We start from the raw sequence: 1153433 nt of genomic DNA, 5'->3' as shown, positions 1-1153433 counted from the left end.
TATATGCATCCACAGCTTTGTAAACCACTGAACTGAATAAACGCACAAAATCCTCTGATGCTGCCTTAGGAAAAGAATCTTTCTCAAAGTTCAAGTTGTTTTTGTTTCTGTCTCAAAAATCTTATCTAAGGGAGTCAGCTACATGTATCCTTTTATTATAAAATATACTAGAAATTTTGCTTCTAATTTCTGGACAGAAGTCTTTTGGAAATGTGCTGCCCCTTACCCCAAGTATGCCTTTCTTTTCAACTGGTAATTGAAAAGAATCCTCCTTTCTTCTATGGAAATTTAGGGGTACTGGAGATTTAGGTGTTAGCAGCGTCTCAGCAAAGAGGATAAATATTTGACCCAAAGTCGGAATCATTATTGACGTAAAAATGGTTTTAGTGTCATGCTGACCCAACTATTTTGACTCGTAGACCAAAGTTATTTTGTTGATAGAGTAGAAACCACTTAGGTAATTTCTCATCATAGTGGACCGCTACATAGATCCATTGGAAGTGACACCAAAAAATTTAGTCTTTTCCATCTCCTCCTTTTGAGAATAGTCAAGAACTTTGATGACTAGGTAGCTTTGGGTGGTGACTTTGTTCTTCTTTGCTTACTTAAACCATGTTACTAAACAATAAGTAGCAAACATTGGCTCTTGTCAAGTACTGTGCCAGGAAGAAAGCCACAGACCATCAGAGGCTGCTTGTAAGGAACCACTTGCAATCTAGCTGAGGAGAAAGGGCATTTGAAACAGTACATATATTACAAGCATTGACAAGGCACATAAGGGATGTTTGAAAACAGGAAAGAGCTATGTAAATGTAAGCTTTTAAGGCAAGACATGATGAATTGCCAAGTTGTGCTTTGAAGGATGAGGTGGATGAAGGACAGGGTAGGAAGGATATTCCCATGTGGCCTTTGGTGAGGAGACAGAAAAGCACAGTGTGACTGTGCTTAGAAAAGTGGTCAGTTTTCCTGTTTTACATAAAGCAAAGGTCTTATACAGAGAAATGTCCTCCGAATATTAATCTGTCAGCTCAGGGACTTCACATATGCAGTCACCTCTCCTTTAGAGCCATCCCCTTACCTTTTCCCATGTTTCCATCTGGCTAGGCTTTCTCATCTTCGGATTCCATCTTAGACCTCACTTTCTCTCACCAGTATTCTTGAACTGTAAACCAACACTACCTCCCTTTAAATTTCAAACATCTTTTCTCCTCAACTAGACTGTAACTTCCAGTGTTAGGCCATGTGTCCCCAGAGCCCTAAATATAAGTCTAAGCAGACTGAGGGCGACATCAAGTGTATGTTCTTGACTGTTTATTGTCCTAGACTAAGCACCGAGTCTCACACCGGCTAAGGGCCCATAACTTGCTGTCAAGTACATTCAGTGAAGAACAAAGAATTGAACAGACTCAGCACACTGAAAGGGTAAATATTACCAGTATAAAGAGAATGAAAGGTCTTTCTCTCTTCAGAAACTTTGAGAAAATGTTTGTCAAGGGGCTGGGGATTAGGGAAATGTGGGGTGGGAGAACAGGGAAGAGAAGTGATTAGAAGGTAAGAGTGTGAGGGTCAGGAAGGAGAAAGGATATTGTGTTTTAACCTGGTTCCTAGTCACTTACCTTCTTAACAGTTTCATTCGGATGATAGCTCATTTTGTATCAGTCATCTCCCAGCCATCAGTTGTCTTGATTTAAATTATATTGAATGTCTAATACTCAAAGCATATTTATATCTTGTTAATTCTTGCACTCGAATTTCCTTCCCTCTCTTCCTTTCATCCATTGACTCTCATTCACTGGTTAACTCATCTGAAGAATATTTGAGGAGGTACTTTATGCTAAGCTCATAAAAACTTTGGTAACTGGATATATCTTGTGAAACACAGTAATCCAAGTTTACGTGCTTAATTTTTTTTCTCTTTGCAATTTAAGCCCAAGCAATTGTTTTCATCCATTTGGGTTTTCTTAGCAGGATGTAAGGATTTAGATGGAAAATCCTGGCTGCCGTGACTGTATTAGTAATGTAATCTGAGTCAGGCCCTTCAAAGTTTTCTATACAAGGTTACAGGGTAATTTTTTTTTCATTTTGGTCAAATTCTCCCCTACCCCTATCTTCTTCAGCTGTTACCAGGGAGTAAATGGCTGAGAACTCCAAATACAAAAGATAGCTTTCACACTGCACTAACCCTTAACAATCTTTAAACAGGAAGAGTAAAGGCAAAGTGAAAAAAGGAACTTTTTCTTACCCTCATCATTTTCCAGTTCTATATTAGATAGAGACAAGAAAAGATTTTTACTCTGAAATCTCAGCCATTTCAGAGGCTTCCCTTAGCATTCAGTGATATACAGCGAGTGTGTAGGGCTGCCGCAAAACCCCCTGGGCGTCTGAGTTGGTGTTACGTGCAAGGCTGAACATCCATTCCCAATTCAGTGTCTGTAATGGTATCAGTTTGCTCTTTCCTGTGTCCACTGATAAACCTCAATAAATGATACTAAAGGTTATAATAGTGATGGACCTTGTTCTAGAACTGTGTTATAATCTGGGACCTAGGAAGCCACTGGCAAAATCCAGTTAGTGACTACTGGGTGGTGGTCAGTGTTTCAAATTACCAGAAAAATCAAGTCGGCATAATTCAAAATAGTGGATTACCTGTTAAGTACAAGCACATTTTAATGGAAAGAAACCTGGAGAGAGATGTTTAAGACGATTAAGACATGCTTAATATATTTCCCATGGTCCTTCCTGATCTGGCCCTGGAACACTCTCTCTCATTTTGTTCTGGCTAGTTCCACTGTCTTTAGGTCTCAGTTTATGAACAATTTCTGCTGAGAAGTCTTCCCTGACTCTCTTGTGTATAGGTTCACTGCTTGTCATGCTCACGTCTATTATAATACTAAATGCATTCCTTCTCTCTTCCCTCCCTCCCTCTCTTCCCTTCCCTTCCCTTCCCTTCCCTTCCCCTTCCTCTCTCCCTTCCTTCCTTCCTTCCTTCCTTCCTTTTCCTCTTTTACCTCCTTCTTTTCTCCTTCTCTTATAGAATCGTCCATCCTGTTGAGAAGAATCTATTAACCTGGTTCTGGTTAGGATGATACTGGTGAGAGCAGTCATGCCAATTAATTTTTTCCTACTCCTTCTAGAGGAACTCAGGGTCCACTGGGATTCTTCGCTATACTTTCTGAAATATGTTAATACATGATTCTCTTGGCCATTTAAGAAATATTGTACAAAAAAGTTTTTTGAGTATGTACAGATTTCATAAATCAATAAAGTATAAATATACTATTGCTCTAAATATAATATGAATGCATATTAATCTAGTTTTCTTCTTTTAACTCCTGCTGGAGAAAACCTTCTAAGGCCAAGTAAATTGGCCTTTTTTAAGGTATTCATCCTATTTGACCATTTCGTGGTAGTCTTTGGTCTCAAGTTGACCTTCCTATCTAGTCTGCTTTCCTGGTTCTCTTATTAATTCTAACAACAGTAGTTTGTTTGTTTCCTTCATTGCCCCTCTTCTTCCATCCACACTTTGAATGCTATATCAGCTAGGATTGCGTTTGGCTGTACATACTGAAAAACCTTACAACAGTGCTTAAATTGATTCAAATTTATTTGTTATCAAGTGATAATACATGGGAATTTATTTGCTATTAATACGTCCTGGGGCAGTTCTTTTCCATTTGCTTTAATTTTTTAAACCTCTCGCAAATATAACATATATAGAGAAAAGTGTATAAAATATAAATATGCCTGTTATCAAATCATACAATGAACACCTGTGTAACATCACCGAAGTCAAGAAATAAAACGTTGTCAATATCCCCCAGAGACATCCCATGTAACCCATTCCAATTCCTACCCCCTTTCTCCACCCCAAAGATCAACTCTCTCCTAATTTTTGTGGTAGTTGCTTCCTTATATTTCCTTACAGTTCTACAGTGCTAAAACGGTATTATTTCTAAGTATACCAACTATAGTTGAGCTTTGCCCATTTCTGGCTCTTTTATATAAAAGCCATACAAAAATGTGTTTTTGTAAGTTTGGTTTCTTTTGTTCAACATTTAGTTGTAAAATTCATTCATACTGTTATATGTGGTATTCGCTGCTAGATGAATTCTATTGCGTGAGTATGCCCAAACTGAGTATCTAGTCTGCTTTTGATGAATATTTGGGTAGTTTCTTATTGTTGAGTATTATGAGTAGAGCTGATATGAATGTTCTCATCTGTCTCCCAAGGTGCATTTCTTTAGATATGCACAGAGGAGTTGAATTGTTGGGCTTCGTTTTTTTTGGAAATAGAAGTTCTCTTCAGTGATGTGACAGAACCGGGTAGAGCTCACTCAGCACGACCCACAGAGTCACCTCCCAAATGGATTTTGTCTCAGAGCAGAAGAGTCAAAGTGAGGCTGACCCACATGTGGGTGGGGTTGCAGTTGTCTGGCTCATTTAGTTGTTGAGAAAAGCAGCTGATCAGAAAGGGAGGGAGGGGGGTTAGTTAGATGCTAGTGAAGGAATCCCTCTATCTCTCGGGCATGTTGGGGATTGAAGGAGAGGCTCAGGATTGGCTCTATTTGGAGACCTCTTAGTTGTTTACCCAGGACTAAGTAAGCCTCGGTGGCATATTAGAATCAGAAATTTGGGCAGGTGGTCCTGGAAAACTTCTCTCAGAAGGTGACATTTGAAGAGAAACCTTAATCATTTTGGGGAAGAACATTCCAGTGAGAGAAGAGCATTTACAAGGCCCTGAAGTGAGGACACTGTTGGAGATGTTAAGGAAACACAAGATGGCCCGTGAGGCTGGAGCACAGTGGGCAGGAGGGAAGAGGGGCAAGGCTGGAGCAAGATGGGGGAGGTAGACCAGAGGCAGGGCTTGTAGGACTGTGGCCCGCAGAAGGGAGTTAGTGGACCTCAGTGTGAGGGAAGGAGTATTAAGTTGGGCAGTGAACCAATCTGATTCATCTTTCAAAGAGATTACTCTGGCTGGATTGCAGCGTTGGCAGGAGTGGCAGCTGGGAAACCCGTGGGAGGCTATTTCTCAGGGAGAGATGAAAGAGGCTTGAACTAGAGGGTGGTGGTGAAGGGATGGGTTAGAGCTGGAAAAACTGAAGGCAGAAAAGTTGACTGTGTTTCTGTGGCTTGAACAATCAAGTGGAAGACAGTATCATGAACTGAGACAGGGAGGGCAAGGCTAGGAATCATTTGGGGCAAGGGGAAGAGGAGGCAGTTGTAGCAAAAAACAGTTCTGTATTGACCATGTCAAGTTTGAGAGGCCTGTTAGGTATTTCAAGGAAGCATTCAGATACATGAATTTGGAGCTGAGACAAGTGTTCCTTACAAACTGTGAGCAAATCTTTATACCTTTGGGCCCTATCACATGGCCTGGTACATGGTAGGCACTCAATACATGTTCAGTGAATGAATTTATTTAAAAAATATACATGGAACCCTTACCCTGGGCCAGGCACTGTTCTAGGAGCTGAGAATATAGCAGTGAACAAAAATTCCTATCTCCCTAGACCTTAAAATGAATAAATGCGTGCATGCATGCACACACGAATAAATAAATGAATGAGTAAATGAATGAAATGTGTATCCAGGTAATAAAGTGTTTCTTATTTGATTTTTTCTCTCTGTCTTAAAAACATCTTTGAAAATATCAATTAAGAATGGAACTCTCCAGCAGGATTAATTATAAGCATCATGTCTAGAGAGACTTACTGATAATAACCTGTTTTGCTTTCTCTTTCTCTCTTTAACTTGGTTTTCTCTACCTTTATGTGCCTGAGACCTGTGTATCGGTCGGTGTTACAGTAATTGTGGTAGATGGGTGTTATTTACAGTTGCTTCGGAGTCGATTTCTAATTTTCCCTTGAAAAATGTTATTCACAGGCACCCTGTTTTTGCTTGCAGGTGTGAAATGGCTCTGTGACCCACGAAGCAGAAGCAAAACGTCACTTCCGAGGTTTGTGATAAAATTTCTTGTTAGATTCTTCAGGTAGAGCGAGAGGCCTTTCTCACGGCTGAGACACCCTGTACTGCCGAGGCAGAGAAGCTGAAGGGAAAACTCGGGTGCTTTCGTGGGGAGTGCCTGTGGTCTTACCACTGTGCTATATAGAGTTCCAAGAAGTCTGGTGTTAGTTAACATTTTGTAAATGGATTTAGCATCTTCTGAGCTTTCAGGGAGTTTGTAACTTCGAACAACCTGCAGTGATTCTTTTTGCCCAGTGAGGTATTCATTAAATAATACAAATAATTAATTCCCATAAAACATCTTTATATATTTGGATTCTTATATATTAAATATCATGTTAATTCCCAGAACAGATTATTCAGTTTTCTACGCTAAGCCCTCCTCGACATGATGTTAAAAACTGTTTGTTTGTTTTGGACCCTGGTTTTCATTGATAACAAAGGAATATAAGTAGCAGGTGAGGTTTTGCCTCATCAACGAAGTGGATATTTCTTAGAAGGTTCATTTTCAATCAGGATTTCCCTTTCTGATTGCCTTAATCAAGGAAAAGATAGCCTCTCTAAATGAAATACCCCAATCTCACCAGAATTAGAAAAGGCAAATACCTAAAATTAAATTTCCAAAGGCCTGATCTTAAAGAGTGTTGAAACATTTACATATTAAGGGATGTGTTCCTTCTTCTATATTATGTGCTTGCAAGAGAATTGATAGTTGCTGATTTGGGAGAGCTTGAAAAGAGCACTCATGAATGTATGTTTTATGATTTAATATATGCTCTCCGCTTTTCTTTCTTCCTGTCCAGTGTATTCCCTTTTGAATCTTGGGACTCCCCATACCAAGTCTTCTCCAGGTTAAGATTAGGAAGCTGGTTCAGAGGCATCAGCGTCTACAGAGAGAACTCTGCTGGTGCAGCGAGCATCCTTCCCTTCTTCCAGTACACCACACAGTGGACAAGAAAAGATGAGCTTTCAAACGTGGGTAGGTTATGAAGCGCATGTAGTCCATGCTAAAGATTTTGATTCACTTCCTGTAGGTGATGGCAAATAGTTGGAGGATTTTAGTGGAGGAAGAAGAGAATCAGGTTCGTCTTTTAGAATGTGACTGGCGGCGGTGGGGAATATGATGGTGAATGGCATGAATCTGGGAGCAGGAAACCCGTTAGGAAGCCACGGCAGGGGATGGCTATTTTCCACTCCCGCCCCAGCTTTGTGTTGAGTGTTCTCTGGACATAGGCCTAAGCCTAAGCCTCTGGTTCTAGCCACTAGTTTGGAGGGCAAAGAAGTTGCAACCGTTGGCAGAAATAAAGATTATTCATCTGCCCTCTTTCCTGCAGCCCTGGTCCCGTTTCCCCTCATGGATAGTACGAAGAAAATCTTCACTGGTGTTGCCTTTCTCTGTATCCTTTCTAGGATTGGTTATCTTCCACCATTACAAAGTTTAGTGCCTTAAAAAAAAATCAGCAGAATTGGAAAATCTCACTTTGGGAGACGGCCTGGTCCTTCACAACTTGTTCCTCCAAGCAAACTTGATTTGTTTGTTAAAATAGGCATGAAGAAACTCTTCTGTGAAGCTTCCTTTTCAATCTGACGTGTACTAAAAGCTGTATGTTTCAAGAACTTGACTGTGATCCTCCAACAGGTGAAACTCCCCAATCCCCGCCCCCCCCCCCACCTTGCACTGGCTCTTGGTGCCATCACAGCTTCCTGGGGAGGGCTTTGAGGGGCATGGCCTGATACGTGAGGTGTTGAGTCTTCCCTGGGGTCAGCTGGCTCTTTTCTTGGGTTGAAAAAGAAATGAAATTCTTGGTGTATGTATTTCTTAAGCATATGCATTTCTTAAGCATGTCTCTATCACTGGGGATTTGTCTTCCTATTTTAGGACTGAGTCTCATTTCAGTGTAAGTGTGAGGCAGGAGAAAATATTTCAAGCCAGATTTCCTCCCTAATTGTTGCTTCAAGTAAAAGGAAAATTGGGCTGGGTGTCTAGAGAGCTAAGTTTTAAATGTACTCCATTACTAATTTAAATAAAAATGAAATAACAGTTTGTAGTACATAATTTTTTCTGCTAATTCTTGCAGCTGACTTCATTTATTTGATTTCTCCTTTGATTTTAATATAGAGATGTATCTCAGAAAATCTTCCCATCAGCCTATCCATATCCGTCTACTTTTCTTTCCACACGATGTCTCTAGCTTGAATGTCCTCAAGCTTTCGTTGACTAATTGAAAGAAAATGGCTTGAGATCTCATCTCATCCACTGAAAAGAACTCCAGAACTGTTCCACATCTCTGAGAGGATGGAAGGTGGGTATATTAGTGAGTCTACCTTACAGCCAATAGTCTACATAAACTATGTAATAGAGAATGCTCCCGAATTTGGATCCACATTGCCTTGGATTGAATCCCAATTCTGCTGCTTCCTCTGTGACTTTGGTCAAGTTACTTAACTTCTCTGTTCCTCAGTTTCCTCACCTTAAAAATAAAACAGTTATTCTCTCCACCTCATGGGCTTGTTTTGAGGGTTAAATGAGTCAATAACTTATAGGGTTGTTAGGAAGACTGAGTAAATTAATATATATAAAATACTTAGCACGGTGCCTGACCCATAGTGAGCATTATACAGCTGTTTATTATTCTTTCATGGCTCATTTTTCCTTTGCTCACTGGCTGCTACCCACAACCGTCTGGCCAGCTATTGCTGCCATGCCCTTTTGCACACAGTTTTGCCTCATGCCAGGCACCAGCCTTCTTCCTTCATTCTTCTGAAGGCATTGCACGAATAAGGCTGCTGTGAGTAATAATAAAACTTAATAGCTAACACTTACTGAGTGCTCACCTATGCCAGCACTCTTATTAGAACTTAACATCTCCTAGCTCATTTAATTCTCATACCAACTCTGTGAGATAAATGTGATCATTTTCCTCAATTTACAGATGAGGAAATTGAGGCACTAATCAGTTAAATAACTTGTCCAAGGTTACACAGTTGGTAAAGAGTGAAGCTAGATTTTCGAACATCATTTACTTACCATTCTCCTGGCCCTTGTATATATAGGGAAGTATCTGGTTTTTTCTTCTTCTTCTTGTGAATCATATCCTTAGAGTGTACTCCTTTGGCAGGTCAAATTCCTCATCAATAATAAATGGGGGGGGGTGGGTTGCAGGAAGAGAGGGAGGGAGTCTCAGTATGCAATGGTGAGCCTAAGGAAATATCTGGAGTATACTGAGAAACAAGTGCGTGCTGCCGTTGTATGAAGCCCTCGACATCATTTTCTTAGGGAATTCTCATGGCCACACTCACTTTCTATTATGGTCATTTACATAGTTTTAGGAAGGCAGGGACTTGCCTTCAGGTTACACATTGCTCATGAGTTGTTAAGACAAATTTGAACCCAGGTCTATCTGGCCCCAGAACATCACAGAGCATCTTTTCACCGTACCATCCTACCTTCCTCAGAGTTGACCAGAGCGTTTATGCCTTCAAGCATTTGATGCTGTGTGACTTTTCTTTTGGCACTCCTCTTCCCCTCTTTTGAAAACCTCTCTGATTTAGCTTTTCTTTTCAACAGCTCAATCATATGAACAAATATTTGAGTGTCTATATGGTTAACATTAAGTAGGAGTAGTTAAATGGATTAAGGATGCTTATTGAAATATTTAACCTTATCACCCCAAGGAGCTGTAAATGTAATGCCAGTAAGTATCATTAAGCTTTGTTCATCTCAATAACAGCTGGTATTATAGTATTATGAAATGTTAAAGCACAGTTTCTGCCCTTGAGATGGTCACCTTGGGTGGGAGGAGTGTATGTGTGTGTGTTGCGTGCAAGTACCATTTCTCATGAAGTTCTCCCATCAGGACCCTCTCTAGGTCTACTCAAAGCAGCCACCCTGTCGAACTGCTTTGCCTGCTGTCCCAGATTATTCTGGGAATGTGTTTTAAGGATTTGTGTCAGACAATCAAGACAGCCCAATAGGCTTGAATTCTTTTGTTTTTTTGCCTGGCTGAACAGCTTAATTGCAAGGCAGTTATTGGATGCATGTTCATATCACTGGTGGTGGGATGTTACTGGAGAACTCTGGATTGGCTACCGTTAAGCCATGTACACTCACCTGTTGGGTTTGTAGAACTTGCTGGTTGACAAAATGGTCAGCTTCCAGAAAATGATGGATTATAGTCAAGACTTTCATGTTAATGTGCTCTAAAGGTGACTTTCTTTAAACTTTTTGATTAATATAGTGAAAAACAGTGTCCAGATAAAGCACTGTGTAACAAATTACTGCAAAATTTGTGGCTTAAAAAATATCCATTTATTATCTTGGTGCTGCAGTTCAGAAGTCTGAGCAGGCTTGACTGGGTTCTGAGCTCAGTGTCTCACAAGGCTGAAATCAAGGTATCATGAGAGATTGTACATGAGAAATATTTTCGATTCTCTGAGCTGCAGATTATATGACCATTTTAAGGACTATCTCATATGACTTGATACTTACACCAGACAATTAACTATAGAGATTTGAGAGGGTGAACATTTTAGTATTCCATTTAATTTGGTACAACAGGGCTTCAGTATTTTTTTAAATTGCAGTATAGTTGAGTTACAATGCTGCGACAATCTCTGCTGTACAGCAAAGTGACTCAGTTATACACATACAGACATTCTTTTTTATATTCTTTTCCATATGGTTTATCACAGGATATTGAATGTAGTTCCCTGTGCTACACAGTAGGACCTTGTTGTTTATCCATTCTAAATGTAATAGTTTGCATCTACCAGCTCCAAACTCCCAGTCTGTCCTCCCCACCTGCCCCCTGGCAACCACAAGTCTGTTCTCTATGTCTATGAGTCTGTTTCTGTTTTGTAGGTAGGTTCATTTTTGCCATAGTTTAGATTCCACATATGTGATATCATATGTTATTTGTCTTTCTCTTTCTGACTTACTTCACTTAGTATGATAATCTCTAGGGCCATCCATGTAGCTGCAAATGGCATTATTTTGTTCTTTTTTGTGGCTGAGTAATACTCCATTGTATATATGTACCACATCTTCTTTATCCATTGATCTGTCGATGGACATTTAGGTTGTTTCTATGTTTTGGTTATTGTGAATAGTGCTGCTATGAACATAGGGGTACATGTATTTTTTCGAATGATAGTTTTGTCCGGGTATATTGGGCTTCAGTATTTATTCAAGCAACATAACGTCTTCTCTTCATCAACCATTGACCATCTTTTTCCCTGACTAAAACACTGTATCGGCAGTCAGCATATCCAAGTTGGTCTTTTAGTTGTGCCACTTGAACAAATCATTTTTCTGTCTCTATTTCTTCCTCCTAAGATGATATTAATCCTACTGTTTACTCCTTAAGTATATTTCATCTTGCAAAACCTGTGCTCAGCAGATGCCCAGCAGGTGGTATACAGCTTCTTGATCCCACTTTCTTCTGAAGCCAGTGTTCATCTCAGAGTTTCATACTGGGAGAAGTAACCTCTTTGTGAAGTGACTGTGCATGCTTCATCCCTCTGTCCCATTAGTCCCTTGGTTACCTGGTGCAAGAACATGTAACCTTTGTATTGTACTTTACAGTTCACAAGGAGGACATGACCCATTCAGTATCTGCAATGGACTGAATGTTTATGTCTGCCCCAAATTTATGTGTTGAAATCCTAATCCCCAAGGCGATGGTATCAGGTGGAGGGGGCCTTTGGGAGGTGATTAGATCATGAGAGAGAACCCTCATGGATGGGATTAGTGCCATTATAAACGAGACCTCAGAGAGATCCCTAGCCCCTTCCAGTGTTTGAGGTTACAGTGAGAAGGCAGCCGTCAATGAGAAAACAGGCTCTCACCAGACACAAATCTGCCAGAGACACGGTCTTGGACTTCCCAGTCTCCAGAATTGTGAGGAATAAATTTCTGTTGTTTATAAGCCACCCTGTCTATGGTATCCTGTTATAGAAGCCCAAATGAAATGAGTGTCTTATTTTATTCTTTCCATAATTCTGTGAGGTAGATATTATTATGACTTCTGTTTTACAGGTGGAGTGAGTAAGGTTCAGGAAATTAAATGACTTATTCAACTTCACATAAGAAACAGAGCCAGGACTGGCACTTAAGTTTCTGACTTCAAATCCAGTGCTATTTCCACCTCACCTCAGCTAAGCAATGAGAGCTGCATGTAAAAAACTTTCAGATATGAGGAATGACTTCAATATTTGGTCATTCTTTATTTCTTGTGCTGTTTCAACCCTAATTTTTGGCTCTTTGGATTTTTTTTCTCAAATGTATTTTCCCAGAATCCAAATCAGCATATTGGCATCGTCCTGCATGACTATTAGTATCGTCCTGGGGCACAGCTATGTGTGGTATGGAAGAAAGTAACTGAGAACAAAGGATTATTTATAATGTTGCCTCAAGGTCAAAAGGAGTTGTACCGTTTCCATATTCGCCTCAAATGTTTATAATTTACATGTTTTAATTCAAGTCTGAAAAGGGTGGGTATTTTATTGTAGGAGATTCTCAGGTATATGGAGATCTCTAAGATTTACGTCTTTGAGACTCTGAGAATCCCCTTCACAGAACAGTTAACATAAGAACTTATATACAAAATTTTCTGTACAAATCAAGAAATTTATTCATCCTTAGCATTGTTTCTTAATCCCATTCCTAATGCAATTATTCATGTATCCATTAATTCTAGAGATAGTCAATTGAGTAGCAATGTGTAATAGTGGATAGGAGGTAGGATTCTGAGGTCAGGCTGTCTGCGTTGAAACCCAAATGCTGCCATTTATTTGCTGGGTGACCTTGGCTATTAACTTAATCTCTCTGTGCCTCATCTATAAAATGGGCATGTAATAGAACTTACCACTTAGGGTTGCTGTGAAGATTGATGAATTATTAAAGGTAAAACACTTGGAACCATGACTGCCTGTGCAGGTAGGACTTCTCAAAGAGCCCTCAAAGATGTCCTGCCCTAATCCCCAGAGCCTGTGACCATGATGAAGCATCACTGCCACAATCGTGTTATCCAGGCACCATTGACCTTAGACAGGAAGATGATCTGGTGGACCTAATCTAATCACACAGGCCCCTTCTAAAGCAGAGAACTTTCTCCAGCTGATGGCAGAAGAGGAAGTCGGGGAGATTCCAAGTGTGAGGAGAACTTAATGTGCCATTGGCAACATTGACAATGGAGCAGCCCAACTGAGAAGGAATGTGGGCATCCTTAAGGAGTTAATAGAGACCCTGGGCTGACAGCCAGCAAGAAAATGGGGACCTCAGTCCTGCAGCTGCAGGGACTAAGTTCAGCCAACAACAGGAATGAGCTTACAAGTGGATTCTTCCCAGAACCTCCCAATAAGAGCTCAGCTGACTGATATCTTGACCTCAGCCTTATGAGATGCTATGCAGAGAACCCAGTCAAGCACACCTGGACTTCTGAACTACAGAACTGTGAGATAATGGATGGGTGCTTTTAGCCACTAGGCTTGTGGTAAATGGTTATGCAACAATAGAAAACTAATAGAGTTACATAGAAGTGCTTAATAAATATTAGCTCTCATTATTACATTTATTATTAGACATCTTCAGTGAAGGATGGGAAAACAATGTTGAACAAGAGATGGTGCAGGTCCTCAAGGAGTTTATAGTCAAGAAGATAAACCATTTCATTTTTTTCTGACACCCAGGCTCTTTGAAGATCAATCGCTATTGCATCTTGTACATATTTCTTCTTACTTTCCTTGCTTTGGTTCACTTTTATCATAAATATTCATTTTTTTAGTTTTTTTCATTTTTAGCCAGCAGCTAGACTATGTTTAGCCGCCAGCAGCAACTGTTTGCCATGAGGGAATTGGGACCAGGATTTATTGTTGTCTTCTGTGCATAACCATTAGCGGGTCTGGGAAGCTCCTGGGCTTGTGCTCAAATATTGTAAGTCATACCACGGGGACAGCTGTTTCTAACAAAGGATCTATATAATCCTTTATCTCTAGAATCTACCACCTGGTGTTCTCAACAGCCCTGAGCACAGAACAATTCCCAGTTTAATCAAACTGGAATACAAAAGGAGCAGTGGGGGCCACACTGTGAGATCCCCTTGAAGTTGTTCCAAGGGAAAGGGACCTTTTGTTACAGAGACACCTCATTTTAGAGTTCAGTGACCTGTGACACTTCCCCAGCTGGCAGCTCGGTAGGGACCTTCTGATACCTTCCTGCACTCAAAAGCCACTTTTGGTGGGCAGAACAATGAAAGGATCATTAAGGGCTACTTGGTGGGAGGGCGGTGGGGGAAGAATGAGAACAATAATGGAACAGTGGTATTAAGGAATATGCCTGCCGTGATTTTATGATTTTTATTCAAATGTGAGCTGTCTTCAGTTTCTGAGTCTTTGCTTTATGGTAAGTTTGGTGGGTGTTTGTGTATATTTACTACAGGTAATGAGGATAATATCATTGGACTTTTTTTTAACATTCATTTTAAAGCTCTTTGAATTGGAGCTAGGGTGGAAAGGGCGAACCCATTTGCTGTGTGGACTAATTTTGAAGCACCCAGTCCCCTTCCTGAACTGGAGTCTTGTTCCTTCCTACTGAGGTTTTTCAGAAAAAAGACATGAACCATTCCCAAAGCCATTTCGATATCAAAATACATTTTATAGAAACCTCGAGTTGTAAAGCTGGGAAGCATCTGAGTCATTTGGTCTCACCCAGCCAATGCAGGCGGGAGTCCCCATGACCACATCCCCAGGGGAGATCATGCAAGTGTTTGAACAGCAAGGCAGTCTGAAGAACAGGAGCTTGGGGGCAGGCAGAGCTGTTTCATTCTATTACTTCGTGGCTCTGTGATCCTGAGCCAGATATTTGGCTTCCCTAAGCCTCAGTTTTCTTATCGATAGGGGGGATAATCGTATTTAACCTTCAGCCTAATTGTGGTGATAAAAGTAAACAATGTAAAGCGACTCCTAGTAATTTCCATCTAACAATAGTTTTAAAATTTCCATGGTTTAGGTTATTACAGGAAATGACTTTGGCAAACCTAGGTCTAGTCTGGAGAGGCTGGAGGTTAGGGAAGAGGGAGGGGGTGTTAGGTGAAGTCCCTGAACTCCAGACCCTTATGTCCAACTACCTTTTTGATATTTCCTGACAGGGGTCTAATAGGCTTTTCAGACTTAATATATTCAAAACCAAGATCCTATTCTTTTTTTTCCTCACACTAGCTCCTTGTCTTTACATCTCAATAAATGGCAGCTCCATCTCTCCTTCTAGCAGTAATGGTCAAAAACTTTGACGACATCCTTGATTCCCTCTCTTTCTCTTGCCCATTCAATCTGTCAGGAAATTCTATTGACTCTACCTTCAAAATATGTCTAGAATCCAACTACTTTACATGACCTCCACTGTTTCTGAATTTGGTCCAAGTCATCAGCATTTTTCAACGCAGGAGTCAGAGTGATTCTGCAAAAATGTGTCAGACTGAATCACTCTTTGGCTCAAAACTCTCCGACGGGCTCCCCTGTCGTTAACTAAAAGTCAAAGACATTATAATGGCCTACAGCACCTGTGTGTGTCTGTAAACTGTCACTAGTCCATGAGGAGATTAGGAGGTTGTGCCAGAGTGTAAACCAACTATGTCCCTGTTTAATTGGTTTTGGGATTCTCTTTTGAGAGAGTCTTTTAAGACCCCTGTCTTGTTCTGTTCTTAGTTATGCTGGCCTACTTATTGTTAGACCCTAACTCATAACTAAATGTGTAAGGCTGAAGGAAGCTCTGATGTCCCTGGCAGGCAGAGAGCATGCAGTGCTGGAGGGGTGAGCTTCTACACTCCCTTATCTCTAGTTGTTTATCTTTGATTTCTCCTTTTCTATAAAGAAGAATCCTGCACTCAAATCCCAATTGTCTAGAAAAATTTCTCTCAAATATGTTTACTAATCTTGTTACTATGTGTCAGGCACTGTGGTAAATATAGCTGGGTATACCCTCATGAACAAGATGGCCTTGACCTCATGGAGCTTAAGGTCTACCGCAGCACAGCCCAATAGAAATATAATGTGTGCACATGTTGTGACTTAAAATTTTCTAATAGCTACATTAAAAAAGATAAAAAGCAGGTAAAATAAATTTTAAAAATATATTTCACTTAGCTCAATGTATCTAAAATACCATCATGCCAACATAACCAACATAAAAATTATTCATGTGATAGTTTACATTTTTTTTATTGTACTAAGTCTTCAAAACTTGCTATGTATTTTATGCTTACAGCACATCTCAATTTAGACTCACCACATGTTAAATGCTCAGCAGCCTCATATGGCTGGTGGCTACTGGACTGGGCAATGCGGGTTTACCGACACCAGATACATAATCACACAAGTAAATATTTGGATTACAATGGTAATACGCACTTGGGAAGAGCTTGGGAATGCTAAAGGTGAGACTTGAGGGATGAGTTGGAGTTAGCCAGGTGTGAAGGAATATAAGAGTACTCCAGGCAAAGGCAATGGTCTGTGTGACAACTTTGAGTTGAGGGAAAAGGAGGCCAGCATTCTGAAATTTGTGAGTGAGGGGGGAAATGATGGCACTAAGAACAGAAAGAGAGAAATCATCCAGAAGAAATCTATTTTTAGAGAAAAGATAAATGTGATTTTAAGATGTTGACTTTTGGGTGAAAAGAATAGAGATGTGGGATAGGAAAATGGGAGAAAGGAAGGACCAGAGATTTAGCCTTTAGAGTTGGTGGAGCTGGCAAGTTACCTCTTTTGTCAAAGTCCTAATGTCTGGACTTCTTTTCTGGGGCCGCTTGTAGGTGGGCTGGAGACCACAGCTGGGAGGGAGTGGGGTAAGTTGGTGAAATAGATCAGGAGGGGGAAGAGATAGAGAATGAACATGAAGTGTATCTTAGAGAGGGCCAAAAGTCATGAAGGGAGATTAACTCAGTGATGAAGTCTTAGGGCCAATGGGAAAAGGAATGAAAGTTTAAATCAAAGGGGTGAAACCCTGGGAGAGGTAGAATGGAATGGGGGAGCAGAAATAAGAAGAGGGGGGGTTAAGTCAGCTGGTAAAAAGTGATTGGTGGACAGTCGCTCTCTTCAGGTGGCGGCCAGCAGCTTAAATGGGTGGTGGGTGAGCCAGGTTTAAAAGAGAGGTAAAAGGTCCAGTACACACTTTAAACAACTATCATGTTACCAATACTTCTGCACACTGCCAGTTGCAGAGGAAGTGACCCAGAGTCTGAAGACAGGCCCTGGAAAATGGGCTGATCCTTCTAAGGGCCATAGCAAGCTTCTATGCCTGGAGAGAAAGCCTACTTGTTTGGGCACTGTGGAAACCTGCCCCAACTGTTACCTCCCATGCTCTTATAATCTGGCAAGCAAGGTGTCTGGTGCTCTCAGCAAATCTGAAAGAGATGGCAGTGATGAAAACTGGTGCTTATCTCTCAGATGGTGAAGTCTCTCTTCCACCCATCACCAGGAGAGGAGGCAGGGCATTCCTACATCACTAGGCCTTGGGTCAAAACCCACAAATTTTAAAGCTCGAACTCCATCATGATTCGCTCAAAGCTTGCTGCATCTGTGCTGAGATCACCCGAAGAAGTCTGATTCCTAGGCTCCCGGAGTTTGTGTTTTCCACCCTGTCACCTGGAATGCTGAAACAGTAAAGAGTTCTCTTGGCTGCGTGAGAGAATGCAGCATTTGGTAAGATGGGCAATGAGCCTGTTTGAAGACCCAATCATGAGCTGGGCACCGACTGCAAATGCTGCAATTAAAAACAAAACAGAATAAAACCATCCTACAGACCAGATGCCTTTTAGCAGGAAAAAACTGTGCTCTGTTAAAATAATGTGATGATGCTCATCTTTGGAGGTGATCCTGGCTTTCAAGGACAGACGTTTTCTCAATGATGTTTGTGGAAATGTTACTGTCTACTCTCTAGGTCTTAGCTCTGACAGTATTCTCCCCTCATGATTCCTGAAAGTTAAGGATGATAGGTGCATGAATATGAAGGGTAGCAATGTATGGGATAGAGATCATTTCCAAAACTGGGAGAGTCATTTTTAATCTAGGCTTGTCAAAATAACTGTGCGTCTACATTTACTGATCATGCTGATTAAATAATGATTAAGGGCTGTGTTAAATCATTCTGGAACCATACAGACCTAAACAATTTTAAGTAAATTAAAAGAAAATATGCCTAGGTCTTTGATTATAAGCCATTCTCTTGGATGACAGTGCATTCAGGTCTTTTGTGGAGGAGAAGAGGGAAAGAAAGGATAGGTGGCTGAGGAGGTGAGGGGCTGAATGGGACCAGATGGCTCAGGGCTTGGAGGTCATGACAAGGAGTTTGGGTTTTATTCTAAGAGTAATAAGAAGCTAGGGGAGTGTTTCACACAAGGAATATTCACAAGATCTGATTTGTGTTTTTAGAAGCTTACACTGGCTTCCTTGGGGTGCAGCCATATTGGATCTAGGGGGAGAGTGAAGTTCCCATTCTAATTCTGCTCATGTAGCTGCTGAAAGGCCTGATTCCCAAGGGATGTGGCAACAAAGAGAAACAACTCAGAGGCAGGAAAAGAGCAGGCCATGCAGAGGGGAGATGCACAGCTCATCTTTGTCGGCTGATTTTAGTGCAAATTTCCTTTATTACCGAGGGACATTTCAGGGTGCGTACAGATTACATGCCAACCTTCTTATCCTCCTTTGTTTGGAGTCAGTTACCAATTAAGAAGCCCCTCGTTTTGCCCCTCTGCCTTGGCTAAAGGAAGCCAGGGCATACTCTGGTAACCCCTCTGCATAAGTCTGTGTAACTGAATTCTTCTGTTTCATCCTGACTCTCGCCCTCCAGAGCTGGACTGGACTTATTCAGCTGATGTCTTTCTCTCCCTTTGCTTCTGAGGTTTCTGGAGAAGCAAAGTCTGTTTCAGTCTGGGGGCAGACTTATCTCTATAGTTGCTGTCTGGGGTGGCTTTTCTTGAAGCTGCATGAATCCCCAGGCAGTGAGCAATCTCTGGATTTTGTCCTTGGCCCTTGCCAGGCACCCTCCCCACTTTTTTTTTTCCACAGGCCCCTGGCTCCCTGGCCTGCTCTGCTCAGCTGAGACTTCTGTCTCTATCCACACAATCTCTTCTCTAGTGAAGCGTTGGCTCCTGGATCCAGTCTGCTTTCCTCAGACACAGGTTAGCATGCCCCTTCCTGTCATTTTTCACATCTTGAGCCCTGGCTCCTGATAAATGTGGAACAAACCTGTTTTCATGTCATATCCCAGGCCTCTATGCAATAAATTTTACAACATTAACATTTTGAAAATTCAACTCAGTTATTTTAAAGGTTGTTTCCGTGGAGTCTTATTAACCAGATTTCTTTTAAAGTTTTTTTGTTATATTTTTATTTCAAAAAATTTACCCTCCATATACAATTTTCTAAGCATCTAAACCCCTCAAATTGTTTAATCTCTCTCTCTCTAAATATCTACTGTTTTTCTTAATGAATATTGTGATATATATATGTACATATATCTAAGATCAAATGGCTTTTATAAAAAGCACTCAGAATATTCTTAAGTGTACATTTTGAACTTTAAATTGAAATGTGTCAGATCTTTTTACTTTAGTAATTACAGTTAAAGGTAATTTTAGCTCTAATATTTAAAGAAGTAGACCCTAATAATTACATCCCTTTGTACATTAGTAAAAACTGATATTCCCATTACAGAACAAAGGTTCATTGGAATTGCCTCTTTGCCCAGCATTCTGGATTAAGGTAGTGAGGTGAGGTCTGTTCCTTAAGTTTTCCACGAACGCAGACTTAATGGGCTGGTAGGGGAAGAAACAGCATTTGCCTTGGAAATTGTTTGGGTCAAGCTTTTGGGAACTATAAGGCCTTCTCAGAACTTAGTGAGGGTAATTGAATGATCATTCTTGGATCTTTTGTTTTTCCAGTTATAAATTCTCTTGTGGCTTAATTATATATGAGAATGTAAACAGAGAAGGGTCATTAAGCAGCCTATAATGAGGTCAAAGTGCCTGTGGATTCTCCACCTGCCTTTTGTTGGATTACATATTAATATTTCCTGGTAATGGACAATAAACTAGGTGTTCATAACTGTTTAGGACTCAAACAGAAAAGTGTTTGCATAAAATCCAACATTCATTGGCTTCAAAGTGGGCTCATATGAACATCTCCCTCCTGTCTTCCCTGACTTAGAAAAGCAGGTGCCTTTACAGTGGTCCAACCCAGAGTCCTTGTGGAATTCTACGTCTGCACTCTTTGCTTCACCTTGACCTATGGCTTTTTACAATTTATGCATCAATGGAGCTTATTATGGGAGTCTTTTCTTTTTAAAAAATTGAGAACAAAGGGAATACAGTTTAGAGATATAATCCTTTTTTCTCTCTATTAATATTCCTCCCATCTGTCACTGTTTCCATCAAGATGATTTTTTCAAATTATAGGAGCATTCCATGTTCACTGTGAAAAATTAGAAAATACAGACTAGCGAAAGGAAAAAAGAGTTACCTCAAATTCTACCATGCAGAAGTGACCAGTTTGGTTTATAACAATGTCCTCATTAGGGGTGCCTTGGGGTGCACACCTGTTTCCAGGAACTGTTCATGGGGGTGCTGTCTACTGTGGATCTATGTATGAAAGTTACTATTACTGGAACCAGGAGAGACAAACTGTTCTTGAGACTAAGTATAACAGGATAATGAGAAAGTGGTAATAGTACAGTGTCATGTGCAACCAGGGCCAAAGAAAGGTGGCATTGTTTGCATGTTTGCCATCCTGTGGAACCACTTGCCTGTGTGAGGACAGAAGAGGTCCCTGTCAGGGCAGTAAATGGTTTATAGCTCAAACAGACTCGGACTGATTGCAGCATGATAGACTGAATAACATGGGATTACTCTGGCATTGCTTTTCTTCTTTAAAAAGTCTTTGAATTCTTTTAAGCAGCTGACTTCATTTATATTTAAAAAAATATCAATTGAAACAACTCTGAGCTCTACTACTACTTATTAAATTAGCAAAAAATTAGTAACAATGGCAAAATCCAGTGCTAGTGGAAGAATACGGTTGTATGTTGCTAGTGACATTTCAAGTGCTCCAGTGATTCTGGAGTACATTTTGTTCAATTATCATAAGAGCAATAAAACTGATTTTGTGCCCTTTCAGTCAGTTATCACACATGTTATGAGATAGAGGTCAAGGAAATAATAATAAAAAAAGGAAGCCATTTATATAAAAAATGTTATAGCTTAAGTTATGGGTAATCAGGAAAATCATTGTCAAGAGACTCTCCTTCTATTTTTATCATTTTCAGAAATGTGTTTCATCCACTTAGGGGAGCTCTTCTAAGTATTGTAGTCTTTGAGTGGTGACTGAGCCCAGGGCTGTAGGAGAGAAACTTCTCAATTAAGTGGAAGGACACAATTGGTGACTTTCTACACAGAAAAACCTGCTTGTGGATTCCCTTTACTCCTGCCAAATTTTCCCAATATATACACTAATGTTGATTGGTAACGTAACAGAATGCAGAATTAACAGGGATCTTAGAGGATATCTTATTTAACTCATTAACTGAGACAAGTACCTCCTCTAAGTATGTGGGCAGATGTCTGCTCATTGCTTCAACTCACTACATCTTGGGACAATTTGTTGGAAGCTCCATTATTTAGGAAGTTCTTCCTTATGTTGAAACAAAATCAGCCTACTTGCAACTTCTACCTGTTAATTCCACTTCAGTCTTCTAAAGACATGTAGAATAAATCCAGTTTCCTTTTAAGTCTTTTTTTTTTTTTTTTTCTCCCCAGGCTGAAAATAGTTCTTTTAGACTTTGCTCAGATGTTCAACATATGCTTATTTTTCTCTGGAAGGATACCAATTTGTTGATGTTCTCCTTAAAGCACTGCAGAAGGAAATGACTGCAATACCCTGTGTGTAGTCTAAACATTGCAGAGAAGGCCTAGGAGGATTGTTCATTCTTGACACCACACTTTTATGAATATTAAGACCTTGTTAACTTTAACTCATGCATTTACCCATATTCTGTGTGTATACAACTAAAAGCTATTAATATCTTCATTTATGTGGTTGTTTGGGTTCTCCTCTATTCTGTAGAATTGCTTACTTGAATCTAAGTGCAGTTCTTCATCAAAATATATAAATATATATATATATTTTTTAAAGAAGATGTTGGAGGTAGGAGTTTATTAATGAATTTATTTATTTTTGCTGTGTTGGGTCTTCGTTTCTGTGCGAGGGCTTTCTCTAGTTGCGGCGAGCGGGGGCCACTCTTCATCGCAGTGCGCGGGCCTCTCACTATCGTGGCCTCTCTTGTTGCGGAGCACAGGCTCCAGACGTGCAGGCTCAGTAGTTGTGGCTCACGGACCTAGTTGCTCCGCGGCATGTGGGATCTTCCCAGACCAGGGCTCGAACCCGTGTGCCCTGCATTGGCAGGCAGACTCTCAACCACTGCGCCACCAGGGAAGCCCAAAATATATAAATATTCTTGCACTAATCTGCATTTTTGCCTATATAAATGCCCATCTAACCACCACCCAGAACAACATATAGAAATTCTCCAGCACCTCAGAAGGTTCTCTCATGCCCCCTCACAGTCAACAGCTCCCCACATGTAACCATTATTCTGACCTCTGTAACTGTAGATTAATTTTGCCTGTTTGAACTTCATATAAATGGAATTGTGGGATTCCAGTTCTCACACTGGTGTCTGTGAGATTTATTCATATTGTTGAGTAAAGCTGAAGTTTACTCTTTTTTTATTGCTATGTTGCATTCTGTAGTATGAATTATACCACAATTTATGTATCTATTCAACAGTTTGTCTTTTTTGAGTAAAGCAACCATGACAATTCTAGTACATGTCTTTTGGAAGATACAAGTACTCACATCTGTTGGTTATATATTCAGGTGTAGAATTGATGAGTCATGGGGTATATATATGTTTTGCTTAGTATATGCTAAGTTTTGTTTGGTATACACTGACAAACAATTTCCAAAATGGTTGTACTGGTTTATATTCTCACTAGTAATGTATACAGTTTCAGTTCTTCATATCTTTTCCTGCACTCATTATTGCAAGGTCTTTTAATTTTAGCCATTTTAAAGAGGTGGATGGTGTTATCTAATTGTTGTTTTATTTTGCATTTCCCTGACGACTGGTTATCTGTATAATTTTCATGTAAAATTAATTGCATGATTCAGCTCTCTTGAATTCATTTTGGATTACTATTTCATTATCCCAGAAATTCGCTATTCCACCTAGCTTCTTGTTATCCACTCATTTTAGTTATGTCATTTATCCTCCAAGTCCCCATAACACAGGGATGTGTACAGAATATGGCATCGAACCCCTCTAAGTTGATATCAATGTTTTGACTGGTATCCTTGGGTAGGCCCTTCAACCAGTTATGAAATCAGCCAACATTTCACCATGTTCTCAATAAAATTATCTAGAAATATTGAAATTCAGATCCTCTTATGCCTATAGAATTCTTCTTATCTATCAGTCTAGTTGGTATTCCTGTTGAAAAATGAAGTAAGTTTAAGTTGGTATTCTTTGTGAAACCAGAATACCTCCTATTAATCATTTAGTCCCTCTCTGTGAGCTTACAAATTATCCTGTTGATTTCCTAATGATATATCTTCCACTTCATAAATGTAAGATAGCATTTTCAACTTCTTACTTAAAACAAAAGTATGGTTCATGATGGTCTCCTTGTTTCATTCAATTGCCATGTTTAAGTTGATTTTCTTTTTTATAAATTGAATCCTGCCTTAATGATTTTAAGATAGCTCATTAGTTTACAAGTACCTAATCAGTACGTTTTTCTTGGAGGATGGGAATTAAGAATTATTTCGCAAGGTAAGTAATCATTCATTAATTTATCTCTAAACTTGAATTTCTAATTATCTGATTTTCCTAATCCCGTATATACTAAAGTACTGCTTTACTTTTGCAAATGGGCAGAATGATAGAAAAGATGGATAGTGGGAAAGATTTTTTTAGAAAAGAAGATAATTCAAAACTTAAAACCACTTTAGATCATTTAATGAAATTATCTTGGTGTATTAACTGGATCTCAGTGAGACTAAAGAGATCGTCAACTTTTAAAGTGAGAATCTGGTCTAGTCTTGAGAAATATAGAAGCAATAACAGAAATAACCAATTTACATTATAGGGCTACATTTGCTTGTTATATTTCTTTGTGATTTAAGCAAGGAAAGTAAAGATTTCATGGAATATATTCAATTAGCTAGAGCAGATGCCTTAATTGATTGGAGAGTTTTTGGCCACTACAACCCCCAATTAGCTTTGTCTTTTATGCTTCTCACTATATTGTAATAAAATGAGTCAAAGAGAAAATAGAGGTTATCTAGTTCAGTGTTTAACATTTACCCATGAGGAAAGTAAGACCCAATGAAACTAAATGATTTGCTTAAATTTTACCACCCAAGTAGTGGTTGAAGAAACAGACGGACAATGTTTCTGCTCTCACGAAGATCACATTTTAGTTGGAAGGAGACGTGGAAGAAGCAAAACACAAACACTAGAACAGAGCAGATGGTGGTAAATTTTAGACAGAGAGACTGGAATACATCAAATTGTGTGGCCAGATCTTTCGCAATTTAGTTCTCTTTCTGCTTTACCAAAATTCTTCTTGAATGACTGTTTCAAAGAAATAGAAGAGATAAATGACACAGTACTTTGCATGTGTATTGAAAGTCAAAAATACAAATTTATTTTCTTTCGATTAACATATTTGTGTGGGTTTTTTTGCACAGGGGGGTCTTATTATTGTTATTGAAGTATAGTTGTTTGCAATATTGTTAGTTTCAGGTGTACAGCGCAGTGATTCAGTTTTTTTTTTTTGTAGATTATATTCCATTTTAGGTTATTACAGGATATTGGGTATAATTCCCTATTCTACACAGTAAATCCTTGTTGCTCCCCTTGTTTTTTAAGAAATACAAATTCAGAAAATATTTCCAGAATGAAGATATATGTAAATGAAAAATATACTCAAGGAGCTCAGAAAGTCCAGCAGTGTTTCTTAGGGCAAGTGAATTATATAGTTTCATCTTTGAAACTATTTTTTCCAACATATTGATTAAAATCTTCCCAGAGGGGTTTGATGAAATGGTATGACTAATGACTAATCTAGAAATTATTCCAATAGCTTTTCTAAGGAAGAGTCGAAAAATACTCTTAGCGGCCTCCTCAAATCCTAGTCAGTGTATACTTTATCTAATTTGGCTGTCCTTCAGCTTTCCTGCTAACAAACAGGGAAAACATTTAACGTCAAGAGCTACATTAAACTTCAGGGAGATTTTTAAAAAATATCTGAGATAGGATCCTGGCCCTCAGGGCTGCCATACTCTAATTAAAGAGATAACAGTACCAGGTGGTTAGTGTGTTGAGCAAGCAGTACAGATAAGAGGTTTGATGGATATGCAGAGGAGGGAGAAATGCCTTTCTGCAGGAGGAAGGCTTCCTGGGAGAAGTTATGAGTTGGAATGGACTTTGAAGGATGCATGCTTTGAAAAAGAGAATGCTGTAATTATAGCAGCACTTGTGAAAGCTTTCCCAAATAAAGCTTCTGCAGGGACTGGGGCAGGGATTATTATTGTTCCCCAGTGCCATAGATCAAAAAAGTCCATTTGTGATGAACAAGCCTGGGTGGTTGGAAGAGGTGAATAGGGTAGGGTAGAGCAAAGGAGGAGGTGAAGGATGACTTTGCAGTCTGAGTCTGGGTGACAGATGGCTTCATTCATATGACTGAGAAGTTCTGAAGGGAGAGCAGGTTTGGAGGTAAGGTCATATTTAATGTTAGCAGCAAATCTGACTCAAAATGTCCATCAGATAGTAGGAGTGAAGGACTGGGCTAAGCGTAAGGTGATGGTAGTGTTGAGGAATCACCTATGTGAGTACTGGTCAATGAGAAGGGGGGATGTGGGCACTCTAAAGTGAAACATTGACCAAGAGCCATTGATGCCTTCCACTGGGGCATTTCTAATTGATCTCCTAGAGTTAAATGATTCCTTGGAAGCTTAAGGGAGCTGACAGTTATTGACCCAGTACTCAACTCACTCAATACTCGATGTTAATGACAGCAAATGGGGCAATCTATATTAGTACCCACATAGTCCTACTCCTGCTTACTGATAGAATGAAATATATATGCTATATGCCAAGTACCTATCTCATATCCTTTGTGATCTAGACCAGGGCGTATTGAAGGTGGAAGGAGGCACAATTCAGTCATGCCAGGACAACACGTGTAAACCAGGACTGCCCCATGCAAAGCAGTAAGTACGGGCAGCCTACATACTGAGGAATTATAACATAATTACAAAAAAGCGTAAGGTAAAAAAGAGCAATTTTTAATGTCTTATTAGCTAAGTAACCCTGAATAACCACTCAACCACTCTAAACCTTCGTTTTCTCATCTGTAAAATTTAAAATACAGTAAGTCCCCTACATAAGAAAGAGCTCTGTTCAAAGAGCTCGTCCCTAAGTCCAATCTGTTTGTAAGTCCAACAAAGTTAGCCTACGTACCCAACTAACACAATCAGCTATATAGTACTGTAATAGGTTCATAACACTTTTCACACAAATAACACATAAACAAACACAAAAAATAAAGCATTTTTAATCTTGCAGTACAGTACCTTGAAAAGTACAGCAGTACCAGCTACATCACCACTACTTTTATGCTTGCTTCCAGACATCCTGGGTTTGAAGTAAAGACACTGAACTACTGTACTCTATACGGTATAGTGCACAAAAGCACAACCACTTGTAGAGGATGCACGGACCTGATAATGTACGCAGACACTTGAACTAACATGATTGGACTTGCGAACACATGTTCACATCTCTGAAAGTTCGCAACTTGAAGGTTCTTATGTAGGGGACTTACTTAATACCCTTGTTGCTCTACAGTTCTTTTCAACACAGCACGCAGGGTGATCCTTCCAATACGTACACTAGTTCTGAGTACATGGATGAAAGCAGAGAGACCAGTTAGAAAACTGTTGCAATAATCCAGGTCAGAGGTGATTTTAGTTTGGACTGGAATGGTAGTAATGAAAGTTGTGAGAAGAGGTTAGATTCCAGATATAACTTGAAGAAAGAACCTACAAGAATTTTTGCTGAGAGAATGAGGGATGTTAAGGAAGAATATAAGTTTTTTGGCCTAAGTAACTGAAAGAATAAAATTACTATTCATGAGGCTGGGAAAACTGTGAGTGGAATAGATTTTGGAGGAAGATCAAGAGTTCAACTTTGGAAATTTTAAGTTTGAGATGTCAATTAAATATCCAAATAGAGGCGTTGAGCAGGATATTGAAATCTGTAGCCTAGGAGAGAGTTTGAGCTGGAGATATACATTTGGAAGTCACCAGATGACATACGCAAGTATGTGATGGTCCAAGAGAAGGTCCAAGGTCTGAGCCCTGTGCATTCTGACTAAAAGAGAAGGTAAAAGAGAAGGAAGGAAATAGCAAAGCATGTTGAAAAGGAACAGCCAGAGTGGTAGGAGGAAAACCAAACAAACATGTCTTGGGAGAAATCAGAGGAATATTTGTTAATGGGAAGGGAATTATCAGCTCATATGAGCAGTCATCTGCTGATAGATCAAGTCAGATGAGGACTTAAAATTGATCATTGGATTTAGCAACATGGAGGTCATTGGGGAGTGGTGGGGTCAAAAGCCTGAAGTGGAAGGGTTTAAGAGAGGAAGGGAGGAAAGAAATTGGAGACAACAAACCTAGACAACTCTTTTAAGAAGATTTTCTCTAACAGCGAGAAGAGAAATGATGTAATAGTTGGACGGGAAAGGGAAAGGAAGAGCACTTTTTCTGCCAAGACGGACAATGATCAAGTAGAAAGAAAAATGGAAAATATATCAGTGAGGAATGAAATTTGTGGAAAATAGAGCTAGTATGCAAATGAAAGGGGATGGTCTTTGCTAGTCCAATAATAAGAGCACATGGCAGCAGATAGATGTGGGGTTGATGTGGAAAGAGGTCAAGTCCCTGGTTTGTTCTAAGTGTGAGCCTGGTCATTCCTCAAGTGAGCTAATGTCTGCCCCGTGGCTTTGTGGGAAAGAGTTGTGTGTCCACTGTGGACCTTTGAATAAGGCTCACTAAAGTGTAGTATATTAATATGAGTTTGGTGCTTTCAGTGTGTGAGACATTGGAAGTCTAGGGTTTTATCTCAGTTCCATGTGAATTTCCCAAAGTGAAGTTATTTCTCTGAACTTCATTTTCTTCATCTGAAGGAGAGAGAGAGAGAGAGAGAGAGAGAGAGAGAGGGAGGGAGGCAAAGAGCACTTTTCTTCTCTTTCTTTGTTCAGAAGCATTTATTACTTCTTAATCCTGTGCTTCCCTCATTCTGCTTCATTAAATTCTCCCACCCTCTCTCTTTAAATTCCCCTTGTTCAGAAGGCAAACTTAAACCACTCTTGAAAAATTTCCTTTTTGTTTGGTGGCAATGTACTTTTGTTACTGTCCAATGACACTTTGCATTGGAGGAGCATTTTTATGGCTCACAAGTACTGTCTTATAAGTTATATCATGTTTATGGTCAAGAAAGTATCTGACATTTAACATATTGTGATTTGGGGAAGCAGAGAGGTTAATTGACTAGCTAGTAAGTGGTAGACCTGGGCCAGAAATCAAGGTATTTCTCTAATAGTAAAGTGACTACCTCTCACAGTATTAAATTGCAATGTTAGAATGGACGCTTATACTTGAATGTAAAATACAAAGAAACTAAATAAAGAAAATATTCAAAATATATTCCACCATTTCTTTCTTGTTAAAAAAATTAATTTTCTTTTTTTAAAATTAATTTTTATTGGAGTATAGTTGATTTACAATGTTGTGTTAGTTTCTGCTGTACAGCAAAGTGAATCAGTTATACATATACATATATCCACTCTTTTTTAGATTCTATTCCCATATAGGTCATTACAGAGTACTGAGTAGAGTTCCCTGTGCTATACAGTAGTTTCTCATTAGTTACCTATTTTATTTATAGTAGCATCTATATGTGAATCCCAATCTCCCAATTTATCCCTCCCCCTCTTTCCCCCTTGGTAACCATAAATTTGTTTTCTACATCTGTGACTTTATTTCCGTTTTGTAAATAGGTTCATTTGTATCCTTTTTCTAGATTCCACATATAAGCGATATCATATGATGTTTATCTTTCTCTGTCTGACTTACTTCACTCAGTAGGACAAGGTCTAGGTCCATCCATGTTGCTGCAAATGGCAACAAATTATTTTCTTTATACAAATAATAGAAGCGTATATCCTTGTTTTAAAGAATTCTGACAGTACAGACAAAGCAAGTCCCCATTTACTTACCCCAGTCTCACTGCCCTTCATGGAGGTGACTACTGTTAGTTTGTATTATCTCTCTCTTTTAAAAAGTGGCCTCTGGTGTTGTTTTATCTGGTTTGAAAAGTAGTATGTTATTATAAGAAAAAAAGAAGAAAAAAATCAACAACTCATTATCTCACTAAACAGAGATAAATATTTTAGTGTATTTCCTACTAGTTTTTTATCTATGCAAATATTTATAGTCATGCATATTTTACATAATTGTAATTTTAGTGCATGTACAGTTGCCCCGCTTTTAAAAAGTTTTAACATTATAAAATGGACATTTTCCCATATTGCTAATAATTTTTTGGAAACATCTCGTTATTTTTTTTTAATCTTATTTCTTTATTTATTTTTGGCTGTGTTGGGTCTTCATTGCTGTGCACGGGCTTTCTCTAGTTGTGTCGAGCGGGGGCTACTCTTCGTTGTGGTGCACGGGCTTCTCATTGCGGTGGCTTCTCTTGTTGCGGAGCACAGGCTCTAGGCATGCACGGGCTTCAGTAGTTGTGGCGCACGGGCTTAGTTGCTCTGTGGCATGTGGGATCTTCCCGGACCAGGGATTGAACCCGTGTCTCCTGCATTGGCAGGCTGATTCTTAACCACTGCGCCACCAGGGAAGTCCCAAACACCTAGTTTTTAATGGCAGCATATTTCTTTAGTTAGGTGTGTTCCCATAATTTAACTATTTACTATAATATTGGAAGTTTCCAATATTTTTGCAATTATAAATACTGTTGAGATAAATTATCTCCTTTATAAGGTGAGAATGTTTCTTTTTCTCCCTAACAATGTGCATCTTCATTTATGGACCCTACTGAGTGTTTCTGTAGGAAGAGAGACCAGGTACCATGGTAATTATTGATTCTCATTGTCTGGGTAAGTGCCTCACATCTACTGAGGCACTTATATCAAAACAATAATAGTGGGGACAATAATAATGAACATGCATCTTTGGTTACTCATTAATGCCATCTGCTCAGTAAACCATTAATGAGCTTACACTTTGACCTGTGAAAAGTGTTTTTAATTACACTTTTTTTTTTTTTTTCTCTTTCTGCTGTTTGATTCTGCCAGACTGCTGGATCCTTTGAACATGCTGTCTATTGTTTGGAGTAACAAATGAGCTCTCTGGTTTTACGCTGACGTAAACATGATGGTAGAAAAACAACGATTAAAAACAAATATCCCTTTAAGCTTTGGATGTTGCACTGAATATAGGATGAATGTTTGGGGTTAAAAGTTCCTACAGTCTATTTGATTAATAAACAAAGCACAAAACTTTTCAGTAATAATCACTCGATGATTACAAATAAAACAAAAACATAAAAATGATGAGCCTAAATAGTAATCAAATAAATTAACTACGAAAATTAGATAACCTTTTAAACCTATGAAATTAGCAAAGATTATTTATTTATTTATTTATTTTTGGCTGTGTTGGGTCTTCGTTTCTGTGCGAGGGCTTTCCCTAGTTGTGGCAAGCGGGGGCCACTCTTCATCGCGGTGCGCGGGCCTCTCACTATCGCGGCCTCTCTTGTTGCGGAGCACAGGCTCCAGATGCGCAGGCTCAGTAGTTGTGGCTCACGGGCCCACTCACTCTGCGGCATGTGGGATCTTCCCAGATCAGGGCTCGAACCCGTGTCCCCTGCATTGGCAGGCAGATTCTCAACCACTGCACCACCAGAGAAGCCCGGCAAAGATTTTTTAAATGAAACATCCAATTTTGTCGGGATATAGAGGAATAAGCATTCGTGGAAAGCTTTTTGGCCAGTGAGGATGTAGATTGATTCCATTTGGTCAATTTGGAAATAAATATTAATGCCTTAAAATATGTCTTCTATTTGAGCCAGTGTTTATACTTACAGAAATGTATCCTAAAGAAATAATTATTACTGTGGGATTCTGGTAAAGATTAGTGACAAAAAATGTTCAGCAATTTTTATACTAAGAAATAAAGAGAAACAGTCTCAACATTAATTTATTCAGTCAATATGTATTTATTGAATCCTGTTATATGCCAAATTCCATCATTCCTCAGAATCTTTGGGTACAGTGGTGAACAAAGCATGGTTTCTCTTATCAAATACCTATAGCTCAGTAGACACATCCATTCAATGGAAAGCTAGGCACCCATTTAAAAATTATGCTGTAGACGTTTGCTTCAGTTAAGATGGAGTAACAGGGTTTAGATTTACCATACTGTGTTAAACAACAAAATACGAGAGAAATTATACAAAGTAATGATATTCAGGCATTGGGCAACAGACATTGTAGGACTGTAATCTCTGAGAGAAAGGAAGTTTTAAAAAAAGAATACTAAGATTGCATCAGATTACTACCTAGAGGAGGTTTAGGGGAGGTGGATGTCTCTGCTAGCCTTGCTTAATTGAAGAGACAGAGATCAGAGTTTAGGGAAATCAAGGCTGCTAGAATTTTCAGAGTGGAGTACTCGGGCGGAAGAACTCCGTAAAGAGAGAGCTTCATAGATTTCTAGAGGGATCCCCTTGAGTCTTTGACTGAGTGCTGATCTGTACACATGTGAAAGGAAGTTATCTGGACCTAAGGAAATAACTGCTAGAAGGAATGGGTAGAAAATATCTGGATCAGACAAAGTTAGGAAATATTCATGTTTCCAATAGCCAGAGTACAAAGATTTTATAGAGTACAATCCTTAGAAAGTAATCACTTCATTAGTGCAAATGAATTGGCCTTAGACTAAAGGCTACCCTGGATCTGCCCTAACAAAGCTTAAAAGCAAGACTCAAAACATACAGCTGATTGCTAATAATTTCACTGCACACCAGAACAAAATCCACTGCGGTTTACAGAGTTCAACAACCAACGATGTAAAATTCACTCTTTCTGGCCATCAATCAAAAATTATCAGGTGTGCAAAGAAGTAGGAACATACAACCCATAGTCAGGAGAAAAATCAGTCAATAGAAAGAGAATCAAAAATGACAGAGATGTAGAAAGTAGCAGGAAAAGGACATCGAAACAGGTATTATAAATGTATTTGACATGTTCAAAAAGGTAGAGGAAAACATGATGATGATCGAAATCGAAGATATAGAAAAAGACCTAAATGGGACTTTCAGAGCTGAAAAATAAAATATCAGAAACAAGTACATTGGGTGAGATTAACAGCAGATTAGATACTGCCAAAGAAGAGATCAATTTGAAGATATAGCAACAGAAGCATTCCAAAATGGAGCAAAGATATTAAAAATTTTTTAAAGGAACAGAGCATCAGTGATGTGTGAACCAATATAATGCAGTCTATCACATGTGTTATTAGAAACATAGGTCCTAAAAAAAGAGGTGGACAGAACAGAAAAAAGAATTTCTGGAAACAATGGGCAAAATTTGGGGAGTTGATTGTTTGCAAAGGGAAAGAAGGTAATTTTTTGGATGATGGAAATATTTTATATCATAATTTTGGTGGTGGTTACACAATTTTATTCCTCTTTCAAAACTCATTAAATTATACTTAAAATTGGTAAATTTTACTGCAAATCTATCTCTATAAAAATCATGGTCCTCTTCCCAGAAATGATGTGGAGAATCATGAAATGATGATGGAAGAGGTAGTAAGGTTAAGAAAAAAGCTTATAAGTTTACATTACATTTTGTTTTTGAAAACATGCAGAAAAAGGCTGAAGAGATATATAACAAAATATTAGCCCTACAGTTTGCTGTGTAATAGGAAAACTTTTTTTAAGTAAATTATTTTTTCTTCTTTTTACTCATGTTTAGTTTCAATTTTTAATTTTTTCCCAATCAAGAACATGTATTATTAATGTACAAAAAAAGAAATTGCCATTTTTTTGAGTTCAAGAAACCTAGGAGTTTGGGCAATGGTCAGAACAGGCACCTGCCAGTGACTCCTGGGAGAAAGGAAAATATAAATAGTGTCCTTCTGAAATGTAAAAGACAGCAGCATCTTTGTAGTACATCTATTCCACACATTAGTTGAGTATGATAATCCTGCATTATGGCTGTATAAAAGAATGCTTTTTTGTAATGTGTTTTAGAAAAACAATTCGACCAGTGAAATCTGAAAAGAGAATTTATTGGCTCTTATAACTGAAAAAGCTGGATCTAGGTTTTCAAGTATCAAGGCTATTCTTCTATCTCCACAGCTTTTAGCTGTTTTCCTTTTTGATGACTTTATTCTTTAGCTTCCAGATAGCCTTGATAGGTATAAGTTCATATTGTTGAGTCCATGTACAGTTTTCATTTCTGCCAACATTGCTACATTGCTCATGAACTTTATCAGCAAACACTGGAGTGGCAGTTGGAGGACAGTGTGGCCTGTCATCTGGTCCAGTTCCTCAGTGGGGTCTTTTGGTGACCATTCATATGAGCCACAGATATTCTCACAATCTGAGTCCATTCAGAATGTTACATACCTTTCTCCAAACCTCACCTTCAATCCTGCAATGTCATTCCTTCCAAAAATTTGAACATCTGACATTAGCGCATTCCAATAAATCTGTATAGATTTATCCTCAAGCCATCAGTATTTATAGGCATACCGGACTAAGAGATCTCAAGTTTCTACTCACAGTGGGGTTTCTTTTCTTCGTTGTCCCTCAGGGACAATGCCTCTAGAACAGCAAGTACAGTTAGAGATGCTTCTTGATTAAGCTTATGATAATCCACAGTTATTCTGTAAGACCCATCTTCCTGATACACTGATCAAAAGGTAAGGTAAACGGAGATGTGATAAGAATCACGACCCCTGCATCTTTCAAGTCTTTGATGGTGGAACTAGCCTTTGTGATAGCAGTGGGAGTTCAAAGAGTTTTTACTTGTCCATTTCTATCGTAATACTCCACAGTTCAAGAGACTAATGTGTAGATTCTGCGCAATTCTGGGTATACCTACTCAAGCTACACACTCAGAACTGGGGATATGATCACATAGTAGGTTTATGGCCACCCTGGGCCTGTGAATAGGTGGGTTTATCTGTATGATGATCTCTAACTATAAATGGTGTACCACAGGATGGGTCTCCAGGAATTAGCACATTTTGAAGCCAATGTCAATAAAGATTCAAAGGACCGGGTATTTCCCTCTCCAATGCATAGTTATCTTGTCAAATGATCACGCTTTCCACAGTTTTCATAGGAAAAGTTAGAAGGGGGATGTATAATACCTGCTTTCATGTGCTTGTAGGTTTCTTCCTCAAAAGTGCCTTGCTTTCCTTCCAGGTCTATGAAATGACTCCAATCAGAGAACTGGATGAGGAGAGTGGCTGTTATAGTAGCTCAAATCAGCCCTTTGTTAGCCAGACCTAAAGATTTTAGTTATATAAATCAAGTAGGACCTTAGTGGGCTACCCACCGTTTCAAGCTGAGGGGACCCACAATTAACTAGCCACCAAAAAGGGTCATAATTGAATGTCAGACAGTTCTGCCCATTAGGTTATCTTGCATTTGTGTACCTTGCATTTAATCATTAAATACCAATACTCAGCCTCTGTGACCCCAGAATCCTGGTATTTTTCAATAAAATCAGTGGAGCCCATTTCCAATGCAGCATTTCTAGCTCGTAGACAATAACTAGGTGAGGTCATATGAGACCTTCAAGCAAGGCAAGGACAGTTTTATTAAAAGGAGGATTTGAGGCTTTTTCCACTGGTGATAGACTACTCAGCTCAATGTAGTCAGTCATCTGAATCTCCCCATATGTCCTTATTTCAAATCTTGGGGCTCTAGTCTTTTATTACTGCTGCCCTTAGTTTCACCTAAGGTATTTGCCTAGGCTGTAAATTATACTTAACGAACATTGTAAATTGGCAACAGCTAAGATCAATCTTTAAGTTTGTTTTGGGACTGTTACAGGCCTGCAGGAGCAAGAGGGAGGAGACTCATATAGGACCATTGTAGAAATCCCCTGATTATTGGTCTGTATTTTTAGCTTTGAAAATTTTAGCTTCTCTTTCTTTAAGCCATCAAATGTCCTTGCATTTCTTCAGTCCTTTTATACAGTGGTTATATGCTATTGGGTCTCCCCAAACCTGGCTTCAATGAGTTCTTCATTCCAGCTGACCACCATTTGCCCTTGGCTGCCATGGGCTACCAGAGTTTCAGCCATTTACACCAACTGTGTTTTTATTCTTTTTAGCTACAATCAGGTCAGATGATAGGTTCCAGATTGCCCCTGTTTCATTAGGCATCTGTTGCTTGTACCTCATACCTGATACAGATATCTGCTCATTTAAATTCCGTGATAGGCAGAACAGTGCCTCCAAATATGCCCATGTCCTAATCCCTGGAACCTGTGAATGTGTTGAGTTACATGGCAAAGAAGAATTAAGGGTGCAGATGGAATTAATGTTGACAATCAGCTGAATTTAAAATAGGGAGACTAGCCTGGATTATCCAGGTGGACCCAATGTAATCACGAGGGTCTTTAAAAGTGGAAGAGAGCGGTAGAAGAAGGGAGAGTCAGAGGAAGACGTGTCAAGGGAAGGATAGTCAGAGAGATGCAATGTTGCTGGCTTTAAAAGTGGAAGAAAGATGCCTCTGAAAGCTGGGAGAAGCAGAGAAATGGGTTCTTCTCTGGAGCCTCCGGAAAGAAATGCAGCCCTGCTGATACCTTGATTTTAGGACTTCTGACTTCTAGAACTGTAAGAGAATAATTTTGTGTTAAACTACAAAGTTTGTGGTACCTTATTGTAGTAGCAATAGAAAACTAAAGCAGATTCTTAGTTTCAAGCACAAGAAACTAAATGGCTTTTAAGTAGAAGAGATTTATTGAAAGAGTTTTATCAGACAGCTCTCAGAATCTCCGGGAAGGGCTGGAGCACAAGCTGCAGAGGCTCCCTGTCCAAAGCCATACCACAGTCTTCCCGAGGACATGATTCACTGAACTGTTGCAGGCCCCTTAGGGGCATAGCCACTGAGCTTGCACTGTTGATAGAAACGCTGGACGCTAGGTATCAAACACTGTTGCTAGAACTTCAGCCTCTCTCTGGAAACTGAATGTATGAGTAGATGCTATTATGCACCATCCTCTGTAGAGGATATAGATTTTGTGCAGTCTCTACTTGTTTGGGTCATTAACATCGAATCAAAACCTGGAATCTAGATGTATGACTGGCTTGGCTTGGCTTTTATGCTTGTACCATAGCTGCAAGGGATTTTGAGAAAGTGAATATCTGGCATAGTTGACTTTTCTGCTCTGCTTCCAAGGTGGTAGATTCCTCACGTAAGAAGGCGATTCAGCTGCTGGTTACCATAAAGAATGACTAATGTCTACCACAGCATTTACAATCCTAGAAGAGGAGAGATTTTGTCTCCCAGGGTCTGTTTCAATCTCTGAGAAAGATTCTGATTGGCCTTGCTTGGGTCCTTTGCTGACCCCTGTAACAAATTATTGTTTAAGATGAGTAGGAGGTTCACTGATAAGCTGGTTTTGGTGGGGACCCTTGACTGACAGCCCTTTATGGAGAGATGTAGGTACCCAAAGGAAAAGTGGTTCAGTTATCAGACAAAAGGAAAAAACCATTGTGATAAAAAGAGCTTATGACTGTAGCTAGACCCATTTGAGTTAAATCCCAGCTATACTGCTTGCTGGTTTGCAAAGTCCAATTTACTCAAATGTACCTGCATTCTACCAGAGGAGTTGAATCCTGGTTCTGGTGCCAGGTTGCCTGGTGTGTGTCCAGGCTCTGTCACTGCTAACTGGGTGATTTTTGTGTTTCAGCGTCCTCATTTTGAGAACGGGTATAAGAATAGTACTTCATAGAAGAGTTGTGATTAATACATGAGTTAATAAATGAGCTTAGAATAGTGCCTGGTACATAATAATTGCCATCATTTATTATTATTATTATTTTAGGACAACTCAGACACACAAAGAAAGGAACTTAAAATTATTTTTATATAACTAATCTAGTTTTCAGACTGTTATTTCTGCTAATGGGGGTGGGGTGTGGGTGTGGAGGGGAACTGAAAATTGCTGTTAAGAGGTAATTTAAATAGCATCTTTTAGATACAAAAGCAATAAGTTTAAAACTCAAACTCCTTATGAAACTGTCTCCCTTCTCTCATGGGGTCTCACCCCCCCTCTCCTTTCCTTCCCTAATGTGAACTGGGTGCAGGAAGAAAATGTAGATCATCATGGCACTCGGGCGGTCTCCTGTATCTTCTCAGATGCCCATCTGACTGGTGTGGCTGGTCAGATCTTGTCCCTGGAGTCTTGAGCTGGTGGCCATTGAAGTTTGGCTGGCCCTGCCTTGTTTTTGACATCAAACTGTTATCTTCCCCCGAAGAATTTGGGTCCTGCCATAGCCTCCGTATACAAAGTCCCTGCTCATTGTGGCCCTTCTTCCTGACTCTAGGCTGCTTGGCTTCAATTTTCCTGGAATGCCCAGAATTTCCATCTGTTTTATCTCTAAATTTTATGGTATGAGTTATCACCCTCTACCATTCCTACACTGGTAACCCTGCACCCTGTTGAAAATAACATGTAAAATGCTAGTCTTCTTTAAGGAGTTTGCTTTTTTTTTTAGGCTATTCTTTTGAGAAATGAGGATTAAGTTCTTCTGTACTTGGATTAATTGGGTGTTTCTATTCCCACTTGCATCTCCTTCCCACGATTTTGACTCTTAGAGGATAGTCAGGATGCCTGAATCTGAACTTCTTCCTTTTTTTTTTCCTCACTCTCTCCTGTCATCTCCAGCTCCCTCAGTGACAAAGATTTCTTTTTCTCCTTCTTCTGAGCATTGTTATCATATCCTGAGTGCTTTCTGGCTTTGTTTCCCTGCTTTATCTTTCAGGTCTGGTTCTTAGTATTTCAAGGAAGGCCTTTTGAGTTTGCAAAATTCCACTTCTTCTCAACAGAACCTAGTAATCAAAACTAAAAATGGAACTAAAAAAGTAAAATTTGCAAGTTGAAATTGAACAATAACTTTATTTCTCCTGTGAAAGTGTTAAATGCTCTTGATTTTACTGGGTAGGGAGCAACAAGGAAATACACCAGTTTAATATTTTAAAAATATTATCCGTGTTCCACCAGCTATGCAGCAGATACTTGATAACAAGTTATTCTTATTTTATGTAAACAGACTTGTTTAAATGAAGCCAGGAAATAATGCTTACCTTTATGCCTAAGTATTGGAGTTGCTTAGCAATATACTAAAGCTCTATACCATTCATTCATTCATTCACTCATCAAATATAGATTGATAGCCTATTATATGCCAGGACTTGCTTTAAGTGTTCCACAATTTCCTTTTTAGAGTTTAGGCCAAATAAGTGACATTGCTTTTAACAGTGAAATTTTCTACAAAGCACCCCCAGATTCTTCAGTAAGTTGGGTATGGCCCAAGATGGATCACGTATATACCAAATCCACCAGTTAACAAATAATAATTTTTCAGTATAGTGTCCCAGTTCAATGAGGTTAAATTGCTTCTTTTTTTTTTTTTTTTTTTTTTTTTTGCAGTACGCGGGCCTCTCACTGCTGTGGCCTCTCCCGTTGCGGAGCACAGGCTGCGGACGCGCAGGCTCAGCGGCCATGGCTCACAGGCCCAGCCGCTCCATGGCATATGGGATCTTCCTGGACCGGGGCACGAACCCGTGTCCCCTACATTGGCAGGCGGACTCTCAACCACTGCGCCACCAGGGAAGCCCTAAATTGCTTCTTTTGACCCCACTCAATATTAGCTAAGTATGGGATGAATGATCAAGTTGTTGGGAGTGGCACTGCAGATCTTTCTGTCTGACCAAACCCAGCCCAGCGCTATTGCCAGGTTCATGGATCTCCTGTTGGTTTCCTTCTTCTTTTCACCCAACCCTGGCCCTGAGCTCTGACATTGGCCATAGCAGCAGGGGGGGGGTTAATGGCAGTGATGAGTTATACTGAATCCAAGGAGAAGGCCCTTAGCTCACTGAATTTTTGGAATGGGAAGCCTGTGGTAAAATTGATGTCTATTACTGAGGAGCAAAAGGCACTGTTGCAAGTAGCAGAGTCCTGACTATGTCTTTTTGACCGTCTGTTTTCTATTTTTATGTAAACATGGTATGATTAGACTTTAAATCGTGAGAAGCTCATGGAGAAAGCAGGTAATTGGAAACATTTTGGTTATACTGTACGTATCATGTATAGATTATATTTACCATACCTAGTTAATGAGATAATAGGTAAAGCTATAGGTAAGTTTACTATAAAAGTAAACTTCTATAACTTTACCAGTTCTCAGTAATGATAAAAATATAACCAATTTTCCAGAGATCATTTCACTCTTTTTGTACATGTCAAGTATATTTTAAAGTGTTTTGCTATATGTGAAATGGCAATTTTTCATGTGCAAAAGCAGCTTTTAGAAAGATAGGAATAGATATGTCAAGATAAAACTGAAGATGCTTGCCCATGCAGGAAAATGTCATATGTAGTCAGATTGGCTTGTAAGTGCAAAAGCTTCTTATAACTCTTGAATCCTCTAAAACGTGTTTTTTCCCTGTGTGCTAAGGAAACTCACATAGGTAGCTCACCAGTTGTGACATACCTACTATGAGGACTATTTCCTTGGAAAATGATCTCAAGTTACCTATGCTTCTGGGACTAAGTCAAATGCCTGAGAAATTTTTTGGAAACAAGACTGAGATATTTTCCAGTTTTTGAGCTGATTCTATGTAGCATATGTGTTCCTAAAAAGCTGCCTTAAACTACGTATTTGTCAATAATTTCACTGCACTAAGGAATCTTATTATTTAGAGGAACTCCCAAGTGAGTATCCAGAGCAAAAATCATCTTGTGCTCTAATCACAACCTAATTTAGCTGTTTTATAACTTTTTTAAAAAGCAGGACATACCTGGTTTATATTTCACATATTTAAAATAAGGTTTTGAAAATACTAGATTTGTATTTATTAATGTATGAAGTACACGGATGTTAACAGTACAGTTCGATGGGTTTTGACAGATGTATGCACCTAGGTGACGAACATCCCAATAAAGATGTAGAACATTTCCACAACTTGTAAAATTTCCTTATGTGCCTTTGCAGTCAATCTCCTTCCTCCCTCCCAACCATTGTTCTAATTTTTATTACCTCAGTTTAGTTTAGCTTCCTCTTGAACTTTCTATAAATGGAATACTCTCCTGCATCTGGATTCTTTTGCTCAAAATGTTTTTGAGATTTATTCATGTTGTTATGGGTATTAGTAGTTCATTCTTTTTTATTGCTCTGGAGCATTCCATTTAGTGATTATGCCACAATTTGTTTAACCATACTTCTATTGATGGACATTTTAGTGTCCAGTTTTCAGCTATTATGAATAAAGCTGCTATGAACATTCTTAAAAAGTCTTTGTGTGGAAATGTTTTCATTGGTCCTGGGTAAATTCTTAGGAGTGGAATTATTGGGTCATAGAGTAGGGATATGTATAATTTACAAAGAACTGAAAACTGATTTTCTGAGGTGGTTGTTGCATTTTTCTCTCCCACCAGTAATGTGAAAGTTCCAATTGTTTCACATCCTTGCAAATATTTATATTGTCAGTTTTTAGCTGTTTGTGTGGTAGTTCTCATTGTGATTCTAATTCGAATTTCCCTGATGACTAATGATGAATACTTTTTCATGTGATTCTTGGCCATTTATGTCTTGTGTTTCCTCTTTTTTATAAGTATATTTTCAAGTTTTACCTATTTAAAAAAATTGGATCATCTTTATTATTAATTTGTGGTAGTTCTTTATATATTTTGGATATAAGTTCTTTATCAGATACATGGGTCACAAATATTGTCTCAGTTTCTGCATTTTTTATTCACTTTCTTAATATGCTTTTGATGACACATAATATGTTTTTAATTTTGATGAAGTCCAATTGATTGCTTTTTATTTATGGTTAGAACTTTAAAAAATCTTATCGACAAATTCATTTTCCATCCAAGATCATAAAGATAGTCTCTTAAATTTTCTTCTGGAAGCTTTATAGTTTTAAGTTTTATGACCAGTCTCTAATTTTTTGTATGGCCTGAAATGGAAGTTCGGACTATGTCTTTTTGTGCATGGATATATATTTTTTTCTGGCACCATTTGTTGAAAAGACATTCTTCCCCCATTCAATTGCATTGACACCTTTTGTCAACAGTTTTCCGTTTAGTATGGATCTATTTTTGGACTCTATTCTACTCCTCTGATCTATTTGAATATCTGTACATTAATATTATACCATCTTAGTTACTGTAGCTTATAGTAAATCTTGAAATTGGGTAGCGTTTGTACTTTAATTTTGTTTTTCTTTTTAAAGATTGTTTTGACTATGTTCAGTCATTCTCATTTTCATATAAACTTTTAGAAATAGTCTTTTAATTTCTATTTTTAAAAAACCTTGTAGGGTTTTTAAGGTGATTACTATTTACTTTTTATTTATTTTCTTTTTTTATTGAGTTATAGTAGATTTACAATGTTGTGTTAATTTCTGCTGTACAGCAAAGTGATTCAGTTATACATATATATATATATATACATTCTTTTTTAATATTCTTTTCCATAATGGTTTATCATAGGATATTCAATATAGTTCTCTGTGCTATACAGTAGGACCTTGTTGTTATCCATTCTATATATAAAAGCTTACATCTGCTAACCCCATCCTCCCACTCCATCCCTCCCCCAACCCCCTCCCCTTGGCAATCACCAGTCTATTCTCTATGTCCATGATTCTGTTTCTGTTTCATAGATAGGTTCATTTGTGTCATATTTTAGATTCCACATATAAGTGATATCATATGGTATTTGTCTTTCCGACTTACTTCACTTAGTGTGATAATCTCTAGTTGCGTCCATGTTGCTGCAAATGGCGTTATTTTGTTCCTTTTTATGGCTGAGTAGTATTCCATTGTATATATGTAGCACATCTTCTTTATTGACTGTTATTACTTTAAATCCAGAGATAAATTTGGGGAAAAAATGCCATATTAACAAACTCGAGTCTTACAAACACATGAACGTTACGTATCTCTTTTTATTTAGGTCTTTAAGTTCTCTTAGCAATATTTTAGTTATCACTACAGAAGTCTTTCACATCTTTATTAAATTTACTCCTAAATTATTTTATATTATAAATGGCAATAAAATTTTTAAATTTTTGTTTGCTTCTAGTACATAGAAATAACTGATTTTGTTACATGGGCCTTGTATCCTGAAATCTTGCAAAACCATTTATTGGTTATATTAGCTTCTTTATAGATTTCTTAGGATTTTCTATGTACAAAATCATATCATCTACAAATAAAGACAATTAAAAATTTTCTTTTTTGACATTTATGCCTTTAATTTTTTTCTTGCCATATGCACTAAGACTTCCAGTTCAAAGTTAAATAGAAGAGCCATTATTAGGAGAAATTGTTTCTGATCTTAGGAAAAGTATGTTAGTCTTTCACCACTAAGTATAATGCTAGCTGTGTTTTTTATAGATGCCCTGCAAAATAATATTAGCTTATATTATCTGCCACCAATTCCACACACAAAACTCTTAAAACCCTTGTAATCTCCTGAGTTATAGGGATGATGGGAACATCTTTTGTTCTAATATTTGCTCTTTGACACCAGTTCCTGACACAGAGTTTCTAAATCCCTTGGAACTTCCTGGATGATAGGAGCTTCTTTTGCTCTAATTAAGTGACTCTTGGTGGGCTCATTATCATCTGGAGAATCATCCAGATAACTTCAGGATGTATCACCAGAAAGACCAAGCCATGATTAGAAGCTTGGAACTTTTAGGCCTCCCCTCCAATCCTCTGAGCAGGGGAGAGGGGTTAGAGATAGAATTAATAATCCATTATGGCTACATGATGAAGCCTTTACAAAAATAAAGTGAAGTGTTTGGAGAACCTCCACATGGTAGGAAAGTGGTACATCCCAACTCCACAGGGACAGATTACGCTGAGGAAGTTTCTAGACCTCACCCTATTTACCTGTTCATCTGTATACTTTATCATATCCTTTATTATATGAACTGGTAAATGTTAGTGAGTGTTTCTCAGAGGTTTGTGAGCCATTCTAGAAAATCAGTCCTGAGGAGGAGGTCATGGGAACCCCCACTTTAGAGCTGGTCAATTAAAGGTACAGGAGTTCTGGAAGTTGCATTTGGCATTTGAAGTGGGTGCAGTCTGTGAGACTGAGACCTTACTTGTGGGATCTAACATTAACTCCAGGTAGATAGTATCAGAATTGAATAGTAGGACACCTAACTGGTATCAGAGAATTGGTCAGTGTGGGAGAAAAACTCCACACATTTGGTGTCAGAGTGTTGGTGAGGGCAGAGGAAAGAAAATAGTAGTTTACTTCTATGCCCTTTATTAGATTTAGGACACCGCCTTTCTATTCCTAGCTTTCCAAATTAACGAATTTGAATCTTGTCATATGTTTATGCTTTTACTGAGATGCTGTTATGGTGAACTACACTGAATGACTAATCTAGCATTCACAAGAAAGCCTATTGGTTATGATACATTATACTCTTTATATATTACTGGATTTGATTTACTAATATTTTGCTAAGAATTTTGGGGGAATTTCCTGGAGGTCCAGTGGTCAGGGTTCAGTGCTTTCACTGCCGGGGCCAGGTTCAGGCCCTGATCAGGGGACTGAGATCTTTCAAGCTGTACAGCATGGCACCACCGCGCCCCCCAAAAAAGAATTTTTACATTTATATTCAATAGTTATTAGTATGTACTTGTAATATCCTTGTCAGGTTTTAGTATCAGGTTTATTCTGGCCTCAAAAAACACATTGGGATATTTCTTACTCTTTTATTTTCTGAGTTTGTGTAAAATTAGTATTAGTTCTTCCTTAAATGTTTGATAGAAATCACCAATGAAACCATCTAAGCCTTGAGGTTTCTTTTTGGGAAAGTTTAAATGTTCCCACGCACAAAGTTAAATGTCTTGAAGAGTTAGGACTATTCAAATTATTTCTATTGGTATCAGTTTTCATAATTTGTGTTTTCAATCAATTTTTTTCATGTCATCTAAGTTGGAAAATTTATTGGCATAAAGTTTTTCATGATATTCCCTTATTAATCTCTAAAGGTCTATAAAGTCTGTATCAATGTCCTTATTCCATTCCTGATATGGTATTTTGTGGGTTTTATTTCCTGGTCAGTCTTCACAGGATTTATCACTTAAAAAAAAAAATCTTTTCAAAGATCTAGCTTTTGACTTTAAAATTTTATCTATTGCTTGTCATTTCATTATTTTACATTCTTTTATATTTTCTTTTTGCTACTTTGAGTTTAATTACCTTGTTTTTTCCAGCTTCTTTAAGTAGAAGCTTAGATCATTATTTTTAAATGTTTCTTCTTTTCTAATATAAGCATTCAAAGCTAGAAATTTCCCTCTAAGAACAATATAGCTACATCTCACAAATTTTGACTTCATAAATGTTTTGCTTGAGATATTTTCTAATTTACATTTAAATCGCATCTTTGACTTATGGGTTATTTTTAGACATAGTTTTGGTAATTTCCAGATTCTGTGGTTTTTCTATTGATAACTGATTTCTAATTTAATTCTGTTGCAGTCAGAGAAATACTGACTAAATTCTTTGAAATTTTTGAGATTTGATTTATGCCCCATCATATAGGCCCTCTAGACATTTGTTCCATGTGCATTTGAAAAAATATTTTGTGCAGTTGTTGTTGTGTTTTATAAAAATCAAGTAGAACTAGTTGGTTGATAGCGTTGGTTAAATCTTCAATATCCTTATTGATCTTCCCTATTTGATAGAGATCTTCCTGGACCGGGCACAAACCCGTGTCCCCTGCATCGGCAGGTGGACTCTCAACCACTGCGCCACCAGGGAAGCCCCTGGAAACATTTTTGATCTTTGTCTCCAGCAAGCTAGAAGAGGTATTATTTTGCCTGAAAGAGATTAAACTGAAAAAGTATTTTCAGGTGGTGTCAGCTTGCTAAGAATTGTAGAGTTTATTTTTCTTCAACTGTCTTTATTTTCAACATTTTTACACAGTAGAGGAATTCTATGGCATTTTGATTTGGAAAGTTTAAGATTCACTGGTCTGGGATTCCAGCCTGGGAGTCAGGAGGATGGTATTTTTTTGTTTGAAATTCCAAATATCTGACTTAAGGCAAGTCTTCTAAAAGCTATCCCTGCCTCTTCCTGCCAAAACAAAGGTAGTGTTGCTTATCATAACCTAAAACTCATGGAATTTTGTAATTGGATATGACCTTAGAGATTACCTGCTCCTACCTGGTAATTTTATGTATGAGGAGACTGGGACTTTGAGAGGCTGAGTGATTTACCTAAACAACATTTAACATTCAGCATGTTCATAGAAGAGCTGGAATTTGAACCTTAGACTCCTGTTACCAGTCTAATGTGTTTTTTACTCAAATGCGGTGACTTTAGAGAATATTTAGAAAGACTCCAAGATTCCAAAATAATAAGTCTATACAAAATTTGACTTATAAGAGTTAAATGATTTAAAATATTTAAAAAATGCTGTTACCTGAATTTCAAAGAGCAGTGTTTATCTTCCATAGCTGAGTTCAAATTTAAGCAATCATGTCAGAAGAGCCCCATAAATCCTTGTCAAGTACCAAATAATCTGATTTAAAGGAGGTATCATTTTCCTCTTTATTTTTGGCATAATATCAATTTGTATAGCTTTTAAAGATTACAAATGTTTCATTTGATCCTCACAAATAGCACTATAAAAATAATAGCTAGTATTTACTGATCGCTTACTATGTGCCAGGAACTCTTCTAAGAGCTTTATATCTATTAACTTTGTCCTTAAAACAGCCCTAGTGGGCTTCCCTGGTGGCGCAGTGGTTGAGAGTCCGCCTGCCGATGCAGGGGACACGGGTTCGTGCCCCGGTCCAGGAAGATCCCACATGCCACAGAGCGGCTGGGCCCGTGAGCCATGGCCGCTGAGCCTGCGCGTCCGTCCGGAGCCTGTGCTCCGCAACGGGAGAGGCCACAACAGTGAGAGGCCCGTGTACCATAAAAAAAAAAAACAACACAGAAAACAGCCCTGGTTACTGCTATTGTACTCATTTTATAGGTGAGGAAACCAAGACACAGAGTTAAAGTAACTTGCTCAAGGTCACAGCCTTGAGGAAGAGCTGGGACTGGCCCTAGAATGGATACTTTTAGTCATGTTACTCTAGAGCTGCTTAGGTAAACAGGGTAAAGGTACAGATTGTTCTTTATCTTTTTCCCAAGAAGTTTTTTTTTTTTTTCCCCCCCCAGTACTGCTATTTACCTGGAACACTTTATCCAGGTACCTTTTTCCAAGGCCATATGACGCATTATACAACTTGGCACTGGTCACATCTAAGAACGTTTCTCAAGGTATTAAGAAAAAATCATGATAAATTTTCTTGTAATGAAAATAAAATCTTTATTTTTTGACCTTGCTATATTTGAGACTTCAAATTACAGCAATTAAACCCTTAGACAATACATCTTGTTTTCTACTTCACCTCTTTTTTACAGATAGGTCTTTCCTCTGTTACACTATTCAGTTTGCCAGAATTTATTTTGGGAAAACATTTATAATTACATGTAATTCTCTTTCTATATGCTAAAAAAAAAACATCAAGAGAATGAGAAGACAAGCCACAGACTAGGAGAAAATATTTGCAAAAGACACATCTGTTAAAGAACTGTTATCTAAAATATACAAAGAACTCTTAAAACTCAACAATAAGAAAACAAACAACCCAATTAAAATATGGGCCAAAACCTCATATGAAAAGATGTTCCATATCATATGTAATCAGGGATATGCAAATTAAGTCAACAATAAGATACCACTGCACATCTATTAGAATGCCCCAAATCTGCAACTCTGATAGCACCCAATACTAAGGAGGATGTGGAGCAATAGGAACCCTCATTCATTGCTGGTGAGAATGCAAAATGGTACAGCCGGGGCTTCCCTGGTGGCACAGTGGTTGAGAGTCCACCTGCCAATGCAGGGGACACAGGTTCGTGCCCCGGTCCGGGAAGATCCCACATGCCGCAGAGCGGCTGGGCCCGTGAGCCATGGCCGCTGAGCCTACGCGTCTGGAGCCTGTGCTCCGCAAAGGGAGAGGCCCCAGTAGTGAGAGGCCCGCGTACCGCAAAAAAAATAAAAAAAAAAAATAAAATGGTACAGCCACTTTGGAAGACAATTTGACATTTTATTACAGAACTAAACATACTCTTACCATACAACCCACCAGTTGCATTCCTTGGTATTTACCCAAAGGAGTTGAAAACTTATGTCCACACAAAAACCTGCGTGTTATAGCACCTTTATTCACAATTGCTAAAACTTGGAAGTAACCAAGATGTCTTTCAGTAGGTGAATGGATAAATAAACTGAGGTACACCCAGACAATAGAATATTATTCAGTGCTAAGAGAAATATGCTATCAAGCCATGAAAAGGCAAGGAAGAAACTTAAATGCATATTACTAAGTGAAAGAAGCCGATCTGTATGATTCCAACAATATGACATTCTGGAAAAGGCAAAACTATGGACACAGGAAAAAGATCAGTGGTTCCTAGGGTAAGGGATGAATAGGTGAAGCACAGAGGATTTTTAGGGCAGTGAAAATACTTTGTATGATACTGTAATTATGGATACATGTCGTTATACATTTGTCCAAACATGTAAAATGTGCAGCAACAAAGAGAACTGTAATGTAAACTATGGACTTTGGGTGATTATGGTGTGTCAATGTAGGTTCATCAGTTGTAACAAATGTACCACTCTAGTGGTGGATATTGATGATGGGAGAGGCTGTGCATGTGAGGGGAAAGGCAGTGTATGGGAAATCTCCCTACCTTCCTCTCAACTTTGCTGAAAATCTAAAATTGCTCCAGAAAGCCTTAAAAAAACCCAGTTATAAGTGGAACTAAATGACCCATTGGATGTAATATAGATGGGAAAAAATGAGTCTGGGGGATGGAACTAGGTGAAAGAGATTTGCAGGTGGAGATAGTTCAGTTTTGTATTTTATAATATTTATTTATTGAGCACTTACCATGAGCCAGGTACTGATTTTTCCCATCCTGTGAAACTGAAGATGTGAAACTGAAGCTTAGATAAGAGTCTGCAGCCAAAGTCTTACTACAAGCAAGAGACAGAGCTGGGACTTGAATCCAGATCAATTTCTTATCATCCTGCCATACTGCCTGTGAGATGCTTGTGAGACCATCCAGCATAAAATAAGTCTGGAATCCAGGATTGGGTATGAATGTGGCCATTGAGTTGATGAACTGAAAAGAAGACAGAGGAGATGACTTGCCACTTTGGGTGAATTTAGGTGAGAGAGACACTTCATGACAGAGAAGGCAAGAGGCAAGGAAGCATGCCAACAAAATCGGTGTACAGGCCCAGGAGTGTGTTAGTCATCTGTTATGGGTGAGTTGTTATCCATCTCTAATCAGGTGACCCACACTGACACAAGAGTAATGGATAGGAATGTCTTATTTATAGTTGTCCATAGATAGCAGCTGCCTTATGCATGTTGAACCTTTCATTGTCCTCCAAACCATCTTCTCTTTTGGGGATAATGCTGTAGAAAAATACTTGAATCTGGACAAGTACTCACTGTGCACCAGTGCTGTATGGAAAAAACAACATCAGAGTTCTGGTCTGCTGAAAGCTCAGACCCTAACCCCAGCTGGGACCAGGGCTCTGTAGCCTTGACCTTAAGATGAATAAAATAAAATGTGAAAATAAAGAATGCATTTTTTATCTGGTTATGTTCTGTTACTTTAAAATAGCTTAGTCTTGAATGTCAGTGAAGCCCCATGACTTTTTCAGCCTCCCACCTCCCATTAAACTAGCCCAAAGATAGTTTTCTTCATTTCTCTGTGCTGTTGTCATCTTATACAGAGTTTCAAGACAGTCAGAAGCAGCACCCAAATCATATTTTTTCATCTATCCTATTTTTAAAGAAAATTTTTATATCCAAAAGCATGTGAATTTTATTTCCAAGAAACAACCTGAAATGATAACTTCAACCTTCTTTCTGCTTTTCTTCTTGAGAAGAGCTGCCTTGGATCAGAGAGTCCTAGGTTTCATTGTAGTTCTGTCAGGGAATAGCAGTGTAACAATGGCCAAGATACTCAGATACACTGATCCTTAATTTCCTCATCTGTGAAGTGAGGATAGCACCAATGCTTTAGACTGAAGATGCAATGAGATGTATCTTCCATGTCTAGCATGTTTTCTGGTCTACAGTAGGCATCCAATACATGCTTGTCTCTCTTGTCTTTTCTCCCTCTCTTTATAACTTATACTTCTCTTTCTTTTCCTCCTGCTGAAAGGGAGAGAACTGGGGACAGTAATTTTGTGTCTGGATAGATCTTCAGTAGAGCATGGGAAAATTTTCCTTTGATTCTGCCTCTTACATATTTTCTTTGTGCTCCATTGCAACCTGCCCTGGCCTCAAGCCTCCTGGTTTGAGGTTGTGCTCTACTGGGCCATTTGCTTATTTCTCTCAAATCCTCCTTTCTGTTGCTTCACCATTCCCCTACTTTTTAGAGCAGGCTCAAGGATTAGTACATCTAAGAAGGTAAAAACAATAAATAAGGACAGATAAAGGGGTGGGATAAAATTGTCCTTTGAAACCCTCTACTGCAATTCTGCGTATGTCTAGAATCTAGGAGGTACACGGGTATATCGCAGTCTTTGCCTGGCAAGGTAGTTCTGTAGCATGGAAATCTTCAGCCTTTTCTGTGCTGAGGTAAACACCTGAATGACATTCTCGTGCTTGACATACTTCCTTGGAGGCAGAGGTGGATGGGTTGCAGGTTATGGACAACTCTTAGAGCCTCTCACTGTATCTTTCCGTATTCACCCCAGTTTCTCTCCCGTAGAAGAAATGCAAGTGAATTTGAGAGGATTATGGACACAGCCTTTAATCAATCCTTGTGTATAAAAAAAGTGAATCAAATCATCTTCACTGTTTAGTACTTTTTATTAAAAAGTTTACTGCCCCCTCATTCACAACTGATTGTACCCTGGGCCTCAAAACTGCAGTTGGTTGGTTGCAAATTGCTGCTTTAGAAAGATCTGGTAATCATCTATAAAATCAGATGGTCCAGTCTGGTGGTTTCTGAGGTTGCTTTGAGCTTTAACATTTTATGTTTTGCTCACATTGTGCCACAAAGTCCCAGATCTTACTGGTAATAGATGGCAAGGGTGCTTCTGAAAGACCTGGTGCTGTGGGTTGAGTCGTGTCCCCCAGAATATATGTTCAAGTCCCCAAGTACCTGTGAATGTAATCTTAAATAGAAATAGTGTTTTTTCAGATGTAGCCAAGTTAAGATTAGGTCATACAGGGTTGGGGTGGAAGCTAATTCAGTGCCTGGTGTCCTTGTAAGAAGAGGGAAACTTGGACTTGGACACAGACAGGGAGAGAACATCATGTGACAGTGGGAGCAGGGATTGGAGTGAGGCAGCTGCAATCCAAGGAGGACCAAGCGTTGCTGGTCACCTCCAGAAGCTAGGAGAGAGGCCTAGAACAGATTCTCTCTCAGAGCCTCCAGAAGGAACCAACCCTACTGACACCTTAATTTCAGACTTCGAGCTCCCAGAGCAGTGAGGCAATACATCTCTGCTGTTTAGGCCACCCAGTTTGTTGTAATTTGTTATGACAGCTCTAGGAAACGGATACACCTGACAAACTCAGCTTTGGCCGATCCTGACCAATGTTTAAAGTTTGGCATTCTGTCATCCCTGTCACGTGCCCTGTGACTGGACACATCTCCAGCGGGCACGTGCACGAGGCGTGCAAGTGGACTGTGGACCTGCTTCTCCTGGCCTCTCCCCACAGGGAGGCTCCAGTCTGTCTGGTCTTTCTAAGGTATTTGTTTTTCAGTTTACCCTGGATTCTCTTGACCAGCTCCTGCCTCCTTCTGAGAGGGTGACTTCAAACCTAGACTAGAACTGAGAAAAGATTTTAGAAAACAATTCTTGGCTTCCGTTAGCTGATGTAATTTTAATTTATACTTTTCATGTCAGGGTGATCACCAGGAAATTTTTTTTAAAAAGGCATTATCTGATAATCTCATGACAGTGTCATTTTATGCTGATGGGGTAATTTGTCCCTTTAGAGAGAGCTATTTCTTGAGTAATTATTTTGGGTACCAAGTGACAGGCTCAGACTATTTTAGGCCTCTGTGGCCTTGTCTCATGACATGCACTTACCTTGAGGATAACGCGGGTGGCAGGTCTTACCCGTGACTCACTCCTCATCCAGCAGTTCGCTGCACTGTTCATGTCTTTAGCAGATAGAAGCATATGACAAGGAAGCCTTGGAAGATTTGCTGCCAATGCGATTTTTATGTAAGACTGGCATGAAAGATTGTTCTTGTGCCTTACTAAGCATCTTTTCACTCAGACTAGACTTCTTGGTGACAGCCCAGGAAATTCACTAGATGTGAAGAAATGTGTGATAGCCAAGTACTACATTTGATAGTTTTATGAAAGTTTTCCAATTTGAAGCTGCCTCACTTACACTAATATGGGTTTATATAAAGTTATCTTCATTTATGCTTCCTGAAATGTATACTTAACTAACTATATTAACTTGTACTCAAAAGAGTAAAGAGATACAGACTATTTCAATTTATTTTTAAATATTTAGAAAAACCCTTCCAACACTTACAAAATACAACACATTTCAGGGTGATGACATATGCATTAAAATAATGTTCAAATCTGCCAACTGCTACCTTGTCCCCTCCTTCACCTAAAGTGACCAACATTAAAGAGTCTTTGTGTATCCCGTCTCACCTTTCCATGGCCTGGGTTGTAATTACAGCTTTTCCACAGATTCTCTGTTTCAGATCCACAGCTAAAGTGCCAAGGTTTTTCAGTGCTTAAGAGATGGAAATGCTATTTTAGTAATATTGCTTTTTGAACATACAAAGCTCTGTGAAGATGAGGGTGAAACGTCCATTGCCTATTGTGCCCAAAAAGGGTGTGAATGTTCAGATTTATAATTCTTATTATTTACCTTTTGTATATGAAGAAACTGAGATTCGGATAGGGTCAACGCCTTGCTCTCAAATATTTAAAATGACAGCAAAACAGGAAGATCTCCCTGTTACAAAGGCCCACTGATTTCATATCAAGAGTTTGAGAATCTGCTCTTACAAAAATACTGAGACAAAAATCATAGAGTGTAATGCAATCCTACTAATTAAAGGATTTAAAAAATTTTGGCCTATCTACAATTTAATTACTTTACTGGCTATGAGCTACAAACCTTTTAGATCCTTAGTGGTTTTTAAAATGTGAAGAAAACCTCAAGTCAAAGAGCCCAAAGCAAAACACACTGTTTTTTCCTGATAATGACAGTTTCCAGACGTGATTTTTCCTGCTGTCAGAGTGTGATAAAAGGCTTGGGTTTATAACTTGACCTAAGCCTTACCTTGGTCTTGCCCAGCAGAAATATGTGTTTCACTAAATTAACAACGGATCTTAAGGCAGAAAGTCAATCTAATCCCCAAAGTCAGTATTTTGTCCCTATAATCTGCAGGTGTATAAGGACCACAGAAATCAGTTTAACGTAATTTTCCCATTTTTCTCTGTTCAGCTTCTGAGATGCCAACTGCTATTTTCAGTTTGTCTGGGGATTTCATCTCTCAGAGCTGTCAAGAATTTTAGTGGCTACAAGGAGAGACCCTGAAGATACAGTTTATTGATTTATTACTGCATTCATATAAAACACTAGTGGACTTTTGAATACCAGGAAATATAAGAATGATCTTTCTTACATTCAAAAAATGAGAATTTGTGTATGATGAAAATAATACCAGATATTAATATGGTACTTTTCAGCTCAAACAGTGCTTTCATTTCATTCCTGCAATAACCCTATATATCAGATAGCTGAGTTGTTGAGCTACAGTGACACCCAACACACACACTTACACACACACACACACAAACATATATACACACAGACATACACATATATGTTCGGTTTTCTCTCACTTAAAAAATACCCCAACACCACCATCTCCTCAAACTGTAACCCCCATCTCACAGTTGATTAATTTCTAAAATTCTTGAAAAGGTAAAAAATGTTCCCATGACTGTCTTCCACTCCCTACTACTACTCCATTAAGTCTGTTTAATCTTTACCATTATAGAAAGCTTTTAGTTTTGAATGACTTTCTTAGTGCCAAATCCAGTGGATTTTTCTCTGTATTTATCATCCAAAGCTCTCTGTAGTTTTGCATTCTATTGATCAACTCCATGTTTTCTCTGTCTAGTCTTTTAAGTGTTCCTCACCATGGCTTCTGTGGCAATGCCGTTTTCTTCCCAATTCTATGGCCAGGCCCTCTCTGATGTCTTTGCTGGTTCCTCTTTCCTTTCTTCTGGAAAATATGTACATTCCCTAAGGTTGTGCCTGTGACCCTCTTTTCTTTCAGGCTCTCCCCTCTCAGCCTCAGGCTCCCCTGAGCAATGATTTTAACTGTTTCTGTTCATCGTCCTCTCCCACTTTCTACAACAGCCATCGTGTTGCACCCTGACCCCTTCCCTCTCAGCTGATGGTCATGACCCTCCTATAATGAGAAAGCAGGGCTGGGAAAGCTGGATGTGAAGCCCTTTGGCTTTCTGTCCGCAGCAAGCTGACCTCCACATGTATGCATGCTTACATCCTCTCCTCCAGCTTATGAGGAAGAGACTGCCTCTTCCTGCTCAAGACCAATCCTTACTCACGATCCTACCCACTCTGTCCTTTCTGGGAACAGAACCTTGTTCTATGGATTATTTCCTCTCTCTCTCTGTCTCTGACATTTTCAACCTCTTCCTCTTTATGTTTGGAGCCCATACACATGTTCATGTCTCTCCAGTCCTTAGAAGTGCCTGCCTTGACCCAGGGCCCTCTCTAACTACCAACCTATCTTTCTCTTTCCCAGCAGGGCCAAGCATCAGTAAGTAGAGTCTAGATGTCCTTCTATTTCCTCTCCTTTAACTCTTTCTTCAATTCAGTGTTTAATGTCAGTCCTCTGCTTTTACGTAGGTTTTCAGGGACATTTAATTGGCTCACGTCACCAGGGTAACTTAATTTCTCAGCCGCAGTTGACACTGCCCACCACACCCGCCTTTTCAACACTTTGCCCTCTTGGTTTCCATGAAGCCACTCTCTCCTGTTCTTTGATTATTCTTTGTTTCTTCTGAGCTCTCCTCCGTCTTTCTTATTCTTCAAATTGTTTCTCTTTTTCTTTTCCACCGCCTTCGGTTTTCCTCCTCCCCCCTTTTTTTCTTTTCCCCCATTGATGCTCTCCTTTGGGCTACAAGTTTAAGTCCCATTTTTACTCCATGGTGCAAATGACAGACATCGTTCACATGCCGGACACTTCCGATGGGAGTGTCTGTGTCACTGGCCTCAATGTCTTCTTTCTTGCTCGTCAGTAACACATATTAGAAGGCAGGTGAATGAGAGTAGTTGTTATCAAGATCACCTTGCATCCATTTTAATGTCTGGGGAAAAAAAAGTAAATAATTTGCAAACTTCAGTACTTTAACCTTTACTAGTGATAGATTATTGGAAACACACCTCACAATTCATTGGAACACATTAGTGTATCATGACAACTTGATTGGGAAAGGCTGCTGTGTTAGGTGTTCAAATGATTGTTGAATTGATTTGGATTTAATATTAATGATCTTAGAGTTACTTCCTGGAGAATTTGAAACCAAAAAAATTATTTCCCCCCAAAAGACTCATTAACTTATCTACCTATTTATCTTAACAAAAGGTAAAATTCTTATTCTGGGAGCGTACTGGATTGGAGCAGCCCTGTTCTCAAATTCTTCGAATTGAGCAGTGAGAAAAAATCATTCTGGGGGGTCTTAATGGTTTTATGTATTCAAGAGTCCTATATTACAAAGAACAGTTTCTAAGGGAACTAAGGTATCGTTCAGGTATTAAAGAGATCCCTTTTTCTGGAACCTGCAAAGAATGAACTGAATGGAATGGCACATATAACCTTGAGGTGCTCTGATAAGTTACAATATCTGAAAACTTGGATAGGAAAAGATTAGAGATGGATGTGAATCAGGGCAGCTTAAGTCCTGAAATATTACATATCTTCTCATAGTGGCTTTAAAGATAACTTTGTATTTCATGACTTCCGTGATTCTAAAATCTGAATGGAGAGATAATATTCTCTAGATATTTATAGCAAGCATATTCTTTTATGTTTATTTTTATAATAATTTGAAGTAAATACTCCAGTCACAGTGGGCTATTAAATCTGCTTTGCTGTTAATAATTAAGGCTCTGAAGGCCAAAACTTAACCTAAAAATTTACATTGACCCAGCTCATGTTTACTAATATTACCTTTTTTCCCTCTAGCTGTCCCTACCTACTTCTATTTTTAGCTTATTTCAGTAGAAGTATGCAGCAACCCTCCTATAGGAAGCCCACCAATTTACTTCAACAACATTAGATTAGAAGCTTTGTAAAAGGTGGGAACCATGCCTTATACTTCTATTCAAGTGCTTTATACACAATTGACATGTAATAATTTTAAAAAGTTTTGTCATATCAGTAAGTAAAACATTTGTAGGAAATACAGATTTCTTTGAAAGAAAAAACATTTATTATCCCATTAAGCAGAGATAATTACTATCAACACTTTAGTGTGAACCAAAGGGTGGCAAACTTTTTGTATAAACAAATAGTAAATATTTGAGGCACATTGGACCTTGCATTCTCTATCGCAACCACTCAACTCTGCTGTTGTGGCGTGAAAGCAGAGGTAGGCAATAGAAGACAAGAAAATCCATAGACAGTGTTTGTAACTGTGTCCCTATAAAACTTTATTTGCAGAAACAGGCTGGTTGGATTTGGCCTGCAGGCTATAGTTTGCTGACCTCTGTATACACTATCCTTTAAGCCCGTATATATGTAATATGTATAATAATGTATATGTAATATATATGTATGTATATGGTGGTTTTTAAAAATGACACCATAAAGAGATTACTAGATATCCTTTCAAATCTTGGAGCCTCTGGGGATTGTCTGTCCTATAGAGCATGGATATTTAATTGCCCCAAAGGGGGAAAATATTGGTTCTTTAGGGGTGGGAAAAAACCCTTAGCTCTTACAATATCTGTGGCTCTCCAAAGTTCAACTCTACCCAACAAAATCTTATTTTTTAATATTTAATTTGGGGGAGGAGAGAGTTAGGTAAAAATGTCTAAAAAGTCTCCTTAGGAAGATAACAATGAAAAAAAAGTGTTGAGCAACATTGTTATATGAATCTTTGTCTTTGATTAGGATATTTTTCAAGTCTATAGTTTTTAAGATAACTGACAAATTATTACAAATGCAAATAATTCTTGTCTATAGACTCGCAAATGAGTTTTGTACAGTGGAGAGACCATTCCCACTATTCATCACTAGGAAAAAGTCAGTTTTGTGTCCATTTGTAAATTTATCTCATTGTTCATTCACCCTATGTAAATTTGTGGTTCTCTAATTTCTCCTTTGAATTGGTTGAAACACTTGCCTAGTTCCCTCATTTTATAATAATGAGTTAAATAAAAATCTTTGACAAGTGTATATTTTATACCTTATGAGAGTCATGGTTTCACCTTTTCAAAAAGATACAATTAACAATTTCCATTGGTTTGTAACAGTTCTTTTGCACTTGCCAGTATATCAAAAATCTTTCCATATCATTACATATTTTAAAGATTGTCAATATTCAATTAAATGAGCATGTTTTAAAAATGATCTTTTATTGTTGGAAAACAATGAATTATCACTTTATGAATAAGCATAGATTCCTCTCATAAACATGCAGAATATGGAAAGTCATAAAGTGTGTCAAAAGCCTGTTGTTTAATTTTTTGGGCATACTGCTTGTTTGCTTTCAGTTCCATGTTGACTTTTTCGAGGACGTGGGCCAGTGGACATAGAGGCCAAGCTATTTTCATGGCTCTATTTGTTGACAGAAGGTTGCATGTGTCGCTCCTATGAATCTCAGATCATTCTGGGGAAAGCACTGTGCCCTGGCCCTGTCAGAGGTACACACGAGATGCAGGACACTGAGTACACTCCGATGCTTTACTTGGCTCAAAGTACCTAGTCAAGATTCTGGTTTGGCTTGCAATTTATTTCAGGAACATGGAAAGGCCACTGTTTTTCTGGGCTTTATGTTACATTGCCAACTCTGAACCTCTTTACCCTCTTACTGCCCAGACCCTAATTTCTAGCTCCCATATAAATGTTTTATATTCTTTAAAAAGTTTAAAATTTAATCCAAAATTGTAGAAATGGATCTTCTCAGATTTTTATCTATCCTGTTTAACTCTTGTTAAGGTTGCCTCCCTCGGACCCTCCCTCTCGCTCTCTCCCTCAGCTTCTCTCCCTCCTTACAATTGCCAGGTGAGTGGGTAGAAAGTGCCGATTCTCAGAATAATGTTTTTAACTTCCTTTTAGGAAACCAAATAAATAAATGTTTTTTACACAGAGGGGAAGGCAAAGATAAGATAAAGTCAATTTTACAAAGTGGATACTAGTTATACGATCGGAGTAGTGAGATGGAGGTCACCTCATCCAACATCCTATAAAACAAGCCACTGTTATATATCTGCAGCAGTGGTATAGCTAATCTATTAATGTTGTTTTATCATTGCTAGAAAAAATATAAAATGCAGCACTTTCAAGATCAACCAGCACTTTATAAAATGGTGCCAAATTACATCAAGGCAAGAAAGATGATCTCTGATTTTTAAACTGACGATCTCTGATTTTAAAACTTCTAAGTTTTGACTTTTGGTAAAAACCCATTTAACATTTCAGGATGCAGTCCTTTGGTAAATGTCTGCCATTCCTTTAGTAATCTTTCTGCCTACAACAACATCTAAATTAAGGACTTACTCTTTTTTTTTTTTTTAACATCTTTATTGGGGTATAATTGCTTTACAATGGTGTGTTAGTTTCTGCTTTATAACGAAGTGAATCAGTTATACATATACATATGCTCCCATATGTCTTCCCTCTTGCGTCTCCCTCCCTCCCACTCTCCCTATCCCACCCCTCAGGGCTGTCACAAAGCACCGAGCTAATATCCCTGTGCCATGCGGCTGCTTCCCACTAGCTATCTACCTTACTACGTTTGTTAGTGTGTATATGTCCATGACTCTCTCTCGCCCTGTCAAAGCTCACCCTTCCCCCTCCCCATATCCTCAAGTCCGTTCTCCAGTAGGTCTGCGTCTTTATTCCTGTCTTACCCCTAGGTTCTTCATGACATTTTTTTTTCTTAAATTCCACATATATGTGTTAGCATACGGTATTTGTCTTTTTCTTTCTGACTTACTTCACTCTGTATGACAGACTCTAGGTCTATCCATCTCATTACAAATAGCTCAATTTCGTTTCTTTTTAAGGCTGAGTAATATTCCACTGTATATATGTGCCACATCTTCTTTATCCATTCATCCGATGATGGGCGCTTAGGTTGTTTCCATCTCCGGGCTATTGTAAATAGAGCTGCAATGAACATTTTGGTACATGACTCTTTTTGAATTTTGGTTTTCTCAGGGTATATGCCCAGTAGTGGGATTGCTGGGTCATATGGTAATTCTATTTGTAGTTTTTTAAGGAACCTCCATATTGTTCTCCATAGTGGCTGAACCAATTCACATTCCCACCAGCAGTGCAAGAGTGTTCCCTTTTCTCCACACCCTCTCCAGCATTTATTGTTTCTAGATTTTTTGATGATGGCCATTCTGACCGGTGTGAGATGATATCTCATTGTAGTTTTAGTTTGCATTTCTCTAATGATTAATGATGTTGAGCACTCTTTCATGTGTTTGTTGGCATTCTGTATATCTTCTTTGCAGAAATGTCTATTTAGGTCTTCTGCCCATTTTTGGATTGGGTTCTTTGGTTTTTTGTTATTGAGCTGCATGAGCTGCTTGTAAATTTTGGAGATTAATCCTTTGTCAGTTGCTTCATTTGCAAATATTTTCTCCCATTCTGAGGGTTATCTTTTGGTCTTGATTATGGTTTCCTTTGCTGTGCAAAAGCTTTGAAGTTTCATTAGGTCCCATTTGTTTATTTTTGTATTTATTTCCATTACTCTAGGAGGTGGGTCAGAAAGGATCTTGCTGTGATTTATGTCATAGAGTGTTCTGCCTATGTTTTCCTCTAAGAGTTTGATAGTTTCTGGCCTTCCATTTAGGTCTTTAATCCATTTTGAGCTTATTTTTGTGTATGGTGTTAGGGAGTGATCTAATCTCATACTTTTACATGTACCTGTCCAGTTTTCCCAGCACCATTTATTGAAGAGGCTGCCCTTTCTCCACTGTACTTTCCTGCCACCTTTGAAGGACTTACTCTTTTTATATGATAATGGGTTTTATCTTTATTATATAATTGTATCTTGAAAATTCATAACAAAATGGCAATTTCAATTAAAAAATGAGCAAAAGAACTAACCACCCTAAAGTCAAAATGCATATTACAAGAATATGCAACCTCACTAACAACACAACTGCCAATTAAAATGTGGGTGTGTGTTTTAACACCTTAACCATTTTCAGGTGTACAGTTCAGTGGCATAAAATATCTTCATATTATTGCACAACCATCACTGTCATCTGTCTCCAGAAGTTTTCATCCTCTCCTCAGCCCCTGGCAATCACCAGTCTACTTTCTGTCTCAATGAATTTGACTACTGTAGGTAATTCATATGAGTGAAATCATATATATTTGTCCTTTTGTGACAGGAATATTTTACTTAGCATTATGGTCTTAAGGTTCATCTGTGTGGTAGTATGTGTCAGAATTTCCCTCCTTTTTAAGACTGAATACTATTCCATTGTATGTACTACCTTTTGCTTATTCATTCATCTGTTGATAAACACTTGAGTTACTTTCACCCTTTGGCTCTTGTGAATAATACTGCTATAAACATGGGTGTACAAAAACCTATTCAAGTCACTGATTTCAATTATTTTGAATATATACCCAAACGTGGAATTTCTGGATGATATGGTAATTCTACTTCCAATTTTTTGATGAACTGCTGTGCTGTTTTCTGTACTGGCTGCACCATTTTACGTTCTCACTAAGAGCACATTGAGTTCCAGTTTCTCTACATCCTTGCCAACACTCGCTATTTTCTATTTTTTGGATAGTAGCTGTCTTAATGGGCGTAAGGTGGTATCTCAATGTGGTTTTAATTTGCATTTCCCTAATGATTAATGATGTAGAGCATCTTCCCATGCACTTATTGGGCATTTGAATCTCTTCTTTCTATTCAAGTCCTTGGCCATTTTTAAATCAGATTGCTTGACTTTCTGTTGTTGAGTTTAAGCACTTGCATTTGTATGTACATGTGTAAGATTAAGTTCAAAGAACTGAATTTTTTTCACACAATAGCCAGATGAATCCTTGGGATAGTTTAGAGAATTACCTAGTTGATGATTGGGAGAACTCCCTTGAAGATATAAAAATAATAAATGTTTTTTGTTCAAAGATAAGATTCATTTATTTCTAGTGAGATCACCCATCTATAAAATTCATCTATCATCAACCAAAACAAGATCAGCCACTTAAAAATATATAGATTAATTTATAACAAACTTTTATGAATATGACTAGGTAATAGTTGACTGGTATAATTCTGAAACACATCAGGTAAGTATCACCAGATGTCAAATGAAAGGCTAGTCCTTGAGTGTTAAAGAGATGAGACCTCTCAGTAATTTCAGCAAAGAGTCTTTCTGAGGATGGTTTGTTAGTGTGCAAGTGAGGAGTGCTAAAAGTGCTGGCTTCTCCTTAAGTTGTGGAAAAGAAGTTTGAGGATGGGGTACTAGAAATCTGAGCAGGCTTCACGGTGACCCTAGAGGCCAAACAGTTTGGCTTTAAGCACAGGAGCTTAACTCATTGCTTTAAATCGAAGCTCCTCTTCATCATTCAAAGTCCACTATATTCTGGTCTCACCTTGCTCACCCAACCTAATTTCTCATTCTCTTTCCAACATATTCTCCCCAAGCAGGCTAGCCTCCTCTTCATCCCAAACACCGTCTTGTGGCAGGTGTTTATCTCAGGGCACGAGGTATGCAAATAATGTGACTGTTTTTCTAACAGCTTGACTTACATTTCAAGCCATTTTTCTGAAGGGCTATGAAAACTCATTTTCATTAAAATCATAGTTTTCCGGGCTTCCCTGGTGGCGCAGTGGTTGACAGTCCGCCTGCCGATGCAGGGGATGCGGGTTCGTGCCCCGGTCCGGGAAGATCCCACATGCCGCGGAGCGGCTGGGCCCGTGAGCCATGGCCGCTGAGCCTGCGCGTCCGGAGCCTGTGCTCCGCAACGGGAGAGGCCACAACAGTGAGAGGCCCGCGTACCGGAAAAAAAAAAAAAAAATCATAGTTTTCCTCTATAAAATCTCAGGGGCTTAAGGTGAGCCAAGGTATCAAGTAGGGAGCCCATATTTCCTTGGAGTCCTTGGACCAGTATTTCTTTATCTCCCTCCCTCCTCTGAGCCCAGAGAATAATTTTCTGGATCTACGGTGGAGACAATTTGCTCTCATTCATTCCAGTTCTTTTCTCCCTGGCCTAGTCCCTTCTCTATTAAGAGCTTGAAGTTGTTTTTGTTTTAAACATCTTTATTGGAGTATAATTGCTCTACAATGGTGTGTTAGTTTCTGCTTTATAACAAAGTGAATCAGCCATACATACACATACATCCCAATATCTCATCCCTCTTGCGTCTCCCTCCCACCTTCCCTATCCCACCCCTCTAGGTGGTTACAAAGCACCGAGCTGATCTCCCTGTGCTATGCGCTGCTTCCCACTAGCTATCTGTTTTACATTTGGTAGTGTATATATGTCCATGCCACTTTCTCACTTCGTCCCAGCTTACCCTTCCCCCTCCCTGTGTCCTCAAGTCCATTCTCTAGTAGGTCTGCATCTTTATTCCTGCCCTGCCCCTAGGTTCTTCAGAATCTTTTTTTTTTTTTTAGATTCCATATATATGTGTTAGCATATGGTATTTGTTTTTCTCTTTCTGACTTACTTCACTTTGTATGACAGACTCTATCTAGGTCCATCCATATCACTACAAATAACTCAATTTTGTTTCTTTTTATGGCTGAGTAATATTCCATTTGTATATATGTACCACATCTTCTTTATCCATTCACCTGTCAATGGACCCTTAGGTTGCTTCCATGTCCTGGCTATTGTAAATAGAGAAGAGCCTGAACTTTTGAAAGTCAAAAAACCAGAAGGAAACTCCTTTCTCTTTGTTGCTACATACTTTTCCCAAGGCAAGGCACATAGAGCAGCCCTGCTGACTGTACGGGGGAAAAGATGAAGAGAGTGGAGGGAATGAAACACTGGGGGAAAAATAATCAGTTAATATACAAAACTTTATCTCACTATACTAACTTCAACGCTTTTACGTTTGCTCAGGTGGTTCTTGCTTAGAACATTCTTCCTCCTCCTTTATCCCTCTCCTGCTGTACTTTTCCTTCAAGCTTTGGCTTAAGTCTTCCCTCTTCAATGTATTGTCCTTTACTACTGCTCTTATAATTTATGTCACATGAATTAAAATGGAATGTCTTATAATTGCTGTAGGACTGAAAGAAGAGTCACCTAGTCCAAGCCCTCATTTCAGGCTAGAATTTCTAAGGTATCCAAGTGTTTGTTTAAGCCAGTAGTTCTCAGTGTGATTCCCCTGACCAGCAGCATCAAGTGGGAACTTGTTAAAAATGCAAATTCTCAAGTCTCTTTGTAGATCTACTGAATCAAACCCTGAGGTCAGGTCCAGAATCTGTGTTTTAACAAGCCATCCAGAGGATTCTGTTACTTACTCTGGTTTGAGAAGCACTGATTTAAGCTATGTTAGCCGGTGGAAGGAGACACTTGTTAGTAGAAGCGATTTCAATATTTGAATGCCTATTGAATGTACTTGAATACCTCTAATGGGTGATATTGATGGGGCACTCATAACTTATAAAGCATCTTTGGAAAACTGATTTACATTGGTCTGAAATCTAAATCTGATGTCTTCTACCCATCGCTCAGATTTAGCTTCCTGGAGTCGCAGGGAAGAAATCAAATCTCCCTTCCACGTGACAGTCTTTAAAATATCTCAGTATTACTATCATTTGCCCCTCTCTGCTCCTCTCTTATCCAGTGGCATGACTTTTGAGTCCCTTTACTGTCTTGCTTGCACACAGCTGAACACAATCTTATTTGTTTACAGTTCTCTATGATGAGCTCTGCACAGAGCTGAACCCTGCTGTTCAAGGTCAGACAAGCTAGAGGAGAGTGGCTATCAGTTTCTCGCTTCTAGGAATTATACTCACATTAATGTGAGCTAATACGGCCTTAGCTGGTTTTTTTGGTGGCCACAGTGTTAATTCGTACAAAGCATGTTGTTAACTGAAATTCTTTGCTGTTCTTCACTTCTTTTAGAAATGCTTCCAGACCCCACTTTATGAATCACACAAAAGAAACTCATTTTATAATGGTGGCAACACTTTTTTTTTTTTAATCCAAATTGGAATTCTTCCTGTTGATACCCATCTGAGCCCCTAGGTACATATTCCAAATACCTTTTGGTTGTATATACATATACTCTCACTGAAGGTAGTACTTGGCAGAAATTCCAGTAAAGACTTTTCAAAGAGCTTTCCAACAATGGCAATGTCCTTGGGAGGTACAGGTAACACGTAATTGGACATATACATTTGTGTGTTTGCTTCTTATGGTGATTTTGCCTCACATGTGTGTTGCATCAAATATCCACCCTAATGTAAGAAACCACAAAAAGAGATTTTACCTCATAAAACAGAACCCAGATGTTTGTAGATCAAAGTAATGACACTCCTTAAAATGTTAGTAAGTAAAATATATTCAGTAAATAGTGTAAAATGTACTCAAATTGACAAGACTAACAATTCAGCCATTAAGTGAGAAGGGCATGAGCTTATTTATTCAACAAAATGTATAGAGCTCCTTCTGTATAATGCGTAGGAAGAACTGATATATATTCGACTCCTGGAATATACCAGTCATTTTATGTGGAATCCCCATGAAGTAGAATGTGATTATCCGGTTTTACAGTAGAGAACTGAGGCTCTGAGGGGATAAGTGGTCCAGGGTCACAAAACAAGTAGCAAAACAGATACTTGAACCCAGGCCTTCAGGCTCCAAATCTTGCTCCCTGTCTACTATATTATACGAGGAATATGAAGAACCAAAAGATATAGTTTCTGTACCCAAGAAGCTCAAGGTACTTCATAGAAAAATAAGTAAATATGGATTTTTTAATTCTCTGTACAAATCAAAGAAAGCTAAGTTAAAATTTTAAATTAGTTAATTGAATAAAAAATAATTTTAAAACGGCAATGTTTAATTTTGGCAAGAGCTGAGTAAAATCAAAACTTTTCCTACAACTTGGTTAAAATTTACTTTGAAAGAAATTTAGCAATATAGATCAAGAACGATAAAAGTATGTATACCCTCTTTTATACCCTTTATTATTAATCCATTTCTGGGACTTCAGTCTAAGACAGTATTCTAAATGTTGAAAAATGGCACAAAGTTATTACTGGCGGAGTTGGAAAGAACACTTCTGTGTTTCCCCTTTACCCTCACACTGCTACCATACGCACAATACTTCACTTCTGACACCGGGTGTGTGGGTTTTCCACATATCAAGTAATTCTCCATGACACCAACTGGATTGCCTAAGATTCCCTTTAATTTTGACACTATTTGCCTGGAGTTAGTGTCCGATCCCACAAGTTAAAGGCTCAGGCCCCCAAGACTGCCCCCAACTTCAGATGCCAATCACAAGTCCCAAGCTGTCATGCATACTTTTCATCAATTAGCTATAAATCAGGGTTTCCACAACCCTCTTCTCTTGGGTTTGATAATTCACTTAGCATGGCTCACAGAACTCAGGGAAACATGTTTACTGGTTTATTTTAAAGGATATAATACAGGATATGAGTGAGCAGCCAGATGAAGAGATACATAGGACAGGGTTTGGAAGGGTTCGGGGGCCAGGAGCCTCTGTCCCCATGGAGTTGAGGTGTGCCACCCTCCCAACATGTAGATGTATTCACCAACCCAGAAGTTCTCTGAACTCCGCACTTTGGGGATTTTTATCGAGGCTTCATCACCTAAGCGTGATAGATCATTAACTCTGTCTCCAGCCCCTCTCCATTATCTGGAGAGGGGGTGGGGCTGAAAGTTCCAAGCTTCTAATCATGGCTTGGTCTTTCTGGTGATCAGTCCCCATTCTGAAGCCATCCAGGAACCCGCCAAGAGTCATCTCATTAGAACAAAAACACTCCCGTCACCCGGGAAATTCCAAGCAATTTAGGAGCTTCGTGTCAGGAATCAGGGTCAAAGACCAAATATTGGAACACCGAGATTCTTTTAGTGCTCATGTCACTTAGGAAATTACAAGGGTTTTAGGAGTTCTGTGCCAAAAATTGGGGGCAGGGATGATTATATGTACTTTATATTACATTAGCAGCAGTAATTTTAAAAACAGGAAAAAATAGAAACAACCTATATATCCAATTTATTACCTAAATGTTTGGGTTAAACAGTTTGGTCTGTCTGTGGAATATTATGCAACCATTAAAATAATGATTATAAAGACTATGTAGCATTATAAAAGCATGCCAATAATAAACAAATACACATTTGGGTATACAGTATATCAAATACTTATGATTTATGTTATAAGAAAGATATAGCATAAAGATGAAGAAAATACGTGAAATACTGATGTATTGCAGTGGAATAGTTTTAAAATGTCCTTTTGTTTCAAATTTTTTATTAATTTTATGATGAAGGGAAAAAAATCTCCAAACTTTCCTGGCATTGTCTGCTGTTGCAAGACATAATACACTCTTTTTTTTTTTTTAACTTGTGCTTTAGTTCCAGTAGAACTAAGTTTTTGGAAACTAGCTTTGTTTATTAAATTGTAATCAGATATTCCTAGCTCAGTCTTCAATAGTTCTAGTAAGGGAAATACAACACATTTGACACTTCAGTGTAACTGTCACAACTTCTCCATTCATTGTGAATCTGTACAATTAAAAATTTGAAGACATTATGGCTCCTAGGATTAGTTGTTGAGATTGGGGATGCAAGGTCAGTCTCTTGGCTTCCAAGGAAAGTACTTCCTTTCATTGTGCCCTGAGTGTGTCTACACTGTGAGATGGAGAACAGGATTTAGAGCTTGCTATTGAGATATGAATTCTCGTTGGCTCTGGCAAGGCTGTTGGGACTTCCTTACATATTTCTGAAAGAAATATTTTGACAGGGGAATGGTTCCTTAGTTCTGCTGGGGCCTCAGCTTGGGACTTGGTGACTCTCTGGCTGTCACAGCAAGGGGGGGAGGTGAGCCAGCACAGATAGCTGGACAAGAGTTGGAGCTCACATCAGATGTAGGCAGGCATGAGCCCAAGGCCTAGGGAAGGAATAAGTAGGATGTGGGGTTGGTGGGGGATTGGGTACTGGGAATAGTATAGGGAGGAGCTGGGAACAAAGGCAAGGCCAGGGTAGAGTTCCATCCAGAGATGGAGCTGGCTCAGAGCAAGAGTCAGTGCTCATGGGACCAAAGGGTGGACATAGGCTTGAACATTCAGCCTTAACAAAGAAAGCAAAGGCAAGAAACAGGAGCCACAGAAGAAGCTGGGCTGAAGCCCGAAGGAAGTCTGGTGTTGTAAATGGGAGCAAGGAAAGGGTGGAATTCTGGGGGAGACTCTTTCCAACTCCAGCTGCCTGTTATTATGGCTCACACGTTCCAGGTACAGAGAATTCAGCGTCCAGAGTGCCCTGAAGGAACTCGACAGCTTATAACCAAATGCCATGCAGGTTTCTGGATAAGGTGTCCCAAGCAGCATCGTCCTTAAGACACCACCACTGCTCCGGTGTCTGTAGCCTGGACTCAAAAAGATCACTTGACTGCTGGGAAGCCCTTTCTCTCAAGAACTATGGCTTACTGAGAAAACAGGGTCTCTGCCATAGCTGCCCGGATAAGCAATACAGAGTTCAAATACTTCTAATGCTATTGGTAAAGCATTTGCCATTTCAAACTATAGATTCTCCAGTCTTTACAGATGATTTTTAATCCTGGAGGATATATGTGCACAGACACACATCTCATTCCTCATTTAGATATTTACAATATGTGTACAGTTGACCCTTGAACAATGTGGTGGTTAGGAGTGCCAACCCTCCATGCAGCTGAAAATTCATGTATAACTTTTTTTTTTTTACTTACAAGTATTTTATTTGAGTAAAACCATTATAATGGCCATTAAAATGATATGAAATACAATGATCACTCTGAAAGGAAGTTACAGCATCACTGGATTTACAGAGGAGGAAGCAGCAAAGGTGCACATTTGGAGGTGAACATAACATTGTAAAATCAACCCACATTAAATACCGTAAAAGCAACTACAAAATGCAGCATTATTTACATATGATTGAAAAGGAAGGGAACACTTCAGAGTTAAACTTTTGTATAATGCGTGAATTTTGACCTGGTATGTTTAAGTTAGCAAAAAACCTTAGAGTTTGTATAAAATTACTGTGTGCCTTAATCCCACCTACCACTAGATCAAGACATTGAAACTGAGAATGATTCCTTCCTGATTTTACAGCTTTATTCTTGATATCCCTCTAAAAAGAGACCAGAACGATTGTGAAGATGATTCATACCTACAGAGTAATTACAAAGTACCACAGTCACATAATAACAAAAGCCGAACGAAATATACTACAACTGTTTTCCTTTCAACTACTACTATGTCACAAGTAAGCACAGTTGTGCATTTAGGAGTTGATTGTACTACTTCTGTAAAATATTAGGAATGAGCACATCTGAGTATAGGGATACTTACTTAACTTACAAAGTAAAAGCAAGCATTTTCTATGTAAAATCTTTATTTCTGTGTAAAACAAAGAACTCCTGAAAGTCAAACAAGGAAAAAAATTCACAACATTCAAAGCACTATTAACTCATGAAATAAAGAAGAATCTGTGGTAGAAGTCAAGCGATATAATCCACAACCTTTTTAGGGGAGTATTTATTGATATTTCCAGCAGCCATCATATCTCTCCAGTAAGATCTAATTTAAAAAATGTCTCAAGTTCCAAAAAATCAGTCCACTCTCTACAATCAGATGTAAAACTATGACCAACAGAAAACACAACATAAACTTTTGTCATATTAACAGAGTAAATGGTTTTACTAAAAACTGCTGACATTTCTATCAGTAGTAGCCATAGGGAGGCTGTTGGTTGTGACCATAGTGTCCATATTGATGGGGGTAGTAAGGTTCTTGTCTGTGCTGCGGGTAATTGTTACCCCAGGGTCATCCATGCCACTGATTGGATCGATTGTCACTTGGCCACCCCTGTCTGCTATCCCTACCTCTAAACTGTCTGTTATCTTGCAACCGATTGCCTCTCTTTCTTTGGTTCCCACCAGCTCTGCTCTTCCATTCCTCAACAATTGGAGGGGACTCAGGAGGGCGTTTCAGGTATTCCTGGTACTCTTTGTCATCTGTGAATCTACTGACAAACATCTCTTCAAAATTTGGAACAGCTTCAGAAGTGTCAGTCATTCTGAAATTCCCAGGGATTTGAGGCAGCTGTACTATTTAATGTTTAGATTGTTTAGATCTCCGGCCCAGAGCACCGTCACAGGATCTCCAGACCCCTTCAGCTCTCCAAGGTAACAGGGCCACTTTCATATATAACTTTAATGTCAGCCCTCTGTACCTGCGGTCAGCATCTGCAGATTCAACCAACCAGGGATCATGTAGGACTGTAGTACATATTTATTGAAAATATAAGTGGACCTGTGTGGTTCAAACCCATGCTGTTCAAGGGTAAACTGTTTGTATAAATATATTTATATATCTATATCTACATATATATGTATACACACATACATTTATATTGCCTATCTTCTTTTTTGGTTTGAAAAAGTATTTTATTTTTTATTGAAATATATTTGACAGATAACATTGTGCAGATTTAAGGTGTACAAGATGTTGATATGATACATTTGTATATTCTTATATGATTGCCACTGTAGAGATAGTTAGCACCTCTATCATGTCACATAATTATGATTTTTGTGTGGTGGGAATAATTAAGATCTAGTCTCCTAGTGAGTTTGCTGATTGTAATACAATAGTGTCTATATTCACTATACTCTGCATTAGATCTCTATGACTTATTTATCTACTAGTTGCAAGTTTGTCCCTTTGATCAACACCTCTTCTATTCCCGCCACACCCCAGCCCCTGGCAATCACCATTCTACTCTCTTTTTCTATAAGTTCAGCTTTTCTACGTTGCACATGTCAGTGATATTGTACAGTTTTTATCTTCCTCTAACTTTTTCTCACTTAGCATAATGTCCTCAGGTTCCATTCATGTTGTTGCAAATGGTAGGATCTCCTTCTTTCTCATGGCTGAATTTTCTGCCTATCTATCTATCTCGAATCTTCTTCAACCACTTGCCTACCTTTTTCTCTTAAAATTTGCTTATAAAATATGGCGCCTCTGGATTAAGGTCACCTTGACAATTTTTGTACTCTATACGTGTCTTTCAGCTTGTCACTGGATTTAACATAGACTAGAACATGGCATGTCTCATGGAAAGTCTTCATAGGCTCTCGCATTCTGTTGTCTCAGCCAATACTGTACTGAACTGTTGGTGGGAGCACAAAGCAAGGTGTCTAACAATCCAGGCAACCAAACAGCTCATAGACAGTGGCAAGTGGGGCCCATTACATGTGACTTTCTGCTCTAAGTCGTCTCTGCCACTAAGAAGTTCTTGAGCTTCAGAGTCACTGACTGAGTCCTGACAAAGGCTCTCCTTGACCAAACCTTAGTTAGGCTCCTTTGAACCCTTTAGGCCTTGACCTTGGTGTCTGTCCTGTTGGGCCAGCATCAGTCAGTCACAGCAAGAATCTTGCTAAGTTGCTTTAAAGAGGGCCCCCTACCCTTGATATCTGGTCATCCTCAATATAGAAAAGTCCACATTCCCCAGCATCCCCCAGGTGATATATGATCACCTTGGCTTGCCTTCAGCAAGAGTTCTATCAAGTCGCTTTAGGCAGAAATCCCCCTCACCCTCGTAGATAATGTAAGTAATCCTTTCTGTAATTTTCCACCCTTGACTAGAAATCCCCACTTGTGCATGCTATTTCGGAATTGAGCCCAGTTCTATACTGAGATCTCTTTCCCCCTATTGTAACTGTTTCTGAATAAAATATAATTTTACCACTACAACTACCATCTAGCTCTGACTTTAACAGTCTTAGGTTAAAAATTTCTGCCACAGTTGCCTTTTAAGCCCTTTGGTTGACATTTTGTTTGTGCAGAATTCTGTAAATTAAGATGATATAGGCATGAGTTACAGAATCACATAGACCTGTTTTGAATCACAGCCCTTTTCATCTGCTAGCTGAGTCACATTTTGCAGAATACTTTATCCACTGCACCTCAATTTTCTTATTTGAAAAGTGGGCATAACCATACTTATCTAATAAGATTATGAGGAATAAATGAAGTAACACTTGCAAAAATGCTTAGGACAGAATAGTAACAAAATAAATGATATTATTATCATTGTGGTGGGATTACCCAATGAGAAGAAACATTGGAATGTTTTATAGCAAGAATAACTGCTATTTAAAAGTGTTCCTTTTTTCATATTCTTTTCCATTATGGTTTATTATAGGATATTAAATATAGTTCCTTGTGCTATACAATATAGTTTATCCATTCTATATATAATACTTTGCATCTGCTAGTCCCCAAAAAAGTGTGTTTCTGGTTTTGGAAATATCAGGTCAGCTTGGACCAGACCTTCTTTTTCTGGAAAGAACCACTTAATGGCTTTTCTCAGAATTGTGGGTATTTAGTAACAAGCTTACCTGTTTATGTAGCAATATGAAAATGCTTACATTATAATTAACAAAAAGAATATGCAATTGAGTATACAGTAGAACCAAATACTTATGATTCATGTTATAGGAAAGGTATAGTATAAAGATGAAGCAAATATATGAAATGCAGATGTATTACAGTGGTGGAATAGGATTTTATTTGGTCAGACAATGGCAACCCCTCTCTGTGTTCTTGGTAGATAGGGATTGCTGGTTGGTGTATGTGGGGTGGGAAGAGGGAAGACATATTTACACGGGGTGCCAAGAAACTTTTAGAAATCAAAGGGGTTGAGATCCTCATCTCTTCCCTTTTGAGGTTCAATATTGTTAGGACATCTCTGACCTCATGGACCGAGGTGTTTCCAGTTGAAGTCATTGACCAGGAAAGGAGACCAGGTTTCTTCCGCCCAGGAAGGAAGTCGCTATGAAGAAGGGGAGGGTTTAGGCTTGTGACACATGTCCCAAATAAGGTCCTAGATGGTGATGCGGAAGACTGGGTTGGTGTTGCTCATCTAACCCTCAGAAAAACTCTACAAGGCAGGACCTGGTGTTTATCCGTTTTTAATTACAAAACTTAGAGAGGTTAAGAAATTTGCCCAAAGTAAGAGTGCCAGGAGGTAACTAAGAGCTGAGACTTGAACTTGTCTGTCTCTAGGATCCTTGCATCTCACCACTATACTCTGTGTCCTATCTGAGACCTTTATATGGTTTTTCTCCTCCTCAGTTGACAAAATAAAGAAATGCTAGTTGGAGTTGAGGATTAAGACAAATACTCCAGTGAGAAAGGTACTGGTAATTAGAGAAAGAGAACCCAAAAGGGCTTTGAGGTTTCCTGGCCTCCTGCAAGAGGGTAATGATTATGTGATGTAATCCACATTCTTGCCTGACTTCTGGAAATAAGAAAAACAAGAATTTTCAAGATGATTGCCTAAGATTGAAGGTCATTCTGTGACCATATTTAGTTGTTGGTTTTTTTCCTATGAAAACTTGATCTTTCCGGACCTTAATGATTTCATCAGTAAAATAAGAGGGTTGTACTAAGTCATTGTTTAAGGTACTTTTCATGCTTTAATGTTTGTGAGTGCCCGAATTTATAAGCTTTTTCTGGTATTTAACCTTTGGCCTTAGCCTCTTTAGCACTATGATCAAAACTGATAGACTCAAAGTTTATGTGACAGGTAAGGAAGCCAGGACAAAGGACTTAAGGAAGGTTATGAAGCAGGGAGTCTGGCAGCAAAAGGTTTCACAGCTATGAATTAAATGGAGTTGAAAGGAAAGAATTCAGGATCTCAGAAACTAGTGGATAAAGCAGAAAAGGTTGAAGTTCAGGAAAGGCTTTCAGAGGGATTACATAGAGAAATGGATAAGATTTGGTTGTGCCTTAGATGTTAGCAGGCTGCAATTAGATTGGCCAGTGTGAGTTAGAGGAAAGGATTAGCCATCACAGGGGTGTGAGTAACAGATTGCTGTGCAGCTCCCCTATCTCACAGCTCCAGCCCCAATCTCTTGGAAGATGGCGTGGCTGCTGACACCATCACCAATAACTCTGCTCGCAACTACACAAAGCTTTCTTAGTCTTAGTTCCGGTGAACCAAAGAATAGATACCAACTGAGTAAATGAAATGTTTAAAAAAAAAGTCATGAAACCACAGATGGGAGCAGTTTTGCTCTGATCTGTTTGAGAGAGTAACCACTTTCTTGTCCTCCTCTTCCTTCCTTCTTTCTTCTCATCTTCCTTCTTTTGCCTCACCTATCCACTTCTTTCTCCTTCCTTTCTCTGCAGCTCCTTTCCCTCACCTCTTCATTCTTTCCTCCCCCACTCCCAGCACTTACAACACCATGTTCAAAAGTCCATGCTGGGCATTGTGGCCAACACAAGATAAAGTAGACATAGTTCCATTTTCTCACATTGCTCTCAAGCAACAAGAGAGACAGACACAGACAAAGAATGCAGTAAACCAAATTTGTAAAAATCATCTCTTGGGTTTCTTTTCCTCACTTCCACCTTGTCTGTACAGACCCATTCCAAATCGCTAAAGTTCTCTCCATCCTCCTCCCTTCTAAAGCTTGTTCTAAGGATTAGATGACTAATGGCTAATGATCTTCCCTAAGCTAGGAGACAAAATTCTCCTAAGGTTCATTGTGTCGTATCAAGCAAATTCCAGACATATGACCAGTCACTAGCTGGGGCTTCCTTCTCTTTTTATTAAAACAGATACACAGAGTGTTTTAAAAAATAAGTTTCAGCATTTGGTCTTTTTATTGAGTAATGATAGTATTTCCAGGACTTTACTGAATGCTTACCATGTGCTAGGTACTTAACATTATTTCTGATCCTTGTATTATCACTCCGCTGCTAACATCAATTCATAGATGGATAACTCAGAGAGGTTAAGTGACTAGTCTGATGTAAAACAGATGGAAGTGGAATTAGAACATAAATCTAACTCGAAAACCCAAGCTCTTTTCACTACCTCTGTGCTTTAATGACAAAGGCGGTTGCATACAATCTTTTTACTCCTCTTCAGAAGAATTCTACTTTCAAGTACTGTATTTTGTTTATTTTGTTTTTGTCTTATTTCTTAATCTTACTCATGAGGTAAGGCATGTGTTAAAGTTAGGCTACTAGCTTTGAAATACAATTGGATTCCTTCTAGGTTATACGAGTATCTGATCTGTTTTTGTTATCAATTGTAGACTCTACTATGATATTCAATTAAAATTTTTAATAGTTAGAAAAAGTACCAGAGTGGCATAATTTTTTAAAGTTAAGACTTTAAAAGTCTTATTTCTCCAAAGAAGATATACAGATTGCCAACAAACACATGAAAGGATGCTCAACATCACTAATCATTAGAGAAATGCAAATCAAAACTACATTGAGGTATCACCTCACACCAGTCAGAATGGCCATCATCAAAAAATCTACAAACAGTAAATGCTGGGGAGGGTGTGGAGAAAAGGAAACCCTCTTGCACTGTTGGTGGGAATGTAAATTGATACAGTTACTATGGAGAACAATATGGAGGCTCCTCAAAAAATTAAAAATAAAACTACCATATGACCCAGCAATCCCACTGCTGGGCCTATACCCTGAGAAAACCATAATTCAAAAAGAGTCACGTACCACAATGTTCATTGCAGCACTGTTTACAATAGCCAGGACATTGAAGCAACCTAAGTGTCCACTGACAGATGAATGGATAAAGAAGATGTGGTATATATATACAATGGAATATTACTCAACCATGAAAATAAATGAAATTGAGTTATTTGCAGCAAGGTGGATGGACCTAGAGACTGTCATACAGAGTGAAGTAAGTCAGAAAGAGAAAAACAAATACCGTATGCTAACACATATATATGGAATCTAAAAAAAATGGTTCTGAAGAACCTAGAGGCAGGACAGGAATAAAGACACAGACATAGAGAATGGCCTTGAGGACACGGGGAGGGGGAAGGGTAAGCTGGGACGAAGTGGGAGCATGGCATGGACATATATACACTGCCAAATGTAAAATAGATAGCTAGTGGGAAGCAGCCGCATAGCACAGGGAGATCAGCTCGGTGCTTTGTGACCATCTAGAGGGGTGGAATAGGGAGGGTGGGAGGGAGATGCAAGAGAGAGGAGATACGGAGATGTATGTATATGTATAGCTGATTCACTTTGTTATATAGCAGAAACTAACACACCATTGTAAAGCAATTATACTACAATAAAGATGTTAAAGAAAAAGACTTTAAAAGTCTTAAATTTAATGCTTATTTATAAAAACACATGTAGTTTTATACATTAATGTTCATTGTGCAAAACACATGTGGACTTACAGGCATTAACAAAAGCCGAAGGAAATCGTAAGTCTTCTTACTGCTTGGTGTCATATACAACTTTAATGTATATTCACTTGATTTATAGAAGTTGCCAGAAAAAAAATCTCACTTTGATATTGTACAGCTTAAAAATAACATTATGAATTCTATAACAAATTTAGTTCAAAAGACTGTAAGAGAATCCTAATAGATTATTAATTTTTTGTATCTTGGCATTGCTTATATCATTCCTGCTGTATTAATATTAATTTTCATTGAGAATATTTTGCCAGTATGCTTCTGTTACAACATAATAATCAATAGGGGAAAATGTAGCATTGATCTGAGATCAGTTGTAATAGATTGTGACATTAATTTGTGCTCATCCTATCATGAATTTGCATCAAATTGAACTGATGCTGGTCATGTCCATAATACAATAGAATTTCATGCCATGTCTATATGGTGCCTAGATAATAGAGGCAGTGTTTAAACAGCAGTTCCTTTAACCCCTCTGGGTGTCAATGCTTTCATCTGTAAGTACAGATTATATTGCATCAAAAGAGTGAATGGCACATTGCTAACATTTGGTGTGGGTTTACTATTATAACCTATGAACCCTATTTTAGGAGTGAGAATGCTATTAGTAATGTTGCCTGTGACAGCTGTTGAAGCTTGAAGCTAAACAACCTGAAGCTAAACCCACCAGTAGTCAGAGATATTAAACTCGTTTAAATGTGGACCTAATACAGCTTACAATCCATGAGAGAGGTTTGGAGAGGACTTTGACCATGTTTGAGGGGTGGGATCTTCTAACAGGGGAGAGCAGGGAACAACATTCTGATGTCAGTCATCAGTTAAGCTCTTAATTTTCTGGGTTTTCCGAACTGTGCTTCCAGGGCATGGTCCAGAAGAAGCTTCAGTGCTCCATCCAAATAAGCTTTAAAAATATTGCATAACCTACTCTCTTCTTGGAGATTCACAGTATTCATTTACATAGCAAAGGCTTAGAGGTATGCAAAAATGAATCCTGTTTTTGCTTAATTCCACCTCACTTTTCTCAAACTTATTTGTTAATGGAACCCTTTAAAAACATACCACCTTTAAATAGTCTGTATAATTAGTCCTCCATGGAACACATCTAGAGAAATGCTGATTCATAGAAAACTCAAAACTCGGCTACTTTTCCCTTTTTAAAATTTAGGAGTTTAAGGGACTTCCCTGGTGGCGCAGTGGTTAAGGATCCGCCTGCCAGTGCAGGGGACAGGGGTTCGAGCCCTGGTCCAGGAAGATCCCACATGTTGTGGAGCACCTAATCCCATGCACTACAACTACTGAGCCTGCATTCTAGAGCCTGTGAGCCACAACTACTGAGCCCACGTGCCACAACTACGGAAGCCCGTGTGCCTAGAGCCTGTGCTTTGCAACAAGAGAAGCCAACACAATGAAAAGCCTGAGCACCACAACGAAGACTAGCCCCCACTTGCTGCAACTAGAGAAAGCCCATGCGCAGTAGAGAAGACCCAACGCAGCCAAAAAAAAAAATTAATTAAAAAAATAAATAAAATGCATGCATTTAAGACAAATTGTGCTGACAAATAGCTTCTCCAATTTACCTTTTCATACATATTTAGTTGTAACAAAAACTTCACCATGTGGTAGGTAGTGAATTCATAAAACCCAGGTGAGGAGATCAGAAGCCATGTATCTATACATACCAGATGTGTCTCTATTTAATTACTTTTTTTTTTTTTTGGTGACTTCCTTCCTCCTTCCCTCCCTCCTTCCCTCTTTCTTTCTTTCCTTCCTTCCTCCCTTCGTTTCTTCTCTCTCTCTCTTTCTTTATTTCTTTTCTTTCAGTTTTATTGAGATATAATTGACATATAGCCCTGTATATGTTTAAGGTGTACAACGTAATGATTTGACTTACGTACATCATGAAATGAATATCACGATTAAGTTTAGTGAACATCTGTCATCTCATATAAATACAAAATTAAAGAAATAGAAAAAATTTTTTTCCTTGTGATGAGAACTCAGGATTTACTCTCTTAACAACTTTCAAATATAACATACAGCAGTGTTCATTGTATTTATTATGTTGTACATCACATCCCTAGTACTTATTTATCTTATAACTGGGTGTTTGTACCTTTCATGCACTTCCCCCTCTCCTGACCCCCTGCCTCTGGTAACCACAAATCTGGTCTCTTTTTCTCTGAGTTTTCTTGTTTGTTTTGAAGTATACTTGACCTACAATGCTATCTTAGTTCCTGTTATACAACATAGTGATTCAATATTTCTATACATTACAAAATGATCACTGTGATCATTCTAGTTACCATCTGTCACCATACAATGTTTTTTTCATTATTGACTATATTCCCCATGCTGTACATATCATCCCTGTGGGTCATGTGTTTTAAAACTGGAAGTTTGTACCTCAATCTCTGTCACCTATTTCTTCCCTCCCCCGACTCCCTTCTCCTCTGGCAACCATCTGTTGTTTTTTGGTTTTGTTTTGTTTTTTTCCTGTAGCTACAACTCTGTTTCTGTTGTGTTGTTTATTCACTTGTTCTTTAGATTCCACATATAAGTGAAATCATACAGTATTTGTCTTTCTCTGTCTGACTTATTTCATTTAATATGATACCCTCTGGGTCTAGCCATGTTGTCACAAATGGCAAGATTTCATTATTTTTTATGGTTGAGTAATATTACATTCTATAGATATACCACATATTCTTTATCCATTCATCTATTAGTGGGGGCAATTAGGTTGCTTCCATATCTTGGCTATTGTAAATAATGCTGCAATGAACATTGGGGTGCATATATCTTTTCCAATTAGTGTTTTTGTCTTTTTTCAGATAAATACCCAGGAGTAGAATTGCTGGATCATATGGTAGTTCTATTTTAACTTTTTGAGGCATATCCGTACTATTTTCCATAAATGCTGCACCAATTTACATTCCCACCAACAGTGCACAAGGATTCCCTTTTCTCCACATCCTTGCCATCGCTTGCTATTTGCTGTCTTTTTATTAATAGCCATTCTGACAGGTGTGGGGTGATATCTCATTGTGGTTTTGATTTTCATTTCCCTGATGATTAGTGATGTTGAACGTCTTTTTGTATGCCTGTTGGCCAGCTATATGTTTTCCTTGGAAAAATGTCTATTCACAACCTCTGCCCATTTTTAATTGGGTTGGTATTTTGTTGTCCTTTTTGTTTGTTTTGTTTTGTTTTTTGTTGATGTTGAGTTGTATGAATTCTTTCTGTATTTTTGATATTAACCCCTTATTGAACATATTGTTTGCAAATATCTTCTCCCATTCAGTAGACAGGCTTTCTGTTTCATTGAGTTTCCTTTTCTGTGCAAAGCTTTTTAGTTTTACGTAGTCCCATTTGTTTTTTTTTTTTGCTTTTGTTTCCCTTGCCTGAAGAGACAGATCCAAAAAATTATTACTAAGACTGATGTCAAGGACCTTACTGCCTATGTTTTCTTCTAGCAGTTTTATGGTTTCAGGTCTTAAATTCAAAATGGATTAAAGATTTAAATATATTTTTGTGCATAGTGTGAGAAAACAGTCCAGTTTGATTCTTTTGCATGTAGTTGTCTGGTCTTCCCAACATCATTTAGTGAAGAGGCTGTCTTTTTCCCATTGTATATTCTTGTCTCCTTTTTCATAGATTAATTGCCCATATAAGTTTGGGTTTATTTCTGGGCTCTCTAATCTGTTCTGTTGATCTATGTATCTGTTTTTGTGCCAATACCATGCTGTTTTGATACTGTACCTTTGTAGTATAGTTTGAAATCCGGGAATGTGATACCTCCATTTTTGTTTTTCTTTCTCAAGATTGTTTTGGCTATTCATGCTTTTTTGTGGTTCCATACACGTTTTAGAATTATTTGTTCTAGTTTTGTGAAAAATGCCATTAGTATTTTGGTAGGGATTGCTTTGAATTTGTAGATTGCCTTGGGTAGTATGGTCTTTTTAACAATATTAATTCTTCCAATCCATGAACATGGAATATCTTTCCATCTCTTTGTGTCATCTTCAGTTTCTTTCATCAGTATCTAAGAGTTTTCTGAGTACAGATATTTATCTCCTTAGTTAGATTTATTTCTATGTATTTTATTCTTTTTGATGTGATGGTAAATAGGATTGTTTTCTTAATTTCTCTTTCTGATAATTTGTTGTTAGTGTATAGAAATGCAAGATTTCTGTATGTTAATTTTGTATCCTGCAACTTTACAGAATTCATTAATGAGCTCTAGTGGGTTTTTTTTTTGGTGACATCTTTAGGATTTTCTATGTATAGTATCATGTCATCTGCAAATAGTGACAGTTTTACTCCTTCCTCTCCCATTTGGATTCCTTTTATTTCTTTTCCTTGTCTGATTGCTATGGCTAGGACTTCCAATACTATAGTGAATAAAAATGGCAAGAGTGGGCATCCTTGTCTTGTTTCTGATCTTAGAAGAAATGCTTCAGCTTTTCACCTTTGAGTGTGATGTTAGTCATGGGATTGTCATATATGGCCTTTGTTATGTTGAAGTATATTCCCTCTATACCCATATATATATATTAAGTATATATATATATATATATACTTAATATATATATTTATATATATATGTATATTAAGTTTATCTGGTCTAGTATGTCATTTAAGGTTAGTGTTTTCTTATTGATTTTCTGTCTGGATGATCTATCCATTGATTTAAGTGGGCTGTTAAAGTCCCCTACTATTATTGTGTTACTGTCAATTTCTTCCTTTATGTCTATTAATATTTGCTTTATGTATTTACGTGCTTCTATGTTGGGTGCATATATATTTACAATTGTTGTAACTTTTTCTTGGATTGATCCTTTGATCATTATGTAATGTCCTTCTTTGTCTTTTGTTACAATCTATGTTTTAAAGTCTGTTTTGTCTGATATAAGCATTGCTAACCTGGCTTTCTTTTCATTTCCATTTACATGGAATAACTTTTTCCATCCCCTCACTTTCAGTTTGTTTGTGTCTTTAGATCTGATGTGAGTCTCTTGTAGAGTCATATGTGTGTGTGTGTGTGTGTGTGTGTGTGTGTGTGTGTAGTTATTTTAAGTTACTGATCTCTTAGGTTCAAACACATTTTAACAACTCTGCATTCCCCCCAACCCACATTTCCTGTTTTTAACATCATATTATACATCTTTTTGTTTGTGTATCCCTTAACTACTTCTTATGGTTATATATAGTTTTACTACTTTTGTCTTTTAACCTTTCTACTAGCTTTATATGTGATTGATTTACTACCTTTACTGTATATTTGCCTTTACCAATGAGTTTTTCCCTTCATAATTTTTATATTTCTAGTTGTGGCCTTTCCTTTTTTGCTTAGGAAGTCCATTTAACATTTCTTGTAAAGCTGGTTTAGTGACCCTGAACTCTTTTATCAATAGCTTTTGCTTGTGTGTGAAATTTTTGTTCTTTCCATCAAGTATGAGTGAAAGACTGCCAGGTAGTCTTTGTTGTAGGTTCTTCCCGTTCATCACTTTAAATATATAGTACCACTCCTTTATGACCTGCAAAGTTTTTGCAGAAATGTCAGCTGATAGCTTTATAGGAGTTCCTTGTATGTAACTTGTTGCTTTTCCCTTTCTGCTTTTAAGTGTCTCTCCTTACCTTTATTTTTTTCCATGTCAATTACAGTGTGTCTTGATGTGGTCCTCTTTCTGTTGATCCTGTTTAGGACTCTTTCAGCTCATGGATCCATTCTTCTATATTGTCTTATCTCCTGTTGATTCCTTCTAGTGTATATTCTATTTCCATTATTGCATTCTTCATCTCTGTTTGTAACTTCTTTATATTTTCTAACTCTTTGTTAAAAACTTCTAACTTCTCACTCTGTTCTTTCAATCTTCTCCTGAGTTCTCTGAGCATCTTTACCTTGAACCCTTTATTGGGTAAATCACTTATCTGCACTTCACTTAGTTCTGGGATTTTATCTTGTCCCTTTGTTTGGAATATATTCTCCTGTTAACTCATTTCGCCTAATTTGCTATTTTTATTTCTATGTATTTGGTAGGTCGGTTATGTTTCCCAGCCTTGGAGAAATGGCCTTTTGTAGGAGATATCCTATGCATCCCAGCAGTGCACTACTTTCTGGCCAGCAGAGCTACATGCTCTAGGGATGCCCCCTATGTGGGCAGTGTGGGTCCTTCTTTTGTGGTGGACTGAGTACTATGAGTGGTCTGGTAGGTGTGACTGGTTCCCGGTCTGTTTGGTTGCCAGGCCTTGTCTTGTGCAGAGTCTTTTGGCCACCGGTGGGTAGGGCCAGGTCACTAGGCTGTTGGCTACAGAGCTCTGGGGGCCCCAGGGATAGTGCTGGCTCACTGGTGGGTGGAGCCAGGTTCCAGGGTAGGTGGTTTCAGGACTGGGATTCCTGGATCTAGTGTCACCTTACATGTGAGTGGAGCCAGTTCCTGACATGGCTGGCTGTGTGGTCCAGAGTGTCTTCCCACTGGTGATTGGGACCAAATCCCAGGGCAGCTGACTGAGGAGCTCAAGGTGTTCCAGAGCTGGTTCTGGCTTACTGGTGGGTTGGCTGAGTCCTAACATGACAGGCTGCAAGGCCCAGGGGATTCTGAGGCTCATGCCCACCCACTGGTGGCTGAGGCTGCTCTTGGGGTAGTGCTAACCCACTGGGGGCTAAGCTGGGTCTTATGGTTTCTGGGTGCAGAGCTCTGGGATTCCCAAGGCTATTGCCAGTGCACTGGTGTGCAGCGCCAGATCCTGGGCCCTCTGGGGAACAAGGTTGTGTCCCAGGGTGGCAGTGGGCTCAGGCAGTCTAAGGCAGCTAGCCTGCTGGTGTGTGGGGGGCTGTGTCCCTGACTGGCTAGTTGCTTGGCCTGAGGCATACAAGTCCTGGTGTCAATAGGTTGGTGGATAGGACTGGGTTCAGTGCTAATAGGCTAGAGGGAGGATTCCAAAATTGTGCTTGCCAGCACCAGTGTCCTCATGGTAAAACCAGCTCCCCCCAAATGGCTACCAGCAGTGCCTATGTTCCCAGAGTGAGTGCCAGGTGCCTCCTGCTTCTCTGAGAGGCTCTCCAAGATCAGCAGATCATTCTGACCCAGACTCCTTTCAAATTACTGCTTCTGTCCTGAGTCCTGGAGTGTGTGAGATTTTGTGTGCACCCTTTAAGAGTGGAGTCTCTATTTCCCAAATCCCTCTGGCTCTCCCAAAAGTAAGCCCTGCTGGCCAAACAGAGCCAAACATTCTGGGGAGCTCATCTTCCCCATGCAGGCTGTCTTGGCTGGGGAGCCCGATGCAGGGCTCAGACCTCTCACTTCTTGTGGAGAACCTCTGCAGTTGTAATTATCCTCCCATATGTTGGTTGCCCACCTGGGGGTATGTGTCTTGACTATACCTCCTCTCCACCCTTATACTTGTCTTACTGTGGTTCCTTCTTTATATCTTTAGTTGTAAGAGATCTTTTCTGCTAGTCTTCTCATCTTTCTCATCAATAGTTGTTCTATAAATAGTTGTAATTTTGGTGTATCTATGGGAGGAGGTGATCTCAGGGTCTTTCTACTCCACCATCTTGGCCACTCACCACTAACTGATTTTTCAGAAAAACATTTTAAGACCCTATAACTATGTTCATATCCTCATTCCAATTTCTTGAGGACAATAGAGACGAATCTGGGGAAAATTACCACAGGGGAAAAAACACATGTTACACCTGGACAAATTTGCATCCAGTAATCTAGGCTTTGGTGTTACTAAGTCGTGTTCAATAATTATTTAGCACTTTGTGCTCACAGTGGTAGGTATGCTCTGGAAACACATAACTGTCATGCACTTTATAATGTATGTTTTAAAAGTAATTCTTTTGGGCTTCCCTGGTGGCGCAGTGGTTGAGAGTCCGCCTGCCGATGCAGGGGACGCGGGTTCGTGCCCCAGTCCAGGAAGATCCTGCATGCCGCAGAGCGGCTGGGCCCGTGAGCCATGACCACTGAGCCTGCGCGTCTGGAGCCTGTTGCTCTGCAACGGGAGAGGCCACAACAGTGAGAGGTCTGCGTACCGCAAAAAAAAAAAAAAAAAAGTAATTCTTTTTCCATATTATATTAGTTATCTATTGCTGCATAATAAATTACCCCCAAATTTAGCACCAGAAACAACAACCACTTATTATCCTTACATTGTGGGGGTCTAGGCTGCAGCCCAGGTGCTGACAGGAACTGCAGTTATCTTGAGGCTCGACAAGGGGAGAATCTGCTTTCAAGCTCACCCATGTGGTTGTTGGCAGGATTTAGTTCTTTGTGAGCTGCTGGACTGAAGGCCTCTGTTGCTGACTGGATGTTAGCTGGAGGTCTCCCTCTGTCCATTGCCACATGTACCTTTCCATAGGGCAACTCACAGTATAGTAGCTGGCTTTCATCAGCTGAGCAAGTAAAAGAACAAGAGAGGGTGTGCAAGATAGAAGCCAGAGTCCTTTTGAAACTTCATCTCAGAAGCGCCATCCTATCACTTTTGTCACATTTTGTTTGTTAGAAGCACGTCACTAGGTCCAGTCCACACTCAGGGGAGGGAATTATATCAGGACATGAATACCAGGAAATGGGGATTATTAAGAGCCATTTTAGAAGCTGTCTATCACACACATTAAAAATTTGTGGCATCAGGGTGTTGTTCCACTAAATGGGTCTGGTACTTAAGGATATGTTGATGTTAGTCTGATTCAGAGATTATAGGTTCATGCATTAAAATCCAATAAAATATTGAGTGAGGAGATAGAGAAATTTGTACTTACCTCAATTCCCTTCCAGATAAATACAGAACACTGTATTTACTTGGAAAGAATGTCTTGGTAATCTCTGGTTAGGTGGAAAAAGAGATCTGGAAGGCAAGGATCAGTACTTTGTGTCAGGTTGATGCCACAGAGTGGAGTTCAGAGTTCACAGCTGTGGAACTGACTGGGCTCTGAGCAGAGTCAATTAGATCTAGACATCTGAAAGACAGATGCTGACGCTGACATCTGAGTTACACTTGTTTGCAATGTGGAGAGTTAAAAATAACCTTGGAGGGGCTTCCCTGGTGGCGCAGTGGTTGAGAGTCCGCCTGCCGATGCAGGGGACACGGGCTCGTGCCCTGGTCCGGGAGGATCCCACGTGCCGCGGAGTGGCTGGGCCCGTGAGCCATGGCCGCTGGGCCTGCGCGTCCGGAGCCTGTGCTCTGCAACGGGAGAGGCCACAACAGTGAGAGGCCCGCGTACCAAAAAAAAATAAAATAATAAAAAAAAATAACCTTGGAACTTTAGGTTTTTATTTAGACCTGTTGATTAAAGTACAAACTTGAATTACTTATCTATTGCTGAGAAACAAATTGCCCCCAAATCTAGCAGCTTAAAACAACAAACGTTTTAACCCATAGTATCTGTGGGTCTGAATTTGAGAGTGACTTAGCTAGATGGTTCTGGCTCAGGGTGTCTCATGAGGTTTGATTCAAGATGTCGGCAGGAGCGGCAGTCATCTGAAGGCATGACTGCGACTGGAGGATCTTCCAGGATGGCTTGCTTACACGACTGTTGGCAGGAGTTCCTCACCAAGTAGACCTCTCCATAGAACTGCTTGAGTATCCTCATGACATGTCATCTGGCTTCTCCCAGAATGAGTGACCCAAGGCAAAGAAAAAGGAGGAAGCCACAACATCTTTTATGATCTAGTTGAGGAAATATACCCTGTCACTTTTGCTATATGCTGTGCACTAGATGTGAGTCATTAACTCCAGTCCACACTCAAGCGGATGGAAATTAAGCTTTACTTCTTAAAGAGAGGAGTATCAAAGAATTTGTGGACATATTTTAAAACCATCACAATACTCTAGATGTTTTTCTTAGCAAAACAAGCCATCAAAAACAAGGCAAAACCAAATGAACTTCCTAAATATAAATAGCCCTTGTTATTCATTAGAAGAATGCATTTAAGAAAAAATTTACCTATGTCTCCTTTCATTAACAAATTATTCACAAATATTCAAAATGAATACATGTCTGAGAGTCTGAATTTCAGGATATTATATTTGAAAGTCGTTTATCCAAAGAACAAACTTTAGCTTACCAACTCTGAAAAAATTGAGGAAAGGACACTAAGATAAAACTTATAATTCAGCAGTGTTTATAACAAATAGTTAGCTTTTAAGAATTAAATGAATCCGGGCTTCCCTGGTGGCACAGGGAATCTGCCTACCAATGCAGGGGACACAGGTTTGAGCCCTGGCCCGGGCAGATCCCACATACCGCAGAGCAACTAAGCCTGTGCGCCACAACTACTAAGCCTGTGCTCTAGAGCCCGTGAGCCACAACTACTGAAGCCCGCACACCTAGAGACCATGCTCTGCAACAAGAGAAGCCACTGCAGTGAGAAGCCTGCGCAGCGCAACGAAGAGTAGCCCCTGCTCGCCGCAACTAGAGAAAGCCCGTGCGCAACAACGGAGACCCAGTGCAGCCAAAAATAAATAAATAAATTTAATTTAAAAAAGAATTAAATGAATCAAAGTGACTTACAATATGATATTTTAGCGGTCTAGATCCCAAAACTTTTTCTTCAATTGCAAAACATCACTCTTTTGCCACAGAGTATATAAGAATCGCTACAAATAAACAGACGTAAAAAGCGAATACAAATCCCAAGCAGAATTTACACTAATCTATCCCACTGTTTTTCAGGAGTTCCTAGCCTGGAGGTTGATCTTTTTGCCCTTTCTCTCAATTCCTGAGATGGAGCACAAAGGCAGAATGAATAAGGAATGCTAGGAAATGCTAAATAACTTTGGCATTAAGACCCTTCCTTTCTTATAGGGTCAACCTCTATTAGGACTGCTTCTGAATTCCTAGGTTGTCTTGAATTTGGGACACCTTCCCAGATGGGGGAGTGCATATCTTGCACAGAGAGCTTCTTTTCTTCATCCAAGCACTTTGGAAGACATCTCCTACCCCCAGAGAGATTTGGAAATGTGGAGAGATGTTTTTGGTTATCACCATTGACTAGGAGCTGTTCTTGGCTTTTAGTGGTAATATGTTCCTTACCATTAAAGGATAATCTCACAGCACAAATAATTGTCTGGCCTCAAGTGCCAATAGTGCCTCCAGTTAGGAAACATTTCCTTCTCCTCTCTCGAGTTCTACCTCTAGTTTAGGTTGTAAACTCTGGGAAAGAAGGGATGTGGACCCTGTTCATCGCCCTAACCTCAGTGCCTAAAAGAGTACTTTACATGTAGTAAGTGCTCAATAAATATTTGTTGAATGATGTGCCACCCATGATTGATTGATGGACAATAAGACAGGTATAACAAAAACCTGCTGACCAAAGTTCAATTTCCTTAGGCCTTAAATTGAATGACCTGGTGTTGGGATCCTGGAAACACCTGCTTTTCAAGCAAAGTTTCTCTTAGAGCTTTGTGTATGTCAGCTTGGAGTCTGTCATTTTGGGGGATGGTTATCCTGTGTGCCGTAGTTTACTGTGAATCTATCCATCCATGTTGATGCAAATGGCATTATTTTACTATTTTTTATGGCTGAGTACTATTCCATTGTGTAATGGAATAATCTCAGAGGGCTGTGAGGAATCATGGATTTAATTTTATTTTGAGTCTCTGTATTTAGGGGAAGTTGAACTACAATGCATACTTTATTTAGTAACAGTTTAACACCAAATTTATGAAGATATTAACTTGAAATCATGGTTCCCTAGATTTCCTGGAAAAGTTGGGAAATCTTTTAATTAAGCTTTCTAGTGATGGGGTGTTTTCAGTCTGTAAAGTGTGATATTCAAGGTTAAAAGGGGTAAAACAGGTTGTGAGGCTTTGGGTAGGTATAACTCTTCCTTCCAGTAAGACTTTCCAAAAAGCAAATTGGCTGTAAATGTTGGACTATGTTTCCTAAAAATAAACAAAAATGTATCAATTATCAGAAATATTGTTTACATGTAATTTATATTGTATAGAAACTACATTAAAAGATTTTCTCCTCAATATTTCAAAGAAAAAATTTCCTGTTTACTTCATTTGTCCTTTCTCTTCTTTTTTCTCAATGTTAATTTTCATACTATATGAAAATTGCTCCCTTGATTAGCATTTAAAGTCTCTTCTCTGGGGATGTCTTCGTTTTGCATTTCTAGCTATTTATACCATCAAGGAACAACTTCTTTTTTTAAAAAAAAGCATTAACTTTATCGCAAAAGAAATATTTACAAATTATTTTTTCTCGTGGCATTTAGTGTTTGTTTCACCTTCACCTCCTTCTGTATTTATAGTCTATTCACGCATTGAGTATTTAACATTCCTTCATGATTCCACAACAGAACTTCTTTCCCCCCCAGACATCTAATTACTGTTTTCTGTCACAACAGCATATTTTTTTGTGGCATAAAATTGCATACTTTTTTTTGTACTGAAAGCAGTGTTTTAACTGGGGGGAGTTGACAGACTCTGTGGACCTATCTTAAGGAGCAGCTATTTCCATAACAGTCCCTGATGAATTCTAGCTTCTGATTTCTTTTTATATATAATAACAAGACCCTTGGAAAATAATGATAGCCAAATAAAGAAAACCACTCCTCTACAGAATCACTGGTTTCCTGGGAGTGATTGCCATAAGCAGATATTTGTCTGGTTAAGTTGCTTTTGCCAGTGCACACAGCAGCAAATCTCATCAGAATCTGTTCTCCTAGGCATTGCTTCTCCCTCTTGATTTGTAGAATTGTTCCCTTTCAGTAACTATTTTGATGTTCTGAAGCAAGCTCGATTAACAGTGGTTTATTTTTGAGTTGGGGATAGTTGAGGCGTGTTAACACAGGTGTGTGTGGTTGCGTTGTTCTGCCCTTTCCTTTCCTCTGAAACCACCTTTTGGAAGTAAACCTTACATGGGGAGAGGATTCGGAGGAGGAAGGTGCATTCACAGTGTATTTATGTTTTAACCAAAAAAATGTTTCAAGGCAGAACCTGTGGTGGGATAACAGAGGATGATTCTGAGAAATGGCTTGTGGGAGAGCCTTGAGTTGGAAGATGTTCTTGCTGAGATGGCCATTGGTGTATCTGTGCAATACTTTTTTTTTTTAATTGAAGTATAGTTGATTTACAATGTATTAATTTCTGGTGTACAGGAAAGTGATTCAGTTTTTTTTGTTTTTTTTTTTTTGCGGTACGCGGGCCTCTCACTGTTGTGGCCTCTCCTGTTGCGGAGCACAGGCTCCAGACGCACAGGCTCAGCGGCCATGGCTCACGGGCCCAGCCGCTCTGTGGCATGTGGGATCTTCCCGGACTGGGGCATGAACCCACGTCCCCTGCATCGGCAGGCGGACTCTCAACCACTGCACCACCAAGGAAGCCCTGGACCTTGTTTTTTTATCTATTTCATATACCGTAGTTAGTATCTGCTAATCCCAAACTCCTAAGTTATCCCTCCTCCACCCCTTTTCCCCTTTGGTAACCATAAGTTTGTTTTCTATGTCTATAATTCTGTTTCCGTTTTGTAAATAAGTTCATTTGTATCATATTTTAGATTCCACGTATAAGTGATATCATATGGTATTTGTCTTTCTCTTTCTGGCTACTTCACTTAGTATGATAATCGCTAGGTCCATCCATGTTGCTGCAAATGGCATTATTTCACTATTTTTTGTGGCTGAGTACTATTCCATTGTGTAAATGTATCATATCTTCTTTATCCATTCATCTGTCGATGGACATTTAGGTTGCTCCCATGTGTAACTGTAAATTGTGCTGCTATGAGCACTGGGTGCATGTATATTTTCGACTTACACTTTTCTCTGGATATATGCCCAGAAGTGGGATTGCTGGATCATATGGCAACTCTATTTTTAGTTTGAGGAACCCCCATCCTGTTTTCCATAGTGGTTGCACCAGCCTACATTCCCACCAACAGTGTAGATGGGTTCCCTTTTCTCCACACCCCGTCCAGCATTTATCTGTAGACTTTTTAATGATGGCCATTTTGACAGGAGTGAGGTAATACCTCATTGTAGTTTTGATTTGCATTTCTCTAATAATCAGTGATGTCAGGCATCTTTTCATGTGCCTATTGGCCATTTGTATGTCTTCTTTGAATAAATATCTATTTAGGTCTTCTTCCCATTTTTTGAATGGGTTGTTTGTTTTTTATTATTGAGTTGTATCAGCTGTTTGCATATTTTGGAAATTAAGCCCTGTCAGTCACATCATTTGCAAATATTTTCTCCCAGTCTGTAGGTTGTCTTTTCATTTTGTCTATGGTTTCTTTTGCTGTGCAAAAGCTTATAAGTTTGATTAGGTCCCATTTGTTTATTTTTGCTTTTATTTGTGTTACCTTGGGAGACTGACCTAAGAAAACACTGTTATGATTTATGTCAGAGAATCATTTGCCTATGTTCTCATCTAGGAGTTTTATGGTGTCATGTCTTATATTTAAGTCTTTAAGCCATTTTGAGTTTATTTTTGTGTCTGGTATGAGGGAGTGTTCTAACTTCATCGATTTACATGCAGCTGTCCAAATTTCCCAACACCACTTGCTGAAGAGATGTTTTTTTTCCTCCATTGTCTAGTCTTGCCTCCTTTGTTGAAGATTAACTGATTGTAGGTGAGTGGTTTATTTCTGGGCTCTATATTCTGTTCATTGATCCATATGTCTGTTTTTGTGCCAAGCTGTCTCCATTACTGTGGCTTTGCAGTATTGTCTGAGGTCTGGGAGGGTTGTGCCTCCAGCTTTGTTCTTTTTCCTTAGGACTGCTTTGACAATCCTGCGTCTTTCATAGCTCCATATAAATTTTAGGGCTAGATGTTCTAGTTCTGTGAAAAGTGTCTTGGGTAAATTGATAGGGATTAAACCTGTAGATCGCTTTGGATAGCATGGCCATTGTAACTAGATTAATTCTTCCAATCCCAGAGCATGGGCTATCTTTCCACTTCTTTAAACCATCTTCAGTTTCCTTTATCAGTGTTTTATAGGTCTCAGTGTATAAGCCTTTCACCTCCTTGGTCAGGTTTCTTCCTAAGTATTTTCTTATTTTGATGTGATTTTAAAAGGGATTTTTTTTTTTTTTACTTTCCCTTTCTGATATTTCATTGTTAGTATAAAGAAATGCAACAGATTTTTTTGTATCCTGCTACCTGTGTGCAATTCTTGATAAAGGCTTTTTCTGATTTTATAGGAGAAAAAACAGCACTAAGCAAAATTAAACATCTAGATTCCTATCCCTTCCTATCACTGAGGCTTGGGAAATGGGAAATATGGGAGTTGTTCTAATTTTTTTCTCAGCTAGAGTTATTTCAGAAACAAAGATTAGAGTGAACTCCTCTCTTCCCTGCTCTCTGAGTGGCTTTGGGTGCAAGTTATGCAAGATGAATAAGTCCTAGAGATCTACTGTACGGCACAGTGTCTATAGTTAACAATACTGTATTGTACACATAAAAATTTGCTAAGAGGGTCGATTTTGTATTAATTGTTCTTATCCACACATATAAAACATAACAAATAAGATGTTGGGAGGAAACTTTTGGAGGTGATGGATAGGTTTCTGGCATAGATTGTAGTGATGGTTTCATGGTTTTGTATTTATCTCTAAACACACCAACTTGTATACATTAAATATGTACAGCTTTTTGTGTGTCAATCATACCTCAATAAAATGGTTAAAGAAAAAGAAGTGGGCATGGGATTTGAATTTGGACCTTCTGTGTGTTTGCTGGTCTTTTTGCTATCCCCAGCTACCCCTCTTATCGTGGCTAATTCACTAGGAGTGAAACGGCAGAGAAGGTATCCCTCTGTTATAGGAATTTTTTAGAAGAGAGAAGTCCTGATCTATCTTATACCTTCAAGTATGTCAGGTATAGCAGGTGAGTCTTCTGAGATTTATGGAGGGTGGGTGTGCCAGGGTTATAACGGTTCAGGGTGGGAGGGAACGGAGCCTTAAGTCTATCACAGTACTGCATAAAAATGGATATTGTCTTGATCATATTAGTATTCTCACCAGTTACTAAAAGCCCTCCTGAGGCTTTGGTGGCTCTGAGTGAGGGTTCTTTTTGTCCTGTACCAAGGAAGACATACCTCTCTGTAGAAATTTGGGTCAAAGTTCTAGTTCTTAAATCATGGCTTCTGGATAGGTGCTTCAGGCGTACTGTGAACATTTGATTCATTTATTATTTCCATATTTACCTTAACCATTATATTAGTAAGAGTAAAGAACACTAGCTGCCATAACAACGTTCCAAACCTTACTTGCCTAACAGTTAAAGTTTATTACTTGCTATTCCAAATCTAGTAAAATGTCCCTGGTCTGCAAGTGACCTTCTACATGGTCCTTGAGGAGCCCAGCCTCCTTCCACTTTGGGGCCTCATCCTCTTCTCTGGACCCTCAGAGTCCTTTCTAGCCAGCAGGCTGCTGAGGAAAGGGTTGGAGGGTTGCCCGTGGCAAGTTTGCAGATGCGGGGTCTGGGAGTGGTGTGGATCAGCTCTGCTCACATTTCACTAGGTAAATCTCACAGAAATGGCTCCAAAGGAGGCTGGCAAATGTGGTTGTGCTGTATACCCAGAAAGAGAAGGAAAAAGAGATGACTTTTGCTAAGAACACACCATAATCATTTTTTTAAAAATCTTTTAGGGCTTCCCTTGTGGCGCAGTGGTTGAGAGTCCGCCTGCCGATGCAGGGGACATGGCTTCGTGCCCCGGTCCGGGAGGATCCCACATGCCACGGAGCGGCTGGGCCCGTGAGCCATGGGCAACGGGAGAAGCCACGGCAGTGAGAGGCCCGCGTACTGCAAAAAAAAAAAAAACCCTTTTAACTCTTTGGAGACCACAGCTTCTTAAAACATTGCCAGTGTTAACTTGTTTTAGTGAAGACTTTGGGAGGAAACTTCATTTGCTCTGTTTAATGATAGAATGCCCTAAAGTTGCCAAAAAAAAAAAAAAGAGAAAAAAAAGCTGTTACAGAAACACCTTCACCGTCTGCAGCAATTTATCTGTGGGAGTCACTGTCATCACTCTGAAAAGTAGATACAAAGAAAATACGAAAAAAAATTAGATTCTAGAACTGATATGTCTGCAAGTCATCTCTAAATCCAGATCACGTTCACCCAGAAAACTTCCTTGCTCTTAGTGACTAAATTTATAGCGTTGGAGAGAAATGTGATCTTATAAATTTATGTCAGTGAAATATTTCTCTCATCTGTTCTAGGTATATTGAGGCTGTATGAAAGATTTATCTTTTTAAAAAGGGTTCCTTTGCTTAACAAATTAAAAACAGTGCTGTCTAGTCTCTTCCAGCTCTAACATTTATACTGTCTATTTTTATATGCCATTGAAAGGAAGACTAACTCTTGATTGCATATAAATGGTTCAATGCAAATTACTAAAGTTGTTTTCCTTAATAGGAAAGTTAAGTTACACTAGAGAAACTCTCGCACAGTGTGCTTCCCCAACTTGTCTTAAATCAACTACTTCTAGAAAATCCTAGTGGCTTGAAATCTCCAGAGGTACCTACCAGCTAATAGTTGCCACCATTTATTTGAAATTTTACAACTGAAATAGGCTTTTGCTTGTTGAGAACCACCCTCACCTCTCTTGCATTGACTGTAATGTCAAGTCAGGCGTCTGTTAAATTAAAGAGCCACAGACCTGCCAAACACCAGCATTGATTCTCTCTGCCCTTAGATTTCTTCTGGATTAGGTTTGGACATCTGCTTTGGGACTTCTGGCTCTCCCACTGCCCCTTTAGTGGAGTAGCCCTCTGCCTACCTCACTCAGGGGCTGCCTTGGGTCTGAAATATACAGGCAGGCAACTCAGCCGTAAATTAGATGTTGCTGAGGCTGGTGGTGCTGTGGCTTTTGTTTTCAGGGTTGCAGTTTGAGGCGAAGGTCATAATTCCTGTTCCCATGACTGCTGGCAGCAGCCACAGGGTTGCTAAGGGAGCAGCCACAGACCAGACTGTGATGGGAGAAATGAACTCAGGTGACCCTGCCTGCCTGACACAGATGAAGCCATTTGGAGCTGTGCCTCCACTGGGGAGTCCTTGCAGAGGGCCAGGCTCTGCTAGATCTACTGTTCCCCTCTACTGGACAGGCATAGGCATCCTAGATGCATAGCGAGGACTTTTGAAGAACAGAGCGTTAGCCTTACAGAACTGAGCTCTGAGGAGGTCGAGACCACACAGCTTATTCCCAATTTCACCTGCATGCTATTAGCCAGTGACTGTGATTTGCTTGGCTTGACCCCTGCTTGTACTGAAACTGGTCGCATCTGTAAGATCTGCTAGGTTTGCATTGCACTTGATCTGGTACACTTGCAAAAATTACCACTTTGGGTTTGAAAGCAGATGTGTTTAGATGAGAGACAAGAGAAGACAAAGTGGTTTCTGGATGCTGAAAAGGGCCTTGGCAGCTCTGAAATGATGTTTCCATTCAGGGCTGACTGTGTATGTCAAAGCAGATGCAGGAAAGTCCCTTAAAATTTCCCTTAAAATTACTATTATTTCAATAACATTAAAAAATAAATGAAATGCAAAAAAATTACTATTATTTCTATTACTATTAGTCTTTAATGAGCATAACAGTGTGGAGCTGGGACAGTGACCCTCAGACGCCTATTTTCTTTAGCCACCAAGTGTGTCCTTTATATCCCCTGCATCACTCCACAGGTTAGCCTTTCCATAATTTCTCATTTTCCCTCCTGTTTATTTTCAGTCTTTTTTTTGACCCACACGTCTGCAAAGAATGACAAACTTGAAATGCCACAGGAGAAAAAGAAACATAAAGCTATGGAATACATGTTTTACATACTCCTTGGAGAAAACAGAGAAAATTCAGATAAGAAGAAAGGGAAAATTAAACCACCCTGTTTGTTTCTCTAGATCTATCCTTCTCCATGCTGCGGAGTGCCTGGGTGGCTGACCTGCATCCAAAGGCCCGCCTTGCTTTCTGACTTCCCCTTGGGTTTTGCCAGTGTGAGTGAGGTTGGGTTATTTATTTCCTCCCTGTGGGGTTGCTGCCAGCTGGCTGTGGGCCTTGATTGAAGGGCACAGCTCCTACCAAGCAGCCCCCTTAATAGAATTCTCTCTCTACATGTTCAGGAAACCACTTCCTATCCCAGCTGTACCAGTGTAGGCTGGTAATGGGGTCTACTCTGGGAACCTGTACCATTCTGCACCCATATCTTGCTAATAGTCCCTTAATAAACTCTCCTTAAATTACTTAAAGAGTTTCATCTCTTTTCTGCTGAAACCCTGGGTGGTACAATTATAATTATTACCCAGAGATAAGCACTGATAAGCATTTTGGTATATTTCCTTAGCTAACTTTATTTATGATCCTATGTATGGGCAACAGATTTAGTATAATTCTGTATATGCATCTTTATATCTCTTTGCCCCCATAATTACTTATGAGAGTGATCCCCTACTAGTAAAATCTTCCATACCCTAAATCATGATTTTTATTGGCTATATTTTTTTCCACCGTATGGGTATAACTTGAATTTATTTTAGAATTCCAGAGCAGTTTTATGATCTATCTTCTTTTTATTCCCTCAAACTTAGTCACTCCCTATTTCTTATGTGTGTTCATTTCACAGTTTCACTTACCAAAATAGAAGATTTGACTAGATCAGTGTGTCACCACCATTTCAAGGACACCCCTTTCGGGCACAATCTTAAGCCAAGTTTCCTCATGGATAATTAAGCCTATTTATGTTCAACCTTCACTCACCTCAGTGGTTAAGTGACTTCTCCAAGGTCGCTTTCTAGTAAATTGCAGAGCTGCAACTTGAACCCATGACTGCTGTCTCTAAATCCAGGGCTTACCTACTCCAATGTTATGTTTACCAATTTGTAAAACACAAACTCTACCTCTAACCATGGACATCACAGTCCTAAGTTAAGGAAGAAAGCTCAATTAAAAAAAAAAAGTGTGGTTCTAAAGAAATGAGCTATCAAGCCATGAAAAGACATGGAGGAATCTTAAATGCATATTTCTAAGTGAAAGAAGCCAATCTGCAAAGGCTACATACTGTATGATTCCAACTGTATGACATTTTGGGGGAAGGCAAAACTGTGGAGACAGTAAAAGGATCAGTGGTTGCCAGGGGTTGGGAGAGATGAATAGGTGGAGCACAGGAGATTTTAGAGCAGTGAAACTGTTCTGTATACTACAGTGGTACATACGTATCATTAGACATTTGTCCAAACCCATAGAACGTATGCCACCAAGAGTGAACTGTATGTAAACTATGGACATTGGGTGATGATGCTGTGTCAGTTCAGGTCCATCAATGGTAACATATGTATCACTCTGTTGTTATCACTCTGTTGTTAGATGGTGATGGCAAATGCGTATGTGTAGGGGGAAGGGGTATACGGAAATCTCTCTCTCTTTTTTCCTCTAAAAACCTAAAACTACTCTAAAAAATAAAGTCTATTTTTAAAAATGTGTTGTTCTTTTAAAATAGGCATAGTATTAGGTTTTAGTGCCAACAGATTTGCCGTGTCTGACTCGTTTTCCTTTAAGAAAAACGACCAGATTTCCCCTTTTACCACAAATGTCTGCAGTAAATTGACGTTCCTATCTCTGGGGCTTTCCCCACTGGCAACCAGTTTTCCTATTGTTATTTTAAAGCAGCTTCAGCACTGGTGTCCTATATTCAGGTAATGTGGACACACGATCAATTATAAAATATATCTAGTTTTAAGGATGTTTTCCTGCTGGAGAGTTTCACACCCGAGTCTTATAGTGAAGATATAAGAGATCATTTTTATCTAAAGCCTTGGAGATTTAGAGGAATAAACTAGAAGCTTAACTTGAGACTTTCAAAATCCTAAAGTCTATTCAGGCATCCATCAGACATGACAGGATGATTATATTACCTCCAGAATTAGATGTAGGACTATATATGTATGTTGGATGGAATTAATCTGACTCTCAATTCCAATGTACACTAAGTATATCTTTTCTCCAATATATCAACAAGTATGCAAACTTTAAAAAAGTCAGAACTCTGAAATGCTTATGCATTAATTTCTCTTTGTTGAAACAGTTTAAGGAAATATTCTTTGTTAGAAAGGATCATAATGAACATATGTGGATAGGTTGCCCTGTTGGTTGCTTAAAAACTCACAATTGAGACCGTAATGTAAACAAGACTCTTTATGTGCACATTTTCTGAGACTGGGTGAGTTAAGAAATGCATAAAGGATCAGTGACTAATTTGCAAGGAGTGAGTCCTATTGTGTATATTGACTATTTGTACTTCTAGAGTCCCCTTTCTGTTGATCAGGGATTATGGCAATTATGTTTTGGAAATTTGATCACCTCCTGGTTTGTAAAATCAGGTTTCCCTGGGCACAGAGTTTTTTTTTTTCCCTTTGTCTTTTGAGATAGATTCATAGGCAGCTCTTGTATTTACACGAAAGGGGGAGGAGAGAGATGGAGATGTGATCAAATTGAATTATCTGAAAATCATTTCTATTTGGATTTAGAATTCATTGTTTTTTATTTTTGATAAAGTTATTTATTTATATTTGGCTACATTGGGTCTTCATTGCTGCGTGTGGGCTTTCTTTAGTTGCGGCGAGTGGGGGCTTCTCATTGCAGTTTCTTCTCTTGCTGTGGAGCAGGGGCTCTAGGTGAGCAGACTTCAGTAGTTGTGGCTCGTGGGCTCAGTAGTTGTGGCTTGCGGGCCTAGAGAGCAGGCTCAGTAGTTGTGGCGCGTGGATTAGTTGCTCCGCAGCATGTGGGATCTTCCCGGACCAGGGATCGAACCCGTGTCCCCTGCATTGGCAGGCAGATTCTTAACCACTGCGCCACCAGGGAAGTCCAAGAATTCATTGTTTATTTTTAGATAGAAGGTATACTATCTTACCTCATTTTCCTTGGGCCAATTTAAGAATTATATTACATAAGCATACAGTGGTAAAAGGCAGCAGAGGCATTTCTGAAGCATGCAGGGTGAGGAGAATGAGATTTACATTTTATGGCTATTGCCATATTGCTCATACATGCTTAGATAACTCAGTTCTGTAATTTTTGCTCACAGTGCTGTCTTTTTTACCAGTCGTATATTAGATAAGGAATAAAATAAACAAGATTCCATTTCTGCCATCAATTTCCTATGTGCTCAGTGTAGACTGGGAGTGACCAACTATCCTTGTTTGCCTGGGACTGAGTGGTTTCCAAGGATGTAAGGTTTTCAGTTTTAAAACTAGGAAAAGTCGTTCACTTTAGCTCAAGGGAGTAACTGTGGATAGGGGGTGGATGCGTTCTCCCGGTGACCTAGGCCATGTGTATAATGCGAGGTAGAGAACCTTGGGGACAGTGAGCAAAAATAGTGGTTAAGGAAAGGACTAGAGCAGAGTTAAGTAGAGAGGCTGAAGTTAACAGCCAAGCCAAAGTTTTAGGGAGTGAGGGGCGTCCTTGTGTAGAGCCAAAAGAAATTAGAACAAGCTACACCCATTCTAGGTGCATAATGAGGATTGCTCCCCCCAGGAGTTACAGCAGAGCTGGCTTCTATCACGGTCTTCTCATTTGATTCCTTCTGCTGCAGGGATGGGCGTGTCCAGACACTTAACAAAGCCAGCAGAGGAAGCCAGCACTGTCCTTTAGGGCAGTAGGCTGTCTCCATCCTATCCAAGGGATAAATATTTCATCCTAATAATGAACTCTAGTTTCTTATTTTCATTTTTAAAAAGTGCTGAGTATTTTATTTTATGATTGTACAGGAGAACTGAGTGATATTATGTGACACTCCAAAATGCATTCCCTAAAAGTTACCCTCCCACGGATGAGGTGGTCTGGCTGATGATGGTGGCCTGTGATTTTGCTGTACTCTTTCTCCATGAGGAGAAGAGAGGCTCAGACTCCTTTCTGGGTCTGCATGGGTAGGATTCCTGTCCAGCCCCAATGTAGTGCGCTTGCCTCTTTCCATCTGTGGGGAGGAGATGTGTTGCCCTAACCCGTGGTACTTTTTCTCAGCATACTATATTAACGAATTCAAAAACTTTAAAAGTGGGAATATTTGAATGCAGAGAAAATAGGAGGAGGGAAAGAATGATGAGTCCAGGAGTGACTCCACAAAAATATATGCTGCGAGGTTCTGCATGATGGACAAAGGCCACAAGTCTCTGTGCCCAGAGAGAAATACAGTCTATTATATGAGTCAGTGTTCATAAAAAATGAAGAGAAGTACAACACTTCTTTGTACCAAAGCAAGAGGGCATTTTTTTCCAGGGGGTCTTCTTAGGGAGAACACTTTGAAATATAATGAATAACATTCTCAATAGTATCTTGATAGGAATTTCATAGATGTGTTTCCCATAATGTTCCTCAAATAAAGGCTAATGGTGTCATTCCACAGTTCAATTTAACAAAATTCCTATCTTAAATTTTTTTTACAGAACAAAGTGAACTATAGATATATATACATTTTAAACCTAAAATAAATAAAATTCATCAAAAGAGGGAAAGAACTAAATGAGACCATCTAGATATGAAGATCTCTACTGGCTTGGATCACTCCAAAGATAGATTTTAGAGTGTGCAGAGGAATGCCTGGATTTTCTATCCTTCAGGCAGTGCTCCATAATGATGTTTCCCGAGCAAGCATTTGAGGTACTGAAAGCAATGAGTTTGATGAGATTCTGCCTGACAAATACCTCCTGGGATGTACACTTCTCTGTGGCCAATTATGTCTAGAACCCATCAAACAGAATTCCTCAGGCAAATGTTGAGAATTCAAATATGGATGCCGCCTGAGTAGAGGCCTTTTATGGGCCAAGGAGGGGGCCAAGGAGGGATTGTGACAGTGCCAAAGCTCTCCTTACAATTCTGGTTCTGTTCCAACACATGGCTGGATGGAAGGGCTCTAACATTCTATATCTGTAGAGCAGTATGTTAAGAATGTAAGTATGTAAAAACGTTTAAGCTGTCAGTCATGGAGAACTGAGGTCCTTTTATGGGTAGGCCTCAGATAAATCTCTTTGGCTTCATTTTGACACTGTTCTCAAAACTGTCTTAGAATGGTACCTGGAATCTCTGCTTTTCAGAACTCTCTCTTTCTTTTCTTTTTTTTTCGCCCACCTTTCTTATCTCCCTCCCTGTCTCCTTCCCTCCATCCATTCTTCCTTCCTGCCTCCCCAACCCCTTCTCCTTAATTCATATCTAAATCCAAAGACTCTCTCAGAGCTTGAAAGCAAAATTCTATTTGTCTTCTCCACCTGCTTCTCAGCCTGTCAGGGGACCCACAGCTCCAATTTCTCAAAGAGTTTCCACTACTTTCCTTAAGGAAATTTTTTTTTAATTTATTTATTTAATTTATTTACTTTTGGCTGCATTGGGCCTTTGTTGCTGAACGCAGGCTTTCTCTAGTTGTGGCGAGCGGGGGCTACTCTTTATTGTGGTGCGCGGGCTTCTCACTGCGGTGGCTTCTCTTGTTGCAGAGCACGGGATCTAGGCGTGCGGGCTTCAGTAGTTGTGGCACGCGGGTTTAGTTGCTCCGTGGCATGTGGGATCTTCCCAGACCAGGGCTCGAACCCGTGTCCCCTGCATTGGCAGGTGGATTCTTAACCACTGCGCCACCAGGGAAGTTCTCCTTAGTTAAATTTTGACCCATATTTTCACACAGTTGTTTCTTAATAAACACGTATGAACACAAACATAACTGTTTATATAATTTATTTCAGTCCAGTTACTCTGATTCTAGATAGCCTGAAGACATCCCCAAATTCAGAATGGTTTGGGAGTGAGGTAAACTGTGTTATTATATTCTGTCTTTGACAGGTTTCAAAAGGAGAATTGGACAGTATAGGAGTTATATGCTCTTGTTAGTAATTTTATGTCGGGATGCTAATCACATTTTATGCAATCTCCTATTGATTTTTCTAATGTTTTTTATAATCCTTACAAGCTGTATATTTCCATTTTGTTGGTGAAAAATTGATATATGGGAAAATATTTTTAGTTTGGGAGTTTTCCAGAGTTAGAGATTTTTTTAATCTTATGAGCTATGAGGCACTTTCTTTACATTGCAATTTTTCAGTATCTGTTTTAGTGATACTCCCTATTTTGTGTCTAAATTTGTTAAGAGACATACTCTTAAGAGCACTGTTGACCAGATTTCTGGCATTCTACTGATAACCTTGAAGCTGACCTCTTTTCTGTTACAGAATTTCCATTTGGCAATTAATACAGCCGAAATGTCATTTTCCATATCAACAAAGTCTTTCACTTCTTTGGCATTTCTAGCTACTATTTTTTTTTTAATTATGTCTTTGGGGTAGATCCATTTATTCTGGATCTTAAATATCAAGGTTTCAACATTTGTCCTTTTAGAGACTGTGTCACGAGGCTGAACTCTAATACTTGAAAACGGTTAGCGTTAAATACTTTACAACTGTTTGGATAGCTTATCACCTGCTCTGCTTCCAGCTGGTTCTAAACATTCAGGTATTTAGTACCTGACTCTGCATCAAAATGTTCTGAAATATTTTAGTAACTAAACAAACCGTGCAATGAGGAAGAGGTTCAAACAACTTGCTTGTGGTTATGGTTGTCAAGGAAACCATTTCCTTATATAATGTTTGACAGCAGCCCTGTTTTTTGGGTTTTTTTGTTTTTTTTTAATACTATGAAATCAAAACTTATCTAGTAGTGTGGAGAAGTAAGTGTACAATGAAATGAGCCACAAGCCAACGGGAAGTGACGAGAATGTACTAGATGCAAAATGCTAGATATTAATTGATATATTGTTTGTTTGATAATATAAATATGAAATTCAAGAAAGTGTTGAAAGTGTGGTAGAAGGGGAGTGGGAGTAAAATGTCCCCGTTGAAAGAAGTTCAAGGTCCCACTATGTTCTCAAAATATACTGTGTGCATTTTTAGGGGAAGCGTTTCATTTAATGAACAGGTAATCCCATCTTTGCCAAACACAAATTCAAGGGATGGAATTTTAAACAGATTTGATTACATAATTAGTTGGAGATTTGAATGCATTGCTGAGGAATAGACTAGACTGCTAGAGGCTACAGGGGCTGCAGGAAATGGAGAGCCTATTTTGGGGGTTTGTCCAGTTTATGCTGGGTTTTGCTTTAAAGGGAAAGAGAGAGTTGTGGAACACAGTGATGCTAAAACTCCTTATAGGAAAAAAAAAAAAACGATCCTAGAATGCTGATAATGGATGAAGTATATTTTTAAAGCCTTGTCTCAAGGCCTATACATGTAAAACAAGACCCTAAAGGGAAGAAGATGGCACTGGTTTGAACACTGTAGTTTTTGATTCTGCAATGTTGGGTTCGCATGTATAAGTTGTCAGCATAAAGTGTGGCAAGATGATAAGAAAGGTGAATTGTAAAGTGAATGACTTTACAGAGACAAGGAGTACATTGAGCCTCATTTGAAGCTATTCAACCTATGAAAAGGAGTATATTATTTAAGAGATATCTGATTTGAAATGTTGAGAGTCAGATGAAAGTCCAATTGGAAGAGACAATTTCCGAATAGATTCTGATGTCTAGAAGAAATTGTTTCTTTCTTGATTGAGCAATGTCTTTCCTTATTTTATAAGCTAATTATACTATGTATGTAAATTTAAAAATTAATTTATACCTCTCCCCTCCTTTACCTTCGATGTATGAAAGTAACTGCAGCGTATGAGACAGTAAAACACTCACTCTTTTTTCTTTGCAACTTGCCACAAAGGAAATGTTTGGATGACTTAAGATGTCCAAAGATAAAGCTGGCTCATCATTGCTTGTGGCCTCACATTTAAGTATATTTTATTTCTAAAAGACTGTGAAATACTTATCTCACTGCCCAACACGCTGTTTTCTTAAGTCGTTTCATACAAAAGAATAGGAAAAGAAAACAGAATGAATATATTTTAAGGACATGATAACTGACCTAATAAAGGAGAATGCTTATAAGAAAGTTAATGGTAATGAACTGGAGGAGGAGAATAAGGTGTCATGGAATTAGCTTCAGATCCCTGTGGCATTTTAGTTTGTATAAAAAGGTCCTAACCTAGTGCTTAACATGTAGGTGATTAATATTTCCTCTTCTATTACCATACGTCCTAAAACTGCCAACCATAATTTTCAGATTTCTTATCTTTCATATTCTCGTAGAGTTTCCATTTTTCAATTAGTCAATCTAGAAGCATGAGTATGGGGAAAATGGTGAAATGTATGAAAATCATATATGAACTTCAGTTAAAAGGAAAGGAGGGCATGCATTTAAAGGGCTATCACATAGAAGAAGAATTTAACCTATTCTCTGTGGCCTTCATAGATGGAACTAGGATCAGTGGGCAGAAGATATATCAAAGTAGACATTAAGTTCTCAGAGTTGCTAAAAATGGACTAGGCTGCTTTAATATGCAGAGGACTCACCATTATTGGAGGAATACTTTACTTATTACCTACCCCGTCTTTGGGTCTCACTTTGTCGGGGGGGGGGCCCTTGAGGGTTTTCACTATATCAACTATCTCCTTTCTCTCGAATGGCTTTTCCCCTTAGACTGGAATTTCTTATGTCTCTCCCTTTACCAAGCTCTTCTCCTAATTTCCTTACCATCCATTCATTCCATCTAAGTGAGAAACAGGTATCCAATCCTATTGGTTTGATGTCCTCACTGTCTCTGAGTCTGCCCTCTTCTTTCTATTCCACTCTCCCTCCATCATAGATCTTGTCTCCCCCTTGAGATGTGAGCTCCTTGAGGGCATGTGTTGCCTTTTATTTTTTTATCCCTAGTTAGTTAGCATAAGAGCTGGGTGCTCAGTAAATGTATACTGAATGAATACATGACTGTCAATAATTTACTTTGAAGCCACTTTTGCTTTGAGTGGCACATTGGCCTATTTATTCAGTAAATATTTTTGAGCATCAACTATGTGCATTGGTGATATATGAATGAATAAGACATAGTAATTTTCCCTGAAAAGATCATGGTCTAGTTGGGAGGAAAGTATGTGAACAAAACTTGATTTTGCTCAGGCAACGTTATGAAAAGAAATATATACCTGATCAACTTCATTGGATCTCCAGAATATCAGATTCCTACCACTTTGCAGGGACCCCACAGCTAGCTTAGGCAGGTGATTTTTGAGAAGCCAGGGTCAGGGTTTGGGTTTCATGGGGCTGAAGATAGCTCCTCCCAGAGGTAACAGAGGACATCGATATTTGAGGGGGTGAACTAAGCAAGTTTAGGAGGGCAAGCCATTGTTCCATAGTTTTGACTCTGACTACCAGTCTCTTCTTGTTGGGACTATCTTCCCTTAGGCTAAAGATTCTCATGTTTTTAGTTTTCTTCTTGGGCCTCATCTGCTCCACATCAAACCCTGCTCCACATGGTTCACCATCAAACTGGTCACTTCTTAGAATCAGAGTGCACATATAGTTACAGAGCTTTTGATTTTTCAGTCTGCAATTGTTTAAAGTTCAGGCTTTCTGCTTGGCTTCACCGTTATGGTCCCCCAGTCATTTATTTTCCTATTTCCAATTTTACGAATCCAAGCAAATGTACGAAATGTTAGACATGGGAGGCTCCTCCAATGTTATATATTCTGTTAACCAGTTCATTGGAAATGCCTGTAAATGCCTACTCCTTCCCTCTACCAAAAATGCTAGGCAAAGTTTTTTCTGAAGCTTTAATGAGAGTGGTTTTATAGACATCCTGGATTTAAGAAGGAAAAGAAAACACATTCTTGGCTGAAGTGTATCTTGGAAGACTTTCCCTTATTACTGTGATACCCTTCTCTCTCTACTTATTCTGGTCTCTAACTTCTAAATGTTCTCAGGCGATAGTCCTCCTGCAACAAAATGTGATTTTGTTATTTTATCTGTTTCATGCTCCTCCCACATAAATAGGATGGATATTACGATTTTAATACCAGAAGAGGAGAAATATAGGAACCGTGTATATGTGCATATACATATGTGCACATACATATATAAATATGCATACATATGTGTGTATATGTACACATGAAACAGAAAAGTCAAGGGATAAATGTCAGAAGAGCAAATAAAACAGAGAAATAAACTTGGTCTTCATTTGTGACCTCAGGTTTTCCCTTCCTTTCTTTTTGTCTCCAATTTCCCTCCGTTTAATCTTTACTTGTCCTGACATTTGGAATGGCAGATATCTGAAATGAGCTTTGTCTCATGAACCCTGATTCCCAGCTCTGCAGTCTGTGACCAATGCCGTGTGTGCAGCTGGCGACCTGTGACATACCTAAGCCATGTGATGCTATCACATCACAGTCAACTGAGGAACAGGTGAAGTCTAAAGTCTGTGACTGGAATCATGAAAGATACCCTCAGGTTACTTTCCAAAAGCATTTGACTTTTTAAGAAATGCCTGTATTCTGATTTTATGATCTAGCCAGTTACTCATTCACCAAAAATGTTATATGCCGGTGAGGCAAAACTTACTTTATCAAGTTATTCCACTGCTGCCTCGTAATGATTGAGGGTAGGGTGGGGTGGTATGAGAAACCACAAAATAACATGTGTTCAACTCTTTCCAGCTCATTTAAAAGTTCCAATTAGTCTAAGAGGCATTTGTTTTGGTTCTTACTTTCCAACTCTTAAAATCTTCTATCCAGTGCCTATACTAATTTGGTGTTTCTCTTCCATCTTTCCCTTTCAATCAGAATTAAACAATTAAATTCTGCTATCATTTATTGTTCATCCTCTGCGTATCAACCTCAGTATCTCTAGTGCTTTCTGGATTCACAGGAATGGATGTGCCCTTGAGAAAATAGCACCTTCAAACCTTGTGTTCATGAAAGGCTTAAATCCAAAACTTATTTAGACCTCTCTGGCTTAAGATCACATAGATTTTTCCTCAGTAGTTCACTCCAGAGTTGGATAGTAAAGAATTACATGCTTTAGACGATGTAATATGGCCAACTCCAGATTATTAAGAAAAAAGACTTTGGCATAGATAATCTCAAATTTAAAATATGTCAACTTGTATAATGAAAATTAGGCAGAACATTTAAGTCAGGCACAAACTAATCATCTTTCTAAGCTTATCCAGCGCTCTCTGCCAACTCTTGATTATGTTGAAGTTGCTGATCTGTTTTTCAGATTCTCTCGGGGGGTCTCTTAAGGTCATGGTCTGTTCTAGGATTCAGGTTTCTATGCTTCAACAGAACGCCCAATTCCAGGCTGCTACTTCTAAAGAGGGTAAGGAAGAAGATCCCCCCCAGTCCCCCAAATCGTGAGAACCTGGTGTAGGCTAGCTCTACCTTGGGTCAGATTAAGTGGCAGCTAAACTACCTGTTTTTGGAAACCTCCCTTAAAGCACCACCTTCCCTTGGTCTGAAAATCTTCTCTACTGTATTCTATGAGAAGACTACTGTCTCCAGAAGACCATTGTGAAAACAGCCGAAGGAGGACCAGGGCTTATCATTGATATATGATATATACTGAGTTCCTGGCTCAGGGCTTGTATATATTTGTCCAATGGATGGATATTCCTTGTAGGAGAGGAAAGGTCCTGACTAAGTTTATCTGATTAGCTAAGTAATATGTATAGATAGTGTTGGTGACCAAAGAGAGCATGACTAGAGGAAGACATTCATGATAGGCACATGGTAATGAGATGGAGGGATTGTGCTGCACATCTGCATACAGATGCTGAGAACCCCACTAGAAATACTGAATCAGGATTTCTGGAGAATAGGGCCTAGGAATATGCATTCCCCCACCCTCCCACCCCCAGACTCCACAGGATATTTAGACACAGCCACCGTTGGGAATTATTCCAACAAAAGTAAGTTTCCTAGAACAAGCTTGAATGTAGTGCTTTTGGGGTATGTGGAGAGACAATGAATGCTTATTGACTGACGGGTTGAATGAATGAATTAATCAGGGACTACCAAGAACTTGAGTTCTTAATTATAGTTACAGCCTTGCTGCCCCCATCGCATTCAAGCCTGGATATCTTTACCAGCACTGCCAGATCCTCAGCTGTGATCTGGAGCATCAGGAGAAGACAGGAAGAGCAAGGAGGAGACGAGCAGAAGATGTTAACTGAAATAGCATCTTGGGATGTTTTGGGTTCCTTCTAGCCTCCCCCTCCTCCCAAAAAAGAGGCAGATTGACGTCCCATCTCCCCAGCTGGCTGATGGCATGTGCATGACTGAAAGTGATTAACGGCTTCTTACCAGGATCAGCCTCAGAGCAGGAAAGCTGATGATAAAATGGTGCATGTGACAGAAATGTGGCCTTGCAGGACCCCCAGAGGAGCTCCAAATCAGATCAGCTGTCCTTCACTAATCAAAAGTTGACTGTAGCTCACTCCTCTAGTTGGAATGAGTCTAGCCTTCCATCATCACGGCTGAACGGCAGGTTCATGAATAAGGTTTTTAGCATGAAACTGAGTACACGCTTGTTATTGTAATCTCAGCCTGTGAAATGAAATGTCTTAAAGGCTGAATCAAGCTCATGGTCTGCAGTCCCACATTTAGAGTGTGTTAGCGCCTTCTCCTTTATTCTTGGATTGCTTTCCTCTTTCTTCCAATGCAAATTGTGGCTGGTGCCCAGTGAGTGTGCCCTTATGCGTTCAGCTGGAATCTCCAATGATAAGCCAGGACTGGGGATGGTCTTCAAGGAAGAAGCACTGGCAGAGGGGAGAACTTGAGATCCGTGCCATTTAGTTGAGCACTGTGGAAGTGCTCTGAAGCACAGAAATTCATGGAGACATATTATTAACCCCACTTTATAGATGAAGAAACTGAGATTCCAAGATGCTGAGAAAGTTGCCTAAATTTACATAGGCAATAATGTAGGGGAGTACTCAGTAGAGGGTGAGAGGTAGAGGAGTGGAGGGGAAGGCACAAAAGAAGAGAGGGTGTGAAAGTTCAGTCATAAAGCAAGGGATGTTGAAAAGAATGAGGAGAAGAAGGGTTAAATGGGTGCAGGGGTTTTTTGGTTTCATTTTGGGGTTTTTTGGGTTTGTTTTTTGTTTGTTTGTTTTACTGTACCCTATTCATCTGGAGTTCAGTTATAAATCATCTGAAGTTTTGATCAGTTACTTCTATACTCATTGCTGGTTTACAGTCTTGTCTCTAAATAACACAGCCCCAGAAGCCCAGTAGGGGAAATTCTTTGGGTAGAGCTAGCTAAGGCCTGTGCCAGATCAAACACACATAGAATGAGATCCGACCATGGGACCAGACATTCTCTACTGCTGGTATCAAGTCAACGTGCACTCAGTCTGGATAAAGCTGTTCCCTGACCCAGCACCTCCCTCTTATACGCTCACCAGTCAAGGATCACGCACATTCCAGGAACCACGTGTCTGTGACCTCCTCAGCCTGTCATTGCTCTGTGTCCCTTGCTTCTCACTGCAGCAAGTTGGACGCTGAGTCACATCACATGAGGCAGTCAGAAAAAATGTTCTGTTTGACAAATGTTCCTGCCACATACTATGCATGCTCTGCTATAGATAAAAGAAATGTGACAGGAAAGTACTCAAAATAGTAATGGTCTATTTCTTCCTGGATTTTCTTGTACAGGTTGAACACTAAAAGTAACTTTAAAATAGCTGCACTTCTTATACACCTGGACTGAGATTTACTACCTATTAAATAATCTTCAGCCATTAAGAATTTGGTGCTACACCTGTGAAATTTTAAAACTGAACAAGTCTAATAATTTCAGAAGGCTAATGCAAACATTAGAGGGGATTAGAGTTTGTACCTTTACAACTCCCTGGAAAGTAAATATTAAAACTGTGTTTTCAATTAGGGACCTTGTTTTCACTAACCAGGTCCTTAAAGAGAGCATCAGGGAGCTGACTGTACATTTAATGAAAGTCTGTGAATTGCCACAGCTTGTATTTCTAGAGAAATTTTCGTCATCTGGGACCACAATCATGACAAGAGACCAATATGTGTCTTAAGGTCCCAACCTTTGAATTTAACTACATTATGATTATATTTTTTCTTTGGCAGTAGGGAAGAAAGACTCAGAAATATCTCTTCTAAGAATGACAGTTTGTATTGTGCTTTTTAAAAAAATCATGCTCGTATTGTTGTTCATAACAATGTTCTCTGCCTATCTTCTCAAAGCTGTCATCAACCCTGGAAGCTACTTGCTTTGATGAACACCAGTTAAGAGGCAAACTAGGTCAGAATTTTGACTGGGGATTGTGAAAAGCACAGCAAAAGCTGTGTAACTCAAGAAACGCTAAATAAAATTAATCCTCTATAAATAATGGCATGCAAATATACCTGGTAGTGAAATACTATAGTTGCTCTATGAGAGCATTTGAAATAGATTTTTTTTTTATCTTCCTGGTCTCTAGCCCTTTATCCTTCTGAATTATTAGTGTCACTTGAAACCTTACTAGAATGTCTGTCTGCTCTCTGTAGGAATTGGTTCTCCAAAGTAATCAAATAAACTCTCTTAACTAGAAGAAGCTGGTTAACCATTATGTGGATAGAACATTGTAACCAAAATGGGACAGCTCCTACCTGTCCACCAATGTCTGCCACCAGTAGGCCTCTGCCTTTTGACTACGACTTCCTATCCATAAATGGAGTTAGATTTCCGTTTCACAAGGATTACCTTGGCTGCAGTGTAGAGAATAGAGGCAAGACTGAAGGAAGGAGGACCACTTGATCGTCATAGTCTTGACAAAGGACAGAGGTGACCTGGACAGTGCAGCAGTAGTAGGGAATGGAGAGATGTAGGGAGGCCAATAACAGGATTTAGTGGCAGACACTATGTGGGTGATCAGGGACGAGATAAATCCTTATGATGCTGAGCCCAGATTCTCACGGGAAAAGATGTGAGAAGCATGAAGTGCAGGGATTTTCTGGAGCTTGGAACCAATTGTCACTTGGATTCTGTGTTTGATCTTTTCTTTTTTGGACTTGAAACTCCAGGAGGATAGAAATCATGCAGTGTACTTCCTCCCTACCCAATTGGTATCATGAAAGAAATCACAGAAAAACTGGGTTTGAGTCACAGTTTTGCAATTCAGTAAATTTGAGATATCAGGCAAAATACTTAATGTCTAATCAGAGCCCACTTCAGGCCCCAGGGAGACAACAGTGAACAAGAATGAAATCTTTTACTTTTATGAGCTCTAGCTGAGAAGACAGACAATAAGCAAATAAATAGAAAACTAGATAATTACAAATTGTGATAAGTGCTATGAAGGAAATAAAAAAGAATCCTGAGATAGAGCTAAAGAATGAGAATTGGTCAGTCACTAAAGGGCTGGTGGAAAGGCATTACAAGCAGAAGGGACACAAGTGCAAAGCCTGCCAATTGGAAAGAGCTTGGTGGGTCAAGTAACAGGCAGTCACGGAGACAGGCCTTGTAGGCTAAGAGGAGATTACATTTTATTCTAAGAGCGAGAGAAATCATTAGTGCATTTTAAGCAAGGCAATCAACATGTCCAGATTTACATTTTTATAGTGTCATTCTGGCTGCTAAGTGGAGAATGAGTTGGAGAGAGAGAAAGTAAAGAGATCAGTTAGGAGACTATTACAGTTGTCCAGGAAGGATAAAAGTAGCTCAAATAATAATAAGTAATGGGTCTATAGCACTTACACTCTTTTTAGAAATTTTTTTCATAGATAATTTTGGGTAAGTTTTGGATAAAAAGACACTGAAAATATTTTACTTAATTTATAAATTTCCATCACTTTATTATAAAAATACAGAAAACATGAAAAAAAATTACAGTGTTACACTATATACCTACCTCAAAGATTCTAGGGCTTCCCTGGTGGCGCAGTGGTTGAGAGTCCGCCTGCCGATGCAGGGGACACGGGTTCGTGCCCCGGTCCGGGAAGATCCCACATGCCGCGGAACGGATGGGCCTGTGAGCCATGGCCGCTGAGCCTGCGCGTCCGGAGCCTGTGCTCCGCAACGGGAGACACCACAACAGTGAGAGGCCCGCATATCGCAAAAATAATAATATTAATAATAAGATTCGAAAATAACCATTTACTATTCTCACTTTGTCACATGTCTGTTCCTCTAATCATCCCTCTATCAGGTCATCTTATTTTTTTGATGCATTTCAAAGTAAGTGCAGGTATCAATACACAACCCATAAACACTGCAGCATGAATAAGCTTAACTAGGAATCTGAATTTTTTATGATTCTTTTTTTCTTTTGTGATGAAACATACATATTTGTAATGCACAAATATAAATGTACTATTCGACACATTTGCCAAACACATATAGCAGTGTATGCCCTATTTTCTCTCCTTTTCTTTTGGCATCTCAGTGACACTTTATGAGACTTTTGATATTATTCCACAGGTCCCTGTGGCTCTGTAAACTTTTTTCAGTCGTTTTTCTCTCTGTTATTCAAGTTGGATAACCTATTGATCTATCTTCAAATGCACTTTGCTTTGTCATCTTCAATCTGTTATTAATCTCATTCAGTTATTTAAAAATTTTTTTAGCGTTTTATTTTTCAGTTCAAGAACTCTTTTGATATTTTGTTACGGTTTATGTTTCTCTGCCAAATTTTCCTGCTCTTTTATTCATTATCTATTTTTCTTTGTAATATTATGCATAATTGTAATAGCTGCTTCAAAATCCTTGTCTACTAATTTGAACATCTGCATCATTTTAGGGTTATTCTCCATTGATTGCCTTTCCTTTTGAATTTGGTTTGTATTTTTCTGTTTCTTTGTATATAAAGTAATTTTGGATTGTCTCCTGGACATTTGGTTAATATTTTGTGTAGACTCTGGATTCTGTTAATTTCTTCGGAAGAGTGTTGATTTTTTTCAACTTAAGTAAAATAAAAACAAGCGCTACCTGGTCCTAACCTAAAAACTCCAGTTTCTTTTGTAAGCAGTCTACATATGTTGACTGATTAATTTTCACAACCTATCAATCCTATAAGATAGGCCATTTTGTAGATGAGGAACCTGAGGCACAGAGAAGTTAGATAACTTGCCCTTACAGCTAGCAAGTGGAGGAGCTCCAGAGTCTGACCTTCCAATACTTCTTAAAGTGGGGTTGTAGCAATGGATACAGAAATAGGTGCACAGATCTGAAAATTATTAAGAAGTTAGAGGACTTCCCTGCTGGCTCTGTGGTTAAGAATCCACCTGCCAATGCAGGGGACACGGGTTCAAGCCCTGGTCCAGGAAGATCCCACATGCCGCAGAGCAACTAAGCCCATGCGCCCCAACTACTGAGCCTGCTCTCTAGAGATCTGCGAGCCACAACTACTGAGCCCACACTCAGCAATGAAAACCCAATGCAGCCAAATAAATTTTTAAAAAGAAAAAAAAAAAAGTTAGAGTCTCTCCAAGACTTGGAGAGATTAGGTATGAGAGAGTGATGGAAAGAGAAGAATCTAAGAGCGTTCTGGACTTTTGGCTTGAGCAATGGATAAATGGTGATAAAACTTACTGATGTAATGAAAACTGGAGGAATACCTAGATTCCATTGTTGTTGTGAGGGGTATAGTATTTTAGATTTGTTGAGTTTGAAATTTTATTAGGCATTCCAATAGAGTTGTCTAGTAGGTATTTGAGAATATGAGTCTGGAGTTTGGGAGTGGGTTGATTAGGGCTGTAGATACAACTTTGGTAATTGTCAGCACGTGGGTATCCTTTAAAGTCACTGGACTGAATGAGGTAAATAAGGCAAAAGTATAGCTAGAGAAGAGAAGATGGCTGGGGGAAAATTCCCAAGGCACTTAAACACTAAGAAACTGGGAAGAATTTGGCAAAAGAAACTAAGAAAGAGGAGCTAGTAATTCTGAAGGAAATCCAGGAGAACGTAGTGTCCTGGAAGCCAGGAGAAGAGAAAGTTTTCAGAAGAAAGATGTGGTAACATGCATGAAGTACTGCTGGAATGTTTAGAAAAGATGAGGACAGAAAAGTGTCTATTGGATTTATCAAAATGGAGGTCAATAGAGTAAAAAGGTCGGACATATTGGAGTGGGTTGAAGAATCAATAGTTGAATGAGAAAGTGGGGATAGCAAGTTCTGAATCATTAGTTAATAGGTTTGTAGTGAGTTGAGATCAGGGGAATGAGGCAGAATATTTTATGTAGGCGGGACTGATACAGTAGACCTGGAGACATTTATCAACATTAATCATTAACCAAATACCTGATTTAGCCAATTCACTGGATTGTTTTGAAAATCAAATGATTTCTGCAGAACTCCTCTGTAGACTGTGAACTACTTCAGGAAAACTTTTAGGAGTATTTTTTTTAGGCTTTGTAATTTCTGTGGGTTTTCTTTTTATCTCATATAGTACATACCTGTTGATCAAGGTCCACATTGATTTAACTTCTTTTGTGTTGTGTTACATAAAAATTGATGTTTAATGAATGCCTTTTCTAAACCATTCCCTTTGAAACTTTGACTAGTTATTTTATTCCTCTGGATTTCAGTTTTCCCATTTTGAAAAACAGATGATAAACGAAGAAGAAATATATTCCTTGTCAGAGATGTCTGAACATATTGCTGAGTGGAATAAGGGTTCAAAAAATAATATATAGTGTATAATTCTGTTTTTGAAAAACTATATACATACATCAATGTATTTATCTCATTCAATTAATTTATTTCATATATCAATGTCTGGAAATATTTTTAACAGAATAACAAAATGGAATTGTGTTTATCAAAATTTAACAATATGAAATAGTAAAATGAAGAGAATAAAGAAAACAGAACTGTGCAAACATAGGTAATATTTTATTTCATAAGGTAGGACAAATTTTATCATTTGTAAAGGGATAAGTATCAAAATCAAGATGGCTTATATGGAGTGAAATCCAGCTCAGTTTATTTGAGCCTGAGCACATCAAGGACCATATTAATTCTGAACTTTCTACTGTTCCTATGTGAAGAAAAGAATCAGCCTGAATCCAGGTTTCTTTTGATCCTTCCTGAAACTTTCCCATTTTCTATATGCCCATCCTTCAAAAGAACCTGCCTCCATCTATGTTTGCTAATAGTACCAGCTCCACTTCCTGACCCATTTCTATCAGTGACTTCTTTCAGTTCCGGCTTTGAATACTTTGTCAGCTGAATCCTACAGGCTTCCTTTTATTCTGTGCTTTATCGAGAGTATGCTGAGTCCCAGCTCAGGGTCAGTTTTGGAACACAGACTTCCTGCCTGGCTCTGTAGGACAAATGCTACTGTGCCAGGTTTTTTTGTTTTGTTTTGTCTTTTGTGGCTTTCTTCCACTGTATCTGCAGTGGCCAATGGTAAGCATCATGTTCTGGTGCCCCCTGATGCAGTCTGCCACTTGCCCAACTGTACCTTGGCTTACATCCCTGTGTTCCAATGTTTTTGTGATTGTTCTTTTTGGATTAGAAGTACCTTATAGAAAATTGGTAACTCTGTTTATTTTTGACTACTGGGAAAAGAGTCATAAGAGCCTCACTCCAAAAAAAATACATCTTGTAATTTTTTTCAGTGGTTTTCTTTGTTTTTAAAGGTTATCTGAAGGTGAAGGAGTTGAAGGACATTTTCTTGGGCTGTTTACTCTGCCTTAGGTGCCTTTTCTTCTCCTTTCTCCTCATCTAGTGCCGTTCTAACTTCAAGGTCCAGTTGAAATCTCAGCCACTCCATGAAGACTCACCACCCCTGCCTTAGGGATCTGCCCTTTCTCGGTGTTCTGGTAACACACAATGTCTACACTAGTGTTTACAAACTTAACGTGTGCTGCCTGTCTGTCACGTATAAGCTTTGTCTTCCCAATTAGACTATCAGCTTTGTCTTTCCCTCACTGATTCTAAGTACAGACTCTGGAGTAAGAGTGCCTGGACTCCTGGCTGCATCACTGGTTAGCGGTATGACCTTGTTCAAACCATTTACCATCTCTATGCCTTAGGCGCCTTCATTGTTCAATGTGTTAATAGTATCTATCTTTTAAGGTTGTTGGGAGAGTTAAATGAAATTATACATGTAACATGTTTATATAGTGCTTGGCACATAGCTAGTCTTCAATAATTGTTATATTTGTATGGTTTTTGTTATTTAACTCCTGAGATTAAAAGAACTGGAGAAACAGTTATGAAAGAGTCAGTATTCTACAGAAATGGTTTCTGCCATAGTAGAGTTTAAATTCTAAACCTTAGTAACTAATTACTCAATTATTTATTTAAATACTTACTCTTTTAATAAGTACAGGGTGCTCTGAGCACCCTGGAGGGTTTGGGAAAGTTCCCCTGAGGAAGTGATAAATGAATTTAGATATGGAAAAGGAATAAGTGTGAACCAGGTGAATGTAAGGAAGAATATTCCAGGCAAAAGGAACAGCATGTGTGGGGACTCTGAGCTGGAGGAAAGCATGGAGTATGTGAGGAACTGAAAGAAGGCCAGCGCGGCTAGAACACAGTGGTCGAATGAGGAGCTGGGTTTTATGTCTTGTCATTTTCCTGATATCTTGTGCCTATATACTGAAGAGCTCAATTAATACTTGTTAATGGCGTAGTCTACATGGGTAAAGCTGGTTCATCTGATTCTTTTAGGCATCACATGAAAGCGGTTTTCTGGGTAAGTGGTGCATCAGTAAGGGTCTAGTCAGGAAAATAGAAACCACATTGGACATTTCAGCAGTGAGAATTTAAAAGATGAGTTGGTTACACAGGCACTGGAGAAATGAGTAGGATGAGGGAACACCAGAGTAAGAGAGGGAGTGACTATAAGAAGCCACTATATCTCCAGACCAGAATCTTAAACTTCACCTTTATTGCCTCTCTCTCCCACATCCAGCCTCTCAGTCCTATCTTTATAGCCCAGAGGAGCTAGAACTCAGAACCACGTGTGTGAGGGGGTGAGAATGGAGGCAAAGGGGCTCTCTGGGTGCTGTCAGCAGGTGCTGGTACCTTCAGGCGCTCGGAAAAGCTAGGAAGACTTCTCAGTTGGTGCTGGTACCTATACCTCTAAGAATGAATCGTTCACGTTAGTTCTAAGATTACTGAGGTAAAGCAGGACACTGAGGCCATATGCCCATCCCAGGGTGGAGCGCCATTGCTAAGACAACAGTGATAGAACAGGAAGAGAGCAGAAAGGAGCTTACCTTCTAGGCTCCCTCTAGAGGCCACTATTGGTGGAAAATGATAGGGGATCAGCAGGCAAAGCAGAAATGTGATTTGCAGAATCCTAGCCCCAGCATCAAATAGCGTAGTGTAGAAGGGTGGATGTCAGCTTTTATCTAGATAAGAACAAAGGAGGTGAGCATTGATAATCGGACATCAAGGGTGACATGGTTTTGCTTTGGATAGCATCTGAATCTCTAATTTCTGACCTCTAGCATATAGCAAGTTATTTTGAAAGACTGAAGAAAAAAATATTCCATTAACTCTTTCTTTGGAAGTAATGAAGATGAATTCCTCTGCTAACGCAGAAACATAGAGAAAACATCTTTTAAGTTTATGCCTCCAGCCTCTGAAGTGGAAATGTCTGTGTATATGTATGCATATATATGTATACGTATGTATATCTATACATATACATATGTATGTAATACATACATATACACACATTCATATTTAAGTATATGAAATTTAAGTGTATATTTTAAATTATTGAAAAAGACCAAGATCTCATTTCAGGGCTTAAAGCTATTGGAAACTAGCACACACCTTCATTAAAATACTGAATGTGGGGCTTCCCTGGTGGTGCAGTGGTTGAGAGTCCGCCTGCCAATGCAGGGGACATGGGTTCGTGCCCCGGTCCAGGAAGATCCCACATGCCGTGGAGCAGCTGGGCCCGTGAGCCATGGCCGCTGAGCCTGCGCGTCCAGAGCCTGTGCTCCGCAATGGGAGAGGCCACAGCAGTGAGAGGCCCGTGTACCGCAGGAAAAAAAAAAAAAAAAATACTGAAGGTGATTACACAGGTTGGTTTCAGATACTAAATGGTCTTGCCATCTATCAGATCTCTCGCTTATATACTCCGGGGAAATCTCTGCTTCTCCACTTTTCCCTTGGTGGTTGATTGTAGAATCCCTGGGATTTGGAGAATCACATGTGCCTTTTCTCCCAGTCTCTGACCTAGGCTTAATTAAAGCCAATTAGGCCGATGAAGCTGAGCAGGTACCACCTAGAGACCTTTTTATTACTCCCCCTGCCCCAAGCCCCATGGTGTGGAATATTGTGTCACCTAAACCACGAACAATAGGTTATCAGTAATTTCTCAATATTTGTGAATAACAATATTCTTAAAAGCTAACCAGTGTTTTGATACTAACTTGACTGAATTCAGCTTAGCAAATGGATGTTTCAGTCATCCCAAGCAGTCCTAACAAAGACTAGAAGGTGATGTTCACTGGATACTTCGGAATATTAAAAATAATGATTAGATTGCCCAATACTACTTTGAAGTACCTTAAAATACACAGTTTTAGGTATAATTAATTTTTTTTCATGTGTCCTACATTAAAAGATGTGTTTGCATGGAAGGTCTGTTCAATGCAAAAGTGTGACTTTTGATCCGTTCCTCTTGGTCAATGACAATAATTGAATTCAGTACTTTAGTTCCTTTATTTCAACTCCTATATTTCTGTAGAGTTAGTGAAATAAGTACTTAAACTGGTGTGGAAAGAATGAGCTTTCCACTTAAAAGAGACATTGAAATGATATTTATCATTCAAATTGACTCATCCGTCTCAAACATTCATTTCCTGAAAATAATCCCTTGGTGTTGTTTGTATGATAACTGAAACCTTATTATTTTATTTCACATACTTTCCTTGCTCTGATTTTCAGCATTAGAAAGCAATAATAACCTTGGTGAAAGATTATTCCATGGCCAGTTTTAGCTGGACATTAATCCCTCAGTAATGCCACATACTTTGATTTTGTTGCTTAAATCAACACAAACCAGAATTACTGGCAGTCACAAAGACCTGATAATTCAGTGTTCAACTGTAAAACAAAATGCAGCTTTTATCGGAAACACAAAATACAATAAACAGATAAATATATTTATTTCTCAAAAATATGGTCATTATAGGTTCCTGAAAAATTACCCAGATATAAATTTTTAAAAATAAGGTATGCATTATTTATATGTTTGTTTCTCTGCTGGTAACAATATTTATGTGAGAAACAGGAAAAAAAACCCATGGTGCAAACATAACATAAATCTTTGATGGGGTTTAGACCTCTTTCCATCTTTAATCTGCATGACATTTGCTGCCTCTTTACAGGATCAATTATGGGTTTGAAAGACCAGTCATCAAAAGTTACCTCATTTATTCTGGATGCTTTGCTTTCTGTTAGAATATATGGCCAAAAAGTGCTGGCTAGTACCTTATGTTATACAGTTGCATACTTTGATATTAGTGTGTAAAAATGTAACTTATTAACATAGTGAAGTATGAACATTGGCCTGAATTATGAAACATCATTATTATTTTTAAAGTAAGTACCAAACTGAAAACCACTTTAAAGTATGTTAATAAAAACCTAGGTACATTTCTGTACCTTTGTTGATGATCCTTAGCTGTTGTCCATCCAACCTCAGCTCTAGTCTATTTCTAGTCTAGGAAGAAGCTACTCCTCCTTAACTTGGCCAAAGACCTTTCTGGGGCTTTCCCACTGTACTGAGCTTTTTAGTAGCTTCACTGGCTTCACTTATATTTCTGCTACAAGACTTAACTTCCTTACAGATGCAGTCTTCCGTTTGTCTTTAGCTTCCTCACTTAACACTACTTGGTTTTCTTTTTATCTAATTCCATGTATCAGTCTCTTACTTTCTCCTTAATGGGATAGAAAATTGTCCTCCAGATTCACAAGGCTGTTGTTGATGGAGAGAAATTACAGATATGATGTGCCTTTCCCAGGCAGCAGCACACCTAAGTTGACAATCACATTTCTCCCCTCAGCTACATGAAGACTTACTAGTTTCATTTGCCTCTTTTTTTTTTATAATTTATTAAGTGCTTATTAGTGTATTAAATATTTACATGCATCATCTTATTTAATTCTCCAGTAATCTGTTTCAGTTGGTATCATTGTTATCCCCATTTTATAGGTGAGGACACAGAGGCTTACCTACTACTAGCAGATATATCCCAACCTATTCTTTTTCTTTTTCTTTTTTTTAACATCTTTATTGGAGTATAATTGCTTTACAATGGTGTGTTACTTTCTGCTTTATAACAAAGTGAATCAGCTATACATATACATATATCCCCATATCTCTTCCCTCTTGCATCTCCCTCCCTCCCACCCTCCCTATCCCACCCCTCTAGGTGGCCACAAAGCACCGAGCTGATCTCCCTGTGCTACGCAGCTGCTTCCCACTAGCTATCAGTTTTACATTTCGTAGTGTATATATGTCCTGGGACAAATTGAGAGAGTGACATGGACATATATACATTTGCCTCTTCTTAAAGAAAACTACTCTGAGCTTCCTTTCTCCTTTCTTGATAAATTGCTTAGTTGAGTGTCTGTAAAATGAAATGTACATCACATCAATCCCATAGCAACCCTCATATCCAAGATCTAATATGTTTTCCTTCTGGTCTTACTGAGACCATATATTCTAAGTTAACTAGCTAAGTAATATCAGAGTGTAACTTTTAAAACCACTTTGAAACTCTTCCAGAGAGCCAACAAAAGATACAAAGTGGTTTTAAGACAAACTCAAATATTGGGGAAAATATAACTATGTGTAATGGTAGTCTTGGTGGCTAGATTAAGGCAGCTTCTCCCAATAGTCCTTGGTAGGCAGAGTTGATCTTTGGGGAAGAGGTAGGAATATTTGCATAGGAGCCAAGGAAATTTATGGGACCAAAGAATCAAGAACCTGGCCCCCTCTCTTCTGAGTTTCAATGTTATTAGAATATCTTCAGTAGACAGAGTTGATGCTAACTGAACTCTGCCAGCAGGAAGGACTCCAAACGTTCCTAAGAAATGTGCAAAAAATTGTGGTGTTCCAATTTTAACACAAAGGTTGCATGTTGGAGGCGCATATCCACAAAATGTACAAAATGTGGATATGGTAGAAGCTACTCTTAGCCAAGCCAGAAACATGCTAGGGGTCATATTTAGATACAATGACTGAAAATTTGATTATGGGCTAAAAGAACTGCAGCAAGAGCCAGCAAAGAAATCATTACAAGTGGACAAGCATCCTGTGGGCATCCAGTGCTCAGTAGTTAAGTGATGGGGCTGGTACGGAACAATTACACTAGTGGTTTTGTTAGACCTCCTGGTTCTCTCCATGTGATATTTGGAAGTAGGACTAGACACTTTGGGCTAAATAAGTAAACTGAGTAAGTAAACCTGGGTAGTTCAGAACAAGTAGTGCTTCCTAAAGGGAAATACTGGGATTCTTGCTGATGAAATAATTAGTTGGTATTATAAAGGAGATATAATTACCTTTGCATTCCAAGGTTGGAAAAGAAGGTCGTATTAGTAATGTATATTTGAAAATGTTAAGATAGTCAAAATTTATTCTGAACTTCAAAAGAATTTGTCCTACATTATGACATTTTTCATATTTGTTATAGTAAACATATTTTTGCAAAGATATTGTCTCTCCCTTCAAAATTTGTTTATTAATGGCCCTGATTTATCTTTATCTCAACTCTTGCTTCACCTCCCATGGAGTATAGCAAAGTGCCTCATGCAAAATAGGTACTAAATTACCCAACTCAATATTAAATTATAGAATGAAAGAAGACATTTGGAACACCCAGAATATTTTAAATACTGAAAGGTTCACACATATTTACGAGCAATATTTGTTTTATTCAAGAAAATAAATTTTGGGCCCTGAACCAAGATGGCGGAGTAGAAGGACGTGCTCTCACTCCCTCTTGCGAGAACACCAGAATCACAGCTAGCTGTTGGACAGTCATTGACAGGAAGACACTGGAACTTACCAAAAAAGATACCCCACATCCAAAGACAAAGGAGAAGCAAAAATGAGATGGTAGGAGGGGTGCAATCACAGTAAAATCAAATCCCATAACTGCTGGGTGGGTGACTCACAGACTGGAGAATGCTTATACCATAGAAGTTCACCCACTGGAGTGAAGGTTCTGAGCCCCATGTCAGGCTTCCCAACCTGGGGGTCTGGCAACGGGAGGAGGAATTCCTAGAGAATCAGACTTTGAAGCCTAGTGGGATTTGATTGCAGGACTTCGACAGGACTGGGGGAAAGAGAGACTCCACTCTTGGAGGACACACACAAAGTAGTGTGCACATCGGGACCCAGAGTAAGGAGCAGTGACCCCAGGGGAGACTGAACCAAACCTACCTGCTAGTGTTGGAGGGTCTCCTGCAGAGGCGGGGGGTGGCTGTGACTCACCGTGGGGACAAGGATGCTGGCAGCAGAAGTTCTGGGAAGTACTCCTTGGTGTGAGCCCTCCCAGAGTCCACCATTAGCCTCACCAAAGAGCCTGGGTCGGCCCCAGTGTTGGGTTGCTTCAGGCCAAACAACCAACAGGGAGGGAACCCAGCCACACCCATCAGCAGTCAAGAGGATTAAAGTTTTACTGAGCTCTGCCCACCAGAGCAACAGTCAGCTCTACCCACCACCATTCCCTCCCACCAGGAAACTTGCACAAGCCTCTTAGATAGCCTCATCCACCAGAGGACAGAGGGAGAAGCAAGAAGAACTACAATCCTGCAGCCTGTGGAACAAAAACCACATTCACAAAAAGATAGACAAGCTGAAAAGGCAAAGGGCTATGTACCAGATGAAGGAACAAGAAAAAAGCCCAGAAAAACAACTAAATGAAGTGGAGATAGGCAACCTTTCAGAAAAAGAAGTCAGAGTAATGATAGTGAAGATGATCCAGGACCTCGGAAAAACAATGGAGGCAGAGATCGAGAAGATGCAAGAAATGTTTAACAAAGACCTAGAAGAATTAAAGAACAAACAAACAGAGATGAACAATACAGTAACTAAAATGAAAACTGCACTAGAAGGAATCCATAGCAGAATAACTGAGTCAGAAGAATGGATAAGTGACCTGGAAGACAGAATGGTGGAATTCACTGCTGCGGAACAGAATAAAGAAAAAGAAAGAAAATAAATGAAGACAGCCTAAGATACCTCTGGGACAACATTAAACACAACAACATTCACATAATAGGGGTCCCAGAAGGAGAAGAAAGAAAGGACCAGACAAAATATTTGAAGAGATTATAGTCAAGAACTTCCCAAACATGGGAAAGGAAATAGTCACCTAAGTCCAGGAAGCTCAGAGAGTCCCATACAGGATAAACCCAAGGAGAAACATGTCAAGACACATAGTAATCCAACTGACAAAAATTAAAGACAAAGAAAAATTAGTGAAAGCAGCAAGGGAAAAACGACAAATAACATAAAAGGGAACTCCCATAAGGTTAACAGCTGATTTCTCAGCAGAAACTCTACAAGCCAGAAGGGAGTGACATGATATACTTAAAGTGATGAAAGGGAAGAACCTACAAGCAAAATTACTCTACCCAGCAAGGATCTCATTCAGATTCAATGGAGAAATCAGAAGCTTTACAGAGACGCAAAAGCCAAGAGAATTCAGCACCACCAAACCAGTTCTACAACAAATGTTAAATGAACTTTTCTAAGTAGGAAACACAACAGAAGAAGGAACCTAAAAAAACAAACCCAAAACAATTAAGAAAATGGTCATAGGAACATACATATCAATAATTACCTTAAACATGAATGGATTAAACGCTCCAAACAAAAGACACAGGCTAGCTGAATGGATACAAAAACAAGACCCATATATATGCTGTCTACAAGAGACCCACTTCAGACCTAGGGACACATACAGACTGAAAGTGATGGGATGGAAATAGATATTCCATGCAAATGGAAATCAAAAGAAAACTGAAGTAGCTATAGTCATATCAGATAAAATAGACTTTAAAATAAAGAATGTTACAAGAGACAAGGAAGGACACTACATAATGATCAAGGGATCAATCCAAGAAGATGATATAACAATTATAAATATATATGCACCCAACATAGGAGCACCTCAATACATAAGGCAACTGCTAACAGCTATAAAAGAGGAAATCGACAGTAAGACAATAATAGTGGGGGACTTTAGCACCTCACTTACACCAATGGACAAATCATCCAAAATGAAAATAAATAAGGAAACAGAAGCTTTAAGTGACACAATAGACAGATAGATTTCATTGATATTTTTAGGACATTCCATCCAAAAACAGCAGATTACACTTACTTCTCAATTGCTCATGGAACATTCTCCAGGAGAGATCATATCTTGGGTCACAAATCAAGCCTTGGTAAATTTAAGAAAATTGAAAGCATATCAAGTATCTTTTTGACTACAATGCTATGAGAGTAGATTACTCTCAATTACTGGAAAAAAAATCTGTAAAAAATGGAAACACATGGAGGCTAAATGATACACTACTAAATAACCAAGAGATCACTGAAGAAATCAAAGAGGAAATCCAAAAATACCCAGAAACAAATGACAATGAAAACACAATGACCCAAAACCTATGGGATGCAGCAAAAGCAGTTCTAAGAGGGACGTTTATAGCAATAAAATCCTACCTCAAGAAACAAAAAACATCTCAAATAAACAATCTAACCTTAAACCTAAAGGAAAGAGAAAGAAGAACAAACAAAACCCAAAATTAGCAGAAGGAAAGAAATCATAAAGATCAGAGGCGAAATAAATGAAATAGAAACAACGAAAACAATAGCAAAGATCAATAAAACTAAAAGCTGGTTCTTTGAGAAGATAAGTAAAATTGATAAACCATTAGCCAGACTCATCAAGAAAAAGAGGGAGAGGACTCAAATCAATAAAATTAGAAATGAAAAAGGAGAAGTTACAACAGAAACCGCAGAAATACAAAGCATCCTAAGAGACTACTACAAGCAACTCTATGCCAATAAAATGGGCAACCTGGAAGAAATGGACAAATTCTTAGAAAGGTATCACATTCCAAGACTGAACCAGGAAGAAACAGAAAATATGAACAGACTAATCACAAGTAATGAAATTGAAACTGTGATTAAAAATATTCCAACAAACAAAAGTCCAGGACCAGATGGCTTCACAAGTGAATTCTATCAAACATTTAGAGAAGAGGTAACACCCATCCTTCTCAAACTCTTCCAAAAAATTGCAGAGGAAGGAACACTCCCAAACTCATTCTATGAGGCCACCATCACCCTGATACCAAAACCACACAGAGATACTACAAAAGAAGAAAATTACGGACCAATATCACTGATGAATATAGATGCAACCATCCTCAACAAAATACAAACAGAATCCAACAACACTTTAAAAGGATCATACACCCTGATCAAGTGGGATTTATCCCAGGGATGCAAGGATTCTTCAATATATGCAAATCAATCAATGTGATACACCATGTTAAAAAATTGAAGAATAAAAACCATATGATCATCTCAATAGATGCAGAAAAAGCTTTTGACAAAATTCAACACCTGTTTATGATAAAAACTCTCCAGAAAGTGGGCATAGAGGGAACCTACCTCAACAAAATATAGGCTATATATGACAAAACCACAGCAAACATCATTCTCAATGGTGAAAAACTGAAAGCATTTCCTCGAAGATCAGGAACAAGACAAGAATGTCCACTCTTGCCACTATTATTTAACATAGTTTTGGAAGTCCTAGCCACGGCAATCAGAGAAGAAAGAGAAATAAAAGGAATACAAATTGGAGAAGAAGAAGTAAAACTGTCACTGTTTGCAGATGACATGATACTATACATAGAGCATCCTGAAGATGCCACCAGAAAACTGCTGGAGCTAATCAGTGAATTTGGTAAAGTTGCAGGATACAAAATTAATGCACAGAAATCTCTTGCATTCCTATACACTAATGATGAAAAATCTGAAAGAGCAATTACGGAAACACTCCCATTTACCATTGCAACAAAAAGAATAAATTACCTAGGAAGAAACCTACCTAGGGAGACAAAAGACCTGTATGCAGAAAACTATAAGACACTGATAAAAGAACTTAAAGATGATACCAACAGATGGAGAGATATACCATGTTCTTCGATTGGAAGAATCAATATTGTGAAAATGACTGTACTACCCAAAGCAATCTACAGATTCAATGCAATCCCTGTCAAATTACCGATGGCATTTTTTACGGAACTAGGGCAAAAAATCTTAAAATTTGTATGGAGACACAAAAGACCCCAAAGAGCCAAAGCAGTCTTGAGGGAAAAAAATGGAGCTGGAGGAATCAGGCTGCCTGAATTCAGACTATACTACAAAGCTACAGTAATCAAGACAAAATGGTACTGGCACAAAAACAGAAACATAGATCAATGAAACAAGATAGAAAGCCCAGAGATAAACCCACGCACCGATGGTCAACTAATCTATGACAAAGGAGGCAAGGATATACAATGAAGAAAAGACAGTCTCTTCAATAAGTGGTGCTGGGAAAACTGGACAGCTACATGTAAAAGAATGAAATTACAAGTGATATGTTATAATGGGAACAGAATAAAGAAAATGTAGCTCCCTAACACCATACACAAAAATAAACTCAAAGTGGATTAGAGACCTAAATTTAAGACCGGACACTATAAAACTCTTAGAGGAAAACATAGGAAGAGCACTGTTTGACATAAATCACAGCAAGATCTTTTTTGATCCACCTCCTAGAGTAATGGAAATAAAACCAAAAATAAACAAATGGGACCTAATGAAACTTCAGAGCTTTTGCACAGGAAAGGAAACCATAAACAATATGAAAAGTCAACCCTCAGAATGGGAGAAAATATCTGCAAACGATTCAATGGACAAAGGATTAATCTCCAAAATATATAAACAGCTCATGCTGCTCAATATTAAAAAAACAAAAACCCAATCCAAAAATGGGCAGAAGACCTAAATAGACATTTCTCCAAAGAAGACATACAGATGGCCAAGAAGTACGTGAAAAGCTGCTCAACATCACTAATTATTAGAGAAATGCAAATCAAAACTACAATGAAGTATCACCTCACACCAGTTAGAATGGGCATCATCAGAAAATCTACAAACAACAAATGCTGGAGATGGTGTGGAGAAAAGGGAACCCTCTTGCAGTGTTGGTGGGAATGTATATTGATAGAGCCACTATGGAGAACAGTATGGAGGTTCCTTAAAAAACTAAAAATAGAATTAACATATGACCCAGCAATCCCACTACTGGGCATATACCCAGAGAAACCATAATACAAAAATATACATGCACCCCAATGTTCATTGCAGGACTATATAAAATAGCCAGGTCCTGGAAGCAAGGTAAATGCCCATCGACAGACGAATGGATAAAGAAGATGTGGTACATATATACAATGGAATATTACTCAGCCATAAAAAGGAATGAAATTGGGTCATTTTTGGGACGTGGATGGATCTAGAGACTGTCATACAGAGTGAAGTAAGTCACAAAGAGAAAAACAAATATCGTATATTAATGCATGTATGTGGAACCTAGAAAAATGGTACAGATGAAGCGGTTTGCAGGGCAGAAATTGAGACACAGACATAGAGAACAAATGTGTGGACACCAAGGGGGGAAAGTAGCAGGGGAGTGGTGGTGGTGGTGTGATGAATTGGGCAATTGGGATTGATATTTATGCACTGATGTCTATAAAATTGATGACTAATTATAACCTGCTGTATAAAAAAATAAATAAAATTCAAAAAAAATAAATTTTTTATAATTAAAGTTTAAAATAATGGTTATGATCTAATATACAGAGAAATTATTTGAGGATATAAGTCTAAGTGAAAAGAAGAATTAGCTCTCAGCTGTGTAGCCAGAAATTCTGATTTATGTTTGGAGTTTGTTGTTACATGTTTGGGGGAAGTCTTTTTATCTCAGTTCTTTAAATTTTTTGTCAGTTTTATGTGTCTTTATATATTTATATGTGTATTAAGTATATGCAGTAGATTTATTCTCAATATTTGACTTTTAAAAGTTTACATGCTGGGCTTCCCTGGTGGCGCAGTGGTTGAGAGTCCATCTGCCGATGCAGGGGACACGGATTTGTGCCCTGGTCCGGGAAGGTCCCACATGCCATGGAGCGGCTAGGCCCGTGAGCCATGGCCGCTGAGCCTGAGCATCCAGAGCCTGTGCTCCACAACGGGAGGGCCACAACAGTGAAAAGCCCACGTACTGCAAAAAAAAAAAAAAAAAGTTTACATGCCATGCCACTCTCTTAAAAAGTCCGTATCCTGTTTGTAATGATTAGTTTTATGTGGCAACTTAGCTAAGTCATAGTACCCAGATATTTAGCCAAACATTATTGTGGATATTTCTATGAGGCTGTTTTTGGGTGAGATTAACATGTAAATTGGTGGGATTTGACTGAAGTAGATTATCTTTCATAGTGGTCATTTATGAACCATGAAGCGGGTTCCCGCTAGCCACTGAATCTGCTGGCATCCTGATCCTGGACTTCCAGCCACCAGAACTGTGAGTAATGAATTTCTGTTATTTAAATGTTACCCAGTCTATGGTATTCTGTTATAGCAGCCCAAGTAGACTATGGTAGTATGTAAGTAAAAATGTGAAACTTCCAGCAAGTGTACATAAAAGGTGGGGTCACATCCTTCTTCCCTTCTCTTTCTAAAAATGGTTGGAGACTTCTTGGACAAACAGGTGAATTTGGGAATGAAAGCCTAGTTCTTGACATTGTAGAGCTCCAAACCAGCCCTGAACTATCTATCTCTGGATTTTTACATAGAGAAGAAATAATCTCTTAATTTTTTGATGCCACTGTTTTTATTGGGTGTTCTATTTCTTGCAGTGCAATATAATCCAAGTTGATACATGATTATTAGGGATTTGGATGTTGATGTTCGTATTTTGCTCTCAAAGTGATATTATACTTAATTTTGTAATTTGGGATTCTCTCTTGAAGATCTCAACCTTTAGAGTGGGACACACTGTTCTAGCAGATGGAACAGAAAGTTAATGTGTAGTATTGGCTAAATTTCTAATCTTGTTATTTAAGTTTCTTCATCCACACTGTAAGAAAATAGAAACAAGTATGAAAGAGTTGGTAATTATTTGACTTACCACTTCTGAATAAAAGTAAGTTTCCTTTCAAATTATATCTGTCCCGTACCACCTTTCAGATTGAAGAGTTTCTCTGGCTCATTTAGATTTTGTGTTTTCACTGTCCTAGGGAGACATAATATTGGTTTCACTTGGATTCAGTTAGAATTAAATTTAAACTCACTGTGCCTAAAGTCTTTCTTTGGGGCCATTTTTTTTTGAAGCAGAATAGGACATATTTATTTAGTGCATAGGTAGAGGGGAAGTGTAAGTAACAAATGGTTGTATCCTCTACTTCTTTTTCTTAATTAATTTTTATTGGAGTACAGTTGCTTTACAATGTTGTGATAGTTTCTGCTGTACAGCAAAGTGAATCAGCTATATGTATACATATATCCCCTCTTTTTTTGGATTTCCTTCCCATTTTGGTCACCAAACAGCATTGAGTAGAGTTCTCTGTGCTATACAGTAGGTTCTCATTAGTTATCTATTTTATACTCAGTAGTGTATATATGTCAAACCCAATCTCCCATTTCATCCCACCACCCTCTTCCCCCACCTTGGTATCCATGTTTGTTCTCTACATCTGTGTCTATTTCTGGTTCACAAATAAGTTCATCTGTATCATATTCCTAGATTCCACATATAAGAGATATTATATGATATTTCTTTTTCTCTTTCTGACTCACTTCACTCTGTATGACAGTCTCTAGATCCATCCGCATCTCAACAAATGACCCAATATCGTTCCTTTTTATGGCTGAGTAGTATTCCATTGTATATATATGCCACATCTTCTTTATCCATTTCTCTGTCGGTGGACACTTAGGTTGCTTCCATGTCCTGGCTATTGTAAATAAAGCTGCAATGAACATTGTGGTGCATGTGTCTTTTTGAATTATGGTTTTCTCAGAGTATATGCCCAATAGTGGGATTGCTGGATCATACAGTAGTTCTATTTTTAGTTTTTTGAGGAACCTCCATACTGTTCTCCATAGTGGCTCTATCAATATACATTCCCACCAACAGTGCAAGAGGGTTCCCTTTTCTCCACACCCTCTCCAGCCTTTACTGTTTGTAGATTTTTTGATGATGGCCATTCTGACCAGTGTGAAGTGATATTTCACTGTAGTTTTGATTTGCATTTCTCTAATAATTAATGATATTGAGCAACTTTTTATGTGTTTGTTAGCCATCTGTATGTCTTCTTTGGAGAAATGTCTACTTAGCCCATTTTTTGATTGGGCTGTTTGTGTTTTTTGATATTGAGCTGCATTAGCTGATTTTATATTTTGGAGATTAATCCCTTGTCAGCTGTTTTGTTTGCAAATATTATCTCCCATTCTGAGGGTTGTCTAGTCTTGTTTATGCTTTCCTTTGCTGTGCAAAAGCTTTTAAGTTTCATTAGGTCCCATTTGTTTATTTTTGTTTTTATTTTCATTATTCTAGGAGGTAGGTTAAAAAAGATCTTGCTGTGATTTATGTCAAAAAATGTTCTGCCTATGTCTTCCTCTAAGAATTTTATAGTGTCTGGCCTTACATTTAGGTCTTTAATCCATTTTGAGTTTATTTTTGTGTATGGCATCAGGGAGTGTTCTAATTTCATTCTTTTACATGTAGTGTCCAGTTTTCCCATCACCACTTATTAAAGAGACTGTCTTTTCTCCATTGTATTTTCTTGCCTCCTTTGTCATGGATTAGGTGACCGTAGGTGCATGGGTTTATGTCTGGGCTTTCTATTCTGTTCCATTGATCTGTATTTCTGTTTTTGTGCCACTACCATACTGTCTTGATTACTGTAGCTTTGTAGTATAGTCTGAAGTCAGGCAGCCTGATTCCTCATTTCAAGAAGGAAGGAAGGAAGGAAGGAATCTTCCTTCTCAAGATTGCTTTGGCTATACAGGGTCTTGTGTGTTTCCATACAAATTGTGAAATTTTTTTGTTCTAGTTCTGTGAAAAATGCCATTGGTAGTTTGATAGGGATTGCATTGAATCTGTAGATTGCTTTGGGTAGTATAGTCATTTTCACAATGTTGATTCTTCCTATCCAAAACATGGTATATCTCTCAATCTGTTTGTATCATCTTTAATTTCTTTATCAGTGTCTTATACTTTTCTGCATACAGGTCTTTTGTCTCCCTAGGTAGGTTTCTTCCTAGGTATTTTATTCTTTTTGTTGCAATGGTAAATGGGAGTGTTTCCGTAATTGCTCTTTCAGATTTTTCATCATTAGTGTATAGGAATGCAAGAGATTTCTGTGCATTAATTTTGTATCCTGCAACTTTACCAAATTCACTGATTAGCTCTAGCAGTTTTCTGGTGGCATCTTTAGGATTCTCTATGTATAGTATCATGTCATCTGCAAACAGTGACAGTTTTACTTCTTCTTTTCCAATTTGTATTCCTTTTATTTCTTTTTCTTCTCTGATTGCCATGGCTAGGACTTCCAGAACTATGTTGAATAATAGTGGCGAGAGTGGACATCCTTGTCTTGTTCCTGATCTTCGAGGAAATGCTTTCAGTTTTTCACCATTGAGAATTATGTTTGCTGTGGGTTTGTTGTATGTGACCTTTATTATGTTGTGGTAGGTTCCCTCTATGCCCACTTTCTGGAGAGTTTTTAGCATAGATGGGTGTTGACTTTTGCCAAAAGTTTTTTCTGCATCTATTGAGATGATCATATGGTTTTTATTCTCAATTTGTTAATATGGTGTATCACATTGCTTGATTTGCATATATTGAAGAATCCTTGCATCCCTGTGATAAATCCCACTTGATCATGGGGTGTGATCCTTTTAATATTTTTTGGATTCTGTTTGCTAGTATTTTTTGAGGGTTTTTGCATCTATGTTCATCAGTGATATTGTCCTGTAATTTTCCCTTTTTGTGATATTTTTGCCTGTTTTTGGTATCAGGGTGATGGTGGCCTCATAGAATGAGCCTGGGAGTATTCCTCCCTCTGCAATTTTTGGGAAGAGTTTGAGAAGGATAGGTTTTAGCTCTTCTCTAAATGTTTGATTAGAATTCACCTGTGAAGCCATCTGGTCCCGGACTTTTGTTTGTCAGAATATTTTAAATCACTGTTTCAATTTTATTACTTGTGATTGTTCTGTTCATATTTTCTATTTCTTCCTGGTTCAGTCTTGGAAGTTGTACTTTTCTAAGAATTTGTTCATATCTCTCAGGTTGTCCATTTTATTGGCATAGAGTTGTTTGTAGTAGTCTCTTATGATGCTTTGTATTTCTGTGGTGTCCATTGTAGCTTCTCCTTCTTCATTTCTAATTTTATTGATTTGAGTCCTCTCTCTTTATTTCTTGATGAGTCTGGCTAAAGTTTTGTCAATTTTGTTCATCTTCTCAAAGAATCAGCTTGTAGTTTCATTGATCTTTGCTATTGTTTTCTGAGTTTCTATTTCATTTATTTCTGCTCTGATCTTTATGATTTCTTTCCTTCTACTAACTTTGGGTTTTGTTTGTTCTTCTTTCTCTAGTTGCTTTAGCTGTAAAGTTAGGTTGTTTGAGATTTTTCTTGTTTCTTGAAGTAGGATTATATTTCTATAAACTTCCCTTCTTTTGCTGCATGCCATAGGTTTTGTGTCATAGTGTTTTCATTGTCATTTGTTTCTAGGTATTTTTTTAATTCCTCTTTGATTTCTTCAGTGGTGCATTGGTTGTTTAGTAGCATATTGTTTAGCCTCCATGTGTTTGTGTTTTTTACAGTTTTCTTCCTGTAATTGATTTCTATTCTCATAGCGCTGTGGTCAGAAAAGATGCTTGGTATGATTTCAATACTCTTAAATTTACCAAGGCTTGATTTGTGCCCAAGATGTGATCTATCCTGAAGAATGTTCTGTGTGCACTTGAGAAAAAGTGTATTCTGCTGCTTTCAGGTGGACTGTCCTATAAATATCAATTAAGTCTCTCTGGTCTAATGTATCATTTAAGGCTTGTGTTTCCTTATTAATTTCCTGTCTGGATAATCTGTCCATTGGTATAAGTGGAGTGTTAAAGTCCCCCACTATTATTGTGTTACTTTCGATTTCTCCTTTTATAGCTGTTAGTATTTGACTTATATATTGAGGTGCTCCTATGTTGGGTACATAAATATTTATAATTGTTATATCTTCTTCTTGGATTGATCCCTTGATCATCATGTAGTGTCACTCTTTGTCTCTTGTAATTGTCTTTTCTTTAATAAATTTATTTATTATTTATTTATTTATTTTGGCTGCTTTGTTGCTGTGCATAAGCTTTCTCTAGTTGCGGCAAGCAGGGGCTAGTCTTCATTGTGGTGCACAGGGGCCATTCTTCGTTGCGGCCCGCAGGTTCCTCATAGTGGTGCCTTCTCTTATTGTGGAGTATGGGCTCTAGGTACATGGGCTTCAGTAGTTGTGGCACACAGGCTCAGTAGTTGTGGCTTATGGGCTCTAGAGCACAGGCTCAGTAGTTGTAGCACACGGGATTAGTTGCTCCGCGGCATGCGGGATCTTCCCAGACCAGGGATTGAACCTGTGTCTCCTGCTTGGCAGGCAGATTTGCAACCACTGTGCCACCAGGGAAGTCCCTGTAATAGTCTTTATTTTGAAGTCTATTTTGTCTGGTATGAGTATTTCTACTCCAGCTTTCTTTTGATTTCCATTTGCATGGAATATCTTTTTCCATCCCCTCACTTTCAGTCTGTATGTGTCCCTAGCTCTGAAGTGGGTCTCTTGCAGACAGCATATGTACGGATCTTGTTCTTGTATCCATTCAGCCAGTCTGTGTCTTTGGTCGGAGCATTTAATCCATTTACATTTAAGGTAATTATCGATATGTATGTTCCTATTATCATTTTCTTAATTGTTTTGGATTTGTTTTTGTAGGTCTTTTTCTTCTCTTGTGTTTTCCACCTCGAGAAGTTCCTTTAGCATTTGTTGTAAAGCTGGTTTGATGGTGCTGAATTCTCTTAGCTTTTGCTTGTCTGTAAAGCTTTTGATTTCTCCATTGTATCTGAATGAGATCCTTGCTGGGTAGAGTAATCTTGGTTGTAGGTTTTTCCCTTTCATCACTTTAAAGATATCGTGCCACTCACTTCTGGCCTGCAGAGTTTCTGCTGAAAAGTCTTTTGATAACCTTATGGAGACTCCCTTGTATGTTATTTGTTGCTTTTCCCTTGCTACTTTTAATATTTTTTCTTTGTATTTAATTTTTGTTAGTTTGATTAATTTGTGTCTCAGCATGTTTCTCCTTGGGTTTACCCTGTATGGGACTCTCTGTGCTCCCTGGACTTGGATGACTGTTTCCTTTACCATATTAGGGAAGTTTTTGACTATAATCTCTTCAAATATTTTCTCAGACCCTTTCTTTTTGTCTTCTTCTTCTGGGACCCCTATAATTTGAATGTTGGTGTGTTTAATGTTGTCCCAGAAGTCTCTGAGACTATCCTAATTTCTTGTCATTCTTTTGTCTTTATTCTGCTCCACGGCAGTTATTTCCACCATTCTGTCTTCCAGGTCACTTATCCGTTCTTCTGCCTCAATTATTCTGCTATTGATTCCTTGTAGTGTATTTTTCATTTCAGTTATTGTATTGTTCATCACTGTTTGTTTGCTCTTTAGTTCTTCCAGGTCCTTGTTAAACATTTCTTGTATCTTCTCGCTCCATGCCTCCATTCTATTTTCGAGATCTTGGATCATCTTTACTATCATTACTCTGAATTTTTTTCAGGTAGAGTGCCTTTTTCCTCTTCATTTATTTAGTCTGTAGGTTTTTACCTTGCTCCTTCATCTACAACATATTTCTCTGTCTTCTTATTTTGTCTAACTTACTGTGTTTGTGGTCAACTTTCTGCAGGCTACAGGGTCGTAGTTCCTCTTGGTTCTGGTGTCTGCCCCCTGGTGGATTAGGTTGGTGGATTAGGTTGGATTAGGAGCTTGTGTAGGCTTCCTGGTGGGAGGGACTGGTGCCAGCACTCTGGTGGGTGGAGGTGAGTCTTGTCCCTCTGATGGGCAGGGACACGTCAGGTGGTGTGTTTTGGGGTGTCTGTGAGCTTAGAACAACTTTAGGCAGACTGTCTCCTGACAGGCGGGGCTGTGTTCCTGTCTTGCTGGTTGTTTGGCAGGAGGCATCCAGCACTGGAGCCTGTAGGTAGTTGAGTGGAGCCAGGTCCTTGTGTTGAGATGGAGACCTCTGGGAGAGCTCATGCTGCTAAATATTCCCTGGGCCTGGGACTTCTCTGGTGGTCCATAGAATTCTAGTCCTGGACTTGGCACTGCCACTCCGGAGGCTCAGGCCCGACCCCAGGCTGGGAACTAAAACTCTGGAAGCTGGGTGACATGGTAAAAAAAAAGAAAAAAGGAAAAAAACGGGAAAGAAAACAGACAAAACCCAAGACAAATAGCAAAAGCAGAAACAAACAAACAGCAACAACAGCAAAAAGAAGAAAAGAAAACAAAGAAAACCCAAGACAAATGGTGAAAGCAAAACCAAACAAAAACAAAGTGACAGACAAAAAGAAACAAACAAAACAAAAAACAAGAGAACAGCCAAACAACCAAAAGAACGCCAAAATGAAAACAAACAATAAAAACAAAGCTTAATAAAAACAAAACAAAACAAAAAGCAGAAAGCAAACTAAAAAAAGCAAACAGAACATAAAACAAACACACAAAAACTATCAAAAATATATGAAAGCAAAACAAAACAAAGAATAAAAACAAAAGCAAGAAAAAAAACAACAAAATAGTAAAGTAAAAATAGAAAAATTAAAAGTATATTAGGGCTTCCCTGGTGGCACAGTGGTTGAGAGTCCGCCTGCCGATGCAGGGGACACAGGTTCGTGCCCCGGTCCAGGAGGATCCCACGTGCCGCAGAGCGGCTGGGCCCGTGAGCCATGGCCGTTGATCCTGCATGTCCAGAGCCTGTGCTCCACAACGGGAGAGGCCAGAACAGTGAGAGGCCCGCATACTGCAAAAAAAAAAAAAAAAAAAAGTATATTAAAAAATTTAAAAAAGAAAAGAAAAAATAAATTAAAAATTAAAAAAATAAAAACAACAGAACAAAACAAAACCAAAAAATAATAGTAATAATAATTTTTTCCTGGGGCCACAGCTATCAGTGTCTTTGCCCACACAGTGAGACACAGCCAACACCTGCCTCCCCTGGAGGCCCTCCAATACCTCTAGGTGGGTCTCTGCACCTGCTGTGGGCACTGCGGGGGCAGTTCAGACTCTGACCTGGCCCAACTTCTGCATGCACTTGCCTCCAAAGCCCACAGCTGCTAAAGCTAGACCAGTCTCCGTTGTGAGAGTACTCATTGTCTCTTCAGATATTCCACAGATGCAGAGTTTAACCAAGCTATCATGCGGATTTAAACTGAGGCTTTGTAGCTTCATGAAGAGATTTCCCTTTCTCTTCCTTAGTCGCACTGCCCCTGGTACTCAGCTTTGGGTTGGGCCCCACCTCTGCATGTGGGCCACCCTCAGGCATCTGTCCCCACCCAGGTGGGGGGGGTGAAAGCAGCAGCTGACTGGGGCACCCCTACGTACTCAGGCCAGGGAGGGATAAGGCAGCCATAGCTGGGACATGTGCACAGTGCCTGCAGCATCAGAGACCAGCAGGAATTTGCAAGAGACGGCGTGCGCTGTGCGCTCTCCCAGGGACGTTGGCCCCAGATCGTGGGTCCCTTGGCGGTGGCGGGCCAAGCAGGCCCCTGGGAAGGTGGGGGTGGTGATCTGTGCTTGCTCACAGGACCCTCGGTGGCAGTGGTGGCAGCAGTAATGATCTGCACCTGCCTCTGGGGTCTGAGATAGTAGTCATGGCTCATGCCTGCCCCTGGAGCTCATGTAGGTGGTGCCCTGCTGCCTGTGAGTGCACAGAGAAAGAAGTTCCTATGGTGGGCCTGCCCCTCTCCTTGCCCACCTCCCACCAATGGTCCCTTGCCTCTTTGGCAGGTCCAGGCTTCTTCCCAGACTACCTCAGTCGTGGTGCACTACACCCTAGCTCCCTCAGGCTGTCTTCACACAGCCAATCCTGGTCTTCTCCCCAGCATCTCATCTCCAAAGCCCAAGCCTCAGTACCCAGCCCCCACCTGCCCAGCGGGTGAGAGGACAAGTGTCTTAGACTGGGGTGTGCCTGTCGGCACTGACCCTCTGTGCAGGTCTCTCTCCACTTTGCCCTCTGCACACCTGTTGCTGTGCTCTCCTCTGAGGCTCTGAAGCTCCCCCTCTGTCCCCATCAGTGGGGGGACTTCCCAGTGTGCAGAAACATTTCCTGCTTCACAGCTCCTTCCCTGAGGTGCAGGTCCCCTCCTGATTCCTTTCTCTCTCTTTTTTTCTTTTTTCTTTTGCCCTACCTAGTCACATGGAGATTTTCTAGCCCTTTTGCAAGTCTGAGATCTTCTGCCAAAGTTCAATAGATGTTCTGTGAGAGTCGTTCCATATGTAGATGTATTTTTGATGTATCTGTGGGGAGAAGGTGAGCTCCACGTCCGACTCCTCTGCCATCTTGATCTCCTGACTTTTTTTCTTTTTCTTTTTCTTTTTCTTTTTTTTTTTTTTTTTTTGCAATTTTCCCCCCAAACATCCATGAGCCTGGTAACCAAACAGTAAAGGCTGGATGTGGATTGGATGCCCCAAAGTTGCTTGAGTTAATTGCTTCAGATGCTTTCTGCTTGTTTCTGGCATACTTTGGCTCTTACTGGACTTAAGCATTGTCTTTACAGCTGTGGTACTGCCACTGGCCCTTTGGATTAGATGTCCATAATTGATTTTTATGTCATTTAATTATTGATTTACCCTAGATAATATTTAGCTTATTTTTACTTTCTACCATTCATATTCTGAGTTGACTTGACTAAAAATTTCCCCTCGGTATCTTGGTTGTTCATGAAGCAGGAATAGCCAATCTGGGAAGCAGGGAGGAAGTTGGAAATATGGGGAAGGTTGGCCATTTTGTCACAAGTTTCAACTTTTCCTTTGAGAGAAGATTCATAGCTTTCATCAGATGAGGGGACATTGAAAGATAAATATGACTTTGGTGTCCATTTGGGGGATGGAATTGAAGAGGCAGTATTTCAGAGAGTAATAATGGTTAAGTGGTGATTATAACAGACTTGATGAGAGATAATAAAAGCCTAAATTTAAGCACTAGCAATGATGATGGAGAGAAAATAAATTTAAAGGACTATTCAGGGCATACAGATTAAAAAAAGTAGAGATCAGATGTATCGTGAAGGGAATGTCAAAAAATCTAGAATGACACCCCCCCCCCGCATTTGTAGCTTGAGAAACCACTGTTTGATGGTCCATTTCCTGAAATGACAGAAGAGATGAACAAGAGTAAATTTGGAGGAAGGTGATAAATTTATCTTGGGAGCCTCTTAGTTTGAGAGCCTCTGAGCCATCTAGATGGAAATGCCTGGCAGGCATTTGAAAATACCAACCAGCAGATCAAGACAGAAATATGGATGGTAGAGATGGAAGTGGAAACCCCCAGCTGCTGAAGCCAGGAAAATGGACAAGATCACTGAGGGAGAACACAGGCCGAGAAGAGATGAATTCTTAATCAAGGATGGAGTCACAGAGAACACCGAATCATGAAGAAACAGAAGAGTCCTGAAAGAAAAAGTGAGAAAGAGTGGTGAGAAGGGATGGAAAAATTAGGAAGGAAAAAAAGAAACTGTTGTAATTTACTATCATTTCAGGAAAATAGGTTAAGCAGCTGTGGCAGACACACTGCTCTGTGTTCAAAAATCTGTTCCCACCCCGCCACACCCTAGGTTCCAGGAAGACTACATTTTCCAGTCCCCCACTGCATCCAAGTGAGACCAAGAGATTGAACACTGGCCAATGAAAAGAAGGTAGAGGCGGAAGGAACGACGTAGTCTACTTCCAAGCCAGGTTCCTAAGACATTGCAGGTGGTCTGTGTGCATCTCTGTCTTACCTATCCATGTGACCAGATGGAGCAGTCATACGAGAGAGCTTCCTGATCAGAAATATTTATATCAGACTTTGCTTGAATGGGAAATAGACCTTTATTGTGTTAACCTATTAAGATTTTGAGGTTATTTATTATAGCACTCAACACACTTTGATTGATAAGACAATTTAAAAAATATTTTAAATAGAGATATGTCATTTTAAGTTATACTTTTGGTATTGCTGACACACTTTGAAAACACAGCCATCCTAACAATGTGCATTTTTCAAGATACTTTATTTACTGTCTTTTAGCAAGAATGTAAGTTTCAGGATCATTGGAATGGCATCACATCTTAAATTTATGTTTAAAACAGACTAATAACAGATGGAGGAGCAAAAGGTTAATACGTGCATACACTCAACCATCTTGTCCTGATTATGTTATAGCCTGTTGAGAACACAAGCAAGCCTTTTCTCAACCACCCTCCTGGGCCAAACCCTTAGAGGGTAGGGCCTAAAATCCCAAATGTCAGGGACTCATGACATTCCATGTGATTTCTGTAGATGGAATGTCTAAGCAGTGGTTTACTACCATAACAGAAGCCTCCTGGTCCCAGGATTATGATAATATGTACCTGAGTGGAGAAAGTAACAAGAGCATACAAGGAACCTCTTCCAAGTCAGTCTTCTGAACTAATAGAAAAGGCCTCAAAGGCAGCCTGAGGAACTATGAGCTCCTCAGGGGTTGTGTTCAAGAAAATGAATTCAACCCCCCCAAAAATGTAGACAACAAAATTAATAACTTTGGGATTATAACCCAAAGTATAAAATAGGTCCATACTCATATAAAAAATTAAATAAATGGGAGGAAGAGATAAATCTCCCATAACAAGAATTCCAAATAATTTATGTAGACACTACCCCTTCAAGGAGGCGGAGTAGAACTCTCCACCCCTTAAGTGTGGACTGCGCTTAGTGGCTTGCTCTCAAAGAGTACAGAAAGGAAAGGGGAAAATAACTCTACAGTGGAGAAACCTGGCGAACACTGCCTTCGCCAGGTGAGTAACACCATCAGCACTGAGTCATGTCGACAGCCTGTACCCTTGATGTGATGTGATAAGAATGACACTTTACCTCTGTGGTCTTCCTTCCCAAACCGGTAACCCCAAGGATATCTTGAGAAAAACATCAGACAAAACCAAAGTGATAGATATTCTACAAGATATCTGAGCAATACTCAAAACTGTCAAGGTCATCAAAAACAAGGAAAGTCTGAGAAACTGTCACAGCCAAGAGGAGCCTAAGGAGACATGACAACTAAATGCAATGTATCCTGCATGGGATCCTGGAACAGGTGAAGGCCATCTCAGAAAAACTAGTGACATTTTAATAAAGCATGGTTTAGTTAATAATGATGTATCCGTATTGGTTCATCAGTTGTGATGAATATATCACAGCGATCTAAGATGTTAAAAGGGGAAACGGGATGTGGGTTACGTGCACACTCTCTGTACTATTTTGTAACTATTCTATAAAGCTAAAACTATTCTAACATAAGAAGTGTTTTTTTAAAGGAATCTAGAAATAAATTATTTATTTCTTTTTTTAACTTTTTATTTTATCTTGGAGTATAGTTGATTAACAATGTTGTGTTAGTATCAGGTGTACAGCAAAATGATTCAGTTATACATATACATGTATCTATTCTTTTTCAAATTCTTTTCCCATTTAGGTTGTTACATAATACTGAGCAGAGTTCCCTGTGCTATACAGTAGGTCCTTGTTGGTTATCCATTTTAAATACAGCAGTGTGTACATGTCAATTCCAAACTCCCTGACTATCCCTTCCCCCCCCCACCCTACCTCCTGGTAACCATAAGTTCATTCTCTAAGTCTATGAGTCTGTTTCTGTTTTGTAAATAAGTTCATTTGTATCATTTCTTTTTAGATTCCACATATAAGCGATATCATACGATCTTTCTTTGTCTGATTTACTTCACTCACTATGACAATCTCTAGGTCCATCCATGATTCAAATGACGTTAGAAATAAATCATTTATTTCTTGAAGAAGAAATCTAAACATACAATTCACAGCAAAATTGACCACAATCTTCTCTACTTCTCCAGCTCTCTGAAACTCACTGATGGACACTCTCCCCGAATCTATATTCATCCCTCATCTCCATCTGTCTCCCTGGTCACTTTCCTGCTTATAATCCCTTCTTTAAGCTCCATCTTCCTTAATACAAGATATTTCTTATCAGACAGAGCCCAGTGGAAATTTAGTTTATCCTGTTACTACTCTTGGAGAAATTAGGTGATCTGGCTCTTGTCCTCTGCACCCCTTCTCGTCTTTGCTTCAGTTCTGGTAGAGGGCTGGGGTGAGCTATGGTCGTGTTGATCATTCTCATTCCCATTATATGCACAGCTGACATTAATAAATTAGCAAATTAAGGGGGGAAAAGGCAAGTCTCTGTTTTAGAAAAGCTACTGCAAAGTTACTGAAGGAGGAAGTAAAATGGACCCTTAACTACCATGCTTTTCATATTTACCCCCCCAATATCATATATTTAATAAGAGTCACTGACTATTAAACTTCAAGGGAATTCAGTAAATATCCAATTCTATATTCTCAAGTTGCAAATTAGAAAAATAAGGGCCAGATGGCCTCAGTGGCCACCTCAGCATAATACAGTTAATGACCAGAGGATCCATGACTATTCATCTCTTCTTCCTTGTTCTTTCATGTTCTTCAAACGCCAAGTTCAAATTTTTGTCACGATGCAGGAGAGCTACAGGCTTTGATATGGTAATTCTTTCTTCTCAAGCAAGAAACATGGAAAGAAATAAAATAGCAAATGAATATACTAAAAGGATCAGACTAACCAAATACTATGTTATACTCTCTTTGATTTAAGGTCATCTAGAGATATGTGTCCAATAAAAGAGTTTGAATGAGGAGCAGGTCAACCTGTTTGATCAGCCAGCTGCCACTGCCTTCTAGCTCTTGGTGTTCAGACGCGTGGGGCTTCTCAGCCCCATCTCTTAGGTACGTTCCTCATTAAATACACGGCAACCATTGTTCTCCTTAAACCTTTGAGAGCTTCAGAAAGCTAACAACTTGTTTAATTACTCCTGTCTTTATCATTTTCTTCAGTAGTCATTCACTCATTTGTTCTGGTATGTGTTTGTTCATCTCCAAGTTTCCAGACACTGAGCAAGGTGCTAGAAATACAAACACAAAAAGGCATCATCCCTGAAGTCCAGGTGCATAGTGTCTACTAATTTAAGTGTTGGTGAAAAGAGTCAGACAGTGTTTCACGTCAAATCTACAGAATTTTTAATTTGCTATGCTCATTAATTAGTGAACATTATTTCATGACATATTAGGTAAAGACGTGAATGGTGTCTGTAGTAAAAACAAGCAAAGAAATTCTTAAAAACCAAAGGGTTCAAGAAAAGAAATCTAAATTGTACACTGTTTCTTTATTTTTAAGTGTGAATGTGTATACATATATATGTGTACACAACATATTTTAATTTCTATACATCAATCAACAAAAATTCAATATTGGAATGATGTTGAAACATTATCCTGCCAATAATTATAAGTGTATCAAATCCTCTGTTTCTCTAGCTCTCTGACATCCATATTATCCAGTAATGCTTTCAATACTTTGTATGTTCTTTATGCAACCATAGGATACCAGGGCTATCTCAAGGGCTAAATCAAGCACAAACAATTTAGCCCCTATTTACAATAGAAATCAAGAAATATTTTCTCACTCAGTTACACAAAAGTATGGGATTGAGTACACAGCCCAGGTTGTAGAAGGAGTTATTAAAGAATGAAGATATTTTACTAACTTTACTTATGCAGAGTATAACTGTAATGCCTTGTCATAGTTGATCTCTCAAAACTCATTTCTTTAGTTTACTACCTATTGACTTTTCTCTGAAAATCCGGTGTCATTGCAGGAATTATAAATAGTAGCTCTGTTTGGCACAGTCTCTGAGACTAAATATTTTTATTGTCCCACAAAATAAGAAATACTTCAAAATAATATGACATAATTCCCAGAGCTAATCAGTTGGTCCTGATGCCACACTCTGTTCATGGTTGCTTTTGAAAATTACAATTTCTTGCATAGTCTTTTGTGCTAATGATTCAGTCAAGGCATATTGACAACTAATTTATTTATTATCAGTCACTATTCAGAGTAAGAGGCAGAAAAAAATGCTGCAGCAGCTTTCCAAACGAGCTCATTGCTTGAGATCTAAGACACATTCTATGAGAAACTCTTCACAAGAATAAAAATAACAATAACTTTAAGAGTAGCTAACACTATGACATTTACTTTTCAAGCATCATCTTTTCTCAGCCTCAAAAAAACCCTATGAAGCAAATATAATTATAATCCTCATTTTATAGATGAGGATTTTGAAGGTCTGCGAGAGAACTTGCTTAAGCTCACACACCTTATAAATGGTGGGGCTGAAATTAAACCCAAAACATGCTGCTCTTGGAGTAACTTTTAATAATTTTATCTTTCAAAAAGTATTGTGTAAACAAACAAACGAAAGATACTGTTTAGTTCTGGAGCAAGTGTCTAGATTAGTCATACTTCCAAAGATGAGTTACAAATTAGAGCTACTCGTTGACATATGCCCTAAGTTCTATTTTCAATTCTGCCATTGATCATGATATATGTAACATATGTGCACAGACACATACATATCACATCATTTACCAAGCTTTTATCTTAATATTTTAAGTTTCAAGCTGTGACTCTTCTATGTGCTAAGCTTTCCTGTTTTCCTGACTTTGTTCAGGATCTTCTCTTTACTTGGAACATTTTTTTCTTCCTTCTTTACCTAGTTAATGCCTTCTAAAACCTCCAGGTTTGATCAGTTACCTCACCTGATCCCCATAAGCAGTATTTCAAACTTTCACCACCGTCTACTGAACCCTCAGCTTATGTTAGTTTCTAATTGCTGCTACAACAAATTACCACAAACTCGGTGACTTAAAACAACACAAATGCAATACCTTGCAGTTCTGGAGGTCAGAAGTCTAAAAATAAGTCTTACTGAGTTAAAATCAAGGTATCAACAAGGTTGTATTTTTTCTGGAGGCTCTAGGGGAGAATATGCCTCTTTGCCTTTTCCAACTTCCAGAGACCACCTACATTCCTTGGCTTGTTGTCCCTTCCTTCATTTTCAAAGCTAACAGTATAGCATCTTCAAATCTCTCTGTGATTCTGACCCTCCTGCCTCCCTCGTATAAGGACCCTGTGACTTCATTGAGCACACCTAGGTAATCCACGATAATCTCTCCATTTTAGTCATTATAATTAGCAACCTTAGTTCTATATGCTGTCTTAATTCCTCCTGGCCTTGTAAAATAACATTTTCACAGGTTTTAGGGATTAAGACATGGGTATTTTTTATCTCAAAGACATATCTGTACTCTCATGTTCAGAGCAGCATTATTCACAATAGCCATGGTGTGGAAACAACCTAAGTGTCACTAATGGATGAATGGATAAAGAATAGATAATGAATACTATTAGCTTTAAAAGAGAAGGAAATCATGTCATTTGTGACAACATGGAGGAAACTGGGAGGTATTATACTAAGCAAAATAAGCCAGACAGAGAAAAAAATACTGCATGGTATCACTTAGTGCAGAATGTTAAAAAAAAAAAAAAAAGTCAAACATGTAGAAACAGAGTAAAAAAGTGGTTGCAAGAAGCTGGAGGGTGGGGGAAATAGGGAGAGGCTGGTAAAAAGAGTACAAGCTTTCAGTTATAAGATGAATAAGGTCTGAGGATCTAATGCATAACATGGTGACTATAGTTGATAATCTGTACTGTACAACTGAAATTTGCTAAGAGAGTAGATCTTAAATGTTCTCATTAAAAAAAAGTAAATAATGAATGTGTTAATTAATTCAATGGTGGAAATCCTTTCACAATATATGTATATATCAAATCATCACATTGTGCACTTTAAATATCTTGCAATTGTATTTGTCATTTATACCTCAATAAATCTGGGGGCGGCGGGGGAAAGAAAAGGAACCTCCGTTGATCCTATGACCTTCTCCAGTCACTGTCCTGTCATTCCCTTCTTGAAAGACAGTTAACATTTAGGCTTCATTTGATCGTAAATAGTCTATTTTAGGACTCTCTATTCTGTTCCATTAATATATATATGTCTATTCTTACACCAATATCATACTCTCTTTATCATTACACCCTTAGAATAAGTCCTGAAGTCAGGTAGTGAAATCCTCTAACATTTTCCTGTGTAAAATTGCTTTAGCCGTTTTATATTTTCTATCCTTTGCATTTAAATATAAATTCTAGAGTCATCTTGTCAATTTCTGCCCCGAAAAACACACAAAAAGCAAAAAAAAAAAAAAAAAAAAAAACCTGCTGGGATTTTGATTAGGATTGCAATGAATCTGCAGATAAATTTGGAAAGAATTGACATCTTATCGATATTTAGTCTTCTAACCCATAAACATGGTAACCTTCATTTATCTAGTCTGTAAATTTCTCTCAACAATGTTTTATAATGTTAAATGTACAGTCCTTGCAAATATTTTGTTAAATTAATCCCTAAATATTTCATATTTTAGATGTTTTGCAAACGGTACATTTAATATTAATTTCCAACAGTTTCTAATATATAGATATGTTTGATTTTTGTATACTTAACCTTGAGTACAGTGACCTTGTTAAACTCAGTTATTGTTTCTAGTATCTACTTTTGTAGATTCTTTAGGATTTTTCACATTGTTCCTGCTAGCTGCTATTAGACAGTTTTACTTCTTTCTTTCCAAGCTGTATGGCTTTTCTTTTTCTTGCATTATTATATTAAGAATTCTAGTACAATGCTATATAAAAGTGAAAAAGGGGACATCTTTGTCTTGTTCTCAAACTTAGGCAGAAAGCATTTAGTCTTTCACCAGTAAGTATAATGTTGTTCTTCACAGTGCAGTTTGTTCCATAATGTTAAGTGTTTCCACGGATACCCTTTATTAGACTGAAGAAATTCCTTCCTATTCCTAGTTTGCTGAGATTAAAAAATATCGAACAGGTATGAAATTGTTCAGATGCTTTTACTACATCTATTGAGATAATCATATATTTTTAATTTTAGTTTATTAATATGGTAGGTTGAATTATTTTTGAATATTAAATCAACCTTAGACTTCTGGTAAAACCCACATTAGTCATGACATATTACCTTTTTATGTATTACTTAATTCAATTTGTTAAAATATTAATCATGAAGGATATTGGTCTTTTAATTTTCTTTTCTTGTAACATGTATCTGATTTTGGTATCAGAGTAATGTTAGCCTCATAAAATGAGTAAGAAAGTGCTCCCTCCTTTTCTGTTTCAAGAAGAGTTTGTACTATTTCTTCTTTAAATCTTTGATGATGTTCACCAGTGAATCCGACTAGCTCTTGTATTTTTAACTATGAATTTCATTTCCTTATTACATAAAGGACTATTCAGAGTAGATATTTTTGTTATTGTTGTTAAATGAGTGTTGGTAATTTGTGCCTTTTAAGGAATTTGGTCATTTGGTCTAATTTGTAGATTTTTTGGGCATAAAATTATTTATGATATTTCCTTATTGCTCTTTAATGTGTGTAGGAGTTGTAGTGATGACCCTTTCATTCCTGATATTCCTCATTTGTATCATCTCCCTTCTTTTCCTGCTTGGTCTGGCTAGAAGTTTATCAGTTGTATATCAGTACAGTTCTTAAAGGTCATTGATTTTCTTTATTGTTTTGCTTTCTAGTTAATTGAATTCTTTTTTATTATTTCTTCCTTATTTTAGGTTTAATTTGATTTTTTTAACTTTTCTTTTAGAGTGGAAGTTTAGATAATTAATTTTGGAACTTCTTTTCTAATTCAAACATTTAAGGCTATAAATTTCCCTTTAAGAACTATTTTACCCGTATTCTACATGTTTTGACAGGTATTTTCATTTTTAGTCAAATCAAACCATTTTATAATTTCTGTTGTGATTTTTCCTCTATCATTGGGTTATGTAGTAAGTGTTGTTTAATTTTCCAGTATTTGGGGGATATCCTAGCCATATGTTTGTTGCTGATTTCAAACGTGGTCAAGAAAAAAATTTTTATATATTTTCTCTTTAATTTATTTGGACTTGGTCAATATTGGTGAATGTTCTGTGTACATTTAAAAAGAATATGTATTCTGTGGTTATTGCTTTCTTAATATTTTGACTCATTTTATCTCTTCACATATCATTTTGCATATTTTCTGTTGCTTTTCCCTCTAGTATACTAATATTTTCTTTTTCAGAATTCAATCTGCTGCTGATCTCATCCAGTATATATTATTTTCAGATATTGTATTTTTTCATCTCTAGGTGTTCATTTGAGACTTTCAGTAATTTATTTCATTTGTCTTCTCATCATATCAAGTTTTCCTCTATCTTCTTAAGCAAATTGAATATATCTATAATAGCCTTTTAAACATCCTTGTCTGCTAATTCCATCATCTGTCATTTCTGGGTCTATTTCTATGAAGTGAGTTTTCTCCTGATTATAGGTCATATATTTCTGCTTCTTTGTATGCCAGGTAATTTTTGTTTAGATGCTAGACATAGTTCATTTTAAGGAGTTGGTTACTAGATTTTGTTGTATTCCTTTAAATACTGTCAGATTTTATTCTCACATGCAGTAAAGTTAGTTTTAAATAATTAGACCTTTTCAGCACTTTCTTTTAAGGTTTGTTAGGGCACTTACAGAATAACCTGTGGTCTAGGGCTAATTTAGCTTCACTAGTAAGACAGTACCCTTCTGAGGACTCTATTAAACGCCCTGTGTATTACAAAGTTTTTCCACTTTGGCCTGTGAGAACATAAACTATTTCCAGCCTTTACGAGTTCCGGGAATTGTTCAGTCTATTGCTTTCTGAAACATCTTTCCTTTGCCTTGTGTATTTTCCTCTAATGCAGAGTTTCTTATCTGTGGCACTATTGACATTTTAGACATGATTATTTCTTGTTGTTGGGGATGTCTTGTACATTGCAGGAAGTTTTTCAGCATTCCTGGCCTCTACCTAGTAGGTGCCAATATCATTCTCCCAGTTATAAAAATCAAAATTGTCTCTAGACATTGCCAAATTTCCCCTGGGAGGCAAAATTGTCCCCTGTTGAGAACCACTGCTCTAGCATATTCACAAATCATTCCCTAGCCAAATACTCTCTGCAATTAACCAGAGTTCTTTTCCCATGTAACTCCCTCCTTTCTCATAATCTGCCCTACAAATTTTAACTACTTTTGTCTCCCCAGATTCAGGTCTCTCGCTCCTTAACTCAAAAAACTCTCTGGCTCTATTTGACTTCTCTCTCTCTCTCTGGAAAGCCACTGAAAGACAGAGTGAAGCTTTTTTGCAGTTCTGTGTGACAACAATTAGAGTTTGGAGCCATAAGGAATATACCAGGTACCCAGGTGAAAAACCTAGAGGATGTGGGTAATAGTAGAATGAGCTTAAATACGGCTTTGATTTGGCATAGTTTCTAGTTGGATTATGATCAGTACCACTCTATTAGCCTAGTAGGGAAAAAGTGAAATGTTTCTGGAAGAAGACGATATCATTTGGAACAGTCATAATTTTCACATAAAAAGTTCAGTATTCAATCCAAAAATATTAGACACATCAAAAGACAAAACCACATGACTAAAATTCAAGAGAAAAATAAAAAATCTAAACATATCTACATATGATTCAGATGTTAAATTTAGCTGACCTGTACTTTAAATAACTATTATTAATATAAAAAAATATAGATTTAATGTTAGAGAATAATACAAAATGATTGAAATCATCAAAAATAAAGTGGAAATTATAAAATTGAAAAGTACAGTATCTGAAATTAATAACTAATTTCATGGGTTTTAAAGGAAGCTAGACCAGTAGCAGACAAATCAATAGTAAATATTCAAACTAATGACCACAGACAGAATAAAAAATACAGAGCTCCAGATTCAGTGGGACTCAGTGAAAATGTCTAAAATTTTATAATCTATGTGTAATTGGAGTCCCAGATGAAGGGGAGAGAGAATTAGGCAAAAACAGTATTTAAAGAGATCGTGACTGAGAATTATCTCATATTGGTGAAAGAAATTAAAGCACAGATTTCAAAAAGTCCAAATACACTTTAAAGAAAGAAACATCATTAAGGATAAAGAGGATAATTACATAAAGACAAAAGGTTTAATTTAGCACTTGTGAAACTTGTATACACCTAATAAAATGGCCTCAAAACACATAAAGTGAAAATTGTCAGAACTGTAGAGAGAAATTAACAAAATAGATCATCATGTGAAAGATCTTAACATATCTCTTAGGAATTTGTAGACTGAGTAGACCAAATGATCAGAATATATACACATATAAGATTTGAACAACATGAATTAATAAGTGCAACCAAATAACATAGAAAAGTGTACCCCAGAATTAGAGAATATATACTCTTCTGAAGCACACAAAAATATTTAGGAAAATTGACCACACACTAGGTCATAAAGCAATTCTTTCTTTCTTTCCTCTTTCCTTCTTTATTTCTTTATTTTTTAGTTGAAGTATAATTGACCTACAACACTGTTAGTTCCAGGTGCACAGCACAGTGATTCGATATTTCTATACATTGCAAAATGATCATAATGCTAAGTATAGTAGCCATCTGTCACTATACAAGGTAATTACAATATTATTGACTACATTCCCCATGCTGTACATTTCATTCCCATGATTCATTTATTTTGTAACTGGAAGTTTGTACCTATTAATCTCCCTCACCTATTTCACTCAGCCTTCTAATCCCTTCTGACAACCATCTGTTTGTTCTCTGTATCTATGACTCTGTTTCTGTTTTGTTATGTTTGCTCATTTGTTTTGTTTTTTAAATTTCACATACAAGTGAAATCATATGGCATTTGTGTTTCTCTAACTTATTTCACTTAGCATAATACCCTCTAGTTCCACCCATCTTGTAACAAATTGCAAGATTTTATTCCTTTTTATGACTGAGTAATATGCCATTGCACAAGATCTTTATGGAGAATGTTTTAAAACTCTATTAAAAGATATAAAGGAAGATGTTACTAAACAGAATAGATCATGTTCATTTCTGGAGAGATCCAAGATTTTAAAGATGCCAACTGCCATCAATTAGGTATATAATTAATGTATTTTTCATAAATTTTCTGATAGGATTTTTTGGCGCCTTTGACAAATTGATTTAAAATTATATGGAAAAATAAATGTACATGAAAAGATAAATTTGTAAAAAAAGAGAAAAGAGGGAGATACTTTATCAGATATGAGCAATCAATAATAAAAAGCGAGGTCTGTCACAGGAACATTAACTATGCCAATGAAAGAGAAAGGGCATTCAGAACATCTCATTTATGACTGAGAAACTGGCATATGTTAGAGGTGGTCTCTCTGAAACATGGAAAAGGAGATGAATTATTAGTAGATGGAATTGGGAAAAATTATTTCACTGGGTAGAGAAAAATAAATATGGAGCCCTAATTCATACTCTACATAAAAATGAAGTTTGAACGGACTGAAGACCTAAAAAGTGAGAGGTAATGTTATAAAGTTTATAAAGAAAATATAGAAGATATCTTTGTGACTTAGGGTTGAAATGTCTTATCTCAACCAGATAAAAAGGGAAAAACATGAATTTGCCTATAGCACAATTAGGATTTCTGTTCTGCAAAATTGAGATAGGTGACTGACTGGGGACAATTGCAGTGTCTAAGAATGATAAAGGATTATTATCTAGAGTTTATAAGGAATAACTGCAAACCAAAGAGGAAGAGACAGACACACAGTAGAAAAGGGGGAAAAGAATATGAATTAGCAAGTCTCAGAAGAGGAAACGCCAGAATATGAATTAGCAAGTCTCAGAAGAGGAAGCGCCAGTGGTTAACCAGTCAGTGTCAGTAGTAATTAGATAAATGAGAATTACAATTAAAAATTCCTAATTTATATACATCAAATTGGCAAAAAGTAGAAGGTTAGATGATGCCAAATGTTGGTGAGAATAGAAACTCTTAAAACTCCCCAAGGAAGTATAGACTGACATGGCCATTGGAAAAGCAATCTGGCAGCATGGAGGGAGATTTGATTCATATATATTATTTGAGCCAAAATTTATACTTCTATGTATTTACTCCACAGAAACCTATTAAGGGTTATATATTAGAATATTCACCTCATCCTTGATTGTGGTAGCAGGCTGCCAATAGTCTGTTACTAGAACATAGATAAAGGATCCATTGGAAGCATACACTGGAGCACTCCACTGCACTGCAGTCAGAATTAATGACTTAGATATACATACAGCCACATGGATACATCTAGAAGCTCAACGTGAAGTGAAAAAAAGGAAGAAACAGAATTTAAGCTATGGCATATTACCATTTATATAAATTAAAATACATAGAGACACACAATTATATTATGATGATATTAGCCAACTCTGATTGTCATAACAAAATACCACAGAATGCGTGGCTTAAATAATAGAAATACATTTTCTCACAGTTTTAGAGGCTGCAAGTCTAAGATCAGGGTGCCAGCATGGTTGGGTTCTGGTGAGAGCTCTCTTGCTGGCTTGCAGATGGCTGCTGTCTCACATGGGAGGGAGTGAGGAAGGGGGAGAGGGAGGGGGAGAGAGAGAGACAGAGACAGAGAGGGACAGAGAGAGAGGATATCTTCCTCTTATAAAGCTACAGTCCTATTGGATTAGGGCTCCACACTTATAACTTCATTCATCCTTATTTACTTTCTAAAGATGCTATCTCCAGATACAGTCACATTCGGAATTAGGCCTTCAACATATGAATTTGGGGAGGGACATAATTAATTCCACAGCATTCCACCATAAGCCCCCCCTAAATTCACGTCCTTATCCATGCAAAACACAGTTATTCCACTCTAATAGCCCCCAAAGTCTTAACTCATTCAAGCATCAACTCTAAACTCCAAAGTTTTATCTAAATGTCATTGAAGTCAGGTATGTTTGGGATTTGAAGTATGATTCATCCTGAGGCAAAATTCCCTCCAGCTGTGAACTGTAAAACCAGACATGTTATGTGCTTCCAAAATACAATGGTAGGCAGGTATAGGATGGATATTCCTGTTCCAAAAGGAAGACATCAGAAGGAAGGAAGGGATGAGAGATCTCAAGCAAGTCCAAAACCTAGCAAGGCAAATACCCTTTGATCTTAATTCTCAAAAATAATCCTCTTTCATTCAATACTTTGCAAGGCCCCCACCTCTGAGGCATAAATGGGGTCATGTTGACCCCCTGAAACTGGAGAAATGGTCCTACTCTTTGAAATGGAGGAAACAGTCTTGCCCCTGAACCTGTGGTAGGAGTGACAGTGACACAATTTGGTACACAGCAATGATTTTTTAGAGATACATACATAACTGACACATATTAAACAAAGTAGAGTGGCTATCTGTATAACAGGCAGGAAAATGGGGATGTGAATAGGGGATGAAGAGAAAAAAATGTTAAACAAGGATGAGACCTTTCTTGAAGCTGTGATAGTAGCATGCAATGAACAGAGAAATAGGATTACTCCATCTTTGTGCACTTGAGAGACAAAGGGGAAAAAATGAATCTAGCTTCCCTCTTTTTCACCTTGTACCTGAATAATTAGTTACAGCTCATAAGAATTGTCCTTGTTTGACCTTCTGCCATGGAAACTGAGAAAACAACTCCTATGAAATGTTGATGACTTGGCTGGATTTTGACTTTTCCAGATGAGCCTCAGAAACAAGTAAATTTATTTATGGTAAGAAAGAACATCAAAATGTTGATTATTCCAAAAGGAAAAAGAGGCAAAGGGGAGATTCTATCAACAACTCATTTGGTTATTTGGCAGGAAGTGGTAAAAGCAGTGGGGAAGAGAGAGTAGGGTTTCCATTTGTTGACTGGTTCCTTAGGGTTCTTCTTGCTCTGCATTAAGTCTGTCAGAGGCATATTTAGGTTCTAGTCTCATTGCCAGCCAGGGGTGTCTTATCCTGCCTTACAGTCCTGAGCCTTGGAATGTATCAGTACCACATTAAGCTCTCGGGCGACAACTGACCAGAGCAATTTTCCAAGAAGCCTTAGCCCTGCCAGAAAATACTACAGCTGCAGCATCTGAGCCAGTGTGGGTGGCCTCTAGGATGCCAGAAGACAAGTTTGAATACTCTAGTTTCAAAATAAATGGCCATCTCTGTTGAATTCTAGGCTGGCATCTAGAGTGTATAAATTCTTCTAAAAACAACGAAAAATATCTGTGCTTCTGTTGGCTGGATGGAATTATGTGTGAAAAGTTCTCAGCACAATAATAAAAACTTTTCATACTTTTTTTTTCAGATGTAAGGTTCTAATTTTTTATTAATGCTTGGACTTTTAATTTTAGCATTCTAGACTAAGCTCACCATATTTGGGGATTCAGTCTTTTCAATGGCTCTCCTACAATGTGAAAATCTCTTCTTTGTTGGGTCTGAGGAATAAGTTGTATCTTTGTTTCTCATTCTGAGATTAGGACGTACTGATTTATTTCTGTGGCTCACAGGGGATTTAGTGTTTATTTCTTTTTTTAATTGCCAGTAAGAGACTAAGCATAAACTGTTTGTTAACTTCTAACAAGAACCATAATGAAGAAGCATTAAACAAGACGTTTAATAGCATGATATTACTTAGCAGCCATATTTATTTGTGTTTGGGGGCATATAAATGAATGTAAATATTATTTGCTAAGAAATAAACAATGATACAGAAAAAATAATGAAGTTCCTGGAGCACGTTCAGGACAAGGCACTTTTTCTCCAAAAATCAAATTATAAATTTTCCTTGCAGTTTTCTTCGCAGACTGAGAATTATGTGCCAGGCTTTTAGATTTGTGATCTAACTCTTTAATCTCTTTGCTCTTGAAAAGGAGTTAGAAAACTGTGTGGTAACCGAACCAAGGTTTGGATGCAACTTGAGCTTCCAGTTCTTGCTTGGATTTGAGAATTACAGCAAATTCAGAAAATAAAATGGAGACAATAGAACTGGTTTCAGAAAGAATATGATATGTTTGATTTGGGGCACGTGTAGCTTAAGATGCCTGTAGAATCTTTAGGTGTCATTGTAACTGAGCCAGAGCAATTGGCTGAACAGGATAGAAGTGTCGGGTAGAATTTCTATTCGGGGAGTCATTGATATTGAGCTATTATTATATGTCAAAGAGTACTGCACATTTATTCATTCATTTTACAGGTGAGGAAACCAACATCAGAAAGGTTGAATAAACTGAGGTTCCAGAGCTAAGTAAAAGGCAAGCTGGGATTCAAACCCAAACAGTTATTGAGATGTTGTATGGTTGTCATTGACCTTGGAACAAAAGAAATCCTAGAGGGACAGAACATATAGAAAGGATTGAATGTTTTTTAGAGTCTACCAACCTATACTTTCTATGGGTATGGAAGCAGTTAATAAGTTTGGAGCCATGGTATGACACGGTTTCAGTTGAAGAGGTATTTTATTGAGCTACTAGAAGAACAAATCTGACTAGTTAAGAAGTATAAGGGCTCCAATATGAATTCCATGCAGTGGGTAATCTTGAAATGCATTATTGGAGAAATTTCCTAAATCAGATTGCTGGGATGATGAAGGTAATTCTGCAACATGAACAATAATGCTTTCTCCATGCTGTTGATAACATTTGTGAGAAATGGACCTTCAACAATCTCACGGGTTCATCAAATTTCTGGATTTAGGTGAATCAGTTTTGGGGCCACACCAGCCCTTTAAATACACCTTGGATAAATGGATCCTTCTGTGACAGGTCAACAAATGTCACTTTTCCATTGCCAGATTTTAGTAGAAATATTTTAAATACCTTGGAGTCTGATATCTCACTTCTACCTCTATATCTTGCAGACCTCCTTCTGCCCACACTAGGGACAGGAAACAAACCTCTGCTCCTCAGACTTTCGGTATTGTTATTTTAGTTTCCCATTCCTTGGCACCCATGCCAATGCATTTTATGAGAACTGGCTGTACAGTGTCAGTGAGAACTTGATGAGGACCTATATTTGAGCTAATAAATTTTCAAGAGCACTGAAGTTTAGTATTCTCCATTTTGCTTGTTTTCAGATGAGATAGAGACCTCTCACCATCTGAATCCTAGGCAGCAGCCTGGGCAATATTGAGCATTTCAGTGCCAAGCTAAATAAACAAAAGATCTATTTATATACTATATCTGTTCCAGTTTTAGGAGGAATTGTTACCAATTGCTTTCAATGGTTCTTTATGTTTCTATTGCTGGTAATTATTACTTTTTGCTTACAGACATCTTAATCGTTTCTGCCAGGGATTTGAGAATGAGTAGGTCTTCTTAATAATATTTCTTAATGAAATGATACATAAGTAAAAGCCCAATTTAAATCACTGGCACGTACAGTAATAGAAACTAAAACTATCAAGATAATAACGGAAATGAAAAGGCACAAAAGCCCCTGGCCTATGTAGCTGAAAAACTCCAGTTTAGTAGTTTCTAATGGATTCACGGTTCTTGAGCTTTATGCTTTTTTTGACATCATGTTTAATATTTCTACTTCAGTTTTTAATTAAAACAAAAGAATACATATAAAATAAAAAAGCATATTTTAAAGTGGAATAGGAAGAGGTGACTTCTGAAGTGGAATCAGTATTTATCAATTAAGAGCTATGTGGGAAATTCAAGAGTTGGGAATTTAGTAGAGAAATGTACTGTATTCTTGCCAAAATTATGAAGTAGTGATATTGTCTCACTTGCATTCCCTGTAGTTCCTCAAGACAGGTATCCTGCCATCCATCCATCCATCCATCCATCCATCCATCCATTATTTTCCAAAACACAGTTATTGTGGGCCTAGTGTATTTCAGGTACTGTTTGAGTGCTGAGAATGCAAAGACACAGATTCTTCCCTGCAGGGGGAAGGCAACTGAACCAAAAATTACAGAACAGTATTCTTTAGCTGCCCAGAGTCCCTTGTTTCAAGGTCAGATCCAGGTCTGACTCCCCAGGATAGTAAACCAGGACCTGGATCTTTCCTTTTTGTTCCTATTAACGCTATTTATAAAAGATAAATGGTTTTTCTCTCATACGGAACATAAAACTCATTATCTCAAGAGGTGTCACAAGCTAAAAATATAAACAAACTACCCAGAACAAAAAGATTAAAATAAATTCTTGGCTGATAGCTACAATTGACTCCAAATGGAAACTAGGATACCTCTAACTTCTGACAGTGATGACAAGAACAACCATGTTCTTCCATGTTCCTTTGGAACCACTGTCACCAAGAAAATATGGGGTAGTATGGAAAGGGATGAGAGAAAGAAATAAATGAAGAGTTTCAAATATAGTTCAACATGCTGGGCTTCCATACTGGGAAACTTAATTGACTTTTTTTTCCAGTTGTGATCTGGGGGCACTTTGAAATTACCATGACCTTTTTTCTGGAGAAAAAATTATACAAAAAAGAAAATAACAATTTTAAGAAAAATTGGAAGATGGCCTATTGTCTGAATGATGCATAGACTTGGGTAATCTCTTTATTAGAGTCTTTATTGCCTCAAGGAAGGGAAACAAAATCTGAACTAAAGGATGAACAAAGGCATGTATTTTAACTGATAAATCTAAATGCAAAACGATGACAACAACATAACCTTTAAAAGATTGCTTCCTTTTAAGGCTTAAGCTTCATAGTTGGTTGAATATGTCCTCTGTTGGTGTACAGCTATGCCATCTTTCCCAGACACATAGACCGCCCAGCACCAGTGTGTACATTCCATCTGACTAAATTTAAAGCGCTAATGGAGGGCTTCCCTGGTGGCGCAGTGGTTGAGAGTCCACCTGCCAATGCAAGGAACGTGGGTTTGTGCCCCGGTCTTGGAAGATCCCACATCCCGCGGAGCGGCTGGGCCCGTGAGCCATGGCCGCTGAGCCTGCGCGTCCGGAGCCTCTGCTCCGCAACGGGAGAGGCCACAGCGGTGAGAGGCCTGCGTACCGCAAAAAAATAATAATAATAAATTTTAAATAAATAAATAAAGTGCTAATGGATAAAGCTTCTGGATTTGGGACCTGGCAGGCTATTTTTCATGTTTCCTGATAAAACATTGAAAAACACCTCCAAGTCTTCCAAAATAGGACATGTGGTAGATGCATTCAATTTTCCACTACATTGCAGCCACAATATAATATGACTAGCCATGGCACTGGAAATTGGTTTAATACCATCCCATCCTCTAGCCAATGATTTTTTAAAAAAAATAAACTTTATGTCCAAACAATTATAAAACTCATGACATGAGACCTATGGATATGATAGTGAGGTCCTAGCGAATTAAGAGTCACTGTGTAATTCCTAAGATTTAAAAAGTGAACTTTTTCCTCTGTGGAGTATAAGAGTACACGATTTGTAGATATGGGCAAACTAATGGATTTAGCAGTTTGCCTTTTTTCCCTTGGTCAAAAATTACTCAAGTTCTGAGTGGAAATAAGAGGCGTCAGCTGTCTCGAGTCCCTGAAACACTGCACATGGCAGCTTCATAACCAGCATAATATCATATGCATAGCATAGTAGCATAATGAGCTCTCCTGGTTTCCAAATGTTATGTGGGATGCTCAGATAACAAAATACTGTCCAAAATACTGTCCTTTTGGCTTTAATTCTTTCTGGAGCAGATAAATGTCAGGGTGAACAGGAGAATCAGAATGAAACAAACTTGCATTTCTGCCAAATAGTGAATCAATAATTGTTTGGAAAGAAACCTTTGAAGGCTATTGATTAAAGAGCCAGTAGGGGAACAATGGTGTACCACTCATTACGCAAATATTTTACCAAATTCTTAAGGGGGCTTCTCAGCCCAGATTCTTCTCCTTTCAGACAAGGCCACCATTTGGGCTTCATTGCACAGTGTTTAATCTCTGTCCTTGAAGTTCACAAATTAACTTGCTCTGTGAATGCCTCCCTGTGACAGCCTCTGGCTGTGTTTTTACTGCCTCAACAGCCACTGGCAGGCAGCTTGTCTCCCACATTCACTACAAAGTAAACAGGAATTTGGTCCCAGGGTAATTGGCTGCTCTCAGCTTAAGAATGTAAGTTATTCATGAGCACAGTGGGCTTGCTTCTGCTTCACCTAGACTGTTTTCACTAGGGAGCACAAGGACAAAAAGAGCTGTGAAGGTTCTGAATCTTGAGGATTATTCTTTGCAAACATGTGATAACCTGTGTTTATTTTCCCCAACATTTGCTAAGCTTCCCCCACCTCTTCTACCATCTTTCATCTCATGGCGATTACCAGAAATTTACCAAGGAAATGGCCATAAAATGACATATTTCTTTCAGAAATGTAACTGACGCAATAACCACATCTGGGTGTGTTGTTATTTTGGAGAAAGAATTTGTTTACACAACTTTTAAAATTAAATCTTCATGAGAACGTTGGGGTGAATGCCACCTGAATTTGTGAGCACCTAGATTAATGATAATTCAAAAAAACTAAGAAAGCAATGTAGAAAAAACTTACGGTTTCAAGGATAGGAGTATATATCCTTTGAAATTTGAGTTGGTGAATACTAGACTTAAAGTCTACCCAAAATTAAGAGATTTAAACAAAATTTAAAAAGACAAAAAGAGTTACTCATTTATCACAGTTGGACGAAGGTAAGAGTTCTAGACTCCTAAGATAAGGCCCTTAAAAAGCTTTATTATCTTATCTGAAAGGTGCGTACTTTAACACTGGATACCATGCTTTCTAAATTCTGCCATGAACGACACTACAAACAAGACTCTAGTATTTGATATTATAGCCCTAAAATCTGCTTAGCAGAGACACTAACAATTGTTTGAGGAAAAAGAAAATTTTTAATTCCTTCAGTTTACTCAGAGTCATGCAATGAATGTACAAAAGACAGAATATTAAATATATTATGCACCCTGATTTATTTAAATATTCATTATTATTTGCTGAAAACTTGAATGGAAAGATTTTGTGGTTTTGGAATGTAATTTATAAGAGTATCAATTCCTTCATATTTCAGTTCCCTATCACTGTGTGGTACCATTTCTGTCTTTCTTGGTGATGAGTCTGCCTTTTGATGAGCACTTGCAAATCGTGCAGAAACTTCTGAAACAGACACATGTAGATTTGCAAAGATCTATTTTTATTAGATGTGTGAGATATAATATTAGTTAACTTCAGCATGCCACCTGTAGCTTTTAAACCCAGTATATTCCAAAGATCAAACACTTGCATTCCAGGCACTGGAGCTGTAAAGTTGAATGACGTATGATTTTCGCCCTTAAGGAGTCTTCAGTCCAGTGGAGAATCTCAAAACACAAGCATTAATGATAAAATATAAGTGTAATAAAGAGGAATGTGATCAACTGCCATGGAAATACTGATGAAAAAGCAGTTCATCCTGAAAGGGAGATTGGTGAAGGCGAGTCTTGCAGAGACAGTGATATCTGAGCTTGGCCTTGAAGCGTGTATTGGAGAAGGTGGAGGGAGAGACTGGGGAGGGTGCTTCAGGAAGGGGTGCAGCATGGACAGAGGTGTGCAGTGTGAACTTCTGGGTAACGGTGAGAGGAGAGTGGCTGAGGCAAGAGGTCTCCTGTGTGAAGGGTGTCTGTGTACACATGATATAGTTTCAACGTCCTTCTGTAGGCAGGAATCTTCGAAGAAAGTAGCAATAATCAGGTTCAGATGCCATTTGGGGTTTTACATGTGAAGAATCTAAGCATTTGTTAAATGCTTATAAAGCATATACCCATCTGATTTGTATATTTGGATGTGGACTATTGCCACAGTGTTACCAATCTTATTCCTTAAAGATTGAGAAAATGCTTTGTAACTAAAACACTCTGCCTTGGGATATATGGAGAGCAGGATAAAGCTAACCAGGCTTACAATGTATTTCACTACTACCAGCTTGAGTAAGATTCACCTTCTCTCTTCAGAGCAGCTGCAGGGGCATCAGAAGACCCAGATGTGAGTTCCAGGGTCTTATTGCAGCTGCCAAGCCAGCTATGCTCTCTTTGGCAAACGACTTGGCTTCTTTAAGTCTCAATTGCTTTATCTATAAAATGGCAGCGTGGGCGGGGGGAGGGAGATGATTATAGCTACTTTTCCCAGAGCCTTATGAAATTAAATGAAATTAAATGATCTAATAGAAGCAAATTTTTTTGAAACCATGAAGTATCACAAAAGATATGGGGTTATAGTTATACTATCAAAAGCAGAAGTCCTACTGATTACAATCATACCAGTAATGACAATTATTTAGTAAGGATTTGTTTTGTGCCAGCATTGTTCTAGTTTCTCTACCTGTGTGATCTCATTTAATCCTTATAGCCATCCTATAAGGGAGGTTTTCAGAGAGAAGGAAACTGGTTTTGGCGAGGTTAAGAATTGGTGAGCAATAGAGCCAGAAGCCAGACCCATGCCTTCCTGACTACAAGCCTAGACTCTGGTTTTTTTTGTTTTTTTTTTTGTTTTTTGCGGTACGCAGGCCTCTCACTGTTGTGGCCTCTCCCGTTGCGGAGCACAGGCTCCGGACGCGCAGGCTCAGCGGCCCTGGCTCACGGGCCCAGCCGCTCCGCGGCATGTGGGATCTTCCCGGGCCGGGGCACGAACCCGTGTCCCCTGCATCGGCAGGAGGACTCCCAAACACTGTGCCACCAGGGAAGCCCAAGCCTAGACTCCTCCGTCAGTCTTTGCAAAATTTTTGCTCCTTCCTTTAAAGTCTAGGCAACTGACAAGAGATCAGCAACAAATGATAATTTCAGAGTTACTAGGCTAAAGTTTATCAGTGTTTCTTCTTACTATCTGAATTAGAAATCTAGAGATGGAAATAAAAAATGTGATCCCTTGCCCTTTATTCCAGATAAGAACACGAGCTCTTATTGTTGACTACAAACATAATATGCTATGAGTTTTTGTTGCCAAAATACAACTCAAGGAAGAATATAACATGGGAGTCAAGTTTTCAGGGAGGCAAAAACATACAAGTTTTAAAGTTATGTTCTCCTTTTTTTTTTTTGTCCTTTAAAGACAACGTTGCTCAAGAATAGTGGAGCACACAGAAAACCTGTGATGCTCTTTCCAATCCCCTATAGCAAAATCTGAAGATCCATCTTCCCTTAAAGAGTGAGTAAAAAGTTTGTCACTTTCAGATCCATGAGGAAACTAAAAAAGGTACAGCTATCATTCCACAATGTTGCTGAGCATTCAAAGATGTTATATAGATTGAGTTTTTACTCCAAGAGTGGTGAAGCTTTAAAAAGGGCTGGAATATGATGTTATATATTTGATATAGATACATTAGAAACCCTGGCTTGGTTTATTAGCAGGGTTAAATGAAACCCAGTATCTGTTATTTGTTGATGCAAGCCTTGCTGCATCTCCTGGACATTATCTCAGTGGCTTCTAACTCATCTTTCTCTAAATGGGTGTTGGTGCTCTAGCAATGACCCTGGGGACTGGAACAGACTCAGGTCTCAACCATCCATGGTCTCTGCTCCTGGCAGTAGATGGCAGAATTGAGCTTGGCTTTTGTGATTCTTTCTTACATGTCCTCATTGGTGAAGTTGAAGTAGTCTCAAGCTACTCCCTAAAATAGCTTTATTTTTTAATCAAAAGAAATTCAATTTGTCTCTTTTATTCTATTGGAATCTCATATATCACATACTGTATAATGCCTTTTAAAAAAAGCTTATAGTAACTCTGGGGCATCTCTACCTCATTGAGAGTTTATCTACTCTAAAAGGGATACCACCCTCATTGCTGTACTTTTTCTTCTATCTAATTTAATCAAAATTTTCTATTTACTTCCCATTCTTTTATTAAATCTTAAAATCAACATTAGATTATTTTCTTCATGTCCTTCAAGTCACTCAAACAATTCGATCAGTCTTAAGACTCTAAGAACTTCTGCCTCCATAGCATGTGAGAACTAAAGCATACTCTATCAAAGGAAGCAGAATCTTCTTTGGATATAAGTGTGGGTTTTGAGAAAGCTGGTGTTGTAAAGAACTGATGACTTGAAGCCAAGGAGAGACCCTGAGGACAAACTATAGGAGTTGAGTGAGGAAGAATAAATGGAACTTTGTGAAAACAGGAATCTGAAAGCAGGACATTATGGTCAAGGGTGAGAGTGCCATGGAAAAAGCCAGAAGTCATTTGACTCAGTTTTGTTAGGAAAGGCTGGAATGCAGAAAATAGATATTTTAGAAAATCTTCCTTTGGGGTAGTAGAGGGAAGTGACCAAAAACTGTGTGTCCTGCAAGAGCAAAAACCAGCTGAAAAAATACCTCCATGAGAACTTCTTGAGACCACAAGGGGTTTTGCTGGGCTTAATAATCAATGTAAATTCTAGAGAGACTGTGTAAGTGGATACTTACTATTTACTTTAGCAATTAGTAGAATTAACAGAAGGCTCTTAAATTGGTGTAGGGGTAAAACAATGGGTAGAAATAAACTGCAAAAGACCTATCTTGAATCAAACTAAAGTAAACAGTCAATTGGTTTAGTTACCTATATAGTAATATACACCCTATATTTCTTCATGCCAGTAGAAAATATGAGCTTTGCAGTTTATCTGTCTGATGAAACATTACATGGAAAACCCCATATGGGAAGGGTACTTGGGGAAGCAAATAGGTGTAAGGCCCAGGTATCAAAGTGGGGATAGTCAAAGAACTAGAAAACTTTTGTTATAAGACTGTGCAAGGCCTATTTCTTCACAAAACTTAATATGACAAAATCCAAGATTATCACTTGGATTATTCCATTGCCTTCCTTCTCTTCCTTTCTTCCTTCCTCTCTCTCTTTCTTTCCCTAACAACAACAACAACAAAAAAAAAAAAAAAGGAAAAAAGAGAATAAAGGCTGTGAGAAAGAGAATGTTGGGTCCATGAACACTATTTTAAATGCCATTTCTTAGTATCAGTTTCCCATGTTAATTGACTAGCCTGTCATTGGCAAGGGAATAATAGTCATTTTCCTAAACCTAAATTTAACAATACCTGATAACTCTGTACTTGCTGACAGGAACCAAAGTAAACAAGAGATGCCCATAGCTCTGTTGCTATTTCTACCCTACTGAATTCATTAGGATATGGAGAAAGAATGTGATGTGATTGGAAAAGAATTTGTTCCTCAATGAGAGGTTCATCCATGATCTGTGATTTTTAATCCTCTGAACAAAGCCTATAAAATAATTTGGAAATAATAAATGTTAGAAAAGGAAAAAATTGATCTAAGTTAAGGGGTACCCCACTATTAGAGAGAGAAAAATCAGTACAGATATGTTTTCTTGGAGCCCTGAAAAATTAGTTCAGGGTTCTCAATCTTTGCTGCACATTAGAGTCACCTGGAAAGTTTTAAAAAGATATTGATGCATGGGCAGATTTAATCCATCCAGGGGAAGGCCTAGGCAGTACATTTTTCTGAGCTCCGAAAGTGATTCCGAGTTGGGAGTCATTTGTGGCTGGAGCGAAGGATACTTCTTAAAGAATGGCACAAAATGAGATTTGAGAGAAACTTGTGCATCAGGTTAGGAAATCTGTATTTATCCTACAGATAATGGGCAGTGATTGAGGGTACTATAGGCAGAGAAGAGCCATAGTTTTGTTAGTTTCTGAAGATCGTTACCCTTTTGGTGGTGTGGATAATGAATGGATTGGCATTGGGAGCATTGGGGAGCAGGCTTCAAGGGTTGCCCTCATATTCTATGATCTTGGGATTTGCATGTTTGCCCTCATTCCAGCAAATTTTTAAAATTCAATTTAATTTTTTAAAAATTTTTATTAGAGTACAGTTGATTTACAATGTTGTGTTAGTTTCAGGTGTACAGCAAACTGTTATCAGTTATACACATGCCTATATCCACTCTTTTTTAGATTCTTTTCCCATGTAGGTCATTACAGAGTACTGAGTAGAGGTCCCTGTGCTATATAGTAGGTCATTATTAGTTACCTATTTTATATATAGTAGTATGTATTTGTCAATCCCAATCTCCCAATTATCCCCCCTCCCCCTACTTTCCCCTGGTCACCATGTTTGTTTTCTATATCTGTGACTCTATTTCTGTTTTGTAAATAAATTCATTTATACTATTTTTTAGAATCCACATGTAAATGTTATCATATGATATTCGTCTATACCCTGTCTGACTTATTTCACTCAGTATGACAATCTCTAGGTCCATCCATGTTGCTGCAAATGGCATTATTTTGTTCTTTTTTTTTTTTTTTTTTTTGTGGTACGCGGGCCTCTTACTGTTGTGGCCTCTCCCGTTGCGGAGCACAGGCTCCGGACACACAGGCTCAGCGGCCATGGCTCACGGGCCTAGCCGCTCTGCGGCACGTGGGATCCTCCCGGACCGGGGCACAAACCCGTGTCCCCTGCATCGGCAGGCGGACTCTCAACCACTGCGCCACCAGGGAAGTCCTATTTTGTTCTTTTTATGGCTGAGTAATATTCCATTGTATGTGTATATATATATACCGCATGTTTTTAAAATTTTGATTCTGTTTTCTTTCTTTTTCAAATTCGGTCAGTCTTGTTAACATGCCCTCATGTGGTAGCTCCTTTGATGATGCTTTTGTTCTAGTCAAGACTCTCCAGGTTATGCTTTTAAAGTTGTTCCCTAAAAGTCAACAATTGTTAGATAATAAACTTAAAGGCTTAAGTCTCTGAGCCTTTTTAGTTTTGAATATATAGACTTAGGTTACTCCTTTGGAAACATGTTTCTGTTTCAAACAGCCTGGAATTGTGGATTCCTCTTGAGAAAAAAAGACAAAATTTTCATTTTACTATTAGGAAATTTATGGCTCATAAATTGGAGAATCAAACAGCACTGATTTGAACAAACACAAGTTGAAATGAGAATCACCTTTAAAAAAATTATTATTTTCCATTTTCTTAATTTAAGCCTCAAGAGACTCTTCATTGTCTGGACCAGGGACTTCCTTAAGGAGTACTGATTTAGTAGTGGTTTAATGAATATGCCAAAAAAAATTATAAAAGCCTTTGAAGTGGGCAAAAATATTACTAGGTATTTTTTTCAATAGAATGCTGTGCTTTGTCTAGTGTATGCTCCAGAGTTATCTGATTCTTTAAGGGTCTGTGTCTTTCATTGTCTTTGACTTTTTTACAACTCTGTAATTGGAAGAAAGCTGATAGCAATGTGAATAATTTCCATCTGCCCTGTAAAAGAGTCATGTTTGAAATCTATAATGTATTTCAGCAGTCCTAATCACCTATTGTGTCAGACATCCCCAAAACCACTCTCAGGCTTGGTGATTCACTAGAAGGACTTACAGGACCCAGAAAAAACCCTTATATTCATGGTTATGGTTTGTTATAGTGAATGACTACAGATTAGAATCAGCAAAAGGAAAAAGTGGATAGGGCAGAGTCCAGGACAAACTAGACACAAGCTTCTAGGGCTTTCAACCTGGGAAGCTCAGCCAAGCCTTGGAGTCCAGGATTTTTACTGAGGATCAGTTATGTAGGCGTGTAGTATGCAAGTGACTGATATTAGCTACACAATCTCCATGCCCCAGAGTTCAAACTAATGCAGTGCGGTCCAAAGCCTCAGACGTGAAAAACTATTCTTAGCAGGCAGGATGTTCCAAGGACTCAGCGGTCATCTCCCAGGTGTCAGCAGAAAACCAGTCCTTTCTTTGGAATGTGCAGGGTTAAGTAACCAAACCTGCTGAGTCAGTCCTTTCCTGGACACACCACACATATATACTAAAGAAACGTGTGTGTGTGTGTGTTGTGTGTGTGTGTGTTCTTTAGATTCCCCATTGAACTGGCTGTTGTTGTTGACTTCACCTTACTAGTTCCCTCATTAGTGGGCTAAACAGTCTGTGATACATTCATGTTTACATTAATTGTCATAATCTTCCCCTTTAAAATTAATCCTTTAACAAATATGTGAGCATAAAAATCACTAATGTTTTTGTTTTTGCTTGCATGTTTTGTCTTCCTCCCTCCCTCCCTCCCTTCCTTCCTTTCTTCCCTCCTTCTTTCCTTCCATTCATTCTTCCATCCTCCTTCCTTCCTCTTCCTTTCTTTTCCCCTCTTCCTCTTTCTCCATAAATGTACGTATATATGCCAGTAGGAACATATGGAAACACCGAAACTTAGTATAAGCCCTATTTCACATTTTCCTGACCAACGTGAGAAGCTACCTGTCACTAATCAATCACTCTGCACATCTATACTGAATTATAGTTTAGAGAGGACCTTCATAGATGCTGCCTCATCTGTCTTTCCCTCCATCCTATTGCGGCAGGCAGGTATTAGGTCTCATTTTTCAGAAAATGAGACTGAGCTCAGAGTTACAAGGTGACTTGTCCAAAGTTTCATTACTGATAAATGGCTTGACTTTTGCTTACAGATCTAGAATCACGTACATAACAGCCCACTGGTTTCTACTTGAATGTGTTGCAGGCAACACAGACTTAATATGCAGAACTGAAACTTTCATCTTACTCTGTTCCCTTCCTCAATTTCTTCCTGCTCCAGTTTTTAATCATTCAGTAAATCCAAGCCTGGTAGCATTCCTGACTCCCCCTTCCTTTTTTCTCATGTCTCATATCCAACCTACCACCAAATCCTCTGGATTATAACTTTAAAACATATCTCCAATCTATCCTTTTCCTTCCATCTCGACTGTGTCCACTCTAGTTTGACACCAGGTCCTCTTGCCTTTAATCCTATTTCCACATGCCATCCAGAGTGATCATTCATTAAAAATAACTTTCATGGGCTTCCCTGGTTGAGAGTCCGCCTGCCGATGCAGGGGACACGGGTTCGTGCCCCCGTCCGGGAAGATCCCACATGCCGCGGAGCGGCTGGGCCCGTGAGCCAGGGCCGCTGAGCCTGCGCGTCCGGAGCCTGTGCTCCGCAACGGGAGAGGCCACAACAGTGAGAGGCCTGCATACCGAAAAAAAAAAACAACTTTCATTATTGTACTTAAAATCCTTCAGTGCCACAATAACTTACTTTCTAACATGTCCACAAGTCTCTGTATGATCTGGACCTGTTTGCTTCTCCAACCTCCATGCTGCTTCTTGCCAACCATGTTCTAGCCCCATGAACCTCTCTGTGGCTCAGACATGCCAAACTTGTTCTGCTTTAGAGTGTTCACTATGTTGTTTTCTCTGATACCCTTCCCTCAGCTCTTTATTACTCAGTTGCCTGGCTAACTCACGCACATCCTTTAGTTTAAATGTCACTTGCTCCAGAGAAGCTTTCCCTAAACCCTCCAATTCAGTGTATGTAAGTCCTCCTGCATTTTCTAATTATACCCTGTTCTTTTCCTTCTGGTACTTATCATAATTGTAATAAATATGGTTTTTCATGTCCTGCTAGCTCACAAAGGCAATGATTATGTCTGTTTCACTATATCCCATCAACTATAGAGTCAGAAAAGGGTTTGGCATACAGTAGGCACTTAATACATGTTTTGTGACAGAACGAAAGCAAAGCAAATCCCAGAACCAAGCTTCTAATTCTGAATCAGGGACTTTTCCCTGATGCTACATTGCCTCTGTAGGGAGCCCTCTTCACATTTTTACAATATCCTTTTCAGTTTCACTCCTACAAATTTATTTTTTCATTACCCAAGTAAAACATGATTAATTTTTTTATTATTAATTTTTTAAATTAATTTTTATTGGAGTATAGTTGCTTTACAATGTTGTGTTAGTTTCTACTGTACAGCAAAATGAATCAGCTATACTTATACATTTATCCCCTCTTTTTGGATTTCCTTCCCTTTTAGGTTATCACGGGGCATGAGTTCACTGCGCTATACAGTAGGTTCTCATTAGTTGTCTATTTTATACAGAGTATCAATAGTGTATATGTGTCAATCCCAATCTCCCAATTCCTCCCACCCACCCCCTCTTCCCCCTTGGTATCCATACATTTGTTCTCTATGTCTGTGTATCATTAATCTTTTCAAGTGTTGCATTAAAGGTTTGAAAATGACTGTGCCCTGAGGGGTGGTTAAGTCAGTGAAAGGAATCTGAGGCTCTTATTCTTAAGGCATTAAATCCTACTCCATATTGGACATTTCTATTCTCCATATCAGCTCCTTAGCTCATTCTGTTTGCTTCTTTTATTGCCTCAATCAAGTCTATACTTTTCAAAGACCTGCCAGTTGGCCTTTCCACCAGGATCCACACAACTCAACTTTCTTCTTTTCAAATTACTTTTGAGGTTGAAGGGAACTGTTTTTTCCTCTAACCCATGTTGCATTACATAATTTAGAAACATAGTAGCTCACCATGTGGAGAAGCCACTCGGTAGTAGTCAGAGCTACATTTACTGAAGAGAGGCTGTGGAGCAAATGAGGCACACACTATTTCTAACCCTCACAATAGCCTTGGAATGGAGGTACTATTATTTCCATTTGTGTTAGTTATCTATTGCTGTGTAACACCCCCCCCCGCCAAAAAAACCCATAGAAGCTTAAAACAATACATGTTTATTTAATCCATAGTTTCTGTGGGTCAGAGATGCAGGCTTAGCTCGGCCCTCTGCTTCAGGGTCCCTCACAAAGCTGCGCTCAAGGAGTTGGCTGACATTGTAGCCATCCAAGGATCAGCCAGGGGAGGGTGTACTCCCACACTTCCAGGAGATCGTGTTTCTACCTCACATGGCTGTTGACAGGCCTCAGATCTTCACTGGCTATTGATCCTAACAGAGGGAGAAAGGAGAGAGGAAGGTGGAATATGAATACGGGAGCACCTAACCTTGCAACTGATATCTGATCGCTTTTGCTATATGCTATATTTTAGTCATTAGATGTAATACACTAGGTTCAACCAACCCATAAAGGGAGGGGACTACACAGGGTGTGAATACCAGGAGGCCATCACTGGGAGCTATCTTAGAGCCTGCCTACCATACCATTGTACAGAGAGAAAGAAAAGAGACACAGATAAATTAATTAATGATGCGACTGGGATTCACACCCAAGTCTGTCTGATTCTGAATCCACATTCTTTCCACCACATTTTGTAGTTTTATGATGTTCAACAAATGATTGTTGCTGAAATGATTCTAACATCACAAACCGGTGCCCTAAAATAACGAGGTATCTTCCACACCCATAGACTAAACTACTAATCTTGCCCATTCATTTAACAATAGCCTACAATTGTTCTGAAAAATGTCCGATTAGATCATCAGTATAGTAGAAAATCATGTGCAGCAATGCAGGGAGTGCAACCTAAAAGCACTGGGCTGTGACATGCCTGAAAGACATATCTAATTACTACTGTAGAATCATAGGAATGTTGGTGCGGCTTCTATCTAGATAAATGGTAATTTAGTGAAAGAGTTATTGACCCAGGTATTCAAGTAGCTAATGATTCCACAAGTTCCTGCTTGGTGGGAGATAAATCTATTAGAGAATGTCTCCTAGAAGATTATTTCTTTTATTTCCATTTTCTTCTGTTCAATTTTTGAGTACTATTCATTGTGCATTTTCTGTACCCCAAGTTTGGAGATAACTAATAAAGAAAACTCACTCTTGCATAATTCCTTCTTACTTAAAAAAAAAAATCTTTATTAGATTCACTCAGGTAGACAAAAGGTCAATTTTGGGGGACTTCCCTGGTGGTGCAGTGGTTAAGACTCCGTGCTCCCAATGCAGGGGGTCTGGGTTCGATCCCTGGTCGGGGAACTAAGATCCCACGTCCTGTAACTAAACCCATGTGCCGCAACTACTGAGCTCATGTGTCCTAGAGCCCACCGCAACTAGAGAAGCCCTCGTGCCACAATGAAGAACCAGTGCAGCCAAAATAAAAATAAATAAATTTATAAAAAAATAAAACTATGTGCATGTATACCTTACACATATATACATAAATATTAGACAAAGGTCAGAAAGAATAAAGTAGTAAGGGTGACTATCTAAAAATACATGAATCAATAAAAGCTTTTGGGTGCTGACCACCAGAGGGAACAGGGAATGACAGGCAACCTTATCACCACCCCTCCTCTGTCCCGAACTTTTGTTTCTCTAACATTCTGCCTCTACACTCTCAGAGGCTCTGGAGGGGGTGAGATGCAGGAGTTGCCAGGCTCTTCTTCCCAGAAGTATTTATGGCTTGAACTCCAGACATTAATAGACTTTAAATCTTGGGAGTTTCCTGGTGGTCCAGTGGTTAGGACTTGGCGCTTTCACTGCCGTGGCCCAGGTTAAATCCCTAGTCAGTCAGGGAACTAAGATACTGCAAGCTGCACAGCCAAAAAAAAAAAAAGACTTTAAATCCTCACTGTAAAGGTTATTCGTCATATCATAAACCTAGTCCATAGCTGTAGATTTATGCCTGGCTATAAGAAGGACTTGCTGAAACAAAATGGACATGATATTGTTTAATGTCAACTACATGGTCTCTAATTGTCTTGTAAATTTAAGCATTTTTAAATTTTTTAGGATCTAGGGATAAGAATCTTAGTAAATTGACATTTTGTGTTTCGCATACTTTTTCCTAACTCTTTTAGAATAAAAATGCAGCTTGGTCCTCATAATAACCCTTCAAAATTCTCCTCTCAATGTCAAACTGCAAAGAACTAGCTCTTATCAGATCTACTGAATGGTCTCTAGATTATAGAAAGAGAAGAAAGGGCAAGGATTCCATGCTAATCTCCTATTCAGATCTCATCTGGAAGAGATAGCTTAAGTGTAAGTGAAAAGAAAATTAGTGCCTTTTTTTCTGATAAGTGTCAAAGTACATGAACTCTTTGTTAGCAATAAAGACCAGGGAAACAAGATAACCATCACCAGCTTGATGGCAGGTAACAGCCCTGTGTAATTTGGCTTTCTTTGAATTTTCTTTTTACATAACCGCTTTAAAAAGCACTCCGGCAACTGTGCAACTGAATTGCCAGTGCCTTTTTATCTTGGACGAGAATGACTTCGTCAGATTCACATGACAGTCAGGAATAATGAAGGAACACGCTAAGCATACTTAACTCCCATGAGAGCACTTTACCAAATAGCTCTACAGGTCATGATTAAGTTGGGGCCAGAGAACATCTTTTCTTTCTCTGCTCAGTGATACATTCAGTGGTATACGAGGTACGGTTGTATGATGGGCAGTGGAGCTTGTAGAATTCTCAGTATTGGCCCTAATATAATTTAATCACCAAAAGTACAGAACTCCCCTACTGACTAGAGTTCTTAAAAGACCCAAGCAATTCTGGAAGAACTGGTGTCTGGTCTATCCATCTAGAAGGCACACATAGATGTTGATGAGTGAATGAGAAGCACAGGTATTGTGTTAATATTATGTTTACATCCCTCACTGAAACTACCCTAATGGCATCAAAGAATTTTAGAACCGGAAGGGAGTTTAGACATATAGTCAAAAACGGTCATGTTCATAAACAGATCATCTAATTAATCCCAGAGTGTTTAGGTGAGCCTGTCAGTCTGCCGATTAATGGTAGAGCCCAGTTGGACTCAGTAGGATTCTTAGTTACTGGTACTGAAGCAAACTTTGAATGATTTAGGCAGAAAAGAAATTTATCTAGAAGATATTGAGTGGTTCACAACATCCCCAGGAAGGCTGGAGAACCAGAATCAGAAGAGGTTGGGAGGAGGGGATGCTGGGCAGTGGACAGTACCACATTTCCCAAGGAGCCCTTGCAAGGTTGTGCCGCAGCTGTGGCTGACCTCCAGAACCTGCGTGGTATATCATGCTGGTGGCACTGCCTCCCTTGGAAACTGGATTTCAGTTGGGGTTCATCTGCCACCAACATGGTAGAACCTCCAGGATCTCAGCTTGTCAGGGTCTCAGCTTGTCAGGGTCATGATGTCCCAGTTTGAAATGTGATTGGGGGATTGTGTTTACCAGGGGCTTGGGGAAGTGAGTATCTAGCTTTATACAAAGGGACTCATATAAAGTTTTAAATATATGAGGGAGGTTTAGACGATTGGAGACCAAAAAACTGACAATGTCCACTATATCAGATGTCTTGTGTTACCGTTCACCAGAGCATATTAAGGTCCACTCCATAGTCTTATAATAGTTAATTCAGTACAATTTATGGAACAGTTAGAGTGTCCTGAGCCTATAACCATGAATTAGGCAATTTCTGTCTTTCAGGGTTTCACAGGTAGTCAGACCTGTACAGTCATAAATTACAGTGTAGTAGGAAGAATGTATTAATGCAGTGTCTTAGTCTGTTCCAGTTGCTATAACAGAATACCCTAAACTGGGTGGCTTGTACAACAAACATTTATTCTTCACAGTTCTTAAGGCTGGGAAATCCAAGATCAAGATGCAGGGTCTGCTTCCATGTTCATAGACAGCATCTTCTCACTGTGCCTTCACAAGGCAGGAGGGGACTAGGAACTCTGGAGTCTGTTTTGTAAGGGCAATAATCCCATTCATGAAGGCTACACTCAATATCTCCCAAAGGCTCTACCTCCTAAAATCATCATATTGGGGGTTAGAATTTAACAGATGAATTTGGCAGGGGACACACACATTCAGTCTATAGCATACAGGTATGAGCAAAGTGTCTCAAGAAAAGAACTTCTCCCTAATCTAGTAAATAGACAATATTCTTCCTTTTATCCAAGAAATTAAGTAATTCTAAATTTTGTAGGTTAAAATAAATTATATATATATGCTATAATTATATTTGTCTGCTTGGTGGTAGTTTAGAAGTTCTTCTGACTAAAAGCACTCAGAGAGACAGATTATGTTGTATCCTTATTGGAAATAAATTTCTTATTTTTTCTCTACACAGAACAAACTTCACTACTTTTTTTTTTCTCTTCTTGTCCAATGAACGTTTAAAAAATCAAAATACTGGCTTGTACTGAATTTTAATTGGTTTCAAAATATTATAAATTTCACTTTATTTTCATTTTGAAATTCAATAATAAAGCTCAAAAGCAAATTTTATTTCTTTGTTTTTCTATACAAAAAGGTATACGTAATAAAGTTTTCATCATTTGTGGTCTTTGCTCAGACATTCTTATTCGAAACAGTTTAGAAATAAGATCAGATGTGTTTTGAATACACAGAAAGGAAAACCATTTTATTTACTCAAGACTGACACATGAGAAAATTGTGAAGGGAAGTTTGTTTTCAGGGTCACTGCTCCTGTCCCCGCCATCCCCATGCCCTTGGAAAGCTTTTTTCTCCCACCGGTGCTTCTCCCCAGTGCCCTGTGTCCTGAACTTGACCACGGTTCCAGGGGATTCTCTCCTACACAGAGGTCGCTGCTGTTGCTACCTTTTTTTTTTTTTAACATCTTTATTGGAGTATAATTGTTTTACAATGGTGAGTCAGTTTCTGCTTTATAACAAAGTGAATCAGCTATATGTATACATGTATCCCCATATCTCCTCCCACTTGTGTCTCCCTCCCACTCTCCCTATCCCACCCCTCTAGGTGGTCACAAAGCACCCAGCTGATCTCCCTGTGCTATGTGGCTGCTTTCCACTAGCTGTCTCTTTTACATTTGGTAGTATATATATGTCCATGCTACTATTTGTAGTGAGGTGGATGGACCTAGAGTCTGTCATACAGAGTGAAGTAAGTCAGAAAGAGAAAAACAAATACCGTATGCTAACACATATATATGGAATCTAAAAAAAAAAAAGGTTCTGATGAACCTAGTTGCAGGACCGGAATAAAGATGCAGACATAGAGAATGGGCTTGAGGACGCGGGGAGGGGGAAGGGTAAGCCACTACCATTGTTTTTACTTAACAAATTCCATATTTTCTGTTCTGAATTGGGCTTAAGGTGGTATTTTGCTGAGCTGATTAAACATACTAATTTTGTAATGAATGAAAAGCGTGGTAGAGGGGCACTTCTTAAAGTAATTACGCTCAATATTCTTTCTTCTGCCTTCTGATAATAACAGTTACCGCTTACTGAATGTTTTTGACAGACTGCCAGAACCTTTAAAAATTCTTACACCAACCTCTATGGAAAAATAGTATCATTAGTGTTGCCATTGTACAGAATCATGAACGTTACATGACTCCTTTAAAATCACACTGTTGTTGCTGGGTTTTCAATCTAGATCAGTATGAAATCAAAGCAATATATTTCCTTTAAAGGGTAATATTCTGAGAACTGTTTTGCTTTTCCTCAAATTCAAGGTTATTTATAATAAACTTTACAAGTGTCTGTATATTCTTTTTTCTTTCCTTGAGTTTTAAGTATCCCCTGTTTCATTTTTTTTCAGTAGAACTCTTTCTATTCAGTTGCTTCTTGTCTGTAATTCCTTCCCTAGTTATATGTAATAGTAAATGATGAGCCAAATTTGAAGTAGCCATTGGCAGATCAATCTAGTTTTTGTAAATATACAGGGACCCACATGTCTGGGATGCCAAAAAAATCCCCCAAACAGCAAAAAAATCCTGGCCTTTGCAATAAGTACTAAGAAGGTAGGCTGTGTATCAGTTTCCCAGGGCTGCCATAACAAATTACTACAAACTGGGTGGCTTAGAACAACAGATATTAATTCTCTCAGAATTCTGGAGGCTAGAGGTTTGAAATCGAGATGTCACCAGGGCCATGCTCCCTCTGAGGGCTCTAGGGGAGAATCCTTCCTTGCTTCTTCCTAGCTTCTGGTGGGTGCAGGCAATCCTTGGTCTTCCTTGGCTTGCAGGTACATCACTGCAATCTCTGCCTCCATTGTCGCATAGCCCTGTGTGGGTCTGTCATTGTGTCTCTTCTCCTTATAAGGACATGAGTCACATTGGATTAAGGGCCCACCCTACTCTAGTAGGACCTCTTTTATTTTTTTTAATAAATTTATTTATTTATTTATTTTTGGCTGCGTTGGGTCTTTGCTGCTGTGCACGGGCTTTCTCTAGTTGCGGCGAGTGGGGGCTACTCTTCATTGTGGTGCGCAGGCTTCTCATTGCTGTGGCTTCTCTTGTTGCGGAGCACGGGCTCTAGGCGTGTGGGCTTCAGTAGTTGTGGCTCGTGGACTCTAGAGCGCAGGCTCAGTAGTTGTGGCACACGGGCTTAGTTGCTCCGCGGCCTGTGGGATCTTCCCAGGCCAGGGATCAAACCTGTGTCCCCTGCATTGGCAGGCGGATTCTTAACCACTGCACCACCAGGGACGTCCCTAGGACCTCATTTTAACTTAACTAATTACATCTGCAATGACATATGTTTTCAAATAAGTTCTGAGGTTCTGGAGGTAACAATTTCACTGTCTTTTGCGGGGGACACAAGTCAGCCCGTACCAGGCTGTAACATTTAAGCTAACATTAATTTTCCTTCTCATTATTTCTTAGGGGTTTGAGTTTGTGCTGCCATTACTTAAAAAAAAAAAAGCCATAAAATATAATTATCTTTATACTGGAAGAAATAAGCAAGCACTTGAAAAAATATTTCATTAGCATCTACTTGTGCCTGGAGCTAGGTATTGTGGAGGAAGATACAAGAGAAGAAAATTGTCTCAGTATCACATAACAACTGGTTAGAGATGCAGATTCTCAGGGTCCACCCCGGACCTAAAGAATCAGAGTCTGCATTTTAGCAAGTGTCCCAGGCTGCAACAAAGATCAAAACCACCAGAGCGTTGACTCCAGAGCAATGATTCTTAAACTTGGTTGCACATTAGAATCATCTGGGAATGTTCAGAAAAATCCCTATGCCCAGGATGCAACCCATACAAATTGAATAGAGATTTCTGGGACTGAGATCTAGGTAGCAGCAGTAAAAACAAAAACAAGTCCATGTGATTCCAGTGTACAGCCATAATGTTGCTTCTCAAACTCTCAAGCACATACAAAGCACCTGGGGCTCTGGCTAAAATGCAGATTCTGATTCATTAGGGCTGAGGTGGAGCCTGAGAATCTGCATTTCCAGTCAGTTCCCAGGTGATGTTGATGTAATTTTATATCTTTTGTATCTTCTGCAATGTTTAGCTCCAGGCACAAGTAGATGCTAATTAAACAAATAAAGTCTTTGAAAGGCAAAATTGTCCAAATATAGAATTAGTAAATATTTCAGATATGAAGGAAAAAGAGTCTTCAGCAATGTTTAATTTGTAAGTACTTCAAAGGGATTTTTTTTTTCCCCTCAAACTTGAAGAAGGCAAAAACACTTCAAACAAGATGTCTTTTGTTTTCTCAGGATTCTCTACGAGAAAATAGTCTCAGTAAGAGATAACAGCTTGGGTTGTTTTCCTGTTCCTCTTACACAGTTGCTTCAAGTTTCATTATTAGGTTCCCTGGGTACAACACTCAGAGATCTTTCCCAGAGTGTATTAAGTTCCTGTGGAGTGATTATTTCATTATGACCCATGTACACAGACCAGTGGTTTGATAAATAATAGATCACCCAAAACTCTTTATTGAGGTTCATGCCACTAACGGATTTTTTTCTGTTGCATAGGAAATACATCCCAGATTTGTCAGAGAGATATTTTTGGGGATAAAAGCTGTATGGTTTCTCAGTTCCTGATCAAAGTTTAAAGCATTTGACTCAATTAAAAACAATACTTCTCTAAAACAGAATCCATTGCAAGATAATCTCAGACTTTGGTGTGATAAATTTGTTTTTAGATATTCTAGAAATGAGTATAAAACTATAAAGCTCTGTAGATGTGATTCATTCTTGCTTCCCTCCTTCTCACTGCTTCAAACCTCTAGTCTCTTCTTCTTCTTGTCTTTTTTTCTATCCTCTTTTTAAAGGTGCTTCTTTACCTCTACCTTAAATCAAGGATTGTGTGATTCATATAGTTTCACAGGAGATTCAAACTACACACAATAATAATCTACTCAGCCCTGTGTGCTCAAATTCACTTCCTGCTTAGCACTTGGTTCAGTGCTTCCTCCCTCTCCCCCCTCCATCTATGCCCCCCTTCATCCCACAGGCATTCCTCCAAATTATTCTGTTTGTCTAGGTACTGACGTTCTATCTATTCTAGGTGCTGAGCATAGGGCTAAGTATACTGTGATGAATAAATCACACCATTCCCTGAAACCTTTCTGATTTTTTCCTTTTGCTGAATTCCTCATGTACTTTAAGTACAATGTCATTTCGGATTAAATTGTTCTGTAATTTTTTTTCCTGTGAGTTATTTTTGAACTGCTAAGTAGATCAAAGGCTTGTTGAAGATTTTGCATTGTTAATATTCACAAAGAAAATGCATACCTGGACGGCTGAAGAGGCTCTGGAAAATGATAGGGGATTCCCGTCCTAACTTTTAGGGTCACGGAAGGCTCATTGGAGGAGACAACATTTAAAGCTGAGTAGGATGCGAGGTAGCTCAGCCTATGTCTCTCACATGCAGGGACTAATACAAAATAGCATCATTACCTGTCAAATTGTGCTATAGTCACAAAATTCTATAAAGTAAGAGTTGGCTGGTCTTCCCAAAGACTTTACAGGCTAACAAAGTGCTACGAGATAGATGAGAGATGGGTGAAAGTTGGGGCGGTATCTATGGCAGAGATGGCCTTAAACTGTGGGCTGACTTAGAGAGCCAGAGAGGAGGGTAGTAACCCTTCAGGCTGGGAATGCAGCCTGAACAAAGGCCCAGTGGTTGGTAGTCATGCTCTATGGGCCTGCTGAGAATAGGGATTTCTTCTCAAAGGTAAAGGGGAGGCAAATTTGCCCAATGATACATTGGGATGGCTGAAACAGGACCACAAACCAACTATCCATTTCCTAGAACACAAAATTAGTTATTATGCCCAAATATCCATTTTCTTGCATCACTGAAAATGCTTTCTTCACCTTTTCATTATTTCTCATTAATAATCACACAGCACTGACATCATTTATATCCAAGTTTGCAGCTTAATAGACCAAGTAAGTTGTACAAAGAACAGTGAAGTGATATACTGAAATAACAGTGATCTTATCTTTATCTACATCATCATCTATTTGGGCCTCAGAAATGTTATAAATCATGAACATTTTATTACTCTTATTCTTTCTTTTATCTACTATTTAAGTTCTTTTTATGTTTCAAGCACCGTGGTGATTTACAGATTGTAAGATAAAATGGATTTCTTAATGTATAGCATCCCTTCCCTCTTCTTCCAAAAATAATTATATTTTTCTGTTTGGAAACCAACCTTTCCTCGTTCTAACTCCTTGCTTCCACACCACTGCCCGTAGGCTTTGTGGTGGTAGTGGTCATGGCCTGGCTGAGCCCACGGTGACTGGTTACAAGTGGGCATGTATCCCAAGGTGGACTGAGCCATGCCAGGACCTAGGCTTTTGCTGGAGTTTTTAGAGAAGAGCTGCTCTCCTTCTGGTGGGGTCATTAGGTGTAAGCGCCATTTAACCTGGAACTGACCAGGAGCACCTGCTACAATGAGAAGAGCCCCTACCTGACATGACAGTGAGGTCAACACACATGAAAGCAGACCCAAGAGGTGAAGAGGGAGCAACAGCATCCTCAAGACATGAAATTCTGAAGCCTGCCATTCCTGAAGGGAGTATTCTGTTGGGCCTCTCTATTCCGTGGCCCAAGAAATTCCTATTTGTCCTTATTAAGCTAGTTTGAGTTGGGCTTTTGTTCTTGGCCACCAGAATAGGCACAGACCTTACAATTTTTTTTCTTTTTTATTAAAAATCTCCTGTTCTTAAACACCAATATCTCCAAGGATGCGTGCTGGTGAAATAACATGAGTAAATTTAAAATAGAATCGCTTGGGCTTCCCTGGTGGCGCAGTGGTTGAGAGTCCGCCTGCCAGTTCGTGCCCTGGTCCGGGAGGATCCCACATACCGCGGAGCGGCTGGGCCCGTGAGCCCGCTGGGCCCGTGAGCCATGGCCGCTGGGGCTGTGCGTCCAGAGCCTGTGCTCCGCAACGGGAGAGGCCACAGCAGTGAGAGGCCCGTGTTTCGCAAAAGAATAAAAATAAAAATAGAATCGCTCTCTAGCTGCCCCCATATTTTGGGAGCTTCCCTTTAAAGAAAAATATATTTAGTATGGCAACTTAGCAAAGTGTTAGATTGTCCACGGGAAAGCAGGTCCATGAGAGTGCTTACTTTGTTGTGAATAAGGCCTGTAATAGGACAAGAACAGCTGTGGGGTGTGGGAGAGCTGTTTGGGGGCGCCCTGCCTGGCTGCCAGAATTCTCCCAGTCTTCACAGGGGGGATCACAGGCTTGAGGCACTCTCCCAACCCAAGCTGCAACCAACAAAGCGTCCTGGCTCTTCTCATTTGCAGCTGGTAAGCAAGTTCTTTTCACCACCAGGTGGGAAGCCTTCTGGTACAAAAAACAGTTTTGCTTAATTATAGTCAGGCTTGAAATTGATGAAATGGCCCCCTCCGGTGGTTAGAGAAGCTGCTGTAGTCTCCTTCTTCAAGAAGCTGCCTTCAGGTAGGAGACATAAAATGAACCTTAGAGGACTTACTTGTAGAGTCCACTGTCCCCTCATATTTACTGTGTTGGTAAAAACTGTACAAACTAGCCTGCAGTGATAACAGCACAACTTAGATGGCATCGTTTAAGAAATCACAGTTTGAATGACTTCTAAATACTAGGATGGAGCTTCTTATATTCTGGAAGGGTTAATTTCACACTCCTTTACAAGGGGAGGCTCATGAAATAAGTTTTTTCAGGAGTATATATTAAATTTTAAAAAAAAAACCTAACATGGTAGATTAATTTATCTATGTTTAGTCTCTGTCCTTTAGAAGGGCAAGATTAAAATGGAGGTACTATATTAGAAGATCCAAAAAAATGCAGGCTTCTTGTAGTCCTTGAACATTTGGTCTAAATACTTCCTGGCTTGTTTTTAAATCAGCTGATATGAATGACAAGTTATAAATAATCAGAGAAACAGAGTGCCCTGCACTAGAGAGAGATGACCTTTGTGTTCCCTGAACATCTGTTCTAGTGTTCTCTAGGGAATGCCACCTGAAATTAGAAAGAATAGAGCTTATTATGATATTAAGAATAATTCTGCTTCTTTTCTTTCTTAAATTTCATGGGACTTAAAGTGATTCTACAGTTATTAAAATGAACCTTTTAAATATTTTTCAGAAATATTTTAACTTTTCATTTTGCTGTTGGATTGGTAGGCCCAACTCCTATAAAATTACTTATTTAGTTTGAAAAATAACTTTATAAATGTCACTGCAATGTTGAAGTCTTGATCTTTAAATCCCTTTCTGGTTCTAAAATTTTGATAAACATGTATTGTTAATGGGAGAGAGACAACTCACACCAAATAGATAATGATGACTCCTCTTTCTGAAATGTTCCTGATTCTCCTTGTATTTCTGTCCCCTCTCTTTCTGCTGCCTCTTCATCTTTAGCAAATACCTTAAACATTGTTCACCTTAGTGCCCTGCCTGTCCTTGATTCTCTTCTTAATATATTCGCCTTCTCCCTGGGCAATTTCATCCAACCTCATGGCTCTACTTAACTACCCACACATTACGGTTTCCTAAATTAGTATTGCTGTCAAAACTCCAGAACTCAGCCCTGACCTCCGGACTTATGCATAATACTGACTGCCAAACATCTACCTGAATGTCCCATAGGGACTCTAATTTAATATATATAGTAATTTAATATAGTAAAACTGAACTTAATCTAGTTCCTCCCAGAACCTAGTTTGAGTTCATTTCATGGCACCAAAACCTGGGAAACATGCCAGAATCTCTCCTGTCCCTCTCTTTCCTCAACCAATCATTTACCTTATGCTAGATTATCTACCTCTTTGATGTCTCTGATATTTATCTTCTCCTTACTACTCCCACTGATGTTGATCATTTAGACACTTGCCATCTCTTACCTGAACTATTGCAAGAGATTCCACTTTCAACTCAACCTATGCATTGTAGCTAGAGTTACTTTTCCAAAATGCAAACTAAGTCATGTTTCTCTCCTTTGAACACCCTTCAGGGGTTTCCATTTCATAAGCATAAACTTAAATTCCTCAGAGTAACATACATGATCCTCCACATCTGGCTAAGGACTACCTTTCTGTGTCTGTTGTCTATTGCCACAACAATGCTATGTAACAAACAACCGCAAAATCTCAGAAACATACTTAGGAAACTTTTATTGCTATCTTGTCAGGGCTGGTATGCTGGGTAGCTCTCTTGATTTTGGCTGGAATTGCTCTTGTGTCTGGGGGTTGGCTGGCCTTGGCTGGTCTAGGACAGACTTAGCTGGAGAAACTGGGACAGCTTGGCTGGGACTATGTGTCCCTCATCCTCCGGCAGGCTAGCCTGGGCATGGTTTATGGGGACCACAGAGGTGCAAAAGAAAGCGTAATCAGAAACAAACAAGGTTTTTTGAGGTCTAGGCTCAGAATCGGTATGCTCTCATATCTGCTAAATTTTATTGACCAACGGAGGTCATAAGACTGGCCCAGATCAGGGTTCGGGAAACAGATTCCATCTGTTTAATGAGAGGAATTACAAAGTCATTTGGTAACAGGCTTGAATACAGGGTGGGGGGAGGTGAAGAGGGGAGAATCGGAGCTTTCATTGTATTCTCCATCTTTATCTTCACTAGTCTATACCTGTACTCTGGCTGTGCTGTAGAGAATGGATGACAGTCTCCTAAATATGTTCAGCTCTTTGCACTTCTGTTTTGTTTAGCTCCTGCATATATTAAAAAAAAAAAAACAGAGCACAGTGAAAAAAAGAAAAATTAAAAGAACATAAAATTTTTAAAAAGATGTCAAAATAAAGAAATCAGTGGAAAAGTTGGAAGATAAAATTGAGGCATATCCTGGAATGGAGAATAAAGAGAGAAAAATAGAAAGGGACAATAGGAAAAGAATTATAAGAAGATCAGAGTCAATCTAGAATATTCAATATCTGATTAACAAGGGATCCAAATAAGAGGAGGACATTATCAAAAGTATGAGAAAATGCAGATGCCCAGGGTTTATCGCTGGAAAGCTCTGATTCAGAAGGTCAGTAGGTTGGATTAATGAATTAATTTTGTACCTTTCTTCCAGCTTCTTTGAAGCACTAGGTATGAACCACAGACAAAGCAGAATTCTAGAACTGATGAATTATTAGCAGTTGTTTAATTTGAAAATGTGGAGGCTGATTGTGGGAAGAGGGCATAAGGATGGGGATAACTATGATTAAAACTTATTTTGAAAGCAGAAAATAGCTACACATTAGTGTTCGGTGATTACAGGAAGTGGAAACAATGCAGCTGCTAAATGAGTCCCTTAAATATTGACATGATTGATTCTGGTGTGACTTGTTTAGTAGGAAGTGGGAGGGGAAGCAAAAATAGACCAAAGCAAACATTTGCTCAAGATAAATGAAGAGAAATACATCCTCTCTGTGCTCCTCCACCCCTGTGAAAACATGGCCATAAGTTTATGACAAGTTTTTTCCTTACGTTTCTATTGTTATCATTTATAACAATATAGTAATTTATATACTGTATTTATATACTAATATACTAATTATATTATTTCTAAGTCATGGTTGTGATGTAGCACATTCTAATGACTTATTTGTGCTTGTCTGTCTGACCAAATGCTAGATACATACTTTATGTTTACATTGTCACAACTCTTCAGGGATGAAGGTTACTGCTTTCCTTCATCAGAGACTGGAGAGAAGTATTCAGCAGTAGAGTCTTTTTTAAGATTATTTTTAAAATGCAATTTCAAGGGATCTCATATTTTTTTAAATCTCATCTACTTTGTAAAAAAATTTTATTGAAGTATAGTTGATTTACAATACTGTGTTTAATTTCTGGTGTACAGCAAAGTGACTCAGTTATACAGATATACTTTTTCATATTCTTTTCCATGACGGTTTATCACAGGATATTGAATACAGTTCATCCCAAACTCCCAATCCTCCCCTCCCCACCCCTCTCCCCCTTGGCAACCACAAGCCTGTTCTCTATATTTGTGAGTCTGTTTTTGTTTTGTAGATATGTTCATTCATGTTGTATTTTAGATTCCACATATAAATGATATCATATGGTATTTGTCTTTCTCTTTCTGACTTACTTCACTTAGTATGATAATCTCTAGTTACAACCATGTTGCTGCAAATGGCATTATTTCATTCTTTTTTATGGCTGAGTAATATTCCACTGTATATAGGTACCAAACCTTCTGTATTCATTCATCTGTTGATGGACATTTTGGTTGTTTCCATGTCTTGGCTATTGTAAATAGTGCTTCTGTGAACATAGGGGTGCATGTATCTTTTCGAATTATAGTTTTGTCTGGGTGTATGGCCAAGAGTGGGATTACTGGGTCATATGGTAATTCTATTTTTATTTTTTTAAGGAAACTCTATACTGTTTTCCACAGTGGCTGCACCAATTTACATTCCCACCAACAGTGTAACAGGGTTCAAGGTATCCCATTTTAAAGGTTATGGAACTATGTACAGAGTACTACAAAGTTAGTGGAAGAAACTGAGGCAACCACTTAGGTGATTCTGAACAGATATTGTTTTTCTGAAATTTCAGATTATTGAGGCAAATTCAGCAAAATCTGACATAGTTGGATGATGGCTTAGTTCTCCACTGTGCCTTTATGTGTAATGCAGGCACCTGGAGAATTTAAATCCCCTGCAGAGGAATCTCAAAACAAAGGAATGGAGAGCATACAAAAGAAGTTTCTTTTGTCTCTCTTTTAATGAATGAGAAAAATGTGCTACAACAATTAACTCACTCAGGCTATATGGGGTGTTAAGCAAAAGATTTTTCCATGTAAAGTAAATTAATTCATTATATCCCATCTCTACTGATTGAGAAAACATTTCTAGAGACAGGTGGAATTGGTATAAGTATGTTGAGAAAGGTCTATTCTTATTGTATTTGTCTATCCTTACTGTGCTGAATAGATGCATTTAGAATTAGATTGATTTTTTTCAAAAAATTAAAATTATAGGCATTTATTGAGTGAAATAAAAATTCTTATTCTCTATTTGACCTTCTATTTTATTCTTTATTTAGACTGCACTTTTCATTTAAAACTATGTACCTAAAAATGAACTATGTATTGGTGGTAGTGTTAATACTTCTATCAAAGTTTACAGTAGTAAGAAAATATATTCTATAATAAATATATTGAGTAATAAATTTTGAGAATATATTGGAAGTGCTGTCCTAATATAAATCCTGAAACTTAAGCAAAACTTCTCGCAAGCAATTGCTGTAGTAAAGCAAAATATTAATTGCCCAGGTCATAAAGTTGTACTCTAGGTCATCAGAAAACTCCTTCAGGTAGATTTATTTAGCAACATCCTACCATAGCTATTCAAATGTGAAAGATTACTATGCTCTTCCAAAGATTCTCCTCATGTTTATTAACAATAACAGTTGTATGAATTAAGCCTGGACCAATAATAAGCCAATTACAGAAAGAGCCCACCAGAACTCTGCTATGCAAGTGTACTTGAACATATTTTTATTTTTTTAGAGCCTATTTAAAAATTTTTTAAGTATTATGAATTCTGATTAACTTTGACAAGTCATAGTCCCCATATCTTTCTAAATAGATTTAATACAATACTCTTGGGCAATAAACTGAAGCAAAAAGATAAGGAATAATAATACTTTGGGATAATAGAGACCAGCATATATGTATTCCCTGGATTTCAGAAATCATCAAAGACAGGCTAACATTTCTTTCTAATCCTTAACTTCTTTCCCTAGAAGATCTGTCAAAACAAATAAAATGAATGATTTTTTATTCTGTATAAATTTTAATAATTGTGCATTTTTAAGGCTCTATTTTTTCCTACCATCACCATACTTTCTTACCTTTTCCTTCTGCTTTACTATAGTCCAAAATTGCAATGAAAAACCAGTCTCAATGAAAAATACCAATTCCAAAAATACCAAAATTCCAGTACATGTTATTGGAAGCCATGTGGCAGAAGTAGAAAGAGAGTGAGGTTTATTAACATATTAACAAATATATTATCCACATATGGTTAGTAACTTTAAAAACATTGTCTGATTTAATCTTTGCAACCGACCTATGAGGAAAGAATGAATTTCTCCATTTTATACATGAGAAAACTGAGACTCAAAGACTTTACATAAATTTCCCAACATTACATTGCAAGTAAGCAACAGAATTGTCACTGGGAACCCAAATTGCATGATTCCAAAGTCCATGCTCTTTTTATTCTACCACCTAGACCTTAGGGTCAAAACAAAATAATGCCAAACCAAGTCAGTTAGAACAGTGTTGCTCATAGCCTGTCTGTGAACTGTTTGTACCCATCTGCAGTGAGGTAAGGAGTTTGCACCAGAATGTAAATCTACACACTGCTTCCTTCGTCAATAAACTCTTGCCTTGACAGCAAATGTCAGCTGAACTAAATAATGTGCTTAATGAGGTAGTTGATTTGTTTTCTGGAACAAGCCCCTTATCACAGACCCATAACACATAGTTTGGGAGTGGCAGGACTATACTTTGAGTAACACATCTCAAAGAAGAAACTGTGACTGCAGTGAACTAACCAGGGTCACCACTGAGCCCCTTTGAGGGTGGAATCAATTCGGTTGCATGCCTTGCACCTACCTAGTTTATTACATTGTTATCCATAGCAGAAATCAAAGTACATACTCTAAAGAAGTTCAACATTTCCTATGCAAGGAGAGAGAAATGGTTCTGAAATATAGACAGAATCCTGGCTTAAATCCTGGCATTTTCTGGAGCTGTGGTATGAAGGAAAAAGCAGAGTTCGTGTTTGAATTACTGGAACTTTGGTAATTGGATGGACTGGTGAAGGTGTGTCATAGTGAGGTTAATAGCATAGGCCTAGAAACTAGACAAATTTGGTTTGAATTTTAAAAGGGTCTACTTTAAAGGGCTGCTGTGAATAATGAAAAATGCTTACCACAGCCTGGCATGCAGTGCTCAATAAATGGCACCTCTATTATTAGGATCAGCTTTCCAAGGAAGATACGTAAGTGAAGTAATTTGAGCATCTTATTCACAGTACATGAAATGCTATCTTAAATTGTAATTTCTTCACATCTTAAAGCCTTTTAATCTTCCAAAAGCAAATTTAAAATGCAAATATTGTAGACATCTTATTATCTTTGGCTAGTATGAATAGAGGTCAGTTTAATTTTCTACTATGCATTTGGCAAATATTCAAAATGACATTCATAATATCTTTCTGGAAAGGACACATCTTAGATAAACTCATAGGAATTAGCTTCTGTCACAGTGTTTCCCAAATTGTGTTTTTTTTAAAAAGATAAATTTATTTAGTTATTTTAGGCTGTGTTGTGTCTTCGTTGCTGCACACGGGCTTTTCTCTAGTTGTGGCAAGTGGGAGCTACCCTTCATTGCAGTGCGCAGGCTTCTCACTGTGGTGGCTTCTCTTGTTGAGGAGCACAGGCTCTAAGCTCACGGGCTTCAGTAGTTGTGGCTCGTGGGCTCAGTAACTGTGGCTCACAGGCTCTAGAGTGCAGGCTCAGTAGTTGTGGCTCATGGGCTTAGTTGCTCCGAGGCATGTGGGATTCTCCCAGACCAGGGATCAAACCCATGTCCCCTGAATTGGCAGGTGGATTCTTAACCACTGTACCAGCAGGGAAGTCCCCCAAATTGTGTTTTATTTTATTATAGTGTCTGTGACATATACTTTGTTTTAGAAAACAACAAAAATGATGTATTAAAGTTGGGATATGAATATCTGGAGATATTAAAGGCTGGGAAAAATTTATTTAACCTAGAACTTCCAAACCTAATTTGATCAGAGACCACTTTTGTAAGGCAACATCTATTCCTATGCCATGGAACACATTTTGGTTTAAGACCACATAGTGGCTTAAGAGATTTTTTTTCCAAACAACAGTTAACTGGGAAATCCAGACTTTTTAGGAACAGGACATAGCCTAGGCACTTGGAACAAGGGGACATGAGCGGGGGTCCTAAAAGGGGAGGTGGGAGGATGACAGTGACCTCTGTCCTACAGGCAAAGAGCAGAGAAGAGAGATTCATGTGATTTTTGTCTATCTCTAGTTTATTCACATATTAGCCACTGACCCATGCTTACCTCTAAGTCGGTTAACTTATCTGGTGTTTAATTTTCTTTCAAGAACTCTAGACTATCCCAAAGGTCAATAAAAATATTTGATAGAAAGCACTTTAGTAATTTTTCTGTAGTTTGAAGATTGTTACTTATAGTTCAAAGTCTCTGTCTAGTCTCTGAATTAATGTTAAATTTTTTTTTAAATAGTGGGGGTTATTTTAGATGGACAGATCAACTCATGATTTCATTGCCTCCTCTCTTATGCCCACTCATTCAAACTGAATGAATCTCTAAACAATGGAAGAACTAGAGGATGCCTCATGCTCAGTGGCTAACTGGAATTACTCCATAAACCAACAATTGTATTTCACTAATGTGCTCACTGTTGACTCAGGTTATCATGGTCTTAGGGAGGGATTAACGTATTTTCACAAAACTAGGCCTGGATGTCAGGTGGTCAACTTTTGTTACGAGATGAGCTGTAGAGGATTCAGAAGCTTTATGGACTTAATAGTCATAAAGTGAGTTGGCTGACAAAGGTGGAGAAGAAAAAGAGAGCTCTAGAGGGCATTACTAACCTCTGAATAATAGGTATGCGTATCACTGGACTTTTAGAAGTAACAGGTGGTCATGAGTCACTGTGTTTAAACTTGCCCACTTTTCTGTTACATAAGGGAGATGTTTTGGTAAAGTACATGTTATATTGAAAAATAGCTATTCATCCATTATAGCAATTCTGATGATACTGCTTTGGATATAAATTATATCGATATTGTTTGTAGGCAAATTTAATACTGGTACTATAGCAATTTTATTTCCACTTAACAACTTGGGCTTTATCCCTCCTTTTAATTCCTGGGGATGAAAAACACTTTCTATAAAATTAAAGTCTTTTTTCTTCTTCAGACAGCATGATTGTACAGAACATGAGGTCTCTCTTATACCAAGTAGGAAGTGCTTTAAGCTTGTTGGATGATGACATGTCAGCAGTTATTTTTTATGAACTTCTCAAGAATTTTAAATAGATTTCAATTAAAATTCTTTAATAATTTTCATTTAATATTTATTATTTGGAACTGCAGTCAGCCTGGAGAAATAAAATCTTCACTCTAATAATTTCATGTTTCTAATTTAATACATATTTGTTATCTTCAGATCTCCAAGAGAATGACCATACCTTTCCTTGGTAAAATGTCATAGGAATTAGATACCTTAATGGTAGAGTTTAGAGAAGGTGGTAGCTATTATTCAGTGCTAAAAGGTGCATAGTTCACAATCAGAGAATTCAGATTCCCTATGATTTTCTAAGAAGTACTGCTCAATTTAGCAAAATTGTCACAGCTTTCCAATTATAATTCTTTTCTTGTTGGGTGTTAAACTGTATTTAGACTTTCATGGCTGAACAAGACAATGATTTCAAGTGGCAAAGAGGTAAGTGATGAACACACTTAGTTAAATGAAAACAGAGATGTTTAAAAATGGAAAATCCAACTACCTAAGACAAAATAAGGCCTGAGGAAGCTCTAAGGTCTCGGAAGCAAAGGAAATCTCCATCTTTTAAAAAATTCCAAAGACTTGCTTTTAAGCTAAGCTTTTAAGTTAAGAATAAAGGCCAAATGCAAAACTGAAAACAAAAAGCCTGTTTTGAAATGTTTAAGAAAATATGTGGAAAAATATCTTTCAATCTGCATACTGGTTTGGAATTTTAATGTGAAACATGTATTTCTAAATATGCAGTTTTGGAAGGGAGGATGTGCAGTGGACTAGAATTTTCTAGAGCACAGACTTGGACTTTGAGGAATGGAAGGCCTGTATTCTTGTCCTGGTTTTCCCTCCATGAATTTTGTCACTATGTACACATCATGTCAACTGTGTGGCCTTGGCTTCTTCACTTGTAAAGTGACAGGATGGTATTGACTATTTCATTCATCTTTAAGACCATTTTCACTCTATTATTTAAAAATTCTATGGGAATTTTTCTTTTGGCTAGTTTTTCTCTAGATATTATTTTTCTCTAGATACTCTTTTTCTCTAGATACTCTTTTTCTGATCATAGCTCCTTGGAGATCTAATATTTTTGCACTTAAAAATAATATATGGGGGCTTCCCTGGTGGCGCAGTGGTTGAGAGTCCGCCTGCCGATGCAGGGGACACAGGTTCATGCCCCGGTCCGGGAAGATCCCACATGCCGCAGAGCGGCTAGGCCTGTGAGCCATGGCCGCTGAGCCTGTGCGTCCGGAGCCTGTGCTCCGCAACGGGAAAGGCCACAGCAGTGAGAGGCCTGCGTACTGCAAAAAAAATAAAAATAAAATAAAAATAATAATAATATGTGGTATCCTTTCAATTGTCTGAAGAAACATAAAGGTTTATTGCAACTTTAGGAAGCCTCATTTTTAATAATGCTGAAAATTTGAGGAATTGAATATCAGGCTAGATCATGAACTGGAGCTTTCCAACATTTTGCTCTTTGGAAAGTTGTATCGCTAAAGCATTTGTGTGATGACGTTTCAGGCAACATGCCTAAAATCCTTAGAGAATAACAGAAGTGAAAAGGAATAAAGTAACTTCAAATCCCACCATCTATCCCAATAAACATCTTATATTTCCAGAGGTTCTCACAAACTGTTTCATAGATACAGGCCTTGATCTCATCATCATTCCAGGAAAAAACAAAATGTACGTGAAATAGCTTTGCGACTTAATCATGACTCCTGAGTTGGTGCTTGCGTTAGGGAAGCCCAAGTGTGAAAAGACAATGAGGGTTTCCTTCTATTCAGCAGGACAAATCAGTTTATAGAGTCAATCCATTGACGGGGAAGAGAAAACAAGCCTCCTTGACCCTGATTGAACTTCCTCAGACGTCTCCCCTCTAGGGGTGAGGGGCATCTAGCTGACAGATTCCCAGCAACACAGCCAGGGACGGAAGCGGCAGCTCCACAAGCCCAGTGGAACAGCTCCGGGAAGGACCACGTGCACACACCCAAGTTGGCAAGGCGATGAGTGGGAAGATCATACGTGCTGCCGAGCATCAAATGACCTTGCCGTCCCTCTAGGCTTCCTCCTCTATTACATAACATCCTAACAAGGCTTCAACAAGAACCAAACAGCATTTATTTAGCTGTGAACTGTAAAAGCACTGCAGCAATTTCTCCACTGGCAAAAGGAAATGATGGTTAGTCAATTTTTACTCGGCCTGTGGTACAGAGAGAATTATTACACAGCCAGATGAAAATCGCAATTGATTGTTTCTGAATCAGGTCTTTTGCTATGACTTCCCTGAAAGTATCCAACTTGATTGCTCAGCTTCATTCCCTTTCTTTTTTTGTTTATAACATTCAAAAAGATTTTTATGTTCGGGGAGAGTCAGGAGGAACAGGAGGGGAAATAGGGTAATAGAAAGAGGAAAAGGAGCTAGATTATCTATAAACTGGCCAACCAGGACAGAAGTTGATAAGAATTGCTGGTTTAAAAAAGTACTCCTCATGGATCAGACCAATTAAGTCAGTGTTAAAAGCAAGACAGTCATATTTATTACGTTACTCAGCAAATGTTTATTGAATGCTGTTTGTTTGCTACAACCTGGAGGGGAAATTGTGTCCAAGACCCTTTCCCTCTTTTCTGAACAGATCCAACACCTCACTTGGCCTCCCCTTGGGCTCAGCCACCAGAAAGACTCCCTGTCCCTGCCATACACTCCCCATGTCCTGCTGCCTCTGTACATCTTCCCAGGCTGGTGTCCTAAACTCCACTGGCTCTTCTTTTCAGTTCACTGACCCTTTGCTCCTGACTCTGGTTTTGGGTCCCATTCTTGTCTTCCATAATTTCCTTAAACTTGATGACTAGATTAACAACCCTGAAATACATTCTTCTTAAAACCCTGTTTTCCCTTTCTGTAACATTCTCTCACTTGTACTCATAAAGGATCTTCTCTACCACGAATGTAATAGCACCCTGGCTGCTATGGACTGAATTCTGTTTCCCAAAATTCATCTGTTGAAGCTCTAATCCCTCAGTGTGATAGTATTTGAAGAGGGGACCTTTGGGTAAATAGGTTTAGATGAGGTCATGAGGGTGGGGCCCTCATTATGGAATTAGTGCCTTTATAAAAAGAGACAAGAGAGCTTTTTCTACCCCCGCCCTGACCGGCATACACTGAGGAAAGACCATGTGAAGGCACAGCAAGAGGGTAGCCATCTACAACCCAAGGAGAGAGATCTCACCAGACACCAACCCTGCTGGAACACTGATCTTGGAATTCCATCTCCAGATCTGTGAGAAATAAATTCCTGTTGTTTAAGCCACCCAATCTGTGGTATTTTGTTTTGGCAGCCCAAGCTGAATAAGACACTGGCACAGTGCTTGTCACACATTAGACACTTAATGTATATTTGTTGAATAAATTAATGAGTACTATTCCTGGGTCCTGAGCCATAGATTCAATTACCCTCTGCTTTCACCCTGCAGCAACCGGCTCACCCCCAGACTTATTTGCCACACCCTCCTAACTGTGGAATTCTAGCTGAACCAAGACCCTGTCTCCTCTTACTTAAGAGAGGAGGTCAGACCTCTGCTCTCCCAATAGCATAAACAGAACATTCCTGACTGATTGCCATCACTTGGCTCTGTTAAATAGCTTAATATTCCCCATGTATCAGAATCAGGTAAATGTTAGCCTCTGACCACCAATATTTGTGGCAATCATTCTGGACCCTCTTCCACTTTCTAACCTACACTCATTTCTGTCTTTCCTGCATTTTCCACATAGCAGTTCCATCTCCAGGTACCATTTTAATCTGATCCCTTGATTCTAGGGCATTTCTGATCTCTGATTCCTGATTTATGGCTCCCTCTTGTGGATGTTGGCTTGGGTTTGCCCCATCAGTTTTATCTAGCCAGAACTGGCTCTTATCCACCCCATTCCTGAGAGGAGGAGTTCAAATAACGACAATATTATAACATATGAATATGCTGTAATAGAAATATGACTAAGGTACATTAGACATTAGGAAGGCCTAAGTCTGTCTGGGAGAGTCAGTTTAGGCTACACAGAATTGTGAATTGTGAAGGAAAAGTGGGAGTTTTCCAAGCAGACAAGAGGAAATGATGGTTAGATCATAGGCACAATACACTTTGGTAATCAGGCAGACGGGACTAGGAAAAAGGGAGAGTCCAAGATAGAGTTCAAGCCAGGTTTCTGGCATCAGCACCTGCGTGCCATCCTCCATATTGGAGAATTAATTGGTGGGCATTTCTCTTGGTTTAATAAAATATTTCTTCATAGATAATGGAAATTGATGTCATAATTACTATGCTGAAATATTTTAAACACATACTAGAATATATAAAGGTATTTATATTTGGATAATTAGTCAAAACATATTTTTGGCTATCATTATTAAAGGAGTTTCTCTAAAGTCTTTTATCTGGATACGACTTTGGTACGTTCTTAGACTAATAACCATATGTATGTATATTCTTCTATAACATAGGCTTTTACTATTGGACTCTGCTTCATTAGTCCAAACTGATGAGATTCATTCACTTACTCATTCAATAAGAATGCATTCAGCTTCCTTGGGGTGCGTGCCCTGTGTGATCCTATGATAGTGAAGATCGCAATACATTGGCTACAGGTGTACTGGAAATTTTGCAACAGCAGTCCTGGCTTATGTTTTGTTATACCCCATGGCTCATTAATAGCTCTTGCAAAATATATTTTATCTTAAATTGATGGAATTAAATGTGTGGAAGAATATTTCTAGCTGTCAGACTGAGCCACACTGAGCAAGATTTTCACAGGTTCTGAAATATTGACACACTTCAAGCACTTAACAAAATTAAGGTAAAAGAATAAAGTGAGTTAAGTATATATTCCTTGAGAATTACGCTTTATGTGATGTGAATTTTTCTTGACAGATGATTTGGTTTTACTCAAAGAAGGGCAAGTAACCTCCCAAGGAGAGAGGACGATCTCAAAACTAGAGTGATTTATCCATCTTACCTTATCATAAAGTGGATTTTATTATTTATATTTAATTTGGGATTGGGAGAGATTGAGTAGAGACTCATATCACCTACCCCTTACTGAAATCTGTCAGGACTTAGCAAGTTTCATATTATTAGTAGAATAAATAACATACATATATATTTTGTCTTTTAATTACTTTAGGAAGGAAATAAACCCTGGGGGAAAGACCAAAGTTGTTTTTATCCTTAGCTAACTTATCTTTATTAAAGAGGACTAGAAACTATTTTAAATAACAAAGCATCTTATATTGTTTATCAATATGGTACATAAAATGAGCAAACAGAAATGCTAAATATTGCTATAGGGATACTAAGGTTTTTTTTGTTTCAACTAGACCCCGACGAAAGGACCAACAATGAGAAAATAATTATGTGCGCATGCATGCGCACATATGCACAGACACCCCTGCATCTTCCCCCAGTCTTTCATGGAGACCCCAAAGGAAAACAATCAATAATAGGGAGTATATGGTCCCCAGCACCCTGTCTCTCACACAATGGGGGACTCAATAAATGTGTGTTGAGTCAATGGAATCACATATGCCAGATAATTTTACTTAGGACAGAAGACAGCTACCAAGTTTTGGTTTCCTTAAAACCAGTGTCACGTGCATTGAAATCTGATTTTTATTCTTTGGTTTTTCACTTGCAGAGATGATGTCTAGTGTCTGTTTTTTCTGCCAGGCCTGTAATTGAAGCTGATGAAAGAATGATTAGACAGACACAGACAATCCTTGCCCTCAAGCAGCTGACTGTCTTGGCGGGGGGGTGGGGACGCAGATAGTCATAAAATGGTGTAATGATGAGGTGAGCTAAGGGGCTAGGAGAGCAAAAGGGGTCCTTGGGTTTCAGGAGTGGAGCTGGGATTGGGACTCCAGGGAAGGCTTGTTGGAGGACAGGAAGTCCAATATACCCTGACTTTTTTTTCTTCCTTTTAAAAAATCTTTGTATAATGTAAATTTTCAAACCTATACAAATGTAGGGAGATAATTTAACAGTTATCTACAAATGGCTAGTTTTTTAATATTCATACTCTCTTCACTCCCTCTAATCCCTCACTGGACCGCTTTGAATCCAGTTTCAGACCACATATTGCTTTATTTGTAAGTATTTTAGCATGTATTTTTAAGAGATAAGGATTCTTCAATATAGTGAAAATGACTATACTACCCAAAGCAGTATACAGATTCAATGCAATCCCTATCAAATTACCAATGGCATTTTTCACAGAACTAGAACACACACAAAAAAAAATTCTTAAAATTTGTATAGAGACACAAAAGACCCTGAATAGCCAAAACAATCTTGAGAAGGAAAAATGGAACTGAAGGAATCAGGTTCCCTGACTTCAGACTATACTACAAAGCTACAGTCATCAAAACAGTATGGTACTGGCACAAAAATAGAAATATAGATCAATGGAACAGGATAGAAAGCCCAGAAATAAACCCACACATCTATGGTCAATTAATCTAAGACAAAGCAGGCAAGACTATACAATGGAGAAAAGACAATTTCTTCAATAAATGGTGCTGGGAAAACTGGACAGCTACCTGTAAAAAAATGAAATTAGAGCATTCTTTAACACCATACACAAAAATAAACTCAGAATGGATTAAAGACCTAAATATAAGACTGGATACTCTAAAACTCTTAGAGGAAAACATAGGCAGAACACTCTTTGTCATAAATCGCAACAATATCTTTTCAATCCATCTCCTAGAGTAATGGAAATAAAAACAAAAATAAACAAATGGGACTGAAAAGCTTTTGCACAGCAAAGGAAACCATAAACAAAACAAAAAGACAATCCACAGAATGGGAGAAAATATTTGCAAACAATGCAACAAACAGGGATTAATCTCTGAAATTTACTAACAGCTCATGCAGCTTGATATAAAAAAAAAAAATCCAATCAAAAAATGGGCGGAAGATCTAAATAGACATTTCTCCAAAGAAGACACACAGATGGCCAAAAAGCACATGAAAAGATGCTAAACATCACTAAATATTAGAGAAACGCAAATCAAAACTACAATGAGGTATTGCCACACACGAGTCAGAATGGCCATAATCAAACAAAACTGTATAAACAATAAATGCTGGAGAGGGTGTGGAGAAAAGTGTACCCTCCTACACTCTTGGTAGGAATGTAAATTGGTGCAGCCACTATGAAGAACATTATGGAGATTCCTTAAGAAACTAAAAATAGAACTACCATATGATCCAGCAATCCCACTCCTGGGCATATATCTGGAGAAAAACATGGTTGGAAAGGATACATGCAGCTCAGTGTTCATTGCAGCACTGTTTACAATAGCCAAAACATGGAAGCAACCTAAATGTCCATTGATAGATGAATGAATAAAGAAGATGTGGTCCATATATACAATGGAATATTACTCAGTCATTAAAAAGAATGAAATAGAGACTTCCCTGGTGGCACAGTGGTTAAAACTCTGCGTGGCACAGTGGTTAAAACTCTGCGCTCCCAATGCAAGGGTTCAATCCCTGGTCAGGGAACTAGATCCCACATGCATGCCGCAACTAAGAGTTCGCATGCCACATCTAAGAAGCCCCTCATGCCGCAACCAAGGAGCCCAAGTGCCGCAACTAAGAAGCTGGCAAGCCACAACTAAGAAGCTGGCAATCCACAACTAAGGAGCATGCCTGCTAACCAAGGAGCCCAAGAGCCACAACTAAGAAGCCGGCAAGCTGCAACTAAGAAGCCTGCCTGCCACAACTAAGGAGCCCACCTGCCGCAACTAAGGAGCCTACTTGCAGCAACTAAGGAGCCCACCTGCTGCAACTAAGACACGGTGCAACCAAATTAATTAATATATTTTTTAAAAAAGAATGAAATTATGCCATTTGCAGCAACATGGATGGACCTGGAGATCCATACTAAGTGAAGTAAGTCACACAAAGAAAGACAGATATCACATGATTTTGCTTATATGCGGAATCTAAAAAAATGATACAAATGAACTTACTCACAAAACATAAACAGACTCACAGTCTTAGAGAACAAACTTACGGTTACAGGTGGGGTGGGGATGGATTGGGAGTTTGGGATTAACATGTACACACTGCTATATTTAAAACAGATAACCAAGAAGGACCTACTGTATAGCACAGGGAACTCTGCTCAATATTCTGTAATAACCTAAATGGGAAAAGAATTTGAAAAAGAATAGATACATATATAACTGAATCGCTTTGCTGTACACCTGAAAGTAACACAACGTTAATCAACTATACTCCAATATAAAACAAAAATTTAAAAAAATTTATAGTGCACCTTGGAAACAGTATATATGATTTCTATAAGAGCATAAAGAGCTTGTAAGGACTTGAGATGGTATATACAAAAGAGCATTTCTCTATATGGGATCCCTGGAACAGTGCAGAATTTTTCTCTATTTCAAGGGGAAAATATTAGTGAAATTTATATTTGCAGATATAAGAAAAAAATTAAACACATCAATAGCACAGAAGGATGATATTCAAAGTGTGTATACTGATACAGAGGCAGCATTTACCAACTAACTACCACATGTATGCTCTTTTCAATAAGTGGGTTTTGCTGTATATCTTGTCATAATTTCAAATTTTTCTGTAATGATATTTAATATTTCTAAGTTTTTAAACAGTTTAAGATATATGTGTATCTATTGCCAAAAATAAGTGTGTACATTTAATTTGCTTTATTATGCAGGAAAATACTATTAAACAAATGATAAATGAAAAACAAAACAAAAAAGATAAGGATTCTTATTTTATTAAAAAAACAAAATGACAATACTATTATCTCACCTACAAATTAATAATAATTATATTTTCAAATGTCCAGTCAGTTTCAAATTTCCTCTATTGTTTCATGATTTTTTAAGATGGCATGCTTGATGAAACTAAGAGCTGGTTCTTTAAAAGATAAACAAAATTGATAAACCTTTAGCTAGAGTCACCAAAAAAAAAGAAAAAGAAAAAAAAAGAGAAAGGTCTCAAATAAAATCAGAAAGGAAAAAGGAGATGTTACAACAATACCACAGAAATACAAAGGATCATAAGAGACTACAATGGACAATTATATGCCAACAAATTGGAAAGCCTATAAGAAATTGATAAATTCCTAGAAGCATACAACTTACCAAGACTGAATCATAATGAAACAGAAAGTCTTAAGAGACTGATTACTAGCAGGGAAATTGAATCAGTAATCAAAAAACTTCCAACAAATACAAGTCCAGGACCAGGTGGCTTCAATGGTGAATTATACCAAACATTTAAATAAGAATACCAATCCTTTTCAAATTCTTTCAAAAAATAGATGGGGGGAGGGACTCTTCCAAACACATTATAGGAGGCCAGCAAATCCAGAGAAGGACACTGCAAGAAAAAAAATTATAAGTCAAGATCACTGATGAACATAGATGCAAAAATCCTCAGGAAAATATTAACAAACTGTATTCAACAACACATTAAAAGGATCATACATTGTGATCAAGTGGGATTTATTCCAGGGATACAAGGATAGTTCAATATCCACAAATCAGTCTATGTGATATACCACAATAACAAAATGAAGAATAAAAATCATATAACCATCTCAATAGATGCAGAAAAACCTTTTGACAAAATTCAACATCCACTTATGGTAAAAACTCCAAACAAAACAGGTATAGAGGTAATGTACTGCAACATAAGAAAGGCCGTAGATGACAAGCCCACAGCTAACATTATGCTCAATGATGGATCTGACATCAAAAGCATAGACAACAAAAGCAAAATTAGACAAGTGGGACTATAGCACTGATAAGGGGCTAATATTCAAAATAAAGAAAGAACTCATATAACTCAATAGCTGAAAAACAAACAATCTGATTTAAAATGATCTGAATAAACATTTTTCCAAAGAAGACATATAGATAGCCACAGATATATAAAACATGCTCGACTTCATTAATCATCAGGGAAATGCAAATCAAAACCACAGTGAGATATCACTGCACACCTGTCAGAATGGCTGTTATCAAAAAGACAAGCAATAACAAGTGTTGTTGGAGAAAAGGGAACCCTTGTGCGCTCTTAGTGGGAATGTAAATTGGAGCAGCTACTATGGAAAACAGAGGTTCCTCAAAAAGTTAAAAATAGAATTACCATATGATCCAGCAATTCCACCCCTCTATATGTATCTGAAGAAAACAAAAACAATAACTTGAAAAGATATATGTGCCCGTGTTCACTACAGCATTGTTTACAATAGCCAAAATATGGACTCAACCTAAATGTCCATCAATGGATGAATAAATAAAGAAAATGTGGTATATATATACACAATGAAATATTATTCAGCCATTAAAAAAATGAAATCTTGACATTTCCAACAACCTGAATGGACATTGAGGACACTATTGTAAGTGAAATAAGTCAGAGAAAAACAAATACCATTGGATCTCTCTTCCATGTGGCATCTAAAAACAACAATGACAACAACAGCAGCAGCAACAAATGAATAAACAAAAACCAAGCTCATAGACAAAGAGAACAGGTTGGTAGTTGCCAGAGGCAGGGAGTGAGGGGTGGGAGAAATGGATGAACTATTATTTTTAGTTTAAATACATTGTATAAAAAACAGAACAAAGATGGCATGCTTGAAACAAGATTCAAATGGGATCCACACACTGTGTTGTGTTGAGTTCGGAGTGTGTTTGAATGGCATAAAGAAGTAGCCAAGATAATATGTGACTTATGTAGGACTTTTCTGTGTGTTTTGTTCACTGTTTTGTAATCGTTCTTGTAGTTGTTCACCGTTTTGGTCACTCTGTGCCTAGAACAGTACTTACACATAATAGGTTCTCAACAAATATTTATTGTATAAGTGGATGAATGAAAGAATGGGTAGGGAAGCATTTCAAGCTGAGGGAGCAGCAACGAGTGTGAAGGTCTGAAGCCCTGTGAGATCACAGTGCGTGTGGGGAGCTATCCATTTAATGTATGGCTGGAGCTTAGAATTGGGGTAACGATAGGAAATGTGGCTGAACCAAAGTAGGGGCCAGATCATGCAGTGCTAAGCAGAGTGGTTAGAAACTTTTGGAGGACTTTCAGGAGGGGAGGGGCATGATCAGATTTGCATTTTGGAAAGGTTGTGATTTCCAGCTCTGCCTGAGGGATCAGTAGATCCTTGCAGATGGTGTCACATTCAAGACCACACCAATCTAGCAATGAAAATTATTTAAAGGGAACCTAATATTTATTGCAATGTCCCAAGAAAATTTCCTGGGGAGATTCATAGGGAATCTCTTCAAATGTTCTCTCCTAAGTCTCTCTCCTGCTAAAATTTCTCTCATGCCCTGCGTTCACACAGGCTGTCTTCGATCTTTCATCTCTTAGCCTTTTCTCATCTATTTTGCTTTCCTGTCCTCTAATATAAATCCAGGTGGACGCCAGGCCTCTCCTGTTCCCCCCGAGCCCAGCAGGCCAGATGGACATATCCTCAGCCGGCTGGGAGCAGAGAGACGGTTATACAGTAATGTCTTTTCTCTGTCATTCTTACATGACACAAACTTTTCTAGGTTCTTCAACACCTATTTGGGTGACGATGAGACTCTGACTAATGCTTATTTCCCAAAAGACTGAAAATCCTAATTATTGTATTTAAAATTGTTCTCTCCTGTTTCACCAGAACACAGCTCTGCCACATAATAGAATATTCCAACATCAGTGCCTTCACAGTGTGTACAGTTACTTGGAATGTCACTGTTCAAGTCTCAGAATTTTGCCTGGATGCCCCCCATGTGGTGAGAGGCACCCTGGGGCTCTTTCTTAAAGGAAGCTGCTCAGCAGGAGGGGTGGCAGGCTGGGGAGGCGTCAGGCAGGAAGCTATGAGCAGACGCCCAAGAAGCTGTTTTCTGGGAGGATTCAGATTTTAGAAATGCGTAAAAGTGCATCCTCCTAGTATCAAACTTGTTTCTGGGGACTGGATTGTTTTGGATAAAATTTAGAGTTGTTAGCGGCAAAATAGCGATTATCTATTCTGGGCCAGTTACTTTATATTTGTGTAAGTATTTTATAGTCTACTAATTTGTGTAGTAGGAATGAAACCTTGATACTTATTTTAGAGTTTTATTTAAGCAACATGGGCTTCTTAGAAGAAATTTTTATAGATCAATTATGAGGTTTTCTTTTTCTTTTCTATGCAGCCGCTGCCATCTTTGCTTTTATTGGATTTCTTTTAAAAGCCTATTTTGAAACATGCTTATTTTGAAAACCTTGTGGGAGAACTCACGTATTTAAAAATTCTTAATATCACTGTGAAAGACACCAAAAATATCCTCTGATGAACTGCTACAAGGAAGGTTTCCTTACATTTTGAATCAGCACGAACTTGAATCGCTTCAATAGGATATATTATCAGAACAACTATTTGCAAACTTACTGAAATTTAATGGATTTTTCTCAAACAAATATTCAAAGAAACAGATGGGTAAAGTACCAAACTTAGAGTTTTAAAAACGTTTACGTTCCAATAAAATAAAAGAGACCATGAGTTTTACTGCTTGCTTTCCACTACCAAAAAAGTCCTTTTTCCACTTTAAAAAGATATAAGTGCTCAAACTATTCTTAGCGATTGCTTCTTAAATTTATGTTAATCCATGACACAATTCATAAGGAAAGAATAAGAGGTGAAACAGACCAATCATAAGCCCTGTTGACATGTTTAGCAATTCTGACAACGAAGTAGAAATTCAAGTGCGTTAATAAATTGTGAGCCTCACTCTTGATTTCAGCTATTGTGTAGTTTCTCTCACAATTTCACAGAGGATGAAAAGTACCCTGTATCAAGTTAGTGGCAAAATGGATGCTAGAACATCATGCCCTCCATCTCTCAGAGCAGTGCTTTCTCTTTCTTTTTTATATTATGTTTCCACGTGCTCTTCCTTGTTTTTGAAACGAGTACTTAAAATATATATTAATTTGTTAGTTTTGAAAATGTCAGATAACTTGTAGGACATGTTAAAGGAAGTTGTATCTTAAAGGTGTTGGGGAATTACTGATCACATTTGAATTTTAGAAAGTTTTATCTTCCAAACCTAATTATTCTTCACTTGTATAATTTATGCCATCTCTCAATAACTACATCTCCTTACTTATTATGTAGTAAATATATTTTTATATTATCTAGTAATATAAGTGATAGGCTTGCTAATTATATCATGTGGAAGTTGGTTCAGAGGTTCCTACACTTAGATTTTAGACATACTTGTAGCATATGTGTATACTTATGTCTTTGAAGTTCTTTCTTCCACCAAGAAGGAAATAAATCGCAGAATGGTATATAGCTTCTGGCAAGAATACCATTTCAACTGCACTCTTTTGTGTGTGTGTGTACAAGAATCTTTTTTCCTGAATCTGGTATAAATTATGATTCCTTACAATGGGGTTTATTTTTGTAGAAAGCTCAACTTGTCTTGGAAACTACCATTAACAGCAATAAAAGCTAAGGCCAAATACCGATGCACAGAATTTCAATGGCAAGCACTCTATCTTCCCAGCTTTCAGTAAAATTCTACATAATCTGTTGAATAATGTTGTTACTGAAGATGATGGGAAGATGATGGAGAATCGTGGTCAGATACTGGACTTTCCTGAGTAATTAAGAGGTTTCACATGGACCTTATAAGTTAACAATAGGTCATATCAACCTTCTTCCGTCTTTTCCACTTTGGATTGTGTTCAAATTGGCAAGTCCTAGGGAAAGATAATCTTATTAATTAATCCTTAATCACTCATTTGCACTGATCAAATCAATGTAAATCTGAAACTCCTAGAGCTACCTAGAATAAAACCAGCAACGTGCTGAGGATTTTATGTACACGCTCTTCAGCGACATAGAAACACATATATTGTATTCAATGCATAGCACAAAGAGAAGATTCTATAGCAAATATTAAACATTGGATCCATGTTCATTATACGGGGATCAAAACTGAAGGATTCTTCACCTGGGATATTACTGGCATTTGGGCAGCACAATTCTTTGTTGTGTGGGAGGCCCCCCAAAGGCAAGAGATTTAGCATCTCTGGCCCCAGACCACAAAATGTCCATAGCACCCATGGGTCAACAATGTGACCTTCCCACCTACATTCCCAAATGCCCGGTAGAGGGGTGGTTCCATCCCATGTGGAGACAAGATGATAACCATCCTCCCTGTACTCAGACCTCACTGTAAAAAGAACTCCAGAGGAAAGATCACAACCTTTTTGTCAGAGGCGAAATTCCTGATCAACCTACTTGACTGACCTCATGAATGGAGCTCTTCAGGCTACTGCATGGGTGAGGAAGGCTGAGGGTTATGTGCAATCTACTCCTTTCTCTCCCATTAGCTAGAGACTCAGTGGTGCATTCATATAGGGTGGTAACATAGCTGCCGTAGAGCAGTGGTTCCTAAACTGTAGCATGCTAGGAATCACCTGGAGTGTTTATTACAGTGTAGATTTTGATCTAGTACATTTGAGCCAGGGTTCAGGACCTGCATTTTACAGAATCACTCCATATAAATGTGATTCAAGTTGCTACCCTTTCTTTTCTTTTATTTCTTTCTTTCTTTATCTATTTTTAATTTTTTATTGAAGTATAGTTGATTTACAGTCCATGATGTGTTAGTTTCTGGTGTATAGCAAAGTAATTCATATGTATATATATATATATATATATATATAAAATATATAGTAGGACCTTGCTGTTTATCTATTTTATATATAGTAGTTTGTATCTGTTAATCCCAAACTCCTAATTTATCCCTCCCCCACCCCCTTTCCTCTTTGTTAATCATAAATTTGTTTTCTATGTCTGTGAGTCTGTTTGTTTTGTAAATAAGTTCATTTGTATCATATTTTAGACTTCACATATAAGTGATATCATATGGTATTTGTCTTTCTGGCTTACTTCACTTAATATGATAATCTCTAGGTTCACTCATGTTGCTGCAAATGGCATTATTTCATTCTTTCTTATGGCTGAGTAGTATTCCATCATATATATATATATATATATATATATATATATATATATATTCCACATCTTCTTTATCCATTCTCTCTACGCTTTTTATATATACTTCCTTAGAAGATTTCAACTCCAGGAAGAATCTTACAGACCAACTGGCAATAAAACTCCCTATAATAACAGCATGTAGGGGATGGGAAAGGTTCTTAGTAGAGGTTGAGGGCTATATTAGAGGAAGAGAAAGCAGTAGTCTTGACTTTCACATGTAAGTCAAGTGGGTCAGGGCGCAGACTTATCTGAAGGGAGAAGAAATAAACAGCCTGGTCCCATGGGAGTGGCCACTTTATGAGCCCTCTGTATCACCCTCACCAGAGAGGAACCATGTAGAAATTTATGGGGATGGCTTCAGCACACAAATGGATGGAAATGGAGAAGTAGTGACCTCCTGAGCTGTGGTGGACAGGAAGGCTATGTTCATGGACATATCCCTCTGCCTTTACTGGGATCACTTCCAATAATGAAGGGTCTGATTAGAAAATGTGTTACTGGGATTCATCTTCACTCTTGACTGTTATTCTATAGGGGGAAGATATTGTGTAAAACCAGTTTAAAATGGCAGCCTACTACCTGTGGCAACCTCCCATAGCTTCTCATTTACAAGGCTGGCCCCAGGCAAACTTGAGGAAGGAGGTAAAGTTTGTCCCTAGTGTCCCATCCCCTCTTTCCCAACCTACTTCAGCACCCCTTCCTCTTTCGCCATCTCAGGTCTACTAAAGCAGACCCTTGGTCCTATTTTTCCAGAGGCTCACCCTCAGCTAGTTGCTATCTAATCCTCACTGGTCGCTTAACCAGAAAACAAATTAAAATTGTGCATTCAAGTAGTTCCTGAAAAATGATAAGCCTTTACCACACAAAAGATGAAGTGCAAATGGTGAGGTCAGGCACCAAGGTGATGGGCCTTTTGGGCAATCTATTGAATAGCCCTGAAATACAATGGAATATCACTCATAAGGCTGGTTATGTGACAGTGTGAATTAGAAATTCACTGTATCATGTCAGAGTATTAGAAGGGATTTTGAACGATCATGTGGTCCCTCTGTAAGCTTTTAGGCACATCTATACTTTGACCCCCAGGAGAAAGGACATTTTTTTCTTCTTTGCGCAAATTTCCAGTAAAGAAGGTTATAGTGAATACTTTCTCACCACGAAGTCCAATCTACCATCACTTCTCTCACTGGACTGTAACTGCCCTAAACATCACTGACTCCTGCCGCAGCTACCCCTTTGCCATCTGTTCCCCCCTCCTCATCCTATCCCCACATAGCTGGTAATCTGTTTGGTACACGGAAGCCCAAGTGACCTTTTAAAAATGCGAATTAGATCATGCCAATTCCCTGCTTAAAACCGTTTTGTGGCTTCCCGCTGTTGCTAGGATGAAGACCTGCATGGCCTACAAGGCCCTTCATAATCGTGACTTAGCCTGTCTCTCTCCTCTCACCTCCAGCCTCTCTAGTCTCCTTTCGTATCTCCTTGCACAGGCTGTAATAGCTCCTGTAGGCTTTCATCTGTGCTTCCCCAGCCCCACTGTCACTGTGTTATTTTAACCCATATTTTTGGTCCATTGCAGCTATCGCTATTTCTCTTTATTAATATATTGTGTGCTTATTTGATTATTGTCCGTTTTCCCAACTAGACTATAAGCTCCATGGGACAAGGACTTGGGTCTCTTTTACTCATAAGTACATTCCCAATATATTCCCACAGAGAGAGACCATAGTTAGTTCACAATGAATATATGCCTAATAGATGAATGAACTATTTCTTTTGTCTACCAACCAGCTCATGCTTTGGATTGAACCCATTTTTAATCATTGGAAGAGATGGAGAACTGCTGATCATTTTCCTCTAGTTCTCCCTTTGTTTTGGGATGTAATAGACTATTACTCTGGTGGAAATGCACAGATGCCTCATTAAGATGGAGACTAGGCAGTACAAATTAATTCTAATGTCACTAGAGTGGTTTATTAACATATGTTGTTAATTTCCTTCATTTTCTTCAATTTGTTAATTATCCCCTTGTGTTCAAACTCTAATTTGGTAACTGGAGAGGGTTGACTCCACTACTTAAGAGTTTAGGGCTCCCAGACATTTTCCATATTAGAAAAAAAATTCTTTTGGGGGGAGGGGAGGTGTAAACAGCAGGGTAGAGAAATACAGCAGCAAGAGACAGAATAAAAAAGTAAATGTTAGAATGAGTTTTAAGATGGCAATAAGAAATGAGAATTAAAAATAGGTTTCCAGAACGAACCAGGGATCTTATGAGAGATTTTATTTGAAAGGAGAAATGTTTTTCTTCAGATTATATCAATCTCTTTTTATTTAATCTGAATCCAAAACAAACACATATTGTATCCTGACCAAAGTTTCCCCTGTATTAGATCTCAGAGATTATTGCCTACAAGTGAACTGTTTTTTTGTTTGTTTTTACTAATTGTGTCTAACTTTTAAAATAAAAATAACCATTTATAGAGTACTATGTGCCAGACACCTTACATACAGTATCTCATTTGGTTCTCAGAGGCAGATATGATTATTAAACCTCGTTTTACAGATAAGGAACGTATGGGTCAGGGAGGTTAAGCAATTTGCCTGCACTCACAGTTTTGGACAGATTCCAGATTCAAATCCCAAGTGTGACTGGTTCTAAACTCTGTGCTCCTGTTTTGTCTCACTTCCTCTTCAAAATGAGATCTCAACATTTGCTGAGGTTTAAGTTTTCCCCATTTGTCACAGGTAAAATCACTCAGAGCAGTGGTTTTCCAAGCGGGATCCTCAGATCAGAAGAATCAGAGTCACCTGGTTAGAAGTGCAAATTCTCTGACCCCATCCCAGGCCTACTGAATCAGTGACTGGGATGGGGATGGGATGAGCCTAGTGATTTGCATGTTAACCAGCCCTTCATGCGACTCTGTTGCACACAAAGGTTGAGAACCACTGCCTGGAGGAATTAAGAACTGAGCAGCCCTTTGAGCTCGCTAAGGTTATAACTGATCACAAACATTATAGCCCACACATCACACTCCCTTCCCAGACACCACTCCTGGAGAATGTTTCTCACTCTTTCAGGTTCCCCAGGGAAGCAGCCAAAGCTGAAAACCTACAGATTTTATTTGGGTTTGAAATGGTGTCACATAAACTTACACTTGGTTAAGTAAACAGGCAACATTTGAACAAAATTTTACTTGGATGTTGTGGTGGATTGCAAAAGGTCATTGTTCTTTTCGGTTAACATGTTCATGTTTCTGCATTTCTGCATTCCTTCAGAACAGGAAGCGGAAGTTCTAAATACTACCATGAAACCTGCTCTTGGTATTTCCGGACTGGCTGAGACCAGAAAGTAGCGGAAGAGACAAACCTTTCTTGTTAGAGTTCCAATTTGATTTCCAAATCAAGGTGCACAGGATCAAAGGCCTTTTAAGTACAAATCAGCATTCCAAACTTTGATGCTTATCTAAATAAACAGCTTGGGACTCTGTGCTACTAGTTGTAACATAGGTGACTGAGATAAAGAGATAAATCAGCCCTAAGGAATGAGGGGGAAGTTCCTCGAGCTTGTGGTTGCCTTCCTTATTAATTTTTTAAGTGTAGGTGATCCAAACCTATAATAAATTGAAGAGTAAAAGTCTTAGAACCTGAGTAAACTAGGAGGAAAAACAATTTCCACAAATTGGTTCTTTCATTATGATAAAAAGTGGCAGAAGAGCTTTAAGGAGCTACCCTGCCAAGAATTTTAGCTGCTGTTGAGACTGGTTAATTTACTTCTGTTATATAATCTCTAACATAAGTTAAGGCATATGGAAGTAGAAGGAACAGAGTAAAAAAGATCATACCATGTTTTCTATTTATTATTTAGCTTAGATTTTTGCTTTTAGTCTTTTGTTTGTTTTTATAGGGAAGAATAATTGTTCCTACTGCAAGAAACCAAAGGAAATTTAGATTATTTTTAAAATAATGAGACTTCTAGATGAGTAAACTTGGAAGATAATCTGTGAATCAAACAAGTGCATTTGGTGCGTAATTTTGGAAACTGATAAAACGCACTCATCTAAAAAGAAGGTGAGGGACTTCCCTGGTGGCACAGTGGTTAAGAATCTGCCTGCTAATGCAGAAGACACGGGTTTGAGCCCCAGTCTGGGAAGATCCCACGTGCCATGGAGCAACTAAGCCCAGGCACCACAGCTACTGAGCCTGCGCTACAGAGCCCATGAGCCACAACTACTGAGCCCATGAACCACAACTACTGAAGCCCGTGCCCCTAGAGCCCGTGCTCTGCCACAAAAAGAAGCCAGTGCAATGAGAAGCCCATGCACCTCAACGAAGGGTAGCCCCCGCTCACCACAACTAGAGAAAGCCCATGCACAGCAACAAAGACCCAACGCAGCCAAAAATAAATAAATAAAAATAAATAAATTTATTTAAAAAATAAAAAGAAGCTGAGGGCTTTCTGCTGTCACCAGGGCTTCACCTGGTAAGTCGGTCCCACTACCATATGAAAATGAAATAAAACTAGAGGGGTCTTTGAGTCATACTCTTGGTTTAGAATCTTCAGAATCATTAGTCTAGCACTGCTATCTGTCAAGGTAAAGGGATTTCGTTATTCAATACCAGCCATAAAATATCTGGACTAAAATAATCACATTAACCCCTTGTTATATGTGCTCATGATCAAGTGATAAAACAAAGGTGTTCTCCCTACTTTAGACCTAAACTTGACATTTCTAAACAATATCTCCACTTTGCCACCTGAACATGTGTTGCTTAGAGCTTCCTGAAATACTTGCATGCCATGTATATTTCCAATCTATACAAAACAACAGTGAAACATAAGCAATGTTTTCCTTTAGCTTAAAATATTTTAAGTCAATTTCTGACAGAATCTGAGAACACGCACCACTCTGATCTTAGGTGAGAAATTCTGGATTCTAAGCTGAACCCTGCTGTGAACACTAATCTTTGCTTTAGATCTCCACCTTGTGGTTAGATGTTTAAAATGTAAATCCCTTTGGATTTTATGATCCTGGTTTATAGATTCTTTTTAAAAGGCAGTCAGAAAGGATGTTGTCTGAAGATAAGCTAAATGAGATGACATTGTCTGAAAATAACTGAGACTTATGATTGGGTATTTAGAAATTTATAATTCAGATTTAGTTTACTCCAGCATGAGTTTTTCCTCTGAAGGACATATTTGTCTCTTTTGGTTCAACTACCTTGAGAAATTAATTTTAAGTTTCTTAAGTATTGAAGAGACATTCAGAGATCAGTTTTTGTGTTAGGGCTGGTAGAGAGGGAACCCGTAAGAGACACCTCATTATTAGTATCTTCCTTTGCCTACAGTAAACTCCAATGGGTAGATTATAACAGTTCCAGAGTTTACAACCTCTGAACTCTGGGGGAGAATGTACAAAATACTCAAACATGTGGTTTAACGTGGTCCAAGAAAGCAGACAAGTGACAACTAGGAATACTGTGATATCATTTTCTAGGTTTCTTCGTTACCATTACAGAAAAGCTGTATGGCATTCACCTGCTGTACAGCATGGCTCTGTGCAGCTTACAGACCAGGGAGTTCCAGCATGAAGTCCTGCTAAGGGTAGACCTGATGTGCTGGGATCAAGATTAGAGGTCTTTGGATTTCCATGAGATTTGATTTACAGAATGTGATTAACAAGATACAATATTTTACGATACTTATTTGTTTACATATCATCCTTGACTCCTATCTTTTTGTCAGAAGCTAATAGCAAACCTTGACTCTACCTGAAAATCATATCCAGAATCTAATAACCTTTCATTACTTCCATTGTTCATTGCAACCAGACATCCTATTAGAACATAAGTCAAATTCCCATCACGCCTCTGCTTAGAATCCTTCCATGACTCCCTTTCACTCAGAGGAAAAGCCCAAGTCCTCACAGTGGGCTTCAGGACTCACACTACCTGGCTGGTGTTACCTCTCCAACCTCACGTCCTCTGACTGTCACCTGCCATCCTTCTGCAGCTACACGGTGGCCTCCTCGGCAGTCTGGGCACAGAAGAGGCTTTGCATTACTGCCCTGTCTGCCTGGAGTGCTCTCCCTCCAGACACCCACGAGGTGTGCTCCCTCCCTCTTCAGCATTACTTAAAATTCATGTTTCTTTCCTGGCTACCCTATTTGAAATTGCAACACTCCCCATACCTCCCCAATCCCACTTCACTGCTTTATTTTACTTTTTTAGTCTTATTATGTATTGTACTTTATTTATCTCATGTATTATCCATCTCCTCCACTAGAATGTAAGCACCATGAGTAGAGATTCTGATTATTTTGTCAGCTTTTGTATTCCCGGTGCTCACGACTGTTACTGGATCCAGGGGGGTAACAGTAGGTATTTCCTGAATGAATGGCTGTCTCACCCATTGGTCTTTAGTTCCTTGGGTCCGCATCTTGTTTGTTTGCGTCCTGGCACCCAGCACAGGGCCCAGCACTTCGATTTTTAATGCCTGTTTGGTGGATAAATGAATGACTGTTGAGGTAACTTCCTGAGAGCTCTCAACTTATTGAACATATAAACATGGAATGATTGTATTTTTTCTTATTACTGATTCCAAATGATCTCTGTTGCACTGCGCCTTAAAAACATCTTGGCCAATTTCCTATTATTCTTGTCGATCTAATTATTGGGTCAGTCTTTGAGTAACTACAACTGTTCTTTTGAAAACTTCATTTTTAAAACTTTAAAGTTTTTCTCCTCCCCTTTCCCTGACACTGTTTACCTGCTGAAAACCAAGCTATGTGGACTGTCTTACATACTTTCTTCTTTCTCTTCCCTTTGGAACTTCCTTCTCGCTTCTCATCAGACCCTGGACTCCCACAGGTGCCCACTGCAGAAACTTAGCAGGAAGGGAGTGGAAGCTTTGCTGCCCTGATTGGTGACAGATTCATGGTTTACAGCACTGTTACTCAGACTTTCACGTATAGATTTAACTCCTACTGGTCTTGATAAAAAGCAGATCCTAATTCAGAAATTTGAGCGTGGGGCCTGAGACTCTGCATTGCTAATAACTCCCAGGTGATAGACTGTCTGTCAGAAGTCACATGTAAGTAGCAAGGCATAGAGGAGTCCTCTGCTCATCCCAGTTTACCTTGTTTCTGCCTAATGCTGGAAGCCTCTGTTGATATGGCGGTCTCTGCATAGGGACTATTGGTGGCTTTTAGGGGTCACAGTTTAGCTTCTTTTGGGCCCCTTCATTGCTGCCAGGAGGAAAAGTTCTAAACTCTTTTCTACATTGGGCTGCCTAGGCAGCTCCCAGGGCTTCTACCCCTTTGCTAATCTCTGGGTACCTTCTTATGGAACCAAGGAATGAGAGGGGTGATAGTACATATCCTCTAAGGGCCCTGGGGAACTGGGATTGGGTAGGGGTCACCCCATCTTCCTCCTAGACATGTCACAGAACAGTCCCATCAAACCTTGCAGATGTAGCCTCCTTCTGGGATCTCCTAACATGGGAACAGATGTTAAGCGACCCTTCCTTCATCCCCAGATTGAGGAGACTGTAAAAGCAAACATGGTACAGGGGCCACTTCTCTGAGAATGCGTTGCCTTCATCCTGAGGATAGTCTCGCCAAGCTTGGCTCCTGTACTGAGATGAATGTGGACCCGTGGGCTCTGCAGCCCAGTGTGGATCCAGCCAGGAAATGATGCCCCTTTCTGCAGGCACCTGCTGTCCTTTAGGGATTTTCTCAGTGCTTTCCTCATTTGCCTTCTGGAAGAAAAACCTCCCTCTACCTCCCCACCAGAAAGTGGGGGAATAGCCCCCTTCCCCCAGACGCTTGACCCTCAGAACCATGGACAATGGCCTCTTCGCTCAGTCTTCTTCTTATAGGACCTGGCAAGGCCCCATCCTATGGACTTTGCCTCCATTTGGGGCCCTTCCTTTTCTCCTTATTTCTCTCTGGTTTCAGCCCGGGCTCAAAATGTTAAACTTGGGAAGATGATAAAGGGCCCTTCCCAAGCAAGGAGCCAGGGATGGGTAGGAGTGATGGTCCATCCTCCTTGGTCCCTGCTCCAGGGATGAAGCAACACTCCCCCCGCCCCCACCTCTCACAAAGTGGGCTTTTCCTCTTCTTGCTCCACACCAGAGATGTGAGTTCTGCCCTTCTATCTCCAACTCAGTCTCACCTGACAAAGACCACCCCCTGCCCTGGCTCAAATTCAAATCTTTACCACCACCATCATCCCATATTCATCATTTCTGCATCTCTCCAGCCGGGCTCCCCATCTGCAGTCTCACCCCCAAGATTTTGCACAGGTCAAGGCCAGTTATGTCCTATTCTTAAAGCCTTCCCCTTACCCAAATTTAAAATCAAGCCTAGACTTCAAACCTGCTTGTAGGGCTGTGCATGTCCTAGTCTACCCTCTCTCCCTTTGGGGCCTCCACGACACTCTATCAACAGAAGGCTCTGCACAAGAGAAAACTGAATATATAGATGAATTTTTAAAATTATGATGGAGTTTGATAGTGGTAGGGCTGACCCTAAATGCTGGCAGTTCTAGGAACTTGAAATGTGGAAGTGTGAAGTGCCTTTTACCCTCAGCTCTGGACTTGAGACTTAAATTCTATTGTGGGATGATGGGAAAAACAACATTCCATAACCTAGTACAGTTGAATGAATGAACTGAAACAACCCAAGCCTCTCTCCTTCCATTTCCCCTCCTCTCCCAGGGATGAGCCAGTAGATACAGCTTGTATAGGTAGGAAGCTAGGGTAGAAATGAAGATGAGAGGCTCCAGAGCTTTACGGTAATCTGTTAATGAGGAATGTGATGTGGTGGAGAAAGCACAAACTTGAGGTCAAAAATACTTGCAGTCCTGTCATTTGAAGGCTCTGCAACTGTGGGCAAGTCACTGAACTTCCTTGACCTTGTTTCCTTGTCTGATAAATTAGGGAAATAATGTTTACTTTTGTGGTTGTTAAATTGTATATATAAATATTAAATTCAATGCTCATGTACTCAATAATCTCAGACCCATAGTGAAGGCTCAATAAGAGGTAGATATTCAATGGACTGTAATACTACTGTTTTCACCCTGTTTTTATGACTTTGAAGGCTTATTTTATCCTCAAAATCTAAGTGTCCTTTGGACACAATGCACTGAAGAGAGATGTTTTTCCCCTTCCAAACAGTAATAAGCTCTATACTAGTTGGAGAGTGGTAAATTGGAGGGAGGTATGTTATTACATAGAAATTAGTGTACAGTAACTAAAGCTGAAATGTTACCAGTGTTAACCTTAGAATAATTTACTACTTTAGATGATGGTCACAACAAACTTTTATAAGTGAATCTGTAAAATTTGGCAATTAAAGTGAATTTCATGTTTTTTGAAATGTTAGGCATGATGCTTAAAATTTAAAAGTTGAAGCTCAAATTGACTTCTAAAAGTCCATACTGTTCATATTTTTCAGGGCTTATGAACAGTAACATACCATTTGAATTAATATTCATACTGACATTGCAGAGACATTTTAGAGGCTATTTCAGATGAAGAGACTTTACAGTTTGCTAAGGAAACTTCCTTCAACAACTGTAGTTAAATCGTAATCCTCTGTAATTGTCATTCTGTCTTATTGTTGATGAAAATATTTTTACTACTTTTAATACAATAAAAAGCCTTGGACAGAGATGTAGTATTTTCCATTTGGAGGGTAATAAAATATTACAATTATTACTAATCTTTACACACTCATGAGAGAATTATTGTGAAATCCAAAATTTAATTTCAGTTATAGACAGGATATCTTGATGTTACAAGTGAGTTACTCTGAATCAAAAAGGGCATACACAGCTTTGAAGATAAATTTTTAAAAATAATTATGCAAAATTTTTCCTTCAGCTATGAAGGCTTACCAAATCATGGCTGCAACAGTAAAAATAAATGCTACTCATTGAGTAAAACTGCATAGTAGTTACTATATCAGGCATTTTAAATATACTTAGCCACTTAGCCTTCAAAAATATATGCTATAAGTAGTATCTGTGTCCCAATTTTACAGATAAGGAAACTGAGGCTTTGCAAGTTTAAGTGATTCGCCCAAAGTTACACAACTTGTGAGCATCAAAGCTAGGATTCATGCCCCTAAAGCCTCTTTGTAGTGCCAATAAATGAAAAATGTAGGTTTGATCTAGCTACCCTTGCAACTTGCTAGATATCTGTAAATTGGGTAGATAATGAAAAGTAGTGCTGGAAGAAAGATCTGGTCTGCGTCCTCATTTTACAGAGGCAAAGTAACATGCCCAAGGCCAGACAACTAGTTCTTGGCAAAGCTCTGATTGGAACCCTTAAAACTTGCTTCTTTTGGTGTTCTTTTCCACTCCATTTCCTTAGACAAAACAAGGCAGCAGCGTGAGTAGATCCATTAGAGGACACTGTCCTTTTCTCCTTAAGTGAGCTGAGGCTATGCAAGTTTTCTGGCGATTACTTTCCTCAAATTACTTTAGGAATGTCTTATGTAATGTGTCCTCTTGAAAGTTGTCTGTAAGTCACGAAATGAATTTGGATGGAGTCTTAAAATTCCATTAGGCCCACTCATTCATTCTTGGATAAGGAAATCCTATCCAAGTGAGATGAATAGGTTCCTCTAAGGTCACACACCGCCAGTAGTACCAAGGCGTTGCTCATTCTACAGCACTGCTTTAAGCATTTGTATTGAGAAAGAGAGAAAAAATAAAGGAAGGAAGAAAAAGAGAAGTTTAGAGTCCTGGGGAGTTTTGCTCCTAAAAGGTCTTATTATGAATTGTTTTGTACAGTGGAGAATCCTTCTGTGAAGAGAATAACTCTCCCCATTTGTATCTTTTCTGGTTTTCTTATTTTAAGTTTATTGAATTCATTGTATACCTCAACTTTTGTCCATGGAAACATGGACCATTAGACTCAATTATTCATACAAATTTAAATTCAAGTCTGGATTGTCCACATCTTTCTTTCTTCTAAACCTTGGATATGTGAACCTATGATAATTCACATGGCTTAAAGTAGTCATAAACTGAGGAGAAAGTTGGCTCCAAGTTTTGCCAAATGGTTTCTGTGTTGATAAGCGTTACATATTAACAAGGTGCAAAACAGCTTAAACCAACAAGCCCACTCCTTCACAGTCTGGCGTGGTTCGTTCTCTTCTTTTGGCAGGAAAACTGGAATGAAACTGTATTTTGTATGTGCGAAGCTGGCCAGACATTGTGAGTATGTGGTAACATGAGCCTTATCTTTCAGACCATTACTAAAGATTGGAATAAGCAAGAAAGGGAAGCCAATCGCAATTGCTACAGTGATCTTGAATTCATTGCAAATACAGTTGTATGAGACCTTAGAACCTCTGCCAGCTTATCTTGCTGTGACGAGTGGCTGCTCTGCTTGATCATGCCAATGGCCTGAACACAGGAATGCCCAGCTATAGGAAAATATGCAGAAAAACTCTGAATTGATTTAACAGATGAACTAGAAAATGATAATTCACATTGCCAAATAATCTCTCATTATGTAAAAGATGTTGGTAATTACTTTCCTAATAAGCTTTCTTGAGGCTGCTAACATATAATTTTTAGAAAATTAAAGCCATGACTCACATGCAAATATAAAATGAATGCATGTCAGAGATTTAATTCACTCATTTATTAATGAGGGAATTGGGAAGATGTTAAGACTCATTCAAAGAGCAGTTGAGGACTTAGATTCTTACAGGCAATTTAATAAAAGAATGTTAGGATATGATTGCTGGATACCCAAAAAACTGGTTAATATCCTACTGGGCAATAACCATGACCTTTGGGATTATTTGTTCCACATAACAGACATTATTTGCATCTTTACCGGACAAAAATCTGTAAGTTTCATAGTAACATCACTAAGTCTAGGACCTTTAATCAGTAAATAGTAAATTAAACAATGACATCCCCTAGATCTCGCTGGGTGGGTCTTCAACAAAAATGATCCTGACAAGACTTACCATCTACTTTTTTTCCCTTTTTCCAGTGCTGGATACTTTTCCTTAACAAGGCATTTAATTTTAAACAATTAATTGTATATTTTCAGTAATATAGACATTATATAAATATGTGTATAACTATGTGGGAAAGTACTTAGAGGAAGCCTTGAGATGGGGCAGCATAGACTGTAGGCCCCCTTGGATTTACTACTACTATCTATCAAATCCTTACTGTGTACCAGGTATCACATTAGGTGTTTTATTAGAACCATGTCTAATTCTCAGATAATGACCCTAAAAAATAACTCTTTTATAATATTAAATAACTTACTTGAGGTTACACAGTTAGTGAATACGAGTCATAGTCTAAACCCTCAGTTATTGGGCTCCAGTAAAGCTTGTGCTTTAGGGAGGTTACTCTATACTCTGCCACTTCTCACCACATCATTATGGGTGTAAGGATCTTGAAATTTTACACATTTAATTTTAAGCACAAATATGGACTCTCAATCCTTTCCTCAGTATGAAACCTAGAACTGGTATTTAATGGAGACTTACTGATTGCTAGCCAGTGTGCAAGTGCTTTGCCCTGGTTGTCTAATTATCCCAACAGCTCCATGAGGGTAATTAAAAAGTACCCTTACTTTATAGTTCAAGGCACAACACAATGATATTTAATTAACTCACCATTTGCTCTAGTTTTAAAATCTCCAATTGTCTTATGGCATAATGTAGCTGTAAAATAGAGCCTCTTTCCCTCTCAGAGTGTATAATCCAGGAGATACTGTGTAAATGTAAGAAAATATTCGGCTTCCCTGGTAGCACAGTGGTTGAGAGGTCCGCCTGATGATGCAGGGGACACAGGTTCGTGCCCTGGTCCGGGAGGATCCCACATGCCGCGGAGCGGCTGGGCCCGTTAGCCATGGCCACTGAGCCTGCGCGTCCGGGGCCTGTGCTCTGCAATGGGAGAGGCCACAACAGTGAGAGGCCCGCGTACTGCAAAAACAAAGTACTGACATTTATAAAACTGCAAATACTGAACAGAAACATAGATTAAACAGAGATATAAATCATGTGCCATTAGTAGCTTTCCTAAAGCTCTGTGAACATTTCATAGAGAAAAATATGTCAGTGGTACCTTCTATCTTTTGGAAAATCATGAGCTTGCTCTATTATGGTGGTACAGAGACTAGTTCAATAATTTGGACTTTCTTACTCCTGGTCCTCAATTCAGAAAGTAGAGTTATATACCCTGACATTCTTTCTTTATATTTCTTTATTTCAAAAAAATCTCAAGGCAGGAGATTTCTTGGCAGGACACAAGGCTTGGGAAGCACAAATTTGTCATATCCATATTTTATTTTTTACTTTTATTGTAGCTAATAATCCCAAATGGCTTTCATGGGGTTAACTTATTACGATTCCCTTCTTATCCCTCGTCAGAAGAGAATGTTGGAACTGATGGGTAGAGATATGTGGACACCTATGGTATTTTGGGAAGCTGAGCACATCTGATTTTAAATCTATGGGTTTTAAACGAATTCACGTGTTAAATAGTTCGACCTTTCTAACCCCTTAACTGCAGTTTACATATTTATTGGCATGAAAATTTTGCTGGATGGATACATTGAGAATCTCAAAATCAGGAGAGATCTTTCAAGATCATCATGTCCAAATTCTCTTTCAATGAAGATATACGTTTCACAACATCCTTGCCGTATAATTGTCTAATAATAGGGAATTGTCTATACCTCCTTGGGCTCTCAGCGATTCATTGTGTATTAGATTTCTAGGGCTGCCATAACAAATTAACACAAACTAGGTGGCTTAAAACAATAGAAATTTATTCTCTCACAGTTCTGGAGGTTACAAGTCTGAAATCAAGGTATCAGCAAAGCCATGTTCCCTCCAAAACCTTTAGGGGAGGATCCTTGTTTCTTCCCACTTCTAGTAGCTCCAGATGTTTCTTATTGTGGCAGCATAACTCCAGTCTCTGCCTGTCTGTATCAGTCTCTTCACATGGCTGTCTTCCCCTCTTATAAGGACACCAGTCATATTGGATTAAGGGCCCGCCCTCATGACCTCAACTTAATTTTGTTACATGTGCAAAGACCCTATTTCCAAATAGGTTTAGGACTTCAATGTATTTTTGGCAGGGGTCGGGGTAGAGTTGGGGGAAGGGTGTTATATTTCAATCCATAATCCATAGTGTATCTGAAAGAGCTAAATGAGTACCCTGGGTAGGTCCCATTACTTGTGCTTCTGTTCTTGGGTTCTTGGCTAAGAATCTTCCACATCTATTCAGTCCTGAAGCCTAGCCCATCATTCTTTCCTTGTGACCACCTACCTGCCTGACCTGGCTCTTCAGAAAGATTCCAGACCGTCACGGATCAGACTCACCCCTGAACCAGTCTTAACTCAGCCATTCCAGGAAGCTTGTTCTATTTTTGTATAGGTTAAATTGTTAAGAGTTATTTTTTATATTTGGTCCTAATTCTTTTCTTTTTTCTGTAGTAACACACAAAACAATATATCTATTTGAAAAAATAACGCCATGTTTTACAATGAGAAGTCTGCAACCTGGAAGAGGGCCATCACCTGACGATGCTGGCAACCTGATCTCAGATGTCCAGCCTCCAGAACTGTGAACCGTAAATTTCTGTTGTCTATTTTAAAAAGTCATAATTTTATATCACTGTAATTTACAAAGAGATTTTATATTATCACATTAAACCTCAAGAAGAATTTCTTAGAGATTAACAAAATGAGTTGTCCATGGTCACACAACCTTTGAGCTGCAAAACTTGGACTACCCTGAAAGTCATCTGACTCCAGGGCTAGTTCGTTATATTGTGCCTTAATTATTGTAGGCCTCTTCCTTACGATGCTCTTTTAAATATTTGACCAAATATTTACATCTCCTTCTTTCAGGTAATCCCATTCTCACTTATATTCCCCGGATCAACCTTTGTAAAAATTCTCCAGGAGACATATGAGAATGTTCTTGGCAGCACTATTCACAATAGCAAAAACCTGGGACAGCCTAACAGCCCCATTGACGGGAAAGTGGATGATCAACTTTGTATATTCATTCAATGGAATATTATTTAGCAGTAGAAATTATTGAACAAGAACAATAAGGATGGATATTACAAATGTAATATTAAGTGAAAAAGTTCTAAAAGAATATATTAAATATGATATCTTTTTTATAAAGCAAAAATCAATTAAAATTAAAAATATACTTTTAAGCTTACTTGCAGATGAGATCTAATTAATATAAAATGAAAAGAAGGGATGCATAAACACAGGGTACAGATGGTGGTTACTTTGAGTGTGACAGGGAAATGCAATGATGGTGACCACATTCTGGTATCCAGTTACTGTTGCTGAGTAACAAACAACGCAAAAGCTAGTGTCACAAAACTACCATTTAATAATGTTCACAGATTCTGTAGATCAGCGACTTGGATAAGAAACAATGGGGATATCTTGTGTTTGCTCCATGATGTCTGAGCCTCAACTGAGAAGATTGAAGGATGGGACTGACTTTCTTGGCAGTTGGGAGCTGGAATTATCTGGTGATGTCTAGCTGTTGATGCTGGCTAATGGCTGGACCACATATATGTAGTCACTCCCCGTGGATTCTCAGTGTGGACTAATTGAGCTTCCTCACAGCCTGATGACTGGACCCCCAGAGCAAGCATCCTAAGGGAGAAAACAGAAGTGCGTGATAGTTTTATGATTTATGCTAGTTGCATAGTGTCACATTTGCCAGACTTTACTGGTCAAGGTCATTACAGTGGTCCTACCAGGTTCAAGAGGAAGGTATGGGGGCTATCAATGTGGCCATCTGCCAGAGATATATCCTTGTGGCCTCTGTCAGAGGCGGAAGTAACTTATTGCTAAGGTTCTTATTTTCTTTTGGGGCAGTGATTCATGGGATCATGCTACATTATTAAAAGTAGGCAAGGAAACAATGAAACATAAAAATAAATCATTAAGAACCTTCATGAACTGGTGATGAGAATGTGTCTTAAAGTATTATGGTTACCATACTTTGGTGCACTGCAGTCCAGTAAAACAGATACAAACAAACCTGAAGGCTACTATTTATCTACCTCATTTGGATGCCCCAATTTTCTTAGATTTTTCCCATCTGATGTGTCTTTAGAGCTTCTCACCATCTTGGTCATTCTCTTCTCAATGCTCTCCAGTTAGTCGGCATTTCTCTTAAAGTGTCACACCAGAGGGCAAACATGGCTTCTGTCTAATGCAGGATACAGTGGACTATTTGCTCTTATGTTCTGTATAGAAGACTTCTATTATTACTAAATTTTACATTAACTTTTTAGTAGCCGTCTCACATCATTGGCTCATACTGATCCGTGGTCATTTGAAACCTTTGTTATTATGTTTTCATACCATGACTACCATACCATATTTTTCTTACCGTTGAGTCCAGATTCCCTCCTCTTACATTTTAAAATTGTTTTCATGAATCTAAAAAGTCATTTACATTTCTCTCTGTTAAAATTTCAAACAGATGGATTTCAGTCCATTTTTCAGATCTTTGAGATAAAGTAGAATCTCCATTCTGTTATCTAGTATACTAACTTTCCTCATTAATTTTGTAATGTTCACAAATTTGATTAGTATGCTGGTTATGTTTTGATCCAAGTTGATCAGGACATGGCAAAGAATAAGATCCTGGTGGATTTAGCCTGGCATGGTTTGTTTTTAGTGAATCCAGGCTCTCTTTCTAAGGGGTCACAATTCATCTACATATTTCTCACTTCAAGAGGAGGTAGATGTTCTATTTGCCAGCCTGTGGTTTTCAGAATCTATTTGAGTCTGCCATTCATTCATTCATTCATTCGTTCATTCATTCATGTATTCTTTCATGTTACAGATGCTGTACTAGGTGCTGACAATAAAAAAGTAAATAAGATGCAGCCTTTCACTTCAAAGACCTTATACGTTTGTTTCTCCTGTTCCCCATTCCTTTGAAAATCAGAGATTTGCCTATCTTTGGTCCTCTGGCACAGCTCCATCATTTCTTTGAAAGTGCTGAGCATGGGATCAGATTTATGAACGTTATATTAAAACAAGGATAGGATAAGAGGGCAGGAAATTGCTACCTTACTCAGGCAAGTCTTTGTGGAGGAGGTAGAATTTCAGGAAGTCTTAAAACAGTTGATGAATTTTGTTTGCATGTTGACTTAATTTTGTTAGATTGACATAATATAGAAATATAGTCAAACTCAGGACTAATTATTAACTTGTCCTGAACCAGATTATAAATACGAACATTTTTTACTACTGTTGGAATAAATCTTAGAGTGTGAGGACTAGCATGCATCTCACACTAAAACTAGTTTTCTCTTTAAAAAATTACATTATTAAGTTTCCCACTTAAAGTTTTATTTTGGTATTCTGTATGTGCATATACGGGCTAGGCTAAAAATCTTCTGGAAACAGTACCCCGGGCACCGAAGAAACAAAGTTTACAATTTAATGTAGAATCAGCTTCTTCTCTTCAAAGTAGTAACTTTTTACTGCCTGGTTGTACTCCATTATTGTGCTAATAAATCTATAGAGTTAAGAAATTGAGATTTTACTAGAAGTGAGCCAAGTATAACTTTCCCCCAAAACTATGTGCTAGAATTGTCACTTAATTACTAACATGGACTTCATCTTACCATTCAGTTATTCTTTTCAATGGAAAGTTTGACCATTATGCTGTGTTTATGTGTGTGCATTTTGCTGCTGTTTCCTTACTTGTCCATTCCTTTTCCTGTACCGAACAGTTTCTTTTTTCAGAGAGGAAGAGGGGGAAAACATTAAAGATTTTCTCAGTTGCCTTTTTTAAGTGCTATTCTTTCTCTTCTCAAAGACTCTAATTTTGGCGAAATTGAAGGTGGTGAGAAACATTGGATTTGAGATGGCTTTAGTGACAGAGTGGTTTCTTTTAGGGCTTCTTAAAAGCAATCAATATTGAGAGAAAGGCAACAGAAGTAACTTCAAGAAGGTGGAAATGGCAAGGCGGTAGAAATTGTTGTCACATATTCAAGGATATTTGTTCAATTATTATGTCAGTCAGTCCTGGGCTGACTCTTCTGCCCCCAGAGAAAGTCTACTCTTAATGTCATTTTTTCCCTGTTTTTTGGGGGAAAGAGGGTGAGGGGAAGTGGGCAGCAGAAGCAGGGCCAGGGAGGAATGTTGAAGAAAGATGGGGAAAGAATAGCGGTGTGGGTGGGATGCCTCGTATATCAGTAGGAACTTAAATGAGATTTCTTATTGAATTCCGAGTTTGAAGGCAACTGGGGGAATACATGTTTGGCCAATACCGTATCATATTTTGGTGTTGGGAATAGTTAGGCAAATTCAGAACTTCTGTGATCTTTTCTATTCTATGATAGAGAAGCAAGATGGACGATGACTTTGGACTGGCTGCTTCAGTTGACAAATGGGAAAGTAAGCAGAGAAAAACAGTGAATATTGGCAAATTATAATCTGTTGATTTATAAATGATTATTTATTAAAATTGGTTATGTACTTTCTTTTTGGATGCAGCATGAGCTTGTAAACCTGAAAGATGACCTTTGCCTTCCAGAAATCCTCTTCCAGAAGTTTTTACATACACTTCTTGTTAATATGTTGACTAAGGTAAAATTACGGTAGAAAAGTTTCTATTTTATAACCTACTCTTTACAAGAAATTCATCATCTATTGCCTATTAACAAATAACTATTTGTACTTAAATTTCCTTTCCTATGTTTGTCCCTACTTTATTTAGTCTTTAGCTTACCCCCAGAAGTCTCCCATTGCTGATTGAAGTTTTAAGATGAGAAATAAGTATTATTTTATTTCCACTGAAAATTAATATAAAGGGGTACCTGTCTACAGTCAATCTTCTTTATTCCTTTTCTGAATAACAGATCCATCTGAAAATCAGTTGAAAGTATGAGCTTTCTCTTCATCAAAATATGCAAATCCAAATTTGTATACAGTTTTAGGGGGATCCAATTCCCTTAAAGGTACAGGTATCCCAGTTGAATATACTTTGTTTGGGATGTAGGACAGCAAGGGTAAGAGTGAATTATACTGTTAAGGTCTAGGCATGGAGATAGATTTGATACAGGAAAAGTGGCAGGAAGGTGTTACACATCTTTACACAGAATATTTCTTGATGGTGTGGGACCGTCTTTAATTAAAATACTATGAGAACAGCTGGCCACCAGCTAGCACTGGCAACACAAGAATGTCAATAAATCCATCATAGAAGAAAACTGAAGGCACAGCTGTTTCAAATGGAGACTCTGAGTCTGTAGCCCTACAGACAAGAGCTTCAACTTTTCCATTCTGCTCACACTTGTTGTAGCATCTTTAATGTTGAAAATAAGCTGAGAACTTCCCCAGAATTTTTTAAAAATACCACCAAGGGCATTTAGCCTTTGTAAAACGCTGGAAAAGTAGTTAATTCCAAACAACTCACCACATATCTTGTTGTGAGTTACCAAGAAAACAAAAACAAACAAAAAATGAGCTCCAGGACTCATGATTCGGGTGTCTCCCTTAACTAGGAGATCACAATCCCACTGGCAGCAGGAAAAGGCTGGGTTCCAGGATGCAATGCCCAAAGTGGAGGGCAGGGAGCGCTGGCGAGCATGTAATGGCAACTGCTCGGGAGTTGCAGTTGAGTCAGAACATGAAGCAGTGCATCCCAGGTGGGTCAGGAATGATCCCTGAACAAGTCAGAACACATGGTTTCTGGTTTTATTCCCCATATTTGGCAGCCCCCTTTTTTCTCCTCCCAGTTTCCTTAGCTTTAAAACGGAGGCTAATGTGAAACTGAAGTGAGAGAGTATAGATTAAAGTGTTTTGGAATCTGTAATTTTCTCTACTTTTACTTAATTGGAAAATGACGGTAAGTAAAATAAATTTCCTTAGTGCCTTTTCCAATGTAGGTAGCCTCTTTTGATGTTGGTAGAAGCCCTAAAGCAGGCAAAACATGGGAGATTATGTATACATCTTCTTATTGCTGGTGGGGAAAAGAAAGGTTTGCAAATTAAATAAATAGTGTAACTATAGCACATTTTCTTTCTTCTCAAGATGTATCTGAGCTAAATGTTCTGTGATACTGATTAAAAAGAAAAAAAATGACAATTTATCTAAAAGGAAAAGGAAGAGAGCTACATTTTTGAATGCTCATTATGTGCCAGATACTTTACATACTTTATCTCATCTAATCTCTAAAGCAGTGCAAGAAGAAATATGTTTCTTATTTACAGATGAGAAAGCTGCAGCACAGAGAAGTTAGGTGAATTTCCTACCGCAGAGCTGAGTATCAAAGCTAGGATTTAAATCCAAGCGTGTTCAACTCCAAAGCATGTGTTCTTCCTACACACCATACCGGATTCTACCCGAAGCATATTATTGAGAAACAAGGCTTAATTTGATTAAACGTAATAAATATAATTGACCAATTCACTTATCTATTCAACAAGCCTGCCTTAAATATGTATTAACTATAGGGCACTGTGATAAGTACTAGAAATACAGAGATGAAATTGAGTGCTTGCTCACAACCAAAGCTTCTTGTATCCAACTATACTCACTAAAAAAGAGAAATTCATTGAAGAATGTTGGAATCAACTTCCAAGTATGATTCAAATCTTTTTCACTAACAAGGAGCTTCTATGTCATAATGCCTCTCAACTTATTAACATAGGATCATCTAAAACTGAGAGTTGATACAAATATCTTGAGATAGTTACGTCCCCAGATCTCATGCTGCACCTGAAGGAGCGAATTCATACACCTCGATGGTGAAAAGAGAGGCATAATTGTCTGTCACGTGGACTGACAAAGCCTTCTCAAATGTCAGAGCTACCTAAGTTCTCAGGAAACTGGAGAGTCTTTGCTTATTAGGTTCAGGTTCAATAAGATGAGATGAAGATATCCCTGAACCGCTATGCTGTGAGATAATGTCTTCACATGATGTGGATAGCACTATATTTTTTAAAGTATTTATTTTGGTTGGTGCTGACTATGCTTATCATCATTGCCTAGACATTTTGGACTTTGTTTCAGAAGGAATTCCAAGCATTACTTATGAGAAGCAAACTCTAATCTTTTAATGTCAAAATGTATCCCCAAAGACTGAGGAATAAGGTAAAATGGCAAAACAAACACAATTCTTTTTACTTGAGGAATCTGCCAGCAGAGGGCAATATTAGTTTTCACACTTTCCTAATGCCTCTACTGATCCTAAACCATTAAGTATAAAATAGCTATTTAGTAGAAATCTTAGGCAAATAAGGCTAGTAACATTACCAGAAGCAAAGATCAGGCAACTGTTAATTATCAAAATCTTAACATCTCTGATAAGAGTTAAGTTTATTTATCTTGCCATGAAAACTCTAGATATTGGCTGATTATAATGTGGCTGGAGGGTTGCCATCTCTTTACGGTATTTCTCTAGTGTCTAGCATATAGAAGTTTCTCAATGACTATACATTGAATGACTTATGAATAGATAATGCTGACCACATATATCCATGTGTGGGTTAGGGTAGAGACTGAGGGTAGGGTGCAAACTTCCCACACTGCCTTCTCATTGAGAATGTAATCTTTTTTTTTTTTTTTTTTTGAGAATGTAATCATTTTTGTGCATGGTTTCTCTAAATGTTTCTGGTAGCACCATGGAAAGTAGTTTCTGGCCATTTTGAAAAAATTTTAGGGTAACCTTAAATCAACTAGCTCTGTGTTAGTAGAAGACAAACACAGTTGCTGAATTTTCCATGGAAGCGTTCTGAGTTTTACTTTATTGGTAAAGATATTTGGCTAGATTGGATTTCTGAAGAGCAAGCTTTGGAAATTAAACTGTTGTTGATCAATTTCTGGTTGAACTAAATGAGCAGCTTCATAAGAACTAAAGTCAGAAAGAGTGAAACTGTGACTTCTTTTAGGATGAATTTCGTTGAGAGATATGATACAAATTGGAAGTCATATGTTTGCTGGATATGTTTGTATCTTATTTTGTCAATTTTGGTGTGCAGTTATTTTATTATTTTGATCTTTATATAAGTTGATAGCAGCAATGTTGGTAGTTTGAATTAGTTGGAGTAACACCATTTTTTTTTCAACATCTCTTAAATATGGTTCTAATTTTATACTCAGTTTCGGCATATAGCTAAATATTTAGCATTAAAGAATGCTCTTTGGGGATGAATGAATGAGTTTTCATGCTTCTAATAACTCATTGTACATTTGTGTTTAGAAAATCAACCCTAAGCCGTAAACTACAAGCCCAGTGGGAAGAAACCCTTGTCTGTACAACCTTAATGTTCAGTTCCTTGGCCAGCCTGTAAGTCACAGCAAAAGAAATTTGTGGAGATGTTTTAAATGTAGTACAGAAAATCCTCTATCAAGAGATCTGGGATTAGCTGCAGTGTGAGTGGAAGGATTTTGCTGAAATTTGTCCATCAAATCTCAGCAAAGTTCTCCCACTAGAGTCATTTATGGTAGAACTTGCTTTGCCTTTGCACAGGTTCTTTCCCAGGTTAACGCAGGTCAGGTTCCATAGATAGTAACATACCTGATCTATCATTAATAAGGCATTCGTTTAAGCAGTTTTTCCAGGGAAGGGTTTAGGTTTATGCTGATCTAGGCGCACTCTTGTCTCACATTGACTAATGACTGTAAGGCAACAAGCTGGTATGGGGCTAGAGCTTGTCACCAAATATCGTCAAACTAAATGATACACATGCTAATGACTTTGGGTTCATTAGCACGCTGTTCTGATTGAAATAGCAGTTGCAATTTCTTATAGATAGGATTTTTTTTGAAGAAAAGATAATCATGAATGTCTTCCACCCTTAATGTTTCAGTAACTAACACTATAGCCTTGATTAAGTGGCAGTGATTTGCCATATGGCAATGAGCAACGGCAGTATTTTTGCTTTAGGGTACATTTTTCAATGCTTATTTATGCTGTATAATGCCTTTAGTCTGATTTCCAATAGGCCCAGTAGAATTTCTTTCAGATGTTCTGTCTTTTAAGTGCAAGGCATTATTCTGCTTGATAAAATACACTCATGAATTACCATGAGTTATTTAATTCACTTCATTGTATGGACGACAAACGACTAATAAAAATTATTTGTATTTTTTGATGCTATCATATTCATGCCTCATTAAAAACGGTTTCGGGGCTACTTTTGCTATTTATTTATTTATTTTATTTTATAAATAACCTTTTATTTTACAACAGTTTTAGATTTATAGAAAAGTTGTGAAGGTAGAGCAGAAAGTTTCCATAAACCCCATATCCAGTTTCCCCTATTGTTAATATCTTTCATGGGTATGGTACATTTGTTGCAACCAGTGAATCAGTATTAACTAAATATTAGTTAAACTCCACCATACTGTATTCATATTTGCTAGGTTTTTTACCTAATGCTCCTTGTTTGTTCCAGGATCCCATCCAGGATACCAAATTGCACATTAGACTTCTCTAGTCTATAACAAGAAGTCTTGGGGGGATTCTTGGAAGGAAAATGACAGATGCTATTCTCATCACGTCATATCAAGAATACATGCTGTCAACATGATTTATCATTGTTGATGTTAATTAACCTTGATCACCTGGTGGAGTTAATGTTGGCTAGATTTCTCCTCTGTAAAATTATTTTCCCCCTTTCTTTATTTTTGAGGAGCAAGTTACCACATTTAAGGGGTGGGTATTTATCTTCCATCTCCTTGAGGCTGGCGTTTCTACATACATTATTTGGAATTCTTCTGCATGGGAGAAGAACCCCTTATTTATTTATTTATCCAATCATTTGTATCCTTCTAGACTGAAGGATATTTATTTTATACTTTGGGTTATAATTTAATATTATGTTTTGTTGTTCAAATTGTTCCAGCTTAGACACTGGGAGTTTTTTCAGTTGGCTTCTGTGTCCCTCTGACATATCCTATTTGTGTGTGTGTGTGTGTGTGTGTGTGTGTGTGTACCTTTTTTGTTTTGTCTTGCATTGCCTTCATTTATGGCCCAATAAGATGCTCTAAGTTCATCTTATATATTTCCTGTTCCAGCCTTAGAATCAGCCATTTCTCCAAGGAGCTCTGGTTCCTTTTACTGGAAATTGCCACTAGAAACCAAGATTTAGGCACTAAGTGTGTTCATTGCTATTGGTGTATCATTGCTTTTAGGTCTTCTCAGCTGACAGAGCAAGGAAATGCATGTGTGTATATTAACACCTGTGTGAGATACATGTGTGTATATACACATCTCTATAAATATTTTTATATGTATCTATCTGCATCTGTATGAAGTCAAACTTTGATTCATTTTGATGTCTCCAACTCTAATCTGTCACCACAGTATCACTCTAGCCTTGCTTTTAATTAAAACTTTTCAAAAAAAAATATTGATTTTAAACTAAGTGTAGGCTGGAAATAAAAAGGAAAGAAAGAAGATTAATTCTTATGATATATTTCCTTATTTCTTCAGAGGAACCTGGAATTATTTATCATATTTTGATTAATATGATTTGAATAGGATTAAGGTATTAAAAAAAAGTAAAGGCAGAAAACCTGGATCTGGGTAATTATTATTGAAGCCAACACCTTTATGCTTTCATGACTTTACAGAGAGAAAAAAATATTTGGAAGGCTGTGACCAGCTGTAGTACTTCTGAAAACAGAACAAGAAGAAAGAGGCTTAACTTATATTAGAAGAAATGTAAGGAGAAATATTCTGATAAAGAGAGTTACTGAATGTCAGAATGTAAGATAAGAAGTTACAATTTCTTCCTCTGTTTGAAATTAGGACAGATTCCCAGCTGTCTAAAATAGTAGGTGTTTTCTGATTTTCATAGCTCTTTTCCTCCCTGAATTCTAGGACTCTTTACATCCATAATCAAAGCCTTAGCCTAGGAAAATCCCTATTTTGGAGACATGGAAGGGAGGTCTGCAAGAAGAGAAGAAAGGATGTTTCATCCCTAAAAATATATCATAGTTAGAATAAAAGTGAAAACAGAAAATGGGTTATATCTACCATCTGAACTGTACTCTAATACCTTTTCATATTCTTTCAGTATCAGGTAAATCCATATTAGAACATTGATCTTTCCCTTTCCATAAAAATAGATGTTTTATGGATGTTTCTAATAAACAGATAAGTAGCTAAATAAAATATTCACAGCTTCATACTATTCCTTTTTTTTTCTCCAAAGCTACATCCTGCTAAATTGTCCTCACTTCTACAACTCTTTGATTAGGTATCTAGAGTTAAGTAAAGATAGATTCACGTAAGCAAGATGAATTAAATAAGTATTTTGGCCTTAAAATGAATAACTTTCTCTGCAGAACACTTATTTTTCCTAGAAATGTCAGGTTCAGGCTAATAATGAAATTATTTTGCATGGTGGTAATGGAGTGTATTGGAAAGAGTCCTAAAAGATCGGGGTTTAACTCCTATCTGTACCATGTACAACCAATGTGATCTTGGGCAAATTGCTTGCCATTCTTAGTTTAGTTTGATCATCTCTGAAATGGTTATAGAAATATTTATCTTAATGCTGAAGGGGGTGTGGAGAAAAGGGAACCCTCTTGCACTGTTGGTGGGAATGTAAATTGATACAGCCACTATGGAGAACAGTATGGAGGTTCCTTAAAAAACTAAAAATAGAATTACCATACGACCCAGCAATCTCACTACTGGGCATATACCCTGAGAAAACCATAATTCAAAAAGAGTCATGTACCAAAATGTTCATAGCAGCTTTATTTACAATAGCCAGGAGATGGAAACAACCTAAATGTCCATCATCGGATGAATGGATAAAGAAGATGTGGCACGTATATACAATGGAATATTACTCAGCCATAAAAAGAAACGAAATTGAGATATCTGTAGTGAGGTGGATGGACCTAGAGTCTGTCATACAGAGTGAAGTAAGTCAGAAAGAGAAAAACAAATACCGTATGCTAACACATATATATGGAATCTAAGGGAAAAAAAAAGGTCATGAAGAACCTAGGGGTAAGATGGGAATGAAGACACAGACCTACTAGAGAATGGACTTGAGGATATGAGGAGGGGGAAGGGTAAGCTGTGACAAAGCGAGAGAGTGGCATGGACATATATACACTACCAAACGTAAAATAGATAGCTAGTGGGAAGCAGCCACATAGCACAGGGAGATCAGCTCAGTGCTTTGTGACCACCTAGAGGGGTGGGATAGGGAGGGTGGGAGGGAGGGAGACGCAAGAGGGAAGAGATATGGGGACATATGTATATGTATAACTGATTCACTTTGTTATAAAGCAGAAACTAACACACCATTGTAAAGTAATTATACTCCAATAGAGATGTTAAAAAACAGAAAAAAGAAATATTTATCTTACAAGATTATTGTGAATATTGAATGTATTCATTTTACCTATGTGCCAGGAACATGGTTAAATTACCCCTTAAATGGCAGTGGTTATTATTACTGCTGTCATTATTATTAATCATTATGAATATAGCAATTCATTAAAGAAACATTATTGAATTCCTACTGCATGTTGGGCACAATGTGTTTATAAAATTGACTCAAATACAGCCCTTATTCTCAAGGAGTTCATGGCATCATGGGAAAAATATAAAATTAGTTTGAATTGATAAATCATGAGGGAGAAAGCTCAAAAGTAGACTTAGGGGTAGGAAAAGCTCCTTCAAAGACAAAGACTGCTTCGTGGATAATAGACAAAGCAAAAGAAATTAAGACTGTAGTATCTTTTTTTTTTCCTCTGAAAAGGCCAATATAGTATGTTTATTATATTATTAATAAAACTTTGAAATATACTATAAAGTAATTATATACTTCAAAGTTTGATTATTAAAATTTTCAATTTTACTGTAAAATAATAGGGAAAATGTGGACTGAAGGCAAAAGGAAGAGAATAAAAGTGAAGAGAAGGATGAGCTGTGAGAACCAGGTCAGATGACCTAACCTCTTTGTGTGAATTTCATCTTCAATTTCCTCTTCTGTGAAATGGGGATCATTATGTTAGCTACCTCACGGTTTTGGAATGAGAATTGAAGATGATTAACTGTGTTCATACATAAAAAGTAGTTAAAATAGTGCCTGGTAAGTCCTCAATAAATATTAGCTAGTACATTTGGTGAGATAGAAAAGTGATAATTACAGGTCCAAAATATACTTCCAGCCTTACTTCAAAATTTAGTAAGACCTTGGACAAGTCACTGTCTGGGACTCAGTTTTCTCTCTGTAAACTGAAGGCCCTGGAGTCGAAAAATGATCTCTAAAATCTTTTCCAGCATTTGAATTGGGATAAAGGAGCGGAAAAGACTGGGTGTGTGAATATTGCCCTGACTTTACGGGGACAGCATCCACCTGTGAAAGAGGATGGAGGTTTGAGAAGACATCTGGAGAGAGGTCATTGAAGTTAAATGTTAATTTCTTCCATTCTTTTCAGAAAGGGAAGCTGAGGCATTCTTTGTTCAAGCCTCTCTTCTCCATTAAGCATTCACTTAAGCTTTCAAAACTTCCCCCCAAGTAGTCTGAGGATAGCTTGTAGGTCTCTTGGTCTTTATTTTAGGAGGGGGTGGGTAGCTGTGGTCCTTATGAAGAGCTCACAATTGAAATGCAAACCAGAATCATGAGTCCTAGAGAGCTAGGGCAGCGGCTGAGCCAAAAGTGGGGCTCCCTTTGGATGACACGTGTTCTTTCTTCCTCAGGCAGCGTACTTCCCATTCCATTACAAACAACAGGAGTTTTGCCTATATAAGGAATATAAGACTTGGCCCCCGTGCTTTTCCCTCTTCTGGCTGTCTCCTTGGCTGACCACAGGCTTTGTGGCTCCATTAAAAAAGTTAGAGTGTTCCATTCTCCAAAGCACACTATGACAGAGTTATTCTGTTCTTTCTTCTCTCGACATTCGTACCAAAGGAGAATAAGAATGTAGACATCTGTTTTATATAAGCCAATTCCTGACTTATAACTTGATTAGTATAAGAGAATATTTGATGTGATTAATTTTCCAGTTACAACATGATGGCTTTCTGTCCTTTTATTGCCTTCTTAAGGGAGACAAGAAAAAATAATCAAACTTTTATTTTTTTTTAAGTTTCATAGCGGTGCCAAGTACAACCATTATGGTCGGTATAGAAGTACTCTACTTTTAATTTAGTTGTAATAGCACATTACTTACCCTGTAGAAATGTGCTAAGTAAACATAAAATAATCCTGGGCCTCATTACATAGAGAACTAGACATTTTAGGAAAGATCACTGAGGATAATGTCAAACCATCTAGTGATTTGCAGGAGGCATTTTACAATAAAGCAGTGTATGGACACACTACAGCAATCGTCTTGAGAACTCACTCTTTTAAGGCAATGTTTTTCTGAGCTAGGCTTTATCAGGCCTAGTGTGATAAATGCTTCCAATTAGGTGATTTCTTGAAATACTTAACCACTGAGCAGTGTCTGATCTTCTCGAGGGCAGGTCAAAGAATTTCAAGGGAGAAAACTGAAATGAAGAGAAGATTTTAGTGTTGACGTTGCTGTAAATGTGCTAGACTACTTTTTAAAACACATCACCTTTTCATATTCTCCCCCTAAAATATAACAAAGATGAGAATCTACGTAACGAGACTTTTGAGAGCTAATTTGGTGTTGTTAGCATGAAACTGGAGATGTTCTGTAAACTACTACATGTCACTGCAAAGCCTGCATTGTGTATTAATTTCCAAGAGGAGCTACTCCCTTCTCTACCCCTATTCCCTACCTCCTAGGATCTTCTAGGACATCCTGGAGGTTATCTAGGATAGTGTCTAGGGTAGACCAAGGAAGGATAGGTATCAGCTACCATTAAACTTACTGTTTCCTCTCATCCTTGTCTCTGTCCATAGAGAATTTAAAGGGTGTTTCTGACTTGTGCTTGTTTGGAATTACCTATGCAGATCTTTTATAAAAAGCAATAGAAAATTACCACATGCTTTTTTTTTTTTAATTAATTAATTTATTTTTGGCTACGTTGGGTCTTCATTGCTGCACACAGGCTTTCTCTAGTTGCGGCGAGCGGGGGCTACTCTTCATTTGCAGTGCGCGGGCTTCTCATTGTGGTGGCTTCTCTTGTTGAGGAGCATGGGCTCTAGGTGCGCAGGCTCAGTAGTTGTGGCTCGCAGGCTCAGTAGTTGTGGCTCGCAGCCTCTAGAGCGCAGGCTCAGTAGTTGTGGTGCACGGGCTTCATTGCTCCGCGGCCTGTGGGATCTTCCCGGACCAGGGCTCGAGCCCTGTCCCTTGCATTGGCAGGCGGATTCTTAACCACTGTGCCACCAGGGAAGTCCCTACCACATACTTTTGATAATTTTTTTTGAAAAGTAAAACTGTCTTTATTTGCAAACAACATAATCATATATATAGGAAGTCCTAAGAATCTGTCTGAAAAACCACATCTTATTAAACTAATAACAAATTCAACAAGATGGTAGTATACAAAGTCAATATATTAAAAAGCAATGACATTTAAAAAAGTTTATTTTATATTGGAGTATAGTTGATTTACAATGTTGTGTTAGTTTCAGGTATACAGCAAAGTGGTTCAGTTATACATATATCTATTCTTTTTCAGATTCTTTTCCCATTTAGTTATTATAGAATATTGAGTAGAGCTCCCTGCGCTATACAGTAGGTCCTTGTTGATTATCTATTTTATATATAGTAGTGTGTATATGTTAATCCCAAACTCCTAACGTATTAACAGTTTCTCCTTGTCTTATCCATTGCTATTATTTTAGTTTGTAACTTGGAGCCTGAGGGCAGCAGTGCAAAGCAGTGAAGAGCATGGGCTTGGGAATCAGCTTGCCTGGGTCCAAATCCTGATCCTGCTGCTCACTAGTAATGACCTTAGGCAAACTGCACAAACTTGCCAAGTCTCAGTTTTGCTAGATGAAGGATGTTGTTAATATTATTACTGCAGCCTACTCCTATTTTTGTCTTTTTCCCCAACTTACTTCCCTTATTCCACTCATTGTCTGATTTTGCTGAAGTATTAATCTTCTTGCTCTTCAGCTTACATTCCTTCAGTGTCTTTTCTTGTCCTCAGGATATAATCAAGCTCCAACCAACTTCACGCAGGTGCAACCCGACAGCATCTTGAGCATCTTGTCTCAGGTGTCTCGTGTGCCTCTCTTGTCTCTGTCCTGGGCTTTTCTATTTACGCCTTGGGGCAGGATGCCAAGGAAACCAGATCAGCACCCATATAAGTGGGACCCAAAAGTTTGGGGTGCTTTTAGCCTGATGGGGTAAGCCTTTGACCAATGAGGATGCTTGCCGATAGTAGGTACTTTGCCCTTTTACCTCATTCACTGCTCTTTCGCCTTCACAGTCTTGAGGCACCTAACATAAGGGTTTTCAGTCAGTTCCACAGGACACAGTAACTAGTAGCTCACAGCAGAGGCCAACTTGATAATGCACTTTTATACTGTCTCCCCCTTCTCTGCTGCTTCATTCCCCTTATCCCTCATGCCTGCACCCTGGAATCACACCCCAGCCCTTCATTTCTGGCTCTGCTTTCTGGGGAACTTCAGCTAAGACCATCAGAGAATGTTACAGCTGGAACAAATTTTAGAAATTGTTTAGTATGACCTGCTGTGAGTGACAGAACTGAAACAATTAGTGGCTGAAGAGACTAGATTCATAAACTAGTGTTCCTTCCAACATCATAGAGACTGTTTTTAATAACACAAGCAGGAAAAAGGCTGGGATATATTGTTATTTCTGGGCAGTACTTTGACTTAAGTGTCACCGTCTTTTTTGCCCAACCCTTCCTACCCCTGTCCTGGGCCATGCCCTCTTCCTAACCCAATTACTTTCTCCCATTTTACATTCTTGGTGTTCTCAGCTGACTGCCTGCCAAAATCTACTTTCAGGGACTCATTTATTTTAAAGTGTAAATAAGATGTCTGTCCACAGGGCTACTCTGTCCCCAGAGATCTGCATTTCAACAAAGATCAAATTTTATTGAAAAGGAGTGGGAGAGCCCATGTATGTCTCTCACGTGTTCCAAATCATACAGTTATCAATTATATGAGACTGAAGTGGAGAGATGCACTGGGATTACGGAAGTTAATGTGTATTTCTACATATATACATATGTAAGTAGAAACGCCTTTTGAGACATTAAATATTCCTTTTCTTTGTCACCCGTCTTTCCCTGTCATGGTAACTTCCGGACCTTAAACATTAAGTTCTTAAGTGTTACCACCCACTTAAATTTCAGGATGTTAGTGAAGCTACAAAAGATCTTCTATAAATAAACAAAAAGCCTCCCTAGTTATCTGTCCCTTCCGAAGCATTGTGTCCTCAGTGCATATACACATAGCTTCAAACTTTCAATGCTGTAACTTCAAATAAATATAATGGTAATAATAATACCAAACTTTACTGAGTATTTATTGTGCCAAGTGCATTGTAAGCATGTTTTTCATTTTACTCTCAGGCAAAAAAGGACAATGATTCCACAGAGATGGGAAACAAATGAAGCAAGTCCTATAACTGTCCCAGTTTACCATCTTCAGAGAGATTTTACAGGCCATGGTGTGTGGAGGTGGAACCAAGGTGGAGGGGGTCCCCCTTGTATATTCAGCTGAGTACTGACCAGCATGTGCATGTGAGGAAAGAGCCACTTGAAGGAATAAAGGTGACAGTGCCCACACTCACACAGGGATGGGGATAGGTCTGTCCCCACCTGCCGGATTGGAAAACCTCATGATTCAAAGAGCATTGGGTAGAGTACTCAGAAGGGTTTTTTCCCAGCAACGGGGAGTTCGTTCTAGACTGAATACTGTTTTGGTTTGACCTAATAAATTTTAAAAGTGAGTCTCAAAAGGATCAAACTCTTTCCAAATAACTTTACTCTGTCCCAGGACAGAGCTCAAGAATATTTATAAAAATACAAAAATATCTAGTATAAATTCATAATGTAAAGGCAAAATTCATAATGTCTGACATCCAATCAAAGAATATGAAGCCTGAAAGGAAGCAAGAAAATATAACCTATAATAAGGAGAAACACTGATTAATTGAAGCTGTAATAGAACTGGTACAGATATCAGAATTACCAGTCAAGGACATAAAAAGTTATTATAACTGTCTTCTAGATATTCATGCACTTAAAATGAGATATGGGAGATATTTAAAAAAAAAAAAGAGATCCAAATAGAAATTCTAGAGATAAAAACTGCAATGTCTGAGATGTAAAGTACACTGGATGGGACAATTGGCAGAATAAACAGTGGAGAAGAAAAGATTAGTGAACTTGAAGAAATAACTATGAAAACTATCAAAAAATGAAACACAATGAGAAAAGAAAATACTAATTTAAAAAACTGAGCAGAGCATCAGTTTACTATGCAACAATTTGAAGTGGCCTCATATGTGTGAATTGGGGTCTGCAAAGGAAAGGAGGTAAATATATTTGAAGAAATAATGGCCAAAAATGTCCAAATTTGATGAAAACCATACACTTACAGATGCAAGAATCTTGACAATCTGCAAGCACAAGAAATATGAGGGGAACCACATCAAGGCACACCATAATCAAATGGTTCAAAATCAGTGATAATGAGAAAACTATTAAAAGCATCAAGAGACAAAAAGATGTGGTTCATATAAAAGGACAAAAATAAATATGAGAGACATTTCTCAACTGGAAGCAATGCAAGCAAGAAGACAGTGGAGTGACATCTTTAAGGTACTGAAAGGAAGATGAAAACCTGCCAACCTAGAATCCTCTATCCAACAAAACAAACAAACAAACAACCCCAAAGCCCAAACTAAACAAAACCCAAAAACTTTCAGAAACAAAGGTGAAATAAAGAATTTTTTGAACACACAAAAGTGAAAGAACTCATCACCAGCAGAACTGCACTACAGGAAGTATGAAAGCAAATCCTTCAGAGAGAAGGAAAATGACATCAGATGAAAACCTGGGTTTACACAAAGAGATGAACAGCATCAGAAATGGTAACTACCTGGGTAAATATATTAATTTTAGAATTAATTAAATCTTTTAAAAAGATAATTGACTACTTTAAAAATTACATTAATATAGTGTGGGGTTTAAAATACAGCAATGTAAAATAAAATGGATGACTAACCAAAAAGGTTGGGAGGAAAGTAATGGAAGTATATTATTCTGAGGTTAAGTGGTATAATATTACTTGAAGGAAGACTGTGATAAAGATATATACTATAAACACTATAGCAACCACAAATAAAATAAGAGTTATAGCTGATAAGCTAGGAATAAATATACAATGGAATCATAAAAAATATTCAGTACACCTAAAAGAAGTCAGAAAAACAGGAAAAAAGAAACAAAGAAGAGATGGGACATAAAGAAAACAAATAGCTAGATGGTACATTTCAACCCAACCATATCCATAATCACATTGAATGTAAATAGTCTAATAGCCCAATAAAAGGCTGAGATTGTTTGCATGAAAAAAGCTAGACCTAATTGTAAGGCGACTTCAAGAAGCACACTTTAATATAAACACACAAATAGCTTAAAAGTGACGGGATGGAAAATGATATATCATGTTAACGCTAATCAAAAGAAAGCTCGAATGCTATATTAATATCAGACAAAGCATATTCCACAGCAAATAATATTACCAGGGATAATGAATGTAACTTCATAATGATAAAAATGTCAGTCAAGAGGACATAATAATCCTAAGTGTTTATGCCTCTAATTACAGGCTTCAAAATGCATGAAGCAAAACCTCATAGAACTACAAGAAGAAATAGACAAATCCACAATTATAGATTTCAGTTCCACTCACAATAACTGATAGAACAAGAAGGCAGAAATCAGTAAGGATACAGAATGTTCTAGCAACACTATGAAACTTGACCTCATTGACATTTATGGAGCATTCCACCAAATAACATTCTTTTCAAGTATGCACGGAACAATTACCAAGATAGATAATTGAATCCTTATTAGGTAGGTACCGTCATTATTTCCATTTACAGCTGAATCAATGAAGGCATAAAGAAATAGGTAACTTGCTGAAGATACACAGTTATTAAGTGTCACAGCTGGGTGTTGAATGCAGATTATCTGACCCAGAAGCCTTAATCACCAGGCTCTACCACCTCCCTTGAACACCTGGAACAGCTCAGGTCTCAGTGAAATCTCCAGGATTTAGAATGCAATCCCTTTTAGATAAACAAAGGAGTAGGTTACTCAAATAGCGTTTCCTAAATACTATTTAGAAAGGAAGAACGTTCCCCCTTTCCTCTCATATTCCCACTCATTCCAAATGGCCAGGCTGCTTCCTCTAAATGACGTGACTTATAGGTATCATAAACTCAGGGTCCAGAGTCCCTGGGTCTGAAAGAGAAGACAGTTGCAGACTATAAAAGGCTCAGGGGAGCTGGCTCTTCCTCAGGCGACCTCCGTGTTGGATGGGTGGTCTAACACATTCCAACTCAGATCAAGATGCCTGCTGGCCCTTCTTTAAATGCCAGGATCCAGACCACAGCTCCTTTTGCAGGATGTGAATATGTTTTTATTAAAAAGAGGCAAGGAATCCTTAGCTCATGGTTGACTTTCTTTGTCCCCCTTATCTCTGTTATTAGTACCAAAATGTGTATAATAATTACAACACGGAAAAACTTTGTAATGTTTTACAGGGCGAGGTTTCCTTACTTATCAGCAAGAAAATGGCATAGAAGGGAACACACCTTTTCAATGGATCTTTGGCTGAGACTTGGCACATGGGTGTTCTATGGAAGGAAGTGTGAAATGAGGATATTATTCTGCCTCATTATGCTGAGGGGAGGGTTCATATTGCTTAGCAAATATGAATCTTGATAGTGAAATTAAAAAAAATTAACTCTTCTCTTCAGTATGATCTCTCTCCCCCTCCCCCCGCACCCCCTTCCTTTCCCTCTCCCTCTTCATCCTTTGCACTGAGCTGCCACCCTGTATTCCACATCCAGCTGCTTTCCCTTCTACCATCTTTCCTAACTACAATCAGTGACTACCCAGTTCCAGCTGTCTTTCTCTCATTTCCCTCAACAGCCCTTTTCCCCTTCCTCCCGCTTCTGGCCCATCCAGCTCTGTCCTCCCTCCCTTCCCCAAAGCTCTACAGTCCCTGAGGAGATCAAAGAGTGAGAATGTGGCTTCAGCCCAGCCGGGAGAACTTTCCAGCTCCCCCTCCCGGCTGGGCTGAGTTGCGGGCTGAGAGCGGGAGGCTGGGCTGGGGAGGGGGGGAGGTCTTGGCTTCTTGGTGGGGGAGGGGTATTATGATAGAGGTGTCTGAAGCAGCGTTGTGCATCGTAGAAAAATACAATTCCCTTAGTGCTGGTTAGCGTGGTGTCCCTCGGTTCGGGTTCTTGCCACACATTCTTGAAAGCCATTGTTTACCTTGGGGTTTGGGAAGTGAGAAACAACGAGGGCGGGTGCGGAGGGGATACTGGGAGCGCTTCCCAGGTACTGAATTGACCCGAGAATCAGTGGAGAGAAGTCGTCCTCCAGGAGGTGGGGGCGCCCAAGAGCAAAGGAGGGGGGGGCGTCCACCGGCCAATCAGGAGGCGAGGCCGAGCCCGGCTTCCCTTCCCCTCCCAGCTCCCGGGCTGGAGGCGCGCAGTGGAAAGTTGGGAGCCGCGACGGCTGGCCCGGCGGAGAGCGGCGCGGCGGCGGCAACGGCGGCGACGGCGGCGGCGGCGGCGGCGGCAAGGGCAGCGGACTCTGTGCGGCGCCGCTGGCTCGGAACGGCCCCCGGGGCATGGGCCGGGCGCGCCGCCCGCACTCAGCCACACGCCGCCCGGGCCGCGGGCACTCGGCTGTCCCGGAGGAGGCTGCGTCTGGACAAAAGCTGCCGCATCTCTGCCCGCCCGGCCCCTGCAGGGTTTCGGGTTTGGTGCTTGTCCCCATCTGATTCTCAGCGCCCAGTTTTTTGCGAGTTCAAAGAGGTTTCGGGAGTCGAATGAATTGCCCCGAGAAGAAACCCGCTGCCTGTTGTTGAGGAGGACTCAGCACAGTGCTTAGGCGCTCAGGAAAAAAAAAAAAAAAAAGGAAAGAAAGACAAAATGATTTCCTGGGACATTGTCCGCACAGTATTCCTGTTCACTCTTCTTTATACTTCCCAGGCTCAGGAAGCAAGACCCCAGTCAGAGATCAGGGCTGAGGAAATTCCCGAGGGGGCCTCCACGTTGGCTTTTGTGTTTGATGTGACGGGTTCCATGTATGATGATTTAGTTCAGGTTATCGAGGGGGCTTCCAAAATTTTGGAGACGTCTTTGAAAAGACCTAAGAGACCTCTTTTCAACTTTGCTTTGGTGCCTTTCCATGATCCAGGTAAGGGAAATATTTATTCTTTGTTATTCCTTATGATTACATTGTTTCTTATGCTGTGAAATTTTGTGTGACTTTCAGAACAATTTTTAAAAAATGTGTAGCTGAATACAGTTGTAACAAAGAATTGCTCGCCTGTATCTGGGTTTGCTTTCTGATACCTAAAGTCTCAGCCATGGAGGTGGCTTGTTTAGGGTGATTGTACGGTGGTACCCAAACCTGGAAATGTGGAATTATGAAAATCAGAACCAGAGCAACGACATCAAGAGCAGTTAATTAACTTAAAAATTTTAGAACTAAAGTGTTTAATTAAGGCAGATTGGGACATGGGTATTCAGCAGCAATACTTTAAGAGCTAACATCCAGCTTGAGAGCGTACTCAAGATAACTCTCAAGTAGGGGGGAGAAAAACCTGTAGTGTGAGACACAAGGAAGCTTGTTAAGCAATGATTACTAATGAACTGAAGAGATGAAAATAAGAAGCCATTCATTTCTTAATTGAATCTATTCAAATTCTTTGCACCAGATCATCCTTAGTTAGGTTCACAGATGGTAATAAATGTTATGTCCATGTCTCATCCAGTAGAAATGCTTGAAATTTGGTATGGCGGTGCTCTTTAAAGGTAGTTGAAGCACAGTCACTTTATTTTTTGCCCTAAAGCCATGGGTTTCAGCTGCTCCACTGGAATTTGATCCTCTTTACTTTTTTGTTTCTCTTTAAAGTGGCACCTTTCTGTGAGGCTCATAGGAGCCTTCATTGTCATTGCTGAGGGTAGCACTGCCTGGGGAGCCCTGGGGTTGGCTGTCTATAACATCCACCTGAGTTTCATTAGCACAAGTGGCTGCCCAGTTGAAGAAATAAAGCAGTGGTTTCTTAAAAGTCCTCCCCCATTGTTCTCCCACATTTCTAATGAAATCTGTCTCTTCACTGGAAGACCTTGACACAACCTCTTCACAATGAGAGTTTGATACTGAGAATCTCAGATTCTTTCCTCGTGCATTTGACAAGCATATATGAGTTCAAATCATTGCTGGGTATTAAATGTGGCAGGTTTCAGCTATTAAAAAAATTGGCAGGGGGAGGAATTTAGAGGGAAATAGAACTCTGGGATTTTTGTTTGTTGTTGTTCTTTAAGTGATGAAAACCATAACCTATCCTACTCTTCCGGGATATGCATATATCTTAGTAATTTCTACGTTGATCAAACTTGATATGTTCTTTATATTTGAATGAAGAATTGAACGATCATTTACTGTGTTAGCTGCCTCCATGAGATACCTCATGTGTTATAATGTTTTAATTTATTAAATGTCAAGATGCCAATTGTGATGTGGTCCAAGACTTTTGCTATTTTGGAATAGGCTAAATATGTTTCTTCTATAGGGATAAATCTGAAATAGGCTAAAAAAAAGTAAAAAATCTTTTCTCTCACACCACAATTTGCTTTCCTCCAAAAAACTGTTATGAAATGATGTTGCTGTAAGCAGAACACAAAAATTGCCTCTAGTCATAAATGGAAACTAGATCACCATGATATTTTGATACGATCTGAAAAATTATTGTAATAAATTGTATTGTAGTGTGCCGCCTTCCAGTTGTTACCAAATGGGGAAGTTTGTTGTAGTTGACTTTCCTATACTTTGGCAATCATGATTTAAAGTAGGGAAAGGTGGTATGCTAATTACAAATGGCTAAGAAATTATAGCTATTTTGAGTTAAATAATATGAGAAAATGATTAACTTAAATTGGTTCCATAAAATTAATTGTATGTATAATTCAGCAAAAATGATTAATTCTAGTTCCATTGTGATTCAAAGTAGAGAGGCTAAGACCAAAGTGTTTTTGAAGATAAAGAGGGAAATAAAACATACTAATAACCTTTAATTAAGTCTACTGACTGTAGTGGATTGTAATATTATCTTTGTGTGTCGTTTTCTGTTTGTGTGTGTGTACAGTCATCACGAGTTTCTGATTCCCTTGTACTTCTGGTTGGTTATCAGCTTGTGCTCACCAGTGGACAGAAAGGGCCTTGAATGGAGTTTTGCTGGCTTACTGAGTGACATTAGAGAAGTCTATCTACCTTTTTGTATCTGTTATCTCAAATATAAAATGGCAGAATTGAATCTGAACATCGCTAAGGTCATGTCCAACTGTAACGTTTTACGACTGTTTTACATGTGGTGGTTTTTCACAGTCCCTGACACAACTGACAGGCAAAGAAAAGATGTGTGTAATTTAATATAATTATATGAATCACCTCGACTACTTATAGCTTTTCAAAATCCTTTGACATCTGCTTTTGCATTTAGCTAGATGAAATAATGGGTAAGATCTGGGCTGTAGTCTCAGGCATTTGACAAAGACCTTCAAGCCTTTACAGATGATTGTTTGGACCTCTGCGTTATGGTTTGGAGCAAGGTGTGTGTTTTCAGGTGGGGGTAAAAATGAAAATACATGGAAAATACAGACATACAAGAGCAATAAGTCTAACAAGTTGACAAGGAGGTGATAAAATCATTCAGAAAATGTGTATGTAGGAAGCTATTGTTAGAGGGGCAACAACATAACCCATGGTAGGAGGAAGTACCAGAGAGGACCAGGGTCATGGCAAGCCAAGTCAACTTTTTGATGCTACCTCTGCTTAAGATGGGTTTTTCACTTCTAGAATCACATTTAATGCATTCATTTTTAACAGCTTTATTGAGATATAATTCCCTTACCATACAATCATTCATTTAAAATGTACAATTCTGTGGTTTATAGTATATTCAGAGATATATACATGCAACCATCACCTCAGTCAAGTTTGGAACATTTTCCTCACTGCACAGAGAAGCCCTGTGCCTTTTAGTTATCAGTCCTCTACCCCTCCCCTCCGCCGCCACATATCATCCTCCTCCCAGCCTTAAGCAACTACTAATTTACTTCTTGTCTCTGTGGATTTTCCTCTTCTGGACTTTCATATGAATGGAATCATATGAATCGTATAATATGTGGTCTTTTTTGACTGGCTTCTTTAACTTTAGCATAATGTTTTTAAGGTTCATCCATGTTGTAGCATAAATCAGTACTTTATTAATTTTTATGGCCAAATAATATTCCATTTTATAGATATACCACATTTTGTTTATCTTTTAATCTATGATGTATATTTGGGTTGTTTCCACTTTCTGGCTAGTATGAATAATGCTTCTATTAATATAAACATTTGTGTGCATTTTTCTGTGTGAACATATGTGATATTGTGATTTGTAATATGAAATAAATATTTGGGCTTTGTCACCTTTTCTGGCAAGGAGCTCTTAAAACCCTTGAAATTTCCTAAGTGATGAGAACCATAAAGGTATCTTCTGTTATGTTAATGAGGTAACCTTTGAACCCCACTGAAGAATGGGGGCTCATTGCCAGGAGACTCATCCCTGTGATTAGAGCATTGGAACTTTCAGTCCCACCCCTAACCTCTGGAGAATGTTCTGTGTGTACTTAAAAAGAATGTGTATTTTGCTGTTTTGGGATAGAATGTTCTATAATAGTCTATTATATCCATCTGGTCTAATGTGTCATTTAAGGCCAACTTTTTCTTATTGATTTTCTGTCTGGATGATCTATTTATTGATGCAAGTGGTATGTTTCAGTCCCCTAATATTATTGTATTACTGTCAATCTGTCCCTTTATATCTTAATATTTATGTATTTAGGTATGCCTGTGTTGGGTGCATACTACAAGTATTATAATCCTCTTATTGGATTGATCCCTTTGTCATTATATAATACTCTTCTTTGTTTCCTGTTAGTATTTGTTTTAAAGCCTATTTTGTCTGATATGCATATTGCTACTCAAACAATTCTTTTTGTTTCTTTTTGCATGGAATGTCTTTTTTCATTCCTTTACTTTTAGTATGTGTGTTTTAGACCTGAAGTGAGTGAGTCTCTTGCAGGCAGTGTATATATAGGTCTTTTTTTATTAAAATCCATTCAGCTGCCCTATGTCTTTTGATTGGAGCATTTAGTCCATTTACATTTAGAATAATTATTCATAGGAATAATTATAATTCATAGAATAATATTATTGCAGTTTTGTTAATTGTTTTCTGGTTGTTTTTGTAGTTGTCCTCTTCCTTTCTTTTGTTCTCTTCCCTTGTGATTTGATGACTTGTTTTTAGTGCTGTGTTTGTATTTCTTTCTCTTTATTTTTTGTGTATTTTGTATAGGTTTTGTGTTTGTCGTTACCATGAGGTTCATATATAACAACCTACGTATATAGGAGGCTATTTTAAGTTGATGGTCATTTAAGTTCAAGTACATTCTAAAAGCACTACATTTTTACTTCCCCACCCTCAATGTTTTATGCTTTTGATGTCATATTTACATCTTTTTATTTTGTGTACTGCTTAACTGATTATTTTAGATATCAATGATTTTACTATTTTTGTCTTTTAACCTTCATGCTAGTTTTATAGGTGGTTGAACCACTACCTTTGGTATGTTTGCCTTTACCAGTGAGATTTTCTGTTTCATAATTTGTTTGGTTTGGTTTGGTTTGGTTTGGTTTGGTTTGGTTATGGGCTTTTCTTTTCATTTAAAGAGGCCCCTTTAATACTTTTTTTTTGTAAGGCCAGTTTAGTGGTGATGAACTCCTTTAGCTTTTTCTTTTATGGTAAACTCTTTATATCTCCTTCAATTATGAGTGATAACCTTACCAGGTAGAGTATTCTTGGTTGTAAGCTTTTTCTTTCAGCACTTTTAATATATTGTGCCAGTTTCTTCTGGCCTATACAGTTTCTGCTGAAAATTAGCTGATGGTCTTATGGGGGTTCCCTTGTATGTAACTAAGTGTTTTTCTCTTGCTGCTTTTAAGATTCTCTCTTTAACCTTTGATTCTCTCTCTAACCTTTAACCTTAAGGTTAACCTTTAACCTTAAGATTCTCTCTTTAACCTTCAATCTTTGTTGAAGCTTTGTTGAAGCTCACTGAGTTCATCCATTCTTCTTCCAAGTTCGTTAAGCTTATTTATGACTATTACTTACTTTAAACTATTTATCTGGTAAGTTGCTATCTCTGTTTTGTTTAGTTCCTTTCTGAGATTTTTATCTCATTCTTTTATTTGGAAGGTATCCCTTTGTCTTCTCCTTTTGCCTAACTCTTTGTGTTTGTTTCTATATATGAAGTATATCAGCTGTGTCTCCTGGTCTTGAAAGAGTGGCCTTATATAGCAGGTGTCTTGTGGGACGCAGTGGCACAGTCTCCCTGGTCATCAGAGCCAGGTGCAGAAGATATCTTGGGTATATCTTGGGTAAAGTTGGTAGTTGGAAGTTTTGAGAAATAGTTGGATTCTATGTATATTTTGGAGATTCAACCAAAAGGATTTAATGATGAACTAGATGTGAGAGAAAAATAACAGAAGATAAGAGAGATCCTGAGGATTTGTCTTGAGTGAGTAGAAGCATAGCATAGCGATTTACTGAGATGGAGAACAAGCATGAAGTAGGTTTGAGAAAGAGTGGGAGACTGAGGCTATTATTTTGGGGTATGTTTAAGTTTGAGATGCCTTTGTTACCCAAGTGGAGATATTACAAAGGCAGTTAGATATATAAGATTAGAATTCAAGGGGACAGGTCTGGGTCAGATACATAAATTTGGGATCCAGAGGCACATATAGGATGGTAATCAGGGCTCTGAGGCTAGGTAGGACCACTAAAGGACCGATTAAATGAAGAATTAATAAAGGTCTAAGGGCTCAGCCTTGGAATACTCCAATGTTTAGCAGTCAGAGATGATGATAAAAGAACAAAGTAGCCTGAGAAACTGAAGATTGAAGAGTATAACTAGAAATCAAGAGAGGAAAGCTTTCCAAGGAAGAAGCACTAATTGGTTGGTTAAGAAGAGGACCGAGAATTGGCTAATCTATTTAGCAACGTGGAAATCATTGATGTCTCAACAAGAAACGATGGGAGTGAAAGCCTGTTTGGAGAGAATTTAAAATAGAATGGGAGTAGAGGAATTGGAAATCTTTGGAATTATATTGCTGTTTCCAGCTACTGGAAAGGTTGTTTTGTTCATGAAGCTAATAGAACAAATATAAAATAGAACAAAATAGAAACTAGTTTTGATAAATGATTCAACCAGTATTTTACAAAATGCCCATGTGATGTAGTAGAAAGAATGTCCAATTTGGAACAAATTTGTGTTCTCTTCCTTATTCTTGTCGTTTAAGCAAATCGTTTAACCTTGCCAGACTTGTTTCTTTATCTATAAAATCAGTGCATTGGTAGATTATTACTGAAGTCCCTGGTTTTAATGATCATAATATAGTGAAAGATAAGGGACTGCAAAGAGACTCAGAGTGACAAGGACTTGATTCACTGGGAGAAATAGCAGCATTACATGTCTCTGCGCTTAAAAGTTTCATTGTAATAAAACTTCTGAGCCCTCAGTGACTTTGTATGTTTCTCCAGGACCTACAAAGTGTTAAAAAAACCTCTAGGACTTCTTTTATGAAAAGATTCTCTTAGAATATTTTTCTGAGCAATAGAATAGAAAGATTTTTACTAGGCAAGTATTGCACATTCAGACCTTGAAAACCTATACCAATTTATATGAACTAAACTTCAAGTTGAATGTTTTCAGTTTCAGTATATATAGAAAAAGGAGCCAAGAAGCTATTAGTCTCCCTTTGCCTCTGGCACATCCTACAGGAAAAGGGTTTTCATGAGGAAATGGACTGGTCTTTTAAGTCAAAGAGAAATCTAACTAAAAGAAATGAACTAAAATTTAAGAGTGAGAGATTTTGGTTAGACAATGATAATGATAACTTTGTTTCCTAGGATGATAGACTATTTTAACCTGTGAGTGTAGATCCCATGTCACTGGTTGTTTTCTGAGGATATGGAGACGTTTTGCTCTGCACAATGAAAACTTACAAGTGTAGGAATCAAATTTTTTTTGTTTTAAATGGGAGGAGGAGCCAATGTAATGGCTAGTTTTTATGGGAAAGAAGAAACTTTACATCACATTTTGAGTGAGTTAGTGCAGGGGCTCAGTGGGCCAGCTGGTGGGGCACCAGCGTGTAATGGGTTCCACAGCTAGGGCATCGCTGGGCCTCGACTTTATGCAGCCAGAACCAGATGACAGCACTGTTGTCTTCTTCACGGATGCAGCCCACTATCCACTTATTGGTGATGGAGGGGACTAAATTAGGGTCTTCCTTGGTACCTGAGGCTGCCTTTGGGGCGAGCATATTGTACGGGTCCAGCCCCTTGTGTGAAGCCGGCACGACCTCCCTCCCCAGCCCAGATGCCTGCTCATCATCAGTAGGAGCACCACCTCCAGATGCCATAGAGTGCACCATGGAGACTCCGTTGGGACTGCGGGCCGTCAGGGCCTGCATGGCCAGCGCTTCAGCTCTGCGGAGTAAACTTGAAGCCATCACACCAGCTACCAGCATTTGGAATCGAATTTTGATATATCAAATATGTTAAGTTTGTTAGGGATGCTTCTATTTTGAAAAATCGTCTATGACTCCCACAGGATGAAGGTTTTTTTTTTTTTTTTTCCTTATTAGGTTGAGGACAGCCTTTTAATTGATTGATAGTAAATCAGAATTTGGTTTTGCTTATAGCTTGCCTCTTATCAGGCAAACAATAACCATTCTCAAGGATGTTTATGACTGCTTATCTCTGTTTATAGGTAATAAACTCCCTGTTTGTCAAGGACTGTGCTAGGTGCTTTTGATTCAAAGATAATGAGGTATAGCTTACAAGAAGTTAACAGTCTTTGGGGAGAAAGGCAAGAGAAATAACAGTATTATATGCTGTGAAACATTTTATAGTGGGGAAAACAGCATGGGGAATTGTGTGAGCTGAGAGCATGTCCCTGATCCCGAATTCAGGAGGGTGATGGTCAGCAAAGGTTTTCTGGAAGAAGTGTTACCTGGAGAAAGTGCATGAATAAAAGCAGTTTAATCAAAAATATTAAGGAGTTTGGATTTCACCCTGAAAGCTTTTGGGAGGCTGAAAGGATTGTAGGTGAAAAGTGACATGATTGGGTTTACATTTTAGATCTTTATGTCGTGGATGGATTGGAGTAAGGCAGTCCTGAGAGCTGAGAGATGAAATCTGAGGCCATCATAGCAATTCAGGGAGGAAAATTGAGGGGACTTGGGCATAAGAAGAAGGATATGGATTTCTGAGCTATTAATAAAGTCCAAAAGACTGGACTTGGCCCTTAGAACATGGAAAAAAGGGAAATATGATTGCCTTCTGTAGATTAAAATATGAAATTGGCATACAATGAAAGAGAAAAGATATGTAAAGTTAGCTTTAAGATGCACTGTTACTCTCAGGGTGGTAGTCTTTGTTATAAGTTCCTTATACATTAACTTGTCCAAAATAAAGTCTCAACCAAAAGTATGAGAGGTCAGCAATGAAAAAAGAGTCACAGAAACAGACTTAGACATTGTACAACCAAGTTCCTTTTAAAAAAAATTGTGGCATAATTGACATATAATATTAGTTTCAGGTGTACAACATAATGATTTGATATTTGTCTGTGTTGTGATATGGTCACCACGATAAGTCAAGATCTGTGATCATACATGTTAGAAACTGTTTTTTTCTGTGATGAGAACTTTTAAGATTTAATCTCTTAGCCTCGTTCAAATATACAATACAGTATTGACTGTAGTCACTATGCTCTACATTACTATCCCATGACTTACTTATTTTATAATTGGAAGTTTGTACCTTTTGACCCTCTTCTCTCATTTTGCCCGCCCCACCCCTTGCCCCGACAACCATCAGTCTTTTCTCTGTATCTATTAGTTTTTTTGTTTGTTTTAATTTATTTTATTTATTTTTGGCTGTGTTGGGGCTTCATTGCTGCCCGTGGGCTTTTTCTAGTTGTGGTGTGCAAGGGCTGCTCTTCGTTGCTGTGCGTGGGCTTCTCACTGCAGTGGCTTCTCTTGTTGCGGAGCACATGCTGTAGGCAGGCGGGCTCAGTAGCTGTGACATGCGGGCTCAATAGCATGGGCTCAGTAGTTGTGGCACGTGGGCTCAGTAGTTGTGGCTTGCGGGCTCTAGAGAGCAGGCTCAGTAGTTGTGGCGCATGGCCTTAGTTGCTCTGTGGCATGTGGGATCTTCCCGGACCAGGGCTCAAAGCCATGTCGCCTGCATTGGCAGACAGATTCTTAACCACTGTGCCACCAGGGAAGCCCTGTATCCATTAGTTTTTAAAAAAATTGTTTTAGACTCCACATATAAGTGAGAACATACTGTATTTGTCTTTCTCTATCTGATTTATTTCACTTAGCATAAAACTCTCAAGGTCCATCCATGTTGTAGCAAATGGCAAGATTTCCATTTTTTTAATGACTGAATAATATTCCTCTGTGTGTGTGTGTGTGTGTATGTGTGTATGCATGCCACATTTTCTTTTTCCATTCATCCATTAACAGACACTTAGGTTGCTTCCATATCTTGGCTATTGTAAATAATGCTGCAGTGAACATGGGGATTCATATATCTTTCTGTGTTGGTGTTTTTGTTTTCTTTTGATAAATACCCAGAAGTGGGATTGCTGGATCATATATATGGTAGCTCTAGTTTTAATTTTTTGAGGAACCTCCATACTGTTCTCCATGGTGACTGCACCCATTTATATTCCCACCAACAGCACACAAAGGTTCCCTTTCTCCACATCCTCACCAACGCTTCTTATTTCTTGCCTTTTTGATAGTAGATATTCTGACAGGTGTGAAGTGATATCTCATTGTGGGTTTGATTTGCATTTCCCTGGTGATTAGTGATGTTGAGTACTTTTCATTTACCTGTTGACCATCTGCATGTCTTTGAAAAGATGTCTCTTCAGATCCTCTGCCCATTTTTAAATCAGATATATATATTTTTGCCAAGTTCTATCTGCGGTTTGGAGTGTTAGTTCATTCTACACTTAAATAACTAGTCCATCATGAGCAATGTTCCAACTGTGGTGATAGACTGTTTATCTTTATAAATATGTAATGATGTCATTACATATTTGGATCATACTATTAACTCTCCTTGTTTTGGTTCCATGCTCACCAAACAGCCTCCAAATAATTTAACCTCATGAACTTTACTTATGGTGAGAGAATGCTCTGGTCAGACTGGCATATACCTCAGATTCACAGACAGTTATATTCCTTGTTGGTAAGTCATATTTTGGCATACCAGTTTTATACATCTGCCTCTGTTGTTTAAAGTATTCTGACAGTGTCAAGTTAAAGTTTCTGAGTTTGCAAGTCTGAGAGCCAGATCTTGGTTGATGGTAAATTTATGAAAGTAAATGTCTCCCTGTGTGAATCTGTTTGGCTGGCCTCTCAGTCTCCAGGTTCCACCCCTCAGCATTTCCAGCTGTCACTGTTAGTGTGAATAGTGCCAGGTAACTGTCCTCTCCACTTGAAACTTATATAGGTGATAGCTGAAGCCATCGGAATGAATGAGATCATCTAAAGAGGGTATGTAGGCTGAGAAAAGAAGGAAGACAGGCAAGAACTATGGTGAACACAAGCAGTTAATAGAAGGGACATTCATAAAAGATTCTGCAAAGGAGAGTCCAGGTAAGTAGGAAGAGAAACAGGAAGGAGCAGGGTTTGGAAATCTAAAGTTGTTAGTTTAAAGCAGGAGAAGTTGTCAACTCTATCCATTTATAAAGTTACTGAAAATAAAGGCTTTTAACCAAAAGATTAAAATATAAATAGACAGTTTCATTGGAGCTGTGGAATCAGGAGGCTGAAATGACAGGTAAGAAAATGGAGCTAATGAATGCAGTGTGGTTCTGTCATGAAACATAACATTGTGGCTTAAAGCATAGGCTCTGGAGTCTGATGTCTGGGTTGGAAGACTGGCTCCACCAATTACTTGTTGTGTGATTGTAACTTCTTTGTGCTTCACTTTCAGTAATTGGGGATAGTATTACTACTCTATAAGGTTGATGTGAGGAGTGAAATACTAGATGTCCAAAACTTAGCACAATCCCTTTCACACAGTAAATTCTCAATAATCATTAGTTATTGGGATTTAGAGTTGAGAAAGGACATTTTTTAAGGTGGGAGAGAGGATAAATATTTAAATACTGCTAGAAAAGTCAGTAGAATAGAAGAGATAAAATATGCCAAAGGGAGAACAGATAGTTTGTAAAACCAGGACTTTGAGGAAGTAAGAGGAGATAGAATGCAAAGTAGAAGGATTGGCTGTTGGCACGAGAAGACCTTTGGTTGAATGTAATAGGAGAGAAGCAGACCATTGATAGGTATAGTCATGGACAAGGTGGTAGGTGAGGATGCAGGATGTTGGGTGACTTCCTGTCTGATGGACTCTTTTTCTCAAACAGAAAGGAGGATCATTTGTTGAGAGGAGGGAAGTGGCAGAATGGTAAGTAAGGGATTGTAGAAAAATGGTGGAGTTTTGGAGGTAGAAGTTACCTGTGGACACAGAGACAGTTTTCCAGGATGAGTTGTGGTTCAGAAGATGAATTTGTGATGCTTGAATACTGCCTACCTTTGTGATTTTCTCCAGTAGCTCTTGGCAGCCTGGGTATAATTGCTGAGTTTAATCACTTGTTTGACCTAGGACTGGGATTTCGTTGAGCAGTTGTGGCTAAAGAAATAAGATATGGTTGAGAAGAATATTGATAAGAGAGAGACTGAAGTGACAGATCATAGAGTCAAATCTGGATGTGCTGGACTGACAAGAGTTGAGATTTTGCATGTGAAGGACAGTATAACAAAGAATTTGGGATTAATTGGTAAGAATGGCCAGAGTGATTGATCATAGAATTCAGCTTGAGTAGAAATGAAGATTGTGGGATTGAAATCAAGGAACTTGAGTCTGCAGCGTTGAACATGTGTGTTAAAGTAACCTGGATAATAACAGAGCTTAAAATGCCGAGGAAGCCAGTGAGTCAGGCATCAAATTTTTATTTAATAAGGATTCATTGAGATGTCTTCAGATGGGAGATGACAATGATGAAGAAGGTTAGAGGGTGTCAGGTGGCACACACCTCAAAATGGCATGTTGAAGAATGAGCAGACTCCACTGGGGAGGGCTGTAGGAGAGGTGGTGCCATCTATGGAGAACCTTGTTTCAGCTAAAGTGGGGATTAGATGCGGAGTTCCTGTGAGAAGATAGTTTGGAAGGCCACAGGATTTGTGAGGAAATAGGATGTGAATGAATGGGTCAGGAGAGAGGAAACAGGATGATAGGAAAAGGGAAGAGGAATGATTTGCATTTGCGGCAGTGATCGCAGATGATGGTGATGTAAAGCGGGGCAGGATATGCTGTTTGCAAAGTCTGAGACTTGGCTATAAATTTAAGGTACCAGTTCAGGCCCTGGGAGAGTTGGAGCCTGATGAAGTCATCTGTTGCAGACAGCATGGCTGGAAGGGACTCCTGAGGGAACACTTCAGCTCACACATCTTAGTGACACAGGCTTAGTAGCATCATTTTTATTTCTAATAATAACAGCTACCATTTTATTTTTTTGAGTCATTACTATGGACCGACACGGAACTAGATACATTGTGTGGCTCACAAAAAACCTAACTGGTCGATGTTAAATTTATTTTATGTAGGAGGCAACTGAGGCTTATATGAACTCTCACATTATGTACAAAATTTCCTGAAAAAGAATAGCTTTCTACAGGTTATTTTTTGCCACCTTCTTCTGTTTTGAGAAATGTGTGAAATTGAGCAGATGTGCCCAGGAAGGCATGGCAAAGGGAACACCGTGTTAGTTTGTGAGGGCTGCCATAACAAAGTCCCACAAACTGGGTAGCTTAAACAACAGAAATTTATTGTGTCACAGTTCTGGAGGCTAGAAAGCTGAAATCAAGAAGTTGGCAGGGTTGTTTCCTTCTGAGGGCTGTAGGGGAGAATCTGTTTCATGCCTCTCTCCTAGCTTCTGGTGCTTTGCTCATGATCATTGTTGTTCCTTGGCTTGTAGATGCACAGATCTCTGTCTTCATGTTCACAGGGTGGTCTCCCTGTGTGCTGTGTCAGTTTTCCCTTTTTGATAAGGACACCAGTCATATTGAATTATTAGCTCACCCAACTCCAGTATCTTAACCTCATCTTAACTAACTATATCTGAAACATCCTAATTTCTAAAAAAAAAAAAAAAAGGTCACATTCCAGGGTGCTGGGAGATAGGACTTTAATGTATGAATTTTAGGGAGGACACAATTCAACCCATATTAAGACCATCCAGTGATTAACACTGAATAAAACAAAACTCTTTTAACTCTTTTGCTATAGACTCAGTTCATTCTGTAAGTTTCTAATAAAAATGTTTGCATCAGGGAGTATCATGGGCTCTAAGCTCTGAGCTCTCTTTGGATAGGAACAGGGTTCCCAGTGGGAGTTACAGAGAGAGGTATTAATATGTTTAGGATGCTATTTAAGTCCTTGAAATAATTTGACTTAAAAAAATGGTGAATTTTAGTCTTAAATCACTTAATACTTTAGAGCATTTACTCTTAAAACTTTTTTTTTTTTTGCTCTTAAAACATTTAATAAAGCTTTATTTGATTTTTTTTCTTTTGGAGATGTTGAGACATTTATTTTGAAATGGGGGAAATTATACAGAAGCTAGGAATTCTGGGAATTATGTGTGTGTTCCAAAATATTTTGGGTTTGTATACCTATGGATTTCTTTTCTAGGAAACTTCAAACACACAAATTGGAGCAATTTTTCCATTAGCACTAAATCTCTGAGGGGTTCCCTTTAAGCATTGTTTTATTCTTAGGTGGGAGGAATTCCTGGAAGTTCCCAGGCTGGAAGTCACTCTGTTTGTCATCGAAAATGCTTCAGGGCAACTCAGTAGCTGTTCTGGCCTAGATCAGACTGGGAGAGGCTGGTTAAATGAGACTGATGGTTGATGGGGAAGAGATAAATACATGAGATGAATATTTAATATTTCTCTTTCTTTTCTTTCTTTCTTTTTCTTTTTTACCAAGTAGAAGGTCCAGAAAATACATAATTTCATTAAGCAGTAGAGAACAAAATTCTAAAAAGATACTGTACTACTTGGAATATTAATTTTTTAGATTCAAAGTGAAACCTGTTTTGCTTTTTGTTTAGTTCATTATTTCCACTTCAGAGTCCTTTGCTGGAGCACACAGAAAACCTCATTTCTATTGTTTCATATTCCCCAGAGGGTCTTCCATGTTTTTCTTAGGTGAACTTGTTCGCTAGCCCTTGGGTCAGGTGATCCCGCTTGTGCCTTGAAGTTTTCTCCTAAGCCACACCCTATGTTGGAGTGTCTCTCTGTGTGCCACACATTTTCTCTTCTGTAATTAAAAGATTTTTTCAAAATTTCACCTCTTCCAAGGAATTTTTCTGGAGTATTGGAAAAGTGTCATTCAATATGCAACCTATCAACTGTACCTTATATGGACTTAATTTGTTCCTTTGATAACTTTCGCTTGTTTTTTTCCCCCTTCTACCTTATAACAGATATCAAGGTATTTTTTTCCATTCTTTCTTAAATTATTTACACTCTTTAGTAGTTTTCTTCAGGAATTGTATATAAGTAGGTGTTGGTTCACAACCTCAGGAGTTCCCAGGAGAAATTTGAACCCCCCGGTTCAAGGGCAAGGAGGGCAAGGAGAGACCAAAGAAAGAGGAAGACCACTCTAGATTCATAAGTGGCAGTTTTAATAAGAAAAGGAACTTATATACGAGACTTGTCTTGGGTAGCTACAAGATGAGTTGATTTCTACATCCACCAACTGGAGTTTATGTGGAGGCCTTAATGGGGTTCAGTCATGTATACAGTACAGAATGATCTCAAAAACACATTAGTCTCTCAAGGCTTTGCCCCTGAAGTAGCTCCTAATGTGGTAACAGTGGTCTGAACAAACATACATTCTAAGGAGAGAAGTGGGTGAGGAGTCTCCAGCTCAAGGTCTCATCCTCTCAGTGACCTCCTCCAATAATAGGAAATCCTTTTGGTCTTTTTTATTTTTTTTTGAGAGTCTATAGCAACTTAATTTTTGATTAGTAGGTAGGTAGAATTCTGTACCTAACTTAGCCCATTGAAGATATTTTATTGTTTTCTGACTTGTTGATGAGAAGTCTTCTCTCGGTTTGTCATTCCTTTTTAGGTAAGCTGTCTTTTCTTTCTGGTTATTTTAAGATTGATCTCTTTTGCCTTTCTGTTTCTGCAGTTCTTTATTGTCTAAGCTTGGATTTGATATTATTTTTCCTGCTTGGAACCTGGTTTGCCACCCCAACCTGAGGACTTTAGTTTTTTTTCATTTCTGGACAGTTCTTATCTTTCAAATATTTCTCTCTTTATTCTGTAATATCCCCTTCAAAAAAATCTTATTAAGTACATTTTGGATCTTCTCATTTGATTCTCCAAGCCTCTTTATCTTTCTTTCTTTCATAGTTTCCTTTTTTTTTCTCTCGTCGCTACATTCTGTATGATTTTCTCAAATCTTTCGTAAGTTCTCTTCAACTCTTTCTAATCTACTCTTTTTTTTTTTTTTTTTTTTTTTTTTTGCGGTACGCGGGCCTCTCACTGTTGTGGCCTCTCCCGTTGTGGAGCACAGGCTCCGGACGCGCAGGCTCAGTGGCCATGGCTCACGGGCCCAGCTGCTCCGCGGCATGTGGGATCTTCCCGGCCCGGGGCACGAACCCGTGTCCCCTGCATCGGCAGGCGGACTCTCAACCACTGCGCCACCAGGGAAGCTCCTAATCTACTCTTTAAGTCATGCATTGAGTTTTCAACTTCAATAACCATAGTTTTTTTTTTTTTCAGAAGTTTCATTTGGTTCTTTTTCAAATCTGCCTATTTTGTGTTGTATGCTCTTCAGTATTACAGTCTCTTTAATATTGTTGTATTATTTCTACCTCTTCGAGTGGTGCAGATTCTTCCAACTGTTTGGTCTGCTGACTCTCCCTCATTGTGGTTTGTTTCCTTGTGTGGTTGCTGATTGTTGACTGTGAGTGCATCCTTAGCAGGGAGTCTAGCGTACCCTGGATTGTGTACTTACTAGTGTTTCTACAGAGTGGTTTTGCATTTGATTTTGTTGAGGTCCTAAAATTAACTTGTGGGCAGATTTTCTTTGGCTTTGGGTTCCTGCACTATGCAGTTAGTACAATTCCTACTAAACCCTTATATGTTTCTTGCTTAGGGTTTCAATTTAGCCTCAGGAGATTTATTCCCCAATTATATACCTGAATAGATAGTAAACTTTCTTGCCAATTTTCTAGGTTAGTGTGAGGAATTTTTCCTGATCACTGTTTCACTGATAGGACTTGGCTTTAAATAGGGTACTCTGCAAATTGTACTCAGTGGGCATTAAAATCTTAGCAGCCAAGCCCTGTATCAGGATCTGACACCCTTTTTTGCCGACATGGTGACAACTGAAGCTTACTTCTGGTTTGAGTTCCTTTTTTATTTTAGGTACTTGGGAGATTTCCCTTTATTTTTATTATTTGAGCTTGGCTTTTTATTACAAAGGAAATTTTATGTTTTATCCAGCATTTCTGTTTTGTAGGGTGAGTGTCTTCCTTGTCAACTCAGTCTGCCATGTTGCTGAAAGGTCACTTCTCATACCTTCATACTTTTCCTTCTGTATTCTTTTCCTGTATCCAATTTTCTCCCATTAAAAAAGTTTTATTTATAGTAAAATATCTGCCTACAAGGAAAACTCTAGGCCCAGGTGATTGCTCAGGAGAACTTTATCAGGTATTCAAGGAAAAATAATCACAATTCTATGAAACCACTTCATGAAAAACAAAAAAGGGAACACTTTCCTTGCGGCTGGCATAACCCTGGTACCAATATCTGATAAGGCTAATACAAGAAAGAAAAATTATAGGTCAGGGCTTCCCTGGTGGTGCAGTGGTTGAGAGTCCGCCTGCCGATGCAGGGGACGTGGGTTCGTGCCCCGGGCCGGGAAGATCCCGCATGCCGCGGAGCGGCTGGGCCCGTGAGCCATGGCCACTGAGCCTGCGTGTCCGGAGCCTGTGCTCGGCAATGGGAGAGGCCACAACAGTGAGAGGCCTGCATACCGCAAAAAAAAAAAAAAAAAAAAAATTATAGGTCAACTTCCCTCATAAATCTAGATGCAAAAATTAATATTAACAAATCCATCCAGCAATATATAAAGAGGGACATATGTAATGACCAGGTTGTTTTAATCCCAAGGCTAAGAAGATTAGTTGAACACTAGAAAATAAATAGTAATTTATCATATTAGTAAAAGGAGAAAAATAATATGATCATCTCAGTAGATGCATTCAATATAATTATATATCTATTCATTATCAAATAAGGAAACAAACAACTCTTAGAAAACTAGGAATATACAATAACTCCTTTAATCTAAAAGAAAAAAAAACCTCTTCAGAATACACTAAAGTTATCATCATGTTTGATGATTAAACTAAAATTTTTCCCATTGAAATTGCAACCAAGATAAAGATGGCAGTAAAGGAAGTTTAACTCTAGTGTATCCATACCAATGACTTAGTTTTTATTTCCAGTGTTATTTCTTTGTGCCCTCTCTTTCTTCATGATCAGTTTGTCTGTTTCAAGAAAATGGCCTGTGGTTTTTTGATCATCTCTATTTTTTTGTTTTCTACTTTATTAATTTGTGGCCCTATTTTTATTGTTTCTTAGCTTCCACTTTCCTTAGTTTTGTTCTGTTGTTTCTTTTTAACTTTGAAATTTATATGTTTATTTTTACCTATCTTATTCATAATACAGACATTTAAGGCTTTTAACTTTAGTTCATACTTTTTTTCTTTTTAAAAAATTGTAAAGACTGCTTTTGTGAATGAGCCAGTTTGGTCAATGATTATTTTCTAAATATTTTGAGTGTGTTTGAAAAACAGTATTCTCTGCTTATTGGATATGTGATTCTTTATATATAATTTAGATAAGTTTGTTAATTGTATTATTTAGAGAGGGAGTATAACATAGTGGTTAAGAACATAGGTTCTGGGGTAGACTGCCTGGGTTTCAAGCCTGGCTCTGCTACTTATTAACTCTGTGAACTTGGGCATAACCTCTCTATGTTCAGTTTCTTCATCTGTAAAATATGCATAATAATAGTACCCTTTCATAGAATTATTTTCAGGGTTAAATTAATTAATATGTAAAGTGTTTATAATAGTGCCTGGCACATATTAAGTGCTACAGAATATGTATAAGATCCTGTTGTTCAAATCTGTACTTCTAATTATGTTTATTTGCTTGCCCTATACATTTGTGATAGCGATATATGGAAATCACACACTGTCATCTGTTTTTTTCTTCTTGTACTTTGGCCAGTCTTTACTCTCTTTGTTGTAACGTTATAATGTTGTGTGCATATAAAATTATCTACCTGGTGGATTTATCCATTTTGTTATTACATAGTAGTATCCTTCTTAATCCAGGACCTCTACCTGATCTAGTTCCCTCTGTGGAGATTAGAAAAAGCCACATCCTGTGGGTCAGGTAGCTTGGCCGAAGGCTAACTCAGCAGGTTGTCCAGGGTGGTTTGGAGATGTGTAGGCCAAACAGCATCAGGATTGGCCAAAACCTGGAAGGCTGTTTTTCACTGGTTTTCCAGTGGAGGCTGCTGCTAAGCCTCAGGGTGCAGTGCTAGGGGAAGGCTCTAGAACTTATCCTTGGCCACTGTGAGACCATCATGTGCCGCTTGGACATTCCTGTATGAGGCTGGGGAACCTAGAGTGAAAAGTCTCAAGTGTCACCTTATCAGCTGGCTGAGGAGATCACAGCTGCTCTGTAAACCATGTCTGGGGTTCAGGAACGGGCTGAGGACTGGCAGGCCGGGGCAGCCATACCTGATGAGAATCACAGGAGGCTGGGAACCCCATTATTCTCTCTGGGGCTGGTGAGGTTCCAGAGAGATGGGAATAGGAGCAAAGGGGCTCCCCATGAGTGGAGCAGAGGAGAACCAAATTTCTTATCTCCTGTGCAGCACTCAGAAAACCTGGGCTCTTCTAGAAAATCACATCCGTAGGATGGACAGAAAATGCTCACAAATGGAGTTTTGGCAGTGGAAGTCAGTAAGTGTGGATGGCTGGGGAGGTGGAGCTGGAGAGATGCTTTAAGCCGAGAGTTTTACAGGACATCATGGTGAAATTCTGGGAGAAGAGAGAGTTGTTAAAGGCTGTAACCAGTTCGGTTTCTTACTATTCCCCTGTGAACATTCTCCAGTCACACTGAGAAACACTGATGTTTCCTGTGCATACCTTTACTTACCTTGTGTCTTTACTGATGCCTTTTCACAGCCCCAGAGAGATACTAGGTCAAAAAAGGACACAGGTTTTGAGTCAGATGGACCTGGATTTGAAACTGTCCTCTGCTAGTCATGGGGCCTTGGACAATTTACCTAACATATTTCTCCCTTAATTTTATCTCAGAAGAAAAAAGCGAGGGGTTATAATATCTACCTCTGCAATTGTTGTGAGCATTAAATGAAGTAATTGATATAAAGTGCCTAGACATAGCAGGTGACCAATAAACATGAATTCCTTTCCACTTTTCTTTCTCTACCTTTTTCTCTACCAACATTCTAAATGGTCAGGTCAGTCAATTTTACACACACACACACACACACACGCACACACACACTTATTCAACATGTTTTGCTCTAACTTCAAAATACAGCCTGGACCTGTCCATTTCTCTCAGTCGCCACTACTGTCAACTGTTAGCAGCGTCTCTCTTAACTTTGTAATAGCTTTCCACCTGGTCTCCGTGCTGTCAGTCTTGCCTCCGTCCACACAAAAGCCATGGTAGTCTTTTTAACAATGGAAATAAATCACATTTCAACAGCTTCCTACAGATTTTAAGTAAAATGTAAATTCCTTCTGGTAAATTCCTTCACCTAGGAAGCCCTATGTGATCTGCCACCTGAGTACCTCTCTGCACTCTTTTTCAATTTCTTTCTTACGAATGCTCTGTCATGCTCAGCCCATTCTCATTTCAAGGCCTTTACACTTCCTATTCTTTCTGCCAAGAATATTTTCTTTTCTTTTTTAATAAATGTATTTATTTATTTTTGGCTGTGTTGGGTCTTTGTTGCTTTGTTGCGGGCTTTCTCTAGCTGTGGCGAGTGGGGGCTACTCTTTGTTGCGTTGTGCGTGCTTCTCATTTGCAGTGGCTTCTCTTGTTGCAGAGCACCAGCTCTAGGCATGCGGGCTTCAGTGGTTGTGACTCGCGGGCTCTAGAGTGCAGGCTCAGTAGTTGTGGACACGGGCTTAGTTGCTCCACGGCATGTGGGATCTTCCCGGACCAGGGCTTGAACCTGTGTCCCCTGAATTGGCAGGCGGATTCTTAACCACTGCGCCGCCAGGGAAGTCCCTGCCAAGAATATTTTTAATTCTCAGCTCAAATGCTAAAAATTCAGAGAGATTTTTATTGACTACATTACCCGAAGTTGCCTCCTCTTGCCTGAAATTGCTTTCCATCAGACTACCCTATTTCAATATTCAAAAACAATTGTCATTGTCTAAACTTACTTATATATGTATAAATCTGTATGCATGTTTATTATTTTCTTCTTTGAAAGTTTGTTTCATCTGTCTTGATGACGGATGTGTTTCTTGACTCCTTAAAATAGTATCAGGTATATGGGAAAATGCCACAATGTATTTGCTTAATGCATAATGAATGAATGAATATCATTTCCTTCATGAAGCCTTTTCAGAGTACTCCCACCAAAGGTAATTCTTTCTTCGTTTGAGTCTTTATTATATTTCATTTGCATTTCTCACTATATTTATCACAAATCCTGTATTTTGGTTATTTGTGGATGTTATCCTGTATCCTCTACTAGACCATAGAGTGCTGGAGGGCAGAACTGGAGGGAAAGCATTCAATAAATATTGGTTGCATTGATGAATCAATTACAAACAATAAAATCATCCTTATTTAAAATACTGATAGAAGATGCAGTCCTGAAAATGGCTATAACCTGTCTCACTACCACTTCTCAATATTCTTTGACAACTGTGGCATTTGGACTGTAACTAGGCTTGTTGGAAGATATATAGTTCACCTTTGAATAACTGTGGGGGTTAATCCACTTATAATTTACAGTTAGCCCTGGCCTTCATTATCTGCAGTTCCTCTTCATCCCCGGATTCAGCCAACCATGGGCAGTGTAGTACTGTAGTATTTACTATTGAAAAATATCAGCGGATAAGTGGACTTGCACAGTTCAAACCAGCATTGTTCAAGGGTCAACTATATACATTGTCTAGGAATGCTCTACACATGCCTCTGCCTTTTCTCAGCCCTATTAGGTTGGTACAATTCATTCATTCTTTATTCACTGATACACAGCATTTCAAGCAAACCACCAGTTTATGGCTTTATTTCCTGTTATTCTTTTAATTTTATAGCTGTTCTGCTTTTGAAGCCAGTGGGTTATGGTTTTCATGCTTGATGACATGATTTAAAAAACTTTTCCATTGTCTTCCTCCTCCTCCTCCTTTTTCTTTTTCTCCTCCTCTTCCTGTTACTTCCCCTGACTTATTCTTTTTTTTTTCCCCCTCCTGGCTTCATCGTCTTACTCCTTCTCCTTTTTTAAAAATTAACTTTTGACTCAACAGTTAGAGAACCAACATTTGTTAGGCATCTTCATATGTTATTTATGAAGTAGCTGTTATTTCTGTCATTGTGTAAGTGAAGATCAGAGAGGTTAAAGAGCTTGATCAAGATGTCCTCAAGTAGTGGGGGAGGGATTCAAATCCAGGTATTTCTACTTCCAAAGTCAGGACTGTAGACTAACCCAAAAGTGTTCCTTGGAAGTGTATTAATAGGCAAAACAGAACGGAAGCATTAGTGAAGGCCATGGTTGGAGGTTTAAGAGCGCAAATTACATCTATTCCTGACAGGCTACAGCTCTATTGGAAGAAAAATGCATACATTTAAACAGAGCTTGACCAGAGCCTGCTTTTTATACTGTCTATGATTATAAACACTTGAGAGTGTTGTCCTTTCCCCTTATTTCCTTCTTGCCATATGAACACATTTTCACTGTTTTAACGTAGCAGAAATGTGAGTGTGCTGTAAAGACGAGGAGAACTGTGGAGGGAGCAGGTCTATGGCTGTTGAACTTTGATTCCCTCTCTGCCTTTCCTGGGATGTTCCTTGAATATTAAGACCAGAGCGTTATAATGCATTTGTTATTCTATTAGACTCTATACTGACTGAAAAATGAAGGGTCATAAGGAGAGAAAGTCCTTTTAGATCTGTTCTACATATATTTAGAAAGATTTAATAGAAATAATACACTTCAAAAGAGGTGATTTTAGCAGCTATCCTTCAAGATCATGATGGCACCATTTTTTTTTGGTGAAGAGCAAAACTGGAAACTGCTTTAATTTCAAATGCTTCAGTATTATTTTAACCTAAATTTAAATCGACTAATTTATGAACTTTTAAAGGCATAGAATATGATTTATTCATCTTTACATCTCTATCCTTTATTTTAATACACAACAGTATAGTAGGAATTCAATACATGTTTTTGAATGAACAGATGAAATACCATTGATTTAGTGCCCTTGATATGGACTTGTATATAACCTTGTAGTATTGTCCCATGATTTTGTTAGCATGAAACATTTTCTGTTACATGTCACGGACAATAGGATGGTGTTAGGAATTTGGAAGATCTTAAACATTCCAACTAATAAAACACAGAAGAGTAAACTGATACTGAATGTATTGAGTCAAGTCATTATTAACACCTATTGTCATTGTACCATAATAATGAGAAAGTAACAAATAATAGAATACCAACTGATATTCAGAACAGATAATTTTTCTTTTCTTTTTTTTTTTTGCGGTACGTGGACCTCTCACTGTTGTGGCCTCTCCCGTTGTGGAGCACTGGCTCCAGACACGCAGGCTCAGCGGCCATGGCTCACAGGCCCAGCCGCTTCGTGGCATGTGGGATCCTCCTGGACCGGGGCACAAACCCGTGTCCCCGCATCGGCAGGCGGACTCCCAACCACTGCGCCACCAGGGAAGCCCAATTTTTCTTCTCTTTAAAGCCACCTAGTTAGTGAACAAAGTTACAGTTGGGGGTGTTATATTCTCAATTTCCTCAGTTCCTGGTGGGAATAGGATATAGACTAAATGTGAGAAAATGCTCGTTCAGGTGGTGACCCGGAGCAGGGTATTTCTTATGCACAGCTAGGATACCAAGTCCTGTAAATAGTCCAGGAAACAAACCAAGTGCAAACACTCAGCAAGTCCAAGGATCGACTAGTTTAGCCCAGATTCCAAAACATCAAGTTAGAGTATTGCAACGGCTGACTCAAGTCCAAAAGCCTCAAAGGTAATGCACAGTGGAACTTGGTGTGAGAGAAGCTGAGAAGTCATTCTAGGGCAGTTGAACCCCTTTAGTTTGTTAGCGGGGGACATGGGCTTGTAGGGATACTGTGACAGTTCCCTAAATGGAAGATTGGACTCATGGCTTGGAGGCAGAGTCACTGTATGACAATAATTCACTTATTCGTTGCATCATTAAATGTTTTTGAGTGCCTATTCTATGCCTTATACAATAGTTAGTGCTTAGAATGCAATAAATGAGTCAGACATGATCCTTTCTCTTACAGAGCTTATACTGTTTGGAAGATCATGCTATAAGAATAAGAATTATAATAATATAATTACATATAATATAATAACATTATATTATAATTATAATAATATATTGTAATTATATTACAATATATTATATAATATACAGTTACAATATAATAATATATTGTAATTATATTATTTTATTGTAATAATATAATTACATTATAACATCATATAATAGGATGTGGGAAATCCAGATTTTGTGGCAGTAATACTCACGGCTAATGCTTACTGAATAGTTACTGTGCATCAGGTACTGTTCTTAGTGCTTTACATGCGTTAACAGATTTAATCCTCACAAAATAATGATATTGTTTATATTTCGTGTATGAGGAAACAGAGGCCCAGAGAAGTGATGTTTTCCTGCCCTGGGCCTCATAACTAGTCAATGGTAGATCTGAGATTTGAAATCCACGATTCATCTCCAGGATCCAAGCTCCTAGTACATATACTCTCCTACCCCCTCATGGCCTGTTAATTTTTCCAGTCTTCAGTGGAAGGTGGTGGGACTGGGACAAGGAACCAGGAGATGTTCCCCCAATCTGGGGCATTGCAGTTAGACTTGGCTGAAGGGATGGATATATAGCTGGGGAGAAAGGCTGATGGCACAGGGCAGAGGGGAAGCATGTTCAAGACTCAGAGGTGAAAAGGAGATGGTGAAATTGGAGAGCAGTCAGTCAATCAAGGTGAGTGGTAGAGCTGTTTTTGTTGGCTGATGTGTGAGCTTCAACATGAAGTTAGTAGGTTCATGGGGAGAGACTTTTGACTGTAGACACATAAAAACTAAGGAAGAACATGACCAGGAGAGTAAGATGGTCAAGTGAAGTCTTAGGAGAGAGATACTTGACTATGAATAAGATCATAAGTCTTACATCATTAATCTTAAAAATGCTAAATTTAAGTGTTAGCATGAGAGAAAAAATAGTGATAAATACGAAGGCATGTCTTAAAACAATATCCACCTTTACAATTAACTGTGTACAAAGGATAATTTCCTGGCCTGGTACCCTATTTAAACAGGCTCATAATAGGTGTTTCAGTTTTACCAGTTTTAGGGGACCAGAAAAACTTCCATGTAGAATACTCTGTGTGATTTGTACTCTAGAAAAGAAAGAGGGGAAGAGTATTTTAGAACAACGATTTCCTTTTTTCTAGGGGAAGACTTAACATTCTACCCTGCATTGCAATTCTGTTTGGAAAGGAATAACTGACATTATTATTTTTTCGAAGGGGGTTTCCGTGAGCAGTTTTATATGTCTCTGCACTTTAAAACAAATTTTTGGGTTTTTTTTTTTTATAATGAAGTTCCAGTTTCACCAGGAAAGATTTGCAGATGTTATGTAGGACTTTATTTACAGACGGCTGAGCACACATGGCGTTTCTGAGCGCATATCTTCTGGGTACTTGTAACTTGTGTTAAGGTGCTCATATTTAGCTTGGACAATTTGGTTATTAAAGCAAAGTGAATGAAGTTTGTGCTTGTTTTTTTTTAGGTTAATCCTGAAACTTTAGTTCCCATAGTCATGGTTCCTAGCAAATAAGAAAACTGGGGAAACTAGAAGTTGTATCAATCTGTCATTCACTAATCAGAGGAGAAGCACATTTTACCCCTCCTAGTGGTAAAGTCAGGCAGAGAGACTAACAGGACAGGACAGATGGATTTCAGCACAATTGACCGAAGCATAAGATAGGTAATGAAATGAATTCATTTTGACACTAGTTCTGATAATAAAAGTGTCAACAATAACTTAAAGGAAAAACACCCCAAGAACCTGAATTGAAAGCTTTTAGTGTAGAAGGGATTTGATGTTGGTTAAGACTACAAGATCCCAGTTGTTTTAATACTGGGGATGTTTATGCAAAACTTTTTAAGACTTTTACAGTGGTTTTTGTTTTTCCACCTGTTATTGTCCACCTCCTTCTTGTCTTCCTCAAATGATGGAAGTTTCTTCTTCGGTTAACTTATTTTTATCCCTTTATTTATGCTTAAAGCTGTTATAGCCCAAAGGTTAAGGAACAGGGCTAGGGGCATTAGAAGAACAGAGGAGATCTGTCCTCTGGGGAGGTTATCTAGAAAAGGGTAGCATTGAGACTGGAAGTACCTAGGCCCCCCAAACCCAGGGACACTGGTAAATTGATCATGCCTGCAGTGATTCCATGTTCTGCAACAAAATGTGAGGGAGAGCTGATACCAGACATGGTATCAGAAACCTGAGAACTAGTACTGGGACAGCTAGAAACAGGCCGACAACCACAGAGATGAACTTAGGCCTGAGGGAAAATTCCAAGGGTGAAGTGTGGAGTCAAGAGTTGGCTGGAATTACAGAGACACAAAGGCACATTCCCAAAATGAGGATTTAGCTGCTGAAAGGATCCATTTGAGGGAGGATCAGAACAATCTAGCTGAACGTAGAGACACAAAAAAGATTTTGTATAAAATGATATCCTTTACTGTTGCTCTCTCCTCCCCTGGCTGAAATCTGGCTCTTTATGTTAATTAACTTTTGGAACAAGCTAGTGGTTGCTCTTCAAGGAACTTTATAGTATCTCTTCCTAAGTGCTCAATAAAAATAAAGAGCAGCATCACATTTTAATGCAGGCTCTCTCTTCTATTATATATTGTAGAAGAAAAGGAAAGGAACTTACATTTCATAAAAATAAATACTCTGCCAAGTGCTCACATGCATTGTCTCATTGAACTCTCACAATTTTGGCTTGATGTAGGTTCTTTGTATACACATTTTACAGATGAGAAGGGTAAAGCTATGAGAGATTACTTAATTCAGCTGGTCACCTGTTCTCTCTGTTGGACAGTTAGTCATGGTCTAAGTTTTATGTGCTGTAATGTTTGTAACATTTTTTATTTTATAATTTAGAGTTCAAATTATGACAGTCTCACACAATTGAGGAATACCTGAACAAAAATGTTTATGCAAGTCGTTTATTCAGGTCAGGAAGAGAAAATATATTCTAGGACCCAGGAGCTGGATGCTAACCCTGTGATGGGGTCCATGAGAAAAGGTCCAGCCAGTTTCCTAAATGGAAAACAAATGTATATCATTAAGAATGGCTCACAACTCTTAACTTCTTGAAACAGCTGGTGGAATCCCATAAAATGAATTCAAGAAAGATAAGTATATACGAACATATATACCGTATATATGTACATATAATGTGTTAGTGGACATTTTGAGGTGAGAAACCTACATTTTCTGCTGTGCATGGTGAAATGGAGAATGAGGGAGAATAAAAGTGTACATGTAACGTTTCAACATTACAAATAGGTTCAGTGAAGATTTTCATAATAAACTCATAGATGATGGATCCACAACCAGTATTTCTGTAAGAAGTTAGGGCTGTTATGGTTAATATTTCAAGATGGTGTTTTTAAAGGAACTCCCACAGTTTGTATAGAATTATTGTCTGATGCCATTTCTAGAAAGAGTTGCAATGTTGTTTTCATCCTTATTAATGTTTGCTGTGCTCTTCATGTTTGTCTTATGGATTTTCTTTTGAATATCACTCTCTCAGGCAGTCTTCAAAAATTATCCCTTTTATCATATTTCCTGACTGATGGGTCCAATAGTAATATCAAAGCAGAGAGTGTAAATATACACTTAGTAGAACTTCACCCCTGTCATGGGATCAGTTTTTTCCTATTCCCATTCATGAAGGTCCTGCTATACTTATTGCTGACGGCCTCCAATGTTCTTAACATGTGTGAAGCACATGACATGAGAGCTCAGATATATCTGAATAGGGTCTGTATAAAAAGAGAAATTATTGGATATAACGAAATTTAATCACAGTATTTAATTTTAATGAGAACAAATTGAGCAAAAACATTAAATGTTTTTAAGCTTACAGTGGTATTTAGACTTGTCAATCATGGTGTGTGCTTCATTTCCAGGCCTTTCTTAGTGCATCTTCCCCATTCATAGTCACTGCTTTGAAGATAGCCCTCTGCAGCCTCATTTTATTCCACTCACCCTCTCACTTTGCTGCACCACAGCTGATTGGACCAGGGAGGGCGACCTGGTCCAACGGCAGCGAGTTCATGGATTGTGATGTGGCATGGCGGCAAATGATAATTTGGCTAGTCAGATTCTCTCTTGGGAATTTAAACTGGGAAAAATGGACAGAATTAAGTATGTAATTAAGAAGTATAATTAAGAGCTAAGTATACAGTAGTCATTAATAAACTCAAAAGATTGGCAATAGAGAAGTCATAAAGTAGACAGTCATGAAGGGGGATAGTGACTACTAGTCTGTGAGTGTCACATAAACTAAAGTTGCAAGGAAACTATGCTAGAATATTTTTAAAGACATGCAGGAGGGAGGGAGTCGGGAGCAAAAGCAACTTCAGAAAAGAAAATAAGATTGGACATAGGTAAAAAAGAGAGTAAACACTGAAATATGTAATTAAAATAGGTGAGTGTTGGGACTTCCCTGGTGGTGCAGTGGTTGAGAGTCCACCTGCCGATGCAGGGGACGCGGGTTCGTGCCCCGGTCCGGGAGGATCCCACGTGCCGCGGAGCGTGTGGGCTGGTGAGCCATGGCCGCTGAGCCTGTGCGTCCGGAGCCTGTGCTCCGTAACGGGAGAGGCCACAACAGTGAGAGGCCCGGGTACCGCAAAAAAAAAAAAAAAAAAAAAAATAGGTGAGTGTTAATGATATTAGTAATAGCTGATATTACCAAGCGCTTGCTAAATACTGGCACTATTCTAAGCATTTTACATCCTTTGTTTCATTTAATCTTCTCAACAAACCCTTTGAGGTAAGTACTACCAGTTTCCTTATTACAGGTGAGGAATCTTAGTCACCGAGACAGGAAACAAGCGTGGAGAAGGTGAGAAAATATGTCTAAATTCACAGGTGTAGTAGAGGGACAGCTAGGATTGGGATCTAAGCAGTGAAACTCCAGAGCTTTCCTGCAATAGGGTGGTGAAAGGGTGGTCTCTGGACCAGCAACATCAGCGTCACCTAGGAATTCAGTAGAAATGCAAATTCTCAGGCCCTACTTCAGAAACCCTGCAGGTGGGACACAGCAATCTGTGTTCTTAACAGCCGTCCAGGCAATTCTGAGTCTTTCTAAAGTTTGAGAACCTCTGACGCGGAGTGAAGGCTCACAGTCTCCTACTGTTTTCAGTTCTTCCCATCTTGGCACATCGTAAAAAGCTTCTCTTTCTGTGGTTTGGATTGTTCAGTTACTCCTGGGGTCCTATGCACCGGTATCCTTATATAAGATATACATATATATATATATATATATATATACACACTTCAGACACGTAGAATACGTTTGCTTTAATGGGGCTTATTAAATCTAGGGAGGGTTCTATTTCTGGAAACAGTGGGCTAGGATACTCAGACCAATGCTTCCACTGAAAACAGCTAAAAAACCTGGGATGAACACATATATAATTTTAAAAGCATCAGAAAGCTAAAAAATAGTAAGGAATTACCTGGCTAAAATCTTAGAGGAAAATGACAACCCAGAAAGGTAAGTGGAACACTGAAGCCACTTCTGCTTGAGGACATGGGCAGGGATTATTCTAGGTTGCAAAACCTGGTCGCTTTGAGCCCAGCGCCCACCTGTGATAGGGAGTCATAGGGGAAACCTCTCTGCATAAAGCTGAGATCCCAAGGCTAACCCCTCAGGATAAGGGTGAGCCAGAGGTCAAGACTCCCTGCCCTCCCACCTTTAGTGCTGAGTAGAAGATGGCACAAAAATCAAACCAAAATGAAATAAATCATTGAGAAGTTACAGCCAAACCCTTATGTTCTCAAGGATGTGCTGCTTTAAATACACCTCACCTAGGAATTTTCAAGAATGCTAGGTGTGGATTTGGTTTAAGGTGGTCCTGAACTGGTTGTGCCCTGTGTGTACCTAGTAGAAGCAAATGAAGCTCCTAGGCTCCCAGGAATTCCCAGACATATTGGGTTGGCCAAAAAGTTCGTTTGGGTTTTTCTGTAAGATGTTGTGGAAAACCCGAATGAACTTCTGGCCAACCCAATAGTTCCATGAGTGAAATGGGAAAATCACAGTAAAATTTAATCAAGCACTCACGGAAGCCAGGCACCAAGGATAAGAACAAGCAGGAACAACCAGCTGCCAAAACAGACACACAAGAATGTAAGGTTTTCGAATTGTCAGAGTATAAGACACAGTCCTATGTTTAAAGCGGTAAGATGAACTTGAAAATATTTTAAGGAAATAGGAAACTACAAGCCTAGCAGATTTGAGGGGAAAAAATAGAATTTAGAGAAAAGAAAAGAATGGTAAAAAGAAAATTAAACCAAGGGACTGATAACAAATTAAACTACACTATTTTATACTCTGAATAACCTTCTGTATTTTTGATAAGAGTAGATTTTGTGAGATCTTATATTTTATGTGGTTAACTTTTGATTTAAATTTATATGAAATTAATGAATAAATGACATTTTTAATGTTTAAATTCTAACTCGTCAATACATAAAGATAATTCAAAGTGCATTAAACTTACATTAAATCTGTATTTCAGTTTCTACATTCAACTGAAGTATAGATAATGATATAGATGTATGAGTGACCTCTCCAATACATTAAACAATGGCCAAAATTGGTCTTAATTATCTGAATATATCATGAACACTTGTGGATTTTGAGACCAAATATTTAAGTTAAATGGTGTCAGTCTCCATTTTATTTAACAACTTAAGTATAAATAACTTTGGAAGAAAGGCAGATATGACTATAGGGTCAGTATATAAGCATGCAAGTGGAAAGTTTCTGGTTCCACTAGCATGCAAGTGATTCAGCAGTTAACACAATCTGTGTTCCCCAGAGAATAATTTCAATTTTCAGGACTGGTAAAACTTATAATTGAGGCTTAGTGTATGGAAAGGATAGAACCACCATTTTCTAACTGTGAGTAAATGTATCTACAAATGTTGGATGTGTAATATCCAATTCATCCCTAGAGATGCTAATTATTCTTTAATAATGTGGTAATGAGGTGAAACATACTGTGTGCCAGCAGGCGTAATAGATCATGTTTCATATCACTCATTTAAATCAGAGCATTAATTTTCATTGCAAGATAGAGTCAGTGATAGAAACGGAGGCAAACTATGGGGAAAATAAAGTTTAGCAAGTACAAACAATAAGCCACACAATAATTGGCTCTTAAAATCCCGATCTCATTTACTTGCAGCCAGACTTGTTGAAAGATGGCTATCAGAAGAAAAACAAAAATCCCTTCTGTGGTGCAATAGTAATGTTAATAGCTCTTAGCAAGGAAAAAACATAAAGTTCAAGTTAAATGCCATAAAAGATAATTCTTTTGAATGCAACATGAAGCCAGTGGGGAGGGGGGCCATAGTTTCCACTTTGGTATTATTATTCCTCAACTTTCATTTACTGAACACCCGTCATGTCAAGATATAAAGGAAGAAGTAGACTTTGTCCAGAAAGCTTACAATATGTGTAACCCAGAGCCAGGGATGAATCTCATAGGTGAGAGTAAGTTGGCGTCTTACATTTAATGAATGTTTTGATTTGTATTCCATCTTTCTCCTCCTCTGTCTACCGCAGTCACAGATTAGAAGAGAGGCTGGAAAAAGTAAGACCTTTCAGAGGAGATGGCTGATTTTTTTTTTTTTGACAGGAAAGCACCTGTAGAAATGAGTAGATGAAAGTGGCTTAGTCCACTGTCACGACCTCTGAGAAGAGAAAAAGCAGGAAAGTATGTAGGTCAATGCTGAGAATGGTGGGATCAAGAGCACACCATTCTTAGGCTGCATCTGCCGTTTGAATGAATGAGTAAACAAAGTAAAGGATTTGGGTTTTAGTTCTATAAGTTGACGCAGAATTTAGTATATCTAAGTCTTTTAAGAAATTAGGACATTAATCATATACTCTCAAGGTGAAAATAGCCAGTATGGTTTAATGAAAAAAGCATAGGCTCTGGAATCAGAAGGACATGAAGACATGAATTAACCAGTTTTCTCATAGAAAAGATGAAAGGAGATATAATTTGTAAAATATCTGGCACATAGCAGGTTATAATCCTAAAAGGATTAGAAAAGGATTTGTTTCTATATTATATGACAGTTGTATGAACTAGGATAATTTTTTTTTTTTTGCAGATCCAAGTATCTATTCTTTTTTGATTCTTTCCCATTTAGGTTGTTACAGAGTAGGATAATCTTACATATTTGATTCTTGAGGGAAATTTTTACATAATACTTCCTATGATATCATTGTAGCTAAGAACACCCTGTCCAAATACTTTGGGAATGAGGAGAATTTTTGCATTGAACTATAGGAATTTATAATATGTGCTAGATGAAAGGATATCATAATTGAAGAGAAACCTTTACCCTATCCTATAAATAGAAAAGTAGCAAGGTAAAGAAGAGGAGGCTTGGTTGTTAAGGAATGTACGAGCAGCTGTATTAGTTAGCTTTTGCTGTGTGACAAATTATCCCCAAACTTAAATGATTTTTAAACAACAATCATTTACTAAAGTTCACAGTTCTGTGGGCCAACAGTTTTGGCTGAACTCATCTGGGTAGTTCTTCTGTTCTTGGCTGGCTTCAATGATGTATCTTTGATAAGCTGCTTAGTCAGCTAGGGCCTGGATGATTTCCAGGCTCTAGGATGATTTCAGCTGGGATGGTTTGCTCTGCTCCTTGTGGTCTTCCATCATCCAGGATGCTAGCTTAGGGTTCATCCAAGGGAATGAGGGGTTCCAGGAGACTGAGGGGAAGTGTGCAAAGGCTCTTAAAGTCTACTGTTTGAACTGGCACACCATTACTTCTACCATATTCTATTGGCCCAAAGCAAATAACAAAGCCAGTCTAGATTAGGGGTGGGGGAAATAGACACTGCCTCCTGGTGGGAGGTACAGTCACATTGCAGAGGGCATGCATGTAGATAGTTGTGGCCAATTTTGCAAACTGCTACAGCAGGGAAGTGAGTTCTAGTAGATTTTATTATGGGAACAAAAGATCTTGAGGAGGACCTATAAGAGACTGATTTCACCAAACCCAACAATTTTCCCAACAGTGGTGGTTAGAAAGGCCTAGAAGGGTGATGTAGAACTTGATGGGAACTCTGGGAAGAATACTGAAGAGAGGTGCAAATGGGGATTAAAATTTTTTCAGAGAGAATATATGTTTAAGGTGTTCTATAGATAAAAGAAATTAACTTCAGAGAGAAAAGAAATTATTCGTGTTAAACTTTAAGTTAGATAAAATGTTGAAGTCAGTGGTTGGGTAATTGCAATATAGAGAAAGTCAGGTGGAGTGTATCAGTGTTAAAAAAGAAGAGAAAGGGAACACAGAAAAAAAAATCCAGATCCTATCCAAAAATATAAATATGACATACAGCTATCTATGATTTTTTTTTTCCTGTAGAAATGTGGTACTTTTGTTTTATAAGGCAATAAGTGCCATTTTAGGATACCCAGATGCAAACAGGAATTTCTGAGAAATCTGATCTTTTTACCCTTGTAAACAGGATGAGTGAGGGTGGAGTGAGGAGAAGTGGTGTCTTTTCAGTCCTACAAACTGCCTCTAGTTCTGGCAGTGGGGGAACACCCTTTTTCAGCATTTATACTCTCTATGTGCCCATCACTAATATGCAGTTGCTTCCACCATGGAGCAGTCATTTAGCAGTAACTCTCACTCTATTCCAGCTGATTAAGCAGGAAACAAAAATACAAGGGACATTTAAGGGCAGGGACCTTATTAAGGCAGTGTTTATGGTCACCAGACTGTTAGTTAAAGGCAATAGGATCACGCCACACCCAGCCCAGCGCAGGCCATCTTATTAGCTCTTGCCTCTATCTTGGTGCCTGTGGCAGTTTTATATTATTAGGGACAAGAGCTGGATCCTGGGCTATTCCTGACAAACAGGGTTAAATAGAAATTTAAGGGACAGAGAGAACAGGGCCACATTATAGCCTTATTATACAAATCTCACTTTGGATGTAAGATGAACTGCCGTATTTGAGAATTCTGACTCCTGGGCACCATGGTCCACAGGCTAACACAGTTAAGGTTCTCTGCAGAGAAGAGAAGCAGTCAGTAAGGTTTGGCAGATAATCACAGGTGCTTCTTCACCCTGACCAGGCAGGGTAGGTGTCCAGGCTGGGGCTTCCATCAGGGTGCCAGAGCGGCTAATTTTAGATTTTTTTGGTGAAACCTCATAAACTTCTGTCCACTAATTCATATTCTTTGGGACACTGCTGATGAAGCTTATGACTGCAGTTCTGAGTTGAATTCCAAGCTCTTGGGACTTTCCAAGAAGTGAGATCAAACTGGCCAGGTCCTCCAACAGGCTATGTAGACCTTTCTCAGTGGCATTCCACCCAAATTGCATTGGCCTTTCTGAACATGGGTGTTCTGTGTTGCTTGTGCTTGAAGGTGTGTGTAAATGGGTGAAATTTATTTGTGACACAGCCTCTGTGGTTCTCTTGCCGACTTGAAGTTAAACTTTTGAAAAGTAACATAACCACAGTATAGAAAGTTTAGAAGGTAATGAAAATATAAAGTTTAGAAATTGCTACATTCTGGTATAGCCATTGTCTTTTCTGATGTATTTAGGTAGAGCCTTTACACACATGATTTTTTTATCAGTATAATTGTGACTGGGACATAAGTATCAGGTGTCTTAAGCACTTCCTCATGTTTCCACGTAGATGCTACATAGTCTTCAGAGCTAATTTAATTGAAAGAATGTAAAAAGATGTAATCAGTCTTTTAGGGGGGATGTGTAGGTCACTTCTGTTTTTTCTTTTTTATAAACAAAGGTGCTTACAGACTTGCTTCTGGGTTTTTTATTATTTGCCTGGCAAAGATTCCCAAAGCAGAACCTCTGTGACAAAGAGAAGTCACATCTTTATGACTCGACACATATTGCCCCATTGCTTTTCCCGTCTATAGGCCTTTATAAATTCTGTTCTTGTTATTTATCTTCTACTCAGGCATCTTGTGTACTAAGAAACATAACAACAGACCAAAAGCAGTGATGCCTCTGTCAGTGACTCTCCGCAGATAGTCTCTGTTTACCCTGACTCCTTTGCTTTGTACTCAGTTTCTACTTTGGTTTGGATTAAAAACACCAACAGCAACAATAACAAAACTCAAAAAACAAAAAAAACTTCCTTATCTTTTGGAAATGTGGCTTTGCTTAATTTCTTTAGTTCAGCATCTCTTGGGGCCCAAGGACACTTGTATTCGAGCCCCTGTTCTCAGAGACCCCACTCAGACCCTGTTCATCATTGAGGGTGAAGTATGAGAAGGGATTTGGGTAGTCTGTGGGAATGCACATGTGTAGAAGACTCTCTGAATCATGCAAAGACTTGGAAATTATCATCCCTCTTAACACTTCAATGATTTTATAGGTGATTTTGCCGTATTTTTATTTGTCACACTGATTTTCACTTTTTGACTTGTTATTTAATTATGAAACAGGTATTTATTAGCATTTTATATGGTATATATGTTTTTCAGATTATTTGGCTTACTATTAGAGAAAAAGTATTTTAACTGACTGGTTAGACTTAGTTCCTGAGACTTATAATAACTTTGGACAAATACATTGAAGTCAGTTCATTTGAGTTCCTTCATTTCAAAATCTCTGCATTTAGAGCTGTTTTGTTACGTTCTAGGCACTGTGCCAGAAATTGTTGTTATAAATAGAGATAATACCTCACCTTTAGTAGCCCTGATCTAGCTGGGCAGATGAATAAAGCTATAATATGATGTGTTAAGTGCTCAATCAGAATTATATTTTTAATAAGTACTATGGGGATACAGCTGCGAGAGTAATTAATTTTCTCATGGGGAGAGTAGAAGTTACCAAAAAAGAAATAATGCATGAGAAGTGTGAAGGACTTGAAGACAGATTAGGAAGTGAGAGTGGAGAGGTCATTCCAGACAGAAGGACTGACACAAACAAATCGCTGATATATCAGATGTCTGGTTTGAGGAACAATACATAATGTGGAGTGGTACAGAATAAGGTAAGTGGAGGTGCTGGAGTTGAGGCTGCAGCACTGGGCAATGGATAAATCATTGTGGGCCTTGTATAATAGGCTAAAGACTTTCAATTTGGTTTTGTGGGTAATGAGGAAGAGTCATCAAATGGTTTTAAGTTGAAGGTTGATTTGACCAGATTTATCCTTTAGAAGATAACTATCAAAGCTGTAGGAAAGCCTAGGAGGCAGGAAACCTAGTAAGGAGGTGACCACTGAGATATTTAGGTGACATGGAGAACTGAGAACAGATCCACAAGAAGCTTCATCATCAGTATTGATAAGAACTGTTAACCACTGGATATGGGAAATAAGGAAGGTATAAAGATGATGCTAGAGTTCTTAGTTTGGGCCGTTGTTCTGATTTTGGGCCATTGAGTATCTAGATAGTGGTATGTTAATCAATATCAGAAATTCAGGAGGAGAAATATATTTTGGACATGAGAAGTAGAAAACAAGTTTGTTTTTGGACATTGCAGTGGCCACTATTGGTTGCCTAGTCAACTTTAATTTCCTATCTCCTTTCTTAAGAGATGACCCTTCCAGTACTTGTGTTCTAAGGATATATCATGGTTAGTCTAAGCCAGGAGTTCTCAGACGGTGGTTATTTTGCCTCCCAGGGGATATTTGGCAATGTCTGGAGACATTTTTGGTTGTCAAGAGTGGCAAATTCTATTGGCATGTAGTGGGTGGAGGCCACGGATGCTGCTAAACATTCTACAATGCATAGAATAGCCCCCTACAGGAAAGAATTATCTGGCCCTAAATGTCAATAGTTCCAAGGTTGAGAAACCCTGGTCTAAACTAAGTATGGTACTCTCATTCCATTTGCCAGTGATTGGTTTAGAAATAAACATGGATCTCTTTCAATGGGACTTTTGTAATGTTTTTCTCTTAGGGAAGTGAAACGCTTCATTTATGGGTGATGTTATGTTTGAATATTACACCTAGAATTGTTGCATTCATCTTGCCATCAGCTTGAGGATAAAGCCAATGCAGAGGAGGGCAGGGCCAAAAAAAAAAAACAGGGCAGAGAAAAGGATTCAGAGCTTTGATGTATATCTCAGCAGTACCTGTAGCCTGCTCTACCTCATGGGGCTGTAAATTTGCTTATGGTCTAAGATAGAATGAGTAGAAGTTTCCTACTACTTGTAAGCTAAAGCATCCTGATACTGCCATGTTGGGTTGCTTGTGGATGATTCAGAATGGTAGTGTTAAAATGTGATATTAGCGTTAGGGAAAAGGTTAAGCCTGGAGTTAGAGCTGTGAAAGATTTCATATAAGGGTGATAGGCACAGTCATGGAGCTGATACTCGAATCCAAGCAGGGCTTGGAGAGCAAGAAGGAAAGCCAATAAGGGTAGAATCTTAAATTGTGAGTCTGAGAAGAGAAAGATTTAGTAAAAGAGTTGCTGAAAGGAGTCAGGAAAGCTAAGTGCCAAACCTAATGAGAGATACAGTGTTATAGAGACCACTTGACATTTTCTGAAAAGTTGTGCTTTTTGTTCCATACTGTGGAAGAATCACTGGGATGCAGATGCTCAGCCAGAAACTACATTTCCCAGACCCCTCTAACCTCAAGAAAGTCTAATGGGAGAGAATTTGTTATTCACACTTTGGGGGAGTTTTGAGTGCATATCCCAGGCAGGTGAGAAAAAAGGCTATGGAGTGGAAGAGAAACACTGATAAAAGAAATGGAAGATGTGATTGATAGCTTTGGAAGAGATGTGAAAAGTTGCATGTGAGTTCACTTGAAGGAGTGTATACCTTTGGAAAAGAAGCATCACTAACAGTAGTTGGTCTACTGCAGGAGGGAAGGTGGGAAGAATGGATACAATGTAAATCAAAGGGAGGGCAATTGAGGGGGTTCTTGGCTAAAGTCATAGGTTTTTCTTTTCTTTTTCTGACAGTTGTCCACTGGGAATGAGGAGGGCAGAAGCAGGGAGTCTAGTGCTTGAAGTGAGTGATAAAGATTTGGAATAGCTACTTGTAGGCAGTAGAAAACGGAGCAGAGGAGAAATAAATTAATGGATTGTTGAGCAGCTGAAGTTGAATCTAATAAATTTGTGATGGATCCAATTAGCATATTTATGTGATTCCCCTTGGCAATGCTCAGTGACTCTTGAAAGGAAACAGTTGTAGTAATCCAAACTTGGAGATTGGAAGGAGGGGTAGAATAGAAGGTAAAATGGCAAAGTAATAATTGTAAATGCTGGTAGGAAAGTTGCTGGTATTATTGAGCATCAATCACATTGTCAGTAGAAACACATTCAGATAAATTCTGATTCTTAGGGTATTAAAGAACACAGTGGGAATTATGAATGGTTAGAATGCATCATTAGGCATCAAGTGATCTATCAGGGATGAGGTTTGGGGGGTGGTTGTAGGGCTTGAACATTTATTTAAAATGACAACAGGATAAAGTGTAATTGAAGGCAACAGATCATGTCTTGGATGTCCTATTTCACAAATTAACAACGTTTTAAATTAGAAATGGATTTACCAAAATTCACCCACTTTGTAGATAAAGAATGTGAGCTTCAGAGATGCCAAGGGCAGATGCCCAAGGTCAGGTAGCTTTTAATGACTAAACAGATTATAACCTGGATATCTTTGTTTTCAGCTGAATATGCTCTTCCGGGAGCAGTTCTGGAGTAGATAAAAGAAAGATACTTTTCTTCAGTATCTTTCAGATTCTTCAGTTGAACAAATATTACAAATGCCTCAGTTGCTCTACAGAATTGTTTTGAAAACATTTCTCTACCATACTGTAGAAGTTCCAGAAGGCTAGTCACATCTCTAGAGGCTGGCTCCCATGGTCTGGGAAGGGCAAGCTTTGCAGGGAATCTGGATGAAAGCCAGGTGAGGCATTTGCTTAGGAGTCAAGTAACAGGGTGGCAAAAAGTCACTGGAGGGAAACAAAAGGGGATTTGATGTAACTAATTGATTAGGAATGTAGCCTGAAGCATGTGAATGGGGGGAGACCTTCACAGTCCACTGGCTAAGTATGTGCTTTCTAATCAAGAGGTTAGTGTTCATGTGAGTCCTGTTTCTCTTTTGAAAGGGGTTTATTCATTGGAGAAGTTATTGGGAACATGTGTTTATTAGGCTGGGCTGGTGAAAGCCTTAACATTGTTGAAAGAGATCAGCTGTGTTCCTCAACCTCTGCTGTGCCCTACAGTAATTGACAAGCTTGTAGGAACAGGATGGAGAGAGAAGGTGTGTTTTTCCCTGCAGGTTTTATTGACTGCTCTATATGTTGAAATGCAATACTGTAAAGTTGGGGTTTGTTTTTTAAAGTGACCCAAATCGCGGCTCAGAGCATATGGTTTACTAAGTGATCAGCCATTGGTATTTCCTGTTTATATTTATTATTAGGTCTAGTTTATTTTCATATTTAAATTCTTTGTAAACTCTAGTTTTCTTTTTAGAGCTGTTTATGAACCTTAAAATGGTCTCTTGTGTATTTAATAATTGGAGAGCTGAGCTGTCTTTCTGCATTTTAATTAGATAGTTTGTTTTTAGGGGCCATATGCTTTCTTCACTATTTCAGTGGAATGTCTGTTGTTGTCATTGAATTTTCCCACATTTGGGCAAGTGAGGAACATGCCCTTGAGGAGGTGATTAACTTTCAGTATCAGTAATAATTGTATATGTTTTTCTCTCTGTTTCTCCCTCCCTCCCTCCCTCCCTCCCTCTCTCTCTCTCTCTCTCTCTCTCTCTCTCTCTCTCTCTCTCTCTCTCTCTCTTTCTCTCTCTCTCCCTTTTTCCCTCCTTGCCTCAACTCCTTCCTTCCTTCCTTCCTTACTCAGTGAACATAGCCATACTATAATGTGGAGTAAATACAAGTAAATACAAATCTCTTTTTAAACAATTACATTCTCATAGCTTCCTTTTTCTCTGATTAAAAAAATCTCACTAAGGATGAAGCTCATTTCATTAGGTCTCTGCTGGGGGTAAATAGTTTTGAAAGCTTGGTAAAATAAATAAGATTATTTTGAGAGTGGGAAAAATACATAAGCTTTTAGCATCCACAAATACTTCACTTATTCTAGGATGACAGTATGATTACATCAAAATGCTTAATATGAATGGCACGTCTTCTGGTTGCCTATTTAGAATGCTTGCTTTTCTTTTATCTTGTTCCTGGTGGAATACTCACTTTTTGTAAGACTTTACAGATTTTATTTCAGTAATTTCTGTTTTCATTTGGTGAACCCCACTTTGTTGTATTATTGTTTATTGTCAAAAATAGGGCCTGCACTGCCTTTGAAAGTATGGTTTGTGCATAGCCAGTTAAAAAATAAGTACAAGAGAGAATGCAGTCGTACTGCTTGTTTACTCTTTTGACTTACCATTCAAGTGTAAATATGAAATCAGTAGGTCAATACAGGAAAATATTTATTATTATAGCCTTATTTTGCATAATTTTCAGTACTCAGGAATTGCTTTAAGTTCCAGTGCCTTTTCCCATCCCTCATTTCTACTTTTTCCCGTTGGATAGATAAGGACGTAGAGAGGTGGGGATGAAGACAAGAGTATACAGGTTGGTTTCTTGCTGTCTCCTCTCCTGCCTCTGTTCTATGACATCAACTCAGAGCAATTCATCTTCTGATATCTCAAAGTAGGCAGGAGACTATTGGTTGTGTTCAGTAACTTACTCTATAATCTTATAGTTATATTATAAAAGCTTATTCAAATTCAGATGTTTGACACAGTGTTAAAGTGGGATTCCAGTATACACAATTCTGGTGCAATATGCCATTTCTTTACAACTTATTCACTTTAGATGCAACTCCATCAGCCTCTAATTGATTGTGATATGGCCTTGTTCAATTCTCTTGTCTTCACCCTATTTGAGGCCTGTTTGTCATGCCCTTTACTACTCTTCTGGGACTGGATATATTGAGTCTTCAATATGCTTTTCTTTAACAGCGTGAGGATGGAGGATAGTAGAACTTGCAAGGGACTGGCTGGCTATGGTGATTGGTGGACCAATCTCTGTTTGCCTAAAGGCCAATGAAAATACATGGGCTAGAGTTTCCTCCACCTATTTGGGAGAACTTTTTTATTTTGGGGGGTTTCAGACCTTTCTCCAGTTCGTGAGGCGACAACTCTGGGTTTTGGCCATAGCCTGTTAATTCAGAGAGGTGCCAGGACTTCTATAGGGACCTCTGTGTGTTTCTCTCTGAAGCATCTCCCGTCCCCTCAGAAAATCATCTTATTTTCCCTTTTATTTTTCCTTCTGCCAATCCCTCTTTACTGATGGAAATTTAGTGGGTTGGTTTTGATAGTTCTCATTGGACAACTCAGTGGAAATTTCTGAACCTGTGAGACCCTGTGGTGGTAGGGAGGCTTTGTTCATGTGAGGGGTTTTCTATATCTTTTTCCTGGGCTGTCTACCTATCCCCTCAGCAGCTGCGTTTATTCATTTATTTTGGATTAAAAAAACAATTATAGTATAATTTACATACAGTAAAATGTACACATCTTAAGATTATGGTTCGATGAGTTTGACAGATGTTCACACCATGTAACCTTTAGGGCAATCAAGGTAGTGAACTTTTCCATTTCCCCAGAATGTTCCCTTATGCTCCTTCTCTGCCAGTCATCCTACCATTTTTCTCATAACTGTCATCATGGATTAGTTTTGCATATAAGTGAAGTCAAAAGAATATGTATTCATTTGTGACTGACTTCTTGCACTCAATTTAGTGTTTTTCATGATTCAGTTTCTTTTTGCATGTATGAATTCCTTTTTCATGACTAAGTAATATTCAGTTATATGATTATACCACAATTTATTTATTCATTCTTATGTTGATGGACATTTGGGTTGCTTCTAGTTTTTGAGTATTATGAATATTTTTGTATAAGTCCTTTTGTGGACATATGTTTTCATTTCTCTTGAATAAGTATCTGGAAATGCATTGTTTGGTCTAGGATTGCTTAAGCTGCTTCTTTAAAAAAAAATAATTGGAGATATTGGTGGAAAACTTGGGAATTTGTCACCACTTACTGCTCTGGTATATGTAGAATGTGGTTTAGGATGACTAAGCTACTTTCTAGAATCTTTACTTTTTCTCTCCTCTGGCAATGTTTCCTTTTTAAAATTTTTTTTTAAATTGAAGTACAGTTGAATTACAATGTTGTGTTAGTTTCTGTACAGCAAAGTGGTTCAGTTATACATATATATATTCTTTTTCATATTCTTTTCCATTATGATTTATCACAGGATATTGAATATAGCTCCCTGTGCTATACAGTAAGACCTTGTTGTTTATCCATCCTATATATAATAGTTTGCATCTGCTAATCCCAAACTCCCAATCCTTCCCTTCCCCACCCTCCTCCCCCTTGGCAACCACAAGTCTGTTCTCCATTATCTGTGAGTCTGTTTCTGTTTCATAGATATGTTCATTTGTGTTGTATTTTAGATTCCACATACAAGTGATTTCATATGGTGTTTGTCTTTCTCTTTCTGACTTAGTTCACTTAGTATGATAATCTCTAGGTCCATCCATGTAGCTGCAAATGGCATTATTTCATTCTTTTTTTATGACAGACTAATATTCCATTGTATATATGTACCACATTTTCTTTATCCATTCATCTGTTGATGGACATTTAGGTTGTTTCCATGTCTTGGCTATTGTAAATAGTGCTGCTATGAATGTAGAATTTTAGTTTTGTCTGGATATATGCCCAGGAGTGGGATTGCTGGATCATACAGCAACTCTATTTTTAGTTTTTTGAGGAACCTCCATACTATTTTCCATAGTGGCTGCACCAATTTACATTCCCATCAACAGTGTACGAGGGTTCCTTTTTTTTCACATCCTTGCCAACATTTGTTGTTTGTGTTCTTTTTGATGATAGCCATTCTGACAGGTGTGAGGTGATATCTCACTGTGGTTTTGATTTGCATTTCTCTAATAATTAGCGATGATGAATATCTTTTCATGTGCCTATTGGCCATCTGTATGTCTTCTTTGGAGAAATGTCTATTTGGGTCTTCTGCCCTTTTTTTTTTTGCGGTACGCAGGCCTCTCACTGCTGCGGCCTCTCCCGTTGCAGAGCACAGGCTCCGGACGCGCAGGCCCAGCAGCCTTGGCTCACGGGCCCAGCAGCTCCACGGCATGTGGGATCCTCCCGGACTGGGGCACGAACCCGCGTCCCCTGCATCGGCAGGCGGACTCCCAACCACTGCGCCACCAGGGAAGCCCTGTGAGCTGTTTTTATACTTTGGAAATTAAGCCCTTGTCGGCTGCATCATTTGCAAATATTTCCTCTCAGCCCATAGGTTGTCTTTTCCTTTTGTTTATGGTTTCTTTTGGTGTGCAAAAGCTTTTAAGTTTCATTAGGTCCCATTTGTTTATTTTTGCTTTTATTTCTATTGCCTTGGGAGACTGACCTAAGAAAACATTGGCTGGACATGCTTCTTAAAAAGAAAGTGGCATTAAGATTGTGCCTCCTACTTTATTTGATTGCTGTGATAAATTTCTTGGTTACTTTTAGCCTATTTTTTTCTTTCATTTATTAGGCTTGTGGGAAGGATGATTCTGTGATCTGGCTTCAAACTGTTAGTTTTCCTTAGAAGTCCAATGTATAGCAGACAAAATATTGAAAATTGCTCAACTAATTCAGAGTTCTCCTTTCCATGCATTATATATATTTCTCAAAGCAGATATATATATTTTAAAAGTGAATTTGACTTTATTCTGCCATCTTCCCTCAGAAGTCCAGTAAATCCATTTTGATGGCCAAATAGGGAAAATAGTTTTTCAGCAACAACAAATGTAATGGGATTCAGTTTGTGGCTGATAGGAGACTTTCTGTCCTTAAAAATCAAACACTTCGTTAACATGAACAAATCCGAGGACAATTCTGAGAAAGATTCATCTTCTTCAGTGGGATGTTTTAAAATACATGGGTAATTCTCTTCACTTGCAGGATTTTAAGTCATTCTATTGTGAATGTACTTGCCTTTGAAACAGCATTGCCTCTTGGATAGATGACTGTTCTATACACTGGATGACCTTGTGCCTAGTCCTGTCTCCGCTTATCAGCTGTTGTCGGCAAGTGACAATTTTTTCTGTGATTGAAATCCTCCATCAGTAAAATGCTATGTGTGTATCTCAGGGAGTCCCATGCCAATAAACACAGAGATGTCTGTAAAACATTTTGAGATATTTTCGAAGAAAAATGCCTTTGTGACAATGTTGTTATTTATCTGGCTCCAAGGAGGCCTCTTCTGGTTTTCAAATTGAAGGCCCAGAAATCATTTTCTCTAACATGAGGTTTTCCATGGAAATGCAGAAAACTGTATTTGGAGCTTGAATTTATGTGATACGTATTCTTCCATGTTCTCTCTGCATGCCTGTTACTTTGTATTTAGCCTGATTTTTTCCCTATTAACATTGATTATCCTTTTTTTTTTTTCCTGTCATTTATTTCTTTGTAGGGCACTCACTGTTTGGCCAATAAGAAGTAATCCTAATTTTGTTTTAAGATGAAAATGCACATAGGCAAAGGGAGGCTGGGCTTTGTATTAAAAGTGGTGTCTTGGCTCCCTTTGCCTCATCTGGGATTCTCTTGCATCTTGGCTTTCTTTGACTTCCTTGGAAATCTGTTCTACCACTCAGTCTGATTCCAGCAGTTGTGATGTAGCGTTGTGCAAATCTTTGCTAGCTGTAAATACCCTCTTAAAGATGTATTCAACCACAGATTTTGATCTGCAAATTATTAATGCTAAAACTATTTGAAGAAGGACACATTTCCAGATACCAAGCCAACATGAAGCTTTCATATAAATCAGATATGGCAGAACCAAATTAAAACTATTGAATTTTTCCCAGTCTCTAGGTTTGGGTCATTGTGATGGCCTAATTTCCCATTTGTGGTTAGCATCAGTGTATCCTATACTATGTGTCACCCCAATGCTGCATCTGGCCAACGTGCATAGGGAGCCCTTTTCCCTCCAGGCTTGGCTTGTTATAAGTTAAACATGGAATGAAGGGACATGCTTTTTTGACTTGCCTCTGGCAATATGAGATGACTTTGCTTTTCAGTGTTTTCTCTTTCTCTTCCTCTTTTTAATGTAATTTCACAAGTTAAAATACACTTCTTTAAAGTTGAACCTATGCGGTGAATGTGTGCATGTGTGTGTGGTTGGGTGTTATATGTAAGTTTTCTTGATAACAGATTTGCCTAGGAGGCAGATAGAAAAGATATACTTTCTGAGGTACCCCCTCTATCAGATATGAGAGGAATTAGGTTAAGAGTAGGCTTGAAGGTAGCAAGAGAATGCCCTTTTCAGAAGCTGCTATAAGCTTCACCTTGGCTTGGTTTCTTACTCTGGGCTGAAAGGGTGGGAATCAGCAGGCATGTGCGTGCCACACCGAATTAGAGTCTGGAGAGACTGGCAGAAGCACACCCAGGGCCCAGGGACACCGCTTGACCAAAGCACATGGTATGCTAATATTGTAAGATCAGCTGCCATGTAAAGCCTCAAAAATCCCGAACACTTCCATTGCCATTTTTCAGCTCTCCTTGGCAAGTCCTTTTCTCTCTGTGACTGAAATCCTCAGCAAAATGGTAGAATATATTTTATCTGCATATCTCAGGGCAGAAGGAACAAATGCTGGAGAAGAGATAAGGAAGGAAACTAACATCCATTGGGCTAACGTGCATTTTCTCTTTTAATTCCACGAGATTGTTTCTTTATACCAAATTACAGGTAATAAGGCAAAGCTCTGAGAAGCCAGGTGACTTATTGAAGGCCAAATAGTAGGTAAATGGTAGCTAGAATTCAGGCCCAAGTATTTGGATTCAGAGTGTATGTTTGGACTATTATATACTAAACCTGCTCCCCCTTGCTCACCCCCAAGTACTGATATCCAAAGTAGCAAGTCTGTCCATATTAAACATCAGCTTAGCTTGCTCTCTCCTAAAGGCCATAACCCAGTGAATTACATTAAATTAAGTTTAGGCTGACGGTTTGGTAAGTTTGAAATGTATGATATTGCCTTTTATTTTGATTTTTTTGTTCTTGATAGACTTTATGGACTATTGCAAAGTTTTGGCATTTCTCTAATGCCAACAGACAGAAAGAGGACATAGCTTCATCTATGCATTTACTCAAATGCCATGATAAAACACCCAGTTCAACACATCTGTACATACATATGTAAGGCACTGTGCCCAGCCTTCCCCTCCCCTTTCTCCTTCTCCAAAAAAAAGAAAAGGAAAAAGAAAAAAAGAGAGAGACAGTGTAAATGTTAATTAATATTACATTAGAATACATGATAGTTTCTTTTTATTTTTGTGGAACATGTAAAACATGGGAAACCTAAAAGAAGAGATTTAGTATTGACAGATAAATGCACAGATCAGCTTTTTAAATAATAGATGTTTTAGCTTATGCTAGTGGTTTGGTTGGAGTTATGCATATTGTTTAAATTAGTCCCATAGCCTAGAGGGGGCTTTTGCAGGAAGCCATTGTAATTTTCATCCCTTTAGACACTGGTATTTTCATGAGCTGAAGTTAAGTGTCTCAAGGGATAATGGAATATCAGTAAAACATTTCCTGAGCTCTCTTGAATTGTACATTGGTATGCCCAAGTCTCCTCTCAGAAGAACAGAGCTTTTGTTTCGTTTTGTGAAAAAATGTTGCCCCCAGATGCAGTTCTTTTAATGGATATTAAAAAATATATTCAGAAAAAACATAGTTCAAGTAATGTAGTCAGTAAAAATGTTCCATACTTAGTTTGAAGAAATCATGGGGATTTGATTATTTATTATTTGCCTTTTTATACCTATATAATAAAGCAACAAATTCAAAGTATTTGCTTAACCTAAGGTTTTCTGAAATATTATGAAATGAAGCTTTATAGGCATTTTGAGACAGAGAAATAAAACCCTTTAACTACACTTGTTTTTATTAGAAATTCCCAAAGACTTGTAAGTTACTTTTATAAAATTAAAATTCACGTATAGTATTTGATATGAATAAAGCAATAAAAAGCCATCAGAAACACTGGTACCTTACTGGATATTAATGTGACTTGAAAGGCATTTATTTCATGTTCTTAGCTTCAGCAGCTGGGTGGATGGGTTTTCTTTTAGTTAACAGAATGAACAAGGGTGTGTGAGAAGAGAGTTAGCTCTTTGGGTCTTAAGTTTGAGGTGGTTTGTGGTGCCCTCTCTAGTAATCACAGAGACACTGGCAATAGCTACAGGGAGGGTTAACAGGACATGGCATCCAGACCTCAGCATAGGTCAGGTTGCGTTTTGAAATCACCGTACTCTCACTACGACATGATAAAGCGTGCCTGATTACATTAATTAGGAAGCATGTCATATACGCTGATTACTTTGTGCAACAGAAATACTGTAAATGTTACACACCACAGACATATTGTAAATTTTAACTCAATTATGCCACCAATTGTGGTGGCAATCTAAAGAATGGCATATGACCTGGCTGTTTTCTCTACCATGTTTCTGAGTGGAGACCATTTCTGTGATTGTGGCCTTGTGATTATACTCGATGTACCTTGTGATGTTCTTTTAATATTTTCTATGACTTTGCCCTGGCTATTGGTGGAGGCAATTTTATTTGCTATCTCTTAGCTCCTGTGGGCTCAGGAAGAGTCTCTGTTCCAGGGTCAGAGATAATCTCTGAGTTTACAGCTTGCTGGTATAGTCTTTAATGCTATGTTTTTTCTTTTTCTTTTTTTTTTGGTCCCATCTCTAGGCTCTACCTGCTAAGAACTATAGAATCTGCCTGAGTCTTTCAGTTTGAGAGATCTTCAATACTTGAATATTTGTCAGATCTATATTTCCTAGAAAAATATCTGTTCTAGTTCCATTCCTCTGAGACACTGTTCTTCAGTCAGTTTTGATGGGCTCTTGCAAACAGTTTCTCCTATCATTTGTGAAACACACACACACACACACACACACACACACACACACACCATATCCTAGTCTCCTGATCAAAACAACAATAAGAACAAAAATTTGCAGCTACAATGCAACAGCTCTCTCAAACTGCTACTTTAATATCATGCATTCCTTCATTGTCACATTTATTGAAAGCACATTTTAAATCTACTTGAAACTTCCACTCCTAATCACCCCTTCCTATATTCCTTGTAAAAAAAAAAGCTACTATTCTCCAGCGGTCGCCAACAGCATGCTTGCTGCCAAAGCAAACAGTGATTTGGTCAGTCTCGTTCTCCTTGCCTTTTTTGTAGACTGTGATGCTACTGACCATCAGTCCTTTCTAACACACTGCCTTTTGTGCTTGGCTTTCAAACCACAGCTTTATCCTGACTCGTGGAAGGAGCAGGGCTTTGTGATCGGGTAGACTTGGTGGGAACCTCAGACTTGGTGTGATCCCCATTGTGCTAACCAAAAAATGCCCCACACTTTTCCAAATGTCTTCTGCAGAGGTGATACTGCCCTGGGTTGAGGGGAAATGGGCGGTTATGGTTTAGCTTTTTCCTCAGAGAGTCCTTCACATCGCACACGAGCCCTTACTCATTTCTTTTGAGAGGCTAGCGTGGTATGTAAGGTCCAGCGTCATTTATTTCTATTACCTCTGTCACAAAATGTGCACCTATTATCCTATTCATACTTTTCCAAACTTATTTTTTTCTTCACTTCCAAGCCTCTATCTTTTTTTTTTTTTTTGCGGTACGCGGGCCTCTCACTGTTGTGGCCTCTCCCGTTGCGGGGGTCCGGACGCGCAGGCTCAGCGGCCATGGCTCACGGGCCCAGCCGCTCCGCGGCATGTGGGATCTTCCCGGACCGGGGCACGAACCCGTGTCCCCTGCATCGGCAGGCGGACTCTCAACCACTGCACCACCAGGGAAGCCCCAAGCCTCTATCTTAATTAATGTGAAATTGTTGTGCTTGAGAAGCTCCTACTCATACTTTGGAATCGTGCTACTCATACCAAAACCTAACCTCCTTGACCTGTAGATATAGGAGCTGCCTCCTGTGAGCGCCCTTTACCACCTGCAGAGCATTTGTCATAGTGAAATCCACAGCCTATTTTCACGTCCATCTCTCTCAATACACTCAAGGACAGAGACTTTATCTTGTTCATGCCTAGTATACTGTCTGGCATATTGTAGACCCCCAGTAAATATTTACTGTTATGTGAATAAAACAAAAAGAAAAGTATAATGAGATTCAGAAAAATTTTTAGGTGGAAGGAGCTTATATTAACTGGTTATTAACATTGTAGAGTGAGATGGGCTATGTTAAAACTTGGAATGTGGAGGGAAATTTTAATGCTCTTATCATGACAATGAGAGTGAGTTAACAAAGAATAAACAGACTTTGAAGTAGCATCTGCTCCCATCTGAGCTTAGAAAGAATGTCTTTATGGTAAACTTATTTTTATTCAAGTCATTTTCAAAAACCCCAGTGCAAGACTGAAAAAACTATAAAGTTGAAATCAGAAACATGAAGGATTGTGATTATTCAGAAAGATTTCAAAAGATCAGAGTTGGGAAAGGAAGAAGAGTTAGGGTCCCTCATAACAAGAGTAAGTTAAAAAAAAGCAGTGAGCTGTACCTCTTTAATGCAGAGATTTAAATGGATTTTGAGAATTATTTTTCATAGTTTCTGAACCCCATATCTTTATCATTGAGGATATTAAAAAAATAAACCCTTATTTTAAAACTTAGCTTTTTCTCAGCACTTTTTACAATAGCCAAGACATGGAAGAAACCTAAATGTCCATTGGCAGGTGAATGGATAAAGAAGATGTGGTACATGTATACAATGGAATACTACTCAACCATAAAAAAGGATGAAATGATGCCATTTGCAGCTACATGGATGGCCCTAGAGATTATCATACTAAGTGAAGTAAGTCAGAAAGAGAAAGACAAATATCATATGATATCACTTATATATGGAACCTAAAATATGACACAAATCAACTTATTTACAAAACAGAAACAGAGTCACAGACATAGAAAACAAATTTATGGTTACCAAAGGGGAAGGGTTGGGGGGAGGAATAAATAAGGAGTTTGGGATTAGCAGATACAAACTACTATACATAAAATAGATAAACAACAAGGCCCTACTGTATAGGACAGGGAAGCATATTCAATATCATGTAATAAACCATAATGGAAAAGAATATGAAAAAGTATGTATATATATGTATAAGCAAACCACTTTGCTGTACACCAGAAGCTAACACAACATTGTAAATCAACTATACTTCAATTAAAAAAAAAACCTTAGCTTTTTCTCGTTGCCAGATTATGTTCTCAAAATTCTATTCCATTTACTCTTATGAGCCTGTCTTCAATTCTCTGTCCAGTTACTTTATTCCAGCTATTAATAGTTGGCATAGCTGCTTTGTGTAGGAGTCTTTTTTTCCCTTAGCCCACAGATAAATATTAGATGCTACTCAACGGGCATAAGTACATCTGCTTGTATTTACCTGGCCCTAATCTTCATTTTTTGGGTGCTATTTAAGATTTTATGTGGTTCAAGAGATAAGATGCTGATTTGGTTTCCTAGTAGTGTTCTAATTTTGTCAATAAAAGCTGTGCTGTAGCTAATAAACCAAATCATTGCCCAAGGATCTTACGTAGTTTTCTTATTCTAGTAGTAAAGAAAGCTAGAAAAGATCTTTGCCTTAGAGCACTGCAGTTAACTGTTAATATATATAACCACTTGTTTGGAAACAAAAACTTATTTAATGCTTAAAACCAGGTGAATTCATTTTTTCTTAATACTTTTTTGCTGATTTTATTCAGTAATTTTTGAACCATTAGCTTCCTAGGAGTATATTTGTCTTATGTATAAGAAAGACGGAGTACTCAGGACTGAATTAGTTCATATTGTAAATTGGTTCGTATATTCCAATTGAATGATGTAATTTTTAACATGTCACGAAGGTTCAGGATAATCCTAAATAGCTGTGAACCCATATAAATCCTGAGCTTGCACAGGTGATTTTGCTGTCCTTTGCTGTGGGAGATGCTTCACCCAGGTGTAGGCTAAAATGTGGTTGAAGGGTACTGATGGGTAGGTGGATTAATTGAATAAACATTTATAAAATGCCTACTGTGTTACAGGCAATGAGGGTACAGAGATGAGTAAATAGACATGAAAAAATAGCTATAATACATACTCAGAAGCCATGCAGTGGAAGTATAGAAGTCATTTTAGAAGGACAACTCTGAAGGTGGTACGGTGATAAAATTGCTTGGCTCTCTTGGTAAGGGGCCATCACTATGCTACTAAGAGCAGTTATTTTTACTTGCATGGACCATTTAACATTCATCGATTCTATAACCACAAACTGTATTCCCAATCACAGTCTTGTGGTAAGTGAGATATAGAGATAAAATGTTAATGGACTGACATAAGTCCTTCATGACTATAATGACTATATTGACTATAATGACTATAATGACATAAGTCCTTCATGACTATAAACCGTTCAAAGTGTCCATTAGTTATTGTTGGTGGCTAAGTACTGTCATCATTTTTGGTTTTTTCTTTTTTTTCCTCTTCTGCGGCATGCAGGCCCCTCACTCCTGTGGCCTTTCCCACTGCGGAGCACAGGCCCCGGACGCTCAGGCCCAGCGGCCATGGCCCACGGGCCCAGCCGCTCCGTGGCATGTGGGATCTTCCCGGATCGGGGCACGAACCCGTGTCCCCTGTATCAGCAGGCGGACTCCCAACCACTGCGCCACCAGGAAAGCCCTAAGTACTGTCATCATTTTGAGTAGAAAATAATTTCTCCAGCATGTCAGCGCTAAGGAGCTGTTTGAATTAATGATAGATTTAGTATTTAAATTTCTTGGTTCCAAAATGGCACGATGTCAGTATATAAATTTGACCCATTCAGTTCAGCATTTTCTTTGTGCGTTTTCTTGGTTTTTATTTTCATTATTATGGTTTAAGTAATGCTGTTATGATAGCATTAAATCTCTCAAAGTGATTGTTAACGTGCTAAAAGACAGACATAACTGAGAATGGTTTCCACTGGGAATTTTCCCGTTAGTCTGCAATCACATCACAATAATCCTCCCTGTGACTGCACCTCATATTAGTAGTTCATGGTTGGGGCTGCAGTGACATCACCTGCCAACCACTGGTAGGTCAAGATCACCCTCTCACACTACAGCAAACATACTATGATTATTAACAGGAATGGATTTTTAAAAATGGGTGATCAATAGTATATTACTTTAAAACAATTTTATAGTTATTCTTAATACTACATTTTATAGCAATATTTTCAGTGTCTAGAATTAAGAATATATGATCTAGTATATAAAAGGAGCCAGCGTTTCATTGAAAAAGTAACCTACTGATGGCTGTGATTTCAACACCTTTTTTAATGGTTTTGTCTAGATAAGTTCAGGTTGTCACAAGTTAGCAATTTATGTCAGTTCTAGCATGGCTCTGATAGATTTTACAATTCTTGACATAGCGGTACTGTATTAGTTTCCTATTGTTGCTGTAACAGATTACCACAAATTTAGTGGCTTAAAACAATACTTATTATGTTACAGTTCTGGAGGACAGAAATCCAAATATCAAGGTAACAGCAGGGCTGTGTTTATTCTGGAGGTTCTATGGGAGAATCCATTTCCTTGCCTTTTCCAGCTTTTAGAGGCCACTTGCCCCTTGCATCACTCCAGCTTTCCTTCCATAGTCACATCTCCTCCTTTGACTCTGACCTACTTGCCTCCCTCTTGTAAGAGCTCTGGGGAATACATAGGGCCTACCTGAAAAATCTAGGATAATCTCCCTATCTCTAGATCCTTAATCACGTCTGCAAAGTCCCTTTTGCCATGCAAGGTAACGTATTTTCAGGTTCTGAGGATTAGGATATGGACATCTTTAGGGGACCGTTATTCTATCACAAATGCCTTAAAATAAAAGTGTCTAAATCATTAAGAATTATTTTAACTAACATTTAAAATGCTGATTAATATCAGAAGATGATTGATATCAAATATTGAAACTGGAAATTTTCAAAACAGGGAATGGTGAAGCATTAAGAATCATTTAGGTTTTAGAGGGGGCATTTTTCAAATAATATGTGCCTCTAAGAAGATTCTTATGTACTCCACATGGAGGTTAAGGGTTGCAGTCCCGTACCCTCCCCTCCGTTAAGAATCACTACGTGTAATGAGAGATACTACTAATTGGAGTGTCTTGTGCAGATGAACCGTATACTGACCTCAGAAATGGTTCAGAACCAGTTAATTCAATTTTTAGGAACTATCAGAAGATTGAGCCATTAACTGTATTTAGGTAAGTAATATCCATGTATTCCAAATGCTAATAATTTCTGGCTTTAATGGTGTTAATTTACCACCGCCAATGTTGTTATTTGATTTCTGTAAAACTTCTTAATAAGTAGGCAGCCCCGGGGAATGTTATGATTGCCTTAATTATTCCAGGGTTTAGTCTTTGTTTGATAGATCCTACTGCCGTTTTTGGTTTCTCTTTCTAAAAGGAGAAAACTTTAAAAAATCTTGTTGAAAATAGTAGGGGTAGTCTAACAAGTCTGAAATGCAGCCACAGTCTCAGGCCCAAATTACGTATTTAGCTATGTCTTAACGGAATGTATGAGGGGCATTCATTTTTAAGAAGTGTTGTAATAACAATGCCAAGATATGACTTTTGTAAGTAAAATGGAAGTCATGTCACTATATTTAGAGTAGGAATTGTTAGATTAGAGCCTTAGCTTTTGGAGTATTAATCAGTTTGGAAATTGTTTACATTCTCCATTGAGATTCACTGTCTATTTCTGGAAGCAGCTAGAAATCTTTGCTTACTATTGAAGGAACAATGTATGTGTGTGTTGCATTAGAAAGAAGTGAGTATACCTTAATAGTATACGACACACTGGACTTTACAAAAAAGTCACACAGCTGAGTGTCAAATAGTAGGGCTTTAAAGGTAGGAGGGGTCATAGTTGAACTTGTGAAATTTCTTTCCCATAGTTATTGGCCACAAGCTGACAGAAGCTATAGGGCCTTTGACTTACTTAGAACATTTGGTTGCCAACCCAAATATTTCAGTCTCTTAACTGTCCAAGAAATGTACATTTTTATCTTGTTACTTCATATAATCACTGAATTCTAAAATAATAAGTTACAGAATCGTTTCAAAATATTTTCCCAAGAGAAACCCTCTTATCCCCTAAGGAGCTGCATGTTGAGTTGGTTGTATTACAAATAATCAATTTCTGACTGTTGAAATAACCTTGTAGTAACATACTAAATTTGGTGCCCTCATGCCAAAGACTCAGCTCGTGAAAACCGTGACAGGCATTTGGGTGACAAACTCTACTTGACGGTTCTTCGCAGGAATGTATTGAGTGTGAGGATCTTGCCTCGTTGCTTAAAGTTCTCAGAAAAAGATGAGATCTCTGTTTACATTGATAAGGTCATGAAGAGGAGCATGTCCAGCATATGAAAAATAAGAATTTTCTCACCTCTTTAATCCTAGAAAACAGCTCCTTAAAGAACCAAGGTCTTGGAGTCTCCCTTTTAAATTGCAACACTGATTTGTTCTTCTTCTGGTTTTAAAAGATACAGTTATTAGCTCCGGTGAGGGTGAAGGACTGTGTCTTGTTTCTTGTGGTATCCCGAGGTCTCGCACCCAATAAGCACTTGCTAGATATCTGTTGATTGACTAAGAGAATAATGTTAGTGGTGTTTCCATAGTTATGTCAGCTTATTTTTAACTACATGTTAGAAATCATCCAATCATCTGTTTGGTCTTTAACATTTTCAAGCTCCTTCTCTGTTAAGTATGACATTATGTTATGTTATATTATATTATATTAATTTTACAGGTTGTTTTGAAGATTAGTGATAAGCACCTAATACATAGTAGATACTTATTAAATGGTAGGAAATATTATTATAAATAATTATAAATGGAATAAGTGCAACTTTGTTTCATAATTATATTGTGTTGCAGATGAATTAGATCTTCAGTAAAAATTTCCATGCCTCAAAATAATTGAATTAACCATATCTAATTTATGAATTGTTATACTGCTTATGAATTGTTTATGTTAAAGAGAAAATAAATGCCTACTATTGAAAATACGTTAGGCCACGTATGAGACGTATCTGATAACATCTCTTCTATTTTTGTGGAAAATAAAGCATTTAAAAAATATATAGATTGATATGGCAGGACTTCCCTGGTGGTTAAGAATCTGCCTGCCAATGCAGGGGACACGGGTTTGAGCCCTGGTCTGGGAAGATCCCACAAGCCGTGGAGCAACTAGCCCGTGTGCCACAACTACTGAGCCTGCGCTCTAGAGCCCGTGAGCCACAAGTACTGAACTTGTGCGCACCTAGAGCCCGTGCTCCGCAACAAGAGAAGCCACCGCAATGAGAAGCCCGGGTACCACAGCAAAGAGTAGCCCCCGCTCACCACAACTAGAGAAAGCCCACATGCAGCAATGAAGACCCAACACAGCCAAAAATTAAAAACAAAAAAAAGATTTATATGGCAGCTAAGGAAGTGTAAACTACATTACACAAAGCAAAAGATGAGCTGGTTTCAGCACATTTAAAAATAAAACAGAACAACAACTACATGAAAACAAACAAGCACAGTAGCATAGCACATGGTGTAATACCAGTTACACAGGAAACACTTATTGTTTTCAGTTGAATTGAGTAGAACAACAATTCCTTCCTGAACAAAAATCATATACTGCAATTATGAAAATCCTGCCTGGTTAGAGTTTGGTCAGTAATTCAGAATGATTCATGTTAGTGATGAGTGCTGAAACAGAAAAAAGTCAATTGGCTAAGATATAATCACTTGTGTGCTAAGAAAAAGAAATGTTCTGGAAAAGTAACAGCCAAAATGACTGGATACATTTGTCTTCCATTTCTTGCTGATCTCCAACAACTGCAGGTTGTTCTGATGGTTCAGTGCTCTGAGGTTCTAGTTTGGTCACGTATTCTTTTATTCAACAAATATTCTTTCCACAATGTCTTAGGCACTCACTTGGCACTGGGATGGTTGAGAAACAAAAAACCAGATGCAGCCCTTTCCTCCTTTGGCTAACAGTCTTGTGGAATGATAGAAATTGATTAAATAGTCAAATTAAGCAGCTGAAAATGCAACTTAGAGAGTATGATGTAGTTGGGGGATTCAGGCAAGGCTTCCGCGAGGTAAGGAAGACAGAAATAAATGCCAAGGAGGAATAGGAGTTAACCAGAGAAAAAGGTAGAGGGAAGAACACTCTAGGGTAGGGACACGGAGGGAAGGTCCTATGGAATAAGAGTGAGCAGGTGAGTAAGAAAATAAAAAGTGTGGAGAGGATTAGGGATTGTTGGAGGAATAGGTGGAAGCCAGTCCATGCTGGAACAACAAAGTCCACGTTTGGGATTGCAACTTTATCCTATGAGCCATAGGAGGTCATTGGAAAGGTTTAATTGGTAGATGATATAATTAGATTTATGTCTCAGAAAAATCACTATGGCTCCCTGTGTGGAACGGATGAGAGAGAAGTTCATAGCGAATTATGAAAGAACCGTTCAGGGCTCTTTCTATAGTCTAGGTCCTCTAAGAGATAAAAGATCGTAGAGCTAGGACTAAGGTTGTGGTTGAGGAGATTTGGAAAAGTCAAAAGATTCAAGAGGTATTTAGTAGGTAAAATGGTCAGGGTTTGGTGATGGTTTAGGTAATGGAGGAGTGAGGCTGGGGGGATGAGTAATGATAAATCCAAAGGTTTTATGTGCAACTGGATGAATGTAGGTACTTTTCTGGAAGAGGACCAGATGGGAGGGTAGAGATAAAATGGTAAGTTTTTCTTTTATATATTGAACTATATGTAACTTAAAGACATTTTAGTTAAATGTACATTTGTGAGTCACTGTTGGCCTAGGTTTTAACTGGAGTCACTGGCACGGATGAGATCGGCTAGGGAAAAGTATCAATGAGATGGCCTATGAATGAGACTTGAGGAACTGCAAAATCGTTATTGGCCAGGTGAGGAAGAATGAACGTGCAGCTGAGAGACCCAGGATCAATGATAAAAGAGGAGGGAGAAAATCAGGACAATGTGATGTCAGGGTCACCAAGGATAGAGAGTATTTCAAGCATTGCCAAATGCCGTTGAGAGATCTTGCAAGATATGGACTGAGAAGTGCTTATTTGGTTGTGAGGAGAGCCACTGGTAACTTCACCCAGAGCTGTTTTGGTGAAGTGCTGGAGGAAGAGGCTGAATTTGGCTAAAGTTGAGGCTTCAGAGGGAGGTGAAGAAATGGTGAGCATAGACAAATACTTTGATAAATTTGCCTACAGAAGGGAAGAGGAATATAGGATGGCAGTGGAGGAGAATGAGGGGAACAGGAGGTGCTTTTTTGGTTTAAATTGGAGAATTTGAAAGTTCAAAAGCTAATGGGAAAGAGGGATGGCTTAGATATATACAGCAGAAAATCGAATAATCCAAAAAATAAGACTCCTACTGCGTATTTAGAATTAGTTTTTTCCCTTATTAATCAGAATCTGATTGCTTATTTGAACCAGAAAAGCTGTCCTTTTTGTTAAATGCCTCCACTAAAATTAGCAGAACCAAGAAAACAAGGAGGAAATGCCTTTGAGGAGTAAAAATGGTGAGATAAGAAAGAAAAGGAATGATAAATTCCTCTAAACTTACTTTAACCTTCATAAAAACCTTTAAATATGTCTACTTTAACTTTTTTATAATTATAAATTAGTTTTATTATAAACACTCACCATAGTAACTTAAGTCGATGAATGTTTATCTGTGGAATTCAGGCAATATCTGGTCATTTAAGCTGAAAGATCCATTTTTTTTTTCAATAGCCATTTTTTTCCAGTCAGTTTTACCTTCCAGAAGGAGATGAAAAACAAATCTCTAACAGCACATGTTCTCCCAACATTTAAAGAATAAGACAAAAAACAATGAGGTGGAAAAGTTACTTTTGATAGTTGGTACCTGCTTAGAAAGAAGGAAGTAGAGTTAAGTATAATTCTAGTTGTTTTAAAATTTCCTTATACTTCAGACATTGCTTTTCATGCCAAATTAAAAAAAAATTATGTTAAAACCTTCTTATCTTCTCCTATAGTGCCCTTTAACTAGTTGTGTAAACTTAGGTAAGTCCCTTTAATTTTGTCATCTCTAAAACAAAAGGATTGGAAGAGAAGACATCCAAGTTTCCTTCCTGATCCAGGATTCCAGGATTCAGTAAACTTTAGTCACTGCTTTTTGGCTGTCACTTGTTTTCCTCAGAATAAGTCTTCTTGGATCCTTTAGTTATCTGTCAACAAAAATAAATTCTTTATTTCTGAAATAGCCCTCTTAAAGCTCCAGATGTGTAAATCGGCACAGAAAACGGAGGGCATTTTTATCCATCGCTCACCACACTTCCTATATCAGCTGGTTTACAGAGTGTTTACAAGTCAGTGTGTTTTTTATGTTCATTTGAAAATTGAGAGAAATGGCTAAAGAGTGCACAACGTATACTCCATGCTTTCAAGATAAATTTTTGGTAATCAAAGAATGATTGTGATCATTTCAAAAGGGAGTAACAATAATTATACATAGAGCATCACAAAAATAGCACTAACAAACCCTTTTTTGGTATAACATCTGCTTACTGAAATATTGACTACTTTGCACATTTTAACTGCAGTCTTCATGGTTTTGGTGTCTATTGAGTGGTTGTCTGTTTGCTTGACAGTCTTCTGGAATGCATATTACCTAAATGCAAATGATTAGACCTTTTTCTTCTAAATACAGTATCTCGAGAGTGCTTCACTGAGTAATTAAAGAAAAAGAAAGCCCAGTTTACCTCAAACTTATAGTATAACTTCACCTCTTGCAAAATCTCAGGATTGACCATGGAACCCCACAACCCAAAGTCCTTATGAAATTTTGTTGTACTTGTGCATTAAAAAAAAAACAAAAAAAACTTTTATGACTTTCAACTTAAAGCTTTCATGTACTTGAAGATGGGTTCTTTTACCACCAAACAGATCTCCTATCCCCACTTCTACCCATTACCTCATTATTTGTTATTCTCACCTCTGGGACATGTCAAATGTGTCCTCACTTTGACCTGATTCTGCGGAAATTCTTATTTATGTCTTAATTGTTTCCTGTCCTGACTGTAGCAGTTCCTCTTCCTAAATCCTTGCTCTCTAAACTTCAGAGGGGTCTTAGAATGTTATGACAAGACTAAAGATTCCTGCTTTTGGAAAAAAAGTGCATTTTATTGAAATAATGTCTGTTGACCTAATGATTTAAACAAAAAAAATTTTTTTAATACTATTTCCCTATTGACCTGCTTTGATTATTTGGTTAGAAAATGGATGAGACTGGCATTTGGAAGGAAGAGCATATCTGACACATTCTATTGGAAACTGTATCCTGAATCATTTCAATTAGATTTTTAGTGGAGAAAAATGATTATGATGGTAGATTTTTCCTTAAATTTGTGGTAGGCTTTTATTCAAAGTTTACTTACCTAGCCTTAGACTGGGAGGATGAGAAAAGTATGAGAAAAACAATTCACATTTCTTCCATTCCAAACACATTAAATATATAGACACAAAAGTTATAACTATAGTAGAATTTATAGTATTTTGTCTTATATATCCAAAGTATTTTTATTTATTTTTGAATTTTATTTATCTTCTTATACAGCAGGTTCTTATTCATTCATTTTATACACGTCAGTGTATACATGTCAATCCCAACCTCCCATTTCATCACACCACCATTCCCACCCCTCCCCTGCCACTTTCCCCCCTTGGTGTCCGTACGTTTGTGCTCTACATCTGTGTCTCAATTTCAGCCCTGCAAACTGGTTCATCTGTACCATTTTTTTTCTAGGTTCCACATATATGTGTTAATATGCAATATTTGTTTTGCTCTTTCTGACTTACTGCACTCTGTATGACAGTCTGTAGATCCATCCACGTCTCTACAGATGACCCAGTTTAGTTCCTTTTTATGGCTGAGTAATATTCCATTGCATATATGTACCACATCTTCTTTATCCATTCATCTGTCGATTGGCATTTAGGTTGCTTCCATGACCTGGCTATTGTAAATAGTGCTGCAATGAACATTGGGCTGCATGTGTCTTTTCCAATTATGGTTTTCTCTGGGTATATGCCCAGTAGTGGGATTGCTGGGTCGTTTGGTAATTCTATTTTAGTTTTTCAAGGAACCTCCATACTGTTCTCCATAGTGGCTGTATCAATTTACATTCCCACCAACAGTGCAAGAGGGTTCCCTTTTCTCCACACCCTCTCCAGCATTTGTTGCTTGGAGATTTTCTGATGATGCCCATTCTAACTGGTGTGAGGGGATACCTCATTGTAGTTTTGATTTGCATTTCTCTCATAATTAGTGATGTTGAGCAGCTTTTCATGTGCTTCTTGGCCATCTGTATGTCCTCTTTGGAGAAATGTCTATTTAGGTCTCCCACCCATTTTTGGATTGGGTTGTTTGTTTTTTTAATATTGAGCTGCATGAGCTGTTTATGTATTTTGGAGATTAATCCTTTGTCCATTGATTTGTTTGCAAATATTTTTTCCCATTCTGAGGGTTGTCCTTTCGTCTTGTTTGTAGTATCCTTTGCTTTGCAAAAGCTTTTAAGTTTCATTAGGTCCCATTTGTTTATTTTTGTTTTTATTTCCATTACTCTAGGAGGTGGATCATAAAAGATCGTGCTGTGATTTTTGTCAAAGAGTGTTCTTCCTATGTTTTCCTCTAAGGGTTTTATAGTGTCCAGTCTTACATTTAGGTCTCGAATCCATTTTGAGTATATTTTTGTGTATGGTGTTAGGGAATGTTCTAATTTCATTCTTTTACATGTAGTGTCCAGTTTTCCCAGCACCACTTACTGAACAGACTGCCTTTTCTCCATTGTATATCCTTGCCTCCTTTGTCATAGATTAGTTGACCATAGGTGCGTGGGTTTATCTCTGGGCTTTCTATCCTTTTCCATTGATCTGTTTTTTTGTTTTTGTGCCAGCACCATATTGTCTTGATTACTATAGCTTTGTAGTATAGTCAGAAGTCAGGAAGTCTGATTCCTCCAGCTCTGTTTTTTTCCCCTCAAGACTGCTTTGGCTATTTGGCGTCTTTTGCATCTCCATACAAATTTTAAGAGTTTTTGTTCTAGTTCTGTAAAAAATGACATTGGTATTTGATAGGAATTACATTGAATATGTAGATTGCTTTGGGTAGTATAGTCATTTTCACAATATTGATTCTTCCAATCCAAGAACATGGTATATCTCTCCGTCTGTTGGTATCATCTTTAAGTTCTTTCAACAGTGTCTTATAGTTTTCTGCATACAGGTCTTTTGTCTCCCTAGGTAGGTTTATTCCTAGGTATTTTATTCTTTTTGTTGCAGTGGTAAATGGGAGTGTTTCCTTAATTGCTCTTTCAGATTTTTCATCATTAGTGTATAGGAATGCAAGAGATTTCTGTGCATTAATTTTGTATCCTGCAACTTTACCAAATTCATTGATTAGCTCTAGTAGTTTTCTGGTGGCATCTTTAGGATTCTCTATGTATAGTATCATGTCATCTGCAAACAGTGACAGTTTTACTTCTTCTTTTCCAATTTGTATTCCTTTTTCTTCTCTGATTGCTGTGGCTAGGACTTCCAAAACTGTGTTGAATAATAGTGGTGAGAGTGGACATCCTTGTCTTTTTCCTGATGTTCGAGGAAATGCTTTCAGTTTTTCACCATTGAGAATGATGTTGGCTGTGGGTTTGTCGTATATGACCCTTACTGTGTTGAGGTAGGTTCCCTCTATGCCCACTTTCTGGAGTTTTTATCATAGATGGGTGTTGAATTTTGTCAGAAGCTTTTTCTGCATTTATTGAGATGATCATATGGTTTTTATTCTTCAATTTGTTAATATGGTGTATCACATTGATTGATTTGCATATATTGAAGAATCCTTGCATCCCTGGGATAAATCCCGCTTGATCAGGGTGTATGGTCCTTTTAATGTGTTGTTGGATTCTGTTTGCTAGTATTTTGTTGAGGATTTTTGCATCTATGTTCATCAGTGATATTGGTCTGTAATTTTCTTTTTTTGTAGTATCTTTGTATGGTTTTGGTATAAGAGTGATGGTGCCCTCATAGAATAAGTTTGGGAATGTTCCTTCCTCTGCAGTTTTTTAGAAGAGTTTGAGTAGGATAGGTATTAGCTCTTCTCTAAATGTTTGATAGAATTCACCTGTGAAGCCATCTGGTCCTGGACTTTTGTTTGTTGGAAGATTTTTAATCACAGTTTCAACTTCCTTACTTGTGAGTTGTCTGTTCATATTTTCTGTTTCTTCCTGGTTCAGTCTTGGAAGGTTATACCTTTCTAAGAATTTGTCCATTTCTCCAGGCTGTCCATTTTATTGGCATAGAGTTGCTTGTAGTAGTCACTTAGTATGTTTTGTATTTCTGCAGTGTCTGTTCTAACTTCTCCTTTTTCGTTTCTAATTTTATTGATTTGAGTCCTCTCCCTCTTTCTCTTGATGAGTCTGTGTAATGGTTTATCAATTTTGTTTATCTTCTCAAGGAACCAGCTTTTAGTTTTATTGATCTTTGCTATTGTTTTCTTTGTTTCTATTTCATTTATTTCTGCTCTGATATTTTTCATTTCTTTCCTTCTGCTAAATTTGGGTTTTGTTTGTTCTTCTTTCTCTAGTTCCTTTAGGTGTAAGGTTAGATTGTTTATTTGAGATTTTTCTTGTTTCTTGAGGTAGGATTGTATAGCTATAAATTTCCCTCTTAGAACCGCTTTTGCTGCATCCCATAGGTTTTGGATCATCGTGTTTTCATTGTCATTTGTCTCTGGGTATTCTTTGATTTCCTCTTTGATTTCTTCAGTGATCTCTTGGTTATTTAGTAACTTATTGTTTAGCCTCCATGTGTTTGTGTTTTTTACGTTTTTTTCCCTGTAATTGATTTCTAATCTCATAGTGTTGTGGTCAGAAAAGATGCTTGATATGATTTCAGTTTTCTTAAATTTGCTGAGGGTTGATTTGTGACCCAAGATGTGATCTATCCTGGAGCATGTTCCATGCACACTTGAGAAGAAAGTGTAATCTGCTGTTTTTGGATGTTATGTCATATAAATATCAATTAAATCTATCTGGTCTATTGTGTGATTTAACGCTTCTGTTTCCTTATTTATTTTCATTTTGGATGATCTGTCCTTTGGCGTAACTGAGGTGTTAAAGTCCCCCACTATTATTGTGTTACTGTCGATTTCCTCTTTTGGAGCTGTTAGCAGTTGCCTTATGTATTGAGGTGCTCCTATGTTGGGTGCATGTATATTTATAATTGTTATATCTTCTTATTGGATTGATCTCTTGATCATTATATAACGTCCTTCCTTGTCTCTTGTAACATTCTTTATTTTAAAGTCTATTTTATCTGATATGAGTATTGCTACTCCAGCTTTCTTTTGATTTCCATTTGCATGGAATATCTTTTTCCATCCGCTCACTTTCAGTCTTTATGTGTCCCTAAGTCTGAAGTGGGTCTCTTGTAGACAGCATGTATATGGGTCTTGTTTTTGTATCCATTCAGCAAGCCTGTGTCTTTTGGTTGGAGCATTTCATCCATTCACGTTTAAGGTAATTATCGATATGTATGTTCCTATGACCATTTTCTTAATTGTTTTGGGTTTGGTTTTGTAGGTCCTTTTCTTCTCTTGTGTTTCCCAGTTAGAGAAGTTCCTTTAGCATTTGTTGTGGAGCTGGTTTGCTGGTGCTGAATTCTCTTAGCTTTTGCTTGTCTGTAAAGCTTTTGATTTCTCCATTGAATCTGAATGAGATCCTTGCTGGGTAGAGTAATCTTGGTTCTGGTTCTTCCCTCTCATCACTATAAGTATATCATGCCACTCCCTTCTGGCTTGTAGAGTTTCTGCTGAGAAATCAGCTGTTAACCTTATGGGAGTTCCCTTGTATGTTATTTGTCATTTTTCCCTTGCTGCTTTCAATAATTTTTCTTTGTCTTTAATTTTTGCCAATATCATTACTGTGTGTCTTGGCATGTTTCTCCTTAGGTTTATCCTTGTATGGGACTCTCCGCACTCCTGGACTTCGGTGGCTATTTCCTTTCCCATTTTAGGGAAATTGTTGACTATAATCTCTTCAAATATTTTCTCGCATCCTTTCTCTCTCTCTTTACCTTCTGGGACTTCTATAATGCGAATGTTCTTGCTTTTAATGTTGTCCCAGAGTTCTTTTAGGTGGTCTTCATTTCTTTTCATTCTTTTTTCTTTATTCTGTTCCACAGCAGTGAATTCCATCATTCTGTCTTCCAGGTCACTTATCCGTTCTTCTGCCTCAGTTATTCTGCTATTGATTCCTTCTAGTGTATTTTTCATTTCAGTGGTTGTGTTGTTTATCTCTGTTTGTTTGTTAATTGTTCTAGGTCTTTGTTAAACGTTTCTTGCATCTTCTTGATCTTTGCCTCCATTCTTTTTCCGAGGTCCTGGATCATCTTCACTATCATTATTCTGAATTCTTTTTCTGGAACGTTGCCTGCCTCCTCTTCATTTAGTTGTTTTTCTGGGCTTTTTTCTTGTTCCTTCATCTGGTACATAGCCCTTTGCCTTTTCATCTTGTCTATCTTTTTGTGAATATGGTTTTTGTTCCACAGGCTGCAGATCTGTAGTTCTTCTTGCTTCTCCCTCTGTCCTCTGGTGGATGAGGCTATGTAAGAGGCTTGTGCAAGTTTCCTGATGGAAGGGACTGGTGGTGAGTAGAGCTGGCTGTTGCTCTGGTGGGCAGAGCTCAGTAAAGCTTTAATCCACTTGACTGCTGATGAGTGGGGCTGGGTTCCCTCCCTGTTGGTTGTTTGGCCTGAGGCGACCCAACACTGGAGTGTACCTGGGCTCTTTGTTGGGGTTAATGGCAGTCTCTGGGAGGGCTCACACCAAGGAGTACTTCCCAGTACTTCTGCTGCCAGTGTCGTTGTCCCCAGGGTGAGCCACAGCCACCCCCTGCCTCTGCAGGAGACCCTCCAACACCAGCAGGTTGGTCTAGTCAGTCTCCTATGGGGTCACTGCTGTTTCCCTTGGGTCCTGATGCAGACGCTGCTTTGTGTGTGCCCTCCAAGATTGGAGTCTCTGTTTCCCCCAGCCCTATCGAAGTCCTGCAATCCAGTGCTACCAGCGCTCCAAGTCTGATTCTCTGGGAATTCCTCCTCCCGTTGCCGGACCCCCAGATTGGGAAGCCTGACCTGGGGCTCAGAACCCTCACTCCAGTGGGTGGACTTCTGTGGTATAAGTGTCCTCCAGTTTGTAAGTCACCCACCCAGCAGTATGGCATTTGATTTTATTGTGATTGCGCCCCTCCTACCATCTCATTGTGGCTTCTCTTTTGTCTTTGGATATGGGGTATCTTTTTTGGTGAGTTCCAGTGTCTTCCTGTCGATGACTGTTCAGCAGTTAGTTGCGATTCTGGTGTTCTTGCAAGAGGGGGTGAGAGCACGTCCTTCTACTCCGCCATCTTGAACCAATCTTCAGTATTTTTAAAATTCGTAATCCGACCCCTCACATATGCCTATAAAGTGGAGAACTAAGAGTTTTGTACTCCCCCATTCCACAATGATCAAGTGGAGAGGCTAATGTTAAATTGTTTACTTCTGGAATAGTAAAAATATCATGGATATCTAATAACATCTAGTTTAAAATGTTAGTTTTTGTGTGTGTGAAATGAAAGTAAATATCAAATTTGATTGACTCTTCCTAACTTTAGTGAGAGTTATTGTTGAGTTTTTGTCACCCATCATTATTAATAAAGATCAAAAAAGGAACATGAGTATTTTATCTTTAGTGAAACTTATTTTTGTAAAAATATATTTAAACCTTTTGATCTTTTGGTGAAATTATTCTGGGAAAGCAGGATTTTGCTGTGGCATATGTGGTATTTCTTTCTTTCTCTCCCTTTCTTTGTTTCAATCTCTGTCTCTGTCTCTTTAGCACATACGGCTAACTCTCATCCATGGAGTACAAAATTACTTCTGAAGATTTTTGTCGGCTCTGCCTTCTTCCCGAAATGCTACAGTGTTTGTACAGCCAGCTCTTTAGTTGATCTTGGTGCAGGCAAATATATGCTTTACTAATTACGACTTGGTGCCACATTCATGATTGTGTCATGGCTCATTTTCCATGAAAAAAATTTATTGCTGAAAAAAATGAAGAGCTGACTGTAGAGTGAATCTAAGCATAAACAAACTTAACATAATGATAATAATAGGTAAATTTTGTTGTGAGCTTGGCACATACTAATGATCACTGTTCTAAATGCTTTCATTTATTAACTCATTTAAATGTACAGTGATTCTACAGAGTAGTTTTATTATTTGGCCGGTAAGGAAACTGGCACTAAGAGGTTAAATGCTTGGTAAGCTAAGAAGAGACAGAAATGAGTTTTGAACACTATCTAACTTTAGAGTCCACATTCTTAAACATTTGGCTTTACCACCTCTGATAACTTGAGAGTGCTTTTCTCAGATTTACATACTATGTTTCTGAGGCCTAACAGAAGTTTCGTTCAGCAATATTTACCAAGCATCTCTTATGTCCATTGGCATTGCTTCTTGCTTCATTTACCTATACAAACTGTCTTACTTCTTAGAGTGTTTTAAAGTTTCAGAGTTTGAAAATTAAGTGTAATCCACTACGAAGATTTGTATTCATGATCACTGTGTTTTGGTTGTGTTTATGCTATTTGACATGGCTTAATGCAGGCAATCTGTTGAGAAGGTTGAATTAATTAGTCTTGTTATGAGAGGCCTTCCCTTCTTATTTCCTGTCTTGTAAATTTTTCCCGTAACATTTCATTGATGAAACAGTTGGGGTTTTTCCTCACTGAATGAAAATACTTAAAATTATGCATTTGACTTTGAAATAACTTTAATTTCACTAGAATTTATGATTATAACAGCAGTTAGTAAGAGGATGGATGTTTGAGCTACTTATATGTTGAAGATTGTAAAATAAATGAAACAGGTTTTCTGTTAAAGTCCTTGTCCCAACTACCTAGGAACATTCAAAAACCTTGAATGATATGAAAACTTTTAATACTTCAGTGTGATTGTTTCCTGTGGAAGATTATACAGTCCTTGCAAAATAAACAGTGGCATTTTGGTACTGAAGAATCAATGTTCAGACTTTTTTCCACCTTCCCAATCCTCTACCCAGTAGTTGCATGCAGTATTATGGCTTGTACACATTCTGCATAGCTCACAAACAAGAAAATAGATTGCTTCTTAAAACATGAAGAATAAATATGGTTGAGAGCAGCAAATTAGCACATTAGCATGCACTTGCATGCAAACATGCACAAACATGTTCATGCATATGCACACATGCTTATGTACACTCACATACACACTCATACACAGATTCAAACACATGCTCATGTACACTCAAATACATATGTACAGTAACATACAAATACACGCATACATGTGCATACACACATATGCCTGTGCATGCTCATATATACACTCACAAATATACACATATGCACATAGATACTCACATACACACATACGTACTCATGCTCATATACACACATATTTGAAAGTAAGACTAGTTGTGGCCAAAGGGCTGTTCTTGGATGACTGTGTTTTGGTATAAGGATTCAAAAACTCCTTTAAAATAAGCTTTCCAACATTATTTATAATTTGTGAGAATGAGCCTTGCATTCCTGTCTTTAGTATCACTTCCTTCATATTTATGAATTTTATATTTCTTTACATTGGATTCTTTCTGCAAAGATTCTTTTATGACAAGAAGTCTTTTTTTCTCTTGTAGTTGAAAGATAAGAGATAACAAATTAGATTGTACAACTCTTCCAGTTTTCTAAAAATTAAACATCTTGAAACGTTATTATGTTCAGAAACAAGTGACAGAAAATTTCTCCTTTAGAAATATTTAAGATATGGACTTTTCTGATCTAATTTTTGGGTGTAGAGAGACAGTTCTGGTTTATATTGAAATTTCCAAATAATTATAAAAATAATTAATTGAATAATTTCTTAAAACCCATCAAATTATCTCTAATTTGCCTTTGTTATTGCATGTGGTATGGACTACTTATTACATTTTTGAATGGGTTATGATGCTTCCTACAAGATTTTGTGGGAATAAGCCTACAGCTGCATTTCATATTATATTTCAATCTTTGCAACTTGATCAACTGTGTGAAATAATGGAATCCTTCAAAGTACCTTCTACTTTCTCTACTTGTCAGGCATCTGAATGATATAAGAGGTTAACTGTTCCATTTTTCTTGGCAGATCAATATTTCTGTCTTTGACTGTTAATGATGTGATGGCATCCAACATGGATCTTTGGGCAACTCTTACAAGAGTCAAAAGTATTCAGAAGGGAAATAGCAACAGGCAGTACGTAATAGATTAGTTCTTTGGAATGGATAGCTATTAATTTATTCCAGACCACTTGTTCAAGGTTACTTTACCCACCCTCCTATTTTCTGATCCAGAGCCAAAGGTTTCAAATGGTAATTACGTTTTTGTCAAATTACATTTTGACTTACCTTATGATAGCCCTTGGTATAGAATTTTTCTCCCAAAGGCCATATAAGCACTGTATTAACATCTCCTTCATTCCTAACATATGTCTAAAAATAAGATAGATGCCAAGTTTATTCCTTCACAGTAGTAAAAACCCCATTTTACAGACAGGGCTGGACCATAAGGCCATTTTCTGGAACATAGACTTTGGCAGTTTTCTCTAAGAATTTTAATTTTGAAATACTTTCTTTTAATAAGCTTTATTAATAAGAATATTTGAGATACTCATGATTAATAAAATATGTTCTTACTCCATTAACAATTGTATATATACACACACACAGTCATATGTATGCACATATTTGCACACGTGATTTTATATATATATATATATATCACTAGAAATTCCTAGTGTGTACACACACACACACACACATACACACAGTGTCAGGTATTCCTGAAATGCCTACTATGCATCTTGTACTTGGTTGATGAACATAGGAAGATAATGTTGATGAAAAGGTGATCCTTGCCCCGGTAGAGTTAACATTTCTGGAAATAATATTAAGTAGGATCTTGACATGCTTCCTGATGTATGGATGTTGGGATCAGCCAGGTATGAAGTACTCCAAAAGCATTTAGATCTTGTCTATACTTATCAGATTTAGTAAACTACTTTCAGTCATTAATCAATCACCACTTTGAAGGGCTTAAGATACTTTCCAAAGCAATTCAAACTCCTACCACTACCCACTAGAAACTTCAAAATGTTTGTTGCAGAATGTAGCCTGTCTTTATAGTATTATTTTCCTCCTTGGTATAAATTTTTATTTTGTATTCTGGAATTCCTTTGGCCCTATTTATCGTAAGTCTTATCTAGTGAGGAGATTGGAGGTGAGGAAATAAATTCTTGAAGAGGCAAGGCAAGCTCATCACGGAAGCTCTTTTTTAGGGATTATTGGTAATTGCAAAGTAATCTTTTGATACTTGGGTTGTAGCATTGCAAAGCACAGGAGAGTCAGACTCCTTTGAGTTTTCATCACACTCTTAAATGGAATGAAGGGGAAGACATATTTTGCAGTTAAATTATTCAACTTAGTTCGCTTTAATCTGTCATTTTTTCCATTGATTAATAAGCTCTTTGGATCTCAATAGGGGAACTGCATTATAACTGAATTTAGAAAGTCTTCCTTAATAATTGGGGCAATTTTGCACACAGAGTTTGGGAAGAGATAGACAAGTGAAACTTATTCAATGTAATCAGTGACTATTTTAAGTCTAAAAGGAAAAAAAATATTTGACCTGATAAAAAGATTCAGGGGCATCACAGTAATGACTGAAAGTAAAACTCAAGTGTAAGAAAACCTGCATCAGTGTTTTACTTGTTGAGTATTTTTTTCTGATTTGACAGTGAGTACTTAAATACAGGTAGTTTTGCATGTTATATAAATGTGAACCCAAACTGCTGTGTGTAGTAAAATGAAATATTTCATCCCACAATCTATTTATGAACAACTTTCAGTATGTTCCTAGAGAGTGACACTTGAATAAATACTTAGTGTGTATGTGTGTGTGTGTATCTGTATGTGTGTGCATACAACATGGGAAGCCCATGAATTCTTCTCATAATTGATTAAAATTTATAAAGTGCATGGAGAATAAGTTAAAGTTCAACAAAGAAATATTGATCAGAAAATACCAAATGTATAATCTCAATAATGGCAAATTGATAAATTCCGTTTTTCAAAGTTTAGCTGGATGGTGGTTTAAGAAAAAAATATTCAGACATTTCAACATTGTTTGCTTATGGAAAACATTTGCAATTCTGTTAGCAAAGAACAGTGTCAAAAATCTAAACGTTTTCCCCTTAACATCTGCATTTGCTTATTAAAAAACACCCCACACCCCCAATCTCTCAAACAAGTTAAGTTTGTCACGAAATGTTTTTAAGTGTCATGAAAGTCAGTCTCGCATTTTTTGTGCATCTGTGAGTTTTAGTTTATTTGCTTATTTCATTTGAGTTTTTGTTTATTTCATTTCCATGTATTCTTACATTTAGGACTTACGATAGAATTTTGAAAAACTTAGTAATCATTTGGGGTCAAGGTCTGAGGGACAGGGTAGATAGATTCTCTTATATGGGCTCCACAAAGAACTATGTATGTCCCCCTCCAAGGTGCTTCATCAACTGAATTCCACACATTTACGGAGGGCCATGAATATGCCGTTCTCCACATATCAGTCTGCTTGAAACAGGGAAATAGGATTTTGATAGAAACGTGTGAGTGTCTGTTGATATAACTTATTTTTCTCATGGATCTGATTTTTAAGCTAGGAGACTAAAAAGAAAGAAAGGCAATGTGATCTCACTCACTCTGAAAAAAATAAATGTATATATGAACACGTATGCAGATGCCTTCATTGAATTGTTTTAACTAAAAGATTGAAAGAAAATACTGAACATACTAAACTACCCTATTAGAACTTCCTTCTTGACATTATTTTTCCATACTTTTCTTTTAAATACTTGCTCGATATTTTAAGATTGCCTCAGTTAATGAGATGAAGTAGTTTCTAGGGCATTTCCTTAAGAATTGTGATGTTAGAGAAAACTAGAGACGCATTTAATAACGTTTACAAAGGTCATTTATTTTCATTTTAAGGTAGCTCCTGTCAGAGCTCTAGAATACTCAGCTTTTGGTAACCCATCAGCTAATCTCTAGGTAGTATACAGTTGTTTCGGATAGTCAACTTTAAAAAATTTATATCTGCTTAATAGTATGTTGGTATTTTTAGGGCAAGATACAAGCGATGATATCAAGGAGTAGTTGGTGGGTCAGCTGATTGCAGCTGTGTCCTCTCAAATTATTTGGCTGATTTTTTCTCAGTCAGTATCTTTCCACTGAAATATTGATTTTAGTATTATATTTGACTGAAAAACATACACTCACACACTCAAACCAATGGAAAACACTTATAGAAGAAATTGGATCATCATAAGAGCTAGCTGACCTGGACAAATGAATCTAATTTTGACAAAAAAAAAAAAAAAAGCTGCGTTGCCATATTCAGCTCCCAGAAAAATTAAAGTGATTTCTTACTTGAAATGCCTTTTAGCTTTTTCACATTCTCTGGTTATCTATGGGTGTTAACAACATATAATATTGAAATCTAAGAAATGAAAATTATTCTTAATGATCTGCTTCCCACAGAGCCCACTTTGTGAATTTTTAAAGGTAAATAGTGCAGATGTTAGGCTTTTGAAATAGTTTTTATATTTGTACATAAAGTAAGAATAATTGAGGGAAAGTATTGAAAGTGCCTTTTGGCAATTTTGTTATTCACGAAATTGCTTCCTAGCTCTTAATTATCCCAATAAGTACACTTTCATGTACATACACACACATGCCTTCATTGTGCATCATGCTAAATGAGATGGGACTGAGTCCTAACTTTTTTTTAATCTAAGAGGCAATATATAGCACAAAATTATAAGATTTCCAAATTGTCAATACTGTACTTTCACAGAGATACAATTATGAGTTTTCTCTACACAGTGTGCATGGGTACACTTTTGACATGCTTTCCTCATGAGAGCATTTTGTGATGATTTCCTCACTGCATCTGACTGAAGTGATAGCGACAACCTGAACTACACCATAAAGTCCAGGTCTGCCTTGTTTCTTTCTGCTTCCCAGAGTCTAATGTGGAGCTTGGCTCTTTATATGTAGATGCTCAATTAATATTTGTGAGTGAATGAATGAATGAATCAATGGATACTTAATTATGTAACTTTTGTTCATTTATTAAAATTGAAACTTGGGTACATGGAAACAGGGTAAAAGTTTAATCACTGAGATTTTATTTGTCCACCTAGCTAAAATGTGAAAATATAAGCCAGAACAGAAACTTAGTACAGGAGCAGAGTAATTTCTATTTAAGTTTACTTTTGGACACATTTTAAGCAAATCAAATCCTAATTATTCTTGTAAGATATACTACTGTAGGAGGGTTTAGGCCAGTTTTGAATAAATGTAAATTTAGGTAGATTAGTCTACAATAGTTTTTTAACTTGGATCTATAAGTACCTGTAGGTGGCTCTATATTCCAGTGCTGAATAACAAACAGACCCTTCTAGAGGGCTGACTCATGTGGTAGGAACAAAATCCTGGTTAATAATTTTATAAGGGATTATGTATATCATGGTATGATGTGCACATCTTAAATTCTGTATATATATATATATATATATATATATATATATATATATATAAAAGATAATTTGGAGTTTAATAGAAAAATTTTTTTACTCCTTTTCATTGTTGGATTTGAACCATGAGTTTGCTATCATGAAAGCAGTCATAATTTTGCTATATTACATTTGATCTATCTTCAATATATACTAATAAAATACACATACCAGAAGTAACTGCAAAGCCAAGTATGGACTCATCATGAAGAAAGAATGAAGAAAGATGAGTGATAGAGAAGCTATAGTGGAGTTTTAGATGTTAGTTCATGTAAGCATGTTTGGCTTACATCACTTCTACATTTATGGCATCTTGTTATTCACTGCTTAAGGCACTGCATATTTTTTTTTTCTGAGTGACAAACTGGAATTCTAAAAAGTAAAACAGAACAGCCAAGCTTAACCTCTAACTGGGAGAGAAATAGATCCTGACAACATGAAAATGGAAAAGGCCCTCCTTCAAATTTGAGTCTTGTTTTCTTCCCTTAAACTAGTAATTGTGTAAGCTGTCTTTTTGAAGCAGTTGTTGATAAGTCTCTGACTTAAACGTTTATTCTTCTGCCTTAAATACATGATGTTTTTCTGGAACACCTATATACTATAAAATTGAAAATTAGTGCTATAAACAAGGATGAGGGAATATTTCCCAATGTGTACTGGTTTTCACAATACAGTGAATTTTAATAGACAGTTAAAGTTGGTTTCTGAGAAATTACTCCCAGTCCTACCTGAGTATAGTTGAAGATGAACATCTGTTTTTATGCTTCTTTTTTAATTTAAACCATCTATTCAATAGAAGGCAAATTTGGTGCTTGGCGATATTTAATCAGTTAGCTCCTGGGGACTCACTTAGCAGCGAAGGCATCTATTTTATCTTTCCTACTCATTGTTTCTCAGGAGGTTATCTTTTAACTATATTGTTATACTTAGTATTTTTTGAATATTATTGTATAATTAGCATAATTTAGGGGTTGTGGAGGGTAAAAAAATCAGGATCTTTTGAAAAAGATCTTGGTAAAAAAGAGAAAAGTGAACAATGTCATTAGTTTGTCCAGAAAAACATGCTTAAAACCAATGGCAAATGCAGAAGCTTTATATCTGAGTAATTTTACATTTATAATGATAGTTGGATTACTCAGAAATACTAACTAGATAATTTGAAGCACAGTATCCTAAGAATGATCTAATTAACTTTTGAAACATTGTTCAACATGGACCGTAAGGAAATTAAGTAGGATGATAAATTTGTCAAGTCCTAAGTTTGAGATTTTCTAAGTAAAAAGTGGGTGTGTCAGTTGTTTCCAAACTGAATAAGTTATTCTTAAGTGCCTATAGTCAACTAGTTTTCTTATAAATGGGTACCATGTTTTATCATCCATACTTCCGAGAGCTGTGCTTACACATCGAAGGTACTCCAGGAAGATAAGTGAATGAAAGAATGTGTTTATTCTAAATAGGAATTTGCAAATCTTTACTTTCATTATTTAGATTATTTGGTGTGGAGGTAATTTTGCTATAGTGTTAAAAGGATCAAATCAAGCAGTTTAGTGTGCTCGGTAGCAAGTCAGTAACAATGTTATGCAAATATTAGTTTCCTCTGACTTTGAAAATGCATGTACACTAATCCATGAAAGTAAGTATAACTGATAGTAATGCCATTAGGCTTCATCAACCTGGTTGTCTATGAAAACAACCCTTCAGTTTTGAGACTATTGTTGTTTTCACAGATGGTCACTTCTCACATTTGGCCACCTAAGACTTGCAGATGGTTGGAATTCCTTGCTAAAAGATTTACTGTTTTATATTGCTGAACACCATTTTGGTTTGTTTATTATAATTTCAGATGCTGCTGTATACTCCATTTCTTGGTGATAATGCTATTTTTTTAGGAATATTTTACCCATGAGACTATGTAATGAATGTACTCAGGGGTCAGCATCCAGGCAAGAATTCATGGACTAAGTTTGACATGTGGAAAAATTGGGACCGGTAGAGTGGAAAGTCTTTTGCCTTAACCAAAAAAATTCCATTTTGTTTCCCTTTTAAGGAAGGGCATCTAGCATGGTCATGGGATGGTGTCACTACCTAGTCAGACTGGAAGGTTAAGGGACCCAAAAAATAATAAATTATAGGCAGTTACTAACTCAGATTCATCAATCCATGTGCTAAGCTGACTTTGTAAAGTGGTCAGTAATATCTCCTTCTACCACTTTAATGTTTGAAAAGCAGTTTTGTATATTGACGGATGCTTGTAGTATGTTTAATGGAGAGGAATTTCCCAGAATCTTATAACCATAGCTTGATCGCAGCTTTTAAATCTCTTAAACAGTGCTCATCCCACTGTGACTTCCCAGTATACATTCAATTTATTGGTTGTAGGAAAAGAGATCGAAACAATTTACTATGCCCATAGCAGAGGAAGTTTCAGATATCAGTGGATGACGTTTGTGTGATAATGTCAGCTGTATCTGATTAGCAATAAAGGCACATTGGAACATAACATGGAAAACCCCGTGGTCAGTATTGGGTAACATTCTAGCAGCGAGAGTGACTCAGTACCAATGCCCCAGTGTTGGGGATGAGGCATTTAAGTACATCTTGTCTTAAGATTTTAGGAATGTCAGATGTTGCTAGGGTTAGTGCCTGGAATCGGATACATCCATGCGTCTAGCTGAGGGGAAGCCAGGAGACAGAGAGAAGTAGAAGGTGGCAAGGGCCTCATCTTTGACTATCATATGGCTTGATGGCTGACTGCAGGATGTCCTTTTTTTTTTTTAATATATCTTTATTGCAGGATGTTCTTGATGCTGTGTCCTGGACCTCTTTCTAGTCTACTGCTTAGACCTCCCTCTACCCGCCAATGGAAGCTCCATGAGGGCAGGGGTTGCAGATTGTTTATTTTTCCCCTCCCACCTATGTATCTTCAGTGTCTAGAACAGAGCCTGGTACATAGTAGGAGCTCAGTAAATATTTGTGAAAATATCGAATAAGAGAGTTTGCCAAGAGACGACTCTGTGCAAAGTGATTTCGTAGGTGTGACAGGAGAAATAAAGATGAATGAAAAACTCTGCTTTTCTCAGCCAGCCCAGAGCCTAGCAGGGAAGACATGTGCATATAAGACAACACAGAATATCCCTGAGGGTCCACAGTGGTGAGTGAAGTCTCTGGAACTTCAGGAGTAGAACTGCAGGGCTCCCCGGGAGTAAGAGACATTCTGCTTGGTCCTCAGAGATAGGTTGGCAGCAAGAGGCAGCAGTGGAAAGGGCGCACCCAGGCTGATGGCACAGTTGGAGCAAAGACGGGTGGAAGCATCAGAGCATGATTGCAGAGCAATAAGCAGAGAGGTTGGACCCAGGGTAGGACAAGTAAGAGGACAAGGTAGGAGAGAAAGCTGAAGGGGAAGGCCGGGGCCAGATGATGGAGGGCTGGCAAAGCTATGATAAAGAAGTTCACACTTTAGGCAGTGAAGATTTTACTTAGAATTAGAGAATGTAAGGGTAAGGGTCAGTTCTCAAATCCTGAAGGTCACTAGCCACAGTTTATACCTCTTGGCATATTACACAGTTTCAGAAAATTGTTTAGATTGTTTCAGATTTAAATTCACTAAAGCCTATGCATTATATCTAATATAATCATTGTAAAGCGGCCCAAGAAGTAAGTCTACATCCAGATTTGAAACATAGGGAAGGAAGATTGAGAAAAGCCTGAAAATCATCGCTCTGTGTGGAGCACAAAAAGCTCTTTTGGCTCATAAAAGCTCAGGAGTTAGAAGACAATGGAACCAAGCTTAAATACTTTTAGTCCCTTGCAGCTACTATTTTTTCTCTAATATTAGTGGTTTTACCTGTGTTGTTTTCTTTGGTCCTCTTGACACCACCAGCCCGTCTCCTGCATGTGGCTAAACCCAACCCTTTCATCAAAACTCGGATCATTTGTTATTTCTTCTGTGCTTCTCCCGAAACCTTCCTTCAGCTTACCCACATCTGTGAGGCAAATGGACCCACGTCTGCACCTGAATGTATCCTCTCCTCATATTTCTTTCGCTGCACAGTAATCATCTTTGATTTCAAGAATGGATCAATTAATCATTCTCTCATTCCAAGCCTTGAAGTTGATCCTTGAAGTTGATTTGATACTTGAGGTTGATTATCTAAATTGCCCTTAAATATTTCGAATGACTGATTGAAATATCATCTTATACCAGTTTTAGTTACAGGCATACCTTGGTGATATTGTGGGTTCAGTTCCAGACCACTTCAATAAAGCAAGTGACGTGAATTTTTTGGTTTCCCAGTGCCTGTAAAAGTTATGTTTACACTGTACTGTAGTCTATTAAGTGTGCAGTAGCATTATGACTAAAAATGTACATACCTTAATCAAAAAATATGTCATAGCTAAAAAACGCTAACCGTGATTTGAGCCTTCAGCGAGTCAGTCTTTTTGCTGGTGGAGGGTCTTGCCTCAGTGTTGATTAGGATGGTGGATGCTGAAGGTTGAGGGTAGCTGTGGCAATTTTTAAAAATAAGACAACAATAAAGTTTGCTGCATCCATTGACTCTTCCTTTCACTTGAACTCTTAGAGGCCCTTGTAAGGTTATTAATTGGCCTAATTTAAATATTATGTCTCAGGGAATAGGGAGGCCTGAGGAGAGGGAGAGAGGGTAACGGCCGGTCAGTGGAGCAGTCAGAACACACAACATCACTGAGCCTGGTTTGTGGCACCCCAAAGCAATTACAATAGTAACATCAAAGATCACTGATCACAGATCACCATGACAAATATAATAATAATGAAAAAGTTTGAAATATTGTGAGAATTACCAAAATGTGACACAGAGACACAAAGTGAGCAAGTGCTGTTGGGTAAATGGCATCAATAGACTTGCTGGACGCAGGTTGCCACAGACCTTCAATTTGTAAAAAACACAGTATCTGTGAAGTGCAATAAAGTGAAGCGCAATAAACCGAGGTATGCCTGTACTAGAAAATTCCTCATTATATTGCGCTGTTTATCTGTTTCTATTACTGTTGATTTAAATTCTTTTCATTCTAAATGACATGGCTGTAAGAGTTTGAAGATGATTTTCCTGTTACTAAATATCCATATGAAATGTTTTCCAGATTAAGACATCTTGTAACCTTGTAGCCCTTCTCTGGATATACTTTAATTGGTCACTTTCCTGTCTTAAAATATGTAGTGGCATACAGTTCTCCAAAGGTGAATTGGGTAGAACTGAGTGCAGTGAATTCTTACCTTCCTTGATATTATACAACACCTTTATTAGCCCTAAGATTTTTAGCTTTTTTGTTAGTGATTTCACATTATTGAATGATATAAAGCTTGCAATTGGCTAAAGTCTAAATATATTTTTCATAATAATTGAAATGGTATGTGCCCAATAACTGTGGTTTTGGATGAGTAAATGAATGGCACCAGCTAACACCGTTCTGTACTTTTGAAAACATATGTATTGATAGAATGTAAAACTCATCCTAACTAAATCCCATCTTTAAAAACCTTCCATACACCTGAAACTAATATGATGTTTGATGTCAATTATATCTCAATTTAAAAAATAAAAACCCAGAGCAAAACCTTTCACTTGGGCTAAAATTGCCATCCCATTGAACATGAATAATTTAAGAAATTTTACCAGTTTTTTTTTTTCTGAAATCAAGCTGTGTTATGCAGTTCCTTGATCTATCACTACGGAAACCATGTTTTAAAAAGGAACTGCTGCTAGTTTGATATATTTTGTTTTTTATTCACATGCAGCTACATCTTTTTCTAAGTATTCATGGCCATTTCAGACATTTTCTTGAATTTAAAATTAAATTTACCAGTCCATATATGCTTCTCAGTATTTGTCTTCTGAAAAAAAAATTTTTCCTATTTGTCATTTTCTGTTACATTTTCTTACGCAATCTGCACCCTTGTGTATGGTCTTTAAGAAACTAAAATGTAGTTTAGTCAGAAATTGGAGAAAAATATCTTATTTAAATTGATTGATTATTCTCTTTTTGTCTTTTCAATGATTTTGTACGTACTTCTCTGATTACAATGGCTTTAAAAAAATACCTCCATATAATCATTCTTCTTAAATATTTTATTTTAAAAAATATTCTTTTGTTGTTTGGAAAGAATTGGAGAAAGAAGCAATCTTATAAGAAATTGCCCCAAATATTTAAAAACAAGAGAAATCCAGAATAGATCAAGGAAGTATATTGAACCACTGATGTTTTCTCAATGGAAATACTCAATAAAACAATTCAGTATTATGAACCCCAACCAAGATTCTGAAATGTAGTTTTATTTTCCTTTTACTAACAATGTATCATGCCATATAGCCTGTTAAACATATGTAGTAAAGCACAGGACAAGAAAATAAAAACTCAGAGAAGGAGCAGGAAGTAGATAAAGGAAGTAGCAGAAAGGAAAAATGCACAATGAAGTGTGATAAAGGGTACAAGCTGCAGCCCATTAGCCAAATGTATTTGAGTCATCAGAGATACTTTGTGGGAAGTATTGATAGAATATATAATATTTCAGTGCTTTATAGCAATATTTTCTGGTTGTGAAGTGCTTGTGATAAACTATAAGTGAAATGGATTGTCTATTGCCTTGAGCTGGGTAAAGATTCTTGCTCAGGTAGAGATTAACACACTGATTTTTATATATAGATTTTTTTATATAGACATTTTCCTTTTCTAGTTCTGATTATCAGCTTTCAAACTTTTAAAAACAAGCATCCTTACTGATAAAAATATTGAGTATATAACTGTAATAATATATATATTAATTTATAAACCACATGCATGTACTATTGTTCTTATAAATTATGTTAACTGAAAAACACTCCAGAAAATATAAATGTTTGAGATAATTAAATATAAGCAGAGATTTCTTGCATACAGATATTCTTATGCACCCTTTGGGATATGTGTACCTCACTGTAGAGACCACCAATGTAATGGATTGCATTCTCTGGCATAATTTAACTAAAGATAAGTACATTGAGAGGAATTCTGAGGTTAGCTTCAACTTTCGTTTTCTCTTTTTAAATTTATAGTAACTGTATGTCATTAGGTATTTGACATATGTTTGATCTAAGAGAAATGAATTTTCTTATGGATAGAAAGGTATAGGAAACTCATATTCTGTCATGTATTAGTAAAAAATGAATAGTTGTAATAAACAAGCTTAAGGGTAGCATACTGTAATCCCTACTGAGTTGCAGACAGCGGTGGGCAATTTGTTTCCCCAGAGTCGATATATGTAATTCTTGCAACCAAACCAACTTTTTAGAATGTAATTAATTTATCAGTTTTGTGAGAGTCTGGTGACAGTCATATTCTGTGTATATGTGTGTGTGTGTGTGTGTGTGTGTGTGTGTGTGTGTGTGTGTGAGACAAGTAAGTTTCAGCCCTGGTATGGCTCAGCATTTTCAGCTTTTCTGAGAGCTGTGAGGCCAGTCTGATTGTATCTTATTTTCTGAGCCTAGGAAGATGCTTAGCAGGGCCTGCCCATGGTCCCCTTCTGCTTGGCCAAATTGGGGAGGGCTCAGGAAAGCCAAGGAGGAGGCTAGGCAACTGGGGAGTAGTTGAGCAGGCAGAGATGATTCTGTGGGGATGAGAGATAGTGTGTCCTGGCTTGGGATATGAAATTATTACCTGTTGATTGCTTTGCTGTATATTAAGCTTTATGTTTTTTTCTCCATGTGCTAGGAAAGTAGAGCTTCAAACATATCAAAACTAGTATTCTAGCTTCTGCTTGCTTGGTCAGCATTTTCTTATTAACCTGAAGGACTTGATAGTGTTCAGTGTAAATTAAATCAAACCCTTCCTTACACAACTGCATTAACGTACTTGATTAAGTCCATTAGAATATCTAGGAGTGCTTTCCTGCAACCAATAAGTGTTTTAAACTAAAGGGTTAGGTTCAAAAAAAAATCTCTCTTAGGTTAACGTTAGAAATTAACCTGTTGGCGAATCTGTTTCAGTGGCAAAGATTCAATGGTATATTGGTTGCCCGGCAAGAGTTAATACATCTAAAATAAATAACATTTTAACTGAAGATATGGACTTCCTCATTTATGATTTCATAATTTTAAGAATTGGTAGTGTTTTTCTTGATGGAAAATGTCTGTGTAGTGGGCAGGAATTATCCCATTTAGCAGGTAATACTTCAGATTCAAGATTTTTCATTTGTTTGCTTATGAAACCAAATATGTTCCTTGTAGAAAAGTTGGAGACTATAAAAGTACAGAGAACAACAAAATCAGCAAAATTCTAACAGTCTCACTGTTAAAATTTGGCATATTTCATTTGTCTCCTGTCTTTCTCTCCCCTCCCTTCACTGTTCTCTCTTTCCTTTTTGTTTCAGTTGGAGAGTATATGGGATATTTATTTTGTATTGTACTTTCCCCCCGGCAACACATACATGATGAGTATTTCCAGAAGGAATTAACATTACTCTAAAACATTATTTAAAATATTACATATGGATCATCACTTATTTCATTATCTTCTGTTGGACATTAAAATATTTTTTCTCCTTAAAAAAAGAGTGATTAGAAAAATTTTTTGGAAACAATCTGTTCTTGTGTTGAGACATTTTATGGGAAAAGGTAGTTCATTTTCTTTTATTCCATAGTCAATATCAAAATTAAAAATCTTTATATTGACATTTTCACAAGCTTCCTGTCATATCTAAGGCAAACATGGATAGTGTGAAAGAGTGGGCAATAAAAAAATGCTCTGAGAAATTTAAAGTGTAAATGATGTTTAATGCTAATTTCATAGCTCTAAGTATTGATAGGTATTTTTGTTGTTGTTGCCTCAGTTGACTACAACTGTGATGTTGCCTCATTTTACTACAGATTTCTGGCAAAGGTGCTTATTTTTTAGGTTAAAGTTAGTCATGAACTTCCCAGGTACCATCTCTTGGCTTTGTGGTTTTGGCAAAATCCAACTCAGGTCTATCTAGCAGTTCACAGGACTGAATGCCAGAAGATTAGAAGCGAAGCAAAATATCCCATTCTAGAAAAATAAACTACCTAAAGGACCTGTGTGTGTTTCCTTAAGTCTTTTTATTTCTAAATTAAGAATTGAAATTTAAACAAGAAGCAGCATTTTCAATTTAGAATTAAAGCAATCTAGACTCCTAGAAACAAGTAATTAAATTACCTCATTGATAGTGCAGTCAAGTATGTTATTGTATTTTTATTGCTTTATAATATCTTACTTCGTCTATTTTTTTTTATTACAAACATATGTGAGCTAGAACTAACAGCAAGTAGGTTTTTGTTTGTTTATTTAAATCACCATAAACAACATTCTATGGGGGAACTGACAGCATATCTTTGATAGAAATGGGAGTAGATGTAAAACTTTTCTGTCCTCAGCTGTGCGACTTAGATGATGACAGTGATATTATCATTAACTCATGGGTCCTGAGTGCTGGGCCTTATGCTTTGGTATGTTTTATCCTCTCAACAACCCCAATTCTAAAGATGAGGAATCTGAGGCTAAAGGAGTTTAAGTAAATTGCTCAAGGTCATGCAGCTAGTAAGTGGTTGAGCAGGATTAGAGCACAGGCTGTCTCTCCTTCAAACTCCACGTGTGTAACTGCTAGGCTTATTGACCCAGGTGAAAGAGATACTCTCTAGACTCCTGTGGCTTTGTTTGCACTAAACTTATCTTACACAGTCTTATTTGCACTTACTTGGTTCATTTTTTTCTTCCTACTAAATTGTAGACTTTTCAGGATCGGGGGTTGAAAAAACTGAGAATACTCAAATTGTATAACCCAATAAAATTTACCCTCTCTGCAGGGTACACAGTGCCTTCCAATAGAATGGCTTTTTGATAAGCCATGCTAATAGGTGTGAGGTGATATCTCATTGTGTTTTGATTTGCATTTCCCTCATGATTAGTGATGTTGAGCGTCTTTTCATGTGTCTGTTGGCCATCTGTATGTCTTCTTCAGAAAGTGTCTATTCAGATATTCTTCCCAGTTTTTAATAATTGCTTTTTTTTTTTTTGCTATTGAGTTGTATGAGTTCTTTCTATATTTTGAATATTAGCTCTGTATCAGATATTTATTTTTGCTTTTGGTATCAGATCCAAAAAATCATTGCCAAGAATTATGTTAAGGAGCTTATCATCTTTGCTTTCTTCTAGGAATTGTGGTTTCAGGTCTTATGTTCAAGTCTTTATTTTAAATTAGTTTTTGTATACAGCGTAAGATAGTGGTCCAGTTTCATTTTATTTGTATGTTGTTGTCCAGTTTTCTCAACATCATTTATTGAAGAGACTCTCCCCTTTCCATTGTATATTCTTGGCTCCTTTGTTGTAAATTACTTGACCATATAAGCATAGGTTTATTTCTGGGCTCTCCCATTGATCTATATGTCTTTTTTTATGCCAATATCATACTGTTTTATTTATTTCTTTAAAAAAATGTTTTAAAGCAAATCTTTTTTTTTTAAGATTTTTTTGACATGGACCATTCTTTTAAAGTCTTCATTGAACTTTTTACAATATTGCTTCTGTTTTATGTTTTGGTTTTTTGGCCGCAAGGCATGTGGGATCTTAGCTCCCTGACCAGGGATCAAACCTGCACCTCCTGCATTGGAATGCAAAGTCTTAATCACTAGACTGCCAGGGAAGTCCCACTGTACTGTTTTAATTACTATAGCTTTGTAATATGACTTGAAGTCAAGGAGTGTGATGTCTCCAGCTTTCTTCTTCTTCTTCAGGACTGCTTTGGCTGTTTATGTTTTTTGTGTGTATCCATACAAGTTATAGGATTGTTTGTTCTATTTCAGTGAATGACACTGGAATTTTATTAGGGATTTGCATTGAATCTGTATATTACTTTGGGTAGTATGGACATTTTAACAGTATCAGTATTTCTGATCCATGAGCACAAAATACCTTTCTGTTTATTTTTGTCATCTCCAATTTCTTTCATTACTATTTGGTAGTTTTCAATCTACAAGTCTTTCATCTCCTTGGTTAAATTTATTCCTAAGTATTTTATCTCTTTGATGCAATTGTAAATGAGATTTAAAAACAATTTCTCTTCTGATAATTTGTTATTAGTGTAAATAAGAAACACAACAGATTTTTTGCAAGCTGATTTTGTATCCTGCAATTTCACTGATTTGTTTATGAGTTCCAGCAGGTTTTTGATGGAGTCTTTAGGGTTTTCTGTATATAATATAATGTCATCTGCAAATAATGAAAGCTTTACTTCTTCCTTTCCATTTTGGATACCTTTTATTTCCTTTTCTTGCCTAATTACTCTGCCTGGAACTTTCATTACTATGTTGAATAAAAGTGGTGGGAGTGGGCATCCTTGTCTTGTTCCTGATTTTAGAGGAAAAGCTTTCAGCTTCTCACCATTAAGTATGATGTTAGTTGTGGACTCGTCATAAATGGCCTTTATTATGTTGAGGTACGTTCCTCTATACCCGCTTTGTTGAGAGCTTTTAGTTATAAATAGCTGTTGAATTTTGTCAAATGCCTTTTCTGTATCTATTGTGGTGATTACATGACTATGTGATTATTATCCTTCATTTTGTTAATGTGGTATATCATATTGACTGATTTGCAGGTGTTGAATCATCCTTGCATCTCTAAAATAAATACCACTTGATCATGGTGTATAATCCTTTTAATGTATTGTTTAATTTGTTTTGCTAACATTTTGTTGAGATTTTTGCATCTGTGTTCAACAGAGATACTGGCCTGTAATTTTCTTTTTTGTGTCATTCTTGTCTGGCTAGGGAATTAGGGTAATGCTGGCCTTGTAAAATGTGTTTGGAAGAGTTTCCCCCCTTCTGTTTTTTGGAAGAATTTGAGAAGGATTGGTATTTATTTTTCTTTGAATGTTTGGTAGAAGTCACCAGTGAAGCTGTCTGGTCCTGGACTTTTGTTTGTTTGGAGGTTTTTGATTACTGATTCAATCTCTTTGCTGGTAATCAGTCTGTTGAGATTTTCTATTTCATCATGATTCAGTCTTGATAGGTTGTATGTTTCCAGGAATTTATCCATTTCTTCTAGGTTGCCCAGTGCATTGGCATATAATTGTTTGTAATTGTCTTTTATGATCCTTTGTAGTTGCATGATACCAGTCGTAATATCTCCTCTTCCATTTCTGATTTTATTTATTTGAGTCCTCACGCTTTTTTCTTAGTCTACCTAAATAAACACTTATCAATTTTTTTTTTTTGTTTCAAAGAATGAACTCTTAGTTTAATTGATCTTTTCTATGCTCTTTTAAGTCTTTATTTCTTTTATTTCTGCTCTAATCTTTGTTATTTCCTTCCTTCTACTAACTTTGGGCTTTGTTGTTTTTGTAGTGCCTTGAGTTGTAAAGTTAGGTTGTTTATTTGAAATTTTTCTTGTTTCTTGAGGTGGCATTTATTGCTATGAACTTTCCTCTTAGAGCTGCTTTTGCTGTAACCCATAAATTTTGGTATGTTACATTTCCATTTTCATTCTTTTTAAGGCATTTTTGGATTTCGTTTTTGATTTCTTCTTTGACCCATTGGTTGTTTATTAGCATGTTGTTTTATCTCCACATATTTGTGAATTTTCCAGTTTTCCTCAAGTAATTAATTTCTAGTTTCATACCATTGATATGATTTCAGTCCTCTTAAGAATCTTAAGACTTGTTTTGTGACCTAACATGTGATCTGTTTTGGAAAATGTTCTATGTGCACTTGAGAAGGAAGTGGATTCTGTTGCGTTTGCATGGTATGTTTTGTAGATATCTGTTAATTTCATCTGGTCTAACATGTCATTTAAGGCTGATGTTTCTTTATTGATTTTTGTCTCAAAAATCTACCCATTGATGTAAGCAGGCTATTAAAGTTCTCTACTGTATTTACAAATGTTACAGCTTTTTCTTGGATTGGCTCCTTTATCATTATGTAACACCTTTTTTTGTCTCTTATTACAGTCTTTGTTTTAAGGATTATTTTGTCTGATAAAAGTATAGATATTCCAGCTTTCTTTTGGTTTCCATTTGCATGGAATATCTTTTTTATCCCTTCACTTTTTACCTGTGTAGGTCCTTACAGCTAAAGTGTGTCTCTTGTAGGCAGCATATGGATGAGTCAACTTGTGTCTGTAACAGTCTATTTTAAGTTGATAGCAACTTAAGTTTGTTATCATTCATTGTAATATCATAATATTATGATATATAATTATTATTAGATAAGTGCAGCAGAATGGAGAAACAAGAACTTGTTCATAATGTTATTCAGATTCAGTAAATACTTACTGACAATCTACTATGTGTTAGAAACTATGCTAGCCAGTTTACACAGGTATTAGCCACACAGGAACACCGAGGAGAGGTATTTCCAAGTCTATTTTATACACACAGGCACTGAAGTTTAGAGGTTAAGTAACTTGCCCAGATTCACACCATTAATAGTGTAGAACTGGTATAAAAACTCAAGTCTTTTTTTTTTTTTTTCTTTTTGCGGTACGCAGGCCTCTCACTTTTGGGGTCTCTCCCGTTGCGGAGCACAGGCTCCAGACGCGCAAGCTCAGCGGCCATGGCTCACAGGCCCAGCCGCTCCGCGGCATGTGGGATCTTCCCGGACCGGGGCACGAACCCATGTCCCCTGCATCGGCAGGCGGACTCTCAGCCACTGTGCCACCAGGGAAGCCCCAAAAACTCAAGTCTTAATTTGAAACACAGTGCTCTTCTATTGTGTCTTCTTCAGTGCTATCTTTAGAGGATATCTATGAAAAATTTTAAATAAAACATTATTTTGAAAGAAGGGAAGATTTGTGCAGTACTTTCTTTGTTTTGAATGGCAAGAAAAGTATGGTAGCAATTGCTAATTTCTGTCTGTAACTGTTTGAAATAGTGAATGTGTCTGTAGTTTTCATATGTGTAGCAAGTTTAAAACGTTCATGAAGTAATTTTATCAATTATGTCCAAAATGAAGCATTTGTAATTTACTCTCAAATTGTCACCTGAATGCTCGCCTGTTTATTATTTATGTTTATTCAAAGTTTACTTTTTAGGTAGGGGTATATCAACATTCTTAATCTTTGTCAAATCCATTGGCAGGCACTTTTATAGTAGTGTTTGGTCAGTTGCTTAGGGGACAAAACCAAACAGCATATTGGTTGTGTTATGTTGGGCTTTGTGGTTTTACAGTTTAGGAAGTCCAGTCCTTGTTCGATAGCATGCAACCATTTACGTTCTAAAATTTTTCCTCCTATATGTAACCAGTGGTTTAAAAAAGTATTTGGAGGAGACTAAAGAAATTTAATTTCCAGAACAAGGAAATAATGCCATAATCTAATCAATCTGAATTCCTTTGTTTCCACAACAATTAAACATGTAAAAATTATCTTTAGAGAAAAAGAATTTATTTGTGTGTGGTTTGGAGTAAAGAATGTGGGCTTTAGAGTCAGATAGATCCAGGTTGAAATCTGGGCTCCGCTATTCATTTGTAAAATGAAGATAATAATACCTCATTTACAGGGCTGTTTTAAGGACTACAGAATAAAATAAATATATGTGTATGCCCCGTGCCAGATACAAAGCAGATGGCTATTATTATTTCTTAGTACTTCCAACTCAATTCCTAACCATATAAAATGGGTGGATTTTGAGAATGTTCAATTGTTTTTTTTAAATATTTAGTTATTTATTTTTGGCTGCACTGGGTCTTTGTTGCTGCATGTGGGCTTTCTCTAGTTGTGGCGAGTGGGGGCTACTCTTTGTTGTGGTGCGCGGGCTTCTCATTGCGGTGGCTTCTCTTGTTGCAGAGCACAGGCTGTAGGTGCACGGGCTTCAGTAGTTGTGTCACATGGGCTCAGTAGTTGTGACTTTCGGGCTCTAGAGCACAGGCTCAGTAGTTGTGGCGCACGGGCTTAGTTGCTCCATAGCCTGTGGGATCTTCCTGGACTAAGGCTCGAACCCGTGTCCCCTGCATTGGCAGGCGGATTCTTAACCACTGCGCCACCAGGGAAGTCCGAGAATGTTCAATTGTTAAGACTAAAAATTAAAGAATTTAGTATTGGACCTCTGATTTGAATGTGGTAGTTTACAATCACATTATTCCATCCTCTTCCCAGAAATTATCCAAAACCAGAAGGTGAAAGAGAAAAATGTAAAGAACCATTTTTGGTGAAACTAGGAGACTACTAAAACCCCAGATACCCCCCAAAATGAATTTCTACCCAAAACTATGGACACTGTACAGTAGGGTGTGGAAATGGAACAGAATGGAGACAGAATGCAGCCGATGCTCTAGAAGAGGACCATTTTTGAAGAAGGGGGACACATACTGGGGTGCAACGCTTGACTTCCATTTTTATAACAGCGCACATGGGGTGAACCAGCAGATAGCAAGGGCTTTCTCAGACCCTTTGGTTTGGTTTGGTTCTCAGCAGTGAAGATGGGTTAATCATAAGAAAATACAGGGAATAGTTCAGCAAACAGGCAGTTTCTGTTGCAGTGGAGAAAAGAATGCTGAGTTAAGAAAACTGCCACAGCTGCCATGTCCATTGGCTGAGGAAACGTAAAGAGCAAATAAATATACAAACAAAATCCTTTATCAGGAGAGAAAGTGCTACTATCCTGGAACATGTCCCTGGTTCCTTCCCCACATGAATCTCCAGCAAACAGCTGGTACAGAAAAAAAGGACCAGTGTTACTACTATGATACAAAAAAAAAACCAGCCCAAGATTTTTTTTAAAGAAAATCACAAGGAAAATATGAGGAAGTGAAGAGGAAAACCAAAAGCTAGGTAAGGAAAGATCATGAGAAAACAAAACCAAACAAAACAATGTAGCCATGAAAGAGACAAAAATTGTTCCTGAACATTGTGCCATAAATTTAAAAATAAAGCAAAACAAAACCTTAAGGAAATAAATGTCTCTCTGTAGGGTTAGTGCTACTGAAAAATACAAGAACTCAGAAAAGAGATGGTAGGTGAATAGTGAGGAGGCTCAAGAAAGAAATAGAAGAGTGAAATAAAACCATCACAGAAATAAAGGTAAAGTTGGCAGGAAAATAAGAAATAACACTGCTGAAACATAGCAAAAATCTAGAGGATGGATGTGAGAAAAGTGAGCAAGAGGAAACAAATATAAAAAGAGTTCAAAAAGATTAGAGATAAAATGATAGCTATAGAATACAGGCAAAGGAAGTCAATCATGCATATTACTGGAGTTGCTAATAAATAAAACAGAAATTATGTGACAAAATAAAAGATATAAATTAAATGAACTTCCATAAATTAAAAAAGACTTGCATTTGCATGTTAAAAAACATATCAAGCCCAATGGAAGTTGCCCCAGAGCCATCCATGTAAAAACATCCACATTAAATTGCTTAACATTGAAGATAGTGAAAGAATCCTTTGGGTGGCCAAGAAAAAAGTCACTTGTAGAAGGAAAAGATTAATGTGACCGTAAGCTGTTCTATAACACGTTCAGTGCTAGAGAGTGGAGCAACATCTACAGAATCTTCAGATAAAGAGTGTGACTCAAGAATTTTATAGCCAGCCAAAATGTTGTTAAAGTACAAAAGCAATAGTAAACAATTTTGAACATGCGCAACTCGGAATATTGTTCCCATGAAATGTCTTCAGGAATTTTTAAGATGTCTGAAAAAACTACAGCAAAAGTACTAGCCAGGAGCACTAGATCCACGTAACTCTTTAACAGTAGAACAAATATGGGGATTAGAGCAACAAAATAGACTATAATGTTAGTTGTGCTGACCGTAGAAATAATAAACCTTACAAAAGTGGGACGGTAGAGGGAAAGAGAATGGCAGGTAAAATAAGTACGTTTATTTCAAATGCAAATTAAAAGCAAGCTAGGGTCATGATCTGGACGATATAAGGCAAGTTTTACTTTAAGTCAAATTAACCTAAAATGAAATAAAAAGCACTCTATAATGTTAAACAAGGTAAAATAATACTTTATAAAGGGTTGAAGCATTCATAGTGAAGATATAACAGTGAAATATATCTTTGTACCATTCATAAAACAAAGTAATGTTAAGGGAAGAAATATAAGCAATTTAGAATGAGGAGCCTTGATTTTCTTCCATAGTTCATGACAGACCAAGTGGCCCAAACCATGTAAATCTATAAGACCTAGTTAATATAATTAATAAGATGGATCTAATTGATGTATAAAACTATGTTTCCTTAAAACAGAGAATATGTCTTCTTCCCAAGTGAGCATGGAATGTTAACAAAAATGAAACATTTGCAGTACTACAAGGAAAATTGCACTAATAATAATACAATAACACTAGAAATTAATAAGAGAATAAAATTTAAAACAATTCATCAAATTAGAAAATCTTTCTCTCAAAGTCATGGCAAAAAGGAAATCCAAACTAAAATTGTTAAAATATAGAAAATAAGTATAAAAAAATACAGCCTATCAGTATCTATGATATGTAGATAAATAACTCCCAGAAGAAAAAGTATACATTTGCTACTTTCAGTAGTAAGCTAGGAAGCTGGAAGAAAACAACAAAATCAATCTATGCAAAGTAAAATGATATAATTAAAAAACATAAAAGCAGAAATAAATGAATTAGATGAGATGAATAGAAGTACATTTTCTTTGGGAAAACTAAAATATTAGCTAATGAAATTACAAAAAATGTAGAGGGCAAAAATACATAATGTAAGAAAGGGTAATAGGGAAAATACCTCAAAATGCAGCAAATTTAAACCTTAAGAGATTTTGTTTTCTAAACTCTAGATGAGTAATTTGAAAAACTGCATAAAGTGGTTAAAGTGGTTAAATTATCTCAAGAGAGATAATTTACTAAAATACTCCAAAATATGTAGAAAATAAAGACAGACATATTAAGTTGGGGGGGGGTGAGGAGGGTGGAGAAATATATAGTACCACCATCAACAAAAGCACTAGATCCTGATGATTTCACAAGGGAATTCTACCAAACCCTTTAAAACCTAATGTCAGTGATATTTAAACTATTTCAGGGAACAGGAAAAGGAAATTCATCAATTTTTAAAATAATATGAGCATGATATTAACATCAAAATTTAAAAAGGTTACAATTAAAAGAAAACTTTACATCATTCGTGTTCATGCAAATAACTACACAAAAATTCTAAATAAAATGTTAACAGAATCTAGCACACATTAAAAGAATAAAACATCTTGATTAAGGGGGTTTATTTCAGGGATATAATAATGGTTCAATAAAAGGAAATCTATTAACATTACATTTAAGGAGAAAAGCACATGATTATATTCATACACATGAAAAAGCAGCAAAATTTAATGTTTATAATTAACACCAAAAAGAAAAATCTCTCATGTAATTGTGACTAGATAATATTTTCTTAATATGATAACATATGTATATTTTAATCCCAAATCCAGTATCATAGTTAATGTGGAAAGACTAGAAGTATTCTTGCTAATTTTAGAACCGGACAATGATGTTCATTATCACAACTATTATTTAACATGGTTCTGGAGTACTAACCAATTCAATTAGACAGAGAAAGAAATTAGAGATATAAAAATAGAAAATCATTTGCAGCTTATATGATTGTATACCTGGAAAACCAAAAGAATCAACTGAAAATTCTTACAAAGAGTAAAAAAAGATCTAAACAGTGGTAAAAAATAAATTAATATACAAAATCAGTAGCTTTTCGATATGCAAAGTTACAGACATCTAGAAGACGTAATGGAAGGAAGACCCCTGATTTTCGACATCAAAAAGTATACATGAAATAGCAATAAACTTAACAAGAAATATGCAAACTTCTATATGGAAAAAACCCTATAAAAAGCTTCTAATATTCCCGAAAGAATACTTTAATAATTGGAATAACACACCATGGAAAATCTCAGCATCTTGTCAGTTTCTCCTAATTCATTCTGTAAATTTATGTGACATACACAAAAATACCTACAGGATGTTTTTGGACCTAGATAGGCTGATCTTAAATTGTTATAGAAAATATATAAGCACCAATAGCTAGGAAAATTCAGCAAAAGGAGAGTGATGATGTGGAAATTAGCCCCACCTGAGATTAAAACATATTATGCCTCAGTTTTTAAGACAATTTGGTTCTGGGCATGACGCAAAAGATTAATGGAAAAAAATGTAGAATACATACATGAATTGTAGTGGCATGTAATATCAGTAGGGAAAAATTGATTTTTCAATAAATAATGATGAGCCAACAGGGTAGCCATCTGGAAGAGAAGTGGATCCATACTTCATAGCTTACACCAGCAGAAACTTCAAATGGACCATAGATGTAAATCTAAAACATAAACCTTAAAAGGACTAGAAGACATCATGGGAGAACTCTATATAACTTCAGCATGAAGAAAGTTTTCCCAACTATGATAAAAACCAAGAACCATAGGGAAAAGAGTAATAAATTTTATTACCACATAAAAGAAAACTATTTCTACATGACCAAAATTGCCACAAGAGACATCAAGGTAGAAAAAACTTTTCGCAACTCATGTCACAGACAAAACCCCATTTACTTAATATAAACACCTTTCACAGATTGACACAAAAAGAGCAACAGCCCAGTATAAAAAATGGACAGGGCTTCCCTGGTGGCGCAGTGGTTGGGAGTCCGCCTGCCGATGCATGGGACATGGGTTTGTGCCCTGGTCCGGGAAGATCCCACATGCTGCGGAGCGGCTGGGCCCGTGAGCCATGGCCGCTGAGCCTGTGCGTCTGGAGCCTGTGCTCCGCAATGGGAGAGGCCACAACAGTGAGAGGCCCGCGGACCGCAAAAAAAAAAAAAAAAAAAAAAAGGACAAAGATTATGGACATTCGTTTTGCACAAAGGAAATGAAAGAGGTCTTCCTTGATGCTGTAGTATTAAGCAGCCCCTCTGCCCGTTATTTGTCCCATAGCCTGCTATTTCCATCACAACACTTATTCCAGGCTGTTGCTATTTTTTTCCCTCTTTGCTCGTTTACTTGTTTTATTGTCCATTTTCTCTCTCATACTGTGAAATCCATGGGGAAGGAGATCACGTCTGTGTCCTCCACAGTTGGTTCCCTTGCACTAAGAACAGTGCACTTCACAATTCTGTTCTATGCTAGTCTGTTGTATTCCATCTCAGAAATAGGCCTTCTGAACTTTCTTCCTTATGACCTGTGCCAAGCATATTCAGCTTTTTTACAGTAAACTCGATAGGTGGGTTGAGATTTACAGAATTAAAACATCACAAATTCACAAAGCAATTGGGCTACAATGTGAACTGTTTTATCAGGCTTCCGGTGGTCAGCTTCAGGCATGGGGTATGATTACCTAGTAGGGACTGAAAGATGATTTATTGAATTAAAAAGTGTTAGAAGAAGAGTGTTTGCCAGAAGAGAGCTTAAATTTTTGTCCATTTATTCTTTGGCAGAGTGTATGCTTTATTAATAACTTCTTTAGAGTCTTGAATTCAATTTCAATTTCTTTAAATTTTCTTTGCTTAATTCATCCACCTAACTTTATTGCTTTAATTATCATGATGAAATTCATAGGCACCATTAGAGATAATGTATGAGTGACATCATTTCTATTAATGTTCACTATTTCTCTAATTTTTAGGATTAAATGCCATAGTTGTTTTAAGAGATTTTGTAATGCTTAGTATTTTTTTCTTAAGTATTTTTCAGATAGCCATACTGTTTTTGACTTTCCAGATATCACACTTTTCATTTCCTTAATTATTACTTCTTGCCTCTTCTAAATTTGGTCATTTATGATCTGTTTCTATTGTGGGCATTTACTTATTATAAACACATGCATATATACATACATTTGTTTATATTTTCTCTGTTTTGCAAATTAAATTATAGATTTCTGAAGATACTGCAGTTTATAGTGACTTTTAAAGTAATACTTGTATATATTGTTCAAAATTGTTGTCTAAGTATTTCTGTAACTTTACCATCATCACACAGTGAAGGTCACTGTCCAAATGATGGAGATTCAAAATATCACAGTTGCTGTCATCAGAGCAGTTATAATCTAGCTATGGAGACTGAATATGGAGTTAAATGAATCTATTGCTGCGTGGAAAATTATTCCAAACCTTAGTGTTGTAACATGACAAACAATTATTAAATCATACTTTTTGGGAGTCAGGAATCCCAGTAAAACATAGCTGGGTCCCCTGATTCAGGGTCTCCCACAAGTCTACAATTAAGGCACTAACTGAGTCTGTGGTCATTGCATGGCTTGACTGGAGAAGGGCCACTTTGTTACTCACATGGCTGTTGTCAGGATTGAGTTACTTGCTGGCTGTTGGCCAGAGGATGCCCTCTGTCCTTGCCACGTGAACCTCTCCGTAGGATAATAGGGAAGCTCATATGGGTAATTTCCATCAGAGAGCAAGAGAGTACATGCAAGACAGAAGCCATAGTCTCTTTGCAACCTAATCCCAGTGGTGGGTGACATCCCATCACTTTTGCCCTGTTCTCTTCATTAGAAGCAAGTTATTAGGTTCAGCCCATTCTTAAGGAGAGGAGATTACACAAGGGTGTGAGTATCAGGTGGTGGGGGTCATTGGAGGCCATTTTAGAGGACATTTACCACATTGGGTAAATACTTAACAGTTGAGATATGTCATTAAAAGAATTCAGAGGAGTGACCTCTAAGGATTGAAACACTCAGGAATTTGTTCCGAAAAAGTTGGGACCTGAATTAAATCTTAAAGAAAAGTTTGATAAGGGAGAGAACAGTCTCTTATATAGAAAAAATATAAACAAAGGTGTAGAGGTGGACATTTTTCTATATTACTTTGGGAAGAGTGAATAGAAAATAGAACTTGACGGTAGTATTTTCTTATATTAATTAGCAACCCTAAATCAGATACCTGTTTTCTCTTTTTGATAAATGCTGTTCTTATCTCAGTCCTGTTTGGGTATTAATATTTTTAAGTATCAGAGAAGTGGAAATTAAAGATCAAACATATTTTTGAAATGCTTGATCATGTAACTTCAGATTCTGAGATCTGATTTAATGACAAGTATGAGAAATGTTGTTTTGTTATCTCCAAAGGCCAGCAAGAGTTTTATTTGTCTAAAAGTTTGACATTTTTCATCTGATGCAAGGTAAAAATAAGAAGATTTTTTTTAGGAGGCATGGCTTGATAAGAATGTACCTTACTTAAAAAAAACAACACACCTTATATAACTAATGCAATTTGAGTTGGAAATTCAAATTCATTAAATCATCTTAAGCAGTGATAAGCACAAGAAAAGTATTATGTTTTTCTAAACTCCAAGACTGAATTTGTTCCTTATATTATAGTAGATTTTTATATAACCAGTCATAGTACATAGCATAATGTATTTTACATTGTCATGAAAGTTACTGGCAGTAGCAGCAGTAGCAATAGCAGAGTTAGCGTGTTTAATCCATTCCAAGCATTGCATCATGCATGCTATCCTGATTAAACTCTCACGACAACCCAGTGGTGTAGCTATGATTATTTTCCCCACTTTATAGATGGGGAAACTGAAAGTCATTGAGATTTAGGAACTGGATAAAAATTAAAAACAAAACCAAAAAACTATTATGTGGCAGAGCCTTGCTTCTAACACAAGTAGTTTTGATTCCAGTGCCTGAGCTCTTAAGAAAGACAACTGACTGACTTTTAGGTCAAACATTTAGTAAATGAGGGCCATGTGAGTGGACAGTTTCCCAAATCCAATGTCACTTTTCTTCTAGACTATGTAGATTTTCTAGTGGTGTCTGGATCAGCACCCATCTAAGCACTATTATTAGTCAGTTTGGTTGGGAATTTCACTTGGCCAAATCTCCCTCTCAGTGTCTCTGCTAATTTTTATTAATGGATGTCTGTAAAACATATTAATTATATTGGTTTGAGGAATGTAGTACAAAAAGGAAACAACTCCTGCCTTTTGCAGTTCAAGTTTTAAAGAGAAGGCTTGATATAATTGGTTAATAGGAATGTTCTTCAGAGTAAAATAGGGAAGCATGGGAGCTTGGAGCAGAGGTATTGAAACCCTGAATGGTAAGAAAGGACTGATCACTGTGATACAAGAGAAATGCCACAGAGTGTCTCTTGTTCTTGATTTGGATATGTGCCACAGCCTCTTGGTATCTATGGGGACATCCCTCTCCTTGCTAATGCAGTAGTGCGCTGGTGATGTGGGAGGAGAAGTGAGATGGCTCCTATGTGGATGCTTTCCTCTTACCAGGTACGGGTACGATGCACGGGTTTGTCTTGAGTTGAAAATGCCTTTGGAGTCTATTCACAATGGCACATAGTAAATTAACTTCATTACCTTAGACTATAGTAACTTCCAAATCTGGGATGCTTTTAGTTACCAACTAAGATGAATACTCTGAACTTCTTCCCAGTAGGAGTGGTATTTAAATTTAAAATGCATATTCACAGTGATGATTTGGTTTCATGTTCAATATTTACAATTATACTGGGTATTTCCTATTTTCCATATTTTTTCTATGAAGAGAAAAAAAGCAAAACAGAAGACACATGTGTATATGAACACACGTCATTGCAAGAGTGTGTAGAGAAAAAAGTCAATAATAAGCAGAAGAGAAACAAAATGTGACTGTGATTGAGCTTCCGTGTTACAAGTGTGGAGAGTGTTTTATTTCATCCAATCAAAAGGAATTCTTTGTATATTTAATAAAGACTAACTAACAGTAGGAGGATGACATTGTCAAGAGTTGGGCATTTGAAAGAAAGCTGGAAGCTGGAAGTGAGAAGATTAGAAAAGAATATCATATCCAGACAATGACTGTTCTGGTTAGATTCTAAATAGTTAAAATATTTTGCCTCACAACATTAACAGATAATGTCTCAAATCAATGCTTTTCTTGTTATGTTGCCCGATGCTGAAAAATATTTTTGCCTCTTTTCTCCAGTGACCAATTTAAACTAATTAAGAACCACAGTCAGCCAGAATTTATGAACAAAACCTCATACTTGTATGTGATCAAGTGAAATTCTTCTCTTTCTCTTTAAATTACAAGTACAAATAATTTGAAAAATTTGAAGAAAGAAAAAAAGTAATCATCACTCCACTTATTCCAAGAATCAATTTTTACTGTGGTGTGACCTTTCAGAATTTGTTTTTATGCGTATGTGTCTTTGTAGATGGTTGCAATCAAGGTACCTATAATTCTATGTTTTGCTTTTTAATGTTGTAAGATGAACATTCACTTGTGTTTCTACATGGAACAGTAGTTTAATTGCTGCCTAATATTATTTAGAGAATCATGTTTATAATCATTTCTCTATTTTGACATTATTGATATCCTAGTAATATCAGTATCTATTTTCAGCGGATTATAACAAAGTGGGAAATGACTTTATCACAAGATACTTTTAAGACTTATCATACTTATAATCATATCATACACATAACTACAGTGAATTTCACAAAAGTTACAGCCACTTATAATCTTAACAACCGTACCAGTATTGCAGGTTTACTATGATACTGGTTTGAGTGAAAATATTAAACAAAATCATTTTCTTTCTTACAAGATACTTCAAATTTGCTGCAGTTCACTCTCTTTTGCTATAACTAAATATGAGTGTTTGTTTCTGGTCTTTTTTTTTTTTGTTATCCTTCTTTTAATGAATTTTCCTTTCATTTAGTGATTGGTACTTTATTATTTTTTTTGTAAAAATTTGATCTCTTCAGATAGTATAGATTTTAATTTATTTTAATTGATGACATAAATGTTGGCAAATCTGGCTTTATATCTTTTTTAGATTTTAATTTTTACTTGATTTTTATATATTCATATCTGTCAGTATTTCCCCTTGTGATTTCTTCTATTACTTTGAAAAGGAGAATGTTATTTTTCTATATATATCTGATATATATTCTAATTTATATTCAGTTGAAATAATTACAATGGTTATATTGAACCATTTAACCCTTTGGAGCTTATTTTTACTAGATACTGTAAAATATGAATTAGAGATAAATATTTTTAAAATAAATAATCTTACTTTATGCATCTTGTCTTCAGATGCTAGTTTGTATATAATTATTCTTTTCTACTTATTACATATTTATTTGTATGTCAACACTTCTATCCTCTTAGTTATTCATGCTTAAGATGTCCTGTTTATAGTTTTTTTGGCCAGTTTTCATTGATATGATTGCCCATGTGCTGTTCAGAATAAATTTAGGAATATTGTTGCTAAGTATTCTAAAACATAAGCAAAAAAAATTCTTTTTGAGATTTTTAATGTATTAAATCCATAAATTAACTTGGCAGAATAACATTTTAATATTTAGCTTTCTTTTATGTAACCGTGGTCTTTTTTCATTTAAAAAATCCTTTATGTTTTTCAATAAGGAGTACTATTTAATTCAATGTCATGATAAACCTGGAACATTCATCCTGTTGCTGGGATTATAAATGAATGGTTCCTCTTTCACCCTACCCAAATCTGACTTGTGTGTCTCTTCTGGAAAGCTGGAGGCACCATCTGGTATCAGCCGTGAAATACAAATTGTATAATTTGGGTAAATCTACATAATAGTCAAATGCTCTGATATTTGCATCTAATATTGACATTGCACAAAATAAAGATGGATGGTAAAATTCGCTTAGTGGTTTAAGCTAGGCTACAGAGGGTTGCAAGGAGGAAGAGAAGATTCTCCTGGCATGGCACCTGCGAAGGGAGCGCCCCTGGGTAGCAGGATACCTGTGGTTCAAGTGCAGACCCACACTGGCCCCTCTGGTCCCTGAGGTCCCACCTAGGGATGAAGGCTGTCAGATTCCCCCTCCTGCCATTGGGACCCAAGCACTGTGCTCAAGCTGGAAGCAGGGTCTGGTGAAGTTGAGCCAGATATCTCCTCCGTCTCTGGCCCCATTGCCTCAACTCTTGGCAGACAGATGACCCCCAGAGATCTTTAAACCTTGGTGCTGGGAAGTGCCTGGCATATGGATTGGGAGTTCATTAAAAGGCTTGTCCCAGCTGAGAGGCTAAGACTTGGCCTCTAACCTTGGCCAGCACTTGAGTGCCCTCATCCTAACCCTCCCAATCCTCACATCCAGGTCCTCACTGGGGCAGATGGCAGAAGCAGGGACTGGGGTGCTGGGTATGGCTGGGGGCATATGAGGGTGGGTGAACAGGTGGCTGAGAACCTGTCCCCAGAAGGTGATAGGGGCAGGACCATGTATGAGATGAGGCTAAAAACTTGGAGTACATGTTAACATCTTCCCATTGAAGTTTGCTTTACGAAACATAAATTCAGACATAAAATTATTTCAAGACAGTGACTGCAAAGCATTAAATCCCAAAGCAGGGGTTCTTTTGAGAGTAGGGCCTGGTACAACTGGTCACAAGTCCATTCAGCCACCTCTTTGTTTATAAGATACACCCAGATACTTCTGACTCTCTTACACTCAAGACCCCACTCTTTAAATGTATTTGCTTTCGCCTGCCTATTTGAACCAGGCTTAAGGATAGAGTGCCTGTTTGTTGAATGAATGAATGAATGCAAGTATTTAGGGAAAAGCATACACATATTATAACATATATACAGACACATGAAAATCATCTATATTTTGCCATGCCTCTGATTCTCATTGTTTGCAAATAAAGTGTTTACTTCGTAAATATGGTTTTGGACCACTGAATTCTATTTTCCCTGAAAACATGATCAAAGGACTGCATGTATTTGTTTAGTTGTGGAAACAATCAGGGCTGAAGTTAAGTGTGTTTTCCTAACATGTGGAAATTTCAGCAATATTAATGATTCTTTTCTAAGGATTTTCAAGCATATTATTTTCTTTTTCAAAAACATTTTACTGCTCCTTTTATAGTTTTTCTTTTCTTTATCCCCCCCAATGTTTACTTTTATTTGGAAGACTATTAATGTTAAAGAATTGTCTAAGAGAACAATTAAAACTTTGAAATGAATTCTAATATTTTTCATTTTAAAGTTTTAAACACAGTCTCCTATAAGAATATCATATCTAAATTTAAAAATGTTCTGGAAAATAGTATTAATTTTCTTCTTGTTTGCTTTCAGAGTATCTTGATCACATTGGAAAGCTTGTTAGTTAAATTTGATTAAATAGCATGACTTAAAATATTATATGTTTTATTATCTGAGTATACCATGTCAATGCTTGGATATATTTTGATGTTAAAATGCCATTTTAGTGTTTGGTGTTAGGTAGTGTTCTAATTTCATTCTTCTACATGTAGCTGTCCAGTTTTCCCCAGCACCACTATTGAAGAGGCTGTCTTTTGTCCATTGTACGTTCTTGCCTCCTTTGTCGTAAATTAGGTGCCCATATGTGCAGGGGTTTATCTCTGGGCAGTGTATGCTGTACCACTGATCTGTATTTCTGTTTTTGTGCCAGTACCATACTGTCTTGATTACTGTAGCTTTGTGGTAAAGTTTGAAGTCTGGGAGTCTGATTCCTCCAACTCCGTTTTTCTTTCTCAAGATTGCTGTGGCTATTTGGGGTCTTTTGTGTTTCCATATGAATTGTAAGATTTTTTGTTCTAATTCTGTGAAGAATGCCATTGATAGTTTGATAGGGATTGCATTGAATCTGTAGATTGCTTTGGGCAGTATAGTCATTTTCACAATATTGATTCTTCCAGTCCAAGAACATGGTATATTTCTTCATCTGTTTATGTCATCTTTGATTTCTTTCATGAGTGTTTTATAGTTTTCTGAGTACAAGTCTTTCACCTCCTTAGGCAGGTTTATTCCTAGGTATTTTATTCTTTTTGTTGCAGTGGTGAATGGGAGTGTTTCCTTAATTTCTGATTTTTCGTTGTTGGTGTATAGGAATGTCAGATTTCCGTACATTAATTTTGTATGCTGCAACCTTACCAGATTCATTGATTAGTTCTATTAGTTTTCTGGTGGCATCTTTAGGATTTTCTACGTATAGTATCATGTCACCTGCAAACGGTGACAGTTTTACTTCTTTTCCAATTTGTATTCCGTTTATTTCTTCTCTGATTGTCATGGCTAGGACTTACAAAACTATGTTGAATAAGAGTGGCGAGAGTGGACATCCTTGTCTTGTTCCAGATCCTAGTGGAAGTGCTTTCAGTTTTTCACTATTGAATATGATGCTTGCTGTGGGTTTGTCATTTATAGCCTTTATTATGTTGAGGTAGGTTCCCTTTATGCCCATTTTCTGGAGAGTTTTTATCATAAATGGTGTTGAATTTTGTCAAAAGCTTTTTATGCATCTATTGAGATGATCATATGGTTTTTATTCTTCAATTTGTTAATGTGGTGTATCACATTGATTGATTTGCTTATACTGAAGAATTCTTACATCCCTGGGATAAACCCCACTTGATCATGGTGTATGATCCTTTTAATGTGCTGTTGGATTCTGTTTGCTCAGGATTTTTGCATCTATGTTCATCAGTGATACTGTTCTATAATTTTCTTTTTTTGTGATATCTTTTTCTGGAGTTTATCTTAAACTCCAAATGAATTAAAGACTTAAATGTAAGACCAGACACTATAAAACTGTTAGAGGAAAACATAGGAAAAACACTCTTTGACATAAACCACAGCAAGATCATTTTTGACCCATCTCCTAGAGTAACAGAAATAAGAACAAAAATAAACAAATGGGACTTAATTAAACTTAAAAGCTTTTGCCCAGCAGAGGAAACCATAAAAAAGACAAAAAGACAACCCTCAGAATGGGAGAAAATATTTGCAAATGAAACAACAGACAAAGGATTAATCTCCAAAATATACAAACAGCTCACGGAGCTCAATATCAAAAAAACAAACAATCCAGTTAAAAAATGGGCGGAAGACCTATATAGACATTTCTCCAAAGAAGACATACAGATGGCCAAGAAACACATGAAAAGCTGCTCAGCATCACTAAATATTAGAGAAATGCAAATCAAAACTACAATGAGGTTATCACCTCCTGCTGGTCAGAATGGCCATTATCAAAAACGCTAGAAACAATAAATGCTGGAAAGGGTGTGGTGAAAAGGGAACCCTCTTGCAGTGTTGGTGGGAATGTAAATTGATACAACCACTATGGAAAACAGTATGGAGGTTCCTTAAAAAACTAAAAATAGAAATACCATATGACCCAGCAATCCCACTACTGGGCATATACCCTGAGAAAACCATAATTCAAAAATAGACATGCACCACAATGTTCACGGCAGCACTGTTTACAATAGCAAGGACATGGAACCAACCTAAATGTCCATCGACAGACGAATGGATAAAGAAGATGTGGCACATATATACAATGGAATATTAGTCATAAAAAGAAACGAAATTGAGTTATTTGTAGTGAGGTGGATGGACCTAGAGACTGTCACACAGAGTGAAGTAAGTCAGAAAGAGAAAAACAAATACCGTATGCTAATACATATATATGGAATCTAAAAAAAAAGAATGGTACTGATGAACCTAGTTGCAGGGCAGGAATAAAGAGGTAGTCATAGAGAATGGAATTCTTGACATGGGGTGGGAGGGTGAAGCTGGGGCGAAGTGAGAGTAGCATCGACATGTATACGCTACGGAATGTAAAATAGTTGGCAGGTGGGAAGCAGCAGCAGAGCACAGGGAGATCGGCTCGGTGCTTCGCGATGACCTAGAGGGGTGGGATAGGGAGGATGGGAGGGGGAGGCTCAAGAAGGAGGGGATAAGGGGACATGTGTATGCATATGGCTGATTTGCTTTGTTTTGCAACAGAAACTAACACAGTATGGTGAAGCAGTTGTACTCCAATAAAGATGTATTTAAAAAAGAATTTGTTATCTTGGAGTTTTCATTTTCAGATCCGTATAATCAGCAACATCATTGCTCAAAAAACAAAAAATGCCATTTTTAGTATTACAGGTGAAACTGAGCGTCTGAATTTTGTTGGCCATTAAAAATCCCACGGCTGTTGTTGTAAGAATGCTTGCTGGAGCCCTGGCCAAAGTCCAGTCTAAGCAATAACATCCTACTCAGTATACCTCACAGTCCTGTGAGGACTGTCAATTATTAAGGCATTCTTCTTTGCTTCCTCCTCTAAACAGCTGTGAAACATTATGGAATTCATGTTCATGACTTTTTCTATATCCTGTTCAGTCCAAGTGAAATGAGCCTTTCATTATACATATATTATCTGCAGTGTTGCTAAGTGCATACGTTTAAGGTTATGCAACTCACTGTTAAATGAATAATCTTTTTGGAAATTAAATCAGAATGCTATGTAATCAATATTAGATGACATGCTGTACATGAATTCATCTTTGACTCAGATTTTATAAAACACACCAAGTACATCACTTCATGTCAAAATAATCATTAAGGGCCTTTAAGTGGTCTTGAAAATTACCTGTTCTAATGTGAGTAGGCATGTACTCAATTAAATGAGGCCTGAAATATACTTGGCATTGGCTCAGCTCAAAGTCAGGAAACAGTTCTGTTTTTGTGGCTTAGATGCAAATCATTTAAGAATGGTGCTGGACAGCAACATTATAATTAAGTGAGGAGAGAGAAATCTGGAAAGAGTGTATCATAGATTCAACTGAAAACAGTGAAAGTAAATATAATTATTAATCTGATTTTCTGTACCATCCCAAGGCAAGAAACATAATTTATTAATTTTCATGTAAACAATATTAATATTTTGAATATGTATATATTTATATTAGCAACTTTGCACATAGAAGACATCATTGATTTGTGTAAAATTATTGACTAAGTGGAATTTTTACAAAGTGGAATGTGTTGAGATTCAGCTCATGGAAGGTGTTTTGAATAGGCCATATCACAGTGCCTGGAATTTCTTTGCTCTGACGTCACCCTCTGTATCCAGTGTTCTCTTCAAGTGCCGTACCACATCTTCTCCCTGATACCTTCACTGTATATTTCCCTAGAGCTCGGAGGTCTTTCTCTGGACACTGAAGAAATTTGCTGTCCCTCTGTATCTATATCACTTGCGCTTCTCTGATGCTAGATTAAACTTTAATCTTTCATACCTTGCTGTTTTTTTAAGTTTTCAACTATATTTAAATTTCCATTATGGCAAGCCCTGTGATTTATATATTTCTTTTGTTCTTTTACAGTGCTTTGCAAATATTAATTTATAATGCAGCTTAGGGGTTTTCATTTTAACTTTTCACATATTTATGTATAACTATAAATATAAAGCCAAGAACTACATAATGTTTTTCAAAAAAGCAAGGAAATTGTGAACATTGTTATCAAATCATTCACAGACAGTATTGAGACCCCAGCAAGCAGCAGTAAATATTCCTCTTATTATCAAGGAGCCACTTTGAGTAAAGAAAAACTATAAGGATCAGAAATCTGTTAGTAGAAAGGAAAAAGGAAGTGAGGAACTGGATATCGATCTTGCCAAGTGAAGCAGTGAAAGAAAATATTACACTGTGAACTTCTTTCCACTATTTTCTCAAATTCAATCCAGCAACTCGGGTTAAGAGAACAATGGCTGAGATGTTGGAAATAAATCCAACCCATCTGATAAATCCCTAGGAAACAGGAAATAACACAATTAATGAGAAGAGGAAAGGCTTTTTTTAGAGTCTCAGACAGTTATTTTTTTAAATCAAATGTAGTCTTCTGAAGCGTGACATACTCCTTATATTTTTAATAACGTGTTACCTTAATGTTCTTTTGCTTTTTAAGATAAGCTGTTTGTGGAAAATTGTATCTATTGATTATCTGCATCAAGAACTTGATTAAAGGGCTTCCCTGGTGGCGCAGTGGTTGAGAGTCCGCCTGCCGATGCAGGGGACACGGGTTTGTGCCCCGGTCCGGGAAGATCCCACCTGCCGCGGAGCGGCTGGGCCCGTGAGCCATGGCCGCTGAGCCTGCGCGTCTGGAGCCTGTGCTCCGCAACGGGAGAGGCCACAACAGTGAGAGGCCCACGTACCGCAAAAAAAAAAAAAAAAAAAAAAAGAACTTGATTAAAGAGCAAGACATTTGGTTAAAAGAGTAAACTGAACAAACAACAACAACAAACTTTCTCAGTTGACTAGTCAGTGTCATCATGCTGATCATGTAGCATGGTCTTAGCTATAGCGTGGAGGCTCCATGGTAAAATGAAAAGAGCACAAAATAAAGGGTCTGAAGGCCTGGGCTTAACCTTTATTCTTTTTTTTCCCTTCTCTCCCTTCTTCCCGTCTTCAAACGTTTACTGATAATCTATTATAGGTACACTGAGACAATTCATCTCCTTGAGCTGACAGTCAAGTGAGGGAGACAAAAAAGCAATGGCAGCCATAGTATTATCTGGTAGATGCCATCATGTCACAGGCACACAGTATTGTGGTAGCCTTCAAAGGGACTGGTTGGCTTTGGCTTATCATCCAACCTTCAGTTTTTTGTATAATTGTATGTATTTTCACTTCTTCATGAGGTTGTTGTGAGGCTCAAAGGAAGCCACTATATGTTACAAAGTATTGTGAATTGTACTTGCAAATATCGATAGTTATAGGTAACAGTAATTTGATAAAATACAGGGCTGTCGTGAAAACTTGATATATAGAATTTAAAAAGAAATTAGTTTTAATAAAGAACGTTTTTGTTTTCTCTAATATGAAATCCTAAATTTTCATTTCCTTTTTGAAATCCCCATGGTTCATTCTGAAAAACATTTTTTTCTATGTTAATTAGTACTCCCCCACTACCTTTTCCATACTTCTCTTTATGCATTTATTGTATTGTACTGTAATTACATATTAGTTTTGTTTTCTCCACTAGATCCGTCAGGACTTTGAGGGCAGGGTTCATGTTTGGTCGTTCTTATGTTACCGGTGGCAACCATATATAGTCCATGATCAATGTGTGTTTGTTAAATAGATTAGAGAAGGAATTTTCTAGCGAGGTTTCTTTGTGTTTTTAATTATAATATCTACTAGGCAAGAGAGATAATTTTCTTTGTTCTATTAAAGATAATATCCAGGCATGTGACAGTAAAGAATTCTAGATATTGTGTGCATTGAATTAGGCACTCCGAACATGGCCTGTCTTGCCTATGGTCCAGAGGAAAGAAGGAAGTTAATAGTGATGTAATCATTGACAGAATGGAGATCTTGGAAAAGAGGAAATGTTAGTGAGGTGTGGAGGTTGCTCAGTGTAGAAAATATTTCTAGATATCTTAACCTCTTTCTTCACTACCAAAATCTTTCAGGGTCATCTTCTCTGAACCTCAAGTTTTCTTGTCTGTAGATAAGAGAATTGAACCAAATGATCTTTAATGCCCCATCTAGCTTGAGGATTCTGTTTGGAGATTGATGGTTGAATAAAATATGATATTATCCCTGCATTCTGTTAAATGTTATTCACCTTCATTCTTCCCATGTCTTTATTATACAGACATCAAACAACATTAAAGCATATTGAAGAAAAGGCAAAACATTCAAGAAGATAGGACTTGAATCAGGCTTTATAGAATAAGAGGTGTATGGGCAGATGGCCATGGACATGGGGATGGCCATGGATGAGGAAGAGCAGTAGCTTCATGCTAAGGGGTGTGACGAAGTTGGAAGATTAGATAAATAGAAGAGAGGGCCTGAAATGCCTTGGAGGGTTCCCATCTAATTTTATAAGCAATAGAGGACCATGTTCAGGAAGGAAGAGAAGACAAAGTTGTACCTGTTGAATGTCATCAAAGGCTTGGCAGGGGATGAAACCAACGTGAGAAAAAAGGAAGAGAAGAGGAAATTGCTCATGACACAGCTGGCATAAGGCTCTGTTAAATGAAGAGAAAGACTGGAATGGACACAAGTCCTGAGAGGGAGGAGGGCTGATTTTGCCAAATGGTTGTATCATTCAATTCAAAAGAGTTTGAAAAGATGCTTACACCTGGAGGGATGTGGCAGCTCAGTGGGCCTTTACCTCTCCTGAGTTTTGCTCATAACTGATAGAAGTTTTACCTCAGCTGTCCAGTGCCACTTGCAAAAATGTACATTAATGAGCTTCAGGAGATATTTCCTATCTTTGTTGAAAACAGGTGGATATTTGAATCTCTCAATAACTAAATGAAGGCGAATCAGTCCTCCTATTTTAATAGCATCCCTCAGTCTCCACTATTGAAGAACAGACATGTATCAGGGTTATTTTAAAAATTATTATTATAGGGAATGTTCTGGCATGTCTGTACTTTTTATTTTCATATAATTTTTTTTCTAGTATTCTTTGTATTTCTTTCTACTTCTTGAGTTTTGAATTCTAGAATTACTTCAGTATTATACCATGTAGGAACATAGAAGCTTGGCTTGACAGTGCTGCTGACAATTTATATGTCAGGGTGTAACTGCCTAGCATATTCTTTGCTGTTTTGCATTCCTTTGCAAAGTATGCCTTTGTTTAATCTTGAGGGAGTGGGCTTCTCCGATTTTCCATATACTCAGGACATGACTTTTACACAGCCAGTGACTGTTCTGCTCTGTATAGAATGCAGATGTTTGCATTTTCACACAGTTTCTTCAATCGCCTCTCCATTCCTTTTGCATACTGCAAGGTGTCTAATCTGGTGAAGGATGGTGATTTTTTTTCATGTAATTTCTAAGAAAAATTACATGCCTTATGACAGGCATATCGTGCTTCCTTTCCAATTTACCTCATTTATTTCTAAAATTCTAAAAGTCTGTTTTTATATCACATTTAGCACATTATAGAAGGCCTGGCTAATTAACTATTAGCCTTTGAAGTCGTAAAGTCCTTTTCTAGCAGTAAGCATTTGAAGCTAGATAATGTCTTGTAAAAACTAAATGTTAAGTATTTTTATAATTTTGTATTGTTATCTTCATTAGATAAAATAGAAAAATTTTCATCCACCCTGCGAATTTAAGGTGATATGTCTGTACACATGATACTTGGATGAATTTTAATACTGTTACTTAAATATATGAATGTTTCCTGGGGGAAGTAATTGATACCTGTAAAGGCCAGTTTCTGCTTGTCTATTTTAAAGGTTGATTTTCTGTTTTTAGAAAATGGTCTTGGCACATTAAAATGTTTATTATAAACCTGCTGTATATATCTATATATATTTATATCTGTCTCACTATCGTTCTATCAATCAATCAATCAATTTAACCCACACTGGTATCTGGGCTCTCTCTCTTCACCTGACTTAGATCTTGGTTTTCCAAGGAATGCAATGGTCCCCTCACCTGTTTCCACATGAAACAATGGTTTGTGCAGTACCTTAAGGCAGTTATGAGGGTGTCAGCGACCCCAAAGATAATTATGGTGGTCAAAGCCAGCTTAGGAGAATGGTGATAGTGATGGACAGCAATACCAGCCATGGTGAAGGAAGTGATAGGGACTGTTTTCTGAACTTTTAATATCCTCATATCTGTGCTTCTATAAGTTCTTAAAAACCCTGTGGGATAGACAGGGAAGGGTCATTTGTTTTCTTTTTGTTTAGTATTAAATTTTTTATTTGCAGACAAATTTACAATTTATAGTTGAGAAAGAAGAATTAAAAGATGAATAAGTGATTCATTTAGACTTCAACAACAAAGTAGGTGCCCAATTAATATCACTGACTGGTGAGAGTAAAGAGAGACTGAAACTGGGGTCTCCTGACTCTTTGTCCTGTGACCTTTTTCACTATCTCTTTGCATTTTCTGAGGCTAAAAATCCACTTTTTAAGGTATGCATAATTTACAGCAAATTTTAAGGTATTCTTTGGTTGCTATAAATTGAGAAGTGGTCTTTGTTGTTTTGCTGACTATTTCTAATTGTTAAATAACCATGTAGTGCATAGTGAAAAGACACTTGCAGACATAGTACATTAAAGTCTTTAATGCTATCGATCACTATTTTTGACCTATGTCATTTTTATCTCCACAGAAATTGGCCCAGTAACAGTTACCACAGATCCCAAGAAATTTCAGTATGAACTCAGAGAACTCTATGTTCAGGTGAGTTCTTGCATTCAATTTTATTTCTTTTAAGGGAAAGGAAAATCATGAACTTCTGGCTGATTTTCTTTAGTTTTAAGTCTGAAAGCAGTGGTTATTGGTTTTTAAACTCTAATACCACTTTTTCTGACTTGATTTGAATGATAGATATGGTAGTGGGACAGATTGGGTTCAAAATATCACCTTCATTTCTGCATTTTCTATGGCCGCTTCCATGCAACAGTGGCAGGATTCCATAGTTGTGACACACTGGCCCACAAAGCCTGAAGTGTTTACTGTATGATGCTTTAGAGAAAAAGTTTACTGACTCTTGTTCCAGATGACTCCTTTCCCTGAGAATCATAAGGAGCAGTTAATTCTTTCCCTGTAATAGTAATGGTATAATTACGGTAATTTTGATATTCTTTGCTATAAGTCATCTCTACAAAATTTTTGACTGTAAGTATAATTTTGTTAGTAGAGAAGATGAATAATTGGTTTAAATGTTATTCTGAAAACAGGACTTGGAGATAGGGTTGATATGCACCTTCTCCTCATTGCTGCTTTGAGGTCATTATTCCCAAATCCATTAGTCAAAAAAGAATTGCTTCTTTGAGGCCGTTTTACTGTCCTATCCTCCATGGATGGTATCTGCTGCAATCACCTACAGATCTTTTGGCCAGTCCTCATCATTCATTGAAGCTATCGATACCTGAATCATTGGCTGCCTTTCCCCTTTCGGGCTGCCGTCATTCCGGTGCACTTCAGCATTGATGGGAATGACCTGTCAGAACCTTCTCCTCTCAGTTGTTTGACATGCTATTTGTCTTCAACGCCCTTTTCAGTACCCCATCTCGGCCTTCTATTCTCACACACACCCTCTGGGTCTTATGATCACCCCGATCTGTTCCGTCTCTCAGGTCACCAATTCAAGCAGGTCCACAAGCTTGTCTTTGCAGCTACTTAACACTGCAACTACTCCTTCACCCTCATCAAGCACGCTAGTCCATTGACCCCTATCCTGCCTCCCAGGCCATCAGATCTCTCCTTTTGCACTTTCTTCCAGTCTTGCTCAGAGCCCTATCATTTCAAAAACACTCCCTTTTCTTTCTTGTCCACTGCTTTTCTGTTCAAAAGGCAAAACCTCATTCCTGAATGACTGCAGTTATGTCCACCGATGGCCAAGTGCTGTTGAAACCTCACAGCATGGCAGGTTGCTTCCACTGTAAATACATAACCACCTATGTTCACTGGACTCTTAGTACTTCCATGATCCTACTATGTTTCTTTGGTCAATCATATCTCCCATTCCTCTCAATGACAGTTGCAAATCTTATCCATTCTTCTTAAACCTCTATCCTATTACCCTTTCACTACTGGCTATTTCAGCTAATGGTCTAGTCTGAGCAAGCTGTCTCACTTACTGTTTCACACACAGGCATATATAAATGGAAGCCTTCTGCTTCCTCATACCTAGCATGTAATCCACCTACATCTGGTATCCATCCCATCCTCATTCCCTACTTAATCACAACTCTTTGGCTATCTCAGGATCTTAACCTATCAAACTGTATTTTTCTTTTTTTTTTCAACTGCTTAAGGGTTCCCATTTACTTTTAAATATGTTTCAGTCTCCCCCCAAAACAAACGGATCCCAACAAATCAAACCATTATAAGCAAAACAAAATAAACAAATCTCTGTTTTTCTCACATCCTCTTACAAATAACTTATCTCTCTCAGTTCCTTCAGTGTCAAGAATATTGTCTGTATTGACCGCCATCTTTTCTTCACATCCCTTCCCCATCTACTCCTCAGTCTGTTTCGATCTAGTTGCCACACCCCTGCTCTGTCAAAGTAGCTCTAGTTGGTGATACATGATTTGTATTTTGCTAAATGCAGTGGTAGCATTTCACTTGTCAGCATATTAGATTAACATCTTTGTAATTCTCGGCAATACTGGCCTCTCCCTTCTTCTTGAGACATTCTCTTCCCTTATGTATGCTCCCATTTTGTTTCCCACTTTTCCTCAGCTTCCTAGGCAGCTCATTTCTGTCCAATTGACCATTAAATGTTTAGGATCCTAGGAGGTTTTCAAAGTGGCCCTATTTTTTCTCTCATTTTTATATCTTCTCTTTAGGAGAAATCATCCATACCCACATAAATATGTTTCTAGCCTAGGCCTCTCCTCTGAGAAATAGACCCTTATGTCAGGCTCTTGGATGTCACAGTGGCCCTCCAAAGTGAAACTCACAAATGTTCTCTTTCCACTGCCCCAAATCTGGTCCTAAATCCTTGCTCTTTGTTCTGTATTTGTTATCTTTGTGAATGATGCCTACAATATTCTGGTTATACTACCAAAGATCTGAGTTATCCTTACTATATCCATTCCCTGCCTCTCTCCCCCCTCCCCACCCCAATATACAAACTATGAATCAAGTCTTGGTTTTTAACTTTCTAAATAATTTTGATATCAATTGACTTTTCTCCTTTTCTGTTGGCACTGTCCTAGTCCCAGTTACTGTATCTTTAGGCTAAATTAATGCAAAAAAGCTTCTAAGTGATTTTCCTGCATTTACTCTTCTTTTTATTTTTCCAGGCCTTTCTCTACTCTGACAGGCAGACAAAATAATCTCAAAATACATCTCTGAACATTTCTCCCTAATACCCTGTCCACTTACCTCCTACCCCCATCTCATCAAAGTCTTCCCAAGTTCATGAGTGACCTGAGGCCTGTCAACCTAGAGCCCTTCCTAGAGCTGCTCTCTCCCTTGGACCCTGAGCTCTGCCACAGGGGCCTTGCATAGAGCCTCCTCCTGTCTGTATCCCCACCTGTCTCCCCACAGGACCTTTGCACATGCTGTTCTCCTTGCATAGGAAGTTCTTGCTCTTCATCCTGCCCTCACGTCCATGCTCCTTTAACCTAGTTTAAAATCCTATATTCAGAATCTCATCTGGAATACCACTTCCTCAGAAAATCCTGCCCTATCCTCCAGGCTCGGTCATATCTCACTGCCTCTCTCCATCACAAACTAGTTGGCATTTCACAGTGAAGAACTATGTCTGATTTAGCTCATCAGTGAATCCCTTAGTAAAATGCCTGGCATATAGAATGTGCTGAATTTTTGATGAATGCAAGAATGAATGAACAAACGAACAAACGAACCATTATGTACAAATTAACAGAGTCCAAATTAGAGTTTGAAGTTTAATACTTTATTGGTTCACTGTAGGGTGCATGACTTGATTTGGAACTATATACGGTATGAGCATAATTGGGGCATAGGATGAAAAAACTCAAAAGTTTGGCATTCCAAATATGTATTCCATCGTGATTCTTTTATTGTGACTGTCTTTATTTTTAAATTGCATACTAAATTGAATTATGTTTCATAAGTATATAAATAGGTGTATATAGTTATCCCTTGACTGTTTTTCTCTTTTATTCAATTTCTTCTGATAATCTTTTTCATTAATCCTCCATTTCCTTTCTCTTATACCATGTCATTCTTTTTCAGTCACTATCTTGATACTTACTGACAATTTACTTTTCTATCCCTTGATATAGCAACTTCTTTGCTGCTTTGGATGTCGACATTCTTTGAAAAAAAATTTTACAGAAAAATTTCTGTCCTGTACATGGATCATAGGAATTAGAAATTGTACTGCCCTAATTGTTTAAACTTTTTATGTTCTGGTATTTTATCATGAGCTCCTGAGGGCAAGAGCCTCGTAGCTCTCATTGAGCCTCTGGTCCACTGTGGGATGAACAAGTGTCTGCAGTAGAGTGGACTTAAATAGCTATAAATGAATGTCATACATGGGTGGCTTCTTTTAAAGATGTATATTTAACAGTTAAACTATATCAGATATAATACAAACTTTACTTTGATGGTACAAAGGATACTTAAGAACCTAATCATCAGTTTTCATTATATAAAGATTCAGAAGGGCCAAGTAATGGAGATTTCTAGCTGATAGAATGTTAGGAAGAGATTTACTGTATTCATTTTTTTTCTCTGCGAAAAAGAATTCAGCTGGGATATATTCTTGGAAATCTGGCCAGAATGAAAATGCCTACATTCTCAATGAGACCTGGCGCTGGCACTTCCTGATTTCCTGCCTCTCCCCTTCTTTTGTTCTGACGGATCTTCAGGGAGTACCCTTATCCTCCTTGCTCCATTTGTCTCCAGGGTGAAGGCTTGTGATTCTTAATCATACTCCATTGATTCTCTCCCCAGCCAAGCTCTGGAATTGAACTTGATACAGACACTCTATAGGGTCATATAACATCTCTGTTCAAGAAAATAATCTTTCTTTCTCCCCTGGAATGAAAGCTGGTGTCCATTTCTCTGGAGATTTCCTCTGTATTGGCTGCATCTTATGGAATTTAATTTTAAATTGTCTTAGGGTCCAAGGGGATGCTTAATTAGAACAACCAGCCAGGGAAGAAATCAAATATTTACTTTTTCTCTGCATTCAAAATCGGGCATTGTTATAGGCATTGGGAATACCATGGAAGTGTTTTTACTTTCAAAGTTTCTAGTGAATTATTCCTTTTTTAATCAATGGCAAAAAATGTCACCAAGTAAGGGTCAAATATGACAAGACACTAGGCTACATTATCGCTTAACATCTAACCTAAAGAATATATTTTGTTTTCTCTTCAGTGTTTCGTAGAGAATATTTTATTTCATAAATCACTCTGTGAAACTAAAATTTACAAATTTCATAAAATTTTAGAATAATACTAAATTGTGTGTGTGTATAATTTCCAGACACTTCTTCAGTTGCCCTTCTACCATTTTTAGTAACTCCCCCCAAATCACTGATATAAAGAGCAACAAGGATTGCTATCTTGTTAAAATTAACTTGGATTTCCTAAAAAAGAAAACTTTAAAAATACTCCTTTCATACTTTAATCGTTTTGAAAACAAGAAAAGTAAATTCAGTTGGAAGTAAATTAAATAATTGCCCATTAACTTTTTACTAGGTTCAGCTATTTTTCCTGTAGAGATATGGAATTAACTTGGGGAAAAGCAATTTAAAAATTTCCAAGAAAAACGTAACAAAAATCGCTAAACTTAAATCATTAAATTTATAACATTAATTTCGTTTTCCTTCATATTCTTTCATCTGGAATGCAGAGAAGTAACTTGAAAAGTATCTGAGCTTTCTCTCTGGGGAAAAGAAGGGAAGAAAATGACAGCAATGGTATTCAAATCACACAGAGCTTTGGGAATTAATATCCTTGTGAATGTGCAGTGCGAAGTCCTGCCTCAGGTCACAGTCTTTGTAAGAAACTATAAAGCTTGTTGATTTTTAGAAAATGGTATTGGCAATGATATGCTTTCAAGCCTTTTATCCAAACATTTTAAAGAACAAAAAGCATATTAGTCAAACATTTGAAGTGTAGAGAAGGAAGATATTTCTACAGTAATGGAATTATAATTTTTTCATACAGATGGTTGATCCCCAGACCTGAAAAATTTCACACATAATTTAGTTTTTCTTTGAGAAGTGTTTTGACAAAATTGACCTTAATAAAAGCAAGAATAAGAGTAAAAATATGTAGAACAGCATCATGACATAGCAGCAAGATAGAGTTATGAAGATTAGGGTAAGGTCCAATTATTGTCATTCTTTAACTGAAACAGAAGAATAAATAGACAAACTGATGTTAAGGGGAAAAAATGTTCTGCTGTAGTATAAGAACAGTTGATGTTAGAATTAACTGCCAACAGAGAATATGAAAAACTGTGGCCAGATAGGCAAAGACTGTTAACATAGAGGATAATGTTGATTTATGATGTCAATTCAGTATACATTTTATTTAATTTCAAGTATTCTAAATCATGCTACTGTGCAAAAGTGTCCTTTTTATTTCTGTATTTATAGAAGTCTTCTATATGAATTTAAAAAACAAAACTGATATATAACCCAAAAAATTAAGAAAGTAAAATTGACTAGAATAAGAAAAGGGAAAGGATTATATGTTAGGATAAATATAATGTAGAGCTATAAGAGATGTCATTTTCATGTTTGGTATTGGACATGATTCAACTGAAGAAAGCAGTTTTCATTTCCATTTAAGTTTTCTTAATATGCATTTGACTTACAAATATGCATTTAACTTACAAATGCATATATATCAGCATATACATATACACACTTTTACAGGAGGAATGGCATGTATTTAATTTAAGGAAGAAAGTGAGATAGAGTCCAATACATAAAATTCATAATACGTGTGAAAGCTACAAGAATAGTAGAACCAGCATCTGACCCAAAATAAGGACTTGATAGATGTTAGCTATCGTTACTGCTATTACTACTACTATCTCTAGTACTCCGAGGGTCTTTTAGCAGAAATAATCACCAAATAATTATACCATAAATGAACAAATATGGAACTTGTGCCTTGTGAAAGATTTTGCATGTATTTTAAAGTCATCCTCTCATTTCAAACCTACACAAATATTAATCTTCCTTTTTGCAAATGAGGAGACTCAAGCTTTGAGATCTTAGGCAACGTCTTCCTCAGGTCACCAAACTGGCAAGGAGCAAGGTTAGTCTCAAAAGTGGAGGTATTTAATGTCAAAGCCAGTGTCCTTTTTCACTTTGCTACTTTTCTTCTAAAGATTGGTTTAAGTAACCTTATTAAGCTAATCAAATTAACGTTTATTTATATAATTTCTCTTTGTATTTTACTTCACAGTAGGAAAGTAGAGAATTAAAGACAGATGTAGGTCTAGGGCTGGTCTCATCCTCAACGAAACAAATTTATTTCTTAAAGATTTCGACTTCCTCTTCTACCTCCAGTCACTTTGGGTTATCGGCTCACCTAAAGTTACTGAGCGGCTAATGAGAATGATAACTGTAAGTTGAAAATGACTCCCTTTGCTCAGCATGTGTTCTTGCTACTTAGCGTGCTAAGCTTATTTAAGTGTAACCTCACAGTCACCTTGGAGAGACACGAGAACAAGATGCATTTTAAGAGATTGAAAGGTAGTGTTTATACTGCAGTTGTATTTGTAGGCGGTTTTGATTATTTTTATTGTTGAAATTTCTTGGTGCCTGAATGAAGCATCTATTCAAACTTTAGTTTGCTGCTGGAGTTTTCTACTAGAAGGACAAACAATCCTATACCCCCAGGAAGTGAGGGATGGGAACTAAGATAAGTAACTGGAGGGCACTGGGAATGATTGGCTCCTTTCTAGCTATCCATCCTGGTATCCCTATCCAGAAGCAAATAGTTGGCTGATTTCTTAATGATCTTTTGTGTGCACTTCGAAGGACAAAGAGTATAGAAGGGTATCCTGACCGTTGCATTGCTTTTTCAAAGCAGAATACACAGATATTTAGAATGGGGTGGGTGTGGATTATGATGGGACATTTCTTGTTTTTCTTTTCAAAGTGTGGATGTGTGGGGATGTTCTTAAGGGTACATACATAAGTCATTGTGGAGTAAATATTGCAAATATATGTGACAGAATAACATTTAGGAAGAGGACTCCTTTGACTATGATGCCTGGATTTATTCCATTCATGGTATTAAGTCAATCAAGGGATTGCTCTGTTCCCCGCAATATGTACTATACCTGATTTTGTCAGGTTTTAGGTGATGGTGAGGATGGAGGTCAGAATGTTTTTCTTGGGAGAATATTTCTTGATCTAAAGCCATGACTCCTAGAAAAAACCTATAAACCTCACTTTCAACAAAATGGAAAATTAAAGAGTTTCTTTAAGGGATATTAAAGAGTTTCTTCTCAATCCAAATTGATCTGAAGCAGTTCTCAAGAAGCCATCTTTTTTTCTTCTTAGGCCTTGAAAAAGTCTCAAGAAGACTAGTAGAGTCTTGGTTTTGGTATTGACTTTGAGTAGTATTTGTTCAGTTATCCCTTCAGATGTTCGGATCCCTTCCAGAAACTTATCAGTACCCCAGGCATGAACTGGCATCAGTTAGAGATTTGATAGCACTGGCCTTCCTCAGCAGATATACCTGGGGCTCCCGTGGAGCAATATCTGGGAGCCTCTGTTGATGTTAAGGGCTGATACAGGCTTTCTTGGGCAGGAATATCCCATTATTGAATACTGGTCCAGTCACCAGCTAAGTCCCTCAGGTTTCCTTATGCAAACTTTGAACCGGGTCTCCATTCTTCTATATTCATGTTGATTTTAAAAACTCCTCATTTATCTACTCTCTCTATATATTAGTCTCCTCCTTCGAGATGACCTAGATCTTAGTTCACCAATTTTGTTTAATGACTACTTACTTGTTCTAAAAAAAAAAAAAAAAGTATCTACCTCCAACTTCTATATAAATGTAACATTCACAAATTATAATGATTTTATTAGTAAAAATAGATTCTATTAATTTTTTTTGTCAAGACCTATTATAACCTACGTGATATAAATATATTTTTATCACTTTACATAAAAAGAATCACAACATTACAGCTTCTTCAATTAGTAACAAAGATTATGCCAAATGTGCTGGAAAGCATGTAAATTCCATACGTGAATGTTGGAACAGAAAGGAAGAGAAAGTGGGCAGGTAGAGTCTGAGGTAGTACAGAGGAAAGGTAGAGAAGGGTCACAGCAGAGAGAAGACAGGGAGAAAGAAAGCCTTCCCAGAGGAAGTGCAAGCAGGGTGAATGCCTAGCCCTTGAATAAGCAAATGATGATTGGCTACAAGGGCCTCCTTAGACCATGCCGCTGCTCTCTTCTGGCTCCTTCTCACTGAGCAAGCAAGAGAGACATTTGAATCTCTCTCAAAGAGATATTTGGAGACCAGGAGTCCTTTCCAACCAGAGACCAAGCCAGTGTCTTAATTTGATGGGAAAAGAAAAGGTCCCAATAAAAAGGTACAGAATCCTTGAAGGAGGAGGGAATTCTCTAAGTAGCAGAGAAGAGGAGAATTACTGAAGTGGATACTGAGAATTCCAAGATATCATTTTGCAGTTTCCCATTTTTGCCTAGAGTTAACCCTGCACACTTCTATATGTCTCCTGATCACGAGAAGCTATTCGGTGGTGTTTTTGTTATGCTTGGTTGCTTCCACGCTGTTTCCCTCTTGAAAGGACCATGGTCTATTATAATTCATGTAAATTGTGAAGCTTTTGAAATATTTTAAGGTATAAAGGCACATTATTTTCTGATGTATTAATCAAGATATTGAGCGTCTGGTACATAGTCTCTTCTTTATGATTATTTAAATGGAAGTGAACTGAATATCCTTGTAAGGCTCAACATAAAATAAGTTCCAATAACTGGAAAGATCAATTTCTGAAACGTTAGACTCCTACTACTGACAGGTGATAACCTGAAAGCCTGGAAAGGGTTGTCATTGTTAACCTTTAATGTTCCTGGAATCGAGATCAGCAGTTCTTTAATGCCTTGATTTGTATTCCACCTTCTTCAGACTAGTAAAGGGCAGCATGGTGGACTGCCTGGGATGCATCATTTTCTTTTTTTGATTATGGAGATTTGAAGTTTGGACTCTGAAATATTCTGTCCCTCAGTACATCCCTGCTGTATTTTCTACAAGTGATGAATACCAAATGTCACTGATGCATTAGGATGCTACAGTCATTTTGATTTACTTTATACTTGATTGGGAGCAACTTTTAATTAAATTCAATGTAATTTAATGGTTTCCACATGTACATTCTGTTTTCTGGGTTATAGAATCGCACAGCTGTATTTTTAGAAAGAGAACTGAGGGTTTTAAACTTTTGTGCAGCTTGCAACTGAGTTTCATTTCTAAATTTTATATGTAAAGGGAAAATTATGCAAACAAGACATCCAAAACAATGGGTGTTCCATGTGAAAGGAAAATACAGTTTGACTCTGAAACTAGGCTTAGTAGGTTGTAGTCATGTTAGAATAAGGGTAAATATTGTAATGCCAATAGACATTCTTTCGGACTCAGGCATGAGCCTACCAAAAATGTTTCATTTTTTGATGGCTTAGAGTTAGGCGTAACTGGAAAACAACTGGTATAAACACTAATTCATTGAAAATGGCTGATGAGAATAGAAGAATTGAAATGGGTTGGAAGAGAAATAATAAGGCATGGCAAGGGCCTGCTTTGAGATTAGCCTTCTTCCTTCTCTGATCCCTTTTTTGATGAGTGTTTTCCCATTAGGTTTTGGACAGAGACCTCATTTTTCTCCAACTCCTCTCAGGGTTTAAAGGTTCAGTTTCTTCCAGTACCGCTCCCACGCTGTCCTGTATTTAGAAAAGACAGCATGGTAATCTGTTTTATTACTCCCTTGACTGATAGCATTTCTATTCATTCTTATTTAATCTTGTTGACAGGAATTTATTTTCTGAACATAATTATCACTGTAATTCTGAGGTTACCATTTTTTTCCCTTTAATTTCAAGAGCAGTGTTTCCTGTGAAAGGGCACATCTGTTTTTTTGTAAACATTTTTTTCTATCTGAAGTGTCTTTGGCAACTTGGTAAGTTGTCACAATCAGTAGAATTATAAAGACAAAATGATGAATGAAACTACTGATACAAATTAGTTATATTTCAGAATTCAAATAAAAACTCTAAGTTAACAAAGTCAGGCCCTTCTTATATACCTTTAGGGAATTATGCAATTCAATGCATTATGCAACTTTATCTCCCTCACAGCTTTCATTTTCATGTATCTGTGCAGGTTGATGTGGTTTCGGGGGATGCATATACATTGCTGTGTTTGTTTTCTGTTAAATATAAAAATTGACCTCATGATGCGGGGTGGGGGGTGGGAGGTGGGGAGGGAGAAAGAGAGAGAGAGATAAGAGGGAAGAAGAGGGAGGAGGGGGAGAGGGGAGACATGGGGGGAGTTAGTTTTATATATATACACTCACATGCACACACACACACACACATATATATATTCATATATGTATTGCTTACTTAAAGAACAACTTTTGGCACTTGTATTTTCAGGAGACTTAGCTCTGGAATTTTGCTACTTGAAATGAGATGGTCCAGGCTTGAGCAAAGCTAAGACTTAATACAGCAAGTGTGTCTAGATTGTGTCAGGATTGCTTTGCACAGTCTCATTCACCCATTTACCCACTATTCATTCATTTACCCATTCATTCATCAAACAACAATGGAACACTTATTAAGTTCCCCAAGGAACAATGATCTAGTGGGAGGAAGCAGATAAGTTATACGTACAAGTCAGCAAATGCTATAATAGAATGAACAATATTCTGTGGGCATCCAGAAGAAGGAGAATCTTTCTTATGCTGCTTTTACATTGTCCCTGACAAGCTGCTTGCAGCCACAGAAGTAGATGAGGAAATAAAATGCCACACTGCTGTTTGTGTGACGCCAGGCAGAATTGAGTTCCTAATCCCTGCTCTTTCACATACTGGTTGTGTGATCCTGGGAAAGGGGTTTTCAAGATTTAGTGCTCTGTCAATAAAATATGCTAAAAATGATACCTCCCCCATCAATTGATGTAAAGCGTAAATAGCGGAGCATGTGTGACAATACCGTCTCAGTGCTTGGTGCACAATTGATATCCATTGAGTTAATACAAGTAGAGTGTCATCACCAACAAAGTATCAGTTAAATAAATGAGACTTTTCATAGATTCACGTTCATCTATTCTAAATTTCTTCATCATAGGTGTTTTATAGAATATTATTTTACTTTTCCATTTGGTATTCAGGTCAAAACAGAAAATGTTAAGACTTTTAAAGGACTACTTTTTTTTTTTTAAGTTTGGAACTAAACACTTAAAACAGTTTGTTTTTATAATTTCAGTCACAATCCCATTGCACTAATTTTATAATCTGTACATGAGTTTGACCCAAATTAACCTAAAGTGTCCGACTTTGTTAGGCTTATTTATGAGCATGGACATTTTGACAGTGGTTCTCAGTCCTGTTCTGACAAATTTACCTTTTAGCTAAATTTAATGATCAGAAGATCAGTTAATGATTTGGGAAACACTATTAGCCAACCTGTGAGTTAAGTTTCTAAACATATTTTATATGTTTATGTAAATATATAAAAACTTTATTTATAAACTTTGTGTGTGTGTATGTTTAAACAAAGTAAGTGATTTATAGATTTTTGGAGTAGATTTTAGCTTGATTCCTAAACCTTAGTAAATTAAAACAACTTGAATTTTTGTTTCTAATAACTTCGTCCAGGAAGCAAAGTTCACGGAAGACTTTTAGATCAAATCAACAGCTTTACAAATAATAGTCTAGAATGAAGCCTACATAACTAAACCAAACATCATTCTAAAGCAGTGCTGTCCAATAAAAGTAGAATGTGAGCCACATATGTAATCTTAAAAAACAGTTGAAATTAATTTAAATAACCCATTATATCTAAAATATTATCAATTTAACATGTCATCAGGATAAAAATCAGTACTTCAGTTTTCAAATTTAAATTTTAAAATAAAATAAAACATTCAGTTCCTCAGTTCCACTAATCTTATTTCAAGTGTTCTGTAGCCACATAGGGCTAGTTAGTGGCTACTATAGTAGATAGCACATATCTGAAGCCTTCCCTTTATAGATCATTTTAATGGTTATTTATGATTTTAAATGATTAGAAAATTAAACTCAAGTATCAGAGAGGGACCTTTATAAGGCTATAACATTATATTTTAACTTCTTTTGGAAAAAAGAAACTTATTTTTCTTTTCAAGAACCTACATGTACAATGAGATAGGCAAACTTCCAAGGATTCTAGTGGTCTTTAGAGTCTACTCCTGGGTGATGTTGAGGGATGAGCATCCCAAGGTTCTCTTAGAGTAAATTTGAATGCAAGTCAAGTGGCTCAAAGATTGTTCTCTACTCAGTAACTGGACAAGATTTATCATTCTTGCCATTCCTAACAAATATCTCTGAAGATGACTTAGCTGTTCTGATTTTTGGCCCACAGACAGATGACTTCTCCTAGCCCCTTGATACTAGGTGACAATGAGCAAAAAGCATTTCATCTCTCCAGAGAGTTATTTACCACAGAGCATTATTGTGTACTTGGCCATTTAACAAATGCTGTGGAGTGGATAACTTATATTGTGATTCCGCTCAGGTGCACAATGTCAAGTGCAGGTGAGAAATTGTTTTTTGCTTAAGCTTCTGAAAATACAGTAGGAATCTAATACATTTTTGAGCAGTCCAGAGTATTCATTACAGATATGCAGAGTTGGCTACAAGTAACCATTATTCCTATCCAACATACCAAAGTTACCAATGTGCCCAGTAGCTATTTCCCACTTTCCTAGCCCAGAAATGCTCACTCAGGGGCATTTGCTGCACACGGTAATCCCTCCAAATAACTGTTATGCCAAGGAAAATATGTTTCATTATTAAAGAATAAAGCAAATTAGAGTATATCTGAAGAGTGAGGAAGTATATCTGAATGGGAGAAAAGAGAACGTTTTAAAGAGGGGAAGGCGTATTATCTCAACCTTGGAAGAAAAATAATTCAATTTGACAAATATTTACTCAATAATTACTGTATGTCAGCAAATGCTATGAACTGAGTTCTCAAGGACTTAGCACACAGTTCCTGCCATCAAATAGCTTATAGAAAATGGGAGATTTTAGACATGCATATATCGGTAAGGAGTGTTTGATGGTGGAGATGCAGCAGTAGAAAGATAACTTGAATGAAAGTACTAAAGGAATTAAGATGTGAAGCAAGGGGCATAGTTAAAGAACAGGAAATAGCCTCAGATTAAAGGAAGCAATTTTTTTCTTCGAGTTTTATTGAAATATAATTGACATACATCACTGTATTAAGTTTAAGGTGTACAGCATGATGATTTGACTTACATACATCATGAAATGATTATTGCAGTAAGTTTAGTAAGCAGTCATCATCCGATATAGATATAAAACCAAAGAAATAGAATAAAAATTTTCCCCTGTGTTGAGAACTCTTAAAGTTTACTCTCTTAACCACCTTCATATATAACACACAGCAGTGTTCACTATATTTTATCATGTAGTACATTGCATCCCTAGTACTTCTCTTACTTTTAACTGGAAGTTTGTACCTTTTGACTGCCTTCAGCTAATTCCCCCTCCCCTTGCCTCTGGTAACCAAAATCTGATTTCTTTTTCTGTGAGTTTGTTTTCGAAGTGTTATTGACCTACAACACAGTTCCTGTCACACAACATATTAATTCAGTATTTCTGTACATTTCACAATGATCACCAAGGTAAGTCTAATTACCAAGGAAGCAATTTTTGAAGAGGGAGCATCAGGAGATAGAAAGCCAGAAAGATAATTTGATCCAACACAGTGGTTAGTGAAAGATTTTAACTAGGAATGTGATATAGACAGCTCTTTACTTCAGGAAGTATAAAGTTTGGTGGTAGGAAGAGCAGATTAGATAGGAGGCTATTCTTATAATAAAATTAATGATAAGAAGAGTGAATTGTAGGAAGTAAAGAGGAAGGGAGGGGACAGATTCATGATGGGTGTAGAAGGAAAATGGTTTGACCACTGATTAGGTGAAGAAAGAGGGAGGAGTCAAAGATGACTCAGGTTTTGAACTGAACATCTAGGCAGATGGTACCATTAACAAAAATAGGGAAGATATGGTTGGGGAAAATACAGTGAGTTCCATAGTAGATGCACTGAATTGTAGACACCTGTAAAACGTCTAGGAGTAGATGTCTAACAAGCACTTGTAAATAGAAAATTGGAATTTGGGAGATAAGTACAGTCTGAGGATACAAGTATACAAGTTTTTGAGAACAGTATTATCTGTTAAGCTAGATCCTGTGAAAATGCACATAAGTAAAAGAGGATAGGAGATATTTACTGAAAAAATAGAAGGAACTGCTAACTCAATAAAATTTCTGGGAGTCGATAACTGTTATCTTCTCGAAAGTTACTGCAGTGTCCAGCCCTCTACTATTAAGAAAGTGGCATAATATTTAATGGGTGTCTCAATTTTAGAAGTAATTTGTAACAGTTGGTGCTCAGTTCCAACTCATTGAATAAATGATGTTTAAAGGCTGTAAGTACTGAGTGGCATCCAGTGCAAGAAAAGATTCTTCAGGTGGTCCAGGCTAAAGTGTAAACAATTCTAGTGCTTGGCTCTTATGACCCTGATTAGATCTGTGGCGCTCAGGGTATCTGTATCAGAATCAGAGATTGTTTGGAGCCTAGGGAAAGCCCCAATAGGATAATCAAGTAGAATCTTCAGAGTTTAAAGGTAAAACCTTATCCCTTTCATCAAGTAATTATTTTCTTTTTGAGAAAGAGCTCTTACTCACTGGGTTCTAGTGGACTGTGGAACCACAAGGCCCCCCAGGATCCCAAGCTGCCCTGCTTTTTTGTTTGATTGTCTTTTCTAGGCATGAGTTCCTTAAGGACAAGATACTTTGGCTTATTCATCTTTGTGTACCTAAATCCTTGCAGGGTGTTTGGCAGTTATTCATTGCTCAAAACATATTGGTTGAAAGTCCATTTCCTTGGCCCTGTAGTTATTGGCATCTGCTAATGAGGAAAAAAAGTACTATAATATATTATATATATTATAAATATAAGCATATTAATAATAGATTTTTATTTATTTATAACAGGAAAATTTGAAAGAGAATTAATATTTAACAATAGAGAAATGCCTGACTAAATTATGGGATGTAGACAGAATATTATACAATCATTAAAACCTGTGATTTTGAAGAACATTGATGACATGATAACATAAGCAGGATATAGCTCTAAATTTAAAATATAATGTATAAAATGGTAATTACAGCATGCTCACAGTTTTATCTATCAATACACATGTGTTGGAAGGAAATAAGTGTGGCAAGAATTCCTCTTAGGGTGAGGGCTATTTTTGTTTAGGAAGGTATATTGAGCCTTATTGAGTACAAAATAAAACACAGAGATCATGTGTTAATAGTAATAATGAAGCAGAGTGAAAAGAGTGACAGAGGGGGTGTATTTTATATAAGGTGGTCACGGAAGGCTTCTCTGATAAGTCACATTTGGGCAGAAACTTGGGTATAGGAGATGAACCAGTGTGTGTGTTTGCTGGTGGGAATGATCCAGTAAAGACAGAATGTTTGACAATGGAGTGGGGAGAAGGGACAGCCATAGGAGCCATGTCCTTGACTAGGCCCAGGTGAGAAGTTAGCCTAAGCTGTGAGTGTAAATGACTCCTTCACCATGAAGGCAGGGCATGTGCCTGCTGTTGCTGGACGTTAATAGGTATTGGTGTGGGAGTTTACGAAAGTTCTCTTCTGATTGCTTCTATCTTCTCAGTACAATAGAAGAAAAGTCATCAAATAAGAGTGAGAAGGGATAAGAAAAGAGGGAATGTATAAAATAGTCATGTATGAGAGTGGGAGTCAGTCAATATTAGTTAAAAAGCATATAACAATTTCTATTATTTTCTGTATTTTTGGTGAATTTTTATTATTTTTTTCTTTTCCTGACTCTTCTTAGTTTATTTACTTATTTTTATTGAAATGCAGTTGATTTACAATGTCGTGTTAGTTTCAGGTGTACAGCAAAGTGTACTTAGATAATCTCGAGTTAGATAATCTTCACTTAGATAATCTTGAGTTCGATCCATGTCGCTGCAAATGGCATTATTTCATTTTTTTTACGGTTAATATTCCATTGTATATACATACACACCACGTCTTCTTTATCCATTCATCTGTCGATGGCCATTTAGGTTGCTTCCATGTCTTGGCTATTGTAAATAGTGGTGCAGTGAACATCGGGGTGCATGTATCTTTTTGAATTCTGGTTTTCTTCGGATATGTGCCTAGGAGTGGGATTGTCGGATCATATGGGTGAATTTTTAATTTATGCATAAGTACAGGTTTTTCTAACTCTGCATCACTTTATATCTTTTCCATCTCCTTGTAACCAAAGTGGTTAATCCAGTGGCAAACTGACAGAAAATAAAAGTGAAGACAACCGCTCAGTTCTAGAGCTCCTACAGCAACTTGTAATAATAACTAAGGTATCTCTTTTCTGCTAATGAAATAATTGACTTTTTTCTCACTGCTCCTCAACAGGGTGGTGGTGATTGTCCAGAAATGAGTATTGGAGCTATAAAAATTGCCTTGGAAATTTCTCTTCCTGGTTCTTTCATCTATGTTTTCACTGATGCACGGTCCAAGGATTATCGGCTCACTCATGAGGTGCTGCAGCTTATCCAACAGAAACAGTCACAAGTGAGTAGGAATCAACTCCCCACCACTGAATTTTCCATCTGAACACAGCTGTAAGAAATACAAGAGATTGCCTCCCCTCCCTGACTATACTATGTGTGACAGATGTCAATAATTACAACTATTGATCCATATATATGGACTCCAATATGTATGTGTCATTTAATCTAAACATGTTAAATGGATATGTGATGTTTGTATATAGCATATGAATGCCTTGTTTCATAATATGGAGAAGAAATGATTAGGGTTTAATTAAGATGCTTGTTACCATCTTATCCTTATAACTGACAAAAACATAGCCCTGACAGAAAAGGCCTGTATTTCAAATATTGCCTCCTGTGTGGAATCTTGTCCGAGTCAGTTACTCATTGTATCAGTTAGCTATTGCTGCATAACAAGCTGTTCTCTCAATGACTTAAAACAATAATCATTTATTTCTCACATGTTTGCAGGTTTCAGTTTTGCTAGACTATGCTTGCTCACTTGTGTATCTGGGCATAGTTTGGGTTTGGCTTATCTAGGTGATCTTGGGGTGACTTGGCTCTGCCTTTCAGGTTTCTCAGCCTCTTTCTGAGACCAGGAAGCTAGTTTAGGCATGTTCTTCTCATGACCAATGCAGAAACACTAGAGAGCAAGTGGAAATACCCAAGGCCTCTTGAGTTCAGGCTTAGAACCAGTAGAATGCATATCTATATCTATATATCTTCCACTTGCTTGGTAGTATGTAAATACATAGTAAGTGCTCAATAAGTATATATTGATTTCTGAGAACCCTTTAAATTATCTTCTTTTTTCAAAAATCATAGGTGGTATTTGTGCTCACTGGAGATTGTGATGACAGGGGCCATATTGGATATAGAGTCTATGAAGAAATTGCCTCTACAAGTTCTGGTCAAGTGTTCCATCTGGACAAAAAACAAGTTAATGAGGTCAGTTTAATAAAGTGGGTCTACTTTATTACTAGCTACCTTACCAACATCAGTTAGGCAAACCTAATTGTGTCAGTTTTGATTTCAAAAACAATTCAAACAAAAAAACATTTTCCCCCATTCCCCACAGGTCAATAAAGTCATTAAAACAATGTGGAGAAACATAGATTTATCTGGTATTAATTTCTAGACTGTATTATGCTATACTGATAAATTATTTAGATTTAAGCATACATTTATTTAAAATTCATTTAGTGGAACTTGAAAATTTTTGTAGTTGTTGTTTAGTAAGGTCAGTTTGTATTTCTGATGTACAGCTTTTGGATAGCTGGTAAAATGAGGCTTGATTTGACTTTTACTTGACTCATTTTATATTCGTTTATTGAAGTAGAATATAAAAAAGTGAGTTATTAAGCCAAATTCTAATGAAGTTTGATCTCTAAGATTAAAAGTAAAAAATATAACTCAGTAACTATATACTTATCTAAAAATTTTTATGATAATAAAATCTATAACTTATATGCTAAGAAAATCTTGGTACTTTCTAAAGAAGTGTTTGAGATATATTTAACTGTCATGATTATTTCTTTCTTTTTGTTACCTTTCCTTGACCTTACTTGTGATGATAAAATATTGTTTACTTATTTATTTGGCCCCCACTTAAGTTTCTAGGAACATGCCAGAACAAAGATAAAATTTCACATTTGATTTGATGTGGTCAGTGTATTGAAAAAATTCTATAGTTTTTTGTTTGTCATTACTGCAATTAGTATTATTTAAAATTTTTCTTAACAATTTTTCAACTATTGGTTGAAAGATAACAAGCATGATTGTATATATATATATTCACAGATACTTAACACACACACACATATATATATATGCACATATATGTAGATATATATTTGTGTGTGTATGTTTTCTTTTTTCCTCTTTCTTTTTTTTTTTTTCTTGGCGGTACACGGGGCTCTCACTGTTGTGGCCTCTCCCGTTGTGGAGCACAGGCTCCGGACACGCAGGCTCAGCGGCCATGGCTCACAGGCCCAGCTGCTCCGTGGCATGTGGGATCTTCCCAGACCGGGGCACGAACCTGTGTCCCCTGCATTGGTAGGCGGACTCTCAACCACTGCACCACCAGGGAAGCCCTTTTTTTCCTCTTTCTTTGTGATCTAATATGTGGTAAATATTTCAGTTTCTGATGTGAGCTAAAAATATGGGTTTCTCTTTGTAGGACAGGATTTTATATATATATGTATAAATATATGTATACATATATATAAAACCTGGAGAGTGTTATGCTTAGTAAAATAAGACAGAGAAAAACAAATACTGTATATTTTCACTTATATGTGGAATCTAAAAAAATTAAAACAAACAGATGTAACAAAACAGAAATAGACTCACAGATACAGAGAACAAATTATTGGTTACCAGAGGGGAATGGGTGGGGGAGGGGGCAAAATAGATGAAGGGGTTTAAAAGGTACAAACTACTAAGTAAAAAAAAATAAGTTTTAAGGATATAATGGACAGCACAGGGAATATAATCAATATACAGGTTCTATGAATTTCATGACAAACTTCCTTGTCTTGAAAGAAGTGGTTCAGTAGTCCTCTTATAACTAAAGAGTTCCTATTACATCATGGTGGAACTAATAGGACATTGCATATTTCTAGAATAAACATTTTAGCAAAAATATTTTTTATTAATATGTGATATACAAACCTGGGAGGTTACTTTAGTCCAAATGTTTTTTTTTCTTGCAAGAAACAGCCTTAGAGTGATATGTGGCTTGAGTCCATATTGTGTCCACTGTAGTGATCCAGAAATGCCTGGGCAGGTCTGACAACTATTCAGCTACTGAGCCCTTAGCAGTTATTTGAATAAACATCTGCATGAGAATTTGGGAGCCTGGGAAGAGAGGAGTTGGAGAAGAGTGCAGGACCATCTCAGGAACTGGGTTTCTTGTCCCATCCCATACACTGTGCTTGACCCTAATGACCTCACACTGGCCAGAATGGACATCGTCAAAAAATCTACAAACAATAAATGCTGGAGAGGGTGGGGAGAAAAGGGGACCCTCTGGCACTGTTGGTGGGAATGTAAATTGGTACAGCCACTATGGAGAACAGTATGGAGGTTCCTTAAAAAACTAAAAATAGAACTGCATATGACCCAGCAATCCCCCTATTGGGCGTATACCCTGAGAAAACTGTAATTCAAAAAAGACACATGTACCACAATGTTTATTGCAGCACTATTTACAATAGCCAGGACATGGAAATAACTTAAATGTCCAACAATAGATAAATGTATAAAGAAGATGTGGTACATATATACAATGGAATATTAGCCATAAAAAGGAACAAAATTGGGTCATTTGTAGTGATGTGGATGGACCTAGAGAGTGTCATACAGAGTGAAGTCAGAAAGAGAAAAACAAATATCATACATTAACACATATATTGGAATCTAGAAAAATAGTACAGATGAACCTACTTGTAGGGCAGGAATCAAGATGTAGATGTAGAGAATGGACATGTGGACACAGTGGGGAAGGGGAGGGTGGGACGAATTGGAAGATTAGGTTTGACATAAATACACTACCATGTGTAAAATAGATAGCTAGTGAGAACCTGCTGTATGGCACAGGGGGCTCGGCTCAGTGCTCTGTGATGGCCTAGATTGGTGGGATGGAGGGGAGGGAGGTCCAAGAGGAAGGCGATATAGGTATACATATAGCTGATCCACTTCATTGTACAGCAGAAACTAACACAACATTGTAAAGCAATTTTACTGCAGTAAAAAAAAAAGAAAGACCACTATTTGGAGTTGCTTTTTAACCTGGAATTATGTAAGACTCTGGGGTACAGTCAGTATCATCAGCACAAAGTAGGGCATAAGTGAGGAAAAGCAACATTCTCCCTTGCATCAATGGGGATACCATCTGCTTAGGGGGTTGTGAGGCTTTTGGGAGAAGTGGCAGTGGTGTTCAATGTAGACAGATGGGCATTGCTGCCAGCAGAGGATACCCAGTAGACAGGGTGGTTCTCAGCAGAAGGTACTAGAGAAGAGGTGAGAAGAGACATGGCCGTGGTCAGCACCTAGAGCATTTGAAAGAACAGTTGCTTGAACCTGCTGTGAGCAGTCAGGCATAACTTGGAAGTTCTCAAAACAAACTGGGTAAACTTTTAGGGGGAACCATAGGACTTTTTAAGGAGTTGGGCCATAGAGCTAGAATATAACCTCGTCTGTCCCATACAAGAGAAGCCACCACAACGAGAAGCCCGTGCACTGCAACGAAGAGTAGCCCCTGCTCGCCACAACTAGAGAAAGCCCGCGCACAGTAACAAAGACCCAGTGCAGCCAAAAATAAAAAAATAAATAATAAAAATAAATTAATTAAAAAAAACAAACAGAAGCAGTATTGTAACAAATTCAGTAAAGACTTGAAAAGGAAAATGGTCCACATCAAAAAAAAAATCTTTAAAAAAAAAAGAAAAGAAAATACTGTTGTCTTAAATGGAGAATATGAGCCCTACAGAGGTACAGGCTTACTTATTAAGAAATGGGGTAATGCATATTTTTTATAGTCCTAATAATTCTGACAATTACCAAGTAATTTATAGGAACAATTTTAAAAATTTGGTGTGAATTACAGAAAATTTTATAGATAAATGTATATAACATAAATTTAACCCACTGGAATCTTAATAGTGTTTTTCTCCCAGATCATCAACTGATATTTTGATCTTTAACTTTAGCTAGGCAGAAAAGGGCTAGCAAAAAGCATTGCTAAAATCGTCCGTTTTTATAAGCTGGAGTTTGATGCCAACAGGGACGGGCTTTAATTCATATGTCAACCATAGCATTTCCAATCCGCCTTCCAGGTTGTTCAGGAAAGGTCATCTCATATACTTTGTGCCACTGAGATGCAGGGAAATTTAGCTAAGGGTATCTTGGAAAAGTTGTCTTCTAGATATTGTCCTGCATGGATGTGAATTCCAGATCTGGTACAGGCATCTTCATACAAGTCTGAGGATGAAACAAATACAAGGGGGAGGAAAGAGCTAAGAAAATCCAGAGCCTTTGGCTTAAGTCAACACTCAGACCATCCTACCTCTAAGCCTCTGAATCAGGGAAGTGATCTTTTTGTTTAAGCCAGTTAGAGTTGAGTATTAAGTTACCTAAAGATAAACGTATTCTAACTGATAAGAATTCTATATTTCTTCGTGACATGGTCTCTGTAAGTCCCAGTTTCCTTGTTTGTAAAATGAGGATAATAGAATTATACACTTCAGGAAGTTGTTATAAGATTAAATGAGATAATGCATGTAAAATGTTCTACACAGGTCTGATACAGGGTAAGTGCCCAATAAATGTTAACTGGTATTGTTACAATCCTCATAATGTTGTTATTTTGCTTTCGAAGTGGGGAAATTGTGCCACTGTGTTTGTTAGAAACCAGGTGGCTAGTTGTCGGTTGCTGGGAAGTAAATTTGAGTGGGAGAGTCTAGGAAAAGGCTGGAGAGATGGTTCTTTTTTGATGTGTGTGAAAAAAGATACTGTGAGGGGTTACTGGAATTGTATGAGCCAATATGTGCTTTGAAGCCACCAAAGTAAAAGATTTTGTTAACAAAAAGCAGAGTGACAGTGTTAAAATTGGATTTGCAAAATTTTTAGCATATAATTTAGCCATTTTTCTTTTCTCATTGTTCCAGATTCTCCTATTATATAAATATTTTAAACTCTAGAGAATATAGATGCTTTAATGATAACTGCACATTTAATAGATTTAAGAACTGCATTGAAGCCATGCCCGTACTGAGTCCTTTCATTTTACTAGAGTGATTTTTCATCTACTGTTTCTAAAGGAATCTGTAGAGTATTATGCTTTTACTCTCTTAACCTTGTTCACCAATTTCCTAACCTAGTGGGATATATTTTGTATCAACTCTCTCTTGAGATGACTTGTAGTTTTTTTCTTTCTTCCTGTTCTTTTTTTAAAGAAGATCTAGGTATCTTTCATCTTTTTTTAACATAAAAGAGAAACCAAAGTAAAGAAATTATTTGGCTGAACATCAGGGGCATATAAATCATTGTATGGTATTACAGTTTGGAAATACAAGTTAAGACACATCTAAAGAATGTACTTAAACCGTTCACCTTTGAAGATGGAAAGGAACTAAACAGTTTAACTCTTTCATTTCTTTGTAAACTGGGTGATTGTCAATGATCTAATTAATGCTTCCTAGGTTTAAGCAAAGTCCAAGTTTGAAATCTCAAAGTTACCCACAGATATTATACTCTTGTGTCCAAGAACCTAACACAGAAAAATCCATTATCAAATGGATAATTCACTTGTTCTGAGTTTCCCCATCCTTTCTCTCCACCTCTCCCAACTCGTGTCTTCAAACATCTCCCCTTCCAATCCCCCCATCCCCCCAAAAACCTCTCCCTGGACGTCCCAGACTTGTGGATTGGTTTTATTTCCCACTTCTAAGTAATGCTGGCTAGCTGGCTATGTTATATCAGAAGGAAATTTTATCAAATAAAGAAATAACTGTCAAGAAATTTATAGTTTTTGAAGGAGGTCAAAGATGATGTTTAGAAGTCCCATGAGAATGTATCTTAATGACTATCCTGTCATATAACTTGCAGGTCTTTGGTGTAGGACGTTTTAGTTCCAGCGTTCCTTTTTGACACCTAGTGCTTTCTTCTGGAGTGGTTCCCTGTGCTACTCTGTTTGGCACGGGCATACTCCTCTCGATTGTCACTCTCTGTTAGATGTGAAAGACTCCCACGACTCTTTCCTTTCTTTGGTGATTGCCCTGTGATTAAGAAAATAATACCAGATCAGAATGATTGTGTGCTTGTTATCGCCGTTCAACAAGAGTTGAATTTTATTTCACTTCATTTCATTTCATTTCACTTAATCCTTACCACAGCCTATGAGGAAGACACCATGATGATCATCACCCTCTTTTCACAGATGAGGGAAATGAAGCATAGGGAGGTGAAGCATCTTGCTCAGGGTTAAACTGCTGCTAGCTGCTAAGTGTCTGAACATAGGGGGCGTATGCATTATTTCTCCCGAGACTGCACCCTCAACCACTGTGAGTCCTGCCTCTGATTTTGTCTTTTGTTTTCATCAGAGGATGCAGTTTTAACAATACAGTGACACATCAGAGATTCCGTCCCCATTCGTTTGTTCAGCAGATGTTTGGTCTACTTGATGCTAGTCACCACACTAAACACCATGGGAAAGCAAAGACTAACAGATGCTGTCCTGATTTTCAAGGAGCCTAGAGGAGGAAAGGGGATGTAATTACACTACAGGGTGATAATAGCTGATGGATACCATCCCAACTCCTCAACCAGCCAGAGACTTCACTCTAGAAGGACCGTGGGTCTCATTGAAGACCAGGGCACACACTCTCTTCCTCAGGGTCCTAACTGCTGCATTGGCCAATGGAGTGAAGAGGGGGCATCTAATGCCAGATTCTCTGGATTTGAATCTTAGCTCCACCACTTACTAGATTCATGGCCCTTAGTTATCTACCTCCTCTGTGCTTCAATTTCTTCATTGATAGTTAGGATACATATAATACCAACCACATAAGATTAAGCAAATAGGGAAATTTCAGTAGTACCCAGCACATAATAAGCCTCTGAAAACATTTTATGTTTATTTTTTAATGTTTGTTTTCAAGTAGCAAAACTGCAGACCCCATTCCCCCCGTCCTTTCTATGTCTTAACAATAGACTTGGGCATCTGATCTAAATTTACTACCGTCTACCTTATAAGTGGCTGGCAAGGCACTGAAAGGCTGTCTACTTTTCTCTGAATATGTGGCAGGGTAGTAAAAGTCCAGGACATTAGGAATCTCCATTCTAAGTTCTCCTCCCTCCTAGGCAAGACCAACCGCTGCTAAAGTCAACATGCTCTGGGAGTTTACCATCAGTTTTCTTACAACAGCAAGGAGAGAGGAGAGGTCATCCCAGAATTTTTCTCTAAGAATGATTAAAGAAGCAGGATATCAGTAATCATCTGGGCAGAAAACAGATGGCTCGCTCAACAGGGGCAAAAGAGAGTTTACTGAATAGCAGATTACCGAGGTGTGGGTAGGCCTAAGGGCAGCCAACAGGGAATGGTGAAGCACTAAGAGTCCAGCAACAATAGAGGAGAGAGAGCTTGGACCAGCACCCAGGGAGATCAAGGCTAAGGACCTCTGATAGGCAAACTGCAGCCCTGGAGGATGGAACCAGGGGGATAAATACCCAACTCCTCTTTATCCCTTTCATTTCACCCAATCTGATTGGAAGCTGGGCCACTGATCTTGGGTGCCCTCAGCCTGAAGCGATTTGAAGCAGGATTTCGGTTCCCGACCGGAGATTGAAGTCAGGCCGTGGCAGTGAGAGAGCTGAATCCTAGCCACTAGACCAGTGACAAGGCCCTGGCCTGTACAGCTTTGCAGAAAATGAATTTCCGCAAAGAAACGGAAAGTAGTGAAACAAGTCAAGTGTTTATAAGAAGGAAAAAGAATACCTGTGGATAGACACACAGGCGGACTCAGAGAAAGAGTCGCGCCCTCTTGGTAGTTTGAATCACTCCTTTGGGACCTTTCTTCCAGGTTTCCTTTGGCCAATCATCTTGCTTTGTCTGGTTCCGAGTCCGTATTTGGTTAATCTCTGGGTCCTCCCATGTGTGCGTGCGCATCTCTTAGCCAAGATGGATTCTAGCGAAGAGGCCTATGAGTAGGTTGACATCACTCCCTTTCTGACCTCCAAGGAGCCTCTCTGCTCATGTATAGTCGGGAAGGTTTCCTTGACCTCGAGAATGAGAAATATGTGGTCTCTATGGGCAGGGCTTAGCTCCTCCCCCTCTTCATCTTGGAGTATCTGTCCACAGGGAACAAGCTGCTAAGCCTGGGGCCCATCTATCTCCTGCCTCAAGACCAAGGAGCCCCTAGTGAGGTGGTCCATAAAGATCAGTATCCCTGGACGCAGAGCCTAATGGAGAAAGGCAGAGAATGGATCTGGAGGGGCAAAATGAAAGTATCCAGCACAAGCAGTATTGTGCAGTAAAGACTCCAGGCTCTGGGACTGTGGCTCATATCCCAGCCATGTGACATTAGATAAGTTACGTAGTTTTTCTGTCTCAGTTTCCTCATCTGAAAATGGGGAGAATGATGGTACCTACCTCATAAGGTTATTGTATTTAGAACATACCAATAAATATTAAATGTTTTTATTTAGTGGTACATGTTAGTCAAAACATTCCACCAACATTTGTATAATTTTTCCTAAAACAAAGAAATATATATTTACTGTCCATCTGTGTTGAGATGGCCAAAGGCAGCATGCTGTGATGGGGCTTTAGAATCGGGGAGATCTGGGTTGGAATGACTTCTCTGTCTTTAAATAGTTGGACAACTTTATGTAACTTTATATAACGTCTCTGAGACTGTTTCTTCATGTAAAAAATGGCATACTAATTAACTCACAGGATTGTTCTGAAGCTTAAATAAAATAAGGAATACGTATAATCTGAATAGAGTCTCAGGAAAATGGAAATCAGCGAGCCTGGAGGTCGTCTGATGCCAGAGAGGACCTATGGTTTTGCTTTGATTGTAGGTCCTGGATGACCTTATTCTGTGGAGGGCTCAGTGAGCCCCACATTTACAAATAAATACCTAAGGGAGAATGGACTCAGAACTACTAAAGACTGTAAGATGCTCAAACATTTACAATTTCCCTGTATTTGTCATGTTTCCTTATTTTCACGTTGCAGTAAAGCCATTTAAAGGTAAAGGGTTTAACTCCTTATTTTGGGAATAATAATAACATTGATTATAGTCATAATAATATAGGTCAGCCTTATAGAGTGCTTATTTTATTGCAGGCACTATGCTGAGTGCATTCCTTTAATCATCAGACATATGGACAATAGATAATGTTTTGAACAATAAATTATGTGGTTTTTTTCCCCTAAACAAATGGAAACAAAGTACACATGGCTTCATTTACCCATATCAGTGACCTATAAAACACTAGTAATAATAATAACATGATAAGCACTCTACAAGAAGCCCCAAGCAGAATAAATCCCACTCCCCTGGGAGTCTTCCTGGAGTCAGCATGTGTAGTTGCAGCCACTGAGAGGAGAGGAAAGTATGCAGAGTCCCTGGGTGTCCTGCATGGTAAGATGAGGGGTGATTGGCTGGGAGTAGTATCCTGGAGCTGAGAAATAGGTCCATGGAGTTCTTCTAGAGGAGGACAGAGCAGGTGATCATCTTTCTGTCTGTAACATGAATTGAGACTCTAAGATAAAGAAAACATCTTTATTTTTTTCCACTAAGGAATTTCCAATGGGAAGGGAAGAGTTGAACTCACTAGATATTTCAGAGGAAGTAACTAAAGCGGAGGAAAATGAAATGACAATCTTGTAACTGATCGGTGCAAAATACCAACAACCTGGCAACAAAAATCCTCATTGATTAGAAATTACTGGATGTGTTTCTCTTGCTAGTTTCATGCTCCTTTTCATAGGGATCAGTATTGATATTAGAAAAACTGTATGGAGGCTGATGTTAACACTGCATACACGCCCCATTCATTTGTAGGCAACTTTGTGAATAAAAGCAAGCCTAAGTTGGTTTTGATTGTCAGTGTAGCAATATCAATAAAAAATAAAATCTGTAGAATTGTATTGATCGATTCCTAAAAATCAAGTACTAATTACCTTAAAACCAGTGAGAATAGAGTAGCACGTACAAATTTAAAAGCAGCTGTGACTCTGTCCATTCCCACATCTTCATGGAAATTAAATGCAGTGCATCTCCCCCTGCCAAAAAAAAAGAAAGAAAAAAGAAAAACTGTAAGCTTTGCTGGAGTATGAATTCAGCACAGCCGCTTCCTGCAATTTTGGCTAAAGCCTACTTGTGACTAGAATTCAGACCAAGAGTTTTCTGTATATGGGCTTAATGATGAGACTCTGAAACTCAGGGTTTTGAACAGTTAGTGCTCTGAAGTGAGGCATGTGCCATTTTGTTTTCCTCTATTTCAAGTTTCACTCCAGACATTATTTCAAAAACATAACCTTATTGCTGACCTTGAAAATAAGTAGAAATGGGTGTTTCCTCTGAAATTTGAAAATGTATCAGAGACAATTATAACATCTAGAAAGCTTCAGGAAATGTATGAAAACAAGGCATAAGTGTTTCCACTTATCCCTTCTTTGAATTCACCTAATTAAATGTTGCAAATGAAGTGGAGAGCTCAGACCTCGTACTTTAAAATAATACAGATGTCTCTACATCCACAAAAATACCAAAAAAGGAATACGTACCTTAGTTCCAGTGGAATGATTTCTTCCTCTATTACTATGCTAAGATTGACGTGTCATGAGTGTGTGCTGGGGACTAATGCTCCTGTAGTTATCACTCCAGGGCACCTGGGAGTGCTTTATAGGTCACCAATATGGTTAAATGAAGCCATATGTACTGTATGGTTCCATTTGTTTAGAAAAAAACAAAACATAACATAATTTATGGTTTAAAAAACTATTTATTGCTCATAGACCTCTGAGAAAGTGAACAGTTTTTCAAAATGACATTTAAAGTATACATAATACATAATATTCCTTGCAAGTGGAAAAAAAAAAGACTGTTCCCAATAGAATCTTATTTAGGCAAAATATACCGAGTCAAATGGAGCCCTTCTGCAATGTGAAATAGTGGGGAATAGCGAGTGTTTAAAAGGATACACTCTGTAAAAAAATGGGAATTCCATCTTTCATTTCATGGTTTCATGTATATAGTGGCTCTGGGAACTATTTGAAGTACTAGTTACAAACTGTGGCAGTACATTCCATAAGGGCCGTGGGAGTCATATCCACAAAACAAAACTCACTGCTTATGAAATGTGAGTTTCAATATGAAAGTGTTCCAAAGACAGTCATGATATTTGACCCCTGGTATTACTTGTCTACAAAACTCAGAACAGAATGGATACGACTCACTAAAGTGTCTTTCTAAAATACCAAAAAAGCAAAGAGAAAGGAGAATGCCTGAAAAAAGATTTCTCTCTCTCTCTTTTTTTTTTTTTTTTTTGTAAATTTATTTATGGCTATGTGGGTCTTCGTTGCTGTGCACGGGCTTTCTCTAGTTGCAGTGAGCGGGGTCTACTCTTCGTTGTGGTGCACGGGCTTTTCGTTGCAGTGGCTTCTCTTGTTGCGGAGCACAGGCTCTAGGTGTGCAGGCTTCAGTAGATGTGGCACATGGGCTCAGTAGTTGTGGCTTGATGGCTCTAGAGCTCAGGCTCAGTCGTTGTGGTTCATGGGCCTAGTTGCTCCGTGGCATGTGGGATCTTCCCAGGCCAGGGCTCGAACCCGTGTCCCTTGAATTGGCAGGCAGATTCTTAACCACTGCGCCATCAGGGAAGCCCTGAAAAAAATATTTCTTAAAGAAAAAAAAATGTTATTTAAGAGCAAATGTTAGCCAATAGGTTACATGCATTCAACAGGACCAAAATAAATAGAAAAAGAAATAAAACTGTTTACTTAGCTGACTCTATTTTGATTAGAAGCTGAAATAAAATATTAATTTTGACTATGAGATGTCAGTTTTAACTAATCAATCAATTACTTGTATAGCTAACTCTGGATTTGCAAGAGTCTTAACTATCAAAAAGTTACAGTGTCAGACTCAAAGTCTTTGAAAAATTTATTCAGATCTGCACTGACTTGAAAGAAGTGATCTTTTATCTCCATTTAGAAGGCTTGGTCTTTATTTTTATTGGAGTTGTGATGGAAACTAAAGGTTTGAGTTGAGAAAAAAAATGTCCCAAATGCTTGACATTTAAAAGTGAGATTACTAATTAGCCTTTAAAGTCATCGACCATGATCTCTTGAAGAGTTCCTGCTGGGAACCACAAAGGAACACAAGAAAACATGAAGAAAATCTGCAGTGTTGAAGCAAATAAAATTCTATTGAGGCATTTTCAGAGAGCCTCAACAACTTGGATGTTTCCTTTCATATTTTATCTATTTAAATTTTAAAGGTTCCTTTTGAAGTTTTTTGTTTAGAGAAGGCATATGTCTGTGGTAAAATAGTAGGCATGATTTCTCTCTTTACAAACACACACCAGAGTATATCTGATCTTATATTAACTCAGAAAGAACAAGAGATTTAACACATTTAAGAGTTTATATACCTGTTGTTTCCAAAAATATTGTATTTATGTATTGTAAAGTTTTTATATCGTTGTGAAGAAAGCAATTACAAAACAAGAAGGATTTACTGTATAATAGCACAGGGAACTATATTCAATATCTTGTAATAACCTATAATGGAAAAGAATCTGAAAAAGAATATATATATATATATGTTTATATATATAACTGAATCACTATGTTGTATACCTGAAATAACACATTATGAATCAACCATAGTTCAATTTAAAAAATTAATGGAAAAAAAGAAAGCAATTATCATTTAATCATCCAATCTAGGAATTATTAAGGGCAGCAAGTTTTTTGGGGTTTTTTTTGGTGGAAGTTGAGTGAAATCATGTGCCCAGATTATTTTGAAAAAGACCTAATCTTGAATCTTGGGAAGAAGAATTTTGGAATCTTAGTCCTTTATTTCCCAGAAGGCTTCTGAATGTGTAGGCCAAGTGCTCCATCTGACCAAGAAATCTGTGTGACCAGGATACCAAAAGTTAGTCTTTAGTTTATCATAGAAGGGGGGAAATAAAAAGGTCTGGGTACTACATATATTGTCCAGGTCAAGAGGTACCTACTGCTAGTATTTTCCTTTAATAATGATAATTAAATAATTTGGCCCAAGGTAATTGACTGTTGCTAATCTCTAGACATAGAAGAGTTTATATAATCTTCTAATTTTCTTTTTTTAATTACCTATCCAGAAGTTCTGTTATATAATTACTATTGATCTGAAAGAAAAAAGTCGTAACTTGTGGACTAAACACATTAGATAAATATTATTTTACAGTTGCAAGAAAAGACTTGGTTAGTACCTTTGGCAGAAATAATTGTATCAATTAAAAGTAGCTTAATACCTCTGGAGAAAACATATGAATTTGCTTCTTTGAAAGGCAGTTTAAAGGATTTCATGTACAAAGAATGAAGAAAACCCATGATTTTACTTCTAATATTTCTATTTAATAATAAACCAACAGACAACATTGAAATCAGTAGGCTTATTTAGTGAAGTGGTAAGAAGTTCCATGAAGATATTAGGTTGCAAGTGCTCTGTAAATGCCAAATATATATCATGATTTATCCTTATTTGCACTTGTTTCAGCATAAATTAGAAACATTCGTCAGGGGCAATCTAATTTTTGCTTCTCTTCTGCCGTAGCAAAGAGGAGATGAAAGAGTTAAGAGTCAAAGCAGAGGAAGTTTTATATAAGAAATTTCCTTATGATCTAGGGTAGATAAATGGAAACAGAGTCCATGCTTCATATATTTTCCAGGTTTCCTTATGCATCCCTGGAATGAGCCAACTGTAATAGGGTTATAAAAGCAAAATCTTTGAGAGATGGTATGAGCTACTTTTGAGAGCTCCCTTGTTACATCTTGGACGTGATTTGGCTTTGTGGCAAAAATTACAAATAGCTTTTCTCTTTCTTGCTAAAGGCCCCAGAAGAAAACTGTATTTTAAGGTCATTTACCATACAATTTAAACAGCTGTGGTGTGAAGGAAAAAAATTTTCAGAATCCTTGATTATAATTTTAAATAGGTACAAATAATTAATATACTTTAAAAATATCATTTTTGGGATATTTTATCACCTTTAACAATTATGAACTTAGGAAAAAACACATAGTCTGGTTAAACCATTTAAAATTTGAAAATTTCTTCTGGGAATAGGAAGTCCTCGGCATTAGTGAACCCATTTGTGAACCTTTGCCCATTGTTCAAATAATATTTATTAAATTAATAATAACTCAATAATTTGATAATGAATTTTTAAATTTAATAAATTAATAAAAACAAGTAATTTAAATTATTGTTACTTCAAATGATCATTAAAATTTTATATCTGTTAGATTACAGTTTTAAAAATACATTAATAATTTACATATATATGCATATTTCTAGAAAAATTGGAAAGGTCATACCCAAATATGTTGATGGCAATTATGGGACAGGTAATTTTAATATTTTTTTGCTTTATGTGCTTTCTTGATTTTTAAAATAATGAGTATGTATTATTTTAAAAACAAAAGCAGTGAAGGCATTTTCACTCAAAAAAGAAAATTTCAAATGCACTCAATATACTTACAGACCAGGTTTATAGACAAGGCTCTATGCTGTGAGCTATGGGGATGCAAGGATGAATCACACATAGACCTAGTGTCTAAAGATGCCAGATTCTGGAATCTAAGAGGAGAGAGATCAAGTCTTGCTTATCCAAAAGCAAAATCAAGACCCAAACTTCACCTTCTAAATTTTGCTTCTTCGTTCTTCACCAGACTTCTTGAGGGATAATTACTTCTTTTGTCCCCTCCTACCTATTTATTCTGGCATCTAATTTTCACTCTCTGTACCCAGTTAGAACTGTTCTTTTCATGTAATCCAAGACTGTAGCCTCTGTCCTCATTCTTTGTAAAAGGTGACACTGCTGATCGTTTTTGCTTTTATGCAACCCTCTTGCCCTGAGCATCCATGATATGATTGATGTTCTTTCCCAGTGGATCTCTGTTCCTTCTCTTTCTCCTTTACTGGTACTTCTTCCTCCTGTTATTCTAAGTGTCTGTGTTCCAACCTTGCCTAGCCTCTGAACATACTCTTTCTCTTGCTGGTTTTTTTTTTTTTTTTTTTTTGTGGTACGCGTGCCTCACAGTCACTGTTGTGGCCTCGCCCATTGCGGAGCACAGGCTCCGGACGCGCAGGCTCAGCGGCCATGGCTCACGGGCCCAGCCGCTCCGTGGCATGTGGGATCTTCCTGGACCGGGGCACGAACCCATGTCCCCTGCATCGGCAGGTGGACTCTCAACCACTGCGCCACCAGGGAAGCCCTCTCTTGATATTTTAGTTCAGTCTTTTCTTTCCTTTTCTGAATCACACTTTTCCTTAGTTCACGTAGATCTTTACTTAAATGTATCTTTCTCCTGAAAGTATTATTTAAAATAACACTCCATTTTCTGTTCTAGTTCCCATTATTCTACTTCATTTCTTATAGCATTTCTCTCTGCTAGAATTATATTACATACCCACTGTTTATGCCTAAAATAGTTTTGACTCACAGTGTGTGCTCAATTAATAGTTATTAAATGAATGCTTTGAATGAACAAATCTCACTGATTTTTCTTTTACTCTGTGCAGATGCTAAGTCCACATCTTCAGCCCTGACTGCTTCCCCAGCTCTCGTCCTGTATTCCAACTGCCCTTTGGTCATCTTAACCTGACTCTGCTGCCCACAGCTCTAAGTTAGAATCTCACCATTAGGCATGCTCAGTTTTAGAGCTCCCCTTTGCTCTTGATATTACCACACTTCTTTTTTTTTGCGGCACGCAGGCCTCTCACTGTTGTGGCCTCTCCCATTGCGGGGCACAGGCTCCGGACGCGCAGGCTCAGCGGCCATGGTTCACGGGCCCAGCCGCTCCGCGGCATGTGGGATCTTCCCGGACCAGGGCACGAACCCGTGTCCCCTGCATCGGAAGGGGAGCTCTCAACCACTGCGCCACCAGGGAAGCCCTACCACACTTCTTGCAGTCATCCCAGCCCAGGTGGCCTGAGTCATCCTTGACACTTTCCCTTCCTTTGCTGTTCACATTCAGTCAGTTATTAAAATGCTTTCCATTCTATTTTCATACTAGCCTTCCCAGTCAGTGCATGCTTTCCTCACCTCATGGCTCATTTAGTCTGTGGCCATGGGTCACTTTTACTCGTCTCTCTGTCATTCTCTTATTTATTTATATCTTCATTCTTTGCTTTATTCACTTCACTCATTTATTCATTCAACAAACAGTGTTGAGGCCTACCTACTATATGTTAGGCTTTAAGGATTCAATTTTAAGCGAAAATAGATGTAGTACACATTCTCATGGTGCAAAATGGTTTTAGAGAGAGCAACTAAGTATAGAGACTGAAGGATTTAGAGCCTGTGGTGAGGAAGTAAGATGTCTGGAGCTGCCCTAGTTGATAGCCAGTCCCATGATGTGGCTCTGGGGGTTTGTGGCTGAAATGAAGTGGTGATGTGGTTATAGGAGACCAGGAGTCAGCAGGGGACAAGTCATCTGTGTAAATGTGGAAATCACTGTGGTGACAAGGCTTGGGATAGAGAGAAAGACAGCAGGCCAGGTGCCAAAGTCTTCAATAAATGAGGACCAGCAGCAACAGAGCAATAAAGATGGATTGATGTAGGTTTCAAAGGAGCAGGACTTTATTCAGGGCGGGGAAATCAGTAGTGAGGAAAGAGAAAGCTGCCTCAGGTCTCTAAAATGTACGGGGTACAGGAGAATGAACAGCCTTCATTAAAGAAAGTTATTGGAGAAGAAACTAGCCTAAGTGACATATTTCCCTTGAGGTTAGGAAGTACCTTGAATTTTTGGTGAAGACTGGAAGTAAGGGAGTCCATAAGTGAAATGGAGTTTTTAGAAGTCACAGTGGAAGCTTTGGGCTAGAAAGATGAGTGAAAAGTTAATGGGAAGAAAGCATAGAACAGAATGAGGGTGACAGAACAAAAAGAGACTGATAATTGAGGGGACTTCAATCCTAGAGGATGACTAGGTTTAATGTAGAGTGAGCCATGTGGGTTCAGTTACAATGTACTTCTTCCTATTTTTAATTGAAGTATAGTTGATGTACAGCATTATACAGGTGTACAGTGTAGTGATTCACCATTTTTAAAGGTTACACTGCATTGACAGTTATTATAAAACATCAACTGTATCCCCCATGTTGTACAATGTATTCTTGTAGCTCATTTTATACATAATAGTTTGTACCCCTTAATCCTCTCCTCCTATCTTGCCCCTCGCCTGTGCCCTCTCCCTACTGGTAGCCACTCTGTTTGTTCTCTACATCTGTGATTCTGCTTCTTTTTTGTTATATTCACTAGTTTATTGTTTTTTAAGATTCCATATAGAAGTGATATCATACAATATTTGTCTTTCTCTGTCTGACTTATGTCATTTAGCATAATATCCTCCAAGTCCATACATGTTGCTGCAAATGGCAAGATTTCATTCTTTTTTATGGCTCAGTAGTATTCCATTGTGTGTGTGTGTGTGTGTGTGTGTGTGTGTATACACACCACATCTTCTTTATCCATTCATCTATTGATGGACACTTAGGTTGCTTCCATATCTTGGCAATTGTAAATAATGCTGCTATGAACACTGGGGTATATGTATCTTTTTGAATTAGCGTTTTTGCCTTTTTCAGATATATACCCAGGAGTGGAATTGCTGGGTCATATGGTAGTTTTATTTTTAGTTTTTTGAAAAGCCTCCATCTCATTTCCACAGTGGCTGCACCAATTTACATTCCCACCAACAGTGTACGAGGGTTCCTTTTTCTCCACATCCTTGCCAACATTTGTTGTTTGTGTTCTTTTTGATGACAGCCATTCTGACAGGTGTGAGGTGATATCTCACTATGGTTTTGATTTGCATTTCTCTGATGATTAGCATCGTTGAGCATCTTTTCACATGCCTGTTGGCCATCTACATTTCCTCTTTGGAAAAATGTCTATTCAGATCTTCTGGCCATCTTTTAATTGGGTTTTTTTGATGTTGAGTTATGTGAGCTGTTTATATATGTTGGATACTAATTCCTTTTCGGTCATATCATTTGCAATATTTTCTATTCAGTAGGTTGTCTTTTTGTTTTGTTGATGGTTTCCTTTGCAGTGCAAAAGCTTTTAAGTTTAATTAGGTCCCATTTGTTTATTTTTGCTTTTATTTCCTTTTCTTTAGGAGACAGATCCAAAAAAATATTGCTACGATTTTTGTCAAAGATTGTTCTGCATATGTTTTCCTCTAGGAGTTTTATTGTTTCCGGTCTTACATTTAGGTCTTTAATCCATTTTGAGTTTATTTTTATATGGTGTTAGAGAATATTCTAATTTGATTCTTTTACATGTAGCTATCCAGTTTTCCCAGCACCACTTATTGAAGAGACTGTCTTTTATCCATTTTATATTCTTGCCTCCTTCGTTGAAATTAATTTCCCATAAGTGTGTGGGTTTATTTCTGGGCTCTCTATTCTTTTCCATTGATCTATGTGTCTGTTTCTGTGCCAGTACCATACTGTTTTGATTAGAGAATATACTTGTTTTAGTTTCCCTGATGCATTTTGTTTTGTCATCTGAGACTTTGGACGGGCTGTTCTTTCCTCCCAGAAAACTTTCCAGACTCTGTACCCATAGCCATCAATCCCTCATCCTCCCTTAACCTGGCTAATTCCCATTCATCCTTCAATCTCGTGTTAGAAGTGATTTCCCTCAGTGGACCTCCCTGAATCCCCAAATTTGGGCTAGGTGCCTATCCTTTGTCCCTCTCTTACTGTATCATCATTTTGTATTATTATAACAGTGTATCTACTGTAATAGGCTATAAGCTTCACATGAGCAAGAACTGCTTTTGTTTTTATATTTCTGCTGCCTGCCAGAGTGCCAAGCATATAGTAAACTAGCAGAAACTTAATATCAGCAGATATTAAAATATCTGTTGACTGAATGAATGAAGAATTAAAATGGTGGAATTACATTGAGATTCGGACTAGAAGAAATCCCCAGTGATTTCCACATTTACATAAAATCTCAGGTCTTCTACTCTATGCTATAGAAAATTGAAGAAGAAAGGAATTGTTTGGCTAATAGTTTCACTGCACACAGGGAGAACCTGTATCTAAATTTAGTCACATCTCATGTAAGCAGGGATGCTGATTCTAAGTCAGAGGATGATGTCGAACCCAGGTACTCTGACTTAGTGTCCAGGGCTCTCTCTATTATTCCTTCCTGCCAAAAACCTGGAACTTACTTCAGTGGGATCTTGGAGGTGAGGAGAGGAAAACAAATTTTCCTCTACCCTTCTATGCCTCAGCTGAACCTTGTAACAAAAGACAATTTAACAAGAGAAAAACAAATCGAGGTTTATTAACATGTATACCTTATGTACACATGGGAGATACCCAGGGGAAAAATTAGTTGCTCTCCAAGATGGCTTAGAGCTCAGGCCTAAATACTATTTTCAGGATAAGTCAAAAGAAGGAAAGGCTGGGGAGGCAGTTTTGGGCAGGTGACCAGGAAAAGCAAGGTTAACAAAGGTAAGGTTTGTTATGCAGATTTAAGTCAGAGGAATTTCTTGTGACTTAGAGTCATCTTTGTCTTCCTGATGTGGAGAGGGAGACACCCTTACAAATGGAGATTTCCTTTATAAATTTCCCTTATAAAAGGGTAGCCTCTACTCTGTTTCCAGAGCCTCTTCTGTGTCTGCTGTTTCTCAAAATAATCAGCTGTGCCAAAGAAGCATATGTGGAGGTACCATATTCCGCCACCCTTCAGAAGCCCTTCTGAACCCTTCCTTAATTCTTCTGAATCAACCTGTCCATCAGTTGATGTTGTTTTCTTTGTACATCACAGATTCAGTTGTTCAGATTGTTCTTGCCAGTGAATATACTTTTCCCTCTGCTTTGGGCTTCTCTATTTTCCTGATAGGATAACCAACGCTAAAGAGTATAGCGTTAAAAAAGTAAATATGCAGAGATATCATAGTGCTGTTAGAATTTGTTACATGGATGTACTTTATATGAGGTAATTGATATATGACAAAGATGAACTTTTCGTAGCAATATCTACATTAGCATAGTCTGTTGTGGTGGAGAAAGTCATCGGTAATACCTAACACTTTACTGTTTTTAACGACATAATACTGTCTTACACAATATATTTAAGAAAATTACAGATAGGGAAATATCAGACAAAAAGACCAATTTGATTGTTAGTCAATTTAATTCACTTTCGTATCTTCTTTAGGAAATAAATAACTTGTCTTGAATTTCCATTATTTTGTAGTAGAAGAATTATCACAAGAATAGGTATTCTGATCCTGGCTTCCTGGATTTTTTGGTTTTTGTTTTTGCTTTTTTTTTGCAGCGTTCTTCACTTTTTATTAGAAATGTATTATAAAACAATACTCAGTATGTGGATTTAGACAGATGTCATTTATGAATTCAGGGTGCAATATCAAACAAAAAATCTCATTTACAGAAGAGGTTTCCAAAGTAAACACAATAGAAACAGTCAGTTTTTATGAAATAAAAACCAGTTTGTAATTTTTCCAAACTTACCCTGAATACTTTTGCAGCTTTGGAAATATTTGCATAAGTTTTATAGTATTCATTTCACTCATTCCTTATACTTCCTCTTTTAGCTGGGGCGTGGAAGTTGAAGTTCAGAATTTCACAAAAGAACTGTTCTTTTAGAAATTTCTAGCCTAAACAGATGTAGAAAAGACTAGGACCCTAATGGAAAACCGCTCACTACATATTTGAAGGTTTGTCAGACTGAATAACTTCAAGAGGTTTAAACTTATTTTTTCTTTAGACTATAAGTATTTAAGTGTTATTTTAAAGGGCACATAAACATGCTTGGCTAGCTCTATTGACCATAGAAGACTTTTCAAGTGTACATTGATTTTTGCAGTTGTGGAACAAAGCAAAGCTGACTCCCATGTGGAGAGACTCTGTGAGCCTCCCTTCATTGAATAAACTCTAATGGGGCATCCACAGCTTATTATTCCCTACCTGGAAGAATAATAAGCAAATTAATGTTTTTGTGCCTGTATCAAATAAATGAATGAATTGTTTTTTTGTTATAATTTTATTCTATGATTATGCAGCAAAGAAGTTTTAAACTGTGCTTCTTTTTTTTTCTTTGCAGAAAATAGTAGAAAAGGGAGATATCCCAATTCATTTAATAAAATCAGAATTACTGTGATATCAAAACAAGGCAAAAACATTACGAGAAAGGAAAATTACAAGGAAACATTTTCTATGACATAGACAAAAATATCTTAACAAATTGTAGCAAAATGAATCCAGCAATATACAAAATGGTACTACATTATGATTACGTGTGATTTATCCCAGAAATGCCAGATTGACTTAACATTAAAAAAAAATCAGTGTAGCTCAACATATTAACAGAATAAAAAGTAGAAAACATACGATCATCTCAATACATTTTAAAAAAGCATTTGATAAGATTCAACATATATTCATGATAACTCAGCAAATTAGAAATAGAAGAAACTTTCACAATTGATAAAGGCCATCTGTGAAAAAAATTAAATCTTGTATCATATTTAAAAAACTTTTATTATATTTTTTAAAATTTTTATTGGAGTATAGTTGATTTACAATGTTGTGTTACTTTCTGCTGTACAGCAAAGTGAATCAGTTATACATATACATATATCCACTGTTTTTTAGATTCTTTTCTCATAAACTGTGCTTCTTGGAGCTTGTTTGGGGTAGATCTTGGGGGCTCTGCAGTGGACTGCACTCTAGTTTCTACTGGAACGGTTGTGCCTTTACCTGTTTTCTGTGTTTTTTCTGCATAAGGCTTGATTTGACAAATAAGGCTGTTTAAAAAAAAAAAATTGAGGAGCATTGATACGGTTGTCAGTTGCCACTAAAACTGAAATTATTTGGGATTCATTCATGGAAAACCACAAGTCTGGGAGCCACTTCTTCCCACTTCAGAAATTAGAATATAAAGAATGGTAAAAATAACATTTAGCTTTGGAGATTGAAATATCAAATGTTGATTTTATGAATGTTTTTTTCTCTGATGTCTATGTCAATGCTAGCATCAGCTTGAGTCTTCAACTACAAGAAATAGTTATTTATAATGTCAACTCTTCAGTGGTTATCAAAAGAAAATTTGTGCTCATATTTGGCAAAATCAAGGGCTAAAAAACTATGTTTTATAGTTGATGAGGGAGACCATTTATAAAGATGACAAAAAGTTGAGTTCTCTTTCTCCGTAGCTGCTTTTTGAATCCTTGGGCCCACTTGAATTAATCTTTCCTTTCCTCATACTCTCCTGTTTCTCTCATCTCTATTATGGTGCCAGATGGCGAGCCCCTGAGGGCAGGGGTTTTGTCTTAAACACTTTGAGCATCTTATCCTACTGTGAACTTCAGTCACATGCTTTCTGAACAGTGAATTAGAGAATGAATCACAGTATACACACATACAGTTATATACATATATATGCATATATATTTACTACTTTACCCCATATGAACACAAAGCATGCTTATAACATATATATCGTTGCATTCTTATGACACTAACCATATTTCTATACCTGCTGTATATTCACATAATATGTTTTAGCCAATATTACTGAGGTAGAGTTTGCATAAACTAAAGTGCAACCATATTTAGGGTACCTTTTGTTGAATTTTGGCAAATTTATACACTTGTGTAACCACCACCACAATCATGTTATAGAACATTTCCATCACCCTTAAAACTTCCCTTATGCCCCATCCCAGTCAATTTTGTTCTTTGCCTTTCAGCCTGTCAACCACTGATTCGCTTTCTGTCACCTGATTGGCTTAGTCTTCTCTAATATTTCATGTAGATGGAAACTTTTGTGTCTAGTTTTTTCACTTAATTTAATGTTTTTTTAGATTCATCTATGCTTTTGTGTGTAACATTAGTTCATTCTTTTTTATTTAGTGCATTCTATTTCATGAATAGACCACAATTTATCCATTTCTCTGTTGTCAGACTGTTGGGTGCTTCCAGTGTTTATTTTGGTTAAAGCACCTTTTGTCTGATCAGTCTGGGAACCTAGATCATTATTTTACTTTGAGACCTTCTTGACGTTTTTTTAAGGTAAGCATTTAATGCTATAATGTTTCTGAAAGCACTGTTTTAGTGACTCCCCAGGAATTAGAATCTATTGTGTTTTCATTTGTACTGTTTAAAACATTTTCTAATTTCTTTTGTGCCTTCTTCTTTGATCCATGATTTCCTGGGTAGTATCTTGTTTAATTTTCAAATATCCATACTTGGATCTTTGCACTTGAGATTGTGTATTTTTCTGTTTTTAGGTTGAGTGTTCTATAAATGTCAATTATGTTTGATTGTTTGGTAGTGCTTTTCAAATTTATATACTTACTGATTTTGTGCTCACTTGTTCTATCACTTATCAAAAGAGAAATGCTAAAATCTAATTGTATATTTGTCTTCTAAGTTATGTTAGGTCTTGCTTCATGTATTTTGAGGCTCTGTTATTGGGTGCATATTTATATAGAATTGTTATGTGTTCTTGATGAGTTGACCCTGTATCATGTTGAACACTCTCTTTTATTTCTGGAAATGTTTTTTATTCTGAAATCTAGTTTTTCTTATTTTAATAAAACAATTTCAGGTTTCTCATGTTTAATGTTTATACGATAAATCTTTTTTGTCATTCTTTTGCACTTCATCTACCAGTGTCTTCATATTTAAAGTGTGTTTCTTGTAGACAGCAAATGATTGCATCTTGCTTTTTGTATCATGAGTAATACTCCCTTTTTAAAAACTGGAGTGTTTGGACCATCATGTTTAATATAATTATCAATATGCACGGGCTTATATATATCAGCTCATTATCTGTTTTTGTTTTTGTTCCATGTGTTCTTTGCTACATTAAAACCTTTTTTTCTGTTTTCCTTTGCATTAATTGAACATATTTTTATTGCTCCTTTAACTTCCACTGTTGGCTTATTAACTACAGCTCAATGTTTTATATTTTTAGTGGTTGATTTAATGTTTAATATCAACTTTAACTTATCATAATATACCTTCAGTAATATTACTTCACATATTATAAAATAATGTTTACAATAGTATATTTTCATTTCTCTCCTTTCATCTATTGAGCTATTTTTGTCATTAATTTTTTTTGCATATTTAATGAAACCCATAATATATTGCTGCTAATGTACAATGTTTTAAATTGCTAATTATCTTTTAAATAAGTTTTAAAAATAGTGTTTTATAATTACCTTTAGATATGTCATCTTTGGCTCTCTTTATTTCTTTGAGTAGGTCCACGTTTCAACCAGGTATTTTTTTTCCTAGTGTCCAAAGTACTTCCCTTAATATTTCTTGTGCTGCAGGTTTGCTGGTGACAAAGTATCTCAGCTTTTCTTCCTTCCTTCCTTCCTTCCTTCCTTCCTTCCTTCCTTCCTTCCTTCCTTCCTTCCTTCCTCCCTCCCTCCCTCCCTCCCTCCCTCCCTCCCTCCCTCCCTCCCTCCCTCCCTCCCTTCCCTCCTTCCCTCCCTCCCTCCCTCCCTCCCTCTTTCTTTCTACAGAGAAGTGTTATTTTTGCCTTTCCTATTTTTACTGTGTATGGAATTCTAAGTTGACTGCTTTTTTCCATCTAACACTGACTTGCTTAGTTTTTGCTGAGAAGTCTGCAGTCACGCTTTGGTTTCTTTCTCTGTAGGTAATGTTCCCCTTTCTCTGGTTGCTAATATTTTCTCTTTATCACCTGTTTTCGTCAGTTTATTTATGTAGTTCTTTTGGTGTTTATCTTGCTTGTGTTTTGTTGAACCTTTTGGATCTGTGGATACACAGTTTTTTATCAAATTTGGAAACGTTTTGACCATTATATCTTTATATATACTTTTCTGTTCTTGTTCTCCTTTTGGGACTTCAATTACATATATTTTAGACCATTTGATATTAACCCACAGAATACTGAAGTTTTGTTTGTATTATTTAATAGTTTTTCTCTCTGTGTTTCATTTTGAATAGATTCTATTGCTATTTCTTTAGGTTCTCTTTACTTCTACAGTGTCTAATCCTTTGTTAATTCCATATAGTGTATTTTTCATTTCAGATATTGTATTTTTCATTTTTTAGAAGTTTCATTTAGTTCTTGTTTATATTTTTCATTTCTCTTCTCATTATGTTCATGTTTTCCTTTGTATCCTTCAGCATATGGAGTATATTTGTAGCTTCTGTTTTAACATCATTGTGTGCTAGTTTTATGATTTCTGTCATTTCTGGGTCTGTTTCAGTTGACCAGTTATGATTTATGTTTTCCTGCTTCTTTGTATGTTTAGTGATTTTGGACTATAGGCTAGACATTGTTAATTTTATATCATTAAGTGTTGGATATTGTTGTTTTCATTTAAGAATTATTGGACTTTATATGACAGGGAGTTGAGTTGCTTATGGATTAGGTTGATCCTTGAGGCTTGTGTTTAAGCTCTAATAGAGTGAGTGAAAAATGCCATTATTCTAGGGGTAATTTAGTCCTACATATAAGGGATGGCCCTTCTATTGTCTGTACTGATTTCACCATGAATTCAACAAGGTCTCTCTGCTCTGGCAAAAAAGAACTCATATAATTACTGGTCCTGTGTGATCTCTAGGAATTTTTATCTTACTTATCCCAAGAAAATTTTCTTTTGTGAGAAGTGGTTCTGTCTTGTCCTCATGTGGTTTACCCAGGCATGCACAGATTGTTACTCAGACAAGACTCAAGAGGCCTCCTATGCAAATATCTGGATCTTTTTGTTTTCAAAACTCTCTCTTCTCTAGAATTCTTTTCTTAAAATTCTAGTTGTTTCAGCCTCTCCAAACTCAGATCTCTGTGTCCTCAATTCGATTTCATTTTCAGGGCAGAAATTGCCTCCAGCTGGTAACCCTAGGCTTCTCTCATTTGTCATCTTTTAAGAATCACAATCCTTTGCTATTGTTGGATTCTGTTTTCTAAAAAGTTATTCTCTCTATTGTCTAGTAGTCTTAGTTGTTTTGGAGAGGGTAATTTCTAGCTTGGTACTCCCTGATGAAACAAAATTGATTTGAAAGTGTCTGAAACAGGTTACTAAGCGCATCGATAAAACGTTGTGTCGGCTTTGGAAAGCACATACTACTTTGCAGGGAATTTTTTATAGAAGGCTCATGGAGACCAAATGGAGGAAACTGCAAAGGGCATGATACCTCAGAATCAGATAAAGCTGTTTTACTTCATCATGTTGTATAATGGTCATCTTGCAAAAAATGGCATTTGTTGTTTTAAAAGATTCAACAATAGTGATTTTGCTGAGGCAGATGCAAACTACTACATATTAAGTGGTAAAATAGGCGATTTATAAATGACAGAAAACCTAAAATTTTTAAATGTTGTGAAGTTCAGCATTAATGGTTAAGTAATATACACTAGTAAATCTTAAGGAATGGTTTATAATAATCAATGGAGAAATGCCATCCTTGAATAAGCGTATATTTTCTATTTTGTGTGATAGTAATCCTTGTTCATCAGAAGAACTGTGAAAAACTTGAGGAATTCCAGAGAAGCAAAGGTTACTGAAGGAATTATAAATTCAGTATATTAGAAAATATTCATTATGCTTAAGAATGTAGTTACATTACTAAGGGACTTCATAAATATATAGAGAATATAGAGAAAAGGGTAGATAATATCTCAACAAATTCATACAGGGAAGAATGAGAATAACCATAGTTTACTTTCAAAAATGCATGCAGACATAAAGACCACGATTATACAGTTTTTAAAAATCATTAAGCAACATTTACCACCATCTCTCTTGATAGTTTGAGACGTAATTGAAGCAGACAACTAGATAATCTGATTCCATCCTTTTCTGAAATTATGATGTTCCATAGGTAAATAGTAAGTCTTTTATCGTTAGCTATGTTAAAAACTACCTTTTTACTTTGAAGTTGTGACCAAAGTATTTCTTTTTTTCTAAATTGCCAGCATGATTATACTACATGTCACTACAGTAAAAGACTGTGTTCCTATATTCTGTCCTTTCAATTAGGTCTCTTAAGGTATAGGCTTTGCTCCTATTGCTCTGTTATTAAGATTTATAAACACAAATACATGCCTATAACTAAATGAATCAGAAGATTTTGAATGAGTAGATATGAAATTCTACTTCCCAATTCCAGACACATTATCCCCTTTAATTATATCTACTCTGAGTAAAGGAGGGGTAGCAGCCAGTCTTCAACCCTGCAAACCATAAAACTTCTAAGAGAAAAATTGATTCCACTTGTCTCTCTTGCTGTGTTGGTAATACTGTGCTTTTCATAGCATTATGGGTGAAGTGAATGATTGCACCAAATTTAATCTAAAAATAGTCTCTTGACAGTTTTGTAGTTATTCTATAATGATTCACCAATTGGAAATCTACCTTTTTAAGTAATAAGCCCAAATGCTTATTGTGTACCTAAGATCCTGTCTAGAGACAGATGATCGTTATTTGCGTAACTCAGTGAAGAAGACCACACAGATTTTTCCCTGTTTCATTGAGCAAAGAACTTTACTAAACATTCTAAGTCTTACTATTAGTATAAGGATTATAAACACTTGAGAGCCTGTGCTGTGCAGGTTCTGTTGGAAGAAAAGTAGCTAGAGGAGAAAAAGGGATCAAGATAGAGAGAGAGAACGAGAAAGAGAAATCCAGTTATGCAGTTATTAAATAGCTAATAGTCATTCATGATCTAAATGCAGTAAGCATCCAACATATGTAGTTAAGTAGGTAAATACCCAATAGTTTGTTTAGTTAGGTGTTTAGAAATTTCAGGTCTTAAAAAGATGAAGCTTGAATGAATCTCCTTTGAGAAGGTTGGGAATATTTATTTCTCATTGTAACTTTTATTCATCTCTTTTACTTGCACAAAATATAAATCAAACTCATGTTCAGATTTCTAATCATAAGTCAAATGTCTTATAAAAAAGAAAAGCATGTAGTTTACTTTTAGGAAGTTGTACTTACTACGACATCAAACTTAGTTTTACATATGGAATGCATCATAAAGATACACTGTGGAAATTTTTGTTTAATGCATTTTCTAATGTCAGCACTCTAGTCCAAGTGTTCATCACTTCACACCTGTATTACTGCAATAATTTCTTCTTTCTCTACTTCTAGTTTCCCCCACCCAATCCAGTAAGATAAGCTTCCTCAAATATCACTTTAATCACATCTGGTCACTGCTGTAAAAACCGACAGTTACTGCCAATTGAATGGTATCCAAACAGTTTTTGTTGGAATTCCAACCTACTATAATCTGGCCTCACCTTGCCATCCAAATATATCTCCAGATATTTCCTAATACTCCATTCCCTACTCTAATTAGGCTATCTCTTCTCTAACTCCACACAAAGTTGGGTACTTTGCTGCCTCTGCACTTCTTCTTCTAAAGCTTCCTTAACCTGGAATAACCTCACCTTCCAGCTCTTAACTTCTTTCCTTTCTACCCTTCAAAGACCTTTTTTTTTTTTTGTCCCACTTAATAGATAACCCCTTTCCAGAGGATACCTGCCGTGTGGAGCCTTTCCTAGTCTGAGTACCCACAGTTATTACTATTTGTTTATGGTACACTTCTTATCCATTATAAGAGACACTTAAAAAAACTTAATGTTTTTAATGGAATTTATTTTATAATCAGTGGCATGTCACAGATCGATTACAAGTGTTTTACCTTTCTAATTGGCACATAACATAGTGGTGCATCTTATAATTTATGGTATTTTAAGAGTTGAAAAAAATCAGTGTATATTTTATTTATTGTTTTCCCATCTATCTGTTGTGTTATCCAGTGTTATTGTAAATTTTTACCATGGAAATCTTTTTTTTTTTTTTTGTCTTCTCGTGAGTACCCTTTAGTTTTATGTGTATAGTTGAATTTCTTGAAATTAATTAGTGAAACTTTATTTCAGTTAAATTAAACTTAATGAAAGCATGTGCTTGGTTAGAAAAGGGCTTTTGTGAATCATTATTAATTTTTCTTTTATTATAAACTCTTCACTGAAGTATTATATACATGCAGAAAAGTACACATAAACCTGCAGCTTAATACATTTTCACAACCTCAACACATCCTAGGTAACCAACACCCAGATCGAGAGGCAATACATTGCCAGGACCCCAGAAACCCTCTTCAGGCCACCTTCCAGTTACAAAGGGTACCCTTATATCCCGGCCTCGAAAAACATAGATTAGTTTGGCACATTCTGTCCTTTACATAAATGCAGTCATACAGCATGCACACTTTAATGTCTGGATTCTTTTGTTCAGCATTGTTATTTGTGAGACTCAGCCACATTGTTACCCATAGTTGTAAATCATTCATCCTCATTCATGTGTTGAGTTCAGTTTTTATGAATATATCACAATCTATCCATTCCATTGTTGATATGTATTTGGGTAATTTCCAGTTTTGATCTAATACAAATAATACTGCTCTGAACATTCTAGGATGTTCATTTGTTGTACGTATGCATTAATTTCTCTTGGTTAAATATCTAGGAGAAAGAATGTTCTGTCACAGAGTATAAATTCACCTTCAGTAGATGCCACCTGTTTTGAAAGTTGGTTCAATTTATATTCTCATCAGTAGTATGTAAGAATCCTGACTGTTCCACATTTTCACCAACACTTGGTGTTTGTCTTTTTCAGTTTAGCCATTATGATGGATGTGTATGGTATCATCATTATTTTTTTTTTGTACAGATAAGAAAATGCTTACAGCAAAATTTTTGGATTTTCCTTCAGAAATGTGACAGTTATTGAATATAAACACTTTGGGTTGAGTTTAGGAATTCACATGAAAATAATTACTAAAGCTGTTACCATTACTCAATTTGGATATTTGCTTGGCTATGGTTCAATGCCTGTGTCACTAGTAAACACTGTATTGGGAGCTGTTTCTAGTGATATCTTTCTGGTGACATTTAACTGTAATCATTTTTGTCTTTGTGAAAACTTACCGAGCATTTCATATATCTCTAGAGTTATCTATTTGGCTCTTCTAACTCTTGAGTTTAGAATTAGTTATGCTAATTCCTAGGAGCTGGGGACAACTTAATTAACATTTTGTTGATTACCTCTTTAGATTAATATCATTTGTTATTCTCTTTTGTTTATAAATATCTCTAATTAATACCAGCATTGTTTACTGGGTAGGTAAAGTTAGTAATAAAATGTTGAGCCCCATTGATACTGTAACTGTTATCTACTGTGATTGTATGTTGCAAGTGAAAGCCGTAGTTTCAAATCTGTGCATTAAATCTCTAATGAACTAATATTTCTCATTGATTTTTCATGTGCTCCAAAATATTTTACGTGCTTGAAGTACTAGGTAATTAGCCTGTAATTCCATTTCTTTACCCTGTGATTGCTGACAGAAACACTGTGGTCATTTTTCTTGTCAATATTCTTTCCTGTTCGTTTTCCGGCCAAGACATCTTGTTTCTTACTGAATCATAAAGCTATATTTTTTAATTGTTTTGAAATCAAAGACACTGACTTCAGTATATTTCACCCCAGAGGTTTGTACAGATTGTGTGACTAATTACTGTAAAAATTAATTATGTCTCAGAAATGAGAAAGGTGTACCCACTCTATCACACTGTCCTATTTACAAAACAAGGCTTTAAAAAATAACCAAAGATCAGTGCAGTAGTTTTATGAAACCATGGTTAATTTGCAACTATTTCTTTAGTGGTCTAGAAATTCAGAGTGCTAAGTTCAACCAGTCTGTAATGGATTGCATGTTAAGAGCCTCTTACTGAATGAGCGTATGTAAGATCTTTCTTACATTGTCATTGGGTGAAGAATATCTAGTTTTAGGATTGCCTTTTTCACTGGGAGGCTGGACACTGTTTAATTCATCTCCTACAGATTACTGCCTTTAGTTTGTCTCCTGACTCCAACCTTAAGTTTCTTATTACAATCTAATTTAATACCTTAAAAATCTGCTTCTGGCCATGAACTCTAATTTCTTTTGTATTCCCAAATGTTTACCTGATGGGTGAGTACAGAGTAAGTGTTTATAAATATGTATTGAAATAAGAAAACTAAATGTGTGATGTAGAGAACAAATGTATGGACACCGGGGGGGGAAAGTGGTGGTGGTGGTGGGATGAATTGGGAGATTGGAATTGACACATATACACTGATGTGTATAAAATAGATAACTAATAAGAACCTGCTGTATAAAAAAATAAATAAAATTCAAAATAAAAAAACTAAATGTGTAATAATCCTAATTATGTAAATAAGTCTGTGTATAAGCACACGCACAAATGCACAAATACAGAAGGGAATATCAAAATATTGAACAGTGACTATTTACAGGTAGTACAATAGTGAATATTATTGATAGGGATTACATTGAATCTGTATACTACTTTGAATAATATGGATGTTTTACAATATTCTTAAAATTCATGAACATAAATGTTCCTTTTTTATTTTTAGAATTTTATTTATTTTTTATACAGCAGGTTCTTATTAGTTATCCATTTTACACACATTAGTGTATACATGTCAATCCTGATCTCCCAGTTCATCCAACCCCCACACCCACCCCCCACCACTTTCCCCCCTTGGTGTCCATACGTTTGTTCTCTACATCTGTGTCTCTATTTCTGCCCTGCAAACCAGTTCATCTGTACCATTTTTCTAGGTTCCACATATATGCGTTAATATACGGTATTTGTTTTTCACTTCCTGACTTACTTCACTCTGTATGGCAGTCTCTAGATCCATCCACATCTCTACAAATGAACCAATTTCATTCCTTTATATGGCTGAGTAATATTCCATTGTATATATGTACCACATCTTCTTTATCCATCATCTGTCGATGGGCATTTAGGTTGCTTCCATGACCTGGCTATTGTAAATAGTGCTGCAGTGAACATTGGGGTGCATGTGTCTTTTTGAATTACGGTTTTCTCTGGGTATATGCCCAGTAGTGGGATTGCTGGGTTATATGGTAATTCTATTTTTAGTTTTTTAAGGAACCTCCATACTGTTCTCCATAGTGGCTGTATCAATTTACATTCCCACCAAGAGTGGAAGAGGGTTCCCTTTTCTGCACATCCTCTCCAGCGTTTGTTGTTTGTAGAATTTCTGATGATGCCCATTCTAACTGGTGCGAGGTGATCCCTCACTGTACTTTTGATTTGCATTTCTCTAATAATTAGTGATGTTGAGCAGCTTCATGTACCGCTTGCCCATCTGTATGTCTTTTTTGGAGAAATGTCTATTTAGTCTTCTGCCCATTTTTGGATTGGGTTGTTTGTTTTCTTAATATTGAGCTGCATGAGCTGTTGTTTGTTGACTCGTTTGCAAATATTTTCTCCCATTCTGAGGGTTGTCTTTTTGTCTTGTTTGTAGTTTCCTGTGCTTTGCAAAAGCTTTTAAGTTTCATTAGGTCCCTTTTGTTTATTTTTGGTTTTATTTCCATTACTCTAGGAGGTGGATCACAAAAGATATTGCTGTGATTTATGTCAGAGAGCGTTCTTCCTATGTTTTCCTCTAAGAGTTTTATAGTTTCCAGTCTTACATTTAGGTCTCTAATCCATTTTGAATTTATTTTTGTGTATGGTGTTAGGGAGGGTTCTAATTTCATTCTTTTACATGTAGCTGTCCAGTTTTCCCAGCACCACTTATTTAAGAGACTGTCTTTTCTCCACTGGGTATGCTTGCCTCCTTTGTCATAGATTAGTTGACCATAGGTGCGTGGGTTTATCTCTGGGCTTTCTGTCTTGTTCCATTGATCTATATTTCTGTTTTTGGGCCCGTACCATATTGTCTTGATTACTGTAGTTTTGTAGTATAGTCTGAAGTCAGGGAGTCTTATTCCTCCAGCTGTGTTTTTTCCCTCAAGACTGCTTTGGCTATTCGGGGTCTTTTGTGTCTCCATACAAATTTTAAGATTTTTTTTTTGTTCTAGTTCTGTAAAAATGCCATTGGTAATTTGATAGGGATTGCATTGAATCTGTAGATTGCTTTGGGTAGTATAGTCATTTTCACAATATTGATTCTTCCCATCCAAGAACATGGTATATCTCTCCATCTGTTTGTATCATCTCTAATTTCTTTCATCAGTGTCTTATACTTTTCTGTGTACACGTCTTCTGTGTCCCTAGGTAGGTTTATTCCTAGGTATTTTATTCTTTTTGTTGCAGTGGTAAATGGGAGTGTTTCCTTAATTTCTCTTTCACATTTTTCATCATTAGTGTATAGGAATGCTAGAGATTTCTGTGCATTAATTTTGTATCCTGCAACTTTACCAAATTCATTGATTAGCTCTAGTAGTTTTCTGGTGGCATCTTTAGGATTCTCTGTGTATAGTATCATGAGTCATTCCAGACTTTCCTTCTTTTTCATGTCCACATTAAATTACCACTGAGGTTATATTGAATCTAAGATATCCTTGACTTCTATTTCTTCTTCCTTCCCAGTATCATTGGTGCTTCATTATTTTTAGCCTGGTTTATTTTAACTGCCACATTGCTGATTTCTCAGGAGAATGCTGCATGTCTAGCTTAGTTCATCTTAGAAATTTCATAGAACCTAATGGCAATTACTTAAAATGGTCCCTGATCATTTAGTCAATAATCAGTCCAAGACTGTGATATAATTGCAATGTATAGCAATATTTACCAAGCAAGGAGATAGTGAAACTCACTCTTGACTGGTCTTCAGGCAGCTAAAAAAAATAAATAAATAAAAATTTGACGTTGTTGGTTGCCATTTGAGTGGTGAAGTAAATGGGCAAGGAAGTTGCAATTAACGAATCCTCCAAAAATGGGAGCGGAGGCAGGATTACATTGACGGTAACAAAATTTAAATTCAGGCACTTTCTTTATTTGAATCCCTTCCAAGGCTCTGGGAAATGAACTGAAACATGTTCAGAGAGTTAAAAATTGAGGGGGGATGTTTGCAAAGGTAAGATATTTAAACCATGATTGATTAAGACCACTGTCTCCTTCAACTTCAGCTTCCCCTCTGACACATGTGCCCTTGTGTCCAGTGACACTGGGGTAATTTTGGCTGTTTTGTTGGGATGCATAGCTCTAGCAATACTTCAGACACCAAATACGTCATGGATGAAGTCAAAATTCTTAAAGCATCCCAGATAATAAAAATTTTTTTTTGATAAATTAAAGACTTTCTATTTTCTCTACATAAAATATTACATTTTTTTTTAAATATTACATTTTTTTTGTCATGGGAGCAGACATTCAAAGAGTATGAAGCCAAATATGCAAGGGGGAAAATATAATAGCCTCTTGTCAGTTAACAATAGCAACTTTCTTTTAATTATTTCTAGATTTTGTGGGATTTACAGTATTTGTCAGCTTTTAATAATTTGAAATGCATGTGAACTATTCTCTTATTACAGGTGACTGTTTTTATACCTACTTTTATAGCTGTGAATTTGTATTTCTCTTAAAGAGGGCCCCCAAATTGTATAAGCTTTAGGCCCACAGAACCTGTGTCTGTCCCTGAATAGGAGGTATTCGGGAAAACATTTATGATGTATTATCTTTTGCTGAGGCATCTCTCACTGCTCTTAGTCAGAGACCCAGAACTGTCCCCCTGCTCAAAAAACATGAATTTACTAGGGGTGAAAGAGAGAGGGTATGTTATCCTAGTTTATAATAGCAAATGCCAAATGCCTGTACTTTAGTTATTCACATCTGACTTTGTAAACTATTATAGGCAGGGAACACACCTTTTCCCTTATGGATTTAGTGCAGAACCTAGTATTTGATAAAATGACTGTACTTAAATGTTTATCAACTTAGTATAAAATCTATTTTCAGGCCATTAATCACTGTCATTTTTTCTTTGGTTGTTAATAAACTGTGATAATTTGATTTAAAATAAATATTACATAAATAGTATATACTCTAAAGACCTCAATAGATTGTTCATTGGATGCTTTTTCTTTTTTACCTCCTCCTTCACTACCCCCACCTAGTGTTGAAAATGTCTTCCTGCCTCTGTATCACCTTTACTTGCCAATCTCTTCTTTTTCAGACATCTAGATTACCTTTTGGTATGCTGATTTCTCTGTCTTAATCCATCGTTTTCATTTACTTCCCAAATTTAGACTCTTGCTTTACTTTTTCTCTTTCCCCCTTGGGAGCTGCTAAGATTTGTACAGTTGTTTCCAACTACCGTCTCTGGAGTGATGATTTAGTTGTGGGGCTAATAAAGTTTCACTGTAATTTCAAAGGGAGACTGAAGATGCTTGGCAAGTACTGAATATTCACCTATATTATTTCAAGTGTTAACCAGTAAAACCCAGGCTGTTATATAAATTTAAGGGTCCTTACTAAAGATTACAGGGAATCTGGAAAGAGTTAGTGTTACTGAGATTTTTGTGCATGGTGCCAGATTTTAAAAAACTGTATAATATTGAAGTTTTACCACTCCTATAAAGCGTTTCCCAATAATTTTAGTCCACACCGATGGCTCCTCTTCTTGACTGTCTTAGGCACACATTGTTACTAGCATTTGTACCTTGTGGAACCTCTGAAATAACTGGATCTTTAAATCTTCCAATTTATCTCCTCACTAAATGCACTTAAAGCTATATTGTATGACATTTGAATGTATACTTCCTAAAGCTTCTTGTTTTTGTGTACATTATTAGTTCTTAGGAGGCTATTTGGAAATATGGAAAGTATGATGAGATCTTGAGAACTTCACTTTAAAACCAACATGTAATCAGAGCAGAGATATACAAAAGACTCCTTTTAGTGACTGAATGGTCTGGGGGTCAGTGAAACGTGCTTGTAACTTGACTGAATGTGTTAAAATATCTAAATAATGTGTCAGAATGAGTACAAATCAACACGCTAAGTCATTAAGATAAATGTTTGCAGTGCCCATCCACATTCTGTCTAAAAGTGAGGGAGCCTCCGTCAGCTGAGTTAGGGTCTGTTTGGTCTTATATGGTTCTGATTAGTGATGAAAGAGCTGTAGTCTGTGGACTGTGAGATTTTCCTATCTCACTGATAAGAGCAGATCTATTGTGAGATTAACTTAATCAACCAAATGCTATTGGTGTTTAATGCATCTGAATCACTTCCTCTGTCTTATTCCCAAACTCAATAAGCACATGACAGTACGGTAGATTTACATATTAAGTGTGTGTAGGGGTGCATCTTAGACCAGGACATAATTTTAAATTTGCATATAATCAAAATTATGCCTGAAATCTTTTTTTTTTTTTTTTTTTGGGGGGGTACGCGGGCCTTCCACTGCTGTGGCCTCTCCCGTTGCGGAGCACAGGCTCCGGACGCGCAGGCTCAGCGGCCATGGCTCACGGGCCCAGCCGCTTCGCGGCATGTGGGATCTTCCCGGACCGGGGCACGAACCCGTGTCCCCTGCATCAGCAGGCGGACTCTCAACCACTGCGCCACCAGGGAAGCCCCCTGAAATCTTTTGAATCACTTTTAAATTCCTAGGACTTAGGCTTAGAATCTCAAAATCTAATTTATTTCTTTACCTTCCTCCTGTCCCTCCTTTCCTTCCTCCTTCCCTCCCTTCCTCCCTTTTCTCTCTTTCTCCCCCCACTCTCTCCCCCTCCCCTTCCTTCCCTTTTTCTCTCCCTTCTCCTCAACCCCCTCTCTATTTCTCTTTGTCCTGGTCCAGTTGGAATCTGAGATTTCTTTCAAAGGTAGGAATGAGAGGCAATGGGCACCCAAACAACTTTATCCTATATTACATTACAGTGGTTGAGAGCATGTGATTTGGAGTCCTATGCTTTTTTTGGAATCTTATATCTTATACTTACGAGCAGTGTGTTACTATAAAATTTAAATACTTTCAGGATATAGGAAAAATTAAATGAGGTAAAATTTGTAAAGTTCTTAAGGGGCTTAGCATGTAAGTGCTATTTAAATGGCAGCCATCAAAATAACCATTCAGTTATGATTTGGAATCCGGAATAAGTAAGTCTGCATCTTGAAGCCAGTGGAGCAGTCTTGTGGTCATAATTGTTCTTATTCCTCCTCCTTGTAAATGTATGATTTGACATTATCAATTCTGGAGATTCAGTGTATATGTGTCTTCCCCAGAGGAATAAAATCTCCACCTCAAATTATTCTATATTTAAGAGCCAGATCTTGCCCCTTAGTAAATTCTTCTTGGGAACAAAGTCTGTTTTGAGGTTTTTGGGGAAGGATCTTGCTAATTTTCATTACGTGTATGCTGTAAGGGACTGATAGGATTTTTACATGTCAAGTATAAACCAGACAATCTTGTATTTTAGCTTTGTTCTGGTAGAAAGCGGGTGGAGGGCATATCACGACACATAAATACCTACTTTTCTTAGTCACTGTAAATTAAAATTTGTTTTCATACTCTGGAATACTTTAGCTCATAGATACTTCTTTTAATTATTTAAAGACTATATATAAACACTTGAAAAGAGCCTGTAGTTCAGTTATGAAGTGAGGAATTTCTTCACAGTATGACTTATTTCATGCTGTAATTTATCTGTTTTAAGTGAGATGTTCAGATACTTTAAAAGAAGCATTTTGTTTAGTAATATAAATGATTGTTCTAAAGAAGAGATGGTACCTCTGCAAAGGTGTTTTTCAAAACCCCCCTCCTATGTACTTCTGAGAATCTGGCCAACTATGAATCTGCCTCCCATGTACTATGCCCACATAATTATATAATTTTGGAAATAAATTTTGCTAAGAAAGCTAATTTTAAGAGCACTCAAGTAACTTCTTAACTATGGGTTATTTTGTTACTCAGAAAGAGACTGAGTAAATTTTGGACTTTTACCTGCTTTCACTGTAGCCAGGAGTAAGCCCTGAATGAGTCTACATACGTTTGCATGTATGTGTATATGTACATAGGTATATGAATGTATGTATTTATATACACAGGTGTTTTTATAATTTCTTTTCCTTTCATAACTAGGAAGAATTTTAATGGGACAATTGAATTCACTGAGATTTTTCTATTCTAAAATAGAAGGGTAGTTAGTAGAGGGGAAAAAAATGAAAAAAAAAACAAACCAAAAAACCCAAGCAAACAGTAAAGGATTCAATGGGAGATATGAATGAAAAAGTCAATAGTTTGTGCCACAGGCTCACCCTGCAACTGTACCCCTCCCTCCCCACGGCCTGAATGAGCCAGAGCTCCCGAATCAGCTGCTCGCTTAACCCTGTCGTGTCTGAGAGAAGAACAGATGCCCTCAGGCGACCTACAGGCAGAGGTGGGTCCAAATCCCAAGCTGAACCCCGGGAGCTGTGCGAACAAAGAAGAGAAAGAACAAAGAAGAGAAAGAAGAGAAAGGGAAATCTCTCCCAGCAGCCTCAGGAGCAGAGGATTAAATCTCCACAATCAACTTGATGTACCCTGCATCTGTGGAATACCTGAATAGACAACGAATCATCCCAATTTGAGGAGGTGGACTTTGGGAGCAAAGATATATATATATATATTTTTTATTCCCTTTTTCTCTTTTTGTGAGTGCGTATGTGTATGCTTCTGTGTGTGACTTTGTCTTTATAGCTTTGCTTTTACCATTTGTCCTAGGGTTCTGTCTTTTTTTTTTCTATTACTTGAAAAAATTTTTTTCTTAATAATTATTTTTTATTTTAATAACTTTATTTTATTTTATTCTACTTTATTTTATTTTATCTTATTTCTTTCTCTCTCTCTCTTTCTTTCCTCTCTCTCTCTCTCTCTCTCTCTCTCTCCCCCTCCCTCCCTCCCTCCCTTTGTTCCTTTCTTTCTTTTCTCTTTTGTTTCTTTCTTCCTTTCTTGTTTTTTCTCCCTTTTATTCTGAGCCGTGTGGATGAAAGGCTCTTAGTGCTCTAGCCAGGCGTCAGGGATGTGCCTCTGAGGTGGGAGAGACAAGTTCAGGACACTGGTCCACAAGAGACCTCCCAGCTCCACGTAATATCAAATGGCGAAAATCTCCCAGAGATCTCCATCTCAACGCCAAGACTCAGCTTCATTAAACGACCAGCAAGCTACAGTGCTGGACACCCTATGCCAAACAACTAGCAAGACAGGGACACAACCCCATCCATTAGCAGAGAGGCTGCCTAAAATCATAATAAGGCCACAGACACCCCAAAACACACCACCAGACGTGGACCTGCCCACCAAAAAGAAAACATCCAGCCTCATCCACCAGAACACAGGCGCTAGTCCCCTCCACCAGGAAGTCTACACAACCCACTGAACCAACTTTAGCCACTGGGGACAGACACCAAAAACAACAGGAAATACGAACCTGCAGCCTGCAAAAGGGGGACCCCAAACACAGTAAGATAAGCAAAATGAGAATACAGAAGAACACACAGCAGATGAAGAAGCAAAGCAAAAAACCACCAGACCTAACAAATGAAGAGGAAATAAGCAGTGTACCTGAAAAAGAGTTCAGAATAATGATAGTAAAGATGATCCAAAATCTAGGAAATAGAATAGAGAAAATACAAGAAACGTTTAACAAGGACCTAGAAGAACTAAAGAGCAAACAAACAGTGATGAACAACACAATAAATGAAATTAAAGATTCTTTGGAAGGGATCAATAGCAGAATAACTGAGGCAGAAGAACGGATAAGTGACCTGGAAGATAAAATAGTGGAAATAACTACTGCAGAGCAGAATAAAGAAAAAAGAATGAAAGGAATTGAGGACAGTCTCACAGACCTCTGGGACAACATTAAATGCACCAACATTCGAATTATAGGGGTCCCAGAAGAAGAAGACAAAAAGAAAGGCACTGAGAAAATATTTGAAGAGATTATAGTTGAAAACTTCCCTAATATGTGAAAAGAAACAGTTCATCAAGTCCAGGAAGCACAGAGAGTCCCATACAGGATAAATCCAAGGAGAAACACACCAAGACACATATTAATCAAACTATCAAAAACTAAATACAAAGAAAAAAAATTAAAAGCAGCAAGGAAAAAACAATAAATAACACACAAGGGAATCCCCATAAGGTTAACAGCTGATCCTTCAGCAGAAACTCTGCAAGCCAGAAGGGAGTGGCAGGACATATTTAAAGTGATGAAGGGGAAATACCTATAACCAAGATTACTCTACCCAGCAAGGATCTCATTCAGATTTGATGGAGAAGTTAAAACCTTTACAGAGAAGCAAAAGCTAAGAGAATTCAGCACCACCAAACCAGCTTTACAACAAATGCTAGAGGAGCTTCTCTAGGCAGGAAAGACAGGAGAAGGAAAAGACCTACAATAACAAACCCAAAACAATTAAGAAAATGGTAATAGGAACATACATATTGATAATAACATTAAATGTAAAAAGATTAGACGCTCCAACCAAAAGACATAGACTGGCTGAATGGATATAAAAACAAGACCCGTATATATGCTGTCTACAAGAGACCCACTTCAAACCTAGGGACACATACAGACTGAAAGTGAGGGGATGGAAAAAGACATTCCACGCAAATGGAGATCACAGGAAAGCTGGAATAGCAATTCTCATATCAGACAAAATAGACTTTAAAATAAAGACTGTTACAAGAGACAAGGACACTACATAATGATCAAGGGATTGATCCAAGAAGAAGACAAAACAATTGTAAATATTTATGCACCCAACACAGGAGCACCTCAATACATAAGGCAAATACTAACAGCCATAAAAGGGGAAATCGACAGTAACACAATCATAGTACGGGACTTTAACACCCCACTTTCACCAATGGGGCTGGGTGGTTAGGAAAATGGAGAGATTGGTAAAAGGATACCAGCTTTTAGCTATACGATAAATAAGGTCCGAGGATCTAATGTATAAAAGTCCATCCTTTATATTTTTATTATTTTAAATAATCTGGCAAGATAAATTTCCTCAGTCCTTTGTAGCGCATTGAGCTTTGACACGTAAGAATTTTATGAAGATAAATTAGTGAAATATACTTTGACATTTTATAACAGCAGGAATGATTTCACCGTTCAGAAATGTCTGAAGTGTGCTTTTATTTTTTCAGCTGCTTTGCATTAGAGAACTTTCATCATGTTGAAGGTGTGGTAGTTTTACACAAGTTTTAGGTGTTCATAGAGTTGAGGTTGATTGTCACTTTTGTCATCAATCCTCTGTAGTGTCCCCGTTGAACCCAAATTTTCTAATGCTCTTCCAATTTCTAAGCCCTCCCCCAACCCATATTCTCTATATTGAACTCAGTAAAATTTTGTTCCACCAGAAAGCCTTTTCTTGACAAAAACCTTATAACACATAAATTATTTCTTATTTTGCCTACCTTCAAGCATGAGCATTTATGGTCTGTTCCATGAATTACCAACCTCACTTGTTTTGGGGCACTTACTGCTGGAAAAGCTCACTCTGGAATTTTCCAAATTAAATAGGTATAAGGTACACAGAGGGTAATAAAAATGGATATTATCAGCAAAAGACCTTTTTTTTTTTTTTCGGTACGCGCGCCTCTCACTGTTGTGGCTTCTCCCGTTGCGGAGCACAGGCTCCGGACGTGCAGGCTCAGCGGCCATGGCTCACGACCCAGCCGCTCCGCTGCATGTGGGATCTTCGCAGACCGGGGTACGAACCCACCTCCCCTGCATCTGCAGGCGGACCCTCAACAACTGCGCCACCAGGGAAGCCCAAAAGACCTTCTTAAGAGACCTCAAAATGTGACATTTCTGTGGTAGATTTGCAAACTATGGAACTGGGTTTGTCAGCACTCCAAAAGTGGACCCATCCTCCTCAGGAATGGACACTCATTAGCCAAACTCAGAGCAGTGTTGTATAAGATTAGAATGCTACTCATTTATCTATGATGAGAAATCTCATTGCCATAAGCCTACAACACTTGTATTGGCATGACTAGTGCATTCACTCCCTACAGACTCATATACAATGTGGGGGGTACCTTGTCATCTGAAGGTTGCCTGGAGTCAGAACAAGGGGAGACTTGTTCCAAGGCTTTCTTCTGGGCCATTGTGTATTAACGTCTAAGTTTATTCTCACAGGATGGTGTACTTCCCCCTTTGTGTAAGTTGTTGGTGGGGAGGGGCTGTGAGGAGAGCTTCATGATTTTAAATTCCATTATATCTCCAATCTGGACCTCCTAACTGAACTTCTGATCCATATATCTGACTGCCTGCTTCTTTCTTCCACCTGGTGTCTAATAGACGTCTCAATTTGGCATGCCCAAGCTGAGAGCCTACATTCTCCTCCTCAGTCCATCACCCCTTTAAATCAACTTCCTGCGGTCTTCACTGTCTCAGTTAATGGCAACTGAGGTATCATCCTCAGGCTCCACTTCTGGTCTTCAGTAAACCCTGCCAACTCTGGCTTCAGTAAGCATCCAAAACTGGCCACTTCTTTCTGCCCCACTATTACAACCCTGGTCTGTGTCACTATCATCTTCCACCTGGATTAATGCAGTGGCTTTATATCTGATCTCCTTGCTTCTGACCTTTCATCCCCTACAGTGTAATTTCAGCACAGAGCCTAGAGTGATCCTTTTAACACATGTCATATCATGTAACTCCTGAGCTGTGAAGGTATAGCTTGGATCTACTGTCTAAATACAGGAAAATGTAGGATCACAGTACTACATATACTCTTGAAATGAAAGTGAGTAACAGAGTTAGCATGACCATGTATATGATATATAACTGGGAGTTCTCTGAATTAATGTCTGTGCAGAATATGATGTTTCTTAAAGGGAAAGTAATAAAAATGTGCTAATTTGAAGCTTACATGTATTATTAAAACTCAACGGTAATAACAGCAGTTGCTTAGACTTTAGACAAACAATTTTTTTAAGGGGGAATTGGTTAGGATTACTAGGACATGATATTAGAAAGCAGAGCAACTTTTAGTCCGTTTTTTTTATTGTTTTTAAATTTTCCACAGACAGTGCACCCCTTTATTATCTGCATCCAGGGTAGACTACTCCCATTGCCAGCCCTCAGTATATTCCTGGCTTGGGCTTCATTCTGAATGTAACAGTGAATCATTAAAATTTTTGAGTAGAAAAGTGCATCACAGTTTAGGACTATAAATTGATCATTTATAATATAAAATTGAGACTATAAATCTGATCTTTTAAATTTATTACTTGAAGGTAAGAGCTAGTTAATTTGTTTTTATTGTCTTTGTCTCATTTCTCCAACTAGATTGTCATGTCTAATAAGGCAGGGAGTGTGTTTCTATTTCTTTGGTGTTCTCTATAATATCATATACTATCCTTTATATTCAGTAGATGCTCAGTAAATGCTTAGTGACTTCTATGCAGATTCTGAATTATGGGTTCTATGCCATACTGCAGGGTAAAAATGAACTTGAACCTTGGGGGAAAGGCTCTCCTGGTTACCCAGAGGAGTGTCTCTGTCTCTTAGCCAGATCAGAGTGGAGTGAAGCCTGCCTCTGCTATCATGTAGGGTTTATCACAAAATGGTTGTCTTGGAAATGTAGTAAGTCATTCTCACATCAAATTCAATATAGATTTAAAGGCTTTAATATTTTTATGTAAGTTAATTCTTGACAATTTACTGTTCAAGTAGTGATAATAATATACAGATAATCAAATCACTGTTTTGCAAGCCACTTCTCATTTAAAACACCTGCACTGATTTTTTTTTCACTAGCTATTATTTCTGATTCACTCTTGAAAATTGTGATTTTTCCTTATGATAAATTTAGAAAATAGACAAGATTTTTGAAATCAAAAGGCCAGCCCTGCCTTCTTACTAGTTGCGTGACTTATGAACTTTGAGAATGTGCCTTAGGTTTTCCATATGTAAGATGGAGATAGCCATTCCTGTGTCGAAGAGCTATTGTGAAGTTCACTGTAAAGCTCTTAAAAGTATCTGGCATGTAATAAACACTATAAAAGTGCTTTCTATTATTAATAGTAATATTACATGGATGGTTTTCTGGGTAGGCTCTGATTATTAGGTGGGTGCACTTACGCCTAACCCAGCCTTTTAAACTACTTTTGCTTTGTTGCATTCATTTACTGAACAACTTTCTACCACTACTGAGCTTGAAAAATCTTCATCCAGTGCTACTGAAAAGCACACATTGGCATTTTTTAAAAAATGGACTTAATTCTAGAGATATCTCCACTGCATTTTTAAATCCCAAGTTAGCTAACCAAATAAATCAAAACTAATTAGAGCCTGATGCTCACATTTAAGACCACACCTGCAAGTTTGTACCCTATTCAGCTCAGTGTTGAAAATTTAGTGCTGAGAGAGGGCTTGTCACAAATGAACACAGGGCCCAAATGTTACCTTTTCACATACTCTTAACTCTGAGGGTAAAGATCTGATATACAATTTCTCTCTCTTTCCTCCCTCTTTCCTCTTTTCCCTCCTTCTCATACATATTTATTAGGAATTTACTATATCTATATCTCATGCATTGTGTTAGGTTGAGGGGATATAGTAGTGAACATGTCATCCATAGCTTCTGTTCTGTCTCATGGGACAGTTTAGTAGAGATGACAGATGATAAACAGCAACAACAAAGATACAGCTATATGCATAATTACAAGTTGTATCTAACACTTTACCATATTTCCATTTTCCCACCAAAAGGACAAAAGATGTTCTGGAGAAATTCATTTGGATATAATTTTTTACATTAAAAACATCCTTCCACATGGTTTCAAAACAAATAAAATACTTAATACCTAAAATACTTCAGAAAAATATTTAACCAAGGAGCTTAAAGCTGTATACTAAAGACTATAAGACATTGATGAAATAAATTACAAATAAATGGAAAGATATTCCCTACTCATGGATTGGAATAATTAATATTGTTAAAATGTCCATACTACCCAAAGCAATCTGTAGATTCAATGCAATCCCTGTCAAAATTCCAATGGCATTTTCCACAGAGCTAGAACAAACAATCATAAAGTCTGTATGGAACCACAAAAGACGTCAAATAGCCAAAGCAGTCTTGAGAAAGAACAAAGCTGGAGGCATCATGCTGCCTGATTTAAAACTATATTACAAAGCTATAGTAATCAAAACAGTTATGGTATGGATGTGAAAATAGACACATAGATCAATGGAACAAAATAGAGCCCAGAAATAAACCCACACATATATGGTCAGTTAATTTATGACAAAGGAGCCAAGAATATACAATGGGGAAAGGAAAGTCTATTCAATAAATACTGTTGAGAGAACTGGAGAGCTTCATGCAAAACAGTGAAACTGGACCACTATATTACGCCATTCACAAAAACTAACTCAAAATGGATTAAAAACTAGAATGTGAGATCTGAAACTATAAAACTCCTAGAAGAAAACGTGAGTGATAAACTTCTTGACATAGGTCTTGGTGATGATTTTTTGGATTTGACACTAAAAGCAAAGGCAACAAAAGCGAAAATAAGTGGGACTACAACAAACTAAAAGGCTTCTGCACAGTAAAGGGAACCATCAACAAAATGAAAAGGCAGCCTATTGAATGGCAGAAAGTAGTTTCAAATCATATATTTGGTAAGGGGTTAATATTGAAAACATAAAGAACTCATACAACTCAATAGCAGAAAAACCCAAACAATCAATTAAAAAGTGGGCAAAAGATCTGAAAAAACATTTTTCCAAAGAAGACATACAGGGCTTCCCTGGTGGCGCAGTGGTTGAGAGTCTGCCTGCCAACGCAGGGGACGCGGGTTCGTGCCCGGGTCCGGGAGGATCCCATATGCCATGGAGCGGCTGGGCCCGTGAGCCATAGCCGCTGAGCCTGCGCGTCTGGAGCCTGTGCTCCGCAACAGGAGAGGCCACAACAGTGAGAGGCCCGCGTACCGCAAAAAAAAAAGAAGACATACAAATGGCCAACAAGTACATGAAAAGGTGTTCAACATCACTAATCATCAGGGAATTGCAAATCAAAACCATGATGAAATATCACCTCACACTGGTTAGAATGGCTATTACCGAAATGACAAGTGTTGGTAAGGATGTGGAGCAAAGGGAACCCTTGTGCACTGTTGGTGGGAATGTAAATTGGTACAGCCACTATGAAAAACAGTATGGAGGTTATCCCCCAAATTAAAAATGATCTTATAATCAAGAAATTCCACTTCTGGTATTTATCTGAATAAAATGAAAACATTAACTCAAAACTATATTCATTCTGTGTTCATTGCAGCACTGTTTACAGTAGCCAAGACATAGATGCAACCCAGGTGCCCACCTACAGATGAATGGATGAAGAAAATGTGGCATATATACATACACATACTGGGATATTATTCAGCCATAAAAAGAAGGAAGTCTTGTCATTTTTGACAGCAGGGATGGACCTTGAGGGCATTATGCTAAGTGAAATGTCAGACTAAAGACAAATAACATATGATTTCACTTATATGTGGAATCTAAAACAAAAACAAAACTGAACTCATAAGATACAGAGAACAGATTGGTGGTTGCCAGAAGCGGGGGTTTGGTGGGATAGGCGAAATGGGTAAAGGGATCAAAAGGTACAGACTTATAGTTAGTAAATAAGTAAGTCTTGGGGATGTAATGTACAGCCTGGTACCTATAGTTAATAATATTGTGTCGTATATTTGAAGGATGCTTAGTAAATCTTAAAAGTTCTCATCACAAGAGAAAGAAAATTGTAACTATGTGTGGTGATGGGTGTTATTTAGATTTATTGTGGTGATCATTTTGCAATATGTACAGATACCGAATCATTATATTGTATACCTGAAATGAATGTAATGTTACATATCAACCATATATTGATTAAAAAAAGAAAAAAGAAAAAAATCCTTCCAAACAAAGTTTTCTTCAAATTCTATTCTTGAAGATGTATGCAAAATTTATTTCACTTCCATTTCTACTTAATACTGTGCATTGTATTTCATAATACATAATAATGTAGGCTAGTTTTGTGTTTTGCAATAATATTTGCATTTCCTTCCTGAGTTGAATAGAAATATGAACTTATTTTTAAATATTGATTATTACATAGGATGCAAAATATTTAAACTAAGAGAGTGTATTCAGGAACAAAGGGGCTTATGTAAAAAATAACTACTGAGCCAGAATCAGTCTGGTTAGGTGTTTAAAAGGTACAAGAACTCTTTCAAATATCAGTTTCCCTCATTTATAAAATAAAAGAGCTGGGTTAGATGTTCTCAAAGGCCCTTTGAGGTTTAAGCTGCTACAAATCATGAGAGACTATTTTTACATTAAAACTTAATGTACAATTAATGGTTCCCTAGTGAGTTGAAACAGTTTTTATGTTAGTGAAAAGGTACTGATTCAAAGGATCTCACATTATTCTAGTTCACTTCTTTTTGTCATTATAATATCAGTATAAGATCATTTCCAATCTCATGAGAACATTTCTCATGGTTAGACAAAGTTGTTTTTTTTTTTTTCTTGTATGTGGCAACATGAGAGGCCAGAAACCTCACTTATGGTGATCTGTGGCTTGCAGGGATCTACTTTTACTCCCATGTAGGTAATATCTGTATTTTCTAACAAAGTGAGTTGCATCTGTTTTCAATTTGATTTTTTTCTGTAAGTGGATAAAAAAAGTATCATGAGTATTTTTCCCAATAAGTAGTATCATGATACATGGTAATCCCTTTGTGAAAGCCTCATAAATGTTGATGAATTGGAAACAGTATTAAGAATAAACCAAAAGCCTGCTTATATTTCGTACCATTTAAACACAATTGTCTTATGAAAATGCAACTAAATAGTTTTCCATTTTCATAAGAATGCCTAGAACTTAATGCTTTCCATCCATAACTAACAGACAACAGGATAGATTTCCAGTGATATATCATAACCTTTCTACGTTGGGTTTGAAGGAGAGGTATGTTTGAGGAGTCACCCAGAATACACTATACATTTAAGTAAAGGTGTATAAAAAATTGATTTCACTTTTTTTTCTACTTAACACTACTGCATTTCATTGTTGAACTTGAGATTCTATACTATCCTTGTTTTCAAATTCTTTTCTTCCCTTACATTGAGAATTATTTATGGCCACATTTTGTGTCTTGTCCTTAAAACAAATGTTCTATTTATCTGATTTCTCTTGTCCTTTGCCTTCTTTAGTCTCTAAATCAGACATTATCCTCAAAGTTATTTATCCCCAGTCAAATTTATCAAGTGCTTCCTCAGACAATAAGTCAGTTCTTTGCATTTCCTTGAGTTATGCAGTCATATTCTATGTTTAAGACATAAGAATGTCAACACTCTGATTATTAAAACATGTGTTCTATTTAAGATCAAATATTAGTGATAATCAGTCTGGTTTCTATAGCCGTATGGATAGATTTGATGAGCAGAATGATTCATACCTTTCTGTTCAAGCATGATAGGTCACTCAGAACCCATTTTTCAAAATATGGCATCTGCTTCTTTAGACAATTATCTTGATACATGCTTTATTTCATACATAAAATTCCAGGTGCTTTATAAGGTTAAACTTTGAGGAAATATATCATTTGATTTATGGAGTAATTAACTGTAATAGGTTTGTTTTTTGTGCTCAGTTGATGATACCACTACAGGTGTTTCTTTGTAAAATACCACATTCAATGTATTACTCCTCTGCATAAAGTCCTTCAGGAATTTTTCATTTGGGTCTCTAGGATAAAATCCGATTGTCATAGCTTTACTTTGTGACCATACATAGTCTGCCCCTGACACGAGCTTCCAACCTCATCTTCCGCTTCTCCCTTTTCTGAGCACTTAACTGTAGGCAGTTGGATGCACTCGTGTTCCTCACATATATGAGTACTTCTGTCTGTGTTTCTTCAGAACTTCTCTTCTACCTGGAATGACTTTGTGTCTCTTTTTCATTTACAGAAATCTTATCTGACTTTCGTGGATAAGTGTTTTCACTTTGCCCATGAAGTCATTATTGAAATTTTTAATTAGGGGAAGAGAAGGGAATTTAGTTGGAGATGGAGGAAAACATCTGAATATCCACTATGGGGCAAGTACTGTGATGGGCACCTTACATACATTATTTCAACAAGGGCTCCCTGTTTCATGAATTCCCATAACAGTCTTTTATTTGAGAAGACATCGTTATTATCATCATTATGACCAACTTCATGGACATTAGTACATATCCCACCTTTATTATGTGTAGAGCAGGTCGCTTGGTTCAGGGTATACAATGATGAAGGAGCTGGGGTTCTTGACCTTGGAGGAAAGATAAGAAGATTTATTAAAAACGAATAATGCAGACTACAAAATAATGCAAAAAGATACTAGTTCAGAGAAGAAGTGTGATTACTAAATATTGACTAAAAATATGTTCATCAACACTTAGTACCTGGAAGAGTACTTTGAACGATAAACCTTTATTTAATGAATGAACATAATTGCCTCACACTGTTAATTTTATGATAATATGTCTTAGCCACTTTCCTCATCCTTGAGGACAAAAAAAAAAAAAATGGGAGGATCCTTTTTACAGAGAATTAAGTTATTGCACAATACTTGTTTGATTCATTGATTTGTGGCTACTACTATTGAAATTTCAAATATGTTTTTGTTTATTTTGAGTAGCTTGGCTGTAGCTTAATATCCAGCACTGTTCAATGTTTTATGCATAATTACAAGGGATATAGTCTTAAAGGATATATGAGCCAGAGAAAGATCTGAGATGGATTAAAGCTTAGTATGATTTAGAAGTAATTGTGTAAGTTTAACTAAGCAGTACCTGTCCAGTCATGACCTCTTTGTTTAATGAGGAATTGTGTTTGCTGTTGCAGAACATTTCTGTGGACTGGAAGGTTTCCTTGTTCACAGTGAGTTATTAATACCCTATTATAACCCAGTTTCTTAGTATTTTCCCAAAGCCTAGTTTTCAAGGACACACTACTTAAATTGGTGGTGAAATATTTTTCCATTTTAAAAAAATACAGTGATTACTTTTCCCATTATTTTCTACTTATTTATTGTATCATAAAAATGAATATTTTGCTGGCATGGCAATTATTTTTCAATAATTAATATACTACAGTATGTATTATAATATACAATATATAATTATAGTATACTCTATTACAGTAATTCAATACCCAATATATTGAAATTGGATTTGATAACTTGCTAATTATCTTTTATAAATTAGACCTTAAAAGAAATCCAGAAAGAAAGAATGGAGGGAAAAAGAATCTCAGTATCACCATTACCATGTTTTTTATAGGTTCTTTTCATTTCTCTTGAGAAATAGAACTGTCTGTAATACCTCTGCATGTAATATCTCTGCACAACTGGTTTTTGTACACTGTAATCTCATTTTGAATATATTATTCCAAGATATAAAAATTGAAGTTTGTGCATGAGTTAAACTAGCATTTTATTCTGAACCTACTATAATAAGTGGATGTAGGGAAGGTTTGTCTTTTTTTTCTTTTTTATACAGCAGTGTGTACATGTCAGTCCCAAACTCCCAATCTATCCCTCCCTCACTCCCTTCCCCCCGGTAACCACAAGTTCATTCTCTAAGTCTGTGAGTCTGTTTCTGTTTTGTAAATAAGTTAATTTGTATCATTTAAAAAAAAAAATTTTAAACAAAATTCAAATTTTTTTAGGTTGAAATAAACTATACAAAATTGATTTTCTTCACCAAAAATAACAGCAATATTTTCTGTATTATTCCTAGATAAACCACAAAACACTTATCTTTGTAGGTTTTCTAGGTTTTGCTTGTAAATCAAGATGAGGCAGTAGATACAGTCATGGAAAAAGAAGAAAACAGACAAATCAGTTGTCAGTATCCATGCTCTCTGATCCTGTCTTGAGCATGAAACAAGTGTTCAACATATACCTGCCAAAAAGATTATGAAGATGTAGGCTCAATAAAGGAATGCACACAGCAACAACCAGATATGGAACAACAATGGCAGGCTCTTCCATTCAAACTTTAACTATAACTTGTTCCTTTAACTTCATTTGATAAAGACAAAATCTATACTGAAATCCTTTTTTGGCAAGCTCACACATTTCTCTTACAGTCTGATCATTTTCTTAACTGTCCCTTACAGATTTTTAACAGCATACTTAAAACTCCTACTATTCAAAGGTCATTCATGAGCTTCCTTGTAACATTTTATAAAATGTATTCCTTCCTCCCATACCTCCTTAAAATTTATTTCTTCAAAGTTGATAATCTGCCTGTATGATTTTTTAGATTCCGCATATAAGCGATATCATATGATATTAGTCTTTCTCTGACTTCCTTCACTTAGTATGATAATCTCTATGTCCATCCATGTTGCTGCAAATGGCATTATTTCATTCTTTTTTTATGGCCGAGTAGTATTCCATTGTATATATACCACATCTGAGTAGTATTCCATTGTATATATATCTCCATACAGTTCTCCATAGTGGCTCTACCAATTTACATTCCCACCAACAGTGTAGGTGGGTTCCCTTCCTCCACACCCTCTGCAGCATTAATTGTAGATTTTTTGATGATGGCCATTCTGACTGGTATGAGGTGATATCTTATTGTAGTTTTGATTTGCATTTCTTTAATAATTAGCAAAGTTGAGCATGTTTTCATGTGCCTCTTGGCCATATGTATGTCTTCTTTGGAGAAATGTCTATTTAGGTCTTCTGCCCATTTTTCCATTGGGTTGTTTGTTTTTTTGATATTGAACTGCATGAGCTGTTTGTAAATTTTGGAGAATAATCCCTTGTTGGTCTTATCGTTTGCGAATATTTCCTCCCATTCTGAGGGTTGGGAAAGTTTGTCTTAACTGTGATGGAAATAAACCTCACACCAGTACAGAAAGTGACGGAGTCGTGTAATTAAGCACAGTCAACTACTGCACCAGGAATTCGAGGTAGTATAAAGCTGTAAATGTTTTGATATTACTCATGCTTCTTTTTTTCTCCTACAGGTGTTAAAATGGGTAGAGGAAGCGGTTCAGGCTTCCAAAGTTCACCTCTTGTCAACAGATCATTTGGAACAGGCTGTAAACACTTGGAAAATTCCTTTTGATCCCAGTCTAAAAGAGGTTACCGTGTCTCTGAGTGGCCCTTCTCCAATGATTGAAATTCGCAATCCTTTAGGTGAGATATATGGGACATTCATATAATAAAATAGAAAAACCATGAAAGGTAAAAGATTTTTTGGACACTTGTTCAAATTAATGCTAACTTTATGAATAAATTCAGTAAATCCAAAAGTGACTAGGGAAGATGTTTAAAAATTAAAACTGAATGTTTTTAGTCATAAGTATTATTGACTTAACATGAGATTCAAAAAGCTAAAACTCCTAATAATTTAAACAGATCACATGTACTAACTTAATTGTAGGTAAAGTATCCAAAATAAAAAATATTTTAATTGAACCTGGAATCATATTTTCCTCATCTTTATGTGGGGAAATACTTCACAATAACTTATTCTGTAAAATTCAGTATTTTATGTTATTTTTAAGTGAATCACATGAAAAAACTCCTCTTAAAACCACTGATTAATTTTTTTACTGGATCATTTTCTTGATAAATTTTAATTTTATAGGAGACAATCATTAAAAAACAAATTCATGTTCTCATTAGAATGTTTTAATTTACTTTGCTTCCTCAGTAATTGTATAGTATAACCCTAAGTTTTGGCTTGATTCCATTGCCAGTTGAATATTACAATAAGACTTAATGTTGAATAGTAATCTAATAAAAACAGAAACCTCATTTTTCTTAATATTTGCATTTAGAAAAATTTTTTAAACCTATTGATGTTTGCAAAATATTTTTATTCCCATTGTAGCTTTAGTATGTGCTACATTTTTTTTTACCTATTTGTGAATATTTATAAATGGGGAGGGAGTAACTATCTTTCTTACTTATTTGAGTCTTAGAAAATAACTAATACCTTAAAGAAAATAGCATATGAAATTGTCCTCAAAGGCTTCATCCACACTAACAATTAAATTGAAATTTACAAGCAAGCAAAATCTGTTTTTCAAGACTTCTACAGGTTTGGTCTTAAAAATGGGTTTGTCTTTAGAAATGGATTTGTCTTTTTAGGTAGCATTCTTCTAATACCATCCATGCTACCTATTCAGGAAAGATTTGTGTTTTTCATTATCTGGCTACTTAAAAGTACCTGTAACCATTGCCTTAAGTTTCTGCTACTTTAAAAAGTCATTGATATTGATATTTTAAAAGTCATTTACAGTGATTGTAAAGCTTTTGATGCAAACATAGAATTCTTATAATTAATTTGTTTATATAACTGCAGAAGTAGTCCATAGGAGAGCCAAGAGTGAAGTGAATAAGTAAACTATGGCTTAATTCCAAATTTGCTTTTCTTCCTAAGTTCCACCTATCATGCTACTTCATTACACTGCCTCCTTTAACTATTCCTGTGACAAGTAAAAGCCTTCAAGCTGTGCTTCGTGGAAAACTGAAGTTGTACACTTTATGCAAAGATATGCCCAGGGCTCTTATGTTAGTAATACCCTGAGTGATCTTCCAAAAGACATTTATTCTGTTTTACTGTTTTTGCCATCTATCAAGTGTAAATGTCTCTGGGGACTCCACATAACTTCTTGGTAGCCATAATAGTTACCTAGGCTGGCTTTGGAAATATGATTACAGCCTGTCATTTGTTACTCTCTTTATAAGATCAAATCAGCATAGCAAATAGGAATGTTACTTCAATTCCAATATCCAGAAATGCTAAAGTTGAGTATATTTTAGATATAAATAAAATAATGTTTTGAGCTAGAGGCACAAATGTCCGTCAGGTAATTTGTACTGGAAATGTATACAGCTAATATACATAGCTGAAAGAAAGATTATGCTTGTTACCATTATGTCTATCTTGCAGGGAAGCTGATAAAAAAGGGATTTGGCCTGAATGAACTATTAAATATTCATAACTCTGCCAAGGTGGTGAATGTTAAAGAGCCAGAGGCTGGAATATGGACAGTGAAGGTATTTTATAGTCTATTTGTTATTTTATTTTGGTGTTGGCATGTTTTATAGAGTGTATACAATAGTTTATTTATATCTTCTCTAGCAATCATAGAGAACACTTTTACTAAAAAGCAATATACATGGTGCATTTGTAGGAGGTGTCTCGATCACATGAATTGATAGTGTTAAGTTTTGATGACCACGAAAGGCATCAATACCACTATAAATAGACTTAAAATTCTTGGATAATTTTCCTATCATCAAATCGGCAGATTGATTGTGTTAGCCACTGTCTGCTTCCAAAACAATCAGAGATGGAGCCAGTAGAGAATGATGGTTGGGGCATAGGCCCCAGTATGGAACTGCCCTGGGTTTGAATCTCAACACCGCCACTTAAAAGCTGCATTACATCAGAACTATAACTTCTCTGTGCCTTGCTTTCCACCTCTGTAATGTAGGATGGCAATAATAGTCCTTTCCTTCATAGAATTGTGCTGAGAATTAAATTAAGATGGTACAAATGAAGTACTTTGCATAGTTCCTGCTACAAAATAAGCTCTCAAGGACTGCCGGTTATTGGTATTTGGTGGATGCACATTCATTGTGTACTTTAACACAGAATGGTATTTGTATCCTAGAATTAAATTAAGTAGTATATATTCACTCTAAGAAAGCACTGTATTTTGGCAGTATGGAGGAAAGAACATACCCTCAAAATTCAGGATGCCATAAATCTGAGATCTAGTTCTGTTGCACATTATATGTGGGACCCACTCTAGTACGTGGTCTGAGTGGCTTGCCCATATTTCTCAAAATTTTCAGTGTGCTCTGGCCTATTTCCAACTCAGGTACCCGTGTTTCTGTGTCTGAGAGGCTTTTTTTTTTGTTTAACCTGAACAGGAGAAGGCTGTTCTTCCGGAGGATGAAGCCCCTCAAAAGCAGCTTTCATCCCCTGCAGGAATAAGCTCCAGTGAGAGCAGGCTTAAAAGCACACCCTTTATGGGCTGTATTCTTTTTCCTGTGTTACCTGCTCTTTGCTTATTAGCATCCGTCATACCTCCCAAATGAACAACTTACTCTAGAATCCTTCCGGGACAATTCAAATGAAGATACCCCTTACATCATTTACTCTTTCATTGTCTCAGCTTCCCTCCATAAAAAAATGGGATCATTGGGCTCATAGTTCAAATTATTTAGCTTCTGTGAAAGTATGCGGAGGTGTTACACTGTAGAGATTCGAGGTGCCATTTTTGCATGCCAGTTTTTTTTTTAAGGAATACTTATATTAACTTTACCAATTTAAAGAATGAAAATTTTCATTGTAACTCCATTTAAATCCTAGAATATCAATTTTTTATTCTCAGAACTCTCAGCCTTATAAGGAAAATAGAAAGTGTAATATGGATTTTTAAACATGGATAATATGGGATAAGGGTGTAAGTAAAAAGGCAATGTGAAATAAAATTAGTAATTTTTTATTGAATAGATCAGAAATGGTCCCATCTGCCTGTTTTATTCACCCAGTTCCTTGCACATAGTAGTTGCTCAATATTTATTGAGTGCATTAGATTGTCAACAATGAAGTGTTTTGCTGTTATATTTTAAATAAATGTGGCCAAATTTGATGTTATGGTTATTTTGACCAACTTGCCCAAAATATGACTAGATTGAGTCTGACTTTCTGTGACCACAGTAAGAAGGAGTATAAGAAGTTCTGAGTCTCTTTATCCCTCAAACACTTTAATTTAAGCATGACCTAAGCCAGCAGTGTCCTGAGCTAGCAAGTTCACTAAGGTAATTCATTCTTGCTCTCTGAATAGTGACATTAAGTTGTTTATCATTGATTTTGAAATATGTACAAGTGATGACACTCTTCCGTATTATTAGCAACTTATTGTATTTGAATCCATTTTGCAGGTGATTTGGATTACTAGCAGTGGTATTTCCTCTAGTAAAACTCTTGCCTAGAAGAGGGATATTTTATATGTCTGATGGTTTTCCTTGTGCCTAACACACCTATTCATTCAGTGTCCATTCAGTAAACATTTACTGAGCATCTGCTTTTGGCCATGTTCCATGATACTTAATGGGCACTGAGTACATCTTAATTGATAATTAGAACAGAGAAGCACTGAGGATTAGTCTGTGAGTGAGGAGAGAGAGGATAAGACGGTGGGAACACTGTAGACACGTTTCTAAGCTCCGTCTCCTATAATTAAGAAAACAATAAAAAGACACAGTATCTATTATCATATTACCTTAAATTTATATCTAGTCATCACCAAAAAGGTTCTGGTCCTGATGTTACACAATTTCTAGAGTACAATTCGTGGTAACTAAACAAAGGATAAGCATTACAATGCAAGTAAAGATAGTAAACTTATTTTGCTCCTAAAGGAAATGCCAAAATAGTGTATTGGGTTGGTGAAAAGGAAATTGAGCTGAATCTGCTGACGTAAGTACGGCTGTTGACTTTGGATCTCCCTTTTGAATGGCTAATGAATGATAACGTTTTACACGTGTGCTTTCTCAAGCGGAGAAATGTCTGAGATAAGATAGCACATCCCTGGTGCCGTCTCCTGTGCACTCTGCTATCTGGCAAGCGTCTGCTCTATCAATGGAATTAATAATGGCTTTTTGAATGTTTCACATAACAGTTTTAATCTCAAGTATGGAGCACAGCCTATCTCTTAATTGACCTTAGCCTGGTATTCAAGGACCACCTAATTGAACCTCAACCACTCTAATATGCTTTTGCAGTGTCTCTCACCCTCTCTCTTACCACATTCTCATGGTCCATGCTCTGTCTCAAGCTGTTGCTTCTTTCTAGAATGCTCTTCTTACTTTATGTCTGATTGATAACTACCCACTAATGCTCAGCTCAAATGGCAACACTTTCATCAAGATTTTTCTGACTTTTTTCATCCAGAACATTCTCTTTTCCCTCTGGCTTTCTATTGCAATTTTTCTGCACCTCCCTTTTGCATTATTTTTCCCCTTTATGTCATATGTATTTCTGTACAGATTTTGTCCTCCAATTTTGCTATAGACCAGACTGTGTCACCAATATATGCCATAGTGCCTGGGAAAGAACTGTATAAATATTCCTGAATAAAAATTAATACACTTATTCTGATGATACCCAGGGAAGAAGGCAGAAGCATTGGTTTAGTTCACCCACAGTTGATACACTGACGCAGAACATTTTATTATGTCCATGATTTGAAATGCTATGAGAGTGGCAATTTCTTTTCTTTTGTGGTTCTCCTCTGAAACCCTGGTAATTTCTTTTCTGTGATTTAGTAGGACATTTTCACTAAACATAGACAATGAGTCAACTCATCAGTACAGTTCATATAAGTGACTTGGATGTTTTAGGTTGCCTGTGATGCAGGGGAAAACATGCCAAAAAGAGGTCACTGAAATGAACTGCAAGTATTATTAAAAACAAAAGAGAAGGTTGTTTTATGCCCCTAAATTTTCATTTGTAGGGAAGCTACAAATTCTGAATCTAATTTCTGAGAAAAAATATAAATTTTCCATTCGGGCAGCTGTATCTGTATATAGAGTATTTGAACATAACCACGGAAACTCTCAGGCCAAACTGTGTGCTCTGCTCTTTAAGGGAAACTTCCTGCAAAGACATTAAATAACTGTCAGCACCCATTAGGTTTAGGTGGTACAGACTTTCTATTAGTCTAGGATTATCAATGTGATCATGTAATTTAGCACATGCCCTGGGGTGTTTCCATTAAGTAAATTTGGCTAAACTGTCCTTACATAATCTCCTAAGGAGAGAAGGGAATGTACCCAACCACATGATTCTATTGAGATTCTGAGACTAGTAGAAATATTCTGTTTGTAGATAGTTATTTTGGTTGCCAGAGCCTACTAATGCATTTTCTATAGGATAAGGATATTTTAGAAATCATACTCAAGTGACACAAACTTGCTAAGGAATCATAATTAAATAAGCCTCAAGTCTGCAAAGGACTGCACAAGTAGAATATTATGCTGGACTCCAATTATTCTTACCTGGTGCCTCTTTTGAATAAGCCTTCAGACTACACCAGGTGGGTTATTTAAATGGATTAGATATGGCATTAATTCAATGTTTAGGAATGCTGTATAGTAGATTTTTCCCTGGAATATTTCCCAGTTATTTTGGTCTGCCAATATCAGATTGTCAACCAAATGGAATGTTTCCTTTAAAGACATACCTGTACTCTTGTGTTTTTGTATAAATGTGTAGAGGTGTGTGTGTGTGTGAACATATACAGAATTTACTCTTTGTTTTGGGTACATTTCTCTCCTTGTATCACATTTCTTTAAAAATATAATACCTAATAAAATGATAGTATTTAAATCTAGCTGGCTTTATTATATCTTTATGGCTGGCACAATGCCTAGCCCACAGTAGATTCTCAATAAATATTTGATTAAAACCATAATATTCTTTAATTTGTAAAGAACAGTATGTCATATAAGAGTAAAAACTTTAAAAAGAGATGGATGTCTATTTTCATTCAAGATACACTACTTAGTATCTTTTTGACCTTGAAGAAATTACCTAAACCTCTCCAAGTCTGAGAAAAATGGGGGAAAATAATACCTACTTAATATTGTCATGATTAATTTAGATGTTGGTAAAATGTTTAAATGGTTTCTGACACATGAATGGTAAAATTAGTTAAAGCTGTTTTCCTTATTCTCCTGAATGTGTGTAAATTGTACCTATATTTTCTATTAATTCAGATACACATAAAGGTTTTATTTTTTACTTGGTTTATTTATTATTTTATAAAACATTGAAACTCCTTAGGAGAGAGAAGTTAAAGCCAACTCTATCAATCACACTTTAATTCAGTTTATAACGGGGCACGACTCACATTTAGTACCAGGAGGAATTCTCCCGGCTTAATACAAGAAAGTTCATTCCTCACTAATGTCTTATGTCCTGTGAGGGCTGACAGGTGTTCTACTTCACATGGTCACTCAGGAACCCAAGCTGATGGAGGCACCATCATATTTTGAACACATGGCTTCTCTTAGTGGGGAAAAGACTAGACCATGTGCATTGAATAGAAAAAAGGAAGGGATTGTGTCACTTCTCTGATGAGAATTTTTTGTGAGTGACAGACATGCTTTACTTCCTTTATAACCCATTGGCGAGAACTATTGTCATGGCCTAATGGTCTGCTGGAGCTGGCTCATAAATGGCTCGTGTAGAGTCAGTTATGCACTTTCTCTTCCCAGCTCTGTGTTCAGTGACATCCTGTTGAGAGCTTGAAGTCAGCCACTGTGGTGGTATTTACATCACAGAAATTGGCAAAAACCCCAAATTAGGGCTTTCTCTTTTCAGAGAGAATTTTACCAACACTCCACTAACTTGACCCCTCCTAAATGGGAGTGTATTTAGAAATTTAGAATGGCAAATGAATAGTTGGGTGGTATTATTGTTTTCTATGCCATAGCGTCCAAATCAACTTAGAGATTATGTTATCCTAAAATGCTGTGCATAGACCTAGAAAGAGTATTGAGCTTGGAGTAATTGCCATTTAACTTCCTGTCTAAACCTAAGCAAGTAATCATTTCTTTGAGCCCCAGTTTCTTTATGGTGCTATAAAATCATTTTTGGATGTAACAGTATTTTGCGAGATAATGTGTGAACACACTTAGCATAATGTGTGTAGAAAAATTCAATGAATTCTTGATGACTCTGGCATTAGTTGGTCCTAGGGGAATCTAAGGAAAAGTGCCAACATTAAGCATTTGGATGACGTAGTATCATTTATTAAACCTACATATATTAAGTGCCTATTGAGTAAGATTTTATAGGTGATATATATGATATAATTATTGACTTCAGGGGCTTTCAATGTAGAGAGGGCTTTTATCCTTAAACTAAAAGTAGATCCATCTGCAATAGAACTGACCAGGAAGCTATCAGAGGAGCAACTAATTTTCTCTGGAGCTCTCCATGGTCCTTGCTTCATGGTACTTCAGCCTGTCCTGCTTTTTCATTCCTCATAGACTCACTCCAATTTAGAAGCCTACACTCTGGTTCACTCTGCTCCTTCTTTCCTCTTACTGCTTTGTGGATCATGGCTACCTATTTACAATTATAGAATGCCAGTGGGTATCTAGTCTAACCTCATCTTTGCCTCAGGTCTGCTCATACTACAGCAGCCTCTGTATTCCTGATTCAGATTCTTCTGCAACTTGATCAACATGACATTCTAACTCAGGATAGTAGTGTAACTCATTATGAACCTTTATAAATTGTATGAGTAAATATGCTCTTTAAAATACAACTCTCAGAATTTCAAGCCAATACAAACCCAGTTCAGTGTCTAGTGCCTAGGAAATTTCCTGTTATGTTTGGAACCATTATGTTCCAAGCATAAGATTTCCCTCTTCTTAACTATGGAAAGCATGAGGTGAGTATGGCTCTGTGCCAGAGTGATGCTTCTAGATATTCTGTGGTGGAGAGATGCTTTTTGGAGCCAAATTCTAATTTTATTATAACCCACAGTTTAAATCTACATGATATAAAGAGCAAATAGAAAAACATTAAATCAGTAATTTTTGTCTTACTAATTTAATTATATATATAGAAAATGGTGCTAAGATGGCTAAATAATTCAGAAGGGAAGAGAGGAATAAGAAATACACAGCTGGACTTCCCCTCTGTTTAACTTCGTTACGGAATTAGCTGAATTTTCTTCACCCCTCCAAGACCTTATCATTTATTTCTCCTCCAACACCACTCTGTCCATAACATGTGAGAATCCAAAGCCTTCTAATGCTTCTGGAGTTTCCTGAAGACTTACTTTCTTTTGGTCTCCTTGCCTCCTGATTATTTGTGTGTTGATTCTAATCTTTTGTACTTCGATGGAGGGTAAAGCTCAGCCCTTCAAAAATTTCGTAGGAAATCCACTAACAAGAATCTTTTGTGAGTTTAGTAGATTTGCCTATAGATTTGGGGACATATCTTGAAGTGAGTTGTGTCCTTTTGCTCTCTCCTTGCCCCCCCATCCTTCTTTCTCCCCATTTTGTTTCTGCTTCTCTCCTGTGGATAGACTCAGAAATTCCATATTACTTTTCTATTATGTAGAGCAGTTGGGTATATTTCAGCTTTTAGCTCGAAACCAGCATAATCCAGTTCACTGAGATGATCATGAGAAATGCATGGGGTAGCAGTAGAGGTCAGTTTCTGGAGCCTCACTGAGTTTACATCCCAGGTCTGCTACCCACTGTTTATCTGTGACTTTGAGCAAGTCACTTTACCCTTCTGATCTGTGAAATGAAGATAATTATAGTATTATCTCACAGAGACTTTTGTGAGGATTAAACGTGATAATTTACATAAAAGATTTGCCTGCTGTACAGAATGCATTTTGTATATGTTGGCACTTTTCTCCTTCATCCATTTACTTGTTTGTTTAACCATCGTTATACATAAAATCTTTTTGTTCCTATGTCAATAATACTTGAAAAAAGGGAACTCAGCTAAGAAACAGACTAAAATAATAGCTTACTTTAAGAAAACAGATTAAAATAATAAATTATTGGCACTTTCTCGTGATATATTGTGTTCCTAAAATAATGTCCAAGTATGGTTGTAATTCTTTTAAGAGAATGATTCGAGAATGATAAATGCAGGCATGAGTATTAGAGGTAATTTTAAAATAAGTTAGCTTAAAATTTTTCTTTGCATTTTATTTTTAAACTATAATTTTGGTTTATTTGTGATGTCCCTTGCTTCCATTACTCTGATTAACCCAGAGTTGGATGCCATTGTGCATAAAAAGTGATTCGCTTGGAAATATCTTTTACTTACAAACCCTTTTAAATTCTATGCAGGCATTCCTACTGTTTACAGTATAATATATAAATAAATTAAGATTTTCTTAACTAATTACGCTTCCTATTCTTAGCATTTCTCAGAGAATAGTAAAACTATGTCCTTATCTCCACCTACTTTTTTGCTATGCTGTTTGGATCAAAATTAATTTATTTTCCAATAATTTTATAAAGATTGTAAAGGACTCCCTCTTCATCAACTCAGCTTTATTTTTAATGTATTATTTAGCAACAGGATAGCATATTTTCCAACACTTAGGTAATTTTTAAGTTTCTCACTTAGCTATTAAAAAACATTTTTTTTTTTTTTTTTTTTTTTGCCGTACGCGGGCCTCTCACTGTTGTGGCCTCTCCCATTGTGGAGCACAGGCTCTGGACGCGCAGGCTCAGCGGCCATGGCTCACCGGCCCAGCCGCTCCACGGCATGCGGGATCTTCCCGGACCGGGGCACGAATCCGTGCCCTCTGCATCGGCAGGCGGACTCCCAACCACTGCGCCACCAGGGAAGCCCCTAAGCAACATTTTTTAAATGGACTCGTTATCAGTTGATTTGTGCACAGACACTTGGTAGATGATTAGCACTTAACAACAGTCATTAGGCGGATTGCGTGTTATATTTACCCTTGGTAGCCTCAAGAGCTGTTTTATCATAAGGGACTTTCTGAGCAACAAGACAACTAACAGCAATAGATGATGTCAGTGAAAAAATCTAAATCAACTCATAATATTGACCATTTCATTTCTCTTTTACAAGAAACCGGTAGACAATAGTGTCTTCACTATAGCTCTACATTATCTAAAGCAGTTGAAAGTAGACTTAGCAAGGTTTTGTATAGCCTTGTAGGAAATCCTCGACTTAAAATTGGTTTATGATTGTAGTTTTTTTTTTTCTTGTCTGTTATGTGAAATTCAGAACACATTTTCCTTTAGAAATAATGCAATAAGTGGTGGTACTGAGACTCCTACACTTACACTTAGAATCCTTTGTTACCCCTATGAAAATGAGCGATAGTAATAAGCAGCATCGTTTATACTAAGAATACAACAATGTTTTCATGAAGATGTGTTGTTTTTCTTTTTCCTCACCTTCATTTTCCTTTCCTCTGAGTTCCTGCAAGTTCTGCTCAATGAGGAACATGACTGGTAGCAACAGGGACATATCTCCTCACCCTTTCTGTCCTCATTGCCAAACAGTGAGTCACAGTGATGCAGGGAAAACTGTGTGGTTTGCTGAGCCTTGGAGCTGGCTTATCTTTAACAATGCTGTGGCTTAATCTAGCTGTTCACTATATTAAAATCATATATATCTATCTTTTTAGCACCTTCTGTCATGCTATGATAACTAAATATGTGTTTCTCAGTGTTGAGATGGAGAGCCATGTTGGCATACTGGTGTTATCATGTGAATGCTTTCTCTTACTCCTATATTCTGCTTCTACCTAAATGCTGCTATCATATAGTCATTTTATTTTGAGACAAAATCTCAGTGATCAATGTAATAAAATAATGGTGAACTCTTGTTCATAAGCCTTTAGATGGTTTTTGAAATACATGTTCCTAAACTCCACTCACTAGAGATTCTGATTCAGTAAATCTTGGCTGGAGCTCAGAGTCCATATTTTTACAAACAACCAAAGTGATTTTGTGTAGGTGTAGATATAGGTGGTCCTTAAATCATATTTAGAGAGATATTGATGTAGAGGCTAACTCTGACTTACCTTGCCCTTGGGAGACAATGTAGCATGGTGGGGAAGAGCCCAGAGCCTGACTTTTGGATTAAAACCCCACCTCTGCAAGTTAGGAAACCTTGTGAACTTGGGCAAGCTGTTGAATAGCTTTGGTGCCTCAACCTCCTTATCTGTGCAGTGGGGATAATGATGATATCTACCTTATAGGGTTGTAATAAGGATTAAAGAAGCCAATGTATTCAAACAGTCTGGGCACAGAGGAAGTGCCCAATAAATGTTAGTGTTTTATCCTGTGACCCTAATCCAAATGATCAATATTTATTATTTATGCACATATGGATAACTTCAGTGCTTAGCTATTCAATATCTTGTTTATCTCCCCTAGGAGGTGTTAACTGAACTACAGGCTAGTCTGTGCTTTTATATACATATTTCTATGTGCCTTTTCTGTAATTCTGTCACTGCATTTACTGCATCCTCTTGAAGATTTCGCTTTCTCCATCTGACTGTCTCACTGGCTATAGACCCTCACAGTGTCAGGACCTTCTTTTCACTCATATTTGTATCTTGAGCACTGAGTGCCTTGGCTGGACACTGCTGAGCTGAGGATGCCGTTTGGCTAAAAGTTGGAGAATGGTCGGCTCTTGTGCTTGTCCTTCCTGGCTGTCTCTTCCCAGAAGCAAAGAGAAGGGAAATATTTTCATAATAGAACCTGGATGGTGTTTAGGGGAGAAGATTTAGTCATTCGTTCATTTCACAAATATTTCCTGAACATTCACCATGTGAACCAAGTCCATTCACTATGACTACACCCCTCTATCTTTTACCACTGGTCATGCAATATAAAACTCAGCTGTACTTTAGTCCCCTGGGATATGTATTACAAAACTTGCATTGAAGTTACAGAATCACAGTTTAGTTCAAAACACCCAGATCAAAAACCTCAGTGATCGGACATCAATCCTAGTTAAACACTCTGCAGTTTCCCGTACTGGTTAGTGTCTAGTGTGACCTGCATCCTGTATCAACTGCTGATAGAGTTTGTCATTAAACATTTTTCAGACGTCTAGCAGTGGAAGGCACTCTGTTCGCATCACCGGCCTCAGTACTATTGATTTTCGAGCTGGTTTTTCCCGAAAGCCCACCCTGGACTTCAAAAACACAGTCAGCAGACCGGTGCAAGGTTTGTATGTTCTCATTACTTCAGTTGGCATAGTAGATATTGAAGTGCAAAAGAGTTCTCAGACTGTCTGTGATTTTATAATTTTGTGGTATTCAATAAAATTGGGAAACATAGCATCTTTATTTTAAATATGATTGCACTCTTGACCTAGTAACTGTTTCTCAAAGTGTGGTCCCGAGGCCAGTGATATTGAAATCACTCAGGGAGCTTATCAAAAATTAATTCCTGGGGCCCACCCCAGATCTCCTGAATGAGAATCACAGAAGGTAGGGCCCAGGAATATGCACTTTAACAAGCACCTCATTGATTCCTACACTTACTAAACTTTGAAAACTGATGACCTAGATCTTGAGACTTTTTCCTTACTAGCGTCTTACTTGCCTGTTGTCAAGGTGAAAATGCTGCGTGCGTGTGTGTGTGTGTGTGTGTGTGTGTGTAGTTAAAACATTAAAGATACCATATAGCATTATATGTTCCAAGGTGAAATTATTGTTGATTTGAAAGGTGCTTATGTTCCAAGGTGAAATTATTGTTGATTTGAAAGGTGCTTCTTCCTCTTGTTTTATTCATGCAACAAGATTTATAGTTAAAAAGAAGGCTCAATTCTACTGTGACTTTAAATTTCTTTTTTCTGATAGTTCTTTTATTTTTATTGCTGCAGTTACTGGAAGGATACAGAATAGTGAATCTTTAAAAGTATTGATATAACAAATATCATATAACGCAATATTCGTAATTTTATTCTTTCTACATATAAACATTAAATACCATGAAAATAATTACTTAGGGTTTCCTAAGTTTCTCTGGTCATGAATAAACTGTCTTTTATGTAGAGAAGATTCTACAACTGGGCCACAGTTTATGGCACAGTCTGTAGTACTCATACGTATGTCCTTATTACCTGTTATTATAAATACAAAACTTATTTGATAGATAACCTCAGGTGCATGTTACTTGCAAATGATGAGAGTTCCTTTCTCTTGTAGGAATGCCTACCTATGTGCTGCTGAATACTTCTGGAATTTCCATCCCAGCTAGAGTAGATCGTCTTGAACTTCTGAGTATCTCAGGCAGCTCTCTTAAGACAATTCCTATTAAATATTATCCAGATAGAAAACCTTATGGCATATGGAATATTTCTGACTTTACACCACCAAATGAAGCTTTCTTTCTCAAAGTAACAGGCTATGATAAGGATGATTATCTCTTCCAGAGAGTATCAAGTGTTTCCTTCTCTAGTGTCGTCCCAGGTAAGATATCACTTTATTCAACACTGGAGTATTGATAGTTTAAGGGGCTTATATGGTCCTATGAGTAAAGAATGGACTCTAGAGAATTCCCTGGCAGTCCAGTGGTTAGGATTCTGGGCTTTCACTGCCAGGGGCCCCTGGTTCTATCCCTGGTCAAGGAACTAAGATCCCTCAAGCTGCGCAGTGTGGCCAAAAAAAAGAAAAATAAGAAGAATGGACTCTAAAGTCAAAAATAATATCCTCATATTATTACTGGGTCACCATGTAGAAGAGCATTTACACTTAGTAACACAAGCTTTCCTAACCATAAAATAGCACATTCAAAGTTTCATGTTAAGTCTCACTGATTGTAGATCTGAGAATTTTGATTACTTCAATCAGTGTGAGAATTTGAACTGGGAAGTTCTCGTGCTCTTACTCCCCCTGGCATATGTGTTTAATATTTGATTAGCTATCTGATTTGGCTAAATGTTTATATACAATTGTCAGAAACCTTTCTACTTTGAACAGTAGTTCCCTGCAAATAACTGGTGATGATTTTGCCTTTTTTGGTTAGTTAGTTAATAAGTAAGCTAGTTACTTATATATTTGCTATTATTTCTCAAGGCTGATGACTGGATTCTGACCAAAACTTTAGAACTGTATGTAACTTGAACCATGGACTGACAAGGATACAGAAGGATTGTTTCTAATATTGTACTTTTGGGTGGAGGGATAACAGTTTATCATTTATACATAAGGTTATGATTTGGGAAATTCAGGAACCACTCTGTAGCTATTGGTTAATAGCTGTAGAAAGGAAATAATAGAACCAACCTCAGTATTTCCTCATATGCAGTATTCAAAGTTAGTTGTGTTAGCCCCTGAATTGAATGCTTAAAAAAGCTATTGGATTCTTAAAAATCAATTTTTTCGTTCCTTTTTGGAAGCAGTTACCCTATGAATTCAATTCTAGGATATGTGTATTGTTTTCATAGTTTTACATTTTTGAAATTGAACTATGTTCTACAATTGATGATGTATTGTAACTTATCTGGTAGCTTTGTTTTCTATCTTGGTGGTACAAAAAGTGTTATGTCTTAAGGTCAGTGGAGTCTTAGATTCAATGAATACCTTAGTAAAGGGTCCATGGAGATAATCCAGAAATTAATAACCTTTGAACAAAGAAAGATAAAGTGATTTTTCATGATTTAGATTAACTGGAATGCAGAGAATTTACTGGAATAATTTAAGTATGAAGCTTTTGAATGGATTAACAGGAAGTACCAAATATTATTGTGACCTTCTTGCCCATGTTCTTTTTTTCCCAGATGCTCCCAAAGTTACAATGCCTGAGAAAACCCCGGGATACTACCTGCAGCCGGGCCAAATTCACTGCTCTGTTGAGAGTCTTTTGCCCTTTACCTTGAGCTTTGCCAGAAATGGAGTGACACTTGGAGTAGACCAGTACTTAAAGTGTGTAAATGTTTCCATTAGTAATAATTTATAGCACTAAATATCTAAATACAAATAGATACTTATTTTAATGTACTTTTTTCATTAGACATTCTTATTTATTTGCTTCATAGTCTTGGAATGTAGCAGTGAGCAAAACAGACACAATTCTGAACCTTTGTGGAGCTTATATTGTAAAGGAGGAAGATAGAAGCAGGTGATAAATATAATATGATAATATAATAAATGCTAGAATACATTAAAGAGTTGATTCAAGTTTTATAGAATCTGAATTTTACACAGTTTAAGGGTCCCTGGATAAGACAAAGAATACAAAATTATGAATACAAAGTTAGGTCCTGAATTTTGCAAGAGTCCTTGCAAATGAAACTTAAGCTTTAGTGGCTTGAGTAGAAACATGTCTCTGAATCTGATTTAAAGTGTTATGGCAAAAAGTAGAGCAGGTTAATTGGGGCAAGTACTACTGGTTGGTGGAGTACATGTGGTTTTGGCCAAGTTGCAATTTTAAAATTCAGAGTAGGGGCATTTGAGCAAGGACTTGAACATGGTGAGATATCCAGGTCACACAGATATCCAGGGAAGAGCATTCACACACCAGGAACAGGCAATGCAAATGCACTAAGGCCAGAGTCCACCAGGCACGTGGGAAAGAAAGACGGGAAGGAAGCCAGTGTAGCTCTAGCCCAGGGAGCCAGGAGGAGAAGAGTAGAAATGAGGTGTGTGCTGGGGGTGTGGGCCAGATGGAGCAGAAGCGTGTGTGGTCACTACCGCAGCCAACAGTGAAGGGAAGTGGGCTAGAGGGCACCAACTTCTGTTGTGAAGATGGGTGAATTTTCTAGACAAGTTTAAGGAATCTAATGATAAAAATTAAGTAGGCCTTGAAAACTAGAGGATGATTTCTGGCAAACTTTTTTTTTTAACTTACTATGAAACTACATTTGGGGGAAAAACTCTAAGAATTATTTTACAAAGCTTTTACACTGGTAATTCAATATTCACGTAAATAACTTGTGTAACATGTTAAATATTTGACAGTCTTAGCTTATACAATCTCCTTATGGGGTCATTTTAAGCAGAAGCTATGGCAAGAATGTTCATTATAACTTGAGAAAATTTTCCATTGTTTAAACATTGGACTGTATTATTTTCTGCTATTTGCTTAACATACATCTTGATGATTTCCTTAGCTGCATATTTAATAACCAGCAACATAACTGACCAAGATATCAAATGATGAAGTTACAAAACTGAATGATGAAATCAAACAATTCTGCTTCATGTTTAAATACTAACAATTTTCAAAGACACTGGAGATTCTTTATAAGCATTAATTTATTAATTCCACACAATTCCTCTGAGGTAAACCACAAGGATTCTTTCTTTCATTTTTCCAGCCCTGTGGCCCAGAGATGTGACATGCCTTGCTGACATTTGTTAAGTTCTTTGGATGTAAGAGGCTAACGACATAATTGGGCATGGGTGATGATGGATTGATTCTCTAATCCCAATTTACTTTCACATCTCTGCCCTAGATTTCCTAATAACTCCAGCTGCATGACTGGATCTTTGTTATGTGAGTCATTGTGGTCTCTAGGGGATGTAGGAGAGAATTAGTTTCCATCAGTAACAAGACACATTTCTATCTGACATGTTCCTTCCCCTGTTCCAAGGGTCATCCCTTCAAAACTTTTTATCGTGGCCATATAATCTTAATGCTAACTGATAAGGGTACATGAAAAAGAGAATTGTTTTCATGTAATATTTCATAAATAAGAGAGGAACAAGTATAACTGTAAAGAATATTCTCTAAGCACTCCATACAGTAGTTTTGTGCCTTTGAATAAATTACTTGTCCTTCTTCCTCAACTTTCTGGTTTTTAAATAAAGGGCCTTAAGACTAGAAGAATTGTCATTTTCTGTTCTAAAATTTCTGCGTGTCTCAGTTTTTGATGAATTCTAAAATATGCTTGGCTCTGAAGTAGGCACTGCAGAAGACATGAAAGATGTGTGTATTTCAAACTCCTACCTTCCTGGAACTTACCAGTACCTCCTAGACAATGGCATTTGTAAATTTGGGCTTAGCCTACTGCTCTTAAGCATTCATGATACATCTTAGGTGATCAATGCAGCATAGAATAAGTCATACTCCGTTTTCTTCTGAACGTGACAGTAAGGACCACTGACACCTAATGCAGACGCAAGTGAAAGGAAACAGTATTAAGTGAATATTCTCAGTTACTAAAATATATGGAAGGATCACCTGGCTTATTTTCTCGCTTTCCTAATGACAGGAACCTGTGTCTTGACTTTCTCTTACAAACTCTAGGTTAGTGGTAAATGTACATTAAGAGCTCAGTGAATTCTTCATAGTGGTTTGGTGATGGGTGTGGTTCATTCGGATGGGGAGAGATCTGGAGTTATTACTGTGAGGTATCACATCTTGTACCACTTTCAGCTTCAGTGGAAGGTGTCTTGACTGCAGTGGGCTTTTCATCTCATCTGTATCTTGAATGTTTAAAAAGTTTATAAATAGCTATGGTTGATTATAAGAAAAAATTCTGAAAATATTTATGACATTGCAATCATATTTTAAAACAATATAATGCTTGTTTTATAGATTATTTTAATGTTTTAAATAAGGATTAAATAGCTATTACTAAGACATTTCCAAAAAATGAGAAACAACTTGAAGAGTGTTAGAGGACAATGTATAGATATTTATTAAATGAATGAATATGTAATATAGCAAAGGGATTTATTTTACCTAAATGACAACTTTGACTGTAAAACTGATAATCTTTTTCTTTACTCATTATATACATAGATTGAACCAGTTATGGTATATAGCCTTATGTAGAGCTTATATATAAGAAAGTTAAAGAGGATTTATCTTTTGGGAACCAAAACGTTTGTTTTCTACCTTCACACTTGTAAATTACTGGTTGAGTTGCTTTGGCTAGAACCTCACTGAACATGACCAAAACCTGGAAATGAGAGGGGAAGGAGAGAGGATTTAAAGAGTGTTTCTGTGCCAACTTTGTATCTTATGTTTTGATGTAGCCATAGAAGGTCTCCCAAAGAAATTTCCAGTGACCCTAACTGGACACAGGCACAGGCTATAGTTCTCAGCAGCAAAGTTACAGGCCTGTTCAAAAAAGAAAAAAAGACATATGAATGTGAAAATGTGGGGAAAAAAAAAGTGGTAAAATGATCATTAGTTTGAATTAAATGAGTTTTGAGGGAAGATTAAAGATGTCTCCCTGATATTTTCTCAGTAAAAAAGTCCCACTCTTCTATCCTCTGCCTCTTTAAAGCTTTGCCTCACATTTGAAAGTGAATTCTTTTGTTAGAACCTACGAAGATCAATAGAAAACAAAACAAAACTTACTGTCTTTATGTTTTTTGCTCAGAGTACAAAGCTTAACTTTGTAATTAAAATACAAAAGGTGTATAATTTTAAGCTGTGAAGAACTCTGCATAATTTTATCAATAAAATTATGATAATTATGATAATAAAAGAACTCTGTATAATTTTAAGCTAAAATAACTTTTTTTAAGCTGTTTTTTTGTTGTTTTGTTTTGTTTTTGTGGTACGCAGGCCTCTCACCGCTGTGGCCTCTCCCGCTGCGGAGCACAGGCTCCGGACGCACAGGCCCAGCGGCCAATGGCTCACGGGCCCAGCCGCTCCGCGGCATGTGGGATCTTCCCGGACCGGGGCACAAACCCGCGTCCCCTGCATCGGCAGGTGGATTCCCAACCACTGCGCCACCGGGGAAGCCCTAAGCTGTTCTTTTGAATGCATAAAACAAATAGTGGAATCACTGTTTTCAATTTGGTCTTGTTTTTGTAGTAACTAAACATGCTTCTATTTTCTTACCCCAGAGAATCGGCCAGTGTGACCTGGGATATTGAACAGGTCACTTTGTCTGATGAAGGCTCCTATGAGTGCATTGCCGTCAGCAGTGCAGGGACTGGACAGGCAGAGACGTTCTTTGACGTGTCAGGTAATTATTCCTAATTGCTTTGCAGTTGCCTAAGTATTAATGTAGCTATGGAAATGGGATGTTTGTTAATCCAGGCTTCACTGCATATGTGACCTGCCTTGGGCCAATTACTTAAGAACTCAGTGCCTTGGACCCCCCTAACTATAAAATGATGACAATAAGAGTAACAGTCTCTATCTCATGGAGAAACTGAGGATTAAATGAGACAGTGTATGTCAGGCACTTAGAAGAGAGTCTGGCACATAGAAACACCTAATAGACATTAGCTGTTTTTATTATTGTTGTTGTTATTATCATTATTATTATTATGGGGGCTCAATAAATATTTTTTGATCTCCATATAGTATTTTCCTTTGAAAAAATAAAATATCAGAAAAGGGAGAGATCCATTCTGATTATAGCAATGTTCAACTTTCCCTTTCCCTCTCTCATATTTATAATGAGCAGAGTGCTTTTGTGAATGGATTCTGACATCTAAGTTGAAGACAATAAGGAAAGTATCACATTCAAAAAACATAGGACCTCAGTGGCTACAATATTGGTATTAAGAAGGGCAGAAGTCATGCTAATTAAGTTACATTTAAATAGTGTGTTTCCTACGAATAAATGGGCAAGGCTCAGATTACTTTACAAGGTAGAATATATTTTAGTGAAAAAAATTCATTTTTTCCTCTAATCTCCCAGATTAGAAACCCAAAAGACTACCATTATCAATTAGAAACCAAACAGACTACCATATATTATCATTGATCAGGACTTAAGCCACTTACTTACTCAGCATATATCTAGAATTTATTGGAAACTTTGTTTTGACTCAGTTATTTTCTACCTGCCTCCTAGCCTAGGGTTGCTGTGTGTTTAATAGTAAGCCTGTTCTGACTTAAATGTGCCTGTTGAGTTTATAACAATGTCTGAATTGTCAATTTAGTATTGATGTGCATTTTCTTTGGAAAATTTAAGACAAAAGTAGCTTTATAACTGTAGGGCTGTTTAGAAGCCTAGGATTTATGTTTGTTTTCATTAAGTCCAAGATGAACTTTAAAACAGAGGCGTGCAAGCCTGTTCTTCTTGCAGTAAATTATTCATTTTCTCTTATTCTTAGAAAAATAAAGTTTGTCTTCTGAAACAATTTAGCAAGTTGACATGCATCATAAACTATTCATTTTTTTTATCTCCCGTAATTATGAAAAGCATTGGAATCGTGTCAACATTCCTCAGCTTCTGGGGAAACAAACACTTGAGCACTTGAGGGTTTTTTTCCCAGCAATATTAATTAAGGGAAGGACAATAGGGAAAGAGGTTTGAGTGAGTTGATTCAGACATATTGCATAAATAACTGGAAAGTACCAGAAAGAACTCCTGAACTGACTGCTAAGAATTTGGCCCTGTGGTGTCAGTAACTTCCAAATATACACTCTACACGTGCCCTTCTAGTATTAATCTGTGCCAGCTGAGCCATGGTATTGCTAGGAAGTTTTACTGTACCAAAGCCACTTTTCAGGAATTGTGTCCCACTGGTTAATTATGAAAGAAGGGCAGAAGCATGGATTGTATGGCAATGACTGTAACAGCAGAAGTAGCAAGCAAGTGCCCCTTTGGACTTGAAAGAGTGGACATTTCTTTCTGGGCTAACTTTTGTTTAATCTTCCAGCCTCAAACCTCCACCCAGGTCCTGGCTCAGCCACCCTACTGTCACTACTAACCAGCACACCAGAATCAGATTTGAATTCACAGGATAATTAGATCTCATACTTTGGACAGGAGTGTTGGGAAAGCACGGCATTATGGAATGGTGATGTTTTTGTATCACTGTGGATGAACATTTATAAAGTCGAATAGCACCCAAGAACTGTTTCAAGAAAAGTTAAAGTTCTAGCAATATGTTACTTCATTTTTTTTTCAGCATTTCCTTCTAGACAACATTTTTAAGGATTTTTGGTTCATTGGAGATATTGGTTATTGATATATTGGTTTTAAATGCAAAATGGGTGTAAAAAGAATTATACCTCTTTTATTGCATATAAACATATAGAAAACAATGAACAGAACTGCAGAAGCAGGAAAAAATTCTCTACAAATGATATTTTGTACTTTACTTTATATTAATTTTCTCTACTGAATTTATTATTTTAGCATAATGTCCCCCACCTGCAATGCACACATACATACAATACCAACATTTTGGCTTTAAGTAAAATCGAAAAGAGAAAACTTGTCAAGGGCATGTCAGTGACAGGCAATCTTAAATTTTAATTTCAGGATATTCTTTTAGAACAGGGTAAGACTTGGAAATAATATTATACCACCTCATCATTTTATAGCTAAAGAAACTGAAGCCCAGAACAGGCAGGTGCCCCATTTCTGATCAGATGGATAGGCAGTGAGAAGTAGATTCTTAGCCTCCTGACTCTCAGTCCAGTGATCTTTACCTAATGTCACAAGGCCTATGCTTATCATTCTTAGTTTTGAGGTTTCATCTCTGGTCCCCTAATCCTAGCCTCAGCCATTCTTTCACTTAAGAATGACTGCCCCTCATCCTCCCGGGACCAGGCTGTTTCCGGTAATTTGTTATCTTGGCCTCTTTTGCAAACTGCTGTACTTCTCCATCATCTCCTCCATCACCACCAAATTTATTGATGTATGCATAAATATTTCAGTGCATATGCTATTATCTGTAGATATTTATGCAGTGATGGTATTGTATGTCATATTTAAAATCTCCTCTCCTCCTGGATATTAGCAGAAAGTTGGCATTTTACATATTTGAATTTATATTTGAAGAGGAAATAGACTCTGAGGCAGATTTTGCACGCAAGAGGGTTATTGCTGAGTTTCCTAGGAAAGAACACCTGTAAGGGAGTGGAAGAAGTTAAACTGTGATATAATCACAACAGGGGCCTCAGCTGATCCTACAGGGAGTTCTGGAGCTGGGGTGACCCTGAATTGAGGCAAGAGAGCTGCATCTTTTTCCTTCATTAAGTGGTCCCTGGAAGTGGGCTGCACTGGAAAGGGGGTCTAACCCGAGCATGTTAGCTCCCTTGGCCACGAGCTCAGTAGCCAAAAAGCAGAGCAGCTAGGGAAATGAGTGCCTAGGTCCTTGAGAAGGATCTAGGTGTGCACCCAGCCTCCCCTGTATGCCCATAATATGGGATTTTACATTTTCTAAAATTCCCTAGTCTAGTTGAAGAAGTTTATTTAAAAAGAACAAAAAAAGAAACCCACACAAAATGTTTTGTGGTCTTCAAAAAGATTTTGATACAGTGTCAACACGTGTTCACAAGTACTCGCCTCCAGGTCTTTGATGGTCCATACCATCTTGTATGTTAGCATCACAGAGCCTTAGTGCTAGAAGGGGTCTTTCAGATTACCTAATTTAATCATCTCATTTTTCAAATAGGGAAACAAACATTGTGAATAAATTGGCTTATCTAAGGTCATACAGCTAGTTAGGGATAAAGCTAGGCAGCCTATGTTTGCCAGACTCAGCAAATAAAAACATAAGATGCCCAGTTAAATGTGTCTCAAATATTTCATGAGTCATACTTATACTAAAATGTTATTTGATATTTATCTAAAATGCAAATTTAGCAAACCATCCTGTATTTTATCTGTCAAACCTAACCAGACTTCAGTCAGACCTTCCTAACTTTCTCCTGTACTCTTCCCAATTGATTCATTAGCTATTTTCGTAAGAGATTTTAAAAACATAGCAGAATTGTAAAAATTCAGGATTTTTAAAATGATTTAGAATAACAGAGACTCCTCTAAAAATGTTTGGAAAACAAAGATAAATATAAAGGAAAATATGAAAAATATACACACTTCTCTCTCTCAGAGATGACCACTATGGTTCTGGCGTATTACTTCTAGGTTTTATTATAGGCTTATGTTATCCATCTGCACATATATATAGTTTTGAATAAAGAAGCATAAAGCTGGATCTTGAATATCTGATACTCTTTCACATTTAAACTGAAACAGACACATGGGTTTCCAGCTAGTTTTTATTGCTATATTATTGGTCAATAATGGCTTTCTGTGGCAGGTTATTTTAAAGCATTTGGGCAGAGTGAGCTTTACAGGGGCATTTGGATTTACAGTAATCTCAAACCTAACTAGAGCAATATGTGATTTTCTCTAGAAATGTAGTTAAATATTTAATTAGTAAGTGCCTTTTGACCACATCTGAAATGCGCATGCGTTACTCAATGCCTTTTGTGTACATGGTCCTATATGTATAATTTTTTAAAAAGTCTATGCCTTACTGTTAACTTGCCTTTCTTAAATCAAACATTCCTCATCTTCACTGGGAGAAATTCATCTTACTCTAATGTACTGTGTCTTAATGAGTTTATAATCCCCTTAAAGCTGATACCATTGTATCTTTTCCATATCTACCATACTTCATGCACTATTTTCTTTAAAACACTAAGTAAATGGTTTTAAATTTGAAAAATCCATAAATGCTACTTTCTTCAAAATTCAAATCAAAATTTGACTCATTCTGCAATCCTGAATCAGTCTAGTCATATCATTTTGCCATGCCTCTTTGATCCTCGTATCTATAATTTACAGATTTGGACTTGAGTGTACTTTGGTCTGTAAACATGCACTCCTACTGAAAGCATTTTTCAACTAGATGATAATTTTCTTGGGGTGACAGACATACGTATTAATGAATACGTTCCGTTGTACTGCATCTTTCCTACTAGATATTCAACACATGCTCATTAAATTTTAAACCACCTCTATGAGTGAGCAAAATGACTTCTGGGTCTTTCAATTTGAATCTTTTCATTTCACACAGAGCCCCCGCCAGTCATCCAAGTGCCTAATAATGTTACAGTCACTCCTGGAGAAAGAACACTTTTGACCTGTCTTGTCATCAGTGCAGTGGATTACAATCTAACCTGGCGGAGGAATGACAGAGATGTCAGGCTGGCAGATCCAGCAGGAATGAGGATCTTGGCCAACCTTTCCCTGGAGCTGAGGAGTGTGAAATTCAGCGATGCCGGAGAATATCACTGTGTGGTTTCCAGTGAAGGAGGATTATCGGCTGCATCGGTTTTCCTCACAGTGCAAGGTACTGTGCTTATGGTGACTTCTGAATTGTGGCGTCTTTCTGTCTTCCTTCTTTGTTCTCTATCCCCTTAAGTTGTCTGTCTGAGGGTATCTACGCAAACAGTTACAGTTTTGAAAGATAGAATGCTTGTGGACCTTGAGGGTCTGAAGCTGACTAAACTGGAAACTAAAACATCATTACCAAATAGGTGACTTTAAAACAAACACAGCTAATCCTAGTGGTTGAAGACCTTTATTTTAAGCAAATAGAAATAGAAATTGTCTCTGGATGATTTAATGGTTTTAAATTCTCTCATTTATCCTGTGAACTTTAAAAACAACTAATTGTTAATAATTGATAAAAAACTTTTTTTCCCAATTTGAGTGCATTATTTGCATATTTAATTTACTTTTATGGTTTAATTAAGTTTTAAGATGTTTCTCATCTAGGTGAAATTTTATTGAAACTTTAGCAGAGCTGTTTTTACCTTATTTATGTTAGACAGACACACACACACACACACACACACACACACACACACACACACACACACACACACACACACACACACACACACACACACTCTACTTACTGAAGGTAAGCCAAACTTGAATTGTCTATATAGACTAAATGATAGTTTCAGATAGCTGAAAACAAGTGCATTAACAGTGTGGTCTACTCGCTACCATCAAATGAAGATCAGAAACTATTCCTAAGTATCTCTTTCAGTAGAATCATAATTGGCTTCTAAATGTCTCTAGAGTCTTAATGTAATGAGCAACTTACTCTTGGCAGTTTTACACAGTTTAGCTGAAAGATTCGGTTGCTGCCTTAGCAGAATATTTCATTTCAAATCCTTGATGTGGGAGACTGATTGCTTTGGAATCGGGTCTGGCTCCTTGGTTGTGCTACTAGCAACAACTTTATAACATGCCTCAAGTAACACTGTCAGATGGTTTTTTAACATGGTGATCTAAGAGAGTGACCACTGAGTTTTGGAGGCTAGCTCTTGGAATGTTATTAATGGCAAAAAAGTGAAACTGCCATGAGACTTAATAAAATGGTTGACATCTGATTCTGGTTTTCTCGCTGGTAGTTGAGATACATTCTGCAATCCGACTGTATGGCTATGTGTCTTTTGTTAGTTGATCTGCTGAAACCTCTGGGGGAACATTACTTTTGTAAATGATTCACTGCATTTCTACGTGGTAAACTACCTAGATCATTTGAGTCAATACAAGTAGTAACTTGAGTTACTAGAGTTTTGGAAGTATTTTTACCAAACTGATTGTTTCAGATAGGATAAATGCTCATGGATTTCTGAAATGTGACCTTGGTTCTTTCCCTGGAGTCCCTTAGAATGGGATTGTAAAATAAAATCAGAGCCTTCCTTGTTTCCCCAGATTAACTTTTAATCCTTTAGTATTGTTTAGTCAATTTGAGTAGTGATTCTCAGACTTTCATGAATAAAGAATTATCCAAGGAACTTTTGAAAAAGCAGAAATTCTAACCCCACACCCAGAGATTCTGATTTCACAGGCCTGGTATAGGGCCTGGGGATCTGCATTTATAACAGACCTCTCAGGTGGTTTCAGGGACAACATTTTCCAAAACAGCATTTGAATCTATTCCAAAGTATGAATCCTATGATATAGAAATGCATACTTTTAAAGGAAAATCCTAAACTCTCTTCTTTCTGGTAAAATAGACTCATTATTATCTAATGATTTAAGTTCTGAGGTAAGGTGTTACATAATGTACAAAATACAAATACAAAAAACACATGTCATTACATGATTACTGGCTAACCTGTATAATCTCTAGTGGTGTAAATCTGTTTAGAGGCATTATTTTATGGCCTGTCTAGTTGGTCTTGAGTTTGAGGGAACAACTTTGATGAAAAATTTGTTTTAAAAATCTAACAAAAATATGTTCTAGAATTGATGGCACTGTTTAATAAAAAATAAGAGATTCTAGTTAACTGTAGCCATCTGATTATCTTACGGTTATACATTATTGAAAAGCAGTGGCTATTTGATGAAATAAACTGCTGTACCTAGGATTATAATTCCTGCGAATGTGTTTGCTAACTATTGACATTGAACCATAAATTGTATATTTATTTCATTTTTATGCAGTTAAATGTTTTAAAAAATAAAAAATAGTTCAAGAAAGCTTAAAAGAGACAATAGTTACTTGGATTGAATATGCACTTTAAGAATATTTTTCTTGCTTACAGGGGAATCAGTAGCTTAATTTATAACCTCATTTATGTTATTCTGCCTCCACAGATCTGTTTGGAAACTGTTTCTATCTGGAATACTTCTTTTAAAAAATTACTTATTTTATTTATTTATTTTTGGCTGCATTGGGGCTTCGTTGCTGTACGCGGGCTTTTGCTCGTTGCGGCGAGCGGGGGCTACTTGTTTGCAGTACACGGGCTTCTCCCTGCGGTGGCTTCTCTTGTTGTGGAGCATGGGCTCTAGGCGCGAGGGCTTCAGTAGCTGTGGCACACAGGCTCAGTAGTTGTGGCTCATAGGCTCTAGAGCACAGGCTCAGTAGTCCTGGCACATGGGCTTAGTTGTTCCAGGGCATGTGGGATCTTCCCGAACCAGGGCTCGAACCCGTGTCCCCTGCATTGGCAGGCAGATTCTTAACCACTGTGCCACCAGGGAAGTCCTGGAATACTTTTAAAAGTTAAGCATCCAGATTTTACAAATTTTGGTAGTAGTTAGCAAGGATTTTCTGGTTAAAAATAGTATGTCTAGCTACTGCAACCTCTTCTCAATAACAGTAGAATATCTGTAAAGATCTCAAAAAGACAAAACTGAACAATACTAAAAACCAGTTGCAATATACAGTGGCAAAAATTTGGGGAGGAATTTTATAGGTTATATATAAAGATTCTTATTTGTATAAATAAGTATATAGTCTTCACTTATATTTTAAGTTCAATGGAATGAAAATTTCAATCAGTGGTCCATCTTTTCTTATGTTCACATGAAAGCAGGGAGGATGTATCTCTGTTCCTTCATTTCATAGTTTGCTTCAGAAAGAAAATGTTACTCTTTAGGGAGCCAGCATGCTATCTCCTTAAACCTATCAATAGCTATAACCATCTAGTTAGGAAAACAGTAGGACAAGAAGTGGACAAGCAACCTGGCACCATGTAAAAAATTGGAACCTGAGATATGTTTCTCACCAAGTGAAAATATTTGGAAGCAAGAGAAACATTGATGGGTATGTCAGAAGGGATTTTAGAGACAAATGGTAGCAGAGGGGAGCATCCCATCTCAGCCAGAAGGGCATCATGGGTGAGAATCAGGTAAGGAGCTATGCACATCAGATTCTTAGCCACAGAGCTGCAAAGAGGGTTCAACTAGAACAAAAGTAGATAGAGAATGAAGTTAGGTCCATTCAAACACTTTGTTGACTGACACTGAGTCTGGGGAGATGCCACATCATTTGAGGATTAATAAACAGAAGACTGTCAAAACAGATGCTGCAGAACAGGAAAAAATAAAGCATAGGACCTAAGAAAAAAATACTGGGGAACAAAACAAGGCGGGGAAAGACTTAGAAGAAATTGATGCTTTGAAAGTAGTAGTTTATTCCATAGACTGGAAAAAAAAATGTTTAGTGTCACCAGTCTTTCAGAAAGACCTATCCTCCTTTAAGTGGGAGTATATATTTATAAAGGAAGAACTGGCTAAGATGAAAGGACAATAGCAAATGCAATGGAAGAAATAAAAAGGGATTTGATGTTAAAAATGCAATATTATAATTCAGTCTGAATCAGAAATACTGAAGAACAGAATTTGTACTACATATAATAAAATCAGGGATGTGCTGCATAAACTTGAGAAGTTCTTTCAGAATATTGAGGCAAAGGACTAAGACTCAAATAATATGATTTTTTAAGTGGAAATAAAAACAAAGAATGGAACTTTAAGGTTTATAGGTATATAACATATATAGGTACACAGCAAAGACAACTGAAACTAAAGAAATAATCAAAGATATAATTGAAGAAAAGTACACTAGGGAGGAAAAAAAAATTGTCCTGAGTGAGCAAATCAAGCAAGGTCAGTGAAGGGAGAACTTGATCTAGACACATCCTGGCTGAAATTTCAAATTACTATTACGAGGGGGAAAAACTCCACAGTATACAGACTAAACCAATACATTGTAAACAGAGTGATAAAATCAGACTGGTGTCAAACTTCTCAGATATGCTCAAGCCTGGAAAGTAATTAAAGTGGATATCTGTCATATTTTGGCTCTTAGGGTCTGAACATGTTCTGTAATTTGAAGAGGAATTATTTACTATCTTGGAAAACAAACTTACGATTACCGGCGGGAAGGGGGGGCGATAAATTGGGAGATTGGGTTTGACATATACACACTACTAAATATAAAATAGATAACTAATAAAGACCTACTGTACAGCACAGGGAACTCTACGCAATACTCTGTAATGACCTATATGGGAAAAGAATCTAAAATGGAGTGGCTATGTGTATCTGTGTAACTGATTCACTTTGCTGTACAGCAGAAAGTAACACAACATTGTAAATCAACTATACTTCAATAAAAAAAAAAAGAAGGTGGAAAACAAATGAGATCAGATAATTACCTTTCCCTAAACCCTTGCAGGTCACCTTACCTAGAGTCAGCCATTCAGATGTTCCTGTGGGATTTTAGTTCTTACTAAGACCATGGACATTTAAAAGACTTCAGTTTTGGCAGCATCATGGAATTTTGAGTCCAGCAGCAGCAGAAGCAAATGTCCCAGTGGCCTTTTTCCATCACTCTAATTTCCCTCAGTGACTAATAGGCTCATTATCAATTTATCAGAAGAGCCTTGAAAAGAAATGCTGATGGCAGAAACTGTGGCTGTTCAGTCAGTCTCACTAATGAGCATGGGAGAATGTGAATGGGTTGATAACGCTTATTTCATTATGAGAATTCCTTACTGTGGAGATCAAGGTATAACTAGACACAGGAAACTTTTCAGAAAACTCTGCTTACCTCAAGCAGGGTTTACCACAAGACTCAGAAGTACAGCTATGCAAACAAAATAACAATCAAATAAAAACCACACACAGTTCTGCTAGGAGGAAAAAAAAACTAGATTGATATATACAAAAATGTGATTGTTGGTGGCAATGGACCTATAAGTGACTTTTTACTTATGCTTTTCTGTACTTGAAAAAAGTATTCAATAGAAATGAATTCAATAGAAATGAATTATCTTAAACCTTTGTGTAAATAGGACTTTAAAAGTTTTGAAAATGCTGACATTAATTTTATTGGGGAGATCAAATTATGTGTGGGTATATGTTTTCTTTCTTTGCTAAATATTCTATAAATTTGCTTTATTGCTTTTATATTTAAAATAATTAAGATATAATTAAAGTAAATAGGGGATAATTTAAAAATAAGGAATAATTAAGAAAAATTAGGAAATAATGCCTCTCAAAAAGTGTCAAGTGAGAAATTTTGACAGTACAAAAAATCATATTTGAAAGCTTAAAGGTCTGGACTTTTATAGGATTATATCACAGAGTAATCTGTTTTAAATCATTTCTGAGCCCAAGTGAGGTAAGAGAAAAAGGAGAAATGCAGAATATTAATTGATAATTACATTAGATTTTCTTATAACTAATAGTCCAGTAAGAGAATCATGAAAATCCCCTTAACTTTCCCCTTTGCAAAATTTTCACAGGAATAAATTTTGACTTACAGAAGTCTGTATCTATGTTTGAATAATAAAAATTGAATTTAATTAGCTCATCTATTTTCCTAGACATTTTAATACATTGAAGTCTTGGTAGTTAAGCTTTTTATTTTTGGAGGTTGACCTGAGACATGTATATGTCTGTTTCAGATACTAGTGCCATCTTTGTGGATTTCATTTAGATGAGATGAAATCGTATACTTAAAACTCCTAAATTGTTACTTGTTGTCAAAAGTTAATTTTATTCACTGCTTTGGTTCTTTGCTGTCTCAGTGTGAATCAGCACAAATGAATAAGATGCTCTGTTAAAATACTGGGTTTTGTTGTCTATGGAATCCTAGGGATCTAATAAGGAGTGAGTTGGAGGCTTTTAGATTTGAAGGAAAATATTCTAGTGAAATTTTACATCAAGTATATCCTGCAGTGATATCCACGAAATGTGTAGTTTTCGTACAGAAATGTTTGCTTTCCTACTTCTTTCCAGGCTGACTGTAAACTTTATGAAGAGAAAAGTTTAATATTCACTTACTTTATCTGACGAATGTACTCTGCTGACTCCATGGTTAGGAGCAAGCTTCTGTTATAATACGATTCAATTCCATGCAGTAAAATGTATAAATAAATATTATGCATTTCATTCTTTTGTCTTTCATGCAAGGCATCTATGTGGTATATAGATCTTAGACCACTTTATTTGTAGATAGAAAGAATCATATTTCTCTAAAGCTTGGAAGACAGAAACATTATTAAAATGTCTTTAAATAGAAGTTATAAGGAAGGGTAAAGAATTAGAGTTATTTACATTGTAAAAAGAAAAAAAGGGATGAGATGGCCTAATAAATACTTCAAGTATATGAGAAATTGTTATAAAGAAGCTTTACACCAAGGACATTTTAATTTCCAGCAAAAATGGACGATTAGAAAATGTGTATTAAGCCAAGCCTGATGGATTTAAGTGAGCTAGAAAGATGTCCAGATGTTGGAGAGGTTAAATGATGGACTGTGATAACTTTCACAGTTCAGGGACTGCTGGGAAGAGATAGAACAGACGAGGAATCAGCAAGCACTTCAATCCACTAAGTTATCCAAATGAAGCACTTCAATCCACTAAGTTATCCAAATCCAAATGAAGCACTTCAATCCACTGTTATCCATTTAAAAACTTCTGAGAATTCCTGACATACATTATGCCATCTAACCCTCACAAATTGTGTGTATTTGTATCTGCGGGGTTAGTGGCTTGCCCTAGGTTACAAAGCCAGCAAGTGGCAAAGCCCAGATCTGAACTAGGTCTTTCCATCATTCTAAATAGTGTACAGAAATGCCTACACATGCTATTAACAGGTGTAAGGTACAGGTGGGTAGAAGAAAGTATAAAAAGAGAAAATAAATAAAGGGTCCTTGGGCTTCCCCGGTGGCGCAGTGTTTGAGAGTCCGCCTGCCGATGCAGGGGACACGGGTTCGTGCCCTGGTCCGGGAAGATCCCACATGCCGCGGAGCGGCTGGGCCCATGAGCCATGGCCGCTGAGCCTGCGCGTCCGGAGCCTGTGCTCTGCAACGGGAGAGGCCGCAACAGTGAGAGGCCCGTGTACCGCAAAAAAAAAAATAAATAAATAAATAAAATAAAGGGTCCTTGAGTATGAATAGGAAAGTGAGAGTACTGAAATAAATTTTTTTTTAAATAGAAAAGATACAAAGTGTCTGCAAGTTCCTGTCACATGGGTAAAGAATAGCTGGAAATCTAAATCTAAATAAATAAATAAAAAGTTTGGTGAATCCTTTGACCTAAGTTCTGATAGAGCAGCTGGTAAGGAACAGCCTAGAGGAAAGAGAGAACTGGGAATGTGCACACAGAGACCATGTAAGATGACTAGACTGTAAGCTACATTAGGGCAGGACCCAGTTTTCTTCAGTTTGGGGTCTTTAGTGCCTGACATAATATCTAGCACTTAGTTTTGTGTGCATGAATGTCTGTGGGAAGACTGAATGAAAAGCAGAGTGCTTAGCTAGGCAAAGGAACTATTGCCAAGTCTGAAAAATCCTATGTCAGAACATGTAGTAAAAATTGACTTGATTCAGATTCCCTTGAAATGTTAATTAATGTTTCTTTGAGTTACTGTTTTATAAATTAATGACCCAGCTAAAAAGCAAATTCTGTTTCTAAAGATATTTGTAATACAGGAAAAACATAATGACTTACTATTTTTATACATGAGGAAGGAGCTTTGATATTTGACTATTATGAATAAAAATTGAATTACAGCTAATACCCAAAATAGGAGTACTTATGGCTGCATCTTCAGAAGGGTAGGATATGTGAGGAACATTTGATTATTGAGACTGCAAAGCTGATAGATAGCTGTTATATTGATGAGATCTTCATTTATGCTATTTCCCACGGCACTATCTAAATCATACTATGTCAGGTATATATTTTTTCCATAATAATGAAACCAATCCTGAAATGTATGAAGTGCCTTGACTTAAAACACATTTTTACAAAAGGTCAGAGGTGGCATCTTGTCCATTTGTTGATACATTTATTTGTTCACTCATGTATTCACCAGAAATTTAAATGTCAGGCATTCTGCTCCTTGCTGAGGATATAAATGAGAAGAAAATAACATCCTTCCCCTCAGTAAGTCCATAGTAAAAAAAAAAAAAAAAAAAAGACATAACTAAAAAATAAATATCTATTACCCAATGGGATAGGAACTTCACCAAGGTACTATAGGAGCCTTGGATACTGTCTCAGTAATGAGTGGAGATTGAGAAGGGCTTCACACAGGAGATGGTGTCTGAGGTATCCACTGGAATATGGGTCAGCATTTGCCAGATAGAAGTCAGGAAACTCCTTCTAGATGGAGAACCCTACACGTGCAAAGTCATGGAAAAATGAGGGCACAGAAATGTGAGCTTGCCGAGAGTAGAGGGTCTGACTGAGTTGGGAGCTTTGTCCTCACGAAGGTGTGATTTTCTTTTTCCTGTGCTGTCTTCAGTAATCTTTTCAAAATATACATAGAAGGATCACATAGGTTTGTGGTTTTGTGATGTTGTTTCAGCAAAAGACAAGGTAATTGGGGAAAAAAAAGTGTTTGTAGTGACGCTCTGTGGAGTTTAGGCTGGATAAAGAAAGAAGAGAGGGTTAAAGGCATGGTCTGATAGACTGGAATAAAAAAGAAGTTTTCAAAGGAGTTGAGGCCATGATGAACTTGGAGAAGGGAAGTATGGGAGTCAGGAAGTGACAGCTGGAAGGATGGGAGGTTGTGACTCAAACTGGACTCCCAAGACTAAATATTCTTCCAATCCCATTGTGGGTTGCTTCCCTGATAAGATAACTAAGATAGCAGATGAATTTGCCTAGCAAGATAAATTAATTACCAGATTTTAAAATCTTTCCTTCAAGAAGTGCTAGGTAGATGCAGTTTCATATACTTTTGATTCTATGCCTGTTGCATGATAATTTGTAAAAATAATCCCTTTTTTGTAAAATGTGCAGCCACATTTTTAAAAATACTGTTTTTTTTCAGAGCAGTTTTAGATTCACAGCAAAATTAAAACAAAGGTACAGAGATTTCCCATATGCCTCCTGCCCCAACACATGCATAATCTCTCCCATTATCAACATCTCCCACCAGAGTGGTACATTTGTTACAAGTGATGAACCTGCATTGACACATCATAATCACCCAAAGTCCATAGTTTACATTACAATTCATTTTTGGTGTTGTACAGTCTATGGGTTTGGACAAATGTATAATAACATGTATCATAATAACCATACAGAGTATCTTCACTGCCTTAAAAATCCTCTCTTCTCTGCCTGTTCATCTGTTTTTCCCACCTTCCCAACCGCTGGAACCCTCTTATCTTATTACTATCTCCATAGTTTTGCCTTTCCCAAAATGTCATATCCTTGGAATCATTCAATAACTAGCCATTTCAGATTGGCTCCTTTCACTAAAATTCCTCCATGTCTTTTCATGGCTTGATAGCTCATTTCTTTTTAGCACTGAATAATATTCTGTTGTCTGAATGAACATAATCAGCTTTTTATAGTCAAAAGATATTCTTGCTATAATTGATTCTGAATCAGGAGATGCAAGTAGATATATGTAAAGCTTTAATAGTATCCTGCTAATATGCCAAGAAGTAATCATGGTAATTTGATACTTTTCTCCAAGTCAAATGAGAATGTTAAGTCTAAGCTTTGGCCTTCCTCTTTAGTTTGGAAATTCTCTGATTTTGGAAAATTGTTATAAAGAGGACCCACTAAAAAAAGGCAATGTAATAGGCAATGTTAGTCATCATTTACTTGAAGATTTTCTTTTTAAAAAACTTTTATTGGAGTTACTTGATTTACAAGATTTTCTAAGTAAGAAAAAACTAAACTTTAAAAATTCTTTCCTCTGATCAACCATATTTATTGTCTTAATCTGTTTTAGCTAATCATCCAAAGAAGCTCCTGAATTCATGACTTCTTGTTGTTAAGGAAAGAAAGCATATAGCATTAAATAGAAACAATGTTAATGTATAAATAATTTTACATTAGGAATTACTTAAAATGGGTATAAAGGCAGCAAACATTTGATACATTTACATATTCCTATATCTTATATTGGAAAGATAAAAGTTGTAAATTTTGAAGAAAAGAAATCTTGATGCATATTTGCCATTAAGATTTTGTCATTAAAATAGAATGTACCTAAATTTATCATTGTCTCTGAAATTATTGCCTTTCTCTTATTAACTGAATTTCATAACCACACTGAAATTTGGGTGTGGAATTTTTTTGCAAATGTAGCATATAACTGTCAATATTTAGTCTTTGCCTGTGTGTTCTATTGCCACTGTACCCACTTACTGGTAAGTCAAAGAATTAGCGACCTTCTCTCTTGCTCTCTAGTCCAGCACTGTCCAGTAAAACTTTATATAATGATGGAAATGTTGTGTATCTGTGCTGTCCCACATAACAGCTACTAGCTGTATGTGTCAACTTAGCGCTTGAAATATGGCTAATGCACCTAAGGAGCTTGTTTTGAAATTTGACTTATTTTTGGAAATTTTAAATTTGAATTTAAATAGGCATGTAGCTAGTGGAGACAGCTCCAGTTTTTCTGGAGAAAAAAGAAAGGCAGAAAAAGCAAGAACCGAAGTCTTAGGAAACTTATTTCTACTGCCCTGTAGACTAACCATTATCGTAATTCATTTGAATTATTGCCATTCAGGAATAATTCTACCGTTTTGGGAAAGTTGTAGCCAGGTCTTCATATTTTCATTGATGAGATTTCATTTGGAAATGTTGCATTTGATTCCATATCTTTGGAATTTCAGTGGCCCTTGCCTCTTTCCCAGGCCATTGATACCTGTTTTCATTGGTTTTGATCATTTGGCTGATTGGTTAGTTTTAAGTTTTCCTCCTTTGCTGTTTGGAAAGACTCCCTGGCCACTTATGCAAACTGTCTAGTAGTCCTGGAAAAACTTAAAAATATTAAAATATATTCCATTGCCATCTCTTTTTTTTTAACATCTTTATTAGAGTATAATTGCTTTAAAATGGTGTGTTAGTTTCTGCTTTATAACAAAGTGAATCAGTTATACATATGTTCCCATATCTCTTCCCTCTTGTGTCTCCCTCCCTCCCACCCTCCCTATCCCACCCCTCCAGGCGGTCACAAAGCACCGAGCTGATCTCCCTCTGCTATGCGGCTGCTTCCCACTAGCTATCTACCTTACATTTGGTAGTGTGTTTATGTCCATGCCTCTCTCTCGCTTTGTTACACCTTACTCTTCTCCCTCCCCATATCCTCAAGTCCATTCTCTAGTAGGTCTAGTAGGACACAGTCTTTATTCCTGCCTTACCCCTAGGTTCTTCATGACAGTTTTTTTTTTTTTCTTAAATTCCATATATATGTGTTAGCATACGGTATTTGTCTCTCTCTTTCTGACTTACTTCACTCTGTATGACAGACTCTAGGTCTATCCACCTCATTACAAATAGGTCAATTTCGTTTCTTTTTATGGCTGAGTAATATTCCATTGTATATATGTGCCGCATCTTCTTTATCCATTCATCCAATGATGGACACTTAGGTTGTTTCCGTCTCCGGGCTATTGTAAACAGAGCTGCAATGAACATTTTGGTACATGACTCTTTTTGAATTATGGTTTTCTCAGGCTATATGCCCAGTAGTGGGATTGCTGGGTCATATGGTAGTTCTATTTTTAGTTTTTTAAGGAACCTCCATACTGTTTTCCGTAGTGGTTGTATCAATTTACATTCCCACCAACAGTGCAGGAGGGTTCTCTTTTCTCCACACCCTCTCCAGCATTTATTGTTTGTAGATTTTTTGATGATGGCCATTCTGACTGGTGTGAGATGATATCTCATTGTAGTTTTGATTTGCATTTCTCTAATGATTAGTGATGTTGAGCATTCTTTCATGTGTTTGTTGGCATTTCTACTGATTGAAGATTCAGGAAAAATTAAGTGAGCAAGCACATCTATCCATTGTAAATCATTCTTAGTGAAATTTTGTTACTCTCATTATGTAAGCTTCACACTTAAAAGTTAGTTACCATCAGAACTAGCTAGAGTTACCTTCCTAATCAGAAAATTAAGTAATGCATTTTAGAACAATGTCAATACGTTTTAAATAAGCTTATTGAGGTAAATCAGTAAGTACACATCTGTTAAAACAGGACACAGCAACTACTAATTACAATTCTCAGCAGGCTCAGTAATAGTCATTATGTAACCTTTTGAAGTTAGCTTTTTCTATAGTAAATACAGATATTTAGAAGGGTCAGAGATTCTGTAAAATACATTTTCAGGCTGTAGGATCCAACGGAACCTAGGTTCAGTAATTAAATGCTAATTACTTTCCAATTTCTCATGTAGCATGGCTTGATGTTAGACCACGCAATATTATCCGCAATGAAAAATATTTTGGGGAACAGTTGTAAAACAGTTCTAATATGTTTTCAGAAATATAAGTCAATTAGGTGGTTGGGCTGAAAGCAGGTTTAAACAGTCTCCAAAATGAGGATCTTTACGTAGCTTTTATGGAGAGAACTCAAGTAAGAAAGGAAACTTAATACTAAAAACTAGTTAATGGAGTATCTTTCTTCTCATCAGAGTCTTAATTCCTCATGACATAAAGTTTATCATTAGGAACATTTAGAAGCCTGGGAATCTTATATCACAGAGATCTATTGATAGCCTTGAAATACTTTTTGTCCAGAATGTAATTTAATGCCTATTTAAACAACAGCAATTGATAATCAGTTGTTCCACTAGGTTCCTTTTGGGCGCAGATCCTTTTGGAGTTGGGAAATAAAAGGTTCTAAAACTTTGTAACCCTATTTCTTTTGAACACAAAAAGGTTTTGAGATAAAAATCCTTTCATGGTTGATTCTGTTAATCTAATTTGCTTTTTGGGGTAACAAAAGCTCTAGACCAGGAAGTAGGGTACTTGAGATCTATTTTCAGGAATCATGCCGTATTTCTCTCTCTCTCTTTCTCTCTGTCTCTCTGTCTCTCTCTGTCTTTCTGTTCTTTACCCCAGGCCACACAAACACAGTGCATCAGTTTTTAAAATTGAATTTCCCACATCCTTTTTATTTATGGACACCTATATGGGATACATTTTCTATGTGACACTGATGCTGGAATCAGTGGATGATTGGCTATGCTAATAGGGATCAGAGTGAATGATCTAATGGGAAATTTAGAGTTCAAATGGAATTATCCCAGTTGTAATGATATTTTTCGGCTGAGGCACCTCTCACTTTCCCTATGCATGGGTTAGTTCACTTCTTCACTGCCTCTCACATCACTCCCTTTCTTGTTATCTCCATTGGCACCACCCTCATCCCCCTCCTGATTCACATGCCTAAACTAAATCCATAAAAATCCTCTTTTTAGGGGCTTCCTTTCTTCTGATTTTGTTGCCCCACTCTACTCCATAGTACCATCAGGTGAAATTTCCCTAAATATCACTTTGTATCCATCTAGTCAAACCCTTTTTGTGGTTTCCTAATTACCCCAGAATAAAATTTACACCCCTCAGTCCTCCACAAGCTGACCCTTTCATAATACTTTCAACATTTGATCTTCACCCTTTATCCACATAAAACCATGTATGGATAAGCAAAAAGGAATAAAAATGTTTCCTTTCAATACATGAAAACTGTTTACCTTAAAATAATTAGATATTCATATATTTATCCATCATTCATGTTTCCTTAATATGGATAACTGAATACTTGAATTTGCTGTTAAGGCTTCACTTCTAATTATTGATTAAAAGTAGAGAAACTGGTAGATAATTCTTTTGTCCATAAAATATTACTGATGCTGCTCCATTTTATATGTCAGAGTAGTATCAGGTAAATAATTTTTGGTGTCATATATGAGGTTTGAATTTTCTTTGTATTAAATTTCTCAAAAAGATGGATAGGTACTACACTTATCCTGTCTTCTGTCTCCAGAATTGAGTTTTTGATGGCCACTGAATGTTTTCTGTCAAGCTCCATATGTTCATTGTACCTTCAGTGAATTTCTGTTTCCTAGTGCTTCAACTCTAGCCCCTGCCCTGTTATTTTCCATCCCTCCGTAATATACCCCAACTCCACTTCTCATACTTGAGTCACAGGGGCATTCTGACTGCCTCCAAACTACTTCATTCTCATTCTAGTTCTGTGACTTAGCTCATAGAGTTGTTTGACTTTAATGTCCCCTACCTATATCCTCCTTATAATGCTAAGCCCCTCTCATAAAACACCTCCTTTCTGAAAATTGTTGGCTTCTTTTTTCTGGTATCCTGTAGACCTTTTATTTAATTTTTTGCCACACAAGTCTACACTTAGTCTTGATCAATTTCATATGTCTAGTTGTTTTTCCCCAATCATATTATACGCACTGTGATACTTATTGCCCTTTTTTAAAAAAAAAATCATAATGCCTTGCACAGAGAGAAAAACACAATTGTACCCAATGGATGTGTGCTCCTTAATTGCTGAATGGACCTCAAAGTAACAATAGCAGACTATAAGGAAAAGTGGGGTCACCGACCTTATCTTCCATGTTTCCATGTTAACTTCAGTGGCTTATTTGAATCACATCAACAATTTTAGATTTCATTATATAAGTACTTTATTTTCCTGTTATAGCACAGGACAGCATATGACTGCTTACATTTAAAACCATATTTTACAACAAAATCTGATAATTACCTGGTGAAAATATTTATACAGATATTATTTTTGAAGTAGTGTTTAAACTAGTTCACCCTAATTTAAGAATTCTGTCAGGTGACTTTTGCAAAACTTTGTGAAATCGGCCAGAACAGTTTATCACTTTTAAGGTGGCACAGTGGCTGCTAAACTTCCAAATGCTTGTATTGGTCAGGCTTAGGAATAAAAATCAGAATAAGTGTAGTGGTATTTATGTATATGATGTGACCTTAAACTTTTGTTTAAAACAGACTATCTTCTGTTGATCCCATTGACTGCTCCTTTATGAGGATGATTTTTGAAGCTGAAGATGAACACAGGTGTCCTGGTTAAATTTGAGTGTATTCAGTGTAGAGCTGACATTTCTTCCATAATCACATGCTGCCACATGGAACGCAAAGGGCCAGACAAAGCCTCCTTTCCTCCTTCTATGTCTGTATGAACATGAGAAGGGTTCATTTGTCTTCTGTGGTGTCAGGAAAGGGTAGATGTCTGTCACTAATTAGTCTAGGTCACTAGAGAGAATTTAGCAACAAAAAAGGAAATAGTTTTCAAACTGATTGATGAAGTAAGTCCCTAATGACCAGAATTACTTCGCTAAGAATGAAATTGATATTATCGTAACCATATGTTCATTACATCATCATAACTCTTTTTTAACATGTGCCAGGTGACATAGGTATTGGTGAGTTTTTTTTCCATCAGTAAAACTAAATTTATCTATTTTTATTGAAATTCCTAATACATTTTGAGTGTCTAGAGACATCTCAAATTTCAGAAGAATAGAATAATATATAATAAGTATTATTTATTACTAGGATGTGTAACCTAAATACTATATGCAAGTGTGAGAATTGTGATCAAGTTTCATGTGTAAATGTCTAGATAATACATTTGTACACATATATGGTAAATACTGTATACTTATTTTATCATTCTTTGTCATACTTTACCATATAATGGAATATAATAGCAAAAATTACATAGTGCCTACTATGTGCCAGGAATTTTTAAAATGTTTTATGTATATTAGTTTAGCTAATCCACAATGACCCTATGAGTTAGATACCATTATTTTTTTTTTTTTTACACAAAGGTAAAAACACTCATCTTGATTTTTTTTTGAATTTTATTTTATTTTTTTATACAGCAGGTTCTTAATAGTTACCTATTTTATACATATTAGTGTATAGATACCATTATTATCTCCATTGAAGTATAAACCAGATACCATGGATTATTTAACCATTTTGAGCCTTAGTTTTTTTATCTGTAAAATGGCAGTAATATTTCATAGGGTTACTGAGAAAAATAAATGATGGGTCTAGAGTTAGATTCTTGGCACATAGATACTCAGTAACTTCTGCCCACCTTTCTATTTCAATGAACTGACTACTAGAAAGAGATTTAGTTCCTAATTGTACATAATATGTCTTTGTATACAATATTCTGTGAGATCTTTGAGGTCATAAAGTGTCAGAAATACAGTAGGTACTCAATGAATGTTTGTTTTGTGAAAGAATGAAAGCCCAAAGAAGTTTGCCCAAGTACTGTAAATATACCAGTGTTGAAAAATATTTTAAATTATTGCTTAAGTAATTCAAATCATTACCATTGTCTGATTAATTTGTTGATGGGAATTAAATCACCTTAAAGAAAAAGGCCTTAGGTGTTGTCTTTGAGAGTTTCCTACCAATTGACCTAATAGGAAATATGCGTCTTGCGTATGAAGGTGATGTTGGAGGTTTTCAAGTTAGGTGAGATTTTTTTTTTTTTTTAACATCTTTATTGGAGTATAATTGCTTTACAATGGTGTGTTAGTTTCTGCTTTATAACAAAGTGAATCAGTTATACATATGTTCCCATATCTCTTCCCTCTTGCGTCTCCCTCCCTCCCACCCTCCCTATCCCACCCCTCTAGGTGGTCACAAACCACCAAGCTGATCTCCTTGTGCTATGCGGCTGCTTCCCACTAGCTATCTATTTTACATTTGGTAGTGTATATATGTCCATGCCACTCTCTCACTTTGTCACCGCTTACCCTTCCCCCTCCCCATATCCTCAAGTCCATTCTCTAGTAGGTCTGTGTCTTTATTCCTGTCTTACCCCTAGGTTCTTCATGACCTTTTTTTTTTCTCTTAGATTCCATATATATGTGTTAGCATATGGCATTTATTTTTCTGTTTCTGACTTACTTCACTCTGTATGACAGACTCTAGGTCCATCCACCTCACGACAAATAACTCAATTTTGTTTCTTTTTATGGCTGAGTAGTATTCCATTGTATATATGTGCCACATCTTCTTTATCCATTCATCTGTTGATGGACACTTAGGTTGCTTCCATCTCCTGGCTATTGTAAATAGAGCTGCAATGAACATTGTGGTACATGACACTTTTTGAATTATGGTTTTCTCAGGGTATATGCCCAGTAGTGGGATTGCTGGGTCGTATGGTAGTTCTATTTGTAGTTTTTTAAGGAACCTCCATACTGTTCTCCATAGTGGCTGTATCAATTTACATTCCCACCAACAGTGCAAGAGGGTTCCCTTTTCTCCACACCCTCTCCAGCACTTATTGTTTGTAGATTTTTTGATGATGGCCATTCTGACAGGTGTGAGATGATATCTCATTGTAGTTTCGATTTGCATTTCTCTTTTATCTTCCTTGGTCTTTGTAGTCAGAGCAATGGCTGTTTTCATGCTCTCTTATAATGCATTTCGCAACCTTAGCATTAATGCTATGTAAAGACACCTAAGTCTTAAAGCAGTATTTTTTATTCTTAGTATCCTAATTTACGTTTAACATTTTAAAATCATTGGTGATGAATTATAAAAACTCACGTATTTTTCTTTCGTTATGGTTCAAATATAAAGAATGAATTAATGCCTTAATACCTAATAGAGTGCCCTGTTGCCATTGCTTTGGCTAATGAACAGCAAGTTGTTATTTATGATGGTGGTGCAGGTGGTTAGCGTTGGTGGTGATGATGATAATGGTGATGATTGTGATGCTGAAATGAGACTGAAAACCAACTGAGAATGGATTACTTCTCCTTAAAGCCTAAAATTGGACTCTGGACTTTGATGGAGTTGAGCTATGGTTCTTCAATACCTTGTCCTTGCTCCATTACAACTACTTTTTAAAAACAAGTTGAGCTTTTTTCTAGGGATTAAAAGAAATCTAACAGTTGAAATAATTATAGTGAGGTCTATTATATCCTTATTTAACGTAATCAGGTAAAGCCTGAATCATTCTGATCATCTTTATTCAACTGTTATTTGGTTGAAATCCCATTATGCTTCCCTGTGTTTGTTCATGTCCTTTCTAATTTTATTATCAGGAGAAATATTCTTTCCAGAGCAGTGGTAAATTTCTCACCTTCTGTGGGATGATGTCACCCCGTCTGTATGTTGCACACAGACTTATTTCATGACCCTGAGCAGCACCCTATACCCAGGCATTATTTGAGAAATGACCTCTTAGCTCTCTACATCCTGGCTTGGGTAACTGACATTTATTTCCACTTTAATATGTGAACTACAGAGCCTACCAGTGGGATTCTCGCTGGGAGATATGCCAAACCAATTCTGGCAGACGGCATTGGAAGGCATCATGTTTAGACAGAATTCCCAAGAGCTGCCGAGTCTTTGCAGCAATCCTATGTCAAAATGAGGTAGACATGAAAAACCTTTTATTTTAGGAAGGTGGGAATAAATGTGGGTATTCAAAAAATTCCAAAGAAAAACTTTTCCACCTCTTCCCCTAAAGATTGTCTGCAGCATCCCCACATGTGTACTACTCCAGCATTTCGGAATTGATGGACTCCAGATGCAATCACAATTTGAACTTACTGGCCATGGCCAGTCTGCCCTTGGCCTCACATGTTTCTTTAGCCCTATTTCACCAAGAAGAAACCATGGAATAATGAGCCTGTCAACCAAGTCCACTGGCTGGAAAAATCCTTTAAACATTAACTTCAAAGGCAAACATTATTTGAAAAACACAGTGTAAACAGGAGAAAAAAGAAGGGCGATTATAAGCTGCTAGCAATTAGGCACTAATTTGGTTTGTTCCATTCTTTAGCTGCCCAGTTCAGCAGCATCATTTGTATCTCTTTCAAATGTTTGGGGATTCCTCTTAGTGAAACCAAACCACAGTTTGCAGACTAACTTATAATAAAGGTACATCATAAATATATCCAGATCTAACTGACTAACTGAATTCTCAATTTCCTTTATAGTAAAAACCCAATTGAATGGAAAGCTGACAGCATGTCTGTTTGGCTCATCAGTGTATCCCTGTAAGTTAGCACAGAGCCTGGAACATAATAATTGTGCAAAAAGCACATTATTGAATTAATTTATTTTTGTTAATACTCATGACATCTATTTCAAAAATTGTGGAAATGAATTTATTTCTAGCTGATTGAGTGGGGGATATTTACACTAAGTAAATTATTTAAACTACCAGTTATAAAATAAATAAGTCACAGGTATATAATGTACAGCACAGGGAATATAGTCAATATTATAACAATTTTGTATGGTGCCTAATCTATATAAATAATCACTGTGTTATACACCTGAAGTTATTATAATATTATGAGTAAATTATACTTCAATAAAATAAAAAAATAAACAGGCTTTAAAGAGAAAGAAAATGATTAAATATTTCTTTGATGGTACATATAATTGATTAGACCAGATATATCAACATCCCAGCTACCCCAGAGAATTCTTGTATTCTTTTTGACAATAAATTTCTGATTTAATATTTCATTTTCAAAAGTCTTTTTTCTACCGTAGAAGTGGAATGCAATAGGCACTTTGATATTTTCTGAGTTGAGGTCTTATGAATCCATGGGCATGAGGCAAATGATCAGTATAGCAGGATCTCCAGAGGCCGGCAGGCATAAAAATTCTCAGAGCCAAGTTACATTTTAGGAATGACCTGTATTCCATCAATGGCTTTAAGTGTCTTTCATTTAAAGTCACTGCATAACATGAAAGAGATGTTATGTACTGTGGAATATATTGGAAATGGAATAATAAGAAATACATGGTCTCGACCTCAGCAAACTTATAATCAAACAAATAAAAAGGGAAAGAGCAACTCAAAACAGGCAGCAGTCAGGACAAGATTGGCTCCAAACCTATGTTCACTAGATAGAAAGTAGCAAAAGGCCCAGTATAGAGACTTTGCCTGAAAACAGGTTTATATTGAAGTTCCAGATGAGCAGATGGAAACCAGTAGTCAGCTAGTGGGAGCAAAGTAGCAAGGGGCCCCATAGTAACCAGTGGAGGTGCAGAAACACAACACTGGGATCAGATTCATTTTACTCTCAAAAGCAATTTACCTCCCGTGCTTTCATTACTTTTGGTTTCTCTCTTGCACTGATTGGACCAGATCTCTGATAGGGGTTATCCAAAGAGCTCCTCTCCAGCCAGAGCCCAAGGAGGGAGCCTGAGGCCAGTGCCATCGAGGCTCCAAGGGGGCCACCATACATGCACGATCCCAGCGCGGCCTTGGCCATGGAACTCTGGCCGTGGCTGACTGCACACTGCTGCAGCTGCTGCTCCTGTTGCTGCTTGTGCAGCTGAGCTGCACGGCCAAGTTCTAAGCCAAGATCACCCTGTACTGCATGCACTGCTTTATCGTCGTCACCGTGGCCATGGTCACCTGCCTGCTGTGTCTCCGTGGCCAGATAGTGGAGAATGTGAGCATCATCAGTTGGCGCGTCCAGTCCTTCAAGTACATATACTGCATTCACTTTGAGATTAAGGGCCGCCAGAAGCTGGAGGTGGACCACCCCTGTGTCATCATCTCTATGCACCAGAGCATCCTGGGCATAGTGGTCTCATGGAGGCCCTTCCTGAATGCAGATTGCCAAGCAGGAGTCGTTCTTCATAGGATGCATGGGCCTGATCTTGTGTACCTTGGGGCATCTTCATTGCCAATGCAAATAATCAGTAAACAATCTGTAATAGGAATAGAAAAGAGTTTTATTCAAGTCAAACTGAGGACTGTAGCCCTGGAGACACAGATTCAAGAAGCACTTGAATTGTGTTCTGCCTGACCACAAAATGAGGGAGGCTTATATAGGCAAAACCCACAAAGTTGCATAAGTTGTTTGCCAAGAATTAGGATTAGAACCGGCCAGAAGAAAGGGTGCTTGTTAAGCAAGGATTGTTTGGGGACTGAATGGTTGCATAGTTACAAGGGGAGACCTTGAGACCATAAGGTAGCAGCAGGCAACTGCTAGCAGATGTTGTTTTGAGAATAGTTGGTGGTGTCCTTGAGTTTGATACAGTTCAGAAAATTCAAGTTCTCAGTGATGCAGGAGCGTGTCTGAAACCACACCCACAATGGCCACCTGGCTCCATTTTGAATGTTTGAACCACAGTTACTCCATTTTTATTTTTTAAATACATTCTTTAATGGTTAAAGCCCATGTACAATGCATGCTTGACAGTACATAGACAGGCTGTTCTAACTAGCATAAAGTTCAAGCCAAATCATGTATAAACTAGGATGAATTCCCCATACTTTAATTTGTGAAAATTTCTTCTATCATCAACTAACAAAATACCAGGACCATGATGGCACACGTGGGCTTGGGCATGGTCAGAGAGAACCTTGAAGTGTGACTCTACCCTGAGGGCACGTGGAACGACAATAGGACCTGCTGCTTTTCAAGAGAGGAGCCTTCTACCTGGTGATCTGAGTCTGGTTGCCCCTCACCTCTGTGTTATACTCTACCTTCTCCTTCTACAACCCCAAGAGGAAGCTCTTCACCTCAGGAATGGTCAAGATGAAGGTGCTGGATGCCATCCCCACCAGCAGCCACCCTGTGGCTGGATGTTCCCAAGCTCATGGACACCAGCTGCCATGAGCTTGGGAACATCCAAGTCCCAAGGACCACCTTGAGGACCACCTTCTCCTGCATGTCCAAGATACCCCAGAAAAATGGGGCCACTGCAGGACCTGGTGCCCAGCCAGCCCAGTAGCTAAGGCCATGGGTGGGTCAGGAGCTGAGGGAAGGACCTGGCTAGAGAATGGACAGAGGGACCCCAGCCCTGGCTGCCGAATAATACTATGTCATAGTCCTGCTTCTCTCCCCCTTGCATTCAGGCCCCAGAAAGTGGAAGCCTCTTTCTGTCATTGGCCTCAGACCCAGGCTCCTGATGTCCCCTCAAAGGAGAGTGTGCCAGGCCCTCACCAAGCTCTGAAGGCAAAGCCTTGCCCACTGTCATGCCTCCAAGATCCAAGAGTAGGAGCAGGCCTGGGGCTCCAGATGGGCTGACAGGGCTGGGCTGGGCTGCAAGACCTTGGGATGAATGGCCAGAGATGAGACCCTCTGTGGTCCTGCCTGGGCCTGTGGGGTGCAGAGTCACGCTTCGGGGGCCCAGCCACAGCCTGCATCGGTCTTTCAGGGAGAGGAGGAGCTCTGGGGGGCTGGAAGGAGCAGACCCCAGTTTTGTACAGTCTTGAAAGTGCAAAATAAATAAAATAATTTTTTAAAAGTAAAGGTGTGGCAGTGAGAAGCCTACAAATCTGCTAACATCATTGACATTTCACTCTGTGTGTTTCCTTTGCAGAACCGCCCAAAGTCACTGTTATGCCCAAGAATCAGTCATTTACAGGTGGATCTGAGGTCTCCATCATGTGTTCTGCAACAGGTTATCCCAAACCAAAGATCACCTGGACCATGAATGATATGTTTATTGTGGGTTCACACAGGTACTGGGTTTGTATCATGTTCTTTGTTTTTACTGAGTGAGAGAAGTTGGTGAAATTTCTGGACAATATTAATCTGACCAAATCCCTAAGGTTAAGGGAGATTTGACCCAAATCCACAGCTTTAGATTTTCTCAATAGGCCAGGAAATGTCAGTAAAATAATAAATGATGAATGTATAGAGTCTGAGGTTCTTAAGTCTTGAATTCAATAGCTGGGACTAAGTGCTTCCCAATACTTTGCTTTGCAAACATAACACTGTAACAGTTGGTTTACCTTGAATAATTGAAATGGGGATAATAAACTTTCTGTGGGTAAAGTAATGTGTAGTTTTAACCCATCTACTAGAGGTTTGGTCCTGAGATTTAACAGAAGAGAGAGGGAGACACAAAGGACAGTACAGTAGCTCTAATTAAAGTATATGCAGACATTCTTTGTAACTCCTGCTTGCTGCTGCCATACTATCGTACACTGAGAAGTATTTTATTCTGTTGGATGCTTTTAAAAGAAAATGAATCCTCTTATGCTCAAAGAGAGTCCTGAACACGAGGGGCATAAGCAATGAAGTTTCCAGCCATCGGGCTTCCATTACTCTGGGTTTGGCAGGGAGAGAAAGGCTTAGCTGTGAGCCAGATTCTATTCCTGGTCTCTTCACAGACTCACTTGAGATGTGAGGCATTGCATCTCTCAGGTTTTCATTTTGAGGAACTGTTTGGCTTAGAAGTTCACACAGAGCAAGATTGCCTGGGTGCAAATTCCACTTCTTCCCTTTACTAACCCTGACTCCGGGCAAGGTGTATAACCTCTTTGCTCATCTGTATAACAGAGATAATAGTATCTAACTCATTGGGTTGTTAGGAAGATTTAAAACATTGATAAATGTAAAGGTACTAGAGCAGCCCTGATACATGGCAAGTACTAGATATGTGGGACCTATTGTTATTATCATTATAACATTTCTGCTTATAAAATGATGATGTTAATCATTTCTGCAATCAGCACCACAACATAACTCTAAAATATTTGAAAGGAAGGTGCTGTAGTTCCTTGATACTATTATTAGAGTATTTTCAATTTTATTTTCTTTTTGTCTGTAGGTATAGGATGACCTCAGAAGGTATCTTATTTATCAAAAATGCAGTTCCCAAAGATGCAGGGACCTATGGCTGCCTGGCAAGTAATTCAGCTGGGATGGATAAACAGACTTCTACCCTCAGATACACTGGCAAGTATAATCAGTTTAAAAGGCAGTACAAATAGTATGAATATCATATCAAGCAATGTAAAAGTACTTTTTTGAAAATTAATATTAGGAATGAGTTATACCCAGTTGTATAATTTATTGTTCGTTTCACACATTGATTAAAGCAAATAGTGTAACTAATTTAAGTTAAAAGTTCAGGGAGTGAATAGCTTCAGTAATCAACAGAAATCAAGGGAGCTTCCAGATTATGGAAGAGTTCCAAATTGTCCACAGAGTTCTATCCTTCCATGATTCATCTGTTCTTTGTAATATTTTACTTACAAATTAATAAATTCTGTATCCTTCCGAGTTTACCTCAACTTTCTTTTTTTTTTTAACATCTTTACTGGAGTATAATTGCTTTACAATGATGTGTTAGTTTCTGCTTTATAACAAAGTGAATCAGTTATACATATACATATGTTCCCATATCTCTTCCCTCTTGTGTCTCCCTCCCTCCCACCCTCCCTATCCCACCCCTCTAGGTGGTCACAAACCACCGAGCTGATCTCCCTGTGCCATTCGGCTGCTTCCCACTAGATATCTATTTTACGTTTGGTAGTGTATATATGTCCATGGCACTCTCTCACTTTGTCACAGCTTACCCTTCCCCCTCCCCATATCCTCAAGTCCATTCTCTAGTAGGTCTGTGTCTTTATTCCCATCTTACCCTAGGTTCTTCATGACATTTTTTTTATTCTTAGATTCCATATATATGTGTTAGCATACGGTATTTATCTTTCTCTTTCTGACTTACTTCACTCTGTATGACAGACTCTGGGTCCATCCACCTCACTACAAATATCTCAATTTCGTTTCTTTTTATGGCTGAGTAATATTCATTGTATATATGTGCCACATCTTCTTTATCCATTCATCCGATGATGGACCCTCAGGTTGCTTCCATCTCCTGACTCTTGTAAATAGAGCTGCAATGAACATTGTGGTACACGACACTTCTTGAATTATGGTTTTCTCAAGCTATATGCCAGTATTGGGATTGCTGGGTCATATGGTAGCTCTATTTTTAATATTTTAAGGAACCTCCATACTGTTCTCCATAGTGGCTGTATCAATTTACATTCCCACCAACAGTGAAAGAGGGTTCTCTTTTCTCCACACACTCTCCAGCATTTATTGTTTGTAGATTTTTTGATGATGGCCATTCTGACAGGTGTGAGATGATATCTCATTGTAGTTTTGATCTGCATTTCTTTAATGATTAATGACGTTGAGCATTCTTTCACGTGTTTGTTGGCAATCTGTATATCTTCTTTGGAGAAATGTCTATTTAGGTCTTCTGCTCATTTTTGGATTGGATTGTTTGTTTTTTTGTTACTGAGCTGCATGAGCTGCTTGTAAATTTTGGAGACTAATCCTTTTTCAGTTGCTTCATTTGCAAATATTTTCTCCCATTCTGAGGGTTATCTTTTGGTCTTGATTATGGTTTCCTTTGCTGTGCAAAAGCTTCTAAGTTTCATTAGGTCCCATTTGTTTATTTTTGTTTTTATTTCCATTTCTCTAGGAGGTGGGGCAAAAAGGATCTTGCTGTGATTTATGTCATAGAGTGTTCTGCCTATGTTTTCCTCTAAGAGTTTGATAGTTTCTGGCCTTACATTTAGCTCTTTAATCCATTTTGAGCTTATTTTTGTGTATGGTGTTAGGGAGTGTTCTAATCTCATACTTTTACGTGTACTGTCCAGTTTTACATGTACCTGTACCTGTCCAGTTCTCCCAGCACCACTTATTGAAGAGGCTGTCTTTTACATGTACCTGTCCAGTTCTCCCAGCACCACTTATTGAAGAGGCTGTCTTTTCTACACTGTATATTCTTGCCTCCTTTATCAAAGATAAGGTGACCATATGTGTGTGGGTTTATCTCTGGGCTTTCTATCCTGTTCCATTGATCTATATTTCTGTTTTTGTGCCAGTACCATACTGTCTTGATTACTGTAGCTTTGTAGTATAGTTTGAAGTCAGGGAGCCTGATTCCTCCAGCTTTGTTTTTCGTTCTCAAGATTGCTTTGGCTATTTGGGGTCTTTTGTGTTTCCATACAAATTGTGAAATTTTTTGTTCTAGTTTTGTGAAAAATGCCAGTGGTAGTTTGATAGGGATTGCATTGAATCTGTAGATTGCTTTGGGTAGTAGAGTCATTTTCACAATGTTGATTCTTCCAATCCAAGAACATGGTATATCTGTCCATCTATTTGTATCACTTTTAATTTCTTTCATCAGTGTCTTATAATTTTCTGCATGCAGGTCTTTTGTCTCCTTAGGTAGATTTATTCCTAGATATTTTATTCTTTTTGTTGCAGTGGTAAATGGGAGTGTTTTCTTCATTTCACTTTCAGATTTTTCATCATTAATGTATAGGAATGCCAGAGATTTCTGTGCATTAATTTTGTATCCTGCTACTTTACCAAATTCATTGATTAGCTCTAGTAGTTTTCTGGTAGCATCTTTAGGACTCTCTATGTAAAGTATCCTGTCATCTGCACACAGTGACAGCTTTACTTCTTCTTTTCTGATTTGGATTCCTTTTATTTCCGTTTCTTCTCTGATTGCTGTGGCTAAAAGTTTCAAAACTATGTTGAATAATAGTGGTGAGAGTGGGCAACCTTGTCTTGTTCCTGATCTTAGTGGAAATGGTTTCAGTTTTTCACCACTGAAGATGATGTTGGCTATGGGTTTGTCATATATGGCCTTTATTATGTTGAGGAAAGTTCCCTCTATGCCTACTTTCTGCAGGGTTTTTATCATAAATGGGTGTTGAATTTTGTCGAAAGCTTTCTCTGCATCTATTGAGATGACCATATGGTTTTTCTCCTTCAATTTGTTAATATGGTGTATCACGTTGATTTACTTGAGTATACTGAAGAAGCCTTGCATTCCTGGAATAAACCCCACTTGATCATGGTGTATGATCCTTTTAATGTGCTGTTGGATTCTGTTTGCTAGTATTTTGTTGAGAGTTTTTGCATATATGTTCATCAACGATATTGGGCTGTAGTTTTCTTTCTTTGTGACATCTTTGTCTGGTTTTGGTATCAGGGTGATGGTGGCCTCGTAGAATGAGTTTGGGAGTGTTCCTCCCTCTGCTATATTTTGGAAGAGTTTGAGAAGGACAGGTGTTAGCTCTTCTCTAAATGTTTGATAGAATTCGCCTGTGAAGCCATCTGGTCCTGGGCTTTTGTTTGTTCGAAGATTTTTTTTTTTTTTTTGTGGTACGCGGGCCTCTCAATGTTGTGGCCTCTCCCGTTGCGGACCACAGGCTCTGGACACGCAGACTCAGGGGCCATGGCTCACGGGCCCAGCCGCTCTGTGGCATGTGGGATCTTCCTGGACCGGGGCACGAACCCGTGTCCCCTGCATCGGCAGACGAACTCTCAACCACTGCGCCACCAGGGAAGCCCTTGTTGGAAGATTTTTAATCACAGTTTCAAGTTCACTGCTTGTGATTGGTCTGTTCATATTTTCTATTTCTTCCTGACTCAGTCTTGGTAGGTTCTGCATTTCTAAGAATTTGTCCATTTCTTCCAGGGTGTCCATTTTGTTGGCATAGAGTTGCTTGTAGTAATCTCTCATGATCATTTGTATTGCTGCAGTGTCAGTTGTTACTTCTCCTTTTTCATTTCTAATTCTGTTGATTTGAGTCTTCTCCCTGTTTTTCCTGATGAGTCTGGCTAATGGTTTATCAATTTTGTTTATCTTATCAAAGAACCAGCTTTTAGTTTTATTGATCTTTGCTATCGTTTCCTTCATTTCTTTTCATTTATTTCTGATCTGATCTTTATGATTTCTTTCCATCTGCTAAATTTGGGGTTTCTTTGTTCTTCTTTATCTAATTGCTTTAGGTGCAAGTTAGGTTGTTCATTCGAGATGTTTCCTGTTCCTTAAGGTAGGATTGGATTGCTATAAACTTCCCTCTTAGAAGTGCTTATGCTGCATTCCATACGTTGTGGGTCATCGTGTCTCCATTGTCATTTGTTTCTAGGTATTTTTTTATTTCCTCTTTGATTTCTTCAGTGCTCACTTCGTTTTTAAGTAGTGTATTGTTTAGCCTCCATGTGTTTGTATATTTTACAGATCTTTTCCTGTAATTGATATCTAGTCTCATAGCGTTGTGGTCAGAAAAGATACTTGATACAATTTCAATTTTCTTAAAATTACCATGGCTTGATTTGTGACCCAAGATATGATCTATCCTGGATAATGTTCCATGAGCACTTGAGAAAAATGTGTATTCTGTTGTTTTTGGTTGGAATGTCCTATAAATATCAATTAAGTCTATCTTGTTTAATGTATCATTTAAAGCTTGTGTTTCCTTATTTATTTTTGTTTTGGATAATCAGTCCATTGGTGAAAATGGGGTGTTAAAGTCCCCTACTATGAATGTGTTACTGTCGATATCCCCTTTTATGGCTGTTAGTATTTCCCGTATGTATTGAAGTGCTCCTGTGTTGGGTGCATAAATATTTACAATTGTTATATCTTCTTCTTGGATCGATCCCTGGATCATTATGTAGTGTCCTTCTTTGTCTCTTGTAATAGTCTTTATTTTAAAGTCTATTTTCTCTAATATTAGAATTGCTACTCCAGCTTTCTTTTGATTTCCATTTGCACAGAATATCTTTTTCCATCCCCTCACTTTCAGTCTATATGTGTCCCTAGGTCTGAAGTGGGTCTCTTCTAGACAGCATATATATGGGTCTTGTTTCTGTATCCATTCAGCCAGTCTGAATGGTGGGAGCATTTAATCCATTTACATTTAAGGTAATTATCGATATGTATGTTCCTATTCTCATTTTCTTAATTGTTTTGGGTTCGTTATTGTAGGTCTTTTCCTTCTCTTGCGTTTCTTGCCTAGAGAAGTTCATTTAGCATTTGTTGTAAAGCTGGTTTGGTGGTGCTGAACTCTCTCAGCTTTTGCTTGTTTGTAAAGGTTTTAATTTCTCCATCAAATGTGAATGAGATCCTTGCTGGGTAGAGTAATCTTGGTTGTAGGTTTTTCTCCTTCATCACTTTAAATATGTCCTGCCATTCCCTTCTCACTTGCAGAGTTTCTGCTGAAAGATCAGCTGTTAACCTTAGGGGGATTCCCTTGTGTGTTTTTTGTTGTTTTTCCCTTCCTGCTTTTAATATGTTTTCTTTGTATTTAATTTTTGATAGTTTGATTAATATGTGTCTTGGCATGTTTCTCCTTGGTTTTATCCTGTATGGGACTCTCTGTGCTTCCTGGACTTGATTAACTATTTCCTTTCCCTATTAGGGAAGTCTTCAACTATAATCTCTTCAATTATTTTCTCAGTCCCTTTCTTTTTGTCTTCTTCTTCTGGGACCCCTATAATTCGAATGTTGGTGCGTTTAATGTTGTCCCAGAGGTCTCTGAGACTGTCCTCAGTTCTTTTCATTCTTTTTTCTTTATTCTGCTCAGCAGTAGTTATTTCCACTATTTTATCTTCCAGGTCACTTATCCGTTCTTCTGCCTCAGTTAGTCTTCTAGTGATCCCTTCTAGAGTATTTTTAATTTCATTTGTTGTGTTGTTCATCATTGCTTGCTTTCTCCTTAGTTCTTCTAGGTCCTTGTTAAATGTTTCTTGCATTGTCTCTATTCTATTTCCAAGATTTTGGATCACCTTTACTATCATTATTCTGAACTCTTTTTCAGGTAGACTGCCTATTTCCTCTTCATTTGTTAGGTCTGGCAGGTTTTTACCTTGCTCCTTCATCTGCTCTGTGTTTTTCTGTCTTCTCATTTTGCTTATCTTACTGTGTTTGGGGTCTCCTTTTTGCAGGCTGCAGGTTCGTAATTCCCGTTGTTTTAGGTGTCTGTCCCCAGTGGCTAAGGTTGGTTCAGTGGGTTGTGTAGGCTTCCTGGTGGAGGGGCCTAGTGCCTGTGTTCTGGTGGATGAGGCTGGATGTTTTCTTTCTGATGGGCAGGTCCACGTCTAGTGGTGTGTTTTGGGATATCTGTGGCCTTATTATGATTTTAGGCAGCCTCTCTGCTAATGGATGGGGCTGTGTTCCTGTCTTACCAGTTGTTTGGCATAGGGTGTCCAGCACTGTATCTTGCTGGTCGTTGAGTGAAGCTGGGTCTTGCCATTGAGATGGAGATCTGTGGGAGAGTTTTGCCTTTGGATATTACGTGGAGCTGGGCAGTCACTTGTGGACCAGTGTCTTGAAGTTGGCTCTCTTACCTCAGAGCCACAGCACTGACTCCTTGCTGAAGCACCAAGAGCCTTTCATCCACACGTCTCAGAATAAAAGGGAGAAAAAGTAGAAAGAAAGAACGAAAGAAAGAGGATAAAATGAAATAAAGTAAGATAAAAAAAATAAAGTTATTAAAATAAAAAATAATTATTAAGAAAAAAAAATTTCTTTTAAAGTAAAAAAAAAAAAAAAAAAACCCAAAATCAGATGGACAGAACCCCAGGACAAATGCTGAAAGCAAAGCTCTACAGACAACATCTCACACAGAAGCATACACATACACACTCACAAAAAGAGGAAAAGGGGAAAAAATAATATATCTTGCTCTCAAAGTCCACCTCCTCAATTTGGGATGATTCGTTGTCTATTCATGTATTCCACAGTTGTAGGGTACATCAAGTTGATTGTGGAGCTTTAATCCGCTGCTCCTGAGGCTGCTGGGAGAGATTTCCCTTTCTCTTCTTCGTTCACACAGCTCCCGGGGTTCAGCTTTGGATTTGATCCTGCTTCTACGTGTAGGTCGCCGGAGGGTGTCTGTTCTTCGCTCAGACAGGAGGGGGTTAAAAGAGCCACTGATTCGGGGGCTCTGGCTCACTCAGGCCGTGGGAGAGGGAGGGGCACGGAGTGTGGGGTGGGCCTGCGGCAGCAGAGGCCGGCGTGACATTGCACCAGCCTGAGGCGCGCCATGCGTTCTCCCAGGGAAGTTGTCACTGGATCACGGGACCCTGGCAGTGGCGGGCTGCACAGGGTCCCGGGAGGGGAGGTGGGGATAGTGACCTGTGCTCGCACATAGGCTTCTTGGTGGCGGCAGCAGCAGCCTTAGCGTCTCATGCCTGTCTCTGGGGTCCGCGCTTTTAGCCGCGGCTCGCGCCCGTCTCTGGAGCTCCTTTAAGCAGCGCTCTTAATCCCCTTTCCTCGCGCACCAGGAAACAAAGAGGGAAGAAAAAGTCTCTTGCCTCTTCGGCAAGTCCAGACTTTTCCCCGGACTCCCTCCCGATTAGCTGTGGTGCACTAGCCCCCTCCAGGCTGTGTTCACCCTGCCAACCCCAGTCCTCTCCCTGCTCTCCGACCGAAGCCCAAGCCTCAGCTCCCAGCCCCGCCCGCCCCGGCGGGTGAGCAGACAAGCCTCTCGGGCTGGTGAGTGCCGGTCGGCCCTGATCTTGTGTGCGGGAATCTCTCTGCTTTGCCCTCCGCACCCCTGTTGCTTGCTCTCCTCCGTGGCTCCGAAGCTTTCCCCCTCTGCCACCCGCAGTCTCCGCCTGCGAAGCGGCTTCCTAATGTGTGGAAACCTTTCCTCCTTCACAGCTCCCTCCCACTGGTGCAGGTCCCATCCCTGTCTTTTTGTCTCTCTTTTTCCTTTTTTCTTTTGCCCTACTCAGGTACATGGGGAGTTTCTTGCCTTTTGGGAGGTCTGAGGTCTTCTGCCAGCATTCAGTAGGTGTTCTATAGGAGCAGTTCCACATGTAGATGTATTTCTGATGTGTCGGTGGGGAGGAAGGTGATCTGCACATGTTACTCTTCCGCCATCTTCCTCCTCTCCACTTCACCTCAACTTTCATTTTACATTTTCCACTTATGCTCATATATATATATGAATTTATATATATATGTGTATAAATATATTTATTCATATGAAACGTTATAATATTTCTGTTATAATTAAATATTTACAACATTTCTGTCACTTATCTAGGTATTACGTTTTGCTTTTCATCTTCAGTTTTTCCCCTCCAAACTGAAGCATTTATTGAAGATATACTTTATGACAACTCATTCTATACTATAATATTCCATAATATAGTAGAATATAATACATTCTAACATATACAGTATAATCAAATCTATTATAATACATAATCATATATTCTAATAATATGTAATATAGAATACAATATTTCTTTTTTTTTTTTTTGTCGTTTGCGGGCCTCTCACTGTTGTGGCCTCTCCCGTTGTGGAGCACAGGCTCCGGACGCGCAGGCTCAGCAGCCATGGCTCACGGGCCCAGCCGCTCCGTGGCCTGTGGGATCTTCCCGGACCGGGGCACGAACCCCTGTCCCCTGCATCTGCAGGTGGACTCCCAACCACTGCGCCACCAGGGAAGCCCCAATATTTCTTTTACTTTGGTCTTTCTTAGACAAATAAAGGACAAGGGTTATATGCTCAGTGTCATTTTGTAAACTGTGAATAATTAATGACTAGCAACCCACCCTTTCTCTCATTTTTCTTCATCATTCATAGTAAGGTAGTAAAATTGGCAGTGGCGAGGAAGGAGTGTAAAAGAGCCACAATAAAGATTGAGAATTGATGCAAGAGGGAAGAGATATGGGAACATATGTGTATGTATAACTGATTCACTTTGTTATAAAGCAGAAACTAACACACCATTGTAAAGCAATTATACTCCAGTAAAGATGTTAAAAAAAAGATTGAGAATTGTAGATGTGTGTATAGATGAAGGAGGTAACAAAAATGTCACAAATACTGGACCTAAAAGCCTGGGAAGAAGTCTCATAGAAATGAGGAAGGCATGTGGTGAATAAGTTCAGAAGGGAAGATGGGCTCAGATTTAGAGATGACAATTAAAAACGTTCATAGAACAGCCATGTGGAGAGGGAACCAACAGTTGGGAATGGAGATTGAAACAGATTCTGCATTGCAGAAATGAATTTGGGTTCATTCACAAAGAAACCAAAATATTCCACCCATTTATTTAACTTAGTAATCACCCAAATTATGTAAAATGCTGTGCTAGAGACTGTGGAATGTAGAATAAAAAATGTATGTCATGAGGTCCTTACTTTTCAAGAGTGTGAATAATGGGAGTGGATATATGTAAGTAAATATAAGGCAGACAAATAAGTGCAAAAGTAGAAGGTTGGTGGAGGGGAAGATTAATTCTGACTGGGGAATTTGCAAACACTTCTTAAAGGAGAGAGGATTTAAGCTCAGTCCGGAAGAATGAGTGGGATTTGAAAAGTTGTGGCAAAGGGCATTTCAGGCAGAGGAAGAAACTTTAGCAAAAGCAGGAATATGGGAGGGAATAGGGCATGTTTTGGAGTACCAGTGTAGCTTCATACCTTGTGATAAGTAAGGAGGTGTAATGGAGCGTGAAGTTCAAAAGAAAGCCATGCACCAGTTTATGATTTTTGAAAGCCGAACTAGGGAATTATGAAATGCAATCACCGAAGTTTTCTAGCCAAGGAGTAACATGATATTTGAGAAATTAACTCTTGGCTTTGTTTAAAACTACCTCAGTTGAAGTTAGGAAGTCCTAAAATGTTCAGTTAAGAGAAAAATATGTGCATGAACTAAAGCATTAGGCAAAGGCGTGAATCAGAGCCAAGGAAAGAAACTTAGAGAATGTCTGTATTTAACATCAAAGGGAAAAATAGAGTTAAAAGTGGGAGACTCTACTTTTTATAGATGCGAATTTTAGCCTTAGAGTACAACTGTCTCTCTGTAGATAGACATGAATATCCTTAAAGTCACGTAGAAAATGTGCATCGATTAACTGAAATGTGCATCAATTAATTTCCTAAATTTTTGGACACTGTTTCATCAGAATTATTTTTTCCTAATATTCTTTTGGCCTTATAGATGATCTTTTCATCACACACATCTGTGTGCATATAATACATCATAAGAGTTTATTTCTGTTTGTAAAAACTGAGATAGCCACAAGCACGGAAATAATAAGTTTTTTTTTAATTATTATTGGTTCATTTAGTAAACAGAAACAAGATGTAAGTGGCATTGTGCAAGGCGTTAATTATTTGCATGTTTATTGTTTTCAGAAGCCCCGAAGTTGATCGTAATTCAGAGTGAGCTCTTGGTTGCCCTTGGGGATACAACAGTTATGGAATGTAAAACGTCTGGTGTTCCTCCACCTCAGGTTAAATGGTTCAAAGGTACATTTCTTAAGTATGTTCATGTCTGGTTCATTTAGTATTGTTTTCTCTTTTAGATAAAGATAATTTGTTAAAAATTTATTTTGGTGTGTGACTTAGCAGCTCCATAAAATGTGCTTATGGTCTCACTAGAGACGATAGTTCAAAATTCTGCACTCTGAATTTCAGCATTTGACATCTGGTGTGGATTATAGGACTGTGAAAATCAAAGCAGGAAAACTTCGCCTGTGCTAATCCAGCTGAACGTTCTCTTTATTAGTTTAGGTTTGTTTCCTGTAGAAAATTGTCCAAGAATACTCAGTTAATGTTTAAAATAGCTTCACTTATTTCAGTTCACTTTGCTTAGGCTCTCACAATTAGGAAGTTTTCTAGATTCTCCAGGACGCTTTCTATAAAGAGCTCAAATAAAGACATACCTCGAAAATTACAGCTGAATGACATTTGACTGAAAGACAAACGTATTTTATGGTCAGCTTCATCATGCATGGTAGCTGTTTATATCAAGTATAGAAATTATCTGCCTCTATTTGTGATATAAAGATTCTACCTCTGTGATTCTATAATAAAATAACAGTAATGTGCTGTTTGTCCTTGGTGAGAATGCCCTTAGGTCCTGGTCTACGCTCAAATGCTGACAGTAGATATCTGTCTAAAATGTCCTGCTTCTGTTTTTCTCTTAGTTTTTCCAATCTATGAGAAAGAAAAATCCCCACAAACAGCCTAAGAGGGAGGTTGCTAGGATTATTGAGATGCTGTTTGCAAAATACTCTTTAATCTTCAGATGAAAAATGCTAAATAGTACAAAGCACTATTGTTATGATTCTGTTTGTTAAATCGCAGACATTCCCATAGCAACAGGTTGATGTCATAATTACAAAATTGTGAATTCACCTCGGGTTCAAACTCTTAGGGAACACGAGGTGAAAAGGAAAGGCTTTATGTGGAAAACAAATACTTTTCAATAATACAAATCAAAAATAGGGAGGGAAACTAGGAGATAACGTCACTTTCATAGTTTTCCATGTTAAATGATTTAGTCTTCATGTTTTCTCTGAAAAGAAAGCATTTCTCGATTTGCTTCTTAATTAGGTTTCAGTCAACAACAACTAATTTTCCTTATTTGAAAAACTTAAATCTTTAACTTACAAATGAAGTAGATAAAAGTTTCAAACTCACCCCTTAATTAAATAAATCCAGAAAAATATCAATCAGTAGCTTATGTTAATAATAAAAAAAGTCTTTAAAGTAATGGAACCTGCTGATTTCTCTGCCTGTCAATAGCTGAGTCACAGAGAGAAAGCCTTTTATTCTCCCAAAAAGGTGCTACTCTCCTGAATAGTCTGTATGTCAGCTTTGGTCCCACAAATGGCTTGGGAGGTGAATGAGGAGTTAGGGAGCTATGCAGCCACCACATGGAAGATTCTAGAATTGACTGCCTAGTAGTTTCTTTTCTCAACCAGAGACATTGGAGTTCAGTGTGCCTAGTAAGTCATATCCCATTTCTCTGTTCGAGTTATGCACCAACAGAGCTAGCATGTGGGCATTAAGCACTGACAGATCATGTTGGAGGACCTGCTTCGATTGATGTTCATCTCCAATATGCAGAGCTGCCCTGAACCCCAGTATCACTTCTTCTCCCAGTCCCAGGCAGGCAATTTATTCCATAAGCAGAATCTGGATCATAAAGAGAAAAGCCAGGGGACAAACTCTTCTACATGCACACTGGCTCCAAAAAGAAAGGGACGAGGAGGCAGCTGGACCTTTCTTTGCCACCTCTGCTGGGGATGAGACAGCAGCAAGGTTAGGAAGATCCTACCTTATGGAAACCACAGGGGGAAAGAATAGTTCTTTTCCTAACCATAAGAATAACTTTTTGTTCATAGCTTTTTTTCAGGCAGTTCTTATTGAATAAAGTAGGTGGTCATTTGTTTATTTTTTATTTATGGTAAGAACACATGAGCTCTACCCTCTTAACAAATTTTTAAGCATACAGTACACTATTGTTACCTCTAGGCACTGTTGTACAGCAAATCTCTAGAACGTACTCATCTTGTATGATTGAAACTTTATGCTTGTTGAACAGCAGCTCCCCATTTCTCCTGCCCTGCAGCCCTTGGCAACCATCATTCATTAATAAATTGTATTTCATTCAGACCATTTGAGAAAAGGAATTTCGCACATACAAATGCCCCCCAAAATTTTAGATTTTAGAAATGAGCAACATAAAGTGGGTTCAGAGAAGAATCAGGGACACTATTAAAATGTCGTATAAAGAATATTTCTGGTAAAATAGTAAAGAAATTGAATTTGTTTCTTTAGATCTGTTGTTGCTAAAGTGTAGTTGGGAATCCCTGGAGGTTCCCCACGATTCTTTTCAGGGAACCCATGAGATCAAAATTATTTTCCTGATGATACTAAGATGTTATTTGGCTTTTTCACACTCATCTCAGCTACATGATATGTGATATCCAATAAAGTGAATGCAGAAGCAAAAATGAACACTCAGCTCTCTTCTATTAAGCTAGACATTCTAGAGATTTGCAAAAATGTGAAACAATGCCACTTTTCTCACTAAGTTTTTCTTGTTCAGGGAAATTTTTTTTTATAAAATACATTTATGTTAAAATGTCTTGAGTTATTAGAAAATAAATACATATGTTTTAAAAATTTTCAGTTTCCTTTCTAAAATGCGAAGTACAAATAAATATAATCCACATAAAAATTCATTAAAGTCCCCAATAATTTTTAAGAGTATAAAAAGGTCTTGAGACAAACATTTTTGAGAACCACTAAAGAACCTTCAACAATTTAAAGGGTCTTATGTCAGGGATAATGATCTCTCTGTTAGTCTTTGCATCCACAGAGGCCAGAATTGAATTTAAACTAAAGCAGAAAGAATCCTCCTTAATGGTAATGATTGTTCAATCCTAGAATAGATTGTCAGCAAAGTTTATATATTTTACTATGTGTGTAAACATTCTTCTAATCTTATCTAATATTAAAAGTATATACTTCCTCAGTCATTTTCATCTCAAAGTTCTGTATTTCTCTATGGCTTCTCAATAATTTGATTACTAATTGTTCAGTAGAAATCAAGAGAGATGACCAAAATGTGATCAAAATGCAAACTTGACATAGCCAGTGTTTTCCAATTTATATTTTGTTTCATTACTGCTGTTCCTTAAACACTTTTATTTAAAAAAAAAAAAAAAGCTACTAGCAAAAAGTAGCTTTTTAGTCTTTACTTCATCCTGTATGTGCTCTGACATATACAGAAGAAGTAAAGGAGAAGTAAAATCCAAGAGTCTAAATGCATTTTAGTCCAAACATTTTAATGCTTGATGAACAGCTTGGTCACATTGCATCCTCCCCTAGAGGGAGGAAAGTTTATGTCAACATCATCTGCTTTTACTTATGAAAGTTTCCCAGAGGCACATAGACAAGGCTTTAGTTGCTTCTCTCATTCTCGCGTGGTACCCAGTAGCAAAGCTTAAAAGGATGATTGGGGGTTTTAAATGTTGGAATGCTGAAAAATACTTTATTTTTGGCACTGACAGTTGCTAATGTAATTTTTTTGTTTTTAAATTTATGGCTCCTTTGACCTCTTCTCCTCCCCAAATGAAAACAAAAGGAGAATTGTTTGTTGCTCTGAGTCTGTTGGTGGATGCTTTATGTAGTGTCCTAGAGAATTACTAGCTCTGGCGTTTTAGCCTGTTAAAAGCTAAGGGAGTGACTTCCACAGTCCTTAGTCCCAGGGCACATGGCTAAGCTAGTATATGGCATTTTGGAGAGTACCTCTTCAGACTTGACATCTGAGCATGCTGTGAAACCCTAAGGCAACGGCCCTTAAACCTCCTGGAAATTTTTAGGATCCCCACAAAGAGTTTGACATCACCCTTTACAAAAACAAACAAAAAAGATATGGACTACGTAATTTTTTATGATATTTGTCATCCTGGTGAAATTCATTCTTCGATGAGGGGAAACCTTGGAGGAAGGGAAGCCTAAGGAAAGGCTAACCCAACTTAGAGATTTGTTGAGGCATTGCCTGCCTTCAAATAGAAATGGTTCTCAGGAGATCTGAGGCACTGCAGGGACAGGTAACCCAGAAATAACTCATCTTTCTTGGGTCATTCTACCCTCATACCGAGGTCAAATTCGATATCAGGTTCCATCCTCCACTCATTTATCCCCTGCCTGCTTCTTCCAAAAAAACCTCTAACTCCAACTTAAAGAACTTTGATGCCTAATACAGGTTTAGTAGAGGTATCCTGGGAGATTTATATAACAATACTCCTCTCTGGCCATTGTCAAGAGTTCCTCATCCATTCTTTCTCTTCTCTCAGCAAGCTCTTCCCTACCCTCTCTAGCCAGCTGTGGTTCCTACTTCCCGAGCCATCCTTAGAAACCTCTCAGGCAGCTCATACCTTTCACAACAAAATCTGACTGAGAACATTCAGCAAACCAGAAACCTGGTCATTAGCCAAACTATAAGAACACCCATAGTCTCCGGAGCATTTCCTGGGTAATTGAAATTCATCCTGCCACAAAGATGGTAGAAACCTCATTTCAACCTTCATCTTCCCATTCCCTTCTTACCTAACACAGCCACAGTGACAGCTGCCACTCTTTCCCAGTCCCTCAACATAGCTTCAAAGAGTTTGTTCTCATTTAGGTACATATATGGTAGGAAATATTTGTACATAATTCATTTAGGACCTGATTTTTGACTCTAGATTAGCCTGTGGAATTATACAGACTAATAAGTCAGCTCATTACCAAGAAACACTTCATTCTTTCATTGCATAAACATTGTTTAAGTGTCTGCACCGTGCAAGACACTTGTATTTAAAAACTTTATAATCGTTTTCTTCAGAAGTTGTGCAATCAAACCAATAGCAAGCTATGTAAACATCTAACTGTTTAACGTTCTCCGCTTTGTTTTGACTTAGGGGATCTTGAGTTGAGGCCCTCCCCATTTCTCATCATTGACCCTCTCTTGGGACTTTTGAAGATTCAAGAAACTCAAGATCTGGATGCTGGTGATTATACCTGTGTTGCTGTCAATGATGCCGGAAGAGCAACTGGCAAGATAACTCTGGATGTTGGCTGTAAGCATCCCGTCTCTGATAGACAAGTTTGTATTGAAATTGACCTGGTATTTTTTGACACTAATAACTTTGAAGCAGTTGGTGGAAATATTTGTCAGAATGGCAAAATTAGAGTTAGCATTTCAGATTATTAATATAATAATGGTAGTTAGCATGTACCAAGTTTTTTTCTATTTACCATGCACTGTGCTAAGAACTTGTATATGCATTATATCATTAAACCCTCATAACAATCTTAAGAGGAAGATACTATAATTTTCTCTGTTATATAGGTAAGGAAACGGAAGCTTAAAAAGGCTAAGCTACTTGACCAGGGTCAAGAGCTATGGAGGGACAGAGCCTAGATATTTGGATCTAGGTTGTTTGATTTCAGAAACTGTAGGCTTCACTGGTCTATCATCTGTTGCCAAACATTTTCCTATCAGGAGTCATCCATTTGGACACCAAATTCCTAAGTATTAACATCTGGAGGCCAAAACTTAGACTTTGGCCCTAGACCATAATTTGGAGAGGTTGATGACAGCAAAGGTAGCAGATTGTTATCTTACTTTTTTAAAAAAATTCACTAGCAATGACTCCTCTATGTATAAAACAAAGTACAAACTACAAATAAATGTCAATCACAATGTGAATGATACAGCATGTGCATGACAACTTTAGTCGGATTACTCAAGAAGTTTGGCCCTCCCTCCTTCATCTCTCCATCTCATGTTTCTTGAAAAATAAAATTACACAGTTTGGTAACACATGAAATAAAACAGAGTTTGTTTCATGTGGAAAAGAACCTGGCAGCTTAATTTTAACAGATAAGTCAAATGTTTGCATCACTTAAATTTATAAAATATGACATTTCATTAAATTGTATTTTCATTTATGCATGATGATTTTCACGCCAAAGCTGTTTTTTTTGAACAGAAGTTAAGAACTATAAAGAAAATGCATTTTTTATTTAGAATAAAGTTAACACAAAACATTTTAGTTCTACTATCTTTGCTCTTTAAATGAAAATCATGACCCTCTAAGCTTCGTATTTTATTTCATATAAACGAAAAATTTTTTCCAGCTGGGATCTTTTATGATCCCCATGCCCCTAGGCTGTCTGGTGAACACTCTGCATTCTTGGTGATTATGCCCTTGGGGTAGAATCAACAAAGCTGAAAATGGCCACAAAGACCACTGTAGAATCTGTCTAGGGCACAGCAAGATGTGTTTGAACCATGACTAAACTCTGTGGTTATTAAGAGAAGTGCCTTGGAAATAAGATTGGAATCTCTGGGTGGAGGGTCTCTGAATCTACCAGCAGAGTATGAAATACAAGAAATGCTTTTAGAAATATAAGGCCCAAATGAAGAGGGTGATTAGATACAGAATTCTTGTTTTCAAGAAATATACAAAGTTTCACTTCTCAACATTTTCTAGTTTTGCTTCTCTCTCTTTCCTGCACAGATATTTTCTGTTCACCCAATGTTCTTGTAGAATTGTCTAGCTGTAGAAGGAAGAGTGAAATAGCCCAACAAAAAGGGAATGACACCCTCAACCCCTCCAAGATTGTAGAAAATCTAAACATCTTACATGTTTCTTTGCTTACTTACTGTCTTCTTGAAAATCTTTTTAGCTTCTGAACTTTCCAGGTTCTCTCTTCGGATTAGTGACAAACCATATAAGGGTTAGGTCTGTCTGTGCTGGAGTGACTTGGAGTAGATAGGAAACATCCTAACAAAAGTTTTATATTTATCCCTTATTCCTTGAACTGAATTTTGTTTTATCTCCACTCATATTCAAGATCTTCACTCTCAATGACCCTTTCTAAAACAATGGCTTCCTTAACTTTTATTCCAGTAATTGTCCTGATGGAACTACTAACATAAACTCTATTGTTTGCTTACTGTAACCTTGATCATTGTTAAAAGTTGCCAAATAACTTAATATTAACATCAGTACCATTCATGTTTCTGCCATGCCTTAACTATTTCCTTATTCACCATTAGAATTCTGATCATTGTAGCTTACAAAGTTTGACTAGACCTTTTCTGCCCACATAAAACTATTGTTACATATCCTAGCAGATAGAGGATGTAACTGCCAAGCACCGTGCAAATCACAGTTGCAGTGATAGTTGTGATTATCGCTATTAGGTTTAAAAGCAAACAAACAAAAGAACAAGTTTTCCCTAGAATTTATATAGTGTTTAAGAGAATGAGCTCTAGAAAGGGACTGGGTTTTCTACCTGACTTTTAACAGTACCTACCTGATTGGTTGGTTGTAAAGATGAAATGAGGTATTATCGTCTATGTGCATTCAGCATGTCAGCAGTTACTGCTTTTCCTCCAAAGCTGTTTCATGGACGTGTATCAAATAGGTGAATAGTAACTTTACAAAGTGAATGGTCACTTTGATTCTTTGAGTCTTGAAAAATAATATAGAAATGCATATATAATAGTGGTATAGCGTTTAAGATTAAGCATTGTGCTTTTAATACGATAGTCACTGTTTCAACTTGATTTTTTTTTAAAAAAGGGCTTGAGACAATTTAAGTACTACTATTAGTGGTGCATCAAATTATTCATTTGAGTTCCAAAACTACTGGGCATAAATTTAAGTAGATATGACTTAAGAAGAAAAACTTGCTCTTATCCATATCATGTAAATAGTTAGACTTTCAGTTTGTTTTTGTGGGCCTATTATTTCACATAAACAATACTAGATCAAAAAATAATCATAAAAAGATCATTTAATGTTATTCATGAGTTCTAGCTTCTTGTAGTGAGTCTCCGTTATGGACATTTCAGGTCAATGTTCAGGGAATGTTACCAATGCTTTTCATCCTTTTTTAAAAGGGTGTCAATTGGAAGACAAGAAGATTGGCTACATCAAACAAAAAGTTGGCCTGGCAGTGACTTTATTTGCAGCATTCCACACCACAGAGGGTGATGTTTTAGACTTAGACTGTGGTTTCATGTTTTGTGGTTTGGTAGAACCAAAACAGTATGTTCAGCCATTTTAGGAAAGAAAATCTCAGTTTGACTAATCTAATGCAAGAGTTGCCATGGTGGGGATAGATTTAATTATCACTAAAGGAACTAGAATAATTTTATAGAATAGGTGTCAGAGCAAGATGGTCAATCTGTTTGTAACTTTTATATTTTCAAAATAATGTGTGCACACAGCCATATCCACCTGTAAGTGACAACAGAGCTGTACCGTGCTTTAACCCTGTGCAGTCCTCAAAGTGCTTGCACACAAATATTTAGGGGATCACAGAGGATCTAGCATAATAAATCCAACAGACTGTATGCAGAAGCCAAAATTGAAACTAACATTAGATACATTAAACTCCAGAACTATGATTTAATAAATTAACTATACAATATTTATGATCATTGATAGTTTATAGTTGGGTGATTACTACATGTTAAATGATTAATAATGATTCTTTCTTTTAACAACGTGAGATAGGATATGTTATCGCCCTTTTGTTCATGGGGAAATTTAAACTGGGGTAGGTAAAATAATTTTCCAAGGTTATAGACTAAGAAATAGTGGAGCTGCGATTTGAAACCACCTGGTGGGCTGTACCTTCCCTAAGCTACTTCTCTAAGCAGCTCCTCTGTACAAGTTCCATATTTTGTACTATAATCACTTCTGCTTCCTTTCCCACTCGTTTTGTTAATCTGTTTACCATCCACCCAATGTTAATTCACTTGGAGTCCGAATTGGCCACACTCAGGAGTCGGAAGTACTTAAAAGGCTTCTTGGCTTGAAGAGGAGCTGCTTCATTTTGATGTTTGCTTGTCATTGATGCTGTCCTGGCTGCTTACCTAGTGCCTGGTACTCTCATTTGCCTTGTTTTCTGGTACCAGTACATTTATTCCCTGACCTTGTGCTTGTCTCGTGCCTGACACTCTTCCCAAAGCTTCTTCACCACTGGTGACTTCTCTCATCTTAAGTGAGTTTTATGGGCACAACTTGAGCTTCACTTACCCTTTTTTTTTTTTTTTTGCGGTACGCGGGCCTCTCACTGTTGTGGCCTCTCCTGTTGTGGAGCACAGGCTCCGGACGCGCAGGCTCAGCAGCCATGGCTCACGGGCCCAGCCGCTCCGCGGCATGTGGGATCTTCCCGGACCAGGACACGAACCCGTGTGCCCCGCATCAGCAGGCGGACTCTCAACCACTGCACCACCAGGGAAGCCCTAACCTTTTTATTTTTTAAATAGATCTTTACTGGAGTATAATTGCTTCACAATACTGTGTTAGTTTCTGTTGTACAACAAAGTGAATCAGCCATATGCATACATATGTCCCCATTTTCCCTCCCTCTTTAGCCTCCCTCCCATCCTCCCTATCCCACCCCTCTAGGTCATTGCAAAGCACCGAGCTGATCTCCCTCCCTGTGCTGTGCTGCTGCTTCCCACTAGCTAACTATTTTACATTCAGTAGTGTATATATCTCGATGGTACTCTCACTTTGCCCCAGCTTCCCCCTCCTACCCCATGTCCACTAGTCCATTCTCTATGTCTGCATCTTTATTCCTGCCCTGCAACTAGATTGATCAGTACCATTTTTTTTTTAAGATTCCATATATATATCTATATGTTAGCATACGGTATTTGTATTTCTCTTTCTGACTTCACTCTGTATGACAGACTCTAGGTCTAACCACCTCACTACAAATAACTCAATTTTGTTTCTCTTTATGGCTGAGGACTATTCTGTTGTATATATGTGCCACATCTTCTTTATCCATTTATCTGTTGATGGACATTTAGGTTGGTTCCATGTCCTGGCTATTGTAAATAGAGCTGCAGTGAACATTGTGGTACATGTCTCTTTTTGAATTATGGTTTTCTCAGGGTATATGCCCAATAGTGGTATTGCTGGGTCATATGGTAATCCTATTTTTAGTTTTTTAAGGAACTTCCATACTGTTCTCCATAGTGGCTGTATCAATTTACATTCCCAGCAACAGTGCAAGAGGGTTCCCTTTTCACCACACCCTTTCCAGCATTTATTGTTTCTCAATGTTTTCATAATGGCCATTCTGACCAGCATGAGGTGATACCTCATTGTAGTTTTCATTTGCGTTTCTCTAATAATTAGTGATGTGGAGCATCTTTTCATGTGCCTCTTGGCCATCTGTATGTCTTCCTTGGTGAAATGTCTACTTAGGTCTTCCGCCCATTTTTTAACTGGATGGTTTGTTTTTCTGATATTGAGCTCCATGAGCTGTTTGTAAATTTTGGAGATTAATCATTTGTCTGTTGTTGCATTTGTAAATATTTTTTCCCATTCTAAGGGTCGTCTTTTTGTCTTGTTTACGGTTTCCTCTGCTGTGCAAAAGCTTTTAAGTTTAATTAAATCCCACTTGTTTATTTTTGTTTTTATTTCCGTTACTCTAGGAGGTGGGTCAAAAAAGATCTTACTGTGGTTTATGTCAAAGAGTATTTTTCCTCTGTTTTCCTCTAAGAGTTTTATAGTGTCTGGTCTTACATTTAACTCTGATCCATTTGGAGTTTATTTTTGTGTATGGTGTTAAGAAGTGTTCTAATTTCATTCTTTTACATGTAGCTGTCCAGTTTTCCCAGCACCCCTCACTGAAGAGGCTGTCTTTTCTCCGTTGTATGTTTTTGTCTCCTTTGTTGTAAATTAGGTGCCCATATGTGCGTGGGTTTATCTCTGGGCATTCTATCTTGTACCTGATAGATCTATCAGGTGCAAGATATTGATCTATATTTCTGTTTTTGTGCCAGTACCATACTGTCTTGATTACTGTAGCTTTGTGGTATAGTTTGAAGTCAGGAAGCCTGATTCCTCCAACTCCATTTTTCTTTCTCAAGATTGCTGTGGCTATTTGGGGTCTTTTGTGTTTCCATACGAATTGTAAAAATTTTTGTTCTAATTCTGTGAAGAATGCCATTGGTAGTTTGATAGGGATTGCACGGAATCTGTAGATTGCTTTGGGTAGTATAGTCATTTTTACAATATTGATTCTTCCAATCCAAGAACATGGTATATCTCTCCATCTGTTGGTATCATCTTTAATTTCTTTCATCAGTGTCTTATAGTTTTCTGCGTATAAGTCTTTTGTCTCCCTAGGTAGGTTTATTCCTAGGTATTTTTTTCTTTTTGTTGCAGTGGTAAATGGGAGTGTTTCCCTAATTTCTCTTTCAGATTTTTCATCATTAATGTACAGTAATGCAAGAGATTTCTGTGCATTAATTTTGTATCCTGCAACTTTACCAAATTCATTGATTAGCTCTAGCAGTTTTCTGGTGGCATCTTTAGGATTCTTTATGTGTAGTATCATGTCATCTGCAAACAGTGACAGTTTTACTTCTTCTTTTCCAATTTGTATTCCTTTAATTTCTTTTTCTTCTCTGATTGCTGTGGCTATGGATTCCACAACTATGTTGAATAAAAGTGGCAAGAGTGGACATCCTTGTCTTGTTCCTGATCTTAGTGGAAATGCTTTCAGTTTTTCACCATTGAGTATGATGCTTACTGTGAGTTTGTCATATATGGCCTTTATTATGTTGCAGTGGATTCCCTGTATGCCCATTTTCTGGAGAGTTTTTATCATAAATGAGTGCTGAATTTTGTCAAAAGCTTTTTCTGCATATATTGAGATGATCATATGGTTTTTATTCCTTAATTTGTTAATGTGGTATATCACATTGATTGATTTGTATATATTGAAGAATCCTTGCATCCCTGGGATAAATCCCACTTGATCATGGTGTGTGATCCTTTTAATGTGTTGTTGGATTCTGTTTGGTAGTATTTTGTTCAGGATTTTTGTATCCATTTTCATCAGTGATATTGGTCGACAATTTTCTTTTTTTGTGATATCTTTTTCTGGTTTTGATATCAGGGTGATGGTGGCTTCGCAGAATGAATTTGGGAGTGTTTCTCCCTCTGCAATTTTTTGGAAGAGTTTGAGAAGGATCAGTGTTAGCTCTTCTCTGGGTGCTTGATACAATTCACCTGTGAAGCCATCTGGTCCTGGACCCTTGTTTGTTGGAAGATTTTTAATTATGGTGTCAATTTCATTAGTTGTGACAGGTATGTTTATATTTTCTAATTCTTCATGGTTCAGTCTTGGAAAAATTGTACCCTTCCAAGAATTTGTCCATTTCTTCGTGGTTGTCCATTTTATTGGCATATAGTTGTTTGTAGTAGTCTCTTATAATCTTTTGTATTTCTGTGGTGTGAGTTGTGATTTCTCATTTTTCATTTCTAATTTTATTGATTTGCATCCTCTCCATTTTTTTCTTGATGAGTCTGGCTAAGAGTTTACCAATTTTGTTTATCTTCTCAAACAAACCCCTTTTAGTTTTATTGATCTTTGCTATTGTTGTCTTAGTTTCTATTTCATTTATTTCTGCTCTGATTTTTATGAGTTCTTTCCTTCTACTGACTTTGGGTTTTCTTTGTTCTTCTTTCTCTAGTTTTAAGTATAGGGTTATATTGTTTATTTGAGGTTTTTCTTGTTTCTTGAGGTGAGACTGAATTGCTATCAGCTTCTCTCTTAGAACTGCTTTTGCTGCATCCCATAGTTTTTGGGTCATCATGTTTTTATTGTCATTTGTTTCTATGTATTTTTTTAATTTCTTCTTTGATTTCTTCAGTGATCTCTTGGTTATTTAGTAATGTACTGTTTAGCCTCCATGTATTTATGGTTTTTACAGTGTTTTTCCTGTAATTGGTTTCCATCTCATAGCATTGTGGTCAGAAAAGATGCTTGATATGATTTCAATTTTCTTAAATTTACCAATGCTTGATTTTTGACCCAAGATGTGATCCTGGAGAAGATGTGTTCTGGCTGCACTTGAGAAGAAAGTGTATTCTGCCACTTTTGCGTGGAACGTTCTATAAATATCAATTAAACCTATCTGGTCTATTGTGTCATTTAAAGCTTGTGTTTCCTTATTTATTTTCTGTTTGGATGATCTGTCCATTGGTGTAAGTGGGGTATTAAAGTCCCATACTACTATTGTGTTACTGTCGATTTCTCCTTTCATGGTTATTAGCATTTGCCTTATGTATTGAGGTGCTCCTATGTTGGGTGCATAAACATTTATAGTTGTTATATCTTCTTGGATTGATTCTTGATCATTATGTAGTGTCCCTCCTTATCTCTTAAAACAGCCTTTATTTTAAAGTCTATTTTATCTGATATGAGTATTACTACTCCAGCTTTCTTTTGATTTCCATTTGCATGGAATATCTTTTTCCATCCCTTCACTTTCAGTCTGTACGTGTCCCTAGGTCTGAAGTGGGTCTCTAGCAGACAGCATACACATAGGTCTTTTTTTGTATGCATTCTGCCAGTGTGTGTCTTTTGATTGGGACATTTAATCCATTTACATTCAAGGTTATTATCAATATGTATATTCCTATTACCATTTTCTTAATTGTTTGGGGTTTGTTTTTGTGGGTCTTTTTCTTCTCTTGTGTTTCCCGCCTAGAGAAGTTTCTTTAGCATTTGCCGTAAACCTGGTTTGGTGGTGCTGAATTCTCTTAGCTTTCGCTTGTCTGAAAAGCTTTTGATTTCTCCATTGAATCGGAATGAGATCCTTGCTGGGGAGAGTAAACTTGGTTGTAGGTTTTTCTCTTTCATCACTTTACGTATATCCTTCCACTGCCTTCTGGCCTGCAGAGTTTCTGCTGAAAAATCAGCTGATAACCTTATGGGGATTCCTTTGTATGTTATTTTTTGTTTTTTCCCTTGCTGTTTTTAATATTTTTTCTTTGATTTAATTTTTATTAGTTTGATTAATATGTGTCTTGATGTGTTTTTCCTAGGGTTTACCTTGTATGGGACTCTCTGTGCTTCCTGGACTGGGGTGACTATTTCCTTTCCCGTGTTAGGGAAGTTTTCAACTGTAATCTCTTCAAATATTTTCTCACACCCTTTCTTTTTCTCTTCTTCTTCTGGGACCCCTATAATTCAAACGTTGGTGCGTTTAGTGTCGTCCCAGAGGTCTCCAAGGTTGTCTTCAGTTCTTTTCATTCTTTTTTCTTTATTCTACTCCTCGGCAGTTATTTCAACCATCTTGTCTTCAGCTCACTTATTCGTTCTTCTGCCTCAGTTATTCTGTTATCGATTCCTTCCAGTGTTTTTTTCATTTCAGTTATTGTGTTGTTCATCTCTGTTTGTTTGTTCATTAGTTCTTCTAGATCTTTGTTAAACATTTCTTGTATTTTCTCAGTCTGTGCCTTCATTCTATTTCTGAGATTCTGGTACATCTTTACTATCATTACTCTGAATTCTTTTTCAGCTAGATTGCCTATTTCCTCTTCATTTGTTTGGTCTTGTAGGTTTTTACCTTGCTCCTTCAGCTGTGACATATTTTTTTGCCTACTCATGTGTGTTCTTTTTTTTTTTTTTTAAATGGGTGGGATTGTGTTCCTGTCTTACTGGTTGTTTGGCCTGAGGCTTCCAACACTGGAGTTTGTAGGCTGTTGGGTAGAGCTGGGTCTTGGTGCTGAGATGAGAACCTCTGTGAGACCTCACTCCAATGAATATTCCCTAGGGTCTGAGGGAATACCCCTATACTCTGTTAGTCCAGTGGTTCAGACTCGGAGTCCACACTGCAGGAGCTTCAGCCCAGCCCCTGGCTCGTGAACCAACATCTCACAAGCCACATGGGGTGGCAAAAGAAAAAAAAAAAAGAAATAAATTAAAAAAGAGAGAACAATAACAAAGTGAAAAATAAAATTAGGCTAGGAAACTAACAGATATGTTAGAAAGAATATAAAAATGAAAATCTAGATGAATCAACAAGTGGAAGGTACATCAGTACCACAATAGTGAAAAAGAGGAGGGAAAGGGAAAAAAAAAAAAAAAAAAGAAAGAAAGAAAGAAAAAAAGGGGGGTAAAGGCCTTGGCTGTGGAGGGTGGGACCTAAGCAAGGGTGAGGTTAGGGCGGTGGGCAGCACCTATGCTTAGGACCCACAGGGCTGGAATAGGCCCTGGGGGCTGTGGGGGGCTGGGGCTTAGGCTCAAGGAACAGAAGTGGCCCAGGCCTGCCCCCTATCCCTGGTCTCAGAGGGTGGGGGACCTCACCTGGGAGCCCAGCAGGCTTCCTGGACTCAAGTGGGCGGGGCAAATGCCCTCCTCTCTTCTCCTGCTCCTCCCGGAGGGCCCCTCCCACCTGCCTCTCCTGATCTCCCCAGCCTCAGGGGTGCCAATCCTGTCTGGCCTCTACTTCTTCTCCCCCCTCAGTCCCCCCACGTCCTATTGGTTCACTGGGGGGTTCCTCCCATCTCCTTGGGTGTCAGGGTCCTTCACCAGCCACCGGCAGGCACCCTAGTTGTGGGGAGATGCTAACTTGATGTCTTTCCGCACGCCATCTTGACTCTGCCCCCTATCCTTTTTAAATCTAGTTGTTCTTGGCTTTCTTACATCTGAACATTCTCATTTTGTCTCCATTTTCACTGATGGCCATGTTCTTTATGTCAGTAAGCTTGGTTTCCTCCCCAATACTTGAACAATCCCAGACTTCTGCATATCTTTTTGCTCTTCTGGAATTTATTTTCTGTCTAATCTCCATATTCACCTGTTCACACCCTGAGCCTAACATATCCTGGGATTTTTATACCTCTCTGTTTCAGACAAGCAGCTGGCTCTGGAATAAATGACTAGTATCACTCCAGAGAAAAGTAACTAGGCCTTACACACGTAAAGATAAGCACACAGTCAGCTGCTTTCTAAACTATTTTTTAAATACGTTTATTTTACCTCTTATTTTTTATTAGTCAAATTCCCATATATATGTAAGAGAAATCTAAACACAGGTACATAACTTCTTTTTAAAAACATATTGCTCAGCTGTAGTATTTAACTTAATTTTATGTAGTTTCAAAAAACAAACAATTACACTTCTGAAATTGCCATGTTTCTTCAAAACTGCAGGTTCAAATGTACTGGATCAATGTTGTTATCATCATATACACTTAATGCACACACACACACACAAGGTTATTGTTGAAGTGTTTTAATATTGATTCAATCATTCACAAATATCTAGCAGCCATGTATAATACACAAAGTACCATGTTAGTTGCTATAAAAGGTAAAAATGTGGTTACAAATATAAATTCTCTGGGGGAAGTCAAACATATAGTCTAGTAAGAGGCTGAATTTAGCCATTGCCATGAGAGTGGTGTAGAGTGAGTTCTGTGAAAGCTCAGAGAAGCAAGAAATCATATCCATTTAGGATGGTAAGAGATGGCATTGAGGAAGGGCCTTTTGAACTGCCTTCAAGAATTGTCAGTATTTCAGTAGCCAGAGATCAACAGCAGACATCACATTTGAAAGGGGTGGTGGTAACACAGTTGCTGATTTCGGAAAGGTCCATCCTTGACTGGAGACGAGTAAGTTCTGATTGTCCAGAGAATAAGATTTGTATGGAGAAATAATCGAAAATGTGGCTGTAAAGTTAAAGGAGGTCGTTTGGCCCAGGCTAATAAAGTACTAATGCTACTTGGGAGATAGCTGTACATCCAAGTCCCAGAATTCCTGTTGAGAAGGAGAGAAGTGATCTCTACACCCATTCTTACTAGCCTGAAAACCGGCTTGAGTATGGGCAGTTATAAGAACCCATGGAAAAGGGGAGGCTGATAAAATGATAAAGAATTGTGACTTTGGAGTCGGATCAACCTGGTTTTCAATCCTAGTTCCACTGTTCAACTCCATGTGACACTTAGCAAATTAACTATCTCTGTCTCAGTTTTACAAAATTGGGGTAATAACAGTACCTACCTCATAGGGATATTTTGAAGATCAAATGAGGTAATTAATGAAGAGGACTTAACAGAGTCTCTGGCTCTATAAGTGTTAGTTGTTGTAGTTCCTAACCATTGTTTAATCTTGACATTATCAAGGAGACATCCCTAGGGTACTTCCTCTTAGAGTCCCACAAGAGCAGGTTTTCATCTTTTACCTCTAATAGTATCTTATGTATTTCTCCTTGCCTGATACCTCAAACATTATTACTCATAAGTTCCGTGGGACATACTGAGAGCCTCATCTATTTGGGCCTTCTGACAGCATCCTCCCTATATTGCATTCCTCTGTTTTCCAGGGTATGCCTGTTACCTCTGATTTTTTCCCCCTGGCTTCTGTGGTTACCTAAATTATGTAGATAAGTGTAGACTTCTTACTTATAATTTTATAATTTCTGAATCATTTCTTAGCTCTAACATTAAGCACTCCGTATTCTCCATTTATCAAATGCTATTCTGTTACTTTAATTTGAATTATTGATTCTCAAGCTTCAATTTCTTTAACTCAAAAATGCAAAAAAAAATGTGAAAGATATTGAGAAGCAAGAATGTGATATACACCAAGAATATAATTTAAGATTAAATACTGTTACCTTGTTATATGGTGATCTATTGAAGAATGAACTCTGATATAATTAGTTTATTTAAAAATTCAGCCTAAAGAAGTAAGTTTTGGAAAGTATCAAAAATATTTCATTGCAAGACAGACTTATTTGTAAGAAAATTTTAAGTTTTGAGGAGTATGGCATAAACTAAAATTGAAAACAAATTCCAAAAATGAAAGATTCCCTTTAGTTAAGGAAATCTTGATTTAAATTCCCACCCTTTCCATCTTATCACTTTAAGAAAATAGTTGAACTTCTTTGTTGCTCTATTCATTTATTTAAAAAATCTATTTCAGTAGCAGACAGGAATACTTAAAGCATATATTTATAATATTATATGAACCATGATTTGATTTGAATTCAATCTGTTGATAGTTTAATAATTAATTTATATTTAATGCACATGTATACTATACCAATGACCACTTTTTTTCATTTTAAATATCTTCTAGCACCTCCAGTTTTTATACAAGAACCTGCTGATGTGTCTATGGAAATTGGCTCAAATGTGACATTACCTTGCTATGTCCAGGGTTATCCAGAACCAAAGATTAAATGGCGAAGATTAGACCACATGCCCATCTACTCAAGACCTTTTTCAGTGAGTTCCATCAGCCAACTAAGAACAGGAGCTCTCTTTATTTCAAGTAGGTTAAAGGAAATATATTTTATACAAATATATACATATAAATTATACATTTTTTGTACATAGGTGTTGCTATGTTTAAAATAGTGAATTAATCGTGCCAACATATTTTGTTTGTTGCATTTCATTTTAAAATAATACTGAACTCATATCTAGGAATTGTCATAAATGAATAACATTTTATTCAATTTTATGTCATTACTATATCATATAGATTTATGAAGCAATATGACTTTCTTCATATCTCACTGTTTCTTATTGCAAATAGAGTCTCCTGGGCCTGTAGGTGGATAAGTAATCACATTTTATTGACTCTTGTACCACCTGTTGTATAGAAAGGTAAAATATTACTAGTAGTTAGTTAATGTTAATTTTGGGCCAAGAATACATAACCACATCATAGGGACACTATACACTATCAAAAATTTTTGATTAAAAGCTATATCTATCTGGAGCAAAACATCTTTTAAAAAGTCAAATACGCCATCATCCCAAACTTTTACCTGTAAGCTATTAAGCATTCAGATATTTGTAAACCCTTAGTACTTTTTCAAATATTCTTAAGAATATTTGGATACTGGCACCAGAGGAGTAAAAACATTTAGATGATTAATTGATTTTTTTAAATAAAATTGCATTTTTAGGGTATTTTGTAGAAGGCCCCCAATAAGTGATTTTCATGTTTATTAACAATATTAAATGTGCATTAGCCACTTAAACTTTCAATACAAATTAAACTAATTACAAGTGCTTAGAGCTCTGTGCTAGGTGAAGACAGAAGTCAAATATGGGGTTCCTCACTCAGGCATTTTACAGTCTACTGTCTGAGTGGATGGTCACAAAAGCTACCAGAATTACTCATTAGATTGGGTCAGATTGTACAGGAACTGAAATGTGCAGGTGAAGAAATGTAGTTGGTGAGGTAGAAAATAGACCCCCAAGCTTCATAGGCACGAAAAGGCATGTGAAAGTACTGTTTCAGAACAGCTCCCCTGCAGGATATGAGAAAGGAGCGGGAGGGAAGAATGGGGAGGATCATATAGGTAGGGTGATGGTGGTGATGAGAAACAACCCAGAGGGAAACAAATAAGACCTGAAAACAAATCAGTTAGCAGAAATGAAAGAAAAGTAAGAATAAAGGAGGGCAGTGTATTCACCGATGGTTGCCAAGTTGTTCAAACTAAATCATCTAAAAGGAAACTAGTGATGAGAAACTTAGCTCTCACTGGTATTTTGTATTTCTACAGAAATTAGCCCGAGTTGATAATATGGAGACTATCTTGGTTAGAAACAATGTATAACTTATTAACCAGGTGATTTGCTGAGCTTTCCTTGGCAAATGAATGTTTGCTAATTTTGAGAGTGAACACTGTGCTTACCAGATGCGGTTCTGCAGTTATATGCATGTGGTTAACAGAGTAGAAACTTGGTCACTGCTCTTTATTTGGGATAGTATGGAACTATTCATAATGGAAAGCTGTGTTTTTCTCTGCCAACGTCTTATCAATAGATTAAACTGTGCCTATTTTAGTTAAGATAGTTGCAAAGGTGACGATCAATCCCCTATTTAAAAAATCTTCTCTTGACTCCCCAGTTGCTCATAAGGTAAAACTTTGCTGTTTTATAAGGCACCAGGCTACCTCTTCATCTTCAGGCTCCTGACTGTGCCCACACGGCCTGTAACCCAGCGATCCTCATCCTAGTCCCCTAACACACTCTTTAATTTTAAATATTTTATAAATATCCTTTTTATTATTCTGAAAATTCTATGTATTTGATCAATGTACATAATAAAAATTACTTTAACATGCAAAATATAGTACAAAGGAAAACAAAGGAAAGTAATTTTTATTAAAATAATATGTATTTAAATAGATAATACTCTGGCAATGCTCATACAATTTGTATACATGTTATGTATATCACCATGAATTTGAGAGCTAAAATGTAGACTGATACAGAAATATGGGATTGATGACTCAAAAACTCCAGGCTGGTGAAGTGATTTTCTGAAATGGCGGGCAATTCTTGCAAGAGTTCTTTCTTTCTTCCACTTATACAGAATTAGGTTGTAGGCTCAAATAATTATAAACAAAGTCATCACATCCATGAATTTCCAGTGGGGCCTTCAAAAGTCTTGGTGAACCTGGGATATTGTTCCTTTCGTGAATCCCCCCCATGCATTGTCTCCCTAGTTTTTGATCTCCCCTGATCATTGGACCAATGAAAGCAATCTCCCCTGCAAACCTCCAAACGCCCCCAGGGTGGTACTGCAGCTTTCCATTCTTTGAACAGACCATGATTTTTCAAGTCATGCTCTTGCCTTTGCAGCCCATTAGGTTTGGACTGCCCTTCCTCTGTTCTACCTACTGTTTCAGGTACAGCTTAGGTATTACCTCCTATGTGAATCCTTCCCGAACTCCTCCTTGCGCCATCAGTCACTTCTGTCTCTGTGCCCCCATAGCTCATTGTCTGAAGCTCAAATTAGAGCAGTCATCACACTGTGGTACGATTGTTGCTTTCAAGGTATGTCTCCTCCCCTAGAATGGGAACTCCCAGATCACAAGCACGGTGCCTGGCACATAGTTAATGCTCCACAGATGATGTTGAATGAGTAAATAATCTCCTCTTTTTAGACTTATGGGCGAGTGATAAAGGAACATATATTTGTGAAGCTGAAAACCAGTTTGGAAAGATCCAGTCCCAGGCAACAGTAACAGTGACAGGACTTGGTAAGATCAATTAAGTACTTAGACACCACACTTTTTGAAAACATCAGACTCCTCTTAGTACGTCATCTCTTGCCTGTACCATTAAAAGCAAACAAAAAAAAACCCAGGTAAACATCTGATTACTACATTAGCCTTCCTTCTCCCCACCCTATTTCATATTTCATGATGTTAGAACTGGAAACAGAGATCATCCTCTTCAAGCTCCTTATCTTTCATTTGAAGAAATGAAGGTCAGTTGAATAAATTCATTTAAGTCTTAAGTATGAGTACACACACACACACACACACACACACACACACACACACACACACACACACACACCACACACACACACATGTTGTGGTGGTGTGCTTTTCTAGTTCTTTTCTTTACACTTATTATTTTAGTCCACATGGAATTATTTCTGTGTATGATATGAAGTAAGAATATAATATCCGTTATTTCCAAGTAGTAATACACTTGTTTTAATATTTTTATTGCATGTTCTCTTCCCACTGAGTAAAATACCCATTTGGTCACATGCTAAATTTATAATCTTATGTCTATTCCTTGGAATTCTATTTATGCACTAGTCCTACATTGTTTAAATTATTACACCATTTATTGTGATTTTTAAATCTCATTAATACACTTCTATAAAATTTTCTTTATGTATCTCCCTTAATTCATCTACGTATATTTAAATTTTCCAAGAAGACTCTCTTAGAGATTTTGCTTTGATTTATGTAGAATTACTTCCCTGATTTCCATCTAAGAGTCCACCTCATTTTATTTGCCTGAGCTGTTATGACAGCCTCCTCACTAATCTCATCCCTTCCATTTTTCCCTTGTCCGGTAAGTTCTCAGATTGATATTTCCTGAAAATGGTTCTGATGATTCCACTCTTCTATTTATCCATGCTTTCAGTCACTCTCCATTTGAATGCATTGCAAATTTCTTGGCTTGACTTTTCTGCCCTTTCATGCCATAGACTTATTCTTTTTTACTTTCTCTACTTCTTTGCTATTACCTGTCCTCTTGCCATTCCCTCTGCTTAGAAGGGTCCTTTATCTCTATCTTCCAATTCATACCCATGTACATTTAAAAATCTTGTTCTTGAAAACTCCATTTCTAACAGCATAATTAGTAGTCATCTTTGCCTATAAAAGAGTTTGCCTTCCTTTGGATGAAATAGCATTGACAGTGCCTGTGTTCTCTCTCTGATTTAGTTGCTCCACTCATTGGAATCAGCCCTTCAGTGACCAGTGTAATTGAAGGACAGCAGCTGACTTTGCCTTGTGTTCTATTGGCTGGAAATCCCATTCCAGAACGTCGGTGGATTAAGAACTCAGCCATGGTAAGAACATTTTAAATCCGTGCATTCATATTCCTCTTGCATAATATGAATTCATATTCATCTATTGCCTCTTGTGTAAGAGGCAGTGTATTCCAAACGTTGAAATTTTAATGTAATAAATATACAAACATATATTTTTTAAGTGTACCAAAACTTTTCTTCAGTATTAACATGTTTATGCAGTTCATATTATTTTGAAATTAATATGATGGAGAAATAGTCAGTGGTGTAATTTTTATAATTTTGTAACTAGTAAACTCTCTTCAGAATATGTAATAACTGAAGCAAGTATGAAGTTTTTTTCCATAGGATTTAAATATTTTATATCCTTCTTTACAGGACATAATAAAATGTTAATATTCTCATAACATTCTTTCATTTTATATATTAATCTTTATTGTTATCGTCAAACATTCTTTTGTGAACTATTTTAAAATGTGGATCTACTTTGTGTCATTGTTTTTCAATGCATAACTTTTGATTATGAAGGAATGTGAAAAATTTTCACAGTTGTAAGGAATTATTCTGTAAACATGCTATCTATAGCAATAAATTTTCACCTAGTCCAGAGCATTTTTCCTTCCATTTTCCAGAGTATTTAGACTTACTCCCTTATTGAAGTACCAATTAAAAGTGAATTGATTCCATGGGATAAGATGTAAACTTGTTTGTATTTGCATAAAAACCTGAGAAAAATGAGTGCACCTCACTCAATAATAAATGCCCTTATAACATAGGATGATACTGTTTGAGCACTAAAGTACCCTATGATTGAACAAAATGCATAAATGTTACAGTTAGAGGTGATGATTCTTAACGGAAACCGTTGTCAGCCTTCTCTCATGCAGTTCCTATATCATACATTGCCCTCTAATATTATTTGTATCTGTCACTGAAAAGGGTGCATGTTGAGATTAAGTCACATTCTCTCAGCTTGAATGATGCCTGTTTGCCAGAATGAAAATGTCAAATGGCTTGGAAGTGGTAGTAAAGCCTTCTTGAAAAAGAAAAAATTAAGCCAAAAGTAAAAGTGAAATTTGGGTCCTTCGTGATAACAAAAATTACAGAAACAGGGAATTAGTGTTGTTTCTATTTCTTTCCCTTTCCAATATGTGCATAATTCTGACAGATGTTAGTGGGTAGAATTTTTGGTGGTATATCACAGTGACATACAATTGATGCTACTCTTGGTAACATTTTATTCTCATCATTTTTCACTTAAGGGTGTTAAAATATTTTGTTATTTTATAACACATTTAATAACCCAGTTGGAGAAGAAAGCAGATCTGGTTTGGGCTTACACAATATTGCCTGTTTAATTAAAAATGGCTTTTTTTTTTCCTTCAAGTTGGTCCAAAATCCTTACATCACTGTACGCAGTGACGGGAGTCTCCATGTTGAAAGAGCTCGGCTGCAGGACGGGGGCGAGTATACTTGTGTGGCCAGTAATGTTGCTGGAACCATTAGCAAAACTACCACTGTGGACGTGCATGGTAAGAGGCGCACCCATCATAATTCTTTCCAAACCATGTTCAAAGCTGGGTTCATATCTTTAAATCAAATAACTCTGTTCTTCTAGTTTTAAGAAGCAGATATCTTTCCTAATTGTTATTCTTAACAAAAAGCCTTATTTCTTGAACAATATTTACATTGTTAAGCCTGTTTCCAGATTTCCCTTTTCTGTATATACAAAAAGACATTATTGGGAGTCACTTGCTGAGTCTCTCCAGGGGCTTTTGTAAGTGGTTTCTTAATTGATAAAAGTGAACTCAGCTCTCAAAGAGTTATGTTTAAAAGTACATTTTAATTTCAGGAAAGCTGAACTTACTGTGCCATCCAAATTGCCTCTTCTTCTCGGATTGTGCCACAAGCATTTTCTTACTAAGGACCCCTTTGTGTGTTTGCTAGAAATGACCTAAACTTTTCTAAAGGCCACTTCATGTGCTCCAAACAATCTTTTTGCGTGTTAAATAACTTAAAGGTCACAAATAAAAAAATCCAGAAACCATCTTTTTTCCATTCGTGAGTAACCGTTACCAACTTTTTACACCTCAATAAATAACAGCTTCATAGCTTAAGAAATTGTCGTAACTTTTTTTGTATATCTCCTTTAAAGACTTTGCTTTTTAAAGTGTTGTATTAAAAACTAGCTCTGTGTACAGGGATAAAAATAGAATAGAACATTTATTTTTAGTAGTTGATTCAGTCTTTTTTAGGGCCTGGATTGGAGAATCCAGTAATTTCCAAATTTTGCTTGTTCTGTTGAAATTTTCAGTGGATACAGGACATCTTTTTAATGTGTGCTTCTCATTGTAAATAGCCTCTTCCACCTCTTTCAGTCCTATACCAATCTTGTACCAATGTCCACCAACATTATGTGAGATATTCTTGAAGAAATACCAAAGTAGCATTAAATTAGTTGAGTAAATACATAATGTCAAATTGGATATAGCTGTATTTAACTATTTTTTAAAGAAGATCAGTCCATACATTTTACAGAGGGTGCTTATGGACCAGTTTGAGAATCTACGGTAGAAATGCATTCATGTCATCTCCCTTTGGCATCTAGCAACTGCCTAGAATATTGTGTTGAGAAGAATTCTGATATAAATTTTCACTTGGGTGAAAGAGTGACATGATTAGTTGTGATGTCCGCCAGATCCGAGGAGTATGGAGAAGACAGACGAACCAATGATGTGGTTTATCAAGATGCAAAAGATTTTAACAGTTAAAAGTTTAAAAGGTCATTTCACAACATCGTTTCATCCATCTTAGGCCAAAATGAGTAACTGATTTAGTTAATAAGATTAAGAAAAATTAACCCAGCATTTGACATGAACTAAACCAAACAGCTATTTAGAGGACAGATTTGCCTTTGAGTTGGATGTGATCCAGTATCACAAATTCTGTATACCTCTGTATTTATGTTAATTTCATCACTCTGCCTCTCCAGTTTTAAGAGTATTTATTATATCCTGAGATAAACCATAATGGAAAAGAATATTAAAAAAAGAATGTATATATACATATATATATATGTATAACTGAGTCACTTTGCTGTACAGTAGAAATTAACACCACATTGTAAATCAAAGGCTCTCAAAGAATTCTTAGAATTGAATGCCCATATAAATATGTGCAAATTAAAATGACAAACTATTTAATTGTCATGTTGATTTACATAGATTGACAATCTGCAAAGAAAAACTCTTTCATACTCAAATGTCATCAGATTTGAAAACCGTTGCCTAAATTTGCCACTTGCCTTTATAGCTGTCGAACTGAATATGTATTTAAGAAAATGGCTTATTCCATGTTGCCATAAAATGACAGCAAAGTTGAAAGTTGACTATTCCATGATGATTCTGGAAATTAAATTTCTCGCTTTAGAGAGTAGCCTGACATTCTTGTCTATGGCTGGGAATTTACTGCCAATTCTTTAAGAAGATAGGATCTAAAGAATAATCCCCGCCTTAGGAAAATACAAGGATGTAGCAAAGCTCATCTAAGCCTTTCAAAAGGAAGCTTTTGCACTGAGGTCTCTGGTTTCTCTTGTTCTGGCAAACTTCTACTCCAGGGTAGCTGGGATAATTCTAGAGAAATTTGACTTAAAAACAAGAGCCACAGTGAGTGCTTGAGCTCTAGGGAACAGCTCCAGTCTCATCTTTCTGGGGGAAGGAAAGGAAATTCCTGGTATATATTGGTCTTTCATTACGTTCCTTGCGCTATGTTAGGTACTTTCACGTATGGGAGCTTTTTTTTTAAAAAAAAAGATTTATTATTTATTTAATTTATTTTTTACTTATTTTTGGCTGTGTCGGGTCTTAGTTGCGGCATGCGGGATCCTCGTTGAGGCATGCGGGATCTTTTGTTGCAGCGCACAGGCTCTTTGTTGTGGAACACGGGCTTCTCTCTAGCTGTGGTGTGCAGGTTTTCTCTTCTCTAGTTGTGGCGCGTGGGTTCCAGAATGCATGGGCTCTGTAGTTTGTGGCACGCAGGCTTCTCTCTAGTTGAGGCACCCGGGCTCAGTAGTTGTGGCACGTGGGCTTAGTTGCCCTGTGGCATCTGGGATCTTAGTTCCCTGATCAGGGATGGAACCTGCGTCCCCTGCATTGGAAGGCAGATTCTTTAACATTGGACCACCAGGGAAGTCCCTGGGAGCTTCTTTAATCAAATTCTTTATTTTGAGAACATTGAGTATTGATAATTTTTTGTATGCAAGTTGGTTCTGATGAACAGATATATACAGAATAGAATGATGAAGTCTTCCTTTTCCTTTTGCTTCCAATCATATAATGTCAATTCTTTAGTTGCTTTCTAAAGTCAAAAGATATGCATTCTTAGTGAAAAATATTGACTGGGTTTCCCTGGTGGCACAGTGGCTGATAGTCCGCCTGCCGATTCAGGGGACGCGGGTTCGTGCCCCGGTCCGGGAAGATCCCACATGCCACAGAGCGGCTGGGCCCGTGAGCCATGGCCGCTGAGCCTGCGCGTCTGGAGCCTGTGTTCCGCAACGGGAGAGACCACAACAGTGAGAGGCCCGCGTACCGCAAAAAATATATATATATATTGACTTAGAATCTTGTATTTTAGACTTTTAAATGTAAACTCCTGAGGCCTTTCAAGCTTTACTTTTGAATTCCTTTTACGAAAATAGATTCTATTTTCGAGGTTAAATTTAGTAGCTTGCTAAGTGATTCTTGTGTATAGACAGGTATTTAATCTGTAGTGGTTAAACAGTCCATTTCTCTGGAGGTGAGGTTAAGTCAGCTCACTGCAGCTTAATGGGGTAATGGAGAATGGTGTAAGATATGTTAAGTGTGTAACTCTGTAGTTCTAGCTTGAATTTCCTGAAAATACGATTTCCTTCAGTTCTCTCTTATTTTTGTTAGGAAAATCAACTTAATTTACTGCTTGATTTTAAGTGTTTATTAAATTCTTCAGATTGCAACTATTTTATTTACTTTATTACACTCCCTTACAAATTGCCATACATTTCTAACAGAAAAGGTTGTCTTTGCTAGTTTTTAGAAATATTCGTATATCCTGAAAATGTTCAACTTTAAACTTGTGAGGCTAAATGGAAGGATGGGTGCTCAGATTCTGCATATTGCTTCTTTTTCCAGTTCTGCCAACCATTCAGCATGGACAGCAGGTACTCAGTACCATTGAAGGCATTCCAGTAACTTTACCATGCAAGGCAAGTGGAATCCCCAAACCATCTATCATCTGGTCCAAGGTAAATGACGTATCTAGTGATGTTTGTTAATAATATGTGTTGCTACAACAATATTTGAATATTTTCATACATGGAACTTGTCACTGTACCATAGAACCTTACAGAAAGGAAAACCCATAGTCATACCTCTTAGAAGGGACCTTAAAATGTCCTTAGTTCATTCAACTACTTGATGCTTAAATAGTATTAACACAACAGTGAACACTAATACAGCACATTCTTTGCGCCGGGGACTTTTCTAAGCACTTCACATGTTGTAGCAGATCCTTTTTTACTCCTTGCCACATCCCCTAAACCCTTTTGGCTTAAGCTCAGCTCTGGTGGACTGCTCCATGCTCTCTGCCAGGGTCACTCTTCATGCATGTACCTCTCTAGTTTGGGGACTCAGGGCTTTCTCCAAAACCCCACAAGGCCACTTAGCCTGCTGAGTGGTCAGGGAGTACAAGAACATTAAATCCTGGGAGAGGGAGGTGTCCCATATAAATGTCCCACTTCTCATCTATCAGAAAAATCCTTCTGGGGTGCATCTACATAGTTTCTCAGAGGGCCCCGAGCACACTGAGCTTATAAGCCCAGCCACAGAGGAAACCAGGGCAGTGAACCCTTTATTAGCTTTCCTTCCTTCTTGCCTCACTTTCCAACTGTCCTCTTCAAGCCCCTGGGAATCACTTTCCAAGTAAACTTCCTGACTCCAAATCTTTATCTTGGACTCTGCTCTTCTGGAAGCCAAAATAAGACACATAGATGAACTCATTTATCCCCCTCAGTATCCCTGTCGTGAAGTTCTCTGGCTTTTCCTTATGTTCTTGCAGTGAGGAAAGAAGGACTTCCTTCTTCCATTTCCTGAGGAAGTCCTTTCCATCTTTCAACAGCCATGAAGGTGGCATATTTTCTGTAGATTAAATCTGGTACAGAGAAAGTAATATAAAATGATGGCATAATAATGAAACATGGCGTTTGTATATTTAGTGTCACAACCAAAGTATTTTGTCATAACATCTAATTTTATACTTCTAAAAATCTCTGAAATATAGAGAAGTTGGTTTTGACATCCGTAAATTAAATTGAAAGATTAAGATTTCTGCATCCTGGGCACAAAAATATGGTGGTGAAGCTGATCCCCCAAACTGCACAGTCTTTGGTACTGAGTAGAAGTTTAATGCATTTTAGGGAAATATAAAAATGAAATATTCTTTACAGGATGGCCTTTGAGCTGGGATCATGCACAGAAGTTAAGAGTTTAGGCCCCCAAGCCTGCCTGCCTGGGTTCAAGTTCCAGTTCTACCACTGACTAACTCTTTGGCCCTGGGCAAGTTACTCTGCCAAGCCCCCAGATTTAATGCTGTCATCTGTAAAACAGGGGTTGTAGTAGTTCCTACTCATAAGATTGTTGTGAGCATTAACATAATTAATTCATGTGAAGTGCTCAAAACGGTACCTGGCTTAGCATAAACACTCATCCCATCTGCTGCTACCTCATCCTCTCCACTTTTTTTTTTTTTTTTATAGCGGTACACGGGCCTCTCACTGTTATGGCCTCTCCCGTTGCGGAGCACAGGCTCCGGACGCGCAGGTTCAGCGGCCATGGCTCACAGGCCCAGCCGCTCCGCGGCATGTGGGATCTTCCCAGACCGGGGCATGAACCCGTGTCCCCTGCATCAGCAGGCGGACTCTCAACCACTGTGCCACCAGAGAAACCCCATCCCCTCCACTTTTAAGTAGCTTTGGAATGAAGGGGATCTAGTTTGGTATGAAGAAATGTCACCTTTGCATTGTTCGTTTAATTTTTCTTACAAAGAGCTTTCTTCAAATTAGCATTCTTTCATTCTAGTATTTTCCCCTTTAGAGATTTTTTTCTTCCTCTCTTTTCTTCCAGACATTAAGTCACTCCTTTATTATCTTAAAAAACACTTTTTGCTCTGTGTTGTTTTGCAGAAGGGTGAGCGGATTTCCACCAGCAGTGCTAAGTTTTCCGCAGGGGCTGACGGAAGTCTATATGTGGTGTCCCCTGGAGGTGAGGAGAGCGGGGAGTACGTCTGCACCGCCACCAATGCAGCCGGCTATGCCAAAAGGAAAGTGCAGCTGACCGTCTATGGTGAGAGCCCTCGGGGAGGAATGTTTTTCTTTGATGCTGTCTGCCTGTGCCAAAACTCACATTTCTCTCCCAAATAATGTTACTAGAGGGCTGTACCCCTAAAGTGAACTACTTTTCCAAGTTTATAGTTTTGTACAAAAAATGCATTTTTCCTGCCAACCAACATCTCCTCTACTTTGATTCTGATTTAAAGGGAGAGGAATTGTATAGCCTTTCGGAAAAATTTTATGGTGTTTTCCCAAGGAGTATGCTTATGGCACCCAACCCTCTTTAGAAACACCACTTAGTTAAAGCTTAGTTAAAACAAAGCCAAACCTCAGCTATATCTTGGTTAGTGCTCTGCCTTGAGGGGTTGCTTTTACAGATGCTAGATTCCAAAAGGGCATTTCAGCTGACCTCTGCATTGTGTTCTGAAAGAAGGAGCTAAAAAGGAAAACTTTCTAGTCCTTTTCCTTTAAGCTCTCACGATGTGTGTTAATGGAAAGCTTTAGATACGACCTGAGACTTTGGAACAAACAGCATCTTTTTGCAAATTACTGAAGAATATTAGTAGTCCCCATTTTAGTGTGAATTAAAGTGTGCTTTGTTTTCAATGTACTGTTTGCCTTTCAAAACTTGTGTTTATTTTAGTAAGGCCCAGAGTGTTCGGAGATCAACGAGGACTGTCCCAGGATAAGCCTGTTGAGATCTCAGTCCTTGCAGGGGTAGAGGTGACACTTCCATGTGAAGTGAAGAGCTTACCCCCACCCATAATTACCTGGGCCAAAGAAACCCAGCTCATCTCGCCATTCTCTCCAAGGTAGGGGACCTGGGATGAATCGAAACATGTGAAACATAATCTCTTGGGACAGGTGACTGTACTTGTTCAGGTTTTCAAATGTCTCAAAAAAAAAAAAAGCCTTTTAAATTTGAGATAATTTACACGTACATTCGAGCCTACAGAAAATATATATACCTTCTAAGTCATTCTTTAATAGCAGAAATGCTAACACCCAGCTTTGACATAATTTCCCACTGGTGCATTCTACAAGGTAGTTATGAAAATGGAGTGGATTTGTATGTAGATTCTGGTTAGCACAAAGTGCATATTATAAAATTCCAGTAATCTCAGAGGAGCAATAAAACATAATACATTCTCTAATATCTAGGATTTGACTTTCATTAGATGACTTGTAAAAATCTTCTTGATTGAACTTAAACCCTTATACAAATAAAGGCCCACTGAAACAATATATTTGATAGGCTAAGTGACGTGGAAAGCAGAATGCCAGAGCCCTTAAGGGCGCAACCTTTGTTGCCATGCTGATGTGAGTTTTAATTTACCTCCACCACTTAAAGCTTACCTGAAACTTAGGCAGTTTTTTTCAGTGGGCCTCTTTGAACCTCAGATTTCTTGTTTATAAAATGGGTATAATACCTGAAAGGATGATATAAGATAATGTACATTCCATATCCCGTCTCTGGTTCTCAAAGAATGGTAGCAATTACTGTTTTAACTCAACATCATGCCAGAAGTTACTGGCGGAATAAGAATTACAGTTTCTAGCTATTGTCTGTTAGGCTTGTTGATGTATGGTTATGAAGCTATAAATTCATGCCACAGTAGTTTCCCTACCACTGGTGAGAAAAAAAGTAAACAATTAAGAACTACTTTACTATTTGTTTGAAAAAATATTTGCCTCGAATATTTTTGAATAGAAGAAATACCATATTTCAGATAAAGTTGAAGTTTCATTGTTCCCCTCCTCAGTCATAATCTCTTTTCTCCTTTCCCAGGGGCACAAACACTGACACAGACTTGGTGTATATCCTATGCATACATCCTTAAATAGTATAGAATATTGTTTTCTCTATTTTTGATTTTGTTTTGTGTACTTGTTTCCAGTTTACCATTGTAACATGTTCTATATTATTATTCTACTGCTTGCTTTATTGAGTCAACATTTAGCCATTTTATACATATATTCAGTTTATTCATTTTAACTACCATATACGTATTCTACATTTTATTTATACATTTCCCTGTGTATGGACGTTCATGTTCTTGTTTGTTTTGTCTTTCTACATTTTCTTCTTTTCTTCTTCTTGGTTTTAGAAATGGCTTTTCAGGGAATATCTTTCTTTTTTTTTTTTTTTTTTTGTGCGGTATGTGGGCCTCTCACTGCTGTGGTCTCTCCCGTTGCGGAGCACAGGCTCTGGACGCGCAGGCTCAGCAGCCATGGCTCACGGGCCCAGCCGCTCCGCGGCATGTGGGATCCTCCCGGACCGGGGCACGAACCCATGTCCCTTGCATTGGCAGGCGGACTCTCAACCACTGCACCACCAGGGAAGCCCATCAGGGAATATCTTTTTATATCTCTCTTTGTATGCATATGCATGTTTCTTTGCGACTTGTACCTAGAACCCCAATTTCTAGTTAGAATGAATTACTATTTTCACCTTTGTAGACCGTGCTTAACTGCCTTCTGAAGGGGCAATCCTGATTTACCTTCCATCAACAGAATATAAGTGTACCTTTTGCCACATTATAATCACTGCGTGGTGTTGACTGACTTAAAATTTTTTGCCATTCGTCTGGATGTGAAATGGTGTCTTGCAACTGTCTTACTTTTCACGTGACTGAATTCTAGTGAGCCTGGAATGTTTTCCCTTGTTTGTTGGCCATTTGTGTTATCTGTGAATTGCCTCTTTAAACCTCCTGCAATGTTCTGGTGACTTGTTTCTCTTTTCCTTATTGAATGTAGAAATTTGGTTTTTGTTCTCAGTAACAATCCTTTGTTTGTTGTATGTGTTGAAAATATCTTCTCTCAGTCTACTCCTAGCCTTTCAGGTTTATGTATGGTGTCTGGTTGTACAGAATTTAAAAATTTCTATGTAGCTCAAGATGTTAATCTATTATTTTTTTAGATTTGTACTTTAGGAAGATCATAAACAGAACTCCAATGTTTTATTGCAATTTTTAAGTTTGTTTTCACATTTTGGATTTTAATACATCTGAATTTTTATTTTGTGTGTAGTATTAGGTAGTGCTCTAATTTTATTTATTTATTTTTCCCATGTGGAGAGCCACTTGCCCAACACCATTTTTGAATAGTCAATCCTTTCCTGACTTTTTGTAACACCACCTCTGATATTGCATATTACATGTTGAGTTCTCATACATGCTTAAGTCTTTTTTTTGAAGGGGGGGGTTCCATCTTTAACTGTTTATCTATTTGTCTGTCTCTGGGCCCATAGTACACTTTATTTGTCTTAGCTTATAAGAAATCTTGATAGTAAGTAGGCCTATTTGACCCCCTTCCTGTTAAAGCTATTTTAGCACAATTAACATAATAACATTTTTATATGTAGATCTGGTTTACCTAACTATATAAGAGGAATATATTCAGTATATATCTGAGAATTGCATATGTACCTTTTTTTGCCTTTATTTTAGGATACTAAACTTTTAAATGAAGCATTGTAGAAAAAAGCAATAATGTGTTCAGAGTATATTTAAAGTTTATTAAAATATACATTTGCTTTGTAAAGTTGCAACTTAGCAAAGCAGAGAGATGTACAATTATTTGACGATGTCAGGCCCTTACATTAGATTTAAATGTGAAAGAAAACTGATTTGGTATTTGTAAGAACATCATACAGAATACACAAGACAATCTTGATAATTATGAAAATTCCTGACTTTTAAGGTGTATAGAAATGGCATTATAGATGGGAGAATGGTTTGAAAAAGAGCTTGCAGAGTAGTAGTTTCACAATGAATTGTAGCTGCATAGGGGGTATTTAAATCCTCATACTTTATGGTCTACTCTCTGGTTTTTTTCTTTTAGACACACGTTCCTTCCTTCTGGTTCAATGAAGATCACTGAGACCCGCGTTTCAGATAGTGGGATGTATCTTTGCGTTGCCACAAATATTGCTGGGAACGTGACTCAGTCTGTTAAATTAAATGTCCATGGTGAGTTTTGAAATGAAGGCATATGCTATGGCATATACTGGCCACAGGGAGACCTATTGTCCCAGTTTCTTTGATAATTAACCTCAAATTGTATAGAGAGTAATTATAGAAAAATTTTCTAAAATCTGAGACTTGTGATTTTCTTTCATTTACTCTGAAATCTTTATCTGCCATCTGTAAACAACTCTCCCCTTTTTCCTCAGATGCACAGTATTAAAATTTTGGATCTCAATTTTACTAGATGTCTACAGTCACTTATATTGTTGATACACCATAAAAAAAGAAAATGTGTTTAAACCGGTGGCTTTTTGTTGAAGTGAATGTGAATGCCCAAGGAAGAACTTAATAGCATATAAATGGTCATTTTCAATGTTTATAGAGCTCAGCCACTGAAAACATTCTCCTCCTGGGATTCTTTAACTACTTTAAAACTCTCTAGGTAGTCTGCTTTCTTCTCTCAACTTGCCATAGTCTATCTATTGATAATTACCCATTCATTCAACACATGCTTAGTGAGCGCCTACTGTAAGCCACACGTTCAAATATCAGAAGAAATTTTCTCAAATAGTTTTGACCTGATTTCACTCTCACATCAGTCACTGCAGTAGCGTCCTCCTGACTGTGGGATATGAAATCCAATGAGAGTTATGTCATTTACTAGCATTAGGCATATTACCTACCCTCTTCTATATTTAATTTTCTCTTTCATAAAATGATGATAATAATACAGGCATATCTTGGAGATATTACTGTTTTAGTTCCAGACCATCTCAATAAGGCAAATATGGCAATAAAGTCAGTCACACAAATTTTTTGGTTTCCCAGTGCCTATAAAAGTTATGCTTACACTGTACTGTAGTCCATTAAGTGTGCAATAGCATTCTGTCTTTTAAAATAATGTACATACCTTAATTTAAAAATACTTTATAGCTAAAAAATGCTAACCATCATTTGACAATGCAGGGTTGCCGTAAAACTTCAATTTGTAAAAATTGCGGTATCTGTGAAGTGCAATGAACCAAAGTACAATAAAATAAAATAAAGTATGCCTGTACTATCAAACTTAAAAGTTTGTTATAAGGGAAAACCTTTAGAATATACTGGTTAAATATTAAGTTTTAACAAAAGGACAGAGGAATGGGGTTTGTTAGGGAAGTAAAGTACATAAATTCTAATCATATTCTTATGAGTCAACTTGATTCTATAGTTCATAATGCTTGTATGTGGAACGCAATACTACTTGCCAGTGTTTTGATAAATTATCTCATTTAAATTTCTGAAGGAATGTAGATAAAGGGAAATAATAGAGGCTTTATCTTGATTTTCTTCTCTGAAATTAACAAAAGCTTTTATTAGAAATATTTCGCACTGTCTGGCTAAACCTTCCACAAAGAGAACAAAAACTAAGAATACATGGAGAGAAATGCTTTTTGTTTTGCTCACTTAGATGATAGAAATTAACTGGATTGCCATTTAAGAGGGCTTTAAACCTTAAGTTATTTACATATTATAAGAAATCTGACATCATTAAATGCTTACTTTTCCTCGAGTTTGGAATGAGGAGTTTTATATTCATTATTTCCCATAATCCTTGCAGTGTATTGGTATTGAAGAGGTTATTTTGCCTGGATTATCAAGGAAACAGGCCTCAGGAAATTCACTGAATTGCCCTAGATCACACAGCTAGTTAAGTGGCCTGAGCCTGGATCCAAATCCTGAGATTATTCCACTTTCTTATGCTGCCTCTTGGTAAGGAGCTCTCATTTAAAGTGAGAAAAGGAGGAATTTTTTAAAACTTGGATTATTAATACTCAGTTGCTGTTTCCAGTGCCTCCAAAGATACAGCGTGGCCCTACAGTTATGAAGGTCCAAGTTGGTCAAAGAGTGGACATTCCATGCAGTGCTCAAGGGACACCTCTTCCTGTAATCACCTGGTTTACAGGTGGAAGCGCCATTTTGGTTGATGGACTGCAGCATATTAGTCATCCAGATGGAACATTCAGCATCGACCAAGCTGTGCTCTCCGATGCTGGCATATATACATGTGTCGCTACTAACATAGCAGGCAGTGATGAGACGGAGATAACGCTACATGTCCAAGGTGATTTTTGGCCTAGGAAAATATTTGTACAGTAGGGGAAAAACCCTGGAGCCTATACAGAATATATAGTCTTGGATGGTCTTGGATCACTTTCAGAAGATTTCTATATAACTTTTATGACTCTCTAGTTAACTTTGAAAGGAGAATGATTCCAGAAAGAAATGAAACTATACATTACAAAACTGTTTACCTTTGAAAATGGAGTTGCCCTGGATGATGTAGACAGTGGAAACAATCCTAGATAAGTGCCCCACCTGCTATTTTTGGTTTGGAAGAAATTGTGGGCAGAGTGGGTTGGAGTAGGATTTACCTCATAGTGGTAATTTGCACTCAATATTAATCCCTAGAAATCGAGGTCCACTGTTCCCTGTAATGATGTAGGCCTTATTTTGAGGGTTTAAATATTAATCCTTGGGGACTTCCCTGGTGGTCCAGTGGTTATAGCTCCAAGCTTCCACTGCAGGGGGGCATGGGTTCGATCTCTGGTCAGGGAACTAAGAACCTACAGGCCACGTGTCACGGCCAAGAAAAAAAAAAAAAAAAAAGAAGAATCTTTATTCCTTCAAGCAACAGGTGTTTATCAAGTTCCTGACAGGCATCTGGCATGATCTGGGCAGTGAGGAGGAAATAGTGACAAAGGTAAAACACCTGCTCTCGTGAGCGGTTCTGTAAGTAGGCAGAAAGCAAGCAAGCAAGCAAGCAAGAAATACAGATCGTGAGACGTGCTGTGTAGAAAATTAAAATAGGGTGATGCTCCCAGCAGTTGGCTACTTTAGATTGAATTGTCATGTAGGACTTCTCTGAGGAGATAATATTTATAGTGAAATCTTGTTGACTGGCGGGAACCAGCCATGTCCAATCAGGAGAAAAAGCACTCCTGTCAGAGAGAATACCATTGCCAAGGTAGGAATAGAGAAGCAGGTGTCATACTTAGCCTCAGAAGAGTTCGATATTGCCCAAGGAAAGCCTGTGATAATGCATTTCTTTTTCTAACAGAACCACCTACGCTGGAAGATCTAGAGCCTCCATATAACACTCCATTCCAAGAAAGAGTGGCCAGTCAACGCATTGCATTTCCATGTCCTGCAAAAGGTGTGGAATACTCGGACACATGGGCATTGGCATAATGTTGTATTCTTCCAGAATTCTATATTGAACCCCAAACATCATAAAATTCTACTTGTCAGTCCTCGTTATAACATTTGGGCATAGTGGAAACTAATCCCTCTTTCAAATAACAACTAGGTTGAATAGGTATTTTTCCCTCCCAGGTGTTTTATTTCCTTCACTGGAAATACCTTCTGTTTTTTCAAACTTGCCTTATCTAGCATGTTTTCCAGGTCGTTCATGCTTCTTCCTGTTACTTCTTAGTTCATTCTATTTTTGACAAGAATTCTCTTTAAAATGTGACAGATAGGGTTATTCAAACTTTGCATATTTATCTCAGTCAGGGGTATAAATTAGGGCAATCCCCTTGTTTGTTTTAGATACTTCTTTTCTAAAAACTTCTTTCTAGATTTATCCTCTACTGGTAATTCTGGAGCCAGGTTGTAACGTGCCTCTCTGATGCTTATCCAGACTCCTTCTCTCCCTGAATTTCTGGGTTTTCTATCCCACCATGTTTCCTGGCAGGAGATTGTTATTCTCTCTCCTCTAGAGGATGTGAAAAAGGCACTGTCACTATCACCTTACTCTGGATGCCCAGTAGATGGTTAAGAACATCCTTTCTTTCGCATATGCGTTCATCTGCAGTGACTCAAATGAGTCTGTAGCAGTTCTGGCAAAGACCAAGCAGTATTCTTTCCGTGACCTCCTGGAGGGCTCCATGCCACTGGTAGCATCAGTGCTCCCACATGTAACTCTTAACTCTCCTGTCCCAGGAGACAGTGGCTGTTGAAGGTCCTTAAGGCTGTCTCTGTTACTGTAGCAAGATTTTGCATCTCTTAACAGCATTAAAAGAAAGGTAACTTTAACAAGATTTTCATATATCTAAAGAATTGTCAGTAACTATTCCCAGAGCCAGTGGGGAGGGAGGCAAGGCCTGGAGAAGGATCCTTGAGAAAGATTTAAGTTCAGCTGAGTCCTGTGGGTGATTACTACTGATGGAGCCCTGCCAGTGGCACTATGGCTCAGTACTCTCTGCTGAATCCCTGACTCCCAAGCTGGCTTGGACTTCCCTTTTCCATTTTGAAATACCACCTCTTCCTAGTACTCTATTCTCACCGGGGATAGAATTCTTGAGTTCATTTAAAATAGCTAGATGCCTTTTCATTTTATTTGCCATGAATTTCATCTTGACCATGGTGGTTCTACCATTTAGAAATAAAATAGAACACAGTTTCTTTCTTTTGCTTGTTCATTTACTTTTTCATTTATTAACTTAACAAATATTAATTGAGAAGTTTGAGAACCACATAAAAGAATGAGTAGGATGTAAGGAAATGATTATAACCCCCTTTATTCCTTGACAACACGAACAACTGCAGTCCATCAGTTTTCTCTTCTCTTCCTCATCAGTCAGCATCTTACTATGAGGATGATGAAATAGGCGAATATTTTTGTTTTATTTTTTCCCATAAGTATAGTCATTTTATTAGTTCATAGTCGTTCATAGTCAATCACAGTCATTTTTATAATTCCTTAACTCAGTTTGAGTTTAACCTAAATGACACATTCTATGTATTCCTGCCATTCTCTTGTACTTAGATATATGACCATTCTTTAATATTTTTATTATGCTTTAATATAAGATTATTAGCCATGTCTTATACAATTATATTAATTTTATTGAGTGTGCTTTTTTGATTTTTATAGAGATTAAGTAAAATGTGAAAGTACTTAGAATAGTACCTGGCACATTGTTTGCTAAATAAATACATTCTTATTATAGAGTTTACTGTTTTGTCTATTTCAAGTACGTCCTTTTGGCTCCATTATGCATCTTAAGATGGTTTTTATCACTTTCATTCATGAGTTATGTAAGTTCCAGTCACTCTCTTGGTCATAAATAAATTGAGGAAAGCAGCTCTGCTCACTGCTTTCTCAGCTTTCTTTTCAGTATAAAAAGTCAAGAATTAATCTGTTGCCCTCTGTTTAACAGAATGGGATCCCCAGAAGATGTGTGGATAGTAGACGTTCCTCATCTCTGCTCTATCAGGCCTGTTTAAAATGTGACTTATGAAGCATCATTTCTGTGCATCATTTATGTACGCTGAGCAATCTTCATGTATATTCCTCTGATAGTATCTTATTTTTGCTCTTCCTTTATTTTCATCCAAAAACTCTCTCCATTTCTAGTCCATTTAATTAATATAGTTTTTTCCCCCACTAGCACCATAAACTCACTCAAGAAAATGTTTTGCTTTCCTTACTGTCATCTGAATGTCTTGATAAAAACAACTTTAATCAAATTCTACACTACAAACCATACATCTTTTAACACTGATCAGGAATTAGAGGCATTAAATACCATAATCTCGTCAAAATCCCATGCCAGGAGCAATATCTTCAAAGAAGCATAGTACCTAAGGGTACATGTTATAATCATAACAAATTTTATTTCTCCTCAAGATATTTGATATTTAATAGTGACTTCTAATTTTGTTGTAAAATATCACAAAGCTTTAATTTCTTATTTAGGTACCCCCAAACCAACCATCAAATGGTTGTGGAATGGTAGAGAGCTGACAGCCAGAGATCCTGGTATTTCTATATTAGAAGATGGCACATTGTTGGTTATTGCTTCTGTTACGCCATATGACAATGGGGAGTACATTTGTGTGGCAGTCAATGAAGCGGGAACCACAGAAAGAAAATATAACCTCAAAGTCTATGGTAAATACAGATAGAAATGCTAAAATCGTGTAACTGAATATGTGACATTTTCAGATTCTTTTATATATGTTATTCTTTCAGTCTAGTGTTATTTAATATTTATGTGAATAGACGTGTTATCAACCAGAAAAGTAGTGGTCTAACTGCATTTATTGATTTATTTTTTATCACTGAAAGTTCAAATGGTAGAAAAAGATACATAGTCAAAAGTCCCCTGGACCTGAGCTAAACCATCTACTTATCCTCCCTATGGGCAAGGAAAGTTGTTAGGTATATGTGTGTATGTATGTATTTTCCCAGAGATATTTTTATGCAAAAATGAAGAAATATGAATATATATTTCATCCTCTTTTTTTTACATACAAAAAGCATTTATAGTAGACCATTATATACATTACTCCACACCTTGCCTATTTCATTAAACACTCTATCCTGGGGATTATTCAGTATTCCTAACTCTTATTTATGCCTACCTAGCATCCCACCATACCATGATTTACTTAACCTTCTTTTAGTAATGATGAGCATTTGGTTTGGTACCAGTTGTTTACTATTCTCAGTAATGCTTCAATGAAATCATGTATATATGGCACTTTGCACGTCAAAGGATATGTGCATTTTGAAATTTGATGGATATTGGCTTCCAGAAACACTGGGCAATATTCTCATCAGCAAAGTAGTCTCACATAACTTGAGACTCTAGCAGTTTGCATTTTGAGTGGTATGTGAAATAAATAGGATCTCCCTTAAATTTATCCTTAATTCAAAACTCTAAAATAATAATTAAAGTAAAAATTCAATGAGTTACTTATAGTGGTCAAGACTCTTCATTTCATAATAAAAGCTGACCAGCCTTTCTAGCTATCAAGTATCTCAGAATTTGCTTTCTAAAGTCCTTTGTAAAGAAACTTTGTATATAATATTTATTTAAAACTATCTAACTACAACTTCTCACTTTTTGCAGTTCCTCCAGTAATTAAAGATAAAGAACAAGTAACAAATGTGTCCGTGTTGGTCAACCAGCTGACCAGTCTCATTTGTGAAGTTGAAGGTACTCCATCTCCCATCATTATGTGGTATAAAGATGATGTCCAGGTAAATGGAGACATCCAAATATGCATAGGTCCTTGCCTCTCCCTCTGAAGTAAATCATTCAAATGTGACTTTCTTATTAATAATAGTATAAAAATTTTACTTCAAATTTTAATTATGCATTTTTATTAGGATTGGAAATAACACTGACCCTTTTGGCCTTAAAAGGTGACTGAAAGCAGTACTATTCAGATTGTGAGCAATGGGAAGATATTAAAGCTCTTCAAAGCCACTCCAGAGGATGCAGGAAGATATTCCTGCAAAGCAATTAATACTGCAGGCACTTCTCAAAAGTATTTTAACATTGATGTGCTAGGTAAGGAAAACATTCTTTTAAAAAACTGCAATTCAGATGCATTTCTTATATAGGACAGCATTAACTGTATTAAAGAGTAAAGAGATGAAAAATAAATTGATAGGAGAAATATCATTCATTTTATTCTATTATTATTTTTGTCTTTAATATTGGTTAATCAGAACCATGTGATATAGAAAGTTTATAGGTATTTGTTATTATCCTATAGCAATGTCTATGGGTACTTGGTACTGTCTTGTACAGAAAATACTAAATTACTGCTCTTGTTAATTTCTCTAATGATGTGGTCAGGAAATTCTTTGGGAAGTAACTATACAGGATGATGCACAGTAAAATTCATTCATGTTGCCAACATCTCCTAAAGCTGCTAGGTTGTACTTGAACTGAGGAAGGTAGTAAATTCACCCTCCCCTGCATTCTAATTAATTCCTATAACTAAACAATCTCAGCCCTGATTCTAATTAAGTGGGGAGAATGCTGAGAATGGGTAGCAGCTGTAATAAATTGAGATTTAAAATGTTTTAATCATAATCATAAAATTTTTATAAGTTTAGTTCGTGAGATTATATTTGCTTATTAAAGCTTACTTTGTGATAAAATGACTTCCTTCCTTTTCAATGTTTTGCTCATCGAAAGGGCATATGATTTGTAAGTCTGGAGTGGAAGTGAGGTCTGGGAATGATGCTGCATTAGAATTACCGTTTGTAAACTGCTAAAACATAAAAGTTCTCTCTCAAGTCTTCTCAAAGCCGGAAGTACTTTGAATTTCCTCTGCTAAAATTACCATTATTTTATTTAAGTATAGGTTATAAAAACAAGTGATCTTTTCTATCATTAGTCTCATTGGCATTATTTCTCTTGGCACTCATTTACTCTCATGACTTTGACTGCTGTCTGTGCACTGATGACTCCCACATTTTTATCTCCAACTCAGACTTCTTCCCTGAGCTCTCAGGTGATATATCTGCTCTCCTCTACAATATCTTGGCTTGAATATCTCAGTGGCATAGAAAACTGAAAGGTCTCAGTAAATGCCTGTTCTGGTCACATTCAGTGACCCCCATCATAGTGACCAGCACCTCCATCCATCCACTTGCTTCTGACACAACCTGATACTCATTCTTCCTACCTCCCTCTCCCTGACTCTGTAAATCTGTCTACATCCTGTTAAATCTGCTTCTTAATTCCATGTTAATTATAATTTATAAGCTGAATTAATGTAATAACCTCCTAACTACTCCCCTTCATCCATTATTTGCCACTGGAATCCGATCTTCATTCAGAAGCCAGTGTGGTCTTAAAACAAATTTGATCACAGCCCTCCCTTATTGAAACCCTTTAATGGCTGATCATTGCTCTGAAGATTAAGATCAAGCACCGTCGTGTGATATAAAGGGGGAGGATTCAAAGACCAGGGAAGTTTATGGGAGCTCTTTAATATGCTTTATAATTCCGAGAATAAAAACTAGTACAATCTTTTCACATTATATCTCATTTACAATTTTAGCATAGGAGCCCTTTAAAAGAGACAAGGGTAATATATTTCAAACAGTACTATGGTAGAATTTAAACATTATAAGATTGTCATTGACTATGTCATTCATTATCTAAAAACGTATAGCAGTAGTAAATTTCATTATATGAGCTTGACTGCTCATTTATATTCTAAACTCCTTTTGTACATTGATTTGATACTCCTCAAAATGAGTTCTTTACTACTATAATTCTTCCAAGTAATTGTCTTGCTATCAGATCTTTCATGAACGTGTTCCTATGTTTAAATTTGACATTTGGGTCTGCAGATGTGATATGAAAGGGATTATTTTATGGTATTTTACTTTTAACATTAAGATCTTGTTGAAATATTATAGAAATCATTATCTTCTCTCACTCCCCGCTCTTTTTGCTAAGTCATAGATTTTCATGATAAAATGTCTTTGTTCAAGTCCCACCCACCATAATAGGTACCAGCTTCCCAAGTGAAGTCTCAGTTGTCCTCAACCAGGATACCACCCTTGAATGCCAAGTCAAAGGCACTCCCTTTCCCATTATTCACTGGTTCAAAGATGGCAAGTGAGTACCTCTTCTGTATTTGTTACAAGGATCCAATTGTTTAGAAATAGATGTGGATTTTCCCCCTCTTAATTATCTTACCACATAGAATATTATTAAATGAACATGAAGGAAAAACAATATTGTTCAAAAATGGTCTCAAATTTATGAATTTATGAATTGTAGGACTTCATAAATGCTGGGAATTTATTTCAGAGACACAGAGGAACTCACATTTATTATACACTAAATATACACTAAGGGCTAAGAATGAAAAATGCAAGATCCAAGTACAGAGATAATCTTGTCTTTACATGGAATTGTTTGAATTATTAAAAAGGAAAACTTGCTTATGACAGCAAGATGCATGCTTAAGCTAGTTTAATATATGGTCAAAAAGGAACAACCACAAAAGAGCAATTAGATGTTTCTCTTAGCCCTTGTGTATTATTATAATTTCTGAAAGCAGCTGTCTAAGACCTAAATAGCAAAGAGTAAAGGTTTTCAGTGTATAAAAAAAAGGATTGTGTAAAAACTTTTTATATGTCAATAAGAAAGACAAACAACATAGAAAAATGTGTGGAGGGTATAAACAGGGAATTAAGAAGTTATATAGTTAATCAATAAATATATTAAAAGATGCTTACCTTCAATAATTTGGAGAAGGTGAGCAAAATAATATGATTTTGTTTTTCATAGGTTAGTTTGGCAAGAAAAAGTAGAGGTTCGAAAAATATCAAGTGTTGGCTTAGAGTATGGGAAATCAGGATATAGGACTCTGATGGGACAATGTAAATTAGTACTCTGAAAGGCAATTTGTTGATATCTATTAAAATTTAAATGCTCATATGCTATAATGTAGCAATGGCACTTCTGGTGTCTAGGACAGGGAAGCCGGTCATCTGTTCTGCAGGAAGGCTTGACTCCCTGAATACTCCCTGAAACACTGAAAGCAGAAAAGTGAAAACTGCTTAAAGCTTGACATTGGGAGAGAGGATAGATGACGTATGGCATTGTCTTATTATGAAACACTGGACAGCAATTCAAAAGAGTAAGATCAGGCTATATGTACCAAAACTATCTCCATAGCTATTGTCAAGTGAAAAGTAGAACAATAATACAAACCATTTATGTATAACAACTTTAGATTCCTCTAGCAATACATTTATGGGTGAAAAATGTTTAGAAAAACACGTGGAAGAACACAAACTAAACTGACAATCGTAAGAAGTCTAGAGAAAAGACTCACATTAGGGCTAATACAAGGAGACCTTTTCTTATTATAATGGTTTTTTGTTTGTTTCAATTTTTGTGTTACTTGCATAATTAACAATCAGTGAAAGTTTTAAAGTTACTTCAATTTGAGTAGCATTATCAAGTATTCCACTTCTTTAAACAGTTAAAATGCATTAAAGTAAGGTACTTTATTCTCTTAGCTTTAGAGAACTTAAAAGAGTCATACCAAGGAATAGTATGGGATGCTACCACAGAAAATTAAATGTGTTTCCATTTAACCTTGTAGTCTGATTGGTGGCTTATTAATATAGCAGTGCATCTATTTATCATGGGGCTAGTTCACTGCAGCTTTTTAAAAACTGGCTATGGGTCTTCCTGAAAGAAGATCAATGGATTTTAAAGGCATGACTCTTAAGATATCATAGACTTTAATTACCATGATGTTTTAAGTATTAAATAAAGCTGCTGCCAAACATAAAGTAAGCATTTTATAGTAGTTAGTAAATGACTCCATATAGTAGAAGAAGACTTCCTTGACAAATATATATGAGCTGCCTTTGGGGTAAATATCTTTCAGTATTTATGATTATAAAAGCATTTATATTTATTACAATATCTACTTTTTAGGAAAATTGACATGATCATTGTCTTTAGTAAGTAATAACCATTCATTCTATTGTAAATATTTTTCCAGGTGTTATAATATTAGTTTACAAATAATATTGCTTAGCTTGAAGCTCCTGTACACTTAGTTTTTCTTTTCTGAATGATGGTAGAAATTTTGGCTTTGTAAACCAAAAAAAAAAAAGTGGGGGGATGAATGAAAGAAATAAAGTTTTGTATTAATATTATTCAAAAATTTAAGTTTGAAATGAAGTTCAATTTAATAATTTAATATTATTCATTTAATTTAAGTTTAAGTGAAGTTTTGTCTCAAAGTGATAATTATCTACTTTCATTAGTAAAGTGGTTTAATAATTCTGTTCTTCTGAACAGAAGTACTTAATCATATCATTGTATTTTTTTAGATTCATACTAAAAAATTCAACTTTGATTCATATTTTTAAATTCATATGGTTTAATGATTTTTCTTATGGTTAATAAAAGAGAAAACATTTAGGATAACAAAAATGGGCCCATGGAATAAAATTTTACTTTTTCTAGGCCTTTATTTTTGGGAGACTCTAATATTGAACTTCTAGACAAAGGACAAATTTTACATTTAAAGAATGCACGAAGAAGTGACAAGGGACGCTACCAGTGTACTGTGTCTAATGCAGCTGGCAAACAAGCCAAGGATATAAAACTGACTATCTATAGTAAGTGTGACGTTCTTATGCTTTTTACTGTTATTATCAGTTCTCATTATACATTAAAAATCAGGGTTTGCTCTACTGTTAACTGCTCTTTGATTCAATATAAGTAATTTGGAATGCTACTTACTTTAAAAGAAAAAGCCTATTTTCATGTGTTTTAGGCTAGAACATTGCATCCAATTTTAATGTATTTTATCATTAAGTATGGATTTCTTCAAGGGGTCTAGTGATTTTCATATGACCTCACTTAAGAGGTCAAGTTATGCCCTGATTTGTTAGTGTAACATAAATCAAATGTCTGTATCCCTAAAGCGGTTTTTAAAAAGCTCTAAAAAGAGTAGAGATGCATGAAATAGAATGAAGATGATGGTATGAGAGCAACTCAATTATTCTATTTTCATTGCATCTTGGCCTTTATTCAGACCACATGGTAATATTTTAAATGTTTTAGGCTGTGCTGCTATTTTCTCTCAGTTAAGTCCCCATCAGAGGTACGTAGCCCTCATTTCACTAAAATTCTCAATATCCCCTGAGGAAGGTGACTGCCAAAGTCATTTATTTTTTATGCCAGGAGCCATAGGAAGGCACTTGAACATTATGTTGCAGGCACAAAGAATTGCATGATAGAAAGGAATAGGACTCGTTAGGCCAGTCATGCTTATTGTGGCTCTACTTCCTGCACTGTCTTCTGCTTTGTATAGCGTTTGACACTCAGGGAAAGTTTAGATACCTCAGGAATGTCACTTCCTTGTAGGATCTTCCCAAACCAAACCAATCACGTCATCACTCTCTATTACGTTGTCCTAGTTTTCTTTATAGCACGGATCACTGTCTGATAGTGTAGTTGCTTACTTATGGGTTTATTTACTTATTTGCTATTTCTCTCAAAGGAAGCTAAACTTCATAAAAGCAGGGCCTTGTTTTGCATGTTCTCCACTTTAATGTCTGATACACAGTAGCTCTCAAGAAATACTTGCTCAGTGAATGAATTGTCTAGTGATACACTGTTCAGTATGGTAGGCACCAGCCACACATGACTGTTGAGCATTGGAAATGTGGCTAGTCCAAATTGAGACAAGCTGTAAGTATAAAATACACACCAGATATCAAAGACTTAATATGGAAATATAATGTAAGATACCTAAGTAATAATTTTACATTGATTACATCTGAAATGATAATATTTTAGATATATTGGACTAAGTAAAATGTATTATTTTCCTACTTTTTAATGTGGCTACTAGGAAATTTAAAATTATATATGTGGTCTTAATTATAATTCTGTTGGACGGTGATGGTTTGAGTCACAGATGTAGAAAACAAACTTACGGTTACCAGAGGTTAGGTGGGGAGGTGGTGGGAGGATAAATTGGGAGACCGGGACTGACACATACACGCTACTATGTATAAAGTAGATAACTAATGAGACCCCGCTGTATAGCACAGGGAACTCTACTCAGTACTCTGTAATGGCCTATATGGGAAAAGAATCTAAAAAAAAAAAAAACAAAACAGAAAGAGTGGACATATGTATATGTATAACAGATTCACTTTGCTGTACACCTGAAACTAACACAACATTGTAAATCAACTATACCCCAATAAAAATTAAAAAAAAAAAAAAAGGAACTTGGGCTTCTGAGGTAAGTGGACTTGGGTTCAGACCCAGCTTCTGCCACTTACTAACTTTGCAACTTTGGACAAATTGCCTGACCCCTCTGAGCTTCGATCTCATCTATAAAATGGGGACAATAATAGTACCTACTTAATAATATTATTGTGAGGATCAATTGCTAGATACTTTATATTTCCCAGCTTACAGTAAAAGTTCAATGAATATTATTCATTTATTATTATCTACTTAGTGATTGTATTGTCTTGCAACTTGAAATATATGTAGAATCTGGCTTGATTTCTATATAACTTCACTGAATTGCAAATTTCCCTTTTTTAATGTTAGTAGTCTTTATATAAAGTTCAAATAGCTTTCCTGAATCAAAGAAATTTTATTTAATGCAGGCTTTTAAATCATTTCTCTCTACAAATAGAAGCCTGTGGAAGAAATCAGTCGTGAACAGACATGTACTCCGAAAAACAGTAATGTTACTGAAAGATTAGCTGTACAGGCATCCAAGTTAAACAAAAGTGTTATTGCTACCATTGGCCTCCTACCAGAACCAACCTTTTAAACAATAGGTGCAATATTTCCCCTAAGCTGTCGAATAGTTTTCTCTACATTGTTGTATTGTTGCCAAAGAATGTGATGAATACATTTTGGTGATTCAATAAGACTCCTATTTCCATAGGAGTTGAGTTCTTTCATTTCAGATTTTCTTGTTCATTTGGTATGATGCCCTGAGGCACCGAGAAGAGAGGGCTTTGTAATGATTAAACCTTCTTAGATTGTCTGAGATGAAAGGCACTGTAACACTGTGAAGTTTTAAGTATTCAGTAATTCAGGAAATAATGCCACTTCCTCTCTAGCAAGCTTGTCTGCACCTCTGAGTGGGTAATCTTAAGCTTATTTTATTTCACTTGTGAAAATGCTTTTATTCCTAAGAATAAATGAAACAGATGCCATACTTGGGCTGTGAGAAATATTTATATAGATTTCAGGTTGAGAATGTGGTTCATAATGCAGTTTATTCATTCATTTTCTTTATTTACATACTAACATGAGGAAAAAGCAGGTGGGTCCAATGCATCTGAAAGGCAGAAATGCACATTGTGCCTGAATTAGGGAAGAAATGGAGACAAAATATGATGAAAAATAAAAGGGATGGAAGGGAAATGGGGGGTGGGGAATGAATGTGAAAAAAAAGGAAATAAAGAGCTTTAATAACCTATGGGGAGACTGCAGATTCATAGCTAGTAGTTCTGAGGCAAAGATTTTTAACCTGCAGTCCGTGCATAAGTTTCAGAGGTCTGAGAGTTTCCCCAAATGGTATAAAAGTCTTTGAGTGTATATACATGGTACATTTTAATGTGCAGTGGGTTCATAACATTTACCTGTAACACCCTTCCTCAAACAGAAGTACAGGTCTCATAAAAGTATATATGAATTAAATTGAAACAGGAAGAAATATTTATCTGGCAGATTTAAACAGTAGATGGTTTATTGTTCTGCTTTCAGCTGGAAATGTTCTTTGAGTAATTTGTTTCTCAATTTCATAAATACAGACTTTTAAAATGAACTCTTTTCAATACAAGTGATATTCCTTTGTAAAGCATTCATGGAGGGTAAGGCGTTGTTTGAACCTATGTTCTTGACTTCATTTTTTTAATTTAATTTGTTTACTTTTATTAGTTTTTATTGGAGTATGGTTGTTTTACAATGTTGTGTTAGCCACCACTGCACAACAAAATGAATCAGCCATACATATCCCCTCCCTTCTGGACTTCCCTCCCATTTAGGTTACCACAGTGCATTAGGTAGAGTTCCCATCTGTTCTTGACTTCATTAATGTATCATCCAACTAATTAGGCTAGCCAGTTTATTTAGACAATTTCAGCTAAAAATTTGATGTATGTTTCCAGATTCCATCAATAGGCTCAAATCAAAATTTAAAGTCTGAGTAAAATGTTCTTTCTTAAGATTTCAAAATGGTGGCTTGAATTGAAATTAATTAATTGTCTATAGCAGGACTTGACATACCTTTTTTATAAAGGGCAAGTTGGTAAATATTTTAGGCTTTGCAGACTGTGAGGCAAAATCAAGGACATTATGTAGGTACTTACATAACAAAATAGAAAGAAATGTCTACCAATTGTTTATTCACGATATTCTATTTTTCTTGTAATTTTAAAAATTGTCAAATTTGTTGTATTACAAGTCTCCTAATGAGAATGGATTTCTTTTGGAGGGATAACATTTTACTTAATTAGAGTTCAAAGTTAATGATTCCTGTCACCAAAATTAAATGCAGATGTTCATCTGTTAATACTGGTATGTAATGAGATTTTATGTATTTCATTTTTGAAAATGTCTTTTCATGCAGATACTGTAGATACTGTCAAATACTAATATCATTTCACAAACATAAGATTTTAATTGATCATATTCATTACTTGAAAGGCATTTGCAGAATTCTGTTATATTCTCTTGATATTTGACTTTTGGCCTGCCATTCTACTCCCAATTAATCAATTCCAATTGAAGGTTAGATGGAAGGCCCTTGTTTTCAGAGGTAAAAGAACTTAAAATGTGGAAATTTCATTTGCATTTGCATCAAAGTTTGACAAACATTGTTGAAACTGAAAGTTGAGCTCAGAAAATATATTCACTGCAAATTTGTAGGGGAATCGAGATCTGAATTTTGTTTGACAGCATGGAAAATGTGTAGAGGAGCTTGACATTACTTGTGATTAAAACAACAGAATGAGTACTAACAGTATAGATTTTGCATTCAAGTGCTGGTTTTATCTGGTAAGTTTATGTTGAATTTACTAAGAAACATTGTCAAGTTTATGGCAAAACTAAATTCCAGAATCATTCAGTACTCAATAATAGTGTTTGAGGACAATTCTCATTCAGAAAAAATTCAGTCTCAGTCCTAAGCTCCAAAAGTTAAAATGTAACTTTACCACCATTAAGACATTAAGCTGCTATAAGGTAGAACAAGTCATTATATTCACCTTCTACTTCTGACAAAAATTCATGGAACTGATGATATTTAAGTCCATAAGAGCAAGTAAAATACCCCATGGACCCCATTCAATAACACATGAATATTTTACACAAGTGCTGATGAATAGAACAAGGAATAACGATAGACTTTTAGAAGTTTACATTTTAATAAATTCAAAATGTAAAATTTGTAAATTTCTCTAAACCTTTTTCTGCCCCACACGTATTTTTATCACTATCAGTTGTAGCACATCTTAGCAGATTCCACTTCAGGTTGTAATAAATTAATGCTTTTTCAACTTCTTTGAAAATATTTTTGTCTGTAGTTGTTCCATGCAGACTATTCTTAGAGACTAATTCTTCAGTTTCTTCACCGTGGCATTGACTCCTCAAATAAAAGACAGCTAAGCAGTATCAGTAACATCTGTCAATTTGTCAAGAGCCAAGAATACTGTTCAGAAAAGTTGCCTTTTAAAAAAAAAAAAGGCTATTGATATTGTCAGTTTTCTCAACTCTTCAAGCAGTTTTTCTTATGGAAAGGCTGATCATCTTAAACAAATTGATTAGTTTAGGCATAATTGTTTGCTAATGCAGTCATTCTTGATTTAATTAAATCACTGTTGGTAAATGGCTCTCCTTCCTTGGCTAACAAATGAGCCACTCAGAAACTTAGATGGTAGCCTCATTTTGACTTTTTATCTTTGTGAAGAAATTCTGCCTAATGAGACATTCCATTTTATATTAATTTATCGGTTGTTTTTCTTTGAATGGGATATATTGCGATGAGTGCTTAGGCTAATAGAGTTAGTGTACACTGTATTTTTTCTAAACAGCTATAGTGTTATTAAAAAATAAACTCAGTGCTTTGCCATTGAACCTAATAACAAAATAATCCACCACTGTTCCGTGCTTTAAAAATGTCACGTTTTAAAGCTTACTTTTCTTTCTTTTGTGTGTTTTGACACGGGGAGTATGCACTGGTAATAAAAGTAAAGTAAAATATCACGGTATGGTGATATTTATGGTACTTGAAATGCTGTTGGCTTATAATTGTGTCACTGAAATTTATGGTGAGCTGAGCAACAGTGAGAAGCAATGAGAACACCACATTTGGTATTTATTGCAACAATTTAACTCTGCCATTGTAGAAGTGAAAGTAGCCATAGACAGTACATAAACAAATGAGCATGACCATATTCCAATAAAACTTAATAGGTGCTGAAGTTTGAATTTCATATAATTTTTACATGTCACAAAATATTATCATTATTTTGATTTTTTCCAGTCATTTAAAAATGCAAAAACTGTGCTTAGTTCAGCATCTTGATGCCTGGCCTGTGGGCCATAATTGGCTGCCCTGATTTATATAGTAAGCTACCTTATAGAAAAATTATTCCACCATCAAATTTACCTCACAATACAGGCATACCTCTGAGATATTGCAGGTTCTGTTCCAGACCACCACAATAAAGCAAATATTGCAATAAAGCGAGTCACACAAATGTTTTTTGGTTTCCCAGTGCAAATAAAAGTTATGTTTACACTATACTATAGTCTATTAAATGTACAAAAGCATTATGTCTAAAAAAAGTACACACCTTAATTTAAAAATACTTTATTGCTGAAAAATACTAACCATCATCTGAGCCTTTAGCAAGTCATAGTAGTAACATTAAAATCTCTGATCAGATATACAGATTGCCAACAAACACATGAAAGAATGCTCAACATCGTTAATCATTAGAGAAATGCAAATCAAAACTACAATGAGATGTCATCGCACACCAGTCAGAATGGCCATCATCAAAAAATCTACAAACAATAAATGCTGGAGAGGGTGTGGAGAAAAGAGAACCCTCTTGCATTGTTGGTGGGAATGTAAATTGATACAGCCACTGTGGAGAACAGTATGGAGGTTCCTTAAAATACTAAAAATAGAACTACCATATGACCCAGCAATCCCACTACTGGGCATATACCCTGAGAAAACCATAATTCAAAAAGACACATGCACCCCAGTGTTCATTGCAGCTCTATTTACAATAGCCAGAACATGGAAGCAACCTAAGTGCCCATCAGCAGATGAATGGATACATAGGATGTGGCACATATATACAATGGAATATTACTCAGCCATAAAAAGAAACAAAATTGAGTTATTTGCAGTGAGGTGGATGGACCTAGAGTCTGTCATACAGAGTGAAGTAAGTCAGAAAGAGAAAGACAAATACTGTATGCTAACACATATATATGGAATCTAAAAAAAAAAAAGGTGATGAAGAACCTAGGGGCAAGATGGGAATAAAGACGCAGACCTCCCAGAGAATGGACTTGAGGACACGGGCAGGGGGAAGGGTAAGATGAGACAAAGTGAGAGAGTGGCATGGACATATATACACTACCAAATGTAAAATAGCTAGTGGGAAGCAGCTGCATAGCACAGGGAGATCAACTCGGTGCTTTGTGACCGCCTGGAGGGGTGGGATAGGGAGAGTGGGAGGGAGGGAGACATAAGAGGGAAGAGATATGGGGATATATGTATATGTATAGCTGATTTACTTTGTTATAAAGCAGGAACTAACACACTATTGTACAGCAATTATACTCCAATAAAGATGTTAAAAAAAAAGATGATATTTTTATTAAAGAATCCATCATGATCACTAAAAAAATAAAATAAAATCTCTGATCATAGATCTCCACAGCAAATATAATAATAATGAAAAAGTTTGAAATATTGATAGAAATACCAAAATGTGACAAAGACAGGAGGTGAGCCAATGCTGTTGGAAAATAGTGCCAATAGACTTGCTCAGTGCAGACCTGCCACAGACCTTCAGTTTGTGAAAAATACAGTGTCGGCAAAGCACAGTAAAAGGAAGTATGCCTGTATAGTAGATCTTGCCTTCATTTATGTGTGAGGAAAAAGTTATGTATATCAATGTTTGTCACTATGAACTAGTTCTAAGAACAATTATCAGAAAACATTAATGAATTCCACTCAGATCTAGATACTGTTTTCTAATATTCTTTTCCACTAAAAAGAACCAGAGCTTCTAGGAGAAATAGTTAATTCTAAGGCTGGGGCAGAGAGTATAAAGATGAGCCTGGAGCATGTAGTAGGGCCAGAAAATAAGAAAATACTAAAATAATATGATGTGAGTATGTCAAAGGGACATAGGGCCGGTTGGAATAGCTCCCAAAGGCTATAACTGGAACAATTTGAACAATAAAATAAATAATGTAGTATTGGATTATACCCAAAGTATAAAATGAATCTCCATGAGTGCATATTGATATAAAGAAATAAATTGGGGAAGAGAGACTAATCTCTCATACAGAAGAATTCCAGATGATAAATTATGTAGGTATTCCCTTCTCGAGGAAGTAGAATAGCTCTCCCCCTCATATATATGGGCTGGGAAGAGTGATTCTTTTCAAAAGGGCAAAAGAGAGTAACTTTACAGTGGAGGAACCTAGCAAAATCTACCTCAACCAGGTGGTCAAGGTCAACATCATCAGTGATAAGCTGTGTTGATAGTGTGTACCCTTGATATGACTGATGAGAATGGTACTCCGTGATCGTGCTTCCAAAACCCATAACCCTAGTCCAAACATAAGAAAAACATTCTCTTCTAAAATAAAAGTTTATTTTAAAAAATTAAAGCACTCAAATTCAGGCACATGCCATTTAATTTATTTTAAGTTATTGCAGTGATAGCACAATCCTGGAATGATCGTGTTCAGAGCATGTAGCAGAGCTTGAGTCAGTGGTGGTGTTTTTCCAGCAGCAGAGTCCTCATGTGGTGTGAGAGTCCAGACATGTGGTTACTGAATTATGAAAGATACACATGTAGCCAATTAGATGAGTATAATTGAGTGAATGAACTCTCTGTGGCGGTTCCAAAAAAAAAAAAAATAAGAAGAAGCAAAAGTTAAAGACTCCACAGCTATTACCAGTAGCTGGATCTGAAAGCATTTAGGCCTTTTGTATTTCCTGGGGAAAGGGCATGCAGTTGTACCTCATCTGACATTTTTGCTCCCTTGGCCTCATTTCAAACTTATTGTATTTACTTTAAGTGGGATTTATTTTGTTTTGCTTTGTTTGTTAAACATGACTTTCTTAGTTACTGTAATATGATCTATTGGGCTTAAATGAACCCCTGAAATGAAAACTGACTTTCTGCTTTTCCTGAAATCTGAAACCCAAAAGGACAGTGATGAAGATTGTTTTGACAAAACAGGCAACTAATTATCAATAGGTAAATCACAGACTTCCTAATTGTCTTTAATTCATATTTACTTTAATGCATTATTTAAATATCTATAGCGTTTGAGACTTTGATGCAGATGCTAAAACTTAGAAGACTTGTTTCTGTTCTGAAATCCTTTGTAGTTCCACCTAGTATTAAAGGAGGGAATGTCACTACAGAAATATCAGCACTGATCAACAGCATAATTAAACTGGAATGTGAAACACGGGGACTTCCAATGCCTGTTATTACTTGGTATAAAGACGGCCAGCCAATCATATCCAGCTCACAAGCAGTTTATATTGATAAAGGACAATTTCTTCATATCCCTCGAGCACAGGTCTCTGATTCAGCAACATATAAGTGTCAAGTAACCAATGTTGCTGGGACTGCTGAAAAATCATTCCATGTGGATGTCTATGGTAAGGAAAAAAATATATGTTTTAATTATGTACTTTTCTGCCTATGCTTTCTAATATGGCAACATGCAATTTGTTCACTAATAAATCCCTGTTGGGTTGGGTTGTCTTTGATATGCATACATTGGAATTAGAAGAATTTGTCTCATGATTTGGAAAAATATTTTTAAAAGCTAAGGTGAGCAAGAAGTGGCCCATTCATTCAGTCAACCATCTGCCTATGGCACTAGGGAATCTAGACCATCTGATTTTTACGGAGAAGGTAAAGTAGTTCTTAGGACTAAGCTCATTCTCTCCAATTTGTCCTTTTTAAGCCAGACACAGTATAGAGTATCCGACAATATTTAGACTGATTGCAGATAAGCTGAACCAAGAAATTCTTTCCTCGGTAGCTTAGGGGGAGATGGACATATAGGTAGTTTCTGTAGTCAAACTACGTGAGTTAAAAATGAAAAGAATCCTCTTTATTTCATGAGGATTTTAAAGAATTGCCTGAAATATTACTCTTTTCTGCGTAGTTCCTCCAATGATTGAAGGTGACTTGGCTGCGCCTCTCAATAAGCAAGTGGTTATTGCTCATTCGTTGACACTGGAATGTAAAGCTGCTGGCAACCCTCCTCCAGTTCTCACCTGGTTGAAAGACGGTGTACCTGTGAAAGCGAGTAACAACATCCGCATAGAAGCTGGTGGGAAGAAACTAGAAATCATGGGTGCCCTAGAAGTCGACAGGGGACAGTATATATGTGTGGCTACCAGTGTGGCAGGAGAAAAGGAAATCAAATACGAAGTTGACGTCCTAGGTAAATGAGGATGCTGCCACCTGTATTCTCATATTCATAGCAAAACCTGACTAGTTTATTAAATGCTTTTGTGTTCATGGAATAATAAAACAATCTTAGAGAAGGTTTAGTGATCTGTTCAACTCTGGACTACACATTACTGAGTGGTGAATTGATCACCAGAGTCCCAAGATCTAAAAACCCACATAAATCTTCCACTTGCCCTGATAGGTACACTTTGTAAGTAGGTAGATGCCTTTTTACATTTGTGACAATATCTGACTGTAGTGAGTGACAGCATGGCCTCTTGTCATGAGCACTGTGTTAAACAATAGGAAACTTAGTCTGTGGCACTTGGAAAGTCATCTTGTAACCTTACATCTCTATTTCTTTATAAATTGAAGGCTTTCAATGCAGGCCCAATTTTTGAGGTTCCCTTATCTTATTCTTATGAAAATAAGCAACATAAAATATGAATCAACTTTATGTTTTGATGGCATCATCAGCCCCATAGAGCTAGATTAACTGAGAAAAATTCACAGTGTGTCGAAAGTATATTTATTGATCGTGGCAAATGTGTATTGTAAAAGGTATTTTACAATACATTTCTGAAGTCTCCTTCATGTACCAAATGACTATGATACTTATCAGCCTTCTAAGTGCAACTTAGTATTGCTTAAAGTGATGCTATATTTTTTCTTGTAAACATTTCTTTGTATGTTACATCCTTGCTGTTTTCTAGTGCCACCAGCTATAGAAGGAGGAGATGAAATGTCTTACTTCATTGTGATGGTTAATAACTTGCTGGAGCTAGATTGTCAAGTGACAGGCTCTCCTCCACCAACTATCATGTAAGGGTTTTGGTATGTCTTCTAAATATCTCCCACTTCTTTATTTGAGTGTTTTAGAGCTGTCTTGAAAGAGGTTCTGTGTCATTCAAAAGTGATTTATAAAATTATACTAATTATATCCCTCTTTTAAAAGACGTACTCTATATTCAAGGCAACTTTTATCTGATACTCACAGGGCCCATAAATCTCAATTAGAAGACTTCGTTATATGCTCTTAAAAATTACATTTTCAGTTCATAGAGACAGACTATTAAGCAGTATCTGTCAGATCTTCCTGAAGCACTGAAATGTTAAATGAACAACAGAATTTAAAACAGTATGCCAGACGTATTAAGGAATAGTGGAAGTTAACATGAATACATGATTACCAATACTTTTTTCTCATTCCTTCATTCACAAAGTATTTCTTCAACACTTATCTTTCATTTCCAAAGTGCTATGGGATATGCAAAGGAACAGATACTCAGCTAACTTTGGGGCTAAAATATGTTCACACATGATTATAAAACTAAACGGAAAGTGATAATTCATAATAAATTAAAAATTATAATGCTATATGATTTTAGGATTTTATTTTACAGATGTTTTAAGATTATGTGTGTTTTGTTGGTTAATATTATTTAAACATTTGAAGTGAGTGATATGTAGGGGCATTTGCCTCTTTCTGTAGCCCAGCATTAATAGAAGAATGAAGAACTGTACACATAGTTCTTGGGTTCCAATAATATGCCAGCTTCTTTGTTAAACTAGGTTTCCTTTTTCTTTTCCCTATTTACAGTTTATTTTATTAGAGTGAGCAGATGGGAAATTAGGCAAGTACATAATTGAGAATACATATATATAAATGTATCATATATACATATATACACATATACATACACATATGTAAGTATATACGTCGAATATATGAATAAATGTAGTTCCTCCAAGATAGATAGATTGCTTTAGGAACATAGTTATTTAAGATATAGTTAGGAACATAGTTATTTAAAATATGTCTCCAGACTTCTTTTTGCCTTATTTCTGTAGGTGGCTGAAAGATGGCCAGCTAATTGATGAAAGGGATGGATTCAAGATCTTACTAAATGGACACAAACTGGTTATTGCCCAGGCTCAAGTGTCAGACACAGGCCTTTATCGGTGTGTAGCAACAAACACTGCTGGGGACCACAAGAAGGAATTTGAAGTGACTGTTCATGGTATGCTGAAGAAGGAGCATTTCACTGAAAATTCATTTATGCATTGTTTCAGTATCTAATTCAGAACTTAGCTCAGTAATCTGGATAAATCTTGAGTTGTGGAAAGTAGTGCTAATTTGAGAGAGAATTTGGATCAAATTTGAATTAGATATTGGAAAATTTTAAGGCACTTTACTAACACAGAAGATTTAACCAAGAGGTATCATGTGAATGAACTGAGACAGGATTTAAATGGTAAGAGGTATATTCTGCATAGAATGTGAGGGTCTGAGCAATGAGATCAAAGAAGATAGAAGAGGCAGGCAGCAAATTTCAAATAAAGGGGGGATACGAGTGTTCAAAGGTTCAGCCAAAACAGGAGGGAGTGTGAATAAAGTCATTTCCAGAAATGGAGGCTGAGGGTGTTATGCAGGATCCAGGGCACATAAGTGCACTCATGGAACTGGTACAATAGGGTTAGAACCATTAGTCTAATGACAGAAGCAACCCTCTGCCAGGGTATTAGGTATCTCACTTGCCAGCAGACCTTGGGAAGGGAGGGACTGGAATGAGAAACTGGAGAGTGTTTGGAAGCCACAAGTAGAGGTTTCTATGAACATCAACTTCATTATTCCCAGGCGGACTGGTTTTTTCCTGCATTTTGATGGAATACAGCTAATGCTGTTTCTCAGTCTCAATTCCAATTCTTGAGGGAGGGAATCTGGCAGGCCCAGCTTAAATCAGGTTACTATCCTGGATTTAATCAGCCTTGCTGGGGACAGAGTCATGTGGTATAAATATGGGTACTGGAAACCCACCCCGATTTAGTGAGGCAGTTCTAGAGAAAGGGCAGGTCATAGTAGATTGGGAAAACACACCAAGAGGTTGTAAACCAAACATACATGTGGATTGCAGTTGCTGTAAATACACTTCGCTTATTCTCTGGAGAATTAGAGACCCCTAGTTAAGAAATAAGTAATCTCTAAAATTGCTAAAAGCTATAAGTGAAATGCATGGAATGAAATTATTCTGTTTGTTAAAATAGGCCTCTGCCCTTTTCTAAATTTTGAAGTTTCAAGTTCTTGGATACAGACTTTTAAGTGTTTGATCCCACTGATTATAGTTTTTGCTCCCTCCCTCACTTCCTTTATTCTTCCTTCTTTCCTTTCTTCTCCTCTCTTTTTCTTAAATCTAGTTCCTCCAACAATCAAATCCTCAGGGCTTTCTGAGAGAGCTGTAGTAAGGTATAAGCCCATCACGTTGCAGTGCATAGCCAGTGGCATTCCAAAGCCATCCATTACATGGTTAAAAGATGGCCAACCTGTCAACACTGCCCAAGGAAACCTCAAAGTAAGTATGAATATTATTTTGCCCAAGATGAGAAAGCTATATATGGAGCTATCATATTCTCCTTTCTTAATTATAGATTTTCCTGTTGGATAGACTTTGCAGGAAATGTACTAAAACAATATGTGTTTTCCTTAGGATTTTTCAGAATTTAACTTAATATTTTGATTTGAAAAATGGAATTAATTAAAGACTAATAACAATGATGTTAATTTTAACATAGTGGTTGGTATTTTTATTATTTCAGTTTATGCCTATTTTAATTATTTAAAAACTAGTATCTTATGGATGAATAGTTCATCAGTACTAAGTAAGTCAGAGTATCCTCAGTATATTCACCATTGACCACAATTAAGGTAGAATTATATCTATTGATACATAAACCTAAGTGAAATGGTTTCTTGAAAAACATAGTTTAGTTTATAAACATCATGATGGCAGAGACTCAGTCTCTATGAATAAGTTCACTTGTGTATCTTTCATATTGAGTATAGTCCCAGGCATATAACTATATCTCAGTACATATTTGTTGAATTAATAGGTAGATTGCAAACCTGAGTAATCTACATGATACAATTAAAATAATTAATGGATTTTGCTACTAAGATCAAGTTAATTGACTAACGTGGGTTTGAGCTTTGCTTGAGGTAGGTTTCAGTAACAAGGGATGTGCCAAGTTCTTCTCCCGGCAGAAGTGATGGATATCTGTTCATTTATCATTCCTATTGCAAATTCAATGGAACTAATCTCACATATTTGCGCTAACAAAAGATTTACTGTGTAGCCTTCTAACACAGAGCAGGTAAACAGCTGTTTACCTGGGAGACAGATATTTATCATACAATCGTACAAAAGTATAATTGCAAACTGTGATGAGTAATTTTAGGAGACAGTATAGAGAGGTATAAGAACAGATAATGAGGAAAGCCTTTGAGCGTGTGTTGGTTTGCAACCCCTGGAGCTTCCCGGGTGTCATTTGAAATCGGCCCCCTATTCAGAGAGAGCAGAGAGAGATCTAAGAAAGAGGCACAGCACTCCAGATTGGTAGGGGGCAGGTTTAATAAGCAAGGGAACTTACTTACTAGGCTTGTCTTGGATGACTGCAAGATGAGTAGATCTCCTCACGTGCCCACCAAATCTTAAAAGTTTATATAGAGATCTTAACTGGGTTCAGTCATATATCCTGTCCAGATGGTCTCAACATAACACTACTATCTCAAGGCTGCGTCCTTGGGCAGTTTCTAGCACTGGGAAAGAAGATGGAATGCACATTCCAAAAATGGGGAGAGAATGAGGAGCCTCCAAATGCCTGAGTCCAGCTCACGGGTCATCCCTGCGGTCACATCCTCTCAGTGACCTCCTCCAACAGCGTGAGGGAGGGTAATTTATGGAGAAAGTCTTTAAGCGGAGATCTGAAGAACATATGGAGTTAAGTGGGCAAATTAATAGAAGAGAGATGAGTAGAATCTTTCAGAGGAGATGTGCATGGGCAAACAACTGAAAGTAAAGGGGAGCATGACACCTCTTGAGAATGTGAAAGCAAGCCATTGGATTAGGGAACCAAGAGCAAGGGAGAAATGGTATTAGAGGAGACCAGAGGACAGGTAGGAGGCATTTAAGTAATGTTAATGATTTTATTTTCACTTTGCGAATTTCACAGTGCGAAATTTTTGAACAGTTTTAAGAGAAGAGTGACATGATCAGGCTTATATTTTCAGTAGTTACCTAGGCCCGTTTGGAGAATGAATTGTAGGAGTCAAGAGTAGATATGTGGAAATTAATTGAACTTATTTGCATTTGTCTAAGAGAGAAAAGATAGAAATTTGGACTCACATGCTGGCCATAGAGATGAGGATGCATGGATATATTTGAGAGTTATTTATTGGTTAAATCATTAGGGCTTGATTATAGATTGTTGATGAAAGGTGAGGGAGTGGAGAATATCAAGAAAAATTAGTAGGAAGCTGATCTACACAAGTACATAAATAGTGATGCCATCCAGTGAGAAAGGAGACTTTGGAGGAAGATAAGTTTGGGGGGAATAACTGTGATTTGAGTTTTAGACTTCTGAGTGTTGAGTTGACCTTGAAATAAACTAGCGGAGTTGCCAGGTAGACCATTGAATATATGGTCTTGGAGCTCAAAAGATAGTTCTGGCTGGGGATATTGGCACACAGATCATATTTGAAACGCATGGACGTAGATGAGTTAATCCAAGGGCAGAATAAAGAGTAAGAAGAAATAGAAAAAAAATGATCTAGTTCAGAATCTTAAGAAATTACTGCACTTAAAGGCCGTATGCAAAAGTCTAGAAGTGAATATAAGTATATGAATAAGTATATGAATAAGTGTAAGTATATGAATGTGCTACTTAGCGTGTTTAGTACAGTATGGATGAAGAATAAGTTACGTGGGAGTTTATGTGGGAGTGTATGGAGAGAAGATCTTATGGGGTCAGAATGCGGTAAGCCTGGAAGGCTTTGCTGAGTTCGGATTTCATTCTGGGCAAAGTGGGGAGCCATGAATGAGCTTTGAAGGGGGACTGGTAAAAGGATCAAATTTGCATTTTAGATAAATTATTCTGGCAACAGTATGCAAGGCAGATTAACAGTTCGGGAGGTTGGAGACACTGGCATATAAATTAAGGAGCCATTATAATCCCACAGTGGCTGTGAGAATGGAGACGGGGTCTGAGAAACACAGAGTGGTATAATTGCTAAGAGAGTCAAAGTGGGCTTTGAAACCCAGATGACTGGTGCCATTAAACAGGATTGGAAACACGCAGTGAGAATTTGGTTTAGAAATACAGGAAAACAGCTTTGTTTTGTATTGTTCAATTTCATGTGCTAACCTGTCCAGCAGATAGCTGGAAGCTCAGGAGAGAAGTTGAGGCCAATGCTGTAAATTTAGGAGTCTGCATGGGATTCTTCATCACAGCCATGGGTTTGGATGAAAACTATCAGAAAGCTAAGTTTCCTGTTTATGGGACAGGAAGAGGAAGCAGATTCCATAAAGTAACCTACTAAGAAAGTCAGAGAATGAGAACTGAGGGAATGCTGTACCTTCAGCTCCCAGAGGGCAGAGTGACTGAAGGAGCAGGAAGTCAACAACGCCAAATGCTGTAGATGGTGAAGGAGAGTATGAGCTCACTGCCTAGGCGGCTGCATGCTGTGATTAGAAGTTAACTGGTAACCTCTGAATAATCATTTTCAAAAAATAACCACTGAATCACCAGTTCCAAAATGGTAGAGGCTAGCTGTAATGCGTTTAAGAGGGAAATAAGGAAAACCAGTCAAGGAAATTTATCTGCATTTCCATTACTCATATTTTATAATTTTTATTGTTTTTCTGGCCCCCATGACCATTTAATCAAAAAAGATTGTTTTAAAACTATTTATGAAGTGTTACATAAATGTGACCATGTTTTTTTCAAATAGCTTAAATTTTCATCACATACCTCATAGTTGCAGTGCTAAAGTCTTTTATTCAGTGGAGTTTTATGACTGTACCAGCAGGCTTGCCTTAGGTAACACTGTTTTGTGTTTTCCAATGACTAAGAAAAGCTTTTCAATCAAAATAGTCTATTTTCTTGTGCATGATGAAGTGATCTGGCTCTAATCTATCAAAATATAATTAAGATACTGGCATAAAAATATAACTAGATATTATAAATTTAAATGAGTTTGTCTATTCAGCAGATGTTTTCAAGTCCAAGTATAAAGTACAAAATGTTGCCATACTTTCTGATCCCAATTAGATACAGTCTTCTGGTCGAGTTCTACAAATTGCCAAAGCCCTCATGGAAGATGCTGGCAGATACACATGTGTGGCTACCAATGCAGCTGGAGAAACACAACAGCACATTCAACTGCATGTGCATGGTAATGGCATCTTCACGTCTTAACAAGAGTATTTCTGTGGCTTTTTTAAAACATAGTGGGCCCATTTTTATTGAATTGTAGTATAAAAGAAGCAAGTGTTTATTTTAATCTGTATAAGAAAAGTATATAGATTTTTTTTTACATTATTTTCATTATAATTGCTCATATCAAGATCTTCAGGTTTCAGGTTGTCAAATAGGAGGTGCTGGAGCTCATAAATAAATAAATGCACTACCCTGTGTTTTAATTATTTGAATTCTGTCAACTGATAACTTTGTACAGATAACGTCTGTTGAAAAAAAAAAAAAATCCAGAAGTTGCAGGGTTTTTCCTTCGCATTGTCTGTGATTATCCTGCTTGCCTCTAAGATGGATTTTGTGAGTAGAAGCTATTCTTGACTCAGGATCTTCTCTCATGTGCTTTAATAAAAAGTCTGGTTGGCTGTGGAACACTTCATGAATACTGCAGCTTCACAGGTAAACTTGAAAGATTACCTGACCTTGAGTGTAAGACTTCACATCTCTAGAGGCTCATCAGAAAGGGCCAAGAATTGTAGGCTTGAGCTTTCCTAACTCAGCCAAGGATATTTGCAGAGAGCTAGCCAAGCTCTCATTGTACATGTTGTTCATTTTCTCTAATTCACGTGATTGCTTGTTAAACTTTTATTCATTCATTCATTCCGTCCATCCATTCATTCATATATTTACTCTACATTTTCTGAGCAATCTTAACCTAGAAGAACACTCCAGCACTTAGTTTAATTCCAGGTATATAGCAGGCAGTCAATAAATATTTAACAAATGAAAGAGTAAATAGTAAGTGAATGAAAAAATTTAGTTTGAACGTTGAATTCTAATCTGTTTCTTTACATATTTTCTTTTATTTAAGTCACCCAGTTAAAAGATTTATATCATCAGTTCTCTAAACGTTTCCAATAAACCAGCTTTTTCTTTCCCCAGTTCTTCCAGTATGAACACCTAACTTATGGATGTCATACACACAAACCGTGTTCCTTAAGAGGACCTTTATTTTTCCATTGAATAATTAACCTAAAGACCAATATCTGAGTGTAACCATCTTGGAATGGTCTCACTATAATTGAGGGTTGGGGAACAGGCTGACCCTGCTCTCCCTTAAGTTGCCTTGAATTTACCTTGTTCCTCATAGGGCCTTGTATATCTTTCTAGTGTTCTTTGGCAGCTGTCTCCAGCATATACTCAGACCTCCACTTCCATCTAAGAGTGTGCTGGGGGTGGGCTTGTTCTCCTTCCCCGTTTTTCTGCTCTGAGTCTCCTTCTCTCCTCCTTATACAGGCTATTTGTTCCCTCCCTTCCAACAGTTTCAATCCTTATCTGATCTCCATTGTTGGCTAAAGGAAATAGTTGAGTGGGATAGCATGATGTGTTGTAGTCATCTCAGGCACTGGAGTCATGCCGACTTTAGTTTAAATTCTGTGCTAAACATGATCTGTGTAACCTTGAGCAAACGATTTAACCTCTCTGAGTATCTGACTTGCAGAGTGCTTTTGAGGTTTAGAGGTATTAGACGTAAAATATTTCCCACTTTTACTCTTTCAGGAGTTATCAAAAAGAAAGATTTGGTTTTGTTCTCTAGACTGGTTTAAATTACTTAAATGAAGACTCTGTAATGAAGAACAGAATATATGTCTCCAGAACTGGGAAGAACCAAACTTCAGTGTTTGAGGCTCTCCAACTTGCGTTCATAAAAATCATAGGTATTGCTTGTTAAAAGTACAGCTTCCTGGGCCCATTCCCACATCTCCTGAAACAGCATCTCTGATGCAAGTAGTCTGTGCCATTACGTGGAGGTACGTTGGCTCAGACTGTAAAGACTGGCCTAGAGACTTGCCGGTGTAGTCAAGAATGACTGAAAACTAGAATCCATAGAAGAAATCAAGTATCCCATCAACTACCTAGCAACAACAGAAAAGAATAAACAGATTCACTACCTAAGAAAACACAAGTCTATAAATATGCTGTCTGAATATGGTAACACAATGTATGTTAGCAGGAGATGCAATTAGTGTACATACTGACATGGAAAATCATCAGAGACAGGGGATGCAGGCTAGAAGATGTCTGAGTTAATGTGAAAAGAAAGAGAAATAGAAGGTTAGTCATTGTAAGGATTTATTAAAAACTACCAAATTATGGTTTTCTCAGGGTATATGCCCAGTAGTGGGATTGCTGGGCCGTATGGTAGTTCTATTTTTAGTATTTTAAGGAACCTCCATACTGTTCTCCATAGTGGCTGTATCAATTTACATTCCCACCAACAGTGTAGGAAGGTTCCCTTTTCTCCAGCATTTACTGTTTGTAGATTTTTTGATGATGGCCATTCTGACCGGTGTGAGGTGATACCTCATTGTAGTTTTGATTTGCATTTCTCTAATAATTAGTGATGTTGAGCATCTCTTCGTGTGCCTCTTGGCCATCTGTATGTCTTCCTTGGAGAAATGTCTATTTAGGTCTTCCACCCATTTTTTGATTGGGTTGTTTGTTTTTTTGATACTGAGTTGCATGAGCTGTTTGTACATTTTGGAGATTAATCCCTTGTCAGTTGCTTCATTTGCAAATATTTTCTCCCATTCTGAGGGTTGTCTTTTCACCTTGTTTATGGGTCCAAAAAAGAGGGGATATGTGTATACATATAACTGAGTTGCTTTGCTGTACAGCAGAAACTAACACAACATTGTAAAGCAACTATGCCCCCCCCAAAAAAAACTACCAAATTAGATGGAGAATATAAAACAATCTTCTTCATACAAATCACCAATAGGATAGAGGTAAGATATATTAGTAGCTGAAAATGTTTAATCTAATACAATCTTGACTTGTCTGGATACCATTTCATCAACCTGAAGGGAGAATAAATGATGAAGTGAATTTCTCATCTAATACAGATAATGGTCAACTTGGAGGAAGTAGTTGGCTAAGAGCATGTGATAGGAATCTGAACAGAAAGTTGGTGTATCATCTTGGCACTCATGACAGCAGTGTCACGTTGGATGAAAATGGCTCCAAACTTGATTCTGTCCTCTTCAATACTTGTATTAATAATTTCGGTGAGAACTGGAGTTGTTAAAAAAGGTGTAGGAATTTCTAAGGGTTGATAGATTTCAAAAAGACCTCAGAGGTTAAAATGACAAGTTAACCTGACGTGAAAAATTGCATAAGAATAGAGATAGAATGGCTTAAAGATACCACACATTGAAATACTTGAGGTATTAATGGCTCTCTCCAATTACTGTAGATTTGATAATTCAGTTTCATAATAAAGCTAATCAACCTTAGAAGTCAGTAACAGAAGCTTATAGTAGCCCTCTTATATTCTTGCTCTCTGAATGCTTCCAAAGTGTTGTATCTAATTCTGGTGCTATATATTGAGGGACATTGAAAAATCTATAGGGAAGCAACTCTTATTTAACTTAGTTCATTTATCAATTTATTTAATCAAAGAAACTCAGCTTTCAGTTTAGTATTTTGCTTTCCTATAAAAAAGATTGTAGAAGCTTCCATTCTTCTCAAACATGGAAAAAAGTGTTTCCAAAAGGTGGAGTAAGGGTGCATGGTCTGCTGGACTAGAAGATGAAGTCATGATCATGAGAAGGGGAATAGTCTCATGATCTCCTGTGTTTTCCAGGCGGAGTTCTGTCAATTATAAAAGGCTGAGGCTCTCAGTAGGTGGTCCTTTTGATGATCAAAGTTTCATAATTCTGGAAGTTCTAATTCTCTAGACCAAACTATGAAATTATATTTAAACCTCAGATATTTGCCAAGTGAGACAGATGTTTCCACAAACAAATGATTATTTGGGGTCTAATGGCTCAAGCATTCATTTCATCTGCACTTAATTATTTCCTAGCTAAAAGCAACCAAGTGAAGTGCCCAGAAGTAGGATATTGTGCTTAAAAGCTCTGAATTTAGGCTCCTATACCCTCAAGTAATATCTGGAGGACAGTGGGCTTAGATGTTAACTTTTTAAAAGCCCCATTTTCTCATCTGTAAAATGGGAAGGATGAAGATAATACCATAATCAGGGAAGTTGTTCTGAGGAATAAATGCAAGACTAGACATGAAAAATTTAGCCTGGTGTCTGGTTTCTAGTCATCATCTGTAAGTAGTAGCTTAATGACTGTTTCAGCCAAACACATATTTGGCTTCTGGCACTTCTCACTGTACCAACATCTTAACAAATATGTCTAAAGTCCTGCTGTCTTTACTGTTGGCCGGGAACCATCTTGAGTCTGTATTAGCTGTCTGGTTAAAACATTAGTAGAGAACCCTTAATTTAATTTTATTATTTTAAAGTATTTGCTTGGCTAACATCTGCTAACACCCACTTAAAAAAAGGTTTCTATATCATTTCTGTGTTTTGCTTAATAACTCACTTGTGGCTTAAAGGAGACTTGAGAATATTATAAGGGAATTTTTTTTCTCTTTTAAAGGATAACTTCAGTTCTGGGCGCTACTATACTATTTTCTTGGTATAGATGAATTTATTATTTACTATATTATAATTTTGGTGGTTAAGGTGTATTATCTCACCCAAATCACTTTTAGATCAGTTGTGTATTAATTCAAATTTAACCAGAGTTTGAAAAATGAATGTATGACTCTGAATGATTAAAATAATAGGCAAAATTTAGACCCACAGTATGTCCAGAAGAAGGTATTTTGTTTTTGGCATGATATACGCCTAGAACTTTTAGAAGAAAGGAAAAAACTAGTTACGTTGAATGGAATTCAATCTTCTGCTTGGAGTATGCAGACATCTTCTTACTGTTAACATAAGATATTATTACCTTACTAATTATTCTTCTAGAACAGCATTCACCTAAATTCAGATTTCCAAGACCATCTCTTTAATGCTAGAAGGGAATAATAGCATTTATATTTGTATTTACTTTTTAACCTAAAAATGAACCAGCACCATTTATAGAAAAGAGTGATCTTTCCCCATTGAATGGCTTGGCAGTCTTTTTGAAAATCATTTGACTGTAGCTGTAAGGGTATGTTTCTCTAATCTCAATTCTATTCCATTGCCTAAGTGTGTATCCTTATGCCAGTACCACTCTGTCTTTTTTATTCCTTTTTGTCTCCCAGCTTTATTGAGACGAAACTGTATATGTTTAAAGTATACAATGTGATGATGTGATACATGTATACTTTGTGAAATGATTACTACAATCAGGTTAATTAACATCCATCACTTCACATAGTTACCATCTTCGTGAGTGTGTAGTGAGAACACTTAATATCTACTCTCTCAGCAGTACAGTATTAGTAATAGAATAGTCACCAAGCTGTACTTTAGATTCCCAGAACTTATTCATCTAATAAATGAAGGCTTGTGTCCTTTGACCAGCAACTCCCCATTTCCCCCACCCCGCAGCCCCTGGTAATCACCATTCCACCAGTTTCTATGAGTTCACCTCTTTTTAAATTCCACATATAAGAGATCATATAGTATGTGTCTTTCTCTGTCTGGCTTATTTCACTTAGCAAAATGTCCTATAGATTCTCTTAGGTTGCTTCAAGCGGCAGAATTTCCTACTTTCTCATGGCCGAAAAAATATTCCATTGTGTGTGTGTGTGTGTGTATACACACACTATATATATGTATATATACAACATACATCATATGTATATGTTGTATGATAATACATATAATACACACACACACACACACATGAGAGGGGGAGAGAGAGAGAGGAAGAAAGATAACATCTTCATTATCCTTTCCTCTGTCTACGGACATTTAGGTTGTTTCCATGTCTTAACTATGGTGAATAATGCTACAATGAACATAGGAGTGCAGATATGTCTTTGAGATACTGATTTTACTTCCTTCAGATATATAACCAGAAATGGGATTGCTGGATCATATGGTAGTTCTATTTTTAATTTTCTGAGGAAACTTCATACTGTTTTCTTGTTGATTTTTGTCTAATTGTTCTGTTCATTATTGCAAGTGGAATATTGATATCTCCAGGCTTTATTGTTGAATTGTCTTTCTCCCTTTGATTCTGCATAGTTTAGTTCCATGTATCTTGAGACTCTGTTGTTTTGTGAATATATGAGACTCTGTTGTTTTCTCATATGTTTTTTGATAAATTGATACTTTGTATCATTTTAAAATGTCCTACTTTGTTGCTAGTGACAGTTTTTCTTTCAAAATCTACTTTGTTTGATATTGGTATAGAGTCTCCATTCTTATTTGGTTACTGTTTGCATGGTATATCTTTTCCATCCTTTTACTTTCAACCTATTTGTGTCTTTGAATTTAAAGCTTGTCACTTGTAGACAACATATAGTCAGGTCGTGTTTTTATTGCTGTATTGCTTCTTAAATCCATTCTGCTAGTCTCTTCTGCCTTTTGCTTAGAGTGTTTAATACATGTACGTTTAATGTAATTACTGAGATGACAGGATTTATGTCTACCATTTATATGTGTTTTTATATGTATTATGTCATTTTTGTTTTTATGTTCCTCCATTACTACCTTTTTGTGTTAAATATTTTCTTTTTTTACTATATTTTTGAGTTCATTTTTAGTGGTTGCCCTGAGTATTACAATTAGCATCTTAATTAATAATGTTATAATTTGGATTAATACTAATTTAATTTCAATAGCATAAAAAACTTTGCTACTATATAGGTCCCTTCCCTTTCCCCTCCTTTAAAAGTTACACCTTTACTCATCATGTGCCTATCAATACATATTTATAATTGCTTTATGCTATTTCAATTCAGAGAGGAGAAAAAAATGTTATATGCAAAATATATAGTTTTACTGTCTTCACCATTAGTTACCTCTACCAGTGCTCTTTTTTTTGAAGTAATTAATTAATTTATTTATTTTGGCTGTGTTGGGTCTTAGTCGCTGCGTGTGAGCTTTATCTAGGTGTGGTGAACGGGGGCTACTCTTCATTGCGGTGCACGGGCTTCTCGTTGCAGTGGCTTCTCTTGTTGCAGAGCACGGGTTATAGGTGCGCGGGCTTCAGTAGTTGTGGCACTCAGGCTCAGTAGTTGTGGCTCGTGGGTTCCAGAGTGCAGGCTTAGTAGTTGTGGCTCACGGGCTTAGTTGCTCTGCGGCATGCGGGATCTTCCTGGACCAGGGCTCAAACCTGTGTCCCCTGAATTGACAGGCGGATTCTTAACCACTGTGCTACCAGGGAAGTCCCTACCCATGCTCTTTTTTTTTTTTTGAGTTTTATTTTATTTCTTTATTTTTTATATGGCAGGTTCTTATTAGTTATCTATTTTATACATATTAGTGTATATATGTCAAATGCAATTGCCCAACGTATCCCACCACCCATCCCTTCTTTCACTCCTTGGTGTCCATAAGTTTGTTCCCTACATCTGTGTCTCTATTTCTGCTTTATAATCTGCTTCATCTGTAACTTCTTTTTAGATTCCATGTATATGCATTAATATATGATATTTATTTTTCTTTATCTGACTTACTTCACTCTGTATGACACTCTCTGGGTCCATACACATCTCTACAAATGACCCAATTTCGTTCCTCTTTATGGCTGAGTAATATCCCATTGTATATATGTACCACATCTTCTTTATCCATTTGTCTGTTGATGGGCATTTAGGTTGCTGCCATGACCTGGCTATTGTAAATAGTGCTGCAATGAACATTGGGGTTCATGTGTCTTTTTGAATTATAGCTTTCTTTGGGTATATGCCCAGTAGTGGGATTGCTGGGTCACATGGTAATTCCATTTTTAGTTTTTTAAGGAAAGTCCATACTGTTCTCCATAGTAGCTGTATCAATTTACATTCCCTCTAACAGTGTAAGAGGGTTTCCTTTTCTCCACAACCTGTCCAGCATTTTTTGTTTGTAGATTTTCTGATGATGCCCGTTCTAACCAGTGTGAGGTGATCCCTCACTGTACTTTTGATTTGCATTTCTCTAATAATTAGTGATGTTGAGCACCTTTTCATGTGCCTCTTGGCCATCTGTATGTTTCCTTTGGAGAAATGTCTATTTAGGTCTTATGCCCATTTTTGGATTGGGTTATTTGTTTTTTTTAATATTGAGCTGCGTGAGCTGTTTATATATTTTGGAGATTAATCCTTTGTCCGTTGACTCATTTGCAAATATTTTCTCCCATTGTGAGGGTTGTCTTTTCATCTTGTTTCTAGTTTCCTTTGCTGTGCAAAAGCTTTTAACTTTCATTAGGTCCCATTTGTTTATTTTTGCTTTTATTTCAGTTACTCTAGGAGGTGGGTCAAAAAAGATCTTGCTGTGGTTGATGTCAAAGTGTGTTTTTCCTATGTTTTCCTCTGAGAGTTTTATCATGTCTGGTCTTACATTTAGGTCTCTAATCCATTTTGAGTATATTTTTCTGTATGGTGTTAGGGAGTGTTCTAATTTCATTATTTTACATGTAGCTGCCCAGTTTTCCCAGCACTGCTTATTGAAGAGGCTGTCTTTTCTCCATTGTATATCTTTGCCTCCTTTGTCATACATTAATTGACCATAGGTGCGTGGGTTTATCTCTGGGCTTTCTATCCGGTTCCATTAATCTATTTCTGTTTTTGTGTCTGTACCTTATTGTCTGGATTACTGTAGCTTAGTATAGTCTGAAGTCAGGGAGTCTGACTGCTCCAGCTCCATTTTTCTTCCTCAAGATTGCTGTGGCTATTTAGGGTCTTCTGTGTTTCCATACAAATTGTGAAATTTTTTGTTCTCATTCGATGAAAAATGCCACTGGTAGTTTGATAGAGATTTCACTGAATCTGTAGATTGCTTTGGGTAGTATAGTCATTTTCACAATGTTGTTTCTTCCAATCCAAGAACATGTTATATCTCTCCATCTGTTTGTATCACCTTTAATTTCTTTCATCACTGTCTTATGGTTTTCTGCATACAGGTCTTTTGTCTCCTTAGGTAGGTTTATACCTAGGTATTTTATTCTTTTTGTCGAAATGGTAAATGGGAGAGTTTCCTTAATTTCTCTTTCAGATTTTTCATCATTAGTGTTCAGGAATGCCAGAGATTTCTGTGCATTAATTTTGTATCCTGCAACTTTACCAAATTCATTGATTAGCTCTAGTAGTTTTCTGGTAGTATCTTTAGGATTCTCTATGTATAGTATCATGTCATCTGCAAACAGTGACAGCTTTACTTCTTCTTTTCTGATTTGGATTCATTTATTTCTTTTTCTTCTCTAATTGCTGTGGCTAAAACTTCCAAAACTATGTTGAATAATAGTGGTGAGAGTGGGCATTATTGTCTTGCTCCTGATTTAAGAGGAAATGGTTTCAGTTTTTCACCATCGAGAACGATGTTGGCTGTGGGTTTGTCATATATGGCCTTTATTATGTTGAGGTAAGTTCTCTCTGTGCCTACTTTTTGGAGAGTTTTTATCATAAATGGGTATTGAATTTTGTCAAAAGCTTTTTCTGCACCTGTTGAGATGATCATATGGCCTTTTTCCTTCAGTTTGTTAATATGGTGTATCACATTGATGTGCATATATTGAAGAATCCTTGCATTCCTGGAATAAACCCCACTTGATCATGGTGTATGATCTTTTTAATATGCTGTTGGATTCTGTTTGCTAGTATTTTGTTGAGGATTTTTTCGTCTATCTTCATCAGTGATATTGGCCTGTAGTTTTCTTTTTTTGTAACATCTTTGGTTTTGGTATCAGGGTGATGGTGGCCTTGTAGAATGAGGTTGGGAGTGTTCCTCCCTCTGCTATATTTTGGAAGAGTTTGAGAAGGATGGGTGTTAGCTCTTCTCTAAATGTTTGATAGAATTTTCCTGTGAAGCCATCTGGTCCTGGACTTCTGTTTGTTGGAAGATTGTTAATCACACTCTCAATTTCTGTGCTGTGATTGGTCTGTTTCTATTTTCTATTTCTTCCTAGTTCAATCTTGGAAGGTTGCGCTTTTCTAAGAATGTGTCCCTTTCTTCCAGGCTGTCCATTTTATTGGCATATAGTTGCTGTAGTAACCTCTCATGATCCTTTGTGTTTCTGCAGTGTCAGTTGTTACTTCTTTTTCATTTCTAATTCTGTTGATTTGAGTTTTCTCCCTTTTCCTTTTGGTGAGTCTAGCTAATGGTTTATCAGTTTTGCTTATCTTCTCAAAGAACCAGCTTTTAGTTTTATTGATCTTTGTGGTCATTTCCTTTTCTTTTTCATTTATTTCTGATCTGATCTTTATGATTTCTTTCCTTCTGCTAACTTTGGGGTTTTTCTGTTCCTCTTTCTTTAATTGCTTTAGGTGTAAAGTTAGGTTGTTTATTTGAGATTTTTCTTGTTTCTTGTGGTAGGATTGTATTGCTATAAAGTTCCCTCTTAGAACTTCTTTTGCTGCATCCCATAGGTTTTGGGTCATTGTGTTTTCATTGTCATTTGTTTCTATGTATTTTTTGATTTCTTCTTTGATTTCTTCAGTGATCTCTTTGTTATTTAGTAGCACATTCTTTAGCCTCCTTATGTTTGTATTTTATACAGTTTTTTTCCTGTAATTGATATTTACTCTCCTAGCATTTTGGTCAGTAAAGAGAATTAATATGATTTCAATTTTCTTAAATTTACCGAGGCTTGATTTGTGACCCAAGATATGATCTATCCTGGAGAATGTTCCATGAGCACTTGAGAAGAAAGTGTATTCAGTTGTTTTTGGATGGAATGTCCTATAAATATCAATTAAGTCCATCTTGTTTAATGTGTCACTTAAAGCTTGTGTTTCCTTATTTATTTTCATTTTGGATGATCTGTCCATTGGTGAAAGTGTGGTGTTAAAGTCCCCTACTATTATTGTGTTACTGTCGATTTCCCCTTTTATGGCTGTTACCATTTGCCTTATGTACTGAGGTGCTCCTATGTCAGGTGCATAAATATTCACAATTGTTATATCTTCTTCTTGGATTGATCCCTTGATCATTATGTAGTGTCCTTCTTTGTCTCTTGTAATAGTCTTTATTTTTAAAGTGTATTGTCTGGTATGAGAATTGCTACTCCAGCTTTCTTTTGATTTCCTTTTGCATGGAATATCTTTTTCCATCCCCTCCCTTTCAGTCTGTACATGTCCCTAGGTCTGAAGTGGGTCTCTTGTAGACAGCATACATACATGTCTTGTTTTTGTATCCATTCAGCCAGTCTTTGTCTTTTGGTTGGAGCATTTAATCCATTTACATTTATGGTAATTATTGATATGTATGTTCCTATTACCATTTTCTTAATTGTTTTGGGCTTGTTTTTATAGGTCTTTTCCTTCTCTTGTGTTTCCTGCCTAGAGAAGTTCATTTAGCATGTGTGTATAGCTGGTTTGGTGGTGCTGAATTCTCTTACTATTTGCTTGTCTGTAGAGGTTTTAATTTCTCCATCAAATCTGAATGAGATCCTTGCTGGGTAGAGTAATCTTGGTTGTAGGTTTTTCTCTTTCATCACTTTAAATATGTCCTGCCACTCCCTTCTGGCTTTCAGCGTTTCTGCTGAAAGATCAGCTGTTAACCTTATGGGGATTCCCTTGTATATTATTTGTTGCTTTTCCCTTGCTGCTTTTAATATTTTTTCTTTGTATTTAATTTTTATTAGTTTGATTAATATGTGTCTTGGCGTGTTTCTCCTTAGATTTACCCTGTATGGGACTCTCTGTGCTTCCTGGACTTGATTAACTATTTCCTTTCCCATGTTAGGGAATTTTTCAACTATAATCTCTTCAAATATTTTCTCAGTCCTTTTCTTTTTCTCTTCTTCTTCTCTGACCCCTATAATTCGAACGTTGGTGTGTTTAATGTTGTCCCAGAGGTCTCTGAGCCTGTCCTCAGTTCTTTTCATTGTTTTTTCTTTATTCTGCTCTGCAGTAGGTATTTCCACTATTTTATCTTCCAGGTTACTTATCTGTTCTTCTGCCTCATTTGTTCTGCTATTGATTCCTTCTAGAGTATTTTTAATTTCATTTATTGTGTTGTTCATCATTGTTTGCTCTTTATTCTTCTAGGTCCTTGTTAAACGTTTCTTGTATTATCTCCATTCTATTTGCAAGATTTTGGATCATCTTTACTATCATTACTCTGAATTCTTTTCCGGGTAGACTGCCTATTTCCTCTTCATTTGTTTGGACTAGTGGGTTTTTACCTTGCTCCTTTATCTGCTGCTTATTTCTTTGTCTTCTCATTTTGCTTAACTTACTGTGTTTGTGATCTCCTTTTCGCAGGCTGCAGGGTCCTAGTTCCCCTTTGTTTTTGGTGTCTGTCCCCAGTGGATAACTTTGGTTTGGCACATTTTGTAGGCTTCCTTGGTGGAGGGGATTGGTTCCTGTGTTCTGTTGGATGAGGCTGGATCTTATCTTTCTCGTGAATAGGACCGCATCCAGTGGTGTGTTTTGGGGTGTCTGTGAGCTTATTATGATTTTAGGCAGCCTCTCTGCTAATGGCAGGGGTTGTGTTCCTGTCTTGCTAGTTGTTTGGCATAGGGTGTCCAGCACTGAAGCTTGCTGGTCATTGAGTGGAGCTGGGTCTTAGCATTGAGACGGAGATCTCTGGAAGACCTCTCGCTGATTGATATTATGTGGGGCTGGGAGGTCTCTGGTGGTCCAATGTCCTGAACTCAGCTCTCCCACCTTAGAGGCTCAGGCCTGACACCCAGCTGGAGCACCAAGACTGTCAGCCACACGGCCACGTACGTGGTGAGTTTCTTGGCTTTTGGGAAGTCTGAGGGCTTCTGCCAGTGTTCAGTAAGTGTTCTGTAGAAGTTAGTCCACACGTAGGTGTATTTTTGGTGTATTTGTGGGGAGGAAGTTGATCTCCACGTCCTACTCCTCGGCCCTCTTGAAGGTCCTTCCTGGAACCCAAACGCATTCTACTATCCAGTTTCTACTTGGCTGCTTTTTTCACTGTGGTTGCAGAGCTCTTTGCTTTCAAGCTTACTGCTGAGGTAGGCAGAGAGTGATGGGAATAGAGTGAGATAAAATGTCATAAACCTCACTGTTCTTAATTAGATTTTGCTGTTTTTCTTGAATAATCACTTCTTTAATTATTGCAAGTGTTTGTTTAATTTCCAGAGTTGTGAAAAAGTTGGTTTTGATAATTTTTCCAGTGTTCTTTTTTGTTTTTTAATGGAGGCATGTATTTTCAGTCTTTACTCTGCCATTCTTGCTGATATCTAATCTTTTTTTCTTTCAGTCCTTTAGTGGAATGAAAAATAGCCAGCCCACTCCACAGCTCTTTTATTTCTTATTCTTACCATGTTGTTTTATTGCAGCTGCTACATAGTCTGTCAAAGCCTTCAGTGATCACTTTAGTGCAGAAGGCTTCAAGTTAGTATTTAAATAACTGTTTTGAAAGAAGGCGCCATGGACTAATTATTTTTCCTTTCCAGTTGGAAAAGTCAGATAGCCATATTTAAAGGTCTTTTGTCCTTAAATACCATATCATAAATCAGAATTTAGTGCAGAAAACAGAAACATTCTAGGCATTTCAAGCAGGAGGGGTTAATACATTGCATTAGATGGATACAAAGGAACTACAGGTATGAAGGAGAAGTGGAATCTAGGCTTTGTCTTTAGGAACAACTTCCAAGAAAATAAATATGACTCAAAAGAACATCTACTTTTGAGGACAGACTTTATTTTAAACTTGTCAGAAACCAGCTTTGAGTTTTATTGTCTTCTTTTGTTATTTCTTTTGCTTGTTTGTTTTCTTTGGTGTAGTCTTCTGCTTTTATTTTTATTATTTCTTTATTCCTGACTTCTTTGGCTTATTTTATAGGTCTTTTTCTGGAATCTGAGTTGAAAGATTGGAACATTTATTTTCATTATTTCTTAGTTTTTAATATATTAATTAGGGCTTTAAGATTTTTTTTGAGTACTTACTGTTTAGTGACATTCCATAGGTTTTAGTTTTTCATCAATCTCATTCTAATTTATTTTTTCTACTTCTATACTTTTGTCTTGATTTCCTTTTTAATAAATTCTTTCTCCATGTAGGGAACTTTATATTTTATTACTGAGTTCTGTTATTTTTTTATGGTTTTATTAAATTGTGGTTATAAATGCTTTATTGACATTTTTATGGCCTAATATATAGTCTGTTTTGAAAATATTCTGTTGGCACTTGAAAATAATACGTATTCTTTGTTAACCATAAATACACAAATACATATGTATGTGTATATTATATGTAATATATATACACACATACAGTATGGATGGGTAATTTTAGTTCTCAAATTATTTGTAACTTTATGTTTTGTTTCACTGCATAGTCAATTTCTAAGAAAGGTGTACTAAAATATAGTACTTTTCAGTTTTTCAAATTTTCTCTGCTATTTAACAATTTTTGCTTTTTTATTCAGTGCATAAAGCATTATCATTATAGTGGATTCTTTCTGAATTGTAACAGTTCAGTCAATAGAAAGCATTATTTTTGTCTTGTATAACAGTATGTCAGAAATTGATATCACACTTGTTGTTCTGGTATACCTTTTCCAGCTCTTTATTGTCAACATTTTTGCAATTCTTTTACTTGTGCTTTTTAATTTTAAAAAATACTGTTAACCCTCAAATAGTGTTAAATCTTTCTCTGTTGACCAAGAAAATGAACTAATTCACATTTATGCTCTTGATTTATATATTTGATTTTATTTCTGCCATCTTATTTAGTTCTCATCATTTTTCTTGTTCCCTTTTCTCCTTTCCCCTTTCTCTGTTTTTGCTAGATTAATGGATCAATTTTTTAATTGTATATGAGGCAGAGGTCAGGGGCTCTCATGCATTGGATAAGTTAAATTTAGCAAATCTTTAAAATGTATTTTTATGTAAACCTTAAAGCTAACATATCTGTAGCATCTTTTCCAAGGTAAGATCTCTAGTTTACTTGTAATTTTGTTTTTCTCCTGGCATCCCTCCTACACTCCTTGAGACAGGAGAAGATGTAGGGCATTGCTGTTCCAAGTTGTCATTACTTTTATACTATGCCTCTTAGACTTTCTGAATTCCTACTTTATAAATACATTAAAAATAGAGCAGCATTATCTGTGATTATTTAAAGTTGAAAATGTAGTTTTCTGTTTTATTTTACTAACAATTTAATTGTAACTTTCATATCAAAAGAAAAAATTCTAATAAACAAACAAAAATGATTTTAATCCCTCTGAAATGGTTTAAGATAGTACTGTACTAAGGTAAAGTCAGATATTTTGAGGAATACCCATGTCCTTCCCTGAAAGAGTTCAAATGTGTTAGATTACTTCTTGGTAAAGGCAATTCATCATCAGACCAGTCAGATTTATTGGAATTAAAAAAAGTACTCCTTTAACTTTCTTTTACTGCTCTACTACTCTACAGTTCTAAGGCTTTTCCTGTCTAGGCATAGAGAAATGGATGATCCAGAAAACTTATTAACATCTTTTTCCGTCCTGTTCTTCAGTACTACTTAATAGTATACTTTAGTTTTATTCCAAATATATCATTGTATATAAGTGAAAGAAAGGAAGAAAGAAATGACTAATTCCCAGTGAGCAAACGATTTCAGTTTAAATATCCTATTTGTGTTTGCTAATTATCTGTTTGGGCTTCTTACAGAACCACCCAGTCTGGAGGATGCAGGGAAGATGCTGAATGAGACCGTGGTAGTGAACAACCCCATACAGCTGGAGTGTAAGGCAACTGGAAATCCCTCACCTGGTAGGTGTGTTTGTGGACTCTGTAGCTTATTAACATTTTAAGATTTCTGCGAATTGCTACATCTGTTTATAAGCATAATATAGTAATTACTAATAGGGAAATATTATAGAATATATTTCAAGGGTAAAATATTGTTAAGGATATCATTAGGTGGATGGTATTTTTGAATTTTCATTGCTTTTAACTACATGAAATAATTTACTCATTTAAACAATGTAGAAATATGTGAATAATTATCTTATTGTCCTTACTATGGCCAGAAAACCCACAATGGTATTGTGTATAAATTTTTGTTGAAAAATATATTTTTATCTAGTCTCAATTGATTATCTTAATAAATCATTCATTTGATGAGACTATTGTTGATTTTCATCACCAGTAAGTTATTCATACTAATCAATAATAATATAAAAATTTTGAGGCTAATAGTGTGTATAATGTTTGGTTTTGATTAGATGCATAAACAAAATTTTATAGATGAGAGGAATATATACTACACCAAAAGAAATAGAATCGGTTAAAAGTTTGCTATCAAACAAATACTGATATTGGATTGGCCAAAAAATTCGTTCAGATTTTTCTGTAAGATTGTATGGAAAAACCCAAATGAACTTTTTGGCCAACTAATACATTAGAGATAATGTAAAGAATATTATTTTTATAAGTTCACTTCAGGACTCTTATATTGGCTTGGCTATTCATGTTTTTCTAAAGTTTACCTCCTCCTAAAAATCAACCCTAGAGAGATAATTAAACAGATTAAACTAAGATGATAAGCATAAGAATAAAGCAATTGTTACTGTTGTAGTTAAGCTTCGATTTAGGGTGTGTATTGAGCTTTTAAATGAAAAGTTTTAAAAAGATGGGTTTCTGTCCTCTTCCCCTTGCAGCTATTACATGGTACAAAGATAATCGTCCACTATTAGGTTCCAGTAGCATGACTTTCTTGAACAGAGGACAGATCATCAATATCGAAAGCACCCAGATCACAGATGCTGGCATATATAAATGTGTGGCCATCAACTCAGCTGGAGCTACAGAGTTATTTTATAGTCTACAGGTCCATGGTTAGTGCTGTTTCTCCTAGATTCATCCTGGAGTGAAGAAGCATTCAAAATGATTAAGTGCATCTATAAAATTCTAGTGTAAATATTTAACAGAATGTGTTGTTGTCATCTTTACTTAAGAATGCAGTATTCTAAAACTGATAAGCGTTTGTATTTTCTGATTCCCATTAAATGCTCTGTTTTCACATGCTATTGAACTTAAGTTTTCTGTAGATGAATTGCTGCAAATAGTCATCAACAATCTTATCAGCTAATGACAATGGCCCTGTTTGTAAATATTGTCTGTCAGAATCATAGGTTTTAGTTCAAGAAATGTTTCCAAGTTATTATCTCTAATAATGCTTTTAAGAGGAGTTCATAGTTAACATACTAGAGTAGATACAGTGTAAGGAAACACACACAGATACACACAAAGCCTGGAAATCAAGAAATAAAAATGTAAAACATTGCTGTGGACACAACATATAGTTTTATTATTCTGAGATGTAATATTCCATGATGTTAACATATCTTAATTTTATTTATTTTTTTATTCCTTTTCAGTGCCCCCATCAATTTCTGGCAGCAATAACATGGTGGCAGTGGTAGTTAATAACCTGGTGAGGTTAGAATGTGAAGCCAGAGGTATCCCTGCCCCAAGTCTGACCTGGTTGAAAGATGGGAGCCCTGTCGCTAGTTTCACTAATGGGATACAGGTACTCTCTGTCATTCCTTAAGTGAAATCTACCATCTAAGTATTCAATACAGGAAGTATAAACAAGTAAAACTCTTAAAGGGATTTGGAGAGCAAGTATTCACAAATGTTATCCAAACATGTACACATGTACATCCATAAATACCATGGGCACACAGTTGTGATTTCTAAACAATTCATTAAAAGCTCAGTATATCTAAGAGTTCCCTTATCTCATATGTAGTGCTGTATTTTGATCATTGTTTTATATACTTTCTACTCCCCCCCCACTCTCTGCCACCACCATAAAAGATACCCTATGCAAAGAAATGTTCATCAACAATAAAAACAGGAATTTTTTGGTAGACGTTATATTTAAATGTCTGGAAATAATCAGAATATTTACTTCAGAGTAAATATTTACACAGAGTATATTTACTTCTACTAAAACATCATATAAAGAAAAATTATAAAGGCAGAATTATGAGAAGTGAAATTTGAGTCTGACAAAAAAATTTAAGTACATTGCACTGACTCAAAATTTAAAATACAAAACACATATATCTCATTGAAAGTGTACTTCAATTTTGCTATGCTTAGCAGAGAGCATAGTTATTCCACCATTCTACTTCTTGAACTTTTCTTGAAAATCCATTGCTTGCAGAATTTGGGATCATAGACTATCCAGAGTCCATGTCAATATTAAAGGTACAACTACATCAGTGGGATAAAAGGACAATGAATGTGACTAATTAATTTATTTGACTGCTACCATGCTGTTAATTTTACCTTCTTACTTTTTCTCTCAAAGAAAAATTAAGAGGAGGATTAGCTCCTCTTATTCCCACTTCTTATCTTTCTCCCCTGGTGGCTTTTTCTCTTTCTGTAGTAAATATTGATTAAGTTGGATCTTCATTTGATCCTGTATGTAGAGATCCTGTATGTGTTCAGTGGTTATTACCAAGTTTGGTTCTAGCCTTTGTCATCCTCCACAGATAAGATGAGAAGGGGATTAAATGATGCTTGCCCTCTTTAAAACATCCAAGTAGAAATCCTTCTAGAGGCAAATGTTCAGTTGATCAATCTCAGAAAATAATTGAAAAAGTATGTTTACACCTACAATTCTCAGGAGATATGTTGGTTATTTAGCTTTCTATTCATCAACAGGTTCTGTCTGGGGGCCGCATCCTAGCCTTGACCAGCGCGCAAATCAGTGATACGGGGAGATACACCTGTGTGGCAGTAAATGCTGCTGGGGAGAAACAAAGGGACATTGACCTCAGAGTATATGGTGAGACATTTTAATAATTACTTCTGCTCTGATACAGCTGTGTTTAAGTCCTAATATCACTGAGGAAGTTAAGAAAGTTTTTGACAATAAAGAGTTATGAACAATAGAAATTATCAAAATATTACAAGGTTAATTAAATCAGAGTCACCCTTTCTGCCTTATATTTGACTTTGATTTTCCTTTATTGAAGTTCTGAGAAATAAAGATGCATACATCCAGCATGTAGGGTGTTGTTTTTATGGAGCACCCTGAAGAACATGACTATGGAGAGATCTTTGCAGTTTGGAAGACATTCTTCTCCCTAAAGCAAGGCTCTGTTCAAGTAGCTCTCTTGATCTATTCTACTCGAAGCCTGGATTTTCTTACTTTTCAATTATATGTATAATCAGCATATTTTATAGTCAGTACTATGTCTATGAATTAAAGGATATTTGAGAAGCAAAAGTTAAACTAAACATAAACTTAGGCAAAACTCAAGTCTTTTTTCTTCCTACCTATGATGCAGCTGTAAGGTACAAAAGGAAAGGTCTGATTCCATCACACCAAGAGGCCCCTGGAACAAAGTTGGGGCCTCAATGGCCTCCATTCATAGATTATACTTGTCATTTCACATTTTAGTATACCTTTGCATTTAGAACTTTTTCAGGGTTTTACTTGCATTATATTCTTGGTTCCTGGAATAGTGGATTTGTTCTGTAGTCCTCAAAGAGTATCTGTTTAATGCCGGCCTTCTCTTCTAAGTCCTACCTCACTTCCAAATAATTTACTCCTGTTCAAAATATATTACTTTTTTTTTTTTTTTTTACCTCCAGGCCATGTGGATTGACTTCCCTTTTTGAGTTTGCCAAAACAAATGCAATCATCACAAATAACTTACGTAATAAGTCCAAATTTTTTAATAAAAAGGCCCCTTGTTTCAACATGGATGCCATACATCTCTAATTAAGCTAAAAAACCCCAGTTGGCATCAATAAATTACCCAAGGCTCATTATGCATCCCTCTTTTTTGTTGCTTCTGCACTTGGCATGGGTCTGTATCTAGCCTCCAGCTGGTGCTCTGTGTCTGAGATAACAGAGGATCTAAAATGCCCAACTGCAAGGAATCTAACTCCTTCCCTTAATGGGTCACTTTTATGCTTTATGAAGAACTGGAATGTTTCCAATCTAAACTATCCTTAGAGAATGATGCATCAGTCTAAGTATGTGACACAGTAGCTCCTTCAATCATGAACAAGCAAGCAGATGAGCAAGCAAACATCGGTATTCACTGGGTTTTAGTCAGCACTGAAAATCTGGGATTGGCTGCTTCCATTTCTGCACTGGTTAGTGTCAAAAGTGGACCTGGGAGGTGATAGAGAGTTGATATTTTTCAGGAGTTATGAAGATGTGCGTCACTACTTTTTATCATTTATTAAGTACCCCCATACTACCTTTTTAGTCTGAAAACCAGAATCTTCCCTCTGTTATAAAAGTCAAGTGGCTAGCCAGCCCATACGTATGTTTTAGAATGTGCGTATGTGTTTTAGTAGCTTGCTGTGTGTATATATTTTGAATGTTAAAGAAGTGCCAGATTAAAACAGGTTTTTAATGGGAAATTAGCTTCCAATCTATGCTCTACTATTCGTATTATGTCCCTAAATTATATTCCTAAATTTGTGATAGTAACCTTGGCAATCTTGGATCTATTTGGTGCATGATGATTCTGCAGCCTCAGAGGTTAAGTCCCCATCAGATTTACATTGTAGAGTGTGGTGGTGTAGGAGGAGCAGACACTGTGTAAAATAGCTTTCCCTACAATTACAAGAGTAGTTCATTAAAACTGTTTCTCCCTGGTATCAGTTTGGAGTGTGCATCACCATACTCTTAGGTGCTGAAACATGAGAATAGAGTTTTTAAATGCTTTGGATTCCTGTAGTACCTTATCTTTAAACTGAAGCCCTGAGAACGTTCTTAGAGATCACACACTCCCCAGTGTTTTAACAAGCATAACCCTGTGGCAGTTCTGACTTGTGTAATTACATTTCACAAGTATAATGCGTAGGATGAGAAACAGACACAACACACCCCTTCCTAAGCAACCTGACTGCAAAGCAGTATAGGGATAACATCTAAGGAAGCTGAGGATCTAAAGGGTAGAAGCTTGTTCTCTTCTCAGACTAAACGAAAAGTTGGAAATGAAAGACAGGGCAGAAAAGAATAGTTGTGCTGAGGTAATATATATCCTTGACTGTAATTAGATTTGCTTTAATTTATGTTCTTTAAGAAACAAATACTCTACTGTTTTTGTATTTTTCCTCTCAATTGAAAAAAATTGAGCTTGATTCAACTCATTTAGCTTAAAGAAAAGTAATTGAAGGAAAAAATTTGGAAATAAATTAGCATTCTGCTTTCTTGAATTGTTTCTGACTTTTACGTCTACAAGCAGTCATAAAGAATCCATGCTCTTTTGTAAATTCTACAAATAATCTGAGATAAACATATTTTATATAGTTGTGGTACATTTTTATCCACAGTTAACCTGAAATTATTTCCAACTGTGAAGTTGTATTTAGGACTCTCTATGCTAAGACTGGTGAATATATCTTTTTTTCATAATATCTTAGAAGATGGCACTCATTGTGCTGATTTTGCTGAGATTATAGAAGTTTTCATCTCAAACAGACTAGTTGTATATCTTTTACCTGTTGTCTCACGTGTTAAAAAGAATCCCACTCTTTTCTGTCACCCGTAGATTACTTTAAGCTTTTGGAAAGCCACATGTCTGTTGTGCTGTTAAATTTAGCAGGATGGGCATCACAGATCTCTGCCCAAAAGTTCCACTGATCTGTTCCAACCATTGTGCATGGAGTTTCTTTTGTTAGCCTCATTTCCTTTGGGTTTAGCACAAGTCCTGCATCCAGAAACAGCATAAGAAATACCCTCTAGTTCAAATGCCTTTCCCTGTGTAAAAGACATGGTAGCAGAGAAACCTCCTGGTTATAGAACACGGTTATATAACCTCCTGGTTATAGCCCCTTAAGCTATAGGGACTAGCTTAAGTACCCTGCGTTCATTGTCATTTTGCCACATGCAACAGTACCAAGCTGGAAACAATGGCCAATGGACTATCATAATGTTCCTTACCACAAAAATCTTATTTCTACCAAAGCATTTGGAAAATCCTTTAGGATTCATTTCAATGAAACTTAACCTTTCTTGTAAAAAAAAAACAAAACCAAAAAAACTACAAATATGGTATGTTTCCTACAATCGTAAATAGTTATGGGATTTAGTGAGAAATGGCTGAGGAAATTCCCCTCTGTGCTTTTTTGGAGTGGCCCTTTTATAACAGGCCTGATTTTATCATTAGTTCATGATTTTGAATTATTATAAATATAAGCCTGAAAGAGTCCTTGAGAGCTTATGGAGCCCACCGTCTAATTCTTGGCAGGGCTGTACCTCGACCATCTGAGACAAATGATTGTTTACTCTATTTTTTAATACACCCAAGGGAATGCAGTTCCTTAAACTTCTCCAAGAACATATTTCAGGATTTGACAAGCCCTATAGCCAGGGAATTCTAATTTTAATCTCATTAAAATTTCAACTCATTTCTTCTTTTTATGTAGTTGTATGCTGTACAGCTGGTCACTGTTTTAGTTTGGTCTTTAATGTATCATTTATCCCACATGGTCTTTATTCCATAGAAAACTGACAAGGCACCATGAAAAACCAAAATGAGCTCTAAACTGCAAGTCAGAAGACTCCTAGTTTTGCCACCAATTAGTCACGTTATTTCAAATAAGCTCTTATCTGTCACCCATCTTATGTTTTGCAAACTGTGAGGTGGGACAGGATGATCTCTTTCAACTCTATTTTTGTATTTTGCCTCTGTATTTATGAAATTGATTTTCTTTTGCAAAAATAAACATCAAAAATGTGTTTGCTTTTAATTCATTGTTATTTCCAAAATATTTCATGAGTGGTTTAATACTTTGAAAATCTTAAGTGGTGACATCTAGTTCAAGAAGTTTCTTAAGTGGGCACTTGGTGAGAACTTCCAGTTCTAAAACTTTTTTACATGAAAAGTTAGTGAAAAAACTATTTCTGTTCAACAGGAACACATTAATCAGTGATTTATGAACACTTGATTCTGAACGAAATGATGTGCAGAGGGTATGTTAGAATTACTGTGATCCTACGTCTTAAAAGAACTAATAAAGTTATTCAGTATATGTCCTGATGATTAATAAAGATAAGCAGTATGCTGGCCTCTTTTATCCTGAGGGAAAACCCATCTTTCACTTAGTTGCACCAAATATTATGGGAGAAGAACAGAACGTCTCTATCCTCATTAGCCAAGCTGTGGAGTTACTATGTCAAAGTGATGCAATTCCCCCACCGACTCTGACCTGGTTAAAAGACGGCCACCCCTTGCTGAAGAAACCAGGCCTCAGTGTCACTGAAAATGGAAGTGTGTTAAAGGTAAGCCTATAGATTCATTTATTGCTTCTTATATTATTCCTAAACTCATGGCTTTGGTATTACCACTATCAAAATAGTACCCCTATTAAACTTTACAAGTATTCTACTAATTTCATCTTATAAAATTCTAGGAACCCTTTTATTAGTGAGGTTTGTAATATTTTTCAGTTTCATGCTTAGGAATGTTTAAATATTATACTTAACTGTCAATTCATGTTTGTAGCCAGAAGCCATTCAAAAATACTTCTAGGAAAATATTATAGAAATATTCTAAGGAGTGCATCATCTTCAGTCATTCAGCCGATCAGCAAATACCCATTCTAGGTGCTCTGCATAGGGATGCAAAAAAGTATGACACATTTATGCAAAATGTCTTCCAATTTTGCATAAATATATGAAAATTTAACAGCTCATGAAAAATGCAATGAGTGCTCCAAGTCTCTAAGTTAATTACCAAGTGGATGATATAGACAGTACATTTGGGAAAGATAGCAAAACGTGAGGCTGTGGTTGTCCAGAATAGTCTTGGAAAGCTACTTGGCTTTTTATGGGTAGATAGGACAAAAGGCCTGATTACGGGAAGCAAGTAAGCTAGTGTGACTGAAACAATTTAACAAAGTGAATTTTGGAAATAAGGTGGACTACGTTGATTTAAGCGAAATAAGAGCTAACATTGAAAGCCAACTTAAGGAATCAGGATTCAGGAAGCCAACAGGCCATTGGAGTATTTATAAAATCCTCAATAACCGTATTTAGAATTGAAAGAATGGCTAAGTAATCTGCCTACGGTTACTCAGAGGCAGAAATGGGATTTGAATACAGGAGTATAGCTTCAGAATCCATGCTGCTAACCACTACACCACATAGTTTCTTGGTAAAGGAATATTATTACTGTCCAACAAGGAGAGTCTTGGGAAATGGATAATGATTTTCAACACAAAGGAAACTAAGACGCTTACACAAGGAGGATAGAAGTATAGGAGAGAGTGAGAGGGAGGTGAAAGTGTATATTGGAGGCAAGAGGATGGAGTTGTTCGGAATTATGATCCTGTAATGATGGAGCCAGTGAGGAAGGAAAGGCCGGAGTCACTGATGGAGGAAAGTAGGATAAGTCAATTGAGCTATATAGGGGGAAAAAAAGCAAAAAAAAAGCAAAAAGCACTGCCCCTTCTCAGAGGCAGACCCCAGAGTTCAAGAAAGCAGCTGGTAGAATTCTCAAACCTCAGCTCTGACTGAATGATAGAGGGAGACGATTGTACAAACCACAGGTCCCAGCACTGCTAGGGGAGAGCTATACGTGATTAGAACTCTCCTAGCAAATTTTAGTGAGTAGAGAAGTTCATTTCTTCAGAGCACGGATCCCAATAGAGTTGGGAAGCCAGGAGAGAGGTGATGGTGAAGAAATCCTAGGATCCACTGAGTCTCCACCACTGAGGCTAGCCAGGCGCCCTGGAATGTGTGGGTCCATAGGAAGGAACATAGGGCGAAGACCTCATGGAAATGAAAACTTCTAGTGTACCCCTGCTGTACTAAATACTTTTAATGATAACTCCAACTCCAATGATTCTCTTTTGAATGTTTTAGCAATTGATTTCAAAGCTTTCAGCAATTATATACTGTTTGTTGTACCTCTTAGATTATCTTATATTCTTATTTATACCTTGTTTATTATTAAACTCTTTTTTTATGTTCACATACATTATATTCTCAACTAGATTGAAAACTCAAGTCAGAAACCATATATTACACCATACTTCTTTGTATCTTTTACCTATAGTACCTGGTACAAGATTCTCAATAACTGCTGAAAGGTCTATGAATAAATGATAAATGAGTATTAATGTATGTTGCAGATAAATATATGGAAAGTATTTACTGGTATTCAGTTATCTACCAAGCACCAAACTGGGTATTAGGAGATTGAGACTAATTGAGTATAATACCTGGCTTGAAGAAGCTTACAAACCCAATATAGGAGAAGACATAATAAATTAATAGTATGGGTATTATTTTACTGAACAAGGACCTGGGCATGGAAAGATTGTATATTTAAAGCCCTGAATAACATATTCAGAAATTAATTGTGACTTTTTTGTTATTTTATCTGAATCATATTTAAAAGGCCTTTCTAGACCTTCAACCAGTAAAATTAATGAGATTCAAATAAGGTATGACATAAAAGAATTGCTGAATCTTGATAAGTGTTGAATATGGGTGATGGGCATATAGCCATCCATTTTACTGTTCCCTCTATTTTTTATATGTTTGAAAACCTTCAGAACACAAATGAAAAATCAGAGATCACAAATAACATTAATAGAAAAGCCCCCGTTACTTACAAAATAGAAACTGTGGTTTCAAAGCATGATTTTGTTTTCAGATTGAAGATGCTCAGGTTCAAGATAGTGGTCGTTACACTTGTGAGGCAACAAATGTTGCTGGAAAAACTGAGAAAAACTATAATGTCAACATTTGGGGTAAGTGGGATCAGCCCCTGATTGTAAAGCAAATGATACAGCTTGTGGTTTAATCTTTGATTCTTTGTGTCAGTTCTTAAAATAACCAACCACGTAACTAAAATTGATCATAATACAGACATGGACACTAATTAATATGTTTAAATGATGCTGAACTGTCCTGACTATCAGCTTATATAATTAATTCAAGAGCAACTAGACAGATTTCTTGAACCTAAACATGTTGGTCACTGTAACTTTGATGTAGAACAGTTCTGCTCTCCTGCCTGATTAATATGCCTTTTAGCTTCTACAACTGAGATCCTCTAATGATTGAGTGTTCTCCATGAACAGAGAGTGTGTTGGTCAATTGAAAATGAGTCAAAAGGCTAAATTGTGTATGTGAATTATATTTGTGTGAGAGAAAGAGGACACATGCACCTGTGGGTGGGAGATGGGATTACTCCGCTGACGAATGTGCAAAGCTATTCTTGCTTGAAGTTTTACTGTTACTAATCAAGATAATTCTTAGGAATAGTCACAACTTTTATATCACTGTAGTTGTTACACTATATTCAAAAGTGTTCCCATTTCCTACATATTCACCTTTATTTTAAGTACTTCTTTAAATTCATTTATAACGTATTAAGCTCTCTTAATTTTGATTGTATTTGTTTAAACTTTTTAATTTTTGATATAATAACCTGAAATTTACCTTTGATTATAAAAGTTAATTCAAAAACACATTTTAAAATAAAAATAGGTAGAGGAAGTAATCTAATTCCAATAGAGAATAAATATAAATAAATAAAACAAAATATAAATAAATAAATAAATAATATATATATATAAATGTATATAAAATATATATTATATATATTATATATATATTTTATATATCAAAAAATATAAAATATATATAAAATAAAATATATATTTATATATATATAAATATATATAAATAAATATATAAATTTATTTATAAATATAAATAAATAAATAAAATATAAATAAATAAAATAAATATAAAAAAATAAAAATAAATTTAAAAAATGACTTGTTAATTATAAATCATTATTATCATTTTTAAAAATCTTGAGGAAAATTGTAAGAAGTATTATCATTCACCTGTAAAAGGATTTACTTTTAAACGACAGAGTTTACTATGCAGTACATTATATTTACTACATATTTGTTATGTATCATTCACTTTTGTTCCTACCTCCTTCCATCCTTTTTCTCCCTTCATATTTCCTTTCTTTCCTTTCTCTTCTCATTTCTTTCAAATGGGGAAAATATTTGTATAACTCCCAATATGGACAACAGTGAGCTAAGTCTTATCAAGTAAAGGTTGAAAAAAAAAAAGAAAAGAAAAAGAAAAATTTGGAGTGATCAATTAGAAAGTGAGATGAAGAATTCATTTTTAAAATGCTGTATTAGAGATACCTGTAGACTATTCATGTGAAGCTGTCCTCTATGCCATCAGAATTATGAGCCTATAGCTCAGGAGAAAGAGATAACAGCTAAAAATGTGAGGTTAGAGACATGAGTGTATACGTAGTAGTTGAGATCCCTTAGCGAGAATAAGAAGAATGTGTACAAAAGAGTACTGTATAGAATGACCCTCACATATCACATAAGAAGGGAGACAGAAAAAGAGACCCCCAAATGGGAAACTGAGAAGGAACAGTCAAAGAGGGAGGAGGAAAACTGGGTAAAGCTTGTGTCATGGAAACTAAGGGACAATGGTGTTCCCAGAAGAAGAACATGGACAACAAATAAGTTGGACGTGGTTAGATAGATGAGTGAATGAATGAATGAATAATGGCACACATTGCAGAGAAGCCAAATGAGGCATAAAATACAAAGTGTACTTTACAACTGAGTAGACCAATGCCTCTTAAAGAGGAAAGCAGGTCGCAGTCAATGTAAGAATGAATGATAGGGGAGAGAAAGTTGAGACCTCAAAAATCATTTATAGAGTGACTCTGTGTTCTAGGTACTATGCCACATGTAGGCATAGAGAGCTTAAGAAGAAAGACAATGACACTGGTTACTGAGTTCAGTTTGGGGCAAGTTGAGTTTGACAGTGCCTCAAAGGCCTCCAAGATGAGATGTTAAGTAGTCAGATATAAAAGTCCAGATCTCAGAGAGTATCTGCATTACAGGTACAGATTTGCAAGTATTTGTATTAATGGAAGCCATGGGAGTAGAGGAGGTGGAGTTTGGGCTGGAGATCCTGAATTTATAGTGGTGGCAATTTGTGTAGTTGTCATTTTCTTCTGTAGAATTTTCATCTGTGGGATAGGTGATGACAGAGTGAACTATAGGATTCATCCCAAGTTAAGGGTATTGCCAAAAAGGAAGAGCAATGGTGCCAGGCAGTTGAAAATATTGGCAGAGGACTAGCTGAAATTACTGATCATGAAATCTAAGTTGGATAGTGAAGTTGGTAAATAAAAGAGTAAGCAGCTAGGTTGGGAGGCTTCTGAGAGGTTTAAGGACTTGAGATTCAATTAGGTCATTGAACTGAGAATTGGGAATAGTTGAGTGAAAGAGCTATAAGGATAGAGCAGTTGTCAGAAAGTGGCCTAAATTTATAAATTAATAGGAGAAATGTTCTAGATGGTGAAAAGGGTATGGCCTCTGATGGAGAACAGGATGAGCAGATCAAGGAACTGAGTAGCCAGGTGTTTAGACGTGTGGATATTGAGTTCATACAGAATGTGGCAGGTCTTCATATAAAGAGAAAGGATAAAAACAAGTACCAAATTGTTCAGTGAATGGAAAAAGAATGACAGGTTCACAGATGGTGATAAGAAAAAAAGAAGTAAATGGATGACATGAGCCTCAAAAGAATAGAGACTTTCATGGGGGTGCTTGAACAATGGCTGGAAGCAGCATTGGCGGTGAGGAGGATTCTCCCACTCCTCAACTCCCAGGAGCTTGGGAGGATAAGCATCTATCACGTGATAATGCTGCAGCCAGAAAAGTGTCCCAAGGGAGAGTTCAACCAGCAAATGCAGACTCAGCCTCTTTGAGTAAAGTGTGGGTAGTCAGAATTCACTTTGAGAGTTCCAAGCAGAAGCTGGAGATCAGTGGGGGGATGCAGACTGTGCAATCTAGGATAGGTAGCATGTCTGTTTCTCAGATCAAATTCCTTACCTCTGTTCTTTACTATATGTTATATGCCTGATGTCTTTCTATTCTGTTCAACATCTGAGATATCAAAGCTGGAGAGGCACAATGACTGGGTTAAATTTAAATTTGCTAAGTGTCTTCATTTCTTTTGGTGCAAGATGTCTAAATATCTAGACTGTATCTCCTTTTTATATCACTCTGAGTATTTTGATAATTAAGTTTCTATCTGTGAAAATGGGAAGTCTGCTATTAGGTATTTATTCTAGGTCTTACAGTTGACTTTTAATGTGGTGTTGATAGGTCAACCTCAAGTGCTAAATTATTTACATGTACCATTTGAGTGGGAACCTTTTTTATTTTTACATGCAAAGTGTTAGGGAAATTTTATTTTTGAGTGTAAAATAGTATTTTTCCTTTTTTTAATCTTTCAGTACCACCGAATATTTATGGTTCTGATGAACTTGCTCAACTTACAGTCATTGAAGGGCATCTTATTAGTCTATTGTGTGAATCAAGTGGTATTCCACCCCCAAATCTCATTTGGAAGAAGAAAGGTCAGTTTTCATCCTTTGACATTTATAAAGTTAAATATAAATATTAAGTCAATTTATATTTTGTTTGAGAAACATGCCAACAAACTTTCTTAAGGTTTGCACGCAAAAATACCAGACAGCAGAATTGCTTTGTGTTAAATGTGCCATATGCGATATTTCTACAATATCAACCTGAAAATTGTCAGTTTTGAGACTCACTGCTCCCAAGAAGAAATTAATTTTCTCCATTAATTCTTTTTTAATCAAGTGCATTGTAGGGCAGCTATAATGATCAAGAATCCACTATTCAATGAACTCTTTCTTTCTTCTTTAAAATAGGTTTAAAATTTTTCTTGTTTTTTAAAGCAAACAGTTTTGCTGTATTTGTGACAGTTTTGTAATGTACGTTAAGATTGAATTCTGCAGTTGAACAGATTTTTAGTTATTCATCAACAAATATCTGTTTCCATTAAGTATCAGATCATCTAAATTTTTAGCTGATCTAAAATATAATTCTTGTTTTACTTAAAGATTTTATTTTGTTTGTTTTACTAAGTATGTTTTCTTTTAAATGCAATATTGATTGAAAGAAAAATTTGCAGAAGATAGTCTTCTCTATCTTCCTCCTCCTCCTTTTTGCATAGATTATTATACAGTGTCCTCTGCCTTTTAAGTATGTGAGCTAGGAAGTAAATATATATGTATATATGCTCATTAGAGTATATACACAAAACACCTTACATTTATACTTCACATTCTGCCACTTGGTTTTCTTTGCAGGCTCCCCAGTGCTGGCTGATTCTGCAGGGCGGGTCAGAACTTTATCTGGAGGCAGGCAATTGCAGATTTCAGTTGCAGAAGAATCTGATGCAGGGCTCTATACATGTGTGGCATCAAATGTTGCTGGAACAGCAAAGAAAGACTACAATCTGCAAGTTTACAGTAAGTTATTAGTTAGCCAGGCTTTGGCACAATTTTTTTTAAAAAACCTCTCCATCCTTCCCTTTTACTTTTTCTTCATATCTTTAAGAGTCATTCAAAGTAGTATGGTTATAGTATGTAATTGGCTGTCCATATCCGCAGATTCTGCATCCATGGATTCAACCAACTGCAGATTGAAAAATATTTTTAAAAAATCCAAAAAGTTACAAAAAGCAAAAATTGAATTTCCACGCACCAGGCAACTGTTTACATAGCATTTACATTGTATTTACAACTATTTACACAGTATTTACATTGTATTAAGTATTATAACTAATCTAGTGATGATTTAAAGTACAAGGGAGGATGTACATAGCTTATATGCAAATACTATGCCATTTTATATAGAATGGACTTGAGCATTTGGGTATTTGAGGGTGTCCTGGAACCAGTCCCCTGTGGATACCCAGGGACAACTATACCTTTCATAAGACCCACAAATTTTAATTGTGCTGACATAATAAAGAGTAATTACTTATTTCTAGCTGTTATTTATTCAGCAATACAGCTGAACATCTGCATCAGCTTGCTGCTGGCAGATATATCAATGTGGCTGTAACTTTTGGGGGGCAGGATAGTGTATGTGCAGAATGGAGAAGATGGCATTGTACCATAGGGTACATTTACAGTATGTAAAAATATCTCATTGTAAAGAATATTTAATTTATATAAGATTTTAAAGTATTTGAAATATTTACATTACCTCATTTAATCTTTACATAGCTGTGGTATGAGACAAAAATATTGCCTCCAAAATGTATGTGGAGGGCTTCCCTGGTGGCGCAGTGGTTGAGAGTCCGCCTGCCGATGCAGGGGACACGGGTTCATGCCCCAGTCCGGGAAGATCCCACATGCTGCGGAGCAGCTGGGCCCGTGAGCCATGGCCGCTGAGCCTGCGTGTCCGGAGCCTGTGCTCCGCAACGGTGAGGGGCCACAACAGTGAGAGGCCCGTGTACCGCAAAAAAAAAAAAAAAAAAAAAAAAAAAAAGTATGTGGAAACTTAAGCCCAGAGAAGTTTCCGTGACCAGCTGAGGTCACATGGCTTGTATGTGACAGGATTGGCCCTGGAACACAGGATTACTAACACTGGTCCATTTTCTTTCCCACACACATGTGTATTTGAGTTGGTTTAATCTTCTTTCTTGGAATCGGTATCCACTAGGTGAATTTAGCTATAAAGTTACAGAATCACTGGCCATCAGTGGCTTAAACAAATAGAGGTTTATTTTCTCACATAATGAGAAGCCTGAGGCTGGCAGTCACTGGAGTTGGTCAGCACCTTACTCTTACCAGGACAAGAGATCTAGGATCCTCCTGGTCCTTCCTTTGTTATCTGAAAATGGTTGCTGCATTTGTAGTATCAAGTCCACATTGAAGGCAGTGTGGGAAGGGAAAGGAATGGTATCTTTCTCTTTCGGCAGGAGAGCAAAAAATTTCCCAAACCCACCCCCTCACCTCACCCCTGCCAGCAGACTTCCATTTAGACTTTTTAGGTCTACAGTGATTCCTGAGGTCACCTCAATTTCCAAAGAAGGCTGAGAAAGTCTCAGCTTTTCCAACTCCTCTAGTGAAGGGAAGAAAGGAATTGGTAACAGACATTAGGTCATGAGCTAGGCTATCATATCTACTTTAAAATTAGTACTAGAAGACTTCCCTGGGTTAGAGCTACAAATGATAATTCAAATAGTTGTATAACTTCTCAAAAGCAGGGAAAGTAGCTAATGCAGTATTCTTTCCTTACTATATTGATAGCTTTATTTTAGTTATGAACCCATTTAGGTACATTGGAGAATTCTACCTCTCAGTACAGCAATGCCATGTCTATTAGTCCTGGGTCTTTTCTTTAGTAGCTAATTTTTTGACATCAAAAATGAATTTAGTATGTTTTATCATATTATTCCTAGATATTTGTTTTTATGTTATTGCGCTTAGTAGGTTTTCTTAAATTTCATTTTGTAATGGTTGGTTTCCTGAAGACCTAAATGTTTTCAGTGGGTATATTCGATTATAGCATGGTGAGTGAGCTTTATACTTTTCTGAATTTTGTGATTTTTGTTTTGCTGTAAATTTGTACTGCTTGTATGACCACAAGAAACAATAAAGCATTTTCTTTCAAAAAAAAAAAAAAAAGAATTTAACTTTGCGTGATGAAAATTCTTATATAAGACTTAAGGCAAACATTTCCTATTCTTTTCTTTTTTTTCCCCAGTTCGACCAACTATAGCCAACAGTGGCAGCCACCCTACTGAAATCATCGTAACTCGAGGGAAGAGCATTTCCTTAGAGTGTGAGGTGGAGGGTATTCCTCAACCGACAGTGACCTGGATGAAAGATGGCCGCCCTTTAACTAAGGGAAGGGGAATGGAAGTAACGGATGAAGGTCATATCCTTCAACTGAAGAATGTCCATGTGTCTGACACAGGCCGTTATGTGTGTGTTGCTGTGAATATAGCAGGAATGACTGACAGAAAATATGACTTAAGTGTACACAGTAAGTATAAACAGGCTCAATAGGTCCATTCACTGGCTGATATAATCTATAGCCTCCTGGATGGGAGATATAGACCTCAAGTGTTGAGTCTTTTATTTATAGTCGATTATTTTCTACATTTGCACCACTTCTTTAGATCAGTCTCATCACTCCTCCTACTATGCCTGACCTTCCATATCTTACCTTGCTGAAATAAGCATATATTGGATATTCTTTTAGGAAAGCACATAGTAAAGTAGATAATTATCTTCTTCAAGTACTTTTGATCCAGTGCTATCCCAAGTAACATTCCATAATTCTATGTTTTCCACATTAGCTGACTTGGCTAGTGTAAGTCTAGGTTCCTTAGAGCTTACTGACTGAGCATCAGATGGGCATAAGTTGTACTGAAGTCAGCTTTAAAATTCTAAGTAATGAGCAATAAATGTCCATAGGAATGGACCAAACATACATGTACTCAGGGATACCTATTTGTATGCATACAACTTGAATTGCATTTTTAAAATCTATAGAAATGGTAAATCTAATAGACATGGTCTTGTAACTTAAATCCAGTTAGAACATGCACAAAGTCCAGTATTAATATCTTGTAGTTTGCAGCCAATGTGTAAACCAAAGCTAGAGACTGAAAAGGAATCAGTCCTATGTATCATTTTGTTAGGTTGTGGTTTTTTCATTCTTTTTAACAGGTGCTTACTATTTCATTATTTGAATGTTTCATACTTTATTTGATCAGTTCTCTAGGGAGGGACATTTAGGTCAGTTGTATTAACAAGAATTTCTGTCATAAAATTTCCTAGGCAAGACTGATGTTGAGAAATCAAGGTCTCAGATTATGCTAAATTCCAGTTGGCTCAATCTTCCATGTACTTCAATTCTGCAAGTCCATTGAAAGTGGAGGGTGTCACTGTCCCTACTCTGTGCAGAAGGAAAACATGACGGAGGGGTAACTTTCCCTGGGGCTAATGAGGGACATAGAAGAACTCAAGGCCTCTGTGTAGCCTTGTTTTATCTATGTTCCAGTGCTGGCTTAATTGGGTTTTAACAGTGGTTCTTCTCTGACCCAGCCCTTGCACTTGTCCAGGCCTGTTGGGTCAATGTGACTTGTCACTCTATCCTCAGACTATCCTGATTCTACTCTGCTCATTGCCCAAACCCGTCTTCTCAACCCACTTTGTGTGTCTCACATTTTTGCATTCACAAGGCATATTTGACCCCGAGGAGCTGGTCACTCATGTCTTTTCTAGGCTTCTGGAACTGCCCCACCCCTGCCCCTCTTGGTTGGTCTCTAACTCTCAGGCAACTCCTTCCTCTCAACCTCTCTTATTGTTTCCCCCTACTCTTCCAGACTGTAGTGTTAGAATGCCCCAAGGCTCTGAAATGGGCAATACCTGCTTCTCTATCCACACTCTCTCATGGGTGATTGTGCCAATCCCACCCCCTAATGTGAATGAGCAAGGGAAACACCTAGGAATCATCCTTGACTCCTCTTTTTCTCATATCTGGTGTCACTAAGTCCCATCAACTCTACTGCTCCTATTCTAGTTGAAACCACATTTGTCTCCATGAGCTGGATTGGGGTGAAAATAAGGAAAAAACCAGCAAGGAAACAACTAGCCCAAGGAACAAAAATGTGGTTAGTATAGATAACATGAAAGCTGGTGTGTTTCACGAGGTTTTGAGCTTCTAATTTGTTCGATTGTTTTTATTTTTTATTTATTTATTTATTTATTTTTGCGGTACGCGGGCCTCTCACCGCTGTGGCCTCTCCCGTTGCGGAGCACAGGCTCCGGACGCGCAGGCCCAGCGGCCATGGCTCACGGGCCCAGCCGCTCCGCGGCATGCGGGATCCTCCCAGACCAGGGCACGAACCTGTGTCCCCTGCATCGGCAGGCGGACCTCTCAACCACTGTGCCACCAGGGAAGCCCTGTTTTTAATTTTTAATACTAGAATTCTTTGTTAGAAAATTCTGCCTATAAGAAAGTCATGAATCCATATTACCAGAAAAGACGAGTGACTCACAGAAAATCATTCACCACTGTTAGAATAACAATATGAAAGTCATTTGGGGACTTCCCTGGTGGTCCAGTGGTAAAGAATCCACCTTCCAATGCAGCAGATGCAGGCTTGATCCCTGGTCAGGGAACTAAGATCCCACATGCCATGGGGCAACTAAGCCCACGTGCCACAACTCCTGAGCCCGGGCACCTCAACTGGCGAAGCCCACATGCCGCAAACTACAGAGCCCACGTGCTCTGGAGCCCGCGCACCACAACTACAGAGCCCACATAACCTGGAGCCCTTGCACCACAACTAGAGAGAGAAATCCCACGCCACAACTTGAGAGAAGCTCGCATGCTGCAACGAAGAGCCCGAGTGCTGCAACTAAGACCCAACGCAGCCAAAAATAAATAAATAAAATAAACAAAAAAATTTTTTTTAAAGTCATATGTTGCTATTAGTGAGGAAGAAGTGGCATTTTTACTTCCAGGAGTGTTGTCCTCGTCGTCGTCGTCATCATCTTGTGATTGCTTATTTTGCTTACTGTTGACTAGAAAATGGAAGCCTTATTTTTAAGAATAAACTGTTTAGAATTTGGTGTTTGTTACGTACTAACCACCCTCCTTTCCATTTCTTGTTTGTTTTGTTTTGTCTTACAGCCCCTCCAAGCATCATAGGAAACCACAGGACACCTGAAAATATCAGTGTGGTGGAAAAAAACTCAGTGTCCCTAACTTGTGAAGCTTCAGGAATTCCCCTGCCTTCAATTACCTGGCTTAAAGATGGGTGTCCTGTCAACTTTAGCAGTTCTCTGAGAATTCTCTCAGGTATTAGAAATTCTTGTAACCTGGTAACCTGATTAGCTTCCTGTGGCCACAGTTTCTCCTTAATTTCTCATAACTCCATGTCTTCTTTTTTTCTTTATGATCTAGCTGCTTACTATAATCCCCACTGATCATATTAAGAAAAAATTTTAGGACATCAGAAGCTATATGACAATGGGGAAAATCTCTAAATATCTCTATATCCTTTTGACAAAGAAATCTTTGCACTCGCTTATTACTTAAATCATGGGGATGTCAGAGCATTCATGCTGGAATGAGTACCAGCCAATCTGAAAAGTGAAGAATGAAAAGAAATACTTGAAGCCAGAGCCTAGAGTGAATAATGTTATATAACAATTTCTATAACCACGAGTTTAAATTTTTTCACAACTCTAATCTGAGTGAGATTTATATTTCCAAGATGGAATAGTTTTAAGTGAGCTAAGATTTTATCATTATTGTAAAAAAGATATTCCTCTTATTCCTTATCTAATTATGTAGGAAAATCTATTAGCTTATTCTTTATGGATCAGTGTAAGTGTCGAGAGAGGTGTCTTGGGGCATGCCACAAGAATCTGCACTTGGCCCCTTTCAGTAATAATTTGGGTACAGACTAAGAAAATAATCTTGCCAAGTTTATGGGTAATAAAAAGCTTGGATATTTAGAAGAATACCTAATGTGTTGAATGAAGGCATCCAAATTCAAACACACCTCACTCTGGAACGTTTGAATTAAACCTAACAAAATGAAAGTTAAGTAAACTCCTGCACTCACATTCAGAAACCAATGGTGAAAATTAGGGTGAGATATAGCTTCAGAATTCTTCCTATGAAAAGATCTCTGAATTGCTTTGGGTATTGAGTGTGCATTAACAATATAATGTGTTTGTCATGAAAACAGATGCAATGTTTTGCCACATGAATAAAATATATTTTCACCGATAAAACAAGTAAAACACCAGTTGTATTGTGGATTTAACTTACTCATTAGGAAGACGAGAAGAAGGATTTATTGACAGTATTTTCGAAGGAGGATAACCATGATGGCAAATGATTGCAAAGTAAACTATACGTCCAATTCTATTTAACCTGAAAAAATAAACCTTGTGTAACTCATGACAACATAGTGAAAATTACATTTAAATACTTGAAGAGCCATGGCTTAGAAAAGATGATGTTGGTTCCGTCTAGTGCCAAGTAATACCAGTGTATGGAAAATTCTAGGGACAGATTTCGGTCTGAATACAAACAACTTTAAAAAATATTTGTATTGTTGAAAGTCAAGATGAGCTATGTTAGGAGGTAACAAGCTCCTTGCCCCTAAAGTTGTTCAAAGTTTAAATTCTCACTTTTGGAGGCTTTTTCAGAAAACATACTTTCCTAGTATTTGAATTAGGTCTAAATAGCCTAAGGTCCCTCTGTTTCTTCAAGATCTTGGTCTGTAAATGATAGGGGCTTAATGAGGAATGTACATTGCTATAATTATTATATCTATTGCCTATAATACTAGATTTATAACCTCAGGCAAGTTTCTTAACTTTGCTAACTTCAGTTCTTCACTTGTAAAGTGAGGATACTAGTGGCATTTGCCTCTTAGGGGGTTTTGTAATGATGAGTTAATATGTGTAAAGCAGCTAACACAGTGCCTGCTTATATCCTAAGCATCCAATACATGTTTGTTATTATTTGCCATAGACAACCTGGTAAAAGATTTGGGTTTCCCTATCCTAAGAGACTTTCCTATGTCCTATAATGCTTTCATTTTTGAAGGACTGCCTGCCTCTGTTGATCTTAAGGAATGCATACTGATGGCAAAGATTTCATTGCAGTTTGGTTACCAAAAACCTGAACACATTATCTTCTTCTCTTATAGTCACCCTTATATTATTGTGTTTTTTTTTAATTCTCAATTGCTGAAAAAGTAGGAACTCTTTTTAAATGTAATAACTACATCAGGGTTCCTGGAAATGAAAAAGGCAAGATAAAATTAGGTACTCTGGCTTATTATAGATCCACAGGAGTAGTGTTTTGGTTTTATTGTATAGCTTTGTTTTGTTTGACTAGCAGCTGGAGATCCCAGAGCGAACACATTAAATGTACTTCACCTTGTGGCGCTGCCAGAAGAGTCATTCAGTTTTACAGTCTGAACATGTGTGTTGTGCAATCGATGACTGAGAATCAGATGAATGGCGTATGACTCGCTTGTTCCTTGATCGGCTGCACATTTCTGTTTCATTAAGATTAGTCCTCCTGAGACATTAAGTCAGGCTTTTCTGAAAGAAGTACTTTGTTGAAGGGCCTATCATTGTTATGAAGTTATCTGCCAAGAACAGATAGCTGCTATAAAAATTTAATAGGTACGAGAAATGTCTCCATCTAAGTATAATTTACTGTCCAACCCTTTTTTGTCTTTCACTGCAATAAGGGAGAGGACCAGGAAACAAAGAGAAAGGAAAGATCATGAGATTTATGAGGTTGAGGTTTGCAGAGCCAGCAATGACTCATAAACGTTGTATTTTTTTAATATCTCTCAACTGGAATCGTATTATGGTCTCACTAATCTGAAGTAGCAGTGAGTGCTTTTGAATCCTTTCCTAATTAACATAAGTTTTTTGACATGTTTAGGGAATTTCTGTATTCAACTTTGCTTACTTAAATTCAACTGGGGAAAAAGACTGAGTTTAGATAATCAGTCTTGTCTGTCTAAATAAGATATTACTAAGTTCACCTTTCATTGGTTTGAGGATGAGTAGGTTGCTTATAGGAAAAGCTCAATGAGGGCTTGTGTTTATAAAAACATAAAGCAGATGGAAACTCCTGATAAATTCAGATCCAGGTGAATATTTACATGAAAATTTTATGTTTAACCATGTCAGTGTTTTTAGTTCAAATTCAAGGTACTAAGCAAAAATACACCGAGTGGAAAATTATTACAAAACCTAAGAAATGATTTACACTTTTTTTTAAACATCTTTATTAGAGTATAATTGCTTTACAATGGTGTGTTAGTTTCTGCTGTGTAACAAAGTGAATCAGCTATACATATATATATATATATATCCCCATATCCCCTCCCCCTTGTATCTCCCACCCTCCCTATCCCACCCTCTAGGTGGACACAAAGCACACAAAGTGTATATATGTCCATGCCACTCTCTCACTTCGTCCCAGCTTACCCTTCCCCCTCCCCGTGTCCTCAAGGACTCTACTCTCTCAGTGTGTCTCTTTGTTCTCTGCCAGCTTTGTTTCAGTCTCATCTGCTGGCTCCTCTTCCTTGGTCCTTAATAGGCGTTTTCCTCCAAATTACACCCTTCAGCATATCAGTTTCATTCCCAGTCTACCAGAATCTTTCTTCATTACATAGAAGTTCAAAATATAAAGAGGAACAAAATCAGAGTCGTGCTGATGAACAAAGTGACCCTCATAAACTTTGATATAAATAGTTCTAGAATTCCATGAAACCCAATTGAAAACTGGTAGTCAGTCTTCATGGTTCCATTCATCCCTTGTATATTGATGTCATCCCAATCTGGGTAGTTGGTGTGGTCCTCTTTCTAACGTTCCCAGTTCATGTGTTCCACTGCAAACTGGGAATCTTTTCGTAAACATCCTGTCACAGTTGTTTTTCTAAAGCACGAATCAGAGCATGACTTTTTTGTTTATGTACTTCCATAGCCTTTAGTGAACACAGTAAAGTCTAAATTCCTTAGCATAGCATTCGAAGGCCCACAGAATCTGGTCATACTCCAACTAGTCTCATCTCTCACTGTTTTCTCCGCCTGTTCTGTTTTAGGTGCCACACCTCTCATCTACTTTCTACCTCTAGATCCTCATTCATACTCTACCTACAGCGGTGTCTCTTAACTCCTCTCTGTGTTAAAGAATACTTACCTTTCAAGATTATGTTCAAACAGTACCTCTGTGAAACTCCATTTCTTACTTGCTGTCACCTAGGTTTGTATTAACTTTTTTTATCCATTAAATCAGAAATTTCTTCTGAATTATCTATTCTGCTTCATATAGCCTTAAAACATGTGATATTTTTTAAAAGCTTGACATAAATGCATTTTAAAGGCCTTTGAAGTGAATTGATTAAATTTTCCCAAAATTCAGCACTACACGGCTAACTTGTAAAGTTACAGATTTCTTTTTGCGTCATCTGGTGGTTTGCTTCTCCAGGAGGAAGGACTCTGCGGTTGATGCAGACCAGAATGGAAGATGCTGGCCAGTATACTTGTGTTGTAAGGAATGCAGCTGGTGAAGAAAGAAAAACCTTTGGGCTTTCAGTATTAGGTATTTATATAACTTATAATATCTAGACAAAATAAAATTGTCTTAAATACATTCTGGAAGCAGAGTTAAAATTTATCTGCAGCTTGAACTTACATTTATGTATTCTTTGGCCCCTGGACTGTCACTCTTGGCAAGAATTCAATGTTAGAATGGTTTGTACGTAATCAGTTGGATTAAAATGGCTGAAATGCCATGTCTTATCAGTTCACAATTGTTCAACAATGTTCTAAGACTCTGATAACTTGTTTAATGTGAGTGCTTATCAGAGTTATAGAGGGAGAAATGTGTCTAATAGATTTTGTTACTCTTTGACTTGTTGACATATTTATGATTTACATACAATAAAATTCATTATAATTGAATTTATGACATATAACTTTATAGTATATCTTAGAATTGATCAAACAATATAACATTCTAGTAAACAAATAATAATGAGAATTTGGAGGGATTGTTTTAAAGGGTACAGCCTAATAAAAAATATGAAAATAGATGCCTATAAATAACCATTCTGCTGTTAGAACTGTTACTTTTTCTGTCTTTTTTTTTTTTAGTACCACCTCACATTGTGGGTGAAAATACATTTGAAGATGTGAAGGTAAAAGAGAAACAGAGTGTTGCATTGACTTGTGAAGTGACAGGTAAGGGGCTCATTTCTTGCATTTCTGCTCAACTCACTGGTTATTCATTGCCTCCACTTATCTCTTAGTTGAGAAAAATCAAGCATTTGACCTTGAATTCTAGCCCAATATAGATGGTAGAAGTATAGGAGGAAACCTTTCAGATTCTGTGGAGATAAAAAGGAAATTCCTACACTGAAAAAAGGAAGGAAGGAAGGAGAGAGGGAGTAGGGGAGGAAGGAAAGCAAGGAAGAGAGAGAGACAGAAAAAGACACATTAGTCTTTTCTTTCAACTCAATAAATGATTCTTTCTTTTTTTTAATCCTGTTCCTACTTGTGGGTAAGATTTCCTGTCCCACCTCCTCTTATTTTTTCTTTCCTTCCCTATGTTTGTACCTTCCTTTCCTTTTTATTGTTTTCTTAAATTTTATTTCAAAGAAATAGGAATTTTGGTGAAAGTATAGCATCACTGATAGTGGGAATTACCCAAGATCAAAACTGTCACCTTTTGTAAGCATGTTTGCATATTACAAAGGAAATGGAGAAGAGTAAAAATAAAAATGAAAATTCTAAGCCCAATTTCACCGGCTTTACCAGTGAATCATTGTGTTGCATGTAATAAAAATAAACAGATCTCTAAGAGAATGTGTTCAAGACTGTCTTTTTAGTAAAGGCACAGCCTTGCAGTTTTAATGGAATGACTAGAGCAGTCCATACTTTTTATAGAAAGCAAGTGTTTTAAGGAAGATTCAATTAATTTCTTATTTCGTTGTTTACATGCCTTGCATGAGCAATACATTTAAGTAAGCAGGGAAATATTTTCATTTTAAGAAAGACAGATATAAAAAGTGTCACATAAACTATTACTTAACCTGTTTTTTTCTTGCAATGATGTGGTAACAACTATTGCATAGAGAACAGCTGCCTAAATTTTGTAGCATCCCATCTTGAGCCTTCCAGTTTGTTTTTTTTAACGTTGACATTTGGTTTTTTAAGATATTTCTTTTTTATTCTTTCTTTCAGTTTCATTGAGATATAATTGACATATAATATTGCATAAGTTTAAGGTGATTATACAGACACACACACACACAAAATGATCACCACAGTGTTTAGCTAACATCCATCACTGCACATAGCTACACAACTTTTTTTCTTGTAATTAGAACTTTTAAGATCTACTCTCTTAGCAGCTTTCAATTATACAATATGGTATTGTTAACTGTAATCACAATTATCATCTTATAACTGGAACTTTGTGCCTTCCGACCACCATCACTCATTGCCCCACCTCTAACCTCCTATCTCTATAACCACTAATGGGTTCTCAGTTTCTATGAGTTTGGTTTTATTAGATTTCACATATAAGTGAGAACATACAGTAAGTCTTTCTCTGTCTGACTTATTTCCCTTAGTATAATGTCCTCGAGGTTTATCTGTGTTGTCAAAAATGATAGGATTTCCTTCTTTTTTCATGGCTGGATAATATTAAATTATATATATATAGTAAATAATATTAGTATTATATATTGTATAGTAATATTTAGTATTTAATAATAATATTAAATTATATGTATAATTTTATATATGTCACATTTTCTTTATCCAGTTACCTATCTATGGACACATAGGCTGTTTCCATGTCTTGGCTATCGTAAATAACGCTGCAATGAACGTGGGAGTGCAGATGTCTCTTTGAGATAGTGATTTCGTTTTCTTCGGATATATGCCTAGAAGTAGAATTGCTACACGTATGATAGTTCTATTTTTAGTTTTTTGAGCAACCTTGATACTGTTTTCCATAGGGGCTCTACCAATTTACATTCCCTCCAAAGGTGCACAAGGGTTCCCTTTTTTCCACATCCTCATCAAAACTTGTCATTTCCTGTATTTTTGATAATAGCTGTTCTAACAGGTGTAAGGTGATATCTCATTGTGGTTTTGATTTGCATTTCCTGGATGATTAGTGGTGCTGAACAGCTTGTCTTGTACCTGTCAGCCATTTGAATATCTTCTTTGAAAAAATGTCTATTCAGGTCCTTTGCCATTTTTTTAATTGAATCCTGTGTGTGTGTGTGTGTGTGTGTCTGTGTGTCTGTGTGTGTGTGTGTGTTTGCTATTGAGTTATATGCATTCCTTACATATTTTGGATATTAACCCCCTTATCAGATAGTGCTTTGAAAATATTTCTTCCCACTTTGTAGGTTGCCATTTAATTTTGTTGATGTCTTCCTTTGCTGTATAGAGCTTTTTAGTTGATGTAGGCCCATTTGTTTTTGCTTTTGTTGCATATGCTTTTGGTGTCATATCACAGAAATCATTGCCAAGACCAATGTCAAGGAGCTGTGTACCTATGTTTTCTTTTTTAATTTCAGCTGCTTTTTAAAAATTTTTTATTATTTATTTTTTAATGTTTATTTATTTTTAATTTGTTTTTATTTTCTAATTTTATTTTTGGTTGCATTGGGTCTTCATTTCTGTGCGCAGGCTTTCTCTAGTTGTGTCGAGTGGGGGCTTCTCTTGTTGCAGAGCACAGGCTCTAGGTGCTCAGGCTTCAGTAGTTGTGGCATGCAGGCTCAGTAGTTGTGGCTCATGGGCTCTAGAACTCTGGCTCAGTAGTTGTGGCTCACAAGCTTAGCAGCTCCGCAGCATGTAGGATCTTCCCGGACCAGGGATCGAACCCATGTCCCCTGCATTGGCAGGTGGATTCTTAACCACTGCGTCACCAGGGAAGTCCCTGTCCCTCTGTTTTCTTCCAGGAGTTTTATGGTTTCAGGTCTTACATTTGATACATTTCAAGTTAATTTTTATGAGTGGTGTAAGACGCGGGTCTAGTTTCCTTCTTTTGCATGTGAATACCCAGTTTTCCCACTGCCATTTACTGAAGAGACTCTTTTTCCAATGAGTATTCTTGACCCTCTTTACTAATATTAGTTGATCATATATGCATGGCTTTATTTCTCTGCTTATGATTCTGTTCCATTGGTATATGTGTCTATTTTATGGCAGTACCTTACTGTTTTGATTACTGTAGCTTTGTAATGTTGTTTGAAGTCAGGACATATGATGCCCCCGGCTCTTCTTTCTCAGGATTGCCTTGGCTATTCAGTGTCTTTTGTGATTCCAAACAAATTTTAAGATTTGTTTTTCCATTTCTGTAAAAAATGCCATTGGAATCTTCATAGAGATTGCACTGAACCTATAAATAGCTTTGGGTAATATGGACATTTTAACAATATTAATTCTTTCAATCCATGAGCACAAGATATCTTTCTGTTTATTTGTGTCTTCTTTTATTTATTTCATCAATGTTTTATAGTTTTCAATGTAGAGATCTTTCACCTCCTTGGTTAGATTTATTCCTAAGTTTTTGTTTTTGTTTTTGATGCTATCGTAAATGAGATGTTTCTTTAATTTCTTTTTCAGATCATTTGTTGTTAGTGTATAAAAATGTAGTGATTTTTTTAATGTTGATTTTGTATCTGAAACTTTATTGAATTTGTTGATTAAAGCAAACAGTTTTTGGGTGGAGTCTTTAGGACTTTATATAAATAATCATGTCATCCACAAATAGAACTTTACTTCTTCCTTTCCAGTTCTGATGCCTTTTATTTCTTTTTCTTGCCTGATTGGCTAGGACTTCCAATAAAGTGTTGAATAGGAATGATGAGAGTGGGCACCCTCATCTTGTTCTTGATCTTAAAAAACTTTCAGTCTTTCAGTACTCAGTATGATGTTAGCTGCAGATTTGTCATATGGCCTTTATTATGTTGAAGAATGTTCCTTCTATATACAGTTTGTTGAGATTTTTTATCATAAATAGATGTTGAATTTGGTCAGGTGCTTCTCTGCATCTATTGAGATGAGCATATGATTTTTATCTTTCATTCTATTGATATAATGTATTATATTGATTTGTGTATCTTGAACCATCCTTGCATCCCAGAGATGAATACCATTTGATCCTGGTGTATGATCCTTTTAATTTGATGCTGAATTCAGTTTTCTAGTATTTTCTGAGAATTTTGTATTTATATTCATCAGAGATGTTGGCCTGTAGTTTTCTTTTCTTGTGCTGTCCTTACCTAACTTGGGTGTCAGGGTAATGCTGGCCTTGTAAAATGAGTTTGGGAATGTTCCCTCATCAGTTTTTTGAAAGAGTTTGAGAAGACTTGATATTAATTCTTTTTTAAACATTTGGTAAAATTTATCACTGAAACCATCTGGTCCTAGATTTTCCTTGTTGGGAGGTTTTGACTTCTGGTTTAATCTACTTACTAGTAATTGGTCTGTTCAGATTTTCTTTTTCTTCCTGATTTAGTCTTGACAGGTTGTATATTTCTAGGAATTTACCCATTTCTCCTAGGTTGTCCAGTTTGTTGGCTGTAGTTGTTGAGCGTAGTCTCTTATGATTCTTTGTATTTCTGTGGTATCAGTTGTAATGTCTCCTCTTTCATTTATAATCTTATTTATTTGGGTCCTCTCTTTTTTTTTGTTTTCTTAGTCTAATGTTTTGTCAATTTTATCTTTTCAAGGAACCAATTCTTAGTTTTATTAATCTTTTCTATTGTTTCCTTGTACTCTATTTCATTTATTTCTGCTCTAATTTTTATTATTCTCTTCCTTCTGCTAATTTTGGACTTAGTCTGTTTTTTTCCTAGTTCCTTGAGGTGTACTGTTAGATTTTTTTTAGAGATCTTATTTCTTCTGTGATGTATGCATTTATCAGTATAAATGTTCCTCTCAAAACGGCCTATGCTCTATCCCTTAAGTTTTGGTGTGTTGTGTTTCCATTTTCATTTGTCTCAAGAAATTTTTTTTCCCCTTTTGATATCTTCTTTCATACATTGGTTGTTCAACAGTATGTTGTTTAATTTCCATTCATTTGTGTATTTTCCAGCTTTCCTGTTATTGATTTCTCATTTCATATCATTGTGGTCATAAAAGACATTTGGTATGATTTCAATTACTTTAGATTTACTGAGATTTGTTTTGTGGTCTAACATATGAGCTATGCTAGAAAATGTTCTATGTGTGCTTGAAAAGAATGTGTATTCTACTTTTGTTGTACAGAATGCTCTGTATGTGTCTGTTAGGTATATTGGGTCTATGGTAATTTTCAAATCTCTGATTTGTTATTGATTCTCTGACTGGATGATCTATCCATTGTTGAGAGTGGGGTGTTAAAGTCCCCAACTATTTTTTTGTGTGTGTGTGTGGTACGCGGGCCTCTCACTGTTGTGGCCTCTCCCGTTGCAGAGCACAGGCTCCGGGCACGCAGGCTTAGCAGCCATGGCTCATGGGCCCAGCCGCTCCATGGCATGTGGGATCTTCCTGGACCAGGGCACGAACCCGTGTCCCCTGCATCGGCAGGTGGACTCTCAACCACTGCACCATTAGGGAAGCCCCCCCCCCAACTATTATTTTATTGCTGCCTATTTCTCCTTTTATCTCTGTTAGTATTTGCTTTATATATTTAGGTGCTCCAATATTGGGTGCATAAATATTTTCAGTTATTATGTCTTTCTGATGGATTGACCCCTTTTTCATTGTCTCTTGCCTCTTTTGACCAATTTTAGCTTAAAGTCTAGGCTGATATAAGTATAGCTGCCCCAGCTTTCTTTTGGTTACCATGTTCTTGACATATCTTTTTATATCCTTCTACTCTCAGTTCACATGTACCTCTAAAGCTAAAGTGAGTCTCTTGTAGGCAACATACTGTTGGATCTTGATTTTTTTTTTCTTCATTTAGCTATTCCATGTCTTTTGATTGGAGAATTTAATCCATTACATCTAAAGTAATTATTGATAGGTAAGGACTTACTATCTCCATTTTATTGGGGTTTTTTAATTGTTTTGTAGATCCTTTCTTCCTTGCTTCTTATCCTTCTCTTCTTTTGTCATTTGATGACTTTCTTAGCAATATGCTTTGAGTGCTTTATTGTAACTTTTTGTGTAGCTATTAAAGATTCTTTTCCTTTGTGGTTAACAGAGGCTTACATAAAATATATTATATGTAGAACATCCTATTTTAAACTAATAATAACTTAACTTTGATAGCATACATAAACTTTACTTTTACTTCTCTTCCTCTCACATCTTAGGTTATTAATGTTACAATTTACATGTTTTTTATTTTGTGTATCTAATAACAAATTATAGATATAGCTATTTTTTAAATGTTTGTTTTTTAAATTTTAAAAGTGAGTTACGTATCACCATTACAGTATTAGAGAATATGACTTTGACTACATATTTACCATTACCAGTGAGTTTTGCACGTACATTTATGTGATTTTACGATGATAATTAGCATCCTTTTATTTCTACTTGAGAATGCCATTTTGAATTTCTTGTAAGACAGGTCTGGTGTGTTTTTTTGTTTTTGTTTGTTTCCCTCAGCTATTACTTGTCTGGGAAAATCTTTATCTGTCATTTCATATTTTGGCAGCTATAGTATTCTTGGTGGACAGGCTTTTTTTTCAATATTTAGAACGTTTTATGCCATTCTCTCCTAGCCTTCTAAGTTTCTTATGAGAAATCTGCCTATACTCTTATGGGGGGGTTCCCTTGTATGTGATGTGTTGCTTTCTTCTTACTACATTCAAAATTTAGTTATAATGTGTTTCAGTGTAGCCCTTTTTTAGTTCAATCTATTTGGGATCTTTTGTGCCTCATGAGTCTGGATGTCTGTTTGGGGAGTTTTCAGACATATCACTTTAAATATACTTTCTGTTCCTTTCTCATTCTCCTCTCCTGGGATTTCCATAATGTGTATATTGTTTTTGTAATGGTATCTCATAACTCCTGTAGGCTTTCTTCACTTTTCATTCTTTTTTCATTTTGATCCTCTGACTGGATAATTTCAAATGAACTATATTCTAGTTTACTGATTCTTTCTTTTGCTTGGTCAGCTCTGAAGTTGAAGCTCTCTTTTGAATTCTTTAGTTCAGTCATTCTATTCTTTAGCTCTAGTATTCATTTGTTTGATTATGGTTTTTTTACGATTTCTATTTCTTTGTTGAACTTCTCATTTTGTTCATGCATTGTTTTCTTCGTTTTGTTTACTAAACTTGATTAAGAGTATTATTCTGATTTCACAGTTCATAGATCTCCATTTTTTAGGGTCAGTTATTGAGTTATTGGAGCTTATATAGTTTCCTGTGAGGTGTCATGTTTACCTGGTTCCTTGTATTGGTATCTGCACACTTGAGTAAAGGGTCTCTGATTCCAGACTTTACAGGTTTGCTTCAGCAGAGATTGTCCTTCACAGTTCAACTCAACTTGGGATTCTGGATGGGTCAGCTGGTAGCATCCTTGGGCAGGTGGGGTTTTCTTTCAGGGTCTCTATTTGGGTGAGGCCACTGCCTCTGCCTTAGATGTGAGGTCGGGACGGGGGGTGCCATTGGCTGGGAACAGTTGGTTAGGACTGATGGTTTGGTTTCCTGCCCAAGTGCAACTGTAGAATAGGCCTGAGTTACCTGGATTCTCTGGTCATACTTCCTAGTTGGATAGGACTGTGTGCTATACTCAGCAGTTGGGTAGGCCTGTGAATTTGCTTTCCTGCCCAAGCAGGGCCATAGAACAAGCTCCATGGCCAATACAGTTGTGCCTTAATACAATATCATCCTAATCTTCTTTCCTAACAGAACGTGTTTTTATAGTTTTAAATTTTCAAAAAAAAAAATGTTTGAGCAATTTAAAACTTAATATTTAACAAAAGTCCCATGAAAAATATGAAAGATCTTTTTTCTCTAGGCTATAAGTATTAAAGGAATAATTAATATATATTTCTATCTTTCTACCTATCTATGTATCTATGCTAGAATCCTGGCATACATATCTGCTTGTTGAATTGTTTAAAGTTTTTTTTTCCTTTTTATACAGCTTTCCCTCAAAAATAAAAATATTCTTTAAAAATTTAATATGAATGCAAAGGTATTCATGAGTAATAATTTTAGTAAACATGTATACTCCATTATTTTTAAGTGTATTTTACTATGAAAATATTTAATTGTAATAGCCTAAGGTATGGTATAAATTTAGTTAAACACAGAGACTAACATAATTCTTTCACTTATAGATTTTTTAAATCATAGCATGATTATTATTATAAATTCAGTTATGTTTGCAAATTTATTTTAAAATGCATGGCTAGTGCATTGTTTCAGAAGTGGAATATTTTAAAAGGGAAATGAATAAAAATGCATCCTTTTACTTACCAACTGTAGACATGTGATTATTAGCCAACTCTCAGAAATGACTTTTTGTTATAGGGAATCCAGTGCCAGAAATTACATGGCAGAAAGATGGGCAGTTCCTCAAAGAAGATGACACCCATCATCTTATGTCTGGTGGCCGTTTTCTTCAGATTACCAATGCCCAAGTGTCACACACTGGAAGATATACATGTTTGGCTTCTAATACAGCTGGTGACAAGAGCAGAAGTTTCAGTCTTAATGTGTTGGGTAGGTATAAGCATTGCTGCAAATCTTGAAGAATCAGCCATGGCAATAGGCTAAATTCTCTTCTTTTTCTGTTTACTTAATATTTCTACCATAGAATTGCATTATTTCAGAAGGACTAGTGCTTGTGTACATTTGCTGGTTTTCTTTTATTAATTCATACATTCATTCATTGCATTTGGCATACCTACTATATTCCAGGTACTGTGTTTTGTGCGAAGTACAACTATGAACAAGATAGACATTAAATAAGCAGTAGTAAAGGAAAAATAAATACTGGTCAAAAAGAAGCAGGTCAACAGTGAAAGAGGATCACTGTGAGATGTTTTATCATTTCTTTGTGGGACTCTGCCATTATTGGTAATTGCCCATACTGAAATCTCTGTTGGTAACTATGATGAAGGAGAGGAGATGCAGACAAGCACACCAAAACTGTATGCTTGCTCATGAGCGGTAGTGAATTAACACAGTCCCTTGGGAGGTTGAAGGGTTCAAACAAAACAAAACATCATTAAAATGATTTTATTTTAGAAGTGTGCTTTCCTCTGTCTTAAAACACATTTCCCCTCCTTCCCGTTGCCAACTTATGTAGCAATATTGTGAGCAGAACATCTGCTCCTGCTGGGGTGAGCAACTACCGTAGATTTTCTTTTTCTTAACATAATATGCTGCTCATCTGTCTTTATGTGTGTTTATCTGTGTCATTTGCTAACTCACTAATCCCTAAAAAATCTTAAAGGAAGAAAGTTGACAGGTATTGCTGTGCAGTAAATTACCTGGACATTGCAAATTTAGATATTTTGCCATTTAATTAATAGTTATTTTTCCCAGATAAATCCCCTCCCCTTGAAATTAATATATAATGTGTAAATTCTATTTTGTCAGTGATAAGCTGTGAAGATTCCTAGATTAAAATGTAGACTGCAACTACAAGTGTAGGTTTTAAATCTCACATGGTTTCCTTCTGATTTAATACAGATTAGCTTGTACATTTGACTATCAAGCCCTTTGAGAGCAATAAAAACTACACCATGAAAAAATAAGGAGTAGGAATGATGAAATAACTACACATTCAGTTTCTGCAGCATTAAAGTTATACTTATGTCTTGGAAATGATATTAAAATAGATTCCTAATTTCTGCTCACGTTAGAAGTTTAAAATGCACCACCTAAATGTATTGTATTTGATTACTAATATCAAAACACATTTCCTTCTACTTAAATAAACTGACCTATAATTGAGGATGCGAATTTTTGCAATTTTTTATTTGTTTGTATGTTTTGATCGTTATTGGCTAGACTGGGGGAATATGTAGTCCCATACATAGAAACTCCCATACAGGACACAGTCCTCAGGCAGCTTACAGTCTAATTGAGTAGAAGAGATATATAGGCCAGAAATGTTAAGTCAGAATACTGGATAATGTATTAATAAGTGTCAAATAAATAGTATATATAAGTAATAATTACATAAAACTATAAACTCCCTAGGACAGAACCCTTTTTATCTTCAAAAGGGTATAGCCCCAGCACCTAACATAGCAGTGAATAACAGATGCGTGGATAAGTAAGAATGAGAGTTCATGAGCCAGCTGTCTCCTAACACACCTGTCTTCCCTGCATGCCCATCAGCGAATGAAAGGCAAATGCCCTGCCCTGGGTTTCTTCTCCTCTCCTATAGCCCATTGCTTCTCATAGAGCTCTATGTTCCTCATGCCTCCTTCCTCCTACCACTGACTCACCTCCCAGTACTGGCTCATGTCCACATCCTATCCCTGTCCTCTGGAAACCTGATTTAAAACTCTTTCTGGCTCCTTTCAGTAACTGAAATCTGACTTCCCAAGAGACTTTAGCTCCCTGGGGACTCTCTCCAGTGGATATCACTTATTCTTTACCCCAGGCATCTCAAGTCATGCTCTCTGACTATATTCCTTCCTCTGCCTCCTACCCGCTTCCTAGTTACTTATTTCTTATCATTTTCCCTCATTCATTGAAGATGAGGGATCTGAATTCAAGTCTTCTTTTCACCAGCTTCATATAAAGTTGAGGCTGTTCAGGTGTGTGCACTGGCAATTTCCAGTCTACCAGCCATAATTCAGTGTCTTTACTGAAGGTGTTATCCTTTTTGTTCACAGTTACTGCTTCTGCTTATGCCCTTGATCCTATATCTTTCCCCCTTCTTTGGTCTGCCAGTCATGCCCACCATCTGCCTTACCTTCAGCTTTGCCTTCTACTGTCTCCATCACTTCATATAGTCACTACTCCCTGTCTATACTTCTTGTCCCACTAAATATGGGCTTCTGCCCACACCATTCTTGACACTGCTGTGGTGAAGACTACCCTGTTGTTAGATCCAACAAACATTGTTCAGTCCTTATCTTAATGTTTGGATATTATGTATCACTTTCTCCTGGACACTGCTTTTCCCCAGTTATCCTTGCACCCCTTTGGTTGCTCCCTTTCTCCCTCCTTTATGGACTCTTTCTTAATCTGTCTCTTAAACGTTAAGTCCCCTCACATTTTGTCCTTACTTCAGTGTTCATTTTACTCTAGATATTCTCATCAAGTAACAAAAACTTAATTGCCAGAGGTTTAATGATCATCTCTTATCAACTGGAGACTTTTTAAAATCCATACCTGCAACCCTGATCCTTCTCCCAAGGTTCAGATTTCTATATACAGTTGCTTGTTGGACATTTCTACCTGGAATTCTCACAAGCACTTAAAATTCAAGATATTCAGACTGAACAAATCATCTTCCCCTCCTAAGTGAGCAAGTCTTTCCATATTTTCTATTTATTTTGCTTTGTTGAAGTTTACCTAGGTTCGTTCCCAAGCAATAAAATTGGAAGTTATATTTGACGTTGGTTTCTTTACCCCTTAAATTCTATCATCAAATCCTGCCAGTTGATTTCCTAAATTTTTCTTTAGTTGCTCCCCCCTCTTTATGCCTTTATTCACTGCTCTAGTTCAGGCCCTCACTATCTTTTATGGAACAAATATACTTGTCTGTCTTTCCCCTGCTTCCAGCATTGACCCCCTTGAATCCATCCTCTATATATTTTCTGCTTGCCCCTCATTGATTACACTACTCTGCTCCCAATATGCTCCCTCCTCCTAGTAGTCTCCCTTCTTTCACCTTCTGACCACCACCAGTCCTTTGAGGCTCAGTTTGAAATCTGCTCCATTAGGAGATCTTCCCTGATGAGAGTCCACACACCACCCCACACCTCAGATTGGACTGGATGTCATGCCCCCATATATCCTGCACCAAAATTCCCAGTATTGCCCATACCACATCGTGTTATGATTCCTTTTTATGTGTCATCTCCTCCATTACTCTGTGAGCTTTTTGAGGTTCTCACTGCTTTTGTGTAGAATGAGGACACTAATCAATTGTTTCTATAATTGTTAGGGAATGGAATTACACAAATAAGTACTATGGAAACTTAGAAATGTACAAATAAAGGAATTTCTGAATATATTTCTTTGATCAAGTTTTAAATCTTTTTCAGTATCTCCTACAATTGCTGGTGTTGATAGCGATGGCATCCCTGAAGATGTCACTGTTATCCTTAACAGCCCCACATCTTTGGTCTGTGAAGCTTATTCATATCCCCCAGCCACCATCACCTGGTTTAAGAATGGAACTCCTTTAGAATCCAACCGAAATATCCGTATTCTTCCAGGTAATTAGCTCACTTCAGATGCCCAAGTTGCATTTGTGCCATTTACTTTTTCAGAAGAACAGAATCATTGACTGTTTTTATAAAAATACTTAATGTTGTTGCTGGTATTGTACTATTGCTATCTTATTTTTTAGTATTTTGTATGTGTGTTGTAATCTAAGTTATCTAAAATTACTTTTTGAAAGACCAATAAAGTAAATAAAAGGCAAGTAAATAAATACTACAGTGTAATTAATTGCTCAAATATAATGTAGAATGCCAAAAAGAGTAGAAATTCACTTTTTGTTGAATTGACCCTTGAAGGTTAGTATTTAGATTGACAGAGTTTATTTATTCCTCTTTAATACCTGACAATATGTATGAAAACAGAAAGAATTTAAAAGTATGACCACTGGCTGTAAGAAATGTATAGAGATAATACATGTGAAAGTTAATTAACAACAGGAATCCATGAATAATGGGTTCCTAATAGTCATAGGTTATGATAAATGGGATAGTGACAAGTTTTATAAGAATTCAAAAGAAGGAATGGCCACCGTGGGCTGAAGCAGTCAGGAAATGCTTTGTCATAGACAGAACTTGAACCAAACCTTAAAGAAAGTTATAGAATTTTGTTAGTTGGAAAGGAGAGATTTCAGATCCTTCAGGGTGTCTAGTGTGGGAAAGTACAAAGGAGAATGGCATATCTATGTGCAAGTAATAATAAACAGACTCCTCACCTCCTTCTTGAGTGGAGACATTGTGTGTACAGGTGGGTATGGCAGGGAAGGGGGCAGGTAGGAGATAAGATCAGGAAGGAATATTGGAGTCATGTTTTAAATACCTGGATTTCAGAGTTTTGACTTTATACTTTAGTCAACTGAGAACCACTGAAGAGTTTTAGGAAGAAAGATACCATAATAAAAATGGTGTTTTAGCAAGATCAGTCTCTACTGATAGGCCAGGTAGATGAGAGGAAGAAGATGACAAAGGCAGAAGACCTATTTGTGAAGAGAGTAAAATAAGAACCTTAATTACAGTGTGTGCAGAGAGGTAGGGGAGGGTCAGAGTGAGCACGAGAGTCATTACCACGGAGGACCATCGTGGACTTAGTGAATGTCTCCATCCAGCAAGTACTGCCCATCTGTACTGTAGTTTGCCTATGTCAAATGTCTCTTACAGAATTGTCATAGAGAAGAAGAAATGTGTTAATAGTAAGAACTAAAACCTGATGGTTTGTGCAAACCCTGCTGCCACTGTGACTTCAGAGATTCTTTGGTGTTCCATTGCTTTTCAGGAGGTAGGACTCTGCAGATCCTAAATGCACAGGACGACAGTGCTGGGAGATACTCTTGTGTAGCCACTAATGAGGCCGGAGAGATGATAAAGTACTATGAAGTGAAGGTCTACAGTAAGTCCCGAAAGAACGCTATGTTCCTAGTTTTCTCCAGGCTTTCTAACTTTTTTAATTCTTCTAATCTAATTTCTAACTAATGTAATTTTTCATTATGGGTTCATAATTATTTATATTCATAATTAAAGTTTATCGTTTATCCAGCTTGCTTCATTAAGATGGAAGTTGAATTAAGCAATGTGCCCATGACTTCAGTTGCTTAAAGATGTGAAAGGCCACTGAATCTGCTCTCTTCAACTTTTTGGAGAACTTGTCAGTGGCACTTCCTTAAGTTTCTCTATTTTTTTCTCGTGAATTACCCTCTTCTGAATTCTGCTGCATATAAGTACTTGCATGCACAAAACTCTTCCTTAAATATATATGCTCTATTCAACAGCCTACGATGAGTTTGTCATTGACTTTGGGCTAATCCACTGTACATTGACCTATTCAAAAAAAATTATGCTACCACTGATAGGCAATAAATTTCAGAATTTTGTTTTTAAAAAAGAAGAGTGCCTTTTTTATTGTCTTTTGTTCTTTGAATCATTCCCCTTAGTGACTAATAAAATGCATTCTGTGGGTCATACTCAGACTGTGTCTGGGGACCCGGAACAACCTAAACTAACTGTTCTGTGAAGGACATTAACCTCATTGGCAGTATTATAATGATGAGGAGAGAAAGGTAGTTTTCTTCACATTCTGTATATGAACACTGCCATTTCGTAAGATGCTAACTTGGGTCCTTGATGAAAGGAGAGCATAGAAGATGCCTAAGTTATTTCCTTGTTTTCTTATTAAGTGATCCTCACTGTGTTCCATGTCATTCCATTTAAAAGAACTAACGTTTAATACTTTAATATTCATGTTTATGCAGTTCCACCCATAATCAGTAAAAGAGACCTCCTGGGGCCAGGTGTTTCCCCCAAAGAAGTGAAGATCAAAGTAAACAACACCCTGACCTTGGAATGTGAAGCCTATGCAATTCCTTCTGCCTCTCTCAGCTGGTACAAGGATGGACAGGCCAGTCAAGTTTTTTCATTTGCTGATGTTTTTTTATAGACTAAAATGGCCAGTTAAATTAAAAAACAAAACACCCAGACACAGATAACTCAGAGAATCGATGTGACCTTAAAATTAGCACAATCCCATGCTCCTAGAGTATAAAACTGCAAAAAAATTGAACCGTGTTCAACAATTTTAGTATTATTTTATCACTCTAAAGTTTGAAGGACTGTTGTAATACACGTTAGCAATTGTCTTGGAAAATCCAGCCACCTTCCCACTGGGAAGTGGTTTTTGTGCTCTGTGGTTTTTCAGAGTAAGTAAACTTTGTGGAGAAGAAACGCAAAGACAGTGCTGAGCCAGATTAGAATGATAGGTATAACACAGGTGCTAAGTTTATTCAGAACTTTCTCTAAACACCTTTAACTCTTTTACAAAGGGTAACATTTTTAATGTTCCAAGATGAAAAAAATAAGCTAAATGTGATGATTAAGTGCTCAATACAATTAATTGGGGGCAATGAAGAACTTTCAATAAAAGACACATCCTTCAGCTACATAATCTGGCTTTCAGACCACACGCCCTTATTTCTCATTCAACTTATTTTCTAACATGCATGTTTTAAAAACATATGTGCTGGTGTTTTAAGACCAAAATAGATTTTTTTTAGCTGCTGTTAACACTCTGTTTAATACAGATGTGACATAGCTAAGCTGATGTTTATCCTGTTTTACACATAATCAACAAAATGGTCAGTCAAATTCCAGTTGTAGACGTTCAGGTCAGAGTCATGATTTAAGATGCAGAAAGATATAACTTTATTATTTCAGATCACAGATGGATTTTGCAATCCTGGCAGCCAGGAAAAAAAATATCTCATAAAATAAGCAAATTTCATCTGGAAGCCATTGCAAAAGGAAAAATATGGAACTCCCACCATGTTCTGTTTACAGTTTCTTTTCTGACTACAAGCACACTTCATGGTACAATATCAACTCTATATGAGTTTGCATGGAAACAATTCCTTTCACCTTTCAAATTTTAATATTTTATTTTTAATTTTACCTAAAACCTTTTCATTCCTTGCATTTTATACCCATGCACACATATACACAAGCAATACACACATAAAAGTTGGGTAAAGTCTAGATTTGTACTAGGAATTAGGGCTGTTTTTTTTTAAATTTCATAATCAATAGTTAAATTAGTTTCACATCCAGACTGAAATTGATCCAATTATGATGCTTTAGTTAAATTGCTGAATTTTTCAAGATTTGGGATTGGTCCCCTAAAATGTGTACAAAAAATACTGGGTTTTGTTTATTTTCCATATCCTTTCTTCTGCTAGCTCATTTCTCAGATAAGCAACACTACTTGAGTGAAACAGTGTTTTTGAGAAAAGCCACCAAAAATATTGGCAGCATTAACCACAATAAGTTTTGATAGAATCTATGTGTTTTGCTTATTCATGCTCTGAAGTTTTTCTTTGACATGGAAAGTTTAAATTATACTATTTTTATATGTGATATAATGTTAATAATGATACATTGCATCCCAAATTATTTATTGAGCACATAGTATTTGCCAAACACTATTTTAGGTGCAGGTGATACAGCTATGAAGGAAACAGACAAAAATCTCTGCTCAAACGGAGTTTTGGGGGGAGGGGAAAACTAAACAAACAAGTAAAGCATACAGTATGCCAGATAAGGTAAATGTTATCAAGAAAATTCAGTCAGGAAGAATAGAGAGTGTGAAGGGTGTGATCTCTTACAATAGGGAAGGCCTCACTGATAAGGTGATATTTGAGCAGAAACTCACAGAAACTGAAGGAAGCAGACATAAGATATCTGAGAGGAAAATATTCTAGAGAGACTAGCAAGGGGCAAAGGCCCTGAGGCATTTGGCTGGAGTGTAGTGATCAGTGGGAACACAGAGAAAGGTGAGAGCTAGGGTTAAATCATACTGCTTGTAGATCAGTTGGCCTTATTCTGATGGAAAGCTTCTGGAAAATATTGAACACAGGAGTGATGTGATCTGACTTAAGGCTTTAAAAAGATTATATTGGCTTCTTTACTAGTTGAAGAAGAAATGAATTTATTGCCATGGTCCAGGAGATAGATGGTGATTGCTTGGATGAAGGTGGTAGCAGGATGTGAGGGAAAGAGATGAGTCAAAGATGAGTCCAAGGTTTTGCGTGAGATCACTAGAAGAGTGAGTTTAGGTAGAAAGAGAAGGGCTCCAAGGATCAAGCCCTGGGGTTCTCCTACATTTAGAGGTTGTGGGGCAGAGAGTGATGTGTCCTAAAAGAAGGAAAAAAGAGGTTTCAAAATAAAGACCAGTTAAACCGTGTTAAATCCCACTGATCAGGTAAAATAAAGACTGAGAATTGATCAGTAAATTTAGCAACATGGATGTCACTTGTCGTGTGACCTTGACAACATCATTTTGGTCAAGTAGAGATGGTGAAAGCCTTATTGGAGGATTCAAGAAAAGATGGAAGGAAATGGAGACAGCAAAGGTAGAAAAGTTTTTAAAGTCATTGGCTATAAAGCAGAATAGAAGAATGTGGAGTTAGGCTGCAGTGTAATGAGATTCTTTTTAATGCGGAAATTATACTGTTGTGTACACACAATGAAATCATCCAGTGGGAAGAAAGTAATTGATGATGACTCACATGAGAGAGGACACAGTTGCTGGAGGAATGTTCTTGAGTAGATCAGGGGATGTTCAGAATGGACAGAAACTGGTATTAACCAGTTTTTCCAGGGGAATAAAATAAAGGGAGAGGGGGCAAAAGAGTTGATTTTTTTATAGAAGTTTATACAAGGAGTGATTGCCATAATAGACCTTCTCTGGGTCAGGAGGAGAGTGAGTGATAGGGAAAAGATTGCAAGTTCGGTGAATTTTGGGTCCTCCCATGGGATCAGAAAATAATGAGAGTTGGGATTCTAGAGGAAAAGAGTTAGTAAGTTAAGAGGTGATGGTCAGAAGGTGAGAACTTGAAACTGAGATTCTGAAGAGATGTGATTATTGGTAATTATAAGTTCTAGGTATGACTCTCCTATTGAGTGGCTGAGAGAGTGTTGGGGCAAAAAAAAAATAGAAAGGAGGTCAAGGAGCTGAGAGCACAAAGCATTGGTGACTGTCTATGTGGGTATTGAAATCACCAAGAATTATGAGAAGAGTGTCATTGGAAGGAGTAACAGTGAGCCAGGAACTAAAATTTTCAAGGAATAAGAGGGAATTTAGTATATTCGGAAATGTTTAGAAGATGAGAAATGTCCTATTAAATGTTGGTAATGTTTTCAATAAAACATCATAATATAAATATATCTAGGTTAAATTTTCTCATTTATGAAGTAATGATGTTTCTGAATGAGCAGTAGTGATTTTTAAATCAGACTATGCTAATGCCTTCAATCTTTCATTATAAAACTCTAGCATTTGCTACAAAATAGTAAGAAAAGATACACTTTTTTACTACAATGTGGGATCAGCTGAAGTTATTTTTCTCCAACATGGATAAATGGATATGGCACCTAAGAACATTTTTCATCATAAATAATTTATAAATGCACCACTCAGAAACACCGGGCATAGATGTAAACTATAGGAATTACAATTTTCAATAAATAAAGACATGATTACTCAAAAACAGCTTATTCAAAGTAAATTGTTATTGTCTTGAGTATTTCACTTAAATTTTTATTTTTACTTATTAAAGAATCATAAAAACTCTCAACTGCATGGTGCCCTAGAGGATTTACTGGAGTACTTTTTTTTTTTTTTTTTTGCACATTATTATTTATTTCTTTACATAAAGAAAACTGTTCTCTGGCTCAATTTCACTATCACAAACTACAGAAATAGGGTAAGTTTATAGGACTCAGTTATACATTTAACTCCTAGAGGATTATACTTTTTTTTTTTAAAGCTGGTTTAATCTCAGGAGATCAAGTATAAATAATATAGAGGACCCCCAACCTGCTTATTCTTCCTAATATTGGGGTCCTATTTGGTATTATACTCCACATGATATATGTGGCAAATATCTGTTACCATTGAAAGCAAAGATAGCAGCTAATTGATTTAGATAGTTCATTCTGCTGCAAAATGAGCTTTGAATCCAGATTTTTTTTTAAATTGAAGTATAGTTGATTTACAATATCATGTTAATTTCAGGTGTACAGCACAGTGATTCAGTTTATCTATCATCTATCTATCTATCTATCTATATCTAAGTTTTTCAGATTCTTTTCCCTCATAGGTTGTTACAAAATATTGAGTGTAGTTCCCTGTGCTATATAGTAGGTCCTTGTTGGTTATCTGTTTTATATAGTAGTGTGTATATGTTAATCCCAACCTTCTAATTTATCCTTCCTTCCTCTTTCCCTTTTGGTTCCAGTTTTTAAAATAATGAGTATTCCAGAATGAACGTTGTATCTCCTATCAGACTGAAAATTTTAAAATTTAAAAATCCACACCATAAGCTGTTTGTTTTTTTTTTCTTATATACATATGTAGTTCTTTTCTCACTCTCTTTAGAGGCTTATTACTGGAGTACTTAATGATAACATTATTATAATTGAATCACAGCCCCTTAAAGCAGATGGTCATGTTACTATTGCTGCCAGTGGACACACACTTCAAATCAGGGAGGCTCAAATATCAGACACTGGACGATACACGTGTATAGCGTCTAATATCGCAGGTGAAGATGAACTGGATTTTGATGTGAATATACAAGGTAATACTAATATGTTTATTGTATGTAATTTAATTTATATGATCCGGCAAAGCAATGAAAAAGAGATTTGACTTGGTTTATTTTAGTGTTTTTTTTCTGTTGACAATAATATAAATTCATTATTGAAAACTTGGACTCAAGAAATTAACAAAGAAGAAAATAATCCCATCATTCAGGATTACCTCAGTTATTTTTATGTGTTTCCTTCTGATATATTTATATGAAGTATAAATGTATACTTCATTTATAAATTGGGATCACACAATACGTACTTCTCTGTTACGTTAGCTTTCCCCTAACATTATATCATGAAGTTTATCAGAAACCTAATGTAACATTGTATCAGAATTTAAAGTAGTCACACTTGGAACTGAATGATGATTTAGGCTCCTTCAAGCTTTGTGACTTGGGCAAGTTACCTAAATATTTTAAACCCCATTTTCTCACTTTTAGAATTAATGCCTTGTAGAATTGTGGTGAGTACTAAATAAGATAAAGTATATAAAACTCTTAGCAAAATGCTTAAGAACTGATATTTGCTATTATTGTTGATATTATTACTCTCAACATGATTTTTAATAATTATACCTGTTTTATCAGTTGAGTATCCAAATCTTTATTTAACCAGACTCCTATTGTTGAATGTGTGGGTGTGTCCAAGCTTTTACTACTCATATATAATGCTTCATTGAACATCTTTATACCTAAAACTCCTACACATTTTTTATTTTTCATAAGTTGTTAATGATGGAAATTTTAGGTCAAGTGTTATACACTTTTGCAGTGCTTTTGATGTACAGGCAAATTACCTTCTAGAAAGTTCATACTTGTCACCCAGAAAACTTTGAGAATGTCCCATTATATTTTTTAATAGACTTATTAATCTTGGCTGCATAACTTCTTTAGTTTTCTGAATAAGACAAATCATTGGGAAATGCTCTATTGAGCCAGTATTTTTTAATGATTTCTCAAAATTAGTTTTCCCTGCTATGATCATATCTTTTAGCCATGTTTATCATAGTAGGTCCTTCCTGAGAGCAGGACATTTTATCTTCTAAATGCTAGAGCCTTTGAACAGAAATGGAGAGCAAAGCATGAGCACAACATTCTGAGCTCCATACTTCTTGCTTTTCCACTGGAGAACCAGCTCTGACTTCTGTCTATTACTTTTTTTAGCTAAGGGCTAAGTTGGTAGGTGTGTAAGTACTTGAAAATATTTTCACATTGTCTAATTTATTACATGTACAAATCACTCTTGTGAAAATACAGCCAAGATCTTTCTTTAATGGATTGACACTGTCATTTACATGAGTCCAAAATTTCATGTCTTTTCTCCATAGTTCCTCCAAGTTTTCACAAGCTCTGGGAAATAGGAAACATGCTGGATACTGGCAGGAGTGGTGAAGCCAAGGATGTGATCATCAACAATCCCATCTCTCTTTACTGTGAGACAAACGCTGCTCCTCCTCCTACACTGACATGGTATAAAGATGGTCACCCTCTGACCTCAAGTGATAGAGTATTGATTTTACCAGGTAAAGATTGCTAGGAACAGGGTGAAAATCTGCATCTCTGTCAAATGTGTTTCTTATTTATTAGACAAGTCAAATTGATTGACTTTCTGGCCTTGTGATTTAACTGACACAGGATACTGAATGCCACTGGTATCTATGTAGCTTCAAGCTAGGAGAGTCTAGGCTGAGAATTTGACATAGGCTAGAATACCTAGTTAATTTTCATATCTACTATGGGATCATTCTATCAACTTAAGAAAGTCCTTTGGCTCCCTTGTGCCTCCATTTTTCTAAATAGTGTGAGGAAATAATCAGTTTTGTTTCTGTACATTATTAATGATAAATTCTAGAATATATTTGCAAATAGTTATTACTCAGTTTATTAAATGCATTTCTCATAAATCAATAGTAAAGATTTTAGTTTCAAATATTTTAGTTATTACATGTTTATCAATGGAAAAGGAGATCTTTAAATTGTGGAAAAATAATATTTTCAAGGCTTCTATTTACTTTTAGCAAACATTCAAATAGGCTTGTCAAAATTTATCAGATTGTACACTTAAAGCCCAGTGCCTTCCAATGTATGTAAATTTCATCTCAATTAAATAAAAAAATATCTTGGCAAAAAAAGAAAAGAGACTAGACAGAAATGACAACTACATGGGATCCTAAATTGGATCTGGGCTTAGGGAAAAATAGCTATTAAAGACAGTATTGTAATAATAGTGAAATTTGAATATGGACTATGGTTCAACAGTACTTTTTTCACAGATTTTACATTTTCTGATTTTGATCATTATACCTTGTTTTAATGAAATACATATTTATGAATATTTAGGGGTGAAGGGGCATCATGTCTCCAATATACTCTCAGTCTTTTTCTGAATTATTTGAGAGTATTACTCATTTATATATATAAATAAAGTTAATATGTACATTTTTATGACAGATCAAACAATTGGATTGAAATACAAATTATTGATAAACACAGGTAAAATTTTTAATATAATTATTGCGACTTTTCTCTAAATTTGATATTACATCAACATGAAAAGTTTAAAAATACACAGTTATTCTTTCAAGATCATATGTATAAAGGTATACTTTATACCTTTTATGTCCTTGGCTGTTATTTTCTCAAATCAGTACTTGCCTCCAACAGTGTAAACTTCTTTTACATGTGTTCAAAACTGTAAAAGCAAGAAGTCACCACATAGCAACATTCCACATGGAATGTGAGAGGGACATGGAGCAACATTCCTCCCTTGCTCTATACAAGCTATTTAGTTCTCAGGAGGTCTCATTCATATGCTGGGTCACTTTTCAATAATGCAGTGTTTGTCCTAAATGTGGTATGTGGGATTAACACTGAAACACTGGATGAAGCAAGAGCCTTAAAAGGAAATGTAAAGAAGTCATTAGACCTGAAAAATTATATCTCTGTTTATGATCACTTTCACTCTAAGATTTAGAGAAGTAAAAATATGTACTGGGATATATTTTCAGGAGGGCGAGTGTTACAGATTCCCCGGGCTAAAGTGGAAGATGCTGGGAGATATATGTGTGTGGCTGTGAATGAGGCTGGAGAAGATTCCCTTCAGTATGATGTCCGTGTACTCTGTGAGTTTTTCGTTCGTTTTTTTGTTTATTATGCATTCTTTCACGCAAAAGTTTTTTGAGGAACTAATGTTTGCATGATGTTGCGCTAAGCATTTTAGAGACATAAAGTTAATCAGAAACTGATAGCTTTCCCAGGGAGCTGTCTTATACAAATTGAAAGTACATTAGTTAGGACTCCTGAAGTATCAAATAACAAATTAGCTTAAAAAAAAAAAAAAAAAAAGGGAGAGAGAGAGAGAATCTGATTCATGAGCCTGAAAAGTCCCAGAGTAGAGCTGGCTATAGTCATATCTGACTTCTTTGGCTCAAAAGAGGTCCACCAAACTTTACCTTTCTCTTTCTCTTGGCTTTGTTTTTCTCTGTTAGCATCACTCTCAGGTGGGGAGTCCCTTTGGATAGCAAGTGGGCCCCCGGAAACTCTATAATTTTACATCTTCTTAGTTTCACATCCAAAGTGAAAGCTCTTCTTATCCAGTATTTACAACTGAAGTCCCAGAATTGGATTTCCATGGAAACTCTATAATTTTACATCTTCTTAGTTTCACATCCAAAGTGAAAGCTCTTCTTATCCAGTATTTACAACTGAAGTCCCAGAATTGGATTTCCATGGCTTTAACTGGCCAAGCATGACTCACATATCCATTTCTGAACCAATTACAGAGGCCAAGAGGCCTATTTGTTAAGGCGTAATACGTATGTCCGCCCTTGGATCAAAGTCATATTATGAATGCAGGGACTGAGTGTAGAAGAAGTATTGCACCTTTAAGGGCAAAGAAAGGTGATGCTACTAGAAGCAGGAACAAATAGATGCTTCCATGAGAAGGAGCTGAGCTAGAGAAGTAGCAGTAGGAATGTATAGGAAGCAGTTGGTATGAAAGGTTTTACAGAGGAAGTGATTAAGTGATATGAAGCATTAGGCACTTATCTGAGAGGATCAGATGACACTGAGATTTTTATCCTGGGTGATTAAGAAAATTATAGCAAGGGCAATAAAAATAGAAGATTTGGGAAAACAACATAACTTGGGAAGAAGGAAGTCAATTTTGTTTTGGACGTATTGAATTTGGAATGATACCAACATACTTAGGAAGATGTTGAATGAGACATTGGAAATATGGAACTACAACTACAGGAGAAAGAATTGAACTAAGAATATAGAGTTGAGAGTTATCCACAAACAGGTGATATTCAAAGGTGAGCTTTCCAACAGAAAGGGTTATAGATAGCTTAGGAGAAGATAAAAAAAAAAAAAAGATCATTGTGGGATCATTTACAAGTAGGAGACAGGAAAAAGAAAATAGAGGAGAAACAATCTGAGGAGTTAATGAAAAGTAGTAAACTACCATATCACCTATTCAAGGCATAGAAAAGGTTATCAAGAAGTGGGCTTAGTATGGAATGCTAAAGTAAGTTTAAGAAAATAAAAACTGGGGGGAAAGGCCATTTGAAACTAAGAAATCATTAGTGAAATTCCAAAGATCAATTTATGTATAGTATGGTGTGATACAAAGCCACAGAACAAAAAGATAAATATCGAGCAAATAATCAGAAAGAAAAGGAAACAAATATAGAGTACTCTTAAGACATTTTGAAGAGGCAGGAAGAGGTGAAATAGAGTTTTAGGAAGAGAGCTTCTTTGAAAAAACATATTTAAGAGAGATTTGAACTTGCTTATAGACCAAGGAAAATGATCCAACAGAAAGAGACCAGTTAAAGTTTCAAGTATGTGTGTTGATGGGAGGAGGGGGCAAGGATTGATGGAGCAAGTTCTAGAACAGGGGAAAAATGCAATCAAGAAACCGAGAGGGGTCAACTAGCCTTTCATGGTAGTGAATTGCCATACCTTGGAATGGTAAGAAGGGATATGTGGGAATGTATATCAAATGTATTTAATCCTTTCCTTAAGTATGAGAACAAGAAAGACAGTGGCAGGGCTGGTATTTGGGCCTGTGGAAAACAGAGAACCTTAGAGATTGCCACTATGGGGGGTGTGATAGTCAAACACTGAAGTTGGAGCTGTTTGGCTTAGTCATAGCTTTCTGCACCCACCCTCATTAACCCGGGATCAGAGGTAGAAAAAACAGATGATGTGACCTAAGGGTGGGGAGAGGGGAGCCATGGAGGCAGTGCCACAAGGTAACAAAGGTACACTCTGTGGAAGCACTGGAGGGTAAGGGACATAGCATGTGCAGTGAGACAGAGCATCACTGAAATGACCCACTCTGAGACCTAGGCAGAAGAAGAAGAAAAATGAGCTTGCAGGAAGGCTGATAGATTGATTGTAAGGGGGAGGAGTGGAAGGGCTAGAGTTTTCAGCGCAAACAAAAAGCCAGCTTATGAAGGAAGCCTGAAAAGACGTGAAATAGAGAAAACCCAAGAATTCAAAATTCATTTATTTGACAAATATCTATTGATCGCTTACTGTGTGCCAGGTACTATGCCAGGCACTGACGATACAGCAGTGAATACCGTAGACATCAGACCTTCTTCAAGGAGCTTATGAACTTGCAAAGGGCAGAAGTGTTTATGTTGAATGGTCCAAGGTATGACAGTCTGTGGCTGGCTGAAGTGGGGTAGAGGAGAAACTAGGGTGGGATGGGTCATCACCATAGATTTTAAAGTCTACAGGGTAGTGATAAGAAGACAATTAAAATCAGTGCTAACATCAAGAGCAGTGAAGGAATATCTTAGACCACCTGGCTTAATTTGACCTAAGTTTGGAAGGAATTTAGTTTAGGACTGAGTGGAAGGATCTGATAAAGTAGCAAGATATTATAGGCTGGGAAGAACTGGAATTTGGTTAAATTGAAATGGAATTTAGGGATTGATTGTCAAAGGGAGATGTTCATGTCTTCAGTCTGTTATTTTTAATTAGGAGGAAGTTGGAAAGCATGTTGGAGATGAGTTTAGAGAAGTACGAACAAAGCAAAAAAAAAGAGCCCACAAAGTCTGTCTAAATTAGGAATACTTCACAGTGTTTGATGCTTACCTCCTAAGTGCCACTAAGAACAATTCTGAGAGGTGTAATCCAGCTGGAGGGCAGGTCAGAGCAAAGAGCTTCGGTGGAGGCCTCTACGGGTCAGACCTTGGGCCTGTAGTGTATCTTCTGGTAGCTCCTAATGATTCAGCTCCAGAAACATTGAAATCTTTCAAGAAAACATTGCATCTTTATGTACCAACATTTCATTTGATCAGTTTTCATGGTGTGGAGGTACTGATAGCCTCATTTAATCTGAAATTCAAGTTTATTATTTACTAATCCGCAGTTCAACCTATATATTCTGTGTTATCTAAAGTACAGCAGAAAATCATATAATTCTCACTGTGAAAGTTTGCATTCAAAATAACACTGAAATTTTATTATGGGGCCTTGTAACCTTGATTATTTGCCTTATAGACTTTCAATTTAGTTTTGGAGAGACCCAAATACTACAAGAAGGCATCTGCATTAAACATATATTCTTTACGGATTGATAAAGATATGGCACATTTTAAGAGAGTAAAACAAAATACCTAAGCTTTCAAAACAAAACAAAGTGATTATTCGTTTTGAAAATGAATTTCTACATTTACAAAAGCAGCCAACACATGCATTCCTGGTTTAACATTTCCATTTTTTAAAAAATTCTACAGATAGTATGTGTTTTTTCATAACTGACTAGTCTAACATCAGGTGGGCATGAACCTAGATTGATTCTATATTATTGTTTTAAATGAGAATGAATATATGTAGAAAGATCTAGAGCATGGCTTCCCAAACTCTAGCATGCATAAGGATCACGTGGAGAGCTTGTTAAAACACAAACTTCTTTGGCTCTCCTAGGGATGCCAACTAAAGAAGGCTCAGTCAGACCCCCAAATCTGCATTTCTAGCCAAGCTCCCAGGTGATGCTTATCGTGATACCACTGATACCGAGGCTGGGGAAACACAGTTTGAGTAGCCCAGACAATTGCCTTGCAAATGAGACCAAACCTGTACATTTCAAATACACTTTAAAGATTTACCTGGCTTGTCTAGATGACCAAGTAGACTTAACTGTTAATTTGTGCAGATGCCACTTGCGTGTGTACTTGCAAACCCAGAGGGCGCGTGGAAGGGGCTGAGAGAGAAACTAGACAAGATGTATTGGGGAAGAATTGGGATTAACCTAAATGCGAAGGAACTATGGGAGGGGTTAGTCCAGGATAGGTAAAGAAAGGGAAGAGAATAAACCCAAATTCACATAGATTTATCACCCCCCCTAATTTATTAGTGTAAAGTGTTACTTCAGAATCATGGATTCCTCTTCAACTTTTGTCCCTCTATTATCCCAAACTTTTAAAAATTGTCAGAAAACTAGAATAATTTAGAAAAGACCTTGTTTCCTGTCATTATCTCTCTGTTACAATCACTTATTAGTGCCGCCAGTTATCCAGGGAGCAGACAGTGATCTGCCTGAAGAGGTCACCGTGCTGGTGAACAAGAGCATGCTGGTGGAGTGTTTATCCAGTGGCAGCCCCACACCGAGAAATTCCTGGCAAAGAGATGGGCAGTTCTTGCTAGAAGATGAGCATCATAAATTTCTATCTAATGGAAGAATTCTGCAGGTAAAAGTAAAAAATCTAATTAAAAATAGCTAGTTGACTTTGTATTTTATAATAATTGTCTTTTTGCTTTTAAAAATAATTTGTCTTGGTTTATAAATATTGGCAAAAATAACTAATCATAAAAAGGATATATAAAATAAAATTCTTCTTACTCATTCTTTTCTCACTATCAGAGGTAGCCACCATTAACAGTTTTGTGTGAATTCTTCCAGAGGTTATCTGTACGTTCAGCACACCACACATACACACACACACACACACACACACACACACACACACACACACACACACACACACACACACCCTAAATTTACTACAATATGGCCTCTGTGATAAAAACCGAATTACTACAGTTCTTTCCATTGCAGATTTCTGATGATTAAATTCTAGATGGTTTAAGATTCCCTATAGATTAAAATTTGTCCTCTATTGGCAAAGAATTGATAATATAGAATAATGGAAACCACATAAATATCCTGAGTTGTTCACTAATGGGCATGTCTATATTTTTCTTTTCAAGGGTTTTAAAAGGAAGATAGGCACTTGTAAAAATAACACCAACTCTTTTGTTAGGATGCAACTTAAGAAATTATTTCCCAAACATATTAATGATGTATAGGCCCAAGAATCTAAGCATCAGTGTATCCAACACAGGACCTATCCCATGGAGTTCTTTATTAAAAAAAAAAAAAGTATGAGTTTCACTGCTTGTAAATAACCTGTAATTCTCAAAGTATCTTCTGAACACCATGACTGTTTCTTTTTGATGCTTATATAACCTCTAGCTAAATACTTAAATATTTCTGTTGGCTAGAGCCAAAAGATATATAGATGGACAGAAATTTCTGTATAGTAAAAAAAAGAAAATATAACTGCTATATTAACTAACTCTTGCTACATAAAACAAACCACTCCAAACAACTTAAAACAATAAGCATTTATTTAGCTCACAAGCTTTCTGGTTGGCTGGGTGATTCTTCTGGTCTCGGCAAGGCTTACTCGAGTGTCTGCATGCTGTGGATTGAATCCGTGGCTCTGCTGATTTTGGCTGGGCTCTGGTACATATCTGGGACCTCAGCTGCAGTAACGAGGCTGACTCTTCCCACATGATCTCTCGCCCTCCAGCAGGTTAGTCCTGGTTTCCTCACATAGTGGTGGCAGGGTACACATGGTCTAGGTTTGAAATGGAAGACTGTCACATCCATCACACTCTATTGATCAAAGCCGGTCACAAGGCCAACACAAATTCTCCATCTTTACTCCACTCCCTGATGGGAGAAGCTTCACAGTCACACCGCCAGGGATGTAGATAGGAAAGTGGGAGAATGATTTGGGACTTTTCGTAGCCAATATACAAGTATGTATAAATTTGCCTTTTCTGATTAGGAATCTTTATAAATATTTATTTGATTGACCTGACTAATAAAAACCAGCATCAGCACTGTTATGTACAAATTTTTTTTCCTATGCTTATCTGGTATTAGCTAGAAAGAGTATGTATTGTTTATTCTCAAAAATTGACAAGTTGCTTTATAAAAAAATTTCAGTTGGAATTTCTTCATTTTTTTCCTTAGATTCTAAACACTCAAATAACAGATATCGGCAGGTATGTGTGTATTGCTGAGAACACAGCTGGAAGTGCCAAAAAATATTTTAACCTCAATGTTCATGGTAAGAGCTCAGTTCCAAAAACATCTGTTAGAGTACGCTTGAAAAAGCAGGAAAACTGTACTTTAGATTATGTACGCTTATTTTGCATTTTTTAACTTGAACAATGTGTGGAGCCTGCATTCATTCAACCTTTCCCCTTCTTTCTTTCTACCACAGCTTGTGCGATTTATAAAGTACAAATCTTTTAGGGAGTCTGTTTTTATATTATTTCAGTCCCTTAAGAAAAAATAGTTACTCCTACATATTTGAAAGTAAAAAAAGAAGAAAATCACAATTTGAAATCCCAAAGATTACAAGTTTATATGAAGTTAGAACCAAAGATAGCTCTTCTACCCATAAAAATTTACCCACTGGGCCTGGTTGGAACCAGTTTCTGTCCTCAATTGTAGAATTCATGTTGAGTTACACCCTCCGGTATGTAATATACTTCCTGAAGAAGAAAAAGTAACTTTATAGAGTTAAATAATTCCTGAAAACCATCAGTACACCTAATTTATTTATTAGATTCTAAGTTCTCAATAAATGCTAGACACTCCATAAATACTAACTTTTTGCTATAAAAGCAGTTAGGTGTCAGCCATAAATAATTAGTTTTATTTTCATCATGCACAGCTGCTTCCAGAATATTAAATTGGAAATGCTGAACAATTATTATAAAAGATTTTCTTTAAACATGTGATTCATATGCAAAATTCTAGCTCACTTTGGAAATAGCTGAAATTTGACATTACTGAAAAATTTCTTCCTTCAAAAGACTTTTATTTAGCATAATGGATATTCTTTTTTTGGTGCGATATATAGGGAGTATTGATGTCTAGCAATGTTTGGTGTTTCTGTAACAGATATTTGAAGCACTCTTACCTTTTTTTATTCCCAGTGCTTAGCAAGTTTTTTTTGAGTAAATCTGACCAAAATAGAAGAAATGTGTCATGAATTCCCCGGAAGAATAAATTAAGCAAATATAATCATTGTGAAAGTATACTGCACTAATCTAAGTAATCTAAAGTAATCTGTAATCTAATTTGTATTCTAATCTGTAAAGTACAGTAGGATAAATGTTGAAAAACAAAAATGTTGATCATTTTTCCTGATTCCCCAAGGCAGAATTAATTTTTCCTCATTTATGTGGTCAAAAGCCTCTTGTAAATACCCCAGTTTTAGCAGTTACATATTCTACCTTTTTATCTTTACACATCTGTATCTTCACCTCTATCCCATAACTTTATTATAAATGCTGTAGGCAAATGGTCATCTCTTACGGACCTTGGTCTTCCTAAACCTTGTCTAAAGTCATGGTAGTTGCTAAATAAATATGTGTTGTTCCTTTATTATATTTCCTTCATATCCATTTCCTCTTTGTAATGCGTAGGAAAAACACCTGAAGTAGGAGCCTTGCCTGACTTGAGAGGCAGAAGCCACTCGTGTTTACTATTGAGAATTGGAGTTCAGGAGGGGGGGGTTTCCTCTTTTACCGGTTAACAGTGTCTTGAGCTCCTGCCTGCAGTCAGGAACCCATACTTAAATATTGGAAAATTCATGTGGGAGAGAAACAGTTTAAATTGTTTTCACTTAAAACCATACCATTTGTTATCTCCCTGTACAATATCGCTTGCTTCTTTTGGACTCTAACCTTCAGTCTGTTGACCTCCCAGTTATTTTTCAACCCTCTGTGTCTTTACCTTCCTTCACATCCAGTCTAACTTTCATGGACCAGCATATCAATCACTTCTCTTAGCCCACGCCTTCTCAGCACTCCTGCTCAGTAAAGGCTCAACTCTGCATGTAACAACACAACACACTGACTGCTTGATACCGACCAGGTGCTGTGCCAGGTGTTTTATATATGTTATTTTACTTAATTATCTCAATAACCCCCGGTGGTTGGTACTATTTTATACCTCTTTTACAACAGATAAAAAAGCTGAGGCTCAGTGAGACTAAGTAACACGCCCAAAGTTACACAGCTGGCAAATAGGATTTTAGCTCAGGTAGTCTGATTCCAGAGGCTTTAAACTTAGCTGCTTTTCGTATTACCTCTCACTGAATTCCATACCTGCACCTAGGTAACTAACTATGGCTAGAGGAACTCTTGGTGTCAGGAATATTGGTGTTATTATAAATTCATAGATACTGCTTGAAATGAGCCCTTTATACTGCCTCTTCATGGCTCTACTCCACAGTGACTCATACCTTCTTGAATGTCAGATGGCCCCTGTCTTAGCTCAGGCAGCCATTAACAAAATACCAGAGACTGCATGGCTTAAACAAAAGGAGTTTATTTTCTCACCATTCTGGAGGCTGGAAAGTCCAAGATAAGGTTCCAGCAGGGTTCAATTTCTGGTGAAGGCTCTTTCTCGCTTGCAGATGGCCACTTTGTCCTCACAAGGCCTTTCCACTGGGCACGCATGGACAGAGAAAGCAAGGAAGCTCTCAGGTGTCTCTTTTTATAAAGACAATAATCCTATAGGATGAGTGCCCCATCTTTATGACCACATTTATCTTTCATTACTTCCTTAAAGGCCCCATCTTCAAATACAACCACACTGAGAGGGCTTTAGTATATGAATTTTGGGGGGACACAAACATTCAATCACAGTCGCCTCTCACCTTCACTCAGTCAGTGCCCTTACCTCCTGTTTTACAGGGAAAAGAGAAGGCATATGGCTGAAACCACTTCAAATTCCTACCATCAAAATGAGAATATTAGCTGCATGTGATGCTGCCATTTCTTCCTTCCGTTACAACACAAGATGGGAGCATTCCTCTACCTTCTAAAGACTGACTTGACTCTACATCCCTGGCGACCGCCTGGTCAAAAATCTCACAATCTCCTCTCTTCCTCTCCAGTATTGAAATTCACACTTTTACTGGCTCCTTCCCAAGAGCATTTAAATTTACTCATCTCTTGCCTCTTAAAAAAAAAACCAAAAACACAAACCAAAAAAACCCAAAACAACTCTCCCTTAGACCTAGTATTTCTCTTCAGAGGCCTCCTTCTCTTTTTCCCCATTTCAAGGCAACCTTCTCTAATAGCCGTATATATTTACTGTCTCCTTTTCCTCACTCCTCCCACCATTGCTCATCGGATTTCACCCCAACTCCAATGAAACTGCTCACTGAATTCATGAAATGACATCAGAAGTCCAACAGGCATTTTCAGGCTTTATCTTTCTTACTTCTGAGCATTCAACATCCTTGAGCATTTGACTATCTTTTTCAAAAATTCTCTTCCTTTGGCTTTTGTGATGCCCACACCCCTTATTGATAATCTTGCCTTTCCAGTCTCGCATTCCCAGTTGTCTTTGCTAGTTCCTCCTTCTCTACTTGACTATTACACTTTCGTTTTCCAAGCGCTAGACTTTATTCTTCCCACTCTTTCCTTACGTGATCTCACGAATTCCCAAATTTCAGATACCATCTATGTGCAAAATAGTTTGCAAATTTTTATTTTCAGCCAGGGCTGCCTCAGGAACTCTAGACGCTTCTGTTCATATATGTACTTCTTACTGACACAGATGCCTAATAGTCACTCTAAGACCATGTGTATATAACTGAGCTCATTACCTTTTCCCAGAAATGTGTTCCTCCTCCAGGGATCTCTGTCTCAGTAAACGGAATCACCGTCTTCGCATTGTTTGAGCCAGTAAAATGAATGTCATCCTGGATTCCTCCTCCTCCTTAAACCTCACCCCCAAAGCATTGAATCCTAAATATTCTACCTACATAGTATTCTGGATCCACTCACTTTTCTGTCCTTTCTGACACCATCCTAGGCATAGCACTATCGTCTTCTGCACTCATTACAGCAATAGTCTCCTAACTGGTCTTTCTGAGTCCCTTCTAGCCTTCTCACCAGTTCCCTCCACTGTGGCCAGATTGATAACTTTTAAGCTAATTTTTGAGTAAACCACTCCTCTGCTTTCCTTTCATCATTCTCATGATGCCCAGAAGACCCTCTAGGATTTTATACTATTTAGTCCTTTAATCTTTGCCTTCTCCACCTTACTCCCCAGCAGCCTTGCTCTTCAGACTCTGGTCATGTCAGCCTTCTGGTGCCATGTTCCTTTCCCCATTTGCGCCTTTGTATGTGCCATGCCTTCTTTCTGAAAGACACATCCATTATCTGTCTTCCGCTTAGCTTTTTCCTGGTCATACTTCAGCATCTTTTTAAATGTCACTTCTTCCTCCTGATCCCCAAACTAGGTTATTTCCCTGTTGTCACCCTACTCTTCTGATTGACACTCACACTCATCACACTTGTAATTACTAGGCAGTATCGGACAGTGGCTAAGAACAGGGCTCTAGAGCCAGACAGCAGTCTTCCAGTTTCTTCCAGCATCTAACTGTGAAACCTTAGGCAAGATGCTAACCTCTCTCTGTCTCAGCTTGCTCATCTATAATAAATAAGAGGATAAGAACTGTATCTAACACATAAGGTTTCTGAGCCTCCAATGGTATACATGAAGTGTTTAGTTCAGTGCCTGGCACAGCATAACCACTCAAAAAAATGTTAGCTGTTATTTTTTGTTCAATGTCTGTCACTATCACCAAATTATTAATTCTTTATAGATATTACCTATTATATTTTTCATACTGTATCAGCACTTAGCACATCTGAGATACAGTAGGTATTTAATAAATATTTGATAAATGAGTAGATGAATGAATATGAAAATTGGTGGATAAAAAAGTGTATAGTAAAATTTAAAAAGCAATTTTGCCTTTTGATCTTTTGCTTTTGTTTTCGATGGTATTTTAAGACCTCAGTCTTAATATAAAAGAGTATAATATAGAGAGAGTATAATATAATAATAGAGTGTTACATTAGTTGTGTTCTTTATTTCATGTCTTACTATCTTCATTGGCCTGAGCAAAACCCACCTCTGCCTTTATTTATTAATGTATTCATTCATTAATGTGTTCACTCATTTTTATGCTCATTCCTCGCTCCTATTCCCACCCCCCACATAGAAACCATTCAAATATGTATGATGTTATTCCTTCCACGTTCATGCGTGCTTGTACAAAATCTATTATTCCACCTGCGTGTGTTTTAACATGCATAATTGGCATTGCATTACTAACCTTATGCTTTTTTACTCTACTTTTTCTCTCTACTGCTTCTGCTTTTGGAATTCTTTTTTGGTTTTGAACAATAAGCCATTGTATTGCTTATTTCTTAAATCTTCTGCTTATCTTGAAAGTCAGTGATTTACATTGTTGAAATAACCTGTATAATTTATTGATAGAGACCCTAAAATAACAAGTCTACTCTATTATTTCTATCAGCAAGGAAATAAAAACTTTAAGGATATAATATTAAAAACAAGAATATTCACAGGTATTTAATAAAAAGCACTATTAGGTCTGTGTACACTGACAAAACCATCTCAGGAACTGGCAACTGCATTTTACAAATAAAATACAGAATAATTCTGTCTGAAAATTCTAGTATTCTGTTTCAATTGGGAAAAACAAAACTGATGGACATGAGTTTGATGAAGGCATTAGGGAATCCTAAGAAGAAAGGTAAATAATTAACAGTGTCATTAACTCAGTGCTTTAGCAGAATACAGTAGTTGGGATTATATTAATAAATTGGAATATGTATTACTGATAATATCACTTTCCACATTTAATATGTTTACTATTAATACCAATATATTTCACTTTTAATATATTTACTCTTATAGTTCCTCCAAGTGTCATTGGTCCTAACCCTGAAAATCTCACTGTTGTGGTGAACAATTTCATCTCTTTGACCTGTGAGGTCTCTGGCTTTCCACCTCCTGATCTCAGCTGGCTCAAGAATGAACAGCCTATCAAGCTAAACACAAATGCTCTCATTGTGCCCGGTAAGGAACTTAGAACTCTTTATGAAGTGGGCAACACTTTCTCATTTTTCTTTATTTAATACAAATGGCATTTCAACTTAGTCTCTTTCCAAACTTTTGTCTTGCTGCATTTATTTGGTCACATTAAATGCCTCTCTTCAGCCATTTGGGGCCATTAGGATAAGACTGTAAAGACTTTATGATTTCAGTGGGAATGTACAGTAACAAGGTCTACTTCAAGAAATTATGAAATTTAGGAACAGAACTGCTTAGCAATTACTTGGGGGTGATAGACTAGCAAATAGTGCTTTCACTGGATAAAATCACTGGTTGTTTTCAATCGATCCTAAAGCTCCTTGAAGATAGATTAATATCAGTATATAGACTAACAGACGGACAGCCACTTCTGCACCGTGGGAGATTTAAACCCAGAAATACTTGTTGACATATACTGACTATAGTACAATTATGGTTTGCTCACTAGAATCTATATGAAACAGTTCTATTATCCATGTTTGGCTATTGGAGAGAAAATTTTATTAATTTCTTCTTTTATAAGGAAGTAGAATAAATAGTAATGAAAGGATCAAAGGAAACTGATTAAATTCTTTCATTTTATATATGAAATGCTTCTATATGCTTCTATCTATGCTTAGATTTTCCTCTAAGGGAAAGGATATATTTTGCTATTTATCTTATTGATAAGGTAGTTATTACAACAACCTCTGTACCAAACTTCAGTTTGCATTATATTTGCCCACAGGTGGTCGAACTTTACAAATTATCCGGGCCAAGGTATCTGATGGTGGTGAATACACTTGTATAGCCATCAACCAAGCTGGTGAAAGCAAGAAAAAAGTTTCCCTGACTGTTTACGGTTTGCTTCTACTTTTTTCATAAGATTTTTTCATTTTTAAACTGGTATTAGATATTTTCTATCTGAGCATTCTATGAAAAAAAAAAATCCTCTGTTCTTATTTTCTTCCTTCAGTGCCCCCAAGCATTAAAGATCATGGCAGCGAATCTCTTTCTGTAGTTAATGTAAGAGAGGGCACCTCAGTGTCATTAGAGTGTGAATCGAATGCTGTCCCACCTCCAGTCATCACCTGGTATAAGAATGGGCGGATGCTAACGGAGTCTACTCAGCTGGAGATTTTGGCCGATGGACAAATGCTGCACATCACGAAAGCTGAGGTGCATCTTTTATTCTTGTTTGTGTGTCATGACTCCTTGGCGGGATTATGGAAGGGAGAATTGGAAGTTGCATATTCCCCTTACTACAGTGAAAAATTATTTTTATTTAAAAAATAACATCATCAATGCCATTATCCTCATTTTTCATTTAAAAAAAAGCAGGATTGTAGAAGGCAATTAGGAATGGGGCATTTAAGCATAAAGATGACTGATGATTTAATCTACACTCGAACGGTGTGATTGGTCATCTATAACTTAATGGAGCACATACAATAGTATCTTTTTCTTTTAGGTATCTGACACAGGCCAGTATGTATGTAGAGCTATAAATGTAGCAGGACGGGATGATAAAAATTTCCACCTCAATGTATATGGTGAGCATCTGCCTCTAATATAAGTCTTTTTCCCCCAGATATGCAAATGCCAGAAAGTATCCTGAATTAACTTAATGAGGACACATGATTTTCTTCTGTCTTTTTACAGTGCCACCCAGTATTGAAGGGCCTGAAAAAGAAGTCATTGTGGAGACAATCAGCAATCCTGTGACTTTAGCATGTGATGCCACTGGAATCCCACCTCCCATGATAGCATGGTTAAAGAACCACAAACCCATAGGTAATGCAGCTGTGCATTTTTTTTATGATTGTTTTCTTTTGCTCTTGACTCACTAGGTTAATAAACTAGCACATTTTCAGTATTACGCACATAGCTGTGTTTAGTTCATAAAGCCTAATGTACTGTAATATAAACTTACAAAAGGATTCTTTTTTTTTTTAATTTATTTTTATTTTTGGCTGCGTTGGGTCTTTGTTGCTGCGCGTGAGCTTTCTCTAGTTGCGGCTAGCGGGGGCTACTCTTTCTTGCGGTGCGCGGGTTTCTCAGTGTGCTGGCTTCTCTTGTTGCGGAGCACAGGCTCTAGGTGCGCGGGCTTCAGTAGGTGTAGCTCACGGGCTCTAGAGAGCAGGCTCAGTAGTTGTGGCTCACGGGTTTAGTTGCTCCGCGGCCTGTGGGATCTTCCTGGACCAGGGCTTAAACCCGTGTCCCCTGCATTGGCAGGCGGATTCTTAACCACTGCACCACCAGGGAAGCCCTACAAAAGGATTCTTCATTTTACAGAGATTTTTCTCCTTTCCATTTTACTGGAGAGAAAATTTTATTAATTTCTTCTTTTATAAGGAAGTAGAATAAATAGTAATGAAAGGATCAAAGTACAAGGGGAAAACTTTAAAAAATACATTTGTCACATAAAGACATTTTTACAGTGACTTGTAGAGATGTTAAAATAAAAGCTTTTTTATGTTTTGTTTGGCTTTGTTTCTACCTCTAGAAAATTCTGACTCACTTGAAGTTCATATTTTGTCGGGAGGTAGCAAACTCCAAATTGCCCGGTCCCAGCATTCAGACAGTGGAAACTATACATGCATTGCATCAAATATGGAGGGAAAAGCACAGAAAAATTACATTCTTTCAATTCAAGGTATGTGTGGTACACTCTGATCTGTCTTCAGTTTCTTTATTACATTCTATCTGTAGTACAAAATAAGTGTACATCTAAATAGATCATTTATAATTGATTCAGAATATCTCTTTTTTGCATGTTTTGGATATTTTATTTCTTTTCCAATTTATTGAGATATAAGTGATATAAAGAACTGTATCATTTTAGGGTGCACAGCATAATGATTTGACTTACAAAATATCATTAGATAAACAAAAAATACTGTCAATTTTCTGTCCTACATTTGCCAGTAGATAGTATTTTCATGAAAATGGACATAAATGTGGAGAAAACAATAGAAATTTCAAAATCTCTTTTTTTTCATGTTTCCTGAAATGTTTACCTTCCTATAGTATATATTCTATTGAATTACTTGTTTATTTAAAACTGGAATAACTTATTTTGATGCTAAGCCTATAGGTCTCTTCCTATTGATATAGATAAGATTTATCTCATGAAGATATTAAATATGTTCTAATTACTAGCCAAGGATTAGGTGAGCTTAAATAATCATGAATCTTATACTATTTTGGTTTGAGAATAAGGAGCATTGATTCACCCAAGAAATATTTAATTAACACTTACTATGTTCCAGCATAGAATTGAGCACTGCAGGGAGAACTTGCATCCTTTTGATTTTCAGCAAACCTTTGGGGTATTACTTTTGGCCTAATGTTTAAATTGAAATGGAATTCTAACTTGAAACTAAGTTGAAATGCTTGCTTTTTCCAATTTTATTATAGTTACTGAAAAGAATTTCTCATAAGTTATAAATGCAGTTGTGAATATGTATTATCTACCTGTTGCATGCTCTGTTAAAGCTAACTCCAGAAAATTGAAATTTTTTTCCAGTTTTATTGAGATATAATTTGACATATAACACTGTATAAGTTTAAGGTGTGCAACATAATGATTTGGTATATGTATATATTGCAAAGTGATCACAATAAGATTAGTTAAAACCCATCACCTAAAAACTGAAATTAAAGAAAAATTAAGATGTTTATGAGTCATAGTGGTTTCTCCTATTAGTGATGCTTTAAGATTTCAGAAGTAAAAAGGGAAAAACTGCTATTCAGAGATTCAGTGTCAGAAATTGCATGTTTAATTATGTTTAATGCACTAATAATAATAGATGCCAATCATGGGATATGTGGTATGACCAAACATTTTGCCAGACTTTTTATATATGTTATTATGTCTTAGGACTAGAAATTGTATATAGGCATAGGGCCTAGTCTGCACTTTTCCTATATTATATACTTGTTGTAGGATGTCTCATTTATATTCTTATTGATTCAACTTCTAAATTGTACAAATTTGATATAATTATTATCATCTTCTGGATGACTAAAATGAGATTCGGAGATATTATATAGCAATGTGTTGGTAAATGTTTAACAGTTGACTCTGCAGACAAAAAGGTCTTGATTTGTAACCAATCATTTGTCAGTTTCTGTGGTGTAAGTATTCCCACAGTGGCCCATTTCAAGGTATGAATATGATGGCACCAAACATGGAGTAGGAAAGATGTGCAAAATTGGCTCTTGCAAGCTGGTATGAGCTGCCTCCAGCACACCACTATAAGTATTTAGAAAGAATTAAAATGTATTTCTGACTTATACTACTGTCAATATTTTTATTACACATTATTTCTTTTTTTTAATCAATATTTCTTTTTGTGAAGTATAGTTGATCTACAATGTTGTGTTAATTTCTGCTCTACAGCAAAGTGATTCAGGTATACATCATATACATTCATTTTTTTAAAATATTCTTTTCCATTATGGTTTATCATAGGATATTGAATATAGTTCTCTGTGCTATACAGTAGGACGTTGTTGTTTATCCATTCTATAATATATATAAAAGCTTACATCTGCTAACCCCAGCATGCCACTCCATCCCTCCCCCAACCCCCCCTCCTCCTTGGCAACCACCAGTCTGTTCTCTATGTCTGTGATTCTGTTTCTGTTTCATAGATAGGTTCATTTGTGTCATATTTTAGCTTCCACATATAAGTGATATCATATGGTATTTGTCTTTCTGACTTATTTCACTTAGTATGATAATCTCTGGTTGCATCCATGTTGCTGCAAATGGCATATTTCATTCTTTTTTATGGCTGAGTAGTATTCCATTGTATATATGTACCACATCTTCTTTAGGTTGTTTCCATGTCTTGGCTATTGTGAATTGTGCTGCTGTGAACATAGGGGTGCATGTATCTTTTTTTTTTAATATATATATATATTTTTAAAATTTTTGGTTGCATTTGGTCTTCATTGCTGCACGCGGGCTTTCTCAACTTGTGACGAGCATGGGCTACTCTTCGTTGTGGTGCTCAGGCTTCTCATTGCAGTGGCTTCTCTTGTTGCAGAGCGTGGGCTCTAGGCACGTGGGCTCCAGTAGTTGTAGCACGCAGGCTCAGTGGTTGTGGTGCACAGGCTCAACAGTCATGGCTTGCAGGCTCTAGAGCGCAGGCTCAGTAGTTGTGGTGCATGGGCTTAGTTGCTCTGCGGCATGTGGGATCTTCCTGGACCAGGAATTGAACCCATGTCCCCTGCATTGGCAGGCAGATTCTTAACCACTGCGCCACCAGGGAAGTCCTGCATGTATTTTTCTGAATTATAGCTTTGTCTAGATATATGCCCAGTAGTGGGATTTCTGGATCATATGGTAATTGTATTTTTAGTTTTCTGAGGAACCTCCTTACTGTTCTCCATAGTGGCTTCACCAATTTACATTTCCATCAACAGTGTAGGAGGGTTCTCTTTTCTACACACCCTCTCTAGCATTTGTTATTTGTAGACTTTTTGATGATGGCCATTCTGACTGGTGTGAGGTGATACCTCATCGTAGTTTTGATTTGCATTTCTCTATTAGTGATGTTGAATATCTGTTCATATGCCTGTTGGCCATCTGTATGTCTTCTTTGGAGAAATGTCTGTTTAGGTCTTCTGCCCATTTTTCAATTGGGTTGTTTGTTTTTTTGTTGTTGAGTTGTATGTACACGTTATTTCTTTTTTTTCAATTAATTTTTTATTGGAGTGTAGTTGCTTTACAATACTGTGTTATTTTCTACTGTACAGCAAAGTAAATCAGCTATATGTATACACACATCCCCTCTGTTTTGGATTTCCTTCCCATTTAGGTCACCACAGAGCACTGAGTAGAGTTCCCTGAGCTATACAGTAGGTTCTCATTAGTCATCTATTTTATACATAGTATCAGTAGTGTATATATGTCAATCCCAATCTCCCAGTTCATCCCACCCCCCTCTTGCCCCCCTTGGTGTCCATACATTCTCTATGTCTGTGTCTCTATTTCTGCTTTGCAAGTAAGATAATCTATACCATTTTTCTGGATTCCACATATATGCGTTATATACAATATTTGTTTTTCTCTTTCTGACTTACTTCACTCTGTATAATAGTCTCTAGGTCATCCACATCTCTATAAATGACCCAGTTTCATTCCTTTTCATGGCTGAGTAATATTCCATTGTATATATGTGCCACATCTTCTTTATCCATTCCTCTGTTGATGGACATTTAGTTGCTTCCATGGCCTGGCTATTGTAAATAGTGCTGCAATGAACATTGGGGTGCATGTGTCTTTTTGAATTATGGTTTTCTCTGGGTATATGCCCAGTAGTGGGATTGCTGGGTGGTATGGTAGTTCTATTTTTAGTTTTTTAAGGAACCTCCATACTGTTCTCCATAGTGGCTGCACCAATTTACATTTCCACCAACAGTGCAAGAAGGTTCCCTTTTCTCCATGCCCTTTTCAGCATTTATTGTTTGTAGATTTATAAAAAAAAACTTTATTGGAGTATAATTGCTTAACAATGGTGTGCTACTTTCTGCTGTATAACAAAGTTGTAGATTTTTTAATGATGGCCATTCTGACTGGTGTGAGGTGATACGTCACTGTAGTTTTGATTTGCATTTCTCTAATAATTAGTGATGTTGAGCATCTTTTCATGTGTTTGTTAGCCATCTGTACGTCTTCTTTGGAGAGATGTCTATTTAGGTCTTCCGCCCATTATTTGATTGGATTTTTTTTTTTTTTTTTTTTGATACTGAGCTCCCTGAGCTGTTTGTGTATTTTGGAGATGAATCCTTTGTCAGTTGCTTTGTTCGCAAATATTTTCACTTCTTCTGAGGGTTGTCTTTTTACCTTGTTTATGGTTTCCTTTTCTGTGCAAAAGCTTTTAAGTACACACTATTTCTTAAATGAATCATTAAGGTGAAAAACAAAGATGGCTAGAAAAAGGGGATAGAAATGATTAAATCTTGAAACCAATAATAAACCTATCGTTCAGAATAAATAATATTTAAATAGAGAAAGAATTAACCAACTTAGATACTTTTCTCAGATGTTTATGCCAAAATTTTATAAAACAGATTCCCCTGAACTGTATTAATTCTGAGCTGTCTATTGAGGATTTAATCTAAGAGCGATTCTGTTTGGCCAGGAGGGGTGCCCATGAGGTAGATATGTCACCAACCACCATGAGCAAATAATTATACCAACTTACAATATAACAGGAATATTGAAGTGATTCCTCTACCTATTCCTCATTTAAAAATAATTTATGGCAATAACAAGAGTTTGATCTTGAACCACAACCTAGAAAGAATGTGAAATAAAAATGGCATATTGTTCTGTGATTCTGTTGCATTCATTAGAATTTATATTCTTGTGCCTTGTTAATGAAAGTCAATTTTTTTCTCCAAAGTTCCTCCAAATGTTGCTGGTGCTGAGATTCCAAGTGAAGTCAGTGTCCTTCTTGGGGAAAATGTTGAGCTGGTCTGCAATGCAAATGGCATTCCTACCCCTCTTATTCAGTGGCTTAGAGATGGAAAGCCCATAACTAACAGTGAAACAGAAAGAATTTGGTATGTGTGAAAAGAATTTCTGCATCATTAATTGTAATGTGTTCTACAGTTTTAGAGAGTTGGACACAGATACTCTCCTTGGAGAATCACTCAAAAGTATTTGTCTGTGTGTGTATGTGTTCCTTATTTATCAACTCTGTGTTATAAAATCTCCTCACATGTTCATTCCTGCAAGTGTTAGTTAACTGTTGTAGATTTTATTCCTCTAATTTCAGAACGTTTATACCAAAGTCCACATCATAAAATAATTCATTCTTCTTTCTTGCTAACATCAAACCAATTTCATCCTACAAAAGATTCATCAGTCATCTCTTAGATATGATTTTGTGTCCTGAAATCACCAAACCACCAGACATGCCATAGTGCTTGGCTCATTTTGAGAAAAGATACTATCATCATAACCTGGTTCATCTCCTATAGTGATTTGTCCAAATCCCGTTTTCAGCTGACACTTCATGCCACAAACCACATAGAGATGGAATGATAATGTGGTAAGGGATTCCTGCTACTTTCAACAACAAATGCCTTTTGAAGGACACTGCAGAATTCTACACTCTATTATTTCATCACAAAGCCCTATAATATACACATACCAGAATAATTATAATTACTCAAAGAATTATATATACCTCAGAAGGCATTAATTAAATGTATTGCAAACTTTGTCATTTTGAACCAGTATTTTAAATTTAAGGGTTTGCAGGATATTTTCTAATCAATGAATTGAATTTACATAATTTAAAGAAAAATAAATGTTATTTTCTTTGAAATCGTTTTATGTTAAAACTTAGACATTTGTCCCCTTTACAAGATTAGGTAAATTGCCAAACAATGTTTTAGCTTAGAGGTACATTTTGAGTTTCAATTCTCTGGTGTGGACATTTCTGAATAGTTAAATATTTAGTTATTTATTAAATCAGCTGATATCAACCCTATTCTAAACCAAGTACTAGATAGTTGGTGGGACCTCAAGATCTTTAAGATAATATTTGTACTGAGGAATTTAGGATCTATTACTTCTCCTCTCACATTAAGATCCCAAATATACTTATTTTTATATCCACTTTATTATTTGTTCCCAGCTACACAATATGTGTAGGTTTGTAAATGGGCCAATTTGTCAGTCAAATACAGTAATTTTTCCAAAGTCAACTTACTAATTTCCTTTGGTCATGGCAACTTGCTTTTTGTTTATTCATATGGTTAAACTCATGGAATTTTTAAATTCATAGTTTGAAAAAGAAAAAATAAAATAGACCCAGATAATAAGATTGTAATTATCAATAATTATATTTAATAACATGATATAGTAGAAATGGAGTATTTACTTTGGACACTGGGAGAATCTAATAAAATCACTATTGTAAGAATGACTGTAGATAGCAATTTAATCTCTTTATTAAACACAGGAAGTTTTATTTGATAATTAATGGTGTGTGAAGGGAATCAATAATGCAATAACCTTAATTTAGATATCATTGATAACCTAGTTGTGTAGTTAGTATTCACTATTATGTAAATCAAAGGAAAAGCTTTAGCAATTTGTAGAAAAATTTTTGCAAACGATACCCATACATAAATACTAAGTTGTTGTCAGTGTTTAAATAAATTATCATATCCTGCTCCTTCTCATTAAGAGTATTAGTAAGTTGTTTATAGCTAGATTTTTCACTTTAATTTATCACTGTAACATTCTTCAATTTTTATACCAGAGTTTTTATAATTTTCATTTAATTCCAGCTTATGTTGACAACTAAGGACAAAACATTCTATCTCTGAGAAGAACATTTCTTTGCCCATGATTTGGATAGAAAGTTCCTAAGCTGATTTTGTTCACTTCCTTTTTTCTCATAAGGAGGCAGTGGATATATGAGATCCATTACCGTAGCAGTTTAGCTGGTTGCTTGAAATCTCTACCAGTTTCACTAGCTCTGACTTTAACAGGCTTCCATGTACTTAGTGGAAAAGATTTGAACCATTATATCCAAAATGAAGATGCATTTTAGGGTGATTTTTTTTAAAGAATATAATAATCTGGAATGAGTTTTCCAGAAATAGCTCCATATATATCATCTCAGTGCCTCTGATATAATCTTTTCTATAGGGTGACTGCAGATGGCAGCACATTAAACATTTACGAAGCCCTCCCATCTGACATGGGGAAATACACATGTGTTGCTACTAATCCTGCTGGAGAAGAAGACCGAATTTTTAACTTGAACGTCTATGGTAAATACGAAATTTCACCCTCTTTTGACTATGCTGCCTTAGGAATCGATCAGAAGAAATGAAGGTCCAGCAGTAGGTGTCTGAAGCATTTAGTTCTAAAATGTGATGTCCTTGTTGTTTCCTTTTGGGATACAAGGCAGAAATATAGGTAAATGTGGTTGAAATGATTGGAACTGGTAATACACATCCCTCTCCACCCCACCCCCTTCTCTCTCATTTTCTATATGATGTAGTTCCACCTGCAATTAGGGGTAATAAAGAAGCAGCAGAGAAACTAATGGCTTTGGTGGATACTTCAATAAATATTGAATGCAGAGCCACAGGGATGCCTCCACCACAGATAAACTGGCTAAAGAATGGACTTCCTCTGCCTCTCTCCTCCCATGTCCGGTTGCTGTCTGGAGGACAAGTTGTCAGGTCAGCTTTCATTGTGTATGATTTGCTAGACAAAGTTACTGTGATTGTAAACTTCAACTTCATCTAAATAACGTTTTTAAAATGTCTTTCCCTAAGCTTTTACTTTTGTTTCCCTTTCAGTATTTTTTTAGAAGAGGGGGGATAGCAAATATAAGTTTGGCATGGTTTATTATTCTTATTTAAATGCTCATGTTTTAGTAAGTTTGTATAAAATAGGTCTTTCATAGACATACATGTATCATATATTTTTTCAAGAACTACTATTATAGCTAAAACTATATGGCAAAATGATAGGAAGATGCTTACTACAATCGTGATTTTCATGATTTTCATCATTCTCTATTAATATGTATTTGAAAAAGATTCACCTCTCATATTGTGTTATATTTTCAGTGGCTCTGTCGAATAAATGGCATTGGAGGCATCTATATTTTGTGATGGATGGTTATAAGCTTTATAACTAATTTCCCAAAATAAATCCCCTTCCTTAATCTTTGTATTATCACAAACGTTTTATTTGTATATGTTGAATGGGATCAAATTACAGAGTGTTGGGTCAAACTGTTTTTCAGGATTGTGAGAGCTCAGGTGTCTGATGATGCTGTGTATACTTGTGTGGCCTCCAACAGAGCTGGGGTGGATAATAAACATTACAGTCTTCAAGTCTTTGGTATGTCACCAGAAACAATCCTACTACTATACTGTGTGTCCAATATTAAACAACAGCCTTAATTTAAATATTGACGTATCAGGAAGGAGTGGTAAAATAGGATCTTAACTAGGGCTTCTAGAATGCCTGCTCTCCCCAGGGGTCCATATATATTGGAGCATACTGTCTGTCAAAGTACTTTTCTAACCTGGAATTTTGCATTCAGTGAAATCTAAATTTTTTAAAATAGTATTTCGATCCAGACACAAGACCAGTCTTTTCATACAAAGAGAGAGTTAAGACTGTTTTCTAATAATGTTAGTGTCTCACTGAGAGTATTTAAAGTATGAATGGATGTGTGCATATATACTAAATATCTCTGTGTGTATGTTAGGTAGAGATAGAACTCAAAACATTCAATTTCTGAATTATTAAGATTTGCTAGACCAGAGTTCACGATCCCCAAGAATTTCTCAGAACAGTTAAGTAACTATTTACTATAGCCTACAAATGATTTATGTTGGATTATATACAATTTACTCTGGAACTGATTTTATTTATTCTACATAAAGTAGCTGGAAGTATACTTCTGTAATAATATACATTATAACAATTTAAAAGGAAAAACCTAAGATGTTGAAAAATGGCCAAATTTTAAAACACATTTAGTTTGTATGTTCTACAAGGAAACAGTATTGAGGTCTTATTGCTAATACTTTGGAAGGTTAAAAATTAGCCTACGTAACACATGCTTTTATAGTAAAGTCATACACTAATTAGATGGTATTTTAAATTCTATATTTTTATAGATCATAGAAACACTATAGAACTAATTGAACCATTTAAATCTTTTAATCTAAATTGATCTCAAATTATAATAGATATATAATTTTGTTTTGTTTTCTATACAGTACCACCAAAACTGGACAATGGGATGGGAACAGAGGAAATCACAATTGTCAAGGGTAGTTCCACCTCCATGCCATGTTTTACCGATGGAACCCCAACTCCCAGGATGTCCTGGCTTAGAGATGGCCAGCCTCTGGGGCTTGATGCCCATCTGTCAATAAGCTCTCAAGAAATGGTCCTTCAGCTCATCAAGGCAGAAACTGAAGATTCAGGAAGGTACACCTGCATTGCCTCAAATGAAGCAGGAGAAATCAGTAAACACTTTATCCTGAAGGTCCTAGGTAAGTAAAATAATTGGGAAATAAGTGATAATAAAGACAATAAGTAAGTATAATTCTTAGAATCTTTGGCTATAGGACAAAATTTGTAAAAACTTCATTGTACTTCATATTTCTGTTCTGTAATTCACCTAGGTTTACTTTTAGTATCTGAAGCATGTTAAGTTATTGTGTTTCTTATCTGTGTAAAAGGATGAACACTCCCACTTGTAAAACATTATTCATTGACAGTGCCATACAACCAATTGATAAGTAGCTTTTTAACTTCTTTGAAGAACTGAAATCACTTCTGATGCTAGTAATTTAATGGAAAAGCATGATATTTATACTATTATGTTATTCCAAACAATTTTGAAACGATCCAGTCTGTAGATTATAGTTGTAATGGTCATTTCAAATAGTCTAGTTCTATTTACTCTTTTGTGCATTAAAATAAGTATTTTAAATAGGTATTCCAGTGTTCTACATGCAAATAAATAGTATAAAGGGAAAACATCTTTTCCTTGAAGTAAAACAATTTGACTTCGGAAGAGAAATGAAAATGAATGAAATGAATTATTTCAATAATCAATAATTTTTTGGAGTTGTTTTTTTTCACGATGATTGAGGTAAAACCTCAGGCTCTTTACATTTTTTTCTAACAAAATGCACCCCACAAGGAAAAATAAGAATTTTGGCAAGAGTCTAGCCAAATGTTTTCAGGACATCCTATGATCTTTCTTGTAGCACCTATTACAATTTTAAGTATTTGTGTAACCTTAAAAGTCTGTTTCATCCTTAGTTAAACTCTGTGATGATCAGTACCCTTTTTACTTATTGCTGTATTCCCAGGGCTTAGCATGGCATTTGACACATAATATTTATCTGTTGGCTTGAACTGAATGGAACTAGGTACTTATCAGGTGGATCGAAGTGAGTTTTAACTGTAGCAGGAGACAGAACAATATCTAAATAAACAAACAGAAATACTGTGGTGTAGATGAGTATTCCATAGAATGAAAGGTAGTAGTGGAGGCAGTACACCAGAATATTTAGAGACAAAAGGCAGGAGAAAAGCATGTGTTTGTAAGGAAGGATGGGATAACAAATTCCCATATACCAATTCACAGAATATGAGGAATATCAAGAGATGACATCTTGTACATTAATTATTCACCTATTAATTGTTAATTATTGACTATACATTATGTGCCAGGCATGTTTCTAGTCAACATGTAACAAATAATTATTGGACACCTACTATGTGACACATGGTATGACAAGTACTTGACTGCATCACTGAATAGGAAGGATGTGGTCTCAGCCCTCAAGTCCCTGCATTGGCGGGGAACATAGATATTGAAAAAGTAATTACTTATGAGTGTGATAAGGATGATATGGTGAAAATTAAATTCTGTGGGAAGGTTCAAAGAAGGTCTCTTCAAGGATACATCTAAGCCTTAAAAAGTAAGACTATAGAGATGAGTGAGGAGATGCCTACATCTTTTACCCAGAAATGATAAACCTTGAGTTGTCTATCTGTGCTTACTGAAGCTGAGTGTAATAGCAAGAGTAGAAGACAAGACTGGAAATATAACTGGAACTGGACAGAAGCCATACTGTGAAGAGCCTCAGTTAGAGAATTTGGGCCTCATTACGAAGGCAGTAGAAGAAGCTTAAGCAGGAATATGTTACAGTCAGATTTCACTTCCAAAAAATTCCCTCTAATGACAGAGTGAAGAATGAATCGAAGAGTCTGTTATACTCACACAGGCCTAAAAATACAGGGGCCTGGTGTAGCATGTGGCAATGGAGAAAAAAAGAAGGAAGACTTCTGCAGGAATTCTAGAACCCAGGAGCAGAATCACGGCCCAGTACATTTCTGGATGTAGAACACAAAAAAAGAAAAATAACACCAACGTTGTTAGAGTCACATACAAAGAACAACCTTCCCACCTGCAGGGTTTACAAGGATATTCTCTTAAAACAGATTTGAAAACTGGCTTAACAGAAGGATGAGCAGTTTTAGCATTTCAGCATCTGTTGAAACCTAATTCCATTAAAACCTGAAAAACTTCACTCTGATCTATATTACAATAGAAATGTGAATTTAAGTGTCCTAATTTGATGAAGCACTAATCTCAACTTAATTCTATCCACCTGCTGGGAGGTGTCATGGTGTATTAGTGGTTCTGAAAGTCCACTATGGGTAAAATACTAAAAACAAGGGAGAAGATCATGCAAAATAAAGCTAGTGGGTACAGGAGTTGACAGGGTTCAGGCTATGAAGGGACTGTTGACCACATTAAGGATTTTGTGTTTTGTCCTAGAACAATGGGAAACCATAAAAAGTTCTAACAAGTGGAATGCCATGAGTAGAGTTGCAGTTTGGAATGACCACTCTGTGATTGCAAAGTGGAGAGCGGCTTGGAGTGGGTTCTGAGAGACAGTGTGTTATTAGGAATTGTGTCTGGCTGTGATTAACAGAGAGTCTAAACATGGTGACTTAAAGAACTTTTGTTTTTCTCACTGAATGAGGTGTCTGGAGGTGGGCAGTAGTTGCATTGGTTCTGCAGTTCAGATCTTAACAGTTCTCCTGGCCTTTGGCCTTTATATCATAGTCAGACCGTGATCATGCATTGGCTGCTCACCCCCAGCATCATTATAGGTAACAACAGAGCAGAAAAAATGGGAAAGGCAAAGAACTGCCCCTTTCAGTATTTTCTTAGAATCTCCACAAAACTACCTCTACTTATATCTCATTGGTCAGAATCTTCACGTGCTACTCCATCTACCATCTACTAAAGAGGCTAGGAAATGTAGTTTTTAGCACATTGACAGCCCTAACAAAATTGAGGTCTGTTAATAAGAAAGAAACAAGTAAATGATATTGGGTAGGCAGCTACAGCCAGGAAGGAGGAGATATTAGTCCAAGTAAACGGTATTATAGCTCAGATTAGTGATGCAAGTGAGAGGAAAAGATGTATTCTAGAACTAGTTGCAGGTAGAATTATTAAGACTTGGTGGTGGATTTGGCCATATGAGAGTGATGACAAGGAACAAGATATCGAGGATGACTCCCAGCTTCTGGTTTATGTGACTGACCAGTTGGTGGGTTTCATCACATAAATGCAGGGAATGCTGGAAAAAGACCAGGTTTTGAGGGAAAAGGTAACAGGTTCTGTCTGAATACATGATGAGTTTGAAGTTGTTTTCCAACCCACTGAAGATGCTTATGTGATAATTATATATATGGATCTAGAGCCCAGGAGAGAGATCTAGGCTAGAAATATAAGTTTTGGAGTCATCAAAGTATGGACAACTCCTATTCTGCTCAAAGTACAAGACATATGGACAAGATACAGAGTAAAATTGTTCACAATCACTTAACACATGTAAGATCTGATGACTGGTATTTGAACCAGTTGGGTACATGTTGTTATTTTAAATCTAGTACTGTAAGCTTTTGAGATTAAGGGCGTGCTTAAATAATCTTTGTATCCACAGTGACAGACACATAGTAAATAACCAATAAGTGAGAGGAATAAAGAATTGACTGTAGTCAAATGGAGAATCAGATAAGTGCTTTTCCATCCAGCGTGCTATGGAAATTAAAAGGGATAGAAATTTTATAGTTTGTTGAGAGAATCAAGAAAGGACTTATGGTTTTTACAAATGAACATAATTATACTAAAGTGACCTTGAGAGTACTTGAACATGCTCAGTTAGGGGTTGGTGGGACTATTGGAGATATTCCAGTAGAAGGAATAGCATTAGTAAAGTCACAGAGCAAGAAGGGACTGAACTTGTTGAGGGAGAAAAGTAGTCTAGTTTGAAGTCTAGGTTACATAAAGTGTTTTAAAAGTAAATAATGTTATAAAGAGAGATTGAGGCTATGTTGTGGAAGGCTTGGAAGCCATGATGAGGAGTTTGTATTTAATTCAATGAGCAACATGGAGACACTGACATCTTTTAACCAAGAAATCTTGGATTGATCTAAAATGCACTTAAGAGAATGTATTTTGACAGCAAAACGTAATAAGATGCATGAAAGTGAAAAAGAGTAGTCATGGCTTAACCATGGTTTCTTAACCATAGTTAAGAAACTCTGACTTCTTAATTATAATGCATTAAATATATTATCTTTTTCCAGAAAGGAAAATGAGGACCAAAGATACAAATTTTTAGGAGGCAGTTTTTAATAATAACGCCAACAGATGTAGTAGACTTAGTAGTAGTTAAACTTTCTTAAAACCTTTAATTATAAAATAAAACAGATTCAGAAACACAAAAGAAATGTAGTTTATAGGTTATTTCATTGAATCCTCACAATACTTAGTTTAGAGATTTGCCCAAATCCACTAACCTAATAATTGTTGGAGCTAAGATCCAAATTCAGGCTATTTGATTCCAGATCCTCTGCTGTGAACCTCTGCTCTAAACTATGTGCCTGACTTTAAACACACACACACGCACGCACGCACGCGCACACACACACACACACACACACACACACACACACACACACGCAGCTAATCCTTGGAGCTGTCCAACAGCTATTTTTGCTGCCTTGTGAAATAGTAAGCTGGAAACGTTAATAGAAAATTTGAATGATCTATGTAAGGGAAATCTGTTTTAAAGTGATTCCTAAACTCAGGAATAGTTGGACTAAGAAACTTTACTGTTTGCTCCAAGTGTTTAGATTCCGTAACATCCTCTTGAGAAAGGTAATTTAGAAGTATAAATAACAAAAAAGGAAGTTATTTCTGCCCAGACATAACAAATGTGGTTTATGCAGAAATGGTCTCCAAATGTAACTGTTTTTTCTTCTGCTTAGTCATTGTTTCCTCTTAAAGTTCTGCACGGAAAAAATGATTGCAAAATTCCATAGCATTTACCCATTGCTTTTGTAGAACCAATAGATATTTAAAAGGTGCAAAAATACACTACTATATTTAAGTAACTCTCTTTTAAAAATAGTACAGTTTAGTTTTTATAGTTTTCAAATCTTTACAGTTAAGTAAGACTGCTCTAATTATCTGAATCCCAATTGCTGAGCTATAATTACCTTAAATAGCTTGCCATTTACTTCATGATCTATTACAGGCATGATCCATCTTTTTTAAAATAGTGCCAGTAGGGACTTACCTGGTGGCACAGTGGTTAAGAATCCGCCTGCCAGTGCAGGGAACCCGAGTTCGAGCCCTGGTTTGGGAAGATCCCACATGCCATGGAGCAGCTAAGCCCATGTACCACAACTACTGAGCCCACAAGCCACAACTACAGAGCCCACGGGCCACAACTACTGAAGCCCTTGCACCTAGAGCCTGTGCTCCGCAACAAGAGAAGCCACCGCAATGAGAAGACCACGCACTGCAACGAACAGTAGCCTCCGCTCACCACAACTAGAGAAAACCTGCGCACAGCACCGATGACCCAACGCAGCCAAAAATAAATAAGTAAATAAATCTATTAAAAAAAAAAATAGTGCCAGTGAAAAGATAATGCACAAAGACTTACATAGTGCTGGCATTTAATAAATTGTCCCTCAATAAATTGCAAAAAAGATAAAATAGTTCCAGTGACAAATGATAACAACATCTAGGAATTATTTTGGTATCCTTGTTCAAATCAGTTTGCATTGTACGAACATATTTGTGTTGAATTTTAAAGTTTTTCTGATCTGCAGTATTTTATCAAACAGCAAGTTTATTTTGTTGTTGTTTTTCATTCCTTTTAAATAGAACCACCTCATATCAATGGATCTGAAGAACCTGTAGAGATGTCAGTAATTGTTAATAATCCACTTGAACTTACCTGCATTGCTTCTGGAATCCCAGCTCCTAAAATTACCTGGATGAAAGACGGACGGCCCCTTCCACAGGTGGATCAGATGCAAACTCTTGGAGGAGGAGAGGTTCTTCGAATATCTAATGCTCAGGTAAGTTCAGAGTTCATACAACTATTTTCCGGGTTAAACTTCTTACTTGCTAATCTATGAGAAATGTTGGAGAAGTTGTCTTGGAGTCAATATATCACAGATCTCTGTAACGTTAGCAAGGGTAGATTGGTTCTATGACATGCATGATTGGGTAGACACTCACAAAGTAACATGCCTAGAAGGAAGAAGTGAAATTATCGTATTAAACACAGAAGAAAGCAAGTTACCTTCACATTAATTTTTGCAAGTTTTCACAATTTTGTAAGTGATAACATATTTCCCGAAGCCCTTAATTTGTGCCATGTAGCCCTTTACAGAAATGGCAAAAAGCAATCCAACATACGTATATGTGAGGCTTCAGAGAGCACTTTTGATCTCTAGAAAGAAATCTCAGATGTGAAAATCTGAAGAGACACAATTTTTCAAAAAATGATCAATTCAATAAAATTGTTCTTTTAGTTTGTGTTTAAGGAAATTAATCTGAAATATAAATATATTAAAGAGAAGTATGTCTGGGATGTCTTATTGTAACAATATACTGTTCTACAAATAAAGGCAAACCTTATATTACAAATATCCATGTGTTCCTTAACGTCCTCATCTGTAAACTGGGGATAAAAACAGTAATAATACTGAACGTATATACTTGGGGTTTTAGAGACAGTCTAACTTGATGTGCTTAGACTGGTGCCACGGGCATGAAGTGATGCTAAAACGGAGTTAGAATGATTGCTGTTGTTGCTGATTTTATTGTTATTATAATCATCATTTCTTTAAAAGTAGAATAATACATTATTTAATCATATTTCATGTACATTTTCACTGAGGAAACAAAAGAAAGGGAGCTGGAAAAGAGAGCTAAGGGTTGTAAATCGTGTCAGTCTTATGTTCAGCTATGGGCGCTATCACACCCGTGACCATCATGACAACTCTGTGAGGCAGTGTCTTTATCCCCTTTCTACAAATCCAGAAACAGACACAGAAAGATTAAGTATTCACCTGCCAAATACTTAACCACTGCTCAGTCCTGGGTGTGGTTCAAAAGCGTAGCCAAAGCACGGGTCCGGCGGAGCACGGCAGAGCTTGGAGACTGCGAGGCGACCCCCCCCACCGCCACCGGGGAGCGGCGGGGCCCCCGGAAGCGCACCCCTTGGCCAGGGCCGGGAGCCGCCCTAGTCGGTGCCCCAAGCCGAGGGCGGTCCGCCTTCCTCCCAGCAATCTGCCATCCGGAGTGCGACCAGAGGGCATGCCAGATCCACCAGGGACGCCGCTTGCAGGCCGCGGGTATAGAAGAAAGCATGGCCTCGCTCGGCCCCGAGCGAGGAAATGGCAGCTGCCGAGCCCAGCGGGACCATCACCCCCATTAATGAGAAGCACGATCTTCAAGTTATCCCGCAAGAGGGCTGTAGTGAACCAATGGTTCAAGACCTGGCCCAGGTTTTTGCAGAGGCCACAGGGGTCCCACTGCCTTTTCAGAAACCCATATTTAAGGGAAAATCTCTGAAGGAAATGGAGACGCTGGTGTCAGCACCTGGAATACAAAATGGTTGCCGGGTCATGTTACTTGGGAAAAAGAACAGTCCAGAGGAAGAAGTTGAACTAAAGAAGTGGAAAGATTTGGAGAAGTCTGTGGAGAAGATAGCTGACCAACTGGAAGAGTGGAATAAAGAGCCTTCCGGAATCCAGCAGGGTTTTCTAGCCAAGGATTTGCAAGCTGAAGCTCTCTGCAAACTCGATAGGAGAGTAAAAGCCACAATCGAGCAGTTTATGAAAATCTTGGAAGAGCTCGACACACTAATGCTGCCAGAAAATTGCAAAGACAGTAGAATGAAAAGGAAGGGTTTGGTGAAAAGGATTCAGGCGTTCCCAGCCGAGTGTGACACAGTGGGGCAAAGCGTCCCAGGAGACGGAGCGACTGCAGGCCACAGACTTGGCCCCGGCTGACTGAGGTGAGGAGGAGAAGGCTGTGCTGTCCTGAAGAACAGCTGCACCAGCTCTGGTCTCTCTGGAACAGGAGTTCCTTCCGTGCTTTCCCCGGGGCAGCTGGGGACAACTGGCCGATTGCCAGTTTTCCTCCCCTTATTTCCCCCCACACACACTGCCAATGAACAAGTATTGTCTGTACAATCTTTAGCGCTCCTATCAGTTTCTCGTTTTGTCTGTGTGTATCTGTGCTGTCCAGCAGCCCACCTTGTCTGGAGAGGGCCTCCCCTGCCCAAGTCTTCCCAGCTTTTTTGACCTTTGGGTGCTTTCTTTGGGCTGGTGAGAGCTCTTATTTGTCCTGGGGTAGTTCCGGCTTTATCAGCTATCCTGGTCTTCAGATACGTGAGGCCGTTTTGCCATTATGATCCCATAGTCCCATCCGTGTAAACCAGAATCATCAGGAGGCTGCGTCTGGTCAGGAATGTTGGGAATGGCTCAGGACAGGTGTTTGGCACACAGGGACTCCAGGTATCTCTCATTGTGACCTAATTCTGGAACAGCTGGCTGGGTTGTGGGTTCACAGACCCTGACTTCACCCCCCAGTAACCCTGGCCAGCCACAGGCCATGAGGTCTCAGGGGGCCATTCCTGCAGTGGGGCCTGTGGTTGATACATGGACTTCCTTGTCTCCAAGCAAATCTCTAGGAGGTTAGAACCCAGAGATGACTAAGTCTCTGCTCGAAACCGGATCAGAGCCATGGCTTAGGAGGGGCAGAGAGGGGAGACAGAATGAATAAAGCAGGCAGGTAGTGAGGGCCACCATAAACTTCTCAGGAGTTCCTTCAAAGGCATTTCTGTTAACCATACCCTTCTGAGATCTACATTTCCTTCGAGTTCCTTCGAGGCTGTTTTTGTCTGTTTCGTGGCCTTTTTCCCCTTCATCGTTATTTAAAAAATAAAACAGTTTATATATACGTCAGCAAGCAGAAGAGTGTTTAGACTTTTTTTTCCTTTTGGTAGATGAAGTATGGAAAGCAAAAGCCTTCTGAGGTTCTAGTCTAGTTATATTATAAAGTTGAGCGTTGCCCTGCATGCCAGAACTCTTAAACAGGTCAGCTGCTGTCACCCCATTTTTTCACACAGTGCCCAGGAGACAGGCTCCCAACAGGCCACTCTGAGGCCAACCTTCCTTGGCAGAGAGGGTGTCTGTGAAGTCCCAGGCATTTAGGGCTGCGTGGGTGGGACTAGGACAAGGTGGTGGTTAGGGGTGGACAAGTGGACGAGGCTTGGGGCCCGGCCCGCCCACCCCCAGCTTTAATCAGAGCAGTCCAGTATTTCTCTGTTTCTAGTAGTAGCTGTGTGGCCTTGGGCCACAGCACGTTCCTGTGTGTCAGATACCGTTCTGAGTTCTTGAGGTGTATTTGTCATTGAATCCTCACACCGTCTAGGACATAGGCAGATACTATCCCTCTTTTAGAGATGAGCTTAGGTAATTTGCTCAAGATCATAGAGTAAGTAACAAAGTCAGGACACAAACTGGGCAGCTTGATTCCGAGCCCATGTTCTTAATCTCTACCGGTTTGCCTCCCGACTGACATGGGGTTGCTCACACCCTCTCATTTTCTCTTTTCCTTCTATTTATCTCCCATGTTGGCCTCTGCACTTCCCCTCTGGCCCTCTCCAGTTCATTCTCCACAGAGTGGCTGAGTGATCATGAAGTACACATCTTATCATGTCAGTCCCCTGCTTAAAAACCTCAATGGCCCCCATTTCTCTTGGGATAAAGGCCAAGGTCCTTACCCTGCTCCCTTCTCATCTCGGGCCACTCTCCTGTTTGCTCTCTGCTGTCAGCCACTCTGGTCTAGTTCAGGCCCTCAGGTGCTCTGTACCCTCTCCCGCCCTGGGGTCTTTGCACACGCTGTTCCTCTGCTTGAAGAGTTCCACGCCATCCTTCCCCTACCCCTACCCCTGTCCTAGGTGACTCCTGTTCATGCTTCAGAACGTAAATGTCTCTTCCATGGAGAAACCTCACCTACTACTGTCTGAGAACATCAAGCCCTCGGGTGATATCCTGTCACAACTTGTCATGACTTTTTACAATAAAGAGCATTTATCATGATCTATGATGATTTATTTGTGGGATTGTTTCATTAATATTTGCCTTTAGGCTAGAATGTGAGTTCCTTGGGTTAAGGAGCTTCTTCATCCTGTTAACAGTATATTTCAAGCACCTTGTCTGGTTTATATTAGGTGCTCAATAAATATTTGGAGAATGAAAAAAAAAAAAAAAAGCATAGCCAGTGGAACTCAGCCCAGTTCCTGTTTCTAACATCAAGGAGAACACACCTTCCATTCCCCTCTTCCCTCTGTCAAGCACTTCAATAACCCAGAGAAAACTCAGGTCCAACTGTCAAACCACATACTGAATCAAAACCCTTGAATGTTATAATTTCAACAGACCAAAAAGGAAGCAAAAGAATTTTGTAACATAGGGAGTAGCATGGAGACAGGGAAGTGTGTGCACTAGAACCATAAGTATAAAGGAATCATGGTAAATAAAGCTTTAGAGGGAAATTAAGGCCACATTACACTAGGTCTTAAATGTAAGAATGAAAAGTTATGTTACAACAAGACAAAGGTTCCATAGAGTGTTAAATGGTGACCCACACATTCTAGCTTTTGTGGAGAATACAAATCTAATACATAAGATGTTTCTCAGCCTTCAAGGAATTTCCAATTTTCTAAGAAAAATAAAACTACATAGGACCAGATTAGGAAAACAATAAGAAAAACATTATAGAATTGAAAAATTAAATATTATCAAGTCTCAAGACTGCTCTTGGTTCCTCTGGTCCTCTGTGTTTTCACAACATTTGGTACATATCTCTGTTAAAGCACTTATTACTAAATTATATCTTAGTTACCTGTGTCTTTTTGTGTATGTAACTATAGCATGTAGTTATGCCTGCTACCTAATGGATGCTTTGCAAATTCCAAACTGTGTGGTAAAGACAAGAGTTTGCTAACACATTTTCCATTAAACCCTCATTCTGTAATTTATTCCAAAGGGAGAAAAATTCTGTGACCAAGTAGATCTGAAAAACTTTATACACTGTACCTTCCTCTCCTTTGTGAGCCATAATGCATGTCAACAACTCTGCAAACTCTTACTCCAAAGAAACCTGACTAACTATAATTTTTTAAACACCCTATTAACAGAACACACTTTAGGAAATGTAGCTACTAATAGTAACTGTCAATATTCAGAAGGGTATAAGTTGTCAGGAAATGTTTCTTGGAGAAGGCAAGATCTCAAAACAGTCATGAATGACAGTGCAAGTTTGGCTAAGACACGACAAGTGGAGGGGGCAATATGATTTGGGAATAAACTGAATTGGTGGAGTAAGAGTTGACTTTTAGAGGTTTGAAAGATATGATGAGAAATTTAGAAATTATTCTCTAGGCAGTAGTGCATGACTTCCAATTCTTAATTGAAGGACGATGAGACAGTCATTCTTCTGAAGTCATATTTAATTTTCCAAACATACTAGTATTAAATTTTTTCAGTGGACTTTTTGCAGCCTACCAAAATGTTTTTCCATAAACTATAAAGTCAGTTTTGAATGTAAAAAGTTTAAAATTCCCAGTGTTCTAGGAGTATTCGTGAATAAAATAAATGAAAACAGGATTTTCTACTTTTCCAAAATATATTTTTCACAGTAGTAAGATCATCTGTTTTTCAGTGTATCGTTTACACATACATAAGACATCCTCTACACAATGTCAAATATGAATGAAGACTAACACTTCCAGTGGAAACTATGTATGGAGATTTTTAAAGAAATGTTTCTGGTTTTTGTCAGAAAATAGTAGATTTTGCTGTCAGCCTGACCTATTTACAGCCAAATTACATAATATAGCTATTTTGTTTCACCATGTATATCAAAGGTAGACTAAAAATGTGGTATTAATGTGCTTTATTAAAATAACCTGATATTTTATTTACTTTTTTGGTTGGTTAGTTGATTGGTTGGTTAATGTATTTTATTTTCTTCAGGAAGACTCCAGTAGAATTTTCAGTCTGCAATTTAAATTTATAAATACTTATTTCTTCAATAAATACTGTAGTATCTGGTCTGTCATGTATGGTGGTAGGTCTTATATGTATCTGCCCTTTCTGAGATCATTAAATATACCTAATATGCAAACATTTTGAGATCAAATACCAAAACCCTGTTAAATCTATGTCAAATACATAGATTTACATGTAACAGATGTCAAGCCATGCCCAGTATCAGTATCAAATGTAACTGATACACTTAACTGTTAAATGTTAAATGTTAAAACATTTAACTGATACACTTAACTGTTAAATGTTAAATGTTAAATGTTAAAACCATTTATTAAATTTTATTACTGTACTCTTAATGATATCTTGCTCTGTGTGAGACTTCTATATTCATTCTAATATTTATTCTCATCACCAAAACCAGCATGTTAACATTGTGTCATTCACTTATTCAAATTTTATAGGTGGAAGATACAGGAAGATACACGTGTCTGGCATCCAGTCCTGCAGGAGATGATGATAAAGAATATTTAGTGAGAGTGCATGGTAAAGTTGGCAAAATGTCCTGCAGTCCATCATACATTAATACCTAATTTAAAGGCATAATTTATGGGACATAGAGCAACTGTCTAACATATCATAAAACTATGTTTATATATTAGGAAAAATGTATTTTGCAAATCTGATTTTTATATTTGATCACAGTAGTCCACTAAACTATTGTTGGGAATAGTTTAATGGATTTTTTGAGTTATTTGTTTTGTTCCTGCACAAATAATTCATATTCATTGGTTTTAAATCATAGAGTATAAATTATCTAAATCAATCATAATCTCATCACACAAAGATAAGACCTTTTTACATATAAATATTGTCACAGAAATGTGATCATACAGCATATAGTTATTTAACTTTTTTTATCTTAGTGGTATGGTGAACATGTTTTCATGTCAAAAAATGTATTTTTATAACATTACTTTTTAGTGATTCCATGATGTCCCATTTTATGAATATGTCATTATTTATTTAATACATTCCTTATTTTTGGATATTTAAGCTGTTTTGTATTTTTACCAATATAAGCCACACTATTATAGACATCTTTGTACATGTGTGTTGGCCTCTTCCTTTAATTATTTTGTTTTGATAAATTTCTGTAGGTATATTTACTTGATTATATGCAAGTACACACGCATGCATGTACACACACACACACACACACACACACACACACACACCATTTAAGGCCAAATTACCTTCTAGAAAAGTTGGGCCAATTAGACTGTGGCTGATACTATTTTGACATAGAAATGGGAATTACTCTTCATGTAATGAAGATAAAGATCTTCTGTTAAGTTCTTTTAATGTTCCTCTCCCCATAGCCTAAATGACTAGGCAACACAAACTGTAGGGCTGGTGTAATATAGGAGTGTTCCCCTCACCCTGCCAGTCCTACACAAAAATTAGACCTGCCACTAATTGACATGTAAATTTGTATATAAGAGTCACATAAAAAATGTACATTTTTAAATTGTGATATAGTTGATTTACAATATTATATTAATTTCAGGTGTAAACCATAGTGATTGAAAATTTGTATAAATTATACTCCATTTAAAGTTATTGTAAAATATTGACTGTATTCCCTTTACAATATATCCTTGTAGCTTATTTATTTTATACATAGTAGTTTGTACCTCTTAATTCCTTAACCCTATTTTGCCCCTCCCCCTTTCTGCATATTAAGAAAAATGTACATATTTCTGTATATTATAATGGGCAGACCCTAATTTAGAAGTTTTAAAATATGATGTTCAGAGAAAATTATTACCAAGTGTAGAGCTAGACAAGGAATTCCTTCTTTGTACTTAGACTGTGATTATATTACTTATCCTGTCATTTACGTGGCCATTGGAAGAATTTCATTACTTGATGTATGTGAAAGTACTGAGGAAGGTAAAAAAATTTTCACTATTTGTAATCATTGTACTATAAATTGAATGAGTAATGTTTTAAGTTTATGCTTTTTATTTCATACAGCAGAAGCAACATTCGTTGAACACCTCAGATAATCCAGATCATTTTATATCCTGTTTATTAAAAGCCTTTGGTGTATTTGTTCTCATGCCCAGTCCCCCCTAATATCGCTGGAACTGATGAGCCCCAGGATTTCACTGTGTTACGGAACAGACAAGTGACATTGGAATGCAAATCGGATGCAGTGCCCCCACCTGTAATCACCTGGCTTAAAAATGGAGAACGGTTACAGGTAAATCTTGCTAAATTCCACAGATTCATTGTGAGACAAAAAAATCAGCAATAGAGTCCTAGCTAGGGAGATAAAACCAAACAGTGTCAGACTACTAGTTATTCAACATTACAGGGGTGGGCACAGGGTCCTTTAATCAGCCTTTTTCTCAGCCTTCTTGGAGTAGTTAGTAGCTAGTTATGAGGCAAAAGACAGGTATTTTGATTCATATACTCTGTAAATTGGCCCAAGTATATATCTCCTGGAGCCCGTGGATTAAAGTTGAATTAAAACACTCAGCTATGTCTTTTTTTTTTAATTGGAGTATAGTTGCTTTACAATGTTGTGTTAGTTTCTGCTGTACAGTGAAGTGAATCAGCCATATATATACATATATCCCCTCCCTCTTGGACCTCCCTCACCCCAACATCCCACCCGTCTAGGTCATCACAGAGCACCGAGCTGAGCTCCCTGTGCTATACAGCAGGTTCCCACTAGCTAGCTATTTTACACATGGTAGTGTATTCATGTTAACCTAATCTCCCAATTTATCCCAGCCTCCCCTTCCCCCACTGTGTCCACATGTCCGTTCTCTACATCTGCCTTTCTATTCCTCCTCTGCAAATAGGTTCATCTGTACCATTTGTCTTTACTTGAGAGGGAAGAAACCATCAGAGTCTCAAAAGACCTGACCTGTCCTGCCAACTCCCTAGGGCAAACCTATTACTGAATTTCCCTAGTCTCAGGAGTGGTCCTCAGGAGTGACCCCTAGGATCTGTGCAACACCAGGAATATGGACTGGAATCTTTGAAAACACAGTTACTGGCTCTTTAAAGGTTCCCATGCTCAGGTGATATCTGTCTGCTGCGCTATAGTGTCACAGCCCAGGATCCTAAGTAGGCGTTTAGGGTTGGCCCAAAGCCGTGACTTTGAATGCTCTGATTGTCCTTATCCTAGTACTTACTTATCCTTTTGTTTCTCCTTTGTTCTTCCTCATCCTGTTAGTATAACCTATTGTGGTACACTGTGCCTAAATAAAAGGAAATTGTGTCCCTAATACATAAGGCAGAAAGATTTTCACCATCATCAAATCACACAAATGCCAAACACAGAGACTGGGTGCTGAGAGTTGCTTCCTTGTTAAATCATCATGCATATCACTTAACAGTCCTGTGCCTCAGTTTCTCTGTTTATTGTGTGCCTGTTATAATGCTAGGCACTATGATTGCCCCTGAGAATAATCTTGATCCTCAAGGAGCTCACAGACTATCTGAAAATATACAGAAATATATCAAAGATTGTAGAAAATTGATACTGCTGATATTCAATAAACAATATCTTAGAGGGATATACAGCATTTTATGGAAACACAGGGGAGAAGCAAGTAATCCAGACTGAAGGGTAAGGAATAGCCCAGGGGAGCCTCTTGGAAAGGGTGAGTTCAGTTTAAATGTTGGGTAGATGTTGGATGAGAAAGAAGAAGGGGATTCCAAACATAAGTGATAGCATGTACAAAGACATTACAGGAGAAGGAATGCTGCTGTCCCAGGAACTGCAGGTAGCTTGGTATGGTTGAAGTAGACCTTGATTAAAATCCTTTGATGATTCTCCATAGATTTCAGGATTCGGGTTAAACTGCCCAGCTTAGCTCACAAAGCCCTTCATGCTCTGACTTTTCCTCCATAGTCTTATCTCCCATGTGTGCATTTCACTCTAGACCATTAGGTGTTCAGATAGGGACTGAGTGAATGCTGATGATACAGAAATTCAGGCTAATCTCATATATGACCAAGTGATGTCAGTACTGGGACAGACTGATTTCAACAGTTATGGGGGAAAAAATGAGTCCAGTTTTAGATATTTTGAGTTTGAATTACCTATATATTATCTAAGTGGAGCTTCTAAGAAGCACTAAGACATATGGGTCCATATTTCATCAAAAACATCTTTGATTTGGTGGTCCTCAATGGTGTAACCTGTTGCTGAAGCCATCAGTTTGTATGAGGTCAGCCAGAAAGCACACAGTGTGAGAAGACTTGTAAATGAGAATAAAGCCTAAGGCAACATTGACAATTAAAAGGTGAGCAAAGGAAGAAGAGAAGAATGGGACTGAGAATGAGGACTCAGAGAAATAAGATTAAATATAGGAGACATTGGTGTACTGAAAGCCAAGGAAGAGAGAGGGAGTGGTTAACAGAGTCCATGTTAAGATACAAATTAAGTTGTATTCACTGGCTTTGGCAATACATAGACTTGATTAAAGATCTGAACAACGGTTCTTCAATACAGTGATCAAAGTAGAAGACAGGTTACAGCTGTCTGGGGGAGTTAAAGAAGAGGAAGTGGAAATGATTGTGGACTGTTACTTAAATACAAAAGAGACTTGTATATGCTTATTTACTGAAAGAGATGGAAGATACAGGACTAAGTGTGTCGAGTGGGGAAGGGTTGGGACCCTGGTGACAGGTGAAGACATTAGCCTTGGACAGAAGCGTTGACCTTTTTCCACAGAGATGGAAAAATAGGAAGGAAGGTTGCATTCATATGCAAGAGATGAGAGGGAGAAATTGCAGGCACCTGGTTTTGATTTTCCTCAGTGAAGTAGGAATTAAGGTCATCAGCTGAGAATGATGTTCTATCTGAGGAAAGAAATCAAATTTGGAAGAATCACTGGCAGAAAATGAGAAGAGAACCAGAGAAAATTGTAGTGAGACTGAATAAGTTGGCAGAACTTACTGATGTTCATGGAAGAAAGACATGAGAATCAACTCAGAATTTTTTTATTAGCCTAAAATCCTGCCAAACCCATATCAAAATTAAAATGTTTCGTAGAACTTACCATGTATGTTTAAGAAATCACTTATTCTCATCAGAAGTAATAAAAGTTTACCATTAATAGCCCCTGTAGCAAGGAAAGGCCTAGAGAAAATGTGTGGACTTTCAAGATAAATTGACCTGAACTGTCTATGTTAGTGTGAACAACTTTTTTCATTAGAAATATATGTTTATCTGGGACAGAACCCATATGGTAGAAAAACCTTATTTGGGCTCTTCCTGAAGTAGTTCCACTTAGGCACAATCAGAAAAATCAGTCTTTGATGTTACCTGGCATTTTTTAAAGTCTATGAACGATCCCCAATTGGACATTATAGCAGAGATTAGATTTCATTATATTTCAGTATTTCATTTCAATATAGGTCTCTGCATTTTCATAATTCTTGGTCCCATGCCTGGGTGCAAAATAAGTGCTTAATAACTATTTGTAGACTAAAATAATTTATTTACTTATGTTAAATATGTTGAAGGATAATTATTTCCTATAAGTTAACCAAAGTTAATTTATTAGTCAGGAGACTTTCAGCTTTCAGTGACAGAATTCAAACTCAAAATAATTTAAATGGGAAAAAAAAGATATTTATTAGCTATAGTAATTGGTGAACTTAAGCTTTAGGCATTACTAGATCCAGAGGCTCTAACCATGTAGTCAAGCATCTCTGTCCTTTCTCTGAATCCCAACTCTGCTTATGTCTTAGATTCAGAGCAAGCTGTCCCCACATGGTGGTAAGACTGCCACCAAGCTATGTCATCCTCACTACCAGTGATTCCAGTAAAAATATGCCTTATTCCAACACTTCCAGCAGTGTCTTTCTGGGGAGCTCGAATGGGCCCAACTTGAGACACCTTTTCATCCTTGAGAGGTTCATTGTGGCCGTCACTGTGGAGAACTGGAGACACTGATTGTGCTCTTGCTTTAACTACACTCATAGAAATATTTCCCAAGAGTTTTTGATACCAGGATAGCGGTGGGGGGAGCAGACAAAGATACTGGGAGACAGGTGCACTACAGTTCACTATAGTTACTTTTGATGATTAATATTTTATTTTATTTGTCCGACATTTTAATGGTAAATTTTACTTACTGAATCCAGGCAACACCTCGAGTAAGAATCCTATCTGGAGGGAGATACTTGCAAATTAATAATGCAGATCTAGGTGATACAGCCAATTATACCTGTGTTGCCAGCAACATTGCAGGAAAGACTACAAGAGAATTTATTCTCACTGTAAATGGTAAGAAAAATTAATCACTGTTTCACAATTTAGAAATTTAGATAAGGGCATTTAAAGAGATGATAACATTTTTATTTTTTATGAGCATACTAAACAAATTCTTGTGCTTATCTTATTTCTTTTCATAAAGACAACATGTGATATTTGTACTATCACTATATTCAAACTAACTCAATTTCAAAAAAAAAGATACATTTCTCTTAGAGGACAATGTATGTCCAATTGTTATCAGCATATCCTGATGTTTTGCCTCATTCAGATCAGAGCCATTGGAGAAGTTAATACACTAAATCTCTGGATGACAAGTAGCCAATTATTTAGTCACCTTTGTTGATGTTGGTGTTTGATTATATATGTGCTAGACAGAGACTGCCATGGGACTATAATTTTCTCAAATATAAAATCTAAACACTAAAATCTGCCAAATTTCAAGAATATGATACAGACTTTTTCAAAACCGTCCCCTTGGATTTTTAATATACGAAACTTTACAAGTTGAGTGACCCAGGCAGCTAATATCTCTAACACTAAAATTAAAATTCAAGTTTTCTATTCCCATATGAACTCAATGATTAATAAAATACACACTCTGAGACTTGCATAATTAATCACAGATGTGCTTTGTTATAACACCCCACTTTCTATCCTTTATTTAAAGTGAAGTTGTTCCAGTATTAACATTCTCTGACCATTATTTGGCCAAAGAGAAATAAGAAATACCATCTTTAATTTGTATCATACCAGAGATGACTTTTATTCTATTCAAGCCTCTTTCATTAGAAAGCCAGATTTCATACACCATATCAGGGATTTAAAGCTTCCCCACCCATTTACTCTTCATTTTTAAGTAAATTTTTAAATAAAATCTTACCTTGAATAAGACTTTAGGAATTAAACCCCAATTCTATTTATACTAACCTGAATTAGCTGTAGGCAAAGCCATACATTTAACTCAAATCTCACTTTGTATTACCTCTTAAGAGTCTTAGTTCAGGCTATGTTATTGATATAAAGGAAGTTTTCCACATGCATCTCTTGTGCAGTTCCTCCAAGCATAAAGAGTGGCCCCCAGAGTCTTGTCATTCACTTAAATAAGTCAACTGTATTGGAATGCTTTGCGGAAGGTGTGCCAACCCCAAGGATAACATGGAGAAAGGATGGAGCTGTTCTATCTGAGAATCATGCAAGGTAACAATTCTGGAAAAGGATAAAAAATACTGTAAGAACTGAAATATAAGTTTTTAAATCTTTGATCCAATGCATTATTTGGGTCTTTTCATTCTAAAGTGAGTCTCTTCATCTTAAATGAGGATCAGAATATAGTATTTTAAAAGCATAATTCTTAAGGCTTATGTTCAAAATGTAATGATTATAATCTATCCAAGATCACAAGCCCATCTGCTATGCACCTTTGCAGAATATCCTTTTTTTTCCACCAAGGGTATTATAAATTTCTGAAGTAGGAAAAGGACTAAAAATGGATTTAACTGGGTATTTTATAATGTTCTCAGTCAAAATGTGCATAATCAGAAAGGCTGATCTGGAGGACCTCACTTGTGATCTTTCTTATAGATACTCCATCTTGGAAAATGGATTCCTTCACATCCAGTCAGCACATGTTACTGATAGTGGGAGATATTTGTGTATGGCTACCAATGCTGCTGGAACAGATCGCAAGCGAATAGATTTACAAGTCCATGGTAAATGTACTTTTATGAACAACATCCAATCTTTGGGTCAGATATTCTTTGGTAGCCTAAACCAGTGAGGTCATAACATAAAGACCTTCATATCTAGTGCTATTTAAATGTATTACACTATATTATAAGCAGTGAAGACCCATTATAAAGAACGTCATCACAACACTGTGTAAATTCACAGAACCTTATTGTATTCATAACTATAAAGCAAGTTAGCAATGATTAATTTCAGTTTGGCAGAGATACTTCGAATGGCATACTATTTACTGAACCTGTTTCTTACTTGGTGACTTCGTTTTAGTTCCTCCATCTATTGCTCTGGGTCCTACCAACATAACTGTAACAGTAAATGTTCAAACCACTCTGGCTTGTGAGGCTACTGGGATACCAAAACCATCAATCAACTGGAAAAAAAATGGGCATCTTCTTAATGTGGATCAAAATCAGAATTCATACCGGTAAGGAATAATTTAACTGGCAAATCCCACCTATTATTTAGAAACATAATTTTTAAAAGAATTAACATTTAAACTCTATCAATGGGGAGAGCAAATATATAAAGTATGAAGAATTAGCTAGTATGTAGAGAGCGTATTATTTTTTCTTAATGTAGAATTAGTTTTTCAACCTAAAATCTTATTTCTGAATTATAGGTGCAACTTCTGTATTCATAAGTCCTGTAGATAACTGTCTGAGCTCTAAAAAATTAGATTTCCATTCTGCTTTTTTTTTTTAGTATCTTTTGGAATTTTATAAAGACAAAAGATAAAAACATCATTTGGTATAAAAGAAAAAATATTCTGTAGAAATAATACAAGTTTTAGTTGCAGAATAAAAATCAAATTTTATACCTTGAAATACAGCATAGGTATTTGGCAGCATGTGGAGGAAGAACAGCATTTTCTCCCAGTTTTTTGTATTCTTCCAGCTTGACTACCATTGCTCTTAATATGATATCATACTTTTTAAAGACTAACCTTTAAAAAAGAAACTAGGAATTTCTGATACTTTAGATAAGCATCATTTCTTGTATCTCAAGTTAATAGATATCTTGCAAAAGGTTTGCCATAGTACTGAAAGAAAATGTTCTCATAGACCTACCTTAACAAAAATCAGTTCTGATATATCAGGAAATATGAAACTAGGAGTGTTTCACTTGAGACTCTGTTGCTTCTCCCTCTTTCTCACCCTTTTAATCTTTTGGCATTGGGCGTTTAGTGACTTGAAAGCATATACTATGGGGAAAATGTACAATGCCCTTGAATAAAAAAGCAGGTCAAGTATGTTTCCATTGAATCAAATCATTTCCATTCATCATTGCACAGTTTGAAGTAAGAATACAGATATTCTTATTTAGATTATTTTAATTTTTTTAGCGTGTTCAACCACTAGAAATTTAAAAGATTTATTGATTTTTCATTTTGATACGTATTTTCTTTAATTTTTATTTTATATTGGAGCATAGCTGATTAACAATGTTATGTTAGTTTCAGCTCTACAGCAAAGTGATTCATTAGATTACTTTAAATAATGTATGTGTATTTACTCAACCTTCTGAACATTTGAAGTGATTCAGATCACTTTAGTTTTGAGTTGATTCAAAATTAAGGAAAAGACTCTTTGATTTATGTACTATGCATCTCCAAGGTATCCACCACATGTAAGGAGACGTGTGAAGTAGGGAAAGGTGCAAGACAGACAGACTTGTAGTTACCCATCTGTCAGTAGAAATAATCAAATACCAATCTGCAAATTTATTGTGAAATGTAGAGATGATTAATGTGAAGCATTTGAGATGGTGCCGGGAATGTGTTCAATGGTCAATAAACAATGGCTATCATCAGTGTGCTCATTTCACTGTATTTCACCTGGGAGAACATGGTTGATTATGCCGTAAGCATTCAGAAAATTCAAGATTCCCTCTTAACACAATCATTCCACACCACTGCTTCCTGCAGATGTCAAGGTTGAGGTCCTATTAACCCACTGCCATATAAACTTAAAGTGTGATGCATAAAATGATGCTCATTTTAACATGAGGAAAGAGTTCCATTTCCCTCAATTCACACGATAGTACCATGTTGAACCAACTAGAACATTTATGAAAATTGATATATAGCACCTCATTACTTTGAAATCTCTCTTCTAGGCTCCTTTCTTCAGGTTCACTAGTAATTATTTCCCCTTCTGTGGATGACACTGCAACCTATGAGTGCACTGTGACAAGTGATGCCGGAGAGGATAAGAGAACTGTGGATCTCACTGTCCAAGGTAGAACTGGCTTAGTATGTGGACTGAAAGTTATTATAATGATATCATTCCATCATTCCTCTACTTCACAAGAGAGCTTCCTTTTCCACTGACCAAGCATTCACTTTCAGTGTAGAAAGAGAAGGATATATTAGGAGGCTTTGGAAATCTGTAAGGGTTGGGAACATGTCGTTTTCTTTCTTTTTGTTGTTTTTCTTTTAGTTCCACCTTCCATAGCTGATGAGCCTACTGACTTCCTAGTAACCACACACGCCCCCACCGTGATCACCTGCACAGCTTCAGGAGTTCCATTTCCCTCAATTCACTGGGCGAAAAATGGTATAAGACTGCTTCCCAGAGGAGAGGGCTACAGAATTCTGTCCTCAGGTAAGACCCAGCTCAGTGATTTACACAGCTATTGATTGGATTCGTTTTTACTGGATGGCCTTACTTGGGCTTCTGTTGCACCAAAATAAAAGAAGAAAGTACATCTGTATTCCTGGTCTTAGGCATCTGGGAAAAAAATGCACTTAAGAATGGGGAGGGGGAACTTGGGAAAGGGATAGAAAAAAAGTCTAAAAACAAAATAACAAATAATATCTAGGACTGATATGAATATATTAAGCATGACCACTGGGATTTTATGTGCATATTTACTAAACCTAAGGCTTAACAAATTTACCGGTTGCCTTTGAGTGAACCACACTTGTTTTATTGGCCAAATAGAATGTCCATTCATTCAACAAACATTTAGTACCTAAAATAGGCTAAATACTCCACTGAGTTTCTGAGGATATAAAACTAAGATAAGGTTCTTGCTTTTAAGGTTTCAGTAATTTAGCAAGTAGGGCTGGGTGTTAAGTGCTATGATATGGATAATTTTTGAGGGTGGTAGTAACCATCATTTATAGAATTTAAGTATTGAAAATTTTATAATATTAAAGAGAAAAAAATTCACCTAAATGGAAGTATAAGTGATTCACATTTGTGTTTCTGGAAATTCATCCTGCATTGGGGAGGTACACTGGAGATTAAAGTATCAACTAACATCCTGAGGGTTTATGAGTGTGGGCATATTATTCAAAGAGAATTTGTTTATTTCTTCAGTAGAAGGGAAATAATGAAAGATTTGTTCTCAGGATAGAACTTGGCTTTCAAAGCATAGTATTTTGGCTATCTCAGAAATCTGCATAAACGGGTAGCAAGTAAAATCATAAAATATAAATTAACTACTCTTGGGCTTCCCTGGTGGCGCAGTGGTTGAGAGTCTGCCTGCTGATGCAGGGGACACGGGTTCGTGCCCCGGTCTGGGAAGATCCCACATGCCGTGGAGCGGCTGGGCCCGTGAGCCATGGCCGTTGAGCCTGCGCGTCCGGAGCCTGTGCTCCCCAACGGGAGAGGCCACAACAGTAAGAGGCCCACATACCGCAAAAAAAAAAAATTAACTACTCTTCAGCACAAAGTACTGTGCTAAGAAAACAGTTTAGAACTTTTCTCAAAATGTTAAACAGTTACCATATGACCCAGCAACCCCATTCCTAGGTCCCTACCTAGAGAAATGAAAGCATATGTCCGCCCAAAGACTTATTTATATGCAAATGTTCATACAGCATCATTCACAATAGCCAAAAACATAGAAACAATGTAAATGTCCATCAACTGGTGAATGGATAAACAAAATGTGGATAATTCACAGGATGGAATTCTGTTTAGCAATAAAATGGAACAAAAATATTGACACCTGCTGCAGCAGATGACACTCAAAAACTATGCTCACGGTAGAAGTCAGACACAAGCCTTCTGTATGATCCCATCTATATGAAATTTCCAGAAAAGGCCAATATATATAGAAATTAGATTACTGATTGCTTACACTTGGGGTTGAGAGTGAGGCAGGACTATAAGTGGAGTGAGATTTCTTTTGGCATAATGGAAATTTTCTAAAATTAAATTATAATTGTACAACTCTGTAAATATACTAAAAATCATTGTATTGTACATTTAAATCAGTGAATTTTATGGTAAGTTTTGCCTAAATAAAGCTGTTAATAGTGATATTTAAAAAAATACTGTGGTAGGTAAGCACAGGGGGTACAAGTATGAGTACAAGCTACGCACTACTGTGCTAGGGGGCAGACTCACACAAAATCAAAGAGATATGGTTTATCAAACCAGAAAAACAGGGATGCACTGTGCATGAAAAATTTTTCCTTTTTAGGAGCAATTGAAATATTTGCCACTCAATTAAGCCATGCTGGAAGATATACTTGTGTTGCCAGGAATGCAGCTGGCTCTGCACATCGACATGTGAGCCTTTATGTCCAAGGTATGAAAGGTTATTTATTCATTAAAATTTTGCTGTTGTACTTTTCTAAGTCATGTTTATTCTTGACAGGTGGTACCATCTAGAGTCATAAACCACAGTAACATTTTGGGGATATGAAAGCCTGCTAGATGTTCTTCAGTAGACTAAAGAAAACATACAGATGACAAACCACACAAAACAACCCCTAAATTATTTGTCTTCTTGAATTTTTATGATCTGTTTCTGATTTTAGTCTTTTCTATGGAGTTCTTCTAATGGAACCTGGCTATAGTAACAAGACTCAAAAAATGTGATATGACCGCTATTTGCTTTTCCCTGGGACGATGAAATCACTAATATTTTGGAATTTTGAATTCAGGCATGTTTAACCTCACGGCTACTATAGACGTTTATGCTACTAACTAGAGCCTTTGCTTATTTCTGCTGATTGATTCTTATAGAGCCTCCAGTCATTCAGCCTCAGCCAAGTGAACTAGCCGTCATTCTAAACAATCCCATTTTATTACCATGTGAAGCAACAGGGACTCCCAGTCCTTTCATCACTTGGCAAAAGGAAGGTATCAATGTCATCACTTCAGGTACCGTTTCAATCAAGAAAATAATGGCAATTCAGTATTATAATTCAGAAGTCGGTATGATTTTTTAATGAAAATAAAAATTCTTCTCACTCTGCTTTTGTAACTATGATGTAGGTAGAAGCCATGCAGTTCTTCCTCGTGGTGGCTTGCAGATCTCCAGAGCTGTCAGAGAGGATGCTGGTACTTACATGTGTGTGGCTCAGAATCCAGCTGGTACAGCCTTGGGCAAAATCAAGTTAAATGTCCAAGGTACCTAAATAATAAATCTCTATGTCTTCATTGCAAAGATGCTTATAATAGTGTATATCAAAATTCATATATCTAAAGTAATGATGCCACCATAGTTCTTAATTAACATTCTTAGTTTATATTATCCTATATGTTTTTCTATTAACCTCATGAAGGAAAAAATTTAGTGCTTGGGTGTTTTGGGGCATTATTTGTATAAGAAAACTGAGGCATCTCATAATATTTTGAATTTCTGTGAACCTCTATTTGGTACTTTCATTGTAGCACATATTTAAGGTGATTTTTAAAACTATTCTCTCTGTAATACTACTTTGTATACATTACAAAATACTGGATTGTAATATCCACTTAAAAAACATCATAAATTTTTTAAATTTTAAAGAATCACCAATAAGAGTCATGAAACAAAAAAATAAATCATAATTGCAATTAAACCAGCTTGATGGAAAAAAATATTCTGAAGACAGTGTGGGTTTTTTCACATTTAACTTATATTTTCTTGATGTAATATTCATATCTTACATGCATTGTTTTTGTGGATCAAGACGTGACCTAGGGATGGGTTCCGAGCTGCTCAGTTTGCATGGCTGATTTGAATTTCCTTGTAGTGTGATTTTCTTATGGTGAATTAATAACTGTAGTAAAGCTTACTTACCTGCAGATTGTAAATCTAATTTATTTGTATTTTTCAACACTTCTTTAACAAGTGTTTATTGGGATAATAAGTAGAAATACATTGACCATTATAGATATGATCCTTTCCTTATAGTGTGGAGAAGGAAAAAAATGAAACTACCAAATAAATGAAATTATGATAAATTCTGACATATGCTATGCAGAGGGAAAACAAAAGGCTGAGATGGAGAATAGTGGGAAAATGTGGGGACCACTTTACACTAGTGGTTAAAGTAGGCTTTAACCTACTGATGGGGGTACATTGGAGCTGAGGGGTTTACCATTGGAGCTGAGACCTGAATGATGAGCTAGGATGAGCCATGTAAAGGTAGCAGAGTGTCCAAGGAAGAGCGCGCAGCATGTGCAATGGCCCCAGGGCAGGAAAGGGTAAGAAATGGAGCGTGCCAGTGTGGCTGACAGTAATGAACCTGGGAAGGCTGGGAAAATGTGAAGGAGGTCAGAAGAGAAAGTGGGACCAGTGCACGGAGTGCCCGAAGGACCAGAGGAGGGGTAAGATTTCCTTCTGTGTGCAGTGTTGAAGCCTTTTAACGATTTAACCAAGACCCTTGTTTGGTTTTAGGAAGACCTCTTTTGCTGGTATATAGATAATGATTTCGAGAAAGCACAAGACTAGAGCTGGAAGAACTAGTAAAGTGCTCTAGGCATCATGTGATACGGTCTGGCTGGGAGTGCGAGTGGGTGTGTGAGTTGCAGGGGAAAATGAACAAGAAGTGGTGGATTCAAGAACTCTTTGGAGATGTAATTGCCAGGATTGCTGATTAATCAGATTGGGAGGTTAGGAAAAGAGAAGAGTTAACGATGTTTCCTGGGCTTTGGGCCTGAGCTAGAGATGGGAGATAGTGCTGTGAGGGATGCAAGGGGAGGAACTGGTTTGGGAGGAAGGAAAGCGTGACTTCTGTTTAATCATGTTAGATGTGGGAAACTATTAGAAATCCTAGCAGAGATGTCAAAAAGTGTTGAATATTTATGAATTCAGAACTCAAGGGAGAAGTATAGTCTAAGATATAAATTTGGAAGTAATCAGGGCATTTCAGTCTATAAGACTGGATGAGAATTTGGACCGAAAATATCTTAAGGACAAAGCCCCAGGACTCTGCATTGTTAAGACGTCTGAGAAAAGAGAGAACACTGGAAAAGAATACAAAGCAGAGGGAAGAGATGACAGAGGAAAACTAGATGGAGGCTAGGAGAGGACAGTGTTTCAAGAAGGGAGTAGACAGCTTTTTTAATGCAAGCGAAAGGTCAGTTAGGATGATGACCAAGAAATATTCATTGGTTTTGGCAACACTGAGGTCATAGAAAAGAATTAGTGAGGGTTTTTCCCTTCACTAATTGATTAAAACTATTGATATGAAAAAAAGAAACACTTTTATTCAAAAAAGAAAAAGGAACACTTTGAACAATTAACAGCATTTCAATATTCCAAAATGGGAAAATGTGGGGACCACTTTACACTAGTGGTTAAAGTAAGCTTTAACAACTACTTGTTGGTGGGGAGGATACTATTGGAGCTGAGGCGGGTACCACTGGAGCTGAGACCTGAATGCTGAGCTAGGATGAGCCATGTAAAAGTAGCAGAGTGTCCAAGGAAGAGAGGGCAGCATGTGCAATAGCCCCAAGGCAGGAAAGGGTAAGAAAAGCTCAGTAGAATATCCTTAGTGTAATCTATTGTAAACACTAGGAAGAGAAATCCTAACCATAAGCCCTTCCACCATTTTCTGAAGAAGTGGAAAGAGCTCTATCTATATACCGTCAACCCTTAACCAACACGGTTTGAACCGTGCAAGTCCACCTATACAAGGATTTTTTTTCAGTAGTAAATACCACGTTACTGTACAATCCAAGGTTGGTTGAATCTGCAGATGCAAAAACCACAGATACAGAGGAGACAAGGATACAGAGGGCCAACTATAAGTTATATTGATTTTCGGTAGCACACAGGGTCGTCATCCCTAACCCTTGCGTTGTTCAAGGGTTAATTGTAATTCTTTTCCATATTCTACTTCTTTATTCCTTTATTCATTAACAAAATATCTTGTTAAATATGGCCACTGTATATGAGATCATAAGCACTGTAGGAAACACATGAATAAAAGGATCTTTGAGCAGGTGAACAATTTCCAAACCTTGAAGGGGTCTATTTTGGAAGTTTTAAGTAGCTGATGAATCACAATACATGTATGTTAAAGAAAATACCTCTGTCAACACAGTCTAAGTTTTCTAGACATGAAATCCCTCATGAGTACATGTTTATATCCTTATTCAAAATTGATTATCATTTATATTTGTTAACTAGATAGAGAATAATTTTCTACAATGGGTTCAATGAATTTTCTTTTCCAACGCAAACAAGCTATAGCAATCCTTTGGTGATGATATGGTAAAGTCAGGGCTTTGTTTCTTGTCAATGTGACTTCACTTTGCTAGAGTAATACTGTAGTGTGTAAATGGTACATTCCTGCTTTTAAGATAACATTCAAACCTTGTATCTTTTAGTTCCTCCAGTCATTAGCCCCCATCCTAAGGAATATATCATTGCTGTGGATAAGCCCATCATGCTACCCTGTGAGGCAGATGGCCTCCCACCACCTGACATTACGTGGCATAAAGATGGGCATGTAATTATGGAATCAATCCGCCAGCACATCCTCAGCTCTGGAGCTCTGCAAATAGCATTTGCTCAGCCTGGTGATGCTGGCCAGTACACGTGCACAGCAGCTAATGTGGCAGGATCAAGCAGCACGAGCACCAAGCTCACTGTCCATGGTAGGTTGTTTAGCATAAATCATTTTTAGTGTGCTACATTACCATGGCAAAGAAAAAAAACACCAGGAAAAAAAATACGATGAAAATCAAAACAATGTAAAACAGTAATGAAGAGTGGAGTGTGTGTGTTCAATGTGGTATGTAGGTACACTTGCCCTTCAAATATGTTTTTGGTAGGCTATGTTTATTCGTGTGTGCACATATGTGTGTGACAAAGAGAGATTTTATTAATAAAGCCAGGATAATTAATGTGTTGCCAATCCCCTCATAATGTGATTATTGGGATCTTTAATTTGGCTTATGAAGAGTCCATTTGTTTTGTTATTCTTATGCTTTACTTTTCAAGTTGCAAGTCATCTTGGCTCAAAACTAATCACCATGTGACCTACATTATAAATGTAATGTGAATCTAATGAGAATTGGAGATCTATTTGATTCATTATTTTAAAGTATGTAGCAAAATATTTACAGGTATATTTGAATAGTAGAAAAAATACCATTTTTTCCTTTGCATTCAGACAACTAACAAAATACCTAAAGATCAGCATTGAAATATTTTAGTTGTTATTTTGTTATTTTTTTAATTGTATACTTTTAAGACTAAAGGTAGAATACCTATTAATATAAGTGGTAAGAAACAATAAGTAAATTAAACTATTTCCAACTACTATTTTCAGAGGTAACTCTTGTTTTAATGATGAGTTTCTACTTTTTCCCTTTTTAAAAAATTTGTGAAAGCTGTTTTTTATCTTTCAGGTGTATTTGAATTTTCTACAGTTTTATACCTGCTCTCAGTTAATATAATTGAACTAATTAATACACATTAGTCCTTTAGTTTCAAGTAAATAATATTCCTTCTTTCAAGTGTTCGTAGAAAATTTACCAAAATTGACCATATACTAAACAACAAAGAAATTGTTAATAATAATTTAAAAGTATAGGCCACAATTCCTGCCCACAATGCAATAAAGCTAGAAATGTGTAATGAACTTTTAATGCCAAAACCCCAACCCCAGCCGTATTAAAAAATACCATTCTAGTCAACAAGTAGGTCAAAGAATATGGTTTTATTTTCAAATTATTTAGAAAATAATAAAAATAAGGACACCACATATCAAAATGTATGGTGTGTGGCAAAACTATAATCAAATATAAAATCACAGCCTTAAAATTTTCATTTTGAAAAAGAATGAATTTAAGTAAATGTACTAATGCTGCAACTTTGTAACCATTAGAAGAGTTGAAGTATAAACTCCGAGGAAACCAGGATAAAGGAGATAATAAAAATATAGCATACATTAATGAAAAATGAATATTTGTGACATACCATTCAGCAAAATAGATTTTTGATTTTCCGTATTATCTATTGTTTATGCATATAATCATTCACATAGTCTTTGCATATTTACTCATATAATGATAAAAAAATAATTTTTGCTGAAACCAATTGTTCTAAAAAATGTCATTAAGATTGATCCATTTCTCAGCAATGTATTTGAATAATTCCAAAATTTATTGTTTTGTGGGAAGTGTATTTTTACTTTTTTGTTTTTTTCTTATTAGTCATCCATTTTATACACATCAGTGTATACATGTCAATCCCAGTCGCCCAATTCATCACACCACCACCACCACCACCCCGCAGGTTTCCTCCCTTGATGTCCATACGATTTTTTTCTCTACTTCTGTGTCTCAATTTCTGCTCTGCAAACTGGTTCATCTCTTCCATTTTCTAGGTTCCATATATATGCGTTAATATACGATATTTGTTTTTCTCTTTCTGACTTACTTCACTCTGTATGACAGTCTCTAGATGCATCCACGTCTCTACAAATGACCCAATTTTGTTCGTTTTTATGGCTGAGTAATATCCCATTGTATATATATACCACATCTTGTTTATCCATTCGTCTGTCGATGGGCATTTAGGTTGCTTCTATGACCTGGCTATTGTAAATAGTGCTGCAGTGAACATTGGGGTGCATGTGTCTTTTTGAATTATGGTTTTCTCTGGGTATATGTCCAGTAGTGGGATTGCTGGGTCATGCGGTAATTCTATTTTTAGTTCTTTAAGGAACCTCCGTACTGTTCTCCATAGTGGCTCTATCAATTTACATTCCCACCAAGAGTGCAAGAGGGTTCCCTTTTCTCCACACCCTCTCCATCATTTGTTGTTTGTAGATTTTCTGATGATGCCCATTCTAACTGGTGTGAGGGGGTGCCTCACTGTAGTTTTGATTTGCATTTCTCTAATAATTAGTGATGTTGAGCAGCTTTTCATGTGCTTCTTGGCCATCTGTATATCTTCTTTGGAGAAATGTCTATTTAGGTCTCCTGCCCATTTTTGTTTTGGGTTGTTTGTATTTTTAATATTGAGCTGCATGAGCTGTTTATATATTTTGGAGATTAATCCTTTGTCCGATGATTCATTTACAAATATTTTTGTCCCCTACTGAGGGTTGTCTTTTCATCTTGTTTATGGTTTCCTTTGCTGTGCAAAAGCTTCGAAGTTTCATTAGGTCCCATTTGTTTATTTTTGTTTTTATTTCCATTACTGTAGGAGTTGGATCAAAAAATATCTTGCTGTGATTTATGTCAAAGAGTGTTCTTCCTATGTTTTCCTCAAAGAGTTTTATAGTGTCCGGTGTTACATTTAGGTCTCTAATCCATTTTGAGTTTATTTTTGTGTATGGTGTTAGGGAGTGTTCTAATTTCATTCTTTTATATTAGTGTCCAGTTTTCCCAGCACCACTTATTGAAGGGACCGTCTCTTCTCCATTGTATATCCTTGCCTCCTTTGTGATAGGTTAGTTGACCATAGGTGCGTGGGTTTGTTTCTGGGCTTTCTATCCTGTTCCATTGATCTATATTTCTGTTTTTGTGCCAGTACCATACTGTCTAGATTACTGTAGCTTTGTAGTATAGTCTGAAGTCAGGGAGTCTGATTCCTCCAGCTCCGTTTTTTTCCCTCAAATCTGCTTTGGCTATTTGCAGTCTTTTGTGTCTCCATACAAATTTTAAGATTTTTTTGTTCTACTTCTGTAAAAAATGCCATTGGTAATTTGATAGGGATTGCATTGAATCTGTAGATTGCTTTTGGTAATACATTCATTTTCACAATATTGATTCTTCCAATCCAAGAACATGGTATATCTCTCCATCTGTTGGTATCATCTTTAATTTTTTTCATCAGTGTCTTATAGTTTTCTGCATACAGGTCTTTTGTCTCCCTAGGTAGGGTTCTTCCTAGGTATTTTATTCTTTTGGTTGCAATGGTAAATAGGAGTGTTACCTTAATATCTCTTTCAGATTTTTCATCATTAGTGTATAAGAATGCAAGAGATTTCTGTGCATTAATTTTGTATCGTGCAACTTTACCAGATTCATTGATTAGCTCTAGTAGTTTTCTGGTGGCACCTTTAGGATGCTCTATGTATAGTATCATGTCATCTGCAAACAGTGACAATTTTGCTTCTTCTTTTACAGCTTGTATTCCTTTTATTTCTTTTTCTTCTCTGATTGCCATAGCTATCCAAAACTATATTGAATAATAGTGGTGAGAGTGGACATCCTTGTCTTATTCCTGATCTTAGATGCAATGCTTTCAGTTTTTCACCATTCAGAATGATGTTTGCTCTGGGTTTGTTGTATATGACCTTTATTATGTTGAAGTAGGTTCCCTCTATGCCCACTTTCTGGAGAGTTTTTATCATAAATGGGTGTTGAATTTTGTCAAAAGCTTTTTCTGCATCTATTGAGATGATCATATGGTTTTTCTCCTTCAATTTGTTAATATGGTGTATCACATTGATTGATTTGCCTACATTGAAGAATCACTGCATCTCTCGGATAATCTCACTTAATCATGGTGTATGATCCTTTTAATGTGTTGTTGGATTCTGTTTGCTAGTATTTTGTTGAGGATTTTTGCATCTATATTCATCAGTGATATTGGTCTGTAATTTTCTATTTTGTAGTGTCTTTGTTTGGTTTTGGTATCAGGGTGATGGTGGCCTCACAGAATGAGTTTGGGAGTGTTCCTTCCTCTGCAATTTTTTGGAAGAGTTTGAGAAGGATGGGTGTTAGCTCTTCTCTAAATGCTTGATAGAATTCACCTGTGAAGCCATCTGGTCCTGGACTTTTGTTTCTTGGAAGAATTTTAATCACAGTTTCAATTTCATTACTTGTGGTTGGTCTGTTCATATTTTCTATTTCTTCCTGGTTCAGTCTTGGACGTTATACCTTTCTAAGAATTTGTCCATTTCTTCCAGGTTGTCCATTTTATTGGCATAGAGTTGCTTGTAGTAGTCTCTTAGTATGCTTTGTATTTCTGCAGTGTCTGTTGTAACTTCTCCTTTTTCATTTCTAATTTTATTGATTTGAGTCCTTTCCCTCTTTTTCTTGATGAGTCTGGGTAATGGTTTATCAATTTTGTTTATCTTCTCAAAGAACCAGCTTTTAGTTTTATTGATCTTTGCTATTGTTCTCTTTGCTTCTATTTCATTTATTTCTGATCTGATCTTTATGATATCTTTCCTTCTGCTAACTTTGGGTTTTGTTTGTTCTTCTTTCTCTAGGTCCTTTAGGTGTAAGGTTACATTGTTTATTTGAGATGTTTCTTGTTTCTTGAGGTAGGTTTGTATAGCTATAAACTTCCCTCTTAGAACTGCTTTTGCTGCATCCCATAGGTTTTGGATCGTTATGTTTTCACTGTCATTTGTCTGTAGGCATTTTTTGATTTCCTTTTTGATTTCTTCAGTGATCTCTTGGTTATTCAGTAACGTATTGTTTAGCCTCCATGTGTTTCTGTTTTTTACATTTATTTTCCCTGTAATTGATTTCAAATCTCATAGTGTTGTGGTCAGAAAAGATGCTTGATATGATTTCAATTTTCTTAAATTTACTGAGGCTTTATTTGTGACCCAAGATGTGATCTATCCTGGAGAATATTCTATGTGCACTTGAGAAGAAAGTGTAATCTACTGTTTTTGGATGGAAAGTCCTATGAATATCAATTAAATCTATCTGGTCTGTTGTGTCATTTAAAGCTTGTGTTTCCTTATTAATTATCTGTTCAGATGATCTGTCCATTGGTGTAAATGAGGTGTTAAAGTCCCCCACTGTTATTGTGTTACTGTTGATATCCTTTTTTAGAGCTGTTTGCATTTGCCTTATGTATTGAGGTGCTCCTATGTTGGGTGCATATATATTTATAATTGTTATATCTTCTGCTTGGATTGATCCCTTGATCGTTACGTAGTGTCCTTCCTTGTCTCTTGTAACATTCTTTATTTTAAAGTCTATTTTATCTGATATGAGAATTGCTACTCCAGCTTTCTTTTGATTTCCATTTGCATGGAATATCTTTTTCCATCCCCTCACTTTCAGTCTGTATGTGTCCCTAGGTCTGAAGTGCATCTCTTGTAGACAGCATATATATGGGTCTTGTTTTTGTATCCATTCAGCAAGCGTGTGTCTTGGTTGGAGCACTTAATCCATTCACTGTTAAGGAAATTATTGATATGTATGTTCCTATTGCCATTTTTTTAATTGTTTTGGGTTTGTTTTTGTAGGTCCTTTTCTTCTCTTGTGTTTCCCACTTAGAGAGGTTCCTTTAGCATTTGTTGTAGAGCTGGTTTGGTGGTGCTGAATTCTCTTAGTTCTTGCTTGTCTGTAAAGCTTTTGATTTCTCCATCGAATCTAAATGAGATCCTTTCTGGGTAGAGTAATCTTGGTTCTGGTTCTTCCCTTTCATCACTTTAAGTATATCATGCCAGTCCCTTCTGGCTTGTAGAGTTTCTGCTGAGAAATCAGCTGTTAACTTTATGGGAGTTCCCTTGTATGTTGTCATTTTTCCCTTGCTGCTTTCAGTAATTTTTCTTTGTCTTTAATTTTTGCCAATTTGATTACTATGTGTCTCAGCGTATTTCTCCTTGGGTTTATCCTGTATGGCACTCTCTGCGCTTCCTGGACTTGGGTGGCTATTTCCTTTCCCATGTTAGGGAAATTTTCAACTATAATCTCTTGAAATATTTTCTCGGGTCCTTTCTCTTTCTCTTCTCCTTTTGGGACCCCTATAATGTGAATGTTGTTGCATTTAATGTTGTCCCAGAGGTCTCTTAGGCTGTCTTCAATTGTTTTCATTCTTTTTTCTTTACTGTGTTCAGCAGCAGTGAATTCCACCATTCTGTCTTCCAGGTCACTTATCCGTTCTTCTGCCTCAGTTATTCTGCTCTCGATTCCTTCTAGTGTAGTTTTCATTTCAGTTATTGTATTGTTCATCTGTATTTGTTTGTTCTTTAATTCTTCTAGGGTTTTGTTAAACATTTCTTGCATCTTCTCGATCTTTGCCTCCATTCTTTTTCCAAGGTCCTGGATCATCTTCACTATCATTATTCTGAATTCTTTTTCTGGAAGATTGCCTGTCTCCATTTCAGTTAGTTGTTTTTCTGCGGTTTTATCTTGTTCCTTCATCTGGTACATAGCCCTCTGCCTTTTCATCTGTCTGTCTTTCTGTGAATGTGGTTTTTGTCCCACAGGCTGCAGGATTGTAATTCTTCTTGCTTCTGCTGTCTGCCCTCTTGTGGATGAGGCTATCTAAGAGGCTTGTGGAAGTTTCCTGATGGGAGGGACTGGTGGTTGATAGAGCTCAATAAATCTTTAATCTGCTTGTCTGCTGATGGGTGGGGCTGGGTTCCCTCCCTGTTGGTTGTTTGGTCTGAGATGACCCAACACTGGAGCCTATCCGGGCTCTTTGGTGGGGCTTATGGCAGACTCTGGGAGGGCTCACGCCAAGGAATACTTCCCACAACTTCTGCTGCCAGTGTCCTTGTCCCTTGGTGAGCCACAGGTGCCCCCCGCCTCTACAGGAGACCCTCCACCACTAGCAGGTAGGTCTGGTTCAGTCTCCTATGGGGCCACTGCTCCTTCCCCTGGGTCCCGATGCGAACACTACTTTGTGTGTGCCCTCCAAGAGTGGAGTCTCTGTTTCCCCCAGTCCTGTCAAAGTCCTGCAATCAAATTTCACTAGCCTTCACAGTCTGATTCTCTAGGAATTCCTCCTCCCGTTGCCGGACCCCCAGGTTGGTAAGCCTGACATGGGGCTCAGAACCTTCACTCCAGTAGGTGGACTTCTGTGGTATAGTTGTTCTCCAGTTTGTGAGTCATCCACCCAGCGGTTATGGGATTTGATTTTATTGTGATAGCACCCTGCCTGCCGTCTCATTTCAGCTTCTCCTTTGTCTTTGCATGTGGGGTATCTTTTTTGGTGAGTTCCCATGTCTTCCTGTCAGTGATTGTTCAGCAATTAGTTGTGATTCCAGTGCTCTTGCAAGAGGGAGTGAGCACACGTCCTTCTACTTTGCCGTCTTGAACCAATCTCTATTTTTACTTTTTGAGCCAAGTATTGTTAATATTTTTTATGCTTTTCTTTTAGAAGTGAATATTCTTAGTTCCAAGTTCACTGAAGTATTTGTTAGTACCCTGAAATAGTCAATTGTCCTTTCTATATTGCCTAAATTCTATTTCAAAAAAATTTGAGGCAAAGTCAGTATTTGCACAGAATTATGAAATCACTGTAAAAATTTCTCTGTGACAGTATAAAAACTGAATTAAATGTCTTTTCTGGTTTTACTTGCATTTGTTGTAACACATGTGAAATATTGCAATAAATAGTTTTTTCTTTAGCACTTTGTGATATTTAATATGGGGTGAGTATTTTACAGTGTTTTTAACTAGGGACTTTTATTAGTCTATCCTCACAATATCTCTGTGATACAAATCTAGCAATTATACAACTATAGAAGCATTTTTGGTTTTAGTTGCTCTTGTTCATTTTACTTCACTGCGATAAGCAAAAGAAACTCAAGTAAGGAAAAGTCAGGAAGTCAAATAAAATCTAAATATTTCTCACCAGTTCTGTCATTTTTTCAGAAATTGATATTCAACAAGTACAGATGCATTAGAATTCTTGCTAGAATCAAAAGTATGGATTACTTTCATAGTAAGAAACAAGTAAATGGCTTGATAAATTTTGTTAGTATTTCTAGCAAGTTACCCTCAAGAAAGTCTATTGTGTGTTAATTTTCAGTGTGAATAAAGATATTATTGAATTCAACATCCTGAATAGCTATCATTTTTAAACTCTTCATAGTACCACCTAGAATTCAAAGTACAGAAGTACATTACACCGTCAATGAGAATTCACAAGCCGTTCTTCCATGCGTGGCTGATGGAATCCCCACACCAGCAATTAACTGGAAAAAAGACAATGTTCTTTTGGCTAACTTGTTAGGAAAACACACTGTCGAACCCTATGGGGAGCTCATTCTGGAAAATGTTGTGGTAAGTTTAATAGACACGAATAGATACATTAAGCCAGATTATTAATTCACCTTTTTACATCTAGTGACTTAGCTCGGAAATGTATTTTTTAATAATGAATGAAAGAAAGTACTCTTATAAATTCAGGTCAAAAAATTAATTTTACACATATTTCATTTTATGTCCCCGAGAATAGTATTTAGCAGATCGTGAGAACTCATAAGTGGCCTCCTTCTAAAATTATTTTATTTTTGTGGAAATCTGTGTTTATCAGGAAAAATTCTAAGCCTCTGTTATATTCCATGTTTGTAACGATGCATGAGGATGGTTAGAAGAGTAGAGATGTAAGAATATCTGATGTATTAGTAAGCAAATACAAAAAGCAGGCTTTTTGCTCTTTTCAGGTTTTTAAATAACTCTTAGTCTTAGGGATCAGTGCAAGCTGGGGTTTTTGAATATTCTTAGGTGGTACTTCGCCAGTCTGCAAAATTGTAGCTATGGGAAGCACCTCAGTTTTTCAGTGTGAGCCCACTTGAAGAGGAATCTGTATCTATGCATACCACATGACTTTTAAAAAAATTATCATGTGGTTTGAGAGTATCAACACTTGGTACTAAATATTAAACATGATTAAAATGTGAATCACTTTCAGAGCTTTTGTGCCTATCTTATTCCTTTTCATTACCCTTCAAAGTGCCTAAATTTCATTACAAAGTCTTCATAGAATTAAATTTGAACAAATTAAAATGATAAATTCATCACATTCACTTCACAGTATAATTTCAGCCTTTAGCCAGACTCCTGGAATTACCATATAAATAGCTCTAGTGATAGGTTAACTCTGTCTCATGTGCTATTGGAAATTGTATTTATTCAAATCTAAGTTTCCATCAATTCTAAGATGCACCAATATTTTATGTGCCACTAAGACAAAAATATATAGTCAAGTAAACTAGAGAAGATCATCAATTTTTAAGTTGTATCCCAAATTCAGAGATATTAAAAGTTAAAACTATGGATTTTAGAATTGATAAAATAAGGATAAATTTGTTTGCTTGTTTGTTTGTTTAAGCTGGTAAATATCTCCAGTAAGGATTACTCCCAGGTTCAAGAATGTTGAATTAGGCCCCTTAATCACTCTTAGACCTGAAGAAATTAAGTAAGAAAAGTTTAGACTTTTAGTGAGACAGTGACTCAGATACATTAAGAAATATATCAACAGTAAGGTAGCTTATAAAAACTGGATGAAGGACACAAATGATAAGTCTATTTGTGAATAATATGTGCAATCCAGATTTTCAAAAGCTTTACTTCCATAAAATCCTTGATTTTAAACTTAAGTTCTTATAACCTGGGAATTTTAAGAATAGCTAAGTGGTGTCAGAGTGGGGAGACCTTTACATGGAATATGATTTATTCCTGTTTGCCTTTAAAAAAATTAGTATACAACCAACCAAATTTAGATTATATCTATAATGAGTAATTACAATTTTTATGCTGCATTTCCAATCAGTTTTTTGATGCTTCAATGCAAAAATATATATTCTTAAACTTTTTAAAAAGAAGAAAAAGTCTGTAATATGGACCTTAACGCAGTCAGAAGCATTCAGTCATTAATTCAACAAATATTTATTTATCAGTGTGATCAACACTGATGTAGGCACTGGGAATAAATACATCAGGGAACAAAGGAATCAAAGATCCTTGCCCTCCTGGAGTTTATTTCTAGAGGAGGGAGATAGACAATAAAAATAAACAATGTATTGTTTCATACCAGTTGCCAAAAGAAAACAACTGGTATGAAAAATAAAAGAAGAGCAGGGTAAAGGGGATCAGAAGTTGGAGGAGTACAGGTTACATTTTTTTTTTTTTTTTTTTTTTGCTGTACGCGGGCCTCTCACTGTTGTGGCCTCTCCCGTTGCGGAGCCGTGCAGGCTCAGCGGCCATGGCTCACGGGCTGAGCTGCTCTGCGGCATGTGGGATCTGCCCTGACCGGGGCATGAACCCGTGTCCCCTGCATCGGCAGGCGGACTCTCAACCACTGCGCCACCAGGGAAGCCCCAGGTTACATTTTTAAATAGGTTACATTTTTAAATAGCATAGTCAGAGTAAATGTCCTTTGGGAAGGAGATATTTTGAGCAAAATTTGAAGGAAGTGAGTTAGCTAAGCAAATATCTGGAAGAGGAGCATCCCAGGCAGAGAAAACTGGGATGCTCTTCCCCCAGATTTTAGGGCAAAGAAATTAAGGTGGGTGCAAAGAACGCGAGAATGTAAGGTAGGAACATGTCTGATGTATTTGAGAAACATAAGGCCAGTGAAAGCAAAGAAGAAAAAGAATGAAAAGAGAGAGAAAGAAGTCAGAGAAAAATGAAAGCCAGATACAGGTAGTGTCTTGCAGGTCATAACAATTTTGCATTTTACTCTGAGTAAAATCAGAATCCATGACAGGTTTTGAGCAGGGGAACAATGTGGTCTGCCTTATGTTTTTGCAACATTGCATTGGCTCCTCCTCCCCCTTCCCCCCGCCCCTCTTCCTCCTCCTCCTATTCCGTGAGAATACACGGTAGGGAGGCAAGGATAGAAACAGAAAAGACCAGTTGGGAAGATGGTCTGGAGGCAGAGGAGAGATTATAGGACTCAAAGCTGAACATTAGGTCAATCCTCATCTCTGGCCCAATTTCATTCCTTTTTATGGCTCAGTAATATTCCATTGTATATATGTACCACATCTTCTCTATCCAGATACTATGTGTAAAATGGACAACTGATGGGAACATGCTGTACAGCACAGGGAACACACCTAGTGCACTGTGGTAACATAAATGGGAGGGAGGTCCAAAAGGGAGGGGATATCTGTATGCATATGGCTACTTCATTTTGTTGTGCAATTGAAGCTAACACAGAATTGTAAAGCAACCATACTCCAATAAAAATTACTTTTAAAAAAAAAGCTGAACATTACCAGAGAAGGGGTGAGAGGTGATTGGATTTTGCACATACTTTGAAGCTAGGATTTCCTAGCTAGATTGCAAGTAGAGTCTGAAAAATAAAAGAATAAAGGATAACTCAAATGTCTGAGAACAAAGGCATGAACAACTGGAAGAACAAAGTAGCCATCAACTGAGATGGTGTGAAGGCTGCAGATAGAACAGGAAGGGGAAATGGGGAGTTCAGTTTTGGACATGAGTGTGAGATGTCTTTTAGACATCTAAGCAGAGAGTTGGAATGAAAAGTTTAATGTAGTTGGAATTTGGAAGAAAGATCTGGGCTGGACATCCTGTTACTCATCAGTAGATAGATGATATTTAAAGCCATAAGGCTGGATGAGATCACCAAAGAGAGGTGAGTGCAGATACAGAAGAAAAGAGAACTAAAACTGAGCCCTCTCACATACCAACATAAAGACATTAATGTGGAGGGGAAGCCAGCAAAAGGAGTTGGAAAAGGAGCAACCAGTGAAGTAGGAAGGAAACTAGGGGAATGGGTTGTCCTGGAAGCCAAGTGAAGACATGGTTTTAAAAAGAAGGAAGCCAGAATTGTGTCAAATGCTGCCAATACATCTAATAAAGTGAGTGCCAAGAGCTGGATTTAGCAGGTGAAATTTTGGAATTGCAGGTGTTATTGCCCTTACTCTTGCCATTTCCTTTGATAATTTTGGTGGACTTTGGTGCCACATTACCCAGAAAGCCAACTATGCTGTCAAGATTCTAACAGCCTTTGGGACTATTTGCTCTTTATTTGTACATTTCAGTACAGCAGTTGACGTTTAATAAACTTTAAAGTTTTCTGAGATCTTATTATAAATTCTATAGTTCTATAAGGTATGGGCTTTTGTTTAAATTCTTATACATTTTAAATTATGTTATTTAAAAGCTAGCCAGATGGTTCAGACTACAAGATGGAAATTTAAACTGTCTTTAAAGAAGAGTGCTCCTTTGGGGACCAAGCTGTGTAACTTTATGTATTATATGTAGTATAATGTAAGATTATGTAATTTTAAGCTGTATGATTTTTCTTTCTTTAAGCCAGAGGATTCTGGCACCTATACCTGCGTTGCTAACAATGCTGCAGGTGAAGACACACACACCGTCAGCCTGACTGTGCATGTTCTCCCCACTTTTACTGAACTTCCTGGAGATGTGTCATTAAAGAAAGGAGAACAGCTACGATTAAACTGTAAAGCAACTGGTATTCCATTGCCCAAGTTAACATGGACCTTCAATAACAATATTATCCCAGGTTGGTAATTTAATTCTTAAGAAGTGAATAGTACACCCATAGAGAACTCAAAACCAATCTCCATTTTTTTTTTTAAAGCCCAGGAGCCCTCATCCCTGGGAGGACAAGTGTCTCTATTTGTTAGACTTTATGGCCAGCATAAAGATATTGTCTGTAAAGAGAAATTGTTGCATCCCAAAATTGAGTTCTGAAGTACTGCATTTACAAATGCCTTGCTGGAAAATTAGTAATAAGCTTGAGTTTTCTCTGCTATAAAGATTTATGTTAATCACTAGAATTCACCAACTGTATCACCTTAACAATAATAGTATATCTTACTAAAGAAAAATAAACTCTAAAAAACTTAATCAGTACTCTTTTCTGAAGGCGTAATACTAACTTAGCTATTTAAATTTTTAAAGCTTAATTTTCCACATAATATTCAGCAGTATGAAACTTTAAAATATAATTTGAATGGGAGAGAACACGCAAGGTTAACATACTTAACATAATCAGATATTGGCTGGTTAATCAAAACCTTATTTAGTATTGATTATTTTAGGATTAGCATGTTTATCTTATACTCTATTCCAAGTATTGTAAATACCTTTGTAAATATTTTTATCATCATCACTTATGGAGAAGTTCAAATTATTACAAAGTTAATCTTGTTGTTATTATTTATTACCTAACTAGCGTATATTTTCATGATCTCCCGTCTGAGCTGCCAGGTCAGTTGAATTATATTTTGATGTAAATTGTTTGGGAGGAAAAGTGGTGTGAGAAATGAAATGGAAAATGTCATATTTCTGAATGAAAGATTTTTTTGAAACCCAGAGAGACTGTGAGCCAGCTTTAGGCAACCCTTTGAGATGAAAGGTGTACTTCAAATCGAAAATTCATTTTGAAAGATGTTTGTTTTCATTCTCTTCTCCTGTTCCTTCTTTTTTTTTCATTCTTCAAACAAGTGTCTAGAGACACAGCACATAGCTCAGGAAGAAATCCCTGGAAAAGGCTCTCTCCTCCAATGTCATAATGAGATCTCTTTGGTTCAGTTGCTGACCGATTCATAAATCTAACCTGCAAAATATTGAGCTGTACTGATTATTTTCCTAGGTTACTGAGAGGTATTTATGTTGCTTTCTACCTTGTTCAGCCCACTTTGACAGTGTAAATGGACACAGTGAACTTGTTATTGAAAGGATGTCAAAAGAAGATTCGGGTACTTACGTGTGCACTGCAGAGAACAGCGTTGGTTTTGTGAAGGCCATTGGATTTGTGGATGTGAAAGGTGGATAAAAAGTCTTCTATTTTAAATTTATTTATGATGAATGGTTTGTGTTTTGCCTCCTTATTGTATAGTAATACAATACAACTTCAATGTATTTATCCATTTAGTCTTATTTCACAGATATGCAAATTCATGACGTAAAAAAAATTATGAACATTCAACTCAGAAGTAGGTAAGCAGTATGTAAAGAGATCATTTGGCACAAAATGGAATCATCCGCTTAGGTTATTGAAATGGACAAAATTATCTCATTGATTAGCATGAGCAATTAATTCTGGAAGATCCATGGGGCTCAAAAGTGGCTTTTCCCCTCTTCACTAAATTATCCTTTAAGTAGATCAAAATCACAAAGAAATTATTGGAGCTTCCTTTTTCTTATACTCATCTTTTGTTATTTCCCCAGAACCTCCAGTCTTCAAAGGCGATTACCCTTCTAACTGGATTGAACCACTTGGTGGTAATGCAATCCTGAATTGTGAGGTGAAAGGTGATCCCGCCCCAACTATCCAGTGGAGCAGAAGGGGGATGGATATTGAAATTAGCCACAGAATTCGGCAACTTGGAAATGGCTCCCTGGCCATTTATGGCACTATAGTAAGTCACACTGGAATTGTCAGTATGCACTTTAACTGTCACAATCAATGCCTCTCTATAGGTGCCATGGATGGGAAAAGTTTCTCATGCATTCCTATTTTAATCATAAAATCTGAATCAATGGGTTCTTTTAAAAAACTGAAACAATGGTTCAAATTGATGATTTTTAGCCCTTCAAAGAAGTACAAGCAATAAAATAATTTTGCTGCTTTGTTCTCCATCATTGACCTATTGTTCAACATCAGAAGATAACTTCCTCAAATCTGTTTTAGAATGCGGAAATTGAAGAATTACAACATTGTAAATTACAAATAAATGTTAGATTTCATCACCAAGTCGGTAACTATATTAGGCTGTCCAAAAGCTTCAGTAATTCAGACAGTGATTAGTGCTTTAAGTTATTCTAATTTGGGGGTCAAGTGAATGAGATATTTTATCTGAAAAATTCTTAACTAGACTAAATGAGGGTAATTTGTTAACCCACTGCGGAATTAATTAATTAGTATATACTACCCAATCACCTGCTCCAATGGGCCACTCTCAGTCTTTTCTTCTCCTTGGCTTTATTTCAACCTTAGATGTTATTGATCGTCCCTTCAATTTTGAGATGATTTCTACCTCTAGCTACACGAATGAGTCTCAGGCTTCTTCATTACTGCTTTACCCCCCTTTTCCTCTACACAAACATTACTACTTCTGAAGTCCTTGGCACTTCTTCTAATATCAATATTAATACTAATACTAATTTTTTTCCACCATACAATTTCAGATTCCTAACCCTGTACCTTCAACCCTGAAACTCTTTCAAGTTCCATTTACAGTTTCCTACTAGAAATCTCTATTTGGACAATGCATTGATACCCTGATTAAACACCTAAATCAACATCTGTCTCTCTCCTCCCACCCTCCTCCACTTCCTTCAATTCAGTTCCTCTTAACTGACTTACTCTTTCTATTAACAAGACCAGAATTCTTCTGTTCACAAGACCTTAGCAAAATCTGTGTCTCTAGTCATCAAATCTAAACTCATGAGGTCCTTATTTTCTATAACATATATGTATAAATTTGTGACTTACATTCTGTGATTTGTCATCATTAGTAAATTAGTTCCTCACTTTCTTTCCTACATTTCAAGCTTTCTAAATGGAGGCTAAGCTTAATGTTTTTTTTTAATAACCCCCATAAGAAAGAACTAGATATTCGTTGATTTGTTCTGATTATTTAATGCTTTTTAAGCTATCTATAAGAATAGTGTTGGCATTTTTCTTTAATAAGATAATTTTGGATAAATGATTGTAAAAAATGTGATTTTCTGCTTAGGTTTCCTGCCAGTTATTGTCCCCTGAGAGCAATGATAGGTTGCTCAGAAAAAATTTAAGCTAGGAATGTCTTTCTCTTCTTTTCTTTAAAAAACAATCTATTTATGTGGTTAAATATACGTAAGTTTTTCTATTTCCATTGAAATACCGTCTCAAAAACAAAATTGCATATAAAAAAGCATCATGGTAATAAAAAGTGATTTGCACTGTTCTATAGGCACATATTTTTATAAAACACTGCTTATTTCCGTAGAATGAAGATGCCGGTGACTATACATGTGTAGCTACCAATGAAGCTGGGGTGGTGGAGCGCAGCATGAGTCTGACTCTGCAGAGTAAGCTGCTTAATCAAACTCTAATTAAACACTTGTTTTAAGAAATGTCCATTTAATTGTTCATTTAACTTTCTAGCAAGTACATTAATGGTAGCTTTCAGAGTCTGTCTAATTTACTTTTCTGATGCTGATGGAGCAGCTGTTACCAAGCATAAGACTGATATAATTTTGCAATATATTTTATCTAACACATGCAGCTCACACTTGCAATTGCTTGGTAGCAGAGCTTTTTGTGTTGTTTGCAATATATTCAATCAAGTACCCTTCGTATAGCTCCTCGTGGTTGTTGTAATGAACTTACAAAAATATCATTTTCTGGCACTTGAAAAATAAGTGTTGAAAATAAAGACTAATGTAAGTGAACTCAAGAGTGCTCCAGCTTGGGGCTTCCCTGGTGGCGCAGTGGTTGGGAGTCCACCTGCCGATGCAGGGGACACGGGTTCGTGCCCCGGTCCGGGAAGATCCCACATGCCGCGGAGCGGCTGGGCCCGTGAGCCATGGCCGCTGAGCCTGCGCGTCCGGAGCCTTTGCTCCGCAACGGGAGAGGCCACAACAGTGAGAGGCCCACGTACCGCAAAAAAAAAGAGTGCTCCAGCTCGATTGCTGTCAATCTGCCGTGAAATAACTATGTGCTCCAAGCAGGATTATCATGTTCATGATGAAGGCCCTCAGTATAAACCATTGGAAGACAGGTTTTCATAATTAGAAAAACATGAAAGACTCCAATGGCTCCCTGGACAGTCCCCAGAACCACTTCAGGGGCTGACCCGAGAACAATGTTATTCGGTTGACAATTTAAGGAAATCAGCTTATTTTGAGACTAGGCTCAGTAACTAACGGGATGAATTTATTTACATTTTCTTTATTCACTATTGAGAGATGCTGTAGACTAGCATTTACTAACGGCTGTTTGCCAAACTAACAGCTGTTTGCCAAACTACTATATATATACCATATTTTCTTTATCCATTCATCCGTGGAAAGACACACTCAGGTTGTTTGTATGTCTTGCTAAGACAATGTTTTATTAAAATACATATCTACCAAATGATAACTTTGTGGGATGTCATTAGGAAAAAAGTAGAGTGCCATGAGAAAAAAATAGATTAAACAAGGTTTATTCATTTATTAAATATATAAAGAGCACCTAGTATATGCCAAGCCCTGCTTAGGTGCACCGATTTCTTTACTGCAGATATTTCCAGAAATGTTAATATGCAGATGTGAGTTAGTTATAACTCAACAAGAGGAAAATATAATATTCTACATTTCCCCCCAAAAATGTTATTTCCATGAAACCTTCCTCACCCCTTTGTTGGGTGAGTGTAGGTAGGTCATCTCATGATTAATCTCTCCTGGAAGAATGTTCCACTGACAGTTTAAGAAAAGCTGCATTAGATTAGATTTAGCTCATCTACATACTGACAATAAATTCATTGTAATAAATGAGGGATATAAAAAAGCCAAAAATATAATTTGTTTAAAATTAAGATTAAAGCACCAGAAGGAATGTCTTCATTTAGATAAAATGCTTGTATTTAACTGATCATTATGTGACTGATAGAATTAATTCAACTTTGAAAGATGTACATATGGAATTTTATTGTTGAATTAATTTATAGCCTTATGTGCAGTTGGAAATGTTCAAATGTGCAATCTAAATTAAGATTCTAAGTTTTATTTAACACTTTCTTTGGCCATAATAATATGAACAGACAAGCTCATCTATTCATTATGTTGTTATTTGGTGTTACATGATTACTTTATTCAGCAACAGTTTATTGAATACATAATGTAATCTCATCACTGGGAGAGAAGGAAAAGCACCAGTCCTGAAAGTTCCTAGAGTGATGTTAATGTAAACATCAAGTAAGAAGGCAATTGTATAGGATGATGTGGGCATATATATGAATAATACATTAATAACACTCACTGAGGGATTCAAACCTCATATGAAATAATTACTTTTGTAAAAGACATGTCAGTGGTACCTTTACATAAAATACTAGCATAGGAATATCACAATAAAACACATTTTACTTCTATTTTTGTTTTATGTTCCATCATTCCAGATACATTTCCTGGTCTATAATGTGCAGCCACTGCCTTGAATTATATGATTGCATTAACTCTCACTGAGCAAATCATTCCACCATTCAATTCAGTCTCACTAAAACACCACTGTCGTCCCGACATACTCTATCAAGAATAAGCACAATCCCCTTTGCTTACCTATTCAGACATAAAGCCTTCTGATTTTCTTATAAGATTTTAACCAAATGTTTAGAACCTGCATGCTACTGCTCTCCTGGATGAATCATCCTTTCAAAACTAAACCCATCTCTATGCTATTTCCTTCTCTCCAGGGAGCCTCCTTTCTGCTATATGTAGTCTTACTCATTTTTAAAAATCCAGTCCAGGCTTCTTCTCCATGAAGTCTTTCATATTCTATCCTGACACTGTGGACCAGTATAAAGATAAACATTCTGTCAGCGGTTTTTTGCAATTCCTTTTACATTCTTTCCAACAACTTTATTTGAACAGCTATCATCCAGTATAGATACTGTTAACCTCTTCCTCCTTCCTGAAACTCCCTTTGGTTGCCAGGATACCCTTTTCTCCTGAGTTTCTTCAAGGAAGAAACTCAATTACAGGCTCATTTTTCTGTCCATTTCTTAAATAATGATGTTGTAATAGTTTATGTCTTTGGATCTCTTCCTCTGATTTTAGACTCACTTCTGAAGCAATCTTATCCACTCATGAAAGACTCACAAATCTATATTTCTAGCCCATATCTCTATTCTGAGCTCTGGATATGAATATCCAACTGTGGTGTAGACATCTCCATTTGAATGTCCTACAGATATCTCAAGCTCAGCAGTTCTAAATGGATGCAAATTATCATTCCTTACTCCCTCCCAACAAATCTGTTCTTTCTCCTATGTTCTACTGGATTGCCCAGAGATATACTATATTGCCCAAATCAAAACCCTGTAGTCATCAGTTCCTCCCTTTATGCCATACCATTCAATGGCTAAGTTCTATCACTCCCACCTTCTTAACAATTCTTGAACATTTTCCTTTTCCTCTTCATTTCCAGTGACATGCTTTTGTATGATCTATTGAGTCACTATTGTTTGTGCTCCCAGATTACCACACATTTACCTATTGTATATTAAATTCTATTCTACCGATTCTATTACCAAATTCTACAGGTATGTTATAGCACAGCTCAATAATGGGTTATTTGTCTGTCTTATAAGTGGACTGTTAGCTCCTTGAGACTAGAAATTATATCTGTGCCCCCAGCATCTAGCACAATGGCAAAAAGTAGGTTCTTAATATATGTTTATTAAAGAATGATGACCACTGGTGAAAGGATAAGTTGATAATGACTCCCTACCTCAAAAATAATGTAAGTGAAAGAATTGAATGTTCACCATGTAAAACACAGACAAAAGCAATGATAATAACAGCAACAGTACTAATAATATTGTGTGCTTACCTTGTTAACAATAACAATAGTACTAATAATGTTGTGTGCTTACCTTGTGAAGAGCTGTGCTTACATCATCTTAGTCGAGTCAAACAAGATCGTGTGAACTAGGGACCATTTTTAAGGACACAATGATTCAAAAAGGTAGTAAAGAGCAGAGACAAAATTTGAATCCAGAAAAGCATGACTGCAGAGCCCATGCTCTAGGCTAGACTGCTTGGGGATTTTAAATTTTTGCCATTTACTAAATAAAACATTCTATCAATAGCCATTACAGCCTTAATAGTTGAGAAGCTACAGTGTATTAAAGAATCAGCCTTTTTTCAAAATAATGTTACTATATAATATGGCTTAAAATGTTAATAGAATTCCACAAAAGCTAAGAAATACTATGTGCTTTTTTCCATAGGTCCTCCTGTTATCACTCTTGAGCCAATAGAAACCATTATTAATGCTGGTGGCAAAGTCGTCTTGAATTGTCAGGCAACTGGAGAGCCTCATCCAACCGTTACATGGTTCCGCCAGGGGCACTCTATCCCCTGGGATGAGCGAATTAATGTGTTGTCCAACAACTCATTATATATCACCGCTGCTCAGAAAGAAGATACATCCGAATATGAATGTGTTGCTCGAAACTTGATGGGTTCTGTCCTTGTCAGAGTGCCAGTTATAGTCCAGGGTGAGTGTGATTCGTTCACCCTGGGATATTCATGTTAAACAGCACCTGGAGTGATCCAAATCATAAAAATCATTAAGCATCTTAGTCCAAGTCTCCTCTACCTTTAAGATACTTCTAGATTATAGGGCTAGGACAAAAATCACATCACAAACTGAAAGGACTGAAACAATACAGATGAGAGCTGCAGAATACCAAGTTAATAATTCAAAATCCCGAACTGAATTTTGTATTCAAAACTAGGTTAAATTTATTCTCAAAAATCAATGCATATTTTTGCTTTAAAGAATGACTTATTTCCAAAAGGTAAATAGCATATAAATTTCTTGGTCACTGACTCTTTCAACAGCCATGTCCAGATGAGTCAGGACTGGAGCTGGGAAGAAACTCTAGTTAGCAGTTTGAAGTACTTCTCTCTTGCTTAGGTTTTAATTTTACAGTAAAGAAGAGCTTCCATAAGCAATCTCTCAGCCTTCATAGATTCAGCGCTAGACCCAGTGCATATCTTAAATGAAATCTGACTTACAATTTTTTTACTTACAAAAACAGAGACCAAGTACAATGTTTTACTTGCAGTTCATGGTGGCTTTTCCCAGTGGTCAACCTGGAGATCCTGCAGTGTCACCTGTGGGAAAGGCATCCAAAAGAGGAGTCGTGTGTGCAACAACCCCTCTCCAGCCAATGGTGGGAAGCCTTGCCAGGGATCGGATTCAGAAATGCGGAACTGTCAACATAAGCTGTGTCCAGGTAAACCTCTTTATTCACCGGACAGGCATGTGTTCAGTAGATACTCATTTCTGTTCCCTAACTATGGCTCGTCTCACTATTAGTTCTTTCAACTGAAATATATCTAATGGTGTAATGTGTCACCTTTGGATAGTGGATGGTAATTGGTCAGAGTGGAGCCCTTGGGAAGAATGCACAAGGAGCTGCGGACATGGCAACCGAACCAGGACCAGAACTTGCAATAATCCATCAGCTCAGCATGGTGGGCAGCCATGTGAAGGGAATGCTGTGGAAATAATCATGTGCAACATTAGACCTTGCCCAGGTGAGCATCCACCAATAAGCAAAACTTGCATCTTTCTAACTCCTACAAAGGAGTTATAATTACCTTTTCTTCTTTATTGTGAAGAGATGTTATGGCCTCAACCCTTGAACATATTCATTTTCTGTGTTCTTAGTCCTGTCTCATGGATGAACTTGTGAAGGTATGACATTAATCAGTGTTACATCAAATACCTGATATAACTGAACATGATAAAAGGCTCTAAACTGTGGTGTATTTTTAATCATGTAGATTTAATCAAATTAATGGAATTTTAGAGATAATGAGGACCTTACATAACAGCTAATCCAGTCATTCGTTTTCACACGAAATAAATGAAGCCTAGAGAGGTTAAAGACCTGCCCAGAAACACACAGCTGGTGAGGAGTAAAATAATATTAGCTACCATTCACTAAATATGTGTCATGTGCTAGGAACCATGCTCAGTACTTTATCTACATGTTGTTTTTGACTTTGTGAAACAACACTACAACATAGGTATTTTAGGGTTCTAGGTATCTTCACTGTAAGAACCTTTGCTGCAGGCAGTTTTGCTGCACAACTAAACAGACCATAAGACAATTTTGTTGTTAAAGATAAAATAAAAGAGGGACATTTAAAAGGATATAATTAAGATAAAAAATTAAAAACAAAATTTTTAAAACATTTTGTCACGAAAAATGAAAATACAGAAAATATTTGAATACATTTAAAATGTGTGTAAATTCATGTTATAGTTGTATTGGGGTATGTCTTAGAAAACGATGATACTTCCTTTCTCAAAGTTGATCATTAAGGATTCAGGATCTTTTGTTGGACATAAATTCTTTTTGACATACAAAAAATCTACTGTAAGTCTTTTCAGATATCCCTGAACGTAAAATGAACAGACGAGGGATGCTGCTATTCCTTATCAATATATGTAACATACATAACTGGTCATACATATCTGGACTACATTTAAATGTTCCATCACAATTTCAGTCCTTATATTTCACCAAATCATCTAAGCCAGATTCTGTCCCAAATACCAAAATTCTGGCTACATAATGTTCTCCACTATCAAATAGCAAAAATTTTCACCATTTTCAAGAAACTTACCGGGAAGCATGTAACCGTTTCCTTTTGCGGCGATAAGAGGAGCTTGATTCTTTTGCCTCCAACTTCTAATATTGTGTGATAGATTTTATAAAGACAGCTTGGAGAGCAATCTGTAGTATCTGAATTAGCTAAAGAATCGATAATTAATGCTCTTGAAGACCGTTATGAATTACTAGCCGCCCCTTTTATATTTGCCATAGCTTGGTAAACTTTTGCTTTTGACAGGTGAGAGGGATGATTGTGCTCACCAAAGGATTTGCAAACTGATGTATTATCATTTTAGTATAGTATGCGATCTGGCTTTACACTCTCTCATTTCACATTTCCAGTAAGTTTTCTTATCACCGTATTTTCTATCAAGTCATTATACATAGTTGTTATCATCCACTATTTTCAGACCCTCACATCTGCTCGTCACTGTAGTGACCATTATGAGGCCTAAGATGTATATAATATAAAAATGGGAGCACTGAGTCAATGGAGAAATGAAACCACTGTCAAATAGTTGAAACCAAACTGTCGAACCTGTTGATCATTGTTCTATCTTTCACAGCAAAATTGCCTTACAGCCAATTAGTTGGTGGCAAAACTGTTTGGGGCAAATATTCTTACAGTGAATATACTGGGTGTGGTATATTAGGGCTCTTTCAGGTTAAAGTGACAGAAATCAAACTTAAATACGTAGCTTACATAGAAACTTCTACTTTCAGGTATGATTGAATCCAGGGATTTGGCTAATGTTTTTACTAGCATGTTTTCACTAGCATGTTTTCCATCTGTCATCTCAGCTTTCCTTTCTCTGCCTTTATTTCTCCGTTAAACTCTTTCCATGTGGTGGGAAATATGACTTCCGGCAGCTGGCTCACAGCGGCCTTATAATCTAAGGCCTCAGAGGAAAAAAGTTCCCCTCTCTCTCTCTCATAATTTGTATCAGCCTCTGAGAAAGAACCCTCTTTGATTTTGTTTGGGTTCCAGGCTCACCTCTGAACTCAGGTAGTCCAGGAGAAGGATACTGCTCTGAGAGCCAGCTTGGGCTACTTGCCCACCTTGTATCAAGAGGGGCAGGGTTTCTTGTTTGACAGCCTGAAAGAAATCATATGGAAAAGAAGAGTGGCTGTTCATTCATTAATTCATTCTTTTAATCATTCATTCATCCAACAGATACTTATTGAGCACCATTCTAACTGCTGTAATTAGAATATCATTCAGATATTGATAAGCATACAGGACAAACTCAAAGAGTTGAAGTGATAGAGCATAACTGGGAGAGCCACCTTAGCTGAGATGGTCTAAAAAAGGGATATTGACAAACAAAAATGAGTAGTAGTTACCCTCTGCATTGGATATTGCATTCTGTTGTACAGAAAAGGAAACTAAGATTCAGAAAATATATGATAATTAATTCATTGAGGTTACATACCTACTAAAAAGTAAATTAAGGATTTGAACCCAGGTCTGTCTGATTCCCAAGCCAATTTGCTTAGATCCTGGGTATCTTGATTTGCAGTTCAGAACTTCTGTTACGTTACAAAAATTAATCTGTTATGAAATCTTAAAATAAACCAAAAGCCAAGTTTTTTTAATCTTGAAAAATTAGAAATCTAATTATAATAGAATAATATATCAAAGCAAAAAGAACCAGAAATACTGGATTAGAGCAACCTTTGTACAGCTTGTCAGCTATGATATCTAATGTCTATATAATGAAAAGCTAAATGATATTAGTAAATGTCATAAAACAAAAGTCAGGATTTTTTTTCTCTTCATGTTGAGTAACTATTGGCTTACTGCTGTTTTGCTCACTTTTCTATTGGCTTACTGTTCTTCAGACTTTCTTTGGTTATCTCCCAGCCTCTATATTGATTGAATTTAGCTGTTATTTTGGCATATTGTCAGTGGTGTTCTGGATCTTGCCACTGAGAGCATGTATCTCTTCCCACTGAGAGTTTAGTGACATCATATTAGTAGGTAGATATTGACCACAGTGGGAGTGTTTTGCACCACAAAAATTGCAGATGCTATAATTCAGAGTTTCCCTCCCTACTCCCAGAGAGCTGGTTGTTAAACATTTATCAGTATACCACTGCAAAATGGGCAAATAGCCAAAGATAGTCTTTTTCATCCAGGGGGTATGTCAGCATCTTAGGGACTGAAGAGATTTTCTTTTCATACATGGTTGGATTCAACTTGCTATATTTTGTTGAGAATTTTTACATCTACGTTCATGAGAGATATTGGTCTGTAGTTTCCTTTTCTTATAATGTCTTTGTCTGGTTTTGGTATTAGGGTAATGCTGGTCTCATAGAATGAGTTAGGAAGTAGTCTCTCTGCTTCTATCCTCTGAAAGAAAGGTAGAGAATTGGTATAATTTTTAACACAAACATTTGGTAAAATTCAGCAGTGAACCCATCTGGTACTGGTGTTTTCTGTTTTGGAAGGTTATTAATTATTGGTTCAATTTCTTTAATAGATTCCCCCTCTTTTATTTCTGATATTAATAATTTGTATTCTCTCTCTCTCTTTTTTTCTTGGCTAGCCTGGCTAGAGGCTTATTGATTTTATGATCTTTTCAAAGAACCAGCTTTGGGTTTCATTGATTTTTATCTATTGATTTCCTACTTTCATTTTCACTGATTTTTGCTCTAATTGTTACTATTTCATTTCATCTTACTTTGGATTTAATTTGCTCTTCTTTTTTAGTTTCCTAACATAGAAATGTAGATAATTTATTTTGATCTTCTTTTCTAATATATGCATTCAATGCTATGAACTTCCCTCTAAGCATTACTTTTGCTGTATCCCACAAATTTTGATACCTTATGTTTTCATTTTCATTTAATTCAAAATATTTTTAATATCTCTTTAGATTTCTTCTTTGACCTAGGTATTATTTAGTAGTGTGTTGTTTAGTCTCCACATATTTGGGGATTTTGCAGCTATCTTTCTGTTATTGATTTCTAGCTTGATTCCATTGTGATCTGAGAGCAGACATTATATGATTTCTATTCTTTTAAATTTGTTAAAGTGTATTTTATGGCTCAGAATGTGTTCTACCTTGGTGAATGTTCCATGTGAGCCTAAGAAGAATGTTTGTTTATTCTGCTGTTGTTGGATGAAATAGTATATAGATGTCAACTACATCCAGTTGATTGATGTTGTTCTTGAGTTCAATCATTTCCTTACTGATTTTCTGCCTGCTGGATCTGTCCATTTCTGATAGAGGAGTATTGGAGTCTCTGTCTATTATGGTGGATTCATCCATTTCTCTTTGCAGTTCTGTTAGTTTTTGCCTCACATGGTTTAATGAGATTTTCTTTTAGTAAAAATTTGTGCTTAATCAAACTTATAGAAAAGTTGCAAGAATAGTACAAGGAACTTCTGTATACCCCTACCCAGATTCACCTATTGTGTATATTTCCTAAAACAAGAACATTCTCTTTTATAAACAGTTATCAAAATCAAGAAATTTAACATTCATACAATACTAATTAAGTCTTATTACCTAATCCACAGTTCACATTCAAATTTTATTAGTTGTCCCAGTCATATATGCTTCATAACTCTTTTCCCACTGCAAGATCTAGTCCAGGATCACACTTGTGTTTATGTGTCAAGTCTCTTTAGTCCCTTTCAACTGGAACAATTCCTTAGTCACTTTTTACCTTTTATGGCCTTGCTATTTTTTAAGTATACAGGCTAATCATTTTGTAAAAGAGTTTCCATTTAGATGTGTCTGATATTTCTTCATGATTAGATTCAGGTTTTGCATTTTGGCAGAAACATCACAGAAATGGTTTTGTGTCCTTCTCAGTGCATCATATGAGATAGCGCATGATGTCAGAATTTGTCCCAAGCTGGTGATGTTAACTTTGTTCACTTGTTTAAAGTGGTGTCTTCCACTGTGTAGTTACTATTTTTACCTTTGTAACGAATAAGTATTTTGTAGGGAAACTTTAAGACTTCATAAACATCTTGTTTCTTATCAGTCTTTTATCTACTAGTTTTAGCATCTACTTATGATTTATTTTTGTTTTAAATCAGCTATTGCTGTGATCTTACAAAACATTTATAACTCCATCATATCTTCTACATCTACTATTGGCTTTCTTTTTTTATTTTTAATTGCTTTTTTTTTTTTTTTTTTTGCTCTTTGGCCATGCTGTGCACCATGTGGGATCATAGTTCCCAATCAGGGATTGAACCCACACCCTCTGCATTGGAAGCACAGAATCTTAACCACTGGAACGCCAGGGAAGTCCCCTACTGGCTTTCTATTGTAAGAACGAATTTTCTTTCTCTTTCTCCTTTTTTTTTCAGTTATATCAGTAAGAACTCAAATATCATTTCATTCAGTGGTTTATAATGCACTACTGTCTTCATTTATTGTGATGCACAAATTGTCCTAGATTTGGTTAGTGGAGATCCCTTGAGGGATCCTAGCTTCAGTGTCCTCTTGATATGTCCCCATCATTTCATGAACGCTTTGACTTTCTGGTACGAATTGATATTTTAGGCCTATCTTGTCCTCCCCCAGTTAGAAGATATTTCTAAACTGACAATCCTCCCTCTAAAAAAGATGGGTATCTTCTGGGGTAGGCCATCCTGCTGCCATTTGAGTCAATCATAAAAAATATATTGTTACAGATTACTTAAAGAATGAGCTTTTTTTAAGTGTTATTCTGAAAATCGATGAGAACTTTGAGTGAAGAATAGCAGTACTAGCTCAGAGCTCACACTCATGTAATACTGTGTTGTCTTATACTGCTCAAGGACTTTTCATCTATCAACTCATTATTCCTCATGCCCATCCTAATAAGGTAGGTTCTTTGCTTATCCACATATGGCAGATGGTGAAACTAGGTGCACAGAAGCCAAGTAACTTGTCAAGGATCGTACAGCTAGTAAGGGCAGAGTGGTTATTCAGGCCCAGGGTATCTACTCCAGAATCCCTGCTCATAAGCACCGTACTCTCCTACCTTTCCAGAATCAGAACTGCAACATAGTGTAACAACCAACTCATCTATTATATTTTACTCTTTTTTTCAATGTACTAATTCCTCCATAGCTGTTTTCTTTTGTATTATATTATTTAGATACCATGATGTTTTATGCCTTCTCTGGTTTATATTGTCTTTCCTCTTTTTTCTTGCTATCGTTCCACTCACATCAAAGAAACATTTCAACTCTACCGCATTTTATGCCATGAAATTTAATTTTGGTTAGGGTTTTCTGTATTGATTTTAAAAAATTAAAAGGATCTTAAGCTGGAAACCTCTATTCATATATAATAGAAACTACCCAGATAATAAATGAACAAATGTCACCTAATTGTGGTCCTCCAAAAAATGCATGTATCATAAGTCTTTATATTGTAAGAGATAAAGACTTTTGTTAACCAACAGCCTTGGAAATAGAACATATTAAAATGATTGGAATGGCAGAATTTTGAAATCCCGTAGTCCATATATAAGAACCATGAGCATCAGTAATCTGAATTAATAAAGAAGTAGTCTTGAGTAATACCTGCCATTTAATTAAAGGCCTTCTTCTTTCCTTTTATGTTTCATCAAATAACTTTTAGTGCAGATTCTTGTCAGCTGAAATAAATTTGTGTGACTGTGTCTAAAAAGTATAAGAATATGTAGTCAGTTCAACTAGAAAACAGTTAATTAAAAGAAAATTCAAGATATGTTTTAAAATATTTTCTAAACAAAGCAACAAATGATAATTCCATTCCTTGTTTTTCAACTTATTCTTATAGATTGTGTTAAGAGAATATTTAGACAAGACCTTACAGCCCTATGGTTCATATCTTGATTAAACTGGGTGACCACAACAACAAACTTTTTGAGCCCTACATCTAGAAAATACCCCTCAACAAAACTATGACCTGATACTGACTTATACATAAGAGAAACCATAATGTTGATTCTCAGCCCCTGCACCTGGTAGGAAACATAATGTTGTTCCAGTCTTGTGGTCAGATGGTGTAATATGTTAGTGACCAAAAGGAAGGCCTTAATATCATTTCTTGGAAACTCCTGGTCAATTTTTACTGTTGTTTAGGAAGCAGGTGAGTGTTATTTAGAACTCTTATTTCATGAATATTATGTAATGGGGAAAATTTTTCAAAGAGTTACAACTGTGCAAATCATCATGTTGTTGAAAAGTCCAAGTACATTTTAAATGTGAAGGTGAATCGCGCTTAAAGATGTGGCCTTGCAGTCTGGGGTCCAGCTTCTCATTATGGAGACATTTGTATTGTCCATAACCGCATCTAGATTTGTTATACAGCTTTGCTTCTTAGCTTCTGGTCCCTTCCACTTTCTCCAGAGCTAAGAGTACAAATACTTAGCTAGGGGTAAAAGCTCAGATTTTATTTACATATAGTAGTTTGATTAAATTAAATTAAATTTAATTTAATTTTGGGGGGGGTGCTTCTTTTTTTTTACATCTTTATTGGAGTATAATTGCTTTAAAATGGTGTGTTAGTTTCTGCTTTATAACAAAGTGAATCAGTTATACATATAGATATGTTCCCATATCTCTTCCCTCTTGCGTCTCCCTCCCTCCCACCCTCACTATCCCACCCCTCCAGGCGGTCACAAAGCACTGAGCTGAACTCCCTGTGCTATGCGGCGGCTTCCCACTAGCTATCTACCTTACGTTTGGTAGTGTATATATGTCCATGCCTCTCTCTCGCTTTGTCACAGCTTACCCGTCCCCCTCCTCATATCCTCAAGTCCATTCTCTAGTAGGTCTGTGTCTTTATTCCTGTCTTACCCCTAGGTTCTTCATGACAGTTTTTTTTCTTAAATTCCATATACATGTGTTAGCATACGGTATTTTTCTTTCTCTTTCTGACTTACTTCACTCTGTATGACAGACTCTAGGTCTATCCACCTCATTACAAATAGCTCAATTTCATTTCTTTTTATGGCTCAGTAATATTCCATTGTATATATCTGCCACATCTTCTTTATCCATTCATCCGATGATGGACACTTAGGTTGTTTCCATCTCCGGGCTATTGTAAATAGAGCTGCAATGAACATTTTGGTACATGACTCTTTTTGAATTATGGTTTTCTCAGGGTATATGCCCAGTAGTGGGATTGCTGGGTCATATGGTAGTTCTATTTGTAGTTTTTTAAGAAACCTCCATACTCTTCTCCATAGTGGCTGTATCAATTGACGTTCCCACCAGCAGTGCAAGAGTGTTCCCTTTTCTCCACACCCTCTCCAGCATTTATTATTTCTAGAATTTTTGATGATGGCCATTCTGACTGCTGTGAGATGATATCTCATTGTAGTTTTGATTAGCATTTCTCTAATGATTAATGATGTTCAGCATTCTTTCATGTGTTTGTTGGCGGTCTGTATATCTTCTTTGGAGAAATGTCTATTTAGGTCTTCTGCCCATTTTTGGATTGGGTTGTTTGTCTTTTTGTTATTGAGCTGCATGAGCTGCTTGTAAATTTTGGAGATTAATCCTTTGTCAGTTGCTTCATGTGCAAATATTTTCTCCCATTCTAAGGGTTGTCTTTTGGTCTTGTTTATGGATTCCTTTGCTGTGCAAAAGCTTTGAAGTTTCATTAGGTCCCATTTGTTTATTTTTGTTTTTATTTCCATTTCTCTGGGAGGTGGGTCAAAAAGGATCTTGCTGTGATTTATGTCATAGAGTGTTCTGCCTATGTTTTCCTCTAAGAGTTTGATAGTTTCTGGTCTTACATTTAGGTCTTTAATCCATTTTAAGCTTATTTTTGTGTATGATGTTAGGGAGTGATCTAATCTCATACTTTTACGTGTACCTGTCCAGTTTTCCCAGTACGACTTATTGAAGAGGCTGTTCTTTCTTCACTGTACATTCCTGCCTCCTTTATCAAAGATAAGGTGACCATATGTGCGTGGGTTTATATCTGGGATTTCTATCCTGTTCCATTGATCTATCTTTCTGTTTTTGTGCCAGTACCATACTGTCTTGATTACTGTAGCTTTGTATTATAGTCTGAAGTCAGGGAGCCTGATTCCTCCAGCTCCATTTTCCGTTCTCAAGATTGCTTTGGCATTTTGGGGTCTTTTTTGTTTCCATACAAATTGTGAAATTTTTTGTTCTAGTTCTGTGAAAAATGCCACTGGTAGTTTGATAGGGATTGCATTGAATCTGTAGATTGTTTTGGGTAGTACAGTCAATTTTACAATGTTGATTCTTCCAATCCAAGAACATGGTATATCTCTCCATCTATTTGTATCATCTTTAATTTCTTTCATCAGTGTCTTATAATTTTCTGCATACAGGTCTTCTGTCTCCTTAGGTAGGTTTATTCCTAGATATTTTATTCTTTTTGTTGCAGTGGTAAATGGGAGTGTTTTCTTGATTTCACTTTCAGATTTTTCATCATTAGTGTATAGGAATGCCAGAGATTTCTGTGCATTAATTTTGTATCCTGATATTTTACCAAATTCATTGATTAGCTCTAGTAGTTTTCTGGTAGCATCTTTAGGATTCTCTATGTAGAGTATCATGTCATCTGCAAACAGTGAAAACTTTATTTCTTCTTTTCCGATTTGGATTCCTTTTATTTCCTTTTCTTCTCTGATTGCTGTGGCTAAAACTTCCAAAACTATGTTGAATAAGAGTGGTGAGAGTGGGCAACCTTGTGTTGTTCCTGATTTTAGTGGAAATGCTTTCAGTTTTTCACCATTGAGGACGATGTTGGCTGTGGGTTTGTCATATATGGCCTTTATTATGTTGAGGAAAGTTCCCTCTATGCCTACTTTCTGGAGGGTTTCTATAATAAATGGGTGTTGAATTTTGTCGAAAGCTTTCCCTGCATCTATTGAGATGATCATATGGTTTTTCTCCTTCAATTTGTTAATATGGTTTATCACGTTGATTGATTTGCGTATATTGAAGAATCCTTGCATTCCTGGAATAAACCCCACTTGATCATGGTGTATGATCCTTTTAATGTGCTGTTGGATTCTGTTTGCTAGTATTTTGTTGAGGATTTTTGCATCTATGTTCATCAGTGATATTGGCCTGTAGTTTTCTTCCATTGTGACATCCTTGTCTGGTTTTGGTATCAAGGTGATGGTGGCCTCGTAGACTGAGTTTGAGAGTGTTCCTCCCTCTGCTATATTTTGGAAGAGTTTCAGAAGGATAGGTGTTAGCTCTTCTCTAAATGTTGGATAGAATTTGCCTATGAAGCCATCTGGTCCTGGGCTTTTGTTTGTTGGAAGATTTTTAATCACCGTTTCAATTTCAGTGCTTGTGATTGGTCTGTTCATATTTTCTATTTCTTCCTGATTCAGTCTTGGCAGGTTGTGCATTTCTAAGAATTTGTCCATTTCTTCCAGGTTGTCCATTTTATTGGCATAGAGTCGCTTGTAGTAATCTCTCATGATCTTTTGTATTTCTGCAGTGTCAGTTGTTACTTCTCCTTTTTCATTTCTAATTCTATTGATTTGAGTGTTCTCCCTTTTTTTCTTGATGAGTCTGACTAATGGTTTATCAATTTTGTTTATCTTCTCAAAGAACCAGCTTTTAGTTTTATTGATCTTTGCTATCGTTTCCTTCATTTCTTTTTCATTTATTTCTGATCTGATTTTTATGATTTCTTTCCTTCTGCTAAATTTGCAGGTTTTTTCTTCTTCTTTCTCTAATTGCTTTAGGTGCAAGGTTAGGTTGTTTATTCGAGATGTTTCCTGTTTCTTAACGTAGGCTTCTATCGCTGTAAACTTCCCTCTTAGAACTGCTTCTGCGGCATCCCATAGGTTTTGGGTCGTCGTGTCTCCACTGTCATTTGTTCCTAGGTATTTTTTTATTTCCTCTGATTTCTTCAGTGATCACTTCGTTATTAATTAGTGTATTCTTTAGCCTCCATGTGTTTGTATTTTTTACAGGTCTTTTCCTGTAATTGATATATAGTCTCATAGCGTTGTGGTCGGAAAAGATACTTGATACAATTTCAATTTTCTTAAATTTACCAAGGCTTGATTTGTGACCCAAGATATGATCTATCCTGGATAATGTTCCATGAGCACTTGAGAAAAATGTGTATTCTGTTGTTTTTGGATGGAATGTCCTATAAATATCAATTAAGTCCATCTTGTTTAATGTATCATTTAAAGCTTGTGTTTCCTTATTTATTTTCATTTTGGATAATCTGTCCATTGGTGAAAGTGGGGTGTTAAAGTCCCCTACTATGAATGTGTTACTATCGATTTCCCCTTTTATGGCTGTTAGTATTTGCCTTATGTATTGAGGTGCTTCTATGTTGCGTGCATAAATATTTACAATTGTTATATCTTCTTCTTGGATCGATCCCTTGGTCATTATGTAGTGTCCTTCTTTGTCTCTTCTAATAGTCTTTATTGTAAAGTCTATTTTGTCTGATATGAGAATTGCTACTCCAGCTTTCTTTTGGTTTCCATTTGCATGAAATATCTTTTTCCATCCCCTTACTTTTAGTCTGTATGTGTCTCTAGGTCTGAAGTGGGTCTCTTATAGACAACATATATATTGGTCTTGTTTTTGTATCCATTCACCCAATCTGTGTCTTTTGGTGGGAGTATTTAGTCCTTTTACATTTAAGGTAATTATCGATATGTATGTTCCTATTCCCATTTTCTTAATGGTTTTGGGTTTGTTATTGTAGGTCTTTTCCTTCTCTTGTGTTTCTTGCCTAGAGAAGTTCCTTTAGCCTTTGTTGTAAAGCTGGTTTCACGGTGCTGAACTCTCTCAGCTTTTGCTTGTCTGTAAAGGTTTTAATTTCTCCATTAAATCTGAATGAGATCCTTGCTGGGTACAGTAATCTTGGTTGACGGTTTTTCTCCTTCATCACTTTAAATATGTCCTGGCAGTCCCTTCTGGCTTGCAGAGTTTCTGCTGAAAGATCAGCGGTTAACCTTATGGGGATTCCCTTGTGTGTTATTTGTTGTTTTTCCCTTGCTGATTTTAATATGTTTTCTTTGTATTCAATTTTTGACAGTTTGATTAATATGTGTCTTGGCATATTTCTCCTTGGATTTATCCTGTATGGGACTCTCTGTGCTTCCTGGACTTGATTAACTATTTCCTTTCCCATATTAGGGGAGTTTTCCACTATAACCTCTTCAAATATTTTCTCAGTCCCTTTCTTTTTCTCTTCTTCTTCTGCAACCCCTATAATTCGAATGTTGGTGCGTTTAATGTTGTCCCCGAGGTCTCTGAGACTGTCCTCAGTTCTTTTCATTCTTTTTTCTTTATTCCGCTCTGCAGTAGTTATTTCCACTATTTTATTCTCTAGGTCACTTATCCATTCTTCTACCTCAGTTATTCTGCTATTGATCCCATCTAGAGTATTTTTAATTACATTTATTGTGTTGTTCATCGTTGCTTGTGTCATCTTTAGTTCCTCTAGGTCCCTGTTAAATGTTTCTTGCATTTTGTCTATTCTATTGCCAAGATTTTGGATCATCTGTACTATCATTATTCTGAATTCTTTTTCAGGTAGACTGCCTATTTCCTCTTCATTTGTTAGGTCTGGTGGGTTTTTATCTTGATCCTTCATCTGCTGTGTGTTTTTCTGTCTTCTCATTTTGCTTATCTTACTGTGTTTGGGGTCTCCTTTTTGCATGCTGCAGGTTCATAGTTCCCGTTGTTTTTGGTGTCTGTCCCCAGTGGCTAAGGCTGGTTCAGTGGGTTGTGTAGGCTTCCTGGTGGAGGGGACTAGTGCCTGTGTTCTGGTGGATGAGGCTGGATCTTGTCTTTCTGGTGGGCAGGTCCACGTCTGGTGGTGTGTTTTGGGGTGTCTGTGGCCTTATTATGATTTTAGGCAGGTTCTCTGCTAATAGGTGGGGTTGTGTTCCTGTCTTGCTAGTTGTTTGGCATAGGGTGTCTAGCACTGTAGCTTGCTGGTCGTTGAGTGGAGCTGGTTGCTGGTGTTGAGATGGAGATCTCTAGGAGATTTTTGCCGTTTGATATTATGTGGAGCTGGGAGGTCTCTTGTGGACCAGTGTCCTGAAGTTGGCTGTCCCACCTCAGCGGCACAACACTGACTCCTGGCTGCAGCACCAAGAGCCTTTCATCCACATGGCTCAGAATAAAAGGGAGAAAAAGTAGAAAGAAAGAATTACTAGAAGAAAGAAAGGAAGGAAGGAAGGAAGAAAGGAGTGAGGGAGGCAGGAAGGAGGGAAGGAAGGAAAAAAGAAAGAATATAAAGTAAAATTAGATAAAGTAAGATAAAATAATGTTATTAAAATAAAAAATTATTAAGAAAACAAAAAAGAATGGACGGATAGAACCCTAGGACAAATGGTGGAAGCAAAGCTATACAGACAAAATCTCACACAGACGCATACACATACACACTCACAAAAAGAGGAAAAGGGGAAAAAAATCATAAATCTTGCTCTCAAAGTCCACCTCCTCTATTTTGGGATGATTCGTTTTCTATTCATGTATTCCACAGATGCAGGGTACATCAAGTTGATTGTGGAGATTTAATCTGCTGCTTCTGAGGCTGCTGGGAGAGATTTCCCTTTCTCTTCTTTGTTTGCACAGCTCCGGGGATTCAGCTTTGGATTGGGCCCCGCCTCTGTGTGTAGGTCGCCAGAGGGCGTCTGTTCTTCGCTCAGACAGGACGGGGTTAAAGGAGCAGCTGATTCAGGGGCTCTGGCTCACTCAGGCTGGGGGGAGGGAGGGGCACGAGTGCGGGGCGAGCCTGCGGCGGCAGAGGCCAGCGTGACGTTGCACCAGCCTGAGGCGCGCCGTGCATTCTCCTGGAGAAGTTGTCCCTGGATCACGGGACCCTGGCAGTGGCGGCTGCACAGGCTCCCCGGAAGGGGGGTGTGGATAGTGACCTGTGCTCGCACACAGGCTTCTTGGTGGCGGCAGCAGCAGCCTTAGCGTCTCATGCCTGTCTCTGGGGTCTGCGCTTTTAGCCGTGGCTCGCGCCCGTCTCTGGAGCTCCTTTAAGCAGCGCTCTTAATCCCCTCTCCTCGCGCACCAGGAAACAAAGAGGGAAGAAAAAGTCTCTTGCCTCTTCAGCAGGTCCAGACTTTTTCCCTGACTCCCTCCCGGCTATCTGTGGTGCACTATCCCCTTCAGGCTGTGTTCACGCTGCCAACCCCAGTCCTCTCCCGGCGCTCCCGACCGAAGCCCGAGCTTCAACTTCCAGCCCCGCCTACCCCGGCGGGTGAGCAGACAAGCCTCTCGGGCTGGTGAGTGCTGGTCGGCACGGATCCTCTGTGTGGGAATCTCTCTGCTTTGCCCTCCGCACCCCTGTTGCTGCACTTTCCTCCGCGGCTCCGAAGCTTCCCCCCTCCGCCATCCGTAGTCTCTGCCCACGAAGGGGCTTCCTAGTGTGTGGAAACCTTTCCTCCTTCACGGCTCCCTCCCACTGGTGCAGATCCCGTCCCTATCCTTTTGTCTCTGTTTTTTCTTTTTTCTTTTGCCCTACCCAGGTACGTGGGGAGTTTCTTGCCTTTTGGGAGGTCTGAGGTCTTCTGCCAACATTCAGTAGGTGTCTGTAGGAGTTCTTCCACGTGTAGATGTATTTCTGGTGTATCTGTGGGGAGGAAAGTGATCTCCGCGTCTTACTCTTCCACGATCTTCCCCTTGTCTTGCCTTAATTTTAATAAAATAGCCCCTTTGGGCTTCCCTGGTGGTGCAGTGTTTGAGAGTCCGCCTGCCGATGCAGGAGACACGGGTTCGTGCCCCGGCGCGGGAAGATCCCACATGCCGCAGAGCGGCTGGGCCCGTGAGCCATGGCCGCTGAGCCTGCACGTCCGGAGCCTGTGCTCCGCAACGGGAGAGGCCACAACAGTGAGAGGCCCGCGTACCGCAAAAAAAAAAAAAAAAAAAAAGAATAAAATAGCCCTTTTGAATAATTTAAAGCATTTATTTTGGCTCTAGGTAGCCTTCTGAATTTCCTGATAGACACTAATTCTCATGAAAATCTAACCAGATGGGAAAGGAAGAACATCATTTGTTACTTTTCCTTTGGTTCAATTTCAATTATTTTAGATTCTGGGCTAATTTAACTCATTACTGAGTTATTTATTTGTATAATTTTGTTTTTTTTAACAAACATGGTTCTGTGACTTGAAACTCTGTCTCTTGGGATGTTTGCAGTTCATGGAGCATGGAGTACTTGGCAGCCTTGGGGTACATGCAGCATAAGTTGTGGGAAGGGTACCCAAACAAGAATAAGACTGTGCAATAACCCACCACCATCGTTTGCTGGATCCTACTGTGATGGAGCAGAAACACAGATGCAAGTTTGCCATGAAAGACACTGTCCAGGTAAGATAAATACAATGTTCGTACCCTTAATAAAATAACACCTATCTCTGATCTAGGGAGTATTTCAATAAGAATCATGGTCAATAAGAACATCACTCAACCTATCAATGCCCAGAGGTTAACTTGGTCATTTTTAAGTAGTAACAGAGCACATATGTTTTTCTTTAACCCAGTCGATGGCAAGTGGGCCACTTGGACCAGTTGGAGTACCTGCACTGTGTCCTGTGGAGGAGGTGCCAGACAACGAACAAGGGACTGCTCTGATCCTGTTCCCCAGTATGGAGGCAACAAGTGTGAAGGGAGTGATGTGCAGAGTGATTTTTGCAATAGTGACTCTTGTCCAAGTGAGTGTTGGAAATAGTGAGTCAACATTATACTTTCTTAAGTTTCATTATGGACTCAAGTCAGTAAAGTTATAAAATAGTCTGTTACTTGATTTGTCTTCCTCTGGTTTAGGATATCAAAATGTTGCATGGTTGCTGTTTTGTCTAATACCATAGATGCCACTGATTTATATGGGCAGGGGCCATGTCCTGTTTCACGTGCTCTACAGGACCAGCTGCAGAGGGCAGGGACGAGGGCACCCTTCCACACTAACTGGTAATGATGTTGATTCTTTTATGGAGGCAGACAGGTGGCTCTCTGCCTTAATTTAGTCACCAAGCTAGAATTTTAGACCATAGCAGTATTTGAATTCACTGTATCCTGAACGTTATAGCTTGACTCCTCAGAGATCTTTTCTCATTCCTATCCTCCAGCTCCTGGAAAACTCTAACGCTCAGTAAATGTAGGTTAAGTGGAATTGCACAGTCACTGGAATGTATTCTGTTTCTAGTCAAACCAACAACCAAACCACCTGCCTTTGGAATTTGCTTATTTATAGATTTGTGTGTTTCTTTTCAGTTCCTGGAGAGAGTCTTTCCGTATTTTTAGGATGAATGTCATTCTTTAGCACTTCACCAATGATTCTGTGTTGTAGCTCATGGTAACTGGAGTCCTTGGAGTGGCTGGGGAATGTGCAGCCGGACGTGTAATGGGGGGCAGATGCGGCGGTACCGCACATGTGATAACCCTCGTCCCTCCAATGGAGGAAGAGCTTGTGGGGGCCCAGACTCCCAGATCCAGAGATGCAACACTGACATATGTCCTGGTGAGCTTCCCAACTCCTGGCAGTAGAACAAGTAAAGCATTTCTTTAGTGCTCATTGTAGTAGCCCATCATTTCAGATCTTAAAATGGAAGTTGTATAGGCAGAGTTACCCTAAATGTAGGTTTTAAAACCTATTTGTTAATATCGACCATTCTATTCTTGTTCATAGTGGATGGAAGTTGGGGAAACTGGCATAGTTGGAGCTGGTGTTCTACCTCTTGTGGAGGAGGTGAAAAGACTCGAAAACGACAGTGTAACAATCCAGTACCATCCAAAAGTGGTCGCCCCTGCCTAGGAGATGCTACTCAGGTATCCAGATGCAATATACAAGCGTGCCCAGGTAAGCAACTAAGTTAGACTTTGGCAGGACCACATTTACAGGCTTTCCACATATTGAAGAAAGGGGTCACTCTGAGCCCTCAAATTACAAAATAGCACCAACTCTGGGAGGAAGAAATAGGAAAAGTGTGCTTTTTTCCTGCTCGTTGGTGCAGCTCTACACCAAAGTTCATGCTGGATTTTAGTCTCTGATTGCCGTCTTCCAGGCTCCCTTGTAAAAGAAAATAGTCTGCACAGCCGTATAGTAGTCCTGGGCTTGAGGGGTAAAGGGGCATGGAAGAGTGGGAAAGCCAGGCTGAGATTCCAAGCGGAAAAATGACGGTGGGGTAGAAACTGAATATCTAATAGAAATACACAATTGGAGGCTGTTCTTTCACAGATGGAAATATGGAGAACATGAGTGTAGACAGTAAAATAGGGCAAATTCAGCTCAAGGAAAAAGATTAGGGGGAGTTCAACTACCATAATTCAAGTCAGTCATGCAATATGGCTAGATATTGTAAGTGATGCAAAAATTCAGAAGGAACAAAGTCAGAATTCTAGAACTCATGGACCTTAAAAAGAGTTTGTTGGAGGGCTTCCCTGGTGGTGCAGTGGTTGAGAGTCCACCTGCCGATGCAGGGGACACAGTTTCGTGTCCCGGTCCGGGAAGATCCCACATGCTGCGGAGCGGCTGGGCCCGTGAGCCATGGCCGCTGGGCCTGCGCGTCTGGAGCCTGTGCTCCTCAACGGGAGAGGTCACAACACTGAGAGGCCCGCATACTGCAAAAAAAAAAAGAGTTTATTGGAGTCCCAAGAGATGGTGGATAATACTAAGGGTACTTATCTCAAAGGATAGGCTTCCTAAGTGCTATAAGAAGACCAAAAAGAATATTTTCACATTGTTGAAATATTGAGATACCATTGGACTTTCCAAAGGTTTAAGGTTGCCTTAGAAATAAAATATCCCTGAAAATCAAGAAGGCCCATTTGGCAGAGTGAGAGAAAGGAATTACATGAAAAGATTTATAGGATGTAGGCATGCTGAAAGGGCAAGTATCTATCAGTCAGATGTAACCATATCTTTTTTTTTTTTGTATAAAAATACAATGAAGTTTTTAACTGATATTGTATCCTGAAATCTTGCTGAATTTGTCAGTTTATTTTTTAGTGGATTCCATGGAATTGTTTATATATAAGATCATGTCATCTTCAAATAGAGATAATTTTACTTCTTTTTCTTCCCAATGGATATGGCTTTTATTTGTTTTTCTTGCCTAATTGCCCTGGCTGGAAGGTCTCTTATAATGATGGATAGAAGTAATGAGAACAAATATCCTTATTTTTTCCTGATTAAGGAAGACAGCATCGTTTCTTTTACCATTAAGTATGATGTTAGATGTGGGTTTTTTCATAGATGTTCTTTCACATGTGGAGGAAGTTCCTTTCAATTCATAGTTTGATGAATGATTTTATGATGAAAAGTGTTGATCTTGCCAAATGCTTTTTCTGTGTCTAATGAGGTGAGCATATGCTTTTCACTTATTAAATTCTGATATGATGTATTACATTAATTAATTTTTGGAGGTTGAACCAACCTTGCATTCATGGAATAAATCCCACTTGGTCATGGTGATATTTTTTTTTATATGTTGATGGATAGCAGTTGCTATAATTTTATTGAGGGTTTTTACACCCATATTTGTAGGAGATATTGGTCTGTTGTTATCTTGTGATTTTCTTCGTTTTAGTATCAGAGTAATGCTGGCTTTATAAAAGGAGCTGGGAAGTGTCTTTTTTTTTTTAACATCTTTATTAGAGTACAAATGCTTTACAATGGAGTGTTAGTTTCTGCTTTATAACACAGTGAATCAGTTATAAATATACATATGTTCCCATATCTCTTCCCTCCTGTGTCTCCCTCCCTCCCACCCTCCCTATCCCACCCCTGTAGGTGGTCACAAAGCACCAAGCTGATCTCCCTGTGCTCTGTGGCTGCTTCCCACTAGCTATCTATTTTACGTTTGGTATTGTATATATCTCCATGCCACTCTCTCACTTTGTCACAGCTTACCCTTCCCCCTCCCCATATCCTCAAGTCCATGCTGTAGTAGGTCTGTGTCTTTATTCCCATCTAACCCCCAGGTACTTCATGACCTTTCTTTTTTTTTTTTTAAGATTCCATACATGTATGTGTGCATACGGTATTTGTTTTTCTCTTTCTGACTTACTTCACTCCGTATGACAGACTCTAGGTCCATCTACTGCACTACAAATAACTCAATTTCATTTCTTTTTATGGCTGAGTAATATTCCATTGTATATATATGCCACATCTTCTTTATCCATTCATCTGTTGATGGACACTTAGGTTGCTTCCATGTCCTGGTTATTGTAAATAGACCTGCAATGAACATTTTGGTACATGACTCTTTTTGAATTATGGTTTTCTCAGGGTATATGCCCAGTACTGGGATTGCTGGGTCGTATGGTAGTTCTATTTTTACTTTTTTCAGGAACCTCCATACTGTTCTCCACAGTAGCTGTATCAATTTACATTCCCACCAACAGTGCAAGAGTGTTCCCTTTTCTCCACACCATCTCCAGCATTTATTGTTTCTAGATTTTTTGATGATGGCCATTCTGACTGCTGCGAGATGATATCTCATTGTAGTTTTGATTTCCATTTCTCTAATGATTAATGATGTTGAGCATTCTTTCATGTGTTTGTTGGCCATCTGTATATCTTCTTTGGAGAAATATCTATTTAGGTCTTCTGCCCATTTTTGGATTGGGTTGTTTGTTTTTTTGTTATTGAGCTGCATGAGCTGCTTGTAAACTTTGGAGATTAATCCTTTGTCACTTGCTTCATTTGCAAATATTTTCTCCCATTCTGAGGGTTATCTTTTGGTCTTCTTTATGGTTTCCTTTGCTGTGCAAAAGCTTTGAAGTTTCATTAGGTCCCATTTGTTTATTTTTGTTTTTATTTCCATTACTCTAGGAGGTGGGTCAGAAAGGATCTTGCTGTGATTTATGTCATAGAGTGTTCTGCCTATGTTTTCCTCTAAGAGTTTGATAGTTTCTGGCCATACATTTAGCTCTTTAATCCATTTTGAGTTTATTTTTGTGTATGATGTTAGGGAGTGTTCTAATTTCATACTTTTACATGTACCTGTCCAGTTTTCCCAGCACCACTTATTGAAGAGGCTGTCTTGTCTGCACTGTATATTCTTGCCTCTTTTATCAAAGATAAGGTGACCATATGTGTGTGGGTTTATCTGTGGGCTCTCTATCCTGTTCCATTGATCTATCTGTTTTTGTGCCAGTACCATACTGTCTTGATTACTGTAGCTTTGTAGTATAGTCTGAAGTCAGGGAGCCTGATTCCTCCAGCTTTGGCTATTCGAGGTCTTTTGTGTTTCCATACAAATTGTGAAATTTTTCGTTCTAGTTCTGTGAAAAATGCCAGTGGTAGTTGATACGGATTGCATTGAATCTGTAGATTGATTTGGGTAGTAGAGTCATTTTCACAATGTTGATTCTTCCAATCCAAGAACATGGTATATCTCTCCATCTATTTGTATCATCTTTAATTTCTTTCATCAGTGTCTTATAATTTTCTGCATACAGGTCTTTTGTCTCCTTAAGTAGGTTTATTCCTATTTTATTTTTATGTTGCAGTGGTAAATGGAAGTGTTTTCTTGATTTCACTTTCAGATTATTCATCATTACTGTATAGGAATGCCAGAGATTTCTGTGCATTAATTTTGTATCCTGCTACTTTACCAAATTCATTGATTAAGTCTAGTAGTTTTCTGGTAGCATCTTTAGGATTCTGTATGGAGAGTATCATGTCATCTGCAAACAGTGACAGCTTTACTTCTTCTTTTCCGATTTGGATTCCTTTTATTTCTTTTTCTTCTCTGATTGCTGTGGCTAAAACTTGCAAAACTATGTTGAATAAGAGTGGTGAGAGTGGGCAACCTTGCCTTGTTCCTGATCTTAGTGGAAATGGTTTCAGTTTTTCACCATTGAGGACGATGTTGTCTGTGGGTTTGTCATATATGGCCTTTATTATGTTGAGGAAAGTTTCCTCTGTGCCTACTTTCTGCAGTGTTTTTATCATAAGTAGGTGTTGAATTTTGTCAAAAGCTTTCTCTGCATCTATTGAGATGATCATATGGTTTTTCTCCTTCAATTTGTTAATATGGTGTATCACGTTGATTTGCGTATATTGAAGAATCCTTGCATTCCTGGGATAAACCCCACTTGATCATGGTGTATGATCCTTTTAATGTGCTATGGGATTCTGTTTGCTAGTATTTTGTTGAGGATTTTTGCATCTATGTTCATCAGTGATATTGGCCTGTAGTTTTCTTTCTTTGTGACATCTTTGTCTGGTTTTGGTATCAGGGTGATGGTGGCTTCGTAGAATGAATTTGGGAGTGTTCCTCCCTCTGCTATATTTTGGAAGAGTTTGAGAAGGATAGGTGTTAGCTCTTCTCTAAATGTTTGATAGAATTCACCTGTGAAGCCATCTGGTCCTGGGCTTTTGTTTGTTGGAAGATTTTTAATCACCATTTCAATTTCAGTGCTTGTGATTGGTCTGTTCATATTTTCTATTTCTTCCTCGTTCACTCTTGGCAGGTTGTACATTTCTAAGAATTTGTCCATTTCTTCCAGGTTGCCCATTTTATTGGCATAGAGTTGCTTGTAGTAATCTCTCATGATCCTTTGTATTTCTGCAGTGTCAGTTGTTACTTCTTCTTTTTCATTTTTAATTCTATTGATTTGAGTCTTCTCCCTGTTTTTCTTGATGAGTCTGGCTAATGGTTTATCAATTTTGTTTAGCTTCTCAAAGAACCAGCTTTTAGTTTTATTGATCTTTGCTATCGTTTCTTTCATTTCTTTTTCATTTATTTCTGATCTGATCTTCATGATTTCTTTCCTTCTGCTAACTTTGGGGTTTTTCTTTTCTTTCTCTAATTGGTTTAGGTGCAAGGTTAGGTTGTTTATTTGAGATATTTCCTGTTTCTTATGGTAGGATTGTATTGCTATAAATTTCCCTCTTAGAACTGCTTTTGCTGCATCCCATAGGTTTTGGGTTGTCATGTCTCCATTGTCATTTGTTTCTAGGTATTTTTTATTTACTCTTAGACTTCTTCAGTGATCACTTCGTTATTAAGTAGTGTATTGTTTAGCCTCCATGTGTTTGTATTTTTTACAGATCTTTTCCTGTCATTGATACCTAATCTTACAGCGTTGTGGTCAGAAAAGATAAGTTGATACAATTTCAATTTTCTTAAATTTACCAAGGCTTGATTTGTGACCCAAGATACGATCTATCCTGGAGATAGTTCCATGAGCACTTGAGAAAAATGTGTATTCTGTTGTTTTTGGATGGAATGTCCTATAAATATCAATTAAGTCCATCTTGTTTAATGTATCACTTAATGCTTGTGCTTCCTTATTTATTTTCATTTTGGATGATCTGTCCATTGGTGAAAGTGGGGTGTTAATGTCCCGTACTATGAATGTGTTACTATCGATTTCTCCTTTTATGGCTGTTAGTATTTATCTTATGTATTGAGGTGCTCCTATGTTGTGTGCATAAATATTTACAATTGTTATGTCTTCTTCTTGGTTCCATCCCTTCATCATTATGTAGTGTCCTTGTCTCTTGTAACCGTCTTTATTTTAAAGTCTATTTTGTCTGATATGAGAATTGCTACTGCAGCTTTCTATTGATTTCCATTTGCATGGAATGTCTTTTTCCATCCCCTCACTTTCAGTCTGTATGTGTCCTTAGGTCTGAAGTGGGTCTCTTATAGACAACATATGTATTGGTCTTGTTTTTGTATCCATTCAGCCCATCTGTGTCTTTTGGTGGGAGTATTTAATCCATTTACATTGAAGGTAATTATTGATATGTATGTTCCTATTCCCATTTTCTAAATTGTTTTGGGTTTGTTATTGTAGGTCTTTTCCTTCTCTTGTGTTTCTTGCCTAGAGAAGTTCCTTTATCATTTGTTGTAAATCTATTTTGGTGGTCCTGAACTCTCTCAGCTTTTGCTTGTCTGTAAAGGTTTTAATTTCTCCATCAGGTATGAATGAGATCCTTGCTGGTAACAGTAATCTTAGTTGTAGGTTTTTCCTCCTTCATCACTTTAAATATGTCCTGCCAGTCCCTTCTGGCTTGCAGAGTTTCTGCTGAAAGATCAGCGGTTAACCTTATGGGGATTCCCTTGTGTGTTATTTGTTGGTTTTCCCTTGCTGATTTTAATATGTTTTCTTTTTATTTAATTTTTGACAGTTTGACTAATATGTGTCTTGGCGTGTTTCTCCTTGGATTTATCCTGTATGGGACTCTCTGTGCTTCCTGGACTTGATTAACTATTTCCTTTCCCATATTAGGGGAGTTTTCCACTATAACCTCTTCAAATATTTTCTCAGTCCCTTTCTTTTTCTCTTCTTCTTCTGGAACCCCTATAATGCGAATGTTGGTGCGTTTAATGTTGTCCCAGAGGTCTCTGAGACTGTCCTCAGTTCTTTTCATTCTTTTTTCTTTATTCTGCTCTGCAGTAGTTATTTCCACTATTTTATCTTCCATGTCACTTATCCATTCTTCTGCCTCGGTTATTCTGCTATTGATCCCTTCTAGAGTATTTTTAATTACATTTATTGTGTTGTTCATCATTGCTTGTTTCATCTTTAGTTCTTCTAGGTCCTTGTTAAATGTTTCTTGCAGTTTCTCTATTCTATTGCCAAGATTTTGGATCACCTTTACTATCATCATTAATCTGAATTCTTTTTCAGGTAGACTGCCTATTTCCTCTTCATTTGTTAGGTCTGGTGGGTTTTTACCTTGCTCCTTCATCTGCTGTGTGTTTTTCTGTCTTCTCATTTTGCTTATCTTACTGTGTTTGGGGTCTCCTTTTTGCATGCTGCTGGTTTGTAGTTCCCGTTGTTTTTGGTGTCTGTCCCCAGTGACTAAAGTTGGTTCAGTGGGTTGTGTAGGCTTCCTGGTGGAGGGAACTAGTGCCTGTGTTCTGGTGGATGAGGCTGGATCTTGTCTTTCTGGTGGGCAGGTCCACGTCTGGTGGTGTGTTTTGGGGGTGTCTGTGGCCTTATTATGATTTTAGGCAGCCTCTCTGCTAATGGAGGTTTCTCTGTGAGACTAGAGAGGCCATGCTCCTTAGTAATGATCCAGAGAACTAAGTAAATTAGTAATCCTTCTACCCTTCTCTTGCCCTGCTTAGGACTAAGGATAAGAACAAATGGAGCCAACCAGGTCCTGACTGGCCCTCCTGTGTACTTTCCTGCATCATCTTGCTGCATGTTTCCCATCACTCACTAAGCTCGCTACTCTTGGCTTCTCAGATGTGACAAGCCCCCACCTCCCAAAAGGGCGACACATGCTGTTTCCTCTACAAGGAAAGCCCTTTTCCTGCCTTCCTTGACTGAGCTAAGACCTTAACTTTCTTCAGATCTTCAATCTATTTTTACCTCCTTCTCAGACTTCCCTGAGTGGTAGATATCCTATTCATTAAGATATACATTTCATTTTTACATTTATTTGTGGAATTCTAATTAATGTTTATCTCCCCTATTCAGACATAAGTGCTGTGAAGGCAGGCTTCATGTCTTTTTTATTTTCTTTCTTACCATTCTATCCTCAGTACTTGATGAACAAATGAATATAATCCAGAACATAAAGGGTGAATCAATGTGAAAAAAATGTTTCCTCTCACTAGTAAAATAATGCAAATTAAAATGGTGAAACACTTTACTTATTGACTTTTCTCAGACTGAATACAATTGTATTTCTCCCCAGTATATAATACATGATAACAATATCTGAACCACCTAGCGATTGTTTAAAAATATATTCACTTAAAAGGCATTAAATAATGAATATTTTAAAATTTCACTGTTAGCCTCTTCCCAGTACATTTCCCTCTCTTGTCAAAGCATGTACTCCTTAACCACCAGTTCTGTGTTAGTAACCAATAATTTTGTTGAACAATGGAAAGAAGGCATAAAATTACTGTAGAGTTACTTTTAAAAGACTGTATGATTGTTTTTCAACATAATTGTCTTGGTATGAATTTTGCAACAATGTTAAAAGTACAATATTCTTCTCAAGTTAAACATTTTCCAATATATTTGTAATATGAAGAGCTTGGCAAGCCCTTGATCTGAAAGTCAAGACGAACAATAACCCTTAGATACTTCACATTTATGTTGACAGTGACCTGTCACAAGACTTTGGTGCTGTTTTGTTGGCAATCCCTCCTTTCCCCTCCGTGTTCTCTTGAAGGAGGCAATAGATGAAAGAATATGTGTTTTGATGACAAGCAGACCTGTGTTCATATCCTCACTCTACTGCCTCTTAGCTGGGTAATCATGGGAAAAGTTACTTGATTTCTCTGGACTTTATTTTCCTAGTCTGCAAACTGTGGCTGTTTAAAACTACCTTATAGGATGTTTGCTAGAATTTAAAGAGTTAATGCATATTAAGTGCTTACTGTAGCACGCATGACATGCTCAATAAACTCTCATTATTATCATGATTTCATCACCATCACCAAATACATACTTTATTTTGGCTTTGGGACTGGATGCCGAATGAATTCTTTGGATTGTGAAATAATACTATGATGTACGTAGACTGGAAGGATCCTAGATTTATATGGCTTGATGAGTGTTACATGAGAGTAGAATGTTTTTAAATCTTACGTATTTCACTCTTAAATTCAGATGTCATATGATCTTCTAAATGTTTGAGAGGAGACTTGGAGCATCTTTGAATACTGGCTTTCTTTTCTCCCATGTAATGTTGATGAAATTGTTTCCTTATCCAAGAATGTTTTTTCTTCCCGCAATAGGTGGGCCCCAGCGAGCCAGAGGAAGTGTTATTGGAAGTATTAATGATGTCGAATTTGGAATTGCTTTCCTTAACGCCACGGTAACAGATAGCCCAAACTCTGATACCAAAATAATACATGCCAGAATTACCAATGTACCTCGCAGTCTCGGTAAGTCTCTTTGCTTACAAAAGTTGTTAATGAGCCTCTTTTAAAAAACATATATTTTTCTTTTTCATCTATTATTAAAATTTCTAGACGATGCTACTAGTACATGATCAGTATAATAGTCCTTAGTTTTATCCCAGTGGTAAACACTTAAAGACACATGAGATACTGATATTTATTTTGCTGTTATTCAAGTTTATTTAGGATTCATCCTTTTGAATAACATGCTATGAATAATAATAATGGACTGTAAATATTTTGCTCTGATATCTTATTTATCCCTTTTCCTCTAGGTCCAGCAATGAGAAAGATAATTTCCATTCTAAATCCCATTTATTGGACAACGGCAAAGGAAATAGGAGAAGCAGTCAATGGCTTTACCCTCACCAATGCGGTCTTCAAGAGAGAAACCCAAGTGGAATTTGCAACTGGTTAGTACCAGCTGAACTTATTATTCTATTACTATTTAAAAATATGATTGCTTTAAATGTTGATGGTTAAGAAAAATACATTATATGTTCCCACAGAGAATAGTTTCAAAGTTTTGTTGCCATCTTAGCATAAATGATATAAAAGCAAGTTTATATTTTCCTATAAACTTTTACTGACATGGGTCTATAAGAGGCCATGTGTTTTCAAATAGTATAGTGATTTTTATAGTCTGAAAGCTTTTTTTTCATCATCTTTCCTGTATCTGTTTTCTTTAAATCCTTAGAGAGGGTTTTGAAGGCCAAACAGCAGGAAGATGAGCCACTGCTAATATAAATTAAAGGCTTTTGTCTGTGAAACTGAGAGTCAATTAGGATATCTTATAGAGAGTCTTTAATCAAAAAAATGGAAATGAAAACAAGCAAATCTAAACACTTTTCGCTTTATCCTTAGTCTTAATGAATACTTATTAGCAATTCATGGCCCTTTCCAAGGGTCTACAGCTTTTTATAGACCTCCATTTCTAACATCTTTGAAGGTGGTCAGCTCAGCAGCAGTGATCTTTGAGAAAGAAGGGCTGAGGGAGGGCATAGCTTTAATAAGCCCAGAAGACATGTGGGTCTCTGTATGGCAATCCACTTACAAAGATGCCCCTTTGCTACTTCTTATTTTTCTTTAAGCATTTTTAAAATATTCATTTATTTGGCTGCACCAGGTCTTAGTTGTGGCACATGGGATATCCCGCACGCGGCAATGAAGATCCCCTTTGCAACTTCTTAAAGCATCCGAAAGAACAAAGCCCTGGGGCCAGACTTGTGGCTATTGCCAGTCTGCCTGGTCAAGCTTTCTATCCCTTCTCACAGACAAGCGATCCATTTTTGTAGAACTGCCTTTCTCTTGCTTGTGAGTTAAAAGTGTGGACTCCTTCACCTAATCATAGGCTACATTTTTGCCACAAAAAAAGAGATTTTAGAATCAACTTAATTCAATCAACCTAAGTCTTTAATTTGGGGACGAAGTGCTAATTTAATTCTCTTATGATCTGTGTTTAATCAAGTTTGAAGTACAGTAACATAGCTGAACTGGTATATAAAGTAAATCTGCTCTGTGCTTACACAAACCATATATATATATGGTTATATATATATTACTATTGAAATGGACGAATTCTAATTCCTAGGAGAAATCTTGCGGATGACTCACATTGCCCGGGGCTTGGATTCCGATGGAGCTTTGCTGGTAGATATCGTTGTGAGTGGCTATGTCCTGCAGCTGCAGTCACCTGCTGAAGTCACTGTGAAGGTAAAATGCTAGGATAACTTGCGTTCGCTGTTTATTGGAGTAACAATAAGAGTAGGAGTAAAAGAGTGCAGAAAACTTGTGTAGTTTCCCTTGTTCATTTTGGGGAGTAAATGTCTAAACCACTGAAGTTAGGAATGGCTATCTGGTCTTTGTTTAAAAATCTTTATGGACAAGTCTTTATAAGCTCTTAGTAGTTTTATTACCCTGCTTATCAGGACCAAGATCACAGCTTTGTTGATTTAAGCCATTTGTTTAACTTTCTGTAGACAAAGAGAATACTAATTCTTGCATTAAAGTTTTTGTAGACCATCCTTAGAAGTATTCCAGAAATTAAAGAATGGTAACAATCACCCTTTCACATTTTTTTTGACCTACAACTGAGTCCCTTATTAAACTATAACTTATGACACTAAAATTATGAAACTAAGGTATTTACAATTAAAAGGTTCAAATTTTAGTTCCTGAACACTACTGTACAATTACAATTTTATTTAGAATTATATATTTTTATCCCCTAAGCCTTTTTTTTATCTCATTCTACATCTCATAGTACCCTCAAGAAAAAAAAATAGGATGAGCCATGCTAATCCTCAAATCTGTACTGTCTTTCTTAGGATTACACAGAGGACTACATTCAAACAGGTCCTGGGCAGCTGTATGCCTACTCAACCCGGCTGTTCACCGTTGATGGCATCAGCGTCCCATACACATGGAACCACACTGTTTTCTATGATGAGGCACAGGGAAGAATGCCTTTCTTGGTAGAAACACTTCATGCATCCTCTGTGGAATCTGACTACAACCAGTTAGAAGAGACATTGGGTTTTAAAATCCATGCTTCAATTTCCAAAGGTAATCTGGTTAAAGGAAAGTACAGCTCTTTAAGCTATGCAGTCCTTTCTAAATGGGTAAAAGAATCCCATTGATGCCATTCAAAATAAGGATATTAAGGTATAGACTGAACACGATGACATGTTTTTCTTGTGTGTTGCCCATGTTTCGTAGGTGAAGTCCTGTGGTAAGGCCAATCCCATTGGCATTCTAGTACATTTAGTTTACTAATAGGCATCTTCAGGTGGCATAGTGGAGTTGTTACTCTTCTAGCCTATATACACAGAGAGGTTTAAAAATATATCCTCTGTCAACGATTTTTCTTTGGGTAATAAAGTCCATTTGTTCTTGTTCTGAATCTTATATTTGACAGAATTTTTTTAATTCCTGAAGCATGATGTAAAGGTGTATCTTAACCTAAACTAGCCAAAAAAAGTTTCCATATTTTAAAAGCAGCTTTTAAAACCCGGGAGGCAATCATTTCAGCTGCCATTTATTGTTCTTGGAAATTATAACTTTTGAACTGCTTTCCCTTGATCTCAGCAGTCTCCCTATGCTGTGTGGTGCTTTGATGTGTCTATACTCTGAGATTTCCTTTTCAGTTGTAAGAGGCAACAGGACAATTAGCATTCCATATCCCGCGGGGTTTTGATGCTAGGAGATACTTGCATGTGGTTATGTTATAGGCACTAACTAACTGTTTGAATGACTTTAGCTTTGAACTTTAGGCTCCCATGAGACACTTCAAATGATTCAGAGTGGCCTGGTGAATGTATGTGTTTTGCTTTGTGCTGGCTTTCCTAAAATAGATGCAAGTAGATTTTAACCATCATTTTGCTTATCATGCTCAGCACATACACTTAAAATTCATTTTCACTGTTTACTCTTGCTTTCATCAGTTGTGCATGTGACTGTTTTCTTCTTCAGCATCTATCAGAACTGCTTCATCAAATTTAAGGTCATAGTAATATAGGAGTATATTCACATTTTTTTGAGCTAATCACAGATTCACGAAGCCTCATAGCCAGTAGAACCCGTAGCCCTACACCTACTCCAACCACATGTCACCACCACCTCATTTTACTATTGTCATGCATGTTAAGGTAACTTGGACAAAAGAAAAGAGCCACTGGAATGAAGAATTATGTTTTCTTTTCCCCAGTAATACGTACTTTTCAAAGTTAACCTCTGTTTCTACTTTTTCCAGTACTCCATATAATTTTTAAAAAGATAACTTAGCACAAGACTTTAGTTAAAAATGAATTTATATCATCTGGGACCAGAGACATTAAAGTGATTTTTGAAAAGTCATGTACACTTTCTACCCAGTCGTGCTTGAAGGTCTTTATGGTTTAAGACCTTCCTTGGGACTTGGGTCCCACAATAGAAGGAAACATTATAGGACATTTAAAACCCCTTACTATCTTGGATGCTATGAGTCTATGAATTACATCTGATGTAGGTGCCCATTTGTTGTTGATATTGTTCCTGTGAGTTGCAAGAATTGTGTATCTGCAATTTCTTTGACCACCAGGGAACAAGCTTGCATTCTTAGTTGCTTGACCAGCATGTTCTTTCTCTTTGTTGGGTCTAGACTAAACCTATGGTTACAATGCAATTGGAATTGCAGAGAGCTTGAAGAAAGTTCAGATTTCTAGGTACAAAGATTTTAGTTTAGCTAGTCTAAGGTAGGGCCTTGGAGTCTGTATTTTTAACACAGCCCCTAAATGATTGAATTGTAAGCAGTCTTTACGCTGGCATTTGGAAACTACTAGTCAAGACAATTCACAAATATAGAAATTTTTAAAAATTATATGAATTCATATCTTTAAAATTTATTTTCAAAATATAGTTATAAAAATATTTATAGTTTTACAAATTAATCAGGAGATAAAAGAAATTTAACTACAAATAAAATTTTTAAAGCTTCCTCATGGGAGAAAAACAAAATATATAGTTTTTCTTTGTGTATATTTAAACTTATTTGCATTACATATTATGGACAACTATGATTACCCTTAATATATATAAGAACCTTAAAAATCAATAAGAAGAAGGCAAATACCCCAATAGAAAAATACATAGTCTGTGAACAGGAAATTCACAAAGGAAGAAATAATAATGACAAAATGAATGTGAAAAACTGTACCTCATTAATAAGCAAAGAAAGAAATGTAAATTAAAACAATGAGGTTCCGTTTTCCAGTTACCATTGTCAGAGATTAAAATGTAGGATAACCACTCAGTATTGGAGAGGTATAGGAAACAAATACCCTCCTACACTGCCAGCAGAGATTGTAGATTTGACATTTCTGGAAAACAGTATGTATGTATCAGTAGCCTCTCAAATGTTCACATCTTTTTAGTTATCTCATTCTAGGAGTCTGCCCTAAGAAAATCACAGAAATGGCCAAGAATAAATGTCCTGAAAGAGGTAAATATGTAAATGATGGCACAGATGTATGATAAACTCTTAAACTAAATATTCCTTCAAAAGTATTCTAATGATTGCTTATTTATTCATTTAAAAATATTTAGTGAGTACCTACTGTATACCAGATACTGCTCTAGGTATTGACAATATAGCTATAAACAAGTGACAAAGGAGAATGTACATGACATAACAATCATTGAAAAATAGTACACAATATGGCCCACATCACAGTGATTGTAAGGAAACCTTTATACCGGTTAAAAACACAGATTCCCAGGCTTCTTCCTTGGCAATTCTGACTGGGGTAGGACCAGAGGGATCTATTTACGATCAGTAAAGTTTGGCAACTGTTTGTTAGTCTGTAAAGGATCCTAACTTAATTTTTTCAAGTATATACTGATTGATAGAAGCGACTGCAGGGAAAAGCACCAAAATCTTGGCAGTAGTTTGTTCCAAGTGACAAGGTTACAGGGAATTTTATACTTTTTAAAGTTTCTACAATTATACATTACTGTAACAGAAACAAATATTTTGTATTGTCTCCCTACTATGACAAAAAGTAAACCATAATATAATTCAAAATAACATGATTTAATTACAACAGAAAGAATAAATAAAAGGAAAATAGTTGATAACAAAATGTTATGTATTTCAATAAGAAAATCTTTAGACATTACTACACTGGAAGTTAAGAGAGAAGTATTTACATGGCTGAACCAATATTTAGAGGCCCAGTGTGATTTTTTTTAAAAAAACATTGAGTAATTCTTGGTAATGTTCTGAATAAAACAGTGTATAATCAACCACCCATTTATATGACAGCTGCACTTCTGGAAAGTTCATTGTATATTTTAATCACACAAAGAAACAGTTTAATATATGGAAGATGGGTTCTAGCCTTAGATAATTACAAACAGCTTTCTCGCTTCCATGACAACTTTTCAGGGCAAGGGACACATCTTCATCTTGCATCGTTATCCCACACATTGCAATACTTAAAACCTTCCCCAGGGTCTTCCCCACTCCCTAAATTTAAATAGGCTTCCCTATTAAATCATGTCATTATAATGACAACCAAAGTCTCTCCCAAAAACCTTCCCAGATGCCACTCCATGGAAGATATCTCCCCATTTAGAACCAGAAATCTAAAGCTTCTATCAGATAATAATTTATGTTTACATTACACATTTTTCCACAACTACGTCCCCAACACAGTACTGTACACAACATACTGGCTGCATTAAGGAATGTCTGAATAGTAAATAAAAATGAAGCATGAATTATAATCACCACCTGAATTGTATTCTTGTGTTCAGTGGTTGAAAGTCACACAGACTTGCATCTAAATCCTTGCTCCAGATTATATTAGCACTTTGACTTCAAGCAGTTTACATGTCCTCAGTCTCAGATTCTTCATCTGAAAATTGGCTATGATGGGAGTAGGGCAGTTCTGTGGTTTAAATGAAATACAGCACATGAAGCTCACCGTACTGTATGACACTCAACAATCATTTAGCAACATGCTCCGGATGTTTCTATCCCATCCATCCTGTCCCCATTCCCTTGAAGGTGCAGGAAGCCTTGGATGCTCTCAGGGTCATGTTTACACTCAGGGTGGAAATGGATCATGAACCTCTCTACTTTCGCTTCATGGTTTATAGCAATTTGATTGCCTAGAAATAGGAAGTAGGGGTCTAGCTTTCTAGTCAAAGAAATATTTTCATTGGAGCATGTTTCTTCCACCCTCCAAATATATAAATGTGCAGAAAAGTTTTGAACAGTTTCATGTTCTCAGCAGGGCTTAAATAATATTGTAGTTGAGACTCTCCAAAGTAGAATGAATCTGAAAAATTAATGAATGCCCAGACTCCCTCTATGAAGAGCACCTAAAACAATAGTAAAAATAAACAAACAGTTTCATGCATTTAGAATTGAAGGAAAATCTAAGATAATTTCTAAGAGATTGAAAATGAACTGAACATAAAATTTCCCTTGAGAGAAATCTACTATACCTATTATATCAATGATTGTCTTTTAAGGTATGTGTGTGTGTGTGTGTGTGTGTGTGTGTGTGAGATTACTTTGTTAACTTGAAAAATGTTTAAGTTTTTGCATCTCAATAACGTTTCAAAAATATTTGCTAAACGGCTCAACACCAGTCAAAACAGAGTTACTTTCCAAGGAGATTCCCTAACCTATTTATTCTTGTTAATAGTTTTTTTTCTGACATCTAACTTAAATCTATTCTATTGCTATAATGATATGCCTGTTTCTTCTTGCTTTGACTACCAGGAAGGAAAACCCTTGGTTACACCTAGGAGGACTTAGACCCAGATTCTTCACAGTACAAATGGAGGAGATCTACAAAAGGAGAGGGTTTCTTCACTAGAGTTTGTTTTTCACTGGTATAAGTTATTTTAAGTGGCTTCAAAATAGCAATCCTACTTCTAGAACAAACAGAATAAGTAAATGGCTGGAAGAACAGGACTTTGCCTGTGGTTATACCTGGCATTCATATTGATTTGGATCCTTTTTCATTATCAAAGAGTAATTAATTTTCTTTTGATTAATGTAAACAACCTAAACAGAAAATCTGCTTCCAGTGGCTGGCTGCTTGCCAACAATCTCTGTATTATGATTCATTTAGTTCTTGGTTGAGAAACAGTAAAACTTTTCCATTCTGCTTGTTTTCACCTATTGCATTTGCTGTGTCATGCGTTCCATCCTTGGCATATGTTCCCAGAGAAGATGGTCCTGGGGAGAAACAAGATGCTAATGTTCTAACAAGCCAGTTAATTTTGCTTTTCTCTCTATGGTAGGAGATCGCAGTAATCAGTGCCCCTCTGGGTTTGCCTTAGATTCAGTTGGACCCTTTTGTGCTGGTAAGTATGGAAATAAATCATTCATTTTTATTTTTTATTAAGCTGTTAATGCTACCATTTAATAGACATTTACTGTCGTTTTGCTAGATATTTAAGAATCACAACAGTCTTATAAATGTCCCATTTTACAGGTGAAGAAATTGAGATGTGAAAAAGTTAACTGCCTAAGATCACTCAGCTATCTAGTGGCAGAGCTAGATTTGAATTTAAGGTAGATACAAAGCCCTTGCTCTTCCGATTAGTCCACAATCAAGTGTGTCAAGGATCATGATCAAGTAAAGGGGTAGAGGGAACACAGGGACAAAACGCTGGACTTCGTCTGGCCACCTGATTGCCATGAATGTGGAACAGCAGTAATTCAACTCTAAGTCACCTAACCTGAGAACTGCTTAATCGTAGGATAGGGCTGGATTGTGGGTGGAGGACTAATGACTAAACCAGCCTTGTGCCATCCAAGTACCTGTGCAAGAGGGTCACGGATAAGTAAATAACTAAGTAAATGACTTGAGGAGCTCAAGTTAGCATACATAGTGCCTTGCTTTTCTTTTTTTTTTTTTTTTAATAAATTTATTTATTTATTTATTTTTATTTTTGGCTGCGTTGGGTCTTTGTTGCTGCACACGGGCTTTCTCTAGTTGCAGCAAGTGGGGGCTGCTCTTCGTTGCAGTGCGCGGGCTTCTCGTTGTGGTGGCTTCTCTTGTTGCGGAGCACGGGCTCTAGGCATGTGGGCTTCAGTAGTTGTGGCACACGGGTTCAGTAGTTGTGGCTCACGGGCTCTAGAGTGCAGGCTCAGTAGTTGTGGCACACGGGCTTAGTTGCTCTGCAGCATGTGGGATCTTCCTGGATCAGGGCTCAAACCCCTGTCCCCTGCACTGGCAGGCAGATTCTTAACCACTGAGCCACCAGGGAAGCCCCACAGTGCCTTTCTTTTTGCTGGTAGGCAATGTAATGTAGTATAGTGGTAAAAAGGTGGTCTTTAGAAACTACACTGCCCAGGTTCAGATCCCAGCTCTGCAAATAATGACCTATGTGACCTTGAGCAATTTACTTAACCTCTTCTGCCCAGGTTCAAATCCCAGCTCTTCGAATAATAACCTATGTGACCTTGAGCAATTTACTTAACCTCTTTGTTCCTCAGTTTTATCATGCAAATGAAGATAGGAATAAAAATACTTAGCTCCTAGGAATGTTGAGGAATGAGTTAATGTAGGTAAAAAGCATTTAGATCACAATAAATTGTCATTATATCTCAGCTGTCATCATTGTTGTTTTAGAATTAATCTAACCATTTATTCACTCTCAGAGATAATTTGAGGACCCCAAATTAATTTTTATTTCGTGTTTCCATCCTGTGGCACTTAGAGCATTTCCTGTTACATTTGATTCATTCATTGGCCTCTATAAGCAACTCTTTTCACCAACTTTAATAACTCCTTGAAAGTAGGGCTTCTTCATACTAATTGGGTCTTTTTGTTTCTTCTTTCAGATGAAGATGAATGTGCAGCAGGGAATCCCTGCTCCCATATCTGTCACAATGCCATGGGAACTTATTATTGCTCCTGCCCAAAAGGCCTCACTATAGCTGTGGATGGAAGAACTTGTCAAGGTAGTCACAAAGCTAAGTCTAATCAACACATTTAAGCAGTGGACATGGCAGTCTCTGACCTAGGAAAAGCGTGGTAGACCAGTGCTCTTCTTTCCTACTCTTTCTGCCCCCACCTTCATTAAGTTGAAAAAGTAAGGAAGAGGGAATACTGCTCACACACTGCCTTCACATGGGGTGCTCTGTGGACAGCAATGCCTGTAGTGACTCACTCAATCCCCACAACACAATGAGAAGAGGCAGGCAGGACTATTACCATACTCCTTTTACAGGGATAAAAGTAGGAAGGAAGAGGTTTATAAAGAAATTTAGTAAATTGCACAATCATGGTACGTTAAAGAAAAATGCACTTTTCTATCAGATTCCAGGTATGCTTCAAAGTTAGAACTTGTATAAAAGCCTAGTTGTATAATAAACTAAAAATGATGAAAAGAAGAAAGGATTTCTTCCTCTATGCCCAAGGAGACCCCCTTCTAAATGCTAAAGAGAGAGAGAGCAGGGGCATAGGAGTAACTTTTATGGAATGTCCAGTATGGATTGGGCACCTCATAAACATTATTTAATTTTCAAAGCAATGCTGAGAGGTGGATATTATTATCATCATTTTACAGATGAAAAAACTGAGATGTCAGAAAGGAGAAGTACCTTTTTTCAGCCACCTAATTTATAAGTGGTCTGTTGGATGGCTTGGTCTGTGAAGACATCACACTGTCCTGCTATGAGCTTGTCAACTACTCAACCCACCTGAAATGACACACCCCCAAAATTCGCCATTTTTGCTCTTGTATATTTCAAGTGTCGTTCACTGCTTTTCTTATCCCCGTTTCACAACAGGTTCTTTGGTTGGTTTTCTTCAGTTCCCCCTAGTTGAATGACTCACTTTGTTGCAGATATTGATGAGTGTGCTTTGAGTGGACACACTTGCCATGCTGGTCAGGATTGTGACAATACCATTGGATCCTATCACTGTGTGGTCCGCTGTGGAGTTGGCTTTCGAAGAACCAGTGATGGGCTGAGTTGTCAAGGTATACAGATGGAGGCCCTTGCTTTATCTTCATTGTATTACACATTAAAACCCCTGCCTGTTGAATCACTTAGAGTAAACGCTCTTTAATAGATTGAGCTTCTTAGTAAAATGTTTAAGTGTAATATGCCATGGCTATTTTAAGTATTTGTAACAAACAAAGTGGTTTTGAATAAAACTTGCCTGTAATATTTGAGAGAAAAGATCATACAGCATGATCTTAATAGAATCTATTTAATAAAACTCCATAAGACTGAATATTTACTGCAGGACTTAAATAGAACTTATTATTTTAGAGCAGTTTTAGATTCACAGCAAATTTGAGTAGAACATAAAGAGATTTTCCATATTCTCCCTGCCGCAACTCATGCACAGCCTCCCCTGCTACCAGCATCCTGCACCAGACTGGTACATTTTTTTTTTTTTTTTTTTTTAACCAAGGATAAACCTACATTAACACATAATTACCACCCAAAGTCCATTGTTTACATTAGGATTCACTCCTGGTGTTGTATATTCTATGGGTTTAGACAAATGAATAACGTCATGTATCCTCCATTATAGTATCATACACAATAGTTTCCTTGCCCTAAAAATCTTCTGTGTTCCACCTAGTCATCCTTTCCTCTCCCAACCTCCAGAAACCACTCATCTTTTTATATATATATATATATATATATAAATTATTTTTTGGCTGTGCCGGGCTTTCTCTAGTTGCGGCAAATGGAGGCTACTCTTTGTTTCAGTGCGGTGGCTTCTGTTTGTTTCCGAGCTTGGGCTCCAGGCATGCAGGCTTCAGTAGTTGTAGCACGCAGGCTCAGTAGTTGTGGCACACGGGCTTAGTTGCTCCGCGGCATGTGGGATCTTCCCGGACCAGGGCTCACACCCGTGTCCCCTGCACTGGCAGGTGGATTCTTAACAACTGCACCACGAGGGAAGTCCCTCATCTTTTTATTGTCTCTCTAGCTTTACCTTTTCCAGAATGTCATGTAGTTGGAATGATGCAGTATGTAGCCTTTTCAGATTGGCTTCTTTCACTTAGTAATATACATTTAAGATTCTTCTATGTCTTTTCATGGCTTGATAGCTTATTTCTTTTTAGTGCTGAAAAATAATCCATTGTATGAATGTACCACAGTTTATATATCCATTCTACTGAAGGACATCTTGGCACTTACAAATTTAAGCAATTATGAATAAAGCTGCTATCAGGATGTTCCAGAGGAAGAAACACTGGATACAAAATGAAATTCTTAATAGTAGAAAGAATGAATGAATTATGGTACATCTATACCATGAACCACTATGCTGCCATTAAAAAGAATGGAATGAAGCTCAACTGTTTGGCTTAGACAAATAGCCAACAACCGTTTGGCTTAGAATTTCCATGAGGCGTTGTTGAATGAGAACACCAAGATATAAAAGAGTGTACGCAACTTGTGTAGAAAAGATTATGTGACGGGAAAACAAACAATAACCAAAGAAAAAGGAAACGGACGTATATATTTAGGAAGAGATATAGGTTTACATAAAAGAGATATGTTATTATTTATATTAGATTGTTAATGTAAGTTGGCTTTGGTGGACAACAAGGGAAGCCAAGTGAAAGAAGAAGAAAAAACTGCACTAAGAAAATCTTTTAAAAGTATATGATCACAGATCAGGGAGGAGACAAGATGGCAGAGTGGAAGGACTTGAGCTCACCTCCTCTCACGAAAACACCAAAATCATGACTAACTGCTGAAGAAACATCGACAAAAATGACCTACCAAAAGAACCTGCCAAAAAAGATATTCTACATCCAAAGACAAAGAAGAAGCCACAACAGGGTGATAGAAGGGGTGCTTCCATGATATAATCAAACCCCATACCCACTGAGTGGGTGACTCACAAACTGGAAAATAATTATATCACAGAGGTTCTCCCACAGGAGTGATAGTTCTGAGCTCCCCTTCAGGCTCCCCAGCCTGGGTGTCTGGCATTGGGAGGAGTAGCCCCCAGAACATTTGGCTTTGGGGCTTGAGTGCAGGAGCTCCACAGGACTGAGGAAAACAGAGATTCCACTCTTGAAGGGTGCACATACGGCTTCACATGCACTGGGACCCAGGGCAAAGCAGTGACTACATAGGACCCTGAGCCAGACCTACCTGCAGGTCTTGGAGGATCTCCCAGGGAGGTGGGGGGTCACCTGTGGCTCACTGTGGGGGCAAGGACACTGGAGGCAAAGACCCCAGGGAATATTCATCAATGTGAGTTCTCCGAGAGGACTTGGCAGCAAGAACTGGCCCCACCTAACAGCCTGTAGGCTCCAGTGCTGGGACACCTCAGGCCCAACAACCAGCAAGACAGGAACACAGCCCCACCCATCAGCAGACAGGCTGCCTAAAGTCATCCTGAATCCACAGCCACCTTTAAACACACCCCCTTGATATGGCCCTGCCCAGAGGGACAAGACCCAGCTCCACCACCAGTGGGCAGGCACCAGTCCCTCCCATTAGGAAGCCTTCACAAGTCTCTGGACCAACCTCACCCACCAAGGAGCAGACACCAGAAGCAAGAAGAACTACAGTACTGAAGCCTGAGAAAAGGAGACCAGAAAGTTAGACAAAATGAGGTGGAACAGAAATATATTCCAGACAAAGGAGCAAGATAAAACCCCAGAAGAACAACTAAGTGAAGTGGAGATAGGCAATCTGCCTGAAAAGACTTCAGAGTAATGAGAGTAAAGATTATCCAAGATCTCAGAAAAACAATGGAGGCACAGACTGAGATACAAGAAATGTTTAGCAAAGAGCTAGAAGATTTAAAGAACAAACAGAGTTGAACAATACAATAACTGAAATGAAAAATACACTGGAAGGAATCAATAACAGGATAAATGAGGCAGAAGAACGATTAAGTGAGCTGGAAGAGAGATGAGTGGAAATCACTGCTGCAGAACAGAATAAAGAAAAAGGAATGAAAAGAAATGAGGACAGTTTAAGAGACCTCTGGAACAACACTAAACACACCAACATTCGCATTAAAGGGGTCCCAGAAGGAGAAGAGAGAGAAAGGGCCTGGGAAAATATTTGAAGAAATAACAGCTAGAAACTTCACTAACACTAACTTCACTTCACTAACATGGGAAAGGAAACACTCACTCAAGTCCAGGAAGCACAGAGTCCCATACAAGTCCCATACAAGATAAACCCAAGGAGGAACCACCAAGACACATATTAATCAACTTGACAAAAATTAAACACAAAGAGAAAATATTAAAAGCAACAAATAACATACAAGGGAATCCCCATACAGTTATCAGCTGATGTTTTAGCAGAAACTCTGCAAGCCAGAAGGGAGTGGCGCGATATATTTAAAGTGATGAAAGGGAAAAACCTACAGCCAAGAATACTCCACCCAGCAAGGCTCTTGTTCAGATTCAATGGAGAAATCAGAAGCTTTACAGACAAGCAAAAGTTAAGAGAATTTAGCACCACCAAACCAGCTTTACAACAAATGCTAAAGGAACTTCTTTAGGCAGAAAAGAAAAGGCCACAACTAGAAACAAAAGAATTATGAATGGGAAAGCTCACCAGTAAAGGCAAACATTCTGTAAAGGTAGCAAATCATCTATACACAAATATGACATCAAAACCAGCAATCGTGAGGAGAGTACAAATGCAGTACATTAGAAACGCATTTGAAATTCAGAGACCAGCAACTTAAAATAATCTTATATATATATATATAGAGAGAGAGAGAGAGAAAGAGAGAGAGAGATTGCTATATCAAAACCTCATGGTAACCACAAACCAAAAATCTACAATAGATACACATACAAAAAGGAAAAAGCAATCCAAACACAACTCTAAGATAGTCATCAAATCACAACAGAAGAGAACAAAAGAGAAATGAAGAAAAATGACGTACAAAAACAAATCCAAAACAATTAACAAAATGGCAATAAGAACATTAATATCGATAATTACCTTAAATGTAAATGTATTAAATGCTCCAACCAAAACACATAGATTGGCTTAATGGATACAAAAGTAAGACCCGTACATATGCTGTCTACAAGAAACCCACTTCAGACTAAGGGACATGTACAGACTGAAAGTGAGACGTTGGAAAAAGGTATTCCAGGCAAACAGAAATCAAAAGAAAACTAGAGCAGCAAAACTCATATCAGACAAAATAGACTTTAAAATAAAGACTGTTATAAGAGACAAAGAAGGACACTACATAATGATCAAGGGATTGATCCAAGAAGAAGATATAACAATTGTAAATGTATATGCACCCAACATAGGAGCACCTCAATATGTAAGACAGATGCTAACAGCTATAAAAGGAGAAATCGACAGTAGCACAATAGTAGTGGGGGACTCTAACACCCCCCTTGCCTCAACGGACAGATCACTCAGATAGAAAATCAATAAGGAAACACAGCCCTTAAATTACACGTTAAACAAGATGGACTTAATATTTAAGCACTCCATCCAAAAGCAGCAGAATACACATTCTTTTCAAGTTCACATGGAACATACTCCACAATAGATCACATGCTGTGCCAGAAAGCAAACCTCAGTAAATTTAAGAAAACTGAAATTAAGCATCTTTAACAACCACAATGCTATGAGATTAGACATCAACTACAAGAAAAAAAACTGCAAAAAACAGAAACACCTGGAGGCTAGATAATATGTTACTAAACAATCAATGGATCACTGAAGAAATCAAAGAGGAAATCAAAAAATACCTAGAGACAAATGAAAACAGATACACAACAATCCAGCAACTTTGGGATGCAGCAAAAGCAGTTTACGAGGGAAGTTTATAGCAATACAATGTTACCTCAAGAGACAAAAATCTCAAAAACAACAACCTAACCTTACACCTAAAGCACCTAGAAAAAGAAGAACAAACAAAAGCCAAAAGAAAAGAAATCATAAAGATCAGAGCAGAAATACATGAAATAGAGATGAAGAAAACAATAGAAAAGATCAAAGAAACTAAAAGCTGGTTCTTTGAAAAGATGAACAAAATTGATAAAACTTTAGACAGACTCATCAAGAAAAAAAAGGGAAAGGGCCCAAATCAATAAAATTAGAAATGAAAAAGGAGAAGTTACAATGGGCACCACAGAAATACAAAGGATCCTGAGACTACTACAAGCAACTAGATGCCAATAAAATGGACAACCTAGAAGAAACAGATGAATTCGTAGGAAGGTACCATCTCCCAAGACTGAATCAGGAAGAAATAGGAAATATGAACAGACCAATCACAAGTACTGAAGTTGAAACTGTGATTTAAAAACTTCCAACAAACAGAAGTCCAGAACCAGATGGCTTCAGAAGCAAATTCTATCAAACGTTTAGAGAAGAGTTAACACATATCCTTTGGAAACTGTTTCAAAAATTGCAGAAGAAGGAACACTCCCAAACTCATTCTACAAGTCCAGCATGACCCTGATACCAAAACCAGATAAAGATACTACAAAAAAAGAAAATTACAGGCCAATATCACTGATGTACATAGACGCAAAAATCCTCAACAAAACACTAGCAGACTGAATTCAACAATACATTAAAAGGATCATACATCATGATCAATTGGGATTTATCCTAGGGATACAAGGATTTTCCAGTATGCACAAATCAATCAGTATGATACACCACAGTAACAAACTGAAGAATAAAAGCCATATGATTATCTCCACAGATGCAGAAAAACTTTTGACAAAATTCAACACCCCTTTATGATAAAAATGCTCCATCCAGAAAGGGGGCATAGAGAGAACCCACCTCAACATAGAAAGGCCATATATGACAAACCCACAGCTAATGTACAGTGGTGAAACTGAAAGCATTCCTCTAAGGTCAGGAACAAGACAAGGATGTCCACTCTCACCACTTTTATCCAATATACTTTTAGAAGTCCTAGCCATGGCAATCAGAGAATAAAAAGAAGTAAAAGGAATCCAAATTGGAAATCCAAAGAGTAAAAAAATCCAAAAAGTAAAACTGTTACTGTTTGCAGGTAAAGTGATACTATACATAGAAAATCCTAAAGATTTTGCTACCAGAAAACTACTAGAGCTCAATGAATTTGGTAAAGTTGCAGGATACAAAATTAATACACAGAAATCTGTTGCATTTTTATACACTAACAATGAAAGATCAGAAAGAGAAATTAAGGAAACAGTCTCATTTACCATCGCATCAAAAAGAATTAAATACCTATGAATAAGCATACCGAAGAAGGCAAAAGACCTGTACTCTGAAAACTAAAATGCTGATAAAAGAAATTGAAGATGGCACAAACAGATGGAAAGATATACTGTGGTCTTGGATTGGAAGAATCAATACTGTCAAAATGACTATACTACTCAGAGCTATCTACAGACTCAGTGCAATCCCTATCAAATTACCAATGGCATTTTTCCCAGAAGTAGAGCAAAAAAATTTTTTAATTTGTATGGAAACACAAAAGTCCCTGAATGGCCAAAGCAATCCTGAGAAAGAAAAACAGAGCTGGAGGAATCAGGCTCCCTAACTTCAAACTATACTACAAAGCTACCATAATCAAAACAGTATAGTAGTGGCACAAAAACAGAAATATGGGTCAGTGGAACAGGATAGGAAGCCCAGAAATAAACCCACACAACCTATGGTCAATTGATCTATGACAAAGGAGGCAAGACTATGAAATGGAAAAAAGACGGTCTCTTCAATAAGTGGAGCTGGGAAAACTGGACAGCTACATGTAAAAGAATGAAATTAAAACATTCTCTAACACCATACACAAAAATGAACTCAAAATGAATTCAAGACCTAAATGTAGGACCAGATACTATAAAACTCTTAAGAGGAAAACATAGGAAGAACACTCTTTGACATAGATCGCAGCAACATCTTTTTGGATCCACCTCCCAGAGTAATGAAAAGCAAAAATAAACAAATAGGACCTAATTAAACTTAAAAGTTTTGCACAGCAAAGGAAATCATAAACAAAATGAAAACAACCCACAGAATGGGAGAAAATATTTACAAACAAAGTGACCAACAAGGGATAAACCTAAAAATATACAAACAGCTCATGCAGCTCAATATGAAAAAACTAACAACCTAATCAAAAAATGGGCAGAAGATCTAAATATACATTTCTCTAATGAAGACATAAAGATGGCCAAAAAGCACATGAAAAGATGCTAAATATCACTAATTATTAGAGTAATGCAAACCAAAACTCCAATGAGGTATCACCTCACACCAGTCAGAATGGCCATCATTAAAAAGTCTACAAATAATAAATGCTAGAGAGGATGTGGAGAAAAGGGAACCCTCCTACACTGTTGGTAGGAATGTAAACTGGTACAACCACTATGGAAAACTGTATGGAGAAACCATACATATATCCAGAGAAAACCATACTTCGAAAAGATGCATGCACCCCAATGTTCATTGCAGCACTATTTACAATAGCCAAGATATGGAATGGCTAAATGGCCATTGACAGAGGAATGGGTAAAGAAGATGTGGCACGTATATACAATGGAATATTACTCAGCCCTAAAAAAGAATGCAATAATGCCATTTGCAGCAACATGGATGGACCTAGAGATTATCATACTAAGTGAAGTAAGTCAGAAAGAGAAAGATAAATAGTATACGGTATCACTTATACGTGGAATCTAAAAAGATGATACAAATGAACTTATTTGCAGAACAAACAGACTCACAGACTTTGAAAACAAACTTATGGTTACCAAAGGGGAGAGGTGGTGGGGGGAGGGATATATTAGGAGTTTGGGATTAACATATACACACTAATATATATAAAATAGGTAATTGAAAAAGACCTACTGTATAGCACACAGAACTCTACTCAATAATCTGTAATAACCTATATGGGAAAAGAATCTGAAAAAGAATGGATATATGTATATGTGCAACTGAACCGCTTGGCTGTACAACTGAAACTAACACAACATTGTAAATCAACTGTAGCCCAATATAAAATAAAAATTAAACTTAAAAAACATGTTATCACATTTGTGCATTTATGTGACGTGTACAGGTTTTGAAAGATTAAATTAGAAAATCTGAAATAGAAAACAAGAACAAAATAAGACATTGGAAATCTCGAACTTGGGAATGTAAGATTAGAACGTGAAGAGCCTAAAATATGGTGAGATTGTTCTTTTGAGGGTTTGTAATAGAACAAAAGTGGCAGGAGCTTGAGGTGAGTAGAGACCTGAGAGAGGAATTTTGTTGGGATAGGAAAGATTTGATTATGTCTACAGGGTTGTGGGAAAGATGACAGTAAGGAGAAGGGCATTAAAAATACAGAAGAGGAGGGCATGATCAGTGGACCACAGTCATCGTGATGAGGAAGGAGGAGATGGGCTGCAGAGATCAAAAACTCAAATAGAGGAACTCTTCTTAAATGGAAGGAGTGGTCTCCCTTTTTCTGGAATGAAAGGAAGGAAAGGGGAGAAGTTACAAAATACAGGCAGGTGCACACAAGTTTGGGGAATTCATGCCTGCAGGTTTTTTTTTCCATTGCACTATGACCCAGATGGTGTTCAGGAAGATTAATTTGGCAGTGACTACAAATGAGGAGAAAAGCTAAAGTTGCTGCAGTCATTTGAGTGCAAGGTAATAAACACCTGCATCAGACTAATAGCAGCAAAAATTGGGAAGAAGGGTCAAATTGCAAAAGTTGTTGCAGAAGACTTAACTTTATTATTTTTTTTTTTCTACCTTCAGTACTCCAGGCTGTCCGCAACATTCCAGGGCTAAAAGTTCCTAGAAACTGGAATGGGAGCCATATGGTAAATAAAATAGTTAAAATAGAGAAGTTTTGCATCAACATAGTTCTGAATCACTAGCAAACTTCTACCTTGGAGTAGTGTTGAAGAGAATAACCCTCTCCAGCAGTTAATTCTATCAATTATCTAGCAGATCCTTTGAGAGCACTTCAATTGGATTCTTTTTAGGGAAGATCTTAAACATCATGATCACTAAAATATTTAACATTTGGGATAAATTAAGCCAAGTTTTCTAACAGCATGTAAAGCAAGTTTTGTTTTCTTTAACAGATATTAATGAATGTCAAGAATCCAGCCCCTGTCACCACCACTGTTTCAATGCCATAGGAAGTTTTCACTGTGGATGTGAACCTGGGTATCAACTCAAAGGCAGAAAATGTGTGGGTAAGAAGAGGGCTATGAATTCAAAGCAGTAACATCTTTGTAACTTCTTTTTTTTTAATTTAATTTTATTTATTCTTTTATACAGTAGGTTCTTATTAGTCATCAGTTTTATACACATCAGTGTATACATGTCAATCCCAATCACCCAATTCAGCAAACAACCATCCCCACCCCCCCACCGCTTTCCCCCCTTGGTGTCCATACGTTTGTTCTCTACATCTGTGTCTCTATTTCTGCCCTGCAAACTGGTTCGTCTGTACCATTTTTCTAGGTTCCACATATATACGTTAATACATGATTTTTTTTTCTCTTTCTGACTTCACTCTGTATGACAGTCTCTAGATCCATCCACGTCTCAACAAATGACTCAGTTTCGTTCCTTTTTATGGCTGACTAATATTCCACTGTATATATGTACCACATCTTCTTTATCCATTCAACTGTCGATGGGCATTTAGGTTGCTTCCATGAACGGGCTATTGTAAATAGTGCTGCAGTGAACATTCGGCTGCATGTGTCTTTTTGAATTATGTTTTTCTCTGGGTATATGGCCAGTAGTGGGATTGCTGGATCATATGGTAATTCTATTTTTACTTTTTTAAGGAACCTCCATACTGTCCTCCATAGTGGCTATATCAATTTACATTCCCACCAACAGTGCAAGACGGTTCCCTTTTCTCCACACCCTCTCCAGTATTTGTTGTTTGTAGATATTCGGATGATGTCTATTCTAACAGGTGGGAGGTGATCTCTCATTGTAGTTTTGATTTGCATTTCTTTAATAATTAGTGATGTTGAACAGCTTTTCATGTGCTTCTTGGCCATCTGTATGTCTTCTTTGAAGAAATGTCTATTTAGGTCTTCTGCCCATTTTTGGATTGGGTTGTTTCTTTTTTTAATATTGAGCTGCATGAGCTCTTTATATATTTTGGAGATTAATCCTTTGTCCGTTGATTCGTTTGCAAATATTTTCTCCCATTCTGAAGGTTCTCTTTTCATCTTATTTATGGTTTCCTTTGCTGTGCAAAAGCTTTGAAGTTTCATTAGGTCCCATTTGTTTATTTTTATTTTTATTTCCATTACTCTAGGAGGTGGATCAAAAAAGATCTTGCTGTGATTTATGTCAAAGAGTGCCCTTCCTATGTTTTCCTCTAAGACTTTGATAGTGTCCAGTCTTACATTTAGGTCTCTAATCCATTTTGAGTTTATTTTTGTGTATGGTGTTAGGGAGTGTCCTAATTTCATTCTTTTACATGTAGCTATCCAGTTTTCCCAGCACCACTTATTGAAGACACTGTCTTTCCTCCATTGTATATCCTTGCATCCTTTGTCATAGATTAGTTGACCATAGGTGTGTGGGTTTATCTCTGGGCTTTCTACCTTGTGTCATTGATCTATGTTTCTGGTTTTGTGCCAGTACCAAATTGTCTTGATTACTGTAGCTTTATACTACAGTCTGAAGTCATGGAGTCTGATTCCTCAAGCTCCGTTTTTTTCCCTCAAGACTGCTTTGGCTATTCAGAGTCCTTTGTGTCTCCGTACAAATTTTAAGAGTTTTTGTTCTAGTTCTGTAAAAAATGCCATTGGTAATTTGATAGGGATTGCACTGAATCTCTAGATTGTTTGGGGTAGTACAGTCATTTTCATAATGTTAATTCTTCCAATCCAAGAACATGGTATATCTCTCCATCTGTTGGTATTGTCTTTAATTTCTTTCATGAGTGTCTTATACTTTTCTGCATACAGGTCTTTGTCTCCCTAGGTAGGTTTATTCCTAGGTATTTTATTCTTTTGGTTGCAGTGGTAAATGGGAGTGTTTCCTTAATTTCTCTTTCACATTTTTCATCATTAGTATATAGGAATGCAAGAGATTTTCTGTGTATTAATTTTGTATCCTGTAACTTTACCAAATTCATTGATTAGCTCTAGTAGTTTTCTGGTGGCATCTTTAGGATTCTCTATGTATAGTATCATGTCATCTGCAGACTGTGACAGTTTTACTTCTTTTTCAATTTGTATTCCCTTTATTTCTTTTTCTTCTCTGATTGCCATGGCTAGGACTTCCAAAACTATGTTGAATAATAGTGGTGAGAGTGGACATCCTTGCCTTGTTCCTGATCTCAGAGGAAATGCTTTCACTTTTTCACCATTCAGAATGATGTTTGCTGTGGGTTTGTCGTATATAACCTTTATTATGTTGAGGTAGGTTCCCTCTATGCCCACTCTCTGGAGAGTTTTTATCATAAATGGGTGTTGAATTTTGTCAAAAGCTTTTTCTGCATCTATTGAGATGATCATATGGTTTTTATTCTTCAGTTTGTTAATATGGTGTATCACATTGATTGATTTGCGTATATTGAAGAATCCTAGCATCCCTGGGATAAATCCCACTTGATCATGGTGTATGATCCTTTTAATGTGTTGTTGCATTCTGTTTGCTAGTATTTTGCTGAGGATTTTTGCATCTATATTCATCAGTGATATTGGTCTGTAACTTTTTTTTTTGTAGTATCTTTGTCTGGTTTTGGTATCAGGGTGATGGTGGCCTCATAGAATGAGTTTGGGAGTCTTCCTTCCTCCGCAATTTTTGGAAGAGTTTGAGAAGGATGGGTGTTAGCTGTTCTCTAAATGTTTCATAGAATTGACCTGTGACGCCATCTGATCCTGGACTTTGTTGGAAGATTTTTAATCACAGTTTGAATTTCATTACTTGTGATTGGTCTGTTCATATTTTCTGTTTCTTCCTGGTTCAGTCTCGGAAGGTTATACCTTTCTAAGAATTTGTCCATTTCTTCCAGATTGTCCATTTTATTGGCATAGAGTTGCTTGTAGTAGTCCCTTAGGATGCTTTGCATTTCTGCAGTGTCTGTTCTAACTTCTTCTTTTTCATTTCTAATTTTATTGATTTGAGTCCTCTCCCTCTTTGTCTTGATGAGTCTGGCTAATGGTTTATCAATTTTCTTTATCTTCTCAAAGAACCAGCTTTTAGTTTTATTGATCTTTGCTATTGTTTTCTTTGTTTCTATTTCATTTATTTCTGCTCTGATATTTATGATTTCTTTCCTTCTTCTAACTTTAGGTTTTGTTTGTTCTTCTTTCTCTAGTTCCTTTAGGTGTAAGTTTAGATTGTTTATTTGAGATTTTTCTTGTTTCTTGAGGTAGGATTGTATAGCTATAAACTTCCCTCTTAGAACTGCTTTTGCTGTATCCCATTGGTTTTGGATCATCGTGTTTTCATTGTCATTTGTCTCTAGGTATTTTTTCATTTCCTCTTTGATTTCTTCAGTTATCTCTTGGTTATTTAGTAACATATTGTTTAGCGTCCATTTGTTTGTGTTTTCTATGTTTTTTTGCCTGTAATTGATTTCTAATCTCATAGCGTTGTGGTCAGAAAAGATGTTTGATATGATTTCAATTTTCTTAAGTTTACTGAAGCTTGATTTGTCAACCAAGATGTGATCTATCCTGGAGAATGTTCCATGTGCACTTTAGAAGAAAGTGTAATCTGCTGTTTTGGATGGAATGTCCTATAAATATTAATTAAATCTATCTGGTCTATTGTGTCATTTAAAGCTTCTGTTTCCTTATTTATTTTCATTTTAATGATCTGTCCATTGGTGTAAGTGAGGTGTTAAAGTCCCCCACTATTACTTTGTTACTGTCAATTTCCTCTTTTATAGCTGATAGCAGTTGCATTATTTATTGAAGTGCTCCTATATTGGGTGCATATATAATTGTTATATCTTCTTCTTGGATTCATCCCTTGATTATGTAGTGTCCTTCCTTGTCTCTTGTAACATTCTTTATTTTAAAGTCTATTTTATCTGATATGAGTATTGCTACTCCACACTTCTTTTGATTTCCATTTGCATGGAGTATCTTTTTCCATCCCCTCACTTTCAGTCTGAATGTGTCCCTAGGTCTGAAGTGGGTGCCTTGTAGACAGCATACATATGGGTCTTGTTTTTGTATCCATTCAGCAAGCCTGTGTCTTTTGGTTGGAGTTTTTAATCCATTCACATTGAACTTAATTATCAATATGTATGTTTCTATGACCCTTTTCTGAATTGTTTTGGGTTTGTTTTTGTAGGTCCTTTTCTTCTCTTGTGTTTCCCACTGAGAGAAGTTCCTTTAGCATTTGTTGTAGAGCTGGTTTGGTGGTGCTGAATAATTTAGCTTTTGTTTGTCTGTAAAGCTTTTGATTTTACCATCGAATCTGAATGAGATCCTTGCCGGGTAGAGTAATCTTGGTTGTAGGTTCTTCCCTTTCATCACTTTCAGTATATCATGCCACTCCCTTCTGGCTTGTAGAGTTTCTGCTGAGAAATCAGCTGTTAACCTTATGGGAGTTCCCTCGTATGTTATTTGTCATTTTTCCCTTGCTGCTTTCAATAATTTTTCTTTGTCTTTAACTTTTGCCAGTTTGATTATTATATGTCTCGGAGAGTTTCTCCTTGCATTTATCCTGTATGGGACTCTCTGTGCTTCCTGGACTTGGGTGGCTATTTCCTTTCCCATGTTAGAGAAGTTTTCGACTATAATCTCTTCAAATATTTTCTCGGGTCCTTTCTCTCTCTCTTCTCCTTCTGGGACCCCTATAATGCAAATGTTGTTGAGTTTAATGTTGTTCCAGAGGTCTCTTAGGCTGTCTTGATTTCTTTTCATTCTTTTTTCTTTACTGTGTTCTGCAGCAGTGAATTCCACCATTCTGTCTTCCAGGTCACTTATCCGTTCTTCTGCCTCAGTTATTCTGCTATTGATTCCTTCTAGTATAGCTTTCATTTCAGTTATTGTATTCTTCATCTGTGTTTGTTTGGTTTTTAATTCTTCTAGATCTTTGTTAAACATTTCTTGCATCTTCTCAATCTTTGCCTCCATTCTTTTTCCAGGTCCTGGATCATCTTCACTATCATTATTCTGAATTCTTTTTCTGGAAGGTTGCCTATCTCCACTTCATTTAGTTGTTTTTCTGGGGTTTTATCTTGTTCCTTCATCTGGTACATAACCCTCTGCCTTTTCATCTTGTCTGTCTTTCTGTGAATGTGGTTTTTGTTCCACAGGGTGCAGGATTGTAGTTCTTCTTGCTTCTGCTGTCTGTCCTCTGGTGGATGAGGCTACTAAGAGGCTTATGCAAGTTTCCTGATGGGAGGGACTGGTGGTGGGTAGAGCTGACTGTTGCTCTGGTGGGCAGAGCTCAGTGAAACTTTAATCCATTTGACTGCTGATGGGTGGGGCTGAGTTCCTCCCTGCTGGTTGTTTGGCCTGAGGCAACCCAACACTGGAGCCTAACTGGGCTCTTTGGTGGGGCTAATGGCAGCCTCTGGGAGGGCTCACGCCAAGGAATACTTCCCAGAACTTCTGCTGCCAGGGTCCTTGTCCCCACGGTGAGCCACAGCCACCCCTCGCCTCTGCAGGATACCTCCCAACACTAGCAGGTAGGTCTGATTCATTCTCCCCTGTGGTCACTGCTCCTTCCCCTGGGTCCCGATGCACACACTACTTTGTGTGTGTCCTCCAAGAGTGGAGTCTCTGTTTCCCCCAGTTCTGTCAAAGTCCTGCAATCAAATCCCAGTAGCCTTCAAAGTCTGATTCTCTAGGAATTCCTCCTCCCATTGCCGGACCCCCAGGTTGGGAAGCCTGACGTGGGGCTCAGAACCTTAACTCCAGTGGGTGGACTTCTGTGGTATAAGTGTTCTCCAGTGTGTGACTGACCCAACCAGCAGTTATGGGATTTGATTTTACTGTGATTGCGCCCCTCCTACCGTCTCATGTCTCATTGTAGCTTCTCCTTTGTCTTTGGATGTGGGGTATCTTTTTTGGTGAGTTCCAGTGTCTTCCTGTCAATGATTATCCAGCAGCAAGTTGTGATTCTGGTGTTCTCACAAGAGGCAGTGAGAGCACGTCCTTCTACTCCACCATCTTGGTTCCACTCTCCCTTTGTAACTTCTTAATGGTGCCTTATCTAATCCATGTGCCGTGTCCTGCGCTGGATTGTAATACCATGCATCATGTATGTGATCCATGCAAAAACAAAGTGGAAGCAAATGCTATACATTACAGATTTCATCTTCTAATTACATAACCATTTTTTTAACATTTCCCCTATTTTGTTACCAATTTTTTCACAAAATCATTATATATATATATATATATACACTTATATATAATGTATAAATATATAATTTTTCTTTTTCTAGGAGGAGGAAGTGGTTGGTATGGCTACCAGCTATGTGAAGTAATATTTTATTTTTTTTATCATAACGTTTTAAAATAAAGTGCGTTACATAACTTGATTTAAACACTTTAACCTTTCACCATGATTATATAATCATCTATATTAGTTTATGATATCCTTAAAATCTGAAGGTATAATTTTTATGCAAAGTCGGAAGAAATCACTTTCTCAATCTGCATTACCTTTGTTCTTTCATCAAGATGTAAATGAGTGTAGACAGAACGTATGCAGACCAGATCAGCACTGCAAGAACACCCGCGGTGGCTATAAATGCATTGATCTTTGCCCAAACGGAATGACCAAGGCAGAAAACGGAACCTGCATTGGTGAGTGTCCGGCTGTCTCAGCTCGTGATTCATTTACCATCAACAAGCCAAATAAGGCATTCATTCTTAAAACAAATGATTAGAATAAATACAATCTAACAAGGAAATATCTTTTTCTATAGGCTTTTTACTCCCAACTTCTATTATTGTTGAGCTCTGGGGTCCCAGGGTCATGGCTATACCAGGAAATGAAAGCTCACCAGGGAGACTTAGCCCATTTTGAACTCCCATCAGTTACACAATTGGTTTATATAGTTTCATATCCACATACATTAATATTATGTCATATAATTTCTAATATGAAATTTAGCATATATATTAAGAATTTTATTGGAAGGATGAAGAAAAAAATTATGTTTGTAGAGATTTATTAAAAGTTCAAAATAGAAAAAACAGCGATCACATCCTCCCCACGACCTCCTCCAAAAGCCGGAACAATAGGTTCTTTGAAGATAGCCCGGATCAGGGACATCTGTGTCTGAAAGCATTGGAAACCTTCACTGAGTCACTCAGAGACTTTCTGGTCCAACATCTCACAGCGTTGCTGTAACTTCAATGAACTATATACCAGTCTGAGCCGTGTGGATGAAAGGCTCTTGGTGCTGCAGCCAGGAGTCAGTGCTGTGCCTCTGAGGTGGGAGAGCCAACTTCAGGACACTGGTCCACAAGAGACCTCCCAGCTCCACATAATATCAAATGGCGAAACTCGCCCAGAGATCTCCATCTCAACACCAGCACCAGCTTCACTCAACGACCAGCAAGCTACAGTGCTGGACACCCTATGCCAAACAACTAGCAAAACAGGAATGCAACCCCACACATTAGCAGAGAGGCTGCATAAAGTCATAAAAAGTCCACAGACAGCCCAAAACACACCACCAGAGGTGGACCTGCCCACCAGAAAGACAAGATCCAGCCTCATCCACCAGAACACAGGCACTAGTCCCCTCCACCAGGAAGCCTACACAACCCACTGAACCAACCTTAGCCACTGGGGACAGACACCAAAAACAACGGGAACTACGAACCTGCAGCCTGCAAAAAGGAGACCCCAAACACAGTAAGATAAGCAAAATGAAAAGACAGAAAAATACACAGCAGATGAAGGAGCAAGATAAAAACCCACCAGACCTAACAAATGAAGAGGAAATAGGCAGTGTACCTGAAAAAGAATTCAGAATAATGATGATAGTAAAGGTGATCCAAAATCTTAGAAATAGAATAGAAAAAATGCAAGAAACATTTAACAAGGACCTAGAAGAACTAAAGAAAAAACAAACAATGACGAACAACACAATAAATGAAATGAAAAATACTCTAGAAGGGATCAATAGCAGAATAACTGAGGCAGAAGAACAGATAAGTGACCTGGAAGATAAAATAGTGGAAATAACTACTGCAGAGCAGAATAAAGAAAAAAGAATGAGGGCTTCCCTGGTGGCGCAGTGGTTGAGAGTCCGCCTGCCGATGCAGGGGACCCGGGTTCGTGCCCCGGTCCGGGAAGATCCCACATGCGGCGGAGCGGCTGGGCCCATGAGCCATGGCCGCTGAGACTGTGTGCCCGGAGCCTGTGCTCTGCAACAGGAGAGGCCGCAACAGTGAGAGGCCCACGTACCGCAAAAAAAAAAAAGAATGAAAAGAACTGAGGACAGTCTCAGAGACCTCTGGGACAACATTAAACTCACCAACATTTGAATTATAGGGCTTCCAGAAGAAGAAGAGAAAAAGAAAGGGACTGAGAAAATATTTGAAGAGATGATAGTTGAAAACTTCCCTAATATGGGAAAGGAAATAGTTAATCAGGTCCAGGAAGCACAGAGAGTCCCATACAGGATAAATCCAAGGAGAAATACGCCAAGACACATATTAATCAAACTGTCAAAAATTAAATACAAAGAAAACATATTAAAAGCAGCAAGGGAAAAACAACAAATAACACACAAGGGAATCCCCATAAGGTTAACAGCGGATCTTTCAGCAGAAACTCAGCAAGCCAGACGGGAGTGGCAGGATATATTGAAAGTGATGAAGAAGAAAACCTGCAACCAAGATTACTCTACCCAGCAAGGATCTCATTCAGATTTGATGGAGAAATTAAAACCCTTACAGACAAGCAAAAGCTGAGAGAGTTCAGCACCACCAAACCAGCTTTACAACAAATGCTAAAGGAACTTCTCTAGGAAAGAAACACAAGAAAAGGAAAAGACCTACAATAATTAACCCAAAACAATTTAGAACATGGGAATAGGAACATACATATCGATAATTACCTTAAATGTAAATGGACTAAATGCTCCCACCAAAAGACACAGATGGGCTGAATGGATACAAAAACAAGACCCATATATATGCTGTTTACAAGAGACCCACTTCAGACCTAGAGACACATATAGACTGAAAGTAAGGGGATGGAAAAAGATATTCCATTCAAATGGAAACCAAAAGAAAGCTGGAGTAGCAATTCTCATAACAGACATAATAGATTTTAAAATAAAGACTATTAGAACAGACAAAGAAGGACACTACATAATGATCAAAGGATCGATCCAAGAGGAAGATATAACAATTGTAAATATTTATGCACCCAACAAAGGAGCACGTCAATACATAAGGCAAATACCAACAGCCATAAAAGGGGAAATCGACAGTAACACATTCAGAGTAGGGGACTTTAACACCCCACTTTCACCAATGGACAGATCATCCAAAATGAAAATAAATAAGGAAACACAAGCTTTAAATGATACATTAAACAAGATGGACTTAATTGATATTTATAGGACACTCCATGCAAAAGAAACAGAATACACATTTTTCTCAAGTGCTCATGGAACATTCTCCAGTATAGATCATATCTTGGGTCACAAATCAAGCCTTGGTAAATTTGAGAAAATTGAAATTGTATCAAGTATCTTTTCCAACCACAACGCTATGAGACTAGATATCAATTACAGGAAAAGATCTGTAAAAAATACAAACACATGGAGCTAAACAATATACTACTTAATAACGAAGTGATCACTGAAGAAATCAAAGAGGAAATAAAAAAATACCTAGAAACAAATGACAATGGAGACACGACGACCCAAAACCTATGGGATGCAGCAAAAGCAGTTCTAAGAGGGAACTTTATAGCAATACAATCCTACCTTAAGAAACAGGAAACATCTCGAATAAACAACCTAACCTTGCACCTAAAGCAATTAGAGAAAGAAGAACAAAAAAAACCCAAAGTTAGCAGAAGGAAAGAAATCATAAAAATCAGATCAGAAATAAATGAAAAAGAAATGAAGGAAACGATAGCAAAGATCAATAAAACTAAAAGATGGTTCTTTGAGAAGATAAACAAAATTGATAAACCATTAGCCAGACTCATCAAGAAAAAAAGGGAGAACACTCAAATCAATAGAATTAGAAATGAAAAAGGAGAAGTAATAACTGACACTGCAGAAATACAAAAGATCATGAGGGATTACTACAAGCGACTCTATGCCAATAAAATGGACAACCTGGAAGAAATGGACAAATTCTTAGAAATGCACAACCTGCCAAGACTGAATCAGGAAGAAATAGAAAATATGAACAGACCAATCACAAGCACTGAAATTGAAACGGTGATTAAAAATCTTCCAACAAACAAAAGCCCAGGACCAGATGGCTTCACAGGCAAATTCTAACAAACATTTAGAGAAGAGCTAACACCTATCCTTCTCAAACTCTTCCAAAATATAGCAGAGGGAGGAACACTCCCAAATTCATTCTACGAGGCCACCATCACCTTGATACCAAAAACAGACGAGGATGTCACAAAGAAAGAAAACTACAAGCCAATATCACTGATGAACATAGATGCAAAAATCCTCAACAAAATACTAGCAAACAGAATCCAACAGCACATTAAAAGGATCATACACCATGATCAAGTGGGGTTTATCCCAGGAATGCAAGGATTCTTCAATATATGCAAATAAATCACTGTGATAAACCATATTAACAAATTGAAGGAGAAAAACCATATGATCATCTCAATAGATGCAGAGAAAGCTTTCAACATAATTCAACACCCATTTATGATAATACCCTGCAGAGAGTAGGCATAGAGGGAACTTTCCTCAACATAATAAAGGCCATATATGACAAACCCACAGCCAACATCGTCCTCAATGGTGAAAAACTGAAACCATTTCCACTAAGATCAGGAACAAGACAAGGTTGCCCACTCTCACCACTCTTATTCAACATAGTTTTGGAAGTTTTAGCCACAGCAATCAGAGAAGAAAAGGAAATAAAAGGAATCCAAACCGGAAAAGAACAAGTAAAGCTGTCACTGTTTGCAGGTGACATGCTACTCTACATAGAGAATCCCAAAGATGCTACCAGAAAACTACTAGAGTTAATCAATGAATTTGGTAAAGTTGCAGATACAAAATTAATGCACAGAAATCTCTTGCATTCCTATACAGTAATGATGAAAAATCTGAAAGTGAAATCAAGAAAACACTCCCATTTACCATTACAACAAAAAGAATAAAATATCTAGGAATAAACCTACCTAAGGAGACAAAAGACCTGTATGCAGAAAATTATAAGACACTGATGAAAGAAATTAAAGATGATACAAATAGATGGAGAGATATACCATGTTCTTGGATTGGAAGAATCAACATTGTGAAAATGACTCTACTACCCAAAGCAATCTACAGATTCAATGCAATCCCTATCAAACTACCACTGGCATTTTTCACAGAACTAGAACAAAAAATTTCACAATTTGTATGGAAACACAAAAGGCCCCGAATAGCTAAAGCAATCTTGAGAACGAAAAAAGGAGCTGGAGGAATCAGGCTCCCTGACTTCAGACTATACTACAAAGCTACAGTAATCAAGACAGTATGGTACTGGCACAAAAACAGAAAGATCAATGGAACAGGATAGAAAGCCCAGAGATAAACCCACGCACATATGGTCACCTTATCCTTGATAAAGGAGGCAGGAATGTACAGTGGAGAAAGGACAGCCTCTTCAATAAGTGGTGCTGGGAAAACTGGACAGGTACATATAAAAGTATGAGATTAGATCACTTCTTAACACCATACACAAAAATAAGCGCAAAATGGATTAAAGACCTAAATATAAGGCCAGAAACTATTAAACTCTTACAGGTAAACATAGGCAGAACACTCTATGACATAAATCACAGCAAGATCCTTTTTGACCCGCCTCTTAGAGAAATGGAAATAAAAACAAAAATAAACAAATGGGACCTAATGAAACTTCAAAGCTTTTGCACAGCAAAGGAAACCATAAACAAGACAGAAAGACAGCCCTCAGAATGGGAGAAAAATATTTGCAAATGAAGCAAGTGACAAAGGATTAATCTCCAAAATTTACAAGCAGCTCATGCAGCTCAATAACAAAAAAACAAACAACCCAATCCAAAAATGGGCAGAAGACCTAAATAGACATTTCTCTGAAGAACATATACAGACTACCAACAAACACATGAAAGAATGCTCAACATCATTTGTCATTAGAGAAATGCAAATCAAAACTACGAGATATCATCTCACACCAGTCAGAATGGCCATCATCAAAAAATCTAGAAACAATAAATGCTGGAGAGGGTGTGGAGAAAAGGGAACACTCCTGCACTGCTGGTGGGAACGTGAATTGGTACAGCCTCTATGGAGAACAGTATGGAGGTTCCTTAAAAAACTACAAATAGAACTACCATATGACCCAGCAATCCCTCTACTGGGCATATACCCTGAGAAAACCATAATTCAAAAAGAGTCATGTACCAAAATGTTCATTGCAGCTCTATTTAAAATAGCCCGGAGATGGAAACAACCTAAGTGCCCATCATCAGATGAATGGATAAAGAAGAGGTGCCACATATATACAATGGAATATTACTCAGCCATAAAAAGAAACAAAATTGAGCCATTTGTAATGAGGTGGATAGACCTAGAGTCTGTCATACAGAGTGACGTAAGTCAGAAAGAGAAAGACAAATACCGTATGCTAACACATATATATGTAATTTAAGAAAAAAAATGTCATGACGAACCTAGGGGTAAGACAGGAATAAAGACAGACCTACTGGAGAACGGACTTGAGGATATGGGGAGGGGGAAGTGTGATCTGTGATAAAGCGAGAGAGAGGCATGGATATATATACACTACCAAACGTAAGGTAGATAGCTAGTGGGAAGCAGCCGCATAGCACAGGGATATCAGCTAGGTGCTTTGTGACCACCTGGAGGGGTGGGATAGGGAGGGTGGGAGGGAGGGAGGCGCAAGAGGGTTGAGATATGGGAACATATGTATATGTATAACTGATTCACTGTGTTATAAAGCAGAAAGTAACACACCATTGTAGAGCAATTATACCCCAATAAAGATGTTAAAAAAAAAAGTTCAAAATATAATTATTTTAAAACCAAATATTCTTTAGATGTCAGATCAATAACCAGGCAATAAAGTAAATTATATTTCTCCCTAAATTTGTTCTTTGTGTGCCTATTCTGTACCAGTCTGCCATAGTTAGCAGAACTATGAGCTGCACAATATACAAAACTGAAACTTATAGCATTCCTGCTCTCATGTAGTTAAACAATCAACTGGGATAGATGGGGCAACTCCACTCCCCTCACCAAAAGAAAAAAAAAAAAACTATTATGCAAGTTGGGATGAAAGATCATAAAAGAGGTACAAATAAAATTGTACCAGAGTACTCAAAAGAATGATCATATCTAATAGGAGTGACTATCAGCAGTGTCATAGAAGTGATCACATTTAAATATAGTCTTGAATGGAATGTTAATAGATGGGGGTGGTAGAAAAAGGAAAGAAAAATAGCCCTGTATGAGGGGGAAAGAGCTGGACTTAGAGAAAACATGTTAAAATTCTTCCTCCCTTCTTGACAGCTATCTGACCTTGAACAAGTCTTAAGATGACACAGAAATTTGAGTGTAAGTTTCTCATTTTAAAAAATGGGACATTTTTAGAATTTCGTACTGAAGTATTTACTAATAAAGTTACAATCTGTCTTGGATTTGTTTCAAAATAATATAAGAGTGAGGGGAGAGTGCAGATATAAATGAGGGAGTATTGACCACTTGTTGATACTAGTTGAGGTAAATGGAAGTTTAGTATACTTAAAAAAAACATGGGGAGGGTGTGGACTATCAGATTTCAAAGACTCCTCAGCAATATGGATATAGATAAATATTTTTCTTAATTCCTAAGAATAGTAGCCAGCTCACAGCACCATATGCAGTTATGTGTAACTAAGTATTTTTAAGAATATTGATTCTGTAATTATGTATAAGATTAATTAGAAATGAGAGAAGCTGAAGTATCAGAAGATGTTTAAGAAGCTACAGCAAAAATATAGCTAAATGAGGAAATGGAAAGTGGGGATATATGGGTTTGTTTGAAGAAAGTAGAATTACCCAATCTTGGAAACAGAGAATAGGTTTAAAGATAACTCTGACGTTCGCAGGCAGGTTGACTGGGGATAAAAGAATACTGTTGTTATAAATAAGGGAGTAGTGATAAGATACTGGAGACATGCTGAGTTTGAAGTACTAGTAAAACATGGCGATGGAGATGAGCAGCCAGCAGCTAGAAATATGGGACTGTGGATAAGTAGCAATGTGGAAATGTTGCTGTAAGTCCACATCAGCAAGCTCACTAGCATCACTACTATTAATAGGATGGCCAAAAAAGGAGGGATATAGCGAAGGGGGGAAAGCCGAGAAGAAAACTCTTCCCGTAGTAGGGCGCAAGAAGAGGAAAAGAGGCCCGTTAACAAGTGGCAGAGCTGGGACTTGAACCCAGGTTTTCTGACTCGAGGTCTCAACCACGTGGTGAGAAATGCAACGTCCTAAGCAATTAAAATGTTCATTTTAAATATAATGACTTGCCGCATAGCACAGGGAGATCAGCTCAGTGCTTTGTGACCACCTGGAGGGGTGGGATAGGGAGAGTTGGGAGGGAGATGCAAGAGGGAGGGGATATGGGGATATATGTATATGTATAGCTGATTCACTTTGTTATAAAGCAGAAACTAACACAACATTGTAAAGCAATTATACTCCAATAAAGATATTAATAAATAAATATAATGACTTTAGGTTTTGAAATAGGAAATGTTATTGCTTTTTATTGCCCTCCATGTCTCTAGATATTGATGAGTGTAGAGATGGGACCCATCAGTGCAGATATAACCAAATATGTGAGAATACGAGAGGCAGCTATCGTTGTGTATGTCCAAGAGGTTACCGGTCTCAAGGAATTGGAAGACCCTGTATGGGTAAGTTAACAGGAACTCTTATTGAGTAATAAAGGCTGGGTAACTATTTTACCAGCTTGGTTAGGACCACTCTATCCTCAAATACTTTCTTGCTACAATTAGATTTGTAAGTTGGTTTAAGTAGTCCATTACATAAGTTGAATTACTTCTTAAGAGACTTCATACTGAGCTCAATTTACACTGACTTTCAAGTGATAATAATAACTACTTACGGAGTGCTTAGTATGCACTATACATATCAAAGTGAGGCTGTGGTATAATTACCACGACAACTTAATTATGAAGATTAGCTCATTGATTATCTCTCTATGCATGTGATGTAAATGTTTGCATAGATACATTTTATTTGAATATGAAGTATATCTGTATGTACTATGAATGTTTAGTTATGAAGGATTAAAATGTGAACACACATTTTTTTTTGTGTGTGTGAACACACATTTTAAGTGAATTGATAATTATTACTTTATCTACCATATGTTTAGTGCATACTATATGCCATTCCCTGTGCTAAGAATCTCATTTAATTCTCCCAATTGCCTATTTGTTTCCATCTTAGTTATAGTTGAATGTAAAGTAAGGCAGGTAACGATAGTAGAAGATGTCTATAAGAAGGTAACCATATGCTTTTTTTTTAATTAATACATTTACAATCAAGAAACTGATCTCTAAAATTATATTTCACCTCAGAATATTTACATTTATATGCAGAAAAAAAATTGTGTGAGCTTTTAAATACTAGCTTTTGGTTTGCATGCTATTTATATCAATACTTTTAAAATTGGATGCCTTGGTTGTCTATTTAATTCTTTATAGCAAATTCTTCCATAAAGACTTAGTTCTATCTTTATGTAGTCCCTAGCATAGTACTTTGCACATAGAAAATGTTTAATGTAGTATCAATATTATGAATGGTTTTAAATACTTTTTAATAGCAGGAATATATATCATGCTAGTCTTCTATTTAGATATTGTAATTTGTATATAATTTAACATTTTGATCAGTCATTACAGTGACCTAGCAGAATGAAATGTGTTTATTTGTTCACTAGTTTGACTTGAAGCTGAATGTCAGAAATTGGGCTGGGGGATAAATCAGTGAAGAAGGTAGGGCCATTGCCTTAAAGAGATTTAAAATGTTAATTTTAACTTTTGCCTACTAAAATAATTTTTAAAGCACAATTTACTACTTTTATTCTACTTATTCATATTGTTTTCTTTCATGCCACTGTGGTAATGAATTAAGGAATTTGGTTTTGATCTCTGGTCTTTATTCACTTTTTCAATTTACAAGAAGAGTTAGGAGTACATACTCTGTGTTGACCTAGGAATAGAAAGAAAAATAACTTTAATTTTTGAACTTTGAGTTTATCTTAGGAAGAATGATTCTGTATCTTCATTTCCTTTTTAATTTTTTTAAGAAAATGTGCTTGATATGATTATTCATTAATAATTACTGATGCAAAAGAAACAAAGGAAAATAAAACTGTAGGTGTACATTGTACATTCTTGCATCTGAAACTTGTAATTATATGAAAGATTAGAAGCACTAGTGATCAATATTGTAATTAAATGCGAACTAGAGATCTGACTGCATTCTTCACTCCACCAACAAAATTAAGATCTATATGTTAGCTTTGAACTCTAGTTTTTCTGGATTCAAGACCACATTTTCCATTATGACCCTATATGATTCTACTGTACATGTAAAACTATCTTCAGGGACAGTCATAGAATCTTTCTATTTATTCATAGCTGAATGATGAAAGCTTTTTCAAAAGTTCACAACAGCTGAGAAATTACTGTATTCCCTACTTTGGAGGGTAACATAATGTCTTCAGTTTGTTTCACAGACTGATTCTTTATTCCTGTGTTTTCTGTGTGTATATGTGTGTATGTTTTTTTTTCTCTTTTTTATGTATCATGGCACACGAGCAGACATTAATGAATGTGAACAAGTGCCTAAGCCTTGTGCATATCAGTGCTCCAACACCCCCGGCAGCTTCAAGTGTATCTGTCCACCAGGACAACATTTATTAGGGGACGGGAAATCTTGCGCTGGATTGGAGAGGCTGCCAAATTATGGCACTCAGTACAATAGCTATAACCTTGCACGGTTCTCCCCCATGAGAAACAACTATCAACCTCAACAGCATTACAGACAGTACTCACATCTCTACAGCTCCTACTCAGAGTATAGGAACAGCAGAACGTCTCTCTCCAGGACTAGAAGGACTATTAGAAAAACTTGCCCTGAAGGCTCTGAGGCGAGCCATGACACATGTATAGGTAAATGTCAGCCATATTCCATTTCCTTTCTGTGGGCTCACTTAACGGACCAGAGTCTAAGCATATATACAGCACCTGTGAGAGTTTGGGTGTAGTGAACTACATCTGATCTCAAATCTGGGATGACCCAAGTTTCAAGACATTTACTCTGGCACCTAAAACTATTACCAGTTTTATCAAATGAGGTATTTACATGTGTACATTCTGATAATTTATTGTTTTGTATTGGCAGTTTCTCTTTTTTGATCACCCCTGAAAGTGTTACCAAATTTAATGCTATATAGAAATAGAATTCAGTGGCATCCAGAATATGGTTTTTAAAAAAAGAATATGCATATTGCCACCATAATATAATACTATCAGATTACGGCTTTATCTGATGGATGCCAAAGCAGTGGGTTAAAAGTGAAACTCTCAGCTACTGTGTCGACTGCTTGTTCTGTCTGCAACCAGCACTGCCCTGACTGTTGTTACCCACTCCCCATGGAACCTCTCAGTTCAATTACTTTGTATATATGTAAGTCACTGAAAAGACAATGTAAGCCAGGACAAAACTAACTTGTTTCCATTGTTCTAACATATGTGCTTTCAGTATCTTTACCTAAACTCAAGTCTGTAATTTAATTTGTTTGCAAAAGTGAAGTGTAATTTCCAACTCAAGAATTGAGACCTTGTCTTCAGTTAAGTTGCAAACAATTCCATCTGTCATTCATTTAATTCAATTTTCTGTGAGTAGCCACAGTTTGCATGTCACTGAGCTATGCACCAAGGGGAATTAGCAAACACAAATTAGCCCCACAGTTTGTTAGGAGAAATGAGAAAGCAAAGAAGAAAGGGAGGAGGGAGGCAAGAGGGGAGGGAAGAAGGAAATTCTGTTTAAATTTGAAGACCTATGCTAACCTCACGTTCTTGAATTTTTCTTAAGCATTCCACACGTTGCCTATTCTCTCCCAGATATGCTCTCTGTTAAACATTTTTTAGATATTTAAAAGAAATATCTTCTGACTTCAGTTTTTGTCATATCTTTTTCTACCCTTCTCCAAGCCCTGTTCCTGCATCGTTACCTTCTTAGACATGATTCCTTAGTCACTCTTAGGCGGACTCAGCTTCTCACATTATCTCCACTCAGCTGGACCTTCAAACCCTCTGGATCCTTACTCTTTAACCTCTAGTCTCTAGGCCCAGATGTTCCCAGAACTTTTCTGTCTGGCTGTCTTGAAGTACCTAAAGCGTAATATGATGCACATGGAATCTCCTCCCTGTGATCAGCTTCCTAGAACTGTGGACAGTGCTAGTTTCTTTTACTCCTTGAACTTGAAACATTCATGGGTTCATTAACAACTCTCAACATTTTGCCCCATATGGTCAAACACTACTTAATTACTAAACCTGTGGACTCCACTGTCCTTGGGAGTATGTCAAACATTGCTCTCAGCCTGCTCCAAACCATTCTTATTGGTTTTTTTCCATTGGTAATTTTTCATGCCAGTTTTTACCTCTGTTAGTGAAACTTTTCACTATTTTATTGACAGAATTAACATCTGACATTTTGTCTTTCAATGTTTCTTCTAAATAATCATTCCCACTGAAGGGTTTTCATATCCTATTAACATTCCATTCTCTGCCTTCGTCTTAGACAACTCTTCTCTTCTACCTTTACTCTCCTGCTCCAAAAATCCTTGTTTATGCTCTGATAAATGAGTGAAACGGTATTTCCCACACCATATACCATCTAGTTGATTTCTAGATCATCTGAAGGTCCAAGCCATTTGAAGAAAGAGTCCCTTATTAATAACCAGTTCTCCATTTCTTTATCACAATCTGTGCCCTGTAGTTTCATCACAGTAGAGTCTTATGAATGTTTTCTGTGCCTTTGTGTTTATGTTACACTAATATGTTTATATGAATTACCTTCCCAAAACCATCTACTATGTGAGGCAGCTACTATTTCAGAGTGAGGACCAATCTTGGAGACTCTAAAGTAAATTTCTATAACTAGTCTATGACTGGATATCTAAGTTTTATTTGGGGGCAATAAATAGACTAAGACATTTAGAAATATTTCTTAAAATATGGTGAGTATTTTCTGGCGTTGGTACTAATAAAGAAATTTACACTAAGATTGCAGACAGCTTTGGAATTATGTAATAAGCAACCTGCAGTAAACACCAAATGCCTTTAATTAACCATCTAGGATAGACAGTTTACAAAGGATTCAGATTAACACCATGGAATTTTGTTAGACTTGGGCTAAGATTTAGCTTTTTAGGGAATTGATTCCAAAGCTTAATAGGGAAGACAAACGTTGCATTGCTTCTGAACACCAAAATCACACTTGGGGCCACTTTAAAATTCATACTCTGGAAAGTGTGATGTCTACTACTTGGAGTTCAATGTCATTTACATTTCTGTTGTTATCTTAGGTTAAAGCCGATTATAAAGGGAAAAAGTAAAAATATTTCAAAAGTTCTGCAGTGAGTGCTTTGGTTAACCAAACTGGGGCAAAAACAATGACAAATATTTGATGAGCGTTTGTCATTAACAGATTTTGAGTCATTGCAATTATCATCTGAGCATATGCACAATGAACAGGTCCTTTTGCTGAGCCATCTCCAGGGTTTCACTTTGTCTTCCCTTTACTTCCAGCCCTGAGCACTCCTGCTTCCATTTCATACCACATTCTCTTCCTTCTAACACTGGTTGGCACATTTTAATATTAGGCAAAACACAACTGAGACAAGAAATCTGAGGCCTCTCAAATCCCATCCCTGATTCTGAAAGCAAATATCAATTAATTTTTTTACTATCTATTCCCACTCTTTTTATTGCTGTTTTCTTGACTTTGTTTAGTAATAGCAGGTAGCTTAGCTCTTTATAATTTATAAAATGTTTTTCATATATTACGTGTTTGAACCTTCCAACAAGCCTGTGAAGTAGGGAGATTGTATCAGTGACTCCTGTTGGCAGAAGAATCAACTGAGATCCTGAGAAGTTAAGTGGCTGGCCCAAAGTAATATAGCAACTATATGTATATCTAGTTGCCATTAGTACTTTACAGTTGTATGAAGTTGGATGAATATTCCTATCACAAAGATAAAACCGCCTCCACTTAATGATATCTGCATATGGGAAAGCTATAGAATGGCTGTTGGAGAGAGAGAGGCCACTAAACTTTAAACAAAATAGAAACGAGTATTTCTTTTCCCAATTAATCTCAATAGAAACTTTATTTTTTAGGTAAATTCTACTGTGTTGTCAAGAGTTTAGTACCTTGGTGGTTTAGGATCCTGTACAGGTCTGTTTCATCTGTCATTCCAATCTTAATTACTTAACTAATATTGCAATTGGCCAGTTTGGGGCTTCAGCTCATATATGCTTATACACAGAAGAGATGTTCATATTTTATAATACAGGACAGTTTATATTGTACTCCATTAAAAATATACTGATATGAAACAGCTTTGAACATTTTTAAGCACAAGTATAAAATCAAGTTTTCTGTTTTATGTCAACAACTTGTTTACAGTTGATTCTGCCACAGTTTCTGCCTTTGTTTTGCATGGTTATACACACTGCTTTTTTTCTGCACAGATATTGATGAATGTGAAAATAGAGACACCTGCCAGCATGAGTGTAAAAATACCTTTGGGAGCTATCAGTGTATCTGCCCGCCTGGCTATCAACTCATGCTCAATGGAAAGACATGTCAAGGTGAGAAAACGTTGGGACATTTATTGCTACAACTTAACGTAAAATGAATATAGTGTGAGAAATGTCTTTTTTTTTGAATAATTTTTCTTCTAGTTGTTTCCTCTCCTCTCACATTCCCATGGGTCAGACTTATCTATAATCCTTGCTTTTGCAAGCAGGAGAAAGCAATTAAGCAAAGGAAGAGTTGAGAAACACTTTTGGTATGGTCTTACTAGAAGGAGCAAGAATGCCTAAGCCACTTCATATCATATATATATATATTTAAAACTAAATGGAAATAGACCTCTTCAAACATGTTTTCACAGTTCAGCTAAGAAGAAAGGAGAAATGAGAAGAGTGCTCAGTAAATGTACCTCAGTATCAGGTATTATTTTATACTTTGTCTTAGTGATCAGTGGGTAATTGATTAATCCACTCATTCTTTGAGTCAAATGACGAGTGACAATCATGTGACAGAGTTGCAGGATGCAGGAGGTTAAAACAGATGAATAATGTACACTCTCTTCCCTTTATGATCTTAGAGTCTAGTGGAGACAGACATGCAAATAAGTGCCTAATCAACATACAAGGTTGTAGGTGCTATAACTGTTTTAGATAATGTGTAGTGATGGTAGAAAGAAAATCAATCTCAATAGCAAAATTGTTAAACAGAAATGTGAAAGGAGCATTGCATATTGATGAGGTTTAGTATGTTGTAACGTGTCCTTGATCAAAAGAATATGAACTTGTATAAATAGTTAAAATCTTCTAAGACACCACCTCAATTCCACGGACAAAATCTAAGAATATTATATAGGTCTTAATAAGCCTCTGAATTTTATTACTTTCTGTCATGTATAAAAGACTTCCCTTCACAAAAGACTTGCTAGGATGCAGCTCATGGAAATCTGTTCCAGAAGCCAAGGCCAGGATGCACAATGGCTTCACCTGAGTTACCATGAGCTTCCACACGCTTACTCAACCCATTCACCCATCACACTCCCTGAGAGCCCCCACTGATCCTGTGGGCTGGAGAAGGAAAATGAACTCAATAATAACCTTTACTCCCATCCATCACTGAAACATTTATGAAGAACTTACCCTTTGAGGAACATCTTACTAAGTTTTGAAATACTGGAAGAACATATGTACATTATAGTTTCATGTTTTTCCAAAACAACTATTATCTCATTTTAATCAGCAGTATAGTTTTTTCAAGAACAATAATTTGTACCCATTCTACAGATGATAAAACTAATTCTCAGAGTGGTTATGTGAGTCTCAATGTCCTAGAACCATCAAGAGCAAGGGTAGGACTTGATCACAGATCTCACAATGTCAGGAATGGTCCTTTGTCTCTCCTGTGATGCTGTGAACACCAGGGTCATTGTACTGTGGGAGCAGACAGAGATTAGAGCACTTACGTTGTCCATATTTTATAACTTCTCCAGCTCTTCAACCCAAGAATCCTTCTGAAGAGGTGGCAGTGCACAACACTAACATTACACTCCCAGCAGGTGCACCAGGCACCAAGGAAGGAAGGGGGTAGATACGAAGCATTTGGAATAACCAGCCAGACTGCAAACTCCTTAGCTAGATTTTTTTATATTTATTTATTTATTTATTTATTTATTTATTTATTTATTTTTGGCTGCATTGGATCTTTGTTGCCACGCGTGGGCTTTCTCTAGTTGTGGCAAGTGGGGGCTACTCTTCATTGTGGTGCACGGGCTTCTCATTGCAGTGGCTTCTCTTGTTATGGAGCATGGGCTCTTGGCATGTGGGCTTCAGTAGTTGTGGCACATGGGCTCAGTAGTTGTGGCACACGGGCTTATTTGCTCCGCAGCATGTGGGATCTTCCCAGACTGGGGCTCGAACCCATGTCCCCTGCATTGGCAGGTGGATTCCTAACCACTGCGCCACCAGGGAAGCCCCTTTAGCCAGATTTTTAAGGGTTATATTATGTCATATTCTCATTAGAGGATTTTTTCTCCTGTAAATTATTCCAGTTTGTTTTTTAGTTCGTTGCCCTTGTCACTCCTTCAGTTCAAAACGTTTTTCAGCTTTCACTTGTACTCCAGAGAGTGGAAAATAATGTGCAGAAATCAGAAACAGGTGTCATTTAAAATGTTTGCAATTTAAATGAGTTATATATTTTTGTGGTTTTAAAAAAAGACATGAGGGACTTCCCTGATGGCACAGTGGTTAAGAATCTGCCTGCCAATGCAGGGGATATGGGTTCGATTCCTGGTCCAGGAGGATACGACATGCTATGGAGCAACTAAGCCCGTGTGCCACAACTACTGAGCCTGCGCTCTAGAGCCCGAGAGCCACAGCTGCTGAGCCCACGTGCCACACCTACTGAAGCCCGCGCGCCTAGAGCCCGTGTTCTGTGACAAGAGAAGCCACTGCAATGAGAAGCCCGTGCACCACAATGAAGAGTAGCCCCCATTCGCCGCAACTAGAGAAAGCCTGCACGCAGCAACGAAGACCCAATGCAGCCAATAATTAATTAATTAATTTTTTTAAAAGTTGTCTAAGAAAAGACATCAGAGACCACAATTATGACCTTTAAGGAAGTCGTTACTCTAAAGAATAACTTGGAGTCTTTATAGCTTTAGAAAGTGTTTGAGGCATTTATGAGGAACAAAATGCTACTTTTCATTCACAGATAAATTTTTGAATCTTTATACATTAGTGATAGAAACGTCAGTAATAAAAGGGATATTAAAGTGAATTTGACATTGAATGAGGACAAAAACTAGTCTAAAGTGGAAGTCACCAGACTGCAAAATGAAAAACAAAAAACATGACCAATTATAATTTGCCCCAGAAGCAGAGAGGAGAAACTAAAAAATCCGTATGCTAATTTTAAGCACCATTAATCTAATTCTAAAACTGTAAGAACACTACATGTTGGCATTGCATTCGAAATGAGTGTTCTAATCTATCCAAGTTTTTAAGAAGCAATTCATAATGTTTGTCCAGAATCTGAATTACTCTACACCCTCTATAAGACAAATGTTTCAAGTATGCTTATCCTAAACTACTTTTTTAATGTATCCAGAGCACTTGGTTAAATGCATTCATATGTTCTAAAGCTATTACTGTGAAAGTTTTTCAGCTCATCTTGGTATTCTTTTCTTGTAGCAATAATATTGGTTATGAAATCCCTATACTTTAATTTTTATCATAATAATTTTCTAATAATATTTTATAAAAACCAGACATCACCACACTGTCAGTTAACAGAAGACAGTCTGATTTCTCCATCTTTTCTAGCTTCTTTTTTTAAGACCAATGAGTAAAGTGAATGAACAGAGTGACTAGAGTGAATGCCTACAGGATACTTACTCCTGAGGAGATAGCAGTAGACAGAAGACAAAGGAGGGCTACCTTCCCCAAAGCTCAAATACTTTATGAAAGCTCTTCTATAGGAAGTGTACATTATTATGGAGCTAGAGACAAACACTTTGTATATTAGATCCTCATATCTCTGATAGATTTATTTTCAGCCAATGAAAATCTGTGATAAGGTAGCTCTTCTTATTATGCCTGGACGTGTGTCCAGATTCTGGCCTCCAATCACCATTTTCATGGACCCTAGCAGCCCACTGGCCTCCATGTTTCTGCATGAGTTCACTCTAAAAATTAAAGCTAAAATGAAATTTGGAGTATGGATGGGCAGGGAATTTTTTTTATGGAGAGAAAAGAAGATAAGGTTAATTGAATTTCTTTCACATTTTCCTAAAGGGCTTTTCACTTCATTCTGAGACAATCTCATTTTGTCAAGGAGATGGAGCACTACTGGCAGATAAAATCATAATTAGAAATTGGTTTACAGAGACAAAAGGCAAGATTTAACTGAAATAAAACATGTTTCACTCTGTTCCATTCCTGGAGGAAAACTAGTTCTAATATAAAACGAGTAATAGAAAGCACATTATGTCATTATCAGCACATCTAAGTAACTAAAAAGTCAAGTAAGTGATTTACTCCATATCATTCTAGCTTAATATCTTTTGACTTTGTACAGACTACTGTTAAGTTTAAAGAAACTAATTACATTGTATGTCATTTCCTTAAGAAATGGAATATATTTGGAACCAAATCTAAAAATGATCATTTTTGACACAGAAATGCAAATGGCATTTCTGGACAAGATGGTGGAGTAGATGGATCTTGAGCTCACATCCTCTCAAAAGCACAACAAAATCACAACTAACTGCTCAACAACCACTGATTTAAAAAAAGACTGGAACCTACCAAAAAAGATAGTCTGCATCCAAAGACATTACAAATAGAACTACCATACGACCCAGCAATCCCACTACTGGGCATATACCCTGAGAAAACCATAGTTCAAAAAGAGTCATGTACCAAAATGTTCATTGCAGCTCTATTTACAATAGCCAGGACATGGAAGCAACCTAAGTGTCCATCAACAGATGAATGGATAAAGAAGATGTGGCACATATATACAATGGAATATTACTCAGCCAGAAAAAGAAACAAAATTGAGTTATTTGTGGTGAGGTGGATGGACCTAGAGTCTGTCATACAGAGTGAAGTAAGTCAGAAAGAGAAAAACAAATACCGTATGCTAACACATATATATGGAATCTAAGAAAAAAAAAAAGGTCATGAAGAACCTAGGGGTAAGACAGGAATAAAGACACAGACCTACTAGAGCATGGACTTGAGGATATGGGGAGGGGGAGGAGTAGGTTGTGACGAGGTGAGAGAGAGGCATGGACATATATACACTACCAAGCATAAAGTGGATAGCTAGTAGGAAGCAGCCACGTAGCACAGGGAGATCAGTTAGGTGGTTTGTGACCGCCTAGAGGGGTGGGATAGGGAGGGTGGGAGGGAGGGAGATGCAGGAGGGAAGAGAAATGGGAACATGTGTATATGTATAACTGATTCACTTTGTTATAAGGCAGAAACTAACACACCATTGTAAAGCAATTATACTCCAATAAAGATGTTAAAAAAAAAAAGAAGAAGAAGAAACCCAACAAGATGGTACAAGGGGCTCACTCGCAATATAATCAAACGCTATGACCCCCAGGTGGGCAACCCACAAACTGGAAAACAGTTATATCACAGAAGTTCTCCCACAGGAGTGAGTTCTGAACCCCATGTCAAGCTCCCAGCCTGGGGTTCTGGCATTGGGAGAAGGAGCCCCCAGAGCACTTGATGTTGAAGGCCAGCAGGGCTTGAGTCCAGGAGCTCCACAGGAGTAGGGGAAACAGAGACCCACTCTTGGAGGGTGCATAGAAGGTCTTGTGTACACCACGACCCAGGGCAAAAGCAGTGACTTCATTAGAAGCCTGGGCCAGACCTACCTGCTGGTCCTGGAGGATATCCTGAGGAGGTAGGGGGCAGCTGTGGCTCACTGTGGGGACAAGGACACCACTGGCAGAGGTACGGGGGATTATTTATTAGCATGAGCTCCCCTAGAGTCTGCCATCTTGGTACCATGATCTGGTCCCACCCAACAGCCTGTAGGCCCCAATGCTGGACACCTCAGGCCAAACAAGCAACAGGGCAGGAACACAGCCCCACACATCAGCAGACAGGCTGCATAAGGACTTCCTGAGCCCACAGCCACCTCTAGACATGCCCTTTGACATGGCCCTACCCACCAGAGGGTCAAGACCCAGCTTCACCCACCAGAAGCAAGAAAACTACAGTCTGGCAGCCTGCAGAACTGAGTCCACAGACACAGATAAGAACCTACCCCAGGACTAGCTGGTTCCTGGCCCTTGGTGACAAGAAGGGAGTGTACTTCTGGGACACATAGGACATCCCATACAGGGAGCCACTTCTCCAAGGTCAAGAAACATAACTAATCTTCCACATACATAAAAATACAAATAGAAATCTAGACAAAACGAGGGAGAGGGGAGTATGTTCCAGACCAAGGAACAAGATAAAACCCCAGAAGAACAACTAAGTGACGTGGAGATAGACAATGTACCTGAGAAAGAGTTCAGAGTAATGATCATAAAGATGATCCAAGAACTCAGGAAAACAAAGGATGCACAGAGCAAGAAGTTACAAGAAGTTTTTAACTAAGTTAGAAAATATAAAGAACAACCAAACAGAGTTGAATACAATAACTGAAGTGCAAAACACACTAGAAGGAATCAGTAGCAGAATAAGTGAGGCAGAGAATGGATTAGTGAGCTGGAAGACAGAGTGGTGGAAATTACTGCCACGTAACAGAATAAAGAAAAAAATGAAAAGAAATGAGGATAGTTTAAGAGACCTCTGGGACAACATCAAACGTACCAACATTCACATAGTAGAGGTCCCAGAAGGAGGAGAGAGGGGGAAAGGGCCTGAGGAGATATAAAGAGATAATAGCCAGAAATTCCCTAACATGGAAAAGGAAGCAGTAACCCATGTCCAGGAAGTGGAGAGAGTACCATACAGGATCAACCAAAGGAGGAACATGCCAAGGCACATAGTAATCAACTGACAAAGAGAAAATATTAAAAGCAACAAGGGAAAAGCAACAAATAACCTCATGGGGCTTCCCTTGTATGTTATCAGCTGATTTTTCAGCAGAAAATCTGGCCAGAAGAGAGTGGTACAATATAAATAAGCTGATGAAAGGGAAAACCCCACAACCTAGGATTCTCTACCCAGCAAGGCTCTCATTCAGATTTTGATGGAGAAATCAAAAGCCTTACAGACAAGCAAAAGCCAAAAGAATTCAGTACCACCAAACCAGCTTTACAACGAATGCTTAGGGAACGTCTCTAGGTGAAAAAGAAAAGATCACAACTAGAAACAAGAAGATTACAAAATGGGAAAGCTCACTGGTAAAGGCAAACCTACAGTAAAGGTAGGAAATCATCCACGTTCAAATATGATATCTAACCCAGTAATCATGAGAAGACAGTAAAAATGCAGGATACTTGAAGTGCACTTGAAATTAAGAGATCAGCAACTTAATCATGTATATATATAGACAGCTATATGAAAACCTAATGGCAAATGCAAACCAAAAATCTATAATAGATATACACACACACAAACAAAAAAAATGGAATCCAAATACAATTCTAAAGATAGTCATCAAATCACAAGAGAACAAAAGAGGAAGGGAAGAAAAAACACCTACAAAAACAAATCCAAAAGGATTAACAAAATGGCAGTAAGAACATACATATAACTAATTACCTTAAATGTAAATGGATTCAATGCTCTAACCAAAAGACATGTTTACAAATGGATGAATTGATAGAAAAACAAGACTGGTATATATATAGTCTACAAGAGACCACTTCAGATATAGGGACACATACAGACTGAAAGTGAGGGAATGGAAAAAGGTATTCCATGCAAATGGAAATCAAAAGAAAGCTGCAGTAGCAATACTCATATGAGACAAAAGAGACTTTAAAATAAAGACTGCTAAAAGAGACAAGAACACCACATAATGATCAAGGAATCAATCTAAGAAGAAGAGATAACAATTGTAACTATATTGGGTTGGCCAAAAGTTCTTTCAGGTTTTTCCTTAAGATGGTACAGAAAACCCGAACGAACTTATTGGCCAACCCAATATATGCACCCAACATAGGAGCACCATAATATGTGAGGCAGTTATTAACGGACATAAAAGGAGAAATTGACAGTAGCATAGTAATAGTGGGGGACTTTAACACCCCATTTATATCAATGGACAGATCATCCAGACAGAAAATCAGTAAGGAAACACAGCACTTAAGTGACACATTAGACCAGATGGACTTAATTGGTGTTTATAGAGCATTCCATCCAAAAACAGCAGAATACACATTCAAGTTCAAATGGAACATACTCCAGGACTGATCACATTCTGGGCCACAAAGGAAGCTTCAGTAAATTTAAGAAAACTGAAATCATAATCAAGAATCTTTTCTGACCACAATGCTATGAGATTAGGAATCAACTACAAGAAAGAAACTGCAAAAAACACAAACACATGGAGGCTAAACAGTATGCTACTAAACAAACAGATCACTGAAGAAAGTAGAGGAAATCAAAAAATACCTAGAGACAAATGAAAACAAAAACATGACGATCCAAAACCTATGGGACACAGAAAAAGCAGTTCTAAGAGAGAAGTTTATAGCTGTACAAGCTTACCTCAGGAAATAAGAAAAGTCTCAAACAACCTAACCTTACACCTAAAGCAATTACAGAAAGAAGAATAAACAAAACCCAAAGTTAGTAGAAGTAAAGAAATCATAAAGATCAGAGTAAAAATAAATGAAATAGAGATGAAAACAGAAAATATCAGTAAAACTAAAATCTGCTTCTTTAAAAAAGAATGAACCTATGTATATGTATAACTGAATTACTGTGCTATACACCTGAAACTAACATAACATTGTAAATCAATTATACTCCAATAAAATTTTTTTAAATAAAATAAAAATAATTCAAAGTATTAAAGTGAAAATAAAAGCCAGTTCTTTGAAAAGATAAACAAAATTGATAAACCTTCAGACTCATCAAGAAAAAAAGTGAGAGGGCCCAAATCAATAAAATCAGAAACGAACAAGGAGGTGTTACAACTGAAACTACAGAAATACAAAGGACCATACTAAAAGCAACTATATGCCAATAACATGGACAGCCTAGAAAAAAATGGACAAATTCTTAGGAAGGTACCATCTCCCAAGACTGAATCAGGAAGAAATAGGAAATATGAACAGAATAATCACAAGTACTGAAAGTGAAACTGATTAAAATATTTCAAACAAACAAAAGGCCAGGACCAGATGGCTTCACAGGCAAGTTCTATCAAACATTTAGAAAAGAGTTAACACCTATCCTTCTGAAGCTGTTCCAAAAACTTGCAGAGGAAGGAACACTTCCAAACTCATTCAATGAGGCCACCATCACTCTGATAAAAAGACAGGCAAAGATACCACAAAAAAAAAACACAGGCCAATATCACTGATGAACATAGGTGCAAAACTCCTCAAAATACTAGCAAACTAAATCCAACAATACATTAAAAGTATACACCATGATCAAGTGGGATTTACCCCAGGGATGCAAGGATTTTTCAATATCCACAAATCAATCAGTGTGATATACCACAGTAACAAATTGAAGAATAAAAACCATATGATCATCTCAATAGATGCAGAAAAAGCTTTTGATAAAATTCAACATCCATTTATGATTAAAAAAAAAAAACTCTCCAGACAGTGGGCATAGAGGGAACCTACCTCAACATCATAAAGGCCATATATAACAAACCCACAGCTAAAATTATATTCAATGGCGAAAAGCTGAAAGCATTTCCTCTAAGGTCAGGAACAAGACAAGGATATCCACACTCCACTTTTATTCAACATTATTTTGGAAGTCCTAGCCATGGCATTCAGAGAAGAAAAAGAAATAAAAGGAAGCCAGATTGGCAAAGAAGAAGTAAAACTGTCACTATTTGCAGATGACATGATACTATACATAGAAAATCCTAAAGATGCAATGAAAAACTACTAGACCTTAATAAATTCAGTAAAGTTGCTGGATACAAAATACACTGAAATCTTTTGCATTTCTATACACTAACAATGAAAGATCAGAAAGAGAAATTAAGGAAACAATCCCATTTACCACTGCATCAAAAAGAATAAAATACCTAGGAATAAACCTACTTAAGGAAAAAAAAAAAACAACGAAACTTACCTAAGGAGAAAAGAGACCTATACTCTGAAAATTATAAGATGCTGATGAAAGAATCAAAGATAACAAACAGATGGAAAGATATACCATGTTCTTGGATTGGAACAATCAATACTGTCAACATGACTATACTACCCGAGGCAAACTGCAGATTTAATGCAGTCCCTATCAAATTACCAATGGCATTTTTCACAGAACCAGAACAAATAATTCTAAAATTTGTATGGAAACACAAAAGACCCCAAATAGCCAAAGCAATCTTGAGACAGAAAAACAGCTAGAGGAATCAGACTCCCCTACTTCAGACTATACTACGAAGCTACAGTTATCAAAACAGTATGGTACTGGCACAAAAACAAACATAGATCAATGGAACAGGATAGAAAGCCAGGAAATAAACCCACACACCTATGGTAAAGTAATCTACAACAAAGGAGGCAAGACTATACAATAGAGAAAAGACAGCCTGTTCAATAAGTAATGCTGGGAAAGGACAGCTATGTGTAAGAGAATGAAATTAGAACATTCTCTAACACCATGCACAAAAATAAACTCAGAATGGGTTAAAGACCTAAATGTAAAGCCAGATACTATAAAACTCCTAAAGGAAAACATAGGCAGGATATTCTTTGACATACATCATAGCAATATCTTTTTGAATCTGTCTCCTGAGTATTGGAAATAAAAATAAAATAAAGTAGGAACAAATGGGACCTCATGAAACTTAAAAGCTTTTGCAGAGCAAAGGAAACCATAAACAAAATGAAAAGACAGCCTACAAAATGGGAGAAAATATTTGTGAATGCTGCTAACTGACAGGGATTAATCTCCAAAACATACAAACAGCTCATGATCAAAAAAAAAAACAACCCAATCAATAAATGGGCAGAAGCTCTAAACAGACACTTTTCCAAAGAAGACATACAGATAGCCAAAAGGCACATGAAAAGATGCTCATGCCTAATGGTTAGAGAAATGCAAATCAAAACTACAATGAGGTATCATCTCACACTGATCAGAATGGACCTCATCAAAAAGTCTCAAAATAATAAATGCTGGAGAGGGTATGGATAAAACAGAACCCTTCTACACTGTTGGTTGGAATGTAAATTGATACAGCCACTATGGAGAACAGCACAGAGATACCTTAAGAAGCTAAAAGTAGAGCTACCATATGATCCTGCTACTTTACTCCTGGGCGTATATCCAGAGGAAACCATAATTCAAAAATATACATGCACCCGAATGTTAACTGCAACACTACTTACAATAGCCAAGACATGGAAGCAATCTAAATGTCCATTGACAGAGGAACGGATAAGGACAATGTGGTATATATATACAATGGAATGTTAGCCATAAAAAGAATGAACTGATGCCATTTGCAGCAACATAGATGGACCTAGAGATTTTCATACTAAGTGAAGTCAGAGAATGACAAATATCACATGATATCATTTACATGTGGAATCTTAAAAAAAATTGAAATATACAAAACAGAAATAGACTAATAGACACAGAAAACAAACTTATGGTTACCAAAGGGGAAAAGGGGGGAGGGCTAAATTAGGAGTTTGGGATTAACATATACACACTACTATATATAAAATAGATAACCAACAAGGAACTACTGTATAGCACAGGGAATTATACTCAGTATTTTATAATAACCTTAAGGGAGAAGAATCTGAAAAAGAATATATATACATATATATGTATGTATAACTGAATCACTTTCCTGTACATCTGAAACTAACACAACATTGTAAATCAACTGTACTTTACTAAAATTTTTTTTTTAAATCTGAATGGAAATTGATTCCCAAAATATTTGCCCACTCTCATACTGCTGGGAATTTTCATGCACTACCAGGGGAATACAGATAGCACAGTTTGAAACTATTGCTCTAAAATACGATTCTTAACTTTGGGGTCTTAATCCTTTAAATTGTGTTGAACTCTATGACTGATAAATTTTCTGGAAGGAGGGTCCAATCTCAGCCTTGCTTTATCTCTCTTACTTACTCATGCATGTGTACCTACACACTCGCGCACAGAAACGTTTTCATTCACAGATCTCCTGATGCTCAAGTGTGGACCTCAAGTTAAGAATCATGGCTTAAAAACACTCATTTTCAGAAAGCTCAAAAATAAGTTTCTTTTAGCTTTATCTTGATGCTTCTTAATTTTGGTGATTTAAGAGTGTTTTTATTTAACAACTTTGTATAGAAAACAAAATAAAGAGCATTTCATTTGCATGTCCCCCCAATATCCTAGGGAGAGATACTTTAGGGAGAGCATCCCACCTGAAACAACTGAGGAGGGCTCCTACACAGTTCAGATTTGATCAAACTTGGATTATGGTTCTTGATCCTGTTTTTTTTTCTTTATTCCATCTCTCTCCACAAGATCTGAATGAACTGTACAGTCTCCCCTAAAGTTATGACCTCTTTAATTTCCACTACCCTGCTTCCCACTCAACAATTTGAACTTACAAAAGAAAATACTAGGGAAGGATCAAGGATCACTCATGTTTTGTTTTGTTATTTTGCGGTACGTGAGCCTCTCACTGTTGTGGCCTCTCCCGTCGCGGAGCACAGGCTCCGGACATGTAGGCCCAGCGGCCATGGCTCATGGGCCCAGCCGCTCCGCGGCATGTGGGATCCTCCCGGACCGGGGCACGAACCCACGTCCCCTGCATCGGCAGGTGGACTCTGAACCACTGCGCCACCAGGGAAGCCCGATCACTCATGTTTTAAAGAGATTCTTCACTTTACAGAAAGATTCACAAGTGCCCTTTAAATTTTTAGCTTGTTTTTAGTGAACTTAAAGTATTATTAGCTTTACAAAACTCAAATGCATTGTTTCTAAATATAAAGAAAGAACAGGCTTCTTAGTAGCTTCCCCTCTACTTTTATAGCTCTTATTTTTCAATGTCCCTAAATATAAAGAACATATTTCTTAGTAGCTTCCCTTGTACTTTTATACCTCTTATTTTTCAATGTCTTTTCACATATGTTTAAAAATAATTAGAGTACTCGCTTCGGCAGCACATATACTAAAATTGGAACGATACAGAGAAGATTAGCATGGCCACTGCGCAAAGATGACACACAAATTCATAAAGCGTTCCATATTTTTCTGTCTACAAGAGACCCACTTGAGACCTAGAGACACATACAGACTAAAAGTAAGGGGATGGAGAAAGATATTTCATGCAAATGGAAACCAAAACAAAGCTGGAGTAGCAATTCTCTTATCAGACAAAACAGACTTTAAAATAAAGACTATTAGAAGAGACAAAGAAGGACACTACATAATGACCAAGGGATCGATCCAAGAAGAAGATATAACAATTGTAAATATTTATGCACCCAACATAGCACCTCAATACATAAGGCAAATACTAACAGCCATAAAAGGGGAAATCGACAGTAACACATTCATAGTAGGGGACTTTAATACCCCACTTTCACCAATGGACAGATCATCCAAAATGAAAACAAAGAAACACAAGCTTTAAATGATACATTAAGCAAGATGGACTTAATTGACATTTATAGGACATTCCATCCAAAAACAACAGAATACACATTTTTCTCAAGTGCTCATGGAACATTCTCCAGGATAGATCATATCTTGGGTCACGAATCAAGCCTTGGTAAATTTGAGAAAATTGAAATTGTATCAAGTATCTTTTCCAACCACAACGCTATGAGACTAGATATCAATTACAGGAAAAGATCTGTAAAAAATACAAACACATGGAGGCTAAACAATACACTACTTAATAACGAAGTGATCACTGAAGAAATCAAAGAGGAAATAAAAAAATATCTAGAAACAAATGACAATGGAGACATGACGACCCAGAATCTATCGGATGCAGCAAAAGCAGTCCTAAGGGGGAACTTTATAGCAATATAATCCTACCTTAAGAAACAGGAAACATCTCGAATAAACAACCTAACCTTGCACCTAAAGCAATTAGAGAAAGAAGAATAAAAAAATTCCAAACTTAGCAAAAGGAAAGAAATCATAAAAATCAGATCAGAAATAAATGAAAAAGAAATGAAGGAAACAATAGCAAAGATCAATAAAACTAAAAGCTGGTTCTTTGAGAAGATAAACAAAATTGATAAGCCATTAGCCAGACTCATCAAGAAAAAAAGGGAGAAGACTCAAATCAATAGAATTAGAAATGAAAAAGGAGAAGTAACAACTGACACTGCAGAAATACAAAAGATCATGAGAGATTACTACAAGCAACTCTATGCCAATAAAATGGACAACCTGGAAGAAATGGACAAATTCTTAGAAATGCACAACCTGCCAAGACTGAACCAGGAAGAAATAGAAAATATGAACAGACCAATCACAAGCACTGAAATTGAAACTGTGATTAAAAATCTTCCAACAAACAAAAGCCCAGGACCAGATGGCTTCACAGGTGAATTCTATCAAACATTTAGGGAAGAGCTAATACCTATCCTTCTGAAACTCTTCCAAAATATAGCAGAGGGAGGAACACTGCCAAACTCAGTCTGCGAGGCCACCATCATCCTGATACCAAAACCAGACAATGATGTCACAAAGAAAACTACAGGCCAATATCACTGATGAACATAGATGCAAAAATCCTCAACAAAATACTAGCAAACAGAATCCAACTGCACATTAAACAGATCATACACCATGATCAAGTGGGGTTTATTCCAGGAATGCAAGGATTCTTCAATATACGCAAATCAATCAACATGATACACCATATTAACAAACTGAAGGAGAAAAACCATATGATCATCTCAATAGATGCAGAAAAAGCTTTTAACAAAATTCAACACCCATTTATGATAAAAACCGTGCAGAAAGTAGGCATAGAGGGAACTTTCCTCAACATAATAAAGGCCATATATGACAAACCCACAGCCAACATCGTCCTCAGTGGTGAAAACTGAAAGCATTTCCACTAAGCTCAGGAACAAGACAAGGTTGCCCACTCTCACCACTCTTATTTAACATAGTTTTGGAAGTTTTAGCCACAGCAATCAGAGAAGAAAAGGAAATAAAAGGAATCCAAATTGGAAAAGAAGAAGTAAAGCTGTCACTGTTTGCAGGTGACATGATACTATACATAGAGAATCCTAAAGATACTACCAGAAAACTACTAGAGCTAATCAATGAATTTGGTAAAGTAGCAGGATACAAAATTAATGCACAGAAATCTCTGGCATTCCTACACACTAATGATGAAAAATCTGAAAGTCAAATCAAAACACTCCCATTTACTATTGCAACAAAAAAGAATAAAATATCTAGGAATAAACCTACCTAAGGAGACAAAAGACCTGTATGCAGAAAATTATAAGACACTGATGAAAGAAATTAAAGATGATACAAATAGATGGATGTTCCATGTTCTTGGATTGGAAGAATCAACACTGTGAAAATGACTCTACCATCCAAAGCAATCTACAGATTCAGTGCAATCCCTATCAAACTACCACTGGCATTTTTCACAGAACTAGAACAAAAAATTTCACAATTTGTATGGAAACACAAAAGACCCCGAATAGCCAAAGCAATCCTGAGAACGAAAAACGGAGCTGGAGGAATCAGGCTCCCTGACTTCAGACTATACTACAAAGCTACAGTAATCCAGACAGTATGGTACTGGCACAAAAGCAGAAAGACAGATCAATGGGACAGGATAGAAAGCCCAGAGATAAATCCACACACATATGGTCACCTTATCTTTGATAAAGGAGGCAGGAATGTACAGTGGAGAAAGGACAGCCTCTTCAATAAGTGGTGCTGGGCAAACTGGACAGTACATGTAAAAGTATGAGATTAGATCACTCCCTAACACCATAAACAAAAATAAGCTCAAAATGGATTAAAGACCTAAATGTAAGGCCAGAAACTATCAACCTCTTAAAGTAAAACATAGGCAGAACACTCTATGACATAAATCACAGCAAGATCCTTTTTGACCCACCTCCTAGAGAAATGGAAATAAAAACAAAAATAAACAAATGGGACCTAATGAAACTTCAAAGCTTTTGCACAGTAAAGGAAACCATAAGCAAGACCAAAAGACAACCCTCAGAATGGGAGAAAATATTTGCAAACGAATCAACTGACAAAGGATTAATCTCCAAAATTTATAAGCAACTCATGCAGCTCAATAACAAAAAAACAAACAACCCAATCCAAAAATGGGCAGAAGACCTAAATAGACATTTCTTCAAAGAAGATATACAGACTGTCAACAAACACATGAAAGAATGCTCAACATCATTAATCATTAGAGAAATGCAAATCAAAACTACAATGAGATATCATCTCACACCAGTCAGAATGGTCATCATCAAATAATCTAGAAACAATAAATGCTGGAGAGGGTGTGGAGAAAAGGGAACACTCTTGCACTGCTGGTGGGAATGTAAATTGATACAGCCACTGTGGAGAACACTGTGGAGGTTCCTTAAAAAACTACAAATAGAACTACCATATGACCCAGCAATCCCACTACTGGGCATATACCCTGAGAAAACCATAATTCAAAAAGAGTCATGTACCAAAATGTTCATTGCAGCTCTATTTACAATAGCCCGGAGATGGAAACAACCTAAGTGTCCATCAACAGATGAATGGATAAAGAAGATGTGGCACATATATACAATGGAATATTACTTAGCCATAAAAAGAAACGAAATTGAGCTATTTGTAATGAGGTGGATAGACCTAGAGTCTGTCATACAGAGTGAAGTAAGTCAGAAAGAGAGAGACAAATACCATATGCTAACACATATATATGGAATTTTAAAAAAAATGTCATGAAGAACCTAGGGGTAAGACAGGAACAAAGACACAGACCTACTAGAGAATGGACTTGAGGATATGGGGAGCGGGAAGGGCAAGCTGTGACAAAGCGAGAGAGAGGCATGGACATATATACACTACGAAACGTAAGGTAGATAGCTAGTGAGAAGCAGCCGCATAGCACAGGGAGATCAGCTCGGTTCTTTGTGACCACCTGGAGGGGTGGGTTAGGGAGGGTCAGAGGGAGGGAGACGCAAGAGGGAAGAGATATGGGAACATAACATATGTATATATATAACTGATTCATATTGTCTTAAAGCAGAAACTAACACACCATTGTAAAGCAATTATACTCCAATAAAGATGTTAAAAGAAAAAAAAACTTAGAGGAGTCTGGGAAATAGCACACCAGGAATCAGGATCCCCACTTGGTGGGTGAAGAAGCTTAAGTGCAGCTACCAAGTTCATTCATGGCGAGGAGAAAGCTAGTGCTCAACGTTCCAGTCCAGTATCCACAATGCCTGCCCTGATGGTGTGTTGTGACTCGAGTTGCTGATGGTGCATGTTCCTTGTGCTATTGTAGATGTTGATGAGTGTCTGGAGCAGAATGTGCACTGTGGGCCGAATCGCATGTGCTTCAATATGAGAGGAAGTTACCAGTGCATCCAGACGCCCTGTCCACCTGACTACCAACGGGATCCTGTGTCAGGGTATGTCTTGCCTTCTCTTCCCGGACATGCTTTTGAAAATCCTTCTTCCTCTCTCTCCTTGACCAACAACCCCTGTCTGCCGTCATGTTTCACTCACAGGAAGTCAATAGCCCCCCAGGGGATAGAGAGTTACGATGTGTTCCTTCTTCAGTGAACTGGCAAAAAATGAGCTCATCCTGCAGCAGCCACTGCAGCTGAAACCATCACTTTGGGCTGCAGGGTTTCTTGGAGCATGTCTCCCCAGCATGTAATCCACCAAGCAACATCTAGAATTCTGCCTCAGCAGGAAACAATTTATAGGGTGATAGAGCCTGCTTTTCTTTGAAATTGTCTCATTTCCGTTGGTGTTGCCTCAGGGTTTTCAGGGCTCTCAGACGTTAGAGCGCTCCAAGAAGTATCATGGCTGTTATGGTGATGAGTCAACATGACTCCATGAGAGCGTGGAGGAGAGCAAAGATGAGTCAGTGGTCTGTCCATTTACATCTCATCTTGCTTACGTATCCTGCTGTCTGAAACACTGTCTTTTCTGGGTCCTGAATAAACCACTCTTCTATTTTCTCCCTCCCCTTACAGAAATGTTGTATTCTGTTTAGGTACCAAGTTAGTGGGGTGCTTGGAAAATGAGATAATAGCCATAATGAATAGGATCCACTAATAAGGTGGTTCTGAAACCAAATGCTGGTTGGATCTCACACTTTGTTTTCCTCTCAGCGGTGACTACCATGTTACTGTAACATGGTCAAGTGTGGACTGGCCAGGATCCATCAAAAACCTATTTGTAATCTGTCTGAGGGTAATAGGAAGGAAAGGGAAAAAATTAAAAGTGCAGACTTAGAATACTTTTAAAAATACTATGACTGAAGAATCCCTATCTTCAGAACATGATCCTTTGTACTTTTTTTTTTTAGTTTTACTCTTTATTACCAGTGATTTCTGGCAGACAATTTAAAAGTCATGATGACTCAAAAACAACCACTGTGGGCCCTGGAAAAAGAAGATATAATATTTTTAATCTAAAATCATGTGGAAGGCAAATACAGAAGGAAGTTTTTTTTCAGGAGTCCTAATTGACCTTTTATTATTTTTAGAAAAGTAAACCAAATATCAATATATTCTATTTCTGCTTTCAAATAGTCTTAGGGTAGATGTTAAAATTTTAAAATCATTTACATTCTTCTCTTTAAGAAGTCCTTGTTTCCAATATATGTGCAGATGCTTCTCTTTCCAAAACTGACTTTTCATTTTAAAGGCAATCTTGTGGTACTCATACTTTTTTCAATGGTTCAAAAGCTTCTGATTTTAATAGAGCTGAGAAAGAGATATATGACTCCAGACCAGCACACTCTCCTCACCATCTGGCATCTGGTTTCCGTTAATGACACAGAACATGGGGTGAGCCTTAGTGCTTTGCAGTCAGACTGTCTCCTGCCTTTAATGCCCAAAAGTTGTCATGGATCACGATCACCTGCATCATGCTTTCTCCTGCTTCCAAGCCAAGATAACTGTATACATTTCATGTGTTTGTTGTCCTCAGGTTCTGCCTCAAGAACTGTCCACCCAATGATTTGGAATGTGCCTTGAGCCCGTATGCCTTGGAATACAAACTTGTCTCCCTCCCATTTGGAATAGACGCCAATCAGGATTTGATCCGGCTGGTTGCATACACACAGGATGGAGTGATGCATCCCAGGACAACTTTCCTCATGATAGATGAGGAACAGACTGTTCCTTTTGCCTTAAGGGATGAAAACCTTAAAGGAGTGGTGTACACAACACGACCTCTACGAGAACCAGAAACCTACCGCATGAGGGTTCAAGCCTTATCCTACAGTGCCAACGGGACCATTGACTATCAGACCACATTCATAGTTTATATAGCTGTGTCTGCCTATCCATACTAAGCAGCTCTCCAAAGCCTAATCCACATAATTAAACTGCATATATCATGGGAATCAAGTTCTCTTCCAGATTACTGTCTCCTGAGCAGTTGCAATCTTGGCAACTTGAAAATGGTGCTATGCTCTTTTGTGTGCCTTCCTTGGTACTGCTGAGGTATTTTCATGATCCCACCATGGTCATATCTTTTGGTAAGGTCTAGAAAAGTCCCTTAGTATTTTCTTTATTTATTACACTGGAGCAGATACTTCGCAAAGATTATTCTGAACATCTAACAGGACCCATCAGTGATGTGTTATAGTAACATAGTAGCTAAGATAATTTCCTGTAAAAAAAAGAAAAAAAAAAGCCAAGTGGATTTAAGCATTTAACCATTTTTAGAATAATAAAACTGGTTGCTATGTGTTTTGATCAAAGCTTACCGAGTAACTTATGAAGATGCTTTTTTCATGTATTAATACTTTATAATAGGACTTACATACTTATGTTCACTTAGGAAAGAAATACCACTCATTGTAGAAATATAGTACAGCTTCTAGAAAGTTTTGATACCAAATGATGCTCACCTTGATTGAACATCCAAAATGAGGAGATTATTTTCAGTGACTTTGTGGAACCAGCTGAACCAGTTAGGATAACAGGAAAAAATATTTTTGTCCTCAGTGATTATTTATGGTATGGATCTTTGCTCTAACATTTTTGACATGGCCTTCCATTCAGTTAGAGCCATAACTTTTTTTTTTTAAGTCTTTATTGAATTTGTTACAATACTGCTTCTGTTTTATGTCTTGGTTTTTGGCCATGAGACATGTGGGATCTTAGCTCCCCAACCAGGGATTGAACCCACACCCCCTGCATTGGAAGGCAAAGTCCTAACCACTGGACTGCCAGGGAAGTCCCATCTCCATAACTTTTACGTTCTAGACTTTTTAAATTTTCCTGTCAATTGGAAACAATTTTTTTTAAATACAGGTGGGACAGTTTTGTTTTTCTTGAAAATCTTGTATGTTCAAATTAGCATAAACGTTAAACGTCAATACACTGTAAATGGTGGTAACAGACTCTGGAAGCAATTGGCAGGATGTATTCTATTTTTATGAAGTGTACATATATTTCCTTCGTGTGTATTTTCTATATAATATCTTGATGGACTCTTTTATAAAGTTATTTTATAAAAAAATAACATTGTTACAGTAAAACCTGCCTCAATAAAATTTTCACATCCTTTTTCTTAACGTTTTTGAAAACCTAAAATTTGTTTCCTTATAGCTAAAGTATTAAAGTTTATAGACGCACATACATATATGTGTATGTCATACATATCATAATTTAATCATCACAGCTCTTGAGATAGTATTATTCACATTTTATATGTCAGGATCCTAGGATTCAGATAACTTATGTAACTTCCTTAAGACAACACAGCTAATTAGTCACAAAAATGTCATACCTTCTACCTCCCATGACTCCACGTTAAAGAGTATCTCCATTTCATGACAGTTTTCTCACCTAGCTAAACAGTTTTGTATCACACAATGTGACTTCATCTACCTGTGATAGGTAATAAGCTAGCAAAGGTCTGATCATGGCCTATGATTGAAGAATGTTTACCTAGCTCACATTATTCAAAGAAACCTGGAGAAATCATCTAGTCCACAGCCAGGCAGTCAGGAGGGTGATTATCTAAATCAATGTTTGCCAAAGAATATTCTACAGAACAATAGCCCAGGTACGACTTTGAGTCAACTGAGTTCCAATATCAAGAAGTTTGTGAAACACTATATATCATGTCCTCCTATTAAATATTTACTATGAGTACTGATACTTAAATAATCTTAGAAATTCAGTAGTAAACAAATTTAAATTGTTCAAGTCCACAATTACCAAAATATTTAATCACAAACATTTGTCCCCAATATATTGTAATATATCACTGAACATTTGGAGAATGCTGGTTTAATATAATCAAGATATCTGCTCAACTCCTTAGTCCCTAGAAAGGATACTTTACAGCCTACTTTGGTAAACAATTCCAGCACATGACTTTGACCATTGAGCTTCTTCTTAATTGAACCACACTGACTTTAACACCCCACTTACATCAATGGAGAGATCATCCAGACAGAAAATCAATAAGGAAACACAGGCCTTAAATGATACATTAGACCAGATGGACTTGATATTTATAGAGCTTTCCATGGAAAAGCAGAATACACATTTTTTTCAAGTGCACATGGAACATTCTCCAGGATAGATCACATGCTGGGCCAGAAAGCAAACCTCCGTAAAGTTAAGAAAATTGATATCTTATCAAGCATCTTTTCCGACCACAACACTATTATTAGACATCAACTACAGTAAGTCCCCTACATGCAAATGAGTTCCATTCCAAAAGCGTGTCCACAAGTCCAATTTGTTCGTAAGTCCAACAAAGATAGCCTAGGTACCCAACTAACACAATCAGCTATATAGTAATGTACTGTAACAGGTTTATAATACTTTTCTTACAAATAATACATAAAAAAACACAAAAAAACAAAACACTTTTAATCTTACAGTACCTTTAAAACTACAGTAATACAGCAGATGGCATACAGGGGCCAGCATCGAGTGAACAGGCAAGAAGAGTTACTGGAGGCAGGAGAGGAGGTGGGAAATGGTAGAGCTGAAGGATCATCAGCAATAGGAGATGGAGAGCAAAGGGCAAGCTGCAATTTCACTCAAGCCTGACATCAATGGTGCAGGTTTTGGTTCCTTGCTGGATTCAATTTACCCTCTTGAAAAAAACCATCCAGTGATGTCTGGGTAGTAGCTCTTTTTTTCTCATCACAGATGACATGGTAGCCCTGGTTTACATTCTGGATGGCTGCTGCAACCTTCATGTATTGTTCTACATCCGGGTCCTGTGCCTCAAAAACTAACAGTGCCTCCTCAAATAAAGAAAATTCCCTTGCCATTTTCTGCACTGTGAATCTCTTCAGTTACTTCTTTCTCTTGTCTCTCTTCATCCTTTCTCCGGGCCTCCAATTCCTGGCACTTCTTAGCAGGACCAGTTACATCACTACTGCTTTTACGATTGCTTCTGGACATCCCAGGCTTGAAATAAAGATACTGTGCTACTGTACTCTATGCAGCACTGTACAGTAAAGTACACAAAAGCACAGCCACTTGTAGAGGAAGCATGCACATGACAGTGTACGCCAGACATGTGAACTAACTTACATGACTGGACATACAAATGCACGTTCACATATTTGAAAGTTCACAACTTAGGCTTCCGGAAGATGGCAGAAGAGTGAGACGCAGAGATCACCTTCCTCCCCACAGATACACCAGAAATACATCTACACGTGGAACAACTCCTACAGAATACCTACTGAACGCTGGCAGAAGAACTCAGACATCCCAAAAGGTAAGAAACTCCCCACGTACCTGAGTAGGGCAAAAGAAAAAAGAATAAACAGAGACAAAAGGACAGGGATGGGACCTGCACCAGTGGGAGGGAGCTGTAAAGGAGGAAAGGTTTCCACACATTAGGAAGCCGCTTCGCAGGCGGAGACTGCGGGTGGCAGAGGGGGAAAGCTTCGGAGCCACGGAGGAGAGCAAGCAACAGGGGTGCGGAGGGCAAAGCAGAGAGATTCCCGCACACAAGATCAGGGCCGACCGGCACTCACCAGCCCGAGAGGCTTGTCTGCTCACCCGCCGGGGCAGCCGGGGCTGGGAGCTGAGGCTTGGGCTTCGGTCGGAGAGCAGGGAGAGGACTGGGGTTGGCAGGGTGAACACAGCCTGGAGGGGGCTAGTGCACCACAGCTAATCGGGAGGGAGTCCGGGGAAAAGTCTGGACTTGCCGAAGAGGCAAGAGACTTTTTCTTCCCTCTTTGTTTTCTGGTGCGCGAGGAAAGGGGATTAAGAGCGCTGCTTAAAGGAGCTCCAGAGACGGGCGCGAGCCGCGGCTAAAAGCGCGGACCCCAGAGACAGGCATAAGACGCTAAGGCTGCTGCTGCCGCCACCAAGAAGCCTGTGTGAAAGCACAGGTCACTATCCACACCCCCCTTCCAGGGAGCCTGTGCAGCCGCCACTGCCAGGGTCCCGTGATCCAGGGACAACTTCCCCGGAAGAACGCACGGCACGCCTCAGGCTGGTGCAACGTCCCGCCGGTCTCTGCCACCGCAGGCTTGCCCCGAACTCCGTACCCCTCCCTCCCCGCAGCCTGAGTGAGCCAGAGTCCCCGAAGCACCTGCTCCTTTAACCCCGTCCTGTCTGAGCAAAGAAGAGACACCCTCCGGCGACACACATGCAGAGGCGGGGCCAAATCCAAAGCTGAGCCCTGGGAGCTGTGAGAACAAAGAAGAGAAAAGGAAATCTCTCCCAGCAGCCTCAGAAGCAGTGGATTAAAGCTTCACAATCAACTTGATGTACCTGCATCTGTGGAATACATGAATAGACAACGAATCATCGAAATTGAGGAGGTGGACTTTGAGAGCAACATTTATGATTTTTTCCCCTTTTCCTCTTTTTGTGTGTATGTGTATACTTCTGTGTGAGATTCTGTCTGAATAGCTTTGCTTCCACCATTTGTGCTAGGGTTCTATCTGTCCCGTTTCGTTTTTTTAATTTTTCTTTCTTAATAATTTTTATTTTAATAACTTTATTTTATCTTACTTTATTTTATTTTACTTTGTCTTTCTTTTTTCCTTCTTTCCCTCCTTCCTTCCCTCCTTTCTTGCTTCCTCCCTCTTTCCTTTCTTTCTTTTCTTTCTTTTCTTTCTTTCTACTTCTACTAATTCTTTCTTTCTACTTTTTCTCCCTTTTATTCTGAGCTGTGTGGATGAAAGGCTCTTGGTGCTGCAGCCAGGAGTCAGTGCTGTGCCTCTGAGGTGGGAGAGCCAACTTCAGGACACTGGTCCACAAGAGACCTCCCAGCTCCACATAATATCAAACAGCGAAAATCTCCCAGAGATCTCCATCTCAACACTAGCAGCCAGCTTCAATCAATCACCAGCAAGCTACAGTGCTGGACATCCTATGCCAAACAACTAGCAAGACAGGAACACAACCCCACCCATTAGCAGAGAGGCTGCCTAAAATCATAATAACTCCACAGACACCCCAAAACACACCAACAGAGGTGGACTTGCCCACCAGAAAGACAAGATCCAGCCTCATCCACCAGAATACAGGCACTAGTCCCCTCCACCAGGAAGCCTACACAACACACTGAACCAACCTTAGCCACTGGGGACAGACACAAAAAAACAACGGGAACTGAGAACCTGTAGCCTGCAAAAAGGAGACCCCAAAGAGTAAGATAAGCAAATCGAGAAGACAGAAAAATACACAGCAGTTGAAGGATAAAGATAAAAACCCACCAGATCTAACAAATGAAGAAGAAATAGGCAGTCTACCTGAAAAAGAATACAGAATAATGATAGTAAAGATGACCCAAATCTTAGAAATAGAATAGACAAAATGCAAGAAACATTTAACAAGGACCTAGAAGAACTAAAGATGAAACAAGCAATGATGAACAACACAATAAATGAAATTAAAAATACTCTAGATGGAATCAATAGCAGAATAATTGAGGCAGAAGAACGGATAAGTGACCTGGAAGATAAAATAGTGAAAATAACTACAGCAGAGCAGAATAAAGAAAAAAGAATGAAGAGAACTGAGGATAGTCTCAGAGACCTCTGAGACAACATTAAACACACCAACATTCGAATTATAGGGGTTCCAGAAGAAGAAGAGAAAAAGAAGGGACTGAGAAAATATTTGAAGAGATGATAGTTGAAAACTTCCCTAATATGGGAAAGGAAAGAGTTAATCAACTCCAGGAAGCACAGAGAGTCCCATACAGGATAAATCCAAGGAGAAATATGCCAAGACACATATTAATCAAACTATCAAAAATTAAATACAAAGAAAACATATTAAGAGCAGCAAGGGAAAAACAACAAATAACACACAAGGGAATCCCCGTAAGGTTAGCAGCTGATCTTTCAGCAGAAACTGCAAGCCAGAAGGGACTGGCAGAACATATTTAAAGTGATGAAGGAGAAAAACCTGCAACCAAGATTACTCTACCCAGCAAGGATTTCATTCAGATTTGATGGAGAAATTAAAACCTTTACAGACAAGCAAAAGCTGAGAGAGTTCAGCACCACCAAACCAGCTTTACAACAAATGCTAAAGGAACTTCTCTAGGCAAGAAACACAAGAGAAGGAAAAGACCTACAATAATGAACCCAAAACAATTAAGAAAATGGGAATAGGAACATACATATTGATAATTACCTTAAATGTAAATGGACTAAATGCTCCCACCAAAAGACACAGATTGGCCGAATGGATACAAAAATGAGACCCATATATACACTGTCTACAAGAGACCCACCTCAGACCTAGAGACACATACAGACTGAAAGTAAGGGGATGGAAAAAGATATTCCATGCAAATGGAAACCAAAAGAAAGCTGGAGTAGCAATTCTCATAGCAGACAAAATAGACTTTAAAATAAAGACTATTAGAACAGACAAAGAAGGACACTACATAATGATCAAGGGATCGATTCAAGAAGAAGATATAACAATTGTAAATATTTATGCACCCACCATAGGAGCACCTCAATACATAAGGCAAATACTAACATCCGTAAGAGGGGAAATCGACAGTAACACATTCATAGTAGGAGACTTTAACACCCCACTTTCACCAATGGACAGATCATCCAAAATGAAAATAAATAAGGAAACACAAGCTTTAAATGATACATTAAACAAGATGGACTTAATTGATATTTATAGGACATTCCATCCAAAAACAACAGAATACACATTTTTCTCAAGTGCTCATGGAACATTATCCAGGATACAGCATATCTTGGGTCACAAATCAAGCCTTGGTAAATTTGAGAAAATTGAAATTGTATCAAGTATCTTTTCTGACCACAACGCTATGAGACTAGATAACACAGGAAAAGATCTGTAAAAATACAAACACATGGAGGCTAAACAATACACTGCTTAATTATGAAATGATCACTGAAGAAATCAAAGAGGAAATAAAAAAATACCTAGAAACAAATGACAATGGAGACACAACGACCCAAAACCTATGGGATGCAGCAAAAGCAGTTCTAAGAAGGAACTTTATAGCAATACAATCCTACCTTAAGAAACAGGAAACATCTCGAATAAACAACCTAACCTTGCACCTAAAGCAATTAGAGAAAGAAGAACAAAAAATCCCCAAAGTTAGCAGAAGGAAAGAAATCATAAAAATCAGATCAGAAATAAATGAAAAAGAAATGAAGGAAACAATAGCAAAGATCAATAAAACTAAAGCTGGTTCTTTGAGAAGATAAACAAAATTGATAAACCATTAGCCAGACTCATCAAGAAAAAAAGGAAGAAGACTAAAATCAAAAGAATTAGAAATGAAAAAGGAGAAGTAACAACTGACACTGCAGAAATACAAAAGATCATGAGGGATTACTACAAGCAACTCTATGCCAATAAAATGGGCAACCTGGAAGAAATGGACAAATTCTTAGAAATGCACAACCTGCCAAAACTGAACCAGGAAGAAATAGAAAATATGAACAGACCAATCACAAGCACTGAAATTGAAACTGTGATGAAAAATCTTCCAACAAACAAAAGCCCAGGACCAGATGGCTTCACAGGCAAATTCTAACAAACATTTAGAGAAGAGCTAAAACCTATCCTTCTGAAACTCTTCCAAAATATAGCAGAGGGAGGAACACTCCCAAACTCATTCTACGAGGCCACTATCACCTTGATACCAAAACCAGACAATGATGTCACAAAGAAAACTACAGGCCAATATCGCTGATGAACATAGATGCAAAAATCCTCAACAAAATACTAGCAAACAGAATCCAACAGCACATTAAAAGGATCATATACCATGATCAAGTGGGATTTATTCCAAGAATGCAAGGATTCTTCAATATATGCAAATCAATCAATGTGATACACCATATTAACAAATTGAAGGAGAAAAACCATATGATCTCATAGATGCAGGGAAAGCTTTTAACAAAATTCAACACCCATTTATGATAAAAACACTGCAGAAAGTAGGCATAGAGGGAACTTTCCTCAACATGATAAAGGCCATATATGACAAACCCACAGCCAACATTGTCCTCAATGGTGAAAAACTGAAAGCAGTTCCACTAAGCTCAGGAACAAGACAAGGTTGCCCACTCTCACCACTCTTATTCAACATAGTTTTGGAAGTTTTAGCCACAGCGAGCAGAGAAGAAAAGGAAATAAAAGGAATCCAAACCGGAAAAGAAGAAGTAAAGCTGTCACTGTTTGCAGATGACATGATACTCTCCATACAGAATCCTAAAGATGCTACCAGAAAACTACTAGAGCTAATCAATGAATTTGGTAGAGTAGCAGGATACAAAATTAATGCACAGAAATCTCTGGCATTCCTGTACACTAATGATGAAAAATCTGAAAGCGAAATCAAGAAAACACTCCCATTTACCACTGCAACAAAAAGAATAAAATATCTAGGAATAAACCTACCTAAGGAGACAAAAGACCTGTATGCAGAAAATTATAAGACACTGATGAAAGAAATTAAAGATGATACAAATAGATGGAGAGATATACCATGTTCTTGGATTGGAAGAATGAATATTGTGAAAATGACTCTACTACCCAAAGCAATCTATAGATTCAATGCAATCCCTATCAAACTACCACTGGCATTTTTCACAGAACTAAAACAAAAAATTTCGCAATCTGTATGGAAACACAAAAGATCCCGAATAGCCAAAGCAATCTTGAGAATGAAAAACGGAGCTGGAAGAATCAGATTCCCTGACTTCAGACTATACTACAAAGCTACAGTAATCAAGACAGTATGGTACTGGCATAAAAACAGAAAATAGATCAATGGAACAGGATAGAAAGCCTAGAGATAAACCCACGCACATTTGGAGACCTTATCTTTGATAAAGGTTGCAGGAATGTACAGTGGAGAAAGGACAGCCTCTTCAATAAGTGGTGCTGGGAAAACTGGACAGATACATGTAAAAGTATGAGATTAGATCACTCCCTAACACCATACACAAAAATAAGCTCAAAATGGATTAAAGACCTAAATGTAAGCCCAGAAACTATCAAACTCTTAGAGGAAAACATAGGCAGAACACTGTGTGACATAAATCACAGTAAGATCCTTTCTGACCCACCTCCTAGAGATATGGAAATAAAAACAAAAATAAACAAATGGGACCTAATGAAACTTCAATGCTTTTGCACAGCAAAGGAAACCATAAACAAGACCAAAAGACAACCCTCAGAATGGGAGAAAATATTTGCAAATGAAGCAACTGACAAAGGATTAATCTCCAAAATTTACAAGCAGCTCATGCAGCTTAATAACAAAAAAACAAACAACCCAATCCAATAATGGGCAGAAGACCTAAACAGACATTTCTCCAAAGAAGATATACAGACTGCCAACAAACACATGAAAGAATGCTCAACATCATTAATCATTAGAGCAATGCAAATCAAAACTACAATGAGATATCATCTCACACCAGTCAGAATGGCCATCATCAAAGAATCTAGAAACAATAAATACTGGAGACGGTGTGGAGAAAAGGGAACACTTTTGCACTGCTGGTGGGAATGTGAATTGGTACAGCCACTATGGAGAACAGTATGGAGTTTCCGTAAAAAACTAAAAATAGAACTACCATATGACCCAGCAATCCCACTACTGGGCATATACCCTGAAAAAATCAGAATTCAAAAAGAGTCATGTACCAAAATGTTCATTGCAGCTCTATTTACAATAGCCAGGAGATGGAAACAACCTATGTGCCCATCATCGGATGAATGGATAAAGAAGATGTGGCACATATATACAATGGAATATTACTCAGCCATAAAAAGAAATGAAATTGAGCTATTTGTAATGAGGTGGAAAGACCTAGAGTCTGTCATACAGAGTGAAGTATGCCAGAAAGAGAAAGACAAATACCGTATGCTAACACTTATATATGGAATTTAAGAAAAAAAATGTCATGAAGAACCTAGGGGTAAGACAGGAATAAAGACACACATCTACTAGAGAATGGACCTGAGGATATGGGGAGTGGGAAGGGTAAGATATTACAAAGCGAGAGAGAGGCATGGACATATATACACTACCAAACGTAAGGTAGATAGCTAGTGGGAAGCAGCCACATAGCACAGGGATATCAGCTCGGTTCTTTGTGACCGCCTGGAGGGGTGGGATAGGTAGGGTGGGAGGGAGGGAGACGCAAGAGGGAAGAGATATGGGGACATATTTATACGTATAACTGATTCACTTTGTTATAAAGCAGAAAGTAACACACCATTGTAAAGCAATTATACTCCAATAAAGATGTAAAAAAAAAAAAGAAAGTTCACAACTTGAAGGTTCATATATAGGGGACTTACTGTACAAGAGAAAAAATTGCAAAAAACACAAACACATGGAGGCTAAACAATGTGCTACTGAACAACCAATTGATCACTGAATAAATCAACAGGAAATGAAAAAATACTTAGAGACGAATGAAAATGAAAAGACAATGATCCAAAATCCTGTGGGACACAGCAAAAGTGGTTCTAAGAGGGAGGTTTATAGTGATACAAGCTTACCCCAGGAAACAAGAAAAATCTCAAACAACCTGACCTTACACCTAAATCAACTAGAGAAAGAAGAACAAACTAAACCCAAAGTTAGTAGAAGGAAAGAAATCATAAAGATCAGAGCAGAAATAAGTGAAAGAGAGACTAAAAAACAATAGAAAAGAGCAATGAAACTAAAATCTGGTTCTTTGTAAAGATAAACAAAATTGATAAAACTTTAGCCAGACTCATCAAGAAAAAAGGAGACGGCCTAAATCAGTAAAATCAGAATTGAAAAAGGAGAAGTTAGAACCAACACCACAGAAATACAAAGGACCATAAGAGACTACTACAAGCAACTAGATGCCAATAAAATGGACAACCTGAAGAAATGGACAAATTCTTAGGAAGGTACAATCTCCCAAGACTGAATTAGGAAGAAATAGGAAATATGAACAGACCAATCACAAGTACTGAAGTTGAAACTGTGATTTCAAAACTTCCAACAACTGGGGCTTCCTTAGTGGTGCAGTCGTTAAGAATCTGCCTACCAATGAAGGGGACATGGGTTCAAGCCCTGGTCCAGGAAGATCCCACATGCCGCGGAGCAACTAAGCCCATGCACCACAACTACTGAGCCTGTGCACCTAGAGTCCATGCTCCTCAACAAGAGAAGCCACCACAATGAGCAGCCCACACACCACAATGAAGAGTAGCCCCCGCTCACCACAACTAGAGAAAACCCGCGCACAGCAACAAAGACCCAATGCAGCCAAATAAATAAACAAAAATAATTTAAAAAAATAAAATAAAAACTTCCAACAAACAAAAGTCCAGGACCAGATGGCTTCACAAGTGAATTCTATCAACAATTAGATGAGAGTTGACACCCAACCTTCTCAAACTATTACAAAAAATTGCAGAGGAAAGAACATCTCCAAATTCATTCTATGAGGCCATCATCATCCTGATAACCAGACAAAGATACCACAAAAAAGAAAATTACAGGCCAACATCACTGATGAACACAGATGCAAAATTCCTCAACATGATACTAGCAAACCAAATCCAACAATACATTAAAAGAATCATACACCATGATCAAGTGGGATTTATCCCAGGGATGCAAGGATTTTTTAATATCTGCAAATCAGTGTGATATACCACATTAATAAATTGAAGAATAAAAGCCATATGATGCAGAAAAAGCTTTTGATAAAATTCAGCATCCACTTATGATAAAAAAAAACTCTCCAGAAAGTGAGCATAGAGGAAATCTACCTCAACATAAAGACCATATATGACAAACCCAGAGCTAACGTCATATGCAATGGTGAAAAGCTGAAAACATTTCCTCTAAGGTCAGGAACAAGACAAGGATGTCCACTCTCACCACTTTTATTCAACATAGTTTTGGAAATCCTAGCCACAGCAATGAAAGAAGAAAAAGAAATAAAAGGAATACAAATTGGAAAAGAAGAAGTAAAACTGCCATTGTTTGCAGATGACATGATACTATACATAGAAAATCCCAAAGATACTACCAAAAAAACTACTAGAGCTCTTCAATTAATTTGGTAAAATTTCAGGAGACAAAATTAATACACAGAAATCTGTTGCATTTCTATACACTAACAATGAAAGATCAGAAAGAGAAATTAAGGAAACAGTCCCATTTACCATCACATCAAAAAGAATAAAATACCTAGGAATAAACTTATCTAAGGAGGCAAAAAAACCTATACTCCAAAAACTATAAGATGCTGATGAAAGAAATCAAAGATGATACAAACAAATCAAAAGATATACTGTGTTCTCAGATTGGATCACTACTGTCAAGATGACTATACTACCCAAAATAATCTACAGATTCAATGCAATCCCTATCAAATTACCAATGGCATTTATCACAGAACTAGAACAAATAATTGTAAAATTTGTATGGAAACACAAAAGGCCCCAAATAGCCAAAACAATCTTGAGACAGAAAAACAGCTGGAGGAATCAGGTTCCCTTTAGACTATACTACAAAGCTACAGTCATCAAACAGTATGGTACTGGCACAAAAACAGAAATATAAATTAATGGAACAGGATGGAAAGCCCAGAAATAAACCCATGCACCTATAGTTAATCTATGACAAAGGAGGTAAGAAAGAATATTCAGTGGAGAAAAGACAGTCTCTTCAATAATTGGTGCTGGGAATACTGGACAGCCACATGTAAAAGAATAAAATTAGAATATTCTCTAACACCATACTCAAAAATAAACTCAAAATGGAATAAAGACCTAAATGTGAAACTGGATAATATAAAACTCCTAGAGGAAAACATAGGCAGAACACATTTTGATTTAAATCGCAGCAATATCGTTTTGGATCCATCTCCTAGAGTAATGGAAATAAAAACAAAAGTAAACAATGGGACCAGCTAAACTTAAAAGCTATTCCACAGCAAAGAAAGCAAACAAAATGAAAAGACAACTTACAGAATGGGAGAAAATATTTGCAAATGCTGCGACCAACAAGGGATTAGTCTCCAAAATATACAGACAGCTTGTACAGCTCAGTATGGGAACAACCCAATCAAAAAATGGGCAGAAGATCTAAATATACATTTCTCTAAAGAAGACATACAGATGGCCAAAAAGCACATGAAAAGATGCTAAATATCACTAATTATTAGAGTAACGCAAACCAAAACTCCAATGATGTATCACCTCACACCAGTCCGAATGGCCATCTTCAACAAATCTACAAGTAATAGAAGCTGGAGAGGGTGTGGAGAAAAAGGAACCCTCCTACACTGTTGGTGGGAATGTAAATTGGTGCAGCCACTATGGAAAACAGTGTGGAGGTTCCTTAAAAAACTAAAAATAGATCTACCATATGATTCACCAATCCCACTCCTGGACATATATCCAGAGAAAACCATAATTCTAAAAGACTCATGCACCCCAATGTTCATTGCAGCACTGTTTCCAATAGTCAAGACATGGAAGCAACCTAAATGTCCATCGACAGATGAATGGATAAAAAGGATGTGGTGTGTGTGTGTGTGTGTATATATGTGTGTGTGTATATATATATGTGGAATATTAATCAGTCTTGAAAAAGAATAAAATAATGCCATTTGCAGCAACATGAATGAACCTAGAGATTATCATACAAAGTAAGCCAGAGAGAGAAAGACAAATATCCTATGAGACTGCTTACATGTGGCATCTAAAAAAATGATACAAATGAACTTATATACAGACATAGAAAAACTTATGGCTTCCAAAGGGGAAAGGGAGGAGGAATAAATTAGGAGGTTGGGATTAACATATACACACCACTATATATAAAATAGATAATTGACAAGGACCTACTGTATAGCACAGGGAACTCTACTCAATACTCTGTAATAACCTATAGGGGAAAAGAATCTGAAAAAGAATGGATATATGTATATGTGCAACTGAACCACTTTGTCATACACCTGAAACTAACGCATTGTAAATCAACTATACTTCAATTAACAAACGAATAGTGCAGTGAGCCCCAAAAAACAAAACTAAACAAACAGTTAAGTGACTCCATGTGGCCGTGGTGGTGGGCAGGCCTAGTATTCCTTGTGTTCCTCACTATCACGCACTTATTCTGTTGCTTTTCAGAACCCCCTCCCCCTGATAAACATTTGCCCCTGCTGGGTCTGAAAAAAAATACGTAATATGATGTCAAAAGCCATGATACTCCTAGTAGGACTTCTGATGATGGTTGCAGTTCAGAGAGAATGGAAAATCATGCTTCAGTAAACACCTAAAATAGTGCCCCAGGGAGAAAAACTAGTTAATTGTCAGGTCTGCCATAAAAATCCTGGCTTACAACAATCTTTACAGGTACAAATATGTTCATACAACGAGTTTTATCAATTCAAACACAGAGAAAATCCCCCTCTCCACCAATTAGAGCACAGTGGGCAATATCCCCGTCAGGCCCAATACCTTGCCTATGTTTGACTCCTTTTAAAAGGGTTTCATACCTTTTGCATTAATCATGGCTACTTCTGTTATTCAGAAAACCAGTCATGCTTCCAATGCCACTACACCTCTAATGGTTCTCTTGGGTATGGTGAGCCTCTCTGGAACAACCCCTGGCCACCAGATGTTAATATCACCAGTGTTTTGGAACCCAGACCAAAACTGCATTCCCACAAATACCTCTACTCTGTGTGCTTATAATGAAGACCAGAACCAAGGTGCCTACTGGATAGGGATGGAATGGACTAAAAGTTGGGCTAGAAATTGTCAGGCTCCATGGCAACAATGGGTGAAATCCTCTTGCTTCACCATCTCATCTAAGCCGAGAGCATGGAGTACACCCAGACTTCATGATTTTTAATATACTAATGGGCCCTCGTCTCCACATTGTGTTCATAACTTGTCCCTTCCATGGATCCGGATAGCTGCTTCCTTGTTAAATTCTTCTATTCCCATATCTCTTAACTGAACCTTCAGGATATATCTGGTTATGTAGCACTCCCTAGAATGAGGGCCCAAAGACAAGGGCACGCCAGTGAATATTTGGCCCCTGTGTAACTGCTTATCCTTATATCAATAATGTGTGGCACAAGGAAGCTTGTACATTAGGACATTTGGTCTCATTCACAGTCACAATACGTAATAGTCAACACCATCCTAGGGGGGCCATCAGATTAATATCGGCAGGAATAGGACTGGCAGAGGAATTGGCAGCTCCACAGGGAGGCTTTGCCTACCATGAGGTAACCCTAGAAAATCTAACCAACACTTGGGAGAGCCTAGCCCTGACCACTGAAAATGCCCTAAATAGACTCAGCTACTTTAAGCTCACTGGCCAATGTAGTTAGGAGAATAGGCTGGCCTTGGATTACTTGCTGACTGAGCAGGGTGGTGTTTGTGCGGTCATAATCAAAACCTGCTGTACCCATGTTAATAATTTGGTCCAGATTGAGATGACATCAAAAAGATTTATGAACAAGCATCATGGTTACACCACTACAACCAGGGGTCAGGCCCTAACGCCATGTGGTCCATGATTAAGAGCACCCTCCCTAGGCTTACTTGGTTCCTGCCCCTCCTGAACCCAATAAGGGTCATACTCTTCCTCCTCCCCTTTGGACCCTTCATCTTTAACCTCTTGGTTAAGTTCGTGTCTTCCAGGTTACAACAGTTCCACATCAAAACGATGTGAGGATTCCAACCCCTAAATCCCTGACTTAAAACAAGAAACTGTCCTGCCCCTGGGACCCCAGACCAGGCATCCAGAGATTTTCACTCCCTGACAGGCAGGGTCAACACCACTGCCCAGCCCTGAAGCAGCTACTGAAGATGCACCATTGCCTCTCTGCTTCCCATAAGAATAGGAGTAAAATCTTCAAGGGAGGAATGCGTCAGGAGGGAAAGGGGCAGGACACAAACACTAGATATTGAAGAAGGGGTGCAGCCATTAGGAAGCAGTAAAGCCTGGCTGGAACCAGCTGAAACCAAGGGGGCTTTGAGAATAGTCCAGGCAGGGAGAGGAGTTGAGGAAGATGGTGGAAGAGTAAGACGCGGAGATCACCTTCCATCCCACAGATACATCACAAATACATCTACACGTGGAACTGCTCCTATAGAACACCCACTGAACGCTAGCAGAGAATAGTCCAGGCATTGACATTTAGCTCATTATAAACCTTCATTTTAATACTAAAAATCACTACCCCTTACACAATGACAGTTCTGGGGAAGACCAAAAAAGGCCGAAAAGTGGGCAGTGGCCCAATTCCTGGGAAATCCCCACCCTACCCCAAAATAGCAAGACTATTCCTCCCACTATGAAATTACTTAGCCCATAAAAACCTATGACCCCATACCCTGGGGCTGCTCTCACTTTGGGACGGCCTGCATTCTGCCTATGGAATGTGTATCTCTCTAAATAAACTTGCTTTCCCTTTACTCTTGCTTGCTCTTGAATTCCTTCCTGCTCAGATCCAAGAACCCTCACTTGGTGGTCCGTCCTAAGGACTCCTGCAGGTCCCAGGATGTGACATTTCCCTCTCCTGCAACAGCATCTCTCCCGTAATGGGTACTATGAATGGGCTGCAGCATGGTGTCTGAGAACGCCTTAGGAATCAAAACAATAGTGCACTACATTTCCAGCCCAGCGAGGTGTGATCCAAGTCAGATCCCACTCTGGCCCTCTCTCTGGCCTTTGCTGAATACACTGGCTGGTATTCTGACAAGTCAATCTGTCGGAGAAGTGTTCGTCTTGACTCAGAGGATATAGTTTTAGATTAAGTGCCCCAGCATCCCTTTTTAATGGGATTCCTATTGGGCATGTGTTTCTGGCCTTCCCTGGGGTGCAGTTAGCACACACTCTGGTCTTACCTTTTCCTAGACCTTTGGGGGAAAGAGCTGTGTCTCCTTTCCTGGGGTTTTCATTATCGCCATCTGTAGGCTTAAAGTGTGTTCTGGTGGGACTCTGATATCAAGCTGTTCTGGTGAAAAACTTCAGGGTTGTAAGGCCAACTGGCCCGAGGCAGGGGAACGCAATCAGACTCACAGGTTGCATCAGACCGAAACTCTCCGGACCACCCAGTTCCAGAAACTGACCTGGGGACTTTCCACCCGGCCCAGCCTTCCCGCCTTTCAAGGGGCGGGACTAACGGTCCCTCACGATACCCGAAAAGACCACCAAATAAGGAATACCCTGCGCCCTCCCGGATTCATCACACCCCTTTCCCTTCTTCCCCTATAAATTCTGCCCAACCCTCGCCCGGGTGCGACTTCTCTGGCCCCTTTCTCTCAGACCAGTGAACCTCACCGGGGAGCGTTCCCAAATAAAGGTTGTTTAAGCTCTCTTCCGTCTTTGGTGCCGTTCCTTACATTTGGTGCCGAAACCCGGGAGGGGTACTAAGCCCCGCGGGTTACCGCGCAGGCCGCTCCTCCCCTCCCCCAGGAAACAACCAGGGAACCTCTACTCATCCACCCGATCTGGCAGAAAACGGGGTAAGTCCTCCTCCCTTGTTCCCTCCGACCCCCAGAGTCCCTGCCCACCGGACTCCCTGTCCCTAATCGCGGCCGCGTCAGGGATTCCTCCGTCTTCTCTCCGGGCCTCGGGCAACTGTGGAGACGTCCCAATTGCCTGACTGCTCTCCGACCCGCAGGGCCTCGGGTGACTGTGGAGACGTCCCAATCGCCTGACCGCCCTCCGACCTGCCGTGAATTGGAGACAGAGACCCAGGGACGCCTCTCTCCCTCTCCATTCACGCAGAGACAGACCGGGGGTCATGGGAACCTCACACTCGAAACCAGATCCTAAGACGCCCCTGGGGTGTCTCCTAGCCAATTTTACAGCCCTCGGTTTCTCCCAAGATCTCCGTCGCCGACGGCTCATTTTCTATTCCACTGTGGCCTGGCCACAATATCCTCTAGACAGTAAATCCAAATGGCCTCCTGAAGGAACTTTCAATTTTAACGTCCTCCATGATCTAGATAATTACTGCCGCAGGACGGGCAAATGGTCCGAGGTCCCCTACGTCCAGGCCTTCTGGTGTTTACGCTCCCGCCCTTCCCTCTGCGTCGATTGTTCCACTTCCCAGATCCTTCTTGCCACATCTCCTACATCCAAGCCCCTAACTTCCTTTGACGATGACCCCTCTCCACTAGCCGACCCACCCGAATCTCTCGCCTCTCCTCCCTCCAGAGCTCCTCTCCAACCTCCACCCTACCCTGAAGCGGTCCCTCCTCCTCCCGAACCCGCTTCCCCGCCTCCCTCAACGGTTTCTCCTCCCACGTCCCTTGCTTCGCCAATTAGTGCACGTACACGCTCTCACGACTCCCAAGATCCAAATCTCCGCTGCCCTCCGAGGGAGGTAGCAGGAGCGGAAGGATGAGCTAGAGTTCATGTTCCCTTTTCCCTCCAAGATCTCTCCTTTTCTGCCAACTTTTCCCGCTACATCAAAGAATTTCGCTACCTCTCTCAAGCTTACGATCTAACCTGGCACGATATCTTTGTGATCCTATCTTCTACTCTGACCCCTGACGAGGGAAAGAATTCAAACTGCTGCCCGAAACCATGCAGATCAGGTTCACCTTACCGACAACTCCATGCCCGTCGGAGCGACTGCCGTACCTGGCACCGATCCAGGCTGGACTTAATCAGGATGGCCAAGATGGCCGTCGTAAACGCGACCTCATGATCCAACGCCTCCTGGCTGGCACACAGGCTGCCGCTCATAAGGTAGTCAATTTTGAAAAACTAAAAGAGATAACCCAAGAACCCAACGAAAATCCAGCTATCTTTCTCAATCGCCTTACAGAGAACTTAACTCTCTACACCCAGCTGGATCCCGACACCCCGGCAGGGGCAACGGTACTAGCCACCCATTTTATTACCCAATCAGGCCTGGACATCCGAAAGAAATTAAAACGGGCAGAAGACGGCCCTCAGACCCCTATTCGAGATCTGGTAAAGATGGCCTTTAAAGTCTATAATGGCCGTGAGGATTTGGCAGAATCCAGCCGACAGGCTCGGATGCACCAAAAGGTGGCCCTCCAAACCCAAGCTGTTGTAGCCGCCCTGCGGCCGGCCATCTCCCATGGATCACAGCATCCACGGGGTCCGCAAAAGGCAACCCCGCCAGGGGCCTGCTTCAAATGCGGAAAAGAAGGCCACTGGGCTCGCCAATGTCCCAATCCCCGACCTCCTTCTAAGCCCTGTCCCAGCTGCGGGCTAACGGGCCACTGGAAGAGTGACTGCCCTACGACTGGCCCTCCCTCAGCGTCTCCATGCGGGGGGCAGGCCGACCCAACGGCATTACCACTCGAACTGCTGGGATTGGCTGACGACTGACGGCGCCCGGACTTGAAGACCCCCATCACCCTCGCCGAGCCCAGGGTAACGCTACAGGTAGCGGGTAAGTCCATCTCATTTCTGGTAGACACGGGGGCTACCTATTCGGTCCTGCCTACCTATTCCGGGCCAGTTTCTCCTTCCCAGATCTCGGTCATGGGTATTGATGGCAAACCATCCTTCCCACTCCAGACCGGTCCACTCCCATGTCTTATCGAAGGACTCCCTTTTATTCATTCTTTCTTAGTCATACCATCCTGCCCAGTTCCCTTGCTAGGCCGAGATGTCCTTTTCCACTTAGGGACCTCCCTCCAGCTGGTTAGACTTGACCCTAAGGTCCCCTCCTCCCAACTCCTGCTTCCTCTTCTCGGCCTGTCTCTAGAACCCTCCCCCTCCTATTCCCCTCTTCCAATCACACCGAACCCAATCAATCCCCAAGTTTGGGATACTTCTAAGCCCTTATCCCCACGGACTCTCCCTGCAACACCCCCATCCTGCCTGTCCACAAGGCCTCTGGGGATTATCGCCTGGTCCAGGACCTCCGACTAATCAATGAGGCCATAATTTCTCTCCACCCAGTAGTACCAAACCCATACACCTTGCTCTCCCATATCCCCCCATCCACAACCCACTTTACGGTTCTGGATCTCAAAGATGCCTTTTTCACTATCCCCCTACATCCTGACTCCTATTTCCTCTTCGCCTTTACCTGGACGGAGCCAGATACTCATACTTCCAGTCAGCTCACCTGGACAGTTCTTTCCCAGGGCTTCCGCGACAGTCCTCACCTCTTCGGTCAGGCGCTGGTACGGGACCTCACTTCCTGCTCCCTTACCCCCAGCACACTCCTTCAATATGCAAATTACCTCCTCCTTTGTAGCCCATCTCTCAGCCTCTCAAGACAACACACTGCAGATCTCCTCAATTACCTTGGCTCTCGCGGTTATCGGGTCTCCCCAGCCAATGCTCAGTTATCTGTATCTTCTGTAACCTACCTGGGGCTCCACCTTACCTCTACCACAAAAGGTCTAACAGCCGACCGCACCCGGATTATCTGTGAACTCCAGCCTCCGGAAACAGCGGAACAAATTCTCTCCTTTTTGGGCCTTATAGGATTTTTCCGACACTGGATCCCTAACTTTGCTCTCCTCGCTAAATCCTTATATCTAGCTGCTAAAGAAACCCCTCAAGGACCCCTCACCTCTCCTTCCGCCATTCGACAGGCCTTTCTCACCCTCCGTAACGCTCTGATATCTTCTCCTCCCCTTTCTCTGCCCAACCCAAACCGACCTTTTCACCTTTTTGTGCATGAACGGGCCGGAATAGCCACTGGACTCCTTGCCCAGCCTGTAGGGCCCTCCTACCGCCCAGTGGCTTACCTCTCCAAACAGCTAGACCCAACCATTCGGGGATGGCAACCATGCCTTCGGGCCCTAGCAGCGGCAGCCAAAATGACCAAACACTCAAACTGACTCTGGCCCACCCACTAACCGTGTTTTCCTCCCACCGGCTGGTCGACCTCCTAGGCCACAAGTCTCTCTCCCTCCTGGGCCCCTCTCGCATCCAGGAGTTCCACCTAGTGTTCATTGAAATCCCTGCTATCTCCCTCGACCTCCCCCCCACACACACACCGCCTAAACCCGGCCTCCCTGTTGCCTATCTCCGATACCGGGACCTCCCCTTCCCACTCCTGCCCCCAAGTCGTAGAGGCCCTCAGCCCGCCGATAGAGGGACTCTTTGACACCCCTCTTTCAAACCCGGACCGCACCCTCTTCGTAGCATGCTTGCTCCGTTTTCTTAGGTTCCTTTGCAGGCGCATGGAGGAAGTCTCTCGGGTGGCCACAAACCAAATGCTCCTCGGCCCTTACACTTTGCTTCCTACAGGACCCCCCACTGGTCTCCCTTAAGCCTCGGACCTCTGGTCGCCCAACTCCCCTGTCGACGCCCCCATTCAGCAAGAAGTAGCCAGAGATCAGAACGCCGCCCCATTACACCAAAGACGTCGGGATGTAAGGCCAACTGGCCTGAGGCAGGGGAACGCAATCAGACTCACAGGTTGCATCAGACCGAAACTTTCCGGACCACCCAGTTCCAGGAACTGACCTGGAGACTTTCCGGACCACTCAGTTCCAGGAACTGACCTGGGGGCTTTCCACCCGGCCCAGCCTTCCCGCCTTTCGAGGGGCGGGACTAACGGTCCCTCACGATACCCGAAAAGACCACCAAATAAGGAATACCCTGCGCCCTCCCGGATTCACCACACCTCTTTCCCTTCTTCCCCTATAAATTCTGCCCAAACCCTCGCCCGGGCGCGATTTCTATGGCCCCTTTCTCTCGGACCAGTGAACCTCGCCCGGGAGCGTTCCCTAATAAAGCTTGTTTCAGCTCTCCTCCGTCTTTGGTGCCGTTCCTTACAAGGGTGAGGTCTATCAGACTGTTGATCAGCTCATTCCTCACTGTTAGTCTCACCTGGGGCTCCTGTGGGGAATTAGGTGCCTCAAGTTAAAGGGAGCCCGTGGGCCACTTCATTCATCAGAGTGACCCTCTCTTTCTACCATATGAGAGGCTCTCATCTCGTTTTTTTTTCTCATGTTTTACTCTAGGGCAATGTTTTCCAATGTTCTTCCTCCTATGGTAGCACATTGTACCTTCCCCAGTAGTGGCTTTCCTCTCTTGGGACAATGCCAAGGCCAAAAAAGTGGCATTTCATTTCGTTTTGCATCTTCCTTCTTCTGTTGTTGTTCCCTGTGCAACACTTTAAAAGCAACATCTACCCATTGAGAAGGGTTCATTCCAAATGCATCATCTAATCTTTGCAACTCTCTCCTGATATCTGAGGCACTTTGCCCCCAAAAAGTTCAAGCTTACCATTCTAATATTTTCAGGGGCCTCGGGATCTGCGTTAGTATAATGTCTGTAGGCCTGATAAATCTTTTCCAAAAATTTTCTCCGAATTTTTGGAAGGGTCTTCATTTGGTTTTGTGCTGATTTTCTTGAATTTTGCTCAAACTTTTTGCTTTGCTTCCCCTTTTCAGGGGAACTTTTTCAGGGAAAGCCCTGCCAAGATACACCAATAAGCAGGGCCCTAATAAGGGTGTTCCTCCCTCATTGGGGTCCCAATTCGGTTCAGCTGTGGGTACTGCCTAGTGGGCTTCATGTGTAAAGGATAAAGGAGGGTTTATCTTTCCAGTTAAACAAGTCTGAGAAACCCAGCTGGTAGGTCATTTGCATTTAGCCCCCCTATGAGATAAGGGCATAAGGGAAATTTCCCTGCCCTGGGAGTGACTCCTGGCCCAAAATGGGTGCCCTGTCAGGTCTTAGAATGGAGATACCAGACCAAGTCTCTGTGCCCCAGAAACTAACACAGGATTTTCTAAGTGGTCCCTATAAGGAGGGGCAGTCCTGAGCCCCAGTGTGGGGAACTGGGGTTGAATAGGAGCAGATGGTGGGGGAGGGGTGGATAGGCTGGAGCAGCTGAGACAGCTATAGCCCAGGTGGAGGAGTTAAGGTTTGACGCAATCTATTCTCACTCTCATTCTCTTCCTTATTCTCCCTGATGTAATAGAACAAATGCTTGCATATTAGAGAATTCCATCATTCTTCTCCGCTTCTTCAAGAAGGGCCACCATAAAACCGTAGATAGCAGTTGATCATGTCCAGCCATTAAAAGGATGCCTGTTTGCCTTGACATCAACCAACGGAGCTGAATTCTGGGCTGGGGCTTTTGGTGATTTTAGGAACCAAGTGAAACCTTTCTCTTCTCCCTGTAAATATCCCACAGACAGGTCTTTTTAAAAATTCTTTTCCTCTATTTGACACCTGTAAAAGTTTTAAATATCAGAAAACTGATTTGGCTGTAAATGGAGAAAGAGTACCCAACAAAATGAAATGAACAACCCAAAGGTCAAACAGAAAATCCCAAATAAACCCTCAAGTTTGGTCTTGGGTTTTACATATACCAATGATGCAGGAGACCACAAAGGACATAATTAACACAGCAAGGGCAGCAGTACATGGTGCACAGGGTCCCAAGATAACCCTGCCTAAACCCCTTGTGGAGATCCTAACAGGTACTGTGACCACACGTGGTTACAATAAAAGAGCATCTTCTCGCTCATGAGTTCATGGCTGGAATCAAATCACTTATCCAAAATTCACCTCAGAGAACTTTCTTTAGCAATAGTTGAGACATTCCCCATTTTTATAGACAGAAATTCAAGACAAAACACAAATGGCACACACAAATGTAGCATCCATAGAATCATGACCCAGGTCACAAATCAGGTAAAAGTCCAACTCTTTTCTCTCTCCAGTGGGGTACCCCACTCAAATACAAAACAAATTGGCTTATTCCAGGGGGAAAAAAAGCCCCAGACAGAGAAGAAATAAAGTTTCTGGCTGTACACACCAGAGCAACTTACCCTAATGGATGGAGGCCGTTGGGTCCCAAATATTGATTCCTTGATCCAACTTCCAAGCACTGGGGCAGCTGGTGCCCCTTTGGGGAATTCTGAAGGGCAGGTCCTCAGGACAAGTGGTCCTGGCAGCTGCTGGAGCCTGACCTGAAAATTCCCCAACAGGCTGGCTGGCCACGAGCAGCAAGTTTCCTGGCTGGCTCCACACAATTTGTTACCAAGTCCAAGCTCATACTGCTTGATGCACAACAGGCCAAAAAGTTGAAAGATCAGTTTCTGGGGCAAGGAATAGTGACTTTATTCAGAAAGCCAGCAGACCAAGAAGGTGGTAGACTAGTGTCCCATAGAACCATCTTGCCTGAGTTAGAATTCAGGCTTCTTTTATACTAAAAGGGGAGGGAGTAAAGCCAAACATTTCCTGGTTCCCGTCAGCCTCCGGAGGGGATGTGTTAATTTCAGCCTTCCTGCAGTCATGCACAGGTGGGCCTGGTCCTGTGAGCTAAACAAAGGCATTTTCGCTTAATGCTCATTACCTGGGAGGCAGGGTTCTCAGAGATAGGCCATTATGTATAATTTAAGCTTATAGGCAACATCCCCTTAGTGATTAACTTGTAATAGAGTACAAAGTTTCTTCCCTATTACAACCTTAGTGGTTGAGCAGAGTTTGAGAGTGATAGCAATTATCAAGCTTGAATATTTCTTTAGGATGACAGGACAGGGTGTTGAAGCCCTCCATGGCATCTAGCAAAGCTGTAAGGAGCAAGTCCACATCTTGTATGTTGCTATTACAGTCATAATAGCATAAAAGGGAAGGTCTCCAAGGGCAGGAAACCCAGGGGCAAGTGAGAAATCTAATAGGTAATAGTAGACTCACATATTTACAATTCCTTATATGTCATAGGAAGTCTACCTACGATATAATTAAGTAATCTGATGTTAACATACAAAGAAGTGTGATCTACACCAGTGGTCAGCAAACTTCTTCTGTAAAGGGAATAATAGTTAATATTTTAGGCTCTCTCGGCCATATGGTTTCTCTTGCTACTAGTCAACTCTCCTGTTTTTTCACAAAAGCAGCCACAGATAGTATGTATACATGTGTTCCACTATCACTTTATTTACAAAATCAGGCTGGGTTTGGCCGGTGGGACATAGTTGAACCTATGCTCTACACAATGAGTATAATTCTTTTTATCATTCAGCCTAATCCAAGCTCAAAGTATAGGCAATGGCTCTGATCAAGTTTTGTAACAGGAGTCTGCATGTGCAATCCTACCGCATCTCTCTAACCCATTCTCAATCTTTACATTATCCCAGTCCGTAGACTTAGTTGTTAAGTTAGCAATCACGTTCAAGCCTCACACTCCCTTCATAAACACAGCCATGCCCAGAGGAACATGCTTTGCAGGGCTAGATAACAGCACACTCGCCAGAACTTATTTTACATTTCGGTCCGTCTGGGTGAACAAGGTAGGGAGGAGATATGACACTCCCTTCCAAGACCCTTTGTCAAACTGACTACTTGCTATTGTCTCCTGATCAACTCAAATTTATATTCCAACATATGGTTAACCCAAACCCTGTCTACATATTCCCTGTTCCCTAGCAACATTCGAGTTACGACAGTGGTCATGTGACTCCATTCTGTCCAATAAAATGTAAGCAGAAGTCACTTGGTGGGATTTTGGGGAAACTGCTTTAAAAGGGAGGGTCTTGTTAATCACAAACTCCTAATTTAGGATAAATTAGGAGGTAAACACACTACTATACATAAAATTGAGAACCAACAAGGACCTACTGTATAGCACAGGGAACTATACTCAATATTTTGTAATAATCTATAACGGAAAAGAATCTGAAAAAATATATGTAACTGAATCACTTCGCTGTACCTGAAACTAACACAACATTGTAAATCAATCATACTTCAATCCAAATAATTAATTAAAAAGAAAAAAAGAAGCAAAAGAAGCCAGGCACACCTAAAAAATGACATCTCTACCCCTCTAAAACAAAACAAATAAAAGTTTTGGTGGCATGCTAGTTTGGCTTTTTGCCATTTCCATTTTTCCACGCTCAGAACGTGGAGAGAAATGTAGCAGCCAGTTTGCAACAATGAGGCAACAACTCTGAGGATGAAGACCTACATACTAAGGGTGGAGAAAGAAGGAAAGAGGTGAGGGCTTCCCTGGTGGCGCAGTGGTTGAGAGTCCGCCTGCCTCCGTGCCCCGGTCCGGGAAGATCCCACATGCCGCGGAGCGGCTGGGCCCGTGAGCCTCTGCGTCCGGAGCCTGTGCTCCGCAACGGAAGAGGCCACCACGACAGTGAGAAGCCGCGTACCGCAAAAAAGAAAAAAAAAAAAAAAAAGGAAAGAGCTGAGATATTGTGACATTGTTGAACCACCCTATAAGCACTGGAATAACTTCTGGTTGTATGAGGGCGATAAACCCCTTGCTTATTCAATCCCTTGTTTGTTGCATTGTCTATACATTCATGCCTAGGGCATGACCCTCCAAATCTTATCCTTCCCTAGTCTTTCCCAACTAAGTTAATGGTACTACAATTCAACCAGTTACTCCAGATGAAACCCTGGGATTCACTCATAATGTCTCACTCACCCAAACTCCCCAAATTCAATTCATGAAATGATACCTCTCCACCTCTACTGCTATTACCCTAGGTGCTATAGACTGAATGTTTGTATCTCCCCCAAATTCATATGTTGAAACCTAACCCCCAATGTGATGGTATTTGCAGGAGGGGACTTTGGGAGATAATTAGGTTCTGAGGACTCCACCTCATGAACAGAATTTGTGCCCTTATAAAAGAGACCCCAGGGAGATCCCTAGCCCCTTCTACCATGTGAGGACAGAGCATAATCACAGCCATCTCTAAAACAGAAAGCAGGCCCTCAGCAGACACCTAATCTGCCAATGCCTTGACCTCGGACTTCCCAGACTCTAGAACTGTGAGAAATAAAGTTCTGTTTATAAGCCACCCAGCCTATGATATTCTGTTAAAGCAGCCAGAACTGACTAAGACACTAAGCAAGACCACCATCATCTCACACAATACACTCCTTACTGGTTCATTCTCCACTTCTCTGCTATACTCCATTTTTCTACCAGACTGATCTTTTAAAAACATCAGACCATGTCATTCCATCAATGACTTTCCATTCTTTTCTTTCATAGCTAAAACTCATATATGATCTGGTTCCTCCCTAATGTGTCAGCTTAGATAAGCTGGAACTACTATCCTTTCTCTGCACAGTTCAGAGTGTGTCCACAAAAGACATTTCTCACAAGACTTGGGAGGCAGAAGTGAAGATACAGTCAACTGCTTTTATACTTTGAAGGTCAGTGCAGGGGTCCCAGGTACCGTGGCAACTCACGTACATCGTCACTATAGTCTGGCTCCCCTTGCTGGTATGATAGTCATTGGTGCAGGTCAGCTATCCTACCTCTCAATGGATCTCCTTCTAAAACCTCTGGGTCACATAAGTATTTATCTCTGTGTCAAAGAGCCCCATCTCTTCCTGCAAGAGACCCACACCATCAAAGCCAGAAGATTGGAAATGAGAGACTAACACCGTTTCCAGTCTGTCCTCATGGGTTCCAACTCATATTCGTGGATTTCAGCTTTGCCTTGCTCTCCCTTGCACATCCATCTTCCCAAGTCCCTGCTCTGCTGACATCCAACTCCCACCCCAGAGGCAATGTTTTATAGGGCCTCTATAGTGATATTAATTCATACTCCAATTGCAAAAGCTCAAGCACACACACACACATACACACACACACACACACACACACACACACATACACAATCTCCTAGTGATTAAGTCTCTGTGATAGAACCTGATACAGACTTTTTAAAAATATCTTTATTGGAGTATAATTACTTTACGATGTTGTGTTAGTTTCTGCTGTAGAACAAAGTGAATCAGCTGTATGTATACATATATCCCCATATCCCCTCCCTCTTGCGTCTCCCTCCTACCCTCCCTATCCCACACCTCTAGGTCATCACAAAGCATGGAGCTGATCTCCCTGTGCTATGCAGCTGCTTCCCACTAGCCATCCATTTTACATTTGGTAGTGTATATATGTCAGTGCTATTCTCACTTTGTCCCAGCTTCCCCTTCCCCACCCCATGTCCTCAAGTCTGTTCTCTACATCTGCATCTTTATTCCTGCCCTGCCACTAGGTTCATCAGTACTGTTTTTTTAGCTTCCATATGTATGCATTAGCATACGGAATTTGTTTTTCTCTTTCTGACTTACTTAACTCTGTATGACAGACTTGAGGTCCATCCACCTCATAAATAACTTGATTTCATTCCTTTTTATGGCTGAGTAATATTCCATTGTATATACGTGCCACATCTTCTTTATCCACTCATCTGTCGAACCCTCCTGCCCTGCTGGTGGGAATGTAAATTGATAAAGCCACGGTGGAGAACAGTATGGAGTTTCCTTAAAAAATGAAAAATAGAACTACCATATGACCCAGCAATCCCACTACTGGGCATATACCCTGAGAAAACCATAATTCAAAGAGAGACATGTACCACAATATTCATTGCAGCACTATTTATAATAGTCAGGACATGGAAGCAACCTAAGTGTCCATGGACAGATGAATGGATAAAGATGATACAGACTTTAAATGGATTCTCTGAATTGGTTCTGAGTTAACTTGAATTGGTTGTGTGATCTAGTCAGATTTAATAGCATTAATGAGCTGCCTCAAGTGGTACAGTAGACACTGATAGTTCATGAGAGGCAGTGCCAAAATGGTACTCAAATTGTCTCCAATAGACATTTCTATCAAGTGTTTATGGAAGGCAAGGCTTTGAACAGTCAAGTATTTACTCCCACAGATCATTTTGGTGAAAATGGAAAGTATGTTGCTTGCTTGCTTCTTAGTGCACTGGAGAATGAGGACAAAGAAAATAGTGAGTTCAGGGCTTTAAATACCCACCTAAAGTTCTGCAAAATGATATAAAATTGAATGATGAGGGCTTCCCTGCTGGTGCAGTGGTTAAGAATCTGCCTGCCAATGCAGGGGACACAGCTTCGAGCCCTGGTCCGGGAAGATCCCACATGCCGCGGAGCAACTAAGCCTGTGCACCACAATTACTGAGCCTGCGCTCTAAGCCCATGAGCCACAACTACTGAGCCCGTGTGCCACAACTACTGAAGCCCACGTGCCTAGAGCCTGTGCTCCACAACAAGAATAGCCACCACAATGAGAAGCCCACGCACCACAACGAAGAGTAGCCCCCACTCGCCGCAACTAGAGAAAGCCCGCGCGCAGCAACAAAGACCCAATGCAGCCAACAGTAAAATTTAAAAAAAACTTTATTTAAAAAAAAAATTGAATGATGACCAAAAAGAAACCTTTATGTCCTATAACTGCAGAGCCAATTTCTCCAAAAACCAAAACAAAGGTCTAGCTCTGAGAGTGCTTAGATTACAGTACAAACTTAACTCCCAATCTCTTATGTTAGAGAGCTCATTGAAAAAGAAGTGTGATCCTAAAACTTGGGATAGAAGCGTATGAGCAGATTTTGATGAAGCTAGAAAACTCAAACCCCAAATCTGATGTGTCTTTTCCACCAATAGAGACAGTGCTTCCTCTGAGGAAATTAGTCTTCTTTGTCTAAATAGCCCGTAATGGCCTCTCCTAAAGCCCTTACAAGAGACTCTGAGCCTCCTCAGATATTTTGATGCAGAGTTAAGGGTTTACAGGCTTTGAAGAGAGGAGAAATATTGTCAAACTCAACGAATGTTTGATGTGTGGAGTGATAACTGGCATTACAAATGGATACATCATTGTCATTATGAAGACAAGAAGTTAAGAGTTCATACTAAACAGCCTCTGCTTTTTCTGTGAAATAGATGTTAAAATAGAGGAATTGGGGTATGAGAAGAAGAGTCAAGTTGTGGAATAGCAGCCAAGAAGAATCAGAATCACAGGGACCTGCACTAAAATTGGCAAATGTTGTTAAGAGCATAATAGAGATCATCAGAAAACTTGAATATTTATGGACAACAGTACAGATAATGCTGTGTCAGCAGCTGAAATGGAGGGAAGAATGTAGATGATTCAATTTGTCCACAATCTGAGCTTTTCTGACCAGGTAAAGTGCAGGAAAGTTGGGGCAATGGAGTTGATGGTGCTACTGAGAGCGATGTCTAAAGAAATGGATGACGGATTATAGGCCAGAGAGAAAAAAAATGTGGAACCAAGAAATAAATAATAGAAAAAAAAAAGCAAGGAAAAGTTAAAGGCATGAAGATTTATTAATTTGCTCATTTGAAAACTATTTCTCTTTTCAACAGCTTTATTGGAAGTGTAATTTATAAACCATAAATTTTACCCATTGTAAGTGTAAAATTTAATCATGTTTAATAAATTTGCAGTTGTGCAACTATCGTGACAATCTAATTTTAGAATGTTTCCATCACTCCAAAAAGATCCCTCATATCCATTTGCAGATATTCCCTAATTTTACCTCTAACACTACACAACCCAGTAATTCATTTTCTGTCTATAAATTTGCCTTTTCTAGACATTTCATATGAATGGAATTATACAGTGTGTTGTCTTTTGCATCTGGCTCATTCTACTTTGCACAACATTACTGAGTTGATCCATACTGTCAGTATCTCATTCCTTTTTATTGTTGAATAGTATTCCATTGTGTGAATATGCCACTTTTATTTATCTGTGACTCAGTTTCCTGATGTAGGCTATTATGAATAATACTGCCATGAAAGTTCACACGTAAGTCTTTGTGCAGACATATATTTTCATTTCTCTTGCATAGATACCTTGGATACCCAAGAACCTAACAATTTTACTCCTGGGTATCTATGCAAGAGATGTCTACACAAAGACTTAACACGTAAATTTATGTTTACGTTTCTAAGAAATTGTCAACCTGTTTTTCAAAGTGGCTGCAACGCTTATATTCTGATCAGTAATATATGAAGATTCTAGTTTCGCCACATCCACATCAACACTAGTTATTATCTATTCTAGTGGGTATGGAGTGGTATCTCCAATAGTGTGATTTATAAGAAATATATATTTGATCATTCAGGTCATTCTCATATATATTTGGTCTTTGTCCACAGTTTCTGGCTCAAAGCTTCCCACACCCTTGGAATTTCCTAAGTGCTGAGAGTCATAAAAGAGTCTTTTGTTATGTGAATGAGGTGACTTTTGGAAGCACCTAAGGATGGAGGCTGTTTGCCAGGAGCATTAACCTTGTGATTAGAAGGTTGGAACTTTCAGTCCCACTCCCTCATTTCCAGGGAAGGGAGAGAAGCTTGAGGTTGAATTAATCACCATTGGTCAATGATTTGCTCAACTAAGACTAAATGAGGCCTCCATAAAAACCCCCAAAAGACAGCTTCTTGGCCTCTTTTAGAGAGTTTTCACGTTGGGGAACCAGAAAGCCTCCGCATGCTACCACATTCTATGAGGAACAGAGCTCCTTTGTTCAGAACCTTGCTCTGTGTATCTCTTCATCTGGCTGTTGTTTTGCATTCTTTATTATTCTTTTATAATAAATTGATAATCTAGTGAGTAAATGAGTTTTTCTGAGTTCTGTGAGCCACGATAACAAATTAATCAAACCCAAGGATGGGGTTGTGGGAACGTCTGATATCCAAATTGTCAGAAGCACGGGTAACAACCTGGGCTTGCAACTGGCATCTAAAGTGGAGGGTGGTCTTGTGGGACTGAGCCCTTTAACTGTGGAATCTGATTCTATCTGCAGGCATATAGAACTTTTTTTTAGTTGTCTATTTTATACATATTAGTGTATATATGTCAATCCCAATCTCCCAATTCATCCCACCACCACACACCCCCACTTTCTCCACTTGGTGTCCATACGTTTGTTCTCTACATCTGTGTCTCTCTTTCTGCCTTGCACACCAGTTCATCTGTAAAATTTTTCTAGATTCCACATATATGCATTAATATACAATATTTATTTTTCTCTTTCTGACTTACTTCACTATGTATGACAGTCTCTAGATCCATCCAAGTCTCTACAAATGACCCAATTTCATTCATTTTTATGGTTGAGTAATATTCCATTGTGTATATGTACCACAACTTCTTTATCCATTCATCTGCCAATGAGCATTGAACTTGCTTCCATGACCTGGCTATTGTAAATAGTGCTGCAATGAACACTGGGGTATGTGTGTCTTTTTGAATTATGATTTTCTCTGGGTATGTGCCCAGTAGTGGGATTGCTGGGTCATATGGTAATTCTACTTTTAGATTTTTAAGGACCATCCATACTGTTCTCCATAGTGGCTGTATCAATTTACATTCCCACCAAACAGGGCAAGAGGGTTCCCTTTTCTCCACACCCTCTCCAGCATTTGTGGTTTGTAGATTTTCTGATGATTCCCATTCTAACTGGTGTGAGGTGATACCTCTTTGTAGTCTTCATTTACATTTTAGTGATGTTGAGCAGCTTTTCATCTGCTTCTTGCCCATCTGTATGTCTTCTTTGGAGAAATGTCTATTTAGATCTTCTGGCCATTTTTGGATTGGGTTGTTTGTTTTTTTAATATGGAGCTGCATGAGCTGTTTATATATTTTGGAGATTAATCCTTTGTTGATTCGTTGGCAAATATTTTCTCCCATTCTGAGGGTTGTCTTTACATCTTGTTTATAGTTTCCTTTGCTGTGCAAAAGCTTCTAAGTTTCATTAGGTCCCATTTGCTTATTCTTGTTTTTATTTCCATTACACTAGGAAGTGGGTCGAAAAAGATCTTTATGTCATTTATGTCAAAGAGTGATTTATGTCAAAGGGTGTTCTTCCTATGTTTTCCTCTAAGAGTTTTATAGTGTCCGGTCTTACATTTAGGTCTCTAATCCATTTTGAGTTTATTTTTGTGTATGATGCCTGGGAGTGTTCTAAGTTCATTCTTTTACATGTAGCTGTCCAGTTTTCCCAGCACCATTTATTAAAGAGACTGTCTTTTCTCCATTGTATATCCTTGCCTCCTTTGTCATAGATTAGTTAACCACAGGTGCGTGGGCTTATCTCTGGGCTTTCTATCCTGTTCCACTGACCTATATTTCTGTTTTTGTGCCAGTACCATATTGTCTTGATTACTGTAGCTTTGTAGTATAGTCTGAAGTCACGGAGTCTGACTCCTCCAGCTCCGTTTTTTTCCCCTCAAGATTGCTTTGGCTATTTCGGGTCTTTTAGGTCTCCATACAAATTTTAAGATTTTTTTGTTCCAGTTCTGTAAAAAAAATGTCATTGGTAATTTGATAGGGATTGCATTTAATCTGTAGATTGCTTTGGGTAGTACAGTTATTTTCACAATATTGATTCTTCCAATCCAAGAACATGGCATATCTCTCCATCTGTTTCTGTCATCTTTGATTTCTTTCATCAGTGTCTTATAGTTTTCTGAGTATAGGACTTTTACCTCCTTAGGTAGGTTTATTCCTAGGTATTTTATTCTTTTTGTTGCAATCGTGAATGGGATTGTTTCCTTAATTTCTCTTTCTGATCTTTCATTATTAGTGCATAGGAATGCAAGAGATTTCTGTGCATTAATTTTGTATCCTGCAACATTACTAAATTCACTGATTAGCTCTAGTAGTTTTGAGGTGGCATCTTTAGGATTATCTATGTAAAGTGTCATGTCATCTGCAGACAGTGACAGTTTTACTTCTTCTTTTCCAATTTGTATTCCTTTTGTTTCTTTTTCTTCTCTGATTGTCGTGGCTAGGACTTCCAAAACTATGTTGAATAATAGTGGTGAGAGTGGACATCCTTGCCTTGTTCCTGATCTCAGAAGAAATGCGTTCAGTTTTTCACCATTGAGAATGATGTTTGCCGTGGGTTTGTCATATATGGCCTTTATTATGTTGAGGTAGGTTCCCTCTATGCCCACTTTCTGGAGAGTTTTTATCATAAATGGGTGTTGAATTTTGTCAAAAGCTTTTTCTGCATCTATTGAGATGATCATATGGTTTTTATTCTTCAATTTGTTAATACGGTGTATCACATTGATTGATCTGCATATACTGAAGAATCCTTGCATTCCTGGGATAAATCCCACTTGATCAGGGTGTATGAGCTTTTTAATGTGCTGCTGGATTCTGTTTGCTAGTATTTTGTTGAGGATTTTTGCATCTATCTTCATCAGAGATATTGGTCTATAATTTTCTTTTTTTGTAGTATCTTTGTCTGGTTTTGGTATCACGGTGATGGTAGCCTTGTAGCATGAGTTTGGGAGTGTTCCTTCCTCTGCAATTTTTTGGAAGAGTTTGAGAAGGATGGGTGTTAGCTCTTCTCTAAATGTTTGATAGAATTCACCTGTGAAGCCATCTGGTCCTGGACATTTGTTTGTTGGAACATTTTTAATCACAGTTTCAATTTCATTACTTGTGATTGGGCTGTTCATATTTTCTGTTTCTTCCTGGTTCAGCCTTGGAAGGTTATACCTATCTAAGAATTTGTCCATTTCTTCCAGGTTGTCCATTTTATTGGCATAGAGTTGCTTGTAGTAGTCTCTTAAGATGCTTTGTATTTTTTTGGTGTCTGTTGTAACTTCTCCTTTTTATTTTTATTTTTTTTAATTAAAAAATATTTTTTTTGGCTCCAGCGGTCTTCACTGCTGTGTTCGGGCTTTCTCTAGTTGCAGCACATGGGGGCTAATCTTTGTTGTGGTGCATGGGCTACTCATTGTGGTGGCTTCTCTTGTTTCAGAGCACAGGCTCTAGGCCTGTGGGCTTTGGTAGTTGTGGCACACAGGCTTAACGGTTGTGGCTCACAGGCTATAGAGCACAGGCTCATTAGTTATGGCGCAAGGGCTTAGTTGCTCTGTGGCATGTGGGATCTTCCCGGACCACGGATTGAACCTGTGTCCCCAGCATTGGCAGGCAGATTCTTAACCACTGTACCACCAGGGTTTTATTTATTTGAGTCCTCTCACTCTTTTTCTTGATGAGTCTGGCTAAAGGTTTATCAATTTTGTTATCTTCTCAAAGAACCAGCTTTTAGTTTTACTGACCTTTGCTATTGTTCTCTTTGTTTCTATGTCTTTCATTTCTGCTCTGATCTTTATGATTTCTTTCCTTCTGCTAACATTGTGTTTTCTTTGTTCTTCTTTCTCTAGTTCCTTCAGGTGTAAGGTTAGATTGTTTACTTGAGATTTTTCTTGTTTCTTGAGGTAAGATTGTATTGCTATAAACTTCCCTCTTAGAACTGCTTTTTCTGCATCCCATAGGTTTTGGATCATCGTGTTTTCATTGTCATTTGTCTCTAGGTAATTTTTGATTTCCTCTTTGATTTCTTCAGTGATCTCTTGGTTATTTAGTAATGTATTATTTAGCCTCCACGTGTTTGTGTTTTTTATGTTTTTTTTCCCTGTAATTCATTTCTAATCTCATAGCGCTGTGGTCAGAAAAGATGCTTGATATGATTTCAATTTTCTTAAATTTACTGAGGCTTTATTTGTGACCCAAGATGTGATCTATCCTGGAGAATGCTCCATGTGCACAGGAGAAGGAAGTGTAATCTGCTGTTTTCGGATGGATTGTCCTATAAATATCAATTAAATCTACCTGGTCTATTGTGCCATTTAAAGCTTCTGTTTCCTTATTAATTATCTGTTCAGATAATCTATCCATTGGTGTAAATGAGGTGTTAAAGTCCCCCACTGTTATTGTGTTACTGTTGATATCCTTTTTTAGAGCTGTTTGCATTTGCCTTATGTATTGAGGTGCTCCTATGTTGGGTGCATATATATTTATAATTGTTATATCTTCTTCTTGGATTGATCCCTTGATCATTACGTAGTGTCCTTCCTTGTCTCTTGTAACATTCTTTATTTTAAAATCTATTTTATCTGATATGAGTATTGTTACCCCAGGTTTCTTTTGATTTCCATTTGCATGGAATATCTTTTTCCATCCCCTCGCTTTCCGTCTGTATGTGTCCCAAGATCTGAAGTGGGTTTCTTGTAGACAGCATATATACGGGTCTTGCTTTTGCATCCATTCAGCAAGCCTGTGTCTTTTGGTTGGAGCATTTAATCCATTCACATTTAAGGTGATTATTGATATTTATGCTCCTATGACCTTTTTCTTAATTGTTTTAGGCTTGTTTTTGTAGGTCCTTTTCTTCTCTTGTGTTTCCCACTTAGAGAAGTTCCTTTAGCATTTGTTCTAGAGCTGGTTTGGTGGTGCTGTATTCTCTTAGTTTCCTCTTGTCTGTAAAGCTTTTGATTTCTCCGTCGAATGTGAATATCATTGCTGGGTAGAGCAATCTTGGTTGTAGTTTCTTCCCTTTCATCACTTTAAATATAATGTGCAACTCCCTTCTGGCTTGTAGAGTTCTGCTGAGAAATAAGCTGTTAACCTTATGGGAGTTCCCTTGTATGTTGTTTGTTGTTTTTCCCTTGTTGCTTTTAATAATTTTTCTTTGTCTTTAATTCTTGTCAATTTGATTACTACGTGTCTCAGAGTGTTTCTCCTTGGGTTTATCCTGTATGGGACTCTCTACGCTTCCTGAACTTAGGTGACTATTTCCTTTCCCATGTTAGGGAAGTTTTTGACTAAAATCTCTTCAAATATTTTCTTGGGTAATTTCTCTCTCTCTACTCCTTCTGGGACCACTATAATGCGAATGTTGGTGCATTTAATATTGTTCCAGAGGTCTCTTAGGCTGTTTTCACTTCTTTTCATTCTTTTCTCTTTATTCTGTTCCATGCCAGTGATTTCCACCATTCTGTCGTCCAGGTCACTTACCGTTCTTCTGCCTCAGTTATCCTGCTATTGATTTCTTCTAGTGTATTTTTAATTTCAGTTATTGTATTGTTCATATTTGTTTGTTTGTTCTTTAATTCTTCTAGGTGTTTGTTCTTTAATTCTTCTGGGTCTTTTATAAACGTTTCTTGCATCTTCTCAGTCTTTGTCCCTATTCATTTTCTGAGTCCTGGATCATCTTCACTATCATTATTCTGAATTCTTTTTCTGGAAGGTTGCCTATCTCCACTTCATTTAGTTGTTTTTCTCGGGTTTTATCTTGTTCCTTCATCTGATACATAGTCCTGTGCCTTTTCATTTTGTCTATCTTTCTGTAAATGTGATTTTCATTCCACAGGCTGCAGGATTGTAGTTCTTTTTGCTTCTGCTGTCTGTCCTCTGGTGGATGAGGCTATCTAAGAGGCGTGTGCAAGCTTCCCAATGGGAGGGACTGGTGGTGGCTAGAGTTGGGTGTTGCTCTGGTGGAAAGACCTCAGTAAAACTTTAATAGCTTGTCTGCTGATGGGTGGGACTGAGTTCCCACCCTGTTGGTTGTTTGGTCTGAGGCGACTCAGCACTGGAGCCTAGAGGCTCTTTGGTGGAGCTAATGGTGGACTCCAGGAGCACTCACGCCAAGGAGTACTTCCCAGAACTTCTGCTGCCAGTGTCCTTGTCCCCACGGTGAGCCACAGCCACCCCCCGCCTCTGCAGGAGACCTTCCAGCACTAGCACATAGGTCTGCTTCAGTCTCCCCTGGGGTCACTGCTCCTTCCCCTGGGTCCTGGTACACACAGTACTTTGTGAGTGCCCTCCAGGAGCAGAGTCCCTGTTTCCCCCAGTCCTGTCGAAGTCCTGCAATCAAATCCTGCTAGCCTTCAAAGTCTGATACTCTGGGAATTCTTCCTCCCATTGCCAGACCCCCAGGTTGGGAAGCCTGATTTGGGGCTCAGAACCTTCACTCCAGTGGTTGGAGTTCCGTGGTATAACTGTTCTCCAATTTGTGAGTCACCCACTCAGCAGTTATGGGATTTGATTTTATTGTGATTGCACCCCTCCTACTGTTTCAATGTGGCTTCTCCTTTGTCTTTGGATGTTGGATTTCTTTTTTGGTGAGCTCCAGTGTCTTCCTGTCAATAATTGTTCAGCAGTTAGTTGTGATTCTGCTGCTCTCACAAGAGGGAGTGAGCACATGTCCTTCTGCTCCACCATCTTGAACCAATATCCCAGGTATATAGAATTGAATTGAATTCTCAGACACCCTGCTGAAGTCCAAGTATTGCTTGCTGGTGTAGGGATGCCTCCATGAACATATCTTGGAAATGGGTCCAGAAATCCTTTTGTAGTATCTCATTTTAATTTGCCTTTCCCTACGAATTATGAGCATTTTTTGTCATGTGCTTATTGGTTACTTGGATATCTTCTTTGGCAAGGTATCTATTCAAATATTTTGCCCATTTTAAATTGGGTTGTCTAATTACTGTATTGTAGGAGTTCTTTATATATGTTAGATATCTGATTTGGAAATATTTTTCCCAGTCTGTCGCTTACCTTTTCAGTTTTTAAATAGTGTCTTTTGAAGTTCAAAAGTGTTATTTTTTGTGAAGTCCATATTATTAACTGTTTTCATAATGGATCATGCATTTACTGCTGTAGCTGAGAAATCTTTGTCTAAACTAAGGTCTCAAAAATTTTCTCCTATGTTTTCTTCTGAAACTTTAGATTTTTAGATTTTACATGTATGTTTATGATACAGTGATTTAATTTTGTTTATGCTATGAGGTAAAGATCTAAATTCATCTTGTTGTCTAAGGATACCCAGTTGTCCCAGCACCATTTTTGAATAAGCTACTCTTTCCCATTGAATTGCCCTGGTATTACTGTCAAAAATCAATTGACCAAGAATTGATTACTGTCACTTTATAGTAAGTTCTGTAAACATGAAGTGCAAGTCCTCTAATATTTTCAATATTTTAGCTATATTGGGTCCCTTGCATTTGCACATAAATTTTAGGATTAGCTTGTCAATTTCTGCAACAGAGCCTGTGAGATTTTGGTAGAGATTATATTAAAGCTATAGATAAATTTGGGAGATTAAAACTATTCCTGAATCATAGAGAAATGGTTGCAAAATAGATACTGGAGTCAGATGACCTGAATTCACCTCTAGTTCTATTTCCCACGTATAATCTTGGACAAGTTTATGTCTCTAAACTTCAATTTCCTCATGTTTAAAATGGAGGTATTAATAATACCTGCTTCAAAATAGCCTCATACACCAGAGGGCAGAGATCAGAAGCAAGAAGAACTACAATCCTGCAGCCTGTGGAACAAAAACCACATTCACAGAAAGATACACAAGATGAAAATGCAGAGGGCTATGTACCAGATGAAGGAACAAGATAAAATTCCAGAAAAACAACTAAATGAAGTGGAGATAGGCAATCTTCCAGAAAAAGAATTTAGAATACTGATAGTGAAGATGATCCAGGACCTCGGGAAAACAATGAAGGCAAAGATTGAGAAGATGCAAGAAATGTTGAACAAAGACCTAGAAGAATTAAAGAACAAACAAACAGAGAAGAACACAAAAACTGAAATGAAAACTACACTAGAAGGAATCAATAGCAGAATAACTGAGGCAGAAGAACGGATAAGTGACCTGGAAGACAGAATGGTGGAATTCACTGCCGCTAAACAGAATAAAGAAAAAAGAATGAAAAGAAATGAAGAGAGCCTAAGAGACCTCTGGGACAACATTAAATGCAACAACATTCGCATTACGGGGGCCCCAGAAAGAAAAGAGAGAAAGAACCAGAGAAAATATTTGAAGAGATTATAGTTGAAAACTTCCCTAATATGGGAAAGGAAATAGCCACCCAAGTCCAGGAAGCGCAGAGAGTCCCATACAGGATAAACCCAAGGAGAAATATGCTGAGACACATAGTAATCAAATTGGCAAAAATTAAAGACAAAGAAAAATGATTGAAAGCAGCAAGGGAAAAATGACAAATAATACACAAGGGAACTCTCATAAGGTTAACAGCTGATTTCTCAGCAGAAACTCTACAAGCCAGAAGGGAGTGGCATGATAAAGTGATGAAAGGGAAGAACCTACAACAAGATTACTCTACCCAGCAAGGATTTCATTCAGATTCAAAGGAGAAATCCAAAGGTTTACAGACAAGCAAAAGCTAAGAGAATTCAGCACCACCAAACCAGCTCTAGAACAAATGCTACAGGAACTTCTCTAAGTGGGAAGCACAAGAGAAGAAAAGGACCTACAAAAACAAACCCAAAACATTAAGAAAATGGTCATAAGAACATACATATCGATAATTACCTTAAACCTGAATGGATTAAATACTCCAACCAAAAGACACAGGCTTGCTGAATGGATACAAAAACAAGACCCATATATATGCTGTCTACAAGAGACCCACTTCAGACCTAGGGACACATACAGACTGAAAGTGAGGGGATGGAAAAAGATATTCCATGCAAATGCAAATCAAAAGAAAGCTGGAGTAGCTATACTCATATCAGATAAAATAGACTTTAAAATAAACAATGTTACAAGAGATAAGGAAGGACACTACATAATGATCAAGGGATCAATCCAAGAGGAAGATATAAGAGTTATAAATATATATGCACCCAACATAGGAGCACCTCAGTACATAAGGCAACTGCTAACAGCTATAAAAGAGGAAACTAACAGCAACAGTCGGGGATTTTAACACCTCACTTACACCAATGGACACATCATCCAAAATGAAAATAAATAAGGAAACAGAAGCTTTAAATGACACAATAGACCACATAGATTTAATTCATATTTATAAGACATTCCATCCAAAAACAGCAGATTACACTTTCTTCTCAAGTGTGCATGGAACATTCTCCAGGATAGATCAAATCTTGGGTCACAAATCAAGCCTCAGTAAATTTAAGAATATTGAAATCATATCAAGCATCTTTTCTGACAACAACTCTATGAGATTAGAAATGAATTACAGGGAAAAAAAATGTAAAAAACACAAAACACATGGAGGCTAAACAATACATCACTAAATAACGAAGAGATCACTGAAGAAATCAAAGAGGAAATCAAAAAATACCTAGAGACAAATGACAATGAAAACACAACAATCCAAAACCTATGGGATGCAGCAAAAGCAACAGTTCTAAGAGGGAAGTTTACAGCTATACAAGCCTACCTCAAGAAACAAGAAAAATCTCAGGTAAACAATCTAACCTTACACCTAAAGGAACTAGAGAAAGAGGAACAAAGAAAACACGAAGTTAGCAGAAGGAAAGAAATCATAAGGATCAGAGCAGAAATAAATGAAATAGAAACAAAAAAAACAATAGCAGAGATCAATAAAACTAAAAAATGGTTCTTTGAAAAGATAAACAAAATTGATAAACCATTAGCCAGACTCATCAAGAAAAAGAGGACTCAAATCAATAAAATTAGAAAGGAAAAAGGAGAAGTTACAACAGACACCGTAGAAACACAAACCATCCTAAGAGACTACTACAAGCAACACTATGCCAATAAAATGGACAACCTGGAAGAAATGGACAAATTCTTAGATAGATATAACCTTCCAAGACCGAACCAGGAAGAAATAGAAAATATGAACAGACCAATCACAAGTAATGAAATTGAAACTGTGATTAAAAATGTTCCAACAAACAAATGTCCAGGACCAGATGGCTTCACAGGTGATTTCTATCAAACATTTAGAGAAGAGCTAACACCCATCCTTCTCAAACTCTTCCAAAAAATTGCAGAGGAAGGAACACTCCCAAACTTATTCTATGAGGCCACCATCACCCTGATACCAAAACCAGACAAAGATACTACAAAAAAAGAAAATTACAGACCGATATCACTCATGAATACAGATGCAAAAATCCTCAATAAAATACTAGCAACCAGAATCCAACAACACATTAAAAGGATCATACACCCTGATCAAGCGGGATTTATCACAGGGATGCAAGGATTTTTCAATATACGCAAATCAATCAACGTGATACACCGTATTAACAAATTGAAGAATAAAAACCATATGATCATCTCAATAGATGCAGAAAAAGCTTTTGACAAAATTCAACACCCATTTATGATAAAAACCCTGCAGAAAGTAGGCATAGAGGGAACTTTCCTCAACATAATAAAGGCCATATATGACAAACCCACAGCCAACATCGTCCTCAATGGCGAAAAACTGAAAGCATTTCCTCGAAGATCAGGAACAAGACAACGATGTCCACTCTCACCACTATTATTCAACATAGTTTTGGAAGTCCTAGCCACGGCAATCAGAGAAGAAAAAGAAACAAAAGGAATACAAACTGGAAAAGAAGATGTAAAACTGTCACCATTTGCAGATGACATGATACTATATAGAGTGAATCCTAAAACTGTCACCTGAAAACTACTAGAGCTAATCAATGAATTTGGTCAAGTTGCAGGATACAAAATTAATGCACAGAAATCTCTTGCACTCCTATACACTAACGATGAAAAATCTGAAAGAGAAATTAAGGAAACACTCCCATTTACCACTGCACGAAAAAGAATAAAATACCTAGGAATAAACCTACCTAGGGAGACAAAATACCTGTATGCAGAAAACTATAAGACACTGATGTAAGAAATTAAAGATGATACCAACAGATGGAGAGATATACCATGTTCTTGGATTGGAAGAATCAATATTGTAAAAATGACTATACTACCCAAAGCAATCTACAGATTCCGTGCAATCCCTATCAAACTACCAATGGCATTCTTCACAGAATTAGAACAAAAATTTTTACAATTCGTATGGAAACACAAAAGACCCCAAATAGCCACAGCAATCTTGAGAAAGAAAAATGGAGTTGGAGGAATCAGGCTTCCTGACTTCAAACTATACCACAAAGCTACAGTAATCAAGACAGTATGGTACTGGCACAAAAACAGAAACATAGGTCAATGGAAGAAGATAGAAAGCTCAGAGATAAACCCACGCACCTATGGTCAACTAATCTATGACAAAGGAGGCAAGGATATCCAATGGAGAAAAGACAGCGTCTTCAATAAGTGGTGCTGGGAAAACTGGACAGCTACATGTAAAAGAATGAAATTAGAACACTCCCTAACACCATACACAAAAATAAACTCAAAATGGATTCGAAACCTAAATGTAAAACTGGACACTGTAAAACTCTTAGAGGAAAACATAGGAAGAGCACTCTTTGACATAAATCACAGCAAGATCTTTTTTGATCCACCTCCTAGAGTAATGGAAATAAAAACAAAAATAAACAAATGGGACCTAATGAAACTTCAAAGCTTTTGCACAGCAAAGGAAACCATAAACAAGATGAAAAGACAACCCTCAGAATGGGAGAAAATATTTGCAAATGAATCAACAAAGGATTAATCTCCAAAATATATAAACATCTCATGCAGCTCAATATTAAAGAAACAAACAACCCAATCCAGAAATGGGCAGAAAATCTAAAGAGACATTTCTCCAAAGACGACATACAGATGGCCTAGAAGCACATGAAAAGCTGCTCAACATCACTAATTATTAGAGAAATGCAAATCAAAACTACAATGAGGGATCACCTCACACCAGTTAGAATGGGCATCATCAGAAAATCTACAAACAACAAATGCTGGAGAGGGTGTGGAGAAAAGGGAATCCTCTTGCACTGTTGGTGGGAATGTAAATTGATACAGCCACTATGGAGAACAGTATGGAGGTTCCTTTAAAAACTACAAATAGAATTACCATATGATCCAGCAATCCCACTACTGGGTATATACCCAGAGAAAACCATAATTCAAAAATACACATGCACCCCAATATTCCTGCAGCACTGTTTACAATAGCCAGTCATGGAAGCAACTTAAATGCCCATCGACAGATGAATGGATAAAGAAGATGTGGTACATATATACAATGGAATATTACTCAGCCACGAAAAGGAACGAAACTGAGTCATTTGTTGAGACGTGGATGGATCTAGAGACTGTCATACAGAGTGAAGTAAGTCAGAAAGAGAAAAACAAATATCATATATTAACGCATGTATGTGGAACCTAGAAAAATGGTACAGATGAACTGGTTTCCAGGGCAGAAGTTGAGACACGGATGTAGATAACAAAAGTATGGACACCAAGGGGGGAAAACCACGTGGGGGTGGAGATGGTGGTGTGCTTAATTGGACGATTGGGATTGACATATATACACTGATGTGTATAAAATTGATGACTAATAAGAACCTGCTGTATAAAAAATAAAATTCAAAAATTAAACTAATAATAATAATACCTGCTTCTACTTTTTCAGATCCAAAGATACATTTCCTATTAAGCCCATAGCACAGTGTTTCTTTTTAGCTATGACTGTCATATTGGCATTTATTATTCTATGCCCTGAACTACGTAGGCAACTAAAGATAAAAAGAGTTACAGGTTGAAGACGTCTTTCTGCAAGAGAATGAGGTTGCCTGGGATCCTCTGCTTTTGTTGCTTTGAGTGGGTAGATAATAAGGTAGCATGGGTGTTGATGGGGAACAGGGAGGATGAAGCCTAGTAGGAAGACTGTGAAAAGGAAGAAGTATTGACTCCACCAGCTGCCTTTAAAAAGTAAGACTTCCCATGATTTTACATTCATTCAACCAACACCCAAACTACCTACTCACTATTCTCATGGAAAAAATGGCCAAGAAGGCATTTTGTTTTATCTCCCTCTCCTGTTGAGACTTGTTTTTCTTATCAAGACTAATGACCATTCTTACTCGATTTCACAGAGTAATAATGTGCCAATAGGTGGATGTGTTTGTGTTAGAGGAGGGGTGTTATTTGGCTCAAGCCCAAGGAGAAGCCCTGTGTTTTTGCCACTCTAAGAATGTTCCCAATGATAATAATGGACTTTGATCCAATGGGACCAAGTCTACATGATTTTCTGGTGCTAGGAGGCTACCCTTGCACCCTGAGCCACTTTGTCCTACCTATCCTATTCATTTTCAGCTCCCAGACGGCCTGATTTCAAGCTTGTAATCCACACTATGCTGATGTTCCCAGTTTCCTCCACCTCCGAGACAGACAGCAGGATGGAGCTCATTGTGCTCTGGCCCAGGCTACCCAGTAAAGCGGTTCCATGTGTGGAGACAATGCCTGACATGCCCCGTTGGCTGCAGGTTGTTCCAACTCTGTAGGGACACTGAAAGAATGTATCAACAGGCTTGCCCAGGTATCTAAAACACATTTGCAAAATGTCAAGTGACCCTTGATGACCAGTCTGCTGATTAACCACAGCGTCCCAGGGGTCCTTGGAGGGGAGAAGCTGAAGCCAAGTTTTCAGTGTGTATTCACCTCTCCACTGAGTCAGAAAGCTCACTGCCAAGCTGGAGCAGCAGTAGAACATGTAACTGGTCAGAACAAATGCAGTTTCCCAATCACAGTCTTCTGCCAAGATTCTGTTTCAAATTCTCTATTCTCAGAGGAACAGCCTGGGAATTTGGAAGTTCTTCACAGAAGTTTCTGGACGAGCTCCTCCCTCCTCATTTCTACCACCTCAAGCCTCATGCTGGCCATGAGACATCTTAGTTGCATCAGCTTACTTCCATCTTTGTAGGTTCTCCCTCCTTTCACATCAGTCTGCACTCAGTAGCAGAATCACCTCTACTAGGATTTGTCTCCCACCTTGGAACCTGCAGTAATACTTGCTCATGATGTAGAGTTGGTATTAAGCCAACAAGCATGATTCTCAACCATTTGCCACCCAATTACAGTCAGTTTACATGGAGAGATATACAAAGTTAAGATCACACTATAGGCCCTTCTTGAGCTGGAACACTTGTTTACACTATGAGTAGGTCCAAGGACCTCGCCAAAATCAGACTAAGGGATATTTTGGGCTTCTTTTTCTTGGGCATTTCTAGGAAAGGGGTAGCTCCCATAGATGCATGGGAGATAGACTATAGAATTCAAGAGAGATTGTGAATCCCAAGGGAAAAAGTTGAAAGAAAGAAAGAGAACACACCAAATAGAAGCCCAAGCTTTTAACCCTTCTGTTCCTTTCACCAAATGTGTCACTCCTTAACTCCACCATGGAGGTCCAGCATAATCACTGACAAGGTGGCTGTTTTTTGTCATCAGACAAAAGAATTGTCTTTACAATAAAGTACTTCCGAAGTGATAAATGAGAAATTGTACATGAAGCAAGTTTAACAAATATTCTGTAAAAGAAAAAAAAAGAAATATAGAAAATTTGGATGGCCACTTGTATCTCTTAATTCATGTATCTTGGTCAGCTTCTCCACGAGTTTACCTAATTGTTTATATACTTTATATTTCTTATAGTATACATTTATAAATGTGAAAAAAGTCACTGACATCCTGGTTTCTTCACGTGGTTATTGTTCTGTGCACACATGCCCTGGTGTTTCTGTGTGTTCAAAATGCGTCTTATAAGGACACCAGTCAGACTGGATTAAGGTCTGCTCTATTGGCCTCATTTTAACTCAATCACCTTTTTAAAGGCCCTCTCAGGACTTCCCTGGTGGCACAGTGGTTAAGAATTCGCCTGAAAATGCAGGGGACACAGGTTCGAGCCCTGGTCTGGGAAGATCCCACATGCTGCGGAGCAACTAAGCCCATGTGCCACAACTACTGAGCCCGTGCTCTAGAGCCTGAAAGCCACAACTACTGAGCCCACGTGCCACAACTACTGAAGCCCACGTGCCTTGAGCCAGTGCTTCACAACAAGAGAAGCCACCGCTGTTAGAAGCCTGTACAACACAACGAAGAGTAGCCCCTGCTCACCGCAACTAAGAAAGCCAGCATGCAGCAATGAACATCCAACGCAGCCAAAAATAAATAAATTAATTAATTTAAAACATCAAATAAAAAAATAAAGGCCCTCTCTCCAAGTACAGTCACACTCTGAGGTATTGGGGGTTAGGACTTTGATAAATGAATATGAGGGGACATAATTCAGTCCCTAATGATACTATATGGTAATTATCTGTTTACACAATTCTTGTAAGTGCATACTAATGCCTTTTTAAATAAATATATCTCCTGCACTCAGCACAGCATATAGTAGGATTGATGAATTTTTTTTTTTTTTGGATTGATGAACTTTTGATAAATGTATGGGTGAATGTACATATGCCTAACCCCATTGAGGTCAGTAAGGAAAGTTTTTGTTTTGTTTTGTTTTTTTAAATTTTATTTATTTTTGGCTGCGTTGGGTCTTTGTTGCGGTGTACAGGTTTTCTCTAGATGCAGAGAGCAGGGGCTACTCTTTGTCGCAGTGCGCGGGCTTCTCACTGTGGTGGCTTCTCTTGTTGTGGAGCACGGGCTCTAGGTGCACGGGCTTCAGTAGTTGTGGCATGCGGGCTCAGTAGTTGTGGCACACTTGCTTCGTTGCTCTGTGGCATGTTGGATCTTCCTGGACCAGGGCTCAAACCCGTGTCCCCTGCGTTGGCAGGCAGATTCTTAACCACTGTGCCACCAGGGAAGCCCAGTAAGGAAAGTTTATTGATTTGCCTGGTTTTAGGTGGAAGGAGAAAACCTGTATTAAGCATTAACTTAAAGATCCTTGAAAGTTGTTCAGAAACTCTTTAGGATGGCATCTTTGTCTCCAAAATCAAAGATCCCTGAAGTTATGGCTAATGGGATGAAAGCTGCCAATTTTCTGCCATGTCATATTATATTCACTTCATGCTTCATACTCACTTCCATGTAGATTACAGTATCAGAACTGTTTAAAGAGTTAACAATTAAGTGGAACAGGCAGGAGCTTGGGAGTCCAGAGTAAGACCAAATGAAGTATTTAGTGAGAGGTTGGAGAAGAGTGGTTACTAAATGGATCAGCTGTCTTGATGTCAAGGAGACCAAATGAGATGAAAGAAATTGGCCAGAACATAGAACCATCTGGATGGCAAATGAAAAATCAGTCATTTTCCCAGATGTTTGGTCTACACAAAACCTCACTCCCCAATATCTGAAAGCATTCAGAAGGGTGGATGAATGCTTCATCTTTCTCCTGGGTTTCTCTTGTGTGATGAGGCAGTCAAGCCTCAGACCCCCAGTAAGCACAGGGCTGGAAAAACAGTGATTTCCTAATGCCAAATAATCACAGCTGCCAACAGGGCAAGGTTTTGTGTATATCCTATGGCATTTCCAGGATATGAACAATAGCCTTAGAAGCAGTAGTAAAAGATGTGTGACGAGACATATGTGCCTGCCTCTGTACTACATACACCTGAATATGTATCATCATGTGTGATGTAGGACTGGAAATAGATCCATGACAGAGGTTGAACTCCGCAAAGCAGCCTATCCTTGTGGGATAGAGAAACTTGGTAAAAAAGAGTATGTCATGTTCCAAGGAAATAAAACAGCTTCCTGGACTCACTGTTGAGAATGAGCATGTGAAAGAAGTTCTGAGGACCCAGTAGGAAAGGAACAGGATGCTTCACAGATATGGCTTTCATCTTGCCCTCCTTTGAAAGCAAAACTTTTTATGTGGTATCTTTGAAGGTTAGTGGTTTGGGAATTTAAGGAGCATTCCTTTAAGTGACTTGACTATTGAATACAGGAGACAGTAAAAAGAGATGAAGTATAATTACTCTGTGGTGACAGTATTAAATACCACACATAGGACTGTGCTACCTCATCTCAGCATAGACGTATTTCCCACATTAAAATACTGCATGATAAGTGATATGAAAGCGATAATCACAGAAAGCAATTAGGGCGCATGCAGGGTCATTAAACCAGGACAAAGTGGTCCCCGAAGGATGTAACAGCTAGGCGAAAATCTGAATCACAGTAGCATTAGCTAACCCTTATTAAGCCAGACACAGTTCTACATGAGTTACATATATTACCTAAATTGGTTAATGAATACTTTAATAATTCCTTGAGGTAGGGACTCTAATTTATTCCTAGGTTATAGTGAGTCAGTGGATAAAGGCCATTTTCTAAAGAGATCATCGGTTTTGTAGAGGCTCAGAGGTGAGTGAGTAGTTCAGTGTGGCTAAAGGCTGGAGAATTAAGCAGATGCTAAAATACTGGTCCCATAAAGCCTTTTAAGGAGTTTTGACTTTATTTCCAGAGTAATGTTAAAGAGAATGTTTTGAGAGACCCAGAAAGGCTAGACTCAATGAGACCCACCCTGGGAAGTTGGTCCTTGTCCCAAACTGAGGCATGTTAACAGGAGGAAATTTAGGAATGGATTGTTTCATCCTTTGCTAAAGTTCATTTATTTTCCATAAAGCAAGAGTGAATGCCCTTATTCTAGGGGGTGAAGTCGAACGAGTTTTAGTCTCATCTTTCTTAAATGAGATGTACCAGATACTTAGCCAGGGGGCCGGGAAGCCAAAGGTGGAATTACTGGCACCAGAAGACCAGTACTCTCTGTCTTAGAAATGGGGTTCCCTCGGGCTTCCCTGGTGGCACAGTGGTTGGGAGTCCTCCTGCCGATGCAGGGGACACGGGTTCGTGCCCCAGTCCAGGAGGATCCCGCATGCCGCAGAGCGGCTGGGCCCGTGGGCCATGGCCACTGGGCCTGCGCGTCCGGAGCCTGTGCTCCATGACGGGAGAGGCCACAACGGTGAGAGGCCCACATACTGGGGAAAAAAAAAAAAAGAAATGGGGTTCCCTCAATATTTTGAGGTTGCCCGACCACTGCTTCCCTGGAAGAGCCTGAATCTGGTCATTAAAAGGTAAACAGCGTCTTTGCTGCAGCTGATACACGGGGTGTTTGTCTTCACGATAATTCTTATCCCTAGTGTGAGGTCAAAGGTACCAACAGTTGTGGAAAATTATAGAAGGAAATAGAGCACTTCGGCAGCATTTGGAAAGCCATTACAATAGGCAGGCAAAATTCCTAAGTACTTGTTATCAAGTAAGATGAAAAGCACGGATAAAATTTATTAAATTGACATTATCAAGCTAAGCAGTGATCCATCCTGTCTGCAGTTTTTAACTGTGAAGTAAACCACAACTGAAAATATCTGATTGCACTCTAGGAAAATGGTTCTTTAAAAAAGTAGAAGTATACATGGAGCGGGGGGAAGGGGAGAGGGAGAGGGAGAGGGAGAGGGAGAGGGAGAGGGAGAGGGAGAGGGAGAGGGAGAGGGAGAGGGAGAGGGAGAGGGAGAGGGAGAGGGAGAGGGAGAGGGAGAGGGAGAGGGAGAGGGAGAGGGAGAGGGAGAGGGAGAGGGAGAGGGAGAGGGAGAGGGAGAGGGAGAGGGAGAGGGAGAGGGAGAGGGAGAGGGAGAGGGAGAGGGAGAGGGAGAGGGAGAGGGAGAGGGAGAGGGAGAGGGAGAGGGAGAGGGAGAGGGAGAGGGAGAGGGAGAGGGAGAGGGAGAGGGAGAGGGAGAGGGAGAGGGAGAGGGAGAGGGAGAGGGAGAGGGAGAGGGAGAGGGAGAGGGAGAGGGAGAGGGAGAGGGAGAGGGAGAGGGAGAGGGAGAGGGAGAGGGAGAGGGAGAGGGAGAGGGAGAGGGAGAGGGAGAGGGAGAGGGAGAGGGAGAGGGAGAGGGAGAGGGAGAGGGAGAGGGAGAGGGAGAGGGAGAGGGAGAGGGAGAGGGAGAGGGAGAGGGAGAGGGAGAGGGAGAGGGAGAGGGAGAGGGAGAGGGAGAGGGAGAGGGAGAGGGAGAGGGAGAGGGAGAGGGAGAGGGAGAGGGAGAGGGAGAGGGAGAGGGAGAGGGAGAGGGAGAGGGAGAGGGAGAGGGAGAGGGAGAGGGAGAGGGAGAGGGAGAGGGAGAGGGAGAGGGAGAGGGAGAGGGAGAGGGAGAGGGAGAGGGAGAGGGAGAGGGAGAGGGAGAGGGAGAGGGAGAGGGAGAGGGAGAGGGAGAGGGAGAGGGAGAGGGAGAGGGAGAGGGAGAGGGAGAGGGAGAGGGAGAGGGAGAGGGAGAGGGAGAGGGAGAGGGAGAGGGAGAGGGAGAGGGAGAGGGAGAGGGAGAGGGAGAGGGAGAGGGAGAGGGAGAGGGAGAGGGAGAGGGAGAGGGAGAGGGAGAGGGAGAGGGAGAGGGAGAGGGAGAGGGAGAGGGAGAGGGAGAGGGAGAGGGAGAGGGAGAGGGAGAGGGAGAGGGAGAGGGAGAGGGAGAGGGAGAGGGAGAGGGAGAGGGAGAGGGAGAGGGAGAGGGAGAGGGAGAGGGAGAGGGAGAGGGAGAGGGAGAGGGAGAGGGAGAGGGAGAGGGAGAGGGAGAGGGAGAGGGAGAGGGAGAGGGAGAGGGAGAGGGAGAGGGAGAGGGAGAGGGAGAGGGAGAGGGAGAGGGAGAGGGAGAGGGAGAGGGAGAGGGAGAGGGAGAGGGAGAGGGAGAGGGAGAGGGAGAGGGAGAGGGAGAGGGAGAGGGAGAGGGAGAGGGAGAGGGAGAGGGAGAGGGAGAGGGAGAGGGAGAGGGAGAGGGAGAGGGAGAGGGAGAGGGAGAGGGAGAGGGAGAGGGAGAGGGAGAGGGAGAGGGAGAGGGAGAGGGAGAGGGAGAGGGAGAGGGAGAGGGAGAGGGAGAGGGAGAGGGAGAGGGAGAGGGAGAGGGAGAGGGAGAGGGAGAGGGAGAGGGAGAGGGAGAGAGAGAGAGAGAGAGAGAGAGAGAGAGAAAACGCTTTATTGCCTCGTAGCACGAAAACTATCTTTCATTCAATACAGATGAGAATGAACAAGAAGTAATGCTTCTATCGATCCACTCAGCTTCCTGCCTTCAGGGTATTATTCCATAGACAAAAGGTAAAACACTGGAGACACTTTAATCTTTCTCACACCTCAGGAGCTTCGTTTCTATACACTGACTTTTGAGTACCAATGGCTACATCTGGTTTCTGAGCAAATGAAGCTGAGCTTCCTTAGCCTCCAGTTAGAACAGGCACACGCATCTGTCCCCAATTGACACACACTCAGCTAAAATGTTGCAGCACTGGCTGGCCTTTTGTCATTGTTCTCTTGACAGCAAAATCACTATCATCTGGCTCTGTTCGCTCAAAGAAGGACACGCGTTTGATATAAGGGCTGTTGCTTCACAGCATCACACTTCGTTATTATTACCTCTTTGGCAACATGGCATGGAGATGAAAAACAGGCATCTTTGATATGCAACAGAAACAATGACCAGACCTACAGACTGAACTTGACTGTTTGCCTGGTAGGTTCTTTCAAACTGCTGCTTCCGCAGTTCCTCCATTCTGTTGCAGGTTGCTTCAGATGTTGGTTTTGAGGAAACCTTGAGGTGTGAGCCAAAAACAAGAGAACGATTGTTGATACGTCTGCTCCGATAGAGAAATGAAGATGTACCAAATAAGGAGGCAGTTTATCTGCAGATCCCAGTATGCCAAAGAGTAGGGCTTGTTTCAGGCTGTCCTAATCTGTGTCCCTAATCAAAGACCTCTGTTTCAGAAATGTTGGCTACCACAGTTTGTTCACACATACTATTACTTTTCAAGCTGGCAAGTTTAGAGGTCATTTTACAACGTGAGAAAGCTGAGGGCAGAAAGGATGACTGCTATGGGTAAGGTCAAGTTGTTTAGGTCCTACCTTAAGCTGGATGCCACTCAATAGGGCATTTCCCAATCTTTTCATTTTTGGTTACACTTATAAATCAAAATTTGCCTTAGTCACCTGAGTATGGAAAATGGAAATAATCCTAATAAAAATAAATATGGGAAAGAGTTTGGAGGTAGTAGGAGTTGTGGGTGTGGACATATAGAATAAGAAATAGACTATAAAATATGGAGCAGAATAAAGTAAGAAAGAGATAAAGAAAAAAGAAATAGGGTGCTTGTTGCAGATTGAATTTTGTCCCTCAAAAAATATAATGTTGAAGTCCTAACTCTTTGTACCTGTGAAAGTGACCTTATTATTTGAAAATAGGGGTTTTGCAGATGCAATCAAGTTAAAATGAGGTCATTAAGGTGGGCTCTAATCTGGTGACTGGTGTTTTTATAAGAATAGGAAAGTGCCATGTGAAGAGACAGACACACACGGAGAATGTCAAAGGATGACAGAGGCAGAGATTGGAGTGATACAGCTGCAAGTCAATGAACAAAAAGGATTGGCAGCCACCAACAGTAGCCAGGAAGAGGCAAGGAAATGTCCTCCCCTACAGGTTTTAGAGCCCTTTCGACACCTGGATTTGGGACTGCAAGCCTCCAGAACTGTGAAAGAATGAATTCCTGTTGTTCTGTCACCCAGTTTGTGGCCCTTTCTTTTAGTAGCCCTGGGAGACTAATATGGGGCACACGAGGAGAAGCCTGCACCTGACGTCATCCAACTGTACCCTGTTGTGAAGTAGAATTAAGGAGCTTCACCCCTCAGCTCAAAGGCCTAACATGGTCAGTATCATTACCCTTTGGAAAATCAAAACAATCTTTGCTTATGTTTAGCTTTTCAGCATCTCTCTACTTCTTCACAGTGGGACAGAGATCTCTGAAGCCAACTTGATGATTTCATTTGCCAGTTGTGTCAGTAGCCTAGGATTTAATCTTCCAGTTCTAGAGACTGGAACTCATTGAAGGCAGCCAGGTGAATCTCAACCCATGCTCACACTGTAGTGTCATCCTGACGATGTTCTATCTTCTTCAACCTGAAGTTTAATCTTATCAATAGACAGAACCGAAACCAATTAGATCTGGAGAAGTTCCATTTCCCCAAGCTAACCATGTGGACTTGTGTCTGTTTTTTGCTGAAAACACACCTCTGCCTATCTGGTGGGGTATCTTGCATTGTGTGTAGTACTGCTGGCACACACAGTACCTTATTCAGTCCTTGCCCCAAAAGACAAAGTAAAAAGGACTCACCTCTTGCCATCCTCCTATCTGGGACTTTACATAAGGCACAAGTGACACAAAGCAACCCAGTGGGGAAGGGATGGTTGGATTTTTTGAGGCAACTTTGCATTTATGCTTTGTCAACCGCTACATCCTGCTGCTTTTTTCTGCTAAGGTGTGATTACTATACTCTTCCTTCTTGCTTCTGATTTTTCTTCATCACAAATAGTTGTTTCTTTTACATACTTTTAAAGTATATCTCTGTCACCTAAGAATGATTTCTATAAGTGGAATTGCTGTGTCAAAAATCATGATAACGCCTGAGGTTTCAGAGAAAGTCTCCAAATTGTTCTGAGAACAAATTATACCAATTTACACTCCCAGGTGGAAAACATTTGATTTTGTCAACTTTGAAATATATTTTTACTCTTATAAAATTATAAGCTGTACATTTTATGGTAAACGTACCTATTTGTAAATCTACCTATAAACTATAAACCAGACAAGGATAATTTTACAGCCGATGTATTTCTTCAACTCTAATTCTTATTAGAGTTCTCTTTTAAGATCTTGTGGTTTTTTCTATTTGCCAGTGTACCTCAGCATCTAACAGGTAACACATAGTTACGCGCATAATAAAAATTTAAATAAATGAATAAATTTAAATAAATGAATGAGAGACCAGTTTGAGGAAAAGAAATAAGAAACATTGCAGAGAACATTATCAGTGTTTTTTTTTCACAACAGAAATGTCCTTAGTAAGTAACAGGACAAACAATTCAAAAGAAGAAAGAGTACACTATGAAAATTTTGCCAAATATTATTCTTCTTTAATCTTTACTTTTGAATGAGTGATTTGTTAGCATTATCAACAAAGTACAAACAAAACCACAAACAACAGATACAGTGAAAAGTAAGTTTTCTTCCCATGTCTATGCCTGAATCTCCTACTTCCCTTCCCAGAGGCAACTATGATTACAGCCAAACAACATTTTTAAGTGCTATTAATTAACTAAGAGGCATTCCCCAAATTCCATCCATCAATGGACACCATTCCTATAGATAAAAGCATGCTTTGCAAAGCATTCCACAATTTTTGTTTTTACCCTTGGATGAAGACACAGTGTGGAGAGCTCTGTTATGATGAGTGACATCTGGAGACCAACATTACTTCTCACATGACCCTGGGAAAAGAAGCAAACATCTGTGGACTGTCTGCCTTGCCTTCCCAAAGAGGGTCTGAGCACATATGTGTGTTCTGAGAGTGACATCCACTGGTGTGTAATCATAACTGCATATGCCAGGGCTTCGAAGATCTGCAAACAGGAAATCCTTAACTTAAACATTATATCAGGCATGGTGCTTCTCAGACATCCATCCATGGAATTCTCCTAAGTTTCCAAACATAGCAACCAGCTTTACTTACTTTGAATCTCAGAAGAGAAGACAGAATAACCACCAGGTCTAGATGTGCTGCATCAACAATAAAGATGTGCTTCTGGACATTCATTCATTTGTCTCACATATAATACTGAGCATGAACTACATGCCTGTAACTGAATGTCACACAGTGCTAGGAACAATGATGAAAAAGACGCAGCCATATCCTCAAGGGCATCTTCAAATTGGGGAAAAAAAAAGATGCACTGGACATGGAAATACATGGCAAGTCATGCATTCATCTGTGACCTTGTTTTGTCTTGATATATTATTTTAATTTAGCCCTCACAACAATTCTAGAGTAAGCAGAATTTTATGTACGGGAAACCCAAGGCTCAGAGAGGTTAAGTGACCTGCCCACAGTTACATAACAATAAAAGTCTGAATCCAGTTTGGCTTGATTCCAAAACCCAAGCTTTGACTACCACCCAATGCAATCCATCAGCTTAGCTCATAAATCAAAGACAAAGCATACTGTTTATTCCAGGCTTTCTAGCCTGTATCTTATTTTATGTTATAAAAGGATGTATCTATCATAGATTCAGTAGAGAATTTCTATTTCTATAAAATTTTCCCTCCATAAAACTATTACCAGACATAGTAAGATTATAAATATATAGGAAAAGAAATCTTGAAAGTCATCAAAATTGGTAAGCCATTTTCTTCTTTATGTTCAGATTCTTGTTCAATTTCCTTCCAGCTCACCTATTAGCAGTCTAGTTGCATCAATATGGGTCCTTAGTTTGTAACTCCTTGTGAGCCACGTTTTTCTAGGGAAAGAAATTCTGGCTTATATGCTCTTGGGCACCAAAACAAATCCCAGTTGTATCAGTCATGGTTTGATCAGAGAAGCAAAATCTCTAGAAAGTTATGCATGTAATAGGAGATTATATTGTAGAGACTTGATCTCACAAAATTATGGGAGCTGGTTAAATAGTTTACTTTCTGCTGTTGTTTCTATATCTCTTGCTGGGCCTGAGGGCAGCAGGGCAAGAAATCAGGAAGGAAGAAAGGTGGTTGTGAAATGATGGAGAGCAATGACAAATTGGAACCCATAGGACAAGCTGGAAACCATGTTGGTCTCTTACACGCTCCAAGTCTCCAACTTCAATGATGCGAGTAACCTACAGGAGGAGCTGGCACTCTTCATAATGGAGCTAGACATGCATTTTCCCAAGGGTAGGAGCTGAAGCACAAGTGGTGGGAGCTAGAGGTGTTCAGCTGTTGTCCCATGTCGACAAGACGAGCCAACAGATCCAGAACTATGTGTGCAAGCTGCACCAACTGTCTGAGTGTAAAAATAATATGGCTGCTGCTTATTTACACCTTCCAAATCACATGCAAGGTGTTTCTTATGACCCACACTAGCCTAAAACTATGGAAAATACTGGGAAACCTAGTTCCAACTTAGGTTGACACAAGACAATGCAAAGCACAATACACAATTATTTTGTACAATGTCTTATGTATATATGAGTTATTTCTGTCTCTAAAGCATTACTAAGGCTGATCTTTGGCTTACTTAACTAAATTATATGTCAATTCCAATCTGATGGCCAGATAATAACTAAGAAAATAGGCTCCCAGTCATGAGGAGTAACAGCATAAATACTGTGTTTGACCTAATGAAAGTAGCTTGTAGGAATCAAGAAAATGGAAAATGGACATAAAAGCTATAAACAACAAGGTCCTACTATATAGCACAGTTATCCTGTGATAAGCCATAATGGAAAAGAATATGAAAAATAATGTATATGTATGTATAACTGAATCACTTTGCTATACAGCAGAAATTAACACAACATTGAAAATCAACTATACTTCAATAAAATTTTAAAAAGCCATATGCATTCTGAGAAAAACCAACATTCTTAAACAATCTCAATATCCACTTGAATTCCTTCTATGTCATCATCCCCAGGAAGCAAGTATCACTTTGGTGAAAGCGGCAGGAGTCCCATGTCAGAGACCTAGGCTTTTTAATACAACCATTGACGACATGAGATTCAGTCTGCTTATGACTTTATGCAGCTGGAATCTGAGACTACACCCTCCAGTTACACATAGTGTGATTCTGTATACCTGCGGCTGCCCACAGAGCTTCCCACCCGCCCCCCTTTGGCATTACTGAAATAACAACCAAAGCTTATGATCCTGGAGGCTTCAGAAGTTCTTCAAGGGGTTGCTGCTCAACAGGGTTGCATTTAGGACAGGCTCTAACAGCAGTGGAATGTGTCTCTGGTCCTTACAATGCAGTTTCACATTCAACCATTTCCAAAAATCTCTCCAGACTTGATGGATTGAACAGCTTAATCAATGCTTAATTGATTAACCAAAAGCAGCTTAATTTTGATAAAGATAACGTTAATCCACGCAAAATGGATTAATGCAGTTTAGTATGGAATTAAATGGGAGCTACAGTCTTCTCTACTAATAGACAATTAAAATTGTGAGTTTACTGAATTCTTATTATATTTGATTTATAATGTCAGCTTTCAGAATAAAGCACATGACAGATCAAAAAATAGTCTCCGCTTGCAAATAGGTGACTAAGGTAACCAGATATCATATATTTTTTTATTGATGTATAGCTGATTTTCAATGCTGTGCCAGTCTCTGCTGTACAGCAAAGTGACTGAGTTATACACATATGTATGTTCTTTTTTCGTATACTTTTCCATTATGGCTTATCACAGGATACTGAATATAGTTCCCTGTGCTATACATTAGGACCTTGTTGTTTATCCGTTCTAAATGTAATAGTTTGCATCTACCAACCCCAAACTCCCAATCCTTCCCTCCCCCACTGCCCCTTGGTAACCACAGGTCTGTTCTCTATGCCTATGAGTGTGTTTCTGTTTTGTAGATAGGTTCATTTGTGTCATATTTTAGATTCCACATATAAGTGATCCAGATATCACACTTTCTTTTTTTTTTTTTTTTTTTGGCTGTGTTGGGTCTTCATTGTGGTGCACAGGCTTCTCATTGCAGTGGCTTCTCTTGTTGCAGTGAGCGGGCTCTAGGCACGTGGGCTTCAGTAGTTGTGGCACGCAGGCTCAGTAGTTGTGGCTTGCAGGCTCTAGAGCACAGGCTCAGTAGTTGTGGCACACGGGCTTAGTTGCTCCACGGCATGTGGGATCTTCCCGGACTAGGGCTCAAACCCATGTCCCCTGCATTGGCAGGTGGATTCTTAACCCCTGGGCCACCAGGGAAGTCCCCAGATACCATACTTTTAAGTACTCTATGCTTAAGTGAGTTGGAGACCTAAAAGTACCAAAGGAAAATCTCTGTTAAATCTCATTAAGATACATTGAAACCTGCCATAGGTTGTGAATTATCATGACTTAATTAGGCTGCTGGCAATAATTGCCTTTTGAATACTCCAAGTTGAGGCACTCTGGATATTTGACCTTTATGAGCTAATTATAATTGCTTTGGAATCTGATCAGAGTATTAAGTTATTTTTAGAATTCAAATATAGAGTATATGCACAATATATGAAACTAAATAAATCAGTATTTTGCATTCCATATTGAAAACTAATACCAGGGAAAATAAATTCTTAAAAATAAAACAATTATTTAGCATAAGCAGTTTGGTATGAAGGGATTATTAAATACCAGAATGCTGAACATGAAAATACAAGGTATTGCTGTATTTGGTCAACAGAAATTTCTTTGCAGCAAGTCTGTGCTTGCGTGACAAACAAAAAGAGCAGTCTTCCAGTGAAATTATAGTAAAAAGAAAGCATATTGCATGAATAATGCTACAGAATTGAGAAAAACTCATGCCTTCATGCCTACAAGGCATTAAAAATGTGGGGACTCACAATAAGAAAGCCCTAAAATAAATGAGCACCCAATCCAAAACATTGGAGAATCTAAGAGAGGAGCCCAGAAAAATGATATTATGGGAGATTCCAAATCAAGAAGAGTCAATGCATGTATGCTGTACGTGTCCTTGTAGATTCATTTAATGGTGGGTGGCTTAGATTCCCCTTGGGAGGTGAATACAAAATTGTTCACAAATAGCACAGATCTAAGTAGAGTCTTGCTGCTTATCTCTGCTGAGAAAGATCTATATGAACAAGACTTTCCTCTGACCGGCTCAATGGGATATAGCCGTGTTCATGTTCGTTATTTTATAACTTTATTTATTTACTTATTTTTGGCTGAGTTGGGTCTTTGCTGCTGCACGCAGGCTTTCTCTAGTTGCAGCAAGCAGGGGCTACTCTTCGTTGTGGTGTGCAGGCTTCTCATTGTGGTGGCTTCTCTTGTTGTGGAGCACAGGAGCTAGGCATGCAGGCTTCAGTAGTTGTGGCTTGTGGGCTCTAGATCTCAGGCTCAGTAGTTGTGGCACATGGGCTTAGTTGCTCCACAGCATGTGGGATCATCCCGGTCCAGGGCTTGAACCCGTGTCCCCTGCAGGGGCAGGCAGATTCTTAACGACTGCACCAACAGGGAAGCCCCCGTGTTCATGTTTATTTAAACCACACTTTGAGGTTTTGATAGAGGAAGTGGAACTCATATTTACTAAGTGCTTAGTCTATGCCAGCACCAAGTTATGTATTTGTCTCATAGCTTTCTTATAAGAAAGTTATATATTTTTTAAATCATTATCTCTATTTACTTGTGAGGAAGTTGAAGCTCAAAGAGGGGGAATAACAGCAACCTAAGTGTCCATCAACAGATGAATGGAGAGGGCAGAGAGCAGAAGCAAGAAGAGCTACAATCCTGATGCCTGTGGAACAAAAACCACATTCACAGTAAGACAGACAAGATGAAAAGGCAGAGGGCTATGTACCAGATGAAGGAACAAAATAAAACACCAGAAAAACAACTAAATGAAGTGGAGATAGGCAACCTTCCAGAAAAAGAATTCAGAATACTGAGAGTGAAGATGATCCAGGACCTCAGAAAAAGAATGGAGGCAAAGATCGAGAAGATGCAAGAAATGTTGAACAAAGACCTAGAAGAATTAAATAACAAACAAACAGAGATGAACAACACAATAACTAAAATGAAAAAACTACACTAGAAGGAATCAATAGCAGAATAACTGAGGCAGAAGAACGGATAAGTGACCTGGAAGACAGAATGGTGGAATTCACTGCTGCGGAACAGAATAAAGAAAAAAGAAGGAAAAGAAATGAAGACAGCCTAAGAGACCTCTGGGACAACATTAAATGCAACAACATTCGCATAGGGGTCCCAGAAGGAAAAGAGAGACAGAAAGTACCAGAGAAAATATTTGAAGAGATTATAGTCGAAAACTTCTCTAACATGGGAAAGGAAATAGCCACCCAAGTCCAGGAAGTGCAGTGAGTCCCATACAGGATAAACCCAAGGAGAAACATGCCGAGAGACATAGTAATCAAACTGGCAAAAGTTAAAGACAAAGAAAAATTATTGAAAGCAGCAAGGGAAAAACGACAAATAACATACAAGGGAACTCCCATAAGGTTAACAGCTGATTTCTCAGCAGAAACTCTATAAGCCAGAAGGGAGTGGCATGATATACTTAAAGTGATGAAAGGGAAGAACCTACAACCAAGATTACTCTACCTGGCAAGGATCTCATTCAGATTCGATGGAGAAATCCAAAGGTTTACAGACAAGCAAAAGCTAAGAGAATTCAGCACCACAAAACCAGCTCTACAACAAATGTTACAGGAACTTTTCTAAGTGGGAAACACAAGAAAGGAAAAGGGTCTAAAAAACAAACCCAAAACAATTAAGGAAATGATCATAGGAACATACATATCGATAACTACCTTAAACCTGAATGGATTAAATGCTCCAACCAAAAGACACAGGCTGGCTGAATGGATACAAAAACAAGATCCATATATATGCTGTCTACAAGAGACCCATTTCAGACCTAGGGACACATACAGACTGAAAGTGAGAGGATGGAAAAAGATATTCCATGCAAAGGGATTCAAGGGAAAGCTGGAATAGCTATACTCATAACAGATAAAATAGACTTTAAAATAAAGAATGTTACAAGAGACAAGGAAGGACACTGCAATTATCAAAGGATCAATCCAAGAAAAAGATATGACAATTATAAATATACATGCACCCAACATAGGAGCACCTCAATACATAAGGCAACTGCTAACAGCTATAAAAGAGGAAATCGACAGTAACACAGTAATAGTGGGGGACTTTAACACCTCAGTTACACAAAGGACAGATCGTCCAAAATGAAAATAAATAAGGAAACAGAAGCTTTAAATGACACAATAGGCCACATAGATTTAATTCATATTTATAGGACATTCCATCCAAAACAGTAGATTACACTTTCTGCTCAAGTGCACACAGAACATTCTCCAGGATAGATCACATCTTGGGTTACAAATCAAGCCTCAGTAAACTTAAGAATATTGAAATCATATCAAGCATCTTTTTGACCACAATGCTATGAGATTAGAAATCAATTACAGGGAAAAAAAACGCAAAAAACACAAACACATGGAGGCTAAACAATACATCACTAAATAACCAAGAGATCACTGAAGAAATCAAAGAGGAAATCAAAAAATGCCTAGAGACAAATGACAATGAAAACACAACAATCCAAAACCTATGGGATGCAGCAAAAGCAACAGTTCTAAGAGGGAAGTTTACAGCTATACAAGCCTACCTCAAGAAACAAGAAAAATCTCGAATAAACAATCTAACCTTACACCTAAAGGAACTAGAGAAAGAAGAACAACCAAAACCCAAAGTTAAAAGAAGGAAAGAATTCATAAAGATCAGAGCAGAAATAAATGAAATAGAAACCAAGAAAACAATAGCAAAGATCAATAAAACTAAAAGCTGGTTCTTTGAGAAGATAAACAAAATTGATAAACCATTAGCGAGACTCATCAAGAAAAAGAGGGAGAGGACGCAAATCAGTAAAATTAGAAATGAAAAAGGAGAAGTTACAACAGACACTGCAGAAATATAAAGCATCTTAAGAGACTACTACAAGCGACTCTATGCCAATAAAATGGACAACCTGGAAGAAATGGACAAATTCTTAGAAAGGTATAAACTTCCAAGACTGCACCAGGAAGAAACAGAAAATACGACAGCCCAATCACAAGTAATGAATTTGAAACTGTGATTAAAAATATTCCAACAAACAAAAGTCCCGGACCAGATGGCTTCACAGCAAACATTTAGAGAAGAGCTAACACCCATCCTTCCCAAACTCTTCCAAAAACTGCGGAGGAAGGAACACTCCCAAACTCATTCTATGAGGCCACCATCACTCTGATACCAAAACCAGACAAAGATACTACAAAAAAAGAAAATTACAGACCAATATCACTGATAAATATACATGCAAAAATCCTCAACAAAATACTAGCAAACAGAATCCAACAACACATTAAAAGGATCATACACCATGATCAAGCGGGATTAATCCCAGGGATGCAAGGATTCTTCAATATACATAAATCAATCAATGTGATACACCATATTAACAAATTGAAGAATAAAAACCATGTAATCATCTCAATAGATGCAGAAAAAGCTTTTGACAAAATTCAACACCCATTTATGATAAAAAAAACTCTCCAGAAAGTGGGCATAGAGGGAAGCTACCACAACATAATAAAGGCCATATATGACAAACCCACAGCAAACATCATTCTCTATGGTGAAAAACTGAAAGCATTTCCTCTAAGATCAGGAACAATACAAGGATGTCCACTCTCACCACTATTATTCAACATAGCTTTAGAAGTCCAAGCCACGGAAATCAGAGAAGCAAAAGAAATAAAAGGAATACAAATTGGAAAGAAGAAGTAAAACTATCACTGTCTGCTGATGACATAATACTATACAGAGAGAGTCCTAAAAATGCCACCAGAAAACTACTAGAGCTAATCAATGAATTTGGTCAAGTTGCAGGATACAAAATTAATGCACAGAAATCTCTTGCATTCCTATACACTAATGATGAAAAATCTGAAAGAGAAATTATGGAAACACTCCCATTTACTATTGCAACCAAAAGAATAAAATACCTAGGAATAAACCTACGTAGGGAAACAAAAGACCTGTATGCAGCAATCTATAAGACATTGATGAAAGAAATTAAAGATGATACCAACAGATGGAGTGATATACCACGTTCTTGGATTGGAAGAATCAGTATTGTGAAAATGACTATACTACCCAAAGCAATCTACAGATTCAATGCAATCCCTATCGAATTACCAATGGCATTTTTTATGGAACTAGAACAAATCATCTTAAAATTTGTATGGAGACACAAAAGACCCTGAATAGCCAAAGCTGTCTTGAGGGAAAAAAACGGAGCTGGAGGAATCAGACTACCTGACTTCAGACTATACTACAAAGCTACAACAATCAGACAATATGGTACTGGCACAAAAACAGAAACATAGATCAATGGAACAAGACAGACAGCCCAGTGATAAACCCACGCACCTATGGTCAACTAATCTATGACAAAGGAGGCAAGCATACCCAATGGAGAAAAGACAGTCTCTTCAATAAGTGCTGCTGGGAAAACTGGACAGCTACATGTAAAAAAATGAAATTAGAACACTCCCTAACACTATACACAAAAAATAAACTCAAAATGGATTCGAGACCTAAATGTAACACCGGACACTATAAAACTCTTAGAGGAAAACATAGGAAGAGCACTCTTTAACATAAATCACGGCAAGATCTTTTTTGATCCACCTCCTAGAGTAATGGAAATAAAAACAAAAATAAACAAATGGGACCTAATGAAACTTAAAAGCTTTTGCACAGCAAAGGAAACCATAAACAAGACGAAAAGACAACCCTCAGAATGGGAGAAAATATTTGCAAATGAATCAATGGACAAAGGATTAATCTCCAAAATATATAAACAGCTCATGCAGCTCCATATTAAAAAAACAAACAACCCATTCCAAAAATGGGCAGAAGGCCTAAATAGACATTTCTCCAAAGAAGACATACAGATGGCCAAGAAGCACATGAAAAGCTGGTCAACATCACTAATTATTAGAGAAATGCAAATCAAAACTACAATGAGGTATCACCTCACACCAATTAGAATAGGAATCATCAGAAAATCTACAAAGAACAAATGATGGAGAGGGTGTGGAGAAAAGGGAACCCTCTTGCACTGTTGGTGGGAATGTAAATTGATACAGCCACTATGAAGAACAGTATGGAGGTTCCTTAAGAAAGTAAAAATAGAATTACCATATGATCCAGCAATCCCACTACTGGGCATATACCCAGAGAAAACCATAATTCAAAAATACACATGCACCCCAACCCTCACTGCAGCACTATTTACAATAGCCAGTTCATGGAAACAACCGAAATGCCCATCAACAGACGAATGGATAAAGGAGAAAGATGTGGTGTATATATATATATATATATATATATGTATATATATATATATATATATATATATATATAATGGAATATTACTCAACCATAAAAAGGAATGAAATTGAGTCATTTGTTGAGACGTGGATGGATCTAGAGACTGTCATACAGAGTGAAGTAAGTCAGAAAGAGAAAAACAAATATCATGTATTAACGCATGTATGTGGAACCTAGAACAATGGTACAGATGAACTGGTTTGCAGGGCAGAAGTTGAGACACAGATGTAGAGAACAAACGTATGGATACCAAGGGGGGGAATACCGCAGTGGGGTGGGGATAGTTGTGTGCTGAATTGGATGATTGGGATTGACATGTATACACTGATGTGTATAAAACTGATGACTAATAAGAACCTGCAGTATAAAAAAACAACTAATACTAAACTTTCTTTGGGTTACTTGTATGGAAATATGTTAATATAAATGTTTCAGACATTACACGTAATTTCTAAAGATCTTATACGTTCTGGTATAACGTTATAAGTCATAATTCTAGTTATTACTTTAAAATGTATGTCTCAGAAATAACTAAATTTCCTTGTCAATTGCATTATTATGAACTTTCATCAAATCTTTAACCGTGGTCATTTCTAAGTCTTTTGTCATTTACAGACAGTTCTGGGTGTGCTCTGATGCTTTCACAAAAATGTTCCTATAAAAGGGTTTCATCTTCAAGGAATTCATGGAAAAGACTGACAAGTACAGGTTTCTGGTAATTGACTATACTGCTGAACTGAATGAATAAGCATTTTCAGAACTCTAATGAAAAACTGATGAATTCATAAAAGTACTAACAAAAGGTCAAGATAAAAAAAATTAATTACGTGGGACTGAGTGAACTGATGAGGATGATTATAATATTTATGACTTTGTTTGAATAAAAAAAAATCCCACAAGGACTCAGAGGCAAAAAATATACAAATCAATTTTCACTGTAAAGTAAAGGAGCTGTTACAGTGGAGGATTACTGGACTGAATGTCAATATTATGACATAGTATGAGTGTGTTTCATGTTTGGTAATTGCAATCATTGTTGCCTTTGTTGTGGTCATCCATTTACAATTCTTGATGCCAGTTTATTTTTCTTTTGTAAAAATAAAATACAGTGTATGTGTGTGAGCTGTTGGGAAAAAAAAGAATTCACTGGTGTAGGTGCGGTGATATTTGCCTAATTACTCATGTAGATTTGATTGTATATTTATTTTATTATTTTGATTAAATAATGCTACTGGAAAAAAAGTTAATGATCTTTCTTAATATGTTAACTGTGTGATGTGTATTTAAGATACTCATGTAACTTCTAAATGGCACTTGTGGATTGTGAAAATAAAAACTTTAAATTACTCCAGAAAACAAAAACAAACAGATGAATGGGTGAGGAAGTTGTGATATACACACACACACACACACACACACACACACACAATGGAATACTACTCAACCATAAAAAAGAACTAAATTTTGCCATTTGCAACAACATGGATGGACTTGGAAGGCATTATGCTAAGTGAAATTAGTCAGAAAGAGAAAGACAAATACCGTATGATATCACTTACATATGGAATCTAAAAAATACAACAGACTAGTGAATAAAACAAAAAAGAAGCAGACTCATAAAGAACAGACACATGGTTACAAGTGGGGAGTGGAAGTGGGGAATAGAAGGGTGAGAGCGACAGGTGCAATCTATTGGGTGTAAGATAAGCTCAAAGATGTATTGTATAACGTGTGGAATGTAGTCAATATTCTGTAATAACTGTAAATGGAAAGTAAAGATGCTACCAGAAAACTACTAGAGCTCATCAATGAATTTGGTAAAGCTGAAGGATACAAAATTAATACAAAGAAATCTCTTGCATGCCTATGCACTAGCAGTGAAAGATCAGAAAGAGAAATTAAGGAAACAAGCCCATGTACCATCGCATCAAAAAGAGGAAAATATCTAGGAATAATCCTACCTAAGGAGGCAAAGACCTGCACTCTGAAAAGTAAAAGATGCTGATGAAAGAAACTGAAGACACAACAGAAAGATATACCATGTTCTTGGATTGGAAGAATCAATACTGTCAAAATGACCATACTACCTAAGACGATCTACAGATTCAATGCAATCCCTATGAAACTACCAATGGCACTTTTCACAGAAATAGAACAAAGAAATCTTTAAATTTGTATAGAATCACAAAAGACCCGAATAGCCAAAACAATCCTGAGAAAGAAAAATGGAGCCAGAGGAATCAGGCTCCCTGACTTCAGACTATATTACAAAGCTACAATAATCAAGACAGTATGGTACTGGCACAAAAACAGAAATATAGATTAATGGAATAGGATAGAAAGCCCAGAAATAAACCCATGCACCTATGGTCAATTAATCTACAACAAAGGAGGCAAGAATATATAAGAGAGAAAAGGCAGTCTTCAATAAGTGGTGCTGGGAAAACTGGAAAACCACATTAAAAAATGAAATTAGAACATTCTCTAACACCTTATACAAAAACTCAAAATGAATTAAAGACCTAAATGTAAGACCAGATACCATAAAACTCTTAGAGGAAAACATAGGCAGAACACACTCTGACATAAATCACAGCAATATCTTTTTGTATCCACCTCCTGGAGTAGTGGAAATAAAACCATAAAGAAACAAATGGGACCTAATTAAACGTAAAAGCTTTTGCACAGCAAAGGAAACCATAAACAAAAAGACAACCCACAGAATGGGAGAAAATATTTGCAAACCATGCAACCGACAAGGGATTACTCTCCAAAATTTGCAAAGAGCTCATGCAGCTCATTATCACAAAAACAACCCAATCAAAAAATGTGCAGAAGATCTAAATAGACATTTCTCCAAATAAGACATGCAGATGGCCAAAGAACACATGAAAAGCTGCTCAACATCACTAATTACTAGAGAAATGCAAATCAAAACTACAATGAGGTATCACTTCACACCAGTCAGAATGGCCATCATCAAAAACCTACAAGCAATAAATGCTGGAGAGGGTGTGGAGAAAAGGGAACCCTCCTACACTGTTGGTGGGAATGTAAATTGGTACAGCCACTATGCAGAACAGTATGGCAGTTCCTTAAAAAACTAAAAATAGAGCTACCAGATGATCCAACAATCCCATTCCTGGGCATATATCCAGAGAAAACCATAATTCAAAAAGATTTCTTTCAAGAAATGAACATGCACCCCAATGTTCATTGCAGCACTATTCACAATAGCCAAGCCATGGAAACAACCTAAATATCTATTGACATAGGAATGGATAAAGAAGATGTGGTATATATATACAATGAAATATTACTCAGCCATAAAAAAGAATGAAATAATACCATTTGCAGCAACATGGATGGATCTACAGATTATCATACTACGGGAAGTAAGAAAGAGAAAGGCAAATATTGTATGATATCACTTATCTGTGGCATCTAAAAAAATGATACAAATGAACTTATTTACAAAACAGAAACAGACTCAAAGAGTTCAAAAACAAATTTATGGTTACTGAAGTAGAAAGGTTGGGGGAGGAGGGATAAATTAGGAGTTTGGGATTAAGATATATACTCTACTATATATAAAATAATCAACAAGGACCTACTGTATAGCACAAGGAACTCTACTCAATATTCTGTAATAACCTATATGGGAAAAGAAACTGAAAAAAATAGATATATGTATATGTGTAACTGAATCACTTTGCTGTACACCTGAAACTAATACAATACTGTAACTCAACTGTATTCCAATATAAAATAAAAATTAAATTTAAAAACCATGGAGGGCTTCCCTGGTGGCATAGTGGTTAAGAATCCGCCTGCCATTGCAGGGGACGTGGGTTCGAGCCCTGGTCTGGGAAGATTCCACATGCTGCAGAGCACTAAGCCCATGCACCACAACTACTGAGCCTGCGCTCTAGAGCCCATGAGCCACAGCAAGAGAAGCCACCGCAATGAGAAGCCTGTGCATTGCAACGAAAGAGTAGCCCCTGCTCACCACAACTAGAGAAAGCCTGTGCACAGCAACAGAGATCCGATGCAGCCAAAAATAAATAAATAAATAAATAAATTTATTTAAGAAAACCCAAAAAACCATGGAGAATATAGCCAATATTCTGTAATAACTGTGAATGGAAAGTAACCTTTAAAAATCATATAAAAATTTAAACATTAAAATAAAAAAATTAATTCAAGGTTATAAAACAAAAGAGGTGAAATAACTGTTTTAGAGTTGGTTAGTGCAAGAGCTGGATGGGAATCCAAGTTGTTCCGACTCCAGATCCACATGTAGGACACCATTTTGCTTCTGACAGCAGCTGCATGCTGCCCACCAGCACTGGCTTTGCCCAGGTACTTCCTTGGCCTCACCCCTTTGATATCAGCTCCCTGCTATAGAGCCCAGCTCAACTGCCCTAGAGATTTTGGAATCCCTAGATCTCTAACTCTCCCCTCCCCAGGTCTTTTATTGTATTTTATTTTGTCCAGGGCAGGAGGGCGAATGTGGGGGGAGTAGGAATTCTTCACCAAGTTTCTCTCATAGACACTCCCTCTATTCTCAAAGCTGCCAGAATTCCTCTCAGAGTCTCTTCGATGGGATTTTTGGGGAAACAAAAACAAAAATACAGGGAGCCATGCCACAAACCTCCTCTGAAGAAGAAAGCCCAGAATCAGCTCCCTTTTCAAATGGGGGGGGAAAAAAAAAGGAAAGGGAGAAAACTAAGAGGAAAAATAAATCTAAATTATACTTCCAAAAATTTATACTGCCACCTACAAAAGTGCTGAACATAGTGCAATGACCTGCTCACGTTTGCTTTTTGGTACCATTGCTTTAGCTGTGGTGCAGAGGCTAGGGTGGGATAAAAAGGAATATGAAGAGATCGGTGAGCAGATCACTGCAGTAATCTTGACAAGAGTAGATAGATGGCAAGCGGTTATAAGGAGCAATGGCAGTGGAGATGGAGAAATAGCAAATATATTTGAAAGGTAAAACCCAAAGACATCATTATGGACTGGTGGGCGTCAGAGAAGGAAGGTGTCAACAACACTCTTTCTATGTATGTGTGTTTAGATCTTTAGTCCTCACAGCAACCCTGATATAGAGACACTACTAAAGTAACTAAAGAATCTAGAGAATGTGTAAGAGTGGTGTTGTAATAAAGCACTATAGTCTCAGCTATGAGTGTTTGACCAAAGCACTTCCCTCCATGACCCATCATCAAAAAGCAATATTCTTAGTCTTTGTTAGATAACAACAAATTCAGACCTATTAAGGAGAGACTTTATTATGAAAGAGATTATTGCAAGGTGGGAGGGGGAGGGACTGTTGCAGTAAGAGCACTGTGACCCTAAGGTCTGCAAAAGTCTCAAGAGTTAGGCAAAGTGATAGTCATAAACAGGGTTGGGAAGAACCAAGTGTGGGGAGGCAGGATGAAAGGGTGGCATGATCAGATAGTAGATTAGAGAATGTTTCACCCTGAGCCTGGTGCATTCTCAGAAGAGGCTGTGTAACGACTTGAGTGAGGGGCAAGTAAGGTTCAGGCACTTAGGGGAAGGAGAGAAGTGCAAAATCACTTGCTAACAAGTATTTTGTTCTCATTGATCAATAGGGACAAGTAGTTCAGCTAAATACTTATGAGACAAAGAATGGGAATTTGAAGGGACTGTGTCTGGCCTTGTCATAGGTAAACAAATGGGGAATCCATGAGTCTTATGTAAGTCATAAGAAGAAAGGTGATATTTTGCAGTAAGCCATTTTCCAGAGCACAAAGGTAGAGGGGATTTCTTAACCTTCACTGTTTTGCAGGATCAGTTAAAATTTAACATTGTCATCTTTTATGACTCTTAGTGTTGACATAGCTTAGCAGTTAGCTGGTGTGTGAAGACAAGGGTTAATACCTCTGCTCAAAACTATCAATTAGAAAAGTTTACATTGTGTGTTTATCAAGTGAGTTTTACAGTTCTCTTGGTATAGTTTGTCTACATTGCTAGTTAAGTTTTCTGTATATATTTTATGTCTTTTGCTATTAAAGAAACTTTAATGTTTTAAAATAGTTTCTATCTAGTTGCTGTCTGTATATATGAAAACCATAAAAATAGAAGTAGATAGACAAATTTGATCCACATTAAATAAATTCTTTTATATTAAAAAATATCAATTAGGCACAGGCTCTGAATGCTCGTATTAGATAGTCATTCGACTAGGTTATGGTTTGACATTGCCTCTCAGACACTCCCTTTTAAATGCACATATTCTTGGAAAACTATTGAACTTAAAACTCTTTAATGGGATGCCAAAGGGAAAGAAGCAAAGATTTTCACAAGATCTACTTCGAGCTGAGCACATTCATTTTATTCATTTATTTGTTCATTCATGCGACAATATTTAATGACCCTCTACCACATACCAGGTGCTTTCCTACACCGCAGGGATTCAGCCATGAAAAACAATGCAACAATGAAAAAAACACCCTGCCCCCTTCACCCTGCCTTCAGCTAGTGGGAGAGCTAGTCAAGTAAGTATGAATACATAAATTATATAATTTCTTTTCATGATGAGAGTTATGAAGACAATAAAATAACGCTAAAGAAATAGACAATGATGGGTGAATGATTCCTTTTTTGTATAGAAAAGTCCAAGAAGGGGCTTCCCTGGTGGCACAGTGGTTAAGAATCTGCCTGCCAATGCAGGGGACACGGGTTTGAGCCCTGGTCCGGGAAGATCCCACATGCCACAGAGCAACTAAGCCCGTGCGCCACAACTACTGAGCCTGCGCTCTAGAGCCCATGAGCCACAACTACTGAAGGCCACAAGCCTAGAGCCTGTGCTCTACAACAGAAGCCACCGCAACGAGAAGCCCGCACACCCCAGCGAAGAATAGCCCTCACTCGCTGCAACTAGATAAAGCCCATGTGCAGCAACAGAGACCCAATGTAGCCAAAAATAAATAAAATAAAATAAATTAATTTTAAAAAAAGTCTAAGGAAGCCACTCAGAAGAGAAATTTTAAACAGAGATCTGAATGGTAGGGAAGAGGAAGTCATGCAAAGACATGCAGAAGAATATCCAAGTAAAGTGTTGCCAAGACCAAGCTCATACTGCTTGACACACGCGAGGCCAATAAATTGAGAAACAAGCTGTTGGGGCAAGGAATAGCGACTTTATTCAGAAAGCCAGCAGACCAAGAAGATGGTAGACTCATGTCTCAAAGAACCATCTTGCCTCAGTTAGAATTCAAGCTTCTTTTATACTAAAAGGGGAGGGAATAAAGCCAAACATTTCCTGGTTCCGGTCACCCTCCAGGGGGATGTCTTAATTTCATGCTTCCTGCAGTCATTCACATGTGGGCCTAGTCAGGATGTTTCCTGTGTGCTAAAAATGGTGTTTTAGCTTAATGCTCATTACCTGGGAGACAGGGTTCCCAGAGATGGGCCATTGTGTATAGTTTAAGCTTATAGGCAACATCCCTTTAGTGATTAACTTGTAATAGAGTACAAAGATTCTTCCCTATTACAAATCCCCACGGTCAATGTCCATTCCATAATCTTGTGGGGAAAGGGATGAAGACTGCTCTAGCTACTTCCTACTGAACAGGGGTGATGAATATTCCTTAGAGCAGGGGTCCCCAACCCCTGGGTCACAGACCAGTACCAGCCCGTGGCCTGTTAGGAACTGGGCCGCACAGCAGGAGGTGAGTGGCAGGCAAGTGAGCAAAGCTTCATCTGTATTTACAGCCGCTCCCTATCGCTCACATCACTGCCTGAGCTCTGCCTCCTGTCAGATCAGCGGCGGCATTAGATTCTCATAGGAGTGTGAACCCTACCATGAACTGCACATGCGAGGGATCTAGGTTGCGTCCTCCTTATGAGAATCTAATGCCTGATGATCTGAGGTGGAGCTGAGGCGGTGAGGCTAGCACTGGGGAGCAGTTACAATTACAGATTATCATTAGCAGAGAGGTTTGACTGCACAGAGAACATAATAAATCAACTGCTTGCAGACTCATATCAAAACCCTATCAGTGAGTGGCAAGTGACAATTAAGCTGCATCTGGTGGCAGGCTTTAAGTCAGAATCTGACACTTATTTTAGTCCACACATGGCCTGCCCATTATTTTATTTGCCATTTCCATCTGCACCTCTTTCCTGCACTGTGCACTGTCTCAGTTTCAGTTTTGGTAAGCCCACAAGCTAATCCTAGCCAAAATGAGTAAAAAACAAAAGGCGCTGGAGAGCTTCTTTGAAAACAGGGAAAGACCCAATGATGAGACAGCAGAAGACTCTAAGACTGCCAACAAAAAGAAAGCTGCATTTAAAAGAAAATACAAAAAAAATTTAAAAAAAAGTTTAAATCCACCCCCTCCCCCCCAAAAAGAAAGAAAATACCAAGGGACTTCCCTGTTGGTCCAGTGATAAAGAATCTACCTTCCAATGCAAGGGATGTGGGTTCAATCCTGGTCAGGGAACTAAGATCCCACATGCTATGGGACAACAAACTCCATGCACCACAATTACTGAGCTCACACACACCAACTAGAGAGCCTGTGTGCCACAAACTACAGAGCCCACATGCCCTGGAGCCTGCGTGACACAACTAGAGAGAGAAAACCTGCACGCCACAGCTAGGGAGAAGTCCGCGTGCTGCAACTAGAGAGAAGCCCAAGCACTGCAACCAGAGAGAAAACCAAGCAGACTGCACGCCATGATGAATAAAAAAGGTCCCACATGCCTCAACAAAGATCCTGTGTGCCGCAACTAAGACCTGACACAGCCAGAAAATATAAGGAAAATAAATATTTTTTTAAAAAGAAAAAGAAAAGAAAATACTAAGAGTCCTACCTAAATTACGGGTTCATGGCAACAGGTGATTCACATTCTCTAAGCCCGCTTTGAATAATATGTGGCAACCAGCTATCCAACAAAGCCATGAAACCTTCAAAAGTGCTTCGCCACATCGAGACCAAGCACCCTGCATTAAAAGACAAGCCTCTGAAATTTTTCAAAAGAAAAAAATGTTAACACGAAGAACAGAAGCAATTATTAAAGGCTACCACTTCATCAAATGTGACTGCACTGAGAGCATGATTCTTAGTGGCTAACTGCATTGCTAAAGCTAAGAAGCCCTTTACTATTGGTGAAGAGTTGATCCTGCCTGTTGCTAAGGACATTAGTCGTGAACTTTTAGGAGAGGCTGCAGTTCAAAAGGCGGTATGCGTTCCTCCTTCAGCTAGCACCATAACTAGAGGAACTGATGAAATAGCAGAGGATACTGAGGCACAATTGTTAAAGAGGATTAATGAGTCACCGTGGTACGCAATCCAGGTTGACAAGTCTACCGATGTTGACAACAAGGCAACAGTGCTTGTTTTTGTGCAATATATTTTTCAGGAGGATGTGCATGAGGATATGTTATGCGCACTTCGTTGCCAACCAACACCACAGCTGCAGAATTATTCAAGTCCTTGAATGATTACATACCAGGAAAACTGAATTGGTCATTTTGTGTCAGTATATGCATGGACGGAGCAGCTGCCATGACTGGACGGCTTTCTGGTTTCACTACTCGGGTCAAAGAGGTTGCCTCTGAATGTGAGTCTACAGACTGTGTCATCCACAGAGAAATGCTGGCTAGCCGAAAAATGTCAACTGAACTTAACAGCGTTTTGCAGGATGTGATTAAGTTGATAATGAACAATTATCAATATTATTATCAATTAATATTATCATGTATTAAAATACATGCCCTTAGCTCACGTCTGTTTGCGCAGCTCTGTGAGGAGGTGGACGCAGAGCACACACGTCTTCTCTTACACACAGAAGTGAGATGGCTTTCTAAAGGTAGATCACCGGCCAGAGTTTCTGAGTTATGAGAGCTGCCCTAGAGATTTCTTTTAGAAAGAGTCACCACTGGCAGCACATTTCAGTGACACAGAATGGGTCGCAAAACTTGCTTACTTGTGTGACATATTCAACCTGCTCAATGAACTCAATCTGTCACTTCAGGGGAGAACGACAACTGTGTTCAAGTCGGCAGATCAAGTGGCTACATTCAAAGCCTAACTAGAATTATGGGGATGACAGGTGAACATTGGGATTTTTGACATGTTTCAAACATTAGCAGAGATTTTGAAAGAGACTGAGCCAGGGCCTTCTTTCTCCCAGCTGATGCATGATCACCTATTTCAGCTTTCAAAAGAGTTTGAGCGTTACTTCCCAAGAAGTAAGACCCCCAAACTGGGAAGGAATGGATCCACGACCCATTTGCGAACAAGCCAGGTGAATCGACTTTGTCCGTGCTAGAAAAGGATCAACTGCTTGAGATCGCAAATGACGGTGGCCTTAAAAGTATATTTGAGATAACTTCAAATCTCTATACATTCTGGATTAACGTCAAGGTAGGATATCCTGAGATTGCCGCAAAAGCCCTGAAAAGCCTGCTTCCATTTCCAACATCCTATCTTTGTGAAGCAGCGTTTTCTGCAGTGACAGCAACCGAAAGGAGATTATGGAGTAGACTAGACAAACAACACACTTCGGGTGTCAGTCTCCCATCACTCCCAGATGGGAACATCTAGTTGCAGGAAAACAAGCTCGGGGTTCCCACTGATTCTGCATTATGGTGAGTTGTATAATTACTTCATTATATATTACAATGTAATCATAATAGAAATAAAGTGCACAATAAATGTAATGCGTTAGAATCATTCCGAAGCCATCCTCCTCCCCAGTCCGTGGAAAAAGTGTCTTCCACGAAACCAGTCCCTGGTGCCGAAAAGGTTGGGGACCGCTGCCTTAGAGACTTTAGTCAGTAGTAAAATCTGCTTTCCTTTTCTATCTACAGCTATTTGAACCTGATAAAAACCCTTAGCACTTTGTTGTCTAATTTGTAACTGAACTTGGGGTTTTAGTTCCAGTTCCCAATACATAAGTGGCACAGGAATTTAGTATTTGGACAAAATTAAGCAAATAGGTTGATCTGACCCTTCTCCAGCTATAATGAAATCACCATTTACTTCAGTTGGACAGGCAGACCTGCTGGAGGCAAACTCATGTATATATATATGTTATATATGTTATAATATATATATGTATGTATATATGTTAGTATAGTGCCCAAAGTTTTAACATAATTGTCAACTGCTAGGTCTTTTAGAGAATTTATAGATTCTCTTGCCTGGGCAGACACCTGGAGTGGCCTATCATACAATATTTCAAAGGGGCTTAGGCTTAATTTAAGCCTGCTCTGGGAGCCATGGATCTGTAACAGGACAACTGACAAGGCCTTATCCCAAGTTAAATTAGTATTCATTTTTTCAGTTTTTCTGTTGATTGTGGTCTCCAGGATGAATGTAATTCCAATGCCTTAATCCAAATCAGGGGATAATTTCCTTAAGACGGGCTTTAACCAATTAAAAGGTACTGGTGTTAAAAACTTAAAACTGGCACACACAAAACAAAGGGTCCTCAACACTTTAAAAGCAAATCTGCCCATTGAGAGGGTTCATTCCAAATGCATCATCTAATCTTTGCAACTTTCTCCTGATACCTGAGGCACTTTGCTCAAAAAAGATCAAATTTACCATTCTAATGTTTTCAGGGGCCCTGGAATCTGCATTAGTATAACGTCTGTAGGCCTGATAAATCTCTTCCAAAAATTTGGAGGTGTCTTCATTTGCTTTTTTTGCTGAACTTCTTGAATTTTGTTCAAACTCTATTGCTTTGGTTCTCCTTTCAAAGCCCTGCCAAGATGCACCAAAAACCAGTGCCCTAATAAGTGTGTTCCTCCCTCATTGGTGTCCCAATTTGGTTCAGCTGTGGGTTCTGCTAAGTAGGCTTCAAGTGTAGAGGATCCTCCCTGTAAAGGAGGGTTGCAATCTTTCCAATTAAACAAGTCTGAGAAACCCAGCTGGCTGGTCATTTGCATTTAAGGCCCCTATGAGATAAGGGCATAAGGGAAAGTTCCCTGCCCTGGGAGCAACTCCTGGCCCAAATTGAGTGCCTGTCAGGTCTTAGGTGGTGATATCAGACCAAGACCCTGTGCCCAAGGAACTAACACCGGTTTTCTAAGTGGTCCCTATAAGGAAGGGCAGTCCTGAGCCTCAGTGTCGGGACTGGGGATGGGTAAGAATGAAAGGTGGAGGAAGGGGTGGATATATCGGAGTGACTGGAACAGCTAGTTCAGGTGGAGGAGTTAAAGTTTGAAGCAACATATCCTCACTCTCGTCCCCTTTTCTTATTTTCCCTGATGTAATAGCACAAATGCTTACACATAAAGAATTCCATCATTCTTCCCCTCTTCTTCACAGACTAGCCACCATAAAACTATAGATAGCAACTGATCACGTCCAACCATTAAAAGGATGTCTTTTTGCCTTAACATCTACCAGCTGGGCTGAATTATGGGCTGAGGTTTTTGGTGATTTTAGGAATCGAGTGGAACCTTTCTCTTCTCCCTGTAAATATCCCACAGACAGGTCTTTTTTTTTTTTCTCTATTCCTTTCCTTCATTTGACATCAGTAAAAGTTTCAAATATCACAAAATTTATTTGGCTGTAAATGGAGAAGCAGTACCCAACAAAATGAAACAAAAAACCTAAGGGACAACCAAAATCCTAAATAAACCCCCAAGTTTGGTCTCAGGGTTTTACATATGCCAACAACACAGGAGACCGCAAACAACGTAATTGACACAGCAAGGGTAGCAGTACATGGTGCACAGGGTCCCAAAATAACCCTGCATAAACCCCTTGTGGAGATCCTGATAGGTACTGGACCACACATTTTTACAATAAAATAGCATCTTCTCACTCATGCGTTCACGGCTTTAATCAGATCACTTACCCAAAATGCAACTCAGAGGACTTTCTTTAGGGATAGTTGAAATATTCCCCATTTTTAAAGACAAATTCAAGACAAAACACAAATGGAACACACAAATGCTAGCATCCAAAGAAACAAACTAACCAGTTCACAAATCGGCTAAAGTCTAACAACTCTTTCCTCTCTCCAACAGGTAACCCACTCAAATACAAAATAAACTGACTTATTCCAGAGAAAAAGCCCCAAGTGGAGAGGAAATACAGTTCTGGCTGTACACACCAGAGTGACTTACCCTACTATATGGAGCCCATTGTCTCCCAAATGTCGATTCCTTGATCCAACTGCCAAGCACCGGAGCAGCAGGTGTTGCTTCAGGGTATTTTGAAGGGCAGGTCCTCAGACTAAGTGGTCCCAGTAGCTGCTAGGGCCTAGCCCAAAAATTCCCAAGTGGAGCTGGCTGGCCATGAGCAGTAAGACTCCTGGATGGCTCCTCAAAATTTGTTACCAGGTCTTCCCTGGTGGCGCAGTGGTTGAGAGTCAGCCTGCCGACGCAGGGGACACGGGCTCGTGCCCCGGTCCGGTAAGATCCAACATGCCGCGGAGCGGCTGGGCCCGTGAGCCATGGCCGCTGAGCCTGCGCGTCTGGAGCCTGTGCTCCGCAACGGTGAGGGGCCACAACAGTGAGAGGCCCGTGTACCGCAAACAAACAAACAAAAATATTTGTTACCAAGTCCAAGCTTGTACTGCTCGCTGCAATACAGGCCAGTAAATCAAGAGAAGAGTTATTGGGGCAAAGAATATTGGCTTTTTCAGAAAGCCAGCAGACCAAGAAGACGGAAGACCAGCGTCCGAAAGAACCATCTTGCCTGAGTCAGAGTTCAGCCTTCTTTTATACTGAAAGGGGAGGGAGTAAAGCCAAACATTTCCTGGTTCCCGTCAGCCTCCAGAGGGGATGTGTTAATTTCAGCCTTCCTGCAGTCACGCACAGGTGGATCTGGTCAGGATGGTCCCTGTGAGCTAAACAAAGGTATTTTAACTTAATGCTCATTACCTGGGTGGCAGGGTTCCCAGAGATGGGCCATTATGTATAATTTAAGCTCATAGGCAACATCCCCTTAGTGATTAACTTGTAATAGAGTACAAAGAGTCTTCCCTATTAAAAGTCATAGACATGTGTAAGGGCCTTGAGACACCAAGAGGGGCTGAACAATTTGATGAACAGCAGGAACACAAGTGTGGGGAGCAGAGCAAGATAGGGAAATGGGGAAAGAGTGGTAGGTAGAAATAGATCAAGAGCCTTTCTTTCTTTTTTTCTTCTAATCCTCACAATTACTCACTCTACAGGTAGTGGAAAAATCTGAGATTCTGAAAGGTTTAGTGTATTTCCTAGGGTCATACAGCAAATAAGGGCAGAACTGCAATCTGATTGGTCAGTCTATCATTGCCAATTAGAAGGAGCACGAAAAGGCAAGTAGAGTCCACTTGGCAAACTTCACATTCCTGCCTACAGCTTGCCTAAAGGTCCCTGTCCTGTCAGTCTCAGGGTCATCAACATGCATTGTGATTTAACTATAACTTGGGCTCTTGAACTCATTTTTTAGACTGTAGGCCAATTTTCAGGAGTAGGGCTTAATAGTTTATGGTAGAACTTCTCACTCGTAATTCTTTAGGGCTTCTGCAAGATTCGCTTTGGCTATTACAAAGGCTCCTCAGGTTGGCTTGAGGCACAGTTGTAAAATAAAGAATATCTCCCCTTTTGTTGAGAAGTTCTTCCCACCTCTAGCAAGCCTCATCCTTTCCCTCTGGGTACTCAACTTCCAAACCCAGCATGTCAGTCCTCTTGTCAATTATAGTAGAGGTTTACCCACACCTATGTGTCAACTAAAGTGTTAGCTAAATTGTATAAGAAGATTTAAGAAATACCAAGCTAGCAGGCATTTACCTTCTAAAAGGGAACTCACTGAGACAGAAACCCAAATTGTGTTTGACTACCTTATCTCTAAAATAAGGTCTTGGGGAATTATTGACTGTAATTTGACCAACCTCTTCACCGAGGAGATTTAGACAGAATTTTATTATTATTTTTAGCAACCACTCTTCCAGCCATATTTCCTACCACTCACCCCCCTGTTCTGGTGCAAAAGCTGGGCATAAGACCTAGCTTTGACACTTTATCACCATGTGACCTTGGGTCAGTCACTGGTTATGTTAGTCCAGGACCCCCAGAAACAGATGTCCACACAGGATTAAATGAGCAAGGATTGTGTCAGGGAAACATCTGTGAGAGAAAACAGGGGGAATGGGGAAGGCTGGAAGAGCTGTCAGACCATGGTGCAAACCTGACCCTTAGTGACAGACAGAAGGAGGGAAGGAAGTGACTGGCAGTCTAAGGAGAGCTCAGCAAGGCCATCAGACAACCTCAAGTCAAAGTCAGCTGTCAGAGGAGTCCTGTGTCTCTCAGGAATGGATCTGCCAGTATCCCTGATGAACTGGCCACTGGCCACTGAGAAGCAGGGCTCTGGTGGAAGCAAATGCAAAAGCAGTTTTTTTACAACAAAGCTGGAGTTAGTTGGAGTTCTACAAGGTGCATTCTTATGGCTTCCGCACTGAACTTCTCTGAATCAGCTTCCTTGTCTTTCGAATGTCAAAATCACATGTCAGTGAAATGCCAAGGTATCTGCATTGTCTGTTAAAGATAACTCTACTATTTAATTTTTAATTTAATTTTTAACATCACTATTTAATTTTTCCTTACATAATTTTGCAAGGAAAGAAATAAACTTTTTCTAACTCCAAGAGAATATGATGGCCTTTTATAAGGTTAAGTATAAGAAAATCAATTATTATGATAGGATTCATAAGTAAATGCAATCTTCTCAAACAATGAATATAATTTCTTAATTAAAAAAGTATCATAGACTCGAAGTTAAGGATTATTGTAGTTAGAGTAGATGATTCCCACAGGGATCTTCTTATAAACAAACCACACAATTTTATAATGACAAGGTACGGGATAAGTATAGATATGATAAGAAAGTTTCTTCACCCCTTCAGGCCCTGTGTTTATATATTCAAACTACCAGAATGGTGAATAGTCTCATTTTCTTTCTTATATTTGGTATAAAAAGGAAGTTAAGGTTACTTAGTGCTCTATATTCTGAAAGCACTGTGTTAATAGCTCAACTGCTCTAACTCCCTTTAAGTTCCTTCTGTTGGAGCCTGTGCCCTCTGGGTACATATTAATTTTAATCAAGACAGAAACAGATATCTTGGGCCTATCATAATTTATCTTCATAGTCTGTTTTCATAATTAAAGGAAATCATACATGTAAAGCATTTAGAATAGCACCTGATGCATAGTAGGTACTTGGTTCCTTGTAGGTATTATGATGAGTTGTGTTACCCTTTTTATGCAGCATCCATTGGCTTTTGATGGTTCCTTTCTGGGATGTCATTTGGCTCCTTTTCTGCAAGTCCAAATCCTGCTTAAGTCCAGCACAAATGCTGCTGCCTATAGGAAGCCCTTCCCCGACTTTATCCCAAAGCACGTTAGTAGACTTATATTACATGCTTTTCTCCTCCTTCATATTACAGTTTTACGTCTTATACGTTTTGTTGAACAGTAACCAGTAAGTGCTTTGAAGGAAGGATTTTTGTCTTTTTATTTTTATTTTCTCAGCGATGCTGGAGTAATTATTTCATAGAAGTTCAAGGAATGTTGATTCATCATAATTAAGAGGTAAAGAAGTGTTGATGGAGGGCAATAGCAAACAGGATCAGCATGAGCAAAGCAAGGAGGAACAAGGGAGAAGCTCAATGATTGCTTGGGAAAGGGAAATGGCATTTGGAAGAAGGGAAGCTTTTGTGACTTTAGGCATCATCCTCTTTCCTTCCTTTCCTCCAAAACTGATTAAAGTCCAACTATGTTCCAGGTGCTGAGGACAAAAAAAGGAAGAATAGGGCTTCCCTGGTGGCTCAATGGTTAAGAATTTGCCTGCCAGTGCAGGGGACATGGGTTCGAGCCCTGGTCCGGGAAGATCCCACATGCCGCAGAGCAACTAAGTCCGTGAGCCACAACTACTGAGCCTATGTGCCACAACTACTGAGCCCATGTGCCACAACTACTGAAGCCCGTGCGCCTAGAGCCCGTACCCCGTAACAAGAGAAGCCACCGCAATGAGAAGCCCACACACCGCAGTGAAGAGTAGCCCCACTTGCTGCAACTAGATAAAGCCCGTGTGCAGCAGTGAAGACCCAACTCAGCCAAAAATAAATAAATTTATTTTTTAAAAAGGAAGAATATTAGCTACTGCTTATTGAGTTACATCTTGTATACCAAGCAACTTACATAGATCTTCATGTTAGCATCCCAAGAAGAGCATTATTAAGTCACAACTGAGAAAGCTAAAGATGTGAAAAGTTCAAACATTTATCTAGGGTGATACTGTCAGTAAGTGACAGAGCTGGGACTGAAGCCCAGGTTTGCCTCACTTGCCCATGCTGTGCTGCTTTCCATGTTGATAGATGCTTAAGTACCAACTTGCTCCTCCCTGCCAGCTAATTATGCAGCTACTTATAAAAGAAAACTGAAAGCCAAGAATGAAAAAGAAATCACCAAGTTCATTTCAAAACATTCCATGTATTTCTGTTAAGTCATTTGCTGCTAAAGGATCCTCGCATTTGCCAAACTCAGACAGCGTTGTACCTGGTTCCCTTTCTCTGGATTCTTCAATCAAAACAAATGATTTTGAAAATCTTCGACCAATAAAATGTTCAAAGACGATTCTGAAACCCATTTACTCTGGGAATCTAGACTGGTTTTGCTTCTCTCTAATAGCCTGTGATTTGACAAAGCAGATGTTGGAGAGCCAAGAGAAGATGAAAATCTTTGGGATTTGGGTGTGTTCAGAAAAACACATTTGCAGCAGACTGAGATTGTCTCAGTTTATGTCATTGGGTTGGGTCTGACTATGGGCCAACGCCTTTCGCTGGCTCACTAGTGTGTTGGGTTTTCAATCCCTGAATGTCTCAGGACAGTGAAATCCTGGTGGAAAAAAAGAGAAAGCTCCCTGGAGCTTCACTGTACAAAGAACAAAACAGGAACATGAAGGAGAGCCAGAAATCCATGTCTCGTCCAGAGAAGACCAAAATATGCCTCAACATTCAGAATGTATTACCTCAGTCTAATCACGTCATGAAGTAAATATTGAGCTACGTGGGGGAAGGAAGGGATGGGCTACAAAGAGAATGGAAAGCAAGGTTCTGTACTCTTCTATAAAGGGACATGGTTATCCTTGTAAAGTAAATGCTACATGGCTGTTCTCATGCAGCTGAAGGATATTTATACGTGACCAACAGGGCTTTCTCCTCGGGAGGAACAAAGAACAATTAAAAATGTGAGGATACAACAAGAAGTCTGAGACTGGACAGACGATCCATATCCAATCTTGCTGGCACCCTGATCTCAGACTTCCAGACTCCAGAACTGTGAGAAATCAATTTCTGTTGTCTATCAACTATCTAGTCTGTGGCATTTTGTTATAGCAGCCCAAATGGAATAAGACACCGGCCTGTTAGTTACTTTGTCTGCATCTTCCTTGATGCTTTTTTCTTTTTTAATTTAAAAAAAGTTTAGGTAAAAATAAGAGAAATACGCTTTAGAATTCCTTCCAGTCACATCCCTCTGCCTTCTAATATCCATAGCTTTGGCAGCATCCAGGAGGAGCTTCAGGGCATCTTTAAAATAATGTACTCTCCCTCAGCCTCAGCCCCCAGCCCATCACCTCCATTGCCCTGTTATAACTCAAGATAGTCTTGTACCCTAGTATAGTTGGATTTCCTCACACTCAGCTCAGGAGGATTTGAAAGATGTTACTGCCATGCTAGTAAACCAGCAACTTTACAGGATTCTGTCCTAAGACTGGCAGACAAAACTGATGAAAAATCGCAGAAAACTGGAGGTGGCATATCATACAGGATAAAAAAGTCCATTATAGACTTGACATCCATGAGTCTAATGTTTTTGAAAAGCTGCTGTGGGAGGTGGAAAGATGACCCCCAAAATGCCCATGTCCTAATCCCCTAGAATTTGTGAATATTTAACCTTACCTGTGAATATACCTTATGTAAGAAACTTTACAGATGTGATTAAGAATCATGAGATAGGGAGATTATCCTGGATTATCCAGGTCGGCTCACTGTAAACACAAAATCTTTAAAAGAGGGAGGCAGAAACAGTTGGAGATTGAAACATACAATGCTGATGATTTTGAAGATGGAAGAAGAGGCCAAGAGCCAAGGAAAGTAGGAAGCTTCTAGAAGCTGGAAATGGCAAGGGAACGATTTTTCCCCTAGAGCCTCCAGAATGAATGCAGGCCTGAAAATGCCTGAATTTTAGCCCAGTGAAACCCATTTCAGATTTCTGACCTCCAAAACTGTCAGGTAATAAATTTGTGTTATTTTAAGCCACTCAATTTACAGTAATTTGTTATAGAACCAATAGGAAACTAATACAGCTACTAGGTTTCATATTTTCAGCATAAAATGAATGCCTCCTATTAGGGGTGTCAAATTTACCACATAAAAATACAGAGTACACCGTTAAATTTTTTTAAAATTAATTAATGTATTTATTTATTTATGGCTGCCTTGGGTCTTCATTGCTGCGCATGGGCTTTCTTTTTAGTTGCAGTGAGGGGGGCTACTCTTTGTTGCAGTGCGCAGGCCTCTCATTGCGGTGGCTTCTCTTGTTGCAGATCATGGGCTCTAGGTGCGTGAGCTTCAGTAGGTGGGGCTCACAGGCTCTAGAGCGCAGGCTCAGTAGTTGTGGCACACAGGCTTAGTTGCTCCATGGCATGTGGGATCTTCCCAGACCAGGGCTTGAACCCATGTCCCCTGCATTGGCAGGCAGATTCTTAACCACTGTGCCACTGGGGAAGCCCCTACACTGTAAAATTTAAATTTCAGATAAACAACATGTAATACTTTAGTATAAATATGTCCCATTCAATATTTGGGACATACTACAAACATTCTTTTTTTTTATCTGAAATTTGTTTAGTTGAGCATCCTGTATTTTACCTTTGTAACCCTAGGTCTATAAGTTAACTATCCTCTAGGGTAAGAATACTTTACTGTTTTCATCTTAGCCTACTTCCATGTTTTGAGGTCTCAGTTCACCTAGATTTGATTAAGTTAAAATTTACCTCATCTAGTTTCATTAAAATATTACAGGTTAGGGCTATATGTTTTTTCCGTATTTTTATAAAGAAATTCCAATTATATTCACATGGAAAATTCTTGGTGCCTAACACCTGGAATCTAGACCTCATGAGAAACACACATTGTTTTATTTTAGTGTGAGGTGCCTATGGAAGAGGGTAACTAGGATTGAAATATGCTAAGTGTGAACTGTGGTTTCATGACAGACAAGAATAATGCACTCTCTTATGTTTTTAGTACATGTGATGTCTCTCCTTAGATGTCTCATAGACACCTCAAACAAGTCCACAATTAAGCTCATAGTCTCTGCTTCCCACCTCTCCCAGATCTACCTCCTTTTTTCCCTATTTTGAGGGAATGGCATCACCATCCACCCATTTACCCAAGTTATTCTGGAGCCTTACCTGTCTTACTATCTCACCAGCACATTTTGTAACACTATATTCTTAATATTTCTCAAATACATACCTTCCATTCCATCCCCACCACCATTGCCCTGGGTTAGGCTTGTGTTTATCATTTCCTACCTGGGCTTTTTGCCTCTAGTCCTCCTCTGGGGTGAGACATCTAGGCTGACCCATTATCCACATCCATACTCTTTCCTGAGTGATCTTTCTGAAACAGATCTGATCATTTCACTCGCCTGATGTGAAGTGCCTCCCCAGTGCCTTCATTATACATTCCAAACCCTAACTATGGGACAAAAGATGTTTCTTGTCCCGACTCTTGTCCTGTTTCTCCCTGTTTATCTCTCTCCACCATTGCATTTGTATCACAGGTTTTGGTTAAGTAGAAGTACTTCACTGTACCCCACTGCCTTCATCACATCTCCATTCCTTTGCATATTCTATTACCACTGCAGAGAATGTCCTTGCTTCACTTATTTATTTAGCTAACTGCCATTCATACTCAAAATTTAATTCAGGTTTTTTTCTCTTTCCCGGTAGCCTTCCCTGATTCCCCTCTGAAATATGAGTTTAAATCTTCTTCACTCAAATATCTAAGATCAAGAGGACCTTCAACATGGTGGAGGAGTAAGACGTGAATATCATCTTCCTCCCTACAAATACATCAGAAATACATCTAGACGTGGAACAACTCCTACAGAACACCCACTGAACGCTGGCAGAAGAGCTCAGACCTCCCAAAAGGCAAGAAACTCCCCACGTACCTGGGTAGGGCAAAAGAAAAAAGAATAAACAGAGACAAAAAGATAGGGACAGGACCTGCACCAGTGGGAGTCAGCTGTGAAGGAGGAAAGGTTTCCACACACTAGGAAGCCCCTTCGTGGGCGGAGACTGCGGGTGGTGGAGGGGGAAGCTTCAGAGCCACGGAGGAGAATGCAGCAACAGGGGTGCGGAGGGCAAAGTGGGGAGATTCCCGCACCGGGAGGATCGGTGCCGACCTGCACTCACCAGCCCGAGAGGCTTGTCTGCTCACCCGCCGGGGCGGGCGGGGCTGGGAGCTGAGGCTTGGGCTTCGGTCGGATCGCAGGGAGAGCACTGGGGTTGGCGGCGTGAACACAGCCTGAAAGGGACTAGTGCACCACGGCTAGCTGGGAGGGAGTCCGGGAAAAAGTCTGGAGCTGCCAAAGAGGCAAGATACTTTTTCTTTCCTCCTTGTTTCCTGGTGCACGAGGAGAGGGGATTCAGAGCACCGCCTAAACGAGCTCCAGAGACGGGCGCCAGCAGAGGCTATCAGTGCAGACCCCAGACACGGGCATGAGACGCTAAGGCTGCTGCTGCCGCCACCAAGAAGCGTGTGTGCAAGCACAGGTCACTATGCCTACCTCCCCTCCCGGGAGCCTGTGCAGCCCGCCATTGCCAGGGTCCCGTGATCCAGGGACAACTTCCCCGGGAGATCGCACGGTGCGCCTCAGGCTGCTGCAACGTCACGCCGACCTCTGCCACCGCAGGCTCGCCCGCCCCAGGCCTGAGTGAGCCAGAGGCCCCGAAGCAGCTGCTCCTTTAACCCCGTCCTGTCTGAGCGAAGAACAGACGCCATCAGGCGACCTACACGCAGAGGCGGAGCCAAATCCAAAGATGAACCCCCGGAGCTGTGCGAACAAAGAAGAGAAAGGGAAATTTCTCCCAGTAGCCTCAGGAGCCACGGATTAAAGCTCCACAATCGACTTGATGTACCCTGCATCTGTGGAATACATGAATAGACAATGAATCATCCCAAATTAAGGAGGTGGACGTTGGGAGCAACTGTAGACTTGGGGTTTGTTGTATACGACTGACTAGTTTCTGATTTATATCTTTATCTTAGTTTAGTATTTAGAGTTTATTATCATTGGTAGATTTGTTTATTGAATTGGTTGCTCTCTTCCTTTCTATATATATATATATATATATATATATATATATGTATACACTTTTTTTTCCTTCTCTCTTTTTTGCAGTGCGTATGTGTCTGTGTCTTTGTGTGATTTTGTCTGTATAGGTTTGCTTTTACCATTTGTCCTAGGGTCCCATCTGTCCGGTTTTTTTTAGTATACTTTTTAGCACTTGTTATCATTGGTGGATTTGTTTATTGGTTTGGTTGCTCCCTTCTTTATTTTCTTTTAATTACTTTTTAATATTTTATTTTAATAATTTTTTAATTTTAATTATTTTATTTTTTTCTTTCTTTGTTTTTTTTTCTTTTCTCCCTTTTCTTCTGAGCCGTGTGGCTGACAGGGTCTTCGTGATCCGGCCAGGTGTCAGGCCTGAGCCTCTGAGGTGGGAGAGCCGATTTCAGAACATTGATCCACCAGAGACCTCCTGGCCCCTCATATTATCAATCATTGAGAGCTCTCCCAGATATCTCCATCTTAACACTAAGACCCAGCTCCACTCAACAACCAGCAAGCTCCAGTGCGACACCCTATGCCAAACAACTAGCAAGACAGGAGCACAACCCCACCCATTAGCAGAGAGGCTGACTAAAATCATAATAAGTTCACAGACACCCCAAAACACACCACAGGATGTGGTGCTGCCCACCAGAAAGACAAGATCCAGCCTCACCCATCAAAAGACAGGGATCAGTCCCCTCCAACAGGAAGCCTACACAACCCACTGAACCAAACTTACCCACTGGGGGCAGACAACATAAAAAATGGGAACTACGAACTTGCAGCCTGTGAAAAGGAGACCCCAAACACAGTAAATTAAGCAAAATGAGAAGACAGAGGAATACACAGCAGATGAAGAAGAAAGGTAAAAACCCACCAGACCAAACAAATGAAAAGGAAATAGGCAGTCTACCTGAAAAAGAATTCAGAGTAATGATAGTAAAGATGATCCAAAATCTTGGAAATAGAATGGAAATAATACAAGAAATGTTTTAAAAGGACCTAGAATAACTAAAGAGCAAACAAACAATGATGAACAACATAATAAATGAAATTTTAAATTTTCTAGAAGGAATCAATAGCAGAATAACTGAGGCAGAAGAACGGATAAGTGACCTGGAAGATAAAATAGTGGAAATAACTACCACAGAGCAGAATAAAGAAAAAAGAATGAAAAGAATTGAGGACAGTCTCAGAGACATCTGCGACAACATTAAACACAACATTAGAATTATAGTGGTCCCAGAAGAAGAAGAGAAAAAGAAAGGAACTGAGAAAATATTTGAAGAGATGATAGTTGAAAACTTCCCTAGTGTGGGAAAGGAAATAGTCAATCAAGTCTAGGAAGTGCAGAAAGTCCCATACAGGACAAATCCAAGGAGAAACACACCAAGACACATATTAATCAAACTATCAAAAGTTAAATGCAAAGAAAAAATATTAAAAGCAGCAAGGGAAAAGCAACAAATCACATACAAGGGAATCCCTATATGGTTTACAGCTGATCTTTCAGCAGAAACTCTGCAAGCCAAAAGGGTGTGGCAGGACATATATAAAGTGATGAAAGGGGAAAATCTACAACAAAGATTACTCTACCCAGCAAGGATCTCATTCAGATTTGACAGAGAAATTAAAAGCTTTACAGACAAGTAAAAGCTAAGAGAATTCAGCACCACCAAACCAGCTTTACAACAAATGCTAAAGGAACTTCTCTAGGCAGGAAACACAAGAGAAGGAAAAGGCCTACAATAACAAACCCAAAACAGTTAAGAAAATGGTCATAGGAACACACATATTGATAACTACCTTAAATGTAAATGGATTAACTGCTCCAAGCAAAAGACATAGACTGGCTGAATGGATACAAAAACAAGACCCATATATATGCTGCCTACAAGAGACCCATGTTAGACCAAGGGACACATACAGACTGAAAGTGAGGGGATGGAAAAAGATATTCTATGCAAATGGAAATCAAAAGAAAGCTGGAGTAGCAATTCTCATACCAGAAAATAGATTTTAAAATAAAGACTATTACAAGAGACAAAGAATGACACTACATAATGGTCAAGGGATCAATCCAAGAAGAAGATATAACAATTGTAAATATTTATGTACCCAATATAGGAGCACCTCAATATATAAGGCAAATGCTAATAGCCATAAAAGGGGAAATCCACAGTAACACAATCATAATACTGGACTTTACACCCCACTTTCTCCAATGGATAGATCATCAAAAATGAAAATAAATAAGGAAACACAAGCTTTAAATGACACATTAAACAAGATTGACTTAATTGATATTTATAGGACATTCCATCCAAAAACAACAGAATACACTTTCTTCTCAAGTGCTCATGAAAGATTCTCCAGGGTGGATCATATCTTGGGTCACAAATCAAGCCTTGGTAAATTTAAGAAAATTGAAATCATATAAAGTATCTTTTCTGACCATAATGCTATAAGACTAGATATCAATTACAGGAAAAAAGAACTGTAAAAAATACAAATACATGGAGGCTAAACAACACACTGCTAAATAACCAAGATATCACTGAAGAAATCAAAGAGGAAATAAAAAATATGTAGAAACAAAGGACAATGAAAACACGATGACCGAAAACCTACAGGTTTCAGCAAAAGCAGTTCTAAGAGGGAAGTTTATAGCAATACAATCCTACCTTAAGAAACAAGAAAAATCTCAAATAAACAACCTAACCTTACACCTAAAGCAATTAGAGAAAGAAGAACAAAAAACTCAAAGTTAGCAGAAGGAAAGAAATCATAAAAATCAGATCAGAAATAAATGAAAAAGAAATGAAGGAAACAATAGCAAAGATCAATAAAACTAAAAGCTGGTTCTTTGAGAAGATAAACAAAATTGATAAATCATTAGCGAGACTCATCAAGAAAAAAAGGGAAACACTCAAATCAACAGAATTAGAAATGAAAAAGGAGAAGTAACAACTGACACTGCAGAAATACAAAGGAACATGAGAGATTACTACAAGCAACTCTATGCCAATAAAATGGACAACCTGGAAGAAATGAACAAATTCTTAGAAAAGCACAACCTTTTAAGACTGAACCAGGAAGAAATAGAAAATATAAACAAACCAATAACAAGAACTGAAGTTGAAACTGCAGTTAAAAATCTTCTAACAAACAAAAGCCCAGGACCAGATGGCTTCACAGGTGAATTCTACCAAACATTTAGAGAAGAGCTAACACCTATCCTTCTCAAACTCTTCCAAAATATAACAGAGGGAGAAACACTCCCAAAATCATTCTATGAGGTCACCATCACCCTGATACCAAAACCAGACAAAGACGTCACAAAGAAAACTACAGACCAATATCACTGATGAACATAGATGCAAAAATCCTCAACAAAATACTAGCAAACAGAATCCAACAGCACATTAAAAGGATCATACACTATGATCAAGTGGGGTTTATCCCAGGAATGCAACATTCTTCAATATACGCAAATCAATCAGTGTGATACACCATATTAACAAATTGAAGGAGAAAAACCATATGATCATCTCAATAGATGCAGAAAAGCTTTCGACAAAATTGAACACCCATTTATTATAAAAACCCTCCAGAAAGTAGGCAAAGAGGGAACTTACCTCAACATAAGAAAGGCCATATATGACAAACCCACAGCCAACATCATTCTCAATGGTGAAAAATTGAAACCATTTCCACCAAGATCAGGAACAAGACAAGGTTGCCCACTCTCACCACTATTATTCAACATAGTTTTGGAAGTTTTAGCCACAGGAATCAGAGAAGAAAAATAAATAAAAGAATCCAAATAGGAAAAGAAGAAGTAAAATTGTCACTGTTTGCAGATGACATGACACTATACATAAAGAATCCTAGAGACACTGCCAGAAAACTACTAGAGCTAATCAATGAATTTGGTAAAGTAGCAGGGTACAAAATTAATGCACAGAAATCTCTTGAACTCCTATACACTAATGATGAAAAATCTGAAAAAGATATTAAGGAAACACTCCCATTTACCACTGCAACAAAAAGAATAAAATACCTAGGAATAAATGTACTTAAGGAAACAAAAGACCCATATGCAGAAAACTATAAGACACTGATGAAAGAAATTAAAGATGATACCAACAGATGGAGAGATATACCATGTTCTTGGATTGGAAGAATCAACATTGTGAAAATTACTATGCTATCCAAAGCAATCTACAGATTTAATGCAATCCCTATCAAACTACCATTGGCATTTTTCACAGAACTAGAACCAAAAAATTTCACAATTTGTATAGAAACATAAAAGACCCCGAATAGCCAAAGCAATCTTGAGAAAGAAAATGGAGCTGGAGGAATCAGGCTCTGTGACTTCAGACTACACTACAAAGCTACAGTAATCAAGACAGTATGGTACTGGCACAAAAACAGAAATATAGATCAATGGAACAGGATAGAAAGCCCAGAGATAAACCCACGCACATATGGTAATCTTGTCTTTCATAAAGGAGGCAAGAATATACAATGTAGTAAAGAGAGCCTCTTCAATAAGTGGTGCTGGAAAAACTGGACAGCTACATGTGAAAGAATGAAATTAGAACACTTCCTAACACCATACACAAAAATAAACTCAAAACAGATTAAAGACCTAAATGTAAAGCCAGACACTATAAAACTCTTAGAGGAAAACAAAGGCAGAACACTCTATGACATAAATCATGACAAGATCCTTTTTTTTTTTTTTTTTTTTGGCTGTACGTGGGCCTCTCACTGTTGTGGCCTCTCCAGCTGTGGAGAACAGGCTCCGGACGTGCAGGCTCAGCAGCCATGGCTCACGGGCCCAGCCGCTCCGCAGCATGTGGGATCTTCCCGGACCAGGGCACAAACCCATGTCCCCTGCGTTGGCAGGCAGACTCTCAACCACTGCACCACCAGGGAAACCCAGCAAGATCCTTTATGACACACCCCCTAGAGTAATGGAAATAAAAATAAACACATGGGTCCTAATGAAACTTAAAAGCTTTTGCACAGCAAAGGAAACCATAAACAAGATGAAAAGACAACCCTCAGAATGGGAGAAAATATTTGCAAATGAAGAAACTGACAAAGGATTAATCTCCAAAATATACAAGCAGCTCATGCAGCTCAATATCAAAAAAACAAACAACTCAATCCAAAACTGGGCAGAAGATCTAAATAGACATTTCTCCAAAGAAGATATACAGATTGTCAAGAAACACATGAAAGGATGGTCAACATCACTAATCATTAGAGAAATGCAAATCAAAACTACAGTGAGGTATCACCTCACACCGGTCAAAATGGCCATCATCAAAAAGTCTACAAACAGTAAATGCTGGAGAGGGTGTGGAGAAAAGGGAACCCTCTTGCACTGTTGGTGGGAATGTAAATTGATACAGCCACTATGGAGAACAGTATGGAGGTTCCCTAAAAGCTAAAACTAGAGCTACCATATGACCGAGCAATCCCACTAGTGGGCATATGCCCTGAGAATACCATAATTCATAAAGAGTCATGTACCAGAATGTTCATTGAAGCACTATTTACAATAGCCAGGACATGGAAGCAACCTAAGTGTCCATCTACAGATAAATGGATGAAGATGGAATATATACATATATATGTATATGTATATATACATATATATACATGTATATACATATATACAATGGAATGTTACTCAGCCATAAAAAGAAACAAAAAAACAAAATTGAGTTATTTGTATTGATGTGGATGGACTTAGAGTCAGTCATACAGAGTGAAGCAAGTCAGAAAGAGAAAAACAAATACTTTATGCTAACACATATATATGTGGAATCTAAAGAAAGGGAAAAGAAAAAAATGGCTCTGAAGAACCTAGGGGCAGGACAGGAATAAAGACGCAGACGTAGAGAATGGACTTGAGGACACAGGGAGGGGGAAGCGTAAGCTGGATGAAGTAAGAGAGTGGCATGGCCATATATACACATATATACACTACCAAATGTAAAGTAGATAGCTAGTGGGAAGCAGCCGCATAGCACAGGGAGATCAGTTTGGTGCTTTGTGACCACCTAGAGGGGTGGGATAGGGAGGGTGGGAGGGAGATGAAAGAGGGAGGGTATATGGGGATGTATGGATACGTAGAGCTGATTCACTTTTTGATACAGCAGAAACTAATACACCATTGTAAAGCAATTATACTCCAATAAAGATGTTAAAAATAAATAAATAAATAAACACTATTGGGGGGAAAATAAATAAATAATTAAATAAGACTATTGGGAATAGATAATTTGTCAAAGTGATAGATAATATTTAATGGAAGTTTTTTGAGAATAACTAGTTTTATATGAAGATATATTAAACTTTAGTTCTAAAAAAGAATTTATGGATTGAATTTAGCTTATTTGTTGTAAACTTGAATAGTTTTGTTGCTGTTGTTAATGAAAGGACTATTTTCTCAGAAAACTGAAATAATTGATTTTATAACAGTGAATTATAAACTGGAGCTACATCTAGAAAAGTTAACACAGAATTATCTTGAAGTTCAAGGGGAAAAAAGTGGTTGATTGGAACTTCACTTATGTTTTTTGAGCAAAACAATGTTGAAAGAAACACATTTTGAATAGAAAACTTTATCAGGCTCTTTTATATTTCAAGGTGTAATTGTAATTTGATAGAGAACGTTCCATTTGTCTGCATTTGTTTAGATGATATTACACTAAAAGGCAGCATTTGGATTGTAGAACGTAGCTAGTGAGAACATAAGCAATATAAATTTAAGAAGAAATTAGCTTTTCCATATGAAATAAAATAAAGGATCAAATAAATTTTTTTTAAAAATCTAAGATCTTTTAAATCAACTTTGGTAATCAGTAGTCAGTCATCTCATCACAGCAACACTGCTTCCAGAGTTTGTGTTCATGACCTCTACTTCAACAGTGTATTTAGGGATCACATTATAAATTTGAGGTTTATCAAAGAACATAATTTCTTCTGCATTTCCTATGGACTAAATTCATAATTTTCTCTTCTTTAATGAATTAAATATCATGGAATTTAAAAGCTCCTATTGAAAGTCAGAAGGTTTTGACAAATATGATTATTACCTGAGTAATGCTTCTTCACTATACATTAATTGATCACACCAAATCTTCCCAATTTTGCATAATCATAATCTATTCTAGGATATTTAGCAGTTCACACTTTCAGTAATTAAATATTTTGGCTTCAGTGGGCAACCTTCTGGATATACAATACTTTCTCATTTTAATATTGCATCATAGGTTAGTTTTTGTTTTAAGTTCAAGTTAAAATCAGGATTTAAATTGAAATTCAAACTAGAGATTGTGCTACCAGTATAAACAATTTATGCAAGATTACAATGCAGTAAACTGATAGATTTGATAAGAAGCTGTTTGTACACTCAGAACTATATCACACCTTATTCACTGCCTAATGCCTAGAAAGTTTCACTGATATCAATTATAAGATACTTTTATATTTTAGAAACATTAAAATGTAAAAAGAGATACATGTTATAGACTCAAGGAACACCGTTTTATTTGTATTTCTTTCTTTCCCATTAAACTATGTTTTCCTATTTACATGTTTTGTGCCTTTATCCTCATATCCTCAGGTATTTGATGAATATTGAAAATGAAAAAATGAATGAATGAATGACAATGTTCAGGAAATCTATAACATTTCAATCTCTGCTATACCCAGTACTTCCCTTTGAGGAAATCATTGAGAGGCAATTTTTTATACAGATGGTCTTGTGCCCTGCTAACTGGTAGGGTTAATGATTGGTGCTAACACCCAAGGAAGTTCAATAAGCCATGAGGTAACAGAGAAGGAAACATAGCCCAGTACTGGGTGGGAACAAGTATTGATGACTCAATAAGACCCTTTCTTCAGTGCATTCAGAAAAAGCAGTGGGAATGATAGACTTCCACTCATCAGGGGAACAGAAGATGGCTGGATCAGTGGACATGCCATTTTATCTTCAATGGTGATGGACCATCATTCCAGTTCTTTAGGAGTCCTGCTGTATATTCCATCCTGTCACAGAGAGAGACACCAAAAGTTTGTGCTGTTTCTGAGATAGTTTCCAGTCTTCCTTATTTGGTCTTCTATCTTTAAGAAGTAAACATAATTCTAAATTCAGGTAATATATAATCTTTACTTCATTTTTCTGTTGTACATTAAATTATTAACAAGCATATGTTCGCTCTCTCTTCTCCCCATCTCCATGAGAGGAGTACATTTCCTTACTCCATAGATGTTGGGATTGGTCATATGACTTGCTTTGACCAATGAAATATGAGGGAAGTGAAACTGGACCAGGTTTGAATCTAGGCCTTAAGAAAAACCATATGTTTCTGTTCACTCCTTTTGCATTTCTGCCTTTCTCCATGAGGAGAACATGTTGCTGGCCCAAAGAAGGATGAGGGACACATGCAACAGACCTGTATCCAACCCACAGAATAAAGCCAAGCCTAGCCTAGGTCAGATAAAGTCAACCCATCCGCCAACACATAATAGAGAAAAGCTCGTGTGTTAAGCCACTGACATTTTGTGGTGGTTTGTTGTAAAGCTATAGCTAAAACATCCTCTGAATCAGCTTAACGTCTTCCTTTTCCCTGAATGGAGAAAATGTCAAACTGAGTCATTACTGATGTCACCTTCACAAAGATCTCAGGGGTCTTACATAAGGTACAGAGCATTGGAGACTCTGATTATTAGTCCACATAAGTCACTGCTGGTAAACAATTGTCTATGAAAGCATGGTCCCTCAAAGGTGGGTGACTTCACTGGTCCAAAGCCTTATTTATGGGCTAGGATCTTTATCAAGGTTGAAACCCTGACTCCTGGGGTCCAACCTCCTTAGGTATGGTAGAGATTGACGATATTCTCCTTTTCCTCCTGGGAGCACAAATAGGTTATTTTCCTCCAGACTCTGTTAAAATTACATGTAGCCATGTAACCAAATTCCAGCCAAGTGGAAGGGATATATGGGCTGACCTCATTTTATTGCACTTTGCTTTATTGCACCTCACAGATGTTGCATTTTTTACGTGTAACTCCCATGAGAGCTTCCATATTCTTTTCCTTTTATGGCTGGATGGGAATGAATATAGCCCTCAGGACAGCCTTGGAGGTAAAATGGTAAAGATGTTGAATCCATAAAGTGGAGGAAACCCGTGTACCCTGATCACCCCTGTGAGAAGAGTTGTTTGATCAGTAGGGTAACCAACTTGTTCTAGTTTGCCCAGAACATTCCCAGTTTTAACACTGACAATCTCTCATCTCTGGATCCCCCTCCATCATAGGTAAACCAGGACAGTTGGTCACTTTACCAACCAGGAGCCTCTTCACTGGCATGTTACCTAAGCTAGAGACAAGCTTTTATTGTGATAAGCCACTGAAATGTGGGGATTTATTTGTTACAGCAGCTTGTGTTACTGAGACCAACATGTCAACATGCATGGTGGTGTTTCATATTTAGTAATTTGGAAGAAAGTAAGGACAGAGACATGTAAAATCCTTATAACTGCTTAGCATGTCTGAAATTCTGCTCAACTTTTTAACTTGATTTTTATTAAATCGTGGTTCTGATGTTGTATCTATACTGGGTGAGTCATGATTTATAGGTGTAACTAGAAGTTTGAATTTACTGGAAGAACGAATAGACATTCTATATTTATAGAAAATGAATCAACTCCATACTTTTGAACCTCGGTCTGGTATCTACTCTGTTTTCCCAGTGATGATATGTTACTATTCAAAGTAAACTTTTCCTTCCCATTACCCCTCACATGCATAAATATATATACAGCCGCATACATACATACGGCTGTAAACATATGATATCTGGGGTATCTGTTCACACTGGCTTCCCCCTGTCTATTTCCAAAATGCAAATGCTTGAGCCTACACTTGTGGCAATAGCAGATTATCTAGAAATCAAAACTATCATCCTCCAGATTCCTACCTCTAGAGATTCCCCTCATGTTTAAGAGTCTGGAGAGAGAGACCAATCCATCTCAGACCTCTCTTGATGTATGCAATTATGATAGACAGTCACTGATTCTGATGAGAAATTGGCCTTGGTGAATCATGCCTTGAAGTTCATAAAGTAATGCAAAGCCCCAATCTTAGATAAAAGCCACAGCCAGTGGGGCAGCATAGTTCCTCACAGAAGCCAATTGCTTTATGGCAGTCTGTTCATACCTCAGTGTTATGCTCAGTGAAAAGCTCCCAGACAAGATGCCCAGGGTCCTATTGATGGAAGTTCTTTTAGTTTCCAGTTTTCCTGCAGGTGTGAAGTTATAGAAATTTGGCCTGTGATAGAACCAAGCTACATAACAATAGTGGAGTCACTTTGGCAGAAGACACAGGCAATCCAGAATGAGTCTTAGGATGGAAGATGCTGGGAAGAAAAACATTCTTTGTACCAACAAGGCCTTTCACACATGTTGGATCTAAAGCCAGGGGTAAATATAGAATCCTCTGCTAGAGCTGCTCCTATGGGTGCCAGGATAGGGCTCTTTCCCAACAATGCCTTGGGGAAAGAAAATCTCTAGCACCATGGACCCTCTGTCCATACTGCATTTGAATACTAACACTTGATGTATCCTCTGTCAATAAGTTCACTTAGTTCACCTACACAGACACTTCCCTGAACCTGAACAAGTCATCCCAAGAGAATTAGTCAGCCTTAGATCTAATGTTTCTACCTCTCAGAGTTGAATCCCAATTTTTAAAAACTCAAAATACAATAGATTTAATTTCACTCTCTTCCTAGAACTAAGAGGGCTATCCTTAGCTGTTCCAAGGTGACTTCTGTCTTGCCTTAGTTTAGTGGTGAAGACCTCTCTGGTGCCTACCACCTGCCACTACACTTGGAGAAATAAAAGCATGTACAGATCTGTATGGGCTGAAAGTGTATGGTAAGTATATGGATTATCCATGGCGATTATTTGGAAGGGCACTGTTTGTTGTTTACATAGGTACTTGGTTTGCCTGAAGTACCTCAGCATTTTAAAGAAAAGAAAATTCAAGACAGTTAAACTGTTCCATTGGGTCAGACAGCCACCCACTTTTGAGCAGAACTGAAGAAACAGCAGGGATGAGTAACTTCAAGTGGAGAAGCACAGCTGGTGATATCCAGGCAGAAGCAGGACAAGAGGATCTCAGGAGGAGAGGGGTGTGTGACTCACTGGAGAGGCATCACACGTCTGATCCCTGACATCTTCTCACCCTAGGGTTGAGGGGGCCATTCCCAATGAGGAGATATGCAAGCAACTCCCAGGAGAGCCTCAGTGAAATGATCCCTCAGGTCACAGGTACACGCAGGAGCAACAGAACATATGAGTGGCTGTTGCCAGCAGAAAGCAACGGGCCCTGGTGATCTGCAAGTGACCTTGAGGTTTCCCCAAGGGCAGACAGAAAAAAAGGCAGAAACAGGCTATTTTCAACTAAGTTGCACAAAACAATCTGTAAATTTTGATATAAATATTCTTTAGTTATTTGAGCTGAGTATCTGTAAGTAAAAGTCGAGTACAGGTAATGAATTAAAAGCATGAGCTCCAGAAACACACAGCCTGGGTTACCTCTGGTGTGGAGCTGGATAGGATACTTAAGCTCCAAGGGTCTCAATTCCCTCATCTGTAAAAAGGGAATAATAATAGTTTCTAATCAGCTATCATTATCACCATCATCATGATTAGACATCTATGTGCAATGATATCTATTTCCCAGGTTTCTAGGTCAGGGAGTCCACGTGGCTTAAGGGGAAACAATACGAACAAATTTATACCTGGAAGGTAGCTCATACACTCAGGCATCCTTAGTATGGGACGGTACAATCACAGCCTAATGAAGATGTGGACACTTAGTTAGCAGCTACAGCACAATACTCATTCCCGTTGAAAGGCAAGGGTGAGTAAATGTGTGTAACAGATCTGAACAAAATGAGTGAGTTGCTGTGCACATGGAGAGGATGAAAAGGAGGCAGGCAAGAAGTAGAAAAAATACACGTAGAAAATCAGTCAGGCTCTTGATTACATTGTGACATTCCACTTATATTTTTGAAGCCCTCATACCTTGATTTCTAATACCTGTCCTCTCCAGAGCCCTTCCAAGGGTCCTGTTTTCACAAGAACTACTTTGTTGTAGACTGATCCCAAATACAGGGCTAGTCAATAACTCTAACCATTCCTTGTGCAAGGTATGTATTTAAATAGTTAAAGGAATAAACCTCCTTCATGACCCAGGTGCTTTCCCCAGGACCCCTCAGTCACACCACATTCTGTGGGCTCCTGTAGAAGTCTTGCTGTTTGGCAAAAATCATCACAGGGTACAAGCTCATGTGTAATTTTAAAATCATCTTCCTCAACCGTCATAAAGTAAAAAATGTTCCTCAGTGTGCTGAAATCTGCTAGATGACTGTAGAGATTAGGGAGGGAAGGGAGGGAAGGAGCTTGAATTTTCACAAAATGAGCCTCTAAAATTCAAGTCTTTAAACGAAGAAACTGTATATGAATAAAGGAAGCCTTCTTGATCGAAATCCTTTTTCCAATCTTAGCTTTATATGGACCCAGGGAATGGCCTTTCCTTTACATTCACTTCGTCTCCATGAATAGGTGGCTACATGTTTTATCATCATCCTTTAAGAAGTTACTTGTATATGTTTCTGAGATGTTGCCCTGAAAAGCATCCTCTAAGTGTAAGGCCAAAGACACTAACAGTTTTTAGCACTATCACCAACCCAGCCACTGATTTATCTAATATAGTTAAGGCTTCAATTATCCCATAAGAGCCGAAGAATATTTGCTTTCCTCTACATGGCCTCTTCTGTCACCTCAAGAGATCCACTGGGCCCCCAAGGAATACATTTTCTCTCCAGCTCAAATATTTCACCGCATGTTTTTGTTATGATTGTCTAAGTATGTGGTGACTACTATTTAATTAGGGTAAGATTTAACCTCCTAAAAGAAGATGTGGCTCATGTTTTCAAGAACTGACCAACTTGAGAATGCCCTCCCAAACATAAGCCAAGGAAGCCATGATTCTTTTAGTGAAACAGATTTCCAGTCTTGTAAGGAGGGAGTAATTTTAATATTCCCTAGTGATATGTGGGCACAAATACACATTTCAAAACCGCAGAACATCTGTTTTTGAAAATAAAGAAAAATGTGTGTTTATTATATGTCTGTGTGTTTCCAGCTGACAAGATTTCATCATGGGTATATTTAGCTGTGACTCCTAATTCAGGACATTTGATTAAAATAGTCAAATAAATTGCTCACCATAATTTTCGACCTAATGAGAATTCCCTCCAGACACATTTTTATAATTGTCTACATTTGTTTCATTTCTTCTCAGAATTATTTTCTTTGCTTTGCACATTCTATTTTATACTATTTTACTTTATATTTCTATTTTATACTTCTTCATAAGTGATGGAGGTATATTTTATGCCCCCTTTTGCGTTATATGTAGCAGAATTATGACAACCAAATATCTTCTCCAGGGACGACTCTTTTCAGAATTGGTACTAGTAGAAGTATTTTTTATGCCATAAAGTAAATGAATAATAATAGCGAAGTATTATTTTATATTATATAAAATATAATGTTTATTCGTATTGCACATTGTTATATAGTATTTACTCTGAGATAGGTATTATTCTAAGTGCTTAACATTTATTAACTCATTTAATACTTAAAACAGCCCCGTGAAAAATGGTACTACAGTGGTCTCTGACTTATGATGGTTTGACTTCCAATTTTTCAACTTTATGATAGTATGAAAGTGATATGCATTTAGTGGAAACCATACGGATAATGATCTCCACTGTACAGATGAGGGATTTGAAGCAAAGAGAAGTTAATAACCTGTCCCAGTCACCAGCTAATAAGCAGCAGATCCGGTTTTCAAGCACAAAGTCTCGCATTGAGAGATCCATTTTCTTAACCACCAAGCTGAGCTGCCTTGCTGAACGGAGATCACTTTACACCATTGCCACAAAGATATAGCAAATATACAAAAATGCACTTGTCATTCCCCTGTTGACAAACTTCTGATACTTCCCCACTGATCCAGCTGTCCACGTATTATACTTTTTACACATTCAACTCATTGTGTGTTAACGTTTATATAACTCTCCACACAAGAATCATAAATTCTACAAGGACAAAAACGCTGGTTTATTATTGTCTATTTGGTTTCAAAATTTTTTTGCCTCAGTCTCTAACACCCTTCCTTAACTCTATAGGACTCGTGAAATGTATGTACAGTGAAAGAAAAGGACCGCACGTGGGGACCAGGCAGCTGCTACTAGCTGAGCCCCACAGTGAGGTGAGCAGCTAAATGTGAACAATCCTGAGTATAAGAGAGTTCAGTTAGGTTCCAAGGAGAAGGAAACACATTTATCCCAAAGACCAAAGGGATCATTTGGTTGGGAAAAAAAATAGTTAAGAAAATAATGGTGTAAGACTGGGCACCTCAATACACTCAAGATCATTCACTCCTCTCATGCACAGCAAAAGCTGGAAGGAAAGTTAGAAATTAAATAACCTAAACTTGCCTTTTACAGATGAAGAAACTTAGGCCCAAAGAGGTAAACTGACTTGTCTAGTTCCACTTGACTTGGTAAAACCAAGTCAATCAAATTCCCCCGACCTCCCTCCAGTGCTCTTTCTATTATATCACACAGCTACTCTTCAATCTGCTCTGAAACTGCAGTTTCAGCTCCTGGTTTCTTGTTTAACTCAGACTAAATAAGAATTCATCATCTCAAGGACTTACTGCCACCCAGATCATCTATTTAAATTGGAATCTGGGGCAGAATCAAGGCAACAATATCTTTTTTTACATTAAAAAAATTTTCAAGCATATACAAATATAGTTTAATAGCCAAGAATCACTCTGTTTCATCAACTATCAACTCATCAATTATCAATATTGCTTCATCATGGCTTTTTCTCCCACCTCCACGTGACTGTAAAGAAAATTCCATACATCATGTTACTTTATCTATAAATATTTTGATATGTATCTCTAAAAAGTAAGGACTCTTTAAAAACTAAACCACAATATCATTATTGCACCTTAAAATATTAATCCTAATTCCTTCATATTGACAGATATCCAGACAGTGTTATCTAATGATTATTACTTCACTAATGTTTTAAACAGAATCCAAAGATCTATACCTTGCATTCAGAGGATATAACTTCTTAGTCACTCCTAATTTACGGGTGCTCCCTCCATCATCCTCTGTCCTTTTCTTTTAAATCTTTCTTTGAAGAAAAAAGTTTGTTTTCTGTAAAGTTTCCCATAGTCTGTATTTTGCTGATTATATCCCTGTAATGTTCTTTACCGTGTTTCTCTGCCCCCTGTGTTTCTAATTTATCAGAAATTAGATAAATTTATTTGGCTTCAGCTTCAATTCTTTGCAAGAATACTTCATAAGTAGTGGTGCATATATAGTGTTCGGATGTCTCTTTTTGTGATGCTGGCTACTAAAAATCATTGCCTAGATCCACTAATTCACTCAGGTTACGTAATGGGAAATGCTAATTTTACCATTCCTTCCATGATCATTAGCTGGAATACTTTTATAAAGAGATTTTTTTTCTTATCAACTGTGTAGTTACGTTGAGGAATATTTCATATAGGAGAAGCAAGAAAGTGCTTCTTTCCCTTTATTTACTTCTTTCAAAATAAAGAGTTGTTTTACTAACAACTTCCAAAGGTGACAAGAGTTTTTGTTTTATTTCATCTTTTGGCATCATTATTAACCTGTGGATGTAAACATATTTGATGTGCATTAATTGCAACTAGTATCCTTATTATACCATCTTTAGGTTAGTTCATGCTTCTTTTTGATATGAACATAGTGGTATTTGATAGTAGTACTATCTTGCTTTCCAGAATGATGAGATGTTCCAGTCTAACAGCCACATGTAAATCAATGAAGTTAGAACACACCCTCACACCATACACAAAAATAAATTCAAAATGGATTAAAGACTTAAATATAAGACATGACACCATAAAACTCTTAGAAGAGAACGTAGGCGAAACATTCTCTAACATAAATTGTACCAATGTTTTCTTAGGTCAGTCTCCCAAGGCAATAGAAATAAAAGCAAAAAGAAACAAATGGAACCTGATCAAACTTATAAGTTTTTGTGCAAAGGAAACCATAAACAAAATGAAAAGGCAACCTACAGACTGGGAGAAAATATTTGTAAACAATATGACTGACAAGGGCTTAATTTCCAAATTATACAAACAGCTCACACAGCTCAACAACAAAAAAATCCAATTGAAAAGTGGGCAGAAGACATAAACAGACATTTCTCCAAAGAATACATACAGATGGCCAAAGGCACATGAAAAGTTGCTCCACATCACTAATTATTAGAGAAATGCAAATCAAAACTACAATGAGGTACCACTTCACACCAGTCAGAATAGCCATCATTAAAAAGTCTACAAATAATAAATGCTGGAGAGGGTGTGGAGAAAAGGGAACCCTCTTACACTGTTGGTGGAAATGTAAATTGGTGCAGCCACTATGGAAAACTGTATGGATGTTCTTCAGAAAACAAAAAATAGAGTTGCCATATGATCCAGCAATCCCACTCCTGGGCATATATCCAGACAAAACTATAATTCAAATAGATACATGCATCCCAATGTTCATAGCAACACTATAGCCAAGACATGGAAACAACCTAAGTGTCCATCAACAGATGAATGGATAAAGAAGATGTGGTATATATATACAATGCAATACTACTCAGCCATTAAAAAAGAATGAAATAATGCCACCTGCAGCAACATGAATGAACCTAGAGTTTATCATACTAACTGAAGTAAGTCAGAAAGAGAAAGACAAATACCGTATGATATCACTTATATGTGGAATCTAAAATATGACACAAATGAACTTATCTATGAAACAGAAACAGACCCACAGACATAGAGAACAGATCTGTGGTTGCCAAGGCTGGGGGCAGTGGAGGGGTGGATTGGGAGTTTGGGGTTAGCAGATGCAAACTATTGTATATAGAATAGATAAATAACAAGGTCCTACCATATAGCACAGAGAACTATATTCAATATCCTGTGATAAACCATAATGGAAAAGAATATGAAAAAGAATGTGTATATATATATATATATATATATATATATAATGTATATGTAACATAATATATATTAATCACTTTGCTGTCCAGCAGAAATTAACACAACATTGTAAATCAACTATATTCCAATAAAAAATAAATATAAAAATAAAAAAATTAAATTAGAAGACTGAAAATATCCTTAAATCTTAGGCCTTAATTAAGAGTGTTTATCAAAAACAATAGTAAAAAACACTTGTTAAAAAAAAAAAGGTTCCAGTCTCATTTTGTACATTTTTTGCCCCAGAGCTAGAATCGGCCATTTTTTTCAAGAAGTCCTGGTAACTTTTAAAGGGAAGGGGTATTTAGAAGCCTTTTAGCACTAATAGTGTTCAGTATTACTGGGTTGGCCTTTGTTTCAGGACTTTTCAGTGAACAGAACTAGATAACACATATTTTTAAGATGAAATTCGTCATGAATACATACTTTCAATTCCAGTTTAAATTAGACTATGGGATATTTATTTAACATCATTAATCTTAATTTATATCTTCTTTCTCCCATAAAAGTATCCTTATTCTAAACAACACCAACATAAATAGCCCATTAAATTTATCTCACAACTGTATGTATAGCAATATCAACGCTACCAACAATAGTATGATTATTGTTTTAAGATATTTCTGCAATTTTTTTTTGTTCTTAAAGTATATCATACTAGGGATCCATGGACAAATTACTGTGTTACAAAGTCATTTGAAATAGTCTTTCCCTGTTTGGTTATGTCACTAACTCAATACACGACACTCAATTGTTTTCACTTATTTTTTATATTAAGTGATTGATATTTTAATTTATGCTTATAAGTATGTGATATATTTACATGATCCAAGGGCAAATCTACCCTTATAGTCACATAAGTCTAGATTGTATTCCTGTTCCATCTACCCTATTCACTCAAACTCCCTATTGGTAAATATATTTTTAAAATTTAATGGTTTACCCTACCATATACTTAACGTTAGCACCTATATTTACATATAATCATATTTCTTCTCTTTCTTAAATAAATGGATCAAATATGAGCACAAGGAGAAGTAGCTTAAACAAGATACAGGGACTTCCCTGGTGGTCCAGTGGTTAAGAATCCACCTTACAATGCAGGGGACGCGGGTTCAATACCCGGTCAGGGAACAAAGACCCCACATGCCGCAGAGCAACTAAGCCCGTGCGCCACAACTACCGAGCCTGCACGCCACAACTAGAAAGAAGCCCACGCGCCACAATGAAAGATCCTGAGTGCCGCAACTAAGGCCCATGCAGCCATAAATAAATAGATAGAATGCTTCTGATGCCTAAGTGTCTTTCTCCTGCAACTCCAAACCCATACTTGCTACTTTGGGTGCACGGATGGTTAGGTCAGCAGGCTGGGTCCACCTGTCGCCTTTCCATGTAGGAGGCTTCTAATTAGCGGGAAAAGAGTATTTTTCTAATATATTGCAAGGAATAGCCAAATCTTCCTGCAGGAAGAAGAAAAGTGAACAGCGGTTACCTGTACCTAGCATAGTACAATCAGAAGGCCGTAGAAACATAGGGGACAGGCTTTTCAGCGCTGGCTCTTCTTCCTGCCACGACCTTCCTGTGATTATTGCCAGCTGAGTGCATGGCCTCATTCCTCTCTCCCCACTCTCCCCATCTCTTCTCTATTGCACACAGGACATCAGTCTCCAAGGAAAGGGACTTTTTTTCTAGTGTGCCAATCATATTGGGAAAGTGCTAGCCACGCTTACCTTCCTGGGAATGTTTTCAGCTCATCTGAGAGCACTTTGCCTTTCTTTATCAGATCATCGAAGAAAACGCAGCTTTTATATAGGTGCAGGATTGCTATAAGAAAGGCGTACCTATAGACTCTACTGTGATTTCAGAAAAATCGAAGTCATTACATGATAACTTACAGCAAAAGGAAAGTGAAAGGTCTAAAGCTGGAGAATTTAATGCCAGCAAAGGAAGGTTTGATAATTTTAGAGAGAGATTTGGTTTTAAAATGTCACGATATCAGGAGAAGCAGATTCTGCCAACCAAGAGACGGCAGACCAGTTCCCAGATGTCACTAAAAATATCATGGAGGAGAAAGATTATCTGCCTGAACAGGTTTTTAATCAGAGGAAATTGCCCTATTCTGGGGAGGTGGGGGGAAGCCACAGAGGATATTTTATCACTAAAGAAGAGAAGCAAGCATCAGGATTTAAAGGCAGGAAGGGATAGGCTAAGTCTACTGTATTGTGCACATGCAGTCAAGGTTTATGATTAGGACTTCCCTTATCTATAAAGCGGTTAATCCTGAGGCTTGAAGGGAAAAGATAAACACCAGCTGCCAGTCTTTTGATTTGGACAATGAGAACACTTTTTCTGGATTGGTTGCATTGATGCTTTGTACTTGAAGTCAGGAGGTACCTTGTCAGTAAGGGACAGTTTTTTACAGTTTTATAAAAATTTTACAATGATTGTTTCACTAGTATATAGGCTAGGCTACCAGGAAGCAATCATATTAATTATACTAGGCTACAATAAAGCAATTGTATTGCTGCTTCTTTGTTATCAATGCATATTTTGGTTATACCTGTAAATAAACATGAATTTCTTTTTCACACTATCTTTTCAATTCTGATATCTAGTATTAGTAACACATAAAACGTCTATAGTATTTGTATCACATAAGACAATATTGATGTAGGTACTGAGGGACAGATAATTCATCTTGTAAATAGATCATGTAAACTTACGGTATCGATAAAAACAATACAGTGCTATAAATATATTTTCTTTATGATTTTCTTTTCTCTAGCTTGCTTTATTGTAAAAAAACAGTATATAATACATATAGCATATAAAATATGTGTTAATTGACTGTTTATGTTATTGGTAAGACTTCTAGTCAACAGTAGGCTATTAGTAGGTAAGTTTGGGGGGAGTCAAAAGTTATTCATGGATTTTTGACTGTGTGGGGTTTGGTGCTTCTAAGCCCTGTGATGTTCAAAGGCCAACTGTAGATAAATGGGGGAACAGAGACAAATTTTCCATGCAGAATATTCCAAAATAACTTACGTAGATACTCCCTCCTCAAGAAAGTGGAGTATAACTTCTCACTCCTTTAGGGCAGGTTCTACTTAGGGACTTATTTCCAAAGAGTGTGAAAAATGGGGGAAAAGTAACTTTACAGTGGAGAAACCTGGCAAACACTACCTTAGCCAGGTGGTCAAGGTTAACTCTAAGGACATGTCATGTTGATACCATATACTCTTGATACGATGTGTGAAGAATGGCACTTCACCTCTATGATCTTCCTCTCAAAACTAATAACCTCTCAGTTAAATCATGAGAAAAACATCAAACCAAACTAATTTGAGGACATTCTACAAAAATACCTGAATAGTGCTCTCCAAAACTATCAAGGTCATTAAAACAAGTAAGATCTGAGAAACTGTCACATTTAAACTCACAGAGGAGATTAGGTAAGACATGATTACTAAATGTAATGTGGTATCCTAGAAGGAATTCTAGACCAGAAAAAGGACATTAGAAAAAAAAACTAATAAAATATGAATAAAATATAAAGTTTACTTAATAATAATAACAATGTATCAATATTGATTCATTAGTTATGATGTAGTAATTCAAAATGTTAATAATAAAGGAAACTAGGTGTAGGATATGTGGGAAATTTTCCATACTCCCTTTTATATGAACTTTTCTATAAGCCTAAAATTATTCTAAATTTAAAAGTCTAGTTAGAATATTATTAAAGTAAAACTTTAAAATATGTTATTAATGTAGTCTTTCATGAAACTCTTCAAGCTGATATCAAAATGTAAGTAAAAGAACAAAGTATTTATGAATAATGTTCAAAACACTTATGAAGAAAAAGAAGGCGGTAGGACAAATAGCAAAACTTTATGTTAAAGCTTCATAGTAATTAAGATGGTATGGTGTTACCACAGAGATAGGAAAGAGTCATAAATTATGGAAACAAGGTATGATAGAGTTAGCTCTGTAGGTCAGACAGAAAAAGACAGATTGATCAATAACTGGTGCTGAGATAATCTGTTATTCATACAGGAAAAAATAAAGTTCAATCCATGCTTCACACCACACTCAAAAATAAATGCCAAATGCGTTAAGGATTTCAATGTGAAAAGTCAAAACTTTAACTTATTTGGAAGAAAATTTAATACCTTTAAGACCTTAAGAAAGGGAAGGATTTCTAAAATGCACACAAAAGCACAACCCAAAATAAGAAAACATTTATATATTCTAATTCACTAAAGTTAGAAACTTCTATTCATTCAGAGATACCATAAATAGACTGAAAAGTTAATCCATAAACAGAGAAAAGATATACACAGTGGACAGAACAAACATAGGATCAGTATTCAGAATACATTTATATCAACAAGAAAAATAGAAACAGACCAATAGTCAAATGGACAAAAAAATGTTTGCAGTAGAGGAAAAGTATGAAAAGATAATCAACTTCATTTGTACTCAGGGAAATGAAAAGTAAAATTACCATAATTTGTCATTTCCTACCCACCAGATTGGCAAAAAATAAAAAGTTTGACAATGCCAAGTACTGGCAAAGTTGGGAAGCAATGAGAATTTTCATGCTGGTCCACATGTACATTGTACAGTCGCTTTGGAAAACAATTGGGGATTCCTCTATAAAGCTAAAGACGCATAAATCCTACATCCAGCTCTTTCATCCTAAACACGTACTCACTCTCGCTCCTATAAAAGAATACATATACACGTTATAATTATAAGAATACATATAAAACTTCATCAATTAAAATAACTGAATAATGGAAATAATTCAATTTTCCATCTAAATTATGATGAATAAATTAATTGTGAGATATTGCTATGATGGAATGTTATGTAGAATTGAAAAAAATAAGTAAATAGTAGCTACATATAGCAACACAGATGACTCTCCAAAGAGATTGTTAAATTATGAAAATAAGTGACAGGAGCATACATAAAACATAATTTTATTAAATAGTCTTAAAAAGATAAATTAAGCAAAATATTTTTAGGAAAAAATTTATTTTGGTAACACTACAAAGAAAATAAAGAAGTTCAAGGTAGTGCTTATCTCTGTAGGGAGGAAAGTAGATAGGTTGGGGTGGGATATACAGGAATCTTAAAAATCTTAGGAGCTCTATTCCATAAACTGAATTATGGCTACACAGGGGTCTAGTTTATTATTACTATTTATGATTTTCTTAAGAGTGCACATTTAAATTACATATATATTTTTGGGTGCAATATGTTTAATAATATTTTAGTTAGATGCACATGTAAATCAATAAAGAAAAACCTTTGAACGAATATTCAGCTACACTAGTGATCAAATCACTGAAAATTAAAGCAATGAAAAAAAAGTTTGTCTATTGAATTCACAAATAAAAAATTAAATATACATATTTTTACATACAAAACAAAGGGATAATAAATCAGGTACCCATGTTCAGTTTATTAGGTACTAACCATTATATTTCTAGGAAATAATTTGGCAGCATACATCAAGAGCCTTAAAAATGTTTTTATCATTTGGTGTGATTCATCTTCTACTTTTCGAAGAAATATTCAGAAAGACTATGTATTGATGTTCATCATGATGTCTCTCATAAATTCAAAACATGTAAACAACTTAATGTCTTAATTAAATATAAACAAATAAATTATAGTATACTCATGAAGTGAAATATGCAAACATTAAAAATATATCTTCGAATTATAATAATGTGAGAAAATGCTTATATGAAGTTATGAGAGGAAAAATCAAGATTCTAAACAGCTTATACAATATCCAGGTATGTCTTAAAAGCCTTAAAGTTAATTTTCTTTGATGCTTTAATTCATCTTTTAGGCATCTATTACAAAGTGTCTGAAAATATTAACTCAGATCTTTGGAGGGAATATTTTAGAATATTAATAGTGATTATCTCTGGAAACAAAAATTATAGGGGCTCCTGGGAGTTTTCTTACACATTTTTTTATGCTCTACACTTTTCTGTGCCTTTCAAAAATCTCACGAGAATGCAAATTTTATACAAAAAGACGTCATTAAGGTTTTTTATTAATTCATTCAATAAATATGCATTTAATATCTGCTCGTCTAGACAGTGAGGATTTGTTTGTGAACAGGACTGACACCATCCCTTCTCCCTCAGACCTTACATTCAAGGAGAGGAGACAGAAAATAAACAAGAAAAAAAAAGCCCTGCTTGTTTGGATGTGGGGTGAGACAGGAAGAGCGGACTCAAGATGGTCTGAGCAGCTGAGAATATGGTGTCATTTACTGAGAGAGGGAGAAAGTGTTCCAAGTTTGTCAAGTGCGTTGAGAGGTTACTGATCAAGAAATACATGTGAAATACACATATAAAGGACAAGTGTCAGCGGGATTGACACTTGGTTGAATACACTGGAAAGCTAACTCCCCATTTCTCTCCAAGTCATAAAAAAAATAAAACTTTGTTTTTATTATGAAAATTTCAGTGTAATGAGTTAAGCACTTCTTATCAGAGGGAAAAAAAATGGAAAATTAAAGGATTTCCAGATTCTATAGCTCTTTGCAGCTTCAGGTTTGAATTTCTTAATTTGCCTGAGATGCTAAGAGAATTCGGTGTGGAAGCTTTTGAGAGGCATTTTACAAGATGCCTTCACCAGATTCATTTTTTCACTATTTGCCTAAATTTTTACGAGGGTCCAAGCATTCTCTAATTATAACCATTATCTGTACTTCAATGGTGAAGACTAATCAATCCCTTTTTTGCTTCCATGATTTTCACTTCTAGTGATTTTCACAAGATCACTTCAAGTTAAGAACTATGGGGGCTTTCCTGGTGGCACAGTGGTTAAGAATCTGCCTGCCAAGGCAGGGGACAGGGGTTCGAGCCCTGGTCCAGGAAGATCCCACATGCCGCGGAGCAACTAAGCCCATGTGCCACAACTACTGAGTCTGCACTCTAGAGTCTGCGAGCCACAACTACTAAGCCCACGTGCCACAACTACTGAAGCCCGGTGCCTAGAACCCATGCTCTGCAACAAGAGAAGCCACTGCAATGAGAAGCCCGAGCACTGCAACAAAGAGTAGCCCTCGCTTGCCGCAACCAGAGAAAAGCCCGTATGCAGCAATGAAGACCCAACGCAGCCAAAAAAATGAAATAAAATAATAAAACAAATAAATTTATATAAAAAAATTTAAGAACGATGATGTCATCTCCAAATGTCTTAATGTCACACACACCTCATACTTTAACAGTTAAAAGTAGATTCATATGATATTATTATATGGCAACTTAGGTAATTGTGGCTTATCAAGCATCAAATAGTCAAATTATTTTACACACTCACACACCTGAGAAAATAACCTGCACTTCTTAAATTAAAATAGAGAAAAATTTCAATATCATATTATATGACAACCAAAGTCATAGGAGGGTCTCTACAATTTCATCCCTACAATCTTCTCCCTTCTTTTCCTAGAATGCCCTTCCCCATCCCCATCTGAACTATTGTTATCATTCTTTCTATTGTTACTCCTCTTTCGCAGTACACTTTAGGAGATCCCTTCATCTAATGGGCCTAACTGACCCCTGTGCCCCCCCACGACTGTGTTAAGTGCTGCCATATCCATAGGAGATCTCCTTGTGCTCACCTCTCTCATAGCTGCGTGGAATTTGTTTACTTATTTTCATCAATTATTGATTATCAAAGTCCAAGACACTGTGCTAAGGACTAGGGATATGGAGGTAAAGAAAATAAAACCTATCTGAAAACCCCTTGAAGAAACAGAAATTTTATAGTTCATGCTCACTATTTTTTAATCATACGAATAAATAAATTTGGAAGCTAGATAGACTCAGTATTATCAGAGTTGGCCATAAAAAAAAACTTTGGTGGTTATAATATCCTCTGTGATTAGGTCAACAGAGCATAAAGTAGATTTCAAAAGTTGAGAACATTTCCTTGGGTCTGTTGACCTAAAATCTTGAAGGAATTAAAACAGCAAAAACTTTTTTTTTTTTTTTTTTTTTTGTGGTACGTGGGCCTCTCACCGCTGCAGCCTCTCCCGTCGTGGAGCACAGGCTCCGGACGTGCAGGCTCAGCGGCCACGGCCCACGGGCCCAGCCGCCCCGCGGCACGCGGGATCTTCCCGGACCGGGGCACGAACCCGCGCCCCCTGCACCGGCAGGAGGACTCTCAACCACTGCGCCACCAGGGAAGCGCAAAACAGCACTTTTAATTAAGAGAAATGAAAAGCAGTCAGAATATAAAGATATGAGCTTTTGATAAAAGTTGAAAATGCTTTTAAAGCACTGAAGCGGTCCTTTTTTTCAGGCCATAAATTTGTTTTGTTTTGTTTTCACATTTTTGTATATGTGCAATGCTTTTAAAATCAGTGATATATTGGGACTCCCCTGGTGGCGCAGTGGTTAAGAATCAGCCTGCCAATGCAGGGGACATGGGTTCGAGCCTTAGTCCAGGAAGATCCCACATGCTCCCACACGGAGCAACTAAGCCCGTGTGCCACAACTACTGAGCCTGCGCTCTAGAGTCTGAGAGCCACAACTACGGAGCCCGTGTGCCACAAATACTGAAGCCCACATGCTTAGAGCTCATGCTCCACAACAAAAGAGTAGCCCCCGCACGACGCAACTAGAGAAAGTCCGCGCACAGCAACAAAGACCCAATGCAACCAAAAATAAATAAAATTAAAATTTTTTTAAAAATTCAGTGACATATTGTGTAAAAAACTTTTAATTAAGAAATCAGAAGCTTAGGTTTGAATGCAATCATCATCATCACACCTTTGGGAGAGGTTCTTAGTATCTCTTAGTTTAAGCTCCCACATTGGCAAATGGGTCAAAGATATTTGTCCTTTTGTCTCAAAAGACTGTTACGAGGTTCAGTTGAGTGATCATAGATTGGAAATTTATCAAAACTTAAAAATGATAAGAGAAATATACTTTTTGGAGGGTGGAGTTCTGTCATTGCTATCTACGGTAGGCAGACTAATGTGCCCTGCAAAAGATGTAGAAGTCCTAATCCTCAGGACCTGTGACTATGTTACCTTATACGGCAAAAGGAACTTTGAGGATGTGATTGGGTTAAGAATCTTGAGATGGAGAAATGATCCGGGTGGTGAAAAAGACTCTCCTTGATCAAACTCTGGTCAGGCTCCTCTAAGCTCTCTTCTCGACTAGGCCTCAACCATGGCCTGTGAAGACTTGAACAAACATTAACATAGTTTCTAACAGCTCAAGTGTGCATCTAGGGAAGATACTAGCCCCTCCTTAAAGTTCCTGCCAGAGAAAACTCAAGGCTGCCAAAAGAATTTACTGTTTGTTCCAGCCGACCTCTGAAGGTAGGGCCCCTGTCTCCCAATCTCTGTGGGAAATTAGGAGCCTAACTATGATGAACACCAGTTAGCACACCCAGGTGGGTTTTACATGAACCAATCCTCACTTCCTGCTCTTTATAGTTTTTCATTTTTCTGACTCTGCTCAAGCCATTGCCACTCCCTACTCCCTCATTCTCCCTTTAAAATACCCAATCACCTCTGCACAAATTAGAATTGAGCTCAGCATTTTCCCCTATTCTCAGTAGTCACCGAATAAAGTCTGTTTTTATCACTTAAACTGATGCCTGACTGCATTTATCTTTGACAGTGAGCCAATATAAAATCACAAGGGTCCTTATAAGAAGGAGGCCGGACCGTCAGAGAGAGAGAAGGAGATGTGACAGCAGAAGCAGGGGTACTGATGCAGCCAAGAGTCAAGGAATGTGGGCAGCCTCTAAAAACTGGAAAAGGCAAGGAAAGGATTCTTACTTCAGAAGGAATGCAATCCTGCCGACACCTTGATTTTTAGCCCCCTTTGAAACTATAAGACCTCTAACCTTCAAAACTGTAAGATAATAAATTTGTGTTATTTTAATCCACTAAGTTTGTGGTAACTTGTTAAAACAGCAATAGGAAACTCATATACCATCCATGTTACATGATCAGCCCAACAAAAGTGTGTTAATATCATCTGACCACATGAGATAGTATTAAATCAATCATCTGTATGGACTTTGTTGACCATGGAAGATCAAGAACTTATAGCAAACTGACAATCAACACAGTTTTAAGGAATATATCTTCAAATAGGTCCATGATTCAAAATCAAATATCTTTGGGAATTCCCTGGCGGTCCAGTGGTTAAGACTCAGTGCTTTCACTGCCAAGGACATGGGTTCAGTCCTTGGTCAGGGAACTAAGATCCCAAAAGCTGCACAGTGTGGCCAAAAAAAAAAAAAAATCAAATATCTTTCTTTGGGAAAGTGCAATACATGCTGAATCCCAGAGCCTTTACAAAAGACTGAGTAGAGCTTCTTGCCAAATATTTAAGGGTTAAAGCATGACCATTTCCTCAACACTTCTAACAAGGCTGATTCATCTTTACTGAAACTGATTTATTTCACAATTTCTAAGGGAACTTTCTGACTTATGTGATAATGCACTCTGAATTAGCTCTGCTCATAGGGGCAATATAATAAAATGATATACTCTAGACCCAATACCAGCTTCTTACAAAACCTTTAAAGGGTTGCTTCTGTTTTCTTGGTAAGCTTGCTTACAGGAGGGAAAGAATGAGGGACTATTTTTCCAGAAACCACACGGAAAGACCAGGCAGGCAACGATCAGCAACTACATGTAGTCTCTATGCTGGAGGTCAGATGTGATTTTTATTTGGTCATTTATTTTCCCTCTCTTGAGTTTAGAGTGATTAAAGATATTTGTATTTCAAGGTGTTTTTGTTGTTGTTCATTTGTTTGCAATCCTGAGAGGTAAAAATATAACCAATGCCACCATCAGTTCCTTTCATGTTTTCTAACTTACTGATTTGTTAAGTTTCCATTGTTAATGTCTTTCTTAGTTAATATTATTCAGAATGAGCATCTAGTCCAAGTTTGCCCAGTTGTGAAGATGGCCGTTAATATTCCCATTTATCTCACATATCTCTAATACTCTTAAATGTATACTTTATAATCTTTCAATACTTCTGGCCTCAATCAATTTCTTCAAGATACATGTAATACAAATAATTGTGCTCATTTCTATTCTGCTGCATTTTTGCCTACCATATCTGGGGAAAATAACTGGAAAGTGACTTATTTTCAGGACTCTTTCTGATGTTCATCTAGGCTCAGGGATATTAACAATTCAAACTGGATGAACACTTGCAGCAAGGGAAATGGAAATTATATTTTTCTGGGAACTCCTGTTTTGTCACCATTAAATCATACTATGAAACATTTTCAGTTTGGAAAGGTTCTATCTCTGCTCCATCAACCCTGTGGCTCCAACTGGGCATTTTCCTTCAAACCATAAACTTCCTTCAGCTTACTTTAAGTTTAAATTAACTTCATCAGGAAAGTAGGTAAAGAAAAATATTATGTTTCAACTGTAAGTTTGGAAGGGACTCTGTTGCTGTGCCCCTTTGTAATGGCAAAACTGCATTGATGCAAACAACCCTTCTTTTAACACATGTGCATGATACACATGGTTTAGAAAAAAGAAACCGATTATTGCCTGAGATCCATTTATAATGAAGTAATGTCTCTAAAATTACCATTGACATTCTACCTTCTTTGGTGGCAAGTCTTGCAAAAGCAACAGCTAAATGAATAAATTTGTTACTTCAATTTGTGGTGGATTATAACAGGTATTTCTACTCATGAGGGCCTTAATGTTTCATAAATTGAGAGTTGCATTCTAAATTAATTAAAGAGGACCCAGTAGGAGAAATGCAAAGTTAGCTGACTTAATCGTGGAGCCTTGGGATGTAACAACAAGTCTCTAGAAATTAAATTTCATACGACTCTTCCTTTGAAGAAATGCAAACTGATCTTCTAGAGAGTCAAATTAATTTGGTTATCTATCATGGTTTGGGAGAGTGAGGCACTGGATAACAACTTATTATTACTAAGAAAGAATTATAACTATGCCATACCTAGCTTGACAATTTTATGCAAGGACTTTAAGTATAATAAAATATAATTAATTTTCAAAAATTATATGGTATGGATTTGTGCTTCTGGGAATGGCAGACCAAGGCTTCCACTGAAGACAGCTAGAAAATCTAGACAAAAAAAGCTTTTTTAATGACTTGATGGAATGTTAGAGCTAATAAAATGGGGAAGAATTACTGAGCCAGAAGCCAGTGGAGGACATAGGCCTGGGAAGGAAGTCTGGAGTTTGGGGTCACTTTTCCCCTGGGGATGTTTGCCAATCCTGGAGGACTCCTTTACCAACCCCAGAGGCAGAGGCTGAGGTTGAATGGTGCTTTAACAGCCTCACAAGGAAACAGAGAATGAGGTCCAGAACCTACCAAAAGTGTGTCTGATGAGCCTTCTTTCTTTAATTTCGAGAAAAGAGAATTTCACTCTAGGAGCAGGGGTGAACTAGAAGTTGACGGCCCAGAAAATGAAGAAAATGTGTCTCAGCTTCGATTATCTCAATGCCCAGAGTTGGAATAATATGAAGGACCCGAATAGAAGCAAATTTAAATCCACCCTGGAGGAAGTTTACATCTTCCTAGGATTCCAATTTCAATCTGGCATAATCAAAAATAACCAGGCACATAAAGGAAACACATAACATGAATAAAAACTGGAAGAAGAAAAACCAGACCTGCGGAAGCTTCAGAGAGTGAAGTTAACAGACATGGACTCCTAATTGTTGAAAAAGAAAAAGAGTTTGCTCGCTGGCTTATTCAGGTGAGAAAGGGAAAGGATTCTGAAATATCAAGTTGCTGAAGCATCTCTGTTTCCAGACTAGCCAATCCAGACTGTGTTCCCTCTACCCTAATCTCTCCTTAGAACCACTCAACACAAGCCCAAACCTTATGGGAAGCTCTTCCCCACTCCCCCTTTCTGACACACCCCATGGTTCCTTCCAAGTGCATTCTCTTTGCTGTAGCCAAAGGAATAAAAACCCTAATTTTAACTACAAATATATTTCCTGTAGTCTTTGCCTGGTGGCTTTGACACAATTCAGCCAAAGATTTAGTACCATTTCCCTCCGTGAGGGATAGGAAAGCTCTGATATGACTTTCTAGCAATTGTAGACATAATAACTTAAGAGTAAGAGTGTGAAATATGAATTTTCTTGAGTAGTGTGAGCCATCTAAATGATGGAGGAACCCAGAGAAAACCATGATTCAAAAAGATACATGCACCTCAATGTTCATTGCAGCACCATTTACAATAGCCAGGACATGGAAGCAACCTGAATGTCCATCAACAGACGAATGGATAAAGAAGATGTGGTACATATATATAATGCAATATTACTTAGCCATAAAAAGGAACGAAATTGGATCATTTACAGAAACGTGGATGGACCGAGAGACTGTCATATAGAGTGAAGTAAGTCAGAAAGGGAAAAACAAATACCGTATATTAACGCATATATGTGGAATCTAGAAAAATGGTATAGATGATTTTATTTGCAAAGCAGAAATAGAGACACAGACATAGAGAACAAACAGAACAAACGTATGGATACAAAGGGGGAAGGGGGGTGGTGGGATGAATTGGGAGATTGGGATTGACATATATACACTATTGATACTATGTATAAAATAGATAACTAAGGAGAACATACTGTATAGCACAGGGAACTCTACTCAATGCTCTGTGGTGACCTAAATGGGAAGGAAATCCAAAAACTAGGGGATATATGTACATGTGTAGCTGATTCCATTTGCTGTACAGCAGAAACTAACACAACATTGTAAAGCAACTATACTCCAATACAAATTAATAATAAATAAATAAATAAATAAATGATGGAGAAAAGCCTTAGACATTTAGTGCCTACTAATCACATATCTGAAGAAGTTAATAACAATATAATTCAAAGATTGTTAAAGCTGTAATACCAATCAGTTCCTAGAAGGAACCAAAAAAAATGACATAGACATCATGGTTTAGGGCACCTAACACCAGATGATATAATCCTTCAAGTTTTATATAATTTTTTTTTACTTCACTTTTTAAAAGTTGTAATTCAGCAACTTTTGTTTACGATAAGCTTTGCCTTGGTAACCAGTTCATAATTTACTTATATGAATACTGAAAGGTAATATTATTTGATTTTCTTTGACTTTACTTTTGAACACTTATCCACTTGAGTATCAGAGACAACATTTTCATCAGTGTCTGGGCCAACGAAATCAAAGTCTCTGGGATGGAACCCAGGAATTGGAACATTTTTAACCTCCAGGTGATCTGAAGTTCATCCAGGATTGAGAATCACAAGTTTACACCTCTATATCTTAAAACAAATACAAAAAGAATGCCTTGTTTAGGATAATGAAGGACATTTTTTCAGGTTAAATTATCCTGTTGTATAAATTAACTAAATAATTGAAGCAAGGTTTAAGTTGCAATGATAATAAAAAGTTCTTTTCATAACCAAGACGAAGGTGCCATGTAGATCAGACTTTCCACTATATTTTCTCATTCTACAAAGATTTATTGAATGACTACTGTAAGCCAAGCCTTGGGCACTGGAAGCAAGAGTGAACCAAAGAGACATGGTCCCTCAAGGACCTATGGTCTAGAGAAAGAGCAAGACATTAACTAAACAGTCATATAAATAAGTATTTAAGAATGATCTGTGACAAATGCTATGCTATGAAGAAACAGTACAGAGTGCTCTGAGAGAACACATGGGAGGCTCCCGTCTCAGTCTGAAATATTAGGGAAGTTTGAGTTTGAGTTGAAATGTTTGAGTTGGGAAATTAAAAAGAAGGGCAAGTATATCCCAGAAAAAAAGAAAAGCATGTGCAATGTCCCTAAGAAGAGAAGTGATGTGGGCAATGCTTCTCACAGTTGAATTGAAAAAGAATTTTTGGGGGGAGTCTTATTAAAAAGCAATAGATCCAAAGTTGAACCTGGCACTTTCATTGCTAACAAGTTCCCAGGTGATACTTTTGGTCCTCAGATCACATTTTGAGTATCAAGAGAAGAACATTCAAGAAACTGAATGACTTTTAGTGTGTTTGGACCACAGAGAGTCAGGGAGAAATGAGGCAGGAGCCACATTACACTGTAGGGTCAAAAATGTCATTGAGTGCTAACAGTCTGCCACTTGATTTTGTTTTGCTGGATTGATGAGCTGGATTGATGAGCATTATCACCTAAAATTAACAGTTTATTTTCCTTTTTTTCCAATCTGTATAACTCATTGCATTTCTTACAACTTCCAATACAATGTTGAATAGTTGAGAAGAGAGTGCCATTTTTTCTTCTTCCTGACTTTAATGGGGATGCTTCTAAAGTTTCACCAATACATATATTTGTTTTAGTCTTTCTTGCATATGCTTTTTCCAGCCAAGGAAAATTTCCTTTATTCCTTGTCTGTTAAGTGTGAGTGTATGTCTTTACTTGTGCATAGGCGTTGGATTTTATCAAACCACTTTCAACATCTATTAAGATATCAAATGGTCTTCCCCATTTAATCTAACTTAGTAAATTATAATAATAATTTTCTAATATAGAACCATCCTTACATTTCTAAGAAAAATATAACATAAAAATCTGGGCCATAAAGTATTTTTCTTTTAACTCATTGCAGTATTCAATTCATTAATGTTTCACTTACGTTTGTATTCATAAATAAAATTGGCTTCAAGTTTTCTTTTGCAGTTTCTGTCCAATTTCGGTACAGTGTTTCTCCTAGCTTCATAAAATGAACTGAATAGCTTCCTATCTTTACCAAGATTCTGGGACATTGGTATAAATGAAAATTGTTTCTTGAAGATAAGCAAAGCTTGCCCAAATTCTGTAGGAATCTAGGGCCTTTTAGAGATATATCTTACTACTATATAAGTTTCTTATATGAACCTTGGTCTATTCAGGTTTTTTTTCTTTTTTACTATTTGATGAGTTGATGTTAGGAATTAAACATTAAATAAAATATAAATTAAATTATATTTTACAAACTGTTGGCATAATGTTGTAGGTAGTATTCTCATAATTTTAAAGCATCTCTTCAGTATCTCATTTGTCTTCCTTGATGTTGCTTATTTGTGGATTCTCCTTCTTACTTGGTTATTTTGACACTCTTTTCTACCTTTTTAGTCTTAATATTAGGCTTGGTTTTATGGAGGAACTTTTCTTATTTCTTTAGTCTGTGTCCTATTTCATCAATTTCTTCTTTTTCATTTCTTTGTTTATTCTCTCTTTGGATTATTTTGTTTTACTTTATCTGGTTTCTTGAATTGAAAGATTACTTAATTTAATTTTGAGCTTCACTGCTGTCAAATAACAGTTAGTTTGGTTTCATTACACTAAATATCTCCTATAAATACTACTTTAGCCACATTCTACAGGTCTTATTATATAGTGCATTCTTTCACTTATTGACTTAGTGAATACTTACTGAGCACTTACAGAGTTCCAAAAACTGTCCTAATTGCTAAAAATACAACAGTGAATGAAATAGATAGTTCTTCCCCTCATGAAACTTACATTCAACTCTTATTTTAGATGGACTGAACCGAAAATGCCCCTCTCACTAGGTAAAGTTGAACAAGAATGAGAAAAAACCCAAACAAGTATCCAAAAGGAAATCAGAATAGGCATAAACAGTAAGTAAAAACAGTAAGCACAACAGCAAGTAACTTGCTGCAGAGGAAGGAAGTGGGTGTGGAAACAGCACAGAGAGTAAAGAGGAAAGTTGTAGGACAGGAAACCAGATGGGACCTGCAAGACCATGGTTAATATTTCTAGGTTTTATTATAATTGTGATATGAAACCAATGGAAAGTTTTGAGCAAGGAAGTAACATGATCTGGCTCAAGTTTTAAAAGTATCTTCCTGGTAGAAAAGACAGTCTCTTCAGTAAGTGGTACTGGGAAAACTGAACAGCTACATGTAAAAGAGTGAAATTAGAACAATCTCTAACACCATACACAAAAATAAACTCAAAATGGATTAAAGACCTAAATGTAAGACTGGATACTATAAAACTCCTAGAGGAAAACACAGGCAGGACACTCTTTGACATAAACTGCAGCAGTATCTATTTGGCTCCATCTCCTAAAGTAAAGGAAATAAAAGCAAAAATAAACAAATGGGACATAATTAAATTTAAAAGCTTTTGCACATCGAAGGAAACCATAAACAAAATGAAAAGACAACACACAGAAAGGGAGAAAATATTTCCAAATAATATGACTGACAAGGGATTAATCTCCAAAATATACAAATATCTCATACAGCTCAACACTGAACAAACAACCCAATCAAAAACTGGGCAGAAGATCCAAATAGATATTTCTCCAAAGAAGACATACAGATGGCCAAAAGGCACATGAAAAGATGCTCCACATCACTAATTATTAGAGAAATGCAAATCAAAACTACAATGAGGTATCACCTCACACCTGTTAGAATAGACATCATCCGAAAATCTATAAACAACAAATGCTGGAGAGGGTGTGGAGAAAAGGGAACCCTCCTACACTGTTGCTGGAAATGTAAATTGGTGCAGCCACTATGGAAAACAGTATGGAGGTTCCTCAGAAAATGAAAAATAGAGTTGCCATATGATTCAGCAATCCCACTCCAGGGCATATATCTGGACAAAACTATAAATCAAAAACATACATGCATCCCTATGTTCATAGCAGCACTATTTACAATAGCCAAGACATGGAAACAGCCTAAACGTCCATCAACAGATGAACAGATAAAGAAGATGTGGTACATATATACAATGGAATACTACTCAGTCATAAAAAAGAATGAAATAATGCCATTTGCAGCAACATGGATACAACTAGAGATTACCACACTAAGTGAAATAAGTCAGAAAGAGAAAGACAAATACCATATGATATCACTTATATGTGGAATCTAAAATATGACACAAATGAACTTACCTATGAAACAGAAACAGAATCATAGACATAGAATACAGACTGGTGGTTGCCAAGGGGGAGGGGGTTGGGGGAGGGATTAAGTGGAAGGTTGGTGTTAGCAGATGTAAGCTTTTATACATAGAATGGATAGACAACAAGGTCCTACTGTATAGAACAGAGAACTATACTCAGTATCCTACAATAAACCATAATGGAAAGAATATTAAAAAAAGATTGTATGTATATGTATAACTGAATTGCTTTGCTTTACAGCAGAAATTAACACAGCATTGTAAATCAACTATACTTCAATTAAAAATATATTAAAACTGAAAAAAACCCCACTAAAAATAGAGCTACCATATGATCCTGCAATCCCACTCCTGGGCATATATCCAGAGAAAACCATAATTCGAAAAAATACATGCACCCAATTGTTCATTGCAGCACTATTTACAATAGCTAAGACGTGAAGCAACCTAAATGTCGATTGACAGATAAATGGATAAAGAAGATGTGGTATATATAGATAATGGAATCCTATTAAGCCATAAAAAAGAATGAAATAATGCCATTTGCAGCAACATGGGTGGACCTAGAGATTATCATATTAAGTGAAGTAAGTCAGACAGCAAAAGACAAGTATCATATGATATCACTTATATGTGGAATCTAAAAAATAACACAAATGAACTTGTTTACAAAACAGAAACATACTCACAGACAAAGAAAACAAACATATGGTTACCAAAGGGGAAATGTGAGGAGGAGGGATAAATTAGGAGTTTGGGATTAACATATACACACTACTGTATATAAAATAGGTAACAAGAACCTACTCATAGTACAGGGAACTATACTCAATATTTTGTAATAACCTATAAGGGAAAATATTCTGAAAAAGAATATATATATGTATATATATATAAACTGAATCATTTTGCTGTACACCTGAAATTAATACATTATAAATCAACTACACTTCAATAAAATATATTAATTAATTAAAAATAAAATTAAAAATTTTTTAAAGAGTAAAATAAATAAATACATACATCATAATAAGTAAAGTATGGATAATGGATTATAGTGAACAAGAGTTTTTCAGTCCTGAGGTGTTTTTAATTTACACTTTGGATTTTTTTTCAACTTTAAAGCCATTTAGCAAATAGCTTCTATTTTCTATCACAGTATACTTCATATGCTTTGTCTACCTGATTTGTAGATTCCTGTGAAAAGTGTATGAATGCTCCCTCTGTGACTTGATGATGCATTGTTATATTTCTATTAGTTACTACTTAACATATTTTGAGGTGATATTGTGATATTGCTATATAACAATTCATGGCCTTCTTGGTAGATTATTCTATTTCCTATTAAGATTCTCTCTCCTTGTTCCTTTTTTTTTTTTTTTTGCATTAAATAATGTTTTGTTTGTAATCCTTAACCTGTCATCTTGTGACTGTTATTTGCCTGGTATTCTCTCCTCACTCCCTCATTACTCTCTCTCTCTCTCTCTCTCTCTCTCTCTCTCTCCTTTCAACCTTTTAAGGTTATTTTTCTTAAGGAGCCAGGCTACACTTGGAACATTTATTTGTTCATTTCTGATTACCACATCTTAGCACATGGATAATTTGAGGAATATCTAGTGAAGGACAATAAGTATTGTGAAGGATCTGGAAACTATAGTGCATGAATAAGCTTATAACTGTAGTGCACAAAAAGAAAACCTACAGGGAAGATAATAGTTGCCTTGACATATCACAAGGTCCTGTGAATATGTTATTGGAACCTGGAATTTGAGAACTAGAAGAGTTATTCTCCTTGTCCAAGTTCTTCATTCTGCAGACCAGAAAAGTTAGCTCAGGGAGATGAAAACCCTGACTTAAAGTCACAGGGCAGTTAGTTGCTGGGTTGAAGATACAATACTGAGCTTCTGACTTAAGCTAGTCATGTTATTTATAGCTATAGGAAGGCTGACCTAGTGTCCGTAAGTAAGAAATTTTTAACAGAGTGCTTTGAAACTGGAATGGACTGTTACGGTGTGAATCGTGTCCCTCAAAAAGATATGTTGAAGACTTAATCCTTAGTACCTGTAAATGTGACCTAATTTGTAGAGTCTTTGTAAATGTAATCAATTTAAGATGTGTTCATACTGGATTAGGGTGTCCATATAAGACGGAAATCTGGACACAAATACACAGGGAAGATGGTGTGTGAAGACAGAGACAGAGATTGGAGTGATATATCTACAAACCAAGGGGCACCAAGGATTGCCAGCAAACACCAGAAGCTAGATTGGTTGGTAAGAATATGGAGAGATTGGAACCCTCATACATTGCTGCCAGGAATGTAAAATTGTTTAGCCTCTGGAAAACAGTTGATTCTTCAAAAAATTAAACATATAATTTCTACCTGACCCTGAAATTCTATTCCTAGCTGTATATCTAAAAGTATTCAAAACAGGTACTCAAAAAAGTACATGCACACACATGTTCATAGCAGCACTATGCACAATAGCCAAAAAGTAGAAACAACCCAAAGGTCCATCAACAGAAAAACAAGTTGAGATATACACATACAATGGAATATTATTCAGGAATGAAGTACTGATACATGCTACAACATGGATGAACTTCAAAAACATTATGCTATGTGAAAGAAGCCAGATACACATATTGTGTAAAAGATCACATATTGTGTGATTTCATTTATATGAGATACACAGAACAGATAAATCCATAGAGACAGAATGAAGATCGGTAGTTGCCAGGGGCTGGGGACAGTGTGGAGAAAGGAGGAACTGCTTAGTAGGTAAAGGGTTTTACTTTAGACTAATGGAAATTCTTTGGAACTAGATAGAAGTGATGGTTGTACATTTTGAATGAGGTAAATTGTCGCTGAATTGTTTACTTTGAAATGGTTAATTGTATGTTATGTTAACTTCACCTCAATAAATAGTTTTTTTACGTGGTGACGGACTTCCACTTCCATTTCCGGACTAGATGGAGTAGACACACTTTCCCCATTCCTCATACTAAATAAATTCCTCCCCTGGATGTTATATATAAAACAAATTAAGAATGACATACATACACTACCATGCATAAAATAGATAGCTAATGGGAACATGCTATAATACACAGGAAGCTCAGCTCGGTGCTCTGTGATGACCTAGATGGGTGGGATGGGTGGGGGGTGGGAGGGAGGTCCAAGAGGGAGGGGATATATGTATACATATAGCTGACTCACTTTATTGTACAGCAGAAACTAACACAACATTGTAAAGCAATTATACTCCAATAAAAAAAAAAACATGATGAGACTCTGAAAGGTAAAGAGAAAAAATCAGACTGTCTAGGGACCTTGGGATCTGAGAAGCAACATGGTAATATATTCCTTGGGTTTTCTTTGTGCTTGATATATCTTAAACTGGGTAATGGAGAAGCCAGAAATTTGGAAACCCCAGTAGTACAGACCAAAAGAAAAAAAAGCCCAAAGAAAAGACTTCTCTCTCCATCCAAAGGACCAAGAAAGAAACAGCCTGGCAAGACAAAAGCTTTCCAACAATAATTGCCCTAAACTAGCGATACAGCACAGAAAAAAAATGTGCTATAGGAAGGCTGACCTTCCTCATCATACATCAAGTAGAACTCAATAAAAAGAAGCCTACTAAAGCAAAACATTTAAGTATGATTCAGAGTCTCATGACAGAATATAAAAATTCCAGGTTCAAACAAAAATCCCTCGTCATACTAAGAACTAGGAAAATCTCAACTTGAATCAACAGACACCAAAACCAAGATGATGTAGATAGATGCTAGGATCAGCTGGCAAAGATTTTAAAACAGCCAAATGAAGAACCAAATGGAAACTTTAGAACTGAAAAATATAATAACCTTAATAAAAAACCAAATGAATGAGCTCAACAACAGAATGGAGGGGGTAGAGGAAAGAATCAGAAAACCTGAAGATAGAACAATAGAAATTACCCAACAGAGTAAACAGACTGACAAAAAGTGAACACAGCCTTAGGGACCTGTGGGACAATAAACTATAACAAAAGATCTAACATTTGTGTAATAAGAGCCCAGAAGGAGAGGAGAAATAAAAGGATTGAAAAGATATTTGAAAAAATAATAACTGAAAATTTCTTAAATTCCACAAAAGGCATAAACATACAGCTTCAAGAAACTAAATGAACCTCAAACAAGATAAATCCCCACCCCCCAAAAAACCAACATAGTATAATATCTTCAGGACATAGGGCTTGGTAAAGAGTTATTAGACATGACACCGAAAACATGATCCATAAAAGACATTATTGACAAATTGGATTTTACCAAAATTTTAAATATTTGCTCTGTGAAAAACTTCTGTTAAGGGGATAAAAAGACAAGCTAGGGCTTCCCTGGTGGCACAGTGGTTAAGAGTCCGCCTGCCGATGCAGGGGACACGGGTTTGTGCCCCGGTCCAGGAGGATCCCACATGCCGCGGAGCGGCTGGGCCCGTGAGCCATGGCCGCTGAGCCTGTGCGTCGGGAGCCTGTGCTCCACAACGGGAGAGGCCACAGCGGTGAGAGGCCCGCGTACCGCAAAAAAAAAAAAAGACAAGCTAAAGACTGGGAGAAAATATTTGCAAGCCATTTATACTACAAATGACATATTTAGAATATATAAAGAACTCTTACAATCCAACAGCAAAAAATAAACAATCCATTAGAAAATGGGCCAAAGACATGAGCAGATATTTCATTGAAGAGGATATACATATGGCAAGTAAGCACATGAAAAGATGCTCAAAATCATTAGATATTAGAGAAATACAAATTATAACCACAGAGAGATATTATTATATACACATAATTTTATTATAATAGCAAAAGATTTTAAATAGTGACAATACCAAATGCTGATGAAAATGAAGAAAAACTGGATCACTCATACGTTGCTGGTGGGAATTTAAATGGTACAACTACTTTGGAAAATAGTTTGGCGGTTTCTTAAAAAACTAAACATAGGGCTTCCATGGTGGCGCAGTGGTTGAGAATCTGTCTGCCAATGCGGGGGACACGGGTTCGAGCCCTGGTCTGGGAAGATCCCACATGCCATGGAGCAACTAGCCCCATGAGCCACAATTACTGAGCCTGCACGTCTGGAGCCTGTGCTCCGCAACAAGAGAGGCCGCTATAGTGAGAGGCGTGCGCACCGCAATGAGGAGTGGCCCCCACTAGCCGCAACAAGAGAAAGCCCTGGCACAGAAACAAAGAGCCAACACAGCCATAAATAAATAAATAAATAAATAAATAAAAATTTTTTAAAAAACAACTAAACATACACCCACCATATGACCCACCAATCATGTTTCTGGACATTTGCTCTAAAAAAATGGAAAAATGATCACAAAAATCTTTCACACTATTGTTCATTGCATCTTTATTTGTAATAGCCCCAAACTGAAACAACCCAGATGCACTGCAAAAGGTGGACAATCAAACTGTAGTACATCATACCATGGAATATTCCATATTCCTTTTTTCAGCAAGAAAAAGAAATGACTATTGATATACACAACTTCTATGAATCTCCAGGGAATTATGCTGAGTGGGAAAAATAAGTCAATCTTAAAGAGTCATATGCCACATGACTTCATTTATATAATATTCTTGAAATATTATATGCATTATATAAAATTATAGAGATGGAAAACAGATTAGTATTTGTCAGAGGTTAGAGATGGTGGGGAATGAGGGATGTGACAATGAAAGGGAAGCACAAAAGAGACATTTGGGGTGACAGAATTATTCTGTATCTTGATCGTGTTGGTGGTTACACAAATCTATACATGTGATAAAATGACATGAATGTTCATTGTACCAGTATCAATTTCCTGGTTTGGGTATTGTTGTATTTATAATATAATACTATTATAATAGTAATATTGTACTATAATTACATAAATTATAACCCATAAGGGAAACTGGATATAGGGTACACGGTCTTCCCTGTATAGTCTTTATAACTTCCTCTGATCTATAATTATTTTTAAAAACTGGTGACTATAATTAGACAGCCATTTAATTTAGAGGAACTTTGCTTTAGTCGTATTTTCTAATGATTTAGCATGACCCTCTAGGACATTTGGTTGAAATTTAAAGGAATTACCACTAGATGACACCATAGATTGCACAACCAAACCATCAGAATATTCCCTAAGGGTTTGAAATTTATTTAAGCCTCTATTGTTTTTAAAAACATGGACTTGTAAGCATATAAAAGATGGAATTTACAATCAGACAAAACATTACTTTCTGTTGATCTTAAATCTCTCTTTATGTCTTAAACCTTAGAGATGGTTTTTGTTTTTAAAGTTTTGGTTCAACTAAAAAAAGCTTTTATTAAAAACAAACAAACAAACTTCTAGGTACTTCCTTGGAAGCACTAAAGTTATTTTGTGGCCATGATTGAAGAGCAGAGACGGTGGAAATATCACTAAAGAACCCTGAGATATGTAAATCCTGTGAGTTAGGTACCAAATCTGTGAGCTAAGCTACAAACCAACGTCAGATCAAAAGGTATCTGCATGGGTCTCCCCAGTTCTCTAAGCGTCTAGGAGGGCTTTCAGGCCAAGCAAACCCACACCCATATTTTTCTTGAAGGTGAACCTGTTTTGCCTGGGCTTGGAGTGCAAGAGGGGTCATGTGAGGTGACAAATACATTTCAATCTCAGAACCTTTGTTCTTGTTGTTACCTTTTCCTGGAATAATCCTTCTTCAGATGTCTATATGGCCCACTCCCTCCCTTTACACAAGTCTCTAAAATGTCACTTACTCAGAGACGTCTTCCCTGAGCCACTCTATCATATTTAGCAAACTGCCCCCTGCCACATACACCGTATTTCTTTAGCTATGCCATCCGATTTCTTTTATTCTTCCTAGTACCTATCTTGACATTGTGGCATATTTTTTCCCAAGGTAGGAACTTAAGTCCATTTTATTCAATACTCCTGTCTACCTAGATCAGTTCAAACACATGTTTCTGAGATAAATGAAAAATTAAGAGAGATATATAGCAGGGCTTATAGAGCACACACAATAAATACTGGTTTCTAGGGCTCCTGAGTCTTCTACTTTGCTAGCCAGCCTGTTCCTGGTATCCTCTTCTGACATCTAAAAATCTACAAGCAAAACATGGCTGTTTGAAGCTCTTAACAGTTCAGTATTTAAAATCTGATGGCTTGGGCTTCCCTGGTGGCGCAGTGGTTGAGAGTCTGCCTGCCGATGCAGGGGATACGGGTTCGTGCCCCGGTCCGGGAGGATCCCACATGCCGCGGAGCGGCTGTGCCCGTGAGCCATGGCCGCTGAGCCTGCACGTCCGGAGCCTGTGCTCTGCAACGGAAGAGGCCATAGCAGTGAGAGGCCTGCGTACTGGGAAAAAAAAAAAAAAAAAAAAAAATCTGATGGCTTTTCAATGAATTTTTTAAATTAAGCCATATTTTCTAAAAACCGTATTTTTAAAGGGCAGAAAATATCATAAAACAGAGTAATTAGTTGTCACCCAATACATGTAAATTTATTAAAAATTACAACTTTAATTAAATTTTATATTGGTTTTACTTTCTGCCAGTAAAAACTAAAACATGTGGCTTTGGCTTGTTCTTATGAAAAACTAACAAGTGTTTCTTAACATAAAATAAGTATAAATCAGCAGTAATATTATTTTTTCTTCTCACGGAGGTAGCATAAAATGATACTCCATAATACCAACATAAAAAATTAGTACTCATGCTTAACTACTACCTCCTCATCCGTAGTTTTTTACTGTATGTTGAGAAAGTTGTAATTTCAATCATATGACTTTTTTGTCTCCTTTATTCAGGTCATATGTTCACTGAAAAGTTGAACTAGCTAAAAAAAAAAGAGAACATGATTCATATTCAAACAAAACCTGTTCACAATTCTACAATCCAAAAAAGTTCTGAAAAATTTAAAGTTTTATATAGTCTATAAAATATGACCTGAGAAGCATATTTGGTATAGCAGAATAAGAAATTCTGAAAATCAGCTCCTCCATAAAGGTAATGACAATATTGGCAAAAAGTGTCAAATCAACTTTTTCAGAATTCTGAGGAATAGCCAAAACTCACAATAATACAAGGAGCATTTATGAAGAACTGTTACAACTCAATATTTAAAAGACAAATAACCCAATTTTAAATGGGCAAAAGATTTGAATAAATATCTCTCCAAAGAAGATTGTAGAAATTACCAATAAGTACATGAAAAAGTGTTTGACGTCATTAGCCATCGGGGAAATAAAAATCAAGACTGCAATGAAAACCACCTCACAGCCACTGGGATAGCAATCAAAAACACGGACAAGGCAAGGTTGAGGAGAAACTGGAATCATTATACATTGCTGATGAGAATGTAAAATGGTGCAGCCATTTTGGAAAAAAGTAATTCAGTTCCTCAAAAATTTAAACAGAGTTATCATATGACCCAGCAGTTCCACTCATAGGTATATACCATATTTTCATACAAAAATCTTGTGCCTGATTGTTCATAAGAGTATTATTCATTATAACTAAAAAGTAAGGAACCCAAATATCCATCAACTGATGAATGGATAAACAAAATGTGATATATCCATACAATGAAATACTGATATCTGCTATAACATGGATATCTGCTATAACATGGATAAACCTTAAAAACATTATGCTAGGAGAGGGGGAAGATGGCGGAAGAGTTAGACACAAAGATCACCTTCCTCCCCACAGATACATCAGAAATACATCTACACGTGGAACAACTCCTACAGAACACGTACTGAACGCTGGCAGAAGACCTCAGACCTCCCAAAAGGCAAGAAATTCCCCACGTACCTGGGTAGGGCAAAAGAAAAAAGAAAAAACAGCGACAAAAGGATACGGACGGGACCTGCACCAGTGGGAGGCGGCTGTGAAGGAGGAAAGGTTTCCTCACACTAGGAAGCCCCTTCGTGGGCGGAGACTGCGGGTGGTGGAGGGGGAAGCTTCGGAGCCGCGGAGGTGAGCGCAGCAACAGAGGTGCGGAGGGCAAAGCAGAGAGATTCCCGCACAGAGGATTGGTGCCGACCGGCACTCACCAGCCCGAGAGGCTTGTCTGCTCACCCGCCAGGGCGGGCGGGGCCTGGAGTTGAGTCTCTGGCCTTGGTCGGAAGCAGGGAGAGGACTGTGGTTGGCGGCGTGAACACAGCCTGAAGGGGTTAGCGCACCACAGCTAGCCGGGAGGGAGTCCGGGAGAAAGTCTGGAGCTGCCGAAGAGGCAAGAGACTTTTTCTTCCCTCTTTGTTTCCCAGTGCGTGAGGGGAGGGGATTAAAAACGCTGCTTGAAGGAGCTCCAGAGACGGGCGCGAGCCACGGCTGTGTCAGCACAGACCCCAGAGACGGGCATGAGACTCTAAGGCCCCTGCTGCCGCCACCAAAAAGCCTGTGTGCAAGCACAGGCCACTATCTCCACCTCCCCTCTCGGGACCCTGTGCAGCCCGCCACTGCCAGGGTCCCGTGATCCAGGGACAGCTTACCCGGGAGAACGCACGGCAGGCCTCAGGCTGGTGCAACATCACACCGGCCTCTGCCGCCGCAGACTCACACCACATCCGTACCCCTCCCTACCCCCCGGCCTGAGTGAGCCAGAGCCCCCGAATCAGAGGCTCCTTTAACCCCGTCCTGTCTGAACGAAGAACAAATGCCCTCAGGCGACCTACATGCAGAGGCGGGGCCAAATTCAAAGCTGAATCCCCGGGAGCTGTGCGAACAAAGAAGAGAAAGGGAAATCACTCCCAGCAGCCTCAGGAGTAGCGGATTAAATCTCCACAATCAACTTGATATACCCTGCATCTGTGGAATACCTGAATAGACAATGAATCATCCCAAATTGAGGAGGTGGATTTTGAAAGCAAGATATATTATTTGTTCCCCTTTTCCTCTTTTTGTAAGTGTGTATGTGTATGCTTCTGTGTGACATTTTGTCCATATAGCTTTGCTTTCACCATTTGTCCTAGGGTTCTGTCCGTCCGTTTTTTTTTTGTTTGTTTCTTTGTTGGGTTTTTGTTTTTTTACTTAAAAAATTTTTTTCTTAATAATTACTTTTTATTTTAATTATTTTATTTTATCCTCTTTCTTTCTTTCTTTCTTTCTTTCTACTTTTCTCCCTTTTATTCTGAGCTGTGTGGATGAAAAGCTCTTGGTGCTACAGCCAGGAGTCAGTGCTGTGCCTCTGAGGTGGAAGAGCCAACTTCAGGACACTGGTCCACAAGAGACCTCCCAGCTCCACGTAATATCAAACTGCGAAAATCTCCCAAAGATCCCAATCTCAACATTAACACCCAGTTTCACTCAACGACCAGCAAGCTACAGTGCTGGATACCCTATGCCAAGCAACTAGCAAGACAGGAACACAACCCCACCCATTAGCAGAGAGGCTGCATAAAGTCATAATAAGTCCACAGACACCCCAAAACACACCACCAGACGTGGACCTGCCCACCAGAAAGACAAGATCCAGCCTCATCCACCAGAACACAGGCACTAGTCCCGTCTACAAGGAAGCCTACACAACACACTGAACCAAATTTAGCCACTGGGGACAGACACCAAAAACAACGGGAACTATGAACCTGCAGCCTGCAAAAAGGAGACCCCAAACACAGTAAGATAAGCAAAATGAGAAGACAGAAAAACACACAGCAGATAAAGGAGCAAGATAAAAACCTACCAGACCTAACAAATGAAGAGGAAATAGGCAGTCTACCTGAAAAAGAAATCAGAATAATGATAGTAAAGGTGATCTAAAATCTTGGAAATAGAATAGAGAAACTGCAAGAAACATTTAACAAGGACCTAGATGAACTAAAGATGAAACAAGCAATGATGAACAACACAATAAATGAAATTAAAAATACTCTAGAAGGGATCAATAGCAGAATAACTGAGGCAGAAAAACGGATAAGTGACCTGGAAGATAAAATAGTGGAAATAACTACTGCAGAGCAGAATAAAGAAAAAAGAATGAAAAGAACTGAGGACACTCTCAGAGATCTCTGGGGCAACGTTAAACGCACCAACGTTCGAATTATAGGGGTCCCAGAAAAAGAAGAGAAAAAGAAAGGGACTGAGAAAATATTTGAAGAGATAATAGTTGAAAACTTCCCTAATATGGGAAAGGAAATAGTTAATCAAGTCCAGGAAGCACAGAGAGTCCCATACAGGATAAATCCAAGGAGAAACACACCAAGACACATATTAATCAAACTGTCAAAAATTAAATACAAAGTAAACTTATTAAAAGCAGTAAGGGAAAAACAACAAATAACACACAAGGGAATCCCCATAAGGTTAACAGCTGATCTTTCAGCAGAAACTCTGAAAGCCAGAAGGGACTGGCAGGACATATTTAAAGTGATGAAGGAGAAAAACCTACAACCAGGATTACTCTACCCAGCAAGGATCTCATTCAGATTTGATGGAGAAATTAAAAACCTAACAGACAAGCAAAAGCTGAGAGAGTTCAGCACCATGAAACCAGCTTTACAACAACTGCTAAAGGAACGTCTCTAGGCAAGAAACACAAGAGAAGTAAAAGACCTACAATAACAAACCGAAAACAATTAAGAAAATGGGAAGAGGAACATACACATCGATAATTACCTTAAATGTAAATAGATTAAATGCTCCCACCAAAAGACACAGACTGGCTGAATGGATACAAAAACAAGACCCATATATATGCTGTCTACAAGAGACCCACTTCATACCTAGAGGCACATACAGACTGAATGTGAGGGGATGGAAAAAAATATTCCATGCAAATGGAAATCAAAAGAAAGCTGGAGTAGCAATTCTCATATCAGACAAAATAGACTTTAAAGTAAAGACTATTACAAGAGACAAAGAAGGACACTACATAATGATCAAGGGATTGATCCAAGAAGAAGATATAACAATTGTAAATATTTATGCACCCAACATAGGAGCACCTCAATACATAAGGCAAATACTAACAGCCATAAAATGGGAAATCAACAATAACACATTCACAGTAGGGGACTCTACCACCCCACTTTCACCAATAGACAGGTCATCCAAAATGAAAATAAATAAGTTAACACAAGCTTTAAATGATACATTAATCAAGATGGATTTAATTGATATTTATAGGACATTCCATCCAAAAACAACAGAATACACATTTTTTTCAAGTGCTCATGGAACATTCTCCAGGATAGATCATATCTTGGGTCACAAATCAAGCCTTGGTAAATTTAAGAAAATTGAAATTGTATCAAGTATCTTTTCCGACCACAATTTTATGAGACTAGATATCAATTATAGGAAAAGATCTGTAAAAAATACAAACACATGGAGGCTAAACAATACACTACTTAATAACGAAGTGATCACTGAAGAAATCAAAGAGGAAATTAAAAAATATCTAGAAACAAATGACAATGGAGACACGACAACCCAAAACCTATGGGATGCAGCAAATGCAGTTCTAAGAGGGAAGTTTATAGCAATACAATCCTACCTTAAGAAAAAGGAAACTTCTCAAATAAACAACCTAACCTTGTACCTAAAGCAATTAGAGAAAGAAGAACAAAAAAACCCCAAAGTTAGCAGAAGGAAAGAAATCATGAAGATCAGAAAAGAAATAAATGAAAAAGAAATGAAGGAAACACCAGCAAAGGTCAATAAAACTAAAAGCTGCTTCATTGAGATGATAAACAAAATTGATGAACCATTAACCAGACTCATCAAGAAAAAAAGGGAGAAGATTCAAATCAATAGAATTAGAAATGAAAAAGGAGAAGTAACAACTGACACTGCAGAAATACTCATGAGAGATTACTACAAGAAACTCTATGCCAATAAAATGGACAACCTAGAAGAAATGGACAAATTCTTAGAAATGCACAACCTGCCAAGACTGAACCAGGAAGAAGGATAAAATATGAACAGACTAATCACAAGCAGTGAAATTGAGACCGTGATTAAAAATTTTCCAACAAACAAAAGCCCAGGACCAGATGGCTACACAGGCGAATTCTATCAAACATTTAGAGAAGAGCTAACACCTATCCTTCTCAAACTCTTCCAAAATATAGCAGAGGAAGGAACACTCCCAAACTCATTCTACGAGGCCACCATCATCCTGATACCAAAACCAGACAAGGATGTCACAAAGAAAGAAAAGTACAGGCCAATATCACTGATGAACATAGATGCAAACATCCTCAACAAAATACTAGCAAACAGACTCCAACAGCACATTAAAAGGATCATACACCATGATCAAGTGGGGTTTATTCCAGGAATGCAAGGATTCTTCAATATACATAAATCAATCAACACGATACACCCTGTTATCAAATTGAAGGAGAAAAACCATATGATCATCTCAATAGATGCAGAGAAAGCTTTCGACAAAATTCAACACCCATTTATGATAAAAGCCCTGCAGAAAGTGGCATAGAGGGAACTTTCCTCAACATAATAAAGGCCATATATGACAAACCCACAGCCAACATCGTCCTCAATGGTGAAAAACTGAAAGCATTTCCACTAAGATCAGGAACAAGACAAGGTTGCCCACTCTCACCACTCTTATTTAACATAGTTTTGGAAGTTTTTGCCACAGCAATCAGAGAAGAAAAAGAAATAAAAGGAATCCAAATTGGAAAAGAAGAAGAAAAGCTGTCACTGTTTGCAGATGACATGATACTATACATAGAGAATCCCAAAGATGGTACCAGAAAACTACTAGAGCTAATCAATGAATTTGGTAAAGTATCAGGATACAAAATTAATGCACAGAAATCTCTGGCATTCCTATACACTAATGATGAAAAATCTGAAAGTGAAATTAAGAAAACACTGACATTTACCATTGCAACAAAAAGAATAAAATATCTAGGAACAAACTTACCTAAGGAGACAAAAGACCTGTATGCAGAAAACTATAGGACACTGATGAAAGAAATTAAAGATGATACAAATAGATGGGGAGATATACCATGTTCCTGGATTGGAAGAATCTACACTGTGAAAATGACTCTACTACCCAAAGCAATCTACAGATTCAATGCAATCCCTGTCAAACTACCACTGGCATTTTTCTCAGAATTAGAACAAAAAATTTTACAATTTGTATGGAAACACAAAAGACCCTGTATAGCCAAAGCAATCTTGAGAACGAAAAATGGAGCTGGAGGAATCAGACTCCCTGACTTCAGGCCATACTACAAAGCTACAGAAATCAAGACAGTATGGTACTGGAACAAAAACAGAAATATAGATCAATGGAACAGGATAGAAAGCCCAGAGATAAACCCACGCACATATGGTCACCTTATCTTTGATAAAGGAGGCAAGAATATACAGTGGAGAAAAGACAGCCTCTTCAATAAGTGGTGCTGGGAAAACTGGACAGGTACATGTAAAAGTATGCGATTAGAACATTCCCTAACACCATACACAAAAATAAGCTCAAAATGGATTAAAGACCTAAATGTAAGGCCAGAAACTATCAAACTCTTAGAGGGAAACATAGGCAGAACAGTCTATGACATAAATCACAGCAAGATCCTTTTTTACCCACCTCCTAGAGAAATGGAAATAAAAACAAAAATAAACAAATGGGACCTAATGAAACTTTAAAGCTTTTGCACAGCAAAGGAAACCACAAACAAGACCAAAAGACAACCCTCAAAATGGGAGAAAATATTTGCAAATGAAGCAACTGGCAAAGGATTAATCTCCAAAATTTACAAGCAGCTCATGCAGCTCAATAACAAAAAAACAAACAACCCAATCCAAAAATGGGCAGAAGACCTAAACAGACATTCCTCCAAAGAAGATATACAGATTGCCAACAAACACATGAAAGAATGCTCAACATCATTAATCATTAGAGAAATGCAAATCAAAACTACAATGAGATATCTCACACTGGTCAGAATGGCCATCATCAAAATATCTAGAAAAAATAAATGCTGGAAAGGGTGTGGAGAAAAGAGAACCCTCTTGCATTGTTGGTGGGAATGTAAATTGATACAGCCACTATGGAGAACAGTATGGAGGTTCCTTAAAAAACTAAAAATAGAACTACCATACGATCCAGCAATCCCACTACTGGGGATATACCCTGAGAAAACCATAATTCAAAAAGAGTCATGTACCAAAAAGTTCATTGCAGCTCTATTTACAATAGCCAGGGGATGGAAGCAACCTAAGTGTCCATCATCGGATGAATGGATAAAGAAGATGTGGCACATATATACAATGGAATATTACTCAGCCATAAAAAGAAACAAAATTGAGTTATTTGTAATGAGGTGGATGGACCTAGAGTCTGTCATACCGAGTGAAGTAAGTAAGAAAGAGAAAAACAAATACCGTATGCTAACACATATATATGGAATCTATGGGGAAAAAAATGTCATGAAGAACCTAGGGGTAAGTCAGGAGTAAAGACACAGACCTACTAGAGAATGGACTTCATGATATGGGGAGGGGGAAGGGTAAGCTGTGAGAAAGTGAGAGAGTGACATCGACATATACACACTACCAAACGTAAAATAGATAGCTAGTGGGAAGCAGCCGCATGGCACAGGGAGATCAGCTCGATGCTTTGTGACCACCTAGAGATGTGGGATAGGGTGGGTGGGAGGGAGGGAGACGCAAGAGGGAAGAGATATGGGAACATATGTATATGTATAACTGATTCACTTTGTTATAAAGCAGAAACTAACACACCATTGTAAAGCAATTATACTCCAATAAAGATGTTAAAACAAACAAACAAAAACGTTATGCTAAGTTAACGAAGGCAAACACAAAAGGCCACATATTGTATAATTCTGATTATTTGAAGTGTCCAGAATAGGCAAATCCATAGCGACTGAATGTAGATTAGTGGTTGCCAGGGGAAAGGCAAGGGAGAAATGGGAAGTGATGAATATATTCTAAAATTAGAGAGTGGTGCTGGTTTCACAGCTCTATGAATATATTAGAAAACTCTGAACTGTACACTTTAAAATGATGGAATTTATGGTATGTGAATTATATCTCAGTAAAGTTGTTTTTAAAAGTAAAAATATGACAAACTCATCTGATAGCAAAATCTAACTACTATAAAATTGTTCATTGTCTTTCTTTATGCCACTTAGTGTAACTATTCATACATTTTCTTGCAGAAATATTACTGCATTTCTTTATCAACTGCTGTCCTGGGCCCTGCTACAGGTGTTACATATTATGAAATGTGTTTGCTCTTTACCATTCTAAAGTGATAGCAATTCTGAATACTTAAGGACAGGTTCCAGGGATTTTCGAATAACAGCCATGAACCTAGATTATTATTCATAACCACTTGCATAATGACAAATACTGAACTTCAATTTTGGTTTCCCTCTTGTAGCCCAAGACTAGAGTGAACAGATACATGTTTAATTAAAAGGCTACTATGGGGTTACCTGGCCTGAAAGCATTCCTAGGCACTTAGAACCAAAAGGGACTATCTATGATCTATGCAGATACCTCTGACCTAAAGTTGGTTTGTAAACTATGTTTGGTTCTTAATTCACAGAATTCACAGCTCTCAGAGGTTTTTGTTGATATATCTACCATCTCCCATTTTCTATCACAGCCACAAAGAAACTTTAGCACCTCCAGGAAGTGCTTAGAAATGTTTTTTATTTTCCTAAACACTTTTTTAATGGGACCAAAAGCTTAAAAGAAAAACAAAAATAAACAACAAAGCCAAATAAACACATGCCTGTACAATGTATACTTTCTGATACAAAGATCTCCACCATCATCTGTAAGAAGACTAAGGTTTCTCTTAGTGAATCACCCGTGGGATGAAACACGAATCAATGGAATACCATAAGTCAATGTTTCTTTCCTGTTAGAAGCGCAGACCGTGAGTACTATACACGTCAATGCTGTAATACAACAACCTGTGTGTCCCTGGAGAACCTTGGTGGATTATTAGTAGTTCTCGGTCCTACACTTTTGAAAATACTTGACTGTGTTTAATGACAACAACAAAAATTCCAACAAAGTAAGAGCTAATTTTTAGTTTGCCTCTTGCTGGGAGTTGAAAGATACAAAGGACCCCTGAAAATATATTTAAACCAAAATGGCTCGAGTACCATATACCTAGGACAGTGGCCCCCGAAGTGGTCCCTGGACGAGCACTGCAGCATCAGTATCACCTGCACACTTGTTAGCTATACAGATTCTTGGGCCCCACCACAGACTGACTGAATCAGGAACTCCAGTCAGGGTGGGCAGTATTTTGGATTCACAAGCCTTCCAGGTGATTCTGATACATGCTGAAATTTGAGAACTACAAAATGTCCATGTGGAATATGGAATGTCCCCACATATTCCAAGATATTTTGGAAAGTGCTTTATATAACATTCCCCTTTTAGAAAGTCATGCTGCCCATTAACTGCATATTAAAGGCTTGGAGTAGCCTATAGTAAGGGAAACATGAAAGCACAGGAACCCAGGGGACTAATGCAGGGCATTACAGTGCCTTTGGGGGCAGTTTGTTGCTTTCCTGGAGGTATAACTTCAGTGTGCAGAGACCAAATATGTTTTTCCTTTAAGCACTGCAATAAAAACTATTTTTAATTATTTTTATTTTTATTTGCACTTTTTTTTTTTTGCCTTGCTCGGCTGCTATTGGTCTTTATGTAAGCACATCTGCCTGCCTGCAATGGGCTATGGTAAATTGCTCTGGTTCCCAGAGGGACCCCACGTGGCTTGTCAACCTCTCCCTGTAGGAGGGTTTGGTTTTAGACTGTTTTTTTCCATAAAAGAAAAGCAGGGATGCGAGTCAAGTTGCAAAGACTCAGAAGCTGGCACAGATGGGGTTTCTTAGCACTACTCTAAAAAGGCCAAAGGAAGTCAAGAGTGGAACATTCTCTCTCATTCTTTGTATGATATTCTTTTATTTATTTATTTTTGTACATCAAATTCACCCTTTGCCCTTTAAACATCCATTTAAAATTAAGAAAGCAATTTATTATTGAAGAATATGATAGCCATACTGCCTTTTTTAAAAAAACATACTCTTTCACCTCTAGGCTTGAAACCTCAGCCTCAAAATGATCTGGAAGAAATAAGCAACCCTGCTTTCATTATTGGCATTACAATTGTGCTCTATTAAACAAAAAATTCTACTTTCTGTTCTCAGCAAAAGTATAGATCACCAAGATATATATTTTGTGCATTAGCCTTATTCTTCTCTACCTTAGTTTTTTCTTTGCATCAACCTTCTCTCTTACTTCTACTTTACATTATATTTTTTATCATCTGTTTTTACCAAGCTGCTTTACATTTTCTAGAAGTAATCTATAAATAAAAGTGACTTTGTATTCTCTCTTTCATTCTTATGTGAAAGAATAACCAAGTTCTCTTTTTTCCTTTAGCATTCTTTACACCTTAGCAAATATTTTTTGAGCATCCAATGTGTCTGCCCTGTGGCAGGAACCATAGGTATACAAAATTATATCCCTTTTATCCCCAAAGTACTAGTAAAACAATTAGGCAGAAACACCATGCAATTGTGGAACAATTCAAATAACAGTCCCAGACAGTGGTGAAGTGAAGAAAGGAATGTCATGAACAACATTATCAAAATGACTTGCAACCAGATTGCATAGACAAATTTAGAAAGCTGTCTACATTTTTTTCTTCTCTACTTATGATATAAATTGGAAATAAGATGAAAGATTGAGAAATACTTTGGGTTTTTTCCTATTAACAATCATTTTATTTTACTTGCTTTTATTTTTTTTAAACATGTTTATTGGAGTATAATTGCTTTACAATGTTGTGTTAGTTCCTGCTGTATAACAAAGTGAATCAGCTATATGTATACATATATCCCCATATCGCCTCCCTCTTGTGTCTCCCTCCCACTCTCCCTATCCCACCCCTCTAGTTGGTCACAAAGAACCAAGCTGATCTCCCTGTTCTATGTCTCTGCCTTACCCAGCAAACAGTTGCTTACCAAACACTTCCTTTTCCATCTCTATGTGAATTGCTTTCCTCTGCTTTAAAGTCCTAAACCACTAACTCCAACATCCTTTTTTTTTTTTTTTTTTTTTGAGTGTGGGCCCTGTTTTGATACGGTAACTTCTAGATACTACTTTGTGGTCAGAAATTAGGAGACCTTCAAAATCAGGGCAAGAATTTGCAACTTTATTCAGGTTGAAGTTTTCAAAAGGCAATTGATGGAATATGATGAACCCTTCAGGATACCTAAATCTCTACTTCTTGGTTTTTTATACATCTTTATTGGAGTATAATTGCTTCACAATGCTATGTTAGTTTCTGTTGTACAACAAAGTGAATCAGCCATATGCATACCTATAACCCCATATCCCCTCCCTCTTGAACCTCCCTCCCACCCTCCCTATTCCACCCCTCTAGGCCATTGCAAAACAGCCAGCTGATCTCCCTGTGTTCTGCGGCTGCTTCCCACTAGCTAGCTATTTGACATTTGGTAGCGTATATATGTCCATGCCTCTCTCTCACTTCGCCCCAGCTTACCCTTCCCCCTCCCTGAGTCCTCAAGTCCACTCTCTATGTCTGCATCTTAGAAAATGGGCGGAAGACTTAAATAGACATTTCATCAAAGAAGGCATACAGATGGCCAAGAGGCACATGAAAAGATGCTCAACATCACTAATTATTAGAGAAATGCAAATCAAAACTACAATGAGGTATCACCTCACACCAGTCAGAATGGCCATCATCAAAATATCTAGAAACAGTAAATGCTGGAGAGGGTGTGGTGTAAAGTGAACCCTCCTGCACTGTTGGTGGGAATGTAAATTGTTACAGCCACTATGGAGAACAGTATGGAGGTTCCTTAAGAAACTAAAAATAGAACTACCATACAACCCAGCAACAACACTACTGGACATATACCCAGAAAAAAACATAATTCAAACAGAGTCATGTACCACAATGTTCACTGCAGCACTATTTATAATAGCCAGGACATGGAAGCAACCTAAGTGTCCATCGACAGATGAATGGATAAAGAAGATGTGGCACATATATGCAATGGAACATTACTCAGCCATAAAAAGAAACTAAATTGAGTTATTTGTAGTGAGGTGGATGGACCTAGAATCTGTCATACAGAGTGAAGTAAGTCAGAAGGAGAAAAACAAATACCATATGCTAATGCATATATATGGAATTTAAAAAGACGCCAACATCCTCTTTTATATTTAGCTGGGGATGGTATTTTTTGACGAGTTACTCAGTTCTCCTGGGTCCCTCCCATGTACACATGTTATTAAACTTTTGTTTTACTTTCTCCTGTTAATTTATCTCATGTTAATTTAATTCTTAGACCAGTCAGAGAAACCTAGAGGTTCTTCCTCCCTAACATCTTCCACGTAGAAAGAACATCTAAGTGGAGACTAAACAGGTTAGAATTTCTAACCATATTTCTTTGAATCCCCTCAGATTGTCATTTCTTTCATTACAACCAGTTGCCTCCTTGAATCTCTGTCCAACTCAGCAGTCATGGGGAAAGTTAGAAAGATCTTTTTTTTACCAGCTCTGAGAAGGAAAACAACATGTACAAAGAAAAATGGAATTGAGAAAGAGCATGGATAAATGAAGAAACTATAAAATGTTCAGTATGGTCCATGTAGAATGATGCGGGGAGTGGACAGAGGTCAGACTGGAAGGTACACAAAAGCCAGCACATGAAGGACTCATATTCTATACTGAGTTTTTGTACATTATCCTGAGGACAAAGAGGCATGGTTCTGTTTTTGGAACCTCTGTCAGAGGGTCCTTCTGACTATACTGTCCCAAAGAAAACAGAGATCATCCCAACTTGCTGGGTCCTATGGAAAGCTCTGTTGATTACATGATATATTCAAAGATGGAGACCAAAGGAGATTGTCTTTGGGAAGATTTTTCCTACTTAGAACACTAGTATCCAACTCTGTCCCCAGGCTTCTTTCCCTTCCTGTTAGAAACTGGCTTTGCCTCTGAATCCAGGGATTTATGGCAAGTAAATATCCTCCATATCCTCACGAAAATAATGGTGATTAATACTTTTTAAAAAAATGTAATGGGATTTCTGGTTTCGAGGTCTGTGTGTAAGGAGCTTTGAGTCACCCTAACAAGTAAAAACTAAAGAGACTGAAAAATCAACAACTCTTCTTAGATCCATAAGGGAAGTGAGGCCACAGGGCAAAGGCTACCCCTAAATTTGGGGAACACAGAGAATCACAACTTACCAGAGCAGAAAGCTGCAAACTGAAACCTCCGTGGGAAGAAATACCCTGCTAGGAAAACCAGAGCAGTAATCGATAAATTTCTGGAGGCAATCTGTCAGATTTGACAAGCCTGAGAGTGAAAAACTCCAGGGGGATGCAATTATAGGGACCACAACCACATTCTGGGGACTCTCACCTTCAGGAGCTTGACCAGGTCCTCACAGTGAGTACTGGAGGAAAATATCCTCTTGCTTCCAGCAGTGGGAAGGGAAAAGGAACCATTTTGAAAAACACTAGAGCACTCTAGCTCTTCTTAACAAGGTCTGCCCTTAGGAGAAACTAATTAACCACATTTAACCTGCTGGGGTTTATCAGAGGCTAATTGAGCCAGGGGAAGGGAAATACCCAACTCCAAGCCACTCTAGCCTTCCAGTTTCACATAAATGTAGGGGAGGGGAGGTGATGGAGGGTGCAGGAGAGGAGATGAATCAGAGTAACACTTGTGAAGTTCACAGTCAAGAGGTGTAGGCTCACTGAAACACTGAGACCTAGTCATAGGACTACAGAATGCTCCCCCTGCCCCCATGCATCACCATCACATTAGTAAAGGCTTATTTACACCAGTTTCTTTTACCAAGTACATCATGTCTGGGTATAAGCAAAAATTGCAAGATATAGTAAAAAAGCAAAAAACACAGTTTGAAGATACAGAGCAAGCAGAACCAGATACGGTTGGAATATCAGACCAGGGATTTAAGACAGCTATGATTAATATACTAAGTTCATAAAGCAGGCAGCAGGGAAAAATAGATGTGCAATCTAAGCAGAGAAAAGGAAATCCTAAGAAAGAACCAAAAAGAAGTGTTAGAGATTTAAAAATACTGTAACAAACATGAAGAATGCCTTTGATGGGCTTATTAGTAGCCTGGATATGGCTAAAGAAAGAATCTCTGAGCTCAAGGCTTTATCAATGGTATCCTCAAAAACCGAAAAGGGAAAAGAATAAAGACTGAGAAAAACAGAATAGGACTATAAAATAACTACAAAAGATGTAACATATATATAGTGGGAATACCAGGAGGAGAAGAAAGAGAGAAAGGAACAGAAGAAAAATTTGAAACAATAGTGACTGAGAATGTTGTTGAACCCAACTTTGTGTGCCCGATGCACAGTGAGGCCAAACAAACCGAAATGTCAGAGTTTGGAGCAGAAAAAGGTTTATCGCGAGGGCCAAGCAAGAAGCACGAGCAACTCATGCTCAAAAAAAGCCCAACCTCGCTGATGGGTTTGAGGGAAGAATTTTTAAAGGCAAATTTGGGGGTAGGGCTGCAGGTGTGTGACTTTCTTCTGATTGATTGGTGGTGAGGTAACAGGGTGGTGTCCCAGGAATCTCAATCAGCAGCCTTTTGGTTCCAACCAGTCTGGAGTCCATGTGCCTATGCTCAGCCTGAAGTTACCATCCTCCACCTGGGTGGGGGCCCCAGCACCTGTAGAAGAACTCTGAGATATATATCAGATGACTATGCACACCCCTGAGGAGGAATCGGGGTGCTGCCCCATCTCTGCCCTGCTGTTTCTTGACTACCTTCCCTTTGTTTCTATATCCCGTCACTTCCCTAATTAGTACTTGTTTGAATCTGCTCTTTGAAACCCAGAAAAGGTCTAGGAGGATGAAGCTGTTTTCCTACAAACAGCAGGGTATGCAGAAAGGCTTTTGTGTCTAGAAGGACCCCACAGGGTTCTGCTCAGTTTCAAGAATTTTTGCAAATTAATTTCAGACATCAAACTGAAGATTAAGAAAGCTCATAGAATGCCAAGCAGGATAAGTACCCCCACTAACTACTCCTAGGCATATTGTTTTTTTTTTAATCCTGAAAGAAGCAGGGCAGGTGGAGAAACCTTACTATAGATGAAAAAAGATAAGAATTATAGCTGACTCCTCCTCAGAAACCATCCAAACAACATAGCAGAGTGTTTTAAAGTGTCAAGAGGAAAAAAACGTAATGCACTGTGGAATGGTGTAATTTATTTTTTATTTTTTTTCAACATCTTTATTGGAGTATAATTGCTTTACAATGGTGTGTTAGTTTCTGCTTTATAACAAAGTGAATCAGCCTAAGTGTCCATCAACAGAGGAATGGATAAAGAAGATGTGGCACATATATACAATGGAATATTACTCAGCCATAAAAGGAAACGAAATTGAGTTATTTGTAATGAGGTGGATGGACCTAGAGTCTGTCATACAGAGTGAGGTAAGTCAGGAAGAGAAAAACAAATACCGTATGCTAACGCATATATATATGGAATCTAAAAAAAAAAAAAAAAAAAGTTAGGAATGGTGTAATTTAAATGGCTCACCACAATATTTTGAGGTTTCCAAACTGGAGAAGTTCAAGATTGATGTGAGGGGCCAAGCTGGACAGGCCTGACACGCCTCACAATTTGATACAAGGGATTTTCCATTCGGTCTCTTTTTATCAGTTGCCAGGGGCACTTCATAAAATTACTCACCAGATATGGGAAGGTCTTTCAGTTTCATCTGACAGGTGTGTTCTACTTCACTGGAAGAACAATCAGTTTACGTTTTACTAGTTTTTTAAGATTTCTGTATTAGTCAGTCTATGCTAAGTGCTATACAGCAAACAAAACAAAAACCCAACCTCCCAAGTCTCTGTAACACAATTAAGTTTATTTCTTCTTCATGGCACAATCTAATGTAGGCAATAGGAGAGGGGGACCTCCAATCCATAGTCGTCATTCAAGGATCCGGGCTTCTTCCACATGGTAGCTTGCCATCATCGAGAGCCTTGGAGTCTTCAGCGTTGGGCAAAGTGAAAGATATATTTCACTTCTGCCCGTGATCCATTACAGCCACGTGGCTCCACCTAACTGTAAATGATGCAGATAAATGCAGATGAATGCAATCCAGCTCTGTGCCCAGTTTCTCTTCCCTAATTTCCATGTGAAGACTAAAATTAACTGGCTCTATATTTCTGATTTATTCCAGTATGTTTTTTGTGACAGTCGTTGCCATAGTTTTCCCTTCCCAGCTCTGGTTTTAGGCGGTCATTTGGATATTAACTGGATATCGTCATGACTTTTAGATACATATCATAAGCAACTGAATATATTTGCTTTCTCATAAATTGTTTATTGTTCATATTAATTTAATATGGAGACAAGAAGATGAGTGGTATTTACAAAACCTATTTTAACGTATCTCCTATGTCTTTTAAAAAATTTTGTAGCAGAGAATTCACTGAAGCAGTGGAATTACATGCTACTTTACAGAAACAATTATGTGACTCAAGAGACTCTTGTTATAATAAGCCATAAATTTAGCCTTAAACTTTCTAGTTATCAGTATGAATAGTAAAGGGTTATTTGATCTTACACGGATCCTAATAATTTATCGTCATAATCATTTCATAAAATATTTTGGAATGTAGGCAGAATGGAGAAGAGAACCAGTGAGTTGGTAGGAGATACTGAACACAAATCCCTTTTTGACTTCCTGTGAATTTTTCATGGAAGTTCACAAATTTATAAAAATGCTCTACGCATAGATTGTATTTTTTGTGAATAAAACATTGAAAGAGTAGAGCTTCATATTTGACCCAGGCAGTTGATGGGTGTTGGGGGTTTGGATGGGGTTCAAGAATAGGGAGAGTCTAGATGAGATTCTGTGACAAAACTGTACAATGTACCCATGAACTCCTCTGATTCCAACCTATATTTTTGCTTCTCTACTGTAAACCCACTTTCTATCGGAAAATCCCATACTTTTTCATAGGATAATCTGTCACATCTCAGAGACAGCCTTTTTTACCATGGAATTTGGTATCACATCAAGTAATTCTTAAAACTCACGAAATAAAAACAGCAGTGATATTGAAAGGTAACTTTCATTGAGTGTTCACTATGTAGTTAGTATTATTCTAAGTGCTTTATATGCATTAACTCATGTGGAGCATTACAACCTCCCTCCAAATTAGGCAGCATTGTCACCCAAGTTTACACAACTAGTGATTGGTAGAGCCTAGATTTGAGTTACATTTTCTATAGGACTTTTCATATAGTATTCTCCTATCAACAGGGGCAGTTTTCAACAGCTTTTCAAAAGTTTTTGAAGCTCAACAATTAGATTATGAGCTCATGTTTCCCTGTTAGTTCACAGTATAGCAGAATACCTTTTTAAAGCTTATGTGGAACAAAACAAATATCTTATCTAGTGTATTTCATCTTGTGTTAATATTTTCTTTATTCTATTTTTGCTAAATATGCTTACATATTAGGTACCACGTAGTATACTTACATTTATTTAAATTTATAAAGTTTTCTGTTATATCTGGATTTGCCTCCAAACTTTATATTCCTGTGCCTTGTTTTATGATTATATAAGTTAACAGCCCTAATAATCAGAAACCTGCTCAAGTGGGCTCCTAGCTCTCTGCTTAATGATAATTGGTTAGAAGCTAGACATGGTTCCTTTTCCCAAAGTTTAAAATCAAGGTGTAGGGAATTCCCTGGCAGTTCAGTGGTTTGGACTCCACTCTTTCACTTCTGAGGGTTCAATCCCTGGTCAGGGAACTAAGACCCTGCAGGTTGCACAGTGTGGCCAAAAAAAAAAAAAAAAAAATCAAGGTATGAAGCTTTGCTTATTAAATCACTCAAAGCAGCTTTGATAAAGCTTGACACTGTAATTGCAGTTACGAGTTTCCATTCTTTTTAGAAAAATACAGTTTTCTTTAATTAAACATTTGGTAATGTCTAAAAACAAGTCAAGGGAAAGTATGAAAAAAATATCCAGGTCACATATAAGAGAGAAAAGAGTCCCAGTCCTAAACTGGGGCAGATTTTATTGATATATCTGATGTAATTAGCTGCCCCTTCTGAGAAGAAATTAGAATTCTACTTGGTAGATTTTAATGAGTTTAAAAGCAACTTCTGTGAATCCCACCCTTTGTCTCTCAGCCCTGGGAGAAACTCTCAAAGAGTCAAATGATCTTAGACTATAGTCCTTCATTTTCTTATCTAAGTATAAGAGTTTAAGCTCTCTACTTGACTATTAAATGTCTCTACCAGGCGAGAAATCATTCACTTGGTTTTCTCAGAGAACTTTTCCCTTGTAGCAGCCTTCCAATAAAATTGTGACTCCTTATAATGATTTCATCTGAGAAATTTCTTTACAGATATTTTTCAAGGGATTTTGTGATTTTTTAAAAAATTCAAATTCAGCTGAGAGAGGTAACACTTAAACCTTCATCAGCTTCATTGTTGAATTTATTCATTTCCTTTCCAAAGGCTTGCTTTTGATAGGATGGCTTTGATAGAAAGCCATAGCCTCAGGACATTCATGCCTGAGGGGAGGAGAGGGGGGCAACTCTTAATGGGAGAAAATATTAGATTCAAAAGTTAGCATAATTATAACAGGGAACAGCCAAATCTGACTCCATGTTGCATCTGTTTCTTTAACTTTTGCTTCCCGTTGCTTTTGTTCACTAAAAGGATACTGTCTATACGTAATGGCCTGCATCGGGGAACCCTGCCCCTCTGCCTGAATGTTAAACCAAAGTGCCTTTGTTCAGGGAAACATCCGGACCCTGTCCATCTGTGGATGGCTGCAAGAAAGAAGAAATTTACACATCCCCTCCCCGAGGCTGGCCATTCCAGGGGATATTTGCAAAATTTATGGCCTTTTTACTTTACTTCCTCACCGCCTCCCCGTCTCTGTGTTATAAAAGAAACTGGCACCCAAACCCCGATAAGATGGTTTTTCGGAGACACTAGTCTGCCATCTTCTCAGTCTGCTGGCTTTCCCAATAAAGTCATATTCCTTGCCTCAGCACCTCGTCTCCGATTCATTGGCCTCTCGTGGGGTGAGCAGAGTGAGGTTGCACTCAGTAACATAATTAGAAAGCCAAGAGAGACCCAGGACGCAAACTGATGTGTGGGATAAAACAGTTGCTCTCCAGCTCTCTGACTCTAAGCTCTAAAAGCCAAGGATGAGATAGTATATTGTCTCTGCATTTTATAGAAGGCTACTTATTTATTTTTGCGGTACGCGGGCCTCTCACTGTTGCGGCCTCTCTCCTGTTGCGGAGCACAGGTTCCGGACGCGCAGGCTCAGCGGCCATGGCTCACGGGCCCATCCGCTCCGCGGCACGTGGGATCCTCCCGGACCGGGGCACGAACCCGTGTCCCCTGCATCAGCAGGCAGACTCTCAACCACTGCGCCATTAGGGAAGCCCGAAGGCTACTTATTTAATGCAACTTAACTTTTGGGGGAAAAAAGTGTAAATTTCTCTGTGCATCAGTTATTTCAGGATATTTGCTAATTCCCTATGGACCGTACAAGGACTGACTAGGAAGAATGATTTTACTCTAATACCTGCTCTCTAAATGGAATAGACTTGCCTCAGCTATCTTGATGTGAGCTATAAAATTTACATTTTTGAAAATACATAGATTAAAAAAAATATAACTCATCAATGTTATAAAAAGTTCTTTCTTTATATATTTTTCATTAGATGACTTTTAGTGGTACCACACCTCTTGTACCACCTCAGGAACCCTGCCCCTCTGCCTGAATGTTAAACCAAAGTGCCTTTGCTCAAACACTCAACTCCAGCACATCTGGATTTTTCTGTTGCTGTGCATTCACCGCACCTGCAATAATTCTGTCGCTATTGTTGTTGCCATTATGAATAATGGAAAATTTATAAATTAAAACATGATATTTTGAGGCACCAGCCTCACAAAGTATCAAGGAGAGAAAAAAGGTACCACTCCTGACTTCCCAGTTCTCCAAACAGCACTTTTGTCTGTTGAGGAAGGCTGTAAGTAATAAGTATTCCCAGGCATCTGGTCGGGTGTCCACCCGATGGCACTCCACCTCATCAGGCCTCAGTGTGTCCTCACCTCCTTTCCTTGGTCAGCTCTGTCCCGTGCTTATCCGCTACTACATCTAAAATATCCCCTGACTGCTGTTGTTCCTGGATGTTCAGAGGGGCTGGGTTGTCAACCCACCTCCAACCTGCACCCTGGAGAGCAATTATCTTCCCAGATCCAAGTCTCAAGTAACGACTCATTCTTTCCTTCTTTAACCCCCCTCACTGATCATTCCTTTTTATTATGTTCTACAATTCTCTGCTGATACTTCTTCACTAACACTAGCAGCTCTGAAATTGACTGCTTTTAGGGAAAATATACTTTTCTACTGAGATTTTTCTAAAGATTTTTCCTATATAACTTTTATACTCCCCCTTCCTTTAGTTTTCATGAGATTCAGTCAATAACCCCACATATGCCGGTCAGTCTGTCTGACTCCTAGGGTGAACACATTGGTTGTCATTCAGCAACAGTTGAAAATAATTAGCACTAGCAGCTTCCAAAGAGAAATCTTCTGAAGGAGTGAATGGTTGGGAGCGTTGCCAATTGGCAGGAAGCTTGGACTAGCGATTAGGTCACTCCCATTGAGTCTTTGATTCATAGGTTTGCTTCCTGTAATTATTGTTGAACCCAAGTTTCCTTGATGCAATGAAAGAGAAAAGGATGATCAGGTGAAATACCAAGAGCAAAGGGAGAGAAATAGCAGCTCAAACCAGAAGATATAATGTGACCCATTACCCAAAAGTTGCTGTAGTTTGTTGACTAATTTCCCATTATCCTGTCAGTGAGTCACTCTGGCTGTCAGACTTCATTCCAGTTTATAACAGTGCATCACTTATAAGAATTACCATCAAAGAAGAAGGAACTGGCCATAATCCATGAGCAAAGAGCTACTCTTACCTTTTCCGTTCTATATTTGAAAACTTTCACTTGTTTTTGAAATGTTTTCTTTATATCATGATGCACTATTGTTCAATGATAAAATATAAGCAAAAAACCACACTGTTATCTTTCCTGTCCTAGACACCTCAGCACAGGACTCTGGAATTGCCACATGAAACAGACCAAGAATTAGCCCCACCAGGACTCTGTGTCTGACAGAGGCCCCAGGGAAGATGGCAGGGATCTGCCCCACTGTGCTCCATGTCTGTCTTCAGGTCAGATATGTTCTCCCATACACTTTGATTAGCTCTACCTATTCCTTAATTCATTGGAGCTATTCATGCTGTCAACCCATACCCCTCCTCATGACTCTCGGCCTCTGAAGCCTCTGAAAGCAGCTCTGATGAGGACGTGCCTTTTCCTAATATTTTACGTATTAGACATCATCTCATTTTTTCAGTTTTTTTAGAGGTCAAGTATGAGAGTAGTCCACATGTAGCTTCTGGTTTTACCCAGTGCCAACCATGACTATGGTCAACAAATCCACTGATATCAAAAGTTTCTGTGAACATTGTGGGATTTGTTAAAGATTGTGTAAGGAACAGGGAAAGGAGGAGTGACACTGCACACCACACAGCACATGACAATAAATCTTCATTAGTCGGTTGCTGTTTTTTTAAATTTCCCATTGGAGATACTTTCCTCTCTCTCCCTTTTCCCTCCAACCCAGCACTCACTCCCTCTGCTTCCTTCTACCTTTCTTTACTATGCAGAGTGTCTGGGTGCTGGCCAGCTTTTACTTTGCTAAAGGTTTATTAAAATCTTATTTTGGGACTTCCCTCGTACTCTAGTGGCTAAGACTATGTTCTCCCAATGCAGGGGGCCTGGGTTCAATCCCTGGTCAGGGAACTAGATCCCACATGCCGCAACTAAAGACCTTGCATGCCGCAATGAAGATCCCATGTGCCGCAACTAAGACCTGGCGCAGCCTAAATAAATAAATATTTTCTTATTTCAACCAAACAGTCTCTCTCAGGAAAGCAATGTCGGAGTGCAATTTAAGTTGTTGTTTTAAAATGTAATTTTCCAGATCATTGCATTACACAATCTGTAGTTTCTTGACTTTCCCGTGTCAAACTAATTTTTTAGATCCAAAAACAGAGCCACAAAATAGTTCAATTGGTTTCTCAAAAGTTTTAAACAATCCCAATTTTAGTTTTACTGGCATTCAGATAAATTTTTCTGCTTTTTCCCCCGCTGGTATTCCTACCTGCCTTCTACTATATCAGGATAGATGGTTCTGTGCAAGACTGTGTCAACCATTTACGTCTAAGTTTATCTTTTTTGGCTTTTTACTTCTTTTCTCCTTAAGTCTCCCACATTCCTTTTCTACAGGAAGCATGGAAGAGATAAAAGGTGACGGGAAAGATAGTAGTCTTTGGCTGCTCACCTCAACTTTGACCTTCAGCATTCATCAGCTAACTTTCATGTCTAGCCATATACTTTAAGATGAGAAAAAAAAAGGAAAGAAAGGAAAAGAACCAAAGGAGAGAGCAGTTTCTGTTTTCAATGCTGTGGAGGGCTGATTGTTAAGTTTTCTGAGTTCTGGGGGCATTCAATGGAAGTTTCCTTCAGAAGTCACTTGATTCCCAGCACTGTTCCTTACCTTACTGGGTCACATCCATCATTTGTCTCATTTCTTCAAATGCATGCTGTCATACGGAAGAATAAACAGGAGTGTATCTAAGTACCAACTCATTTGCCTTGTTGGGATGGGAAAAAAGAATTTTTAAAATGCCTGTTATACTGATGATACTTCTACAGTTTCACGAAACTCAACTTGATATTTCATTAAACACATCTTATGTGCAACTCCTTTGCTGGTGCTGGGGATACAAATGTGTATGAGACAATTTCCTTTCTTTGATGAATTTATAATAGATGCAAGATAATTTGACAATAGTTATCAAGAGTCATAAAGATGTTACTACTCCCAACAATTTATTTTAAAGGTAAGATTCAATATAAACTACATGAAAAAAGGAGTTTATTGCAGCATGAATCATAACCAAAGGAATTGGAAACAACTTGTATAGAGGTCAGTAACAAAGTATAGTTAAGTAAAGATTAAAATAAAATATTGTCATTTAAAATAATAATTGTGAAGATGAAATAGGAAGATTAACCATAAGGATATACCACTGATATTAACTAAGTTCAATTTCATTATGGAGGCACGCTCAATTTCATTTTTATAGTTAATCAGACAGATTTAAGCATAAATACACCCTAAGAAGTATGGTATCATTATATAGGGTCAGAGAGTTTATAGAAATTAGGACAAGGAGAGGCTATCTCTTTTAAACAGACTAGAATTGTACACTGGCCACTGAGAGAGGAGACTCCATAATATATTACAAAAAAGTTTTGGGGGAACAGTTAACTATAGGCTGCATGATATAAAATTTTTCTTTGGGATCCAAAGTTTAAGTTTACGCAGCTGAAGCTTAGGTTGTTTCTATGACTGCTTCTAACCTCCAAAAATACAAAAACATTCAAGTTATCTATATTTTCTATATAGAGCCCCCAAGTTGTCTTTAATAGAAGAAAAAAGCTAAATATACATTTTTATTACAAAATAGCCTAAAAAAGTACCTGGAGTATTATAGAAGAATTAACATGACAATTATGAAGAAAATATAAATGTGTTTGCTAATTCAATAAGTTAAAACATAAGAATAAAAATTATTATTGACTTTGAGCTTCCCTGGTGGCTCAGTGGTTGAGAGTCTGCCTGCCGATGCATGGGACATGGGTTCGTGCCCCGGTCCGGGAAGATCCCACATGCCGCAGAGCGGCTGGGCCCGTGAGCCATGGCCGCTGAGCCTGCGGGTCCGGAGCCTGTGCTCCGCAACGGGAGAGGCCACAACAGTGAGAGGCCCGCATACAGCAAAAACAACAACAACAACAAAATTATTATTGATTTTGAATACATTTTTAAAATTTTAATTGCGAAGGGACAAATTCTTGAAGAGCATATGTAAGCATGTAAATAGTCGTATTATGGGTGGAAAAATTGTACATGAATGTTTTTTCTTTTATTAATTAAAATATTTTTATAATTAAATAAAACAGTAAATCAAAAGCTGAGACTTAGTTGTCATTTTCTACTGAATTCATCACCTATGATGTCATCTATGATGACAGCCCATCTATGAAGGAGGAAGCCACATCTATCTTTGTTTTGTTTTTGTTTTTGTTTTTTTGCGGTACGCGGGCCTCTCACTGTTGCGGCCTCTCCCGTTGGGGAGCACAGGCTCCGGACGCGCAGGCTCAGTGGCCATGGTTCATGGGCCCAGCCACTCCGCGGCATGTGGGATCTTCCCGGACCGGGGCACGAACCCACGTCCCCTGCCCCGGCAGGTGGACTCTCAACCACTGCGCCACCAGGGAAGCCCCTGGGAAGCCCCCACATCTATCTTTTAAACTGGAATAATTTTTTAAAGACCCAAAGCTTCTTTGGGTCCTTACAGTGGTTCAGTGTTAGAACTTGGAATGTAATATGAAAAGAAGTCTACTTCTATAATTTTTAGACAATTGTAGGCTGGAATCCTGATCCTTCCAATCACAGGAAAAGCTACTGAAATGCTAGTACTTGATTTCCTTACTTGTAAAGAGAATAATAAAACCTACTTTTTTATTTGCCTTGTTGTGTTTTTGTTTATGTTTGTTTTGCTTTAAGAAGAATAAGTGCCTGATATCTATTTGGTACTCAGTAAACGTGGATGGGAGTTGGTGGGAGTGTCGGCCAAAGCCTGACCGCACTCTGGAGGGCATTGACCTCGAGTTCACCTCCATAAAGGGCACAGCTCCTCATGATACTACTTCAGGGAGGGCTTGAGGGAACAAAAAGATCTGGCCTTCACCAACACCCCTGCCATAAATGTTTCCTTTGCGGAAAGAGCAGAGTACGAATAGAAGGATAAATAAATAATCATTCTTCTCCTCTCCTTCTCCATCCCTTCATCCTTGCAGACTAGTTGACACATACAAAGAAGCCAAGACTCTCCTTCCCAGTCCAAGGGAGAGGTAGGACAGGTGCTAATATTAGCTGTAACATTTATTCATAAATTCATTCAACCATCTATGGAGCCACCAGAGACGTAAAGGTCCTCTGGTGCTGGGTTTCATAAGGGATCAGCAAAAAGGGTCAAGAGAGAAAAAATGTTGAGCTTTATTTTAAGCTTCTGATTGTGTTTTCCATATCAAGCTTAATAAAAGCTTAATTGGGGCAATTCATCGCAAATGTCCTGCTTCTTAATTCTTTTGACAGAAACTAGCTACCATGGCAGACAAAGGGATTTTACAAGGATTATTATGCAATGTTGTACAAACAGCCAAAACTGCATTATGCTCAGTATCTTTGAAGAGCCTGGCGTTCCTGCTTTGGAATGACTCAATGTAATGTCCTCCACGGTGTCTCTTGGGACACTTACCTCCTGTCCCACGTATTTGTGGTCCTTCATCCACACCCAAACTTTGCTCCCACTCTCTGAATTTCCCAATCTCAAGTATTTGTCACACTGAGTTATTAAAGCACCCTGATTCACTTTCACTCACTTAAATAGTTATGTGGAAATTACTCATGTTGTTGGCTCCTGGAAAATAAATTTGTAATGATTTTTTCTGAGCTGTCATATAATATGCTTCCTTGACATCTGGAATCCAAGTGCGGTGGAGTGGAGTGATAACAATGCTATAGTGGTAACAGTTAGAAAACAGAGATATGATGGCAAAGGAGCCATTTGAAGAAAGACAATAAACTTGAGTTAAATTTAACAAGCAGATATAGAGTATCAGTCAGGTACAAAAAGAATCTACACTAGCTGTGGAAAAGGCTACAAAATGAGCAAGATGTAATCACTCTGGAACCTTCAGAAGCTTATGACTTAGTGGGAAAATGGATATTGACAAGTATGAAATGCCTTATAGATTACAAATAAAGCTATATAGGAGTGCAAAGTAAGCAGTTATTAACCCTGGATATGACAGCATATGGGCCATGGAATTCGTTAACATCTTGGGCTTTGTAGCCAGACAGGCCTGGGTTAAAATATTAACTTTACCATTTACTGGCTTTCTAGTTTTTCCATCTTAAGCAAATTACTTAATCTTCTGTGTCTCAACTATCTCAAAGATAAAATGGGTTTAATTATAATAATTATCTCATCAGATCACTGGGAAGCTCAATTAAGCCATGCATATGTGCCACGTAGCCTCCTGTGAGAAGGGGGAAAAGAGGACTTTTAGGTCAAGCAATTTCCTGTTAGGAAAGCAGAATGGAAGTTGTACATATCTATCTACTGACATTTCACTGGAGAAAATGTAGTCACCTGGTCACACAAAACTGAAGGGGGAGCTGGGCAATGGAATCTCTAGTTGGACAGCTAGAAAAAGGTAGAAAAGATCCGGAGCAATTATCAGATGGCCACGATCTCCAAAAGCAAATGCAATAATTCTTATCTAATGGTCAGACTTTTGATCCACATCCAGAAAAAAAGCCGCAGCTCTGTGAAAGTGCCATGAACAGAGCAGACAGAGCAGACGAGAACCAAATCATCTCTATTCCATAGGAGAGGAGAGATGTTGCACTTCTAGAGTACACTAATTTGACATTGTGAGCAAAATTAGGGCAATAGAGAGGAAGCTTGCATCTGTGGTTTTCCCCTGGTAGCCTTCAGTTTTTCCTAGGCTGCTGTTGGAAGAAAATGAAACATATCAAAAGTGTGGAAAGGCCGAGAGAAGCCAATTGGTACAGACACGCTGGCTACAGGGCAAAGTGACAGCTAACAGCAGGGATGGAGACAGGGCACGCCAAGCAGAAGGGTACGTGGGTCTGGGATAATTTAATACAGTGAAAGTATCCCTAAACACACTTGAATGTTCTCTGAAAGCATCGCTGTGTTGCTGCCAAGCACAGAAACTGATGTTCATGAGGGTGAACTGGGTGAAAGAACATCCCTAGAAGATGGGTATAGGATCCAATATTATTTACATTTTCTCCACCTCTCTTTATCCTCCTCCCTATCTCTCCTGCACCAAAAACCAATCCTGAGATAATTTTTATCCCAATTAAATGAGATTTAAGCGAACATTAAGAAAATACATTTAATGAGAAAAGAAATCTCAAAGGTGGAACCTGTAATCTAATGGAACAATTTCTGTGTGGCCAACAAGGAAGGTTAAATGGCCCAATATTCACAGAATCAAGCATTTAGTACAATTCATAAAGATATATTTAGTAGATAAAATTTAAATGCTGCCATGCTTTAAAGGCAAACTTCACTCACCCAGATAGCCTCATTACCCAATAGAATTATGCAAATCAGGTTAAACCTCATGAACTTAATATTTAATAAAGTTTCTCATTTTTTTCATACTTTAGTATGCAGAGAAAACACATTTGATGACAATGAGAATGTCTCAATGGATATGTTTAAAATTATTATTGGTCATAATTGTGTGTGTGGGTATTGTTTTACTTGTTAGTTTTCCAAGCCTAGAAGGTGAACTTAACGAGTTACTAGAGCAGATTTTTCAATCACTTTAAAAATGTCACTTGCCGTCATTCTAATGAATTTGTCCAAAGAAGGAAAATGATATTACAGATAGCTCTAAAAATAATAATCAGAAATCAATTTATGTTTTAAGAATATGTGTCTGTGTGTATATCTGTATCTGATATTCTTGGTATTCCCAGCATTTCAAACAAATCATAAGAAAACAGTCTGACTTGAACAAATTACTAAGCTTCTAGCGTCCCCTTCTGGACCTCAGGAAAGCTAAGAATTAAGAGAATTCAATTCCATCCAACAGGATCTTCTGTACATCTACTAAGTATTGATTAGTGATTTTAAGTAAGATAACTCATACTCTTTAGCCGGCTTCACCCCCAAACGGAGAGCCTGCCATAAAGATACAGAGCAAGAAGTCATCTGGGTCTCAGGAACAAGGAGCAACCAAGACCTAGAAAGCTCTCAGAACACTCTGCCTCTCTCTGCGTGACTGCTTCGTTTATTTGCATGTCTTTATTCTGAAGGACTTGCTCTACTTCTTTCGACCATAGACAAACTGGTAATCTCTGGATTGCAATTTCAAATTTCCAGGACAGGGAAACATATTAGCCTAGTTTATTTCAGGTTTCTACTGCCAACCCTGCCAGCTGAGGCTGATGTGGCAAGATCACATATACGAAAGCAGCTAAAAGGGAAATAACCCTAAAGTTAGGGAGGTAGTTCCCAGAGAAAGGAGATTATTTAGAGGTGATCAGATAGTCTCTAAATTGTCCTTATACATTATATACTTAGCCTGGAATAAGAATTTTGGGAACAAAAGAGATGTTTATATTATAATCCCTGTCTTTACAAAGGTCACAATCTCATAAACCCACATGTAATCATGAAGGAGTAAAATTTAGTACCGTGTTTAAGTACTGAATTGATGGCTTTGATCGAAAGGGAGCTGAATATAGTGGAAACATGATGAAACCTCCTTTATGTATCCTTAGATGGGTCACAGATTCTTGATTTGTGGCTCTTCATCTTATCTGTAAAATATGGATGATTACATTTAACTTAAAGGCATTTTTTTGGTGATAATTAAGTGCAGCACATAGTAAACAGCAGAATCCAGGTTAAACCAGTTTGGTTCAACAAGCTTGTATTAAACACATCCTTGGTGAAGCACTGGACTAGATCATGGCAAAAGAATTAAACATAGGTGTTTGTTGTCCTTGGGAAATTCACAGACTGTTGGAGGAGGGGTGGGGGGGTGGAGAGGAAACAGATGAACAGTTAATTCAATGATTCTGGATATGCTTTGGATTGATCTGACAAGTTTTTAGGGGGTGCTAGGACATAAACTGGGTCTTATGGAGGTAGATAGGACTTGAACAGGAACGCTGCATATCAAACTGGGTAAAACTTTGAGCTAGTTGACCCAGCCCGGCAAGGTTGACAGTTCACATTTTCTCTGTGGCAAGGAAGTTAATTAGTAAGTAAAAAGACCTTTTCCAAACAATGCTGGGCTTAAATAAAGGGGCTAAGGGAGATATCAATGCAATTTTTAAGCAGGTTTTTATATAGTAAAGGAAGTTATAAAATCCACAGTGTACATCATCTACCAATAGGTAGAATCGAAAGCATATTTTTTGCGCTCAGTGAAAATGAAAATACTCAAGAAACGTACATTAGAATTAATAGTATAAGTTCAGAAAATTTATGCCACAAACTGACACTAGATAAATTTCAAAATCACTCTTTGCTGGATTAACTGGGGGAAAAAAAAAAGAAAGAAAGAAATGACACCAGCATTTGACTATTTTAAAGTTGCTGCACTAGTCAAAGCCTGCCAGAGCAATTTACCATCTCAGAACAATTTGTTCACTTCACTTAGAAATTAGAAGTGTGTTGGGGCCAATAAATCTAAATTTATTTGTAGTAGTCATTTTTCTTAATGGAAGTGTTTTTCAGATGTTGCCTAAGTCTAGTCGTCTGGGACCTCTTCCAATAAATGAGGAAAGTTTGATTTCATAGGTTGTCACTGTTGATTTTGTCTAACCTTTGGACTAATTGGTTCATCCCAATGTATTTGCCCTGGTATATAAGACTTCCAGGACATTGGAGAAATTCATCTCTCCTTTTACGGGTAAGTGTCAAAGTTAACTTGCTTCATGGAATTAAATGTGTTTTCAGTTCAATAGGGATATACCTTATTAAAGGTGTTTGAAAAGATTTATAAGGATAGTGGTTGGAAAGTTTTGAAAAGGATCACAGTTATGCAATACACCTGCTGGAAGCTTATAACTTTATTTTGAGAGTTAAGGGAAAGTTGGAACAATAACTCTTGTTTGTTAAATTAAATTTTACTGAAGCTGGTTATTTTTTTTTTTTCCCCCAAGATAGGATTTAAACCCTGCACTGTAAGTACATGCTGTAATTTGAATAGAGTTTGAAGACAAGTCTGTTTTCTATTTGGGGAGATTCTAAAGTATTAAAATCGTCAGTAACATGACTGTGATAGCGATCTGATTATTTTTTTCTGCATAAGATTAAATCTAATGGTCAAATATTTACAACGAATTAAGGCTGGTTACTTTAAAAGTCTTGTTTCAAGAATCAGATGGTTTTTATCATTAAATTGCATTTTAAAAATTACTGAAACACTGTATGTAACACAGGCATAAATTAGTCGTGAGATTCAAGAGCAGTTTTCTGATACTTTTTTCTTTTCAGCAAGGGCTCAGTACCCGAAAACAACTATGGAGAGGAAAATACTTCCCATTTACTTTTTGTTGCTGCTTTCTGTTTTCTTGATTCAGCAAGTTTCTTCTCAAGGTAACTTAACCATCAAAAATACTTTTATTTAACAACTATTGCTAATCATTCAGTTCTGACTTTTATGACAACAAAAGAAATAGATTTCTAAAAACGTATATTTGTTTAAGTTTAATACATAATAAAACCTTAAAATTATGTATAGAATATATAGCATATTTATAAGCATTTTGTATTATGAAGTTTTTCAAGAAGTTTTGAGCTTTTCAATGGAATAATTTTTGTACTAACTATTCCTATAGTTCTCCCAAAGGTTTAAAAAAATATAGACACTTACACAATAAAACTATGCTGAAATGATAAAATATCATCAGATTAACTGAAATGAACAATATGTATATAGCATATAATTTTTTCCTACATGTTTACAAAGAAATTTAATCTTTTACATCAAATAAATTATGGCATCATGTCGATATATTACAATGAACATTTACAATGTTTCAAATGACATTTTATTAATCTTGAAAATGCGCCTTCTTTCTTATAAGGACTGTTCATCCAGATATAAATTTACACAGGTATGAATGTCATTTTATATTATAATATTGAACCACTCACAGCCATCCAAAAACAGAGTTAGTCCTGGATGAACAGTTCTTGTTATTCATTTTTAGAGAATGTTAAGGTACATTCAGTGTAATCACCTTAACAGAAGTCTCTAGCATCACAAGATAAATTACTTAACAATAACACCAAGCTTTGGATTTTTGTTTCCTTTTCTTTTTTTTTTTTTTTTTGGTTCAAGTTATTGTTTTTTTTTTTAAATTAATTTTTATTGGAGTATGGTTGCTTTACAATGTCCTTTTCTTTTTTTCTTTTTCTTTGATAAGCAAAATCTGAGAGAAGAAAAATCAAGGTGCATGACTGTTATGGCATTGTTTACATTTCCAGTAAAATAATTAAATAAGCCTGAGCATGTGAGATAGCTGCCTGCCATGGACATAGTTTCAGAATCACTTAGATAAGGTGGGAAAACGCATGAAAGAAAATATAAATATTTAATCAGAATGACAAATACCAGAGTGTATCCAAACCCTCTGCTCTCTCAGAATAATATTACAAGGTTCATAACACTGGGTGCATTTCCTGAGCTACCTCTCCTCTGTGATACAATTGGCTGTTCACTAGAACAGTTTTACTCTCCTTTAAATAAATGAAATTAAAATTAGTTGTTAAAATCAACATCAATAAAAGTAGGACAGCCATTAAATCTATGGAAATAAATTTTCCTGTAAAGATGGTTGACTTCCTATTTCAGAAATCTGCTAGTTATAAAAGAATAACCTTTTGATGTTGTCTTGTCTGCTTTTCTTGCGTTCTCAGCCTCTTCCCATTCTTTTTTCTTTATATATATGTATTTATATACATACACTATATATGATATGCATTTTTGTATGTATTGTGCACATGTGTATGTAAAAAGTTCTGAAAGTTGTTCTAATGTTTACTGTTTTATTTGCATATTAAGACTTTAACTTTCCTGGACTCATTATTTTGAGTAATTTTTCAGTGTGCTTCTGCGTCCCTCTATGGATTTAGGACATTTCACCTGCCAGTTTCTATTCCAGAGATGGATTCAGTTGTTACATTTCTGAGGTTATCTTTCAGGGAGGTTTTCAAGGTGTTTTCTAAATGACTTAAAAAATATATTTAAGGATAATTACGCTTTTGTTTTTGTTTTGTTTTACCCAAAATAACTCTGTTCATGACCTTTATTCAAGTCCAGATGCTTTTCAAGAGTCACCTATTTGGTACTCTCTTTAGTGGTGGTCGTAAGCATCTGACTTCCCCAACACTTATAGTGCCCAGTTATCCCCACCCATGAGAGGAGCAGGGGCCTAGGAAAGTTTGTGCTGGCATGACTAGCTTGCTGTAAACGTATGATCAGAAATGAGAGGCAATGTGATCAGGACAAGTTTGGGTATCAGAATCAGATATATTAGAGTTCAAATTCTAGGTGGGCTGTTTACTTAGGATGACCATATAATTTACTATGCAAATCAAGACACTTCTAAGAGTGAAAGAGGTCACTATGAATGATTTTTTAAAATTTATTTATTTTATTTTTGGCTGCGTTGGGTCTTTGTTGCTGTGACCAGGCTTTCTCTAGTTGTGTCGAGTGGGGGCTACTCTTGGTTGTGGTGCGCGGGCTTCTCATTGCAGCGGCTTCTCTTGTTGCAGAGCACGGGCTCTAGGTGCGCAGGCTTCAGTAGTTGTGGCTCGCAGGCTCTAGAGCGCAGGCTCAGTAGTTGTGGTGCACGGGCTTAGTTGCTCCGAGGCATGTGGGATCTTCCCAGACCAGGGCTCGAACCCGTGTCCCCTGCATTGGCAGGAGGATTCTTAACCACTGCGCCACCAGGGAAGTCCACTATGAATGATTAATAGGTGTTAATTGACCTGTAATACATATATTATTAAGTTATTAAGTAGCTGGGTGCCCTTGAGCAAGTTATTAAAATTTCCGTGTTTCAGCTTTCTTACCTCTAAAAAAGAGACTACTAATACTCTCCTGGCAACGTTTCATAAGCATTAGAGATAATGTATGACTCAGTGCCCAGCACAGAGATGCTCAGTAAATGGCAACTAGTCATCATCCTAGTAGCAGTATCAGTAGAGCTGTAGCTGCCAGCCCTCCTCCAGGAATACCATCCTCTTTTGTGCAAAGCCATTACTCAGCCTGATTTTCAAAAGTGCATTTATCTTCTCAGTCTAGTAATGAATAAATTGGCATGATCAAGGTCACCTAGGAGACCAGGCAAAAGTCACCTGGACCCATTGCTTACCATCATTCCCAACCTTTCCAACTGATAAAATTCTGCCTCATCAAGCAGCTTTGTCCTCCTCCCTAGATTTCTTCCTTTTTACAAAGTGGCTTGGCCCTGTTTACACTAGTATTGTATAATTTTAGATTTATCAAGCTGTGCAGGGAGATGTGGGGAAGGGTATTCTAGAGATGCCACCTGCAACTGTGATTATAACTGTCAACACTACATGGAGTGCTGCCCTGACTTCAAGAAAGTCTGCGCTGTAGGTAAGTCCTGAGAGCTGGTGTCTCCTCTGTCAAGCACATGTCCTGTGAGAGTCTCCTTGCACCCCTTGCAGTGCTGTTGTCACACTATTTCACTTCTCTGTGCTGAAGTGCCTTTCCCTTCCCTTGCGTAAATGCTGCAGTGTGCTGTGCCTGAGGGTGGTGTCAAAGCTTGTGATCACTGGGGGAGGTTAAGGGGAGCCTGGAAGTCTGTCACTTGCACAAGGTTACTGACTAGTGCCAAGTATCATGTCTTGTTTTAAACAGAGGCAATACTATGACTCAGGAATCATTAAGTAAATAGTAATGAGTAATTCTTTGCTATTAACCAGAGAGGTAATTGCTTAGGGATGGAGCCCTTCAAGAGCTTCATCAAAAAATTCATGGACATAAAATAATCTTGCTGTTTAACTTTTTGTTATTAATATGTTTCTAAATTACCTGAAAAAGGCACTTTAAAAGTGTTTAATAATGAGTGTATAATGATGAATTTCAGTTACATCCCAAAGGGTATGAATTTTAAATTATGATACTTCATTTAAACATACTTTGAACCATTTTCTTGTTAACGTGCAAATATTTCATATTTAATTTATGAAAGTTATAATTAAAAGTGGCTCAAAGTTATATTTGCTTCAGAATTTGCATGTGAAGTTGATAAATATATTGTTGTACAATTTGTTTGTTGAGTAAGGTAATTATTTCAAATAGGCCTGGGTAAATCATCGTGGCTTTAACCAAGACTTTTTTGGAAGTGAGCAGGCTTCTTATATAGTCCATATCATGGGATTAGGCTGAAATCTTTCAACTCTACACCATACCCAGTTTGTCATGACAAAGATTTCTGTATTATAAATGATTTTTGAGCCTAAACAGTGACCTATTTATATTAAGCCAGCTCTTTAGAATATATTGTTGTAGAATATGCATGCTCAATTGACAAAAATCTACTTAAAAAGTAGCAGTATCAAAAGGAGAGAATGGTGGGAATTCATATGAAGTGTACTTACCTCTTTAGGCATTTCCCAATTTTCCACTGTCCATACATGAAATGACTCAGACAGCATTGGGCTGTCTCTTGGAGCCTTGAAGGGCAAGAAAATTTTCCTTAGTCACCATATTTCTTTCTTGACCAGGACTGTCTCCACTTGGGAAACCATCTATCTTCCAAATTCCAAATAAAAGACTTAGCTATGCACTTTTGGAACTCTAGTCAGCTATAGGGTGGGAAATGGCTATCAATACATGGGCATGACTGATTGTGTAACCAATAATCCATAATGTTTTGCTTTGCTCTGGGTAGAGTTTTCCTGTAAAGGCCGCTGCTTTGAGTCCTTTTCAAGAGGGAGGGCGTGTGACTGTGACTCAGAATGTAAGAAGTACGGCAAGTGTTGTTCCGATTATGACAGTTTTTGTGAAAAAGGTAAGCATCTCAGTACCAATCAGTGCCTCTCAGTACAGCCAGATCTGTGCACCTGTCTTAGCTTCACTGATAATGTCTTAACATGCGGTACAACTCAGGTCGTGATTTTACTAACATATACGCTATTTCATATTAATTTTGTTTCACCAAGATGAATTAAAGAAGGAATGCTTCTTCTAAAGCACTCCCTGGCTCAGCCAGGCTCCAGGAGTGCAAGTGATTGCAGGTTGAGTAACGGAGAGGATAGGGGCTGGGCATACATGCTTTTCTCCTCCAGGTGTGGTTCAATTTCAGGTTAAATCGACAGTAAGCAGCTCATTTGATGATTTCTTGTCTAATCCTATGGTGATGACCCCACAAAGTCAACTGTCCTTTGAGCTATCTGTGCTTTTGCTCTCAATGTTTTTGAGTGTATATTTGAGGACAGAATCAACACGTCCAGTTTCTCTGAACTAGTAAATTTGAGTCAGTTTAAAGTACTAAGTTGATAGGCAAACCAAGAAGCTAACTGTCCATTGTATTTCCCTTCTGATCTTTACAGTCCTCTCAGTAGTCTCTATCTAAATGCCTGTGTGTGAAGGAGTCAATAAAAATAGGTAGTTCCATTTTAAAATCCTCTTCTCTGGTTTTGGTCCTGAAGGAGTACTCTTGAGGGCATAAAACCCTCCAGATTTACCAAAAAAAAAAAAAAAAAAAAAAGGACTTTAAACAATGTACTTAAATAATGAATTCCTTTCTTTTACCAAATGTTTGTTCTTAAATCCTACTCTGTTAAAACAAGAATATCTATGGGGGTAAAAGTGAAAATAAGCATTGCTTGCATAATCTTATTTTATTTAAACAAGGCTGCACCTTCTGCTTCTTTCAAACAGTGGAGAAATAGGGTGGAAAACTATTAATCAGCATAGTTAAGGAATATTTCTTAACTCTTCAATGTTTTCATTGGAGAGCATTCCAAAAATAATGGAGACAACCCGCTGTAATCAAAATCGCAGAGTTCAGAGTTCCTACAGCTTTCAGAAGGACACATGAGATGAGTGTTCCATATTTACTCATCACTCTGATAGCTGTTTTGGCTGTGAGACAAAAAAACTAAGAATTTATTTTGGGCAGAGGATGGATGGGGAGGGAAGATAGTTAGAGAATGACAAAGCATTGAGAGAACATGTTAATAAAGACAGTAGTTTATGCTACCAAGTGGTGGGTCAGATTACTTGAGGTTTTTGTAAAACTCAAGGATAAAAAATTGATGAAGGTAGTGCATCATTTACAGAATTCACAGAGATAGTCAGGGTCCAACTGAAAATGAAGGCATCAACTAGATCTTCAGTACTTCATTTTTATTTATTTTCTTTTAAATTTTCTTTTACTTATTTTTTTATACAGCAGGTTCTTATTAGTCATCCATTTTATACATATTAGTGTATATATGTCAATCCCAAACTATCAATTCATCACACCACCATCCCCCCCTGCAGCTTTCCCCCCTTCGTGTCCATACGTTTGTTCTCTACATCCGTGTCTCAATTTCTGGCCTGAAAACCAGTTTATTTGTACCATTTTTCTAGATTCCACAAATATGTGTTAATATACGATATTTGTTTTTCTCTTTCTGACTTACTTCACTCTGTATGAGAGTCGCTAGATCCATCCACGTCTCTACAAATGACCCAATTTTGATCCTTTTTATGGCTGAGAAATATTCCATGTATATATGTACCACAAATTCTTTATCCATTCGTCTGTCAATGGGCATTTAGGTTGCTTCCATGACCTGGCTATTGTAAAAGGTGCTGCAAAGAACATTGGGGTGCATGTGTCTTTTTGAATTATGGTTTTCTCTGGGTGTATGCCCAGTAGTGGGATTGCTGGATCATATGGTAATTCTATTTTTAGTTTTTACGGAACCTCCATACTGTTCTTCATAGTGGCTGTATCAAATTACATTCCCACCAACAGTGAAAGAGGGTTCCCTTTTCTCCACACCCTCTCCAGCATTTGTTGTTTATAGATTTTCTGATGATGCCCATTCTAACTGGTGTGAGGTGATACCTCAATGTAGTTTTGATTTGCATTTCTCTAATAATTAGTGATGTTGAGCAGCTTTTCATGTGCTTCTTGGCCATCTGTATGTCTTCTTTGGAGAAATATCTATTTAGGTCTTCTGCCCATTTTTGGATTGGGTTGTTTTTTTAATATTGAGCTGCAGGAGCTGTTTATATATTTTGGAGATTAATCCTTTGTCCATTGATTCATTTGCAAATATTTTCTCCCATTCTGAGGGTTGTCTTTTCGTCTTGTTTATGGTTTCCTTTGCTGTGCAAAAGCTTTGAAGTTTCATTAGGTCCCATGTGTTTATTTTTGTTTTTATTTCCATTACTCTAGGAGGTGGATCAAAAAAGATCTTGCTGTGATTCATGTCAAAGAGTGCCCTTCCTATGTTTTCCTCTAAGAGTTTTATAGTGTCCAGTCTTACATTTAGGTCTCTAATCCATTTTGAGTTTATTTTTGTGTATGGTGTTAGGGAGTGTTCTAATTTCATTCTTTTACATGTAGCTGTCCAGTTTTCCCAGCACTACATATTGAAGAGACTGTCTTTTCTCCATTGTATATCCTTGCCTGCTTTGTCATAGATTAGTTGACCATAGGTGCATTGGTTTATCTCTGGGCTTTCTATCTTGTTCCATTGATCTATGTTTCTGTTTTTGTGCCAGTACCATACTATCTTGATTACTGTAGCTCTGTAGTATAGTCTGAAGTCAGGGAGTCTGATTCCTCCAGCTCCATTTTTTTCCCGCAAGACTGCTTTGGCTATTCGGGGACTTTTGTGTCTCCATACAAATTTTAAGATTTTTTGTTCTAGTTCCGTAAAAAAATGCCATTGGTAATTTGATAGGGATTGCATTGAATCAGTAGATTGCTTTGGGTAGTATAGTCATTTTCACAATATTGATTCTTCCAATCCAAGAATATGGTTTATCTCTCCATCTGTTGGTATCATCTTTAATTTCTTACATGTGTCTTATAGTTTTCTGCATACAGGACTTTTGTCTCCCTAGGTAGGTTTATTCCTAGGTATTTTATTCTTTTTGGTGCAATGGTAAATGGGAGTGTTTCATTAATTTCTCTTTCACATTTTTCATCATTAATGTATAGGAAAGCAAGAGATTTCTGTGCATTAATTTTGTATTCTGCAACTTTACCAAATTCATTGATTAGCTCTAGTAGTAGTTTTCTGGTGGCATTTTTAGAGTTCTCTATGTATAGTATCATGTCATCTGCAAAAAGTGACAGTTTTACTTCTTCTTTTCCAATTTGTATTCCTTTTATTTCTTTTTCTTCTCTGGTTGACGTGGCTAGGACTTCCAAACCTATGTTGAATAATAGTGGTGAGAGTGGATATCCTTGTCACGTTCCTGATCTCAGAGGAAATTCTTTTAGTTTATCACCATTGAGAATGATGTTTGCTGTAGGTTTGTCGTACATGGCCTTTATTATGTTGAGGTAGGTTCGCTCTATGCCCACTTTCTGGAGAGTTTTTATCATAAATCGGTGTTGAATTTTGTCAAAAGCTTTTTCTGCATCTATTGAGATGATCATATGGTTTTTATTCTTCAATTTGTTAATATGGTGTATCACATTGATTGATTTGCGTATATTGAGGAATCCTTGCATCCCTGGGATAAATCCCACTTGATCATGGTGTATGATCCTTTTAATGTGTTGCTGGATTCTCTTTGCTAGAATTTTGTTGAGGATTTTTGCATCTATATTCATGAGTGATATTGATCTGTAATTTTCTTCTTTTGTAGTATCTTTTTCTGGTTTTGGTATCAGGGTGATGGTGGCCTCATAAAATGAGTTTGGGAGTGTTCCTTCCTCTGCAATTTTTCGGAAGAGTTTGAGAAGGATGGGTGTTAGCTCTTCTCTAAATGTTTGATAGAATTCCCCTGTGAAGCCATCTGGTCCTGGACTTTTGTTTGTTGGAAGAATTTTAATCACTGTTTCAATTTCATTACTTGTGATTGGGCTGTTCATATTTTCTATTTCTTCCTGGTTCAGTCTTGGAAGGTTATGGCTTTCTAAGAATTTGTCCATTTCTTCCAGGTTGTCCATTTTATTGGCATAGAGTTGCTTGTAGTAGTCTCTTAGGATGCTTTGTATTTCTGCGGTGTCTGTTGTAACTTCTCCTTTTTCCTTTCTAATTTTATTGATTTGGGTCCTCTCCCTTTTTCTTGATGAGTCTGGTTAATGGTTGATCAATTTTGTTTATATTTTCAACGAACCAGCTTTTAGTTTTTTTATCTTTGTTATTTTTTTCTTTGTTTCTATTTCATTTATTTCTGCTCTGATCTTTATGATTTCTTTCCTTCTTCTAACTTTGTTTTGTTTGTTCATCTTTCTCTAGTTCCTTTAGGTGTAAGGTTAGACTGTTTATTTGAGATGTTTCTTGTTTCTTGATTTAGGCTTGTATAGCTATAAACTTACCTCTTAGAACTGCTTTTGCTGTATCCCATAGGTTTTGGATCATCGTGTTTTCATTGTCATTTGTCTCTAGGTATTTTTTGATATCCTTTTTGATTTCTTCAGTGATCTCTTGGTTGTTTAGTAACATATTGTTTAGACTCCATGTGTTCGTGTTTTTTACGTTTTTTCCCCTGTAACTGATTTCTAATCTCATAGCGTTGTGGTCAGAAAAGATGCTTGATATGATTTCAATTTTCTTAAATTTACTGAGGCTTGTTTTGTGACCCAAGATGTGATCTATCCTGGAGAATGTTCCATGCACACTTGAGAAGAACGTGTAATCTGCTGTTTTTGGATGGAATGTCCTATAAATATCAATTATATCTATCTGGTCTATTGTGTCATTTAAAGCTTCTCTTTCCTTATTCATTTTCATTTTGGATGATCTGTCCATTGGTGTAAGTGAGGTGTTAATATCCCCCACTGTTATTGTGTTACTATTGATTTCCTCTTTCATAGCTGTTAGCAGTTGCCTTATGTATTGAGGTGCTCTTATATTGGGTGCATATATATTTATAATTGTTTTATCTTCTTCTTGGATTGATCCCTTGATCATTATGTAGTGTCCTTCCTTGTCTCTTGTAACATTTTTATTTTAAAGTCTATTTTAACTGATATGAGTATAGCTACTCGAGCTTTCTTTTCATTTCCATTTGCATGGAATATCTTTTTCCATCCCCTCACACTCAGTCTGTATGTGTCCCTAGGTCTGAAATGGGTCTCTTGTAGACAGCATATATATGGGTCTTGTTTTTGTATCCATTCAGCAAGCCTGTGTCTTTTGGTTGGAGCATTTAATCCGTTCACGTTTAAGGCAATTATCGATATGTGTGCTCTTATGACCGTTTTAATTTGTTTTGGGTTTGTTTTTGTAGGTCCCTTCTTCTGTTGTGTTTCCCACTTAGAAAAGTTCCTTTAGCATTTGTTGTAGAGCTGGTTTGGTGGTGGTGAATTCTCTTAGCTTTTGTGTGTCTGTAAAGCTTTTGATTTCTCCATCAAATCTGAATGAGATCCTTGCCAGCTAGAGTGATCTTGCTTGTAGGTTTTTCCCTTTCATCACTTGAAGTATATCATGCCACTCCCTTCTGGCTTGTACAGTTTCTGCTGAGAAATCAGCTGTTAACCTTATGGGAGTTCCCTTGTATGTTGTTGTTTTTCCCTTGCTGCTTTCAATACTTTTTCTTTGTCTTTAATTTTTGCCAGTTTGATTATTATGTGTTTCGGTGTGTTTTTCCTCTATGGGACTCTCTGTGCTTCCTGGACTTGGGTGGCTATTTCCTTTCCCATGTTAGGGAAGTTTTCGACTATAATCTCTTCACATATTTTCTCCAGTCCTTTCTCTCTCTCTTCTCCTTCTGGGACCCCTATAATGCGAATGCTGTTGCATTTAATGTTGTCCCAGAGGTCTCTTAGGCTGTCTTCATTTTTTTTCATTCTTTTTTCTTTATTCTGTTCCGCAGCAGTGAATTCCACCATTCTGGTTCCAGGTCACTTTTCCATTCTTCTGCATCAGTTATTCTGCTATTGATTTCTTCTGGTGTATTTTTCATTTCAGTTATTGTATTGTTTATCTCTGTTTGTTTGCTCTTTAATTCTTCTAGGTCTTTGTTAAACATTTCTTGCATGTTCTCGATCTTTGCCTCCATTCTTTTTCTGAGGTCCTGGATCATCTTCACTATCATTATTCTGAATTCTTTTTCTGGAAGTTTGCCTATGTCCACTTCATTTAGTTTTTCTGGGGTTTTATCTTTTTCCTTCATCTGGTACATAGCCCTCTGACTTTTCGTCTTGTCTTTCTGTGAATGTGGTTTTTGTTCCACAGGCTGCAGGATTGTAGATCTTCTTAGTATTTCATTAAAAAAAAATAACAATCAAACTATCTTGCATCTCACCCCTTAGTCTTTTTTTTTTAATTAATTAATTTATTTTTGGCTGTGTTGGGTCTTCTTTGCTGCATGCGAGCTTTCTCCAGTTGTGGTGAGCAGGGGCTGCTCTTTGTGTCAGTGAGTGGGCTTCTCATTGCAGTGGCTTCTCTTGTTGCAGAGCACAGGCTCTAGGTGCGTGGGCTTCAGCAGTTGTGGAACGTGGGCTCAGTAGTCGTGTCGCATGGGCGTAGTTGCTCCACGGCATGTGGGTTCTTCCCGGACCAGGGCTCCATCCCATGTCCCCTGCATTGGCAGGCGGATTCTTTACCACTGCGCCACCAGGGAACACTTACTTGTTTTAAGATTGCTATAGATACCAGTTGTAGGCATCTATATATCTCAAAGTCATAACACTTCAAGAATTGAAGCAGTCAAGTGCCTCTGAATATGGGTGAGAAAACAATCCAAGAAGTCAAATAGTTTGCTCAAGATCACTAGTTAGAATGTGATAAAACTGTTTCTTGAGTTGAGGTACCTGGTGTTTTTGTGGGGTGGGAGGAGAAAGAGGGAAAGGTATGGTGGTCAGTTCATGCAGATTGCAAAAACAGAGTTCTGAGGAGAAGTTTGGTAAGAGCAGGAGGATTTATCACCACTGTCCTCTACCCAGAGTGCTTCCTCCTACCCCATTCTCTGCTTTCTTATCTTTCAGAAGTCCTTCTTTTCTTCTGGTTCCTAATGGTCAAAACATGTTCCATGTAGGTTAAAAAGATACACATCAAACCACTAAGCTGTTTATCTTGGAGAAGGGCAATACATTTTGAGGAAAGCATAATGTGAAGGTGTGAAATTCTTCCATGAGTTAATATTTATGTAGAACTTTTGTAATTAAAAAAAAGAAAAAAAGAAACGTAAATTGGTATTATTTGATTTAAATGAATATGAAAACAGGAAAATGTAATTTTTATATTTATCTTCTCGAGAGCACAAACATCTGTCAACCACATGCAGTGATTATTTTGATATCACAGGAGGCTGGCACAAAGTATAGAGCTCATAAAGTATTTTTTAGGCAGGCAAATACCTTCAGAAATCATCTAGAAGAAACACCTCTGTTTGCAGGCAAGAGGGGTTCAGGAGGGTTTGCCCATTTGCCCAAGGTCACGATAGACCCTTGTAGGTCTAGAACTGGAAGTCTTCTGACTCCTGAGCCTTTGCTCCCCATCATAATTTACAATTTGAGAACCAATTTTTTTTTTGTAGCAATGCATCTTCAGATAGCTTGGAGTAGTTGGTGTTGGGCCAAGAGCCTGCCTATACAGGTTTTCACCAGCATTTACTCTTGAAGCCAGATGCATCAGTGCCTTTCACAGTTAGAGTTGCTGATGAATATGAACAAGAAGTTAACTGACCCATCTTGCTTGGTCTCAGTGCACAGTCCTGCATCACCACCACCTTCAAAGTCTGCACCTCCACCTCCAGGAGCAACTCAGACCATCAAATCAACAACCAAACGTTCACCCAAATCATCAAGCAAGAAGACTAAGAAAGTTATAGAATCAGAGGAAATAACAGAAGGTAGGAAGATGACAGATGTAAAAAAAGGAGGTTTCTGAGATGAAATAACCTGTAGGTGGACTTTTATAAGACTCCTCATAGTACAGGGTGATCTTCTGAGTCGTTAAAAGCTCATCACACTGCTTGTTTTAGGGCAGAGTTTAAGCCAAAGTATAAATGCTCAGTTATTTATTTTCCTTATTTACCAAACTCAGTATGGGACTAGGTTAAAATAATCAGAAGAAACAAGTCTTACTGTTTAAAAACAAAAAAAAAGCCATGATTTTGTTTGCAGAACAATTTGATTCTGTAAGATATGGGGAAGTTGAGAGCAAGTTATATAGTTATACCGCTAGTTATCTGTGACAAGCTCAGGTGCCTTGCTTTTAACTGACATTTACAAGAGCTGTTGCTCATAGTACTGATAAAACAAAAGCAGAACACAGACATTTGTAGATCAATAAATAGCATTTTTTGTTGTATTTGAACTGGCAGTTCTTTTTTGCTTTAAATCACAGTTGGTGTGATCAACTTTTTAATTTGATTTATAGAACATTCTGTTTCTGAAAATCAAGCGTCTTCCTCCTCCTCTTCCTCAACTTTTCGGAAAATCAAGTTTTCCAAAAATTCAGCTGCTAATAGAGAGTTAAAGAAGAAACCCAAAGGTTTGAGCATTGATAAAGATCAGTGACTATATCAATGCCATGTTAACAATAATGACCTAAAAGTAAGGCGTGTGGGTAGAATGATTTGAGGACATTTCAATATTTGGGGGGGGTATGTAACTTCATAAAAATTACTTTAGAAGATACCAGTGAAAATTTCCTATAGGAAATTAGTGCCAAGCAGCTAGGAAACCACTCTATAAAGCAAAGGAAGAAGATACTATAGAAGCAACTGTAGAATCACAGGATGGCACCAGAGATGACTATTAAGTTTTCTATTTCAAGTCCTGTCTACCTGACATCATCGCTTTCTTCTCTTTCCTCTATCTTGTCTTTTCATTTCTCCTTCCCCAGATTTATTTTATTTAACTTTTATATACTTCCTTAAGTGTTTTAAAATGTTAATCCATTAAATTCTCATACATTTCTGAGAAAGGCAATATTATTATCCACATTTTACAGATCCTCTTTATTATTTTCCTAATAAATTATCTGTCATATCTGGCTGATTTTTCTGTAGTAGAGAAACTACAGAATTGGCTATTACCTCCTAAAAAGAGATTCCCTTTGTTCTGCTTTTTTATTATTTCCTGAATTTCTAAAGTACATTCTCATTCTCCAGGAAATACTGGATTTTGGATACTGGAGTTTTGAAGAACTCATTTCCTGGGTGGTTATTTCCCTGAAGCCTTCTTTCCAGCTGAATAGCCAGATATTTAATCTTTGAGTTATCCAGAGAGTCTTGCACACAATAGAAGTGTTTGCTAAATGGAGCTCATCTCAGTGATGTGCCTCTTGGGCTCTGTATGTCACCTTTGGGGTAGCTGCTAAGGGAAATCCTGTTAAACAGGGTCCTTTTGCTGCCATGGCATCCTAATCTCCTCTCTGTATCCCGAGACTGCTGAGTTTATCCAGGTAGAGGAAAGAAAGCAGTTAAAAGCCATGTGCACAGAAACAGGCCTAAGCAGGAACCATGGGGGTGACTGGAACAGATTCCTTGGATGTAGTTATAGAGGCCTCTGAGGGAATTGGTGCAGTGAGTCTAAAAGATGTTGGAACTAGGTTTCCAGTAGGAAGGAAGTGGCACCAAACAATAAGGAATAAGAAGAGTTGAGAAAGTGACAGGCAAAGAACACTGACATAAAGAGTAGAATTAGTGTTATTGATCATATTGATCATTTCAAAGTTGCCACTTGCTTCCATATATTCTATTGAGTTTTACTTGTGTTTTTCACCCCTTATCCCATTCATTCCCTAAAATAGCCCAATAAGATAGGTTGAGCATTTATCATTTTACAGTAAATTAATAGACATGTTAGAAATTAGCAATTTGCCTAGAGACAACACAGCTAGTCAATGATAAGGATGGCATCTTTATGTCACTATTAAAGAAAAAAAACTATACAAAAAGAAAAGACGTATATTTTTTTCACTAGCAAAAGACAACAAGAAGAAAAGAACCCCTGAAACGAAACCTACCCCAGAACCACCAGTAATAGATGAAGCTGGAAGTGGACCGGACAATGGTGATTTCAAGCTCACCCCAACTCCTAACATTCCCACCACTCAACGTAATAAATTTACCACAACTCCCAAGATTACAATAGTAAAACCAATACTTTCTAAACCCAGTATTCCACCTAATTCTGACACAACTAAAGAGACGCCTTTGACAGCCAATAAGGAGACAACAGATGAAACTAAAGAGACTTCTACAACAAATAAACAGACTTCAACTACTGCAAAAGAGAAGACTACTTCAGCTGAAGAGACACAAAATGCAGAGAAAACATCTACTAAAGACTTTGCACCCACATCTGAAGTTCCTGCTACATCTACACTCAAAGCTGAAACTATAAGCAAATCCCCTGCTCTCACCTCTCCCAAAGAGCCAGCTCCCACCACCAAGGAATCTACACCCACCACCACCAAGGAGCCAGCTCCCACCACCAAGGAATCTACACCCACCACCACCAAGGAGCCAGCTCCCACCACCAAGGCATCTACACCCACCACCACCAAGCCTGCTCCCACCACCAAGGCATCTACACCCACCACCACCAAGGAACCAGCTCCCACCACCAAGGAATCTACACCCACCACCACCAAAGAGCCAGCTCCCACCACCCCCAGGGAGCCAGCTCCCACCACCAAGGAATCTACACCCATCACCACCAAAGAGCCAGCTCCCACCACCACCAAGGAGCAAGCTCCCACCACCTCCAAAGAGCTAGCTCCCACCACCAAGGAATCTACACCCATCACCACCAAAGAGCCAGCTCCCACCACCACCAAGGTGCCTGCTCCCACCACCACCAAGGAGCAAGCTCCCACCACCAAGGAATCTACACCCATCAACACCAAAGAGCCAGCTCCCACCACCACCAAGGAGCAAGCTCTCACCACCAAGGAATCTACACCCATCACCACCAAAGAGCCAGCTCCCACCACCACCAAGGTGCCTGCTCCCACCACCACCAAGGAGCAAGCTCCCACCACCAAGGAATCTACACCCATCAACACCAAAGAGCCAGCTCCCACCACCACCAAGGAGCAAGCTCTCACCACCAAGGAATCTACACCCATCACCACCAAAGAGCCAGCTCCCACCACCACCAAGGTGCCTGCTCCCACCACCCCTAAGGAGCCAGCTTCTGCCACCCCCAAGGAACCTACTCCAAGTTCTCCTAATACACCTGCTCCAACCACCTCAGAGGCCTCTACTTCAACTATCACCATGAAGCCTCCCACTACTCCTAAGGGCCCTGCTGAATCAACTCCTGAGTTTCCTGTAGAACCCACACCAAAGACTCTTGAAAACAGTCCCAAGGAGCCTGCTGTACCTACAACCAAGGCTCCTAAAGTGACCAAACCTGAAATGACTACAACAGCTAAAGACAAGGCCACAGAAAAAGACACAACTGATACCATGGCATCATCCAAAATTACTCTTAAAGCAACAACTCTTGCACCCAAAGTAATGACAGCAACAAAAAAGACAACTGAAGAGACTACAAGCAAACCTGAACCAACAACAGCTATACCAAAAGGTACAGCTACTAACCCTCAAGTGACAACTCCTAAACCCCAAAAACCAACCAAAGCACCCAAAAAGCTCACTTGTACCAAAAAGACAAAAACACCTAAAGTGAGAAAACCGAAGACTACACCAACTCCCCCAAAGATGACATCAGCAATGCCTAAATCAAACCCTACCTCTTTAGCAGAAGCCAAGCTCCAAACCACCACCAGCCCTAACCAAACTCCCAACTCAGAAATAATCGAAGTAAATCCAAAGAATGAAGATGCAGATGCTACTGAAGGAGAAAAACCTCACATGATTCCTAGGCCCCCTGTGTTAACTCCTATAGTTATTCCAGGCACTGATTTCATAGGGAGAGGACCCAGTCAAGGCATTGGCATCAACCCCGTGTTTTCAGGTAATATGAATCAGTTACTTTCATGTTTAAAATTGACAATGTTAACTTAAATCTTTCTGAACCAGGATGCCCTGATTTAGTATTATTCTATTGATATATATTATTTAGAACCCTGAACTTGTGAAGTTTTGCATCTTCTCTACAGGTAAGCAGAGGGGTAACCACAGTAAGTTTATTTTGTTATTTGGAAAATCAAGTAATAACCTAGGATTGCAAAAATCTGCAATATTGTTTTCCAAACCAATTCCACAGGGCAATCAGAATTGAGAAACAGAATTTCACGTTTCGATCGAATATCCAATACTTGTCTAATTTAGAAGATCAGGTACCCTTACACATTCCAGTTCATAATTTATTTTTATATAACACTTTTTGAATAATATCACCTTTAAGTAAAACAACTATGAAATATATCACTTCTTTTTCACCTCTGAAATACATGTACCTCAAATTATACTCTTCAAGAGCTTAGGAAAGGGTGAACAGAGGAAATAGAACCCAGTGGGTTCTATTTTGAAAAGAACGGAACACTTTTCTCACTTTTATATTGGCTTAATTTGTGTTAATTTGTTTTAGATGAGACTAATTTATGCAACGGTAAGCCGGTAGATGGACTGACTACTTTGCGCAATGGGACATTAGTTGCATTTCGAGGTGAGTTTTGCACACATTTCTTTTTCTGCCCCTTGTTTTTTTCTTGGTGTTTATCAGAGCAAGAGCCATGGGAGAGTACACGTTTGGGCTGAGCTTCCTGGAGGGAAACCTGATTGATGAACTTACCTCACACAGTATTATAAGGACCTGAGGGTAAATACCAAAATATTGGATTAACAAAACTGGACATAGTAAAGTAACAAACAAAATAAAGTTATTTAATTATAACTCCTTAATGCTAACAGGTAAAGAAAATGACAGATAAGTCATTTTCTGTAAATCACAAAGCCAGAAGCCTCTTCCTAGAGAAGCTGGGAAACTAAAATATTTTAAGTTATGCTAAATTTCAGACTTGAGAAATATCTACTCTCAGAAATGTTCAAATACTACCTTCTGTATTAGTGCTAAAAATTCTGACTAAACATCATAGAATGCTTGTTAACACATTCAATCTGCTTCTTTATGATAAACTGTTTTTAAAAGATTTCATTTTGATTTCTTCTGGGATAGGTTTTAGTCTTCATTCAGTTTGTAGGCTGATCATCACTTTCAATTTTAGGTCATTATTTCTGGATGCTAAATGCATTCAGTCCACCATCTCCACCTCGTAGAATTACTGAAGTTTGGGGCATTCCCTCCCCCATTGATACTGTTTTTACTAGATGCAACTGTGAAGGAAAAACTTTCTTCTTTAAGGTAAGAAAAATATCTTTGTGAGAGAAATCAGCAAATAGTTATTCTTTATTATGACAATTTAACCTCCACTTCAGAAGGGTCTCCATATTTTAATAAACTATCATTAAAATTTAATAAATAGTTAACACTCAATTTGGTAACATTGTCAACTTATTCAAATACTTAACTAAGTTAAAACTTTCTCCCTATACTTAAATGTAAGAATGAGTTCCTAACCTTTTTTTTCCTTTTCAACCTTTTAAAAAAGCTGTTCACATCATTTCCTCTTTTTAATTACCAGGATTCTCAGTACTGGCGTTTCACCAATGATATAAAAGATGCAGGGTATCCCAAACTAATTTCCAAAGGATTTGGAGGACTAAATGGAAAAATAGTGGCAGCTCTCTCAATAGCTAAATACAAGAACAGACCTGAATCTGTGTATTTTTTCAAGAGAGGTATGTGTTACATAATTGACAAAATTAAAAAAACTTTTAAGGAGTGATCTGCCAGGAAAATTTTATTCAATATTTCCATTTATTATAGGGTTTACTGTCAAAAGATATCTTTAATGGCTAGAATCAAGTATTTTCAATTAAAAAATGAAAAGGGCAGTAAGAAGTATTTAGCTCTCTCAACATGCAAATCACAATTTCATGAGTTTTCAGGACATTGATATAAAGAATGTCATTTATTTTCAAAGTTAAATATATAACTATGCAATTTGTTGGCTTTATTCACAAGTACTTCGAGATTTAGTAATTATTTTTATAATACCTTGACTAATAACCATTATTAATGTCTGGACATACTTTATGAAAAACATTGTTTCCTCTACCTTGTAAAAGCTCTTTTCCATCGCTTTTGGGAATTAAAATTAATTTTCATATTGTATGTGATTTTCTAATTCATCATAGGTGGCAGCATTCAGCAGTATACTTATAAACAGGAACCCACCCAAAAGTGTACTAGAAGAAAGCTTGCTATAAGTTATCCAGTGTATGGAGAAACGACACAGGTTAGGAGACATCGATTTGAACGTGCTATAGAGCCTTCTCAAACACACACCATCAGAATTCACTATTCACCCATCAGAGTCACTTATCAAGACAAAGGTAATATTTTTTACTGTGTTAAAAATTCTTACACATGAAGTAGATGTAATAGTTTCTTACAGAGTATGGCTTATTAAATATAAATACTGACCATATAACCCTTAGTATTATTCTAATAATAATAAATTGATGCAAAACATCAATTTGCTTCAATGAATGACCAAAGATCAATCCTTTTTTCTTTGTGGCTAAGAAAGGCAATTTATTCAGGCTTGTTAATTATAATACCATTAACCAAGAACATTAAATCCAAATCTGTAATCCTTAAAACAGTCCTAAAAGGTAGATATTTGTACCATATCAGAGATAGCAAAAGCTGAGGCATTGAAGTTAACTCACCCAAGGTAACAGAGCTACTGAGTGACCAAACTGGGATTAAAACCCAGGTCTGTTTGACTCGAACAGATGCTTTTTCCAATACAGTACATTGCCTTTCAATCTGAAACCTTTAAAGTGTCATCTGCAGGTTTCCTCCATAATGAAGTTAAAGTGAGTACACTGTGGAGAGGACTTCCAAATGTGGTTACTTCAGCTGTATCACTGCCCAACATCAGAAAACCTGATGGCTACGATTACTATGCCTTTTCTAAAGGTAAGTTATTAAGTAAAGTCTTAATAGCTTTCTGAAGATGGTATCTAATCTCTGAAACATGAATAAATTCAAAGCAAAAACAAGTGTTCAATGGTGACTGAAGGTGAGAAATTAAATTACATCACTTATTCTAATTATTCTGAAGAAGAGAAAGTTTAGATTTTTGCTTTACTTTCAATTAAATTGAATGGATTGCAATTCATTTCTGCCCTATCATTCATGAGATTAAAGCCTATTACGAAGAAACATCCAATTAATTGAGTAAAACTGCTACTGAAAACAATATTTTACTTCTATTATCTGTGGCATTTAACAGAGGTCTTGTTTGCCACGAAGTTGTACTGATTTACATCATTACACAGTCTGTAAGATCAGAAAGAAGTTGCTGAGAAACTAATTTTATTAACAAAATTATATTACCTGGGATATTTTTCCTTGAAAAATCCATAAATATATAAGTTCTTCTGCCTATGTGTCATCAGAATGTATTTTTTTAAAGAATAAACCCCCCCTCCCAAAAAAAGAATAAAACCCAAATGAATTATTTTTTAAACTAACTCGGTTTTCTCAAATTCTTACTTTGAAAAAGCAGAGTTAAACCTAATTTTATTGAAAGATGGTGAAAGATCAGTCAAGGCAATTGTTTTTCTCTTTGTCAGAAAGTTCAAATTAATTAATACATTTCTTATATTAAAATGATAAATACTGTCTTTGAATATAATAATAAATATAAACTATTTTTAAGTTCAAGTGTTTTGTTTTCTTTTTAATTGAAAAAGTGACTTCTCTTCTGTTTAGATCAATACTATAACATCGATGTGCCAACTAGAACAGCAAGAGGCATTACTACTCGTTCTGGACAGACCTTATCTAATGTCTGGTACAACTGTCCTTAGGCTGATGGGCAAAGGAAGAATCGACTAACTAAAATGAAGAAAAGAATGATAAATTTTGACACTGAAACACATTTTATTAATAAAGAATGTTGATATAAGCATACCAATTTAAATACAAAAATGTTTTTTAACTCGACAATCATTACACTAAAACAGATTTGACTAGCTTATTCACAGTTATTATAGTTTATAGAACATTTAATTAATATTTCCTCTATTTATTCCTCCTCTCCCTCCCATTGCATGGCTCATACCTATAAGAGAGAAAAAGAATTAAACTGAATGCATCTTTTAAAAAGTTAGCTCAAAACTAGAGTATTCACTTACCCTAGTTCATTATAAAAATTTTCAAGATCAAGTGTGCAGGCATGTAGACAAAAAGCTGTTAGATATGTCACATCTTCAATGGAACTTACAACAATCAGATTAATGTTTTATTACATGAATGCAATCTCTAACAGTTACATTGGAAAACAGAGATATTGAAATTTTACATTTCTTTTTACTAGCTAAACAAGTCACAAAGCTTTATTCTGCTGTATAAAAAGTATAACAACAATAGGCAGAGATGTAACAAGTAGTTACATCTACATAGCACTGTAACAGTTTAGCTTTTCCAGATTATACCATGAATTTAAGGAAGAAATGAATAAAAATAAAATGTAAGCACATATTCATGATGTACCTATGGTATACAAACTTGTCTGCAAGATGTTTACAGATTAGTAAACATCATATGCTCAATGTATACTTATTTAATCAACCCTTGGAACGTTTTAAAAAAACTAGATACACATTGGAGGCTTAAGGATTAGAAAACTCATTCCATTTATTACTATCCCACATCCTATCACGTGATCAATATGTTAGAAATTTACCTCTCTGTCTGTTAAACTGACGACCACGGACACCTTGTCTCAATGTTGTCTGAAGTCTTACTCGTCTGAAAGGCTTTGGCTGACTACTGCTGGTATCTAAGAAAAGCATTAATACACAAGAAAGCAAGTTAATAAACAAGAAAGCAGTTATAGTGACAAAAACTAATTACTAAATGAATGCATGGATAAAATGCAGAGGTGCCCATTGCTTTCAATATTTAAATGTTGTTTTTTTAACAAGGGACATTTAACAAACAGAAAAGGTAAAAAGTTAAGAAAAAAGTTCTTTTTGACTTTTTTCATTCATTCACTCTACTAATTTAATAATAAATATGTACTTGGTGCCTATCCATTTATCAGACACTGTGCTAGGGGTTGGGGAATACAATGGGAAACAAAATACCACATCCCTCAGGAAACAACAGTCCATTACAATATAACATGAGTCATATCTGACTCTTCTCTTTTCCAGATGTCCCCAATCCAATCATTAGAAAATCTTGCAAGCTCTAATTTATTTTTATTTATTTATTTTTTTATTTTGCGGTACGCGGGCCTCTCACTGTTGTGGCCTCTCCCGTTGCGCAGCACAGGCTCCGGATGCGCAGGCTCAGCGGCCATGGCTCACGGGCCTAGCCACTCCGCGGCATATAGGATCTTCCCGGACTGGGGCATGAACCCATGTCCCCTGCATCGGCAAGCAGATTCTCAACCACTGCGCCACCAGGGAAGCCCGCAAGCTCTAAGTTAAATATATATCCCAAATCTGACTACTTCTCACGACCTTGACTCTACCATCCTGTCTAATACATCATTTTTACCTTGAATTATTGCAATATCCTCCAAACTTTCTCTTTGTTTGTCCATTACTCACTTTCAGTCTCTTCTCTACACAGCAGCAAAACTGATACTGTTAAGTCTTTAAAGCAGATCATGTTACCACGCTGTTTGAAGCCCTCCAAAAACCTGCTACATCCATGAAAGCCAAAGAAATTCCAATGGTCTCCTAGATCTTTCCTCCCCCACTCTGTTACCTCCTGCTAGTCTCTCTCTGTCCTTACTGTGCTCCAGCCACAAAGGCCTCCTTGCTGACCCTGAACACATCACACCGCTGCCTTATGGACTTTGCATCTACTATTTCTCTCATCCTGGAACACCTTCCCCTGAATAGCTGCACAGCTTTGCTCCCTTACCTCTTTCAGGTCTTTCCTTAAATACCATTTTCTTAGTAATGTTTTTGTGAAATTGCCTGGCACTCGGTGGGCACTTAAGTATTTGCTGACCAAATGGATAATTGCTTAGATGGGGAGGTTTAGTATTGTATGTTGTCAAATAAATTTAAGAACACCCTAATTTCATATTATACTGTAAAAGGAACAAGAACCATATTTTCTTATGCAAGCTCTGATAAGATATAGCTAGTACCAATTCTCCTGCTGAGGAAAGACAATTCTCATGGGACATCAGGATATAACTGGAGGCACAGAACTTCAGTTATTGTATTGTATTATTAATAATATTACTGTTTTACTAGTAACTATGACAGCTACAATTTTGGGGGGCCTTCTTACTGTGTGTAAAGCATTGAGATATAATTTACATACATTATTTTAAATCTTGACTGCAAGATGAGCTATGAATGCCCATATTTCACAATGAAATGAGCAGAGATTTAAAGTTACTAGCTGTTAAAAGGCAGATACAGGATCTGAACCTGGGGATGTTGGCTATAGGTTGATGTGTCACAGAAAAGCGGCTAAAAGGGAGAACATATCTTGAGATAGGAAAGTTCCATGATTGAAAAAAGTAGTAACTGAGCAGGTCTTCCATAAAACCTGAAGGTTCTATGACAGAGTTTGAGGATTACTGCTATAAACAATTTAAAATGAAAACAATCAGAGAGGATGACTGAGTATGTATTTCTTCAATAATAAAAGTAATTCCCTACCTAAAAACTTTGAGATAGATAAGCTAGTGTAGTATACTGTTTTAAGAGTGGAGTCTCTGGAGTCAAACTTCTTGAGTTTGCATCCTGGCTTGCCCATTATTTACTCACTATGTGACTTGGAAGGAATTTTTCAACCTTTTGTGACTCAGTTTCCATTACTATGAAATGGGTATGCGTGCTTACCACGTTGGGTTGGTGTGAGAATTAAGCGAGTAAATATAGGTAAAGGGCTTAGAATGCTGTCTGATATACAGTAAGTGCTCAATGAATGTTAATTATTTTTTAAAAGGTCCTGCATAATTAATTTTTATTGCAAGAAAGATACATAAAATAGCCCTTTTCAAAGTTAACTTCAAAAACGTGAAAAACCAAACTTTAAAACTATTTATATCAGTAAATTTCAATTTTTTTTTTTTTTTTTTTGAAGCAACAGGCCTCCCAACCCTCAACCCTCCATACCAAATCTCATGTAGAACCTAATATGCAGAAGAAATAAAAAAGGAGCTGCTCTGGTTTAAACACAGGCAGGAGGCCTGGAGTACTACTCCTTAGCTTCTCTCCTAATAGCCCATCCCTCACAACCCCTATAGCACCTCTAATGTAACCAATTCCCTATAAGCCAAGTTCCTTTTAATAAAATAAAATTTCTCTTTTAAATGAAGCATTTTAAAAGTCAAGGAAAAAAGAATTATGAATTGTAACTAACAGAGCAGGATCTTTTGCAAGCAAGTTTGATGTATAAAAGCTGTACTGTAGTCAAGAGCAGGAACTTACCTACAGAAGAACTGGAAGGAGGGTCCTGGCTGGTGGAAGGAAGATCTGACTCATCAGATGCCTGAACAGGCTCTTCTTCCTGCTGGCTATCAATTTCGAGGCCTGCTTCTGAACTAATACTAAGAAAGGAAAACAAAAATTGATTAGAAAATACAAAACTGATCCTAGAATGTATCCTAAATTTTCCCCAAACTTTATTTTTCGATAGTCTACCATTTAAATAACCCAGAGCTCCCCTCCAACTCAAAACTGCAGTCTCTGATATTGGTAACCATACATTTTTTTTAAAAGGCAGGGGAAAAGAGAGCTCAAGCTCCATTTTCCTCACTCCTTTTCTCACTAGGACATGTTTCAATTTTAATTTTTGCTTTTTCCTCTCTTTTGCTGTTGTTGTTTTTTCTTTTTGACAAAAGATGTTCACATTCCTGATATTCACAACAGATATATTATCCAGATTTTGATACACCACAAAACAACTTTCTAGGAAAGCAGAGTACTAAAATAATTCACAACGGTTACAACTATTAGTAATATACCACTATTTCACCATGGGCTCTAGCCCAGATGAGACAGGCTAGGGTAGGTGAATTCCTGGCTCAAAGCTATAACCCCATTTCTCTCTCTCTCTCTCCCATTCAAGAAAGTACATCAAAAAGCAAGTGAGGGAGATAAGAGTACAAGAATAACTTGAATCTGTTCCAGTTTTTATCGTCTGCAAACTTTAGTACACTTATTAATAACAATGTACCTGAAAGATACCTCTCATGACTCTGCTAAAGTTGAGAAGAACTGGTGAAGTGCAGCCTACGCAAGTTATTTTAATGTTCAGAGTCTGAGCTTTCTTATTTGTAAAACGGAGATAATACTTTGCAGAGATACTGTGTGGTTTAGAAATGACATATATAAAGGGACCTGCATACATGGTATGGAATTAAAGGCAGCTAGTATTTTCAGCAGGATCTGTAACTTTCCCCAGATTAAGCAGCACTGTGTTAGAGGCATAATAATAGACCTGCCTTTTTTCTTATATACTAGAGTTGGCCTGTAATTACACTAAGAAAATGTTGCTAAATAAAACAAAACCTCTGAGCTCTACCTAGGAAATCTGGGTTCTACTTATAGCTATGCTTCTGACTATGAAGCAGTCCAACTTTTTTTATTTTATGAAGAATCAGGTTCCACCTTGAAAGTTAAACTTCTCCAAAACCACTGTCCAATGGTTCTTTCCATTAAATTACTCCACCTCCTTTGGTTTAAAAAAGCCCAGATGATTTGTTATGAAATACTTCTTTTGTTAAACTTTGTTTATAACTGATGTGCTAAAAACAGTCAGGTCTTGAAGATTTCTGATTTTTAACAAGTTAGTGTTTCAGACCAAGTTCTAAATGCACGTAAATAAAAAATAGGTGAGGTTTGCTTGAGAGCCCACTACTAAATGGAAAATTGAGTCATTTCCTAATATTTCCTAATTTTCACAGAAAGCCTTCTTTCTTGGGGAAAAGTTCAAGCAGCGATATTAATGGAAGGGTGATTCTAAAGAATACTTTGTTCTAGAATGCATCATGCAATTTTCAAGGAGATAATCTTTTAAAAAATTATTTGTCTTCTGTAATAACAATGTCTTAAGTCTTAAAATATGTTATTTTGTGCAAAAATTAGTTTTCCAAAATATATGGTTTGGTTTACTTTTGTAACAGGATGCTACTGAAAACACAGCTCAAGAGACTGTTGCTTCCTGGCTTAAAAAAAAAATGTAAAAGTCTGACAAGTTTAAGCAAGCAAAAATTACACGGTAAACATTTACCCTTCAGATTCTGCCTCCACAAATACTTCATCTCCATCATCACCTGTTGCTGTTTCATTTGTTGTGGACAAAGTGCCAGTGGATGTTGTCACCATTGGAACAGACTGAGAAGCATGCTCTGAAGCATCAGAGGTGGTACTCTCAGTAAATACAGTCACTTGAAAAAATGAAAGACCAGAAAAGCAATGAAAACTTGAACAACTTTGTGGTTTCTCTAACTTTTAGCTAGAAGATATATCACAGGTTTCCATCTTACCATTATAACACATAATCTATTGATCTGCCTTTGATACCTACCCGGGGCTGCTACTTGCAGAGGAGTAGTGGGAACACTTCGGCCACCCGACTCCTCTTCGTGAGCTAGGAAGAGGGGTGTTTCATACATTCCCAAACCTAAAGACAATTCTGAATATTAATGATTGAAAGAACAAAATATTGTCAATATCCCAGACATCTAAAAGAAAAAAACTAATCAGTGGAGACACACAAATTTGTTGGAGCCCACAATTAGCCCATCAAGCAAAAATCAACCCCTCAAAAATGTAAATACAATTTAAATGTTTCCTTTAAGCTCCCTAACACTAATTTAAGTAACCCTAAATAAAAAACAGCTAAAATGCTCTTATAAGTTTTGTACAAGCTAACTTTACTGAGTGCCCAACTATGAACTAGGTACTGTGTTTGAATCTACTCTACACCAAAACAGCAAGGTATTATTAGTCTCCTTTTCGCTAAAGAAACTGAATTTCAAAGAGATTAATTAACTTTCCCAAAGTTACTAGTAAACTGGTAGCATTCCACTTTAAGCCTAGATCTGACTTCCAAGTCTTGGAAGTGTCCTATAATAAAGCCACATAAAATTGTGAATTCCTCTGAAGTCAACTCACAATTTCATATTGGTAGAGGGAAGCAGTGTTAGACCTCACATCCTAAACCACCAGGGACTAAGATGTATTGCATGACTTACACGAGGGCTGCAGATTAATCTTTGTTTTGGGCTTATTATTAAAACAGCATGCATTCCCTATTCACTTACAAAATGCCATAATTGCTTCCCAGAAATATAGCGGGTTCTATGAATGCCAGCCAATGATTAAAAGGTAATTAATTCCAGAAATAGCACAATTCATGTCCAAATAACCAACTGCTATTGCTTATGTTAGGGGTCATTTTATTCCACGTTTTTTTTAACATTTTATTTTTCTTATTTTTAATGTTAATGGAAAATATCTAACTAGTTTTATACACTTAACTAGGAATGTCAAATGTCAAACTAAACAAAAAATATGCCGTATTCCTTCCAACAACTTTAAAATGGCTGGTTAGTACCTAGGTATATTTATTAGCACAACAGATACTCCTGATACTATACTAAAAGCCAAAAGAGATACAAATGTAAAAGCTAGTCATTATGCCCAAAGAACTGAAAATTTTGCTGGAAAGACTAATATGTAAGGCAGTGCTTAATAAGTAGTAAATATATTATAGCTTCTTCCATAAATTAGGATAAGGTTTATTTAGATATAGACTTTTTTACATTAATATTTGCTCACTTAAAAAAAATCATGTCAGAACAGCTTATTATCAAAATACATGCAAATCCAGGAGAGCTAAGCTTTTATTTAGCGATTTACCTCCTTGAGAAGCAAGTTGGCCAAGATCAGAGTGACTAGAACTCGTTTGTGGCATATCTTCAGGTGGCCCAAAACGGAATCTAGGAACACCAGCAACCTGTGGGGAACTAAACAGACAAAAATTAATTTGACACTTAAAGTTACCTTGTTTAAACTGCAATGATGGAAAGACTATAGGAAGAAGGAAGAATAAGCATAAACAAAGTAGGAAGAAAACAGTTTGAAAATAAAGTTGATAAAGGAATTCTCATTTATGAAAATATTTTCAAAATATCAGTTGTCAAGAATTTAGCAACAATATAAATCGTGTGATTCATATTATGTGATCTATATATACATGATTTATACATAAATAGCTTTCAGCTGTCCTGAACTACACCTCACATTTCTTGAATCTGCTAGAAATCTCTATGTAGATATATTGAAAGCAACATAAACTGAACATGAAATGTAACAAAAAAAGAATAAAGTCATGAAAAAAGTTTTGTCTCAGTTTTCAACGTTTAGTCATAGATAAGTCAGGTCACCTCTCAAGCCCATTTCTTATCTGAAAGAATTCACTAGGTGGCTCCCAAGGTCTGGAAAAAAACTTTAATATTAGATGGCTAGAAATTTGTTTTCTCGCTGACCTAATAACACTACCATCCATCTTTCTGCCCATAATCCAGGATATAAAATAGCATTATCTCACTCTTTGCCCACTCCTTACCCTAACCTTTCTTGGCTAGTCAGCTACTGATGTTTATGGATTCTACCTCAGTAGTAACTCTTGAATCTATTTTTTTTTCTGTTTCACACTATTGCTTTAGTTAAGGACAGTCTCAGGTGAATTTTTAAACCTGTCTCCATAAGTTATTCTTCTATTAGAAGGACATTAAATTCTTCTGAGCTATGTGAGAATGTTGTTGATTGGCTGGCACTCAGCAGTTCTTTAGGAGTGAGTCTGTTTCTGACTGGCTGACTTTTGGAAGGATGGGGCTGACAATGATCAGTTGGCTTGTAAAACTGTGTTAGCTGAGGTGAGTTGTGGTTAACTGAGCAAGTTTAAAACTGGTTCTGACGGCCATATGTTGCCACATACTACAGAAACATCAATCATTCCCCAAGTTTGTAGAAACATTTTTATTCTATTCTTCAGGTACATCCTGTCATGCAACTGATACTTCAGCCACAATTAAACATGTGCACCTCCACGTGGAAAGCCTTTTTATTCTTTAAAAGGAGTGGTATAGCACAAGCGTTAAAATAGGTTCTAGAGCCAGACTGGTTTGAAATAAACAGTCACTTCCTAGCTGTCTGACCTCTGAAAAATTTGTTAGCATCTCTGTGCTTCCTTATCTGTAAATGAAATAATAGTATCTATCTTCATAGTTACGAAGATTAAATAAACTGATTCATGGGGATGCTCAGTAAGTTTTAGGTGTTTTTTTCCAAGACTCAATTTAATGTTGTCCCCATTAAGTCCTCTCAGATTCTCTTCCCCTAATTGTTAGAATAAATCACTCCCTCGTTTATATAAACAAAGCCTATTGCTTATGCCTCTATTCTCCTAGATTGTTTAGGTTATTGTTAGTTGTGCATATGCTTAGCTTTCACAACAATATTTTCCATCATGATCACTGTAATTACCAATACCTTCACCAACACCTGTAAAGCATTTATTATGTGCCTGGTGATATTATAAACATGTTAACATAAATTCATTTAATTCTCACAACTTATGAGGTAAGAACTATTGTATTATTATTCTTATTAATAAAATGAAGATACTCAGGAACAGAGAACCCAGCAACTTGACATAGCTAGTAAGCAGTACAGCTAGGTTCCAACCCAGGCATTCTAACTCTAAAGTCCATGCTCTTAACCATTGTTATACTGCCTTTAAATTTCAAATTCCTGATGGAAGCAACTGTAATTCATTCACCTCTATGTGATTTTCCCCAACACTACACCCTCAACCCTCCTACCCTCAACTGCTTAGTACATAGCATAGGACTTAACAAACAATGAATCAATCAAATGTAATCAAGTTAACAGGGAAACAGGAAGAATTTGATTAGTCACAAAGTAGGTTTCCCTCTCACTGACTTACTGAATTGCTTCAGCAAATCCATCAGTACGATGTGGCACAACAAGAGTTGGGGTACTTGGAACTGTTCTATCTTCATCATCAAAAAAATGCTGCTGCTAAAAAGACAGAAAACAAGTACTAAACAGGCATGACAGGAGCATACGTATGGACTACACAAATAACTGTTGAACAAATGAATCACTTTTACACGACAGGTAGGTACTTACCATGCCACCTATTCCTGGAGTCAACTGAAGCCCACGTCCTACAGACTGCCTCCGGGTCATCTGGATTCTCTATGTCAAGAAAGGAATTTCATTTGTTTTAAGGAATTAGGCAATGAAAGAAACACCAAATATTAACAGATATGGCTTATCATACGCTGGTAATAAAATAACTGAAATGTTAGCAGATAATGTAATCACTGGGATTTTTCTTAGGAAAAACTGCTACTAATCTTGTACCAGTACTAAAGAAATCCATTTTGTAAACAACGACATGTTTTTAATTATAGACCATAATATTAACCAAGAGACAAATATTTTATTAGCCAGTAGATAATATTAACCAATATGTAAAACCAAACTCTGATCCTATTTGTAGGTTCCGATCTAACTTAGTTCCTATCTCCTTAATTTAAGTGTTAGTAAGTATCCTTTGATCTTAAAGTTTAATTATCCTTTGGAGCTCAAACAGCCGTACTACTTGTAAACTGTTTCCCAATTTAGACAATTCTAAATTGATAGAATTGGCATATTTTGCAGGATCCATAAACAATCCTGTAAGACTTTATATTTTCAGAAGATGAGGTTATCTTCATCAGTGGTATTTTAGTAGAATCTACACTTGACAGTGTTTAGCACACTACAGAGTAAGACTCAAGCTACATGATTAATAGAGCCTTTGTACTTTTCCTGCTATTTCTTCAAGAGCTTCTGATAAGAGATGTCCAATCCTACTACAAAGAGTGTTACATGGAAAGGGTTATGCACACTTTCATGAACTTTAATAGTGGATATTAATATATGTGATTGCAAAAAAATAAGAGGAAAAGAAGTTCTGTTAAGCAGAACAGAAATTTCCTTTTTTTTTTTTTAAAAAAAGTGCACCTTAGAGAAAGAAACCTTCAAAACAAATGGTGGACAGATGCTGAAATACATTTTATTTTAATTAAAATCCAAGAAAATTTTCTTTAACCTGTAAAAACAGCGAGGAGACTTTTATTTTCTATGAATATAATCATCTCACTTTATATACAACTTTAATAAGCCTTGCCTTTCCAAAGTTCACTTCCTCTATGAAGTAAATTACTGCCATATTTCAGGGAAAATAATTCAGAGATTAGTTTCAGCTCAAAAATTTTACAAAAATATACCAAACATTAGAACGTTCACTTAATTTCTGGGGAAAAACAAAGTAATTGCTAATGGAAAGAAAGGGAGAAAAAAACCCAACATTTTTTCAAGTAAAATTTTCAGAATGACTAGTACTTTTAATACCTGAACTGGTGGTCCTAACTCTTGAGGTGGAGCATGAATGGTCAGTCTTGGGGGAAGTGGGTGTGGTGGGCGTCTTGGTGACTGAGGTGCTCGAGGGGTCTGTCTTTCAGATGCTGATGATGGCTGTTGCTCTCTAGAAATCTCCTGGGAAAAAGAGGACTCTGCAGTACCAGTATTTCCTTCACCTATAGGAAGAGAGAAGCTTACTTTGAACAATTATGTTTACCACAAAGTAACCTGGACAATCCCTAGAAGTATAAATCTTACCACAAGGAATGTTCACCTAATATTTTCAGAAAAAAAGTAGTGAGGTGTGGTAGACCCAGAGATATTGGGTGTGCAGTTAGCAGTGGTATGGCCTTAGCAACTCCCTTCTATTTATTTGGTTGGTTAATGGAACAAAAATGTAATGTACAAGAAACATTTTTCTGAAGATATCAAATAATGGACATAAAGCACCTAGCTTAACACATGATAAAATAAACATTTAATAAATTTTGGCTCATATTATTAAAATAGGCAAATTACCTAAAGATCAGACCACTACAGTTATTAGTATTACACTCAAACAGGGTGAAGGAGATTGGTAAAAAGCCTTACAATAACTTTCATATTCTGGTTTTCCTAAATTTTGAATTTCAACGGCCCTTTAGATGTCTAGGTCTTCTACATACAAAGTAAAACAACAGAAGTGAAAAGTTGAATACGATATCAATTTAGTAGTTTAAAAGTCTGAGGTCTAGAATCAGATTCCAGCCCTAACACTTTTTGTTTTTTAAACGTTTTTATTGGAGTATAATTGCTTTACAATCGTGTGTTAGTTTCTGCTTTATCACAAAGTGAATCAGTTATACATATACATATATCCCCACATCTCTTCCCTCTTGCATCTCCCTCCCTCCCACCCTCCCTATCCCACCCCTCTAGGTGGTCACAAAGCACCGAGCTGATTTCTCTGTGCTATGCGACTGCTTCCCACTAGCTATCTATTTTACATTTGGTAGTATATATGACTCCATGCCACTCTCTCACTTTGTCCCAGCTTACCCTTCCCTCTCCCTGTATCCTCAAGTCCATTCTCTAGTAGGTCTCTGTCTTTATTCCCATCTTGCCCCTAGGTTCTTCATGACCTTTTTTTAAAAATTCCATATATATGTGTTAGCATACAGTATTTGTTTTTCTCTTTCTGACTTACTTCACTCTGTATGACAGACTCTAGGTCCATCCACCTCACTACAAATAGCTCAATTTCGTTTCTTTTTATGGCTGAGTAATGTTCCATTGCATATATGTGCCACATCTTCTTTATCCATTCATCTGTCGATGGACACTTAGGTTGCGTCCATGTCCTGGCTATTGTAAATAGCCAGCTTTAACACTTAATAGCTATGTGATCTTGGTTATATCACTTTGCTTCTGCTTCTCAGATTCTTCACTGGTACCTGAATCTGATAGGCTTATTGTAAGAATTAAATAGTTCAGTACAAGTATAGTTGCTCAGAAAAAGCACTTATTTTGTAATTACTAGCAATGTACCAAATCCATCCACTAACTTAAAATTATCTAGACTACTAGGCATATTTTTGCTTGATTGTAAAAAATAAAAGGAAGTCTCCAACAAGTATTCAATGAGCATCTGTTATATGTTTTGTATCTAGGAAAAATGGCTATGAACACCCACCCTCACAAGACTTAGCTTTTAGTGATATTACCTAAAGAGGCAAAAAAATTTCCCTTTATAACCCAATTATGTGACACAAAAAGGTGTTTCTTAAATCCATAAAATGTTTTAGAAAACGTAAATTATTATAATTAATCTCTCTCCTTAGCTCATCTCCCTTAAAAAGCAACACTATTTTCATTATATGGTTCAGTATTCATTAGTTTATTTTTCTCTTAAACAATTAAAAGTTGAAAAGATTGCCTGCCTTTGCTTTCTTTAATTCAAATGAGCATACAATTTGCACTTTTAAATATACAGGCCTACACAGAAACTCAGATATACTGTTTTCCCACTAGTCTACATATATAAAGTTTTTATTATATTACTATTAATGATTCTGGCTCAGTATTTGTTAAAACCAGAATGGCATACTAGACGATCACCAATTCTTTAAAAAAAAAATTTTAAAACCATTCTAAAATAAAATTATTTTCTATGAATCCCATAATTCTTTACTGCCTATAACAGTTCAACTGACCTCCAGGACTCATCCTTTCAAGAATTAACAAAAGGTGTGCTATATTGATGAAAAAATCTTTTATTCATTGGAAAACTGGACAACACTGCAAAACTCCTACACCCACAAATCTTGAAACATGTAGCCTGATTAGACTGACCTCTTCTGGTTGTGAACTGCCATTACTATTAGAAGTCCCTGACTTAAATTTCTACTTAACAGCAGCAGCAACACATGGCATTTATAATGCTTTATAGATTTAAAATTTTTGAATCTTACAGCAGACCAATGAGGTAGAAAAAATAGTATAATGACTACATTTTAGATATAAACATAGTAGACTTTCTGAGAATGATAATGACAAAGCAAGAACAAGAGCCAATCTTTTGCTTGCCAGTTTATTAACCAAGTTTTATTACCTATGTGATAATTAAGTGCAGTCCTAGTTTAAAAAACATCAGGTTAAAATATTAAAAGTGTTCAATTAAAAAGAGACTAAAAAAACAAAACAAAACATAAAGAAAGAAAAACAAAACCAAATCTCACCACTGTTTTGAGAATCAGCTGCTCTCTGATTACTTTCACCTCCACCCATACTTTCTTCTGTTTCTGTACCTGGATCAGTCCCATCACCACCCTAAAAACAAAACATGAATGCTAAATGCAAATAAATCAAGTAGTTACCTTAAAAAATAATTAACCAAACCAAACCACAGTAGAAACAAACAAAAACCCAAAGATAAGAAAAGCTGTAGCGTTCTGAGAATACAAGCCTTTTTATATTCTTGAAAAACAATACTAAGCAAGTTCTTAAAGAAAACTGATGGTCAAAATTCTAGCCAGTTTACCTCAGCATCATCAGCTTCATACCCATCGTTGCCATCTGCACTACCAGTGCCTTCATTACTATCTTCACCCTCGTCTCCCATCCCTGTGTCATCTTCATCATCATCGTCGTCTTCTTCATCTTCTTCATAATCCTAGTAAAAAACCCCCAAGTATAAATAAAGATCTAGGACATGGTACACGTGTTCTGCATATCGTGATACCATGGTCAGAAATTTAAGTGACTCATTATTGACCAGGATACAGGAGTTGTCCTGAAAGTTATATGGGATTACTTCAGTGGCAGCAAGTATCAAAACTGTGAAGCTTACTGGAATTAGTACAGTAATAATCAACTCTGAATTCTAACTATTCATATGCGATCAATTCAAAGATTAAAGCTCCCAGATGTCCACAGAATGTCAAGTGGTCCACTTTAATTCTAAATTTAAAATGTGGCATTGAATAAGAAAATGGTGAAATTATACTATGCTATAAGCTTTCAAAAAACATTGATTAATAAAAGAATCTAAAAATGAGAAGTTGTCAATGATTAACTCCCAAAATAAAATGCCAAGTTTCACTTAGAATATGTTTTAATTATCATGACATTCTTTTGAAAAGAACTATAAGGGCTCCACAAGAAAAAAAAAAAACCTTTTTATTTCCAGAAACCACAGTGCTTACAATTAAGTCTATAGTCACTTATCAGTGAGATTTAAGATTAAGTTTAATTAATCTAACAAATCCTAAAGGACTCAGTAATCATTTTTAAAAAAATGAGATTTTCCATCACTTGTTCTATGCAAAATGTTAAGTGCATAACTAATCAGGATAAAAGAAAAGCATAATAATCTATTTAAAGTGACGGGGAATCAGAATTTGCTGGTTGATGCGTTAGTATTCCCAAGGATTTCAGCATTTCATCCAGCAGTTTAAAACAATACATGATTTCAAATCCAAATTTACCTCATGTTCCCCATCATTTTCATCATCCTCCTCCTCTTCATCATCACTGTCAATTACAATGACATCATCTCCTTTGCCTTGACCATCTTGTGATGATGTTGTTTGCTGATCTGATTGAAGAGGTCCAAGGTCTATTTGTAGAGACTGAGAGGTTTCTTCACTGTCTTCCATTGGTGTATAATCTCCCTGGGTGACTCCCTTTAAAAGCAAAAGATAAATGAATAAACAAACAAATAAATAAAGTCAAGTATACTTAAAACTATCAGTGACATACTGTAGATATAAGTAAAGGCTAAAGAATACTTACGGACTACCAGAATTTTATTTTTAAAAATACGGTTTTGAAAGCAGAATTAATTTAAAATAAATGCTTTGAGTTTCTTTACAGTCTTCCTATAGAAGAATTATTATAAATCCCACTGGGTAATACTCCAATAAAAAAGAGAGAAAATACTTTATGTAGACACACATGTATATATGTGTCAAATCTACCAGTGTGGTACTGTAGATGAGTGTTGTCCATCAGAAGTATAATGTGAGCCACAATACATTTCCCATATGGAATTTAAAATTTTTTAGCAGTCACATAAAAAAAAAAAAAAGCAGGTGAGATCAATTTTAATAATAATTTAATATAGCCAAAAAATATTTCAACATGTAACCTATATAAAAATTATTAATCCTACATTTTAAAATTTGTAATAAGTCTTCAAAATCCAATGTATATTTCACACTTAAGAACATGCCAGTTTGGACTAGCCATATTTCAAGCGCTCAACAGCCAACATGGTTAGCTAACAGTGCGGACCAAAGGCAGAAAAAAGACTATCCATGGAACTGCAACATATAATTTTAAAAAAGACAAAAAATTTTCCCCAAATCAGAAATACTGTGTAAAACACACTAAATAAACAAACTATTATAACTGTCTTTTTATAAAAATACTTCTCCCCCTCTCAAAACTCTATCTTAAGCCTTTAAACTGCATTAAAGATATACCAGACGTAAAAATAATTCTTCCCTTAATCTATTTCCTCACAATTCCATTTTTTAGCTACTGAAATAAACTGCAATTTAACTTTATTTTTTGATATTTACTATAAAAAGTTAAACGTTTACTTTTTATTTTAGTTCAGCACTCAGCAAAATCTGTTTTTTTTTGGCCATGCCATGCGGCATGTGGGATCTTAGTTCCGTGACCAGGGATCAAACCTATGCCCCCTGCAGTGGGAGCGAGGAGCCCTAACCACTGGACTGCCAGGGAATTCCAAAATCTCTTTTATACAAGCCAGAAACAATGTCTTATGAACTAAATCATTCATAAAGATGTTTACTGTAATGGAAAATATGAGGAAGTCATGGTATAACCGAAAGCGTAACAAACTAATATGCTTATTTCAAGAAAAGCAACACTTAGAACATCTGCTTCATTGTCAGAAAATTAGAAAAATGAACTGTTACACTTTCACACACTAAGTAGACAGTGCAAGAAGACAAAATGGAAAGCCCAAAGGCACTTCTGAGTCACAGACAATTTTGCCAATCTCAAGAAAAAGCTTTGCACAAAAGATTTCAGTATAATTTAACCAAGCCTGGCAATAACATAGAAATTCACATCTTATTTCAAAATTGTTATTATGCTCTTCAGGTATGACCTGCTCTGAAATATACACAAAATCGATGTCATTTAGAGTATTACATATTCATCTTGGAGGTTTAGTTTTCTGTTCTTAACCAAGGAAAACGGAAAAAATTAACTTACAAAATTAATGCATCTAAGAAACTAACATTTACTTGCAATCTATGGTTACTTATGGTTAGCCTGAAACAATTCATTTATTTTATACAGATAAAATAATTTTAGAATAAAATGATCCTAAAAATTTATCCAGACAGAAAGTACTGTTTCAAGCTTAACAAGACAAATGGAAACCAGACAGCCTGAGTTCAAATCCTAGCTCCAATGCTATGAAAACCTGGGTGCATGACTTAGCTGGGCATTGGTTTCTTCACCTGTAAAACAGGGAACCCTGTTGCAAGATTTCTTATGAGGATTAAATCAGTTAATAAATGCAAATATTTCAGAACCACACTTGGCATATAATAATGAGTTGTGTTAACTAATATTATAATATTACTATAAATATGAATTACTATAAATTATGAACTCTCAATTTGTAGGGCGGAGGAATGGAAGAAAAGCAATAATTTGAGTGCCTAATATGTGGCAGGTACTATTTTAGGTACTCTACAAAACTAAAAATTATGTTATCTTATGACAAAATTGAGGCTTAGAGAGAATTAATGTCTTGCTTACAGTCACACAGCTTCTAAGTGGTGGAGTTAGGAACAGAAGCCAGAGCTTTGTAATTTCAGAGTCTATGCATTCCCATTAGTTAGGCTGCCTCTGGAGAAGCCTCAATGTGAGTTCAAAAGATGAAGAGGTATACAAATGCGTTTCCTTTCACAGATTATTTTAATTCAGTAAGGGAAGCAATAGAGGGGAGCAACAAAGGATACCAAATGGGGCACTTATGGATTAACTCAAGACTCAACCAGCTCATCCTTCCAAATAAAACAGAGTGGGTAATCTTTACTCATGACAACCTTAGCTTGGAAAATCTATGCTAACTATAAACAAAAACATTGCTTTAATAAAGTTTAGAAGGCAGGATACTAATTAGAAGTAAAGCAGAAATTGCATTGGTAATTCTAACAATATTTCATTAAACATAAAAGCAGCAAATTGAAAACAGAAGTCCAAATAATATTTCAATTTGTCAAAGCTCATTTCATTCACTAAAAGCAATAATTTGTTTACTTTAAGTATGTTTTACTTACTTCTCCAATGGAATCTTGAGAATCTTGGTTGTATACTTGAGTCTCTACCTCTCCATCAGTACTTTCTTCTGCCATAACTTCTTCCTGAATCATGACATACAAGTGTGGTAACCATATCAGTTCACTAGATGAAGCATCACCTGGTCAGTGAGTTCTCCCAATAAAACAAAACTTAAATCTGTAATTTTATGAAGCTGTACATCAGAAATGTTCACTTATATTTACTTATAAAATATAAACAATCACATTCCTCTTTGGTATATACAAAATAAGGTTTATGAACACTAATTAAATATATGCAAGTGAAATTAATTTAGTAGTCTCAATGCTTGATAATAAAACAATTCATTACAACTTATCTTCAACAAAAGAAAATAAAGGAATACCATTTTGGTCAATCAGAGAAAAAGATGGCAGGTACCAGTTTAAAATTCCCATGAGACTATAACTTCCTTATTCTTTAAATTAAAAAAAAAATTGAAATGGAATTCATCCTATGTTTTCGTAACTGTGTTTTAAAAATTGAAATGGGAACTAATTCAATTAAACATACACAAAGAATATAAAACAGTGTTGGCAACAGCAACAATACCTGGGTTTTCAGTGGAAATTTTACAGTAAGTTCAACAAGAGAGTTTTCTAGATTTTGATCCCCAAAGGTCCATTCTCTTAATAATGTTGTAACTGAAAGAATATCTTGGGTCTATCGGTAGAAGTAAAAGTAAACAGAAAGATCTTTACACACCTCAGTTCCTACAGGTGTAACACTTTTCAACTTCTTTGGAAGAGGCATTTCCACTGTATCGTCAGAGATCTGGTCTGATGCTTCTATGGTGCTATCTTCTTCCTCTTCACGTGTGCGCTTCGGCAAAGAAGAACTTGGGGTAGCCGAAACTTTGAAATTACATAATTTAAACCTTGAATTAGAGCGTGATAATCACTCAATTTAGACAAAGTTAATTTAAAAAATATCTTGGTCATTTAACTAAAAAAAAAACATGGTAAAAATTTGGACAGAACAACATAATTTGTTCCTGCTAATCTATGTGTAAACAAAGAGCAATTTACGCTCTGAATCAATGGTCTTAACCTTTGGTTAATAAAGCCAACCAACTTCTACAACAATACATCTGACTCACTGTGAATGTACTGATATAGGATTGCTACTCACAAAGCTTATATAGGGCCATCTTATAATTTATAAAACCCAGGACTCCTTGGATAAAAAAATTTTCCTTGTATGTTTAGACTTGAAAATTCTTACTTAATCTTCTTCTAGATATCTTTTAGTTCTCAGGACTTGTATTAAGTTATAGCTGACCCTTGAACAACTCAGGGGTTAGGGGTGCTGGCCCTCCATATCAGCCATTCCTTCGTGTCTGCAGATTCAACCAACTGAGGATGTATAGTACTGTAGTGTTTACTATTGAAAAAAATCCACATTTAAGTGGACCACGAAGTTCAAACCTGTGTTGTTCAAGGGTCAACTGTATATAAAATAAGTTTCAGGTCGTATCACCTTTAAAATTAGTCAAAAAATAACTGGAAAGGAAGAAAGATCTTAATGACAAAAACGAGTGACCTAAAATAGAAGTCAGCAGTAAACATAAAATAAGATGTTAGGAATATCGTCATCCATTTTAATACCTGGTAGAAAACAAGTAGGTACAAAGAACATTCAAACTATGTATTATACTCAAGAAACTATAAATGCACAGGTCTACTCTAACCTCATTTTAAAATTAATCTTACCAGTGCCAAACACTGCTGTGGAAGTAGAGGGCCGCTCAACTGGTGAACTCTGAACCACCTCCACTATGTTTGGGGATAGCTCTTGATTTGTAGGCTCGATCTGAGGATGACTCTGTTGAGTGGGCTGCACAAAAGCCGTAGCCTGTGTTTGTTGCTGAACAGTTAAAATGGGTTGAGGGATAGAAGGCTGGACGTTAGGACTAGTAGAACGAACAGATCCACTTGTGCTTCCGAAAACTGGAACATGTTCCACAGGCCCTTCTGATTGCATGGCTGAAAAATAATTAAAACATTTAATATATTAAGTTTTCTACTTTTACCAAAGCTGGAATTGTCCTTCCCTATTCTCTTATAGGTGACATTTTGCATAGTTATTTATGTACATGTACCTCTTCCACTCACTAGACAAAAAACACTGAGGGTAAAAGTAATGTATTATGCATTTTTGTATTGCCTATGTGACAGACATAGAGTGTGCAGTAAACTGTTGGCTGAATTAAATAAATAAACTGTTTTTGCATCTATTATTCTATGTAAATGATGACCAAATAAAATGACATTAAGAAACTCAAAGTCAAATTATAAGTTTTTATTAAGTATCATTTTGTTTTCAACTAATATAAAATGACTGTTAAGTTTAACTGGTAATATATCTCATAATTATTTTACTGAATGTAGTTCAAATAAAATATTCTGTCCTTTCACAGCATATATACATGTTATATATTTCTAAACACTTAGTTTACTGAATTCTAACATTTGTTAAGACAAGGATCTAAGAAAATTGTATTTAGTAACTTTTACTGACACCTATCTTGGGGTTGGGTAAAGGGATTAAACAATGAGAAACAAATTCCTACCCTTGAGGAGCTCAATCTAGCGGAATAAAAAAACATGTATTCAACTGAATAAAATGTGGCTGTAATTATTGTAATGAGTAAGAAAGTTGTATGGGAAGAAAGTGCAGAAAGCAATTACAAGGTCAGACAGTTTATCAGGGAAGAAGTTGATGTTTGGGTTGAACCAGTGATTTAATATGGTTTTCTAAAGTGGATTTCATATCATCCTTCTTAGCTAATAGAGGTAAAAAATTTGGTCCTGGAAAAGCATGCCATATACTTATAGGGGTGTATTTCTCTCCTTCTTTAGCTTCAAAACACAAAAAGCAAAAAGGAAGGGAGGGAGGAAATATGCTACATTAACAAGTATCCCAGGAGGCATACACCTGAAAATATTAAATGCCCACTTTTACATGATGTCTCACTTTAGCTTTAGTGGAAGCCTCATTTATCCTTGAAGTTACTGTCATCTTCTTGTAATAAATCTAAGTAAACAGTTCAATCAGACCTGTTATTATTTTACTTACCTTCTTGTGATTCCACTTGTGTAGTGGGCATCACTGTAGCTGTTGGGGTAGTAGTAGGATTTGTAACAGTTGCAGGTGTAACCATCGGGCGGATACTAGCCCTGGGTGTTGACTTATTCCCAGCCATAGCTGCAGCTGTCACTTTACTTGGAGTAGACACAACAGGAGTTGGCTTGATATTGGCTGTTGGAGGGTCTGATGTGCTGGCACTTACAGAGGGGAAAATGCAAGAATAATAAATCATAAAAAATTACTAAAAATATTCCTTATAAAATACATATACTCTATCAAAAGCAAAGCACATATGCTTCTTGAAGTGAGTTTCTAATAATTATGCCCTTAATATGCATTCAGACCTTATTAACTCTGTTTTCCTAACACTGCTTTGGGTAGACCTTTGGCAGATTAGAAAAAAAATTAAAGAGACAGTTCAGTATAGTTCTACATTTTTTGTTCACTAAATATTACAAAACTCTTATTGAAGAGGTTTTGAACTTAAGCATTAAAAACTGCAGGAAATGTTCTGCAGTGGTGCATCCTGACAATGTAGAAAGTATTCAACTGTGCTCAGTCTTTTATCCTTGTATCATATAACATCACAGGGAACATTAGTAGCCTATCTTAGAAGTCAATCACAAACTAAAAGGTGAAAGACACTTTCTCTGTCACAAAGCTCTACCTATCTGATAGGACTGAAAGTATACTGAAAAGTAGATTTCTGGAAAAAAAAATCTCAACAACTACATGATGCAGTTTTGCACAGGATAAATGGCTCTTTAGTTACATATTTTTATTTTTTCTCCCCAAAGATCACTAGATCCTTCCCGTATTTTAAAAGAAAAACAGGGAACAGACTGCAAACAGACTGTCAAAGAACAAAACTCACATTCCTCTTTCACCAGAAGTTGGAGCTGTTTTCAACGTGATCTGTCTCTGCTGTTCTGGGACCTGTAAAAAGAAAACTATGGATTACTGTGCCTATCCCACAAGAGTCCACTAAACAATGCCATCAAATTATTTTACTTGTTAATTCTCTCTATATACCTGGTTTAGTCAAAATTCAGTCTGACAAAGGCTCCTAAATCACCAGACATCTTCAAGTAAAATGCACAGGGCAAAAATGATTTGTCACTTAAACCGAATTAGCTAATTACCTTATTAGTAGGTTCTTGAGGCTCATCTCTCTGCTCAAGGTGTCTCTCTTGATGCTCCCTGAGTTCTCTTTCCAAGCGACTAATTCGACCTTCATACTGGGACTTAAGAGCAGTCATACGAACATCCAGTTCATCTTTCTGCTGATCTAAGGCTCCATTCCTTTGTTTAAGCTCCTCATTTTCTTTAGTTAGCTGATCTTTTACACCTAAAGAAGTAACCACATCATTCTATTAATATCAAAATCAAACACTGGAAATAAAATGCATTTATGTGCGTAATGAGTACTCAAAAGTCGTATCAGATTCTATTCCTGAACTTTAACATCCACAATAATTCTGATACACATCTCAATAAGTGAAGTTCTAAACCTACCTGTATTTGCTTTATTACTCCAATATAAAATATACTCCAAAATAAAACATTTTACTTTTCCTAAGATCTCAAAAAGACAAAGGATCTACCATAAACTAGTCAGCAGGAGCCCTTTCATATGGCCTTTAATATTTTAATATATTAGGAATTATAAAATTTTCATTTCATATAACCTACAGCATATACTCAAGAATAATTAAGAAACTTCTTTTATGAAATTAGTTGCCAGGGGCACTATCTTAGAGATCATTTAAAAAGCTGCATATGATAAAACTCAACTGATTTGGCATTTTATTTACCTACTAGCAGACTGGTAAGCAAGGTGCAGTAAGGCCCTGAGCATTGTAGCACTGGGCTCCTCATAAATTTGACAATGATATTCTCCCTGAAGGGCTAAAGGGGCCCTCAGTGAAGTGAGGCACAGAAAACTCATTTGGCTGGTAAGATCTGATGCTGTCTAGGAATTTACAGAAGGCTTCTGGACAGTATACTGTGGACCCAAAGGATCACCATCAAAAGGTAGTAATAGTTAACACAGTAAAGCAGAAGGATGGCTGTACTCCCTATCTACTACCAGTTAACAATTAAGAAAGATTTCATAAATAAATTACTGACATCCTCATCACTTGAAAATTAAAATTGCTGTAATTTGTGTCTAATTAAATAAACCTAAATATCTAAACCACACATGCACATACACAGAAGTCACTTTATAGTATTTACTTTTCTTTTCTATTTAATTTTTAGCCTGAATCAAGTAACCAACTTTCACTATCAAGTTCAAATCTTAAAGTATACAGAAACTTACCAGCTAAATGTGCAATTTTTGATTTTGCTGCTACAATAGCCTTTCTTGTTTTTTCTTCCTTTTCAGTTATCTGCTGTCGCAGCTGTTCCTCCTGTGTGGTTCTATCTTGAAGGTCCTGACGAAGTCGTGAAAGTTCAGATTGAAGCTGCACAGTCTGTTCCTGGAGATTTCTTGCTTCCATCTCTTTTTCAGATAATGTCTTTTAAAGGAAGATAAAGTATGCACCATGTAATTCAACGAAATCAATATAACTGTATGCCCTACAGACTTCAAATGTAAAACTTATTAATTTGCTTATTTAGATTAAATGGAAGTATAAATATAAAATGGTGGTCAAACCAAGTAAGTGAACACTTAAAGATGATTAGGTATTATTTACATACATAAGTCATTCAAAGTAAAAGGATAAAATATATACCTTTCCATATAAGAGAAAGTATCAGTGTTTAACACATTTTTTTTTCCAAAATTCCTTTTTATGACTGAGTAAAATTCCATTGTATTTCCTTAGCTTTTTAACAAGAAAACAATTCCTTCAACACCTTCCACTACTCTTCTGCTCATACCTTCTGCAGATTCTCCACCTGACTCTCGAGTGATTTTGACTTTGTTTCAGCTTGGTTAAGGGTTTCTTTGAGCTCCTGCATTTCCTGGACTGAGACATGCTGTTCTTGATGGTCTCCAGAAGACTGAGCTGAGGTCTCCATGACCTAAGATGACAAAGAGTAATAATATACTTGCATATTAGTCAACAATTCTGCAAATTCATCTAAGAAAATAATCATAAGTACGTAAAGAAATTTATTTTTAAGGGTATTCATAAATAAATCTTCTATGGAACAACTTTAATGTCCAAAAGTAAGCTATTAAACAGGTTAGGGCTTTCCATACAACTAGGTATTAACCAGCTAATCAAAATGCTGATGCATTATTTAACACAGAATTATTTGGAAAAACAAATCACTCATATGTAAACGAAAGCATACTAAAGTGCTAACAATGGTTAACTGAGAGGTAAGAATTTTGAAATTTTTTCTTTATATGTTTTTTCGTCTAACGTGCTAAATACACAATAAAGTCAATATACAAGTTCTTTACCACTGGGAATTAAAAACAAAATTCAGATCCAAAGTAAAACAAGGATTTAAAAATTCTTTTTGGTAGGCGGTTAACACAGACTACTTATTTAAAACTGTAACACAACCTGATCAATTAAAAAGAACTAGTATTTTTTTTTTTTTTTTTTTGTGATACGCGGGCCTCTCACTGTTGTGGCCTCTCCCGTTGCGGAGCACAGGCTCCGGACGCGCAGGCTCAGCAGCCACGGCTCACGGGCCCAGCCGCTCCGCGGCATGTGGGATCCTCCCGGACCGGGGCACGAACCCGAGTCCCCTGTGTCGGCAGGTGGACTCTCAACCACTGCACCACCAGGGTAGCCCAAGAACAAGTATTTTTTGATATACACAATTTCAGTGAGCAATGAGTTACAAGAACATAGTTTTGAAAAGGAGCAATATTTGAAATTGGGAAACTGAATTAAAATATCTAGCATTTACTACTATCTCTATATGAATTTATAGTTCATTTTGGGACATACTAAAGAGCAAATCTTTTTTTTTTTTAATTTAATTAATTAATTTATTTTTGGCTGTGTTGGTTCTTTGTTGCTGTGCGCAGGCTTCCTTGCAGTGAGCGGGGGCTACTCTTTGTTGTGGTGCGCGGGCCTCTCATCGCGGTGGCCTCTCTTGTTGCAGAGCACGGGTCCTTGAGCACAGGCTCAGTAGTTGTGGCGCACGGGCCCAGCTGCTCTGCAGCATGTGGGATCTTCCCGGACCAGGGCTCGAACCCGTGTCCCCTGCATTGGCAGGTGGACTCCCAACCACTACGCCACCAGGGAAGCCCCAAGAGCAAATCTTAAACCAAATAAAGATATCACATATAAGCTTACCCTTGCTTAGAATCTAAAAACCAATAATTAAAAATTATGAATAAGGTTTTTTAAGTTATCCAAATATTTATATATGTATCCAAATATATATCCACCCATATATCCAAATATATACATAAAACTGTGTAAACTGTGTATATCAAAACTGTGTATATCAAAAAATGATGATATATATATGAAGAATATATTTAAAAAAAACCAGTTCAAAATACCTTATCTTGTTGTGCTTTAAGTTCTTCATATTGAGTCTTGTACCTACGCCCAATTTTCTTGACTTGAGTAATAGTTTTAACTTTTTCTTGAATATCAATTATTTTGGCATCTAAGTCCTTCTGGATGCTTTCCTTTTCAGTTCTTACTTTATTTAAATCTTCCTTTAGACTCTGGATTAAGTTCTGGTTGTTAGTCAAAGATGCATTTGATCTAAGCAAAAAAAATGGGGTAAAGGAGAAAGATTAAATATTTGGAACTTTCCAAATTTTAAAATCCTTTAAGTTACATTTTTATTGTGTTGCTTTAGTCTGTTTTTTATTTAGAAAATTCTAAGAAAACCATACACACTTCAAAAGATAATTCCTTAACTTATGAGCCTGTGGTCCTTTAGAAAGATCTGATTTACTTATTATATGTCATACATGCCCATTTTAGAGATGAGAAAAACTGAGCTACAAATGGTCAAGTAACATGCACACTTTTACTCTGTGTTGGTATACAGAGTTTAATCCACATCTGTCTGATAGCAAAATCTATACTCTTTCCACTCTACTGTGTGCTGAGTAAGTATATTAGGCTTTATAGGCCACATACAATGTTTGTTACATGTTCCTCTTCCTCCTTTTTTACAACACTTAAAAAATGTAAAAATCATTCTTAGCTTCCAGCTGTACAAAAAAAGACCTGTGGATTATAGTCTGCCAACCCCTGTACTGTTATCATGAAAAGAACTTGAAATCAGATGACCTGAATTAAGAACATGGGTTTAACTGCTACTAACCTTATAAGCTTGGGTACCTTTCTGAATCTTAGCTTCCTCAACTTTAAAATTAAGTAATATCTCTCCTATTTAAAATGCCAGACTACTGTTATGAAAAAAATAAGAGAATAAATATGACAAAAATTTGTAAGCTTATCAAGTATCACATAAATAGGGGCTATGACAGGGACAAAGGACATTGAAGCTTAAAAGAGGTAAACCAGAAACATTAATTTTAATATTACATTTATCTTTAAAAGGCAATATTTCACTATAAGTTCATTTAAAAACTTTATTAAAAACTTTCAAAATAGATTCATGAATATATGTTAACCCAAAAAATAAAAGATAAATCTACTTGCAAAGGTCATTTTGACTATTTTAAAAAGTTTGCTTTAGATTCATACCAACTATGTAGTTTTTTAAAAAGTAATAAAATATTGAGAAATAATGCATATATGAAGGCATAAAACTAAATTACTGCTTGCTTTGCTCTATAAAGTAATAAAAGGAAAGCCACATATAAGGGCTCCAGCACTTTCCATTCTTTATAAAATCAGGAAGCACTTAGGGGGTCACATAAAGAATAGAAACAAACTTCTTTAAGATTTCAAGAATTGTATACAACTTAAGGTTTCTTCCATATACCTTGCAATTTCAGCTTTAAGTCTTCCAGTTTCTTCAGTCAATTGTTGAATACGCTTAGCATGAACTTCCTTTTCAGAAAGGAGCTTCCGATATTCTTCTGTATCTGGATCTTTCTGTTGACTCACTAGATGCTACAACAGCAAAAATGCATAATATGGTTTTATAGGTTTTATGAAACTAATGTGCTATAACAAAATATCAGAGTATTTGTGTTTACATTTGCTACTTGCATACATAGTGATCAAGCACCAAACTACAAGAAAATAAGATCAAAGCTTTAGTTCCTTTGTTTAGCTAAGATGTTTAGCCAAAATGGAAGGGGAAAATAAAATAAATATCATTCACTATTATTTTTCATAGCTGCAAAGGAAAATTTCAGACTCGTTACAATGGAGCCAAAAAAGGGATCCAAAGAATCTACAAGCTTTTAATATTAATATTAAATACCTAATTTCATTAAAGTGACACATACAAGGGAAAAAATGTCATAATGTATTACAATCTAAACAAAAATATGAAGATAATCCTAAATAATTGATTCCATTAACTAGGAAAGAAGGCATCATAATTTAACAGGAATGTATCTAGATTTGGGCAGATTATCCTCCTTTCTTGATTTTTCAGATTGCTTGTTTGACTAAAAAAAAAGAATAAATGCACTCTAAAATTCTATAGTCCTCTTCAGATATGAGTGGTTCCCTAGAGCATTTTCCAGGTGCTAGGTGCTGTGTGAACTGCTTCATTTATTGTTTAATTTTTGTAACATGAAGAGGGGTATTATGCCCTCATTTTCACAAATAAGGAAAATTGGCTCAGAAAGATTAATGTCCTCATTTTCACAAATCACGTAACTAGTATGTGGTAAGGCCAATTCCCAACCTTTCGTTTAAATATAGAGCTAGCATTTCTTTTTTTTTTTAACATCCTTATTGAAGTATAATTGCTTTACAATGGTGTGTTAGTTTCTGCTTTAAAACAAAGTGAATCAGCTATACATACACATACATCCCCATATCTCCTCCCTCTTGCGTCTCCCACCCTCCCTATCCCACCCCTCTAGGTGATCACAAAGCACCAAGCTGATCTCCCTGTGCTATGCAGCTGCTTCCCACTAGCTACTGATTTTGCATTTAGTAGTGTATATATGTCAAAGCCACTCTCTCACTTCGTCCCAGCTTACCCTTCCCCCTTCTTGTTTCCTCAAGTCCATTCTCTATGTCTGCGTCTTTATTTCTGTCCTGCCCTTAGGTTCTTCAGAACCATTTATATGTGTTAGCATACGGCATTTGTTTTTCTCTTTCCGACTTACTTCACTCTGTGTGACAGACTCTAGGTCCATCTGCCTCACTACAAATAACCCAATTTCGTGTCTTTATATGGCTGAGTAATATTCTATTGTATATATGTGCCACATCTTTATCCATTCATCTGTCTATGGACACTTAGGTTGCTTCCATGTCCTGGCTATTGTAAACACAGCTGCAATGAACATTGTGGTACATGACTCTTTGAATTATGGTTTTCTCAGCGTATATGCCCAGTAGTGGGATTGCTGGGTTGTATGGTAGTTTTATTTTTAGTTTTTTAAGGAATCTCCATGCTGTTTTCCATAGTGGCTGTATCAATTTACATTCCCACCAACAGTGCAAGAGGGTTCCCTTTTCTTCACACCCTCTCCAGCACTTATTGTTTGTAGGTTTTTTGATGATGGCCATTCTGACTGGTGTGAGGTGATACCTCACTGTAGTTTTGATTTGCATTTCTCTAATGATTAGAGATGTTGAGCATCCTTTCATGTGTTTGTTGGCAATCAGTATATCTTCTTTGGAGAAATGTCTATTTAGGTCTTCTGCCCATTTTTGGATTAGGTTGTTATTTTTTGATAATTGAGCTGCATGAGCTGCTGTATATTTTGGAGATTAATCATTTGTCAGTTGCTTCATTTACAAATATTTTCTTCCATTCTGAGGGTTGTCTTTTGGTCTTGTTTATGGTTTCCTTTGCTGTGCAAAAGCTTTGAAGTTTCATTAGGTCCCATTTGTTTATTTTTGTTTTTATTTCCATTTCTCTAGGAGGTGGGTCAAAAAGGATCTTGCTGTGATTTATGTCATAGAGTGTTCTTCCTATAATTTTCTCTAAGAGTTTCATAGTGTATGGCCTTATATTTAGGTCTTTAATCCATTTTGAGTTTATTTTTGTGTATGGTGTTAGGGAGTGTTCTAATTTCATTCTTTTACATGTAGCTGTCCAGTTTTCCCAGCACCACTTATTGAACAGGCTGTCTTTTCTCCATTGTATATTCTTGCCTCCTTTATCAAAAATAAGGTGACCATATGTGCATGGGTTTATCTCTGGGCTTTCTATCCTGTTCCATTGATCTATACTTCTGTTTTTGTGCCAGTACTACACTGTCTTGATTACTGTAGCTTTGTAGTATAGTCTGAAGTCACAGAGCCTGATTGCTCCAGCTCCGTTTTTCTTTCTCAAGATTTCTTTGGCTATTCGGGGTCTTTTGTGTCTCCAAACAAATTGTGAAATTTTTTGTTCTAGTTCTGTGAAAAATGCCATTGGTAGTTTGATAGGGATTGCATTGAATCTGTAGATTGCTTTGGGTAGTACTGTCATTTTCACAATGTTGATTCTTCCTGTTTAAGAACATGGTATATCTCTCCATATGTGTCATCTTTAATTTTGTTCATCAGTGTCTTATAGTTTTCTGCATACAGATCTTTTGTCTCCTTAGGTAGGTTTATTCCTAGGTATTTTAGTCTTTTTGTTGCAGTGTTATATGGGAGTGTTTCCTTAATTTCTGTTTCAGAGTTTTCATCATTAGTGTATAGGAATGCAAGATATTTCTGTGCATTAATTTTGTATCCTGCTACTTTACTAAATTCATTTATTAGAGCTGGCGTTTCTAACCATACTATACTATATGGTTTTGTCCCTCCTAAAAAGGTAGCAGTCAGTGAACAAGTCTTCTTAAAGTGATTCAGTAAACTACATAAATCCATTTATCACATACCAAAGCATTTTAAAGATAAAGCAAAAGCCTATATTTGGAATCCAAGTAAATAAATTAGCTGTTTTTAAAAAAAATACAAAACATAACCAAAACTTTAAAAACTGAGTTATAAGTTTAATGCCTGTCACGTATGTAGAGGTTACATGTTAGACTTTTACTGATAAACGCATAATACTTTCCACTAGCTCATCAAACATTTTTATCCCGTTAAGTTTTACCCTATTATTTTAAATCAACATGTTTCCATATTTTGGAATGGGTTTAACTGCACTTACCTGGTTACGTGCTTTCCAACGTTTGACATCTTCTTCTAATAACTTCTTCTCTGCTTGCAACATACCGCTTTTCTCACTCAGCTCAGCATTTGCTTCTTGTAAGGGTAAAATATCTAACTCCAGTTTCCTCACCTGAAAATAGTTCCAGTATTTTTTTAATACCTGATGTGAGAGTTTATTTAAAATACTATTAAAAATAACGTGCCTCTTCTCTTCATTAGTAAGTTACAAACCTTGGCTTGCATCTGTTGTAGATCCTGTTCTAGCCTTTCCTTTTCTTCCCTCAGCATCTTATTGGTCTCCATAACTACATTCATTGTTTCGGTTTTCTTCATCAGTTCCTCATGCTGGGCCATTGTTTTTGCAGTTACCTAAAGATTTCAAACATGTATATAGCAACATATAACAATAGATTAAGACCTACCTTTTCCTACCAGTTCTAATCTTTCCTACAAAAGTAAAAAGGATTTAAATGTCAACTTTTAAAACAAATTCTTAGAAGTCTTACATGTTTTTCTGTAATTCATGCTAATTACTACTGGAAATTAAAAGATGAAAGTAAAAAGATACTACAAATCCTGCTGACAAATAGTTTTTACATTAGGTAAGAACATCAATCCAGATCTTTCTGTATCTATTCTTTTTCTTGCTACACTGAATTAAAATAGTTCTAAAACAATGTTATTTTGATCCTCAGTTTTTTCCCCCTTTTTCAGAAACTCTTTATTTCACTCAGTTGTTTCATCACTTTGGTTCTGAGAAATTTTACTGAATATTTGTTCATTTGTGAAGACCTTTTCTTCTGTTCTCATTGAGTATAATTATCCATCTTTTGCACATGTTACTTTATTCCTTCACCATTTTAAAATCTATGGTTCATGACTGCCGTGCTACACTGTTCATCTTTGGTAGACATTCTATTAGTTTTGATATAATGTATGTTACTTCTTGACTCTCCTCTGACTATACGTAAGAGTTTGTTGAGCTGGGCATTTTCTACTAGTATTATTTGCCTTTCTGCAGCCCAAAGGAACAGCAAAGAAAGCAGAAGAGACTGAGAGAATATACAATCTTTGTTAGAAACCCCGATTCTGCTCTTTTCCTCCAAGTGTTAACTCCATTGAATTACAGGGTCTGTTTATTATTTCCGTAATGAGAAATGTTTGAATTTGGGTTGTTTTCTCAATAGGATATAACTCTGGAATTTTAAATTTCTGTCTGAAAATGTAAATCCCATAAATCTAATTGTTCTTATTCACTTTCCCCTGTTTCAATGGTTTATCTCTAGCAGGCATTCCAACTATCAGTTAAAAGAAGATAAATGATTCAAGGTCTTAATTTCCTTCCTTCCAGATGTAGAGCTGTTATGCAACAGTAAGCCTTTGGTGGTAGTGTGGACTAGGAGTTGATAAGCTTATGTTGTGATCACATATTCACTAAGCATCTTTTTTTCTCCTTTGGTCAATTGTTTTGACTACATTTTGCACCTCTGATGAGAAAGGAATATTCTGTAGCAGTTTCAACCTACCTTTTTTTCTAAAATGACTATCAATCTATAATGAAAACTACAGTAATAAATTAAGATAACTGAAATTTATTAAGCACTCACTGTGTACCAGACATGATTCTAAACGCTTCATGTGCACTAACTCAATCCTCACTATTATTATCACCCCAATATTACAGACAAGGAAGTTTAAGAGCAAGGAAGTTAAACAAGGTATCCAAGGCACACATCTCATGGTGTGAAGCTAGAATTTGAAACCAGTCAGTCTGGTTACCATTAGTCTCTCACCACTGTATTGTGCCAGTGTTTACTAATGTTTAATGAATTAACACGTTTAAAAAGAATGCTTATTTCAAACTAAATTTTATGTTATTAGAAACTGAAATGAGCTCATCTCTTGATTTAACAAGTGCTTTCTTAAAGCTTAGGATACATACCTGAACTTTCTCCCTTTCAGCATTTAGACTATCCTGCAGTTCCTGCAGCTCTCTTTCTAAAAGTTCAACCCTTTGTCGATAGCGCAGACTCTCAACCTGAGCCACTTCAAACCTAGTTTCAGCAATTTCTTTTTCTCGTCGTATAAATCTACAAGAATATTTATTTTATTTGAATAGAAAAATGCCAACAACATAACATTTCAAAACTTGGATAATTTTTAAGATGACAAAAATCATTCACTTTAAAAACTATTTTTACACAATGCTTTCATTAAAAAATAATGGGGGATATATTTTATTACAGACAGTGGCTTCTATCTTTAAAATAATCCAAAAGGCAATTAATTTTCTAAAGAACCCACTCAAGTTCTTAATATTAGATTCAGCTTGAACTAATTTATTTAAATTGGCATATGTCTAAATGTCAAAAGTGATCACTAATTGGGTGATAGTGGGTTTGTTGACTAATAAGAGACAAAATGAGCTTTATGCCTAAATATCATGTAACTCCCACTTGTCTAATTTACACATTTATAGTGTCACTTCATAATTGTTGTTAACCACAGAAGTAAAAAGCATTAAGAATATATTGGATTTACCTGAGAATTTCTAAAATTTGTTCTTGAGATTTTCCTTCTTCACTGAGAGATACATTCAATGGACCTTGTACACCTTCCTTCATAGAGGCGATGACTTTGTCACTTAATTTTTCAATCTGATCATGAAGTAATCTGTTTTGTTTTTCTAGATCTTCACAGCGAGACACACTCTTGGAAACTTCATCCTATAATCCAAGAGTCTATCATAATAGCAGATTTTCCAATGTACATTAAAAAAACTTTCAATTCTCTAAACATTCTGATGTACAATATGATTATGATGTACAATAATACCTTTAACATTCTCTCTCTTTCCTCCCAAGATGCTTTACACTCCAACAACTGTGATTCTGCTTTCTGGGTTGTTTCTTCCAAGTGCTCACGCACTGACACCATTTTGGAAACCTGTTCTTTGGCAGCTTGTAGAGCTTCAACATCAGCAGCATGTAGCATCAATTCTCTCTCATACTTATTCTGAGCTTCCACAGCTATTTTAGCCTGAAAGGAATTATTTCCCCATCGACAGAGATGATTAAAAACCCATAAAGCTAGTCTTTGAAAAGATGCACATGGTATTATTTAAAATAATAAAAGTGAAGACAATCTCTAAATGTACCAAAATAGGAGAATGATTAAAAATCACACTGTAGTGGGAAGCAGCCGCACAGCACAGGGAGATCAGCTCGGTGCTTTGTGACCACCTAGAGGGGTGGGATAGGGAGGGTGGGAGGGAGGGAGACGCAAGAGGGAAGAGATATGGGGACATATGTATATGTATAACTGATTCACTTTGTTATAAAGCAGAAACTAACACACCATTGTAAAGCAATTATATTCCAATAAAGATGTTAAAAAATTAAAAAAAAATCACACTATCTATTTAATGAAATATTAAACATCTGCTCAAAATGAAACTTAAGAAGATGATATAGTAACTCAGAACAGCCTTTATGAAAAAAAGACTAAATATAACTGAGTTACATAAAATACATATATATACACAAAGTGAATGAAGGTAAATGAAAATAATCTATTTGAGTACTGAAAAATGGATACATTCTTTGATTCTAATTTCCAATATTATGCTGTTTGGCAATAAGCCAAAGACAATTCATTTTTGTCTAATTTACCTTCAATTTGAAGCACTTTCCCCTGTATTCCATTTTTAAAGTAATCCTGATACATATACATGTTATGTATATAAGCAATATGTAAGCAATAAAGAATAGTAACCCAACGAATGGCTATTAATATACCACCAAACATAAAAATGAGAATGTTTCCAATATCCTTACATGTCTTTCCTTCCCATTCTACCATTTCAATAATCCCCATTTTCCTGAATTGTTTTACCATTTCTTGTTCATAAAAAATCATAAAAAGCAGTATCACATATATGTGTGTGTGCATGCTGTATGTATACTTAAATAATGTGGTTTTGTACTTTTAAAGCTTATAAACAGTGGTGTATAGAAATCTGTGTAAGCTCAGTAATGCATTAAAAAGGTACTAAAATTGTTTTGTTGAGAAAAGTATCTCTATCGTGTCTGTAGTACAGCTTTACAACCAGAATTAGTGAAGGACTACAATAGTGAAAGAATGTTTGCAAGTGAAAGTAAGTACACATGTAATCTCCTACTCCTATTTTTCTATATTTTTCCCATTTATCAACTTTGTTTTGTTAATGGATATTGCTCTACAGGTATCTCCTACTTTTTGAAAGTCTGCTTTATGCCACTTTGCTTTTATGAAAAACCTACATTAGCGTCTGTTTTTGCTAACCAAAAGAAATCCAAAGAGCATTTTTGCTTTTACAAAAAAAGGAGAAAAGTGAAAAGTGTTCAGCGTTTGTTTTGCAGGAGCCATTATAGAGGCTGTGTGCACCCCAAGTAGCAAGAGAGGCACCGCCAAGCTCCCTCCCTGAGAACTACACTCAGAATCTCAATATCAAGCTGTCAGAGCTTTGAACTGTGTCTGTGAGCATCTATGCTTTATCTCAATTTATTTTGTGCTTCCATTAGCAAGATGTGTCCTAAGATAATTGTTTCTTCACTTCATGACACTGCAGTTTACACACGGCTTCATAGGAACTTTCTACTTTTGGACAGCAGGGGAAACCTGTGTTTACTTTTAGCCTTCATCTATACTTTTTAACTGATGTTATTCCAAGTTCCACAAGAGTGGAAATAAACCTGCATTTTTGTAAGATTCACCAATCCCCAAAATGCATTAATATACTCCAAGAACTGTTCCCTAAGATCAAAGCTCACTTCTCAATAACTGGCTCTAAGAGTGACACTTACTTGTTCCTGACAGTCCCGTCTGGCTTGCTGCTCATTACTCAAAGCTGTGCCTGCTCTCTGAAGAGCTTCTTGTACTTCATTCTGAACACTATTGAGTGTTTTCTTTAACTCAGATAACTAAATCAGAAGAACAAGATTAAAACCAGAGTTAATTGCAAACTTACTTTAAAAATACTGAAGATAGATTTTTCAAAATACAAGTAGCCCAAAGACTTCTTACTAAATTTAAAATAGTCATAACCTGATATAATCTACTGGACAAATTTTGCAGGTCTATGTTGACCCCATATTACTATCTGCAAAAGTCAATTTTTAGGCAGAGGCTTCTAAAAAGCAGCACTAATACCTAGTACCATAAAGTAGTCTTAAATATCCAAAAGGAAACATGTACAGATGTACAGAGTAAAACTTAAAACTAAAATTGTTGGGTATGTGTTCATTCAATATCTGTTGAGATGAACTGAATAGTAGCTGATGAGCTAGTTAAAAGAATTTAAATTCTTACCATAGAAAAAGTGATTGATATGGTAATAACTTAATTTACCTGTTGTTCCATGCTCTCTATGGCTCTTCTCTTGTCATCCTGAAGTTCCTGTTTTTCCTTCTCTACTTCCATTAACTTCTTTTCCAGCTGTGTCTGAAACTCAGCTGACTCTTTTAAGCGAACTTCAATATTCTTATGTACTTCTTCTGTCACCTTCGCCATCAACCAAACAATAAGATACAAAGAATATACATATTTAAAATTATACAGTTACTTTCCCTAAATCTAAACTAAATTTAAAAAATACTAAAATTAATGTTTGCCTCGTATTTTTTTTTAAAAAATCCATCAAATGCGGATTCAAGAGTTCAAAAACATCACTTAAAACTATGCATAATTTACCTCTCTACCTGTTTACTGGTCATTTTTCTCTTTTGAAGTGAAATTTCCAATTTTCATTTTCCCCTCATTCTTCATATCCACTTGCCAAATCTGTCCATTCTACCACTGAAAGGGGTTTTTCTCCCCACATATTTCGATTTCCATGATGCCAGCCAGCCACGAAAGGATGTTTTAAAACTGTGGCCCTAGTCTGTTGCTATAGCCTCCAAAACAAACTTCATACCCTCCAATCTATTACGTTAATCTTTCTAGTTAAAGCAAATTCTGGTTATGACATGTTGGAAAAAAATCAATGCCTCAATAATCTTACAACGTATAATTTAGTATGACTTGAAAACTTTTCACATTTGGCTCCTGACTACGTTTATAATTATATTCCTCACTATTTCACTTCATAAATGCAACACACTAACTAGCCTTTTTATCCTGGCTGATGGTGCCTTCTACGTGGAATAACTTCCTACCTTTAACTATCCAAATGATGCTTTCTTTCAAGGCTGGACACAAATGCCTTCTCTCCTGTGAAGTTATGCATACTCAAAAGACAAATAATCTCACCTACCTCCCACTCACATCAACATTTCATCTATACCTTTTCTACAGCAATACAGTTTTCATGTTTCACAAATTTTGTGTGATCTTTTTGTTTGTTTTATTTGGCTTATTAGACTCAAGCACTCTTAAGAGGTAAGTGCAATGATGTCAGTCAAATCCATACTTTTACACAGTGCCTTACACATAGCAACAACCTAACCTAAAAAAAAAAGTTAATAAGTGCACGCCAACCGATTTCAAAATTGTATATACCTGTTTTTCCTTGTTGAGGGACTCTTCCAAACTAGTAACCATTGCACGATACTGTTCCACATTACTAGTGCTTGTTTTGAGTCTTTCCTTCAGGTCATTCACCTGCTCTTCTGCCTGCTTTAGCTGACTCAGAAGGTCATCCACATCTTCTTTGATGCTAGGCTGACCTAAAAGGTTTAACAGCTTTCTTAAAATGAACATTTTAAAAGATATTAGAGATGACTGTTATCAATCCTGACTGTGAAGTTAGGATTAAGGCTGAAATAAGTAGTTAACTACCTAAAAAGTATATTTCAACCCATACTGAATACCAAAATAAAAACAGGTTACTATCAGTATGTTATTTCTTCAAAAGAACTTTGCTGTTACAAATATTTTTTTTAAAAAAAGATACTTAAAAAGAGAATACAAAATATTTCCACTAAACTGAGACAGTTACTTGCAGAAATTACCATTCTTAATTTATTTAAACGTTGTTTATTCCAAAACACTACACCTTCATCATTTAGTGCAATTTTCATTCTAAAATTCATGGAAAAGGAAGAAATTGCAGATTAGAAAGAATGTTTTCATACCATATGATAACAAGAAAGAAGTATTGGATAATTATATATATATATACTATATATATCACATATACACATATATACTTATGTTTTAAATTTCTCTTCTATTAAGAAATAAAACCATGTAGAAAATCTGGACACAATGGCTTTGCATTTGAAATAATGTATTGACAAAGAGAAGCAAAACCTAATGAGAAAATCTTTTACCTGCGGCTATCAATGAGCAAAGATTAGAAATGTTGCTCTAAAAGAGACCAAGCCAATCAATTATTTCTGTAAGTGAGCCATATCATTACAAATTCAACAAATAACCTCATCTCGAAAGCGAGAGTTAAAAATTCAAATATTAACCCTCCACAAGAGAAACATTCTTAAAGTATCAGTAAAATGGTTTCAATAATTGGAAAACTAAGAGCATATCTTGGTCAGCTGCCATATGTACAACTATTCTGAGTCTTCCAAGTCTGCAAATTTATTAATCTAAGTGGAAAACTGAGCTTTACTATAGGAACAATAAAGGTTTTTTGTTTTTTAAAGCTTTTGCTAGTATCCACAAAGAATAGGCTATTTATCTACAGGATCTGTTATAAACCTAAAGAGGTACTTTTTATCAGCCTACTTAATTATTTACCTTTACCAGTTCTCTGTGAGGACTGAGAAGCAAGCTGGACTTCCACATTACTGAGGTGCTGTTTCAATGTAGCAATTTCCTTTTGAGCATTTTTTAACAGTTCTTTTGTGTTAAGATGAAGATTAGTCTCAGTATCCAGCTGTCTCTTTGTATCTAAAAGTTGAACCTATAAGAAAAAATACATTAACCCTACAAACACTTACCTTTAAGTTCTTAAGTAACTAGAGGTTCAAGTTATCTTTTTACAGAACTTTAACACTCTGGCTAAAACAGGGTAACAGAGATGAGATTTATCTCCCCATCTGAAACAACCAAAATCAAAAAAACAAACAACAACCAAAAAACCCCAGACAAAACACATTAGAACAACTGTGATACCTGAGTCAGGAAACAAAAGAGGTGAACCCTACAATTTCCCAGCTTATTGATTTAAGAGTGTGCAGGCTAAGGCATAGGGAAAGGGAAATGAGGCCCACAGGATTCCTGAATTGAGAACATAGAACTGAGAGTAGAAGGAGGCTAGTTTGAATTCATAAGACAGACTATCAGAGAGAAGAGAGCTGCACAGAGTACTGTGATTTGCACAGGATCCCTCTTGAATATTCAGCAAAATTGTGATCAGTGCATGCCTATGAAATTACCCTAGACAGGGTAAAGAATCACCCAAAGAGACTGAATGAAGACTCTCTGGTGCTCAGAGAGAGTTATTAGGAATAAATAATGCCTGTTTCCAGCAGCCTGACTGCAAAAGCTCTTAATTCACTGGGCACTGGGACTAGTAGTCAGGAAGATACTGGCTTGGTAGCAGTGAATAATTAGTTCTAAACTGAGCACTGCTTTGGGCCTGCCTAATAAATCGTACAAAATATATTCAATAGAATCAAACTATTTTCAATGAACTTTACTGCATTCCAGAACAAAGCTCAAGATTTATAGAAATACAGAAATATCCAGCACCCAATAGGATAAAACCCAATCAAAAATTACTAAGCATACAAAAAGGCAAGAAAAACTTAAGAGTCTGTAAGAGATCTCTTCAAAACTATGCTTCAACATGAGATGACAGTTTATCTACACACCAGCTTAATTTTTAAACATAAACATTCTATAGAAATTCAGAACACAGACTCACATCTAGATTTCTAGTAAGTGTATGCCTTTGTTCCACCTCATTTTCTAACTTCTTCTTTAGATGGGATATCTCATGTTCCAGTTTTTCTATCTGGCTACTAAGCCTTTGTTTGGTTTCTGTTTCAGATCGTTCCAATATTCCCTAAGGTAAAAAAAGATTTTTGTTATACTTAAGAAAAAAGTAAACCCCCCCACCAAAAAGAAAACCCAAAGGCAACAGAAAATTATGGGAATACAACTCATTTCTACATGAATAGGTTAATATCTAAAACATTTACCAAGAAGGTATTTTGACATTTTCCATACTAAAACATCTATTTAATAGGGAAAATAAAAACCATATTACCAATGGCCATTCAGATTTCTTGAAGTTTTAAAGACTATAAACCAAAGATTTAATCTTGTACGCAATTAAACTGTACAGGACTCTAAATATAGACCTGAAGATTAAAACTGCCAATTGCATGGCTTCAGTCAGTTTTCTTTAAATGTTTTATTTAGAATATTGACGTCTTAATAAACTTCAAATTCAATGATCATAATGCATGACGAAAATGACATGAATTTTCTCATTAAGAAACCTGAGAAAATACAATGTCAAAATTGTTCAAATATAACTTAATTTTTCTACATGTCCTTTTTCATTTGGTTACCTGAATTGTTTGCAGATTAGTTAGCAGCAAGTTTTGCCCTCTTTGTTCAGCCAACAAAGATTCTCTTTGCTGAGAAAGACGAACCTCTGACAATTTAAGCATTTCCTTTTCCTTTTTCAAATTTTCTGCTCTTACCTTGAGGCAAATACAAGTTAAAGAAAAAATATTGAAAAGCAATGTGTCAAATGTAATAACACAGTTATAAAATTAAAATGATTCTTCATTACTACATATTTCTTAATGTTAGAAACTAACAGTAGAGACTACATCTCTTCACTATATAAGGAAATACAACTCTTAGTTTCATGTATTGAAATATGAAGCAAATACTGGAAATACTAATAGATCAAAGGAAAAAATCTTGCAATTACCACAAATACTTACACTATCTTTGCTCTAACAAATCAGACTTTAAAACAAACAATAAAAAAATCTAAAATGCCAGAGTGTAAGAGGCAAAACTGAAAAATTGTGCTATAGTCATACCTGCATACTATTAAATTATGCAAGTTTAGAATCTAAGCTTGGTTTCTAAGTATCTGTTTGAAAGTGCTGACTGATTAAACTTTTTTTCCCCATAAAGACTCTGAGTTTCATGGGATATAGGAGGGTTCACTGAAAATCAATATCCTCAAATATTCATATTTTCAGGGTGAGTCAAAAACTATCAATCATAAAACTTACTCCACCAGTTTGAAAAAGTGCTGCTGTCTAGTCTCCACAAAGGAGTGGGTACAAGACAAAAATGAAAGAATATAGCCAACAGAATTAGAAAAGCTAGGTTTTAAGTCCCAACCAACCCATCTCTCATCATGGCCCCAAAACAGGCAAATTACTTAGCTTCTGCGTCTGTTTCTCGATAGGCCAAATGGGGGACAACTGTACCTAGTTCATAAGTAATGATTAAAAAGCTGTGAGAGACAATTTTATAAAAAGTAAAGCATTGTATGAAAATTTACCTTCAAAGAATTTAGAATTTAGTTGAAAGTACTGTCAATTTCTGATTGACATTTATATTCATCATTCATTTCATCAATTATATTTTATTCATTGAAATTCAGAAATATAATTCAATGCTAATGAAATTTTTATACTGTCCTTTATTAGAAATAAGAATGGATAAAATATTCACCCACTGCCTTTGTTGCAACTAGAGCAACAGTGACTTACAAATTTATTTTGAAATGGAAAATCTGTAAGACAATCTTAGTCTAGACAAACAAACTTCTTTCCCTCTCTAGTTTTATTAGAAACAATCACCCAACTGATCTGATGGACAAGTGGATGCCTGGAAACTATTTGATAAAGACATGTAATTCACAAACCTCAAATATCTACATTACACCAACCAGTAAAAGCAAAGTAATAATTAAAAAACAAGTGTCAAATGCAACTTATAACGCAAGTGAGATGCCGGAAATTGGTCTCACTTCTGCAACAGCTAGCTTTTCATTAGCTCCTCTCAAATCTTGTGTCATTGTGTTGATGATCTGTTCCTGCTTTTGAGTTGCTGCAGTGAGTTTCTGATTTCTCTCGTGCAGGGATGTTATTTCTCGACGATATCCTTCAACATTATCTTGTAGCATTTCATAACTTATATGAAAAAAAAAAATTCCATAAGCAACTGAAGTACTATATCCTAGCTTAGTTCCTTGATTTTCACAAGAACTTAATTTTACATGATTAATAATATGAAAACAGTGGCCTGTGTAATAATGTAAAAATCTCCATTCTTTTTTCTAAATTCCACATTTAGCAGTCAAATTCAAATTCTAATTAAGCACAGTATTTCATGCTGAATTAACTTTTTAATCTTACTCATTTACAAGTATTCTAATCATATTCAAAATAATGCCATATAATGTTGATACACGAGACACCCATCACAATACAGTATGCAATTTAAGATATTCACTCATGGTTAGTGATGGATTTTTGCCAGTCCTTTTTTTCTCTCTAAAATTCTTCATGTTATTTTCTTATGTGCTTGAAAGCTTAGAAAATGGCTGGCTAGAGCTATCAACATAGGAAAAAAAAAGGTGCTTTTATTGGGATATCAAACTGTTGGAATGTACAGAAACAACTGCTTGTCATATACTTACAAAAACAGTTTGACCATGTAGTATACAAAGAAATAAGTTTTTTCCTAACTTGATAAACTAACAAGTATTCAATGGCTCTGGTAATAACTATGGAATGAAATTTACCATTATTCCTTTGTTAAGTGACCAAGAAAGTGAATTTTCCCAAAATTAACTCGCTAGAGCCTGCTTCTCTTCTACCTAGACTAGAAAAGGCTGAATTTGCTCATAGTTCTCTTATCTTCCTTACTTAAAATAATTAACTCCTATGGAAACAGTATCTTCTTTAATCTCAGGAAGGAAAAATAGCAACATTCCTTACATGAACTTCAACTTAACTAAATAACTACGTGGACTCCTTAGCAATATCCAGGATAATCATTAACCAAAAGTAAAAAATGAACCCCTGTACATCTCATCCTGGATCAGAATCCACCAAAAAAAGTAACACTATTGCAAATTAACACTTGAATTTGATTCAACTGAAAACTAAGTATACCGTTTAGACTTAATTTTTGAAAAGAAAATTTACCGTTTAGAAGCAAAATCTAGCTGGGTAGAAATTTTGGTATTTTGTGATCGCAAATCTGTGACTTGCTCCTGAAGTTTCTCAAGCTGCTCATTCTGCATTTTTTCATTATCTGCCTTTTCTTTTTTGTAGTTCTCAAAAATTTCCTGCAACTAAATATTGGAGAAATTATTAGAAGATGATAGTCCATGTTCTCAAAAAACCTGACCCAAGATAAAGCTGTAAAGGTGGGGTCTTTACCTGTTTAAGGGCAGCCTTGGCTTCTATAGCCTCTGCTGACTCAATTACAGGTACTGGAGTAGGAGTGGCAACAGTCTGTGATGTGCTTGAACGTTTTTGAGTTGACACAAGAGAACTATCATCTAAGCTTGAAGCTTCAGAAACGTAAAAAGAATGATGTAACATTTCTTCACAAAATGCGTCATTACCAAAAAACAAGCTGACTCATTTAAATGAAATCATAAGATTATAGAAATTATGAGACAAAGAACCTACTAAACAACTTATTAAAGTTATTTATGACTTCTAGTTAAATAAAGGTAATTTTTGCAGATTAAATGTCAAAACATAACCAGAATAAACACTGTAATTCATTGCCTCTCAGATGCATATTTTTCAACAATGATCAGCATTTTTCTTACCTAATATACTTTAGAATTGATGACGTGCTATGATCACTTATATATAGTAGTCAAATTTGAAGTTTGCACTGTTAAAGTAGATACTAGTTATATTGCAAAATCCATTCCCTAATATACATTTCAGAAATATTTCCCCAAAATACTTGGAAACTTTTAAGATACGTATAAAAACCTACCTTGTAAAGGAATGGTAACTCCTGTTGTCTGTGACAACAAAATGCGGTACATATCACGCTGACGAACTATGGAATCAACAAGCTGCATTTGATGTCGCCGTGATTCACGGAGTTGCTCCAGTTCAGCGAGGGCGCTCTCAAGTTTGAGCTGAAGCTCAGTTATTCTGCAGGAAAAGAAATCAGTCTGTTTCACAGGACTGAGATTGAGAGGCAGTCATAATTTCTATTGCAAATTGACTAAGCATTTTATCGCCTATCATTAAGCACAGTATTTTCATCTCTCTTATCCTTTCTTTCTTCTGCTGCTATTTTAAGAATCACTTTTAAAACCCCCACCATATAGGACACAGGCACTCACCAACGTCATCTGAAAAATTTGTTTGCAAAAATTAAACCAATTCCACTGAGTCCAAACTCCAGTCTTCTTACTTTCATAGCCATTCTTCCTCCTCTAGTACCAAAACCATTTTTTCCCCAAAAATTCTTTACTGTAATTCCTTAAATATCTTCTCCATGAAGCCTGGCCTGTTCCCTAAAATCTAGGCTGGGTCTCATACCCTACGCTCCCATGGATAGGCTCATCTATTACAGCACTAATCACACTGAACTAAAATTATCTATTTATTGATCTTATTATCTATTTTATCTATTATCAGTCTCAACCACAAACTAAGTTCCCTGAGAGTATAATTTTTGTTTTTTTGGGTATTGTTGCTCAGCTGTTTTTTTTTTTCTCCTTAATCACTATATTCCCAATATCCAGCACTGTTAGGGGCACACAAAAGGTTTCAATAAATGTTTGCTGAATAAACCAAAGTAGTCTATTGCTTACTTGGATGAAGTTGTTTCTTGTTCTTCTCTTTCTCTGGTTTCCCCAAGTTCCCGAAGGGCCACTAAGAGACGTTGATTTTGCTGTTGAAGCTCTTCAATGTTTCTGTAAGATACTAGGTGCTGTGATATTACTTCAGATGAACTACTTATATCAGCAGAGCTTACTTCCTCATCACGGATTACATGGTTACCCCTCGCTTCTTCAAGTTCCATTAGAAGCACTCTAATCTAAAAAAGGGTTTTAATATGTTATCAAATAGTATTGGCTTTGATTCTGGAAATGTTTAGAAGTAAAAATTTTCAAATGACAATGTTACTTTATGAACACTGTCAACTTAGTATTAAATTATCTTGAAAAACAAAACATCAAGCTTATCATTTTAGATATTAAGGCCTAAATAAAGAAAACCTTAATGAAAAAATTTATTTTTCATTTCTATGGACGTACATAATGAAAACTACTATTTTTTTAAAAAACAGATTCCAGAAGCATGGTTCCATTTTTCTAAAACAAAGACCAAATAAAACACACAGAAATATATACCCATTTTGTGTGTGTGTGTGTGTGTGTGTATGCTTGCACTCACATGCTTTTATATGTGTTATGTGGTGGGGCAGAAGGGGAGCATGGAAAATAGATGTTAATTTCATTCATGTGAAATTTTTATCTATGTTTGTGTGTACGTGTGTATACCCACACACAAAAATTAGGGTAAAATATATGAACAAAACAGACCTACATTTCCAAACCTGTTCAGTTAAAAAAAAAAGTGGTACGGTAATGCATTTATAGATGCATATACAAAATGCATGATTTTATTTTAGTAAAAACAAAGAATGTTTACATATGTTTACATATGCTCTTGTGTATCTGTACATATAAGAAGACGTGAAAGAATACACCATTGGTGAAAGAATAACACCATTCTGTTAACTCTGGGACTTGGGCAGGGGGAAGAAAACTTTTATTTACCTTTGAATTACTTCATTTATTACAACCAGTACCTTCAATTTGAAAATTTATCAAACACGTAAGGAAAAGAAAAGGGGGAGCAGCTACGGGAAAACGACGACTAGGTTGCAATTCTGCTAGAGTGGTTTCTTAGTTGATGAGAATTTCATATGTGCTAGTTCTACCTTACATACCTGCAAACAGATTCAAACACTACTAGGCAGTCAGTTCAGGGAAAAAATACAGGAAAAGAAACAAAAAATTCTAACCTGTTGTGAAAGATCTTTTATTTGTACTTCCATTCTTTGATTGTCTCTTTCAAGCACAGATGAATGTTTATTGGCTTTATCTGTGCCCTCCTGCAATCGCTGAATCTCCTTTAAAATGAAAAGTCAAATGAAAATTGTTTTTCCTTCTAAGATCTATATAAATATCAGTTACACAAACAACAAAAATATACAGTGCTCAAATACCACAGTAATCAACTTATAAAAAAAAATATTCTATATAATATACTAGCCTCTAAAGAGAAATTTCTTAAAAATAGGAATACATGTATTTCTTAATATCTCAAATATTGCTCATTATAATGTTCATCACTGTACGATAACGATGAGGAATTCCCCCTAAGTTAACTGTGAACTACAATGTTACAGCCACACCAAATTCATATTATTATCAAATGATATCAGAGAAATACTCTCAAAAGCTTCGTTACTAAGACAAAAACAAAGGACTGCATTACAATGATGATCATTATTATACTATCTGGAAATAAATGTTAAAAGTAAAAAATGTTGGGTAAGATGCATAAAAAACTTGGTTTTATTAAAAATGCATCAGGAATTAATTCTAAAGAAGCAGCAGCCAATGTAACAAGGCTGTTAAAAAAAGGAAAGAAATTACAGCATATTGCAGTGCTCTGTAAAGTTTAGCATCACAATATCATTAGGGATTTAGGGGCACAGTTTTGAGGAGCTTGATGTAAGCAAAAAATATCTTTGAAATCTTATGTTTTATCTCAAATTCATACAAAATTTGCTTCTTAATGTACTGTTTTCACATAATAATGTTTTACACACTATTCGAGTGAAAGATGGCTCATATTTTTCCTGGTGTTTAAAGTACCTCTGAGCACAGTGCCCTCAGGGAATATGGATAAACCAATTTCAGCTGACAAAATGAAGCAGGCAAATATTCATGAAAGATGGTAACGACACAAATCTACTGAGTTCAAACTGGGATAAATTAAGATGCCAAGGAAGGAAGTAATTTGGTTATAAAGCTCTAAGAATCTAACAAATAAGCACCACAGAATCTAGAATGGACACGATGTATGTTATGGACAGAAGATTCAGCGATGAAAAACATACAGAAATTATCTTTAAAGTCTTCGGCAGTTATGAAAAAAGTCTGTATTTATTACTGTACCTGTATGTTAGTGATGAATTAACAAATAGGTCTTCCCCACAATGAACAGCTGCTATTATCTGATTTTTAAGCCCCTCTACTTTACTACCTCCTTCAGACAATAAGCTCCAAGCAAAATGCTCACTCTCAACAGTGAGAAAGTCAAGTAGATCCAAAGGACCTCGTTTTAAACCACATCAAAGGGGCAGAGGTGTGTCTAAAACCTAATATTCTGTCAAGGCAAGACTGCTAGACATCATTTGATTTAGGAGAAAGAGACCATTAGACACAATACACCCTGATTTAAACTGACATCTAAATTGTAATAACAACAGCAACAAAAGTTTAAGTTGAATTAAGGATACAATTTATTTATACAATATATTTATACTCTCAAAAAAATTTATCAGTTTAGATACAAGTTGATTTAACTGATTTTCCCCAATAAAACTTGCTTAATAAATTTTGAAGATTTCTCAGTAATAACAGTTGTATCCTAAAAACAACATTATCAGCATATAAATACTCTTTTTAAACCATTACCTATTAAAAAGGAATCTTAAGAGGTAAAGAATATTTACAAGCTTCTTTAGTACTTCTAATATGCAAAGGAACAGTAACAAAATAATGTATATAAAGATTTGCCAAATTGTGAAACGATATTTAAAAAAAGGAATTCTTTTCAATGATAAGTCAAACAATATTATCATTTCTAGACAGAATATCAGAATTGCCTGACAAAAAATGCCTATTGCTAAATTTAGAAAGGTTCTATTAACAGAGATTGTTATTTTAATCTGAAGAGTAAACCAGGGAGATTTGGCTATTTATCATCCACTAGAGAACCCTACAGAAATCATCCCAAATGTCTTAAAAGATGCTAAAGGTTTTCAATGTTAGCTGAATAAAGATAAAACATTTTGCAATTACAGATGTTTAATAATGTAATGACAAGTTTTAAAATATATAATTACCCTATCACTGAAGAAGTGGTTAGCCTTTTAACTTAAATTCTTTAATTCTAAGAAAGAACTACCCTATCTAGTAAATGGTTTCTCATATGTATTTTTTCTACAGTTAAAATTTAGGAATGGAACCAACCTTCATAGCTTGTTCAAGCTTAACAGATAAACTTGCCACAGCTTTCTGGGCACGTTCATACTCCTCACGTTGGCGTTTCAAAATTGGTGCTTTGGCTTCAACTTCTTTCACTATTTCATCTAGATACTTATTAATTCTTTTGTTCTCTAGTTTCTCCAAAAGCAGCTGATCCTGAGTTTCCACATAAGCATTATACAGCTGAAAGAAGAAGAGGGGTCATTTCAAACCTAAGCATAACAGATATATACAGTTTGTCTAGCTTCTTCATAAACATTCATTAGCAATTACACAAGATGGAAATGTTTACTGTATGTTACACAGAACCAGGAACCAAGAAAGCCTTTCCTGGGGACTTCCCTGGTGGCACACTGGTTAAGACTCCACGCTCCCAAAACAGGGGGCCCAGATTCGATCCCTGGTCCGGGGACCAAGAGTTTGCATGCCACAACTAAGGAGCCCATGAGGCACAACTAAAAACAAACAAACAAAAAAAAAAAAGTAAGAAAGCTTTCCCTAAAATGATCTGTTAATCACTAGGCAACTTTAAGAATAATTTTTCTGGGGCATAAGTGTCAGAGAGATGTGAACACTTTTGCTGAAGGCAAATAACAAGATTTAATACCATTTTTACCTCAGTTAGCTTCATGCCAGGTTTCACTATCTTAGCTACGGCTGCTGCAGTAGGAGACATGGCTGCAAGCTCTTCTTCAGACAAGATGGCCCCTGTGCCAACACACAGAAATCGAGTATATTTTTGTAAAATTTCAAAGTAAAGCCACTAATATTTCTTACAAGTAAAAGTGATACCTACTGTACATTACATATAAATTCCTATGAAGACTATATAAAATATGACAAGTAACAGAATTCTAAAAACCATGCAGTAATTATAGTTAAAGCTATTCTGGAAATTGACACACAATTATGTGTGATCAAATGGTACTTATACCTAACAATACAATAAAGATACAGATAAAGTAATGCTGAACTAAAAATAAATAAATTGTAATGCTATAACTTAATGAGTTTCCTACATCACAACAGAACACTATTAGTGAAGTTAAGTGAGGACTACGTAGGGAAGTTCTAGTATTTCAAACCTTTAATAAGCATCTATTAATCCATACCTTTACGTTTTGTGGCAGAAAGCAGGTCATTTGCATTCTCTAATTCCTTCTCTAATTTCCCTATTTTCTCAAGCATTTCTTTTTCCATTTGATCTTTAGATTCCTCTACTTCTAGAAGATGATCTTGTATTGCTTTATTGGCTAAAAACATTTTTAGAGACAGAACAATCAAGCACATAATTAAAATCTTTGAGTTACAGAATGTAACAGAATAGTCAGCAGACAATATTAAATTCTACAGAGGCTGTGGTTGACAGTTATTACCCACTGGAAGCTCTTGATGTACTTATAATTTCTCTGGTGTCCTTGCCTAGTCAATCTATTTCTCCTTTTGATGTCCCTTTTATAAGAGGGGAAAATAGGGGAACTCAAATTATAAAAAAAGTGGCTCTAAGTGTCTCTTTGGTTTTAATCTGATCTTAGATGTCTAGAACATAGGAAATGCCTGGAAAAGATCATACATAAATAACTTACATTAAAAAAAAGCAGGAATATATGAAATCAAAGACTTTAAAATACATTATAACTTAAAAAGTAAGGCTTATTTATGGATTAAGAGAGTACCCAAACTATAAACCTGTATGTATTTATCAAAGGAAACGTTTCAAAAATGGAAGAAAAATTTCCTATTACAAATCAGAATATATATATAAGGTTATCAAATGAAAGAAACAGAAAAATGTTAGCTACTTATATTTTCAAATATTTGCTGAAAATAGAATTTAAAATTTCTTGACCTAAGGATCTTTCTTCTATATCAAATTTTGTTCCTAATAAGGTATCTGACCTCCAAATCCAAAAATCTACAGAAGGGTAAAGAAAACAGTACCTTCTATCTAAAAACAAAATAATCTTCCCATAATTGGAAAGTCTTACCTTCTCCAGTTTCCTTCAAAAGTTTGTGTAATTCATCCACTGCTCGGGTCAGTTCATTGCTCTTTGCCTCTGAATCATCAGCAGCACTCTAAAATTTAATCTTAAAAAAGTTACCCAACATCCAATAATGCAACATTAGGACACTAAAGCATATGGTACGGTACCTACCTTGTAAAGATTAGAGAGTTTTATGTGAGCATTTAATTCATTGTGGAATTTCTCTTCCATACTGGCCTGCTGTTCCTTGGCCTGAGGGGAAAAAAAAAAAGCCAACACCAAAAACCAAATGAGAACAGTCTGATTTGAACTGAATTTAGAATGCTTATCAAATGCCAAGATAAAAAATTCAGTTTTGAAAGTAAAGAGATGAAGACTAAAACACTAAAATTAAAATCAGTTGTCATTATAGAGATAAATTATCTTAAGGATAAAATGTTAATGATATTTTTATCTTAAAGTAGGATATTTAAATGTCATTAAAATTAACCATACTCATTTTTAGACAGTACTTTGGATATAGTATGTAACTGATTCTAGCAATTTTAGCCTAGTTACATCATATGAAAGTGCCCTGGCCATTTTGTGGTACCAGGAATCGTTCAAAATATGAAATCATTTTATAAATCAATAGCTTCCTAAGTGTTACAATATTTTTGTAAAAGAGACATTTTAAACTGGTCAACTACACCTCTTTCAGTTTGGTCAACAGATCCTCTACATGCTTTTGAAGATTCTCATTTGATGTTTTCAAGCCATTCATCTGTTCTTCCATTCTAGAAACCTAGAAACAAAGAAGTAGAGTTGGTTGGGGGGAAGGATGTTGTATTAACTGAAATTAATTTGGTATAAAGTTTAGCTGCCAAGTACCAGGACTGAGTGAGCCAGAGCCCCCTAATCAGCTGCTCCTTTAACCCTGTCCTGTCTGGGTGGGGAACAGATGCCCACAGGCGACCTACACACAGAGGTGGGTCCAAATCCAAAGCTGAACCCCAGGAGCTGTGCAAACAAAGAAGAGAAAGGAAAATCCCTCCCAGCAGCCTCAGGAGCAGCGGATTAAAGCTCCACAATCAACTTGATGTACCCTGCATCTGTGGAATACATGAATGGACAACGAATCACCCCAAATTGAGGCAGTGGACATTGAGAGTAATTGTAGACTTGGGGTTTGCTTTCTGCATCTAATTTGTTTCTGGTTTTATGTTTATCTTAGTTTAATATTTAGAACTTATTATCATTGGTAGATTTGTTTACTGATTTGGTTGCCCTCTCCCTTTTTTTTTGTATATATATTTTTCCTTTTTCTCGTTTTGTGAGTGTGTGTGTATGCTTCTTTTGTGATTTTGTCTGTATAGCTTTGCTTTTGCCATTTATCCTAGGGTTCTGTCTATTTTCTTTCTTTTTTTTTTTGTATAGTTTTTAGCACTTGTTATCATTGGTGGATTCGTTTATTGGTTTCATTGCTCTCTTCTTTCTTTCCTTTTTTATTTTTTACTTTCAATATTTTTTTGTTATTTATCTTAATAACTTAATTTAATTTAATTAATTTATTTTTCTTTCTTTCTTCCTTCCTTTTTTTTCCCTCCCTTTTCTTCTGAGCTGTGTGGATGACAGGGTCTTGGTGCTCTGGCCGGGTGTCAAGCATGAGCCTCTGAGGTGGGAGAACCGAGTTCAGAACATTGGTCCACCAGAGACCTCCCGGCCCCACGTAATATCAAATGGTGAAAGCTCTCCCAGAGATCTCCATCTCAATGCTAAGACCCAGCTTCACTCAACAACCAGCAAGCTCCAGTGCTGGACACCCCATGCCAAACAACTAGTAAGAAAGGAACACAACGCCACCCATTAGCAGAGAGGCTGACTAAAATCATAATAAGCTCACAGACACCCCAAAATATACCACCAGATGCAGTCCTGCCCACCAGAAAGACAAGATCCAGCCTCATCCACCAGAACACAGACACCAGTCCACTCCACCAGGAAGCCCACACAACCTAAAGAACCAACGTTACACACTAGGGGCAGACACGAAAAACAACAGGAATTACAAACCTGCAGCCTGCGAAAAGGATACCACAAACACAGTAAGTTAAGCAAAATGAGAAGACAGAGAAACACAGGGTAGATGAAGGAGCAGGCAAAACCCACCAGACCAAACAAATGAAGAGGAAATAGGCAGTCTACCTGAAAAAGAATTCACAGTAATGTTAGTAAAGATGATCCAAAATCTTGGAAATAGAATGAAGAAAATACAAGAAACGTTTCACAAGGACCAAGAAGAACTAAAGAGCAAACAATGATGAACAGCACAATAAATGAAATTTAAAATTCTCTATAAGGAATCAATAGCAGAATAACTGAGGCAGAAGAACAGATAAGTGACCTGGAAGATAAAATAGAGGAAATAACTACTGCAGAGCAGAATAAAGAAAACAATGAAAAGAATTGAGGACAGTCTCAGAGACCTATGGGACAACATGAAATTCACCAACATTCAAATTATAGGGGTCCCAGAAGAAGAAGAGATAAAGAAAGGGACTGAGAAAATATTTAAAGAGATGATAGTTGAAAACTGCCCTAACATGGGAAAGGAAATATTGAATAAACTCCAGGAAGCCAGAGAGTCCCATAAAGGATAAATCCAAAGAGAATCACGCCAAGACACATACTAATCAAACTATCAAAAATTAAATACAAAGAAAAAATATTAAAAGCAGCAAGGGAAAAGCAACAAATAACATACAAGGGAATCTCCATAAGGTTAACAGCTGATTTCTCAGCAGAAACTCTGCAAACCAAAAGGTGTGGCAGGACCTATTTAAAGTGACGAATTGGAAAAAACTACAACCAAGATTACCCTATCCAGCAAGGATCTCATTCAGATTCAACGGAGAAATTAAAGCCTTTACAGACAAGCAAAAGCTAAGAGAATTCAGCACCACCAAACCAGCTTTACAACAAATGCTAAAGGAACTTCTATAGGCAGGAAACACAAAAGAAGGAAAAGACCTACAATAATAAACCCAAAACAATTAAGAAAATGGTAACAGAAACATACATATCGATAATTACCTAAAATGTAAATGGATTAAATGCTCCAACCATAAGACAGAGACTGGCTGAATGGATACAGAAACAAGACCAGTATATATGCTGTCTACAAGAGACCCACTTCAGACCTAGGGACACATACAGGCTGAAAGTGAGGGGATGGAAAAAGATATTCCACGCAAATGGAAATCAAAAGAAAGCGGGAGTAGCAATTCCAATATCACACAAAATAGACTTTAAAATAAAGCCTATTATAGGAGACATAGAAGGGCACTGCATAATGATGAAGGGATCAACCCAAGAAGAAGATATAACAATTGTAAATATTTATGCACCCAACATAGGAACACGTACATACATAAGGCAAATGCTAACAGCCATAGAAGGGGAAATTGACAGTAACAGAATCATAGTAGGGGGCATTAACACCCCACTTTCACCAATGGACAGATCATCTAACATGAAAATAAATAAGGAAACACAAGCTTTAAATGATACATTAAATAAGATAGACTTAATTGATATTTATAGGACATTCCATCCAAAAACAACAGAATACACTTTCTTCTCAAGTGCTCATGGAACATTCTCCAGGATAGATCATATATTTGGTCCCAAAGCAAGCCTTGGTAATTTTAAGAAAACTGAAATCATATCAAGTATCTTTTCCGACCACATGCTATGAGACTACGTATCAATTATAGAAAAAAAATCTGTTAAAAATACAAACACATGGAGGCTAAACAATACACTGCTAAATAACTAAGAGAGCACTGAGGAAATCAAAAAATACCTAGAAACAAATGACAATGAAAACATGATGACCCAAAACCTATGGCATGCAGCAAAAGCAGTTGTTAGAGGGAAGTTTATAGCAATACAATCCTACCTCAAGAAACAAGAAACATCTCAAATAAACAACCTAACCTTGCACCAAAAGCAATTAGAGAAAGAAGAACAAAACAATGCCGAAGTGAGCAGAAGGAAAGAAATCATAAAGATCAGATCAGAAATAAATGAAAAAGAAATGAAGGAAATGATAGGAAAGATCAATAAAACTAAACTCTGGTTCTTTGAGAAGATAAAAAAAATTGATAACCATTAGCCAGACTCATCAAGATAAAAAGGGAGAAAACTCAAATCAATAGAATCAGAAATGAAAAAGGAGAAGTAACAACTGAAACTGCAGAAATACAATGGATCATGAGAGATTATTATAAGCAAATATATGCCAATAAAATGCACAATCTGGAAGAAATGGAAAAATTCTAGGAAAAGCATAACCTTCTGAGCCTCAACTAGGAAGAAACAGAAAATATGAACAGACCAATCACAAGCACTGAAATTGAAACTGTGATTAAAAATCTTCCAGCAAACAAAAGCCCAGGACCAGATAACTTCACAGGTGAATTCTATCAAACATTTGGAGAAGAACTAACACCTATCCTTCTCAAACTCTTCCAAAATACAGCAGTGGGAGGAACACTACCAAACTTATTCTACGAGGCCATCATCACCCTGATGTCAAAACCAGACAAAGATGTCACAAAGAAAGAAAACTACAGGCCAACATCACTGATGAACATAGACGTAAAAATCCTCAACAAAACACTAGTAAACAGAATGCAACAGCACATTAAAAGGATCATACACCATGATCAAGCCGGGTTTATTCCAGGAATGCAAGGATTCTTCAATTACATAAATCAATCAATATGATATACCACATTAACAAACTGAAGGAGAAAAGCCATATGATCATCTAACTAGATGCAGAAAAAGCTTTCAATAAAATTAACACCCATTTATGATTAAAAAAACCTCCAAAAAGCAGGCAGAGAGGGAACTTACCTCAATAAAATAAAGGCCATATATGAGAAACCCACAGCCAACATCATCCTCAATGGTGAAAAACTGAAACCATTTCCACTAAGATCAGGAACAAGCAAGGTTGCCCACTCTCACCACTATTATTCAACATAGTTTTGGAAGTTTTAGCCACAGCAATCAGAAGAAAAAGAAATAAAAGGAATCCAAATCAGAAGAGAAGAAGTAAAGGTGTCACTGTTTGCAGATGACCTGATACTATACATAGAGAATCCTAGCAGAAAACTACTAGAGCTAACCAATGAATTTGGTAAATTAGCAGAATACAAAATTAATGCAAAGAAATCTCTTGCATTCCTATGCTAATGATGAAAACTCTGCAAGAGAAATTAAGGAAACATTCCCATTTACCATTGCAACAAAAACAATAAAATACCTAGGAATAAACATACCTAAGGAGACAAAAGACCTGTATGCAGCAAACTATAAGACACCGATGAAAGAAATTAAAGATGATACAGAGATATATCATGTCCTTGGACTGGAAGAATCAACACTGTGAAAATGACAATACTACCCAAAGCAATCTACAGATTCAATGCAATCCCTATCAAACTACCAGTGGCATTTTTCACAGAACTAGAACAAAAAAATTCACAATTTGTATGGAAACACAAAAGACCCCGAATAGCCAAAGCAATCTTGTGAAAGAAAAACGGAGCTAGAGGAATCAGGCTCTGTGACTTCAGACTATAATACAAAGCTACAGTAATCAAGACAGTATGGTAGTGGCACAAAAAGAGAAATACAGATCAATGGAACAGGATAGAAAGCCCAGAGATAAACCCACGCACGTATGGTCACCTTATCTTTGATAAAGGAGGCAAGAATATAATGGAGAAAAGACAGCCCCGTCAATAAGTGGTGCTGGGAAAACTGGACAGCTACATGTAAAGGAATGAAATTAGAACACTCCCTAACACCATACACAAAAATAAACTCAAAATGGATTCGAGACCTAAATGTAAGGCCAGACACTATCAAACTCTTAGAGGAAAACATAGGCAGAACACTCTATGACATAAATCACAGCAAGATCCTTTTTGACCCACCTCTTAGAGAAATGGAAATAAAAACAAAAATAAACAAATGGGACCTAATGAAACTTCAAAGCTTTTGCAGAGCAAAGGAAACCATAAACAAGATGAAAAGACAACCCTCAGAATGGGAGAAAATATTTGCAAACGAATCAACAGACAAATGATTAATCTCCAAAATATACAAGCAGCTCATGCAGCTCAATATTAAAAAAACAAACAACCCAATCCAAAAATGGGCAGAAGACCTAAACAGACATTTCTCCAAAGAAGATATACAGATTGCCAACATACACATGAAAGGATGCTCAACATTACTAATCGTTAGAGAAATGCAAATCAAAACTACAATGAGATATCACCTCACACCAGTCAGAATGGCCACCATCAAAAAATCTACAAACAATAAATGCTGGAGAGGGTGTGGAGAAAAGGGAATCCTGTTGCACTGTTGGTGGGTATGTAAACTGATACAGCCACTATGGAGAACAGTATGCAGGTTTCTGAAAAAACTAAAAATAGAACTAACATATGACCCTGAAATCCCACTACTGGGCATATACCCTGAGAAAACCATAATTCAAAAAGAGTCATGCACTACAATGTTCATTGCAGCTCTATTTACAGTAGCCAGGACATGGAAGCAACCTAAGTGTCCATCGACAGATGAATGGATAAAGAAGATGTGGCACATATATACAATGGGATATTACTCAGCCATATAAAGAAATGAAATCGAGTTATTTGTAGTAAAGTGGATGGACCTAGAGTCAGTCATACAGAGTGAAGCAAGTGAGAAAGAGAAAAACAAATACCGTATGCTAAAACATATATATGGAATCTAAAAAAAAAAGAAAATATGGTTCTGAAGAACCTAAGGGCAGGACAGGAATAAAGACGCAGATGTAGAAAATGGACTTGAGGACATGGGGAGGGGGAGGGTAAGCTGGGAGAAAGTGAGAGAGTGACATGGATATATATACACTACCAAATGTAAAATAGAAAGCTAGTGGAAGCAGGTGCATAACACAGGGAGATCAGCTTGGTGCTTTGTGACCACCTAGAGGGGTGGGATAGGGAGGGTGGGAGGGAGACGCAAGAGGGAGGAGATATGGGGATATGTGTATATGTATAGCTGATACACTTTGTTATACAGCAGAAACTAACACACAATTATAAAGCAATTATACTCCAATAAAGATGTTAAAAATAAAGTTTAGCTGTCAAGTAAAAGCAAAATAATCCCCCACACCCAAAAAAGCATTTTACATAAAATATGAATGTTTAAGAAAATGAAAAATAGCTCACAGAACAACATGTTTAGTTTTAGCTCAGAGAAACTCACCACCACTTCTTAAACATGTGTCTTAGGAAGGACACACCATAAAACAGTAGATAGTATGAAAATTCATCCAAGGATATGTAAGTTCTTTATTTAAATGCAAGTCAGAAAGGGAAAACAAATATCGTATATTAACGCATACATGTGGAATCTAGAAAAATAGTACCGGTGAACCTATTTCCAGGGCAGGAATGTAGAGAATGGATGTGTGGACACAGTGGGGGAAGCAGAGGGTGGATGAACTGGGAGATTAGGTTTGACATAAATACACTACCATGTGTAAAAAAGAGAGCTAGTGGCAACCTGCTGTATAGCTCAGGGAACTCAGCTCGGTGCTCTGTGATAATCTAGATGGGTGGGATGGGGGATGGGAGGGAGGTCCAAGAGGAAGGGGATATATGTATACATATAGCTGATTCACTTCATTGTACAGTAGAAACTAACACAGCATTGTAAATCAATTATAATCTGATAAAAAAAAGTAACTGGTTAATTTCCTAGGCCAAATATTTATGAGTTATGTCCTTCACATTGACCCCTAATCTTACAATATATTTAATTTGGTACTCCACTGAATAAATTTGTATAAGCTGGCACACAAATGTAAACTGTAACTAACATAAAGATACAATTTTACTAAATTACCTCCTCTTTTTTGTTTTCAAGATTACATTTAAGCTCAAGAATTTCATTTCCTTTATCTCTTCCGAGAGCCAGAAGTTCATCAGTTTTGGTCTTCAACTCTGTATTCAGCCAAGTATTCTGATTATGTAACAACTCCTTTTCTTGCTCCAAGCGTTTTTCTCGATACTAAGGAAATCCAAGAAAAAAAGGTTTACAGTTAAATATAATATATGGTTATTCAAAAGATTTTGTGTATAGCTAAGGTACACAAGCAGAACTTTTACAACAGAAATAAGTATTTGCATGGACTCTTAACAGAAAAGAGAATCAGGTAAGAACAATATGAAACAAACATCATATAAGCAAAACAGTTCAATTAAAACTGTCTTAAAACTTAATTCCCTGATATTAAAAAATATAGCTTTTAATTCATTTATAGATAACTTGCTTATATTTAAAATTTAATTTAGGTGAGTTTTAATCAAAAGTTGTATTCTGTGCATTAGAAATTGTTTCTCACCTTAACAGAAACATCAGAAGCTTGAAGTTCATCCAATTTTAACTGAAGCTCACCCTTTGTTGCATTGCTTTCTTTAAGTTTTTCACTTAGACGTTTAACATCCTCTAGAAAGGTCAGAAGAGAATGTGAAAATGATTAATGAATGGTCAGAGGAACCAAACATCAAAAATGCATCTCTAGGAATACAAACATTTATATAAGTAGTTCTCAACTCTTCTATTTTAACTTGTTTCTGCCATACTTAATCACAAATTTAATTTTAACAAATAGATGATGAAGTCAAATTCATGCATCCAACCAAGCATGTAAATTATACTGGTTATCTTATTTTAAATGCAGTATCTAAAGCTAAATATACAACATTAACATTAATTCCCTCATATTAACCAAAAGTCTATTAAAATTTCACAAATTAGCCATTTCTGAAGTTAAAAAGCAATGGTACATATTAAAACCTTACACTCAAAACAGCAGGAATATACATACTTAATTATTTTTGTATTCCTTACATGAAAGTTTTTATGAAAAAATTTAATTTTACTTACCCATTAGCTGATCAAAATCATCAACAAATACTTTGAATTAATTTTTCTGAGAATAGTTACTAATTGACTATTATTGTACAGTAACGTAAGTATTTGAAAATTCTTCCTTCAGTAGAAATAAAAATTCTGAAAAATCTTATAAAAAGGAACCAAAGGGAACTGGATACCATTAAACTGCTTAAGAGTCACATTCACTTGAATACATCAACTGTATTACATATTATATTCTATGTCTAAATATCTTATATTCTTGCTTCCTAATTCTTTCAGCCTGTGCTTTTAAATATGGGCTCTCCTTTTAGGTTCTTATATTGAATGCTTGTGGACAGCTTATACCAGCAAGTGTGTCTGTATCAAAAGGAGTTCAGCTTCTACAACTGAACATCTGAACAGTTTCCAATTTGATACTATAAATAATATTGTAGTACATAAACCTTGGTCCAAATTCCTTCAGATGTTTTTCATTTGTGTACTTGTCTATAGACACCTCTTTAAGGGCTCAGAATGATCTAGAGATAAATGAGTAGGAGAAACAACAGGATATTTCTCTGAACTCTATTCTGAGCTATGACAAACACCAGCTAATAGAAATGGACTGGGGATTAAATCTTAGCACTGTTAGAAGAGAAAGGAAAGAGTGAAGTTAGAGACTAAGGTCCTTTTTCATACCTGTTAAATATTCAAGTTCTTGAGATAGTCTCTCATTGGTTCTAATTAAGTCTCTTTTCTCAGCTTCTAATTCTTCCTTTGTCCTTGTAAACTGGCTCTGTCATATAAAGGAGTAAGCATAAAACATTTAAATAAGAAAATCAAGTTGATCAAATATATAGAAATGAACATGGAATTGGCACCTTAGTTAACATTAGCAGTGGTTTAAAAATGGTTGGTTTTCTTACTTATGGCTTATACATAAAAATGTTTAAAAACTACCCATAATCTCAACACTTCTGTTCATATTTTGGGTTTTTAAAAATTATTCTTCCTAGACTCACAAAAAAATTTCCCATGTCGCTTTTTAATCACTTGAAAGTGTCATATAATTATATAATTACTTCAACAAGCGTTTATAAGAAACTTAATTTACTTCTAATTTTTGCTGTTATAAAATAAAACTTTAATGAATATCACTGCACCTTGGCTCAAATTATTTCTCAAGAAAGATCCCCAGAAACAGAATTATTTAAAACTCTTAATATATTTTGTCAAATTGCTTTGCAGCAAGACAACGGCAATTTATAGGCTCTTCTTCAAGTCATAATTGCCAATGTGAAGCCACTTATGCCAGAAGTGAAGATTATGCTTAAAAAAAAAAAAAAAAAAAAAGGAGAAACAAAAAAATCAGTGTTAACATGGGGAGGTGAAAAATAAATACATTGTTGCATTATCTGCATTTTTCTGATTACAAGTGAAGTAGAATAATATTTCATATTGCTATTGGCTATTTGTACAGCTTCCTGTCTGGTTTTAAAAACCTTTGCCCATTTCCCCCTTTGAATAATTTTTCTTATAATTTGAAAGTAGTCATGTATTAAGGATATATATAGTCATATTTTTATTGAGAAAATACTTTCTATGATTTATTTGCTTTTTAATTCTTTTTATGTAGAAAATTTTAAATTTCTATTGGATCAAGTCTATCACTCTTTCCCACTATAAGTGTCTTCCATATATCAAATATTTTTTAACCTCCAATCAAACGCAACTTTTTAAAAAGCAATGGCAAGAGTCTAAAGGTCTATCTGATCAAAGAATCATTGGGTATGACCACTTTATTAAACAAACTGGCCCGCAATCCTTGTAATCATATTCAATCTGTTATTCTTAATCACTACTCTAAGGAAATGATTACCAATGTGGATTCACACATATCCCCAACTGTATCACAATACTTGAAATAATGCCTAGGCAATAGTAAGCATTAAATAGATAATTTCTAAAAGAATGGAAGGAAGATAGGTAGGTAAGTGGGTGGATAGACAGCCAGATGGATCTATGAATATCTACCCTACTTACAGATTTATGGCACTTATAATGCAAAAAAATTTTTTTTAAATCATGACTTAAGAGCTACACAGCTAAAAGCAAGTGTTTTTTTATATCAAGAACTTACATATTCTAATAAGTAAAAGGAATATCCAATCAATCATTAAAACATAAAATCCTATTAAGGAATTTATGTATATACATTTTTGTTAGTAGCTTCTCCTAACTGAACATATTTCATCTTCCCACTGACTAAACAACCAATAAGCACAATCAGAATAGAAAACTTCCTCAAGTATCAGGTTTACAATTAGCTTTATTCACAGGAATAACTTTTACCTGAATCGCAATACTGCGATCCTGAGCCACTTCAAGTTCTTTGTTTTTCTCAGTTAGCACCTTCAGTTGACTGTCTGGATAAAAGGAATTTTATGAACACACATACATAAGCTTAAAATTTGCGATGACAGTTTGTATTCAATGGCCACCCACACACGTTTTGAAATTAAGAAACTGAGTTTCAGAAAGGTAGAGCTGCACAACACTGCGTTCCAAATTCGTGAGTACAACCCAAATTTACTGTATTTCTAGTACAAAGTTTTAAATATGCTATCCTGTCTTCAAAATCATATTTGTGATCATTTTAGCCAACATTTTTAGGAAAAAGTATTTGCAATTACCAATTTCCTTATTTTTCAATGACATCTTCTAAATCAATCGTAAAAAAGTGAATTAATTGTATTTGCAAATTCAAAAATTAAGTGGAAAAAGACAAAATCAAGAGAATAAATCATAACATTTAAATGTATACAGAGTATACATTTCAAACATGAAATGTATACAGAGTAAATCACAATAATGGATAACTAATTCAGCTGGTTTACCACGCTAAAAAGAGCTATGCTTGATACTGAATTTTCAGTCCCACAATCTCTACTCATAATGGGCTATCTCCCCTAAAGTTTCTCTTCTAAACATATTCCAATAATTAGGAAGATGATACTTTCTGAAACTTTCTTCTACTGAAACACGTCTATGTTATGTGCTGGTAATTTAATGAACAAATTCATTATTATTACTTCCAAGTTAAACAATTCGTTTATTAAAAGAAAAACAAAAAACCTGCTAAATTTGTCCAAATTTTCTATGTCATTTTAATGTTATTTACTGCTTCCAAACTAAAAAAATATAAAAATATAAACTGTACACCCCAGGAAGGCATGTCTAACTAGGTTCATCCCCATCTTCTCCTCCCTCTCCCTTTTCCAGATCTCATAAAAGAAGCTGGGATCACAGTCATTTTCTTGAAATTTTTTAGCACTATTGCTCTACAAACCTTTTTTTTTATGCCAAGACAAAACTGTGTACAGGTGATAAATCAGATGTAGCTACTCAAGTATTCATACCCTCATTACACATGTATACATACCATCATATGTATACATCACGTTTTAAAAATGAGATGTGCCAAAATTAGTTGAAAAGTGTTTCGACTCAAACATACAGCCGATGGGCATGGACTTGGTTAAGAAAGAAGACTAATGTTTCAGCCATTCTCTTAATTATTAGCTTCTTGCATAACCAATGAAATTAAAATCCACCTATACCTAATAACAAATATTATGCCCATACTCTATAAAGATCTTCCTGACATTCGCTTTTTTCTCTGTAAACAAGGCACAAAAAACACATCATCCTCCCAAGAAATGTCAGGACCTTTAAGATCTTGTGTACTTTCTAGGACTTAATGATGTAAGAAAATTAATTAAGAAGAAAAATAGCTGTTCATCTTTCAATGGAATTAGGCCTTAAAGAGGAAATTACATCCTGAGGTTCATAAGTAGTTATAAATATCATAACAAGAGTTAAAACATGAATATAATAATGGAACTAATAGGCTTTAATTTTTCAACAACATAAAAATAATTAAGTCACTCTCTTTACTTTTTCAGTTGGATGATGCTTTAGCCTTTTCAAAATGCTTTCATATATACCTCATTTGACCTGTACAGCTGTTTAAGTAGATAGACAAGTGGCTCTAGCCATTTTATAAACAATAATCAAACACTGTTATGATTTACATATGACATAAGAGTTTTTAATAGCAGTCAGAATTAGAACCCATGCCTCCTGACCATTAAGCCCTGGACTCTTTCAAAGTCTTTACCACTGAATGAAAAAAAATCACACTGAAAGAAAAAAACATGATATTACCAGAAATGAAAACAAGGACAATCAGTATTTTCATATACAGTAAATAAATGTTTCCAAAGCATACAAAGGAGGATCTGAAGACCTCAATACTCTAATATTAGAAAGATATAATTAAATACTTACTGAGCTTCTCCAGCTCAAGCCGCAAGCTTTGGCACTCTCGTGTTTCATTCACAAGTCTCTCCTGACTGTGGGACAGCCTCTTCTCTATCTCAAAGTACTGTTGTTCTACAGATGATCAGAGGGAAAAAAAAAAAAATCAAACATACATGTACACACTGTCGACACTGCTACTTATTTTTGATAACCTTGATTTTAAAATTTAAGACATAGTATTGGGACCCACACTCCAAATAAGAGAGAATTTGAGTAAAGATAAATAGATCGAGTACAGAAAAGGACTTTAATCCAACATTTCCAACTGACATATGTAAAATGACAAAAGAAAATAAGGCCTGAGAAGGTTTTAACAAATTATTTTTCTGCCTATTCCACAAGATTATGAAATTCTTCAAGGCAGGCAACATGTCTCATTTATCATAGTATTTTCCCCACACATCAGTAGACTTCTTAGCATAAAGCAGACCAAAAAAATATATTTATTAAATGGAGAAAAAATTATTTAGGTTAAAAACTGCTTTGCTTTAAAAAGGTTTGTTTTAAAATAGCCAAAATAATGCCTGAACATATAAAATTACTAAATTTATGTAAAAATAAACATGTTAACTTTCCAAGGGAAGCGACTGATAGTGTACTGTTCAACACATTAGAAGCACATAGAAGACGCTCAATATTTATTGTGTAAATTAACACATAGAATGCAGTGCACTATATTCAGTGTTGGGATTCAGAGAATTAATTTTCAACATCAATTCTGCTTAGTAATTTTATTTATTTTTTTAAAATGAAAACTTCTTCAGAATTTTCAATCCACTTAGCAAAAACCGGTTACCAATCCCGCACCGCCCGCCCCACCCCCAAAAAAAACCTGGTTAACCAAGACACACAACCTAGTAAACCAGGACACACAACAGATGGTTTGTATTTTACTAATGATAATTACTATGCTCTTAATATTTCTTCAATGATATTCAAGTCACCATTGTGAGGAACTTTCTTATTTGAGGGTCTACTACAGGTATTTATAAGGTCTTAATATATTTTCTATCAAAGTCCAACTTTTAGAAAGAAGTCGTATATATTAAACATTTACTGCACGTGCACTGTGTTTCCAGCGCTGCCTTATGCATCTACTCGTTCTTGTGAACACAAAACGGACCAGAGCGAGACAGACTCAGAACAAGTGCAGGAAGTTATCATTAAAGACATAGGCCTTTGAAGGCAGATGACTAGAAAACAGAGCAGAAATTACTATCATTTAACGTGCAACATACAGACAGGGTACTCTAGGCTTAGAAGAGTTAGGAGTCGCAGATCCCTAGTCCGGTGTAAACAGACCCAAATCTTCACAATTTCTGTTTGCCAGACAACGTTAGGCGTCCCTAAATGAGACCACCCTAATTACAAAGAAAACAGGAACTCAATGTGGATTTACATTTTAAAAACAAACAAACAGGCTCCTTCGTATCAAACTGTGAGGGAAGCAGTTACGAGAAGGCCTATGGTGCCCACGGAGCCGGAGAAGCGATGCTAGCTAGCAGTGAAGCCGTGGATGGTGCGAGCTTGCAAGGGGAGGAGACCAGCCATCGCTGGGGTCGCGTCCAGAAACAAGGGCGCGAAGAGCGTCGCACTTACCGCTCTCCACCTTAAATTTCTCGTGCCGCCCCTTGAGGCCATCGATCTCGGACTGCTGGTCAGCAAGGAACTTCTCAAGTTTGTTCTGGACCGACTTGGGCAGCTTGTTCAGTTCCGTGCGCTCCAGGACTTGCTGCAACACCGCCGCCATGTCGATCGGGCCGGGGACCGTGGCGGCAGCGGCCGACGGAGCAGAAACGGAGAAGAAAGGCGAAGACGAAGAGGACCCAGAAGCCTGGGCTGCCGCCTCTGCCACCTCGCTCGGTGTCTCGCGCGCGCCCGCCCGACGGAGACTCAAGCGGCGGGACCCTGGGAAATCGAGTCCCGCGTTAACTGGTGCACCAGACGCGCCGCAGCGCCCGCGGCCGCAGTGCGCGCGCAATCACCGGAAGCTGTGATTCACCCTGGGAATCCGAGTTCAGAGGCAGTCTCTGACCCCTGTCGTGCACTCCGCTTTCCGGCCCCCTTTTCAACCCGCTTCTAGCCGCGTAGGCTTCAGGGAAACGTAGTTTTCCCCAATCCCTTCCGTGAGCCCAATTCTGCACCACCAAGTCCGCTTCCTCCTTTCTCCCCGCCCCCCGGCTCTCCTTGCCTGCCGCGCGACCACTTATACGCGAGGTGGCGCCACATAGTACCCGTTAACCTACGTTCCTCCCTGAAGAGGAGGGCGACCTTACTGTCACAGCTCCGGGATGCCATGGGTCGTCCTCTTTGGCGGCTTTTAGACACTGGGCCGCTAGAGGGCATCGGTCCCGGCAGGGCCGGACGGCAGACGCCGGGCTACCGCCACGCTCTTAATGGCGCCCGGAAGGGGGCGGGGTGGCGACCGCAGTCGGTTTGGCTGAGGCACTGCGGTGAAAGGAGGGGGCCAGCGTGCGTCATCAATCTGAGCCACCTGACTCCAGAGACCCCGGGTGTGGAGTAGGAAGTGAGGTACGGGAAGTTCGTCGCTTTCTGATGAATTCATTGACTGTGGAATTGGGACCGGTGTGGAATCTGGTCCCTGGAGGCTGGTACTTGCGCCCTGAACACCTTTCTCAGGTGGTCTGACAGTTCGACAGATTTGTCTGCCACGCGTGCACAGTCTGAGTACAGGTGAGTCAGCCTGAGGGTGGAATCCGTGTGTGTGTGTGTGTGATGGGTGTGCACTCGGGCACAGAGAACTGCCTTTTCAAGGAGGACAGAAAGGGATAGAGTATAGGAAATATATGGACGGTCACTCCTGTGCGACACACTCAAGTCCAGTTATGAGACTTATCTTACTTAGATTTTTTGGTTTTTTGGTGGCGGAGTTGGTAACAGTGATTTAATAGGAATTTAAGGAGCTCGGTTTATTTTCCAGAAAGAGGATTTTAAAAAGCCAAGAGGAGTTTGAGTGTAGCTTTTATTTGTATGTTTTAAGGTAACGTTACAGAAAATGTTGCCTTGTGTTTATATTGTTAAAATTGAAAAACTTTTGGAACAGAAGTTGTTGAACACGTTCGTTCTTAAAAACCACTTCTTACCCTGCCACCGTAACAGAACTACTTGTTTCCAAATTGTAGTTCTGTGACTTCTAACCAGAATCCGTAGATTATTTCATGTTTGATTACTCTTCTAAAAGAATTTGTTAAATTCTTTATTGAAAATAAAGCATTATTAATGTCATCCTCCCTACAGTTCCCACAGTAGCAAACCTTTGAGAATAGCAGTAAGGAGCTGAAGGTTGTTTCTTTCCCCCAAAATATTTTATATAAGCACTTTAATTAAGGTTGCTGGTATGTGCAGTACTGTATTATGTCCTAGGCCCACAATATTATCATTATTGATCTACCATTTGGAAAATGCAGATGTTCTGTACTTGGACTTAGAGAATCCTAAAATTAGATTTTCCGACCTGCTATGATCCAAATTCTTTATTTTGTAGACTAGGAAAACAGAGTCCAGGGAAGTTGAGTGGTCTCAAGTCAGCGTTTGGACAACTTGCAAAGCTTCTGTTGATACACAGCATTTCAGGAAAAATTGAACTGTATAAGAGAAGATCTACATTTTTATTAGCGTCCTTTATAAAATATGGTTAGATACATTTCAAAGTTTTGAAGGAGCACTAAAGAAAAGAAATATCCGACAGTCAACCAGATTTCATAACCCAAAGATTTTCATCTTTCTGTTACATTCAGTTTCTTACACATTAACGTGACTCGTAGATGACACCTTGGAAAAAGTAAGATTAGGAAGCTACATATCATAACCTTGGAGTCACTGTTAACTGCTGTTTCTTGTAAGAATTAAGAATTATTTAGGGCAGAAGGAAAAAGAGTAGAATAGCATGATGAAGTAGAAGAAAGTTTAATACACAGAAATGCATACCTTAACGTGGTAAAAGTGGAAAGCCCTTAACTTTATAGAGGCATTAATGATTTAGACAGGCAGTCCTAGACTTCGCCAGAAAAAAAAAGTGCAAACCTGAGAGCTAAGAAGACCCTTAATGCATTTTGAGACAAAACCGAACAGGAACTTTGAAAAAAGACCATCTAATAGGCCATTTCAAACTGGAAGCGATTCTCTGGGCTTTAGCTTTAGAGTAATGCAAGTCATTGTGACTGGCAGTTTATTTTACTGATGTCAGATAAGCCACCCCAGCACATCTAGAGTTGCCTGGATTTTGTTGTCCTGAATAAGATTGGGATTTTTTGCAGGACCTAAGTGACTATTACCGCTATTCAGAATGCTGCAACTGTGTTTCTTCAGTCTCTCTGTGGCTATTTTATAGCTTTTTGGAATCATGTCTTTACATTTGTTTCTCCCACACTGAATGTGAACTCCTTGAGATCATCATTTATTATTTCCTACCTCTTTTATTCAGCATCTTTGATTTTAAGCTACAGAAACTCAAATCAAAGGAGTATGAGCCAGTCAGAGGAATATGCTGATCTTCATCCCCAAACTGGCGAGAGGGTAGAACAGGAGTCCCCCTTAGTGAAAGTTTAATTGAGAGACTGGGTATGACTCCTTAGTATGAGCACAGTATTTAAGAATACGATTTAAGAAATGGATTTTAGAGCCAGACTGCCTGAAGTGAAATCCTACCTTTGCCACTTACCAGCTTTATCACTTGGGCAAGTTATGTTACCTTTTTTCGTTTCAGTTTCTAAATCTATAAAACAAGCGTGTATATATGTCCCCTACCTCATGGGGATTTTTCTGAATATTAAATGTTACCATATGTTAAGTACTTAGAACAATGCTTTACACAAAATGGAAGCTCTACGAATGTTTGTTATTGTATTGCTGTTTGTCTACTTCCATCATTCCAGTTGTACTCTGAGTTACTCAAGGGCAGAGGCCAAGTATTATTCATCTTCGTGCCATCCCACTTGACACAATTTCTTGCACATAGTAGTTCTTTATAGTGTGCTTACTGAATACATGAATTTGATTCCGTTTACCTCCCATTGAGCAACTCAGAAATTATCATCTTTTCTGTTTTAGAAATGAACACAGTGCGGCTCAGCAGTAAATTACCAAAGATGATACAACTAAGGAGTAATAGATCTAAATAAGAAATCAGGTGTGTTGGCTACTAGTAGTTTAGTGTTCTCTTCATTATCTGAGGTATGGGAGTAGGTTTTATCGCTCATGTCAACTCTGGTTGATTGGTAGTCATTTCCTGCAACACTCTGTTGAGAATTCTGAAGCTACATTCAAACTTTGCAAGAAAGAATACCCTATTGAATAAGCAATCACTGTAAGGTATGGGGTAGTATCAGGGTAGTACAACTTCTCTCTTTATACTACCCCCATGAGGAAAACATTGCAAATTATATTTTTTGCCTAAAAATGCTCTATATTTTTTCTTGTAATTTAGGAGGTTGAATTAGTTCTTAACAATGGGAAGAACCTACATTGTAGAAGAGACTGTCGGCCAGTATCTTTCAAACATCAGTCTCCAAGGAAAAGCTTTTGTCTCTGGTCTTTTAATAGGACAGGTATGTATCTTTTCCTATGTATTTACTGATAAAGCAAATTTGTTTATTTAAAGTTAAAATATGCTATTTAACAATAAATTCAAGTTAGGGGATGGAGGGATAGAATGAAGAAGAATAATGTAGCCCAGGTTTGCCCAAGTCAGAACACATTCCCTTTTGACAATGTAAAAGTAACTTATAAGGTAGACACTGCAAAATTAGAATTTTACTGACCAGATTATTCATGTTTTATTGTCTTTCCAAAGTGATTTTTGCACCCCTTTAATCTTTAATTCCAGGTTGTCCCATTCTTTACAAAGGTAGCTTTTTACAATTTTATTTCTAGTTTGTCGTATTTCAGACTTGTAGCAAATATAGGTCGTATATTTTATTGTATATTATCATACCCATTTATTGAATTTTTTTTTAATATTGATTCAGTGGAGATTGAGGGAAAGGGACTGAGAGAAATTTGGACGTTACACAAATTTTATTTCCGTCTTAGAGTTAAGGCTCAAAAATCAAACCAAATGGAACAGATATTTGGACAGTTACTTTAAAAAGCATAAGCACCCACTGATTTATTATAATTGAAGGAAGAATGTGTTAAGCAGCAGGGAGGACTTGTCAGCAGTACACAGAAATGAAAAAAGGAGAGTCACACAAACAAACTGGCTACATACATCTAAACACTGTTTAGGGGAGAGTGTACTCTGGTCCAAAGATTAATTTTGAGGCCTAATAGCAAATAAAACCCTATTGGGGGCAGATTTCTTTCTGGATATTTTAACATGATGCCTTAGAACCTTCAAATTGGATAATTAACTTGTTCTGATTCTATCCACATTCCCAAGCTACTTTCTCATAATTTGATGCCTTATGTTGCCTACTTATAAAGAATGCACCATGCAGAGGACTTACATGTTCACATCCCTTCATGGTATTCTAGTTTTAGCATCATTCTGAATGATCTTAGGTAATGTTAGTGTAGCCCTGAGAGACAGGTACATTCTCAGAGTTTTCACAAATCCGATTTCTTAACTTGTAAGACAGAGGGCAGACCCTGCACTGTTCACCCAGGTAATACCACCCTCTGAGGCTTCTCATTAGACAGCCAGACGACCTCTCCTGGCAACAATCTGAACTTCTTTTAGATTCAGGTTACTTAACATCTAGTGTGGGGTTCTTTTTGCTAGGAACAGAAATGATCAGTAAAGGTGAAAGGTCAGGGAGAAATACCCTCTTCCAAACTTGCCTTACAGCACATAGGCTGTTTCTAGAGCTCAGCAAAACCACCATCTTACGTATAAGTCTCCCACAATTTAGGGAGAATTCCAATCTCTCTTCATGCTGCCTTTTCATTCCTTTCAGTATTCTACATGCTTCTTCTTTCTCTTTATTCCAGGATTCATCACTTTTCTTGCCTTCCCCTCAAGCTTTCAGGCTTGCCTGTCTCCTACTCCTAGGGTCAGTTTCTTTTTCTTTTCAAAATCATAGATTTTATGAAAAGAAAGAGCTTTCTTAATCAGCACCTACGCTTTCCTTTTGTGCACTTCAATGTAACCTTCTGGAAATAACTTTTATTGAAATACTTTCTCTTCCTTTATTTTCTGTTCCAGGATGACACTAGCGATTAGAATTTCAGGTCATGTGTGAGGATAACATCATGCTAACTTGTATTTTTACTCTTTCTTTATAGGAAATTTTCACTGTAATGGGACTGAGCTATTAAATTTTCCCTAAATTTATCTTTAGGTTTCCCACTTCTGGTTAGCATTTAATTGCTATTAAAACTGAGGAACATAAATCTAATATCACTTCACCTTTGTTTTTCTGTGGACACACATGAACAAGTTCCCCACTATCATTGTTTTTATGAAAGTAAGATGCACAAGGTCATTTGTTGCTTTATTTTATTGGGTTTTTATATTTGTTGAACTGTCTAATCTGTTCCAGTAAGCCATTTTAAGGACCACTGCATGATTCACATTCAGGTTGCCCAAACAAATAAGGAGCTGGTATTAAATATATTAAAAGATAAATAACATGTGAGGAAAATGTTGTAAGGCTATTCATGAAAATCATTTTCTCTGTAGATTCTGGTATAATACAGGTATTAACAATTTAAGCTGCTATAAATATTGCTCAGTTTTTGCACGTCATAAGGGCTTTGCATTCCTCAGTCAGTTATCACCCTAATAAGCTTTTCTAATTTGTTTTTAAGTGTTCTTCACAAAAGGATTACGTGATTCTTGCCACTAGAACGCCACCCAAAGAGGAACAAGATGAGAGCTCCAAACATTCCAAAGCTAAGTTGGATAACTTGGATGAAGAATGGGCCACAGAACATGCCAACCAGGTCATCACGTTTGTTTCTTTATATAGTTAAGTTTGTGTTTATTGACTAACAAAATAAAAGTACCTTATCCTCAGGTTACTAGACTAGGATTTCAGAGTACTCATTCTTAAGTTTTCAAAACTTGGGTAGTATGTCAAAAATAGAAGTATTTTCTGCTCTGTTTCCTCCATGATTATATTTTTTATTTATTGATTACTTGCATCTAGTTTTTAAAAAAGAATTTTCTTACTTGAAGTTAAGTAATCCACCCAAGATTAGTGTAATAGGTAGTGAAACTGGGATTTGAACCCAGATGGTGTGACTTGAAAGCCTTTGACCTTGTACACTATGCTTTTCCATTGTTAACTTTTATCTGTTGTGTTTTTTAACCTATATCCTGTTATTGGTCATTTACCTTATTTCCAATTTTTCCTTATTTTAAAATTATACTAGTTATTGGTAACATTGTTGCTGGTCAGATTGTTTTAAAGACTTAAACCAGGTACTGAGGAAATAAAATGATGGTTAAATTTTTCTTTAATGTCCTTAGAATTTATATTTTAAGCAAAGTGAAAGACATTATTACCAAAACAAATTGTAAGAGAAGTGAATAAAAATGGGACAGTACTATAGGAATATAGAGTGGGGAATGATTAAATATCTGTCAAAGGTTGGATTCAAACAGCTTCACAGAAGGCTCTGAACTTGAAAGATGAATAACACTTTGCTAGTAGAAGTCAGGGAGCACATTGAATGCACAAAGGACAGTGGATAAATGACCCAACGGCATGAAATTTAAAGGTATGTTAGAATAGCACGCAACTGGGTGTAATTGAAGCATGGTGTATATAAAAGGATGCTTTTAGACATAAGACTGTATGGGGCCAGTTTATGGATGGTTTTGAAGTGTCATTCTTCAAAGGAAGGAAGGAGTTCTTTTGGAGCCAGTAGCTCTATGGTAGACTTTCAGAGCTCCCTATTTTGAGAAGGATTGAGAAATAATCCTGCCAATAATTGAGAAAGTAATTGAGTGCCCTGGTACAGTGTAAATGGAGAGTAGAGGGATTGGAGAGAGAGAGAGCCGAAAATATAGTTACAGTAGTAGTTCAAAAAAAGGTGGCATGAGCTAGTGACTAGACTCTAAGCTTCCTGAGGATGGGGTCACGTCTTTTTTGTTTATGGCCATATCCTTAGTGCCAGGCATAGTGTTCCCATGGTTTATGATGAGAACTCCAAAATGTTGGATAAGTGAATGGATAAATAAGCAAACTAAAGCAGTGGGCTAAAACTTCATTGCCAAAACATTTCAGAGAAAGAGCTAGTATTAAGATGATTCAGTGACCAAGTAGATTGGCAGTAAAAAGAGACTGTGAGAGAGTTGCTAAAGATTATTGAGATTTTTTTTTTTAGCCTGTGTCTAGGAAGATGGCGTTGCCATTACATGAAGAGGAAGCAGATTTGGGGTGAGTCAGAGAGAATGATGAGTAAATTCACTTAAAAGTAGTTATTGAATGGATTATATCATCCAATAAAGTATGTTAAAGTAAGGTAAAAATTATTTCCTTCTCCAATTATCTTTAAATCTTCAAACACACACACATGTTTATCTGCATTTGTGATGGGGGGTAGTATGTAGTTATATTTTTGAAAAATGCAATATTTAATACCATCTTCTAATGAACTATTAAATATTTTAAACTTATATTTCCAATGGTTTGTAAATAACTTTCTACTCTAATTTTGCTTTTGGCCTTCTGTAAAATTACATACCTGTATCTATATCTATGTCTAGTCTATATACATCTATATACACAAACATAAAATTTATGTAGTAAAATAGATAATCTTTTTGCCTCTAGCAAGAAATGGTTAATTTTATTTGTTGATGATTTTGAAAAGATGTGCAAGTTCCCCATGCTAAGTATGAAAACTTTATTCCTTATTTATGTATGTCAAGCTTGTGTCGCTGTAGTAAATAGAATTTATGAAATCAGAGGGAACCACCAGCAGACATAATACAAATATATTAGGGGTTAGACTATGGTATCTAATTTTCTGAAGACTTAATTTTGTGATCAGTTTGCTCATACATTAAGTACATAAAAGGTAACCAGAGCACTATGAGTATAGATGGTAGAAAGGAATACATGTGGCACTAAGAACTAGCCACAATGATGTGGAAGGAAAATCACAGATATTATGCAGGACAAACTGGTAGGATGTGTCAAAATCCTTAAAAATATGTATGACCCTTTAACCTAGTTATCCACCTAGTTATCCACCTCAGGAGATTTATTATAAGCAAATAATCCTGTGAACACAGAAACTTGCTAGGATTTTTAACCAATATTATTTTAAGGTACAGAAAAATTGGAAATAATATAAATGCCCAATATTAATAAGAAGGTTTTAAAAACTGAGGTAAAGCTAAACAACAGGAAACAATGGCGTTTCAAGTTGGACCCCCTCTGCTCAAATCCCAGACTCTGCTGAATATTATAGGGATACAAAGGTAGTTGAGAATTAACTTCTTCCATTAAGGAGCTCTCAGATCAACTAGTAAGGTTCAGACATAACCATAGTACAGGTTCATGTGATAAGCTCCATGGGAAAACTACACTGAGGTCCTGCAGGAATTTGGAGATCAAAGGATCAGGGAAGGCAGCTTCCTCAAGCTGACTTCGAGGTATTCCGTAGAGTTCAGACATGTAGACGTGTAAGAGAAAGTCTTTTCAGGCTGAGTGAGCAGCCTGAGTAAAGGTATAGAGTTAGAAAGCCGAACCATATATGTGGAGAACAGTGAGAAGTTTGTGATTGATGCTTGAATATTTCATGGGAAGTAGTATCAAATGAGGCTCTGAATATCAGATCAGCCAGATTTTAGAGAGTCTGCAATACCAGTCTAAGATAAAAATTTGTATTTTATTTAGCTGATAGTGGAAGCCCTTGAAAAATTTAGGAGATATTTTACTTTTCGATCTTAGGAGAAAGGAGTTTATTTATTGATGTAGCTAAAGAGTGTCATTATTAAATGGTTTTATTTGTAAAGTAGTTTTAAGGTAAAAAGTTAAGGACACTCTAGGAAGATTGTGTGCATAATAACACCCCATTCATCTTGGTTTTCATCCATTTTGGCTGCGTTGGGTCTTTGTTGCTGCGCGCAGGCTTTCTCTAGTTGCGGTGAGCGGGGGCTACACTTCGTTGTGGTGCACAGGCTTCTCATTGCGGTGGCTTCTCTTGTTGTGGAGCACAGGCTCTAGGCGCGTGGGCTTCAGTAGTTGTGGCACGTGGGCTCAGTAGTTGTGGCTTGTAGGCTCTAGAGCTCAGGCTCAGTAGTAGTGGTGCACAGGCTTAGTAGCCCCATGGCATGTGGGATCTTCCCATACCAGAGCTCGAACCCATGTCCCCTGAATTGGCAGGCGGATTCTTAACCACTGTGCCACCAGGGAAGTCCCCATTTCTCAATATTTTAACCATTTTTTTCAAAGCCCCTACCTCAATGCTTTGCATATAGTTGGTACTAGGTAGGCATTTGCTGATTTAATATTTAGCTTCTCAAACACAAAAGATTGCATATAATGTCAAATGCTTTTGTTAGCTAATACTATATTTCTGTTTACAGGTATCCAGAATGCTACCAGGGGGACTTTTAGTTCTTGGAGTATTTATTATTACAACTTTAGAAATGGGGAATGAATTTCAAAATACCCTACATAGAGTAAGTCTGAAATATCAAAAATTCTTAAAGTTATATCTTAATTGATTATACTTGTATACAGTGATCCTAGTCATATTTAGATTAATTCTCTATGCTGGGATTATGTTGAAACAACTTTTTCCACCCAATTGCTTTGTATCTTGAGTGTAATATATGTCAGTATTTATATTTTCAACCAATGCTACATATTTTTAAAATAGTCGTTATTTTAAAGATAACTTTTTACTATTGTGAAACAAGTTATAATGGTTTAACAATTTTTCCTGTGCCATAGCAGTATTCTGCTAGACCTTCCATTTAGTTCCAAGTGATTGCTGTAATGTGAAATTAATAGGTTTTGCAATTCTTCACCTCTTCAATTCTCTCAGGATCCTGAGAGTAAGACATAAAATAACAACAGTCAGATACTTATTCTTTATTTCTGGACCAAGTACCTATTATGAATCCCCTGCTTTTTGTTTAATTCCTATGTCAGTCATTTGGGTGACATGGTTTACAAGTAAATGTGAGGGTCCACAAGCTGTTTCCCCTTAAGCCCAGACCTAAAGTAAACTCTGTGCAGCCAGTTTTCATCTCTTTTAGTACTCAAGATCCAAATAAGCCTTCAAAAGTTATTTTCCACCCCAAGAGAGAAGGAGACCTCATTATCTTGAGAAGTGCAAAACCCCACAGAATCCTCCCAAACCTTTTTCTAGTAAAAAGTGTACAGCTAAGAATCCAGGTGCTACAGATTCTTCCAGTTTTGTAACATTCTCTCCCATCAAATATCCCACCTTCAAACCTTTGATATTTGTACTTATGGGGGTAAAGGAAGAAAATGGTGATAATCCCTCCCCTGGCAAGTTATTCAACCTTCTGCCATTTTTACCATTTTAAATAAATGTACCTCTTTCACAATCATTCATCCTATTTGGCATTTTGAAATGTAATCTATATCCATGTGTATTTAATAGCATTGGCTGTGCATCCTCTTGTGGTTGGGTTGAATGTGGGCTCAGCGCTAGAGAGATACAGTAGATCCTCCTTCCTCTTGCTTTTTGTATCTGTTTTGTTTCTAAGAAGCATGTAAGATTTTAGAAATGCCCTATTTCAGAAATTGTAGCGTTTTAATTATCTAACTTTGTTTCCATTGACCTGCATTGAGGGACAATATATGAAGTAACCTTATAAAACTTGTCACTGTCTCCCATAAGGTCATTGCTAAGAACTTTGTTATATTACATAATATTGTCTTTGAAGAAATTTCTTTTGATATCATTATTAAGAAAGTTATGCCTCCATCTCCGGGTTATTGTAAATAGAGCTGCAATGAACATTTTGGTACATGATTCTTTTTGAATTATGGTTTTCTCAGGGTATATGCCCAGTAGGATTGCTGGGCCTAAGTGTCCATCATCGGATGAATGGATAAAGAAGATGTGGCACATATATACAATGGAATATTACTCAACCATGAAAAGAAACCAAATTGAGCTATTTGTAATGAGGTGGATGGACCTAGAGTCTGTCATACAGAGTGAAGTTAGTCAGAAAGAGAAAGACATATACCATATGCTAACACATATATATGGAATTTAAGAAAAAAAAATGTCATGAAGAACCTAGGGGTAAGACAGGAATAAAGATACAGACCTACTAGGGAATGGACTTGAGGATATGGGGAGCGGGAAGGGTAAGCTGTGACAAAGCGAGAGAGTGCCATGGACATATATACACTACCAAATGTAAAATAGGTAGCTAGTGGGAAGCAGCCACATAGCACAGGGAGATCAGCTCGGTGCTTTGCGACCACCTAGAGGGTTGGGATAGGGAGGGTGGGAGGGAGGGAGATGCAAGAGGGAAGAGATATGGGGACATATGTATATGTATAACTGATTCACTTTGTTATAAAGCAGAAACTGACACACCATTGTAAAGCAATTATACTCCAATAAAGATGTAAAAAAAAAAAAAGAAAGTTATGCCTCTTCTGATCAATTGTTTAGCTTATGGACTGTGCGAATTTGGGAACTGATTGGGTTTCTCTGTGCACATTATTTTTAGAAAGCTTAGAGCCAAATTTATGAACCCTGTCCCCATATCAAGTATGCATTTTTATAATTCTTACATGTGGCATAGATTTTTGTCACTATTTCTGATTTTTTTCACTTAGAATTTATGTTATTACTATATTTTATGTGCCCTTATGTATTATTACCTTACATCTTTTGTGACATTTAAATAAGAAATGCCAAATGTGTGACACGCTCCATTTTTATAGGTTAAAAATCACTTGTCACTTCTCATTCTAATTAAAGTCTTTATTCTGTACTTCACTTAAATGTTAATTGCCCAAAATCATGTTCAGTTGATCGTTAATGACAGTGAATTATATTTTTTTATTTAATACCTAATTTTTATATATCCCTAAAAATGGAATCTAAATGGTTAATAATCAGTTTCACTCTCTCTTTTGAGAAAAAGGAAATTTAATGATAGCATCATGGAATTTTAAAGCTAGATGAGTGCGTAAGGATATTATAATTGTCTTTTTCTGCACTCTGTTTCTTATTTTATTTTGCATTCAGTTGATGTGTTTTCCTCTCTTTCAGCTAGTATTTGCTGTGGAAAAATCTATGAATAAAAAGAGACTGTGGAATTTCACAGACGAGGAGGTCTCAGAACGAGTGACACTTCACTTTTGCTCTTCTACAAAAAAGTATCTTTTATTTAGGTGTTTATGTTCTAAAGTATATGATACAAAAATAATGTTCCTGCAGGTTTTTTCCCCAAACACTTATTTAAGTCATCATTTAAAAAATAGGCTTAGTTTGTACGTTTTTCTGTAAATAACACATAATTCGGACTGCCAATAATGGTTGTTAATCATGTATCACGGTTGTAAAGAGTTTGAGAGAGGTGGCAAGGACTGGGCATTCTGAACTCTTTACCAGCTTTCCACCCCTGTACATTAAAATACACTAGGGCCCCTGCAGAAAGGTACAGCTTAGGCAAAGTAATGCTTTTATTTTGTTTACCTCCAGTTCCTATAGATAAAATGTTCAATGCAAAGCACAGGTGCACTGAGCTGGCAATTTTTATATCTTTGGCCAAGATCAAGTGACACTAAAAGCCATTTATAGGGCCTTCTTAGCTTCTTTCCTCTACATATTACTAGGGCAAGTACCTCCCAAGCATGAGGCAGCGTCACCAAGGGAGTGAAGCAATGCAAGGGCCCAATAAATTAGGACCTGCAAAAAGACAAAATTCAAAACGTGATCATTCCTGTAGAAGGCGGGCTGTTAACTCCTTTGGTATTTAACTAGAAAGTTTCATGTGCAGACCCTTTGACCCAATAAACATTCCCAGGCTTGACTTCATTCAGAACAGCACTCCTATTTGTTAAAAAGGGCCTGTATTTGAGGACAGTTTTGTAAGAGCTATCATTCTATTCATTGTGATTAGCAGGATTTATAAGCAGTAGGAAATAGTTTAAAGTACCACAAGTATTATAGTCAGAGGAATTTGTATATATGTAAGTATATGTATTTACACAAACATATACATACATATATATGTGTATACATATCTTTAAGTGTCATGCCATGAAGTGGTATGATTTTGTAAAAACTCTTGGATGCATATACTTTATTTTTATTTTTTGATGGTTTATTTTCTTTTGATTATCAAGAATTGCTTTCTTATTTTTTATTTTTTTGGTTATTTCTATCCTTAATTAATAAAGAATATTTTGTCGAACTTATGATATCCATAATCCAAAGGTAAGAAAAACTGCTCTTTAAAGATTTTTCTGTGTTGCAAACTGTTTTTAAATAAAATTCAATTTTTAGTTTTAATAATTTTCAGTGCTATCTCTTCCTATTAATGTCCACAACCACCTGTAGTTTTTTATTTTGAAGTATGATTAATTTCACTACAGACAAGGACAATTTGTGTTTTTTTTTTTAATTGTTAAAATATTTTTGTTAAGCTCTCCCTACCTTGTTTATGTGTCTGGTATTATATTTGAGAGGCTAGCAGTAAAAGTGTCTAGGCTTGTGGGAGCCACAGTGCCCAGTAAACAAGCTGTCTGTACTCAGCAGGATCCAGACTAACATTTTGCCAAGGTGTCTAAAAAGCAATGTGAGGGACTTCCCTGGTGGTCCAGTGGTTAAGATTCTATGCTTCTACTGTAGGGGGGCACAGGTTTGATCCCTGGTCAGGGAACTAAGATCCCACAGGCCATGCAGTGTGGCCAAAAAAAAAAAAAAAAAAGAAGCAGTGTGAAAGTAATGCAGTATTCTGTTAGCAAGGATAGAACAGAAAGGAAAATGTCTGGCACCTAGTATTTGCTCAGTGATTATTTACTCTCCATCAGAAGCTTCAGAATTGACACACTGTTGAAGCTACATATGGGACCTACAGGACCAGAGGACTTGTCAGGATTTTAAGCAAGCCTTTCACTGGGTGAGGGAGTTGCCAAGATTGCCTGGGATGTGCTGAAGAATACTGAACTTTTAATGCATGCTTTATTTTTATTTAGTTCTAACCTATTACCCTTTGATGAAGGAATTTGGCCATATATATTAGATAACAGCTTGTATAAGTTACTGGGTTGTACATTTTATGATGTTTTATTGCTCCGTGTGTTTTACGTAAGTCACATATTTTATGTTTTTCCCCCTTTGCTAAAGAGTTCTGCAAAACCAGCAGATTGGAAGTATCAAAATGGACTATCAGCTTCATGGCTTTCTTTAGAGTGTACAGTATATATTAATATTCATGTCCCACTGTCTACTACTTCTGTCAGCTATACTCTGGAGAAAAATACAAAGGTATCAGGGTAAAATGAATTTTCTTTAGTGACTGCTGAATAGATGATCTGCCTTTATTCTGGTTGTCTATGCCATTCATTTTATAATCCTCAAAAACTGCATTCTAATTATAATAATATTGTTATGGGTAACTAATTTGTTACTCTGCCCAGATTAAAAAATTAGAGGTGGGACATTGTTATCATACTAATGTATTTAGCGTAATAAGTGCTCCATAAATATTTGTTAATTAACATGTAATTATGTACATTGTAAAATATAATTATGTAGGAAGATGTACTGTTTGGTCTTTTTGCTTTCTCTTCATCTTTAGTTTTTTAAAAAATTTATTTCATTGAAATATAGTTGATTTACAGTGTTGTGTTAATTTCTCCTGTACAGCAAAGTGATTCATATATTCTTTTTCATATTCTTTTTGATTATGAGTTATCACAGGGTATTGAATATGGATTGACAGTTTGGGATTAGCAGATGCATACTGTTCTATATAAATGGATAAACAACAAGGTCCTACTGTATAGCACAGGGAACTATCTTCATCTTTAGTTTTGTTTTCCATCTTCCAGTTCTTTTTTGTATTTCTGTACCATTCTTTTGTTCATAACTTATTTCTCTTATTTTTTCCTATTGAAAGAGGTAAATGGAACTTGCTTATTTTTTCCTCTTTAATACTGCTTTATATATTTGTTTGAGGCGCTTTCTCTTTTCTCACTTTTTTTAAGATAACAGGAATTATTGAATTTTGTTTGACTGTGGTTATTAAGTCTCCTAGGTCTGTGACATAAACGTTAGTTTGGGAAAAAGATTAGAAAAACTATTATTAAATATGGGTGAAGTGCCAAAAATTGGGGATATACTTTTTTGTTGTTTATGATATTGAATTTAAATGCCATATTGCTGATACTTAGGGATTTTTAATATTTCAGTATACTAGGTAGAAAAAAGTCGACTCGAGGGAGTTTAATTGAGATGGCATTATATTTGAATGATATCCATGTTGTGTTTCTTTTAAGAATGGACTTATACACTGGGCCAAGCAAATAGAAAATAGTATTTATTTGATTAATGGACAAGTTAAAGATGAAGATTGTGACCTATTAGAAGGACAGGTGAGTTAAGAGAACATCATCTTACTTATGAAATTATTTGTGCTTAAGGAAAAATAAAAGATGACTTATCATTAGTTCTTTAGGCCTTGCCTTCATGAAAACAATTCATCTACTTTTTATTTCTAAGGTCTTTTAAACTAAAGTGCAAATGTTTTTCTCAGAAAATGATAGGAGATTATTTCTGAAATCATAGGAATTTTGAAACCTAAAGGAGAGAGTGTCATCTAAATAACATCTAATTTCTACAATGTAAACTGCTTGCTTAAAACTAAAGTCATGTTCTGCCCTGATAACAGTTTAAAAACTAAGTTTGGCCATTTTATAGGAGGGGTCTATATGGGCTTCTAAAATATCTTTGATTTGAAGAGGAACTTTGGTGATCTCTCCCTTTAGAGCAGGGATCAGTGAACTTAATGTAAAAAAACAAATAGTAAATATAGGCTTTGCAGGCCTTGTGTTCTCTCTTACAACTGTTCAGCTCTGCTGTTGTAGTATGAAAGCAGCCATAGACAATATGTAAATGACTGATCCTGGTTGTTTTCCAGTGAAACCTTATTTACGAAGACTGGTGGCAGTCTGGATTTGACCCATAGGCCATAGTTTGCCAATCGTTGCTTTAGAGGAATAAAAGTAGGAGATTAATGGTTTTTAAGAGTGCACGTTGATTGATGTAGACGACACAAAGTTACACATCTATAGAAAAAGCTAAAGTAAAACAAATAATAAGACCTTTTTTCCCTCTGAGTTACTTAGTGTATGTTGGATAGTCCCTAAATTGTCTTTTATGTTCCACTCCAACCTCAACAATCTAATTTTTTAAATTTTTGTGTTATTTCAGAAAAAATCTTCTAGAGGAAATACTCAGGCAATTAATCATTCTTTTGATGTCAGAGTGCTAACACAGTTGGTAAATATTTTAACATACTCCTTATCTAAAATTAAAATACATTATTTCTTAGAATAAGCTTAATGAAATTGTTTCTGTTTTTATGGTGATTGTTAGAGAGTCAAAGAATTTTAGAGACGTAAAGAACTATAAAAAATATTCAGTTCTAAGAAAGTTATTCCCAAGAAACATTTTAATAAAACCTATTTGGGTCTATTGCCTCAATCCTATTAAAATTTTAACATCAAGTAGGTAGCAATTAGGAAAAAATGTATATATGTATACATACACATATATATGTACACACATATACATATATACATGTGTATGATATTTGGTGTTGTAAGTTTTATGAGCAAAGTTGCAATTCTTAACTTAAAAATAAAACGTGTGCACAGATGTGCCAAGAGTTGTTATATACCTAATTTGAAGCAGATTTATACCTCTGATTTGACAGAACCCACACAGTATTAGCAAGGTTTATGTTTTTATATGGTTGTTTTAAATTATACATCTCTTTTCTGGAATTTAAAGTTACATAATTATTCCTAAAAGTATGCATACTTTTGATTTTAATCTTGCTGGACATTATCCTAGAGGCCAGATAGGGTATAAAGTACATCCATGTTTTTAGAAAACTTTAAATTTCAATATTATACTGAAGGGGCTTCCCTGGTGGCGCAGTGGTTGAGAGTCCGCCTGCCGATGCAGGGGACATGGGTTTGTGCCCTGGTCCGGGAAGATCCCACATGCCGCAGAGCGGCTGGGCCCGTGAACCATAGCCGCTGAGCCTGCGCGTCCAGAGCCTGTGCTCCGCAAAGGGAGAGGCCACAACAGTGAGAGGTCCGCGTACTGCAAAAAAAAAAAAAAAAAAAAAAAAATTACACTGAAAATGTTGAAACAGGGAAATACTACCAGGACTCATATATTTTTTTAACTGAATAAAATAGACTCAAAAGCAGTTTGTCATATGAGGATGCTTTAATTTCTTCTTTTCCTTTTCTGTGTTTAGCAATACAACATTACTAAATTGTTGTTGGACTTATGCCACTAAACATTTCTCAATTTCTCTTCTCAGTATCTTAAAAGTACTTTTAGTCTTCAGTTTTCCTCCTCCTTTTTGATTTTAGAAGTGTTCTTTATTTTAAGGCTATTCCTCTACCTATATGCTTTTTACTAGTTATGCTTATGTGACCTCTCAGTTTATTAAACAATTCAGTTAAAATTATTTTAGTTATAAAATTGCAGTTAGAAGATGTGTAGAGGATGGGAATATAGAGAGAAGAGTAGAAGATAATATCATGAGATAATTTATTATAATTAATAGTATATGGTATCAAATATTTTTGTCAATAATTCCACCAGTCAGCCAGCTGGAAACTTTAAAATGACCAATATATAATAAGTAGTCAATAAGTATTTGATACCACTTTCCTCCCAGTCACCCTTCATCAAGTCTTGTTGATCTTTTCTTTGCAGCATAGCACCTCTTTTATTTTCCTTATAGTCCCAGTGCCATTAGCCTTACAACATAATTATTTTACCTATTTTATCACAAGTAACTCTTAACTAGTCTCTCTCCATCTATTCATTCTTGTCCAAAGTGATTCATTCTCCGAAATCCTGATACCTTTGTTTGTATATCTCTTGGAATATCTTCCGTATTTCTGATCTATCCTGCATATTACCTCAGATTATCCTTTCTGAATCACAGTTTGCATTCATTCACTGTTCATTTACTTATTAGTTTTTTTTTCAGTTAGTATTTATTGTGTATAAGGGTTAGACACCGATTGTGTTACTTTGCTTGATTAAAATTCCTTAATTGCTCTATATTGACTAGTTAGAAAAGTCTAATTCAAGGCTTTTCAGGGCCTCAACATGCCTTTCTGTTATTTTCTAACTTACTGTTCTAGAGGTATGCTTTCTATGCCTTCAAAGTTCTGTGTGTTTCCCAAGCCGTCAGTCTTACCAGTGCCATTTTTTTCCCTTCTTATCCAGACTGTCAAACTCCTATTCTGTACATGAAGATCTAGCCCAAATGTTACCATTTTTGGTAAGGTTTCATTTGGTCTCCATAACCAGAGGGATCTTTCCTTTTCCAAAATATCATGTCAGCATCACAGAAGTTCCTCCACTTATGAATATGTTAGATTCCCAAAGTAGCTAGCTTGTTCCTAAGTCCAAAGAAACCAAGGCGAGTTGACCTGTATAGAGCCCAGATACATTTCCACCGAAAAGGAGTGAAGCAGTCCTTTTATTCTTTAAAAAGTCTTCTCCTTGGTGTGTGTGTGTGTGTGTGTGTGTGTGTGTGTGTGTGTGTGTGTAGTCTTTTATATATATAGTCTAGTCCATTTGGAAAATAATGTTCTAATTTATGCATATATAATATATATGCTATAAATGTGTTATATAATATGTATTGTAAGTTAGATATTAAGTATGTGAAATAGAGCATTATTTTTCTATAGTAAAGTTCTGTTTAGTGGATGAGGGAAGCCCATTACTCCTCCTCCACTCCACTTATTGATATATCAGCGATCTCTACAAGTATCATAAGAGGCTTATTCCAAATAGAGTATCAGCATCATCACCCTTTTGCTTGGTTTGATGATTGACATTTTTGCATGGACCTGGAATCTTCTGGACTATTTATTTGGTCTGTGACAAATTTTTTACCAAGACCTTGACTGTGTTTAAGTTTAAATTTTAAAAAAAATTTAGCCTTTGCCTGAATTACATTAGACTTTGACTATTCATGCTCTTTCAGTGGCTGCATATTCAAGTCTTTTGATTCACCATTTGTCCTCATCACTTCCTGACTGTTTCTTACTGCCTAGGCACATGGTTAGTTAGCACTGGTCACAAGTTGTATGATTTGTTTCTGTTCTTCAGAATTGACCCTATTGTTGAATATTTATTTCAGGTACACTTAGAACATATATTTTTACCATGTCCATTTTTTTTTAATCATAATTTTCGGTACCAGTGTGGTTTTATGGGCCTCTAGTAGTACTTTCAAAGTTTCGATCCTCTCCTTGTTTTGGCACTTATTGAAATGATAAGGTTAAAAATGTCTGTGAAAAAGCTCAAAACCAAGCATAAACTAACCCTACTTAGATTAAATAAGAATGGGTCTGTGAGGTGAAAATGACAATCACTGGTATCATTTTCTGGTGACGGGCATAGTTGACTTGCTTTTTTTTTTTTGCTGTGAAGCCTATAGCATTACTTTCAGTCTATAAAAGTTATGAGTTAAAAATGTATAAATAAATGAGTGTCTATATGTTGCTTATAATTTTATCATATTTATCACATCCTGCTTTGTATTCCAGTTATTTTTGTGCAAGTCTTGCATAGTGTACCTTCTCTTACTAGATCATATCTTCTTTTTACATCTTTTCATCTTAATAGTTCTTACTAGATCATATCTTCTTTTTACATCTTTTCATCTTAATAGTACTTATCTGAGTAATCTGCAAATAATGTATGTTTAATGAATATTGGTACTTTAGATGGTTATATTAGTAAGAAAAAAATTAGATGTAGTGTACTTAATTTCAGAGTATGTTCAAAATACTCAGAAAATAACATGTAACTTATAAGGAGAAATATGAAGGCCTTTTAAAAATTTATGGGGAATATTTTCAGACACCTGGTTCAGTTAAAAATTCCTTCTTCATGAAGTGACTCACATATATGATGTTTAAATGTTTCACATAATTAATAGTCATTGGCTATTAGAATCTAAACAGATTTTGTCTTTCAGCTTCTGAATTCAGACCACAGATCCACAGCCACAGTCCAGATCTGCAGTGGCTCTGTAAACCTCAAGGGTGCTGTGAAATGCAGAGCTTATATTCATAGCAATAAACCCAAGGTTAAAGATGCTGTACAGGTAAAAAAAAAAAAAAAGGAATAACTGGTATATGAAAAACAGAAGCATGTTAACATAATTATTTAAAAATCTTAAAATTTCACCTTTTTTCAATCTCAAATTTCATAATTATTCATTTGATTTTAACTGATAAAAGTCCAGTCTGTTGGGCAGTCCAAATGTACCAGGTAATTGGTCCCAAGATTTTCATATGTAGAATGTCTATTTTTATACCTTTTTGAAGTGATGATTATACAAGTGTATTAAGTGTTCCACAGTTGTAACATATTAGTATATTTGAAATTATTTCTTCTGAGGGAAGTTGAACTTTTTAAATAACAGGAAAAGTACACCTACAAAGAATTATTAGGTATTGTTCTATAATCAATATAATTTAGAAATTTAAAAAATGATGACTGGCACTTTTGTCATAGTTATGCATTTTCTAATTTGGACCACTAGCATTATTTGTTCAGATGCAAAAGTTTGTTCATTTATTTGGTTTAAATTTACTGTTTAGATGAAGTCTGGGAAATGGAATGACGTACTAGTTATTTTAGTGGACATGATTATACAAGGAAGTCATTTATGTGGCAGGTTTTGGTAATAAAATAATGCAAATTTAAAGAAATGGATTTTATTTCTTATTGTGGTTTGTTTTGGTTTTCCATAGGCCATGAAAAGAGATATATTGAATACAGTTGCTGATCGTTGTGAAATACTATTTGAGGATCTGCTTTTGAATGAAATTCCAGAAAAAAAAGTTATGAGTATAATATTAAGTACTTTTTTTGCATGTGTTCAATTGATATATTAAGATGTCAAGATATAATAGATAATATTATCTTTTTAACTGCATATATCTTTTTTAAAACAATATGTAATCATTTACTTTTCTTATTGAATGAAAATTTTCAGTTGCCACCTAAAAAAACGTTTTTGAACACCTTGTAATAGTAAATCTGTCAACATTTAATAATTTCAGGGAGGATTTAAAAAGAAAAATTCTGTGTGAATTTTTGCCAGAATAGATAAGCTGTGTTACCATTTTTTTAGTTATTTCTGAGATATACATTTTAAAGAAATAACTAGAATTATGACTTATAACATTATACCAGAACATATAAGATTTTTAGAAATTGCATGTAATGTCTGAAACATTTATATTAACATATTTCCATACAAATAACCCAAAGAAAGTTTAGTAGTAGTTGTTTTTTTGTTTCTTTGTTTTTTTATACTGCAGGTTCTTATTAGTCATCAATTTTATACACATCAGTGTATACATGTCAATCCCAATCACCCAATTCAGCACACCACCATCCCCACCCCCACCGCGGTTTTCCCCCCTTGGTGTCCATACGTTTGTTCTCTATGTCTGTGTCTCAACTTCTGCCCTGCAAACTGGTTCATCTCTACCATTTTTCTAGGTTCCACATACATGCGTTAATATACGATATTTGTTTTTCTCTTTCTTACTTCACTCTGTATGACAGTCTCTAGATCCATCCACGTCTCAACAAATGACTCAATTTCGTTCCTTTTTATGGCTGAGTAATATTCCATTGTATATATGTACCACAACTTCTTTATCCATTCATCTGTCGATGGACATTTAGGTTGCTTCCATGACCTGGCTATTGTAAATAGTGCTGCAGTGAATATTGGGGTGCATGTGTCTTTTTGAATTATGGTTTTCTCTGGGTATATGCCCAGTAGTGGGATTGCTGGATCACATGGTAATTCTATTTTTAGTTTTTTAAGGAACCTCCATACTGTTCTCCATAGTGGCTGAATCAATTTACATTCCCACCAGCAGTGCAAGAGGGTTCCCTTTTCTCCACACCCTCTCCAGCATTTGTTGTTTGTAGATTTTCTGATGAAGCCCATTCTGAGCAGTGTGAGGTGATACCTCATTGTAGTTTTGATTTGCATTTCTCTAATAATTAGTGATGTTGAGCAGCTTTTCATGTGCTTCTTGGCCATCTGTATGTCTTCTTTGGAGAAATGCCTATTTAGGTCTTCTGCCCATTTTTGGATTGGGTTGTTTGTTTCTTTAATATTGAGCTGTTTATATATTTTGGAGATTAATCCTTTGTCCATTGATTCGTTTGTGCATATTTTATCCCATTCTGAGGGTTGTCTTTTCATCTTGTTTATTGGTTTCCTTTGCTGTGCAAAAGCTTTTAAGGTTCATTAGGTCCCATTTGTTTATTTTTGTTTTTATTTCCATTACTCTAGGAGGTGGATCAAAAAAGATCTTGCTGTGATTTATGTCAAAGAGTTTTCTTTCTGTGTTTTCCTCTAAGAGTTTTATAGTGTCCAGTCTTACATTTAGGTCTTGAATCCATTTTGAGTTTATTTTTTGTATGGTGTTAGGGAGTGTTCTAATTTCATTCTTTTACATGTAGCTGTCCAGTTTTCCCACCACCACTTATGGAAGAGACTGTGTGTGTTACCATTTTAAAGCCATTAATTTATTAGTGTTGACCATTATGTATAATAGAGTCTTTAATAGGTGTATATGCAATTGATCTTTCTTTTTCTTTCCAATTTATTTTTTTTGTGTGTGTACTAGTTTATATACTTCTCATCTATTCTCTAACGGACTTTACTAGATTTTAAAAAGGCTGGGTCATGGTGTCTTAACCTTTTATAACTATTCCATCTTTTGAGAAACATGAACAGTTTATACCTTTTCAGTAATTTGTATTAGAAAAATTTTGTTTTACTCAAAAAGAAAATATAATATTGAGTATGCTTTTTGAAGCTACACATTTATCTGCCTTTCTACCATTCAGGTGGATTTGCAATTCATGGTTGAATATGTACATAATTGAAACATACGTTATTAGCTTGTTAATGGAATATGTTTATTTTTATAGGAGAAAAGCATAGCTCCTGTGCTAACTAACTTCTTTTAGTTATAATAGCCCATATATCAGGTTTGGTGGACTGATATAATCTTTTTTTATTCCTAGTATGATAGATACCTGGAATTTCCAGGTTTAACATCTGTCCTTCATGTACTTCACAAATAACCCTGAAGTTATTATTAGTGGAATAACCCATCCACTAATAATGTATAGTTTTGCTGAGACATGAATTTGAATTTTACTTTCAGCAATTGGATTGAGAGTTTTGTTTTGTGAAGTATGTAAAACCTGGTCACTTAGCCACCCAGTTAGTCTAGCAGTGTCATCTCTGTGGCTTTGTTTTTGCTGCTTGACTTTGTGTGTGATAACTCTCATGGTATTAAACACTACTTCACTTTCTGAGTAACAGTATGTGTTACAACTGAACTGTGAATTTTAGGATTTTATGGGACATTGGGATATATCCACCAATAATGCCAAAGATCTACCTTATCACACACATTAGTTAAATATTCCTTTCCATTACAAATGCTTCATAAAAAGGGTATCAAATGACTGCTCTAGTATATTTAGTGAATTAGTATTTTGAAATTTTTGCTGACGTCCAATCAGTAAAATTAATTACTTCTAATAACAGTTGTTTATACATTAAATTTGATATATTAGAAGTTAATGTTATCATCTAATCTTACATTTTTACAAAATGAAAAAATATTTTCACTGATAATTGAGTGGCCTTTGAGCTTGTGGGAAGAGAGAATAGGCAATGTAGTTTGGTGGAAAGAGCAAAGACTGAAGTTCTTGGGTTCTGTGTCTACTCTAACACTACTGGAGTGACTTCAGGCAAATAATTTAGCCTGTCTAAGCATCCACTGTCTTATGTGAAAAACAGGGATTATAGTAGCTATTTTTCGAGCCTGTGAGATGAAAGAAGATGATGTTTTTAAAGTCCCTAATACAGGTTGGTAGGCCAAGCCCTCATCAAGTAGTAGTTACTATTAAGTTGGAGGTACTGAAGGAAGAGAATTACTTAACAATGGTTGTATTTAAACTTTCTTAACTTTAAGTTTTGTGGAATGTAGCCTTATATTTCAAAAATGAACCAAGTGTAAGTATACATTTTTTGAACTGTAGTAAGAGGATAATTATTCCAGCAACATGTTAGTAGATCTTAAGATATCAAGATTAAAAAATATATTGCAAGTATAATAATATGAACATGTAAAATTTGAAGTTGACTATATATACACCCAATTGTTAGATCTTAAATTTAGTCCTCATTTTACTTAGCTTATCTTTCTTTTTTCTTTTCTTTTTTTTTTTTTTAAAGGAAGAAATTACTGTCTTTATTCTCAGGTGACATGATTGTGTACACACAAAATCCAAAAGAATCTTTAAAAATAAAACTACTAGAACTAATAAGTGAATTTACCGAGGTCCCAGAATACAAGGTCAATATACATAACTCAATTATATTTCTCTATAGTAAGAAAAAACTGGAAATTAAAAAAAAATTAAATACCATTTATAATAGCATTCAAATAACCATAAAATACTTAGAGATAAATCTAGCAAAATATATATAAGATATATGTACTGAAAACTACAAAACACTGCCAAGACAAATTAGAAAAGACCTAATAATTGGAGAAAGATGCCATGCTCATGGATTGGAAGACTCAATGTTATTAAGACGTCAACTTTTTCCAAATTGATCTATAGATTCAACATAATGCAGATCAAAATCCCAGCAGGACATTTTTTTTTTTTTATTCCCTGTTCATCATTTTATTGGAAGTCCTGGGTAGTGCAATAAGGAAACAAAATATATACAGATAGGGATGGAAAAAATAAAACTTTTCAGATAACGTGATTGTCTATCTAGAAAAGTCACAAAAAATATACAAAAAACTCTTTAATAAGTGACCTAGCAAGATCACGGCGTACAAGGTAATATACAAAAGTCAGTGTTTTCCTATATATGTAAATGAACAATTGGAATTTGCAATGAAAAAATAACATATACAATACAATAGGACCCCCAAAATGAAACTTATGTATAAATGTAATAAATATACATAGAAACTGTGTATGGAAAACTATAAAACTCTCATGTAAGAAATCAAAGATCTAAATGAATGGATAGATATTTCTTGTTCATGGATTGAAAGACCCAATATAGTTAAGATGTCAGTTCTTTCCTACTTGATCTATAGATTAAATGAAATTCCTATTGAAATCTCAGCAAGTTATTTTATGGATATCAACTAACTGATTCTAAAGTTTGTATGAAGGGGCACAAGACCTAGAATAGCTAACACAATATTATTTTTTTTGAATTTTATTTATTTTTTTATACAACAGGTCCTTATTAGTTATCGATTTTGTACATATTAATGTGTATATGTCAATCCCAATCTCCCAATTCATGCCACCACCACCCCCCCTGCCCCACCACTTTCCCCCCTTGGTGTCCATACGTTTGTTCTCTACATCTGTGTCTCAATTTCTGCTCTGCAAACTGGTTCATCTGTACCATTTTTCTAGGTTCCACATGTATGTGTTAATATACGATATTTGTTTTGCTTATGCTTCTTATATACTGGTAAAATCTTGTAAGTTTGTAATATGGTAAAATCTAGAATGCATGCCATGAAATTAACCTGAACTAGAATATTTTTTGCATGCATAAGGAAGTCTGCAAAGGGCATACTAACATTACATTCTTAATCTTTAAAGTAAACATAGTTTTTTAATTCTGGCTATCCAGATGAAAGAACTTAATACTTCAGGTGACAGTAAAAAAAATAATAATAATAAATAAAATATGAACTCCAGTCAGTCCTTTTACTTATTCTGGTCTTCCCCTTTTCTTTCCCTTAAGAAGTATTCCAGACTTTCTTCATTATTCTCTATCAGCCTGCATTCAGTCCTGCCCAACTTACTCTCAGTAGATGACATACTCATTGTGAAAACTGAGGTCATCAACTATGAAATCTCTTACCTTCTTCCATCCCTACATCCACATCCATCCATACTGCCTGTCCTCTCAGAACATTTATATTCCTCTTTGCCTGTAGTCATGGTTCCACTCTCTGGATCGCGCTTCTCATCCCTTCATGCAAATGTCTGTTTATCTTTTAAGAGTCAGCTCAGATATTGCCTATTCTACAAAATTTTCTGTAATATTCCAGTATGAGTTAGGATTCTATACTTAACCAGCAAAATCTCAATTCTTATCATATTGGCTTAACTTTAATTTTTTTTCTCTGTTTTGAACTTATTTAAATAATTTTGAACAAAATACTCTGCTATGGGAATACGCCTAAAGGATTCTTTTTTTGAGTACTTTTTAAGATGTATGTTTTTTTTTAAAGCTTTCCTCTCCCATTTTAAACCTCAGACCAGCTAGAAAACTTGGTCTTATTTAGATAATAAATGTTTAATTTAACTTTAACTTGAAAATTGTAAGCGCTTTTTTTAAAATGAGTAATACAAGTTCATTGCAACCAATTCTTTAACATTTGATTTTATAAGCAAGCATATTTGTCTCTTTTTCAGGCAAACCTAGAATTAATGCAGTTTGAAATTGTTTTAAAATTTTGCATGCCAATTACACTTAGGCCACCTTTGAAAGTTTTGAACTTAACCTGTTTTAAGAAACTATGGCCCAAAATAAAATACTATATTCCTAATATCAATGTGTGGACAGTTTACATGCTATAAGACAACTTGCAGTAATATAATTTTACAGCTAGGAGGCAGTCTGGTCAAAGAGTAAAATTCTCCCAGTTCTCATTTGAAAACAATATATTAAGCAGAATCTGGCAGGAACACATATTTAAGTCATGGCATTTCCTATGACACTTAAGGCATTCTTCATTGTCATCTGTTTGCAGTTATATAAAGCTACCACTTGCTTCTTGACGAGGAAAGGTAGGTTACTGTTAAAGTGAGCCCTGGTTTTCTACTTGGTCTGTACATTGGCAGCTCTTTTAAATCATATCCATTGCTGAAAAAAGTCATTCTTTACACAAAATCCCTATCTTTGTTGATACTTCATCAGAGTTATGGTTTTGAGCCAAACAATAATTATGTGTTTATGTTAGAAATTGAGCGAAATGTGTGTGTTGAAAGAAGAATGAAATATTCATTATTTACTTAGGTCCAGATTATTTTTTCTAAAAATGATTTAAGGCTATTTACAAAAAGGCATTACAAATTAAGAAGGTAAAGTAGGTATTAATAATGAGAACGAGGCAAAGGGAAAATGAAAAAGAAAGCAAGATGGAGTTGGTGATGAGATTAGTACAGAAAATGTGTATCTTAATGTCCTACACATGCTTGATTAGGGGGCTACATCATGTAAGATGAAGTCAGTGGTGAGATTAGTACAGAAATGAATGCTATCACGACCTATACACTTGATGTAGGTGAGCCACTAATTTGGCTCTATAAGCTTGCATGAAAAAGGGAAAAATTGTTTGGAAAATTCAGTACTTGTAAGGTTAAAACAAAGAAAAACAACTTCTGAGACAAAATTATCTCCTAGGTATTCCTTCATAGGACAGTGGATAATATAAGAATGTATAATCAACAATGTCTTCACATTGAAGGCAGTGGTGAGTTTATATTTCATGGGAGTATCATTTATGTCCCTTGCAGAGGCCTTAGGTATTGAGTTAAAGAATTCAGTAAGCAATTTTGTGCGAGATCAATTAGAAAATGAAAAGACCTTTTAAGGTTTTATTTCTTTTGGCATATGCTTTCATGTACTTACACAATATTTATCACTGATACCAGTGACAGACCTGTCTAAATACTGATATTGTTTCTTCTCCTTTTAGATTCTGAAAAAGAGTTCCACATCCTCCCTCACCGAGTTTTTGTCCCCATTCCGGGATCCACTGTAATGTTATGTGATTATAAATTTGGTGATGAGTCAGCTGAAGAAATTAGAGACCATTTTATAGAGATGTTAGATCATATGATTCAAATAGAAGATTTGGAAATTGCAGAGGAAATAAACACAGGTAATTATATGAGGTTATTTAAGAACCGGATTAGACTATAGCTGAGGTTACCTATGGGACATCTAGTTTAAGTATCATGTCTTTAGATTTCCTTAAAGCTAGTTCTCTTTGATACTTTTGAGGCATTTAAAAATGTGTCTGTTTTTCTACACAGTATATAAACATGCAGTGTTTTCCTGGAAAATCGTACCAAAATTTAAGATACTTTAGATTTTTCCAAGCCTAGCAAGTAGATCTTCATAAAACAAGTTCAGTCTTAAACAGGTAGAAATATATAGCTTTAAAGGATTTCTTTTACTATAAGAGAAGTTTTCTCAAAATCTGTTATTTTAATTATTTGGTTAAGCATCAGGTTACAGAAGTTTTTTTAAACACTTTATTAAACATCTCCATACTATTTGCTGTTATTTTCCTGTCCCCTTCATATAATTGGGATACTAAGCTAAAATGGGCAGTTCCAAAAATTAGATCAAGATTATTTTTACAGAGCATAGATTTGCCATACTATGTAACTGTTTACACATATTCTTCCCCTAACCATTACTTTCATATTTCATCTTACATTTTAAAAGGTTTTTTTTTGTTTTGCTTTGCTTTGCTTTGTTTTTGTTTCTGTTGAGAGTAGGATATGAAAACGTGTCTATAAATAAATGTGTTTGACAGTCTTCCTGAAACATTTTAAAAATATGTGGTAAAAGTAGTTATTTGCAAGTATCCATAAATATTGAGTATCTAGACATTTATCAGTCTTGAAATTTCTGATATCATAGTAGAAAGTCTTTAGGTTACTTCTGAATATAAATGTTTATGAAATTTGAATATAACCATTTTTAAGTGCTTTTTCTAATTCTAATTTCTTAGTTAGTCTTCTATTGCTTAACTAATTCCCATTCCCCACAAGAGTAGAGTGATTGAGTCCTGTTGTTTCTATGGTGAATCAAGTAAGTATTTGGTTGGTGAATTGCAAATCTGTCAGTAAAGCCTCAGGTTAGTTGGAGATGACCAGGCTTGTTTTTTCAACAACTCCAAGTTCATATTAATCATGTGGAATAGTAAGTTTGTTTTAAAGGGAAAAAAAAAACAACCTCTAAATTGCTCAGTAAAAGATGTTAAAGCTGCAGCTATGTTTCAGTCCCCTGAAAACTAATATTTTTAAAGGTATAGCTATAGAATATTCTCTAAGTGATAGATTTTGGAGTAGACTGGTAGAAATGTTTGCTACTTTGTGAAATATGTTTTTCCAGATTAGCGACTACGCTGTTTCTTCCAACTAATCTTAGAGTCATGAGGGCAGAGATTTTTGTTTGCTTTTGTTTACTTCTGTCACTAGTGCCTAACAGTAGTTCTTGACCAACTCTATTGTTGATAACTTGAATTAGTTTTACGTGGGATCATTAGAGTTGACCTGGTTCATCCTCTTTCATATAATACTGAAATCTATGGATATTTAGACTTTTTTCTTCCTTATTCTGAATTCCAGTCTGCCTTCCTGAAACCTCTACTTTTTCAGTAATCTGGAGCAATTAAACATGAGTACAGTTGACACTTGAACAGTACAGGAGCTAGGGGCACTGACTTCCATGTGGTCGAAAATTCATGTATAATTTTGCAGTTGGCCCTCCATATCTGCCGCTCTACATCCACAGATTCAGCCAACTGTGGATTGTGTAGTACTGTAGTATGTATTTATTGAAAAAAATCCAAGTGTAAGTAGACCTGTGCATTTCAAACCCATGTTGTTCAAGTGTCAACTGTACTGCTTCTTTATTGAGGCCTTGCTTTAAGTTTAAATTGAGGGCAGTTGTCATGTTCTAAATATTTCAAAGCCAAATACTCCCATATACCTTTAACTGTTCTCATTATTACAGTTTCTAGACCTCATTTTTCCTTACCGCCTTATTTACCTTTCTTTAGATTAGACATTTTTAACCTGTGGTGTCCAAAATTTTGGGGTCATAGTTGGCTATCAGGAGATCCCTAAACCGCTTGAACATAATTGTATAATGTTTTTCTAGGGGAAAGATCTATAGCTTTCAAAGGGTTGGTGACCTAAGAAGGATTAAAGACTGCTTTTTAAAATATCAGTATAGTCTGGCTTGCCTTTCTTGAGATATGTTACCCTGAATTGAACCTAATACTCCAATAATATTAGCTATTGTTTTTATAGAACCTGCTATGTGCCGGGCACTGTTTTAAGAGCCTTACAGATGCTAAATCATTTAGTCCTTATAAGAACCCTATAATGATTATTATACTATTGTTAGCTCAGTTTTCCCAATAAGAGAATTGAGGCTCAGAAAGGTCAAGTAATTTTTTCAGGGTTACATAGCTAATAAATGGTGGAGCTGGAATTTAAACGTAGGCAGTTTGGTTTTAGAGTCTGCTTTTCTTCTGACAGTTTTGTTTTACTGCCTTTCTGTGACACTTAACCAGGACAGACTATAGGGTTATTACTTTCCATGATCTAGGTACTTATTTTAGCCTAGCCCTCTTAATTCCATCATTTAAAACAATTTTTTTAACTTAAATAAATGATGTTACAACATCCTCATTTAATTTCATCTTATATCAGTGTAATTTCTCACTTGTTGGCTAGAAGCTTGGATCTGTTATCATATGTAGTTTTCATATTCTTTTGAATTATTTGTCACACTTTTAGTGCATATTACGTTGCTGAATTAAGTATGACTAAGGGAAGCACTGTATGCAAAACTTGCCCCATTCACAACTTACTTTAAAAATCAGATATAAAAGAATAGGAAGAGAGAGATTTCATTTAGATTTTTTTAAGACTACCATCTGTCTGAAATATTTTTATCTTGTTTAATTTTGTGTCATATTTTAAACATAAGCATTTATAGACTAGTTTGTATTTTATTCAATACTTTATAAGTAATACTTTAAAAATAGTTAGTTATTAATCTCAATTAATAACAGATTAATATCCATTGTTTAAATTGCTAAGACAGATTAAAATAAAAATCCAAGAAGCTTTCACCACTGTAATACATTCTTAAAGAGGCAACTATGGCAGCCTTGCTTGACAACCACCCCCAAATAAAACTAAAACCTAATAAATTAAAACCCATATGAAACAATTTTATATTGCATTTCAGCAAACATTTATTGATTTTTACATAAGGTTCACAAGGAAAGGGACTTTTCCTTTCTTGCTCACTGCTGTCATTTCTAGCACTTTCCTAAGAACCTAGCCTTAACACATTGTAGGTACTCAGTAAATAATTGTTGACTGAACAAATTATTGATTTTGTCAGTCCTAGGGTTTGGGAACCAAAATTCAATAAGATACTGATTCTGTCTTCAAGGAGCTAAATAGAATTTTTTTTTAACCTGGGTAGATAATTTTATGTGCTCAGACGAGGTGAGTGCTCCATTATACTTAATCATAGTTTTTTGCTGCTTTTTTGCATTAGTTTCCATTCTTGTAATTATTGAACTCATCAGTTGCATGTTTAATATTAATCTTTCATATTAGACTGCAAGTTTCTCGAGAGTATTTATTTCTCTATCTGAGTTCCATGCCTAAAACATGATAGGTATTCATAAATATTTGTTCCTAACTGACTGACATATACTGAATTGGTCATTTTTAGGAAACTATAGCACAGCTTTTTTTAATACTTATTTTATGCTTGGAAAATTGTAAGCTTATGCCTAGCAAGATATAAGGTTTTTAAGGTTTGTGTAGTGCACTACACTGAACATGATGAAGATTTTAAAAGGATATAATGGTCATAGCTCTATGGCTCAATAGTTCAGAATGTTTTAAGGGATATAGAACATTAAAAACATATGACAACATGTAACACTAATTGTTGCCCCGTAAATATTAATTCTAGTTTATAGCATTTAGTATGTCTATTTGTTAGATGTTTATTAAGCATTTGCTCTGTTCAAGGTAGTGTTATAGACGACAAATCAATGGCCAGATTCCTTTCCTCAAGAAGCCTATAATCTGACTTGGAAGATAGAATTGTATGCATTATTAATTATTGCAGGGCATGTAGTAAGGTCCAAAGAGTAACTAAGAACTCAAGAACATCAAGATTAATGATCATAATTTTAGGGTCTCTAGTGATTTGGCTAATAATTCATTCAGAAAAAATATTTTGATGGTAGGTTAGCAATAACCTGTAATCTATAGTAAGAAAGGTTTGACATTAGTATTTTCAAATTTTAGTAAATTCTTTCCATTTTTTCTTTCTTTATTATTACTATTACATATCACTTTAACTAGAGGTTAGTTCAATAATACGGGAATGAACAGAGAATTATCAGAATATTTAGCACAGGCATTATCCCTATAAGTGATTCAGAGAAAGCTTCTCAGAGCAGGTAACATTTGAGTTCATTTTCAAGGATGAATACAGTAAAAGTAACTCTAAGCTGTTTAGGAATTGAACATTGGCATCAGATTTATTGTGGCCAAGAATAGGACTTGTCTAGAATTATATTATTTTTGCTTCATCAAGTATTTGTTGAATTAGAAGGAATGATATAGTTATTTAGTAGCAAAATAACACATTCCAAATTATGGGATAGGGTAAAAACATAAACATTTTAATAGAAAAATTAAGTGCTTTTACATATACATTCAGTTGGTTTAGAATTATGTTCACTTTTTCATTCTTTCATTTATTAATTTATTCAAAAATATTAGATGCATAATTTTACCAAGATGTTTTAGCTGAGTCCAGGTCTTCCACTTACAGCTGTGTAACCTTGAACAAGTCCTCTCTGAACCCCAAATTCTTTTGGTGTTGGTACTAGAATTTAGTAAAAATGTTAGGGAAAATACTTTCTAAACAGAAAGAGATATATAAATGTAAGGTGATATTTACTAGAATTATTATAAAACTTTTAAATAATGGACCTTCTGAATTATAATGAAAAACATTAAAATATAAGAATAATGCTATATAGTGTGCATAGATTTTCCTAATTATTTGAAATTAGGGTTTCCAGGTAAAATAAACTATGAAGTGGAGTTCAAATGTTCAAATTCAAACTTGAAATCAATTACTGTACATTTAGGATTGTTAAACTTGTTATAAGTATCAAGCTTTATTTTCCAAGTATTTGATGTTACCATTTGCTTGATTATTTATTTCTGTTCTGTAATGTAGTTGCTATGTTTAAAATATGTATTTTGCCAAGTAAGTATTTTAAAATAACATACTTTAAAATGATTTAAGGAATGAAGAACAATTTGTTTGTCAAAATGACTCACTTAAGGTGAGGGATAACTGTGGCTTTAAAATTTCTTAAATGTATTAGTCATCTCCTGGTAGATATTAACTTAATAATTCAGATGTACTTTATCCACAGTATCAGCAAATTTGGAGACACACATTTAAAATCTGGTGAAACCCATCTTTGCCAATTCTGTCTTGATATCAGAGGTGAAATTAATTTTCATTGCTTGGTTAAACGTTGATAATTTAATTATAAAGGAAAAAAAGTAATGCTGAAGACGTATTTTAATGGCTAAATCACTGACTAGTGAAACCTCATTAACTTAGGATTTAGGGATCTGGAAGATGACACCTAACTAAGGAGTTCAAGTGCTAGCATTTCATTTTAAGCTTCTAGATAGTTCTACCTATCAGCAGCTTGGAATGAAATTGAATATATATACAATTTAACATGCATTCATCATGGTCCTTGTCTTCTCCTTTGTTGACAGTTGCTTAAGAAAGGTTGCTTTCTTACATGAATAATTTGAGATTTGTCTGCAGTTAAAATTACCTGGTTTTAAGGAATGGTTAAGATCTAATTTCCTATTGAATCACATGTCCTTTGCATTTAAAGTTCAGATGACGTTAAGGTATTGGTAAAAATGACAGTATCTGAGATTTGAATTAAGTTCTTCATGGCCCCACCGAAAACAGACAAACAAATTGTTATGGTAAGGATTTATTCATCCTTGAAAAATGCTCTGCTTCAGTAAAATTGTCTTAGCTTTGTATCAAATCTATGATTTTGAATGACAGATTTTAAAATGGAAATAGCAGAGCAATGGAATGTCTTTTTTTAATAGAAGTAAATTGTTTATACAGAGGACTTGACCTCTTAGAGCATGCTCTTCTTCACAAATAACAAATTAGTATTAAATGTGTGAGTAATATGACATGACAAATAAAACCATTTTTGTGCTCTTTATCTATAGGTACTCAAGTAAAAAAGTAAAAAATTTCCTGTAGCAAATAGGTATAATTCATGCTTCATCCATTATTTTTGTTTTTATCTGAGATAAGGATTTTAGTGGCCCAAAGAAAAAGCTTTTTAGCAGTGATATTTGCTAAAAGAAAAAGCCGAAGTTCTGTGTGTGTGTGAGTGTATGTTTTTAAAATGGATAAAATTGTACTCTCCATTCAACTTTTAGACATATGGATGAAGTTAGGGGAAATTTTAAGCTGGTGGGCTAATGTATTCTAGAAGTAAAGTGTTACAGCCCCCGAGAAAACTGGATGCTGTAGAAATATGGAAGACTGAATAATTCTGGAGACCGTTCATGAGAATTTGTTGGCCTTTGTGACTAGTTTGATATGGGAGTAGAACAAAAGAGAAGAACGTTTTGTGTTTGTTTTTAAAGTACTTTAGTCATATGCTCAAAGAGGGAAAAAAAGAACAGTTTTGCCTTGATTCTAATGAGGTGACTACTAAGGATTATTTCTCAAAATGGCAAACTTCATGGGAAATTGATGAGAAGCAGGCAAATTTTTTTTCATCCATTTCGGTACCACAGTTAATTATTTCAGTAAGTTATGTGTCATCCTTGTGAGCACATCTGCATGTACCAGTATGTTGGTATACAAAGATGTCTATAAAAGATATTTTAAATCCAAGCAATAAGCTATTTTACTTTGAATTTAAACAGTAGTATTTACTGTGTCACTCTGGGGTTCTCTTCTCTTCTTTGTAAATAAAGGGATCAACATGAAGTTCAGTTAACCCTTGAACAACATGGGGGTTAGGGGCACTGACCCTCACGCAGTCGAAAATCCACATACAGCTTCAGTTGGCTGTCCGTATGGGCAGTTCCCCATCCATGGATTCAACCAACCATGGATCATATAGTATGTATTTAGTGGAAAAAAATTTGCGTATGGGTAAGTGGATCCATGCAGTTCAAACCCATGTTGTTTAACTATCAACTGCAATTGTTTTCAAACATAGTTCCCTTGAGTTCTATAGAACAGCACTCTGCTGTCACCTCTTAGGGGAAGGAGGGAGTATGGCTCCAGGAGTCCTTCATCCCTGCTTCAACTAGAGTAATTCTGCTTTCATCTATTTTACATACTGGGATTTTCTGTCAGATTTTCTAGCACTAGTTTAAAAAAAGAAAACCATTGGTCTGTGTGATCCCTAAGGATTTTTTCAGTTCAGACACTTTTAGTCAGTGTTAAATAAATTCAGCTTGGCTAATCTACGCAAATTATTGTCACCATAATGAAGTAGAAAGAGAACTTGTATTTGAATCCTCATTCTGTTGCCTATGACCCTCAAATACGCACTTAATGTCCCAGGTTTTATTTTCCAACTATAAATGAGATAGTGTACTTACTTTGCTTAACATTGAATTGTTTTAAGGTCAAACTTATGGTCCCAATTTGCTTATGTAATTCAGGTTAGATCAAGAGTCAGCAAACTTTTTCTGTATAGGGCTAAATAGTAAATATTTTAGGCTTTGCAGAGCATGTAAGGTCTGGCCCATGGGCTGCACTTTGGCCCATGGCTACAGTTTGCTGATCCCTACTTTTATTATTACTGATTACTTAAAATTATTAATTGCCAAAACCATCAATAAGAATATTATAAATTAATCCCAATTAAGAGCAAAATTTACCCTTTCCTATCTAGTTTGATTTTTGGTATCATTTATCTCCACTACCATATAGTAATCAGATTATAATTTGTGGGAGTCATTCAGAACTGGCTCTGTGTCTCCTTGGTTTTGATCAGTTATAAAAGTACATAAAGTATTTTTTTTTAAGATAGAAGCTGAAGTCATTGAATTGAATCGTTCTTTTCTTTTTTTAAAATTTTATTTATTTTTGGCTACATTTGGTCTTTGTTGCTGGGCGCAGGCTTTCTCTAGTTGTGGAGAGTGGGGGCTACTCTTCGTTGTGGTGCGCAGGCTTCTCATTACGGTGGCTTCTCTTGTTGCAGAGCACAGGCTCTAGCTGCGCGTGCCTCAGTAGTTGTGGCACGTGGGCTCAGTAGTTGTGGCTCGCGGGCTCTAGAGTGCAGGCTCAGTAGTTGTGGCACACAGGGCTAGTTGCTGTGCGGCATGTGGGATCTTCCTGGCCCAGGGCTTGAACCCATGTCCTCTGCATTGTCAGGTGGATTCTTAACCACTGCACCACCAGGGAAGTCCCCATAAAGTATTTTAAAAAGTACATCAGTTTGATATATAGTCCGTGAAATTTAATTTGCCTGCATTTGATAAAGAGCAAGTTTAAAAAGTAAAGTTGAAAAAAAAAAAAGTCAAGGTGAAGGAAAATGGAGTTCACTGTATGTTTTTTATAATGTTCTTTAAAACACATTTTTAAGCAGTAATTATTCTTATTTTATTTAGGATTTATTTTTATTATCCTCTTGCAGCCTGTGTAAGTTCCTCTATGAATACTGAAGCTTCATTGGACAACACAGATGATGAACCATCAAAACAGCCAATTAAAACTACAATAGTGTTGAAAATTCAGCAAAACATAGGTATTATATTTCTTCTATAACATTGAAAAGATGGTATTTTGGATTTGAGTTTTCTTGTTACTTTAAAATTATTTTCATTTCATTTCTTAAAAGAGCTAGATTAAGCTAGTATTTATTGAGTATTATAGAAAGTGGTACACCCTGAGAGATAGAAAGATTTATAAATAAAACATTGTCTCAAGTGCCCTAAAAGATGACACTTCCTATGAAATGTTTTGGTGTTTTTAGAAGAAACACATGTTGAGTTTTGGGAATCAATTAGTATAGTAGGGCCAGTGTTTTCCAAGCTGGTGTTCCCAGGATTGCTATTGTGGAAGATTTTGATAGGTGCTCTATGAAAAAAGTCAAGTTCAAGTCTGGAAATTCTAATGTATTTTAGTATTTTAAAGGCTCCAAGAAGTGTGGCAGTCACTTTAACATTTTTCAGACTTATTGATCAAAGAACATGTAGACTTTTGTTTAGTTGAATGCCAATTTGAGAAATGCTTTATAAGCATTAAGATTTTTGACTGAGAGAAGCCAGAAACTTTGGTTATTTTTCATGTCAGTTACTCATAAGTTAAGTTAATTACCTAAATTCTTTGTACCTAAGTGTGTGTGTGTGTGTGTGTGTGTGTGTGTGTCTGTCTGTCTGGACTACTATGGTCAGTTTTCTTTTTGTTGTTGTTTTTTAACTTAAAATACTCAGGAAAAAAAATTAAAAGTTACCAACCCAAGCTTAATAATTCTTAGATTTTAGTTTCTGTAGTTTTCAATAGCTATATAAATGACTTCGTATGGTAATTACTGAGGACTCCTGCCCATTGGAGATGTCTTTCTGGTTTAAGCTAAGTAACATGAGACAGCTGAAATGTCAATATAAATATTTATAGAAGCCTTTTTAAGTATGTATTAGTTTGTCTCTTAGATGTGTGTGAGTGCACTCATGTATAAGAAAGATAATTTTTTATTTTAAGGTGTTAACGAAGGTGGTGAAGTATATGATTACCAGTCCAACTTTGTAAAATATAATTTTCAACCTATTGCTATATTTTCCTCTAAGACTTTGCTGGCTTTTCATGCCTGTATATGTGTGTGTGTAAGTATATGTATTTGTGTGTGTATGTTGTTCTTGTTGTTTAGGCCCATCAGTTACCGACATTTCAAAGCCTAGGATCACTTAAGCCTTTCTTTTGCTCATTCCATTTCCATTTGTTTTGTGTTTGTTTTACTTTTAGGTGTGATTGCAGCATTTGCAGTTGCAGCCCTTGCTGCGGGTATCTCCTTTCATTACTTCAGTGATTAGGGTGAGGCACAAAGAGCTTCCTGATCATCCAGAGAACACTGACCAACAATTATGAATAATAATGATGCAAACAATCCATCTGCGTCTAAGACAATAGCAGTCAGATCTGCTGCCATAATGCCTATTAGGTGTGTTTCTGACTAAAATGAAATCACCAGCTGCCTTGTTTAGCCCTGCTTATATTATAGGTGGCTCAGGCTTCCAAGAATAAAGTTATGAATCTAGATGGAAGTTGCATGTAACAAATCGTTATTATCTATTTTTTAAAATGTTCAAAATGATGGTTTATTTTCATAGATTTTAGTCCTGTTGACCTGAACCACATATTGATCAGGACATTGGAAATTTGAATAGTCAGGGTTGACTGACTATATTAGTAATAGAACAATAGAAATTTCTGCAAAGTGGGGCAAAAACTTATTGGATAAGTTCATAGTTTAGGACCTTTCTATACTGATTCCAAAATACTGATTGAGTTCCATTTGAGGGGTAGGAAACCTCTCCAGACCTCTTGAATCAGCAAGGATTGTCATAAATCATGAGCTTTCTCTGGTTAGTATATCATAACCTAATATATTAAATAAGACTTTTGCTTCCAGTAATATATTAGGTACTGCAAAACAGCTAGATCCTGAATAAAATCTCCTTTTGAATACATTAATAGGCTCAAAGAAAGTAGGGGAAATCTCCAAGAACTACACCTCTATTTTTTCTCCCTGACAAAATGAACACATTTTGATATGGAAATTGTGAAAACTATATTAAGCATAAGGTTGACAGTGGTTGCCTGGGTGACAAATACCAATTGCAGCACTGCCATATGCAGTTTTCCTTAGACCAGAAACAAGGAGATAAATCTGAATCTGAGATGTCCCATCCAGGACAGTTGAAGTGGGCCTCAGTTTGTAATACCCTATAGTTCCTGGCAGAAACAAGATGTAGGCCCCAGTTTCCCATAGATTAAGATAAGCAATATTATTTATGGCTGGAGATCACCAGGTGCAAGTTGAAACTAGCTAGCTTGAGAAAGAACCTGTAGATATAAACTTTGGACTCAATTTTCCAAGGTCTTATCATCAACATACATGAAGGATGGAACCACAGACTGATCTGAAAAAGAAACAAGTGGAACTGCTTGATGAGAAATATGTTACTTGCAGTTTAAAAAAAGAAAAACCCTTAGACATGTTGAATATCATATTAGACTCAGCTGAAGAGACAATACATAAACTGGAAGCTAGATATAAGGAAATTACCCAATGTGCAGCCAGGAGAAACAAGGTGCTAGAAAATATAAATATTAAGGAAAAGATAAGAGATATAGAAGGAAGAATTATGAATACTAGAAGTACCAGCAGAAGAGAATAGAGAGGATGGAGGAGTGGCAATATTTGAAGAGATAACAGAATTTTCCACATTTGTTGGAAAAACACGAATTCATAAGTTCAGGAAGCACAATGTATCCCAAGCATATATAGATAAAATCCAAGCCTAAACCCAGTGTAGTATAACTGTGAGATACCAAACAGAGGATTCTTAAAGCAATCAAAGGGGGAAAAAGATTATCAGTGAAGGCAAGACAGATACTTCAGAAAGCTTCTCAACAGCAACAATGTACTCCAAAGGTGGTAGAATAGTGCCTTCAAAATTCTGAGAAAAACAATTGTCAACTTGGAATCTGTATGAAGCAAAACTGAAATAAATACATATTCAAGTGAAAAACAGATTTTACCATTGGTGGAACTTCTTTAAAGAAATTGCAAAAGGATTATCTTCAAGAAGGAAAATAATTCCAAAAGGATGATCTGAAATTGAAGAACTAGTAAGCAAATAAATGAAAAACATGTAAATCAAAAGTGTTGTTTGTATAAAACACTCGTAATGAAAGAAGTGTTTATAAGAAGCAAGATTGTAACTAAATAAAACTAAATAAACATTTTATGCAACATTAATGTGGACTTTTAAAATAGGATATAATTGAAAAACTGGACAGTAGCTTATAAGATGGGGGGTGATTAGAATTAAAGTGTTCTGAAGTGTTTTATTATTCAGAAAATGGGTTAAGGTACTGTTTAACTTTGAAATTATGTTAAATATGTGTAGTAAAATTTCAGGTGTAACTGCTAAATAATAGATATGGGATGAATCATTCCAAAGAAAAAAGTTAAAAATATGGAATAAGACAATACCTCAATACAAAAAAAAGGGAAAGAAATTAGGGGTGGGGGAAGTCGAAAATTAGTAAGATAAATAGTAACAAGTCAAATAATTAAAATAACTATGAATAGGCTAAACCCAGTTAAAAACATTGATTCAGTTTTTAAAAAATCAGCTATAGGCTGATATGGGATTTTTTAAAGGATAAAAAAATGCACTAGGCAAATAGCAAAAGAAAACTTATGTAGCTTTCGTGCTATCAACTCAAAATTAGACTTTATTATATTATTATTAAAGATGGAGAAGACCACTAAATAATGGTAAAAGGATCAATTTATTAGGAATATATACAATTTTAGATTTGTATATGCTTTATAAAATGGCCTCAAAATGTATAAACTAGGGCTGAACCAACAAATTGAACAGCAGTGGGTGATTTTAAGAGCTCTCAATTACTAATAAATCAACTAGACAAAAAATGAATGAAAACACAGTTTTGAATAATGCAATTAACAATGCTGATTCGATGAACATATTTAGAATAATCAACAGAATATTCTTAAGCATTGTGTATTAGCAAAAATTGACCATGTATTAGGTATGAAGTAAGTTACAATAAATTTCAAAAAATTAGTATTAAACAAATAATAAGAAATAACTTAGGTTAATTTTTTTTAATCATGGTTTTACAAGTTTAAAAAAACTTCATAGATGAAAAAAAAAACATAATTAGTACCTAATTATAAATACTACATTTGGAAAAATTGGATGATGCAGCAGAAAGAGCGCTTAGAGGGGAATGGTTTTAAATGCTTAAATTAAAGGCTAAGTGTATAACTTAGGAAAAGGACAACAGAATAAACACAGTATAGAAGCAAGGAGTCAGAGGAAAGGAAAGAAATCAATGAATTAGAAAACATAGAATCACAATGTCAAAGTTGTTTTCATGACAAAACAAATTGGCATATTTGAACAAGAAGAAAACAGGGCTAAAGTAAACAATATAAAGATTGAAAAATGGGTCCTAACCCACAGCAGAGATGAAAATGATAAGAGACTACCAGGAGCATCTTAATGTATGAAAACAGACAAAATAGACCAAGGTCTAGAAAAGTGCCATTTCCTTAAATTGGCTGAAGAAGAAATACACAAGCTACATGGACTTAATAGTATTGAATAGAAAATACTTTTAAAATTTTTGATAAAGAACATCTAGCTCATGCTTACAGATGTTTTACTCTTTCAACGACCATACTATTTCAACATACAAACTCTTCCAAAGAATATATAATGAGGGAATACTCTTCAGCTCATTTTGTGAGGCCTGTATAACTTTTATTGATACTAGAACCAGACACATTTGGTAGGAGAAAAGAAAATTACAGACTAATAGCACTTATTAAGACAGATCTGAAAGTCAAAACCATTATTGATGAACTGAATTCAACATTATGTAAAAAAGGATAATGCATCATGGTGAAGTTGCATACATTAAAAATCAGGAACATGACAAGGATACCTATTATCACTACTATTCATCAATGTCCTATAAAAAAATGAGTAAAAGACAGAAACCAGGTACCCTTAAACACATGAAACACATGAAAAGATGTTTAATTTCAAGTGATCAACTAATTAAGACTGCAATGAATAATATTTCATCTGACAGATTGAAAAATTAAGAAATATGCAATACCAATGAAGAAGATGTACATCAAGAAGATATCTAAAGGTGGAGTTGTAAACTAATAAACTTTGGAAAGCAATTTGGCATTATCTTGTAAGGGTAAGCATCTGTGTACTCTAAAACCTAACCATTCTACTTCTACATACATACCTTAGAGAAATTCTTGCATTTGTGCACAAGAGTACGTGTGTGGGAATGTTCAAGGCAGCCCTGTTTGAAACCACCCAAATGTTCGCTGACAAGAGAATAAAAAATAAATTGTGGATTTTGTAATTTTATTTGGCAGTGAGAATGACCTGAGAATAAAGTGATGATTAAATAAAGCAAGTCTTAGAAGCCTACATGCAGTTTTATAAAGATTAAAAACAAGCAAATCTAAACTATATTATGTTGGAACACATATATTTGTGTAAACTCTTTTGTTGTTTAAGTAAAGGATCATGTAAAAACTCATGGTTACGATTTCAGAGTGAGAGTGATGGCAGGATAGGAAGGCAAGAAGGAACAAATGAACAAATGAAACAGTATTGGTGATGTTTTAGTTCTTGAGTTGAAATGAGTTTTTCTTTAATTGATGTATAGTTGATTTGCAGTGCTGTGCTCATTTCTGCTGTAAAGCAGAGTGACTCAGTTATACACATATATACATTCTTTTTTTTTATATTCTTTTCCATTATGGTTTATCCCAGGAGATTGGATATAGTTCCCTGTGCTGTACAGTAGGACCTTGTTTATCCATTCTAAATATAATAGCTTGCATCTGCTAACCCCAAACTCCCAGTCCATCCCTCTCTCTCCCCCGCCCCTTGGCAACCACATCTGTTCTCTATATCCGTGAGTCTGCTTCTGTTTTGTAGATAAGTTCATTTGTGCCATATTTTAGACTCCATATATAAGTGATATCATGTGGTATTTGTCTTTTTCTGACTGACTTCACTTAGTATGATAATCTCTAGTTGCATGCATGTTGCTGCAAGTGATATTTCATTACTTTTTATGGCTGAGTATTATTCCTTTGTATATATGTACCACATCTTCTTCATCCATTCATCTGTCGATGGACATTTAGGTTGCTTCCATGTCTTGGATATTGTGACTAGTGCTGCTTTGAACATAGGGGTGCATCTGTCTTTTTGAATTATTGTTTTGTCTAGGTATATGCCCAGGAGTGGGATTGCTGGATCATATGGTAACTCTATTTTTAGCTTTCTGAGGAATTTCGTACTGTTCTCCATAGTGGCTGCACCAACTTACATTCCCACCAACGTTGTAGGAGGGTTCCCTTTTCCCCACAGTCTCTCCAGCATTTGTCATTTGTAGAATTTTTAATGATGGCCATTCTAATCAGTGTGAGGTAGTACCTCATTGTAGTTTTGATGTGCATTTCTCTAATAGGGATGTTGAGCATCTTTTCATGTGCCTACTGGCCATCTGTATGTCTTCTTCGGAGAAATGACTATTAAGGTCTGCCCATTTTTTGATTAGGTTTTTGTTTTTTTGTTGAGTTGTATGAGCTGTTTGTATATTTTGGAGATTAAGCCCTTGTCGGTTGCATCATTTGCAAATGTTTTCTCCCATTCTGTAGGTTGTCTTTTCATTTTTTAATGGTTTCCTTTGCTGTGCAAAAGCTTGTAAGTTTGATTAGGTTCCATTTGTTTCTTTTTTGAAATGAGTTTCTTGATCATTTTATTTACTTCATGACATTTATGTATGTGTTATTTTGGTTGTCTGTTACTAAAAAAATACCCCCAAACTTAACTGAAACAACAACCATTTCATTTTTCTAATAATTCTGAGTTGACAGGAATCAGTTGGCTGATTCTGCTCTACATGGTGTTGTCTAGAGCTACAATTTTCTAGGAACCTGATTGGGCTTGAAACATCCAAGACAACTCTTTCACATGGTTGGCAGTTGATGCTGGCTGTTTGCTGGAAACTCAGCTATCACACCTCAGTTCTCTCCATGTGTCTTGTGGTTCTTCTATCATGGTGGCTGGACTTCTTCCTGTCATGATGGCTGGGAGCCAAGAAGTAGCATCCCAAGTGTGAGAGTTCCAAGAAGAGAAAAGTAGAGGCTGTGGGTTCTCTTGAAGCCCTGGCTTGGAAGTCTCAGAACATCATTTTCACTATATTGTATTGGTCTAACTAATCTACAGGACCAGCCTAGCTCAAAGGGGACAGGGGAGAAGAACCTTTACCTCTCAATGGTTACGCATATGCAAGAAGAAAAGGACTTGATGGAAGCCATCTTTGGAAATTAGTTACCATAATATACCCCGGGTTATAGCAGTTCATGTTCCTGACATGTGGAAAATGCATTCACCACCTCCCCAGACACCTGAAAGTCTCGTCTTGTGTCATCAGATTGAGGCTCAAGGCTCATAATTTTGTCATCTAAATTGGTTTCAGGTACACATGGGCAACCTTTACTGCCGTTGCTCTCAATCTAAAGATGCATGAACTAAAGAACCAAGTTTTCTTCTCCATACTCATCCAGCATACAATGGCAAGACAGGTAAGAGCCACTGTTGTTCAAAAAGAGGGAAAATTGGAGGTACAATGCAGTGAATGCTCCATAACAATTCTGAACTCCAGTGGGACACATGTCTAATTCGTCATGATTCTATGAGCAGAGAATGTATGTCAATTAGAACCTAATTCTTCTTGAGAGTGGTCCTCATCTCTTGGCTCTTCCATACAAGATTTTGGCTCTACTCTGAGTCATTTTCCACGAGAAATGGCTCATATTTGAAGCTGAGTAGCTTCCTCAACCTGCCTCCTATTGAAGCAGGTTAAGAAAGGTTCAAGGCCCAGAAGCATCTTTTTATTTTGAGCTGTCTCTCCCTTTTAGACTAAACTGATATAATTCCTTTTAAAATCATGTATTTACTGTGAATCAAATTATCCATTCCATTAGACAAAAGGCACACCCACAAATGTTCAAGACGGACCTCTCTCTTTCTACTTTGAGCAGAGAGTCAAGGTGCTGAAGGACGATACCCTTAAAAATCTTAGATACCCATTGTCTAGCTAAGAGGAGTACAGTCTTTGCTGATAAGATTCTTTTAAGTCTTTTTGTATAGCTAAGAGATCTGTGAGGCACTGGCTTAAATATTTCTGAAGTCTTAAAGATTATTACAGCTGCACCCTTGATCCTAACTTACCCTGATGCTCTGTTTCACTAGCAATTCCCTAGATTTGATCTTTGCCCATAAGGCATTTCCTTCTTGAGAACCTTTTGCTGTCTGGAAAAGGTGTTCTGGGTCCTTCATAAAATTGTTTATAAATTTTTCTCCAAAACCCAACTGTTTCTGATTTAGTTCATCTCTCTCTTCTCATATTTGATCTTAGCCAGCTAAAAGAAGTCAGTTGGCATTTTCAATATTCTGCCTGGAAATCTCCTCAACCAGATCCACAAGTTTATTAGGTTACTTCTTCCCCTTAGCAATTTCCACAAGTTTATTCTACCTTTCGCATTATTGTAGGTGAAAGTGTTGCCTTTCACAACAACAGTTGCCTTTTAATGACAACTTCCTCATTGTTATTCTACCACCACTGTTTCCTGAAGGTTGTACAGCCATCTCCTTCTCAGTTCCAAAGCTAAAGCTACGTGTTTTGGGTTTGGCCCAACAGAATCCTATTTCTAGGTACGAATCAACATCTATTGGTTATCTCTGGCTTCATAACAACCTCAAAACTTGTTGGCATTAAACTACCATGTTTTTGTGAGTAGACTGGCTAAGCTGAAAGGTTCTTCTTCTCCCCATGGTGTTGGCCAGGGCTTCAGTTACCTAAAAACTGTGACATCCAAAATACCTGATCCACATGGTTGGCAGTTTATCTGTTTCTCCTCCACATGACCTCTGCATAGGTCTTAGGCTTCTCAGAGCATGGTGGTTGAATTCCAAAAAAAAAGCCCAAAAAATCAATGTTCAAAGAGGAAGTAGGTAGAAATTGTTAACTTCTTAAGGCCAGTGTTCAAAAGTCCTGGAATGTCATTCCTCCGTATTCTATTGGTCAGAGCAAACAGGACCAGCCTAGTTTCCATGGGAGGGGAAAAAGCACATTTCTCAGGGGAGGAGCACATGCATACAGAGAGGGAAAGAGTTGATGGCATTCATCACTGAAGACTAACTACACATATATATATACTTTAGTATATGTCAAACTTTAAAAATGGTCAAGGGGCTTCGCTGGTGGTGCAGTGGTTGAGAATCCGCCTGCCAATGCAGGGGACACAGGTTTGATCCCTGATCTGGGAATATCCCACATGCCGTGGAGCAGCTAAACCCATGCACCACAACTACAGAGCCTGCGTGCCGCAACTACTGAAGCCCGCGTGCCTAGAGCCCATGCTCCACAACAAGAGAAGCCACCTCAATGAGAAGCCCGTGCACCGCAACAAAGAGTAGCCCCCACTCACCGCAACTAGAGAAAGCCCACGCGCAGCAACGAAGACCCAACTCAGCCAAAACTAAATACGTAAAAATAAATAAATAAGTAAAATAATAAAAATGATCAAAAATGCAGGAGAAACGGGAGACTATTAAAGAAGTTCCCAGAGAAATAATTACTATTACCTAAAAGCATAATCCAAATATTATATTTACCATAGTCTGCCTTTTACTAAAATGCGTCTGTCTGTCTTCTTTCTGTTATGACATTTCTGTGAAAATATAAAATATCTTCCCCTTTTACTTATTCCTATAATGCTCAAATGCCAACTGGTTCAAAACCATATTACCATAATTGTTGGGGATCATCAAGTTCTATTAAAATGCTTGTTATGTCTGTTGACTATTATCTAAAGGATTTGTCTAAATATAAATTAGCCAAAATAGTAAATTTTTCTTGATTTCTAATATTAACCTAATAAGTGATTATATTGGGAATATCAAATATGGTATTAAATATTAACTAAAGGTAGTCAATGAGTTCTCATATAATTCATAACCTCTTAAAAGGAAAATTAATATTTTAATGGGTTTTGATTAATTGATTAAAGACAGGAGAAAAAAGTGGAGTTAGAAATGACAGTTATTTTTCTTGGCTTTTGCCACTTCTAAAGTGTATTCACATACGTTATCTCCTTGGATTTTTACAACACTCTTCTGTTGTAAGCAGAGCAAGAATTTGTTGAATGGATCCAAATTTGATGGATACAATTGAAGTACACATTGATTTTTTTTTAAAACACCTTTATTGGAGTATAATTGCTTTACAATGTTGTGTTAGTTGCTGCTGTATAACAAAGTGAATAAGCTATATGTGTACATATATCCCCATATCCCCTCCCTCTTGCATCTCTCTCGCACCCTCCCTATTCCCCTCTAGGTGGTCACAAAGCACCGAGCTGATTTCCCTGTGCTATCCTGCTGCTTCCCACTAGCTATCTCTTTTACATTTGATAGTGTATATATGTCCATGCCACTCGCTTACTTTATCCCAGCTTACCCTTCCCCCTCCCCGTGTCCTCAAGTCCATTCTCTATGTCTGCATCTTTATTCCTGTCCTGACCCTAGGTTCATCAGAACCTTTTTTTTTTTTCAGATTCCATACATATGTGTTAGCATACTGTATTTGTTTTTGTCTTTCTGACTTACTTCACTCTGTATGACAGACTCTAGGTCCATCCACCTCACTACAAATAACTCAATTTCGTTTCTGTTTATGGCTGAGTAGTATTCCATTGTATATATGTGCCACATCTTCTTTATCCATTCATTTGTTGATGGACACCTAGATTGCTTCCATGTCCTGGCTATTGTAAATAGTGCTGAAATGAACATCGTGGTACATGACTATTTTTGAATTATGGTTTTCTCAGGGTATATGCCCAGTAGTGGGGTTGCTGGGTCATATGGTAGTTCTATTTTTAGTTTTTTAAGGAATTTCCATACTGTTCTCCATAGTGGCTGTATCAATTTACATCCCAACAACAGTGCAAGAGGGTTCCTTTTTCTCCAAACCCTCTCCAGCATTTATTGTTTGTAGATTTTTTTGATGATCGCCATTCTCACTGGTGTGAGGTGATACCTCATTGTAGTTTTGATTTGCATCTCTCTAATGATTAGTGATGTTGAACATCCTTTCATGTGTCTGTTGGCAATCTGTATATCTTCTTTGGAGAAAGGTCTATTTAGATCTTCTGCCCATTTTTGGATTGAGTTGTTTGTTTTTTTATTATTCAGCTGCCTGAGCTGCTTGTATATTTTGGAGATTAATCCTTTGTTCATTTCTTCATTTGCAAATATTTTCTCCCATTCTGAGAGTTGTCTTTTCGTCTTGTTTATGGTTTCCTTTGCTGTGCAAAAGCTTTTAAGGTTCATTAGGTCCCATTTGGTTATTTTTGTTTTTATTTCCATTTCTCTAGGAGGTGGGTCAAAAAGTATCTTGCCATGATTTATGTCAAAGAGTGTTCTTCCTATGTTTTCCTCTAAGAGTTTTATAGTGTCTGGCCTTACATTTAGGTCTTTAATCCATTTTGAGTTTATTTTTGTGTATGGTGTTAGAAAGTGTTCTAATTTCATTCTTTTACATGTAGCAGTCTAGTTTTCCCAGCACCACTTACTGAAGAGGCTGTCTTTTCTCCATTGTATATTCTTGCATCCATTATCAAAGATAAGATGACCATATATGCATGGGTTTAGCACTGGGCTTTCTATCCTGTTCCATTGATCTATATTTCTGTTTTTGTGCCAGTACCATACTCTCTTGATTACTGTAGCTTTGTAGTATGGTCTGAAGTCACAGAGACTGTTTCCTCCAACTCTGTTTTTCTTTCTCAAGATTGCTTTGAGAAAGCAAAGCAATTTGGGGTCTTATGTTTTGTACAAATTGTGAAATTTTTTGTTCTACTTCTGTGAAAAATGCCATTGGTATTTTGATAGGGATTGCATTCAATCTGTAGATTGCTTTGGGTAGTATAGTCATTTTCACAATGTTGATTCTTCCAATCCAAGAACATGGTATATCTCTCCATCTGTTTGTATCATCTTTAATTACTTTCATCAGTGTCTTATAGTTTTCTGCATACAGGTCTTTTGTCTCTTTAGCTAGGTTTATTCCTAGGTATTTTATTCTTTTTGTTGCAGTGGTAAATAGGAGTGTTTCCTTGATTTCTCTTTCAGATTTTTCATCATTAGTGTATAGGAATGCAAGAGACTTCTGTGCATTAATTTTGTATCCTGCTACTTTACCAAATTCATTGACTAGCTCTAGTAGTTTTCTGGTGGCATCTTTAGGATTCTCTATGTATAGTATCATGTAATCTGAAAACAGTGACAGCTTTACTTCTTTTCCATTTTGGATTCATTTGACTTCTTTTTCTTCTCTGATTGCTGTGGCTAAAAGTTTCAAAACTATGTTGAATAATAGTGGTGAGAGTGGGCATCCTTGTCTTGTTGCTGATTTTAGAGGAAATGGTTTCAGTTTTTCACCATTGAGAACAATGTTGGCTGTGAGTTTGTCATGTATGGCCTTTATTATGTTGAGGTAAGTTCCCACTATGCCTACTTTCTGGAGAGTTTTTATCATAGATGGGTGTTGAATTTTGTCGAAATGTTTTCCTGCGTCTATTGAGATTATCATATGGTTTTTGGTCTGTAGTTTTCTTTTTTTGTGACATCTTTGATTTTGGTATCAGGGTGATGGTGGCCTTGTAGAATAAGTTTGGGAGTGTTCCTCCCTCTGCTATATTTTGGAAGAGTTTGAGAAGGATAGGTGTTAGCTCGTCTCTAAATGTTTGATAGAATTCGCCTGTGAAGCCATCTGGTCCTGAGCTTTTGTTTGTTGGAAGATTTTTAATCACAGTCTCAATTTCAGTTCTTGTGATTAGTCTGTTCATATCTTCTATTTCTTCCTGGTTCAGCTTCGGAAGGTTGTGCTTTTCTAAAAATTTGTCCATTTCTTCTAGGTTGTCCATTTAATTGACATAGTTGCTTGTAGTAATCTCTCATGATTCTTTGTATTTCTGCAGGGTCAGTTTTTACTTCTCCTTTTTAATTTCTAATTATGTTGATATGAGTCTCCCTTTTTTTCTTGTTGAGTCTGGCTAGTGGTTTATCAATTTTGTTTATTTTCTCAAAGAACCAACTTACAGTTTTATTGATCTTTGCTATTTTTTCCTTCATTTCTTTTTCATTTATTTCTGATCTGATCTTTATGATTTCTTTCCTTCTGCTAACTTTAGGGTGTTTTTGTTCTCCTTTCTCTGATTGCTTTAGGTGTAAGATTAGGTTGTTTATTTGAGTTTTTTCCTGTTTCTTGGGGTAGGATTGTATTGCTATAAAGTTCCCTCTTAGAACTTCTTTTGCTGCATCCCATAGGTTTTGGGTCGTCGTGTTTTCATTGTCATTTGTTTCTAGGTATATTTTGATTTCCTATTTGATTTCTTCAGTGATCTCTTGTTTATTTAGTAGTTTATTGTTTAGCCTCCATGTGTCTGTATTTTTTACAGTTTTTTTTCCTGTAATTGGTATCTAGTCTCATAGCCTTGTGGTCAAAAAAGATACTTGATATGATTTCAATCTTCTTAAATTTACCAAGGCTTGATTTGTGACCCAAGATATGATCTTTCCTGGAGAATATTCCATGAGCATTTGCGAAGAAAGTGTATTCTGTTGTTTTTGGATGGAATGTCCTATAAATATCAATGAAGTCCATCTTTTTTAATGTGTCGTTTAAAGCTTGTGTTTCCTTATTTATTTTCATTTTGGATGATCTGTCCATTGGTGAAAGTGGGGTGTTAAATCCCCTCCTATGATTGTCTTACTGTCGATTTCCCCTTTTATGGCTGTTAGCATTTGCCTTATGTATGGAGGTGCTCCTATGTTGGGTGCATAAATATTTACAATTGTTATATCTTCTTCTTGGTTTGATCCTTGATCATTATGTAGTGTCCCTCTTTGTCTCTTGTAATAGTCTTTATTTTAAAGTCTATTTTGTCTGATACGAGAATTGCTACTCCAGCTTTCTTTTGATTCCATTTGCATAGAATATTTTTTTCCATCCCCTCACTTTCAGTCTTTATGTGTCTCTAGGTCTGCAGTGGGTATCTTGTAGACAGCATATGTATGGGTCTTTTTTTTTTTTTTAATCCATTCAGCTAGTTTATGTCTTTTGGTTGGAACATTTAATCCATTTACATTTAAGGTAATTACTGATATGTATGGTCCTATTACCATTTTCTTAATTGTTTTGAGTTTATTTTTGTAGGTCTTTTCCTTCTGTTGTTTCCTGCCTAGAGAAGTTCCTTTAGCATTTGTTGTAAAGCTGATTTGGTGGTGCTAAATTCTCTTAACTTTTGCTTCTCTGTAACGGTTTTAATTTCTCCATCGAATCTGAATGAGATCCTTGATGAGTAGAGTAATCTTGGTTGTAGGTTTTTCCCTTTCATCACTCTGAATATGTCCTGCCACTCCCTTCTGGCTTGCAGAATTTCTTCTGAATGCTCAGCTGTTAACCTTATGGGGATTCCCTTGTATGTTATTTGTTGCTTTTCCCTTGCTGCTTTTAATAGTTTTTCTTTGTATTTAATTTTTGATAGTTTGATTAGTATGTGTTGGCATGTTTCTCCTTGGATTGATCCTGTATGGGACTCTGCACTTCCTGTACTTGATTGAATATTTCCTTTCCCATAATAGGGCAGTTTTCAACTATAATCCCTTCAAATATTTTCTCAGACCCTTTCTTTTTCCTCTTCTTCTTCTGGGACCCTTAAAATTTGAATACTGGTGTGTTTAATCTTGTCCTCAATGTCTCTGAGACTGTCCTCAATTCTTTTCCTTCTTTTTTCTTTATTCTGCTCTGTTGTAGTTATTTCCACTATTTTATCTTCCAGGTCACTTTATCCGTTCTTCTGCCTCAGTTATTCTGCTATTGATTCCTTCTAGAGAATTTTAAATTTCATTTACTGTGTTGTTCATCATTGTTCATTTGCTCTCTAGTTCTTCTAGGTCCTTGTTAAACCTTTCTTGTGTTTTCTCCATTCTATTTCCAAGATTTTGGATCATATTTACTCTCATTACTCTGAATTATTTTTCAGGTAGACTGCTTATTTCCTCTTCATTTGTTTGGTTTGGTGGGTTTTTACCTGCTCCTTCATCTGCTGCATATTTCTCTGTCTTCTCACTTTGCTTAACTTACTTTGTTTTGGATCTCCTTTTCACAGGCTGAAAGTTCGTAGTTTTCATTGTTTTTGGTGTCTTCCCCCAGTGGGTAAGGTTAGGTCAGTGGGTTGTGCATGCTTCCTGGTGGAGGGGACTTGTGCCTGTGTTCTGGTGGGTGGGGCTGGATCTTGTCTTCCTGGTGGGTAGGGCTGTGTCTGGTGGTGTGTTTTGGGGTGTCTGTGAGCTTAGTATTATTTTAGGCAGCCTCTCTGCTAATGGATGGGTTTGTGTTCCTGTCCTGCTAGTTGTTTGGCATGGGGCATCCAGCACTGGAGCTTGCTGGTTGTTGAGAGGAGCTGGGTCTTAGCATTGAGACAGAGATCTCTGGGAGAGCTCTCACTGATTGATATTACATGGGGCTAGGGGGTGTTTGGTGGTCCAGTGTCCTGAACTCAGCTCTCCCACCTCAGAGGCTCAGGCCTGACATCAGGCTGGAGCACCAAGACCCTGTCAACCACATGGCTCAGAAGAAAAGTGAGAAAAAAAGAAAGGAAAAAATTTTTTTGAATAAAATAAAATAAAAAAGTAATTTAAAAATAGAGAGCAACCAAACCAATACACAAATCCACCTATGGTAACAAGTGCTAAAAACTATACTAAGATAGGGCTTCCCTGGTGGCGCAGTGGTTGAGAGTCCGCCTGATAATGCAGGGTACGCGGGTTCATGCCCCAGTCGGGGAGGGTCCCACATGCTGCAGAGCGGCTAGGCCCGTGAGCCATGGCCACTGAGCCTGCGCGTCTGGAGCCTGTGCTCCACAATGGGAGAGGCCACAACAGTGAGAGGCCCGTGTACCAGAAAAACAAAAACAAAAACAAAACAAAACTATACTAAGATAAACATAAAAATCAGAAATAAGTCAGTCACAGACAGCAAATCCCAAGTCTACAGTTGCTCCCAAAGTCTACCGCTTCAATTTTGTGATGATTTGTTGTCTATTCAGGTATTCCACAGATGCAGGGTACCTCAGGTTCATTGTGGCAATTGAATCCGCTGCTCCTGAGGCTGCATGGAGAAATTTCCCTTTCTCTTCTTTGTTCTCACAGCTCCTGGCATTCAGCTTTGGTTTTGGCCCCACCTCCTCATGTAGGTTGTCCTAAGGTTTCTGTTCCTGCCCAGACAGGATGGGGTAAAGCAGCAGCTGATTAGGGGGCTCCGGCTCACTCATGCCAAGGGGAGGGAGGGGTACGGTAGTTATAACTGGAATGCAGGGCGAGCCTGCAGCAGCAGAGACCAGCATGACGTTACAACAACCTGAGTCAGGCTGTGTGTTCTCCCGGGGAAGTTGTCCCTGTACCACGGGACCCTGGCAGTGGTGGGCTGCACAGGCTCCCGTGGTGGGGGCAGGGGTGGGGCATGTGGATAGTGACCTGTGCTTGCACACAGGCTTCTTGGTGGCTGCAGCAGCAGCGTTAGCGTTTCATCCCCGTCTCTGGTGTCCGAACTGAAAGCCGTGTCTCTGGAGCTCATTTAGGTGGTACTGTGCCTTCTGTGGTCAGACGGTGTGCCTTCTGTGGTCAGACGGGAAAGTAATCCCCTCTCCTCGCACACCCTGAAACAATGGTCTCTTGCCTCTGAGGCAGGTCCAAACTTTTTCCCGTACTCCCCCTCGGCTAGCTGTGGCGCACTAGCCCCCTTCAGGCTGTGTTCACACAGCCAACCCCAGTCCTCTCCCTGGGATCCGACCTCCGAAGCCTGAGCCTCAGCTTCCAGCCCCCACCCGCCCCGGAGGGTGAGCAGACAAGCCTCTTAGGCCAGTGAGTGCTGGTCAGCACTGATCCTCTGTGCAGGAATCTCTCCGCTTTGCCCTCTGCAGCCCTGTTGCTGCGCTCTCCTCCGTGGCTCTGAAGCATCCCCCCCGCCCACACCCCATCTCCACCAGTGAAGGGGCTTCCTAGTGTGTGGAAACTTTTCCTCCTTCACAGCTCCCTCCCCGAGGTGCAGGTCCCATTCCTATTCTTTTGTCTGTTTTTTCTTTTTCTTTTTTTTGCCCTACCCAGGTACATGGGGATTTCCTTGCCTTTTGGGAAGTCTGAGGTCTTCTGCCAGCATTCAGTAGGTGTTCTGTAGGAGTTGTTCCACATGTAGATGTATGTTTGATGTATTTGTGGGGAGGAAGGTGATCTCCATATCTTACTCCTCCGCCATCTTGAAGGTCCCCACACATTGATTATTATATGTTGTATCCAAGGACATATAGTTAGGAAGAGTAGACATTTGGGTAACTATTACCTATCTCAATAATCAGATTATTCCTTATTTTTTCATTTTTGTAAAAATATTTTGTAAATATTTTACGTAATTAGCCCCATCAAATAAAGGTAGAGTTTATACTGTACTGTGGAACTACTTAAATTCTGATCCCAAAATAGCCCTGTACAAAAATTCTTAATTAGAAAGGCTTACCTTTTAGGAAAATATTTTTCTTTTGTGTGTGCATATGTGTGTGTATGTGAATTTGTGTTTTTTAAAAATTCTTATTGAAATATAGTTGATTTACAATGTTTTAGTTTCAGCTATACAGCAAAGTGATTCAGTTATATGTGCATGCACACACACACACACACACACACACATATATAGTTTTTTTCAGAAGATTTTCCATGTTACTGCAAGATATTGAATATAGTTTCCTGTGCTATATACAGTAAATTCTTTTTGTTTATCTATTTCATATATAATGGTGCATAAATCCCATACTCCTAACTTATTCCTACCCGTATATATATATATACTCTTTTTAGGAAAAGATTTTTCAATCCATTTGTTCAGTTTGTTAAGGAGATCTTATGTTTACAGAATTGTGAAGGGAAACTTGATGATACAGATGAAGGTACTTTGATCAGCTCAGATTCTATTTTAGTCAAATCCAATTTAGTTGTAGATACGCCTGATGCCTGTCACCATGATTAAAATTCTGAAGGTTAGGCTTCCCTGGTGGTGCAGTGGTTGAGAGTCCGCCTGCCAATGCAGGGGACACAGGTTCGTGCCCCGGTCTGGGAAGATCCCACATGCCGCAGAGCGGCTCCACAACGGGAGAGGCCACAACAGTGAGAGGCCCGCATACCACAAAAAAAAAAAAAAAAATTCTGAATGTCAATAAACTAAGATGCTGACTGCAATATCTATATCTAAACAAAAATTATGTCATTTAAAAAATATTTCTGTGCTTTCAAGTTAGTACTACTGAAAATAATTTTCTAGATTTTAATTATAAATGAAATAATAGCTGTTGATAATGGAGAGTTGAGTTGTATCCCTAGGTCTTTCAATTAGGAAACAAAACCTTGGGAAATCACTTAATTGCTTTGATCTTTAGGTTGAAACAAATTCTAACATTAAACTCTCATTATGTAGTGCTTTACAGTTTACAAAGTATTTTCATTTTTATCATACTTTAACAATTCAGAAATTGAGGTTCATGAAAGTAATTTGCTAAACATAGTAGTGGGGCATATACATATTCAGGGGAAAGATACTGATGAAAGGGAGGGATTGCATATGCAGAAGCAAGAGGGATGACCATACAGAAGAAAACATGAAAGTAAGATTCCTGCAAAGGTGGAAGGGGATAGTCTCTAAAGCATTGGCCTTGAGAGAAGGAACATCTATTCTAATGTAATAGCTCAGAGAGAGAAGAAAATTAGTGCATGTGTATATAGACTTATAGGTTCAGTAGTGGAAAGTTAAAGATAATTTTATCTGATGGCTTCAGATCTCTATGAAGTTGGCAAGGTCATCTACTGTGAGTGAAGAAAGAGGAGCATAGAGAAGATTTCAAAGACTTATTGCAAATAATGGGAGGTCAATTCGAACAAACAAACATAGCAGGATTACCAGACAGTGGTAAAGCCCCATTTGAGGTTAGTAATAATAAATGAATGAACTTATATTATTTTGCCCGCAGTAGTCTTTGACTTCTCAGTTTTAAGAATAGAAAAAGTAAATAGCAGCATTTGAGGGTGTCGTCCAACAGATAAGCTGAAAGCAAAGAAAGGCTAAGAAATGTAAGATATTGTCAATACTGTTATTTAAAGGATATTATTTAAAGGATGAACTATGAAATCTAAACTGAATAAAAAATTGAAGAGAGAGAAATGGGAGAGAACACCGTGAGAGAGAAAGAAAGAGAATGTTCTGGTGAATTGTAAGTGCATGAGTGCCATGGAGATCGAGAAAAAATAAAAGACTTAAAATTTTGATAGTTGAGGGACACCCCTGGCAGTCCAGTGGTTAAGACTCCACACTTCCACTGCAGGGGTCACAGACAGCTTCAATCCCTGGTTGGGGAACTAAGATCCCACATGTAGTTGACAGGTGAATATGGAGACATGATTGTGATCATAAGCAAGAATGCTTGTAATAGTGATTTGGGAAGAAACACATAGATGATAGCAAACGAAGTGAGTGGCTGATGTAAAGTAGGTTATTGGAGGTCAAGAGATGAGGAGGACAAGGAGCAGAGTCCATATTATGGAAGGGTGGTCTGCTAGAATAATGATAATACCCAACATGATAATAGAACTTGAAGCATAAGAGAAGGCTGTGTGAATTGAGTATCAAAATTTTGATAAATGAGGGAGAGTGATTAGAATATCATTACTTGACAGTTCCAAGGATGGAGGAAAAATGATACAGACAAGCAGCATGACCCTTTTAAAAAGCACATAAGATTTTTTACAGAAGCAAGTGGGAACAATGATCTACAGTGTAAATGCTGTTTGGATTTTGAAAGAATAAACAATCACCACTTGAAAGCAATAAAGGGAAAGGGTACTTTCTTTGAAGAACTAGGTTTTACTTATGGCAAAGACGTAGAAGGAATGCTTAGAGAAAAGGCTGAAAATAAAGGGAAGTGTGCTGCTTTTAGAGGGGAAATGTAAATGAATGGGGATAATGGTACAGTAGAGTATTATGGCAAACAGCAAGTTGGGAGTGGGCAAGCAGTAATGAATGGGAAGAGGTTGGGGAGCTTTCGCTTTGGTTGTTGACTGTGTTGAATGCAAGCTTGAGAATCATGGCAGATTTAATCTCAGTGTGCTAAAATGTAATCTGTCTAATAGTGACATAATTTATCAACTTTTGAAAATCTTTGTGTGCTAGCTGGGAAAAAATGGTTAATTCACTAATTCTTGGTTGCACTGTTTTATATGTCCCTTAGATCAAGCTTGTTTATGTGGTAAATATCTACATAGATAATAATTTTTTGTTATTTGATCTATTAAAGATTGAAAGAACTGAACTGAAATCTCTGATGGTGGATTAGTCACTTTCTCCATGCATTTTATTTTATTAAAAAATTTTAATTAAAAAAAAATTTTTTTGGCTGAACCATATGGGATCTTAGTTCCCCAGCCAGGGATTGAACACACACCCGCTGCACTGGAAGCATGGAGTCTTAGCCACTGGACCATCAGGAAGTTCCTCTCCTTGTATTTTATTAATTTGTACTGTGTATATTTTATGACATTTTATTAGGTACGTGTAAGTTTAAAATTGATAGATTTTCCTGGTGAAATGTACCATATTATCATTATGTGATGACCATTTCTATAATAATGCTTTTTCTCTTTAAGCTTATTTTGTCTGATATTAATTTAGTGATTTGTGCTTTAAAAAATTATTTTCTTGTTATAACTTTTCCATTATTTTACTTCCAACTTTTGTGTCCTAATATTTTTTTGTTGTTGAATATTATTTTATTTTTTTATACAGCAGGTTCTTATTAGTTATCCATTTTATACATATTAGTGTATATATATCAATCCTAATCTCCCAGTTCATCCCAACACCACCCCACCCTGCCCCGCTTTCCCCCTTGGTGTCCATACGTTTGTTCTCTACATCTATGTCTCCATTTCTGCCTTGCAAACTGGTTCATTGTTACCATTTTTCTAGATTCCACATATATGCGTTAATATTCGATATTTCTTTTCCTCTTTCTGACTTACTTCACTCTGTATGACAGTCTCTAGGTCCATCCACGTCTCTACAAAAGACCCAGTTTTGTTCCTTTTTATGCCTGAGTAATATTCCATTGTATATGTACCACATCTTCTTTATCCATTCATCTGTTGATGGGCATTTAGGTTGCTACCATGACTTGGCTATTGTAAACAGTGCTGCAATGAACATTGGGGTGCATGGGTTCTATTAAATTTTGGTTTTCTCTGGGTATATGCCCAGTAGTGGGATTGCTGGGTCATATGGTAATTCTATTTTTAGTTTTTTAAGGAACCTCCATACTGTTCTCCATAGGGGCTGTATCAATTTACATTCCCACCAATAGTGCAAGAGGGTTCCCTTTTCTCCACACCCTCTCCAGCATTTGTTCTTTGTAAATTTTCTGATGATGCCCATTCTAACTGGTGTGAGGTGATCCCTCATAGTAGTTTTGATTTGCATTTCTCTAATAATTAGTGATGTTGAGCAGCTTTTCATGTGCCTCTTGGCCATCTGTATGTCTTCTTTGGAGAAATGTCTGTTTAGGTCTTCTGCCCATTTTTTGATTGGGTGGTTTGCTTTTTTAATGTTGAACTGCATGAGCTGTTTATATATTTTGGAGATTAATCCTTTGTCCACTGATTCATTTGCAAATATTTTCTCCCATTCTGAGGGTGGTCTTTTCCTCTTGTTTATAGTTTCCTTTGCTGTGCAAAAGCTTTGAAGTTTCATTAGGTCCCATTTGTTTAATTTTGTTTTTACTTCCATTTCTCTAGGAGGTCGGTCAAAAAAGATCTTGCTGTGATTTATGTCAAAGAGTGTTCTTCCTATGTTTTCCTCTAAGAGTTTTATAGTGTCCAGTCTTACATTTAGGTCTCTAATCCATTTTGAGTTTATTTTTGTGTATGGTATTAGGGAGTGTTCTAATTTCATTCTTTGACATGTAGCTGTCTAGTTTTCCCAGCACCACTTACTGAAGAGATTGTCTTTTCTCCATTGTATATCCTTGCCTCCTTTGTCATAGATTAGTTGACCATAGGTGCATGGGTTTATCTCTAGGATTTCTGTCCTAATGCAATGGGATTTCCATTGATCTATATTTCTGTTTTTGCGCCAGTACCATACTGTCTTGATTACTGTAGCTTTGTAGTAAGTCTGAAATCAGGGACTCTGATTCCTTCAGCTCCACTTTTTCCCCAGAGATTGCTTTGGCTATTCGGGACCTTTTGTGTTTCCATACAAATTTTAAGATTTTTTTATTTAGTTCTGTAAAAAATTCCATTGCTGATTTGATAGAGATTGCATTGAATCTGTAGATTGCTTTGGGTAGTATAGTCATTTTCACAATATTGATTCTTCCAATCCAAGAACATGGTACAGCTCTCCATCTGTTTGTGTCATCTTTGATTTCTTTCATCAGTGTCTTATAGTTTTCTGCATACAGGTCTTTTGTCTCCTTAGGTAGGTTTTTCCCAGGTACTTTATTCTTTTTGTGGCAGTGGTGAATGGGATTGTTTCCTTAATTTCTCTTTCTGGTCTATAGTTGTTAATGTATAGGAATGCAAGTGATTTCTGTTCATTAGTTTTATATTCTGCCACTTTACCAAATTCATTCATTTGCTCTAGTAGTTTTCCGGTGGCATCTTTAGGATTCTATATGTATAGTACTGTGTCATCTGTAAACAGTGACACTTTCACTTCTTCTTTTCCAATTTGTATTTCTTTTATTTATTTTGCTTCTCTGATTGCCGTGGCTAGGACTTCCAAAACTATGTTGAAATAAGAGTGGCGGGAATGAACATCCTTGTTTTGTTCTTGACCTTAGAGGAAATGCTTTCAGTTTTTCACTATTGATAATGATGTTTACTGTGGGTTTTGTCATATATGGCCTTTATTATGTTGAGGTAGGTTCCCTCTATGCCCACTTTATGGAGAGATTTTATCATAAATCGGTGTTGAATTTTGTCACAAGCTTTTTCTGCATCTATTGAGAATGATCTTATGGTTTTTATTCTTCAGGGTTATAATATGGTTTATCACATTAATTGATTTGTGTATATTGAAGAATCCTTGCATCCCTGGGATAAATCACACTTGATCATGGTGTATGATCCCTTTAATGTGTTGTTTGAATCTGTTTGCTAGTATTTTGTTGAGGATTTTTGCATTTGTATTCATCAGTGATATTGGTCTCTAATTTTCTTGTTTTGTAATATCTTTGTCTCATTTTGGTATCGGGGTGATGGTGTTCTTGTAGAATGGGTTTGGGAGTTTTTCTTCCTCTGCAATTTTTTGGAAGAGTTTGAGAAGGATAGGTGTTAGCTCTTCTCTAAATGTTTTTAGAATTCACCTGTGAAGCCATCTGGTCCTGGGCTTTTGTTTTTAGAAGATTTTTAATCACAGTTTCAATTTCATTACTTGTGTTTGGTCTGTTCATATTTTCTGTTTCTTCCTGGTTCAGTCTTGGAAGGTTATACCTTTCAAAGAGTTTGTCCATTTCTTCCAGGTTGTCCATTTTATTGGCATAGAGTTGCTTTTAGTAGTCTCTTAGGATGCTTTGTATTTCTGCAGTGTGCATTGTAACTTCTCTTTTTTCATTTCTAATTTTATTGACTTGAGTCCTCTCCCTCTTTTTCTTGATGAGTCTGGTTAAAGGTTTATCAATTTTGTTTATCTTCTCAAAGAACCAGCTTTTAGTTTTATTGATCTTTGCTATTGTTTTCTTTGTCTCTATTTCATTTATTTCTGCTCTAATCTTTATGATTTCTTTCCTTCTTTTAACTTTGGGTTTTGTTTGTTCTTCTTTCTCTAGTTCCTTTAGGTGTAAGGTTAGACTGTTTATTTGAGATGTTTCTTGTTTCTTGATTTAGGCTTGTATAGCTATAAACTTCCCTCTTAGAACTGCTTTTGCTGCATCCCATACGTTTTGGATCATCGTGTTTTCATTGTCATTTGTCTCTAGGTAGTTTTTGATTTCTTCAGTGATCTCTTGGTTATTTAGTAACGTATTTTTTAGCCTCCATGTGTTTGTGCTTTTTACGTTTTTTTCCCCTGTAATTGATTTCTAATGTCATAGAGTTGTGGTCAGAAAAGATGCTTGATATGATTTCAATTTTCTTAAATTTACTGTGGCTTGATTTGTGACCCAAGATGTGATCTATCCTGCAGAATGTTCTGTGCACACTTGAGAAGAAAGCATAATCTGCTGTTTTTGGATGAAATGTCCTATAAATATCAGTTAAATCTGGTCTATTGTGTCATTTAAAGCTTCTGTTTCCTTATTTATTTTCATTTTGGATGATCTGTCCATTGGTGTAAGTGAGGTGCTAATGTCCCCCACTATTATTTTGTTACTGTCGATTTCCTCTCTTATAGCTGTTAGCAGTTGCCTTATGTATTGAGGTGCTCCTATGTTGGGTGCATGTATATTTATAATTGTTATATGTTCTTCTTGGATTGATCCCTTTATCATTATGTAGTGTCCTTCCTTGTCTCTTGTAACATTCTTTATTTTAATGTCTATTTTATCTGAAATGAGTATTGCTACTCCAGCTTTCTTTAGATTTCCATTTGCATGGAATATCTTTTTCCATCCCCCTACTTTCTTATAGACAGCATATATATAGGTCTCGCCTTTGTATCCATTCAGCGAGCCTGTGTCTTTTGGTTGGAGCATTTAATCCATTCACTTTTATGGTGATTATCAATATATATGTTCCTATCACCATTTCTTTAATTGTTTGGGGTTTGTTTTTGTAGGTCCTTTTCTTCCCACTTTGAGAAATTCCTTCAGCATTTGTTGTAGAGCTTGTTTGGTGGTGCTGAATTCTCTTCACTTTTGCTTGTCTCTAACGCTTTTGATTTCTCCATAGAATCTGAATGAGATCCTTGCTGGGTAGAGTAATCTTTCCCAGCAAGATTAAATATATCATGTCACTCCCTTCTGGCTTGCAGAGTTTCTGCTGAGAAATCAGCTGTTAACCTTATGGGAGTTCCCTTCTATGTTATTTGTTGTTTTCCCCTTGTTGACTTTAATAATTTTTCTTTGTCTTTAATTTTTGCCAATTTGATTGCTATGTGTCTCTGCCTGTTTCTCCTTGGGTTTATCCTGCCTGTGACTCTCTGTGCTTCCTGGACTTGGGTGCCTATTCCTTTCCCATGTTAGAGAAGTTTTCAACTCTAATCTCTTCAAATATTTTCTCAGGTCCTTTCTCTCTCTCTTCTCCTTCTGGGACCCCTATAATGCGAATGTTGTTGCATTTAATGTTGTCCCAGAGGTCTCTTAGGCTGTCTTCATTTCTTTTCATTCTTTTTTCTTAATTCTGTTCCACAGCAGTGAATCCCACCATTCTGTCTTCCAGGTCGCTTATCCATTCTTCTGCCTCAGTTATTCTGTTATTGATTCCTCTATTGTATTTTTCATTTCAGTTGTTGTATTGTTCATCTCTGTTTGTTTGTTCTTTAATTCTGCTAGGTGTTATTTCTTCAATTCTTCTAGGTCTTTGTTAAACATTTCTTGCCTCTTCTCTATCTTTGCCTCCATTCCTTTTCTGAGGTCCTGGGTCATCTTCACCATAATTATTCTTAATTCTTTTTCTGGAAGGTTGCCTATCTCCACTTCATTTAATTGTTTTTCTGGTGTTTTATCTTGTTCCTTCACCTGGTAGAGAGTCCTCTGCTTTTTATTTTGTCTATCTTTTTGTGAATGTGGTTTTCTTTCCACAGGCTGCAGGATTGTAGTTCTTTTTGCTTCTGTGTCATTATGTTTTAAATGTATTTCTTTTGAATATCAAGTACCTTGATTTTTAAAGTCTAATTTGAGAATATGTGCCTTTTAACTAGTGAGTTTAAATCATTTATGTTTTTGTTACTATTGTTATGTTCGGAACTGTTTCTACTTTAAATTTTCACTTTGCCACTTAGAAGATAATGCTCATTTTAAATGGATAGCAATTCACTGCTATTCACCTCAGGAAAAGTCAAATCAGGTTTAAAATTCCTTTCCATTCCTCCACCAAAACAAAAGCTACAACAAAATTATTTATAAATCCCTCTTCTCCTTAAACACTCAAAGTAGGAACATGATGGGCAAAAATGGCATCTGTATTTTTAATAAATGATAAATATAGTGTAAAGCCATGGTCTTATTCTTCTGAACTTCTTGAGACTTATGTAGCTTATTATGTAAGCCTCTGTAATTTAAGTCGCCTAGTCAGTTGAATTTCATGGGTGATTATCATTGCCTGTTGAAAGTGCATTAATTTGTTGGAACAGGAACAGTGTAGGGGAGTTAATTATATGTTGTCAGCAATGAACAAATGTGAACGTTTAAAAACGAATTATTATTTTTGAGATACCATGATTAAATCAAACTAGTATGTGTTCAGGGATTGGGAGTGGGGATGGACACTCTGAGAAATAAAATAAGCTAGGGTGAAACACCTGGTTTTGTGAAAACTAATTTTTGAAGCATTGTCTTACATACTATGGCAAAGTAAAAGAGCCCTGAAAGATACAAGGACTTTGACACTCATTATAACTGAGAACCTCAAGTAAAGATAAGATGCAATGTTTTCTCTAAATGTTATTGCCCAAATAAGGAAAGCCTACAATTGAAAACTGAGATTAGTGTATACTTAACCTTGTTTTCTCTGCCCAGGGCCATGGCCACTGCATTAGTTGTTGGAGTTGTGAGACTTACTGAAGCTTTGTCTGGATTCCAGGTAAATTTTGTTTTGTTTTTTCTGTAGAATTGCCATATGGACTTGAATATATTAAAACATATTTTCTAATCTTACAGAATCCCATATTTGGTTGTTCCTGTATTCTTTGTACTGGTGACTGCTTTGTGAGGAGTGTGATGTAATGTGAATAGTGTAGGCACTAGGCACTAAATTCAAACTCTACATCTTATTAGCTGTATAAACCTGGACAAGTGAACTAACCACAAACACTTCAATTCCTCCACCCTCTGTGTTAGTTAACTTGATTGGTGGTGGGGGAGATCCTCTCACAGTGTATATGTATATCAAACCATCATGTTGTATACTTTAGATGTCTTACAATTTTGTCAATTATACCCCAAATAAGCTGAAAAAAAATTGTCTCTGTCCTTGAGCACGATGTATTAAAAATATTGCTCTGCCTATCTCATAGAGGAATTGTGAGAATCAAATGAGGTAATGTATGTGAAATTCTTATAGATCTTATAACACATTATAAAAAGGTTAGCTATGTTATTTGGAATCTCCAAAGCTACTACTGCATAGTATGGATAGTATTACCTTCACATGAATTCTTTAGTAATCACAACTTACATGGTGTTTTTGCCTTTATATTTGTTTCAGTAATTTAATATTTAATTTGTTTGTGAGGTGCTTTACTTTCATAACAGGATATACAAACAGCTGCCCATGACAAATGTAGTTGTTCTTAAATAACTTCTCAAATTTTCTTGCTAAAGGCACAAGAGTTATTGAAATAGCATATATATACCAAATTTTTTCAAGTCTAATTGCTGTAAAAATAATAACTTTTGTCATAAAACCTGCAGGTCTTTATCTAAACTTGTGTCAATACCATAGTAGTCTTTATAATCTTTTTAGGATTCCAACATTCAGTTAGGGATCAAACTCTTGAAAGTTGACTAAATCATTGCTGTTAAGTATTTTTTTAATTAAAAAAATTTAAATTGAGGCATAGTTGATTTACAATATTACATTAGTTTCAGGTATACAACATAGTGTTTCACACTTTTTATAGAATATACTCCATTAAAAGTTATTAGAAAATAATGGCTAAAATTCCCAGTGCTGTACAATATATTCTTGTTCCTTATCTATTTTTACATAATGGTTTATATCTCTTAATCCCATATCCCTATCTTGCTCCTCCCCTCTTCCCTTTCCCCACTGGTAACCACTAATTTGTTCTCTGTATCTCTGTTTACATGTAGCTGTCCAGTTTTCCCAGCACCACTTATTGAAGAGGTTGTCTTTTCTCCACTGTATATTCTTGCCTCCTTTATCAAAGATAAAGTGAGCATATGTGCATGAGTTTATCTCTGGGCTTTCTATCCGGTTCCATTGATCTATATTTGTTTTTGTGCCTGTGCCACACTGTTTTGATTACTGTAGTTTTGTAATAGTCTGTAGTCAAAATGCATGATACCTCCAGCTCTGTTGTTCTTTCTCAAGATTGTTTTACTATTCAAAGTCTTTTGTGTTTCAGTACAAATTGTAAAATAATGAAGAATGCCATTGGTTTTCGATAGGGATTGCATTGAATCTGTAGATGGCCTTTAGTAGTATGTTCATTATAACAATATTAATTCCTCAAATCCATGAACATAGTATATCTTTCCATCTGTTTGTGTCATCTTCAATCTCTTTCATCAGTGTCTTAATTTTTTAGTATTGGTCTTTTACATCCTTAGGTAGGTTTATTCCTAGATATTTTGTTCTTTTTGATGTGATTGCAAATGGGATTGTTTCCTTAATTTCTCTTTTTGATAGTTTATTGTTAGTGTATAGAAATGCAACAGATTTCTGTACATTAATTTTGTGTCCTGCAACTTTACCGATTGATGAGCTTTAGTAGTTTTTTGGTGGTGTCTTTAGGATTTCCTAAGTACAGTATCATGTCATCTGCAAACAGTGACAGTTTTAATTCTTCATTTCCAATTTGGATTCATTTTATTTCTTTTTCTGGTCTGATTGTTGTGGCTAGGTCTTCTATTACTATGTTGAATAAAATTGACTAGAATGGGCACACTTGTCTTGTTCCTGATCTTAGAGGAAATGCTGTCAGCTTTTCACCATTAAGTATGAGGTTAGTTGTGAGCTTATCATATATGGCTTTTATTATGTTGAGGTATGTCCCCTCTATGCCCACTTTCTGGAAATGGATCTTGAATTTTACCAAAAGCTTTTTCTGCATTTATTCAAATGATTATATGGTTTTTATTCTTCAATTTGTTATTGTGGTGTATCACATTGATTAATTTGTGGATATTGAAGCATCCTTTCTTTTGAAAAAAATTTTTTTAAATTTATTTATTTTTGGCTGTGTTGGGTCTTCATTGCTGCGTGCAGGCTTTCTCTAGTTTTGACGAGTGGGGTGCGCAGACTTTTCATTACAGTAGCTTCTCTTGTTGTGGAGCATGGGCTGTAGGTGCACAGGCTTCAGTAGTTGTGGCACACGGGCTCAGCAGTTGTGGCTCACAGGCTCTAGAGTGCAGGTTCAGTAGTTGTGGCACACGGACTTTGTTGCTCCATGGCATGTGGGATCTTCCCAGACCAGGGCTTGAACCTGTGTACCTTGCATTGGCAGGCAGGTTCTTAGCCACTGTGCCACCAGGGAAGCCCCGAAGCATCCTTTCATCATTGGAGTAAATCCCACCTGGTCAAGTTTTATGATCCTTTTAATGTCTTATTGGATTCAGTTTGCTAATATTTTGTTGAGGAGTTTTGCATCTATGTTCATCAGTGATATTGGCCTGTAATTTTCTTTGTGATATCTTTGTCTGGTTTTGGTATTACGGTGATAGCTTCATAGGGTGAGTTCAGAAGTGTTCCTTCCCCTGCAATTTTTTGGAACAGTTTGGTAGAATTCATCTGTGAAGCCATATGGTCCTAGACTTTCGTTTGTTGGGAGTTTTTAAATTACTAATTCAATTTCATTACTGGTAATTGTTCTGTTCATATCTTCTATTTCTTCCTGGTTCAGTCTTGGGAGATTGTACATTTCTAGGAATTTGTCCACTTCTTCTAGGATGTCCATTTTATTGGCATATAGTTGCTCATAGTAGACTCCTATGATCCTTTGTATTTCTGTGGTTTCTGTTCTAACTTCTCCTTTTTCATTTCTGATTTTACTGATTTTGGTCCTCTCTTTTTTTCTTGATGAGTCTGGCTAGGGGTTTATCAATTTTGTTTATTATAAGAGCCAGCTCTTAGTTTCATTGATCTTTTCTATTGTTCTTTTAGTCTCTATTTTATTTATTCCTGCTCTGATTCTTTATTATTTCTTGCCTTCTACCAACTTTGGGTTTTGTTTGTTTTTCTTTTGCTAGTTCCTTTAGATGTAAGGTTAGGTTGTTTATTTGAGATTTTTCTTGTTTCCTGAGGTAAGCATGTGTCACCATAAACTTCCCTCTTAGAACTGCTTTTGCTTTGTCCCATAGATTTTTGATTGTTGTATTTATGTTTTCATTTGTCTCCAGGTATTTTTTAAATTCTTCTTTGATTTCTTCAACAATCCATTGATTGTTTAGTAGCATATTATTTAGCCCCCATGTATTTGAAGTTTTTTTCTTGTAGTTGATTTCTAGTCTCATAGCTATATGGTCAGAAAAGATACTTGACATGATTTCACTTTTCTTAAATTTACCAAGGCTTGTTTTGTGGCCTAGCATGTGATATATCCTGGAGAGTATCCCATGCGTACTTGAAGAGAATGTGTATTCTGCTGCTTTGAATGGCATATTCTATATATATCTATTAAGTCCATTAGTCTAATGTGTCATTTAAGGCCAGTGTTCTCTGATTGATTTTCTGGCTGGATGATTTGTCCATTGTTGTAAGAGGCGTGTTAACCTGGGAGGAAAGGATTTGAACTTGAGAGTGGTCACCAGCATTCAATGAAGCCAAAAGCCAAGATGAGGATTATAGAGTCTAGTGTGTTTGGTGTTAGGTGGCTGTGTTTTATATTCCACATTTGCCCCTTAAGAATGACTTTCTATCCTTCTCCAACCTGCTTTGTGCCCAGGGAAAGTTGACCTAACACACATCAACAATGTTCTTTTTCCCTCTGGCTTCTGGTTGGGTTTGGACAATGGGAGGCACTGAGGAGAGATAAGAGAACAGAAAGAGAGGTTAACTCCTGTTATTTATTTTGATATCTCTCTCCATCCTAGGTCACAGATTGGCAGGGGCAGTGTTCTCTCCCAACAACTAAAGCTCCTATTGGGCAGCACTTTCCTATAACTATGTCTCTCTGGTTTCCTCAAGGCCTGGGGGTAGTAGTCACTTTCACCTGTTGCTAGCCCTGTGGTGCTTTACCATCCCCTGTTAGTTTCCTGCCTACATTCTTGTATACACACAGTCTCTTCATTATACTCCTTTCAATCATACCTTTTCTGTTTGTGCTGTTTCTTGCCAGAAACCTGCCTGACACAGAGGTCATTGTTGATCTTTGTTAGAATCACTTTTAGTGGAGTGGTTGAGGAAGAGAGGTGGAGAAGTAAATGGAAAGAAAGAAAGAAAAAGATTAAGGACATGGATTCTTTTTTCAAGAGTGTGGCAGTGAAGGGAAGGAGAATGCTAGAGAGCATCATAGCTAGTGAAAATTCTGAAGAACTAGAGAAAATAAATTTAATGAGAGATGTAGACTTAATTTTAGGTTGTGAATAAGAAGTTAATATAGAAAGAGAAGAAAAATTGTATAATATAAGCAAAAAAGTTGTGAAATTTGAATGTGATATAATCTGATTAAAATCACAGATGGCAGGATTAGCCTTGTACAGAGAGACATCTTTGAGAACAATGAAATGGTGAATAGAGGATTAATATATGTGGGGTAAATCATTAGGGAAGTTCTTGCTGAGGAGGCTCGATTTCTTCTGTGATGTTGAAGGCAATGTCATTTGTTCAGAGGGGGAAGGATTTGTGAGAGGAAGACTGACAGGGAATGATAAAGGATGAAATGGTGACTGTGGGAAATGGAAGAGGGAATTATTTGCTGGATAAGCTATGGACTCTAGTTGAAATGTCCAGAAATTTGGGGATTTAAAAGAGAAATGCTTTGGAAGAATAACAGGATGAAATATGGAGTGTGCTAACAGGAAGGTGGTTGATGTCATCTTCCAAGTGTCTAAGCTACATGGGAAGGACAGAAATCATGAAAATGGAGATAGTGTTAAAAAGACAAGATTGAGAAATTGGAGGTCTTAAAGAATGTGCGTTGGGAGTAAAGGACTGAGAGAGCTTGAGGGGTAGATGCCTGTCATCAGAGAATGGTATAATGAAATTGAAGATTTTTAAAAGAGTAGTGAAAGTAAAGGAGGAACTGAATAGATATGACAGTGTGTTAGCTAATCAGAGAGGCATGAGTGGATGACAATTCCTTCACTGAAATTCTATATCAGCTGGGTTCCAGAATATAAGACCTTAGACAGTAATAAACAAAATAAAAATAAATCCCCATCTTTTTAAATTTCAAAAATATGTGCTCCTAATTGCAAGTCCTGAAATGACTATATCTTACCCATTTTAATTACCACCCTCTATTATCTAACATAATTCCGTGCATGTATTAGATACTCAAATATTTGTAGAGTATTTGAAAAAAGAACAAAGAAAAACACATCAAATTTTCATTATAAGATAATAGCTTACTAGATATATTTGAGCAGCTAGGTATATGATTGTAATTATATTCTGCAATAAATTCAGTATAAAACTCCTCAAAATTCTGTAAATTTCTTTCTTATTTGATGTTAATGTTTGTTTGGCACTTCTGTTTTCAGAACTAATTTAATTTATATTTATTGTGGTATCTACAGTCAATTTGATATGGCAGGTTGTTTTTAGGATCTTTCTCTTTCAATTCAAATATATAGATTTTTAAAATAAGTTCCTTATATAGAGGAATGTGAGTGGTGTGTTTGGGATAGATAATCGCATTCAAACTTCTTCATAAATGAGCTTCTATTTATGTAAGCATATCTTTAAGATCTTATATTTATGTACTGTGTTACCATTTTACTTCATATATAACTGTTAGTAATTATAACAATAATAATAACATTGGGTATTGTTTATTATGTGACAGGTGCTGTTCTAAATAGTTTAGACGATTTACTCATATTTTCCAAAATGTGCTATTATTATTCTTATTTTACAGATGAAGAAACAAGTATAGAGAGGTTAACTAACTTGCCTAAGATCACAAAATTAGTGAGTAGATTCAAACCTAGGAAGTCTGGCACCAGTGCTCAGGATATTAACTACCGCTACTAATATAGACATAGATTTAGATACAAATGTAGATGCATTTATCATCTGCTTGCTTAAATGTCTGTTTTCTTTACCTTGAGCTCCCTAAGGTCAAGGACATTGCATGGCACATTGCAGCTTATCAATAAATATTGTAAACTAATGAAAAATCTTCTCACTTTCCAAGATAATTTTGCTGTTTCCTACAGATTTTCCTATTATATTTATAATACTTTTCAACTAACACTCTTGGCTTTTCCTTTCAAGTCTATTCCAGTTATTATTTGGGTGGTTTGTTGTGAGACATGTTATGACATTTTAAATCTCTACATCTAAAACTTCATTCTTTTGCTGAGACAAAAATTATCTCTTCCTCTCCTCCTGCCAAATATCACAGCAGATTAAGTGTTTACATGAGGGGAGTTTGTAGTCCAGGATTTCTGCAGCAGCGGGCTTCAAATATTCTAGTCAAATCCTGCCTTTTTTCTGACTCTTCCTGATGAGTGTTATCGTCAAAGCTTCACTCTGGCATCTATTAGTCACTGAGTGCTTATTTTGAGAATGGTTGCTATCATCACTACTCCCTTTACAAAGGTGCCACCTAGTTACTTTTGTTTTGGCAATTATGGGTTAAATACATTCCAGGGGTTAGTCCTGCTTAAGCTTGCTAGCTCTCTATTTTAAATTAATGCACAGTGGGTCATTTCTTACAAGAGTAAAGCTTTCATTAAACAGGAATCTTTCAAAGCACTCATTTTTATTCTTTTCCATAGTTGAGAGTCTTCTTTCACCATTAAGTGATGCTTTTCTCCCTTTGCCCTACAAAGCTACACTACACTGCAGTTAATAATGACTGGTGATTGAAAAGAACTTATACCTTAATCTTAAAATATTGTTCTCTTTTGAGATACATGTTTGACTATCCTTCCCCACTGCCTTGTGATCATCTTTTTAAGTATTTACTTCCAGTCCATCGAATTAATATCACCCTAAAAGACCTGTTCCACTAAGGAGTTTTTAAATGATAAATATCACATATAAGGATCCTGTTTTTTGCTATGGTTTTTAAGTCCAGTAATTCCCTAACAGAGAACTCTGTAACGGATTAATAAATTCATTAGCAGTTACTCAGTAGGAGAAAACATGTGGAACTCTTTTTAAAAAGCTCCTCATTTTATATATAATTACCCTTCAGTCTCCCTCCTAGCATTCATCAATTTAGAAATAGGCCATAGGGTATTTAAAATTCCTTTCCCAATTGGTAAAGAGGAATAGAAGATGGAAATTTGGATTCATAAGCAGAAACTACCTATTGCAGTAACTACATGTTAAGGACTGGTCAATGTAAGCTGGTCACAGTTAGGAATTCTATCTCACCCATATTTGAATCACCAATATCTAGTATAATTGCAGACCTTCTTTTTCTTTCCCATTCTTCTTTTCCCTTTTTCTTCCCTTCCTCCAGTTGAGACATAGGATTTTGGGGTCTAGGAGAGAGGTAGAGCTGGAAATGTGAGTTTGAAAGCAGTCTGAATATAAATGGTATTTAAGACTATAGACAGGAGGGAGTTACCTAGGGTGAATGTTTAGAGAAGTTAGAGAAGGAGACTTAGAGGAATAGTCAGTAGGATAGAAGCAGGATGTGTTCAAAGAAGCCAAAGGAAGTGACTTAAAAATAGGGGAGGTTGTCAGCTCTGACACATGCTTATAGGAGATAGAATAAAATAAGGAATAATGTTGAGTCTAAACTCATACTGTTCACTGTACAACAGGCCAATACATCGAGAGATGAGTTGTTGGGGCAAGGAATAGCAACTTTATTCAGAAAGCCAGCAGACCAAGATGGTGGACTAATGTCCCAAAGAACCATCTCACCTGAGTTAGAATTCAGGTTTGTTTTATACTAAAAGGGAAAGAGGTGTGGTAGATTGTTGCAAACTTCTTGGTGCCAGAATCCTTTGTTCTTACATCTGTCTATGTAAGTCCCGTCACAGTGTTCCTATAAACCTCCAACAAGACAAATGTTATACTCAATTCTGCAACTTTATATCTCTAGATGAATGGAAAAGTGTTATACCTTTAAAGGTCAACACCTTGAGAATGGGCTATCCTGTGTATTTCAGGCTATAAGCAACATTATTTTAGTGATTAACTTGCAACAAAAACAGTATAATACAAAGGTTAAAGTAAAAGAAATAGATCCAATATGGAGTCAGATTTGTCTTTCCCTGTTACAGTAAGACTTATAAGGAATAAACTTAAGTTTGACAAGGTGATTACAACTGTAATTAGAGTGCTTGGGACAAAGGCCTGATGGGAGTGGGATGAAAAAAATTAGAAATGAGGAATAAAGATGATGACTTTAGACACTTCTTTCAAGAGATGTGATTTTATTTAAAAATTTTAAAAAATATTTATTTTATTTACTTATTTATTATTTTTGGCTCTGTTGGGTCTTAGTCGCGACACACAGGATCTTCATTGCAGCGCGTGGGCTCTTCGTTGTGGTGCGCAGGCTTCTGTCTAGTTGTGGCATGCGGGTTTTCCCTTCTCTTGTGGCGCGGGCTCTAGAGTGCATGGGCTCTGTAGTTTGCGGCACGTGGGCTCTCTCGTTGAGGCGCTAGAGCTCAGTAGTTGTGGCATGTGGGCTTAGTTGCAACGTGGCATGTGGGATCTTAGTTCCCCAACCAGGGATCGAACCCTCGTCCCCTGCATTGGAAGGTGGATTCTTTACCACTGGACCACCAGGAAGTCCCCCAAGAGATGTGATTTTAAAGGGAAGCAGAGCGGTGAATAATAGCTGGAAATTTTAAATTATAAGGGGCATATTTTAAATAGTGGACAATTTAAAAACTCAGTTGTAAGCCAGTATGAATAATACAGCATAGAGAAAGTGAGAAATACATGATGCGGGTAGAGGGGAAATAATTTCAGGAATAAAATTACTGTGTGGGTGAGCATAGGATCCATAGCACAGTTTGATCAGTCGGGCTGAGCTGCGTGAGCTTCTTCCATTTTAACATCAATGGAAACAGTGTTTACATGAAGGTGCACATTTTAGATTGGTAATGGAAAGGTGAGGTAGGGCTCATCTGATAATTTCTGTTTTCTCAATGAAATATGGGCAAGGTGAAGTGTTTGGCATGGGGTCAAAATGTTTTAAGGAAAAAAGAGAAGCCATAAAATAGTCGTTTAGGAGAGTGGAGACTAGAATTTGTGACATATGTCTGGTTTCAACATTGGTTCACCAGAGGAAAATGTGCAAACCTGTTTTAAGCACACTTGTCTCTGAGAGCCCACACTTGGTTACTTATCAAGCACCATGTCTTCAAAGATAGGCTGTATCACTTTGGCTCTCACTCACTGTCATTTTCCACTCTGATTCAGACACCTAGAATTTTCTTTTATCTTGCTCTTCAGCTCATTCATGCGTTTAAAAACATTTTTTCAAATTATATTTTATTTTGCATTTGTATGTGTTTTGTGTAGGAGGAGAGTTTTCCAAATGTTTTCAAGGGATATGGAAGTAGAACTTCTACTTCTCTGAATTTGTTTCATCATTTATGAAATGGGAGTAATATCTACTTGCAGAATTGTAGTTAGCTATTAGAAATGATATGTATAAAATATTGACCCATAAAAGACAATCAATAAATAATAATTGTAATTATTATTACCACTAAATATTATTTTGTCTAAAGAATAAAAAGACCTTGCTTCTACCCTGCTTTTTTTCCTAGATAAAGTTAGCTTCTGAAACTCTGAAACTGTAATTTTAAACAAATACTTTTTAAACAATATTAATGTGCCACAATGTTTCTAAGTTTCTTATGTATTAGTTTGGTTGGAATATAAGATATCTTACTGAATGATAAATTTTTGTATTTTGAGTTATATAATGTTTTAAGGCCTTGATAATGTAATATTTGAGAAAGAATAGACTTTAAATAGGAAATGTATTTTCTTATGAGACTTTATTCTTATTACACAAGAAAAAAAATTATATTAAAAATATAATTTGAAAAACACAGTAATAACAATGAGGATAAAACATGGAGTAAAAAAGCCAACATATAACTTGAAAGGGATTTTTGAAAACTGTCACAATATTATCCATATCCTCTTTGTCTACTAAAATATTACTGAAGACTACAATGTTTTGAAGTAAAGCATTATATCAATTTGAGTAAATAATACTAAGAAATGCTAATCATATAATTTTAGTGTCAGTCTGGTTTTTTTTTTTTTTCCCAAATTAGAACAGCCATTACTACACTTGGTGTTCTCTAAAGGAATATAAATACTACCAAAATCAATGTTCAATGCTTAAAGGAGAAATATGAGACACTGACATAGTGAATCTTTATTCCATATCTTCTTCCATGTTGCTCTGGTCTAGGACATGCATTTCTGTTTCAGGTAATAACCCATATTCATTCAGGAAAGATTCCACATCCCCAGTAAAAAATTCTTCGGCAAACTGTTCAGCAACACTAATGAAATTGCTTATGAGTTCCCCACCTTTGTAGATGAGCAGTGTGGGGAGTACATCTGAGGAAAAGCGGTCCCCAGCACCTGTATTAGAAGCTTTTATTTTACAAAACTTGACTGTAGGGTATTCGGCTGCAAGGCATATTAAGCTACTGTTTAGAGCATCACAGCCCTTAATACCATCTTCATAAATGTGAACAATGATTGTGATTATTTTCTTCTCCTTTTCAATGGTTTCCAGGAATTGCTCCCCAGATTCCAGCTCATAGACAAACCCATATCTAGGCCCAAAACTCAGCTTCTGGTGCATATCCTGCATACACTGCCTACGGTATTTACGAAGGCAATTTTCATCTTCTTTTTCTCTGTGGATTAGCTCATATTCTTGAACGCTCATCTGGAAATAGATGAAAGAAATGATAGAGATCATTCAGTCAGAAATTTATATTCCTTATAATATCGAACCCATTCTCAACTTAAAGAGTTTGCGTTGGCTGTCCCCCCTACCTCCTGAGATGGCCTTCTCCTTCACCTCATTTGTTCAAATGTCACCTTCTTTGATTATTCTACCTAAAAGTGTCCCTGCCCCATGTTCTTTATGCTGGTTTATTTTTCTTCATAGCAATAAACATTACTTGATATTATAGTATATGTTTCATTGTTTAATATTAGTTTTTCTAACTTTTATGCTGTATGGGGGCAGAATTTAGTGTCTGGCACATAATAGGGGTTCAGTAATTATTTCATGACTAAATACATGCATAAGTATTGCTAAATATAGTTGAGCTATGAGATGGTCATGAAATGTGCCACTTTGGGTGAAAAAAATCCAGCAAGGTCTACTCTAGAGTGACTTTCATAAAAGTGTATACACATGCTCATACATGCACAAGTGCCTGTACATGCACTTAAATGTGTTTTCAACAAATGCCTTTGGACATTATTGTCTCCTCCACAAAAGTTGTGAAAAAGATTTTTTCTTATCACTTACTAATTTTTTTGGAATATGTAGGATAGAATTTAAGAAAGACAGCTTTTACTACTATTTGGAGTTCAACAGATTAGCCAAAAGACCAGCAGCATCACCATTACCTGAGAAGTTCTGGGAAATGCAAATTTGGGGATGCCACCCCAGATCTACTGAATCAGACTCTGTGTGAGGCTGAGTGAGACATGTTTAAACAAGCCCTCTAGGTGATTCATATGCACTGGTTTAGGCTAGAATGAGAAAAGACCTAACTTCTATCTTCCAAGACAGCTACTTTTCACTGAAGCTGGAATATAAAATTACCTGCAGAGCCTTTCTTAATAGCTATGTCATTATTAACTTAGTCAATAGAATGTTAAACACCCTTTCCCTTCACATACACACACACACACAAGATATAAAAGAGTGATGATGGGACATAGTATGACTAAGAGATGTGGAGCAGCCCAGAACCAGGGAAGTTGGACGACTCCCAAATTTATGGAAAATCTACTATGTCTTAGACAATTTACATAGATTATTTTTCTTAATCTTCAGAATAAACATATCAGGTAGTTTTTTTTACAGAAGATACTGAGATTAAGTAGAAGTATTTGGTGCTTTCATTATTTCCTTTTCTTGTTTCTTCCTCCTATATTTGTTTTTCTAATGTCCTCATTCTTATTATTGTTTTCTGCTTTAAAATTATCGTTCCAACTTAATTTGTTTTAATCCTAAACATTGTTAAATGTTTTATATAATTTTTAAGTTGCTACCATAGTTCTGCTAATTTAACAGGCTGAACCACAAAATACTGATTTACATATGCATTTGAGCATTCTTATGAGAACTTGTTCCATTCACACCTTCAGGCAAATAGATATTTAGGCATTCAGATACATTTCTAAAGCTTAACCTTAATACAATATTTTTAATCATTATAATGTCTCACATTTGTATAGCATTTTACATGTTTCAAAATACGTTCTCATTTATTTTCTCTTCACATCCCTTTAAAACAAGTGAAGGAGGTATTGTTATAGTTCCTCAGATAGGAAAATTTAATTGTCTCATCCACATCACATAGTGACTCAGTGAAGGAACCAAAATCTGAAAATGAGATCTTTTTTTTTCCCACTTCCCTCACAAACATTATATTGCATTAATTTTTTTTTTTCTTGGCTGCGCCAGGTTTTAGTTGCAGCATGAGGACTCCTTAGTTGCAGCATGCATGCGGGATCTAGTTCCCTGAACCCAGGCCCCCTGCATTGGGAGCACAGTCTTACCCACTGGACCACTAGGGAAGTCCCTGAAAATGAGATCTTAGATTTGAAGATTTTTTACAATGGCCAGAAGCCTAGAACCAAGAATATTTCTGATGCAGAGACTGTCTGTTGAGAATCAATATACAACAATCAATATACAACAACTCATATATGCTGGTTTGGAGATAAATAAACCACTAAAGTGATTTTTCCCCACAATGGAAATCACCTTCTGGTTTCTTTTAGTATTTCTTTAGTATTGCTGTTGTTTTTATATAAATAATATGTGCTAATTATAAAGATTCAAAACTGAACTAAAAGCTAAAGGAAGGAAGTAATAAATACTGAAATTTTACCACTCTGATACTCTAAGATAATCTCCATCAAGATTTTATAGATCATCTTTTCATATTTCGCTTTCTTATGTATGTATGACATACACATTATATAATAAGAAATAAGTGAGAATTTTAAAAAATGCTGCTCTTAAAAAATTATGGATATATTTTTTTCATAGTGTGGCTTATTCTGCTTACCTTCTTCCTCCTCCTTGGAAAGGAGGTTGAGAACTGTCAACCAATCCCACCCTTCCAATTAACCAATATTGTCAATTTGGTGAGTGTCTTTCCATACTTTTCTACATACATGCTCATATAATCATAAACATAAACATAATCATAAGCATAAACACATATACAGTGTTTGTTTTCCATTGCTGTAGAGAATGGGATCACATAACTTAAAATTCTCTGTATCTTACTTTCTTATGTTGTGGAACTACCTCTAAGTCAACTCATGTATTTGTAACTCATTCTTTTAACAGTTGCCATGTATTTCTTAGTATGGGATGACTTTATAGGCATAGGCGTTTACTGCATTTCCTTTTTTTTGCTAATACAAACAATACTATAATAAAAACACCCTGTAGATTATTTATTTTTGATTTCTTCTTATCTTACCTTTCTGCTGAATCTTTCTTTTGAGTCTTTGTCATCTCCACTCTGAGGAGAAGACATTTGTCTGAGAATCTCCTTCTTACTGGGTGGGAATGAATTATTATCTTCACTCTCCAATTTAAACTTTCTCCAATCACTTATTACTCCTTTGGGTCCTGGAATAAAATTTAAAACAAATTGTTTTCCTTTTTACTTTCCAAGGACTATTTACACAATTGATATTGCCATGGGAATAGACTTGCTATCTTCTGTATCAGAAAAATTATCTTATTTGGGCTAGAAATTTCTGACTGCCTTGCTCATAGAAATGTTCTCCCACATTAATCTTGTTAAGTGGGTTTTGACTAAGAATCTTTCTATAACATCTGTGTTAATGAAAATAGAAATTATGCACTTTGAGCTATTGGAAAAAATTGTGGGTAAAGATATTTAAAAACTAGAGTATAGAGAGGAAACTAGAATTTTAGAAAAATAGTACTGTCATTAAATAAGAAAGAAACTTCAGCAATAAACTAAAATTGGAAGCACACTATTTTTTTTTTTTTTTCGGTACACGGGCCTCTCACTGTTGTGGCCTCTCCCGTTGCGTAGCACAGGCTCCGGACACGCAGGCTCAGCGGCCATGGCTCACGGGCCTAGCCGCTCCGTGGCATGTGGGATCTTCCCGGACCGGGGCACAAACCCGCGTCCCCTGCATCGGCAGGCGGACTCTCAACCACTGCGCCACCAGGGAAGACCTGGAAGCACACTATTAACAAAGGAAACTAGGATTTGGGGGGAAACAGATTGAAATGTTATCAAGATCCAGAGAACAATAATGACAATAGCACTTAAAAGACAACCAGTAAGCGGGAGGCCTGACTTCAATTAAAACTAAAATGGCTTTAAGAAACTTATTATATAACCATTCAATTCTTTCTAAGATCCTAAGAATCTTTTTACAAATATAGAAAAGATGGAATTTGCAGATTTAAGAATATTAATTAAATCAAGGATGATCTAACTGAAGTTCTGATGTTCAGTTGCCCTGATAAATAATAACAGTGTTTGGAAGAAGGTCTAAATTCTTGAAAATATGGAGTTTTAAATATCCTTCACTAAAACTTAACCATATCCATACTTTAATATTGTATTATGTATGTAGATGTATTCTCTCTCCCACATATTTCCTAATAATTTTTATTTATATAATAATAATATACAATTTTAATATAAATTTATTTATATTATGTTCAATCAATTTTTTTTACTTACTTGCATAGTCTTCATTTTCCAGATGTGTCTTCCACATATACAAAATATGCATGTGTATAGCATGCGTTTATGTGTGAAGAAAAGAGAATCCCTTTTTTTCCTCTTTTTTTACAAATGGTAGTATATTATGCACACTTCTGTTCACTTTTCTTTTTTTACTTCACAATATATCTTAGAGATTTTTTTCACATATATACATAAACATCCTTTTTTAAAAATGGAGGCATGGTATTCTACTGTGTAGATATTAATTTACTTAGTTTCTTATTGATGTAAATGGTTGCTCCACATTTTTTCTCTGACATATTATTCTGAGTGAAGAACCCTACAAATACATTTTTTTTCCTCTCTGTTCAGGTCCACATATAGGTAATGGTAGTAAAATTGCTTGGTCAAAAACATATATATTTCTAATTTTAATATTGCTAAACTACCTTTAAAGAGGTTGTACCAATTTACACTGCTACCAGTAATGTATGAGTATGCTTCTTTCCAAAGTGTGATATTAAACTTTTTTACTTTTACAAACCATGTGAAAAAAACGTATTTCACTATATAGTTCTAACTTTGTAAGTGCCTATAAATTTTTTTTTCTAAATAGTCTATTCTATATTTTGCCCATTTCTCCATTTGGTTGTTGGTTTTATTCTTATTGATTTGTAGAAATTTTAGTATATATTAGGAAATTCACCCTTTGTCAGTTAGTTGCAAATGTTTTTCCTCAATTTGTTAAATTTTTTTTGGATTTTGCTCCTGATGACTTTTACCAGACAGCAGACATTTGCTTACCCCCTTCCTTCCTCCCTCCCTCCCTCCCTCCCTCCCTTCCTTCTTTCCTTCCTTCCTTCCTTCCTTCCTTTCTTCCTTCCTTTCCTCATTTCTATAGCTGAATTTATCAATCTTCCTTTATTGTTTCTTGGTTTTGTGTCATACTTAGAAGGTATTCTAAATACTGCCACTATGAAATTAGTTTCCATGCATTTTTGTTTAGTACTCATACGAATTCATTCAAACTCAAATTGACATCTAATTAAAACTGTTCTAAAAGGATTTGATTTCACATTAATTTATCCAGTCAAATATTTTTTAGATGATTCCACAACCCATTCAAAGGTATTACTTAAATTTCATACTGAATAGTGACAATAAGAACATTAGAGATCTCGGGATCTAATTTTAAAATTATTTTTTTCTTTTAACTTTGCTTACCTGTGTGTGTGGCCTGTCCTTCAGAGTCTTCCTCCAAACTTTGCCTTTTGGCTCCTTCCATTTTAGAGATTCAGATTTGATATAATCTATAGGATAAACAAAGAAATAATGACGGCAGATGAATTCTAGGAGAAATATATGTATATATTCTGCTGCCAAGTTCCATGTAAGTTAAGGGTTATCACTAAGTGATGCAGTGTTTAGTTTTCTATCTACCTTGTAAAAGCACATTAATTTAATATTTGTGTCCTTAAAGATATTTAGACCTAAGAATTTTACATAATTTATAGTTTGTCTTTTTTTACTTAAAAAGCCTTCAGCTTGGGTCCATGTACTTAGTAAACATTACTTATTACTGATTTTCTTTTTTATTACTGTTTGTTACCAAATTTCATAAAATTATATTCTAATCATTTTATATAATAATAATGTTTTAATTAATAATAATTATATACTTACTATGAACACTTGTATGTGCCAGGCATTGTACCCATCATTTTATTGTGTCAAAAGTCACTTAATTCTCACACAACCATATATAGCAGGGACAATTGTTAATGCCATTTTACAAGTGAGGAAGCTGAAGGACAGGGAGTTTAAGTTCTACTTGCCTAAGATCACATAGTAAGTGGTGGAGCAAGGATTTGAATCTACATTTGATTTTAGAGCTGTCTTAAAGCATTACACTATTAATGGAAGTTAAAATACTGTATCATTTTTTCTCAGTGTGATTTGACAAATCCAGCTTCTGAACTGGCATTAAAGAACTATGATCTAAGGAATAGTGTGATTCGAAGCCTAACACTATAACTTCTCTCCATACCATAAAGCACGTTTTGGTGACGTTACCCACCAAGCAAATGAAAACAGCCAGTAACTATGCGTATAGAATTTTGAGAAGCTAAAATTTGTCACAAAATCTACCAAAAGCACATGGAGTTTTATTCTTAGGAAACTCCATGATGCCTTCATGTAGAACCTATTTATTCCTAGTTCACATTCAAATCCAACTTATTTGCCTATTTATTTTTCCATTATCTGGAAAACTCTATTATACATACTGACACATTCCCCAAGAAGGTCCATATAGTTGTGACTTTCTTGAAATTTTCAAGTCAAGGAGGGTATACTGACAGGGGATATGCTATCTTTTTACTCTTTCTCCTTCTTCTACCCTTCCCCCTTTGCCTCTTTCTTTCAAAGTCAGTTATTTTTAGATTAATTAATTTATTTATTTTTGGCTGCATTGGGTCTTCATTGCTGCACATGGGCTCTCCCTAGTTCTGGCGAGTGGGGGCTACTTTTCACTGCGTTGCTTGGGCTTCTCATTGCAGTGGCTTCTCTTGTTGTGGAGCATGGGCTCTAGATGCGCAGGTGTCAGTAGCTGTGGCACACAGGCTCAGTAGTTGTGTCACACAGGCTTAGTTGCTCCATGGCATGTGGGATCTTCCCGGACCAGGGCTCGAACCCCTGTCCCCTGCATTGGCAGGTGGATTCTTAACCACTGCACCACCAGGGAAGTCCTCAAAGTCAGTTTTAAGCAATGATATCACCCAGCTTATGCTTTGATCCCATCTTAGTTTTTTGTTGATAAACACTGAGCTTGGTCTGTTTGGTGATTTCCCGAGGCACAGAATGGTAAAACAGAACTCTTTGTCTTGATTCCTTTTTGGCTGGGACTTCTGCCCAACATTTGGACTGGTATCTTAATTTTATTGTTTCCCTCATTACAGTTCCTACCCAGAATCAGAGGAGGTCAAAGGTCTTTGCCAATTTGATTTGCCAATTTGAACAAGAAAAGACTTTTAAGAGAAGGCTGTCAAGGGAATGCCAGTCCATTCCACAGTATTTATGTAGCTATAAATGAAATAGAGAATTTTAAATCTGAATGGATTTAGTAGTGAAAAAGAATAAAAGATAATGAAAATAAGAGAAAATGGAAATAAATAAATATTGTTGGACAAAAGAGGCTACTTAATGCAATTATTTAAAAATAATTTTTGCATCTAAGAAAAATGAGTATTATAAGTTTGCTTCAAAAGACCACTGCAGGGCTTCCCTGGTGGCGCAGTGATTGAGAGTCCGCCTGCCGATGCAGGGGACACGGGTTCGTACCCCGGTCCGGGAGGATGCCACATGCCGTGGAGCGGCTGGGCCCGTGAGCCATGGCCGCTGAGCCTGCGCGTCCGGAGCCTGTGCTCCGCAACGGGAGGGGCCACAACGGTGAGAGGCCCGCGTACCGCAAAAAAACAAAAAACCACTGCAGAACAAAGTAATGGAAACTATTTCATAACTTCAATAGCTATTTATTCCCCAGAAAAGTAGAGACTCAAGACAGTCTCTTTTATTTTGCAAAAGTAGATTGATAATTTGGGGTAGCTACTATTCACAATAAATATATATAAGTTTAAGAAATCCTAAAAATAATTTTATTTCAAATGGTGAAGAGACAGAAGCATAGCTTATTTCTTGACCTGTTTCTTGCCAACCTAATTGGCAATCTAGTGGAGAAAAAAAGAAATTTCACTTTTCAAAAAGACTTTCACCAATTTCAAGGAATTCCTTTACTGAAGAGATAATCCAGTTACATGGGGGAAAACCTGTTTCATTGATTGGATTAGCATATGTTAGGAATAGACTATGGGCCAGGCATTCCCCTGGGCTCTGAATTACATGAAGAACAAAACTCTTCTAGTGTGGCATTCACAAATACCAAGACTGAAGTCAGCTGGGTTACCTATGTAGTAAAAGACAGAGTCTGTTCCTTACCTAATGCCTCCATTGAGTTAGAGTACAAAGATTGGTGAAATTTACTACTAAGGGAACCAGTCAACGGAGATAGAAATGTGAAGAAAAATATTGAAATATGAGGCATATTTGCTTTCACTGCTTGAAGACACTGTAGAGGAAGACACAAGTCTAGTGTAATTAGCTATTGATATATTTGACCTGCCCACCTGTTAATATCCCCCATCATTAACTTACTATGAGGCTTTCTGATTATCTCAAATAATTTTTCTTCAAAATTTGCTTTAATATCCTAAAATTAATCCAGTTAGTATTTGGAAGGTACTCAGATGCTTACACATAGTAAGTGCTATATAAGTCTGTAAAATAAAATATATCTTTTACATTTCTATCTTTTATGTTTCTATATATAATGTAACAGTCATTTTAAAAATATGATCAATATTTGGCTTGCAATGGTATTATTAGTGGCTAATAAATTCCATGTCTGCTTTAGGTTAAAGGTTTTAAAGTAACAATAGGATTATTACAAGACTTTGGGTTATTGTAAACACATGCTGTGTGATTGGAAATTAGTGATAAAGTAGGGCAAGAAGACAAAAAATCTGCCACCTTCCCCAAGATTTACTGTGGTTCAAGAGTTACTGTATTTTCCATATGATATATTATAAAAATCTGTGATGTTGTTCCTTTTTGATTTTAGACAGTTATAATACTGTTTCAATTAATAAAATCTGTGTTAAGTAAAAATTGTGTTTGGATGACCTTTGACAGAATGTCACTCACTCAAATGGGTACTACCAAACTCTTTTTTTTTTAATCTTTTTTTTTTTTTTTTTTTTTTGCGGTACGCGGGCCTCTCACTGTTGTGGCCTCTCCCGTTGCGGAGCACAGGCTCTGGACGCACAGGCTCAGCGGCCATGGCTCACGGGCCCAGCCGCTCCGTGGCATGTGGGATCTTCCTGGACCGGGGCAGGAACCCGTGTCCCCTGCATCGGCAGGCAGACTCCCAACCACTGTGCCACCAGGAAAGCCCTTTTTTTTTATATATATCTTTATTGCAGTATATATAATTGCTTTACAATGTTGTGTTAGTTTCTTCTGTACAACAAAGTGAATCAGCTATATGTATACATATATCCCCATACCCCTCCCTCTTGCGTCTCCCTCCCACCCTCCCTATTCCACCCCTCTAGGTCATCACAAAACATCTCCCTGTGCTATGCAGCAGCTTCCTACTAGCCATAAATTTTACATACCAAACTTTAAAAGTAAATATTGGTGAGAAATATAGTTTAAAATACCAAGTTAGTGTTTATTTTCCTCTTAATTTAGGATTTTAATAGTAGTTTAAAATAATAGCTTATGTGGGATAAGATTTTTCAAACTTTGTCCTCAAAACTCTAACACCTCCCATCCATGGTTTAGTAATTATTAAGAAATAAAATGACACAATTTAAAACAATTTTTCTTTTAGTTCCTGTTTTGCACATAATCGTGATAATCTAGAATAGAAAGGAAGTAAGTAAAATTCTTAAGTATTTGTTGTAAAAAACTCTCTAAAATCCCCAAATCCACCCCTAGAATATTTAATTATCATCATTATTCTTGTTCACATGATACCGTGATGATGACATTTGTTTATCTTTTCATATATGTTGATCTAATCTAATCAGAACATCTAGTTTAGAATTTACTGTAGATTCTCAGTGTTCCAGAAGAGCTTTGCTTTCAGTACTAACTGTTGTAATTTACTGGCAGGTTTTCAAATAGTGGGCTCATCTCATCACTGTTTAAGGTATGGGCTCATCTCATACCTTAAACTGATTTTTCTCCTAGCATCCACAGCAATTTGTAGAACTTATTTTTACATGCTTCAATACTGTAAGTTCTTCCAGGATAGAGATTAGTCTTCACTTGTCATTGCCTTACTTCTTATAACTGTTTCACATGTTATAAAAAATCCATAAATGACAGCAGCAATTTTGAAAGAATATAAGTGCCAGGTACTTTATACACACTGTTTTAAATTTTCACAGAACAATTTTCCTCATTTTTCAGATGTGAATTCTCAGGTTCTGGGAGTTTCAGTGACTTGCCAACACTCACAGAGGTAGTATGGAGTAGATAGAGCTAAATTTCAAATCCAGGTTTCTCTGACTTTCAAATCTCTAAAATACTTATTTTTTCCACTATGCCATCACCTATTCAATAGCATGCTTAATGAATGAATGAATGAAACAAATCAACCTAATTTTTGCATAAGCATTAAAACCAAGATAAGAATATGAAAAATAACAGATCAGTAAGTCACCATGTCCTTGTTCTTTGAGATAGTGTTTATTCTAATGATATATTTCTTGAGATAGTATTTATTTAAATTATATTTTTCTTGAGATAGTACTTATATGAATTATATATGTCTCTGTTTGGATTAAACCTCATTCATTTATACTAAATGTAATAGAAGAGTCTATTTATTCCAAGTTATCTGAGTTAATTCTAAATGACTGATAATGACTGTAAAGTTAATACAAAAGACAAAATGGCTTTGCCTGCTGTTGGTTCTTGACAATCATACATACTGATTGAGAATTTATCATCAATCCTATGTCTCTGGATCACTCATAAAAGCAAGTGTAATAGGCAATATACATCAATTATGTATCAAAATAAAACTACAAAATGCTCTTTATAGAACTACTCTTGCTTGTGTAGCAAAATTAAGGAACTGTTACACTGAGCTTTGTGTGGAGATTAGTGCAACTAAGTGAGATACTTCACTCAAGGACTCATCTCAACCTTTTTGAAAGAATTAATTCTGTACTCCAAAGAACAACATTTGAATTTTTAAATGTAATTGAAGTAACAATTCTATTGCTTCAGCAATCTTTAAGATCAGTTTCTAAAATTAAGCCTGTTTCTTAGTCCTGTTTTTATGTAGCTCAACTTTTATATAAAAATCTTCTCAGTGTGTGGCATATCTTGTGGAAACTAACACTTAATCTTTCAAACTTTATGCCACTTTTCTATTTGTCAAAAATCACATGTAAACATAGTTTCCTGGTAACTGAGTCTTCTTGGGCTGCTATAACAAAATATTACAGACTTTGAGGCTTAAACAACAGAAATTTATTTTCTTACAGTTCTGTAGGCTAGAAGTCTCAGATCAAGGTCTGGCAGGGTTGGGTTCTGGTGAAGCCTCTCTTCCTGGCTTACAGACAGCCACCTTCTTGTGTCTTATATGACAGAGAGAGGGGGAGCTCTGGTATCCCTTCTTGTTAGGACACTAATCCTATGGATCAGGGTCTTACCCTCATAACCTCATTTAACCATTAACCTCATTATTTCCTTATTAATTACTATCTCAAGATACCATCACATCTGGGGTTAGGTCATCAACATATGAGTTTGCGGGAACACAGTTCAGTTCATAGCACCTGGCTCTTTTGTAAAGAATTATCTAAATTATGTAATAGATGGTGGCCACTATTTCTGTGCTTTGGGCCTGAATAGCCCATCTTTTCCCTAATTTCTAAAGCTTTGGGGCCTCTATGTTTCAGGGTTCCCCATCTATCCTTTAAGAATTGCAGGTAGGGAAATGAGGCATACCTAGGATTATGTTGTCCAATTTTTGGGTTGTTTATTAGTTCTTTCCTTGCTTCTGGACCCGCATTCCTGGGTTGCCACAGAAGGTCCTATAAAAATATAGGCCAGGAAACCCCTACATATCAAATAATACAAATGCCAGTTATTTTCTTGGCCAGTCTCTGGGTTGTTCTGATGTCCTTAGGAAAACGTTGGCATTCTATACTAATTGCAATACAATCTAGAGTGTTGTGTAAAAGTAAATCAGAAGAGTGATACATAGACTTTGGTTAGAATGTATGGGTTCACCTTGATCTAGGTCAGATCAAATAACTAGTTGTAGATCTAAGAATACACTGTGTATCAGTATTTTCCATACAGAAGGAAAAAAGCTGTTTTAAGCATTACAATAACTATTATTTTCTGTTGAGAAATAAAAGCTATAAATGCCAGGGGAAAGAAAAGGCCCAATAGAAGTATTCCATTTTATTTAGTAGGGCTGAGGTTCAGGTAAATGTGTTTTCATTCCTTTTCTTATTTTAATTGTAGTTTAAGGTTTTAGATTCTGTATTCTGATACTGGTTTCCTTAAGTACAAAGTAAAGAGGTTAAACAGCCAAAGATTAAAATGAACTTCCCATGACATACATGACATCTTTCCATGGACATAAAAAATGTAAAAAAGAACATTAAAGTATCTTTAATGTGAATTTCAAAATTTTTTTTGTTGTTGTGCAATTTAGAACAAATAACCTTCCCTCTCTCTTATACATGAATGCATATGTTCCCTTCTGGAAACATGGAATAAGAAGCTGTTTTAGAGAAGGTGCTATACTAAAAATGACATTATTTTGTCTGAACATGATTAGTCATGGAATGCAAATAACCAACTGGGAGTAAAGTACTGAAATGCTTGATTAAAATAATTCTTTAACTTAACTGAAGTGGAATGTAGCAAATTATGTATCTTTAAGGCATACTTGGAACATACTGTGTTATTAGGTGGCTGAAACCAAGCAAAACTGCTAGGTGAGAAAAATCTATAGAAATTCTGCTTCACCTTCAATTTTGATAGAAACCTAGATTCTGTGTCTTGGTCTATGCTCCATAAGGGTAATACACTGTGCTGCTCACCCTTGCAGGGCTTCATGTTCTACCCTTTTCCACCTCTAACCATAAATCTTCATAGATCTGTGCCTTCCTTTGTTTTCCAAGGTGACTGTGAGCTAATCTGATTAACTAAGCCAGGTTAATGTTCTCACCAATGCTAATATATTAACGTCAGATGCTTTAAGCCCTGCTACGACTGTCTTCCCCAATGTCATATTGGGCTCCTGTAGAAAACAGTTCTGCTTTTTCTTTCTTATTAAAAAAAAGTCATCAGTGGTGGGAATTTCACTTCAGATAGGTCTGACAGCACCACCTCAGATCATGGGAGCTATTACTGGGCTTGTGAAGACTGCATTATCTCTCAAATCACAAAATTAACTCTGATGATTTCACCCAAGCCATAATTTCCTCTTTCTTTACCCCACCCCACTATTTTATTTACTGACTTTGAGAACTAGAGATTTTTAGTAAGAGTGATGTGGTCTTAGGTTTAATATTAATATAGAGGGGAGTTTATGCCTCATAATATATCAGTTAATTTCTTGAATTACTCTCTAATTGGTTTATTTATATATGTCTTCTACCCAGTGAGGAATTAGCTTCTTGTGGGCAGGAACCATGCATTGCAATGCTTCCAAGTGACAGTATAGCATAATGATTAACAACACGTAAACACTTGGGTTCAAATATAGCTCTGCCAGTTACTGGCTGTGTGACCTTGAGCAAATCACTAAAATTCTCTGTGCTTTAGTTTTCTTATCTGTAAAATTGGGGTGATAATAGTGTCTACCTCAAATGACTGTGTAAGGATTAAATGATATAAAATGTATTATGTAAAATATATAGTATTTAATAGTAGGAACTTAATAGGTATTGAGTAGAATGATAATTAATAAATAATTTAAAATTTTAGATACTAGAACCAAATATTTAAAATTAATAACAGACATTGTCAAACTAATATAAATTTCATTTTGGAATCAATATGTATACGCACTGCTTATGTCTAATTATCTCCCTCACTCAAGTATATGTGTGTATGTGTGTGTGTTGTGTATGTGTATGTACATATCCACATTCATGTTGTACATTTATCTCAAAGCTGTTTTACATTCTCCTATCACATTACTGACTAAGGTCCTTTACCATCATACTTTGATTTACTTCTAGTTAGGTCTGTTTGCCACAAGGCATTTAAGGATGTGAAACCTGAAAAGGAGATTAATTTGAAGTCATGAATACAGGCTAATAAAATGTACATGAAATTGCTTTGAAAACAATAGTAGAAAGGTTTTCTGTAAATGTGTACATATGTGGAAAACGGGAGATGAGTATTAATTCGAATGTGACATACTTGTTTTCCAATGAATTACCTCTCTAACTCTGATTTTTCAGCTTATAAGTGATTTTCTGTTTGAATTTCCTTTCAGCATTTATGTCATAGTGATTCATATATATTTTCTGAATTTCAGTTGTCTAGTAGAGTAGGACTTTAAAGAGACAGTAACAACACTCAGGCTTTCTGCTGCCACCTTTAGTCACTCTAGTTGTTAATTTGGGGGTAGGTCAACTTTTACGTTTTTATATCATAAGGAGAGTTTTCTTTAGGAATAAATCCCCAGAAGCATGAATGGAGCATAGGACACACCATCCTCAAAATGGCTGTAACAAATAATGCTGAGCAAATGGTTGGCTCTAAGCAAATGTTCCTTTTCTTTTCTTTACATATAAAACTCACATATTGATGCTATTGAAAACATCCCTTACTTTATTTTTTACTTTTTTCCTCCCTAGTATCTAAAGTTTATAATAACATTGATAGAAGAACTGTGATAGAAACTTTAATGTAAGACACTGCAGAGCAGATAGAATGTTTTCTTAGCTTCTACCTTTCTCAAATAGTTTTGATTTTTCAACAAATGAGACAGGCAAGTGAGAGATGTAGGGAGGCTTTTGAACAATTTGTATGTCAGGAATGTATAACAAATAACAATCATATTTGTCAACCAGTATCATCAGTAAAAAATATTCTGGGAAAATAGGAGCTTTCAAATTATAACTGAATTATTGCTCCTAACAAATGAAGAAGACATTAACTTATCCAGGTTTGCTCTTACTACATACAGATATTATCTTACTTGTTCTGAAGAAAATAGAAATGTCAGAACCTGGTGGGAAATTCAGAGCATATATATCTTGTTTTGAATAATCTCTGTATCTTGTAAAAAACTATACCAGGACATACTATTTGAATTCCATTATAGACATCACAGATGGTTTATATATATATATATATTTGACAATAACTTATGTAATATTAAATCCAGTTTATAAACATAATATTTAGGCAAAAAATTGCTGTGGAGAGTTAAGTGATCTCTAAAATTTTTTCTAGCTTTAACATTAGGTAATTCTAAGTAGCATGCATAATCGTCAAAAATATATATATATATATTTAAAATGGATGCTATAATTAAGAGCTATTTTTGCAGTTAATAAAAATATTCCATGACAAAAGAATGGGAAAACCTAACTTCATTCATTTTCATGATGCAAACTGTAAGGTTTATTAGTAATAATAATCACCTCCACAGGAGCAAAATGCCAAAAAAAAAAAAACTGAAAGAAAAATTTTACCTAATTTAACAAATATCAACAAACTCCATGTGTTTTCTTTTAAAAACATCATTTCTGTCTCATTAAATTTTTGAAGTAAACTTCTTGAAACAGACAACATTTTCCCACTTTAAAGATTAAAAAACAAAACACAAAACAAAAAATATAATATCAAGAAGAAAGCCCAAGAACACACAACTTGTTAAGTATTTGGTTCAGAGGTCTGAGAGTGCTTTAGTGCTGAACGTTAATACTCCCTCTCCCAGCTTGGGAGTCAACTCTTCAAATATAAAGTTCAAGGAATCATCACTTCTTTCTTTCAGTTCTCCCTTCACTTAAAGGAAGGACTGAAGAATTGTAAATTTCAAAATTAATACTCTATTCATGGTTTTAACTTTCTAGAGTATCAGACTCAAAATTGTGTGTTTACTCTGAACTTACATTAGTGAAGGTGACTGGTACAAATTAACTTTAAAACAGAAAGATACACAGTATTTAGTTATCTTCATAGTAGATAAATATTATTTAATGTTACTTTGCAATATTTTAAAAGAACACACAATAATATATCAACAGTGAAATCATTATTTTTCCCCTAAGGTAAAATTTTAAAAATTATATTATCAAGAAGACTACCTGTAGACTCACAGTTTAGTGCCTGGTGTCCTCGATTGTGTTCAGTGGATAAGATTTACTGTCTGCTGAACTCCTCTCGAAGTGGAACAGGTTTAAGCTCAGATTTAAGATCCCTGGATATTGATGACCTTTACAGAAATAGCTCTGAGCAAGTAATAGGATTGAGGTAAGAGAATTAACAAAGCCTATTTACTAACAGTAAGGCAAAAACAAAAAAATAAATGGAAGAAAGCCAAAGAACTTCAAGTCCTGTGGTAAAATGCACAACCTAAGATTTGAGAGTTATGTTTTATTTGGCAGACATTCTTAGGACTTCAAGCCCAGGAGACAGCCTCTCAGATAACGCTGAGAAAACTGTTCCGAAGAGGAGGAGGGGGAAACCAGAATATATAGGAGTTTTTGCAACAGCACCAGGTAGCTGAAACAAAAGATTACTGTTAACAAAAGAAAACTAGATATCTCAAATTAAGGAATTTAGTGCTCTTCTATGTTTGGGAAGATGCAAGATTCTGGGCTCGCTGAAATCATCCCTTGGATATTCACCTTAGCTGTCTGGGACCAGTTATCCTGTGTTTTCTCATCCTGAGTTTCCTCAGACTGCACCATCAGGGGTGAGTGCAGTCTGATGACTGCTAGATGGCAGGCATTCCTTGCTTCCATCCTCAGTTCTCTCAAGGCTCACCATGGGGGGTGGCTATAATCGCTGATGGCTGCAACATCCTTTACTGATATGGCGGGCAGTATTTTCTTTCCACATGTCCTATTTTCAGCAAGAGTATTGCCTCTCTTCCCTTCCATGTATGCCCTTCTGGACTGTCTTGCCATTTCGCAATTTAAACTTTAATTTAAATATTTCATCCAAATAAAGTATTTTAGGACAGAATGCATGAAAAGAGCATGCAATGTAATTTTCCCAGAATCTTAACTCCCTCTGGAATAGCTTTAGATCTTAATGACTGTAGGTCTGATCAAAGAATCAGAATCACGAAGCTGGAAATGATGAAAGGGTAGTGGCACAAAAGAATAACACTTCAAATTATTTAAGGAAAAAAGAATCTTTTAGTGGGTATCTGTGGAGTTTCAGGATAATCACTGAGAAACAGCATTTGAGATGTCTGACAAAACAATGAAAATAACTTAAACTTTTTGAATAGTTGAAAGTTAGGTTTAAATGAAAGCTTGTCTCAACTTCAAAATACTGAATTTCGCAAGAGAAGTCTATAATTACTGTCATCAGATGCTGGGGCCCCCAACCAGCATCATGTTAAATTAAACCCTCTGAATTCTGTGTTTATCTTTCTGCTTCTTTATGTGGTGGAGAAAGGAGAGTTCAGGAATAGTTACGGTAAAGTCTGAGTGCTTCCCTTTTTTATTTTAGTGAGCAGGTCCAATATAAATATTCAAAACTTAAATTCTCATATAGGGGATGGAATTTTCAAGTGAACCATTATATACAGGGGCATTTTTTAAAGTGAGGGCCCAGACCATAAAGAAAGCAGTGGTACGTATCAAATTAGAAAAAGAGAATCACCATGAAAACGGCAATGCAAATATATAGATATAAAGACTGGACAACAGCTGGAAAAAGCTGAAGTTTTAAAAATACCTTATTTGATGTATTACCCATATGATATTTTTAAAAAGCAAGATAAAAACATACTCAGAACGCATCACCATACAGTCATATGGTAATGAAGTAAGTCTACCCCCTAGTGATGTCATTGCTGGTTTCAGACCATTCTAGGAAAAGACTCTGTGGACAGATAAGTGTACATCATGCCTTCTGGTTTTATGGTATTGGAATTCAGACTACATAGATTATAATTTGTTTATGCCTACTCTTTGTGTTAAACTAAAAGAAGTTGGATTGCCTAGACACTGAGTGTTTTGCTTGAATGAGTCTTTTTTTTTTAAAAAAAAAGCTAGTATTTATAATGTCATGAATCACGCTAAAAACTTCTCTTTATAAAAGAAAAAATCCAAAACAATTGTAGATTTGAGATTGAGTGAAAATAGAGTGATTAAGAGGTTGGGCTTCAGAGTCAGACAGACACATACTTAAATTCTGGCTATGTCACTTACAGTAGTGTAATTTTGGGCAAATTACCTAGATTCCTCAAACCCTGGTTTCCTCATTTGAATAATAATAATACTAGCGACAACAGCAATAATAATAGCAGCACCAGCTTCATCGGTGTTTTGCAAAAAGTAAAAGTGTCGATACATATGAACTGCATAATTGCTCAATGAATAGTCATTGGTATGATTATTGTTGCTGGGTGAACTTCATGGTCCAAATTTCACAGACTCCAGTGCCCTATTCCCAGCAAAGGAGGAGAGGAATGTAGAAATGTGGAAGATGCCATGAGCCTTGAAAGTTTAGTAAATCTCTTTGTGATCTCATCTGTGAGAACATCTTTCATAACTTTTTCCAAACAATTGTTAATATATTTATATTTTCTATATATAGCAGATATACTGGGAAATGTTTTATAAATTTAGGTTTAAATTTAAAACATTCCCTTTTATCTGACATTCAGGCCACTATGAATTTAAAGCATGTCTCCTTGCCCTAGGATTTTATGATTTAGGAAATAAGTTTGAGTGTAGTTTCCATACTATTCACAACTGAAAAAAAATACAACCTTGTTTGAACTCTTACTGTGTTCCAAGTACTGTTCTAAGCATGTTACATACTTCATTTCATTTAATCTTCAAAATAGTCTTATGAGGTAGGAAATATTATTCTTTAAAGAGAGAGTTTAAATTTATGGATTCTAATCATATTACCTTTTAGGCACCAATGTTCTCAATGTTTTTAGTCAGTATTCATATAGTAGCCTTTTTATCTACTATAGTTTTTTCATGGTTAAGTGTTCAGAGCTATACATTGAAGGCTGTGTAGTGAATTGGTTGAGGGCACAAGCTGTGAATTATGAAAGATCTTGGTTCCAATTCTGACTCTAGTGTTGACCTTGGGTAAACTGCTTAACTTTTGGGGGCAGTTATTACTTTACATATTGAATGGGGCTAATGTTAACTACTTCATAGATTTATTTTAAGGATTAAGTGACTCAATTAATATAGTGTAAAATGATAGAGCCTGGCACATAATAAGCACTCACTTAATGGTGGTCATTATTTTTGATCAACATGCAATGAGTTACTGATGGATAAAACACACACACACACACACACACACTCACACAGCTAGAGACCATAGGAAATGCTAAGCGAAAAATAATATGCTGAGTCTTCCGGGAAGATGGTGGAAGAGTAAGACACAGAGATCACCTTCCTCCCCACAGATACACCAGAAATACATCTACACGTGGAACAACTCCTACAGAACTTGTACTGAATGCTGGCAGAAGACCTCAGACATCCCAAAAGGCAAGAAGCCCCCCACGTACCTGAGTAGAGCAAAAGAAAAAAGAATAAACAGAGACAAAAGAATAGGGACGGGACCTGCACCAGTGGGAGGGAGCAGTGAAGGAGGAAAGGTTTCCACACACTAGGTAGCCCTTTCGTGGGCGGAGACGGTGGGTGGCGGAGGGGGAAAGCTTCGGGGCCGCGGAGGAGAGCACAGCAACAGGGGTGTGGAGGACAAAGCGGAGAGATTCCCGCACAGAGGATCAGGGCCGACCGGCACTCACCAGCTCGAGAGGCTTGTCTGCTCACCCGCCGGGGCGGGCAGGGCCTGGAGTTGAGGCTCGGGCTTCGGTCGGAGCGCCGGGAGAGGACTGGGGTTGGCGGCGTGAACACAGCCTGCAGGGTGTTAGTGCGCCACAGCTAGCTGGGAGGGAGTCCGGGGAAAAGTCTGGACCTGCCAAAGAGGCAAGAGACTTTTTCTTCCCTCTTTGTTTCATGGTGCGTGAGGAGAGGGGATTAAGAGTGCTGCTTAAAGGAGCTCCAGAGATGGGCGCCAGCTGCGGCTAAAAGCGCGGACCCCAGAGACGGGCATGAGATGCTAAGACTGCTGCTGCCGCCACTAAGAAGCCTGTGTGCGAGCACAGGTCACTATCCATACCCCGCTTCCAGGGAGCCTGTGCAGACCACCACTGCCAGGGTCCCTGGATCCAGGGACAACTCCCCCAGGAGAACGCACGGCGGGCCTCAGGCTGGTGCAACGTCATGCCGGCCTCTGCCACCGCAGGCTCGCCCCACACTCTGTGCCCCTCTCTGCTCCCGGCCTGAGTGAGCCAGAGTCCCCGAATCAGCGGCTTCTTTAACCCTGTCCTGTCTGAACGAAAAACAGACGCCCTCTGGCGACCTACACGCAGAGGCGGGGCCAAATCCAAAGCTGAGCCCCTGGGAGCTGTGAGAACAAAGAAGAGAAAGGGAAATCTCTCCCAGCAGCCTCAGAAGCAGTGGATTAAAGCTCCACAATCAACTTGATGTACCCTGCATCTGTGGAATACATGAATAGACAACGAATCATCCCAAATTGAGGAGGTGGACTTTGAGAGCAAGATTTATGATTTTTTTCCCCTTTTCCTCTTTTTGTGAGTGTGTATGCTTCTGTGTGAGATTTTGTCTGTATAGCTTTGCTTCCACCATTTGTCCTAGGATTCTATCCTTCCGTTTTTTTTGTTGTTGTTTTGTTTTTCTGTTTTTTAAAATTTTTTTCTTCTCAATAATTATTTTTTTATTTTAATAACTTTATTACATTTTATCTTACTTTATTTTATTTTACTTTATCTTCTTTCTTCTTTTCCTTTCTTCCCTCCTTCCTTCCTTCCTTCCTCCCTCCCTTCTTTGTTTCTTTGTTTGTTTGTTTATTTCTTTCTACTTCTACTAATTCTTTCTTTCTACTTTTTCTCCCCTTTATTCTGAGCCATATGGATGAAAGGCTCTTGGTGCTGCAGCCAGGAGTCAGTGCTATGCCTCTGAGGTGGGAGAGCCAACTTCAGGACACTGGTCCACAAGGGACCTCCCAGCTCCACATAATATCAAATGGCGAAAATCTCCCAGAGATCTCCATCTCAACACCAGCACCCAGCTTCACTCAACGACCAGCAAACTACAGTGCTGGATATCCTATGCCAAACAACTAGCAAGACAGGAACACAACACCACCCATTAGCAGAGAGGCTGCCTAAAATATAGTAAGGCCACAGATACCCCAAAACACACCACCAGACATGGACCTGCCCACCAGAAAGACAAGATCCAGCCTCATCCACCAGAACACAGGCACTAGTCCCCTCCACAAGGAAGCCTACACAACCCACTGAACCAACCTTAGCCACTGGGGACAGACACCAAAAACAATGGGAACTACGAACCTGCAGCCTGCAAAAAGGAGACCCCAAACACAGTGAGATAAGCAAAATGAGAAGACAGAAAAACACACAGCAGATGAAGGAGCAAGATAAAAACCCACCAGACCTAACAAATGAAGAGGAAATAGGCAGTTTACCTGAAAAAGAATTCAGAATAATGATCGTAAAGATGATCCAAAATCTTGGAAATAGAATAGACAAAATGCAAGAAACATTTAACAAGGACCTAGAAGAACTAAAGATGAAACAAACAACGATGAACAACACAATAAATGAAATGAAAAATACTCTAGATGGGATCAATAGCAGAATAACTGAGGCAGAAGAATGGATAAGTGACCTGGAAGATAAAATAGTGGAAATAAGTACTGCGGAGCAGAATAAAGAAAAAAGATTGAAAGGAACTGAGGACAGTCTCAGAGACCTCTGGGACAACATTAAACGCACCAACATTCGAATTATAGGGGTTCCAGAAGAAGAAGAGAAAAAGAAAGGGACTGAGAAAAATATTTGAAGAGATTATAGTTGAAAACTTCCCTAATATGGGAAAGGAAATAGTTAATCAAGTCCAGGAAGCACAGAGAGTCCCATACAGGATAAATCCAAGGAGAAATATGCCAAGACACATATTAATCAAACTGTCAAAAATTAAATACAAAGAAAACATATTAAAAGCAGCAAGGGAAAAACAACAAATAACACACAAGGGAATCCCCATAAGGTTAACAGCTGAACTTTCAGCAGAAACTCTGCAAGCCAGAAGGGACTGGCAGGACATATTTAAAGTGATGAAGGAGAAAAACCTTCAACCAAGATTACTCTACCCAGCAAGGATCTCATTCAGATTTGATGGAGAAATTAAAACCTTTACAGACAAGCAAAAGCTGAGAGTTCAGCACCACGAAACCAGCTTTTCAACAACTGCTAAAGGAACTTCTCTAGGCAAGAAACACAAGAGAAGGAAAAGACCTACAATAACGAACCCAAAACCATTAAGAAAATGGGAATAGGAACATACATATCGATAATTACCTTAAATGTAAATGGACTAAATGCTCCCACCAAAAGACACAGATTGGCTAAATGGATACAAAAACAAGACCAATATATTTGCTGTCTACAAGAGACCCACTTCAGACCTAGAGACATATACAGACTGAAAGTAAGGGGATGGAAGAAGATATTTCATGCAAATTGAAACCAAAAGAAAGCTGGAGTAGCAATTCTCATATCAGACAAAATAGACTTTAAAATAAACACTATTAGACACAGAAGGACACTACATAATGATCAAGGGATCAATCCAAGAAGAAGATATAACAATTGTAATTATTTATGCACCCAACATAGGGGCACCTCAATACATAAGGCAGATGCTAACAGCCATAAAAGGGCAAATCGACAGTAACACATTCATAGTAGGGGACTTTAACACCCCACTTTCACCAATGGACAGATCATCCAAAATGAAAATAAATAAGGAAACACAAGCTTTAAATGATACATTAAACAAGATGGACTTAATTGATATTTATAGGCTATTCCATCCAAAAACAACAGAATACACATTTTTCTCAATTGCTCATGGAACATTCTCCAGGATAGATCATATCTGGGGTCACAAATCAAGCCTTGGTAAATTTAAGAAAATTGAAATTGTATCAAGTATCTTTTCCGACCACAACGTTATGAGACTAGATATCAATTCCAGGAAAAGATCTGTAAAAAATACAAACACATGGAGGCTAAACAATACACTACTTAATAACGAAGTGATCACTGAAGAAATCAAAGAGGAAATAAAATAATACCTAGAAACAAATGACAATGGAGACATGACGACCCAAAATCTATGGGATGCAGCAAAAGCAATTCTAAGAGAGAAGTTTATAGCAATACAATCCCACATTAAAAACAGTAAACATCTCGAATAAACAACCTAACCTTGCACCTAAAGCAATTACAGAAAGAAGAACAAAAAACCCCCAAAGTTAGCAGAAGGAAAGAAATCATAAAGATCAGATCAGAAATAATTGAAAAAGAAATGAAGGAAACGATAGCAAAGATCAATAAAACTAAAAGCTGGTTCTTTGAGAAGATAAACAAAATTGATAAACCATTAGCCAGACTCATCAAGAAAAAAAGGGAGAAGACTCAAATCAATAGAATTAGAAATGAAAAAGGAGAAGTAACAACTGACACTGCAGAAATACAAAAGATCATGAGATATTACTACAAGCAACTCTATGCCAATAAAATGGACAACCTGGAAGAAATGGACAAATTCTTAGAAATGCACAACCTGCCAAGACTGAATCAGGAAGAAATAGAAAATATGAACAGACCAATCACAAGCACTGAAATTGAAACTTGATTAAAAATCTTCTAACAAACAAAAGCCCAGGACCAGATGGCTTCACAGGCGAATTCTAACAAATATTTAGAGAAGAGCTAACACCTATCCTTCTCAAACTGTTCCAAAATATAGCAGAGGGAGGAACACCCCCAAACTCATTCTACGAGGCCACCATCACCCTGATACCAAAACCAGACAAGGATGTCACAAAGAAAGAAAACTACAGGCCAATATCACTGATGAACATAGATGCAAAAATCCTCAACAAAATACTAGCAAACAGAATCCAACAGCACATTAAACGGATCATACACCATGATCAAGTGGGGTTTATTCCAGGAATGCAAGGATTCTTCAATATACACAAATCAATCAACGTGATACACCATATTAACAAATTGAAGGAGAAAAACCATATGATCATCTCAATAGATGCAAAGAAAGCTTTTTTCAAAATTCAACAGCCATTTATGATAAAAACCCTGCAGAAAATAGGCATAGAGGGAACTTTCCTCAACATAATAAAGGCCATATATGACAAACCCACAGCCAACATCGTCCTCAATGGTGAAAAACTGAAAGCATTTCCACTAAGATCAGGAACAAGACAAGGTTGCCCACTCTCACCACTCTTATTCAACATAGTTTTGGAAGTTTTATCCACAGCAATCAGAGAAGAAAAGGAAATAAAAGGAATCCAAATCAGAAAAGAAGAAGTAAAGCTGTCACTGTTTGCAGACAACATGATACTATACATAGAGAATCCTAAACATGCTACCAGAAAACTACTAGAGCTAATCAATGAATTTGGTAAAGCAGCAAGATAAAAAATTAATGCACAGAAATCTCTGGCATTCCTATACACTAATGATGAAAAATCTGAAAGTGGAATCAAGAAATCACTCCCATTTACCATTGCAACAAAAAGAATAAAATATCTAGGAATAAACCTACCTAAGGAGACAAAAGACCTGTATGCAGAAAATTATAAGACACTGATGAAAGAAATTAAAGATGATACAAATAGATGGAGAGATATACCATGTTCTTGGATTGGAAGAATCAACATTGTGAATATGACTGTACTACCCAAAGTTATCTACAGATTCAATGCAATCCCTATCAAACTACCACTGGCATTTTTCACAGAACTAGAACAAAAAATTTCAGAATTTGTATGGAAACACAAAAGACCACTAATAACCAAAGCAATCTTGAGAACGAAAAACGGAGCTGGAGGAATCAGGCTTCCTGACTTCAGACTATACTACAAAGCTACAGTAATCAAGACAGTATGGTACTGGCACAAAAGCAGAAATATACATCAATGGAACAGGATAGAAAGCCCAGAGATAAACCCACACACATATGGTCACCTTATCTTTGATAAAGGAGGCAGGAATGTACAGTTGAGAAAGGACAGCCTCTTCAATAAGTGGTGCTGGGAAAACTGGACAGGTACATGTAAAAGTATGAGATTAGATCACTCCCTAACACCATACACAAAAATAAGCTCAAAATGGATTAAAAACCTAAATGTATGGCCAGAAACTATCAAACTCTTAGAGGAAAACATAGGCAGAACACTCTATGACATAAATCACAGCAAGATCCTTTATGACCCACCTCCTAGAGAAATGGAAATAAAAACTAAAATAAAAAAATGGGACCTAATGAAACTTCAAAGCTTTTGCACAGCAAAGGAAACCATAAACAAGATCAAAAGACAACCCTCAGAATGGGAGAAAATATTTGCAAGTGAAGCAACTGACAACGGATTAATCTCCAAAATTTATAAGCAGCTCATGCAGCTCAATAACAAAAAACCAAAGAACCCAATCCAAAAATGGGCCGAAGACCTAAATAGACATTTCTCCAAAGAAGATATACAGACTGCCAACAAACACATGAAACAATGCTCAACTTCATTAATCATTAGAGAAATGCAAATCAAAACTACAATGAGTTGTCATCTCACACCAGTCAGAATGGCTATCATCAAAAAATCTAGAAACAATAAATGCTGGAGAGGGTGTGGAGAAAAGGGAACACTTTTGCACTGCTGGTGGGAATGTGAATTGGTACAGCCACTATGGAGAACAGTATGGAGGTTCCTTAAAAAACTACAAATAGAATTACCATATGATCCAGCAATCCCACTACTGGGCATATACCCTGAGAAAACCATAATTCAAGAAGAGTCATGTACCAAAATGTTCATTGCAGCTCTATTTACAATAGCCCGGAGATGGAAGCAACCTCAGTGTCCATCATCGGATGAATGGATTAAGATGTGGCACATATATACAATGGAATATTACCCCGCCATAAAAAGAAACGAAATTGAGCTATTTGTAATGAGGTGGATGGACCTAGAGTCTGTCATACAGAGTGAAGTAAGTCTGAAAGAGAAAGACAAATACCGTATGCTAATACATATATATGGAATTTAAGAAAAAAAAATGTCATGAAGAACCTAGGGGTAAGACAGGAATAAAGACACAGACCTACAAGAGAATGGACTTCAGGATATGGGGAGGGGGACGGGTAAGCTGTGACGAAGCGAGAGAGAGGCATGGACTACCAAACATCAGGTAGATAGCTAGTGGGGAAGCAGCTGCATAGCACAGGGAGATCAGCTCGGTGCTTTGTGACCGCCTAGAGGGGTGGGATAGGGAGGGTGGGAGGGAGGGAGACGCAAGAGGGAAAAGATATGGGAACATATGTATATGTATAACTGATTCACTTTGTTATAAAGCAGAAACTAACACACCATTGTAAAGCAATTATACTCCAATAAAGATGTAAAAAAAAAAAAAGCCTAGACAAACTAAAAAATAATAACAATATGCTTACAGTATTTGGATTTATAATTTAATGAGAAAGGAACATGCATGTATGAAAGAAATACGTTTTAAGAAATACAAACAGGGCTTTATAACGTTGTAGGAGATAGAGATAAATTCTGAGTGTTGGGGTATAGCTCAAGTGAGAGGAGGTGGAGAAAATAGTACCTGAACTGGGTTTGGAAATATAAATAATATGTTATTTTTTGGAGAAGGGAGAAAAGAGCTTTCTTGATGCAGGGAATAGGATGAGTAACTGCCCTGAACTATAGAGTACAGTACCCATGGAATAGTAACTATTATGGTGTGTGGTATGATTGGAGAATGGAGTTTGTGGAGACATCAATTTAGAAATAAGTCTGAAAGACAGATATAGCCTAGATTGTTAAACGCCTCACTGAGAACTTTTAATCTTACTGTTTAGAAGACTCCTCCATTAGGAATATGGAAAATATATTTGGAAAGGTGAGGCAGTCAGTGAGAACAGTTAAGACATTGACCAGATGATTTAGTGGAAATCGATGAATACTTAGACAAGGGTAGTGACAATAGGAATAGAACATAGGACTGGATAAATACAAAAGACATTTTGGAGATATCAGCCAGAGACATTCATTTATTAATGGCTGTGGTGGGAGTAGGGCTGAGGAAGGTGTCAAATATGATGTAACGTTTTCACTAGGTGGCTAGAACAATAGTGATACTATCCACTGAGACCAAACCCTCATGAAGGAGGTTTGGGTACGTATATTTCTGGACATAATGAGTATGAAATAGTCCAGTCTAGTGTGAGTATAGACTATTTGGTAGTCCAAGTAGATTTGTCCTAAATACACATGGAAATTTGAGCCTGGAGCTTAAGTAAAGAGTCTAAGTTTGGATGTAGAATATGATTCTTATAGTTGACAGAGAAATATAACTTATTTTTTGAAACCCTTGAAAACACCAGGTGGCCTTTTGAATTCTTAGTACAGTTTCTAAAATCTAGGTGTATGGAACACACATAATCTCTGTATAACCTACAGTGTATTTTAGGTGGAATACATCTATTTAATACCCGGCCCTTAATTTTTGTTCTTGGCCAGAAGATATAATTTTTTGGATTAAGAATAGGGTGTGGGAGGATCAATGATTCTGGAATACACTCCACAAGTGCTTTGACAGAACCTGTTTTATTAGCTCACATAAACCCCACCTGCTGGGGCCTTTGCTTGATTGGCAATCTGGTAATCCTCTTGTGAGAATTAACTGAACGGCATTATCTATAAATAACATTCATTTTCAAGTGTGAGATACAAAGGTATAGTTATGGCAATGAGAGATTGTCTAGCCTGCCACCTTTTTAAATTCAGAGTTAGTTCCTAACGCATTTGTCAAGCTTTTACATTCTTGTCACATTTCTAATATCTTAGGGCATAGTTTGTGAAGAAAACAACTTTTCTTGGAGGAAATATGAACCTGTTTTAGGATTTAGCTTATTATTAGTATTGTTATTATTCTAATGCTTAATTGGGTAACATTGAATCACTTTTTTTCTTCCAGTTTTGAGATATCGTTGACATGACAGCACTGTATAAGTTTAAGGTGTGCAGCATAATGATTTGACCTACATATATCATGAAGTGATCATCACAGTAAGTTTGGTGAACATCCATCATCTCAGATAAATAAAAATGAAGGAAAAAGAAGGAAATATTTTTTCCTTGTGATGAGAACACTTAGGATTTACTCTTTTAACAACTTTCATATAGAACATTCAGTAATGTTAGTTATATTAATCATGTTGCACATTACATTCCTAGTACTTATCTTATAACTGGAAGTCTATATCTTTTGATCACCTTCATCCAATCCACTTCACACACCCCACCTGTAACCACAAATCTGATCTCTTTTTTTTATGAGTTTGTTTACTTGTTTTTGAAGTATAATTAACCTATGACACTAGTTGGTTCCTGTTACCAACATAGTGAGTTGATATTTCTATACATTTCAAAATGATCACCGTGATAAGTGTAGTTACCATGTGTCACCATACAAAGATATTACCTTATTATTACATTGAATAAATTTTAATAATTTACAAAACACTTTCACTGACATGGTTTCACCTTGATCTTCACAATAACTCAAGTGGAGGCAGAGTTATTACATTTAATAGGTGAAGAAACAGACTGAGAGAGGTTGAGTAATTTGCTCAAGATCCCAGAACCAATAAGAGTTGGAACCAGGGCTTTGACATTAACTTGGCTCCAGATGGGCTTTTTTATTCCTATTACATGTCTCTACTTTTTCTAGTAATATTTCTACATCTGATATTTAATATTCTTCCTTGTATGATGTCAAATGAATAGACTATATATATTCTTGTTTTCCACCTTCAAAATTCTTGACATATCTTTTGATATGGTAAATGTGCTATTAAAATATGATCAACACCTTAGGAAAAAGTCTGTGTGTTAATTCATCATATTGATAGTGTCAAGGTTGTTGATTCTTGTTTGATTTTCTCTTTCCTTTTCTCTTTCTTTCTCTTTCCTTCTTTCTCTTCCTTCCTTCTTTCTTTCTCTTTCTTTCTTTCTTTCTTTCTTTTTTCTTTCTTTCTGTAGCTGCATGACTATGTTAAGCTTAACTAAGTTACTAGTAGATTTCGGCTGTAATATTCAGCAACACATATTTTGGCTTTATTTTCAAATTAGGTGTCATTTAAATCATGGTATTTACGTTTTATGAAAATTGAAAACTAATAAGAATGAAATATGGAACTGAGGTTGAGCAAAATGTATAGGAAACAATAAGATAGCCAAATACCTGTTTGTATCCAGAATCTGTTCTGCCTTTCCTTTTTTAAAGAAAATATTTTGAATATCATCTTTAGGGACTTTAAATAAAAAATTGATCCTTTACCTAAAGTGTATTGTCTTTTAACTGGGGAAAAGGGCAGAGATAAAAGAGCACCCAGCTTAGGACACTGCACTGCCCTTTATTGGAAGGAGCAGTGCTGCCAGCTGTCTTTGCTCTGGTTCAGATGCTAGAGTCATTCAAGGAATCTGATGCTATTTTCCCCTTGTTTAAGTTTGTATTCCTACTGTTTCTTGAGGTCTTTCCGAGTCATGGAAGAGAAGGAGTTAGGCAGAAGGGATCTCAGAATATTGTCTTTGTATGTTAAAGAGCTATCATAATCACTGAGAGAAACGTAAGTTTCACTGGGTGATGAGTATCACTGTATCAGTATTTCCTTGGAAAGAACTATTATGAGGCAAATCAGTGTGTAACCTGGAAGAGGACATCACCAGAAAAGGACCAACTAACGATTGCTTTGTCAGATGTATAGAAACAAAACAAAACAAACTTAATTACATTATCACTTAACGTGGCTAACTTTCTAGTGCTCATTTTTTACAGTTTGGGAGGATTCTATTTAGATTTTAAAAGAGTCAGCAACCTCTTTTCCTTATTTGGCAGTACGTTATTTTAGTTATGTTTCCTCCCCCACCCCTTTTTTTTACATTTATTTAGTTTTTTTGAAACATTTCAAGATATAAAGTGAATAGAATCTTTAGCAGCACAATAAGGGCCTTTCCTAATCCTGGCTGAGAAGAGGTGGAACAACCTGTTCAATACTGAGCAGAGGAGTTAGCATTTCAGTATCTCTGTGAGAATTTATTTGTAGTAAAGTGGTCAATTTTAAAATTCTTTAAAACAAATTAGGTCATTCTACCCTTTTTGCTTAATTTAATTTGTAAACTCTGATGAAATTTCCCTCCTTATTGCATAATTTCCATATTTTAGTTTTGGTCAACAAGGCCAGTCCCACAGAGAATTAGCAAGTTGTATGAGTTTTGTGTTTAGCCTCTGCTCCCTTTCCTTTTTGATGTTTGGCTTCTTTGCTTAGCTGATCTTGCCTTGTTCCCACTCCTACAGCACACACTGGCTGTTATTCTAGCAGTGCTGTATGCTGTATGTACCATTCCTCCAGCCTCCTGGCCATTCAACACTCCCTGTAGCTTCACCTCTTCCCTCATTATTTACTGCTTCCCTTTTGACAATAAGTATTCTGATAGATTAATCTATTCTAAAGAATTTGTGATTTATAGTGTCTTATTTCTCCAGATAATGTTGTGTTGTGATATTTCAAAATGCAACTGCCAGAGAAACTCCAAGAAACATCATGTAAGTAGGAAAAAATGTATTAGTGGCAGGAATCCTAGGCTTGGGTGCAGGCCAGTTTGAGAGGCAATTTGGAGGCCTTTTGCTAGCCTCAGATTCACATTTTCTAGGCAGCTCCCTACATCATCTGAGGTGGAATTTTGATGCTCTGTTTCTGGTTTTTAACGCCACACTCAGTGAGACTATCATGTGAAATTATTACCAAGAGGGAATTTAGCCACTGCCTTTGCAAGCCAATAGACAGTTTATCAAAGGGTAAAGAGGACATTATTTCAGATCTGTCTTGGGTTTGTTTGTAGGGCAGAGTGTCTGCTGTTTTATTTTCTTTTTTTCTGCTGTTTTATTTAATCAACATAGGCTGTTTCCATACTCATAATTATAAATAGAGGATTTAAGTTTAATGTTTTAAATTCCATGTTTCTAAGATTAATATTAAAAAGATTGAAAAATGGCAAGCCTTTTCAGGATGTATAATCAAATAGGTAAATTATATACACCCCTGGAGAAATTTCAAAAATTTACCAGTTTTTTAAAATATAATTTTCAATTTCATATACCCACGTCTCTATTAACATATTGCATTCACAGGGAGAGCATTTATTTCTCTTTTTTTTAATTTTTAAATTTAATTTAATTTATTTTTTTATACAGCAGGTTCTTATTAGTCATCAATTTTATACGCATTTGTGTATACGTGTCAATCCCAATCGCCCAATTCATCACACCACCACTCCAACCTGGCTGCGGCTTTCCCCCCTTGGTGTCCATACGTTTGTTCTCTACATCTGTGTCTCAATTTCTGCCCTGCAAACCGATTCATCTGTACCATTTTTCTAGGTTCCATATATATGCGTTAATATACGATATTTGTTTTTCTCTTTCTGGCTTACTTCACTCTGTATGACAGTCTTTAGATTCATCCACGTCTCAACTAATGACCCAATTTCGTTCCTTTTTATGACTGAGTAATATTCCATTGTATATATGTACCACATCTTCTTTATCCATTCGTCTGTCGATAGGCATTTAGGTTGCTTCCATGACCTGGCTATTGTAAATAGTGCTGCAATGAACATTGGGGTGAATGTGTCTTTTTGAATTACGGTTTTCTCTGGGTATATGCCCAGTAGTGGGATTGCTGGATCATATGGTAATTCTATTTTTAGATTTTTAAGGAACCTCCATACTGTTCTCCATAGTGGCTGTATCAATTTACATTCCCACCAACAGTGCAAGAGGGTACCCTTTTCTCCACACCGTCTCCAGCATTTGTTGTTTGTAGATTTTCTGATGATGCCCATTCTAACTGGTGTGAGGTGATAACTCATTGTAGTTTTGATGTGCATTTCTCTAATAATTAGTGATGTTGAGCAGCTTTTCATGTGCTTCTTGGCCATCTGTGTGTCTTCTTTGCAGAAGTGTCTATATAGGTCTTCTGCCCACTTTTGGATTGGGTTGTTTGTTTTTTTAATATTGAGCTGCATGAGCTGTTTATGTATTTTGGAGATTAATCCTTTGTCTGTTGATTCATTTGCAAATATTTTCTCCCATTCTGAGGGTTGTCTTTTCGTCTTGTGTATGGATTCATTTGCTGTGCAAAAGCTTTGAAGTTTCATTAGGTCCCATTCGTTTATTTTTGTTTTTATTTCCATTACTCTAGGAGGTGGATCAAAAAAGATCTTGCTGTGATTTATGTCAAAGAGTGTTCTTCCTATGTTTTCCTCTAAGAGTTTTATAGTGTCCAGTCTTACATTGAGGCCTCTAATCCATTTTGAGTTTATTTTTGTGTATGGTGTTGGGAGTGTTCTAATTTCATTTTTTTACATGTAGCTGTCCAGTTTTCCCAGCACCACTTATTGAAGATGCTGTCTTTTCTCCATTGGATATCCTTGCCTCCTTTGTCATAGATTAGTTGACCATAGGTGCGTGGGTTTATCTCTGGGCTTTCTATCTTGTTCCATTGATCTATGTTTCTGGTTTTGTGCCAGTACCATATTGTCTTGATTACTGTAACTTTGTAGTATGTCTGAAGTCAGGGAGTCTGATTCTTCCAGCTCCGTTTCTTTCCCCCAAGACTGCTTTGGCTATTCGGGGTCTTCTGTGTCTCCATACAAATTTTAAGATTTTTTGTTCTAGGTCTGTAAAAAATGCCATTGGTAATTTGATAGGGACTGCATTGAATCTGTAGATTGCTTTGGGTAGTATTGTCATTTTCACAATATTGATTCTTCCAATCCAAGAACATGGTATAACTCTCCATCTGTTGGTATCATCTTTAATTTCTTTCATCAGTGTCTTATAGTTTTCTGCATACAGGTTTTTGTCTCCCTAGGTAGGTTTATTCCTAGGTATTTTATTCTTTTTGTTGCAATGGTAAATGGGAGTGTTTCCTTAATTTCTCTTTCAGATTTTTCATCATTAGTGTATAGGAATGCCAGAGATTTCTGTGCATTAATTTTGTATCCTGCAACTTTACCAAATTCATTGATTAGGTCTAGTAGTTTCCTGGTGGCATCTTTAGGGTTCTCAATGTATAGTATCATGTCATCTGCAAACAGTGACAGTTTTACCTCTTCTTTTCCAATTTGTATTCCTTTTATTTCTTTTTCTTCTCTGATTGCCATGGCTAGGACTTCCAAAACTATGTTGAATAATAGTGGTAAGAGTGGATATCCTTGTCTTGTTCCTGATCTTAGAGGAAATGCTTTCAGTTTTTCACCATTGAGAATGATGTTTGCTGTGGGTTTGTCATATATGGCCTTTATTACGTTGAAGTAGGTTCCCTCTATGCCCACTTTCTGGAGAGTTTTTATCATAAATTGGTGTTGAATTTTATCAAAACTTTTTTCTGCACCTATTGAGATGATCATATGGTTTTTCTTCTTCATTTTGTTAATATGGTGTATCATATTGATTGATTTGCATATATTGAAGAATCCTTGCATCCCTAGGATAAATCCCACTTGATCATGGTGTATGAAACTTTTAATGTGTTGTTGGATTCTGTTTGCTAGTATTTTGTTGAGGATTTTTGCATCTATATTCATCAGTGATATTTGTTTATAATTTTCTTTTTTTGTAGTATCTTTTTCTGGTTTTGGTATCAGGGTGATGGTGGTCTCATAGAATGAGTTTGGGAGTGTTCCTTCCTCTGCAATTTTTTGGAAGAGTTTGAGAAGGATGGGTGTTAGCTCTTCTCTAAATGTTTGATAGAATTCACCTGTGAAGCCATCTGGTCCTGGACTTCTGTTTCTTGGAAGATTTTTAATCACAGTTTCAATTTCATTACTTATGATTGGTCTGTTCATATTTTCTATTTGTTACTGGTTCAGTCTTGGAAGGTTATACCTTTCTAAGAAGTTGTCCTTTTCTTCCAGGTTGTCCCTTTTATTGGCATAGTGTTGCTTGTAGTAGTCTCTTACGATGCTTTGTATTTCTGTGGTGTCTGTTGTAACTTCTCCTTTTTCATTTCTAATTTTATTGATTTGAGTCTTCTCCCTCTTTTACTTGATGAGTCTGGCTAATGGTTTTTCAATTTTGTTTATCTTCTCAAAGAACCAGCTTTTAGTTTTATTAATCTTTACTATTGTTTCTTTGTTTCTATTTCCTTTATTTCTGTTCTGATCTTTATGATTTCTTTCCTTCTGCTAACTTTGGGTTTTGTTTGTTCTTCTTTCTCTAGTTCCTTTAGGTGTAAGGTTAGATTATTTATTTGAGATGTTTCTTGTTTCTTGAGGTGGGCTTGTATAGCTATAAACTTCCCTCTTAGAACTGCTTTTGCTGCATCCCATAGGTTTTGGATCGTCGTGTTTTCATTGTCATTTGTCTGTAGGTATTTTTTGATTTCCTCTTTCATTTCTTCAGTGATCTCTTGGTTATTTAGTAACGTATTGTTTAGCCTCCATGTGTTTGTGTTTTTTACATTTTTTTCCCTGTAATTGATTTCTAGTCTCATAGTGTTGTGGTCAGAAAAGATGCTGGTATGATTTCAATTTTCTTAAATTTACTGAGGCTTGTTTTGTGACCCAAGATGTGATCTATCCTGGAGAATTATCCGTGCGCACTTGAGAAGAAAGTGTAATCTGCTGTTTTTGGATGGAATGTCCTATAAATATCAATTAAATCTATCTGGTCTATTGTGTCATTTAAAGCTTTTGTTTCTTTATTTCTTTTCATTTTGGATAATCTGTCCATTGATGTAAGTGAGGTGTTGAATTCCCCCACTATTATTGTGTTACTGTCGATTTCCTATTTTATAGCTGTTAGCAGTTGCCTTATGTATTGAGGTGCTCCTATGTTGGGTGCATATATATTTGTAATTGTTATACCTTCTTCTTGGATTGATCCCTTGACCATTATATAATGTCCTTCCTTGTCTCTTGTAACATTCCTTATTTTAAAGTCTGTTTTATCTGATATGAGTATTGCTACTCCTGCTTTCTTCTGATTTCCATTTGCATGGAATATCTTTTTCCATCCCCTCACTTTCAGCCTGTATGTGTCCCTAGGTCTGAAGTGGGTCTCTTGTAGACAGCATATATATGGGTCTTGTTTTTGTATCCATTCAGCAAGCCTGTGTCTTGTGCTTGGAGCATTTAATCCATTCACGTTTAAGGTAATTATCGATATGTATGTTCCTATGACCATTTTCTTAATTGTTTTGGGTTTGTTTTTGTAGGTCCTCTTCTTCTCTTGTGTTTCCCACTTTGAGAAGTTCCTTTAGCATTCGCTGTAGAGCTGGTTTGGTGGTGCTGAATTGTCTTAGCTTTTGTTTGTCTGTAAAGTTTTTGATTTCCCCATCGAATCTGAATGAGATCCTTGCCGGGTAGAGTAATCTTGGTTGTGGTTTTTTCCCTTTCATCCATTTAAGTATATCATGCCACTCCCTTCTGGCTTGTAGAATTTCTTCTGAGAAATCAGCTGTTAACCTTATGGGAGTTCCCTTGTATGTTATTTGTCGTTTTTCCTTTGCTGCTTTCAATAACTTTTCTTTGTCTTTAATTTTTGCCAATTTGATTACTATGTGTCTCGTCGTGTATCTCCTTGGGTTTATCCTGTATGGGACTCTCTCTGCTTCCTGGACTTGGGTGGCTATTTCTTTTCCCATGTTAGGGAAGTTTTCAACTATAATCTCTTCAAATATTTTCTCTGGTCCTTTCTCTCTCTCTTCTCCTTCTGGTACCCCTATAATGCAAATGTTGTTGTGTTTAATTTTGTCCCAGAGGTCCCTTAGGTCGTCTTCATTTCTTTCTGTTCTTTTTTTTTTTTTACAAAGTTCTATTTATTTTTAATAATGAAATCAACACAACAAAGAGGAATTAATCCTCTAATTTTTAAATCTAACCTATTCTTAGCACAAAACTATCCTCAATAAATAGAAACACATTACTAGTAACCAAGTAAGACTTTTCCCAAGACTCTCTAAATTTTTGTGTTTTAAACAAAACTGGATGGTAGATAAAGAAACACATGCTAGAGACTTAACTGACACAGACTTGAAGAAAAGAACAGCCAACAAACAGGCTCCCCAAATATAAGTTGGCAAAAGGAATATGGGGTTTTCAAAGCAGCCCAGACATCAGAGTTCACTGGGGGATGCAAGGGTTTGGGACAGTCCATGTTCAAAGGCCTTGTAATTAAATCTTTCCACATTCCTAGATTCTTGATTTGGAATCTATCATAATCTAGAGAAGCTTCTGCCAAAGGATAGGAGGCTCTTTATTTATGCTTTCTGAAAAGACCCATCTAATTTTCCGCCTTTGACTTTGTCACTAGCTCCTCTCACCAATATAGCAGGGATTCCATTCCAGAAAGCGGTTATTACTATGTAAACCAACCTCTCTGTTTTTGATTTTCCTTTTACAAACACATTGATACTGCCAGGAACAGCTCTAAATGTATCCAATTTCTTTTATTTTCATCCTCCAACTTTGCTTGGCTACAAAATCTAGGACTCACAGAGCAACAATAGCATTTGGTCAAAAGATGAGTGTCAGTTCCAATGTAAAAATCTCTGAAGTTCAATAGTCACAAAAAAATTTTTTAATGCCTTATCTGCCAAAGCTTTTTTTTTTCATTATCTTGCCAATTATTTCTTTCGGAATTCAATCATCCAAGCTGCATTCTGAGCACCAAATTTTTTGACCAGTGCATCTCGGGTACCCTCATCATCTTTTTGCAAATCTAAGTCATCCTGTCGGGACCAAATGGGATACCCATCAGCTCTCTGACCAGACTCTAAAAAGGAGGAAGTAGCCTCCAGCTCACCACTATTTTTTAGGAAGGCCTGTGTAACTGTCGACAGATCCAAGTTAAACTAACTGCCGGATGATCTTAATGGCAGCTCCCACCTCTGGTGCGGAAACTTTTTCTTCTTCTTCTGCTTCCTCATCAGGCTGTGTTTCTGAGTCTTCCTCAGGTGTGGGTGGATCATCATCACACATTGTTATATGTATTTCAAAATCAGGGCTCTCATCCACCACAATCTCCTCAAACTCCCGGGTGGCTTCTACAAGCAGCTTTTTGACTGCTTCTTCATTCTCCTTGATCTCTTCCTTTTCAAATTCTTCTTCAGGCAAGTCTGGAGTTCTCTTATTCTGTGGTTCCCCGCTATCAGCATCCTCGGCGTCTTGCTCAGTTTTCCGCTTGAGTTTCTGGGAGGAGGGGCTCACTGGGGCCTCCCCCAACAGGTACTTATGCTCCTGGACCCGCAGGCGCTTGAGATAGCGGTCCTTCATGGACTGCCACGAGTGCTGGGTGAGCGAGCTCTTCTCTATCGCTTTCCACAAGGCGTTGCCGGTGACGGAGCTGGGCGAGCAGGCATGTTCCTTCACATAGGTCAAGATGGCCACGTCCGTGAAGACGATCCGCCCCGCCTGCGGCTGCAGCTCGGGCTCCGTGGTGGCGGTGCCCCCAGCCTGAGCCCCAGGCTTCGTCTCTGGGGCCTGGTCAGCCCCTGGAGCCGGGCCCAACCGATAGGCCTCCAGCGCGAGCCTCTCGTTGCGCTCCACGCAGTCCAGGATGTACTGCGTGGAAATGAAGTCGCCCGAGGCCTTGGCCGCCGCCTCCCCGGGCTGAGCCAGCAGCACGGCCCCGGGCTCCTGCACGCGACACAAGGTGCCGCCTCCGTGCAGGATGAGCGTCGAGAGCCTGCGCTTCGCCGGGCTGGGACGCACGTAGAAGGACATGGAGCTGCCATCCTCCCTCACGAACAGAGTCGAGAAATGGGTTGGCCCATTGGGGTCTTTGCCCAAATCCATCGCCTCAGCCATAGCTCACGCCGAGCACCAGAAGAAGGTGCCGTCTTGCCAGCGCACGGCGTACAGAGACCCTCGTTCTTTTTTTAAAATTCTGTTCCTCAGCAGTGCATTCCACCATTCTGTCTTGCAGGTCACTTATCCATTCTTCTGCCTCAGTTTTTCTGCTATTGATTCCTTCTAGTGTAGTTTTCATTTCAGTTATTGTATTGTTCATCTCTGTTTGTTTGTTCTTTAATTCTTCTGGTCTTTGTTAAACATTTCTTGCATCTTCTCGATCTTTGCCTCCATTCTTTTTCCGAGGTCCTGGATCATCTTCACTATCATTATTCTGAATTCTTTTTTTCTGGAAGGTTGCCTACCTCCACTTCATTTAGTTGTTTTTCTGGGGTTTTATCTTGTTTCTTCATCTGGTACATAACCCTGTGCCTTTTCATCTTGTCTATCTTTCTGTGAATGTGGTTTTTGTTCCACAGGCTGCAGGATTGTGAGAGAGCATTTCTGACGTTTCCTACTACTGAATTGAAAATGCGTATGAAACCTGTAAATGCACAGTACTGTAAATACCTGCACTGATTGAATAGTCTCCCACTTTGCTTCTCCTGTGAAACAAGTTAACGACATGTGAAAACTGCATTGGCTTTTTGAGGTCACAGGTAAAAGTGGGTTTGAAAGTGGTCAGTGAACAGTTGTGGGGTAGCTACTCTCAGCTCCTCTGCGTTGAGCTTCATAGTCTCAGCTAGCAGTCCACCCTACTTGCAGTTCACAATATCTGTCACTTGGGGGCAGCATAATCACATACGTACAAACCTGGTGTCTGGTTTAACAAGGAAGAGCTGATTGCAGAGCAAACCACAGAGCCCACGAACATGAAAATCAGGTCAAGTTTTTTTTCATACACACTGCTCAACTGATTGAAACACAAGGTGAGCATATTAGAAAGAACAGTTATTCTTCTATAATTGAAAATCCTTATCCAAAGAATATGTGATTTGCATTAGAAAATTATTTGTAATTATGAATTTTAAATTAGGGTTTAAGGGGTGGGGGGCAGGGTGGAAGAATGAATGATGCCTTTCCTGTCTGTGCATGGAACCATACATAGTAGTTAAGCCATTTGGCACTAATGTCAGACTTCTTTGTCTTAATCTACCATGATATTTTGGGCAAGTTATTTAACATGTTTATGCCTTAATTTCCTCAAATACAACATAGGGGGAATTATAGTATGCATTCATAGGTTTGTTAAGGATGAAATGACCAATTTTAATACACATATACAGTACATATAAGTGCACTGTAAATGTTAATTTGGATTATATTCATGAGGTAAATGCTGACCTTTTCAAGTTAAAAGACCTCAACTGAGTATCAGCACACAAGAAAGCATTTGAGTGAGATGCTTACACTGTATTTTATGGTCGTTGGTCATAATGATCCTGGAAAAAATACGTTTGAAGAAGCTATTTAAGAGGAGAGCAAAAATATTAACGAAAAGAAGTTTAAGTGTAAATTAGGGGAGAGGTCTCACGTGTGCTTATGTGGAAGAGAAATTTCCCTTCTTCACAAAGTCTTGAACCAGTACCTTTTAGTCGGTAACAGAGTAGTGGCTCCTTCCTACTTAGGAACCCACCTGTTACTAATGAAAGCAATATCGCAGTAAATAAGACCTGAAAAAACCTTAACAAAAAGACAATTCAAATTGAGGAAACAGTCTTTTTGAGTTCCGAATCCAAATTCAGTCAGCACTTACCAAGAACTTAAGAGAACTTAAACGAGCTTAAACTTTCTGGAGATAGAAGACCTGCACCCATGAAGGTGAAGCTATACAAGTACCAGAGTGAATGAGGTTGGAACTTAGAGGGAAAAGAAAGTTGAGCTAGAATGATTAAGTGGTAAAGAACTGGAGGTGGGATTTTAATGTGGCCTTAAATATTGTTTGGGATTTGGAAAGGAGAAGGAGGAAGAAGAAAACTTAGGTGGGTGTTATGGACTGAATTGTATCCCCCTCAAATTCATATGTTAAACTCCTAACCCCCAAAACCTCAGAATGTGACTACATTTGGAGATAGGGATTTTAATGAGATAATGTTAAAATAAGGTCATTAGGGTGGGGCCTACTTCAATATGACTGCTATCCTTATAAGAAGAGGAAATTCTAGCCTCCAGAATTATGAGAAAATACATTTCTGTTGTTTAAGTCACCCATTTCGTGGTCCTTTGTTGTGGTAGTGCTAGCAAGCTAACACTGGGGGAAATTATGAACCAAGTGTGGAAGCAGAAATATGTGTTTCCTTGGAGGAGGACTAATAAGAAAATAGTGGTTTGGTATTGGGAAATGTTGAGTTGGCTTGTTGGAGAAGCAAGCTGATATGATACTGTCCTGAAAGAGGTGGGACTTAAACCAGCAGGATCTGGTCAGAGGTTTGGAACAGAGGTGGACTATGGATGCCCTGTCTTTGAAAGCTGAATCCGGCAGTGGTGTGAGGGCTTCCATCAGACACAGACTGAAAGCAGAAGCCACATATGTGGTGAAAGACAACCAGCATTTGCAAATGAAGGAGTCAGGTTATATGTAAGTTATAATTTAAAGTAAGAATGGGCAGTACTTGATGGCAAAGAAAGGAACACCTGAATGCACTAAAGTGGTTTTGAGCCAAGTTGACGAATGTGGTAGTGGTACCGTTGATAATGCAAATGTGCTGAAACCGGACCCTGTCTTGTAGGAGGTAACGAGACAGGCTAGAGTTCAAGGCTACGAATGTCATGTGTTGATGCTGGAGCTAAAAGAATGGGTGAAATCTATGGGAGGGCATTTAAAAGGGCAGAGGATTAAACAGGAGGGTGAAAGGACTTTTAAGAACAAGGATGTCTACTATTTAATTTTAGAATTAGTGCTAAAGACAGAAGAGAAAGAACATTCACAGAAGGTGATAATCAAGTAAGACTGAATACTCACTGAAAACATAAGCTCAGAGCCAGGGGTAACCAGGAGAAAAGTGAATCTTCAATTCCCCTCCCCATCTAAGAATCCCCGAAGACAGCTGTAGGTGGCACCCTCCAACATATGGGGATTGTAGTTCAAGTCAAATTGCACTTAAATCTTGAAAGACAGACTGCTCACTCTTGGGTAACACTCAGGTGTCAGCACCACAGAGCACTGGCTCTCTGAATTTGTTCTGTCTTTTGTTAGAATAGACATTTCATGTATCAAAATGAGTTCAAAGAGAAGAAGGGAAGAATAGGGCAGCTGTCTTTAAGTATCTGAAGGAATTTTCTGTGGAAGACTGATTGGACCTGGTTTGGGTTGCTTCAGAAGGAGAGCAGCATGGCAGTAACAGGAAAGCAGGTTTCAGTTCAGTGTGAAAACTGAAATCTTCTAGCTGGCCTCTGCTAATGACTCTACCACCATCCCCTTCATTCTTAGGCAAAATTGAGATCTTTTCATCCTGGCCTTTCCTTTCTTAGAAATGTACAACCAAGTAACCTGGCTATCTAGCTAGCTTAAAAAAAAAATGGGTAAGTCAGTTGAGAATAATTATTGTAAGTCTTACTATCACCTTGCATAACGATTTATATCCTTGACAAACTTCCATGTGCACTTAGAGGTTCTATGGTTGTACATGACCAACACATTAAAGGACTTTCAAGAATCAGGGGGAAAAAAGATGGCAGTGACTTATTAAAATACCTTTCTTTTTCAAGAAAATCACATATTTCATAAGAGTATTGCTAATGAATTCTATTTAACTGTTGACTTTAATTCAGAACTTTTTTTTTCATGTCTCCCATTTCTACCACTACTGGCCCATGGGGGTGTGAATTCCTGGTATTTGAAATAACAAACCAAATCTTCAAACTTTAAATTGGAGGAGAATTACATGATTGATCAGAGGCCAAAAAGCATAGCCTTTTTGTTTGTTTTTATTCTTATTTGAATCACCAAACAATAGACATTAACAATATGGGTTACTAGAAATATCACCCAAACATTTTAGCTGGAAAAACAATGGGATAATTAGTTACTCTTTCCCACTTCAAAACTTATTATCTCTGAAACCAGTATTACTGTAAAGATCCTGGAAAAGTAAAACAAGCAAACAAAACAGACAATTTGGAAAGAGAAAGTAACATAATAGTGAGTCTCTTGATTTATAAAACTATCTAGTACTATTGTCATAGAACACAGGCAAATTACGAAAAGGCGAGTAAGATGTAACAGCAGTGAATACTGAACATTTGATCCCTCAGAAAACTCTTTGAGATGGGTCATCATCAAATGAAACCTAAATTATGGAAAGTCTAAGCTGTGAAGGTGTCATTGTGAATTGATCTGAGAAAGCCTCATGACAGGGCTGGTAGCTTAGTCGAGCCTCAAAAGATGGATAGGGTTCTCAGAATGTTGTACACATTCTATCTTTGAGCACAGGGTGTTTTAACCTTAGCACTATTGACATTTGGGACTGGATAATTCTTTGTTGGGGTGGGGGCATCCTGTGCGTTACAGGATGTTTAGCAACATCCCTGGCCCTTATCATCTAGATGCTGGTGGCAGCCCTCCTCACCACCCTGAGTTGTGATAATCAAAAATGTCGCCAGATATTGCCAATGTCCTCTGGGGGGCAAAATTGCCCTGGTTGAGTACCACTGATATAGCACATAAAGGGTAGTAATTCATAATAAGAGAAATTGTCTTCATTTCAGTATTTTCAGGAGCAAACAAAAGAATAATGGTGCAATTTTGGCATATTTGAAGAAACTTGTCAAGTTTTTTGAAGGAGCTGCTTGTTTCACTCTTCAGGTGGTGTTCAGTCCTGGAAGAATCACACCACATAATGCTGACACTGGGGGTACGTTGGCTCTCACGGAAGAGGTATCATAAAATCTTATACCTGTTTTCCCGACCGCCCAGTGATGACTGTACTTTTCCTGAGATTCCCTGAATAGTACATACAGACACAATAATTTCTGATGATTCATTAAAATTACAGTTTAGGAAATATGAAGACATTAAAAATATACTTTAAAGCCTACTCATGTTTTACTTTCCCACTTCTTCAAATACCAACTGAATTTATACTTTTTCCACTTTCATCAATTTCAATCAACTTGTTAGACATGGTTTTAGTCATATGTCCAGCTGAACTGCTGAGGGTGTGACTGTCTTAAACTGACTAGGCAGCTTTGGATAGCTTTTTAAAATTTATATTCAAAGAATGATGAAGTGATAAATAGAGACTTGAAAAAAGGAAAATACCCTGAGAGAATTAAAATAACAAAATAGAAGGAACGTCTGGACAGCATAAATATTTGTGGATATGCATGATATGCATAGCATATGTACCCACTTTTATATCTGATTACACAGACATTATCAGAATTTCATAAAGGAAATAATTTCTTCTGGCTTAATTTCTTTGCATTATGACATTCAAATTTGGGGTGAATTTTGTCAATTTTAGCTAGAATAACATGTATTGGAACAGGAAGTCTGGTCCTTATGCATTCATTTAACAAACATCTTTTAAGTACCTACCATGAGTCAGGTCCTGTGATGGAAGCTAGAGACTAATGAGAATAGAGACTAGTCAGACTGGGTCCCTATCCTCAGAAACCTTGTACACCAAATGGAGAGTTATACATGAAGAGTATAAAATGCAATTAAATGTTATAGGTTTTATAAAATGGGGCCGTAAAGAAAGGGGAGATCAGTTATTCCAGGTTGATAGGAAAAAATGGAGAATTATATCATATTCCTATCAGCAGTGTGTGCTGTGTCCTTTATCCTTGCCTTGAATTCGTTGCATGTCTTACCTTACTAGATATCTAGCACCGTCAACCCCCTTCCTTCTTTAAAAACTCCATACAGGGCTTCTTCATCAGCTCTAGTTTGGTTTTTATTTTACATTTTTAATCATTTCTTTTCAGCTTTTATTTGTGTGCGCCTCTTGCTTTTTACATCCCTAATGCATATTTTTGAGGTTCTTGTCCTTTTTCTGTTTGTGGATCATAGTCTTGCTTCTTTATTCATACTCACTTTTACCAACGTCATGCATTCTCATGGCTTCAATCTATGTGTTGGTGGCTACTGTATTAAAACACATGTGGAATATTATGGTCAATTAGGGGCATCAAAAATCAATACTTTTTAAAGGACTTGAATGAACAGGAGTATGTCAGAAGGACAGTGACCACGATGATGGAAATCCAACCATGTGTAATACTGTCTGTAATGCCCCAAAGAGAGAGTACCACTGGACATTTTGAGGCATTTCCTTCCAATATTTTTTCTTATGCATACATTTTTTTCACAGAATCTATGGCTTTATGTATTGCTTTTTAACTTAACATTATAACATTACCATTTCCCTATGTTACTTATTATTTTTTAAAAATATGATTTTTAATGACCATGTAATGTCTATAATATTCTATTACATGGATTTATTTAGAATCCATTTTTTATTTCTCAGAACTTAGTAACAATTTATTGTGTATACCTTTATATTTTTTTCTGGAGTTTTCACGCACAGGCATATATATTTGTGTGTGTGTGTGTGTGTGTGTGTGTGTGTGTGTGTATAATGGTTAATATATATTGAAGGCTTCATATACAGTATCTGGTCCTAAGTGCATTGAGGTTGTTATTTCATTTAGTCTCCATAAAAACTCTAGAAAGTAGATACTGTTTATCCCTATTTACAAAGGGGGAAACCTAGACTTAGAGAGATGATGTAAATTGTCCAAAGTGATACAGCTGTCATGTGACAGAGTAGGATTACAAACAAGGGCTTTCTTTTTTTTTTTTAACATCTTTATTGGAGTATAATTGCTATACAGTGGTGTGTTAGTTTCAGCTTTATAACAAAGTGAATCAGTTACACATATACATATGTCCCCATATCTCCTCCCTCTTGCATCTCCCTCCCACCCTCCCTATCCCACCCCTCTAGGTGGTCACAAAGCACCCAGCTGATCTCCCTGTTCTATGCGGCTGCTTCCCACTAGCTATCTATTTTACATTTGGTAGTGTATATATGTCCATGCCCAAACAAGGGCTTTCTGCCTCCAAGATTTGTATGATTTTGTCTACCAATATCATACTACACTACCTTACTCTCTGCCCCATTTTAGTTCTGTCATTATCTGAGTGGTTAAATCAAGTTATATAACCAAAGAAACACTAGTTATTTACTTAGGACATATTTTAACACACTTCTAACAAAACATATATTCTTTTCAGAATATTTTACTTTGCTGGTCCCCTAAAATGGGGTTCTAATAGAGTATTTGCTATGAATAATTATTTTCTTTTATGATCTTGTTTAGCCTCCCAAACCAAAACTACTCCTTTTCTAGAATAAGTGAAACTTAGGTTTCAGCAGCCAATTAAAATTTAGAATTTGTAAATTATGTTTCTAACTTTGGCAAAATGTATTCTTATAAATTGAAGTGATCTTTTCAAATATTTCCTGTGGGAAAATTTTGTAACCTTTAAATGTTAACATTTTCTTTATGTTTAATTTGTACCTAAGGGGTATTATAGTAATTACTTAAAGAATAAAAATACATTTTCTGTCTAAAGAGTATTTTAACTCTTAGTCTAATAAAAAATATCCTTAGATGATAAGTTGAGGTAGGCATGAAAGGTAACTAATCTACACAATAATTTGATGATTAATATCCAAAAGACAGATACATAGTACAAATTCAAAACCTTTTATTTGGAATTTGTGATAATTTAGACAGGATTTGGACCTGGTCTATTTATAGAATAAATCTGCAAAAACTTAAGTAATATTAATTATTTTTCTTTACTTTCATGTGCCTAAAAAGATTATTTATGCTCACTATTAGCATTTCATATTTTAAATTTGATATCTTATATATTATTGAAAATAATATTTTATAAAAGCCTTAATGATCAATTTTTAAATTAATTTGGACTAGCTTTCTCTCAATTAGCCCAGTTTAGCCATATTTTTACTACTAATAGCTAAATCTTTGCCATATAGTTAAAAAAACTGTAATGGAAAAAATAGTAGGTGAGAGTCTAGGATCTTCAATTTTGCTAATGCCATTATAAACTATAGGACAGATGATAAAGCAGTTATGGTTTGGTAATACAACCAAATAGCTAATTATTTTTACAGTAAAATGGAGATAAGTGAGGTGATTTCCTTGGATTTCTTAACTCGTGTTCTGTGGTTTAGGTTGCAAATATGATCTGAATACTGTGTTCTTTTCTGATATCAAATAGAAATGAAAAAGGCTAAAATATTTATAGATTCAAATCTTGGCCAGACACTGCTGATAACTGAGGCCTTATTCACTCAATGTTCTTTGGTGAGAAAAAGAATTTTGAGAAAGATTACTGTTAGTAATTGTAATGTCCATGAAAGTAGAAAATTGTCTTTTGTAAGGAAAAGACCATGGAACATTTTATATGCTGTAAGTTTACTCTCCAAAGGTGGTTGAATGCTTAAATAATGTTTGAGATATTTGCAAGCTTAACTCACTCCTTAAGGAACGGATGACTCTACAACTGCCATCATAACTGCAAATAGTCTTCACTGGTCTCCCTTTACAGCAGGAATGTCAAAGATTAGAGCAATGGTTCACAAATTACAGTGTTACATCAGTCACTTGGAAAGCTTGTTAAACATGTAGATGTCTGGGATTCACCCATAAAGATTCTTCTTTTGTAGGTCTGAGGTGGGGCCTAGGAATCTAAAAGTTTAGTAATCATTCCCGCAACTGTGACACAGATGCTTCCAGAGCCAAACTTTGTGAAATGCTGGGCAATGCCGAGAATCCCTGGTGGTGTTCTTGGGAAGGACATAGACGGTTATGTAGCTCATTGCTAGAATAAAGTGGAGTATTTACCTCTGTTGAAGACTCTGCATGAATAAAGATGATTGCTCATATGGAAATCTCTCAGCTAGAGCCATGAAATCACAGGATCAAAGTTAGAAGTGCCCTTAATGGGACTTCCCTGGCAGTCCAGTGGTTAAGACTTTGCCTTCCAGTGCAGGGGGTGCGGATTTGATCCCTGGTTGGGGAGTTAAGATACCACATGGCTTGCAGCCAAAACACCAAAACATAAAAAAAAAAGAAGCAATATTGTAACAGACTCAATAAGGACTTTAATAGTCATTTTTGAACATTTCCACTAATGGAAGTGTATTCAATCCTGTGGCTGTGAAATTTATTCAATCCTGTGGCAGTCCTCACTTTGGACTGTTCTAAGCCTTACAGTGTTCGTCCATGTAATGAGATGAAATTTATGCTCTTCACATAACCATCTATTTTTATAAAATGTACAACATAAATATTTATTAGATTTTTAAGATACTATTAAAAAAGAAGGGAGAGGAGTAAAATACTCTAAGCATTCTTCCCAAATTCAGGTTGTGCCAGAGCTACAGGTTTAGTGACATTCATGAGTTTAGACTTAGATAATGCCAATATTGATTTCATTTAAAATCTAGGATTCATAATCAAAACTACTACTCAGAATTAAAATTCTCTTCTATATCTGTATTATTCCTGTTTTCCTTCTCCATCAAATCAAAGAGAAATATAAATAAATAAACATCCTTCTCCAGAATTTGTTTTATTCTAGAACTGCTATATGCTTTTGTTTTTCTTTTTTTTGCGGTACGCGGGCCTCTCACTGTTGCGGTCTCTCCCGTTGCCGAGCACAGGCTCCAGACGCGCAGGCTCAGCGGCCATGGCTCACGGGACCAGCCGCTCCGCGGCATGTGGGATCTTCCCGGGCTGGGGCACGAACCTGTGTCCCCTGCATCGGCAGGCGGACTCTCAACCACTTGTGCCACCAGGGAAGCCCTATATGCTTTTTAAGAATATAAAAATTATGATTGCCTAAAACTTAATGAACTATGTTTCCATGCCTTTTTGCCCAACCTATTTTCTGTATCTTGAATGTACTTCTCTTCCTTCAGGAAGCCTCCTCATATTTATTTCACATCATTTTGATCATTCTTTTACCCCCTTTTCCATGGCAATTTTTATTTGACAGTGTTATTTCTTGTTCCTCTAATTATACTTGAGTTCTTTCATATTTATATATAATGTAAAATAATACATGTACACATATTTTTTCTCCTCTATATGTAGGCTCCTCAAGGATAAAAGCCAAATCTTTAGTTTCTCTTGCTCTATCTATTCAGGGACAACAGTGTAGTTTTGTTGACCAGGCACCAGGCCATCTCTATTTATTTGCCTCCAGTGTCAAATTTCCAACAATGCATGCCCGTTCAAGTAGAATCAGATGCTGTGATGGGAATCTGTGGAATCAAAAGGGAAAGGAAACCTGTAATAGCAAAATCAAGTCCTGTCAGCCTATTATGCCAAAGAGGACTGATTTCCAGGGAAGCAGTGTTGGCTGAGTAATCTAGGATCCAGGATCATGATGGAAGGAAGGAGAGCTGCAAGAGCAGGTTGGGGTTGGAACGCCTACGTGTTGAGACAGACTGGTTCAGAGAGTACTCATTTCTGTCCTCCTTGAACTCAAGGTGGTTGTTTTTTCAATATTTGCAGAACCCAAGCAGGGGTCCACAAGGTTTCTTTGATGGTTACTTCCCTTGTTTCTTTCGTAGGTGTGTTCATGTTCCTGGCATAGGTGTTTTTAAAGCAGTCTCAAAAGCCATGAGTTAAGTATGTTGGAATGTCTGGCTTTGGTGGAACTTTTTGAACCAAGACTTCATAGGGATGCTACCAAAATTGGAATTTCCACTTCCCAGAAAACATTTTGAAATCCTTAAAGCTTTACTCTTTTATATTAATTTTGTTTCTCCTGCACTACTTGGTGTATATTAGATGCTAAATACTTGTTAAGTTAAAGAGAAGTTTGCCTCTTTTGAATTTGTTACACCTTGTATTAATTCAAATTCATTTTTGTCAAATATCCCCTAATAGTATGAATAGAAGGTGAGGTGATTCAGGCAGTAATCAGACTCATAATCTGGGCATTGCAGGCCAACACTAGTATTATGCATTTTTCTTTGTACTGCTTCCAAAACATTGTAGAGTTATCCAGATCAAGGATATTTTCTTGGACTTTGGCCATTCTCTACTTCCCTGAATCTAATCTTTCAGTTTGTGAATGATATTTGCAAAGCTTAAAAGATCTTTGTGAAGTAATAAGCTTAGATGATAAGTGCTTTGGAGAAACATATGATACAGTTCTTAAGAATACCTTAGATTCAAGCCTTTAGGCTTTGTAGAATTAATTATTCTTTTCTTATCTTGGTTAATTAACAATTTACAAATTAAGCCTCCTTATTTGAAATGAATATACACAACTGAGAAAAATTGAAAGCTGTGTGACAAAGCACACACACACACACACACACACAAAACCTGGTAAAGCAGTTATCCTGGTAAATCTCACCAGGTTTCATATACCAGGAGGAGCTAGTGCATCAGTTTCCAGAAGAAGTCATAGGCCAAGGGAGAAGATGCAAAAATTGTGAGTTAACTAGAGCAGGAGCAGCTTCTCCCTTAGGGCAGTCAGCATCTCCCATATGAAAGGTTTTCCCTACTCCCATACTTCTGGAAAGGAGAGGAGGAAAAGAGAGGGTGAAGAAATGGCAAGGGGAAGGTGAAAGGAGGAAGACGGACTTATTTCAGACTTCAGTCTATTTCCCATCATTCTCAATTCTGCAATGTCTTGGATGTCCAGGGGAGACCTTAGGACAGCACCTAGACCAACGGTAATGAGGTAATGAGGCATAACCTTTCTCTTTGGAATCTCATTTATATCATGACTGGAAAAGGTTACCTCACATACACCTAGTCAGTACAGCACCTAGACCTACAGTAATAAGATGACGAGGACTAAGTTTTCTCTTCTTTGTAATATTGTAAATGTCATGACTGGAAAATTTTACCTCACATATACCTATACCTACACTTACACACACATACATAGCTACCCATGTACATAAGTATGCACACACATAATACACTTACACACGTAAACTCACACACTCCTATATTTATACACACACACGTACACCTACATATACATATACATGCATAAGTATTTTTCTCCCCCAACCCGCAGCCCTTGCCCTCAAAGAATCTTATCTTTGTTTAGCCAAACCACTTGTCCTATGTGCAAGAGAAAAGAGAGTTCTTTCCATTGTATAACTATGCATGATACATATTACACTTTGCACCAGCATAATCTTTAATAGCTGTTCTACTGATCTCAAGGCCCTGATTTTATAATTTTGAATTGTCAGTATTAAAATTTTCAGAAAATTCCCTGGCATTCCAGCGGTTAGGATTCCATGCTTTCACTGCTGAGGGTGAGGGTTCAATTCCTTGTAGGGGAACTAAGATCCCGCAAGCCGCACAGCGTGGCCAAAAACAAAAAAAAACCAATAAAACCAAAATTTTCAATTCTGCTTCCCTTTCACAATTAGCAGCTATATCTCCTTAGACTTAGAATGAAGATATAATAACTTATAGGGCAGAGTTTTCCTGTTTGCTGATTGTATCTTGACTTCACCTTGACTCCTACACATATTAAACAGAACCATAAGAAACGGCCATTGTTGTAGGTTAAAAGTGGTCAAATAATAGCAATTTCAGGGACTTCCCTGGCAGTCCAGTGGTTAAGACTTTGCACTCCCAATGCAGGGGTATGGGGTTCGATCCCTGGTCAGGGAACTAAGATCCTGCATGCAGTGTGGCCAAAAAAATTTTAATTTAACTTAAAAAATAGCAATTTCATACGGTTAAACCTAAATATTAAATTAATTTTTATTTAGTGATATTATTCTGATCACTTATTAAATTCCTTAGATGTTCTGTCTCTTTCTTTTAACCATTTATTCCCCAGGTAAAGGATTGAGTTTTTTGGATCATCTATTGTTGAGGCTACTATGTACAGGTAAGAGGAGATTTATTTCTTAGTTTCTTCCTTCTTGGACAGAGTCTGGATGATCTTTTCATTCTTGGCCTGTAGCTGCTCCTCATAGCACAGGTAGCCTCAGCATGGTCATCCAACAGTCTCTTGTGGACACTGTCTGTGTTTAGCCTGGGCATGTGTTTCATGAGAATCTTAATTTTGAACATTCATTCTTCTCCAGGTATGTGCCATGTTACATATAGCCATTAGTCTCTTTGCATTTAATCTATCTTCTGAGAAGTCCTTGCAGAAATCTTATCTTTCTCACCTATGTCATCATGAGGATTTGAATATTGGCCACAAATATTTTGCTTATATGTGTCCACGGGCAGTGCACCAAAGTGCTATTCTGGCATTGTTCTAAGAGTAGATAGTCACAAGCTTGTAGATGGTCAGCTCATTTTTTTTTTTGCGGTACGCGGGCCTCTCACTGTTGTGGCCTCTCCCGTTGCGAAGCACAGGCTCCGGATGCGCAGGCTCAGCGGCCGTGGCTCACGGGCCCAGCCGCTCCGCGGCATGTGGGATCTTCCCGGACCGGGGCACGAACCCGTGTCCCCTGCACCGGCAGGCGGACTCTCAACCACTGTGCCACCAGGGAAGCCCACGATCAACTCATTTTTGATCAGGTTCAAGATTTGCTGATAGGAATTGGTATTGATGAACGTTATTATTTTCTTTGGGGGTCTAACCATATCTTTTTCTTGCCACAGCAGAGGACTCCTTGGGGGTGAGCCTCTTCTAAAAGCTTGAGTACCTAACCTCTGGGACCTACATTTTCATGTCTCACACCTGCCATCCCTATCATTCCCATAGGCCCAATCACAGGCAGCCCTTCCCCAGCTGGTTTTAACAGCCTTATAAAGTGCTTTAGTGAATGCAGAAAAAGAAGGAAAACTGTTTTCCTGAAAAATAGCATCTCTCAGGGTGTGATCTCATCCCTGAAATTGCTATTATTTGACCACTTTTAATTTTATGTGTCAACTTGGCTGGACCACAATGCCCAGATATGTAGTCATACATTATTCTGGATGTTTATGTGGGAATGTTTTTGGATGACATTAACATTTAACTTGGTGAACTTTGGGTAGAGTAGATTGTTCTCCATAATGTGGGTGGGCCTCATCCAATCAGTTGAAGGCCTGAATAGAACAAGAGAATGACATCCTCTGAGCAAGAAGAAATTCTGTAACAGGCAGCCTTTGCACTTGAACTTCAACACATTGGATTTTTCCTGAGTCTTTAGCCTGATGGCTTTCGAACTTGAACTTCAGCATTGTCTCTTCTCTGGGTCTCCAACATGCTGGCCCACTCTGCAGATTTTGGATTTGCCGGCCTCCATAATTGTGTGATCCTTAGAATAATCACCAATTCCTTAAAATAAGTCTCCTTCTACATATAAGCACATCCTATTGGTTCTTTTCTCTGGAGAACTCTAATACACAGGGGATAGAAGCTAATGCTTATTTAGTGCAGGGTGTGTGTCAGGCCTTCTCGAGGTATTAACTCAAAATCCTCAGATAGCTCTAGGAGGTAATGGAGATTCAATGAAATTAAGGAACTTGCCCCAAAATATCTAGTAAATGACAGACCCTCGTTTGAATTAGGGTTTTTATCATTCCAAAGTGCCTTCAAATAATGACTCTGCAAGAAAAAAAAATGAATTTCATAAGTGAATACTTCCAGAGTTCCTACAGTAACCTAAAAAGATAATGTAGCCATAAACCTTTCTTTTATTAAGGACCATGTTAGGGAATTCCCTGGTTGTACAGTGGTTAGGACTTCATGCTTCCGTTGCAGGGGGCACAAGTTTGATCCCTGGTTGGGGAACTAAGATCCCACAAGCTGCATGGCGTGGCCAAAAAAAAAGTACTATATTATTCTCTCCTTTTCTCACTTCCCTATTAGATGACTATCTTTTTTGGTGGTGTTGTTGACTGGCATCAATTCTTCTCCCTGGTAGAACCTGATTTCTTTGAGGATTTACCTCTCTCCCACTGTGTATAATCGTGTTGGGAGGGAATTTCAAGCCTATGCCTCTAACAGTGAAACTTTGAAAGGCCAGACCATTCCTCTCCCACTCCCTAGAACTGCTAGTGGGTGAGATTATGATCTAAGACCTTCTAATTGGAAGATTTTGAAGTCTGAGTGGGTGGTGCAAGGTCAGAAAGAACAGCCAGAGATCTTTTCTGGCAGCAACAGCTATTCCAGCATTATGGTAGTTATTTCCTCCTGATTCTTCATTTTTTCTTTTCTGGAGCTGCCCCAGTTTCTTTCCCTTGCCAAGTTTGGTCCTCTAACTTCCTGTCTTCTCTTTAAGACCCTAATATCCTTCCCATAAACTCCCCTTTTGAAAGTTAGACAGAGTCAGTGTCTGCTAATTTCAACCAAGGAACATAAGTGATGATGAACCTCAAGATACAGATCCTCAGGGAAGGGGAGATATCAAGTACTGTGCCCTTTGATGAAGCAGCTAAGAAAGTTATCTGGAAAAACAAATTTCTCAATAAACAATACAGTGTGGGGGCTTAGAATAGTTTCTATCATGGAACAACATAAAGAGTGTGAGGAATTCGAGGATGGCAGGGTAGGGAGGCTCCTGATGGCACTGGATGAATGGTAACAGAGGAATTATAGACTCAAAATATTAAAGTATCAGTTTTTTAAAAAATGGATATAATTTCAGGGACTTTATATGAATATATTGAAAGAATCTCCTATATCTTGCACATATTGGATTGAAATAGCCAAGAATCAAACTCAGTGTTTAACCACTAGTTGAATTCAGAGTTGTATCAGTCAGGATAGGCTACCTGGGTTATGCTTTGGTAACAAAACAACCCTATAATCTCAGTGAGTTAAAGCAATAAAGGTCTGTTTCTCATTCATACTACATATTCATTGCAGGTTGGTTGGCAGTTCTGCTCTGCATAACCTTCACTCCACGACTCAGGCTGATATAGCCTCTGCTATCTGGACCATTGCTGGTGATTGTGGCAGAAGGAAAAAAAGAAAGTGTGATGAATTGTGAACTAGCTCTTAAAGCTTCTGAAGGGAAATGAAAAACATCACTTCTCATATATATTTGGCCAAAGCAAGTCATATGGCCTTTCATAACGTCAAAGGGACAAGGAGGTACAGTTTTGCTCAGTATGAGAACTGGAAATAATTGGTGGACAGCACTAATGATCACTATCAAAACTTTGCTAGATCTCTTACACAAAAGTTCAGACATCCATTAGGAAAATGTGAACTAGAGGCATCAGAGTAATTCGAACCTCCAAGCCCCAGTAAATCCCCCCTGAACTTTTCTTGACAGAAGAGCAACCCTTCCCTGTTGTCTGAAAAGCTATTTCCTTTCATGCTTGTAGATGCCTGTATACCTTCATCTGAGGGAATTCACATTGAGAAAGTAGTCAGCAATCTTCCTCATGCCCCATATCTTTTCATCCATAGACCATTAATCAGAATTATACCCTGGCATGCCTCAGATCAACCTAGGCAAATTAAAATTTTACATAACAAAAGGATAGCAGGCAGGAACATGCCAGTGTATATTAACCCTAATGTGGGAAGTATATGTGGGAAATGATTTTGTGGATACTTGACTAAGCAGAGTACAACATGATTTTAGTTTTACTGAATTTGTCAATGTGGTTCATGTATCAGAGATTCTATATGAACTAGACTAGCTGGGTTGAGAAAACTAACAGTTTTTTCTTTAAATTGGTTAACACATGTACACAAACACACACTTAAAAATGCATTCAGTAGTTAATGAAAGTTGGATACTAGAATTTTAGAAATATCTTATTTTAGAAATTATAAAAATGGCCATCTAGGGGGTCTTAGATGATAGTCTCTTCAACAAACACCTGAAATATGTATTGAAGGAATCGCCAGTATCTTTAAAAGCATCAGTTTTTAAACATCTACTTAAAATAGCTATCCTCTCTAGGCCAGAAATGCTGGTATGAAATACTGCACTGGAAATGAGCAGCAGCATGGGGGTGGCTGAGATGAGGCAAGACCATAATAGGCAGTGAGACTGGTATGATCATCAGACTGGACTATCTGGAAGAGCTATCTGGCTATGCCTACTTGTTTATGAATGAGTTCTTTAGAAAAAAATTGGGAGTGGAGCAACCACATAATATAAAACCAAATAAAAACTCCAAGTCAAGTAAACAGAGATCTGACTTAAGCCATGAAAAGAAGAATTCATGATCAAATCCTTTAGCCAGTTCCTTAACCTAATTGTTTACACTATCTGATCCCCTTGAATGAAAGGAAGACCAGGCAACCTTGATGTCAGATCCTGTGGTAACACTAAAAGTGCATTTGGGAGATATCAAGATAGCTCCACCAAAGGGAGAAACAGCTTGCTGTGCTTTTTGGCCCTGTACTATTAAGAAAGAGACCCAATACTTGGCACACCTTGGCCCAATACCCACTTAATGTATCCTGATTTAGCCATTTACCAGGTAACCCGAAAAGCTGCCAATTTTGATTGAGGCCCACAGCAGGAGAAAATGCCCTAGGAAAAAAGTGTAAAATGCTACTGAACTATTACTAATGCTTATGGCTGGAACAGAGCTGTGAGTGAAAGGAGGGAATGAATGGGTTATAAACAGTGTGAGACAGTATAAGCAATTACATGTGCATATAATTCTTCTGGGAACATTGTCAGAAGCTTCCCTATATTGGAAACACATGTTCTCTAATTTGGGCATTCATAGTGACTTTAATTCCTGAAATTTCCCTGATGAATGGAGAATTAGAACCATTTGTCTATTCTACAAAAATAGAAATATCCATTAAAAGCACAGGCTGACACATATCACAGGGAGATCAGCTCGGTGCTTTGTGACCACCTAGAGGGGTGGGATAGGGAGGGTGGGAGGGAGGGAGACGCAAGAGGGAGGAGATATAGGGATATATGTATATGTATAACTGATTCACTTTGTTATAAAGCAGAAACTAACACACCATTGTAAAGCAATTATACTCCAATAAATATGTTAAAAAAATAATACACCACTTCAGGTATATTAAAGTATTGTAACGGTACACTTTTATATTTTGTGCTACTGAATACATACATTTTACTTGGACATCTGTTATATATCACACAACACATTCTACATGTTTTTTTGCTTTAAATAATTAACTTTTTAAAAGATTAAAAATAAAAAAATATATATTTATCCTCACACACACAAAAATGGGTATTTATGAAAACGTACAGTAAATCTCATAGTTGATAAAGACATTTTTAAAGACTTCCTGTTTTTGACCCAGGATCAGACAAGGATGTTTGTTTTCACTATTTCTATAAACCTTCTACTAGATAGTTTAGTTAGTGCAAATAGACATGAAAACAAACAAAAGAAGTAAGGATTTGGAAGGAAAAATAAAAGTGCTATTATTCATAAATGATATATTTTGAGACCATAGCATTTGAGCATACAAAATTAGACTTGCATTTTCCTTATGAATTAAATCTTCTTATCATTTTGACTTTCTTTTTCTGTACTAATGTTTTGACTTAACGTTAGTTTTTTTTTCATATTTATGTGGTTAAACTAGCTTTCTTTTAATTAGAATTTGCATGGTGTATCTTGTTCAATCCTGCAACTTTTAATCTTTCTATAAACAGCATATAATTTTTTTGTTATTCAGTTGTCAAACTTCATTTTAACTAAGGTATTTAGTTTATGTACATTGAAGGTAGTTATTGATATAATTGAATTCATTTTTGCCATTGTATGTTCTACATTTTATTTGTCCCAAGTGTTTATATTTCTTTTTCTTATTTTTTTAATTTGTCAAATTGGTTTTTATACTTTTATTGTTTTTCTCTTTGCTAGTTTAGAAATGGTTAACATAGAAGTCAAGCTCCTTAATTAACACTTTAATTCCATTTAGCACCCCTACCTTCCACTTAATAGATTACTATCTAGTATTTTAATATTTTTTCAAAAGTGACAAGATATTATTACTTTTAAAAATACAATTGATGTACATTTAAATTTGTTCATGTACTTACCAATTTCTTTGCCCTTCATTACTTCCTGCATCTCAGACATTCCATCTAGGATCACTTTCTTTGTGTCTGAATTTCATGTTTTAGAATTTCAATTCAGGTGAAAGCCTGCTGGCAACAACACTCTCACTTTTATTTTTCCTGTAAAAGTCCTGATTGATATTTTTTTCCTCATTACTTTGGAGATAAATGATATTGCCTTCTTCCTTTCATTACTGTTGATGATAAGTCAGCTTCAGGGGACCTGTGGCTCCTTGAAGGTAACTGTTTATTTTTGGGGACTGGTTTTGAAAACTTTTTATGGTTTTTGAGTTTTGATAGTTTGTTATGATGCTTTTAAGTGTGTATTTTAAAATAATTGTCTTCTGGGATTTATTGGGCTTCTTGAACTTGTGGTATATTATCTTTCTTTAGATCCGTGAAATTCTCATCCTTTATCTTTTCAAACCATGAATCTGCTGCACTTTTGCTTTCCTCTTCTAGTGGTTCTCCAACTGAACATATGATAGACATTTTCATTGTCACCTTCACACCTCCTATTCACTTTTGCTTCATTCTATCTTTGTCTCTTCATCTTGTGTTCTTGATCTCTTCAAATTTCTCTTTTACTTCACCAACTGTTATTTCTTCTATTGTATCCAATCATTGCCAGCTATGCTTTTTTTTCTATATAAAGAAAAAGTTTATTTTCTCTTCATCTCTCTCCTTTCTCTAAACCTGCACTCAGGTAACCAACATTAAGAGTTTGGTGTGTATTTTTCATCTCTTTATCTGTGCCAGGCAAATACATACAGATACATAGGGTCACTTTTATTTAATAAAGACTTTACTTTTTAGACCAGTTTTAAGTTTACGATAAAATTGAGAGGATGGTACAGAGATTTCCCATATAATCCCTGCCCACACACATACACTGCCTCCCCCTTTATCAACATCACTCACCAGAATGTAGGATGAACCTACATTGACACATCACAGTCACCCAAAGTCTATAGTTTACCTTAGGGTTCACTCTTAGTGTTGTACAATCTGTGGGTTTAGACAGATGTGTAATGGCATATATTCATTATTATAATTTTATGCAGAGTATTTTCAACTGCCCTAAAAATCCTTTGTACTCTGCCTATTCACCTCTCTCTCCTCATCTCCTTGGCCACAACCCTTGGCAACCATCGATCTTTTTACTGTGTCCATAATTTTGCGTTTTCCAGAATGTCATATAGTTGGATTCATACAGTATGTAGTCAGATTGGTTTCTTTCACCTTGTAATATGCATTTTTAGGTTTCCTCCTTGTCTTTTCATGGTGTAATAGCTCATTTCTTTTTTTAAAAAAATAAATTTATTTATTTTGTTTATTTTATTTATTTATTTTTGGCTGTGTTGGGTCTTCGTTGCTGCATGTGGGCTTTCTCTAGTTGTGGCTAGCGGGGGCTACTCTTTGTTGCAGTGCACGGGCTTCTCATTGCGGAGCACAGGCTCTAGGCGCGTGGGCTTCAGTAGTTGCGGTGCATGGGCTCAGTAGTTGTGGTTCATGGGCTCTAGAGAGCAGGCTCAGTAGTTGTGGCACATGGATTTAGTTCCTCCGCAGCATGTGGGATCTTCCTGGACCAGGGATCAAACCCGTGTCCCCTGCACTGGCAGGCGGATTCTCAACCACTGCACCACCAGGGAAGCCCCCTCATTTCTTTTTAATGCTGAATAACAGTCCACTCTCTGGATGGACTACAGTTTATTTATCCACTCATCTACTGAAGTATATCTTGCTTGCTTCCAAGTTTTGGCAAATATGAAAACAGCTGCTATAAATATCCATGTGCAGGTTTTTGTGTGAGCATAAGTTTTCATTTCCTTTGGGGAAGTACCAAGGAACACGTTTTGCTGTATCATATGGTGAAAGTATGTTCAGTTTTATAAGAAACTGCCAAACTGTCTTTGAAAGTGGCTGTACCATTTTGCATTTCCACTAGCTATGTATGAGGGTTCTTGTTGGTTCACATCCTCACCAGCATTTGGTATTGTCAGTGTCTCACATTTTGGCCATTTTCATAGGTATGTAGTAGTATCTCGTTGTTTTAATTTATGTTTCCCTGATGAGTATGATGTGGCTTTTCATATGCTTATTTGCCATCTCCATTGCTCTAAAAAATTTCTCTTATTTTATTTTTCAGTTAGACACTCTGTTTGGTTTTTTCTCACATCTGATAGGTCACTTTTCATGATTTCCTGATTCCCACAGGTGTTTGTAACTTTGTGAGTTATTTCCTTAAATATGTCAAGTGCCATTGTTTTAAAATCTGACTGATTGTCCCAACATCTGAAGGCTTTGCATGTCTATTTTGTTTTTGTTGCTGTTGTTGTCTTGTTTCTGCAACTCCTAGAACAGTCCCTAACACCAAAAATAGTGCTTCCTGATGGTAACTGCATGGTAAATATTTATTTGCTGAGCAAATTCATGCCCTTTTCTTGCCTCTGTATCTTGGGTTGTTGTTGTTGTTGTTTGTTTTTTGTCTAGCCCACTTGGATATTTTTTACCACATACTGGTTATAGCTTTTACAGCTTTCGTGATCTAATGCTGTTTTTTTGTTTTGTTTTTTTTAGCGGTACGCAGGCCTCTCACTGTTGTGGCCTCTCCCGTTGCGGAGCACAGGCTCTGGATGCACAGGCTCAGCGGCCATGGCTCACGGGCCCAGCCGCTCCGCGGCATGTGGGATCTTCCCGGACCAGGGCACGAACCCGTGTCCCCTGTATCGGCAGGCAGACTCTCAGCCACTGCGCCACCAGGGAAGCCCCTAATGCGGTTTTTTCAATCTCTCCAATTAGAGATTTTCTTCTCCAAATTAGCCACTGTCTTTAAGATATTCAATACTTAAAATGTGTTGTTTTATTTATAATTTATTGAACACTTTTCATTATTTTTAGCAAGGATTTTATATGAATAACCTAACATATCATTATCAGAAATCAGATTTAATCAATATCTTAACCCCTAAAATATAAAAAACCTTAGAACACTTTAACTCTATTCCTCCCTGCACTTATATGATAATTTTGTCCAGGATTTTAATCCTGTCCTTTCTTTAGCCCCATATATTCAACATTGCTATTTCTTTTTTTTAACATTGCTATTTCTAAATTATATAGTCAATATATGCTTTGTTTTACACACACACACACACACACACACACACACACACAGACACAGACACATTTACTACTCTATTTGCTCATCATTTCTTCTTGTATTTCAGACCATGCTTCTGGGTTAATTTTCCTTCTTCTTAGACATTCCTATAATGTAGATTTCTTAATAATAAAGCTTGTCAGTTTGAGTTAAGCTAAGCATGTCTTTATTTTAGACATTCTTGAAAGATAGTTCTGCTGAATACATAATTCTACGTTGATAGTTTTGTCTCTCAACCATTTAAAGACATTATTCCACTCTCTCTATTAGTGCTGTTGCTGTCATTCTGCCTGTCATTTCTTTCTGTGTTGTCTCATGTTTCCAGGATTTAAAAAACAATTTAACCTACTTCGAACATATTGTGATTCATGAGTCAGTAGAGATTTGTGCTTTTATTAAATCTCAGTAATTACAGCCATGATGTCTCTAAATTTTGTCATTCCTCCTTTCTATCTATTCTCTTATTCTGGAATTCTGTCTAGGTCTATGTTAATCTTTTCTTTCTGTCCTCCATATCTCTTTCATATTTCTCATATCCTTGTTTGTGATGCATTCTGTGTAATTTCTCAAGAAATATCATCATCATTAATTCTCTCTTTAGATGTGTTTACTGCTTAACCATTGATTTTTTAATTTCAACAGTTATATTTTAATTTTTAGATGTTTCACTCTCCCCTCAAATATAGGGTTCATAACTTTTAATTGGTTATCTTTGTAATGGAATCTTTTATTTCTCTAAACATTTCATACGTATTTGCTCAAAATTCTTTATCTTATAAATATATACAAAAATCTTGGGAGTCTAAATCTGTTGTTTATTGTTTTTACTGACTAATATTAACTGCTGTTTTCTTTGTAACCTTTGATTGTGTTTAACTGCCTAATCTTAACTATGTGACATTCCAGTGAGTCTAAATTAGACAACTGTTTGAGTGGAGAGGATTCACCTGCGCTTCTGCTGATACCCAAGTAGTTCCAACAGCTAAGGACAACTATGGTTCCCTTTAACAATCCTGGATCACTGGGAGTTTAGGCTCAACTCGATATTTCAGTGCTGGCCTAGGGCTCAGTGTCCCAATAGCAGTGCTGCTACCAGCATCTGCCCTCATATTCTCAGGGTAACCTGACCCCTCTTGTCTGTCTACTACTTCTAGCTCCCAGCTCTGGCCACACCTAACTCTTCCCACAACCACTCCTCCTCCCAGAAAGATGACAAGAGAATTTCCAAAACCTTTGTTAAGACTCACAATGCCTCACTCTGTCCTATACATAGCTTGTAATTTTGTAGGGGGAGATCCCACAAAAAAGAACTTATTTCACAAGAGTGCTAGAAATAAAATTCTTAAAGTCAATACTTAGACTTGATTCTGTAAGTATATGCATTGCTGATACCTCTATCAAGGACATTGGGATAAAACTCTGAAAAGTTGCTTCATTCATTAAGAAAGTCAACATACATTTTGGGGGTGCCTACTAAGTGCAGGCACCGTGCTTGTTAGGCACTTAATCAACACTATGTAATTTGACACAACTTTATAAATAACATTTAATTTTTTAATTTTCCAATCTTTCTAGTTCTCTTATTGCCATTTCTAACTTCTCTACCTCGGATCATGGTTTTACTCTATATTCCTGTCTGATTGAATAACAAATATATGGAATTTAGAAGCAATCATTAGAGAGGAAGGGGAGAGATGATTGTGTAAAATACATTCCTTTTCTAAATAAACAAATGGACAAAATGGAGCTAAATCCCAAATTATTAACAAACTGTTCCAGAAGTTAATTTGAAAGTTTAGGTTTCAAATAGACTGATGGGAACATGGGAACCTATTTAACTCATAATGTAGCAGGTTACTCATATGCTCATTTATTCAATAAATGATTACCAAGTGCCTATTATTTGCCAGGCACTGTAAAATGTTGCTGGGGACACAATAATAATCAAAATAAAGTGGTTCCTGTTCTTGCATAGCTTACTGTTTAGCTAGAGATACAAACTATACAAGCAATAGCAATGAAAATTCAACCAGCCATGAAAACAATGAAGAAATACAGGGAGATATGGAAGCACAAAAAACCTGAAGAGGTTAGCCTGACAAAGGAGAAGGAACAATGAGAGGCATTGGAGAAAAGGTATGTAAACACCAGTAGGCAAGAAATATATCACCTTAGTGAAACGAAGAGAAGTTATGAATGATGGGATGGAAGAGAATGTAGCGTCACTTTTGGGAAAGATAATGAAAGATGAATCTGGAAAGATAAACTAATGCAATGTTGAAACTTTTAAATTTATCCTAAGAGCAATGGAGAGTCATTGAAGGATTTTATGCATGGAAGTAACTTGACTAGGTCTGCAATTTGCAAAGATTCTTTGGCTAGAGTGTGAAAAATGAAAGGGACTGTCAGGGATAGAGAAGTCTGGGAAACCAGGTAACGTATTTTCAGCAATTTAGGTGAGAGAGTATTGAGGGAAATGGATGAATTCAACAATTTAAAAGTGCTGCTTGTAAGGAAGTGAGAAGGTTTAGGAAAAGGGTGGATCAAGAGATGACTCTGGATTTGGCTTAATCAGCTCTCTCTAGAGGGAAATAGTTGCTGCTGGAAAATTTGATCTTAGGAAGAGTTGGTCCTTGCTGACAACCAAGCTTCCATAAGACACTGGTATGGATAATAGGGTTTCCTTCTGTTTCTTGTTTCTGACTCAGTAAAGAGAGAGGATTTTTATGTGCTCATCCCCAATTGAAGAGGGAATGCTATCTCCAATATGGGCATTAAGTAGAAGCAAAAAATTCAAGCTGTCAGTCTGACTTGATGGAGATGAAGGGATGACAAAGAAAGATCTGTGGGTTGGTGTTACCCAGGAGTTGGGGAGAGTCGGGATCCCAGCTTGAGCCTAAGTTGGGGCCACTTCTACCCAGCTATGTCTGGTGGGACTTGTAGACTGATAGGATGTGTCTACCAGGAGCCTAGAAGCCTCCTAGAAAAAGCACATTTAATACAGTCTTAAATATTATAGAAAAAAAGGTGAATCTGAGTACAGTAAAATGTTTGTAGCATAGAGGTTAAAAATATGGGTTGTAGAGCTATAGTTGTAGATGGTTAATAGCAAGAGTTCATATTCCAGCTTCACCACTGTATGGTCCAGTTTCCTTATTTGTAAAAAGGATAACTTTCCTACTTGTCTGATTGGGTGGTTGTGAGGATTAAATGAATTAATCCATACAAAGCACTTAACAGTCTCTGACACACAGTGAGTCAATAAATATTAGCTAATATTATTATTTCTTTAGCTCAGCTCTTCACAGACTTCAGACTTGAGCCTTGAGGAGGAGATGGGGGTGACAAGGAGTAGGTGAGAAAACAATAATGAAATAATGTTCTTGACTAAAATCTCACAAATATATTAGGGCACAAGAGTCACGAAAACAGGAGTGTGTGTGTGTTGTCAGACACACCATGGTGCCCAGTGGGGCAGGCTGGATTTGGAAAGTAGTGGCTTACCCTGGGCAACAGAGGCAAGCTCCACGCAGATCCAAGGCAGTGGGCCTCACTGAAGGAGGCCAGGTCCCCCAAATGCAGGTCAAAGTCATTCCTAGATAAATGTTCCCTTGGTGTTTTAAATTAACTTTCACTGTTTGTCATATGATATGTAGTCTTAGGCATATTACTGATTAAAAAAAAAGCATGACATTTTTGAATAGCAAATAAGGTAATCGTGGGCAATCTGAGCAAACTTCTCAATTGTGTTTCGGCTAACGTACGTGAAGTACATGCTACTCACTCAGTAGGAAAGACTATTGGCAGACTGACAAAATGAATCATTGCTGAAATGTATTCAAAGAGAATTAGAGAGCAGAACCAGGCACAGAATCTAACAGGAAATAAGCCCCATGGGTCATTCTGAGTTATAACTTTTTCAGTGTGTCTGTATGAGTTTATGTTTATTTGTATAATAGTAGGATGTACTGTATTGAGCAAGGGGAAGACTTTTCTGTAACATACGGGAAAGTTTTCTTTTATCACTCAGGTTTTATCGTCTGGTTTTTCACTTTTTATGCAAGTTTTTTTTCCCCCTTCATGTTAGAATAATTTTGGTCAATGTTTTTTTTCAAGGTATGAGTAACTTTTATTTTATTGTCTTTAGAAAAAGTTAAAAGAGTCACGATGGATTTCTTCTATCAGAATGGAACCTATTCTGCACAAAACTTAAAATTCATTCTTGGTTTCCATCTGAAACTTGACAAGATAAGCCAGATTGATACTTTATAGTCTTCAGCTTTTTAAAAAAAATATTTATTTATTTGGCTGCGTCAGGTCTTCGTTGCATCAGGTCTTAGTTGCGGCATGAGGGATCTAGTTCCCTGACCAGGGATCGAACCCAGGCTCCCTGCATTGGGAGTGCGGAGTCTTAGCCACTGGACCACCAGGGAAGTCCCCTAGTCTTCAGCTTTTAAAATATATTTTGAAATCTCCTTTTCACTTTGCATCCAGAAAAGTATTTTTAGAACTCAAATATGAGCATGTAATTTTCCAGCTTAAGACTCCTTAGTGGCTCTTCCATTGACCCAAAACCTACCAGGTTTGCCCCAATCTGGCACATACTTACCACTCCAGCTTGGACTTCCAATCTGATTTTTTTTTGTCTCTGTGCATCAGCCACAAAAGACTTACTTCTGTTCTTCAGTGTACAGTCTTCTTTCTAGATCAGATATTTAAAACCCAAATACACACAGAAGCAGAGTAAGGTAAAGTGAAACAAATGTAGACTGATGGTATCTGGCAAATTGGATCACACATACTCTCATGGAAGCAACTGCTCCTTGGTTCAGCTGAAAGTTGCCATGTGTTAGATCTCATTTTTTAAGAAATCTGGTTTCTTTTTCTGGTAATCTCCAAGTTCTTAAATGTTGGCAATAATTTTTTTTAAGCACTCCAAAACTGAATAAATCAAGTTCTGCTTACTATTATTATTCCTGTAGGCAGCCAGATTGCTCATTCTTAAAGACTCTAGTCCTTCTTTTCATTACCCACCTCTCCCTAGGCCCTAGCCTCTAATCTCTTCAGGAGACTCCCTTCATAGTTAAATTCCCTTGCTCAGGACTTCCTTGGTGGCACAGTGGTTAAGAATCCACCTACCAATGCAGGGGACACAGGTTTGAGCCCTGGTCGGGGAAGATCCCACATGCCTCAGAGCAACTAAGCTCGTGCGTCACAACTCTAGAGCCCACGAGCCACAACTACTGAAGCCCACGTGCCAGAACTACTGAAGTCTGCGTGCCTAGAGCCTGTGGTCTGCAACAAGAGAAGTCACTGCAATGAGAAGCCCACGTATCACAAAGAAGAGTAGCCCTTGCTCACCACAACTAGAGAAAGCCCACGTAGAGCAATGAAGACCCATTGCAGCCAAAAATAAATAAATAAAAATAGAAAAAAAAATAGTGCTTTCTTAAAAATAAATAAATAAATAAATTCCCTTGCTCTACAGCTCTTACCATTCCTTTGATAGCATTCATCGTACTTTTTTTTTTTTTTTACTATTTATTTGGTTGCACCAGGTCTTAGTTGCAGCAGGCGGGCTCTGTAGATGCAACTCACCAGCTCCTTAGTTGCAGCAAGCATGTGGGATCTAGTTCCCTGAACAGGGATCAAACCCGGGCCCCCTGCATTGGGAGTGCGGAGTCTTATCCACTGCGCCACCAGGGAAGTCCCCATCATACTTTTTTTGACTCATCATGCCCATCAGACTCGTATGAATTCCATGAGGTTAGAGACCATACACATCTTTTTTATTGTATCTAGAACAATGGTTGGAATATAAAAGGCAGCTCAAAAATATTTGTGAATCTAATTGAAGTGGATTACAATATTATCCTAGTTATATTAATGTTAGGTATATATATATTCTATATTACCCCCATTTTATAGAATGAGAAATTATAATACTGTGGACTTAAAAGTGACTTTTTTGTGGTCACTTAGCCCTTAGTAATCCAGCTTCTGAGTCAGAGGTCATAGCTCTTGTCACTGGACCATGTTACTTTTCTTAGTAATCCTTAGATTTTCATAATATTGCGAGTCTGAAAGCTTTAACCACTATAAATTGTTTAAAACTAATTCTGAATATATGTTTTAGTATTTGTTATATAGATGGAGAGAGTGAGGTCAAAAGGAAATCTGGGAGAGCAAAAACAAATAGTGTCATTAAAAGACAGATAATGGGTTTAATTTGGAAAAATGTTACTTTTTACTTTTTTCTGGATTCAATAATTTCACTTACAGTTAACATTTGATTAGGTTATAGTAATGATTAATTGTCTGATTCATACAGTCATTATAGTATTCTGAATCTCTTTTCTCCATTACAGGAGATAAAAGTAAATCCTGATCACCTAAAAAGTCTAGTTTTTGTTTATCCCCATACTGGTTATGTTGGCGTCTATGAAATAACATGCTGGGGAGATGGATGAAGGGAAAAAAAAATAAAAGAAAACGTAGTAAGTAGCTCAGGCTGCCATAACATAGACTGAGTGACTTAAATAATATATAGTAGTTTTTTCACCCTTCTGGGAGCTGGGAAGTCCATGACGAAGGTGCTGGAAAGATAAGTTTCATTCTAAGGCTTCTTCTCTTGGCTTGTAGGCAGCTACCATCTCACTGTGTGCTCACATAACCTCTTGTTTGTGGGCACAAGGAGAGGGTAAGCAAGTTCTCTGGTGTCTCTGGTGCCTTATTAAAAGGGTACTAATCCCATCATGAGGCCCACACCCTCATGACCTCATCTAGCCCAAGTTACACCCCAAAGGCTCCATCTCCAAATAGCATAACATTGGGAGTTAGGGCTTCAACATATGAATTTTGGGGGAAACAGTTCAATCCACAGCAATTCAGTTCAGTGGCTTTGGTTATTGGCAACAATATTGCACAAGGTGAAACTCTCGTGCTTCATATTTTATCATGCCATGAGAATATGTCTGGGCTCGCATTTGGTGAAGCTAAGATCAGATGATGTCCACTTGATCTGTCCAGTTTTCCATGAGCATTTTTATCCATTGATAACATCTATTATTTTATTAGGAGACATTTAACTTGAATAAGTTAAGGATGCAACAACAAAAGAATAAGAACAAGAGTGCCTAAATTCAAACCAATAGAGGGGAAAAAAATGGAGTAATACAAAAAACACTCAGTAACTCCCTTGACTGACCCACCAAAAAAGGCAAGAAAGAGAGTGAGAGGAAAAGAATAGAGCAGATGGTACAAATAAATACGGTGGTAGATTTAAATTTAAATCTATCATTTATTACATTAAGTATAAATGGATTAAATGTGCCAGTTAAAAGAATAATTATCAGACTGTTTAAAAAGCCTACTTGTAGGCTGTTGAAAAAAGACATTTATAAACATAAGGAGACAGAATTTGAAAAGGATGGAAAAATTAAGTAGCACATAAAAACCAGTCAAAAAAAGCTAGTGTAACTATATCAGATAAAATACATGTTAATAAAAAATACGCAGCAATTATACAATGATGAATTATATACAACAACATGTATGAATAATATAGAAATATTAAGCTAAAGGAGTAAAACACAAAAGAATGCATATGGTGTGATCCTATCTTTGTTAAGCTAAAAATACAGGCAAAACTTAACTATATTTTTGCATGCATACATGGGTTGTAAAAATATAAAGAAAAGCAAGGAAGAGTATAACAAATATCAAGACAGTAGTTACATCTAGTACAAAGGAGATACATTGGAGAAGGGATATATGCCAGGAAGGTTGCTGCTAAGGGCCTGGCAATGTTTTATGTTTTGGCTTGGATGATGGTTATTAACTTTTGATTATTTTTATATTGTGATGTACTCATTTCTTAACACTTCCTTAACAAATTACCAGAAATGTGGTCACTAAAAGTAACATGAATTTATTTTCTTATAGTTCTGTGAATTAGAAGTCCAACGTAGGCCTCACTGAGCAAAAATCAAGGAATCAACAGGGCTGTGTTACTTTTTGGAGACTCTTGGGGAGGATTTCCTTCTGTTTTCCAGCTTCTATAGACCACTGACATTCCTTGGCTTCTGGTCCCCTTACTCCATCTTCAGTGCCAGCAACAGCTTCTCACACAACATCATTCCTACCTCCTCTTCTTTCTTCCTCTTTCACATTAAGCACCCTTGTGATTATAATTGGGCCAATATTAGATAATCCAGGATAAACTCCCCATATCAAGAATTGGGTTTTTTTTTGGCCGCATGACGCAGCTTGCAGGGTCTTAGTTCCTCACCCTGGGATTGAACCTGGGCCCTCGGCAGTGAAAGCAGAGTCCTAACCACTGGACCGCCAGGGAATTCCCCCCATATCAAGATTCTTAATCACATCTATAAGGTCCTTTTTTCCATATAAAGTAACATATTCGCAGGTCTTGGTGACTAGGTCATGGATGTGTTGGGGTCATTATTTGCCTACCACAGATACATGTTCACTTTAGGCGTGCTTATTATATTTCACAACAAGATATTGTGGGGGGAATGCAGAAAGGGAGTGGGAAAGAAGAAGAAGAAGGAGAAGGAAGTGGTGGCAGGAGTGCAGTATTTTAAAAGTTGAAATAATGAAACATATTATGAGTTGTAGCTCACTTAATAGACCCAAGAAACCTGAATCCTAGACTAGCAGTGAGGAAATCCAAGAAGAAATCTTTTTTTCTTTTTCACTATGGATCCCCAAAGGCTCAGAAATTATTGGCACCAGGTACCTGTGAAAGTGGGGGTGAAGGTGAAGCTGAAAACAGGAAGACTGGTTGACACTGCTAAGAAGTAGGGGAGATCGGGACTGACATATATACACTAATATGTATAAAATAGATAACTAATAAGAACCTGTTGTATATAAAAAAAACACCCTCTGTATAGCGCAGGGAGCTCTACTCAATACCCTGTAATGGCCTATATGAGAATAGAATCTAAAAAAGAGTGGATATATGTATATGTATAACTGATTCACTTTGCTGTACAGCAGAAACTAACACAACATTCGTAAATCAACTATCTGATTTTGAAGTCTCTTCCTGAAAGTTCCCCAACCATTCATTACAAATATGTGAATTTTTTACATATTTTTAATCATAATAAACATACAATTTTATATTCTGATAAAAATTTTTTAATTCACACAATCATTTTTCACATTGCTACAGAGCCTTTTACACTCTGTAATATTACATCCAGTCTAATATTTATAAAATGTATGTTACTTTTAGAAATTGAAGTTGTATTAACTTTGTAGTACACATCATGATGTGATAAACGACTTTGCATATTTTTTATAGTTTGGAATTGTTTCCTTAGGATAGATCGCAGACTTTATTTTTTAGATGTTGGAAAATGTAATTATATAAGCAGATACTTCACATTACAAATGACTCTAATTAGGAGTGTTAGGTGTCAAGGAAACTAAGTTATTCTTCAGCCAAAGTTAAATAATCAAAAATTCTAAATTATTGAAAATAACATTTCTCATAGACTTACATCAAAGAAACTGAAAATTGCCCAAGCCACCTTGGGAGTCATTTTAAATTATTTCCAGTGATTTTTAAAAAGATTAAAATCTGTCAACTTTAGATAAGTTCATAAAAGAATAGAATTTACCTGGTTTTATATTATAAAAATGAACAAAAAGCATACACAGAGTGTTAGGATATTATTAAGGTTTTAAAATTGGTATAAATAATGGTAACATTGGAAACTCTAAAATGGTGAGGTTTATTGGCTACTTTTTCTGCTTTATTCTAGATTATCATATAACTAATGAGATTCAAATAACTAAAGGTAGTTCCACTGTACCTTTAAATGCGATTCTGATTTGTTGTGTCAACTCCGTGATACTCATCCACCTCATGTGTCATCTGTGTGGAAAAAATTCCCCAAATTATTAACATATTCAAATCATATTCCAAGTAGACTGAGTAATGGCCACATAACAGATGACATCAAATTTTGGTATTTTTATACAGAAGTGACAGAAACCATAACTCAGGAAGCTAATTTTGAGGTAAAGGTAGTTTGTTAATATTATTATTTAATTCAGTATGAATCTTTTAGATGCCTCACCTCTAGGACCTTACAGGCTTCTATTGGGTAGACTAAGCTTGTACACATTAAACAGTTTGAAAAAAAAATGTAAGTACATGAATCCAACGTTAAAACAATGGTAAAGATTAGTAATTAACTTTTTTGGAAGGAGACTATTTAAGAAAAATATATTGAACACTCACAGTGTGTCAATAATGCGTACAAGTGAATGGATAATGAATAAATCCAAGTTGCTGTCTTCAGTGAACTCATCATAGCTTACAGGACTCAGGAGACCAAGTGCTAATTTTTCCTTTCTCCTTGCCAGTCTATATGATTTATCTATCTCTATCAGAGTGGTTTTCTCATCATTTTGAAATTAATATTTGTTGAAATTAATATTATATGAGTGCTATGCATAGAGTGCTATGGGCTAAGAGGAGAGTATGGTTAAATTTTACTGAGGAAGAAAGTCAAATCATATAGGAAGTGACATTTATAGTTGGCTTGAAGAATCAGAAGATATATGTAGAGAAGAGAAGAAGAACACATTTCTAGGCTGAGCAAAATTAATCAAAAGTAGCTGGCTGTATCAATTTACATTCCCACCTAACCTATATATATGGAATCCAAAAAAAAATGGTTCTGATGAACCTAGGGGTAGGACAGGAATAAAGATGTAGACGTAGAGAATGAACTTGAGGACACAGGGGTTATGAGGAAGGGTAAGCTGGGACGAAGTAAGAGAGTAGCACTGACATATATACACTACCAAATGTAAAACCGATAGCTAGTGGGAAGCAGCCGCATAGCACAGGGAGATCAGCTCGGTGCTTTGTGACCACCTAGAGGGGTGGGATAGGGAGGGTGGGAGGGAGGCGCAAGAGGGAGGGGATATGAGGCTATATGTATACATATACCTGATTCACTTTGTTATAAAGCAGAAACTAACACAACATTGTAAAGCAATTATACTCCAATAAAGATGTCAAAAAAAAAAAAAAGTAGCTGGCTGTGAAAGAACATGGCATATTCAGGGGAGGATGCATTCACAGCTCCTGAGAATCTTACCTGCTTTTTATCCAGGGGTAGGAGACTAGGGGTGGGGTCATATGTGGCTCAAGTTATTGTTGGAAGCCAGTCATGAACTCCAGCACCAGTTTATTTTGAAGAGCTAAATCAAGTCAGTGGGAAAGAAGTTCTGGCAGAGGAAATCTTTCCAAAACAAAAAAAAAACAGGATAATCTTCCTTGTTTCTTGGTTGTTGGAAGAATGGAGTGAGGAAGAGGTATTTGTTCTAATGTGAGAGGTGGCTGGGGGCAGGAAATAACCTAGTAAATTAGAGTGGATACACAGGAAAGGAGGAAACACAACTGTTTTTTTTTTTTCCCAAACACTGCCTTCAAATTATATTTCAGAATTTATTAAACAGTGACTGTATTTTTAAATGGCCAGCTATTGTAGCATGTTCATACGTCAAATATTAGCCATTCCCAGATGATGTGTTAAATCAATGTTGCCTCTAAAACAGATGTTTTAAAATAATCTTGTGACAAAGATAGGTAAATTCTTCCTTACAAGTGTAAAAATAACCAGATACATTTTAAGGGAAAACTTGTACTAACTAACCAATCACAAATGTTTTCTTGGTGAATGGCCTGTTTAACTTTCCTATTAGCACCAGAATTTCTTGGTTTCTTGGTTCTGTGCCTGGGTTATTGGAAGTAAAAACATGTTATGAGTGAGCTGACTGTTTTTAAGATGACTTTGAAACACAATCTCTGCATTGAGGTACTCTAACTGCTACACACTATTATATATAAACAAGATATAGTGTTTATGGGCAATGTCCACTAAATCAGGTATCTTATGTCATTATGATTAGAGTTAAAGTAGTTTATAAAAATTATTGACTTTTTAAAAAAAGTAAGTACATGTCTTACATGGAATTGATAAGAGAACCTCTCTGGACTTAATAATGATGAGGAAGAACTGGTTGAGAAGTATATGAATAACATGGAACTTGGGGGAATATGTCTATGTCAATGGAGAACTGCAAAATGATGATAAATAAAAATTTCTTTGTTTCTTCTCTTTCTTTCCCTTCTCTCTCCCTTTCTCTCTCTCTCTCCCTGTCTTTTTCCTCTTCTCTCCCTTCCTCCCTCTCTTCTCTCCCTTCCTCCCTCTCTTCTCTCCCTCCCTCCTTCTCTCCTCTCTCTCTTCCTTCTCTTCTCTCTCTCTCTCTCTGTTCAGGGTAAGAAGAGTAATACAGAGCTCGGTCTACTATTTCTGGATGGAAACTAAATTTAACAGATCACAGAAAACACAGCCACTCCATTACTATTTTGCATTCATCTTCTTCTAAGAAAATGATATTTAAACTGACATGCTGACATATGTTAATTGGTGATTATAAGGAGAAAATTGAAATTTGAGGAAGGAGACTAAGAGGAACAATGCCAGTATATAATAATGGCAAAATATAGGGTCTGGTGTTAAAGTAGGGTTTGAATTTATGCCTTACTAGGTACATGACTAGGCAAGCTATTTGATCTGTTCAAGCTGAGTGGTATCTAAAGTTTCATTTTCTTCATTTTTAAGGTGGAAATAATACCTACTTGAGGATTAGTAAGGTAGGATCAAATGAAATAATACATGAAACTTACTGGATGCTTAAATTTTCTCCTTCATTTCCTAACCTAGTAACTAATAACTAATAACTTTAGCCTGTGTTCAAAGTACAGGACCAGTTGAATAATATCCTGGTGTCTGAAAGTACTAGAGATGTGACCATAAAGCTCTCAATTGATTGTCATTAAAATATTGTGTAGGAGTAGCCAAAGTCTAGAGAAGAAGAGTTGTTCTGATTTTTTTAAGAGGAAGATGATAGAGCTAGGAGATTTCTAGCTAGTCAACTTCAC

General features: G+C 37.3%; 6 protein-coding genes, 1 long non-coding RNA gene, 1 other non-coding gene and 4 pseudogenes across 23 annotated transcripts; 7 read left to right on the top strand and 5 right to left on the bottom strand.

Moving 5' to 3' along the window:
* Positions 1 to 4124: 4124 nt before the first annotated feature.
* On the top strand, positions 4125 to 9110 carry LOC149750502 (uncharacterized). The gene is made up of 4 exons (XR_016392899.1): positions 4125 to 5956; positions 6768 to 6943; positions 7375 to 7603; positions 8084 to 9110. It is a non-coding gene; the product is annotated as an uncharacterized LOC149750502 (long non-coding RNA).
* A 57768-nt stretch (positions 9111 to 66878) lies between these two features.
* LOC149750501 (RNA guanine-N7 methyltransferase-activating subunit-like protein pseudogene) lies at positions 66879 to 69169 on the bottom strand (annotated as a pseudogene).
* Positions 69170 to 232851: 163682 nt separating this feature from the next.
* HMCN1 (hemicentin 1) lies at positions 232852 to 761083 on the top strand. Its single transcript, XM_022593376.3, has 107 exons — positions 232852 to 237670; positions 346075 to 346145; positions 363159 to 363317; positions 364124 to 364246; positions 415971 to 416142; positions 417908 to 418014; positions 428613 to 428733; positions 429720 to 429983; positions 431294 to 431438; positions 435321 to 435442; positions 440250 to 440525; positions 463083 to 463224; positions 464319 to 464446; positions 474470 to 474583; positions 479536 to 479694; positions 492539 to 492733; positions 495369 to 495464; positions 496674 to 496801; positions 498150 to 498294; positions 501928 to 502040; positions 503976 to 504135; positions 504766 to 504934; positions 507966 to 508093; positions 509922 to 510194; positions 511191 to 511286; positions 513834 to 514028; positions 514993 to 515123; positions 515289 to 515436; positions 517383 to 517509; positions 519889 to 520043; positions 529064 to 529342; positions 529858 to 530139; positions 530861 to 530969; positions 531999 to 532168; positions 533343 to 533497; positions 537252 to 537375; positions 552960 to 553061; positions 553952 to 554128; positions 554672 to 554823; positions 555969 to 556092; positions 560381 to 560556; positions 562937 to 563033; positions 566585 to 566707; positions 567467 to 567628; positions 569877 to 570158; positions 572820 to 572987; positions 577164 to 577277; positions 577832 to 577918; positions 586174 to 586365; positions 589878 to 590051; positions 591328 to 591441; positions 592301 to 592446; positions 597028 to 597178; positions 598519 to 598713; positions 600199 to 600312; positions 604712 to 604899; positions 606474 to 606570; positions 612264 to 612425; positions 613168 to 613281; positions 613396 to 613598; positions 613891 to 613972; positions 614082 to 614213; positions 614926 to 615075; positions 619841 to 620000; positions 622105 to 622229; positions 622463 to 622646; positions 623219 to 623316; positions 624207 to 624485; positions 630206 to 630402; positions 636858 to 636939; positions 638526 to 638662; positions 642571 to 642712; positions 643756 to 643900; positions 644285 to 644412; positions 644714 to 644870; positions 646562 to 646683; positions 646885 to 647049; positions 648881 to 648988; positions 649429 to 649566; positions 649681 to 649815; positions 653008 to 653277; positions 661430 to 661620; positions 665626 to 665839; positions 666975 to 667109; positions 667513 to 667703; positions 669276 to 669357; positions 673263 to 673532; positions 674106 to 674276; positions 674410 to 674580; positions 689797 to 689967; positions 690141 to 690311; positions 690947 to 691117; positions 691286 to 691456; positions 700323 to 700472; positions 700763 to 700900; positions 702079 to 702200; positions 702815 to 703052; positions 708285 to 708347; positions 709834 to 709953; positions 710841 to 710975; positions 720066 to 720179; positions 726615 to 726740; positions 734932 to 735060; positions 736999 to 737349; positions 740941 to 741060; positions 758150 to 758276; positions 759811 to 761083. Exons 1-107 carry the CDS (start codon positions 237403 to 237405, stop codon positions 760175 to 760177), a joined length of 16908 nt encoding a protein of 5635 aa, XP_022449084.2. The 5' UTR covers positions 232852 to 237402; the 3' UTR covers positions 760178 to 761083.
* Positions 244645 to 245197, bottom strand: LOC111184666 (cytochrome c oxidase subunit 5B, mitochondrial pseudogene; annotated as a pseudogene).
* On the top strand, positions 451390 to 463065 carry LOC149750500 (1-acyl-sn-glycerol-3-phosphate acyltransferase beta-like; annotated as a pseudogene).
* On the top strand, positions 631484 to 634279 carry LOC111184664 (BAG family molecular chaperone regulator 1-like). The gene is given in 2 exon segments (XM_089909872.1): positions 631484 to 632300; positions 632302 to 634279. Coding segments are annotated over 2 exon segments (621 nt in total). The 5' UTR covers positions 631484 to 631728; the 3' UTR covers positions 632351 to 634279.
* Positions 753776 to 753882, top strand: LOC115803106 (U6 spliceosomal RNA). Its single transcript, XR_004023769.1, has one exon. It is a non-coding gene; the product is annotated as a U6 spliceosomal RNA (small nuclear RNA).
* Positions 761084 to 919890: 158807 nt separating the features above from the next.
* PRG4 (proteoglycan 4) lies at positions 919891 to 941906 on the top strand. Of its 3 annotated transcripts, XM_089909844.1 has the most exons (12): positions 919891 to 920567; positions 923479 to 923601; positions 924902 to 925021; positions 932842 to 932988; positions 933519 to 933632; positions 935069 to 937072; positions 937649 to 937726; positions 938286 to 938422; positions 938703 to 938859; positions 939319 to 939516; positions 939983 to 940108; positions 940907 to 941906. In XM_089909844.1, exons 1-12 carry the CDS (start codon positions 920492 to 920494, stop codon positions 941002 to 941004), a joined length of 3378 nt encoding a protein of 1125 aa, XP_089765970.1. In that variant the 5' UTR covers positions 919891 to 920491; the 3' UTR covers positions 941005 to 941906. The 3 variants fall into 3 exon arrangements, with proteins under 3 accessions (XP_089765970.1, XP_089765961.1, XP_089765966.1); XM_089909835.1 differs by lacking the exons at positions 923479 to 923601; positions 933519 to 933632 and having other exon boundaries at positions 940907 to 941904; XM_089909840.1 differs by lacking the exons at positions 923479 to 923601; positions 933519 to 933632; positions 940907 to 941906 and having other exon boundaries at positions 939983 to 940186.
* TPR (translocated promoter region, nuclear basket protein) lies at positions 941058 to 1005707 on the bottom strand. Of its 8 annotated transcripts, none has more exons than XM_089909800.1 (52): positions 1005593 to 1005707; positions 1004946 to 1005254; positions 1003314 to 1003418; positions 1001316 to 1001389; positions 999663 to 999759; positions 998449 to 998552; positions 997950 to 998114; positions 990679 to 990771; positions 990159 to 990239; positions 989991 to 990078; positions 989115 to 989255; positions 988619 to 988710; positions 987988 to 988185; positions 985746 to 985853; positions 984526 to 984752; positions 983694 to 983890; positions 983117 to 983250; positions 982880 to 983028; positions 981697 to 981859; positions 980267 to 980401; positions 979615 to 979755; positions 978483 to 978648; positions 977286 to 977452; positions 976137 to 976289; positions 975593 to 975709; positions 973584 to 973787; positions 973290 to 973474; positions 972691 to 972838; positions 970980 to 971117; positions 970747 to 970878; positions 967450 to 967580; positions 966041 to 966251; positions 964447 to 964590; positions 963881 to 964079; positions 962700 to 962905; positions 962432 to 962493; positions 961546 to 961754; positions 960180 to 960452; positions 959173 to 959321; positions 958428 to 958511; positions 955587 to 955784; positions 954641 to 954772; positions 954339 to 954429; positions 951613 to 951797; positions 950341 to 950409; positions 950135 to 950229; positions 948043 to 948149; positions 946706 to 946813; positions 946409 to 946565; positions 944605 to 944723; positions 941883 to 941978; positions 941058 to 941258 (listed from the first exon to the last, which is right to left on the bottom strand). In XM_089909800.1, the coding sequence occupies exons 1-52, from the start codon at positions 1005690 to 1005692 to the stop codon at positions 941203 to 941205; spliced, it is 7392 nt and encodes a 2463-aa protein (XP_089765926.1). In that variant the 5' UTR covers positions 1005693 to 1005707; the 3' UTR covers positions 941058 to 941202. The 8 variants fall into 8 exon arrangements, with proteins under 8 accessions (XP_089765926.1, XP_089765940.1, XP_089765933.1 ...); XM_089909814.1 differs by having other exon boundaries at positions 946706 to 946801; XM_089909807.1 differs by having other exon boundaries at positions 950135 to 950226.
* A 106-nt stretch (positions 1005708 to 1005813) lies between these two features.
* On the top strand, positions 1005814 to 1150648 carry ODR4 (odr-4 GPCR localization factor homolog). 7 transcript variants are annotated; one of them, XR_016392871.1, is made up of 18 exons: positions 1005821 to 1006040; positions 1008793 to 1008913; positions 1011117 to 1011251; positions 1014853 to 1014948; positions 1017540 to 1017646; positions 1018673 to 1018709; positions 1019622 to 1019762; positions 1020776 to 1020871; positions 1021710 to 1021778; positions 1025527 to 1025655; positions 1026308 to 1026398; positions 1033358 to 1033543; positions 1042172 to 1042282; positions 1043500 to 1043695; positions 1047394 to 1047510; positions 1049821 to 1049926; positions 1069181 to 1069244; positions 1108386 to 1112377. XR_016392871.1 is itself a non-coding variant. In XM_089909866.1 (15 exons), exons 3-15 carry the CDS (start codon positions 1008815 to 1008817, stop codon positions 1043565 to 1043567), a joined length of 1365 nt encoding a protein of 454 aa, XP_089765992.1. In that variant the 5' UTR covers positions 1005821 to 1006040; positions 1008417 to 1008495; positions 1008793 to 1008814; the 3' UTR covers positions 1043568 to 1043848. The 7 variants fall into 7 exon arrangements, 4 of the variants coding, with proteins under 4 accessions (XP_089765996.1, XP_089765992.1, XP_022449087.2 ...); XR_016392870.1 differs by having other exon boundaries at positions 1047394 to 1049926; positions 1108386 to 1150648; XM_089909866.1 differs by lacking the exons at positions 1047394 to 1047510; positions 1049821 to 1049926; positions 1069181 to 1069244; positions 1108386 to 1112377 and adding an exon at positions 1008417 to 1008495 and having other exon boundaries at positions 1043500 to 1043848.
* Positions 1079098 to 1085772, bottom strand: PDC (phosducin). Its single transcript, XM_022593383.3, has 3 exons — positions 1085660 to 1085772; positions 1083200 to 1083351; positions 1079098 to 1080405 (listed from the first exon to the last, which is right to left on the bottom strand). The coding sequence occupies exons 1-3, from the start codon at positions 1085718 to 1085720 to the stop codon at positions 1079881 to 1079883; spliced, it is 738 nt and encodes a 245-aa protein (XP_022449091.2). The 5' UTR covers positions 1085721 to 1085772; the 3' UTR covers positions 1079098 to 1079880.
* LOC149750499 (telomeric repeat-binding factor 2-interacting protein 1 pseudogene) lies at positions 1112078 to 1119151 on the bottom strand (annotated as a pseudogene).
* Positions 1150649 to 1153433: the final 2785 nt, after the last annotated feature.

Source organism: Delphinapterus leucas, chromosome 1, assembly GCF_059928025.1.
Source record: "Delphinapterus leucas isolate spDelLeu-1000000601 "Yukka" chromosome 1, BTC_Dleu_Yukka2, whole genome shotgun sequence".
Lineage (NCBI taxonomy): Eukaryota > Metazoa > Chordata > Mammalia > Artiodactyla > Monodontidae > Delphinapterus > Delphinapterus leucas.
This window is presented reverse-complemented; position numbering and strand designations above follow the sequence as displayed.

Excerpts from the sequence above, each read along its gene's own strand:
- PRG4 (XM_089909844.1), top strand. The coding sequence starts at position 920,492 with ATGGAGAGGAAAATACTTCCCATTTACTTTTTGTTGCTGCTTTCTGTT. Across the intron at positions 925,022-932,841 it reads TGACAGTTTTTGTGAAAAAG|TGCACAGTCCTGCATCACCA; the intron begins GTAAGCATCTCA and ends GCTTGGTCTCAG. Across the intron at positions 937,727-938,285 it reads GACATTAGTTGCATTTCGAG|GTCATTATTTCTGGATGCTA; the intron begins GTGAGTTTTGCA and ends TTTCAATTTTAG.
- TPR (XM_089909800.1), bottom strand. The coding sequence starts at position 1,005,692 with ATGCCCTCTAGCGGCCCAGTGTCTAAAAGCCGCCAAAGAGGACGACCC. Across the intron at positions 1,003,419-1,004,945 it reads GAAATTTAAGGTGGAGAGCG|AACAACAGTACTTTGAGATA; the intron begins GTAAGTGCGACG and ends GATCATCTGTAG. Across the intron at positions 978,649-979,614 it reads CACTTACTAGAAATCTAGAT|GTTCAACTTTTAGATACAAA; the intron begins GTGAGTCTGTGT and ends TTTTTCTTATAG.
- PDC (XM_022593383.3), bottom strand. The coding sequence starts at position 1,085,720 with ATGGAAGGAGCCAAAAGGCAAAGTTTGGAGGAAGACTCTGAAGGACAG. Across the intron at positions 1,083,352-1,085,659 it reads AGGACAGGCCACACACACAG|GACCCAAAGGAGTAATAAGT; the intron begins GTAAGCAAAGTT and ends ATTTTATTCCAG. Across the intron at positions 1,080,406-1,083,199 it reads AAGAAAGATTCAGCAGAAAG|ATGAGCGTTCAAGAATATGA; the intron begins GTAAGATAAGAA and ends ATCTATTTCCAG.
- ODR4 (XM_022593379.3), top strand. The coding sequence starts at position 1,008,815 with ATGGGAAGAACCTACATTGTAGAAGAGACTGTCGGCCAGTATCTTTCA. Across the intron at positions 1,020,872-1,021,709 it reads GTGACCTATTAGAAGGACAG|AAAAAATCTTCTAGAGGAAA; the intron begins GTGAGTTAAGAG and ends GTGTTATTTCAG. Across the intron at positions 1,025,656-1,026,307 it reads AGGTTAAAGATGCTGTACAG|GCCATGAAAAGAGATATATT; the intron begins GTAAAAAAAAAA and ends GGTTTTCCATAG.
- HMCN1 (XM_022593376.3), top strand. The coding sequence starts at position 237,403 with ATGATTTCCTGGGACATTGTCCGCACAGTATTCCTGTTCACTCTTCTT. Across the intron at positions 429,984-431,293 it reads CTTCTCTAGTGTCGTCCCAG|ATGCTCCCAAAGTTACAATG; the intron begins GTAAGATATCAC and ends TTTTTTTCCCAG. Across the intron at positions 661,621-665,625 it reads TCATTCTGGAAAATGTTGTG|CCAGAGGATTCTGGCACCTA; the intron begins GTAAGTTTAATA and ends TCTTTCTTTAAG.